We start from the raw sequence: 986,391 nt of genomic DNA on the forward strand, positions 1-986,391 counted from the left end.
CAATCGGATCTGCAGGTCCTAGATTGGTAGCATGTAGCAAGAGTCTACCAGGGTAATGGACAGTCCTCCTTCTTATACTCCTGAGCTCTCCATTCAGACCATTGGGGTCTTCATGATTGGTGGATAAGACTGGGCTCTTATTGGCTAGATTTCAAGCCATATACAAAATATCCTTAGTAGTAATGATCTCTGGCAGACAGGAGGGAGAGACAGCTAAGTTACATCGTAATATAATGGAAGGTTCGCATAATTGATTTGTCTGGGTATCTGACCTTCATTGGCCAAGGCAATTACATAAGTCAGCAAGAACTTTAACACGCGACGCCTAACAGTCTTGTAGAAACAATGAGGGGCTTATCCCCCTGTCTATAAACAAACTAACTTCATGTCTGGCTGAATTTTAAGAAATTTAACCCATGCTAAGCACTGACAAAGTCCATGTCGTCACAGTAGCTTTTATGCAGCTAACACCACAGCTGTAAATAACACAAAACAAAAAGCTTCTTCCAGAGCCAGGCATCTTGCAAAGTGGACCACAAGAAAGTGAAGTTTCAGATTCTATCACTGGTGTCATTTGATCAGACACATGACTTTATATAGTGAAGGGGAGTGATAAAAAAAGAGCTGCACCTGGGATTAAAGCTACAGTCAAGAGCCAGACAGGAAAAGGTGCATAACCCTTCACCGCACTACAGCAAGTGTATGTCATTCAAGTATCATTAGTAATTCTACAAGCAATAAGGCATTGTGAACTTCTCATTCCACAGTCGCCCAAGATCTCCACCTGATGGCATGCACTTAGGACACTTCCGCCTCTGGCATAGCTACCAGCACAGTAGGCAGTTAGGGAGAGATTGTTTTGGTCCGCAACATGTGTGTGCAGGTAGGGATGGAACGCCTGGAAAAGTATTGGCAGCTGGGAACAATGTACTACGGGATAGCCACCAACATCAATTTTTTAGAACTGTCAGTCTCCACAAGCTGGATTGGCAGCATTTCAAAGGCAAGTCATTTTGAAATGCAGTCATTCAGAGCCAGGTGTTGTGGGTAAGTAGGTATTTCCTCTTTCTATAAGGGTTTGGGGGATGGATCGCTGAAGACTTCCATGGAATGGTGTACAGATGGTAGGTGATGCTGATGGTGGTGTGCTGGCACATCATGTGTTTGTGTGTGTGCCGCCCCTGCAGCACTCGAACTGCTTGGATCCGTGGTTGCTGTGGCTCGAGAATCTCCGGACCCGGGGGCTTGCGGCCACTCAAATATAAAGGGGGTATTTACAGGGGATAAATGTTCATGACGCCATCTGCGGGTTGCAGTAAGGGGAGTACCGCCGCTACCGATAGGAGTACCAGGCTGATGGTGTAGGGCAGCAAGGTGTTGGTCCCTCCGCAGGTAGGGATGGCCCCGGATAGTGGGGGGAATGTGGTATGGTGATCGGGTGGCACGGCCTTGGGAAAGCAGGGTGCAAGGCTCAGGTTACTCACTGCGGTAGTCTTGGTGCTGGATTAGTTGGAATAAGCAGACACTCACACAGATGGTAAACCAAAGCCTCTAGACACCGCAGTTTCTACGGGGGGGGGAGCCCGTCCAAGTCGCACACCCACTGGTGCACTTGGCAAGTCCGGAGTCCTGCCTCCGTGCACAAATTGATTGCCCTTTGTGGCCCCTCAGCTTGAAGCTTTTGGGGCCCCGCTACCCGTGTGTATCGCAGCTGTGCTCTTGATGGCTGGCACTTGGGGTTTTAGTGGGTTGTGTGCGTTGGAGAACCCTATCCCCCGCGTTGTGCTGATGCCTTCAATCTCTGAGCTCTTGGGGAAAGTTCATAAAGATACTATCCTCCACAAGTTAATTATCAAGGCGCCTAAAGCTCTTACAAGTCCTGTACTCCGCCGTGCTCGGTACCGATAAGGTAATTGGGATTTCTGGTGCTGACAGTCCTTCTAGACTACGTCCGTTACACTCCTGTCCAGTGTTCCTGATACCGGTCCCCGACTCCTGTGGTCCCGGACCACCGTCTGCGACCCAATCGGTCGCCTCCCTGGAAGCTACAACTCCCCAGCTCCTCACTCTTTGAGGACCAACACTGAACTCCTTGTCTCCCCTTCCACCAGTCTGCTTGACCCCTAGGTGGGCGGTCGTACTCCAACTTGACCAACCCACTGGTGTGTCTGTACAGGTCATGGTGTGAGGTGTGGTTGGGAGTTGTAGTGCGGATGTTAGTGATACCGTTGTTGGGAATCTGGAACCATGGGGGGTAGGCCCTGCACCCTGGTTGAGGATTGCAGTATCCTGTGGCACCCTGATATATTCAGTGGCGCCACATCTGCATGCAAGTGGCCCTGTTGATCGTTTGCAGGAGGAAGAAACTGACACTGCAGCTTGTGCTTGGAAGTCAGATGATGTATCATGCTCAGGTTCAAAAGATTTTTGTCTCACTTCAAGCTCTGATGGCACAGCGTGCAAAGCAACTGTCTCGTCATCAGGAAGATTCCTGAGAGAAATGCCACAAGAGGAAGCTCTTTTGAGCTGGCTTTTATGTGAGCTTTTCGATGGGGTGGTGGGCTGTAGCAGCTGAGGTACTGGGTATGGGCTGGCCACTGGGCTTTACACCCTCTTTTGCTGTGGTGTGTTTTCATCTGAGTGAAAACCTCTTCTTCCTCTGAACTGCACACGTTAGTAACATGGCCTTTTCTCCAAGTGGGTTCTAACACCTCACCATCCATTGCATCATCTTCCACCCACTTCACACCCCAGTCCTCCTTGCCGGTCTACACACTGCAGAAAGCCGCAGCAGTTGGCACCTATGTTTTGCCATTCTCTGAGATATGCTGTGGTGGTCCACTGACTGTGTACACTAGTCCTCCCAAGGACTCCTCCTCCAACACAATAAGTGGTTGGGTGTCAGTGCACTCAGTCTCTCTTACACCTCAGGGGCAGAGACAGGTGGATGGGCCACGGCACCCCAGCCAACAGAGTCATTAAAATGCATAAGTGACTGCTAGATGACTTGTGGCTCACTCTACTTGCCTGAATTTGGATGGGGGGAATTGGAAGAAATATGACCATGAAACTCGGATGCTAACTCTACATTTTCAGCTGTGTACCAGGTGGAAGACAATGCTAAAGAACTAGAGGCATTGTTAGCCATAAAATATAAAACCGCCTCAGTATCTTCTGGTCTCGACATTCGTGCAGCGGTGTTTGGGCCTACAAAATGGTGAGGAAAAACCTGAGGCCTATGTGCACCAGAGAAGGTGTTTCATTGTGGCACCTAACAGTCACAGATCTACCAAATCCTTGCCCTGAAGCAGCTCCACCACCAGCACCACCACGGTAATGTCCCTTATTTGATGTTCTCCTCATTCTTTGCCTCCCCAAAAAAAGGGAAAATCATTAGATGGCCTGTAAATAGAGAGACTGCACAGCAGGTTATTACACGGCCTGTATACTGAGTGCCCCCACAGACCCTTTTCGTAAAGCATCTGTGACGCCCTGGCAAAACCAGGTAGTCACAGTTAGGCCCCGCATTACACCGTTCCCTCACTGGGAAACACACAGCCAACCAGAAAACCCTAGTCACCTCCTCTTAGGAAAAGATAGACACACCAGTGGGCGTGACCAGGCGGTTGGGACACGCCCACCCAGGGGTCTAGACAGCCTGGGGTGGGAAAAATAGTCAGTCTAGTCTGAAGTTCAGTTTGGAGAGAAGTGTGGGCTGGAGCTAAGTGTAGCTCCAGCAGGGGAGTTCAAGTTGAACGGTACCAGGGTAGGAGCCCTGGTGCCACTGGCTAGGAGGCAGACGGTGGTCTCCGTCACCAGGAGACGGGAAGACGGCTCGGCAGAACCGAGGTGGACCGGGACAAGGTTGTAGCCTGCCGGTACCGACACGGGGAACCGACCCAGAAACCGTAGCACAAAGGGGGGTACTCGGACCCTGATGCCAGCACCAGAACCAAGTGGAACTGGTTAATTAACCGATTGAGGCCAGGACTAGAGGTCCTGTCCCACCAAAAGTTCCTCATAGAAGACAACAGCCCACCGATTAAAGATAAGAGGTCACCACCAGGGCCCATAGATCCCACGGGCCAGCGTCTGCGGGCAGGGCTCCTAAGGCCACATCCAGCCGGGAGCGGACTCCTGAGTTTCACACTAGGAAAGTCCACCTTACACAAAGCAGTGCAGGAAAAAGATAGAGACCACCAGCCGGGTGGGGGACCCAAACGCAACCGGCCGCGGCACCGGCCACCATCACCTTGGTTTACCAGAGACTTGTGTGTTTTACTAACAGTGAGTACACCAGCAGCCCCTGCGGTCGCCATCCCCTGCACTGAGCCACCGGATCCCGGGACCACCATCCCTACCCACGGAGGGGTTAACAACTTGCTGCAAAACATCTCCGCTGGGTGCCCCGTAACAGCAGCGGTGGTGTCCCACCTCACAACACACCGTGGGTGGCGTCACGAACTTACTACGGCCTAGCCCATACAGCTACGTCCCCCCATTTATCCGGCGTGTCTGCGAGACCCCCGGGTCCGGAGACCCTCGAGCCACCACCCCTGAAGGCCCGTATCCGAGCAGCGCCGGCTGCTGGCACGGGGGCGGCACATATCTATACAGACCCTTTTTTCTGAGTACCCACACAGAGCCTGATGCAGTGTAGGGGCAGAGGTTTTTGGAGATAAAGCCCACAGAAACTAGTGCACAATGGCCAAACAGAGCTTGTTATAGATTTGCCACACAGGGCTTGTTGCAATGCACTACAAGCTTTTTCAGAGATTGTGCCCACAAAAAGTGGTGCTCAGTCGCCACACAGAGCCTTTTATAACAGTACACCACACTAGAACCTAACACTGTCCCTCACTCCAACAGCGTCCTATCCATGTGCTATTCACAGCAAAATGGATGGGCAGTCTGTGATTCAGCATTTATACAAGCCAGGTCACGTGGCTTGCCGGTCAATCACAGCCATGCCAATACTTGGCATGGCTGCAATGGCTCCAGAAGTACCCACACCAAACAAGCCTGCTGATTGGCTGCTCTGAAGCCTTTCAACAAGCTTTGTTTGGATGACAAACCAGAAGAGGAACTGGACGTACAGTTAAAGGTCCGTGATCAGGTCCAAAACCCAGACTCCCAGTGTTTGGTGTGAACCCCAAACTTTACAGTTCAGATTCGTTCATCCCTAGTAAGGGCATGTGCACAAAATTTCTTTTAGACATCTGCGAGTCCCTTGAGTTTAGGATAAACGGGCATCGTTTTTTTTGCCTAAAGCTGCTTTTTTTTTGCTTTTTTTCTAACATCTTTTGGCTGCTATTTTTTTTCTTTTAATTGAAAATGTATTAAATACTAGTCAGCAACCCGAAAAATGGTTAGGTTACCTATTTTAATCCCTTGGTGTCTTTGAAAACCTGAAGCTGTTAAAAGAAGCTCAATAGATTGAACATATGCACAGCAAGTGCAGATGTTCATTCTTTTAGCGTTTAATTAACGCTTTTTCAAGCGTGTTACAGAGTAGATTTGCCTGAAATAGATATCGTATACACATACTCGTAGTTTTACTTGTCAGTAAGGGGCGTGACCACTTAAAGTGCCTAGGGCAGCATGAATGCCAAATACAGCCCTGGGTGGTGGGCTTGTTTTACAATACCTATGTCCAACACAAACCCTATACATTTTTTAATTTGATGGATATTTATTGAAATCCAGACCCTTGCATGAGACATCTACGGTATGTCAAAAACTGCCTTGCATAGATGATTTTCTCTACTATAATTAATTATACTAGGTCGTGCATAAAGGATATTTCTAAAGAAATCAGTTCCTCTGGCATTGCTAAAATCAGAGCACATAAATTGCAAGTTTGCTCTGTGCAATTTTTGCATTCTAATTAATATTCCATCATTATAATTAAATTTTTATAAATATATATATATACAGTCATATGAAAAAGTTTGGGCACCCCTATTAATGTCAACCTTTTTTCTTTATAACAATTTGGGTTTTTGCAACAGCTATTTCAGTTTCATATATCTAATAACTGATGGACTGAGTAATATTTCTGGATTGAAATGAGGTTTATTGTACTAACAGAAAATGTGCAATCCGCATTTAAACAAAATTTGACTGGTGCAAAAGTATGGGCACCCTTATCAATTTCTTGATTTGAACACTCCTAACTACTTTTTTACTGACTTACTAAACCACTAAATTGGTTTTGTAACCTCATTGAGCTTTGAACTTCATAGGCAGGTGTATCCAATCATGAGAAAAGGTATTTAAGGTGGCCACTTGCAAGTTGTTCTCCAAAATTAATCTCCTATGAAGAGTGGCATCATGGGCTCCTCAAAACAATTCTCAAATTATCTGAAAACAAAGATTATTCAACATAGTTGTTCAGGGGAAGGATACAAAAATTTGTCTAAGAGATTTAAACTGTCAGTTTCCACTGTGAGGAACATAGTAAGGAAATGGAAGAACACAGGTACAGTTAAACCCAGAAGTGGCAGGCCAAGAAAAATATGGCCTGCCATGTCGCAGAATGCTGAGATTGTTTTCTTGCTCCGATTTGGGCTGAGAAAATAATCCCTCATGGGTGCTGACACATAGGTTAATATTGGTCCTAGTGGAATGCGATTTTTTTATCGCACTCCACTCGCACCGATTTTCATGACGTGGGGCTTAGACCTTACTCTAAGGGGTACTTTGCACGCTGCGACATCGCTAGCCGATGGTAGCGATGCCGAGCGTGATAGTCCCCGCCCCCGTCGCAGATGTAATCTCTTGTGATAGCTGCCGTAGCGAACATTATCGCTATGGCAGCTTCACATGCACTTAATTGCCCTGCGACGTCGCTCTCTGGCCGACAACCCGCCTCTTTCCTAAGGGGGCGGGTCGTGTGGCATCACAGCGACGTCACACGGCAGGCGTCCAATAGAAGTGGAGGGGCGGAGATGAACGGGACGTAACAGCCCACCCACCTGCTTCCTTCCTCATTGCACGCGGGACGCAGGTAAGGAGATGTTCCTCGCTCCTGCGGCTTCATACACAGCGATGTGTGCTGCCGCAGGAACGAGGAACAACATCGTACCTGTCACTGCAGCGAAATTATGGAAATGACCGACACTACACAGATCACCGATTTACGATGCTTTTGCGATCGTTTATTGGTACATCTAGGCTTTACACGTTGCGGCGTGGTTACTGGCACCGGATGTGCGTCACTTTCGATTTGACCCCGACGACATCGCAGTAGCGATGTCGCAACGTGCAAGGTACCCCTAAGTCTCCCACTATGGATGGGACTACAAGTCCCAGAGAAAACAAAACTGAAATTGTCGCCCAGCGTCAATTTCAATGACAACGCAGCGCCACTTGGTGAAAGAAGCAGAGGCAGGAATGGAAGACACTGATACAGATGTCACATGTGTAATTTATTCTCAGTATTATTACAGTTGTTCTGTGGAGGCCTCACAGGTTTTTTGAGAACATTAAGGCTGAGATCAAACAAACATCATGAAAACCAAAGAACACACCAGACAGGTCAGGGACTTGCTACTTACTGTTGGTATATTGTATAAAATCCCAATAAAGTACATTTTAATCTTTTCGCGCCAGAGCCTGTTTGCCTTTGTGACCGGCCAATATTTTCATTTCTGACCAGTGTCAACAGATCCCAGTGATTTTGAGACTATTTGTTTTTGTGACATATTGTACTTCAGGATAAGGGTAGAATTAAGATGATATCTCTTGCGTTTATTTGTGAAAATATCTTAAATTTGGCGAACATTTCGCAATTTTCAAGACTTTAATTTTTATACCATTAATCCAGAGAGTTATGTCACACAAAATAGTTAATAAATAACATTTCCCACATGTCTACTTTACTTTAGAATACTTTTTGAAACATAATTTTTTTGTTAGGAAGTTAGAAGGGTTCAAAGTTCATCAGCATTTTTTAATTTTTCCAACAAAATTCACAAAACCATTTTTTTAGGGACCACATTATATTTGAAGTGACTTTGAGAGGCCTAGGTGACAGAAAATAACTAAAAGTGAACCCATTCTAAAATCTGCACCACTCACACTGCTGAATACCAAATCCAAGAAGTTTATTAACCCTTTAGGCACTTCACAGAAACCAAAGCAATATGTAAGGAAAAATTTAACTTTTTTCTACAAAAATGTTTCTTTAGCCTCAAATTTTGCATTTTTCCAAGGGTATCAGGAAAAAATGCACCAAATTTGTTGTGCAATTTCTCCTGAGTAGACTGATAACTCATATGTGGTGGAAATCAATTGTGGTGCCTAAACAGTGGTGCTCCCACACAAGTGACCCCATTTTGGAAACAAGACCCCTCAAGGAGTATATCTAGATATGACCATGACCCTATGACTCCAATGGGACATACCCCCATGCCATATAAAGTTCCTCATGATTTTCCATAATTTGAGAAAGAAGGCCTCATCTAGTGCCCATGGGATGGTCTGGAAGAAATAAAGTATCTTAGGTAGGATGTCCATTTTAACAGCATTTATTCTCTCAAACCATGAGATAGGCAAGTTACTCCAGGTCCTAAGTTCTCAGTCGACCATATCTCGAAGAGTAGCGTAATTCAGATCATACATGGATTGGGGATCTATAGCGATGTGAATCCCAATGTATTTAATTTACTCCATTTGAAGGGAAAAGCTGTCCGGAGTGACCTGACCTCCGAAGGCGGCAGCAAAATGTTTAGTACCTCTGATTTCTGTAAATTCACCTTAAAATTGCTTCGTTTGTTAAAGGGACAGTATCGCGTTTTTTTATTTTTGTATTAAAAATAGTGATTCTGAAATCAAGTATTTCTAATACAAAATGAAAATCGTAGCTTATTTACTTTTTCTGTTATTTTAATTTTACTGTATGCACTGGGGGCCATGTTGGATTTGCTGTGTGTGTAACGACAGTTACACACTCCTTTATGGCAGCCCCTGTGCATAGAGAATAGTGGTCGCTATCCGACCCTATGTTTAATGTTACAGTGGGCGTATGCTGTGACCTGGACGCGCCCCCTGGGCTGTCCAAATCACAGCAGAGGGAGGAGTTCAGCGCCATCATCGTGGAGCTCACAGCATATGCTGTTTGCTCAACTTCACCCCTGTCAACCGCCGGGATGTGTGAGTACAGGCCGCCTCCCCTCCCCTGCCCCCGTTACCGATGACACCGCCTCCCTCCACTCTCCCCAGCCCCCGCTACTGCTACCGCTAGTGCCGCCCCTCGCCGTTCCCGTCTCCGCTGACACCCCATCCCTTCGCTCTCCTCAGCCCCCGCTAGTGCCGCCACTCCCCCTCGCTGTTACCGTCTCCGCTGACACCCCATCCCTCCGCTCTCCCCAGCCCCCGTTACTGCTACCGCCGCCCCTCCCTCCGCCGTTACCATCTCCGATGACACTTCCTCCCTCCTCTCTCCCCAGCCACCGCTCTGCTCGCCGCTGCTGTGTATGTGTGTGCCCGTGCCCCACTGCATGCGAGTACCGCCGCTGATGCTGTTTGCACGGCTGTGTATTATCCTCTCCTGTTTGATACTATCTGCTGAGCCGTGTATCTAATCCTCTCTTGGGTGATACACAGCTCAGCAGACAGCATCACCCAGGACAGGATTAGATACACAGCTCAGCAGACAGCATTACCCAGGACAGGATTAGATACACAGCTCATCAGACAGTATCTAATCCTGTCCTGGGTGATGCTGTCTGATGAGCTGTGTATCTAATCCTGTCCTGGGTGATGCTGTGTGCACGGCCGTGTATCTAATCCTCTCCTGTGTGATGCTGTGTGCATGGCCATGTATCTAATCCTGTCCTGGGTGATGCGGTCTGCACGTCCGTGTATCTAATCCTGTCCTGGGTGATGCTGTGTGCACGGCCGTGTATCTAATCCTGTCCTGGGTGATGCGGTCTGCATGGCCGTGTATCTAATCCTGTCCTGGGTAATGCTGTGTGCACGGCCGTGTATCTAATCCTCTCCTGTGTGATGCTGTGTGCACGGCCGTGTATCTAATCCTGTCCTGGGTGATGCGGTCTGCACGGCTGTGTATCTAATCCTGTCCTGGGTGATGCTGTGTGCACGGCCGTGTATCTAATCCTGTCCTGGTTGATGCTGTGTGCACGGCCGTGTATCTAATCCTGTCCTGGTTGATGCGGTCTGCACAGCCGTGTATCTAATCCTGTCCTGGGTGATGCGGTCTGCACGGCCGTGTATCTAATACTGTCCTGGGTGATGCGGTCTGCACGGCCGTGTATCTAATCCTGTCCTGGGTGATACTGTCTGCTGAGCTGTGTATCTAATCCTGTCCTAGGTGATGCTGTCTGCTGAGCTGTGTATCTAATCCTGTCCTGGGTGATGCTGTGTGCACGGCCATGTATCTAATCCTAGCCTGTGTGATACTGTCTGCTGAGCCGTGTATCTAATCCTAGCCTGGGTGATACTGTCTGCTGAGCTGTGTATCTAATCCTAGCCTGGGTGATACTGTCTGCTGAGTTGTGTGTCTAATCCTCTACTGTGTGATACTGTCTGCAGAGCCGTGTATCTAATCCTGTCCTGTGTGATACTCCTGCTGTCCTTGGTGACACTTTAGACATTTCTGGTCACCAACAAAATGGCTCTGCACTGTGTCCCTACATGTCATTCTCTGTTATCCTTTGTAAACACTCAGATTGGGAGGTGGAGGCGTGCCACCACACACAGGAGAGCAGACTCCGCCCACTTTACTGCAAGCTGTAACATGAGCTTTTTCCTACAGTGGGATTTCTGTAGGATTTCAGAAGCTGCTCCCCCTAGTGTTTAACAGTGGAAACAGTGGAAAATATTAAACTTTTTAATTTTTTTTTTACATTTTGCTCAATTAAAAAAAGAAAATAATATTTAAACAAAACATTAAAATAATATTACTTTACATTTTTTCAGGTATTTAATTTTTTTTTTTTCTGACGATACATTTCCTTTAAAATGATCAAATTCTTTTAAGATGGAAGGGATAATTGTTCTGGGAGAGGATACGTAGAGGAGTAAATTGTCAGCAAATAATGCGACATTTTATGTTCCGATGGGCCGACTTGAATTCCCTTAATTGAGAGGTTCTGCCTTATCACATTAGCTAGCGTCTCCATCACCAATATACAGTATAAAGGAAAGGGGACAACGGGCACTCCTGTCTAGTCCCGTTCTTAATTGCGAAGGGGGCCAACAATCTCCCGTTGACTCCTACCCATGCTGTTGGGGCATCATAAAGGGCCATGATCCATTCCACCATCCTCTGCCAAATGCAGAGGCTTCCAGGAATTTCCAATGGACCCTGTCAAATGCCTTTTCGGCATCTACTGATAGCAAGCAGGGTGGTGTTTTGCTCGTTTCTGCTCCATTAACCAGGGACAGAGTCTTGATGGTGTTGTCTCGGGCTTCCCTGCCTGGGACAAAACCCACCTGCTCCTTATTGATTAGCCCAGGAATATACAGTGCTGGCCAAAAGTATTGCTACCCCTGCAATTCTGTTAGATAATACTCAGTTTCTTCTTGAAAATGATTGCAATCACAAATTCTTTGGTATTATTATCTTCATTTAATTTGTCTTCAATGAAAAAAAAAAAATCAAAGCCAAATTGGATATAATTCCACACCAAACATAAAAAAGGGGGTGGACAAAAGTATTGGCACTGTTTGAAAAATCATGTGATGCTTCTCTAATTTGTAAAAAAAATTTTGTTTAAAAGAACAGAAAGTCCTCAGTGGTTGATACCTTTTAATGGCTAACTGAAAAGATGGTAATAATTGCAAGCTTTCGAGACTACTCAGGTCTCTTCATCAGGCATGGTATAACACTTTAGAACACGGTCCCTACAGTCAAACATGGCGGCGGTTCCCTGATGTTTTGGGGTTGCTTTGCTGCCTCTGGCACTGGATTGCTTGACCGTGTGCATGTCATTATGAAGTCTGAAGACTACCAACAAATTTTGCAACATAATGTAGGGCCCAGTGTGAGAAAGCTGGGTCTTCCTCAGAGGTCATGGGTCTTCCAGCAGGACAATGACCCAAAATACACTTCAAAAAGCACTAGAAAATGGTTTGATAGAAAGCACTGGAGACTACTAAAGTGGCCAGCAATGAGTCCAGATCTGAATCCCATAGAACAGAGGAGAGATCTCAAAATGGCAGTTTGGAGAAGGCACCCTTCAAATCTCAGGGACCTGGAGCAATTTGCCAAAGAAGATTGGTCTAAAATTCCAGCAGAGCATTGTAAGAAACTCATTGATGGTTACCGGAAGCGGTTGTTCGCAGTTATTTTGGCTAAAGGTTGTGCAACCAAGTATTAGGGGTACTTTGCACGTTGCGACATCGCTACTGCGATGTCGTCGGGGTCAAATCGAAAGTGACGCACATCCAGCGCCAGTAACGACGTCGCAACATGTAAAGCCTAGATGCACCGATAAACGATCGCAAAAGTGTCATAAATCGGTGATCTGTGTAGTGTCGGTCATTTTCATAATTTCGCTGCAGCAACAGGTACGATGTTCTTCCTCGTTCCTGCGGCTGCACACATCGCTGTGTATGAAGCCGCAGGAGCGAGGAACTTCTCCTTACCTGCCTCCACCGGCTATGCGGAAGGAAGGAGGTGGGCGGGATGTTTACGTCCCGCTCATCTCTGCCCCTCCGCTTCTATTTGCCGCCTGCCGTGTGACGTCGCTGTGACACCGCACGACCCACCCCCTTAGATATTGCATGTGCGACCGTGTCGGGTACTATCGCACTCGGCATCGCTATCATCGGCTAGCGATGTCGCAGCGTGCAAAGTACCCCTTAGGCTAAGGATGCCAATACTTTTGTCTGGCCCATTTCTGGAGTTTTGTGTGAAATGATTAATGATTTGATTTTTGTTTCATTCTCTTTTGTGTTTTTTTCAATGCAAGCAAAATAAATGAAGATAATAATACCAAAGAATTTGTGATTGCAATCATTTTCAAGAAGAAACTGAGTATTATCTGACAGAATTGCAGGGGTGCCAATACTTTTGGCCATCACTGTATGGTTGAAGGCGTCTTGGAATATAATTTGAGGTCCACATTGATTGATGATATTGCTCTATAATTTGAACAGACCGAGGGGTCCTTACCCGGTTTCGGGATCACTGATATAGGCGCCTGTACCACCTATAGAGGGAAATTACAAGATTTTGAGATGAAATTAAACGCCTTAATAAGGTGGCGGCCACACTCCTCACCAAAAATTTTATAGAATCTGGGAGTTAAGCCATCTGGGCCCGGGCTTTTCCCTGTTTTCAATCCCTGTGTAACTGCTTTCAGCTCTGGTTCTGTAAAGTCAGACTCTAAACTATCTGTCGCTTGTTCTACGATTTTCCTAGGTGAGAATTTATTTAGGTATTCCTCAACGTATCGCTGCACACCCAAGGAATCCCGATCCAACCTATCAGGAAGATTATATAAAGCAGAATAATATGATCTAAATTCCTCCAAAATCTGTGAGGTAGAGTGAACCATCTTGCCCAGGGTAGAGTTGATAGAGGTGAACGGGTTCTGTGCCATTCTAGTGTGTAACGTCCTAGAAAGCCATTTGCCACATTTATCTCCGAATTCAAAATAGTTCCTATGTAGTTTGACCTTGGCGCAGAGATAACGCTGGTCTAGTAGGGATATGATCTGCTACCTCAGGGCATAAATTTCCGCTCTCAAAGAGTCACATGCAGAGCCCTATTGGAAGTCTCCTTTGAGCCTAAGAGAAGTATGGCGTCTCTCAGATGTTGAGAACGTTCCTTTTTCACCCTGGACCCATGTGAAATACATACACCTCTAATGACGTATTTGAGAGCCTCCCACTTGATTGGGTCAGGCATGAGATCTGTGCCATGATCTACAAAGAAGGATGAGATAGTTTGCTTGAAATCAGCTAGACATAACTCATCCTTCACAAGATTATCATTTAGTTTCCAGGTGTACCCCCCTTCCCCGCCTTTCTCCCTGACCCCCAGTTCACCATAAACTCGCACATGATCTGACCACAGTGGGACATCCATAGAGCTTCTCAGGTTTTCATCCAGCAAGTCCTGAGAAACAAAAATGTGGTGGACAACCTGGAAGAACTATTGTGGGCCACTGAGTGATAGCTAAAGTCTCTGACCCCAGGGTGTAACACCCTCCACAAATCCACCACTCCCAGAGACAAAAGGTCTTTTTTTAAACTCTGGATTGCGTTATGGGAAACAGAGGTCTTACCTATGGAAGAGTCGATAGATGGATCCATGGTGAGATTAAAATCACCCCCCAGGATTTTCTTTGATCCACTGGCAAAGGACGCCAACTTCCCCAGAACCTCGGTGCCAAACCTCACCTGTCCCTGATTGGCAAAATATATATTAGCAAGGGTATAAGTATTTTGTAAGTAGGAGGTCTGAAGAAATATATAGCGGCCTTCAGGGTCCGCATCCACGTCCAGCACCTCTAGGGTAAATGATTAGTGGAACGCAATGGACACACCACACACCTTACACGAGGGATGTTGTGGTCCATGATGCCAAACTGGGGACAATTTAGATTTTTAATTGGGCCGGGAAATGCGTCTCTTGGAGCATCACTATCTGAACCCTTTTATTGTGTAAACGATATAGAATCTGACTTTTTTTCAGGTTTATTTAGGCCTCGTGCATTATAGGTACAGAGGCCTATCCAGCGCTGCTAAAAAAAACTTCTTGCTTTATTCCAAAACGTTAAAAACATAACAGTGAAAAAAGATTAAGGCATCTCCAAATAAAAACGTGGCTAAATAGGTCAGGGTATCTATGGAAGCTGTAAGAGGGATTCAGAGGGAGACTGGAAAAAGAGAGCAACAACAAAAGGCAATAAAAAAGAAAGAAAAACTCTTTGAAGAAGAGAATATATCCTCTCTAAATACTACAAAGACTTCCGTCTAGTGCAGTCCCTATTGGGGGGAATGCGAGAACACTAGACCAGGACAGAGCTGCATACATCCCAAGTGAACATGTTTAGAGCCAACTAGCTCTGACTACACAGAGACTCTATGTAACAAGTGTCGCGGGCAGAGTGGACACGCTTGCCACGCTCAGGTCCGGGGCTTCTGCTGCTGCTGCTCGGTGGCTCGAGCGGTGGACCGTACCCGGGGACTCGAGCAGCGCTCCTCACCCGTGAGTGAAAAGGGGGTGGTTTGGTTAGGGAGATTGTTCGTGACGCCACCCACGGGTCGTGGTGATAATAGCACCACCACTGCTGGTAACGGGGATCCCGGGAGAGATGGTAGGTGTGGGGACACAGGGCTCAGTGGGTGCTCTCGTCCACTAAAACACGCCGCCTTTAGAAAGACAGCGTGGCTCAGGGCTCATCCCAACTGAACGCCGGCCTCCTTAACCGTGGGCGTAACACTACTCAGACAACACAGGGTGAGGGAACCACAATAATTAGACTTTATTGGATCCCCAAACAATTAACGGCACATAACACATAACCAGCAAAACACACAAATGTAACAGGCAACAGAGTCTCACCCTTCTGCTGGCTCACCAGGGATTTAGAATGTCCATGCCTCAGAGCTTCCAGGGCCGCTTACTCCAGTCCAGCAGCACCCCGCTTTTGGCGGGCACCCACCGAGAAAGGAATAATGCCAGATTCAGGAAGCTGTGTGAGGTCTGCAAAGTCTGTAACAGGTGACTGAACTGTCCCAACCTGAGTGCCCTCCTTAGGTAGTCCTGGTTTGATGTTACAATCCTGGCAGCCGGAGTCGAAATCCCTAGGCTGTGGATATGGTCTCCAACCGGAACCGGGGTCCCTAGATTGAAGCCATAAGATATCCTGATCCTCTAGTCAGCTCCAAAGAGCTTAGACTGGATCCATCAGCATCCATCAACCTTCATCCACCCTGGTGGCTTAAAGAAGTCCCTTTTATAGCCATAACCTTCCCTTAGGATACACTGCGTCCTCATCGATTGGTTGGACAAGATTGCTTCTCCCATTGGATGAATTTCAAGCTGCATGGATAATGTTCATTTAAATGATGTGCATAGAAAGACTCAGTATAGCTACATGGAGTCGGCAAGTCACCGACTAGACAATGGCTACTAAGGTAATTACATTATCAATTCACAACTACAATACAATGATTACTGGAAAAGTCTGGAGAGCAATAGCTAAGCAAACAGGACTTAGCACACATAAGAACAATAGTCTGGCTGAATGTTAAGAAACTTTAACCCATGAGAGTCCATGTCGTCACAGTAGGGTGCAGCTCAGATGTTGTCCCCTCCGTGAGCAGGGGTTGGTGATCCCGTGGCCCGATGGTGGTAACGGGGAGGCCAGATGGCTGGGTTGCAGGGTGCAGGGGCAGCGCGGCGCCGGATGGCTTTGGTGTACTCACTCAGATAAACAATGACAGAGTCTCTGGTAAACCAAACCGCTGGATGGACGGGTCCCGCAGCCGGCTGCAGTGTTATTGTTGTGCTCTCCCCGGACGGCTGATGGTGGCTGTCTTTCCCTGCACCTTTAAGAATGTTCTTGACTCCTGTGGTTGTCCACCGGTAGTCCGCTCCCCGGCGTATAGGTGCCGTAGGAGCCCGTTTTGCCCGCAGGTGCTGGCCCTTGGATTTCTAGCCGGTGGCGGTGGCTGTGTATCCTCACGGTGTGAGCGGTTGCCTTCAATCGGGACTTGGTTGTTAGGGAACCCCGGGGGTTCCTGTCACATTCGGATTTGACTATTGACAGCGGCTCCAAGCCTGGTCGGGGTCCGATGGCCCTGCCGGTGTGCTTAGCTTCACTCCGTTCCCCGGTCCGGCTCAGCGGAGTTCCACTAACTCCTGCAGACGGCCACCACCGTCTGCCAACCTTGCTGTTAGTGTCTGGGCTCCAACCCAGACACCCAAGTGTTCACTCCTCTCTCTTTCACCTCCTAGACTGAACTGTCACTTTTCCCGCCTCCAGGCCTGTGAACTCCTCGGTTGGTGGGGCCAACCGCCTGGCTCCGCCCCACCTGGTGTGGACATCACACTCTGGAGGGAGGCAACAAGGGTTTTTGTTTTGGCTGGTGTATGTGCCTAGGGTGGGGGTGTGTATGTGTTCTGTCTGTGGCTACCTGGCTAGTCCAGGGCGCCACACAAGCAACATATACTGCATTAACTTAACATGCAACAATGCATAGAATAGAAGACATTATATGTCCTCAGGAGACTTCTCTCAGCGCCTCCGAGCACTTCAAAGGGACAGATATCGAGCAGTCTCACTGAGGGTTACAACCAACAATTTACTTCTGGGTCACATAAACATGCATACCGCCTCTCCTGCACGTGGCCCAACCATCCAGAGGCCACCAGCTAAATAAATTGGGTGTTCGCAGTCCTCTAGAGATGATCAGGTTGCAGAGGTGGCAGAAGAGCTTCCCCTCCTTCCCATCCTACTGTGGGCAGGTTGTCAGGTTTCTCTAGGCGGTATGCCAGACACACGGCAAGATGGTGGCCTGTCTGGTAGCTCCACCATGGGTATCTCAAAAGTCCCCAGAAATTTTGGAAGATCTCCCAAGGATCTTAAGATTGCAGATTTCCCATCTTTTCTGGCAAGGAGTTGGAATGGGTATAACCATCTATAAAGAGTGCCCGTGGATCTGAGTATCTCCAGGAGAGGTTTAAGGGCTCTCCAGATCTGCAGGGTCCTGCACGCTATGACCAGAAGTATGAGGAGAGGGGAACCTTGGTACGAACAGAAGCCTTCATCCCTGAACCTCCTCATGATGGCCTCTTTCTCCTTAAAAAAAAGTGGACCCTGCAGATGACATCTCTTGGGCATTTAGAGTCAGTGGAGCGGGGGCTCAGGGCTCTATAAATCCTGTCCAGCTCAATATAAGTCCCCAGAGAACTTCTGAGCCCATGTCTCGAGTTGTGCCGTTTCCACCACCTCACTTAAGCCCCCGATCTGCAGGTTATTCTGCCTGTGTCTGTTTTGAATGTTGTCCAAATGGTTCAGGATATCCCCCAGCTAGGTAGAGTGTGACTGAAGGGCCTGCTGATGGTCTTTTACATACTGGAATATTTGATCCTGTGCTGACTCAACAGCCTCTATGCATCTACCAATATGTTGTATTTCCCCTTTAAGGGCAGACATGTGTTGCTTGTGTGAATTTTCCATTCTGCCCAGGAGGAAATCCATCTCCATGGCCTTTATGTGTACCTTCGAGTCCCAATCCTCTTCAGGGCTTTGATGTGCCTTCATACCCCTGCCTACAGTCCCCCTCACCTCCCGGCGTGCACTCAGTGTGGTGGTCTGAGGTGGAGAGTGCCTGCTTCTTAGGGAGTTCTGGTGAGGGAGTGGGGAGGATGGAGGGGAAGGGGGAACCCGATGTTGTGGGGTACTTACAGCCCTCTGTCCATCCTCTGGGGACTCGCACAGGTCTTGGTTGAGGTCCGCAGTGTGGGCTGCAGTCTTCTGCATCCACATGGCTCAAGGAATATATCTAGATGTTTGGTGAGCATTTTGAACCTCCGAGAGCTACACAGAATTTTATAATGTTGAGCTGTAAAAATGAAAAAATACATTTTTATCACAAAATTGTTACTTCAACCAGGTAGCTTTTTTTCCACAAGGGTATCAGGAAAAAATGCTCCATAAAATTTATTCTGCAATTTTTTCTGAGAACACACATACCTCATATGTGGTGGAATTCTACTACTTGTGCGCACGGCAGGGCTCGGAAGGGAAGGAGCACCATTTGAATTTTAGAGTGTACAATTGTCTGGAATAGATAGTGGACGCCATGTTGCGTTTGGAGAGCCATCCATGTGAGGTCTTGCTTTTTGCAGGATGAGTTGACGTTTCTATTGGTACCATTTTTGGGCACATAACATTTTTGGTTTGTTTTTTATTCTCATTTTTGGTATGTAGAATTAACATGAAAGAGCAATTCAGGAATTGTTTTCCGCAATGGTTTTTTTTTATTCCGTTCACTGTTTGGTAAAAGTAATAACACAGCTTTATTCTTAGGGTAAGTACAGTTACACGATACTACATTTATATTTTTTTTTTTTAGTATTTTGCCGCTTTTACACAAAGAAATTTTTTTTTAAAAACAATAATTTTTGGGGACATTGCAGTATTTTCAGAGTTATAACTTTTTTATTTTTCCACTGATGGAGTTTTTTGGTGGATTGTTTTCTTTGGGACAAAATGTAGTTTTTAGTAATACCATTTTTACTTATATTCAACTTTTTTATTGCGTTTTATTGTATTTTTTTCTGCAGTATGATGAAAAAGCATTTTTTTTACGCATTTTGTTTAAACAGTTCATTTTGTTTAAATAGTGTGACAGTTTTGTAGATCAGGTCGGGCCGGAGGCGGTGATAACAAATATGTGCACTTTTTTTTATTTATTTTTGGTTTTATATAAATAAATGTATTTTTGCATATAATCTTTTTTGTGATTTTTTTAATTTTTTTATTTTACATTTTTCAAGTTTTTTTTTACTTTTATTACCTTTTTTACCTAGTCCCTATATGGGACTTTCACTTTTCCTAGTCTGATCACTAGTATAATGCACTGCCATGCCACCTATCAGACGCTGCTGCAGGCTGAGTCTGACAGGCCACCGTACGTGGCAGACTGGGATATTATCATGTGATCTCCACCTGCCATGACAACTCTCGGCTCTCCCGTGATCGTGTCGCAGGAGAGCCGGGAGAAGTAAGAGAAGCAGCTCACTGCTTTTCTGAAACATCTATGTGCCGCAATTGCTATTAATCATGGCACATAGACGATCGCAAAGGTTTAACATCCTCATCCAATCAGGCTCTGGTGATGTCTTTGGGCAGAACTATCGTTCTGCACCGGAAACCTGGTGTCCGCCTGCAGAAAACATATATGCCCAAAAATGGTGCAAGACAGAGCACACGCTCACTTTGTCTGCTCCATTATAGTCAATGGCCCTGTCGGCGTATGCATCCGAAACCCGTTTTGAAGGGGGGGGGGTTCAGACAGATGCCCTGAGAGGAACAGTGAACATAGGTGAAAGCGCAATGTGAAAGCTGCCTAATTCTCTCATCTCTTGTTAAAATGTTATCTAGAATGTTGCACTTTCAAATCCGCAAAGAAAAACATGCAGAATACTTTCTACGTGGGAACACAGATTCACGGAATGTATATCAGATGTAAAGCAGATTGCATAATTCTTAGCTACGTACAAATGTAAAATCCATGATTATTTCATTCTATATTGAAATATAATATCATATAATTCATATTTTACAGCTCAGATTGCAAACTGTTAACATGTCTCAAAAACATGTTGGAATTTTTTTCAAAACTAGAGGTACAAGCTGAATACACAGTAAACACATGCTTCACATGTCAAATACACTTTTTATTTGCCTTGTCAACGGCCAAATATGCTTCTGTTTCACAGTTCCTGTATAAGTTAATGTATTTCAGGACTCAGTCATTAATTTATACAGAAAGGTGCTTTTTATAGTTACTCTTTAGCACATTTTCATTTGAATAAGTAAACTTATATAACAGTTGATTTCCTAACACTCAAACCACTCATTATATTGTGAAGTCAGGGTACTTTCCTAGATCAGACAGTAACTTCATACTTAATTAATTTTACTAGTGAGATTAGCGCAGGTGCCTATTCGCTTACACAAAAAAATACCTAATTTTTTTCTTGGCGTTACATTTAACAGATATCCTAAATATTTAACTACATACTGTTCTATGACTGATGAGGGTGAACATTGGGCAGAAGCCTTACTGTGACTACTTTTCCTTCCTAGCCCCTCCCCCCACCCAATTTTTACCTTTAGTGCCTCCCTTATTTCCTCATAGATTGTAAGCTTGCGAGCAGGGCCCTCACTCCTTTTGGTCTCTGAATTTTCTTATTCTGCAATGTCTCATATTGTCTAAATATGTCCCCTTTGAATTGTAAAGTCCTGCGGAATATATGGGTGCTGTATAACAAAAAAAAAATAAATTATTTATTATTGGGGATGATCGAATACCTCATATGTTCGGCTTTGCGAATATCCGACGAACAGGTCGCCACTATGGAATATTCGATGTGCAATGTGTCTATGGGAAGCCCGAATAGTTCCGAATAGTTGTTTTTCGGGTTTCCCATAGACGTACATTGTGCATCGAATATTTGCGAATAGTCAAATAACGGCAACCTATTCAGCAAATATTCGCAAAGCCGAATATTTGAGGTATTCGATCATCCCTATTTATTTTTATTATTATTATTGTTATTATTATTATTATTATTATTATTATTATTATTATTATTATTATAAGGTGGGCAGCTCCTATTGAAAAAATGGAATGATTGCTGTGCATTACGCGAAAAATTAGAAAGGAAAAATTGGGACTCTGTTTTAGGGGTTCTTTCACACTTTCTACCCTTACAATCTGAAACAACATTCAATTTACAGTTTTACAGTGTTAACCATGTAATCAGAATGAAGAGCCAACCAATCAGAATGCATATTTCCACAGTAAAATCCCTGTAAAACACTGCTTCATGATTTGGGTAGTAGAATTAGTCACTGTTTCTCAGTTAAAGGGGTTGTCTTATAGAGATAACGAGCAGAAAAGACCCATTACTATGTAAGCAAAAATAAAATGGTATAATGGCGGGCGGCACGGTGGCTCAGTGGTTAGCACTGCAGTCTTGCAGCGCTGGGGTCCTGGGTTCAAATCCCACCAAGGACACCATCTGCAAGGAGTTTGTATGTTCTCCCCGTGTTTGCGTGGGTTTCCTCCGGGTGCTCCGGTTTCCTCCCACACTCCAAAGACATACAGATAGGGACTCTAGATTGTGAGCCCCAATGGGGACAGTGTTGCTAATGTATGTAAAGCGCTGTGGAATTAATAGCGCTATATAAATGAATAAAATTATTATTATTATTATTATATATCTTTGGACATATCTGGCTGCATGTGAGAGGGATAACATAGCACCCTCAATGCGTGTTTCACCACACCAACATGGCTTTGTCAGGAGGTGATGTGCCACATGAAAAAAGGGTGTTTCATGATGTGTATAAAAAAATAGATGAGAGGTATTAAGCTCCCAGTAAATTTCAGTGCAGCTTTGTCACATTGCCATGATGCTGAGGAGGGGAAGCATCGTTCTTGCACAATTACATCACTTTTTCATCTGTATTTGTTGTTACAATGCTAATAAAAGATACTTTTCATATGACAATTGATCCCTCCTTTTTGATTTTATGTATTATAGAATTTTAATGTGGGCTCCTTGATTTACCTATGGTGTATATGGGATGGTAGTGGTGTTGTTTAAAAAATTTCCATTGTTGGTGGTCTTCGCATCTTTAAAAATTAAATGTTTTGCCAGTAAGTATAGAAACATGTAATAAAACCTGTCTGAAACCTTGGTGGTATGGTAGGAAATAACAGTAATTACTATTCCTTAATATAAACTTATATGAAATTATTAGAAGAAGCATTAAATTTCATACACATTCATTTACAATGCCTTTTACCATTCTATATTGAAGCAGAAATATTCTGTTGTAATAGTAAACAATCTTTATTCCTTTTATCAATTGTATGTTAGATTTTATATTTGAATCCAGAAAGTATAACATTTCCTTCAGTGACAGATGACAAGAAAATATATACAATATCAGGAATGATTGATATTCGATGGCTCTTTAAATATTTTAAATCATTATCCGCTAAGTAGATAAAAACCTTGAACAAGAAAAGTAACACTGATATTTTTAGATTTATTTTCAGAATTTATCAACAAATCAAGTTCATTCATTTCATTTTATTTGGCTCCTATGAACTATCTGATGATTGAAGGTGCTAAGCAAGAATAAACCAATGAACTCAAAATTCTGAATTAATACTTGATATCCTGCCATAATGAATTTTGTTTAGTGTTTTCTTAATACCCATAGCGATTGATGTTAACATAGGGAAAGTTCAGGGCTTCTGTAACCAGACGAACCTGTAATGATAGGACATTTATACACCGTGTGCAGAATTATTAGGCAAGTTGTATTTTAGAGGATATTTTTATTGTTGATCAACAACTATGTTCTCAAGCAACCCAAAAGACTCATAAATATCAAAGTATTTTTGGAAGTTGAAGTGGGTTTTTTTTTAGATTTGGCTATCTTAGGAGGATATCTGTTTTTGCAGGTAACTATTACTGTGCAGAAGTATTAGGCAACTTAATAAAAACTAAATATATTCCCTTCTCACTTGTTTATTTTCACCAGGTAAACCAATACAACTGCACAAAATGTATAAATAAACAGTTCTGACATGCAAAAGCAAAACCCCCAAAAAATTAGTGACCAATATAGCCTCCTTTCTTTATGATGACACTCAATAGCCTACCATCCATAGATTCTGTCAGTTGCTTGATCTGTTTATGATCAACATTGCATGCAGCAGCCACCACAGCCTCCCAGTCACTGTTCCGAGAGGTGCACTGTTTTCCCTCCCTGTAGATCTTACATTTTATGAGGGACCACAGGTTCTCTATGGGGTTCAGATCAGGGGAACAAGGGGGCCATGTCATTATTTTTTCATCTTTTAGACCTTTACAGGCCAGCCACGCTGTGGAGTAGTTGGATGCATGTGATGGAGCATTGTCCTGCATGAAAATCATGTTTTTCTTGAACGATACCGACTTATTCCTGTACCACTGCTTGAAGAAGTTGTCTTCCAGAAACTGGCAGTAGGTCTGGGAGTTGAACTTCACTCCATGCTCATCCCAAAAAGGTCCCATCAGTTTATCTTTGATGATACCAGCCCCTACCAGTACCCCACCTCCACCTTGCTGGCGTCTGAGTCTGAGTGGAGGTCTCTGCCCTTTACTGATCTAGCCTCTGGCCCATCCATCTGGCCCATCAAGAGTCCCTCTCATTTCATTAGTCCATAAAACCTTTTAAAAATCAGTCTTAAGATATTTCTTGGCCCAGTCTTGATGCTTTATCTTATGTTTCTTGTTCAAAGGTGGTTGTTTTTCAGCCTTCCTTACCTTGGCCATGTCCCTGAGTATGGCACACCTTGCGCTTTTTCATACTCCAGTAACGTTGCAGCTCTGAAATATGGCCAAACTGGTGGCAAATGTCATCTTGGCAGCTTCACGCTTGATTTTCCTCAATTCATGGGCAGTTATTTTGTGCCTTTTTTGCCAAACACGCTTCTTGCGACCCTGTTGGCTATTTGCCATGAAACGCTTGATTGTTTGGTGATCAAGCTTCAAAAGTTTGGCAATTTTAAGACTGCTGCATCCCTCTGCAAGACATCTCACAATTTTGGACTTTTCAGAGCCCGTCAAATCTCTCTTCTGACCCATTTTGCCAAAGGAAAGGAAGTTACCTAAGAATTAAGCACACCTTATATAGGGTGTTGATGTCATTACACCACACCCCTCCTCATTACAGAGATGCACATCACCTGATTCACTTAATTGGTAGTTGGCTCTCAAGCCTATACAGCTTGGAGTAGGACAACATGTATAAAAAATTATCATGTGATCAAAATACTGATTTGCCTAATAATTCTTCACACAGTATAGTTCTTGGAATATATTATAGTGTTATTTTATGGGATTGAGAAAGTAGAGCACTCAGACAAAGTCAGAGGAAACAGATCAAAATATAACAATTGGGAACATTTTCTTTGGTAATCCCATATATACAGTGCAACGTCCATATAAAAGCTAGACAATACTTGGCCCAGGGTTGAGAATGTGAGTGTACCAGTGCCTATGCCATGTGTGCCTGTTGTTGGGTAGATAGTATTAAGTTGGCATTTAACGAGTGGCGCTGTTCACTAAACTGGAAATGCATCATACACCACACCCCTACTCATTACAGAGATGCACATCACCTGATTTACGTAATTGGTAGTTTGCGCTCAAGCCTATACAGCTTGGAGTAGGACAACATGTATAAAAATTATCATGTGATCAAAATACTCATATGCCTAATAATTCTGCACACAGTGTATATATACAGTATATAAATATAGCGGCACATTATAAACACACCTCCTTAAAGGCCACAGGTCATATGCAATGTGGTCCATGCTGCTGAGTTAAATGTCCTGAGTGGTCTGTCACACCTGCTTCTTTCCCCTGAATAGTCAGGTTTTTTATCTCTTTTTTGTTGTATTGTTTTGCATATATCAAATACTATAAATCACTTACACTTAACAGGATGTCAGAGCCCATTAATATCCCATTATTATAATTTTTGAGTGCTTGAGACATTTAAATTGCAGCTTGACTCAGACAAGTAATTTGTTTGTCTTCTTATATAACATCTCAAGGTCAGACAGGAGTGATGCTACATAGGCCATTTTGTGTCACATAGACATTTGTTTTTCTTCATTTGAAGCCTTTAAATATACATGGTGTTAAAGTCAATATACCTAGATTCACATTAGTTGTTTTAAAGTTTTGGAGGCTTTTTTAAGTCAGGTGACCTTCATCAAGCTAATTTTAATCTAAACATTCATGCATTTCATTAGGATGAACTAGATTGATGGAACATCAAAAGTGAGGAGGATTTTGAGCCAGGACATAGTCACTGCTGAGATATAGCTTGGAGTTTGGACCCTCGGGGTTGCAACTTATTTTGGGCTGGTTCATTAGAGTTGTGGGGTTTAAGGCACTCCCATTTTTCCCCTTTTATCCTCCAAACAATGATATGGCCTTTGCTGCAGGGTTTGCTAAAATAAGAGTGCTTAGAAAAGCTGAGATTTTCCCCATGGGGTTTTTGCCTTCTTCTAGATCAACATGTTGGGCTACTAGTTGAACTTAACTCTACCTTCAACCTTAAAATCTATTAAACTAATACACAATAAGAACTACCCATAGAACATGTGTGTGGAGAAAAAATCTAGCATCTCGTCCGGTTGAAGTATAAATAAAATCAACTTTATTCCATATTCTTTGAAAAATTGCAAAAAAGGGGGAAGTCATAAAACCATACAAAGTGCACTTATGTGTTTCGGACTACATGTCCTTACTCATAGCTTACTTGTTCACATATGAGAACCCCTTTTAATACTGGCTATGAGTGAAAATGAGGTAAGAGGAAATAGCAGTAACAAATTTACATATGTCTTATTTTATGCAAAACTCTTTTTTGCATGTAATTTTTGATATTTTATAATTCTTTTCATCATTAATACTTAATCAAATAGCATATACTACAGACTACTTTTTCAATAATTTCCATATATGCTAATCACATTCTACAATCATTTCATAATTGAAAGTCATTGTTACACGTTATTTTTTGTGTTATTTTATTTATACTTCAACCGGACGAGATGCTAGATTTTTTTTCTCCACAAACATGTCCTTTGGATTGCCTGGTATCCTTCCTTGCATCGCCCGATCTTAATTGGACTCAGAGAACCACATGAAAGGAGACGGGCTGAGCTGACCAAAAAAGCACTGTTTTCTACATATCCATAAAACATGTGGTATGCCCACTCCAAACATAGTCTTAACCAGCGGCACAATATACATGGCTTTCATAGAAAATTTCACTGTTCGTAATTTTGAAATGAATGCTGTGAATCAAGGCACATTGAAGTGGATACACCAAGGGTACATGGAGCACCTAATTAACATATTGGCTTTACCCCTTAATGACCAATGACACACTGGTGCGTCATTGGTTATGTCGTGGTAATCACCACCGGCTGCTGCGGTGAGCCAGCAGTGATTCCCACACATGTCTGCTGATTTGAACAGCAGACATGTGGGGCTAACAGGTGCATGTGGATCTGTGATTCACCCGCGCCTACTTTCCACTTATAATGCTCTGTCAAAATGTGACAGTGCTATTTAAATGGCCGCGGCGGGAATCGCGCTGTTCCCTGCCACCATCAGACGCCCCGTGACGTAATCAAAGGGAGCCGATGGTTGCCATGGTAGCTCGGGTCATGAGATGACGCCTGATGCGACCATGACGTACTTCCTGTAAGAGTGACAGAGAACCAGCACTCACAGGAATGCTGCATTTCTGCTGATCAGAGCTGTTCAATTGTTTTGTCTTGCTGGTCTACTAGGCATTGCTCCCACCTAGCCAGAATCCTACTCCACAGTGATGAGGGGCAATACTCCGAAACAGCTGCCTGTGGATAGATACCTGACCTTGGTATTTCCCTGTCATATCTTTAAACTCATCAAGAGCTGGATATTGACTAAAAAGGCCACTTAATATGGTGGTTATTGTGGTCTCCTAAAAAGAGCCACTCCTTATCTAGGTCCTTCCCAGAGGGATATCTGGCTATTTTCCGTGTTGAGACTCCTAACAGAGGCTCCACAGACCTTTTTGATTTGCATACTTCCCAGGGGGCAATGCACTTAGGATTTCACTGTGTTGAGCGCCTTCGCTGGCTGCCGGCAGTGTTTTCTCTCTCTGGTCTCCCTCAGATCAGTGATTGTTTTGTCTTGCTATGTACATTAAAGGGAGCCTGGTAACTGATTCTAGTTGCTTGAGGCACAGGCAGTATGTATCAGACACTGACACCATCCAAAACGCATTTCAGAGAAATAAGATTTAAAAGCTGCAGGGGACCAAGCCACATAGAAGACTAGACGGACAGTTAGGTCCTAAGTGTCTTCTTCCCCCCTGCTGCCCTGGAAGGAATATGTTTTCCCTGATAAAAGAATGGGGGAGAAATGGGGTTTTACTAAAAGATAGAAACAAGGATTGAAGGTGGATGAAGCCAGGAGACCAGAAATACCGTATTTTTTGCTTTATAAGACGCACCCCAAATTTAGACATGAAAAAAGGTAAAAAAAAGAAAAATGGGGTCCGTCTTATACTTCGGCGTTCTCTTACCGGAGGGGGGCAGCAGTGGTGGTGAAGCGGGGTCACAGGAGGCAGAAGTTGTGCTGGCAGGCGCGGCGGATCAGTGGCAGTGGGGTCCGTGGTGGCAGGTGCGGTGGCGTCCGTGGTTGCAGGTGCGGTGGTGGCAGGCGCGGTGGCAGGAGCCGCGGAACACCGTGGTGGCAGGAGCCGCGGGGTCTGTGGTGGTGGCGGCGGCAGCAGCGGCGGGTGAGTCGTGCAGCAGGCCAGTGCAGTGAGTGTCCCAGTGTCCGCAGTCCCGGTTCAAATGATGGCGCCTGGAGCGGCGCATCGCAGATGGAGCTCTCATCCAAGGGCTCCATCTGCGCATGCGCTGACTCCCGGAGCAGCGCGTGCGCAGATGGAGCTCTCATCCAAGAGCTCCATCTATGCACACGCTCGCTCCCGGCGCCATCATTTGAAACTGGGACCGCGGAAAAACTGAGTAACTTGCTGCACAGCCGCCCGCCCCGCACGCACAGAGTGGCAGCCAGCAGGCTGCCCGCCCACCCTGCGTGCAAGCGGCCGGGTACCTGTGCTTGCGTGCGGGTGCCTGTGTGAGTGGGGCAGCCGGCTGCCGCCCGCACACAGCACCCGGCTGCCGTCCACACACAGGACCCAGCTGATGCCTGCACGGGCACCCGACTGCCGCCCACACACAGCACCCGACTGCCACCCACACACAGGACCCGGCTGACACCCGCACGGGCACCCGACTGCCGCCCGCACACAGCACCCGGCTGCCGCCCACACACAGGACCCGGCTGACACCCGCATGGGCACCCGACTGCCGCCCGCACACCGCACCCGACTGCTGCCCGCACGCAGCCACGGGTACCCGGCTGCCACCACACGCAAGCACAGGTACCTGGCCACTTGCTCGCAGCCACAGGCACCCGGCCGCCCGATCGCCGCACAGACAGGATACCCAGGTATCGCTATATTCGGATTATAAGACGCACCCCCCCATTTTCCTCCCAAATTTTTAGGAGGAAAAGTGCGTCTTATAAAGCGAAAAATACGGTAATTAAAATGTTATTATTGTCAACGCTTTTCAAAGTTAAAGAGAACTTGTCACTGGATGTTTATAATACTCACCTAACAGTCGGTGCGGAACAGACTGGTCGAATGGGAGTCTCCGTTCTCCGGGTCCGCACCTCTTCTTTCGGCCATCTTTGTCCTCCTTCTGAAGCTAGTGTGGATGACACGTTCTACGTCATCTACACTAGCCGACATTGAGGTCCCGTGCAGGCGCACTACAATACTTTGATCTGCCCTACTCAGGGCAGATCAAAGTGCGCCTGCGCAGGACCTCAATGTCGGCTTGTGTGTATGACGTAGAATGCATTGTCCACACTAGCTTCAGAAGGAGGACAAAGATGGTCGAAAGAGGAGGCGCGGACCCGGAGAATGGAGACGCCCACCTAACAGTCTGCTCTGCACTCACCGTTAGGTGAGTATTATAAACATTCGGTGACAGGATCCCTTTAACAAATCCCTTTCACAAGATAGTCCTGAGGACTACAGGTGTCCTTGGCAGAGCAGAAAACCACATTTCTCCTCCATTATTTTATCATGGGATCTTCTGTGGTCTGCAGATGCCTTATTCAAATGTATTGCATTGTTGTGGTTTGACAACTTTGACAGGTGAGCAATTCCCTGTATTTCAATATATTATTCTACCGGATAAGACCCTATTGCTATTGTTTTTCTAGCTTATCTTCATTATAAGGTTACCCCCTATACACTTCCCAAGGGAGAGACTTATCATTCCAGGGAAGAATGTATCAGCTGGCAGGTTACCTTTAAGTTACAAAAGTGATCTTCGTAATTATTTCTTATACACATTTTAACATACAATGAGTTTATTGTCTTTACATATAAGAAATTGCTATGTAAATATTATTCTATTCATAATATGATAGTAATGTGTTGATTTCACTATGTATTTACCTAAGAAGTGTGTGAACAGTGATCTCGAAAGGCCTTAAGAAAAGCACCAACATGAGATAGCTGTGGATGTAGAGAACAGTATTTCTTTCTGGGGGGCCATGTTACGAATTCTGCACGGGGCCCCAGGAGATCCACATTTGATAGATACTGGTGGTGTTCACAGATCCCCAGAATCCAGATCTTATTTTACAGCAGAGTCTTTGTCTGTGATACCTTTGGTTTTAGTTTTCTTTCTACTTGCCTTCATGCCTGCCAGCTGAGTCTCAAATCCCAGCTCACTTAAAATTCAGCTCTTGTGTTATATTTTCGTTTGCTGGATCACAACTAGATGTAAAAGATTCTCCATTTGCAGTATTACTGGCAATAAATGTACTTGTATTCATGTATTTATTCCCTTGTTTCGCAGTTTTTCATCAAAGGTTTATGACATAGTTGTTTGTGATTACTTAAATTTCTCTATATTCATTAATACATATATCTTTAGATATGTTCACTTCTGTTTTCAGACTGATTCTAACCCTATGTTTATTTCTTCTTGAAAATGATTGCAATCACAAATTCTTTGGTATTATTATCCTCACTTATTTTGCTTGCAATGAAAAAACACAAAAGAGAATGAAACAAAAATCAAATCATTGATCATTTCACACAAAACTCCAAAAATGGGCCAGACAAAAGTATTGGCACCCTTAGGCGGGCTTTGCACGTTGCGACATCGCAAGCCGATGCTGCAATGTCGCACGCGATAGTCCCCGCCCCCGTCGCAGGTACAATATCTTATGAAAGCTGGCGTAGCGAAAATTATCACTACGCCGGCTTCACATGCACTCACCTGCCCTGCGACCGTCGCTGTGGCCGGCGACCCGCCTCCTTATTAAGGAGGCGGGTCGTGCGGCGTCACTGCGACGTCACACGGCAGGCGGCCAATAGGAGCGGAGGGGCGGAGATGAGCAGGATGTAAACATCCCGCCCACCTTCTTCCTTCCGCATAACCTACGGAAGCCGCGGTGACGCCAGTAGGAGATGTTCCTCGCTCCTGCGACTTCACACACAGCGATGTGTGCTGCCGCAGGAGCGAGGAACAACATCGGACCATCGCGTCAGCGTAATTATGGATTACGCCGACGCTGCACCGATGATACGATTACGACGCTTTTGCACTCGTTAATCGTATCATCTAGGCTTTACACACTGCGATGTCGCATGCGATGCTGGATGTGCGTCACTTTCAATTTGACCCCACCGACATCGCACCTGCGATGTCGTAGTGTGCAAAGCCCGCCTTAGCCTAATACTTGGTTGCGAACAACCGCTTCCGGTAACCATCAATGAGTTTTTTACAATGCTCTGCTGGAATTTTAGACCATTCTTGTTTGGCAAACTGCTCCAGGTCCCTGAGATTTGAAGGGTGCCTTCTCCAAACTGCCATTTTGAGATCTCTCCACAGGTGTTCTATGGGATTCAGGTCTGGACTCATTGCTGGCCAGTTTAGTAGTCTCCAGTGCTTTCTATCAAACCATTTTCTAGTGCTTTTTGAAGTGTGTTTTGGGTCATTGTCCTGCTGGAAGACCCATGACCTCTGAGGGAGACCCAGCTTTCTCACACTGGGCCCTACATTATGATGCAAAATTTGTTGGTAGTCTTCAGACTTTATAATGCCATGCACACGGTCAAGCAGTCCAGTGCAAGAGGCAGCTAAGCAACCAGAAAACATCAGGGAACCTCCGCCATATTTGACTGTAGGGACCGTGTTCTTTTCTTTGAATGCCTCTTTTTTTTTCCTGTAAGCTCTATGTTGATGGCTTTTCCCAAAAAGCTCTACTTTTGTCTCATCTGACCAGAAAACATTCTTCCAAAATGTTTTAGGCTTTCTCAGGTATGTTTTGGCAAACTCCAGCCTGGCCTTTTTATGTCTCGGGGTAAGAAGTGGGATCTTCCTGGGTATCCTACCATACAGTCCCTTTTCATTCAGACGCCGACGGATAGTACGGGTTGACACTGTTGTACCCTCGGACTGCAGGGCAGCTTGAACTTGTTTGGATGTTAGTCGAGGTTCTTTATCTACCATCCGCACAATCTTGCGTTGAAATCTCTCGTCAATTTTTCTTTTCCTTCCACATTTAGGGAGGTTAGCCACAGTGCCATGGGTTTTAAACTTCTTGATGACACTGCGCACCGTAGACACAGGAACTTTCAGGTCGTAGGAGATGGACTTGTAGCCTTGAGATTGCTCATGCTTCCTCACAATTTGGATTCTCAAGTCCTCAGACACTTCTTTGGTCTTCTTTCTTTTCTCCATGCTCAATGTGGTACACACAAGGACACAGGACAGAGGTTGAGTCAACTTTAATCCATGTCAACTGGCCGCAAGTGGGATTTAGTTATTGCCAACACCTGTTAGGTGCCACAGGTAAGTTACAGGTGCTGTTAATTACACACATTAGAGAAGCATCACATGATTTTTCAAACAGTGCCAATACTTTTGTTTACCCCCTTTTTTATGTTTGGTGTGGAATTATATCCAATTTGGCTTTATGACAATTTTTTTTTTTTTCATTGAAGACAAATTAAATGAAGATAATAATACCAAAGAATTTGTGATTGCAATCATTTTCAAGAAGAAACTGAGTATTATCTGACAGAATTGCAGGGGTTTCCAATACTTTTGGCCAGCACTTAACAAGAAAAAATTCCAGCAACAAGTCCATGGAAAAATCTTCATTAAAAATTCATCTTTTATTTGTCAAACTTGTAAAAACAGTCCATGTTAATAACTGCCCCAACAGAGGACGCGTTTCGAACGACCAAGTTCTTAATCCGTCTCTAATTCTTCTGAGAAAAAAATGGACTCATTAAAAAGGGCTGAAACCCTAACATGAACCTCATTAACCAGTGCCATAAGGGGCTGTGATGGAGATCAAAGAGTATAGTATAACACAAGTGGGAGTACACCCTATACTGTACTAGGGCTGTTGTGGACATTATACTGTATAGCTGTGTATAGTAGTAAAGAGTATAGTATATCAAAAAAGAGAGTACACCTATCACATTTTTCTAAATATTTATTATATTTACATAACTATTACATGACTTTATATAAGGGGTGCTTCACACACAGCAAGATCGCTGCTGAGATCGCTGCAGAGTCACGTTTTTTGTGACGCAGCAGTGACCTCATTAGCGATCTCGCTGTGTGTGACACTGAGCAGCGATCTGGCCCCTGCTGTGAGATCGCTGCTCGTTACACACAGCCCTGGTTCGTTTTTTTATTGTTGCTCTCCCGCTGATAAGCTCACATCGCTGTGTGTGACAGCGAGAGAGCAACAATCCTGAATGCGCAGGGAGCAGGAGCCGGCGTCTGACAGCCTGTGGTAAGCTGTAACCAAGGTAAACATCGGGTAACCAAGGTGGTTACCCGATATTTACCTTCGTTACCAGCCTCCACCGCTCTCACGCTGCCGGCGACGGCTCCCAGCTCTCTGCACATGTGGCTGCAGTACACATCGGGTAATTAACCTGATGTGTACTGTAGCTAGGAGTGCAGGGAGCCAGCGCTAAGCAAAGTGCGCAGCTCCCTGCTCTCTGCACATGTAGCTGCAGTACACATCAGGTAATTAACCCGATGTGTACTGTAGCTAGGAGAGCAGGGAGCCAGCGCTCAGTGTACGCGGCTCCCTGCTCTCTGCACATGTAGCAGCACAGCGACGCGTGTCGTTATGATCGCTGCTTCGGCTGCTGTGTTTGACAGCTAAGCAGCGATCATAACAGCGACTTACAAGGTCGCTGTTACGTCACAGAAAATGGTGACGTAACAGCGACGTCGTTGTCGCTGTCGCTTAGTGTGAACCCAGCTTAAGTCAGACTGTGAAATGCCCTACCACAAAAGGTAGTAATGGCAGGCATTATACCAACTTTTAAAAAAGGGCTGAATGATTTCCTCAGTACACACAACATTGTCAGTTATAAATGATTTAGTGACAAAGTGTATAATTGGTGGAGGAAGGTTTAACTAGATGGACCCTGGTCTTTTTTCAACCTCTGTAACTATCTAACTATATGTAACTATGTATATCTTTTCATAGGATAACATTGAAGACATGATAGTTGCAATGTATTTTTTTTACTCAGTCCATGTGAAATCCTGTCACCTGACAGCCCTATTGAATTGTGGTGCCCCTGGGATTCAGGCGCTACAGGGTATTACACCACTTTTAAGGGGTAATATCTATCCCAGGTTAGGATGGGGTTAACTGTAGGTGCCTTCACAAAACAACACACACAAAACTATAAGGTGCTTCCCACAGGGGGTGGACTAGGGCAGACAGGGTAGTTAGCCATCACGAAGCATGGGACTTCCCCAGTCGTTAGGACAACCACTGGGGGTGGGCACCACTTGGGGTAAGAAGTAGGTGCAACCATCTCACTAGAGCAGACTTTCCTGGCACAGCTTGGGATAACATCTGACAAAGACAATGGGAGTTAAGCGTTCCTGTCTCTACTTCTCCTGTGGCTTGCAGCTGGAGGCTCAGCCCGGGTTCCGGATAGCAACCGAGGGACACTTCACTAGAAAGACTTTCACGGGCACCGGTGGTGACCACCGACTATCCGGGATCAGCTTGAGCCCATCGTGGCAGAGATCGGTACTCAGGGGCAGCCAGCCCGTAACGAAGCAGAGGATTGGCACCTCTGGCCCGGCGATGTGTCGGGTGAAAACCTCTCGACCCCAGGGTGTTAAAGAATGACATTGGTCAGTGTGCTGTCTGTATAAAGCCTTGATCTTACGTTGATTATTTGGTGAGATTTTTACCTTTAAGCCAAAACCAGGAGTGGGTAAAAAATGCAGAAGTCGTGAGGTGTTTCTATTATACTTTTCCTCTGATTGTTCTACTCCTGCTTTTGGCTTACAAATAGTAATGTAAAGTACTGACCAAATACTGAACATGTAAACGTGGTCTAAAATCGAATAGCACACATCCGTATAACATTCTCATGTTCATGAACCCTAACACAGACTAATTGCTTGGCAAAAGGAGATAAATTATCACATGTGGGCAGTTTGAACAGACCCCTATAGGTTCTTAGAATTCAAGAGGCTTAGAATTCAAGAGGCCAGACACATCATAGAGAATCGTCTAGCCTCACCTTTCACACTTGTAGGAATTTGTTGACATATCATGTCTATCTTAACCCCTTAATAATTGTGGGGTTGTTTTGCTGCAAGGGGGACTGGTGCACTTCACAAAATAGATGGCATCATGAAGAAAAGTATGTGGCAATACTGAAGCAACATCTCAATACATCAGCCAGGAACTTAAAGCTTGCGCGGAAATGGGTCTTCCAATGGACAATGACTTGAAGCATACTGCCAAAATGGTTATAAAGTTGCTTAAGGATAATAAAGTCAATGTTTGGAGTGGCCATCACAAAGCCCTGATATCAATCCCTTATTGAAAAGTTATGGACAAAGCTGAAAAGCCAGCGACCTGAAAAGGGAAGGCGACCTACAAACATGGCTCAGTTACATCAGTTCTGTCAGGAAGAATGGGCCCAATTCCGATCAACCATTATGAAATACTTGTGGAAAGATATCCAAAATGTTTGACACAAATCATACAATTTAAGGACAATGGTACTAAACACTAATGAAATGTATGTAAACAGTTGACTTTGCAGAAACTAATAAAAATGCCTTTAAACATTCTCTCTCTCTCTCTCATTATTCTGGCATATGGCAAATATAAATATTCTGGTTCCTAATTGACCTAAAACGGGAATGGTTTATTCTGATTTCATGTCAGATTGTGTGAAAAACCTGCAGATGTGTCTTTTTAGATAGTGTGTGTAAACGTCTGGATTCAACTCTACAAGGCTATGTAGGGGCTCATCCAGTATATTGTGGGGCTGTGTGTGGGCTCATACTATTAGGACTATGAGTCCGAAATGTGTAAAATGCTTGGTGCCATGGATGTTTCTATGAATTTTTAATGGACTAAATAAATTCTGATTTTTTTCAATATTCTTCAGCCGATGATGCTGGATACCCATTTTTTTCTTTCCCTTGAGTTGCTGACATACAGTTAGGTCCAGAAATATTTGGACAGTGACACAAGTTTTGTTATTTTAGCTGTTTACAAAAACATGTTCAGAAATACAATTAAATATATAATATGGGCTGAAAGTGCACACTCCCAGCTGCAATATGAGAGTTTTCACATCCAAATCGGAGAAAGGGTTTAGGAATCATAGCTCTGTAATGCATAGCCTCCTCTTTTTCAAGGGACCAAAAGTAATTGGACAAGGGACTTTAAGGGCTGCAATTAACTCTGAAGGCGTCTCCCTCGTTAACCTGTAATCAATGAAGTAGTTAAAAGGTCTGGGGTTGATTACAGGTGTGTGGTTTTGCATTTGGAAGCTGTTGCTGTGACCAGACAACATGCGGTCTAAGGAACTCTCAATTGAGGTGAAGCAGAACATCCTGAGGCTGAAAAAAAAGAAAAAATCCATCAGAGAGATAGCAGATATGCTTGGAGTAGCAAAATCAACAGTCGGGTACATTCTGAGAAAACAGGAATTGACTGGTGAGCTTGGGAACTCAAAAAGGCCTGAGCGTCCACGGATGACAACAGTGGTGGATGATCGCCGCATACTTTCTTTGGTGAAGAAGAACCCGTTCACAACATCAACTGAAGTCCAGAACACTCTCAGTGAAGTAGGTGTATCTGTCTCTAAGTCAACTGTAAAGAGAAGACTCCATGAAAGTAAATACAAAGGGTTCACATCTAGATGCAAACCATTCATCAATTACAAAAATAGACAGGCCAGAGTTAAATTTGCTGAAAAACACCTCATAAAGCCAGCTCAGTTCTGGAAAAGTATTCTATGGACAGATGAGACAAAGATCAACCTGTACCAGAATGATGGGAAGAAAAAAGTTTGGAGAAGAAAGGGAACGGCACATGATCCAAGGCACATCACATCCTCTGTAAAACATGGTGGAGGCAACGTGATGGCATGGGCATGCATGGCTTTCAATGGCACTGGGTCACTTGTCTTTATTGATGACATAACAGCAGACAAGAGTAGCCGGATGAATTCTGAAGTGTACCGGGATATACTTTTCAGCCCAGATTCAGCCAAATGCCGCAAAGTTGATCGGACAGCGCTTCATAGTACAGATGGACAATGACCCCAAGCATACAGCCAAAGCTACCCAGGAGTTCATGAGTGCAAAAAAGTGGAACATTCTGCAATGGCCAAGTCAATCACCAGATCTTAACCCAATTGAGCATGCATTTCACTTGCTCAAATCCAGACTTAAGACAGAAAGACCCACAAACAAGCAAGACCTGAAGGCTGCGGCTGTAAAGGCCTGGCAAAGCATTAAGAAGGAGGAAACCCAGCGTTTGGTGATGTCCATGGGTTCCAGACTTAAGGCAGTGATTGCCTCCAAAGGATTCGCAACAAAATATTGAAAATAAAAATATTTTGTTTGGGTTTGGTTTATTTGTCCAATTACTTTTGACCTCCTAAAATGTGGAGTGTTTGTAAAGAAATGTGTACAATTCCTACAATTTCTATCAGATATTTTTGTTCAAACCTTCAAATTAAACGTTACAATCTGCACTTGAATTCTGTTGTAGAGGTTTCATTTCAAATCCAATGTGGTGGCATGCAGAGCCCAACTCGCGAAAATTGTGTCACTGTCCAAATATTTCTGGACCTAACTGTATATGTGTCCCTGCACCGCCCAGTGAATACTGCTTCTGACTGGTGAGCTGGATATTTGTTTCTTTTGTGTAAATTATAAATATGGGCTATATGGGAGCTCATACTGTATATAAGGGGCTTTGAGTGGGCTCATACTGTATATAGGGGAAGTGTCAGCATACTTAATTCTGCTCAATATTAAGTCATACAATTAAGATTAATATGAAATAATTAATATGTTGAATTTTACTCAATATTAATATTATATTGGTTCAGCCCTCCCCAACAGTCACATGGCCCCTTGGGAAAAAATATTTACCACCCCTTCTTTATTATGTACTAGCTGTACTACCCGGCTTCGCCCGGGTTAATAACTGCTGTTAACAAAATAGAATGTATTAACATTCCCGGGATAGAATGTATAAATAGAATGTATTAACGCCCGGGATAGTAACTGTCTCTCTGTTTCTCTCCCATTCTCTGTCTGTCTCCCCCCCCCCTGTATATATCTCTCTGTCTCTCTCTCTTTGTCTGTCTGTCTCTTTCTCTGTCTGTCTCTGACTGTCTCTGTTTCTCCGTCTGTCTCAATCTCTTTCCTGTCTGTCTATCTATCTCTGTCACTTTCCCTCTCTTTCCCTGTCTGTCTCTTTCCCTCTTTCCCTCTCTTTCCCTGTCTGTCTCTTTTCCTGTCTGTCTCTTTCCCTCTGTCTCTTTCCCTGTGTCTCTTTGTCTGTCTCTTACCCTGTCTGTCTCTTTCCCTCTTTTTCCCTGTCTGTCTCTTTCCCTGTGTCTGTCTCTGTCTCTTTGTCTGTGTCTGTCTCTTAACCTGTCTCTCTCGTTCCCTGTCTGTCTATTTCCCTGTCAGTTTGTCTCTTTGTCTGTGTCTGTCTCTTTGTGTCTGTCTGTTACCCTTTCTATGTCTGTTTCTTACCCTGTCTGTGTCTGCCTCTTTCCCTGTCTGTGTCTGTCTCTTTTCCTGGCTGCATTGTGACATGCCAACAGTCCATATAAGGGCATGGATGCGCATTCTTCTGAAGTTCTGGCTGCACTGTGGCTCCCAGCTCCATTCGCTGTAATGGAGGCAAGTTTTTTGGTGAATAACTGTAAAGCACGGGGTTAAAATTTCCCCTCAAAACATAGCCTATGACGCTCTCGGGGTCCAGAAGTGTGAGTGTGCAAAATTTTGTGGCTGTAGCTGCAACGGTGCAGATGCCAATCCCGGACATACACACATACATACATACATACATACATACATACATACATACATACATACACACACACACACACACATACACACATTCAGCTTTATATATTAGATAGCACCTTTTTATGTATATAAATGTGCTCCTCTTTCTTGCTTTGTCTGCAGATGTGCACCTATGCATTAATCACATGGCCTATCACGTGATCTATCAAAGGGATCCTGTGACATGTCAAATGATATATCGGGACTGGTGGACCTATGCCTTTTAAACTGTCGGGACCCTAGTTACTCTTAATTCGACCATGCACACAACCCTTGATAAATCCCCTTCCCTACTAAGTATAAAGGTGAAAATGAGCAGTGGGGATTCAATACTCGACACAGTCACTAATCAACTGTTATCACCTCCGTCAATGGCTGATATAAACATGCTACACTGTTTTGTCTATGCTGCTGACAACTGCACATGACCTTAAAGGTCCAGTCACACATAACGAGATCGTTAACAAGATCGTTACTACGTCACAATTTCCGGATCGTTGTTAAGTCGTTGGTGAGATTGTTGGGGAGATGTCATACAGTCGTTTTCCCAAGGACTTTAGTAACGATGCAGCGGGGGGTGCGGAAAAGGTGACGCAACTACACGCCTACGTGTCACACTTTAAGATCTCATCTAGGTCGTTAATGAGATCGTTGGTAGGTGTCAAACATACAGATCCATCCTGCCCAGCAGGACTCCAATGAGCCACAAATGTCCAAGGACATTCAGCAACGACCAACGATCTCACAGCAGGGGGCGGATCGTTGGTACATGTCAAACATAACGAGATCGCTGGTGAAGTCGTTTCATCACAGAAACTGTGACGTAACAACAATGTCATTAGCGATCTCGTTATGTGTGATGTGTCCTTTAGTTTCTTCATTCTGCAGGAGGTGATAAGATCTGTTGGATACTGATCAGATATTGATGACCGATCCTAAGGAAAGCTTATCGATATACAAGTGGCGGACCACCCCTTTATGCTCCTCAGCATGCAGGAAGGTGCTTCATTCTAGTTTAAACTTAAGCCTGCTTTACACACTTCAATAGATCTTTCAATCCGTCGTCGGGGTCAAGTTGTAAGTGACGCACATCCTGCATCGTTCGTGATGTATTTGCGTGTGAAACCTACATGCGATCGATATTGAACGAAAATACGGTGATCGCATACACGTCGTTTATTCCTCATACATTGGACGTTTGGTAGTACGAAACTAGTGAATTGTAACGTGTGACATCCCTCATACGATTTTGGTGTCTGTGGCTATGTGCGCAGGTGTGCTCTCTGCACCGCAGCTTAAAAAAGGTCTGCTTCAGAGCGCAGCTGAAAAGCTGCGTTCTGAAGCGCCTCACAATGTCTGTCATGCACTAATCTCTGTCAGTCGGTCACTATCTCTGTCCCTCACTCTCTGTCCATGTCAGTCTATCCCCCTCTCTCATATACTCACCGATCCCCGATCCCCGGCGCTGCACGGCATTCACACTGCTCCGGCGGCTTTTACTGTTTTGAAAAAGCCGGCCGCCCATTAAACAATCTCGTATTCCCTGCTTACCCCGCCCACCGGCGCCTATGATTGGTTACAGTGAGACACGCCCCCCACGCTGAGTGACAGGTGTCACACTGCACCCAATCACAGCAGCCGGTGGGCGTGTCTATACTGTGTAGTGAAATAAATAATTAAATAATTTAAAAAAACGGCGTGCGGTCCCCCCCAATTTTAAAACCAGCCAGATAAAGCCATACGGCTGAAGGCTGGTATTCTCAGGATGGGGAGCTCCACGTTATGGGGAGCCCCCCACCCTAACAATATCAGCCAACAGCCGCCCAGAATTGCCGCATACATTATATGCGACAGTTCTGGGACAGTACCCGGCTCTTCCCGATTTGCCCTGGTGCGTTGGCAAATCGGGGTAATAAGGAGTTATTGGCAGCCCATAGCTGCCAATAAGTCCTAGATTAATCATGTCAGGCGTCTATGAGACACCTTCCATGATTAATCTGTAAATTACAGTAAATAAACACACACACCCAAAAAATCCTTTATTAGAAATAAAAAACACACACACATTCCCTGGTTCACCACTTTAATCAGCCCCAAAAAGCCCTCCATGTCTGGCGTAATCCAGGATGGTCCAGCGTCGCTTCCAGCGCTGCTGCATGGAGGTGACCGCAGCTGCAGAAGACACAGCCGCTCCGGTCACCTCCACGCAGCTAATGAAGACAGCCGGCGATCAGCTGAGCTGTCACTGAGGTTACCCGCTGTCACTGGATCCAGCGGTGGATGCAGCGGTGGCCGCGGGTAACCACAGTGACAGCTCAGCTGATCGCGCTACTCACCTCAGTTGCTGACTGGAGCTGACCGGAGCGGCGGTGAGTAGCGCGATCAGCTGAGCTGTCACTGAGGTTACCCGCGGCCACCGCTGCATCCAGTGACAGCGGGTAACCTCAGTGACAGCTCAGCTGATCGCCGGCTGTCTTCATTAGCTGCGTGGAGGTGACCGGAGCGGCTGTGTCTTCTGCAGCTCCGGTCACCTCCATGCAGCAGCGCTGGAAGCGACGCTGGATCATCCTGGATTACGCCGGACAAGGAGGGCTTTTTGGGGCTGATTAAAGTGGTGAACCAGGGAATGTGTGTGTGTTTTTTATTTCCAATAAAGGATTTTTTCGGGCGTGTGTTTATTTACTGTAATTTACAGATTAATCATGGAAGGTGTCTCATAGACGCCTGACATGATTAATCTAGGACTTATTGGCAGCTATGGGCTGCCAATAACTCCTTATTACCCTGATTTGCCAACACACCAGGGCAAATCGGGAAGAGCCGGGTACTGTCCCAGAACTGTCGCATATAATGTATGCGGCAATTCTGGGCGGCTGTTGGCTGATATTGTTAGGCTGGGGGGCTCCCCATAACGTGGAGCTCCCCATCCTGAGAATACCAGCCTTCAGCCGTATGGCTTTATCTGGCTGGTTTTAAAATTGGGGGGGACCGCACGCCGTTTTTTTAAATTATTTAATTATTTATTTCACTACACAGTATAGACACGCCCACCGGCTGCTGTGATTGGGTGCAGTGTGACACCTGTCACTCAGCGTGGGGGGCGTGTCTCACTGTAACCAATCATAGGCGCCGGTGGGCGGGGTAAGCAAGGAATACGAGATTGTTTAATGGGCGGCCGGCTTTTTCAAAACAGTAAAAGCCGCCGGAGCAGTGTGAATGCCGTGCAGTGCCGGGGATCGGGGATCGGTGAGTATGAGAGAGGGCTGCTAACTTCAGTCACTCAGGGGATTAGCGGTCACCGTTGAGTCTTCACTGGTGACCGCTAATCAGGATGCGACACAGACAGAGCCGCAGCATGACAATGAAGTCGGGTGAAGTTCACCCGAGTTCATTCTGACAGTGCGGCTCTGTCTGTGTCTGCTGTCATCTGCCATTCACCGCTGCTACATGGCTGTCTGTGTCTGCTGTTAGCGGCCATGTAGCAGAGCTGAATGGCAGATGACATAGTAAAAACGCATCCCTACACATTACACACGCTTGTCAAGACAATAAATAAAAAAAAAAAAGGGTGCCCAATGCATACGTCACAGAACACGTGATCTAAAGGATCGCACACAAAATTGACCAATTTAACATAGGCTACTAACGCACGTGTGACAGCAAATGAACGACCTACGTGCAATCTCATTAGATCGCATATGCGACCTGGGCGTGTCACATCGCATACGAGATCGCATACCTAATTGTAAGGTGTAAAGCTGGCTTTACATGTAAACTATTTCCTATCACCTTTTTTATTCTAAAATACTGAACCCAATCAGACAGAGCCAAAGTAATATTTTCTTCTTCCAGCAGAGATAGAACGAAATACATTTCTTAATATCAGGCTTTAAATTGATCCATTTTGCTAACGCTGGGAGACATTCTATAAGATAATCTTTTATCTTTTACTTATAACAGACTCAGAATAAAGCCATTATCTTACCTAATTTTTATTAAAATTGCATTCATTAACTGTGATTGAATCCTTTAATGATCAGTATTGTTAGATATCCAGAGTAGATTATTAACACAGAAATCCCGGGATTGTGCAGTGTGAGAGGGCCAATACCAGATATAAGGTAGTTACTAGTGATGAGCGAGCATGCTTGTTACTACTCGGTACTCGCACGAGTATCACTGTACTCGGTCTACTCGGCGGGGACCGAGTAATCTCGCAATACTCGTGCTGTACTCGTGGTCTTCATCCCTGCATGTTGGCGCTCTTTTGAGAGCCAGCCCTCATGCAGGGATTGGCTGGCAGACCACTGCAATGCCACAGCCCTGTTAGTTGTGGAATTGCAGTGATTGGCCGGCCTGCACAGCGTGACCGAGCCTTTATACCGGCGGGCGCGCTGTGCTCTGCTCACAGCTATCCAGACAGTCAGTGCAGGGAGAGTGTCGCTGCTTCAGGGAAAGTTTTGCGGCCCTTTATAGCTATTTCCGTATCAGGGCTGCAAACAGTGTGACCAAAAGTCCTTCTCAGGACTATTCTAGTTGTATACAGGCAGGCAGGGTATAGCCAGGTCGGAGTACAGTAGCAGAGTCCTTCTCAGCACTATTGTTGCTGTATACAGGCAGGGTATAGCCAGGTTGGAATACAGGCTAGTGACCAAAAGAGTCCTTGTCAGGACTATTGTAGCAGTATACAGGCAGGCAGGCAGGCAGGCAGGCAGGGTATATAGCCATTCCTAGTGGTGACCGTATACCAGCCTTCATCATATCTGGGGCTGGTGTACACAGTCTAAAACAGTCCTGATAGTGTCAGACTTCTCAGCAATTGTCGCTCCTAAAACCTGTTAGGTTCTTAGTGCGTCCGTGCTTGCATTTAAAAACCGCACGTGTGTGCCTGTCGGTGGCAGCGTACAGGTGCACTTGTGTGCGTTTTTACAAAAATATTATATAACGCACAAGTGTAGTGTATAATACACGTCAGTCAGCAGTGGCTGATAGTGTCAGACTTCTCAGTAATTGTCGCTCCTAAAAACCTGTTAGGTTCTTATTGCGTCCGTGCTTGCATTTAAAAACCGCACGTGTGTGCCTGTCGGTGGCAGCGTACAGGTGCACGTTTTTCACAAACTATTATATAACGCACAAGTCTAGTGAATAATACACGTCAGTCAGCAGTGGCTGATAGTGTCAGACTTCTCAGTAATTGTCGCTCCTAAAAACCTGTTAGGTTCTTATTGCGTCCGTGCTTGCATTTAAAAACCGCACGTGTGTGCCTGTCGGTGGCAGCGTACAGGTGCACGTTTTTCACAAACTATTATATAACGCACAAGTCTAGTGAATAATACACGTCAGTCAGCAGTGGCTGATAGTGTCAGACTTCTCAGTAATTGTCGCTCCTAAAAACCTGTTAGGTTCTTATTGCGTCCGTGCTTGCATTTAAAAACCGCACGTGTGTGCCTGTCGGTGGCAGCGTCAGGCTCCATATTGTCCCTGGATTGAGATGTGCATGAGGGCCTCAAAACATTGTTCCCATTGCAAAGGAGCGGGTCTCCTGTCGTAATGCCCATTCTGAAAGAATGGGCGAAAAAATTTACCACTGGGGTATACCTGAAACAACGTCCTAACTATTGTAACGGTCATCATGATGGCGCATGAGGAGAAGGAGGAGCAGTCCAGCGATTAGCCAAAGTCCAGAAGTGTGTTACCATGGGTGAGTGGAGGTACATGGCAAAATCCCGTTACAAACTTTAAATTCCGCTGTCATTTGCTGTTGGTGTGGTGAAGTCTGGCCCAATCCAACCCTTGTTCATCTTGATCAGAGTCAGCCTGTCAGCATTTACAGTTGACAGGCGGGTGCGTTTATCTGTAATGATTCCACCTGCGGCACTAAAAACACGCTCTGACAAAACGCTAGCGGCAGGGCAGGCCAGGACTTCCAAAACGTAGAGAGCCAATTCATGCCACGTGTCCAGCTTGGATACCCATTAATTGTAAGGCACAGAGGAATGTCAGAGTACAGTTGTTTGATCTGCAAGGTACTCCTTGAGCATCTGGGCAAACTTAGGATTTCTTGTGGCACTACCCCGCACCTCAGGGGCTGTGGTATGTGAGTGGCTGAGAAAACTGTCCCACATCTTAAAGACTGTTCCCCTACCTCTGGCGGATTGGACTTGTGCCCCTCTCGGCTGTATGCCTTGGTTGTCCACTGATTCCTGACCTATGCCGCTAGCGTTTTGTGAGGGGAATGCTTTGCCTACTTCCGTGACTATGGCCTTCTGGAACTGCTGCATTTTTCCTGACCTCTCCGCCTCGGGAAAAACAGACATAAAGTTCTCCTTTTAGCGTGGGTCTAACAGTGTTACCAACCAGTAATGATTGTCGGCCAAGATGTTCTTAACGCGAGGGTCACGAGACAGGCAGCTTACCATAAAGTCAGCCATGTGTGCCAGACTCTTAACAGCCATCACTTCAGTATCCTGACCAACACGATGACTGAACATGCTGTCCTCCTCCTCCTCCTCCTCCTCCTCATCATCTACCCTGTCCTCTGGCCAGCCACGCTGAACCGAGGATATGACTGCATGTCATATCCTCAATTTGGCCAGAGAGTTGCTACATGTCTTCATCCTCCTCCTCGTCATAGTCCTCCACTGCACGTTGTGATGAGACGAGGCTGGGCTGTGTGTTATCACCCACACCCACTACTGTTTCTTGCTCAAACTCATCGCGCTCCGCCTGCAATGCATCATGGTTGTTTTTTGAGCAGAGATCATTTTAGAAGGTAGAGAAGCGGTATGGTGACGCTAATAATGTCGTCATCGCCGCTCACCATCTTGGTGGAGTCCTCAAAGTTTTGGCGGATGGTACATAGGTCGGACATCCATCTCCACTCCTCAGGTGTTATGTGTGGAGTTTGACCCATTTCCTGACGGCTTAGGTGATGCAGGTACTCAACAACTGCCCTCTTCTGCTCACATATCCTGACCAACATGTGCAGAGTTGAATTCCAACGCGTGGGGACATCACACACCAGTCTGTGAGCCGGAAGATGCAAACGGCGCTGAAAGCCGGCAAGGCCGGCTGAAGCAGTAGGTGACTTTCGAAAATGTGCAGACAGGCGGCGAACGTTTACCAGCAGATCAGACAGCTCTGGGTATGACTTTAGAAACCGCTGAACCACGAGGTTGAGCACATGGGCCACGCATGGAACATGTGTCAGCTGGCCTCGCCTCAAAGCCACCACCACGTTCCGGCCATTGTCACACACGACCTTTCCTGGCTTTAGGTTCAGAGGTGTGAGCCAGTGATCTGCCTGCTGTTTCAGAGCTGTCCACACCTCTTCTGCATTGTAGGGTTTGTCACCTATGCAGATTAGCTTCAGCACAGCCTGTTGCCGCTTCGCCGAGGCAGTGCTGCAGTGCTTCTGTGTCGCCCTGGACAAGCCAGGGGCCACAGAGCACAACACTTACACACCCCACACTCCCTGCAGGCATATCATAGTCAAAACACAAAATCCTTGTTGCCTTCCCCAGGGGCTGTTGTCCACACCAGGGTGTGGAGCCAGGCGGTTGGTCTCCACCCACCGAGGAGGAGGGAAAACACAGGCAGTGAGAGTTAAGCTAAGGAAGTGGAAGGAGGAAAGTAGTAGAGAGGAGAAAAGTGACAGCAAAGAGCCTGAAGTTGGTCCGGGTGTGTGGCCCGGACAGGACAGCAAGGTTGGCAGGATGTGGTGACCGTCTGCAGTGGAGGCCGATTGGAGTCTGCCGTAAGGACCATGGACGGGTGGTGACCCGGCCGTACCGGACCGGTATACAAAGAGAAGCCAGCACCATTGGCAGGGGCCTTTCGGATCCCGGCAAGGCTTGGTGTCGCCGTGAATTTGCCAAATCCGTTAGTGAAGGGGACCTCAGGGTTTCCAAACAGCCAAGTCACGATAGAAGGCAACCGTCCAACCGTGAAGGGGAGACACCACCACCGCCAAGGGCAACCGTCTCCCAGGGCCAGCGCCTGTGGGCAAAAGGGGCTCCTCCGGCCCATATCCAGGTCGGGGAGCGGGTTACCGGTGGGAAACCATCACTACCAACACTGAACTTAGGTGCAGGGAGAGACAGTCATCACTAACCTGCAGGGAGGAACAACCGCAGCCGTCCGAGGGACCCGTCCATCCAGCCACTTGTTTTACCGTGAACTGTGTCATCATCATTGGGCTGAGTGAGTACCTCCGTGCCGTGCGGCACAGCACTGCCCCTGCGACCCTGCACCTCATCAGGCCCCGCAACCCGCCTGTCATCCATCTCTACCCCATCACCGGGCCCTGGGACAACCAACCCCCCTACCCACGGAGGGGAGAAATAACAACAAAGCTGCTCCCTGTCACAGGCTCCCGGGATCCCCGTCCAGAGCAGCGGTGGTGTCCACACAATCACCACAACCGTGGGTGGCATCACGGACAATATCCCCAAAACCCAAACGACCCCTTTTCACTCACGGGCGATGAGCGCCGCTCGAGTCCCCGGGATCCGGCCATCGCTCGAGCCACCGAGCAGCAGCAGCCGTAGAGCAGCGGCAGCCGGACCCGAGCAGTGGGAGAGCGCAGCGTCCCCTCCTCCGCCCGCGACACTTCCAGCTTGGGACTGGTGTGTAGGGTAAAGTGGATGAGGATGCGCAGGAGGAGGAGGAGGCTGAGGAGCATGACATTCCGGAGGTGTAGAGTGTGGGTGAAACCCTGACTAAGGTAGGGCCTGCAAAACTTGGTGTGTGAAGGACGTGTTCCGTCCCTCGCTCAGACTGGGTCCCAGCTTCCACAATATTAACCCAGTGTGACGTCAACGAGATGTAGCGGCCTTGCCCACATGCACTTGTCCACGTGTCTGTGGTTAGGTGGACTTTGGCTGAAACAGCGTTGTTCAGGGCACGTGTGATGTTTTGTGACACGTGGTTATGCAATGCGGGGACGGCACACCGGGAGAAATAGTGGCGGCTGGGGACCGAGTAATGTGGGACAGCTGCCACCATCAGGTCGCGGAATGCTTCTGTCTCAACCAGCCTAAAAGGCAACATTTCCAGCGCAAGAAGTCGCGAAATGTTAGCATTTAGAAGTGTGGCATGTGGGGCGTTGGCAGTGTATTTGCGCCTGCGTTCAAAGGTTTGCTGAATGGATAACTGAACGCTGCGCTGGGACAAGGACGTGCTTGATGATGGTGTTATTTCTGCGTGGGCAACTGCAGGTGCAGGGCCGGAGGAGGCTTGTTCGCGGGCAGCATGGACAGGGGATTGGCTCGCATGCACAACAAGCGAAGACGTAGCAGTGACATCAGCAAGCACTGCTCCTCGACTCTGTTGTACATCCCACAAAGTCGGGTGCTTGGCTGACATGTGCCTGATCATGCTGGTGGTGGTCAGGCTGCTAGTTTTGGTACCCCTGCTGATGCTGGCACGGCAGGTGTTGCAAATGGCCTTTTTAGAATCATCTGGAGCCAACTTAAAAAACTGCCAGACTCGGGAAGACCTAACATTTGTACAGGCACCTTGTGTCGTGTTGTTCCGGGGAACAGTTGCCTGACGTCTGCCTGGGGCCACCACCCTGCTTCTTACTGCCTGTTGGGATGCTACGCCTCCCTCCCCCTGTGCACTGCTGTCCTCGCTCTGCATAGCCTCCTGCCAGGTTGGGTCAGTTACTGGATCATCCACCACGTCGTCTTCCTCTTCCGCACCCTGCTCCTCCTCCTGACTTCCTGACAATTGTGTCTCATCATCGTCCACCCCCTTGTTGAGACACGTTGCCAACTTCGTGAGAACGTGGCTGCTCAAATATTTGGGCATCTGTACATACGATCTCCTCATGACCCACTTCAACATGAGCTGGCGAGAGGCCAGAATGTGCGAATTGAAACGTGAACAGCTCTTCCGAGTGTCCAAGTGTGGGATCATTAATGTCCGAGGACGTGTACTCAGCCTTGTGGTAGGAAGGAGGATCAGGTTCTGAAATGTGCGGTGCAGTATCACGGCTACTGACACTTGACCGTGTGGAAGACAGAGTGTTTGTGGTGGTGCCAATCTGACTGGAAGCATTATCCGCTATCCAACTAACAACCTGTTGACACTGGTCTTGGTTCAAGAGCGGTGTACTGCTGCGGTCCCCAAGAATTTGGGACAGGACGTGCGAGCGACTAGATGTGGCCCTTTGTTGTGGCGAAATTAGAGCTTGCCCACGACCTCGGCCTCTGCCTGCACCACCATCACGTCCACTTCCTTGTTCCTTGCCAACACCCTTGCGCATTTTGCAATGCTGTGCTGACGTGTATTCACTAGACTTGTGCGTTATATAATTGTGCTTCTTACTGCCTGTTGGGATGCTACGCCTCCCTCCCCCTGTGCACTGCTGTCCTCGCTCTGCATATCCTCCTGCCAGGTTGGGTCAGTTACTGGATCATCCACCACGTCGTCTTCCTCTTCCGCACCCTGCTCCTCCTCCTGACTTCCTGACAATTGTGTCTCATCATCGTCCACCCCTTGTTGAGACACGTTGCCAACTTCGTGAGAACGTGGCTGCTCAAATATTTGGGCATCTGTACATACAATCTCGTCATGGCCCACTTCAACAGGAGCTGGCAAGAGGCCAGAATGTGTGAATGGAAACGTGAACGAACAGCTCTTCCGAGTGTCCAAGTGTGGGATCAGTAATGTCCGTGGACGTGTACTCGGCCTGGTGGTAGGAAGGAGGATCAGGTTCTGAAATGTGCGGTGCAGTATCACGGCTACTGACACTTGACCGTGTGGAAGACAGAGTGTTTGTGGTGGTGCCAATCTGACTGGAAGCATTATCAGCTATCCAACTAACAACCTGTTGACACTGGTCTGGGTTCAAGAGCGGTGTACTGCTGCGGTCCCCAAGAATTTGGGACAGGACGTGCGAGCGAGTAGATGTGGCCCTTTGTTGTGGCGAAATTAGAGCTTGCACACGACCTCGGTCTCTGCCTGCACCACCATCACGTCCACTTCCTTGTTCGTTGACAACGCCCTTGCGCATTTTGCAATGCTGTGCTGATGTGTATTCACTAGACTTGTACGTTATATCCAAGGTTTTGCAAAACGCACACAAGTGCAGCGGAAAGCTGCCACCAACAGGCACACACGTGCGGTTTTTAAATGCAAGCACGGAGGCACTAAGAACCTAACAGGTCTCTATCCAGGGACAACGTGGAGCCTCCCAATTTTTGGCTGCCCTGCCAAAGGGCTATACTACAATAGACCCACTTCCTTACAATGGGCACTTCAGGTTTACAGGCCCTCATGCACGTCTCTATCCAGGGACAACGTGGAGCCTCCCAATTTTTGGCTGCCCTGCCAAAGGGCTATACTACAATAGACCCACTTCCTTTCAATGGGCACTTCAGGTTTACAGGCCCTCATGCACGTCTCTATCCAGGGACAACGTGGAGCCTCCCAATTTTTGGCTGCCCTGCCTAAGGGCTATACTACAATAGACCCACTTCCTTCCAATGGGCACTTCAGGTTAACAGGCCCTCATGCACGTCTCTATCCAGGGACAACGTGGAGCCTCCCAATTTTTGGCTGCCCTGCCAAAGGGCTATACTACAAAAGACCCACTTCCTTCCAATGGGCACTTCAGGTTTACAGGCCCTCATGCACGTCTCTATCCAGGGACAACGTGGAGCCTCCCAATTTTTGGCTGCCCTGCCAAAGAGCTATACTACAAAAGACCCACTTCCTTCCAATGGGCACTTCAGGTTAACAGGCCCTCATGCACGTCTCTATCCAGGGACAACGTGGAGCCTCCCAATTTTTGGCTGCCCTGCCAAAGGGCTATACTACAAAAGACCCACTTCCTTCCAATGGGCACTTCAGGTTTACAGGCCCTCATGCACGTCTGTATGCAGGGTCATTGGTGAACCTCAAAATTTTGGACTGCCCTGGCAAAGGAAAATACTACAAAGACTCAGTTCCTCAAAATGGGCACATTAGACTCAGAGGCCTTTATGTACGTCTCTTCTCAGGGACATCGGAGTGCCACACAATGTTTTACGTAAAATCTTTCATGTATTGATCTCAAAAAGTAACATACATTAGCTCTATCTCACTATTGGGTATGTGCCCTTAACATTTCCGCCATGAAAATTCATTTTGGTGTCATTTTGGAAGGTTTTCTGGTGAGTCCGTAAAAATGGCGTAAAACGCGGACAAAATTGTTCACAGCTGTGACTTTTGAGTGATAAATGCTTCAAGGGGTCTTCCCCATGCTGTTGCCATGTCATTTGAGCACTCTTCGGAGACTTTTGTGCCATTTTTAGGGTTTCTACATGCTGCCGGTGGTCATTTCACAAAAATACTCGGGTCTCCCATAGGATAACATTGGGCTCGTTGCTCGGGCCGAGTACACGAGTATCTTGGGAGGCTCGGCCCGAGCTTCGAGCACCCGAGCTTTTTAGTACTCGCTCATCACTAGTAGTTACTCAATGTGGTATGTCTGCATTTCTATACTGTACATAAAGGGTATGAAGAATATGTCACATCAACAATGAAATTATCAACCAGTTATTTTTTTTTTTTGCTTAACCCCTTCACCCTCGAGCCTGTTTTCACCTTCCTGACCAGGCCATTTTTTCCAAATCTGACCAGTGTCACTTTATGTGGTAATAACTCTGGAAAGCTTCAACGGATCCTGCAGATTCTGAGACTGGTTTTCGTGACAAATGATACTTCATGACAGTGGTAAATTTAGTATAATATTTTTTGTGTATAATTGTGAAAATATCGGAAATTTGGAGAACAGTTTGAAAATTTAGCAATTTTCCCAATTTAATAATAATAATAATAATAATAATATAAGCTTTATTTCTATAGCGCCAACATATTCTGCAGCGCTTTACAATTCAGAGGGGGCATGTACAGACAATATGAGACCATACAAAATAACAAAATTAAGATACCAGGAGGAGTGAGGGTCCTGCTCGTAAGCTTACAGTCTGTGAGGGAATAGGGGAAAGGTGAATTGGGGAGAAGAGCTTGTCATATATGGTCCAGCCATTAATTTAATAGGGGATTTAAAACCATCTGCGTGGACCAGTCGCCAGCCAGAATTTATACAGGTACAGAGTGTAAAAAAATACATGAAGTTGAAGGAACCAGAAGATACAGGGGACTAGAATGGGAAGTAAATTTTTATGAAAGGCAGAAAGGGACTAGATTAGATCAGGGTGGTGAGGTGGTCGGCTAGTCTAAAGAAATGCATTTTTAGGGCCCGCTTAAAGGTGTGGATGTTGGGAATTAATCGGATTGTTTTTGGTAGAGACTGAGCTCCAGAGCATACGCGCAGCTCTTGAGAAATCTTGAAGACGGGAGTGGGACGTTCAAATTGTTGAGGATGTCAGTCTTAGGTCATTAGCAGAGCGGAGTGCATGGGTGGGGTGATAGACAGAGATGAGGGAGGTGATGTGGGGCGGTGCGGAACCGTGGAGAGCTTTGTGAGTGAGAGTGATAAGTTTAAGTTGCATTCTGTAGTGGATAGGCAACCAGTGTAATGATTGGCAAAGAGGAGAGGCATTAGTGAAACGGTTGGAGAGGAAGATGATCCTGGCTGCGGCATTCAGAATGGATTGGAAAGGGGAGAGTTTACTAACAGGGAGACCAGAATTTTTTTGCCCATAAACCAGAGAGTAAATTCACACACAATAGATAATTAATATTTACCACATGTTTTCCTTAGATTAGTGCAATTTTTGAAACATATTTTTTGTTAGGAAGTTAGAAGGGTTAACATTTTATCAGTAATTTCTCATTTTTCAAAGAAAATTTACAAAACCATTTTTAGTAGATACCACATCACATTTGAAGTGACTCTGAGAGACCTACGTGACAGAAGAAACCTAAAAGTGACACCATTCGAAAAATTGCACCTCTGAATCTGCTCAAAACTAGAGATGAGGTTCAAGGTTCAAGGTTCGGATTCAGAAACCTACTATGAAAAAAACCCAAAATGTTTGAGTGAGTTACTAGTGCAAACTACTCAAGCGAGCAAAGCTGTTCTTGAGTATGAGTGATGTTCAGCCTGGTGCGAGCTGCTTGCTCTATTTGAATGGGTCTCCCTTGGGGTAAATTCAGAATGGTCAGATGTAATGTGAATCCTCAAAAAAAAGTTTGAAAAACCCTTCCCGTCCTCCCCTGGAAGTGTTCTGTTTATGGCTAGCAGCATATGGGTGGAGCTACAAACGGCCCAATTACTGACTTCCATTGCAGTTCAGATCAAGTTGGGGTCACAAACTAAACTTTTTTAAGGTTTGACTGCAACTGCCAAACCAAACTTCGAAAGGTTTGCTCATCTCTACTCAAAACCACATCCAAGAAGCTTATTAACCCTTCAGATGCCTTATAGAAACTAAAGCAATATGGATAGAAAAATTTGAAGACTTTAAATATTCCAACAAAAATGTTACTTTAGCCCCAATTTTTGCATTTTCACAACGGTAGCTTTGGTTTTGTCTATAATTAAAAGCCCTGATGGGCTTGAAACGCGTAATTCACATTGTATGTAGAACATTTGCACATCTGACTAACTAATGGTTTTTTATTAATAGTATGGAATAAAGACTGGTTTTTATTTTTTTTATCATATATTTGAATGAGTTGCTGCATTACCCTTGTTTTGGAGATATGAGCTAAATTAAACAAACAAAAATATGTACTTGTATAAATTAACTTTTTTGTTGTATAGCCCATTATTTCTTTTTTATTCTTTCTTATTTTATGATGCAGAATGGGAAAAAGCTGATGACCCATTGTCAATCTTCAGTCATTTGTCCAGTCTAGTTCTACATAGTGAGTGGCACCTATATATGATGAAATACTCACTCATGGAAGGCTGCCGGTCCCTATATATGACTGCCCACTCGACTTATAGGTGCAGAGTAAATAGGTATTACATATTTACATAGTTACATAGAATGAAAAAAGTCATCAGTCCATCTAGTACATCCTTCCTCCACCAATTATATATTTTGTCATTTATAACCGACAATGTTATGTGTCGTGAGGAAATCATCCAACAATTTTTTAAGAGTTGTTATAGTGTCAGCCATTACTACCTCTTGTGGTAGGGCATTCCACAGTCTGACTGCTCTAACTGTAAAGAACCCTTTCCTATTTAGCTGCCGGAATCTCTTTTCTTCCACTCACAGTGTCTGCCCCCTGGTCCTTAGTATTGTCTTTGGGAGGAATAAGTCATGTGTCAATCCTTTGTATTGACCACACATGTATTTATACATATAAATAAGTCTCCTCTGAAATGTCTTTTTTCTAAGCTAAACAAATCCAACTTTCCCAACCCCTCATCATATGTGAGGCCTTCCATTCTTTGTAATAATCTAGTTACCCGCTTTTGAACTGACTCTAACTTCTGAATGTCCTTTTTAAAATGTGGAGCCCAAAACTGGATCCCGTATTCCAGATGTGGCCTTACAAGTGATTTATAGAGGGGTAACAATACGTTGGGATCACGGGATCTAATCTCTCTTTTTATACACCCTAAAATCTTGTTTGCTTTTGCAGCTGCTGCCTGACTTTGGAGCAGCAAGGCCCTGCGGCAGGATGATGCAGCACCCAGTGCACGGTTTAGTTTCCAAAGCTGTTCTATTGACAGATATTTTTTCAGTGGGGAAGATCTATGTAGTAGGACATCTTATATTTTGTATTAATTTGATAAACATAATTTACTAATACAATAAATGACTCTGCAAGTTTACCAGTTAGAAATAAACCTATATTATATTCAATGAGTTGTTTTCAGGCCTTGGGATTCCAAATTTTCCATGGTACACTTGTAAACCATGTCTTGCACATTTTGTGCTTGATCAAATACTTCATTTCTGTTCTCTAAAGGGATAAATAACTTTGGTAAAATAATAAAACTTCTAAACCTTTATTATATTTCTCAGATGCAATACAGCACATTAGCGAAGAACAAAGTAAAGAACATAATGCAGCAATAAATATGTAGGAAAACATAATGTTCAGCATTACTCTATATACATATAATTCATATGTACAGAATGTGCACAAAATGTAGCTCTAATGATAACATATTTACAAGTAAACGGCAAAGTCTTGAGAATTAAAACCTAACTGTTTAGAAAAATACTTCATCCTTATTTATAAAGTCATGGCCGAAAGTGTTTTGCACCCTTGAAATTGTTTCAGAAAATGAAGTATTTCTCCCACAAAATTATTACAATTACACGTTTTGTTATACACATTTATTTCCTTTGTGTGTATTGGAATAACAAACAAAAAAAAGGAGAAAAAAAGGAAAATTGGACATAATGTCACACAAAACTGCAAAAATGAGGACAAAATTATTGGCACCCTCAACTTAATATTTGTTTGCACACCCTTTGGAGTAAATAACTGCAATCAGTCGCTTCCCATAACCATCAACAAGCTTCTTACACCTCTCACCTGGAATTTTAGACCATTCTTCCTTTGCAAAGTGCTCCAGGTCTTTCATATTTGAAGGGTGTCTTCTCCCAACCGCAATTTTCAGATTTCCCCACAGATTTCAATGGGATTTAGATCTGGGCTCATTGCTGATTACTTCAGAACTTTCCAGTGCTTTGTTTCCATCCATTTCTGGCTGCTTCTTCAAGTTTGGTTATTGTCCTGCTGGAAGACCCATGGCCTAGGATGCAAACCCCGCTTTCTGACACTGGGCACTACATTGCCACCCAAACTCCCTTGGTAATCTTGAGATCTCATGATACCTTACAGTGAAGATATCACACGGAGATTTTCTTAAACTTTTCTGACTGTCATGGTGGCATCAGGCTTTGTTCAGATTACTAATTCTCACAATCTGCCTGAGAAATTCTTTGGTGTCTGAGATCAAAACAGGCAGACTCTGAGGTCAACCTGCTGTGTGCTGACTCCTAGTTAATCTATGCTAACCTGCTTGTTAGACTCCTTTGATCACATGTTGTGAGGAAGCTAATCATATCTGCGCCTCTTATATTTATGCTGACTGAGACTTTCCACCTATGCAAGCGATAGTGTATCCTAGTTGGTCTGGAAAAGTGTGGTATTCCAGGCTTTCTGGTGGCAATTGTTCTCATAGCTTTGTTCCAGTTGTATCTTTAATTGCTTCCTCCCTCCTCTTGTTTTCCTCCTGAATACCTTATTTCCATATCCTGTGTGTGTATGCAGTGTTCAGAGTTTTGGTTTTCCCTTGTATGTCTTTATCTGAGGTTAACACTCCTGTCCCGTCTCTCACTGAGGGAGGGGGAAGGGGAATCAGATCAGGACTGGTCAGGAGCAGGGCCAGGAAGGAGACTCCAGCATCTCCACCATTAGGGGTATTCCTGAGATTAGGGATAGCATATTGCCCCCTAGCTTGAGGGACTGCTTAGTGGTCCCAGTTCCCCGCTATCTCATAGTCATCGTGACAGAAGGCACCCAGTGCTTGAGGCAGCAAAACAACCCCAAAACATCTTTGAACTTCCACCATATTTGACTGTAGGTACTGTGTTTCTTTCTTTGTAGGCCTCATTCCGTTTTCAGTAAAAAGAACTTTTTCCAAAAGCATTTTGACTTACGCCCATACATTTTGGCAAATTGCAGTTTAGCTTTTTTTGTCTCTGTGTCAGTAGTGGGGTTCTCCTGAGTTTCCTAAGATAGCGTTTCATTCCATTCAAATGTCAGTGGCCAATTTGCATGGACATTGTTGCAACCTGAGCCTGCCGGACAGCTAAAATTTCTTTGAAACTTGATTGGGGCTGTTGATCCACCATATTTTGTTGCAATCTTTCATCACTTTTTTTCTGCTGTCCACATCCAGGAAGTTTTGCTACTGTGCCATTGTGTCACGGGTGACAGACATTCCTGTGGTGTCCGGCAATAGAAGGTCATAGCGTTTTGGCTGCGCAAAATGCTCCCTGACTTTCTATTATTCCTGCTGTCAGTATTCAGTGTACTAGGTATCTCCTCTGCTGGGTTTTCATCCTTTTCCCTTTTGGACCCAGCAGAGCTCCTCTTCTTTTCAGCTGCTAATCATTTGTATTTCCCCTTGGGTTTAAATACTCTCATTTTCCCTGGACTTGTGCTGGTGATATTCAGTTCCTTCACAAGCTCTGTATGCAAGCAGGCGTTTTGCACTTGACTCGCCCACCCCAGGGCTATGGGACACCCGGTGCCGGGCCGGACTAGTCCGGTGATAGTCAGTGGTGGCTGGGCCCGGCTCCGTGGCCCTGGTGGGTGTCAGTAGAATATGTGGCTTGTTGAATAAAGTTTGTGTTCGTGACGCCACCTGTGGTCTGCGCTGCGGCTATTAAGCCACCGCTGCTGTGTGAGGCCTCCGGGGTGATGATATAGCAGCAATGGTGGTACTGCTCCCCACAGGTGGAGCGGAGCCCCGGGGACACTGTTAGTGCTCGTGAAAGTCTATGGTGTTGTGTGGCTAACACGGTGCAGGGCCGACAGGCAATGAAAGAACCAGGCACAAACAACAGTCTCTTTACCTTTTCCTCTTTTACTTTGGGAACAGTCCAGTCCTGGGAGACCGTTACAGGTGGTGATGAGGACCCGGTCGGCCTGGAAGCACTTGGGGGAATCTTTCTGGCCAGCTGAGTATGAGGTCTACTCCTGTGCTTTTCTTTGTTATGATAGGACCCTGCTTCTCTGAATCCAGCAATGGCCCTCTTTGCTGCTGGGACCGGTGGTATGTCCCTTTCCCTTTGTAGCAGGCTGCGCAGGCCCTCTCTGGTGCTTCTCTGCTGGAGTCCACACTGGGCCCTGATGCTGCAGCTGTGTGTTCGGGATGTATATGGGCCAGGTGCTTGCAGCTCTCCTGCCCTTCGGATTCGGCTACCAGGGAGTATTTTAAGCCCTGGTGGCCACAAACTCCGATGTCCGAGTCTCTTCGCTGCCTCTCAGCTACTCCTGCTTCCCTGGGCCAAGCTACTCTAGCTCTAGGCCCCAGATCCACAGGACAGCTCACTCTGCATCAGCTCAGTATCACCTCTCTCTACAGACTGACTACTTCCTCCCTCAGGTCAGGCTTGGGAAAGGCTCCCTGGAATTCCAGGTTCAGAGCTCCCCCTGCTGGCCGGAGGGAGAACTGTGTTCGGTGTTAAACTTGCTGGCCAATGGACCTCCCAATTACCTCCAGGCTCAGCATTAACCCTTTGGAAGGGCAATGCTGTTGTAGCGACCAGGTCCTGGGGCGCCACACTCCCCCTTAGTTAAATTCAGTACTTCCGGACTGTAGAGACAAAAGAAAACAGGTTACAACATTTCATCCCATTATGGGAGGCACATATAAGTAAACGTTGCAAACTTAAACACTACTATAAGAGTCCAGTGTGGCTCCCTGCCGGGTGTCCAATACACTGCTCCATGGGGGACCCGCCGCGATCAAACCCCCAACATAGGCTCTGGGCGTGCGTCAGAGCATTGATGACCCCACTCTATGCACGCCGGACGGGTTTGTCTTCAGGGGTGTTGAGCACCCTGGTGCTAACTATGAACAATTTAGGTGTTGGCCACCCATAGTCCAGTGGCCCAATTGTCCATTTACTTAATCACCTAAGACAAAAAGCATTTTATACACAACATTACAGACATTCCACATAACTATTTACATTCTGTTAGGTATTTTATTTTCTATGTTCTATACCTTGGAGGGGGCTGTCCCCAGGTGCTACGTTGGGACCGGCGTAGCTCTGGGGTTTGTCCCTGACTACTTGGAGTGTCTGCCCCCCCCCCCCGTGTTATTGGTAGGCCTAACCCTGACAGGGATGCACGTTGGTTGCCTACGGGAGCACAGATTCACCAAGGGTACGGCAGGTTCGCCACTGGCAGGGGGTTGAACCTCCGGTTCCACTGCTGGCGTGTCATCTTGTGTTGGAGCGGACGGTTCTTTAGGTGGATCTGGAACCTCTTCTGTTTCTGGCTCGACCAACTGCGGGAACGTCAAAACTGGTACCACTATGGCATTGTTTATTCGGGTCCAAGTTTTGGGGAATTTTCCAAGGATTGTTTGGATCATCTCCTCCTCTTTTTCTTGACTTTGGGGACTTTCTTGTACTTCTTCCACTTCTTTTTGGATTCTGCACCGTTCGGGGCATGCTTTCAGGTGGTCTCGAGAAACTGCTTGATAGGTCTTGCCTTCATCTTTGCTTATGAGGCATACCTTACTATTGTCAAAGTTGGAGGGGATAATGGTGTAGGGTTCATTCTCCCACTGATCATCTAATTTATTCGACCTCCGCTTTTTCTTGAGGACCTGTTCTCCAGGTGCTAAGGGAGTTGCTGGGGCTGTTTGATTGTAATGCTGCTCTTGTCTCATTCTTGCTTGAGACAGGCTCCTTTCTACGCATTCCTGGATCTTACGGTACTGCTGCTGCCGCTCTGTATCCCAATCCTCTATTTCCTGAACCGCCTCAGGTGACACAGTCCCCATCTCAAAGTCTACAGGTAACTTGCCAGGTCTGGCTCGCATCAGGTAAGCAGGGCTGCAGTTGGTCGAATTTACCGGAATATGGTTGTACAAGTCTACCAGATCTGGTAACTTCTCTGGCCATTGGTTTCTTTCTTCCAAAGGTAGAGTCTTCAGCATATCAATAACCACATGGTTCATCTTCTCGCACAATCCATTGGTTTGGGGGTGGTACGGTGTGGTTCTGATTTTCTTACAACCGTACATGTTACAGAACTCTTGGAACACTTCTGCCTCGAATGCAGGACCCTGATCAGTCAGTACCCTTTCAGGGTAACCGTGAGGTCGGCAAAAGTATGCCTGAAATGCTCTCGCTGCTGTTCTGGCTGTCTGGTCCTTCACGGGCACTACTACCAGGAAACGAGAGTAATGGTCCACAATGGTGAGGGCGTACACATAGCCTGACCGGCTTGGTGTTAACTTCACGTGGTCCAGGGCCACCAACTCCAGGGGCTGCTTCGTGACAATTGGCTGTAGGGGAGACCTCTGGCTGGCATCATCTTTCCGCCTCAGGTTACACGGACCACAGTCTCGGCACCACTTCTCGACTGTCTTTCTCATGTGCACCCAGTAGAACCGATCACGGAGTAGGGTCTCCAACTTCTTCCACCCGAAGTGTCCTGCGTTATCATGATAAGCTGCTAGGACCATTGGAGCATCCCTCTGCGGGACCACTATCTGCCAGACGAGTTCATTCGTTCGCCAGTTGACATATCTCTTGCAGAGCTTGCCTTGGTAGGTGAACAGTCGTCCCCTCTCCTTCCACAGCTGCTGGGCTTCTTCTGGAGCATCTGGGCCAAGATGGGTCTCAGCTTGTGCTAGCTTTTCTTTGACCAATCGCACGGCCGGGTCACCGTTCTGTGTCTCTTCCCAATTATGGTGGAGTAATGGGTTGACCGAGACCTCGTGCTGGCTCGAGCGCTTCACTCCTACAGCATGCTCACACTGGGAAACACCCTGATGATGGAAAGCCGGTAACTCTATCTCTTCGAGTTCATCCAGGTCTTCTCCAGACTCGGGTAAGTGAGGCATTCTGGACAGCGCATCAGCATTGTTATTCTTCTTGCCAGCCCGGTACTTGATGGTAAAGTCGAAGTTAGACAGCCGGGCCATCCATCGCTGTTCCAACGCACCTAACTTGGCTGTTGCCAGATGTGTCAACGGATTGTTGTCCGTGAAGATGGTGAACTTGGCCGATGCCAGATAGTTCTTGAAGCGTTCAGTCACCGCCCAAACAATAGCGAGGAACTCCAGCTTGAAGGAACTGTAGTTTTCTGGATTCCTTTCCGTGGGCCGAAGCTTCCTACTGGCGTAAGCTATCACCTTCTCTCTGCCTCCCTGCACCTGGGACAGAACTGCTCCCAGGCCCACGTTGCTGGCGTCTGTGTACAGTACAAACGGCTGGCTGTAGTCAGGGTAGGCCAGAATTTCTTCTCCCGTGAGAGCCCCTTTCAGCCGGACAAAGGATGTTTCTATTTGGCTGCTCCATTCAAATGGAGGGCTCTGCTTCTTAGCCTGCTTTGGCTGGCCCACCAGGAGATCTTGAAGGGGCGCTGCTATCTTTGTGAAACCATCAATGAACCTTCGGTAGTAGCCCACCAGCCCAAGGAACTGCCGCACCTCCTTTACCGTGGTGGGTCTTGGCCAGTCCTTGATTACGGTGACTTTCTCCGGATCAGGTGCCACACCTTCTGCGCTGACCACATGACCCAGGTACTGTACCTTTGGCTTCAAGAGGTGACATTTGGACGGCTTTATCTTCAGGCCATATTTCGACAAGGACTCAAACACTTCTGCTAAGTGCCTCAGGTGGTCTTCATAAGTCTTGGAGTAGACTATGACGTCATCCAGGTACAACAGCACGGATTCAAAGTTGTGGTGGCCCAAGGAGCACTCCATCAACCTTTGGAATGTCCCTGGGGCGTTGCAGAGCCCGAATGGCATACAGTTGAACTCGCAGAGGCCCATTGGTGTCGTGAATGCAGTCTTCTTCTTGTCCGCCTCTGCCACGGGAACCTGCCAATACCCACTGGTGAGATCCAAGGTGGAGAAATAGTTAGCTGACTTTAAGGCTGTTAGTGACTCCTCTATTCTGGGTAGTGGATAAGCATCTTTATGTGTAATGCGGTTAATTTGCCTGTAATCTACGCACATTCTCATTGTACCATCTTTTTTCTTTACGAGCACTAGTGGAGCTGCCCAGGGGCTACAACTATCTCTGATAACCCCAGCCTCCTTCATTTCCCGTAACATCTCCTTGGCACGCTGATACTGTGCGGGGGGTACAGGGCGGTATCTCTCTTTAATGGGATGATGATCACCCGTGGGGATTTGATGTTTAACCCCTTTTACCTGCCCAAAATCTAGGGGGTGTTTGCTGAAGACCCGCTCGTACTCCTGTACCACCCGGTAAACCCCATGCTTTTGGTGTGAGGGGGTGGAGTCGGTGCCCACATGTAATTTTTGGCACCAGTCTTCCAGCTGCCCCTTGGAGCCAATGTCTTCTGCCTGGTCGGACGGGATCAAGGGTTCCACTGCTTTGATGGTATTGTTGCTGACAGTGTACAGTTTTGCTACAGTGGCGTACCGGGGCAATTTGGCTTCCTCCTCCCCACAATTCAGGACACGGACGGGCACTCTCCCCTTGTGGACGTCTGCTACCCCTCTGGCTATCAGGACTCCAGGCCTACTGTCTGAATACACCGGTTCTACCAAGGCATGGTAATCCTGACCCTTGAGGCCTATGGCTGCCCGACACCATATCAACATTTCACTTCTTGGGGGTATTGCAATGGGGAGGGGGTCACTTACCCTCACACTGCCAATTTCTCCTCCGGCCAGCTCTACCTGCTGCCTCCTCATCAGGGCTCTGATCTCCCTCTGTAGGGCACGCTGCTGCACGGAGCTGGCAGTTTCAGACGCCTGTTGCAACAAAATTATCACTTCGGCAATACAATTTTCTATCACATTTGTACCAATGGTTAGCAGTGGGTCAGATTCTTTGCGATCAATATCTACAATTATCATCCCCTGACATGGCAATTCTACCCGCCCCACTTTAATGGTTACTGCTTTATACCCAATTTGAGGTAAGGGCTGACCATTACTGGCCACAATTGTTAAATCATCATCTGGGCCATGGTCAATGTCTGAATCAGCCCAATATCTTTTGTACAGTTTATAGGGGATGGTTGTTACCTGGGACCCCGTATCCAGGAGGGCATTCAAAGGGATCCCATCCAGCACAATAGGAAGGACCGGTCGTCCTCCCACATACTTGCTGCTGCTGGGGGTTGAGCCGGGCTTCCTTACACCTGGGGGTTGGCTCCTGGCCCCAGGCTCGGCCCATTTAAAGGACAGTGTCGTGCAATGTGGCCCGCCTGGCTGCAGCGGCGGCAGATCAGTTGTCCCGTTGAGTCATACCGGTCTGTGTCTTTTCCTCGGGTCGGCGGAATCCTCCTCTGTCGCATCCATGGGACGTCATCTGGGCTGGAGGCCAACTCGATTCTTGCAGGCGATGGGGTCACTTGTAGAGACTGCACGGTCTTGGCAAGGGCAGCTACAGTCTTGGTCAGCTCCTGGACCTGCTGTCTGAGCTCTGCAGTGGGGTCTTTATCCAGGGACTGCGCCTCAGCCCCTGCAGCGGCTCGTGTTGCAGGCACCACCCCGGGGTACGTGATAGCAAGAGGCCGGAGGGGTACTGGGTCATTCGGTCTAGATTCTCTCAGTACCCGGATGGCCTGGTCCTTAAACTTTGCAAAGTCCAGAGCAGGGTTCTGCAGGACCATGATACGCAGCTGTGTCCTGTGGGCATCTGACAGGAGCCCCTCTATGAACTGCTCAGTTAGGAGTTTGTCTTCTTCACGTACACTCTCTGGGTCCACCTGTTTAACTGCTTTCAGGGCCTCCTGCAAGTTTAAGGCATAGTCCCTTATGCTGTCTGTGGCCCGTTGTTTGCACCCAAAGAATCTCATCTTTATTTCTGCTGCGGTGCGGGTGTCAAAAGTACTCTTTAGCTTGGCCAGTATCTGGGTTGCTGTCCCTTTATCTGTATCAGGCCAGTACTTCACTTCACGCTGGGCCGCTCCGGCTAGCTGCCCCATTAATATGCCCACCTTCTGGCTCTCAGTCAGCGGATACACCCGGAACAAGCTGTGCAGACTTTCTCTGAAGTCGCTCAAGGAATGGGACTCCCCGGAGTACTGCGGCAGCCATTCCGCTCCCGGGATGTACGGCATTGTGATTGGCATTACCGCGCTACAGCGGGGGCTGGGGCGGCGGCGACTGGGATTGCTTCGGCCGGTGCTGCGGCGCCTCGGGCTATGGCAGCCACCTGCTCTCCCTCTGAGTCGGACATCTTCCTCCCCCTTAGTGAACCTTACCAGGCTCCGTTCACTTTTCAAATTCCCTTCTGGGTCGCGCGGGGATAACAGCGCTCTGCTCTGATGGCGTGCTCCCTTCGCGCTCTTTGTCAGGCACGCCCCCCTTCTTCCTGCGCTCGGCGAGGCTAATGGCGGCGGCAGTTTGCAAACAGTAACACAGTCTTTTAAGCACAGTTTCTGCAGGCGCACAGTACCCGGTGAAACCGGGCACGAAATCCTGTTCGTGACGCCAACGTTGACTCGCCCACCCCAGGGCTATGGGACACCCGGTGCCGGGCCGGACTAGTCCGGTGGTAGTCAGTGGTGGCTGGGCCCGGCTCCATGGCCCTGGTGGGTGTCAGTAGAATATGTGGCTTGTTGAATAAAGTTTGTGTTCGTGACACCACCTGTGGTCTGCGGCTATTAAGCCGCCGCTGCTGTGTGAGGCCTCCGGGGTGATGATATAGCAGCAATGGTGGTACTGCTCCCCACAGGTGGAGCGGAGCCCCGGGGACACTGTTAGTGCTCGTGAAAGTCTATGGTGTTGTGTGGCTAACACGGTGCAGGGCCGACAGGCAATGAAAGAACCAGGCACAAACAACAGTCTCTTTACCTTTTCCTCTTTTACTTTGGGAACAGTCCAGTCCTGGGAGACCGTTACAGGTGGTGATGAGGACCCGGTTGGCCTGGAAGTACTTGGGGGAATCTTTCTGGCCAGCTGAGTATGAGGCCTACTCCTGTGCTTTTCTTTGTTATGATAGGACCCTGCTTCTCTGAATCCAGCAATGGCCCTCTTTGCTGCTGGGACCGGTGGTACGTCCCTTTCCCTTTGTAGCAGGCTGCGCAGGCCCTCTCTGGTGCTTCTCTGCTGGAGTCCACACCGGGCCCTGATGCTGCAGCTGTGTGTTCGGGATGTATATGGGCCAGGTGCTTGCAGCTCTCCTGCCCTTCGGATTCGGCTACCAGGGAGTATTTTAAGCCCTGGTGGCCACAGACTCCGATGTCCGAGTCTCTTCACTGCCTCTCAGCTACTCCTGCTTCCCTGGGCCAAGCTACTCTAGCTCTAGGCCCCAGATCCACAGGACAGCTCACTCTGCATCTGCTCAGTATCACCTCTCTCTACAGACTGACTACTTCCTCCCTCAGGTCAGGCTTGGGGAAGGCTCCCTGGAATTCCAGGTTCAGAGCTCCCCCTGCTGGCCGGAGGGAGAACTGCGTTCGGTGTTAAACTTGCTGGCCAATGGACCTCCCAATTACCTCCAGGCTCAGCATTAACCCTTTGGAAGGGCAATGCTGTTGTGGCGACCAGGTCCTGGGGCGCCACACACTCATCTATAGGATCATTGCTGTTCTTTGCTGAATTTCTTCCTGAAACATCTGGTGATAAGTTGTTCATGTGCTTTTCTCATGTGTGCTCCCTGTGTCTTCTTTAGTGTTTAGTGAGGTTGAAGAAGAACTCATCCCATCCATTCGAAATTTAGGGCCCAGCTCTAGGGTAATCCTAGGGTCAGGTATCCAGCTCGGCGCATAGGTGCGGAACCTATCTTGGGTGGTCGGGGACCCCAGGGGCTAGTGGTAGGTTTGTCAGGGGTTAACATCTCCCTTTCCCTTAATGCAGGGTCTCCTTTCCCTTTCGCCATTTTCTTGGCACTTTCCCATACCTAGCATGACACAGGGGCTGTAAACCTCTTCATTATGTTGTGTACTATGGACAAATGAACATCAAGATATCTGGAGATGGACTGGTTCTCAAGACCTTATACACATCTCTTCTCCTCCTTCTGTTCTCCGTGCTTAGCATTGCACACACAGACACACAATGCAAAGATTTAGTCAACTTCTCCCCTTTTCACCTAGTTGTTAAGGTGAGATTTTAATATTGCCCACACCTGTTACTTGCCACAGCTGAGTTTCTCCCATCATCACATGCTTGAAACAAAGTTGTTTTCCCATAATTTTAGAAAGGTGCCAACACTTTTGTGTGACCCATTTTGGGGGTTTGTGTGAAATTATCTACAGTTTGCCTTTTTTTCTGGGTTTTTTTTGTGTTGTTTAATTACACACAAAGGAAATAAACATGCATAACAAAATATTTGTAATTGCAATTATTGTCTGGGAAAAATACTTCATTTTCTGGAAAAAAATCAAGGGTGCAATAACTTTCAGCCATGAGTGTATTATTACGACTGAGAATTGTTCAGGAAATATAAAAAGATGAAACCTTTACAAAGGGACTTATATATTTTGATAGATTGTACATAGAACCTTCATGCCCTACAATTAAGCTTCCATCCACACCACGCCACTTAAACTACCCTAACCAAAATTACTAATGACCTACTAACCGTCAAAGCTAACAGACAATATTCTGTATTCCTCATGCTTGTGACACAGTTGAACACTTTCAACTAATAGAGAGACTCTTTTCCCTTGGCATCAAAGCCCTTCCCCGCTCTTGGATCTCCTCATACCTCACTAGCTGCACATTTAGCATCTTCCATTACCATACTACCATCTCATCCTGTCCTTTCCCTGTTTTTGTCCCTCAAGGCTCTGTCCTGGGATCCCTACTCCTCTCCAACTCTCTTTGGCCTGGGAGAACTGTCCCTGTCATGTTGGAGTTCAAACTCTTGAGCTTGTGCTTTGTGGGAAGTTTATCTGTTTACTGAGACCCAGCATATACACCTTTTCTCTGGGTGTTTATCATCCGTTATCCTCACTTTAGCCTTTTAGGTTAACAGGTATTTTCATTTACTTACTTGTTTGTCCAGTCACCTTTTGGGTGCGGCTATAAATACCTTCCCCCTGATGGTAATATTGTCATTTGGATGTCCAGCCATATTGCTTTGCTTTGCCAGACAGTGAAAGTCCAGCTACGGTTTTTATCTCTCTGCTATTTGTTAGTCACCCTGCACCTATCTTCTGTTTCTGGTAAGGTAGTAGGTGGCATACTCTCTCACAGCACGTACTTCATCATTTCATTTGGTATTTTGGGGTTTCCTTTTACTCACTCTAGGAACTCTTTCTATCTCAGCACTATTTCCTTTCTGTAGATATGTTGCACTATGCTCTGCCCTCCTTTTCTTTAGGAGGAACATGAAGAGCTCAAAGGCCTTTCAGGCAGTAAAATAGGTCCAAGCTACCATCATTTAATCTGGTGTTAGGGCTATTCCAACCCACACAGGAGCCACTAGGGACTGCAGGATCCGAATCTCTAGTCTGTATAGGAAGCGGCTGGATCAATTGCAGTATTTTCAGCGTTTTACCTAGTTATCCCGTGTGAGTTGATTACACAAACACAACAGTCCCATGTCTTCCTTTACACTGATGATACTGAAATGTACCTGTGACGCCCTGGCCTATCAGGTCGTCACAGGGTATTGTGCAATCTGCCCTTCTGCACAGTATCCACCCTCCTTGGTTACGGATCCTGGTCCTTTGGTGTTGCTAACAGCTTAGCCAATCGAAATCCTAGGAACACTTCACACTTTACCCACCAGACACTCCATTGGGGGTCCTGAAGGGAATAGGGCCGCCCACATGGGGGGTTGGTGAGAGGAAAGTGGAGAAAGTGACAGTTGAGCTGTAGGAGTTGAGCTTGGGAAGTTGAAAGGAGAGGTGGAGGAGAAGTGACTCTCTGAGAGGGAGAGGTCACGGAAGAGCGCTCCTGTGTACTAGGTGGCAGACGATGCTCTGGGTCTGGTAGGAGCTGGAACCCCGGTCACAGGGGATAGTGTCAGTGGGCACGGACAGCCGAGGAGGGCAGCCGGCGGCCTTGAGCTATCACCGGGCAGGGGCCAGGGCACGACGGGGTACGTGGACCCCAGGCCGGAAAGTAGCTTCACGCGTTCCGGTAATTTACCTGACGGGGGTGAAGACTTCAAGATTCATCCCCAACCCGCTCCAAAATCCGGGTACTAGCGCACCGATGGGATAGGACTTTCCCAATACAGTCCAAAGAAATCCTATGCGTGAACCCTGAGAGCAAGCTCACTCCATGCCAAGGACAAGGCCACAGGCTAACAGCAACACCAAGGGCACGGACCCAAGCGTGCTCCCTACAAGCTGCAGTGGTGCTCAGAATTCTGATTTACAAGCTGTTGTTGTTATTTCCTGGACTGAGTGAGTACACTGAAAACCCCTGTTCCTACTCCCTACGGCACCCAAGCACCACACCATCCAACGGGCCCCGGGACACAAACCCCCTACCCATGGAGGGGTTAAATATCAGGCTGCCACACCATCGTCACCGGGTTCCCCGATGGCAGCGGTGGTCTCTCACATTACCACACACCGTGGGTGGTGTCACGAACTTTCCAATTCCACCCCTGTAAATATCCCCCCCTTTCATTGAGTGGCCGCACGACCCCCGGGTCCGGAGACCCCTCGAGTCACCGCGGATCCGGATCTGAGCAGCCCGGCTGCTGGCACGGGGGCGGCACACCTCATACCTTTCTGGCCCATATGTCAATTCTCTGCTGTCCAGAATACCAGTGTGGCTATGTGGAAAAAAACAAACTCCATCCCACCATCTCACTTAACCCCCTTATCTCATTTATCTATTATGCCCATGTCCTGAATCCGGGCTTTGCTTCCCTCATCCCGGTCCACTAAACTTAAGCTGGGGTCACACTAAACGACAGCGACAACGACGTCACTGTTACGTCACCATTTTCTGTGACGTAGCAGCGACCTTGTAAGTCGCTGTTATGATCGCTGCTTAGCTATCAAACACAGCAGCCGAAGCAGCGATCATAACGACACGCGTCGCTGTGCTGCAACATGTGCAGAGAGCAGGGAGCCGCGCACACTGAGCGCTGGCTCCTTGCTCTCCTAGCTACAGTACACATCGGGTTAATTACACGATGTGTACTGCAGCTACATGTGCAGAGAGCAGAAGCCGGCGCTGGCAGCGTGAGAGTGGCGGAGGCTGGTAACGAAGGTAAATATCGGGTAACCACCTTGGTTACCCGATGTTTACCTTGGTTACAGCTTACAGCAGCTGCCAGATGCCGGCTCCTGCTCCCTGCTCGCTTCATTTCGTCACTCTCTCGCTGTCACACACAGTGATGTGTGCGTCACAGTGGGAGAGTGACGACCAAAAAATGAAGCTGGACATTCAGCAACGAGCGGCGACCTCACAGCAGGGGCCAGCTCGTTGCTGGATGTCACACACAGCGACAGCGACGGGACGTCGCTGCAACGTCACAGAAAATGGTGACGTAGCAGCGACGTCGTTGTCGTTGTCGCTGTGAGTGACACCACCTTTATTCCATAAAAGTGTAGGAAACTTGTGAGCGGACTGTTTGATCGGGCTGGGTCATACACTCCGTTAATGAATATGAATGTAATTAATTAATCTATGGCCAAGGTGCAATTCTAGAAGAGTCAAATGCAGCAATCATGAGAAGACACCAATCACACAAACAGCATGCGGGAGGTGGGCCTCAGGAGGTAGAAGCTACACCGCTGCAGAAGGCCCATTAATCTTAGTATTACCTAGGGAAACAAGATAATAGAAGTAGTCAAAATTGGACAGTTACTTTGGCGTTAGGGTATCTAGTTAATTTGTAATAAGTTAATTGAGCTCCTTCATCCGAGAACATGCATTTGCCAACTTTCACTTGTTATTACAGGTCTTCAAAATGAAATATATGGTATATAGCAATAAATATGTTAAATAAATGCCAAAAATATATAAACAGGTACTCCCTCCCTAACTTATCTTTGTAGCCAAAGTAAACATTGTAAGTCATTTTCTGAGAGGGCGATTTTTCCCACTGTCTTCCTTAGTGATCCTCAGGCTGCAATCATTCTTTTTTGTGACATCATTACTTTAAATCTGAGCTAGGGCTGATGTCACTTGTGTGATTAATAGAATTTCAGGTCACACATCATGATTAAATCTTGGGCTAACTACCCGTGTGTGCTGCATTGTAAGGAGACAGATAGAGATGCAGACATTTACAGCTTCTTGTTGGAATTATATCTCTGAATTCAGGTGTCACAATAAACAACTCCGGAGTTTACTCTTGTGGTTTGGCAAGATGTCTCCCAAGCTCCTAGATGTAGTTGTCATTGTGTAATTCATTGTCCTCATCATTTACTGTGTAGTGACAGCCCCAGTATAATGCACATTTAAATTGAAACATAGTTTCCACCACAACATGATTTTGATAAAGAATATGACTTTTACTTTTATGCATTGTCTTTCTTAGTTATGCAGTGCAGAAACATCTATTTTATTTCTAACTCTGCATATGTAGCATTGCACTACTGGCTATTAAAGGGGATGGTTCAGCTTCTTAAAGAGGAAAATTGCAAAGTGCTTGTAAAAACAATCATCATTGCAATCTACTTCTTAATTAAAATAGTCTCCAATCTCGAGAACAAAGGGATTTTTAATGTTACAGCTTACTACGGTGCTTGTCACATAGGTTTCTAGCCACCTCTGCATTCTATCATAGCCAGTTTACTACCGTAGTAGCGGGTATTTACAAGCTGTTTGGGTTCGGCCTCGTACGCTGACACCATGCAGCTGGTCTGAACTGTCAATCATCAGGAAGCGGTGTCTGCTGCAGCTCCTGTCACCTCCATGCAGCAGAGCTGGAAGCGACGCTGGAGGTCCGTGGATTACGCCGGACATGGAGGGCTTTTTGGGGCTTATTAAATTGGTTACGAGGGAATTGGTTTGTGTTTTTTATTTCTAATAAAGGATTTTTTCGGGTGTGTGTGTTTATTTACTGTCACTTACAGATTAATCTTGGAAGGTTTCTCGGGGAGACGCCTGACATGATTAATCTAGGACTTATTGGCAGCTATGGGCTGCCAATAACTCCTTATTAGCCCGATTTGCCAATGCACGAGGGCAAATCGGGAAGAGCCGGGTACAGTCCCAGAACTGTCGCAGCTAATGTATGCGGCAATTCTGGGCGGCTGCTGACTGATATTGTTAGGCTGGGGGGTCCCCATAACGTGGAGCTCCCCATCCTGAGAATACCAGCCTTCAGCCGTATGGCTTTATCTGGCTGGTATTAAAATTGGGGGGACCGCACGCCGTTTTTTTTTAATTATTTAATTATTTATTTCACTGCACAGTATACGCACGCCCACCGGCTGCTGTGATTGGGTGCAGTGTGACACCTGTCACTCAGCGTGGGGGCGTGTCTCACTGCAACCAATCATAGGCGCCAAAAAGCAGGAAAGCAGGGAATACGAGATTGTTTAAAAAAATTTCTCAAAAGAGGAAAAGCTGCCGGAGTTTAGTGAACAGCTGTGCAGCGCCGCGGCAGTGATCGGGGAACGGTAAGTATGAGAGAGGGGGGAGACTGACCGACAGACTGTGAGAGGGGGACAGACAAGACAGAGAGACCGACCGACGGACTGAGGGAGATAGAATGAAAAAAAAAAAATGACCGAAATCGCTAGTAAAAAGCACAAAACGTGCGTTTTGGACATCGGAGTGCCACACAATGTTTTCACGTAAAATCTTTCATGTCATCTCAAAAAGTAACATACACCAGCTCTATCTCACTATTGGGTATGTGCCCTTAACATTACATAGTTACATAGTTACTAAGGTTGAAAAAAGACCTAGGTCCATCTAGTTCAACCTTCCTCCACCAGTTCTACATTTGGTCACTAAGTCATTTATAACCAACAATGTTATGTGTACTGAGGAAATCATCCAGCCCTTTTTTGAAAGCTGTTATAGTATCTGCCATTACCTCCTCTTGTGATAGGGCATTCCACAGTCTGACTGCTCTAACTGTAAAGAACCCTTTCCTATTTAGCTGTTGGAATCGCTTTTCTTCCACTCGCAGTGAGTGCCCCCTTGTTCTTAGTATTGTCTTCGGAAGAAATAAGTCATGTGCCAGTCCTTTATATTGACCACACATATATTTATACATATAAATGAGATCTCCTCTGAGACGTCTTTCCGCCATGAAAATTCATTTTGGTGTCATTTTGGAAGGTTTTCTGGTGAGTCCGTAAAAATGGCGTAAAACTCGGACAAAATTGTTCACAGCTGTGACTTTTGAGTGATAAATGCTTCAAGAGGTCTTCCCCATGCTGTTGCCATGTCATTTGAGCACTCTTCTAAGATTTTTGGGACATTTTTAGGGTTTCTACATGCTGCCGGGGATCATTTCATAAAAATACTCGGGTCTCCCTTAGGATAACATTGGGCTCGGTGCTCGGGCCGAGTACACGAGTATCTTGGGATGCTCGGCCCGAGCCTCGAACACCCGAGCTTTTTGGTACTCGCTCATCACTAATAAGACTATGTGGACACGTTGCTTTTTTGCTGCTTTTCTTCATGCGTTTTTCCTTTCAGATTTTACTCAATGCTGCAAGGAAAAATGCATGCCAGCAAAGTCTATGAGATCGTGACTTGCTGTGCACACATTGCTTATTTTTTCTTTGCAGACTTTTTGTTGCAGAAAAAAGAAGCAGCATTCTTTCTGCTTTTTTTTGCATTTCTATAATCCACTGCAATGTTTTACTACTGCAGTGGATTAGATCTGTCAGTTCTGCACTCGAAGCACTGACAATTCGCCTCACACACCATGCATACAGCATAGGCGATCCCTGGCTCAGTAATCCAGGCTCGTCATGGCATAGCACCGATGGGGTCTCTGTGATCGCATTACAGGGACTCGATCGCCACAGAGAGGTAAGCGATTCCTCTCCCTGTCTCCTGAATGCTGAGATCGCATTGATCGCAGCGTTCAGAGGGTTAAACTGCCCGAAGATCCGGCGGCAATCGCGGGGGATACAGCACAGGAACCTCCACGATCGCCATGACTGAAAAAAACAAAATCATGAAAAAACACGCAAACATGATATAAAATGTGCGTTTTTTCAGCTGCTTTCTTCCTGGCAAACCATGCTTTTTATGTGCAGAAAATCTGCACATAAAAAAAGCAACATATGCACATAGCCTAAGTGCTGCCTTTAGAATTCCGCTAAATCATATTTCATAAAATAGGTAGGTTGGAGTAGAAACTTTTCTACATTCCATTGTGTTTCATGCTGGAAGCAGCCAATGAGCGACTACTCGGCAGGTATGTGCCGCCCACGTGCCAGCAGCCTGGCTGCTCGGATCCGGATCCACGGTGGCTCGAGGGGTCTCCGGACCCGGGGGTCGCGCGGCCACTCAGAATAAAGGGGAAGGACACTATTATTAACAGGGGGAATGGAAAGTTCGTGACGCCACCCACGGTGTGTGGTAATGTGAGGGACCACCGCTGCTGTTGGGGAGCCCGGTGATGATGGTGTGGCAGCCTGATGTTTAACCCTTCCGTGGGTAGGGGGTTTGTGTCCCGGGGCCGTTGGATGGTTGGGGTTGGTGCTCGAGTGTCGTGGGGGATAAGAACAGGGATTTTCAGTGTACTCACTCAGTCCAGGAAATAACAACACCGACAGCTTGTAAACCAGAATTCTGAGCATCACTGCAGCTTGTAGGGAGCACACTTGGGTCCGTGCCCTTGGTGTTGCTGTTAGCCTGTGGCCCTGTCCTTGGCACCTCTGTCTCTGTTGGACCCTTGGGTATAAAACTCTTCGGGTCCCGCTCACCCGTATGGCTAACGGAGTGAGCTTGCTCTCAGGGTTCACGCGTAGGATTTCTTTGGACTGTATTGAGAAAGTCCTATCCCATCGGTGCACTAGTTCCCCGATTTTGGAGTGGGTTGGGGATGAATCTTGAAGTCTTCAACCGTGTGGGGTAAATTACCAGAACGGGTGAAGCTACTTTCCGGCCTGGGGTCCACGTACCCCGTCGTGCTCTGGCCCCTGTCCGGTGATAGCTCCGTGCCGCTTGACCCTATCCCCTGCGACCGGGGTTCCAGCTCCTACCAGGCCCAGACCAACGTCTGCCACCTAGTACACAGGAGCCTTGGTCCGTGGCCTCTCCTCAGAGAGCCACTTCCTTCCCCCTCCTCAACTCCAGCTCAACTGTCACTTCCCTTACTTTCCCCTCACCAAACCCCCATGTGGGCGGCCCTATTCCCTTTAGGCCCCCCAATAGTGTGTCCGGTGGGTAAAGTGCAAAGTGTTCCTAGGATTTTGACTGGCTCAGCTGTTAGCAACACCAAAGGACCAGGACCCGTAACCAAGGAGGGTGGATACTGTGCAGAAGGGCAGACATCCGTTCTGACAGAATATTCATGACCTGCAGCCAAATAACTTCTGATTAGTTGCAGCCAGCCTATGACACAACAATGTAATGTAAATATTGGGCACAACGGCACTGCTTTCTCTGGAATGGAGTCGCTGCAGAAGGTGAGTATGTGTCGCCCAGGGAAGGGGGTACTCGGTCTCAGGTGGTTACAAATGGGAAATGTCACTCTGGTGGCCGTTGCCCGGTCCTGTGCCCTGGGGCTTCTCTTGTAAAAGGGGAATTATTTAAAGTAGGGCTGAAAGTTAGTATACGTGACGCCACTTGCGGGTTGCGGTTATGTGACGCCCTTGCCAGGCCAGGTAGTCACAGATAGGGCCCCCGCATTACACCAGTCCCCTAACAAGGTGACAGCAGCCAAACACTTAAACCCTAGTCACCCCCCTCAGTGCTTAATGGACACACCAGGGGGCGAAGCCAGGCGGTTGGACATGCCCACTGAGGAGTTCAGAGTGCCTGGGGCAGGAAAAGTAGTCAGATGAGTTTAGGAGGTGAAGAAAAGTGGAAGCAGGCCTGTATGTCAGGTCTGCAACTAACTAATAGGTGCCAGGGTAGGAGTCCGGGCACCTTTGGCTAGGAGGCTGATGGAGGCCTCTGCCTGCAGGAGCCGGGAAGACGGCTCGGTGGAACCGTGGTGGACTGGGACAGGGTAGTGGCCCGCCGGTACCGACCCGGGGAACCGACTCGGAAACCGGAGCACAAAGGGGGGTACACAGACCCTGAAGCTAGGTCCAGAAGCTACTGGGGGCTAGCTAATTAACTGATTGCGGCCAGGACTTTAGGTCTTGTCCCACCCAAAGTCCCGACTGAAGACAACAACCCAACGAGGGGGATAGAAAGCCACCACCACGGCAGAGAGATCCCATGGGCCAGCGTCTGTGGGCAAAGGGCTCCTTAGGCAACCACAAGCCGGGGAGCAGACTCCTGACGCTGCAGGCGCAGGTAGTCCACCATCATACAAATGGTGCAGGAGAAAGGCAGGGACCACCAGCCAGGTGGGGGACCAGACTTCAGCCGGCTGCGGGCGCCGACCACTGCCACCTAGGTTTACCAGAAACTTGTGTGTGTTACTAATCGTGAGTACATCAGTGCCCTCCGGCTGCACCGCCCAAGTCTCCCCAATGGGTCCCAGGGCCACCATCCCTACCGACAGAGGGGTTAACAACTTGCTGCGCAATGTCTCCCCCGGGTGCCCCGTAGCTGCAGCGGTGGTGTCCACCTTCACCACCACCCATGGGTGGCGTCACAAACTCAAACACGGCTCCGGCCATATACCTACGTCCCCCAATACCGCCAACCAGGGGCGTAACTAGAGTTTGATGGGCCCCGGTGCAAAGTTCAGACCTGGGCCCCCCCTCCACGTACAGCGACATTTAGGGTACAGGATAATGACACTGACACTCGGGGTACAGGATAATGATGCTGACACTTGGCTCTTACCCACAGCACCCAGATTTCCCATGATCTGAAATCCCTCTATCAGCACCCAGCTTTCCTATTTTCTGATATCCATCTTGTCCTCGGCACACTGCTTCCCCATGCTCTGCTATACATCTTTCCCTCAGCACCCAGCTTTCCCATATCAGAGCATGGGAAAGCTGGGTGCTGAGACATGATGTATAGCAGAGCATGGGAAAGCTGGGTGCTGAGAGAAGATGTATAGCAGAGCATGGGAAAGCTGGGTGCTGAGGGAAAAGAGCCTTTTTCCCTCAGCACAAAACGTTCCCATCCCCTGCTTGTATCTTTGTCCCTCCTTGTATATAGTTCTCCAAATACAATAATGGCACCCACATAGCCTTCCAAATAGTATAAAGGGTCCCACATAACCCTTCATATATTAGAATACACTTCCATAGTCCTCCATGTATTATAATGCATTTCCCATAGTTCTCCATGCATTATATTCACCCCATAGTACTCAATATATAATACTGCACCACATAGTCCTCCATATATTATAATGTACCCCCATAATCCTCCATGTATAAAGTAGGCCTTCAATTATTATCTTGAATTTCTCATAGTTCTCTATGTATTCTATTTCAACCCATAGTTCTCCATGTATTATACTGCACCACATAGGCCTCCATATATTATAATGCAGCCCTATAGTCCTCCTTGTATAAAGTAGCCCTCCAATTATTATAATGAATTTCTCATAGTTCTCCATATATTATAATTCACCCCATAGTTCTCCATATATTATACTGCACCACATAGTCCCCAATGTTTTATAATGCACCCCCATAGTCCATGTATAAGGTAGCCTCCATAGTCCTCCATATATTATAATGTAGCCCCCATAGTCCTATATGTATTATAACGCAACCCCATAAAACTTCATATTGCATTATGCAGCCCCATACTCCTCCATGCATAAGGCACCCCTATATTCCATGTATAAAGTGTCCTTCATTTTGTATTATGCAGCCCCCCCCAGACCTCCATATATAATAATGCAGCCAGCCTCCTCAGGCCTCCATGTATAATATAGCACCCAGTCTCTCCAGACCACCTCTATGTATAACAATGCACCCAGCCTCCTCAGGCCTCCATGTATAATGCAGTATCTCTAGGCCTCCATGTATAATGCAGTATCTCCAGGCCTCCATGTATAATAATGCAGCTTCCCCAGACCTCCATGTATAAAGCAGCCTCTCCAGGCCTCCATGTATAATAATGCAGCCTCCCCAGACCTCCATGTATAAAGCAGCCTCTACAGGCCTCCATGTATAAAGCAGCCTCTCCAGGCCTCCATATATAATGCAGCCTCCTCAGACTTCCATGTATAAAGCAGCCTCTCCAGGCCTCCATATATAATGCAGCCTCCTCAGACCTCCATGTATAAAGCAGCCTCTCCAGGCCTCCATGTATAATAATGCAGCTACCCCAGACCTCCACATATAATGCAGCCTCCTCAGACCTCCATGTATAAAGCAGCCTCTCCAGGCTTCCATATACAATAATGCAGCTTCCCCAGAACTGCCTTCCCAAGCCTCTGGCCACCGTTTACTCACTTATATTAAAAAAAAAAACAAGTACTCACCTTCTCTCTTCCTTCCACCGCTGCTGTCTTCCTCGCTGCTCGTTCTCCTGGTGCTGCGGTCGGCGTCCTCCTGTCCTGCACTCTGTGCACTCAGCACAGCAGTCGCTCAGGAGTGACGTCATCTCACAGGGGGAGAATGGTGATGCATAGCGCGGCACCGGCCGCGCTATGCTTCATCATTACTGTGCGCGGTGACGGGGGAGACGCTGCAGCCGCTGACACCAGGCAGGGGGCCCCGGTGCCGCCACTGACATCAGGCAGGGGGGCCCGGTGTCGGCGGCGGCAGCGGGTCAAATAACGGCCGCGAAGCGCAGCTCCTCTCACACTGACAGGAGCTGGCTGCTGATGTGCCTGGCGGCCGCCGGGCCCCTAACCTCCCGGGCCCGGTCGCGACCGCAGTAGTTACGCCACTGCCGCCAACCCCTTTTAAATCGGAGTGACCGTGGACCCTCGGGTCCGGAGACCCTCGAGCCACCCACTGAAGGTCCGGATCCGAGCGGCTCGGCTCCCGCCGAGCACAGGGCGGCACAGTTAAGGGTGTAGAACCGCTGCTGCTGAATATGGGTACTCCCAGGGCTGGTGGTGCAATAATGTTGTTCCCTTCGCAGAAAGAGCCGTGCCTGGGAGATGTAAAGGGCAATAACGGAGACCACACACGGTTGTAATGAACAGTCTCTACTTACTCCGACCCGTGGATGACTGGTCCATGGAGTATGAGTGCCAATGTAGTGTCCCCTGCACTCTCTGTTGGTTGGATCCTCGTAGCATAGAGAGTTTGGGGCCCGACTGTCCCTTTTAGTGTATCAGTCTCCTACGTACGGCGGGGAGTGCGGACACTGTGGGAAGGTAAGTGTCCGAACCCCAATCCTAGTTTCTGGCTGATGCCCCCGGATAATTTGGTTTGGTGAAATCCATGAAGGTGTCCTCACCGTGTAGGTGATTATCAAGCCGTATAGAACTGGCACCTGATCTAGGGCCCTGTGCCTCGTGCGTGCTCCGGTCCCAGCGGTACTTATCCGAACCCGCTCCGGAGACCTCTCTCCTGTGCCCCCGGGTCACCGTCGCACGGACCCAGCTCGAGCCCATCCGCACACTTCTCTGTGTGCCACTGTTATCTTTGTCCCCTTTCACTAGGCTGGCTAATCCCTGGACTCGTTCCTAACTCTAGGCAACCATCCCTTTACTTGATTAACCCTTTAGTCCCGGTGTGGAGTGGAGAACTAGGACTTTGGTTGTGCTTTGGTGGTATCGGCACTGGTACTCCAAGTCCCAGGGGGGAGGTTCTGCATCCCCAAGAGGATGCAGTTCCTTGTAGTGCCCTGAGTGGCTCAGGGGCTCTACATTCCCTCTTGGTTAAACACAGCACGTCCTTGAGCTGTAAGCAAGATAGAGTTATATTAAACCGGAAGAAAAAGGTAAATTGGTTAAATACATAACATTCTTCCCACACAGGGGAGGCTTAATTCTTGAATGTTGCAGCAATCCTCCATCAACCCACCACCTAAAGGTCCTGGTCCCCAGAACCCTCTGGTGACCAGGTCTGGGCCATCTCTATCCTAGACCTTTCCTCCAATCTTCCTCTTCTTGGTGGCGGTATCAGTGTCTTGATGGCAAGAGAATAACAAACACACAACAATGACAGAGTAATTGAGTGGAATTACTACCCTCCATGCCACCCTCCACCTAGGGTCTCTGGTGCAACCTCCTAGTGGCGCACCACCCAAGACCCTGATGACCTTTTTAGCTTTAACCAAACACTGTAAAAAGGTTCAACAAGGATGTCACACTGAACATCTTAGGCATTAACTTCCTTTCCATCCTCCACCTAGGGTCCCTGGGGCCATCTCGTATCACCCAAGTTCCTGGTGCCCTTTTTACCATAATGGAACGCATTAAAAAAAGGTTCAACAAGGGTGTCACGGTCTGGATCAAACTTTCACACTGGTAACTTTTTCAACTAAAGATTTTGGTAGCCACCTGGTTTGAGCTACTATGGCTGCACCTGGGAACCGGTCCCGGTTCCTTGCCGCTGGATATCCTCTGGACACACCCGGGCAAAGTGTCCTGACAGTCCACATCACTGACAGATTGGTACCAGGACATTAAGAGTGTCATAAGGAGGCTCCGCATCTGAGGGGGACCCTTCCCCACGCTCCGGCAACAGAATCTCAGGCACCGAACGCATTGATAGCAAAGCACGGTAGCCATTTCCTCCATAGTGCGGGACCCATGATGCCTCCGAGGTGCGGGAGCCCGAGTCTGCTTCCTCCGGGTCCATGGCAGTGGGGATCGGGACGACTTGTTCGGCGTCTGCTGCCACCGCGGCTAGATTATCACAGATGGCAATCTCCTCCTTTAGTAGCAGGGTGGTTGGCATGATCTGCTCCCCTACACCAGACGCTACTGTACCTGGGCCGTCGCCGTCTTCCCGCGCCTCTGTATTGCCAGTCCCCTCCTCGGTCATTTCTTACCACTCTCGCGGGGACTGGGGCACGCTGGGAGCTTACGGGTCCGATTACTGCCGACTTCCGCCTGCGCTGACAGGACTCATGGGTGGGACTTCTGTTCGAGCGCTCTCGGGCACAGTGATGGCGCAGCCAATTATTCAGAATTAAAGATGGCTACAGTCTTTGCATAAACAGACCATTAAATACAGTTTCTTAAGGCACACGTCACCCGAGTTAATGGGCCTTGTCAGTATCCTGTTCGTGACGCCAGAAAAAGAAGCTATGTCGCCCAGGGAAGGGGATACTCAGTATCGGGCGGTTGCAAATGGGAATGTCACTCTGGTAGCCGTTGCCCGGTCCCGTGTCCTGGGGCTTCTCTTGTAAAAGAGGAATTATTTAACGTAGGGATGAAAGTTAGTATACGTAACACCACCTGCGGGTTGCGGTTAAGGGTATAGAACCGCCGCTGCTAAATGTGGGTACTCCCAGGACTGGTGGTGGTTGCAGCAATGATGTTGGGGCCTCCGCAGGTAGAGCCATACCTGGGAGATGTGAAGTGCAGTAACGGAGACCACACACGGTTGTAATGGACAGTCTCTACTTACTCCGACCCGTAGATGACTGGTTCAGGTCCCATGGAGTATCAGTGCCAATGTAGTGACCCAGGTTGCTCTGTCCCCGTCACTCTCTGTTGGTTTGTTGGTTAGGTCCCCATAGCATAGAGCGTTTGGGGCCCAACTGTCCCTTTTGGGGTATCAGTCTTCTCCGTACGGCGGGGAGTGCGGACACTGTGGGGAGGTAAGTGTCCGAAACCCGATCCTAGTTTACTGCTGATGCCCCCGGATAATTTGGTTCGGTGAAATCCATGAAGGTGTCCTCATCGTGCAGGTGTTTATCAAGCTGTGTAGAACTAGCGTCTGATCTAGGGCCCTGTGCCCCGTGTGTACTCCGGTCCCAGCGGTAATTGTCCGTACCCGCCCTGGCAACCTCTCTCCTGTGCCCCCGGGTCACCGTAGCACGGACCCAGATCGAGCACGTCTGCACACCTCTATGTGTGCCACTGTTCTCTCTGTCCCCTCCCACCAGGCTGGCTAATCCCTGGACTCGTTCCTAACTCTAGGCGACCATCCCCTTACTTGATTAACCCTTTAGTCCTGGTGTGGAGTGGAGAAATAGGATTTTGGCTGTGCTTTGGTGGTATCGGCACTGGTACGCTAGGTCCCAGGGGGTAGGTCCTGCATACCCAAGAGGATGCAGTTCCTTGTAGTTCCCTGAGTGGCTCAGGGGTGCTACAAGTATATGTGCCGCCCCAGCAGTGGATCGAACCGCTCGGATCCGGGACAGTGTCAGTTCGTGGCTCAAGGGTCTCCAGACCCAGGGTCTTAGGGGCCACAGTCTAAAGTAAATTGGGATATTTACAGGGAGTTGTAGTTCGTGATGCCACCCATGGTGTGCGGTAACTCGGAGTACCGCCGCTGCCATTGGGAGTACCAGGGGTGATGGAGTGGGGCATCAAGGTGTCGTTGCCCTCCACGGGTGGGGGTATGCCCTGGGACTCTGGATGGTGCTATTGGGTGCCATATAGGGGAGATCACTCAGGTACTCACTCAACCAATAAGCAGACGCTGACAACCGGGTAAACCAAGTCTCTGGGTGCCGCTGCCTCTCAAAGGGGAGCTCGTCCGGGTCCTGTCCCCTGCAGTGCTGCCTGGTCACCCTGCCCCCAACGAAGAGCATGGGCGTTCCTTGTCCTCTGATGCTCATTTTGGAGTCTGCCTTTGAGTATTTAAAATGTGTCTGATTTATGTATAGTCACCTATGATTAAGGACTTGTTTTTATTCATTGTCCGAAACGCGGAAGGTGCGCTTATGCGTCCCTCTCTCAAGTTTTGGATCCGTTGGATTTTTATTACCCAATACATTTTTGATATTTTAATATACTGGATTGTGGTGCTGGGTCCACCCTTCACATCTTCTCAGGTACATACCAGCCTGGCCGGTCTGGAGGACCACGAGCACCTGCAAGTCCTGGAGCGCAGTTGCTTATGGTAAGCTGAAGTCTCATTACTTTTTTCCACTTTGCTACTACCTCTCTTCACTCCTCACCTCCCCTTCCTGACCCCTAGGTGGGCGACCCTATTCCGCTTAAGCCGCCCACTGGTGTGTCTGGTGGGTGTGGTGCAGGGTGTATCTAGGATTTGATTTGCTGCTGGAGGCAGCACTGTAAGATGGGGACCCAGGACCATGAGGGATTTGAATACTGCACTAAAGAGAGCGTGAGGTACCCTGTGACGATCTGAATAGTCCAGGGGCGTCACACTTACACTGTTTTTATTTTAATTTGGGTCCCTAATGGATGAAGGTGCAGTTCTTCCTTAAAGGCCGCTTTACACACTGCGATATCGGTACCGATATCGCCAGCGTGCGTACCCGCCCCCATCGGTTGTGCGACATTGCCCGGACCCGTCACTTGGACTTACCTTCCCTGCGACGTCGCTGTGACCGGCGGACCGCCTCCTTTCTAAGGGGGCGGTTCGTTCAGCGTCACAGCGACATCACAGCAGCGTCACTGAACCGCCGCCCAATAGAAGCGGAGGGGCGGAGATGAGCGGGACGTAACATCCCGCCCACCTCCTTCCTTCTGCATTGTGCCCGGGACTCAGGTAAGGTGAGGTTCCTCGTTCCTGTGGTGTCACACGGAGCGATGTGTGCTGCTGCAGGAACGAGGAACAACTTTGTTACTACTGCAGTAACGATATTTGAGAATGGACCCCCATGTCACCGATGAGCGATTTTTCACGTTTTTGCGACGATGAAAAATCGCTCATAGGTGTCACACGCAACGGCATCGCTAAAGCGACCGGATATGCGTCACAAATTCCGTGACCCCAACGAGATCACTTGAGCGATGTCGTAGCGTGTAAAGCCCGCTTTAGTGTTTGATAAATTGGAGTGTCTGTCCTGTGGGGTGCACTTATATAGTGCTGGGCAACCCGCCTGATCCAATAATATGGGTGTCATCAATAGGCTGTAAGCCAGACATTGTGCATCCCATGTACCTGGCACCCTATACAAGCCTCAGCTGTGTGCATGTCTAATACTAGACAGCCACCTCCTCTATGAGTTGGTAGGTCGTCAGATGTTGTTTCATCAGTATTTTGCACCTTTGCTGACCCCACCTTTGTCATGGAGTCTGCTGTATCCTGCTAGTGCATTGGTAATCTGACCTGCTGTTGGTAATGGCTGTTTCTTTTTCTGGGACATTTTTTTCTACTGTATAGAAAGTTCACCTTAAAGGGGTTGTTTGGTCTACAGTCTGAAGTCACTCTATTTACATGTGCACTGCACGCTGTGAAGATTCCCCAGCGTCAGCGCTGGCATGGTGGTTATGTGAACACAAATATGCGCTATGCATACACACGGCAGAATCCGACTAAACTGTTTCTGGCGTGCTCAGTGCGTATTGTGAGAATTTACAAGTCACATAGATTGACTGCAGACTTGTCCTTTTGGACCAGAAAACCACTTTATCATATTTTTTTATTTTTTTCGAAAGCACTTAAGACAATTCTTTAAATTCAGGCAGAAACGATGGCCATATCTCTGCCTTTTTAAAGTTTATGGATACTGTATAGCATTGTTGAGTGCAAACAGTATGGGAAAAATGTGGTGTAATTTCAGCCTAAGGCGGGCTTTGCACACTACGACATCGCAGGCCGATGCTGCAATGCCGAGTGCGATAGTGCCCGCCCCCGTCGCAGCAGCGATATGTGGTGATAGCTGGCGTAGCGAAAGTTATCGCTACGCCAGCTTCACACACACACTCACCTGCCGTGCGACGTCCTTGTGGCCGGCGACCCGCCTCCTTGTTAAGGGGGCGGGTCGTGCGGCGTCACTGCGACGTCACACGGCAGGCGGCCAATCAGAGCGGAGGGGCGGAGATGAGCAGGATGTAAACATCCTGCCCACCTCCTTCCTTCCGCATATCCTACGGAAGCCGCAGTGAGGCCGGTAGGAGACGTTCCTCGCTCCTGCGACTTCACACACAGCGATGTGTGCTGCCGCAGGAGCGAGGAACAACATCGGACCGTCGCGTCAGCGTAATCATGGATTACGCCGACGCTGCACCGATGATACGATTACGACGCTTTTGCGCTCGTTAATCGTATCATCCAGCCTTTACACACTGCGATGTCGCATGCGATGCCGGAAGTGCGTCATTTTCAATTTGACCCCACCGACATCGCACCTGCGATGTCGCAGTGTGCAAAGTGCCCCTGAGGGGTACTTTGCACGTTGCGATATCGCTACTGTGATCTCGTCGGGGTCAAATTGAAAGTGACGCACATCCAGCGCCGGTAACGACGTTGCAACGTGTAATGCCTAGAAGCACCGATAAACGATCGCAAAAGCGTTGAAAATCGATGATCTGTGTAGTTGTGACGCCCTGTGCAAGCCAGGGGTCACAGGTAATGACATCACCGCAACCGTCCAACCGTATGAGAGAGACACCGCCACCGCAAAGGCACCAGTTTCTCAGGGCCAGCGCCTGCGGGCAAAGAGGGGCTCCTCCGGCCCATATCCAAGTCGGGTAGCGGGTTACCAGTGGGAACCCATCGCTACCAACATTACACAAGGTGCAGGGAAAGAGACAGTCACCGTTAACTACCGGGGAAAAGCAACAGCAGCCGTCCGTGGGAACCATCTTTCCAGTCGTGTGTTTTACCGAAAACTGTGTCATCGTCTCAGGCTGAGTGAGAACTACCGTGCCGTGCGGCACAGCGCAGCCCCTGCGACCCTGCACCTCACCAGGCCCCGCACCTGGCCTGCCATCCCTCATCCTCCACCCCATCACTGGGCCCCGGGACAACCAACCCCTACCCACGGAGTGGAGAAATAACAACAAAGCTGCTCCCTGTCACCGCTCCCGGGATCCCCATACAGAGCAGCGGTGGTGTCCACACAATCACCACAACCGTGGGTGGCGTCACGGACAATAAATCCCCAAAACCAATCCCCCTTTTCACTCACGGGTGAGGAGCGCCGCTCGAGTCCCCGGGATCCGGCCCATCGCTCGAGCCACCGAGCAGCAGAGGACGCAGCAGCAGAGGCAGCCAGACCCGAGCAGTGGGAGAGCGCAGCGTCCCCTCCTCCACCCGCGACATAGTGTCGGTCATTTCCATAATTTTGCTGCAGCGACAGGTACGATCTTGTTCCTTGCTCCTGCGGCAGCACACATCGCTGTGTATGAAGCCGCAGGAGCGAGGAACATCTCCTTACCTGTGTCCCGCCTGCAATGAGGAAGGAAGGAGGTGGGCGGGATGTTTACGTCCCGCTCATCTCCGCCCCTCCGCTTCTATTGGCCGGCTGCCGTGTGACGTCGCTGTGACACCGCACGACCCGCCCCCTTAGGAAGGAGGCTGGTCGCTGGCCAGAGCGACATCGCAGGGCAGGTGTGTGTGAAGCTGCCGTAGTGATAGTGTTCGCTACGGCAGCTATCATAAGATATCGCATCTGCGACGGGGGTGGGGACTATCGCGCTCGGCATCGCTACAATCAGCTAGCGATGTCGCAGCATGCAAAGTACCCCTAAGACCACACAAAGATGGCTGCCATACCATGCAGTAACTATAACATGAAAGGGTCACAGCAGTGAAGACAGACTGTCCAGCTACATACTAGGGGGGCAGTATGGCCTCCAAACACTGCCAAAGTTCAGACACATGTGCATGGGGCCTAACTTACTATATCGGCTACCCAGGGTGTGTTCAGAACAAAAATAACATTAGAAAAAATGTTATGAAAATAAACAAGAGAAGTAAATTAACATTTGTGAGACTAATGTGCTGTGCTATATTTGATTTATATTTACATACTTCACTGTTTTTCCTGAGGTTCCCTCAGGGAGATGGCCCCAAACTTGTGATGTTTATTTTGCTATTTCATTGTAAGAGGTGCTGAGCTATCTGTATGCCCCGATGTGCACTGTTCAAGCTAGTGACATGTGCTGGGAATTTTTCTCCGCTGAGTTAATTCTCTGTCATCTGTGATGAGTTCTTTGCATAGAAAATATCGACATTGTTGCAAAAAAGTAAAGAGCTAAGGTTTATTCTGCAGGTAATACTCATTTGTCTTAGAAGAAAATTATCAGGATCTATGTATAGTGGTCAGTAAGAAAAAAAGCATCATGAAGTTTTGATTTTTGATATGGAAGTTAGCAGTTCTCTGTTATTATTTTATCACTGTAACCATCTTAAAAGAATTAGGGTCTACTTACATGAACCAACCATCCTCATTAAATGATTTTGGATCAGTAAATATTTATTGATCGTCGGTTACCACTCTAACTTTGTCGCTAAAGCAGTCCATACATCTTAGAGCAGGGGTCTTAAACATGCAGCCCGTCATATGATGTCAGCTGCTGGCCTGTGATTGGCCAGCGGCTGCCATTGGTCTAATTGTGCAAAGAGCTTTTCTGCGCAGTGCCAGCAATACATTCACTTGAAATAAAGCGCTGACTATTGCGGATTCCTACACTGGCTGTGACCATGAAGGGGGTCCATGCGGGCCACAACAAGCAAGAGGATGCCAAGGGAACGGAGGACAGGTGAGGAGAATATTTCATTTTTATATGTGTATGTGAAGAATGACATATTAGGTGAAATTACTACAGGACAGGGACATTACTACAAGAAGGGAAATAGGAAAGGGGACATTACTACAGGATGGGGACAAGAATAGGCACATTACTACAGGAACAGGAGAAGGATGGGCACAGTAATACAGGAACAGGACAAGGATGGGTACATTACAACACGATGAGGACAAGGATGGGCACATAAGTACAGGATGGGGACAAGAATATAGCACATTGCTACAAGGGGACAATAATGGGCACATTACTACAGGATGAGGACAAGGATGGGCACAATACTACAGGATGAGGACAAGGATGGGCACATTACTACAGGATGGGGACAATGATGGGCACATTAATACAGGATGAGTACAAGGATGAGCACATTATTACATGATGAGGACAAGGATGGGTAACATTACTACAGGATGAGAACAAGGATGAGGCACATTACTATAGGATGAGGACAAGGATGTGCACATTACTACAGGATGTGGACAAAGATGGGCACATTACTACAGGATGAGGCCCAATACTACAGAATGAGGATGAGGATGGGCACATTACTACAAGGGGACAAGGATGGGTACATTACTACAAGGGGACAACGATAGGGCACATTACTACAGTATGGGGATGAGGATGGGGCACATTGCTACAGGATGAAGACAAGCTTGGGAACATTACTACAAGATGAAGACAAGGATAGTAACATTACTACAAGGGCACAAGGATGTGCACATTTCTACAAGGGGACATTACTACAGGATGAGAACAAGGATGGGGACAACGATGGGCACATTACTACAGGATGGGAACAAGTATGATTGCTACAAGGAGAAAAAGATGAGCACAATACTACAGGAAAGGGACAAGGATGAACACATTAGTACAAGGAGAAAAGGATGGGCACATTACTACAGGAAGGGGACAATGATAGGGCACATTACTACAGGATAGAGACAAGGATGGACACATTACTACAAGGAGAAAAAGATGAGCACATTGCTACAGGAAGGGGACAAGGATGGGGCACACTACTACAGGATGGGGACAAGGATGGGCACATTACTACAAGGAGAAAAATAAGAAAAGGATGGGCACATTACTCCCTGATGGGGACAAGGATGGGCAGATTATGACAAGGGGACAGGATGGGGCACATTACTACAGGATGGAGATAAGGATGGAGCACATTACTACATGATGGGGACAAGTATGGGGCACATTACTACAAGATGAGGAACAGGATGGGCACATTACTACAAGATGAGGATCCTGACGGGAACATTATTACAAGATGTCGACCAAAATTACTATATGGTGCTAATTGTAAAACAATATCACTTATAACAAGGGGATAAAGTGTAGAAAAAAAATGAAAAAGCATTATATCTTTTTTACCATTAAGAATCTAATATGTAAAGTTGAATGTGTGTGTGTGTGTGTGTGTGTGTGTGTGTGTATGTCCGGGATTGGCATCTGCACCGTCGCGCTACAGCCACAAAATTTTGCACACTCCAAAACAGATTAGGTTTTGGACCGTAAGGAAGGCGGAAAACACCGCCGAAACGCGTAGTCCTGTCTGCGCTATTTATTTCTTTATCTGAATCTATTGGACCGCTGTATTTTAAGGCATTTCTAATAAAGATGAAGAATTTTTAAACACCACCCTGAAGTTCCGATGTCATTGCTGGATCTACCTCTGATGTTGTTTATACTATTATGGATAGACTCCCAATCCTGATCCGGGCAGGACAGGTAACCAGCAGAGCTGAGGATCCAGGTGACTCATGTGTATGAGCTGGACTGCATTCTGTTTGCATATATATATACTGTATATATATATATATATATATATATATATATACAGTACAGACCAAAAGTTTGGACACACCTTCTCATCTCTAGAACAACTATTAGGAGGAGACTTTGTGCAGCAGGCCTTCATGGTAAAATAGCTGCTAGGAAACCACTGCTAAGGACAGGCAACAAGCAGAAGAGACTTGTTTGGGTTAAAAAACACAAAGAATGGACATTAGACCAGTGGAAATCTGTGCTTTGGTCTGATGAGTCCAAATTTGAGATCTTTGGATCCAACCACCGTGTCTTTGTAGAAAAGTTGAACGGATGGACTCTACATGCCTGGTTCCCACCGTGAAGCATGGAGGGGTAGGTGTAATGGTGTGGGGGTGCTTTGCTGGTGACACTGTTGGGGATTTATTTAAAATTGAAGGTATACTAAACCAGCATGGCTACCACAGCATCTTGCAGCGGCATGCTATTCCATCCAGTTTGTGTTTAGTTGGACCATCATTTATTTTTCAACAGGACAATGACCCCAAACACACCTCCAGGCTGTGTAAGGGCTATTTGACTAAGAAGGAGAGTGATGGGATGCTACACCAGATCACCTGGCCTCCACAGTCACCAGACCTGAGCCCAATCGAGATGGTTTGGGGTGAGCTGGACCTCAAAGTGAAGGCAAAAGGGCCAGTGCTAAGCATCTCTGGGAACTTCTTCAAGACTGTTGGAAAACCATTTCCGGTGGCTACCTCTTGAAGCTCATCAAGAGAATGCCAAGAGTGTGCAAAGCAGTAATCAAAGCAAAAGGTGGCTACTTTGAAGAACCTAGAATATAAAACATATTTTCAGTTGTTTCACACTTTTTTAAGTATTTCATTCCACATGTTTTCATTCATAGTTTTGATGTCTTCAATGTGAATCTACAATTTTTAAAGTCATGAAAATAAAGAAAACTTTTTGAATGAGAAGCTGTGTCCAAACTTTTGGTCTGCACTGTGTGTGTGTAATATATATATATATATATATATATATATATATATATATATATATATATTGTGAGGTAGCAGCGTTGTTTGGGCATAAACGTGAGGCAGTGAGGCAGCAGCGTGTTCACACCAACTGTCTATTTATTGTTGCAGCATAAATAGATCCAATTTCCCACAGTCAAAGTCTCTTCCGGATCATAGCCGGTGCACATAGACAAATTCTTTGCATCAAAAAGTCTTGTTACCTTAGGACCCCGATAACCGCAGGGATCTGTATAAGGTTCTCCTAGGCTGACACTCTTGGCCTGTGTTCACTCCACACAGAGCCAGCCCAGCTCACACCGCATGTGTTAGCTTCACCAAGCCTGGCTCTCAACTGAGACACACCCTGCTGTGCTCTGCATGATTTTAAATGAAAATGCCGGACATGAGGATTGCTACAAAACCTGGACTGGGAGGAGGGATCTGTCTCCCTGTTACCCTTTGTGCTATACTCCCAGTAATAGCTATAGAAACCTCGGAGGGTTTCCAGACACATTCTGGGGGACACATAGCGGTCTTCAAATATTACCCCTGTCACTGCCTCACATATCCCCCCCTCAGTTCAAACGGGCGGGGTTGAACTTTTGCCAACATACAGGGACCTCTGGACAGGGCATCCGCATTGCCCTGCAACCTACCAGCCCGGTGTTCCACAGAAAAGTGAAAGTTCTGCAAGGAGAGAAACCACCTGGTGACTCTAGCATTTCTCTCCTTAGCATTCCTCATCCAGACCAAAGGGGAGTGGTCTGTCACCAGGCGAAAGTGTCGCCCCAGCAGGTAGTAGCGTAGGGATTCCAGAGCCCATTTTATGTCCAGGCACTCCTTCTCCACTATGCTATAGTTCTTCTCTGCCGGGGTGAGTTTTCTACTCAAATAGGTGACCGGGTGCTCTTCTCCATCTACCTCCTGGGACAGAACCGCACCCAGACCCACCTCAGAGGCATCTGCCTGTACTATAAACTCCTTTTGAAAGTCAGGGTTGACAAGGACAGGCTGACCACATAGGACTACCTTTAGCACCTGAAAGGCTTCCTCTGCTTGTGTATTCCAGTGGACCATGACCGACTTCTTCCCTTTTAAAAGATCGGACAAAGGCGCCGACCGTCCAGCAAAATTGGGTATGAATCGTCGATAATACCCCATTATACCCAGAAAGGCTCTTACCTGTTTTGTGGTAAGGGGACGAGGCCAGTTTTGAATGGCTTTGATTTTGTTTACTTGTGGCTTGATAACCCCTTGGCCTATCACATACCCCAAGTAACGGGCTTCTTTGAGACCCATAGCACATTTGCTTGGATTCGCCATCAGGCCAGCCGCTCTGAGCGAATCCACTACCGCTTGTACCTGAGATAAGTGGGTGCTCCAGTCACTGCTATAGATGATGATGTCATCCAAATATGCGGAGGCATATGGTTGATGGGGTTCTAACACTATGTCCATTAATCTCTGAAACGTGGCCGGAGCCCCATGTAAAAGAAATGGCAAGACGACATAGTGATAGAGCCCCCCTGGCGTGACAAAAGCGGTCTTTTCTTTTGCCGCCTCTGTCAGCGGCACCTGCCAGTAACCTTTAGTGAGATCGAGAGTCGTGAAGTACTGGGCCCGTCCCAGTCTCTTTATCAGCTCGTCGACCCTGGGCATGGGATACATATCAAACTTCGATACCTCATTTAACTTTCGGAAGTCATTACAGAATCTTAAAGAACCGTCTGGTTTCGGGATCAGCACAATGGGACTGGCCCATTCGCTCGTGGATTTTTCAATATTTTCAATCTTTTTTACCTCCTCCGCAATGGCTTGCCTACGAGCCTCTGGTACCCGGTATGGCCTCAGGCGTACCCTTACTTGAGGCTCGGTGACAATATCATGGTGGATTATGGTTGTTCGGCCGGGTAGGCTTGAGAACACATCCGTATTCCGCTGCACTAATCTCCGAGACTCCCGTCTCTGCTGTTTTGAGAGAGAATCCCTTATCCTTACTCCCAATTCATCATCAGGGGACTCCTCCTTTGTTGTTGTCAAGGCACCTGAAAAGGTTAGGTCCAACGTTACGTCAGCCACCATACATTCCCTGTCTTTCCACGCCTTCAGCAGGTTTACATGGTAGATTTGTTCTGGTTTTCTTCTACCTGGCTGATACACTTTATAGTTTACTTCCCCCACTTTCTCCCGGATCTCATAGGGACCTTGCCATTTGGCTAAGAACTTACTTTCTGCAGTAGGTATTAGGACTAAGACACGATCTCCCGGTTTAAAAGACCTGATGGAGGCCTTTCTATTATACTGAGTACTTTGGGCTGCCTGAGCATCCAGCAAATGCTCTTTAACAATGGGCATTATTGCCGTGATACGATCCTGCATACCCATAACGTATTCCACTGTGCTTTTGTGAGGGGTGGGCTCCTGTTCCCAAGTTTCCTTAACTATATCCAGCAGTCCCCGCGGATGTCTGCCATACAGTAACTCAAATGGCGAGAACCCGGTGGAAGATTGTGGGACCTCGCGGATAGCGAACATTAAATAGGGCAATAACATGTCCCAATCTTTCCCCTCTTTGGAGACCACCTTTTTCAACATAGCCTTTAGAGTTTTATTAAAACGTTCCACTAGACCATCAGTCTGGGGATGGTACACCGACATGCGTAGCTGCTTGATCTGGAGGAGTTTGCACAGTTCCTTTGTAATTTTAGACATAAAGGGAGTGCCCTGATCGGTCAGGATTTCTTTGGGTAACCCCACGCGACAGAACATAGCAAACAACTCCCGAGCAATAAGCCTCACCGAGGTGTGACGTAGTGGAATGGCCTCCGGATAACGTGTCGCGTAATCCATCACTACCAGGATGTGCTGGTGACCACGGGCTGATTTTACAATGGGTCCGATCAGATCCATAGCAATCCGCTCAAAAGGCACCTCTATAATGGGTAAAGGTATCAGAGGACTACGGAAACGGTGCGTTGGTGCGGTCAACTGACAAACTGGGCAGGACTCACAAAACCTCTTAATTTCTGCGCCGACCCCTGGCCAGTAAAACCGCTGAAACATGCGTTCCCGCGTTTTCTCTTCACCTAGGTGCCCACTCATTCGGTGGTTATGATCAAATTCCAAGGTCTGACGGCGGTACGGCTGAGGGACCACCAACTGTTCCACTATTTCCCCTCGGATTGTATCAACCCGATAGAGCAACTCTCGCTTTAGAGCCATGTAGGGAGTTTCCAGCCTGGCACCAGGCCGCTGGGGTACCCCATCAATTACCTGTACATTTCCACGTCCAGGAGCCAATGTGGGGTCCCGGAGCTGTGCTGTTCCGAAATTATCTGGAGACACGTTCAACTCCGGGATTGCCTCGGGTGGCTCAACCTCTCCTGCCATTACCTCTAGGGGGAACCTGGCAGAGTTACACTCTGTCCCTATACTGGTGACCCCTACGGCAGGTATCCCTGAGTCGGGATAGTCCGGCTCAGGGCCTGGTTCAATCATACACCTCGGAGGGCTAGGTCGCCTCCCACATAATGTCCAGAACAGGGGCAGGTCTCTTCCCAAAATAACAGCATATGGAAGTCTTTTCATCACCCCCACTTCATGTTGTACCTCCCCACACGAGGTAGCAATGGTGACCCTTTCCATAGGGTATTCACGTAGGTCTCCATGAATACAAAGTACCCCTACTTTATGTCCCGTAGGGTTTTCCCCGGAGACCAAGGAGGCATGTACAAGAGTCACTAAACTTCCTGAGTCCAACAAAGCCTCTGCTGTATAGCCATTAACACGTACTTTGCAGAGATGGGGCTCCTCCCCCATAGTAACAGTGCTTACGGTACAAACAGTATGGGCATACATTGATACCTGGCAAGCGTACCGGCAGTCCATGGGTTCTGATGTGAGTGGGCACTGTGCCATCACATGCCCGAGCTGATAGCACCGCCAGCACATAATAGCAGAGGTGTCCCTGTTTCGGGTGTCTGACTTTGGGGAACCGGGACTCCTGCTGACCTTAGTCTGGGGTTTACTCTCTGCCAGGGCTGAAGATGGGGCAGCACCCGAGGAGGGACGGAAGTCTTTTACCAACTGTGAAGGGGCGTATCCCTACGGACTGCCCGCCGTGAAGCAGAGTCCCGGACCAACTCCTGGGTAGCTGTGTAGCGTTCCACCAAATTCACTAGCTGGTCTAGGGTACTGGGGTCCCCCTGTCCCACCCACCGTTGAATGGGGGCTGGCAAAGTCCGCACAAACCGTCCAATCACCACCCGCTCAATCATCTGTCCGGGGTTCAAGGTCTCCGGCTGCAGCCATTTTTTTACAAGGTCCAGTAAGACATGGGCCTGTGAGCGTGCAGGTTTTCCCTCCTCAAAGGACCACTGATTCACTCGTTGGGCCCGGAGATAACTGTTAACCCCCATTCGTGCAAGGATCTCACCATTCAGTGTGCCATAGTCCTTGGCATCCTCCGTGCTGAGATCCAGGTAGGCTTTTTGGGGTTCACCTACCAAGAACGGGGCCACGACATCAGTCCAACGGTCGATAGACAATTTCTCTCGCTCAGCGGTCCTCTCAAACACGGAGAGAAAGGCTTCTGGGTCATCCTCTGCACTCATCCTCGTAAGTGCTGCCCTTACTCTGTCCTGGGCCGCAGGAAGGACTGGATGACCTGGAGTTACTGCTGGGAGCGCTTCTCGCAGAGCAGAAAGCTGCTTAGCCAACAAGCTGTTTGTCTCCTGTTGCTGAATGAACGCCCGCTGGAGCTGGACATTGGTTTGTTGCTGCTGAGCATTAGCCTGGGCCAGCTGCTTTACAAGATCCTCCATGGTGGCTGCTGCGTTAAACTGTAACTTTGCAGGCTTAATCATAAACATGTGAAAACTGGGTTGTTGCCCCTAGCAACCAGGCTGCAACGCCTGCAGGCTTCGTGGACCCGCCGATCCACCGCAAACAGTCAGTAGAAAAAAAAAATTTTTTTTTCCTTCCGGGTAAGTACCTCTTAGGCCATTGCGGGTCCACGAAGCCTGCAGGCGTTGCAGCCTGGTTGCTAGGGGCAGCAGCGTGTTCACACCAACAGTCTATTTATTGTTGCAGCATAAATAGATCCAATTTCCCACAGTCAAAGTCTCTTCCGGATCATAGCCGGTGCATATAGACAAATTCTTTGCATCAAAAAGTCTTGTTACCTTAGGACCCCGATAACCGCAGGGATCTGTATAAGGTTCTCCTAGGCTGACACTCTTGGCCTGTGTTCACTCCACACAGAGCCAGCCCAGCTCACACCGCATGTGTTAGCTTCACCAAGCCTGGCTCTCAACTGAGACACACCCTGCTGTGCTCTGCATGATTTTAAATGAAAATGCCGGACATGAGGATTGCTACAAAACCTGGACTGGGAGGAGGGATCTGTCTCCCTGTTACCCTTTGTGCTATACTCCCAGTAATAGCTATAGCAACCTCAGAGGGTTTCCAGACACATTCTGGGGGACACATAGCGGTCTTCAAATATTACCCCTGTCACTGCCTCACATATCCCCCCCTCAGTTCAAACGGGCGGGGTTGAACTTTTGCCAACATACAGGGACCTCTGGACAGGGCATCCGCATTGCCCTGCAACCTACCAGCCCGGTGTTCCACAGAAAAGTGAAAGTTCTGCAAGGAGAGAAACCACCTGGTGACTCTAGCACTGCCTCACAATATATATATATATATATATATATATATATATATAATGTGTGTGTGTGTGTGTATATGTGTGTGTGTATGTATGTATATACACACACACAGTATATCCATATTTGAAGACAAATTCCCTAAAATACATATAAACAGACAAAAATATACACACAGTCATGTACACTGACATACATAGATATACACATCATACATGCACTCAACAGAGAAATATTAGAGATATTATTACTATGGGGAAGCTGGCAGCAGCCTTACTCACCTTCCTCGCTTGTCTCCGTCCAGCTCCTCCCGGGCATGTGACTGTGCAGGCCGCGCTGCGTGATGGCCATCACTTTAGCAGACCTAGAAGTGCACAGTGAGACTGTTCTATAAACATCACAGGGGAGGCTGGGGGCTACAGTATATACATCACAGTGGAGGCTGGGAGCAACAGTAAATATAACACAGGAGGGGCTAGGGCTACATTTTAGACATCACAGGCAGGCTGGAGGCTACAGTGTACACATCTCAGGAGGGGCTGCGGCTACAGTATATGAATAACAGGGGAGGCTGGGGGTTACAGTATATATGTGCCGCCCCTACAGCGGTCGAACCGCTCTTATCCATGGGTTGCTGTGGCTCGAGGGTCTCCGGACCCGGGGGCTCACAGCCACTTCAAATGTAAAGGGGGTATTTACAGGGGATAAGAGTTTGTGACATCACCCGTGGTTCGTGGTAAGGGGAGTACCGCCACTGCCGATGGGAGTACCCGGGGGAGATGGAGTGGGGCAGCCAGATGATGTTCCCTCCATGGGTAGGGGAGGCCCCGGGACTCAGAATGATGGAGGTGTAGGGGAGTGTGGTGCAGAATGGAAGCAGGGGAGGACAGCGTACTCACTCAGGCAATGTTGGTAGTGATGCGACCACAATGCAGACTCTGACACAGAAGTAAACCAAGTCTCTGGGTGCCGCTGCCACTTCAGGGGAGCTCGTCCGGGAGTCCGTTCCCATTGGTATTGCAGATAGTCTGTACCTTGCCTCCATGCACTGTATTTTAGATGTTCTGAGTGACCCCTCTGCTGGAAGCTGTCAGGGTCCCGCTCCCCACTGTTAAATAGGGAAGCTGTGCTGTCAATGGCTGACACTTGGAATTTCATTGAGCCGCATAAGCTGGAAAGCCCTATTAACCTCGTTTTGTTGATGCCTTCGATCTCTGAGCTCTTGGGGAAAGTTCATAAAGAGACTATCCTCCACGGGTTAATTATCAGGGTGCTTGAAGCTACTCCCTGATCTAGAGTCCAGTACCCTGCCATGCTTGAACCGGTTGGGTTACTAGGTACTCCGGTGCCGACCGTTCCCCAAAACTAAGCCTGGCACCTTTCTCCAATACCCTGTGACCGGGTCTCCAACTCCTTCACCGTCCGCGACCTAGCCAAAAGTTCCCATGGAGCCAGCTCCTCACTCTCTGGGAGCTACCGCTTAACAACTCCTCACTTCCTCTCTCTGACTTACTCCCTCCCACCAGTACGCCTGACCCCTAGGCGAGTGGCCCTGTTCCAGCTAGACCACCCACTGGTGTGCCTGACAGGATGTGGTGTGAGGTGTGACTAGGATTTGAATGCTGCTGGGGCTACAGTTTATACATCACAGGAGGGGCTGGGGCAACATTATATACATCACGGGGGATTCTGGGGAAACAGTATATACATCACAGGAGGGGATGGGTGCTACAGTATATACATCACAGGAGAGGCTGGTGGCTACAGTATATACATCACAGGATGGGCTGGGGGCTACAGTATATACATCACAGGAGAGGCTGGGCTACACGTACATCACAGTGGAGGCTGGGGGTTACAGTATGTACATCACAATAGGGGCTGGAGTGACACTTTATACATCACAGGAGGGGCTGGGGCTACAGTATATACTTCACAGGAGAGGCTTGAGGCATAGACAATACTGGGGGCCATAAACAGTAGCAGACAGGCATACACATTACTAAGGGGGCATACATGTTACCAAAGGGCATACATGTTACTAAGGGGTATTATGAGAAAAATTCTCAAAAATGGAGCCGTTAAGGTGGACACGGTATCAGTTGGTTTACAGCTGAATCCGTGCCTGCACTACTCAGAGATCAATAAAAAAAACAAGAGAAATGTGAATATATGTGCAAATATTTTATAAAACATCCCACACAATACAACACAATATCACAGGATAAATCTACCAGGAAATGTAGGGGGGAGTACAAAATGTATAACGGGCCAGTAAATAATGAGAACCAAGGCAGTTCCATTTACCGCTCAATAATCCACGGAGTACTAGTGGATTGGATATACAGTGCCTACAAGTAGTATTCAACCCCCTGCAGATTTAGCAGGTTTACACATTCGGAATTAACTTGGCATTGTGACATTTAGACTGTAGATCAGCCTGGAAGTGTGAAATGCACTGCAGCAAAAAAGAATTTTATATCTTTTTTTTTTTTTTTTTTTTAAATTGTGAAAAGTTTATTCAGAGGGTCATTTATTATTCAACCCCTCAAACCACCAGAATTCTGTTTGGTTCCCCTTAAGTATTAAGAAGTATTTCAGGCACAAATAACAATGAGCTTCACATGTTTGGGTTAATTATCTCTTTTTCGAGCCTTTTCTGACTAATTAAGACCCTCCCCAAACTTGTGAACAGCACTCATACTTGGTCAACATGGGAAAGACAAAGGAGCATTCCAAGGCCATCAGAGACAAGATCGTGGAGGGTCACAAGGCTAGCAAGGGGTACAAAACCCTTTCCAAGGAGTTGGGCCTACCTGTCTCCACTGTTGGGAGCATCATCCGGAAGTGGAAGGCTTATGGAACTACTGTTAGCCTTCCACGGCCTGGACAGCCTTTGAAAGTTTCCACCCGTGCCAAGGCCAGGCTTGTCCAAAGAGTCAAGGCTAACCCAAGGACAACAAGGAAGGAGCTCCGGGAAGATCTCATGGCAGTGGGGACATTGGTTTCAGTCAATACCATAAGTAACGTACTCCACCGCAATGGTCTCCGTTCGAGACGAGCCCGTAAGGTACCTTTACTTTCAAAGCGTCATGTCAAGGCTCGTCTACAGTTTGCTCATGATCACTTGGAGGACTCTGAGACAGACTGGTTCAAGGTTCTCTGGACTGATGAGACCAAGATCGAGATCTTTGGTGCCAACCACACACGTGACGTTTGGAGACTGGATGGCACTGCATACGACCCCAAGAATACCATCCCTACAGTCAAGCATGGTGGTGGCAGCATCATGCTGTGGGCCTGTTTCTCAGCCAAGGGGCCTGGCCATCTGGTCCGCATCCATGGGAAGATGGATAGCACGGCCTACCTGGAGATTTTGGCCAAGAACCTCCGCTCCTCCATCAAGGATCTTAAGATGGGTCGCCATTTCATCTTCCAACAAGACAACGACCCAAAGCACACAGCCAAGAAAACCAAGGCCTGGTTCAAGAGGGAAAAAATCAAGGTGTTGCAGTGGCCTAGTCAGTCTCCTGAACTTAACCCAATTGAAAACTTGTGGAAGGAGCTCAAGATTAATGTCCACATGAGACACCCAAAGAACCTAGATAACTTGGAGAAGATCTGCATGGAGGAGTGGGCCAAGATAACTCCAGAGACCTGTGCCGGCCTGATCAGGTCTTATAAAAGACGATTATTAGCTGTAATTGCAAACAAGGGTTATTCCACAAAATATTAAACCTAGGGGTTGAATAATAATTGACCCACACTTTTATGTTGAAAATTTATTAAAATTTAACTGAGCAACATAACTTATTGGTTTGTAAGATTTATGCATCTGTTAATAAATCCTGCTCTTGTTTGAAGTTTGCAGGCTCTAACTTATTTGCATCTTATCAAACCTGCTAAATCTGCAGGGGGTTGAATACTACGTGTAGGCACTGTAATACAAGGCCCAGGATAAGGGTTATGTTAAGGGGTAGAGAGGGGAGGGGATAAAGCTAGAAAATTCTCATAATAGCCTACAAAAAATTATAAAGTGCATGTGCACATAGTTTGACAAGGTCCCCAATATAGCCATAATTCAAATACAGATGTCAGTATCAAAAGTGATAGCAATATGGAGAGATCATTATAAAGCCGGGGCCACACGGGGCACTAGAGCGATGCTTACACGACACTCGGCTCGCGCTGGCAGCACAGCAGGAGCCGAGTGTCATGCTTGTATCCCTGCGACTGAGGTCCGACTGTGCGAGCGGAACTCAGCTGCTGGGGGCGGGCCGGCGCTGCGGAGGGGCGAGCTGGCACGGAGGAGGGGAGGGAGGGATTTATCTCCCTCTTTCTTCCATAGCCGGTTATTGCGATTCTCGCTCTGGACGCGCGTTACACCGGTGTACCGCGAGTGCAGTGCGATTTTTCTCTTGCCCCATTCACTTGAATGGGTGCAAGAGAAAAAGAGTCTCGCATTACAATCGATTGTTTTCTCGGTCCGATTAGGGCGGAGAAAATAATCGCTCATGTGCGCTGACACACAGGCTAATATTGGTCCGAGTGGAATGCGATTTTTTTTTTACCGCACTCCACTTGCACCGATTTTCTTGCCGTGTGGCTTAGGCTTTATCTAAAGTGCAGGTGCAGTAAGGGAGAACCTAGATGCAGTCAAACAACAGTACAAATCACCCATGGAGGAATGCAGGATCACCACCTTGTTTTTTGATGTTACTAAGGGATATACAGATTACTGGGGGAAATATTCTTTACTGCTGGGCATACGTATTACTAGTGGGACATACACATTACTAGGGGCATACACATTACCAAGGAGCACAGATGTTACAGGGGGGCATACATATCACTGGGGACGTGGGCATACAGCTCTGGTGTTGGGGCTCATTTAGCTCTGGTGGGAGCTCCCATACAGCTCTTGCGAAGAGGCCCCCATACAGCTCTGGTGGGGGAGGCTGGGGGCATATTGCTCTGGTGAGAAGGGCTGGGGGCATGCAGGTCTGGTGAGAGGGGCTGGGGGCATACTGCTCTGCTCTGGTGGAGCTATACTGCTCTGGGTAGGTGAAGAGAGGCAATGGGTCACATACAGTGCTGGGCCCGGGTGACTTTGTCTGGCACTGCGGCTCATTTCTCTCCAGTTTCTTCATCTGTGCGATAGGAGCAGAGCATGTCGTGTGGTAGCTCCGCCCACAGCTGAACTTCCGTAAACAAGCACCCCAGTGGTCAGCAGTGAATGCTGGGCTGCAGGTGCCAGGTTTAACCGTTTGGCAGCCAGGAAAGTGTGGCTACCACCCTGAGAACTACGGTCCCTGGAACTCATCCCTGGTGTCCACAGAACTGATCACTGCCCCTGACTACGGTAAGTGAGCCCCCCCGGCTGTCCAGGGCTCCAGCACTTGCCCGGGTGTGCCGGGTGCTGATGCCAGCCCTGATTGTTGTGGAGGGGTTTTTCTTCACCATTGAAAGGGTTCTGCCATCATTTTGTGGATATTCAGGCCTATTTGAGTTCCGAAGCTCACTAGTGTGCCTTTTTTATCCAAAATGTACCAAAATATTGATTTGGCCACTAATACCATTACTGCTATCTCTCTGATGGATTTCTTTTTTTTTTCTTCAGCCTAATGATGGTCTGTTTCTCTTTCATTGAGAGCTCTAGACCTTTCACTTGCTTAATTTCTGAAAGATTATTTTGGAAATAGCTCCTTGCAGCCCATTAACCCCTTCACCACCCAGCCTGATTTCACCTTCCTGACCAGGCCAATTTTTTCAATTCTGACCAGTGTCACTTTATGAGGTTGTAACTCTCCAACATTTCAGCATATCCCAGCTATTCTAAGACTGTTTTTTCATGCCATATTGTACTTCATGCTAGTGTTAAATATAACATGGATTTTTGTGCATCTATTTGTGAAAACAAATGGCAACTTGTTGAAATTTTGGAAATTGTGCCAATTTCAACTTTTTATGCCCTTAAATCAGAGAATTATGTCACACAAAACAGTGAATAAATAACATTTCCCACATGTCTACTTTATAGCAACATTTTTGAAACAATTTTTTTGCTAGGAAATTAGAAGAGTTAAAAGTTTATCAGTAATTTTTCGTTTTTCTAACAAAATTTACAAAACCATTTTATATTAGGGACTACATAACATTTGATGTAACTTTGAGGGGCCTATATGATAGAAAATAACCAAAAGTGTCACCATTCTGAAAACTGCACCCCTCAAAGTGCTCAAAATTGCATTCAAGAAGTTTATTAACCCTTCAGATGCTTAACAGGAACTAAAGCAATGTGAAAGAAAAAAAAATATACTTTTTCTTACAAAAATGTTGCTTGAGCTCCACATTTTGCATTTTGACAAAGGTAGCAGGAGAAAATGCACCATACATTTTCTTGTGCAACTTCTCCTGAGTACAGGGATACCCCATATGTGGTGGAAAACTACTATTTTGGCACATGACAGGGCTCAGAAGTAGAGATTAATGGTTCCATGGAGGCTTGGTTCGCCAGCAGCAAACGAGCCGAGCCTCAACAGACTCGATCCAGACCCAAGTTACTGATTGGCAGTTTTAGTTTTCGCCCACATACAGCCAGCAATAAGTAGATCACTTCCGAGGAAGAGTGGATGGGCTTTTTCAAACAATTTTTTTGGGTTACACACTACATGTGATCATGCTGTTGTTACCCCCAGTTCGAGCCATTCAAATACTGCAAGCGGGTCGCACAGGGATGAGCACCGAGCGTATCTGAGCACAGCGTTGCTCACGCAAGTTATGTTCGCACGTAAAGCATCCTATCCCCGAACGCGAACTTTGATTTTTAAATTTTGTGCTTAATTGGAAAGCCAAACCTGAGGTTCGCTCATTTCTACTCAGAAGGGAAGGAGCGCCATTTTACAATTCTGAATGCAAAATTGGCTGGGATTGTTAGCGGATGCCATGTCGCATTTGGAGAACCACTGATTTGCATAAACAGTGGAAACACACAAGTAACTCCATTTTGGAAACTACATTCCTCAAGTAATTTATCTAGATATGTGGAGAGCACCTTAAACCCCAAGGTGCTTTACACAATTTTATAACATTGTGCCGTGAAAATGAAAAAATATAGTTTTATCACAAAATGTTGCTTGGACCACAATTTGTTTAATTTTTACAATGATAACAATAAAAACATGGACCATACAATTTGTTATGCAATTTCTCCTGAGTACAGGGATACTTCATATGTGGTGGAAAACTACTGTTTGGGCCCATGGCAGGGCTAGGAACAGGAGAATCGCTAATTGAATTTTGGATTGCAAAATTCTTTGGAATAGTGTACATCATGTCATGTGCACCCCTGATGTGCCTACTTACCCTACAAATCACCTTATTTTGGAAACTAGAATCCTCAAGGAATTTATCTAGATGTGGTTAGCACTTTGAACCCACAGGTGCTTCACAGAAATTTATAACGCTGAGCTGTGAAAGTAAAAAAAAAAATCACATTTTTCCAAGAAAAATGTTTGGCTCCAATTTATTTATTTTCACAAGGCTAACAGGTGAAATTGTACCTTATAAGTTGTTGTGCAATTTCTCCTGAGTATGCTGATCCTAAATGTGGTGGAAAACTACTATGTGGGCACAAATGAGAAGCATGTTTGCAGAACCCCTGGCTTAAATAGTAAAAACACCCAAATGATCCCATTTTGGAAAAATAGACCCTCGAGGACTTTATCTAAATGTGTGGTGAGCATTTTGAACCACAAGGTGCTTCACAGAATTCTATACATTCTGGTTTTGTGAGTAGTGCTGTTAATCTGTATACCTGTATTTTCTTATCCTTGTGGCCTGACTCTGGACTGTTGTTTGACTCCACCCGCCTGCTCCCTGATCTTGACGCGACCTCCTGGTATTTTGACCTCAGACCATTACCTGACCACATCTCAGTTTACTTCCTGTATCCATGACGTGCCTTCCTGGAAACCCAACCCCAGATCATGACCTGACTACGCCTCTATTTATTTTTGAAATCCATTACGTGTCCTCCTGGTACCTGACCTCGGCTTATCTGACTACTCTCCCATTTCTGCTACCCATAAGTAGTGACTAGCATCACACTGCGACTGGCCTGATCTTTTTTTTTTCTCCACCTATGGATCCAGCACATATTCTCTGTGATCAGGTGGCAAATCTGAGTCAGTTGGTCCAGGATCTAGCTATGCAGCTGTAACAGTGCTGTGGACGCTGTCATTCCTGTGTGTGATTCCTTGTGTGGGGAGAGAACTGTGGGAGCAGCAGGATCTGGAAAACTCCTCCCTACCAAAGGTGGGAGCCTGTTTGTGAGGGAGGACAGTGGCTGTACAGTGAGGAGAGAAGCGTGGGGAAACAGAGCAGAAGTAATGACTAGCATCACAATAACATTTTGCTGTGAATATAAAAAATTACCATTTTTTTCCACTAAAGTTTTAATTTTCAAAAACAGTAAGAGAAGAAAGTGACAGTATAACTCGTTACTCAATTTCTCCTGAGTTTGCCAATACCCATATATAGATGAAAACCACTTTTGAGGTAGAGCAAAGCTCTGAAGAGAAGGAGTGCCATATCGGAGTGCAGATTTAGTTTGAATGGTTTGTATGTGCCATGTTACATTTGCAGAGCCCCTGACATGCCGTGAAAGAAAAAGTCCTCATAGGTGAACCCATTTTAAAAACTCCTGTCAATTATTTTAGGGATCCAATGAGCAAACTGACAACATAGGTGTGTCTCAAAATGTTATACTATAGGACGATAAAGAAAAAATAATTACTTTTTTACCACTAATATTTTGTTTTAGCCTCAGATTTCAAATTTTCACAAATTAAATACGTAAAAAATTTAGCAAAACCCCCACATAGGACTGTACAGTACTGTTAGGCTACACGGCAGGGCTCGGGAAGGAAGGAGCGCTATTTGACTTTTGGAGCACAGGTTTTATAGAATAGCTTGCGGACTCCATTTATAGAGTAGAAAAGCAGAAACCCCCTCAAGGGACCACATTTTGGAATTTATACCCGTCTGAGAATTTATGGGTGTTCTGATGGGTGACTACCATTTTTTCCTCTGGAAAAGACATGTAGAGACCAATGCAGTAAATGTTGCAGAATTAAAAATTGCAAATAAGCCCTTGAAGAGCTCAGGCTATGCGTTTCGGCGTACAATCGCCTTCTTCCTGGTCTGACCAGGAACAAGGCGATTGTACACCGAAACGCATAGTCCGAGAAGACTGCCAATACAGTGTACTGACTGCCTGTTAAATATTTTTATGTGGATTAGAATAAAGTAACTGTTTCTATCTGTTATCATAGAGACAAAGCTGGATGTTTTTTGTTCTTTTGATAATATTTTTTTATCACTTTTTATTTTGCTTTTTGTGAGGCAGAATCAAGAAAAAGTAACAATTCAGGAATAAGGGGTTTTTTTTGTTGTTTTTTTCAACCCATTCACTATATCGAAAACATGATAAGACAGCGTTACTCTTTAGGCTAGTACAATTGCAGCAATACCACATTTTTCTTTTTTTTTTACGTTTTGCCGCTTTTACACCATAAAAACAACTTCATAGAAAAAAATTGTTTTTGTATTGATGTACTCTAAGGCGGGCTTTGCACGTTGCGACATCGCAAGCCGATGCTGCGATGTCGCACGCAATAGTCCCCGCCCCCGTCGCAGCAGCGATATCTTGTGATTCCTGGCGTAGTGAACATTATCGCTACGCCAGCTTCACATGCACTCACCTGTCCTGCGACGTCGCACTGGCCGGCGTCCAGCCTCCTTCCTAAGGGGCGGGTCGTACAACGTCAGAGCGACGTCACACAGCAGGCGGCCAATCAAAGCGGAGGGGCGGAGATGAGCAGGATGTAAACATCCCGCCCACCTTCTTCCTTCCGTATAGCCGCCGGCGGCAGGTAAGGTGATGTTCCTTGCTCCTGCGGCTTCACACACAGCGATGTGTGCTGCCGCAGGAACGAGGAACAACATCGTACCTGTCGCGGCAGCGTAATTTTGAAAAAGTCGGAGCCTACACCGATGATACGATTACGACGCTTTTGCGCTCATTAATCGTATCATCTAGGATTTACACACTACGATGTCGAAAGTGACGCCGGATGTGCGTCACTTTCGATTTGACCCCACTGACATCGCACGTGCGATGTTGCAACGTGCAAAGCTGCCCTAAGAGTTATAGAGTTTTAATTATTTACTGACAAAGCTGTATGATGGCTTGTTGTTTGTGAGACAAGATGATGTTTTAAGTGGTATCATTTTTATTTATTTCTGTTCCACTTTTTTGTCATTTGTATGTTGAAAAGATTTACCAAGCATTACAGTTTTATAGATACCACTACAACACATATGTACTGTAACTTTGTTTTTACATAAATATATCCATTTATTGGTAGAATATTTTTTCCATTTCTTTGTTCTTTATTTTAGGTTAAATATTTTTACAATTTTTTTTTTTAAATTTCTTTACTTTTTTACAAAGTCCCTATATGGGACATTATCTTTTATTGGTCTGATCGCTGGTGTAATGTATAGCAATGCACCATCACTGCAATACATTATACCTGTCAGTGCTGCACTGACACAAGCCTCTCAGATCATGCTTCTGGCATGATCTCTGAGGCTTGCCATAGCTCACTGACCCAGAGGTCGTCATGGTAGTATGATAATGATCAGGCTGCCATGATCACATCAAAGGGGTCCCGAACGCTTGGGAGAGGGAGCACAGCACTTAGGGGGTTAAAAAGCCTGAGACTGTGGAGGCACTGCACATGGCTGTGAGAGGCAGGGATCATGTAAGCATACCTCTTGACGTCAATCAATCGGGTACAACCACTTCCCAACCATGATGTATGAGTACGTTATAGCTCATGAAATGGTTAAAGAGCTTTTCTGATAACTGTCTAATTACTTTTGGTCACTTGAAAAAGATGCAGCTACATATTAAAAAGCTGTAATTCCTAAACCCTTACTCCAATTAGGATGTGAATACGTTCAAATTAAAGCTGAGAGTCTGCACTTTAAGCCCAGATTGATTATATAACTGCATTTTGAATGTGTTATAGTGCACTGCTAAATATTTCTGGATCTAACTGTATGTAGAGTGCAACTTCCATATAACTGTTAGACAATACCTTGGTCTAGGATTGAGGATGTGGGCGCTCCCGGCCATTGGGCAACATCACTCGATTCATGATGTCGAGTTGGAAGTGCACGTAAAGGGATTTGCCCAAGGGATACGACACCTAATGTAGGACGCTGGCTAAGTCACAATGTGTTGCCATGGCAGCCGGTTTAAATTTGCGCAAAAGCAGCGCTGTAGAAACGGGAGTAAGGGAAAAGAGGATATCATCCGGAAATTATGAATGTAATCATTGAGTGGTGTGCCTGAAAATAATGAAATGGGGGTGAGGGGGGAAAGGACACAACATAAAGAGAGCAAGACAAGGAGAGTAAAATTATTAGTTAGGCTGGGACACTTACCCATACAGGGTCACAAAGTCAGTGAATCTTATATCACATGCTCACCAGGATCAGCGGGTAAGTAATGGGGGAAAAAGGAAAAATAATGAGAATTGTAGTAATAAATCTATTTCTTTATTGAGTCCCTGGGTGTCAGAGTCTGAAATGTGTGATTCCAGAAGGATTCCCTCTGTTTTAGTAGTTTGACATGATTACCTCCCTGTCTTGGTTTAGGTACCTGTTCCATTACTTAATAACATAACTGGGTGTACCTCCGTAAAAAGACCTCCAGCCCTACATCATGAACAGAGCAGTGTTCCCCAATGGGCTGGCCCATCACACTTCCTCAAACACAAAGACAGGGCCATAACAAATATCACCACAGACTACAATATAAATAATTAGTAGTTAGACCCATTACCCTACATGTCACTATCCAATACCCTCTCCTCTCTGTCTTATTCTATTTTTAATATAGCCTTATGATGTCCGCTTTTCCATTGCTCCCATGTCTACAGGGCTGCTCAGGCGTGAGTTTACACCCGCAGCAATGGCAACATATTCGGACTATTCCACCGTCCTACATTAGGTGACGTTTTCCCTGGTAGCAGCCCTGCAAATGTACTTCTGACCCGAAATCACAAACAGCATGATGCTTCCCAATTGGAAGGTCTTGTATGACGCATTTCCGGTTTAGTGAACAGCGCCACTGGTTAAATGCCAACTTAATACAATCTACCCAACATCAGGCACACATGACATAAGCGCTGGTACGCTCACATCCTCCATCCTGGCCCAAGTATTGTCTAGCTTTTATATGGAAGTTGCACTGTACATATGGGATTACCTTCTAAGAAATGGTTCCAATTGTTAAAATTTGATCTGTTTCCTCCGAATAATAATATAGTCCAATAACTACACTGTGTGCAGAATTATTAGGCAAATGAGCATTTTGATCACATGATAATTTTTATATATGTTGCCCTACTCCAAGCTGTATAGGCTTGAGAGCCAACTACCAATTAAGTAAATCAGGTGATGTGCATCTCTGTAATGAGGAAGGGTGTGGTAATGACATCAATAACCTATATAAGGGTGTGCTTAATTATTACGCAACTTCCTTTCCTTTGGCAAAATGGGTCAGAAGAGAGATTTGATGGGCTCTGAAAAGTCCAAAATTGTGAGATGTCTTGCAGAGGGATGCAGCAGTCTTGAAATTGCCAAAGTTATTTTTTTTTTAATCATAAAGATTTTATTAAATTTCTAGCATATAACAAAGAAATTTGACCATGTCAAACCACATACAGGTAATAATACAAAAACAGAGTACATATAGGGTATGTCAACATATCATTGTGGGACATTAAATACCCCTACAGTACAAACTGGGGATAACTAAGGGAAAACATAGGGGGAAGGGGGGGAGAAGGGGGTAGCAGCCATATAGATAAATTACCTTAGTGAGTCTAGCATTTTCCCTGGGGTTATCTGTCTCAAGGGGCCAGCTCTAAGTTACTTCAAGGTTCAGAGGACCCTGGCGACTGTGGGGGGTGAGAAGAGCCGCGGCATATGGAGAAGTCACCCAGGGGGCCCCTTGTTCCAACACTGCCTCTTTCTTTTTCAGACTAGAGGCTAAACTTGTTTCATATACCCACTGTAGATTCAGCCTGTCTGTTAGCTCTGTCCTAGTTGGGGACAGCGGGGACTTCCACCTGTAAGCTATACAATGCCTACCTGCAATAAGGAAATGGGAGATAACGGTTTTAAAGGGGTCAGGAATTGTGTCTATTCCCATATGTAGAACGGCGAGGGCTGGGGACAGGGAAATCCGGAGACCAGTGACCTCCCGGGTCATTTCAAAAATTAAATTCCAAAATTCAAAGGTCCTTGGGCAGAACCACCACATATGACTTAAAGTACCTCTGTGGTTGCAGCCCCTCCAGCACAGTGGGGACGTATTTGGAGAAAAGGTTGCTAATTTGGTGGGGAAATTATACCATCTGAGGTGGATTTTTTTTAGTTGTTCAATATGGTTAAGGCATGAGGAAAATCTTTGGATCCACTTTGAGGCAGAGTGCCAGGCCTGAGTTGGGAGTGGGGCGGAAAGATCCTTCTCCCATTTAAGCATGTAGGGGAGTTGTTTATCATCTAGCGGGCCATTTAGTAATTTATAGACGTATGAGAGGCCCTTAATTTTACTATTTTGAAAGAAGTTTTTAATTGTGATGTGGGCAAGCTACTAGAGGGTTGGAGAAGATTGGAGCGTTTATGAGAAAGTGGCGCAACTGAAAAAATTGGAACAAGCTGTGCCGAGGAAGATTGAATTTCTCACACATTTCTGAGTAGGGAAGTAAAACTCCATCTTTATACAGGTCCGCTAACACCACAGGCTCTTTTTTTTACCCTTGAGGTAAGGTTTAAATTTGGGATGAAGGATTCAAGCGCTCTCAGGGGGATATTTGGTCTTAAAGCTTGTGACACTGTTCCACTCCACTCGCTCCAATTTTTCTTCAGTGTTGCTGTTGTGGGAAGAAGATCACCATGGGAAGAGGGGGCTAGAATTAATGATTCAATGAACTGTTTAGGGGTGTGACAATTGATTGAGGAATGTTCGATCTGCAACCATCTCTGGTCTAGTTCGTTTTTCCACCAGTCACGAGCCGCCTCCAAAATGGCAGCTCTATGATAGGTTAGAATATTGGGGATGCCCATGCCTCCGCCATTCAATGCTGCATGCATACAGCGCAGGGCTATTCTTGTTTTTTTCCCAGCCCAAATGAATTTTCCCATTAGTGAATGGATTTTAGATAGATAGCGGTGTGGGATTGCCAAGGGGAGGCATCTCAGGAGGTATATGATTTTTGGGAGACATATCATTTTGAAAGTCTGCATTCTTGCCATCCAGGACAGGGGAAGCAGAGTGAGGCGGGCAAGTTCATTTTCTAGTGAATTATGTAGAGCTGTCATATTTTTTTGAATTATGGTTTTAAGTGGGGCCAGTATAATACCCAGGTAAGGGATGCCATCCTCTTCCCACTTAACCCTAGAATGCATACCTGGGGCCTCGCAGGCCTGCTAGGTCATTTGTTTTCTATGGTAGATTGAGTTGCTTGCGCGTTCTAGGGTTAAAGGGGTATAACTGAGATAAGGACGTTTTGGTAGCGGGAGGCAGGAAAAGCTGAAAAATGAGGGATTTATTAACGTTTCGTTTGTAGTACGAGATTTGTGAAAAAGAGGTCAAAATCTCCATTATATGCTTCAGGGACACCACCACATTGGTACACGATAGGATGACATCATCTGCATATAAGCTGATCACATGATCCATCTTGCCCGCTTTCACTCCCGAAATCTGCGGACACTCACGAATGGCCTGGGCCAAGGGTTCTATGGTGAGAGCATAAATGATAGGGGAGAGGGGGCATCCTTGACGTGTCCCATTAGTGATTTCAAAGCTCCGAGACATAAACCCGGACGCCAATACCTTAGCATTGGGACTAGAATAAAGCGCCATTATAGCAGATAAAATAGGGCCTTCAAATCCAAACTTATCTAGTACCGATTTCAGGTAACCCCAGTGTACCCTGTCTAACGCTTTTTCTGCGCGTCTCAGGACAGGAGCACACTGGGGTTTTCCTTTTCTCAACTAGCGCGATCAGGTCCAGCATCCTTCTTGTTCCATCCTTCGCCTGCCTGCCCGCCACAAACCCCACCTGATCTGGAGCAATTAGTTTCGGGAGAATTTTATGAATCCTGGCCGAAATAATTTTTGCATACAATTTTACATCGCAATTCAAAAGGGATATGGGCCTAAAGTTTCTGGGGGTTACTGGGGGTTGTCCCGGTTTAGGTAAGGTAGTTATTATGGCCTCAAGATTACTTGGCGAGATAGCTGCTGATTCTTGCCAAGAGGAGAAGATTCTCAGGATACATGGGGACAGAATGTTAGTGAATTGTTTATAATATGTGTTAGTGAGCCCGTCTGGGCCAGGAGCTGAGTTTCTTTTTGCCGAATTAATTGCTTGGCAAACTTCTTGTATAGAGAAGGGCACATTGAGCAATTTTAGCTGATCTGTGGATAACCGGGGGAGGTTAATGCTATTTAAAAAGGAACTAATTGTGTCTTGGGAGGGCTTTGGGGCAGTGAGGTCATCTTTAAGGTTGTATAGTGATTGGTAAAAGTCAGCAAATGCATTGGCGATTTCTGTTGGTTTGCAAATTTTTGAATGAGGGCCTGATATAAGGAACTCTATTTTGTTTTGTACTTCTCTTTTTTTGACTCTCCTGGCTAATAAGGCTCCTGCCCTGTCACCAATGGCATAAAATATTAACTTAAAAGCTCTCAAATTTTTCTCATAGTCCACCAAGAGCAATTGGCGGAGCTGTAGTCTTAGTTTTCTGAGATCATTCGAAACAGAGGGACTTGGGGAGGATTTATTAAGAGAGTCAATGAAATTGATTTGGTTTAGGATAGCTTTGGAAGCTGCCTGAAGTCTTTTTTTCTCCCTAGTGGCGATTTTTATGAATGACCCCATAATATAAGCTTTGTGAGAGGACCACAATGACTCCTCTTTTACTTCGTTATTGTCATTAAATTTGAAAAATTCGTTGAGGTCAGATCTTAGTTCCTCAGCTACTTATTTGGAAGCTAGAAGGGAATCATTCATTCGCCACCGGTCAAATATAGGCGAGCGATCTTGCTCTCGAATAGTCAAATAAATGGGGGCATGATCCGACCATGATATTTTTCCAATTTTAGAATCTGAACAGTCTGTAATAAGTGTACTATCTACCAGAAAATAGTCCAATCGGCTGTAGGAGAGGAACCGAGGTGAGAAGTATGTGCAGTCTCTTTCATTTGCATGATGGTATCTCCATATATCATGCAGGTGCCATTCTGAGACCACTACTCTCATCTCTTTCCTCTGTACAGCAGCATTCGAACTGTCCAAGGAGCTTGACATTAACATATTGTAGTCTCCGCAAATTATTTGCTAACCTCCCGTGACTGCTGAGAATTTAATCAGGAATTTGCGCAAGAAACAGATCTGGCCTGTATTGGGGGCATATACAGATGCAATAGTATACCTGGAACCATTTATGGAGCAATTTAGAATAGCATATCTGCCGTCAGGATCTGAGTGCTGGGCTAGCATAGTGAAAGAGACAGTATTTTTTACACAAATAAATACACCCGCCTCTTTTTCTTGACCACATGCATGCATAAAAAATGGGAATTTAGGATTATTCATCCGATATGTGTCATTTTGGAGAAGTTTGGATTCCTGTCCGCAAATCACATCACATTTTGATCTTGAAACTTCCCGCCAGAACATAGACCTCTTAGCTGGCAAATTTAGACCTTTTACATTTATAGACATACAGTTTAACACCATTATGCTAGAATCAGAGTCTCTTGGCTAAAGCTGGTGTCACACATAACGACGACGACAACGACGTCGCTGCTACGTCACCATTTTTTGTGACGTTGCAGCGACGTCCCGTCGCTGTCGCTGTGTGTGACATCCAGCAACGACCTGGCCCCTGCTGTGAGGTCGCCGGTCGTTGCTGAATGTCCAGCTTCATTTTTTGGTCGTCACTCTCCCGCTGTGACACACACATCGCTGTGTGTGACAGCGAGAGAGCGACGAAATGAAGCGATCAGGAGCCGGCACTGGCAGCTGCGGTAAGCTGTAACCAGCGTAAACATCGGGTAACCAAGGGAAGACCTTTCCCTGGTTACCCGATGTTTACGCTGGTTACCAGCCTCCGCTCTTGCTGCCAGTGCCGGCTCCTGCACTGTGACATGTGGCTGCAGTATGCATCGGGTAATTAACCCGATGTATACTGTAGCAAGGAGAGCAAGGAGCCAGCGCTAAGCAGTGCGCGCAGCTCCTTGCTCTCTGCACTGTGACATGTAGCTGCAGCACACATCGGGTTAATTAACCCGATGTGTACTGTACCTAGGAGAGCAAGGAGCCAGCGCTAAGCGCGGCTCCCTGCTCTCTGCACATGTAGCACAGCGACGTTATGATCGCTGCTTCTGCTGTGTTTGACAGCTAAGCAGCGATCATAACAGCGACTTACAAGGTCGCTGTTACGTCACAGAAAATGGTGACGTAACAGCGACGTCGTTGTCGCTGTCGCTTAGTGTGAACCCAGCTTATGACTTCAAGGAGGGAAAGGAAGGTTAGGTAGAACATAACACACATAACCAACATAATTAACCCGATGTGTACTGTACCTAGGAGAGCAAGGAGCCAGCGCTAAGCGCGGCTCCCTGCTCTCTGCACATGTAGCACAGCGACGTTATGATCGCTGCTTCTGCTGTGTTTGACAGCTAAGCAGCGATCATAACAGCGACTTACAAGGTCGCTGTTACGTCACAGAAAATGGTGACGTAACAGCGACGTCGTTGTCGCTGTCGCTTAGTGTGAACCCAGCTTATGACTTCAAGGAGGGAAAGGAAGGTTAGGTAGAACATAACACACATAACCAACATTTGTCCAAAAGGAAAAAAAAAAGTCCAAAAAGGACCAGCGGCATGATAGGAAATTGCCGCCCTGGGGGCCAGAAGGACCTGGATGAACCATATCCAGAGGGCCTTCAAGAAAAATAACTATGTCACAACCACGACTCAAAATATTAGATAACTCACGCTACAGACCACTCTTCATTAATTTTCTCCCTGCGGGATGGCCCTGCGGCTCTCGGAGATCTGTCTGGGAGATTTACCAAGTTCCACGAAGAAAGGAGCCTAGCCAGCTGGTTCGGCGAGTGACACACGTGGGTGTTCCCTGCCCGGGTGATCAGGATTTTGACAGGGAAGCCCAATCTGTAGGCGATAGCTTCATCTCTTAAGATCTTGGTGTAAGGAGCAAATTCTCTCCGTTTTGCCAGAGTTCCAGCCGACAGATCAGGGAAAATGTATATAAGGCGGAATTTCTCAGGCAGGGATGGCTTCTTCCTCAGAACTTGTAGCAGGGCTTCCTTGATTTTGTAGAAATGCAGGCGAGCTAAGGTATCCCGAGGGGCCTCAGCATTAAGAAATGTTGGTTTTGGGACTCTGTGAATCCTGTCTTTTATTAAATCATTTGGGCCCAGATCTGGCAAGGCCTCCTGCAGCACGGATATCAAAAAGCTCTGCAATCCTCCATCTGGTATAACCTCCGGAATCCCTCTTATTCTTATATTGTTCCGGCGAGATCGGTCCTCCAGATCCAGGATTTTAGTTTGCAGCCCCTGTACTTGCTCTTCCAGGTCTGCATTGGCATCTATGAGGCTGTTATGGGATCTTGTGAGCTCCTCCATCTTTGTTTCAATGTGCCTTTCCAGTCCTCTTGAAGTGAGGCACGGAGGGCACTGAGAAGCTTCTGCATCGTGCGCTTTGTAAGTGGAATGTCAGCATTATCAGTGTCAAGGTCTGTAGCAGCCATGGAGCCCCTCCTGGATGAGCATGTTGAAGCAGTGGAGGAGGATGCGGCTATCTTATCTCTTCCAGCACTGATAAAGAAATCTGTCACTTTCGCTGGAGAAGGCCTCTTTTGGGACTTTCCCTTTGTCATATCTAGCTCCAGGGGGTTATCTCTGTGATTACCCACCATGCAGGGAGAATTTGGAGTCTCTGGTGAGCTGTTCTGAGCTGTTTCTGAGTCACTGTGGCTGAAGCTCAGTTCCTAGGTGATCAGTGCCATCAGCGTGCAGGCCACGCCCCCGAAATTGCCAAAGTTTTGAAGTGTGATCACCAAACAATCAAGCATTTCATGGCAAATAGCCAACAGGGTTGCAAGAAGCGTGTTGGGCAAAAAAGGCGCAAAATAACTGCCCATGAATTGAGGAAAATCAAGTGTGAAGCTGCCAAGATGCCATTTGCCACCAGTTTGGCCATATTTCAGAGCTGCAACGTTACCGGAGTATCAAAAGGACATGGCCAAGGTAAGGAAGGCTAAAAAACGGCCACCTTTGAAGAAGAAACATAAGATAAAATGTCAAGACTGGGCCAAGAAATATCTTAAGACTGATTTTGCAAAGGTTTTATGGACTGATGAAATGAGAGTGACTCTTGATGGGCGAGATGGATGGGCCAGTGGCTGGATCAGTAAAGGGCAGAGAGCTCCACTCAGACTCAGACGCCAGCAAGGTGGAGGTGGGGTACTGGTATGGGCTGGTATCATCAAAGATGAACTTGTGGGACCTTTCGGGTTGAGGATGGAGTGAGGCTCAACTCCCAGATCTACTGTCAGTTTCTGGAATACAACTTCTTCAAGCAGTGGTACAGAAAGAAGTCGATATCGTTCAAGAAAAACATGATTTTCATGCAGGACAATGCTCCATCACATGCATCCAACTACTCCACAGTGTGGCTGGCCAGTAAAGGTCTAAACGATGAAAAAATAATGACATGGCCCCATTGTTCACCTGATCTGAACCCCATAGAGAACCTGTGGTCCCTCATAAAATGTGAGATCTACAGGGAGGGGAAACCAGTACACCTTTCGGAACAGTGTCTGGGAGGCTGTGGTGGCTGTTGTACGCAATGTTGATCATAAACAGATCATGCAAATGACAGAATCTATGGATGGTAGGCTACTGAGTGTCATCATAAAGAAACGAGGCTATATTGGTCACTAATTTTTTGGGGTTTTGTTTTTGCATGTCAGAACTGTTTATTTCTAAATTTTCTGCAGTTATATTGGTTTACCTGGTGAAAATAAACAAGTGAGATGGGAATATATTTGGTTTTTATTAAGTTGCCTAATAATTCTGCACAGTAATAGTTACCTGCAAAAACAGATATCCTCCTAAGATAGCCAAATCTAAAAAAAAAACACTCCAACTTCCAAAAATATTAAGCTTTGCTATTAATGAGTCTTTTGGGTTGATTGAGAACATAGTTGTCAATCAATAAAAAAAATCCTCTAAAATACAACTTGCCTAATAATTCTGCACACAGTGTAGGCTACTAATGCTGAGTGCACTTTTTACTTTACTCTTTGTATTGGATTCTTTTAGATTTTCCCTGTATTTTCTGTATTTTTTCCGTATTTTATTTTGAATCTTTTCTGTATTTATCTATTATATTTGATTTGTTCATATTAAACTCTGGTTACTGGATTTCAATGTCAATTTCAAGCTTAGCCTTGATGGCTGTTTACTCTGTTTATTGTGTCATACATCTTTATCCTATTTTGGACATCTTTGTAAATATGTATTCACTGATTCACTGTACATTATACAATGGCACTCATGACATACCATCTCCTTTTCCCTTATACAGTGCTGGCCAAAAGTATTGGCACCCCTGCAATTCTGTCAGATAATACTCAGTTTCTTCTTGAAAATGATTACAATCACAAATTCTTTGGTATTATTATCTTCTTTTAATTTGTCTTCAATGAAAAAAAAAATAAAAAAAATTGTCATAAAGCCAAATTGGATATAATTCCACACCAAACATAAAAAAAGGGGGTGAACAAAAGTATTGGCACTGTTTGAAAAATCATGTGATGCTTCTCTAATTTGTATAATTAACAGCACCTGTAACTTACCTGTGGCACCTAACAGGTGTTGGCAATAAATAAATCACACTTGCAGCCAGTTGACATGGATTAAAGTTGACTCAACCTCTGTCCCGTGTCCTTGTGTGTACCACCTTGAGCATGGAGAAAAGAAAGACCAAAGAACTGTGTGAGGACTTGAGAATCCAAATTGTGAGGAAGCATGAGCAATCTCAAGGCTACAAGTCCATCTCCAAAGACGTGAAAGTTCCTGTGTCTATGGTGCGCAGTGTCATCAAGAAGTTTAAAGCCCATGGCACTGTGGCTAACCTCCCTAGATGTGGAAGGAAAAGAAAAATTGACGAGAGATTTCAACGCAAGATTGTGCGGATGGTGGATAAAGAACCTCGACTAACATCCAAACAAGTTCAAGCTGCCCTGCAGTCCAAGGGTACAACAGTGTCAACCCATACTATCCGTCGGCGTCTGAAGGAAAAGGGACTGTATGGTAGGATACTCAGGAAGACCCCACTTGTTACCCCGAGACATCAAAAAGCCAGGCTGGAGTTTGCCAAAACTTACCTGAGAAAGCCTAAAACGTTTTGGAAGAATGTTCTGTGGTCAGATGAGACAAAAGTAGAGCTTTTTGGGAAAAACCATCAACATAGAGTTTACAGGAAAAAAAAAGAGGCATTCAAAGAAAAGAACACGGTCCCTACAGTCAAACATGGCGGAGGTTCCCTTATGTTTTCGGGTTGCTTTGCTGCCTCTGGCACTGGACTGCTTGACCCTGTGCATGGCATTATGAAGTCTGAAGACTACCATCAAATTTTGCACCATAATGTAGGGCCTAGTGTGAGAAAGCTGGGTCTCCCTCAGAGGTCATGGGTCTTCCAGCAGGACAATGACCCAAAACACACTTCAAAAAGCACTAGAAAATGGTTTGAGAGAAAGCACTGGAGACTACTAAAGTGGCCAGCAATGAGTCCAGACCTGAATCCCATAGAACACTTATAGAGAGATCTCAAAATGGCAGTTTGGCGAAGGCACCCTTCAAATCTTAGGGACCTGGAGCAGTTTGTCAAAGAAGAGTGGTCTAAAATTCCAGGAGAGCATTGTAAGAAACTCATTGATGGTTACCGGAAGCAGTTGTTTGCAGTTATTTTGGCTAAAGGTTAAGCAACCAAGTATTAGGCTAAGGGTGCCAATACTTTTTTCTGGTTCATTTTTGGAGTTTTGTGTGAAATGATCAATGATTTGATTTTTGTTTCATTTTCTGTTGTGTTTTTTCATTGCAAACAAAATAAATTAAGTTAATAATACCACATAATTTGTGATTGCAATCATTTTCAAGAAGAAACTGAGTATTATCTGACAGAATTGCAGGGGTGCCAATACTTTTGGCCAGCACTGTAGTAATTTAGTGATAAAGACCCGAGAGGGGTCAAAACTTAAGGCCCCATTACACGCAACAACGATATATCGCCGGGGTCACGGATTCCGTGACGCACATCCGGCATCGTTAGCGGCGTCGTTGCATGTGACACCAACGAACAGCCATTAACGATCAAAAATACTCACCTTATCATTGATCGTTGACACGTCGTTCATTTTCATAAAATTGTTGATTGTTGAGGAAGCAGGTTGTTCGTCATTCCCGAGGCAGCACACATCGCTACGTGTGACACCTCGGGAACGACGAACTACAGCTTACCTGCGTCCTCCGGCAATGAGGAATGAAGGAGGTGGGCGGGATGTTACGGCCGCTCATCTCCGTCCCTCCACTTCTATTGGGCGGCCACTTAGTGACGCCGCTGTAACACCGCACGAACCGCCCCCTTAGAAAAGAGGCGGTTTGTCGGCACCAGCGACGTTGCTAGGCAGGTAAGTCCGTGTGACGGCTCTTAACGATATTGTGCGCCACGGGCAGCAATTTTGCCCATGACGCACAAATAATGGGGGCGGGTGCTTTCACCAGCGATATCGCTGCGTGTAAAGCCCTCTTTAGATCATATGTGCTTGAATCTCTAAAGCCTGCTTTACATGTTACGATTCTGCATACGATATCGTACGCGATCGTAACCGCTCCCATCATATGTGCGGCACGTTCAATTTTGTTGAATGTGCCGCACAAACGATTAACCCCCGTCACACGCACTTACCCTTCCATACGACCTCGATGTGGGCAGCGAACGTCCGCTTCCTGGAGTGGGAGGGACGTTCGGCGTCACATCGATGTCACGCGGCAGCCGGCCAATAGAAGCGGAGGGGCGGAGATGACCGGGACGTAAGCATCCCACCCACCTCCTTCCTTTCGCATTGCTGGCCGGGAGCCGCAGGACGCAGGTAAGATCTGTTCATCGTTCCCGGGGTGTCACACACTGCGATGTGTGCTACCCCGTGTACGATGAACAACCTGACGTTCAATTCATGAGGAATAAACGACATGCGTGTGATGAACGTTTTACCGTTCATTTGCAATCGCACTTAGCTGTTAAATGCTACAATGTAACTTACGATGCCGGATGTGCGTCACTTACGACGTGACCCCGCTGACACATCGTAAGATATATTGTAATGTGTAAAGCGGGCTTTATATTTTGCTACATATCTGCCACATCACTGCACTATAAATCTTTTGTTGGCATCCTCAATACAAGAGTGTGCGGTGACTTGCTCCAAACCTCAATCTGCCAGTACCTCCATATACTCATTCTTTGCACACCAATTTCTTTCACCCACAAAAACAAAGCTGCACATCCAATATTAGAGACAGCTTTCTAACTCAATAAATAATAATTTCAACACAGCAGCAAAAACATTTAAAAAACATCAAGTAGTGTATACAGCTAAACATACCAAGGTCCATTGTAGTTGACAACAAGGGCAACCACGTCCTTCAAAACAATAAGTCTGAATCGAGCTCAAGATACACTCCAATAAGGACAATAGTAAACAAGTAGGTGAATTAAACACATTCCACAAACAATATAAGAGTTCAATGTCAGTCTACAAAGAGAGAACAATTCACATACTATGTAAGCATTCAATATAACCCTAGAAGGAGTGAACAATTCAATAAGAAATATCAGAAAAAGAATAATTAAACAGATATGACATCAACCCCTATGCAGAGATAACAATAGTCATTAAAACACGTGTTAACCATCATAGAGGCTTCATCAGGAGCTTTGGGTGGATTGAAATAGCTATGTTTTTTATGTATCCTATATTTAAAAATATAGAACTAAAATATGAGAAGGAAAAGCAGGAGGAGTGACATTATAAAAGCGAGGCATAGGTAATAATTGAGAAAATAAAATAATCCACAAAGTTCATAAACCTGCTGTGAGACTGTGACCGGGGTTATCTATGACGGCCGGTATGTCTCGCCCCGGTTGTGCTCACTCCATGATAGAAAGTAAATCCACTCTAGGGTTAATGCTGTTTCCCTACAGGCTGAAGGAAGGGTTAAATAGAATCAGGAACGAGGGCAGGTGTGCCGGGTGTGAGGGAGTGAACAGAACTCCCTGAGTTTTCTGCTGGAGAGGCACATGTATTGTGTTATGGACTTTTGTTTGGACATTAAAACCATGTGCTGTGAACCTTAATGCCTGGATCCCGTGTCTTCTGCTGCGCAGCCGACCGTGCTACCTCACATATGGTGGAGAATCGGCGGGCATGACAGCCGGTGAGGTGTAGCATCCATCCCTGGTGACCCAGCTGCGCATGTCCTGGATTCGAGCGACTATACTACAGCCCAAACCCGGCGACGCCATGGAGGACATACTAAAGCATTTGGCTCAGGCTAATGCACAGCAGCAACAGGCTAATGCACAGCAACAACAGACCAATGCACACCTGCTCCAATCCTTGCAAGTGCAGGAAAAAAAACTCCAAGAACAGATGGATCAGGCCAATGCACGTCAGCAGCAATCCTTGCAAGTGCAGGACAAAAGGCACCAAGAACAGATGGAGCAGGCCAATGCACGTCAGCAGCAAGCCTTGCAATTGCAGGAAAAAAGGCACCAAGAACAGATGGTCCTCCTGGCCAAGTCGATCCGTGCCGGACCGGCAGCAACAACCCCGGGACCGGGTGACGACGGCAGCATCCGGAAAGCGGTGAGACAAGCGTTGCAAAAGATGACCCCGGGTGATGATGTGGAAGCGTTCCTGGCGGTGTTTGAGCGGGTGGCCGAGCGGGAAAAGCTGCCGACCCCGCAGTGGGCTGAGGTATTGTCGCCCTATCTGACGGGGGAACCCCAAAAAGCGTACCTGGACCTCTGTGCCGAGGACGCCATTGACTATGTGACCCTGAAAGCCGAAATACTGGCTCGGTTGGGGGTGAATACCTATGTACGGGCTCAGCGGGTAAATCAGTGGTTCTATGAGGAAGCCAAACCCGTACGCTCCCAGGCCTATGACTTGTTGCATCTTGTAAAAAAGTGGTTGCAGCCTGACACTCTGAGCCCGGCGCAAATGGTGAAAAGGGTAGTAGTGGATCGTTTTGTGCGCACTTTACCCGTCACCGTTCAACGGTGGGTCGGACAGGGTGACCCGAGTACCCTGGACCAATTAGTGTCCCTGGTAGAGCGGCATGTGGCTACGCAGGACTTGATACGGGACACTGAGACTTTGCGTACCGCTCGTCGGTCCGGCCCCTCCAAGCCTAGGGCCAAGGACCCACCGCTGACAACGGTACAGGAGTCCCCTACCGTCCCGTCTGAGGCCGCGGCCGCCATTCCTGAGGTCCGGAAGGTTCTGTACCCTAAACGACAACCCGTCAAGGGGGTTTCCGTCCCCATTAGATGTTGGCGGTGCCAGCGGGTGGGACATATGGAAGCCCAGTGTCCACTCACCACGGAGCCCATGGATTGTGGGGTTACCAGGCGGGGTTCAATGTATGCTCAGGTGGTGTGTACCGCTGACCTGGTCTCCACAGAGACGGAGCCCCACTTGTGCCAAATACAGGTGAATGGATGTCCGGTTACAGGATTGTTGGATTCCGGAAGCTTAGTGACCCTTGTGCGATCCACCTTGAGAGCTAAAGTAAAGGCCACAGGACGCACCGTGGGGGTGGTTTGCATACATGGGGACCGCCGCGACTATCCCACGGGGATTGTCACCATCACAGCACCTTGCGGTCAGGTGCAACATGAGGTGGGACTTCTTAACACTCTTCCTTATGACGTGATCCTAGGAAGGGATCTGCCCTATTTTTGGACTTTATGGAGGGGACCCCCTAAGTCCCCTCAGATATTGGTCGGTCCGGGACCTGAGCCCTACAATCCTGAATCCGGGACACCTGCCGTAGGGGTCACCATGATAGGGACAGAGTGTGAACCCGATAGGTCGCCCCTAGAGGTATTGGCAGGAGAGGCTGAGACGGTCGAGCCCATCCCGGAGTTGGAGGCGTCCCCGGATACGTTTGGGACAGCCCAACTCCAGGACCCTACGTTAATACATGCCCGGAGTCGGGTGACAGTAGTTGACGGGGTGGCACAGCTGCCCGGTGCCCAGGTAAGGTACCCCCATTTCGCTCTTAAGCAGGATTTACTCTACCGGGTAGATGAAATACGGGGCGTAGGGGTAGAACAGTTGGTGGTGCCCCAGCCGCATCGCCGGCGGGTCCTCGACTTGGCTCATAAACACCTGATGAGTGGCCACCTAGGGGTCAAGAAAACGCAGGAGCGAATATTGCAAAGGTTCTATTGGCCCGGGGTCTTTGGGGAGGTAAAACGGTTCTGCGAAACCTGCCCGGAGTGTCAGCTTACTGCACCCCTGACCCATTTTCGCAGTCCGTTGGTACCGTTACCCATTATAGAAGTCCCTTTTGAACGGATAGGGATGGATCTGGTGGGGCCCCTCGTAAAGTCCGCTCGAGGGCACCAACACATCCTAGTGATCGTTGACTATGCCACCCGGTATCCCGAGGCGATACCTCTCAGACATACTGCAGCAAAGCTTATAGCTCGGGAGTTGTTTGCTGTGTTCTGCCGGGTGGGGTTGCCCAAGGAGATCCTTACGGATCAGGGGACCCCATTCATGTCTAAAGTGACCAAAGAGCTATGCCGGCTACTCCAGATCAAGCAGTTGCGTACGTCTGTGTATCATCCTCAAACGGACGGTTTAGTCGAGCGTTTCAATAAAACCCTGAAAACCATGCTAAGAAGGGTGATTTCAAAAGACGGGAAAGACTGGGATATGATGCTTCCCTATTTGATGTTTGCCATACGAGAGGTGCCACAGGCATCCACGGGGTTTTCGCCTTTTGAATTGTTATACGGGCGACATCCCCGGGGATTGTTGGACCTGGCAAAGGAAACATGGGAACAAGAGCCCACCCCCCATAAAAGTGTGATTGAACACATTTTGGGTATGCAGAACCGCATAAGCGCGGTCATGCCAATTGTGAAGGAGCATTTACAGGAGGCTCAGGCCGCGCAAAGCGGCCGCAACAATAGACAAGCCACCGTGCGGACCTTTAAACCCGGGGATCGGGTGTTGGTATTGATCCCCACGGCGGAGAGCAAATTCCTGGCTCAGTGGCAAGGCCCCTACGAGATAAAGGAAAGAGTAGGGGTGGTTAACTATAAAGTATTGCAGCCCGGTAGGCGGAAACCTGAACAAATATACCATGTCAACCTATTAAAACCTTGGCAGGAACAGGAAAGCCTGATGGCTGTTTTTTCCCCATCTCCCTCCTCTTCGGGTCGTTCACATCCGGCTCCAGCGACCTCCGGAGAGGACGAACCGGAAGTAAGGATTGGAGAAGCCCTCACCAAGCAACAGAGGCGAGAGGCCAGACGGTTGGTTCAGCAGAACACCGATGTCTTCTCCGAGCTGCCCGGTAGGACCAGTCTGATACGACATGATATTGTCACCGAGCCCCACCTGAAGGTACGCCTGAAGTCATACCGGGTACCGGAGGCTCGACGACAAGCCATATCGGAGGAAGTAAAGACAATGTTACGCCTGGGGGTCATCGAAAAATCCCGGAGTGAATGGGCTAGTCTGATTGTCCTAATACCAAAACCCGATGGCTCCTTAAGGTTCTGCAATGACTTTAGGAGATTGAACGAAATATCCAAGTTCGATCTCTACCCCATGCCCCGGGTGGATGAGCTGATTGATAGGCTGGGACAGGCGCGATATTTTACCACGCTCGACCTGACCAAAGGGTACTGGCAGGTGCCACTAACGGAGTCCGCCAAGGAGAAAACCGCTTTTGTTACGCCGGAGGGTCTCTTCCACTATGTTGTCTTGCCTTTTGGGTTACATGGCGCTCCGGCCACGTTCCAGAGGTTGATGGACTTAGTGCTGGAACCCCACCAGGCGTATGCATCAGCGTACCTGGATGACATCATTATTTACAGCTCCGATTGGCAGACCCACTTGGAACAGGTACAAGCGGTGGTGGACGCGCTTCGAACAGCCGGATTGACAGCCAATCCCAAGAAATGTGCATTGGGACTCACGGAAGCCCGCTACTTGGGCTACGTGATAGGCCAAGGAGTGATTAAGCCCCAAATTAACAAGGTTGAGGCGATCCAGAAGTGGCCTAGACCCCTGACCACGAAGCAGGTTAGGGCCTTCCTGGGTATCGTGGGGTACTACAGGAGGTTTGTAAAGGATTTTGCGGGACTATCAGCCCCCTTGACGGACCTTCTCAAAGGCAAGAAGTCCGTCATGGTGCGCTGGACTCCGCAGGCCGAGGACTCCTTCCGGGCCCTGAAGGAGGTCCTGTGCGGACAGCCCGTTCTGATCAACCCTGATTTCCGGAAGGAGTTCATAGTACAGACTGACACCTCGGAGATCGGCCTGGGGGCAGTGCTGTCTCAGGTGGTTCAGGGGGAGGAACACCCCGTCACCTTCTTGAGTAGGAAGCTCACCTCTCCCGAGCGGAATTATAGCGTAGTGGAGAAGGAGTGCCTGGCGATTAAGTGGGCCTTGGAGTCCCTACGCTATTACCTGCTGGGACGGCAGTTTCGCTTGGTGACGGATCATTCTCCACTGGTCTGGATGAGGTCCGCCAAGGAACGGAATGCCCGGGTTACCCGGTGGTTTCTTTCTCTGCAAAACTTCCGGTTTACGGTTGAACACCGGGCCGGTAGGTTGCAGGGCAACGCCGATGCCTTGTCCCGCGGCCCGTGTTTGATGGCGGGAGTTCAACCCCGCACGATTGAACTGAGGGGGGGGGTATGTGAGACTGTGACCGGGGTTATCTATGACGGCCGGTATGTCTCGCCCCGGTTGTGCTCACTCCATGATAGAAAGTAAATCCACTCTAGGGTTAATGCTGTTTCCCTACAGGCTGAAGGAAGGGTTAAATAGAATCAGGAACGAGGGCAGGTGTGCCGGGTGTGAGGGAGTGAACAGAACTCCCTGAGTTTTCTGCTGGAGAGGCACATGTATTGTGTTATGGACTTTTGTTTGGACATTAAAACCGTGTGCTGTGAACCTTAATGCCTGGATCCCGTGTCTTCTGCTGCGCAGCCGACCGTGCTACCTCACACTGCATTACTTACTACTAGGTCCAAGTAATTGGTAAACATGTGGAATAAAAAAACAAAACAAATAATCAAAAAGAGGAATGAATTATATAAAGACCAAAGAAAAAATCCCCTAAAACAGTACTTTATTTCTATTAATTAAAACGGTATACCATAGATCCATCAATATAATTCTATCTAACCGTAGTGAAGTGAAGGGGGTGAGGTGCAAGATGTAAGATAGGGTACAATAAAGTGGTAAAAGGGGTGACAGTGTTCACCGATAATTACAAAGATTATATTAGTAATCAGGGGTTCTATGTCTGTCAATTAGCCCTCACTATCCCCTGCCTACCAGCGGAGTTGCACAATAATAATGTTTAGGTTGTCCCCCGCTCCTCGTCTGCTGTTCCCTACCTGACACTAGAATAATATTTACCAAAGGTTGACCCCCATCAACAAAATAATTATGAAGATAATTTGTGCCAAAAATCTGTCAGAGATCAGAAAATAAGGCAATAATTAAGTCCTCCTGAGTTATCGGGAACTCAAGCTCAAACTGCCTGAATCTACAAATTAGACCAATGCACAAACACCAGATATATATTGTATTATAGATGGATAATAGAATGTAAATGCCCAGCAGGGACTTATCTGGCAGTATCTGGGACCCTCTGTCCCCCCAACGAAGCACATCAACGCGAAACACGGGTTGGGACGCTGGTCCCCACGTGTTAACCCGGCATCTGACGGTAACCAGGCTTTGGTAAGTGGTACTGCTTTCTATTGTCCTAGACCTAGAAGTACATTATGACTCTTGATGGGTCCATTACTAGTATTGATGCAGCTCTGCTTTTGCCTTGGGCATTATGCCTATATTTAATTGAGGTTACCATCTTTTGGAGTTAAAAATTCCTTTTTTTCTCCATCTATTGCAGGACACGTGGAGTACTTTCCTCTTTAGCACCTCCCCTTTCCTTTCTACATCAACTTTTATGTATTGTTATACCCTTGAGCACATTATTCTAATAAATATTTAAAAATATTGCTCGTTTGGGTATTTTCTTGCTTATTTGGAAAATTTAAAGACTCCAAACGTTGTTTATGTATTGTCTCCAGGGAGTTGTTGCTGATATTGATTATGCGATCTGTGTGTGGTCCTTGTTTTTTTCAATATACAGTATCCGCAAAATGTCTCAGTCCCAACACTGTCACTACTTTTACCACTTTATTATATAAACATTATACTTTATATAAACATGTGGAATGTCAGACAACAACCCGATGACCATCCATATACATACAGTGAGCGCGCCCCATATGTACAAGTACATGGACAAACTGCATTGCAGCATAGGCACATAAACCAAAAGACAAGGCGTTGGTGAGCAGACATGAAAGCTGTATGGCTAGATTATGTATACTGGCACATCATATGAAAGTGTTATGAAAAGTGCACAGGCATAGTAAATTTTGGTATATAAAATATAGGCTGAACATGCGCCATAAACATGCAAAGAAAATAATTACTGTGCAAACAGTTTAAAAAATAATAATCAGTGACTGACAAGTAAGTTGGACTAGACATAGATCATGAATATATATAATGAGGCTAAAAGATATGGAACGTGCATATATACTGTGTGTGTGTGTGTGTGTGTGTGTGTGTGTGTGTATACATACATACTGTGTATATATATATACAGTACAGACAAAGTTTGGACACACCTTCTCATTCAGAGAGTTTTCTTTATTTTCATGACTCTAAAAATTGTAGATTCACATTGCAGACATCAAAACTTTGAATGAAAACATGTGGAATGAAGTACTTGAAAAAGTGTGAAACAACTGAAAATATATCTTATATTCTAGGTTCTTCAAAGTAGCCACCTTTTGCTTTCATTACTACTTTGCACACTATTGGCATTCTCTTGATGAGCTTCAAGAGGTAGTCACCGTAAATGGTTTTCCAACAGTCTTGAAGGAGTTCCCAGAAATGCTTAGCACTTGTTGGCCCTTTTGCCTTCACTCTGAGGTCCAGCTCACCCCAAACCATCTAAATTGAGTTCAGGTCTGGTGATTGTGGAGGCCAGGTCATCTGGCGTAGCACCTCATCACTCTCCTTCTTAGTCAAATAGTCCATACACAGCCTGGAGGTGTGTTTGGGGTCATAGTTCTGTTGAAAAATAAATGATGGTCCAACTATACGCAAACCGGATAGAATAGCATGCCGCTGCAAGATGCTGTGGTAGCCATGCTGGTTCAGTATGCCTTCAATTTTTAATAAATCCCCAACAGTGTCACCAGAAAAGCAGCCCCACACCGTCACACCTCCTCCTCCATGCTTCATGGTGGGAACCAGGCATGTAGAGTCCATCCATTCACCTTTTCTACAAACAAATCAGAGTGAAGAGGGGGTTAATGCCGCGCATCAGCCAAAATGAAGATGTAGCACGTTGATGTTCTAAACGTATTCTTTTATTCCATCGGTCCGACCGATGGAATAAAAGAATACGTTTAGAACATCAACATGCTACATCTTCATTTTGGCTGATGCGCGGCATTAACCCCCTCTTCACTCTGATTTGTATGCACATCCACGTGGGGCTGCAGCAGACGCCATCATCCTATGCTTTATCAGTGGTTGTGACTATCACAACCTTTTCAGGTGAGTGTATTTTTCCTGATCTACCTCACTGATCTGTTGGTATTACACTATCAGCGCTCCTTATTTTTCAGTTTATACCTTTTCTACAAAGACACGGTGGTTGGATCCAAAGATCTCAAATTTGGACTCATCAGACCAAAGCACAGATTTCCACTGGTCCAATGTCCATTCCTTGTGTTCTTTAGCCCAAACAAGTCTCTTTTGCTTGTTGCCTGCCCTTAGCAGTGGTTTCCTAGCAGCTATTTTACCATGAAGGCCTGCTGCACAAAGTCTCCTTTTAATAGTTGTTCTAGAGATGAAAAGGTGTGTCCAAATTTTTGGTCTGTACTGTATATATGTTATATTATATAAAATTTAAACAATCTGACATGAATAAAGGGCGATGCCTAGCATGTGAGCTTAACAGACCAACATGTGGCCAAAAAAAGGTAATGTGACCGCAAATAAATAGTTTGCATGCTCCAGCCATAGGAAAGGATAAAAGCTACAAACGAGACAACAAACAGCAATAAATAGTTGTGCATGAAAGAGAGCAGTTGTGTAGTTACCTGAGTTGAATGCTTATATCAACCAAACCAGAGAAAATAGGCATGTAGGTAAAATAAATAATAATGATATGGACCTAATAGAAAAAAAAGATGGGGTATATAAGTGGATCAATTATGACATGCCATGAAAATCTAAACAAAACACAGTGATAAATCTGGATGGAAATATGGGAAAAATGTATGTGAAAGTGAAAGAATTCCACAAAGAAAAAGTGGAGAAGGTTAGAAGAGAAATCTAAATGTCCAAATGGTGAATATTTGAGACCAAGTAAAGAATAAACACAAGCAATAATCATGGATATATACAATGGAGATCAAAATTAGAGAACAACACACAATTTCCTAAATGTTAAGGTCATTGTGTAGTCCTATGTGATTATATCCTAACATGAGTAAACTCGCAGTATTTTAAGCTTATTTCATAAATTTAATTTATTCTAAGGGACAAACTTAAAATGTAAATGAGATAAATGAAAAAGAACACTGAACATAATTAGAGAACACTTTCAGATACCTGCAAGTTATTGGTGTTAATCTGGCACCTGGTGCTAATTTATTTATTAATCTGACAAACCCTATGTTACTGGCAGCCTAAAGCTGGGGTCACACATAACGACGACGACAACGACGTCGCTGCAACGTCACCATATTCTGTGACGTAGCAGCGACCATAGATGATCGTTAGTAAGCTGTCAAACATGGTATAAAAAGCAGCGACGGAGCAGCGATCATAGCGACGTCGACGGTCATTGTGTGGTTTCAGACGTAGCGTAGCGTCCCTGCTGCGGTGTCAAACAAAAGGATTATCAGCTTATCAGCATGGCGCAGCGGGATAGCAGCGTTCAAAAAATGACCTGGAGCATTTAGGAGCGAGCAGCGATTTCGCAGCAGGGGTCTGATCGTTGTTATGTGTCACACATAGCGATGTCGCTGTTGAGGTCGCTGCAACGTCACAGAATATGGTGACGTTGCAGCGACGTCGTTGTCGTCGTCGTTATGTGTGACACCAGCATAACTTTCCAGTTTGCACTGACTTTGCAAAAATGGTGTGTGGTTCCAAAGTGACTGAAACCCTCCTGCAGCAGGTTGTCCAGATGAAGGCCAAAGGGGTGACCCTATCAGCTATAGCAAAAGAAAATGGTCATTCTAAGTCTGTGATTTTGAGAATATTTCATCTTTATGACATCACTAATTGTTTTAAGGCCCCCAAGAAGGCTGGTCGCTGTAGAAAAACAAATACCAGAAGGAACGGTATAATGCGGAGAATCTCCATGGGTAATTGTTTCAACACTGCAGCTCGTCGTTCAGCACTGAACAGGGTAAGGATCTGTCTCGTCATACAGTGTCACAACGTTTAAGAGCATTTGGACTGAAAGCCCACTTTGCAGTGACCAAACCTCTCATTAGCAGAAAGAATCAAAAGACTAGACTCATCTTTGGTGAGGAGCATATTGTGTGGACAGAGGAGAAGTGGTCCACAGTTCATTTTAGTAATGAAAGCAAGTTTAACTTATTTGGGTCTGATGGGAAACATTATGTTCATTGACAAACCGGGGAAAGACTGAAGTCAAAGTGTGTTAAGAAGTCAGTCAAAGATGGTGGAGGAAGTGTCATGCTTTAGGGAATGTTTTCTGCAGCAGGAGTTTGTCCTCTCATACTGCTACATGGCAGAGTGAATGCAAGTGTGTATCAGAACCTTCTTCAACAACACGTGGTTCCTTAATTGTGTTTATCACTCAACTACTCAGAAATTTTCGTGCAGGACAATGCCCCCTGTCACACAGCAAAAAGAGTAAAGCAGTTCCTTGAAACAGAAAACATTCAAACAATGAAATGGCCAATCCAGAGACCTGATCTAAACCCAATAGAAAACCTCTGGAAAATCCTTAGTGACAAAGTTATGGACAAGAAACCCACAGCAGTCAAAGAACTGTAGAAGAAACTGGAAGAAGAGTGGACCAAAATCACACCAGAGCATTGTGAGAGACTATTGTGGCTGCGGATGTGTTGAAGTCATTCAAAGCAAAGGCCTATACACTTACTACTGATTGGTGACTGTTGTTACCTTCCGAAGATTTAGTTATAATCTTTCTCTGTGCTTCAGTCATTGCTGTTTTCTAATTATTACCATCATTATGTTTTGGGTAAAAATAAAGGTTTTATGTTGATAAACGTTGGATGTTTTGTAAAACACTGTTTTAGTGGCATGGTGTACCCCTTACAAAAAACCTTCAAATGTTGATCAATGTAGATTATATTATTTCGAAAAAAGCAAGTGATCATGCATTTTGATCTCCACAGTGTATGTATTTATATATATTTAAATTCCTAGTGGCAGTCCTGCCTACTAACCAATTGTATCAGCAAATTAAAGTTTACCTCCAAATATACATGATAAATCATATGCTGTACTAACTACTTTCTGTAAATTCCAGCTTCTAATAGCACTTGACAATGTGTTCATACATTTTTATATGATTCTAGATAATAGTCAGCTTTAGAACTGTCAAAGACTTTAAAAACTTGCTTTGCAATTGTTTCCCCAAAACCAGTCATCAGATTGGTGAAATAAGAAACATGCATAAAGATATTTGTGATTGTTTATATTTTATATACAACTAGCTGTACTACCCGGGCGTTGCACTGAATAGTAACTATCTCTCTGTCTCTATCCCAGTCTCTGACTGTGTACCGCCTCGCGCTCGGCTTCGGCCGAGCCGCTCGGATCCGGGCTGGTCGGTGGGTGGCTCGAGCGCCTCCGGACCCGGGGTGACGTTGCTCTGAAAGGATGCTGGCGCTACGTAGGGGGGTTGGTAGGTAGGTTTACGGCCGGGGCCGTGGTTTGAGTTAAGTTCGTGACACCACCCACGGGTTGTGGTGAATGTAGACACCACCACCGCTGCTGTTTACTAGGCCCCCGGGGATGGTGTTGCGCAGCCAGGTGGTGACCCCTCCGTGGGTAGGGGGTGATGCTCCCGGGGCCTGGTTGTGAGGGTGCGGGCGGATTGGTGTGGTGCGGGGTGGTGCGCGACCCGAAGGCCCAGTTGTACTCACTCTGACAGATACACCAGAGTCTCTGGTATACCAAAAAGATGGTGGTCGGTGCCTGCAGCCAGCTGCGTCTGGTCCCCCACCCAGTTTGGTGGTCCCCGCCTTTCTCCTGCACCTTGTTTTGTAGCTGTGGACTGCCTGCGTTTCAGTGACGGGAGTCCGCTCCCCAGCTGTGTGTGTGTGTGTCGGGAGAGCCCGTTTGCCCGCAGATGCTGGTCCGTGGGATCTCTCTGCCTGAGCGGTGGCTTTCTATCCCCCTTGTTGGGCTGTTGTCTTCAGTCGGGACTTGGTTGGGAAAGGACCTAAGGTCCAGACCTCAATCAGTGAATTAACTTAGTCCGGTAGATTCGGGACCTCATTTCAGGGTCTGAGTACCCCCCCTGTGTGCTCCAGTTTCCAGTCGGTTCCCCGGTTCGGTACCAGCGGGCCACTACCCTTATCCTTTACGGTTCCACCAGGCCATCTTCCCGGCTCCTGCAGGTGGCAACCACCATCTGCCTCTTGGCCAAAGGGTGTCCAGGCTATGACCCAGACCCCTGTCAGTCGTTTACTCCTCTCTCTTTCACCTCCAAAACTCATCTGCTCCCTCTCCTACTCCTTTCCTCTGACTGACTGCAGTTTTCCCACCTCAGGCTATCTGAACTCCTCGGTGGGCGTGGCCAACCACCTGGTTCCACCCCCTGGTGTGTACTTTAAGACCCGAGAGGGGTGAACAACGTTTTAGGTTGGCTGCAATTACCTTTTTAGGGGGACGGGTGTTTGTGCAAGGGCCTGTCTGTGACTACCTGGCTAGTCCAGGGCGTCACAACTGTCTGTCTCTGTCTCTCTGTCTCTGTGTGTCTGTATCAGTCTCTCTGTCTGTCTCTCTCTATCTCTGTGTCTCTCTGTCTGTCAGTCTCTTTCCTCCTCTGTCTCATTCCAGTTCTGTCTCATTCCAGGTCTGTCTCATTCCAGGTCTGTCTCTTTCCAGGTCTGTCTCGTTCCCCGTCTGTCTCGTTCCCCGTCTGTCTCGTTCCCCGTCTGTCTCGTTCCCCGTCTGTCTCGTTCCCCGTCTGTCTCGTTCTCCGTCTGTCTCGTTCCCCGTCTGTCTCGTTCCCCGTCTGTCTCGTTCCCCGTCTGTCTTGTTCCACGTCTGTCTCGTTCCACGTCTGTCTCGTTCCAGGTCTCTCGTTCCAGGTCTGTCTCGTTCCCCGTCTGTCTCGTTCCCCGTCTGTCTCGTTCCCCGTCTGTCTCGTTCCCCGTCTGTCTCGTTCCACGTCTGTCTCGTTCCACGTCTGTCTCGTTCCCTGTTTTTTTACTTGTCTCTGTCTCTTTCCCTGTCTCTTTACTCGTCTCTGTCTCTTTCCCTGTCAGTGTGTCTCTTTCCCTATCTGCCTGTCTCTTTCCCTGTCTGTCTGTGTCTGTCTGCCTCTATCTGTCTCTTTGACTGTCTGTCTCTGTCTCTTTGACTGTCTGTCTCTTTCCCTGTCTGTCTCTGTCTCTCTCTATCTGTCTCCCCACCGACATCATATTACCTCACACATAAGCTTCTTATACTAACAATTTATTTTGTTCCTATAGCAACCAATCACAGCTCCTATTAATATATTAATAACCTAATAGCTCGCAGCTCCATTGACTTTAAAAGAGGCAGGTTTTTTAGAGAGTAACTGTAAAGTGCGGGGTTAAGTTTTCAATTCAAAACATAGTCTATGACATTCCCTGGGATGTCTGTGCAAAATTTCGTAATTGTAAATGCGATGGTGTGGATTCCTTTAGCGGACATACACATACACAGACATACATACATACACACACACATACACTCAGCTTTATATATTAGATTATATCATGTACCCTACACAATCTCTTCTGTAAATCTCTTGCACTATATGACTCAAATGCAACGTCTAGACAGGATTAAAATGAATTGCCCTTGTTATATGTGCAAAATGGGGATTTTTTTATTTTTTTTACAGGGAAGTCAAATTCAAACACAATGAAGCTACTTTATGCAGCAATCTAGAGAAAATACTCTGCAGCAGCTGGGATTGTGGACAACAGTGATGATTACATTTTATCATCATTGGTAAAATAGACTCTTATAACCAGCTGCCTTGATACACTGAGCCAGGTGGCCTTGAAATAGTGAAAGAATTAGCAAAGCTGGAAAAATTGTCAGATTTAGAGCCTAAGGGGTACTTTGCACACTACGACATCGCAGGTGCGATGTCAGTGGGGTCAAATCGAAAGTGACACACATCCGGCGTCGCTGTCGATATCGGAGTGTGTAAATCGCTTTTGATACGATTAACGAGCGCAAAAGCGTCAAAATCGTATCATTGGTGTAGCGTTGGTCATTTCCATAATTTCGGAAGGACCGATGTTACGATATTGTTCCTCGTTCCTGCGGCAGCACACATCTCTGTGTGTGAAGCCGAAGGAGCAAGGAACATCTCCTACCTGCGTCCTGAGGCTCACGCTGGCTATGCTGAAGGAAGGAGGTGGGCGGGATGTTTACGTCCCGCTCATCTCCGCCTCTCCGCTCGCTCCGCCTGCCGTGTGACGTCACTGTGACGCCGCACGACCCGCCCACTTAGGAAGGAGGCGGGTCGCCAGCCAGAGCGACGTCGCAGAGCAGGTAAGTCCATGTGAAGCTACCGTAGCGATAATGTTTGCTACGGCAGCTATCACAAGAGATCGCAGCTGCGACAGGGGCGGGGACTATCGCGCTCGGCATCGCAAGCATCGGTTTGCGATGTCGTAGTGTGCAAAGTACCCCTAACTGTTCTTGCCCCATCAGATTTTCAAAACCAACATCTAGAAGTTGTCTGATAGCATAGCTAAGAGCAGTGGCCTGAACTCTGCCATTTTGGCTCAGAAATGTTGTCCCGTTCCAGCACCTATAAATGTAATTAAAGAGACACAAAGATACTTGCAGTCATTGAACACAATGAACATATTTATATTCTCATAGTCTGTTAGCACACAATGACTGTTCAAACAAAGCACAGGCACTGGATGCCCCCATGGTGTGTCGGGGCAGTTCAGTGCACCTTTCCAGATCCCCATCAGTGTCTGGTCACACAGTTTGCACATGGATACCATTCATGTGCTGTTTGTGATTTTCACATTTTAGACTTCCATCTGTAGTTTTGATCAGTGGTGTAGCACCCAGGGGGCAGGAGGAATCAGGCACGGGGTCTCGTACCTTCATTACTCGTCACCAGGCCGCAGTGTTGGTCAGGGTTGTCGCGGTGGCCTGCCAGGCTTCATGCCCCTGGTTGTACACCAATAAGGAGGGAGGATGATGGGGGTAGTAGTAAAAAAAAGTTTGTCTAAAAGAACTAAGAGTCCTCAGTAGTTGATACCTTTTAATGGGTAACTGAAAAGATGCAGAACTATCACTATGGCAAGGGGGCAAACTGTTGTGGCCATAAATATTGTTGTGGTTCATAGATAAGCAGTGTGAAAGTTTTATTGTCCTCTGATTGGGGTCTGGTCCAGGCTGTGATGCCCCCCGGATGCTCTGAAGAGCACATTTCTTAATTGATGTAAAAAGACATAAATCCATGAGACACATTCATTCCTGCTCTGAATGTGTCAAAGGTCATCATAAGTTTGTACTCCCAGACTCTCCTGTCTCTTTGGGACTTGAAATTTCCTTTCAATACCAGCAATTTCATGTCCATGATGCTGTGGTCTGAGTTACAAAAATGTTTGGGGGTAGTAGTAGGAAGATTGTCGTGACACCACCTGTGGTACGCGGCCAGAGATTAGCCGCCGCTGCTATCGCTGTCTTCCAGGGCGGATGGTAATAGCTGAATATGGTATCGCTCCCCACAGGTGGAGCAGGCCCCGAGGAGAATGATGAGGGGAGTAGTGATGGCGAATGCCTTTGGTGCCGAGGCGCGGGGCGGTTGTGCCGGTAATAAGAGTCCGAGTCAGATACTGCTGTTCCAGGTGTCTTTACTAATTCTTTGCACCACTCGCCTGGGTAGTACTGGTCACTTGCTGTGATGGGCTCCGTCTAACCCGAATTCCTTTTGCGGTCAGTCCATTGTGATGCTCGGTGGTCCCCTTCCTCCTAGTGCCCTTTGTGTTGGATCCCTGTGGCTTAAAGCTACTTGGGGACCCCAGTCCATCTCGAGAAGCACACTTGTCCCCATTTGCAGGTACCGCGGCTCCGCAATGGGACCTGGTGCTGTCCAAGGTCCCGGATCCTATCTGGCACTGTGCTTTCGGTCTCTTTGTGGCAAAAGAAGCTTGAAACCTCCTCGTCCCGGCAGATTCTGGAACACCAACTTGAAGTGGGATCTTCCCTAGGGTCCTGCACCCTGCACGGCGCTGGTTCCGAGGGAGTGACTAAGCTCACACCTCGGCAACTGCAAGAACAACTCCTGTGTCCCACCAGAGCAACGGTAAAACATGTCTGCTCCTTTCCTCTCCTGCTGGAGAACTCCTCCTAACTGTTGTGTTGGCTCCTGATGCCCCCTGGTTGCTGCTCCTTCCTCGGGTCCCCGTCACTAGTGGGTGGTGTCCCCCATGTTTGGAAGCGAACTTAAGACCCTACCCTAGTCCAGTCCCCATTGGGGAGGGCAACCTGGTGGTGGCGAAACTGGCACAAACCTCCTCTGGATCCGGGTTAAGCACTACACCTTAAATCCGGTGCTGTACTCTGTGGCTACTGAAGCCTCAGGGGCGCCACACATATCACTGTGATTTTTTTTTTTGGACCACTTGGTCACAGTCCCTTAGACTATAATGGGTACAGATAACATACATATATGAATGACACCTAAGTGTAAATGTTTATTTGGAATGCTGTAGTCTCTTCCAAAGACAGTACTAAGGACCAGGGGGCACTCACTGCGAGTGGAAGAAAAGCGATTCCGACACCTAAATAGGAAAGGGTTCTTTACAGTTAGAGCGGTCAGACTGTGGAATACACTACCACAAGAGGTAGTAATGGCAGATACTATAACAGCTTTTAAAAAAGGGCTGGATGATTTCCTCAGTACACAAAACATTGTTGGTTATAAATGACTTAGTGACTAAATGTAGAACTGGTGGAGGAAGGTTGAACTAGATGGACCTAGGTCTTTTTTCAACCTAAGTAACTATGTAACTATATGTAACCACATCGTTACAGCATCATATACACTGACGTGCAAAAGGGTAACACTGTTTTGAACTTTTGACTTTGAAGCCATATATCTTATCATCCACTATAGCTTTGAGCACAAGACTACCTTCATTTTATAGACAATCATCTTGGCTATCTCATACATAAATTTGGCTTCCAACTTTTGCACATGAAGGTAGTCTCACATTCGAAGCTATAGTGGATGGTAAGATATGGAGCCTGAAAGTCAAAATTTCAAAAGATTTTAACCCTATTGCTTGTCGATGTACAGTAAGTCTATGAGGCTGTGACGCTTGGGTGGAGTCCAGACCGGTCCGTGCTTTATGGTCCATGCTTTGACCAATTTCCATAGATGTCTGAAGCAGCCCTTAGAATGACACAACACAAGAGCTAAGCTATATAAATGATGGCAGTATATACAAGTAGGTATCATCAAAAATACAATTTTATTAAGACTCATAACCAAAATATAAAAAACAAGACTAATGATTAAACATAGCTTAAAAATCATCATTGTGCCACATACAAATCTCGAATTGGCTTACCATGATAAGTGAAGTTGCCAGAACTGCACTAAACAAAAATCTAAACGTGAACATTTTGGTTTTTCTCCAATTTTTCATCAATTCAACTATAAGATCTAAAGGGGGCTTTACACGCAGCGATATCGCTAGCGAGCATACCCGCCCCCGTCGTTTGTGCGTCACGGGCAAATCGCTGCCCGTGGCACACAATATCATTAGGAGCCGTCACACGGACTTACCTGCCTAGAGACGTCGCTGTGGCCGGCGAACCGCCTCCTTTCTAAGGGGGCGGTTCGTGCGGCGTCACTAAGCGGCAGCTCAATAGATGCAGAGGGGCGGAGATGAGCGGCCGTAACATCCCGCCCACCTCCTTCCTTCCTCATTGCCGGTGGCCACCGTTAAGCTGTAGTTCGTCGTTCCCAAGGAGTCACACATAGCGATGTGTGCTGCCTCGGGAACGATGAACAACCTGCGTCCTCAACAATCAACGATTTTTTGAAAATGAACGACGTGTCAACGATGGATGATTTGGTGAGTATTTTCCATCGTTAACGGCCGCTCGTTGGTGTCACACACAACGACGACGCTAACGATGCCAGATGTGCGTCACGGAATCCGTTACCCCGGCGATATATATCGTTAGATACGTCGCTGCGTGTAACGGGGCCTTAAGAGTTTTTCCATTTACTCAAATATTGTTCACAAAATTGTGTAAATCTGTTAAGGCCCCGTCACACTAAGCAACATCGCTAGCAACATCGCTGCTAACGAACAACTTTTGTGACGTTGCTAGCGATGTTGCTGTGTGTGACATCCAGCAACAACCTGGCCCCTGCTGTGAGGTCGTTGGTTGTTGCTGAATGTCCTGGGCCATTTTTTAGTTGTTGCTGTCCTGCTGTGAAGCACAGATCGCTGTGTGTGACAGCGAGACAGCAACAACTAAATGTGCAGGCAGCAGGAGCCGGCTTCTGCGGAGGCTGGTAACCAATGTAAACATTGGGTAACCAAGAAGCCCTGTCCTTGGTTACCCGATATTTACCTTTGATACCAGCCTCCCCCGCTCTCACTGTCAGTGCCGGCTCCTGCTATGTGCACATGTAGCTGCAGGACACATCGGGTTAATTAACCCGATGTGTGCTGTAACTAGGAGAGCAAGGAGCCAGCGCTCAGTGTGCGCTGCTCCCTGCTCTGTGCACATGTAGCTGCAGCACACATCGGGTAATTAACCCCATGTGTGCTGTACTAGGAGAGCAGGGAGACAGCGCTAAGCATTGTGCACTGCTCACTGCTCTGTGCACATTTAGCTGCAGCACACATCGGGTAATTAACCCCATGTGTGCTGTACTAGGAGAGCAGGGAGCCAGCGCTCAGTGTGCGCTGCTCCCTGCTCTCTGCATGTGTAGCTGCGTGAGCTGGTAACCAAGGTAAATATCGGGTTGGTTTCCCGATATTTACCTTAGTTACCAAGCGCAGCATCTTCCACGCGGCGCTGGGGGCTGGTCACTGGTGAGCTCACCAGCAACTTGTGTAGCCACGCTCCAGCGATCCCTGCCAGGTCAGGTTGCTGGTGGGATCGCTGGAGCGTTGCAGTGTGACATCTCACCAGCAACCTCCTAGCAACTTACCAGCGATCCCTATCGTTGTTGGGATCGCTGGTAAGTTGCTTAGTGTGACTGGACCTTTAGTAAGCACTTCTCCTTTGTCAATATAATCCATCCACCTCACAGGTGTGGCATATCAAGATGCTGATTAGACAGCATGGTTTTTGCACAAGTGCTCCTTAGATTGGCCTCAAACAAAGGCCACTTTAAAATGTACAGTTTTATCACAGCACAATGCAACATATGTCGCCAGTTTTAAGGGTGTGTGCAATTGGCATGCTGACTGCAGAAATGTCCACCAGAGCTATTGCCTGTGAATTGAATGTTCCTCTCTCTACCATAAGATGATTCAGAGAATTTGGCAGTACATCCAACTGGCTTCATAATCGCAGACCACATGTAACCGCACCAGTCTTAGATCTTAAGGGCACTTTACACGCTGCGATATCACTATCGATATCACTAGCGAGCATACCCGCCCCCCGTCGGTTGGGCGTCACGGGCAAATCGCTGCCCATGGCGCACAACATCGCTTACACCCGTCACACGGACTTACCTTCCCTGTGACGTCACTGTTGCAGGCAATCCGCCTCCTTTCTAAGGGGGCGGTTCGTGCGGCATCACAGCGACGTCACGCGGCAGCCATCCAATAGAAGCGGAGGGGTGGAGGTGAGCGGGCGGAATATCCCGCCCACCTCCTTCCTTCCTCAATGCCGGTGGACACAGGTAAGGAGATGTTCGTCGTTCCTGCGGTGTCACACATAGCGATGTGTGATGCCGCAGGAATGACGAACAACCAGCGGCATGCACCAATGATATTATGAAAAGGAGCGATGTGTCAACGATCAACGATTTTTGACGTTTTTGCGATCATGATCGTCGCTCCTAGGTATCACACGCCGCGATGTCGCTAACGACGCCGGATGTGCGTCACTAACAACGTGACCCCGACGATATATCGTTAGCAATGTCGCAGCGTGTAAAGCACCCTTTAGGCTATGTGCCCACGGGCGCTCGTACCTGCAGATGTATCTGCAGGTACGAGTGCATGTTTCCATTTTACATGCGGACATTCATGCAGCTTACCTGCGGACGTCCCGGCCTCTTATCTCCATAGCGGAGGGCCGGGACATCCGCAGGTAATTCCGCATGAATAATTGACATGCAATTATACATTTAGGTCCAGAAATATTTGGACAGTGACACAATTTTCGCGAGTTGGGCTCTGCATGCCACCACATTGGATTTGAAATGAAATCTCTACAACAGAATTCAAGTGCAGATTGTAACGTTTAATTTGAAGGTTTAAACAAAAATATCTGATAGAAATTGTAGGAATTGTACACATTTCTTTACAAACACTCCACATTTTAGGAGGTCAAAAGTAATTGGACAAATAAACCAAACCCAAACAAAATATTTTTATTTTCAATATTTTGTTGCGAATCCTTTGGAGGCAATCACTGCCTTAAGTCTGGAACCCATGGACATCACCAAACGCTGGGTTTCCTCCTTCTTAATGCTTTGCCAGGCTTTTACAGCCACAGCCTTCAGGTCTTGCTTGTTTGTGGGTCTTTCCGTCTTAAGTCTGGATTTGAGCAAGTGAAATGCATGCTCAATTGGGTTAAGATCTGGTGATTGACTTGGCCATTGCAGAATGTTCCATTTTTTAGCACTCATGAACTCCTGGGTAGCTTTGGCTGTATGCTTGGGGTCATTGTCATCTGTACTATGAAGCGCCGTCTGATCAACTTTGCGGCATTTGGCTGAATCTGGGCTGAAAGTATATCCCGGTACACTTCAGAATTCATCCGGCTACTCTTGTCTGCTGTTATGTCATCAATAAACACAAGTGACCCAGTGCCATTGAAAGCCATGCATGCCCATGCCATCACGTTGCCTCCACCATGTTTTACAGAGGATGTGGTGTGCCTTGGATCATGTGCCGTTCCCTTTCTTCTCCAAACTTTTTTCTTCCCATCATTCTGATACAGGTTGATCTTTGTCTCATCTGTCCATAGAATACTTTTCCAGAACTGAGTTGGCTTCATGAGGTGTTTTTCAGCAAATTTAACTCTGGCCTGTCTATTTTTGGAATTGATGAATGGTTTGCATCTAGATGTGAACCCTTTGTATTTACTTTCATGAAGTCTTCTCTTTACTGTTGACTTAGAGACAGATACACCTACTTCACTGAGAGTGTTCTGGACTTCAGTTGATGTTGTGAACGGGTTCTTCTTCACCAAAGAAAGTATGCGGCGATCATCCACCACTGTTGTCATCCATGGACGCCCAGGCCTTTTTGAGTTCCCAAGCTCACCAGTCAATTCCTTTTTTCTCAGAATGTACCCGACTGTTGATTTTGCTACTCCAAGCATGTCTGCTATCTCTCTGATGGATTTTTTCTTTTTTTTCATCCTCAGGATGTTCTGCTTCACCTCAATTGAGAGTTCCTTAGACCGCATGTTGTCTGGTCACAGCAACAGCTTCCAAATGCAAAACCACACACCTGTAATCAACCCCAGACCTTTTAACTACTTCATTGATTACAGGTTAACGAGGGAGACGCCTTCAGAGTTAATTGCAGCCCTTAGAGTCCCTTGTCCAATTACTTTTGGTCCCTTGAAAAAAAGGAGGCTATGCATTACAGAGCTATGATTCCTAAACCCTTTCTCCGATTTGGATGTGAAAACTCTCATATTGCAGCTGGGAGTGTGCACTTTCAGCCCATATTATATATATAATTGTATTTCTGAACATGTTTTTGTAAACAGCTAAAATAACAAAACTTATGTCACTGTCCAAATATTTCTGGACCTAACTGTACATGCGGATGCCTACATCCGCAACATGTTCGGCAACAGCACTTTCCGCAGCGTGGACACAGCACTCCCCATAGGATAACATGGGGAGTGACTGTACATGCTAAAACCTGCGGATTTATCTGGAAAAGGCAGGTTTTCCGCGGCAAAATCCGCAGAAACAATTTCCCGTGGGCACATAGCCTTAGAGTTCAACTCATGAAAAATGGGCGCAAAAACAAGTGTTGCATTTATATTTTTGTTCGGTGTATTTCCTATCTCCTATAAACAAAGGTCCTTGGCCAAAATAAAAAAAATATGTATTAAACAGCATAAAATGTAACTTGTGGAACAATTATAAAGCATATTGCATTATACGTGACAACATACAAAAAACAGAAATAATAGAAAGTCCAAGATCAGTCAGTAAATTATGTTAGTGCAAGAAATAAATGCAATATGAGCTCCCAAAAAAAAAACCTAGGGAAATTGGTGGTCCATATCTTCCCACAGATTTAGAAACATCCCGCCTACAGTATAGGCCCCAGAGCAAAATATTTAATTTTTATATTTCATATAAGTGCCAGCTATACACAGTAACTCTGTAGATAGTATATAATATGTATAGTGTAAGTGCACAGGTAAAAAACAGTTATTACCAATTAAAACACATACACAGGCAATCTGTAGATAGTATATTTTGTAAGGGTACAGGTAATACAGCGATCACTGGTGACATTATACACAGGAACTCTGTATATAGTGTCTTTTGTAAGTGTACAATGATCAATGTTTACAGAATACACAGAAATTATATACATAGACTATAGTGTAAGTTTACAGGTATTTTAGTGATCATCAGTGACATTATACACAGGAGATCTGTAGATAGTATACAGTGTGACTTTAAAGGTAGTGCAACGATCACTGATGACATTATACACAGGAACTATGTATATAGTGTATATTGTAAGTATACAGGTAATACAATGATCAATGTTTATAGTATACACAGAAATTCTGCAAATATAATGTAAGTTTATAGGTATTTTACTGATTATCAGTAACATTATACACAGGAGCTCTGTAGATATCACATAGTGTATAGAGTAAGTGCACAGTTAATACAATGATCCCCAGTGATATATACAGGAACTCTGTAAATAGTACATAGTGTAAGTGTACAGATAATATATGTTTTTGTGCCAAAACACAGCAGTAATGCCCCCTTCCCAGTGGCACCAACACAGTAGTAACATACACCTACTTTGCTCTTATAAAGTAATAGCATCCACTTGTTATGCCCTAGTTGCAGTTGTAAAGCACATATTTGGCCCCTTAAGGTATTGGGCCATAATGGGGGACATTAATTAAGTGTGGGGTCACAATAGGGAACTTTATTAATTCTTTTAAAACCAAGCCACTTTTGGCCTTCATGTACAAGCCCAATTTTTCAATTTTTACATGGAAACCTACGTGGTAATAAATCTGGTATGCATCAAAATGAAATGAAGTTTGGATTTATTTATGAAATTATTATTGAAAATTTGGTGAAAATTCAGCATTTTTTATATTTAAAATGACTAAGCCTTTACAGCAGATAAGTACACCAAATAAAACAACTAATAAATCACTTTTTCCATATATTTATTTTACATCAGCATTATTTTTCCAGCAATCTTTCACCTTTAAAAGATGTTAAAAGCGTTGAAAGTGTGCATTTTTCAAGAAAACTTACATATTCTATTTTTTTACCTACCTGCTAAGGTCTGAACTGACTTTGAGGGTGTTACAGAGGGGATAATTGAATATAAAAAGTGTAAAATCAATCGTCACCCGAAGTCCGCCGGGCAGATATTAAAGCCTCTATGGGACAGGAGAACAACATACAGCAACTCAGGAGAAGCTAAAGGAAATGAAGGGGATGTTTAACGGCACACCCCAACGTGTAGCATGTCCCTGTTAACCTCACAGGTACACGGATAATGGTAACGTGTGTAGAGACACATCAAAACCAAAGGGACAACAGGTATCGGTCATGGGTGTAGGAACCCGTCAGACCGAGAGGTAACCCAGTAAACATCATTGGGAAACCTAGGACGTTACCGCTGAATCAGTCACGTGCGTAGAGGGTACGTCAGACCGAGTAGGCTACCCAGTTAGCGTCACTGGGTACCCAGGGATGGCACATATATACAAGTCTGCCCCTGGCACTGCTGACTACTGGTCACATGCGAAAGGAGCATGTCAGACCATGTGGGTCACCTGGTTAGTGTTTACCGGGTACCCAAGGAATGATAGGACAATGGTTGACCCTCACCATACCAAAGTACAGGTGTGCGCGGATACGAATACCCGGCACCGACGCCTAGCCCTGATGTAGTCACTGTCATTATCCAAACACACACCTGCCACAAGCACTGCAGGAAAATGGCGCTGGAACCCAATCAATCTAACAGCCAGGATCGCAGCCTTACAGTAGCTGTCAGCATGCAGTATGACAATCGCACCCCAATGGGCAGAGCTATAGACCTTTTATAGCCGCCTCCATGGCCCAGACCACATGGCATGTGGTAATGGCGTTGGTTGCAGCCATACAGAGGCTGCCACGTCATTGCTGATGTCATGATGACCAATCAGCAGCTGCCACTTCATCACTGATGTCACTGATGACCAATCAGTGGCCGCCTTGTCATTGATGACATCACGCACATGCTCAGTATGGCTGAATGAGCACTTAGGCTCAGGATGGTACAAAACTCTAGCCACCTGATGCCTCAAGCAATGCCCAGGTGGTGCTGCGAAGTTGACCGACCCCAATGTGGGAGGCAATGATAAGACTAGACTGGTTTGAGGCACAACAGAACCCTGAACCATAACAGAGGGGTTTATTTATTAGAAACTCCACCAAAATGTTCTTAGTTTAAAACATGTATCTCTCAACGTATTCAAAACTGCTAAGAAAGTTTGTTAACCCTTCTGGTGCTCCTCAGGAATTAACTCAAAAATTGCTTTGGCCCCAATTTTTTTATTTTCACAAGATGTGATAGGGGAAAATGAATGCCAAAATTTGTTATGCAGTTTTTTTTTTAAAAGCGGTAATAACCCATCTGTGGTCGAAAACTATTGTTTTAGCATACATCAGGGAGCATCATTTTAGTTTTAAAGAGCAATTGTTGAGGGAATAAATACCCTGTTTCCCCGAAAATAAGACACTGTCTTATATTTTATTTTGCCCTGAAAAAAGCACTAGGTCTTATTTTCAGGTGGTGTCTTATTCTCGAGGAGACATGGTTGAGGGTAAGTTTACCCCCCTTCCCAGGATCGTCATACTTACCAGCCCTGGGCGTCTGTATGGCTCCCAGATCTCCCTGTGATCTCACAGCAGGTATTCCGCACGCCTCCCCTGCGTCTGGCTGACACTCGCATAGATCACATCACACTCGCTCATACAGACTAGAGATGAGCGAACCGGTCCCGGTTCGGCTCGAGGTCGGTTCGCCGAACGGAGGTCCCGTTCGAGTTCGGCTCGTCGAACGTTCGACGAACCGAACTCGAACTGCATAGGAAACAATGGCAGGCAATCACAAACACAGAAAAACACCTAGAAAACACCCTCAAAGGTGTCCAAAAGGTGACAAACAACTCAAACACATGGGAAAGTGACAAGGACATATACTCATGTGAAAACAAAAGAGCTGGACAAGGAAAAAGAGGAGGACACACAGATATATGAGTATATGCAAGGAAACGTCGATTCCATTATTGTGCAACTTGAGCCCTGCTTTTAGGCTTCCAATCTTGATAAATTGCCTGAGCTCGCCACGTACGCCTTGGGGATCTTGTCGTGTCCTGCAGCCAGCGTTCTCTCGGAACCTGTCTTCAGTGATGCTGGGGGTCTGCTGGCAGATAAGCACACGTGTCTGTCCACTGACAATGTGGACATGGCTCTCAGAGGACTTTTCTTCCCCTGGGTCAGCCAGGGGACGGGAAAGGCACGCGTATTTTTGAGAGTGCTTCATGCAAAGCATCTTTTTCTTTTTCAAAAGGGGGCTCAACCGATGCCAGGCAAGTGGGGTGTGTGTGGCCCAGTTAGTGGAAACGAGGGAGACTGTGGTTGGAGTCCCCTCGCTGTGTTTCTAAAAGAACCAAGATGAACAAGTCATGGCTCTCAGAGGACTTTTCTTCCCCTGGGTCAGCCAGGGGACGGGAAAGGCACGCGTATTTTTGAGAGTGCTTCATGCAAAGCATCTTTTTCTTTTTCAAAAGGGGGCTCAACCGATGCCAGGCAAGTGGGGTGTGTGTGGCCCAGTTAGTGGAAACGAGGGAGACTGTGGTTGGAGTCCCCTCGCTGTGTTTCTAAAAGAACCAAGATGAACAAGTCATGGCTCTCAGAGGACTTTTCTTCCCCTGGGTCAGCCAGGGGACGGGAAAGGCACGCGTATTTTTGAGAGTGCTTCATGCAAAGCATCTTTTTCTTTTTCAAAAGGGGGCTCAACCGATGCCAGGCAAGTGGGGTGTGTGTGGCCCAGTTAGTGGAAACGAGGGAGACTGTGGTTGGAGTCCCCTCGCTGTGTTTCTAAAAGAACCAAGATGAACAAGTCATGGCTCTCAGAGGACTTTTCTTCCCCTGGGTCAGCCAGGGGACGGGAAAGGCACGCGTATTTTTGAGAGTGCTTCATGCAAAGCATCTTTTTCTTTTTCAAAAGGGGGCTCAACCGATGCCAGGCAAGTGGGGTGTGTGTGGCCCAGTTAGTGGAATTGAGGGAGACTGTGGTTGGAGTCCCCTCGCTGTGTTTCTAAAAGAACCAAGATGAACAAGTCATGGCTCTCAGAGGACTTTTCTTCCCCTGGGTCAGCCAGGGGACGGGAAAGGCACGCGTATTTTTGAGAGTGCTTCATGCAAAGCATCTTTTTCTTTTTCAAAAGGGGGCTCAACCGATGCCAGGCAAGTGGGGTGTGTGTGGCCCAGTTAGTGGAAACGAGGGAGACTGTGGTTGGAGTCCCCTCGCTGTGTTTCTAAAAGAACCAAGATGAACAAGTCATGCCTCTCAGAGGACTTTTCTTCCCCTGGGTCAGCCAGGGGACGGGAAACGCACGCGTATTTTTGAGAGTGCTTCATGCAAAGCATCTTTTTCTTTTTCAAAAGGGGGCTCAACCGATGCCAGGCAAGTGGGGTGTGTGTGGCCCAGTTAGTGGAAACAAGGGAGACTGTGGTTGGAGTCCCCTCGCTGTGTTTCTAAAAGAACCAAGATGAACAAGTCATGGCTCTCAGAGGACTTTTCTTCCCCTGGGTCAGCCAGGGGACGGGAAAGGCACGCGTATTTTTGAGAGTGCTTCATGCAAAGCATCTTTTTCTTTTTCAAAAGGGGGCTCAACCGATGCCAGGCAAGTGGGGTGTGTGTGGCCCAGTTAGTGGAAACGAGGGAGACTGTGGTTGGAGTCCCCTCGCTGTGTTTCTAAAAGAACCAAGATGAACAAGTCATGGCTCTCAGAGGACTTTTCTTCCCCTGGGTCAGCCAGGGGACGGGAAAGGCACGCGTATTTTTGAGAGTGCTTCATGCAAAGCATCTTTTTCTTTTTCAAAAGGGGGCTCAACCGATGCCAGGCAAGTGGGGTGTGTGTGGCCCAGTTAGTGGAAACGAGGGAGACTGTGGTTGGAGTCCCCTCGCTGTGTTTCTAAAAGAACCAAGATGAACAAGTCATGGCTCTCAGAGGACTTTTCTTCCCCTGGGTCAGCCAGGGGACGGGAAAGGCACGCGTATTTTTGAGAGTGCTTCATGCAAAGCATCTTTTTCTTTTTCAAAAGGGGGCTCAACCGATGCCAGGCAAGTGGGGTGTGTGTGGCCCAGTTAGTGGAAACGAGGGAGACTGTGGTTGGAGTCCCCTCGCTGTGTTTCTAAAAGAACCAAGATGAACAAGTCATGGCTCTCAGAGGAATTTTCTTCCCCTGGGTCAGCCAGGGGACGGGAAAGGCACGCGTATTTTTGAGAGTGCTTCATGCAAAGCATCTTTTTCTTTTTCAAAAGGGGGCTCAACCGATGCCAGGCAAGGGGGGTGTGTGTGGCCCAGTTAGTGGAAACGAGGGAGACTGTGGTTGGAGTCCCCTCGCTGTGTTTCTAAAAGAACCAAGATGAACAAGTCATGGCTCTCAGAGGACTTTTCTTCCCCTGGGTCAGCCAGGGGACGGGAAACGCACGCGTATTTTTGAGAGTGCTTCATGCAAAGCATCTTTTTCTTTTTCAAAAGGGGGCTCAACCGATGCCAGGCAAGTGGGGTGTGTGTGGCCCAGTTAGTGGAAACAAGGGAGACTGTGGTTGGAGTCCCCTCGCTGTGTTTTACATGCTTTTAGAAGGGCATGACATGGCTTAGAGGTTGACTTTCAGCATCTGGAAACTGTTGGCTACCAAAATGCTGCCTTTCCAACCTTTTTAACCGAGGATTTTCGAGACCTTATGCCCATCGCAGTGCCCCAAGAGCCGATGCCCAGGCGCCACTCCTTCTCCAACAAAGGCGTGCACGCGCTACACCAGCATGTCGCACTAAACATCACTGATTCCTTGAGAAACTCTGTGTGACAGGGTGCTTTTCACCACAGATAATTGGCCCAGTAAGCATGGACAGGGGCGTTACATGTCGCTGACTGGGCAATGGGTTACTGTGAGGAGAGATGGAGAAGGGTCTGCTGTACAAGTCTTGCTGTCCCCACGAGTTGTTTCAATCCTTCTTCTGTATGTAGAAGTTAATACACTGCTTCTGCCTCTTCAACCTCGTGTGGGTCCTCCACCTTGGCGCAAACCCTGTGTGGTCAGGCCACCCTTCCTTGTAACTGCGCACAAGGACTACCACACACCTCCTTACTATTCTGGCAGCAGAGCTCAATGCCATCAGGCGGTAAAAGTTTTACTTTGAAATGTATGGGAAATGTGAGTCACACCGCTGAGAAGTTGTGGACGGTTAGCTCTGGAGACCGAGTTTCATCAATGGTTGTCTCCACTCAACCAGCAGCCAGGGAAGGCCGGGTGCGACAATGATGCAAACATGGGTGCGGCCCTTCGCTGTGACAATGTGACACACGTGCCTTGTGTGGTTCACGTGTTGAACCTGGTTGTCCAGCAATTTTTAAAGCACTATCCTGGCCCACATGGCCTTCTGCAGAGAGCACGGTGTAACGCCTTCCTTGATCCACACACTCAGATGGGCTGTAAATGATAGGCTAGAGGGAAGCCACTCACCAAGCAGGACCCCTAGAACCCTGAAACCCTTTAACCCCTATACAGGGATTAGGAATTGCACAGGGCCCAAGGTGATTAATACCTGTGGAAGGCTGCAATTCCAGAGAATAGTAGTCAGGCAGGGTCAAAACATTAATTGAGGAACAGGAACAGAATGGGACGGCCAGAACTTAATCAGAAAACAAGCAGAGGTGAAATGCGGATCGGCCAACAAGGTACATAAACAGCAAGCAGGAAAAGTAGTCAGGTAAAAAGCACACAAAATCATAATACTGAACTGGGGGTAAAAGCAGAGCTATGTCTGGCAGTGGTCTGCAGACAGGATGGGCATAAAAAAGGGTGTGGTGTCTTCCCATTGGTTGTAGCTGAATGATGGTATTTCATCTGTGAGATACCCACCAGCTACATTCAGCCAGAGATTCTGCATCTGTCAAGGTAATGCAGCCCAGTGGGTGAGCATAACCTGCGTCCACCTGCGCCGCTGGCATCGACTCCTCTCCCATCATCAGCACTATTCATGAAAGGAACACGTTGTCACCTGGCGACCGGAGTACAAATTGACGGAGCGGACTCCGTTGGTGACTTAACAGCCGTGTGCGGCAATGATGCAAACCTGGCTGCGGGCCATCGTCAGGGCAATGTGACACACGTGCCTTGTATGGCTCACGTGTTGAACCTAATTCTCCAGCAATTTTTAAAACACCATCACGGCCTACATGGCCTTGTGCAGCGTGCACGCTCGCTATGTGCTCACTTCCATCGTGCGCACACAGCAGCTCAACAACTTTCGTCGCTACAGAAGTCTTTAGGTCTGGTGGTTAAACGCCTGAAATGCGATGTGCCCACACGCAGGAATTTGAATCTGCACATGTTGCAGCGTTTGTGGCAGCACCGCCGAACCCTGCTGCAATACGTTATGACATATAGCCTGGGATAACTTGATCCAGAGGTGGTGCAGATCACGCTGCTGGAGTGGTGTCAGATCAAGGACCTATGCACCCTGCTACACAGTTTACAAATGTCGACGAAGATGTTTAGCACTGGCAATGTCATTCTCAGCGTGACAATTCTGGTCATCTACATGATGGAGCACACTGTAATTATTATTCGGAGTCAGGTGTTGGGACAAGAGGAAGGGGAGGAAGTACAGGAGGAGTCATATGCGGAAGGGATAACAAGATCTACGAGGTCCAGATGGTCAGCGGCACCTATGCGGCAGTCATGGTGAGGGAGAGGGATTAACAAGGGCGCATAGTATCAGCAAAAAGTGTTGAGGAAGGTGCAGGAGCCCATGAAGAAATGGAGGACGAACTGGCGATGGGCATGGAAGACTCAGCAGATGAGTGAGAGCTTGCTCACATTTCGGTTGTGCGAGGTTGTGGGGAGAGGGCAGAGGAAGGAGGCACGATTCTCACCTCTCTGCCACCAACACACCAAGGACTTGGTCCTCCTGGATGCACAAGACACATGAGCGCCTTCTTGCTGCACTACCTACAACATGACCCTCGGATTGTACGAATTCAAAGTAATCCAGAATACTGGGTTTCCACACTGTTAGATCCCCGGTACAAGACAAAATTTGTCAAAATAATTCCTGCCATAGAAATGGACGCACGTATACAGGAGTATCTGCAGAATGTGGTACGCAATCTTAGATCTACTTTTCCACTAAACACCAGTGCTGCACAGAGTGAATCTCTACGCTTTGTCATGGATAGGAGGAAATGGTCTTTTACTTGTCCACATCTGAGGGACCGAGGGCTGGCTGCTGTGCTGAGATGGCGTTGAGTACGGTGTCCCTGCAGAGTTGCACTTTTGGTCATATACCAAAATGAGTTGAAAAAGGACAGATGCTGGTGGAAAGGGGAACAGGTGGGTTGGAAAGGGGAAAAAAGTTTTGGTCCGTGGATTTGGTGGTTAAGCAACAGTAACATTTGCTGAAGAAACACCATCTGTTACAGTGGGACTGGCAGATTTGGATAAAGTGGTATATACTATGTTACCGCTATATAACGAAAATTAATAAGAAAAGAAAGAGAAAGTTATATATCCCCATCAGCAGTCAGTGTCCACCGTGCTCCCAGTTGGAAAAGGAGAGGTTGGCAACTGGAAGGTTTGGTGGAGGATACAGAGCTGTGTGGCTATGAAACTAATAGTAGCCTGAACCGAGTTAGACGCCATTCGGATCTGGAGACTGGGAGCCCTGTTAGCGTCACAGGGTCCACATGCCCACCCAGCACAGGAACTCACTGTTAACAACACAGGGGCCATTGAGTACGCTGACCGTGTGCGTAGGGGCACACCTGTGGACAGCAGGCGCATCAGCAGCAGCAGGCCTGTTAATGCCACTGGGCTGCACAAGCAGGACTGGTAGGACAGGAGCTGGTCTTAACCGTTCTGCGTTACCAACTGTGGTGGTGGCCTGCATCGACACCCTATCCTTGCCTACCTCTGGCCTAAAGCCGCAATGGGTTCAACACATGGAGGTGTGCTCTTTCGGAGCATAATAGAAGACTGCGCACCTCCTTGTTGGCTCCAGCCCCTTTTATAACCTGGGTCCGCCCCAAACCAGGGTGAACCACAATGCACCTCCTGGAGACAAAAGTAGAGTGACACGTCATGAGTGGCATAACTAGCGTCCTATTTGGAACCGCAACTTCAATGATGACCTCATGGCTGCCATGACCCAAACACCTCACCAGTCATCGTCTGACCATCAATAATGCGGTGACAAGTTATAGGGGTGGGCCTCTGCAAGCCATTTGGGAGGACACCTGATGCCCTGTGGTCTATATGGGACCCCCACATCAGGGGCAGGGCCAAAGAGTTTATTACCGGACATAGTCTCTGATGCAGTAAGTGCCTGAGCATGCTCAGTAGCATGAAATACAGTCTCTGAAAAAAGACTATCAGCTTTAGCATGGTGTCTAGGCACAAAACAGGACTTAGACCCGGCACGGAATGCAAGCACCTGTGCAAAGAGGCTTTTCACACTTAGTGTGGGAGCATGCGCTGTATCCCGAAATGAAGACTTAGCGTCAGGAATGGCACAGTCAGGCTGAGCATACTCACTAGGCGAAACACTGTAATTAGGCTGCAGCTGGGGTAAATCGGCACACGCATGCGCACTAGCTGCCTCTCCACACTTAGACGTGGAGGGGAAATTGCTCTTGGAGATGCTGTCTATGAACAGAAGGAAAAGCTAAAGGAAGCCTGACTTTCTATCCCTCCGAATTATCAAATGCAGCAATGAATTCCCTGAGTTTGCTATAACATTAGCGTAGCAAAATGTGCATGAGGGTGTCATGTAGAGGTGCTATAAATAGCTTGGCACCAGTGGGGCACTAATGGAATACAACAGCCAGTTCTATGATGCCACTAAATGGCAGTATTTTTTGCTATCATTATAGCTTATTAAAAACAGAGCAGGAGGGTGTCATGCAGAGGTGCTAGAAATAGCTTGGCACCAGTGGGGCACTAATGGAATACAACAGCCAGTTCTATGATGCCACTAAATGGCAGTATTTTTTGCTATCATTATAGCTTATTAAAAACAGAGCAGGAGGGTGTCATGCAGAGGTGCTAGAAATAGCTTGGCACCAGTGGGGCACTAATGGAATACAACAGCCAGTTCTATGATGCCACTAAATGGCAGTATTTTTTGCTATCATTATAGCTTATTAAAAACAGAGCAGGAGGGTGTCATGCAGAGGTGCTAGAAATAGCTTGGCACCAGTGGGGCACTAATGGAATACAACAGCCAGTTCTATGATGCCACTAAATGGCAGTATTTTTTGCTATCATTATAGCTTATTAAAAACAGAGCAGGAGGGTGTCCTGCACAGGTGCTAGAAATAGCTTGGCACCAGTGGGGCACTAATGGAGTACAACAGCCACTTCTTGTATGCCACTAGGTACACTGACTGTTTGCTAGTATAATGGCTTAGTTAAAAAGAGTTTGAGTGTGCAATGCAGGCAGAGGTGCTGCAAATATCTTTACAATAGTGTGAATAGACAAAAGTACAATAGCCACGTTTAGGATGCCACTAGGTACACTGACTGTTTGCTAGTATAATGGCTTAGTTAAAAAAAGTTTGAGTGTGCAATGCAGGCAGAGGTGCTGCAAATATCTTTGCAATAGTGTGACTAGACAAAAGTACAATAGCCACGTTTAGGATGCCACTAGGTACACTGACTGTTTGCTAGTATAATGGCTTAGTTAAAAAGAGTTTGAGTGTGCAATGCAGGCAGAGGTGCTGCAAATATCTTTGCAATAGTGTGACTAGACAAAAGTACAATAGCCACGTTTAGGATGCCACTAGGTACACTGACTGCTAGTATAATGGCTTAGTTAAAAAGAGTTTGAGTGTGCAATGCAGGCAGACGTGCTGCAAATATCTTTACAATAGTGTGAATAGACAAAAGTACAATAGCCACGTTTAGGATGCCACTAGGTACACTGACTGTTTGCTAGTATAATGGCTTAGTTAAAAAGAGTTTGAGTGTGCAATGCAGGCAGACATGCTGCAAATATCTTTACAATAGTGTGAATAGACAAAAGTACAATAGCCACGTTTAGGATGCCACTAGGTACACTGACTGCTAGTATAATGGCTTAGTTAAAAAGAGTTTGAGTGTGCAATGCAGGCAGACGTGCTGTAAATATCTTTACAATAGTGTGAATAGACAAAAGTACAATAGCCACGTTTAGGATGCCACTAGGTACACTGACTGTTTGCTAGCATAATGGCTTAGTTAAAAAGAGTTGGAGTGTGCAGAGGACAGGAGGGTACAGTGCCAGGATTGTGGGGCTCTGGGTAGAGGAATGGAAGCCTGCCTTTCTATTCCCTCCTAATGGTGAAATGCAGCGACGAAATCCCTGACCTTGGCTACACAGACGCTGTCTCTGTTTTCAGGACCTGTCACCTATGGCTCTGACCCTACCGGTTTGAGCCCTTAAAAGGACTGATAGAAAGTGCTCTCCCTAAGCTGTCTAACGCTGTGTATGGAGCGCATACAGCTGTATCGGCGATAGGACTCAGGAGGACGGAGCTGCGACAGTGATGTCTGACACCAAAGACGCAGAAGAGATAATGGCGTCCTGGAGGAAAATGTCCGTTTTTATAATGCAGGGACATGTGACATGGACATCCTATCACACATGCCGTTGCTTCTCTGGCTAAAAGTCCACTTAGCTGTGTGTGTGTCTGGGATTGGCTGACATGCTGGCCCGCCCCACAAGACGCGCGCGCTTAGGGAAGGAAGACAAGGAAAAAAAAAAAAAAAATGGCGATCGCCATTATAGAAACAGCAGTGATCTGAAGGCGCTGTTCACGCACACTATACACTGAAATGTCATAATAGTGTGATTCACAGAGTGACTTACACTATTACAGCGGAAACCAAGCTAGGAATTAGCTGTTTTTTTGCTACTAGAACCGTTCTCGAACGTTTCTAGAACTATCGAGCTTTTGCAAAAAGCTCGAGTTCTAGTTCGATCTAGAACAGGCCCCTAAATCACTCGAGCCTAGAACTGGAGAACCTCGAACCGCGAACCGCGCTCAACTCTAATACAGACACACAAACACCAGATTCCACATCATTCCTCACTGTGATCTCCCAGCAGTTGTGCTCCCCTACATCTGACTGACACTCGCACACATCATATCTCTCTCACACACACACACACACATCACATTCCACATAATTTCTCCCTGTTATCTCCGAGCAGCTGTGCTCCCCTGCGTCTGGCCAACACTCACACATCAGAACACAGTCACACATCAGACAGCATACACGTGTCTCAGACGAGTCCCGTCCCAGCAGCGGTCGAACTGCTCGAATCCGGGTGTCACTACTTGTGGCTCAAGGGTCTCCAGACCTAAGGGCTCGAGGTCACGCCGAAACATGATGGGGGGTTATTTACAGGGAAGTTTAGATAGTTCGCAATGCCACCTGTGGTATCCGGTAATAGGGAGTACCGCCGCTGCCGTTGGGAGTACCTGGGGTGATGGAGTGGGGCAGCCAGATGACGTTACCCTCTAAGGGTAGGGAAGGACAACGGATGGTGGGATGGATTGCAGGGGAGCGCAGGCTCACTGGTAGCAGGGGTTAATCAGGTACTCACTGAGAAGGAAAGCAGACACTGACAACGTAGTAAACCAAGTCTCTGGGTGCACTGCCCTCTTGGGGAGCTCGTCCGGGTTCCATACCCTGCAGCACTGCCTGGTGGTGTGTAACGTGCCTCCGTGCACAGAATTTTGAAAGTGTTCAGGTGGGCCGTAAGCTTGGAGCTGTCCGGGCCCCGCTCTCTACTATTGGTAGCAGAGGAGCTTGCTCTCAGGAGCTCACGCTTGGGATTTCAGTGGGCTGCTTTGCTTGGAAAGCCCTATCCCTCTCATTGCGCTAGTGCCCCCGATCTCTGAGCTTCGTGGGAACAGTCCATAAAGGCCCTGTCCTCCGCAGCTTAATTGCCGGGATGCTTGAAGCGTCTCCCCAACCTAGGGTCCAGTACCCCGACGTGCTTTCTGCCCCAGACCAGCTATTGGACTGCAGCTGCCGACTGTCCTCCTCGACTAAGCCAGCACCCAGTCCCAATCTCCCGCGATCGGGTCTCGACTCTTCCTGGTCCAGACCACCATCTGCAACCCAATCTGCGTTTTCCTCTGATAGCTCCAACTCCCAGCTTCCCCAAGCTCCTCACTGCTCGAGGGCTACCACTGAACTTCATCTCACTTTGCTCCCCTGGAGCCGACTGACTTGTCACCTCCCACCTCCCTGCCTGATCCCGAGGTGGGCGGCCCTATTCCATCTTAGCAGCCCACTGGTGTGCCTGACAGGGTGTGGTGCGAGGTGTGATTAGGATTTGTAAACGCTGGTGGAGGCAGTACTGCAAGTTGGGAACCCAGAACCATGGGGGGTTGAGTCCTGCACAGGGAGATGAAGAGCGTGCAGTACCCAGTGATGATCTGACTAGTCCAGGGGCGTCACACACTCACACACACACATTCACACAGCTTTCCCATCATTCATCCCTGTGCTCTCTGGTAGGTGCTCCCAGCAGCTGTGCTGCATGCCGTCCTCCTCTGCCTCCTGCCAACACTCACAGATCCGATCGCATACACTCACACACACACACACACTCTCACACATCAGGCAGCATACACGCAGACATCCGATCGCATACACTCACGATATCGCACATACCGGTACAATTACGCGCACACACTCACAACATCCGGAGATACCACATGCTTCCTGCCATGTGATCCTCCGGCAAGTCCTGGAAGGTCACTGCACAACACAGTATCACCGCCGAGAAGCAAGCGATATTGCTGGATGGGGTGAGTGTGTGCATGTGTGTTCCGCCGCAGGACCTTGATGCGCTCACCTGCGCCCGGTCGGCGTCTGGTGAGTATGATCAGGGTGTCTTCTCTCTTCTTTATTTAGGGGGTGTCCACTGTGTAGAATGACGTGTCCTGCAGTGTCTTTAACTTTTTTACCGCTGCACGACACTTCATTATTGACCGCCACTAGGTCTTATTTTCAGGAGATGTCTTATATTTAAGTGTCCATGGCCGAATTGAACTGAACAGTGAGTAAAACATCTGAACTGCAAGCCCTGTGTCGTCTGCTTTATACCGCCCTGTCAGCCCTGCATTCGTCCACAAACACCATAGACTTTACCAAGCACCAAAGGTTGCCCCGGGGTATCCGCTCGACCTGTGGAGAGCAAGAAACACCTCAGCTGCCATAACACCAGCCCCAGAGGTCCCTCCCAGCAGCTGCGGTGCCATAGCCGCAAATTACCACAGGTGGCGTCACGAAGATTCATATAAACATTATCATCATCTCCCCAACACCGCCATATTAATTGACTCCACCAGGGTCACGGAATTGGGTCCCGCCACCGCTGACTACCCCGGACTAGTCCGGCCCGACACTGAGTCACCTAAGGTCCTGGGGTCGGCGAGTCACCTAAGCATTTAAAATGGTCTTAATCTAGTTCAGTAGGCTACACAATCATGGGGAATACTGACAGATGTCCAAAAGGCAGTCATTGACACACTCCACAAAAGGTCATTGCTAAAGAAGCTGGCTGTTCACAGAGTGATGTATCCAAGCATATTAATGGAAAGTTGAGTGGAAGGAAAAAGGGTGGTAGAAAAGGTGCACAAGCAACAGGGATAACCGCAGCCTTGATAGGATTGTTCAGAAAAGGCCATTCAAAAATTTGGGGGAGATTCACAAGTAGTGGACTGCTGCTGGAGTCAGTGCTTCAAGAGCCACGACACACAGACATATCCAGGACATGGGCTACAATTGTTGCATTCCTTGTGTCAAGTCACTCGTGACCAATAGACAACGCAAGACGCGTCTTACCTGGGCCAGGGAGAAAAAGAACTGGACTGTTGCTCAAAGTGTTGTTTTCAGATGAAAGTCCCAGAGTCTGGAGGAAGAGTGAAGAGGCCACAATCCAAGCTGCTTGAGGTCTAGTGGGAAGTTTCTACACTCAGTGATGCTTTGGGGAGCCATGTTATCTGCTGGTATAGGTCCACTGTCTTTTATCAAGACCAAAGTCAACGAAGCCATCTACCAGGAAATTTTAGAGCACTTCATGCTTCCCTCTGCCGACAAGCTTTTTGGAGATGGAAATTTCATTTTCCAGCAGGACTTGGCACCTGTCCACACTGTCAAAAGTACCAATACCTGGTTTACTAACCACAGTATCACTGTGCTTGATTGGCCAGCAAACTCGCCTGACCTAAATCCCATAAAGAATCTATGGGGTATTGTCAAGAGTAAGATAAGAAACTCTAGACCCAACAATGCAGACGAGCTGAAGGCTGCTATCAAAGCAACCTGTGCTTCCATAACACCTCAGCAGTGCCACAGGTTGATCGCCTCCACGCCACGCCACATTGATGCAGTAACTCATGCAAAAGGAGCCCCGACCAAGTATTGAGTGCATTTACTGTACATGGTTTTCAGTAGCCAACATTTCTGAGTTTCAAATCCTTTTCTCAGTTGGCCTTATATAGTATTCTAATTTTCTAAGATAATGACTTTTGGGTTTTCACTGGTTGTAAGCCATAATTAACATTAACAGAAATAAACACTTGAAATAGATCACTCTTTGTGTAATGACTCTATATAATATATGCATTTCCCTTTTTGTATTGAATTACTGAAATAAATTAACTTTTTCATGATATTCTAATTTATTGAGATGCACTTGTATGTCCGTCCCTGGCGCTTGTGCAAAATATTAGTGTATACAATGAGAATAGAGGCAATGCCTATAATACTTACTAGTAACAGACAACTCTCTCCATGCAGTGAGAGAATATAATGTTTCTGATTAATGTATTTGTGCTGTACCTGCTATTTATATTTGTATCCTGAAGACACTTGCTTCTTGCCAGCTTTTACTTGTTACAGCTCTGGTAGTCTCGTCTGTCAGATTTCATAGTGAAGTTATTGGAGAAGAGCCATACACGCGCTCTAAGCTTCCTGTCACTGTTTCCTGAATGTAAAAAGCCATAACCAGCTGCTTTCACTGAGGTGACAAAATCCATCAGGTAAACACATCCGTATTTGTACAGCACAGGACAGGTTTTCATTTGAGAAGTCTTTGTCTCCTATCATTTAGGCTTCACTAGGAAAAATGTATGTTAAGAAAAAAAATTAATATTGCACAAAATGATTTTCCTATTCCAGGCTGTATGTTATTAAGAATTAATCAGTATACCAAAAGAAAAAAGGGGAAGCTCTCCACGCTATATGTAGCAGTTTCAGTCCTTGAGATGGTAAATGGGAGCCAGATCCTCTGGTCAGGCGACGACCAGAAAAGTAAAACTGAAGGAGTGAAGGAATGGCATCTTCCAAGGAGCGATAAGTAAAATCAAAAAATCTTCATTCAAAGCATTTTAAAAACACTAAAATACATGTTAACATTCTGCAGTTTTTTTTAGTGTTTTTAAAATGCTTTGAATAAAGACCTTTTGGTTTTACTCATCACTCCTTGGAAAATGCCGTTCCTTCATTCCTTCATTTCTAAGAAGTAATCAGTTTAGTTTATTTACATCTTGTTAGATATAAGGGCGATTTTCCTTCAAATCTGTTTCGCAATTGAATGTGTAAAAGGGTATATCCACACTTCAAAATCCACAATAGACTATCTCAAAAGGAGCAAGCTTTAGGTATTACAATGGCCCTTAAGCCCGCTTTACACGCTGCAATGTATCTTACAATGTGTCGGTGGGGTCACGTCGTAAGTGACGCACATCCGGCATCGTAAGGTACATTGCAGTGTGTGACAGCTACGTGCGATTGCGATTGAACGGTAAAACGTTCATCGCACGCACGTTGTTCATTCCTCATGAACTGAACGTCAGCTTGTTCATCGTACCCTGGGTAGCACACATCGCAGTGTGTGACACCCCGGGAACGATGAACAGATCTTACCTGCGTTCTGCGGCTCCCGGCCAGCTATGCGGAAGGAAGGTGGTGGGCGGGATGTTTACGTCCCGCTCAGCTCCGCCCCTCCGGTTCTATTTGCCGGCTGCCGCATGACGTCGCTGTGACGCCGAACGTCCCTCCCACTCCAGGAAGTGGACGTTCGCCGCCCACAGCGAGGTTGTATGGACGGGTAAGTACGTGTGACGGGGGTTAATCGTTTGTGCTGCACATTTAACAAAATTGAACGTGCCGCAAATACGATGGGGGCGGTTACGATCGCATACGATATCGTATGCTGGATCCTAGGGTGTAAAGCAGGCGTTACAGTCCCCTCTAGAGTTGAGCGATGTTCAAGGTTCGCCAATTTCAGGTTCGAGTGATTTTGGGGGTGTTCGAGCTCAAGCTCGAACTCGAGCTTTTTGCTAAAAGCTCGACAGTTTGAGTTAGGTTCGAGAACGGTTCGATCAACAAAAACGTTGCTTTTCACAGTAAGGCTATGTGCACACGTTGCTATTTGCATGCGCCCTGCGTCCCCAGCACAATCCCTCTCTCTTTCCTACTCACCGATAACGGGCGTCTTGCTGCACGGCTGTCACAAATCTGCGGCGTCTTTTCCTCTTTAGAAAATGGCTGCCGCTTCATTATTCAATCAGGTATTCCGTGATTTCCCCGCACACCGGCGCCCATGATTGGTTGCAGTGAGACACGCCCCCACGATGAGTGACAGCTGTCTCACTGCAACCAATCACAGCTGCCGGCGGGCGTGTCTATATCGTGCAGTAAAATAAATAAATAATAAAAAAAATTAAAAATGCGGTTCCCCCATATTTGATACCAGCCAGGATAAAGCCACATGGCTGGAGGCTGTTATTGTCAGGATGGGGAGCGCCACGGTATGGGGACACCCTCCAGCCTAACAATATCACCCAGCAGCCGGCCCAGAATTGCTGCATCCATTAGATGCGACAGTCCCGGGACTCCACCCAGCTCATCCCGAATTGCCCTGGTGCGGTGGCAATCGGAGTAATAATGAGTTTAATCATGCCAGGCGTCTCCCCGAGACACCTTCCATGATTAAACTGTAAGTGAAAGTAAATAAACACACACAGCGAAAAATCCTTTATTTGGAATAAAAGACAAAAAAACCCCTCTTTTACCACTTTATTAATCCCCAAATACACATCCAGACGTAATCCACACGACACTGTCAGCTCTGCTACATGAAGATGCAGCAGCACCATAGAACATGATCGCGCTGTGTCCTCTCTACGTAGCAATGAAGTGAATCGCGCTGTCACCAGACTTCACTCTGCAATACAGACGTCAAGATTACCAAATCTGCCTATCTATATCATTAGAGGCAGTAGCTCAGTGGATAGAGTGCTCGCTTAAGAAGCATAACTTTACAAGTTCTAGTCCCGGTCCCGGTAAAAAATTTAATTTTATTTTTTTTATTTGTAATTTTAAATTATAATTATTATATATTTATAATTATAATCTAATTTAATTATGTACTGAGGGGAGGAGCCGGACATCAGCTGTGAACCGCAGGACACACCTCTAAAATCGGAGCACTTCACGGAATGAGGCTGCATTACTCTCTCCCCTCTCTCTTCTCTCCCTCCCTCTCTCTCTCTCCTCTCTCTCTCTCTTTCTCTTTTTCTCTCTCTTTTTCTCAGTCTCTCTTTTTCCCTCTCTCTCTCTTCTCTCTCTCTTCTCTCTCTTTTCTCTCTCTCTATTCTCTCTCTTCTGTCTCTCTTCTCTCCTCTTCTCTCTCTTCTCTCTCCTCTCTCTCTCTATTCTCTCTCTCTCTTCTCTCCTCTCTCTCTTTCTCTCTCTTTTTCTCTCTCTCTTCTCTCCCTTTCTCTCTCTTCTCTCCCTTTCTCTCTCTTTCTCTCTCTCTTTCTCTCTCTTTCTCTCTCTTTCTCTCTCTCTCCCTCCCTCTCTCTCCTCTCTCTCTTCTATCTCTCTCTCTCTTTTTCTCTCTCTCTTTTTCTCAGTCTCTCTTTTTCTCTTTTTCTCTCTTCTCTCTCTCTCTTTTCTCTCTCTTTTCTCTATCTTTTCTCTATCTTTTCTCTATCTTCTCTCTCTTCTTTCTCTCTCTTTCTCAGACCTGGCGATGATCAGCTGATGCGGTTATCTGACGGAATCAGATGACACTATAAGTCGAGCGGTGTGGACGGCTTTTTACCGCCCGGCCGGCTAAACTATCAGCTGATGCTGTCGGACAGCAGTCTGCACTAAAGTGTGTAGTTTGTTGGGTTTTTTTTGCACTGATGCATCAACTGATTGTATAAAAGCCATTTATACAATCAGCTGCTGTGTCATGTGATTCAGGCCCTTGAACCTGACACATCATCTGATCGCTTTGCCTTCCAGCAAACCGATCAGATGATATTGGATCCGGATTGGACGGCGCGGGACCCTTGACCCAGGATTACTACGGAGGGGGTTATTTCAATAAAGATGGAGTCACTAATTGTGTTGTGTTTTATTTCTAATAAAAATATTTTTCTGAGTGTTGTGGGGTTTTTTTATCTGTACTAGAAATTCATGGTGGCCATGTCTAATATTGGCGTTACACCATGAATTTCGGGCTTAGGGCCAGTTGATAATATACAGCTAGTCCTAACCCCATTATTACCCAGTGAGCCAGCCATCACCAGGGCAGTTGGAAGAGTTGGATACAGCACCAGAAGATGGCGCTTCTATGAAAGCGCCATTTTCTGGGGCGGCTGTGGACTTCAATTCACAGCATGAGTGCCCAGAAAGCTTGGGCACCCTAAGCTGCGGATTCCAATCCCCAACTGCCTAGTTGTACCTGGCTGGACACAAAAATTGGGCGAAGCCCACGTCATTTTTTTTTTAAATTATTTCATGAAATTCATGAAATAATTAAAAAAAAAAAGGGCTTCCCTATATTTTTGGTTGCCAGCCAGGTACAAATAGGCAGCTGGGGGTTGGGGGCAGCCCGTAGCTGCCTGCTGTACCTGGCTAGCATACAAAAACATGGCGAAGCACACATAATTTTTTGGAGGGCCAAAAAACTCCTGCATACAGTCCTGAATGAAGTATGCTGAGCCTTGTAGTTCTGCAGCTGCTGTCTGTCTGTATGGAGGAGAGCAGACAGCAGCTGCAGAACGACATGGCTCAGCATGCTCCATTCACTAGTGTATGCAGGAGAGCAGACAGCAGCTGCAGAACGACAAGGCTCAGCATACTCCATCCAGGACTAGGAAATTGAGAGGTTCACCAGCACAAAACTCCAGGCATCTTATTCTTTAAAACGAAGATTCTTTATTCACTCATCATTAAAAAGTCCATGCTATAGTGGTTAAGCCCATGATAGAGAGGACGCGTTTCGAACATCCAGTTCTTATTCAGTCTCTGAACCATCTAGTCACAGAACTACTTAAAAAGGGCTGAACCCACACATGTGGTCAAATGGAAAGAGAGAGCAGGATATTTGCAAAAACATTAACCCATTAGGTTGAATCACTTGATATGGCGCTATAACGCCTATATACATATATAATACTAAGCAAGATTAATATGCAAACATCAATTCATTTCTTTTGTTTAGACCTTTAGGGAATCTTGTGCCCATTAAAAACATCCATTTTATTTCTCTTTGAAAAAGGATATCTTTCAAGTTGCCACCTCTTCTGGGTAATTTAATTTTTTCAATGGCATTAACTCTCATGCCTTTCAAATCACCTGCATGTGCGTCACGAAAATGCTGGGACGCTCCTGATAATTTTCTAGTGGTGACATTATTCACATCATAGATGTGTTCCGATATCCTTTTTCTAAGTGGGCGACAAGTACTACCTATGTATTGCAACTGACAAATAGTACAAGATATTAGGTAAACCACATGGTCTGAACTGCAGTTTATAAGTGACGTTATTTTATAAGCTTTTTTGTCTGTGTATGAAGAAAAATCTTTTGTATTTAACATATAGCCGCAAAGTCCACACGTTCTGTGGCCACATTTAAAAGAACCTGTACTAGGTAACCAATTGCCGGTATTTTTTTCCCCATTACTGGAACCGCATCTATTTATATGATCGCTTGGTGATAACATAGATCCCAATGTAATGTTCCTTTTTGAAACAAATTTAACCCCATTTTTTAAAATTTGATATAATGTGTCATCTGTAGATAAAATGGGTAAATATTTTTTGATGATTTTAATAACATCATAATAATTTTTACTATATGTTGTTGAAAAAACAACTGGCAATTCCTTCTGGGGATTATTTTTGTTTTTATTCATATCCAAATACTGTGACCTACTCTTTTTACTTGCTTTATTTTTGGCTTTTTGAAGATTTTTCAATTTATAACCTCTTGCTAAAAACCTTTTTTCAATAATATCGCATTCCACCTCAAAGTTTTTTTGAGTGGTGCAACACCTTCTAGCACGGACATATTCACCTGTAGGGATGTTATCTATGACATGTCTTGGATGGCAACTTCCCGCATGTAATAGCGAGTTGCCTGATATGGGTTTTCTATATAGGCTGCAATTAATTTCTCCGCTATCACTCTTTCCATGAAATTGTATATCCAAGAAATTAATTTTTGATACATCATGAAAAAAAGTGAAAAAAAGATTATGGGCATTATTGTTAATATAAGACATAAAATCCTCGATTTTTTTATTTGGATTTTGCCATACAATAAGTACATCATCTATAAATCTCAGATATAATGCTATATCCGAGAAAAAGGGGTTGCATTGATTAAAAATAAATTGTTCCTCCCACCAAAACATGAATATGCCCGCTAATGAGGGGAAAATCGTGCGCCCATTGAACATCCCTGCACCTGAACATATCCCTTATTTAGAAAGGTGAAATAATTGTTCTTAAGTAAAAAAATAAAAATAAAGATTTTGGAGGAAGGCTTGCACTTGGGTTTGATAGATGAAAAATTGAAGGATTATCTTAATCCCTCTTCTTGTCTAGTACCATTATTGCATGCCTTACCCAAATCGCATAAAAATCAATTTCCCCCAAAAATGAGACCAATTGTTTCAGGTATCGATTCTTATACTGAACATCTAGCAGAGTGGTTGGACAACCACTTACAATTTCTTCCCAAGATGTCCCCTGGATATGTACTGGATAGCAAACATGTGTTGAGTATTATCTCTCAAATGAAATGGCAGGACAATTATAGCTGGTTAAAGGGAACCTGTCATCAGAAATTTCGCCCAAAAGCTAAAAGCTTCCCCCTCTGCAGCTCCTGGGCTGCATTCTAGGAAGGTCCCTGTTATTATTGTGCCCCATGTGAGACCAAAATAAAGCCTTTATAAAGTTCTACCTTTTTGTATGCAGCTTCTGTAAATGTGTCACGGGGGTGGGCTCTCTGCCGTCCGTTATTCTGCCCCCTGGTCCTGTATGCCGCCCCCATCGCTCCTTTCCATATCTGATGCACCGCCCACTGCTCCAGCCATCCCCGCGCATGCCCAGTGCCAGTCTCACAGGACTGAGCACTGTGACTGCTGGTGACATGTGCGCAGGCAAGTGATTATGGACGGGACTGTGACTGTTATCAGCAAGTACCCGGCCATAATCTCTTCAGCGCGCAAATCTCTCCAGCATTCACAATGAGCTCAGTGTAGATGCTAGACTGTATGGGCTGCTTCCAGGAATGACGTCCCTTTGTCACGTGATAGTATTTCGAACACGCCCCTATCACATGACAAAGGGACGTCATCCCTGGAAGCAGCCCATACAGTCTAGCATCTACACTGAGCTCAGTGTGAATGCTGGAGAGGTTTGCGCGCTCACGAGATTATGGCCGGGTACTTGCTGATAACAGTCACAGTCCCGTCCATAATCACTTGCCTGCGCACACGTCACCAGCGGTCACACTGCTCAGTCCTGTGAGACTGGCACTGGGCATGCGCGGGGATGGCTGGAGCAGTGGGCGGTGCATCAGATATGGAAAGGAGCGATGGGGGCGGCATACAGGACCAGGAGGCAGAATAACGGACGGCAGAGAGCCCGCCCCCGTGACGGATTTACAGAAGCTGCATACAAAAAGGTAGAACTTTATAAAGGCTTTATTTTGGTCTCACATGGGGCACAATAATAACAGGGACCTTCCTAGAATGCAGCCCAGGAGCTGCAGAGGGGGAAGCTTTTAGGTTTTGGGCGAAATTTCTGATGACAGGTTCCCTTTAACTTGCGATGTTCAATCGCTATATATATCCATTCCACATTCTCTTGCCATCTTAGCTTTGAGAGATCTACTCAAAAAATATTCTGACTACTCATGTGAACTTCAAAATTATTTGGTGGATGTTACCGAATTTTTACTTAAGAACAATTATTTCACCTTTCTAAATAAGAAATAAATAAGAAATAATAAAACTTTGAGGTGGAATGCGATATTATTGAAAAAAGGTTTTTAGCAAGAGGTTATAAATTGAAAAATCTTCAAAAAGCCAAAAATAAAGCAAGTAAAAAGAGTAGGTCACAGTATTTGGATATGAATAAAAACAAAAATAATCCCCAGAAGGAATTGCCAGTTGTTTTTTCCACAACATATAGTAAAAATTATTATGTTGTTATTAAAATCATCAAAAAATATTTACCCATTTTATCTACAGATGACACATTATATCAAATTTTAAAAAATGGGGTTAAATTTGTTTCAAAAAGGAACATTACATTGGGATCTATGTTATCACCAAGCGATCATATAAATAGATGCGGTTCCAGTAATGGGGAAAAAAATACCGGCAATTGGTTACCTAGTACAGGTTCTTTTAAATGTGGCCACAGAACGTGTGGACTTTGCGGCTATATGTTAAATACAAAAGATTTTTCTTCATACACAGACAAAAAAACTTATAAAATAACGTCACTTATAAACTGCAGTTCAGACCATGTGGTTTACCTAATATCTTGTACTATTTGTCAGTTGCAATACATAGGTAGTACTTGTCGCCCACTTAGAAAAAGGATATCGGAACACATCTATGATGTGAATAATGCCACCACTAGAAAATTATCAGGAGCGTCCCAGCATTTTCGTGACGCACATGCAGGTGATTTGAAAGGCATGAGAGTTAATGCCATTGAAAAAATTAAATTACCCAGAAGAGGTGGCAACTTGAAAGATATCCTTTTTCAAAGAGAAATAAAATGGATGTTTTTAATGGGCACAAGATTCCCTAAAGGTCTAAACAAAAGAAATGAATTGATGTTTGCATATTAATCTTGCTTAGTATTATATATGTATATAGGCGTTATAGCGCCATATCAAGTGATTCAACCTAATGGGTTAATGTTTTTGCAAATATCCTGCTCTCTCTTTCCATTTGACCACATGTGTGGGTTCAGCCCTTTTTAAGTAGTTCTGTGACTAGATGGTTCAGAGACTGAATAAGAACTGGATGTTCGAAACGCGTCCTCTCTAACATGGGCTTAACCACTATAGCATGGACTTTTTAATGATGAGTGAATAAAGAATCTTCGTTTTAAAGAATAAGATGCCTGGAGTTTTATGCTGGTGAACCTCTCAATTTCCTTCTACATATGGATTGGCTCTCCAATTTTTTCTCCGTGCACAGCCCAGGATCCTTGGATTCCATTTGCATAGGTGAGCTGGGCAAAAACCTTTTACTTCATCCATCCAGGACTGTATGCAGGAGTTTTTTGCCCACCAAAAAAATGACGTGAGCTTCGCCATATTTTTGTCTGCTAGCCAGGTACAGCAGGCAGGTACGGCTGCCCCCAACCCCCAGCTGCCTATTTGTACCTGTCTGGGAACAAAAAAAATAGGGAAGCCCTTTTTTTAATTATTTCATGAATTTCATAAAATAATTAAAAAAAAAATCGACATGAGCTTCGCTCCATTTTTGTGTCCAGCCAGGTACAACTAGGCAGCTGGGGATTGGAATCATCAGCACAGGTTAGCCCAAGCTTTCTGGGCCCCTCTGCTGCAAATTGCAGTTCGCAGCCGCCCCAGAAAATGGTGCTTTCATAGAAGCGCCATCATCTGGCGCTGTATCCAACTCTTCCAGCTGCCCTGGTGACTGGTGGCTTGCTGGGTAATATTGAGTTAATACTAGCTTTGTTTTACTAGCTAGTATTAAGTCAGAGATTCTTAATGTCAGGCAAGTTTGACCTGGCCATTAAAAATCTCCAATGAAGGGTTAAAAAAAAAGACACCACACAGAGAAAAAATACTTTAATAGAAATAAATACACAGACACACTTAGAGACTCCATGTTCATTACTCCCTCGCATCCCTCCATGATCCATGGTCTTCTGTCTTCTTTCTCCTTCAACCCATGCAGCTCCTGCTACATCAGACAGCGCTGCATGGGAGGAAGACGCTGCTGCTTCCCGTGCAGTCTATATCACTCAGTGAGTAGTAGAGGCTGCAGGCTGTAAGCGGTGACGTCACCACTGACAGGCGCGTTGCTATAGCAACAGTGATCTCCGTTATTGACCGACTGTGGCAGCCGATGAATAACGGAACGGGGAAGCAGAACGGGGAGGCAACCATGTGCCAGAGTATCTTGCCGGTACACGGGGATGCACAAACGAGCACCGCGTAATGGAGAGATGCACTGACAGGACCTAGCAATGACGTCTAGCCATGTGACCAGTCTGTAGCCAATGAGATAATAGATACAGTTAGGTCCAGAAATATTTGGACAGTGACACAAGTTTTGTTATTTTAGCTGTTTACAAAAACATGTTCAGAAATACAATTATATATATAATATGGGCTGAAAGTGCACACTCCCAGCTGCAATATGAGAGTTTTCACATCCAAATCGGAGAAAGGGTTTAGGAATCATAGCTCTGTAATGCATAGCCTCCTCTTTTTCAAGGGACCAAAAGTAATTGGACAAGGGACTCTAAGGGCTGCAATTAACTCTGAAGGTGTCTCCCTCGTTAACCTGTAATCAATGAAGTAGTTAAAAGGTCTGGGGTTGATTACAGGTGTGTGGTTTTGCATTTGGAAGCTGTTGCTGTGACCAGACAACATGCGGTCTAAGGAACTCTCAATTGAGGTGAAGAAGAACATCCTGAGGCTGACAAAAAAGAAAAAATCCATCAGAGAGATAGCAGACATGCTTGGAGTAGCAAAATCAACAGTCGGGTACATTCTGAGAAAAAAGGAATTGACTGGTGAGCTTGGGAATTCAAAAAGGCCTGGGCGTCCACGGATGACAACAGTGGTGGATGATCGCCGCATACTTTCTTTGGTGAAGAAGAACCCGTTCACAACATCAACTGAAGTCCAGAACACTCTCAGTGAAGTAGGTGTATCTGTCTCTAAGTCAACAGTGAAGAGAAGACTCCATGAAAGTAAATACAAAGGGTTCACATCTAGATGCAAACCATTCATCAATTCCAAAAATAGACAGGCCAGAGTTAAATTTGCTGAAAAACACCTCATGAAGCCAGCTCAGTTCTGGAAAAGTAGTCTATGGACAGATGAGACCAAGATCAACCTGTACCAGAATGATGGGAAGAAAAAAGTTTGGAGAAGAAAGGGAACGGCACATGATCCAAGTCACACCACATCCTCTGTAAAACATGGTGGAGGCAACGTGATGGCATGGGCATGCATGGCTTTCAATGGCACTGGGTCACTTGTGTTTATTGATGACATAACAGCAGACGAGAGTAGCCGGATGAATTCTGAAGTGTACCGGGATATACTTTCAGCCCAGATTCAGCCAAATGCCGCAAAGTTGATCGGACGGCGCTTCATAGTACAGATGGACAATGACCCCAAGCATACAGCCAAAGCTACCCAGGAGTTCATGAGTGCAAAATAGTGGAACATTCTGCAATGGCCAAGTCAATCACCAGATCTTAACCCAATTGAGCATGCATTTCACTTGCTCAAATCCAGACTTAAGACAGAAAGACCCACAAACAAGCAAGACCTGAAGGCTGCGGCTGTAAAGGCCTGGAAAAGCATTAAGAAGGAGGAAACCTAGCATTTGGTGATGTCCATGGGTTCCAGACTTAAGGCAGTGATTGCATCCAAAGGATTCGCAACAAAATATTGAAAATAAAAAAAGTTTTTTTGGGTTTGGTTTATTTGTCCAATTACTTTTGACCTCCTAAAATGTGGAGTGTTTGTAAAGAAATGTGTACAATTCCTACAATTTCTATCAGATATTTTTGTTCAAACCTTCAAATTAAACGTTACAATCTGCACTTGAATTCTGTTGTAGAGGTTTCATTTCAAATCCAATGTGGTGGCATGCAGAGCCCAACTCGCGAAAATTGTGTCACTGTCCAAATATTTCTGGACCTAACTGTACGTGACTGGTCACATGCTTTTTTTGACGTCACGGAAGGTCCTATCATCAGTGCTGGTTACCAGGAGGACGCAGCGATTATCGGAAGGAAAAGCAGTGGGAGACAGAGTGCAGGACGCGTCGCGGGGACCTGTAAGTGTAATGGCAATATTTATTAACTGTATGTGTACATTTATAATGTGTTTTTATGTGTTTGTGTTTGCCTCTCATTGTTTTCAATGGGGTTTGAGAGGTTTGTCAAACGGTTCACCGAACCGAACTCGAACGGGGCTTCCGTTTGACGAACCAAACCGAACTCGAGACTTTAGAGGCTGGCTCATCTCTAGTCCCCTGATCTGGATATCATTGAAAATCTGTAGCTAGACCTCAAAAGAGCAGTGCATGCAGGACAACTCAGGAATCTCACAGAACTGGAAGACTTTTCCAAGAAAGAATGGATGAAAATCCCTTAACCAAGAAATGAAAGACTCCTGGCTGGCTACAGAAAATGTTTACAAATTTTGGTACTTGTCAAAGGGGGTGCTACTAGGTACATACCGTGCAGGGTACCTTTTGCATTGGTAAATTTTGGGGTTTTATTCATTTAAACATGTAAAAGATGAAAATATCTTATTTTTTTGCCTAAAATGAAAAGGAATTGTATCATCTTTAACTTTATGCTATTTAGAGATCATTTCATCTTCAACTTGCTTAACTGTTCACAATAACAGTCATTTTAATCAGTAATTTTAATCAGGAGTGCCCAAAGTTTTGAATGCCACGATATAACATAAAAATTTGGATGGTATAGATAAGATATTGTGGGAATTATGTAAGGGGCTACAAAAAACATGTAAAATCTATATGTAAGTCTCGCTAAGAGACCTGGTGATTAGTGTTAAGGCCCCGTTACACGCAACGACGTATCTAACGATATATCGTTGGGGTCACGGATTTCGTGATGCACGTCTGGCATCGTTAGCGACGTCGTTGCATGGGACACCAATGAACGGCCGTTAACGATGGAAAATACTCACCTTATCGTTGATCATTGACACTTTGTTCGTTTTCAAAAAATCGTTGATTGTTGAGGTCGCAGGTTGTTTGTCGTTCCCGAGGCAGCACACATTGCTACATGTGACACCTTGGGAATGACGAACTACAGCTTACCTGTGTCCTCCGGCAATGAGGAAGGAAGGAGGTGGGCGCTTCTATTGGGCGGCCGCTTAGTGACGCCGCACGAACTTCCCCCTTAGAAAGGAGGCGGTTCGCCGGCAACAGCGACGTCGCTAGGCAGGTAAGTCCGTGTGATGGTTCAAATGATATTGTGCACCACGGGCAGCGATTTGCCCGTGACGTACAAATGATGGGGGCCGGTACGCGCGTGTGACTGGGCCTTAAGATACTCTGGTATAGCATTGATCCTAGTGAAGGAACCTGACAGCTGATGCATTCTGCCTGATCCATTTGCAGCCTGTATCGGGTACTGGCTGTATGATCTCAGCCTGGTCTGTTTGTCTCTGAAATGATGTGGTGTTTCAGATAAAAACATTGTTTAAGGCCATGTGCGCATGCTGCGGAATTACCGCTGATTTTAACGCGAATTTGCCACGGATTTGCTGCAGAAAATGTGTCTAACATTTCTACAGTCATTCCCCAGCAAATCCTATGGATTTACCCGTGGAATTTCCACTGCGGAATTAATGTGCATGACACTTCTTTTCTGCACGTACCTGCGTTTTTTGCCGTAGATAATGGTAAAAAACCACAGGGACCAACCCGCAGCAAAGCCGTGACAAAACAGCGGCAAAAAGTCAATTTTCTAGTGCGCACATAGCATAAAAGTTGCTTGGGCCTGAGCTGCATGGAAGACTATTAGGAAAGGCGGGTCCCTGGTGACTTTTCCCCTTCCATTGCAAGGGGTACTTTGCATGCTGTGACATCGCAAGCCACCCCGTCGCAGCTGCGATATCCTTGTGATAGCTGCCGTAGCGAACATTATCGCTACGGCAGCTTCACATGGACTCACCTGTCCTGGGACGTCGCTCTGGCCGGCGACCCGCCTCCTTATTAAGGGTGCGGGTCGTACGGCTTCACTGCGATGTCACACGGCAGGCGGCCAATAGGAGCGGAGGGGCGGAGATGAGCGGGATGTAAACATCCCGCCCACCTTCTCCCTTCCGCATATCCTACGGGAGTTGCGGTGACGCCGGTAGGAGATGTTCCTCGCTCCTGCGGCTTCACACACAGCGATGTGTGCTGCTGCTGGAGCGAGGAACAACATCGGAACATCGCGTCAGCGTAATTATGGATTATGCCGACGCTACACCGATGATATGATTACGACGCTTTTGCGCTCGTTGATCGTATCATCTAGGCTTTACACACTACGATGTCGCCTGCCATGCCGGATGTGCGTCACTTTCAATTTGACCCCACCGACATCGCACCTGCGATGTCGTAGTGTGCAAAGTACCCCTAAGAGTTGCCTATAACGTTACAATCCTGCATGTGCTCATGAGAAATACTTTATTATTTATCGGTCAAGAAGTTACATAGTACCTGTACTGAAGATGCTATTTAACTGAAAGAACAAGAGATAGGGGAGTAGAATCAACATCCAGTCACTTGAAATTCAAGGGATCTTCTATTTGTATTCCTATACATGTGGTCTTGATGCTTCTCAAGGCAGCTTTATCATCTACAAAAGGAATAAGTTAGTAGTGACAGTAAATTTCAACACTGTGGAACAGCTTGTAAATGCTGACAGAACTCAGAGCTGCCTTATGATACAGGCAAAGTGAAAGGAGGCCGACACAAAAAATATTGTATTTTATTCTGCTGTATGAGAAATGTGTCAAGTGAAAATCATGTATAGAAAACAAAGTAGCTAGGGCTCATCCAACTGCCTTCTATATCCTTCATGAACTCGCACGTTATGGCATAGGACACTCATCCCAGGCTGCAGTAAGTAAACTCGTGAAGCTTATGAATCCTGCAAAGTAAAACAATCAGTTATGGGTTACCTACAGATTGTAACCTGATTTATGACAGCAGCAACAATTAAACCTAGAGATTAGCTTTTCCACATTTTAATGGGTATGATTTTCATTTTTATGAGCATCAGCTTTACAGATCAGCCCTACAATGAAAAGTTTGAGGGAAACCTCTGCTGTAAATGGAACATTTATGCTCTGAGTTTTCATGGAGTACTTATATAATAACACTACCCAAAACAGAGAAAGTTGATGCAAATTATCGTTTCTTTGGGAATCATTCAGATGAGCGACTAAAGCCTGCTTTACGCGTTGAGATTTCGCATACGATATCGTATGTGTGACGCCCTCGACTAGCCAGGTGGTCTCATACATTCCAACATACACACGCCCCCACCCTAGACAGTTACAACAAACAAAAAACCCTTGATGCCTCCCTCCAGGGTCTGATGTCCACACCAGGTGGGGCGGAGCCAGGTGGTTGGCTCCACCCACCAAGGAGTTCACAGGCCTGGAGGCGGGAAAAGGAGACAGATCAGTTTTGGAGGTGAAAGTGAGAGGAGTAAAACGTCTGCGTGTGCCTGGGTAGGAGCCCAGGCACTGACAGCAAGGTTGGCAGACGGTGGTGGCCGTCTGCAGGAGTTGGTGGAACTCTGCAAAGCCGTAAGGACCGGGGTCGGGCGTTGGCCCGCCAGTACCGAACCGGGGAGCGGAGTGAAGCTAAGTACACAGGCAGGGCCATCGGACCCCGACCAGGCTTGGAGCCGCCGTCAATAGTCAAATCCGAGTGTGACAGGAACCCCAGGGGTTTCCCAACAACCAAGTCCCGACAGAAGGCAACAGTCCACACCGTGAGGATATACAGCCACTGCCACAGGCTAGAGATCCAAGGGCTAGCGCCTGCGGGCAAAACGGGCTCCTACAGCACCTATACGCCGGGGAGTGGACTACCGGTGGGCAACCACAGGAGTCAGAACATTTCTTACAGGTGCAGGGAAAAACAACCACCATCAGCCGTCCGGGGAGAGCACAACAACAACACTGCAGCCGGCTGCGGGACCCATCCATCCGGCCATTTTGGTTTACCAGAGACTCTGTCAGTGATTGTCTGAGTGAGTACACCAGTGCCGTCCGACACCGTGCTGTGCTGTCCCTGCAACCCTGCACCCCGGCCATCCAGCCTCCCTGTTACACCACCGGGCCCTGGGATCACCAACCCCCTACCCACGAAGGGGACAACATCCTAGCTGCTCCCTACCATCTCTCCCGGGATCCCCGTCACCAGCAACGGTGGTGCCATCATCACCACGTCCCGTGGGTGGCGTCACGAACAATCTCCCCCACCCAAACTATCCCTTTTCACTCACGGGTGAGGAGCGCTGCTCGAGTCCCCGGGTCCGGCCCACCGCTCGAGCCACCGAGCAGCAGCAGCAGAAGCCCCGGACCCAAGCGTGGTGAGCGCGTCTCCTCTGCCCGCGACATATGCGATTTGCAACGCCCCCATCGTATGTGCGGCACGTTCAATTTGTTGCCTCGACTCTGCTCTATCCTTCAAGCCACACATCCAAGCCCTCGTCACCTCATGCAGACTACAACTCAAAAATATCTCCCGGATCCGTGCTTTCCTTAACCAAGAACCAGCAAAAACATTAGTGCATGCCCTCATCATCTCCCGTCTCGACTACTGTAACCTCCTGCTCTCTGGCTTCCCTTCCAATACTCTTACACCCCTCCAATCTATCCTAAACTCTGCGGCCCGCTTAATCCACCTCTCTCCCCGCTATTCCTCAGCCTCGCCACTCTGCCAATCTCTTCACTGGCTTCCATTCGCCCAACGACTCCAGTTCAAAACATTAACCATGACATACAAAGCCATTTACAACCTGTCTCCTCCTTACATCTGTGACCTAATCTCTCGGTACCTACCTGCATGCAACCTCAGATCCTCACAAGATCTCCTTCTCTACGCCTCTCTTATCTCCTCTTCCCACAATCGCGTACAAGATTTCTCCCGTGCCTCCCCCATACTCTGGAACGCTCTACCTCACCATATCAGACTCTCCCCTACTGTGGAAAGCTTCAAGAGGAACCTCAAGACCCACCTCTTCCTACAAGCCTACAACCTACAATAGCCCTCAGTCCAGTACACCACTGCGCAACCAGCTCTGTCCTCACCTATTGTACAATCATCCATTCGCTGTAGACTGTGAGCCCTCGTGGGCAGGGTCCTCTCTCCTTCTATACCACTGCGACGTCACACGGCAGGCGGCCAATAGGAGCGGAGGGGCGGAGATGAGCGGGATGTAAACATCCCGCCCACCTTCTCCCTTCCGCATATCCTACGAGAGCCGCGGTGGCGCCGGTAGGAGATGTTCCTCGCTCCTGCGGCTTCACACACAGCGATGTGTGCTGCTGCTGGAGCGAGGAACAACATCGGACCATCGCGTCAGCGTAATTATGGATTATGCCGACGCTACACCGATGATACGATTACGACGCTTTTGCGCTCGTTAATCGTATCATCTAGGCTTTACACACTACGATGTCGCCTGCCATGCCGGATGTGCGTCACTTTCAATTTGACCCCACCGACATCGCACCTGCGATGTCGTAGTGTGCAAAGTACCCCTAAGCCTTAGAAGGAGTGTCAAACTCAAGGTCCGTGGGCCAAATCATGCCTGCCACATCATTTTATCTGGCCTGCAAACTGTAAAAGCCAGTAAAATCTGGGTGCTTTTCTCTGCTGTCCATAGCGTCGGGCAGAAAAAAACACTGTCCGTAATCTTTTTTGTGTACTTCACATGCACTAAAGAGGTTGCCATGCACAGTACAAACAGAAGATGCTAGAATGTATGGGCTCTTGGTAGAAATTATATAATTTCAGTCACATGTTGTCGGCATCACATCCTGTCTGAGGCCCTCTTCACGCGCACGTGAAAAAAACGGACCGTTTTTTCACATATGTATTAAAGGGGTGGTTTGCTACCCGTGTGCTGTGTTTGTGGCACATTCGTATTCTCCATGTGTTATACGTAATAACACACAGAGAACGGAAAGCCCCGCCTTACCTGATTTTTCTGGAGCTGTCTGTGGTGCTGAATGACAGCGTTTGGCACAGGCCACGCCCCGCTGATGCTGCTTCCGGCCCCCAGTGAAGAAGATGCGTTGTTCAAATTCACTGGGGGTCGGATGCAGGTGACAGCTGCGGCAGACACTGCAGGGCTCGTGGAGGTAAGTTTGTGTTTTTTTATTTTTAACATGACACGTGTGCTTCTCCGTCGCGTGTCACGTGGGCCCGCATCCACACTACATCCGTGTGGTACGTGTGCGGGCCGCGTGACACCCGTGCTACTGAAGAAACACGGACATGCATCCATGTGGAGCACACAGGCTCACGTGTGCTCACACGGAGGCACGGGCCAATGGCTGAACACGTGCGTGCACATAAACCCATTGATTTTAATGGGTTTACGTGTGCCCGTGTGTCCGGTACATGCGGGCACGGACCTAGCACGTACCGGAGACACGTGCGTATGAAGGGGGCCTGAAGTGCAGCACGCCATTCGATGGAGTGGTTGGCAGTGAGGAGAAATGTGTTGCGCGCTCCCCATCTTTAGCCGTCGTTCATGGCATCAATGAGAAGCTGCAGGTGAAAAGGAGTAAAAGGGGGTGGGATTTGAGCGATCTAAACTGCTGCAGGTATGCTTGTGGTGGGTTTTAGGGGGGTCTATAATGCCAGGGGGATGTCTGTGGTGGGCTTTATGAGGGACCTATAAGGCTGGGGGGAAGCCTGTAGTGGGATTTGGGGGAGGTCTATAATGCAGGGTGACGCTTGTGGTAGGTTTTAGGGTGTGTATAATGCTAGGGGAATGCCTGTGGTGGAATTTCAAGGATCATTAATGCTAGGGGGATATCAGGGGTGGGATTTGAGGGGGTATAATGCTGTAGGGATGGCTGTAATGGGGTTTTTGGAGCATTCAATGCCGGCAAGACACTGGTGGTGGGATTTTTTGGTTGGGGCAATGGTGTAGGTATTTTTTATTGTGGAATGTTTACAGGTGAGCAATGCTATGTGTCTATTATGCTGTGGGTATGCCTGCGATGGAAATTAGGGGGTCTATGATACCTTTGGTGGCATTTGGAGTATGTGCAATGTTGGGGGATGCATTTGATTGGATTCAAGGGGGTGCACAATTCTGTGGAGATGCCTGAGTTAGGATTTTGCGGGGTATGCTGTGCTGGAGGATGGGTGTGATGGTATTTTTTGGGGATGTTTAATAATGTAAGTACGTATAAAGCTGGGGGATGCCTGCAATGGGATTTTGGTGGTCTATAGTACTATGGGGATGCCTGTGGTGGGAATTTTGGGGGGTGTGATGCTGGGGGGATGACTGTGATGGGAACTGAGGGTCTAAAATGCTGAAAGATGCCTGTGGTAGGAGTTTGGGGGTGTGTAGTCAGGGTTTGACTGGCCCACCAGAGAACCGGAAGGTCCTCCGGTGGGGCCAGGCACTGGCACCTGCTGGCAGGGTCGCCATCAGGGCATTACGGCCCTTACTGATAGGGCCCGGTGAAGAGGGGGGGCCCAGCCAGGGTACTTAGTTAGCTTTATTAAGCCCCAGGATGGGCCCCCCTCTTCACCGGGCCCAAGTTACAGCCGCACTTCAGGTGCCTGAAATGGAAATTAGCCATGTGGTGGCATCAGGGTCAGTAAGGCAGAGCAGGCCATGAGTGCATCATCCCTTAGCCCAGCGTGCAACAGCGTGATGATGTCATCATGCTGCAGCCTCATCACACTGCTGCAGACAAGGCTGTGCCGCGGAGGTGGAGAGGAGGTGGCATCTGGGGGGAAAAGTAAGCAGTCCATGAACTGAAGACAGATGCGGGACAATCGCCGGGGGTGGTGAGGGGGTCCACCAACCCCAGTCCCTGATTTGCTTCAGCTGTGTGTTCAATGGCGCACATCCAGTGCAACAATGCATAGAGGACGTCGCGCGATGTGGGAGCCGGGGAGGATGAGTAAAATGTTTGGGGTTTTTTTGCAGTGGACATATACATCAGGAAGAGCCCAGGAGGGGGACATATACCCCGGAAGGGGCACAGGAGGTCAACATATATACCAGTAGGGGCCAGGAGGGGGACATATATACCAGCAGCGGGGCATATATATATCAGGGGGAGGACATATATACCAGGAGGAGGATATATACATTACAAACCAAAACTTTGGACACACCTCATCTCTAGACCAACTATTAAGAGGAGACTTTGTGCAGCAGGCCTTCATGGTAAAATAGCTGTTAGGAAACCACTTCTAAGGACAGACAACAAGCAGAAGAGACTTGTTTGGACTAAAGAACACAAGGTATGGACATTAGACCAGTGGAAATCTATGCTTTGGTCTGATGAGTCCAAATTTGATATCTTTGGATCCAACCACCGTGTCTTTGTAGAAAAAATGAACGGATGGACTCTACATGCCTGGTTCCCACCGTGAAGCATGGAGGAGGAGGTGTGATGGTGTGGGGGTGCCTTGCTACTGACACTATTGGGTATTTATTCAAAATTGACGGCATACAGAACCAGCATGCCTACCACAGCATCTTGCAGCGGTGTGCTATTCCATCCGGTTTGCATTTAGTTGGACCATAATTTATTTTTCAACAGGACATTGACCCCAAACACACCTCCAGGCTGTGTAAGGGCTATTTGACTAAGAAGGAGAGTGATGGGGTGCTACGCCAGATGACCTGATCTCCACAGTCACCAGACCTGAACTCAATCAAGATGGTTTGGGGTGAGCTGAACCGCAGAGTGAAGGAAAAAGAGTCAAAAAGTGCTAAGCATCTCTGGGAACTCCTTCAAGACTGTTGGAAAACCAGTTCTGGTGACTACCTCTTGAAGCTCATCAAGAGAATGCCAAGCGTGTGCAAAGTAGTAATGAAAGCAAAAGGTGGCTACATTGAAGAACCTAGAATATAAGACATATTTTAAGTTGTTTCACACTTTTTTAAGTATTTCATTCCACATGTTTTAATTCATAGTTTTGATGCCTTCAATGTGAATCTACAATTTTTAGAGTCATGAAAATAAAGAAAACTCTTTGAATGAGGAGGTGTGTCCAAACTTTTGGTCTGTACTATATATATCAGGAAAAGCAGGAAGGGGACAAATAAACAAGGTTGGGGACATGTTTACCAGGAGGGGCCCAGGAAGGGGACGTATATACCAGGAGGAGGATATATATCAGGATGGGGACATAAATACCAAGAGGGGGATACATATACCATGATGGGGACAAATAAACCAGGATGGGGACATATATACCAGGAAGGGGATACATATACCATGAAGGGGGCAAATAAACCAGGATGGGGACATATATACCAGGAAGAGGACATATATGCTAAGAAGGGGACAAATAAACTAGGATGAGGACATATATACCAGGAGGGGCCCAGGATGGGGACATATACCAGGAGGGGGATATATATATATACCAGGAGGGGCTCAGGATGGCCGACTGAACCCCTCACCCTGTATCATCCCTGACTGACTGAGCATCTCTACCTGAATTAACTCTGACTTTTGACTATGTCCCCTCCTCCGGTATCACCCCAAACTGACTGAGCCTCCTCCCCCTGTATAACTCTGGACTGACTGAGCCCCTCTCCCCTTGCATCAACCCTGACTGACTGTGTCCCCTTCCACTGTATCACCCCTGACTGACTCCACCCCCTTCCTCCTGTATCACTCCCTGACTACGCTCCCTTCCCCTGTATCATCCGACTGACTGAATTCCCTCACCCTGTATCACCCCTGACTGCATAGCCTCCCCCTCTATTACCCCTGCCTGACTGCGTCCCCTCCCCCTGTATCATCCCTGGCTGAATGCATCCTATCCCCTGTATCACCCCGACTGACTGCGTCCCCTCCCCTGTATCACCACTGACTGACTACGTCCCCTCCCTTCTGTATCACCCCTGACTGAGAGCATCCCCTCCCCTGGTATCACCCCTGACTTACTGTGTCCCCTCCCACTGTATCACCACTGACTGACTTTGGTTTTCTTCCCCACCACTAACAAAATGAGGCTTTTCATAAAAAGTTATGGTCTTGTAAGTGACAGAGAGATTTTCGTAAAGTGTATGGGGGATGTGAGGGAAAGCTCTCTATCAATATTATTCCAATGTCACACATAACTGATTTAGGGTCCCCACCACTTTTAGTACAGATACTATGTACATTCACATAATAAATTTGCTGGAGAATTTCTACAATGGAAATCCCACAGCAAATTAATAGCAGAATTATCCTTGCAAATATTGTGCAGATATTGTTGTGTTTACTAGTACGCAAATGGTTCATTCACTTTTACCATTCACCTTTTCATTTGTGATGCAAAGGATGAAATCAGTGGTGAATATCCACAGCATAAATTGACACATTGTACATGTCAAATCTGCAGTGTCAATCAATTTGTTTAGCTGTTAATACACATCTGGGGACATGTATCATGAGTTTTTTCACCAAAATGTGGGCGCCAGCTCTTTCTTTAACGTTACTGCACATTACTGTAGCATTACCACTCCAGCATTTTGTTGTTTTTTTTTTAAACAAAGATCTCTGCCACTGTCTTATACTCATCATTTGGCATTTTCACCATTTTTTTCTGTGGCGCCATCTTGTGAGCGCAACTTCTGACTGTCCGTAAGTCATAAGTTACTTCACAAGTGCTGAATAAAAGTCTATGAGAGCCAGAATGAGGCTATCATAAACTTGTATTGAGGTGTGACCTCTGGTTTCATGAAACACTGCAGCAGCCGGCAGGTCACAAACTGCCGTAGACCAGCAAGCTAGTCAGCACTAGAAGGTGAAGATGCCAGCAGGGGAGTATAAGAGTAAGGTCAGGGATCTTAGATGAGAACCCCCACTCCAGCGATAAAAAAAACCCTGGAGAGGTTCCCTAAGAAGTGTATTACCTTGTGTTATATTCTGATATTAGCATGTTTTACCATGCAATTGGTGGTCTTATATTTATTTCTATATTGCTACATAGTGGGCCCCAAGAATGATTTTCTCTGCTGGGCCCAGGGTACTCCAGTCCGACACTGTTTGTGATGCTTTTCTACCGCCCCCGTGTCAGCGGCTGAGCCGCTCGGAACTGGAACTGTGGTGGCTCGAGGGGTCTCCGGACCCGGGGGTTCGTGCGGACACTTGAGTTTCAAAAGGGGAGTATGAAGGGGAGTTAGAAGTTCGTGATGCCACCCACGGTGCGTAGTAATACGGGGTACCACCGCTGCTCTTGGGGAGCCCGGTGGCGGTGGTATGGCAGCAAGGTGTTTAACCCCTCCCTGGGTAGGGAGTTGTGCCCCGGGGCCCGGTGGTGGTGGTGCAGGGGATGCCGTTAGGGAAAGGAAGGGTTTCTGCGTACTCACTTAGTACAAGAATACTGACAGCGACAGCTTGTAAACCAGAATTCTGAGCACCGCTGCAGCAAGGAGGGAGCACGCGTGGATCCGTGCCCTTAGTGTTGCTTGTTAGCCTGTGGCCTTTTCCGTGGCACCTTCTCACTGTTAGACTCTATAGTATGGAACTAATCGGGTCCTGCTCACCCGTATGGCTAATGGAGTGAGATTGCTCTCAGGATTTACGCTTGGGATTTGGTGGACTGTGTTTGGGAAAGGTCCTATCCCCTCGTTGCACTAGTACCCCGATATTGGAGCAGGTGAGGGATGAATCTTGAAGACTTCACGCCCGTAGGGTAAATTACCAGGATGCTTGAAGCTACTTCCCGGCATAGGGTCCACTTACCCCGTCGTGCCCTGGCCCCTGCCCGCATTTGGCTCAAAGCCGCCGGCTGCCCTCCTCGGCAAACTGTGCCCCTTGCCATGATCCACTGCGACCGGGGTTCCAGATCCTACCAGGCCCAGACCAACGTCTGCCACCTAGTAGACTTAAGGAGCCCTGCTCCTGACCTTCTCTCTCTTTCACCTCCAACACCACAACTCTCAACTCCTTTCACTTTTTCACTTTCCCCTACCAACCCCCCAAGTGGGCGGCCCTATTCCCTTCAGGACCCCCAATGGTGTGTCTGGTGGGTATGGTGTAAAGTGTTCCTAGGGTTTTGACTGGCTCTGTTCTTAGCAACACCAAAGGACAAGGATCCATAACCAAGGAGGATTGGATACTGTGCAGAAGGGCAGATTGCACAATTCCTGTGATGACCTGATAGGCCAGGGTGTCACATTTTGAAGATGCCTGTGTGGGATTTAGGATTTGTGGGGGGTGTACAATGCTGAGCAGATGCCTTTGGGGGATTTTGGAGGTCTATATTTTGTGTGAATGCCTGTGGTCCTGTGGTGGGATATGGGGTGTTTGCATTGCTGGGGGGAAGCTTGTGGTGGTGTTTACAACCTATGGACAGCACCCTTAGTTTAAAATCCCAGGGACTTAGCCCTCTTACTGTGTAGCATGGAGATCTGCATCAGCCCTTGCAAATACAATCCCTTTGAAGACAACCATAATGCTGATGTGGCCCTTGGTGTTTGACACCCCTGTATCTAAGGGATTATTATCTGGGCATTAAAATAGCCCTGCAGCATACTGTTTGGAGAGAAGATAGCAAAATAAAATAATGAGGTATGTTACAAAAAAAATATAGTTTGCAATGCCTGGAGAAATTAAAAAGTCTCTTTCTATATTAAAAAAGTGTTATATCATGTCATATATGCTGCGAACATCATTGGTTGTCTCCCTGCCTTTGATGCAGGCTCCCTGCCTTTCATTGGCATGACCTAAGGCATTTTTATTAAAATACATTTCTAAATTTATTTTTTATGTCTATTTATTTATAATTTTTTTAATATTATTTTTTTAACCTTCGTCCGGCTGAATAGGTACAATTGTAACTATTCCCTTTTTAAATTGCAATACTTTTTTTTTTCGAAAAGCCGTAGGGGGCTGAAATTTCGTGACATCTCAGCAGTTTTGGTCCAGAATATATTGGACAAATTTCAATAAAATATCTCCACCCCCTTCCGAGATAAGAGGTCGAGAAATTTTGTTAAAGTTATGCAGCCTGACAAAGGTTAAGACTTCATTCTGATATTTTTTAATGATTGTGTATTCCACCAGTCATATCTAGTGTATCTTCTCAAATAGTTCATGCCTATTTAGTATATAGCCATCTTTCTCACTCTCTTTGATTTGAGTGTATGTAAATGTACATATTTTTTGGTGTGAATCGGTAGCAATACCTGACTTAAGCCCCCGTCACACACAGCGAGATCGCTAGGGAGATCACTGAAATGTCACAGGTTTTGTGACGTATCAGCAACCTCGCTAGCGATATCGCTGTGAGTGAAAATCAGCAGCAATCACGACCATTTTTTGCTCGTTGGTCTCCCACTGTGCAGCACACATCGGAGTGTTTGACGGCGGGAGACCAACGAGCGCCCAGCGTCGGACTGGCTACTGGACGAATCTCCAGTAATGCCAGGCCTGGATTCAGTTACCTGCTTTGCACTTTGGAGTTCTCACCTGAGCTCCAGAGTGCAGCCTAGACTGCACCGCGAGAGCCGAGTGATTGATTCCCCGGCGATTGCGATTCAGTTCATGACAGCTGAAGATATGCCGGGCTGATCTCCAGTGCTCTCACCTGAACTCCGGATTGTACCCTGGCCTGTTCGCAGCTGTTATGAACTGAACCGCAATCGCCGGGAATCAATCACTCGGCGCTCGCAGTGCAGTCCTGCAAACTCTGAGATCAGACCAGTCTGCAGCTGAGAGCTCCGGAGTGCAAAGTAGGTAACTGAATCCAGGCCTGGCATTACAGGAGATTTCTCCGGTAGCCAGCAGGGAGCCGTCGTTACACGGGTCGCTGGTGTCTGGTGGCTGATCTCTGATAAGCGCCCTTGGATAAAGCATTGGCGAAACGCGTCAGGGTGTCCCATGGTAAGATATAGTATGTGATTACTCTAGATGTTTTTGTACACTTGCATGTGACTATCTATTTTGTGTGTTGCGGCATGTCAGGACTCTTATTTCTTGTTATTATTACCCCATATTCCATTCATTTGGTTATGGCATTACCTATTTATAAATGGCATTGACTCCTGACATTCCCCATTACACTACTAAATGTTCATGCATTTCTACAGTCCGTGCAGTGTCACATCTGTCACTCTTGCTATAGACATACTGTCCTGATTTCTTCTTGCCATCCATTTGCTGTACAGGGTGTACAGACTTTGGGTTCAGCTTTTGATACTTTTTCATTGTATGTTTGGCCAAAGTATTCAATTTTATTCAGTCGGATGAATTTTTTTAAATAAATTCCTGAAAGTAATTTTCAGAGGGGATTTTGTTTACACTTCATCTGACTAGGAAATATATATTTATTATTGCTGGCCACCATGTGATTTCAATCAGAGAAAAAGCTGTCTCCTATCCTCATGTCATTGTATTGCTGTGCATTTTGTATCTTGTTTTATATATATTCTCTTAATAAAGATATTTTCTATGTAAAAGTGTTGTAGTTCTTTGTAGGTTGTAAACTCTGAGATCAGACCAGTCTGCAGCTGAGAGCTCCGGAGTGCAAAGTAGGTAACTGAATCCAGGCCTGGCATTACAGGAGATTTCTCCGGTAGCCAGCAGGGAGCCGTCGTTACACGGGTCGCTGGTGTCTGGTGGCTGATCTCTGATCGCTGTGAAGATCTGCTTGATTGACAGCTCACCAGCGACCATGTAGCGACGTTCCAGCGATCCCTGCCAGGTCGGATCGCTGGTCGGATCGCTGGTGCGTCGCTACGTGGAACAGGACCCTTACATCTTGTTCTTCAAGTGTTAAATTAACCCTGCCCTGTGGTAATTAGGAACCTCCTGAGTGTTACACTCCTTCCCCTCCCTTATAGGTATGTCATATCCATTTAAATATATAGTGATACCTTGGTTTTCGTTGATAATCTGTCTGAATACAATCAATGAAAACCGAAACCGACTAAAACCGAAGCAATTTTTTCCATGGGAACCAATGTAAATCCAATTAATCTGTTTTAGACACTCTAAAATACATTCAAAAACACATTTTATAGGGAAGATAGTGATTAATACTAAAAACAATAAGAAATTAATATAAAAGGAATATTGAATGAATAAAAAACACTAAAGTAAAGAGTAAATACATTTTATCTTACATGTATAACATATATTTTGAAACTGACAAGCAGGGTGACACTCACATAATGCCACACAGTGCAGGAGAATGCATGGATCACCCTTTGTTGTTGCAAAAATAACAGTGTAGTTACGTGGGCATGAAGACAAAAACAGACGAAAACCGAGGCAATCAACGAAAACCGAGGCAAATTTTTAGTGGAAAAAATCAACGAAAACCAAAGCCAACGATAACCGAGATCAACGAAAACCGAAGTATCACTGTATGTCTATATGTACGCCGTCTTTGCAATTTTATGTTACCTGTGATCAAAAACACTTGTTTGTTCGAAACATGTCTGGTTTTTCCATTTTGATGCTGAGATGGTGTAATCTCTTTTAAAATTATGAAATAAAGAAGGAAGAAAATAAGGATTTTAAACGGTGCTGGACCCAAGGGGTACAGTTAGGTCCAGAAATATTTGGACAGTGACACAAGTTTTGTTATTTTAGCTGTTTACAAAAACATGTTCAGAAATACAATTATATATATATAATATGGGCTGAAAGTGCACACTCCCAGCTGCAATATGAGAGTTTTCACATCCAAATCGGAGAAAGGGTTTAGGAATCATAGCTCTGTAATGCATAGCCTCCTCTTTTTCAAGGGACCAAAAGTAATTGGACAAGGGACTCTAAGGGCTGCAATTAACTCTGAAGGCGTCTCCCTCGTTAACCTGTAATCAATGAAGTAGTTAAAAGGTCTGGGGTTGATTACAGGTGTGTGGTTTTGCATTTGGAAGCTGTTGCTGTGACCAGACAACATGCAGTCTAAGGAACTCTCAATTGAGGTGAAGCAGAACATCCTGAGGCTGAAAAAAAAGAAACAATCCATCAGAGAGATAGCAGACATGCTTGGAGTAGCAAAATCAACAGTCGGGTACATTCTGAGAAAAAAGGAATTGACTGGTGAGCTTGGGAACTCAAAAAGGCCTGGGCGTCCACGGATGACAACAGTGGTGGATGATCGCCGCATACTTTCTTTGGTGAAGAAGAACCCGTTCACAACATCAACTGAAGTCCAGAACACTCTCAGTGAAGTAGGTGTATCTGTCTCTAAGTCAACAGTAAAGAGAAGACTCCATGAAAGTAAATACAAAGGGTTCACATCTAGATGCAAACCATTCATCAATTCCAAAAATAGACAGGCCAGAGTTAAATTTGCTGAAAAACACCTCATGAAGCCAGCTCAGTTCTGGAAAAGTATTCTATGGACAGATGAGACAAAGATCAACATGTACCAGAATGATGGGAAGAAAAAAGTTTGGAGAAGAAAGGGAACGGCACATGATCCAAAGCACACCACATCCTCTGTAAAACATGGTGGAGGCAACGTGATGGCATGGGCATGCATGGCTTTCAATGGCACTGGGTCACTTGTGTTTATTGATGACATAACAGCAGACAAGAGTAGCCGGATGAATTCTGAAGTGTACCGGGATATACTTTCAATCCAAAGTTGATCGGACGGCGCTTCATAGTACAGATGGACAATGACCCCAAGCATACAGCCAAAGCTACCCAGGAGTTCATGAGTGCAAAAAAGTGGAACATTCTGCAATGGCCAAGTCAATCACCAGATCTTAACCCAATTGAGCATGCATTTCACTTGCTCAAATCCAGACTTAAGACGGAAAGACCCACAAACAAGCAAGACCTGAAGGCTGCGGCTGTAAAGGCCTGGCAAAGCATTAAGAAGGAGGAAACCCAGCGGTTGGTGATGTCCATGGGTTCCAGACTTAAGACAGTGATTGCCTCCAAAGGATTCGCAACAAAATATTGAAAATAAAAATATTTTGTTTGGGTTTGGTTTATTTGTCCAATTACTTTTGACCTCCTAAAATGTGGAGTGTTTGTAAAGAAATGTGTACAATTCCTACAATTTCTATCAGATATTTTTGTTCAAACCTTCAATTAAACGTTACAATCTGCACTTCAATTCTGTTGTAGAGGTTTCATTTCAAATCCAATGTGGTGGCATGCAGAGCCCAAATCGCAAAAATTGTGTCACTATCCAAATATTTCTGGACCTAACTGTATATCTCCATTGGGGTAGCTTTACCTAACTTGGGTGCTGCCCTTGTAAGGGCGGAAGCACTTTGCATGGGCACGACAGGGATAGGAATTATTGAAATTATTGTTCCCTCCCCTTTTGTCTGATTTTATAATATTTTATAATTATTATATTTTATAATATAATATTTATAATATAATATTTTATAATAATAATTTAAATAAACAATAATAATAATAATAATAATTTTGCCCTCTTCCGCCTGTGGTCTGTTCCGGTGGTGTGTCATCTGCGCGGGAGAGAAAAAACGGGTGAGATCCATCCTTTTTATCACTCTTGTTTATGCACTGCACTTTATTTACTATTCTATTAAGGTCTATTGTTTTTAGACAGATAACATTAAAAGTTATATTTTAAACCTCAAAATGTCAATAATAAAACCCCTAACATACCCACTCAGATCGATCACTTTTGATTGGAAATATAAGGGTTCCCACATTACTGGTAGAACAAAGACTCTGGAAAAGTGACATGTCCAACACCAATCCTTTTTTTTTTTATTCTTTATGCTATATACAGTGCCTTGCGAAAGTATTCAGCTCCCTTGAATTTTTCAACCTTTTCCCACATTTCAGGCTTCAAACATAAAGATAAAAACGTTAATGTTATGGTGATGAATCAACAACAATTGGGGCACAATTGTGAAGTTGACAGAAATTTATTGCTTATTTTAAACTTTTTTAAAAAATAAATAACTGAAAATTGGGGCGTGCAATATTATTCGTCCCCTTAACTTTCAGTGCAGCAAACTCACTCCAGGAGTTCATTGAGGATCTCTGAATGATCCAATGTTGTTCTAAATGACTGATGATGATGATGATGATAAATATAAGTCACCTGTGTGTAACCAAGTCTCACCTGCTCTGTGATAGTCTCAGTGTTCTGTTTAAAGTGCAGAGAGCATCATGAAGACCAAGGAACACAACAGGCAGGTCCGTGATACTGTTGTGGAGAAGTTTGAAGCCGGATTTGGTTACAAAAAGATTTCCAAAACTGTAAACATCCCAAAGAGCACTGTGCAAGTGATCATATTAAAATGGAAGAAGTATTATACCACTGCAAATCTACCAAGACCCGGCCGTCGATCCAAATGTTCATCTCAAACAAGGAGAAGACTGATCAGAGATGCAGCCAAGAGGCCCATGACCATTCTGGATGAACTGCAGAGATCTACAGCTGAGGTGGGTGAGTATGTCCATAGGACAACAATCTGTCGTACACTGTACAAATCTAGCTTTTATGGAAGAGTGGCAAGGAGAAAGCCATTTCTCAAAGATATCCATAAAAAGTGTTGTTTAAAGTTTGCCATAAGCCACCTGGGAGACACACCAAACATGTGGAAGAAGTTGCTCTGGTCAGATGAAACCAAAATCAAACTATTTGGGCACAATGCCAAATGATATGTTTGGCGTAAAAGCAACACAGCTGATCACCCTGAACACACCATCCCCACTGTCAAACATGGTGGTGGCAGCATCAAGGTTTGGGCCTGCTTTTCTTCAGCAGGGACAGCGAAGATTGTTAAAATTGATGGAAAGATAGATGGAGCCAAATACAGGACCATTTTTGAAGAAAACCTTTTGGAGTCTGCAAAAGACCTGAGACTGGGACGGAGATTTGTCTTACAACAAAACAATGATCCCAAACATAAAGCAAAATCTACAATGGAATGGTTCACAAATAAACATATCCAGGTGTTAGAATGGCCAAGTCAAAGCTCAGACCTGAATCCAATCGAGAATCTGTGGAAAGAGCTGAAAACTGCTGTTCACAAACGCTCTCCATCCAACTTCACTCAGCTTGAGCTATTTGCAAAGAAAAATGGGCAAAGATTTCAGTCTCTCGATGTGCAAAACTGATAGAGACATACCCCAAGCGACTTGCAGCTGTAATTGCAGCAAAAGGTGGCGCTACAAAGAATTAACTTAAAGGGGACGAATAATATTGTACGCCCCACATTTCAGTTATTTATTTTTTTAAAAAGTTTAAAATAAGCAATAAATTTCATTCAACTTCACAATTCTGTCCCACTTGTAGTTGATTCTTCACTGTAAAATTAAAATTTTTATCTTCATGTTTGAAGCCTGAAATGTGGGAAAAGGTTGAAAAATTCAAGGGAGCCAAATACTTTCGCAAGGCAATGTGTATATATATATATATATATATATATATATACACAGTGTATACCATCTGTAATACCCGGCGTTGCCCAGGATAGTAACTAAGCGTCTCTTTGTCTCTCTCCCACTCTCTGTCTCTCTCTCCCTGTCTGTCTCTTTGTCTGCCTTTCCTTGTCTGCCTCTCTCTGTCTCTCTATCTAGCTCTGTCTCTCTTTATCCATCTCTCTCTGTTTGTCTCCGTCTCTCTCCATCTGTCTCTCTGGCTGTCTCTTTCTGACTGTCTCTCTGTCTGTCTCTGTCTGTCTTGCTGTCTCTCTCTATTTGTCTCTCTGTCTCTCTCTGTCAGTCCCTCTGTCTATTCGTCTCTCTCTGTCTCTGTCTGTCTCTCTCTATCCCTGTCTGCCTCTGCCTGTCTTTGTCTGTTTGTCTCTCTGTTTCTCTGTCAGCCTGTTTCTGTCTCTGTCTGTCTCTCTGTTTCTCTCTCTGTGTATCTGTGTCTCTGTGTGACTGTCTCTACCAATATCATTTTACCTCACACAAAAGCCTCTTATACTAAAAATGGCCATCATTGCCTATAGCAACCAATCAGAGCTCCTATTAATGACCTGTAACTCGGTGGAAATTCCTTTAACGGACATACATACATATATACATACCGTACATACATACACACATACATTCAGCTTTATATATATACATATATATATATATATATATTGTAGCATAGCATACAGAATTATATTCACAGGATAGATAGATAGATAGATAGATAGATAGATAGATGTGTGTGGCATAAAAGAGATAGATAAAAAGGCAGTTCAAGAAAGTAGTTAATCCGGCACTTGTAGAGAAAATTCCATAAAAACAAATTATTTTTCCAAAAGGTTAAATAACATGCATTATGGTGAGATGAAATGAAGTAGGTATGAAGAAGACATATTGGGAATTGGGAATATGCACGTTTCAAATTTGTTTCTACCCGGTTCTTAATTTTAACTGTTTATTTGCGTTCAGAGCTTCCAGTTAAGTAGCTAGTCAGTAGGGGGGTGTAAATTAACTCTCTATGTTCCATACAAGAAAAAGTGGTTACAAAGAAATTCTGCAAAAACAATGAGTATAAATAAATTCAATATAAAAAAAATGCAACTTAAATAAAATGATTGTGTTATGATGGTAATTTGAAAGACAGTACAATGATACAAGGAAAAATAGCAATATGTGTACAATGCTTAATATAAATTTATCAAATTTAAGCACCACTCCAGCAGGTATTTTTTATAGCACCGCTGGAGTGGAGCTTTAAATCTAAAGGGTACTTTACACACTGCGACATATCGTCGGCGTCACATCGTTAGTGACGCACATACGGCGCCGGTAGCGACATCGCAGCGTGTGACACCAAGGAGCAACGAACAACAATCGAAAAATTGTTCAAAAACGGTGATCGTTGACACGTCGCTCCTTTCCTTAATATCATTGCTGCCACGGGTACGATGTTGTTCGTCGTCCCTGCGGCACCACACATTGCTATGTGTGACACCGCAGGAACGACGAACATCTCCTTACCTGCGTCCACCAGAAAAGAAGGAAGGAAGGAGGTGGGCGGGATGTTACGTCCCGCTCATCTCTGCCCCTCCACTTCTATTGGTCGTCCGCTTAGTGGCGCTGCAGTGACGTCGCTATGACGCCGAACGCACCTCCCCCTTGAGGGAGGGATTGTTCGGCGGTCACAGCGACGTCACTGACAAGGTATGTGCATGTGACGCTGCTGTAGCGATAATGTTTGCTACGGCAGCGAGCACCAAATCTCGCACGTACGACGGGGACGGGTGCTTTCGCGCTCGACATCGCTAGCAATCGCTAGCGATGTCGCAGCATGTAAAGTACCCTTAAGTCTCTGCCCCCTGTCTTATACTCACCTGGCACAGTCTTCATCTTCTATCACAACAGCTCCGGTTGGCCTCTGACAATTAGGTTTCTGCTGGCCGCTCTAGTGTTTGGAGGAGCGCGCCAGAGGTCACAACTCAATACATCTTTATGAGAGCCTGGTTCTGGTTTCATTCTAGTTGGAAAGTTGTGACGTAACTTTTTCCAGCCAGTCACAAGATGGTACTGCAGACCTGAAGCAGCGCTGAAAAAGCATGAAAATGACAAAGGGTGAGTATAAGACAGGGGCAGGGGACTTAAGCGGGCTTTACACGCTGCGATCTCGAGATCGCAAGCGATCGTACCCGCCCCCGTCGGTTGTGCGACACCCGTGCCCGCTGCCCGTGTCGCATAACCTCGCTTACCCCCGTCACACACACTTACCTGGCCGGCGACCCGCCTCCTTCCTAAGGGGGCGGGTCGTGCGGTGTCACAGTGACGTCACACGGCAGGTGGCCAATAGAAGCGGAGGGGCGGAGATGAGCGGGACGTTAACATCCCGCCCACCTCCTCCTTCCGCATTGCCGGTGGAGGCAGGTAAGGAGATGTTCCTTGCTCCTGCGGTGTCACACACAGTGATGTGTTCTGCCGCAGGAATGAGGAACAACATCGCTAATGAGAGGAAAACGATTTTTTGTTTTAGGACGACCTCTCCACGGCAAACAATTTTGGCCGCTTTTGAGATTGTTTAAGGTCGCACATAAGTGTTACACGCCGCGATATCGTTAATGATGCCGGATGTGCGTCACAAACACCATGACCCCGATGATAATTCATTAACGATATCGTAGCGTGTAAAGCCCGCTTTAGATTTAAAGCACCACTCCAGTGCTAAAAAAAAAAAAAAAAAATTAAAATATATATATATATATATATATATATATATTTATAGTATCAGTCTTTAGGTTCATTCCACTTGGAGTTTGTGTGTATAATTAAATGATCCATAGTACCTCTTTGTTAAGGACAAGGTGTCAGCATTCACCTCCTATACCTCGTTTGTCTACTCTCTCTATAGCAATAACAGAGGAATGGCTAATATTTCCCTTGTGCATGTCAATAATATGTATGGTTGCAGAAAGTGGTTTGTGAGTCGAGGAATTAGAAATATCCCAGGCAAGTTTGTTAATGAAGTGACAAAGTAGAGTAGTACACCCTATATATTGTTTTCTGCACAATGTGCCGGAAATTAGATATTCTACGTGAGTATTTGAACAGTAAAGGCCCCGTTACATGCAACAACATCGATAACGAGATGTCATTGGGGTCACGGAATTCGTGACGCACATCCGGCCTTGTTAGCGACGTCGTTGCGTGTGACACGTACGAGTGACCGCTAACGATGCAAAATACATACCAAATTGTTGATTGTTGACATTCCAAAATTTCGTCCATTTCCAAAATATCGTTGCTGCTTTTGGATGCAGATTGTTCGTCGTTCCTGAGGCAGCACACATCGCTACGTGTGACACCCCAGGAACGATGAACAACACCGTACCTGCGTCCCCCGGCAACAAGGTGGGCGTGACTTTCATGCAGCTGCTCTTCACCCCTCTGCTTCTATTGGATGCCTGCCGTGTGACGTCGCTGTGATGCCGCACGAACCGCCCCCTTAGAAAAGAGGCTGTTCGCCGGCCACAGTGACGTCGCTAGGAAGGTAAGTACGTGTGATGGGTACTAGCGATATTGTGCGCCACTGGCAACGATTTTCCCATGACGCACAATCAACGGAGGTAGGTGCTTTCACGTGTGTAAAGCCCCCTTTAATTAAAGATCTAATAGGAAAATTCTGTTTTGCGAAGAAGTACCGTATTTTTCAGACTATAAGACGCACTTTTGTTCCCCCAAATGTTGGGGGAAAGTGGGGGTGTGTGTCTTAAAGTATTAATGTAGGGCTGTGGAGTATGAGGGTGCAGCAGTGGAGCGGGTCATCGGCGGCACGAGCAGGCTGTAGCAGCGCCTGCCGTGACCACGTGGGCCCACTCATTTCATATGCATGCCCATCATCTCTCAGCGCTGAAGCCGGCGCTGACAAGTGTGCGGGATGATGGGTGGGGAGTGCACGCATAGTAAAGAGCCGGCCCGCGTGATCACCCCTGGCAACTACAGCCTGGAGTGATCATGTGCGGCTGTATTCACTGTCCCCGCGCATCATCATCAGAGCGGGGGGCAGTGAATAAGTACGGTATACTCACCGTTCCCTGCAGCACTGCAATGTCCTCCTGTCTGTCGGCCAGCTGCTCTGTGTAGAGCGGTGAGCACAGGGATGACGTCATCGCTGTGTGCATCGCTCTCCACACACATCAGCGGGTCAGCAGACAGGAGGACATCACGATGCTGCAGGGAACGGTCACCGGCTCCTCACAGGTCAGCAGCGATGTTGCTGGCACAGAGAGGAAGATGATCAATGCAGCAGGGAGTGAGGAAAGGTGAATATAAACGTTTATTTTTTTCTGTGTCATAAGACACAGGCCGTATACCAGTATGGGGGTATATATCAGGATGGAGGCATATTATGAGCAGATTGGGGGTATATAGCAAGATGGGGGTATATGGGCAGGATGGGGGTATATAGCAAGATGGGGGTATATAGCAGGATGGGGGTATATGAGCAGGATGGGGGTATATAGCAGGATGAAGGTATATTATGAGCAAAATTGGGGTATATGAGCAGGATCGAGGTATATGAACAGCATGGGGGTATGTGAGCAGGATGGGGGTATATAGCAGGATCGGGGTATATGAGCAGGATGTGGGTATATAGCAGGATGGGGGTATATAGAAGGATGGGGCTATATACCAGGATGGGGGTATATTATGCGCAGGATGGGGGTATATAGCAGGATGGGGGTATATGAGCAGAATGGGGGTATATAACAGGATGGGGTATATAACAGGATGGAGGTATTTATCAGGATGGGGTATTTATCAGGATGGAGGTATTTATCAGGATGGAGGTATTTATCAGGATGAAGGTATTTATCAGTATGGGGGCTATACCAGGATGAGGGACATATATACAAGGATGGGGATCATATACAAGGCAGGAGGATCATTACCAGGATGGGGTACCTTAGTAGAGAATTTGGGGACATTACCCCCATAGCAGTGTCAGCAGTAGATCCTCGCCCCATAACAGTGTGTCATGACCACATTTTTTGCTTAAAATGTTATTTTCCTATTTTCCTCCTCTAAAACCAGGGTGCGTCCTATGGTCCGGTGTGTCTTATAGTCCGAAAAATAGGGTAGCTGATTTAGTGTTTTGGATCTTAGAGCACAAAGTGCACTTGGTACCTCCAAATTTATGGCATCCTTCAGTGAACAGCCTAGTTTTATTGGCTGGATTGTTGGTATATTAATGGCTAGCGAACACTTGATTGCCTATGTTTACTGCTCTCCGTGCCACACATTTGCAACCTGGTTCTAACAGTTGCTTTAAGGCAGGGGTCTCAAACTCGGCTGGGTGTATGGGCCGCACCGAGGAAAAAAATAATTTGGGGGGCCGCATTCTTTGCAGGACAAAGTGACATTTTTATTGGTACCATATATATTTTTTTACACACCTTTGGATCACTGATTTTCAACATTTTTCACTTGTTTATTATAACAAATGTGCACATTCTTTGGTTAAATCTAAAAAAAAAAATTTGATGTTAAAAAAGTCATGCCTTATTTTGTTTTTTTTTTTACATTTTATCCCTTTCTTGTAATGTGCCCACCTTGTCCCCATCCTATAGTAATGTGCCCACCTTGTCCCCATCCTATAGTCATGTGCCCACCTTGTCCCTATTCTATAGTAATGTGCCCACCTTGTCCCTATTCTATAGTAATGTCCCCATCCTGTAGTAATGGGTGGTGGGGGCAGTGGCGGCGGGTGAAAGGTGATAATTTACTGATCGTTCTCGGCTTCCACCCACAGATTCCTGAGTGAAGCTGAGGGGGCGGTCTCTGGCCCCAGATCCACAGTGATTGGACAGATCGGTCACAAGGCCGGTCTCTCCAATCAGAGCTGGGGGCGGGTGAAACTGAGGTCACCCAGCTCCAGCCAATGATCGGTGCTACAGCTGCACTGATCATGGCTGGATTTCAATGTTACAGCCATTTTCAATGGCTGGAACATTACAGTGGCTGTGATTGGCTGACGAACGCCGCACAGCCAATCACAGCCTCCGTAAGTCCGGGGAGGAGACACCACCCCTCCTGAGGTCCCCTCCTCCCCGAATCTAAGGTATTTGCTATTTGCAATGCAAACAGCGATCGCAGCCACCGGGGCTGCGATTTCGCCATGACGTACTGGGTATATCATGGATCCTTAAGTACCAGGGAGCCATGATGAACCCAGTACGTCATAGGTCACTAAGGGGTTAATGTGCCGTTCTTTACATACACAAAAAATAAAAAAACACCATTCTTCTCACCTGTCCCGCATTCCCTCGGCTCCTCATCTCTGCTTCTCGCTGTCTGCAGGCCGTGCCCCCGGTGACTATCGCGGCAGGTGCAGGGGCCGCAGCCACTGGCAGCGATTTATGTCAGATGAGTGTTTTGCCGGCGCTGCGCGTGCACAGTCCTTGCTTCTGAGAACGCAGCGCCGGCAAAACACTCATCTAACAAAGTGCAGACAGTGGCTGCGGCCCCTGCACCGGCCGCGATAGTGACCACGGGCACGGGCCTGGGGGCCGCACGAAGCAGCCTGACGGGCCGCATGCGGCCCGCGGGCCGCGTGTTTGAGACCCCTGCTTTAAGGTTTCATTAATACCAGAATCGGACAAATCTCTCATTTTGACTTTCTTAAGCCAGCTTTACACCTTACAATTAGGTATGCGATCTCGTATGCGATGTGACACGCCCAGGTCGCATATGCGATTGAATGAGATTGCACGTAGGTCGTTCATTTGCTGTCACACGAGCGTTAGTAGTCTATGTTAAATTGATCAATTTTGTGTGCGATCCTTTAGATCATGTGTTCTGTGACGTATGCATTAGGCACCCTTTTTTTTTTTTTTTTTTATTTATTGACTTGCCAAGCGTGTGTAATGTGTAGGGATGCGTTTTTACTATGTCACCTGCCATTCAGCTCTGCTACATGGCCGCTGACAGCAGCCACAGACAGCCATGTAGCAGAGCTGAATGGCAGATGACAGCAGACACAGACAGAGCCGCACTGTCAGAATGAACTCGGGTGAACCTCACCCGACTTCATTGTCATGCTGCGGCTCTGTCTGTGTCGCGTCCTGATTAGCGGTCACCTGTGAAGGTCTCACCGGTGACCGCTAAACTCCTGAGTAAGTGAATTGAGCAGCCCTCTCTCATACTCACCAATCCCCGATCCCCGGCTCTGCACGGCATTCACACTGCTCCGGCGGCTTTTACTGTTTTGAAAAAGCCGGCCGCCCATTAAACAATCTCGTATTCCCTGCTTTGCCCGCCCACTGGCGCCTATGATTGGTTACAGTGAGACACGCCCCCACGCTGAGGGACAGGTGTCACACTGCACCCAATCACAGCAGCCGGTGGGCGTGTCTATACTGTGCAGTGAAATAAATAATTAAATAATTAAAACAAACGGCGTGCGATCCCCCCTAATTTTAAAACCAGCCAGATAAAGCCATACGGCTGAAGGCTGGTATTCTCAGGATGGGGAGCTCCACGTTATGGGGAGCCCCCCAGCCTAACAATATCAGTCAGCAGCCGCCCAGAATTGCCGCATACATTATATGCGGCAGTTCTGGGACTGTACCCGGCTCTTCCCGATTTGCCCTGGTGCATTGGCAAATCGGGGTAATAAGGAGTTATTGGCAGCCCATAGCTGCCAATAAGTCCTAGATTAATCATGTCAGGCGTCTATGAGACACCTTCCATGATTAATCTATAAATTACAGTAAATAAACACACACACGCCCGAAAAAATCCTTTATTAGAAATAAAAAACACAAACATATACCCTGGTTCACCACTTTAATCAGCCCCAAAAAGCCCTCCTTGTCCGGCGTACTCCAGGATGATGCAGCGTCGCTTCCAGCGCTGCTGCATGGAGGTGACCAGAGCTGCAGCAGACACAGCCGCTCCTGTCACCTCCACACAGCTAATGAAGACAGCCGCGCGATCAGCTGAGCTGTCACTGAGGTTACCCGCTGTCACTGGATCCAGCGGTGGATGCAGCGGTGGCCGCGGGTAACCTCAGTGACAGCTCAGCTGATCGCGCTACTCACCGCTGCTCCTCTCACCTCCACGCAGCAACTGAAGTGAGTAGCGCGATCAGCTGAGCTGTCACTGAGGTTACCCGCGGCCACCGCTGCATCCACCGCTGGATCCAGTGACAGCGGGTAACCTCAGTGACAGCTCAGCCGATCGCGCGGCTGTCTTCATTTGCTGTGTGGAGGTGACCAGAGCGGCTGTGTCTGCTGCAGCTCCGGTCACCTCCCTGCAGCAGCGCTGGATGCGACGCTGGACCATCCTGGAGTACGCCGGACATGGAGGGCTTTTTGGGGCTGATTAAAGTGGTTAACCAGGGTATATGTTTGTGTCTTTTATTTCTAATAAAGGATTTTTTCGGGCGTGTGTGTGTTTATTTACTGTAATTTACAGATTAATCATGGAAGGTGTCTCATAGACGCCTGACATGATTAATCTAGGACTTATTGGCAGCTATGGGCTGCCAATAACTCCTTATTACCCCGATTTGCCAACGCACCAGGGCAAATCGGGAAGAGCCGGGTACAGTCCCAGAACTGTCGCATCTAATGTATGCGGCAATTCTGGGAGGCTGTTGGCTGATATTGTTAGGCTGGGGGGCTCCCCATAACGTGGAGCTCCCCATCCTGAGAATACCAGCCTTCAGCCGTATGGCTTTATCTGGCTGGTTTTAAAATTGGGGGGGACTGCACGCCGTTTTTTTAAATTATTTAATTATTTATTTCACTACACAGTATAGACACGCCCACCGGCTGCTATGATTGGGTGCAGTGTGACACCTGTCACTCAGCGTGGGGGCGTGTCTCACTGTAACCAATCATAGGCGCCGGTGGGCAGGGAAAGCAGGGAATATGAGATTGTTTAATGGGCGGCCGGCTTTTTCAAAACAGTAAAAGCCGCCGGAGCAGTGTGAATGCCGTGCTGCGCCGCGCCGGGGATCGGAGATCGGTGAGTATGAGAGAGAGGGGGTAAGAGGGATAGACTGACATGGACAGAGAGAGAGGGACAGAGATAGTGACCGACTGACAGAGATTAGTGAATGACAGACATTGTGAGGCGCTTCAGAATGCAGCTTTTCAGCTGCGCTCTGAAGCGGACCTTTTTTAAGCTGCGGTGCAAAGCGCACACCTGCGCACATAGCCTCAGACATCAAAATCGTATGAGGGATGTCACACGTTTCAATTGACTAGGTTCATACAACAAAACGTCCAATGTATGAGGAATAAATGACGTGTATGCGATCACCGTATTTTCGTTCAATCTTGATTGCACGTAGGTGTCACACGCAAATACGTCACGAACGATGCAGGATGTGCGTCACTTACAACTTGACCCCGACGACGGATTGAAAGATTTATTGAAGCGTGTAAAGCAGGCATTATAAATCCCAGTCAATCGGTGGTACAATCAAATGGACTATCTAGCTAAAGGCCCTGTCACACACAGAGATAAATCTGTGGCAGATCTGTGGTAGATCTGTGGTAGATCTGTGTTTGCAGTGAAATTGTGGACAATCAGTGCCAGGTTTGTGGCTGTGTACAAATGGAACAATATATCCATGATTTCACTGCAACCACAGATCTGCCAAAGATTTATCTCTGTGTGTGACAGGGCCTTAAGTCACATCACCCGACCCACTCATTTAGATTTATGTTGAGCTTGTAGAAAGAGAAATTAAACCCTCCCACCAAAGCTAGTTTTCACCCTCCTGACCAAGTCAAGTTTTTAAATGTTACGTGCCACCTTATGTGAAAATATCTTTGGAATACTGCTACCCTATTTTGCCAAAAAAAAGACCTATCCCAACAGTAAACTCTGGCATAATTTTACAGGAGTTTTGGAATATGCTTGAAATATAAGCCCTACTCCAAAAATAAGCCCTAGTTACAGTCAAAGCCAGAGTTAGGGTAAGTTAAGCTTCGCAATTTATCAGGTTCCTACTCTCTTAGGGACCTCAGCAGTTGTATTCCAAGGTTAAGATTGTTTAAAGGGAACCTGTAAGGTATAATATGCACCCAGAACCACGAGCAGTTCTGGGTGCATATTTGTAATCCTTGCCTTGCTGTCTCTGTATCTAGTAGAATACATTCAGTAGTATTTCCAAAGATCCTTCATTACATGCTAATGAGGCCAGGGACTAGTCGCAAGGGTGTTAGTTCCCTTCGCTATTCGGCCCCCTTAGCATGTAAGCATGCCACTGTGGGTGGGCTAACATGCTAATAAGTGTGCAGAGTCAGAGCCATGGTCTCGATCAGCTGCTGCCACCGTGCCTGAAACTGGATTTCGGCTCAGTGCACATGATCACGGGCTTCCGGTCATGCAGACTATGAAGCTAGGTGTATGTGTCCTGGCTTCAAACTAGTGTAATGCGCATGACCGGAAGTTCCGGTGACTTCTGAGCATGAGCACTGACCCTATGCCCAGTGTTCTGAGGCGGTGCAGCGGACACAGGTACGTGCGTCTCTGCCGATGATGACACTGGGCAATGGGTATTGAATAGAATGTTAGCACACCCCTGTGGGCGTGCTAACATGCTAAGAAGGTAGAATGAGCACAGGAACGAACGCCCTTGCAATTCCTCCCTGCGCTCATTAGCATATCATAAAGGATCTTTAGAAATACTTTTTCTAAAGATCTCTTTATCTATGCTACTATGCTAGTAAGGCAGGGATTAGCAATATGCACCCAGAACTGTTCGTGGTTCTGGGTGCTTATTGCCCCTGACAGGTTCCCTTTAAGGACATTTGTTTTATAATAATATTTATTCACTTATAGAGCGCCATTAATTCCACAGGACTTTACATACATCAAAAACACTGTTGGGGCTCACTATACATGGTAGGACACCAGAGTACCAGGGTAAACCCACGCAAACACAGGGAGAAAATACAAAATCCTGCAGATGTTATTTTTTGGTGAGATTTGAACACAGGACCCCAGCTCTACAAGACTACAGTGCTACCCACTAAGCCACCATGCTGACCTATTGTTTAAGGACTTTTGATGACTTCACAGTAATGTGACATGATGTACTCAAAGGTCTCTTAATTGCATGAGCCTAAAAGAGCAGAACAAGAGACAGGCTGGTGTGCAGGACTGGCATTGGGGGGAATGGAGAGAGCAAACTGGGCAATTTCACAGGTCCCCATTCTCCTAGGGGCCCCAGTGCTAATATCCTCATGATAAGACTGCTTCAGGACCTTTGTGACATCACATCATGTGGCTAGGTTGTCATCTAAAAGTCTCTTAATTGTAGGAGTCTAAGCTAAAGAGGAGACAGGCTCAAATGTATGTGCAGTGTGTGTGTTAGATATATAGATAGATAGATAGATAGATAGATAGATAGATAGATAGATAGATACAGTAGATAGATAGATAGACAGATAGATAGATTACACACTGGGAGAGTTATGTTGATGTTTCAAACTGTAATATGACTATAATTGACTAATTGTTGATTGTTTCGTTCCAGAATAAATGTGGATTGTTGTTCATGGAAAAAAAATCAGACATCCCCTGAAAATAAGCCATAGCATATCTCTCGGATCAAAAAATAATATAAGACCCTGTCTTATTTTTGTGTAAACACGGTATACATCCCAGTTACAAATTGTACTTAATGTTCTTGGTAAATTTAGGTCAATATGTTTTGTGCAAATTGTCTCTACAGCAAAGGAGACAAACTTCAGCGCAGTGCCACCTATTGGAAGTAGCGATCCTAAAAGTCAAATGTGGATTTTTAACAATCCTTTGCATATGACCTAGGATATATAAGATTATATATGTTTTGTGTTTATTTATAAAAATGTTGCAAATATGATTTAGAAAAAATTACCAATTTTCCAAAGATTTACTTTTTATGCCATTAAAATATATAATAATAAGTTTTATTTCTATAGCGCCAACATATTCCGCAGTGCTTTACAATTCAAAGGGGACATGTACAGACAATATGAGACAATACAAAATAACAAAATTAAGATACCAAGAGGAGTGAGGGCTCTGCTCGGAAGCTTACAGTCTATGAGGGAATAGAGGAGGCACAAAAGGTGAATGGGGGAGAAAAGCTTGTCATATATGGTCCAGCCATTGATTTAATAAGGGATTCAAAACCAGCTGCGTGGACCGGTCGCCAGCCAAAATTTATACAGGTACAGAGTGTAAAAACGTACATGAAGCTGAAGGAAACAGAAGATACAGGGGACAAGAATTGGAAGTCAATTTTATGAAGGGCAGAAAGGGACTAGATTAGATCAGCGCGGTGAGGTGATAGGCTAGTCTAAAGAAATGTGTGGATGTTGGGAATTAATCGGATTGTTCTTGGTAGTGTGTTCCAGAGCATAGGCACAGCTCGTGAGAAATCTTGAATACGGGAGTGGGAGGTTCAAATTGTTGAGAATGTCAGTCTTAGGTCATTAGCAGAGCGGAGTGCACGGGTGGGGTGATAGACAGAGATCAGGGAGGTGATGTAGGGCGGTGTGGAACCGTGGAGAGCTTTGTGAGTGAGAGTGATAAGTTTATGTTGGATTCTGTAGCGGATAGGCAACCAGTGTAATGACAGGCACAGATCAGAGGCATCAGTGAAGCGGTTGGAGAGGAAAATGATCCTGGCTGCGGCATTCAGAATGGATTGGAGAGGGGACAGTTTAGTTACAGGGAGACCAATTAGTAAAGAATTGCAATAATCCAGGTGAGAATGAATGAGAGCGACAGTAAAGGGGGCTTTACACACTGCGATATCGATAATGATTTATCGTTGGGGTCACGTCGTTAGTGAGGCACATCCGGTGTCCTTAGCGACATCGCAGTGTGTGACACGTACGAGCGATCTTAAACGATCACAAAACAGGCAAAAATCGTTGGTTTTGGAGAGGTCATCCTAAAACCAAATATCGTTGCTTGTTTATTAGCGATGTTGTTCGTCGTTCCTGCGGCAGCACACATCGCTATGTGTGACACCACAGGAGCGAGGAACATCTCCTTGTCTCCGTCCACCGGCAATGAGGAAGGAAGCAGGTGGGCGGGATGTTACGGCCGCTCATCTCTGCCCCTCCTCTGCTATTGGACGGCTGCCGTGTGACGTCGCTGTGACGCCGCGCGACCCACCCCCTTAGAAAGGAGGCGAATCAGCAGCCAGAGCGACGTCGCTGACCAGGTATGTGCGTGTGACGCTGCCATAGCGATAATGTTCGCTACGGCAGCGATCACACAATATCGCACGTACAACAGGGGCGGGTGTTATCGCGCTCGACATCGCTAGCCGATGCTAGCGATGTCGCAGCGTATAAAGCCCGCTTAAGAGTTTTTGCAGAGTTAACGGTAAGAAAATGACGAATTCTAGAGATCTAGAGATTTTTTTTGAGGTGGAATTGACATGAACGAGCGAGTGAACGAATATGGGGAGTGAAGGAGAGGTCGGAGTCACATATAACCCCAAGACAGCGGGCGTGCTGCTGGGGTGTAATGGTTGAGCTACAAACAGAAATGGTAATATTGGGTTTCGGAAGGTTAGGAGAGGGAGGAAACAGGAGAAGTTTAGTTTTTGAGAGGTTCAGTTTTAGATAGAGGGAGGACATGATGTAGGAGACAGCGGACATACAATCGGTAGTATTTTGTAATAATGCAGGGGTGATGTCAGGAGAAGATGTGCACAGTTGGGTGTCATCAGCATAGAGATGGTAATGGAAATGAAATTAGTATATATACCACCTAAAATAGGTAAAAAATAACATTTACTACAGGTCTACTTTATGTCAGTATCATTGTTGAAACATCTTTTTGTTAGAATATCAGAAAGGTTAAACATTTTGCTGCAAATTTAAATTTTTTCAAGGAAATTTACAAAATCAGTGTTTTTAGGGACTACTTTTGAAGTGACTTTTAGGGACTATATATTAGGAAAACCCCAAGGAAGACCCCATTTAAAAACTGCACCCCTCTAGGTATTTAAGCGATAAATCAGATCGTTTGCTAAATCTTCAGGTACTTCATAGGAATTATCACATAGTGGAATGCTAAAATCAAAAATTATATTTTATTTCTCAAAAATGTTAGTTTAGCCCTGTGTTTTTCCTTTTGACAAAGGTAATAGGAGAACCACAAACCACAAAATTTGTTGTGCAATTTCTCCTGAGTATGCCGATACCCCATACATGAGTCAGATATTACTGTTTTGGCACACTGAAAAATCAGAAAGGAAGGAGAACTATTTGACTTTTGGAGCTCAATTTGGTTGAAATGTAGATTTCATGTCACATTTTCAATGCCACCTAGGTGTCAAAACATCAAAAAAAAACAATAAGTGACCTTATTTTGGGAACTATACACCATATCTAAACACCATAAAGAATTAATCAAAGAACTAGTGACCATTTTGAACACAATGGTGCTTCATAAAAGATTATAATATTGGGACACAAAAAAATTTAAATTTTTTGGGGGGGGTTCTACCAAAATGTGGTGTTAGCTCCAATTTTTTTTATTCTCACAATGATAACAGGAAAAATTGGACCCATAATTTATTGTTCAATGTCTTATGAGAATGGCAGTAGCCCATAATATGATGTAAAACTACTTAACTTGGGAGAGAAGAGGCGCTATTTGACTTTTGGAATGCAGTTTTTGGTTGGAATAGATTGAGGGCGCCATGCAATATTTGAAGAGCTCCTGACATGTAAAAACAGCAGAAACCCTCAATAAGTGACTACATTTTGGAGACTAAACCCCCAAAGGAATTCATCTAGAGTGTGGTGAGCATTCTTAACCCATAGGTGCATCAAGTATCCTATAACGTTTTAATTTTCACAAGAGTAACAGGAGAAAAAGGACAACATTTTTTGTGCAATTTTTCTTGGCATGGCAATGCCCATGTATGGTTTTAAGAGAGACCTGGATGCCTTTCTTGAAAAATATAATATTACAGGTTATGAGCACTAGATTCTGTGATGGGGTGTTGGTCCAATGAACTAGTCTGATTTCCGTATGTGGAGGTGGTAAGGAATTTTTTCCCCTAATGTGGCACTTACTGTCTACACCATGAGCTTTTTTCCCTTCCTCTGGATCAACCTGTTAGTTTAGATCATGGGATAAACTCGATGGACTTACACATGTGTTAAAAATTGTTGGTACCCCTTGTTTAATGAAAGAAAAACGCACAATAGTCCCAGAAATAACTTGAATCTGACAGTATTAATAAATAAAAAGTCTATGAAAATGAACAAATGTCAGACATTGCTTTTCAAGCATGCTTCCACAGAATTTTAAAAAAAATAAAACTCATGAAACAGGCCTGGACAGAAATAATGGTACCCCTAAAAATAATGTGACAAAAGGAACATGATAATCAAGGTGTGTTCAATAATTAGCATCACAGGTGTCTACAATCTTGTAATCAGTCAGTGGGCCTGTATATAGGGCTACAGATACTCACTGTAATGTTTGGTGACATTGTGTGTACTACACTCAACATGGACCAGAGGAAGCGAAGGAAAGAGTTGTCTCAGGAGATTAGAAAGAAAATTATAGACAAGCATGTTAAAGATAAAATTTATAAGACCATCTCCAAGCAGCTTGATGTTCCTGTGACTACAGTTGCACATATTATTTAAAATTTTACGATCCATCTAACTGTAGCCAACCTCCCTGGACGGGGCTGCAGGAGGAAAATTGATGACAAATCAAAGAGATGAATAATACGAATGGTAACAAAAGAGCCCAGAAAAACTTTTAAAGAGATTAAAGGTGAACTTGAAGCTCAAGGAACATCAGTGTCACACCCGGCATTGTTTGAGCCCAAGTGGACTTCATGGGAGACGACCAAGAAGGACAACAATGTTGAAAAAAATCATAAAAAAGCCAGACTGGAATTTGACAAACTACATGTTGACAAGCCACAAAGCTTCTGGGAGAATGTCCTATGGACACATGAGACAAAAATGGAACTTTTTGTCAAGGCACATCAGCTCTATGTTCACAGATGGAAAAATGAAGCATATCAAGAAATGAACACTGTCCCTACTGTGAAACATGGAGGAGGCTCTGTTAATATTAAGTGAAGGGTACCATCATTTCTGTCCAGACCTGTTTCATGAGTATTATTTTTTTTAAAAAATTCTGTGGAGGCATGGTTGAAAAGCAAAGTCTGACTTCCATTTGTTCATTTTCATGGATTTGTCTTATTTATTATTACTTTTGCCAGATTAAAGTTATTTCTGTGACCATTGTGGGTTTTTCGTTCATTAAATGAGGGGTACCAACAATTTTTTTTTTTTAACTATAAATTTTTATTAAAGTTTAGTAATAACAGACATGTGCGCATTACAAATGCATCCAAATAGTACATTAATCATAATGAGCATACAAAACAAATATAAAAGTTATAATCAGTGAACTGTAACAACTGTAACAATTATAACAATAACAAAGGCGACACACAGTTGAGACGTATAATGACAAGACGGGAAGGGTGGGTTGATGGGGAGAGGGCGGGGAAAAAGGTGGGGCAAAAGTTGGAAGATAAATGTAAGTTCAGTTAACCTTAACCCTATAGGCCCTCATCAGCTGCAAAGTAATCCCAGGGCGCCCAAACCACCAAAAAATGGTCTGTTGAGGCATTTAGTAGCGCGGTAAGGTGTTCCATCCTCCTGACATCTAGTATTCTACTCTTGAGGTTCTGGAGGGACAAAGCCAACAACGTGCAATCAGGCACTTCTATCCACTAAGTAAACTAGTGGATCGAGGTCTACCACTACCTATAGGATCCTGTGTATCAGGACTTTAACTTGCTCCCAGGCGTGTACTATTTTTGGGCAGAACCAGAAAATGTGTGGCAGGGTCCCCGTACTCCCCCCACACCTCCAACAAGAAGCGAGGATAGAAGGGTCCAGCTCATGAAGAAAGTCCGGCATGTGGTACCAAAACATTAAAATTTTGTAAATATTTTCCTTGTACAAATTGCATATTGATGTCCTGGCGGCACCCCTCCAAATGGCGGACCGCTCCTGGGGAAAAATTTGTCTACCCACGGAGAACTCCAATTTCTGCATATACGGAAAAACCCCATCAGACCCACCCTGCGAATCAGAGATCAGTCTATAGATTTCAGAAATCAAGCCCTTGGTATCCATGCCCCTCCTACTGATCTTCTCAAATTCTGTAGGTATAGAGGCACCCATCCGACCATACATAGTGCTGGCCAGGTCTCTGACCTGCAAATATTGATAGAACTCGCGGTTAGTAAGGGAAAAATTGGTTTTAAGAAAATCATAAGAGTGGATCTGCATTGTATTCCCGTCAATAATTTCTGTAACTCTAAACAAGCCGGCCCTATTCCAGGGGGGCACCATAGCGGATTCTAGACTACTCGGAAACATTGGTTGGTATATGAAGGACACCAAGGGAGAGCAGGGAAATGTTAGGGAGAATCTACCTGTGCAGGAGAGCCATAAATCCCTAGTAAACAGCATGGGGCCCAAGAGAGGAAGGAAGGATTCACACTGAGCTGGTGGTCATAAAAGGGAGTTGGGGTATATTGGGGCGAGCCAGAGTTTCTCTATTTCAGTCCACATTTTATAGGCCCAAAGGGAAACCCAACAGGGGATCCTCCTTAGGTGAGTAGCCCAGTAGCACCAAATGAAATCCGGGACGGACAACTCCCCCTAAGCCTGTGGTCCGTCAGGACCACCCTGGCCACCCTATGTCGCTTATTGCTCCAAATGAACCGTATAATAGCTGCCTGAAGAGCTTTCAACTCCTTCAACGGTATCTTAACTGGGACGGTTTCTAAATAATTATAATAATTTAGGTAATAGACTTATTTTCACCGCTGCCATCCGACCGATCCAGGAGAGGGGAGAGGTGACCACTTGTTCAGGAGAGCCCTCAGTTCTCTAAAGAGAGGAGGAAAGTTGGATTTATAGAGGGTATCATAAGAAGAAGTCAAGTTAACCCCCAAATATTTAACTGCGTCCATCTTCCATCTAAATGTAAAGTTCAGGCGCAAGTAGTCCAACACCTCGGGGGCAAGGTCATGGACATGGCCTCTGTTTTACATGCGTTAACTTTGTAACCCGATAAACTCCCATACTTCTTCAAGGGGTACCAACAATTTTGACCATGTGTGTAAGTCTACCTTCAACCTTAAACACTATGAAACTATGACTTAAAGAGACAGTTGCACTCCACAATGCTAAGATTAACAATGAAAATATGAATATAAACATGCAATACTGCAAAGAAAATATATATAAAAATTTGGATACTTAACATATAAAAAAGGCCAATTTTATGTCAGCCAATGCCCAATGTTAAGGCGTATCTTTAATGTTGAGTCATTGTCTACTCTAATGCCTCTCTTTGGGTTAATGAACATCCAATTTATGGGTGGATAGGAACCTGATAATAAAGAATCAAAATCACCTAAAAATGAGGAGCAGGAGTGCTCAATCAGAAGGGGTGACATCATAATCTAAGTAAAAACACTGACGGCACTTCCTAAGATGCAAGTGTGAACAGGTGCACACTGAACATGAGATATAACAAATAAAAAGACACTCTGAAATGCTTAGATATGTTAACAATAAATAGAAGAATATGAATGTGCATTACTGCAACGTGTGTGTGTGTGTGTGTGTGTGTGTGTGTGTGTGTGTGTATAAATTGAGATACTTAGCATATAAAAAAGCCAGTTTTATGTGAGCCCAACAGCTACAGCTAATATCAAGTTGTATCTATAATGTTGAATCCTTATCTACTCTCAAGCTTCCCTTTGGGGTTAAAAAAAACCCCTCTGATATCTCTTAACTGTCCTTTCACTAGCTTAGATACATGCATTTTTTTATCAGCCAAAATATAGACCTATGAGAACCAGGTAGCATTACACTCAGTTCTATGCATTACCTGCAGGTCTGTTTGGGGAAGCGGCAGTCTGACAAGAAGCAATGCATGTAAAGTAGAAAAAATAAAGCTTCTAATGAAAGTTAATTTTCCCATGTGCTACATTATTTTATTCTGCTATCAAAATCTTACCAAACAATTAAATTATAGGATGTGTTTGATATACTACCCTACAAATAGAGATCGACATAAGGAAAATGAAAAATATACATGTATTAGGAAGTTGTAATTTAAAGGGGTGGTTCACTTTGGAAATAGCTTTTTGCTTTCAGGGCTCAATGAAATTGTAAGGGGTGGGCAGACCCCTTACAAAGAGGTTACAGTTATCCCGGAATGTTAATGTCATTTAATAAAAATGTTTTATTGATTATACACTGTGTTTAGTAGGTGGTTCCCCTAGTGGCCGGGTGGGACGGCTGTCACCACAGAAACAGAGCAGAAAGGGGAGGGAGGAGAAAAGTTGTTAGAAAAAGGTGGGGGCCAGGGAGAGCAGTTGTGTTCAGGACGGGAGAGAAAGCAGAAGGGGCAGAGTGTGGGAGCTGGGTGAATAGGAAAGCCGGAGAGAAAAGGAGAAGACGGAACCTTAAGTGTGAAGCAGTACCGGTGTGGGTCCGGTCTGTGTGTAACCGTTAGTGGGAGCCAGGTGAAGTGGATTAGCCGGGCACATCCCCACTGGAGGAGACGTCAGGACAGGTTTTCCCCCTAGCAAGAAGAAGTGTAAAGTCATCTACTAACGCCGGTGTTGTTTTATTGTGGAGAAGTTGGAATCAATAAAATGCCTTCTGTTTTCACTGGAACATGCCTGAAGAGTGTTTGTACAGCCGACGACATATGCACCACCACACTCTGCCCCACCACACCATCTCCCGGTCCAATAGTGACGGCGGAGCCAGGGGTAAGTCCGACCAAGCAAGGGGCCACGACTACATCCCCCGAGACCCCCCTGGCACCCCGTTACAAAATAATAAGGTGAAGATTCCAGAGCTCACATATGATTACAATCAGGGCTGTATTTTGCCTTCGTGCTGCCCTAGGCACTTTAAGTGGTCGCGCCCCTTAGTGACAACGTAAAACTGAGTTTTCGCACACGACATCTGTTTAAGGCAGATCTACTTTGTAAAACACTTGAAAAAGTATCAATGAGAAACGAAGGGCACTAACCCCCCCCCAATGGGGATCACCACAGGCACATCAAAACATAGCATGAGTATAAAATATTCCCACCATCTCCACTTATATACTGTGACTGTCACACTGCCCCTAATATACTACACACTGACATCCCTTATAAATTATTCCCACCACACCTTCCTCAATTATGAAATATGATCTGCACATTGTCCTCACATCATGCTGCCCCCTCCTCACAATGTCCCATGCATGCTGCCCCCTCCTCACAATGTCCCATGCATGCTGCCCCCTCCTCACAGTGTCCCATGCATGCTGCCCCCTCCTGACAATGTCCCATGCATGATGCCCCCTCCTCACAATGTCCCATGCATGCTGCCCCCTCCTCACAATGTCTCATGCATGCTTCCCCCTCCTCACAATGTCCCATGCATACTGCCCCCTCCTCACAATGTCCCATGCATGCTGCCCCCTCCTCACAATGTCCCATGCATGCTGCCCCCTCCTCACAATGTCCCATGCATGCTGCCCCCTCCTCACAATGTCCCATGCATGCTGCCCCCTCCTCACAATGTCCCATGCATACTGCCCCCTCCTCACAATGTCCCATGCATACTGCCCCCTCCTCACAATGTCCCATGCATGCTGCCCCCTCCTGACAGTGTCCCATGCATGCTGCCCCCTCCTCACAGTGTCCCATGCATGCTGCCCCCTCCTCACAATGTCCCATGCATGCTGCCCCCTCCTGACAGTGTCCCATGCATGCTGCCCCCTCCTCACAATGTCCCATGCATGCTGCCCCCTCCTCACAATGTCCCATGCATGCTGCCTCCTCCTCACAGTGTCCCGTGCATGCTGCCCCCTTCACACAATGTCCCATGCATGCTGCCCCCTCCTCACAGTGTCCCGTGCATGCTGCCCCTCTCCATGAGCTCCTAATGCTGCCTTCCTCTTTTCCATAATGACATCTCCATGCTGCCCCACTCATCATACTAAGACCACCACACTAGAGCTTATGCTGAGACACACACACACACACACACACACACTACCCCACTCTTGATATTGACTCCCCTACATTGTTCCACTCCATACTGAGCCCACACATGCTGCCCCTTCTCCATAATGAGCTCCCAATGCTGCCCCCCTCTTATTCTGAGTCCTTACACTCCACCCCATCGATATTGTCATTGCTCTATCCCTCAACCCTAGTCCTCTGTCTCTAGCATTGGCCCCTCTCTTCCATTCCCCCAGCAGCAGCCTCTCTCCCCCCGCCTCCAGCAGCAGCCTCTCCCCCAGCATCAGCCTCTCTCCTCCCAGCCTCCCACAGCATCAGCCTCCCTCCTCCCAGCTTCCCCCAGCATCAGCCTCCCTCCTCCCAGCCTCCCCCAGCATCAGCCTCCCTTCTCCCAGCCTCCCTCCTCATCAGCCTCCCTCCTCATCAGCCTCCCTCCTCCAAGCCTCCCCCTCCCCCTCCAAGCCTCCCCCAGCATCAGCCTCTCTCCTCCCAGCCTCAGCCTCCCTCCTCCCAGCCTCCCCCAGCATCAGCCTCCCTCCTCCCAGCCTCCCCCAGCATCAGCCTCCCTCAGCATCAGCCTCCCTCAGCATCAGCCTCCCTCCTCCAAGCCTCACCCTCCCAGCTTCCCTCAGCATCAGCTTCCCTCCTCCCAGCCTACCTCAGCATCAGCCTCCCTCCTCCAAGCCTCACCTTCCCCCTCCCAGCCTCCCCCAGCATCAGCCTCTCTCGTCCCAGCCTCCCCCAGCATCAGCCTCCCCCAGCCTCAGCCTCCCTCCTCCAAGCCTCCCCCAGCCTCAGCCTCAGCCTCCCTCCTCCCAGCCTCCCCCAGCATCAGCCTCCCTCCTCCCAGGCTCCCCCAGCATCAGCCTCCCTCCTCCCAGCCTCCCCCAGCATCAGCCTCCCTCAGCATCAGCCTCCCTCAGCATCAGCCTCCCTCAGCATCAGCCTCTCCCAGCATCAGCCTCCCTCCTCCCAGCATCTGCCTCCCTCCTCCTAGCCTCCCCCAGCATCAGCCTCCCTCCTCCCAGCATCAGCCTCCCTCCTCCCTCAGCCTCCCTCCTCCAAGTCTCCCTCGCATCAGCTTCCCTCCTCCAAGCCTCACCCTCCCCCTCCCAGCCTCCCCCAGCATCAGCCTCCCTCAGCATCAGCCTCCCTAAGCATCAGCCTCCCCCAGCATCAGCCTCCCTCAGCATCAGCCTCCCTCCTCCCAGCCTCCCCCAGCATCAGCCTCCCTCCTCCCAGCATCAGCCTCCCTCCTCCTAGCCTCCCCCAGCATCAGCCTCCCTCCTCCCAGCATCAGCCTCCCTCCTCCAAGTCTCCCTCAGCATCAGCTTCCCTCCTCCAAGCCTCCCCCTCCCAGCCTCCCCCAGCATCAGCCTCCCTCAGCATCAGCCTCCCTCAGCCTCCCCCAGCATTAGCCTCCCTCCTCCCAGGCTCCGCCAGCATCAGCCTCCTTCCTCCCAGGCTCCCACAGCATCAGCCTCCTTCCTCCCAGCCTCCCCCAGCATCAGCCTCCCTCAGCATCAGCCTCCCTCAGCATCAGCCTCCCTCCTCCAAGCCTCACTCTCCCAGCTTCCCCCAGCATCAGCCTCCCTCCTCCCAGCCTCCCTCAGCATCAGCCTCCCTCCTCCAAGCCTCACCTTCCCCCTCCCAGCCTCCCCCAGCATCAGCCTCTCTCCTCCCAGCCTCCCCCAGCATCAGCCTCCCCCAGCCTCAGCCTCCCTCCTCCCAGCCTCCCCCTGCCTCAGCCTCCCTCCTCCCAGCCTCCCCCAGCATCAGCCTTCCTCCTCCCAACCTCCCTCAGCATCAGCCTCCCTCCTCCCAACCTCCCCCAGCATCAGCCTCCCTCCTCCCAGCCTCCCCCAGCATCAGCCTCCCTCCTCCCAGCCTCCCCCAGCATCAGCCTCTCTCCTCCCTCAGCCTCCCTCCTCCAAGTCTCCCTCAGTATCAGCTTCCCTCCTCCAACCCTCCCCCTCCCAGCCTCCCCCAGCATCAGCCTCCCTCAGCATCAGCCTCCCTCAGCATCAGCCTCCCCCAGAATCAGCCTCTCTCCTCCCAGCCTCCCCCAGCATCTGCCTCTCTCCTCCCAGAATCAGCCTCTCCCTCTCCCCCCCAGCCTCCCCCCAGCCTCAGGCTCTCTCTCTCCCCAGCCTCCCCCCCAGCCTCAGCCTCTCTCTCCCCCCAGCCTCACTCTCCCCCCAGCCTCCCCCAGCATCAGCCTCTCTCCTCTCAGCCTCTCTCTCCCCCCAGCCTCCCCCAGCTTCAGCCTCTCTCTCCCCCAGCCTCAGCCTCTCTCCCCCCAGCCTCTCTCTCCCCCCAGCCTCCCCCCAGCCTTAGCCTCTCTCTCCCCCCAGCCTCCCCCCCAGCCTTAGCCTCTCTCTCCCCCCAGCCTCCCCCCCCAGCCTCAGCCTCTCTCCCCCCAGCCTCAGCCTCTCTCTCCCCCCAGCCTCAGCCTCTCTCTCCCCCCAGCCTCAGCCTCTCTCTCCCGCCAGCCTCAGCGTCTCTTTCCCCCCAGCCTCCCTCTCCCCCAGCCTCAGCCTCTCTCCCCCAGCCTCAGCCTCTCTTCCCAGCCTCCCCCCAGCCTCAGCCTCTCTCTCTTCCCAGCCTCCCCCCAGCCTAAGCCTCTCTCTCTTCCCAGCCTCAGCCTCTCTCTCTCTTCCCAGCCTCCCCCCAGCCTCAGCCTCTTTCTCTTCCCAGCCTCTCTCTCTCTTCCCAGCCTCCCCCAGCCTCAGCCTCTCTCCCCCCAGCCTCCCCTTGCATGATTATAGTGGACAAAAAGAGGCATCGCAACGATCATCAACTAACCTGTAAGGAGCCCATACATTCTAGGCTCTGCCTCTGCCTTACCTGCTCCGGTGCCCGCCGCCCTGCTCTGGCTGACTCCTCTTCTGGCTGGCTCCAGCTTCAGACGCGTCCTCCTCCGCGGCGTGTGTCATCTGCAGCATTGGACGCTGCAGCACGGGGCAGTCAGCTGATTGTCGCGCCCGCGCGCCTCTGACCCCGGAAGTGCAGGCGATGGAACTTCCGGGGTTAATCAGCTCACTATGCCTGGCGCCCGCCATGTATTTAAATAGACAGAAGTACGCCTCTCCGCCCTCTCAACACCCCCCCCCCCCCGAACACAGCCGAGTGTAACGGAGGGAGGGACGGGGGGCGGGGATGTAAAAAAAAAATTATATATATTTTTTTTTTTTTGCTGCCAGAAAGTGCCGCCCCCCGCAACGTGCCGCCCTAGGCACGGGACCACGGGTGCCTAGTGGCAAATACGGCCCTGATTACAATATAATCAGGCAGCAATTTTTGAACTCTCCTGTAGTGCCACCACCAGGAAAATTAAGTATTACATAATGCCTATTTAACTCAATGGTCTGTAACAATCAAACGTGCTTGGTCCTCCAGAGAGAGAAATTGTTCTTGCTATTTACTTTAGGTAGGTGACAGAGCTTCCAAATGTGGGCTTTCCTCTGTCAACATGGAATGGCAGATAGGGGCCTACTGAAGGTCTCCTTGGCTTTCATCTTAGTTTTCATCATTTTCTCATTATCTTGCAATAAACAGTATATTCCAGTATCCTGTAGGCTTAACCCCCTAGGGGGACTAAAAATATAGTAAAGAAAAAGATATGTTTTTAACCCCTTCACCACCCAGCAATTTTCCATTTTTCCTTTTTGTTTTTTCCTCTCCTTATTCCAAGAGCCATATTTCTTTTTTAATTTTCGGTTAATATAGTCCCACAAGCGCTTGTTTCTGTGGGATTAGTTATACTTTCAAACTACACCATTCATTCTGCCCCATATTGCCCTGAAAAATGGGGAAAAAAATTCCAAGTGCAGTGAAATTGCAAAAAAAGTGCAATTCCACTATTGTTTTTGTTGCAGAGCTTCTAGCTTCCCAGTTCCAGAAGAAAGTTCACAGAGCAGATTACATGGGATAACAAACTCTTTACTTCTGAGAGAACATGAGGTAATGATATGCACAGTCATACAGCACTGCATCAGGATGAGAAAGTGAAACCAGAAAGAAAAACAAAAGACTTTTTACAATTCAGTGAGTAAGGAAACTTTACACAGCATCACCATCTATTGTTAGATCAGTATAAAGTCCTCCTTCACACAGTTAAAGAAGTCCTCATCTGTTGCATATACCATCACCCTTTCTCAACAGTAAGGACTTATTCAGTTAAGCCTAATTTCTTCATTAGTCTCTGATGTCTTTCAGCATTAAATGCCTTTGTGAAACTATCTGCTGTCATATCTTCAGTTGGACAATATTCTAATTTCAGGATTCCTTGTTCCTGGTGATCCCTCAAGAAATGATACTTCCCATCAATGTGCTTGGTTCTTGGGTTAACTCTTTCCATCTGAGCAAGAACAAGACATCCTTGATTGTCCTCATTTATTTTTGTTTGTTCCAACTGTGGTTGTCCTAGGTCTGTTAGTAATTGTCTTAACCATAGAACTTCTTGACTCACATGTGCTGCCGCAACATATTCTGCTTCTGTTGACAACAGCGTTACTATAGATTGCTACTTACTAGTCCAACTAATTGGTCCGCCTGAGAGAAAGAAAAGATAGCCTGTTGTGAATACATTTGAATATGATTCTAGTTTGGGGCTCCCTCTTGTGGTCAGTGCTGGTAAGGCAGCTGAAATGCTGAGTGGGAACTGGACAGCTGAGTAGGATTTGCAATCAGGCTATTTGGTTTGGGCTATATAACTATGTAGCTTCCTTTTGTTCCTTGACGGTGCTCAATTGTATTTCCTGTGTTCTAAGGACTTCCTGAAACCAGCCCTGTTCTCTGTGTCTACCAGAACTCCTCTCAGATAAATTGGTCTTGTACCTTTGCTTATGGTTTTTCACTTTCTTGTGATTTTGCCTGTGTGGAGTTCCTGGTGGAATTGGATTATTCCCTGCTGGGAGTATCTGTGTACCTTGCTCCATGTTCTGTTATGTATTGTGTTTTGTCACACTTTGTACAATATTCAGTCCCCTCTCTATGTCAATGTTTTTCTTGGATCCCAGTAACACCAGAGTACTGTTCAGGCTCAGTATTTTTCCATGTCAGGTGTGCTGGTATTTATTAGGGTTTTACAGTTGCAGTCAGTGCTCTTTCCTATTCTTTCCTATGCAGATAGTTTTGGGCCTCATCTTTGCTGACTCTGTACTCTAGCTACGTTTTGTGTTTTCCTATATCACCGTAATCTTTACATGTGGGGGGCTATCTATATCTTTGGGGACTACTCCGAGGCAGATTAGCTTTTCTACATTTCTCTCTGTTAGAGTATTTAGTTCTTCGGCTGTGTCGAGACGACTAGGTCATCATAGGCTCATCCCACGGCTACTTCTAGTTGTGTGTCAGTATTAGGGTTGCAGTCCTTTAAGGTTCTAGCCACTCTGGTTATTTTCTGGGTTTCCATGTTATTGCTCTTTTTCTGATCCTCCTCAGTCACTGGATCACAACAATAACCACTGGTAGATTTCCTGTCGGTTGGATCTCCAGCCCAATCTGCATCAACATATCCAGTTAAAGTGCATTTATCACTTGTAAGTAGTTTCAGTTTAACGTTGCTAGTTCCTTTCAAATAACGTATTACTCTCTTCATAGCATTCCAATCCTTTTTATTTGGCTTTGACACTTTTCTACTCAAAATTTCTACTGCTCATGCGATGTCTGGCCTTGTAACAGTTGCTTGATACAGTAATTGTCCCATTGCTGTTCTGTACTCTTCATTATTTGATAACACTTTTTGCACGCTATTCATCTCTTTAACCCTAGAACGCACACCTGGGGCCTCGCAGGCCTGCTAGGTCATTTGTTTTCTATGGTAGATTGAATTGCTTGCGCGTTCTAGGGTTAAGATAACTGGTTTCCATTGGAGACTTTACTGTTTTTGCATCCTTCAATCCAAATATTTCGATGTCTTGAATCGTGTTTTTGATTAAGTAGGAAACTACTCTACTACTTTTCTTTCTGTCTGTATTCCAAGGTACTGTTTCACATTTCCTAACTCTTTGATCTTGAAATGTTGATTCAGGATTCTTAGTATGTAATCTTTATTCCTTTCTTTTTCAAAACAAACTAAAATATCACCAACATATATGAGTACATAGACCCATCTGTCCATCAGTCTTTTTGTGTATAGGCAAGGATCAGCTTTGCTTCTTTGAAATTTTTCATTTGTGAGCACTTCTGTGATGTTATCATTCCATGCTTTAACAGCATGTTTTACACCATATATACTTTTCTGTAGTTTACAAGCCATGTTCAGGTTACTTTTATCTTTGAATCCTGGAGGTTGTTCCATGTAAATATCTTCTGCTAAATCTCCATTCAAAAATGCTGTCTTTACGTGCGCCTGCTTCAACTCCATTTGTTTCATTGCTGCAACTGCAAACAAAGTTCTTATTGTAGTTTGTTTGACAACTGGAGGAAATGTTTCAACATAGTCTTCTCCATATTTTTGAGAATAACCTCTAGCTACGAGACTTGCTCAGTATCGTTCAGCTGTGCCAACTGTTTGCTATTTTACTTTAAAACCCATTTACATCCTATAGTTTTTCTTCCTTCTGGTAATTCTGTCAGTGTCCATGTCTTTGAGTCATGCATGGATTTTATTTCTGTTTCTGTTGCCTTTATCCATTTATTTGCCTCTTCTTCAGTAAATGAGATATGTCTTCCCAAATAGGTAGGCTCATAAATTTTACTTGTACTTGCCTTGTATGAAAGATGTATTGGTGGTTTTCCTTTGTTTTCTCTTATTGAACGTCTTGGTTCTGTGTCTGTTTGTAGTTGTATCTCTTCACTTTCAGCATTCTGTTTTTCATCAATTTCAACTTCTTTTTCATCAGATGTTCTTTCAGTTATATTATTGCTGTTTTTCTCATTTTTTGTTTTTACTGAAATCATAGTGTCTTCATTTAGATCCTCGATGAATGTCACACTGTTACTCACCGTAACTCTTTGTTTTGGGATATAGGATTCTATATCCTTTCAATTTTCACTATATCCAACAAATATTCCTTCTAGGGATTTGTTTTGAAGTTTGGAACGTTTCTCTGTCGGAATAAATACAAAAACTCTACATCCAAAAACTCTTAAATAATTCACACTTGGTTTCTTACCCTGCCACAGTTCATATGTTGGGGTTTTTTTTTCAATGTTCTAGGAAAAAGTCGGTTTTGTAGGTATGTAGCTGTCATTGCTGATTCACCCCAATATTTTTCTGGTAAATTGGAATCTGTTAGCAAACATCTTATCATTTCAGTCAGAGTTCTGTTTTTCCTTTCTGCTACTCCATTTTGTTCAGGTGTGTATGGAACAGTCTTTTGATGCTCTATACCATTTTGTCTTAAGTAGTTTTCTATTTCATGTCCTGTGAATTCACCTCCATTATCATGTCTAATGACAATTGGCTCCCTCTGAAACTTGTTACTCGACTTTGTCACGTAGTTTACTAATATTGAAAACTTGACTTTTGTTCTTGCTCAAGTATGTCACTGTGTATCTTGAGTAGTCATCTATAAAAGTCACTATTAGTGTTGAGCGGATCCGAACTGTAAAAATCCGGATCCGCCCGGTTTCAGAGTCCGATCCGGGTCCGACCCGGTCGCGGGAATCCGGCTGCACGATCCGGATCCGGGATTTATTTATTTATTCATTTATTTATTTTGTTTTCTCTCTCTCTCTCTCTCTCTCTGTCTCTCTCTCTCTCGCTCTCTCTTTCTCTCGTCCCGGATCAGCTCCCCATTGACTTACATTGGGCCGGATTCCGGATCGGATCCAGACTTCTGTGACAACCCGCGACGGATCCGCCGGACCCGGATTATTAGCAATCTGCTCAACTCTAGTCACTATACATGTATTGCCTCCTAATGTAGTCACTTTGATGGGTCCACATACATCAGTATGCACCAAATAAAGTGGTTTTGTGCTTTTCGTCTCATTTTCTTTAGGTATAGATATTTTTGTAGCTTTAGATTTTATACAACATTCACACCTTACGATAATTGAGCAATCAGATATCAATAGATCCTTTGTCAATTCTTTCTTTTGTAGTTACATTATACTTTCAGGATGTCTGTGTCCTAAGGTATCGTCACACATAACGAGATCGCTAGCGAGATCGCTGCTGAGTCACGGTTTCTGTGACGCAGTAGCGATCCCGTTAGCGATCTCGTTATGTGTGACATCTACCAGCGATCAGGCCCCTGCTTTGAGATCGCTAGTCGTTGCAGAATGTCCCAGGCCATTTTCTTCAAAGGTGATGTCCTGCTGGGCAGGACACATCGCTGTGTTTGACACTGCGTGACAGGGTCACAGTAACTGCGACCTGTATCGTTCCTGCATCGTTGGTAAGGTCTGACTGTGTGACATCTCACCAGCTACCTCCCAGCAACTTAACAGCAATCCCTATCAGGTCGCATCGTTTTCGGGATCACTGGTAAGTCGTTGTGTGTGACTGGGCCTCTAGACGTCTATGCCACATGTGAATACAATTCATGTGATCATGTGTACACAGCTTTACCTATTCCTTTAATGTGTCTAGATGATATAATTGTTCATCTGCCTTGACATTGGTTATTATCTTATTTCCCGCTAGGAATGTACATTCATCATCTTTGAATTTTAAAGTAAGTCCTTTAGCTGTTAGACGTTTTACAGATAACTACCTCCTTCTAATCCTGGAACATATAATACATCCTGTAAAAGTATTTTTGAATCATGCCCATACTTATTAGAACAGTTTAGCATTCCTTGTCCAATACCTTCCGCAGTTATTTTGCTCCCATCGGCAAGATAAAAGGCTTCCTTCTTATTTAAATCAAGTTGAGTAAAGAAACTTTTATTACTTATCATATGACTTGTTGCTCCTGAGTCAATAAACCAACCTGATGATGATTTCTTATCAGTTACTTTAAATGTGCCATTCCAATTATTTACACATTAATCAGAAATTGTGTTTTTCACCTTCTGTGTATTCTCTTTATGGTGTAATTTCTGTACTGCTTTCCAAATAATACAGTCTTTCTTTAAATGTCCCTTTTTCTTACATCTGAAACATTCTCTTGTCTCTTTATTATTCGGTCTCTTTCATTCTGTAGCTTTAAGAGCATCTACACCATATTTTTCAGTAGAATCATTTATTTGCTCTTTCCTTCTTTGATATTCATCTATGAGTCTGGTCTTCACAAACTCTAATGTAATGTCTGTTTCAGTTATTGTCTCTAGTGCATTTATTAAAGCAGTGTATGAATCTGGTAAACTGCACAATAATATTGCAGCTATATGGCTATCCTTAATATCTTCACCAATTGATCTCAGCTGTGATATCACTTCCATCATGGAGAATATATGGTCCTGCATGTCATTGTCTGCATTCAGTCTCATGCTGTAAAGCTTTCTTAGCAGAAATAACTTGTGATTTAAGCTGGGTATTTCATGTAGATTTCTTAATGCTTCCCACATTCCCTGTGCTGTATCCTCATTCCTTATATGAATTAATTGAAAATCTTCCACTAATAGGCTGATAGTAGTTCTTACTTGTCTATATTTCTTATTCAATGTCTGATTATTATCATTGGGTCTATTTGTAGTGATTACTTCCCATAAATCATCTTTAAACAATAACATCTCCACTTTGAACTTTCAGAACTGATAGTTCTCATTATTCAGCTTAGGTACTGTGAGTTTTAGCTCTGTGCTATTCATTATTATTAACTTGACTTACTTCTTTGGAGAGAATTGTTCTGAAGAATTCTTCTGCATTCACCAGGGACTTGCAGAGCTTTCTGGTGACCTGGATGTCTGGAATCTTCGAGTGTCTGGGATCTTTGATTGCCTGGGATTTTGGGGCCTGGGATTCTTTGGGATATTGGGGTGCCTGGGATCTTTGTGTGCCCGGGGCCATAATATGTTGCACAGCACAGCTTCTAGCTTCCCAGTTGCAGAAGAAAGTTCACAGAGCAGATTACATGGGATAACAAACTCTTTATGTTGTAAATACATTTTCCAGTTTGAGGCTCCCTCTTGTGGTCAGTGCTGGCAGTGCAGTTGATTTGTGGAATGAAAGCCACACACCTGTGGAGGACTGGCAATCAGACATTTCTGACTGGACTAAATAACTGAGCAGTTTCCTCCTGTTACTTGCCGGTGCTCAATGGATATCCTATGTGTTACGAACATTCTGAAATCAGCCCTGCTCACTACCAGACCTCCTCACAGATAAGTGGTCTTGTGCTTCTGCTTATTGTTTCTACTTTCTTGTTGTTTTTCTGCTTTGATACTGTGCTTGATTCCTATTTTGTCTGTGTGGAGTTCTTGGTGGAATTGGATCATTCCCTGCTGGGAGTGTCTGTACACTTAGCTCCATGATTCTGCAATGTCTTTTGGCATGTTTGGTATTAATTCAGTCCCTCATCTATAATAGTGTTTTTGGATCCCAGTAACATCTGAGTGCTGATCTAGTAGGGTAGAGGCCGTGTGGCCTCAGGGTTTTTCCATATCAGTCGTACTAGTATTTACAGTCAGGGCCAGAAATATTTGGACAGTGACACAAGTTTTGTTATTTTAGCTGTTTACAAAAACATGTTCAGAAATACAATTATATATATAATATGGGCTGAAAGTGCACACTCCCAGCTGCAATATGAGAGTTTTCACATCCAAATCGGAGAAAGGGTTTAGGAATCATAGCTCTGTAATGCATAGCCTCCTCTTTTTCAAGGGACCAAAAGTAATTGGACAAGGGACTCTAAGGGCTGTAATTAACTCTGAAGGCGTCTCCCTCGTTAACTTGTAATCAATGAAGTAGTTAAAAGGTCTGGGGTTGATTACAGGTGTGTGGTTTTGCATTTGGAAGCTGTTGCTGTGACCAGACAACATGCGGTCTAAGGAACTCTCAATTGAGGTGAAGCAGAACATCCTGAGGCTGAAAAAAAAGAAAAAATCCATCAGAGAGATAGCAGACATGCTTGGAGTAGCAAAATCAACAGTCTGTTACATTCTGAGAAAAAAGGAATTGACTGGTGAGCTTGGGAACTCAAAAAGGCCTGGGCGTCCACGGATGACAACAGTGGTGGATGATCGCCGCATACTTTCTTTGGTGAAGAAGAACCCGTTCACAACATCAACTGAAGTCCAGAACGCTCTCAGTGAAGTAGGTGTATCTGTCTCTAAGTCAACAGTAAAGAGAAGACTCCATGAAAGTAAATACAAAGGGTTCACATCTAGATGCAAACCATTCATCAATTCCAAAAATAGACAGGCCAGAGTTAAATTTGCTGAAAAACACCTCATGAAGCCAGCTCAGTTCTGGAAAAGTATTCTATGGACAGATGAGACAAAGATCAACCTGTACCAGAATGATGGGAAGAAAAAAGTTTGGAGAAGAAAGGGAACGGCACATGATCCAAGGCACACCACATCCTCTGTAAAACATGGTGGAGGCAACGTGATGGCATGGGCATGCATGGCTTTCAATGGCACTGGGTCACTTGTGTTTATTGATGACATAACAGCAGACAAGAGTAGCCGGATGAATTCTGAAGTGTACAGGGATATACTTTCAGCCCAGATTCAGCCAAATGCCGCAAAGTTGATCGGACGGCGCTTCATAGTACAGATGGACAATGACCCCAAGCATACAGCCAAAGCTACCCAGGAGTTCATGAGTGCAAAAAAGTGGAACATTCTGCAATGGCCAAGTCAATCACCAGATCTTAGCCCAATTGAGCATGCATTTCACTTGCTCAAATCCAGACTTAAGACGGAAAGACCCACAAATAAGCAAGACCTGAAGGCTGCGGCTGTAAAGGCCTGGCAAAGCATTAAGAAGGAGGAAACCCAGCGTTTGGTGATGTCCATGGGTTCCAGACTTAAGGCAGTGATTGCCTCCAAAGGATTCGCAACAAAATATTGAAAATAAAAATATTTTGTTTGGGTTTGGTTTATTTGTCCAATTACTTTTGACCTCCTAAAATGTGGAATGTTTGTAAAGAAATGTGTACAATTCCTACAATTTCTATCAGATATTTTTGTTCAAACCTTCAAATTAAACGTTACAATCTGCACTTGAATTCTGTTGTAGAGGTTTCATTTCAAATCCAATGTGGTGGCATGCAGAGCCCAACTCGCGAAAATTGTGTCACTGTCCAAATATTTGTGGACCTAACTGTATTAGGGTTTTTATGGCTGCAGATAGTGCTCCTTCCTATCCTTTCCTATAAAGATAGTTTGGGCCTTAACTTTGCTGAATCTGTTTTTTCTAGCTTTGTATTGTGTTTTCCTATATCACCGTAGTCTTTACATGTGGGGGGCTATCTATATCTTTGGGGATTGCTCTGAGGCAGATTAGCTTTCTTATATCTATCTGTAAGAATATTTAGTTCTCCGGCTGTGTTGAGACGACTAGGTCATCGTAGGCTCGTTCCACGGCTACTTCTAGTTGTGTGTCAGGATTAGGTCTGCAGTCCGTTAAGGTTCCAGCCACTCTGTTACTTTTGGGTTTCCGCATTTTTTGATCCTCCTCGGTCCCTGAATCATAACACTTTACTTCTGAGAGAACATGAAGTAATGATATGGCACAGTCATACAGCACTGGATCAGGAAAAGAAAGTGAAACCAGAAAGAAAAACAAAAGATTTTTTTACAATTCAGTGAGTAAGAAAACTTTACATAACATCGCAATCTACTGTTAGATCAGTATAAAGTCCTCCTTCACACAGTCAAAGAAGTCCTCATCTGTTGCACATACTAACAGTTTTTTGGATTTATTATTTACCATGTTTACTATATGGTAAAACTGACCTGGCATTACACTCCCTGACAGAAGTTCTGTCGCTTTTCCATGTTATAAAATAAAAGCTTATAACCTGACTTAAACCCCATAGCGACGGCCTAACGTCTCAAAACGTCAGAAAAACAGGGTACTTATTCTGTTCCGATGCTTTGAGACGTCAGACCGGGAAAAGCCTGTAGCGCCCCTCAGTGACGGAAAATCTCGGGGGTTTCAGCTACCGGAGGTAGCTGAGACCCCCAAGATTATGAATCGGGGTGGTTTTTTTGGACCCCGATAATGTGATCGCCGGTATACACCGTATACCGCCAATCACATAAAAAAAAAATGGCAAATAATACTGATTTCTTTCTCATCTGACATGATCAAACATGTCAGATGATAAAGAAATATAAGCCCATAGTGCCCCCAAAGCCCCCGGTACCGGAGAAATCAACCCCCACCACCCCCACCCCCTCCGGAACATCCAAAATGGCGCCGACACGCGCCGAAAACTGCAGCCGCCGCCGGCTCTACATTCATTTCCCTCTGATCTGAAATGATCAAACATTTCAGATTGGAGGGAAATGTCCTCTCCGAGCCCTCCTCAGGGACACCGGAGCTCTATGGTCCCCCGGAGCCCCCTCTGATTCTCCAGAGCCCCCCCTCCTCCTCCGGAGCATGCAAGATGGCGACGCGCACAGTAGCGCGTGGCCCGCATTCATCCTCCTTCCCTCATTTCTGTCGCATGTGACATGTCACATGCGACAGAAAAGTCGTCCCTAGGTCCTGCCAGGTCTCCCGTCGTCAGCCCCCGGTCTTCCCCGGTACCTGGCTGCTGCTCCGGTCCCTGCGATCACTCCGCCCCCCTCTGAAAAGCTGGAGGCACATGCGCAGACAGCGGCTGTCAGCTGGCTCCCTGCAAGCAGGGACGCTGAGCTCACGACCGCTAAAACTGCTGTACTGTGGACCGGGGGAGTGTGAGCGTAGTAATCTGTAGCCACACTCCTCACATGGAGGGCCTGCTGTTCCAGAAAATGGGGAGGTACGTTCTCTCAGCGTGCCCCTCATATTCTGGAATGAGGTTACTGCAGGTCACTCTGCCCTAGGTTGGACAGGGGCAGTGTGAGTGCAGTTTCTCAGATTACTGCACCCACACTGCTCACAGGAAGAGCTTGCTCTTCCAGAAAATGGGGGATACGTTCCCTGAGCATGCCCCCCATATTCTAGGAGGTCCAGAACCTCCAAAATGGATTACGGCGGAATTTTTTTTATTTTCAATAAATTGGTGAAAGAGGGAATGTTTTGGGGAGTGTTTTTTCCAAACAAATTTTTTTTGTCGTCTTTATTTTTTTTCTATTACTGACTGAGTTAGTGATGTCGGGTATCTGTTTATATGCTGTGACATCTCTAACCTCTGGGCTTGCTGCCAGGTGACATTACACATCTAGCATCAACCCTATTTATTACCCCGTTTGCCACCGCTCCAGGGCAATGGGATGAGCTGGGGCGAAGCGCCAGAATTGGCGCATCTAATGGATGCGCCACTTCTGGGGCGGCTGTGGCCTGCTATTATTAGGTTGGGAAGGCCAAATAACTATGGCCCTTCCAACCCTGATAATACCAGGCCACAGCTGTCTGCGTTACCTTGGCTGGTAATCCAATTTGAGGGGGATCCCACTTTTTTTTTTTAATCATTTATAAATAATTATAAAAAAACAGCTTGGGGTGACCTCCAAATCGAATCACCAGCCAAGGTGAAGCTGCCAGCTGTGGTCTATAGGCTGCAACCGTCTGCTTTACCCCAGCTGGCTATCAAAAATAGGGGGGACCCCACGACGTTTTTTTTTAATTATTCATTTATATTTGGGCTAAATACAAGGCACAACACAATGAAAGTCACTAACGGGCACCAGCTTAGAATATGCAGGGGGTAGGACATTATATATGTGTTAGACATCTATCCATCCATCCATCGATCCTAGCTCTTTAGGCTATGTGCCCACAATCAGGATTTGCAGCATTTTGGATGCAGAGTGTTTTCACTGCGTCCATAACGCTGTGTTGTGCAGTACAAGCACAGTGGAAGGATTTTTAGAAATCTCCTGCCCACATCACTTATTTTCTCTGCAGCATAAACTGACCTGCGGTGCAGCTTCCTGAGAAGCAGGATGTCAATTTATGCTGCAGAGAATAAAGTGTTCTTTGGAGGAAGAATAAAGTCTGCAGCAGTGTGAACCTGGAGTGTATACACAGGTAACTGCGTTCTCCCGTCAACAACACTCACATCTCTGCAGGAGGGCTGGCACTGCATCCTAGACAGTGTCGCCAGATTGTGGGCACATACCCTAAAAGTGAGAAATTTGGCGCAACAGCACCATTTTTGTGAAGTACCTGTAGATTCAAAATTCTCACTATACCCCTGAATAAAGTGCTTGAAGGGTCTAGTTTCCAAAATGGGGTCATTTGTGGGGGTTTCTGCTGTATAGGTGACCTAGGGGCACTGAAAATGCGACATGGTGCCCACAATTTGTTTCAACTTTTACAAAATTCAAATCATGCTCCTTCCGTTCCGAACCCTACTGTTTGTCCAAACAGAGCTTTTTTCACCACATATGGGGTATCACTGTGCTCATAAGAAATTGGATAACAAACTGTGTGCTCCATTTTTTGGTATTTCCTCTTGAAAAGTGAGGAATTTTGTGCTAAAGCAATATTTTTCTGAAAAAAAAAATCTAAATTTTGAATATGACTACCTAAGGTTATGAAATTCTATGAAGTATCTGTGGGTTAAAATGCACACTATACCCCTAGATAAAAACCTTGAGGGGTCTAGTTTCCAGAATGGGGTTACTTGTTGGGGAGCTTCACTGTTTAGGCACCTCAGGGGGTCACCAAACGCAACATGGCGTTCGCTAATAATTCCTGCTAATTTTGCAGTCAAATGGTGCTCCTTTCCTTCCGAGCCTTGCCGTGCACCCAAACAGTTGATTTCCACCACATATGGACTCAGGAGAAATTGCACAATACATTTTATGGTGCATTTTTTTCCTGTTACCTTTGTGAAAAAAAAAGCTACCTGCTTAACCCCTTCACGACCGCGGGCAGTAAAATTACGTCCTATTTTAACGTGACTTAACGACCAGGGACGTAATTTTACTGCCTAAACTTCATTTGATTGCCGTGGCCATAGCAACGGCTTTCAAATGATGTCCCCTGCTGTTTCTTACAGCAGGGGACCTTTGCTTGACCCTAGGGGGGGCGGCATCGCCACCCCCTATCGACGATCGATGTGATTGGCTGTTCAAATCTGAACCGCCAACCACATCGATCGCACTAATTTCGGCAAAAATAATGCCCGAATTAGTGCGATCCTGTGAGATCCAGCTATGAGATGCCGCAGCTGCTGCAGCATATCATAGGTGGACCTCAAACATGTCTCCCCCAGCCCCTGCAGCACTGATTGGAGCGATCGTGCTATGACGCGCAATCGCTCCAATCAGTGTGCAGTGGGGCGGTGTGATTTGCCGGTGGCCGCCCTCCCCAGGCCTGTGCTGGCCTGCGAGCCCTCCCCCAACATGTCTGCAGCGTGCAGTGGCTGGTACTTGTGGTACCACGCCACCGCCGCTGCTGCCGCCGCCGCCGCCCTAGCTGTCACCGCTGCTGCACGTGAGTACTGTGCTCACTTTGCAGCCAGCCCGTGCGCGCTCCCGTGGTGCCCCTGCGCGCTCCCGTGGTGCCCCTGCGCGCTGCCATGGTAGCCCCTGCCGTGCCCCCCCCGCGATCTGCTCCCCCCAACCCCCCCCCCCCCCCCCCCCGACATCCCGATCTGCTCCCCCCGCGATCTGACTGCCTCCCCCATTATCTCTGTTCTGCAGCTCCCTCTCCGGTCTCCCCCTCTGCTCTCCCCCCTCCCCCTCTGCTTCCCCCCCCCCCTCTCTGCTCTCACTCCCCCCCCCTCTCCCCCTCTGCTCTCCCCCGACGTCCTCTTACCTGTCTTCACCGGCCTGATCACATCTGCGTCCATCGCTGGGTCCTTCCTGGGCATTCTGCTGATCTGCCTGCTGCTCCTGTAAAGCTGTCCATCTCTCTGCCATCTATTCCTCTGCAGCTCTTCTGGTCAGTGTTCCTCCTGCTAGTCCTCTGGGTACTGTGAGTATAACTTTTTTTTTTTTTTTTCCGTATCCCCTGTCCATTTTTACACCTCATCCGTCCGTGCGTCCCGCCAAGCGCTGATCAGGGATGCAGATAACGGATCGGCATCCCTGCTCAATTTTTGGCGTGACTTTTTTTTTTTTTTCCGTATCCCCGACGCTTTTTGTATCGCATCCGTCCGTGCGTCCCGCCAAGCGCTGAACAGGGATGCAGATAACGGATCGGCATCCCTGCTCAATTTTTGGCGTGACTTTTTTTTCCGTATCCCCGACGCTTTTTGTATCGCATCCGTCTGTGCGTCCCGCCAAGCGCTGATCAGGGATGCAGATAACGGATCGGCATCCCTGCTCAATTTTTGGCGTGACTTTTTTTTTTCCGTATCCCCGACGCTTTTTGTATCACATCCATCCGTGCGTCCCGCCAAGCGCTGATCAGGGATGCACATAACGGATCGGCATCCATGGTCAATTTTTGGCGTGACTTTTTTTTTTTTTACGTATCCCCGACGCTTTTTTTTATCGCATCCGACCGTGCGTCCTGCAGCGGCCGATCAGTGCACTGCGTCTGTGCGTTTGAAAAGTCAAATGGCGCTCCTTCTCTTCTGAGCCCCGCCATGCGCTCAAACAATTTATTTCCACCACATATGAGGTATCTGCGTACTCAGGAGAAAATGCACAATACATTTTATGGTGCATTTTTTCCTGTTACCCTTGTGAAAAAAAAAGCTACCTAGTTGAAGCAACCGTTTTGTGGTAAAAAAAAAAATTTTTCTTTTCACGGCTCAACGCTATAAACTTCTGTGAAGCCCCCAGGTGTTCAAAGTGCACATCAAACATCTAGAAAAATTATTTGAGGGCTCTAGTTTCCAAAATGGTGTCACTTGTGGGGGAGCTCCACTGTTTAGGCACCATAGGGGGTCTCCAAACGTGACATGGCGTCCGCTAATGATTCAAACCAATTTTGCTGTCAAATGGCGCTCCTTCTCTTCTGAGCCCCGCCATGCGCCCAAACAATTACTTTCCACCACATATGAGGTATCTGCGTACTCAGGAGAAATTGCACAATACATTTTATGGTGCATTTTTTCCTGTTACCCTTGTGAAAAAAAAAGCTACCTAGTTGAAGCAACTGTTTTGTGGTAAAAAAAAAATTTTTTCTTTTCACGGCTCAACGCTATAAACTTCTGTGAAGCCCCCAGGTGTTCAAAGTGCACATCAAACATCTAGAAAAATTATTTGAGGGCTCTAGTTTCCAAAATGGGGTGACTTGTGGGGGAGCTCCACTGTTTAGGCACCATAGGGGGTCTCCAAACGTGACATGGCGTCCGCTAATGATTCCAACCAATTTTGCTGTCAAATGGCGCTCCTTCTCTTCTGAGCCCCGCCATGCGCCCAAACAATTACTTTCCACCACATATGAGGTATCTGCGTACTCAGGAGAAAATGCACAATACATTTTATGGTGCATTTTTTCCTGATAGCCTTGTGAAAAAAAAAGCTACCTAGTTGAAGCAACTGTTTTGTGGTAAAAAAAAAATTTTTTCTTTTCACGGCTCAACGCTATAAACTTCTGTGAAGCCCCCAGGTGTTCAAAGTGCACATCAAACATCTAGAAAAATTATTTGAGGGCTCTAGTTTCCAAAATGGGGTGACTTGTGGGGGAGCTCCACTGTTTAGGCACCATAGGGGGTCTCCAAACGTGACATGGCGTCCGCTAATGATTCCAACCAATTTTGCTGTCAAATGGCGCTCCTTCTCTTCTGAGCCCCGCCATGCGCCCAAACAATTACTTTCCACCACATATGAGGTATCTGCGTACTCAGGAGAAAATGCACAATACATTTTATGGTGCATTTTTTCCTGATAGCCTTGTGAAAAAAAAAGCTACCTAGTTGAAGCAACCGTTTTGTGGTAAAAAAAATTTTTTTTCTTTTCACGGCTCAACGCTATAAACTTCTGTGAAGCCCCCAAGTGTTCAAAGTGCTCACCAAACATCTAGAAAAATTATTTGAGGGCTCTAGTTTCCAAAATGGGGTGACTTGTGGGGGAGCTCCATTGTTTAGGCACCTCAGGGGGTCTTCAAACCCGACATGGCGTCCGCTAATGAGTGCAGCTAATTTTGCATTCAAAAATTCAAATGGCGCTCCTTGCCTTCCGAGCACTGCCGTGTGTCCAAAGATTTGATTTCCACCACATATGAGGTATCTGCGTATTCAGGAGAAAATGCACAATACATTTTATGGTGCATTTTTTCCTGTTACCCTTGTGAAAAAAAAAGCTACCTAGTTGAAGCAACCGTTTTGTTGTAAAAAAAATTTTTTTTCTTTTCACGGCTCAACGCTATAAACTTCTGTGAAGCCCCCAGGGGTTCAAAGTGCTCACCAAACATCTAGAACAATTATTTGAGGGCTCTAGTTTCCAAAATGGGGTCACTTGTGGGGGAGCTCCATTGTTTAGGCACCTCAGGGGGTCTTCAAACCCGACATGGCGTCCGCTAACAGGTGCAGCTAATTTTGCACTCAAAAATTCAAATGGCGCTCCTTGCCTTCCGAGCACTGCTGTGTGTCCAAACATTTGATTTCCACCACATATGAGGTATCTGCGTACTCAGGAGAAAATGCACAATACATTTTATGGTGCATTTTTTCCTGTTACCCTTGTGAAAAAAAAAGCTACCTAGTTGAAGCAACCGTTTTGTGGTAAAAAAAAATTTTTTTCTTTTCACGGCTCAACGCTATAAACTTATGTGAAGCCCCCAGGGGTTCAAAGTGCTCACCAAACATCTAGAAAAATTATTTGAGGGCTCTAGTTTCCAAAATGGGGTCACTTGTGGGGGAGCTCCATTGGTTAGGCACCTCAGGGGGTCTTCAAACCCGACATGGCGTCTGCTAATGAGTGCAGCTAATTTTGCGTTCAAAAATTCAAATGGCGCTCCTTCCCTTCCGAGCTCTGCCGTGCGCCCAAACAATTGATTTTTACCACATATGGGGTATCAGCGTACTCAGGAGAACATGCACAATAAATTGTATTGTGTACTTTCTCTTTTCTCCCTTGTAAAAATGAAAATTTTATGGCTAAAGTAACATTTTTGTGTTAAAAAGTAAAATTTTCATTTTTTCCTTCCACATTGCTTTGGTTCCTGTGAAGCACCTAAAGGGTTAATAAACTTATTGGATGTGGTTTTGAGCAGTGTGAGGGGTGTAGTTTTTAGAATGGGGTCACTTTTAGGTATTTTCTGTCACCTAGGCCTCTCAAAGTCACCTCAAATGTAATGTGGTCCCTAAAAAAATTATTTTGTAAATTTTGTTGGAAAAATGAGAATTTGCTGATGACCTTTGACCCCTTCTAACTTCCTAACGGAAAAAAAATTTGTTTCGAAAATTGCGCTGATGTAAAGTACACAAGTGGGAAATGTTATTTAGTAACTATTTTGTGTGACATATCTCACAGATTTATGGGCATAAATTTTCAAAGTTTGAAAATTGCGAAATTTTCAAAATTTTCGCCAAATTTCCTAAATTTTCACAAATAAACGCAAAAAATATCGGCCTAAATTTACCACTGACATGAAGCACAATATGTCACGAAAAAACAATCTCAGAATCGCCAGGATCCGTTGAAGCGTTCCAGAGTTATAACCTGTCAAAGTGACACTGGTCAGAATTGCAAAAAATGGCCCGGTCATTAGGGTGTTTTAGTGGCCGGGGGTGAAGGGGTTAAAATAACAACTTTGTGGTAAAACATTTTTTTTTATTTTCACGGCTTAACATTATAAAATTCTGTGATGCACCTGGGGGTTCAGGGTACTCACCAAATATCTAGATAAATTCCTTGAGGGGTCTATTTTCCAAAATGGGGCCACATGTTGGGGAGCTTCACTGTTTAGGCACCTCAGGGGCTCTCTAAATGCAACATGGCGTCTGCTATTGATTCCAGCCAATTTTTCAGTCAAATGGCATTCCTTCCCTTCCGAGCCCTGCCATGCACCCAAACAGTTGATTTCTACCACATATAAGGTATCGCCAAACTCAGGAGAGATTGCACAATAAATTTTATGCTGAATTTTTTCCTTTTACTCTTGTAAAAAAAAAGCTACCTGGTTGAAGTAACGATTTTGTGGTAAAATGTTATTTTTTTATTTTCATGGCTCAACGTTACAAAATTCTGTGAAGCACCTGGGGGTTCAGGGTAGTCACCAAACATCTAGATAAATTCCTTGAGGGGCCTAGTTTCCAAAATGGGGTCACTTGTGGGGGGTTTCTGCTGTTTAGGTACCTTAGGGGACCTCCAAATGCGACATGGTGCCCGCAATCTTTTTCAGCCAAATTTCCTTTCCAAAACTCAAATACTGCTCCTTCCGTTCCAAGCCATCCCATTTGTCCAAACAAAGGTTTCAGACCACATGTGAGGTATCACCGTGCTCATAAGAAAGTGGATAACAAACGTTGAGGTCAAATTTTGAGAATTACCTCTTGAAAAAGTGAGAAAATTGATGCTAAAGCAACATTTTTGAGAAAATTATTAACATTTTTAATAGGACAAAGTTAACAAAATCTGTGAAATATTTGTGGGTCCAAAATGCTCACTATACCCCTAGATAGAGGCCTTGAGGGGTCTAGTCTCCAAAATGCCATCACTTGTGAGGGGATTCTTCTGTTTAGGTACCTTAACGGACATGTAAATGCAACATGGTGCCCGCAATCTATTTCAGCCAAATTTGCTTTCCAAAAATTCAAATATTGCTCCTTCTGTTCCGAGCCCTCCGATTTATCCAAACAGAGGTTTTTGACCACATGTGGGGTATCGGCGCGTTCATAAGAAAGTGGGTAACAAGTTTTGGGGTCCATTTTGTTGTATTATTTCTTCTAAAAGTGAATAAATTTGAGTTAGAGCAGCATTTGTAGGTAAAATTTAATTTTTGCTTTTTTTAATTCCACATTGCTTTTGTTCATGTGAAGCACCTGAAGGGTTAATAAACTTCTTGAATGTGATTTTGAGTCCTTTGGGGGTTGCAGTTTTTAGAATGGTATTTTCTGTCATCTAGGCCTATCGAAGTCACTTCAAATATGATGTGTTCCCTAAAAAAATGGTTTTGTAAATTTTGATGTAAAAATGAGAAATCGCTGATAAACTTTGAACCCCTCTAACTTCCTAACAAAAAAAATTTTGGTTCCAAAATCACGCTGATGTAAAGTGGACAAGTGGGAAATGTTATTTATTAACTATTTTGTGTGACATAACTCTCTGGTTTAACGGTATAAAAATTCAAAAGCAATTTTCTAAATTTTTGCCAAAATTAAATTTTTTTCATAAATAAACACAAAAATTATTGTCCTAAATTTGGTACTAACATGAATTCCAATATGTGACAAAAAAAACAATCTCAGAATCACTGAGACCGGTTGAAGCGTTCCAGAGCTATAAACTCATGAAGTGACACTGGTCAGAATTGCAAAATTTGGTCTGGTCATTAAGGTGAAAATTAGCTCCGTCACTAAGGGGTTAAATTCATCCATTGTTTTTATAAATTACTCTTTTGAAAGCTGGTAAAATATATCTTTGTACCGTGTTAGCCAGTAGAGATAAAAAATTGTTTAAAAGAACTGAAGTCCTCAGTGGTTGATACCTTTTAATGGCTAACTGAAAAGATGGTAATAATAGCAAGCTTTCGAGACTACTCAGGTCTCTTCATCAGTCATGGTATAACACAAAATCTTCAGGTCTCTGGCCGGCGAGCCGCCTACTTCCTAAGGGGGCGAGTCATGCGGCGTCACAGCGACGTCCCACGGCAGGCGGCCAATAGAAATGGAGGGACGGAGATGAGCGGGACGTAAACTTCTCCTACATAGCCGGTGGAGGCAGGTAAGGAGATGTTCCTTGCTCTTGCGGCTGCATACACAGCAGTGTGTGCTGCCGCAGGAATGAGGAACAACATCGTACCTGTCGCTAAAGCGAAATTATGAAAATGACCGACACTACACAGATCACCGATTTACGACGCTTTTGCGATCATTTATCGGTGCATCTAGGCTTTACACGTTGCGACGTCGTTACTGGCACCGGATGTGCGTCACTTTCGATTTGACCCTGACGACATCGCAGTAGCGATGTTGCAACGTGCAAAGTACCCCTTACATGCCTCCCAGAGTTCATCTAGATTCTTTGTTTTTGTCTTCCAAGCTTCCTCTTTCATCCTACCGCAAACATGCTCAATGATGTTCATGTCTGGTGACTGGGCTGGCAGTGGCCAGTCCTTGAGCACCTTGATCTTCTTTGCTAGGAGGAACTTTGTTGTAGAGATGGATGTATGAGATGGAGCACCATCCTGCTGCAGAATTTGACCCCTTTTATGATTGGGAATGTAGCTAATACTTATTGATATTTTAGGCTATTGATATTGCCTTCCACCTTGCAAATGTTTCGCACACCCCCATACTAACCCCAGACAATGATCTTTTAACCACCAAACTTAACTGTTTTCTGGGTGTATTTTGGATCCATATGGGCTCCAGTAGGTCTTCTGCAGTATTTGCGGAGGTTGTGGTGTAATTCAACTGAAGATTCAGCAGAGAAATCCACCTTAAGCCACTTTTCTAGCGTCTATCTGTTTAGCAGGCTGTGGGTCTTGGCAAATGCCACACGGTCTTTTAATTGCTTTTTGTTTAGTGCTGGCTTCTGGGCACTGATTCGACCATGGAGGCCATTTCAAAACAGAATCCTACAAACTGTTCTAGTTGACACAGGGACTTGAGGTGACCCGGCCTGTTGGAGCTCTGCTGCAGTGGAAGAGGGGCTGGTTTTGGATTTTTTACGAACAAACGTTCCTCCTGAGCAGTTGTCTTGCGGGGTCTGCCAGACCTGGGCTTGTAAAAAACATCTCCAGTATCTTCAAATCTTTTTTTAATTCTTTGTACTTGATGCTGAGACACATTAAAGGTGCCAGCCACCTCTGCAGTGGATCTGGTCTTCAGCCTCTTGATAATCAAGGCTTTGGTCACAGGGTGGATTTTTGGCATGTTGTCAGAGGTCAAGTTGCAGTTCAAATGAAGGTCTGGGGTACTGGGTTTCATTTTATACACACCCACTAATTAACCGATCATTTAGTGAGCACAGGTGAGGATGTAAATTAGGATTGGGTGCATTATATGACAAGACGAAAAAACTTTTGTCTTGCCAAACTCTGATGTTTCTGTGTCCATTAACCCCATTACGACCGCCTTACATATTAAAACGGCAGCAAAAAAGGGTACTTATTCTGATCTGCCGTTTTAAAACGGCAGGCAGAAATAAGTGAATAGTGCCCCCCAGTGTCAGAAAATCTCCGGGGTTTCAGCTACCGGGGATATCTGAGACCCTGGAGATCATGATTCAGGCCGTTTTTTCCGGTCCCCAGTCACGTGATCATCGGTATACACCGTATACCGATTATCACGTTATAGTAAATGACAGCACCGGTAAGAAATGATTTATCTCCCATCTGGCATGATCAAACATGCCAGATAGGAGATAAATCTCCTCCCCAATCCCCTCCGGCCTCCCCGGTGTCTCCAAAATGCCCCCCCGACTCCCAACCCCCTCCCGAAAATCAAACATGGTCGCGCGCACAGCAGCGCGCCACCGCATTTACCCTTTTCCTCTAATTTCTGTCGCATATGCCATGACATATGTGACAGAAAACTGCTCCCCAGACCCTGTCAGGTCACCCCTTATTCCCCCCCAGTGTTCCCCGGTGTCCCCCGTACCTCTTACACCCTTCATCCACCGCGATCCCTCCACCTTTACAGTGCACACTGGTCACATGTGCAGAGCAGCTGACAGCTCAGCTTCCTGTGTTCAGTGTGAGCTGCGCTGGCTGCACGGACTCTGCTGCTGTGACCCAGGGAGGGTAGGTGCAGATTCTTTGCACCCACTCTCCTCAAATGGAGGGTCTGCACTCCTAGAAAATGGGTGATACGTTCCCTGAACATGCCCCGATATTCTAGAAGGTCCAGAATCGTCGTGGGACCTCCAAAATAGATTACAGGGGACCTGATTTTTTTTTTTCGTTTCAATAAGTTGGTGAAAGAGGGAATGTTTTGGGGAGTGTTTTTTCAAATACATTTTTTTTTTTGTTTTCAATTTTTTTTTATTACTGTCAATTAGTTATTTCTGGTATCAGATAGATGCCGTGACATCCCTAATTGCTGGGCTTGATGCCAGGTGACATCACACATCTGGTATCAACCCCATATATTACCCCGTTTGCCACCGCACCAGGGCAGCGGGATGAGTTGGGGCAAAGTGCCATGATTGGCACATCTAACGGATGCGCCACTTCTGGGGCGGCTGCGGCCTGCTATTTTTAGGCTGGGAAGAGTCCATTAACCATGGCTCATCCCACCCTGAGAATACCAGACCCCAGCTGTCAGCTTCACCTTGGCTGGTGTTGTAATTTGGGGGACCCCATGTTTGTTTGTTTTTTAATTATTTATTTATAAAAAAATTAAAAAAAAACAGCTTGAGGAGCCCCCCAAATTGATCACCAGCTAAGAGAAAGCTGTCAGATGTGGTTTGCAGGCTACAGCTGTCTGCTTTACCCTAGCTGGCTATCAAAAATAGGGGGGACCCCACGTCATTTCCTTTAATTATTTTTTTGGGGGGCTAAATACAAGGCTAGGCACCCTTTAGTGCCACATGAAAGGCACTAAAGGGCGCCAGCTTAGAATATGCAGGGGGGTGGGACATCATATATGTTTGACATCTATCCATTCATCCATTGTAGCATTTTGGCTATGTGCCCACAATCAAAGTTTGCGGGGCAGAGTGTATTTCCTGCATCCATAAAGCTGCGTTGTGCAGTAAAAGCACAGTGGAGGGATTTTTTAAAAATCCCATGCCCACTGTGCTTCCTTTCTCCGCAGCATAAACCGACCTGTGGTGCAGCTTCCCGAGCCTCAGCATGTCAATTTATGCTGCGGAGACAAGAGTGTTCTCTGCAGGTAGAATAGAGCTAAAGTCCACAGCAGCAATCGTGGGCATGGGCAGTTGCGTTCTCCCGTGGACAACACTCACATCTCTGCAGGAAGGTTGACACTGTGTACTAGACGCCGTGTCGCTGGATCATGGCCACATAGCCTAACAGTGAGAAAATTGTTGCTACAGCAACATTTTTGTGAAGTACCTGTGGAATCAAAATGCTTACTATACTACTGAATAAAATCCTTGAGGGGTCCAGTTTCCAAAATGGGGTCACTTGTGGGGGGTTTCTGATGTATAGGTACCCAAGGGGCCCTGCTAGTGTGACATGGTGCGCGCAATTTATTTCAACTTTTCCAAAATTCAAATGGTGCGCCTTTCCATTCCAAGCCCTCCCATTTATCCAAATAGATGTTTTTGGCCATATAGGGATATCCCTGCGCTCACAAGAAATTTGATAACAACCTGTGGGGTCCATGTTTTGTTGTTGCCTCTTGAAAAAGTGAGAAATTTGATGCTAAATCAACATTTTTGTGAATAAAAATGAAAATTTTCAATATGACAACGTAACGTTATCAAAATCTGTGAAGTACTTGTGGGTCCAAAATGTTCCCTATACCCCTTAATCATGGGTCCCCAATTCCAGTCCTCAAGAGCCGCCAACGGTGCATGTTTTCAGGATTTTCTTAGTATTGCACATGTGATAGTTTAATCACCTGCACAGTTGATGATTCCAACACCCATGCAATGCTAAGGAAATCCTGAAAACATGCACTGTTGGCGGCCCTCGAGGACTGGAGTTGGGGAACCCTGCCCTAGATAGAAGCTTTGAGAGGTCTAGTTTCCAAAATGGCATCACTTGTGAGAGGTTTCTGCTGTTTAGGTACCTTAGCGGACATGTACAGTTAGGTCCAGAAATATTTGGACAGTGAAAGGGTTTAGGAATCATAGCTCTGTAATGCATAGCCTCCTCTTTTTCAAGGGACCAAAAGTAATTGGACAAGGGACTCTAAGGGCTGCAATTAACTCTGAAGGCGTCTCCCTCATTAACCTGTAATCAATGAAGTAGTTAAAAGGTCTGGGGTTGATTACAGGTGTGTGGTTTTGCATTTGGAAGCTGTTGCTGTGACAAGACAACATGCGGTCTAAGGAACTCTCAATTGAGGTGAAGCAGAACATCCTGAGGCTGAAAAAAAAGAAAAAATCCATCAGAGAGATAGCAGACATGCTTGGAGTAGCAAAATCAACAGTCGGGTACATTCTGAGAAAAAAGGAATTGACTGGTGAGCTTGGGAACTCAAAAAGGCCTGGGCGTCCACGGATGACAACAGTGGTGGATGATCGCCGCATACTTTCTTTGGTGAAGAAGAACCCGTTCACAACATCAACTGAAGTCCAGAACACTCTCAGTGAAGTAGGTGTATCTGTCTCTAAGTCAACAGTAAAGAGAAGACTCCATGAAAGTAAATACAAAGGGTTCACATCTAGATGCAAACCATTCATCAATTCCAAAAATAGACAGGCCAGAGTTAAATTTGCTGAAAAACACCTCATGAAGCCAGCTCAGTTCTGGAAAAGTATTCTATGGACAGATGAGACAAAGATCAACCTGTACCAGATGGGAAGAAGAAAGTTTGGAGAAGAAAGGGAACGGCACATGATCTAAGGCACACCACATCCTCTGTAAAACATGGTGAGGCAACGTGATGGCATGGGCATGCATGGCTTTCAATGGCACTGGGTCACTTGTGTTTATTGATGACATAACAGCAGACAAGAGTAGCCGGATGAATTCTGAAGTGTACCGGGATAAACTTTCAGCCCAGATTCAGCCAAATGCCGCAAAGTTGATCGGACGGCGCTTCATAGTACAGATGGACAATGACCCCAAGCATACAGCCAAAGTTACCCAGGCGTTCATGAGTGCAAAAAAGTGGAACATTCTTCAATGGCCAAGTCAATCACCAAATCTTAACCCAATTGAGCATGCATTTCACTTGCTTAAATCCAGACTTAATACGGAAAGACCCACAAACAAGCAAGACCTGAAGGCTGCGGCTGTAAAGGCCTGCCAAAGCATTAAGAAGGAGGAAACCCAGCGTTTGGTGATGTCCATGGGTTCCAGACTTAAGGCAGTGATTGCCTCCAAAGGATTCGCAACAAAATATTGAAAATAAAAATATTTTGTTTGGGTTTGGTTTATTTGTCCAATTACTTTTGACCTCCTAAAATGTGGAGTGTTTGTAAAGAAATGTGTACAATTCCTACAATTTCTATCAGATATTTTTGTTCAAACCTTCAAATTAAACGTTACAATCTGCACTTGAATTCTGTTGTAGAGATTTCATTTCAAATCCAATGTGGTGGCATGCAGAGCCCAACTCGCGAAAATTGTGTCACTGTCCAAATATTTCTGGACCTAACTGTAAGTGCAACATGGTGCCCGCAATCTATTTCAGCCAAATTTGCTTTCCAAAATTCAAATATTGCTCCTTCTGTTCCGAGCCCTACCATTTGTCCAAACAAAGGTTTCTGACCACATGTGGGGTATTGGCGCGTTCATAGGAAAGTGGGTCAAAAGTTTTGGGGTCCATTTAGTTGTGTTATTTCTTCTAAAAGTGAATACATTTGGGATAGAGGAACCTTTTAGGTTAAAATTTTATTTTTTGCTTTTTTTCATTCCACTTTGCTTTAGTTCCTGTGAAGCCCCTGAAGGGTTAATAAGCTTCTTGGATGTGGTTTTGAGTACTTTGGGGGTTGCAGTTTTTAGAATGGTGTCATTTTTGGGTATTTTCTGTCACCCAGGCCTCTCAAAGTCACTTCAAATGTGATGTGGTCCCTAAAAAAAGGGTTTTGTGAATTTTGTTGAAAAAATGGGAAATTGCTGATGAACTTTGAACCCTTCTACCTTCCTAACCCCAAAAAAATGTGTTTGTCAGAAATTGCGCTAATGTAAAGTAGACATGTGGGAAATGTTATTTATTATTATTTATTAACTATTTTGTGTGACATAACTCTCTGGGTTAAGGGCATAAAAATTAAAAGTTTGAAAATTGCAAAATTTTCCAAATTTTCATCAAATTTCCGATTTTTTCACAAATAAAAGCAAAAAATATCATTCTAAATTTATAACTATCATGAAGTACAATGTGTCATGAAAAAACAGTGTCAGAATCACGGGGATCCGTTGAAGCGTTACAGAGTTATAACCTCATAAAGGGACACTGGTCAGAATTGCAAAAAATGGCCTGGGCATTAAGTACAAAACTGTCTTCGTCCTTAAGGGGTTAAATGATCGATATTTCAGCTTTGCAGCAACTTTATTTTCATAACCAAAATTTGGGAGTGTTTCAGCTTTCAAAAGAGTAATTTATAAAACCAATGGATGACTTTAAAGTCAGGTTATAAGCTTTTATTTACATAACATAGATAAGCGTCAGAACTTCTGTCAGGGAGTGTATGATTCCCCAGGTCAGTATGAGTTTGTAGATACCAAATATGTATAGTTTTATTTTTATCTAAGTGGTAAAAAAAAAATAAGAAATTTGTCAAAAAAAGAGTGTGCTTTTGTCACCATTTTCTGAGACCCGTAGCATTCTCATTTTTTGGGATCTGGGATCTTGAGCTGATATTTTTATTTATACCATTTTTGAGTAGATGCAATATTTTGATTTCCTAATATTGCATTTTATTGCAATGTTGTTGTGACCAAAAAAACGTATGTCTGGCAGTTTTTTTTCTTACTACGACCCTTACCAAGCAAATTAATTTATTTACATTTTGATAGGTCAGGTATTTCTGAACAATGCAACACCAAATATATGTTTTGATTTAATTGTTTCATTTTCAATGCAGCAAAGCGGGGGTGATATGAACTTTTGTGGGGGTTTTTATTTTTTCATATGTAAAATATAAAATAAAAAACTTTTTTTTATATTTTATTGATTTTACTTGTTTATTTAGGGGAATTGAAATCTGTCCTATCGCTTCTGCTGTTCAGAGCGATGCTTCAGCATCCCTATGAACAGCAAAAGTGCTGATCTCCTGTGAATGCCGCTGCTCAGCTGGCATTAACAGGAACTTTGTCATGACAGCAACAGGGATCATCAGCTGAACCCCGTCTATCATGACAATCCATCGGCACCCCCTAGAGCACATTATAACTAGTAAACATAGAAGGATTGCCCGCACTCCCTAATCTTATAATCTGAACTGGTGCAAACTGAACATAGCATACGTTATCAAAAATAACAGTTGCACTCAAGTAGAGGGAAGGAGAAAAAACAAAAATATGCATATGGTGAACATTAGAATGTGAGAATGCATTACTGCAAAAAAAAAAAAAAAAAAAAAACATTTTTTGGAGAAAAAAATAAATTATTTTACAAATGAAATTAACCAAATTTACTTGAGCCCAGTTACCACGCCAAGGTATAACTCTCAAGTGAGTCCTAATCTAAATTTCTGCCTCTGTTCGTGTCATTCCTGACCTCTTTATAAGGGCTAGAGAAGAACCTGCAACAGAAAACATAAAACACCTGAGGTCACTGGGAGGAGTGCGCAGACAAAGGACATGACTCCATAATACAAAATAAAAGAATTACCAGCACTTCTTAATCTTATAGTCTGAACTGGTGCAACTAAGGCAAAAATTTAGATTAGGACCTAGTTGAGAGTTATACCTTAGCTTAGCTTATACTTTGGCGTAGTGTTGGGGCTCTATTGCATTGATCAATTCAGTAGCTAAATTTCTCTTGATTCATATGTTCATGGCAGTAATGCAGATTCCATTTTTCACATTTTCACTCTTACATGTAGCTATTGGATTTTTCAAGTCAGTATTCACACAGCAGTTTCTGCTATTCCATGTATTCCCCTTACATAGTCACTGGTGTGCATACCTTATCTCCCCATAGTGATGTTTTTTTAGGTTTTTTGCACCCAGTTCAGACTTAGAATGGTGTTCCAAACGTTATTCGTTATTGTTAGTAGTTTTTCGTTTGTGAACCCTCCCCACCACACCTATTGCCAATCCATATAATACGCATAAATAGCCAGGGTCTCAGCTTCCCATACACGGTAAGTTTTTTAACTGCATGAGAGGACACACACAAGCTAGGGACCCCAACGTAGAGAAATACTTTGGCGTAGTGTTGGGGCTCTATTGCATTGATCAATTCAGTAGCTAAATTTCTCTTGATTCATATGTTCATGGCAGTAATGCAGATTCCATTTTTCACATTTTCACTCTTACATGTAGCTATTGGATTTTTCAAGTCAGTATTCACACAGCAGTTTCTGCTATTCCATGTATTCCCCTTACATAGTCACTGGTGTGCATACCTTATCTCCCCATAGTGATGTTTTTTTAGGTTTTTTGCACCCAGTTCAGACTTAGAATGGTGTTCCAAACGTTATTCGTTATTGTTAGTAGTTTTTCGTTTGTGAACCCTCCCCACCACACCTATTGCCAATCCATATAATACGCATAAATAGCCAGGGTCTCAGCTTCCCATACACGGTAAGTTTTTTAACTGCATGAGAGGACACACACAAGCTAGGGACCCCAACGTAGAGAAATACTTTGGCGTAGTGTTGGGGCTCTATTGCATTGATCAATTCAGTAGCTAAATTTCTCTTGATTCATATGTTCATGGCAGTAATGCAGATTCCATTTTTCACATTTTCACTCTTACATGTAGCTATTGGATTTTTCAAGTCAGTATTCACACAGCAGTTTCTGCTATTCCATGTATTCCCCTTACATAGTCACTGGTGTGCATACCTTATCTCCCCATAGTGATGTTTTTTTAGGTTTTTTGCACCCAGTTCAGACTTAGAATGGTGTTCCAAACGTTATTCGTTATTGTTAGTAGTTTTTCGTTTGTGAACCCTCCCCACCACACCTATTGCCAATCCATATAATACGCATAAATAGCCAGGGTCTCAGCTTCCCATACACGGTAAGTTTTTTAACTGCATGAGAGGACACACACAAGCTAGGGACCCCAACGTAGAGAAATACTTTGGCGTAGTGTTGGGGCTCTATTGCATTGATCAATTCAGTAGCTAAATTTCTCTTGATTCATATGTTCATGGCAGTAATGCAGATTCCATTTTTCACATTTTCACTCTTACATGTAGCTATTGGATTTTTCAAGTCAGTATTCACACAGCAGTTTCTGCTATTCCATGTATTCCCCTTACATAGTCACTGGTGTGCATACCTTATCTCCCCATAGTGATGTTTTTTTAGGTTTTTTTTAGGTTTTTTTAGGTTTTTTGCACCCAGTTCAGACTTAGAATGGTGTTCCAAACGTTATTCGTTATCTTTATGAGGAAGGCTCACCACATTCTGTGTGTGCACATATCATTTGTCTTGGCTCCTTTTGGTGAGTTTTTTTTATATAGTTCTATGTGGTTTTTCTAACTAATTTAGTGTAGGGACTCACAAGTGTGAGAATCCTTGACGAACGGATTGCGAGCTTACATATTTTGGGCCAAAATATAAACTAATATCTCACTATTTGAGGTATGGCACATTTTATCCATTTTTGCAGGATGTGTGTGGACATTTTGAATTCAGGTGGTTAAATGGTGAGCCTGTCATGTGTTATGTACTCATAGTGCTAACTGACCCGCCTGGACCTGGTGTTGTGCGTCATTTATAGGCCATTATTCAGACACTGTGCGTCTTGTGTATCCGTGCGAGATACACCTATGTATAGTGCTGTTTAGCCCACCTGACCTGGGTTTTCTGGTGTCATTTATAGGTTACAGTTCAGACACTGTGCATTTCACTCATTATATGATGGGCTCCCAGTGCAAGCCTTATTAGTGTGCATGTCTTATGCTAAGCAGCCGCCCCTCCCCTTTAGTGTGGAGGTTGAGTGGCTGTGACATCAGCATCTTGCACCTTGGCTGCAGCCATCTTTATGAGGAAGGCTCACCACATTCTGTGTGTGCACATATCATTTGTCTTGGCTCCTTTTGGTGAGTTTTTGTTCTCAAGTAAATTTGGCAAATTTTATTTGCAAAATAAATCATTTTTTTCCCCAAAAAATGCTTTAATTTTTTTTGCAGTAATGAATATTCACATTCCAATGTTCACCATATGCATCTTTTTGTTTTGTTCTTCCCACTACTTCAGTTCAACTGTTATTTTTGTTAACTAGTCAGCAGGTGCCAGTGGATCTCTGATACACCCACACTTGTTAGTTGCCCATATTGGCTGATCAGGGGGGAAAAAGGGTTAGACACAGCCTTGGACATACAGGTAGGTCCATAACAGTTCTTCGGTCACTAAAATGCAAGAAAAAGACATCAAAACGTTCTAACACATATTGGTATCAGCAAAAATGGCAGCTTGATATGGAAAGAACAAAAAATCCTCCATCGGCAGAAAAACAAAAATGTTGTGGGTTTAGGAAAATGTAAACAATTTTTTTTAAACACGTAAAAGGTTTTTTCAATGCTTAAATAAAAAAAAAAACCTTGCAAGCTTAGTATCACCGTAATCATACTGACCTGGAAAATCATGTTGCTAAGTCATATTGCATTGCACAATGAACACTATAAAAACAAAATCCATAAAGATATCAATAGGAAATGTAAAAAAGAGATCAAATTAGCTACTAAAACAAAAATCGCCAAATCGCCAAAAATCCCCAAATCTTTTATAAATACATTAATGCCAAAAGGAAAACAAAGGATAGTATCGGCCCCTTAAAATATAATAACAAGTTAGTTATAGAGGACAGACAAAAGACTGAGATATTAAACAGGCACTTCTCATCCGTGTTCACCAAGGAACTGACTGTTCCAGGGATCATTCAACAAGTGAAAAATCAAAGTTCACCACCCAATATAATTAATTTAACACAAGAAGAAGTACACCTGCATCTGAGTAAATTAAACATTGACAATTCCCCTGCACCATATGGCATTCATCCACGAATATTGAAGGATTTAAGCGCCATAATCGACAGACCACTGTATCTCATCTTTTTAGATTCGCTTGTAACAGGGTTTGTGCCTCAGGATTGGAGGATTGCTGATGTATTTCTGATATTTAAGAAAGGTTAGAAGGTGGATCCAGGCAACTACCATCCAGTAAGCCTGACATCAGTAGTATGCAATGTTTTTGAGGGCATTTTAAGCGATGACATGTGTCGTGGGCGGAGGAGGGGACGCCACGCTCTCCCTACTGCTCGGGTCCGACTGCCGCTGCGGCTGCTGCGGCCTGCTGCTGCCACTGCTCGGGGGCTCGAGCGATGGGCCGGATCCCGGGGACTCGAGCGACGCTCCTCGCCCGTGAGTGAAAGGGGGTTTGGGTGTGGGGATAGTTTATTGTCCGTGACGCCACCCACGGTTGTGGTGATTAGGTGTACACCACCGCTGCTCTGGCTGGGGATCCCGGGAGTGATGGTATGGAGCAGCCAGTTGTTGTGTTGCCCCTCCGTGGGTAGGGGTTGGTGATCCCGGGGCCCAGTGATGGGGTTGGATGGTGGACAGGCGGGTATGGGGCCTGTGGAGGTGCAGGGGCGCAGGGGCAGCGCTGTGCCGCACGGCACGGAGGTACTCACTCAGCCAGTAAACACGACACAGTTCTTGGTAAACAAACGGCTGGTTGGACGGGTCCCTCAGACGGTTGCGCTGCTGATATCCCCTGCAGTTGACGGTGACGGTCTCTTCCCTGCACCTATGTGTTGTTGTTTGGTAGCGATGGGTTCCCACCGGTAACCCGCTCCCCAGCTTAGATATGAGCCGGAGGAGCTCCACTCTTGCCCGCAGGCGCTGGCCCTGGGAAACTGGTGCCTTGGCGGTGGCGGTGTCTCCCCTTAACGGTCGGACTGTTGCCTTCAAACGGGACTTGGTTGTTGGGAGACAGTCGTCCCCTTCACTGACGGATTTGGCAAATTCGGCGACTCCTAGCCTTGCCGGGATCCAAAAGGCCCCTGCCCTGGTGCTGACTAATCTTCGTATACCGCTCCGGTACCGCCGGGTCACCACCCGTCCACGGTCCTTTCGGCAACCTCCAATCAGTCTCGCCTGCAGACGGTCACCGCCGTCTCCCCAACCTTGCTGTCTCAGTCCGGGGCACACACCCGGACTAACTTCAGGCTTCTTTCTGTCACTTTCTCTGTTGCTTTTCCTTTAGCTCCTCTACCACTTCCTCTCACTTTGAACTTCCACTTTTATCTTTACTCCTTCACTTCCCTAGCTTCACTATACTCTAGCCCTCAGCTAGACTTCAACTGCCTGGTTCTCCCGCCTCCAGGGCTGTGAACTCCTTGGTGGGTGGAGCCAACCGCCTGGCCCACCCCCTGGTGTGGACACCAGCCCCTGGAGGAAGGCAACAAGGATTTGTATTTTGACCTAGTGTGTACCTGCAGGGAATGTGGGGTGCGTGTGGTGTTGTGACCTGTGACCCCTGGCCTGCCCAGGGCGTCACATTCCCCCTTAGCAAAACGCAGACCGTCCTCGGGCTGCCCGTTCAACACCGGTTTTATTTTCCTTTTTGTTTTCTGTAAAGATAAGAAAAACGGTAATATATTTACAGTTTATGGCATCATTCCACATCGGGAGGTTCAGTGCTTAAACGTTGCAAACATTAAAACGGTTAACGGTTACGGTCTCCGCTCTCTCCCACCCAAGTAACCTGGCCCTGATGCTGCCCCTAAAACCCAGGCAGCACCCCTTGACCCCAGTCCAGCACAAGTTACCCGAGCGGGATCTGTCCTTCCCCTCCAGAGGGTAGCCACCGGTTCCTGTGGTGGCTGGGCCCCAGCCTGCTCTGCTGTGGGCCCTCCCTCCAACCTGCCTCTCCGGAGGCGGTAATTGCGGAAACGGTAACGGTAACACAACTTATTTACAAGCCACTAACGTCTGTGGTTGCCCTGCAAGTTCACGGGCTTGTCCGTAAAAAGTTCTCTATGCAAACAACTTTTCAAGCGGTCCCCACGGGGACAACAATGCCGGCAACGGCCGGTTTCCAAATCACAGAAGAATCAGATGATTTTTCGGTTCCATTTCACTTATCATCATTTTCAAATTTTAAACAAACACACTGGAAAGACACCTGTTTTCTTCGGTCCCAACGGGCACTGTGCAGCAGCACTCCGCTGCCTTTTGCGGCTCAACAGTCCATTCTCACTCGTGGGGCTCTAGTGCCACCTTCACATGGTGCACTGCTCTGGACCCCAATGGTAGCTCGCTGCAGGCGATCTTCTTCCATATACATGCGGGCATGTACATCCGCTCTACACCCCTCTCGGGCATCGATCTCCCTGTGCAGCTGCTGTTGCCGCCGCTCCCAGCCGGGAGCACTTTCTGTTTGCTCCGGTTCAGCGTGTGCGGGGGACGGACCCAGCCAGAGTCCCTCCGTGTCGGCTACGACCGGCACCTTCAGTAATGAGGGACCCCGCTGTGACATAGCCTGCTCTGCCGCTTGGCAGCTACATCCCCCCCGTGCCTCAGCCGAGGCCCGGTGCCTGGGAGCGGTCAACGTGACTCGCAGTGTTGGCGTTTGATCGAGGATCGCCTCCGCTGCGGCCGGGCGGACTGCCGGGGCCGTCATCATCTCCGTCGCGGCTGGGATGGAAGCCGGGACGGGTGCCAGGGCGGTGGTAAAGGTAAGGCCCGGGGGCCGCAGGTCTGGGCCCTCTCCCACAGATGCTGCGGGCTCCGCTACCGGTGGCAGGGGTAACGGGTCAGTCGGGGCGTTGGCCGCAGGCATGGGCAGTGAGGGAGGTAGCGTGGTGGACGGCAGCAGGCCGGGCCCCTCAGCCATATTGACCGATCCCTCGGGGACATAGGGGCGTGGGTCGCTTACCCGCTCCTCTGAGACCACCTCCACTTCGGATGCCCAAACGGTTGCGGCCAGGCCCTTCATCTCCGACGTCCACTTCGCCAGCATGAAGTGGACTTGGGCCTGGAGCTTCTGGCACGTCTTGCTTCTGGATCCAGGAACGTGTTTCAGCAGAGTCCTGGCGTCCCTGCACGCTACAGCGCTAGTTACATGTGGCTGCGACCACCGCTCCTCCAGCGGCTCCGTCGGGAGCAGACATCTTGTTTCCGTCCCCCTTAGCTTCTTTTCGGCCCCTCCTCTATTGGGGCGGGGTTTTGGCCTTCGCGCCTCTGCTACTCGAGAAGACGCTCGAGCGGGAACTTTTCACGCCAAAGATGGCGACCTCTGAAATTTTTCAGCCGGATACCTCCGGCGGTCACAAGGCGCACCTCTACCCAACGGCAGAGCGGTAAGATCCTGTTCGTGACGCCAAGTTGTCGCGGGCAGAGGAGGGGACGCCGCGCTCTCCCTACTGCTCGGGTCCGGCTGCCGCTGCGGCTGCTGCGGCCTGCTGCTGCCGCTGCTCGGTGGCTCGAGCGATGGGCCGGATCCCGGGGACTTGAGCGGCGCTCCTCGCCCGTGAGTGAAAGGGGGTTTGGGTCTGGGGATAGTTTATTGTCCGTGACGCCACCCACGGTTGTGGTGATTAGGTGTACACCACCGCTGCTCTGGCTGGGGATCCCGGGAGTGATGGTATGGAGCAGCCAGTTGTTGTGTTGCCCCTCCGTGGGTAGGGGTTGGTGATCCCGGGGCCCAGTGATGGGGTTGGATGGTGGACATGTGGGTATGGGGCCTGTGGAGGTGCAGGGGCGCAGGGGAAGCGCTGTGCCGCACGGCACGGAGGTACTCACTCAGCCAGTAAACACGACACAGTTCTCGGTAAACAAACGGCTGGTTGGACGGGTCCCTCAGACGGTTGCGCTACTGATATCCCCTGCAGTTGACGGTGACGGTCTCTTCCCTGCACCTATGTGTTGTTGTTTGGTAGCGATGGGTTCCCACCGGTAACCCGCTCCCCAGCTTAGATATGAGCCGGAGGAGCTCCACTCTTGCCCGCAGGCGCTGGCCCTGGGAAACTGGTGCCTTGGCGGTGGCGGTGTCTCTCCTTAACGGTCGGACTGTTGCCTTCAAACGGGACTTGGTTGTTGGGAGACAGTCGTCCCCTTCACTGACGGATTTGGCAAATTCGGCGACTCCTAGCCTTGCCGGGATCCGAAAGGCCCCTGCCCTGGTGCTGACTAATCTTCGTATACCCCTCCGGTACCGCCGGGTCACCACCCGTCCATGGTCCTTTCGGCAACCTCCAATCAGTCTCGCCTGCAGACGGTCACCGCCGTCTGCCAACCTTGCTGTCTCAGTCCGGGGCACACACCCGGACTAACTTCAGTCTTCTTTCTGTCACTTTCTCTGTTACTTTTCCTTTAGCTCCTCTACCACTTCCTCTCACTGTGAACTTCCACTTCTATCTTTACTCCTTCACTTCCCTAGCTTCACTCTACTCTAGCCCTCAGCTAGACTTCAACTGCCTGGTTCTCCCGCCTCCAGGGCTGTGAACTCCTTGGTGGGTGGAGCCAACCGCCTGGCCCACCCCCTGGTGTGGACACCAGCCCCTGGAGGAAGGCAACAAGGATTTGTGTTTTGACCTAGTGTGTACCTGCAGGGAATGTGGGGTGCGTGTGGTGTTGTGACCTGTGACCCCTGGCTTGCCCAGGGCGTCACAACATGCAAAAATATATTGCAGAATATAATATAATAACTGACAGACAGTATGGATTCATGAAAGATAAGTTGTGTCTAACCAACCTGTTGGGGTTTTATGAGGGGGTAAGTGCAAATCTGGATATTGGTAATGCAGCTGATGTGATTTATTTGGACTTTGCAAAGGCATTTGATACTGTAGCACATAATAGCCTTATACTAAAGCTCCAGAACCAAGGACTAGAGGAAAGTATATGCAACTGGGTAAGGAATTGGCTAAAAGATAGGAAACAAAAAGTAGTCCCAAATGGTACATACTCTAAATAGGCTATAGTCAGCAGTGGGGTACCAGAGGGATCTGTTCTAGGACCAATTCTTTTTAATCTCTTTATTAATGACCTTGTGGATGGGATAGATAGTAAAGTGTCAGTCTTTGCTGATGACACCAAACTATGTATGATATTAAAAACGGACCTCGATAGTACAATATTACAAAAAAATCTGGATAAGATGTCAGAATGGGCAGATACTTGGCAAATGAGATTTAATGTTGATAAATGTAAAGTAATGCACCTAGGACGGAGTAATCCTATAGCTGTATATACATTAAATGGAAGTAAACTTGGGACTACAGAACAGGAGAAGGACTTGAGTATTCTCATTACAAATAGGCTGAGCAGTAGTACTCAATGTCAAGCAGCAGCTGCAAAAGCAAACAAGATTTTAGGGTGTATAAAAAAAGAAATTAGATCTTGTGATCCCGACTTATTGTTACTCCTCTATAAATCACTTGTAAGGCCACATCTAGAATATGGGATTCAGTTTTGGGCTCCACATTTTAAAAAGAACATTCAGAAGTTAGAGTCAGTTCAAAGGCAGGTAACTAGACTACTACAAGGAATAGAAGGCCTCCCATATGATGACAGGTTGAAAAAGTTAGATATGTTTAGCTTAGAAAAAAGACATCTCAGAGGAGATCTCATTTATATGTATAAATACATGTGTGGTCCATATAAAGGACTGGCACATGACTTATTCCTTCCAAAGACAATACTAAGGACCAGGGGGCATACACTGTGAATGGAAGAAAAGCGATTCCGGCAACTAAATAGGAAAGGGTTCTTTACAGTTAGAGCAGTCAGACTGTGGAATGCCCTACCACAAGAGGTAGTAATGGCAGATACTATAACGGCTTTTAAAAAAGGGCTGGATGATTTCCTCAGTACACATAACATTGTTGGTTGTAAATGACTTAGTGACAAAATGTAGTACTGGTTGAAGAAGGTTGAACTAGATGGATCTAGGACATTTTTAAACCTAAGCAACTAATGTAACTACCCTGTTTTTCCAAAAATAAGACACTGTCTTATATTTTTTTTGCCCCCCAAAAAAGCACTAGGGCTTATTTTTGGAGGAGGTCTTATTCTTGGAGAAACACGATTGGGGGTAAGTTTACCCCCCAAAAAAGCAGACCCCCCCACTTCCCTGGAGACTCATACTCACCAGACCAGGACGTCTGCGTGGCTCCGAGGTCCGCCTGTGATCTCCGGTCGGTGCTGCACGCCGTCCTCCCCTGCTGCTAGCTGACACGCTGACACACACAGAAGATTCCAGACACACACACACAGCAGATCACACACAAACACACACACACACACACAGCAGATCACAGATATACACAGCAGATCACACACAGCAGATCGCAGGCACACACAGCTGATCACAGATACACACAGCCGATCACAGATACACACAGCCGATCAAAGATACACACAGTCGATCACAGGCACACACACACAGCAGATCGCAGATATACACAGCAGATCACACACAGCAGATCGCAGGCACACACAGCCATCACAGATACACACAGCCGATCACAGGCACACACAGCCGATCACAGATACACACATCCTATCACAGGCACACACAGCCGATCAGATACATACATCCTATCACAGGCACACACAGCCGATCACAGATACACACATCCGATCGCAGGCACACACAGCCGATCACAGATACACACATCCGAACGCAGACACACACATCCGAACGCAGACACACACAGCCGATCGCAGAAAAACACAGCCGATCACAGACACACACAGCCGATCCCAGACACACACACACACACATCACATCACATCACATCCAGCACTTACGGCAGCAGGGAATGAGAGCAAGTCACGTGTCCGGCCGCAGGTCCTGTTCGTCGCGCTGCACTGCACTGCCTCTCAGGATTCTCCTGGCGAGAAGAGATCGGTGCCACTGGATGAGGTGAGTGTGTATGCGATCCGATGTGTGTGCGATCCGATGTTTGTGTGTGTGTGTGTGTGATTTGATGTTTGCGTGTGATCCAATGTTTGTGTGTGCGATCTGATTATGTGTGCGATCTGATTATGTGTGGGATCTGACTGTGTGTGTGATCCGATTTTGTGTGTGAGATCTGGTGTGTGTGATCTGATTTTGTGTGTGTGTGTGTGTGTGTGTGTGTGTGTGTGTGAGAGCTGATGTGTGCGGGTGTGCGATCACTGCAGGTCCTGCTCCTCGGCGTCTGGTGAGTGTGATTGCCGGGTGCCGCTGTGTATAATGAAGTGTCCTGCAGTATCTGTAACTTTTTTAGCTGCACGGACACTTCATTATTGATCCGGGACTAGGGCTTATTTTCGGGGGAGGGCTTATATTTAGGCCTTTCTCTGAAAATGCTGAAAATCCCTGCTAGGGCTTATTTTTGGGGGAGGTCTTATTTTTGGAAAAACACGGTATGTAAAAAAACAATGGCGGAATTTAAATTTTCTTGTGACTTCCCCATACTTGACATTTTTACAGTTCAATATTTAGTTAAGTGAATTTTGTCAAACTACATCTCTTGACTAAAAAAACAAGCCCTCATATGGCTATAGCAACATAAAAATAAAACTGTTAAAACAAGTGGAGGGAAAAAAGGCGCTAAAACAAAAATTAGCTGCAACAGGAAGGGTTAACAAGACACCAACAAAATATGTAGTAATGTCATCTGCAATGATATAGGCCAAAGAAATGATCATGTACTGTAAAATAACTGAAAATGCTCATATGCTATAAGGTAAGATAGAGATCGAAATGGAGACGAGAGGGTCCAAATTAAGACTCAAATTTAACAACAGGGATATGAAATCCCACCTTGGTTTACCAAGATAGAATACTATTTAGAAACATTTGGATACATACTTTTGAATAGTAGAAATAGGAGAGAAAGCATAGTAGTCCATAATTAGAAAGAAAGAAGTCAGGAACTGTTGAAAAAACAGGAGTTTTCGTAAAAATTAAAGTGGTTTTCCATTTTCATTTCTTATTTGCCTAAATCCTTAGTATGGGTAAAATACCAATCTCAGCCTTACAGTTTCCCGCTCTAGGCATGCCTGTTTGTCGCAGGTCTGTGTTGACATGACAGCCGCAACCAATTCCTAGGCTCAGTGGTGATGTCGATGTAGATGGCACCAGACCATTGAGCTCAGTAACTGTCTCAATTGGTCACTTTCTTTAGTTGTGACATCACTACTACAAAAACCTGGGGCAGTGACAGAGAGTACCGATGAATTTGATATATTTACCCATACCAAGCATTTGGGTAAAGAAAATGAATAACCCGTTTAACCTGTATAGGCTAACACTATACCAGTTAAGAAATAGTAGGTTTATGTACTATCACTTTACTTAACATGATCATTGATGTGTTTTTTTTTCTTATGTCAGCTCCTTTGTCCTATAATATCAGCACATTTATTGGGACAGGCAACTACTACAATTTCTAGAATATCACACCCTAGAAATACGCTAGGAATATCCAGGAATATCAGCGTTTTTCCTCCTATCCAAACATCAGTCCTTGTTTTGATGCTTGTCCCTACAAGTAGGCACTAAATCCTTTCTCCAGCCTAAAGTTTCATACTACATCAAAGTGCACCTGTTGAACTCCTTTTCCACTTTTTTTCACACCTATTTGTAATCCTCTGTAACTAAGGTTTATTGTTTATTATCTACTTGGCAGAAAAGCAAGAAGCAGAAACCTTTACAGTGCCTCAAAAACGTTTCCACAATTTTTCCCATTACCCCCATAAACTTAAATGAATTTTATTGGGATTCTATGTGATATACCAACAAAAAGTAGCAAGTATTTGTGAAGTATGAAGGAAATGATACATGGTTTTCTAAATATTTGAAACACATTAATCTGAAAATTGTGAACTGCATTTGTGTTCAGCCCTCTGTTGTCTGATACCCCTAAATAAAATCCTAACTGACCAATTGTCTCCAGAAGTCACCTAATTAGAAAATTAAGACCATCTGTGTATAATTTATGCTCAGTGTAAATACAGATATTCTATGAAGGCCTCAGAGGTTTCTTTGAGAACATTAGGGATCAAACAGCATCATGGAAACCAAAGAATACACTAGACAGGACAGGGCTGTTGTGAAGAAAAGTAAAACAGGGTTAGATCATAAAATAAAACTCTGAACATTTCATGGAGCACTGCTCAAGCAATCATTCAAAAGTGAAAGGAGCATGGTAGAACTGCAAACCTACGAGAATATATTGGTCCACCAAACTGACATCCCAAACAAGGAGAGCACTAATTGGAGAAGCATCCAAGAAGCCCTGGTCACACTGGAGGAGCTGCAGAGATCAAGATCTCAGGTGAGAAAATCTGTTTACAGAACAACTATTAGTTGTATAATCTAGAAATCTGGCCTTTATGGAAGAGTGGTAAGAAAAAATACAATTTTGAGAGCAAGTGATAAGAAGTCCCATTTGAAGTTTACAAAAATCTATATAGGGGACGCATCATGCGAAAGAAGGTGCTCTGGTCACATAACACCAAAGTTTATCTTTTTGGCCAAAATGCAAAGCACTATGTTTGGCAGAAAACTAACACTGCACATCACCCTGAAATCAACATTCCCACCATCAAACATGGTGGTGGCAGCATTATGCTGTGGGGATGCTTTTCTTCCGTAGGGACATCAAAGGTGATCAGAGTTGATGGGAAGATGGTTGCACCTAAATAAAGGCAATTCAGGAGGAAACCCTGTCAGAGGCTGCAAACGATTTGATACTGGGGCATAGGTTCACCTTCCTGCAGCTCAATGACCCTAAACATACTGCCAGAGCTACAAAGGAATGGTTTGGATCAAAGCATATTCATGTGTTTGAATGGCCCAGTCAAAGCCCAAACTTAAATGCCTTTGAAAATCTGTGGAAAGACTTGAAAATTGCTGTTCACAGACACTCTAATTCCAATCTCACTGAGCTAGAGCTATTTTGAAAAAAAGAATGGGCAAGAATTTCAGCCTCAAGATTTGCAAAGCTGGTAGAAACATAACCCAAAGGAGCTGCAATAATAATTGCAGCAAAACGTGGCTTTGTAACAGAGTGGCTAGGCCTGTTTGCCTCTGCCCTGAAGACACCTATCGTCATTGTGTTATAATAACATGAATTGTGTTAATGTATGTGATGCGCTTATGTATAAAGTATAAGTGGGGCCTCCTAGTGGCCAGGTTAGGTACTACTACATGGAAAAAAGAATAGGTTTTTCCTAGAGATAGGAAAACTTTGGCAGGAAACAGTTTAGTTTTGTGAGTCACCCACAGAAGGAGGAGCCAACTGTAGGATAAAGCCTGACACCATCCGAATTTAGTCAGTCAAGTAGTGATTAGAAAGCTGTGCTAATGCGTAGTGTAGAGGCTTTGAGAAGTGTGCAAGACCATTAGATACCGTAGGCCAAAGAAAGATTTTTAAAGAAAAAGGTGCTGGATTTGTTTACCTCCCTGTTATTCCTTCTAATGATTATGTCAAAGAAAGTGGGTACCTGTGGCAGCCACGACCTGACCCTCAGAGTCAAACCGGGAATAGAGAACGTGGGAAGGGCTCCATTCAGGAAAGGGTAGAGAGTCACCTCCGTTCCCAAGTCGTCAGTACCAGGCCTGATCTCTACGCAGTGGACTGACTCCAGCAGTTCTAGTCTTCAAGTGCACGCGTGACATAGACCTGGGTGAACAGGTCAGCACAGCAAATGCAATAGATGGTGAATCCGGTGGTCAAACCTGGTATACAGAACGGGTCCCTGTGTGTGGGACGAGACCATGGCCATGTGGGACTATATGACTTTGTTGTGTGAAACTATGGTGCCAGGCAGTAAGGAAGGGGAAGGATAAACAGCAGCAATAGCACCAGGTTCGATGGAGCAGCCTAAAATGAAACTGTGCCTAGAATTTTAATGTACTGTAAAGAACTTGTTCAAGTATTGTGCCTGCAGTAATGATGTGTTGCAAGTATTGTGCATAATGTTGAGTAAAAGACTGTTAAGAAAGAAATCAATATCCTTGTCTGTGACTCTCCAGCAGAAGAATCATGGTCTGCACGAGGGCCTAATTACAGGTATGGCTTACACACACAAAGATGACACACCCAGCCAGGATCACCATGACCAATTCCTTCCCCCTTGCTCTGTGCAGGTGGCCGGGGCTGGGGCACAAAGTACAGAAAGAGGATGGCGTCTACTGCCCGAGGCTACCCTCACAGCTCTACATAGTATTGACTTAGCAGGTCTGAATACAAATGCACATCACAATTTTTAGACATATATTTTTTTTAAATATTTAGAAAATCATGTATAACTTCCTATATACTTAACAAGTACTTGCTATTTTGTGTTGGTATACATCACGGTCAGACCCTCAGATGTCTATGAGGGGTCCACTTCACTTTACAGAACAATCTCACACTCACCCCTCACTCAGGCTACACATTGAACACAGAACATACCCATAACCAGTCTACACATCCAAAACACTCAATACTGCCACCACTTACAGAGAGGGTGAAATAATGCCAATGTCTTGCACCCAATGTACTCAGCCTGCAGGTCATATACAGTTCACATGCACAAACTATCACTTAAAAAGGTACAGTGTTTAATATGTATATAAAAAATAAATGGCAAATAACAAACGTACATAAAAGAGTGCACAAACAATAAAAATAAAACTTGAAAAATTAGGAAAGTATACATAGCAGATGTCTGTAAGAAAGTCCATTTCTGCCCCTAAAGACATAGGTGGAATTTGCTCAAGTCCAATTGGATGGGGTCTGCTTTGTGTCAAGATAAGGGAGATAATCCATTCACTATATACAGTCCATCCTTAGGGATAATGTGGAACATTACTCTCCACCCAGGGAAGGCTTCTTCATTATGCATGTGTGACGCCCTGGCCTATCAGGTCGTCACAAGGGTGCCGTGCAATCTGACCTTCTGCATGGTACCCGCTCCTCTTTGGTTACGGGTCCTGTCACTTTGGTGTTGCTGCCAACAGGTGTACACAAATCCTGAGGAACACTCTGCACCACACCCACCAAACACCCATTGGGCAGCCTGAGAGGAATAGGGCCACCCAGATGGAGGGCTGGTAGAAGGAGGGCAGAAGTGTCAGTGCAGTTGTAGAGTTGTAGAGTTGGAGAGTGGAGGTGGAAGGAGAGACAGCGGTGACAGTGCAGGTCACACTGTGGAGCTGGACTTCTGTACCCGTCCCAGGTGCCAGACATTGGCCTGGCCAGAAGGAGCTGAAACCCCGGTCTCAAGGGGTAGTGGCAGGGAGCACTGTGCTGCTACAGAGAGCAGGCCGGCTGCCTTGTGCTACAACCGGGCAGGGACCAGGGCACGATGGGGTATGTGGACCCTAGGCTGGGAAGTAGCTTCACGCAGCCCAGTAATTCCCCCGACGGGAACGGAATCTTCAGGAACCGTTCCCCACCAGCTCCAGAATCGGGGTACTAGTGCAACGAGGGGGATAGGACTTCCCACAACCGTCCAGAAAATCCCAAGCGTGAACCCTGAGAGCAAGCTCACCCTGCTAGCTACCCAGGTGAGCGGGACCCGAAACGCTGCAAGTGTAAGGGATCCACACGGAGGACACACAGTGCCAAGGGACAAGGCTTCAGGTCAACAGGCAACACCAAGAGGACACGGACCCAGCGTGTCCGCCCAAGGACCACAGAGTGCTCAAGAGTTTTGTTTACATAGTGTCAGCGTCAGTGACTTTGGACTGTGTAAGTACACGTTACCCCCCTTGCACCCGATGGGTTCCCCACGCCATCCATCACCGGACGCCTGCCCACGGAGGGGTTAACAACTTCAGCTGCAACACACCAGCGACCCCAGGCTCCTCAAAACCGGCAGCGGTGGTCCCTCACGTTACCACACACCATGGGTGGCAGCATGAACTTTAACCCAAAACCACCAACAATCCCCCCTTTATTTCCAAGGGTGCCGCGCAACACCGCCTCAGATCTGGAGACCCCTCGAGCCACTGCGGATCCGGGTCCGAGCAGCCCGTTGGCTGTCGTGGGGGCGGCACACCTTATAGGAAAACTTGGCGTCACGAACAGGATGCGAGCAGGACCCACTAACCTGGGTGACGTGCGCCTTGAAAAGTGAAAGTCACGGTTCAAAATCCCTTTTTCCGCGACGCCCGCCATTTTTCCGCTATTTTTGCACCAAAAATGCCATCTTCCTGGAAAAGGGTGCGAAGCCAAAGCCCCGCTTTTTGTCTTCAGCCTGAAACAGAAACCGGAAGTTCCAAGAGGGCCACAGTGCGCGAAAGAGTGCTGGGAGAAAACCGAGGGGGCGTGCCCGAATGTAGAAAAAGGGGAAGAGAAGCAGGGACGCCAGGACTCTGCCATACTGTTCCTGGACAATGCAGAGGCAAGATGGCGGAGCGGAGCCGGTCACCAAAACGTGCTGTTCCCGGGACCGCGACCTGGATCGAAGAAGGGACCGAGCAGCTGTGCAGGAGAATGTGGACGCAGTTCCTGTTCATACTAAACCACTGGAGGGAAGAGATGAGGAGTCTGGCAGTGGCGGTGTGAGCCCGTGAGATCGAAATCCCATGTGAAGAAAGGGAAAGCAGTTACCCAGTCCCTCTTGATTACCCTAATCCGGCCATGGCGGCTGAGGCATCCGGTCCGCCCCCGCGTGTGGCAACCACTCCACAGTCACCTGCCCCATCCTTGGCGAACGCCGAGCTGCCACTATCCATCCCGGAAGCGGAACCTGCAGTTTGTCTTTGTGAAGCTCCAGCAGCAGTTCCAAGGTCCGTCCCCATCCCGGTCATGACAGCGGTCGTCCGGAGCCCGGCCAGACCAAACCCGGCTGCATCACCGTGCCCGTCCTTAGAGGCGGAGCACACAGGCCCTGCAACCCCTGCTGCGGAGCAGTCGGGCCCACTACTTCCATTGGCGGGACGTATCCCCACACCTTCCTTGGAAGCATCCTGGCCGCAACCTAGAGCCAGAAGAAATAGTTACTTACACCCGGCACTGCAGGGAGAGGGGCTGGTATGCCCTGGAAGTGACCAAACATGTCATGTTTTAGGAAGGGTACATGTCCGCAGAGGTAGCACGCAGGTGAAAGGAGGCGTGGCTACGGGACCCGACCATATATTATTAGCAGAAAAATATGGTACCGTAAAATGTTAGGTATCTGTGTTTTCCGTCTGTTATTTTCCATTGTTTGTTATTTTCCATATAGAAAATGTTAGAAAATGAGAGAACCAATGAAACACTAATTGCATGGGAAAGTAACCTGATTTTCTCTAAATTTGCAACAGTTGTACTACGGTACAGGATTTTTAGGTATGGTTTTCATAGAGAATTCTAGATTTCATAGTTGATTAAGAATGGACCATGGTCACAGGACTGGCATGACCAACACAAACTTGTGTCTTGTAAAAAAAACTGGACCTGTTGTGCCATCTGAGTCGACTGGCACACCCCGGGACCTTAACCCGGCCCAAGGACCCATCTAGGTTTCCAGGGGAACCAGGTTGTTTGGGCGGGGGGTTATTGGGATCCGGGACGTTGGGACTGGACTGTCGCAGGGAGGGACCGCAACGTGGAACGTTGGGTCCCCGCTGCCATCAAAACCAGTGGCGTCGGCAGAAGAATTCTAGCTTAAAAAAATGTTTGAAACGGTTTAAGAATGCACCTCCCCTGTGTGGGATGAACCAGTTAAAAAAAATAAAAATGTTGTTAACCCTTTTTCCTCCTTTAAAAAAATAAATAAATAAATGCTTAGTGTTCTGTGGCTCATGGACGAGCCATGTTTAACCAAGGGGGAATGTGATGCCCTGGCCTATCTGGTCATCACAAGGGTGCCGTGCAATCTGCCCTTCTGCATGGTACCCGCTCCTCCTTGGTTACAAGTCCTGTCTCTTTGGTGTTGCTGCCAACAGGTGTACACAAATCCTGAGGAACACTCTGCACCACACCCACCAAACACCCATTGGGCAGCCTGAGGGGAATAGGGCCACCCAGATGGAGGGCTGGTAGAAGGAGGGCAGAAGTGTTAGTGCAGTTGTAGAGTTGGAGAGTGGAGGTGGAAGGAGAGACAGCGGTGACAGTGCAGGTCACGCTGTGGAGCTGGGGTCCTGTACCCGTCCCAGGTACCAGACGTTGGCCTGGCCAGAAGGAGCTGGAACCCCGGTCGCAGGGGGTAGTGGCAGGGAGCACGGTACTGCTACAGAGAGCAGGCCGGTTGCCTTGTGCTACAACCGGGCAGGGACCAGGGCACGACGGGGTACGCGGACCCTAGGCTGGGAAGTACCTTCACGCAGCCCAGTAATTCACCCGATGGGAACGGAATCTTCAGGAACCGTTCCCCACCCGCTCCAGAATCGGGGTACTAGTGCAACGAGGGGGATAGGACTTCCCACAACCATCAAGAAAATCCCAAGCATGAACCCTGAGAGCAAGCTCACCCTGCTAGCCACCCAGGTGAGCGGGACCCGAAATGCTTCAAGTGTAAGGGATCCACACGTAGGACACACAGTGCCAAGGGACAAGGCTTCAGGTCAACAGGCAACACCAAGAGGACACCGACCCAGCGTGCCCACCCAAGGACCACAGAGTGCTCAAGAGTTTGGGTTACCTGGTGTCAGCATCAGTGACTTTGGACTGTGTGAGTACACGTTACCCCCCTTGCACCCGACGGGTTCCCCACGCCATCCAACACCGGACCCCGGGACACCACTCCTCTGCCCACGGAGGGGTTAACAACTTCAGCTGCCACACACCAGTGTCCCCGGGCTCCTCAAAACCGGCAGCGGTGGTCCCTCACGTTACCACACACCGTGGGTGGCGTCGCGAACATAATTCCAAAACCACCAACAATCCCCCCTTTATTTCCGAGGGTGCCGCGCGCCGCCGCCTGGGATCTGGAGTCCCCTTGAGCCACTGCATATCCGGGACCGAGCAGCCCGGCAGCTGTCGCGGGGGCGGCACATATGCACCCATTCCCCCTACCCCCTTCCACCTATGATATATGATATATTACACTTAAGATATAACTCAAGTCCTGAAAGATGTAGCTATTACAGGATGTCCATCATGTTACTCATTTTCGGTAGCAGCCATATGTTCTCCCTAGATTTCATTCTGAATTTACATAGTAAAGGTGGTGTGTGAGGTGAAAGTTATATGCTAATTGTTTTCACTCAAGCAGGAGGGACCATTAGATTCGCGGGAATCAAGGGAAGATATGGGGACTCAGACATGACATTTTATACAATATATATATATATAAATTTAGTGGCCTACCTTCACTACAGTATTTCACATAAAATCCCAATAAAATACATTTAAAGGGAACCACTCATGTGAAAAAAACTATTAAACTGATGATATCGAGTTAATCTGCAGATTAATAGTGTTTTGAACATGCCTGGCACCCGCACTTAGAGCCCCGCTGCTTGGAGGAAATTAACTTTATTCCTCCCAGCAGCATTCGGCTTGCAGTCACATGGATGGAGCCAGCATGGGTTTAGTCACTGCTCAGTGTATAGTGAACAGAGGCTGTAACCACGCCCCGACACTGAATTAGAGCTGGCTTTTAGTCAGTGATGTGGTTGCGGTGACTGAACCCGCGCCACCGCCATTTCTATGAATGGATGAGGAACAATGCCAAAAGGAATACATTTAATTGCCTTTTGACAGCATGGCTGTAAGTGCGGGCAGGTTCAGAACGCTATTAACCTACAGATTCATGAAGCGAGTCTGTAGTGGCCCGGTTCAGATTGTGTGTTTCTTTAGGTACATTCACTTATATGTAATATTATGTTATATGTTATAAGTAAAGCATTTCTTATTTGTTGTGTTCTAGCACCATCTACTGGTGAAAACTGTAAGAATCTGAAGTGTGCATTGGGTGTTATCCTATAGGCTACTTCTTGGTCACATGGCTCAATAGGTGGAGCTATTCTCCAGCCTCTGTCTGGAAAGAACTGGAATGTTCTGGTTCTGGCTGAGTCTCCTCTGAGGGCAGACATTATGTGGAGTTTCTCTTCACCACAATACTCCTACTAGGCTGAGGTCTAGAATTTCATCATTTACTGACTTTTACAGCCAATATGCTAAAGTCTTCCTATCCTGAATCCTCACCGGCCAGATATACACTGTGCATCTCTTCAGACAATAGAGCATACTGATTATATACAAGACCCTACTGCACGCAGATTGGGGAAGTTTGAGGGTCTCCCACCCCACTGCAATATTAGTGGCTTGCATGCCATTGTCCACGCACCAGTCGTCCGGTCCCCGTAGCGCGCTGGGCAACTGTCTTCATTTGCTTACAAGTACTGCACGTGTCTGAAGTACCTTGTTTTTCCAAAAATAAGACCTTCCCCAAAAATAAGCCCTAGCAGGGATTTTCAGCATTTTCGGAGGAAGGCTTAAATATAAGCCCTACCCCGAAAATAAGCCCTAGTCACGATTCAATAATGAAGTGTCCGTGCAGCTAAAAAAGTTAAAGAACACTGCAGTACACTTCATTATAGAGAGCGCACACCTCATAATCATATTCACCAGACACCGAGTGGGAGGACCTGCAGTGGATCGCACATCACACACATCAGAATCGCAGACCCAAACAAATCAGATTGCACACCCACACACATCAGATCGCACACCCACAAACATCAGATCGCACACCCACACACATCAGACTGCACCTACATCAGATTGCACACCCACACACATAAGATTGTACAGCCACACACATCAGATCATACACCTATACACATCACATTGCACCACATCAGATCACACACACACAACAGATGCACACACATTCACACATTAGATCACACACACAAACATCAGATACACACACACTCACCACCATCCAGCGATACCAATGTCTTCTGGCCAGCACAGAATCCTGAGACACAGTGCGGTGGAACACATAGGACCTGCGGTTGAACACATTGCGTCTTCCTTTCCCTGTTGTCTGGAAGCAATCAGTATTGGCGGATGTGGTGAGTGTGTGTGTGCAATCTGATGTGTGATGGTGTGAGCGATCTGATGTGTGATTGGGTATGTGATCTGATGTGTGTGTATGAGTGTGTGTGTGTGTGTGTGTGTGTGTGCGAGCTGATGTATGTGAGTGTCGGCCAGAAGCAGGGGATGCAGCATGGTGCTTACCTGCTGGGAGCATCCTCCGTAGATCACCGGAGGAGCTGGGAGCCACGCAGATGTCCGGGGTCTGGTAAGTATGATTCTCCTGGGGAGGGGGGGTCTGCTCTTTTGGGGGGTAAACTTACCCCAAACCATGTTTTTTCCTGATTAAGACCTACCCCGAAAATAAGCCCTAGTGCTTTATTCCGGGGCAAAAGAAAAGTATAAGACAGTGTCTAATTTTTGGAAAAACACGGTAGCAGTGAAATTAACCCTAGGACTCCAGGTCTGTATAATCTTATTATTATGTCTAGCCTCTAAGCTCAAAAGACTCTGAACCTGCTTCTAAAAGCATACCAGTATTAAATCTGAAACAAATCGTGCTCTTAAAGCTCCAGAACCCTAATTGCACTTCAGCATTCAACTCCAAGCTGTATTTGCCTACCCACAAAAGACTGTGAAACATACAGTATTTTCCGTGTTGTTTTCCTTTATTCCTGCTGTATTAAAGCAACTGTTATCCCCAAGACCGTGTCTGTGGATTGTCCATCAGCTGTGGATACTATGTGAGGGTGGATAGCAGGGAACATCAGGGCCTTGTAGACCACCCAGGGAACATGTCCCCTGCACCCTTGTGCCAGAACAGCAAATGTGACATATAGAACATTTGAGATCCTCTGTCCCTGGGCCCTTACAAAGGTCGAATTTGGTGTCACGAACAGGATCATTCCTCTGTGCCTATCTTCTCTTACTGCACTACAAGTCTCAGCAGTGCTATATTCAAGAGGGGGAGCCTTCTATCTCAGAGACTGTGTTGGTGCATAATAGTGCATCCCTTAAAGCTACAGTGTCGTCATTATTCTTAAAGAGACAGTACTTGCATCATCACCAAAATGTCATGGCTACCGGCATGCCATTCTTCATTGGAACCTCTAGTCTCCCAAGCTACAGAGGAGATCCTCATACACTTGCTGGGTTCAAAGAAAAGATGATGTATACTCTTGAGTTTTTTTCACTTTCTCCCCATCAGCAGGTACAACTTCTCCTGGGACAACTTGATGGACCAGCTGCTGAGGAAGTCTGTTCCTGGCCATCTACTGAGAAAACCAATGTTGAACAGATCCTCACCCGCCTTAGAAACTAATTTGAATGCCAATCACCCACCGAGGTTCGTCTAAAATTTTACAACAGACGTCAGGGACCAATGAGACTCTTAGGGACTACGCACTAGCCCTTCAGTCTACCTACAGGACTTTACAGAAAATAGACACTATAGATCCTGCTGCTGCAGAAAAAATAATCACCGACAGATTCATAGAAGGTTTGGACTCCAGGCTAGTACAAAGTCAACTCCGCATGCTAGCAGCACAAAATCAAAGCATGACTTTCTTAGACTTTAAAGCTCTAGCCCTGCAAGTAGTGGGTACTGACTCACCTTGTACCAGCTATGCTCTTGTGCCTCGTTCCTCAGACCTTGCTGCTGGAATTTCTACTGTATCTCCTCTTTCACCTGTTTCCCCTATGCAGGCCACACAGTCTGTGCAAGCCCCTACTCTCATTCATGCACCTCCTGCCACGGATGCACTTGTCCAAGTCCTTGAATCTGTATGCCAAGCCTTAAAGGAGCTAAAAGGCCAACCCCTTGCATCATGTGAATCATCTGTAAACCGGACATTGTCCCCAGAGCCACGTTCTAGTAGGCCAAGTCCTGATAGGCCCCCTCCTGGAAGGCTTCCATCTGGTGATTGTGTGTACTGCACTTATTGTCAGCGTCTTGGGCACTACAAGTATCAATGTTATAAGTTAAACGGGCCTCCGACGAGGCCAATGGCCGCTCCTCGGGAGGTGAATCCAAGGGCCCAAAGGGACAATCACAATGGATCTCCGGTTCATCTCCAAATGCCCGTATATAACCATATGGATCGATGCTGTACCTCTAGAGGCTTTAGTGGACACTGGTTCACAAGTCACCACAATTAAGCGACAGGCCTTTGAAAAAAATTGGGACTTTGATCTCCTGAATCCAGTGGGTAAAGCAAAGTTAGACTTATTTGCAAGTAATGGTCAACCTATTTCCCAGCTAGGCTACTGGGAACCCACAATCCAAATAGGTAATCACGAGTTACCAGGTCAAGGTGTAATTGTTAATAGACCGAAAAATTACTTCTCTAAAAACAATTTTTATTTACCAAAGTTAAAATAGTTAAATCAAGCCATATTTCATAATAACAAACATAGCTATATCGGTCAGTGAGTACACACCAAAGTCGTGCAGATGTAAATACACTCTGGTAGGGTTATTTGTCTAGTGTGAGGGAAAGCCTGGTGTAGGTTTATTCATTGATTTAGGGATATCAATAAGATATTAAGCAAGGGGCTAGGCTGCAAATCCCTAATCTAATTCCTAGCCGCGGAGGTTAATATGCCATAATGTTTTGGGCGCCCACGCTCAACGTCGGCTATCCCTAAAGACCCCTATACTTGACTGTGTGCCAATAAATGACCTATAGCCCAAAGGGGTGTAGGTAGTGCTGAAGTCAGAGTAGTTCAGTCACACATTGTGCATAGTCAGTACAAGAGTTGTTACTAAAGGTATTGAAAAAAAATGTGATGCCACACAATGGAATATATAATCCAAAATATTTTATTTATTAATAGTCACAAACATTTAAAACAGGAGTGCACAGTGTACACTCCTGATTCACATAATCACCAAATAAGAGGACATTAGAACCTCGCCAACGTGGGGACCAAGACCGGACACTAAGTATAAAGACTGTACCTGGGAAATCATCAGGCTAATCGCCACTCAAATAACCCATAAGGTTATGCCCAAGTACAACAAGTAAACTCCCTCCACCTAGCTACATCACCGGGTGTGTAAGGTATAATCACCCGGAATACTCAAAGAGCCGAACCGGGTATATCATGATCTAAAGTACATACCGGAGGTCAAGGTAACAAGGGAGCCGGTCCAAGGTCCACGCCCGACGCGCGTTTCGGGTACCTTTTTCAGGGGCACCACACGCTGTCATGGACCTCTTTCCCACTCCCTTAAATACCCCATGGCCTCCAGGTGATGTCCATCCGCCCGCCCATCGTGCGCACGCGTACATCGCACCACGGGAATATCCGTACACAAACCGGCGGTAAGCGGCGACCAACTGCGCATGCGTAGGAGCAAAATTCTCCGATGACGTCTTTGACGCATGCGCATGGCCACCTGGGATACCGCCGGGTGTATACACCCGAGGATCGCTTCTGGACGGCGCGCTGGCAGGGTCAGAATGGACATCACAGACGGGCAGTCAAGGATAACATTCACATCACGTGTTTTGTATCGTGTTGGTGAGTCAGTGTTCTAGCGTGCCCCATCCACATAGCAGAGTGCAGCCTCCGCCAAGTAACACAAGTCTCCTTGTTTTTATATGGAAGATTTATTATTGTGCTTAAATACAGACTATAAGAACCAATAATGTTATGATTGCACACTCCACTTGACTTCCTGCTTCCCCTCCCCTTTCCCGTGTGTCCTCCTAGTGATGGGATATGATCTCGGAGTCAAGCATAAGGACGCTATGAAAGACTTGATGGCTGTTCTATGAAGCATCACTGGATATAATTGTTGCACTCAGTGTGCTTTTGTGTTCCAATATGATGTTATTTACGTTCATACATTAATATTTGTGATATACAGTGTGGTAGCTAAATGGACGTATTTGATATATGGGGTGGGCATCCAAATTTATTGAGTGGGGGTATCATATCATATGATAAGTAGTGGACATGTTGGTCCAATTACGGATACCGATCAGAAACTCAATATGGATGTGCAACCATCCTACCACTGCGCCCTGGTACCCAGCTTGGTGTATGTGGATGTGACCATATCCAGACTAACTGATGTACCCATTGGTGTTTGGCTGTGGTCACATCCACCTATATGAACATGGCATGTCTAGCACATGAACTCACCAACATGATGGGTTCTCCTTACTGTCTGATTATATAGTATTATTGGATATAACTGTTGCGTTTACACGTATGGATGTGTGTTTACCTGAGTCCATATATGCCCATATAGTGGAGTGGTGATCTGCCTATGATACAGTCAAGTGGAGTGTGCAATCATACCATTATTGGTTCATATAGTCTGTATTTAAGCACAATAATAAATCTTCCATATAAAAACAAGGAGACTTGTGTTACTTGGCGGAGGCTACACTCTGCTATGTGGATGGGGCACGCTAGAACACTGACTCACCAACACGATACAAAACACGTGATGTGAATGTTATCCTTGACTACCCGTCTGTGATGTCCATTCTGACCCTCCCAGCGCGCCGTCCAGACGCGATCCTCGGGTGTATACACCCGGCGGTATCCCAGGCGGCCATGCGCATGCGTCAAAGACGTCATCGGAGAATTTTGCTCCTACGCATGCGCAGTTGGTCGCCGCTTTCCGCCGGTTTGTGTACGGATATTCCCGTGGCGCGATGTACGCGTGCGCACGATGGGCGGGCAGATGGACATCACCTGGAGGCCATGGGGTATTTAAGGGAGTGGGAAAGAGGTCCATGACAGCGTGTGGTGCCCCTGAAAAAGGTACCCGAAACGCGTGTCGGGCGTGGACCTTGGACCGGCTCCCTTGTTACCTTGACCTCCGGTATGTACTTTAGATCATGATATACCCGGTTCGGCTCTTTGAGTATTCCGGGTGATTATACCTTACACACCCGGTGATGTAGCTAGGTGGAGGGAGTTTACTTGTTGTACTTGGGCATAACCTTATGGGTTATTTGAGTGGCGATTAGCTTGATGATTTCCCAGGTACAGTCTTTATACTTAGTGTCCGGTCTTGGTCCCCACGTTGGCGAGGTTCTAATGTCCTCTTATTTGGTGATTATGTGAATCAGGAGTGTACGCTGTGCACTCCTGTTTTAAATGTTTGTGACTATTAATAAATAAAATATTTTGGATTATATATTCCATTGTGTGGCATCACATTTTTTTGAATTTATATCGGAATTTTCCTATTATATTAAAATCCTACTATGGGGATCATTATGGTCAGATGATATCTGCTTAACATGCATTATTACAGTATTTTATATCCCCTTTTTTCTATGAAAATCTGTTCAATTACTAAAGGTATTGGTATTGTTGGTCATATAAACGGTTCCCAATCGGGACAACCTATACACAGACTCCCATTTAGAGATAAATGAAAGAAAGGAGATCTAGAATAATTATTAAAGACTCCTGATTCATACAACCAACAGATTAATTGTGGGCCCATAATTGATTAGGTCCCTATTAGGGTAAACTTATCTTGCTGGAGAGTGAACTCCCAGAAGAATCCCGACGCGTTTCCCCCACTTTGTCTGGGGTTCATCAGGGGATGTTACCACACCGTGAAAATTCACTAATTCCAGGCCACCTTAAAGTTTCTAGTGTGCTATAAACAGATCTGTGCAGGTCTTAGAACAGGTGATAGAAAGGTCCTCTTGTACTGTGCCAAGGGGACTTCAGCAACCCACCCTATCAGTACGGTGCTGAAAAGGATCCGCCAGGTGTAATTGTTACTGAGGCTGAGGGAGATACAACAGCAGAAGTGTTAGGCATGAATGTCATTCGCCATGTGTTTACTGAATTGCTCTCTGCCTTGCATGCTTCTCTCCATTCTGCTTCTCCCCCTTACAGGCAAGCTGTTCAGTGGACTATTAAAGCGCTCTGCGCCCAACAGAAGTTTGCCAACAGTAAAGGTGACATCTGCCGTGTGCGTATCACCGACGCACGACCAGTTACCCTGTCAGCCAACAGCGAGACTCTAGTCTGGTGTCGAGTTCGACCAGGAATTGACAATGAGGACTATGTAGCTCTTCTTGACTCCATCCAGATTGAAGGACAGCCCCTGGTAAAAGCTGCCAGAAGTATTGTCACCGTCTCAAATGGTAGAGTACCAGTACGGCTAATCAACCTAAGTGATGCGCCCATTGGTCTTTACAAGTTTAATTCAGTTGCTCAACTATAGCCTTGATCCAGAAGACATCCTAGATGAAGAGACACTTGTCATCAAAAGTCATTAAAAGCCACTCCCAAAGGCTCTAATACACCCACTACCTTCTGGTGGAATGAACTTAATGTTGGAGATGCTAACACTCCTATCGAATACATCAATGGCGTAACTAAACTTGCAAAGCGACACAGCCAAGCTTTCAGCAACCACCACCCTCTTGACTTCGGCAAGACTACTCTGATCCAGCACAAGATCAACACAGGTGATCATCCTATCAAAGAAAGACACCATCCAGTACCTCCTGCTAACTATCAACAAGTAAAGAAGCTGTTAAAGGAGATGAAAGATTCTGAAGTCATCCGAGAAAGTCAAAGCCCATGGCCTGCACCCATCGTCCTGGTGAAGAAGAAGGATGGTAACATCAAATTTTGTGTCGACTACCGAAAGTTGAATAATGTTACACACAAAGATGCCTAATCTCTTCCATGGATTGAAGAATCCATCACCGCTCTTGGCTCAGCTGCATACTTCTCCACTCTCAACTTAACCAGCGGTTACTGGCAAGTACCCTTAGCTCCTGAGGATAGAGAGAGTACAGCTTTTACCACCCCAATGGGACTCTTTGAGTTTAACGGTATGCCGTTTGGGTTATGCAACGCCCCTGCGACATTTCAGCGACTCATGGAAAGATGTCTTGGTCACCTTAACTTCCAGAGCGTTCTGTTATATCTTGATGATATTGTCATATACTCTCGCACTTATGAAGACCACCTATGCCACCTTGCAGAAGTATTCCATGAACTTATTGAACATGGCCTGAAACTAAAACCATCAAAGTGCCATCTGCTCAAGCTGAAGGTCAACTACCTTGGTCATGTTGTAAGTGCCGAAGGTATCCAGCCTGATCCTGAAAAGATCTCAGCTGTGAACAACTGGGACACCCCAAGAACCGTCAAAGAAGTCAGAAATTTTCTACGTTTTGCGGGCTACTACCGCCGCTTCATACCTCATTTTGCGCAAATAGCAGAACCCCTTACAGAGCTGCTACGGGGTTGCCCTAGAGAAAACTACAATAGAAGACTTCCAATTAATTGGTCTGAGAGACAAGAAACTGCCTTTCAGATGTTGAAAAGTCTATTGACTTCACCTCCAATTATGGAGTACCCTGACTACCGCCATCCTTTCCGTCTCTACACGGATGCCAGCTACCAAGGCCTCGGAGTGGTACTATCACAAGTCCAGGATGACAAAGAGAAAGTCATTGCATATGCCAGCCGAAGCTTGAGAGGTGTAGAGAAAAACTATAGCAATTACAGTTCGTTCAAGTTAGAGCTACTAGCTCTTGTGCGGGCAGTCACCGAGAAGTTCAAAGATTACCTCGCTGCTACACGCTTCACAGTTTACACGGACAATAATCCTCTGGCTCATCTTAATACTGCACGGCTAGGCGCTATTGAACAGAGATGGGCTTCAAGATTGGCGAACGTCTGCTTTGATATTAAGTATCGCAGTGGTAAGATCAACATCAATGCTGATATGTTATCCCGTTTGCCCGAAGGAGAAGAGCCTCCTGAGGGAGATATGTGGGAAGATGTTGAGATGCCTCCCTTCTATCAAAGGTTTGCTACACAGAATGCTGTTGCTGCTACACAAACTGATAAAGTTCCTCAACAGAAACCTGACCTATTCCAAGATCCATCGAGATGGCAAACTCTTCAAAATGAATCTCGTGTCCTAGGTGAGATCTATGATTACCTGACTACTGGGAGAATACCTGTCAGACAACGCAGAAGATGTCCTGATGTTGAGCTTAATCGTCTCTGGAGACAGCGCAAAAGACTCTTCATTCAAAAGGGCTTGATCATGCGCAATACCCTAGACCCGATTTTAGGTGAAAGGCTACATCAGATTCTAATCCCACGGAGAGATGCCAGAATTGTTCTTGATGCCTACCACGACCAGTCTGGGCACTTTGGCGTGCACAAAACTGAAGCCACCATACGCCAACGCTTCTATTGGATTGGGATGAGGTCAGTCATAGAAAATTGGTGTAGTGAATGTCCAGCCTGCAACCTCACCAAAGTCGGTAAGAAAGATGCCAGAGCTCCTCTTCATCCAATCCATTCTCAAAAAACAAACAAGCTAGTCGCTCTTGATCATGTGAAGCTAGCACCAACTCGTTCAGGCTACACGTATGCCTTAACCAAGGTGGATCACTATACTAAGTGGGTTGCTGTTGTGCCAGTAAAAGACCTTACAGCTCGGACTACAGCTAGCACCTTCTACCGTGAATATGTGAGACATTACGGTTGCCCTGAAGCAGTCCTCACAGATCGTGGATCTGCCTTTGAGTCAAAATTATTTCAAGAACTCTGCCAATTCCATGAGTGCAAAAATCTGAGAAGAACCACCTATCATCCCCAAGGGAATGGCCTCTGTGAGAAACTCAACCAGACCTTCATCAATATGCTGCGAACAGCATCTGTTACCAAACAAGCTGAATGGCCTCAATTGCTTGACGAGTTAGTGGAAATCTACAACAATACTGTCCACTGTTCTACAAGGTACTCGCCATATTATCTGATGTTTGGAAGACAAGGTCATCTCCCAAAAGATCGTTCTCTTGGAATCCAAGTCCCTGACGTGATCAATCCCCTGCCAAAAACTGATTGGGTCTCAGAGCATCAGCGAAGAATACACGAAGCCCAACAGATTGTTGATTACCACATGGGTGAAGCTCACCGTCAACAAGAAGACAGCTACAATCAAAGAGCTAATGATTTTCCACTTCAAGTTGGAGACAAGATATGGCTAAAGAAGTACCACCGTACAGGAAAACTCGATTCACTCTGGGAAACAGAGCCATACACAATTACAGCTATCCCATATCCTGAGTCAGATGTCTTTGAAGTGAAGAAACCCGGACTGGCCCCACAGACGGTGCACAGGAACCGCATGAAGCTATGCACCAAAGAGGATCTACTGGTGATGTCATGACCTCCTCCACAAGTCATACCGGTCTACACACCAATTCCTGCATTGGAAACACCAGCCAGACAACCTACTGTGGAAGAGTCCCTCTACAACACTCAATTTATCCTTCCATGCTATCAATATGTCCCCGTTTCGGTTCCTGCTCCAGTTGCTGCTCCTCTGCCAACTTCACCTGAGCCAGCAAACAATATCATTCCTGCTCAAGAGGAAGATCAAGTGTTGAGATGTTCAGAGCGAAGCACAAAAAGAACACTTCCAGCCCACTACAGAGACTAAAAGGTCATATCCTTTTCCATGAGTATATAATCTTGTGTTTATTAATTTAGCTGGATAGTCAGTTTAGTAATGTTTAAGCCTCTGCACCTGGGTAATACCAAGCACCTTGTTTATTATTTGCACAATTTTCTGTATACAGCCATAGACTTATGGACTGTTTGTTGCCACTAAAGTGCCTTTCCAGAGCCTTTCATATGGACGATAGTTCATTGCGGAAAGAGACTCTATCTCATATTGGCACTACCACATTCATGTTTTGCATTTGTTCATTGCCTATTGTTCTTCCGTCTGGCTGCATATTCTTGCCTTGTTACTGTGCCTTAAATATATATTTCCTTCCTTTCTTAGCAGTCCTCCACTCGCACAATCACCGAGGATGGCTCACCTTCAGAGGAGGAGTATGTAGTGGCCCGGTTCAGATTGTGTCTGTTTCTTTAAGTACATTCACTTATCTGTAATATTATGCTATGTGTTATAAGTAAAGCATTCTTCATTTGTTGTGTTCTAGCACCATCTACTGGTGAAAACTGTAAGAATATGAAGTGCGCATTGGGTGTTATCCTATTGGCTAGTTCTTGGTCACATGGCTCAATAGGTGGAGCTATTCTCCAGCCTCTGTCTGGAAAGAACTGGAATGTTCTGGTTCTGGCTGAGTCTCCTCTGAGGGCAGACATTATGTGGAGTTTCTCTTCACCACAAGACTCCTACTAGGCTGAGGCCTAAAATTTCATTTTTTCCTGACTTTTACAGCCAATATGCTGAAGGCTTCCTATCCTGAATCTTCACTGGCTAGATATACATTGTGCATCTCTTCAGACAGTAGGGCATACTGATTATATACAAGACCCTACTGCACGCAGATTGGGGAAGTTTGAGGGTTTCCCGCCCCACTGCAATATTAGTGGCTTGCATGTCCTTGTCCACGCACCAGCCGTCTGGTGCTCGTAGTGTGCTGGGCAACGGTCTTCATTTGCCTACAAGTACTGCACGTGTCTGAACTAGCAGTGAAATTAACCCCAGGACTCCAGGTCTGTACAATCTTATTATCATGTCTACCCTCTAAGCTCAAGGGACTCTGATCCTGCTTCTAAAATCATACCAGTATTAAATATGAAACAAATCGTGCTCTTAAAGCTCCAGAACCCTAATTGCACTTCAGCATTCAACTCCAAGCTGTATTTGCCTACCCACAAAAGACTGTGAAATATACAGTATATTACGTGTTGTTTTCCTTTGTTCCTGCTGTATTAAAGCAACTGTTATCCCCAAAACCGTGTCTGTGGACTGTCCATCAGCTGTGGATACTGTGTGGGGGTGGATAGCAGGGAACATCAGGGCCTTGTAGACCACCCAGGGAACATGGCCCCTGCACCCTTGTGCCAGAACAGCAACTGTGACATATAGAACATTTGAGATCCTCTGTCCCTGGGCCCTTACAGGTCACAAAGCAGTAGTTGTGGGTGAGGGATTCCCTCTGGTAGGTGCCGCAGACCCAGTTCACAGGAAAAGTGTTGTGATTCTTGGGTGGGTGTGTTAACTTTAGGACTTTAGTTGGTATGCACCTGTAGACCTCATACTGCTCTTGGTGTGGGCTGGCCAAGACCAGTTGCTATATAGAGTTCAAGGAAAGAGTACCACTGGTTCTTCATGAACAAGATTTTACTAAACAGTCTTTGGTGGATGACCAAGTACAATATGAAGAGGCCACATAACTTAATGGACGTTTCCTTTACACAAAGTACCACAAGATACAGTTCCTCAATGTTTATTTTAGATGTTACTGTCTCAGTTATTCCCAGACCTCCTGCCACAACCCAGCTTAGCAAGTACCATTTATGAGAATCCCTCTAGTCCACACACTGTACCACACCATCCCAGCAACAAGGAATAGCGACGGTCCCGGATCTGCCGCCTCGGACTGCATTCTCAGCTCACATTCACTAACGTGTTGGCCTGTTTCCTTTCAGCTGTAAACTACCTGGGACCTGCTATTAAGCGTCTGTCCACAGACCCTACCAAAAAGAATCGCTTTCGTCTCCTTGACCAGTCCAGCTTTCACTGCTCGTCTATGAATGTAACCACCTTCCAAAATTCTTTGGTACTTTTGTACCGCCCCGGGATCGGCCGCGACCAAGCCCCTCGGATCCGGGCTCGCTGGTGGGTGGCTCGAGCGTCTCCGGACCCGGGGGCCCCGTGGTCACTTCGATCTGAAAGGGGCTGGCGGTTTAGGGGATGTAGGTGTACGGCCGGAGCTGTTGTTAAGTTTGTGAAGCCACCCACGGGTTGTGGTGAAGGTGGACACCACCGCTGCAGTTACGGGGCACCAGGGCGAGATGTTGCGCAGCAAGATGTTAACCCCTCCGTGGGTAGGGATGGTGGCCCCGGGACCCATTGGGAGAGTAGCTGGGCAGTGCAGGGAGATGGGTGGCCAGAGGGCACTGGTGTACTCAAGATTAGAAACACACACAAGTCTCTGGTAAACCAAGGTGATGGTGGTCGGTGCCCGCAGCCGGCTGCGGTCTGGTTCTTCACCCGGTTGGTGGTCTCTTCCTTTCTCCTGAACCTGTTTGAATGTTGATGGACTACCTGAACTTGCAATACAGGAGTCCGCTCCCCGGCTTGTGATTGTCTGAGGAGCCCTTTGCCCGCAGAAGCTGGCCCGTGGGATCTCTCTGCCTGAGCAGTGGCTTTCTATCCCCCTCGTTGGGCTGTTGTCTTCAGTCGGAACTTCGGGTGGGAAAGGTCCAGGCCGCAATCAGCTAATTAGCTAGCCCCCAGTAGCTTCTGAACTTAGCTTCAGGATCAGTGACCAGCCCCCAGCCAGCAGCGAAGTGTGGAAGCGTAACTAAGGTAAATATCGGGTAACCAAGGAAAGCACTTCTCTTGGTTACCCGATATTTACCTTAGTTACTAGCAACTGCCGCTCTCACGCTGCCAGTGCCGGCTCCCTGTTCCCTGCACTCCTATCCAGAGTACACATTGGGTTAATTAACCGATGTGTACTCCAGCTACGTGTGCAGGGAGCAGGGAGCCGGCACTGGCAGCGTGAGAGCACACCGCTTAGCGCTGGCTCCCTGCACTCCTAGCCAGAGTACACATCGGGTTAATTACCCGATGTGTACTCCAGCTACGTATGCAGAGAGCAGGGAGCCGGCACTGGCAGCGTGAGAGCGGCGGACGCTAGTAACTAAGGTAAATATCGGGTAACCAAGGAAAGGGCTTCTTGGTTACCCGATGTTTACCGTGGTTACAGCTTACCGCAGGCTGCCAGACGCCGGCTCCCTGCTCGCTTCAGTTCGTCGCTCTCTCGCTGTCACACACAGCGATGTGTGCTTCACAGCGGGAGAGCAACGTCCAAAAAATGAAGCAGGACATTCAGCAACGACCGGCGACCTCACAGCAGGGGACGTTGCTGCTACTTCACAGAAAATGGTGACTTAGCAGCGACGTCGTTGTCGTTGTCACTATGTGTGACACCACCTTAAGGCTCTTGTGATATAGGAAAAGGCTGAGGAGGACTAGGAGGTGCTTGACATGAGGGACTGAACTTTTGCACACTGAGGGTAAGATGATACAAATTTATTTACATCTTGTTTCCATTTGGGCTATTAGTAGCAATGAGAAAGGAGGTTGACAGTTCATTTAACTCCTGGGTAACAAAAGAGAAAAGAGAAGTGGGCCCAGGATAAGACTTTCCAGTGGAGTGCTTTTGAGACTAGAGAATGTTCTTTAGGTGGAGAACTGCAAGAAGAAGAGATGGTAGCAAGGGTCCGTTACAGGTTAAATTGCATGAGAGGGTGCATCTTCAGCGGCATCACGAGGATCAAGGGACTCAGACAGGTTGTCAGCCCTGCAGCTTTACTCAGACTGATGCATGTGAGAATGAAGTCAACCATGAGTAGATAGACAATTGAGCTTGGCAGAGATTCAGGCTATGGTTGACTGCAAATATTCCATAATTCTAGGGTATGTGCACACGTTGACTTTTGGATGCAGAAATTTCTGCACCATCTGTGCATCTATTGGCAAAAAAATGCAACCACAATAAAGCGTATTTTTGCCCTGATTTCTATGCTTTTTTCGAGCAGTTTTGGACTGTAATGAATGCTATAGAATAGATAATAGCTAGATAATAGATATAGTTAGAAAGATATAGACATAGACATATAAAAAACATATAGACATATAATTGCACAACCACCGACATATAATAAAATTTCACCATGTTAAGCTTATTGAACAACTTTTTACGTCTAAATAAAGAAATGAAAAAAAACTCATAGGGTCTACCCAATTTTTGTTATCAGCAAAGGTAAAGTAAACAGCTGTGAGCTGATAGTATCAGGCTGGGAAGGTCCATGATTATTGGGTCCTTCCCAGCCTAAAAATATCAGCTCACAGTCATCTCAGAAGTTGGGCATCACATTAGCTATGTCAATTCTGGTGCTTCACCTCGGCTCTTTGCAACTGCAACAGAGAAATCTTGAAATATAATTTTAAGATCATTTGCCTGTGTTTCAAATTTCAGACCAGTAAGGCAAATACTTTTCCTTCTGAGGAATGGTCCAACTGGGATAGCATTTCTGGTTGCATGACGATGACTAGGTGTAGAACATAATAAGTAATCTACAGAAGTGCGCTTACAATAAAAATATGATTGTAATCATCACAAATTCAGATCTGTCTCAATAGTGATATCTAGAAATTCTACTTTTTTCTTCTTATATACAGTAGTTAAGTCAATTTAATGGTGTATTGATTCATTTGAGTCAGTCCATGAATTGTTGCAAAAGGTCCTCCCCACGTTGCAAAATCAAAAAAATATCTATTTACAGCAACCAGTATTGTTCATGGTCTATAGTCTGAGCAGCTCCGTCCCCCAAAATTTGCCTCACCCAATATCCAAGGAAGAATTTGGCATATGAAGGTGCAGAGGCCGCATCCATTGCAGTACCTCATTTCTGCAAGTAAAAAAAATCTTTAAAACTAAAAAAAAAAAGTTGTGGGTGAGGACAAATTCCAGCAGCTCCAGGACCAACTCACAAATTTGGCTATCCTAATTGTTAGTCTCCAGAAAAAAAACATACTGCCTCAAATCCATCGACATACAAGTACAGCAGTATATAACAAAAGTGAGAACACCCCTAACATTTTTATAATTACTTTATATTTTCATGGGACAACACTGAAGAAATGATACTCTGATTAAAAAAAAGTAGTCAGTGTACAGCTTGTATAACAGTGCAAATTTGCTGTATACTGTAAATAACTCAACACACAGCCATTAATGTCTAAACCGCTGGCAAAAATGAATACACCCCTAAGTGAAAATGGCCAAATGTTGCCCAATTAGCCATTTTTCCTCCCTAGTTTCATATGACTGATTAGTGATATATGTCTTAGGTATGAATGGGGATCAGATGTTTTAAATTCTGTATTATTACTCACACACTCTCTCATACTGGTCACTGGAAATTTAACATTACACCTTATGGAAAAAAAATCTCTGAAAATCTGAAAAAAAAGAAGTGTTGCTCTACATAAAGATGCCCTAGGCTATAAGAAAACTGCTATCACCCTGAAACTATGCTGCAGCATGGTGGCCAAGACAATAATACAGTGGTTTAACAAGAAATGTGTCATGCTGGGCGGCATGGTGGCTCAGTGGTTAGCACTGCAGCCTTGCAGCGCTGGGGTCCTGGGTTCAAGTCCTACCAAGGACACCATCTGCAAGGAGTTTGTATGTTCTCCCCGTGTTTGCGTGGCTTTTCTCCGGGTACTCCAGTTTCCTCCCACACTCCAAAGACATACAGATAGGGACTCTAGATTGTGAGCCCCAATGGGGACAGTGTTGCCAATGTATGTAAAGCGCTGTGGAATTAATAGCGCTATATAAATAAATAAAATTAATATTATTATGCTAAGTACTGGGGAAGTACCAAGCCAACGGCGAAAGGGATCGTAAGGGAAACCCTATGTCTAGGGAAGGAGGGGATTGTGACCCCTGACCAAGCCTACCGCTGGGCTCTGAGCTCATGAACCGGCCTAGATAGTTTCCGCACCTATGGGGAGCTTCACACACAGCGAGCTCGCTGCCGAGATCGCTGCTGAGTCACGTTTTTTGTGACGCAGCAGTGACCTCATTAGCGATCTCGCTGTGTGTGACACTGAGCAGCGATCTGGCCCCTGCTGCGAGATCGCTGCTCGTTACACACAGCCCTGGTTCGTTTTCTTCAAAGGCGCTCTCCCGCTGTGACACACAGATCGCTGTGTGCGACAGTGAGAGAGCGACGAAATGAAGCGAGCAGGGAGCAGGAGCCGGCATCTGCCAGCCTGCGGTAAGCTGTAACCAAGATAAACATCGGGTAACCAAGGTGGTTACCCGATATTTACCTTAGTTACCAGCCTCCGCAGCTCTCACGCTGCCTGTGCTGCGGGCTCCGGCTCTCTGCACATGTAGCTGCATTACACATCGGGTTAATTAACCCGATGTGTACTGTAGCTAGGAGAGCAAAGCTAAGCGGTGTGCGCTGGTAACTAATGTAAACATCGGGTAACCATACACCTCCCCCCAACACACACACACACACACGCGCACTGCACAACACACCACACACACACACAGGGCCGGCGTCACCACCCGGCATACCCGGGCAAATGCCGGGGCCCTGGACAGCCGGGGGGGGCCCATTCGCGAGTTCTGGGAACCACACTCCTCTGCAGGAAACTGCAGGTGCTGTCCCTTTAAGGCACGCTGTCCACAGCGTTCCCTGTAAACTCCTTTTCTGAACTTCATCTGTGGGCGGAGCTATCACACAGCGTCCTGCTCCAGTCACTGTCCCACAGATGAAGACAAGGAACAGTGCCAGCCAGCGACCCCCAGCACAACGCTGCCCTCCAGCGCTGTGTGGGCCCCCTCTCCACAGTGATTTGAGTGGTATGTTCTACAACCCTCCCCGCCCCCCGATTTATGGGCCCCAGTGAGCTGCATGGGCTTTTTTCCCCCTGAGATGTATGTCCTGGCCCACAACTATGTGCTGTCCCCCAGAGCCGAGTGTGTGGGGCCCCCCAGAGCCGCGTGTGTGGGGCCCCCCAGAGCCGCGTTTGCACATGTCTCAGATCATGTCCCATCATAATCTAAAACCCCTTGCATTAAAAGGAGATAACTACAGTAAGTGTGTGTCTGGGTGAAGCAGAGCCGAGTGTGTGTCTGGGTGAAGCAGAGCCGAGTGTGTGTCTGGGTGGAGCAGAGCCGAGTGTGTGTCTGGGTGAAGCAGAGCCGAGTGTGTGTCTGGGTGAAGCAGAGCCGAGTGTGTGTCTGGGTGAAGCAGAGCCGAGTGTGTGTCTGGGTGAAGATGAGCCGAGTGTGTGTCTGGGTGAAGCAGAGCCGAGTGTGTGTCTGGGTGAAGCAGAGCCGAGTGTGTGTCTGGGTGGAGCAGAGCCGAGTGTGTGTCTGGGTGGAGCAGAGCCGAGTGTGTGTCTGGGTGAAGCAGAGCCGAGTGTGTGTCTGGGTGGAGCAGAGCCGAGTGTGTGTCTGGGTGGAGCAGAGCCGAGTGTGTGTCTGCAGCAGAGCTGTGTGTATATATACTCTTTGGGCAGCAGAGTGTGTATTTACTCTGGGCAGCAGAGCTTTATGACTATGTGCTGTTTGGGCAGCGTAGCAGAGATGTGTGCAGCAAAGCTGTGTGTATATAGTCTTCGGTCAGCAGTGATGTGTATATATGCAGCAGAGCTGTGTGTGTGTTTGTGTCTGTACATATGCAGCAGAGATGTGTGCAACAGTGCTATCAAGGGGTGTGTGTAGCAGAGCTGTGTGAGTTTGTATGTATGGATTAGAGCTGTGCGTGCGCCCCCCCCATAGCCATGTGTGCAGCCCCCCAGAGCCGTATGTGCAACCCACCCCAGTAATGTGTATACCCCCAGAGCTGTTTGCTACTCCAGTAACATCTATGCCCCCCAGTAATGTCTATACCCCCTGCCCCTCCTGTGATGTATATACAGCAGTGTCAGTGTGCTCTGTGCACGGCCATGTCTGTTACGACCATCATGCAGCACAGCCACATGTCTAGGAGGAGCTGGATGGAGACAAGCGAGTATGTGTCTGTATGCAATGATGTGTATCTATGTATGTCAGTGTGTATGACTATAGATTTGTCTGTTTATAAGTATTTTTGTGAGTTTGTCTTCAAATATGTATATGTGCGTATGCCTGTATGTGTGTGTGCGTGTCTGTATGTGCGTGTCTGCGTGTGGATGGGGCCCAGTGAGACTCTTCTGCCCGGGGCCCACAAAAACCTGGAGCCGGCCCTGCACACACACACACTGGGAACCACAGAACCACAAACACCGCCCTACACAGACACCCACACACACAGACAACACCGCACACACACAACACTCAACACACAAACACCGCGGCATACATAAATATACGCACATACCGCACAACACACACATTGCACAAAACATACCTCCCCCCAAAACACACCACACACACACAAACCGTGCAACACACACACAACACTACAGACACACAGCGCTCCACAAACAACGCAACACACGCAACACATATACAACACCGCTCTCACCCCCCGCCACACCCAGACAACACCCAGAACATGTACAGCCCCTACACAAACACTTAGCAACTACACGCAACAACATCTAATATATATAACAAAAATTATACATTAACTACACAATAAATTCTAGAATACCCGATGCTTTAGAATCGGGCAACCTTCTAGTAAATGAATAAATAATTAAAAAATCCGGCGTGAGGTCCCCCCCAATTTTAATACCAGCCAGATAAAGCCATACGGCTAAAGGCTGGTATTCTCAGGATGGGGAGCTCCACGTTATGGGGAGCCCCCCAGCCTAACAATATCAGCCAGCAGCCGCCCAGAATTACCGCATACATTAGATGCGACAGTTCTGGGACTGTACCCGGCTCTTCCCGATTTGCCCTGGTGCGTTGGCAAATCGGGGTAATAAGGAGTTATTGGCAGCCCATAGCTGCCAATAAGTCCTAGATTAATCATGTCAGGCGTCTCCCCGAGATTCCTTCCATGATTAATCTGTAAATTACAGTTAAAAAACACACACCCGAAAAATCCTTTATTAGAAATAAAAAACACTAACAAATTCCCTCATTACCAATTTATTACCCACAACAAAGCCCTCCTTGTCCGGCGTATTCCACGGTCCTCCAGCGTCGCATCCAGCTCTGCTGCATGCAGGTGACAGGAGCAGCAGAAGACACAGCCGCTCCTGTCACCTGCACGCAGCTAATGAAGAGAGCCGTGTGATCGGCTGAGCTGTCACTGAGGTTACCTGGAGCCAGCGGTGGATCCAGCGGTGGCCGCGGGTAACCTCAGTGACAGCTCAGCTGATCGCGCTACTCACCGCCGCTCCGGTCAGCTACACGCAGCAAATGAGGTGAGTAGCGCGATCAGCTGAGTTGTCACTGAGGTTACCCGCGGCCACCGCTGGATCCACCGCTGGATCCAGGTAACCTCAGTGACAGCTCAGCCGATCACACGGCTCTCTTCATTAGCTGCATGCAGGTGACAGGAGCGGCTGTGTCTTCTGCTGCTCCTGTCACCTGCATGCAGCAGAGCTGGATGCGACGCTGGAGGACCGTGGATTACGCCGGACAAGGAGGGCTTTGTTGTGGGTAATAAATTGGTAATGAGGGAATTTGTTAGTGTTTTTTATTTCTAATAAAGGATTTTTCAGGTGTGTGTTTTTTAACTGTAATTTACAGATTAATCATGGAAGGTATCTCGGGGTGACGCCTGACATGATTAATCTTGGACTTATTGGCAGCTATGGGCTGCCAATAACTCCTTATTACCCCGATTTGCCAACGCACCAGGGCAAATCGGGAAGAGCCGGGTACAGTCCCAGATCTGTCGCATCTAATGTATGCGGCAATTCTGGGCGTCTGCTGGCTGATATTGTTAGGCTGGGGGGCTCCCCATAACGTGGGGCTCCCCATCCTGAGAATACCAGCCTGCAGCCGTATGGCTTTATCTGGCTGGTATTAAAATAGGGGGGGACCGCACGCCGGATTTTTTAATTATTTATTTATTTACACGGCACACAGAGCCGCGCGGCATTAAATGAAGTCGGGTGAAGTTCACCTGCTTTTTTGACACGTCCCCAACGACCAGCTAGTCGCTCTGCAGGTCTGGATCGCTGTTAGGTCGTTGGCCAGGTCTGCCTGTTTGACAGCTCACCAGAGACTTTGTAGCGATCCCGGCTAGGTTGAGATCGCAGGTTGGATCGCTAGAAAGTCTCAGTGTGTAAACCCAGCTTAACTGCAACAACCACCAAGATTGTCCAGATGTATGCAAACCAACTGCTTGCACTGAAGACTTGATTAGGGTAAGTTCACACAGTGCGTTTTTGCGCGTTTTTCGGGTGAGTTTTTGGCCTCAAAACTGCATGACTTTGCTTCCCCAGCAAAGTCTATGAGTTTTCATTTTTGTTCTCCGCTCACAACTTTTTTTTTAAGCTGCGTTTCTGAGCTTAAAAAAAATGGACATGTCAATTCTTTCCTGCGTTTTTCTGCGTTTTCCTCCCATGCAATGCATTGGAAAACGCAAAAAAACGCAGAGACCAAAAACGCAGCCAAAAACGCACCAAATCGCAGCAAAAACGCATGCGTTATTTGCCACTTTTTTGCCACGGGTGCGTTTTTGTGCGTTTTTAGCGGCCAAAAACGCACAAAAACGCAGCGTCAAAAAAAGCAGCGTGTGCATATAGCCTTAAGGTATATGAACTATCACCAGCAATGAGTAATGGAAAGTGAAGGTATAGAAAGACACAAAGGAAGTGCTGATGAAAAGAAGCTGGCAGGCTGAGGAATGCGACAGGGTCTTAGAAAGAAAGGGATGAAAACCAAGCAAAAATAATAGAAAATCAGGGAGCAGTATACACAGCCAAACACTTCTATAAACCTTCTATAGCCGGACACGACAGGACTGTCTGCCGCCCGTGACAAGTTCCACTCAGAAAAGGCTTCATCATGGTTGACCAAATAAGTTCAGTGCACATGCTCAGCAACATATCCAGAGGTTGTCTTTCAAAATAGACATGTGAGTACTGAGTACTATCAGCATTGCTGCAGAGGTTAAAAGGGTGGCGGTTCAGCCTGTCAATGCTCAGACCATAAGCCGCACACTGCAGCAAATTGGTCTGCATGGCTGTTTTCCCAGGAGGAAGCCTCTTCTAAACATAATGCATAAGAAAGCTTGCAGTTTGCTGAAGACAAGCAGACTAAAGCGGGCTTTACACGCTACGACATCGCTAATGCGGAGTCGTTGGGGTCACGGAATTCGTGACGCACATCCGGCCGCATTAGCGATGCCGTTGCGTGTGACATCGATTAGCGATTTTGCATCGTTGCAAAACAGTGAAAAATCGCTAATCGGCGACACGGGGGTCCATTCCCAATTATCGTTACTTCAGCAGTAACGAGGTTGTTCCTCGTTCCTGCGGCATCACACATCGCTGCGTGTGACGCCGCAGGAGCGAGGAACGTCTCCCTACCTGCCTCCCGGCCGCTATGCGGAAGGAAGGAGGTGGGCGGGATGTTACGTCCCGCTCATCTCCGCCCCTCCGCTGCGATTGGGCGGCGGTTCAGTGACGTCGCTGTGACGCCGCACGGACCGCCCCCTTAGAAAGGAGGCGGTTCGCCGGTCACAGCGACGTCGCCGGACAGGTAAGTATGTGTGACGGCTCTGGGCGATGTTGTGCGCCACGGGCAGCGATATGCCCGTGTCGCGCAACAGATGGGGGCGGGTACGCACACTAGCGATATCGGGACCGATATCGCAGTGTGTAAAGTAGCCTTTAGTCTATGTGCGCACAGTGCGTATTTCGCGGAGTTTTTGTACGTTTTTAGGGTGCGTTTTTGGCCTCAAAACTGCATGACTTTGCTTCCCCAGCAAAGTCTATGAGTTTTCATTTTTGCTGTCCGCACACAACTTTTTTTTTAAGCTGCGTTTTTGAGCTTGAAAAAAAAATGGACATGTCAATTCTTTCCTGCGTTTTTCTGCGTTTTCCCCCCATGCAATGCATTGGAAAAACGCAGCAAAACGCAAAGATCAAAAACGCAGCAAAACACAGCCAAAAACGCACCAAATTGTGGTAAAAACGCATGCGTTGTTTGATGCGTTTTTTTTTTCCAGATGATCCCACTATTGCTAAAACCAAAGGATGTGAATAAGCTCAACTCCGCGTATACAGAATTTGTGTGGAGGGGAAGGAAACCCAGAATAAAGCTGCGTACGCTGATGAAGTCAGCAGAGGAGGGAGGTCTAAACTTTCCAGATGTCCAAGGGTATAATCTTGTATGTATCATGAGGCATGTAATTGATTGGGTGAGAGGAACAAGTAGGCACTCAGATCATGCGATGGAAACTAAATATGCGTCACCGTGGGATCTGACGTCCATTCTGCACTCCCCACTATCCAGGGTTGAAGGGCAAATAAGGAACTCAATTATATTTCGAGACACCATGCTAACATGGAAGTCGGTAAGGAAAAAACCGGGGCTCTCATGGAAAGTGTCCAAGTACTTGAACCCCTGGGCATTCCCAAATTTTCCCCTGGGACGAGAAAACAAGCTATTTACTAGATGGAAAGAGAGGGGAGTCAGGAGAATGATAGATGTTATGAATGTGGAGGACAGGAGGTGGATGACAGGTCAGGAAGTGTTGGATAAGTACAACCTTAATAGCTCACATATCATCCAATATGAACAATTGAAACATGGAATAATAGGAGACCTTGGTGTGGTTGGAAGAGAGCTGAATAGAAGTTTGATTGATGAGTTACTGGAATGTGAAGTAACAAGTGTAAATGTCTCTAAAATTTATCGATCGCTAAGGGGGGTGCTTATTTCACGGGAGGATAGTCGGACTTTAACAGTGTGGGGGAAACAATTGGGAAGGGAAGAAGTGGTAGATGATATACTGAAAGGATGGGTACAACTGCGGAAACATATTACCAATGAGAGATGGAGTGACACTCAATTCAGAATTCTACATAGGGCCATTATGGGTTTCAACATACCAGGTAGGGATAGGTGGTGTCCTAAGTGTCAAAAAGAGAAAACGGATATGCTGCATGGGCTATGGGAATGTGAGACAATCGTTAGGTTCTGGAACCAAGTCAGACTATTCGCCCAGTCAACATGGGGAATTTTCAGCAAACTAGACTTAATGTTGTGGATTTTCCACCCCTTTGAGGGAGGAGTAGGAGGAGGACCGAGCACACAGGAAAAGAGGAAATACGCAATAACGCATGACATAGCCATGATAGTTAAGCGGTGCATCTTAAAACACTGGATTCAAAGGGAGGGCCCATCCATAAAGGGGCGAACTACACAACCTTCTAAAGTTGGAAAAACTAGAAGCGGAGAGGGATAAAGATGGGTTGACAGCCAAGTTTTTTGTGAGATGGAGACATTTTATTGAAAGCCAATTCACACAGGGAGAAATAATTAACCTGATGGCACCTTTTGTTCACTCGGAGTGGTATATCCTGAGCGATATCCAGGACAGCCTGGGTAAACTGAGAATCACCTAGGAGGGGGCTCTGGAGGGAGGGGGAGACGAGACGGTTGGGAATACCAAGGCACGCTAGCAAAATTGAAATCATTCAGGGACGACACAGAGATTTAACGAATTGTATTGCATATGTTATATTATATTTCATTACCTCTGTTTTGGTTTAATGTTACTGTATACTATCTTAAATCGAACAGCAACATGGAACTCCAAATTGGGGTATCACCCACCTCTATGTCACATTTTGTCAGACGAATGTTCTTCTTTTGCAATCATATTTGTCATGTTTTTACAAATTTGAAAAATCAATAAAAAACGTTTTGGAAAAAAAAAAATAGTTCCAAATATCAGTCAATTTTGCAACAAATCTTTAAAGCCTGTGCTAAGAAGCTGAAGATGAAGAGGAATTTCACCTTACTGCAAAGACAGTAAACATATCTCAAATCAACAAAAGAATAGTTTTGCCAGAGGAAGATCAAAGTTTTGGAATGACCCATCAAGAGCCCAGATCTGAATCCATATGAGAATATGTGGGGACCTGAAGGAGGCTGTACACAAGAGATGTCCTCGCAATATGAAAGATTTGGAGCACTACTGCAGAGCAGAGGGAGCAACGATTGCCAATTCTAGATATACCATGCTAATAGACTAATTTATAAAAAGACTGTTGTTATAAATTAATAAATCTAATAAATGATCTAAATAAATCTGGAGTGACAAGTGGTAAGAGTGTGATAGAAGACTACGCACAGAATTGTTTGGTTGACTGCTCCTTAAGTCCACTCTTTCCGCCTCCAGATGGCCAATGAGCCCCATAGGGGTGAATGAGCCCCATGACTATCGGGAGGGTATAGGGTAGGAAGGGGTTAATGTGGAGGGAATAGGGCTGTGTAAGGGATTAAGGGATTGGTGGTTTGGTGAGCGGCGAGGATTGGGCCAGAGGTCATAAGGGGTGGGGAGAGAAAGGGGGGTTTATAAGGGGCAGTCGTTGGCAGTACCTCCTCTTTGCCGTGGGTGCCATTTCGTGTGTGGATTTTCGTGTGTGGTCAGCATCGCCGGTTCCAGAATGGCTGACCTCGCCGCGCTGTTGGAGTGGGTCCGTGGAGCCTCCGAAGTCCTGGGGGTGGATGTGGTGCGGGAGCAGCTGCGTGCGGCCTGTGGGGACGGAGCGATGGTGCCTTCAGCGGTGGCTGCAGCTGCAGCACCTGGACCTGTGCTGCGTGCTCGGCGGTCGCGGCCGCCGGAGCGTTACTCCCCCAGCGGGAGGGGAGCGAGATCTAGGAGCCCCTTGCGGGACCCTCCGGGACAGGGGAGCCCTCACCAGCATGCAGGAGCTTCGCCGGCCTCCGGGAGGAATCCTCATCGGAGATCCCGCGGGCCGGAGGTGGGCGGAGCTTATGTGCGGCCTACTTCCGGTCCGCGGGCGGCAAGGCCCCGGACCAGATTTACAGCAGCCCCCGGTGATGTGCCGGCCGGGGGCAGTGCTCAGCTGATGAATAGGCCGTTGGGGACTCCCTGCAGACGGCAGGGGAGGCGCACAGGCAGTGCAGCACAGGAGCTGCAGATCGCCAGCCAAAGGGCTGAGGAGGAGGGGTCCGGCAATCGGCGGGGCGACAGCGGGCGATCAGTGGTGACGGTCCCCCCCAGCGAGGATCGTGCTGGGGGGAGGACTCAGCGGCTATCAGAGGGCGGACGGCCGCCCTGCAGTCGGCAGGGTGGGAGACCAGCGGGGACGGCACGTGGAGCCGCAGTGCAGCAGTCGGCCTCGGGATCGTCGTGGGTGGACGGCGGCAGGACGCCGCGTCGGGCGACACGCAAAAGGTCCAGCAGGAGGCGAGTGGAGGAGCAGGGTGCGGTGACCGTGGGGGTTGACGGCCGCCAATTGCAGGCTGTCCCCTTGCTGGTCCCCCCTGAGGTCCTCAGCGGCGATTCGGACTCTGGTGACGAGGATGGAAGCGACAACGCAGCAAGACGGATGGAGCGTCCGGAGAATCATGATACGGCTGTTCCGGATCCGATTCAGAGGCAGCCTGGTGAGAGAACGACGAGTATGCTTAATGTTGCGGGTAGTGTGGGGGGGGGGTCTTCTGTGTCTGTGAGTGCGCAGGGCTCTGGGGTTCGGGAGCCGTCGGCGTTACCGGGGGCAGATTTTTGGGGGCAGTTATTGGGGGTGCTGCAGGGGCTGTCGGCTGAGCGAGCAGGTACTAGTGGGTCTGGTTCGCCGGCGGGGGCTTGGGTGGGTCCCTCGGGTGGCGTGCCGCCGGGGGTGGCGGCGCAGAGTATTGCTACGCAGGGAGCTGCAGTGTCGTCAGGAGCCGGGCAGGGGGCAGGGGTTGCGGCCGGGTCGGACGCGGTAAAGGATGGGGAAAAAGAGAAGGAAAAAGAGGATGAGGTGGTGCGGCTAGATGATAGGGCGCGGAGCGAGGTATACGTTTGCTTCGAGAGTCCGTTGGGGGTGCATTTGAAAAAGGAGGTGAGAGAGAAGATCTGGAAAGGGGAGTATGTGGAAATTTTTTCCCTGCTTCCCCTTGAGAAGTTTAACTTGGATAAGGTGAAGCCAAGCGATTCAAAAAAGGAGAAGGAGGATGAGGAAAAGAGGAGGTATAGGCTTATTCCCAGGACATTTACCAACTGGTTACAGGCCTTTGCGATCCTAGCCAGTGTCATTGGGGAAAAGGAGCCGGAACATTGTTCCGCACTTTTCGGGTATATGGATTCAATTGGGGAGGCGTATAGAGTGTATGGCGGGTTAGGGTGGTTGAGGTACGATGAACAGTTTCGGCAGCGCAAGGCTCTGCGGGCCGGACTTAAATGGGACCACAAGGACATCTCCTTGTGGATGAGGTTAATGACAGCCCCGGCACAGCCCTTTCGGGGGGCTGCCGGGGGTTCGGGTACAAGCAACGGGTCCTCGGCGGGTCAGAGAAAGGGAGCCTGCTGGCAATTCAATGAGGGTCAGTGTAAATTCGGGGCCTCGTGCCGTTTCAAGCACGAGTGTTCCGGATGTGGAGGTTCCCATCCGTTGTCCCGGTGCTTTAAGAAAGGAAAAAGTAAGCCTGGGGAGGGGGCTGGAAAAAGGGAGGACGCCGGTGAGGGTAGAGGCGATGCTTCCCTATTTAAGTAGGTATCCGGATGTGCGGGCGGCCGAGTTATTGAGGAAGGGTTTTACTGAGGGTTTTCGGATTCCGTTTGAATCTGGGGCCCCAGTGTTTCGCCCAGGTAACTTGAGGTCCACAAGGGAACACCCAGAGGTTGTGAAAGAGAAGCTGGACAAGGAGGTTGAATTAGGGAGGATGGCGGGACCGTTTCAGGACCCACCATTTTCCAATCTTCGGATTTCGCCATTGGGGGTGGTTCCCAAAAAAGAGCCGAGGAAATTTCGGCTCATACATCATTTATCCTACCCGGCCGGGTTGTCGGTGAATGATGGGATATCACCGGAGCTGTCAGCGGTTTGTTATGTTTCTTTTGACAGAGCTTTGGATTTGGTGCGGGCGGCCGGGCGTGGGGCCCTGATGGCGAAAGCGGATGTGGAGGCAGCTTTTCGTTTGCTCCCAGTGCATCCAGACAGTCAGCATCTGTTGGGATGTATGTGGGAGGGGGAGTATTATGTGGACCGTTGCCTGCCCATGGGATGTTCTATTTCTTGTTCTTATTTCGAGGCATTTAGTTCTTTCGTGGAATGGGTGGTCCGGGACATGGCGGGGGTTCACTCCGTCATTCATTACTTGGACGATTTCCTTTGTGTCGGGCCGGCAAGGTCTTCGGTTTGTTCATTGTTGTTGTTTACGTTACAGCGGATAGCGCAGAGTTTGGGTATTCCTTTGGCGAAGGAAAAAACGGAAGGGCCAGTGACGGCTTTATGCTTTTTGGGCATAGAAATTGACACGATGGCGATGGAATGCCGCTTGCCGGAAGGGAAGTTGGTGGATTTGAAAGCGTCAGTGCGGTCATTATACCAGGCTAAAAAGGTGAAGCTGAGGGAGTTGCAGTCAGTCTTGGGAAAATTGAATTTCGCCTGTCGCATCATGCCGATGGGGCGCATATTTAATAGGAGATTGGCGAGCGCGACTGCTGGAGTGACAGCGCCGAATCATTTTGTCAGAGTGACGAGGGTGATGAAAGGGGATCTGCTGGTTTGGGATTCCTTTTTAGACAGGTATAATGGTAGGACACTGTGGATGAGCAAGGCAATGTCCAATAGTCAGATTGAGCTGTTTACGGATGCGGCAGGGGCGACGGGTTTTGGAGCGATTTTTCAGACTCATTGGTGCGTGGCACAGTGGCCGCAAGCATGGAAGGAGAAGGGGTTGGTAAAGAATTTGGCTTTGCTTGAATTGTTCCCGATCATAGTGGCGCTCGAGCTGTGGGGCTCTGAATTTTCGGGAAAAAAGGTTTGCATGCATTGTGATAATATGGCGGTGGTTCATTCGATCAATTCGTTGTCAGCAAAATCTCCCCCGGTGGTGGGGTATCTGAGGCATCTGGTGCTCCGTTGCTTGGCACTGAACATTTGTGTTGTGGCGAGGCATGTGCCGGGGGTTCAGAACGAGGTGGCTGATGCGCTGTCTCGGTTTCAGTTTCGCAGGTTCAGAAGGCTGGTGCCGGGAGCAGACGACGATGGAGCACTATGTCCGGAATGGTTGTGGGATCTAGCATTGGTGTAGCTTTGGAGGGCATTAGGAGATCGGTGTCTGAGGCTACTTGGTGCCGATACCAGGCAGTGTGGAATGAGTGGGAAGAGTTAGGCAGGTCGGAGGGCATGGAGCCGGGTTATCATGGCCGAGTGGTGGGGGTTTTGGCGGTGATTAGTGGCGATTTTTCAGCGGGGCGGTCCGTATCGGTAATGAGTTACCGGTTGTCAGCTTTGGCCTTTTTATTCAAGTTGCAAGGGGTGCGGGATGCCACGAAGGATTTTCTAGTACGGCAGGCCATGAAGGGTTTTCGAAGAGGGGCGCGGTCGCGGGACTCTAGGCGGCCGATATCGCTTCCATTGTTAGTGCGTTTAGTGGGGTGCTTGGGGGACGTGTGTGCATCCCCTTACGAACAGAGGTTGTTTGCAGTGGCATTTGTGTTGGCCTTTTTCGGGGCCTTTCGGATTGGCGAGTTGGTTAGCCCGGCGAAGCAGGTAGTAGGAGGGTTGTTATTGGGAGACGTAACGCTTGGGGTAGATCGAGTGGAATGTCGATTACGTTTTTCCAACGGATCAGGTGGGGCGCGGGCGCCTGGTGGTTTTGTATGGGATTCCGGGACACCCATTGTGCCCGGTTGGGCAGGTAACAGAGTTTTTGAAGATAAGGGGAGGTTATCCTGGGGTTTTCTTGAGACACATGGATGGATCTGCATTGTCCAGATTCCAGTTTATTGCGGTTTTCAAAACTGTGTTGGCACGAGTGGGGGAGGTGCCGGGTGACTATGGGTCACACTCTTTTCGGATTGGGGCAGCGACAGAGGCGGCCAGGTGGGGTTTGAGCGATGATTGTATCCGGCGTATTGGGAGATGGGAGTCGTCCAGGTTCCGTTTGTACGTGAGGCCTCACCTGCTGAGGGGTGACGGGGAGTGATTCGGCTGGTTTGGAATTACGGGGGTCAATAGCTGTTTATTGTGAGACATGGTTTTTCGTTCAGTTGCTGTTTATTCTTGGTTTTATATTTTTTAGGTGTGTGCCTGGTGTGGATTCTCGGGCATTCCTTTGTTCACTGGGGAGCGTTGCGGGCGGATGTGCGTTCCGACGGTCGGCAACTTGGAGTGGCGAGAACGGAGGCACGGGTCAAATGGATCGGGATTCGGGGCATGACCTGGGGGAGAGTTCGGCCAGAGGTGGCGTACTATAGCAGGATCGACCAGGATCCTAATGTTCTCATTTTGCATGTGGGTGGAAATGATCTAGGGGTGAGGACAGCGAGGGAATTAAAAAGGGACATTAAGTTGGATCTTCTGCACCTGTGGAGAGCGTTCCCGGGTATTATTATAGTATGGTCGGATATTGTGGCTAGGGAGAACTGGCGTTTTGGGAGGTCGGCTGACCGGATTAATAGGGCACGTATTAAGTTGAATAGGGCGATTGGCCGGTTTGTGACGCGGAATGGGGGCTTGGTGGTGCGACATAAGGAATTGGAGGAGTCGTCAGGGCAATATTTGCGGAGAGATGGGGTGCATCTCACAGATATTGGCTTGGACTTGTGGATGCTTGGTTTGCGGGATGGTCTGGAGCAAGCCCTGGGGGTGGGGGGGGCCCGGGCCACGTAAGGGGTCACGTGGCCGGTCTGTGGCGGGGGGATAGGTCCGTTCCTAGAGGCTGGGAGCACCGATAGTCGGTGGGGAGTATGAAGTCACTCAGGGGTAGTGGCTTCAGACAGGATTGGGAACTTGTGGGCGTAGGTCCTGCAGGTTCTGGGGAGGGGTATTTTAACGATGGAACGTTATTACCCCACACCTTGGGTTGGTTGGTCACAGCCGAGGTGGTCCTCTGGGCCAGTGGTATGTTACGGCCAGGGGATAAGGATGATTATTGGCTTCTTGGACGGACCTATCGGTTGTTTGTCAGTTGGGAGGGTATACATGTATCGGTTTATGTTGAAAGAGGGTGGCATGTCGAGCCACAAGTTGTGATACATGTATACCGTTTAAATAAAAGCTGTGGCCATTCGCCCATAAAAAGTTGTTATGTCTTCATTGCAAGTAGCGTGGGTAAGAGGGGTTTTGTACATGGGAGACCCAATTATCCCTTTTAGATACGTCAAGATGGGCAATGAGCCCCATAGGGGTGAATGAGCCCCATGACTATTGGGAGGGTATAGGGTAGGAAGGGGTTAATGTGGAGGGAATAGGGCTGTGTAAGGGATTAAGGGATTGGTGGTTTGGTGAGCGGCGAGGATTGGGCCAGAGGTCATAAGGGGTGGGGAGAGAAAGGGGGGTTTATAAGGGGCAGTCGTTGGCAGTACCTCCTCTTTGCCGTGGGTGCCATTTCGTGTGTGGCCCGCCCACCCGCCCTTAATGTAAAAAAAAAAAAAAACTATAAAAAAAAAAAAAAAAAACAATAACATCAAAGGGTTTATATGGTGGTTTCTTGGTTTGTCGCAGCGGGGGGATAGGTCCGTTCCTAGAGGCTGGGAGCACCGATAGTCGGTGGGGAGTATGAAGTCACTCAGGGGTAGTGGCTTCAGACAGGATTGGGAACTTGTGGGCGTAGGTCCTGCAGGTTCTGGGGAGGGGTATTTTAACGATGGAACGTTATTACCCCACACCTTGGGTTGGTTGGTCACAGCCGAGGTGGTCCTCTGGGCCAATGGTATGTTACGGCCAGGGGATAAGGATGATTATTGGCTTCTTGGACGGACCTATCGGTTGTTTGTCAGTTGGGAGGGTATACATGTATCGGTTTATGTTGAAAGAGGGTGGCATGTCGAGCCACAAGTTGTGATACATGTATACCGTTTAAATAAAAGCTGTGGCCATTCGCCCATAAAAAGTTGTTATGTCTTCATTGCAAGTAGCGTGGGTAAGAGGGGTTTTGTACATGGGAGACCCAATTATCCCTTTTAGATACGTCAAGCTTTGGTAAAGAAAAGTGCTTTATTCTACAGATGGCAGAAAAAAACACCTTTTTTGTAGAATTTACAGATGTTAGCCACCAAGATGACAGAACTGGAGTTTACATAGCGGTACATCATAACTGCCTGGGACAGTATAGTGACGGGAGATCAAGGTGACAGCGTAGTGCAAAAGTAGTGCTTAGATCAAAGACCGCAACAAGAAGTTTGATCCTGTTCTATTACAATCCCATGTGTATATGTATGTGTTTCTATGTTATCAGACACAGAGCTGATACAGGCTAATACATTGAAACCTTTGGTTAGTTTCTGCTAACAGTAGCTAGTAGTAGTATGGGCAGCATGGTGGCTCTGTTGCTTTCCAGCGCTGGGGTCCTGGGTTCAAATCCCACCAAAGACCAAATCTGCAAGGAGTTTGTATGTTCTCTCCATGTTTGCGTGGGTTTCCTCCAGGTACCCTGATTTCCTCCCACACTCCAAACACATACTGATAGGTAATTTAGATTGTGAGTCTCAATGAGGACAGTGATGATCACGTCTGTCAAGTGCTGTGCAATTGATGGTGCTATATTAGTAAGCAAAATTACAAAAAAGAGTGTATAGGTTATTGAACAATTGATTATCAGCTGACTTTTAGAAGTTGCGCACAGGGATTATACCAATTACTATGTAAGAAAAGACATCACAGCAAAAAGGCAGCCTTACTTACCAACACCAGATCACAATAGCAATGTACTACAAGATTCAACCACCCACTCCATGAGTGGCTGTTTCATCAGTATTTTGCACCTGTGCCTTTATCATGAGGGTCTGCTGCATCCTGTAGTGCATTGACATTGTGACCTGGCATTGGTAAGTATAGTTGATTTTTTTCTGTGATGTCTTTTGCTTTTTAAATTAATTTCTGCGAGTTGCTTTTGATTTTTTTTTTTAAACTCGTTTTATTGAAGGTTAAGTATGGCATTATATCAGAAATCAAATCAACAAGTTGTAGAATTAGGATATGGGTAAATAATGGTTAATATCTAGAGTGATAATACATCAATAACCAAATCAATATCCTGGACTCTTAGGATGCCATTGAACAGTAAATACTTCAGATGTGCCTGCTCACAAGTTATATCTAACCTGGGGTAAAGAACCCATATTGACAAGGAAAATGCAAACTTGGTGTCGGGGACCACGTCACACTGTTGATGCATAACCTTATAATCTATAGATTTCCCCTTCTGTATTACTGGTATGGTAGCAAATTATTAGTTCGACAGCAGTGTCTGTAGGTTGTTAGCCAGGGAACCGGGTGAGCCCCCAGTCAAGGGCGAACCCAACCATCGGCCCCATATTTTGTCAAATTTATTTAAAGAACGTCTCGTTTTAAATACAAATAGTTGCTTTTGATTTTAGTGTTCTGACTCGCAAGATAATAAGCACCACTGAAGTGGTTTCTGAGCTTTCGTATTTTGGCTAAAATATCCATCAATACCTTATGTTATTTATACTTTTTTTCACATTTTTATTGCACGTTTTTCCAATTTTGTGCAAGATGTAGAGACGCCCTTTAGTGTTGACTGGATAAATTGGAGTGTCCGTCCTTGTAGGGAGCAATTATATAGTGCTGGCCAGCTTGCCTGATCTACGATGGTTATCTATGATAATAAGTCTTTGACTTTACCCAGAAAGAAACAAGATAGGATGATGAAACTTTATTTTTATTCCCCATACTCTCCACTGATGTCAACACACTTCTTATATCAGTATTCCAAGTTCTGTAAGCCTAGCAAAAAGAAGGATTTCAGTTGTGCCTCAAACCAGGCATCCGTAGCAGCCATGGCATCAGAAATGGTGTAAACTTTGGTACCCTAATAATAATAATAATAATAATAACCCTTGAGATGTTTCTTCAGGTTTGGAAACAGATGATAGTCAGAGGGAGCTAGATCTGGTGAATAAGGTGGGTGGTCACCCAGCTGGAAGCCCAGCTCTGCCAGTTTTGCCGTGGTCGCTTGTGCAGTGTGAGCGGAGGTGTTGTCTTGCAGGAACAAGATTCTTTTGGACAGCTTTCTGCGCCTTTTGGCCTTCAGAGCTGCCTTCAATTGATCCAAAAGTTCAATGTAATACCTTGCATTGATGGTGGAACCCTTTTGAAGGTAGTCCACAAGCAGCACCCACTCCTTATCCCAGAACACAGACGCCATCACTTTAATTGCTGATCTTTGCTCCCTGAACTTCTTTGGACGAATAGAACCACTGTGCCTCCACTCTTTTGGCTGCTCCTTGTGTGGTCTTGCACCCCTAATAGGGTGTAGTACTGATCGTAGGTCCAAGGAAGGTTGAGGCCGGTTTACACATACACAAACATACAGTCAAAGGTTTGTCCTCCCCAATGGGGAAGTGTCCCGGTGACCGTCTACTGAGGATCCCGTCATCTTCCATCAGCCTATTCCCGTCACCGATCCCCGACTCCACCTGGTACATCCGCCTGCACGGCTCACTGGACCCTGTCTGCTGTTCCTACCCGGCACCTGAACCCGGTTCCCACCATCCATCCTGCCCACGGTGCCTTTGGACTCAGAGACATTCCCTGCAAATCCCTGAAGTACTCATACCCCTAGTGTTCCGGCTGCCGTGCATCTAGGCCCTCTGGTGGGGTGATCGGTCAGTCCCTGTATAGGGGTTAGCTCCAGGTTGCCTCACTGTGGGAGTCCGGTGCACGGCCTAGTGAATCCACCGCCAGGACGTTACAGATTGAACAGGCCTGGGAAGATCTTCGTCACAGAGGCCGACAGACTCAAGGTTCTTCAGTGGGGGCATTCTTCGAAAGTGGCCGGACACGCCGGTCAGAAGAAAACCTGGAGCGCTATTGTCCGCCACTATTGGTGGCTGTCTCTCAGTAAGGATGTTGTCTCCTTCGTCTCTGCTTGCCCATCCTGTGCTCGGAACAAGACGCCCAAACACTTGGCCTATGGCCGTCTCCTGCCTCTACCGATCCCCTCCGTCCCTTTGCAACATATAGACATGAATTTTATCACGGACTTGCCATTATCCTCTGGAAATACCATCATTTGGGTCGTAGTGGACCGATTCTCAAAGATGGCCCATTTTGTCCCCATGGCCGCCCTACCCTCTGCACAGGAACTTGCCGATGCCTTCATACAACATATCTTCCGGCTGCACGGCTTTTCCTTGCATATTGTGTCCGACAGGGGGACTCAGTTCACCTCGCGCTTCTGGAGGGCACTCTGCAAACATTGGGAGTGTCTCTGGACTTTTCCTCGGCCTACCATCCTCAGTCTAATGGCCAAGTGGAACGTGTCAACCAGGTCCTGACTTCCTTCCTTCGACACTACGTCAACGTCCATCATGACGACTGGTCCACGCTACTCCCTTGGGCCGAGTTCTCCCATAACCATCATGTCAGTGAATACTTCTCCAGCTCTCCCTTCTATGTTGTCTACGGTCTTCAGCCTTCCGTTCCGTTACCGGTATCCTCGACTTCGGAGGTTCCCGCTGCAGAAGCCCTGTCCAGGGACTTCTCTACTATATGGAGTTTTGTCAAAACCTCCCTTGAACGTGCTTCCGCCCAGATGACGAAACATGCAGACAAGAGACGCCTTGACCCTCCTCACTTCTCTCCTGGGGATTTGGTGTGGCTTGCCTCCAAATACGTCAGGTTGCAGATTCCATCTTACAAGTTGGGTCCGCGGTACATCGGTCCATTCAAGGTCATCAATCAAATCAATGAGGCCTCATACAAACTGCAGCTCCCGGCCACGATGCGGATCCCTAACTCCTTCCACGTCTCCTTGCTCAAGCCAGTCGTCCTTGGTTCCTTCTCCTCTGATGCCGGTACTCCTCCTCCTCCTATTGCTGACAACGATGTGTATGCGTTAAGAGATATAGTGGCCATGAAGACTGTGCGGGGTAAGCAGTTCTTCTTTGTTGATTGGGAGGGCTACGGTCCTGAAGACCAGTCCTGGGAACCCCAGGAGAACGTTGGCACTCCTCTGATACGCGACTTCTTGTCCCGGTTGCGGGGAGGGGGGCGTGAGGGAGGGGGTACTGTCACGCTTCCCGGTCCCGGCGCCGCCTGCTACTCACCGCTCCGGTCCCCGGTCCCTCTGCCCGCGGCTGCTCCTCTCACTCCCCCTCCTCTGTGTCCTCCGTGACTCCCGCCCTCCTGCCATCCAGGACACACTATCTGGCTCCCCTGCATCTCCTTCACAGCATCCTGTACTGGCCTCTGGCACCCGAGCCTGACGCATGCGCATTAGGGCGCACGCGCGCTCACTCACCTTGTCTTAAAGGGCCAGCGTCCCGGAAACAGGATATGACAAGATACAGGTACAGGGTATATAAGACTTCCCTTTTCTGGTGGGCGGTGCCTGTTCAACGTGTTCCCTAAGCTAGGTGCTCAGGTCTCCTTGTGCTTTGTCTCTCTGTTAACACTGTCTCGTCCACAGACTCCGTCCACTGGTCCTGACTACCGGTTCTCCAGGAAGTGTCCCGGTGACCGTCTCCTGAGGATCCCGTCATCTTCCGTCAGCCTATTCTCGTAACCGATCCCCGACTCCACCTGGGACATCCGCCTGCATGGCTCACTGGACCCGGACCCCGTCTGCTGTTCCTACTTGGCACCTGAACCCGGTTCCCGCCATCCATCCTGCCCACGGTGCCTTTGGACTCCGAGACATTCCCTGCAAATCCCTGAAGGACTCGTACCCCTAGTGTTACGGCTGCCGTGCATCTAGGCCCTCTGGTGGGGTGATCGGACAGTCCCTGTATAAGGGCTAGCTCCAGGTTGCCTCACTTGTGGAGACCGGTGCACGGCCTAGTGGATCCACCACAAGGACGTTAGGACGTTACAGATACAGATTCCTAGGGAAGGCATACTCCAAGTTGTCTACCAACTCTGCAAGGGTCGCGAGGTACGTTTAGAGAAAGTCACCGGAGCCGTCCCATGAGTCTGCAGCAAATAGCACATAGGATCCGAGGTTGAGGACCGGCCCCATAACGGAACTGCGCTATCAGCATACAGAACGGGACACACTTAACTGACACCAGGACGCTCAAGTGCTTCACGTCACGGGCGTCCGATACTTAGCACACAAAAGGAGGAGAGAGCTCACAGGATGACACACACCGGACTTCACCTTTCACAGATCCAGGATCGGCTGGAGCCCATCGTTGCAGAGAACGGTACCTCAGGCAGCGCTTGAAAGACTTGTGAGTAAAAACACCTTGAACAGCAGCCCCTGTCTCTGCCTCTCCTTTAACCAACGCCGTCTCCCAGTGCTGCAGCGCCAACAGGGACCACTACTACCCCCGTCATCCTCCCGGGGTAATCCCGCTCTGCCTGTGGGGAGCGTCACCATCCCGGCTGCACCGGATATCTGTCCCGGTGAGAGACCCTGCAGCGGTGGCCCCCAACCCTGGCCGCATTCCACAGGTGGCGTCACGATCCTAATAGACTTTCCGAAACCCCCGCTGAACCAAGGTATATCTGTATTTATATTTTTATTTTCATTTCTACTCACAGAGTGGGAATATTTATGGTTAAAAAATTACAAGAAAATAGTACATAAAACACATAAATTTGCACAACAATAAAATAAACACTCAAAAAAACCTCTGAAATGACTCTAAAAACCTTTTATAAAAATGTGGAGCCCCCAGCCGGCGGCTACCAACTATTTTGAAAAAAAGAGATAAAAAGTTTCTTGTTTTTTGTATTTTTGGTTGGAGAAGGGGTTAAAGGTTGTCCACAAATAAATAAATAAATCCAGGGATGTCCAGGAATTCCACAAGGATATACTTCGCTCTAAAACAATATGGATTAATATTCTGCAGTTCCTTGAAAAACTTTCAGATATTGCTCTGACACATGCGCTCCACATAAAATCCTCTCTTCTTGGTGGGTTTGAATTTTCCCGCACTCCTAGCGTATTACCGCTGCAGTCATACAGGAGTATAGCAGGATTGCAACAAAACACCCGGCGCCCGTCTTGGGTGTCCGGTGCAAGTTATTCTCATGCTTCTCTGATCTGTAGTCAAACATTTGGGGACCCACTTTGCAGATAGCTTCCTCATGTCCAAATGTTCATGGATAATTACACAAACACATTCACGGGAAATCCCCATGATGTCTGCTATTGCTTTAGGTAAAATTCGTCGATTCTCCAGTGTCGCGGTCGGGGAGGACGCCGTCGCTGCTGCGCTCTCACTAACGCTCGGGTCCGGCACTGCTGCGGCTGCTCGGTGGCTCGAGCGGTGGGCCGGATCCAGGGACTCAAGCGGCGCTCCTCGCCCGTGAGTGAAAGGGATGGTTGGTTTGGGGGAATTAGCCTGTGACGCCACCCATGGGTCGTGGTGAAGATAGGCACCACCGCTGCTGATGACGGGAATCCCGGGAGCGATGGTAAGGAGCAGCTGGGATGTTGTTTTCCCCCTCCGTGGGTAGGGGTCGGTGGTCCCGGGGCCCGATGGTGTTGTGACGGGGAGGCAGGGCTGGTGAGGTGCAGGGTTGCAGGGACAGCGCGGCGCGGTGCCGGATGGCACGGGTGTACTCACTCAGCAAGATAGGTACAAAGTCCTCGGTAAACCAAATGGCTGGATGGACGGGTCCCGCAGCCGGCTGCAGTGTTTCTCCCCAGACAGGTGATGGCGGCTGTCTTTCCCTGCACCTTGATGTTCTTCTGCTGACTACTATGGATTCCCAACGGTAGTCCGCTCCCCGGTGTATGGGTACCGGAGGAGCCTGTTTGCCCGCAGGCGCTGGCCCTTGGGTCTCCAGCCTTAGGCGGTAGCTGTATACCCTCACGGTGTGGGCTGTTGCCTTCAATCGGGACTTTTGCTGTTGTGAAACCCCTGGGGTTCCAGTCACATTCGGATCTGACTATTGTCGGCGGCTCCAAGCCTGGTCGGGGTCCGATGGCCCTGCCTGTGTGGGCTGGCTTCACTTTGCTCCCCGGTCGGTACCAGCGGGCCGTCGCCCGACCCCGGTCCTACGGTTCCGTGTTGCTCCACCACTTCTGCAGACAGCCACCACCATCTGCCAACCTTGCTGTCAGTGCCTGGGCCACAAACCCAGAAACCCAAGTGCTTACTCCTCACTCTTCCACCTCCTGGACTAAACTGTCACTTTTCCCGCCTCCAGGCCTGTGAACTCCTCGGTGAGTGGGGCCAACCGCTTGGCTCCGCCCCACCTGGTGTGGACATCAGACTCTGGAGGGAGGCAACAAGGGTTTTTGTTTGGCTGGTGTCCCTATCTAATGGGGGTGGGGGGTGTTTGTATGTTATCTGTGATGACCTGGTTAGGCCAGGGCGTCACATTCCCCCTTGGTGAAAGGCAGACCGTCCATCACCGGTTTTATTTTTCTTTTCAAAAACTGTAAAAATATAAATAACAGGTAAACATTTTGAAACATAAGTATTTTTGTTAGGACACTTGAACGTTGCACATATAAACAAAACATTTTTAATAATGACGGATGTCTTCCGCTCTCCCACCCAAGCAACCTAGCCCTGATGCTGCCCCTAAGAAGTGGGCAGCAACCCTTGACCCCAGTCCAGGTTCAGGCTGCCCGAGCGGGAACGGGTACAGTTACTCGCACCCGGCTATCATTTCAGGGGACCCCACGTCCTTGGGGGACCCCTGAACCCCGGAAGATGGCCACCGGTCCTGGTGGTGGCCGGGCCCCAGCCTCCTCTGCTGCGGGCCCTTCCTCCAATCTGCCTCTCTGGAGGCGGCTCCGACGGAATATCACCCCTCAACTTTTTTACAAGCCCACTAGTTCGTGGGTGGCCTACCAGTTTTCGGCCATGTCCATGAGTAGTATCTCATGCAGGGGGGTTAAAAGCACACAGGGTCCCTCCGGGGACAACTTGCCAGCAACGGCCGGAATAATCAGGTAGTCAATCAGATGAAGCTTCGGTTTGATTTATTGTCATTCATTCACACTGCTGAGGGTCCCAATGGGGGACAACTGCTTGCAACGGCGAACCGCTGCCACTACTGGGGATCACCATCACCACTCGCTTCCTCCGGATCCGCCCTAGGACTGTATGGCGGAGGAGGTGACCGGGGCTGCTCGTAGTTGTCAGGGCTCACCCTTCTCTGGACATCCAGGGCGAACCAGCCCCTCTCTCCCAGGTGACAGGTACAGTGCCTACAAGTAGTATTCAACCCCCTGCAGATTTAGCAGGTTTGATAAGATACAAATAAGTTAGAGCCTGCAAACTTCAAACAAGAGCAGGATTTATTAACAGATGCATAAATCTTACAAACCAATAAGTTATGTTGCTCAGTTAAATTTTAATACATTTTCAACATAAAAGTGTGGGTCAATTATTATTCAACCCCTAGGTTTAATATTTTGTGGAATAACCCTTGTTTGCAATTACAGCTAATAATCGTCTTTTATAAGATCTGATCAGGCCGGCACAGGTCTCTGGAGTTATCTTGGCCCACTCCTCCATGCAGATGTTCTCCAAGTTATCTAGGTTCTTTGGGTGTCTCATGTGGACTTTAATCTTGAGCTCCTTCCACAAGTTTTCAATTGGGTTAAGGTCAGGAGACTGACTAGGCCACTGCAACACCTTGATTTTTTCCCTCTTGAACCAGGCCTTGGTTTTCTTGGCTGTGTGCTTTGGGTCGTTGTCTTGTTGGAAGATGAAATGACGACCCATCTTAAGATCCTTGATGGAGGAGCGGAGGTTCTTGGCCAAATTCTCCAGGTAGGCCGTGCTATCCATCTTCCCATGGATGCGGACCAGATGGCCAGGCCCCTTGGCTGAGAAACAGCCCCACAGCATGATGCTGCCACCACCATGCTTGACTGTAGGGATGGTATTCTTGGGGTCGTATGCAGTGCCATCCAGTCTCCAAACGTCACGTGTGTGATTGGCACCAAAGATCTCGATCTTGGTCTCATCAGACCAGAGAACCTTGAACCAGTCTGTCTCAGAGTCCTCCAAGTGACCATGAGCAAACTGTAGACGAGCCTTGACATGACGCTTTGAAAGTAAAGGTACCTTACGGGCTCGTCTGGAACGGAGACCATTGCGGTGGAGTACGTTACTTATGGTATTGACTGAAACCAATGTCCCCACTGCCATGAGATCTTCCCAGCGCTCCTTCCTTGTTGTCCTTGGGTTAGCCTTGACTCTTCGGACAAGCCTGGCCTCGGCACGGGTGAAAACTTTCAAAGGCTGTCCAGGCCGTGGAAGGCTAACAGTAGTTCCATAAGCCTTCCACTTCCGGATGATGCTCCCAACAGTGGAGACAGGTAGGCCCAACTCCTTGGAAAGGGTTTTGTACCCATTGCCAGCCTTGTGACCCTCCACGATCTTTTCTCTGATGGCCTTGGAATGCTCCTTTGTCTTTCCCATGTTGACCAAGTATGAGTGCTGTTCACAAGTTTGGGGAGGGTCTTAATTAGTCAGAAAAGGCTGGAAAAAGAGATAATTAATCCAAACATGTGAAGCTCATTGTTCTTTGTGCCTGAAATACTTCTTAATACTTTAGGGGAACCAAACAGAATTCTTGTGGTTTGAGGGGTTGAATAATAAATGACCCTTTGAATAAACTTTTCACAATTTAAAAAAAAAAAATAAAAAAAGAAATAACATTCTTTTTTGCTGCAGTGCATTTCACACTACCAGGCTGATCTACAGTCCAAATGTCACAATGCCAAGTTAATTCCGAATGTGTAAACCTGCTAAATCTGCAGGGGGTTGAATACTACTTGTAGGCACTGTTTATGTGACCAACTCTCCCGCACAAAAGGTCACGCTCCGGATCGACCAGGGGCAGTCGGCTGTGCACGTCCCGCTGGGAGAAGAATGCCTCGACTCCCAGGCGGGGCTCATAAATAAACCCCCATCCTCGCCGGGGGTGGAACTGCTGGAATTGACCTTCAAAGACCGGGCCCCGAGCTTCAGGGGAGGCCCTCTGGAGGGCGTCCTTTGCTTGCACAGTACGGGCAAGGACTGCAGCCTTCTCCCGGGCCTCTGCCTGTCGTCCCATCGGGTCTAGCCACCGCTCCCAACATGGCGGCTCCTCCAGCGTGGGGGTTGGGCCCAGCTGGTACCCCCCGATGCGGGCTACAACCGGCACCTTCTGATTAGGGGGGCACCGCTGTGTTGCAGCCTGTTTTGCTGCCTTGCAGCGGCAACCCTCCGCAGCCTCAGCCGAGCAGTCAGCGTTACCTTCCGGGCTTGAGGCGGGCTACCCTCCGTCTCTGTACTAGGCGGGCGGACTGCCGGGGCCTCTTCAGGCGCGGTCGCCTCCGGGCGGGATGACTCCCTTTTGGGAGCGGGTGTCTCCCAGGGGAGCGGGGTCGGGACTGGCCGGGCAAGTTGTCGTTCACGGGCAGCACCTGCAGGTGGATCTTCGCAGGCGGGGGTGAAGTCATCTGTTGTCGGGTTCAGGAGCAGCTGGCTGGCCGATGGGGTGGCACCGACCAATACGGGCAGCGGGGAACGCAGCTGGCTGAGCGACGGCAGACCGGGCCCCTTGGCCGCAGCGACCGGTCCCTCTGGGACACAGGGGCGTGGGTCAGTCACCCGCTCCTCCGATTCTGTTTTCACCTCACAGGCCTGCACGGTCATCCCCACCTCCACCATTCCAGCCTCACATTCTTGCACCAGGAGCTGGAGCCGGGTCTGCAGCCTGCGGCCTAAATGGGCCACCCGAGCCTCCACCCATGCCGCTGTTCCGGGCGTGGGCCTGTTGGACGGGACGGACATCTTACTTGCTCGGCCTCCAGGAACGGGATATCTTGCAGAGTCCTGGCGTCCCCGCTTTCTATAGCCTCAGCTACATCAGGCTGACACACTCTCGCGCCCCCTTGGTACTCTTCAGCACTTCCGTTTTTGGGGGCGGGGCTTTGCTTTCGCACCTTCCCTGCTCGGAGAAGATGCTCGAGCGAGAGCTTTTCGCGCCAAGATGGCGGCGCTTCAAAATTTTCGGCCGGATGTCGCCGGCGGAGATCACAAGGCGCACTTCTACTGGTAAGTAGAGGGGTTCAATCCTGTTCGTGATGCCATGTTGTCGCGGGCGGGGAGGACGCCGTCGCTGCTGCGCTCTCGCTAACGCTCGGGTCTGGCGCTGCTGCGGCTGCTCGTGGCTCGAGCTGTGGGCCGGATCCGGGGACTCAAGCGGCGCTCCTCGCCTGTGAGTGAAAGGGATGGTTGGTTTCAGTCCGTGACGCCACCCATGGGTCGTGGTGAAGATAGGCACCACCGCTGCTGATGACGGGGATCCCGGGAGCGATGGTAAGGAGCAGCTGAGATGTTGTTTTCCCCCTCCGTGGGTAGGGGTTGGTGGTCCCGGGGCCCGATGGTGTTGTGACGGGGAGGCAGGGCTGGTGAGGTGCAGGGTTGCAGGGACAGCGCGGCGCGGTGCCGGATGGCACGGGTGTACTCACTCAGCAAGATAGGTACAAAGTCCTCGGTAAACCAAACAGCTGGATGGACGGGTCCCGCAGCCGGCTGCAGTGTTTCTCCCCGGACAGGTGATGGCGGCTGTCTTTCCCTGCACCTTGATGTTCTTCTGCTGACTACTATGGATTCCCAACGGTAGTCCGCTCCCCGGTGTATGGGTACCGGAGGAGCCCATTTGCCCGCAGGCGCTGGCCCTTGGGTCTCTAGCCTTAGGCGGTAGCTGTATACCCTCACGGTGTGGGCTGTTGCCTTCAATCGGGACTTTTGCTGTTGTGAAACCCCTGGGGTTCCAGTCACATTCAAATCTGACTATTGTCGGCGGCTCCAAGCCTGGTCGGGGTCCGATGGCCCTGCCTGTGTGTGCTGGCTTCACTTCGCTCCCTGGTCGGTACCGGCGGGCCGTCGCCCGACCCCGGTCCTACGGTTCCGCGTTGCTCCACCACTCCTGCAGACGGCCACCACCGTCTGCCAACCTTGCTGTAAGTGCCTGGGCCACAAACCCAGACACCCAAGTGCTTACTCCTCACTCTTCCACCTCCTGGACTAAACTGTCACTTTTCCCGCCTCCAGGCCTGTGAACTCCTCGGTGGGTGGGGCCAACCGTTTGGCTCCTCCCCACCTGGTGTGGACATCAGACTCTGGATTGAGGCAACAAGGGTTTTTGTTTGGCTGGTGTCCCGTCTAATGGGGGTGGGGGGTGTTTGTATGTTATCTGTGACGACCTGGCTAGGCCAGGGCGCCACACCAGCATGAGGTTGTACACAGCATCGAAGATCTCCGAAACAACAACCACTCTCAGTCGTCCAGGACGTTCCTCATCATTGGTGCTGAAGTGGCCCGTTTTAAATTTGGCAACCCAGTTCTTAATTGTGAAATATGAAGGGCATTGATCTCCCAATGTCTGCGACATATCACCATGAATATCTTTTGTGGACTTTCCTTGCAGAAACAAGAATTTTATCACTCCTCTGCTCTCAGTTGCTGTGAATATCACATTAGACTACGCCATATTGTTTTCCCACATGCGTAAAACACTGTTGCCATAAGCAACAAACACAAACTTTTGAAAACATATATTAGACACATAAGGCTTTCATGTGATGTAACACTCGTTACCAGTGGCGTAACTAGAGTTTGATGGGCTCTGGTGCAAAGTTCGGACCTGGGCCCCCCCTCCATAAACACTGACACTTGGGCTACGGGATAATAACACTGACACTCCGGGTACAGGATAATGACGCTGACACTTGGCTCTTACCCACAGCACCCAGCTTTCCTATGTTCTGATATCCATCTTGTCGACGGCACCCAGCTTTCACATTCTCTGCTATACATGTTTCCCTCAGCACCCAGCTTTCCTATATCAGAGCATGGGAAAGCTGGGTGCTGAGGGAAAGAGCCTTTTTCCGTCCGCACAAAATGTTCCCATGCCATGCTTGTATCTTTGTCCCCCCTCATATATAGTTCTCCAAATACTATAATGGCCCCCACATAGCATTCCATATAGTATAGCGGGGCCCACATAACCCTTCATATATTAGAATGCATCTCCATAGTCCTCCATGTATTATAATGTATGTCCTATAGTTCTTCATGTATTATAATTCACCCCATAGTACTCCATATATTATACTGCATCACATAGTCCTCCATGTTTTATAATGCACCCCCGTAGTCCATGTTTAAAGTAGCCTCCATAGTCCTCCATATAATATAATGTAGCCCCCATAGTCCTATATGTATTATAATGCAGCCCCAAAAACGTTCATATTGTATTATGCAGCCCTATACTCCTCCATGTATAATGCACCCCTATATTCCATGTATAAGGTGTCCTTAATATTGTATTATTCAGCCTCATGCTCCTCCATGCATAATGCACCTTTATAGTCCTTGTATAAGGTGTCCTTCATGTTTATAATGCAGCCCCATAGACCTCCATGTATAATGCAGACCTATAGACCATGTATAATGCACCCCTATCGTCCGTGTATAAGGTGTCCTTCATGTTTATAATGCAGCCCCATAGACCTCCATGTATAATGCAGTACCCAGGCCTACATGTATAATGCAGCCCCCCTAGGCCTCCATGTATAATGCAGCCACCTAGACCTCCATGTATAATGCAGCCCCCCCTAGGCCTCCATGTATAATTCAGACCCCAGGCCTCCATGTATAATGCATCACCCCCAGGCCTCCATGTATAATGCAGCCAGCCCCCTGGGCCTCTATGTATAATGCAGCCCCCCAGGCCTCTATGTATAATGCAGCCTCCCCAGGTCTCCATGTATAATACAGCCCCCCAGGCCGCCATGTATAATACAGCCCCCCAGGCCTCCATGTATAATGCAGGCAGCCCCCCAGGCCTCCATGTATAATGCAGCCAGCCCCCTAGGCCTCTATGTATAATGCAGCCCCCCAGGCCTCCATGTATAATACAGCCCCCCAGGCATCCATGTATAATACAGCCCCCCAGGCGTCCATGTACAATGCAGCACCCCCAGATCTCTAGCCACCATGTACTCACTGATTTATACAAAAAAAAAGAAGTACTCACCTCTCTCCACGTTCCCCTGCTGCTCTGCCGCCGCTGATGCCGGTGTCAGCGGTGGTGGCACCGGGTCAAATAGCGGCCGCGTGGTATGCAACAGAATAGCACAGCTCCTCTATCACAGACAGGAGCTGGCTCCTGATCTGCAGGGTGACCGCAGGCCCCTAACCTGTCGGGCCCGGTCGCAATGGTGACCTGCGACCGCGGTAATTACGCCCTTGGATATACCATATTTCCTATTAGCACCCTTTTGTCTGTGGGGTACACACCTCCTAACACAGGTGGTATGGACTCCAGCCTTCAGTAGCGCGTTAGTACTTGGTTATTTGGTTGTCATTTTTTCCATTATCTGACAGATCTGGTCATTATTATTATTATTATTATTATTGTTTATTTATAGAGCACCATTGATTCCATGGTGCTGTACATGAGGGGGTTACATACAGAATACATGTACACGTTACAATAGACAGACTAGCACAGGGGGAAGAGGGCCCTGCCCTTGCGGGCTTACATCCTAAAGGATTTTGGGGAGGAGACAGTAGGTGGGGTGTAGGTGGGGCGGCAGCTCCGCACGGTGGTGGGGCGGCAGCTCCGCATGGTCATGGAATCTGTCCTCTACCAGTGGCTACTTCCATTTACTTTTTTGCAATATAAAGAAAAGTCTAATTACTTTTTACAGTGCTTGTGGCATTTATCTATTTATTTATTTAGTGCTTGAAAATAACTGGTAGCCACATATAATATTGACACTTCTGGCAAAATTTGGCCAATTTCACAAAGGGGTGTACTCACTTTGGTTGCCAGTGGTGTAGACATTATTGGCTGTGTTGAGTTATTTAGAGTGCACATTAAATGTGCACTGTTATACAAGCTGTACACTGACTACTTTACATTATATCAAAGTGTCCTATCTTCAGTGTTATCCCATGAAAAGATATCTAATATATAAAGCTGAGTGTATGTATGTGTGTGTGTGTGTGTGTGTGTGTGTGTGTGTCCACTAAAGGAATCCGCACCGTCGCAGTTACAATCACAAAATTTTACACAGACACTCCATGTGACTCAGGGAACATCATAGACTATGTTTGGGCGGGAAAATTTAACCCCGCGCTTTACAGTTGCTCTCCAAAAATCCTGCCTCCATTAAACTGAATGGAGCTGCAAGCTATAGGCTATTAATAGCAACTGTCAGTAGTTGCTATAGGAACAAAATAAACTGTTAGTATAAGAAGCTTATGTGTGAGGGCATATGATGTCATTGGGGAGACAGATAGAGAGACAGAAAGAGACAGAAGGGCGAAGAGACAGAGATAGAGACAGCCCTGGAAAGAGACAGCCCTGGAAAGAGACAGACGGGCGAAGAGACAGAGATAGAGAAAGCCCTGGAAAGAGACAGCCCTGGAAAGAGACAGACAGGGAAAGAGACAGACCTGGAAAGAGACAGATGGGCAAAGAGACAGACAGGCAAAGAGACAGACCTAAAGAGAGACAGACCTGGAAAGAGACAGACGGGCAAAGAGACAGACCTGGAAAGAGACAGACGGGGAAAGAGACAGACGGGCAAAGAGACAGTCCTGGAAAGAGACAGCCCTGGAAAGAGACAGACGGGCAAAGAGACAGACGGGCAAAGAGACAGATGGGCAAAGAGACAGACGGGCAAAGAGACAGACCTGGAAAGCGACAGACCTGGAAAGAGACAGATGAGCAAAGAGACAAACAGGCAAAGAGACAGACCGGGAAAGAGATAGACCGGGAAAGAGACAGACTGGGAAAGAGACAGACGAGGAAAGAGACAGATGAGAAAAGAGACAGACGGGGAAAGAGAAAGACGAGGAAAGAGACAGATGAGAAAAGAGACAGACAGGGAAAGAGACAGACGGGGAAAGAGACAGACGGGCAAAGAGACAGAAGGGCAAAGAAACAGCCCTGGAAAGAGACAGCCCTGGAAAGAGACAGACGAACAAAGAGACAGATGGGCAAAGAGACAGACAGGCAAAGAGACAGACGGGCAAAGAGACAGACCCGGAAAGAGACAGACCTAGAAAGAGACAGCCCTGGAAAGAGACAGATGGGCAAAGAGACAGACGGACAAAGAGACAGACCTGGAAAGCGACAGACCTGGAAAGAGACAGATGAGCAAAGAGACAAACAGGCAAAGAGACAGACCGGGAAAGAGATAGACCGGGAAAGAGACAGACTGGGAAAGAGACAGACGAGGAAAGAGACAGATGGGGAAAGAGACAGACGGGGAAAGAGACAGACCCGGAAAGAGACAGACCGGGAAAGAGACAGACCTGGAAAGAGACAGCCCTGGAAAGAGACAGACCGGGAAAGAGACAGACCGGGAAAGAGACAGACCGGGAAAGAGACAGACCGGGAAAGAGACAGACCGGGAAAGAGACAGACCGAGAAAGAGACAGATGAGAAAAGAGACAGACGGGCAAAAAGACAGACGGGCAAAGAGACAGATGGGCAAGGAGACATACGGGCAAAGAGACATACCTGGAAAGAGACAGCCCTGGAAAGAGAAAGCCCTGGAAAGAGACGGCCCTGGAAAGAGACAGAAAGGCAAAGAGACAGCCGGGCAAAGAGACAACCCTGGACAGAGACAGCCCGGGCAAGAGACAAACGGGCAAAGAGACAGACCTGGAAAGAGACAGATGGGCAAAGAGACAGTCCTGGAAAGAGACAGCCTGGAAAGAGACAGACGGGCAAAGAGACAGACTTGGAAAGAGACAGACGGGCAAAGAGACAGACCTGGAAAGAGACAGACCTGGAAAGAGACAGACCTGGAGAGAGACAGCCCTTGAAAGAGACAGACGGGCAAAGAGACAAACAGGCAAAGAGACAGACCGGGAAAGAGATAGACCGGGAAAGAGACAGACCGGGAAAGAGACAGACCGGGAAAGAGACAGACGAGAAAAGAGACAGATGGGGAAAGAGACAGAAGGGCAAAGAGACAGACAGGCAAAGAGACAGCCCTGAAAAGAGACAGATGGGCAAAGAGACAGATGGGCAAAGCAAAGAGACAGACGGGCAAAGAGACAGACCTGGAAAGAGACAGACGGGCAAAGAGACAGCCCTGGAAAGAGACAGATGGGCAAAGAGACAGATGGGCAAAGCAAAGAGACATACGGGCAAAGAGACAGACCTGGAAAGAGACAGACGGGGAAAGCGACAGATGGGGAACGAGACAGATGGGGGAAAAAAACAGACCTGGAAAGAGACAGCCTGGAAAGATACAGCCCTGGAAGAAGAAAGCTCTGGAAAGAGACAGACAGGCAAAAAGACAGCCGGCAAAGAGACAAACGGGCAAAGAGACAGCCGGGCAAAGAGACAGCCGGGCAAAGAGACAGCCCTGGAAAGAGACAGCCCTGGAAAGAGACAGACGGGCAAAGAGACAGATGGGCAAAGAGACAGACAGGTAAAGAGACAGATGGGGAAAGAGACAGATGGGGTAAGAGACAGATGGGGAAAGAGACAGACGGGGAAAGAGACAGACAAGGAAAGATACAGACAGAGAGACAGACAGACAGTGACACACAGACATAGAGACAGTTACTATCCCGGGCAACGCCCGGGTACTACAGCTAATAACACAATATTTGCAAAAATGTGAGGGGTGTACTCACTTTTGTCACATAAAGTATCATAGCCAGGGGGACTGACTGCAGGAGAAAAGCCAAAAGGGACCTCAGTGCTCTGCCCCCTGATTGGACCCCAATGATCTGATTGCTATGACATCTCCTAGCTATAGGTAACAATGTTCAGTGATGGGTATACAACAGAAAGTTGATAGGAACACAGAAAAAAATACTTAGATTTGTTCTGAACATAAAACCACAATTTTTGGCCCATTACAGACATTACCGGGCCTTCTTTATATACGTAAAATTGACAACACAAGTAATTTTAGCCCAGATATCTCTACAGCTCATCTAAGTAAATTTACATAATATATGAAGAGATACAGTAGTGTCTGCCCACACATGATCTGAGTAGCTCCATGTAATATACAGTGTTGTATGATATCTATGGTAAAATGTACTATAGCGCAAGGACTGCATCCTGTCCCTTTAAATCTGCAGATGCATCTGTCACCATGGTAACTGCATTTATAAACAGCCAATACAACTGCTCAGTTTGAATGAATAAAAAAAAAAAGTTGTTTATCCTCAGTTTGTTACACCTCATCAGAGTGTGAAGACAGACACCAGCGAGCAGCGCGAGATTTCAGGTATAAGATGCAATATAAGATACATCCATCACCCACATTCATACCAGATACCGGGCGGCGATATATCCATCACCCGCACTCACACCAGATACAGGGCAGCGATACATCCATCAACCGCACTCACATCAGATACAGGGCGGCGATACATCCATCACCCGCACTCACACAAGATACCGGGCGGCGATACATCCATCACCCACACTCACACCAGATACAGGGCGGCGATACATCCATCACCCGCACTCACACAAGATACAGGGCGGCGATACATCCATCACCCACACTCACACCAGATACCGGGTGGCGATACATCCATCACCCGCACTCACACCAGATACCGGGCGGTGATACATCCATCACCCGCACTCACACCAGATACAGGGCGGCGATACATCCATCACTCACACCAGATACCAGGTGGTGATACATCCATTACCCGCACTCACACCAGGGGGTATCGGCCATCACTTGTCCCATCAGGCATCACCTATAGTGGAACTGATCACATATGTAACTGGAAATATCATTCCATCTCCCAATCTCGCCAAGCGAAGATGTCAGAAGACTCCATGGACTGGACTGGATCTTGTGCCAACGTTGGACAAGGTAGTATCATCAGTCTGTGAGGGCTGACTGTTTCCTAGATTCAGGATTTCCATTTTAAAAGGGTTATCCAGGAATATTTCATTGTTAGACTTTGGGCCTTTGACTTTGTCATCAGAAATCACCTATTATTTAAATCAGGTTTTTGTGTTCAACGTATTTTTTAATAATATTTGACAATGTTTCTTTTTTTATCCATATCACAATCTTTACTGGAAACAGTACTTAAAAATCTTGCTGTTCTCACTGTGGCGACTGGGGCTTTTTTTTTTTTTTAGGGGGGGCTTTAGTCTCTAATCTGATCCTAATATCTGGTTGTTTCCTTTAGTTTACGTTACACCTGAGGAAAAACTAAGAAGACTGGCCTATTGTATGAAGCTGCTACCTTCACCGCTGTTCAAGAAGGAGGTCAGTAAGAAAACTAAGGGCAACATTGTTGTTTCTTTTAATATAAGGTGGTTGTATATTTGGATGTTCCTATTAATCCTTGTAACTTAATCTCTTGTTTTCCCAGCGCCTGATGCCGACCAGCCCCGAGGCCCAGAAAATATATACAGTACAGCGAGAAGAACAGCCTCAGCTCTTCAGGACAATCGATGTCAGAAGAAAAAGGAAGAGGGAAGAAGATGAAAAAAAAATTTGTAGAGAATTATGTGCCTACCTGGATGAAGAAGAAGAACACATGCCAAAAAAAGTCAGTTAAGAAGATAAAACTGGAGATCCACATCCCTGCAAGGAGGCGACAACAAGGAATGATCCAGCAGGACAACATCCGCCAATACATCAACTGGTTCATGAGAGGAAGAAGAAACATCATATGGACCATCCTGCTGGGGCCTCTAGACTGAAACATCAAAGATGGGGGTGGTAAGTATAATAATAAGAACAATAATATGAGTGATAATAAGAAAGTAGTAAAAATATGAAGAAAATAACAGTAGTAATAGGTAGAACAGCAGTTTGATCCAGGGTTCTAGGACTGATCGCCTTTTCTCAGGGTCAAGAAGGAATTTTTCCCCTGTGATACAAATTGGCTGAATGTGTCCTGGGGTGTTTGCTTTCTTCTGGATCAACATTGTAGGGCTAGTGTAGTACTAATAGTTATTGAAAAGTTAGAATTATAATGTAATAGTATAGCAGGATAATAATAGTAATAAAATAGTTATATCTGTAAAAATAAAACACTAAATTAGAAAAATATAAAGGTTAAAATAATACTGTAATAAGAGAGCAGGATAATAATAGCAATAAAATAGTTCTATCTATAAAAATAAAACACTAACTTAGAAAAAAATATAAAAGTTAGAATAATACTGTAATGAGAGCAGGATAAGAATAGTATAACACCAAAAATCTATAAACACTATAGTCCTAGTTTGATTAGCACTGTAATATTAATTACTTAGTTAAAAAAACATCATTAGCTTTGATCCAGGGTTCTAGGACTGATCGCCTTTTCTCGGGGTCGAGAAGGAATTTTTCCACTGTGACACAAATTGGCTGAATGTGTTCTGGGGTTTTTGCCTTCTTCTGGATCAACATTGTTGGGATAGAGTAGTATTAATAGTTATAGAAAAGTTAGAATTATACTGTAATAGGATAGCAGGAAAATAATAGTAATAAAATAATTTTATCTATTAAAATAAAACACTAAATTAGAAAAAATATTAAAGTTAGAATAATACTGTAATAAGAGAGCAGTATTAGAATAGTATGACACCTAAAATCTATAAACACTATAGTCCTAGTTTAATTAGCTCCCTAATATTAATTACTTAACTAGAAAGAACCTCATTAGTCTTGATCCAGGGTCCTAGGACCGCTCGTCTTTTCCCGGGGTTGAGAAGGAATTTTTCCCCTGTGACACAAATTGGCTGAACGTGTCCTGGGGTTTTCACCTTTTTCTAGATCAAAAACCATTAGGCATTATTTATTAGGATTTTTTAATACAACAAATTGAACAAGGCAAGAAAAATTATAAAAAATAAAGAAAATTATCATTAGTGCAGTAATAGTAAAAATGGTAGTAATAATATCAGATGTGACTTAGTCCCAGTTAGTCAGTAATTTAGTGACAAGTTAGTGTAGGGACCTGTTGTGAATACATTTTCCAGTTTGTGGCTCCCTCTTGTGGTCAGTGCTGGCGGTGCAGTTCATTTGTGGAATGAAAGTCACACACCTGCAGAGGACTGGCAGTCAGGGTCAGATTGGGACTATACAACTGAGTAGTTCTCTCTTGTTACTTGCCGGTGCTCAATGGTCTCCAGTGTGTTAAGGACATTCTGTAACCAGCCCTGCTCACTACCAGAACTCCTCTCAGATAAGTGGTCTTTGTATCTCTGCTGTTTATTTTCCACTTTTTTGTTGTTTTTTCTGGTTTGATACTAATGTTGTCTGTTTGGAGTTCTTGGTGGAATGAGATGATTCCCTGCTGGGAGCTTAGCTCCATGATTCTGCAAGGTTATTGTGTTTGTTATGCTTGGTATTAATTCAGTCCCTCATCTGTATTAGTGTTTTTGGATCCCAGTAACATTTGAGTGCTGATACAGTGGGGGAGAGGTTTTGTGACCTCAGGATTTTTCTATATCAGAAGTGCTGGTATTTATTAGGGGTTTTTTTTACGGTTGCAGACAGTGCTCCTTCCTATCCTTTCCTATAAAGATAGTTTGGGCTTCACCTTTGCTAAATCTGTCTTTTCCAGCTTTGTATTGTGTTTTTCTATATCACCGTAGCCTTTACATGTGGGGGGCTATCTATCTTTGGGGACTGCTCCGAGGCAGATTAGCTTTCTTATATCTCTATCAGTGAGAATATTTAGTTCTCCGGCTGTGTCAAAACGACTAAGTCATCATAGGCTCATACCACGGCTACTTCTAGTTGTGTGTCAGGATTAGGTCTGCAATCCGTTAAGGTTCCAGCCACTCTGTTACTATTTGGGATTCCGCATTTTTTGATCCTCCTCAGTCCCTGAATCATAATAGGGACCCATCTGAAGAGGTCACCTTGACGTTGGCAGATGGGCTCACATAATTTGATCACATTGTGTGCTAAGAACCTCACATGCATTTTTAGAGAAAATATAGTATCTATGTAGAGCTGCTGGCAGCTTAACCCCTCATATGCCTAAGTCTGTATCTAGGTGGTTAGTCAGGAGAGGGCTATCTCTACACTCAATGGCTTCCCAGCGATGAGATTGCAGGTGCTGATGGATTGCTAAGGCCCACCATGTCTACCAACTTACTCCTCCTATTTGACCCCGACAGAGACCAATCTCAGAAATGACAGATCATGGAATTAATTTATAGACCTTGAGCTGGTAAACTAACTTGATAAATAAAGATAAGTCGCCTCCTCTGTTTTAGTGATAATTGTGCTCTGTCATATCTACTCTAATAAAATACTAAGTGAAAACTGGATATTACTGTTTTTGGCAGTCTGGGGGTGCTGTCGTTTATTCATTTATTTTAGTGTCTAATACAAATTAACCTCTGTACCTCCGTCATTTCTTGGTTCAGTGGAGCTCCAATCAGCACGCTCCAAAGGTCATGGCAGCATGATGAGTTTACATAATCACGCAGCCAGCATCTCTGCAGAGTGCCACTGAGGAGGAGAGGTCGCTGGAGCCAGGAGCAAGTAAGCACTCCTTGAGCTGAAGATACTGGGAGCTTTGGTTTGGAAACTGTGTGGAAAATGGGGCAGCTTGGGTGGTGTCTGTATGGAAAAGGTGATTGCATGTGACGGGATCTGTATGTCAAAGGGGGCAGCCTGCGAGTAAGATCTGTATGGCAAAGGGGCAGCCTGTGGGGTTGGATCTGTATAGAAAAGTTGGCAGCCTGTGGGATGGGTTCTGTGTGAATAAGGGGACAGCCTGCGAGGTAGAATTTCTATGAAAAAAGAGGCAGCTTTCAGGTAAATCTGTGTGGAAAAGAGGACTGCATGAGGTGGGATCTGCATGGAAAAGGGGGCAGGCTGTGGGATGGGATGAATATGTAAAGGCGGCAGTATTGGGTGGGATGAGTATGGCAAAGGGGGAAGCCTGTGGGGTGGAATCTGAATGGCGAAGCGTGCAGTCTGTGAGGTGGAATCTGTATAGAAATGGGGGCAGACTGCGGGATGGGATCTGTATGAATAAGGAGGCAGTCTGCAAGGTTGGATTTGTATAGAAAAAGGGCAGCCTGGGAGTAAATCTGCATGGAAAAGGTGGCTGCATGGGGTGGGATCTACATGGAAAAGGGGGCAGCTGGGATGAGTATGAAATGGGGCAGCATTGGGTGGGATGATTATGGAAAAGGGAGCAGCCTGCTGGGTGTGATCTGTATGGCAAAGGAGGCAGCCTGCGAGGTGGTTCCTGTTTGGCACAGGGGACAGCCTGCTGGGTGGGATCTGTATGACAAATGGGGCAGCCTGCAGGATGGAATCTGTATGGCAAAGTGGGCAGCCTGTGGGGTGGGATCTGTTTTGCAAAGGGGGCAGCCTGCATGTGGAATCTGTATGGTCAAGGGGGCAGTCTGTGGGTTTTGATCTGTATAGAAAAGTGGGCAGCCTACGTGATTGGGTCTGTAAGAAAAGGGGGCAGTCTGTGCTGTGGGATCTGCATGAATAAGGCAGCAGCCTTTGGGGGCGGGATCTGTATGACTAAAGGGGCAGCATGCAAGGTGGGATCTGTATGGAAAACTGGGCAACCTTGGGGGAAATCTGTATGGAAAAAGGGTCTGCATGGGGTGGCATCTACATGAAAAAGGGGCAGCCTGCGAGGTGGGATCTCTATGGCAAAGGGGGCACCCTGCAGGATGGGATCTGTCTAGAAATGGGGGCAGACTGCGGGATGGGATCTGTATGAATAAGGAGGCAGCTTGCGAGGTTGGATTTATATGGAAAAAGGGGCAGCCTGGGAGTAAATCTGTATGGAAAAGGGGGCTGCATGGGGTGGGATCTACATGGAAAAGGGGGCAGCCTGTGGGCTGGGATGAGTATGGAAAGGGGCAGCATTGGGTGGGATGATTATGAAAAACAGGGCAGCCTGCAGGGTGGGATCTGTATGGCAAAGGAGGAAGCCTGCGAGGTGGAACCTGTATGACAAAGGGGCAGCATGCAGGATTGAATCTGTATGGCAAAGAGGACAGCCTGTGGGGTGGGATCTGTATTGCAAAGGGGGCAGCCTGCATGTAGAATCTGTATGGTTAAAGGGGCAGCCTGTGGGGTTTGATCTGTATAGAAAAATGGGCAGCCTACGTGATTGGATCTATAAAGAAAAGGGGGCAGTCTGTGCCGTGGGATCTGTATGAATAAGGGGGCAGCCTTTGGGGGTGGGATCTGTATGACTAAGGGGGCAGCATGCAAGGTAGGATCTGTATGGAAAAATGGGCAACTTTGGGGGAAATCTGTATGGAAAAAGGGTCTGCATGGGGTGGGATCTACATGAAAAAGGGGCAGCCTGTTGGGTGGGATGAGTATGCAAAAAGGCGCAGCCTACGATGAGAGATCTGTACGGCAAAGGGGGCAGTCTGCGGAATGGGTTCTGTATGGCAAGGGGGGCAGCCTGCGGGATGGGATCTGTATGGCAAAGCATGCAGCCTGTGGAGTAGGATCTGTATAGGAAAGAAGTCAGCCTGCGGTGTGGGATTTGTATGGCAAAGGGAGCAGCCTGTGGGTTGGGATCTGTATTGCAAAGGGGGCCGCCTGCAGGTGGGATCTGTATGGCCAAGGGGGCATACTTGTGCTGCAAAGCACCCTGCACATGGTGTAAGAGACATAGCTAATCAGAACTATACTACATTTCCATTTGGAGGTATTTGATAATATTTTGAATACACCTACTACATAGTGGTATAGGATCTTAGAGATTGGAATAGCTTTAATGATAAGTTGAAGAAATGAGGTAGGGCCGGGACAAGCATAGTGGTGAGGTTAGGGAGGAGATGGGATGGAATTAAGTGCAGAAGTGGTTAGGTGCGATTTAGAGAGAAGATGAGTAAGTATTCTTCTTTGATGGTGGGGAGGAAGGTTATAGGGGAAAGGCAATGGTCTGCTATACATAGAGGTTGAGAAAGCTATACCTCATGACCATCATTTATCACAATATAAGGCACAGATGCCCACAATGGGGCAGAACATGTGCCTAGCACATACTCCTATACAATATCAAAAAACAGAGAGAACATGGAGTAATAAATAGTGCAAAACAATGACAAATTTTATTCAATTGTGTGAAATAGACAAGACACAAAAAAGGGGAATGGCCATATAAAACACCATAAAATACACAGAATGGGGGGATGGGAGTAGATGGTAACCCCAGGGGAAAAGGCAGCAGCATGTGTGGAGACAATCAAAAAATGACAGTATATTAACCTGACTGGCAGCTATTACAAACAAAATACCAACATGACAGCATGTAATAAATAGATAGTCATAAAGTGCTGAGTGCATAAGTGGATACAGTGCAAAAAATAGCAGCATACAGAGATTGTAAAGTGCCAAGTGCAAACATGAAATCATAAAGCTGCTATGAGCACAATATATGTGTGGAATCCACTCTATCACATGCCATCAACATAATACAATATATAGCGATGTGCAAAGAGCTGCTTGCAAGGTGCTAATTGAAAAAAAAGGGGCCAAAATCCCCAGGTAGGGGGACCCCCCATGGGAAAGAGCCCCCTAAAACCTCCAACGTACGTTTCGCAGGATAAATACTACCCCTGTGGGTACCGCTTCATCAGGGAGGAAAGGCGAGGGTGATAGAGATAAGAGGCCTCACTCATTTATAATGCCCGCTGTGAATGTGGCTTCCTGAAGTGACGCCCACCGGAATGACGCGCACAGAAACCGGCGCCATGCCTCCTCACTAAAGGAGCGCCGTCAGACCTGGAGCGCGCACGTGGGAGCAGGGACTCGTCACCCATATCCCACATGTGCGCTCCCGTCCAATGAGACGGCGGTCGCGTCAGAGAGAGGGGAGGGGCCGGCGAACCGGCGCGTACTGGAGGGCGGCAGGCCAGGAAGCCAAGGAAAAGTCAGTAATGTGGCAGAAAGAGATCCGATCATGTGACCAGGTGGGGCGGGGTTAAGTCGAATACACAAACAATGCAGGCATGTAGTTCCAAAAGTATCGAAGGAGACGCAGCACCAGGTAACATAAATAGCGATCTTCTGCCACAATCAATGATCAGTCCATATAGGTAGCCAGAAACGGGAATCCCATCCAGATAGTTCTGAAGTAGTTGATGTGGGTATATTCTGACCTCACTTAGTAGGTCACAGATCCAAAAAATTCCTAGACATCAACAGGGGATGGATACCCAATAACTTCACATTGAACACCACCTATTTATGAATATAGAAAATGCAATAAATAAGGGCAATGAGGCATAGAAATCAAAAAAGAGGGGGGGGAAAGGGGGCAGGGCATGAAAAATTGATATAAAAAAATATTAAAAATATTTACAAGGAAGAAATATTATATATATATATATATAATAAAAATCAGTAGAAAAGTGGCGAAAAATGTTCATGAAAGAGGAACATAGAGAGAATCATTCAAAGAAAGCATGCGAAACTAATGACTTCATTAAGTCCTCTAGGGACAAGAGTTTCAAGAGTACTGATCCACCGGGCCTCACATTGAGCCAATTTTTTCTTTATATCTCCCCCCCTGGAGCCACAACTAACTGTGTCAATTCCACGCACCTCAAGAAGTGTGGGATCACAATTATGATGCTTCCTGAAGTGACGGGGAAGAGTTTTAAGAAGATTGAGATCCTGTACAGATGTTGCTGCCGAAATGTCACGCACGTGCTCTCTGACCCTGACGCGGAGCTCACGCGAAGTCAGCCCCACGTAGATCAGAGAGCACAGGCAAGTGGCAAAATAAATAACATGTGTAGTGCCACATGATATGTATTTCCGGATCTCAAAGGTATTTACGTGGCCAGAGGAGAAGAATGTCTTAGTGCGGACAATGTTATTGCACGCCAAACAGTGACCGCACTTAAAACATAAAAGGGTGGGGCCACGAGTACTGAAGGGATTTTTAATGTCTGGGACATAGTGACTCCTCACCAACAGGTCCTTGATGCTCTTGGCACGTCTCGCTGTCACGAGTGGAGCATCCGTGAGGATCCCCGATAATATTGGATCAGATAATAAAACCGGCCAATGCCTGTAAAGGATGTCCTTCATGGTGCCCCACTCGTGATTATATGTACTGATGAACCTTGGTTCACCACCAGAAGACGTTTGTTTGGGCCTGTAGGTGAGGAGTTGCGCCCTGGGGTTTTTTTTAGCCCTCAAATAGCCCTTCTTCACCATCCTCCCACTGTAGCCACGCTCTCTGAAGCGGCAATTTAGGTCGGCCGACTGAGCCTCGAACTTGTCATTGGTCGAGCAGATGCGTCTCATTCTCAGGAACTGGCCAGTCGGGATAGCACGAATGGTGGCAGGTGTATGGGCTGACGAGGCATGCAGCAGGGCATTAACCGAGGTGCTCTTACGGTAGACATCAGTCTGTATTAAATGATCAGCTCCAACCTCTATTTTGGTGTCTAAAAAAATCAATGCTACTGCTGCTTTGCCTATAAGTCAGCCTAATGCCAAAATCATTGACATTAAGTAGCCCCATGAAAACATCGAGTTGTTCCACCGTGCCCTGCCAAAAAAATAAAACGTCATCAATGTACCTTAGCCAGCACTGCACGTGGGCGCTAGCCCCAACGCTTCCATCGCCAAAGATGTTGCGTTCCCAGAACCCTAGGAACAAGTTGACGTACGAAGGCGCACAGGCCGCGCCCATTGCAGTGCCACGCCCCTGAAGGTAAAATTGGTCCTTGAAAACAAAAAAATTATGTGTGAGGGCAAAGTGGAGCAACTCGAGGATAAGTGAACCCATGGTGCCATCCTGACCGTCCACCCCCAAGAAGTGACGCACTGCAGCCAACCCATCTTCATGACGTATGCAAGTATAGAGGCTCCCTACGTCGGCCGTAACCATGAGCATGTCTTCTTCCACAAAGATCCCGTCCACCCTGTTCAGGACGTCCGTAGTGTCCTTAACGTACGAGGGGAGTGTTTCCACTAATGGTTTTAAATAGTGATCAATAAGCTGACAAATTGGTTCACACAACCCCTCGATACCGGACACTATAGGACGCCCCGGTGGGTTAACAGGGTCTTTGTGGATTTTTGGAAGCAAATAAAAGGTAGGGATCTTTGAGGACTTATTAAGTAGTCCCTCATACATTTTAGTTGTAATTATGCCCTTATCAAGTGCCGCTTCCAAAATATGAGAGAGATCCCTAGTAAAAGTGAGTACGGGGCTACAGGGGAGTTTAGTGTATGTCTCTTTATCCCTAAGCTGGCGCAAAGCCTCCTTCTCATACTTCTCAGTAGCCCAGACCACAACATTCCCCCCCTTGTCTGCAGACTTAATGACTATGTCCTTATAGTACTGTAGTTCTTCCAAGGCTCGTCTTTGCGAATGGGTAAGGTTGTCAGACTTCCTTTTAGTCGAGATTTTCTTGAAATCCCCAATCACAAGACGAATAAAAATATCAATGGCCGGAGATAGAGACAAGGGGGGGAATCGGGTGGATCTGGGTAGAAGATGTTTAGGGAACGAACCTGGACCACCGGTATCCTGCTCAGACAGCAAATCCTCCAATGCTTGTAAGGCCTCCTGCTCCACTTGACTATCAGTTTCAGAAGGTTGTTTGTGATGTAGTCGCTTCAACATTAATTTCCTCGCAAATAAATTAATATCTCTTAAAGCTGGAAAGAAACGAAAAGAATTAGTGGGCGAGAAGGTCAAGCCTAAAGAGAGGACCTCAATCTTAGCATCAGTAAGGACACGCTGAGAGAGGTTAACAACTTTAAGTTTATCATCAACATACTTGTTAGCTTTTTTCCATGATGATTGTTTGTTCCGATTGGTTTTAACTCTCCCTCCAATGCTCTTATCCCAGCCACATGTCCCTCCTGACGCCCCAGATGAGGACTCATTTCCAGAGGTGCGTGACTGTAAGGAGGAGGATCTGCTGTCCGTAGAAGGACCCACAGTAGACCGAGGACGACCCCTATCTGTTTTGTGATGCCACTTGTAGGCCCGGTGGTTAGAATAGTCGTTGACATCCCTATTAAACTTCCTCAACTCGTATTCTTTAATTTCCTTTTCAACCTTAGCCAACTCCTGTTCCATGTCATTATTAATTTTGGAAATATTTTCAATTGATAATTTTTCCTTCAATGTCCTCTCTAGGTCCTCTAATTCAGATTCCATATTGGTAAGGGTTTTGGTATTGTGGTCTCGAAGGAGAGTGAGAAATCCCAAGGAGCAAGTTTGGGCCACGTCTTCCCATTTGTCCCAGAAATCATCTTCGTCCACTCCAAAGGACAGGAAGACTTGGACCCTGAGACCCCGTGGTACCAAACCCTTATATTTAATTAGTAGCGCCTTATTCCAACATATTTTTAAACGCTTTTTTAAAAGCTCTTTATAGTTATGAATCAATGCGTCATTGGAGGCCACTTCACCACTTTCACTGACTGGACCACCTTGATCCTTTAATGCATCATTAAAATTAGTGAGCCACACCCAGTCGCGGGCTCTGAAATCCATTATGGGACTGAGGCCAACTGTGAAAAACACAGAAAAAATGATGAGAAAGCTATACCTCATGACCGTCATTTATTACAATATAAGGCACAGATGCCCACAATGGGGCAGAACATGTGCCTAGCACATACTCCTATACAATATCAAAAAACAGAGAGAACATGGAGTAATAAATAGTGCAAAACAATGACAAATTTTATTCAATTGTGTGAAATAGACAAGACACAAAAAAGTGGAATGGCCATATAAAACACCATAAAATACACAGAATGGGGGGGATGGGAGTAGATGGTAACCCCAGGGGAAAAGGCAGCAGCATGTGTGGAGACAATCAAAAAATGTCAGTATATTAACCTGACTGGCAGCTATTACAAACAAAATATCAACATGACAGCATGTAATAAATAGATAATCATAAAGTGCTGAGTGCATAAGTGGATACAGTGCAAAAAATAGCAGCATACAGAGATTGTAAAGTGCCAAGTGCAAACATGAAATCATAAAGCTGCTATGAGCACAATATATGTGTGGAATCCACTCTATCACATGCCATCAACATAATACAATATATAGCGATGTGCAAAGAGCTGCTTGCAAGGTGCTAATTGCAAAAAAGGGGCCAAAATCCCCAGGTAGGGGGACCCCCCATGGGAAAGAGCCCCCTAAAACCTCCAACGTATGTTTCGCAGGATAAATACTACCCCTGTGGGTACCGCTTCATCAGGGAGGAAAGGCGAGGGTGATAGAGATAAGAGGCCTTACTCATTTATAATGCCCGCTGTGTATGTGGCTTCCTGAAGTGACGCCCACCGGAATGACGCGCACAGAAACCGGCGCCATGCCTCCTCACTAAAGGAGCGCCGTCAGACCTGGAGCGCGCACGTGGGAGCAGGGACTCGTCACCCATATCCCACATGTGCGCTCCCGTTCAATGAGACGGGAGCGAAACGTACGTTGGAGGTTTTAGGGGGCTCTTTCCCATGGGGGGTCCCCCTACCTGGGGATTTTGGCCCCTTTTTTGCAATTAGCACCTTGCAAGCAGCTCTTTGCACATCGCTATATATTGTATTATGTTGATGGCATGTGATAGAGTGGATTCCACACATATATTGTGCTCATAGCAGCTTTATGATTTCATGTTTGCACTTGGCACTTTACAATCTCTGTATGCTGCTATTTTTTGCACTGTATCCACTTATGCACTCAGCACTTTATGACTATCTATTTATTACATGCTGTCATGTTGGTATTTTGTTTGTAATAGCTGCCAGTCAGGTTAATATACTGACATTTTTTGATTGTCTCCACACATGCTGCTGCCTTTTCCCCTGGGGTTACCATCTACTCCCATCCCCCCATTCTGTGTATTTTATGGTGTTTTATATGGCCATTCCCCTTTATTGTGTCTTGTCTATTTCACACAATTGAATAAAATTTGTCATTGTTTTGCACTATTTATTACTCCATGTTCTCTCTGTTTTTTGATATACATAGAGGTTGTAGTTGAGTAGTAAAGACTAGCCCAATTTGGTGGATCTTTGTTTTGAAATGTGCAGAAGTCTTCTACAGAGATGAAAGAGGTCGGAGGGAGCAGTGATGGTCGGAGGGTGGTGATAAAAGTAAGTGTTAAATAACTGGGGTTGTGGGATAAAGATGATTTGAGTGTTGAGGAGTAGTCCTCAAATCAGAGCAAACAAGTGGGAGAGTGTGTGACTAGTTTTGTTTTTTAGTAGGAGGCAGTGGCGTAGCTAGCAGTTCAGCTCAGGGGGGGGCGGGAACATCTGAATGGGCCCCTAACTAGGTAACAACTATAGTAGCATTCCTTAATAAGGGGGATACAGGAACCTCAGCAGATGACTGCGCTGTTACTGAAAAGAAATCTACACAAAGGCCAACACTGATATTACCGCAATATGGTGACCACATAGTGGTAGATATCAGTCCTGCAGTACATGTGAGAGATTAGAGTACAGTTATAGGTGATGACTTACAGCTAATGTTCTTTCTGATGGAGTCATTCACTTTTCTCGTCTTTTCTTTCTGGCCCAGTCCGACATGACAACTTCTCCAGCCAGGACTCATCTGCAGAGATTACAACAAAGACTCATCTGACTTCACACGTTTCGAGCCCCGACCGCATCTATTTCCGACCTGCACAAACCCCTCATCCTCCTGAAACCCCTATACTGAGCCACTGCTGCCATATGTGCCCCTATTACTGCACCTGATGTGTGGTACAATAACAGTGCTCCTCTTACCGCCCCACATATTATTGCCACCGCTGTACCCCTGTGAGGAAAGAGTTAACCTTTTTCACTGGCTTAGAAAAATAATAGAAATTCATTCTCCCTTGCAAGACCAAACCAGACTTATTTACGTAATAAACTGAGACCAAACTCAAGGACGCAGAATGTTTTGACTTAGAAACGACTGACAAACATCTTGTTATGGGAAGAAGAAATGTTATAGACTGTTATGGGAGTATAAGTCATTATGTTAATTTCTTTTGTTGGGAATATTTAATTCACGCCTTTAATGAATATGTATGTTGCATAGTTACGCCCTAATCAACTTTGTATAACTTTGTAATGTAAACAAAAACAATACAGTTCAATGTCGGAGACACATCTCCAGTCTTATGTGTATAACAGCGTCTGCCTGTTTTCATTGAGCTGGAATAGCCGAGGGGGGGTCACCGGTACACTCTCCGCATTCGGACATCGCTGGCAACAGCTGTGACTGTTAGGTCAACCTAACATTATCTGGCGCCCGAAAAGCAGGGACCCGTGTTAATCCCAGGACGCAGGAGGTGACCAGACGTGGGGACCAGAAACACCTGGCCAGGTAAGAGTTGAACCTTATTCTTCTCTTTATGCTCCCCATCTCTATTCAATTCCCTCCTCAACACGCAAGAGGTACACTGTGAGTAGATACTGGGTTATTGGCGGGTTTCTACTGAACTCTGAGAGAGCCTTGCCAGCAGATGTTTTCTGTGCCTTGTTTGTTTTGCTGCCCCTCTGTGCTTCGTCTCCGTGTGTCTGCTCTCTTGCGGTTTGCTTCTGTGCTGTTGTCCTTGTTGGTTGTCATAGATCCCATACATCAGTGAGTGTTGAAAGGGAATAGTGTACCTGCTCTGTCCAATGGATGTGATATTCACTGCCCTAGTGTTAGTGGGAATAGCTCTGTTTGCCATTGCTATCGGATATAGAGTGTACCTTTGGTACAAGAAGGGTAACCCAGCGCCATTCAACATACTCAGCCCCCTCTGAACAGTTAGGACACCACCTTTCAGTAGGAATACAGATAAGGAGTCAGTCTCCGGGTACTTCCAGGAAAGGTGGTTCTAGACCTCACCTTAGGTAGGAATACAAATAAGGAGTTAGTCTCTGAGTACTTCCAGGATAGTTAGGTCTAGTCCAAGGGACGTTCAAGGGTCTAAAAGCTGAAGAAGATAGACGAAGAATGGGGCAAGGAATATCAAAAGACAGAAGAGCTGGATGCACCCTGCAACATCTCATTACGTGTTATCATGGCAAAAGTACAGCCAGTCAGTCCAAGGAAGTTTTTAAGACATTTGGATTGAAGGGGAAGGATCAATTGGACCCCAACAAATGGGACACAATAAGGGATACTAGAGCAGGAGTGATAGCAGATAAATCATGGACTAAACTGGTCAGAACTCTTTCTGACATGGCAAAAACAGCCCACGATCAAGGTTGGATATACCATGAAGAATCAGACATATGGGAAGAAGCTGGGAAGAAGGTTAATAAGGATCAGCAGCCTCCTCCGTACCTGTCAGCTACTCCTGGAACAACTCCAAAAATAGCAGCATCCCTGGAATGGACTTGCACAAACTGTGGCCAACAAAATCCGGACTGGAGTGAAACATGCCTAGCCTGTGGAGCCCCACAGCACAAGCTACAAGCCACAGCACCAGTGCCTCTTTATCCCGTAGTGGAAAGAAGAGTCCTGATAAGACCACCTGTTAATCCACAAAACCCAGATGCTCCCAGAGATACAGTTACTCGTACGTATGATGACTACGTACCCTGGACTCCAGCCGAGCAGATGGCTCTCCTGCAAAATGCTCCAGACCCGACTAGAAACCCAGTCAGGTTTTCATGTTACCTGAACCAAATACAGGTCTCCTACAGAAGCACTTGGTTGGACATGGAAGGTTTGTGTAGAGTTAAAATATCTCCCGAACTGTATGCCAAACTCACTGCCCATCTGACAGGACATGTTCCGGACGATACCCGTAATGTGGAATCGGGCCAAGACTTCATGATAAGACTCAATCTTTTTTTGTGCCCAGGAACAAAGAACTAAGGGCACAATGGGACCAGTGCATCAAGGTCCTGTGGAGAATGTCAGCTCATTTTACTACAGATTGATGCAGTCATTCGCAGATGAAGGCCTGGACATACAAGCAGCCGCAATACGTCGCCTAATGGTAAGATCCTTCATGGATGGAATACATGCACTTCTGGCAGAAAGATTGAAAGCGTGCTGCCCAGAATGGAGAAACATGGAAGACATAGATCTTCTAGTCAACAAAGCAAGTGGCTTAGAAACCGACGCAAAGGATAAAAGGAGCAACAAGAAAGTTGTGATAGCGGCAGTGGACAGTCAGCCAGAAGGTACAAGAAAGAAGGCACCGACCTGCTACTATTGTGGAATCAGAGGACATGTGATCAGAGACTGTAAAAAGAAAAAGAGGGACACTCAAAACCAACCCGAGAGTCAGGAGGAGAAGACTGCCTGACTTGCGGCAGCACGGGATAGGGATGCCAGAGGTCCATTTATACACGTCCCCCTTCACATTGTCAACAAGGAAATAAGAGCTTTGGTGGACTCAGGAGCCTCACGCTCCGTACTCCCCAGGAACCTGGTGCCTGAAGGATCCATCTCATCCGAAGCTACTATAGTATCTGGTTTTGATGGACAAGCCCAGATAATCCCAATAACCCATCCACTGAAGGTGAAACTGGGACCACACATGTTCGTGTCCAAATTCTTAGTGTCCCCCCAGGGTGGAGGGACCCTAGTGGGAGCAGATGTACTATCAAGACTACAAGCTCAGATAGTCTATAATGAAGATGGATCTGCCATCCTGCAAATTCCAGAAGATATCCCAGAAGACGTCCTGTGCACCCTCCAGATGATAGAAGATCAACCAGAATCTGATGTTACACGTGAAGTAAACACGGATCCAATACTTCTACAAGTTCCTGCAAAACTCTGGTCCACATCAAAAAACTGACCTCGGCACACTTCCCGTGCCCCCCGTAAAAGTTTCAGTCAAGCCTGGAATTACACCACCGCAGCTAAGACAATACCCTCTCAATGCTCAACAGGAAGCTGCCCTGGATTACCAAATAAAAGAACTGCTGAAGTCGGGAGCCCTCAGAACTACTACGTCTCCTTACAACACTCCGCTGTTTCCTGTCAAGAAGAAAAAACAAAAAGCCAGCACTAAATGTGCACTTCCGCACTAAACATTCCAAACTGTACTTATTATAAAAATTTTGAGATTTTTGGCAAAAAATTGCAATTTCTTGAGCTGCCTCGCCACGTCACGGCCAATCTCATTTGAGGCAGTCCTACACTAAAATATTTTTATAAAATGTGCCATACGGCCTCACATATGAATAGTAGAACTGCTATTGAGTCATCAGGCTTTGTCCACATTTATTTTATGCAGCATTTGCTTGGACCTGTCCCGCCCACAGCCATGACTCAGTCATGGGTACGGGATTGAAATAGACCAGGTGAGTGCTGCTGAGAGCAGTTCTACTATTCATATGTGAGGCCGTATGGCACATTTTATAAAAATATTTTAGTGTAGGACTGCCTCAAATGAGATTTGCCGTGACGTGGCGAGGCAGCTCAAGAAATTGCAATTTTTTGCCAAAAATCTCAAAATTTTTATAATAAGTACAGTTTGGAATGTTTAGTGCTAAAGTGCACATTTGGTGCTGGCTTTTTGTTTTTTCTTCATTGAATTGGTCGGTGGTTGACCTCCACCTTGCTATGCACCCCAATTTGGGATGTATTCCATCTGTCTAGATATTGGCGGTTGGTGACTGTTCACATTGAGTCATCAGGCTTTGTCCACAGGCTATTTACTTTATGCAGCATTTGCTTGGACCTGTCCCGCCCACAGCCATGACTCAGTCATGGGTACGGGATTGAAATAGACCAGGTGAGTGCTGCTGAGAGCAGTTCTACTATTCATATGTGAGGCCGTATGGCACATTTTATAAAAATATTTTAGTGTATGACTGCCTCAAATGAGATTTGCCGTGACGTGGCGAGGCAGCTCAAGAAATTGCAATTTTTTGCCAAAAATCTCAAAATTTTTATAATAAGTACAGTTTGGAATGTTTAGTGCTGAAGTGCACATTTGGTGCTGGCTTTTTGTTTTTTCTTCCTGTCAAGAAGAAACAAATGAAGAAAGGTGACTCAGTCACGTACCGGATGGTACATGATTTGAGGGCAGTGAACTCAATACTGGAGCCCCTCACCCCTGTTGTACCAAATCCACATACACTGCTCACATAGGTGCCAGCTACATCCACCCATTACACAGTCATACACCTTGCTAATGCTTTTTTCTCAGTACCACTGGACCCAGCATGCCAAGATTTCTTTGCTCGAGTTACAAGTCCTAAACCTTGCTGATCTGCTGATCTTCACAAGTTTAGAAGGGGGAACAGAAGAGAGGACAGAAGAAGAGAGTGACAAACGTACCAGTGCACCATTTGATCCTGATTGTCAGAAACTCATCGAACAGGAGGCAAAGCCCCTGCACAATATTCAGGCAACACCGCTTACAAATCCAGACTTTGAACTTTTTGTGGATGGAAGCAGATATGCCGATGACACAGGCAAGTTCCACACCGGATTTGCGGTAGTAACACTATATGCAGTCTTAGCCAAACAACCGTTACCTCCATGCATATCTGCTCAAGAAGCAGAACTTCTTACTCTTATTTGGGCAATTGAGTTTCTGGAACAACAAACAGCGAACATCTACACGGACTCAGCCTATGCATACGGCATTGTGCACTATCTGGCAGACTAGAGGATTCCTCACAGCGACAGGAAATCCCATCAGGCATGGAGCCTCAGTGAAGAAACTAATGGAAGTAGCCTTGATACCAAAGCAGCTAGCAATCATAAAGGTTGCTGCCCACACCAAGGCTCAAACACCCGAGGCAAAGGGAAATCGCTTGGCCGACCAAACAGCAAAACAAGCAGCCTTTCTCCCTTTGAAGGAGACGGAAACAGTGTCAACGACGTAGGAAGAAATGTAGAACCTCTTTGAGACACAAGAAAACGCCTCTGAGGAAGAAAAGGCCGGATGGCGGGCCAAGGGGGAAGAAAAGGTGGAGGGGATTTGGCGCCTAAACGGACTTTCCGTCCTGCCACGCAGTTGGTTCCCTGCCATTTTCCAAGTACTCCACTACCCCACACACAGTAGCACACACTCAATCATGAACAAGATGCAACCTTATTGGGTAGTCCCCGGCTTCAGACAATACGCCTCCCAGAGAATAAAAGCTTGTCACAACTGTCAACAGCACAATCCAGGCCAGCTAACTAAAACCCCGAAAAGACACATGCCAAAGACGTTTGCCCTATTTCAAAGAGTACAAATAGACTATATACAGTTGCCAAAACATGGCATCTACGAGTTTGTACTTTTCTGTGTAGACCTCTTCTCAGGATGGCCAGAGGCCTACTCTGTAAGCTCAGCCATGGCCCGAATTACAGCAAAAAAATTGGCCTGTGAGCTGGTGCCTCGGTTTGGACTCCCTGAAGTCATAGAGTCAGACCGAGGTACTCATTTCACTGGACAAGTTTTCCAGAACACATGTGCCCTGTTAGGCATTCAGTCAGCCTTACACACCCCTTACCACCCCCAGTCATCAGGGAAAGTGGAAAGGTTAAATGGAACGCTAAAGCTCAAACTAGCCAAGGTAGTGGAGGAGACTGGTAGACCATGGACAGAATGTCTCCCCATAGCTCTTTACTCTATAAGGACTACCCTGCAGGAAAAGCACAGGCTCTCACCCTTTGAAATACTCTTTGGTAGTGCACCCAGATTAGGATGCTACTTCCTGCATGAGTTACACCTGCAATGTGATAGCCTAACGTCTTATGTTGTTTCTCTGCAGAAGAGACTAACTGAAACCCACCAAAGGGTCTACTCTTCTCTACCTGATCCTGATGCCGTTCCAGGAACCCACTCTCTAAAGCCTGGTGACCGGGTCTACCTAAAGAAGCACGTGAGAAAGACCCTTGAGCCACGATTCGAAGGGCCTTTGACTGTCCAGCTGACCACTCCAACCTCCGTCAAACTTGAGGGGAGATCGACATGGGTCCATGCCAGCCACAGCAAGAAGGCCTAATACTGCTGATAAGTATTTCTATGTGTACTCCCTTTTTGGGGCCTTCTACACTACGGCAGAATTCATTTGAGACCCATCATGAAGTGTTAGCTGAAAAACTTGAGATCACAGACTGCTGGATATGTACACACGCACCTGTGACAGCCTCTTCTATGCCATACTTAGCCATACCAGTCCCAATAAACAAAGTGTTCCAATGGGGAGGCTGTTACAATAGACTATCAGTCAATGACACCAAGTATCAAAAACTGTGGAACACTAGTGTGTCCATACCAATAGTAGGGTGGGTAGATTTCCCCTGGTGGCAAGGCAACCTTACTACTGGCCTTCCCGGAACCCAGCAATATTTAGCCTTTGAAGGAAGCAGCTGGGTACCCCGTAATTACACAAAAACACCTACTATGGGCAAGATTCCAACAGAAGGAATCAAAATACGTTTTGGGCGAACCTCTGACAGTACAGATACATTTAAACCCTTGCTGTTAGAGAGCCATCTGCATGACCATGGGTGGGTATACAATTCATTGTTTCCAGAAGGCACAAATGATACTTGTTACTCCCAACCCGGAAATTTATGGTGCAATGATTCTGACCCATATGTGCCTGGCCGAGAAACCTGTGGTGAACTGTCCGCAGGGTATTGTAGTCCCCTAGGCCAACTTCCCGGATGGTGTATGCTCAGAAACATATCGGCCTTTATAGACACAGTACATAGACTCATATTACAACATTCTGCCATCTGGGATCTCCCACTGCAAACCTACTGGGTTTGTGGTTACAATGCCTACAAATGGCTACCAGTAGGAGTAAATGGCACCTGCACCATGGCCCGTTTGACCCCTGCCACCTTCATTATCAATACCACTGATATACCGGCAGGGAAAATGCCTCTCCACCTACTGGTAAAGAGAGCGGCAGACAACAAAGACAGGCCTAGTGGCCGACCCCACGTGGTTCAAATGAGTCATGTCAAAACATTTTTCAGTTCTCTTTTTATCTATTCTATGATAATGCAGATGTATGATAAGTTGGTGGACAGCACCGACTATCTTGATGATCAAAGTTTTGAGGTTCTCCAAGCAGTAAATAGTACCATTGCCATACAGAGACAATTAATCATTGTAACCAACCAACATACTTTGGTACTGGATTACCTCACTGCAGCTCAAGGGGGGATGTGCCAAGTAATAGGCTCCAGCTGTTGTCACTACATAGATCCAAAAGGAACCTTAAAAGCCCAAGCCAGTTTAACTGAGATACAAAAGCTGAGGAAAAAAAACATGATGAGGAGGTACTCAGAAGCTCAGATGCTTGGTGGAGCAATACCTTTTCAATGTTCAACCCTGCAAACTGGTTTGAGGGAATAGGAGGATGGTTCATGGGGATACTGCAATCAGTGTTCCAAGTGTTACTCTGTTTACTAGTTGCTTATGTAGTGTTCAAGTTGCTAATGGCTTTGTTTTCCTGCTGCTTGAAGCAATGTAGATACAATGATTATGCAGTACCCGTATGAAATCACTAATATGCCTTTTTTCTCTTCTATACTCTTTCCTCTAGAAATCACCTTGGTGTATCATGATGAGACTCTTATCGAGAGGCATGCAGGCAGTCCTCTGGGTGATGGATGTGGACGACACTCCCTGGGCAACCCGCGGCTCAGAAAGTATCTGGAGGCTAGCCTGCTCGCTCTATAGTCCACAGCTTCTCGATGGCCCCCTGTTCATCATTCACGCCAATAGGGGGGATTGTGAGGAAAGAGTTAACCTTTTTCACTGGCTTAGAAAAATAATAGAAATTCATTCTCCCTTGCAAGACCAAACCAGACTTATTTACGTAATAAACTGAGACCAAACTCAAGGACGCAGAATGTTTTGACTTAGAAACGACTGACAAACATCTTGTTATTGGAAGAAGAAATGTTATAGACTGTTATGGGAGTATAAGTCATTATGTTAATTTCTTTTGCTGGGAATATGTAATTCACGCCTTTAATGAATATGTATGTTGCATAGTTACGTCCTAATCAACTTTATAGAACTTTGTAATGTAAACAAAAACAATACAGTTCAATTTCGGAGCCACACATCTCCAGTCTTATGTGTATAACAGTGTCTGCCTGTTTTCATTGAGCTGGAATAGCCGAGGGGGGGGGTCACCGGTACACTCTCCGCATTCGGACATCGCTGGCAACAGCTGTGACTGTTAGGTCAACCTAACACCCCCACATGGTAATAATGCCTCATTTGTGCCCTCTAGATGGTAAAATTGCCCCCTCAAAAATATTATTGCCCTGGCAAGTGCCCTAGAAAAGTGTCCACATTTTGCCCCTGCAATGTAATAATGCCCCCAGTGTGCCTATTACTGTCACAATACCCTGAGTGCCCCTGTAACAATAATGCTTCTTAAGTGTCCACTTAACATTTAACAATGTCTCCTGAGTCTCCCAGGTACAGCTCCCTATACACAGTATGATGGTCTCCATCACTCTCTATACAGAGTATGATGTCCCCACAGCTCCCTATACATAGTGTAATGAGCCCACAGCTCCCTATACACAGTGTAATGGGCCCACAGCTCCCTATACACAGTGTAATGGGCCCACAGCTCCCTATACACAGTGTAATGAGCCCACAGCTGCCTATACAGTGTAATGGGCCCACAACTCCTCTATACACTTTATAATGGGCCCACAGTTCCCTATACACAGAATGATGGGCCCACACCTCCTCTATACACAGTATGATAGGCCCACAGCTCCGCTATACACAGTATAATGGGCTCACAGCTCCACTATACACAGTATAATGGGCCCACAGTTCCCTATACACAGTATGATGGGCCCACACCTCCCCTATACACCATATGCTAGGCCGACAGCTTCACTATACACAGTACAATAGGCCCACAGCTCCCTATACACTGTTTAATGGGCCCACACCTCCCCTATACACAGTGTAATGAACCCACACCTCTCCTATACACAGTATGATGGGCCCACACCTCTCTTATACACAGCATGATTAGCCCACACTACATGTTATCAGGCCCTTAAAATATATAGCCCGCCTTCCGCACACACACATCCCCTCAGTACATACATGTGATCAGGCCTTTATAATGTACAGCTCCCCTCCCCCCACACACACATCCCCTCAGTACATACATGTGATCAAGTGTTTATAATATACAGCCCTCATTCCTCCCCACACACACATCCCCTCAGTACATACATGCGATCAGGTCTTTATAATATACAGCTTCGCCCCCCACACACATCCCCTCAGTACATACATGATGTTATCAGGCCTTTATAATATACAGCTGCCCCCCACACACATCCCCTCAGTACATACATGATGTTATCAGGCCTTTATAATATACAGCTCCCCTCCCCCCCACACACACATCCCCTCAGTACATACATGATGTTATCAGGCCTTTATAATATACAGCTCCACCCCACATACACACACACATCCCCTCAGTACATACATGATGTTATCAGGCCTTTATAATATACAGTCCCCATTCCCCCCCCCCACACACACACATCCCCTCAGTACATACATTTGATCAGGCCTTAATAATATATAGCTCCCCCACACACACACACATCCCCTCGGTACATACATGATGTTATCAGGCCTTTATAATATACAGCTCCCCTCCCCCCCCACACATCCCCTCAGTACATCCATGATGTTATCAGGCCTTTATAATATACAGCTACCCTCCCCCACACACACACACATCCCTTCAGTAGATACATTATCAGGCCCCCACACTGCACAGTAACGGACACTGCCCCCTGTGACCACAGTAAATCTCTCCCCTCCCCCACTGCACACAACCTTACATCCTCTCTGCCTCTTTTACCAGCAGCCCAAAACTCAGTGTGCAGCAGTAGGAAATCACTGAGACAACGGAGGGAGAGGGAGGTGGAGCTGGCACTGAGCACCGCACAGGTCCTTGGGAAACAGCATCAGGAAATCCTCTGCAAACAGTGTGCTGTGTGATAGGACCTAAACCTCGTGACTCGACCAAGTCACTGTATTTAAAGGTGCAATGTCACTGATACAGTTCCTAGTATTGTAGCTCCAAGTGGGCCCCCTCTGAGCACGGGTCCCGGGGCAACCTCACCCTCTGCCCCCCATTGCTATCTGCTACTGCTCATTACCATAGAAACAAAAAAAGGTGCCAAAGACTTATCAGCAGCCCCTTGTAATACCCTGTTTCTGTGAAAATAAGACCTACTATGAAAATTAACCCTAATAGGATTTTTGGGCTTTTTGAGTATGCTTAAAATATAACCCCTACTCCAAAAATAAGCCCTAGTTGTGGTTCCATAAGGAAGTGTCCAAGCAGCTAAAAAAAATATAACAGGACTCTTCACCAAAAGAAATCAGACACCTCCCAAAAAAAGCAGACACACATCCCCTCTCCCCCAAAAGAGAAAAAACATTTACACTGACCAGATCCCAAATAATTACAGTTGGCAAGTGCCGATGATGGTGGATGGGCTGCATTGCTATCAGGTTCCTTCCCGTTCCAGCTGTATGGCACTACACTCTCACAAAACAGGTCGAGTCCCAGTATCACTCCACAAAAGTGATACTGCTTCAAGTCACCCAAGGGAGAATGCTGTAGAACGCAGAGGAACCTAACAGTGATGCAGATTTGTATGTGAGAGCCCATTCACTTGCCAACTCTAATTGTATGGAGTCTAGTAAGCGTGATTCTTTTAGAGGGTGTCTGCTTTCTATTTGGGGTAAAGTTAGCAATACATAGAGAATAATACATTTAAGCAGGTAATTTAAACCTTTGTAAATATGGTATGTACCCACCACTAAAGGACGGGTTCCGCACCATGAGACCAGCAGATCAGATAAGAAAATGTGCATCTGAACCAGAAATTGAATTAATCCAATATGTTGATGTTCCAGAATGTGATGACATGATTATATTTGAATACAAGTTGACGGGTTTTTTTTGTTCAAGAATAAATTTGGATTGTTTTTAATAGGAAAAGACATCCCCTGAAAATAGGCCCTAGTACAGCTTTCAAAGCAAAAAATATTATAAGACCCTGTCTTATTTTCAGGGAAACACGGTAGTATGGGTATCAATAATAGGCTGTAAGGCAGAAACAGTGCATCATTCATCTGTATGACTGCTGCCCTATATAAGACTCATCTGTGTGCATTTATTATACGCATGTATTTCCTGATGAAGAAGTGGGGTACACGTCGAAACCCGTTGAATTAAACCACCTTGCATTACACATCTCCTGGACGTGTGACAGATCTCCAGCAGCGCAATAGTAGATCCACATTTTACAGGCATTTATAATACTAGACAACCACCCCTCCATGAATGGTAGGTTGATGAATGGCTGTTTCATCAGTATTTTGCACCTGTGCTGCCCCCCCACCTTTATCATGGTGGTCTGCTGCCTCCTGTAGTACATTGGTATTGTGACCTGGCTGCCTTTTTTCTGTGATAGTCTTGATTCTTATAGCCTTTTCGGTGAGTTGCTTTAAATTACTATCTAGGAAGTAAAATTTGTGGACAATGCAGAGATAAGTAGGTGACCTGTGGATAACTGTTTATGAAAGCGAGATTCCTGCCCTATCTGCTTTATTTACAACAGCTTACAGATAGCACCACCCCACTTCATATGATCTGTCTCTTAAGCTGGGTTTACACGCTGCAACATCGCAAAGGACATCGCTGTAACGTCACCGGTTTGGTGACGCAATAGCGATCTCCATAAGTCTCTGCTAAGTCTCTGGTGAGCGTTCAACCCGGCAAACCTGGCCAACAACTTACCAGCGATCCGGACCTGCAGAGCGACCTAGCTGGTTGTTGGGGACGTTGATAAGCAGCCTTTTGAAAGGGAAGTTGCTAACAAAGTCGCTGAAAAGGATTCACACACTGAAACTTCATGCTGCACAGCGGGAAACAAAGGACCTAGGAATGGTCCTGAACGACTTGTAGTGATCAGCAACTTCCAGCAACTTCACAGCAGGGGCCGGGTCGCTGATAGGATTCACACACTGCAACATCGCAAACAACATCGCTATTGCGTCACAAAACCGGTGACGTTACAGCGATGTCGTTTGAGATGTTGCAGTGTGTAAACCCAGCTTTAAGGTCCAGTCACACTAAGCAACTTACCAGCGATCCCAACAACGATAGGGATCGCTGGTAAGTTGCTAGGAGGTTGCTGGTGAGATGTCACACTGCGACGCTCCAGCGATCCCACCAGCAACCTGACCTGGCAGGGATCACTGGAGCGTCGCTACACAAGTTGCTGGTGAGCTCACACTCACCAGCAACCAGTAACAAGCCCCCAGCGCCGCGTGGAAGATGCTGCGCTTGGTAACTAAGGTAAATATCGGGTAACCAACCCGATATTTACCTTGGTTACCAGCGCACGCAGCTACACGTGCAGAGAGCAGGGAGCAGCGCACACTGAGCGCTGGCTCCCTGCTCTCCTAGTTACAGCACACATCGGGTTAATTACCTGATGTGTGCTGCAGCTAAATGTGCACAGAGCAGGGAGCAGTGCACAATGCTTAGCGCTGGCTCCTTGCTCTCCTAGTTACAGCACACATCGGGTTAATTAACCCGATGTGTGCTGCAGCTACATGTGCACAGAGCAGGGAGCAGCGCACAATGCTTAGCGCTGGCTCCTTGCTCTCCTAGTTACAGCACACATCGGGTTAATTAACCCGATGTGTGCTGCAGCTACATGTGCACAGAGCAGGAGCCGGCACTGACAGTGAGAGCGGCGGAGGCTGGTATCAAAGGTAAATATCGGGTAACCAAGGACAGGGCTTGGTTACCCGATGTTTACATTGGTTACCAGCCTCCGCAGAAGCCGGCTCCTGCTGCCTGCACATTTAGTTGTTGCTGTCTCGCTGTCACACACAGCAATCTGTGCTTCACAGCAGGACAGCAACAACTAAATAATGGCCCAGGACATTCAGCAACAACCAAGGACCTCACAGCAGGGGCCAGGTTGTTGCTGGATGTCACACACAGCAACATCGCTAGCAACGTCACAAAAGTTGTTCGTTAGCAGCGATGTTGCTAGCGATGTTGCTTAGTGTGACGGGGCCTTTAGGGTACCGTCACACTTTAGCGACGCAGCAGCGATCCCACCAGCGATCTGACCTGGTCAGGATCGCTGCTGCGTCGCTACATGGTCGCTGGTGAACTGTCAAACAGGCAGATCTCACTAGCGACCAGTTACCAGCCCCCAGCCAGCAGCGACGTGGAAGCGACACTGCGCTGTCAGGGAGCCGGCGTCTGGAAGCTGCGGACACTGGTAACTAAGGTAAACATCGGGTATGGTTACCCGATGTTTACCTTAGTTACCAGCGCACACCGCTTAGCGCTGGCTCCCTGCACTCATAGCCACAGCACACATCGGGTTAATAAAGTAAACCTTTGCTTATTTACCCGATGTGTCCTCCGGCTACGTGTGCAGGGAGCAGGGAGTCGGCACTGACAGCATGAGAGCTGCAGACGCTGGTAACGAAGGTAAATATCGGGTAACCACCTTGGTTACCCGATGTTTACCTTGGTTATAGCTTACTGCAGGCTGCCAGACACCGGCTCCTGCTCCCGGCACATTCAGGATTGTTGCTCTCTCGCTGTCACACACAGCGATGTGTGCTTAAACAGCGGGAGAGCAACAATAAAAAAACGAACCAGGGCTGTGTGTAACGAGCAGCGATCTCACAGCAGGGGCCAGATCGCTGCTCAGTGTCACACACAGCAAGATCGCTAATGAGGTCACTGCTGCGTCACAAAAACCGTGATTCAGCAGCGATCTCAGTAGCGATCTCGCTGTGTGTGAAGTACCCCTTAAGGCCCAGTCACACTAAACAACTTACCAGCGATCCCAACAACGATACAACCTGATAGGGATCGCTGGTAAGTTGCTGGGAGGTCGCTGGTGAGATGTCACACTAAGTGACGCTCCAGCGATCCCCCCAGCAACCTGACCTGGCAGGGATCGCTGGAGCGTCGCTACACGTGGAAGCATGCTGCGCTTGGTAACTAAGGTAAATATCGGGTAACCAACCCGATATTTACCTTGGTTACCAGCGCACACCACTTAGCGCTGGCTCCCTGCACACCTAGCCAAAGTACACATCGGGTTAATTACCCGATGTGTACTCTGCTACGTGTGCAGGCAGCAGGGAGCCGGCTTCTGCGGACGCTGGTAACCACGGTAAACATCGGGTAACCAAGAAGCCCTTCCCTTGGTTACCCGATATTTACCTTCGTTACCAGCGTCCGCCGCTCTCGCACTGCCAGTGCCGGCTCCCTGTTCCCTGCACTCCTAGCCACAGTACACATCGGGTTAATTACCCGATGTGTACTCCAGCTACGTGTGCAGAGAGCAGGGAGCCGGCACTGACAGCTGAGAGCAGCGGACACTGGTAACGAAGGTAAATATCGGGTAACCAAGGAAAGGGCTTCTTGGTTACCCGATATTTACATTGGTTACCAGCATCCGCAGAAGCCGGCTCCCTGCTCACTGCACATTTAGTTGTTGCTCTGTCGCTGTCACACACAGCGATGTGTGCTTCACAGCGGGAGAGCAACAACTAAAAAATGGTCCAGGACATTCAGCAACAACCAACGACCTCACAGCAGGGGCCAGGTTGTTGCTGGATGTCACACACAGCAACATCGCTAGTAGCAAGTTGTGCCTCAGCAGCGATGTTGCTAGCGATGTTGCTTAGTGTGATGGTACCTTTACTAAAGTTGAATCTACTTAGGACTGGAACAGCATTTGGTCACCAATTTAGGGCATTTTTAGGGTATGTGCGCACCTAACGTTTTTTGTAACATCAAAAACACTGCGTTTCTGGCCGCTAAAAAACACACATAAATGCAAAACGCATCAAAAAACGCATGCGTTTTTACCGCGATTTGGTGCATTTTTGGCTGCATTTTGCTGCGTTTTTGTTCACTGCGTTTTTATGCGTTTTTTTATCAGTGAACAATGCCATTAAAGATTGGTGAAGGAAAAAAAAAAAAGATCTGATGTCATTTCCTGCTTCAATCTGTTCTTCATTCTCCACTAGTGTATGCAGGAGAGCAGACAGCAGCTGCAGAACTACAAGGCTCAGCATGCTCCATCCAGTACTGTATGCTGGAGGGAGAGGCAGGGGGAGCAGAAATACAAGGCTCAGCATACTCCATCCACTAGTGTGTGCAGGAGAGCAGACAGCAGCTGCAGAACTATAAGGCTCAGCATCCTCCATCCAGGACTGTATGCAGGAGTTTTTTCCCAAAAACGTAAAAAAAAAAAAGGACATGGGCTTCGCCATATTTTTGTATGCTAGTCAGCTACATCAGGCAGGTACAGCTTCCCCCAACCCCCAGCTGCCTATTTGTACTTAGCTGGGAACTAAAAATAAGGGGTAGCCCTTTTTTTTTTTTCATTATTTCATAAATTTCATGAAATAATTAAAAAAAAAAAAAATGACGTGGGCTTCGCCCCATTTTTGCGTCCAGTCAGGTACAACTAGGCAGCTGGGGATTGGAATACACAGCGCTGGGTGCCCAAGCTTTCTGGGCACCCCTGCTGTGAATTGCAGTCCGCAGCTGCCCCAGAAAATGGAGCTTTCATAGAAGCGCCATCTTCTGGCGCTATATCCAACTCTTCCAGCTGCCCTGATGCCGGGTGTCTCGCTGGGTAATAATGGGGTTAGGGCTAGCTGTGTATTATCAACTGGCCCTAAACCCGAAATCCATGGTGTCATGCCAATATTAGACATGACCACCATGAATTTCTAGTAAAGATAAAAAAAAATACAACAGAGAGAAAAATATTTTTATTAGAAATAAAACACAACACAATTAGTGACTCCATCTTTATTGAAATAAAGAAACTCCCTCCTCCGCAGTAATCCTGGGTCAAGGGTCCCGAATCCAATATCATCTGATTGGTTTGCCTGAAAAAAGGCAAAGCGATCAGATGTGTCAGGTTCAAGCATGTGAATCACATGACACATTAGCTGATTGTATAAACAAACAATCAGCTGATGCATCAGTAGAAAAAAAAAAAAACTACACACCTCTGTGCAGACTCCCGTCCGATCGCTCTAGGACCCGGCGGTAATCACATGATGTGGTCACCTGACGGCATCAGCTGATAGTTTAAGCCGGATGGGCAGTAAAAAGCCGGCCTCACCACTGGACTTATACAATCAGCTGATGCCGTCAGGTGACCGAATCAGGTGACCGCATCAGCTGGTCACCGGCAGGTTCTGCAGCGATCGGACATGTACCGGGAGTCTGCAGACAGGTGAGTATGATATTTTTTTTTCTACTGTTCACTTTTGATTTCGCAGCTGCTTCCACCTCCCAGGAACCAGGGGTGGCGGTACCGGGAGGATTCACTCTTCTGTGTTTTAGCAACAGAAGGAATCCTCTTCCTGTACACGTCACTGTACTACCCACCCGTTGCGTTTATAGCTGCGTTTTTAGTCATATAAAATGTTTTTTAACATCTCATTGAACTCAATGGGTGAAAAACGGAGGAATAATTGACACGCTGCTTTTTTGTGTGCACCACAAAAACACAGCTAAAAAAAACGCTGTGTGCAGACAGCAAAAATGAAAACTCATAGTTATGGATATAAATTTATTGAAACAACATTGACCATTTAAATCTCAGTAAAGTATATAAAAATATAAAACGGGCTAAACTCATAATGGACTATCAAGTCTAGTCTGGCTGTGGACGGCATTATTCTTACTAGTCAAAAATAATTGAACTATAATAAATTAAAAAAAAAAGTATCTACCTTAGATTTTATAGCATTAAAGTATACAATTCTATGTAGGAGATGACAAATAGCACGCAGCACTCGCAATTATTTCATTCCCATCCCTCAAAGTGTGACCTCTCCCATAATATTAGAGCTCATGTTCCGAGTCAGGGTGGTTTCCTAGCTAGCTGCTCCCACACCTTTGCTTGAATCACATATCCGATTTTCTAAACCTTTGTGCAACAGCTGAGTCTTCCAGGTATATACAGTGTATCTATTGATGACCTCATGTAAGCAAATTAATCTATGCTGAATGATGCCCATGTAATACAGTAATATGCTGAAATATCAATCATACAATGAGAACCACATTTAAAGTGATATCTGATATATGGAAACTGCATAAAGGTATATACAATACAATATGACATCAAATGCATAGAGTACCATAGGCAAGATGTAGTGTAAAATAAAGTTTCTTTAACTACATGTTGTCATGTTTATATCATAGTGTGTTGGGTGTCTTATTTTTGGAGGGGGGGGACAGATGAAAAAAAAATTCACCAAGTTTTCTTGTTCCAAAAGAATGAATGAAAAACTTTTTTTCTTGCTTATTCGCAAATGGAATTCTAAAATGTTTTACATTTTCCTGTCTGTAACATTAAATTAAAAGCTTACTGAGGGAAAAAAAGAATAAAAAAGGATACTAACACAATTGGATGTGTTTAAAAAAATGTTCCTGTCCTGAGATAATTTTATAAATGTGTCCCTGCTGTGTAATGGCCGTGTCTGACTGTACAAAGACATGGTCGGATCGTACCACATCTCCTGGGCCAGAGAGGAAACAAAATGCAATGCACATCTGGACTCTGGACAGCATACTGTATCTTGCTGCACGTTGTGCAATATGGTAGGTGACACGTTTGTACAAGCATCTCTAATACATTGTTGTAGGTCCTGAAATGTTGGTGGAGGGGTCACATATACCTGCTGCTTGATGTGACCTCACAGAAAGAAGTCCAATGCAGCCACCATACCCAATAACTTGTAGGAAGGTCTCCATAAGTATCGCTTCACGTCCGCAGCCTTGTGAGTTTTACACGTTCTAATCATAGCATTTCTGTATGCAAGGTGTCGATTCGTATTGAATTGATGATGCCCTACAACTTTATAATTCACTGTTTTTCTCTATCTCGTTCCGTTTTCGAGATAAAAATGCTAACTCCATTGTTTTCCACCAGGTGGCGCTATAGGTGGTTTCATTGCTTAGCGCATGGATACTTTACTATACCTAGACACCACTTCTATGCCTATAGCTGCCGCCGTTCTCAAGTTAATGGCGGTGGATAGGATATGGGTGGACACACTGTATAATCTGACTTTGGGTGCGCTCATACAAGCCATACGACTTGCACGAGTATCGGAGAGTATCGGATCTCATCGCTTTTCTCCTGACTGGAGCGGGTCGGGTGCATGTATCTCTATGCAGCTGGCATGCTCCTGTCTGGAGAGTGTGCGGCTATGCCGGGTGATGGGATGCGAGACTCGTGCGAGTTGTATGACACCCTTAAAACCATTTCTTTCCATGGTTTTGATAGCAAAATCAGCTACCGCATGTTTCTAATATGCACTAGTTGCTTCTTTTCTAGTACTAATAATTGTCTATTCAAAATCCTGGCACATATTTTAATAATTAAAAATAAATCATGTTAACAGGGTAATATTGGAACTGCATGATATGTCAACTAAAAACCCTTAGGCAAAATGTGAGAAAAACCACAGGGATACATTCAGCTTTACTTTATTTTGTGCCATAGCCTCAGAATTTCTTTCCTGTCTCTTTCCTGTCACTAGTTTATTAGGACGTGATTCAGCTTCCCACATTACGTCCCCATCCCCCTCCCTATGCTTTAGTCCCACAAGCATTTACTGTTTGCAGACAATGGATTTGCTGTATACATCCAAAGGCAAGTTGTAACACCTTCTGTGTTTTCTGTAGTATACAGGTATCACATTTACACCCAGACACTGGTGAAAAATAGTAAAATATATGAGACAAATGCATGTGAAAAGGCTTATGTTTCTGCTAGTCCCTTATATAAATTGAAGGAGCATAGATTTTGTAGCATTTTAGAGAATAAAATGAATATATACACACCATATGTAAAATCCATGGCAATCATTAAGATCTATGTTTCACACTATAACAAATATGGTTTTCTGGAGACATTGATGGTCTGTTCTTCAAATATACTGCAGTACCCAAGACAATACCGCTATTATCCATGCAGCTTTGGTTAGTATTGCTTTACTGATGATGGATCAATGTGTTTGGATTCATGACCATGGCCAAACGTTTTGAAACTGACACAAATTTTTGATTTCACAAATGTTCATCTTTACTATTTAGATCTTTTAGTTGAATGTTTCTATGGTGACTGAAGTCTAATTATAAGCATTTCATGGATTTTTAAACTTTTATTGACAAACACATCAATTTTATACAAAGACTCAATATTTACAGTGCTGACTCTTATTTTTCAAGACTTTTGCAATTCTCCCTGGCAGATGGCTATCAGCTTCTCGGCCAAATCCTGACTGATGACAGCCCATTCTTGCCTATCATAATGTCAGTGTTTTTGTTTATCCACCTCCTTTTTAAGGATTAACAAAATGTTCTCAATGGGATTGAGATTTGGGAAGTATTCCTGGCAACGGATCCAAAATGTCAATGTTTTCTTCACCGAGTGCCACGGGGTGTGTACAGATGGAACAGGGGCTCCTAGGCTGACCTTAAGGCTGGGGCCCCTGAACTGTCCCTTATCTGGAAGGTAGACTTGACAGTAGCCAGGTTCGAGCCCCCAGCGTGACCCTGTCGCCTGTCCGAGCCTTGATACTACTCTCACTCATCCTGGGAGCGGGCCAGAAAACCAGTAACCAAACCCCACAAATAGGACAAACAAGGGTAAATTTAACCCCTTCACGACTGGCCGATTTTTCGCTTTCCGTTTTGTTTTTCGCCATTCTTTTTCTGAGACGTAACTTTTTTATTTTTCAGTCAATATGGTCATGTGAGGGCTCATTTTTTGCGGAACGAGCTGTACTTTTAAATGAAACCATCAATTTTACCATATAGTGTACTGGAAAACGGCAAACAAATTCCAAATGCAGAAAAATTGCAAAAAAAAGTGCGATAGCACTATGGTTTTTGAGATATTTTATTCACTGTGTTCACTATATGGTAAAACTGATGTGTGGGTGCGATGCCTCAGGTCAGTGTGAGTTCGTAGACACCAAACATGTATAGGTTTACTTTTATATAAGGGGTTAAAAAAAATCGGACGTTTGTCCGAAAAAAGTGGCGCACGTTTTACACCATATTCCGTGACCCGTAGCGTTCTCATTTTTCGGGAAATATGGCTCAGTGATGGCTTATTTTTTTGCGTCTCGAGCTGACGTTTTTAACGGTACCATTTTTGCGCAGATGCTACGTTTTGATCGTCTCTTATTGCATTTTGCGCAATAGTTGTGGCGTCAAAAAAACGTCATTTTGGCGTTTGGAATTTTTTTGCCGCTACGCCATATACTGACCAGATTACTTGATTTTATATTTTGATAGATCGGGCGTTTCTGAACGCGGCGATACCAAAAGTATGTATATTTTTTAATTTTTTAACCCTTTTATTTTCAATGGGGCGAATGGGGGGTGATTTGAACTTTTATGTTTTTTTGTTTTTTTTTTAATTTTTTAAAACTTTTTTTTAACTTTTTTTTTTTATTTTACTAGTCCCCCTAGGGGGCTATTGCGATCAGCAATCCGATCGCTCTGCAGTATCTGCTGATCACAGCTACAAGGCTGTAAACAGCAGATATGCTCTCTTTCTCTTTTGCTGTGCCGCTGGCACAGCGAAAGTGAAAGCAAGTCATGTGTAGTACAGGAGTCATCACATGACCCTGTGCTACCATGGCAACTATCGGAAGTCACGTGATCGCGTCACGTGACTTCCGGTATCGGGCGGTAAGTAAAACTTTACCGCGATCGCGCTTATAATGGCGCTGTCACGTATTGACAGCGCCATTTAAGGGGTTAATCGGCACGAGCAGATAACGATTCTGCTGGTGCCTAGCAGGCACACATCTCAGCAGTGAAAATCAGCTGAGATGTGCGCCGATCGCGGGAGGACCGCGGGCAGTAACATTATGACATTTAGGACGTAATTTTACTGCCCGCGGTCGTTAACAGGTTAAACTCGTACACACTGCACTTAACAGTGGGACAGTGTGTGAACATGGGAGTAATGCAAAAGGGGTATGGAATTAATGGACAACTGGAGGACTCCCACATCACGCAAACCTGCAACTTCTAGATCACCATATAACAGGATAACTATAGGAACCAGGAAGCAAAGCTATATCCGGCACTCAGCCCCAGTATCCAGATCCTTATAAAGGGTGAAGGCAGCTGGTGATAAACAACCTGAGCTCCCAGCAGATGATCACAAGCCAGCAAGAATTAACTCCTGCTGTACTACAGAGCAGTGAAGCCAGAACCAGCCGACGCCCATGACAGGCTGTGCAACACTTCTCACACAATGTCAGTCTGCCCTGGATGTTTGTTCCTCACTAGGCCACCCTCCAAAATCCTTATATTCACTTTGTGTGCAGATGCACTGACACCTGCCTGCTGCCATTTCAGAGCAAGCTTTCTACTCGTGTTGAACTATTCACGTATCTGAATCCTCTTTGACAGATGGCCCCCACACTTGTTGGAATTCCTTGGGTGCCCTGTTGCTTTCTATAATGCAAATTATGGTAAACTCTCTACTTTAAGTTCTTGATACCATAAATAGATGATTTACAATTTCTGATTGCAATTTATCTAACTAATCACACTTCATAACAATGTACAGTTAATGCAAATTGCAGCTATAAAAATCTGAAACAGAAAAAACTTTGTTTAAAACAAAATTTGTGTCAGTCTCAGTAACTGTTTGATTTGCCAAAAATTACCACCTGTCTAGAGGGGTTTCCTCTCATCTGGAGATAGTAACAAGCATACAGTATATTTTTACATTTCTTTCTTTGGCATGTTAACATAATTAATAATATAGTTTTGTTTAACAGATGGCCAGGGCTGACACTTATAAATTATTAATCTTTTTGAAAATAAAAAACAAAACACAATCCCCATTTTTTATTTTCTAGCATGGGCTGAGGCAATGTGCCTTATTTTTGGTGAACAATGGCTCTAAATCTATTCCTCAGATATCTGTCCCGTATAAAAAAATAATCAGGGGTCTTTGAGTAATCAAATTGCTTCTCATGAATATTTTCCTCACCTCCTGAGTTGTCATATACGAAGTCTATTCCCTTTTTTTACATGAGACTTTTCAATTTTGGAAATAATACAGTTGATCTTTAGTTTCTGTTTTTATCAGAGCAACAAAATGATGAGCCAAAAGCTGATTCCACCCCCCACCCCCCAAAAAATAGACTAAAGGCTCAAAAAAGGGGTTAAGTATACTCCATACACTTTAGGCCTCACACACGTTTGTGTGTAAACACGTATGTGAAAAAAATAGTTCCAGTGTCATTAGTATTTCGAATTAATGTGTCATCTGTAAGGATGAGTGAACCCATGGAAGTTCAGGGTCACCAGGTTCAACCGGACTTTAGTTAAAAGTTTGGTTCTTCTGTACTATAAAATGGCTGTACAATGGTCGTAGTAAGAGTTAGGAAGCTGCAAAGGAAGCAAAATAAGGGCAAATGCCCTGTAAATAAATATGTATAAAGAATAAAAGAACATGATGTAAACTCCCTCCTATTTTGATAACCTGCGCAGATAAAGTAGACAACTGCGGGCTCCGCTGCAACCTTCAGTTGTCAGCTTTACCTTGGCTGGTTATCAAAAATAGAGGGCATCAAAGTTTATTAGAATAGAAGATAATCAAACAATTGCACACCGCGCACGCTGAGGGTATATATCCCAAGCTAGCTGCTATAAACATCACATTTCCTTGACTACACCTGCACCACTGGCGACCAAAAATAGCAAGTACAATTCGTATGTGTGTGGAATAGGAAGAACAAGTTGAAAAATAAAGAGATAAAGAAGAGGAGGTGGAAGAAGAATTTAGAGACAGTAAAGACAACAGAAACGTGGGAAAGTAAGGTGAAAGGGGAAGGGTACAAAGGGTTCCCACTCGAATGGGCACGCCCTCCTACATCAAAACCACATTTTCAAGGCTAACCTTCCAGGTACAGAAATAAGAGAATGGAAAATTACCTACATACCTGCCTCCCGTGAATCCATAGACCCATATCCAGTGAGTCCCTGAACATGATCCACGGGGCCCACGTAGCATCAACTTTGTCCTTGTTGCCGAGTGTCTGACCTATCAAGGTCTCCATCCTGAGGATCTCGTTGTACTCTGCTATGAATTCATCCCGTGATGGGATTCTAGTTTGCTTCCAATATCCTGGAATTGGGTTTCTAGCAGCTGTTAAAAAATGTCTTAATAAACCTTTCCTAAACCCTAAAGCAGAAACATTCCCGAGGGACAGGAGAGCTAACTCTTTTGTGGGCTGGATCTGCCTCAAGGATAGTTTATTGATTAAGTGGAAAATGCTCTCCCAGAATGATCTCACTGGGGGACATGACCACCAGATATGAGTGAGGGTTCCCCTCTCCTTTTGGCATCTCCAGCACACATCAGAGGCTGATGGAAAGGCAGCATGGATACTCACAGGACCCCTATACCACCTAGACAGGATCATGTAGCACCTCTCCTGTGATATCACATTCAGCGAAGTTTTACCAATAAAAAGAAGGATTTTGGTCCGCTCCTCAGCCGAGAATGACCTCCCCTACTCTCTCTCCCATTTCCCAAAGTACCCAGGCCAGCCGTTCCTCGCAGCTCTGCATCTGAGAAACAAGTCATACAAGGTCGAAACGGTATGGCCTGGAGGATCCTTCGCTAGGCAAAGGGTCTCAAAGGGTGTGAGTGCCCTATAGATGTCTACCCTCCTAGCCATAGACACTATAAAACTTTTCAGCTGTTCGTAGAAGAACCACATATCTTGAGATTTTTTGATATCTGAAGAGTAATTATGTAGGGGTTTAATACCTGTGTCTGAGATAAAGTCACGAATAATAGGATGGTCACTCTTCCTTTTATGGAGGAATGTTGATCTATGGAAACCCGCCTGAAAATCTGAATTACTATGGACTGGTGTCAATGGGCCTGGGACAAGTCAAGATATTTATTACCTCGGGACATATAATTCTGCAATTGCTTAGTGGTAAAAGGTACTGTGATAGAGCTGGAGCTGGGAGGTGCTCTGGTCCAAATAACTACCTTCGGATCAACATCAGATTGCGCGCTTTCGGCTTCCACCCATCTTTTCGTTTCCCCTGAGTTAAATAGATCCAGAACGCACGTCCCAAGAGAGGCGTAGCTATACAAAAGGAGATTAGGGAGTCCAGTTCCTCCCATATCCCTTGATCTACTCAATATTTTGTGGGAAATACATGGGCGTTTATGTGACCAGACAAATTTGGTTATGCTAGATTTCAGACGTGAGAAAAAGAGGCCGGCAACACTAAGGGGATGGTTTGGAAGTAATAAAGCAGCTTCGGTAACAGGTCCATTTTGATGGCATTTATCCTCCCAAACCATGAAAGCTGGAGTTTGTTCCAGTTATTGAGGTCTAATTCTAACTTCCTGGAAATGTGGTAGTGATTTGATTTAAAGAGGTCAAGGGGATCTACCGTCAGTTTAATTCCTAGGTATGTCAAATTGTCTCTCCAGTAAAGGAGACAAACTCTAGCACAGCGCCACCTATTGGAAGTAGCGATCCTAAAAGTCACAAGTGGATTTTCAACAATCCTTTGCAATATGACTCAGGATATATAAGCCAGATCAGAATCCCAATTTGCAGACACGGTGTTTCGGGGTGCTTGCCCCTCGTCAGTGCAAAGTATGGGGGTGTCTGATCTGGCTCATGAGAAAGCTATGTGGGGACCACGGGGGAACACTATTCTCCTTAAGGAGACTTTGCAAGCCAGTCTGGCTGCCAGGTAAGGGGACTTATAGCTGCAATGCCCCTCTGGGAAATATTCAAATTGTCTCTCCAGTAAAGAAATGAAATAAAATGAATCCTCCTGCAATTTGAAGGGGAGAGAGGCTTTGAGCTGAGTCACCAGCATTGGAGAAAGAGATATATTCAGTATTTCGGATTTATGAGTATTTATTTTAAAATTACTCAGAGATCCGAACCTCCGCAATTCGTCCATTATGTTGTGTAGATTAATGAGTGGAGAGGTAACGTACAAGAGCAGATTATCTGCGAATAAAGCTAATTTATGGTCCTGTTTGTGAAATGTAACCCCTTTAATTGATATATTGTTCCTCAATGCCACCGCTAGATGTTCCATGGTCAGAATATATAATAATGGGGAAAGGGGGCACCCTTGTCTTGTTCCATTACATATTGTAAAGGAATCTGAGAGGGAGCCATTTATTTTGATTCGTGCTGTGGGCGATGAATAGAGTGCTGTAACTCTGTTTATCATGTGCTCTCCCAACCCTATGTTTTTAAGGACCTGAAATATGAAACCCCAGTGCACCCTGTCAAACGCCTTCTCTGCATCTACCGACAGGATGCACATGGGGATCCTGTGACGTCTTGCGCTGTCAATCAGGGAGATGGTCCTCAGGGTGTTGTCCCTGGCTTCTCTTCTGGGCACGAAACCCACCTGGTCTGGATTTACCAGTCTGGGAAGAAGTTCTTGTAACCTATTTGATATCATTTTAGAATAAAGCTTGATATCTAGATTTATGAGCGAGATCGGTCTATAGTTGCAACAAAGAGATGCGTCCTTCCCTGGTTTGGGTATAACTGTGATGTGGGCCATCAACGCCTGGGGAGGGAATGCACCCCTTGCAGATATATATCTACAGACCGATAGGAACAGTGGATTTAGAAGTTCTGAAAATTGTTTATAGAAACCCGCTGAGAACCCGTCTGGACCTGGGCTTTTCCCTGACTTCAAACCTGAGACTACTACGTTGACCTCCTCCAGGGAGAAGTCCTCCTCCAGCTCCAGTAAGGTATCATTTAAGATGGAAGGGAGATTATGGGATTTCAGGTAAGCTTTAACATCATCTTGAGTCCCATATGTCGCTATGTGTCCCGTTTGTCCTCTAATATCATAAAGTGCCTTGTAGTATGTGCGGAAGCCTGCTAAAATGTCCTGGTTGCTATGCAAATGACCACCACTTCCTGGGTCTTTTATGAAAGGGATGTAAGTATTCATGGAGCGGGGATGGAGGGCCCTTGCAAGAAGCTTCCCACTTCTATTGCCCAGTTGATAAATGCGGCTTTTGAGACGTTCTCTTAAGCCCCTGGATTTCTGGTCTAATACCTCTAGTAATTTATGTCTGGTTGTAGAGAGTTGTGCATAAGTTGTGGGAGATGAGTCACGTTTGTGTTTGGTTTCTAGTGAGGCAATCTGGTTAGATAACTGCATTATTTCAATGGCTATTTCTTTTTTCAGGCGGGTACCATGTGAGATCAAAATGCCCCTTAATACACATTTCAGTGATTCCCACTGGATTGCAGGAGAAGTGGTATCACATTCATGATCTCTAATAAAGTTAGGAATTGACTGGGTAAGGTCCGCTTTGCATAACTGATGCTGTAATAGGTTTTGATTCAGTCGCCAGGTGAAATTTGATTTGACACGAGGCCCTAACTGAATCGATAAGTAAATGGGAGCGTGGTCTGACCATAGTATATTACCTATGGTCGCTTCTACTGTCATGTCTAGGAGGGCATGAGAAATGTGGAAGGAGTCAATTCTGCTATAGACAGAATGGACCGAGGAATAGAATCTGTAATCTTTGGTGTCTGGATGAAGAATCCTTCATATGTCCACCAATCTCAGACCATGCATGTGCTTTTTGACCCTTTGTATGACTGAGGCCGGATAGGACGACTTACCCGAGGACACATCGAGGGCCGGATTCATTGGCAGATTAAGATCGTCTCCTAATATTACCGGAGAGGAGTCGGGAAAATCTTCCAGAATTTTCCTCCCGTCTGCACAGAATCTGTCCTGTCCCTGGTTAGGAAAGTACATGTTAGCAATAACAAAGATATTGGTTTTCCAAGAAAGCTTTAAGAAAATATATCTTCCCTTGGGGTCGATACAGGAGTCTAAGACCTCTGGTATGAAGGACCTATGAAACGCCACGGAAACCCTCTTAGACTTAGCATCAGGATTCGAGCTATGGTGCCAAATCGGATAGTAAGCCAAGGCACACTTAGGAATTGCATCTGACCTAAAGTGAGTTTCCTGAAGCATCAAGATGGCCACCCATTGCTTATGACAGGAATATGCTATCTGTTTTCTTTTTTCAGGGACATTCAAACCTTTAACGTTGAAGGAGCAAAACTTGACACTATCCATAATGCAGGTCAGCTGGAAGCATGATGTGGTATCTGGGGTCTGGTCCAGTCAGGTGAGAGGGAAGGATAAGGAAGAAAGAAAGACAGAAAAAAGAAAGAGCAAGGTTTAGGTCAAGTGACCTAAAAGGTGGGTAAGGAACCCTAGTATTAAGTGGTGCAAAATTTCCCTGGCAATGGATTGCCATTTGCACTAAGGGGGGTTAGAGGAAGCCAAGAACGGCAGCGAGTCCATCCCTTACCCCCCGCCTCTAATACAATATGATATATCATTATAAAGCGCACTACCTATATGCCCCCGCTAAAACTTTATCATCTAAAGAAAAGTAAACATCATAACAGGCTATTACTCTAGGCATTGACCCCAATCAGCATTCCCGGTAGGTAAGCAAAGTGCTCAGATCAGGGACAAGATTCTAGTAACTGTAAAAAACAAGAAAATCACATGGGTCTCCCGGGCTGATTTCTCAAAAGGCCCAGATCTTCGCCTCTAGACGGTCCAGCCCCACAGAGTCAGGTCAGTAAAGGCTAGGGGAAGACACTCCCAACCAGGTCCACCAGGTGGAGGGTCCAAGTGGATCTATAACACAATCAGTTTACTGCTTCCTCCTATGAGGTTTAAGTAGTACTTGACCCAAAGTCAGAACTTCTGATAACATCTGTGAAATAAAACCATGCTAGTCTGGAAAGAAGCAATATTAGGTGACAGGAGAAAGACTTTCAACAAATCACAGTAACTTGCAATGATGCCTTTGGTGCAGTTTCATGGAAAGGCCCTCCCCTGTGGCTCCAGGGATAATTTGGCTATCATGCCAGAAGGGCCCAGGAAGGTTATCTCCAGTAGGAAACAGGGGTGCTACACAGGACCGCTACCCTGTCGGATTGTTCTTGTCAGGACCTCTTTGTCTCCCATGGCGACAGACTGGCTGCCATACTGGGGGTTCCACAGGGAGTTGGGGGCCTGAGGGCCAATCCGGCAGAGCCACCATAGGAAGCTCGAAAGTCCCCAAGTACTTAGCCAGATCTCCGAGTTTGTGGAAGATTGCTGATTTCCCATCCTTATGCGCTGTCAGCTGGAAGGGAAAACCCCATCTTTATGGAATGTTTCTGTCCTGGAGGTGTTGGAACAGAGGTTTTAATGCTCTTCGCAGCTGCAGAGTGCGTCTAGCCAGATCCGGTAATATCTGGACCTGGGACCCCTGGAAGTTGATGGATCCTGCCTGCCGCACCGTGGACATGATGGAGTACTTCACCTTATAAAAGTGGACTCTACATATTATGTCCCTTGGACGTGAATCTGGAGGGGATTTGGGACCCAGGGCCATATGTATGCGGTCTAACTCAATCGGCCCAGAGCTTTGTTCTCCCAGAATTTGAGCAAAGAGCTTCTGTGCCATGGCCTCCAGTTCAGGCGTGCCAATACTTTCAGGGATGCCATGGATACAGACATTATTTCGCCGATTGCGGTTCTCTAAGTCCTCTTGCCCTGAAGTGAGCTCATCAATCTTTGCTGAGTGGCTAAGTAATATTTTCTTTTGTAGGGACAACTCAGCAGTGATGGCTTCCTGGGACTTCTCCACCTCCTCTACCCTGTATGTGAATTCAGATTTCAGTGCCTGCAGCTCTTTCTTATAAGTATTCTCAAGCCTGCTAGAAAATCTGTCCAAATCTTTTTTTGTAGGCAAAGCCTTAATAGATTTACTTATCTCATGTAGATTAGGCAGATCTCCCTCATTGTCCTCCTCACTGGAGAAGTCCTGCTGTGATTTCCCCGGGTCCTGCTGTGTCTATGTTTGAGTTTCCTGGGGCTGTGAGCTTTCCATGAGGGAGGCTGACGCCATCATTGATCTAGTGTTCTTGACGGCTGCTGAGGTACTCTGGCTGAGGAAACGATCCATGCTGCTCACTGTCTCCTTTGTCTCACCTCGGTGTCGGGTGACTTTTTAATGTGCTCTAATAGAGGCTAAGGGGGGAAGTTCAGGACAGAGCTCCCAGCATGTGCGACTAACTCGGCCATCAGCAAGCCACGCCCCCCGCATCCCACATTTTTAATGCATTTAGATAAATAATTAAAAAAATGGTGTAGGCTCCACCCTATTTTTGATAACCAGCCAAGGTAGAGCAGGAAGCTGGGGGATTGCATTATCAGGCTCGGAGGACCCATGGTTATCGGGCTCCTCCCAGCCTAAAAATAGCAGTCCGCATCCACTAAATGCGCCCATGCCAATGCAGATGCTTCTCCAGGCTGTTCTCAATTGCCCTGGGGCGGTGGAAAAATTAGGGTAATACTTTTGGAGTAGATGTCAGCTGTGAATTGACAGCTGGCATTAAGCCCTGAGGTTAGTAATGGATAGGCGTCCATCAGACCTCCCCATTACTAACTAATTTGAATAAACACTCCACCACACTCCCTCATTCACCAATTTATTAAATTAAAAAAAAAATCTGAAGTGCCAACGTAATCCAATTGGTGTATAAAGACTCCCCTAAACACCCTCTTTCACCAATTAATTTAAAACAAATCGTGGAAGTTCCGATGTAATCCAATTGTGTAGTGTCCAACAACGATTATCGATTTAAAAGGAGCTTCGTTCTAAGAACGTTCTGAGAACCAGGCTCCATAGGTTACTGCCGGACAGTGGCAGACACAGAATTTCTCACACTGCTTCATTGCAATACATTATACCAGCAGAGCAAAAAAAAAGTTAAATGTCCCAAATAGGGACTAACTAAAACAGTTAAAAAAAAGTAAAAAATAAATATTTAAAAATATGTTAGAAAGCTATAATCAGAAAATAAAGAAGAAAAAAATATTACACCTATAAATGCACATATTTATGTAAATACAAAAAAAATACAATCCCGATCTTTAAAACTGTCATACTAAAGGGAGTGAAATAAATAAAAATCATAACAAAAAACTTCAATCTTTTCACAATACAGCTTAAGGCCCTCTTCACATGCACGTGCCTCCGGTACGTATTTGGCAGTTTTCTCACGTACCGGAGACACGAACACATGTACACCTAGGTATTCCTATGATGTCGGACACACGTAAGTATTTGCGAACGAAACGTGTGTCCGTTCCGTACTTACGTGTGTCCATGTGTTCTCACGCAGACATGTCCGTTTTCTCTCCGGCAACACGGGTGTCACACGGAATGCAAACGTGTCACACATAACACACACGGACCACACGGATGTTTTCAATGTGACACGCACCGGAGAGAAGACATGTGTCTGTGAGAAAAATAAAAACAAACATTACTCACCTTCTCCAGCACTGCTGTCTCTGCCGCTGCTGTCACTTGCTGCCGACCGCCGCTCATTATGCTAATTGAATATTCACTTCACTGTGGCTGGAAGCAGCAGCAGCGGAGAGTCTGCAGGGCTGGAGACCGAAGATCGGCACCATGGACAGCAATGCCAGGGACAGGTGAGTAGAACGTTCCCGTTCTCCGTTTGTTATCACGGATAACACACGGAGAACACACGTAGCCCATAAACATGGGTCACAGAGGGCAAAACGCACCTCTGACACGTCCGTGAAAAACGTGCGTGGTTTTTCACGGACGTGTGAAGGGGGCCTAAGAAAAAGTGGAATAAAACATGAATAAAAAGTCATATGCATATAAATGATACCACTGAATACATCATTTATCCTTGAAACAACAAGCTGCCATATAGCTCTGTCAGCAAAAAAAGACAAAAGCTATAGCTGGCAAAATACAGCAATATACAAACATTTTTTTTTTCTATTAAATTAATTTATGGTGTAAAAGTGTCAAAACATAAATGTGTTATTGTTGTAATCGTACTGACTCAAAGAATAAGACTATGGATACATGGGCATTTAGCATCTGATGCGAGAGCATCGGATGCGTTATGCTAATGACACCCGGCTCCTGCTGTGCCGCGAGTGTGAGCCGAGTGTCATTATACTGTGATGCAGTCCTGCAATCGGACCACAGCTGAGGAGGAGAGGGAGGGACTAATCTCCCTATTGCCTACATTATCAGCTCATGCATATATCTATAATACAAGAAACTCCGGCACTCAAAGAGAATTTTATATTAATTCTTTTATTCAGAAAAAAGTTTTTATCTTCCAATAAATTGTTTAAACAAAACGTTTCGGCTATTCGCCTTCTTCAATTGTTATGGTTCTATATAATAAGAAAACAAAGTATCACTACAAAATATATGTGTACATACATCAAGTAGACAAGAAGGTCATATCCTAAACATGATAAAACAAAGTATCCATTATACATGAAAACATGCAGTAAAAATAACCAGAAAATTGACACCATTTTATTAACAAATGAAATTATCCATTACCTCTGGTAATGGAAGATAGAATCTGGACTCACAGCACTTATATCCATAAAGATAAGAAAAATATGTCGCTGTCCAGTTGTGCGCGTTTCTTCAGAAGTGTAGAAAAATATGTCGCTGTCCAGTTGTGCGCGTTTCTTCAGAAGTTTTTTTTTTTTTTTACTGCACTATTCTAAGTCCTGTTGTGTATAAATACGTGACTCTTCAGATTTTGTGTTATACCATGCCTGATGAAGAGACCTGAGTAGTCTCGAAAGCTTGCAATTATTACCATCTTTTCAGTTAGCCATTAAAAGGTATCAACCACTGAGGACTCTCTGTTCTTTTAAACAATTTTTTTAGCACTTATATCTGCATTTGTGCAATTCAAGTGAAGTTATCTGTATAGAAAAAAGTACATACATATAACTTTGTGATGCTGAAACAAACAACTATCCGCTGACATAGAGCAGACTTGTTAGATAGAGGAAAGACTATGAAAAGGTTCAAAATGAACAAAACAAAAATAGTGGTCAAATCCGACCCCACCAAGGATGTCAATTATATAAAGCAAAACACATACCTCATGTTACTCTGATCATTAACAGGTTATTGTGTAGTAAAATGCCATTAAGGCACAGGGAACACCAGGACATGAGATATTGGATCTAATGTGAACAATAAAAAGAAAAAACTGAAGTAAATAGTAATAATGGCTTAAACCAGCCAAACATTATTCCAATTGTCAAGAGAGAAAAATTTTTTTAAGCATATATGGAACTCCAGAAGAAACACCAAGTCCATAAGGAGCTTACTATTAGTCAAGCATCGGATAACAAAGTTCACAAGAGACCCATTCATTACCTGTTCCGTTGGTGGTCAAAGGAGAAGTGGTGAGTGAAGGGATAACCCTGCGCAGGTTTATATAGTGGTGCAGGGCGGGTACGTGTACCAATTTCCTCATTGTGGAACACAAACAATGTAGAGGTGAAACGCACGCCACGCGTGCGCAGTAGAATCAGAAAGTGCGCGCATGCGCGGTGCAGTGAAAGAAAGAAAAAGACGTAAACAGCTCCGGAGAAACCGCTCCTGACATTCAGCGAGTCTGAAAAAGACATTGACAACCATCAGTTATAATGGTAAAACACAACCGCATAATTATAGGCAATATGGGGAAAATAGGAAACCCTAAATGTATATAATATTATCAAAGATATATCATAGTGGCAAGGAAAAGCTGACATATTACATAAAGTATAGTAATCATGCATATCTAGGTGTGCACACATACATGTACCAGAACATGCATATATACACACCCATGCATATACACATGATAAACAACACCTACATATACCAATATATATATATATATACCTAGATATGAAAACAACCATATGGCTGTTACCCATACCGGACTATATACTCCTTATGAAAAATGTGAGGTTCGTGATAGTATATCACGAAATCTCACAAACATCAAAAACTCACAAAAGAATTTTTCCGAATGTAGACGAATCTAATCTGCCCATCAAATTTATATATATACACGCTTATGGTAGCATATCATATTCACGATTTAAGCCATGGGGGGACAGTGTCCTTAAAGTGTGTATCCAGAAAGACTCTCTTTCTTTGAGCCTCTTGACCCTGTCCCCTCCACGTCTCATGGGAGAGACATGTTCCAAAATTTGGAATCTCAACTGTGAGACAGTGTGTCCCAAGGTCAAAAAATGGTGGGGGACTGGTAACATCATCAATTTACATCTAATGGTCGACTTATGCTTGCCAATGCGGTCACGGATATGCTGGGTAGTCTCCCCAACATACCCGAGACCGCACGGGCATTTCAGCAAGTACACTACAAAGGACGTGTCACACGTGAAAAAATCCTTGATATAAAAGACCTTACCAGTGTGGGGGTGAGTGAACGTATTACCCCTCACCATATTTGAACATTGAGGACACCGCAAACAGGGATAATTACCCTGTTTCGGAGTGGCCAAAAATGTTTGTCTAGACTTGCGAATCGAGGACCCTATATCAGCCCGAACCAAAAGATCCCTAAAATTGGATGGTCGTTTGAAGCTAAATAAAGGAGGGGCAGCAAACTCGTCTACATTCGGATAGGACTGGTGTAACAATTGCCAATGTTTTAAAATAATGCCCCGAAGGACAGAATGAAATGGATGGAAGGTGTTGGCGAATGTTATAAAAGGACCACGTCGTTTTTCTCTTATAACATTATCCTGTGCCACATGATCGGCAACATCAGGGGGGTAACCTCTTTGTATAAACTTATCCTGCATTTCTTTATGTCTTAGTTCTCGTTGCCCAGTCTCTGACACAATCCTGGCGACCCTTTTATGTTGTGAATAAGGTAAAGAATCTTTAAGATGGCGAGGATGACAACTCTTATAATGAAGTAAGCTATTTCTATCGGTTGCTTTGACATATAAGTCCGATGAAATAGTGCCTCGCGGATCAATAGTGATCAGAGTATCCAAAAAATTAATAAACCGCTGATCCATATGCTTGGTGAATGTTAAACCAGGTATTTGTTGATTAAGAAATTGAAAAAATTCATCAAAAATAGTATCAGGGCCATTAAAAATGAGAAAAACATCATCTATAAATCTTTTCCAAGTTGTGATATGTGATTTAAAGATGGGATGAGAATAAACATATACAGTTTCAAAATGGGTCATAAATACATTAGCATATGGTGGCGCGACATTCGAGCCCATTGCGGTGCCTCTATTTTGAATATAAAATTGATCTTGGAACATAAAAAATTTTTTTTGCAGCACTATTGATAACAAATCGAGGCAAAATTCCATCTGGATAGGTGAAAATGTGGTATAAGTACGGAGAAACCATTCCATTGCCTCAAGTCCTAAATTGTGTTCAATACTCGTATATAACGAATTGACATCAAGGGTGACCAGGATAGAGCCAGGTGAAAGTTGTCCTAATGATTTAAGATGATCAAGAAAATGAGTGGTATCTCGTAAATACGAATCACTATTAGGTATCAAAGGAGACAAAATGCGATCCAAAGTGATAGCTAATGGCGACAACAGAGAATCCGTCGAGGCGACAATAGGTCGTCCCGGAGGACGCCACAAATTTTTGTGCACCTTAGGCAATGTGTAAAACACAGGAATCTGAGGATTATACTTGTTCAAAAAGGATGCTAATTTCACATCAATAACTCCTAACTGAGAATAATAAGATATTCTATTCAAAATAAGCTCTTTAACCCTAGGGGAGGGATCAGAAGCAACAGGCAAGTAAGTGGCACGGTCCGCAAGTTGGGTTAGGATCTCAGAAATATAATAACTTTTATCCATAATCACCAACGCACCCCCTTTGTCAGCAGGTTTAATTATTATGGAGGGATTAAGCTTCAAAGATCGGAGAGCATTCGACTCCTCTGTAGTCATATTATGTTTAACATGTAAATCACCATTGTTAACTCTATGAATAAAGGCTTCAACGTCAGTCTTCACAAGTGACATATATGTCTCCACAGGGTGATAGGAACGAGGAGGCATGAAACTACTGGGCATGTGCAGATTTAATCCGCGTAATGAAAATTGTGATGTTCCAAGATCACCTGAGGGGATTCCGGGATCAACCTGAGTAGGATGAGTCTGAAAATGAGCCTTTAGTCTAAGAGATCGATAAAACCTATTAAGTTCTTGGTCTAATTTAAATGTGTCAAAACTAGGTGTAGGACAGAAGCTTAATCCCTTTTGTAATACCTGTGACTCGGCGGGGGACAAGGTATAGGAGGAGATATTGAGGACGAGATCCGTCCTACCTGGGACCGTGTCATAATGCGCTCGCCGGGATGGGGTCTTCCTCTTTCCCCTCCTCGTCCTCTTGGGATATACGGACGACGTGAACCTAAAAAAGAAGAAGAAGATTCTGGCTCGCTTCCTGAGCTTGCAGAGGATGTAAAATCAGTCCTGGGATAGAAACGACGACGAGGAGCTGGTTCTCCACAGCGCCATCGGTACACACGGCCTTTTTTGTAGTCCTCTTCATCTCTTGAGAATTTTCCTCTTTTCCGTTCTTGTAAAGTTTTCCTATAATCATTTATGGTAGTATCCAATTTAGATTTAATATTGGAAAGTTCGGTAGCAGAAAATGTATTAGTAAGTTGACTTTCAATAGTGGAAATATTTTTAGAGATACTATCCAATTCCTTCTGAAGATAATCAATAGTTAGTGTCATTAAATCAAATGAACATTTGTTCAATATCTGTTCAAAAATAGAACAAAATTCAGAATTATCCGAAAAAAGGGTGGGATGCAACGAAACCCTAAGACCTCTGGGGATACGTTTCAACTTGTAATATTCTGCCATAGTCACCAGGTGCAGTTCCAGAGCAGTCTGACGTCTCAATTCCTTCTCATAGTCTTTTGTCCTAGTTTCTTCAGTAGGGGTAAACAAAAATTGTCCAGAAGTTGTTACTCGTGAGATAATGGAGGATGATTGTTCATCATTATATGAAAATGTATTCTGGGACATCTTATTATTATTCTTCCAATATCACAAAAAAATAGAAAATTTCTTGTTTATTATAAATCACAACGGGTGCTACAGCCAAAAATTTGTAGTATATAATAAAGTATGGCTAAGCACTCCGCGTTGTCGGTGCTCTGGAGAAAAAATGTCGAACTATAATACAAGAAACTCCGGCACTCAAAGAGAATTTTATATTAATTCTTTTATTCAGAAAAAAGTTTTTATCTTCCAATAAATTGTTTAAACAAAACGTTTCGGCTATTCGCCTTCTTCAATTGTTATGGTTCTATATAATAAGAAAACAAAGTATCACTACAAAATATATGTGTACATACATCAAGTAGACAAGAAGGTCATATCCTAAACATGATAAAACAAAGTATCCATTATACATGAAAACATGCAGTAAAAATAACCAGAAACTTGACACCATTTTATTAACAAATGAAATTATCCATTACCTCTGGTAATGGAAGATAGAATCTGGACTCACAGCACTTATATCTGCATTTGTGCAATTCAAGTGAAGTTATCTGTATAGAAAAAAGTACATACATATAACTTTGTGATGCTGAAACAAACAACTATCCGCTGACATAGAGCAGACTTGTTAGATAGAGGAAAGACTATGAAAAGGTTCAAAATGAACAAAACAAAAATAGTGGTCAAATCCGACCCCACCAAGGATGTCAATTATATAAAGCAAAACACATACCTCATGTTACTCTGATCATTAACAGGTTATTGTGTAGTAAAATGCCATTAAGGCACAGGGAACACCAGGACATGAGATATTGGATCTAATGTGAACAATAAAAAGAAAAAACTGAAGTAAATAGTAATAATGGCTTAAACCAGCCAAACATTATTCCAATTGTCAAGAGAGAAAAAATTTTTTAAGCATATATGGAACTCCAGAAGAAACACCAAGTCCATAAGGAGCTTACTATTAGTCAAGCATCGGATAACAAAGTTCACAAGAGACCCATTCATTACCTGCTCCGTTGGTGGTCAAAGGAGAAGTGGTGAGTGAAGGGATAACCCTGCGCAGGTTTATATAGTGGTGCAGGGCGGGTACGTGTACCAATTTCCTCATTGTGGAACACAAACAATGTAGAGGTGAAACGCACGCCACGCGTGCGCAGTAGAATCAGAAAGTGCGCGCATGCGCGGTGCAGTGAAAGAAAGAAAAAGACGTAAACAGCTCCGGAGAAACCGCTCCTGACATTCAGCGAGTCTGAAAAAGACATTGACAACCATCAGTTATAATGGTAAAACACAACCGCATAATTATAGGCAATATGGGGAAAATAGGAAACCCTAAATGTATATAATATTATCAAAGATATATCATAGTGGCAAGGAAAAGCTGACATATTACATAAAGTATAGTAATCATGCATATCTAGGTGTGCACACATACATGTACCAGAACATGCATATATACACACCCATGCATATACACATGATAAACAACACCTACATATACCAATATATATATATATACCTAGATATGAAAACAACCATATGGCTGTTACCCATACCGGACTATATACTCCTTATGAAAAATGTGAGGTTCGTGATAGTATATCACGAAATCTCACAAACATGCATATATCTCACTGCACTGCAGTGTCATGTGAGTGCAGTGTGATGTTTCTCTTGCACCCTTAGACCTGTATGGGTGCGAGTGAATAGTGTCGGATTCCACCCGCAGCATGCTGCAATTGTTTTCTTGGTCCGATTAGGGCTGGGAAAAAAAATCACATCGCACATGGGAGCTGCCCCATAGAGTAACTTGGGTCCGAGTGGAATGCGATTTTTTTATCGCATTCCACTCGCTCAATTTTACTCTCCGTGTGTCCTAGCCCTAAAGCTGTCTTTTACGACACAGTGAAAGGCGTAAAGAAAAAAAATCCTGAATTCTAGTTTCTTCTTGATTGTACCTAACAAAAAGTAAAATAGAAAGCGATTAAAAAATATTATGTGGCCTAAAATGGTAGCAATAAAAACTACAACTCATCTGCAAAAAACAAGCCTTCACATGCATCTCCAGGCAGAAAAATAAAAGAAAACTAGGCTTCAAAATTTAGAGACGTAAAAAACATTTATTTTACAAAAAAGTGTTTTTTTTGTGACAGTAGCCAAACCTAAAAAAAAAAAACTATATAAATATGGTATCACTGTGATCATACAGCTCTGAGGAATAAAGCCACCATATTACTTTCCATGGGTTCGGAAAGTATTCAGACCCCTTTAAATTTTTTCCTCTTTGCTTCATTGCAGCCATTTGTTAAATTCAAAAAAGTTCTAGTTTTTTCTCGTTAATGTGTACTCTGCGCCCCATCATTGACAGAAAAAAAAAGAGAAATGTAGAAATTTTTGCAAATTTATTAAAGAAAAAAACAGAAATATTACATGGTCATAAGTATTCAGACCCTTTGCTCAGTATTGAGCAGAAGCACCCTTTTGACCTAGTACTATCATGAGTCTACTTGGGAATGATGCAACAAGTTTTTCACACCTGGCTACTTTCCATACCCACTGTATCATAAGATATATGGTGTAAAAAAAAGTAATGAAAACAATTCTTCAACTGCTGTTGGTTTGTTTATTCTGACACCCAAATATTGCAGTAAGGGGTACTTTGCACATTGCAATATTGCTAGCATCAGCTAGTGATGCCGAGCGCGATAGTACCCGCCCCCGTCGCACATGCGATATCTTGTGATAGCTGCCGTAGCGATTATCGCTACGGCAGCTTCACACGCACTTACCTGCCCTGCGACGTCGCTCTATAGCCGGCGACCCGCCTCCTTCTTAAGGGGGCGGGACGTGCGGCGTCACAGCGACGTCACACGGCAGGCAGCCAATAGAAGCGGAGGGGCGGAGATAAGCAGGACGTAAACATCCCGCCCACCTCCTTCCTTCCGCATAGCCGGTGGAGGCAGGTAAGGAGATGTTCCTCGCTCCTACGGCTTCACACACAGCGATGTGTGCTGCCGCAGGAACGAGGAACAACATCGTATCTCCTATTGGTGCGACATTATGAAAATGACCGACGCTACACAGAGCACCGATTTGCGACGCGTTTGCGATCGTTTATCGGCGCATCTAGGCTTTACACGTTGCAACGTCGTTACCGGCGCCGGATGTGTGTCACTTTCGATTTGATCCCAACAATATCGCAGAAGAGATGTCGAAACGTGCAAAGTACCCCTAAGTCTCAGTCCACATTTATCCTGCAAAAACGAAAAAACAGCTGTGGAAAAACAAGCGCAATAGGGTCTTACCCCAATATGTAAGGGGTGGGGAAGGGGGAGTAAACCTACTCACCAATTGTAGTTGTGAGAAGCCACAACTACTATAATCGCATATATCAAACGATCCAGGGCTGCAGCCACCAATATGGTAGATAACAGAAAGCACAAGAGAGAGGTGTTCAATGCCGCGCCAATAGATCACTTCAGAAGATGTTCAGATCAGTGTCACTTTATTGTCATTCAGGTCGACGCGTTTCTGGAGCATCTGCCCCCTTCATCAGGACCACCAGAAATAGAAATAACATCCAATCTGTCCAGGTTAGACAGTGCATACAATATATAGACATAGTGACGTCATAGGAACATCCCTCAAGAAAAAAACGAGCGGGAAAGGATGCCACGTTGCAAGTTGTGACGTCCTATATACCCTTAACATAAAAATACAAAAAATCATCTGTGTGTAGCATATATTAGTTGATAATGGACACATATTTCCTTATAAAAAGGACAAAAACTATTTTTCATATTTATACAAAAAGAAAAAAAGAAAAAACTAGACAGTGTGTAAAAACATTTGCCTCTATATGTGATAATCAAATTTATGTAGGTATAGACCAGTGAGTATCATACTCGTTTCATGTGCCGGACAAGTCAGCGATCTCCCAGAGAAGGGAGAAGAACCCTAGACCTTATATGTTTATTTCACATCATATATAACAAAGACACGGCATTATAACCTGCCGCCACCAGTGATTATCTATCTTTTACCCGAAAAATGGAAATACAGGTGCTGTGCAAGAAAGAAGAATTGGAACATTTTGAAGAACCGCTTCTGATCAGTGAGTTCATTGCAATTAACTCCATGGGTGTTTTTCCAGAGACAAAATCATCACTACACCCATAGATGAATTACCAGAGGGGTGTAATTCCAAAATAGGGTAACGAGGGGGTTTCTGCTGTTCTGTTTTTAGAAACTCTGCAAATGGAGTCCGCAAATTATTCTAAGAAAATCTGTGTTCTAAAAGTCAAACGGTGCTGCTTCCCTCCCGAGCCATGCCGTGTGGCCAAACAGTACTATACAGGAAAATGTGGGGTATTGCCACATTCAGGAAAAATAGTGTAACACATTATTGGCCTTTTATTACCATTTGTCCTTGCAAAAATGGGAAATCTGGGGTTAAAACAGCATTTTAGCGGTAAAAATGAAATTAGGTTTCTTTTACCACCCAATAGTATTCAATTTTGTGACATATCTTTTGTGTTCACTGCCCCTCTGGATGAATTTACTGACGGGTGCAATTTGTAAAATGGGGTCACTTGTGAGGGATTTCTGCTAATCTGACACATCAGGGGTTTTTCCAATGTGACATGGCACCTGCAATCTATTCCAGCAAATTCTGAAGTCTAATAGCTTTGCATTGTAAAAGTAGCTACATGGAGGGAATTAGTGCACTCAGGATAAATTACATAACAAAACTGTGTGGTACTTTTTTTCACACAACACATACATTAACAGACCTGGAGCGTAGCTTGTTCATGCCTATACCATTTTACAAATGTCCCGGTCGACACCTGCACAACTGAAGGAATCTCGGGTGCAGGGTCTTGCTTCTAGTGTCGGTTTGACTCCTGCACCACTGTAGGAATTTCAGGTGCAGAGTCCACTTACAGCATCCAGGACTCTCAATACTCGCCTGTGTTAACTTCACACAGCCAGCTCACATAGCGCCTGCTGCTCCAGCAGCCTGGATCCCAACTCAGCACACCCAACTGTGCACTGCAAGATGAAATGTAATTCCCTGGACATTAACCTATTGCAAGACCTGGACTGGATGAAGAGATCCATATCACGAGGTTTCCAAGTAAATGCTGGGGGATACATATCAACTTTTATATATGACACCTGTCACTGCCTCACACCCTAGACAAATTAATTGAGGGATGTACTTTGTAAAATAGGGTCACTAATGGGGGGTCTGCATTTATGGAATGTCAGGGGCTCTGCCAATGTGACCAAACCATTCCCACTAAATCTGAACTCCAATATCGCACTCCTTCCCTTCAAAGCTTTGCTCTGAGCCTGTATTGGCGAACTCAGGAGAAATTGTGTAGCGAATTGTAAGGTCCATTTTCTCCTATTACTGTTTTTGAAAATTAAACTCCTGAGGCTAAAACATTATTTTAGTGGAAAAATTGTAACTTTTTATTTTCACAGCCCAATGATGAATTGCTTGAGAGGTGTAGTTTCTAGAACGGTTCACTTGAGGGGGTTTCTGATGTTTTGGCATATCAGGGGATCTTCAAATGTGACATTGCGTCTGTAATCTATTCCAGCCAAACTGGAGCTCCAAAATTCAAATAGTGCTTCTTCCCTGTCTAGCTCTGCCGTAGTTTTCCATTACACAAGTAGTTTCCCTATACTCAGGAGAAATTGCACAACAAATTGTATGGCCCATTTTCTGTTGTTACCCTTGTAAAAATGAAAACATTTGGGGTTAAAAACAGTTTTGTGGTAAAAATTTAACTCAACCTAATAAAATTCTGTGAAGCTATTAGCCCTTATCAAAAAATTAAAACTTGGTGATTTTTTTTTTGCAAACTTCTGATTTTTTTTCGCTATTAAAATAAATAAACTGGATATGTTTGGTTTCACCATAATAGTGCTTATGAAGAGAAACAGTCATTGTTAGAACAAAATGTTTGAAAGAATAATTCACAAAAAAATGGCAGAATTAATTTTTTTTCCCAATTTCTTCACATTTGGATTTTTTCCCTGTTTTACAGTGCACTATGTGATAAAACAAATGGTATCATTCAAAGGTACATCTCGTTTGCAAAATACAAGCCCACATACAGTATGTCTATGTGGGAAGAAAAATTAAAAAGTTATGACTCTGTGAGAAAGGAGAGGAAAAAAACAAAAATTGACCTGTCGCAAAGGGGTTAATCGTAGCAAGAGCTGCCTGGTAATCTCAGCATGAAGTTCTATGGATTCCAAAAACCTATTTCATCATTTTGTGTGCTGTTCCTGGGCTTACTTATATAGTAATCCGGATTGGAGATGTTGGCAGCCATTTGAAGTCTTCAACACTTTTAGACGATCTTCAGGAGAGCTGAATGATGATTTTTTCAATACGACCCCCGGAAATTTTAGAAGATCTCTGGGGGATGTAATTTATTTATTTTTACACAACATACTTCCTCATTACAAGTTCTCATGTTTTTCTATGCTCCGGGCCTATTTCTTTTAAAACTGACCCCTTTGCCAATTTTGTATACATATGCACAAAATATTTTGTTTCCTAAGTGCAGAGAGAAACTTTACTTATTTATTTTGAATATATTTTATATTTTTCTTGAGTTGAAGTCAGCTCACATGATCACCTGGGAACGGTGAGAAAACTCTGATCATCTCATCATACTTTAATGGAACATCAGGCTGTGGAAGGGTGATCACAGAAAATGTCTCAATATGAAATGCATTATATCCCAAACCTTTCACTTTTAATGTATTTATTACAAATTGAATTATCCTGCATACCCTACTGACTTACTGGGATAGCCAAACACTGCAGACAGAACATTAATTTCAGGGCAAGTGGGGTTTGCAGCAGACTGCTCTATAAAGTGTTGCAAATCCCAGTGGTGATAAGGAAGGTGAACTAAATAATTTGAAGATGCTGCATGTCTGGCAATACTAATCTTGACAGAAGAGGTTTAAAGATAGAATATGGATTGGCAGCAGTCAAAATAGGAAGGTGGCCATATACACAAAGACTAGAAAGGTGGCCATATACACAAAGGCTAGAAAGGTGGCCATATACACAAAGACTAGAGAGGTGGCCATGTACACAAAGACTAGAAAGGTGGCCATATACACAAAGACTAGAAAGGTGGCCATATACACAAAGACTAGAAAGGTGGCCATATACACAAAGACTAGAAAGGTGGCCATATACACAAAGACTAGAAAGGTAACCATATATACACAAGACTAGAAAGGTGGCCATATACACAAAGACTAGAAAGGTGGCCATATACACAAAGACTAGAAAGGTGACCATATATACAAGACTAGAAAGGTGGCCATAAACACAAAGACTACAAAGGTGACCATATATACAAGACTAGAAAGGTGGCCATATACACAAAGACTAGAAAGGTGGCCATATACACAAAGACTAGAAAGGTGACCATATATACACAAGACTAGAAAGGTGGCCATATACACAAAGACTAGAAAGGTGGCCATATACACAAAGACTAGAAAGGTGGCCATATACACAAAGACTAGAAAGGTGACCATATATACAAGACTAGAAAGGTGGCCATATACACAAAGACTAGAAAGGTGGCCATATACACAAAGACTAGAAAGGTGGCCATATACACAAAGACTAGAAAGGTGACCATATATACATGTCACGCTCCCCGGCTCCCCTGCTAGGCTCCCCGGCTTCCCTGCCTTGCTTACCGGCTCCCCTGCCACGCTTCCCCGCTCTAAGGTCGCGCTCTGCCGCTCCTGTGCCAGGCTTCCCGGTCCCCCGCTCCACAGCCTTCCTGCTCCATCGCCTGCGGTCCCCAGGCAGCCCGGTCCCCGCTCCCGGCGCCCGTCGGCAACTCGGCCCCAGCCCGGCTCTCCTGCCTCCTGTTCACCGCTCCCTGCTCTGGCTTCTGGCACCCGGGCCTCGCGCATGCGCATTAGGGCGCGCGCGCGGTCATTGACCCTCTCTTAAAGGGCCAGTGTCCTCCAACAGGATATTGAAGAATCAGGTACAGGGTATATAGGGGAATCCTTTCCAAGTGGGCGGGGCCTGTTCTTCGTGTTTTGCTAAGCTAGGAGTCAGGTCTCCTTGTGTCTTGCGGTATACTTACCTATCTCTCTCCTAGAGCCGCTCCTGCCTCGCCATCCGGTCCTGACGATTCCCGAACCCCGAACGGTGACTGTCCGCCATCCCGTCAGTCCATACCATCTCTGATCCCTGTGGTGACCCGTCTTCTCGCTCCGTCGGTTCCGGACTCTGCCTGACAACATCTCGGCCTCCGAACCTGAGCTCCGTCATCCGGACTACCTTCGGTGACTCCGTGGTCCCAGGGACTTCTACACTCCACTCCTTTGAACGGACTGTCCTGCTACCTGTAGTGCTCCGGCTACCGGACCCCTTGCCTTCAGTGAGGTGTTCGGCCCAGTGGATCCACCTCCTGGGTCTGCCCGTCCACCTGGCCCTAACAGTAAGAACAGGCCATGGATCCCGCCGAAGCACTAGCGGCCCAGCTGGGCAACTTGCAGCAGGAACTCGGAAGTCAGCGCGAGACTCAGTCCCGCATGCTGGCCTTCATGACCTCAGTGGATACCCGCCTGCACACGCTGCAAGCATCTGCCACGTCCCTGGCATCTCAGGTTACCACTTCACAGTCCACGGTCACTGTTCCCGTGGCGGCTCCCTCGGAAGCATCTAAACTTCGCTTGGCCTCTCCACCCCGATATGCCGGAGATCCCAAGACCTGCAGAGGATTCCTAAACCAGTGCTCCCTCCACTTTAAACTGCTTCCGCATCTGTTTGCCTCCGACCAAGCCAATGTGGCGTTTGTGATGTCCCATCTAGAGGGTGAGGCACTGGCCTGGATGAACCCCTTGTGGGAAAAGGAGGACCCTGTAACCACTAACATCCAGGACTTCCTGCAGGCGTTTAGAACCACCTTCGACGAACCCGGCCGTGCCGCCGCATCCGCCTCATCACTCCTCAGGCTACGTCAGGGGACCATGACGGTGGGGCAGTATGCCATCCGCTTCCGCACTTTGGCCTCAGAATTGGGCTGGAACAATGAAGCCCTCACCGCCGCCTTCTGGGAAGGACTCTCCAGTCGTATTAAGGACGAGCTGGCAGGCAGCGATGTTCCTTCTACTCTGGATGCCCTGATCGCACTAGCCACCCGCGTGGACCTCAGATTCCAGGAACGATCCAAAGAGGTGTCCCGTGAGAGACGTCCGATACGGCATTCCTCTCCTCCGCAGAAGCCCGCCGTACTTCAGTCAACGTCGTCTGGTGTCTCTGTCCACAAGCCCATGCAGATCGACCGTTTGCGGCAGTCCGAACAACGCCGAGCAGACCGGCTCGCCAAGGTCCTCTGCTTCTACTGCGGAGAGGGCACACACCTTCTACGCTCCTGTCCAGAGAGGCCGGGAAACTCCAAAGCCTAGGGCTGGTAGGAGAGGCCACCCTAGGTGCTGGGACTCTCTCAGACCCGGTTACGTGGACTGTTCAAGTGACAATGGGAGAGACGCGGTTCACGGCTGAGGCGTACCTCGATTCCGGGGCAGCAGGCAATTTCATCCAGCAGGCCACGGTGGACAAGTACCAGGTGCCTGTTACTCCACTCGACAAACCCCTCGTGATTGCCTCTGTAGATGGGAGACCCCTCTCTGACACCATCTCGTGGATCACCAAGCCGGTGGAACTGCGTATCGGTGCCCTGCACACCGAGAACATCGCTCTCTACGTCCTCCCACACATGTCTCATCAAATCCTGCTGGGACTCCCCTGGTTACGGACACACGAACCGTCAGTCAGCAGGGGTACTGGTGAAATCACCCGATGGGGCTCCTCTTGCCACGAGAACTGTCTGAAGACTATACAGCCCATCCGACGACCTCCGGTTCCGGAGTCCCTACCGGGACTGCCCTCGGCCTATTGGTCCTTCGCGGACGTCTTTGATAAAAAGGAGTCAGAGGTACTGCCGCCACATCGTCCTTACGACTGTGCCATCGACCTACTCCCGGGAACTACACCACCTCGAGGACGGATATATCCGCTGTCTCCTGCCGAAACAAGGGCCATGTCTACCTACATCACAGAGAACCTGGCAAGGGGATTCATTCGGAGATCCTCCTCTCCTGCTGGAGCAGGCTTCTTCTTCGTTAAGAAGAAAGAGGGCGACCTACGCCCATGCATTGACTACCGGGGATTGAACCAAATCACCGTGAAAAATAAATACCCCCTGCCGCTTATCCCCGAATTGTTTGATCGGCTTAGAGGAGCTCGTGTGTTTACCAAGTTGGATCTTCGGGGTGCCTACAACCTGGTCCGCATCCGCTCTGGGGACGAATGGAAGACCGCATTCAATACTCGCGATGGGCACTATGAATACTGTGTGATGCCCTTCGGCCTGTGTAACGCACCAGCAGTCTTTCAGGAATTGGTGAACGACGTGTTCCGGGACCTTCTCTACGTCTGTGTGGTGGTGTATCTCGATGATATCCTGGTCTTTTCTCCGGACCTCCAGACCCACAGAGAGAACGTGCAGCTGGTACTACAAAGACTGAGGGAGAATCGTCTGTACGCCAAGTACGAGAAGTGTGTCTTCGAGCAGTCTTCTCTTCCCTTCCTGGGTTACGTAATCTCCGATACCGGTCTGCAGATGGACCCGGAGAAGGTATCTTCCATTCTCAACTGTCCCCCTCCTTCCGGACTGAAGGCAATCCAACGCTTTCTGGGATTCGCAAACTATTACCGTCAGTTCATCCCTCACTTCTCTGCTCTGACTGCACCTCTCTCCGCCTTGACCAAGAAGGGGGCTAATCCAAAGGACTGGTCACCTGCGGCCAACGCCGCGTTTGGCTCCTTGAAACAGGCATTTGCTTCCTCCCCTGTGCTCCACCATCCTGAGTTAAACCGACAGTTCACCTTGGAGGTGGATGCCTCCTCCTCGGGAGCCGGAGCAGTGCTCATGCAGAAGTCCTCCTCCGGGAAGATGGTTACTTGCAGTTTCTACTCCAAGAGCTTCTCAGCGCCTGAACGCAACTACACCATCGGTGACCGAGAGCTATTAGCAGTCAAACTGGCTCTGGAGGAATGGCGCTACCTTCTGGAGGGAGCAGTGTACCCCGTGATCATTTACACGGACCACAAGAACCTGGAATACCTGCGGTCCGCTCAGCGACTGACCCCACGGCAAGCCAGGTGGTCCTTGTTCTTTGCCAGGTTCGATTTTCAGCTCCATTTTCGACCCGCGGACAAGAATGTACGAGCAGATGCCTTGTCCAGGTCATTCATGCCCATGGAGCAGGAGGAGGAGACATCCCAGCCCATCATCTGCCCTAGTAAAATCATTCCGGTGGCCCCTGTCACCCTGGCCCAGATACCGCCCGGGAAGACCTATGTCTCTGAGACTGACAGGCAAAAAGTGTTGCACTGGGGCCATGCCTCGAAAACAGCTGGCCATGCTGGTCAGAAGAAAACATGGAGTACAATTGTACGTCACTACTGGTGGCCATCCCTTCGCACGGACGTCGCTTCTTTTGTCTCAGCCTGCTCCTCTTGTGCCAGGAACAAGACGCCCAAACACCTGCCATATGGCCGTCTTCTGCCTCTGCCTATACCCTCCGTTACGTGGCAACACATTGCAATGGACTTTATTACGGACTTGCCCCTGTCCTCCAGACACACAGTCATATGGGTCGTGGTGGATCGGTTCTCCAAAATGGCTCATTTCGTCCCTATGGCTGGACTGCCCTCTGCCCAGGAACTCGTTGACGCCTATGTACAACACATCTTCCGGTTGCATGGCTTTCCATCACACATTGTGTCCGACAGAGGAACTCAGTTTACCTCCCGCTTCTGGAGGGCTCTCTGCAAACATCTGGGAGTGACTCTGGACTTTTCTTCAGCCTACCATCCTCAGTCGAATGGCCAAGTGGAACGAGTCAATCAGATCTTGACCTCCTTCTTACGTCACTACGTCAACGCCCATCATGACGACTGGTCCACGCTTCTTCCTTGGGCTGAATTCTCCCATAACCACCACGTCAGTGAGTCCTCCTCGAGCTCTCCCTTCCATGTCGTTTACGGACTTCAGCCTTCCGTCTTATTACCTGTATCCTCTTCCTCGGATGTCCCTGCTGCTGATGCTGTAGTCCGTGACTTTGCAACAATTTGGGACTCTGTCAAGGCGTCCCTTGGACGTGCTTCCCTGCGGATGAAGAGACACACAGACAAGAGGTGTCTGGATCCTCCGTGTTTCTCTCCAGGAGATCTGGTCTGGCTTGCTTCCAAGTACGTCCGATTGAAGCTACCATCATACAAGCTGGGTCCTCGCTACATCGGGCCGTTTAAAGTCCTCAGCAAAATAAATGAGGTCTCCTACAAGCTGCAGCTCCCGGCCACGATGAGAATACCCAACTCCTTCCACGTCTCCCTGCTCAAGCCGGTTGTCCTTGGTCCCTTCTCCGCTGCTGCCAGTTCTGCTCCTCCTCCTATTGCTGATGATGACATCTATGCGGTAAGGGATATCGTGTCCATGAAAACGGTGCGGGGCCGACAGTTCTTCCTGGTGGACTGGGCAGGGTATGGTCCTGAAGATAGGTCCTGGGAACCCCGGGAGAATGTGGGTACTCCTCTGATATGTGCCTTCCTGTCCCGGTTGCGGGGAGGGGGGCATGGGGGAGGGGGTACTGTCACGCTCCCCGGCTCCCCTGCTAGGCTCCCCGGCTTCCCTGCCTTGCTTACCGGCTCCCCTGCCACGCTTCCCCGCTCTCAGGTCGCGCTCCGCCGCTCCCGTGCCAGGCTTCCCGGTCCCCTGCTCCACAGCCTTGCTGCTCCATCGCCTGCGGTCCCCAGGCAGCCCGGTCCCCGCTCCCGGCGCCCGTCGGCAACTCGGCCCCAGCCCGGCTCTCCTGCCTCCTGTTCACCGCTCCCTGCTCTGGCTTCTGGCACCCGGGCCTCGCGCATGCGCATTAGGGCGCGCGCGCGGTCATTGACCCTCTCTTAAAGGGCCAGTGTCCTCCAACAGGATATTGAAGAATCAGGTACAGGGTATATAGGGGAATCCTTTCCAAGTGGGCGGGGCCTGTTCTTCGTGTTTTGCTAAGCTAGGAGTCAGGTCTCCTTGTGTCTTGCGGTATACTTACCTATCTCTCTCCTAGAGCCGCTCCTGCCTCGCCATCCGGTCCTGACGATTCCCGAACCCCGAACGGTGACTGTCCGCCATCCCGTCAGTCCATACCATCTCTGATCCCTGTTGTGACCCGTCTTCTCGCTCCGTCGGTTCCGGACTCTGCCTGACAACATCTCGGCCTCCGAACCTGAGCTCCGTCATCCGGACTACCTTCGGTGACTCCGTGGTCCCAGGGACTTCTACACTCCACTCCTTTGAACGGATTGTCCTGCTACCTGTAGTGCTCCGGCTACCGGACCCCTTGCCTTCAGTGAGGTGTTCGGCCCAGTGGATCCACCTCCTGGGTCTGCCCGTCCACCTGGCCCTAACAATACACAAGACTAGAAAGGTGGCCATATACACAAAGACTAGAAAGGTGGCCATATACACAAAGACTAGAAAGGTGACCATATATACAAGACTAGAAAGGTGGCCATATACACAAAGACTAGAAAGGTGGCCATATACACAAAGACTAGAAAGGTGACCATATATATAAGACTAGAAAGGTAGCCATATACACAAAGACTAGAAAGGTGACCATATATACAAGACTAGAAAGGTGGCCATATACACAAAGACTAGACCCTTACCAAAATCTGATATCGGGGCATTTGAATGGAAACTGTATACAATACATGCAATGAGATTTTGCCATGATCAGAAAAATATTCTTATTGTATCAACCTGTAACATTGTTTCGAAATAGGAAAAGTCTACAATTGCAGCTGCAATAACTATTGGTGGGATCATGTTAACTCTTTCATGACATGGGATCTATTAAGCTTGAAAAAACAAATTTCATATTTTCGACACCAGAATAGTGTCCAGCCAAAAGCTACCTCACCTGACTCCAACCATAGATAAAATCATAAGCTTAACAAAGCTGTTCTCCATGAGAAAGACACTTTCAGACTCTTCTGGTGGCAGCATATTTACAGGGAGCAGAAGACAACACGATCTATTGTGGGAAGAGTTGGCATACCCCCCCCCACACACACACACACACACATTAAGCCCTCTTTACACGCTTCAATATATCTCACAATCCGTCGTTGGGGTCAAGTTGTAAGTGACGCACATCCGGCATCGTTTGTGAGGTATCTGCGTGTGACACCTACGTGCGATCAGGATTGAACGCAAAACCGTTGATCGCAAACACATCGTATCTTTGTCTAGAATTGAACATTTTGTTGCACGAACTTAGTCAATTGAAGCGTGTGACATCCCTCATACGATTTTGATGTCTGTGACTATGTGCGCAGGTGTGCGCTCTGCACCGCAGCTTATAAAAGGTCCGCTTCAGAGCGCAGCTGAAAAGCTGCGTTCTGAAGCGCCTCACAATGTCTGTCATTCACTAATCTCTGTCAGTCGGTCACTATCTCTGTCCCTCTCTCTCTGTCCATGTCAGTCTACCCCTCTTACCCCCTCTCTCATACTCACTGATCCCCGATCCCCAGCGCGGCGCTGCACGGCATTCACACTGCTCCGGCGGCTTTTACTATTTTGAAAAAGCCGGCCGCCCATTAAACAATCTCGTATTCCCTGCTTTCCCTGCCCACTGGCGCCTATGATTGGTTGCAGTGAGACATGCCCCCACGCTGAGTGACAGGTGTCTCACTGCACACAATCACAGCAGCCGGTGGGCGTGTCTATACTGTGCAGTGAAATAAATAATTAAATAATTAAAAAAAACAGTGTGCGGTCCCCCCCAATTTTAAAACCAGCCAGATAAAGTCATACGGCTGAAGGCTTGTATTCTCAGGATGGGGAGCTCCACGTTATGGGGAGCCCCCCTGCCTAACAATATCAGCCAACAGCCACCCAGAATTAGATGCGACAGTTCTGGGACTGTACCCGGCTCTTCCCGATTTGCCCTGGTGCGTTGGCGAATCGGGGTAATAAGGAGTTATTGGCAGCCCATAGCTGCCACTAAATCCTAGATTAATCATGTCAGGCGTCTCCCCGAGATACCTTCCATGATTAATCTGTAAGTGACAGTAAATAAACACACACACCCGAAAAAATCCTTTATTAGAAATAAAAAACAAAAACATATACCCTGGTTCACCACTTTAATAAGCCCGAAAAAGCCCTCCATGTCCGGCGTAATCCACAGACCTCCAGCGTCGCCTCCAGCTCTGCTGCATGGAGGTGACCGGAGCTGCTGAAGACACCGCCGCTCCGGTCACCTCCACGCAGCAACTGAAGACAGCTGCGCGATCAGCTGAGCTGTCACTGAGGTTACCCGCTGTCACTGGATACAGCGGTGGCCGCGGGTAACCTCAGTGACAGCTCAGCTGATCGCGCTACTCACCACAGTTGCTGCGTGGAGCTGACAGGAGCGGCGGTGAGTAGCGCGATCAGCTAAGCTGTCACTGAGGTTACCCGCGGACACCGCTGCATCCATCGCTGGATCCAGGTAACCTCAGTGACAGCTCAGCTGATCGCGTGGCTGTCTTCAGTTTTTGCGTGGAGCTGAAATGAGCGGCTGTGTCTTCTGCAGCTCCGGTCACCTCCATGCAGCAGAGCTGGAAGCGACGCTGGAGGTCCGTGGATTACGCCGGACATGGAGGGCTTTTTCGGGCTTATTAAAGTGGTGAACCAGGGTATATCTTTGTGTTTTTTATTTCTAATAAAGGATTGTTCGGGTGTGTGTGTGTTTATTTACTGTCACTTACAGATTAATCATGGAAGGTATCTCGGGGAGACGCCTGACATGATTAATCTAGGATTTAGTGGCAGCTATGGGCTGCCAATAACTCCTTATTACCCCGATTTGCCAACGCACCAGGGCAAATCGGGAAGAGCCGGGTACAGTCCCAGAACTGCCGCATATAATGTATGCGGCAATTCTGGACGGCTGTTGGCTGATATTGTTAGGCTGGGGGGCTCCCCATAACGTGAAGCTCCCCATCCTGAGAATACCAGCCTTCAGCCGTATGGCTTTCTCTGGCTGGTTTTAAAATTGGGGGGGACCGCACACCGTTTTTTTTAATTATTTAATTATTTATTTCACTGCACAGTATAGACAATCCACCGGCTGCTGTGATTGGGTGCAGTGAGACACCTGTCACTCAGCGTGGGGGCATGTCTCACTGCAACCAATCATAGGCGCCGGTGGGCGGGGAAAGCAGGGAATACGAGATTGTTTAATGGGCGGCCGGCTTTTTCAAAATAGTAAAAGCCGCCGGAGCAGTGTGAATGCTGTGCAGCGCCACGCCGGGGATCGGGGATCAGTGAGTATATGTATGAGAGAGGGCTGCTCAATTCAGTTACTCAGGAGATTAGCGGTTACCGGTGAGCCCTTCACAGGTGACCGCTAATCAGGACGCGACACAGACAGAGCCGCAGCATGACAATGAAGTCGGGTGAAGTTAACCCGAGTTCATTCTGATCGTGCGGCTCTGTCTGTGTCTGCTGTCATCTGCCATTCAGCTCTGCTACATGGCTGTCTGTGTCTGCTGTCAGCGGTCATGTAGCAGAGCTGAATGGCAGGTGACATAGTAAAAAAGCATCCCTACACATTACACATGCTTGGCAAGTCAATAAATAAAAAAAAAAAAAAAAAAGGGTGCTCAATGCATACGTCACAGAACACATGATCTAGGATCGCACACAAAATTGATCAATTTAACATAGACTACTAACGCACGTGTGACAGCAAATGAACGACCTACGTGCAATCTCTTAAGATCCCGTATGCAACCTGGGCGCGTCACATCGCAAATGTGATTGTACAACTAATTGCAACGTGTAAAGCAGGCTTTAGAATGACAATTGATCTCACCTATATTGTTGAGTTCAGCCAATTTTATTCTAACTATTTTAGAGTTAGTCTGACGGCCATACTAGACTAATGTCAGCCAAACCTACCGATATTAAAAAAATTTGGCTGACAGACCAATTAATAGAGAGTTACAGTAGTCAAGGCGAGAGTGGATCAAGGCCACGGTGAGGGCTTTTGTCATTTCCATAGTGAGAAAAGGGCGGATTCTAGAGATGTTCTTGAGGTACAAGTGGCAGGAGCGGGCAAGAGATTGTATGTGGGAGGTGAAGGAGAGATCAGTGTCAAGTATAACACCCAGACAGCGGGCCTGCTGCCTAGGACTTATCGTTGTGCCACACATAGAGAGGGAGATGTCAGGTTTAGGAAGGTTGGAGGAAAAAGCAGAAGTTCAATTTTTGAAAGGTTAAGTTTCAGATAGAGAGCAGACATGACATTGCAAACTGCAGTCAGACAGTCACTTGTGTTCTGTAGTACAGCGGGGGTGAGCTCAGGGGATGAGGTGTAAAGCTGTGTGTCATCAGCATAAAGATGGAACTGAAAGCCAAAACTGCTGATGGTCTGTCCAATTGGGGCAGTGTAGAGGGAGAAAAGAAGAGGGCCAAGGACTGAACCTTGAGGGACCCCAACAGTGAGAGAGAGAGGAGAAGATGTGGAGCCAGCAAATGATACACTGAATGAACGGCCAGAAAGATAGGAAGAGAACCAGGAGAGCACAGTGTCCTTTAGGCCGATAGAATGGAGCATAGAGAGAAGGAGACTGTGGTCAACAGTGTCGAAGGCAGCAGAAAGGTCAAGAAGAATAAGCAGAGAGTGGTCATTGTTATGTTTTGCTGTTAATAGGTCATTGGTCACTTTGACAAGGGCAGTTTCTGTTGAGTGTAAAGGGCGGAAGCCAGACTGTAAAGGATCTAGAAGAGAGTGAGTGGAACGGTAGCGGGTGAGGCGAGAGTAGACCATGCGCTCCAAGAGTTTAGAGATGAAGGGGAGATTGGAGACTGGTCTGTAGTTGCTTGTGCAGGACGGATCAAGGGAAGGTTTTTTTAATAATGAAGTAATGATAGAGTGTTTGAGGGAGCAGGGGAAGATACCTGAAGAGAGAGAGATTGAAGATTTTAGTTAGGTGAGTGGTGACAACCGGAGAGAGTGTCTGGAGTAGAGGTGTGGGGAAGGGATCAGTAGGGCAAGTGGTAGGACGAGAGGAGGATAGGAGCCTGGAGACTTTCTCCTCTGTGACTGGGTCAAATGTGGAAAGTGAGCTGGATGGGATGTGGGGATGGATGGGATTCACAGTGCTTGGTGGCTGGGAGCTGATCTCTTGGCGGATGTTTTCTATTTTCTCTGTGAAATACGAGGCCAGGTCATCATGAAGGGCTGTGACAGGGGTCTGTACTTTGGGACTGAGGAGGGAGTGAAAGGTGTCAAAGAGCTTTTTTGGATTGTTGGCAAGTGAAGAAATAAGGGTGGTGAAGTAGGTCTGTTTGGCGAGGTGAAAGGAATAGTTGTAGGTCCTTAACATGAACTTGTAGTGGATGAAGTTTTCTGGTGTGCGGTTTTTCCTCCATAGGCGTTCGGCACTCCTGGAGCTTCGCTGAAGAAATAGAGTTTGGGATGTGAGCCAGGGCTGTTTTACTCTGTTTGGTCTTTCTGAAGGTGAGGGGCGCTACTTGTGAGTGTGTCATTGTAGTGCTTTACAGCCAGATCAGGACAGGAAAGTGAGGAGATAGGGGACAGTGATGCGTGTAAAGAGTCTGAACGTGTCTGAAAATCGATGGCCTGTAGGTTTCTGAATGTGTGATTGGTGGGAGTGTGCTGGGATGGGCAAGGGTTTGTGAGTTTAAAGGAGAGGATGTTGTGGTCAGAGAGGGGAAGAGGTGAGTTGTCAAAGTCAGAGATTGAGCAGAGGCGGATAAAGACCAGGTCAAGGGTGTTACCATCTTTATGTGTCTCAGAGGATGAGAGTTGTGAGAGGCCAAGGGAGGTGGTGAGAGATAGAAGCTGGGATGCAGATGGGGAGGAGGGGCTGTTTATGGGGATGTTAAAGTCTCCTAGGATAAGGGTTGGTAACTCTGAGAACATGAAGTGCGGCAGCCAGGCTGAAAAGTGGTCAAGGAACTGGGTGGATGAGCCTGGTGGACGGTATATGACAGCTTCTCTGAGGGAGAGGGGATGGAAGAGTCTGATGGTGTGGACCTCAAAGGATGGGAATGAGAGTAATGGAGCTGGGGGGATGACCTGGAAAGTGCATTGTGGGGACAGGAGTAAACCGACTCCACCACCATGTCTGTTTCCAGGTCTTGGTGAATGGGAAAAGTGTAAACCACCGTGAGAAATGGCGGCAGGGGAAGTAGTGTCTAAATCCTGAATCCAGGTTTCAGTGAGGGCTAGTAGATTAAGAGAGTTATTGAGAAAGAGATTGTGGATGTAAGGAAGCTTGTTGGACCGTGAATTCCAGAGAGCACAATTAAAAGAGGGAAGTGAGGGTGTACAACTAATGTTAATAAGGTTATCAGGGTTTCTATGGGAGGTGGAGGACGGGGTAAAGTTAGCATGGGGTGGCCCGGGATTGGGAGAGATATCACCTGAAAGAAGTAGGAGTAGAAGGAGAAAGATCAGATGATTTTTGGACTTGTGGCATGGCTTTTTGTGTAAGTCCCTGGAGCTTGATTGAATGAGATTATTCAGATAGGTGAAAAGAGCCTGGGAGCCATACATAGGAGAGGGGAGGAGAGAGGGGCTGATGTGGATGAGTGGTGAAGGAGGGGGGACAGGGCGGTGAAAGTGGACAGTAAAAGCATATAGAATGATAGAGATATAAATAATAGTCATGGTTAAAACAGAAGGTGTCAAAGATTAGTTTACCTGACTCCTGCCCTGACTAACTGCCATTGAAATAACTGCCAGGCACTTCGCAATGATGGCACTTTGCATAGGATGGCACGCATGCAACACCCCGCATGCATGCACCCCTTAAGACACCCCCAGATAAATAGGGCAGACTAGAGGAGTAGGTAAGGGGAATTGTGGGAGGCCAGTTTGTAAGGGGAACACATGAGTGTTCAGTAGAGTGAGCGCTCCTGTGTGGGTGTTATGACTGAGCCTCAAACAGGGATGGACAGGCTAGGAAAAGTGTGAACCCTGCAATCCACATGTCTCTATTCAGAATAGGAGGCGCTCTAAATCTGACCCTATTTTATCAGTGCTTGACTGCAGAGATTGGCACCCTAACATGATACAATGGAGTCACCACTCAACATTAGCTGATCCTGAGTGTCCCTAACTGCACCCTCAACTATAAACACAGTGTAACACAAAAAACTATAACTATAAAGGAAGTGCACACAAGCAGAGGACTTATGGGATATGTGAAAATCCCCCAAATGGAAAACATAACAAAATGGGAAGAATGCTGGGAAGGGAAAATTACAAATGAACAGCAGGGAAAATTGCATATCACTCTGTCCATTTTGTCCTGTTAGCATTCATGTGAATTGAAATTTTGAGACTAAAGTAAAATGTTGGAGGGAAAACCCTACGTCTTTCGTTTTCACAGCCCATTGTAATAGAATTCTGTGTCATTTGTGCGTTTAAATTACACACTACACCAATATATGAATCCATAATAGGGTTTTGTTTACCAAAAGGGGTCACATGTGGGGGTTTCTACATTTTTGGCACCTCAGGGGGCTCTGCAAATGCAACACATTGTCCACATTTGTGTTCCAAAACTCAAATAAAGTTGTTCACTTTCCGAGCCCTACCATGTGCTCAAACATACGTTTATGACCATGTATGGGAGGTATCACTGTGTTCAGGAGAAAATTCTTAATAAATTATGGGGTCTGTTTTCTCCTATTTTTTTCTACTATTCATTGTCAAAATTACAAATCTTAGGCTAAAATAACATTTTAGTGGCAAAAAACCTAACCATCATTTTCATATCCACATTTAAAAAGTTCTGTGAAGCATCTATGGTTTCAAAATGTTCAACACATCCCTGGATGTATTCCTTGATGGGTCTAGTTCCTGACATGGGATCATTTGTGTGAATTTCTGATGTTTTGGCACCTTAGGGGCCCTGCAAATGCGATATGGTACCCAATATTGCTCCTTCCATTCCGAGCCCTCCCGTTGTCCAATCAGAACTTTTTGACTACATGTGTGGTATTGCTGCGTTTATAAGAAAGTGGGTAACAAACTGTATGCTCCACGTTTCGGTATTACCTCTTGTAAAACTGTGAAATGCAGTGATAAAGCAAAATTTTTGTGAACATTTTTTTCAATATGTCGTAATATGTTTCAATATGTTATCAAATTCTGTGAAGTACCTGGGAGCTCAAAATGCTCACTATACACCTGGATAAAATCTTTGAGGGGTCTAGTTTCCAAAATGGGGTCACTTATGGTGGATTTTTGCTGTTTAGGTACATTACGAGCCCTGCAAATGTGACATGGTGCCCGCAATTTATTTCTGCCAAATTTGATTTCCAAAATTCATATATTGCTCCTTCCGTTCCAAACCCTCCCGTTTGTCCAAAAAGAATTTTTTGATTACATGTGGGGAATCGCCGCGCTGATAAGAAAGTGGGTAACAAACTATGGGGTCCACTTTTTGGTGTTATCACTTGTAAAAGTGCGAAATGCACTCATAAAGCAACAATTTTGTGAAAAAAAAAATGAAAATTTTTAATATTACATCCTAATGTTATCAAATTCTGTGAAGTACCTGTGAGTTTAAAATGTGGTCATTTGTCGGGTTTTTCTGCTGTATAGGTACCTTAAGGGCCCTGCATATGTGACGTAGTGCTCGAAATATATTTCAGCCAAATTTGCTGCTAAAATTCAAATATTGCTCCTTGTGTATTCCGGACTCTCCCGTTTGACAAAACATAGAACTTTTTGACTACATTTAGGGTACCACTGTGCTCATTAGAAATTGGGTAACAAATTGTGGGGTCCACTGTTTGGTAGTACAACTTGTAAAAGTGAGAAATTCAGTGCTAAAGCAACATTTTTGTGAAAACAAAAGAACATTTTCAATATGACGACCTATTGTTATCAAATTTTGTGAAGGACCTGTAGGTTCAAAATGACCACTATACTCCTGCATAAAATCACTGAGGTGTGAAGTTTCTAAAATGGGGTCATTTGTGGACGTTTTTTGCTGTTTAGGTACCATACGGGTGCTGTAAATGTGACATGGTTCCGCAATCCATTTCAGCCAAATTTATGTTCCAAAAATCCAATGGCGCGCATTCCCATTTGAGCCCTGCTGTTTATCCAAATAGAGGTTTCTAACTATATGTAGGATATCAGTGGGCTCTGAAGAAACTGGGTAACACATTTTAGAGTACATTTTGTAGTGCTATTTCTTGTAAAAGTGAATAAATTGGGCTAAAGCAAAATTTTTAAGTAAATTGTAATTTTTTTTTATTCCACTTTGCATTCATTCCTGAGAAGCACCTGAAGGGTTAATAAAACTTTTTGATGTGGTTTTGAGTACTTTGAGGGGTACAATTTTTTTGAATAGCGTCACTTTGGGGTATTTTCTGTCAAATAGGCTTCTCAAAGTCACTTCAAATGTGATGTGGTCCTTAAAAAATATTTTTGTAAATTTTGTTGGAAAAATGAAAAATTGATGATAAACTTTGAACCCTTCTAAGTTTCTAACAAAAAAAAATTCCTTTTCAAAAATTGTGCTGTTGTAAAGTACATAGAAGCTGGAAAGAAATAATGCGCAATAGGGGCTTATTCAAATATAAGAAATCTAAGAGGGGTCTAAGAAAAACTCACCTAGAGTGGTTGTGAGAGTCACAACCACTATCGTAGCATAAACAGCTGCTGCAGAGACGTACGTGGAGTATAATCAATAGTGAAGAGAAAAGGGTTAAAAACTCTGCGCTGCCATAGTGATGAGATCAAATTAAAGATGAGATCAATAAAATGAGGATGATTTAATTGTCAATGCGTTTCTAGGCTCCTTCCTCAGGACAAAATCATAAACTCTTTTTGTCCTGAGGAAGGAGCCTAGATGACTCTGAAACTCTTGACAATTAAATCATCCTCATTTTATTGATCTCATCTTTAATTTGATCTCATCACAACAGCAGCGCAGAGTTTTTAACCCTTTTCTCTTCGCTATTGCTGATATAAAGGAGACACGTAGAAATGTTATTTATTAACTATATTGTGTGAGATACCTCTATGGTTGAAGGGCACAAAATGCAAAATTTGAAAATTGCTAAATTTTTACCAAATTCACATCTTTTCACAAATAAACACAAATATATATCCTTCTAAATGTTCCACTATCATGAAGTACAATATGTCACAATAAGAACAGTCTCATAATCACTGAGATATGTTGAAGCCTTCCAGAGATGTCACACCATAAATTGACACTGGTCAGATTTCTAAAATTTGGCCTGTTCATAAAGGTCAAAATTGGCTTTGTCATTAAAGGGAATCTGTCACCAGGTTTTTGCCACCTAATCTGAGAGCAGCATAATGTAGAGACAGAGACCCTGATTCCGGTGATGTGTCACTTACTGGACTGCTTAGTGTAGTTTTGATAAAATCACTGTTTAGTCAGCAGTAGATTATCATTAAAGGACTACTTCGTGTGCTATCAGATAGTCCAGCATATTCATGAGCTCTGTAAAACTGCTTTATCTGCAGCAGAGAAAACATCGATTTTATCAAAATGACGGCAAACAGCTCAGTAAGTGACACACCGCTGGAATCAGGGTCTATGTCTCTATATTATGCTGCTCTCAGATGGGGTTGCAAAATCCTGGTGATAGATGCCCTTTAAAGGGAATCAGTCACCACATTTAACCTATCTAAACTGTTAATATGGTCACACAGGTTATACCTAAAGCCTTGTGGATAAATCATCTTTTATCACTTTATGTAAATGAGCTCTTCCAGGCTATGGGGCGGATGCTGCCTGGAAGATAACTCCGCCTCCAGAGGTTATTCACACAGAATTTGAAGCAGATCCAATTTTAAAAAAAACTAGTTTAAATTGTATACAAACGCGAGATTCACATAGAGACAGAAAATCAGGGTTTTTTAGATGAACCACTTCAGGAAATGTTACTTTTTTAGTTTTTAAGGGTTTGTGCATGCAATGTCCTTCTCAGGCCCCTTTCACACGTCAGTGATTCTGGTACGTTTGTGCTTTTTTTTAAACGTACCAGAATCACTGACATACGCAGACCCATTATAATGAATGGGTCTGCTCACACGTCAGTGATTTGTCACTGCACGTGTCTCCGTGCAGCGTACCCGCGTGTGCGTGATTGCTGCATGGAGACATGTCCATTTTTTTCTGGCATCACTGATGTTCCACGGACCACGCAGTGGTGTGGTCCGTGAAACACGTGCCAGAAAAAAACGTGCTTTTAAAATAATAAACATTTTAACTCACCCGGCGTCCAGCGATGTCCTCTGCAGCCCGTTCTCCCTGTTCCTTCTGTGCCGGCTGATTACTGTCGCGCATATTCATGATGCGCGACACAGTCGACCCGGAAGCAGCTGCTGCAGGGGTCACTGCCGGCCGGATGCTGCGTCGCGGGAGGATTCAGCACCATGGACAGCGGGAGCGGGCGCAGGTGAGTGAATCTCTAAGTGCAATCACGGGCCATGGAGAACGGAGCCCGGATTGCACTTAGACAACCCACGTGTGCCGTGATTTTCGGCACACGCAGGGACATGTGCGTGTTTTACACGCCAGTGAAAAACGTCTGTGTTTTTCACTGACGTGTGAAACGGGCCTCAGACAGATTCCGCCTGGAATCTGCTTGAAAAATCAAGGCAAAAAATTAACATACTGCACAGCAATGTAAAAATGACATTGCTGTCGACATGGTCAGTCTTATATTACTACTTTTAACCGCTTCAGGTTTTGGTAACTGGAGCGTTTATAAGAACTACCATATTCATCGTCAGCAGGTTTCTGTCAGATAGCCACTCCTTATTTATAGTAGAAACTACAGAGACAAGACACTGGAGGTGGAGCCGTCACAAAACGATAGCAAAGCTGCTCCATGAAAGAGACCGCCAGCTTTCTCCTGAAGCAGCTTTGCCTAGGAAATCTTGGCGGTCCGTCTTAATGACACCGTGTGTACATACCCTGAAGGTATTTTTCTCTTCCTAACGCGTTATTTGAAGCGGCTCTTTGATCTGATTGTCAAGAGTGGATTCCACAAGCAATCTGCCACAACATAGTGACGAGTCATTTCTTTATTTTCTATGGTTAGGCTTTCTAAACTTCCAAAACAAACGGCAGAGTGGATTTGATGTTAAAATGGTTAGGAACTGTATTCAAAGAGTGTCTGAAAAGTGTTAAGGAGGCTTTTTTTAAAGATTCACTTTAAATCCTCGTAAGCAATCTATATGAGAACAAACCATTAAAAAAAAAACATTCATACTGATTTTTTTTACGTGTTTTCAAGTATATTCTTTGACAAAATTACTTTGATGCACACTTATAAGGATATATGCCTGTGCTGTAGATTTGGTGCAAAACGTTTCTGCATGAAATCTGCACTGGCAGAAAAACGCTCCTAAAGTCGCATGCGTTTTGGTGCAGTTTTGTGCCGTGTATTTTTTTTATTAAATCAATAGATGGAATTGCTAAAAAATGCAGGAAAAAAATACCCCAACAATTGACATGCTACAGATTATGTCTGCAAAAAAATCTGCAAGGAAAACAATGTTGTGTGCCTACAAAACTTTAGAAATTTCATAGACTTTGCTGGCTTCAGGATAGGCATGCATATGTTGGTGCAGATTTGTCAAAAAATGCATGAAAATATGCACCGTGTGCACATAGCCTAATACACACACCGCTGTTTTTATTTTCATCTGAGAAAAGCAGCAAATGTCAATTCTTGAGCCATTTCTGGTTGAATGCCTCAAATTTGACCACTGAATTTATTAAAACAGAAATAATACAACATACACAAAAACAACCTAAGGCCGTGTGCGCACGTAGCGGTTTTTCTTGCGTTTCCGCAGCATTTTGAGCTGCAGCGTTTTAATGCAAAATTGCATGCGTTTTGCTTTCCAGGCAAAGTCTGTGGAAAATAGGGCTTTCTTGTGCACACGATGCTTTTACAAACGCAGCGTTTTAGTTGCCAAAAATTTGTCAAAATCTCTGCGTTTGAAGAAGCAACATGGCAATTGTTTTTGCCATTTTGCCAGCGTTTGGATAACATTGAAGTCAATGAGAAATCTCAAAACGCATCCTAAATCAAATTCCTAGCGTTTTACATGCATTTTTGATGCAAAACGCATGCTTTTTTGATAAAATGAGGCTACATGCGCACGCTGCATCTTTTTGTGTTCACAAACTGCAGCCAAAACTGCACCTTGTCAGAGAGAGCCTGGAAATGTCACAAAAAATGCTTGTAATTGTAGGTGCGTTTTTGCTGCGTTTTTGTGACAAAAACGCAGGAAGAATGAACATGCTGCATTTTTTTATCACAAACTTTTGACAAATAAAACGCTGACAAATAAATTGCAATGTGCACATAGCAAATCTGACTTCTCATAGACTTTGCTGGGAAGTCAGATGTCAGAAAGTTCTGACAACAAAACTGCAGCCTAAAATGCAGCAAAAAAACGCAGCATGCGCATGTAGCCTAAAAGCATGCGTTTTTACCATTATAGTAAAGTCATGATGTTTCCTTTTGCCCTCACATCCAGCCCGACTTCAAAAAAAGAGTCAAAAATAATTTATCGTCATTTTATACATAAATATTAAATCACAATAATCTAAATTAAAATTAGCTATTTTGTGTACGATTTAAAGCAGGCTGGGGAACCTCCGGCCCGTGGGCCGTATACGGCCATGCCCTTTTATAGGCCCCCGGGCAGATTCTCGGGGACGGCAGTGCTCGAGCCGCCACCGCCATCTTGTGGGCCGCCGGCTCTTTAGATCGGCACATGTGCTGCTATGCTTATTAATGCGTTCTCCCGCTGGCCAGTGCCAGCGAGAGAGGACTTGCTTTGTGGGCGGGTTTAGTGCTCTGCGTTGCCTGCCCCCCGGCCCTCTGAGCTGCGTGCCCGCCTCCCGGCCCTCTGAGCTGCGTGCCCGCCTCCCGGTCCTCTGAGCTGCGTGCCCGCCCCCTGGCTCTCTGAGCTGCGTGCCCGCCCCCAGCCCTATGAGCTGCGTGCCCGCCCCCCGGCCCTCTGAGCTGCATGCCCACCCCCCAGAGTTGCGTGCCCGCCCCCCGGCGCTGCGTGTCCGATGCCTGCTCTCTGGTGGTGTGAGTCCGGCACTGCTGTGTGTCCAGAGCCCGCCCTCTGCTGCTGTGTGCCCTGTCCAGTGCTTTGTGGCCCCCCTCCCCTCAGTGCTGTGTGCCACCCAATGCTGTGTATCACCCCAGGTTTGTGTATCCCTCCCCCCCCACTGATGTCAGGGCTCCGCAAGTGATATCTGTGCCCACCCAGTGGTGCCTGCGCCCCAGCCCTTCTTGTGTGGTGCCTGCGCGCCAACCCCTCTTGTGTGGTGCCTGCGCCCCAGGCCCTCTTGTGTGGTGCCTACGCCCCAGCCCCTCTTGTGGCGTCTGCGCCCCAGCCCCTCTTGTGGCGTCTGTGCCCCAGCCCCTCTTGTGGCGTCTGCGTCCCAGCCCCTCTTGTGGCGTCTGCGCCCCAGCCCCTCTTGTGATGTGCATGTCCTCAGTATCTCCTGTGACTTATACATCACAGGAGGGGCGGGGGGCATATACATCACAGGAGGGGCTGGGGCACATACATCACAAGAGGAGCTGGGGGCATAAACATCACAAGAGGGGATGGGGGCACATACATCACAAGTGGGGCTGGGGGCATATACATCACAAGTGGGGCTGGGGGCATATACATCACAAGAGGAGCTGGGGGTACATACATCACAGGAGGGACTGGGGGCATATACATCACAGGAGGAGCTGGGGGCATATACATGTCCCCCTTGTGTGATGTATGTGCCCCCAGTGTCTCCTGTGATATATATACAGCAGTCCCAGTGTCACCTATGTGTTATATTTGTCTCCAGTGTCTCCTGTGATGTTATGTGATGTATATGATTTACCAATCTTATCACAAAGAGTTGACTGTGCTCCAGACCCAGACAAAAATGAAAAAGCAGCTGTGAGAAGAAACATGATTAGTATCTCCAAACATCACAGCCGCACCAAAGAGAAGCAGCTCCGGCCGCCACAGTAGGGGTAAGTTAATTAATTGTTTGACCAAATATAGCAGGGTCATTTTCACATTGATAATTTTGTGTGGCCCCCGAAGGTTGGTAGAAATTTCCAAATGGCCCCCGACTGAAAAAAAGATTCCCCACCCCTGATTTAAAGCATGATTTTTTTTGTCCTTTTTTTTCCTTTTTCTTCATAGTGTTTGTATGTTTAAACTTTATTTAGTTGTGTATTTGTATTGAAAACGCATCTGACTTTAAGCACAGAAAATGCATGTTAAACGCGGTCAAAACGCAGCAAAAACGCTTTAAAAACGCATGCGTATTTCCAACGTTTTTTGTGGTCAAAACCAAATTTGACATTGACAAATTCTGCCAGAGGATGCTTTAATTTCTGCAAGTAACAGAACGCAACATGCGCACATGGCCTAAAAGTTACACCAAGATCAAAATATATTTAAGCTTCGTTTTTTAGAGAGGATTTTTCAGCCACAAAAATTTACTTTAAAAAATTCTATGTAAACAAAATCTTACAGATTAGTTAGAGACTAGTGATGGGAAGAATCGCAGATAATCGGGACCGGCGGACCTAACGGATGTAAAAAAAATAATCCGGTTCCTGCCCGGAATTGATCCCGGATAATTGGTCAGACACCGGTCCCCATGTAAGTTTATGGGGACCAGAATCCAAATATTAAAAATGGTGGTAGAAGGGATAGAGGTATACGAGCAAGCGCGTTATACTTACCAAATCTCCAGCGCAGTTGTACCTGCTCCCGCAGCCACTTATTCCCTTCCGGGACATCACATTACCTTCATTGCATATGCACTGCTTTCCATGCCCACCGGCGTCTGTGATTCGTTGCAGTCAGACGTGCCCCCCCCCCCCCACCCTGAGCGAGAGCGTGTCTAACTGCTTGCAATCACAGACGCTATGTGTATCTATTGTGGTATAAAAATAAATAAATAAAATATTTGGTGTAGGGTCCCCCCATATTATGATATTCAGCACACATGAGGGCCGTGGGAACCTCCAGCTGTGGCCGCAATTTACCTGAGTGAAGTCACCGCTGATTGCTGAGGTTTAGTCTCTACCTGAAGTCCGTAATGGGTGGTCATGTTCCATGATCGTGCTTTGTGGCTTCAGATATAGCAGAGCTGGAAGTATCGTGAGACCTTGTGTGGATTATGTCAGACCTGCAGGGGTGTTTTGTGGTTTAATAAAGTGGTGAAAGAGGGTGTTTTTTGTATTTTATTCCAAATAAAAGATTTCTTCGGTGTTTGTGTTTATTTACTTTCACTTACAGATTAGTAATAGAGGGGTGTCTTATTGACTCCTCCCATTACTAATCTAAGGCTTAGTGCCAGCTGTGAGCTTCGATTAAGCTCTTATTACCCCTATTGTCACTGTACCACGGCAATCGGGAAGAGCAGGGTAAAATACTGGGACTGTCGCATCTAATGGATGTGACAATTCTGGTCAGTTGCAGGCTGCTATTTTTAGGCTGGGGGAGCTCAATATCCATGGGTCTCCCGGGCCTGAGAATACCAGCTCCCAGTGTAACGTCTGCCTGAAACCACAGTTTCAGAATGGCTGTCACAGACAAGCTAGAGGCAAGCCGCCCACTAAGCAGGATCCTGAGAACCCCGAAATCCTTTAACCCCTATACAGGGATTTGGAATTACAACAGTGCTCTGGAGATCGCTACCTGTGGAATGCTGCAATGCCTAGAAGAGTAGTCGTCAGGCAGGGTCAAACCAGGAGAGACAGAAAAGGGACAAAATCGGCAGACAAGAGTGTAGTCAGGAAATCAGGCTAAGGTCAAAACCGGAAATGGCAGCGAGGTACAAATATGGCAGTCAGGAGAGTAGTCAGAGAGCAGGCAGAGGTCAAAACACAGGGATCAATATACAGAGCAGGGCGAGAACCAGAGACTAGCAGTACAAGACAATATCTGGCGGTGACCAGCAGACAGGAGGGAGAATAAGGGTGTGGTGCCTTCCCATTGGCTGTAGTTGAAAGGTGGTAACTTCAGCTGGAAGACACACACCACCACAGTCAGCCAGTGGTACTGCAGGTCCCACGGAAACCTAGCTTAGTGGATCGGTGGAGCCTGCTACCACAAGAGCCACTAGCAGTGACTCCTCCACTATCACCAGCATTGCCCACAGCAAAAATATGGCAGCTCCTGGTGATCGAAGCAGAAGTCACAGAAGCGGAGTCCAGTGGGGACGTGACACCCAACTTTATCATGACTGGATATCAAAATTGAGGGGGACGACACGCTGTTTTTAAATTTATTTAAATATCTTTTTAAAAAAAAGCCGCATGCGGTTCCTCTTATTTTGACACACAAATTTTTATTTATTTTTACTGCACGACAATGATACGCAAACAGGGTCTGTGATAAGAAGTGTTAAGATAGGCTGTCACTCAGCGTGGGGGCGCATCTCACTGCAACGAATTACAGACACCGGGACTGCTGGTGGGCGGGGGAAGCAGTGCATATATAATGAAGGTATTGAGCGGCCCGGAAGTGAATGAGCCGCCATGGGAGCAGTTAGAGCCGTACTGGAGCCTCGGTGACTACAGCCCGCTTGTTTTATTCTTTTTTTCTTTATTATTTTGTATTACCCAAGTGTTGGCTCCACATCATTACCCGGAATTCCCTGGGAATTCTGGGCCTGGAATTCGGGTATGTTACAAACTGCATGGATCCGGAGTTTTACAGTCTCGGTCTGTCCATCACTATTAGAGACATATTCCTGCAGACAGTGTGAGGAAGAGTTCAAAGAGACAGCACAGTACATAGGAAATAAACGTAGGGACAGGGTGCAGGTCAGACAGTATGTGGCAGGGTTCAGTCACAAACATATAAATATGACAGGCAGGTTCAGTCAGAGACAGCACAGTACATAGACAGTATGTGTTCACTCAGAGAACAGATTGCAGACGGTAAGTAGGGGGTCAGAGACAGAAGACTACAGACAGTAAGTGTAGGGCTACACAGCAGCCTGACTCTTCCTGCTGCTCCCTTCTCTGTGCATAGAACCAAGGGAAGGTCAAAAGTTGATGCCTGCCCTACCGCCCCCTGCCCTGCCAGCTCTTGCCCTGCTGCCCCCTGCCCTGCCAGCTTGTGTCCTGCAGCCCCCTGACCTGCCAGCTCTTGCCCTGCAGCCCCCTGCCAGCTTCTGCCTTGCAGCCCCCTGCACTATCAGCTCCTGCCCTGTTGCCCCCTGCCCTGCCAGCTTCTGCCCCACCACCCCTGCCTGCTTCCGCCCTGCAACCCTCTGCCCTGTCACCTCCTCCTGCCCTGCCACCCTCTGCCCTGTAGCCCCCTGCCCTGCCAGCTTCTGCCCTGCAGCCCCCTGCCCTGCCAGCTTCTGCACTGCAGCCCCCTCCCCTGCCAGCTTCTGCCCTACCGCCCCCTGCCCTGCCAGCTCTTGCCCTGCTGCCCCCTGCCCTGCCAGCTTGTGTCCTGCAGCCCCCTGACCTGCCAGCTCTTGCCCTGCAGCCCCCTGCCAGCTTCTGCCTTGCAGCCCCCTGCACTGTCAGCTCCTGCCCTGTTGCCCCCTGCCCTGCCAGCTTCTGCCCTACCACCCCTGCCTGCTTCCGCCCTGCCAGCTCCTGCCCTGTCACCTCCTCCTGCCCTGCCACCCTCTGCCCTGTAGCCCCCTGCCCTGCCAGCTTCTGCCCTGCAGCCCCCTGCCCTGCCAGCTTCTGCACTGCAGCCCCCTCCCCTGCCAGCTTCTGCACTGCAGCCCCCTCCCCTGCCAGCTTCTGCACTGCGGCTCCCTGCTCTGCCAGCTCTTGCCCTGCAGCCCCCTCCCCTGCCAGCTTCTGCCCTGCCATCTTCTGCCCTGCAGCCCCCTGCCCTGCCAGCTCCTGCCCTGCAGCCCCCTGCCATCTTCTGCCCTGCCAGCTCATGCCCTGCAGCCCCCTGCCATCTTCTGCCCTGCAGCCCCCTGCCCTTCCACCTCCTGACCTGCAGCCCCCTGCCATCTTCTGCCCTGCCAGCTCATGCCCTGCAGCCCCCTGCCATCTTCTGCCCTGCAGCCCCCTGCCCTTCCACCTCCTGACCTGCAGCCCTCTACCATTGCCAGCTTCTGCCCTGCAACCCTCTGCCCTGCCAGCTTCTGCCCTGAAGCCCCCTGCCCTGCCACCCTCTTCCCTGTTGCCCCTTGCCTTGCCACCCTCTGCCCTGCAGCCCCCTGTCCTGCCAGCTTCTGCCCTGTTGCCCCCTGCCTGCAGCCCCTTGCCCTGCCAGCTTCTGTCCTGTTGCCCCCTGCCCTGCAGCCCCCTGCCCTGCCAGCTGATGCCCTGCAGCCCCCTGCCATCTTCTGCCCTGCCAGCTCATGCCCTGCAGCCCCCTGCCCTTCAACCTCCTGACCTGCAGCCCTCTACCAGCTCCTGCCCTGCAGCCCCCTGCCATCTTCTGCCCTGCCAGCTCATGCCCTGCAGCCCCCTGCCATCTTCTGCCCTGCAGCCCCCTGCCCTTCCAGCTCCTGCAGCCCCCTGCCCTTCAACCTCCTGACCTGCAGCCCTCTACCATTGCCAGCTTCTGCCCTGCAACCCTCTGCCCTGACAGCTTCTGCCCTGAAGCCCCCTGCCCTGCCACCCTCTTCCCTGTTGCCCCTTGCCTTGCCCTGCCAGCTTCTGTCCTGTTGCCCCCTGTACTGCCAGCTTCTGCCCTGCAGCCCCCTGCCCTGCCAGCTCCAGCAGCCCCCTGCCCTGCCAGCTTCTGTCCTGTTGCCCCCTGTACTGCCAGCTCCTCCCCTGCAGCCCCCTGCCCTGCCAGCTCCTCCACTGCTCCTGCTTTTGCACCTGGTCCCCGGGGCCGCCTTACGGCCTCTCGCTTCTGTTTACTGAGCTCTTGTCCTGATATCACTCCGCTGGCATGGAGGAGGAGGAGGAGGAAGCGGTGAGGAGGAGGAGGAGAGCACTTGATCATTGTGATGGTGGCAGGAGGAGCAATAACAGCCCAGGCGGCAGCAGCATTAGCGCCGTGCTCTATCAGCTCCTGCCTCAGCCTGCACTGCTCTACTTTCTGGCTGTTTCTCCCCCTGCATCTCCCTCCTCCTTGTCTCTCCCTCAGGATTTATGACTTATGTAGAAAGAGATACATTCATTTTATTGGTTCAATCTCTGGTTTCTTTTTTTCCTTTTTGCACTGCGTTGAATATGCAGGAGATCCACAAAAAAGTACTTTGTCGGCTGCGCTGCACACACAAGTAAAGTTTAGTGCTGAGGGCGTCCTGCCCGGCGGTGTGCGGTGCCGGCCATGTGTGGGCAGCCTGTGGCCGGAGCTGTCTGGGGACACACCGGACTGCACACAGAAGAGGAGTGCTGACCGCTGCCCTCTGCTCCACACTGTGTGATCCTATGAGCGCTGCCCTCACCTCTCCTCCCTGGGGGCTGTGCACTGACCTGGTGTCATCCATGCTGGCTCTGCACCCCGCTCCTCCTGATCCCTTATAACAGCCCCACCTGGAGGAAGCCCCCCACACAGGGGACAGTCCGGGGGCTCTACAAACTTCTCTTCCAAAATAGTGTGCGCGGGGACTGGCATGGGGATTTCGCAGCCCCCGCTGCCTCTAACAGCGGCAGCAGCCTGTGCCATCAGCAATGCCCTGGGCAGCAGCATCGCTGGCATTGGGAGTCACAGTGGTGGCAGTACCCCTCCCAGCGCTGCTGCCCCCAATGCTCCGAACAATAGCAGCATTCCTAAGCACAGCACCGTGGTGGAGCGGCTCCGCCAGAGGATAGAGGGCTGCAGGAGGCACCATGTCAGCTGCGAGAGCAGGTACCAGCAAGCCCAGGCTGAGCAACTGGAAATGGAGAGAAGGGACACGGTGAATCTGTACCAGAGGAGCCTGGAGCAAAGAGCCAAGAAGTCCGGCAGCAGCCAGGGGGCAGCGCCAGCGTCTACTGGGGGCAGCAAGCAGCCGGCCCACCATCACCACCACCACCACCATCCTCAGCAGGGCAAGCAGGATGCAGAGGCGGCCGGCGGCGCCCAGGAGCACAGGAACCACACTCTCATCATGGTAAGGGGGAGCTCGTGGGCACCGCTGCTGGAGCCTGTGCCTGGCATCAGGGGGAGGGGGTTTACCCCGTGTGTTTTCTGTTTTCAGAGCGGGGTTAGGGGTGGAGCCAGCAGCAATGGGCACAGCCGGAAAGTTTTCAGCACTTGGGAAGTTGCTGCAGCCAGGCTGCTGGCATGTGTGGTACATGTGGGGCATGGAGGTGGCAGCCCTTGATGTTTGGCTGCCGTGCAGGTATTGGCAGCTTGTGTCGTGATCCCCAGTGTTATCTCATAAGTGGCTTAGCCCCCTGAGTGCACAGTGATCATGTAACAAAGGACAATCCCAGTCAGGCATGGTGGGGGCTGTGCCCTGCCTCACATTAACCCCTGCAGCCATCACTGGGGAATACACTGGCCTGGGAGGTATGCATTAACCCATGCGCTGCCAGATGGCATTTATTGCACACTTCATATCTATGTATTTCTGGATCCAGACAATGCATGGTGCTAAATCGCAATCCTACATCATATGCATGTAGCACACTGTCCCACCATTACTTTTCCATACATAGCATGGAGTTTTGTCAGTGAGATGCTATTACATGGGACCTGTGTGAGTTACTCTATAGTATAGGCAGGAATCAGGCGCTGAGTGTCCTGCTCCAGCCTGTGGTCATTGTGATCTAGATTTACTATATTATGTCATGTAACTATGTGACCTTGAAACCCAAGAATGGCCAATATACCCGATACATTGTAGGGTTAGCGGAGAACATGGAGAATGCAAAGTGCCAAGTAACATAGTCAGTCTAGGGGGATTGTGGCCATGTAATATGTGTATATGCTGCACATACACAGGCTGTCTGCTCCCAATCCATGGAAAAGCATTGTCTGAGGCGTGATAAATGTAGACAACTGGATTTTTGTGGTTAAATAGTCATGAGGCTGGGGGTGGGGTGTACAAGTGTAAAGTGTAATCAGGACACTGTCAGAGTGGAGCTGCTCACTTGTGAGTGTCTGTGTTGTGGGGGAGGGGTATGTGCACAGTAGTGGCTATTTTCCTCCCTCCCTCCTCCTTTTCCTCCTCCTCCCTCTTCTTTCCTCTGACTCTGATGCTGTTAGACTGGTTAGATATCTTACAGGAAGCAACCCCCCTCCCTTTATTTAGCTTCTCCTGCATTAAGGCAGAATCTGCCCTGTTCTTCCCTCCCATAATGTTGTAAAGAGAGAAGATCATGTCTCCTCAATACTCCCAGAGAGAGCGGAGGGCACCATTTAATTCCCATGACACCTATGTTGTGTGGAGCGCGCTTACAGATTGTATGATACATGTGATAGGAGAGGCTGTTTTGTGTAATCTGTAATATAAAGCTACATAATATTTATAATGAGACCCCAGGACTGTACGATAAACTGCGGTGGTTGTGGTTAGAAGTTCCATCTGCGCCCCATTCTCCATAAAGCCAAATTCTACTCTGAGGTCTGGTCCACAGAGCCATACCTGGGGACTGTGTTCTGATCTGTATTTCTTTATCCAAACCCACCATGGGTCCAAGGTGACGGAAGAAGAGCAATGTATTGTTTTGGACGAAACCACAGCCACATAAATAAAAATCTAAAAATGTAATAATACCCTTTCCCGTGTCACAGGGATCCAGGAAACTGAGATTTGGGTTTGTTGGCAAGGGACCTCACACTTGGCCATTGGTCATATTGTTATAGGTTATAGTCAGGCAAAAGAAAATCATAGGTGACCACCATATGCCCTTATGTCAGCATTTGGTGAGTAGGATACTGGGCTTCCACTCATCGACATTTATAGGATTTGTCCACTAACAACTGCGGTTTCTTTTTTGGACACATTTCTATGTAGTCATTGAACACAAACCCAATGATATCTCTGAACGTAAGAAAATGGCAATGGAGTATGAACTCCGTGCCGGACGGACAGTAGATCCTAACATGACATTGATAAGTGCTGTATAATTGTATACAGACACATTTGTTGTAGATGTAAACATTTTTGTTTATCTTGGGATAGTGTGACATTGTATAGTTGTTACAGCAGATCTGCTCATACATGTGTTGTTTCTTGCCTATAATAATGTTTTGTTTTCTATATTTATATATATCACCAAACATACAGAAAACATCCAAGCAGAAAAAAGCTCCAGAAATCTGGCATGTACAACTGTCCATGCGAGCTTTAATTATTATGGAGAAGAGTGAAGGGTTAACTGATCTTGTTGCACAGACCGCAGCCGCACAACCACAGCGGTGATATACGCACTCATAGTTACTGGAACGCTTCCACCACTGCTGTGGCTTCCAAGCCTTTGTGTCAGTTATCCTCTTGTCTGTTTTTCAGTTTTTGGATGAAGAACACAAGGGGAGGAGCGGTGTGTGCTCGATCAGACACATGCTTTTATTTTTCTTCTTCATTTAAACAGGAAACTGACAAGCTCCCTGAAACTGAGGAGATCACAAACCTTAACCAGCGGGGTTTAATAATAGCACTGCTTGTTGCTGTTCTAGGTTTTTATCCAGGTCAAAAACATTAGACAAAGCAATGGATAGAAAAGAGCCAAGAGAACCCTTCATATTGTCTATCATATCCTTGCTCGTGTGTCTTGGTTGAAGTCAGTTTATCCTCTTAGGCTCCGTTCACTTCGCGTTAGTCAATATGTTGTAGGTCTGAGTTGTCTTCTAATATATACTTTTGACATACATCGTCCATTAGAGACACTGCAAAAAAAAAGTATACTATATAGAAAAGAGTATGACAACTATAACAACCTAATGAAGACCACAAGGACCCTTTTTGTGTGGGGTTAAATAGTTGGTGCCTGGGACCAATCTAGTGGGTTATAAAGAGGCTGTATGTTAGTGTTCTTCAATAGGATTAGTGACAGGAAGTCCAGAAAACTGTCTACACCCATGACCACAACTTAATCTCATGTTTCCAGTTCTAAGAGCTTCTAAAATCATTTATTTGTGTAAACACAGAACTTACATACTTAAAGGGGTTATCCAGACTTTCATAGTTGTTGTCCTAGGCTTAGGATAGGCCCATAATATCAATTCAGCGGTGGTCCAATTCTAGAAAACCCCGCTGAGCAAAAAAAAAATTGATTGCGAGCTCAACATCTCTTAACTATTTACAGCATGCAGGCTTCTTTCATACTTTTCTACAAAACATATATAGCTGCACTCTAAAATGCTAACAATGAATAAGGGAACTCTGGTATTGCAAAACTGCTATAGGAATATTTGATAAAAAATGCATTGGCCAATACATAAGTTAAATATCTTTTCTTTTTCAAATATTCCTATAGCAGTAATGCAATACCAGAGTTCCCTTATTCATTGTTAGCATTTTAGAGTGCAGCTGTATGTGTTTTGTTGTTATATTGTGTTTTCAGCTAGCACCTGTTCACTCACCTTGGATCTGCGGGTCAGTCTTTTTGATATATTCATACTTTTCAAAGCAATGATGTAATTTGTTGGACCTCTACTGTTCTAATATTGATGGTCTATCCTAACAAGAACTGTTATTTCATGAGGAATACTTGTACCTACGGTACTAAAACATGAGAGCTGGAAGGTCTTTTTGAAGCATAAACAGCTGATTTTGACAAGAGAAAGACATGACCTAATAAGGCTAAATTCACAGTCTGTAAATGGACCACAATGCCCAGACTGACTGCAGGTCTGACTGAAAAAATGCCCCATATACATTAGGCTAGGTTCACACTTCCGTAAAATTGTATCAGTCACAATCCGCTGCTCTGGTAAACAACGGAATCCGTTTGGCAGATTCCGTTGTTCCCATAGACTTGTATGAGCAGCGGATTGTGACTGATGATGCTGCGTTGCATCCTCCGCCCGACTGATCAGGAAGGAAGGGGCGGAAGGAATTCAGCTTGTAACGTTTTTTGAGCAGCGCAATCCATAGGATTTCGCTGTGCATGCTCTCTCTGGTTCCCTGCACACGTAACCAGGATACACATCGGGTTACCAAGCAATGCGCTTTGCTAGTTACCCGATATTTACCCTGGCTACGTGTGCAGGGAGCCCGACACTTCCCCGCTCGGCTCCGCCCCCTCCCGCACTTCCGCATGTATACACATACACACACACTCACCTGTCCCCCAGCCATGCAGACCGCGGGCACTGACGTCCTCAGCGCCACGGCCCCACTCGGCTCCACCCAACTCGCGCTCCGCCCCCCGCACACAACGGAGTCCGACAATGAATTCTGTTCTTTGTCATCCGTTGTACAACGCATCAATCACATGCATCAAGCAACGCATGTGACTGATGCAAAACAACAGAAATGTGACCCTAGCCTTAGGTCAAGATGTTCAGTGGGTCCAGGCATTGTGGTCCAGTTACAGACCTATGCAATACAAAACAAGACAAGGCACATCCAATAATCAAATCTATAGAACTGTAATAAAGTTTGTTTTAATCTATATATAATTATACTATATAGACGAAAACACCAAAATTAAAATCCATGTCTGACCTGATTTGGCCAGGAACCTGCATCCAAATACCGCAGGGCAGTCAAAAAAGGACCATGTGAGAGGTGAGGTCTCCATGACTGCTCTGCGCTGTTTGGTAGATATTTACACTGCAGGATATTTTCGTTATTTCAGCTCATGGAGGCTTTTACTTAGTTACTTGTTACTTGTTTTTTATCTAGGTTCGCTCTGTGTGCTTGGCTACATTAGAGTATAGGGCTACTTCAGCAGCTCTTATTGTGGGGTGCCATGTTGGGGGAGCCTGATCATAACAGGCAAGGTCAGACATAATAAATGCCCAAAACTCCAAGGAGATGTACAGTACATTGATCACCCAGATAATGAGAGATTCATGCAATAATAAATTAATAAAAATTAAATTTTCATTGAAATATATAAAATGTATTAAAAAACAGGGAAAATCTTCTGAGAGGAGATGAATAATCGTCCTGAGAACCACAGGAGATGGCAAGTAATGTGCATAAGAACTATGGCAAGGAAGAAAGAAATTATTACAGCATGTATCAATAGTATAGGATAAATATCTGCTCCAAAGATGAATTCACTTATAGGGAACCTGTCCCGGTCCAATATGCACCTAGGACCACGAGCAGTTCTGGGTTTATATTGCTAAATCCCTGCCTAACCGTCCTTGTATACACTAGCATGGATAAAGGGATCTTTAGAAAAAGTATTTGTAAAGATTTTTTATTGTATGCTAATGAGGCCAGGGCACTAGTCCCTTGGGCGTTAGGTCCCTTGGGTGGTCGTCACCATTAGCATGTTAGTACGCCCCTGTGGGCCCCTGTGGGTGTGCTTACATGCTAATGAATGACCGGCGTCAGAGGATGATCTCACTCACCTTCGGCTCAGTGCGTGTGACCCCGGAGTTTGGGTTATGTGCACTACTTCAGTTTGAAGCTAGGACGCGTACACCCGGCTTCATAGTGCGCATTACCCAAACTTCGGCGTCATGCGCACTGAGCTGAAATCCAGCGTCGGGCAGCGATGGCAGCGGAGAGGTGAGTGAAATCATCCTGTGACGCTGCACATTTCATTAGCATGTTAGCATGCCCACAGGGGAGTACTAACATTCTAATGAGGCCGACTAGACAGGGAACTAACGCCCAAGGGACTAGTCCCCCGTGCTCACTAGCATATGATAAAATACTTTTTGTAAAGATCTCTTTATCTATGCTAGTGTATACAGGGACGGTCAGGCAGGGATTAGCAATATGCACCCAGAACTGCTCGTGGCTCTGGGTGCATATTGGACCTGACAGGTTCCCTTTAAGCAACCAGAGGGGTAAAAAAAAAACGCCATATGGTGCACACAGGAGAAATACACAGTGTATAATGAAATATGGGGTCACAGGCAGAGCATTGCCTCCTCTCCATGCATTTATCATTAAGTGAGTGTCATGCTCCTTTTTGAATTTTGTGGACAGAACAAGTGGAACCTTGGATTAAGAGTAACTTGGTTTGGGAGAGTTTTGCAAGACTAGAAAAGATTTTTAAACAACGAGCAAGATTTCACAATATGAGCATCACATGAGCCCTCCGCACCCCTCTCACCCCTTTACAGTATTGTACCTCCCTCTCTGCACAGTACTAGTAGTATTACCACATCTAGCACATGCGCATAAGCCATCACTCGCGGTCTTTTCCTCACTTCCAGGTTCCGGCCTTTGCGTGTTCACCGCGTTCCATACTTAATACGCTGCTACTAAAGGTTAACTTTCTGTACATCTGTGATACATGTGGGACAGGCACGGGCTGTATATACAGGTCTCTCAGGCTGTAGTGTATATTGTATTACTGTAATAATTTTATATGAATATAGTAAATATTTTTGGGTTGTGGAACGAATGATTTGCATTTCAATTATTTCCTATGGGAAAATTTGCTTTTGATATACTAGTGATTCGAATTACGAGCACATTCCCTGAACCAATTATGCTCCTAATCCAAGGTTCCACTGTATATTGATTTAGGGTCAGACATGAGTGGTAGTATACACTTTTGTGCATTTTAAAGGTCCAGTCACACTTAAGGCCCAGTCACACACAACGACTTACCAGCGATCCCGAAAATGATGCGACCTGATAGGGATCGCAGGTAAGTCGCTGGGAGGTCGCAGGTGAGAGGTCACACAGTCAGATCTTACCAGTGATGCAGGAACAATACAGGTCACAGTAGTGACCTGTATAACGATCTCAGCAGTCACTGTGACCCTGTCACACAGTGTCAAACACAGGGATGTGTCCTGCCCAGCAGGACGTCGCCTTTGAAGAAAATGACCTGGACCATTCAGCAACGACTAGTGATCTCACAGCAGGGGCATGATCGCTGGTAGGTGTCACACATAACAAGATCGCTAACGGGATCGCTACTGCATCACCAAAACGGTGACTCAGCTGCGATCTCACTAGCGATCTCGTTATGTGTGACAGTACCTTAAACAACTTACCAGCGATCCCAACAACGATAGGGATCGCTGGTAAGTTGCTAGGAGGTTCCTGGTGAGATGTCACACTGCGACGCTCCAGCGATCCCACCAGCAACCTGACCTGGCAGGGATCGCTGGAGCGTCGCTACACGAGTTGCTGGTGAGCTCACCAGCAACCAGTGACCAGCCCCCAGCGCCGCGTGGAAGATGCTGCGCTTGGTAACTAAGGTAAATATCGGGTAACCAACCCGATATTTACCTTGGTTACCAGCTCACGCAGCTACATGTGCAGAGAGCAGGGAGCAGCGCACAATGCTTAGCGCTGGCTCCCTGCTCTCCTAGTTACAGCACACATCGGGATAATTACCCGATGTGTGCTGCAGCTAAATGTGCAGGGAGCAGCGCACAATGCTTAGCGCAGGCTCCCTGCTCTCCTAGCTACAGCACACATCAGGTTAATTAACCCGATGTGTCCTGCAGCTACATGTGTACAGAGCAGGAGCCGGCGCTGACAGTGAGAGCGGCGGAGGCTGGTAACAAAGGTAAATATCGGGTAACCAAGGACAGGGCTTCTTGGTTACCCGATGTTTACTGTGGTTACCAGCCTCCGCAGATGCCGGCTGCCTGCACATTAGTTGTTGCTGTCTCGCTGTCACACACAGCGATGTGTGCTTCACAGCGGGACAGCAACAACTAAAAAATGGCCCAGGACATTCAGCAACAACCAACGACCTCACAGCAGAAACCAGGTTGTTGCTGGATGTCACACACAGCGACATCACTAGCAACATCGCTGCTACGTCACAAAAGTTATTCGTTAGCAGCGGCGTTGCTAGCGATGTTGCTTAGTGTGATGGGGCCTTAAGGCTATGTGCGCACGTTGCGTACTGTCAGTGCAGAAATTTCTGCAGCGATTTAAGCAGCACACGTGCACTTCAAATCACTGCAGAAAGAGTCCGTAATGAAAAAAAAAAAAAAAAAAAAGCCGATTCCATGCACTCTGCCTGCAGCACCTCCCATAGACAGAGCGGGGGCTGCAGGCAAAGCGCAGGAAAGAAGTGACATGTCACTTCTTAGAACGCGCACTTCGGGCAGCAGCCGAAGCGCTGCGCTCTAATACGCCACGTGCGCACGGCTCCTGCATAATCTCCATAGATTGTGCTGGGGACGCAGGACGCATGCAGTTACGCTGCGCTACAAAGTGCAGCGTAATTGCATGTAATTACGCAATGTGCGCACATAGCCTAATTGTTATTGTTTATTACTGTTCTATACATTTAATTTGATTAGTAGATGTGCCTTGTTTGTTCAGAGTATCAGTTTTGTATTACATTGCTCAATTTTCCTTAGGCCTCCGTCTCATGTCCGTGTTTCTGGTATGTGCGGCATCAGTATTTTCACGGATACCACACTTTGCCATTATAACCTATGGTGATCTGCACATGTCTGTGTTTCCGGTATGTGCGGCATCTGTCTTTTTTTATGGATACCATGCGTACCCATTATAAGCTATGGTGATCTTCACATGTCCGTGCTTCCGGTATGTGCGGCATCTGTCTTTTTCCAGATACCACACGTACCCATTATAACCTATGGTGATCTTTACATGTCTGTGTTTTTATACTGACCATGTATCTGTATGAACCATTTTTTCCATACAACACGGGTAACAAGGGCCAATACAAGTTTATGGGTCCTTGGAAAACACATACAGTACATGGATGGCATCTGTGTGCTGTACGTGTTTAACACTGAAAGTAGAGGAGAAGCTTTGTAATATCTTTCATTCTTCAGACATACCGGTAAACAGATGACACATTGATGGCACACTAATGGAGAACACTGACACCGCTTTTCACATACATGTTTTATACGCACGTGTGAGTGGAGCCTTACACTGTTTATAGGGGCACTCTAGCTTTATGGTTTGTGGTGCCTGCTTTGACATTCTTAGATAGTCCATATACAGACCATGAAACGTGGATGTCTAAATTCAGCCTTATATAAGTAAGGATTCAGCATTAGAACCAAGTTTATCTTGAGTTGTGATATGCTCTATATAGAAAATATTGTTGTATATGGATTATGTAGTCATATGTTGGCTAAATGTCTTCTATACAGTGCTACATATTGTAATGAAGAATGAGACAGAACTTATTGATATAAAACATGGTAATTAAGTTCCAACCTAGAAACCAACTATTTGGATCTGGTTGATTAGACCAAGATATTTAACTGTTAAGGTACCGTCACACTAAGAGATGGTCCAGCGATCCCACCAGCAACCTGACCTGGCAGGGATCGCTGGAGCGTCGCTACACGGGTTGCTGGTGAGCTGTCAAACAGGCAGATCTCACCAGTGACCAGCCAGCAGCGACGCGTGGAAGTGATGCTGCACTTGGTAACTAAGGTAAATATCTGGGTAACCAACCCGATATTTACCTTGGTTACCAGCGCACACCGCTTAGTGCTGGCTCCCTGCACTCCTAGCCAGAGTACACATTGGGTTAATTACCCGATGTGTAGTCTGGCTATGTGTGCAGGGAGCAGGGAGCCGGCACTGGCAGCGTGAGAGCGGCGGACACTGGTAACGAAGGTAAATATCGGGTAACCAAGGAAAGGGCTTCTTGGTTACCCGATATTTACATTGGTTACCAGCGTCCGCAGAAGCCGGCTCACTGCACATTCAGTTGTTGCTCTCTCGCTGTCACACACAGCGATGTGCGCTTCACAGCGGAAGAGCAACAACTAAAAATGGTCCAGGACATTCAGCAACAACCAACGACTTCACAGCAGGGGCCGGGTTGTTGCTGGATGTCACACACAGCAACATCGCTAGCAAGTTGTGCCTCAGCAGCGATGTTGCTAGCGATGTTGCTTAGTGAGACGTGGCCTTTAGGGCAGGTGAGAAGGTAAAAGAAATAACCACAAATTGTGGACATGACTGGCTTGTGAGCAGCTCCGTGCACTTGACCACGATGTGAACAGGTACAGGAGCTGCCTGCCATTAAATTCATTGCTCTGGTCTTTAAAACAGATAAAACATCACTCGAGCGTTTGTCTGGTTTTTTTACCACTGGAATGGCGCTTTAAATCAAAGCCCCCTGCCCCAAATCATATATACTCATCCTCCGACGTCTTCACCTTTTTTTGGCGTCACTCAAGCCGGTGTCATTACCTTGTGACCATAACTTCTGACTGCCTAGAAGTAACTTCAAAAGCTTTCAAAGCAAGTCTATTAGAGTGTCGTCAATTCCTTAAATGTAAAATTGAAAGAGGGAGTAAATTTCGGTTGTAAGAAACCCCAAATAGAAACAGACCACGCCTAGAAGGACTCATTGGCACCAAAAATGGCAGTCATAAGACGTTATTCCAATTTTGATTGTGCCAGCTTATCCCCTGATGAGTCTATGATGAAACGCGTCTGGAAGGAGTGTCTGTGAGCAGTTATCATAGAATAGGAGCATAGTGGTACTGTGTGGATTTGTAATTTCCTTCCCACTCTGGGCACCTTTCCATGACATTTCCAGGACACAGATGGACGACATGAAACAACATGGTGTGATTGCTCCATTAATTGTGTCCTTCTGTGCCCAAAAAGTTTGATTTTGGTTTCATCTGATCAGAGCACCGTCTTCCACATGTTTGGTGTGTCTCCCAGGTGGCTTGTGGCACACTTTAAACAACATTTTTTATGGATATCTTTGAGTAATGGCTTTCTTCTTGCCACTCTTCCATAAAGGCCAGATTTGTGCAGTGTATGACTGATTGTTGTCCTATGGACAGACTCTCCCACCTCAGCTGTAGATCTCTGCAGTTCATCCAGAGTGATCATGGACCTCTTGGCTGCATCTCTGATCAGTCTTCTCCTTGTTTGAGATGAAATTTTTGAGAGACGGCCGGGTCTTGGTAGATTTGCAGTGGTATGATACTCCTTCCATTTCAATATGATCACTTGCACTGTGCTCCTTGGGATGTTTAAAGTTGTGGAAATCTTTTTGTAACCAAATCCGGCTTTAAACCTCTCCACAACAGTATCACGGACCTGCCTGTTGTGTTCCTTGGTCTTCATGATGCTCTCTGTGCTTTAAACAGAACACTGAGACTATCACAGAGCAGGTGCATTTATACAGAGACTTGATTACACACAGGTGGCTTATATTTATCATCATCAGTCATTTAGGACAACATTGGATCATTCAGAGATCCTCAATGAACTTGTGGAGTGAGTATGCTGCACTGAAAGTAAAGGGGACGAATAATATTGCACGCCTCACTTTTCAGTATTTTATTTTTTACAAAAATTTAAAATAAGCAATAAATATCATTCACCTTCACAATTGTGTCCCACTTGCTGTTGATTCTTCACCATAAAATTTAAATTTTTTTATCTTTATGTTTGAAGCCTGAAATGTGGGAAAAGGTTGAAAAATTGAAGGGGGCCGAATACTTTTGCAAGGCACTGTATATACCCTTTTTGGCTGTCCTAAAAAAAGGGAACATTGACATTCACAAGTTTATTTAAGTGAATCATGGAGCCTTTCAACTAAATAACATTGGGGTATAACAGTGGGAAAGAGTTAAAACACTAATTAAAGGGAAACTGTCACCAGGTTTTTGCCACCTAATCTGAGTGCAGCGTAACGTAGAGACAAAGACCCTGATTCCGTCGATGTGTCACTTACTGAGCTGCTTGGTGTAGTTTTGATAAAATCACTGTTTAGTCAGCAGTAGATTATCAGTAGAGGACTACTTGGCATGCTGTGAGATAGTCCAGCATATTCATGAGCTCTGTATAACTGCTAGATCTGCAGCAGAGAAAACATTGATTTTATGAAAATGGCAGCAAACAGCTCAGTAAGTGACACATCGCTGGAATCAGAGTATCTGTCTCTACATTATGCTGCTCTCAGATGGGTTAGCAAAAATTTGTTGACAGATTCCCTTTTAGGCTACTTTCACACATCCGGTTTGAGCAGTGCGGCTCAATCCGGCTGTGAAACCTATGCAACGGATGCGGCGAAAACACCACATCCTTTGCATAAGTTTTTACATGCGGCCGGTCCGTTTTTTTCGGTTGCGGCACGCTACTGAGCATGCGCAGTGGAAGAAACCGCATGCAGCGGCCGGATGCGTTTTTTTCCGCATCGCGCCGCATCCGGCGTCCATAGGCATGCATTGAAAATGCGCCGCAGCGGCCGGATGCGGCGCGATGCGGTTTTTTTTTGCCGGACAAAAAAAAGACACGTTGCCTCCGGCCGCCGCTTTGATACATTTTGCCGCATCCGGAAAAAACCGGATGCAACGCAAAGCCATCAGGTATAATCCGGTAACAATGCAAATCTATGGGGATAAAACGGATGCGGTACCGGATCCGTTTTACCCGTTTTTTTCTGCATTGTACCTGATGGGAAAAAACTGATGTGTGAAAATAGCCTTAGGCACTTCCTACATCTTTGCTGGAAATGTTACATCCCACCCCAACCGTGCCCACTTTGGTGTAGTTGGTTGTGCCTGGCATAAAACCACCAAATGTTGCACATTTTGTGCTTAAGGCTGCTTTCACACTACTTTTTTTAACATGCGTCATGAACGTTTTTTTAACGCAAAAACTGATCCAGTGCAAATGCGTTTTCATTTCAATGCATTTGCAATGGACTCGCGTCAGCATGCGTTCACATGCGTTTGTGTGCGTTATAGTGAGGATCCAGCGACTTGCAGTTTTTTAACTTTTTTTTCAAAAACGCGTTTGTAGCGTTTTTGAGCTGCGTCCAAATACTGTTTTTCACTGGATCCTGACTATACTGCACGGAAACGCATGTGAACGCTGGCATGCTGATAGACAGGATCCTGCTTGCTCTACTGAGCATGCCCAGAAACCAGCCTGGCGTGATCAGTCCCTCTCTCTCTCTCTAACCCCTCTCTCTCCTCTCTCTCTCCCCCGCCTAAGAGCGGCAGATGCTCGTAACCAAGGTAAATATCGGGTAACCAAGCAAAGCGATTCGCTTAGTTACCCGACGTTTACCTTGGTTACGTGTGCAGGGAGCAGGCAGCCCGTCTCCTAGCAGCTGCGGACGCTCCTAACCAAGGTAAATATCGGGTAACCAAGCAAAGCACTTCACTTAGTTACCCGATGTTTACCTTGGTTACCAGCGTCCGCAGCTGTCAGATGCCGGCTCCCAGTCTATCAAGTTCAGTTCCCCTCACTCCCAATCACATGACTTCAATGCCCGCTCATAAACTGCAAGTGACAGGATCCTGCAAAATAACACATGCGTTTGCATGCGTTTTTCTTTGTAAAAACAGGATCCACTTTTACAGCAAAAAAACGTTCATGACGCATGCTAAAAAAACAAAAGTGTGAAAGCAGCCTTATAAACTCTGCAAAAGATTTTACAATGATTAAAGGTGTTTTATGTCAGACTTATGTATAGACACTGCTATAAATCAGGCTCTGAATTTACACAGGTAAAATGGTTAAAAACACCTATGAAAACGCACAAAGCACAAAAAGTAATACAAATAAATCTGGCCTAAACAAATGCTGATAGTGCTGCAGCAGAAAGAGCACATTGTCTGGATGCATGCTTATTGCTCGCACACTGTTGTGTTTGTTCTTCTTTTTACACTTTTCATATAAAATTTGACAAGTTTTAGCAAAGTAACAATGTAATGTTTGCAGAACCCACACGCAGCCTCTGAAGACGTGAGCTGATTTTATAGTATTTCCTTTAGCATTCCTTGCAGTAAATATTTTAATGGGCTGTATAATCACAACGCTTTCATGATATGTGCAGCCAGGACCACATATACAGCCAAGACGTCTACGCAGGGATCGCTCAATTCCTCCATCACTTAAGTAAATATGTAACTGTTCTTGTGGAATATTGCTTTGGACAGCAGCAGAGAACGTCTCCTCCAGCTGTTTTTTCCTTGTGTCAGCTGCCGTTTTATGCCAGAACAGTTGCTTAGCTCGAGTATTCTTGGAAGGAAGCACTTGTGGAAGGCTGTATCATTATTTGCAGATCACAAGAAAGTGGATGCACACAGCATTTGATAGTGTGTCTGGTTTTGCATTGCCACAGTGCATGTTCTTTTGATTTTGAGCGCTGTGGGTTTCTCCTTTACTTGTGTCCTATTCATTGTAGTGACATGATCTCGTCTGTGGCGCACACACACCGTCAGGCACGCTTCCCTGTTACTGTTATTGCTGGCGAGACAAATTCATATAGATTTCAGGAGGCTGTGATCGTCCTGGTCATGGAGGCTGCAGCGGGGGAAAAGTAATGAATGACGCCTATTCAAATTAATTGGAGCCCATGTAATATCTGGCTGTGCTAGCAAGTAAGTTACTCTTTCCTCATCTCCATTGTGGCATAAAGAATGAGAGAATCAAGTAAATATTGCACCTTAGGCTACTTTCACACTTGCGTTCAGCGCATTCCGTCACTATGGAGAATAGCGCAGTCCGTTAACGGACCGCGCTATTCTCCATAGAGTTGTATGGACGACGCACTGTAACGCAAGTGTCTGCGTTGCATCCGCTGGACGACGCAGCGGCGTTATTTTGACGCTGCGTCTAGCGGATTGAACGCAGCATGTAACGTTTTTTGGAGCGTTAAAATAGCGCACCATGACGGATTCCGTTGGAATCCGCCACGGTGTCTAATGATTGTCTATGGTGGCAGTTTCCACCGCTATGCGCTAAGCGGCGGAATCCACTGACGGATTTTGTCACGTTCTACTGCACATGCTCAGCATGTCCAGCAGAACGATCGAAATCGTTTAAAATCACTCCTGGTCTCTGTCCCCCCTCTCCCTCCTCTCTCCCCTCCTCTCTCATACTCACCGATCACGGGCGCGACGCTGCACAGCTGTCACACTGCTCCGGCGGCTTTTCCTCTTTTGAAAAAGCCGGCCGCCCATTATTCAGTCTCGTATTCCCTGCTTTCCCCACCCACCGGCGCCTATGATTGGTTGCAGCCAGACCCGCCCCCACGCTGACTGACAGCTGTCTCACTGCAACCAATCACAGCCGCCGGTGGGCGTGTCTATATCGTGCAGTACAATAAATAAATAATTAAAAAAAACGGCGTGCGGTCCCCCCCAATTTTAATACCAGCCAGATAAAGCCATACGGCTGAAGGCTGGTATTCTCAGGATAGGGAGCCCCACATTATGGGGAGCCCCCCAGCCTAACAATATCAGCCAGCAGCCGCCCAGAATAGTCGCATCCATTAGATGCGACAGTTCTGGGACTGTACCCGGCTCTTCCCAATTTGCCCTGGTGTGTTGGCAAATCGGGGTAATAAGGAGTTAATGGCAGCCCATAGCTGCCACTAAATCCTAGATTAATCATGTCAGGCGTCTGCCCGAGATACCCTCCATGATTAATCTGTAAGTTAAAGAAAATAAACACACACACACGAAAAAATCCTTTATTTGGAATAAAAGACAAAAAAAACACCCTCTTTTACCACTTTATTAAAATTCCCAAATACCCCTCCAGGTCCGACGTAATCCAGAGGTCCCGCAACACATCCAGCTCTGCTACATGAAGCTGACAGGAGTGGCAGTAGAACACCGCCGCTCCTGTGAGCTCCACGCAGCAACTGAAGTGAATGGCGCTGTCAGCGGGACGTCTCTGAGGTAATGCCGGTGTGTGTGTGCTGTGATGATGGGTGCGGTAGTGTCGGGATGTGTGCAGGAATGATGAGGGCTGTAGTGTCGGGCTGTGTGCGGTGATGTCGGGCTGTGTGCGGTGATGTCGGGCTGTGTGCGGGGATGTCGGGCTGTGTGCGGTGATGTCGGGCTGTGTGCGGTGATGTCGGGCTGTGTGCGGTGATGTCGGGCTGTGTGCGGTGATGTCGGGCTGTGTGCGGGGATGTCGGGCTGTGTGCGGTGATGTCGGGCTGTGTGCGGTGATGTCGGGCTGTGTGCGGGGATGTCGGGCTGTGTGCGGTGATGTCGGGCTGTGTGCGGTGATGTCGGGCTGTGTGCGGGGATGTCGGGCTGTGTGCGGGGATGTCGGGCTGTGTGCGGGGATGTCGGGCTGTGTGCGGGGATGTCGGGCTGTGTGCGGGGATGTCGGGCTGTGTGCGGGGATGTCGGGCTGTGTGCGGGGATGTCGGGCTGTGTGCGGGGATGTCGGGCTGTGTGCGGGGATGTCGGGCTGTGTGCGGGGATGTCGGGCTGTGTGCGGGGATGTCGGGCTGTGTGCGGGGATGTCGGGCTGTGTGCGGGGATGTCGGGCTGTGTGCGGGGATGATGGGTGCTCTCTCTCTCGGCCCAAAGAAAACTTAACGCAATGCGTTATTTCACTGGAATCCGTGGCCTGTATTATCACACTTTTTGCAAGGCATCCGTCACATGCGTTACACAACGCAATGTGACGGATGCCGTTCAACACAAGTGTGAAACTAGCCTTAAAGCACCACTCCAGGGAGGGAGGGAGTGGGGTTCAGCACTGGAGTGGCGCTTTAAACGTAAGTCCCCTGCTCATCGTCTTATATTCACCTGCCACTGTCTTCTATGCTTTTTCGGCGCTTTCCGGTCCATATTGTGGCTATAACTTCTGACTGGTAGGAAGTCACAAGTTACATCACAAGCTCTCAGCGCAAGTCTATGAGAGCCAGAACGAGCTTCCCATAGACTTGTATTAAGTTGTCACCTTCAGCATCCTCCATGAAATACTGGAGCTGCTGGCAGGTCACAAATCGCCGGAGACAGACTACATGGATGCTGGAAAAAGATGAAGATGGCTTCAGGTGAGTATAATTCAGGTGGTAGGGAATTTATATTTAAAGTGCCACTAAAGTGGGGCTTTGAGTCAGTCCATTTAAGTTTATACATTTCCCATCATTGAGTCACAGTACGCAACATTTAATTTAAGATAATAATATTCTCATTTTAAATACTGTATTAAGTATGGTTGTTTTGTGCAAAGACTGTGCACACACAATTAGGAATTCGACATCCTAAAGGCCGCTTTACACGCTATGATTTAGCTGACGATCTCAGTAGTGATGTGACACGCCCAGATCGTTGTTACAATTTGCCGAGATCGCACATAGGTCGTTTAGTAGAGGTCACACGTACACATCTCACAAGCGACGCCAAATCGTTCAGCGATATATTGTTTGACCGAGGCAGTCGTGTGGATGTTGTTCGTCGTTGGCAGGGTGTCAAACGTACCAATATGTCTGCTGCGTTCCAAACGACGAACAATATTTTGAAAATGAACGACGTGTCAACGATCAACAATTTTCAACCTATTTGCGATCGTTCAGAGTTGCACGTAGGTGTCACACGCAACGACGTCGCTAACGATGCTGGATGTGCGTCACGGAAACCGTGACCCCACCGACATATCGTCAGATAAATCGAAGCGTGTAACGGGGCCTTTAAAGGGAACCAGCCACCAGGTTTGGGCCCTATAAATTAGAGACCGTGCCATAATGCCGATGCTGATTAAAATGATACTTATAATTGAAAAATCTGAGGCTTGATTGCAGAATAATCCTTGTTCATACCTTCAGAAATGCGGAAAAATCTGCAGCAAATACTGACCATGTGCACATACCCATACACTAACATGATTGTCAGGCTATCTTTATACGGGCTAATGGTAATGTAGCATGACACCACTTGAGACCGTGTAGCAAGAATTGCGGCACCAGGTGTATAATACATGCAGTTTTGCCTTGTTACTTTTTCTCCTCAAAGTATTTGTGATAGGAAATGTTTCTAGGACCGCTTCTGTAGAAAGCCACATCATGCCCTAAAGAGGTTCTAGCAGCATTGTATGAAGGTGATTTTTATACAATCCTCCTCACCACAATGTAACATCTGTTTGTATCAATCCACATTGCATTGGCCAAAATGTATCAAACATGTGTGTACCCTTCAACTTATTACGGCGTATCTGCACTGAGCGGTTACTGTAATTTAGAATTGACAGTTTAAAGGGTGATTTCCAAAATGGTTATCCTCATAAGTAACTGATCGCTGACATAAACTATAACTTCAGGTATTACTTATTGATTTCTTGATCCTCAAACCTTTCCTGAACAATCTTTGCAATATGGAAGAAGCATCATCCTTGTGACAGAGGCCACCACCATTAGGCAATCCCATTGACATGATGAAAATGAGTGTGGTAACCATTTGATAAGACCACACTCTCACTACTCCATAGTCTTTGACTGATGCTCAAGAGCCAGCTGTAGTTACTTTCTGCAGTTTTCAGGGGTCAGAACGGGGCTATGCTTGGTGGCTCCACAGGCCCATGAACAGAAGCCTGGGATGCACTGATTATACAGACAAGTTTCTATGATAGCCGGCATGAACTTTTCCGCCAATTCTGTGATGAATTTGTTTTTAATGGAAATTGATCATTAAGATTAACCCTTAGCGCTCGCTCATACTGACGTACAATATGGAGGAGTGCAATGCCACAAAAACACTCGGACCAATGTTAGGCCTCTTTCACACGTACGTGCCTCCGGTACGTGTTTGGCAGTTTTCTCACATACCGGAGACACGTACACACGTAGACCTATGTATTCCTATGGTTTTGGAAACACGTAAGTATTTTCGCAGGGAACGTGTGTCCATGTGTTTCTCACGGCAACATGTCCGTTTTCTCTCCGGCATCACGGGTGTCACACGGAACGCAAATGTGTCACACGTAATGCAAACGGACTACACGGATTTCTATGCTCATTGAATATTCACTTCACTGCGGCCGGAAGCAGCAGCGGGGAGTCGGCAGAACCGGAGACCGAAGATCAGCACCACGGACAGCGACGCCAGGGACAGGTGAGTAGAAAGTTCCCGTTCTCCGTGTGTTATCACGGATAACACATGGAGAATACATGTAGCCCATAAACACGGCTCACGGAGGGCAAAACGCACCTCTTACACGTCCGTGAAAAACGTGCGTGGTTTTTCACGAACGTGTGAAAGAGGCCTTAGGCTGGTTTCAGACTTCCGTGTTTTAGGTACGTGTGACATCCGTTTTTAACACGGATGTCACACATACCCATGTTATTCTATGATGTGCCTCACACGTCCGTGTTTGCACACGGAACGTGTGACCTTTCATGAGCCTGCACGCACACACGCAGGCATCTCCGGCAGCACGGATGTCACACGGACCGCACACTGATGTGATCCGTGTGACATCAATATAAAACATACCGGAGAAAATATGGGTCTTTTTAATAAAAAGATTTTCTATATTTACCTCTCTCCAGCGATGCTGCCTCCCACTCCTTATCGCCGCTCATTATACTCACTGAATATTCAGTGCCCTGTGGAGCTGGAAGCGGGGACAGCGCTGGGGACTTCAGTGCCGGGGACCGCATCACTGCGTGATTATACAACAGTGTGTGTGTGTGTGTGTGTTCAGTGTATACATGCATGTGCGCTATGTGTGTATGCACGCGGTGTATCCATGTGTGTCTGCTATGTGTATATACATATATGTGTATATGTGCTCAGTGTATACGTGTGTGTGTGTGTGATGAGAACCTAGAAGCCGGAACATTGCGAGGACAGCATCGGGGACTCATCACAGTTCCTCTGATGAAATTCTGAAGCTGTAGCGCGGGGGTCATCAGGATATCATCAGAGTTCAATCCAATGATTTCCTGGATGTCACTGTGCTTTGTGAATACTCACCTGTCACCGCGGTGATGTTCTCGGCAGTGCTGTCCCTGATGCTGTACCCGCGATGCTCTGGCTTCCTGAGTGCGGTGATTAATCGATAAATGTAGTGGGCGCCGGTCAGGAGCGGGAGGCAGCAGAGACTGAGAAAGCAGGTAAATATGGAAAATCCTTTTATTTTACAGACCCGTGTTTTCTCCGGTACCTGTCACATGCATGCAAACACGGATGTCACACGTGTGACCATAACCATGCATGTGACTGGTACCTGATTAAACACGGACGTCTGAAACCGGCCTTATGCCGGCGTCACATGGTACGATATATCGGACGATATGTCGGTGGGGTCACATCGTAAGTGACGCACATCCGGTATCGTTTGCATGTGACAGCTCCGAGCGACTGTGAACGAGCAAAAATACTCACCTTATCGTTGCTCGTTGACACGTCGCTCATTTTCAAAAAGTCGTTCCTTCTCTGCTCTATATTCTCTGCTCCGGTTGTTCATCGTTCCCGTGGCAGCACACGTCGCTCCATGTGACACCCTGGGAACGATGAACACAGCTTGCCTGCGTCCCGCCGGCAATGCGGAAGGAAGGAGGTGGGTGGGATGTTTACGTCCCGCTCATCTCCGCCCCTCCGCTTCTATTGACCGGCCGCTGTGTGACGTCTCTGTGACGCTGAACGTCCATCCCCCTTCAGGAAGTGGATGTTCGCCGTCTACAGCAACGTCGCTCAGCAGGTGAGTGTATGTGATGGGGGTTAACGACTTTATGCGCAACAGGCAACTAATTGCCGACGGGGGCGGGTACGATCGCTCGTGCGATCGCACGATAGATCGTACCGTGTGACGCCGGCCTTAAGGCCGCTTTACACGCTGCGACATCGCTAGCCGATGCCAGCGATGTCGAGCGTGATAGCACCCGCCCCCATCGTATGGCCGATATGTGATGATCGCTGCCGTAGCGAACATTATCGCTACGGCAGCGTCACACGCACATACATACCTGCTTTGTGACGTCGCTGTGATCGGCAAACCGCCTCCTTTCTAAGGGGGGCGGTTCGTTTAGCGTCACAGAGACGTCACAGCAGCGTCACTTAAGCGGCCGCCCAATCAAAGCGGAGGGCGGAGATGAGCGGGACATTCCGCCCACCTCCTTCCTCATTGCTGGCGGGACGCAGGTAAGGAGAGGTTCCTCGTTCCTGCGGTGTCACACATAGCGATGTGTGCTGCCGCTGAAACGAGGAACAACATCGTTACTGCAGCAGCAACGATATTTGGGAAGAGGGGGGCATGTCACCGATTAGTGTTTTTGAACGTTTTTGCAACGATTCAAAATGTCTAATAGGTGTCACACACAATGACATCGCTAACGCGGCCGGATGTGCGTCACAAATTCCATGACTCCAACGAGATCGCTTTAGCGATCTCGTAGCTTGTAAAGCCACCTTTAGTCACTGTTGCAGGTCAGATCTGCTAGTTTTTAATCAGATCAAATTGGACTTAGGAAAAAAAATCTCAGCATGCTGCGTTTATCAGCGTATTTCAGCTCACACACCCATACAAGTCTATGGGTGTATGTGGAACATCGGACAACACTCGGATGACATTCTATATACACAGACAGGCAATGGGGAAGATGGAGAGATTAATCTCTCGTTCTCCACACTTGGGATCCAACTCTTTGCTCATGCTGGCAGCAGAGCTCAATTTGAAATGGAAATCCATCAATACCATTATATTTTTATTGGTTGCTCTAATTAGGATTTTAATTTGTTTGCAAACAATAAATTAAGAGCTTTGGGCATGAAAGAGCACTAAAGCCTTGCTCCCCCAGGCTGTTCCCCAGCTCCACACCAGCCTCCTTAGCTTGATTTATAGCTCACTGTCTGTGACATCTGGCACCAAGTAACAACATCAGATAGTGAGCTATGCTTCAAGCCAAAGAGGATAAAAACAACCGGGGGAGGCAGCAGCTCCTGAAGTGCTCTGTCACACTGAGAGCACTTGGCGCCAAATTTGAATATTAAATAAAATGCCAACTATTCAGGCATGTAGCAACAGATAGATGGCATAAATGTGTAAATGCATTTACATTTCAAAGACCTGAATGCCCATATATGTGGTTTTGCCTTTGTGTGTGTGTGTGTGTGTGGACGCAGGTAAGCTGCAGTTCATCGTTCCCGGGGTGTCACACGGAGCGATGTGTGCTGCCTTGGGAACAATGAACAACCGGACGTTCGTTTTTTTGAAAATGAGTGACATGTCAACAAGGAACAAGAAGGTGAGTATTTCTGCTCTATGAGACACCCTCCATGATTAATCTGTAAATTACAGTAAATAAACACACACACCCGAAAAATCCTTAATTAGAAATAAAAAACACAAACACATTCCCTCATTACCAATTTATTAACCCCGACAAAGCCCTCCATGTCCGGCGTAATCCAGCATGCTCCAGCGTCGCATCCAGCTCTGCTGCATGCAGGTGACCGGAGAAGCAGCAGACACCGCCGCTCCGGTCACCTCCATGCAGCTAATGAAGACAGCCGCGCGATCAGCTGAGCTGTCACCGAGGTTACCCGCGGCCACCGCTGAATCCAGCGGTGGCCGCGAGTAACCTCAGTGACAGCTCAGCTGATCGCGCTACTGCTTGGAGCTGACAGGAGCGTGGAGCTGACAGGAGCGTGGAGCTGACAGGAGCGTGGAGGACGGGACTTGCGGCGGTGGCAGTGAGAGGGGTCCATCATCTCCCCTGTACGTGCACGCTGGGGACAGCGGTACTTCGGGGAACACGTGGAGGACGGGACTATCAGCGGCGGCAGCAGAGAGAGATAAAAATCAATGTTTTCAGCTGCCAATGTCCATCCCCCTCTCGCTGCCGCTGCTGATAGTCCCGTCCTCCACATCATCTCCCCTGGGGACAGCGGTACTTCGGGGAACACGTGGAAGACGGGACGGGACCACTTGCCTGACCTCACTTCCTGACAAATCACCTGCGTTTTTGGTACCAAAAACGCAGGTAAAAGGCAGGTAAAATGCACCACTTTTGATTAGCATGCATTTTTCCTGCGTTTTTGATGCCCTCATTGATTTCAATGGGTGACAAATGTTGACAAAAACGCAGGAAGAATGAACATGCTGCATTTTTTTTGTCACAAACTTTTGACAAAAAAAACGCTGACAAATAAACTGCAATGTGCGCATGACAAATCTGACTTCTCATAGACTTTGCTGGGAAGTCAAATGTCAGAAAGTTCTGCTGACAAAACTGCAGCCAAAAAAGCAGCAAAAAAGCAGGAAAAAAAGCAGCGTGTGCATGTAGCCTTAGGCTACTTTCACACAAGTTTTTTTTCCATCAGGCACAATCCGGAAAAAAATGGATAAAACTGATCCGGTGCCGGATCCGTTTTATCCCCATTGATTTGTATTTGCGCCGGATTGTGCCTGATGGCCTTGCGTTGCATCCGGCTTTTGCTGGATCCGTCGTAATTGGCTAATGCGGCGGCCGGATGGAACGTCTCTTGTAACGTTTTTTGTTTCTGACAAAAAAACGCATTGCGCCGGATCTGGAGCAATACGGCGTGATTTACAGAAGAAGCCTATGGACGCTGAATCTGGCTTAATGCGGCAAAAAAACGGATGCAGCCGCCGGATCCATTTTTCCATTTTTGTAAACTGAGCATGCTCCAATTTTTTTAAAAATGGATCCAGCAAAAAAACAGACGAGACGGATGCAAAAACGGATGTGCCGGATCTGTTTTTGACGGATCAGGTATACCGGTTCCGTCAAAAAAAAGGATCAGGCGCATCCGCTTTTGCATATTCTGCACCTGATCCGTTGCATCAGGCACACGCCGGATTGTGCCTGATGACAAAACACTGATGTGTAAAAGTAGCCTAAGTCAGAAGTTATATCACAAGCTCCCACTACAACTTTGAGAGACAAAACAAGGCTCTCATAGACTTGTATTGAGTTGTGAGCTCTGATGCACCCCATGAAATGCTGGAGCTGCTTGCAGGTCCCAAATCACAAGAGACCGACTGAAGCAGCAACAATAAAAGATAAAGCCACCAAAAGGTGAGTATATGACGAGGAAGGTGACATTAGCTCCATTATCAGTTGATGCGATTATTGCACTGCACTCTGGTGTCATCTGAGTGCAGTGTGATGTTTCACTCGCACCCATAGATTTCTATGGGTGTGAGTGAATACAGATTGGATTACACCCACAGCATGCTGCTATTGTTTTCTTGGTCCGATTAGGGCTGAGAAAAAAAATAACAGATGGGAATGGTCCCATCATAGAGTAACATGGGTCTGAGTGTAATGTGATTTTTTTTTTTTATCACATTCCACTCTGCCTGTTTTAGTCACCGTGTGTCCTAGCCCTTAAAGCACCACTTCACTTCACACCAATAGTGCAATAAAAAAACCCCGCTAGAATGGTGCTTTAGACAAAGAGAAAAAACTACATTTATCAATAATAATATAATTAATCAATAATAATGGATCATTAACTGGAATAGCCAAAATCATTTTGACAGGTTATTTAGTCCTAAATGCAATAAGTAAAAAAAAAAACATTAAAAAAAGCAGTTAATCTTTATTTGTGCCATCAAGACATTAAATACATTAAACACTATCTCCAAACTGTATAAAAAATTAAAAGGTTTCAGTGGGAAAAAAAAAAAGTTGCAGCTATTGAAAAGCAAAAAATGTAAATAAATAGAGAATAATAAAGCCTCAAACAGGCCTGGTCATTTAGGGGTTCACAGTTGTTCTATGTTCTTCTATTAGAACATTAGTCCATGTTTGCATTCAATCACAGAGTTTTATGCCGGCGTCACACGGTAGGATCTATCGTGCGATCGCACCCGCCCCCGTCGTTTGTGCGTCACGGGCAATTTGTTGCCCGTGTCGCACAAAGTCGTTAACCCCCGTCACACGCACTCACCTCCCGGACGACATCGCTGTGGGCGGCGAACATCCTCTTCCTGAAGGGGGTGGAACGTTTGGCGTCACAACGATGTCACACAGCGGCCGGCCAATAGAAGCGGAGGGGCGGAGATGAGCGGGACGTAAACATCCCGCCCACCTCCTTCCTCGTTGCCGGCGGGATGCAGGTAAGCTGTGTTCATCGTTCCCGGAGTGTCACACGGAGCGATGTGTGCTGCCCCGGGAACGATGAACAACCGGAGCACAGAAGAAGAAACAACTTTTTGAAGATGAGCGACGTGTCAACGAACAACGATAAGGTGAGTATTTTTGCTCGTTCACCGTCGCTCCTTGGTGTCACACGCTACGATATATCAAACGATGTCGGATGTGCGTCACTTACGACGTGACCCCGCCGACATATCGCCCGATATATCGTACCGTGTGACGCCGGCATTAGGGACTCGAGACCCGAACTGTCCAGAAATGCTGCAGCTTCTCTGCTTGTTATTCTGGTAAGTGGCTTGTTAAACCTGCAAACCTCTCCGTGGATGTTATAAAAATGCATTATTACTTTGTTCAGTATTGTCGGTTCAAAGGTGGTTTCTAAACATCCTGCCCGTTGTGAGGAAATCTACCTGCGCCACCCAGGATTTCTCCAGCTCCACCTGCTGGGATGTAATGCGGCTATGAAGATAACACTGTGAATAATTTATAGCGGCAGCTCCGGGTTCTGGCGCTGCAGACACCATGTTGTGTTGTTTTTGGCTATCTTAGCTGGGTGGCATAAACATACAAATGACTTTATGATTTGTCATACTTTGGACTGCATATTTAATAATTGATGCTCGTCACAGACATTTGCGTTCTATTTTTTTCCCTCTCTTTAGATAATATTTTCCACGTCATTTGAGGGATCAGTGAACCTTATGTCTATAGTCGCTCGCTTCCCTTCTTCTCCCCTTGACTTGCAGATATTCCAGCTCCTAATTGTAGCACGGTTCCTGTCATTGCCTGGATGAGAGTCGTGATTTGGAGAAGATCATGTCCTGCACCCAAAGTTCAATCAGAACCCAGATTTCCTGTTCCGCTGCTTCTGCTGCAGAGAGTGATTCCTGTGGAGCCCGTTAGAAGCTTCATGCCCGTAGCTATCTTTAGCATTTCATACTGACAGACACACTCGTTCCTCTATAAACTCGACATCCTGTGTACTTTTTAATTTCATCTCTAAACATTGCTGGATACATAGATCAACCTGTTTGCAGAACTCTCAGGGGGTGTAATATCTATGCAAATATTATAATAGTGTGAGTATTTCTTGAATGAAACGATGCCACTTTAAAAGCAATAAACCCTGATCTAATGTTTCCTCATTTAGAGGGCTTACATCTGCTTTCCATTTCATTTTACAGCTTTTCATATTAACCCTGGTGCCCCCTATCTGGTAGAACTTAGAAAGTGAAATGAATGTATTTTGTTGCTTCCTTTATGGGGAACCAGTGAATGTCTAACGCTTGACTCTAAACCGATGAAGCATTCTCCTCTTTTTACGTCTGAAAATTGCCTATATATATAGTTTTAGTAAAGGCAGCGTTAGAAATAGCAGTATTAACGCTGTCTGCAAGCAGAATGCATTATAACACTAGAAGTCACAGAAATTTCGAGCTCCATAGGGTTCCAATGGTAGAAATGTTAACCCCTGTCTGGGACTTCTAGTGTTAATGGGTCAGACATCTCCTAGGATAGGTAGGTCTTCTGCAGTCTTTTTCCACAACTCAGAAAAAGACGGTTTTAGGCAAAACATATATGCGTATGAGCTACTAATGGCTGGAAATCCTTCCGTGGATATCCCAGTGCTCAGTATATTGGTGGTCAAATACATTCGGCAATGTCATCTGATTTTGCAGTAATAATTGCAATATCTGGCAATACTTATGGCTTATGATTACGTATAAACATACACTTGGTACATGTCTGGTTCAATAACTTCAGGGGCCTGTTTAGGTAAAAAATAAACCACTCAGACAACCCCTTCTCATTGCCAGAGCTTGGCCCCATTAAACTAAAAAGAGCTTATACCCACCTCCCGTCCTGGTGTTGTTCCAGCCGTATCGACGTTCGCGTTCCCAAGATTCACGTGAGGTTGTGGCTTTACGCAACCCCGGCAGCCAATCACCGCTTCTCTCTCCGCCTTCGGACGTATGAGCAATTAACAGGAAGTGAGTGGCTTCTACTCGCCACCGCCACGGAAAGTGAATATAGGCTTTTTTGTTTTAATTGGGTCAAACATTGGGAATGAGGAGTTGTCCTAGTAATGGACAACCCCTTTTATATGTTCCTAAATGTAATTAAATCATCCAGATCAGATCCCAGCAGATCCTCTTTTGGTTTATTTCCAACACAAGATAGTGTTTCATATGTCGGCGCATGACCAAGTCATGACCAGTCGGACAAGAGGCTGGTCGATATTTCAGTAAATAAGCCCTCCCCTGAGTTTGTTACAGGCAATGTATAAAAGGGAAGGGGCCCGGCTTAGCTACTGAAATAAGCAATCGAACTTGGGACAGGAGATTTTAACTTTTGACACATTTGAGACCTTAAAAGGTTTGAATGATCTTTTTTTTTTTTTTTAGCATGGGTAGATCGCTGCCTGGCCTCCTGACTTCTTGGTTTCTGGAGGAGGAGGCGGATTCTCTGGAATGATTAACCATTTGGACCAGCGAAGTTGTTGCATAGCTGGATCAAACTTTATGCTCCATAGGAGCTATATGAGGCAGTTTTATTTTGGCAGCATTGCAAGCAAATTAAGGTAGAATGTGGCTGTCATAAGGAGCTAATTACCAGCTACAGTGCTTACAAGCTCATTATAAAAGAGTTTGTAAGTACTGAGCATATTCAAACAGTTCTCTAGACATTGAGCTATTGATAAAAAATGCAATTGTGATTAAAGGGAGTGGGGGTTTAATAAGAAGCAAATTGTAAAGTTAGAAAAAGTTTGTATGCTCACCACAATACTGAATACATGAAATACCCATGGCATACTGTATATCCATCCAGAAAAGACTCCTTCAAACCGTAGGCCTGCAGTAAAACACCAAAGGAAAAAGGAGCATCTAGAAGTTGATAAATAAAATAATTAGCTAAACTATCTTTCCTCTCTCTAAAAAGGCTTCTTTTAGATTTTGCCAACTGTACATACTTCCAATAATAAGTAAAAGAGACATCTCACTGGGTGTCCTTAATTGAAAGAGAACCTGTCATGCCGAACATTCAGCCCTATGTGGACAGCATATTCAAAGATATAAGAAGATTGATGTATAATGTTATAAGGAAACAAATCCAGTAAAATTTCTCATATTTTATTAATTTACATCTCTGCTCTCTGTAAACTGAGTAGTCCAGTGGGTGGTTCTGCTTAGTGATTGACAGTCATATCTATCCACGTGTGTGGGGCGCCCCTGTGGCTTCAGGTGCCACAGGGTACTGCACCTGACCAGATGCATCCATCTTGGATACGGAGGAGGTCATCGCTGGAAACCACCCCAACACATCCAACACACAACTCGGGAGCTCTGTCACTGGGACTGGGCCGGGGTAGGTGCCAGAGGTGGCCATCATGAAGTATGGGACCTCTTGCCCACTAGTTCAGCAACCCGGGAGGCGGGACACCTGCAGGGGAAGTGAGGAGCCATTTCACACAGCATAGAGTTGGCTCCAGGTGCAGCAAGCGCCAAGTCAGACTGAGAAAGAGACGTAGCAAAACACTGCACAGAAAGGGGCCTGTGGTCAGGAGTTGGAGGCTCGACCCGGGTTCTAAGGAAGAAGGAAGATCCCAGGGTTCGCGGGGAGTGCAACAGGCACCCGTGACCCGTTCCACGGTCCAGGAGCTGGGGTGGAGGGATGACCACTGGAAAGGACACACAGAAGGAAACACTGGCCTTCACCTCTCAATTATCTGGGATTAGCTGGAGCCTATCACAGCGGGACACGGCACTCCAAAGGCGGTGTGAGTTCAGTGAGTAAAGAACTTGAACTGCACCCTCTGTATCGTCCCATCATTGCCGGCGCTCCCACCATTGTGCCCCTGTGCCATAGGCGACTACTACTCTCACCATCATCCCTGGGACCTCGCTCTACCTGTGGAGATCTTCAACACCCAAGCTGCATCACCATCTACCCCAGAAGAGAGACTTCCCGCATCAGCGGCTAATACTGGCCACATACCATAGGTGGCATCACAAATAACTACTCCCATCATCCCCATCTCCATCTTTATTGACACCGCCGGGGTCACGAAACTGGGCCAGGCCGCTGTGACATCCCCAAACTGACACCGGTGACGAGTAATCATTGAGACCCCGTGTGCGCATCATGTGCATACAGTACACATTTGTCAGTCATTGAATAGGAGCGTCCACTGGACATTCAAGCTGTGAACGATCAGGGATTGAATTGAGTAAATGACAAGTTTTATTTAATCCGTTCCGTAGCACTATAGATCACTCTGTACCAGTCCTGATCAGACCACAACAGATTTGCTTTAATGGATATGAAACTAGTTTGTGTAGACATCGGCAGCCGGAGTTTCTTTTCTTCAGCCATGTGCCTTCAAACGCCCTACGTTACATTTTTGCTTCTGTCTTGTAAGTCTTTAAGTGGAAACCAGCTTCCATCCAGAGCATCCTCTAAGAAGTGCCATGCACTTTCTTTTCTTCCACCATTTTTTGAAAACTTGAAATGTAAAAAAAATATATAGAACATATGAATAATCAAAGTAGTTTTACAGTAGAAATGAATAAGAAGTATTTCAAGAGGCTTTTAAGTGATTTTTCAAGACGTTTTTGTTGTCCTGCTTTGAAAAACACTCCATATGCATAAACCCTGAGGGTTGATCTGTAAGCATAAAGGGATAGTTAGAAGTGTACACACAGAGAGGAAATGAACATATATTACCACTGTCTTACTAAAGGAAACCGTACAGATTGGTCTGTTATTCTAATTAAGGAAAAGCAGCGCAATAACAAAAGCAGAAGTCTCCAGATCTGTCTGAAGAAAAAAACAGGAAGAGCGCTGCTGAGAATGGTGCATGGTCTGCTTCGATGTGTCCTAGCATGGCGCACATTGCTATATCACATATGTATTTTCATGGAACAAGCTTGGTTTAATTACCGATTATGTGGCCTCTGTACTCATTGGATAAACTACTAACTGGCACAGACTTCCTGGAGATGTAGGAAATGAAAATATAATTATTTCTGGGTGCATCGGAGCTTCTCCCGGGTAATTAAATAACAAGCACTTGCTAGAAATATAACATGTCTTTTCACTGCCAAAGTCAACGACGTAGTTATTTCTATATAGTACAGCAATAGACAACAAAACAACATAAAAATCAAATCGTCTCTAATATTTATCAAGAGGAAATTAAGACTAACATTATGAGGATCGAGAAGAAGTCTTAGTTCCTGTTTGGGTATGAAGAAATCCATCATCTGACCCAGGCAGCAGTGATACCTGCAGAGATCTAACTGATTAGGCCTGAGGTTAGATTCAGTTGTCCCTGTGAGTGTTTTCCAATGTTTTCAAAAATTTTTTTCCCTCATCTCTTTTTTCTTTTTTTTTTACTGAAGCAGGTAGAGCTATTTTATTCACCTTTAGGCTACATGCGCACGCTGCTTTTTTTCCTGCTTTTTTGCTGCTTTTTTGGCTGCAGTTTTGTCAGCTGAACTTTCTGACATCTGACTTCCCAGCAAAGTCTATGAGAAGTCAGATTTGTCATGCGCACACTGCAGTTTATTTGTCAGCGCTTTTTTTTGTCAAAAGTTTGTGACAAAAAAAATGCAGCATGTTCATTCTTCCTGCGTTTTTGTCAACATTTGTCACCCATTGAAATCAATGAAGGCATCAAAAACGCAGGAAAAATGCATGCTAATCACAAGTGGTGCATTTTACCTGCCTTTTACCTGCGTTTTTGCTAGCAAAAACGCAGGTGATTTGTCAGGAAGTGAGGTCAGGCAAGTGGTCCCGTCCTGTCCTCCACGTGTTCCCCGAAGTACCGCTGTCCCCAGGGGAGATGATGTGGAGGACGGGACTATCAGCTGCGGCGGCAGAGAGAGGGATGGACATTGGCAGCTGAAAACATTGATTTTTCCCTCTCGCTGCTGCCGCCGCTGATAGTCCCATCCTCCACGTGTTCCCCGAAGTACCGCTGTCCCCAGCGTGCACGCACAGGGGAGATGATGGACCCCTCTCACTGCCACCGCCGCCGCCGCTGAAAGTCCCGGGCTCCACGCTCCTGCCGGCTCCACGCTCCTGCCGGCTCCACGCTCCTGCCGGCTCCACGCTCCTGCCCGCTCCACGCTCCTGCCGGCTCCACGCTGTAGCGCGATCAGCTGAGCTGTCACTGAGGTTACTCGCGGCCACCGCTGGATTCAGCGGTGGCCGCGGGTAACCTCGGTGACAGCTCAGCTGATCGCACGGCTGTCTTCATTAGCTGCATGGAGGTGACCGGAGCGGCGGTGTCTTCTGCTTCTCCGGTCACCTGCATGCAGCAGAGCTGGATGCGACGCTGGAGCATGCTGGATTACGCCGGACATGGAGGGTTTGTCGGGGTTAATAAATTGGTAATGAGGGAATGTGTTTGTGTTTTTTATTTCTAATAAAGGATTGTTCGGGTGTGTGTGTTTATTTACTGTAATTTACAGATTAATCATGGAAGGTGTCTCAGGGAGACGCCTGACATGATTAATCTAGGACTTATTGGCAGCTATGGGCTGCCAATAACTCCTTATTACCCCGATTTGCCAACGCACCAGGGCAAATCGGGAAGAGCCGGGTACAGTCCCAGAACTGTCGCATCTAATGGATGCCGCCATTCTGGGCGGCTGCTGACTGATATTGTTAGGATGGGGGGCTCCCCATAACGTGGAGCTCCCCATCCTGAGAATACCAGCCTTCAGCCGTATGGCTTTATCTGGCTGGCATTAAAATTGGGGGGGACCGCACGCCAGTTTTTTTAATTATTTATTTATTTCTAATTTATTTTTTTTTCAATTCAACAAGCTTTATGGGCTTGTTTGAACTGAAAAATACATGAAACAATTGTTGCCAAAACTGCAGCCAAAAACGCACCAAAAAAGCAGCAAAAATGCACCAAAAAAGCACCTACATTTTTTGTGACATTTCCAGGCTCTCTCTGACAAGGTGCAGTTTTGGCTGCAGTTTGTGAACACGAAAAAGAAGCAGCGTGCGCATGTAGCCTTAATGTATCTGTTAAAAATGAAGGAAAGTAGACTGGAACTCTGAAATACAGTCTGTCTTCCTAGTGTCTTACGGATCCCAATAGATTTCATTGGCTGAGTCTAATCCACCAACTGGATGAAATTGGGACATGTTCTGAGTCTTCTAGACCAGTTTTTAAGACTGTGTGTGTACAGATCATTGAAACTATGGACTTGATTCGTCAATAACAGCATTGTTCATACTGGTTTTGATGAAGGGGCACGCTGTAGTAGGATGCGAGGTGCAAGTCAATTCTTGAATCTGGAGTGTCTGATGAGTGACATGCACCTCTCGAGCTCTACATCAGAAATCTCACTCCAATCAGAGACAGGAGTAACATTTCTGGCGTAAGGAACACCACAGATCACCATGAATTCCACAAGCTTTGGCGTCCCATCCTACCCCATATCCACCAGTATTGTCACAGCTGGAAAAACTGAAGACAACTGGAGAACACAAGCAAGATCATGAGCACGGGCAGCTGCGGTCTCCCCGTGGAGGAGAATTGCTGCTCCGCAGACCAGGCTTCCCTTCATCCAGGACGCAGCAGGTTCTGATCATGGACACTTACCCTAAGGCCTCATTCATGCATGTTGTTTTTCTCACTGTAATAACACAGACACATTATCTTCTACGGGGTTATTCACAAATCAGTTTTTATTTGCTCATTGATGATTTGCAAAACAAAAAAGAGAAAAGACCTACTGTGGTCAAATTCGTGGACCACACTGGCACATTCAAGTGAATAAGCCTGCGAGACTATTGTACAGTCGCAATGAAGAACCTGGTGTGGGCGGGGACAGCTCTCTCAGCTCTGCTACATGGCTAAATCTAAAAACTTTGATTGTGTCAGAATGGCTGCACCCAGTAATCTAAGTGATACATCATTGGATTCAGGCTCTCTGCCTCTACATTATGCTGCTCTTAGATGAGGTAGCAAAAACCTGCTGACAGATTCCCTTTAACCAGACAGTGGCTTGTAAACAGATGATCATCATCTTCAGTAGATGTTACAGCTCTTCTTCTGACACTTTATCCTTCATGTAAACTTATCTTTGAAAGGAGATCAAACCACTAATTTTAGGAAAAGAGCTACAGTACTGCAACATCTCTAGACACCCCAGTGACACGCTGTAGGGCGCATCTCCTGCCACTCATGTCAGATTACGTTCTGATTCACAGCTGCCATTTCTCTTGTCGGTCCAATGTAGTTGTATGGTGAAATAGCTTGATAGGGCTGTTAATACCACAGTAGTTTATAAACCATATGTTGTTCAAACCTTCTAATTATTTTATTAGTAAGTTATTATTGCCTGCTTATAATATGAGCATGTTACAATGCTGAGGCTATTATTAAGCTGCCACTTTGAAGAAAGGTGAGACTGCCTGTAGCTGAACAGGTCTAATGTGTGGTTTTCTCTTGAAGCCGTTTATCCTTCAGTTCTTTGTGGTGTTAACCAAGGCATTTAAAACAACAGGAGCGATTTCCAAGTAAAGAATAAAAAACTCGCAGCTGGCTGGCTTCCTATCAGTAATATTCAAGCTGCTTGTAACATTGGCAGTGTGCATGCAAGCATTCACTTGAGCAATACAATCACATTGTTGAGTCGTTTTGCATGTCACCTTTGTACTCTTACGCTTTTTCTAACTATGGGACCACAGGTTATTTAAATTAAGAACGTGCAGGGAAGCAGCAAACATGTATACTTCATAAACTCCCACTTCTTTCTTGTTGCTTGCTGTGATAATTATACATGGGTTTTTTAGTTGATTTTTGCAATATTGAAAACGATTTAACTCTTTTGATATTGTAGTGGTCACAGTGGAACGAATCTCAGAAGTCGTCTGACACCACTCTGCTTTACTGACTGTAAGGGCTTACTCACACTCGGATGAGTGCAATGCAAGAAAAAAAGGATTGGACTTGGACCCATGTTATTCAATGAGGCAAAACAGATCTGCATAATTTTTCTTAGGTGGATTCACGATGAGAAAAAATGGCAGCATGGTGCGAGTGGACGTGTAAATCAGATGAGACTCATTAATTCAAGTCTATAGGTGCAAGAAAAAAATCATATGCCACACGAACCATCCTAGTGGCATCTGTTTTCTATGAATACATACCATATTTTTTGGCTTATAAGACACACTTTTCCTGCTCAAAATTTGAGAGGAAAATGAGAGGTGCGTCTTATAATCCGAACGTAGCTTACCGGGAAGGTGGAGAGGGGTCACAGGAGATGCTGAGGGCGCTGTGCTGTGGGCTTACTGATGGGTGATGTGCTGTGCTGTGGGCTGTTCTGCGAGCTGTGAGGCAGGGACCGCTATTCTGAAAATGTCAGCAGTGGCGCCCAGAATCGTCTCTTGCGCAGATGGAGTTCTCGGCTGAAGATCTCATCAGCGCACGCGCCGCCTCCAGAAGCATTGATCTCCCTGCATCGGACTTAAGGAGAATGGTGCCTAAAGGTGGCGCGTGCGCAGGTGAGATCTCGGCTCGTCATTGAGCTGAGAGCTCCATCTGCACACTTGCTGACTCCAGGTGCCATTTCTTTAAAGCCAGCAACGCTGATAGTTTCTGGATGCTTCTTCTGCCTCACAGTGCCAGCAGTGAGCCTCCGGGACACTCACTGCACCGCCCACAGCATTGCTCTACACCAACACAGCAACTGCCTCCTGTGAACCCCACTACACCACCACTGCCAGCCCCTCCTGTAAGACAACACCGGATTATAAAACGAACCCCAAAATGTTCCCCTTTTTTGTTCTCTAAATTTGGGGTGCGTCTTATAATCCGGTGCGTCTTATAAACTTAAAAGGACGGTAACCTTCTGTAGCACAGTACACTGTAAATGGTCCTGTAAATGATTGTAGATTAATAGCTGCTGAGAAAAACAAAACAGACTGCATAATGACAGCACACGAATGACAAGTGAGAAAAAAATTATACCACCTTTCTGGATGATAATGGGACCAATATTTTATACGTCCGTGTGAGCGTACCCTAAAGTTCTCCCATATTGAAGAATTACTGATCACTCAATAAGTGAATCTACCAAAATTTTAACTTTTGAAGATTCACTCAAATTTTTGCTTGTGAAATTTGATTTTCATAGAAAATACTAAATAGAAATCGAATGGTTGTTATTGCCAGTAAAATCTCTCCAGACCCCACAACATAAAAAAAGGAGAGATTAAAAAAATCAAAATATATTTTTACTCACCTGGCTCTTTAACCATCTTACTGCCACAGCTTCCCACCCAGAACTCTCTACATTCCATTTTTTTTGTCATCGGTCTTCACTCTTTGGCGCTCACCAGTCCTCATCTGGCATCCCATTGTGCATCATCCCTGCATTCTATGGTGGATAGGACATCTGGCATCATGATGTCACGTGTGGTCTAGCAAGCGCCAGAGGAGTGAAAGAAAAGCCGTTAAGACAGGCGAGGAGCCAGGTAAGTATAATATACAGTATGTTGGAAGGTTGCATGAGATTTTAAATGCAAATAATTTTGTTAAGGCCAGAGTCACACTTGCGAGTGACTTGTGCGAGTGTGGCATCGCATCACCTGGCACGGCCGCACACACTCTTGAGAGGAGCGGGTCGGCTGCATGTGTGTCTGGAGAGTGTGCGAACGTTCCGGGTGATGCGATGCTAGTCTTGTGCGAGTCTGGCATCGCATCACCCGGCACGGCCGCAAACTCTCTTGAGAGGAGCGGGTCGGCTGCATGTGTGTCTGGAGAGTGTGCAGCCGTGCCAGGTGATGCAATGCCAGACTTGCGCGAGTCACTCGCAAGTGTGATTCTAGCCTAACAAAAAGTTTTGCTTCATTGAAATTATACCTGTGATTGTGGACCACATATTTTGGGACACTTGTACTTTGATTTTGGCTCCCATAAATTCTGTTGCCCACCAAACACATAGGAGTTTAAAGGGGTTGTCTGATGAAGATAACGCCAATCTGTATGGCCTACTAGGGCATATGAACTTGAAATCCCCTCTATGAGCCAGAACAGAAAGCTTTGGGCAATAGACGGCCATTCATCTGAATTGTCGCCTTACAATATTACATTTCCCCTGCAATGGCTCCTTTCTGATGCAAGAGATATATCTATCCAGAAAAAAAGGTGCCCTTCAGAAGGTGAAAGTTTATTGGAGGGAAGGAGGGACAGGATCGCTCGTGGGCTATAATATAAAAAAATAAGAGGTAACTTCTGTACAAGCAAAATGGCATTAATATTCACAGATATAATAGCAATGAACCCCACTCTTATAATATCCTTTGAGTTGCAGCCAGATATTTATGATATAGTCATTCTATAAAAATAACATAATACTATTTTTACTATGGGAGATTCATAAATTGTGTTCTAATAGATTCATAAATTGAGTCATGTGTTAGACTTTTACTGACTAAAACAAGAATGAAGGCCTGGTAGGAAGGCCCTGATGCTGAGTGTGAGGCTCCAACGTCATTGATGCCGCAGCTGAATGACTCTCCCACAGCCTCAGGAATTTTCTTGGAGTTATGTGGGTGGCAGAAGATCCAAATAATGAACAGATTAAACCAAATTCTGACCTTTATGTTACTACAGTGGTTCTCCTAAATAGTTTGTGAAAACTCCGTTTGAGATCTTTCCTATCTTTAAAAGCGTAAATGTGTGAATCCCCTCTTACACAAAGACTTTTAGTCACTAAAAGTGAATCTGGATCCCAGAGTGTTATTTTTGTAGTATATTCAACATATTTATAAAGGCATGTGGATATATAAAGGGAATTGGTCACTGAGTTAATGCTGCTTAATGAAAGGTGCCCCATATACAATATATGTCTGTCGGTCAAACGATGGTTCAGCTGGAAGCTATCTCTTCCATACACAGGATCTCCCACTCGACCGAATGTTCCTGTGTCCTGTACTAAAAAAAACGCTGATAGATGCTTCTGGTGTTGGCTTATTTCACCGAGAACTATCAGTAGTATGAAATTGTACATGCTGGTTCCTTATTTCCCTTAATATAATTTGTTGTTGGAGAGACTGTAGGCCCCCATTAGGCTGTCGGCTGTCTGCAATCTCACTATGTGACCGCAGACTTGAAAATCCTCACAACCCGCGCATTCCCCAGTGTCGGTGTCGTATGACCGCAGGTACGCAAAATGCAATATCCCACCCACATTCCAACTATATGTGCTCAGTCTAAAGGGTGCTTTACACGCTGCGACATCGCTAGCGATAGCACCCGCCCCCGTCGTTCGTGCGACATTTGGTGATCTCTGTCGTAGCGAACATTATCGCTACGGCAACGTCACATGCACATACCTTTTCAGCGACGTCGCTGTGACCGCCGAACAATCCCTCCTTCAAGGGGGGAGGTGCGTTCGGCGTCATAGCGACGTCACTGCGGCATCACTAAGCGGCCGCCCAATAGCAGAGGAGGGGCAGAGATGAGCAGCCGGAACATGCCGCCCACCTCCTTCTTTCCTCATTGCGGGCGGCCGCAGGTACGATGTTGTTCCTCGTTCCTGCGGTGTCACAAATATCGATTTGTGCTCCCGCAGGAACAACAAACAACCTCGCTACTGACCAGACAAAGATTTTGGTTTTTGAACGAAGTCTCCCAGACCAACAATTTTTGCCTCTTTTGCGATCATTTAAGGTCGCTCATAGGTGGTACATGCAATGACGTCGCTAACTACGCCGGATGTGCGTCACAAACACCGTGACCCCAACGATATATCATTAGCGATGTCGCAGCGTGTAAATGGCCCTTTACTCAATACAAGTTAATTGAGCGAGGCACATCTACTTGGAATGTGACCATGAGTATGCATATTACATACTTGTGATCGCATGACCGTCCACTCTTGGCACTGGAAAAATCCTGACAGCGTGTGCTCTGCACGATGTGAGGATTTACAAGTCTGTAGTCACAAAGTGACTGCAGACTTTTTTTGCCAAAATGGACAATCCCTTTAAGAACAGTAGAAAGTGATAAAGACCATCATTTCAGCATTGTATTACTTACTTTGTTTTTTCATCTACTTAAAAAACTAGTTATCTTGTGTCCTCCTATTCAGCTGACTCCCATTTTGTGTCTAGGGAGATAGTTGTCAATCAGAAATTGGTTAGCGGGGGACTGCAGCTATCATGGTCTTTACAGCACACACAAGATGGAAAGGCGCCTGGTACAACAAAAGATAGCTAGGGATTTGATGAAAATGGCTGCAAGGCAAAAAGCAAGTCATACAGTGCTTGTATCAAGGTGTCACTACCTTTCTGCCCTCAGTTAAGCCTGCATAAACCTGTGGACAAACTCCTTTAAAGCAAGACTAGAAGATAAAACGTTCTTCTAGTTTATGACTCTTGGCGTCAAGTACAACATTTACGTGCTATATCTGAATGCTACATTTATTTTGGGGAAAAAAAAAGTATTCCACACACATTTTGTGTATCATAGGTTTACCTTGGCCAAATATACGCTATAACCATGCTCTTTTAACATATTTTGGCAGTTATATATAATTTTCTTGCAGTATAGGAAATTTGTCAGCCTTTTCCTGTTGCCCGAACCATGGGTTAGTATAATCAGAGACCACATCAATTATTCCAGCCATGTACTGTATGTTTTGCTCTGGAGTGTCGAGAAGCTGGCGGGGACCTCTACAACACTGTCTTGATCAGCAAACTTGGATGAGATAATACAGCCTACGTCTGATACATGCTGCCCAAGGATTGGGAAGCATGTATCAGCCTCATTTTAAATCCCTTTTTGGCCAGTGCATGTGCACATCAGTTAGCAGTTCCCATTGGCTCCCTGCAACACGATTGCAAGGAGCTGAAAGCCAACCATGACAGCCAGAGGCCTGCTGAATAATTTTGATGGCTGCCATCATAGTCCTCCTAAGAAGACCAGTAAAATTTTAAAGAAAAAAAATGTAAAATCAGTAAATTTGAACCCCCCCTATTTTCTTTGTGCAAAATAAAGAAATCAAAAAAAGAGATAAAACATATTTGTTGTCTTTATATCTATAAAAGTTTGATCAACCCAAATATTAAATTATTCAAACAGTGCGGTAAGCAGAAAAAAAAAGAACTAAAGTTGAAATGCCAATTTGCTGTTTTTCAGTCTCCGCACTCCTTCTAAAACATTCATTGAAAAGCGATCAAAACGTCTTATCTATCCTAAAATTATATAAATAAAAACTATAGCTTAGCGTGCAAAAAACTGATGAAAGTTAAACTTCTCAGAAAATCATGACACTTTTTTTTTTTTTTTTACAAAGTTCAGATATTTTTTTTTAAGCACAAAAATCTAAAATAAAACTTTGCTAACGTTATCAGCGCACTTACCTAGAGAATTACCGTATACCGCCAGGTCATTTTTAACGCACATGATGTCGTAAAAAACAAACCATAAACAATGGAGGAATTGCACTCATCCGATTCATACGCTCGTGAGAGTGAGGCCTTAGCTGTGTGACTTAGGAGCTCATCCATATACTTCTCCTTCTCTTCAATGGCTGTATGTATGGCTGTAAGACAACTGGCTGCGGCAGAAGCCTAAATGCTGTCACAAAACATCACTAAGAGCTCATTCACACTTCCATTTAATAAAAAAAACGACTGATTAATCTGATGAGCCTTTGCCCACATTGGGATCCATTTTTCTCATACATGGAGAAAAAAAAATTCTACACCTTCACATTGGCAGTCCGTGAATATCAGACAAATTGGATGTCAGTTTGATCTTTTTCACAGACCTATTGACTTGCATTGCCGATTTTGATCTAACCTTTACATCAAAATCAATCATGTCTCTGCAGACATGTGAATGGCCCCATAGACTACCACAGCTACAAGTGCTATCCGTGAAAAACACTCGCACAGGAACTTCGGACATCAATGAGCCATAAATTCCACTCTTTAAAATGAAGGGGTGTTGGTTTTGGTCTGCTACCGTGTTTTTCCAAAAATAAGACACTGTCTTATACTTTGTTTTGCCCCCCAAAAAAGCGCTACGGCTTATTTTGGGGGTAGGTCTTATTCTTTGAGAAATATTGTTGGGGGTAAGTTTACCCCTCAAAAAACCAAACCCCCTGCCTCCCCAGGAGACTCTTAGTTACCAGATCCTGGACGTCTGCGTGGACCCCAGGTCCTCCCTGTGATCTCCGGCAGGCCCTCCCAGCAGCTGTTCTGCACGCCATCCTCCCCTGCTTCTGGACGACACACTCACATACATCAGATTACCCACTCATACACACACATAATCACCAGTCAGATCGCACACACACACACACACACACACACACATTCAATAATAACTCACCACATCCAGCGGTACATAATGCCTCCAACCGCAGGGATAGATGGGCCACAGTGCAGTGGAACGCATGGAGGATTCAGCGGTGGAACGCATCACAGGTCCTGTATGCATTCCATCCGCAGGTCCTTGCGTTCCACCGTAGTGTGTGCCAGCATTCTCGGCCGGCCAGAAGAAATCGGTATCGCAGGATGTGGTGAGTGTGTGTGTGATCTGATGGATGATTGTGTGTGTGTGTGTGTGATCTGATGTGTGCGAGTGTGAGATCTGATGGGTGTGCGATCACTGCAGTTCCTCTCGCTCGGCATCTGATGAGAATGATTGCGTGGTGTCCGCTGTCTATAATGAAGTGTCCTGCAGAATTCTTTAACTTTTTTAGCTGCACGGACACTTCATTATTGGACCGCGACTGGGGCTTATTTAGGGGGTAGGGCTTATATTTAAGCGTTGCTCTGAAAATGCTGAAAATCCCTGCTAGGGCTTATGGGGGAGGTCTTATTTTTTTTTAAAAAAACACGGTACTAGCCTGCAAATGATCACTAGGAGATTAGCCCCTGTGTTCTATGGATTATTTAATTCTGTTACAAAGTATCATTAAGAAATAATTCCTGTTTAATTTAAACATTCATTTCTAAGTTTAGTGTTGCTTTAAATAAAGGCCAGAGAGCTGATCTGCCGATCGGGATATATTTGTTGCAAATAAGGGGACAATGCCAGGAGCTATTTTACATTTCTGACACCGTTCTCTTTTGTTAGCTGAGCTGGTACAGGTACATGTAGAAGACAAAAAGTCTCTAATCTGAAGCAGGTAATGTTACCTATAAAAACATAGAAAGGTTTTATGGACACCAACTGAGGCATTTTTTTTATTATTTAAATGTATGTATTTTGAGTTAAAAATTATTTTTGTGATTGAGTTTCATTAAAGGGAACCTGTCACCAGATTTGGCAACTATAACCTGCAGCTAGCATCAGTGAACCCTTATATACAGCATTCCAGAATACTGTATATAAGAGCCCAGGTCGTGCTGTAGAAGGTAAAAATCACTTTTATAATACTCACCTGGGGTTCGGTCTGGTCCGATGAATGTCGTCGCTGCTCTCCGGTCCAGCACCTCCTGTCTCCAGTCCGGCTCCTCCTCTATGCTGCGATTGCCCTCCTCCTTCGACCCAGCTTAGTATGGATGACGTGTCCTTTGTCATCCACACAAGCTGGCATTGCAGTCCTGTATAGGCTTTGATCTGCACTGCTCAGGGCAGATCAAAGTATTGTAGCGCAAGTGCGGGCTGTCTTAGGGGTACTTTGCACGTTGCGACATCGCTACTGCAATCTCGTCGGGTTCAAATCGAAAGTGACGCACATCCGGCGCCGGTAACGATGTCGCAACGTGTAAAGCCTAGAAGCACCGATAAACGATCGCAAAAGCGTCGAAAATCGGTGATCTGTGTAGTGCCGGTCATTTCCATAATTTCGCTGCAGCGACAGGTACGATGTTGTTCCTCGTTCCTGCGGCAGCACACATCGCTGTGTATGAAGCCGCAGGAGCGAGGAACATCTCCTTACCTGCGTTCAGCCTGCAATGAATAAGGGAGAAGGTGGGCAGGATGTTTACATGCCGCTCATCTTCACCCCTCCGCTTCTATTGGCCGCCTGCTGTGTAACGTCACTGTAACGCCGCACGACCCGCCCCCTTAGGAAGGAGGCGGGTCGCCGGCCAGAGCGACGTTGCAGGGGAGGTAAGTGCGTGTGAAGCTGCCGTAGCGATAATGTTCGCTACAGCAGCTATCACAAGATATCACATCTGCGACGGGGGCGGGGACTATCGTTCTCGGCATCGCAAGCATCGACTAGCGATGTTGCAGCGTGCAAAGTACCCCTTACACCTTTCCTTGCGCCTGTGCATTACTGGAATGCTGTATATAAGGGCTCACTGGTGATGGCCGCAGGTTATAGTCGCCAAATCTGGTGACCGGTTCCCTTTAAACATTTTTGACTGTTTAGCTTTTTCAGGTTCTTTTTGTCCCTGCATATTGCCGGTTGCAGAATGAGAGAATCCCACAGTGAGTTTGTTCATGAAGGGGAGTTTGTAACTTTTTCATCATTCTTTGGCCTGGTTCACACAAGCATATAAGAAATCGTCAGTTTCATTCAGAAAGCTTGCATGATTTTTTTCTTCACTTGACATCTATACGTAATCCGCAGTTCTCAAAAGGGTTTTCCATTACTAGGACAACCCCTTCTCATTCCCCATATCTGATCCCATTAAATTAAAAAAGCTTATACTCCCCTCCTGTGCTGGCGCTATTCCACCAGTGTCGGCGCTCATGTTCCCGGGGCTTATGGGAGGTTGTGATGTCGCTCAAGAACCGTGCCCAATCACCGCTGGCTTCTCTCTCCCCGCCTTCAGACAAAATCAATAATCACTAGAATGTGAGAGCTGCTGCTGCCAGTCAATTCATATTGATCAATCATTTGTCCAAAGGTGGGGAGAGAGAAGCCAGCGGTGATTGGTGCTCGAGTGACGTCACAACCTTATGTGAGCCCGGGAATGCGAGCACCAGCACCACTGGAATGGTGCCGCCACGGGAGGGGAGTATAAGCTTTTTTATATTTTAATGGGGCCAAACAGGCAATAAGATGTTGGTCAAGTAGTGGACAACCCCTTTAATAATTGGCAAGACCATTTATAGTTTCCCATGTTAAAGAATTGTGTTATATGAGTGAAAGAAACATAATATACTGCTGTTCCTTATGGGATTGTATTTTTCTGTGCACCCATAGCCTTCAATGGGTGAGTCTGACATCAGGAAGAAACTAGTGACTGATGCGATTTATTTTCCACATGTATATTCGAGAGAAAAACAAGCGCACATCCGAACAGCCCAATTGAATAACATTGATCCTATAGCAGTCCATATGCTGTCAATTAGTTCACGGACAGCACTTGGACTGAGAATACGCTCATGTGAATCTAGCCTTTACAATCAGATCAAGCTCACTGAAGAATTCTCAGATAACTCATTCTGTAACCAACATTATACCGTGAAACACAGAGACTATAAAGATAAATAGTGCAAATATAACATTTATAACACTCAATTGCACAAATTATTTTAGGCCAAAATATATGCAAAATATTGCTCTCAAAGGTGTCCATATTTTTAAAGTATAAGTAAATCATTAGAAGAGATATTACAACAAACGACATCACATTCTATAAATAGCAATACATTACAGTGCAGCTCTACATACAAGTATATACTATTTATACGCATACAGAAATACATTTATGTAAACATGGCATCCCCGTGGTGGCCACAATTAAAGCTCCGCAAGTTTAGGCACCATGGCAACCTCGCCGGTGCTCAATCTTGGCCCACTGCATGCAATAGGTAATGAGGTTACTATACCATAGAAATGTTTCCTAGCAGAAATGACTGCTCAGTCAGGTGGAAAATAGGCAGAGGAATAGTGTGATGGATAACTAGGAGAGGACAATTCGAGTAATTGGATGAGGTAGATGACTTCTTTTTGGCTTGGAAAGACTTTAGAAGAAGAAAGTTAAGTTACAGGTATATTACAGACAGAGAGATAACAGCAGGGGCACGGCGAGAGGCAGAGCGGGGAAGTGTCTGAATAGGAGGAGAATTTGGGAGGTTAGAGATGGAATTTATCAGGAACTCAGCCAAGAGACTTAAGAGGGGGAAAGGCGGACAAGGATCTCCCAAAGGTTTATAATTTCCTAGTCAGGAGCGTGTATTCTACAACCTGCTCTATAGCCTGCGTAGTAGAAAACACTGTGTATAACCAGCCTGAGACACATGGCTTCTGTTCTTTAATAAGCTACCCAGATTTCAAGACTCCTAGCATATAACAGGTCGCACGTAGGGCAAGGTTCACACCAGAGTATTTTTGGTCCTAATGCTCGTCATGAAAAACCGGACAACACTAGGTCCAATGTTTTTCAATGGGGCGTCGCAGATGAGCATTGTTTTTTTTTTCACTGACTGAATCTGCATGTGATAATAATCACACCATGCACTAGTTTCTTCCATGGGTCAGAGGAGACGCCCATTCAAATCTTTGGGTGTGCAAATAAACCAAAACATCAGATCCCGTAAGGAGCCACAGTATAGCATTATATTGGTCACATCCCTGAAAAACTGATAGGGAAGGCTTTTTCTAAATACCTTATTCAGTCAATTCTGCCTCCAAGTCCGGAGGTCCACTTCCGTATGACACACGCGAGTTTCGCATCGCATCTCTGGACATAAGCATCTCAACTGCATATAAATACATGCAGCCGACCCGCTCCTGTCAGGAGAATGTGCAGCCGTACCAGGTGAAACGATGTGAGACTCGCGCGAGTCATACGCAAGTGAAACTTGCAGTCCTCTCATCCTCATGAAGTGACCCCTGGGCTCTGTAACCTCTGAGATCCTTTGATGCCATGTCAACTTCCAGTTGACCTGACCTCACCGAGCCCAGCCCCAGTCTTCCTGAGTTTCACCACTGCCGATACAATTGAAAGCAATGGTAATAGAGGGAGTGGCGCGCTCTCTCTCATCATTCTCCTGCAGCGTCTGTCTGCGCTCTGCCTCTGACAACTTAGTACAGCGGAGCGCGATGACGTCATTAGTGTGCGCGCCAGGGTGCTGAGCTGTCAGAGCAACAGGACAGTGGTCGCTGAGGAGACCGGAGCAGGAGGGGAACGAGGAGAAGTGAATATGTATTAATCATGGTGGCCAGATGACTATAGAGCTGCATAATGCTGCTATATGGGGCTGCATAATGCTGCTGCATGGGGGCTGCATAATATTATATGGAAGAATATGGGGGCTTCATAACTGTATATGGAGGAATATGAGGCTGCATTATATTATGGGGAACAATCTGGTGTGCATTATATTAGAAATATTTAGTGCATTATACTATATGGAGGAATATGGGGGCTGCATAACACTATATGGAGAAATATGCTGGTGCATTATATAGAGTAATATGAAGCTGCATTAAATTATGTGGAGCAATATGGGTGCATTATATTATATTGGGGAATGTGGGGCAGCATACTACTATACCCCCCAGAGCTGTATGTCCCCCTCCACCCCAGTGCTGTATACCCTTCAGAGCTGTATCCCCCCTGTCTGGAGCTGTATGCCCCCCTCCTCAGTAATGTGTATGCCCCCAGTAATGTGTATGTCCCCAGCCTTAACTGTGATGTATATACAGCAGTGTCAGTGTGCTCTGTGTGCGGCCATGTCTGTTGGTGACGGCCACCAATCAGCGTGGCACAGACACATGCCCTGGTGGAGCTTGACGGGAGACTAGCGGGGGAAGTGAGTGAGGTTGCTACCGGCTTCCCCATATTAATACCTCTAATGTGTCTGTGTGTACATGTATGATGTGTATGTCAATGTATACAGATGTGTACGGATTTGTCTATTTTTAGAATTTCTCTTTATATATGTATATGTACGTATTCCTGTATGTGTGTGTGTGCTAGTGCATGGGGTCCACTGAGACTTTCGCCCAGGGCCCCCAAAAGCCTGGAGCCGGCCCTGACTGCAGAATACACTTTTCCTTATTTCCATCAGTGCTTAGTTTGTTTTTACAGTCAGGGTCTCATAAGTGTTTTTCCTGTATGGCTTCTCCTATCCTTTAACCATGGGCAGTACATGGATTACACAATGACGTCCTCCGTGTGCTGACCAGGATTTCCACGGACCCATAGACTTGTATCAGTATTTTTCAATCAAAATGCCGGTAAAAACCGGACATGTCTCCATGATCTTTACAACTGACACACATTCCACAAAACATCATAGACATGAAATAGAACACGTACATGAAACACGGACGTCTGAATGAGGCCTTAATGCCGGTGTTTAGATAAGTAGCTCTAGATGGAAGCTTCTCATGAACCATTTTGTTTCCTTTATGACTGCTGCCTTCATTGTAGTGAAGGGATTTGACAATTTGTTACCACTATTTGGAATTTGCTGTGGTTTGTTTTTCCATCATCTACAGTTTTGGTCTCTTTTTCTTCATTGACTCTAATAGGGAAATCCACAACATAAAAAAACCACATGTTGAAAATGTTATTCTCTACAGACTCATTTTTGGAAGCATTACATATGAAAACAAGTCAAACATGGTAAATTGAGGGAGTCACCCATCGGACATTGCTTTTGAAAGAATGTTATTTTAGAACATGGCAGCAGATTTTAGCATTGCTTATTTTGCTCATAGGACTTGCTACAAAGTTATGCTGCCCACATTTTCAGCCATACTAATCCATATTACATTTAGCCCAGAGCCATCAGAAGCAGGAGCTCCGACAGATTTGTAACTTTTTAACAGGGAATTCACTATGCAGCAGGGAATGGAAGAATCTAAATCTGTGCATATGTGTATTTATTATAGTGTTAATATACTCACCTACTGCCATCTTCTCTGGGTTCCAACATTGTTCTGCTCCTCTTCTCAGTGATGTCATCGCTTCAGACTATTCGGCTTAGGGTACTTTCACACTTGCGTTGTTTTTTTTTTGGCGCAATCCGCTGTCTTGGGAAACAGCGGAATCCGTTAACGGATTCCGTTGTTTCCCATAGACTTGCATTGATGACGGATTGTACCAAAAGTACCTGCGTTGCTTCCGTTGGCCGATGCTCCGTTGCTTCCGCCGAGCGGAAGCAACGCAGAATGTAACGTTAAATGCTGGCGTCAAAATGACGCCAACCAACGGATTCCGTTGGTTCCGTTAAAATTTATAATGGTTCCCTATGATAGTGGATTCCGTTGCTAAGTGCTTAACAACGGAATCCGCTGCTGGATTCCGCTAATTTCTACTGAGCATGCCCAGAATGAAAAAAAATAGAAAAAAGAAATAAAACAGAGCCGACTGATTACGTTAGACGGACGCCTAACGGACACCAAACGGATGCAACGGTCCGTTATTTCACAGGAATCAGCTAACGGATTCCTGTGAAATAACGGACCCGTTGCATCTGTTGACACCACAAAAATAACAGATGCGTCAAAACGACGCAGCAACGGACCCAGCGGATTCAACCCAACACAAGTGTGAAACTAGCCTTACTCAATGCTCTAGGCCAGAAGTCTCTTTACAATGTAAGCCAAGGGAGCCTTGTTCTGACACACATAGACTTACATTGTAAAAGTCCCTGTCGGGTCACGCAGAGCACAGTGTGACCTATAGAGAGTCTGCAGAGCAGTGATGTCACTGAGGAGAGGAGCTGAATGGTGCATGATAAAGGAGAAACTGTACATAGCCTTAACATGTGTAAACTTATAACTACCTCAAGTTTTAAAAAATACTGCTAAAATGAGCAGGACTAATATTTAAAGGGAACCTGTCCGGTGCATATGCACAGAGAACCACGAGCAGTTCTGGCTGCATATTAGTAATCCCTGCCTAACTGTCCCAGCATCTAGTATCATAGATAAAGGGATCTTTACAAAACGGATTTCTGAAGATCCTTTTTGACATGCTAATGAGTCCAGGGACTAGTCACAAGGGTGTTATTTCCTGCGCTCATTCCACCCTCTTAGCATGTTAACACACCCACAGGGGTGTTGAAGAATTGCAGTGTATCCATAAAAATTGGATTCTGTACACTTTAACCCATATGCGATCCCTTTTTTTTTTTTGCACACCCACAGACTTGAATAGGCGAGTCACCTGCTAAATACGGAAGAGACTAATATTTGCTGCGATTGTTTTCATGTGGACATTCGGTCTGTGAAAAAAACCCACCGTCATCTGAGCAACCTATTGAATAACATTAGTCTGAATGTTTTTTTTTAATGGACAGCAGTTAGTCCGAAAATACAGTCATGTGAACTTAGCCTAAGGCCTCTTTCACACGTCAGTATTTTGCATCAGTGTTTCAGCAGTATTTGTTGCCAAAACCAGGAGTGTCTCCAAAACACAGAACAGGGGTCAGTTTTTCAGTTTTACTTCTTCTCTAAGTTCCACTCCTGGTTTTGGCATCTAAATACTGATGACACACTGATGCAAAATACTAACGTGTGAAAGAGGCCTCAGGGTTTATTTAGAGTCCTTTGTTTATTTACAAGTTCGATCCGTATTTTTCACGGATTCAACTAGTACTTAGTATAGTCTTTGGGGCTGTTCACATGTCCGATTTACTTTTTGTGGTCCTCGCAAAATCAGGGAGATGTCACATACTGACACATGTGTCGTATCAAGAAAGGCGAGGCAAATCTAAGGGTCTTGAAAAGAACGGAAATCACTCGGGTGACATTCAAGTGATGGTCGTTTTTCAGACTGCTAGAGAGGAGAAGGAAACTTTTTTTCTTTCCTCATGCAAGAAAAACCTGATGATAAAAGGACTAAACTCAAGTGAAAAACTAATGAAAGTGTGAACCAAGTCATAAAAGATCGTTTTCACATATGCAAAAAAAAAGGACATCGGAATGAGCCCTTACGTGTGTGTTTCTTTACTGATTTACAAAAGCTTGCACCTTGTTCACACCTATTGGAGGTGCTGGTCAGTTTTTTTTCTATATATTTCTTTACTGACTTAGGTAGAGAGTGGAGACGTGAATAAATCCCTTTTCTAGAAATGCTTTACATGTGAGTCCTTACTAAATAATATATATTAGTAACAGGATAAGTCTGGCCAGGCAGCGGTTAAACCACTCTCTTGTGTCACTTGGACAAGCTGGACTGGTACTTGGCAAGTTGCTAACATTGATTAATCCAGGCTGTACACGAGCTGCTGTGACATTGTTATCAGGCACTGGTGATGGCGGCACAGCCCGGAGAGGTAGAGTGATGTGTTATATTGGATGTGACTGTGATGAATTGAAGCAGAACAAGGGTGGTTTTTACTTCGCCCGGACTAAACTGCTGACTAGTAGAAGGTTCAAGTCCTGTGTATCAGGCAGCTAGCTGGGACATGGGATAAGTGGAAATAATGTAATTGCTGACATCACCTATAATGACTCCCAGTATTTCCATGCATCACTGAACACAGTGTGAGGTGAGCGTGGGAAGCAGAGTCGCGGCCTCCATGTGCTCCACCAGCACTTAGGCCCTCGTTCCAGAACACACCCTTAATATGGTAAATGCTACTTCTGGAGACGACGTGGTTCAGATCGAGACATTGGGTTTAACGAGCAGCAGAAGTTTAAAAAGTTTTTAAAGTAATCATTGGGGAAATAGTTACTGGATGTCTTTATTATAAACCGTATATTCTTAGTGGGCAATGAATTGGTGCCATACACAGTGGAACCTTGGATTAAGAGTAACTTGGTTTGAGAGCGTTTTGCAAGACAAGCAAAGCTTTTTACAAATTTGTAACTTGGTTTAAGAGCAATGCTTTGCAATAAGAGCAAATACTCACCGTGCACTCTTCTGGTTTCACCGCGCTCTGACCTGTTCTAGAGGTAACTGTCTGTACATATGTACTGTATACCATTGTACAGTATATACTACATAGCATATCTATCAATTTGCATTTGTGGATACAGTGCTGTACTTTCTTATTGATAACCAGTACCGCACATTGCTTGTATTGTATCTTCCGCACACCAACAATTCTATTGTAAGCTAACGGGCAGTATAATTTGTTTTATATGGTTTTTACTGTTCTGTACAGTATTTTGTATTAGTGTACTGTACTAATTGTATATAACTAGAGGACATAATTTTATATTACTGTAATAGTTTGTATAAATACAGTAAATATTTTTGGGTTGTGGAACAAATTGTCTGTGTTTCAATTATTTCCTATGGGAAAATTTGCTTTGATATAAGAGTAACTTGGTTTAAGAGCACTTCCGGAACCAATTATGCTCGTAATCTGAGGAGGTTCCACTGTATTTGTAAACTCTGTGTTATTTCTGTTAGTCTTCTGAAGAGTTTTTCTCTACCATCTTCAGTAAGAGAATAAAGTAGGATGGCTTTAATCATACACATTCCAAAACATGGTTGTGAGAACTGGACAGAATTTATGAGCCATGCACAGTAGGTAAAGGTGACGGCTGGAAATTTGGTTGATATCATGGCTTTTGGAGCCGTCTAACTGACATAGAAAGCAACTTTTCACCCTTGTAGATACTTGTAGATTCTGTGTATTCCCGCATCATGGCTCCTATCATGGAGCAAAAGAAGAGCACGAGGAAATGGTTACAAAGATAAGCTCTTCAAATAACATTGCCTTCCCACCAGTAGGTCACCAAATGGGGCAAAACTACAGAAATCTCAATATTGCTTCAGGTGACATAGAAAATCCATAAACCAAGTTTCTAAAAATTGCTGTGAAAATATAAAATGTTTCATGTACTTCATTTACCCATTGTAATCGTACAAAGTGAAGTTGTCAAATTGTGGAAAAACAATTGCATTACTAGTTATGACATAAAGTTACCTATCATTACTAGTGTTGAGTGGACCCGAACTGTAAAAATCTGGATCCGCGCGGTTTCAGCGTCCGATCCGGATCCGACCCGGACGCGGGAATCCGGCTGCACGATCCGGATCCGGGATTTTTTTTTTTTTCTTTCTCTCTCTTTTCTCTCCTCTCTCCTCTCTCTCTCTCTCCTTCTTTGCCAACCCGCTACGGATACACCGGACCCGGATTATTAGAAGTCCGCTCAACTCTAATCATTACCTTAGACCCCTAAGATTCCTTTTAGTGGTATTGTACATCTTCCCTTCCGGGTACTTAAAAATTTAGTTTTTTCAAAATATCTTAAATTGTTTTAAACATGTCCTAAAAGTTTGTTGTAAAAGTCGTCAAAACAACAGAACATTTGCGAAACTGCATTTTTGGGGAAAATTTCCTATTGACATCAATTTTATTACACAAGCAACCCTGTTCCAAACAGTGACACTTTTTTAACTCTTACTTTATCAACTAAAAATGGTGTATAAAGGGATCCTGAATATTGTGTTGTTGAAGCCAATTTGTTATTAAATAGATCTTAGACCTAATAAGATTGATGTACTTAACCAAAATATCCACATCAGAATGGCTGTATGATCCTTTGTAAAATTTTAAAAGGGACCTGTCAGTTAATTCGTATGGCTCGAACCACGGGCAGCATGATTTAGAGCCTGATAGTGGGATTATAGCCAGGTATGTTTTTATCTAAAATGTTTCAGTGTTTCAGAGAAAATAAGATTTGAAGAGCCGGACACTATAAGCAGAGACAAGACTAGTCCACCCCTGGCTGGCTACTCCGTGCATTACTCCATGTGATTGACAGCCTATGTACACACATGGGAGAGACCTGTCAATCAACCACCAGGGGCGGCGCCAGTCTAGTCTTGTCTCTCCCTATAGAGCACGGCTGGCTCTTCTAACTTTATTTTCTTTGACTCATATTCATGCTGCGTATGGTATGCGGGCACCAGTCGACTGACTGGCTTCCTTTAAACTTGAAAGGGTTGTCCGGTGAAAAGAAGTTATCATCTATCCGATTGATGGGACTGAGACCAATCAACAGAATGGGGAACTTTCATCCTTGTTAGAATGAAGCGGCAGTGCACATGCTTTGTGACAGATCCATGGAGTCCCTATAGGGATGCCGAGCAATGCTCTTGGATTTTTCCGACAGCCCCAAAGAGAATGAGTAGTGCAGCAGCCGACCTGCAACAGAGATCTAAGTTCTCTATCAGTGCTAAAAATTTCCCCCTCTGCCAATCCACGCAGGTCTCGGCGGTCGGACGCCCATCGATCCGCAAGGTATCGCTTTCATTTAGGTAGGTGATGACTTTATTTAACCCCTTCACGACCTTGGACGGATCTATCCGTCAAGGATCGTGTCCCGTTAAGCCCTGCCCCCTGTCGCGGGCAGGCGGCGGCGGTAGGCACACATATCAGCTGTTTTCAACAGCTGACATGTGTGCCTGCATGTTGCGAGTGGAATCGCTTCCACTCGCAACATTTAACCCCTTAAATCTCGCTGCCAAAGTCTGGCAGCGAGATCTATATGCGCGCGGCCATGTTTTTTACTTACCGCCGCCCCCACCGGAAGTCACGCGTGTGATCACGTGATGTTCAGTGTTTCCATCGTAGCACAGGGTCATGTGATGACGCCTGCAGCTACGAAGTTTCACTTTCGTTTTTCCTCAGCACGGAGCAGAGGGAAATCGGAAGTGACGGAATCTGCTGTTTACAGCTGTATAGCTGTGATCAGCAGATAGATAAGAGCGATCGGATTGCTGATCGCTATAGCCCCCTAGGGGGACTAGTAAAATAAAATAAAAAAAGTAAAAAACCAAAAAACCTAAAAGTTCAAATCACCCCCCTTTCACCCCATTGAAAATTAAAGGGTTAAAAAATAAATAAATATACACATATATTTGCTATCGCCGCGTTCAGAAATGCCCGATCTATCAAAATATAAAATCAATTAATCTGATTGGTAAACGGCGTAGTGGCAAAATAATTCCAAACGCCAAAATTACGTTTTTTGGTCGCCGCATGTTTTATGCAAAATGCAATAACAGGCAATCAAAACGTAGCATCTGCGCAAAAATGGTACCATTAAAAATGTTAGCTCGAGACGCAAAAAATAAGCAGTCACTGAGCCATAGATACTGAAAAATGAGAACGCTACGTGTTTCGGAAAATGGCGCAAAACTTACGCCACTTTTATTGGACAAACTTGTGAATTTTTTTTAACCCCTTAGATACAAGTAAACCTATACATGTTTGGTGTTTACAAACTCGCACCGACCAGAGGCATCACATAGATACATCAGTTTTACCATATAGTGAACACGGTGAATAAAACATCCCAAAACCTATTGTGCGATCACACTTTTTTTGCAGTTTTTCCACACTTGGAATTTTTTTGCTGTTTTCCAGTACAATATATGGTAAAAGCTATGGTTTCATTTAAAAGTACAACTCGTCCCGCAAAAAACAAGCCCTCATATGGCGAGATTGAGGGAAAAATAAAAAAGTTACGGCTCTCGGAAGAAAAGAAGCAAAAAACAAAAACGGAAAGTGCCCGGGGGCTGAAGGGGTTAACTGGACAACCCCTTTAATCCCTGACGAAACTATGGAGGCTGCAGCCCAGTCACATATTGCACACCACATAACGGTATGAAATGCTTATGGTCCTGTGAATGAGACCTGGAGCTCCGAATTTACACCTGCATTGTATAGTGGAGTGTTACTATTTGGCCTTTTCAAGTTTCCTATAGGCATGGGATAAACATGTTGAATTGAAAGATGTAGCATGTTGGATTTCGACAATCTCAGGAGGAGAGAGGACCCTGCCCGCGAGGGCTCACAGTCTACAAGAGATAGGTGAGGATACAGTAGGTTAGGGTAGAGCTGATTGTGCGGCGCTATATCAGACTGAGGGTTTCAGCAGGTTGTAGGCTTGTCGAAAAAGGTGGGTTTTCAGGTTCCTTTTGAAGCTTGTCAAGGTAGACGAGAGTCTGATATGTTGTGGCAGAGCATTCCAGATGAAGGTTTATGTAAAAATACACTGTTTAAATCCATGTGTTGGATCTATAGTATGGATGACGCATGGGCGTAGAATAATCATCCGGATTACAACCCCTTTTTTCTCATATATTATTGTGGGTTTATGCAGTACATGCTGCTTTCTGATAAAATTGATGTAGAAATCCCGCCACATATAAATGGACGTATGAATAGCTCTATAGAACGACTATTCTATTTGGGCCGGGTAAGGGTCACCGGTATGAATGTGGTGTCGCCCAGACATGTACAATCGTCCTTCTCACTGATTTGTTGGGAAACAAGAGAGACTTGCAGAAGAATGAAACCTTCTTTGTAGTGAACTGCTCTGAGTCTGGTTCCTTCTGCAATTGGCTGGTTATCATTTTTTTTGCATCCCACCCTGCCTGAATGTTTGCAATGTCATTCAGTGATCAGACACGAAAGCAATGTGCTGCTGTAAGCAAATCTGCAGTACGGGTTTCTCCGTCCGGAGCTGTTTATCCCTGCGCTCTTCGAGTTATACTTTTACTGACCCACTTTTTGTTTGCTCACCATAACAACATTGCAATACAGACTTGCCCTCTTGTAACCCCACCCATGAAATTCATTGCATGTTTGCCACTCCTGCCCCTGTGACGTGCGCCCTGCTGCTCTTAACTCCTTAGTTGCTGGAAGTCCTTGGCAGGGAACTAGTTAACCTGTTTTCTCTTACCGCATATTGCTCCATCTGGCATCAGACCAGCAGTCTGTTGTGTGAAATCTTGAGTAACCCTGTCACTTCTGTGAGCAGAATCATTACAGCAGGACCTGAGGCTGTCAACAGATCTGTTATAAGTAATATACAGTGTAAGTAATGCGATCTGTAAATGTTCAGTGCGTGATCCTCCACTGTCCTGGGTCTTCTTCCTGGTTGAGGATAGTACGCTGCCATATGTTACAAACAATTAGCCTGCAATTAAATCCGAGATATGGAAGCTGTTACACTAATATAAGGGAAAGTTACGTAACCTTATGGCCTCATTGGAAACTAATGACTGAAAGGAAACTTTAGACTCCCTGCTCTGATGCGTATGGTGATCCTTTACACAATCGTAGCTTCCTTGTAAATTTCCAGCAAAGATACAATATGTCATCTGACATGGAAAATAAAAAGTTGGAGTTAGTGCAATCCCCTATATACTTGCACGCTAGTGAGCATGCGATCTCAGTCGGGAAAGGCTAATAGGCCCCTACTAGACACCTCAGTCATGGCGGCTCATCCTCCCATGAGAACAAATGATGGAGCATTTTGGAGTTCCAGCATCCGTTCTTTCCCCGACATCTGCCATCAGAAGTGAGATGGTTCTTAGCACACCCCTATGCACATTAGATAGATAGTTGTCCTGCTGACATTCATCTAATGTGTATCACCACCCTTAGGGGTACTTTGCACGCTGCGACATCGCAGGCCGATGCTGCGATGCCGAGCGCGATAGTACCCGCCCCCGTTGCAACAGCGATTTCCTTGTGATAGCTGCCGTAGCGAACATTATCGCTACGGCAGCTTCACATGGACTCGCCTGTCCTGCGACCGTCGCTCTGGCCGGCGACCCGCCTCCTTGTTAAGGGGGCGGGTCGTGCGGCGTCATAGCGACGTCACACAACAGGTAGCCAATCGGAGCGGAGGGGTGGAGATGAGTGGGATGTAAACATCCCGCCCATCTCCTTCCTTCCGCATATCCTACGGAAGCCGCAGTGACGCCGGTAGGCAATGTTCCTCGCTCCTGCGGCTTCACACACAGCGATGTGTGCTGCCGCAGGAGCGAGGAACAACATCGGACTGTCGCGTCAGCGTAATCATGGATTACGCCGACGCTGCACCGATGATACGATTACGACGCTTTTGCGCTCGTTAATCGTATAATCTAGGCTTTACACACTACGATGTCGCATGCGATGCCGGAAGTGCATCATTTTCAATTTGACCCCACCGACATCGCACCTGCGATGTCGTACTGTGCAAAGCCCGCCTTAGGCTATGTGCCCACGGGACAATGTACCCGTGGATTTTACCGCGGAAAACCTGCAGATTTATCTGGATTTTCTAGTACAGACACTCCCCATGTTATCCTGTGGGACATGTGGAGTGCTGTGTCCATGCTGCAGTATGTGCGGGTGGGGAATATGCTGTGGATGTCTAGCATCCGTACGTAACTGCATGTCAATTATTCCTGCGAAATACCTGCGGATGTCCCGCCTCTCCACTATGGAGATAGAGGCCGGGACTTCCGCAGGTAAGTCGCATGAATGTCCTCAGGTTTACCTCAGATATTTCGCTGGAATCCCGCAGCAATGGATAGCTGCGGATTCCGGGGAGCTGTTGCGGGAAACCTGCGGATATATCCGCGGGTACATTGTCCCGTGGGCACATAGCCTTAAGCCTGCTTTACACCTTACGATCCAGCATACGATATCGTATGCGATTTACAACGTGAACGCCCCCTTCGTATGTGTGGCATGTTCAATTTGTAGAACGTGCCGCACAAACTATTAACCCTCGTCACACATACTTACCCTTCTATACGACCTCGCTGTGGGCGGCGAACATCCACTTCCTGGAGTGGGAGGGACGTTCGGCGTCACATCGACGTCACGCAGCAGCCGGCCAATAAGGGCGGAGATGAGCGGGACGTAAACATCCCGCCCACCTCTTTCCTTCCGCATTGCCGGCTGGAGACGCGGGAGGCAGGTAAGATCTGTTCAATGTTCCCGGGGTGTCACACACTGCAATGTGTGCTGCCTCGGGAACATTGAACAACCCGATGTGCAATCCGTCAGGATTCAACGACGTGTATGCGATGAATGTTTTACCGTTCAATCGCAATCGCACGTACCTGTCACACACTACAATGTACCTTACGATGCCGGATGTGCGTCACTTACGACGTGACCCCGCCGACACATTGTAAGATATATTGTAGCGTGTAAAGCGGGCTTAAGGCCTCACTCCCACTTGCATATAAACATGTTGAGTACAATGTAAGAAATGTTATTCAATGAGGCAGTGTTCATCTGCGAGCTTTTCCTCAGCTGAATTGGAGTTAAAGAAAAATTGGCAGCAAATCGCATATGGCTGTGTATATCGCACGAGACTCACCAATGCAAGTCAATAAGTGCAAAAATAAAATCAGGTGGCATACGGACCATCCGTGTGGCATCCAATTTTTAGGCACAAATCTCAAAGTGAAAAATAAACTAATTAAAATATATAGATTGATGACAGAAGGACATTAGATAGATATCCTGTAGCTATATAATTTAACCCTCTCTATATAGTAAATAAATATTAATAAAAATGCACCCTTTAGTGCCTTTCATGTAGCACTAAACAGTGTTTAGCCTAGTTTAACCCAATAAATATTTAATGTAAAAAATGACATGGGATCCACCCTATTTTTGATAACCAGCTGAGAGCGGATATCAGACTGAGAAGGTCCATGATTATTGGGCCCTACCCAGCCTAAAAATAACAGCCATCAACCGACTCCGGAAATGGTGCATCAAAATTAGATGTGCCAATTCTGGCACTGGACCTGGCGTTAGTAACGTAAAGGTGTCTATCAGACACCCCCAGACACTTTTTCATGTGGTGCCATTGCTGACAGCATGAAATGGGAAGGGGTATTCTTTGTTAAGTAACCCTCTTTATAGTAAACTTTTTCCTGGACTCCTATGAAAGAATAGACTTGCCTTTGGTTGAATTCTTGTCAATTAAAATTTTGTAGTCTAAACATTAGTTTTGTTTATAAGATCTTCCTTAGGGTGAACTCATTTTTACAACATAGTCTTGAATGAATTGGTGAGGAAAATTTCTTTGTCTTTGGAAAGTAACAAATCAATGGCCCATTTGTGTGAGTATTTTGTAGTATGGTATCACATAGAAACTGTTGATTCTGAAAGGAAACAAAAGGTTTTCTGACAAATGTGTTGGGGTGTACTCATTTATACTGAGCATTGTGTAGCCATGCTTTTCAGTGCTCTATCCCCCTGCATATTTCAGAAGCCAGTGTATTGGTGATCACAGCCCTGCTCTTGCTTTTTGCCGTCACGTCTCCTGACCTTATTATCTGACCCTCAACACAGTGTCATCAATCCGTGGCCTCACAGGGACAAGACATCACCCTGTGTCAGTCTATGAAGGGAGGATTACAAAGTAGCACATAAACTCTGCTGGCAGAAGGGCTGATGGGAAACAGGAGGGGATTACTGAACATAGACAACAAACTACACATGTTCAGTGGAAAATCGCATGAGCAAAGTAGGATTGTAGCAGAGATCCTGCTGTTGTAAAAGGCTGCCCCAAGCACCACTCAATGATATCACTAATCATCATATCTGCTACCTGCATGGATAGAATATATTTCCTTGTGATGCAGTGTACACACTTCTATATTGCCAGTAATTATACAAATAACAAGGCGGTCAAATTCCCTTTCATTATGTGTCCAAACTGCTTCTCGTCCTAATGTAGCTGCTGTCTGTAATCATTAAAAGCCACTTCTTTACTATAGTGGCTTCCTTCCTGAGTTGTTACTTGTTTTTGCTCTTCCCTACAATATTTCATTATTAGTAGGAAAAATTCAAAACTTATGCCGCAATGGATGCAAAAGTGTGCCTATGCCAAAAGGGTCTCTAAAGTGTATGAGCACATTGTTATATATATGTGCCAACCTTACACTACAAGCATTCTTATCTCTATATATTATATAAAGGGAATCTCACTCTGAAAACTATTTATATGCGCATGTAGCTCTTTCAAAAACAAGTCCAGCAATACCATTATATGGCCATTCTGTTCCTCCATTACTGTTAAATCAGTGTTTGAATTCATATGAGGCTTCAGATCTGCAACCTCTGTCACTCCAGGTCTATTCACCACCCAGTGCTTCCTCCTCCTGCCTGACGGCCTCTATGCTTTGTGACTTTAGGAGGACTTCAAGTAGGAGGACAGCAGTGCTGGGCAGGGAATAGCGCTGGAGTGACAGAGGTTTTAGATCTACCGTAGCCATGTGCATATACATTGAAACCCTGATTTCTCACTAACAGAGGAATGGACTGGCCATATAAAGGTACTGCTGTACTTGTCTGTGAAAAAGCTACACGCTCATAGTAATAGTTTGGGGTTTAAAATCATGGCAGTATAGCACTCACAAAGTGTCACACAGAGTGACAGAAATGTTGGTGGGGGGATAACTAGATGGGATACTCTACGCTGTCCCACAGACTAAGCGTACCCTAGGCTTTCCTTTAACCCAGAGGTATGCTTAATGGTAGCGATGTTGGGGGCCCAGACTTTTCTACCTCTAAGCGTACCTCTGGGTTAAGGGAAAGCCTAGGGCACGCTTAGTCTGAGGGTCAGCTTAGTGTCCCCCATCTAGTCACCCCCCATTCCTATCATTCCACATGACACTAAGGTTATATTTGCATTGGAACCTCTGTTCCAAATTCTGTCAAATGTGATGGTTTGAAAAGGGGTTTATGCAGCGCTGTATTCCCATGAAGATTATGGCCACACGGCAGAAGCTGACAGACTCCATTATATGCTGTACAGATCAGGCACTGCGTTGCGACTTTTGTTACTTTATAAATTGAAATACAAAATTAAGTAAAGATTTAGAACTCATGAATACCACAGAATTGAACTTGATTTAATAACGACAGGTTAACTGTTCAGGGTCAATTCAGTGTTTTGTAGACAATTTGTGACATTATCATATTTTATGAATTTCTTTATATGGAAATTTCACATGAAGTGTACACCAGTAAAAAGTAATATGAATCAAGTGAAATAAGGGTAGGAAATGATAGCGATTTCATAAAACTTTACTTTTATTGTCAATAATATTAAAATATTATACAAATGGGTATTACTTACTTGTTTTTAAAATAGTAAGGGCATATATTCCGAACACTTGGGAAACATTATTCCTTTATAAAAGTTTGTTTAGGGAAATGGCCAGCGTCCCGTTATTTTTGCATCACCATCATTTGACTCTCTAATTTCCATAAATATGGGGATTTAAAGGAGTTGTCCGACATAAACTCAAAATTTTTTAAGCTAATCTGTGCTGTATTGTCATATAAATCACACCTACATTGTTATTTTTTGTTTTCTAACTTTTGTCCCTCTTGAATTAAACCTTTAGGCTGGGGCCACACGGGGACTACTGCGATCCCCTTGCATGAGACTCGGCTCGTGCTGGCAGTACAGCAGAGCCGAGTCTCATGCCTGTGTCCTTGCAACTGAGGTCCGTTCGTGCGAGCAGACCTCAGCTGCAGGGGGCGGGCCGGCACTCAGGAGGGGAGGGAGGGATTTCTCCCCCTCTCTCCTGCGTAGTCGGCTATAGCCATTCTCGCACTGCATTGGCAGTACACCGGTGTACTGCGAGTGCAGTGCGATTTTTCTCTCGCCCCATTCACTTGAATGGGTGCGAGAGTAAGAGTCTCAGCTTACAATCGCAGCATGCTGCGATTGTTTTCTCGGTCCGATTAGGGCTGAGAAAATAATCGCTCATGTGTGCTGACACACAGGCTAGAATTGGTCTGAGGGGAATGCGATGTTTTATCGCACTCCACTCGCACCGATTTTCTCGCCGTGTGGCTTAGGCCTTATTCTCTGCAGCTTCTTGTTTACATTCAGATCCAGCAAACATGACCACTTCCTGTGCCAAACCTCAGTCAGAGCTGTCACCACCCAGCCTCAGTGACCAGCCCCGCCCCCTGCCCGGCCTCACCCCCTGCCCGCCCCCTGCACACACATTCCCTGTCAGTATATTCTGCCACAGCACCTGACCTGGTATCACTACAGCATTGCAAATAACAGCCCCACATCGGGCTCTGAACCGCACACGCACACATATGGCTCTGCACCGCACACGTATGCTCTGTACCGCACACATATGGCTCTGTACCGCACACGCACAAATATGGCTCTGCACCGCACACGCACACATATGGCTCTGCACCGCACACATATGGCTCTGCACCGCACACGCACACATATGGCTCTGTACCGCACACGCACACATATGGCTCTGCACACGCACACATATGGCTCTGCACCGCACACGCACACATATGGCTCTGCACCGCACACATATGGCTCTGCACTGCACATGCACACATGGCTCTGTACCGCACACATATGGCTCTGTACCGCACACGCACATATATGGCTCTGCACCACACACATATGGCTCTGCACCGCACACGCACTCATATGGCTCTGCACCGCACACGTATGGCTCTGCACCGCACACGCTCACATATGGCTCTGTACCGCACACGCACACATATGGCTCTGCACCGCACACGCACACATATGGCTCTGCACCGCACACATATGGCTCTGCACCGCACACGCACACATATGGCTCTGTACCGCACACATATGGCTCTGCACCGCACACATATGGCTCTGTACCGCACACGCACACATATGGCTCTGCACACGCACACATATGGCTCTGCACCGCACACGCACACATGGCTCTGCACCGCACACGCACACATATGGCTCTGCACCGCACACGCACACATATGGCTCTGCACACGCACACATATGGCTCTGCACACGCACACATATGCCTCTGCACACGCACACATATGGCTCTGCACCACACCCACCCACCCATAGGGAACACATGTAGGTACATACTCACCCGTCCTCGGTCCCCGCCGCTCCTGCACGTTCGCTCGCTGACTGTGCTCTGGCCATATCGGCACAGTAGTGACGTCACCGCTGTGCTGAAGAGAGCATAGACAGCGGGAGAGACAGTGATGAGAAGCAGCGCTGCTTCTCATCAGCACTTTCAAATGTACTGGCATCTGTGATCTGTGATGCCGGTACATGTGAATGTGTGATCCTGAGCAGGGGGCCCGGTGCTGGCGCTGACACCACGGCAGCTGCCGCCAGGCCCCGCCCCCAGGTCACGGACCCCACAGCAGTGCAGGGGAAGGTTACGGGGAGAGTAAAAGAGGTGCGGGGGAATGTGTGGGAGGGTGCAGGGAAGGGGGCGGGGACTCACACACTGTACAGCCCAGCAGGGCGGCGACATGCTGTTTCTAGATTTGCATGTCAACATGGCCCTGCCCATGTTGACATGAAATGACCGGAAGCAGCAAAATCGCGGCAGGAGCGGTCACATGACCGCTCTGAGCCGGGGGGAGAGGGGCTCACAGCAGGGCAGGTAAGTAGTCTCTATCTACTTACCTGCCCCAATGTAGCCCAATAGGGAAATAAAAAAAAAAAGTCAAAGAAGCCGGATAACCCCTTTAATATTGAGGTCAGTATGACAGTATATCATACAGCGGCTCAATAGTAGACCATTATATGGCTAAGGATATATGGCATTCCTTGATTTATTCCAATATCAGGGAACATGCCGAGTATAACAGGGAATAGTCTGAAGGTAAACTGTCTCTCAAGGTTTATTAAGAATTATATTTATGATTTATTAAACTCGGAGAACAGTAGGAGTCACTTATTATCATATATGACCCATCCCATCCTATGTTCTGTACATCAATACTAAATTTTAACTATTCCTCTCCTGTTTGTGAAAGTGCAAGTCCACCAAAGTCAGAGTTGTATACAGCTATCAAGCATCTCTTTCTTGCTCTGACCGGTCAGCTATCAGTGTCCCAAATAGCAGAGGATGCCAAGCACTTAACGTAAACTAACAGTTAGCGCTCCGAATAATGTTGTCCACACAGTCAACTCTCCATCTCTGTTTTATATATGCCATTAATATTAAGTACTATAAGAACTGCTGTTGGCCTTCCCTAAAGGCCGCTTTACACGCTGAGACATCGCTCAAGCGATCTCGTTGGGGTCACGGAATTTGTGACGCACATCTGGTCGCTTTAGCGATGCCGTTGCGTGTGACACCTTTGAGCGATTTTGCATCGTTGCAAAAACGTGCAAAATCGTTCATCGTGACATGGGGGTCCATTCTCGAATATCGTTGCTGCAGCAATAACAATGTTGTTCCTCGTTCCTGCGGCAGCACACATCGGTACATGTGACACCGCAGGAACGAGGAACCTCTCCTTACCTGCCATCCGCCTGCAATGCGGAAGGAAGGAGGTGGGCGGGATGTTCGTCCCGCTCATCTCCTCCCCTCCTCTTCTATTGGGCGGCGGTTCAGTGACGCAGCTGTGACGCTGAATGAACCGCCCCCTTAGAAAGGAGGCGGTTCGCCGGTCACAGCAACGTCGCAGGGCAGGTAAGTAGTGTGACGGGTCTGGGTGATGTTGTGCGTCACGGGCAGCGATTTGCCCATGTCGCTCAACCGATGGGGGCGGGTACCCACGCTAGCGATATCGGTCACGATCGCAGCGTGTAAAGCGGCCTTAACACTGTCACTGAATTGTATTGACCTGTAATGCTCGTGGGGCTGCAGAATCGGTTCACCTGAGCGGTGCAACTAGGCACACACGAGATTTTCACCAGAGCTTCTGATGGTGAGGATGGGCTGGGCTGCTGGCAGCCACCAGGTGCTACTCCGGGGTCAAGGTATGGACACAGACAGTTTCTGATGTGGACAGGTGCAGCGGGTATGGCAGATACGACTGCAACAGAGAGCAAGGCCGGTAGGATTTGTGCAGCAGCGGGACTAACAGGTACTAAACTACAGACTGGTGTTAGAAGTACAGCGGAAGCAGCAGCACACAGGTAAGGGACCTGACAACTGTGTGTCTAAAATTTGACCACGTTGTCCAGGCAACACCCATAGAGGAAGGGTGCCTTAAATACCCAATTCCTTCCGTGTTAGGGCATGCTGGCCTTTTAAGAATAGGTGACTGCATTTATACACTGGTGGGTACCCCCAAAGGTTATTACTAGAGGGTCCCAGTAATGGAACACCAAGTGCTCAGTTTGTCATCAAAGAACTCTCCTAAAAAAGCAAAAGGAATTGTACAGAGCAGGCAAATGGTGCTGAAGTGTAAGTACTGGCTTTGGTAAGTTACATTGCAGGAATCATTTTAGATCCACCTTTCTAACTGTGGAGTGCCCCTTTAAGTTTTCCTAATTTAGATACATTTAGGTTGAAATTCAATGGGCATTATATCCTATACAATGTAATCAGCAATTTAGAGTTCATATTTATCCTTAACAAGCACAAATATATGATTGACAGTTAATGAAGCTGCTTACTACCTCTTCAGAAAAAAAACAGACTGGATGATGAAAACAAAGTATTACGCAACAAAACCATTCACTTTCACAGGACCATTTAATCACTAAACCAGTTGACTTCATTACTTGCGACTAAACGGATGGCGATTGCTGCAAGTTGACGGTGGCAGAAAGCAGTGTACAAACCTGCCCTGCAGGCAGTGACCTGCGATCTCTCATTACTACTGGTACTGTGCAGTCTGAGGAAATCATAAGTAAAGCTCTGAAGCACACTCATTACTACAATATCTTATTCATTATGCACTGAAATCTGCTGCTTTGTGTCTGTGGTAGAATCTAAGAAAGATTCACATGCAATGGGAAAAGAAATTCGAAGAGCTAGCAATCATTTTCAGTATGTCGCTAAGAACATGAATATCAGGTCAAAGCTGTGTGCTGCGAACCAACAGAAAGCATTACTCACATCCTTTGCACTCGCCTTAAGACTTGACCTTGAAAATGGAGTAAAAGACACGATTTGGGTGCAGTCATCATGTAATGATAACATTATGTCAAAAGGCCATGTAACAAGTTATTTTAGCGATATGGAGAGGTCTGATAAGGAGAATGGTCATCACCACTTGTAAACCAAATACATCCAGCTTGTAAGCGTGCTAAAAGTTTTACAAGCCAGAATCAAATAAAAAATGAGAAACTATTTTGTGCAACATTAGCCTCAGCTCAGTGTGTATATATATCAGAAATGTTCTGGACATTTATCCTCTTGAAGCTTTATTTATTATACTACATAACATGGAAAATAGGCAGAGTAGGGGTATGTGCATACAACATCTTGTTCAGGGGGATTCCACCTGCAACCTCCTAAAAGAGCACTAGAAAAATAAGAAACTATTTTGTGCAACATTAGCCTCAGCTCAGTGTGTATACATCAGAAATGTTCTAGACATTTAGCCTCTTGAAGCAGTATTCATGATATAATATACACGGAAAATAGGCTGAGTAGGGATAAGTGCATACAACAACATCTTGTTCATGGGGATTCCACCTGGAACCCTCCTAAAAGAGTACAGTGGAACCTTGGTTTACGAGAACAATGCGTTCTGGGAGTGTGCTTGTAAACCAAGTTACTCATCTAGCAAAGCAAAATTTCCCATAGGAAATAATGCAAGCTCAGACAATTCGTTCCGCAACTTGTGCAATGTCCCATCCTGGTCCCCTATTGTGCCATACCACACACGCACACACATGCACACACACATATTATGCTCACCTTACCTTCTGTTCCCTTGCTGGCCTTCCAATTCTTGTAGTCCACCAGTACAGGATGTGTATCTGGTAACCATCGCGACCGATGCTGGAGCTTCCACTGCCAGCGCACTGACGTCAAAGACATGAGCTGCTTGCCTCTGATTGGTCAGCGCGCTGCCTTTGAGAAGCGGCTGACAGAGGACGTTTCTCCATCGTCGTGATGGTTACCCGATACACACCCTGTACCGGTGAACTACAAGAACTAGGAGGTCGGCGAGGGAACAGAAGGTAAGGTGAGCAATAATATATGTGTGTGCGTGTGTGTTTGTGCGGACTGCAAGAGCGGGTCAGAGCGCGGTGAAAGTACAGAATCGGAAGTGTGTGCGGTGAATATTTTGCTCGTACAACAAAGCATTGCTCGTAAACTGAGTTACAAATTTACAGCAAGCTTTGCTCGTATAGCGAAATACTCGCACACCAAATTACTCGTAAACCGAGGTTCCACTGTACTAGAAAAATTGAAGATTATCTCAGCAAAGGAACATTTTTTTTAAACTCTTCCAATTGTGGAAATTATTATTATTCCAACATCTATTGATTATAATCAACTTTAAAATGCACTTTGTTGGTTAGAAAACAAGTCAGAAAGAGATGGAGAAATTACTTTTGCATACTGTACAGTATAAACTACTGTATACTTTGTGTCCAAAGGATCAGCTCATACTGACATAGATCTAATACAGAACATGAACATTGTACAAATTATGGGTGACGTTAAAGGTGTAAAAAATTCTGAAATGATTCTTCTTGGTATTGTTTTTTACAGGACAAAAACCTGTCATGTTAAGAGAGGTTTGTAGACTTTTTATATCCACTGTACCCTAAGTTTACCATTAACTAATGGACTAACGGGTACACAATCAAATTAGATCTCCCAAATTGGGAAATTTTAGAACCAGTAGATGAAAGGGATGGGTCATGAGATCTAAGTAAACACAAATTAAATTGACATCCCTTTCGGCACAGCTAGCGCTGACCTCACACAATTAGAACGTCAATCAGGACAGAGTGGGCATGCTAACGCCAAGGAGATTAGTTACCATTACTGCACTGCAGATGACTATAAAAATACATAGATCTAATTCAGAACATGAAGTACTGTAGGGTCCTTTAAGGAGGCACCCCCGGGGAAGCCAGTAGCTGCGAAACACACATTGGGGTGCAGAATTGCAAGGCTCTGACCACCAGTCTTACTATGGGTAAGATTTGTGACTATATTATCATTTTAATAGAGCTTGCTAATCTAATTTAGTGCTAATAAGTGGTGTTTGCTATGGATCTTTCCAGGTAAATTAATATGCCTTTGTTACTAGAAGTGCCCAAACTTACCCATGTATCCAGTACTATTGTAAATGGATTTGGTTATTAAGTGATTCAGCAGTGGCTATGTGGAGTTTCTTTGTTTGAATACTTACCAGGAATTTGATATGTTGCTTTTAACATGTACTTTCAATACTTTTACCGGTATATCTTTTTTATATAAAATGTAGGGTGACTCAATTCTACGCTTGTTCAGAACACACACACTATATATTTTTTATATTATAATATATATATATATATATATATATATATATATATTATAATATGTATGTATATACAATTATATATATAGTATATAAAATTATATATATAGTATATACATCCATACATATGTCCTGGACTAGTACAACCCAAAAGAAATAGCATCTACCTGTGATAAACATATTATATATCTCTAGCTACAATAATCAGTATTCCCTGCTCTCACTAGCGATGTTTTCTACTGATGCATTTGGCGCTGCTCACTTATAAACAAGCATCTCCCACTATTTAAATGCGCGTCTTTGTGTATTTTACTTTTCTTACGCCTGCAAAGCCCCCATGCAATGGGAATTAAATAATTCTGGAGGCCTATTATCCGGTGTAGAAATTTTGACAGCAAGTGGAAGATTGTAATTACTCTCTTCCATTAGACTCTGTGGCTTTGGCCAGATAAGCCGTGGTGAAACGTGCGACCAGGGCAGGAGATCATGGATTGTCTTTCAGTGTTGTCATGGCGACTGTGATGCAGGTGGCCTATTACTGCCTGGCTTGTCAGATCTTATACATCAAACTGGTGCTAAGTGAAAATATGTTCTAGGACCCAGGAAGAGGGAGAGGAAAAATTACCAGCAGCTACTATGAAATCAGGTGGTTACTCTGCTGTTATTGTTTGTATTTCCATTGTTAGTAGTATCTCTATTCTTCTTTACATGTTAATTGTTTCCCTTCTGCCGCATGTTGATGTTTCACATTTGAGCTCGGACGTATTGAAAATGTTGATTTTTTTTCGCTGATAATCATCATTTTCTAGATTTTTTTTATATCTGTTTCAAATTTACAAACTGTTAATAATAAAATAAATTATTGTTAGGCTATATGAAGATTTTAGGAGGGTGATCTTCCTTATACTCCTTTGGTAAACCAGCCCTGGGAGCTGCCACCTCTGGGGGATGCAATCTGTGATTGTCTCCTCTTTTGATTGTACTGTATGGCCGACCGGTGCCTTCCTACATAGCAGCTGATCGCCACGGGTTCCAGGAGCCGGACCTGCGCCGGCTGGCTTTAGACATTACCTCTGTTTATTTGGAATTGTGCTTCAGTTTACCAATACACAAGTCCTTTTACATCATCCCAATTGGCCGGCACGGTGGCTCAGTGGTTGGCATTGCAGTCTTGCAGCACTGGGGTCCTGGGTTCAAATTCCACCAAGGACAACATCTGTAAGTTTGTATGTTATATGTGTATCACTACACTGATACACCTAACAGTGTAGGGAGTATGTGACTTCAGATAGAAGCCTGTCCACATTGTGTGTGCGTGGTTGGGTTAAGGCAGTGCCATTGCGCAGATATAGACAAAGAAACGCTGTCAAGCAGAATTTCATATAGTTCCCAAAATACTGATTGAGGGGACGCAATGATGCATAGCTATTGGCTATACCAGGAGCACACCATGCCAATTGCATTTACATTAAAAGTCAACTTCTCTAGCGCAGTATATTGTTCAGTGCTTGTATGATTTTTATAGTAGCTATGTCCCCTATATCACTATACAGCTCATATAAAATACATTGGGAGGGTTACAATCTCCCTTTAAATATGTTGTAGTTAAATTCCACGTACAAGGTTTTACAGCAAGGTAAATAAGTTCTTGTTTTGCACTGTTGTTGAGCAGCATACCTTTTCTTCAAAATAGAAAGTAAAACTTCTGCCTGTTCCTCCTTGGAATCTGAATACCCGCATTCTGTAGAGTACAGGCCAATCCTTTGTTATGGGTGCTATGCTATGGACTTTCACCACACGGTTGTGTAATCCTGCTGTGATGTATCTGTGTCAGAGGACAGCTTTGTTGTGTCAGAGGACAGCTTTGTGACAACCAATATGGCTGCCACCGCAGCACCTACAGGAGATGTCCCTCAGCTTTCCAAGACTCATACAAAGGCATATCTAAATTAGTCAAATAGCAGAGATGAGCCACTCAGTTCATGCTTACATGGCAGCCAATCTTTACTCCTGCATCTGACATCCTCATCACGGCATCCTGGCTGATTGTGGCTCTTGAAGAACATCAGGATGTTACATGAGGCCTAGTCATGTTGCAGAGCCTAGTTAGTGCCAGAGGAGCCAAAGATGCTGAGGCTATGATGACAGACGCAGAAGTGAAATCCAGCTGCCACAGAGGACCAGACTAGATGCCAGACAAGGGCATTGTGAATCTAACTGATCCTCTCTATTACCGTAATTAGTGTTCATACTCCATTCCAGGTTTATTTTTCTTCTCATTAAGCAAAAAGATTTATAAGAAACTGGTACAGCATCCACTTCAGTACTCCATGACAGCCGGGCCAGGGCAGTGTGACCTTCCTTGGCCGACATTGGAATCCTGGCATTTTTGGCGCCTGTCGCAATGCCATGATGTTGTGTGAGGCCTAGTCATGATGTTGCTAGATCTAATCACTAAGCCTCATACAACATCATGACTTTGTGGGGCCTAGTAATCGACGGTTGCACCTAGTATGTCGACTTTCGAGTGCCAGGTGAGCAAGCTCACACTGCTCTGCTTCGGCTGTGGACTACCAATGCGGATGCTAGACCAAGGTCTCAACTGTAATATTTCTTCATTTATATATTTTATAGCAAAATTAGTTACAAGGAAAAAGACTATATTTATAATCCTTACATTGTCACAATTCCACTGTTTCTCCTTACATAGTTTCTACGGCTAACTGCATTTCCAGTAGTTTCTTTGAGATGTAACATTGAGACTCACTAAATCTGGAAGAGGTCTCTTGAGATCTTGCGTTTTCTGACTTGCTGCATTACTTATATACCTGGGTAGAGAGAGATTACATCCAGGTTATTTTCTAAAGGGCTTTCTACAAATGGTAGATAATGGTCATTAGAGTGGTAAGTCACAGGTTTTATAGGTTAGATACCAGTAAGTGCAGCCACAAAGCATCTTTGAGCTTAAATCAAGATGTGAAGCATTGAAGGGGAACTTGGCCAGTAATATAGCACTCCTGAAGCATTGGAAAGGATTTCAACAGGTTACACGGATTAAAGAGGACCAGTCTGCTCTCTTCACATGCCAGTTTTAGTAAATAGTAGTATTCTCTATAAAATACTATTTTTGGAGCATATTTGTTTTAGATCTCTTCTTTGTGTTGTTCATCTGTTATTCCTACTATGAATTTATGAACAAATTGACATCTAGGTGTTACCAGTTAGGGGCATGTCCCTAAGGCCTGTTTCACACGTCAGGAAAAAACACAGACGCTCTTTAATGACGTGTAAAAAAAGCCTATGTCCCTCCGTGTGCCGTGATTCATGGCACACAGTGGTTGTCCATGTGCAATTCATGATACATACTCCGTGAATCCACATGGACATTAAGGGGGCTTTACAAGCAGCGATATTGGTAGCGATATCGCTGGTGAAAGCACCTGCCCCCATCGGTTGTGCGTCACGGTCAAATCGCTGCCCGTGGCGCACAATGTCGTTATGAGCCGTCACACGGACTTATCTGCCTAGCGATGTCGCTGTGGTCTCCTTTCTAAGGGGGCGGTTCGTGCGGCATCACAGCGACGTCACTAAGCGGCCACCCAATAGAAGCGGAGGGGCGGAGATGAGCGGGCCGTAACATGCCGCCCACCTTCTTCCTTCCTCATTGCCGGCGGCCGCAGGTAAGCTGAAGTTCGTCATTCCCGAGGTGTTACACATAGCGATGTGTGCTGCCTCGGGAACGACGAACAACCTGCGTCCTCAACAATCAACAATTTTTTAAAAATGAATGACGTGTCAACGATCAACGATAAGGTGAGTAATTTTGATTGTTAACGGACGTTCATTGGTGTCAAACGCAACGATGTCGCTAACGATGCCGGATGTGCGTCACGGAATCCGTGACCCCGGCAATATATATCGTTAGATACGTCGTTGTGTGTAACGGGGCTTTACTCACCTGTCACATCCCTGCTGTCCGTGGTGCTGAACTCCGCTCTCTGCAGCTACTTCCAGGTCAACTCTGGCTACATTCATGAATATGCATGAGCCGGCCAGGAAGCTGCAGAGAGCACAGGCTGCACGGAGCGTTGCTGGAAAGGTGAGTTGAAAATGTTTGTTTTTTTTAAGTCCATGTTTTTCTGGTACATGTTTTCTGGTACATGTATCATGAATCACACCATAGTGTGGTCCGTGAGACATCAGTGATGCCAGGAAAAAACAGACTTGTCTCCGTGCGGCAATGACGGACACGTGTGTACACCACACAGAGACACGGTCAGTGAAAAAAGCACTGCAGACCCATTGATTATAATGGGTCTGCGTATGTCAGTGATTCTGGTACGTATGAAAAAAGCACATACGTACCAAAATCACTGACGTCTGAAACAGGCCTAAATAATCTGACATGTTCAATCAATCAAAAGGGAATGGTAAAAACCCAGTTGTCAATTTATTCATAACTATTCAATAAGCAATAATCAAGGCTTAGGCGTTGTAGAATTATTTCATAGATTTTATCCCATAAGTTCATTTTAGATTGAATTACATTTGGGCAGATTTACTATTCAAAATGTGCTAGACTTCTGGCCGAGGGGGAGCCAGAATTAGGGCACACTTCCAAAGTATTACATATATTGAGTGTTTTAGACACTTTTTACATTACTCTGGGGTTGGGGTTTTGTGGGGAGAGGTGTGAACTAGACAAAAAAGGGAATGGCTTTGAATGAGTTAACATGTACTAAAATATTGATGCAAAAATTGGTTTAAAATATGCAGCCAAAAAATTGTTTACAGTTATAGGTATCTAAAGATGCTCCAGATTTATCATGCAAACACTGCTGATGAGTGTCTATCAATATGGCAACCAACAAAGTCTGATCTACAACATATCAAGGCTGCACGCTCCACCCGGAGGAGCCCTATTCAGGCTGTGTGCACTAGGCTCTACCATGTGCATGATCCTACAGTATACAAGCAATATACTACACTATACACTCCTAATGGTGTGGCTTTGGAAAAAGTTTTGGCTTGTTCCAAGAGCTACGAGAGGAACTGTAAATACATCTCAAGTGTAATACAAGCTGAAACTATGGGTTAATAAAAGAGTAAATTGTGAAAATGAGTTCAGTATAGAAGTAAAATACTGTACAAAGATAAATAGGTGTATATATGCATTATCGCTCAGGAGACCCCCATACACATTCAATACTAGGCCTGTCCTGCGAGAATGGTTCAGCTCCGAATACTATAAGTGGGGACTATCTGCACAGTTTTGTACATTTTGGAAATATTGATCCTAAATTGTGAGATGAGATTTATGCAAAAAATCTGATGAGATAGGTGTCTATTAGGTAATGATTGATACGGTAAGAGTGAAGCATGCTGTATACTTACACATTTCTAACTTTAAAACTTTATTGGCAGAATATAATTTCTAATAATGCCTGACAATAAATAACATTTAGAAAACCACAGGAGTTTTTGTGGTCCTTAAACTTTCACTGTGATTTAAATGAACTTTGCACAGATCTTTAGAACAAGCACATAGACGGTAACTAGCTTTGTAATATACGGTAACTTATCAGAAAAATATACTTTTCTTCACTTATGAGCCACTTTGCTCACCTGCCTCCTAAACACATAATTTAGGCCAGGGTCACGCAAGTGTATATACTCTCTATGAGGGGAATGGATCAATTATATTAATGACACTCCGGTCAAACTGTGATCACAAGAAATATCAAAAAACTGACCCGCACATCCAACAAATGTGAACAGGTGCTAACTGAAAAAACATAGTAACTATAAATGCATACAGTTGCACACTGAAAAAGCCAAAAATATACAAGGGAAAATATGGCTCTGCATTACTGCAAAAGAGAGATATTTAGTTTATGTATTGGCCAATGCATGTAAGCCCGGACACAAAACGGCAAGGTATATCTCTGTAATCCGGGAGCCTAACTTAAATGCCACTATCTAGGTTAAAAACATCCGTATCTGGGCAAAATGCCACTATTTGGACTGCAAACCTCCATGTATGGGCTGCTAGGCTCCTGCTACAATGGTAATGAACAGCCAGGTCTTAGGCTATGTTCACACTAAAAAAATGATTTTTCTTAAGAAATTTCTTAAGAAATTTCTTAAGAGTGCACCTGTGTTAAAAAACGCACCAAAAACGCACCTGCGTTTTTGCCGCGTTTTCGGTGCGTTTTTGGTGCGTTTTCGGTCCGTTTTTGGTGCATTTTTACCGCTGGTTGCTCCCTGCGTTATTGTGCCAATTATCTATGGCAAAAAACGCAGTTAGCTGCAGAAAAGAAGTGACATGCTCATTCTTTTTCTTAAGAAAATCTACTGAAAGAATTTTCTTAAGAAAAAAACGCAGTGTGTGCACAGCTAATTTTTTTTGCCATAGGTTTTGCTGGGGAATGTCTGCAGAAAGGTTACAAGAATTTCTCAAGAAATTTCTGCAGCAAAAACGGACCCAAAACGCAGGTAAAAAACGCAGTGTGTGAACATAGCCTTAGGGCGGAGTGCTCAGTCAGAAAAAGACTCACTAGAAATATCAAAAAACTGACCCGCACATCCAACAAATGTGAACAGGTGCTAACTGAAAAAAATCATAGTAACTATAAATGCATACAGTTGCACACTGAAAAAGCGTCTGATTAGAGTGTCAGCTTACTTCAATCCGATTTTCTTGCATGAAAAGATGGAGAATAAAATTTCGACATCTTCTCCATTCTGTAAGTTTGCGGAAATCGGATGTCATCCGAGTGCAGTCAGATGATTTTCATGCACCCATAGACTTGAACGAGTGCGTGCCTTCTGATTTGTGCTGCCACTGGCAGCATGCTGCGTTATTTTCTCATGCCGAACCAGCATGGACCATAGTATAACATTGGTCCAAGTTATATCCGACAATAAACATCAGATGGCACTCGTGCATGTTATACAGTGGTGTGAGCGTGCCCTTACTCTTAAAAACGAATTAATTCCAACTTTCTCAAAACAAGATGGCTGAGACCCTTAGCTCTATAAAGTATTAAATTACAGCTGCCCATTGTCTTATATGACAAACAGTATGAAATAAAGCAGCACAATAATTTATAACAGCGCATAGCTGAATTCCCAGTTACACTGCTCAGTACAACTGTGTGGTGTCCACCATCTGGTGCAGCTTTTCAACATGTGCTACTTAGTCACAAGAGAGCAGGAATCTCTTATCTCAGTGTATACTGTGTACAGGAGATAGACTACTAAATCGACACCACTCACTAGCTCAGAAACAACTGAAAACTGGTAAAAAAAAATGCTACATATAAGCTGTTTAATATCATATAATGCTACATAGCGACATGTCACACGACATTGAGAGCGCGATGTCCAATTGTGAGATCACATCTTATGATTTTCTATGGTATGGTATGGCCCAACATCCCGCCCACCTCCTTCCTTCCTCATTGCCGGTGGGATGCAGGTATGGTGAGTTTCCTCGTTCCTGCGGTGTCACATATAGCGATGTGTGCTGCTGCAGGAACGACAAACAACCTCGCTACTCACCTGTCAACGATTTTTGGTGTTGGAGCGACCTCTCCAATACCAACGATTTTTACCTCTTTTGCGATTGTTTAGGTCGCTCAGAGGTGTTACACGCTGCGATGTCGCTAACGACGCCGGATGTGCGTCACAAACACCGTGACCCCGACGATATATCGTTAGCGATGTCGCAGCGTGTAAAGCACCCTTAACACTGCAAGAAATGATAATAAGTTAGGAATATTTGCCTTTATGGTGAAATTTATGTAAAAACTTCACGCTACAGTGACATTTTATCATGAAAGTAGGGCATTTAAGTAGAGGCATGCAATGTGGATTTCCTCATATCAAATAATTTATTGAAACAAAAGTCAACAACAGCAGTCGGTATACCCCCTTCAAAAATAAAGTTAATGTCTCAATAATAACTTGACATGTGACGTAGAGCATCAATTCCAGCTTGACAACGACATCTCCTGCACTTCACAAGTCAAAATATTGTTTGCTAAGGCATAGCATCCCACTCTTCTTGAAGGGCGGCCCTCAGGTCATTGAAGTTGTGGGTTGCAGAGTTACGAGCCTCTAGACAGTGACTTAGCTGATCCCATAGGTTATCTATGGGATTTGGGTCCGGAGAAAGTGCCAGCCACTCCATTTGAGGTACCCCAGTCTCCAGGAGCCATTCCCCAATGATGTGACCTTCAAGAGGTGGAACATTGTCGTTGATGAAGATGAAATTAGGCCTGTGTTGTTCGTGCAGAGGTATATTAACTGGATTAATGGTGTTATTCTAGTAGTAGGGGCTTGTCACTGTACCATTCATCAGCTCTGTATTTACTAGACACTAGTGATGGGCAGACTCGGACTGTAAAAGTCCGGACCCGTGTGGTTTCAAAAGTATCCGGGTGCTGCTCCCGGGCCCATAGTTCTCAGGGAACTCCAGCTAATGATCAGGGTCTAGCAACTCGGCAAATAAAAAAAAGGGAAAAATAAAGCAAGTGCGCTACAGTTACCGAGTCTCCGACGCGACTGTAACTGCTTCCAGGCCGCTCACTCTTCTTTCGGGGCCGCTCATTATTGCTCATCCATATTCACTGCTTCCCCCATCCACCTGCAGTCCTGGAGTCTGTGATTGGTTGCAGTTGCGCTTGCTCCAATCCCCCTATCCCTTCTACCACCAATTTTAAGCACCGGATTCTGGTCCTTATAGGCTTATATGGGGGCCAATGTCTAGCCAGATATCCAGAATCAATGCCATTTTTAAAGTCCGGTTAGTCCTGCCAATCCCGGATACCTGTGTGTTCGCCCATCACTACTAGACACACATGCCCACACCAGCACCAGCAAAAGCCTTGTCTGATGACAGCAGTCTGACATGACACTTGGGTGCCTCTCATCTAGCTTAAATGCCCCTGGAATTGTGTGGCATTCTTCATCCAGTTTCGAAGAACATTGTTCACAATGAAAGGTTCATCAGTCTGGGATGTGGCCAAAGAATATCCATTTGTATGCCTTTCTGTGACTCTTCCAGGCTCTCTGTATCTCTGTTACAACCTCCTAATGACACTCTAACACTCTAAGCTCATTGTCCACTTCTGTCTGAGAACATCCTGCTTGAAGCCTCACAATTTTGAAGTACTGTTGATCAACTGTTGCTCTCATTCATTCTTGCCTGGATTATTGTAATTCTTTACTAATTGGTCTCCCTGTTACTAAACTCTCCCCTTTCCAATCCATTCTGAATGCCGCAGCCAGGATCATTTTCCTCTGCAACCGCTTCACTAATGCCTCTGCTCTTTGCCAGTCATTGCACTGGTTGCCTATCCCCTACAGAATCCAACATAAACTTATCACTCTCACTCACAAAGCTCTCCACGGTTCTGCACCACCCTACATCTCCTCCCTCATCTCTGTCTATCACCCAACCCGTACCCTCCGCTCTGCTAATGACCTAAGACTGACATCGTCAACAATTCGAACCTCCCACTCCCGTCTTCAAGATTTCTCACGAGTTGCGCCTATGCTCTGGAACACACTACCAAGAGCAATCCGATTAATTCCCAACATCCACACCTTTAAGCGGGCCCTAAAACGCATTTCTTTAGACTAGCCTATCACCTCACTGCCCTGATCTAATCTAGACCCTTTCTGCCCTCATAACAAAAAATGTACTTCCAATTCTTGTCCCCTGTACCGGTATAAATTCTGGCCAATGACTGGTTCATGCAGCTGGTTTTGAATATCCTTTTAAATCGATGGCTGGACCATATAGGACAAGCTTTTCTCCCCCATTCACCTTTTGTGTCTCCCCTATTTCCTCATAGACTGTAAGCTTACGAGCAGGGCCCTCACTCCTCCTGGTATCTTAATTTTTTTTTTGCATTGTCTCAAATTGTCTGTACATGTCCCCTCTGAATTGTAAAGCGCTGCGGAATATGTTGGCGCTATAGAAATAAAACTTTTTTATTATTATTATTATTATTATTATTATTATTATTATTATGTGTTGTCTTTGTCTCATGATGGCTAATTCTAATTGAACCCAGAAATTGATTGGGTGATTCACTGATTAAACGCCTACTGTTAATTTTGCCATTAAGCTGCTTATTAGAGAACAGCAAGTTGTGCAAAAAGCACTGAAACATTGAACAGTTGGTCATGAGCAATCAAAAGTTTACAGAAAGTCACATTAAGTTCACCTGAAATAAAGGGCATTTTAGGATTATCCTGAAATTTCACCCAAAAGCGAAATATCCGTAATTTTTTTGTGAGTAATGTTTAGTATATCTGCTGCACTATCACCATGTCACAATAATATCTGAATAGTTTTGTATTTTTTCAATTATTACTTTAAAAAGATTATGTATATGAACATTGAACATCCATAGAATAGCAAGGTGACCACCATCCATATGATTTGGTTTTTTGTTTTTTTTTCGTAAGGGAGATGACTATAGGCCGCTTTACACGCAACGACATCGCTAACGCGATGTCGTTGGGGTCACGGAGTTCGTGACGCACATCCGGCCTCATTAGCGACGCCGTATGTGAAACGTACGAGCAACCGCTAACGAGCAAAAATACCTTAACGTTGCTCGTTGACACGCTCCTCCATTCCCAAATATCGTTGCTTTTGCATGACGCAGTTTGTTCGTCGTTCCTGCGGCAGAACACATCGCTATGTGTGACACCGCAGGAACGAGGAACCTCACTTTACCTGCGGCCGCCCGCAATGAGGAAGGAAGGAGGTGGGTGGGATGTTCGTCCCGCTTATCTCCGCCCCTCCGCTTCGATTAGGCGCCTGCTTAGTGACGTCAATGTGACGCCGAACGAACCGCCCCCTTAGAAAGGAGGCGATTCGCCGGTCACAGCGACGTCGCTAGGCAGGTAAGTAGTGTGACGGGTCTGAGCGATGTTGTGCATCACGGGCAGCGATTTGCCTGTGACGCACAAACGACGGGTGCGGGTTCGCATGCTAGCGATCTCGCTAGCGAGATCGCAGCGTGTAAAGCGGCCTTATCAGACACTCCCATTACTTATCCAGTAAGTAAAAAGAAAAGAAAAAAAACACAAAAATAGTTTTTTAAACACTTCTTAACTCTTTCCCTGATTCAATTTATAAAAATAACAAGAACCCAGGCATGTCCATCGTAGTCCAGGGAATCTGACGTAGTTTACAAATGGAAACCTGAAAGATGTCTCTGCATTACTAACCCCTGGGCTTGATGCCAGCTGACACTCCACAGCTGACATTAACCCCAAAAACCATTACTCCAATTGCCAATGCATCAGGGCTGCTTTACCTTTTTTGGTTATCAAAAATGGGGGGGGAGTTCCATGTCTTTTAATTATTTATTATTTGATTAATAGTTGTAAAATCTACATAGCAATTAGGGATGATTGAATACTTCAAATATTTGGCTTCGTGAATACCCGACGAATAGGTGACCGCTATGCGAATATTCGATGCGTAATGTAAGTCTATGAGAAGCCCGAATAGTTCTGAATAGTTGTTATTCGGGTTTCCCATAGACTTACATTGCGCATTGAATATTCGCGAATAGTGGCTACCTATTCGGCAAATATTCGCAAAACCGAATAGGTGAGGTATTCGATCATCCCTAGTACAAGTTATCTATTAGCCATGTATCATCTACCTCTCTATGTATAAAGGGGACCTTATTAAAGACGAGAGAAGAACGTAAAATACCCACAATTCACTTCTCAAAGGTTTGATTTATTCAGCATTAGAAAACATTTTAGTTTTCTTACAAAAACAGAGCCACGCCTGTATATGTGTCATATCAGATAACGCAGCTCAGCTGTATGAAGCGACTAGGGCTGCTATGCAATATTACACACAACTGCAGCACAGGCTGAAAGGCCCCGTCACACACACAGATAAATCTTTGGCAGATCTGTGGTTGCAGTGAAATCATGGACATATTGTTCCATTTGTACACAGCCACAAACCTGGCACTGATTGTCCACAATTTCACTGCAGCCACAGATCTGCCACAGATCTGCCACAGATCTGCCACAGATTTATCTCTGTGTGTGACAGGGCCTTTAGTAAAGATAGTTATAGTTCTGTGTACATAGCTCATGCCTGCCGCATATAAGACCTTATTATATGGCAATTTTCTCTGTGTATACGGTTTCAGAATCACTTTTCATTCTTCATGGTTTAGGTGAGCTTATATATAAGTAAAACCTAAACACTTCCTCAGCTGAAGGCTGGAAAACAGCCAGATCTGGGAGGCCCAGATTTCAGATTCTTGTCTGAAACATATCTCTAATAACTGGGTCACATATTTTCCCATAGGAAAATCAGATCTGCCTGTTATCTGTCACAAGAATGGTAAATGTACACTGCATTCTGCATGAGAAAAACCTGGTAGACTCCATAGTTTGAGTGTCTGCTTTCCTCCGATACAGAGGCTATCATTACAATATCTGCTCCTTGTTCATACATTGCAGCAGAACTGTGTGGTTAGCACCGCAGCACACAGAATAGCTTAAAAAATAAAAGAAGGAATACTTAAAGGGGTTTTCCCCACAAAGTTCATTTTAATCACTAGATCTTGGAATTATAATAATTTCCACAATTGGATGTATTTTTTAAAAAATGTTCCTGCGCTGAGATAATAAGAAAATGTGTCCCTGCTATGTACTGTGTAATGGCTGTGTCTGACTATACAGAGACATGGTCTGATCATACCACAGCTCCTCTTAGGCCGGGGCCACACGGGGCATTAGTGCGATGCTCGCATGACACTCTGCTCGCGCTGGCAGCACAGCAGTAGCCAAGTGTCATGCTAGTATCCCTGCGTCTGAGGTCCGACTGTGCGAGCAGACCTCAGCTGCGGGGGGCGGGCCGGCGCTGAGGAGGGGAGGGATTTCTCTCCCTCTCCTCCATAGCCAGCTATTGCGATTCTTGCTCTGCACGCGTGGTACACCGGTGTACCGCAAGTGTAGTGCTATTTTTCTCTCGCCCCATTCACGTGAATGGGTGCGAGAGAAAAGAGTCTCGCATTACAATAATAGCATGCTGCGATTGTTTTCTCGGTCCGATAGGGGCTGAGAAAATAATCGCTCATGTGCGCTGAAACACAGGCTAGAATTGGTCCAAGTGGAATGCGATGTTTTATCGCACTCCACTCGCACCGATTTTCTCGCCGTGTGGCTTAGGCCTTACGGGGAGGAAGTAATAAAGTATACAGACATTACAGCATGAGATTGCAAATAATTCTTTCTTTGAGGTAAAACATTTTTAAAAAAGCAGGCAGGGAAATGTTTTATAATAATTATGACAATTGGATACGTTTTAAAAAAAAAAATGTTCCTGTGCTGAGATAATCTTATATATGTGCCCCTGCTATGTACTGTGTAACGGTTATTTCTGACTATAAATGGACATAGTCTGATCCTACCACAAATCCTGGGCAGGGAAAGACATAAAAAAAGTATACAGACATTACAGCACGTGGTCACAATTTATTCGTTCCTTGAGGTAAAACATTTTTGAAAAACAGACAGGGAAATATTTTACCTCACAAAAAGAATCAGCTATGATCCCATGCAGTAACGTCTTTATACGCTCTTTTGCATCCTTTCTTGCCCAGGAGATATGGTATGTTCAGACCATGTCTCTGTACGGTCAGACACGGCCATTACACAGCACACAGCAGTGACACATATAAGATTATCTCAGCACAGGAACTTTATTTTTAAACACATCCAATCGTGGAAATTATTATTATTCCAAGATCTATTGATTGAAATCAACATTAAAATTAACTTTATTCATGTGAAAACCCCTTTAACACACCAATTCCCCATTGCTTCTGTTCCAAGTCTGGCCGATTCCCAATCAGTCTTCATTGGCTACTGCAACATTGATGTCCCACTGCAGGAACTGTGACGCTGCAGCCAGAACAGTCGCTACAGCCAGAGCATTCGCTACAGCCGGAGCATTCGCTACAGCCGGAGCAGTCGCTACAGCCGGAGCAGTCGCTACAGCCGGAGCAGTTGCTACAGCCAGAGCAGTCGCTTCAACCAGAGCAGTCGCTTCAACCAGAGCAGTCGCTTCAGCCAGAGCAGTCGCTTCAGCCGGAGCAGTCGCTACAGCCGGAGCAGTCGCTACAGCCAGAGCAGTCGCTACAGCCGGTGCAGTCGCTTCAGCCAGAGCAGTCGCTTCAGCCAGAGCAGACACTACAGCCAGAGCAGACACTACAGCCAGAGCATTCGCTACAGCCAGAGCATTCGCTACAGCCAGAGCAGTCGCTACAGCCAGAGCAGTCGCTTCAGCCAGATCAGTCGCTTCAGCCAGATCAGTCGCTACAGCCAGAGCAGTCCCTACAGCCAGAGCAGTCCCTACAGCCAGAGCAGTCCCTACAGCCGGAGCAGTCACTACAGCCAGAGCAGTCCCTACAGCCGGAGCAGTCACTATAGCCAGAGCAGTCACTACAGCCTTTTATCTGGGTTACTGAGGTGAGTATTGCTTCTTTTCTTTTTTTGTAAATACAAATATTAGAAACTGAGAAATAAAAAGGAAAGACTAAGGCTATGTTCACACTTTGTTTTTTTGCTGTTTTTTTTCTGCAGAAAAACACATCTCTTGGCAGTACAAAAGCTGCAGCCAAAATGCAGTTTTTGCTTTTTTTTCCCTCCGATTTTCAGGATCCTAATCTTCAGCTCTGCTTCCACTTTACAAGTATGAACAATTCAAGACGTTAGGCCACCATTGCAAGACTTACGGTATCTAAAACATTTTTGGAAAAAAGGGCAATTCGATCACATTATTTACCAGAAAAAGTTTTCTATGTCTGAGAAAATATTCTGAACATAAAAGCAGGATTCATGTATTTAGTGCAACAATGAACTAAGGTTACATGAGATCACGAAAAAATACACAATTGTAAATGTGAAAACAACGGGGGGAGCTGGATTGGTCGGGCATTGTTTACTTTAACACATAATAATTTAATTAAACTGTACTAATGGTAACATCTAGGATCACATGAGAGCTTGGGACAGCACAAAAATTACTGGGTTTCACATCCTTCTGTGCCTGTATTTTTTTTTTTCACCGAAACACTAAAAAGTGGTTGCAGTGTCTTTGGACATACTCATTTCTTTCTATGGGTGGAACAATGCTGAAAAAAATAACATGCTGCAGTTTAAAAAAAAAAAAAAAAATCCAACAGTTTTCCAATTCAGTAAGGAAAAAAAACAAAAAAGCTGGTGCATGAGATTTCTGAAATCCTATAGCTTTAGATGGTACTGTAAAAAGCAGCGTTTAATTTGCATGAAAATGCAACAAAAAAGCGCCGTGTGAACATAGCCCAACTCTTCTCTTTCGGCCAGAATCACACTTGCTAGTGCATCGCGTGTAACTCGCGTGAGTCTCTCATGGTAGAACCCGGCATGGCCGCACACTATGCATACAGGAGCGTCTGAGCTGCATAGAGATACATGCAACTGACCCGCTCCTGTCAGGGGAGTGTGCGGCCATGCCGGGTTCTACCATGAGAGACTCACGCGAGTTACACGCGAGGCACTAGCAAGTGTGATTCTGGCCTTCCTGCCAGATTCACTTCTGGCTTTGGCTAAAAAAAATGCCCTTTAGGCTATGTGTCCACAGTAAAAGGTCCCTGCGGATTTTTTTGCCTGAAAATCCGCAACTTTCGCGGCAAATCCGCACCCGCGGATTTGCCGCGGATTTACCGCGGATTTGCCGCGGATTTTGATGCGGATTTTATTTTTTTTTTTTCCCCATTCAAAACAGAAAATCCGCACCAAATCCGCACCAAACAATTGACATGCTGCAGTTTGTTCCGCATCAAAATCCGCGGCAAAATCCGCAGCGGAAAAATCCGCAGCATGGGCACAGCATTTCCAAAATGCCATTGAAATGGCTGGGGAGTAGCTGTGCTGCAGATTTTCGGCAAATCCGCGCTAAATCCGCGTCAAAATCCGCGTCAAATCCGCGATAAATCCTGTAGCGTGGGCACATAGCCTTAGGCCTGTTTCACACGTCAGTGATCCTGGTACATATGTGCTAGCTTTTATACGTATCAGAATCACTGACATACGCAGACCCATTATAATCAATGGGTCAGTTCACACATCAGTGATTTTTCACTGACCGTGTCTCCGAGCAGCGTACACGCGTGTGCCTGATTGCCGCACGGAGACAAGTCCATTTTTTATCTGGCATCACTGATGTCTCACGGACATAGAAAAAAAAACATTTTGAAATCACCTTTCCAGCGATGCTCTGTGCAGCCTGTGCTCTCTGCAGCTTCCTGGCCGGCTCATGCATATTCATGAATGTAGCCATAGCTGACCCAGAAGTAGCTGCAGAGAGCGGTGGGCGGATGCTGCAGAGCCGATGAGTTCAGCACCATGGACAGCAGGGATGTGACAGGTGACTAATGTCCATGTGCAATCACGTATCACGGATTGCACATGGACAACCACTGTGTGTCGTGAATCACGGCACATGGAGGGACATAGGCGTTTTTTACATGTCAGTAAAGAACGTCTGTGTTATTTACTGAAGTGTGAAACAGGCCGTAGACTATGTTGAAAACTGCATGCGGTTCTCAGCTTAACATGTTTATGGGCTCACTATGATCCTTTTGGCCCTAGGAAGGGAACATGATTTATATTTATACACGGCAAGAGTGCCATTTTTCAGAGAGCTCTTATTTCAGACTGTGAAGGTGAGAGACCCATATATGTATTGTTGCTTAGTTGACATATTTGGATGTGCAGCCGACAACATGATTTTCATTAATTCGCTCCTGTGGCAGAGAGGAGGCAGATCCCAGCGCAGCAGGTGAGAACCGTGCAGGTGGCTGAGACCTGCGGAAAGGCCTCTCCTGCGGCATAGGCGGTTTGGAGGAAGCCACAGCCGCACCGCCGCCCAGTATTGCCCGCAGCTGACAGTCCCAGGGGAGAGTAGGCCAAAGGGATCCTCCACCCCTAGGCTGACCAATATAAACCCCAACGCTCCCCTAGACCCCACTCCCTCTTGGTGTCACCTCCCCCTAACCAAACTCATGCCAGCCTCCACTGACACCAGGGATTAGGTTCCGGCCTCATACTTTAATGATGGCATCAGTCATTTGTTCGTTTGTCCTTTGATTGGCAGACATGTTTATTTGGCAGTGATCTTCATCCCAAGTAAATGGGCTTTTACATTATGACCCCACTGAGGCAGGTCACTTTGTTTATAGTGCCGTGATATGTAATGATGCTATACATTTAATGATCAGGATAGCTGTGTGGATGGGGCTGCATTAACATACAGGAAAACTGGGGGTTGTATTTTAAGGTCCCACAAAAATAAGTCCCAATATTTTGTAGCATCTGTTTATTTACATTGTGTGCCATATGCCTATTTGTGATTCATCCATCATAGTGGTGCAATGTGGCACATAAACAACTTACATACTTTTGCAAAAAAAAAAAAATCCCTCTCACCTTCTGCCTCATTGTTTGTTGCTGGATTGCTAATAATAGTGTGTGCAAAGTTTTCTCCTTCTACAGCAGGGAAAGAGGATTTTTCAGGACCACAATAATGCACAAATATTCACATACAGGGTAAATATAGTAATACTGAAATAATATATTCCCGACATGTGAGATGCATGTTTAGCGCATGATGTAAACAAGACCCTCGGTAAACGAGCAATGCAACAAGGGAGAAACACTCAACCGAGATATGGTCACATGTAAATAGAAACATTCCTATTCATTAACAATATAAATGGACAGGTAAATGGTGGATCTACAACTAAGCAATATACATGTCACGCTAGGTACGGGGAATTGCCAAGCAAAGAACGAAAGGGAAAGTAAGGGAAACCTTGTGTCTAGGGAAGGGGAAGATGGTGACCCCTGACCAAACCTGTTGCTGGTCCCTGGGGTCCCTCACCACCCTAGATAGGTTCCGCACCTATACGTCGAGCTGGATACCTGACCCTAAGTATCTCTAGTTCTAGGCCCTAAATAGGGAATGGATGGGATGAGCTCTTTGTCAACCCCACTAAACATTATAGACAACACAAGGAGGACATACAGGTGGAAAATGCATGACCTACTTATCTACAGATGACACAGGTAGCAGAGCTTTCAGCAGCGATATTATAAAGGAGTACAAGCCACCTGCTTTCAACCAAGGCTTGAATGAACTAAAAATATCACCAGCGTCAGTTCAAAGAAGGAAGGGGTATTAAAGCACCAAAAGAATACTGATGATCAGCAGCTAGGTGAAGGGTGAGCTCCTGCTGGGTCCAAAAGGGGGAGAGATGAATCCAGCATGAAAGCTACCTATACCAATGAATATTGACAGCAGGAACATTGGAAAATCACGGAACATTCTTTGCAGCCAAATGCTGTGACCTTCTATGGCCAGAAACCACATGACTGTATCACCTGTAACAGTACGCCTTTCTCTGCTTACTTGTAGATCCACCAATTATCTGGCAACTTATAATTTTTTAATAAACACTAATTTTCTATGTACAAGTGACCACACCTCAGTTGTGTTTTTTCTTCCTTGTACAGCAGCTAGCAATAGTAGTTGTTAACCAGAATCACATGTTGCTGCCCCCTCCAGTTATGAGGGGTAAAGACAGTAGGGTCAGTGAGTAGGGACTGACAGTGACTTTAAACAGAACCTGTCACTCCACTTATCCCTCCCAAATCGTGGGTAGCATGAATCAGTAGCCGGCTGGACAATTGCAGCCAGGTAGGTTTTTCTCTGAAAACATAGTTAAAAAACACAGCTTCTCCCTTCACCGCTGCGGTTGATTGACCGATCTCTACACCAGGTAGACCCCCATCAATCACCTAGAGAGACGCAGGGAGGAGCTGGCCAGGGGCGGTGTCGGACTAGCCTCCTCTCTGACTGTTCTCTTCACACTATGTTTTCCTTGAAACGCCAGATTGTTTCACATAGACATAGTTGGCGGCCAGACTCCAATTCATGCTGTGTTTTGGTCGTGGTGAATCAAGTGATAGGTTCCCTTTGATGGATTTATTGTAAGGTTGAGATGTAATGAAGTCTGAATGCAAAAGTGGATAAAGACTACTGTATACATTATAGTGTGTGCGCTTAAAGTAGCTCTGTCTCCTGATTTCTCAATAACTCTACATACAGGATTCAACATATTTGTTTGACCTGATGGGGCTGGGGTACTTACTTTGAGAATCAATATAAAAAATGCATATCTTTGAAATTAAAATGGTATTTTTTTAATCCAGCTAAGCTGTGAACACGCTTATGAGTCCAAGTGTATTCTGTGTCTGCCCACCCAGCGTGACTGATTGCCGCAGCCTGGACTGAGATTACAGCAATATTAGGGTGGAGGGACACTCAGCAGCTGTCAATCAGGCTAGGTGGCCGAGGATTGGGTTCAAAATAAGTATACCAGCCTCATCAGGTCTGAGAGACATATTTAATAATGTATGTAGTTTATTAGTGTTGAGCGGACCCGGACCAGCAAAATCCTGATCCGCGTGGTTTGAGCTGCAGATCCCGAGTCCGACCCGGACGTGGGATTCCGGGTGCTCGATCTGTATTCAGCTTTTTTTTTTTTTTCTCTCTCTCTCTCTTTCTTTCTCTCTCGTCCCAGATTCCGCTCCCCATTGACATATATGGGGCCGGATTCCGGATCGGATCCGGACTTCTTTGTCAACCTGCTGCTGATCCGCCGCGGATTCCGGATCGGATCCGGACTTCTTTGTCAACCTGCTGCTGATCCGCCGGACCCGGATTATTAGCAGTCCGCTCAACTCTATAGTTTATATTATGAAATCTGGTGACAGATCAGCCTTTAATGATTGTTGGATCTTAATCAAAATAACTTAGATGGGTTGGCCGTCAAGAAACAAGATAACAGCAGCTTCCTGCTACAGATATTGTATTGTATGGTATTGTAGTGACTGTCACAACTCTGACACCAGCACCCTGCCCAGTATACTAATGGATATGGAGCGTGTCCAGAGTTTTTCCAATGACTGAGGTTTCCCATGTTGGTTTATATAGGTGGCTTGTCAGCTATCCATCAGAAATGAATGCATTTTAGGATTGCGCGTTCCGGGATCAAAATGACCAATAGCCCTTGTTGATATTTTTTCAGAGATTTTTTTTTATTTAATCTTTACCATTTTTTTCTAACATCTCTCCGTCGACTCCATTTGCTAAAAATGTTCCGAGTCCTAAGAGCTTTGGAAATTATGTCAAAGCCATAGCTGGAGTAAATACAATAAATGCTGAACTCGCTTATCTAATGCTCGTGTCACATTTTATCGCAAGCTCACTTCAAACAGACACTTGAAGTAAAACTACTGCGAAGTATGGTTGTTTCAAGTGAAGAAGCTCCAGTAATCTTCAAACAACACCCAGGTAAATATTGCAGGAACATGTTGGAGTTGAAGATGTCAGAAATGGCTTGTGCTTTACATGGGAAGCACGCTGTCCTTTATATAGCAGGCATCGGCTCCAGACTTCCACTGATGCTACTGAGATGGGAGATGTTACTGATGAGATTAGGTGTTGTAGGAGTTGAGAACCTGAATCCAGCGATATGCCACTTATTAGGCTGTGTGCTGTAGTTTCAATTCAACCAATGTTTTATCAGCAGGAGATTATCACTACAGGACTAGGTCTCATGTGCAAGATAGATCGTCTAATCTGTGTATCTCCGCCTCCACCACTGATTGGCAACTTGCTCACAACCCACAGTATATACAGGAAGCTGCCAGTCTGGGGTGTCGGCATTTACACTGTATTGGTTGCATGTAAATCGATCAACATCATTTAGCAGCCTGTTTAAGCATGCATACTGTTCTTGCATGTAAACAGAACGATCACTAATCAAATTATCTTGTGTGCATAAATGTCATTGCTTTTGATAGCATGTGTCCTGTTTACAAAGGATGATGTGCTGCCAAGAATAATGATTTTTAAGAAAACTTATAAATCACCTAATGAAGGGGCAGACAGTAGGGAAACCAGCGTTCATGATTATTGGCCAGTATAAATGCTCACTAAAGACTCATGCAGAAGTTTGTGTAAATCAGTCGAGTACGGACTACAATGCACGGACTAGCCGCAGGTCTCCTGCCTTGAGCGTCCTGTCCTCATTGACATTTATGAAGCTGACATGCTCGGATTGGGAGACCTGCAGCCAGTCTTTGCATTGCAGTATATGCTTAGACCGATTTGCATGGACAACCGCATGAGACCTTAGAAAAAGATTATTTAAAGGGAATCTGCCACCAGGTTTTTGTCACCTAAACTGAGAGCAGCATAATGTAGGGGCAGAGATCCTGATTCCAGTGATAAAAGAGATGAATCCAGCGAGCCAAAGTTGTAGTAGATAAAAAGTTTCTTTAGTCTTTATTTCAATAATATAAAAAAAAAATCTTTGTCCATAGCAGCATAAATGATGACAGACAGAGGTAGGAAAATTTACTGCTGGCGCCATGGCAATGATAAAGGTTTAGCTGAAACGCGTCTTTATTGAAATAAAGACTAAAGAAACTTTTTATCTACTACAACTTTGGCTCATTGGATTCATCTCTTCTATTTGTGCTGGTAAGAGCTTCTACCATATATCCGTGCTAAGAGCCTCTATAGTCATAGCAGCTTGATCCTACAATATATTGAATAAGCTGGAACAACTTTTTCTTTTTTATGATTCCAGTGATGTGTCACTTACTGGGCTGCTTAGTCTAATTTTAATAAAATCACTATTTAATCAGCAGTAGATTATCATTAGAGGACTACTTGGCCCGCTGCCAGGTAGTCCAGCATATTCATGAGCTCTGTATAACTGCTAGATCTGCAGCAGAGAAAACATTGATTTCATCAAAGTGACAGCAAAAAGCTCAGTAAGTGACACATCGCTGGAATCAGGGTCTTTGTCTCTACATTATGCTGCTCTCAGATGGGGAGCAAAAACCTGGAGACAGATTCCTTTTAATTTGATTGTTTCTTTTTAAAAAAAAAAACAAAAAAACCCCAAAAACCTTTTTTTATAAATTTAAAATTTCTCTTGTATACCATTTAGTATAACTGAGGATGACTACATATTTAAAGGCACCCTGTCAGCAATAGTGGTATGGCTGTATAGGTTTTTGACCACCATTTTAAAGTGATATCTTTTAATGAGAGATCCAGCATAAAAAGCTACAGTATATGCCAGTCAGGCTGAGGTGCTTTGGGGCGTGTTCATGCACTTCCAGCTTCTTCCAAATGCACAACAATACCCTCAGTGCACTTCCAGCCTGATTGCATATGGCTTCTGTGCCTGGTAGTACAACTCATATTCACTTGACTTTTTCTGAGCTATAGAGGGTTACACTACAACGCAGACACGCTGCAAAATGTCAGCACCAAGGCTTGTGGAAAAAAGGAATGTCCTGAGTTCTGTAGTCCCTTCCATCACCACAATGGGAGAGGTCCTGAGTCACACTCCCGCTAGTCAGATATTGATGACTTATTGTAATGAAAAATCCCTTTATTCTACTTTAGGTGACTATTTGTAGGTTACTAGAAGATGGCTCTAGCCAGAAAGAATTGACACTGGTCTGAAAAAAAAAATCTTTGTCATAGACCTAGAGCCCCACTCATGTCATCTCGATCTCAAGCCATGACGACTTGATGGATGAACACTCCATAGGAAGATCAATCTTGTGCACACCTAGATAGGTCCAAAAGGGTCTTCTCTGTGATCTTTATTGTATCAAGCTATCGGGTTTCTGGTCTTCCTCTTCGCCTTGTTTTTTAGACCAAGCGTTATCAGCACCATGATGTCCTTGCTGCTTTGATCCTAGCGTGTCATAAGACTTTATTATACTTGGGTCGACCATCGGCCTTCCCTGAGTAGCTTGAGAGCCTTCTGACTTAGGCCGGTTTCACACATCCGGCTTTTTGCCGTTTTGCCGGATGCGGCGCTCTCCCGTACAGTTAATACAGTACAATGACAGCGCTGTAACTTCCGGGTCACATGCGCCGGTCACATGACAGCATGTGACCGGCGCTTGTTGCGCTGTCATTGTACTGTATTAACTGTACGGGAGAGCGCCGCATCCGGCAAAACGGCAAAAAGCCGGATGTGTGAAACCGGCCTTAGGGGCGCATCTTCCAGCACTATATCAATTTCCTTTAGTTGAACTTTCCCACATTTTTCTCTTGGCATAATACGGAAGTAGATTGCCAGGCCCTTCTTCCGCACAGTAGTGCAGCTCCCATGAAGGAGCCACACTGAATCAGAGTTGTATGTTGTCAGTACAAATTGTCTCATCATGCAACGTCCTGCTGCCGACACCGGCACTGGGCAATAGGCATAGTTTGGTACCTCAGTTGAAACCTGTCCGCCTGGGGTATCCCTGATGGAAAAACATATTGCCGCCAGCATGTTTCAACATCAGTGATCCACACAAATACACACAACAAATACACAGTACACACAAAAAACCAACACTCCAGGACTTCTACCGATCCTAAAAATAAAGATAATGATAATACAGCTTTTTTTTTTTTCGATCTTGGTGATCCATCTATGCAGAGAATTGCAGCATGGCCCCACGCCTGTTACTCCTCAGGGAATTTGATCACTGGTATTAGGTGCAAATCTCCAAACTAGCTCATTTTCCATAGGTGAACCTTTTTTTTTTACTGTCATTTTAAAATAATATAAAGGATATGGTCCCATGAAAATCAGCCTAGACTTTTGTACACCTGTGACATAGAAATTTTTTGAACATATGTCACTGGTTACCTTAAGGCCCTGTGCGCACGCTGCGGATTTACCACGGATTTTGCCGTGGAATTGCTGCAGAACATAGGAAGTATGCAAGGTGTCGATTCGTATTGAATTGATGATGTCCTACAATTTTTTAATCCAATTTTTTTCTCTATCTCATTCTGTTTTCGAGATAAAAATGCTAACTCCATTGTTTTCCACCAGGTGGCGCTATAGGTGGCTTTACTAACCTATGGCGTGGAGGCCACTCCATGCAGCCACCATACCAAATAATGACTTGTAGGAAGGTCTCGTTCTAATCATAGCATTTCTTATGCAAGGTGTCGATTCGTATTGAATTGATGATGCCCTACAATTTTTTAATTCACTTTTTTTCTCTTTCTCGTTCCGTTTTTGAGATAAAAGTGCTAATTCCGTTGTTTTCCACCAGGTGGAGCTATAGGTGGTTTCATTGCGTAGCGCAGGTCTACTTTACTATACCTAGACACCACTTCTATTCCTATATATGTCGCCGTTCTCACGTTAATGGCGGTGGACAGGATATAGGTGGACACACTGTATTTAGAAATGATGGGTGCAGTCACACTGACCGATCATCATGAACAAATTTATAGGAACACTTATTTCCCGAAAATTAGTGTAAACATTCTGTCAATCACCCGATGAATGACCAAAATGCTTAGTTTCGGAGCTGCCCTGTCACTGATAGCCGCTGTGGCCAGGTACTGCCCATCTGCCTCCTACTGATTTGAATAAGAGTCGGATGAGCAGTACCTAGCCTTGGCCGCTATCTGTTGACGTGGCAGCTTCAGAACTCCGCATTCCCAGCCACCTACAGCGAGAACAGCTGATTGGTGGGGATGCCAGGTGTCAGACCACAGCTGATCAGACATTGATGACCTAAGGATAGGCCATCAGTGTAAGAGAAGTAGATAACCTCTTTAAAAATCATCGTTCTCGGCATCATGTCTTGTATAAACAAGACATTTGCTGCTGAGAAAGATGACTATGTATGCTCACGGAGCAATCTATTCCTGAATTTTCTGTACACCGCACCAGCTTGTCTAAACAGACTATTTAATGATCGCTGATTGTCAACATGTAGCCGATCAGTGGTCGTTTCAGGCCACAAGTCAGTTAGTGCAAACCCACCCTAAGTATACCCCATTTTGTGTGTTTGGAATGAAATCGACTAAAAAGACCAAAAGAGAAGCTACAAAATACGTCTGACATCTTCAATTGGAATCAAAGCTTGTCTTTACATAAACGTTGTTGGCTGGTTATATAATGATAACCCATAAGAAGTCTTCATACTTTTCTGACCTGTCAAAACTATGAAGAACATTCTTTTTTTTTCCGTTTGCAATTTCTTTAAATACCTATTGTTATCTAAGTCAGGATAGAGGTGGGTGGGAACTTTTGTGTTCATCATATTTCCCTTGGCTAAAAGACAAAAGAAAAAGAGCAGCTTGCCACTGACTTCAACAGCCTGAGCGATCAGCTTGTTAATAGAGAGGGAGTTTCAGATCAATTGTCAGCCAAGAAAAACATTTTAAATTATTCTGAAGGCAGACAAAGGGAAGGGAATGCATGCATGTGCTAGATTGTATTCAGGTATTGCCCACCTTCCATCCGTCCATCTTACTGTGATCGTTGCTACACTTAAGACAAGTGCATGTACAAGGGATTGTGCAAAGTATAATATTCGGGATAGAACCCCAAAAAGTCTCAATTTCAATATAAATAAAAGGCCATACATCCAAACATAGAAAATCACTACTTTATTCACATACAAATACATGGACATCTAAAACATTTAATAGATAACTGTTCTTTCAAGTAACTTTTCAGATTAAGCTGTCGTGTACGTGAGGAATAACACTATATCTGGCAATTATATGACTTCTATATGTATCCTACATTTTCATCAGTTTCTCTTTCTGTAAGGTCTATCTCTTAATTACAATTGAGCTGGAAATTACACAGCCGTACTGAGCTGTGCAGATATGAATCCAGCTCTAGGTTGAGGTAAAAGACTTGTTAGAAACCTCAGCATGATTTTTCTGTGGCTCTTGTTTCCTTAAGGGGGCTTTACACGCTACGATATCGCTAATGCGAAGTCGTTGGGGTCACGGAATTTGTGACGCACATCTGGCCGCATTAGCGATGCCGTTGCGTGTGACACCTATGAGCGATTTTGCATCGTCGCAAAAAACGTGCAAAATCGCTCATCGGTCCATTCTCAAATATCGTTACTGCAGCAGTAACGAAGTTGTTCCTCGTTCCTGCAGCAGCACACATCGCTCCGTGTGACGCCGCAGGAACAAGGAACCTCTCCTTACCTGCCTCCCGGCCGCAATGCGAAGGAAGGAGGTGGGCAGGATGTTACGTCCCGCTCATCTCCGCCCCTCCGCTTCTATTGGGTGGTGGTTCGGTGACGCTGCTGTGACGTCGCTGTGACGCTGAACGAACTGCCCCCTTAGAAAGGAGGCGGTTCGCCGGTCACAGCAACGTCGCCGGGCAAGTAAGTATGTGTGACAGGTCTGGGCGATGTTGTGCGGCGCGGGCAGCGATTTGCCCGTGTCGCACAACAGATGGGGTATCGATATCGCAGCGTGTAAAGCGGCCTTTACTCTGCACACCACTTCTCTTTCCCCTACCCATCTCCTTAGGGTATAATAGGAGGTGTAGGCTGACACCTCACTTTGTTGGCAGTCCATCTTGTCTTAATAGGATGCTACTTTCATCTGTAAAAACACCGTTAACATGCAGATATGGGGTTAATCTGTTGGTTAATAGCGTTTGCAATCTGCCAGGCACCTAGAGGTTGAATCTCACTCATGGGAGGAAATAAAATTTAATCCTGGCAGCGTTCGTGGTTCAGTCACCGCTCTGTGTATTGAGAGCAGTGGCTGTAACTGCCCCCTGCACTGACAAATAGCTGGTTCTAATGATGAGTGTCTGTCATTCAGTGCGGGGGTTGTGGTTACAGCCAACCGGTGCCACCCCTGTGACTGAAGGCTGCCAGGAGGATTAAAGTTAATTTCCTCCCAGCAGCGGGTTTAATGTGCAGGTGCTGGGCAGGTTTCAAACCCTATTAACCTGCATATTAACCCAATATCTGCAGGCTAATAGCGTTTTTACAGATTAGAGGTTCCCTTTAAGTAAGATGAAATGTACCTGTTTTTTTTAGAGTGGGTAATAAATTCAGGAAATGGTGGAAGAAGAGAAGTGTCTCATAAGTGGAGAAAGAAGCAGAATTCTCTGACGTAAAAGTTGCGAAGTTTCATATCTTTCATGTGCTGGTGATTTCTGAAAACTGTTGAAAATACAGTGCCCTTTTAACACTGCCCAAAGAACAAAGATCCAGGTCCCAATCTCAAATAAGGCCAAAGATCTAATAGAGCTATAATAATGCAATATCCAAAAGAAAAAAAAAAGTGCATTCAAGAGAAAAATAATTATTTATTTTACTCACTTATCTAGTGTCGTCATATTCCACAGTGCTTTATGGACAAAATTGCCGCTGTCTCCATTGGGGCTCACAATCTATATTCCCTATTAGTATAACTTTGGAGTGTAGGAGGAAACCCACCCAAATGAATTGCAGATGTTGTCCTTGGTGGGATCTGAACCCTGGATCCCTGCTGTCCACGGGTTGAAGTGCGGTGTCTATGGCATCCACTAATTTGAAGTCATCTATCTACGCATGTGCTAGTACTCAGGAATGTGGGTGAAAAAAGTACAAGAAGAATACGTTCATACACTGGCTGGCACTTTTACATATATTATTCTGCTCTACACACCTCAAGTGGTATCTCATAGTGGGGATAACCAACCAGATTTGTATGATTAACCAACGTGTAAAAACAAGGAAAGAAGAAACCATAGGAAATTAAAAGTCTTAAAGGGGTTGTCCACTACCTTTACATTGATGGCTTCTCCGGCTGCCCACTACCGCCACTGGAACCGATAACCACTGATTTGCTGGGGTGTGGGGTGTCGGACCCTGGCCGATCAGACATTGATGACCTATCCTAAGGATAGTCCATCAATGTAAAAATAGTGGACAACCCCTTTTAATAGAGGTAATAACAGATTATAATGAGACTGTCAACCCCAAAACACTAACAAAGCCACTACAGGTATTTAGGGACTTAGCCACCATAAAAATCATACCTACAATATTGCTTTTCACAGTTTAGTTGCTACAAAAAAAAAGATTGAAGGGGCTTTGGTGCACCCTTGACGTGGCAAATGGCTCAGTGTATCATTACAGTCCCTCAATTTGTATACTGAACACTGTCCTATCATGAGCCCGTAAAGACACTTTGTGAGTATGGCTGCAGTGTCTGTGCAGAGTCACTGATCGAGATCAGCGCTGTCAATCAATATATGACAATCAGCGGCAATTTCCACACAGACACTGCAGCCATGCTGACATAGTGTCATTGCCGGCTATCATCGATGGCTCCTGTCTGTGGCTGCCGCTCAGTACTGTACTGCAGACAGGAGCCAGTGTTCAGACCGGGCAATATGGAACCTAAATCTTAGGGGCACTTTGCACACTACGACATCGCAAGCCGATGCTTGCGATGCCGAGCGCGATAGTCCCCGCCCCCCGTCATGGTGATAGCTGGCGTAGCAAACATTATCGCTACACCAGCTTAACATACACTCACCTGCCCTGCGACGTTGCTCTAATTTTTTATAGGTTAACAATTTAATGGACACTGATTAAATTGCCTCCCCTCTCCCCCATCTTTTGATCGTCTGTCCCTACCAGTCGAGTCCCATTCCTTTTTATTTTCAGCAGCTTTCTTTTCTTGCCCCATTTAGAACACATGGCTGAGCTGTGTGCTCATGTGTATGGGGAATTACATTTGAAAATTACCTCTCCAGAAAGGAAGAGGACTTGAACTTTAGTGCCACCTATTGGAAGTAGTAATCCTAAAAGTCAATATCGGCCCTTTATCCAGACCTGTCATATGACTAAGGCGGGCTTTGCACACTACGACATCGCAGGCCGATGCTGCGATGTCGAGTGCGATAGTGCCCGCCCCCGTCGCAGCAGCGATATGTGGTGATAGCTGGCGTAGCGAAAGTTATCGCTACGCCAGCTTCACACACACACTCACCTGCCGTGCGACGTCCCTGTGGCCGGCGACCCGCCTCCTTGTTAAGGGGGCGGGTTGTGCGGCGTCACTGCGACGTCACACGGTAGGCGGCCAATCAGAGCGGAGGGGCAGAGATGAGCAGGATGTAAACATCCTGCCCACCTCCTTCCTTCCGCATATCCTACGGAAGCCGCAGTGAGGCCGGTAGGAGATGTTCCTCGCTCCTGCGACTTCACACAACATCGGACCATTGCGTCAGCGTAATTATGGATTACGCCGACGCTGTACCGATGATACGATTACGACGCTTTTGCGCTCGTTAATCGTATCATCCAGGTTTTACACACTGCGATGTCGCATGCGATGCCGGATGTGCGTCACTTTCAATTTGACCCCACCGACATCGCACCTGCGATGTCGCAGTGTGCAAAGTGCCCCTTAAGGTCCAGTCACACTAAGCAACTTACCAGCGATCCCAACAACGATAGGGATCGCTGGTAAGTTGCTAGGAGGTTGCTGGTGAGATGTCACACTGCGATGCTCCAGTGATCCCACCAGCAACCTGACCTGGCAGGGATCGCTGGAGCGTCGCTACACGAGTTGCTGGTGAGCTCACCAGCAACCAGTGACCAGCCACACGTGCAGAGAGCAGGGAGCAGCGCACACTGAGCGCTGGCTCCCTGCTCTCCTAGTTACAGCACACATCGGGTTAATTACCCGATGTGTGCTGCAGCTACATGTGCACAGAGCAGGGAGCAGCGCACACTGCTTAGCGCTGGCTCCTTGCTCTCCTAGCTACAGCACACATCGGGTTAATTAACCCGATGTGTCCTGCAGCTACATGTGCACAGAGAAGGAGTCGGCACTGACAGGGAGAGCGGCTGAGGCTGGTAACAAAGGTAAATATCGGGTAACCAAGGACAGGGCTTCTTGGTTACCCGATGTTTACATTGGTTACCAGCCTCCGCAGAAGCCGGCTCCTGCTGCCTGCACATTTAGTTGTTGCTGTCTCGCTGTCACACACAGCGATCTGTGCTTCACAGCGGGACAGCAACAACTAAAAAATGGCCCAGGACATTCAGCAACAACCAACGACCTCACAGCAGGGGCCAGGTTGTTGCTGGATGTCACACACAGCAACATCGCTAGCAACGTCACAAACGTTGTTCGTTAGCAGCGATATTGCTAGCGATGTTGCTTAGTGTGACGGGGCCTTTAGGTTGGGGGATTCGGGAAATGTTCAGCCAACAGTTATCTCCAGTGTGTGTTTGTGACCTAAAATGTACCTATCAACCCTCTGGGGCTTCCTTTTTATTTCATAAAAGAGTAACAACAAAGGGACTTGGGATTACTCTAAATGTAAGTTATTGACAAAAATGAGAAGAACTGAGATGAAATTAGATGAAAGCGAACAGTAACATCCTTAGAGCAGTCACCACTTAGTAACCGATGTGGTAGCGTTGGGTTAAAGGAGTTATCCGACATACACTCCAAAAAAAATTGTAAGGTAATCTGTGCTGTATTGTCATATAAATCACCCCTACATTGTTATTTTCTGTTTTCTAACTTTTGTTTCTCTTGAATTCACACTTTATTCCCTGCAGCTCTTGTTTACATTTAGCTCCAACAAACATGACAATTTCCTGTATTCTTGGTTGCCAAACCTCAGTCAGAGTTGTCACCGCCCAGCCTCAGTGTACAGGAACGCCCCCTGCCCGGCCTCAGTGTACAGGAACGCCCCCTGCCCTCCCTCTGCACATTCAATGGCTGTCAGTATTCTGCCCAGCACCTGACCTCTTAGCAGCATGTGACAGAGCAGAGATCCAGCTTCTCTCATCTGTGACACAGCAATCAGCTCACATCCCATCAACAATGGTAACAGAAAGAGTTGTTACATGTTCCTCACCCCTTATAGATAAATGAATACTGTGTAAGGCAGACTATATATAGCACCCAATGTGAGTCTATAGTAGATATATACGCCATGTATGTATGGTACATGTGTGTGTGTGTGCGTGGTTTGTGTCATATAGTCATGTGTATACATATACAATATATATATATATATATATATATTGTGAGGTAGCGTCGTCGGCTGCGCTGCAGAAGACACGGGATCCAGGCACCAAGGTTCACAGCACACGGTTTATTCCAAAGAAAAAGTCCACAATAGTACATATGTGCCTTTCCGGCAGAGAACTCAGGGAGATGTGATCACTCCCTCACACCCGGCACACCTGCCCTCCTTCCTGTTTCCATTTAACCCTTCCTTAAGCCTGTAGGGAAACAGCATTAACCCTATAGTGGATTTACTTCCTATCATGGAGTGAGCACAACCGGGGCGAGACATACCGGCCGTCATAGATAACCCCGGTCACAGTCTCACATACCCCCCCCCTCAGTTCAAGCGAGCGGGGTTGAACTCCTGCCATCAAACACGGGCCGCGGGACAAGGCATCGGCGTTGCCCTGCAACCTACCGGCCCGGTGTTCAACCGTAAACCGGAAGTTCTGCAGAGAAAGGAACCACCGGGTAACCCGGGCATTCCGTTCCTTGGCGGACCTCATCCAGACCAGTGGAGAGTGATCCGTCACCAAGCGAAACTGCCGTCCCAGCAGGTAATAGCGTAGGGACTCCAAGGCCCACTTAATCGCCAGGCACTCCTCCACTACGCTATAATTCCGCTCGGGAGGGGTGAGCTTCCTACTTAAGAAGGTGACGGGATGTTCCTCCCCCTGAACCACCTGAGACAGCACTGCCCCCAGGCCGACCTCCGAGGCGTCAGTCTGTACTATGAACTCCTTCCGGAAATCAGGGTTTACAAGAACGGGCTGTCCGCACAGGACCCCCTTCAGGGCCCGGAAGGAGTCCTCGGCCTGCGGAGTCCAGCGCACCATGACGGACTTCTTGCCTTTGAGAAGGTCCGTCAAGGGGGCTGATAGTCCCGCAAAATCTTTTACAAACCTCCTGTAGTACCCCACGATACCCAGGAAGGCCCTAACCTGCTTCGTGGTCAGGGGTCTAGGCCACTTCTGGATCGCCTCAACCTTGTTAACTTGGGGCTTAATCACTCCTTGGCCTATTACGTAGCCCAAGTAGCGGGCTTCCGTGAGTCCCAACGCACATTTCTTGGGATTGGCTGTCAATCCGGCTGTTCGAAGCGCGTCCACCACCGCTTGTACCTGTTCCAAGTGGGTCTGCCAATCGGAGCTGTAAATAATGATGTCATCAAGGTACGCTGAGGCATACGCCTGGTGGGGTTCCAGCACTAAGTCCATCAACCTCTGGAACGTGGCCGGGGCGCCATGTAACCCAAAAGGCAAGACAACATAGTGGAAGAGACCCTCCGGCGTAACAAAAGCGGTTTTCTCCTTGGCGGACTCCGTTAGTGGCACCTGCCAGTACCCCTTGGTCAGGTCGAGCGTGGTAAAATATCGCGCCTGTCCCAGCCTATCAATCAGCTCATCCACCCGGGGCATGGGGTAGAGATCAAACTTGGATATTTCGTTCAATCTCCTAAAGTCATTGCAGAACCTTAAGGAGCCATCGGGTTTTGGTATTAGGACAATCGGACTAGCCCATTCACTCCGGGATTTTTCGATGACCCCCAGGCGTAACATTGTCTTTACTTCCTCCGATATGGCTTGTCGTCGAGCCTCCGGTACTCGGTATGACTTCAGGCGTACCTTCAGGTGGGGCTCGGTGACAATATCATGTCGTATCAGACTGGTCCTACCGGGCAGCTCGGAGAAGACATCGGGGTTCTGCTGAACCAACCGTCTGGCCTCTCGCCTCTGTGTCTTGGTGAGGGCTTCTCCAATCCTTACTTCCGGTTCGTCCTCTCCGGAGGTCGCTGGAGCCGGATGTGAACGACCCGAAGAGGAGGGAGGTGGGGAAAAAACAGCCATCAGGCTTTCCCGTTCCTGCCAAGGTTTTAATAGGTTGACATGGTATATTTGTTCAGGTTTCCGCCTACCGGGCTGCAATACTTTATAGTTAACCACCCCGACTCTTTCCTTTATCTCGTAGGGGCCTTGCCACTGAGCCAGGAATTTACTCTCCGCCGTGGGAATCAATACCAACACCCGATCCCCGGGATTAAAGGTCCGCACGGTGGCCTGTCTATTGTAGCGGCTGCTTTGCGCGGCCTGAGCCTCCTGTAAATGCTCCTTCACAATTGGCATGACCGCGCTTATGCGGTTCTGCATACCCAAAATGTGTTCAATCACACTTTTATGGGGGGTGGGCTCCTGCTCCCAGGTTTCTTTTGCCAGGTCCAACAATCCCCGGGGATGTCGCCCGTATAACAATTCAAAAGGCGAAAACCCCGTGGATGCCTGTGGCACCTCTCGTATGGCAAACATCAAATAGGGAAGCATCATATCCCAGTCTTTCCCGTCTTTGGAAATCACCCTTTTGAGCATGGTTTTCAGGGTTTTATTGAATCGTTCCACTAAACCATCCGTCTGAGGATGATACACAGACGTACGCAACTGCTTGATCTGGAGTAGCCGGCATAGCTCTTTGTTCACTTTAGACATGAATGGGGTCCCCTGATCCGTAAGGATCTCCTTGGGCAACCCCACCCGGCAGAACACAGCAAACAACTCCCGAGCTATAAGCTTGGCTGCAGTATGTCTGAGAGGTATCGCCTCTGGATACCGGGTGGCATAGTCAACGATCACTAGGATATGTTGGTGCCCTCGAGCAGACTTTACGAGGGGCCCCACCAGATCCATCCCTATCCGTTCAAAAGGGACTTCTATAATGGGTAACGGTACCAACGGACTGCGAAAGTGGGTCAGGGGTGCGGTAAGCTGACACTCCGGGCAGGTTTCGCAGAACCGTTTTACCTCCCCAAAGACCCCGGGCCAATAGAACCTTTGCAATATTCGCTCCTGCGTTTTCTTGACCCCTAGGTGACCACTCATCAGGTGTTTATGAGCCAAGTCGAGGACCCGCCGGCGATACGGCTGGGGCACCACCAACTGCTCTACCCCTACGCCCCGTATTTCATCTACCCGGTAGAGTAAATCCTGCTTAAGAGCGAAATGGGGGTATCTTACCTGGGCACCAGGCAGCTGTGCCACCCCGTCAACTACTGTCACCCGACTCCGGGCATGTATTAATGTAGGGTCCTGGAGTTGGGCTGTCCCAAACGTATCTGGGGACGCCTCCAACTCCGGGATGGGCTCGACCGTCTCAGCCTCTCCTGCCAATACCTCTAGGGGCGACCTATCAGGTTCACATCCTGTCCCTATCATGGGGACCCCTACGGCAGGCGTCCCGGATTCAGGATTGTAGGGCTCAGGTCCCGGACTGACCAATATCTGAGGGGACTTAGGAGGTCCCTTCCATAAAGTCCAAAAATAGGGCAGATCCCTTCCTAGGATCACATCATAGGGAAGAGTATTAATAAGTCCCACCTCATGTTGCACCTGACCGCAAGGTGCTGTGATGGTGACTATCCCCGTGGGATAGTCTCGGCGGTCCCCATGTATGCAAACCACCCCCACGGTACGTCCTGTGGCCTTTACTTTAGCCCTTAGGGTTGATCGCACAAGGGTCACTAAGCTTCCGGAATCCAACAAGCCTGTAACCGGACATCCATTCACCTGAATTTGGCACAAGTGGGGCTCAGTCTCTGGGTAGACCAGGTCAGCGGTACACACCACCTGAGCATACATTGAACCCCGCCGGGTAACCCCACAATCCATGGGCTCCGTGGTGAGTGGACACTGGGCTTCCATATGTCCCACCCGCTGGCACCGCCAACATCTAATAGGGAAGGACACCCCCTTGACGAGTTGTCGTTTAGGGTACATAGTTTTCCGGACCTCAGGGACGGAGGGTGCGGCTTCAGACGGGACGGTAGCGGACTCCCGCACCGGTGTCAGCGGTGGGTCCTTGGCCCTAGGCTTGGAGGGGCAGGACCGACGGGCGGTACGCAAAGTCTCAGTGTCCCGTATCAAGTCCTGCGTAGCCACATGCCGCTCTACCAGGGACACTAATTGGTCCAGGGTACTCGGGTCACCCTGTCCGACCCACCGTTGAATGGTGACGGGTAAAGTGCGCACAAAACGATCCACTACTACCCTTTCCACCATTTGCGCCGGCTCAGAGTGTCAGGCTGCAACCACTTTTTTACAAGATGTAACAAGTCATAGGCCTGGGAGCGTACGGGTTTGGCTTCCTCAAAGAACCACTGATTTACCCGCTGAGCCCGTACATAGGTATTCACGCCCAACCGAGCCAGTATTTCGGCTTTCAGGGTCACATAGTCAATGGCGTCCTCGGTACAGAGGTCCAGGTATGCTTTTTGGGGTTCCCCCGTCAGATAGGGTGACAATACCTCAGCCCACTGCGGGGTCGGCAGCTTTTCCCGTTCGGCCACCCGTTCAAACACCGCCAGGAACGCTTCCACATCATCACCCGGGGTCATCTTTTGCAACGCTTGTCTCACCGCTTTCCGGACGCTGCCGTCGTCACCCGGTCCCGGGGTTGTTGCTGCCGGTCCGGCACGGATCGACTTGGCCAGGAGAACCATCTGTTCTTGGTGCCTTTTTTCCTGCAATTGCAAGGCTTGCTGCTGACGTGCATTGGCCTGCTCCATCTGTTCTTGGAATTTTTTTTCCTGCACTTGCAAGGATTGGAGCAGGTGTGCATTGGTCTGTTGCTGCTGTGCATTAGCCTGTTGCTGCTGTGCATTAGCCTGTTGCTGCTGTGCATTAGCCTGAGCCAAATGCTTTATTATGTCCTCCATGGCGTCGCAGGGTTTGGGCTGTAGTATAGCCGCTCGAATCCAGGACATGCGCAGCTGGGTCACCAGGGATGGATGCTACACCTCACCGGCTGTCATGCCCGCATTCTCCACCATATGTGAGGTAGCGTCGTCGGCTGCGCTGCAGAAGACACGGGATCCAGGCACCAAGGTTCACAGCACACGGTTTATTCCAAAGAAAAAGTCCACAATAGTACATATGTGCCTTTCCGGCAGAGAACTCAGGGAGATGTGATCACTCCCTCACACCCGGCACACCTGCCCTCCTTCCTGTTTCCATTTAACCCTTCCTTAAGCCTGTAGGGAAACAGCATTAACCCTATAGTGGATTTACTTCCTATCATGGAGTGAGCAGAACCGGGGCGAGACATACCGGCCGTCATAGATAACCCCGGTCACAGTCTCACAATATATACATATATATATATATATATATATATATATATATATATATATATATATATATATATATATATATATATATATATATATATATACACACATAGATTCTCCAGGCTTATCCCTCTATGTGTCACTATATGAATTGACACATTGGGCTCAGAATGTGGAGTGTGCAGATTGCATACGAGTGGTCACATGACCATTCATTCTGACTGTCGACAACTGTGTCTGCTGCATGTGATGTGAGGATTCACATATCTACACTGTGTAGCAGCAAGCAAGATATAGTGCGATAATAATAATAATCATCATCATCATCTACAATAAAATATAGTTACTGCAGATTTTTGTGAAAAATCTCGACCACTATTTTTTCCTTGGGCTACATGGTATTTTGGTCATGCTGTCATACATCACAGCATGCCTATGTCACTACTAGCATGATGCAGGTCTGTGAGGTGGCTTTCATTTCCGCACTGGTAATAGCCACCCGTCCCTCACAGCATCACTCTTTCAATGGCATCAACATTGTGGATGCACATACAGTTGAAAACCAGAAGGAATCATAAGCTCCCTGCTCCATCTTTCACCCTGTTTATGTGAGCTCTGAGAGTCAGCACTGTGTGCATGATGTCCCTATATCGCACCCTCTGTACTGAGCTTACCGCTTACCCGCGGCCACCGCTGCATCCAGGTAACCTCAGTGACAGCTCAGCCGATCGCGCGGCTGTCTTCATTAGCTGCGTGGAGGTGACCGTAGCGGCGGTGTATTATGCAGCTCCTGTCACCTGCATGCAGCAGAGCTGGATGCGACGCTGGAGGAACGTGGATTACGCCGGACAAGGAGGGCTTTGTTGTGGGTAATAAATTGGTAATGAGGGAATTTGTTAGTGTTTTTTATTTCTAATAAAGGATTTTTCGGGTGTGTGTGTTTTTTAACTGTAATTTACAGATTAATCATGGAAGGTATCTCGGTCAGACGCCTGACATGATTAATCTAGGATTTAGTGGCAGCTATGGGCTGCCAATAAGTCCTTATTACCCCGATTTGCCAATGCACCAGGGTAAATCGGGAAGAGCCGGGTACAGTCCCAGAACTGTCGCATCTAATGTATGCGGCAATTCTGGGCGGCTGCTGACTGATATTGTTAGGCTGGGGGGCTCCCCATAACGTGGGGCTACCCATCCTGAGAATACCAGCCTTCAGCCTTATGGCTTTATCTGGCTGGTATTAAAATAGGGGGGACCTCACGCCGGATTTTTTAATTATTTATTTATTTATTTTACTGCACAGTATAGACACGCCCACCGGCTGCTGTGATTGGGTGCAGTGAGACACCTGTCACTCAGCGTGGGGGCGTGTCTCACTGCAACCAATCATAGGCGCCTGTGGGCGGGGAAAAGCTGGGAATACGAGATTGTTTAATGAGCGGCCGGCTTTTTCAAAAAAGGAAAAGCCGCTGGAGCAGTGTGAATGCCGTGCAGAGCCGGGGATCGGGGATCGTTGAGTATGAGAGAGGGGGGGAAACTTCAGTCACTCGGGGGATTAGCGGTCACCGGTGAATCCTTCACAGGTGACCGCTAATCATGACGCTACACAGACAGAGCCGCGTGGTCGCTGTAAAGTCCCCTTTACACACTGAGACTTTGCTGCACAGCGGGAAACAAAAGGAACAAAGAATGGTCCTGAACGATTTCTAGCGATCACAACTTCACAGCAGAGGCCAGGTCGCTGATGTGTTTCACACACTGCAATGTCGCTGGGGAGGTCGCTGTAACGTCACAAAACCGGTGACGTTACAGCGATGTCGTTTGCGATGTTGCAGTGTGTAAAGCCACCTTTAGTGCCTTTCATGTGGCACTAAGGGGTGCTTAGCCTTGTATTTAGCCAATAAATAAAGAATTAATTAAAAAAAAAACGACGTGAGGTCCCCCTTATCTTTTGTAGCCAGCTAGGGTAAAGCAGACGGCTGCAGCCTGCAGACCACAGCTGGCAGCTTCACCTTGGCTGGTAATCCAAAACAGAGGGCACCCCACGCTGTTATTTAAAATTAAATAAATAATTAAAAACAAAAAACGTGGGGTCCCCCCAAAATTGGATCACCAGCCAAGGTAAAGCGGACAGCTGTGGTCTGTTATTCTCAGACTAGGGAGGTCCACCGTTATTAGACACTCCCCAGCCTAAAAATAGCAGGCTACAGCTGCCCCAGAAGTGGCGCATCCATTGGACGTGCCAATCCTGGCGCTTTGCCCCAGCTCATCCCGCTCCCAGGTGCGTTGGCAAACGGGGTAATATATGGGGTTGATGCCAGATGTGTAATGTCACCTGGCATCAAGCCCTGGGGTTGGTGAGGTCAGGCGTCTATCAGATACCCGACATCACCAACCCAGTCAGTAAGAAATAAAAAATAGACAACCAAAAAATTTTTATTTGAAAAAACACTCCCCACATTCCCTCTCTCAACAATTTATTGACAAGAACAATCAAATCCGGGTCCGGCGTAATCCAATAACGGTGTCGCACGGCGATCCATACCATAGTCAATGAGACTCCCAGTCAATGAAGAACAAAATGTTCCCCATTGGCTGGGAGAGCCGTGCAGTGACCTGAGCTAACATCAATAGGTCAGCCCAGGTCACTGCAGGGGATGCCGAGCGCTGCCGTCAGGAGGTTAGATGAGTTCATTACCTGCAGTAACGATCTCATGCTCTCCTGACGTCAGCGCTGTCACTGACTTCTATGCCCGCCGCGTTCTACGCAGTATCGCGAGAGCCCGTGACGTCACTGCTAGTGACAGTCTCGGGCCGCCCGCGAGACGGGCAGAGAAGGCAGTGACCGCGGTGACGTCAGGAGGCAGGAGATCGTTACTGCAGGTAATTATGTCATCTAATCTAACCTGCAGCTACATGTGCAGAGAGCAGGGAGCCGCGCACACTGGGCGCTGGCTCCCTGCTCTCCTAGCTACAGTACACATCGGGTTAATTAACCCGATGTGTACTGCAGCTACATGTGCACAGAGCAGGAGCCGGCGCTGGCAGCGAGAGCGGCGGAGGCTGGTAACTAAGGTAAATATCGGGTAACCACCTTGGTTACCCGATGTTTACCTTGGTTACAGCTTTCCGCAGCTGCCTGATGCCGGCTCCTGCTGGCTTCATTTCGTCGCTCTCTCGCTGTCACACACAGCGATCTGTGCGTCACAGCGGGAGAGCGTCAGTGTCCCGCTCCCTGCCAGCCCCGCGGCGTGAGAAGCTGCAGATACTGCGGGCAGACACTGACATTGCAGTGCGGGCAGCTGCGGGGCTGGCAGGGAGCGGGACACAGACTGCACGGGCAGTGAAGCAGCGCTCGTCATCCCCGCGGATGCACGCAATGCAGGCTCAGAATGAGAGGCAGCTTATACTGCAGAGGGGGGCAAACACTGACAGGTGGGGGGGCGGGGGGGGGGGTGAAATGGGGGGGGGGGGACAGTTCCCAGGGCGTCAGGCAGTAAACATAATAAAGCGCTGGGGACACAGCGCTGGCAGTGTATCGGACAACAAGTGTTCCTTGCCTTATTGAACTGGACACTGACTCGGCTGCAATTCAGGGCGCACGTAGCTGGGCACAGGAGGCGGAGGAGGGAGACTACGGAGTGTGTGGGAGGTTGTGGGCAGAGTACGGGGTGCGGGGGGAATGTGTGGGAGGGGGCAGGGAACGGGGGCGTTTACTCCAAACACTGTACAGCCCAGCAGGGAGGTGACATGCTGTTCCAGATTTGCATGTCAACATGGCTCTGCCCATGTAGACGTGCAAAGGCCGGAAGCAGCAAAATCGCGGCAGGAGGGGTCACATGACCGCTCTGAGCCGGGGGAGAGGGGCTGACAGCGGGGCAGGTAAGTGGTCTCTATCTACTTACCTGCCCCAATGTAGCCCAATAGTGTAATAATGAAAAAAAGTCAAAAGAAGCCGGATAACCCCTTTAAGCACGAGCGAGATCTTGCACTTTCACTGCAAGCGGGGCAGCAGAGGCTTTTGCATTCCGTTATGCCTGCCTGGAACCATCAACTTGGAAGTCCAGGCATGAGTTTGCTAGAAAGTTGTGTTCTTTCATTGCATTGAGTGTTCTCACTTTTATCTATAACTTACAAGTCTAGAACTATCCACTCTTTTGTTAAATAAAAAGGGCAATCTGAGACTGGTGAAATGTGCACGTTAAGATCTTGAAACACTGAAGGCCACCATCATGAAATGACATACATAGTCCCTATACCTTCATGATCTGAGCCCTCAGTGGAGAGTGTGTGCTGCTGCACGGCCTCCTGCACCCTCATGATCTGAGCCGTCAGTGGAGAGCGTGTGCTGCTGCACGGCCTCCTGCACCCTCATGATCTGAGCCTTCAGTGGAGAGCGTGTGCAGCTGCACAGCCTCCTGTACCTTCTTGGTTTGAGCCCTCAGTGGAGAGCGTGTGCTGCTGCACGGCCTCCTGCACCCTCATGATCTGAGCCCTCGGTGGAGAGCGTGTGCTGCTGCATGACCTCCTGCACTTTTATGATCTGAGCCCTCGGTGGAGAGCGTGTTCTGCTGCACGGCCTCCTGCATCCTCATGATCTGAGCCCTCGGTGGAGAGCGTATGCTGCTGCATGACCTCCTGCACCTTCATGATCTGAGCCCTCGGTGGAGAGCGTGTGCTGCTGCACGGCCTCCTGCACCCTCATGATCTGAGCCCTCAGTGGAGAGTGTGTGCTGCTGCACGGCCTCCTGCACCTTCATGATCTGAGCCCTCGGTGGAGAGCGTGTGCTGCTGCACAGCCTCCTGCACCCTCATATCTGAGCCCTCAGTGGAGAACGTGTGCTGCTGCACGGCCTCCTGCACCTTCATGATCTGAGCCATCAGTGGAGAGTGTGTGCTGCTGCACGGCCTCCCGCACCTTCTTGGTCTGAGACCTCAGTGGAGAACATGTGCTGCTGCACGGCCTCCTGCACCTTCATGATCTGAGCCCTCAGTGGAGAGTGTGTGCTGCTGCACAGCCTCCTGCACCTTCTTGGTCTGAGACCTCAGTGGAGAGCGTGTGCTGCTGCATGACCTCCTGCACCCTTATGATCTGAGCCCTCGGTGGAGAGCGTGTGCTGCTGCACGGCCTCATGCATCCTCATGATCTGAGCCCTTGGTGGAGAGCGTGTGCTGCTGCACGGCCTCCTGCATCCTCATGATCTGAGCCCTCAGTGGAGAACGTGTGCTGCTGCACGGCCTCCTCCACCTTCATGATCTGAGCCCTCAGTGGAGAACGTGTGCTGCTGCACGGCCTCCTGCACCTTCATGATCTGAGCCATCAGTGGAGAGTGTGTGCTGCTGCACAGCCTCCTGCACCTTCTTGGTTTGAGCCCTCAGTGGAGAGTGTGTGCTGCTGCACAGCCTCCTGCACCTTCATGATCTGAGCCCTCAGTGGAGAACGTGTGCTGCTGCACGGCCTCCTGCACCTTCATGATCTGAGCCATCAGTGGAGAGTGTGTGCTGCTGCACAGCCTCCTGCACCCTCATGATCTGAGCCCTCGGTGGAGAGCGTGTGCTGCTGCATGACCTCCTGCACCCTTATGATCTGAGCCCTCGGTGGAGAGCGTGTGCTGCTGCAAGGCCTCCTTCATCCTCATGATCTGAGCCCTCGGTGGAGAGCGTGTGCTACTGCACAGCCATCGGCACGTCCTGAACCTTATACTTCAGTCCTCTGCCAAAGAATGGAACTAAAATATTTTATTTTTCCTTTTCTTGCTGGAAAGGTCTGCTGAATGATTATTAGAGTCGTAGTCTTTTTTTAAAGAGACCACAATTTCAATACATTAACTTTATGCAGCTCCTCTGTGAGGTTGACAGAAAGGTCTAATTGAGCTGTAAGCAGCACATTATCCCTGCCTGAAACTATCTGGTGGAGGGGCAAAACTCCATTAACACAGTGGGACATATTTACAAAGGTAGTATGTGTTAAAGTGAAGCAAAAATCTGCGGGATTGTTTTCAATTGTAAACCGTAAAAATTGTCGTACTGAAGAAATAATGTCTTACTTCTAAAAGCTATTTATTAGCCAAAAGTCTACATATAACAGAGCGGTGTGCTCACATTAGCTTATCAGCCTGAGCCTATGACTTTCCACTTATAATCCTGTCTGGACATGGAGCCTTATAAGATCAGTAATCGTTTTTTGGCCTAAACTGGCTGCAAGGTTGCAGGGGTGCTAGCGCGCCAAAATATTCTCAAAGGGGCACGAATCCTTGAAGTAAATTCTAAAGGCCGCTTTACACGCTACGACATCGCTAAAGCGATCTCGTTGGGGTCACGGAATTTGTGACGCACATCCGGTCGCTTTAGCGATGTTGCTGCGTGTGACATCGTCGCAAAATCGCTCATCGGTGAAATGGGGGTCCATTCTCGAATATCGTTGCAGCTGCAGTAACGATGTAGTTCATCGTTCCTGCGGCAGCACACATCGCTCCGTGTGACACCGCAGGAACGAGGAACCTCTCCTTACCTGCCTCCCGGCCGCAATGCGGGAGGAAGGAGGTGGGCGGGATGTTCCGAGCACTCATCTCCGCCCCTCCACTTCTATTGGGCGGCCGCTTAGTGACGTCGCTGTGAGGCCGCACGGACCGCCCCCTTAGAAAGGAGGCGGTTCGCCTTTCACAGCGACTTCGCTAGACAGGTAAGTAGTGTGACGGGTCTGGGTGATGTTGTGCGCCACAGGCAGCGATTTGTGGGGCGGGTACCCACGCTAGCGATATCGGTACCGATATAGCAGCGTGTAACGTGGCCTTTAGGTTATGTGCGCACGTAGCGTTGTTTAATGCGTTTCCGCAGCGTTTTTGAGCTGCAGCGTTTTAATGCAAAATTGCATGCATTTTGATTTTCAGGCAAAGTCTATGGGAAATAGGGCTTTCTTGTGCGCACAATGCTTTTAAAAACGCAGTGTTTTAGTTGTCAAAATCACTGCATTTGAAAAAGCAGCATGGCAATTGTTTTGAGCATTTTGGCAGCGTTTTACTACCATTAAAGTCAATGAGAATTATCAATACGCATCCTAAAAGAAATTTCTAGCGTTTTACATACCTTTTTGATGCTAAACGCATGCGTTTTTGCCATTATAGTGAGGTCAAGAGGTTTCCATTCGCCCTCACATCCATTCCGACTTTAAAAAATGAGTCAAACAATACTTTTACTTTATTTTGAACATAAGTATTAAAGCTCATTAATCATTTTCGGTAAATTATCATTATAGTGTTTGATTTAAAGGTTTGGGTTTTTTTCCATTTTTTTCCTAATGTTTGAATGTTCAAACTTTATTTAGTTATGTATTTGTATTGAAAACGCATCTCAATTTAAGCACTGAAAATGCATGTAAAACGCAGTCAAAACGCGGCAGAAACGCTATAAAAACGCATGCGTATTTCCTGCGTTTATGTGGTCAAAACCAAATTTGACAATGACAAATTCTGGCAGAGGATGCGTTCATTTCTGCAAGGTACTGAACGCAACGTGCGCACCAGGGCTGTGGAGTCGGAGTCGGAGTCGTGGAGTCGGAGTCGGAGCTCATTTTGGTGGAGTCGGAGTCGGAGTCGGAGTCGGTATAAAATGCACCGACTCCGACTCCTAAAATATATAATAAATTGGGGACAGGAGTGCAATGCAGAATGTGCTGAATATTTTACTAAATAATAACATTTAGTATAATGCTTATATTTAAGTGAAAAATGTATTGTAGTACAATGTGAACATCAGACATTTAATTGTTTTTACGATACAATAATCAAGATATTTGGATAGAACATAAAATATATTTATTGGAATACAACTTTAGAACACAAAAAACTGTAATAAATTGTAAATATGTAATACACTATGTAATATACAGTAGATTACATATATATCTTGTGTGTGTATATACACTGTATATACATATATATATATATACAGTGTATATACACACACAAGATATATATGTAATCTACTGTATATTACATAGTGTATTACATATTTACAATTTATTACAGTTTTTTGTGTTCTAAAGTTGTATTCCAATAAATATATTTTATGTTCTATCCAAATATCTTGATTATTGTATCATAAAAATTATTAAATGTCTGATGTTCACATACACATATTCATGTACTACAATAAATTTTTCACCTAACTATAAGCAATATATGTAGGAGTCGGAGCCGGAGTCGGAGTCGGAGCCGGAGTCGGAGTCGGTGCAAGAGAATTTGAGGAGTCGGAGTCGGAGTCGAAGGTTTGGCTTACCGACTCCACAGCCCTGGTGCGCACATGGCCTTAAAGTGAACAGAAAGCAGATTATCATTGTCATTGTGAAGGACGTAAAAATCTAGAACACAATGATAACTTTTTCAAGAACCCTTCAATTACAGGCTAAAATCCTATGCTGTATTTTTCTTTTTCACTTGGACACTTGGTCTGTGAAAAAAATGTCATCTGAACACCCTTGTTAACTAACATTGACCGTGTGTTGTGCGTGTATTATCCGATTTTGCCATGAACAGCACACGTAATCCGGTCACATGAACAGGCCCTTAACCGGTATCTAAATGTTTCTTCGCTTCCTTTAGTCCTATTCCTTTGTTTTAGGCAGATGTGGACAGCAGCAGATCCCTTGTCTGTCTTTGGCTTGTCAATGTCCGCTGTGCTCCAGATAGTGTCGCACAGTTATCACCGACCACCATAGCCTCCCAATGTAATGATTGCCTGCTGGCCAGCTCCAGTTATTGGCCAGACAGCTAAGGAGGAACCCTTCTGCTAATATGCTAAAGAGAACATAAATCTTCTGAATAATTCATGTGGAGACACTTCTTGGAAAATGCTGGGCGGACTGTCAGCGTCTCACTCCGCTGATCTCTCTGGGGTTAATGGAACTGGAGTGTAAACACGAGCTGCTTGAGAAACCAAATTAGAAACAGGAAGGAAGTGTAGCTTGAAAGGAAGCGTCTTTCCATCTTTGTTCTCATGCTGTGTGTTGTTTCATGTGATATTGAAAACAAATGATATGCCATTTTGCAGTTGAAGTTCATTATTCGGTGTACGTAAAATCAGTTATGTGAGGTTTCCGATAGGATCGAGTAGTAGATCTAGAAACATTATTTTAGAAATGGGTCTAGATGCACTGAAATGTCAGGACCCTAGGAGCATACCTAGATGATATATCTGTGGGCCATTCTGTGAGGCCCCAGCCATCTGGTCACAGACAAGCATGTAGGACACTATTGGATTCCCTGCGACTAGGTGTTTGCTAGACTAAGGGTTCCCTGAATACTATGTAGTAATCCAGAAAGGAGTAGATGAGGTGGAATGATGGCCATGCTATCTTCCTTGTAGCTAATGGTAGTAGTGAAATACTAAATTAGATTGCATTCAGTCACTTACTTTGTGACCCCCAATCTTCTGATACTTCTGATAGATGCTGGCTGCACTTCCAGGACTCCCATCCATACGTTTGATATGTCAGAAATGTCTTGGATGGAAATACCCATAATGTTTCATTGCGGCATTTGTAATTTGTAAAAATTCCCAACGCGTTTCGCCCCACTTGTTACTGTATACACCAGGTCTTATGCGGGGGTGACAATGGGACTATGCCTAACGGGACATTGTTACCCAGGCACATTGCAGCAAACTGATGATCAGCACAGGGTGGCGTTAATTTCAACTGGGTAGTATTCTGGCCCCTGTAGCCACACTTAATTCCCCTGATGAACCCCAGTAACAAGTGGGGAGAAACGCGTTGAAATTTTTTTCGTTGAATGTCATTACGGTACCAGTATTCAATTTCTTAGTATCGACTGTGGGAACGTACTCCTATGTGTGGATCCTCCCTGTAGCCCAGGAGGACTACCATCAAACTGTGAAGTACCCCAGTTATACTTTCATCAGCTATATATTGTTATTGCTTTGGTATTTACAGTTATACTTTGATCAGCTGTATATGGTTATTGCTTTGGTATTGACCGTTGGGCTATCTTATTATTAATTTTCTCTGAACGTGCAAACTATTATTGAATTACTACACCTTTATCGGGGCTTTTCATACAAGCTTTTTGTGAATTCCCTTCTCAGGTGTGGATGCATGTTTAAGTGTTTTTATCTATTTGCACTTTATAGAGGTTGGTGGAGGGTATATTTAAGATAGGGTCTATAAGGGACAGCCACCGTTGACTGGGGGCCCCACTCAAAGTAGGGTGTTCAAAGCCCCATTGTTACGCAGAGTATAATGGAGGGACAGGTATTTTTCCCTCCCCTCCCTTAATCTAGAGGAGTATATCTCATCTCTGACTACACCACTGCACGTCCCTAGAACCCAGGACACCATAGGTCTATTTTGCACGTGTATGGCATCTATTTTTCCATGAACAATTTTACAAATAAAAGGTCAAATACAGTTTCCTAGCTTAATAATTGTATTGGATCCGTGAAAAAATATGTGACATTTGGATGGTAACCTGCATGTAGTTCCTTTTTTTTGCGCACTCATTGACTTATCCAGAATACATAGCAAAGTGGTGCATGCTGCAATTTTTTTGACATGCAATCTTATCCGTCCGTGTATAAAAACTTTAATGTGAATTACCACATAGACTTGCATTGGGTCAGTGTACTGGCCGTATGCTATCAGTTTTGCATACAGACAGCACATGGACGTTTAATATGTTTGAACAAACACTAATTCTGGATTCACATATCCATGTTTCCCAGTCCATACACTCACCACAATGCATGGGCTGACTACCTGTCTCCTAAGGCCGGATTCACACTTGCAAGAGACTCGCGCGAGTCTCGCATCGCAGCACCTGGCACGGCCTCACAATCTCCGGACAGGAGCGGGTCAGCTGCATTGAAATACATTCAGCTGAGACGCTCCTGTCAGGAGAGTGTGCAGCCGTGCCGGGCTATGCGATGCGAGACTCTTGCAAGTGTGAATCCGGCCTAACCTGTACTATGTTGAGTTTGGGTCAGGACACCCATGGTCTGTCTGTGCATCCTGGTCTGAGTACGGATCGCAAAGTGAAGCAGGTGTGACTCTGGTCTAACAGCCAGTGCAGTATATATTTTCTTGCACCGAGCTGTTGTAGTGGGGTAATACATATATCTCAGTCACCCAAAGAAGCCCACACAAAACGCGTGCTGGGGCTAAAATGTGCCCACTATTGACATGGGTATATGACAGATTACTATGTTTGATCTATAGTGCATGTGTTATATTGTTATATCATATTTGTGGAGTGTATTCTCCTGTGAACTCATGAACTATTATTTAATATGGACTTTTATTGGACATTAATGTACAGTGGAACACCCATTCATTGTAGACACCCATTTGCCTTGGTGTGTCTCCTTTTCTTTGAGCTCTATCTGGGAACCTCATATCTTACTATATTGTGAGTTATTACTATTACATTTTATGTACCTTTTGTGTTTTTAATTATTGGTTAATAATAAAAAAAATGTTTTTTTAATCTCATTTGGAGGTTGTAACTTCATAGTCTTATAGGTTTACAGTATATATGCATATCGCAACGTATTTTCTAGTGTGCAGTAATAAACTAAATTTGTACAGTAATAAAATTGATATTACAAGGAGAGTATATACTAACTAGAACTACAACTGTCTCCCAGCATTCCCCAGGTCCGGAGAGCATTAACCACATGAGATGGTCAGGTAAATACATTTTTGCCTTAGATCAGAGGATGATTTTTTGGATGTGTGGTTGATGTCTTTTTATCCAGATATGTTACACATGAGGAAATCGTCTGTTTCACTTTCTTTCCCAGTCTCTGCAAACAAGCTCCGCCCCTCAGGTCATGTAACGGTGACATCATCCCAAGTCCTTCTACACTCATCTCCACTCCGCTGACCAATATGACCATCTCCGTTCCAGGATGGAGTTTACAAGCTGCACAGGCGTTTAGTAATGCAGCTAGAAAGGCAGCTCTGATCTGAAAGTACTAGTTGCACACTAGGGGTGTACTTACTTCTTAGGCTGCTTTCACACTACGTTTTTTTAACATGCGTCATGAACGTTTTTTTAACGCAAAAACGGATCCAGTGCAAATGCGTTTTCATTTCAATGCATTTGCAATGGACTCGCGTCAACATGCGTTCACCTGCGTTTGTGTGCGTTATAGTGAGGATCCAGCGACTTGCAGTTTCTTAATTTTTTTCAAAAACGCTACTTGTAGCATTTTTGAGCTGCGTCCAAATACTGTTTTTCACTGGATCCTGACTATACTGCATGCAAACGCATGTGAACGCTGGCATGCTGATAAGACAGGATCCTGCTTGCTCTACTGAGCATGCCCAGAAACAAGCCTGGCGTGATCAGTCTCTCTCTCCCCCTCCCTCTCTCTCTCTCTTCCCCCTCTCTCTCCTCTCTCCCCCGCCTGAGAGCGGCGGACGCTTGTAACCAAGGTAAATATCGGGTAACCAAGCAAAGCGCTTCGCTTAGTTACCCGATGTTTACCTTGGTTACCTGTGCAGGGAGTAGGCAGCCGGCTCCTAGCAGCTGCGGACGCTCGTAACCAAGGTAAATATCGGGTATCCAAGCAGAGCACTTCTCTTAGTTACCCGATGTTTACCTTGGTTACCAGTGTCCGCAGCTGTCAGATGCCGGCTCCCAGTCTATCACGTTCAGTTCCCCTCACTCCCGATCACATGACTTCATTGCCCGCCCATAAACTTCAAGTGACAGGATCCTGCAAAATAACACGTGTTTGCATGCGTTTTTCTTTGTAAAAAAAAGGATCCACTTTTACAGCAAAATAACCTTCATGACGCATGTTAAAAACACGTAGTGTGAAAGCAGCCTTAGGGGTACTTTGGACGCTGCGACATCGCTAGCCGATTGTAGCGATGTCGAGCGCGATAGTACCCGCCCCCGTCGCACATGCGATATATTGTGATAGCTGCCGTAGTGAACATTATCGCTACAGCAGCTTCACACGCACTTACCTGCCCTGCGATGTCGCTCTGGCCGGCGACCCGCCTCCTTCCTAAGGGGGCGTGTTGTGCGGCGTCACAGCGACGTCACACGGCAGGCGGCCAATAGAAGCGGAGGGGCGGAGATGAGCGGGACGTAAACATCCCGCCCACCTTCTTCCTTCCTCATTGCAGGCGGGACACAGGTAAGGAGAGGTTCCTTGCTCCTGCGGCTTCATACACAGCGATGTGTGCTGCCGCAGGAACGAGGAACAACATCGCACCTGTCGCTGCAGCGAAATTATGGAAATGACCGACACTACACAGATCACCGATTTTCGACGCTTTTGCGATCGTTTATCGGTGCTTCTAGGCTTTACACGTTACGACGTCGTTACCGGCGCGGATGTGCGTCACTTTCGATTTGACCCCGACGAGATCGCAGTAGCGATGTCGCAATGTGCATTAATAAAAAATTGCTTAGGGCTCCCAGTATACCAGAGCTTTTTATCTTTTTTTTTTATAATTTTTTTAGGTTCAGAATAGCCTTTTCCTAATATATATCTCAATAATGTAAAAGAAATCTTTTGTGGCTGTCAGGATTAGGAAGAAATGATTAATATGACACGTTTCCAATGCGGTTCTTTCCTATGTGCCGGAGGTTTCGGTCCTAGTAGACGGTTCGATACGAGTCCCTTTGCTAGACATGGATGCATCTATCAGAGGATATACCTTTCCGTTGTTAACTAACAAGCAGCGCTCCAGCATTTCCAGGATTGCACATTAACTGAGCTGTGTGGTGTTTAAGTTGCCAATCCACCATACTCCCTGATCTAGTTCTGACTCTGCCCTGCCTCCTGACTACAGGCATTGAAATGCAAATGACAGCGGTAATTGGCTAAGAGATAAATCCACAATGAGCAGTGAGCAATGCAGCAGGGAGTTAAGTGGCTAAGTGACAATTACTGCTCTACATCCTACAGTATCATGAGCGGCACTATCGTCTGTCCTCTGTTTAAAGGTGTTGGAGCATATTAATTGGAGAGTCTGGCTGTTAACAAGCCTCACTCAGCTGCTCATCACATTCCTCCTTGAACAGGGCAGAGCTAATCCTTCTCATTTTCATGTAACCGATTTGCCAATGTAGTTGGGCTGACGACAGTGCCGGAGATGACGGAGTTAATGGCACGTAAGCAGTCGCCTCTCAGGTTAATCCCAGGGCCTGGTACCCAGAAGCTTTCCAGGCTCCTTCTGAGTGTCACCGCTCAAACATCATGTGTGAACAGGTTGTTCTCTTCAATTATGAGGCTTTGAAGTTTTCGCTTTGAGATTTCCAGCTCTACAACAATTTTATGTAATGGTGAGAAAATTAATGAGGTAGAAAATGTCTCCTAATAAGGACAACCTACTGGAAATAAGAAAAGAAACTGAACTTCACCTCCACTTGTCTCCACACATTGTAGAGCTGTTTTTTTTTTCAGTAATGTCCTTCATTCAGACTTTTCTTAAACCTGTTTGCTGACTTTTTCGTCTCACCGCCATTCAGACATCTTGGCACCGCCGGTTGCCATATTTTCTCTTTCAGTGGTCCATGACATGGATATGCTACTCTAACATTATGCAGATGGAAATCTCATCTGTTCCTTTAAGAATAATTTCAAACGACACCAAACTATTCATGACCCTTATGTTCACAGCAACCTGTCTGATCTGCTGGGAGGCATTAGGACTGGATATTGGCAATGAAAGCGTTCCCCGTGGTCACCCGCAGTGCACAGGGAGACCTCGGAGGCACGCTATCCTCTTGATGACAGCTATGGGAGTGTGAGATCACTGTCAGCTTGTTTTATAATGTTCTACTTGGGAGCTGTGATCACCGAGACTCCCATAACGCTCTACAGTAATGGGCGTCTGGTCTGCCTTTATTTAAAAGGCTTTTTAAATATTTGGTTATCTACTTGCATGACATTGTAAAATGTTCAAAACATATCCTCTTGTAGGATTCTTGAGGGAAGGGGCTTTCATGGTTATTGCCGGAAGCCAGGGCTACACAGTGACATAAGGACATGATTACATTACATTCTTTTCTTTAGCTCAGTGTAGTGTATATTGTAGTGACATTCATCACTATATCTGTGCCGCGCATGGGCAGAGACACCACCCGTATGTTAGGGCAACGCTCGAGAGTCTCACATTGCACTCACTAAAGAGAACCCGCACCATGATTTATGCTGTCCGAGCCATGAGCAGCATGAACCAGAGACCAGCTCCTGTATAGCAGACATCTGTGTTTTATTCTGGTTCAGGGAAAAAATATATGTAAGAACGGCTGGGGATGAGGTGACTAGTCCATGACGTTTGTACCTACCGACTATCCCCCTGCCTGCTCCTCTACACTGACAGGTGTCACATGTGGGTCTAGGTGAGCAGGAGGGTCCTGCCTCCTGGACTTGTCACCTCATCCTCCTCACACTTGAGTTATGTTCATCTCCGAAATACTGCTGTTGTCAGAGTAAAGGCTGCTTTACACACAGCGACATCGCTAGTGATGTCGCTCGTGAAAGCACCCGCCCCCATCTTTTGTGCGTCACAGGCAAATCGCTGCCGGTGGCGCACAATATCGCTAGGCCCTGTCACATGAACTTACCTTCCCAGCGACGTCGCTGTGGGCGACGAACAACCTCTTTTCTAAGGGGGCGGTTCATGCGGCGTCACAGCGACGTCACACGGCAGGCGTCCAATAGAAGTGGAGGGGTGGAGAGCGGCCGCATTATCGACACGCCCACCTTGTTGCCGGAGGACGCAGGTAAGCTGTTGTTCGTCGTTCCCAAGGGTGTCACACGTAGCGATGTGTGCTGCCTCAGGAACGACGGTCAACCTACGTCCACAACGACCAACGAGATTTTGAAAATGAACGACGTGTCAACGATCAACGATAAGGTATTTTTGATCCTTCAGAGCTGTTATACGCAACGACGTCGCTAACGACGCCGGATGTGCGTCACGAATTCGTGAGATATGTCGTTGCGTGTAAAGCCCCCTTAAGACATATGCACTTGTGATTCAGGATCCGGTCTCTGATTCATGCTGCCCTCATGGACCAGAACACAGGTTCCCTTTAAAATTTGAGAGAAGGAATAAAAGAAACAAATTACAAAGTACTTCAGTTTCTAAACTCTAAGTATATTCTTCCGTTAGAGGGTCTCATGCAGAAGGGTACAGATTAGAGAAATGATTTATTATTGTTGAGATTTTTTGGTGGTTATATAATTTGTCCAAAATTCCATTTATGCAAGGATTGAATAGAAAATAAGTGACATTCTGCGGTGTAACGCAATGTACAGAGCAGTAACAGTTTCCGTTCTCCCAGCCCTTTTGTTGATTGGGCCCGGAGTTGACCTTGATGACCCATAAGTAGAGATGAGCGAACCCAAACGGTAAAGTTTTAAGTTTGTACCAAACATGGACTTTACAAAAATCAGTCCAAGGAAAGTGTATGTATCCGCTCACCTGTGGTATGAAGGAGACCAATGCTTCCCAGACACGTGCAAGGATAAACCAGCTGGCAATCTTGTATGGAGACTTTTTCAAAAAAATCCAGCACCGAATCCAGGAAATGTATTAAAAATTAATGATGTTTATTGAAACATATTAAAAAGTCCAAATAGGGTCCAGAGCAAAGAAACGGAGAGGACGCGTTTCGAACTGTATAGTTCTTAGTCTGTCTCGAGACAGACTAAGAACTATACAGTTCGAAACGCGTCCTCTCCGTTTCTTTGCTCTGGACCCTATTTGGACTTTTTAATATGTTTCAATAAACGTCATTAATTTTTAATACATTTCCTGGATTCGGTGCTGGATTTTTTTGAAAAAGTTTACAAAAATCAGTGTCTGAGCTCAGGTGCTCTACATACACAAACCACTTGATTGAGCATCGCTGTGCTCAGGTACACTCTGTGCCCGGCCCAGTGCAAGCCGCTTACAGTCTTCGAATGGCTCGCACTGGGGGTAAAATCAAAGTTTTCGGATGTAGTGTGCACAAACAAAAAAAAAAAGAAAAAACTCCCCCGGCAGTGTTCTGTTTATGGCTGACTGTATGTTGGCGGAGACCCGAGCTGCCCAATCAGTGACTTCCAATGGGGTTCAAGGTCAGGTCAAGTCCGACCTATAAGTAGAGATGAGCGAACCTAACTGTAAAGTGTCAAAGTTTGGATGCTTTACATATGCAAACCACTCTATCAAGCAACGCTGTGCTCGGGAACGCTCGGTTCTTGGCCACGTGCGAGCTGCTTGCAGTGTTTGAATGGCTCGCACTCAGGGTAACAACAGCGTGATTGGATGTAGTGTTCACAAGAAAAAAAAAAACTAATAATAATTAAAAACCTTGGCCTCCCGCCCCCGGAAGTGATCGGTTTATAGCTGGCTGCGTGTGGGCGGAGACCCGAACTGCCCAATTAGTAACTTCCAATGAGGTTAAGGGCAAGTTTGGGTCCAGAATAGAACTCGGCGAACCTGAATTTCAATGGGTCCGCTCAGCTTTACCTATAAGTTACCAATATTAAGGGGAGCCTCTCATTTTTGCATCAGGAGGTGAAAAACAATGCTGGAGTGGCACCTGTTGGCTCTTGCCAGGTCTCATTGATGCCCACAAATGGCTGACAGAGGCTACATAAGCAGCACCCCTCACCTCCAGAAGCATGATAAGCACGGAATAACCACTATAGGTTATGTTCCCATGCAGTTGTGAAAATGGTGCAGCTAATCCGCTCATTTACACTACAAAGGGTAAAATATGTACAGTTATCCGTGGCGAAGATTGACATGCTGTGGATTTAGAGCATACAACACTGGCCAATTCACATTGAAGATATATACCGTATTGGTATCGCAGTAAAGCGCAGCAGAATTTCTCAGTATTTTTTTGGCTACTTGGAAACTTACCCTCCAGACCCACAAATCTCCTTTAAATATCTACGGTATGTTCAAGCAGCGTTGTGTCATTTAGTTATATCAGACCTGATGAATGTTCACTGCCCCCCACCGACAGCCGTAGCCATAATAATCAATCTATCTCTAATAGAATATACATATCTATCGAGCGTTTCGTCTTTTCCAAAACAAGGGGGAATTCACACTTGGCAATTATATACAGTACTTCTGTATACAGATTTATGTTGGCTTGCTTTAGTTTTATATGCAACATAATTGCTTGATTTGCTATAAATCCATGTGCTATACCTTGCTACCTGTGCCTTTAAACTACGGAGATGTTTTTTTCTGCATCAGTGTCTGCCAAGGAATCTATCCTCCTCCCACAGCTGGAAATGATACACAGAGCAGTGAGAGGTGCAGAAAATATATGTACATAGATTATTTGGTAAGTGACTGTACCTGGGTAGCGGTACTATTTATAGCAATAGGCACATTGACTTATGATGCTCAACTCCAGGAGCACTTATCCAAAATGCCTTATATTTCACATTTCAGAGCAAATTAATTATGTCCCGAGTGTCCATGGCAGGGACGAATCTTTATATATATATATATATATATATATATATATATATATACCGTATACACTTCATACAGTAAGTGACCACTTGAATTGCTAGGCATTCACCATTAATGATGACAAAATACAGGCCAATGCTCAAAAACTGGTACCTGTAAAATTCAGGTGATTGGGGGGTATCTGTGGTCATCATTGAGTCTTGAAATTACTTTATTGCCTCATGATGTCTCATAATATGAAAATATATTTCTCCAATAGAAATTTCAGACTCGCAGTGATTATACAGTATGGTTACCAGTGGACATAACCCCTTTATCACCTGTATTACCTGTGCTGTTCATATGGATGTAGATCCATTGTAAAAACCTAATAACATCCAAAAATGTACTGTAGTATATAGAGGAAATATCTTTTTCAGCATCCTACTCAAGATTTCCAATAGTTTCTGTCCAACCTAAGTGTTACAGCTGCTTTATAGACTTTGGTCAACACTTCTATACAGCCAGTTCCAGGAATAATCATTTCAGCTCAAGAGACTTTTGGCATTGTTCAACTCCTTATCTGAGAGAGGCCACTGCTTCATTACTTCCTTCACAATACAGCATAGTCTTGTGGAGAAATAGAAAACAAGAACTGAAATTTTCATTCTGTACCGTAGAATTGGAATTGTAAGGTATCTTTACTGCGCAGGATGAATGTTGTCTCTTCCCTTTTTGGTCTCTTCACTGTGAACTCTGGGTGCACTGGCATGGCTTCTTAGGATAGTTCGACTTCCTTATTCTATAACGTATAGCCTTGTGTTAAAAAATGTAATTAATACAAGAAGGGAAATAATTGTGAACTTTGACAAATGTAATTCTTCTTTCATACAGAGATTTTAATTTTTTCTGCAGTTAGAATGTAATGTTATAATTGGGAAAAGTACTGTAGCTAGAAGATGAGCCATGGGAACAGCGTGTACAATCAGTAGGAGGCAGGACAACAAGAGTTGTATTAACTCGGCCTCAAATATAAACGTTTTGTTCTGCTTGTGTTGTGACATTTAAGCACCTCCTCTCCAGTGTTTTTTTATTTCACCCATGGAGTGGTGCTTTAAATATACGTCCTGTGTCACAGTCCTGACTTACGGCTACTGTGTTGCGACTTTCTGTTGCGCCCTCCTGTGGAGCCGGTGTCTGCCTGTACGCCGCATGGAACCGCCTGCCAGTATTTCTGGTATCTTTCTTTGATACTGAGATTGGCTGTTTCCCTACATCGGGTCACTTGCTGGTTGGGTGAGGGTCTTGCTCACTTGCTCTGTATTCCAAGTGATTGCCATGCTTTATTAGGGAGCAGTCTTGGCTGGAGCAACGCCAGTCATATAACCTGGTTAGTTGCATTAAGTGCCTGGCTCCTAGTTTGTTTGGTGTGTTGATCTTAGTACTCGACCCTGGACTGTCGCCTGAGTTCCCTCTGTCTGCAACCCTGACCCTGCGTGATCATCTGGCTTCTGACCTCTTATCCCCTCCTGACTACGGCTTTGCCTGCCCCTTGTGTCCTTTACGTGCCCTCTTGGTTACCAGACCCCACGGCCTGTATCCTGACCTCATTCTTGTCTGCTCCTTGTGTTTACTTGCGTCCCCCCGGCACTGACCTCGGCTTGTCTGACTTCCCTGCTACTCTTGCAGTATGCACATGCTCACAGCGCAACCAAGTTGCTTCTCCATACAACACACTGAATGACTGGCATCTCACTCCTCTCTGTGAGTGACATACCACCCTGCCCCCTGTCATATACTTACCTTTTGGCGGCTTCATCTTCTATCACCGCCGCTCCTGTCGGTATTTGGTAATTTGTGATCTGTCGGCAGCTCCAGTGTGTTATGGAGTGCGTGGAGGTCACAATTCAATACATCTCTAGGAGAGCCTTGTTCTGGCCTCTTTCTGGCTCTAAGGCTTTGTGCGCACTAGAAATGTGAAGTTTCTCAAGAAAATTTCTTGAGAAACTTCTGGGAGTGGAAGATTTCCGGACCTCCGGAAAAAATCCGCACCAAATCCGCGGTAAATCCGCATGCGGATTTGCCGCGAATTTGCCGCGATTTTCCCGCAGGTTGTTCCCTGCGGATTTTGCAGGCTGTACTGCAGAAATCCGCAGGTACCTGCGGAAAAGAATTGACATGCTCATTTTCTCAAGAAATTTTCTCAAGAAAATCTTCTCAAGGAAATTTGTTGAGAAAAATCCGCAGTGTGCGCACAGCTATTTTTTTTTCTCATAGGATTTGCTGGGAAATGTCTGCACAAAGATTGCAGACATTTCTCAAGAAATTTCCGCAGCAAATCCGCGGGTAAATCGGCCTAGTGCGCACATAGCCTAATAGATTTGCATTGGGAGTTTGTGACGTAATTTTTGACTTCTGGCCAGTCAGATGTTACTATCACAAGTTGGCTCAATTGGACCATAGTGGTGTCAGTAAAAAGTGAGGTTAATACCGGGTAGGGCAGTGGGCTTACTTTCAAAGCATTACTCATGCTCTGAAAAAAACCAACAAATCACTGGAGTGGTGCATTAAAAGTGGTGAAAGTACTCAATATTTTTGCAAAGATGTATACAAATTTGCTTTTAGAACATACTTACTGAACGGTAAGTTGGCACATAAATGATAGTAAATTAAAATATCTCATGCTGTAGCATTCTTGAAGGTTTTCTGTCTCCGCTCAGGGAGTTGCTTAGCTATGCCCCTCCACACAGGGTTAGCCTGAGTCCCGTGGCACAAGGGTTCCACCACATCCAGCCAGCTATTACATAAGCCTTGTATTTATACATGGATGTAGCAATAAGAAGGAAGAAAATACTAAAAGGGGGTGTACTCTTTTCAGAAGAGTTTATCTTTTAAGTTGTCATACTAGTAAAAAAAAAAAAACAACAAAAAACAATCTTTGCTTAAAGTGAATCTGTCACATGAAAAAAATACTATTAATATGCAGATATGGTGTTAATTTGCAGGATGATGGCTTTTTGAATCTGCCCAGTGCTGGCACTTAGCGCCCTGCTGCCAGAAGGAAATTAACTTTATCCCTCCTGGCAGCGTTTGGTTTCCAGTCATAGGGGTGGCGCCCATGTGGGTTCAGTCACCGCTCAGTGTATAGTGAGCTGTGGCTGTAACCGCGCCCCCTGCACTGACTGACAGCCAATTCTAATGCTGTGCCGGCTGTCAGTCAGAGCCGGGGTTGCGGTTACAGCCGCAGCTCACTATACCAAGAGTGGTGACAGAACGGTCAAGGGAGCCTTTTCCAGAACTCCGTCATTTCCACACTCTGTTTAGGAAAAGGGTTCTAACAGACTGGATGGAGCGAGTTCATGGCAGTGGTAGGTCTGTGTCAGTGGCTTGTATTGCAGTGTGTATACATCTTTGCCTCAACAACAGAGACAAACCACAATGTGCAAGTGCCTCAGCCAATGGCATTAAAAGCTTCAGTGAGCGAAAGCAATCGGGATTAAAAAAAGAAAAAGAGAGCGCTTTTGTTTCCTCGGCAGATGCGTTTAAAGATGCTGAATTGCTGCTTTGATAAAGCATCGTTCTGCATTGCCAAAAGTTTGGCTGCGGTCATGTAAAAGACAGAGGAAGAAAGCTGGGCTGCAGCCAAAGCATGCCGCTAATGCCGGGTGTCAAGGAGACGAGCAGGCCCTTTCCACGTGCACATTATTCTGCTGTGACTGCGAGGGAGCATTAGCAATGGGAGCTTTTGTCTGAAGGCCTTGTTGAAAAGTTAATAAGATGTAAAAGTCTCTTGGCGTTGGGGCCGTCCCCTTGACATTAGCTCCCTTTACGCAGAGGGGAAGCTGTGTTTCACCCATCTCACTAGGGTTGAGACCTAGAAAATGGAGCTGTGTTTTCTTCTGGAGCTGTTTTTAAAGGAAATGTTCAGCTCGGTTCAAAGTCGTACGTCTTATATAGACACCTAATATATATTATTAAAGCGGTCAGGAGTCACGACATTAAGACACATGTTTACAATGATTTTCACAGCAAGGACTGACAGACCTCTTCAGCTTTACAAATGACGTAATCATTCCCTGTTAAAAATAAATATAACAATACACATATGTGGTATCGCTACATCTATAAAGGTCTGATCTATGGAAACATGACATTATTAACCCGATCTGTAAACTGTGTAATGGTAGAAAATAAAAACGGCAAAATTATGTTTTTTGGGGGGACGGTACCGTAACACCACAAGAAAATACAGTAGGAGGCGATCGAAATATTGAATCTTCCCTAAAATGAAATCCATAAAAAATTTACAAAACTTGTGTGGTATGAAATATAAAAAAATGTCATTAGACCGCACTAGGCCACGCCCTCCTGCTAAACCCAGCCCACTTTTCAAAATGTTGGCGGTGCTAGTATAAACATTTTGTGGAAAAAATTAGCTAATTCATGACTTTTATGTGTTTTCTGCAAAAAAAATTGATAAGGACCTTGCTACAAACCCTTTCTGAAAAGACAGGAAGTCCGTTTTAAAAAAAACCCCAGTGGCCAGTGTATAAATTGTAAGATTACTAATTTTGTGACTTTTTTTCTAACCTTTAATTAGTTGCTCATGTTCCATTGGACCCCAGGCGAGATTGTTCTTGTGATACTTCCCAGGTATAGAATGTAGGTAACCGTCTTTTTCGGTAGCTTCCTAGCTCAGGTGTCCCCCTTCCTCAGTGCATCGTGAAACGTGGCATCGACAACACTTGCCATTGTGAGGTGCTTGGGGTTCATTGACGGGTACTTTGACGCGACTAACTGAAGGTTAATACAGATAGTATTATGAAAAAAAATATTGACAATATTTTTTAAAAAATACATGTAATACAAAAACCTGATTTAAACAATGTCATTTTCTGATGATAGCTTCCCTTTAAAGGGAACCTGTCACCAGGTTTTTCCAATATGAGCTGCAGCCACCACCAGTAAGTCGCTATATATGTTATTCCAGAATACTGTATATAAAAGGCCAGGACGCTCTGTATAACGTAAACAACACCTTTATAATACTCCCCTAGGGTGTGGTCAGGTCCAATGGATGTCGCTGTTCTCGGTCCGGCACCTCCTCTATCTTGCGTGAACGCCATCCTCTTTCATCTCAGGCCCCTGTTCGTGACGCATCCTACATTATCCACATAGGCCAGCATTGTGGTCTTACACAGGTGTACTTTGATCTGCACGCTGAGGGCAGATCAAAGTACTCTAATGCGCAGGCACAAGGAAAGGTCAAAGCCTGCCTGTGCATGCGTACTACAATACTTTGATCTGCCCTCAGTGGGCAGATCAAAGTGCGCATGCGCAGGAGTGCAATGCTGGCCTGTCTGGATTACGCAGGACGTGTCATGCACAACGGCCTCATAAGAAGGAGGACGGCGTTCTTGCAAGATGGAGGAGGCGCCGGACCGGGAGCAGCGACACCCATTTGACCTGACTGCCCCCCTAGCTGAGTATAATAAAGGTGATTTTTTTTTACGTTCTACACAACTGCCTCTAATATACAGAATTCTGAAATGTTGTGCTGTATATAAAAACTTACTGGTGGTGGCTGCAGCACATAAGGGAAAGACCTGGTGACAAGATCCCTTTAAAAACGTCAGGCTCCTGAATATTAAATTAGTGCATGGAATGGGCGAATATAGAAATGTTGAAATGTCTTGTGTCCATTTTATGGCTTTTTGCCTTTATAGACAATAAATTTCTTGGAAATAAATAAAGGTATATTATAAACATTATGATGTAAAAGCCAAACCATTTTTAAAGTGACACGTTTATTGGTATGACATTAAGGTTACTTATGATGAAACGTTTCACTGTTTTATGTGAAGACCGTATCTTTTAAAGGTAATCCCATGATTAGTCATTTTGATATCCAGTGATGGCAATATTTTATTGGTTACATAGTTACATAGTTACTTAGGTTGAAAAAAGACCTAGGTCCATCCAGTTCAACCTTCCTCCACCAGTTCTACATTTGGTCACTAAGTCACTTATAACCAACAATGTTTTGTGTACTGAGGAAATCATCCAGCTCTTTTTTAAAAGCTGTTATAGTATCTGCCATTACTACCTCTTGTGGTAGTGTATTCCACAGTCTAACTGCTCTAACTGTAAAGAACCCTTTCCTATTTAGCTGCTGGAATCGCTTTTCTTCCACTCGCAGTGTATGTCCCCTGGTCCTTAGTATTGTCTTTGGAAGAAATAAGTCATGTGCCAGTCCTTTATATTGACCACACATGTATTTATACATATAAATGAGATCTCCTCTGAGACGTCTTTTTTCTAAGCCAAACATATCTAACTTTTTCAACCTGTCATCATATGGGAGGCCTTCCATTCCTTGTAGTAGTCTAGTTAGCCGCCTTTGAACTGACTCTAACTTCTGAATGTCCTATTTAAAATGTGGAGCCCAAAACTAGATCCCATATTCCATATGTGGCCTTACAAGTGATTTATAGAGGGGTAACAATACGTTGGGATCACGGGATCTAATCTCTCTTTTTATACACCCTAAAATATTGTTTGCTTTAGCAGCTGCTGCTTGACATTGAGTGCTGCTGCTCAGCTTATTTGTAATGAGAATACCCAAGTCCTTCTCTTGTTCTGTAGTCTCGAGATTACTTCCAGTTTAATGTATACGTAGCTATAGGATTGCTCCGTCCTAGGTGCATTACTTTACATTTATAATTAAATCTCATTTGCCAAGTATCTGCCCATTCTGACATCTTATCCAGATATTTTTGTAATATTGTACTATCAAGGTCAGTTTTTAATATCCTACATAGTTTGGTGTCATCAGCAAAGACTGACACTGTACTATCAATCCCATCCACAAGGTCATTAATAAAGAGATGAAAAAGAATCGGTCCTAGCACAAATCCCTGCGGCACCCCACTGCTGACTATAGCCCATTTAGAGAATCCACCATTTATGACTACTCTTTGTTTCCTATCTTTTAGCCAATTCCTTACCCAGTTGCATATAGTTTCCCCTAGTCCTTGCTTCTGGAGCTTTAGTATAAGGCTATTATGTGGTACAGTATCAAATGTCTTTGCAAAGTCCAAATAAATCACATCAGCTGCATTACCAATATCCAGGTTTGCACTTACCCCATCATAGAACCCCAACAGGTTGGTTAGACACGACTTATCTTTCATGAATCCATGCTGTTTGTCAGTTATTATATTCTTTTCTGCAATATATTTTTGCATGTCATCCCTTAAAATGCCCTCAAAAACTTTGCATACTACTGATGTCAGGCTTACTGGACGGTAGTTGCCTGCATCTATCCTCTTACCTTTCTTAAATATCAGTACCACATCAGCAATCCTCCAATCCTGATGGTATTACTGATGGTCTATGTTGTTATTTCTGTGTTATTGTTCCTTTATAGGCGAAAATGCTGGACCTAGGAAACCGGCTGCTCCAGGTAGCCCCCACTGATAATGATGTCATATTGTCCACCATTTTACTGGATATTCTAGCTCGCCATGCTGCTCTGTTTGGTCTGGTATGTTGCTGAAACGCGTTGTGATAACAAGAGCTTTATTTGTTTTAATCTAATTGTCACAAATAAAGCATAATTATTCACAAAGAAAACCTGAGATAATAGATCTATTAGCGCTCAAAGGACCGGTTTTATCTATCTACATGGTCTGGTATGTTGGCATAGATTTATAACCGCAGCTTCCAAATGTGAACTGAGCCCAGGCTGTGAAGGGGCACCTGATCTTACTCGCTTTGAGGTAGTAGTCATATGATGAATATAAATCTAAAAATGCCTATCAGACTAGAATGGTACAGAACATCTCTGTCCTGATGGCAAAGTTATCCCAATGCAGTTTCAAAATGTGAAGTGTTTTTCAATTACAGTTTGCCAGCTGTGCATGTCATGTTTTCTCAAATTGATTCTCATGGCTTAGCATCCTGTTTACGAGTTATGACCATGAAGTACTTGATTCTCGTGGGGAGAGCAAATGTGCTGCATGCAGACACCAGGTTATGTGCTTTGCATATAATTTTCTCAGATAAATGGCAGATTAGTATGGCGAACCTTGTTATTATGTCCATCATCATCACTCAGCCAAAGCAAACTTTCCCACTTCTTCTTACTGACAGTCTCAAAGATCCATCATGGAGCACATTAGACAGATGCGGGTATGTTTGTCCAAGGGCAAAGGTATAGTTAATGAAAATAATGCATTTGAGAAAAGTAGGTGGAACGGGCTATCATTAGTGATGGGCGAAGAGTAACTATTCATGTTCGGATTATTCGTATCGAATACCTAGTACTATTCCGGTATTCGTCACGAATACCCAACCTAATGCAAGTCAATGGGGAACCAGAGCATTTTTCTTGCCATTACGAATACTGGAATAGTCCTCGGTATTCGGTAAGCATTATCTGAACATAGATAGGTACTATTCGCCCATCTCTAACTATCATATATTACAGGCCTCCTGACTCGATATCAGGTAGAAGGAATGATGGGGTTATGTTGAATTTCAACCAATATCCTTTTGTCCTACTCTCACCATTGAAAACACATGCATACTTGTCTCCCTATTGGATGAGGGTTTTCTGAGAGTAATCTAAGGTGTATGGCCACCTTTAGACACAATGCCTCTACTTCTCTTTTTCCTCTGCCTCTTCCACTGTCTGTCGCTCTGGGTGTCTGCAACCGAGGAAATATGCATCATATTGAACACACAGGGCCTTTCTCATTCTGGTTACTCTCCGCTTTTCACTTCTGCCCAGATACCTTACCGAACACACGACACTGTTCTCCTCTTCATTCTTCTCACCTTTTCACATTTTATCCTTCATTTCCTCTTTGACATCATCTCCTTCTCTTTGAGTCTCTTAGTCGAAAGTCTTCTTTCTTAGCATCTCCACTTTCTACAAGGTTTCTTACTGCAACCCTTAAAATGGTTTTCCCACAAACAAAGGTAATTTTAAAGTTCATTTTATTCAATAGACTTTGGAATAATACTAAATTCCACAATTGGATGTGTTTAAAACTAATGTTCCTGTGCTGAGATAATCTTATATGTGAGCCCCCGTTATGTACTGTGGAATGGCCATGTCTGACCATACAGGGACATGGTCTGATCATACCATATCCCCTGGGCAGGGGGAAACACAAAAGAGTATAAAGGCATGACAGCATGGGATCATAGCTAATTCTTTTTGTGAGGTAAGATATTTCCCTGTCTGTTTTTCAAAAATGTTTTACCTCAAGGAAAGAATACATTTCTATCACGTGCTGTAATGTCTGTATACTTTTTTATGTCTTTCCCTGCCCAGGATTTGTGGTAGGATCAGACTATGTCCATGTATAGTCAGAAATAACCGTTACACAGTACATAGCAGGGGAACATTTATAAGATTATCTCAGCACAGAAACATTTATTTAAAGATATCCAATTGTGGAACTTATTATTATTCCAAGCTCTATTGACTAAAATTAATTTTAAAATTAACTTTGTTCATGAGAAAACCCCTTTAAGACCATTCCCTTCCCTATTTAGATCTACATAGTAAAGATGTCCTTTAATTCCATATACTGTACATGTGTGTCCTGGTGGTTTCGTTCTCTCATGGGGGTAGCTATGATTGATAATCACACTCAACTTATTCCAATATTTTTTCACTCTACATGACTGAGTGACTAAAGTGTAACCTTTTTGGGAACATCGACATGACGGTTATCTGAAAATCCCGCTTTGGTCTGTAAAGTACAACAAATGATCTAAAGACAGGACTGCATAAAGACAGTCATTTCCTTGGTAAATTTTATGGGTTCCACTGAACTTGTTTTGTCACACAAGCTCCACTTCTATTTTACTTTCGCTTTTTTTTGTTAAACTGATAAATCCGAAGGCCGTGGATTATTTCTCTGCTGCTCTGCGTAATGAGTCCAAAGTTTCAGTATTACATTTTAGAGAGCTGAACTCTGCCTGCCCTGGTAACTCAGGTTCTTACTGTGATAATTGGTTATACCACGTAACACCTATAGTCGTGAGAAAAACTAAATTTACCTCATTTTAAAACCTTCTAAAATACCAGAGTTTTTTTTTATTAGGTACTGATTTCAGGGGTTGTTTGATTTAAAACAAAAATATTTTCAATTATTACATTAGGGCAATGTGAGTAAGGCATTTTTTCTAGTACCCCAAAATGGTCTGAGTATTATCAGTGGGTTTTTTTAGATTTTTTATTAGAGTTTGGTCAATGTTTCAGTTTTTACCATCATAGGTTAATCAATTTTTCTCATGAAAAAAAATGATGGCAGTTTCTCAAGCTTCTCCTATCAATCACTGTTTAAAAATGGACAGAACATGAATGACATCTGAGTGCTGTCTGTCTTACAAGGACCCATTAGTGAGTTTGATCAACTCAGACATGCCTCCATGACTTTTTGTGACCCATGTGGTTCCCAAAATTATTTTGGCACATGAACAGCACCATAGATTATAATAGGTAGGAGTTCTTTCTGTAAAAAACACTGATAGAACTTGAAAATGAAAAATTGACATCTGAATGAGATCTTAAAGGGAACCTGTCACCAATTTTTTGGCCTATAAGCTGTGGCCACCACCACCGGGCTCTTATATACAGCATTCTAACAGGGGTATAACATAAAAAAACACTTTATGATACTTACCTAACGGTCGTGCGGTGGGCCTTATGGGTGTCTCCAGTGTCCGGTGCCGCCATTTTTGTCCATCTTTGTGCTCCTTCTTCTCTAGCCGCGGTGCATGACGGGTTATTTTTTAGTAAAGATCACTCCTGGACGAAGCACGTTTAGGTGCGAAACGCGCGTCAGTGTAGCTGTGGGGGGCCGTGGCACCACTACCTACTAGGACTATTGGTAATGTTATATGTTTTTTTGATGATATTCTTTGCTGCATCCCTGTTATTATTAGATGTATATTATTTAAATACTCACTTTAAAAAGGATTGCAGTTTTGAATGATTATTGACATAGGCTAACATTTTTACTACCGATTTATGGAAGTCCAATTAATATAATAAGTGCCTGGTGCGTCCCACTATCCCATCCGTCCCTCCTGGGCTGATCCATTATTGTTATGTATTTGTTTGTTAATAAAGATGTTGCTTATTGAATCATACATTTTGACTTGCAAATTTTCTCTTGGTGTTCATATAGTTTCTGTGCATTAGAGCCCCCATATATGCATTGTGATTTTTTGGTGTTATCCCTTTAATAGATGTAAAGGTGCAAAGCAAAAAAAAAAAAAAAGTGTCATGTTCATTCAGTCACACACACGACCCATTGATCTACATGGGGATTGTGTATTACCTTATTAATAGGGATGAGCGAACCCGAACTATAAAGTTCAGGGTTCGCACCCAACACTGGCTTTTAAAAATAACCAGTGTCCGAATTCAGAATTCGGGTGGTGTACATACGATACCCACTGGATCAAGCATTGGGGTGCTCAGGTACATTTGGTGCTCGGCCCAGTGTGAGCCGTATGCAGTCTCTGAATGGCTCACACTGGTTTGATAAAAACAACTTTTTCGAATGTAGCGTGTACAAAAAAAACCTTGGCCTTCCTTCCTCAGAAGTGTTTTGTTTATGTGTTTATGGCTGGCTTTATGTGGGCGGAGAGCCAAACTGCCCAATCAGTGACTTCTAATGAGGGTCAAGTCAAGTCCGGGTCCCGAACTTAACTTTATCTAAAGTCCGGCTGAGCCCGGCAAACCCAAACTTCTACGGGTCCACTCATCTTTACTGTTTAATCCTGTAATTGCACTGGAGGAAAATGGAAGACTAATGCGGGCTTTACACAATGCGATCTATCGTGCGATCACATGTGCGATGGTACCCGCCCCTGTCGTATGTGCGTCATGGGCAAATCGCTGCCCGTGTCGCACAAAGTCGTTAAAGTGCCGTCACACGTACTTACCTGCTATGTGACCTCGCTGTGGGCGGCGAACATCCTCTTCCTGAAGGGGGAGGGACGTTCGGCGTCACAGCGACGTCACACAGCCGCCGGCCAATAGAAGCGGCGGGGCGGAGATGAGCGGGAGACCCCTGTGTACTAAAATCTTTGTAAAGTAAAAACTATGTGTAAAAGCGAGAGGAAAGACACTACATAATATGTACTTATGTACAGTAATGTCTTTACCCTCCCTTCTACATATAGTGTGTTACTCTACATGATGTAGCACCCTTTCATTACTTTCTCTATTTAGTGGTGCAGCCTGACCTACAAACGGAATAGTACTGTGCAGTTCACAAGAAATTGTGTAATAATTGTGCTGTACTTTCTACCTACTTTCCCTTGTTAAAATGTAACTTCTTCATCGCCCAATGGTATAACATTTTGTGAAACATCTTTAGCGCCAATATGCTCACTGTACCACTAGATGATTTAATTAAGAAGTGTAGTTTTTAAATAGGCTCACTTATGGCGGATTCTGTGGTCCTGAAAGCTCTGCCAATGTGACATGGCACCCCACCCACAAGTCATTCCAGCTAAATCTACACTCTGATATAGCTCTTCTTCCCTTTTGACCTCTGTACTGTATCTGAAAAGTAGTTTCCGATTGCACATGGGATATTGCCATACTCAGTCTACAAAATGTGTTATACAATTGCTCCTATTTTCTCCTGTTACCCTTGTAAAAATTAAAAATTGTGCCTTTAGCATAATCTTTGTTGAAAAAAAGCGTAATATTTCATTTTCACTGCCCAATGTTATAAAATCCTATGAAGAATCAATGCGTTCAAGTTGCTCTCCACGCTTCTAGTTAAATTCTTGGGTTGTCGTTTCCAAAGTGCAGTTACTTGGGGGGGGGGGGGGGTCGACTGTTTAAGATAAATTTGGGGCTAAGGCAACATTCTTGTGGGAAAAATGTATTTTTCCATTTTCATGGCTCAGCTTCATAAAATTCTGTGAAACACTCGTGGATTGAAAGTGCTTATCACACCTTTAGATTAATTCCTTGAGGGGTCTAGTTTCCAAAATGGTGTCATTTGTGAGGGGTTTGCAATGTTTAGGCACATCAGGGGCTCCACAAACTTGGCATGGTGTCCGCTATTTATTAAAGCCCATTGTAACGCCTGCCTGGTTCCATAGACTCAGACGGGCTGTAATGGATAGGCTAGAGGGAAACCACTTCACCAAGCAGGACCCCCAGAACCCTGAAACCCCTATACAGGGATTTGGAATTACACAGCACCCTGGAGATTCCTACCTGTGGAAGGGAAGCAGTCCGAAAGAGTAGTCGTCAGGCAGGGTCAGACCAGGAATTGTAGAACAGGGACAGAATCTTTAGGCAAGGACGTAATCAGAAAACGTAGCAGAGGTCAAATCTGGATCGGGCAGCGAGGTACATAAACAGTAGGCAGGAGATGTAGTCAGGAAACAAGCAGACGTCAGAATACCAGAATCACAAAACAGCACAGGGCAGCTAGAATATCAGAACTATCTCTGGCAGTGGTCACCAGACAGGACAGGAATTAAGAAGGGTGTGGTGTCTTCCCATTGGCTGTAGCTGAATGATGATAACTTCAGCTGGAAGACACATGCCACCTATAGTCAGCCAGTGGTACTGCTGATCCCAAGGAAACCCAGCCCAGTGGATGAGCGAAGCCTCCACCCACCGGCGCCGCTGGCATCGACTCCTCCCCCATCACCAGCACCATCAACGGAAGGAACGCCGTGTCGATCAGAGTAGAAGTCGCCGGAGCAGACTCTGGTGGTGACGTAACACCCATTTTGCATTCCAAAAGCTAAATTGTGCTCCTTGCCTTCCAAGCCCTGCTGTGCACCCAAACAATAGTTTTCCTCCACATATGTTGTATCAATGTACTTACGAGAAATTGCACAATATATTTTTCCTTTTACACTTCTGAAAATGCATAATTTGGGGCTAAAACTACATTTTTGTGGGGAAAAAGTAAAATATTAATTTTTTCCTTCCACATTGCTTTAATTCCCGTGAAGCACATGAAGGGTTAATAAACGTCTTGAAGAGAACATGTCATTTGTAAAAATGCTATTAACCTGCAGATATGGGGTTAATTTGCAGGTTATTAATGTTTGAGTCCTGCCTGGTGCATGTACATTCCGACTGCTGGGAGGAAATTAACTACAATCCTCTCGGCAGCATTCCTGTTTCAGTCGCGGGGACGGCGCCAGTGCAGGTAACTAATCACGCGCCTTCACCGCCGCCGTGACTGAAACCAGAATGCTTCCGGGAGGATAACTTTCTCCCGGCTTCGGGGCTCTCAGTGCGGGTGCTGAGCAAGAATCAAATTCTATTAACCTGCAGATTAACACCTTATCTGAAGGATAGTAGCATTTTTACAGGTGACAGGTTCCCCTTATATGTGGTTTTGATCACTTCGAATGGGGCGTTTTTTTGAAAATGGGGTCACTTTTGTTTTTTTTATTACATAGGCTCCTCCAAGTCACTTGAAATGTGACATGGTTACTAAAAAATATGGTTTGTACAATTTGTTGGACAAATGAGAAATTGCTGATAAACTTTTAACCCTTCCTAACAAAAAAGTTTGTTTAAAAACTAGTGCTGATGTAAAGTAGACATGTGGGAAATGTTATATATCAACTATTTTGTGTAGTATAACTATTTTGTTTAAGTGCATAAAAATTAAGTTTGAAAATTGTGAAATTTTCAATTTATTTTTTTTTGTAAAGTTTTCATTTAAACAAAGGCAAATCAGATCAAGAAAATTTACCACTATCATAAAGTACAATATGTCACAAAATAAAGGTCCAGTCACACTAAGCAACTTGCCAGCGATCCCAACAACGATAGGTATCGCTGGTAAGTTGCTAGGAGGTTGCTGGTGAGATGTCACACTGCGACACTCCAGCGATCCCACCAGCAACCTGACCTGGCAGGGATCGCTGAAGTGTCGCTACACGAGTTGCTGGTGAGCTCACCAGCAACCAGTGACCAGCCCCCAGCGCCGCGTGGGAGATGCTGCGCTTGGTAACTAAGGTAAATATCGGAAAACCAACCCGATATTTACCTTGGTTACCAGTGCACGCAGCTACACGTGCAGAGAACAGGGAGCAGCGCACACTGAGCGCTGGCTCCCTGCTCTCCTAGTTACAGCACACATCGGGTTAATTACCCGATGTGTACTGCAGCTACATGTGCAGAGAGCAGTGAGCAGCGCACAATGCTTAGCGCTGGCTCCCTGCTCTCCTAGTTACAGCACACATCGGGTTAATTACCCGATGTGTTCTGCAGCTACATGTGCACAGAGCAGGGAGCAGCGCACAATGCTTAGCGCTGGCTCCTTGCTCTCCTACTTACAGCACACATCGTGTTAATTACCCGATGTGTGCTGCAGCTAAATGTGCACAGAGCAGGGAGCAGCGCACACTGCTTAGCGCTGGCTCCCTGCTCTCCTAGCTACAGCACACATCGGGTTAATTAACCCGATGTGTCCTGCAGCTACATGTGCACAGAGCAGGAGCCGGCACTGACAGTGAGAGCGGCGGAGGCTGGTAACAAAGGTAAATATCGGGTAACCAAGGACAGGGCTTCTTGGTTACCCGATGTTTACATTGGTTACCAGCCTCTGCAGAAGCCGGCTCCTGCTGCCTGCACATTTAGTTGTTGCTGTCTCGCTGTCACACACAGCGATCTGTGCTTCACAGCAGGACAGCAACAACTAAAAAATGGCCCAGGACATTCAGCAACAACCAACGACCTCACAGCAGGGGCCAGGTTGTTGCTGGATGTCACACACAGCAACATCGCTAGCAACGTCACAAAAGTTGTTCGTTAGCAGCGATGTTGCTAGCGATGTTGCTTAGTGTGACGGGGCCTTAAGTCTCAGAATCACTGGGATGTGTTGAAGTGTTGTAGAGTTATAACCTCATAAAGTGATGCTGGTCAGATTTGGAAAATGTGGTTCAGTCATTGACACATAAATTGGCTCGGACATTAAAGGGGTTTTCCCACAAACAAAGTTCATTTTAATCAATAGATCTTTGAATAATAATAATTTATGCAATTGGATGTATTAAAAAAAAAAAGTTCCTGTGCTGAGATAATCTTATAAATGTGCCCCTGCTATGTACTGTGTAATGGCTGTGTCTGACTGTACACCAGTGTTTCCCAACTCCAGTCCTCAAGACCCACCAACAGATCATGTTTTCAGATTTTCCTCAATCAGGTTTTCAGGATTTCCTTAATGTCGCACAGGTGATGGAATTACTCCCTGTCTAATTTTGAGGAAAACCTGAAAACATGATCTGTTGGTGGGTCTTGAGGACTGGAGTTGAGAAACACTGCTGTACACGGACATGGTATGGTGATACCACATCTCCTGGGTCGGGGAGGAAACATAACATTTTTTAAAAACAGGCAGGGAAATGCTTTACCTCACAGAAAGAATCAGCTGTGACCTCATGCTGTAATGTCTGTATATTCTCTTTTGTTTCTTCCTGGCCCAGGAGATGTGGTATGATCAGACCATGTCCCTGAATGGTCAGACACGGCCATTACACAGTACATAGCAGGGACACATATATAAGATTATCTCAGCACAAGAACATTTTATATAACACATCCAATTGTGGAGATTATTATTATTACAATATTTATTGATTAAAATCAACTTTGAAATGAACTTCATAGTAAAACCCCTTTATAAGCTTGACAAATTATTGTAAGTAAAATGTTACAAACCTATAGGAATATGTATATAATATGGTTGTGTTTAAATTCTTACTGATTGTCATTTTCTCCTGGTTCCTAGTAACATTCTGCCTCTTTGCTGCACTATTTGAGTTTTGCCGACTCACACCGTGTGTTATGTGTGGACCGGAAGATGTTTCCCTAATGTAAACCTATGAGACTAATTAGTGTCTCATAGACTTACATTGAGAAAGTGACTTCAGCTACAAACATAAGACGCTTTGTGAGCCATCTTCTCTGAATTGTAGTAATGTGGCACAGAAGAGGTCCAGAACGTCGCTGGGAACAGGAGAAGACAGCAATCTGTAAATATATGAATATTTTCACATTAAACATCATATATATTGCTAAAAGTTTAGGGAATAAGATACAGTGCCTGCAAGTAGTATTCAACCCCCTGCAGATTTAGCAGGTTTACACATTCGGAATTAACTTGGCATTGTGACATTTGGACTGTAGATCAGCCTGGAAGTGTGAAATGCACTGCAGCAAAAAAGAATGTTATTTCTTTTTTTTTTTTTTTTTTAAATTGAGAAAAGTTTATTCAGAGGGTCATTTATTATTCAACCCCTCAAACCACCAGAATTCTGTTTGGTTCCCCTAAAGTATTAAGAAGTATTTCAGGCACAAAGAACAATGAGCTTCACATGTTTGGATTAATTATCTCTTTTTCCAGCCTTTTCTGACTAATTAAGACCCTCCCCAAACTTGTGAACAGCACTCATACATGGTCAACATGGGAAAGACAAAGAAGCATTCCAAGGCCATCAGAGACAAGATCGTGGAGGGTCACAAGGCTGGCAAGGGGTACAAAACCCTTTCCAAGGAGTTGGGCCTACCTGTCTCCACTGTTGGGAGCATCATCCGGAAGTGGAAGGCTTATGGAACTACTGTTAGCCTTCCACGGCCTGGACAGCCTTTGAAAGTTTCCTCCCGTGCCGAGGCCAGTCTTGTCCGAAGAGTCAAGGCTAACCCAAGGACAACAAGGAAGGAGCTCCGGGAAGATCTCATGGCAGTGGGGACATTGGTTTCAGTCAATACCATAAGTAACGTACTCCACCGCAATGGTCTCCGTTCCAGATGAGCCCGTAAGGTACCTTTACTTTCAAAGCGTCATGTCAAGGCTCGTCTACAGTTTGCTCATGATCACTTGGAGGACTGAGACAGACTGGTTCAAGGTTCTCTGGTCTGATGAGACCAAGATTGAGATCTTTGGTGCCAACCACACACGTGACGTTTGGAGACTGGATGGCACTGCATACGACCCCAAGAATACCATCCCTACAGTCAAGCATGGTGGTGGCAGCATCATGCTGTGGGGCTGTTTCTCAGCCAAGGGGCCTGGCCATCTGGTCCGCATCCATGGGAAGATGGATAGCACGTCCCACCTGGAGATTTTGGCCAAGAACCTCCGCTCCTCCATCAAGGATCTTAAGATGGGTCGTCATGTCATCTTCCAACAAGACAACGACCCAAAGCACACAGCCAAGAAAACCAAGGCCTGGTTCAAGAGGGAAAAAATCAAGGTGTTGCAGTGGCCTAGTCAGTCTCCTGACCTTAACCCAATTGAAAACTTGTGGAAGGAGCTCAAGATTAAAGTCCACATGAGACACCCAAAGAACCTAGATAACTTGGAGAAGATCTGCATGGAGGAGTGGGCCAAGATAACTCCAGAGACCTGTGCCGGCCTGATCAGGTCTTATAAAAGACGATTATTAGCTGTAATTGCAAACAAGGGTTATTCCACAAAATATTAAACCTAGGGGTTGAATAATAATTGACCCACACTTTTATGTTGAAGATTTATTAAAATTTTGGGTTTTCCATAGACATTCTGTAGGTTGTAAAAAGATTTGCTATTACTGCCAAACATAGCTTAACCTTGCTAACATTGAACCAGATATAAGGTTTTTGTAGTGCAGAAGTGGTTCGGACGTCATAGCCTTTCTGGTGTATACAGTGTCTCCACCCATATCCTGTCCACCGCCATTAACTTGAGAACAGCGGAAGTTATAGGCATATAAGTGGTGTCTAAGTATAGTAAAGTAGCCATGCGCTACGCAATGTAACAACTATACCGCCACCTGGTGGAAAACAACGGAGTTAGTATTTTTATCTCGAAAACGGAACGAGATAGAGAAAAAAAGTGAATTACAAAGTTGTAGGGCATCATCAATTCAATACGAATCGATACCTTGCATACAGAAATGCTATGATATGAAACCCATGACCTCCTAAAACACTGAATGCTGGTCACGCATATGGCGCTCATTTAACTTTGGTGCTCAACGTGGCCACCGTCAGCTGCAATGCACATCTGGACTCTGGACAGCATACTGTATCTTGCTGCACGTTGTGCAATATGGTAGGTGACACGTTTGTACAAGCATCTGTGATACATCGTTTTAGGTCCTGCAATGTTGGTGGAGGGGTCGCATACACCTGCTGTTTGATGTGACCTCACAGAAAGAAGTCCAATGGGGTCAGGTCAGGTGAGCGTGGAGGCCACTCCACGCAGCCATCATACCCTATGACTTGTAGGAAGGTCTCCATGAGTTATCGCTTCACGTCCGCAGCCTTGTGAGTTTTACACGCTCTAATCATAGCATTTCTGTATGCGAGGTGTCGATTCGTATTGAATTGATAATGCCCTACAACTTTGTGATTCACTTTTTTTCTCTTATCTCGTTCCGTTTTTGAGATAAAAATGCTAACTCCGTTGTTTTCAACCAAGTGGCGCTATAGGTGGTTTCATTGTGTAGTGCATGGCTACTTTACTATACCTAGACACCACTTCTATGTCTATAGCTGCCGCCGTTCCCAAGTTAATGGCGGTAGGCAATATATGGGTGGACACACTGTATAACTCATAATGCTTTACTGGTGACGCTACCTAGGTGCACTCTACATCCCCAGTCTTACCTATCTCCCCTGCAGAGCTCCCACTTTTCCATTCCTTGCAGTAGAAACGCTATGTACAAATTGCCTGTTTCAGAATGTCCGACTATCCCAACACATTGTGTAGTAGCTTGTAGTCCTATGCACAAATTACACAATAGTTCTCTTTTACAACCTCTATATGCCTTAAATGGGGCTGTAAGGGGCACTTCTCAGAGAATGCAAGGAACTGGATGACTTTCTAGTCACTGGGAAGGCCTGGTGAGGGTAATCTGCCTGCCCTACCCTAGAGCATGTGAAAATATTTTTTCGATAATACAGCTTTAATGACCCTATTAATATATAGGTGTTCATGTTTTTGCCTGTGTGCTTTTCTTTCTGAGTCAATCTAAAATAGCTTTTTGTTCTTTTTTTTGTACTTAAGATAAGGCTGTGCCGGTATTCCATGAAGCTGACTCTGTACAAAATAATTATACCTGTACGCTGGTCTAGTAGACACACCAAAGCCGCTTGTGTGACCTATCCCTTCGTAATGAAAGTAAATTAGTGTAGAGCGAAATAATTTCCGCCTGTGTGGCCTGTGATGAGGATTAGCAGATAGGATAGAAGTGTGACGCCTGATGTTCCTTGCCTGTGTATGGAGGGAGTATCGCATTTCTGCTGTTACATGACGGTACACCAGGCCGAGCTTATTTTAGAAATGGTGTGTGCAGGGGAGGAGAAGAGCAGGCTTTTTACATCACCATGGGGCTGAAATTGTTGTTTCAGAAGAGAAAGCAGCTATTAGCTGTGTGGTAGACGTTCATTGGAGGCCGAGATGCTAATTAAATTGTGCCTTTGTGTCTCTGTCTTTTCCAGTGTGCGCAATCTTACTCCAAGTTTCCAGTATAAATCATTTTCATTTGCTATTTAGTATTCTTGCAAGTCACGAATATGAGTTTAGTGCCGTAGTCTGTTCTGATGGTCTCAGCCATGTTTTCATCGATTGTTTAGTCAGGTACCTTTTCAGTTTTCTGAGGAGCGTTGACCATGTAAGCTTTCTGCTGCGTTGATTTGTAGTACTCCTAATTATCCTATTCCTGAAATCTTTACAATTTACATAAATTTGCATAAGTTATCAATGCAAATTAGCTCTCCCCCAGAAGGAAACAAAACTATATATTTGGTGTCACATATTCCGCTTGCTCCCACGCCTGAAGCTTCATCATGGACATTTCATTCAGCTAGCCAAATACGAGGGGCAAAGACTCGGACTACAGATGGGCGTCTGACATGGCAAATATCGCTAGTCATGTTACAAGTCTTATTAGAGGATCAAACTATGACCTACAGGGTAGCGTCCACCAATAAGTGGCACTAACAAGACAGTTTTTCATCCACGTGGAAGAGGGCAAATTTGCCTGTTTTTTCCATAGAGCATTACTAATAAGACTCCTTATTTACCTGAGCGGATCACTGCTTTTGTTTTACTACATGTATGATTTTCTGGATACCAGTTTTATGGTAGTAGTGTGCCAAGTGCACTATGAGTCTGGTCGTTTCTATATGGATTTGGGCTTAGCTATAAAGGGTGCAGAAGTAAAAGTCACACCCATACCATGGGAGGGTCTGAAGTTCCTTTGCAACATAAGGAGACAGCAACGATGTAAGTTGTAGGTAGGAGCCACTGTAACAGAAGCTATATATTACTACTCTGCCTATAGGAAATAATGTAAAGGAAAAATATCCTCAGATTTTAAAAGTCAAGTACAGCTCTGCATTAGAGTTGTTGTGAATCGATTTGCAGGATCCAGTCTAGCTGCCAGGTCGGCGATCTTTGGCCACTAGACGGGAGCCTTAAGAACCACCTCCTACTTGACTTAATTCGCGGCTCTTCCTTTCATTAACCGGCTTGGTGACATTGCGCCAGGCTTGATAATCATAAGAAGAGCTGCAGATACCGGGAGACAGGAAGTGGTTCTCAGGGCTTCAGTCCAGTGGCCAAACATTATTGATCTTACCACTGGACTGGGTTAAGTAAATCAATTTGTACCAATTCTATTCTGCATGTTTCAGATTTTGCTCTTTTACAATACCTGAAGCCATCACTAGATTTTAATTTCAGTACTTTTCCAATGATCACAATTGGGTGGTGGAAGGCATAGTGGTGTACCTACATAGGAATATACAATAAATATAATACATAGCTCTTATTCTGGCAGGCAGTATGACTGATATACTAGACTATTCATTTATACTAAGTAGTGAGCCCCAGTTGCATTGTGTAGAAATTTGTCAGGGTAGTATTGTGTTGTAAGAGAATATGATGTATAAAGACAAGGATTTTACAGAGTTTTCTGCTGCCGGCTTCTGGGACTATTTAGCTAGATTATCAAATGGAGACAAACATAGGAGTGATATGGTTATCCAGCATGTCACTGCCAGTTTATTGTATTTCAAAATATATTACGTGAAATTGTCCTCCTGAGATATACTAGCATTGATCTGACTTCAGGGTCAGGTCTCTTTTGCACCGAGGGAGGGCAATTAAGGCAACAGTTTAGTTTTTGACAACACTTCTAGAATATTGCACAGTGTAAATGGCCATAGTATCATACATTTCATGCTTATATAGCCTTACCGACAAACAATAATAGATAAAGGGACTAACGTAAAAACCTTGCAGAATCAATCAATGTATGGTTCATAAATAATAGCACCTTTGCTTTGTGTTCTCTTCCCAGCAGTAGAGTAGTGGGGGTTACCAAAAAACATTTTTCGAATTACATTAAACTGAGTTGCCAACACTTTTTCTGAATCCAAATATAGGGAGCAGCTACCTTCATGAGACATCCCCCTTTATCTGTATCCTAAATCAGCATTGCCCAGCTGGTCAGCTCACTGAAGAGCACCTTGTGAATGGAACAGTGGTCGATCATGCGCTTTGCCGCCCCATTCATTCTAATGGGAGTGCCGCAGACCAGCTGAGCGCAGCACTCAACTATCTATTTAAGAATGACTGGAACTGCAGTGCATATGATCGACCACCCTTCAATTCACACAGGGCATATTAGAGCTCTGATTCATTGGATCAAAGGGGATTCCAGCAGTTAGACCCTAGTGATCGGGAAGTTATCCTCAATCCAATTGATAGGGGGTAACGTTAAGGGATAAAAAACATAGCCTTCAACAGTTTTATGGGGTTTTTTTTGGTATCCAAATTATTACATTTAAAATATTTTAATTATTAATAATGAATTCTCTTAAACTAGATGAAATAAAAATGGCATCTCATTAGCTGGAGACAAATAGAACAACAGTGTGAACAATAGTCTGATGTATGCCCATTTTCTATATATGCCATGTTTTTTTCCTTCCTTAGGTGAGTATTCAGTCTGCCTGGTGTAGGGTCGTATTCACATGTGTGCTGAACCTGCATGTGCCGTTCATGATCTCTTTTAGTAAATAACAGACGGTAACGTAAAATCACAATACCATCTGTAAGACGCTTAAGAATTGTTGAATGCCCTTGACATCTAAATTCTTCTATAGAAAAAAAAAAGTCTTGCGAGCGTTCTCAAGTTCCAGATCCGAAAATCAGAAAATCTCATTGCAGGTTTCAGGAAATACCAGCAGGAAAAGGTAACAAGTTAATCCCTTAATGACCGGTGTAGCCTTGCAAGATAACCCGTGTAGCGTTGCCTTATGGGTCCTGCATGTATTAGTGCCCTCGCAGCTGAAAATCCTGGTGGTGGGATCATCTGTAATCCCCTTACAATTCTAGGTTAGTTGTTTATGTACATATACATGGTTAACCTTTCATTAACACCGTATTTCCCTGCTTAAAACAAACATATTGACAGGATCTATATTTCCCAGCAGCAGAGAGACTTCCGCCCCTATTGATAGGCTTGATTTTGCAGTGTCACAGATTTGCTGTGCATTATCTGCCCGCGTTCCTCCTCCTCCTCTGCAGATGGCTGTCATGTTGGAGGGATTACATAGGTTAATGTACAGCCCTAAGTAGTGTCTATAAGCTCAGCCCCATGATATCAAACATTCTCAATCCATATCGGTGTGATCAGGCCGGAGCCAATAATAACCCTCTCCGGTCAATGTGATTTGACACAGCAGATCTCTTGTTTGATTTTCTGTAAATCCCCAGAAATGGTCCTAGTCTTACAATATAGGTAGTGTCAATAACGATGATGACGGAAAGACAAACTGCCAAGACCGTAGTACCACACTGATTAAGTGGGCTGTCCCTTAAAGATCCTTCGAGCTATTCATTATTTGCTGTAATGATGCAAAGTAATTAATATTGACTTTATATAAAGGGATTTATAATATTAATATAAAAACGATCAATTACTATAAGGATGACGGGAACAAAGGCAAACAGTGTCAAATGAAGAGCTCCATCTCTCTGGAGGACCTGTGCTGTTTGATGTTCTGATGGAGACTGTAGATATGTGAAGTATAGCCGCCCAGCTCACTTTCTACCTATCAATTTCTTAATCTTAGGGGACTCTCTGCTAAATTAAAGCTGCATTATTATAATTATTTAATCTTCATTAGCCAAGACAGTACAACTGATGCCTGTATTAAAGGAGGTATCTGTATAAGTATCCATGAAACGCAAGTCAACTACAATTTTAGAAGATTTTTTTAAAATAATAGGAGAAAGTCTCCAATTCCATAGAATAGTAGCAATCGTTTTCTAGTCCTATTGATTTATATAGAGCCTCTGTTATGCTTTAGTTCACCTGTGAAATTTAGAGTGGTTATCCAGGACTTTTATATTTTTCCTACTGGGCTAAGTTACTAACTACCTCCCTGTTCTGCCCTTTGACTATTTCTCTAGGCTCATAGTGGTCACAGGTCGTTTCTGATGCAAATTGTCCTGCTTCCCGTGACCTCACATCTACAGAGCAGTTCCTTCTCTTCTGCTCTACTCTGTCAACGACCGACACTGCAAACTTTATATTGATGACAGCTGGCTTAGCCTAATGCAGCAGGGAGCCAGCTGTCAATCAATATAATGTTTGCAGGGATGCCTCATTGACTTAGTGGAAGAGAAGGAATTGCTCTGTAGATGTGACATGAAGCCGGAAAATCACTGGGAGAGATTGTTGTAGGGCAACACAGACAGGTAGTTACCAACTACCTGCTAATAAGTGCTAAGCCCCATAGGGAATAAAAAAACCCTTTAAAGGTTGCAGGGTTTCCCTCCAGTTTACAGCTGATTGCTGGGAGTCTCAGCATATATCTCCAATACTATTGTAGGAACATGAAGAATTACAGAATGCTTATTGAAATCATTTGAAAGAGATCCACTGTTTTCCCGATATCAGAAATCTTAACTGAACCCACTTTCTACTATAGAAAAAAAACACACTAAGTTCTAAATCCTTACATGGAGATGAAATTATTCCCTTATAAAATTAGTAACCTTTTTAATATGCAATTTGCTGATAAATATGCATCTATGCACCTGCGAGTTGGTTGCAATTTTATGTGACATGATAATTATATAACTCATCTCCCGACACATAGTAACTAATGAGGAACGAGCACTATCATGTTTAGGTACTCCGTACTCGTAACGAGTAGTCGGATACTCAGATGGGCGTGACTTATGTACCGAGTATAATGTAAGTCCGTGGGGGACTTGAGTATTTTTCCAGGAAATATTCCGGAAAAATGCTCTAGTTCCCCAATGAGCTCCATTATACTCGTAACACAAGGTGAGCCCATCCAAGCATCCAACTGCTCTTTACTAGTACCGAGCATTTGAGCATGGTAGTGCTCATTCATCATTAGTAGTAACCATAACTTGCATTTCCTACACTCAAGATCCAGGCAACATCCCCAGAGATTTCCATGGTTTTACTTCTTTACAGTAAAGAACCCTTTTATCATTATGAGAACTTTATTTTCATTGGTCATATTAGATTCTCCCCTGTCAGGCTTCATTCATACGTTGACTTAAAAACAAACATCTACCCTTTTTTTCCAAAAATACCCCCCCCCTCCCCTCCCCCCCAAAAAATAAGCCCTAGCAAGAACTTTTGGCCTTTTCAGAGCAAGGCTTAAATATAAGCCCTACTCCAAAAATAAGTCCTAGTCACGGTTCAATAATGACGTGTCCATGCAGCTCAAAAAGTTAAAGATTGTTGCAGGACACTTCATTATAGACAGCCGACACTCCCAAAAGAAAGACAAGAGAGGACCACGCGGTCATACTCACCAGACGCCGAACAGGAGGCCCTGCAGCAGAACACACACATCAGATCGCACACCCACACAGATCAAATTGCGCACACAATTAGATCACACACACATCAGGTCACGCTGACACACAAACATCAGATCACACACACACACAATCACACATCAGATCTCTCACACGATCACACATCAGAACACACACACACACACTCATGACATCTAGCGATACTGATTGCTTTTGGTTGGCAGAGAATCCTGGGACGCAGTGCGGTGGAAAGCAGAGAACCTCCAATAGAACGCATCAATGCAATCCACCGCCAAGTCCTCCATGCCGTATGTGTTCCATCTTCCCCTGCTGGCCGAAAGCAATGCATATCGCCAGATGTGGTGAGTGTATGTGTGCGATCTGATGTGTGATTGTGTGAGTGATCTGATGTGTATGTGTGAGTATGAGTATGTGTGATCTGATGTGTGTGGGAGTGTCGGCCAGAAGCAGGGGAGGACGGTGTGCAGCACGTGCCCGGTTATCTGGGAGTCTGCCCATCAGTACACCTGAGCAATGCATGCGACTAGTTTCTTCATACAGGAGGCATCTTGAAGCTATCATCACCAACAAAGGCTTTTGTGCAAAATATTAAATACATTTCAGTAAGCGTGTTGAATACTTTTTCACTGTGTCTTCTCATTATTACACACCACTAAATTTATGTACATCTATGGTTTGATATTTTTTTTTGTCTGTGTGGATTGGATGGGTTATTACCAACATCTGGTGAGAAATTAATAGCAGCTTTAGAAATATATTTACTTAGAAAATTGGTGATGTGTTCAATATTTACTTCTATCCCTAAATTTGTTTAGAACGAAAGAAATACAGAGGGCCCAATTCATTATTTGCATTTTTAAGTCCCTATTTTTTTTTATCTTAAGTTATTTGTTGAAATTTTTTTAAGCCAGATTCTTTAAAATGGCTCACATGGTTTTTGAATTTTGCGCAAAGTCAAAAACGGTCTTTTTCTTTGCCTTTTAAGCTTTTTTTACAACTCTTTAGTGCACATGCATGTTATGTAAAATGACGCAAAAATTGTAGCACATTTGCATCAAATTTTGCATCATTTCATAAAGTGGCAAATGAATCTGCCAAAAAATATCTGGAAACCCTATCCACAATAGCGAAAAGAACATAGGCGAACGTATGTAATGGATGTAAAAAAGGCGCAAGTTAAAAGCAGAATTAGGTCCAAATTAAAAAGACCAAATACCAGACAAAAAAAAAGCATAAATGCATTAATGAATTGGGCACAGAGTGTAATATCTTCACGTATAAGCTATTGAGAGGTTTGCGTTAAGGATGTGCCACAAACCAGTTCCATCTCTCATGCCCATATTGCTGTAAGGTATGTTGGCACGGTGGAAGGAAGTCATAATTCTCTAATTAGCACATTCACCTCACTAAGACATTATAATAATGATTCCAGTCCCTCAAGCCTAAGAAATACATGTGCTTGTCAGTCGAGTTGTGTGAATCAGGGAGGCTTAGGAGCTCATCTAGTCGCATCGTAATCCTATGGATGTCTGAGGTTTCCATGTCATTCTCCTATGAATGCAGGCGGGTATTATACGTGCTTTAAATAAACCCAGCTTTGATGCCGTGATATTGTGGAATATGTTTTGCTCCACATGTGCTCGATCGGGAGCGAAGTAGCTGCTTGTGGTGTAATATATGGTTATGGAAGCTCCACAGTTTCCAAACCCTGCTGTTCGAGGGGTCAGGGTGCTTGACTAGGACAGATTGTTTTACCTGCTCTATCAGAAAGGTCATTTAAACAATATGTCATGGAGTCATTTCTTCTTGCCTGGAGAGATAGAAGCTCCACCTGTATCGAGTTTTGGCTGTTCCTATTATAAAATATAGATGGCACCGCACCCTTACACATCACGGACTCATATCTTCACAGCACGGAAGTGAATTCTGGGGTGGTCCCGCTACCTCTCCCTCGGGCGCTGTTTTATCCTCCTACACCTTCATTTTTCAGTTCCTTTCTGTCTCGCAGGCGACTCGCTGTTTTCTCGAGCCTTTGTCAGTCTTCACCAGTTGTACAGCGATTGGCTCAGCTTTGTCTGCGATACAGCACTGCTCACTTGGCAACAAGGATATAGAGAGGCAGAGCAATGCCACCTGCCTTAGCTGACACCAGAGAACAGCTTTGCAGCACTGTGGACAACACGCGGCGTCACATAACGTTTAACCCTGTCATGGCTGATTTGTACACCAGATAAACGTGCATGAGGGTACATAAGCAGTATCATACAAAGAGCGCATGCCGCTAGCGGTGTCTTATATGCCACAGGATGCATATAATGAGGCAGGTGTATAGGTTGGTTGTTGTGCCCTGTGTAAAGCCACATCAAATGTTATTTGTACGCTGGTTATAGAATAGCTTTAGTGGTGATTGTATTATTGGAGGATTATAGGTATAAATTAGTGGGACTGTCGTCATACAACCTAAACGTATATTCTTTATATATTCTGTGTTTGTTAGATCATCAAGTATCACATTCCCAAATAGCCCCGTTGACATCTTGGGGTGTTCAGCTGTTCGATACTATATACCATTATCATTTTTTGCTGGTCATCATCTGTTTACCTCTTATAGTATACGTGTGATTTCTCCTTTCATTGAGGCCTGAAAATAAAAGGGAACCAAGCACCAGGAGGTTGCTATATAAAGTAAAGGCAGTGCCATATTGGCACTTGGATGCTGTATCGAAGCATAGCCGTTCTAGAAGGATCGGATGCCTGGTTGCCGAAATATCTGTAATCAAAATTACAGAAATGCACTGCACTGTGATACATGTGCGCAACGGGGGTGGGTCTTTGTGGGTCGGGTCCTGCTCTGATCACCCGCCCCGTCTGCTGTCCTGGAAAGGTAGGGTAGGGGAGAAAGGCCAGGACAGCAGACAGGGGCGGGTGAACGGAGCAGGACCTCACCCGCACATGAATCAAAGTGCAGTGCATTTCTGCAACTTTGATTACAGATATTTCAGCAACCAAGCATCCGATCTTTCTATTACAGGTATACTTGGATAAAACATCCTAGTACAAATATGGCACTGCATTTACTTTATATCACAAAAATCTGATGGTTGGTCCTCTTTAACATAGTTATCACTATATCAACTTTTTCAGTGGCTTGGCATCAGTTTTTCTGGCCCTCTGGTCACCTGTTACTGGTCTCACATGTTGATTGCTTACACTTTGAGGCTACCAATAAATTCACAGAAGCTTTTCAGAGGGATTCCACCTAGGTGTATTCTTAGAAACGTACATTAACACCACAACATGAGATGGGAAATGGTATAGCTTGACTGGCATCCAGGCTGGTTTTCCCCCGTCTCTTCTGCCAGCAAAGGGCCAATGTTTCTTTCAGAAAAAATTGATATCAGACAACCTGATTGTTAGGAATACACTAGGATTGAGGTTGTGAGAAAGCAAAGATAGATGAGATATAAAGAGAGCTAGGATACGTGCATATGCTTTGGACGCAGCGTGTTTTCTCTTCCGGAGACGCTAGTGTCCTGTGCAGGAGAACGCAGCTTCCGTGCCCACGATCAGGATCCCTGCCACAACGTATTTTAATCTACGCAACAATAAATTGACATGCTGCGGATTAGAAAGCCGCAGGTCAGTTTACAGGGTGTCTAAAAGAAGCACAGTGGACATGGGATTTCTATTAATCACATCCAATGTTCTTGTTCTGAACTATGCAATGTTTTGTACGCTGCAAAACCACGCTGCATCTAAAATGCTGATAATACTGATCGTGTGGTCATACCCTTAGGCCCCAGGGAGCACTTCATAAAGAATTTTATTATTATTTTGTTATAGAGCACCAATGATTCCGTGGTGCTGTACAAGTAAAAAGGGGTGTACATACAAAATACAACTCTAAAATTACAATGACCAAAATAACAGTATCAAACTGGCACATAGGGGAGAGGACCAATCTACAGGGTAATGGAGAAGGAGATAATAGGTTGTGGTCAGCCGGTCAGGTGACAATGGGGTCATTGCAGGCGGTAAGCTTTCTTGAAGAGATGGGTTTTCAAGTTTTGTCTGAAGGTTCTGTATGGTGGAGACAAGACGTGTTGGGGCATGAAACTAGGTAGATGTCTTCACATATCTCAGCTTCTTTGACCGATCTAAATATGAAAAGCTGAGAACCCTTACCTGATGATTTTTTTTCCCAACATTTCTTTAAAGTGTACCTGATAGAAGATTCATGCTGCCCAAACCACAGACAGCATGAATCTGGGATTGACTGCAGTATTGCAACCATATATGTTTCACTATGAAACGCTGAGGTGTTTCAGAGGAATTATACTTTGAACCGCCGGCCGAGGACCAGATAACTAGTCCAAATACAAGCACCTGTGTTTTCTCCTCACTCCACTCCGCTAAGCAGGTTTCTCCTTACACACACACATTGGAAGAAACCTGTTAAATTTACAGGAGCTGGGCAGAGGGAAGCCACTGATGAGCGGCCTCTTGGAACAGTCACTTGAAACTCATCCCCAACTAGCTTTTCAAGGTATTATTTCTTTGAAGTGTTGCAGGAAAAACAAACTAGGGACAATATTGGCACCATTGTCTGATTTCTGTGGTTTAGGCATTATGAATCTCATGTCAGGTTCCCGTAATAATATATTATATACCCCAATGCAGTTGTAAAGCTCCATGAAGTCTTCTATAAGCAGCTGGCAATACTATAAAGTAAAGGCCCCGTCACACTAAGCAACATCGCTAGCAACATCGCTGCTAACGAACAACTTTTGTGACGTTGCTAGCGATGTTGCTGTGTGTGACATCCAGCAACAACCTGGCCCCTGCTGTGAGGTCGTTGGTTGTTGCTGAATGTCCTGGGCCATTTTTTAGTTGTTGCTGTCCCGCTGTGAAGCACAGATCGCTGTGTGTGACAGCGAGACAGCAACAACTAAATGTGCAGGCAGCAGGAGCCGGCTTCTGTGGAGGCTGGTAACCAATGTAAACATCGGGTAACCAAGAAGCCCTGTCCTTGGTTACCCGATATTTACCTTTGATACCAGCCTCCGCCGCTCTCACTGCCTGTGCTGCCGGCTCCTGCTGTGTGCACATGTAGCTGCAGGACACATCGGGTTAATTAACCCGATGTGTGCTGTAACTAGGAGAGCAAGGAGCCAGCGCTCAGTGTGCGCTGCTCCCTGCTCTCTGCACGTGTAGCTCCGTGCGGTGGTAACCAAGGTAAATATCGGGTTGGTTACCCGATATTTACCTTAGTTACCAAGCGCAGCAGCTTCCACGCGGCGCTGGGGGCTTGTCACTGGTTGCTGGTGAGCTCACCAGCAACTTGTGTAGCCACGCTCCAGCGATCCCTGCCAGGTAAGGTTGCTGGTGGGATCGCTGGAGCGTCGCAGTGTGACATCTCACCAGCAACCGCCTAGCAACTTACCAGCGATCCCTATCGTTGTTGGGATCGCTGGTAAGTTGCTTAGTGTGACTGGACCTTAACGAAAGAAGTCATAGTCAATACCCTGGTACTCCTATGTTAGACTTCTCCAGCTCCAGTGATGACCTGGCATGTCAACACTTGACCGATGAAACCAATCACTGGCCGTAGTGATGACGTGCCGACACAACTGAGGTGGAGATGACATAATATCGCGAGCGAGGTGACCGGAGGCTGCTCTATACGTAGCAGCGGGTGATTGGTACAGTGATTATTACTACTTTTTTTTTTTACAATTGTAAGCTGTTCGTAAAATATTTCATAGAGCTGGAAAACCCCATTATGGGAACCTATAATTAGTTTATGTTGTCTGAACCACCGAAGTGAGACCGCACAGAGAGAAGAGTCTGGACATTAGGCTGGGGTGACTCGCATGAGGATTGCATCGCATCGCACTGCTCGGACCAGCCGCTGACTCTTCTGATAGGAGCGGAGGTCAGCGTCATGTATTTCTATGCAGCTGCACGCTCCTGTTAGGAGAGCAGACAGCCAGTCCAGGTGATGTGATGCGATCCTCGTGCGAGTCACACACCAGGCTGGGGTCACAAAAGCGTGTAAAAAAAAAATTGGCCCTGTTCTCAACTAGAAAAGCGGGGTGTTTTTTTTTCTTACTCGTCATCCGTATCCGTATGACAATTTTTTACTCAGCAGCTACTATCTGTCATAAGAACATTTACAGTTTCCCATCTTACAGAATGGGAATGTATGTGTAACAATGGGATGCTATATTGATGGTCCATATGGCATTCGATTTTTTTTCTCGCACTGTACCTATTTTGCAGTCAAATCGCAATATGTTACAAATTTTTCCTCTCCTGGTGATAAAACAGTGATCTTATCAAAACTACAGCAAGTAGCCCAATAAGTCATACATCGCTGGAATCAGGGTCTCTGTCTCTGCATTATACTGGTCTCAAATTAGGTGGCACAAATCTGGTGACGGATTCCCTTTAATGAGGGATCTGATCAGGTACCATAAGTTAGGTGATAGGTTCATAAGAAAAACTTATTTTGCCCCTTTCCTTGTCCCCTAAGGCCCCTTTACACACTGAGACTCTCTAGCGATCCCACCAGCGATCTCGACCTGGCCGCCATCGCTGGAAAGTCTCTAACAGTCACTGGTGAGCTGTCAAACAGGCAGATCTGGCCAACGACGCAGCAGCGATACGGACCTGCAGAACGACCTTGCTGGAAAGGGAACACTAGCATGCCTATGGGCTAGGTCGTTAACGATGTCGTTGTAACGGTGTTAAGCACACCGATATATGCTGCGCAGCGGGAAACAAAGGACCAAAGAATGTTCCTGAACGACTTGTAGCGATCAGCGACCTCATAGCGGGGGCCAAGTCGCTGATGTGTGTCACACACTGCAATGTCGCTGGGGAGGTCTCTATTACATCACAAAACCGGTGACGTTACAGCGATATCGCTAGCGATGTTGCAGTGTGTAATTGGGCCTCTACTTTCAATAGCAGGATTTAGAAGGGGTGGCCTTCCTGATCATTAATATAGAAGCTCTTTTAGGAACAGATAGGCCTGGGTGAGTGGGGCGTGCTAAGCTATCTCTGTCCTACAAGCACTGAGGGCAGTGGTGCTGAATCATGACATGATTGACAGCAGAGATGGAACATGCCTCAATAGGCAGCTCAGTGGAATACCAGCTTTCTAATGAGGTCACAAACAAGAAGACTGAGAGATATTCCTAAAATTAGGAACTTAGTGCATTTCTTTTTGCGTAGTTTTGTTTTAGCTGCACATGGTAATAGTATCATATCTCTGTGTGTTATTGGGGCCATTTCTCCCGATAGAGAATTGTGAGCAGCAACCACGAAGCTTAGATTTTACTCCATTATTGATCCAGAGTTAACTGAATGAGGATAAAATGGGAACAGTGGAGCATGAAATGTGTTAATACTCAGTAATGGTGGAGCGAGAACTACAAATAGACAGCATTAACCTCGTGGAAAGTGTTGCCATACACGAGCATGAATGTGTAATTTGCTGGGTGCTGAGGGACGTCAGTGGCTTATTACACATCATGAAACAAAAGCATCGGATTTACATAGATATCATTGCTCTGCCTACACTCTGAGTCATAGAGTCACTGCTCATTTCCTACATATGGAGCCCCCCAGTCACCCCCTCCATCACAACCAGGAATAACATGCCGCAATGTTTCCCTCTGGAGGTACGGGAGACATGTATATACAGGGATGTGGGATCTATGTACTAAAAAGCAATTTACCTCAGATCTGGTTAACATGACCTGACGCAGATGTGCAGGTTGGTGGTAAGTACCTCATGTTTGATAAAGCACCTCCCTGAGATAAGGAGCTGATTGTGATGTATTACACGGCTGCTAATGATATGTCAGCGTATTACCAGACACTGTACGGGAAATATTACGCCAATAGCACCGCCAGACAGTGTAATGCTGTAATAGCTAGACATTGTACCATCTCCTGATGGGTGCTCCTGAAGTTTACACAAGCGCGAATATCGCATATAAATATATTTTTTTTATTTCCGGTACTTCTCTAATTTGGTTAGAATGCAGCAAATACATGACAAATTTACCCTATGAATTTACCTCTGTGCTTTACACACTTTTATGGCCGCTTTACATGCTGCGATCTCGCTTGCGAGATCACTAGTGTGCGTACCCACCCCCCTCGTTTGTGCATCATGGGCACATCGCTGCCCGTGGCTCAAAAAATCGCGCAAACCCGTCACACTCCTTACCTACCTAGTGACGTCACTGTGACCGGCAAACCGCCTCCTTTCTAAGGGGGCAGTTCGTGCGGCGTCACAGCAACATCACTAAGCGGCCACCCAATTGAAGCGGAGGGGCGGAGATGAGCGGGACAAACATCCCGCCCAGCTTCTTCCTTCCTCATTGCCGGCGGCCGCAGGTAAGGTGAGGTTCCTCGTTCCTGCGGTGTCACACGTAGCGATGTGTGCTGCCACAGGAACGACGAACAACATCGTACCTGCAGCAGCAACGATAATTGGGAATAGGGGAGCATGTCACCGATTAGCGATTTTGCACGTGTTTGCGACGATTTTCAATCGCACGTAGGTGTCACACGCAACAACATCGCTAAAGCGGCCGGATGTGCGTCACGAATTCCGTGACCTCAACGACATCGCTTTAGTGATGTCGCAGTGTGTAAAGCGGCCTTTAGGATGGGATTTAATAGAAGACAAGCCAATATTTCATCCGAGTGCTTTTCATATGCGAAACACACAGCAGACAGACAGCATACGCAGCAGTCCAAGTCAAGTTTGCATTAGCGTTAAAAAAATGGATGCCACGCGGACACCCCATTCTCATGGCATCTGTTTTTCACTGATTAATTTCAATTATTAACCTAGGAAACTATTTATTTGGCATTTATATGTCGTACGGATGAAAAAAAACGGAATTACAGATGACACAGAGCATCATACGGAAGAAAAATCATCAGGTTTTTTTCTTGATTTTACATATGTTCGTCTGAACCGGGCCTAAATAATCCACTGAATGGTAAAATATGAAGGCTCCTTTTATAGTAACGGACAAGTGACAATCTAATGTATATGTGGTGTCCTGACTCTACCAACGGTAGATGTGACGGGAAAAAAAGAATCGGGCATATTGATTTTTATGGCGGTCATCCACCGGTCAGAAGTGTTAGGCAGAGACTTATTCATTGCTTGGCCAAGACCAGCGTGTTTGTGGGTATCTCGGGGGAAATAGCTTAAAGGGGTATGACCATCTCCAAGATTCTATCTCAATTTCTAGTAGTTTCAGCAGTGGGACCCCCGCAGATCTTAAGCACATTACAAACTACCATGTTAACCTTTAAAGGGTTATTCCCACTTAGTACATATAGCAGTGGGGCACTAACGGGATCACTGCTCCACTCTATTGGCACATTTCAGAACCACATTCTTGGGATCAGTGGAAGTTTCAGCAGTGGGACCCCCACAGATTATCTTGTAGATAGCTGATAACTTGCTAATATTGGAATAACTCTATAATGTAGCCACATACCTTAGATAGTCAAAATTAAAGGGTTATTCCAGTCTCCAAGAGCCTATCCCAATATGTAATAGATGTAATAACAAAAATATTAGCAAATACCTCCAATTAGATATGTAGTATAGCTCTGATAAGCTATGTCCAGGCATGGTAGTAGCTTAGGTATCCATGGCAACTAACTCCCTATATGCGTGTCTGTAACCATGGATACCTAAGCTACTGCAATGCCCTGCACATGAGGTAAGTGACATAGCTAATTAGGAGAGCTAAACTTCATTTCTAATTGGAGGCTAATTCGAGTATACAAATAAAAGAAAGCCGCGGCACCTAAGGGGATAAGTATGATTGTGATAGATCCTAAAAAATAACTATGGGTAAAGGAGGGAAGAGATAAGATGGATTACACAGATTAAAATGTAACCTTAGATATGTAAAGAGATATAGTATTTAATATAAGATATTAATAATATAGCAATGTAAATAACAAATGAAAAAGTATAAAAACTATAAAACACCTAAAATCAAGGCATGTGTAAGAGGAGATAAAGTCCTCTAACCAAACATTGGATGAGAAGAGTCCGCAAAAATAATAAATGACTTGAGCTGCTTGCCTCTGATTGGTCAGCGCGCTGCCTTTGAGAAGCGGCCAACAGCGGAAGTTCCTCCATTGTCGCGATGGTTACCTGATACACATCCTGTACCGGCGAACTACAAGAATTGGGAGGCTGGCGAGGGAACGGAAGGTAAGGTGAGCATAATATGTGTGTGTGTGTGCGTGTTTGTTTGTGTGTGTTTGTGCGTGTTTGTCCATGTGTGTGCGTGTGTGGTATGGCACAATAGGGGACCAGGATGGGATATTGAACAAGTTGTGGAGCGAATTGTCTGAGCTTGCATTATTTCCTATGGGAAATTTTGCTTTACTAGACGAGTAACTTTGTTTACAAGCACACTCCCAGAACGGATTGTTCTCATAAACCAAGGTTCCACTGTATATGTATACTCTTTTGTTCAGCCAATAGGCCACCACACAGGGCCTATTTTGAAATCTCGCAACCCCCATAGAAGTACTGTAATTATCATTCTCTTACTTACGCCTGTCCCCTTTCCTCCTAATCTGACAAGCTCCAGTAATTTTTACCTGTATTTGCTAATATTCTTATTATTACACCTATAACATATATTGGGATAGGATCTTCGAGACTGGAATACCCTGTAATTTTCACTACTATCTAAGATATGTGACTACATTAAAGCATTATTCCCATATTAGAGAGTTATCAGCTATCTAATCTGTGGGGGTCCCACTGCTGAAACTTTCACTGATCCAAGAATGTGGTTCTGAAATGCCCCAAGAGAGTGGAGCAGTGATCCCGTTAGTGCCCCACTGCTATATGTACTAAGATGGGAATAACCCTTTAAGGTTCAACATGGTAGTTTGTAATGTGCTTAAGATTTATTGCAGAAACTATGAAACAACGCATGTCTGCTGTGATGGGTTTGTTGGGCAAAAGTACCGTAATTCTGTGCCCCCACATTATGAAAGAAATTCTGTCTCCCCAAAAGTCAGTGCTTCTACTCAGATGTTGGTGTTTTGTAGTATGAAATGGGTTCATTTTTACTATGCCATTCAGCAGTCTATTTTTACAGGTTGGAACATGCTCAAAAGCCCCATTTCTGGTCCTTCTTTTATTTTAATACTTTAATTGCCAGAAAGCTTCATGATAAATGGCTTTCAAAACATTTTAATTGATGCTATCCATTTAATCATAGGTCCACATCTGAAAAACAGTGTTTACGGGCAGCGTTGCTGTGTGAATACGTAATAACAATGCAAAGTGCATGCTTATAGATCACAGGCATATTTATCCCAAATTCTGAGGTGAACCCTGGCTACATTTTAAAGTACTACATGTAAGAGTACTGGGTTCAGGCAGCTGATACTTAATGTAAATCAAAAACATTGGAAAATCATATTGTACACCACTTCTCAGTGTTGGCCTCATTCACATACTGTATGTTGTGTATCTGCTAAAATCACATTCCACATACTACAATTTACACCAAGGAGCAAAAAGCAAAAGGGTAACAATATTTTGAACTTTTGACTTTAAGGTTCCATATCTCACCATCCCCTACAGCTTCGAATGTGAGACTACCTTCATTTTATAGACAATCATCTTGGCTATCTCATACATAAATTTAGCTTGCAACAATTTACCATATGATGAGTTATGCAGATTCTTGTCATGTCACTGCATTGTTACTGTTTTGCTTCTAAAATCTAAATTTTAATTTTTATTATTTTGCTAGTATTTTGTAAATCGACCATTGGCTTTCAACATTGCCTGAATCCTTCTGGGCATACTCTCTATCATAATTAAGCATGACTTGACTGAAATCTGGCACCAGGTCTCTTCTACATGTTACCGATGTTGGTTCATACTGGTTGACTCACTTGGGTATGCATACAGCTTTTTCTTCAACTCTACCCTCAAGTGTTCAATTGGGTTGAGGTCTGGGGACTGTGGAGACCAATCCAGCTCCTCTACTTCATTGTCACTGAACCATTTCTTTGCAAATTTCAACGTATGCTTTGAGCCATTGTCCTGCTGGAACACTGTCACGATTTTCACACCCATAGTACAATGTAACTCATCTTGTAGGATACTCAAATATAGCTCAGCATCCCTGGTCAAGTATCCAACACCTTTTGTTGTGAAACAACCCTATTTCATCAGTTTTCTTTCACCGAATTTGACAATTTCTTCAATTTCTCTATTCCTTAGCCCCTTTTTCCATTGTTTCTACCAGACCCATTTGCACCCATTAGAGTCTAGTCTATTGACTTTTGTCTCATCGCTCCAAATCACCCGTTTCCAATCTTCTATTTTCCGTTTTTCGTACACTTTTGCAATCTTGAGCCAACGCTTCTTACGATGACTTTGAAGTCGAGTCTTCTTCACCTTTTTTCCGGCCGCTATTCCAGACTTGTGTAACATGTGTCGCGCGGTGCTTGCATGAATGTCTGTAATCTCTCTATTACGAACCATACAAACCACCTTCACTGCCGTATTTGTCGCACCAGAACTGGTAGACCTTGTGATGAGCCGCCTTGTTGGACATCTGCTTTTTGGCTTTTGAATGGATGGACGGGCTTCATTTCATATTATTCCAACTCTCATAACACTCTCATGATGCATTTTGGCAATTTTCTTGGGTGAGAGACCACTATCGATGAGCTGGATGATGCTGTTTTTCTTTTCTTGGGAAATCTTTTTCAATACCAAGTAGTGACCTTTCACTTTGGAATCAACTTAATAGCACAATGAGCTATTAGAGAATGTGAGAACAGGTTGTAATTTGTAGAATAGAGGAAAAAAAAGATTCTCCACAACAAGAGCAAAACAGTAACAACCAAGTGACATGACAAGAATCTGCATAACTAATCATATGCTATATAGCTGCAAGTTAAATTTATGTATGAGATAGTAAGTGAAGGAAGTCTCACATTAGAAGCTGTAGTGGACGGTGACATATGGAGCCTGAAAGTCAAAAGTTCAAAACATTGTTACCGTTTTGCTCGTCAAATGTATTCACTAATATAGAAACAGGGAAGAAGTATCCAGGAATCTGAGAGACTCCAAAATGCAATCCAGTAGATGTATGAGTAAAAATGTCTTATTTATTAGTGAAAATAGGGCAAAAACAAATTTTGGACTACAGTGAAATATTCTGCAAATGTTAAAACATGCCACAAATAAGAGCTATACTTTTCGAAATCTGTGTTTCAGCTTTTACTGAGTATGTTACTCTAGTCTGAAATTAGTTTTAGTCCTCTTTTAACTAATAAATAAGATTTTTTTTCTCACACTTGCTGGATTGTGTTTTGGAATCTCCCAGTATACTGGATACTTTCTCCCTCTTTCTAGTCTCACCTCTGAGCTGGCAGGTTCCTTGCACTGTGAATGAGTGGGATGCTTAAAGAATTACAGTAGACTGAGTTAATGTTATGTCATATGTACAAGGTTGTATGAATGGTTTGTCCATATTTGTCACCCTTGTAGGTGTAGTGTCTGGCACTTTTACGCTGTTTCTAACACACAGGTAAAAGGTGTAGAAGAGCACATTTCCTAGCACGCATGCCCACCCTGTCCACGAGGATGGCGCATGCACCATCTCACTGTAGAGGACGGCGCATGCACCATCTCACTGTAGAGGACGGCGCATGCACCATCTCACTGTAGAGGACGGCGCATGCACCATCTCACTGTAGAGGACGGCGCATGCACCATCTCACTGTAGAGGACGACGCATGCACCATCTCACTGTAGAGGACGACGCATGCACCATCTCACTGTAGAGGACGGCGCATGCACCATCTCACTGTAGAGGATGGCGCATGCACCATCTCACTGTAGAGGACGGCGCATGCACCATCTCACTGTAGAGGACGGCGCATGCGCCATCTCACTGTAAGAAGAGGAAACATGCTGTAAAAAAATAGAAAGGCATCGAAAGCACATACAGGATCAGATAAAAGAGACCAACAGAACAGATCTGTGGGCAACAATATAGACAAAAATTGTGACATGCCCAATTTTAGAGGGTGATTTATTGAGCATTTTTCTCGTTCGGAAATGGAGAGAAATTGATAAATTTATTTGACCATTTAAGCCACTGTGCTAGGGCTAATATCGAAGGAATTACACTATACAGTAGAAATTGATCACCAACCTATTATGTATGAACTACCTTATGGAAAAATAATGTCAATACTGCATATTTACAGTTATAGACTTCGGTGCATTGTTACAATACTGCGATCCTGTTTGTACTTGGAATGCTATTGTCCATATAATTAATAAAATTAATCAACTTCATTTAGATTGCCCATTACCACGGTTTAATATATCATAGAAATCTGGCGTCACAGATACCGCAATTACATATTGTATGTTTCCTTCCACTCTTCTTAACATTAGCAACCCAGGTAACCCTCCAGTCTTCCTAGGAGCAACAAAAATGGCTAAAGTGCCCTCTGTGGAAGACATTGCAGTTAATGCTCTCATTACAGACTAATTGGCTGGAGAGACTTCTCTCATATTGCATTTAGTCCGATGGTTTTCTATCACTCAATGAAAGCAATGGACAGCCAAGCCAATTATCACTGCAATAGGAAGAGCGGGCTGAATCACGGACCTGTAGGTCATTTTTAGTGCCAGCTGAGACCCTCTTTCTGCTAAATGATGTTTTCAGACTGTGCCACTCCATGTTAGGTGCTTATGTATTTTCTCATGTACCTGATGCCCTGCTTATTTACTTTCATTCTATAAGGAAATGACTTTAAAACCTTTTCATAAAAATAACTAGTTGATACCATGCAGCAATAAAATAAAGAAATAAAGTAACTTTGTCAAAATCCTATTAAAGATATCCTACAATTGTGTGTATGCAGCTCCAGTGCACATCTATGTCTGATGTGGTTGTAAATAAACTACATGCTCTGATTCTGCAGTTACGTATTACTCTACGGCATCTCGTACATTGTGATCAGAGCTTTAGTATATCTATACTGAACCTTGCATTATACTTATGGCTCATACGACTATGATAGTGTAAAGGGGGCTTTACACGCAGCGATATCGCTAGCGAGCGTACCCGCCCCCGTCGTTTGTGCTCCACGGGCAAATCACTGCCCGTGGCGCACAATATCGTTAGGAGCTGTCACACATACTTACCTGACTAGCGACGTCGCCTTGGACGGTGAACCGCCTCCTTTCTAAGGGGGAGGTTCGTTCGGCGTCACAGCGACGTCACTAAGCGGCCGCCCAATAGAAGCGGAGGGGTGGAGATGAGCGGGACGTAACATCCCGCCCACCTCCTTCCTTCCTCGTTGCCGGAGGACACAAGTAAGGTGAGGTTCCTCGTTCCTGCGGTGTCACACATAGCGATGTGTGCTGCTGCAGGAACGACAAAAATCATCGTACCTGCAGCAGCAACGATGATTGGGTATAGGGGGGCATGTCACCGATTAGCGATTTTGCATGTTTTTGCGACGATTCAAAATCGTTCATAGGTGTCACACGCAATGACATCGCTAACGCGGCCGGATGTGCGTCACAAATTCCGTGACCCCAACGACATCGCTTTAGCGATGTCGTAGCGTGTAAAGCGTCCTTTGGAGTAGGAGGGGAAGAGACGCTGGCAACAGTACTCTGAAAGCAAAGAGTCAGCAGAGAGCATGCTTCATGGGGAATGCCCACTGAGCTCTGAGCTTGAAGCTGCACAAATAATTACATCTTTATAGGATCACCAAATTTGAAACCATTTTAGCCACTTATCTCTTCCTACAGTTTTACAAAAACATTATATATATATCCAAAAAAATTTCCCAAAAAATCAGAAGGCAGCACTCCACTTTTCTTTCAAATAAAATCTTCTTTAATGGCCCATACCACAGGATGTTTCGGTCAAAGGTCAGCCTGTGACCGAAACGTCCTGCGGTATGGGCCATTAAAGAAGATTATATTTGAAAGAAAAGTGGAGTGCTCCCTTCTGATTTTATTGGAAATATTGAAAGGACGGTAGAATACTGTTGTGTTGGATTTTTTAAACCAGCTAATTTTCAAGTGCTGCTCTGAATAATTGTTATATAATATATAATCTCTCAAGGGAAAAATTAAAACATGTTGCACACTAGTCACTCCAATTTTTTAATGCACGGTGCATGTTCTAAATATTTATCACCAACTTAAAAAGAACCTGTCAGGTTCCCCCTATGCCCTCCAACCCAGCAGCATTCATACCTGTATACCCATATTCCCTCCTAACCAGCCCTGTGTAATGCTATTCACTAATATGAATGTTTAAAAAAAAAATAAAATAAAATAACGACTTATAAACTGCGCTGTTCCTATGCTAATTAGGCTTTTTTAGGTGAATCGGAAGTTCAAAAGACGTGTACGTGACCCGGTTCTGAACTTCCGGTCATGCGCAGTGTGGCTAATGAAGCCGGGAAGCGTCCACCATGCTTTTGAAGGGCATGGCGCAGCCTAAATGAGCCACGTGCATGTGCGAGATTCAAGGAGCTGGCAGTGACGCCGGTTTGTGGAAATCATGTTACAATGCCCACAGGGGCGTAATAATACGGAAAGAAGGTCGACGTCTGGGGAAACAACGTCCCTTCGACTAGTTAAGGCCCTAATTAGCATAGGGCTAGCGAGGTTTATAAGTCCATTTTTTAAACATTCATATTAGTAAATAGCATTATACAGGGAGGGAATTTGGGCATACAGGTATGAATGCTGCTGGGTTGAAGGGAATGGGGGACCTGACAGGTTCCTTTTAAGGCTATGTTCACACACTGTATCATTTACTGCGTTTTTGGTGCGTTTTTGAGGTCACAAAGATGCACCGAAACGCATGCATTTCCACCCCCCAGCAAAGGCTATGAGATTTCTATTTTGCTGTGCACACTGGGCATCTTTTTTTGTCTGCATCTTGGCTGCGTTTTTGAAGACGCAGCATGTCAATTCTTTTTGTATTTTTCCAGTGTTTCTAAGCATTTCCAGTCAATAGATTTGACTTCAAAAACATATTGGGCAAAATGCGGTAAAAACGTGTCAAAAACGCATGCGTTTTTTGATGCATTTTTGCCGTAGGTGCGTTTTTTGGGGCCAAAAACGCTGCATTTTTGTGTTAAAGAAAAGATGCAGTGTGTAAACAAAGCGAACTTGTAACCAGATCAAGTGTGTCTGAAGTACCAGATAGATCTTCTGGTTGACCATGTTGGTAAAACTTTAAGTACCTTTATTAACGTGTTTCTGGGTTGCATGGAACTACACGTTATTAAATGCTACCTGAAGTATTACCACAACTACTTTTTCAAGCGGCGTGATCAACCATAACTTCTAATTCCTAGTTCTTCTCAATCTTCATGTAGAAGAAGGCCCTCTTCTATCTGCAGCATCTGAGTAATCTACAAGCATTTATTGGAGTTTTGACATATACAACCCAATCAGGTGACCAACTCCTCATTTCACTTCTAAAATATGGTACTACCCTATCTGCGCTTGTCTTCCTTTTTTGTTTCTGGTTTGTCTTAGTTTTTTTGTTTTTTTTTTTAAAGGGATCCTGTCAGCAGATTGGGGGCCTATTAGCTGCGGCCACCACTAGTGGGCTCTTATATACAGCATTCTAGAACACTGTATATAATAGGAGCCCAGGCCACTGTGTAGAACGTAAAAATCACTTTATAATACTTACAGTCACTGCGATGGAGTTGGGTCATATGGACGTCTCCATTCTCCGGTACTGGCACCTCCTCTTTCGGCCATCTTTCTCATCTTTCTTCTGAAGCCGGGGTGTATGATGCGTCCTACGTCATCCACAATCGCCTTCATTGAGGTCCTGTGCAGGAGCACTTTGATCTGCCCTGAGCAGGGCAGATCAAAGTATTGTAGTGTACCTGCGCGGGATCGGCGAGTGTCTATGACGTAGCCGCGTCATGCACACAGGCTTCGGAAGGAGGACAAAGATGGCCGAAAGAGGAGGCGATGGCACTGGAGAACAGAGACACCCATATGACCCAACTCCACCGCAGCGACCGTTTAGGTAAATATTATAAAGGGCCTGGGCTCTTATAATCAGCATGTTAGAATTCTGTATATAAGAGCCCACTGGTGGTGACCGCAGCTTCTAGGCCCCAAATCTGCTGACAGGTTCCCTTTAAGTCCGACATACAACTCCTGAGATATGGACCTTCTTAGTTTGTGCTCTCAATATGCTCAATTTATGATCTTTACGAAGGGTATGTTGATCACATGGTAATAATGCAAAGTAGTCTAAAGACGTGTCCCTAGAGAACCCCATGAACAATGCTCCCTTCATATTATATGAGGCCAGTTAGTACATAAGAAAACGTGATGTGCTGTCCAAGAAAGGTGCCTGATTAGTTTCTAAAAAGTTGGGGAAAATGACATTGCTCTATAAACTTGCACTTTTCATTATATGGCAGACATTGAGGCAGAATGTATTCAATAATCTCATGTAAGCTCATGTTGTGTTTGGAGTTGTCAGGAAGACAGCAAATGTAAGAAAAGCATCATACAAAGTGATGTTCTTCAGCGAATCAATACAGCAGGGATAGAGGCAGCGCCGACTCTCCAGACTTAAACAAATGCTATTTATTTACTACATCAGTGTGCCGAATCAATAGCGCTCAGTTTAGCGAGTGCAAAGCTTCAGTCACTTCACTTTCAGAAAAGAGATGAAATTTACATAGCTGCTACACTGGGAAGCAGGCATCACACGTCCATCAACACATATTTCACCTGCCTGACTTGTCAAGTGAAAGCTGAAGTAAAATGCACATCAGCAACCATTGCAGTGTGTAATGTACAAGGTGGTAATTGGGCTCTCTGTATTAGAAAGTCATATCGGAAACAAACAAGAAGCTCAATATTGCTTCTCTTTCTGTCTTTCAAAAAGATTTATTTTTTTTACTACAATAATATTTGAAGAATATTCTACAATTCCTGTTTCAACACAGCATTTTTTTGTGTGTCCAACCGTACATTATGTCTGTTTCGTTTTTGGAACAGATAAATAGAATAAGTAATCTGTTGTATCAGTTATTCAAGCAGAAGTAAAGGGGCCCATTGATAATTATGGGGTCAATTTGGTTTACATTTTTTAGAACAGAAACAAAAGCTCTGCGGATATGGATATCATGGATATCCATGAATTAGATCCTACCTACTGTATGTTGAAATGCGTCGGATATGCCCCCTGAGGAGTTTTGTTGGTGCCAGAGCTGCTGTCATATTATTTTACAGCTTGAAGATTTTGTCCCTTTCTATTCCGCTGGAATCCTTCCATTGTTTCAACATGAATCCATCACCAAAACCACCATCACTACATGGAAACAGTCTCTGAACCACTGTTAGTATATGAGTGTAGCACCAGAGCAACGTCAGTAAAGGAATACATCACCAGAACCATTATCAGTACATGAATACAGCACCAGAACCACTATCCATAAAGAAATACATCATCAAAGCCACCATCAGTACATGAATGGAGCACCAAAACCACCCTCAGTAAAGGAATACAGCACCAGAGTGTAACGCCTGCCTGGATCCACAGACTCAGATGGGCTGTAAAGGGGAGGCTAGAGGGAAGCCACTCACCAAGTAGGACCCCCAGAACCCTGAAACCCTTTAACCCCTATACAGGGATTTGGAATTACACAGGGAACTGGAGATCACTACCTTTGGAAGGCTGCAGTCCGATGATAGTAATAGTCAGGCAGGGTCAAACCAGGAATTGCGGAACAGGGACAGAATCGGCAGGCAGTGACGTAGTCAGCAAACGTAGCAGAGGTCAGATCCGGGTCGGGCAGCAAGGTACAAAAACAGTAGGCAGAAGGGTAGTCAAAAACACGCAGAAGTCAACACACAGGAATCACCAACGGAATAGGACGTAACAGGAGCCAGGAAAATCAGAACTATATCTGGCAGTAATCATGTGACAGGAGGGGAAATAAGAAGGGTGTGGTGTCTTCCCATTGGCTGTAGCTGAACGCTGGCAACTTCAGCTGGAAGACACATGCCACCCACAGTCAGCCAGCGGTACTGCAGATCCCAAGCTAACCCAGCCCAGTGGATGATCGGAGCCTGCGCCCACTGGTGCCGCTGGCATCGACTTCTCTCCCATCACCAGCACCATCCACGGCAGGAACACAGCGTCGCCTGGCGATCGGAGCAGAAGTCGCTGGAGCAGACTCCGGCGGTGACATAACACAGAGCCATTATCAGTACTGGAATGCATCACCATAACCACCATCGGTACATGAATACATCACTAGAACCACTATTAATAAATGAATACTTCAAAAAGCTTAGTACAGAGATCAATTGCAATGTCAGGTTAGCCTCATATACGATTATGTAGCATGAACCTACAACTCTGTATTTTCAGAGTGGCCAGTTATCTAGGTAAAGAGCTTGCGCCACTTTGTAGTTTCCGATTTGCTAGATACAGCCAACCTATGTCCCTGCAATTCTCCGATGCTGCAGAGGCAAAGCGGGCCCTGCTAGCAGCATGTGAGAACACTCAGCTTGAACCTTCGGCACAATAATGTTGCCAGCCTGAACTGTCAATCTTTAGGAGCACCCCCACCAGACAACATGGAAACCTTGCACCAGGTGCTGTGCTGTCCTGAAGACAAGATATTGTGATAACCTCTTTGCACTCAGCTTACACAGCATTCTCGGCATAAGTATAGTGTGTACATTTACTGTGTGTCAGGCTTGCAGTGTTCAACTGTGCGTCTCTACAATCATATGCATCGACCATTGATATCCACAGTAACAAAAATGTAGACGGCATGAAGTAGATTGAACAATGGAGGCTCAATTACAGATTTTGCATTGATCTCTGACCTGAAGACCATTTAAATTCCCAGCCACTTTTTTTTTTTTTTTTGCAAATGAAAGCGGAATATCTATTTTGGGATAGATCTATACCTATCTCCTAGAAATAGGGTCCTTGTGTGCACCACTGAATATGGAAAGGTGGTCGCACATGCGTGGCACTGTCTTTTCCACTGTAATTCTAACTATTGCCAAGCTTGCACTTGCTCTAATTCAGTATTAATCATCATTACTTACTGTGTTGGTTTAGGGGTTTTTGTCTGAAGGGTTATAAAATTGTAATAATTGAATTTCAAGCATTTCTAGTGTCCGTTTTATTTCATACAGCATGCGCTCTGTGGAGAAGCCTAAAGGCCGCTTTACATGCAACAACATCGCTAACGCGATGTCGTTGGGGGTCACGGAATTCGTGACGCACATCCAGCCTTGTTAGCGACGCCGTTGCGTGTGAAACGCACGAACGACCGTTACCGAGCAATTTTACTTACCTTATTGTTGATCGTTGACACGCTGTCCATTTTCCAAATATCGTTGCTGTAGCAGGACGCAGGTTGTTCGTCGTTGCTGCTGCAGTAGCGATGTTGTTCGACGTTCCTGCGGCAGCATACATCGCTATGTGTGACACCGCAGGAACGAGGAACAACATCGTACCTGGGGCCGGCCGCAATGAGGAAGGAAGTAGGTGGGCGGAATGTTTTTCCCGCTCATCTCCGCCCCTCTGCTTCTATTGGGCGGCCATTTAGTGACATCGCTGTCACGCCGCGCGAACCACTCCCTTAGAAAGGAGGCGGTTCGCCAGTCACAGCGATGTCGCTAGGCAGGTAAGTAGTGTGACGGGTCCGAGCGATGTTGTGCGCCACGGGCAGTGATTTGCCCGTGACGCACAAGCGACGGGGGCGGGTACGCACGCTAGCGATATCGCTGCGTGCAAAGTGGCCTTATAAAAATGAATAGACAAAAAAAACATTTAAAACATCCTGCACTTTGAAAACAAAAAAAACCCTCACTTACCCTAAAATAACTGCCACCAATGTGCCACAAAACAGCATATTTTTGTGGTACATTTTATAATTTATTCCAGACTTTAAAGAAATGCATTTTAATCTTTGTGAAAGGTTAGATAAAGGCTAAGTACAAAAAACATGTCTTGCATAAGTCTCCGATGTAGTATACAGAAGTAAACTAGCAAAACTGTCTTGATTGTTGATCATCTGTATAATGGCATAATTATAGTGAATCATGGAATTTGGAGGTTTTTTAAATCTTACTTTGAATGTGTATTTTCAGCTGTTAGATGCCTGACTGCTTATTTTCTGGCATGTGTATAATACCCGATACTACTCACACAATTGTAGGAAATGGCATTTCAGAAATGATTATGGGTATCTATTTTCAGTGTGGGTAAGAGACGTGTAATTGAAGTGATAGATAAATGCACTGTTTTTAAATACTATTAGGCATACTAATGTAATAATGGCCACTTCTGTCTTTCGTCACCTGTTACAGTAATGGCATTTGCTATATATATGGCGCATATATATATATATATATATATATATATATATATATATTGTGATAACACGCTCCGGGATCGCCTTTGCTGGGTTCAAAGGGCACGTATTCACCTCAGGCAGACAGCCGAATTCAAGGTGTAACTGACGCTTGGTCAGGTTTATTGCAGTGAAGCATAAACAAAAAGAAAAAAAACACCAACAAAATAAATCCTTGCCTGTCCGGCACTAACTATACACGGTGTTATCCTAACTACCAACTGGAGGGCTTCTCCCTTCCAGCTAAACCATACAAACATCAGGCACTGCTCCTCACAAGTGTCTCCTACACAGACAGGCTTAGGCTATGTGCGCACGTTGCGTACAAGCCCTGCAGAAATTTCTGCAGCGATCTGAAGAGCACATGTGCGCTTTAGATCGCTGCAGAAATGTCCGTAGTGAGCGCCGATTCCATGCGCTCTGCCTGCAGCTCCTGCCATAGACCGTGCAGGAGCTGCCGGCAAAGCGCAGGAAAGAAGTGACATGTCACTTCTTTTTGCGCAGCGCTTCGGCAGTAGCCGAAGCGCTGCGCTCTTAAACGCCACGTGCGCACGGCCCCTGCACAGTCTCCATAGACTGTGCAGGGGACGCAGGACGCATGCAGTTACGCTGCGCTACAAAGCGCAGCGTAACTGCATGTTTTTACGCGACGTGCGCACATAGCCTTACTGTGTTCCCAGATGGAGACCCTCCCCCAACTTCCCAGATTCCTTTTACCTCCGTCCTTCACCTCCCATTAATCCATTAGTAGCCAGGTGATCCTGACCAGGCTAAGTCACATAGGACCGATACCGGGGTGAGATATACCTGCCCTCATCCACTAATCCCACATGAGTCTCACAATATATATATATCTATATCTGACCCATGCACAAGTAAATGTGCGTTCTCCCTGCACAGTTATTGGGTGCGAGCGTTCCTTGGATTAGGGCAGTGTAAACAGGATCACTACACAAATGTGCAGAGTGCTCATTCATTCATTCTGAATAGCTCATTTTTCTTGGTAGGGCATTGTCCTGTTTACCTAGAACAATGGCAGTGTGTGTGCACCTAATGATTTATTACAAATAAATTAAGAACCTGAGCTGTTACTCATCCTTCCCAGGTCCAGCGATGCCTCTTTGCGGCTGCATTGCGCTTTGTTGCCAGATCGCAGTGGTGACGCCACAAATACAGTGCATGTGATGTGATTGCAGGGCACATCGGCATCACCGTTTGGCTGCAGTGGTCACAAGCTCTGTATTTGTGGCGTCACCGCAGCAGTCTGTCAACAAATATTGGAATAGTGGCAGAGAGAAATCGCTGGACCTAGGGAGGGTGAGTAACAGCTGAGTTTTTTTATTTTATATGTCTGCAAGTGTTTTGGAGACTAAAAGTTTATCCTTACCAAACCCTTCAGAGCCTTTTACACAATGGTATGCGTCATATGGCAGTGATAAACAGCGCTCCTTCAACAGCTGATCCCATTTTTAATCATCATTATGCTGTTGACCATGAATAACTGTATGTGACTGAACAATCATACTAACAGTCATTCATTCCCATGCAGTTTGCAGTGGCCCTAATAAAAGGAAACAAGAATCAATTTACTTGTTATATCACGGATATCACTTGTTCAGTCAGGAAATTTGCTCCTATAAATCGATCCTCATTGTAACATCCAAGCGTGCCAACTGCAAGACCCCCATACACGTTAGACTAAATCCATAGAAGTAGTGGGAATAAATCCATCTCCCCATTATCGTTATCCACTCCTTGTTCCGAGCCCGGACAGAGGCCCCGCCATGGCCCGATAACTGAGTGAGTAAAACAGCTCAAATGAACAATTTCTTCATTATTGCTTGAAAAATTCATATACACAGGACATCCAACATTTACAAGTAGCCGGACCATCCTGTTTTACTCATTCAACTTCCATAGAACCCGCTGATACTGATGGGTGCAGCCAACAGTCTAATATGAATGTGATAAGGATTTGGGGTATCTGATATTAGACTGCCGATCCTTTTATTCCCTAAGAGATAGCTGCCTCTGCAGACATCTGGCAGCGTCCCTCTCCACCAGGACATGGATGCTCTCACGTTCGTGGGGCGAGACACCTGGTCAGCCAAACAACTATTCATGCGCCACTTATCTAAGGGTGTGTAAGGGGGCCATTGAGTTCTAGTATAATATCTAGGTAGGCGGCTGGATAATGTTGAGCAATTTTATTATTCCAATCCAGTTCCTTACTATGTAAAAGTTACATTTATAGAACCTCTTTTTTTTTTTTTTTTTTCTGTTTCTGGTCCTGATAGATTTTGCCAAGTGATATCAGAATTTCCTAACTAGAAGCAATGTCCTCAGAATTTCCCATGTACAGATACAGCGGTTTCCTCACATTTTTTTTACATACTTTACATTGTTAATAGAGCGTCTTTATTATTCCAACTAGAAATATTGGGAATCTCATCAACCTGTAAACAGAACTGTAAAAGGACGGGGATGGCTTGGCATCTTTTGTACAGACATGAATGCTTAAAAAGTCGGCGCACCATTGAGATAATCTGATATTCCTGGCTGTTAGGAGTCGATGGCCATAGAGAACGTGGGGCGCACACAGCCTTGTTGCTAGGTGACAGTATCATATGTAAAATATTAAAATTATAAAGTGACACACACCACTGTGCCTTTCCACTAACACGATTTAACAGCTGCATTGAATAGGAAGCTAGGACAATTGGGCATGGCGGGAGCAGCAGCTAGTTATGCCATGGCGGGTGTTAATTACCCGCAGCCGATAGACAACTCAAGGCCCTTTGTTAAACAGACGTTTTCCTGTAGTTGCCTGCATAAATTTTCCATTGAGAAAATGTGTTACGCTGTGAATCACATTAAACCGGCTTGATCTGTGTATGGGTTTAGGGTTAGAAAAGATTGTAAGATGTGCAAGGAGAAATAAATATGGTTTTCCTGGGATCAAACAAAGTACATTAGATATTCATTGCAAAGAGGGATATTATTTGACTACAGAGCTAGACATTGCTCATACAGCGTAGAGCTAGGTTAAGGGATATTTTGTGCCCATTTATGCAGTTTTTTTATACAGTGCACGTGTTTCTGCAATGAGAAAATGGTGATCGATTGATCGACAGGTGGATAGATCCATAGCCTATTGATTGTTGTTCATCTAGCGCATGCAGGTTAAGACATTGCATTGTATACCGGCAGAAAGAAAATAATTCCGCTCTTGGAACCTGTCACGTGTCCATTAGTCTGTCTTGTTGGTAGGTTGCTAAAGGGCTTCAAGAGCAATTGCAGGAATTGTGCTTCTGCCGTTCGCTAGCTAAACATCGACTATGCTTATAGCAGGATCAATAACACTAATCAGTATTGGGGATAAATACCTCTGTGGTTCTTCAACTAGAATAAAGGCCTACAGGTGCCCATAAACCCTTCATAGATGTTGGCCAGGCCCTTCTTCAGCCAAAAGCTGTTCCTCTTGTCTCCCTCTTTTGTTCTCTCCTATCTGACCATGTATGTATTTTTAATGGGGAGAGAGGAGTGATCCATTGTCCACTAAGAAAAGAGCATAAGGTGTAATCATGTCGTATCCTTCTTCTCCCTGACATCATCTGATGGGGGAGAGTCGATATCTCCTCTTATGAAGATCAGTCCGCACCAGTCCCACCAAACTCAGAAGTAACATTTTTAGTAAAACATTATGAAATAATTCACTGTTTCCCAATCTGTAACCTCTAAAACCCAATTTTCTTGTGTAGACCTGTTGGCATTTTAAGCCGTCTTTTGTGCAAATTGCTCTTTTCTGCAGCCTCTGAATGGTAATGTGGATTGTCAAAGTTCTGGAGAGAGGCGCTGGGCTGAAAGGGGCTTTTTTTTCTTCTACACAGAGCTGTCATTCTTGTAAACAGTAATGAAATAAAATGAAACATTTTGTAGAGGAAGAACCTGTTAGATGTGATATTTATTCTATTTACAAATATTACTATAGCTTACACATCCTACGCTTGAAACTAATGCATTTCCCAGAGGGCATCCGCTAAGACTTTATCAAGTCCCAGGCTCACTTCTTTCTCTTTTTTTGAAGGTGAGCTCTTGGGTCCTGCATGTGAAGTAACCAAGTTTTGTTATGGGGGTTTCTTTTATTTGTCTGAATAGTCCAGAATTTATTTTTCCAGAATAGTAGAACACAAGCTTAGATTTGGGAAGGTAGGACGGGAGGGAGGAAGAAAGGATTGCTTTATCAATGGAATCCCGATGGTAATCACCAGAACTGGAAGTGATAACATCTCAACCTCCAATCACCTAATATTACAGCCAATCAGTGACCTGAGAAGTCAGATGACCGGTGGTCAGAATGTCCAGTTGTGTTCTAGTTGTCGTGACATCTCGTTCATCATTTGACCTATGTAGCCAATCGAAGGCTTCAGCTACAGGAGAAATAAAAAATGGACTACATTCTAACTGCCAACTCAACCGAACAGCAGCAATGATGGAGATGCACTGAAGCAAGGAAACATCAAAGGGATTGTTGGCTTCAATTCTGCAGTCACTCCATGTGACTGCAGACTTGTGAATCCTCACATTGTGCTCAATGCGCACTGTGAGGATTCTCTGGTGCAGGTGCTAGGAGCAGAGGGCACGTGATCACAAATATGTGATTTGCATACATGATGTCATGTACCAACTAAATGGGCACGGCTTCGCTCAATGCAAGTGTATTGAGCATGGCCAGATACCATCTAATCGTACTGTTGCCGGAGGTATGCAAATCACAAACTTCAACATGATCACCCAGCAACAGAGAATAGTCACAGCGCACACTGCGTGCAATGTGAGGATTCACAAGTCTGCAGTCGCATAGAGTGAATCGTATTCCAAGGCTGGACAACTCCTTTAACCCCTTCAGCCCCGGGGCACTTTCCGTTTTTGCGTTTTTGTTTTTTGCTCCCCTTCTTCTGAGAGCCGTAACGTTTTTATTTTTCCGTCAATCTTGCCATATGAGGGCTTGTTTTTTGCGGGACAAGTTGTACTTTTAAATGAAACCATAAGTTTTACCATATGGTGTACTGGAAAACAGCAAAAAAAATCCCAAATGCAGAAAAATTGCAAAAAAAGTGTGATGGCACAATAGTTTTTGGGATGTTTTATTCACGGTGTTCACTATATGGTAAAACTGATGTGTGGGTATGATGCCTGAGGTCGGTGCGAGTTTGTAGACACCAAACATGTATAGGTTTACTTGTATCTAAGGGGTTAAAAGAAAATAACAAGTTTGTGCAATAAAAGTGGCGCACGTTTTGTGCCATTTTCCGAAACACGTAGCGGTTTTATTTTTTGGGATCTATGGCTCAGTGACGGCTTATTTTTTGCGTCTCGAGCTGACGTTTCTAATGGTACCATTTTTGCGCAGATGCTACGTTTTGATCGCCTGTTATTGCATTTTGCATAAAACTTGCGGCGACCAAAAAACGTAATTTTGGCGTTTGGAATTTTTTTGCCACTACGCCGTTTACCCTGTGCTATAATGGCAACCACCCATAGTCACGTGATCACGCATGTGACTTCCGGTGGGGGCGGCGGTAAGTAAAAAACATGGCCGCGCGCATTTAGATCTTGCTGCCAGACTTTGGCAGCAAGATTTAAGGGGTTAATGGCCGCGGGTGGAAGCGATTCCACCCGCGGCTAGCAGGCACACATGTCAGCTGTTGAAAACAGCTGATATGTGTGCCGATCGCCGCCTGCCCGCGTGAGGGGGCGGGGCTTAACGGGACACGCTCCATGACGGATATATCCGTCCATGGTCGTGAAGGGGTTAAGAAAACTATTTTTCATAAAAAAAAATTATTATACTGCTTAGTCTGTTTCCATTTACAGTATATCACAAAAGGAAGTATACATTTTTTTCATGGGACACCACTGAAAATATGACACTGATACAATGTAAAGTAGTCAGTGTAAAAATTTGGTGTGGCCTCTAAATAACTCAACACACTGCCATTAATGTGTAAACTGCTGGCAAAAAAATGAATAAATGGCCAATTGTGCCCAAAGTGTCAATATTTTGTGTGGCCACCATTATTTGGATCATGTTGGAATACTGCCCTGCGGCCCAGTTTACAAAGGGAGGTGATCATGCTCTGCTTCATTATGGCACAGTACATGTTGGCATTCATGGTTCCCTTAGTAAACTGCAGCTCCCCACAACCGGCAGCACTCATGCAGCTCTAAACCAGGACACTCCCACCACCATGCTTGACAGTAGGCATGACACAGTTGTCTTACTCCTCAGCTCATTGCCACCACACATGATTGACACCATCTGAACCAAATAAGTTTATCTTGGTCTCATCAGACCACAGGACGTGGCTCCATTAATCTATGTCCATGTCTGCTTGTCTTCAGCAAATTGTTTGTGGGCTTTCGTGTGCATCATCTTTAGAAGAGGCATCCTCTTGTGACGACATCCATGCAGAGCAATTTGTTGCAGTGTGCAGCATATGGTCTAAGCACTGACAGGGGCCCCACCACTTTAACCCTTGCAGTACTCATACTTCTATTTTGAAAGACGACCTCTGGATAGGACGCTTGTGCACTCAACTTCTTTGGTTGACCATGGCGAGGCCTGTTCTGAGTGGACCCTGCTTCTTAAATCTCTGTATGGTCTTGAACACCATGCTGCAGTTCAGTTTCATGGTGTGGGCAATCTTCTTATAGCCTAGGCCATCTTTATTTAGAGCAACAATTCTTTTTTTCAGATCCTCAGAGAATGTGCCTTATGGTGCCATGTTGAACTTCCAGTGATCAGTATGAGAGAGTGTGTGAGCGATAACACCAAATGTAACACACCTGCTCCCCATTCACATCGGAGACCTTGTAACACTAAGCGGGAGGTAAAATGGCTAATTGGGCACAATTTGGTCATTTTCACTTAGGAGTGTGCTCACTTTTGTTGCCGGTGGTTTAGCCATTAATGGTTGTGCTGAGTTATTTAGAGGGCACACCAAATTTACACTGTTATACAATCTGCACACTGACTATATTACATGGTATCAAAGTGTCATATCTTCAGTATGGCTAAAATAAAATATGTACAAAAATGTGAGGGGTGTACTCACTTTTGTCCATCTTTGGAATTGCCTAATCGGCCATGCGGCTTGAGGGTCCCAACAGTCAGACTCACACAACTCTTATATTTATCACATATGGAATTCAGCAGCTCGTAAAACTACTTGTATTTACCAAATGCCAGCATGAATAAGAAGGATCTTTTTTTCAATATATCCTGAAGATTTCATTGACTTGGATCTGTCGAGTTGTTTATTTATTTATTTATTTATTAATTTAAATATTCGGTAATGGCAGAGGGGATCATTGGCTGATATTCCATGATACCCACCCATTGTTACTTTGGAGAAGATTGCTTTCGAAGCTCCAAACATCATCGGATCCGGACGCAAGACGCTGTAATGCCGGGTTTCTCTTCTCTTTATACTAGGAAAGACTTTGGTTATTGAGTATCAGTAAAATGTCCTCACAGCATGTAATAGCGGCTTAAGGGAAAATTACTGAAAAATTGCAGAGTGATGGATGTGGTAAAGAAGATGGGAGTATAAAGTCAATTTGTAAAAATAAAAAAAATATATGTTTTTCAGTGGCGTAAGTGGGGACTGCTGTTAATATGATACTTTAATAATCCGGATCCGTATCTCTTGACAGGTGAAAAGCGCTTTATCTGTGAATGAAGAAACACTAGCAGTCTCTGAAGCAATCCCTTTCTCTGAGTGCTGGAGATAACAGAGACATGAAATAGAGGCTGGGTATTAAGGGATGTCCTGTGATAGTGAAGAGCAGGGAGGGAGATATCAGGCAGAGTGGGCCAGGGGTTTGCTTGCAAATCATTAGTCATTTATTTGCACAGCAAGCTTTTCCCTCAACCCATTCAGCCATCTATTACTTGCTGGCGAAAAGTCACAAAGCCCTGTCATTAGTGGAATCAATCACCACGGGGCCCACTGAGAGCCCTCCCATGGCCTCTCATTTACTCAGCTAAAGCGCAATGAATGTCTGCCTGTGGCGGCCTCGTCGTACGAGCCACTCCACCCCACCATCATAATCTGTGTCTTCCGCGTCCTGCTCACACCCATTGCAAAGGCTTTGTAATTAATATGTATTTCTTACAGCGACATGGATGTTTAATATACGTCATGTTCACCCAGGTTAGCTAATGAACGAGCACGTGTAATAAACCCTGGAATGATTATAGATTTGGTTATCTGCACATACTATATGCAGCAATACTACGTTTATGAACAAATCAATAAAAAAATCTGAATTTATATTGTGGTCCCTGAAATATGACCTTAAGTTAATTCGGTGCTGTGCTATCTGAGCCAAAACCAAACCTACCTTATTAATACCCGTTTTGAGTAGGGTAAGGTCTGTTTTTACATTTGTAATATCATACAAAATAACTAGAGGTGAGCAAAACGATTTGCGGTACCCAGTTCTGACCTTTTGGTCTGGTCTACACTTGCATATGGACTTCACGTCTATGGCTGGCTTCTTATCCTCAGCATCTCCTGGCCACCATTGTTGCTTCCTAGATCCAGCAATATCATGACATCGCATGAGGTCTCACATGACATCATGATGAGCATTGTGCCATGACACCATATGGCCTAGAAAGCAACATAGACACCCAGGAGATGTAAGGCTGTGGATGCCAGTTGTAGAATTCAAGCTTGTCTGTAGCAGAGGGCTGACCAAAGGTCAAAACTAGGAATTGTGAAAAATTTTGCTCATTACTAGTGATGTGCGAATGTGCTTGCACTGTGCATTACTCAATCGAACATCGTGGTGCTTGGGTAGTCATGGAGCTTGACCAAGTATCACAGATGCTCGGATATTTCGTCCTTTAAACAGCGACCACAACGCAGGCTTGCTTCACTGCATGTGTGCAGGCTCCCAGGGAGAGCCAGTCACAGTCTCTAAATGGCTCTCCCGGGGGATAAAACCATGATCTCAGACATAGTGTGACAAGCAAAAAAAAACACCATCCATTGAAAATGCTCTCTATAGCTGGCTGTGTGTGGGCGGAGACCTGAACAGTCCAATCATTGACTTTCCATAATGCTCGTTACTAGCGTTGAGCTCGTCCGAGCATCTGACCTCGAATCAAGTAGCGAGCATTTGAGCATTTTAGTGCTCGCCCATCACTACTCATCACTAATAATTACTTGTTTTGTGCAGCTGTATGACCCATAAAAAAATCAAAGCATTTTATGTTGGGTAGCTCTTGGCAGACTTGTTCCTCCTTTGCGTTTTGCAGCATTGGCCATCATCCACGTATTGTGCCTTTTGCTAAGCATTGCGTTTGATGTATTTCCCACTGGAGTTGTTCTTTAAGCTGCAACATCGAATCAGAGGTCTCTATAAAGGGTGCAATACTTCTAAGGTTGTTTCTTCAACCAAGGTTGTTTTTTTATCCCACCTTTCATATACAGTGTCACCCAACGAGGCCAAGAATGTTTCCATGTCAGTTCATATATATTTTTTACCTTTTTGATTGTGGGATGACTTAGACTTTTTCACATATATTACAGTATGTTCTCTTGGGATTTCCAGTATTGTTTGTGTTTTTTTTTCTGCAAGAAACGCCATATGGCATCATGAGGGAAATTACAAGATATAAGAAATATACTGGCATTGCACATTTCCTCTGTCAATTTAGGAAGCGGCTTTTATGCAGCACTCCTCTGTATAAGCAGACCTTTCCCTAACCTAATCCACATAAATTCTTATTAGACATGATCCATAACCACTTAATTGGCCTCTTAAGTGCCAGACAAGGTTGCCATCTGTCCTAGATTAGGGGAACATCTGCAAACAGCACTGTTTTTATACATAGGAATATATTATTTAATAGCAACGTCCCATTGAGAGGATTAAAAATATCTCCTACCAGGGGTGTCATATATAATCCCGCTTCTCCCATATCTTGTGTTTCATTCAAATGATCAGTTTACTCCAAAGTTCTTCCTAAACTAACCAAAGTTTTAGATCATTAGTCAGACTTTTCGGCTTTACCCCTTGTCATATATCTAGGTGCCTAAGAGATGAATGATGCCATATTACGGTATGTATGTGCATTGGTACTCATCTCCATAAAGCATGTCCATAGCGGATGAGCACTGTACGTAACGTAGGGTCTTGTGCCTAGGGGAGTTTACAACATCATCTTCTTTAATCCCAAATTCAGTTTGTTTTCCTAGTATTTTACTTTAATTTGGTATAATTTAGATGATGTTTATATACTTTAGGCTCACTATATACTATAGGCTCCCCGTTTTCATTGTTTCATCATTTTCACCTTTGTTTTCACTTCAGATTTATCAGTAATGGTGCACACGGTTCATGAATTTTGCATAAAATCACACATTTTTATTTATTTTTGTAACCATTTTTGCAACTTTTCAGTGCAATCGTATTTTTTTGTAAAATTGCTCCAAAAAATGCCTCGAAATTTTTGGTGTGCATATGGTGGGGACACAGAAGCGGGAGGGAAATAGCTGAGTACATTTGAAATTTTTGTGACATTTCGGGAACTCACAAAATGATGACTCAAGCTAAAATACCTGGAAAGCCCAAACCATGTCAACCGTGGTTAAATAAAAAAAATAGCAATTAAGCATTAGAGATGAGTGGACCCCTTGAAGTTCGGTTCGATGGGTTCAGCCAGACTTTATATAAAGATCGGTTTGGGACCCGGACTTGACCTGAACCCCAATAGAAGTCACTGATTGGGCAGTTTGAGTCTCCACCCACATACAGCCAGCCATAAACAGAGCACTTCTGGGGGCAGGGTTGTTCCTTTTTTTTTGGGTGAACACTACACCTGATCACGCCGTTGTTACCCCCAGTGCGAGCTGATCAAATACTGCATGTGTCTTGCACTTGGCTGAGCACCAAGCGTACCTGGGCACAGCGATGCTCACTCGGGTGGTGTTCATATGTAAAGCCCCCAAACTCCAAATTCGAACACTGATTTTTTAGTAAAGTCCATGCTCCGTATGAACACCAAACTTTACTTTTCAGGTTCGCTCATCTCTAGTTATCACCTATCCACAGGAGAGGTGAAAATGTGCTGATCGCTGAGGGTCTACGAACTCGGTCCTCACTGATCCTGAAAACAGGGCTATAGAATGTCCTGTCAGCTTTTCTTACAATAAAGGATAATTATTTTTGGGGCTGAGAAAGTGAAGCACTATACTTGGATATCTCATACCATCCAATAGACAATGAACGGGCAGCCACCACTCTACTCCAGCATGGCATTTCTCTGTATTTCCCAGATCTGTGCTGCTGATTGATGACTTTTTTTTTACCAGACATAATGAGAATTCTAGCAATCTGAGGTGGCGAGGGGGAGCAGCTCATGAATATTAAAGAAAATGTATCAGTAGATCAACCCTCCTAAACTGTCTACATGGGCATGCAGGTCATGGAAAGTTGAATAAAATGATACCTTGATATCTGCTATTCAATGTCTTAATCAGGAGAAATCCATGTTTTTTTTAATATATAAATGAGCTGTTAAGATCTATGGGCTGATCACAGATCTCCCTGAGAATCTGCCTCCAGAGCTCATTTTATATGAAAGAAGGAGATACCAGTGTGAGACATGTAGATCAGGAGATCAGAACTGACAGTCATTACATGTCTCACACTGGTAACGCCCATTTTATTGAAAATAAGCTCTGGAGGCAGATTCTCGGGGAGATCTATGTCCAGCCCAAAAATCTCAACAGCTCATTTACATATAATAAAAACGTATTTCTTTGGAATAAGACATCAGATAACAAGGTATCATTTAATTCAGCTTCCTATGACCTCCATGCCCATGTAGACGGCTTAGCAGGGTGGATCCTACTGACAGATTCCCTTTAAGGACTCGAGAGTGCGCGCACATGATGGGGAGGGCTTGCAATGTGACTGATAGAGTGCTTTACATTGATGGCATCAAGGTCTCTGTCATCACGTCGTGCTGCCCTCAGATCAGGTAGCATAAACCTGGTGACAGATTCTCTTTTAGATCTTCTCAATCTTTTTAAATGGCCACAACATACGTGTTACTCCGTTATCTGTCATATAACTTCCTTACAATATAAAGCACGCCATAAGTGCCAATCCATTTCCTTGTGCCCAGTTGTCATGCAGTGAAGTTTTTCCTTTGTTAAATGTCACCATGAACTGAGTTATAAGGATTGAAGAGTTGCTGAGAAGTAGGCCAGCGCTGCAGGGGCTGACATATTGCGTGACACTCAGCCATTGACAATCAGTGTGCACACTGTGGATAGTCTTTCTGGCCTTTTATAGTGATCAGAGTTTTGAAAATGATAGGAAAAGAAAGAGTATACGAGTGTTATACCTTTGTACTATCAACCGGTATAAATTATGCCGTGCTTTCATATAGAAGATATGGCAGAGCCATAATGCAGCTCAGGTAAGAGTCTACGCTCCTTACTGTCCCAACCTATGCCTCACATTTCATCCGGCAGATTGAAAAAACCCAACTGAAAAATTGTGGCGTGTGCTAAAATACATCTTTAAAGGGACCTATTGTTTAAGCCAGACTTTTATGTGAAATGTATTTTTTTTTACTTTCCATTTCACACTTGTCCCTAGACCTAACATTAGACTCCTTTTCCTTCACTTGTACATTAGCAGCGTTAGACTGATTCAGAATATTTTTCATAGAAATGTTATTTTAGCGTGTCCTGATCAGGACAAAGCTCATTGTGAAGAAAGTCAGAGCAGGTGAACTGTGACATCATTGTGAATGGTGGATCCTGTGTTATCTACTGTATATAGAGGCGTTATCTTTCACTGTAATCCTGTCTGTGATGAGAATGAGACCGATGAAAAGTCATATGCACAGAAAAGGAAGTTTGAGTCTAATATAAGGCCTAATAATCAGTGTAAGGGGCACTTTGCACACTGCGACATCGCAGGTGCGATGTCGGTGGGGTCAAATTGAAAGTGTCGCACATCCGGCATCGCATGCGACATCGCAGTGTGTAATGCCTAGATGATACGATTAACGAGCGCAAAAGCGTCGTAATCGTATCATCCGTGCAGCGTCGGCGTAATTCATAATTACGCTGACGCGACGGTCCGATGTTCCTCGCTACTGCGGCAGCACACATCGCTGTGTGTGAAGCCGCAGGAGCGAGGAACATCTCCTACCGGCGTCACCGCGGCTTCCGTAGGTTATGCGGAAGGAAGGAGGTGGGCAGGATGTTTACATCCTGCTCATCTCCGCCCCTCCGCTCCGATTGGCCGCCTGCCGTGTGACGTCGCAGTGACGCCGCACAACCCGCCCCCTTAACAAGGAGGCGGGTCGCCGGCCACAGGGACGTCGCACGGCAGGTGTGTGTGTGAAGCTGGCGTAGCGATAATTTTCGCTACGCCAGCTATCACCACATATCGCTGCTGCGATGGGGGCGGGGACTATCGCACTCGGCATCGCAGCATCGGCCTGCGATGTCGCAGGTGCAAAGTGCCCCTTAGATGCCTCCCTGATGGTATTGATTGATGGATAAGTATCTGCCTGTATTTCTCAGCATTGAAGACACTATAAGGCTATGTGTGCACCTGAAAAGCTGCGTTCTGAAGCGCATGGTGCCGGCGAGAACGTGCGCTCTGCCTGCAGCTCCTGCCATAGACAGAGCAGGGGCTGCCGGCAAAGCGCACGGAAGAAGTGACATGTCACTTCTTAGAACGCAGCGATTCGGGCAGCAGCCGAAGCGCTGCGTTCTAATATGCCACGTGCGCACGGCCCCTGCACAATCTCCATAGACTGTGCAGGGGACGCAGGACGCATGCAGTTACACTGCGCTACAAAGCGCAGCGTAACTGCATGAATTACGCACACGTGCGCACATAGCCTTATTCTTAAACTAAATCCCCAACTCCATGTGCTGATATGCATCCCCAGCCTGACAAAGAACTTCCACCATGTTTCACTGTTGCCTTCTGTTACAGCCGAATATTTTACATTTTGACTCATCAGTCTGGGTATCTGCTGCTATTTTTCTGCACCGTAGTTCTCAGTTTTCGGGCATAGTAAATCACTCGGCCTTGACTCCATGTCGAAGGTTCCACCTTTTGACTGCAAGTCTTCAATAAAGACCACTTCTGGGCAGGTTTTTTATTTATAGCATTCATTTTACCATAAAATTGACCTGGCAGTATAGTTTTCCAAATCAGTATGATTACATAGATATATCGTTTGTTTGGGTGTTTTTTGTTTGTTTTCTTTCTTTAAGTGGAGAAAAAAATTCAGAAATGTAAAAAAAAAATAAAAAAATTGTGTTACGACTTTCTGAAAGCTGTAATGTTTTCAGTTTTTGTTATCTGGGGCTGTGTGATGGCTTGTTTTTTACCCCCCAGGCTGATGTTTTTATCAATATTATTTTAGGGTATATATGATGTTTTGATCGCCTTTTATTACATTTTTTTCTGTCGTTGCAGTGGCCAAAAAACTGTTTCTGGCATTTTTATTCTTTTTCTCATTATGCTGTTAACCAATCGGATTAATTTATGTTATATTTTGATGGATTAGACTTTTACAAACACAACAATATCCAATATGTGTATTTTTTTTTTTTCTTATTTGAACTTTTACATTTTTTTTATTTTTTGAAAAACTTTTTTTTTCTACTTTTCTACTTCATTTAATAGTCTCCTTAGGAGAATTGAAGCTGCAATAGTCTGGTCACTTGTTCTATTTACAGCAGTGCCGCAGCATATACACGTACTGATACACAAAAGAGATCAACTTGATTTAAGTAATAGGTCTTTTTTTGTTGACATATTCCCTATAATATAACATGAGGTGCAGCATACCATGATTTTTCTTCAGCTAATGAGACAGGTCAAGTCTTTTCAAAAGGATTTAATAATGCCCTCAAAGTTTCTTTGGGTGCCATATTACAGCTCCATAAAAGACATACGCTATTTGCTTGAGGCTAACTGTGAACGCATAGTCCTTGGTACATATAGATTGGCGTGAGAAGCGCCGGTCTTGGTGAGGTGGTGTGTTGGTGACGCACGCCTCCTAATGAATCTGGTGCGTCTCAAAAGTGGTCAGGGGCCTCACCAGTAATCTTACTCCAGGCTGGGAGTAGAGTAAGACTTCTGGCATGAGATACGTCATAACTCGTCATGAATTAGATGAGCTGTGGTGGGCGTTGCGCCTCCATCGCACTCCAGCTCAGCCCATTTAGCGGAGATTGGTGAAATAGGTATGAAAACTTGACTTTGCACAATTGTTTTTAGACTTTTCAAAGTGACACATAGTTGCTTTGTTGAATGAGGTCCAAAGTTTTGTAGCAAGGCTGCCTCAGTAGTAACCACACATGGCAATTATTTAAGCCCCATACTGTTCTTTTTATTCTGTTGCAAGACCGTACTGCACAGTAATTTTATGAGAAGCCAAGTGTAGACCCAATCTATGGTAAAACAAGTTCTCTTAGGTTCTTTAGGGGTGGAGAGGAAGCACAGTTGAATTTCCATCCACTCACGACACGTCTATGTTCACTTGAACGTGAAACAACATCCTAAAGCCATAGGACATCGCTATGGCCGGAGTGTCAGCTGCACGCGGCTAGCCGTCTTGTCTACCCGTCCTCAAGAGTCATATAATTGCAAAATTCTGTAAAACAATGGCCCTTTAATGAAATGACTCTCCACAATTTTACATGTATTTAGCATTTTCTCAGGATGCAACTGTTGGTAGCAGAGATTGTTCTTCGGTGAAGCATACAAGAAAAACATGCAACACCTAACATAAATTGTATTTGATTATGTTTAATTATGGTGCTGTCATATAGATGGAAAAGAAGGTTTGCTTTGTCAAATAGCAAAAGAATAACCTGCTGTCTGTCTGCTGACTTAATGGCTTTAATTGCCAGCACAAAATCAGAATCTGGTGAATTTGTTTGAACATATCAGCGTGAACCAAATATTTTCAATTAAGATCAAGTTGTGTGATTGAAACAATTCTAATTGTCATCAGAACCTTGGGTTTATGACAGGGCGCTTTTGACAAATTATTCATCATTGACTCAAAGGTGGAGGAATCCAGAGAGGTGGTCGGCTGGTGGACATCTCTAATCCAGTGAATGGTAAATCCTTAAAAGCTGGAATATAGAACTGAGCTTCTCCATCATTGTCCCTAGACATGAAGATTGCCTTATTATGACCTATTAAAGGGGAACTGTGCCTCTATCTACTTACTAAGCTTCTTCACCACAACATGACCAACATAAGAACAAATACTAGTTATGCCATATTTGTATGGTATACAATTTTTTAAGGCAGTGCTATTAAGACCGCAATGTTCCCTAACGTAAAGTAAAAAATACAAATAAATTAAAATAGAGAAATAAATCTAGAAGAATTAAGCTAAGTTCCCACGTAGCATCTCCACTATGGACCTTCTAACGCTGAGATGCTACAGCAAATTCTGCATTTACTGCTATGGATATCATAAGGAAGCCTTACATTTCCCCATAAGGGTAAAATTCGTACCTACATGTGCAGCATAAATTGAGAAGCAGCAGATGCCAAACATATCAGCTCCTGTCTATTTACTCTTCAGATATACTGTATTTAAGAGCATGTGCAGATTTCCTAAAATCTCATGCTCTACAGTCGCATGTAATATTTTGGGCACCCCCGGTCAAAATCACTGTTGTTGTGAACAGGTAAGCAACTTGAAGATAAAAATGATCTCTAAAAGGCATAACAGCTTGTATGCACTTTTTGTAGCCAGCCAAGAGTCTTTAATTCTTGTTTGAGGGATTTTTATAGATTCTTCCTTGGAAAAGTCTTCCAGTTCTGTGAGATTCTTGGGTCATCTTGCATGCACTGCTCTTTTGAGATCTAGCCACAGATTTTCACTGATGTTCAGATCAGGTGACTGTAAGGGCCATTGTAAGACCTTCAGCTTGCGTCTTTTGAGGTAGTCTATTGTGGATTTTGACCTGTGTTTAGGATCATTATCCATTTGTAGAAGCCATCCTCTTTTAAACTTCAGGTTTTTTACAGATGGTGTTATGTTTGCATCAAGAATCCTTCTACCAGTGAAATGTATACCTTCGTGCCATTGGCTGCAACACAACCCCAAAGCAGGATTGATTGAACCCCATACTTAATGGCTGGCGATATGTTCTTTTCTTGAAATTTTGTGCCCTTTTTTATCCACATATAAGTTTGATCATTGTGGCCAAAGTGTTCTAATTTAACCATCATGCCACAGGACTTGTTTCTAAAATGCATCAGTTTGTTTATATTTTCATTTGCATATTTGTAAAGCTGAATCTTATGGTGTGGACGCAGGAGAGATGACTCTTCCATGAAGGCCATATTCGTACAGGTGTTTCCCAATGGTAGAACCAACAGTAGAACCATATACCAGAATTCCAGAGTTTGCTAAATCCTCCAGAAGGCCTTTTGGAGTCAAGCAGGGGTTCTGATTTGCCTCTTTAGCAATCCTACTAGCAGCTCTCACAGACATTTAGCTTGGTCTTCCAGACCTTATCTTGACCTCCACTGTTCCTATTAACTGCCATTTCTTCATTCCATTTTGAACTGAGGAAAGGGCAACTTGAAAATGCTTTGCTATCTTCTTATAACTATCTCCTACTTTTTGGGCCTCCACCATTTTCATTTTCAGAGTGCTAGGCAGCTGCTTAGAAGAGCCCATGGCTGCTGTTTTTTTTGGCACCAGATTAGAAGAGGCTGGGTTTTTATAAAGCTGTGAAATTTCCTAACAATGATAGTAAACAAGCCATAACCCTAATAGGCTAATTAAGGTCTGAAACCTTTATCAAAATTATCTGAACTCACAAATCTCCAAGGATGCCCAAATTTTTGCGTTTAATATATTTTTCTTTTTGCAAATGTTAAAATGTAAAAGATTTTTTTTTTTTACTTTTTGCCTTCAACTTGCTTAATTGTTCACAATGATAGTATTTTTGTCAAGGGGCACCCAAACCTTTACATACCACTGTGCTCAAGTGCTGGAGAATGCAATTAGCAGCCTAAAATTAACTGTCTTTTTACACCGAGGGAACTTATCCTTAGGACACATGGACACATTGAGTATTTGGTAATTTTTTTTTCTCAGTATTTGTAGGCAAACCCAGGAGTGGAACAATCAGAGGAAAAGTATAATAGAAACACGTCACCACTCAATACTGAACGTGTGCACATGGCCTTACAAGGTTGAAACCTGTATAGTAGAATTTACATTTTTGGTTTTTCTTTGGAGGAAAATAATGCACCAAAATTAACTAAAAGTTCTCACATACTTTGCAGAAAAATATGATTCCCATTGAAAATAATTTTGGATATCTGAATGCATATCCAAAACATATGAGGATATAAAACCCGGATATAACGCAGATATTGGGTTTAGGCTATGTGTCCACGGGAGAATGTAGCTGCGGATTTTTCTGCATCAAAATCCGCAGCTTTTCCCCGGAATCCGCACCTTTTCAAAGGTGCGTATTTGCCGCGTATTTACCGCGGATTTGATGCGGATTTTGGTGCGGATTTTTTTTTCTTTTTTTCCCCAATTTTAAAGCCAAAATCCGGATGAAAATCCGCAACAATAGTTGACATGTTGCAGATTTTTCCGGATCAAAATCCGCACGAAATCCGCTGCGGAAAAATCCGCAGCGTGGGCACAGCCTTTCCAAAATGCCACAGAAATGGCTGGGAAGTGCCTGAGCTGCAGATTTTCGGCAAATCCGCGGCTTTTCCGCGAGAAATCCGCAGCAAAATCCGCGCATTTTCCGCAGCGTGGGCACATAGCCTAAATCTTCCTCAACAGTCACACATGGGGAATTCTTCAAAAATCAAGACTGAATCCAATCTAGTAGAGACTTGGGGGCCAATCCATTAAGACTTAAGTGCACACTAGTCTTAATGAAAGGGGTCACTAGAGTACAATGTGCCTAATTCATTTAGAGTCTCACACTGCTTAATGAACTAGGCGCATCTGTAAACTGGCAGGCAGCCAGACATCATGAATTTGATGGGTAGGCATAGCCATGCCCCATCCCTTTCATGTGCAGTAAATGCTATGCCCATAGTGGAGTAGTTGGCTCAGATTAGTACGTAAATGCCAAATGTCACAACTTTTGATTTGCCCAAAAATATTGCGACCCAATTAGGTGCTTTATTCCAGAATTGTGGCATAAATACCTTAAATTCCCACATAGACACCAAAAGTAGTCAAAATTGCATCCAAATTTTAGCTTACTGAAAAATATACCGGAGGGCACAGGAGAGCGGTTGCACCAAATTTTTTATTTTTGGGCAATTCCTCTTGGTATCTGAATTTTCTTATGTCGCATTGTCTCATATTGTCTGTACATGTCTCTCCTCTGAATTGTAAAGTGCGGTGGAATATGTTGGCGCTATATAAATAAAAATTATTATTATTATTAATATTAATTCCAGATTTTTTATCTTCATTTATCAATTATGACTTCTTAAAAAGTCGCAATTGATAAATCTGGTTGAAACACCTTGCATTGCTAGACTATGCCCACAAAGTGGAACGAACCCCTCCCCACGCACACCAAGAAAAGATAAAAAAGCAGTCCCGAACATAAAATAGACTTAAAAAAAAGGCGCAAATAGTATAATTTATTGGATGTAATCAAAACAAAGGCACAAAAGTAGGCGAACTATAGGCACAAAAGGCAATGGTGAATCAGAGGCACAGTGTAGGGAGATGTACTGGAGCCATTCTCACCTGAAGTTCCATAAATTGGGTCTTCCTGCTATAAACAGATGATTGAAAGGGGGCCCCTACCGGAAGCCCTAGCCGACAGCCTATCAGCCCATAGGTTTAGTAGTATGGCATCCAGTGATTGATCTCTGTGACAGTCATTCACATGTTACCTAGTAAAATACGTGCATTGATCGCTGACCCCCGGATCATGTGCAGTGCTCATCCATCCGCCACCATCAGGAGTGAGGTGTGTGCAGTGGAGCTGCACATTTATTAGCATGATAGTATGCCCACAGGGGAGTGCTAACATGCTATGTGGGCCAACTAGCCAAGGGAACTAAAGGCTACTTTACACACTGCGACATCGCTAGCGATTTCGTTAGCGATGTGAAATTCTGGATCGCAAGTGCGATCTTTCGAGATCGCACATAGGTCATTTTGCACATGTGCAATCTCGAAAGATCGCACTTGCGATCTAGAATTTCACATCGCTAACGAGATCGCTAGCGATATCGCAGTGTGTAAAGTACCCTTAACGCCCAGAGAACTAGTCGCTGTCCTCATTTTCTAAAGATCTCTTTATCTATGCTAGTATATATAGGGACAGTTAGGCAGGGATTAGCGATATAAACCCAGAACTGCTCGTGGTTCTGTGTGCATATTGCACCCGATAGGTTCCCTTTAACTATATTTGGGGGCAGTACAAATTCGGAGCCATCATGGAAACTGTGCACATCCGGGCTGTTAGTGATTCACCAATGGTATATACCTAATCAATACTGCTTGGTGTGATTTCTTAGCTTCCCCTATAATAACTCTGAATAACTGAAATAATTCTGCTCTCGAATTATCCAGTGAAATGTTTTATTGGATAATATTACTTCTCGTTGCATTTATCTCTGGCTACAGAGCCCAGTAATGTGTGATTACATTTTAGAATAATGTTAATTTTCCCTCACTTTTCTACACAGTATTTACAGAAAGGAGTTTTATGAAGCATGCTACATATTATCGCTTTGTCAATATTTTCCCTACGTTTTGTTCATCTCATCTTCGTGTATTTAAAAACAAATGAGAAAGAATCAATTATTGTAATCTGGGCTGCAAAGAGAAAGAAGGAAAAGCAGCATTTGCCTTTTCTATTTATTGTGTGCATTAAAGATGTATTCATTGGTAAGGAGAACCGCATCAGTGATGAGAAATGTCCTCCCCACACTTCTGCCTGAACCATGTCAAGTGGCTGCACATCATATGGAATCATTGGCAGGTCCTGAATTCTGGCATTGTGGGCATATGTGATGCCATTGCTGCATTTGGTGCCCATGACAAATGCATACCTTACATTCTGACCAATGATCCCAAAATCTGCTCAGTAGTGACTGCTCTGTACTCATGTTGTCTGTCATGCAAAATACCCTATAAGTGATATCAGATCAATGATTTAAGTAATAAATTAAACAGCTTTTCTGTTGCAAAAAGAGTCAACAGGAGAGGGTTAAGAACGGACCAGCACACAATAATTCTGTAGGAGCTCTCGGCTCCTGCAAAGTGAATATGACCAGGAGGTGTAATGGTACACTGAGCTCTTGGCCACCCCAAGGTTGCACTGAGACGTTGGCCACACCAAGAGTGCACTGAGCCCTTGGCTACCCCAAGAGTGCACTGAGCCCTTGGCCACATCAAGGGTGCACTGAGCCCTTGGCCACATCAAGGGTGTACTGAGCCCTTGGCCACATCAAGGGTGCACTGAGCCCTTGACCACATCAAGGGTGCACTGAGCCCTTGCCAAACCAAGGATGCACTGAGCTCATAGCCACACCAAGGGTGCACTGAAGCCGCATTCATTTACTTATCTAATAAAACTTTTTATACAAGGCAATAGTACTAAAATATAAAGTACAAGTATGACTTTACAGGTGCTTATCCCCTATGTGAATGTCTAAATGGCTCAATTAATTTGAGTTTGGGGCGTGAGAGACTACCTTTAAATGTGACCAGGTTAGAGATGAAGGAACCCGTGGAAGTTCAGTTCGGTGGCTTCAGCCAGACTTTAGATAAAGTTTGGTTTGGGACCCAGACTTGACTTGGACCCCAATGGCAGTCACTAATTGGGCAGTTCGGGTCTTCGCCCACATGCAGCCAACCATAATCAGATCACTTATGGGGGTAGGTGGGCAGGATTTTTCCAGTTTTTTTTTTTTGTGCACAGTCCATCTGATCGGGCTGTTGTTACTCCCAGTGGGAGCCATTCAAATACTGCAAGGGGGCTCACACTGGGCTGAGCACCGAGCGTACCCGAGCACAGCAATGCTCGCGCGAGTGGTGTTCATATGTAAAGCTCCGAACACCAAACACCGAACATCAGGTTCACTCATCTCTAGTCCAGGTGTAATTATATATACCTTAACGAGGTGCTTGTAATACAAAAATTCCACTGATGTCCTTGTTTCACCTACACTCCGTGCCCTTGTCTGCAAGAACAGAGAAGAGGACTGGCTTAGCTACTGAGATGAGCCAACAGCCAGCCTCCTTTACACACTGCACTGATGACGTAGGCCAGTAAACCTTTTGCTGTGTCGGGCACAGTGCTAGAAGTGAGTTTGCCAAGATCGTGAAAGGCGGTGAAATGAGGACATCCACACAGCTTTCCTCCTACAAGTTCATTCATTATATATATAAAGATAAGTTTTGTGAACAAACCCGTTAAGTTTACGGCTTGCATTTCTTTATTCATTTTCTTACCATTTGATTTGCTAACCTATTGTTTAGCGGAAAATATTTCTATATGATATATGCATTTATTCAGTGCCAAATCTATTACCGTTGGTGCCTACTAATTGGTGGCAGAGCTGTTCCGTACAGAATTAGCTGGAATTTCCCAGTCTGCATGCCTTTAGGCACATATATTCAGGCAAGTAATGTTTTGGTTTTTTATATTTGTATTTTTGTCTATGAGAAATAGCTTTTTTTTGCAACATCTCTATGATTATAACAGGTAACCATTAGTATATAACCCTCGTGTCAGGCTTGCTCTTTTTACCAGTGTCAGGTGTACAGAGAATGGCAATCTCCTCGCACCTGATCTTGTAAATATGCCCCCTCTAGGGCATCAGTTTTTACGTAGATGGTTTATTTCGCACCCTACCTTTCTACTTGTAAAAAAGCTAGTGCCGGTGAGCACACACTTTGGCTTCCTCCCTCCATTACGACAACTGAACATGCTGATTTTTGCTCCTCGGCTTCCTATCGGGATGACAGTGACAGAAATTAGCTCATCGTTGGTAAATCACAGTTATATTAATTGCTTTTCATCATTTAACTTGTTTAAAAGCTTTACTAATTCACACTTCAAAGCATTAGTGTGATGAATAAAAATAATGGCACCATTACAGTGTGGTTGGTGCCTGGTAATGTAAGCCAGCCTGGTCATGAAGGCAGTTTTCTATAACTATGGCATCATAGTGGCTGTAAAATGTGGATGTCCTGTCTGCTGCATACATCTGTTGCAGAAATGCTAACAAACCATTTTCTATGGCAAACTGCAGCTGTAAGGAAAAGTGACCTGTTTAGATTACAAGATCCACCAATACCCATAGGCCCCAATTCATCAAACCATTTTTTGCCACAATTCTGAGATAAAACTGAAATGAAACAACATATTTGTGGAACTCGTAATTGTGCAATCATTTTTGTGACATTTCCCCTTTTATGGAAGACTTGGCTACCGTTTTTAAAAGTAATCAGAGCTTTGCCAGAGAAGTGTGACCGAACATGGCAGACAACTTTGTCATAATTTACACCACGTAGGTGTTGAAACTGACTTGGGTACATCTCTTGCGGTGGGGTACAGGAGATGAAAGATGCGCCAAACACATTAAGAGATTCACGCCACTTGATAAATTTTATTCCTGTACACTGTTCATCAACACTGACGTGCAAAATAACATAAACTAACTTCGAAATAATGAATCGAGGCCATAGTTCAAGGGAAGCATAAAAGAAGCTCTTCTGTATGTCTGACATTACATATTCTATAAACCCAACAAAGATAGGTGGTAGAGGGATTTATCACGTTCAGAAGCTAAACCTTTCTGGACTTACCAAGAAAGACCGGCCATATTAGATTCATTCTCTATGTATAGAAGAGCTCCAGTGTAAGGCTACGAACACACATCCGGCTTTTCTCACGTTTGTCGGATCCGGCGCGCTCCCGTACAGTTTATACAGTACAGTGGCTGCGTGACAAACTTCGGTCACGTGCTGTCATGTGACCGGAGCATGTGACCAGGAAGTTGCCAAGCAACCACTATACTGTATAAACTGTACGGGAGTGCGCCGGATCCGACAAACGTGAGAAAAGCCATATGTGTGTTCTTAGCCTAACTTGTTTCTGGTGGACTTCAGAAACCACATTATAACTTCCCTTCTCGTGAGTACATGCAATATACAAACAATATTTGATGACAAAAATCTAGAAAACTAACTTTTTAGAAAAGAATAAGTTCCTGAGCTAAAATTAAACCCGCTTACTAATATTTATTTATTACTTCGAACAAAAGCCTTTGATGGTGATAACATCTTCAACATACATCCTGTATGGAGAAACTAGTCACATGCATTGCTCAGGTGTGATTTTTTTTTTCCCATTCTTCCACATAAACACTCTTGAAATCCTGACGTTTCTGTGGATTCTTTCTGTGATCTCTGAGCTTTAATTCCTTCCATACATTTTCTGTTGGATTCAGGTCAGGTGAATGGCTGGGCTATTCTAGCTGCTTTATTTTCTTTCTCTGAAATCAATTGAGAGTTTCCGTGTCTGTGTATGTGGGATCATTGTATTGCTGAAATGTACACCCATGTTACATCTTAATTATACTGGTAGGTGGCAGCAGAATTTTATTAAGAATGTCTTGGCACATTTGTCCATTCATCCCTCTTTCAGTTGCATGAAATTTGCCAGTACGGTATGCTGAAAAACAGTCTCACAACATGATGCTCCAAACTTCAATGTTGGTATGGTGTTTTGGGGGTGGTATGCAATGGCATTTGGCCTCCAAACATGGCGTGTATTATGACATCCAAAGAGTTCAATTTTGGTCTCATCTGACCAGACTATAGTTTCCCAGTATTTATCTGGCTTGTCTAAATGTTGTTGAGCAAACTTTAGATGCTCTTGTATAAGATTTTTGTACAGACATGGAGTCTCGCATGGTGAGTACGCATACAGGCCATGGAGGTTGATTTGCATTACTTATTTATTTCTTTTAAACAACTGGCCGCTCTTGGACAATTCTGATAATTCTTTACACTCCTCTGACTGAAATCTTGCGGAGAGCACCTGGTCATGGCCGGTGTATGTTAAAATAATTTTCTTTGCAGTTCCGGATTATGGTCCCAACGGTGCTCACTGGAACCTTCAGTAGTTTAGAAATTCTTCTGTAACCAATGCCATCAGTATGTTTTGCAACAATAAGGCGGGCTTTACACGTTGCGACATTGCTACTGATATATCGTCGAGGTCACGTAGTTAGTGACGCACATCCAGCGTCGGTGGCGACATTGCAACGTGTAAATCCTAGGTGCGATGATGAACGAGCGCAGAAGCGTACAATATCGCTGATCTGCGTAACGTTCATTTCCATAATGTCGGTTCGGCTGTAGGTACAATGTTGTTTGTCATTCCTGCAGCACCACACATCACTATGTGTAAACCCGCAGGAACGACAAACATCTCCTTACATACGTCCACCGGCAATGCGGAAGGAAGGTGGGCGGGATGTTATGTCCCGCTCATCTCCGCCCCTCCGCTTCTATTGGCCGGCCACTTAGTGATGTTGCAGTGACGCCAAACGCAGCTCCCCCTTGAAGGAGGGATTGTTCGGCGGTCGCCGTGACGTCACCGACAAGGTATGTGCATGTGAAGCTGTCGTAGCGATAATGTTCGCTACGGCAGCGATCACCAGATATCGTATGTGCGACGGGGGCGGGTGCTATCGCGCTTGACCTCGCTAGCCGATGCTAGCGATGTCGCAATGTGTAAAGTACCTCTAAGGTTGCGAAGGTCTTGAGACAACTCACTGGTCTTAAACTTCATGAGATGTTTCTTGTGTAGCACCTTGGCAATGATACATCTTTTTATAGGACATCAGTTGAACCAACTATTAATTTTCTCTAAGTGGCAGGATTACTTTCTATTAATGATACATTCCATGGCTTTTTGAAGCTTTCTTCTTCGTTATATATACGGGGCATTACTACAATAGGTGCAGGGATTGTAATCGCACCTAGGTCCTGGAGCTTTGGGATCCAAAATGTCCCATTGACCTATATGAACAGACCAATTCTTTTAAAGACTTACAATCATTTTTTTTTTATATATAAACTCCAATAGTTCTGTCTGAAGAGAAGATTAAATAGGTTGCTCTAAAACAATAATTAGCACAAGTATTTTTTTTCTGTGGTAAATCTTCAAGTCATCTTTACTGTCTGGGCTAAGTTTACAATATCAGTTGGCTGCCTTTGTGCTGTAAATTCTTTTGAGACGGTGTTGCATGTTAAGCCACATCCCTTCTTGCAAAATTTTGCCCCTTTTCATCAAAATCATGCATTTGGTCAATAAAGGTGTCAAACGTGTCAAAACAGAAAAAATATTGCAAGTTAACAGGAGCAAGTTGCACTACATTTTGGCACATTTGTCTTAAATGGACTCGTATCAGCGCAGGATGACTGTTCCCACCAAGTACAGGTGCTCGGTGCATCATGGCAGGGCTAATCATTTAAATGCACCTTCCACTTGATTGTTTTCTCTCTATCTCTACTCTATTCTGGCTCTATGAAGCCTGAGCTGTCAATCAAAGTACAGGAGGGCAAATATATAAAGAAGACAAGCAGGTGGCAAGCAGTATTTAATTGTTTGGCCCCGCCATGATGCACCGAGCCCCGGTACTTGGTCTGAACAGTCATTCTCTGCTGACAGTCCCTTTACAAACTCTCCCCGCTGTGTGTAAAGACATCCTTATGACAGCATGTATCTACTATACTCTAGATACTCACATTTTCATCATGTAAAGCAATATAGGCAATTTTTTTACTAGGGGATTTACAGCGCTGAGGTACGGACAGGTACACATTGTGGATTCTGCTAGTTTTATTTGTATATCAGATATTGGATTGACATAATATCTTCAAATATATGAGCAGGATTTCCCCGTATTTTATGACAGTCTCTGTTTTTTATTCATTCTTTTTTAGCCCGCGTTCTTCATAATGATGCATAAGGCATTGCTGAATGGAGAAGGGTTTCTTTAGAGCCAGCGCCATTCTCCAGAGCCCATTCATTGAAGTGTGCCAACTCAGCTCACTACGGATCATAGTAACTAGAGAGGCTTTTCTCTGGAATAAAAAAAGAAACACTTCAGTTTTCATCATGTACGCTCTCTCCAATCCTTATCATGCGTCCATTAGTAGAGATAATTATTGTTATTAAAACAAAGCCTTGACTAATAGCTATTTTAGGCAGTATTTCATAAAAATGGGCTTCAATAAGATTTTTTTCAATGGAGATGTTATGAGGCTGCTCATGTATGGATGTCTGGATGCTCAGATGAGCAGCACTATCCAGCACCACATCTTTGTATAGTTGTCAGGTTATGATAGATAGATAAATATGATGTGTATATAAATATTTCCTACAGACATGAAACGTTTCTTTCTGTATTATATATTTGTGTGGAGAATACTATAATACCTTATGAATGTAGAAAAGATGTATCCAGCAATCATCCCAAGATTCAATAGAAATGAGTTATGTATTTCACACTCTAGTCCAGGGGTTGTTATACACAACAGTTTACACACGTGTATTATTTTTTACATTTTTGTATTGTTAATTTTTTATTAATTTAATAAAATACTTTTTTTTATTGAACCTTGGTGTGAGGATCTAAGGATATGAGTTGTATTAAATCACCTAGGCAGATTAACAATGCCATTAGTTTTATTTGTTCCGTCCATGGTCTTTCATCAACCGTAGTTCTTATGCTCCTGCAGATGATGGATACCACGACAGTGCGGTCCGGCTCCAATCTATATAGTCCATTCATGGGCACCAGGACCTGGTCGCAGCAACAGATCCTCGCCCTCCATGTCACAGCACCAACTCCCTCACTAACCAGACATGTGGCTTATTGTTCTACCTCTCCTGGGATCAGCCCCCTGGATCGGCAGAAACACGCATCACGCACGTCTTAGACATTTTCTACATGAACGTTCTAGAAGCCCAGTCTCCGGCCCTGTCTGCAGGATTGTGTATTTGAGAAGCCTTCTGAAGAGAGGAACAAAAGACTCACAAATCCCTAGTAGACAATGAATCCTACTGCTGGCCTGATTACATTAGAGTCCACGGAGGCCAGCTAGGATGACACACAGTTACAACCGCTTCCTCCTTCACATTTTGTACCTTAAACTGATGAGCAAGCAATCTCTAATAAAACACAACAGTAAGATCAACATAATTGGCACTCCATGCCGTAAAAAGTCCATTCAACGTACATTGGTCCACTAGTCTTTAGTCCGCGAACAACTCCTCATACTTGGGATGAGTGTTGGGCACATCTTTTCTACATTCTTTGGGACTGACTGTCTGCTCTATTCCGTGCACCACTTGGCTTGTCAGATCGTGGAGGGCTGAAATTTTATTTTTTTTCTATGTTTACTATAAAACCTAATAACCAGCCATAGTTTTTTTTTTCATATAAAGGTCCCATTAGCCAATAAACTTTCATAGATTCAGCACATTACTGCTCCATACAAAGCAATACAGTGCTTTATTTCTAATGATAAGATTCTCGTAGGAGCAGATATACGACATGTTCAGCCTTTATGTCTGCACAGGACCCAATGGGGGAAAGGAGCCTTGTCACACTGCAGGTTTCTTAAAAGTTGCTCTGGTCATTCACTTTTTATTCTCCAACTTAGGATGTTGGTAGAAGGGCCCTGGCATCTCTCTATACTCAGTAGATGGTTTTCTATAGTTAACTAATTATTGAGGACTTTTCGCATGGCAGGCAGCTTTAGCAATGAGCCTCATGCCACACTGCTAAACATAAGAGGATTTTTTCTGCTTAAAGAGCTAAATCATATTCTTCTTCCGTATAGGTGTATTGTACAGGTGTATAGAGATGCATCTATGTAGTAGTTCAACCCTTTATACATGTATATTAGAGGTGAAATAAAAGTTACTAAAAAATGAGAAATCACATTTTTAATACACGGTGAGTTTTTGATGCTGCTATAAGTGTGTAATATTAAAATTACATTGACAGTGGCAGCAAATCATTGAGTACTGCAGTTCTGACCACGGAGACTGAACGCCCTTCTCAAAGTCAGTGAACTCATATTGGGTTTTTTGGGTTTTTTTGTTTTTTTTTTATAACAAACTGCACCCAGGACTGGCATTTCCTGAAACGCGACAACCTTTTTACGCAGGGTACGTCCATTGAACAATAATTTATGTCTCGGAAAACCCATTTAATGATCACGTATAACACATGTGACTGGACTGGTTACACTGTAGTAATCCGCAGTCATGAGCTATCTGTGGCTTTTCTCGGGCAAATACTTTTAAAGGAAACCTCATCCTCCGAGTACAGGAAGGAAAGACAGATGTCAGGCTGATCATGGTGACTTGTCTATTACATGGCTCTGATCTGTACAAGACTTCACACACAATATGATTGTATCGAGATAACGTTGCTTTACATTGCTGCGTGTGAATGTCATGTTCCCACGTAATGTAAACAATGTGGTATTTCCGCTGCGTTTTTTTGTGCAGAAAATGGGCTGCGTTTAACAACTGAAGCAAAGTAGATGTGATTTCATAAAAACTCATACCCTCTGTGCATTTATAGACACTGATGAACTTTTTTCTCCATAGATTTCACTGGGGAGCCTGAAGAAAACACATGTAAAATCACAATAGTGTTTTCTAAGTGCAGAATTGTAACTCTAAAATATCCATACGCAAATTCATAAAAAAAAGAGAAAATGCATAAAAATTCAAAATGCAATAACCAGAGCAGATTGCTATTCCATTTTTTGGTCTGGATGTCTGCAGAAAACATGTGGAAAAGGCGCCATGGAAAAATGTGGCATTTCCACACGTGAGAGCATGGCTTTACTGAATGTTCACACGCGACATTTTTGCTGTATCTTTACAATTGTCATAAAATTGTATTGGTAAATCCATATGAACAAATTCATTTTTGCTGCTTACCTTCATAGGTATGAATGAGAAAAAAACCCAGTAAAAACGCTTAAAAAATGCACCAAAAGTCGACAAACGCAAGAAATAAAATGCAATGTAAAATGAGATCTTAGTAATCTCAGTTAAGCGGGCTTCACACGCGGCAACATCGTTAACGAGATGTCGTTGGGGTCACAGAATTCGTGATGCACATCCGGCCTCGTTAGTGACGTCGTTGCGTGTGAAACGCACGAACGTCCGTTAACAATCAAAATTACTCACCTAATCGTTGACACGTCGTTTGAAATTCCAAATATCGTTGCTGTTGCAGGACACAGGCTGTTTGTCGTTCCTGCGGCAGCACACATCGCTAACGATGAAAAACACCATACCTGCGTCCTCCGGCAATGAGGTTGGGCGTGTCTTACCATCGGCTGCTCTCCGCCCCTTCGCTTCTACTGGACGGCTGCCTTGTGACGTTGCTGTGACGCTGGTCACAGCGATGTCGCTAGGCAGGCAAGTCCGTGTGACGGGAACTAGCGATGTTGTGCGCCACGGGCAGCGAGTTGCCCGTGACGCACAACCGACGGGGGCGGGTGCTTTCACCAGCGACATCTCTAGTGATGTCGCTGCGTGTAAAGCAGCCTTTATATGGTTGCTACTGGTAAACGGTCCTTTTTTCCATCCTAATCAAAGCTACAGAAAAAAAACCCAGCAAAAAAAAGACCTTTTTAGTATTAACAATATTGATGTATTTTTTGTTGTGTTTATTTTTAGTGCTTTTTGCCTCTTTTTTTTTTCCCCCCAATTAAAACTTTGTCACCTGTGGGCTATAGGAATATAGGAAATGCAATATACTGTGCACATTTTTGTTCACACAAACCACCAAAACGGATTCCTGAGTGCAGTTTACGCAACGGTAAATGAATGAAAACAATCAGTTGATGTTTAAAAAATCAGAAAATCTGAAAAATACTCTTTTCTTATTGATGCTGAACCAGACGAATAGGTTTCTTATTATTGGGTTCAATGTCTAAGACTTGTAGAAGATATTCTCCCATATCTCCTTTATACTTTACCAGTCACGGTACTAACTCATATAGGATTTAAGCACCTCAAATCTGCAGGCGTGCTCCAAGAAATAGATGCTATTTTCTCTTTGTTAAACATGATTATTCTGGAAGATTTGAGTTGAGCACAGAGGAAAAATGTTTCAATGCAAAAGCCAATAAAATATGCAGAAACCCCATTGGAGTTAATTATTTTTCATGCTCCAGGTGAACAATTCTTAAGATTATTGACACCTTGTTATTTCAATGTGGAAGCGCGTGGAGGAATAAGCCATACATATATACAAGGCAGATGACAGTGAAATAGTGTTATTTAACACTCCAATATTAATCATAAGTAGAAAGAAATAACAGGCCTGACAGTTATTAAAGAACATAAGAGAACGTTAAATCCTCTATTAAATTCAGATAGATGGTAAGTTATGGCCGACACTTGTGTACATGGGCTTCTTCTAGAGCTCCCCGGTAGTAAGTTTCCATTATTTTACCAAGTGAACATTATTGATCTCTTACCACTTATACCGAAATCGCTAGAACAGCCGATAGCATCTAAGGCTACATTCAGATATTCATGAAATAAAGCCCGAGTACAGACAGCAATGTCTGGGCTGACCTGACCTGAACTCAACAAACTCATATATGTCTATGACGTTGTTTAGATCAGGTCAGGAGACCCGCGGCCGGTATGGAAATCACTGGTAGACACGGACAGAAAAGGCCCATGTGCAAGAACAATATAGGAGCCCTTTTCACTCCAATAGCTCTTGGAAGTGAAAATGAGCTCCCATACCTCTAGGGATCCTGTGCGGCCTCACAGGTTTCACTAATGATATGGTGGAAATCATGGTTCATACTCATGTTTTCCATTAAAATGGCCATCTAAATACAAATTAATGAATTACTGTTAATGAACTTTCATAGACTTCAATAAAAAATATTCCAAAACGAACCAGGAGGAAATTTCAATTGGCTACTTTGCCCAGCTCTGCCCTGTCATGTATTTTTTATTCTGCAATTAGTTTTCTTCAGGGTATCTTTCTGCCTGTATGGCCTCACTCACATTAACGTTTAAGTTTGACGATTGCAGTGTTAGAAAATGTGGCATTGCACTTAGACCAACGTTAATCAATGATGCAATTTAGATCTGCAATTTTTTTCACATGCCGATTAAGCATGAGCAAAAAATAGCAGCATGCTGTGTTTGGCAGTGTGTCTCAGATCACGGGCACCTCTACCAGTCTATGGGTGCTTGTGAAACATCGGACTGCAATCAGATGTCATATGATATACGCTGAGACAGGCAATGGATAAGATGGAGAAATGAATCTCTCCACCTTCTCCACACCTGTGATCAGATTCTCGCATGCGAAAGATGACATTCGAGTGCAGTCCGATGTTTTACACGCACCCAAAGACTTGAACTGGTGCACGCCATCCAATATACACTCCCAATTGCAACATGCCACAATTTTTTTCTCATGCCAAAACTCTAGTTGACACTGCCGAATGGTATAACATTTGAGCGAGCGCAATCCTATTGCACTCATCCGATTTATACATGTGTGTGAGCGAGCCTTTATACATGCATCTGTGGTCAATTGATGACTTGAGATATCATCTATAGATTGAGTATTTTTGTTTATATTACCATGAAATTCTGAAATCACTCTAGCATAAAGCAAGGAGGGCGTTATATGACAGATATTCCCACACAACTGATTGATGGCCTCTATACATTCAGGCGGCAAGATGACCAATTTGTGTCCCAGTGGCACAGCTCATGTGATCTTCTCTAAAGTCTGTGGGGTTATGCCCTAAAGGAATGAGGTTTGTTGTTACATAACTAAAGTCAGATGCTTAATATCCATTATAATATGGCATCATGTAGTTCTATATCCAGACAAACTCAGGTCTTTACCTTCTCAATGGGGCTAAAGTAGTAATATAGCCAGGCCCAACATTGTTGTGTTGGCTACAGCTCCCCAGAGACATTAGTGAGAAAAGATCATTCTGTTATACTAGAAACTGCCTCTCCCAGCTGCACAGGGCATGCTACACAAACTGCCCAGTCAATCCTAACCATCGGGGCCATAACTACAATGGTGCCATCTTGGTCATGGAACCTAGGGGGGCCCACGAGATCCCTTTGGCCCTCAGGAGAAGACCAGTACTATTACAGATCTGTGACAGTTGGGCCCTTGTTGTAGGTTTTGCATTGGGACTCATACACACTGCAAGTTACACCACTGCTGACCACATAATTGTGCCTACTCTGGTTGTCTGAGAGAACTGATCAGTCATTAAAAAAAGTCTGTGTGAACAGTCATTCTGCGCTGAGAAAGTACAGGCTCTTCATGCACCATGGTATGACCAAACATTTAGGTGCACCTGCTTGTCTTACATCTATCTCCACAACACACACCCTTTCTTTGATTGACAGCACTGGCTGCATATCAGCGGATAAGGGCAGAGATAGATTGAATAAATGCAGGTAGGAAGGTGTTATTAAATGTTTGGCCACACCATTGTATTGTGGCTCGTGGCGGTCGCCTCTTGGGACTCGCCATGCACTCCCGAGCTATGTTTGTCAGTTTCCATTCCTCCACCACATGTCACTCTTCATGTGACCAATGGAAGTCTCTCCTGGACTCGGGTTTAGGCAGTGGACCCCATCTTGCTTTTCCTTCAGTTTAATTCTACAGGCCGTGGCACTTCAGAGGACTTTAGCATGGACAGCGAGATAGCTTTCTTCTCTTATTCTGTGGTCATGGCCTCCCTTTCCTCTTCCACATTACACTTTAATGTAATTGTTGTCTTCAGGGGGAATGTGACACCCCGTTCACATCTTTACACCATAATGCACCGCGCGCCTGTTCTTTGAACAGTCATTCTGTCCTCAGAGTCCCTTTAACCCCTTCAGGCACATACAGTTTATTCATCTTTTACTGCTGTGCGCTAAAATCAACAGAGGAACAAAAAGTGATAATGGCAAAAGAGGAAGACAAGTGAGGAAATTACATACAGAAAATATAAAAGAATCAATCATCAAACAGTTCACATCAGAAAACTGGCATAAAACACTTATAAATGTTACGACAAGATTATTTGGGATATTTTGTTCCTTTTGTCATTTTTACGGCAACTCCACTAACTTTTTGACCAGTAGAGCTTAGCAGGAGGGGTGGTGGCATGTGCAGCTCAAAAACTTATGTATTTAATGAATTAAAGTCTATGGTGCTGTTCACGTCTGTGTTTTTCTGCAGACCAATTGGTATATTTTTGAATCCAAGTCACAGTCAAAATTATCCAAATAAAATCACCCATACAAGTCTATATATCCTTGAAAATCATGGACAGCACATGGATGGCATGAGTGTATAATCCCTGTGTTCTCTGTGGTTGACATTGTAATAGATAGGAGAAACTTTGTAACTTATTTTATTTTTCATATGTGATAATCACTGATCCCAGACATTTTTTGAATACATGAAAAATCATGGACGTCTAAATGAAGCCTAAGGCGGGCTTTGCACGTTGCGACATCGCAAGCCGATGCTGCGATGTCGCACGCGATAGTCCCCGCCCCCGTCGCAAGTACAATATCTTGTGAAAGCTGGCGTAGCGAAAATTATCGCTACGCCGGCTTCACATGCACTCACCTGCCCTGCGACCCTCGCTCTGGCCGGCGACCCGCCTACTTATTAAGGGGGCGGGTCGTGCGGCGTCACTGCGACGTCACACGGCAGGCAGCCAATCGGAGCGGAGGGGCGGAGATGAGTTGGATGTAAACATCCCGCCCACCTCCTTCCTTCCTCATATTCTACGGAAGCCGCGGTGACGCCGGTAGGAGATGTTCCTCGCTCCTGCGGCTTCACACACAGCGATGTGTGCTGCCGCAGGAGCGAGGAACAACATCGGACCGTCGCGTCGGCGTAATTATGGATTACGCCGACGCTGCACCGATGATACGATTACGACGCTTTTGCACTCGTTGATCGTATCATCGAGCCTTTACACACTACGATGTCGCCTGCGATGCCGGAAGTACGTCATTTTCAATTTGACCCCACCGACATCGCACCTGCGATGTCGTAGTGTGCAAAGCCCGCCTAAGGCTGTCTAAGTATACCTAAAGATGAGACCATTTTAGTCAATCGCGGCTTTTTGTCACCTAATTATAGCTAAGCACTTTAGTTCTTTTCTTGTATTTTTTTCAGCAGCGTCATGCAGCTATATCAATGAGTGTACAGACTGGGGATGGCAAAGAGCAGCCTTAGCTGTCAGTACAGTGCAGTTGGTTACTGGTAAATGAGAAATAGAATTGAGCACATTAGTTTTTCTAAGCGACTCTAGCCATTTATCATATAACGCACCTGTGCCCGGAAGCCCTAATAGCCTCCGTATTTTATAACGGGTTAAAATGCTAAAAGATCACATAATTGCCTGGCACAGCCTTGTTTCCTGGCCCTAATGGATGCTTGTTTAAACACTGGAGGTGTTTGCATTGCTGTGGCTCACTGCACGTTAAACACAGGCCTCTGAAACAGTACGCCAATCCAATAAAGGTATCAGCAGTTCAGCGTTGGGAGGCAATTACTACAAGGTCCCAAGTGTGCCTTCTAAGCTCTAGGAAGGAAAATTTGATCGAACTGACTAAAAGGAAAATCTGATTCTGCTCAGCGTCACGTGGAGGACACAAGGCTTAAACTGCAGCCGGGTCTGAGGCGGGCAGCAGAAAATCAATACTCCAGCGAGTGAGAGCAAGTGCGCATTGTTAAGGGGAGGCTTGCAGACAGCCTGTTAGTAGTCGCAGAAATTGGATCACATGTTCACCCCCCTTCCTTCCTTCTGCGGCCTCCATACATGCTACATTATGCATGCATCACCGATACGGGCTGCCATAGGGACTCACCCATGAAATCTTTGCCAAGCAAAGACTATAAAATTAACTGACCTGCAAATGCCCTGGGAGGTCCCCAGAAATAAGTACCAGTGTTTAAAAAACTGAAGTATAGCAATAACAGCAATAAAATGTGTAACACCCAATCTATCTCCATTTCCAGGTTCTCAATGTGAGGTATATACGACACACTGACTTACTTGCTGTACGTTTGGCCATGATGGCACTGCTACTTAGAATTTTTGGTAAACTTTTCCAGCCAAGACTGTGTTTTTAATATTGACCTACATGGACTAGAAATATAATAGTAAATTAAAATATAGAAATCTGCACTTCCCAGAGTCCGACAGCAGCTACGAGACTTTTCTAGGAGTGCAAATACGTCTTATTACTACCATTATGTTCATTATGTTCATGTTCATTAGGCCGGGTTTCATCCATAAAACTCGTTCGTCCGAGTTCATACATAAAACTTGATTCCCAGCTTGTGTGTCTGTATTTTACATCCTTGTGACATACGTATTTATACATCAATGTTTTAAAATGTCATCATCAAATAGTTTCCTAGGTTAAAAATGGCAATTAATCCGTACAAGCAGATGCAATACAGGTTATCCAATTTTTGCACATGGGTTGACCTGAATAGCTGAGTGTAGTCCAATAAATGGAAGAGAATAGTGCTTGATTTTTTTTTATTTACATGAATACTCGGTGGGAAAGGAAAACGGCCATCTGGACAGCCATATTGAATTACATTGATCAGTGTGCAGTCCGATTTTTATACAGAAGTCCGTATTATCCACGAATCTGAGTGAGCACTTAAAGTGACTTTTAACCTACATTGCCACAATGAGCTTTTGGTGAGTATTTCATGTTGCAGAATTTATTCATCTTTTCTACACCTATTTTTTAAATTAGGTTACTTGTGTTTTTATCACATTTTCAAGGCTGCGGTTATTGTCTTTTTTTTTTTGTGTCGTGCTTTAAATAATGCTGCTTTGTTTTTTATATTTCCTGGTATTTGGCTTTGACGAAACTTTATTGGTATACTTACTTGTGGTTTTCCACCTCGGAAATGCCCTAAAAAGTCACATGAGTTTCTTTACCCTCGGATTTTCGGCATCTAATTTAAGTCTATGGGGAAAATCTGCACAGAAAACTCAGCATCCCCACAAGGGAGGATCACATGTTCTGGATTTGAAACAAGAACCACAGGTCAGATTATGCTGATTAAAAAAGACGCACAGCGGGCAGGAGATTTCTATAAATCCCATCCACGTTGCTGGAACTGTAAGACACTGCACCACAGCATCAAAAACTCACCAAAAGGTCATTGTGTGAACGTTGCCGTACATATATAATAATTTAATAATTTTATTCATTTATATAGCGCTATTAATTCCATAGCACTTTACATACATTGGCAACACTGTCCCCGTTGGGGCTCACAATCTAGAGTCCCTATCTGTATGTCTTTGGAATGTGGGAGGAAACCGGAGTACCCGGAGGAAACCCACGCAAACACGGGGAGAACATACAAACTCCTTGCAGATGGTGTCCTTGGTGGGATTTGAACCCAGGACCCAGTGCTGCAAGACTGCAGTGCTAACCACTGAGCCACCGTGCCGCCCATATCTGACCGATAACAGACAAATTAGGCTTGGCTGGCTTTTGACTGATCTGTGTCATCTGTCAAAAAAAAAAATTCTCTAAAGGTGCCCATACACATAAGATTAATATCAGACGAATCTACCGATACCGATGGGTTTAGCTGATAGTTGAACATGCATAGGGTCACCGGACGACTGATTGTCGGGGCAGATAATATGCAGTCAATATGGCATCTCAGATTGCAGAGTGCCAGTCGTATTGTTCTCCCGGAGGTAAGCCGCCAACTAACATACCATAGGTAACACAGGAGTGCTCAGCGGGGCTAGTACTCCTATGTATAGGAGTGTCAGCCGAATGATCAGCCAAAGGATTGTTTGGCCCGCAGCCTTCTAATATGTATGGGGTCTTAAGATGCCTAAAAATCTAATTTCAATCAGAGTAACATTATAGGGAATAGAATTTCAGGACAGTCATTCATTGCAGCCTAACAAAAATATCTGACTATGTATACGTCCAAATTGGACTGATTACATCATTCTTAAGATCAATCATACCTGGTCAGAAGTATAGGAAACGTATGGTTTACAGATACATAGACTCATGTGACGGGGATTTTAATTATCTGCAATGGTGGTGAAAGCTCATAAGTGCCATCTAGAGTTAGCTTCTGAGCCCCAGCAAGGGATTTCTTTTCCCCATAAGACCTATTGTATGCAGCAGACGTAGTTCTTTTACTGGGAGTATTTCAGGAAATCACCTATAATAAGATCTCCTAATATAGGAACCCATTTACCTCCAAGCCACAGCTTTGTAAAGTGAGTATTTGCTTCCTACGGAAATTGAAAAGACATACAGTATTTATGAGAAATCAAAGGATATAAATGCTGATAGAAGCTAGATAGCACTGCAATGTACAACAAAGTCCCTCCCAGTGCCAATTTAAGGCATGTAATGGGCATTCTGTGTAGTTGTATTGCACCTGTAAGTCTTTTGAAAAGAAATATGTGTAATAGCAGTAGAGATGTTCACTTTTACCAATGCAACATGTGAGTATGGCGTACACCACTGAAAACGGCTAAATTGGTGAAGTCCAATAATTGCCAGAACTGAGGTCCTGTGCCTCCAGTGTGAATGAAACAGTGGTTGTGCATCCGCACTACTTCTCCATTCAGTCTCTATGGGACCGATGGAGATAGCTAAGTGCTATAAACTGGACAAATTGTTATAACATGCTCATATTGGGGTGAATTTTCAGTGATCATATGTGGTTTGTCTAAATGGACTTCCATATACTTTCATATTTCGTAAGGCTATAAGAAAAAAGAGAAACAAAAACAGCGCGTCCTAGAACAACCCTGCAAGCGTTAGAGTATGGACTCACATGAGCTCCTCTATAGTGTCCTCCTAGGTTAGATATTCTCACCTTTCAGTAAAGGCCACTTTACACGCAGAGATAAATCTTTGGCAGATCTGTGGTTGCAGTGAAATCATGGACATATTGTTCCATTTGTACACAGCCACAAACCTGGCACTGATTGTCCACAATTTCACTGCAACCACAGATCTGCCACAGATCTGCCGCAGATTTATCTCTGTGTGTGTAAAGTGGCCTTTATGTTAAGAATACAACCCTTCTGTGCACTTTATCAGTTGTTGCAATTACTGCAGCCTCCTCTTTCTGGACTTGTACAAGTGTGGACATCTAGGGATAATTTTTCGAAAAACATCTTGATGGCTGGCACAGTAGTGGAATGAAAATCTAGATTTCTGAAGAAAAATGAGACTTATTGCTTATCATTGCGGTTTGAGATCTTATGAATCTCATCCTTAGGCTATCCTGTTGAGAAGATTGGTACAATCTCCAAACTCTTTAAGAAGTTAGTGTAATTCATTCTCTTGTATGACAAATTTCCAGCCACAGAGAAGATTCTAATATGCCAAACATAGCAGCTAACTCGTAAGCCATTGTTTTTAGTGGAAGGTACAGTATGGCCTATAGCTATGCAGTTCTGGAGGCCTCTATATATCGTGTTTTCTGACAGATTTGTATTCTTTAGACATCCTTAGCTGTGACTTCATCCCTCGATGGATTTGGCAGTGAACTTGACTGGCTTTTCAGAGGCAAAGCCTTTCATCAAAGTTAATTACTGTTATGATGATGAGATGATGAGATCCAGTCACTGTGTGGCACTACTAGCCTACTGGCATTGAATAAGTTAAGAAATTATAGTCTATGTTGAATGACTCATGTTCCTCATGTAAGTGAGATAATTTACCTGAAAGTGTAATCTTCAGAAATATACACTGGAGAGAAGCTAAGTACAAAATCATGCTCTGTGCTTAGCCAGTATTGGAGAACGGCCTCTATTCATTCCTATAGCCAGTAAGACACTTAACGATCCAGTGTGCTGGGTTGCCCTAATCAACAGATCTTCAGTACAATACAGTCATATGAAAAAGTTTGGGCACCCCTATTAATGTTAACCTTTTTTCTTTATAACAATTTGGGTTTTTGCAACAGCTATTTCAGTTTCATATATCTAATAACTGATGGACTGAGTAATATTTCTGGATTGAAATGAAGTTTATTGTACTAACAGAAAATGTGCAATCCGCATTTAAACAAAATTTGACCGGTGCAAAAGTATGGGCAGCCTTATCAATTTCTTGATTTGAACACACCTAACTACTTTTTACTGAGCTAATAAAGAACTAAAATGGTTTTGTAACCTCATTGAGCTTTGAACTTCATAGGCAGGTGTATCCAATCATGAGAAAAGGTATTTAAGGTGGCCACTTGCAAGTTGTTCTCCTATTTGAATCTCCTATGAAGAATGGCATCATGGGCTCCTCAAAACAACTCTCAAATGATCTGAAAACAAAGATTATTCAACATAGTTGTTCAGGGGAAGGATACAAAAAGTTGTCTCAGAGATTTAAACTGTCAGTTTCCACTGTGAGGAACATAGTAAGGAAATGGAAGAACACAGGTACAGTTCTTGTTAAGCCCAGAAGTGGCAGGCCAAGAAAAATATCAGAAAGTCAGAGAAGAAGAATGGTGAGAACAGTCAAGGACAATCCACAGACCACCTCCAAAGACCTGCAGCTTCATCTTGCTGCAGATGGTGTCAATGTGCATCGGTCAACAATACAGCGCACTTTGCACAAGGAGAAGCTGTATGGGAGAGTGATGCGAAAGAAGCCGTTTCTGCAAGCACGTCAAACAGAGTCGCCTGAGGTATGCAAAAGCACATTTGGACAAGCCAGTTACATTTTGAAAGAAGCTCCTGTGGACTGATGAAACAAAGATTGAGTTGTTTGGTCATACAAAAAGGCATTATGCATGGAGGCAAAAAAACATGGCAGTCCAAGAAAAGCACTTGCTACCCACAGTAAAATTTGGTAGAGGTTTCATCATGCTTTGGGGCTGTGTGGCCAATGCCGGCACCTGGAATCTTGTTAAAGTTGAGCGTCGCATGGATTCAACTCAGCATCAGCAGATTCTTGACAATAATGTGCAAGAATCAGTGACGAAGTTGAAGTTACGCAGGGGATGGATATTTCAGCAAGAAAATGATCCAAAACACCTACTCAGGCATTCATGCAGAGGAACAATTACAATGTTTTGGAATGGCCATCCCAGTCCCCAGACCTGAATATCATTGAAAATCTGTGGGATGATTTGAAGCGTGCTGTCCATGCTCGGCGACCATCAAACTTAACTGAACTGGAATTGTTTTGTAAATAGGAATGGTCAAATATACCTTCATCCAGGATCCAGGAACTCATTAAAAGCTACAGAAAGCGACTAGAGGCTGTGATTTTTGCAAAAGGAGGATCTACAACAGGGTTCCCCAACTCCAGTCCTCAAGGGCCGCCAACAGTGCATGTTTTCAGGATTTCCTTAGCATTGCATGGGTGTTGGAATCAACTGTGCAGATGATTAAATTATCACATGTGCAATACTAAGGAAATCCTGAAAACATGCACTGTTGGCGGCCCTTGAGGACTGGAATTGGGGACCCATGATCTACAAAATATTACTGTCACTTTTATGTTGAGGTGCCCATACTTTTGCACTGGTCAAATGTTGTTTAAATGCGGATTGCACATTTTCTGTTAGTACAATAAACCTCATTTCAATCCAGAAATATTACTCAGTCCATCAGTTATTAGATATATGAAACTGAAATAGCTGTTGCAAAAACCCAAATTGTTATAAAGAAAAAGGGTTAACATTAATAGGGGTACCCAAACTTTTTCATATGACTGTATATATAATAATGTATATATAATTATGTTATGCTAATGTTCTTCCTCTAGGTGGAAATGACCCCTGCAGCCAATCATTTGGCTCAACATCAGGCCATCAGTTTTAGAAAACTCCTTCAACATTAGAGAATGGCAGCCATAATAAGGAACATTTATTGGGAATATGTACCCAGATTCTTTTTGTGACCTTGTTGGTATTTGACTTTATGTCTTTAAAGAAGACCAACCACCAAGATTTTTCTATATAAACTAAAGCCAGTGCTAGACAGGTGCTATCATATTGATTCTAAATATACCTTTAGTTGTGAGATCGGATGTATATTTTCTGAAATATAGGTAAGTTTGTGAAATGCACTGTTATTTGATGAGAGGTGCAACACAATATCTAATTGGTGGGTCGGGTTTTGCTAGTTATTCCTGCCCCTATCTGCCTGCCTGTCCTTTCTCCCCTGTCCTTCCTCCCTTCTTCCTCCCCCTGTAATAACAAAGACTGGGGACATCTATTGGGAAGTTGGTTTTGCTATTATACGTGCCCCCCATGTAATAATATAATACACTATCAGCTAAAGAACAGGGAAGCCAAAGAGCATTTCTATTCTCCATGGCTTCCTCGTGGAATCTTTAGGAATATTCTATGTGGGCTGCATATGACATTAAGTGTCCTACAAAAACGCATAGCCATTGTAGCTGTGTACTCTGTATAAGGACTTTTGATTGCTGTGGGATTTCCGTGTGGCTTTGGTTGTATTCTTTTTTTTCTTAGCTACGAAACTAAACTATCCATTCACTTTGAAAATACCTAGCTACAGAATAGTGAGCTGACATAACATGGTTAATCTTCTCTATGTAGACATCAAAGCAATGTATCTCCTGTCGCCATTGACAATGATTCCGGGATTCTGCTGATAGCGTTGGGAACAAATACTGGATTCCCCATGTCTACCATGCACTTTTATGTATCTGTATAAAGCTAGTAATTTTGATAATGGATGTATGGTGTAATATGGCAGAGCCAATATTGGGTCGTCTTACACTGGTGATTCTCAATCCTTACAGGGGTAGTCCACTACACAGCATAGTGGCCACACATTGATGTACAGCTCTTAAAGCAGGCTTCTCTCAAATACATTGTGTAGTTAGTTGTGCCCCTGAGTAGCGCTATTGCAATCTGCTCATTCCCATCACTTAACCCCCAAGCTCAGTGACCAGTGAGATCTGGCGATGTCACGTCAACTTCCACTTGACCCGACATCACCGAGGCGGTCCCCAGTCTCCCTGAGTGACTGGCCTGTGTACAGAGTTTCACCACTCATCACAGCCCAGCATCGCTCCTGCTTATGGTGCTCTGCAGCGAAGCAGAGAGCGTGCGAGATGCTGGGCTGTGATGAGCGGTGAAACTCTGCCCAGAGCCCAGTCACTCAGGGAGACTGAGGACCCCTTGTTGATGTCAGGTCAACTGGAAGTTGATGTTACATCGCCAGATCTCGGAGGTCACGGAGCCCGGGGGTCACGGGATGGGGATGAGCGGACTGCAATAGCGCTGCACAGAGACACAATGGATACACAAGGTATTTGAGAAAATCCTTCTTTGCTGTGCAGTGGACCACCACTTTAACTAATCTCCAAGGTTTTAGAAAACTCCACTTATAAAATAAAAAAGTTGTAGAATGAGAACTAAATAGAAATGCTATTTCATTAAATTCCATATTATTACAAAAGAGAGCTGAGAACCACAATCTCGCCCTACACAGATCCTTCCGTACATACTATTAGCATATCAAATAGGAGGAAAGGCCTGAAAGAACCGCAGCCGTGCACAGGAACTAAGACTAAGAGAAGGACCCCATCTCTAAAAGGAACAAAGCCCAAACATATGATTAGAGAGGCTAATATTTCAGGGGAAGCGGCACACACAGGAAGTCACGCTGCTGCCGATGTTCCACTTTACACTTGGAATGAGAGGAACACGGTTCCGGATGTGTCAGAAACTGGGGACGTCTCACCAAAGCTGGCAGCAGCTTACAAATCCTCTGCCCTAGTTTTCCAGGGTTGTTTCAGCCTTATTAAGGACAGAGAGTTCTGTCTGTCAGAGCCCCTCACTGGCGACACACGTGGGGAAAACTGATTTATTTGCAGAATAACCTGACTGGATGATTGATATCACATCTGCATCTGAGAGGTCTTCTGTAAAAAGTTCCCTGTGGAAGACACGCTGAAACTGTAGCATTCACATATATCTTTTAGCGTTCTGCAGAATAAAACATTTCTGTGCCTTAAGCACATCTGAGGGTGTTTTTGCCAATTACAGAGGTGCAAAATCCTCCGTGTAGACAGACAAAAAGTTATCTTAAAAGTTTTTTTTTTTCTTTTACTTTCCTCCGGCTGCGACAGGAAAAGAATATTATTTTTTGTTATTGATTTTTGGTGATCAGTTTTGCACAGGACTGCTATGTAAATGGAGAAAATATTGTAGTTGAGAAAGGGATGGCAAACCGGGGAACTGCCCAGAGCCCTTAGTGCTATAAGACAAGGCTAAAAACAGGAGCAACGTGAAGCCACCCGATATTCTCCAGTAGTGTATCGGGATAATTTTTGGACTTGAGTTGTAGTATTACGTAGGAAATAAATGGAATTATTATGTCACCTCATTATAATAGAATTATTCAGATGCTTCATATTTCCTAAGCACTGTATGGAGGTTTTATGTGGGCTGTATTGGCTGAAATGAAGAAGAACCACTCCTGCTCCCATGAAGTCATTAGTAAGGAAACTATGCATAAATAGTAGGCAGATTCAAGTGATAGCCCTAAGAATTTTGTGATTTATAGCCGCATACTATGTGCGGGGGATGGGGGGGGATTGACACTTCCCATTCATCACTATGTCAAAGGCCAAGTTCACACAAAGCCATACCACAGAGGGAAAACAAAAATTGTAAAAATTGCAGGTACAATAGCAGTCTCTGATTACAAAACTACACAGAGATCGATGTTTTTTTACGCACATACTATAAAGTACTTTAATAGGAGCACACTGCTTCCCTGCCTCCCGGATTCCTGCTTGCAGGGTTGGTGTGCTCCTAAATGATCGACATTTCAGATGCTGGCCCAAACTGTGCGCTCTCCAATGCTGCAAGCAGAGGCAAATTTGGAGGAATCCAGGGGCGCTTTGTCTAGCTTCAGAACAGCGCTTACAAGTATAGCAAAGAGCTTGTAAGCGCTGTGTTCCTTGGATAGGAGAAAGGCCACCAGTGGTGAACTGAAAAGGAGGCTGGTAATCTAGACAATAAACAGTACACATTAGAATAAAAGAAATCCCTCCATTCTTGAGAATGGAAAAGATTTTTTACTAAGAGTTTTTTCTTTTTACAAGCACTTTGCAATTTTACCAACTAAAAATGATGAGACCACTGCTTTAACTTGAAATTGGAGCAGATTTAAGCCAAAAGTTTCCATTTGTAAAGCAAATCCCAACATCTATTTGTTCAGTGCATGGCTATACAAGTTCTTTCAGAGTGCCAGCAATATAATGTTCTGACAGATATTTGTATGCTTGGGGCAAAGCAGGCCCATTCAGATGAATAGAAATGTCTGCAACAAATGTGTTATTTGTGAATGTACGACTATAAAAGAAGGTAAAAGCATGGATATACACGTATTATTTGGATTAGTGTAAAACCCTCATATCAATATAGCATTTGGTACATGGCATGTAATATGCCTAATCATAACTTTTCACTGTTTTATCTCTCGGCTTTAACATAATTCCTTTCATTAATCAATGGATAATGCTTTTCTTTATTAACAAGTGTAAGTTTCCAATTACACAGTCCCTGAGAAGGGCGACATTCACTGTTGAATTCATACAGAGCTACACAGAGGTGTAATATAAAGCTCCTGAGCTACAATGCAAAACCTTAACATAGGCTCCCACCTATCACGTGCCATCAGTGTCTTCTTTTCTGGAAAATTGGCCTTTAGGACCCTAAAGGCCCCTTTACACACTGAGACTTTCTAGCGATCCCACCAGTGATCTCGACCTGGCCGACACCGCTGGAAAGTCTCTAACAGTCTCTGGTGAGCTGTCAAACAGGCAGATCTGGCCAACAACGCAGCAGCGATACGGACCTGTAGAACTACCTCGCTGGAAAGCGAACGCTAGCATGCCTATGGGCTGGGTCGCTAACGATGTCGTTGTAACGGTGTCAAATACACCGATACATGCTGCGCAGCGGGAAACAAAGGACCAAAGAATGGTCCTGAATGACTTGTAGCGATCAACGACCTCACAGCGGGGGCCAGGTCACTGATGCGTGTCACACACTGCAATGTCACTGGGGAGGTCGCTATTACGTCACAAATCCGGTGACGTTACAGCGATATCGCTAGCTATGTTGCAGTGTGTAAAGGGGCCTTTAAGCTCAGGTGTGACTGCTACCCTTTTATCCCGTTTCCCTGAAAATAAGACCTACCCTGAAAATATGCCCTAGCATGATTTTTTGTAGACGCTCGAAATATAAGCCCTACTCCAAAAATAAGCCCTAGTTATAGATCATTTAAAAAAAGTCAATTGAAATATTGTCCAGGCATCTGTACATATAAATAAGTAAAAATCAATTGACAATAGAATGCAGCAGGACAAATAGACCCTTAACCAAGGAAAGCAGACACCCCAAAAAGACCCCAGGAAACCCAAAAGGTTGGCAAGTTCCAAGTCTCACACATGGAATGGGTAGTCCTGCCAGTAACCCCATCCACTAGACTGTTGTTCATAGAAAGATAAGACATCCCCTGAAAATAAGCCCTAATGCATATTTTGGATCAAAAATTAATATAAGACCCTGTCTTATTTTCGGAGAAAAACGGGTACATTTCTGTAGGTATAGATGAGCTCCTATGGAAATATTTACATAGAGGATCTGTAATCTATTCATCTGGTTGAGATCTCGGTATCATGGCATGGTCAGTTGTGATATATACATAAAAGTCACATACCACAGCTACTTAGGGCTTCCATATACATCATTTAAAAGTTGTCCGAACAGGTTGATTTCTACAATAATAAACGATTGCTGGCTGCCTTGGAAAACAAATGATTGTTCATTTCAACCAATGACTTACGAAAAACCAACACTGATTGGGCTTGTTGGACTTTTTGTTGGACTTTTTCAGCACTCGCTATGTGAACATCCAAACAAATCTAACGTGGCAATTCAGATGGTTTTGTTAACCCACCGATGAATGGAGACACATCATGTGTATGGTGACTTTTACGGTACACTACAAACACATATGGTATCTGTCATTGAATTTTCAATATGGTTTTTTGTCAATAGGTATGGATTTTCTGATGCCAATACATATGTCATTATATAATGAAACACTGAGGAGGAGCAGACCTGACTCACCATCACTCTCGTCTGGACATCCCGTTCATTCCACTGCTGAACTCCAGACTGGGCTTTAATGGCTATGCAGAAAATAATTAACAAAAATAAAGTGAAATAGATAAATTTCCCTCCAGTGTGACTTGGGAGTTGAGCGTTTTTCTGCTAGGCCATATCTAATATGGATATTAGGAGGATTCTGTTTATTTCCTATTTTGTGGGTAACCAAATTTGCAGCCAGAGATACATTCAGAGCTCATTAATATCTCATTATGTTCATAGCAGTATCACAGCTGATGTAAATTAACACATTGCATGCCACCGAGACCAGGGCACAGACTGGAGCCAGTTGCTTCCTTATGTTTTGTTGGGGATAAATAGATTTTCAGCTTTGGTTCTGCTTGTGTAAGCCACAGAGCAAAGGATTGTCAGGAACTGATCCTCATTACCACAGACAGAAAATCATTGACAACAAGAATGCTGATGTATGTTACTGTATCTGTACTCCCAGCCCACCTTCTTCTGTGTGATGCACTATAGACAAGTCTTTTGTATGAGTAAGCATCAACGTCAATGGAAGAATGATGAAATGATATCTATAAAGGGTATAGAGGTAGCACCTGTGCCCAAATCCGTGCCATTCTGCCACTTACCAGGACATGGTATTTTAGAGGGAGCCTACTACAGATTTTTTTCTGATGTGTAGGAGTTTCCAGTTATGTCTTTGACATTGGGATGATGAGCAACATCTCTTCAACCATAGCATTACTTGCTTTAATTTTAATGATTCTACTGAAATTTAGTGGTTACAAGTCCAAAGCCATGCTGGCATATTTAGTACATATGTGATTTTAGTGGGTAAAATTTAGTTTTCTAGAATTTAAATGATTATAAATTATTATTATCTAGCTGTATTCTGCAAATACTTCTGTGATACAGAACACCATGTTTGTGTTTTGGTATGGCGGGTGCGAAATCTTTTGAAGATTGTATTTTATATTAGTGATTGGATCTAAAGGCTGCTTTACACCAGACAATCTATCGTGCGATAGATCGTCGGGGGTCACGGTTTTTGTGACGCACATGCCTGTGTGACACCTCCTAGCGACGCAGTATCGCTCACAAATCGTGAATCGTGTACTGGTCGCTAGGTTCCATAATATCGTTTAATTTAGTTATTCATCGTTTCCGTGGTAGCACACGCCGCTCCGTGTGACACCACGGGAACGATGAACAGCAGCTCACCTGCGTCACGCGGCCGCCGCCAGCTATGTGAAGGAAGGAGGTGGGCGGGATGTTTATGTCCCGCTCATCTCCGCCCCTCCGCTTCCATTGGCCGGCGGCCGTGTGACGTCGCTGTGACGCCGAACGTCCCTCCTACTCCAGGAAGTGGACGTTCGCCGCCCACAGCGTGGTCGCACGAGAGGTAAGTACGTGTGACGGGAGGTTACCGACTTTGTGCGACACGGGCAGCGATTTGCCCGTGACGCAAAAAGGACGGGGGCGGGTATGATCGATTGTGAAATTGCATAATCGGTCGTACCGGGTAAAGCAGCCTTAATTCTTACCACAATGTCTTAGGAATTCAGCCGTTTTTGTTATTGTGTGATTGGCTGATCTCCTATGCAATACACTGCTATTTTTCTGGACGTGATTTTGAACCTTCATTAGGTTCCTGGCGTCAATGACCATCAGACCATTGCAGTCAAAATGATGTTTCGATATGATACACATTAGAAAGTTACTTCAGCTAAATGTTTAATCACAGTTCACCATCAATTTCCATAACAAAAAGGCTTTAAAAAGCGGACAAACTGTTTGGGGTTCTTCCTGATGTGCTAAAGCGTAAAGGCCAAGGGCAACCCTGATATCTGAAAAACGGAATAGCTAGCCTTGTGCCAAGCCTCTTTGTGGTGGCCTTCTTTAGAGCTGCCAGGTGACCACGGGCAGTTCCCACGTGACACTGACCCAACAGTAGATTTTATTGTCTCTTTAGATATTGCTGAATTTCCTACTTTTACTAAATACAGATTTTGAAGAAATAATTACCTGGTGGGATTCCTTTTCTCCTTCTGCATGGTAGATATTTGGCATGTTTTTGAGGATAAACCCATGGCATTATTGGTAAGTATTTGGCAGTCACTAGAGAAAGTACAGCACTTTCGCAGTACCACAAGATAATTCCAAATTCATGACTTTTTATGGCTATGTAAAATATTCTGAAAATATAGCGTTTCTTAACCTCATACAATTAAAAATTGCTAAAAAAAAGTAGATTAAAAAAATTATTGAAAATATGAAACAGACGGTATCACATTTTTAAGGATTGTGTATTGAAGAATGTTGAATACTATGTTATCCTGTATGGCGAAGTGATACAATTCTAATACTTTTTTGTTGTAACCAATATTTTCATGGTGTATATCTTGGAGAAATCTGGCCTTTTTATGAAATTCAAAATGTAAAACTTACTTAAAGCCCACAGAAGAAGGTTTGGCACAAGACGTATCAGAAAGCAGCTGTTCATCTTTGCCTACTACAAGCCCACACATCACTCTTAGGATGCCATGTGCATCCCGCACTGTGCCATGTGTGCAATAGTCCAGTCTTGTACATCTTTGTCTAGACTATCTCTATCGCTGATAAGATCATCAAAATATGATTGCAAGCTCTGATACAAGATGACACTTTTCTCCTAGACTGATATTTTAACAAAACCCCCAAGGACAGAAGAGAGATTTGAGCTGCTGATGTGTTGAGCTCACAGGATTTCCTAGACTGGATACACAGACAAGCTGTGAGTCTTGGGTTTATAGGGGGCCTGTTCACATAGTAAGTGTTGTTGAGTGGGGAAATTGAATTTACAGCCAAAACTGTACACAATTTTACCATGAATTGATGCAAATTGTTAATGTGGTGCCTGGCTGTTCAACTTGTATAACTTAAGCCTGCTTTACACCTTACGATGCAGCATACGATATCGTATGCGATCGTAACCGCCCCCATCGTATTTGTGGCACGTTCAATTTGTTTCATGTGCCGCACAAACGATTAACCCCCGTCACACGTACTTACCCGTCCATACGACCTCGCTGTGGGCGGCGAACGTCCACTTCCTGGAGTGGGAGGGACGTTCGGCGTCACAGCGACGTCACGCGGCAGCCGGCCAAGCGGAGGGGCGGAGATGAGCAGGACGTAAACATCCCGCCCACCTCCTTCCTTCCGCATTGCTGGACGGGGGCCGCAGGACACAGGTAAGATCTAATCATCGTTCCCGGGGTGTCACACACTGCGATGTGTGCTACCCCGGGAACGTTGAACAATCTGACGTTCAATTCTAGAGAAATGAACGACGTGTATGCGATGAACGGATTTTCGTTCAATCGCACGTACCTGTCGCACACTGCAATGTACCTTACGATGCCGGATGTGCGTCACTTACGACGTGACTCCGCCAACACATTGTAAGATACATTGCAGCGTGTAAAGTTGGGCTTAAGGCCCAAGAATTCTATGAACAGTACAACCAAAAACTGTATTGCCTTACTGCAGTGATTCATAGCAAAAGCATGGTTCTTATCAGTGTGATGCACTACTACTACTTGTTTCCCTGAAAATAAGACCTACCCTGAAAATAAACCAAAGCAAGGTTTTACAGGATTTTTTGAGCATGGTTGAAATATTAGCTCTACTTAAAAAAAATAAGCCCTAGTTACAGTCCAGTCAGGAACAGCGTTTGGGGGGGGGGGGGGGACTGGTGGATTGCCTAGTACTCTATGGGGTCCCCAACATTTCCATTCCGAGGATAAAACTGGTTAAGGACCTTTGGTGACATCAAGGTCATGTGACCATGATGTCACCAAAGGTCATTTAACTGCAGGAGTCTAGAGAAATGGAAGAGTAGGTACCGTATGTGCAGTGTGTATATTTACATGTATATGTGCAGTGTGTGTGTGTGTGTGTGTGTGTGTGTGTGTGTGATGACATGATATATTGGAATATATGAACCTGTTTTTATATGCTATTATTTATTGGACACCGTGTCATTGACCTCACATAGTTTTTCCTTTATGTTCAATATATGACATAGTCCTACACTGACCTTTGTGTGTCAGGTTTTCCAATATTTTACTCTTTCATATAGACTAGCAATCTATGTGATATGTGTCCATATATATTTTGCATACTGATTGAACATGCATCTCCAGTTCCATGGGTGCTTTCTGGATTTTTCCTTGATATACCTCTTCTCTATGTAGTTGATCATATATTGTGATTTCATGTTGTAATTGTATCAATAATGGCTTTTGTATTTTTAATATAAGAATATAGTACTCCAATTTATGGTCACACACAGGTTTATTTATTGTAGGAATTAATTCTCTGACTAATCTTATAAAGGGGACCATACAGCCATTTTGACAACATGCTTCCAGCCAGATTACATTATTTGTCTATTTGAATATTGTTATAAGGCCCCTTTCACATTGCGCTTTTACTTACGTTCAGTTGTCCCATCGGGGCATCCGTCTGAACCGCCCCTCCCCCACCACCCAAAAAGTGTTTCGGACGCATGCGCCGACAGGGCCATTGACGTTAATGGAGCAGACTTCGTTAGCGTGTGCTCTGTCTTGCACCATTTTTGCACATATATGTTTTCTGCAGGCGGACACCCGAACGTAGTCGACTACGCTGCCGCCCCCCATTCGGTAAGACAGCACCGCATTATAAGACAGGTCACACATTTTTTCCCCCCTTTTTTTTCCCTCTAAATTTTGGGTGCGTCTTATAATCCGGTGCGTCTTATAAAATGAAAAGTACTATAGTCCGCCCCAGAATATACACAAAAATTTACGTCATTAATTTATGCTGTTAAATCAGGTTCATCTGTGCTGAGTCAGGCAGTGGGTAGCCAGCTGTCAACCAACATGATGTCGGCAGTGACGATCTGTCAACAGAGCAGGGCGGAAGAGAAGGAACTGTTCTGTGGACGTGACGTCTCAAGAAGCAGGAGAATTGCCACAGGGAAATACATTTTGCATGGTGGAACTGGCCATGGCCAACTGGTTCCAATAAGTGCTTAGACTCATAGGAATAAAGAAGAAAAAAAATGCAATTGAAATATTTTTTTAAAAAAAGTTCCATCTGCATAATTGTTATGTCAACAGATTGTTGTTGGATCCGTTGTAACAGCTGATTACTGGCTATGAGGACGTAGACTGTAACCTTTACACTGAATAGCTGCTGCAGAGAATGGAGTCTGGTCATGTTGGGAGCCAAAAGTTTGGCATCGGAGTCTTGTGCAGACGACCATTATCTCTGTCCTGTGTGTGTGTATGATGTTCTGCCATCGTTTTTTGTCTGAGTGGGACTTATCATTATTCAGCATGGAGCTGGCTATCTGCTAAAGCTGTCACCACAGCTCGGCCCAAGAGGCTGGATTATTATTAGCTTATATTTTATGAGGTGTTGACATATTACACAGCTGTGCAATGCAAATTTGACTCAGTTACATCAGTCACAGCTGTTCTTGAAGTTTTAGCCAAATTCCCCTACCACTTATATATACATGTGCTCACCCGTATACTAAGGCCAAATTCATAGGAAATCAGTTATGTATTGAAGCCATAGGACACTGAAAGGGTTACTCCCAACTCCAAGATCCTATCCTAATATGTAACTAGTCTAATAATAATAATCATATTAGCAAATACCTCCTTTTAGTGATGTAGTATAGTTCTTCTGATTACCTATGTCACTTACCTCACGTGCAGGGCATTGCAACTTAAGCGGGCTTTACACGCTACAATATCGTTAATGAATTATCGTCGGGGTCACGTTGTTTGTGATGCACATCCAGCGTCATTAACGATATCGCAGCGTGTGAAACTTATGAGCGACCTTAAACGATCGCAAAAGCAGTCAAAATCGTTTGCCGCGAAGAGGTCGTCCTGAAACAAAAAATTGTTTTGTGCTTATTAGCGATGTTGTTCCTCGTTCCTGCGGCACCACACATCGCTATATGTGACACCGCAGGAGCGACGAACATCTCCTTACCTGCCTCCACCAGCAATGCGGAAGGAAGGAGGAGGGCGGGATGTTACGTCCCGCTCATCTCCGCCCCTCCGCTTCTATTGGACGCCTGCCGTGTGACGTCGCTGTGACGCCGCACGAACCACCCCCTTAGAAAGGAGGCGGCTCGCCGGCCAGAGCGACGTCGCAGGGCAGTTAAGTCCATGTGACGGGTGTAAGCGAGGCTGTGCGGCACGGGCAGCGATTTGCCCGTGTCGCACAACCGACGGGGGCGGGTACGATCGCTTGCGATCTTGCTAGCGAGATCGCAGCGTGTAAAGCCCGCTTTAGATATCTATGGTTATGACCACTCATAGTGAGTTAGTTGCTAGTGGTCATAACCATGGATACCTAAGCTACTATAATGCTTTGCACATGAGGTAAGCGACAAAGATAATCAGAAGAACTATACTACATTTCTAATTGGAGGTATTTGCTAATATTATTATTACCCTGACTACATATTGGGATAGGAGATTAGCGATGTGAATACCCCTTTAAGGTTATGTTCACATGTCCTGTAGTCATTCATTAGAACGGATCTGTTGGGAAACTAATTTCTGATCCATTTTTTTAACATGAGAGTCTATGGACAAGGGATCCGTTAACGAATTGCTATTTAGCCAGCCATTGTACGTGCATTTGTAACGAATCCATTGTTTCCTTAACGGATCCATTACAAATAGACGATATATAGTAATCCGTTAACAGATCCATTGTCTACAGACTTCACATGTTAAAAACGGATCCGGCCAACATCCGTTATTTAACAACGGACAAAAAAAGTTGTGTTTGCACAACTTTTTTGCAAATGGATCCATGATAACAGATGACTATAGGACATAAACTCAGCCTTACATGAGCAAATTCTAGATCTTAATATACTGAAGAGCCTGGCTTGGCCTCTTGCCCCAGACTACACAATCTTGTCTCCATAGGCTCACACCATTGGAATAAAGTGCTCCAGATTTTTAAAAGGCACACTGTGGCTCAGTTTACTACCATGGCTCTTACAAAATTGGCCCCGTTGGACCATCCATGAGGGTTATAAAAAATGTGAAAGTCCCTCTAATGCAAATTTTTTGTAAAATATAAAGACAAACAGACTTAGCGATGGAGAATAAATGCTCTGTAAGAATTAGAAAGGGTATGTAGAAGACTGGGGCTGTCCGTGCTGCCACAAGCCATCAGACCATCATCTGACTATAGAGTGTGAAATCGGTGATGAGCGCAAAGAGAGAGCTTCTTTTTTTATTGCTGTGGTTAGAATTAGGAAACAACCAGAGTAAACATACTGTAAAGCAGATCACAAAGTGTAATAGTCACGTCTCGTCCATGTGCACAAAGCTCCATGTGTTCCCAATTTCAGCAGATTAGAAGCCATTAATAGCACATATGAGTGTACTGACAGGGTATGGTCCCATGTCGCAGTCTGCATGTCCCAAGATACTGTATACATTAGTGGCTGTAGTGGTCACAGACTGACGAGGAACACCAGTGTAGCGTGGCTGGAACACTGGCAGGTAATTAATGAGTATTTTATCAATCATTTCCCCTTTCTGGTCAATTTTTTTGAAACGTCAGAAAAACCAGTCTGAGCCATGTTCTCATATGGTGTTAATGTTGCTGGCTTTACATTTTGCATTAAAGGGAACCTGTCACCAGGATTTTCCCTTATAACCTGCGGCCACTACCAATAAACCCTTATATATAGTATTCTAGAATACTATATATAAGTGCCCTAGCCGCTCAGTATAACATATAAAACAACTTTTATTATACTCAGCTGCGAGGCGGTCGGGTCCGATGGGCGTTGCTAATCTTGGTCCAGTGCTTCCTATTCAAGAAAGACATCGATATATTGGAGCAAGTCCAGAGAAGAGCGACCAAGATGGTAGAAGATCTGAAAACTAAGTCATATGAAGAATGGCTAAAAGGCCTAGGATTATTTAGTTTGCAAAAGAGAAGGCTGAGAGGAGACTTAACAGTGGTCTACAAATATCTGAAAGGTAGTCACAGTGCAGAGGGAACTACCCTATTCTTATAACATAAAGAAGTATGAGAAGCAATGGGATGAAAGTAAAAGGAAGGAGATACAGATTAGACATTAGGAAAAACTTTCCGACAGTGAGGGCAGTCAGAGAGTGGAACAGGCTACCATAGGAAGTAGTGAGCTCTCCATCAATGGAAATCTTCAAGAGGAACCTGAATAAACATATAGATGAGATGATTTGAGAAAACCTGCACTCGCAGGGGATTGGACTCAATGGCCCTTGAGGTCGCTTCCAGCTCTACCATTCTATGATTCTTCTTGTGATCACCGTCCTCCTTCCCAGCTCCATGTGGATGACGCGTCATATGTCATTCACACAGAGGCCTCCATTGTGCTCCTGTGCATACGCAATTTGATCTGCCCCGCTGAGGGCAGAGCAAAGTACTGTAATGCGCAGATGCGGGGAAAGATCAAAAACTGCCCGCTCATGCGCACTACAATACTTTGATCTGCTCTCAGCCGGAGAGATCAAAGTGCGTTTGTGCAGGAGCGCAATGGAGGCCTTTGTGTTACTGACATAGGATGCGGATTTGGGAAGGAAGACGGCAAACACAAGAAGATAGGAGGCGCCGGACCTGAGACCAGCAACGCCCATTGGACCCGATTGCCCTCTAGGTGACTATAATAAAGGTCTTTTTTATGTTATACAGAGCGGCCTGGGCTCTTACAGTATATACAGTATTCTGTAATGCTGTATATAAGGGCTCACTGGTGCTGGCCGCAGCTCATAAGGGAAAATCCAGGTGACAAGTTCCCCTTAACACCTTTGAAAATGTTTCTGTGAAAACTCCTGCCCACTGTGCAGCTAAAAATGCTGTTGACGTGCACTTTTTTCTGTTCTCATTTTTATGGGCTTTTATGGGGAGCCTGGTAAGTATGCATATACACATTTGATAGCACTGAAAATGTGTGTATATATATATATATATATATATATATATATATATATATGTATATACAGTATATACTGTATATATAAGCTGCATCAAATCTGTGCCAAAAAATATTAAAGAGGCTAAAGCACAGTAAAAAAGCAACACCTGCAGAAGAAAATGCAATGGGAAAAAGCCTGCGTTTCCTCACTTGGGAACATGGTCTTAAGGTCTTTGTAAAAACAAAGTTCGATTCCTCCTGTTATGTGAGATTGTGGCTCTCAAGAAAAAAGAGAGTTTGCTGTGTGATCTCACTGACTGTCTAGGCATTTATTGCACCATGAATATTGCCTCTGTTGTGACAGCGAACATATTTTTCTCTGGTTAAACTGTATAATAGGCCTATCAGGGTCAACTATCAATAGCTAAAATATATTAGCCTTCCTCACACAATTGCTCACTTGTCCACATCAAGTACTTTCAAAATGAACATTTTCTGCAGAACTAATATCGTATGTTATGCCAAGCGCAGGTCCTCAGGGGTCAGGGCATGGCACACGGATATAAAACAGCACTAAATTCTGAGTGCAATAAACTTATCTCTCTGTAATAGATATCATTCAGGAAGGAATACTTGTAATTAAACTTAGAGATTTTCTGGGACTTTAATATTGATGGAGGAGGGCTACAGTACCAGTCATAGCCACTAAGGGGTGCTTCACACATAGCGAGATCGCTACCGAAATCGCTGCTACGTCACGGTTTTGGTGACGCAGCAGTGACCTCATTCGCGATCTCGCTGTGTGTGACACTGAGCAGCGATCTGGCCCCTGCTGTGAGATCGCTGCTTGTTACACACAGCCCTGGTTCGTTTTCTTCAAAGGCGCTCTCCCGCTGTGACGCACACATCGCTGTGTGTGACAGCGAGAGAGCGACAAATGAAGCGAGCAGGGAGCAGGAGCCGGCGTCTGGCAGCTGCGGTAAGCTGTAACCAAGATAAACATCGGGTAACCAAAGGAAGACCTTTCCCTGGTTACCCGATATTTACCTTCGTTACCAGCCTCCGCCGCTCTCACGCTGCCAGTGCCGGCTCCTGCTCTGTGCACATGTAGCTGCAGTACACATCGGGTTAATTAACCCGATGTGTACTGTAGCTAGGAGAGCAAGGAGCCAGCGCTAAGCAGTGTGCGCGGCTCCCTGCTCTCTGCACATGTGGCTGCAGTACACATCGGGTTAATTAACCCGATGTGTACTGTAGCTAGGAGAGCAAGGAGCCAGCGCTAAGCAGTGTGCGCGGCTCCCTGCTCTCTGCACATGTAGCGATGTTATGATCGCTGCTGCGTCGCTGTGTTTGACAGCTAAGCAGCGATCATAACCGCGACTTACAAGGTCGCTGTTACGTCACAGAAAATGGTGACGTAACAGCGACGTCGTTGTCGCTGTCGCTGTGTGAACCCAGCCTAAGGTATGCATCTGTGCCAGTTCAGGTGGAGATTAGCCCTGTCAATCAGCTGATTGGTTGTGGTGATTGGTTTCGGATTTCCCCCCAAACTGATACTGATCATCTATCCTAAGGTTTCATCACCAATTATATATATTTATTATTATTAATAATAATAATAATAATAATAATAATAGCAGCAAATACCTCCAATTAGAAATGTAGTATAGCTCTCCTGATTAGCTATGTCTCTTACCTCATGTGCAGGACATTGCAGTAGCTCAGGTATCCATGGTTATGACCACTCATGGAGTGACAGTTAGTTGCTAGTGGTCATAACCATGGATACTCAACCTACTGCAATGCCCTGCACATGAGGTAAGCAACGTAACAAAATCAGGAGAACTCTACTACATTACTAATTGGAGTTATTTTATAATATCATTATTATTATTACACTGATTACATATTGGGATAGGATCTTGGAGGTGGGAATACCCCTTTTACTGTTTTACAACTGCACCTTAGAGTTTTCAGGGGGAAACACCATAGAGAAGTCTTGTGTCCTGCGCCCTTGAGCCTGTGCTAGAACCTGGAGTGTTCCTTTAGAGGCAGAGGGAGGAGCTAGAGGCAGTGGTAGGAGCTAAAGACAGCGGGAGAAGCTAGAGGCTGAGGGAGAAGCTAGAAGCTAGAGGCTGAGAAAGGAGCTAGAGGCAGTGAGAGAAGCTAGAAGCAGAGAGAGAACCTAGAGGCAGAAGGAGAAGCTAGACGCAGAGGGAGAAGCTAGAGGCAGAGGAAGAACCTAGAGGCAGAGGGAGAAGCTAGAGGCAGAGGGAGATGCTAGAGGCAGAGGGAGAACCTAGAAGCAGAGGGAGAAGCTAGAGGCAGAGGGAGGCACTAGAACAGAGGAAGAAGCTAGAGGCAGAGGGAGAAGCTAGAAGCAGAGGGAGGAGCTAGAGGCAGAGGAAAAACCTAGAGGCAGAGGGAGAAGCTAGAGGCAGCGGGAGAAACTAGAGGCAGAGGGAGAAGCTAGAGGCAGAGGTAGGAGCTAGACTAGAGGCAGAGAGAGAAGCTAGAGGTAGAGGTAGGAGCTAGAGGCAAAGCTCCGACACTTCTACCTCTTCTATCTACATAGAATCAGAATTCAGAATTTTGATAATGACTGATCAATTCTGGCAGAGAAAGATGCAAATTTGTCTGATAAGATATATTATAAAGTTGCTTATTTTCATGTGCACTACTGATTTATTAAATAAAAATTAAAACAACGGTTACACTTCAAGCTTTGCTTTAAGAGTGACCATTGTTTTAATTATCTATTCACAAATCAATAGTAGACATGAAAATAAGAAACTTCATAATATAGTTTACTAGAAAAATCAGAAAAACTTTCCCCTCCTGGACTGATCATTCTCAAAATTATAAGTCTGCAGGTAAAATGTGTCTTCAGTGATTACACACTTTTCCATTACTGAGATAGGAGATGGCAATTGGTGCTCATAAAGTTGTATGGAGAACTGTAACTGGTTTCAGGAGACTTTGCAGCAGAATGAAAGAAAAAACGTATTCAGCTCACCCCAATGACTGCGCTCCAGGACTTAGCAGGGTGCACGTGGTCCACTGGACAGGCAAGGTCCAAAATGTGAAATCAGGAGAAAGAGGGAGGATGGATCCAGCACCAGTTTTGCAGCAGAATACCTGTGTCGGCCTCTAGCTCCTCCTTTCCATAGGATTCTAAAAGCTCCAACTTTCACTTTCTATTCTATAATGATAAAATCTGTCTTCCCTGAAAGCAGATTTTACAGCTTTACGTTCACATATCCTGTAATCATCCGTTAGGACACATCCTGCAGAGATCCGTCAGCTAAAAAGTGCAGCAAACACATCTTTTTTTGTCCGTTGTTAAATGTTTCTGCCGGATCCGTTTTTTTGTTTGTTTGTTTTTTTTAACATGGGAGTCTATGGAGAATAGATGAGATATTGCTATTTAGTCATCCGTTTTCCTTTTATTTGCAGCTAATCTGTTTTTTCTTTCTTGATTGCTTCAAATAGGAGATAAATAGCAATCCATTAATGGATCTGGTCTCCATAAAATTTCATGTTAAAAAAAAAAAAAAAAAACCCGGATCCTGCAGAAATCCATTATTTAACAACGGCCAAAAAAGTTGTGTTTGCAGAACTTTTTTTTCCAACAAATCACTGCTGGATCCGTTCTAGCGGATGATTACAGGACATGGATATAGCTTTACCCATAAAATGAGAATAAAAGGAGGTAAAATAATTAAATATATCTGATAATATATAATAAAGTTTCTTATTTTTATGTGTACTATTGATTTATGGAATATTCTTAGAAATTAAAAATAAACTGGTGCCAAGTCTAAAGCGGGCTTTACACACAGCGACATCGCTAGCGATGTCGCTGCTGAAACCACCCGCCCCCGTCGGTTGTGCGTCACGGGCAAATCGCTGCTCATGGCGCACAACATCGCTAACACCCATCACACGGACTTACCAGCCTAGTGACGTCGCTGTGGCCAGCGAACCGCCTCCTTTCTAAGGGGGCGGTTTGTTCGGCGCCACAGCGGCGTCACTAAGCGGCCGCCCAATCGAAGTGAAGGGGCGGAGATGAGCGGCCGTAACATCCCACCCACCTCCTTCCTTCTTCGTTGCCGGAGGACACAAGTAAGGTGATGTTCCTCGTTCCTGCGGTGTCACACATAGCGATGTGTGCTGCCGCAGGAACGACAAACAACCTGCGTCCTGCAACAGCACCGATATTCGGGAAAGGAACGACGTGTCAACGATCAACAATTAGGTAAGTAATTTTGATCGTTAACGGTTGTTCCTGCGTTTCGCACACAACAACGTCGCTAACGAGACCGGATGTGCGTCACGAATTCCATGACCCCAACGACATCTCGTTAGCGATGTCGTTGCGTGTAAAACCCGCTTAACACATCTATTTTAGTAAATACTGGTATCTTTCATACAATAATTCTGGAGGATTATTTCTCAGGATTGAAGTGAACCAACTACTGTGTATGGAAAGTGCATGAATGACAAGGCTGGAAGTAATTCGGGTGTCCTATCGCTACCAGGGACCATCTGGGTGTGCAGACTAAACCTGTTTCTAAATGTAAGCTGTAGCGATATTTGCTTTCATCAGCTAGCCTGGGAAGGAGTGTACAATCTGTTATTATGAAGAAATATTGTAACTATTTGTCACGGGTATTTGTGATACTTTTCTGAGATGTGTCTATTACATAGCACTTAATGATCTAATGTGTAAATGAAGTTTCTTGTATTTGTGAAGTTAGTGCTGAAAAGTTCTGTTTTTCTATCTACATTAGCGGTATGATAATTAGAGTGTTAACCACACACTTAAAGAAAACATATTGCATCGGCCACGGTAAAGTATTTCTCCATTTTTATGACTAATGAATCAAATCAGCTGAACTATAATTCATATTGGTACTTTCTCTGTTTCAAAGACCTCAAAGGGGGTTGACCAGGGCAAACATATGGATGACCTATACTTAAGATAGGCCGTCAATATTGGTGGCGGTTTGACACCTGTTAGCTTCCCCACTTTTCTAATGCTTGGTGCCATGACAGCCGAAAGTATAGAGTATATGTCACAATGTGATTTTATGATAGCGAGGGACAGGAGGCTCCTATACTGTCTCTCATACTAGGGGACCCTAGGCTATCACTGTCCTCAGGTGTACCCCTAATGGTGGAAATGCTTGGATCTTGTGCATGTCTATACTCCTGACCAGAGCTAATCTGTGTCCCCCCCCCCCCCCACCAGGGAAGGAAGGGGCAGGAGATTTAGGCTATGTGCGCACGCTGCGGATTTACCGCAGATTTGCTGCAGAAAATGTGTCTAACATTGCTGCAGTCATTCCCCAACAAAACCTATGGGTATAAAACAATGCTGTGCGCACACTGCATTTTTTTTATTAATGCGGATTTACCCGCGGAATTTCTGCTGTGGAATTAATGTGCATGTCACTTCTTTTCTGCAGGTACCTGCGGTTTTTGCCATAGATAATGGTAAAAAAAAACGCAGGGACCAACCCACGGAAACAACGTGGCAAATCGGGCAAAAATGCGGGTGCGGTATTCTGCCAGAGGGTGCAGATTTTTCTTAAGAAAAGTCCATTTTCTAGTGCGCACATATCCTTAGACAGAGAAAGGCAGAAACTCAGACACACTACAAACTCACAGGAGCAAACAGTAAGAAACTAAGGAGTAAAGCAAAATAAGTAAGGCAACAACAAAAGGACAACAAGGGTTAATACCACAACCACTCATAACAATAATGTACAATAACCACCAGTAAAAGTCTGGATCAAACTGCCTCTCCAGACCAGTATAGACAAGTTATAGCTAACATTAATGGAAGTGCATACATAGGAAAGGAATGAATATGACTGGCTCTCCATAGCATGTGACTAAAGGAGATTAACAAGCAGACCAGCAGACATTAACTCTTGCTAGCCTGCCTATGAACTACAAGTCTGTGGGTCGACACCCGAGTCTCCCTGCGTTGATCACAGATATCAGAGAAGTTAGAAGGCAGAGTGCAAGAATCTGGAGTTTCCACAGATCTTGACGCTGCCATGAAAGTCGGCGAAGCTTGCAAAATCCTCCTTGCAACAGCATACAAAGCCGTACAGCCATGGCTCTGTATACTCTGTAGAAGCCGTTCTCAGGAACTGCAGTTTACATCCCATTGAAATTAGTAGAAGCTGAGCTGTAGTACTTGAGAACATCCACTACACAGTATGTGGCCCTGTTGTGTACTCCCAGCATCCACATAACCAGGTATCACTATAATAGTGGAGGAGAAAGGAGAGATGAATGCAAAGTAGAATGCTGGTGAGTGCCACTGATTTGAAAACGAGGCTCCCACAATCTAATATACTTGAGGACAGCTCAGCTGGGCCCCCCTTGTCTGCACTAGCGGAAACAAGAATTCAGCTTGCTGTATTTTTTCCTGCCTAATTCCACGATCTCAAGATAAGCGGCGCCCCCGGTGTCTGGCAGCTGCACGTTCACCTGATCCAAAGCTACATACTGAAATTCGGTGTTCTCTGTCTGCTAACCGATGGACGGATCTTCCATTCCACCTCCGTAGTTTGGTAGTATGTTACGTCTAGATTTCTCAGCATGTATGATTGCGTAAATGCAGAAAATAATTAGTGAATAATGAAATTAAATTGAAGAAAGACCGTAAAGCCTCATTCAGACATGAATCACATATACGGATTTATCCCGGATTGTCAGAGACAGAACACGAATCTATTACAATCTACGAAACTGTTCACAAGAAAGTGTTTTCATGTAGACTGTGCGTCTGCAAAAAAAATAAAAAACAAGTGTCTGCTTTTGATTTGAGCCATTGATTAATCTTTTCCATACAAGTGTATGGGTCCATGAAAATCATAGACACATATGGCGTCAGTGTGTCATCTGTGTGCTGTCCGTGATTACTATTGGGATGGATAGAAGCTTTGTCATTTGGGAGGATTTTTTCCATAGATGAAAAATCACTGATGGAGCACTGAGCAAATACTGATGAAAATCGGATCCAAAACACCGATGAACAACGGCCCGGGTTTTTACATACTAGAAAAATCACCAATGTCTGAATGAGGCCTTACAGGCCAATAAAGTGTGCCTCTGTAGATCGGCCTCTATGTGAGGAAATCTTAGGTCCTTCACTTCTGCTCAATCATCTTGAAGAGGAGCAAATTGTCAGATGTGAGTACAGCGCCCATTTATTTACTGCCGACACCTTTTAATTGACTGTATTATCATGGAGCGTCTGCTTATGCAGAGGAAACCTTGTGTGAAGACAAAGCTGGTCCTGGAAGCAGCGGCCCCTCCATCCCCTACCTGCTCAGACCCGCTGTTAGGAGGTGGCGCTGGCAGTGAATAGGTTATCGAAGCCCAGCGAAGAGACATCGTGATAGGCAAAGACTGTTACCATAACAACAGCACCTTGGCTTAATCTCTTTGGAGAAATGAATTGCTGCTGGTGGTTTAGAGCAGAGCTACTCCTCCAGGCACATAAAACCTCGAGTACCACTTGTGTTTATGCTAAGGCTGCTGCATTTCCAAATGTAACGCTTCATTTCAAGCTCTTATTTAACAGTTTCACAGATCATTTCTCAAAGACTCTTTGTTTTTTTTATTCTCAATTCTTGTTTGAGTTGGCTTAATTATCAGCATAAGCTAAAATATGCCGAGGTCAGCTAGATAGACAGATTAGAGATTGATAAATAGATAATAGATAGATAATAGAGTAGATACTGCAGACAAGAGATAGATAACAGATGGATAGATAGATATAATAGATTTTGTAGATAGATGATAGATAGATACTGTGTAGAGCGATAGATAGATAGATAGATAGATAGATACAGTAGATGGATGGATGGATAGATATAGATTCTGTAGATAGATGATAAATACTGTGTAGAGCGATAGATAGATACAGTAGATGGATGGATGGATAGATAGATATAATAGATTCTGTAGATAGATAATAGATAGATACTGTGTAGAGCGATAGATATAGATAGATAGAAGGAAAGATAGATAGATACTGTGTTGAGCGATAGATTGATTGATAGATCGATAAATAGATAATAGATAGATAAGAGTAGATACTGTAGACAAGAGATAGATGGATAGATATAGAGTGTGTAGATAGATAATAGATAGATACTGTGTGTGAAGCGATAGATCGATCAATAAATAGTTACTGTAAATAGATAATAGAGTACGGTAGATACTGCGGATAGATAAGACATTGATAGGAGGTAGATGGATAGAGATAGATAATAGATGGATATATATATAGATGACAGATAGATGGACAGACATATAAATAAATAGAGTTACTATGTATATATAGATAGATAGATAATAGAGAAATAATAGATGGAGAAATAGATAATAGATACTGCGGATAGCTAATAGATAGAGATATAATAAATACTGTAGATAGATAATATATAGACACTGCAGATAGAAAGATAATAGATACTCTAGATACCATAGATACTGTAGACACATATTGTAAATAGATACAGTAGAAAGATAACTAGATAGTGTAGATAGCTACTGTAGAAAGATGGATGGATAGATAAATATACACTATAGATAGATATTTAGATACTGCAGATAGACACTGTATCTAGATGAAGAAGAAAAAACTCTGTTGATATTAAAACGTATTTTGGATTTACCTTTAAATGCTACTAGATATGTTGATAAATGTATCATAATGATAGAAAGACAGAGAAAGCAAGAAAACTTGGAGTCAGGATACAGGATCCTGCAAAGTGTTGCTACACACGATGATGCTTTCTTTTTTTCTTTTTGGGGGGCTTAGTGGTTGAAGGGGACATAATGCGGGGGGGGGGGGGGGTTGAAAGCGTTTGCTCCAATTTTATTGCATACATAAATTGTAAACATTTTGAGGATTTGGTGCAAAAAATTGTCAACGTTTTCCAGCTTTATGAGACCTAAATTGCAAAAAAACAAATTCTAGAAATTGGCGCAAATTGTAGTGTAAGTTCCATTGGAAATCTACACCAGCTATTTAGTTGGAGGCACTTGAACAATCTTTCATATTTTTTAGGCAGCGCCCTGATCTTACTAATTTTTGCGCATCCTGATCCAGGCTTTTTTATTTATGACTGGCTTATAAAACTGTAGTAAAGTCCCTCTATTGAAGTGCATTCTTTTCACACCAAGCTGGTCCTAGCCGTTACTTTTTTTGATATTTATGTGACCATTTCCATTTCCTCTCTTTTTTTTCAATGTCAAAACAAAGTGTGATACGTATCCAGCAAGTTGTGAAAATGATTTTATCTTCCTGAGCAGACCACAGCTGCTGTGGGACATGGATGTGATGTCGGCGCTGTGGATCTATGCAGGCTTTGATCTGCTCGAAGCCTCACCTTCTTTAGGTCCCTCAACGCTTGGGTGTAACAGGCCCTGACAAGAGACAGTGTCAGTTGTGCTGATTTTACATGCCTGCGTGGATGTGATGGCACTCTGGACTAAGTCACAATAAGTCTTTGATTTTAGGAGTGTCTTGAAAACACTCCAAACATTAAAGAAGTGTAACAAAGGCAAATGTCATGGATGGGTTTTATTTGTACTACTACACTGTTTGCGTTGGTAGAAGATACACCCCTCAGGGTCTTCTGTAAATGGGCAGGTTTTTAGGAGGATATTTTAGCAACAGTTTCTTTTTGTAGACCTTTTTAATGCAATGGAAATCTACTTAGTTTGTGGCACAGCCAGTCTTGGAATCTTTTAGATACATGTTTGGTGTTTTTTGCTTTGGAAAGTGAGAATTTGATACTATAACTTTACATTCTTACATTTCCATGATAATAATAAAAAAATAATTGTATTATATTGAGTTAAAACATCTTTATTCTGCAAGGAAACACTGAAACCTAAGGAAACAAGTTAGTTTTACGATATACTAGAATGTGCACTACTATTTTGAAAATGTAGATACCTAATTTCACATTTACTCATTTACGTTTTCTCTTTTCTTCTTAGCTTCAAGAAGCTGTGCAGAAGAAGTTAGAAGGTGCTCGTTCACCACTTAACGGAGAGCAGCAGAATGGCATCTGTGATGGGAGGTTTTCACCCTCTGCTAAACGACGAAGGAAAGAGATGCCAGGCATGGACACTCTTAATAATCTGTCAAATATACCACTGCCTTCTGTGTCACCTCTTCACCAGCTCGATATAAAGCCACATCTACCTGTTACAAATAATGTAACACATTCGGGAGGATTAGAAGACATAAATAAGAATGGTGGCCAGCTGGATGTAAAGCTATCAGTAAATGGTTCTAATGCTAGTGAACTGGAGGAGAGTTTTAACATCCTAAATAAGGAAATGAAGCAAGAACCACTAGACGACGCTTCAGTCATCGACACATCTGATATTTCTCTTTCCAACCAAAATAAACTCTTCTCTGACATAAATTTGAATGATCAAGAATGGCAGGAGTTGATCGATGAGCTTGCTAATACTGTACCCGAGGATGACATACAGGACTTATTCAATGAGGACTTTGAGGAAAAGAAGGAGTTAGATCTTTCAAGACCGACAGCCCAAACACCCCTTCCTCAAGAAAGTGCCAGTGTAAAGAGTGACCCATCCCATTCTCCATTCCCTCACGTCTCTATGGGCTCACCTCAAGTTCGTCCATCCTCATCTGGACCTTCTTTTTCTAATGTATCATCTGTTTCCAGTATACCATCAAACTCCAGTGCTCCATCTACACTAATGCTTGCTGGATCACCAGCAAGTTGTATTGTCCAATCTCCACAAACTCCTAATCCACCGCACACGCCTGGTCAAACCTCAACAAGACCTGGTAATGGATATGTCATGACTCCAACATCTAGTTCTGGAAGTGGGTCTGTTAACCTCCCAAGTGCTGACTTGTCTCCAGCTGAACAGCTCAAACAAATGGCAGCTCAACAACAGCAACGAGCGAAAATCATACAGCAAAAGCAGCAACACCAACAACAGCAGCCACATACAAACCAGCCTTCCAGTTGGTCACCGGTGGGACCTCCATCTAGCCCATATGGTGGAGCCTTTGGTACAGAAAAGCCAAATAGTCCAATGATGTATCCCCAAGCTTTCAACAACCAAAATTCTATTGTACCTCCAATGGCAAATAATCCCCCGAAAACCACAATGAATAACTACCTCCCTCAAAGCCACATGAACATAATAAACCAGCAGACAAGCAATTTAAATTCCAACTCTATCAGCAAAACTCCCAACATGCTCAATTATGGTAATACTAAACCACTGTCACACTTTAGTGCAGATATGAGTCAAAGAATGACTCCTCCGATTGCCAACCAAAACAAAAATGCCATGCTACCATACATGCAACAACAGCAGCAACCCCCAATGCCACCCCAGATGAGCCACTTGAGTGAGGAGCAAAAGCGACTACTTATAATGAAGCAGAAGGGACTTCTAAATCAACAAATGGCTTATGGATCTCTACCGGGTCACAGCCAGGTAGGAGCACAAATACTAACAAACATGCTGCTAGTGCAGAATTTCTATTGGATATCTGATCTTGTACCATCCTTGCCCTCACTGTGTTTATGGTGTTTCAAAGCTATGTAAATTGAATGTTTTATAGACCTCAACATGTTTAACTCATGTGTGTGGATGTAACCAAATGGTAGACCTTTTAGCCAAAAGGTAGATCCATTTTCCAATATAGACAAACTTACTTATTGGTAGTTTGAACCCATTTTCTAATAAAAGGATGCAGGCTTAGTGCAGAATAAAACATATCCAGGACTATACAGCCAAGGGGGTTGCCTGTAGAAATAAGTCTGTGGATGTGTCTCAGAAGATACCAGATCAAGTCTATGAGAGTGTATATGGAGTTTTGACTGCGGGAAACACATAAATATATGGAAAGGAATGCGGCGGTATGTTATTCACAGGAAGCCTGCGCCTCCCGAGGTGTGGTTCTATGAATAGTATATTCTGATTTTGTAGATCTGTAGAGACATTGGCATCTTGCACCTGAATATAAAATCCTGCTCAGGTCTGCACCTAGTCATCTAATACTACATACTGACAGCTCCTCCTGTACGCATGGGTCCTTGCTAGGAAATACTATTTCTTTCCCTGCTATGTAGCTGAGTCTTGAAGATAATGAGAGAGGATAGAGATAGGGAACATGATATTGTTTTTTATCAGATAGACAGTGATTGCAAGTAACCCCAGGTCACAATTGAGGTTGCCAGCAATTTATCTTCTTTAAAACTCTCGCTGTGTGCTCCGATTCTTAGACCTGAAGGGAAACAAAACCTTAGGAAAGATACATATTTGTCCTGCTGTTCTGTATTTACTGACCTCAAAAATAATTAGTGGCCTTTAATACTTATATACATGTCCAGCCCGACTTCTAGCTTATATTCTGTTTTCTACCCAAATCTGATGAAAACTTAATGGCCAATATAAACAACCTTGTCTTGCTCTGTTCACATTTGCCAGTCAAGTCCTATCATGGTATATTGATAGTAGGAACCAGTGACTGAGGCCCCAGGACCTCTACATCTATATATATATAGTAAACGTGTGAAGTATTTCTGTTGGACACACAGTCATGCATGCTTCAGACACCTACTACCTAAAGCTCCTTAGAATTAAAGACGCGTTAAGGCCACCTACACATTAGATACCTTTCGTTCAGTGGAAAGCTATTTCTCCCGAATCATCCATACTCCAACCGAGTGCCCCTGTGTTCTCTAAGGCTGCTTTCACACATCCGGTTTGAGCATTGCGGCTCAATCTGGCTGTGAAACCTATGCAACGGATGCGGCGAAAACACCGCATCCTTTGCATAAGCTTTTTACATGCGGCTCGTCTGGTTTTTGCCGCTTACGGCAGGCTACTGAGCATGCGCAGTGGCAAAAAACGCATGCGGCGGCCGGATGCGTTTTTTCCTCATCGCGCCGCATCCGGCGTTTATAGGCATGCATAGGAAAATGCGCCGCATCGGCCGGATGCGGCGTGATGCGTTTTTTTTTTTGCCGCACAAAAAACGTGCCAGGCAACGTTCCATCCGGCCGCCGCATCGTCTAAATCTGCCGCATGCGGCAAAAACCGGACGGAACGCAAGCCCATGCGGCACAATGCGGCACTAATGTTAGTCTACGCAAAAAAAAAAACGCAACCGGCAGCAAAAAAAATGGTTGCGTTTTTTCTGCAAAATGCCGGGTTGTGCCGCACAGGAAAAACCGGAGGTGTGAAAGCAGCCAAAGCGTGCCAAACTACTCTGCCAGTGACATAACACTATGGTGAACAATATGATCGGCCATTGGAAACCCAATAGTCTTGGTCCTTCTCTCCATCACCTTATCCGTCCAGGAAGGTCCCATACTTACAGATTGGACTGCTGGCCAACTATGGACTGTTGGCCGATCACCCTGATACTACTAGGTTCGGATTCCTCAAGTATGTTGAATATGGTGGTTTTTAGGCAGGACTCTTGCCTCTTGAGAGTGCAATATCTCTGTCAACCAGCCAAATACATAGCCTACAAGTCTATGGCTATATACAATTAATGCTGGCTTCTCCTCCCCTCCCCAATGATGTAAAGACAACAGTTACCCCTTTCATAACTTAGTATGGTAGAAGAGACAGAGGTGGGTTCCTACTATGTATAGATGCCTATAGGTGAATCCATGCAGGTAGCGGCAGATCTCAGGGTTGTGTATGGGAATAAAGTCACTAATTGTGAGGAAAGGTCTATAGTGATATATTCCAGTCTTGCAGTTCTAGGGTTGGCGGATTTACAAAGAGCAACCAGAAGGTCTAACAAGGCGTCATTAATGTAAATTTTTTCGTGTGGCAGCTTAACAATAAAATCATTTTAGCTGAAGGCTGACAGCAACAACCTGCAGATTTCTATTGACATTGTAATAAGTATTGAGACTAAAGACAAACATGTTATTTTTAGCTGACCTCTCTCCCTAGTCATTTGAGTTCCAATTGCTCTGGGTGTAGTAATGGTCTTGGTCACAGGTTTTCCACTAGATGGTGTAAAAAATAAAATAATGTTTACTTTCCTCCCTGATGAGTGTCACCCCTGCTTTCTAGCAGCTGTGTCCCCGGATGGACTGTCTGCATTAATATTTGGCATGGGGCGCCACATGGTGGCTGCAGCCTTTAAAGGGAATGGGACCTATTGTTTAAATCACCTTTTTCCGTTGGCTGTATTTTTTAAAAACATGTTGCCAATATTTTTTCATTTATCACGATCTTTATTGGAAAATTACGGTAAATTAGTAATTTCACATTTGCCACTGGGGATTTGGAAGACTTTAACTTCCTGTTCCTTAAAGGGAACATGTTAGGTGTAATATGCCCCCAGAACCACGAGCAGTTTTGGGTGCATATTGCTAATCCCTGCCTAAGTGTCCCTGTATCTAGTAGCATAGATAAAGGGATCTTTAAGAAACGTATTTCTAAAGATTCTTTATGATATGCTATTGAGCGCACTGACTAGTCACAAGGGCGTTAGTTCCTTGTCTCATTCCACCCTCTTAGCATGGCAGCACACCCGTAGCGGCGTACAAATATGCTATTCAATGCAGCATCACCAGCGGTAATGCATATACCTGTGTCCACTGTGACCACTTATCTGAATGCCTGGCACTTCCGGTCATGCTCAGGATGAAGCCTTGTGTACGAGTCCTGGCTTTAGAGAGGTCTACTGCGCATGACCGGAAGTTCCGGGACTTCTCATCAGCGGTGACAGTGGACACAGATACGCGCATCACTGGTGGTGATGCTGCATTGAATAGCATGTTAGCACGCCCTTGTGGGCATTCTGCCCTGCTAAGAGGTTGAAACGAGCGCAGGAACTAACGCCCTTACGACTAGTCCCTGCGCTCATTAGCATATCATAAAGGATCTTTAGAAATACTTTTTCTAAAGATCTCTTTATGTATGCTACTAGATACAGGGACGATTAGGCAGGGATTAGCAAAATGCACCCAGAACTGCTCGTGATTCTGGGTGCATATTGGACCTGACAGGTTCACTTTAAGGCATATTTTACAACAGTTTCTTTATCGTCAGAGCCAGGATTACACTAACTGGTAACGCCTCTATACACAGCTGATAAGACAGGATCCACCAATCACAATAGGTGACATCACAATTTTTCTGCTTTCCCTCCCTTCACAATGATCTTTTCGCACACTCAGACGCCTCATTACAATAGATAGGGCCGCAGTCTCTTTGTGGGTAATCCACATGTTGATTCCCTGAAACAACAGAAAGTTACAGTAATAGCCAGAGTGAATCTTGAAAGATTTTTTTTTATTTTTTTTTAAATTGTGATGTGGAAGGAAATGAAATAGCGCCCCACAAAAAAGGTTTAAGACAAAAACCTGATTTAAACAATAGATCATTTGCTGATGACATATTCTTCTTAAAACAGCATACTTTATTATTTTAAAGTTAAACTTCATTTCAGAAATTAAAACGTGACATCTTGAACTAAATGTAATCCACTGGAAATATTATTTATGAACTATTTTGAGTGGAATGACTATCTGGTGTAAGGGTTTAAACATTCAAAGTTTGAAAATAGCAAATTTTTCCAATATTTTCCAAATAAAATTTATAGACCTAAATTTTCCGCTAACATAAATTATAATGCGTCATGAAAAACCAGTCTCAGTATCACGGAGATATATATAGGAGCATTCAAGAGTTATTACCAATTAACCCCTTCACTACCTTGGACGTACCTGTACATCCAAGGCCATGTCTATTCCTTTAATGCGGGGGTCACATTATTCCCTGCATATGCCAACACATGTTGCTAACAGGGGCAGGTAGATCAGATATTCTAACTAGCTAAATCTTGCTGTCTATATCTAACAGCAGGATTTAACGCACTCTGGTGGGAATCGCTCTTTTCCCGCCACCATCAGTGCCAATGGGTTGTCATGACAAATGGGGGTCAGCTGATGACCCCTGTCATGACAAAGTTCCTGTGAATGGCGGCAGAGCGCTGGCATTCACAGGAGATCAGCATTTCTGCTGTACAAAGGGAGGCTGAAGCATCGCTCTGATCAGCAGAAGCGATCGGCTAGTGCAGGTGTAAAGTCCCCTAAGGGGCCTAATAAAATCAATAAAAGCAAAAAAAAAGGGATTAAAAATATGAAAAAATTAAAAAACCTCACAAAACTTCGAATCACCCCCTTTTGTACCATTGAAAATAAAACAATAAAAAATGCACAAATTTGGTTTTATAAATGCTTGATCTATCAAAATATAAAATAAATTAATCTGATCGTTAAAGGGCGTGGTGAGAAAAAAAATCTAAACCACAGAATTACGTTTTTTTCTTCTTCACAACATTGCAATACAATGTAATAACAAGAGATCAAGACGTCGCATCAACCCAAAAATGGTATCATTATTATAAAATAAGCTGTTAGTTAGTCCCAGATCCCAAAAAATGAGAACGCTACAGGTCTCGGAAAATGGCTATAAAAGCGCAATTATTTTTTGCAAATTTCAGAATTTTTTTCTACCACTTAGGTAAAAGTAAAACTATACATGTTTGGTGTCTACAATCTCATACTGACCTATGAAATGATACTGCCAGGTCAGTTTTACAATATAGTGAATATGGTAAATAACACTTTTTTTTGGATGAAATTGCACTTTTTTTGCAATTTCACTGCACTTGGATTTTTTTTCCCATTTTCCAGTACAATGTGGGGCAGAGTGAATGATGTCATTCAAAAGTACAACTTGTCCCGCAAAAACCAAGCCTTCATATGGCTATATTGATACGATACGATATGATACGATACACTTTATTGATCCCGTGGGAAATTATGGTATCACAGCAGCACAACCTAAATCATAACCTGAATTACGTAATTGACAAGACAGTAGAGTTGACAGAAGAACATTCTACATTAGATTAGGTCATATACAGTGGGTAAACTGAGAAGTAGAAGAAATAAAGAAGTAAACATTCACCTTGATGATTTAACACTAATGTTATTGTTGTACATTGCCTTAGCAGTTGGCACAAATGACTGATGGAAAAATAAAAAAGTTATGGCTCTTGGAAAAAGGGGAGGAAAAAAACAGAAAAATCACTGTTAGCTTAAAATTGAATTTATCACTAAGGCTAGGTTCACATTTCCGTTAAATTGTATCAGTCACAATCCGCGGATCTGGTAAACAACGGCATCCGTTTGGCGGATGCCGTTGTTTCCCATAGACTTGTATTAGTGGCGGATTGAGACTGATGACCTTGCGTTGCATCCGCTGCGCAGTGGTCAGACGTTTTTGGACTGACCGTCGGGCGGAAACAACGCAGAATGTTTCAATAGATTTTTATTGATTTTCAAATTATTAAAATACAGAAAGAAAAACACTGAAGAGATTTGATTAGTCACTTGCGCGATGAGAATCAGTATATCACTTTGGTAGGAATTTGATTCAGTACACTGATAACATTCTGACAAGGTGTATCACCTGAGTGAAACAACGCAGAATGTAACGTTTTTCGGGCTGTCAAAATTAACACACCGCGCAGGAATACGTCGCAATCCATCATGCTTGTAATGTATGTCTATGGTGCTGGATTCCATCGTAATCCGTCTTACGACGGAATCCAGCGCTGGATTCCGTCATGCTCTACTGAGCATGCCCAGAATGTTTGGCACCCCCACTGGGCTGTCCCAAACACAAACACAAACGGATCATGACTGATCCGTCAAAAAATGGATGCACAGTGGTTGTAATGGGCGCAACGGATCAGTTTTTTCACAGGATCAACGGAAATGTGAACCTAACCTAAGAGGTTTAGAATTAATAGAGGGTGGGTGCTGGATTTACCCTCGTTATTGTAGGCTGTCCCCACACAAAACACTTCCAATGTTTTGCATATTTCTGAATCAGTCACATTTGGGGGAGATAATGGCCAGTGGTGGCTTGATGCTCTTCGTAGCTCTTCCAGTTTATAAGTATACAGTCAGGTGACTTTTTCTTTAAGGCTGAGACCACACGGGGATTACTGCGAGTGTTCGCATGACACTTGGCACACGCTCGCAGCACACTGGGAGCCGGGTGTCATGTGAGGGTTCTGCGACTGTGGTCTGATCGTGCGATCAGACCACAGCTGCAGAGGGGGGCTGCACTACGGAGGGGAGGATCAGTACTGCGGAGAGGAGGGTGGGATGTATCTCCCTATCTCCTCCGTTGCTGGCTGATGCGAGAATCGCACTGCTCTCGCATTACACCGGTGTAACGCGAGAGCAGTGAGATGTTTCTCTCACCCCATAGACTTGTATGGGTGTGAGTGGAACAGGATCGCATTCCACCCGCAGCATGCTGCGACTGTTTTCTCGGTCTGATTAGGGCTGAGAAAATAATCACTCATGGGAATTGCCTGATTGAGTAATATTGGTTCGAGTGGAATGTGATTTTTTTTTTTTTTTTTTTTACTGCATTCCTCTCGGGCCATTTTTCTCGCCGTGTGTCCTAGGCCTAACAATGATGAACTAATTTCAAAATCAAATAGATACATGGCAGATATTTTAGCCTACTGTAACTTTTTGGGCAGGTTAGGATAGGTCATTAATATGAGATCAGTGGAGGTCGGAATCCCGGCACACCTACTAATAAGCTGTTATTTGCGCTGTCTACTGCTGGATTTGCGCTGTCTACTGCTGGATTTAAACAAAAGGATAGGAGCTATTCTCTGGCATCAGGTTGGATCCATTAAACGTTGAGGAAGGCGCTTTCAGCAGCTCTGCTCTTAGTGTTTACATTTCCAGGTAAGCAGTGTTTACTGGTTTCCCGGTGTCGGACCCCACCGATTTGCTATTCATGACATACTCTATGGATAGAGCACATTAATTTCTGTGCCTGAACAACCCCTTTAACGGGTAGCTTTAAAAAAAAAAAGCTACACCGTCTGCTAGTGTAGGGCCCTACGGGGCAGGTGTTTTAACCTAGTGGTTGCCAGGCCAGGGATGCAGATCCTCTGCGTTGTCACAGGGTGGCCTGGCCGGGTTCCGTTGCCCCGAGGCGTTCAGGAGGAGAGGAAAGGCGGTGAACGGGAGGCATGATGGAGGATGGGGGTTGTAGTGACGGATAGGAAAGTCTATTAAATGATCGTGACACCACCTGTGGTACACGGCCAGGGATGGGGGCCACTGCTGCAAGGTCTCCCTCCGGGGCAGATGTTGGGAGCAGCCGGGATGGTGTCGCTCCACACAGGTGGAGCGGGATTACCCCTAGAGGATGACAGGGGTTGAGATTGGTGGTAGTCCCTGTTTGCGCTGCAGAGCAGAGCAACGGCGCCAGTAAAGAAGAGGCAGGGGCTGCGGTTCCAGATCTTTTTACTCACGAGTCAGTCAGGTGCTGCCCCAGAATACCGGTCTCCGCCACGATGGGCTCCAGCCAATCCCGGATCCGTGAAAGGTCAAGTCTGTTGTGTGTGTCAGCCTGTGAGCCCTTTCCTCCTTTGATGCGCTAAGTATCGGACCCCCGTGGCGTGAAGCACTTGAGGGTCCCGGTGTCAGGAAAGTGTCCCGTTCTGTATGCTGATAGTGCAGTTCAGTTATGGGGCCGATCCTCAACCCCAGATCCATTATGCTATTTGCTGCAGACTCATTGGGACGGGTCCGGTGAGTATTCTAGCCGTTCCCCGTGACCCTTGCAGAGTTGGCAGATAACGTGAAGTATATCTGCCCTAGGATTCTGTATCCCGTCAGCGCCAGTCCTGTGGAAGCAGCCGCTTGCTTCTCCTCAGCGACCGCGTTGAATGCCTTGGCCCACAGAGCTGCTCACGGCACGTCCGCTCTGCTCTGCGTCTGAAGCTGTTCTCTCTTCTTGTGGTAGTTGTGTTGTGTGTTCTGAGCTGTTGCCCCCCAGCCACTGCCACCGGCTGGTTCACTACTCTCACTAGGTCAACCTGCTTTTCCCACTGAGTGCTCCTAACTCCCCCTGGTGGTTGCTTCTCCCTGACCCGGAGTCCCCGTCCTGTAAACCCACCGCTGTAGAAACCCCCTACTGTGATCTGACCCTGGCCTGGTCCCCATTGGGGAGGGCAACCCAATGACTGTATGTTTGTGTGAGAGGAAACCAGCATCGACCTTCTCTGGACCCTGAATAAGTACTACACCCTAATGGGGGTGCAGTTCCGTGTGATGCCTGAAGCCGCAGGGGCACCACACTAGCACTATATGTGCTGGTACTTTTTTTCCAGGTTTTGCCTTGCAGGCATCAGATGTCTGCTTCAAACCTTATTCCACCTACGAGTCAAGAGCACAGGCATTGGTAAGAAATTGTTGTTCTTCAGTAAAATGTGTACATATCTAATGTACCAGTCATGAGAATTATATTACAGAAGCCATATGCTAATCAGGCTTGAAGTGTCCTGGGGTTATGTCATTACTTGGATTACTTCTTCCAAGTGCTTTGACACGCCCCCAGTGCACTTGCCGCCTGATTTGCATACGGTTTCTGTGCTAGATTTCTTATAACTGGCACGTCTTGTCTCTACACAAAAAGTGTCATTTTTATTGGGGATCAAAAGTCTATAACAACATACCTCTACTTCCATTTGTAAAAACATATTCCCTTTAAAAGTCTGAATATCTCGGCTTATCATGTGGCCCAGTTTAAATGTTGAATTTGGTCTAGATTTTTATTGTGGATCCCACTGTGAAAATGTGTGATAAAGTAGTCTTCGATGCCAGCGAATGGGGTTTCAATGCGAGGTTCTTGTGATTTCTGGCAGATAAATTTCCAAAAAGTGTGAATATACCCTTATACCCTGACAGAGCGATTTTCTAAACAGTATAATGTCCTATAATCCTACTTAACCAACCCATTACAGATGCTTCTCAGAATAGGGGTTAATCCAGCTTGAAAAGGGCAACATTTTGTAAGGAAAATATTCTATGGATTGCAAACTGCTGCACGCTGCCTTTGGAGCTCCTATGTATAGCATTTTATTGGCTGATTTGGTTGTATATAAACATCCCGGGGAGAAGGTCAGGTGCTGGTGACCCTCCCATTAACATGTCAATGAGGATAGCTGGTGCTTTGAGTTTACTGCTACTAGATGTGCGATGAGCCTCATTAATTACATTTAGGAAGAAAAGCACACAGCTCCAAAAGAGAAGTGAAGGGGAGGGGGAAGTCGTTGTCGTTTCTCGCGAATATGAATAATTGGATGGATGTTAAATTGGGGGTATATCTGAATGGAAAAAATAGCCTCTTCTGTAAACATGAAACCCAGGGATAACAATGGCAGGAGAGCATCCTTTGAGTCTAAATAGCTCCTGACCACAGCACAGCTTTCACAGATCAGCCTCTTGCTCTCCATCATATTAAGAGCTTGTGCCTTCTATTTTTCTGCAAACAAAAGGCAAATGTACTTGGAAGAGGGAAGAGCGTCTGAGCAGCGCCACCTTCCATTCAGCTCGGCTGCCATTAGCATGATCTGGTGGCACAACGCATTTTTGTCTGCCGCGGATTACGTGACCGTAGACTATTGAAGATGAGAAGATGTCTGGACATTGGCTAAAATAATCTTCACTACTAGTGAAAAAAAATCTCCTCTTTGAATACATTTCTTATTATATGGTAATAGTATAAAATGTATTTGTACAAAAAGCTTTTACGGCAAGTAGGCCATCCCATCAAACCTAATCTGTGGTGGTAATGAGTCCAATTGGACAGGCACTGGTTGTCTGTCGTTTAGATAGTAAAGCTATCATGGCTATGGCCAACTTGAAGCTGCCTGTAGGGGCTTCTACTCCGTCCCCTATTGTGATAATTATTCATAACCAATCCAAACATGTATGTTTTTGTTAAAGAGTCCAATCTGGAAATTGTAGAGGCTCCGTAGACTAAAGGCTCCTTTACACACTGCAACATCGCTAGCGATATCGCTGTAACGTCACCGGTTTTGTGACGTAATAGCGACCTCCCCAGTGACATTGCAGTGTGTGACACGCATCAGCGACCCGGCCCCCGTTGTGAGGTCGCTGATAGCGACACCGTTACAATGAGATCGTTAGCGACCCAGCCCATAGGCGTGCTATAGCGTTCCCTGCTGCGTGACACGTCCCCAACGACCAGCGAGGTCATTCTGCAGGTCCGTATCGCTGCTGCGTCGTTGGCCAGGTCTGCCTGTTTGACAGCTCACCAGTGACTTTCCAGCGATCCCGGCCAGGTCGGGATCGCTGGTGGGATCACTAGAAAGTCTCAGTTTGTAAAGGGGCCTTAAGGCCCTGTGCACATGCTGCGGTTTTATGTGTTGTTGTTTTTTTTGTTTTTTTTTAAATCTGTATCTCTCTATCTCTCGCTGTGTGATGCCTTCATTTTTGTGGGACAACACATTTTTATTGATACCATTTTGAGATAGATATGATGGATGTTTTGATTGCTTGTTACAGTATTTTTTTTTTCGTGGTATTGCAGTGGCCAAAATGTAATTTTGGTGTCATTTAATTATTTTTGATTATCACTCGGGTTAATTTTTTTGTATTTTGATATTTTGATAGATTGGACTTTTTTGAATGAGGCGATACCACATATGTGTATATGTAATAAAAAAAATCTTTATTTTTAATGGGGGTGAATTGAACATTTATGTTTTATAAAACATTTTTTTAATGTTTTTATTTGTCCCCTCAGGAGAGTTGACGCTGCTATTATCTGATCGCTTGTGCTATACCAATGCCATAGACATGCTGCATATACCAAAAGTCAGTCTCTTATGAAGCCCAGCCACAGGCAGGGTTTCAAAGGAGCGTTGTTTCAACAAGCATAGATGTCTTCAGCAGACCCCTGCTGTCGTAGCAACCCTTCGGCGCTCTGCGATCACGTCACGGGTGCGCTGTTGGCCTCTTAAAATGCCATGCCCTCATGTCGGCGCTTGTTAAAGCCCGCTGTCAGTGTTTGACAGAATTTAACAGGTTAACAATCGCGGCCGGAGGCAGGTCCTGGCTGTAATACACAGCTATTACCTGCCAGGTATGGTGTTAGAGTGAATACTCTGTTCACCAATTGCCTGCTCCGGACCTAATTAGTGTGGATCAAGTGCATGCTTGAAAGAATGACATCAGACACACACACAGTCAGATGTGAATCTTTCCTCGATCAGAGTTTGGCCCCAAGAGTGCTTTATTTGTCAGAGCTGCAACTTATATAAACTAGGGTATGGGGGTAGTTAGCTCTGTAGCAGGCATGTTTGGATATGCCCATTGACCGGTGGGTTAGTCAGTGGGCTAGTCCATGGGCTGATCCATGGGCCGGTCAGTGGGTTGGTCCATGAGGTCATTAATGGGGTTGTTCCATGAGGTCATCAGTGGGGTGGTCTTCTAGGTTGGCCAGTGGGTCTCTTCCCTTATATGATGATTCTTCTTCCATCTGGACATTCTTTACATACCAAAGCAGAGTGTAGAGAACAGGAAATGGCAGCCATCTTTCATGTGTGTTACATGATAATATATCTGAACTATGTAAGGTGAAATAATATTTTTCATCAGTGATTTCCCACAACCCTCTATGTCACGAAATTAAGTATTTGATCCAATGGTTCTCCTCAACAATGGGGCAGGCTCACCCTATACATGTATGGCAGATGTTGTGAAGGGCTGAATGACTTTGGTGTCATATCACCAGGATATTGTTCTATGTGGCATGTCACTAGTAGAGTAACCTGAATGCATATAGCATGAACAAACCTGAAGTTAGATGTTTGGAATTTGGGTTCAGAAACCGACTTCTAAAAAAACAAAGATCAGGTTCGAAGTTCGAGTGAGTTACGACTGCAAACCAAGCAGCAGCGCTATGCTTGGGTATGAGTGATGCTCGCCCCAGTGTGAGCCGCTTGCACTGTTTGAATAGCTCACACTTGGGTAAAATCAGTAGGATCAGATGCAGTGTGCACACACAAACAAAAAAAGCTTTTTTTTTTAAAAAACCCCACCCACCCGCCTCTGGAAGTGTTCTGCTTATGGCTGACAGCATGTGGATGGAGCCACAAAATGCCCAATTACTGACTTCCATTAAGGTTCGGGTTAAAAAGGAAAAAGGGGGGACTTTCTTCTCTCTTTTAAAGGCTGACAATGTTATACATTTCAGGTGAATAATTTACAACGACCCAGCCAACCATCTAAGTACTTGGGGATGTCTCAGACTTCCCTGACAGCATGGGAAAGAGAAGTTGGGCATGTTGGATTTCAATATGCCCAGTCTTTGTGTATTGACTGTAAATGAGCTGGCGCCAGAGATGTTTCCTTCTCATGATGAGAACACAGGCTTACTCGACTGACAGCAATCTGAAGTGTATGGACCTCTTCAATATCCAAAAGATATACAATTCTGTTCTTATAGGTTGCTCTCTTACATTCACTGCTATAGTGCATACTGTGGAATTTGTTCCTCTAATATAAGAAACACCATAATGGAAACCAAATTCCCCCCACAACAGTGGATTGGTTCCTACTGGTGTTGTTTGCATCCGTTATGTAACGGATCTGACTCGCCCACCCCAGGGCTATGGGACACCCGGTGCCGGGCCGGACTAGTCCGGGGGTAGTCAGTGGTGGCGGGGCCCGACTCCGTGGCCCTGGTGGGTGTCAGTTTAAATATGGCTGGTGACTTGGGGTTTGAATAAAGTTTGTGTTCGTGACGCCACCTGTGGTATGCGGCTATTAAGCCGCCGCTGCTGTATGGGGCCTCCAGGGCTGTTGGAATGGCAGCTAGGATGGTCCTGCTCCCCACAGGTGGAGCGGTACCCCGGGGCAACAGTTGGTGTTCATGAGAGTCTATGGTGTGAATAACACGGTGCAGAGCCGACAGGCAGTGAAAGAAACAGGCACAAACAGTAGTCTCTTTACCTTCTCCTCTTTTACTCGGCAGCAGTTTAGTCCAGGGAGACCGTCACAGATGGTAAAGATGGTCCGGCCGGCCTGGAAGTGCCTGGGGGTGATCTTTGGCCAGTTGAGTATGAGGCCTACTCCCTAATCTTTCTTTTCTTTACTATTATAGGACCCTGCACTCTGAATTTAGCAAAGGCCCTCCTGCTGCTGGGACCAGTGGTTCGTCCCTTTTTCTGTGTGGTAGACTGCGCAGGCCCTCTCTGGTGCTTCTCTGCTGGAGTCCACACCGGGCCCTTGGGATGCAGCTGTACCTTCAGATTGCTTCTGGGCCAGGGGGCTTGCAGCTCTCCTGCCCTCCGGATTCGGCTATCAGGGAAGGATTTTATACCCTGGCAACCACAGACTCCGATGTCCGAGTCTCTTCTGTGCCTCTCTGCACTTCTTGCTTCACTGGGCCAAGCTATTCCAGCTCTAGGCCCCAGTTCCACAAGGCAGCACACTCTGCGTCTGTTCTCTTTGCTTCCTTTCTACAGACTGAACACTACTTCCTCCCTCAGGTCAGACTTAAGGAATGCTCCCTGGAATTCCAGGTTCAGAGCTCCCCCTGCTGGCCGGAGGGAGCACTGCGTTGGATGTTAAACTTACTGGCCAATAGATCTCCCAATTACCTCCAGGCTCAGCATTAACCCTTTGGGAGGGCAATGCTGTTGTGGCGACCAGGTCCTGGGGCGCCACACTCCCCCCTTAGTTAAATTCAGTACTCCCAGACTGTAGAAACAAACATAACATGTTAGAACATTTCATCCCATTATGGGAGGCGCATTACTTAAACGTTACAAACTTAAACACTACTATAAGAGTCCAGTGTGGCTCCCTGCCGGGTGTCCATTACACTGCTCCATGGGGGACCCGCCGCGATCAAACCCCCAACGTAGGCTCTGGGCGTGCGTCAGAGCATTGATGACCCCACTCTATGCACGCCGGACGAGTTTTTCTTCAGGGGCGTTGAGCACACTGGTGCTAACTATGTACAATTAGAGTGTTGGCCACCCATAGTCCAGTGGCCCAATTGTCCATTTACTTAATCACCTAAAACAAAACATTACATACAAGACATTTTCACATAACTATTTACACTCTGTTAGGTATTTTACTTTCTATGTTCTATACCTTGGAGGGGACTGTCCCCGAGTGCTACGTTGGGACCGGCGTAGCTCTAGGGTTTGTCCCTGACTACTTGGAGTCTCTGCCCCCCCCCCGTGTTATTGGTAGGCCTAACCCTGACAGGGATGTATGTTGGTTGCCTACGGGGTCTCAGATTCGCCAAGGGTACGGCAGGTTCACCACTGGCAGGGGGTTGAGCCTCCTGTTCCACTGCTGGCGTGTCATCTTGTGTTGGAGCGGACGGTTCTTTAGGTGGATCTGGAACCTCTTCTGTCGCATCCATGGGACGTCATCTGGGCTGGAGGCCAACTCGATTCTTGCAGGCGATGGGGTCACTTGTAGAGACTGCACGGTCTTGGCAAGGGCAGCTACAGTCTTGGTCAGCTCCTGGACCTGCTGTCTGAGCTCTGCAGCGGGATCCTTATCCAGGGACTGCGCCTCAGCCCCTGCAGCGGCTCGTGTTGCAGGCACCACCCCGGGGTACATGATAGCAAGAGGCCGGAGGGGTACTGGGTCATTCGGTGTAGATTCCCTCAGTACCCGGATGGCCTGGTCCTTAAACTTTGCAAAGTCCAGAGCAGGGTTCTGCAGGACCATGATACGCAGCTGGGTCCTGTGGGCATCTGACAGGAGCCCTTCTATGAACTGCTCAGTTAGGAGTTTGTCTTCTTCACGTACACTCTCTGGGTCCACCTGTTTAATTGCTTTCAGGGCCTCCTGCAAGTTTAAGGCATAGTCCCTTATGCTGTCTGTGGCCCGTTGTTTGCACCCAAAGAATCTCATCTTTATTTCTGCTGCGGTGCGGGTGTCGAAAGTACTCTTTAACTTGGCCAGTATCTGGGTTGCTGTCCCTTTATCTGTATCAGGCCAGGACTTCACTTCACGCTGGGCCGCGCCGGCTAGCTGCCCCATTAATATGCCCACCTTCTGGCTCTCAGTCAGCGGATACACCCGGAACAAGCTGTGCAGCCTTTCTCTGAAGTCGCTCAGGGTATGTGACTCCCCGGAGTACTGCGGCAGCCATTCTGCTCCCGGGATGTACGGCATTGTGATCGGCATTACCGGCACTACAGCGGGGGCTGGGGCGACGGCGACTGGGATTACATCGGCCGGCGCTGCTGCGTCTTGAACTACTACAGCCACCGGCTCTCCCTCGGTGTCGGACATCTTCCTCCCCCTTAGTGAACCTTACCAGGCTCCGCTTTCTTTTAACAATCTCTTCCGGGTAGCGCGGGGTTAACGACCCTCCGCTCTGATGGCGCGCTCCCTTCGCGCTCTTTTTCGGGCACGCCCCCCTTCTTCCTGCACTCAGCGAAGCTAATGGCGGCGGCAGTCTTCAAACAGTAAACACACAGTCTTTTCAAAGGCGCACAGTACCCGGTGGGCGCCGGGCACGAAATCCTGTGTGTGACGCCAAAGTTGACTCGCCCACCCCAGGGCTATGGGACACCCGGTGCCGGGCCGGACTAGTCCGGGGGTAGTCAGTGGTGGCGGGGCCCGACTCCGTGGCCCTGGTGGGTGTCAGTTTAAATATGGCTGGTGACTTGGGGTTTGAATAAAGTTTGTGTTCGTGACGCCACCTGTGGTATGCGGCTATTAAGCCGCCGCTGCTGTATGGGGCCTCCAGGGCTGTTGGAATGGCAGCTAGGATGGTCCTGCTCCCCACAGGTGGAGCGGTACCCCGGGGCAACAGTTGGTGTTCATGAGAGTCTATGGTGTGAATAACACGGTGCAGAGCCGACAGGCAGTGAAAGAAACAGGCACAAACAGTAGTCTCTTTACCTTCTCCTCTTTTACTTGGCAGCAGTTTAGTCCAGGGAGACCGTCACAGATGGTAAAGATGGTCCGGCTGGCCTGGAAGTGCCTGGGGGTGATCTTTGGCCAGTTGAGTATGAGGCCTACTCCCTAATCTTTCTTTTCTTTACTATTATAGGACCCTGCACTCTGAATTTAGCAAAGGCCCTCCTGCTGCTGGGACCAGTGGTTCGTCCCTTTTTCTGTGTGGTAGACTGCGCAGGCCCTCTCTGGTGCTTCTCTGCTGGAGTCCACACCGGGCCCTTGGGATGCAGCTGTACCTTCAGATTGCTTCTGGGCCAGGGGGCTTGCAGCTCTCCTGCCCTCCGGATTCAGCTACCAGGGAAGGATTTTATACCCTGGCAACCACAGACTCCGATGTCCGAGTCTCTTCTGTGCCTCTCTGCACTTCTTGCTTCACTGGGCCAAGCTATTCCAGCTCTAGGCCCCAGTTCCACAAGGCAGCACACTCTGCGTCTGTTCTCTTTGCTTCCTTTCTACAGACTGAACACTACGTCCTCCCTCAGGTCAGACTTAAGGAATGCTCCCTGGAATTCCAGGTTCAGAGCTCCCCCTGCTGGCCGGAGGGAGCACTGCGTTGGATGTTAAACTTACTGGCCAATAGATCTCCCAATTACCTCCAGGCTCAGCATTAACCCTTTGTGAGGGCAATGCTGTTGTGGCGACCAGGTCCTGGGGCGCCACAGATCCGTTCTCTGCATTTATTTGTTCCTATAATGGAACAGAAAACTAATTAAAAATGCAGTTATGAAAAATAGCCCTGATGATTAATAGAGAGGGGTCCGTGTGCCCTAACAGGACATAGAGGGAGAAGCTGTGGTAATGGGAAAGCCCTTTATACTGAAGTTGAAGCTGTGGAGACCTCATACAAAAGTAAAGTGAATAACACTAATTTTAAGGCCTTTTAGCTGTATGGAGTGGAGGAGCAATGCCTCTTGTTAGTTACTATTCTTAATTTAATAATATCTTGTAAAATGTGCTCTACATTGTGTTGTATTTTATGTGAAAACTTTCTACCATTTGGCCATCTTGGACGAGTGTGATGGACATGGATGGTTTATCTCCAGTCAACATGTTTAGGCAGGAGGGGTCAGTGGTTCCCTTGTGTTGTAAGAGATGGGTCATGAATAGTGATGATGGAGCACTAACATGTTCAGGTGCTCGTTCTGAAGGCTGCGGCCTACCAGTAGCCATTGCCAAATATTGAATAGGTGGGAGAACGGGGCTCCACATCTGTCATCATCTGATAACCAGTCTGCAGCTGGAAGTAAGGGGGGCTTTACACGTTGCGACATCGCTACCTATATATCGTCGGGGTCACGTCGTTAGTGACGCACATCCGGTGCCGGTAGCGACATCGCAACGTGTAAATCCTAGGTGCGACGATGAATGAGCACAGAAACATACAATATCGCTGATCTGTGTAACGCCGTTCATTTCCATAATGTCGGTTCGACCGCAGGTATGATGTTTGTCGTTCCTGCAGCACCACACATCGCTGTGTGTAAGCCTGCAGGAGCTACAAACATCTCCTTACCTGCATCCCGACGACAATACGGAAGAGAGAAGGTGGGCGGGATGTTATGTCCCGCTCATCTCCGCCCCTCCGCTTCTATTGGCTGGCCGATTAGTGACGTTGCTGTGACGCCGAACGCACCTCCCCCTTGAAGGAGGGATAGTTCGGCAGTCACAGCGACGTCGCTGAGCAGGTATGTGCGTGTGAAGCTGCCGTAGCAATAATGTTCGCTACGGCAGCAATCACCACATGTCGCATGTACGACAGGGGCGAGTGCTATCGCGCTGGACATCGCTAGCAATTGCTAACGATGTCGCAACGTGTAAAGCCCACCTAAAGCTGAGCCTGAGGCCAGGCTTGGGTTTAGCTACAAGAACTACTTCCAGGGTCTAGAAACTGTCTGTCTAGATCTACCTCAGACCTCATTCAGATGTTCATGAGTCACGTAGGTGCTCGATCAGTGTTTTTCATGTATAGATCATGTACTCATAATAATCTATGGAGTTGATCATATTGTCTGCAAAAAAATCTTAATATGTTCTTTTTTGATCCAAGTCGATGATCAAAAGGACCCATACAAGTCTATGGGTCTGTGAAAATCATGGTCAGCAGACAGACAACACCCATGTGCTGTTCGTTTTTAATATTGTATTGAATAGGAGAAGCTGAAAATCTGATCAAAAACAGTAAAAATCGGACCATTTTTTGGGTACAAGAAAAATCACTGACGTCTGAATGCATTCTAGGAGTGATCTCTAGACGAGGCCATACTATTTGCATGATTGTGCTTTGCTGTCACCACCATGCTAGTAAGAAACGCTGCTCTCTAATCTGAATTCTGTGCCTTTATTGTCAAGTGCTAAGAAAATGCTGCCGGCCTGTATGTTCTGCCTTACGTAATCATGGGATGTGAGCAAAGACAGCTTTGGAACTCGTCTGCAGCTCATTGGTCTAAAATGCTTTCTTGCAACCAAAGTGTTAATCTGGATTGTCGATGGTATCATTTGCATTCAGCAAGCCGCTCAAGACATGTTATTTTGATTGCTGGCTCAGGCCCATGCTCCTACAAATGGAGGAGGCTGGGAGGATTTAATGAAACAGGAGCAAACGCTTGATTTCTCTTTGTCTATTAATCTGTCTTGGGCTCAGTTAAATATTTTCTGCCCCCACCATTCTTTCATTCTGTTGCTAGGAAAATGGGAGGTAAAAGTTCATCCAATGCTCGGTATGGCATTGCAGCTCCGAGACCTTTTTAATGAAGAATAATGAAGAGTAATTGCATATCTGTAATAATATCAAACTTCCGAAGTCAAGGGCAATTGGACATGTCCCAAGAATGTGTCTAGCCTGAGATACACTGCAGTGACCATCGTTTCAAGGGATCTGTCTTGGAAAAATATGACCATACTAGAAAATGCATTTTATTTTTAAATTACCTTTAAAGAGGGCTGAGGTTATTCAAGGGCAGCTACTTCTCAATAATACATAAGTATTGATATTTGACCCGGAAAAAAGGCAATCCATAATAAAATATAAGGAATTAGATCTCATTTTTCTTCATGAAAATTAGAATTCACATTGTACTATATGTTTAGACTTAAATCGGCTGTCCACTGCTTTGACATTGATGGCCTATTTTAGGGGTACTTGTAAGTGACGCACATCCGGCGCCGGTAACGACGTCGCAACATGTAAAGCCTAGAAGCACCGATAAACGATCGCAAAAGCGTCACAAATAGGTGATCTGTGTAGTGTCAGTCATTTCCATAATTTCGCTGCAGCGACAGGTATGATGTTGTTCCTCGTTCCTGCGGCAGCGCACATCGCTGTGTATGAAGCCATAGGAGCGAGGAACATCTCCTTACCTGCGTCCCGCCTGCAATGAGGAAGGAAGGAGGTGGGCGGGATGTTTACGTCCCTCTCATCTCCGCCCCTCCGCTTCTATTGGCCGCCTGCCGTGTGAAGGAGGAAGGAAGGCGGGTCGCCAGCCAGAGCGACATCGCAGGGCAGGTAAGTGCGTGTGAAGCTGCCATAGCGATAATGTTCGCTACGGCAGCTATCACAAGAGATCGCATCTGCGACGGGGGAGGGGACTATTGTGCTCGGCATCGCTACAAACGGCTAGCAATGTCGCAGCGTGCCAAGTACCCCTTAGGATAGGTCATCAATGTCTGATCGGCCACGGTCCGACACGCCGCACCGCCGCCAATCAGCTGTTCTCGGTCCCAACGGAGGCACTAGGCAGCCAGAAATGCTCAGTTTCAGAGCTGCCCCATCTTCTGATAGTGGCAGCGGCTGGGTACTGCACATCCGCCTCCCATTCTAATCAATAGGAGACGGATGTTCAGTATCCAGCCGTGGCCGCTATCAGAAGATGGGCATTTCTGACCGCCTGCTGTCGCCGCCAGGAACCGAGAACAGCTGATCCGTGGTGATGTGGCGTGTCGGACCCTGGACGATCAGACATTGATGACCTATCCTATGTATAGGCCATCAATGTCAAAGTAGTGGACAACCCCTTTAATGTTCATGATGGCTTTTTGTACTTCAGTCCGACTGCATCTAGATTATATATAGTATTATGGGTACAATCCTCTGTTAAATACTGTAATAGCAAGGTTATAGCTTTGAGGGGTGCACCCAGGACCTGACACCTCAGGAGGAAATAAGACCCCTCTGCACCAAAGAAGACAGCACTATTATAAATGGCACATGGTAGATGGGGGCTGTTATATATTTTACTTTGGTACATAGGTCCATCCAGTTGTCTTAACTGGACAACTGAGTTCATATGCCCAAACAGAGACTCCTATTCTTTGGGACTTGCGCATCACAAAATACTATACATCCGGGCTCACAGCCATAACCTGTTTCACCAGGCAATACACCAGGGGCTTCAGCAACTACATCAACTAAACAGCTGGCTTTACAGGAGGGACCGACTTTAGTCTAATGTGTATGTGACAATTATTTTATTATTTTTTACTCTCTGATGGTTTATTATCCTTTCTTGTCTTTTCTATGTGCTCCTTACGTGCATTGCTAGGGTCCTAAAACATCAGAAGCAAAAGCCCCAGTGTGTTTTCCAAAACGACCTTCTCTGCCATGTAAAAGAGAATGTCTAGATATATAATTATTGTATACCACTGCTGCTAACCCTAAAACACATTACACAAAACCAAACTTACTACTATATAAGGCCCAAATAACTCCAATTCACAATATCTACTACCTCTACCACTGCATAGTTAATACATAATATGAAGATTAAAACCTGACAAAACACTTTTAATAGTTAAGTAATTTTGTATCTAGAAATTCACAGAGCATACTCCTTAAAAGCACTTTTATTGATATCCGGCCCAAAAATTTAAAAAGTAAACCAAAAAACACAAACTTAATTGAATGAATACCAACCCCCAGTGAGGTAAACAAAAAATACATTAAACAATTAGCCCTAGTAAGCCCTAATTCTCACACCTGCCTAACAGTGGAGGATGGCATCCTAGACCTGCCAAAACCCACTCAACGTATCTGGCCCTAGAGCAGTGTTTCTAAACTCCAGTCCTCAAGACCCACCAACAGATCATGTTTTCAGGTTTTCCTCAATCAGATTTTTAGGCTTTCATTAATGTTGCACAGGTGATGGAATTATTCTTTGTCTAATATTGAGGAAAACCTGAAAACATGATCTGTTGATGGGTCTTGAGGACTGGAGTTGAGAAACACTGCCCTAGAGGGTCCTACGAGGAAACAAACTCAAAGGTAATGTTATACGCTACAGCAAGCATTTCTACAGAAAAAAATATCAACAAATGAAAATTACCCGCACAATATTTGTAGCAAGGAAATAGGTTATCTGTTGATCTTTCCTTGCTGCAAATATCGTGCGGGTAATATTAATTACTAGGGCCAGTTGTCTAATATATTTTTTGTTTACCTCTCTGGGGGTTGGTATTCACTCAATTAAGTATTTTTGTGGTTAATGTTTTAATTTTTTGGTCCTGATGGGACTGTTCATATTTTAATATATATCAATAAGAGTGTTTTTATGGCGTATTCTCTGGGAATTTGTAACTTACAGATTACTTTCTTTCTAACTGGGGTCATTCTCTTTTCTTGCACTAGTGGAACATATAAGAAAGAAAGTTTGACTATCACATTTCCAGCACCTATGGTCAATGTACAAAAACTCCCCATCCTACGCGCACTTACTGCATGGAATAATGGCCTCAATACTTCATTTTTGTCAGTACTATTATTACAGAATCCTTCCAAAAAATGCTAAACAGACAGAGTGCCAGAAGCAGTGTGCAAATTGTGGGGACCCAAAACATTTTTCTTTTTCAAATCTTTTGATAATTTTATGTTATTTTATAATTTTCACTTTCATTTTTAGTAACCCATAGAAGAATTGAACCTGCGATTGCTTCTTCTATACACTGTAATACAAAAGTATTGTAGTATATACCAAATTCATGGTCTCCTTTGATACAAGCCTCTGGCTGGATGTCACAGGAGAAGAAATACGTGGAGCAGCAATAGGTGCCCAGAACGAACATTTGGGCCGGATCGCACAGTTTTAAACGCTGTCATTAGTGATTGACACCGGGATTTATTGAGTTAACAGCAGCGTAACACAGCCGGCATCTGTGTTGTGTTGAGTAGGATCAGCTTCTGATTCATGGTGTACCAGTACATTGGGCGAGAAGGGTTTTAACAACAATAGTAAGCTAGAGTCAGTAATCATAGTGCTATTAGAGCACTGCACTTTTCATTATACTTTTTCTGATATTTTTATGTAACGAGGCCAACAGGATATTTGAAACTACTGGGTCAAATATGGATTTAGATTTGGAACAGAGTCTAAGGGATAAAACATTCTTACTCCCCACAAGGACGTATGAACTTTCCCACCGAGAATCTCCAGTTCACTGCTCCATGAATATCCTATGGTGGTAGTGACTTGGGCGTAGATGAAAAGTAGTCACCAGGAAACCATACCAAGGTGGCACGCAAAACACATAATTAGACCACGGATAGGTAAGGTAGACAGAATTTAGTCATCAAGTGTAGTGAGATGGAGATAAAGACAGCCAGCAGATTTGTAAATGTAGTCAAATTTGCATGCAGGTTTGGTAACAGAAAATCAGGAATAAACAACTTTCCAAAGAGCTGGAAACGAGTGACCTTATTATTGCTCAGGCAAAAAGAGGGATGAAGTACAATTTACACACTGGGCACTGGGGTCTTTTCAAGGACAGGTAACACCTCTATATACAGCTGATAATATAAGAGCCACTAATCACAGGCGATGTCACAGCTGACCCTGCTGTCCCTCCCTTTACAATGACCTTTGCACAAACTTATTAGATACCGCAATACTATGGAGACTATGGAGCTCTCTGCCGTATGATGTTGTAATGAGGGATTCACTAGTAAAATTTAAGCAGAGCCTGAACGCATTTCTTGAAAAATATAATATTACCAGTTATGTATATTAGATTTTATGACAGGGTATTGATCCAGGGAACTAGTCTGATTGCCGTATGTGGAGTCAGGAAGGAATTTTTTTCCCCATTGGAGCTTATTTGACACATTGGGGTTTTTTTGCCTTCCTCTGGATCAACATGTTAGGCTACGGGTTGAACTAGATAGACTTAGAGTCTCCCTTCAACCTTAAAAACTATGAAACTATGAATACAAAAGTTTGAACATTGTGGCTGTGTACATCTGTAATAATAAGAAGTTAGAGTCTACAAAAACCTCAGTGATTAGTGTGATAATTTCAAGATTTCTTTTGTGGAAGGAATAAAGGCGGTGCGCGTCACTTGCGGCTGAATCTTGCTTTAAAACAAGGTGGGTGCAATAAAATCCCGAATTAAAAACTTGATTTTATTATATGAAGAACTAAATAACTGTACAACGCGTTTCGGGACATGTCGTCTTCAGGTATAGATGTATGTTTCATATTCAAGATTTCTTCTTTATTTTCAATATTGTGATAGGTGGGAAATAAGGACATAGAACATAAAAAACAAATTCATACATGAGGTCATTTACTGATGATAGCTTTTCTTTAAGATGCCCGAGGAACTTGGACTAACTGAGTAGGAGAGTAGATAGCCTATTTCTTGGGCAACTATAAGACACCAGAAGCCTTTACTCCTCCTAAACCCAAAACATCAAATTAAATTAAAATTTCCAGAAAAGCCGCCCACTTTTTTGGCCTGTTTTACATGACATGAAAACCGGAGGGTGTATTTCAATTTCAAGTGGGAGTGACGACTATTATGTCTGGAGCAACACTTCATTTATTCCAGATATTTTTCATGACAACTTTGTGATACTTTAAAAACTCCAAAATCTTAGCCATAATTTTTCCTCTTTTTGTTATCTGTGAAAAGAGTATCCTCTGTTAATTGAATGCGTGCATTGTACATATAAAGATATAATACGTGTCTCTGCTCTTCTGCACATCCCTGAAATTGCTCAGGCAAATGCCTTTTTGGGGCTTTCTACTCCCAGTGGAAGACTTGTGAAAAGGACTTGATTATCTCTACATTGGCAGTGGGCTGTGAAAATGACTGATCTGTAGCCCATTTAGACTCGAGTCATGCAACATATTACATAAAACATGTTCAGCTCTCGCTGCTTCTAATGCACTGCTCTCAACCATTTCAGATACTTTATTGTAAATTGGATGCTGCAGGATCATGGACCCATTAAAAGCTTCGGAAGAAAATCATTTTTTTAAGACATGCCCTGTATACTCATGATGAGGGTCCTATTGTGTAATTTATGGAGCGAAATGTTGCATGCAAGAAAATGGAATTTGACAGAAATGACTGCAGACTGTCTGCCTTGCGATACTTTTTCGAGAAAATGTATGTAATTGTTAAACTTGTGTGAACAGGCATTAGACCGAAAAAAAAAATCTTCGCTTTCGCAGCATCTTAATTTGATTCCCAAAATCCTCAGCGCCTCCTTCCTTAGATGATAATTTGAGACAGTAGTGTCTGAGCTATTTCTTACTTTTTCCTAACTTGCCAAAATTTTTAAAACCAGAAACGGTAGATGAAGGTGGCAACTAGGAGCCACGTACCAAGAATTTCCCTCTCCACCCCTCTAATGGCCTTTTAATTCTCAGCATCTATTTTTTTCTTGATAGTTTTTCCTTTTTTTTACTCATCTTCACTCTTCCTTGAGCTATATATTTCTAGATTAACACTAGAGTTGAGTGAGTACCTAACTAATTGTACTCACTATATTCATAACCAGTACTTTCTAATACTCGCGTATTTGTTCAGAATAACGCGTCCAATGCAAGTCAATGGGGAAAGATTAGCAAAGTAACGAGTAACCTGATTGCCTTTCTGTTCGTGCGAGTAACGAATAGTCATAGCGATGTCACTGCGGCATCACCAACGATTTTTAACTCTTTTGCGATCATTTAAGGTCGCTCATAGATGTTACACGCTGCGATGTCGCTAACGACGCCGGATGTGCGTCACAAACACCCTGACCCCGACGATATATCGTTAGCGATGTCGCAGTGTGTAAAGCACCCTTTACAGGTGCTGCTCAGAATGCTATGAGCGGTGACTGAAGCCGCATCGGCCAAACACCCCTAGGACTAATAGACAGTGGTTCATAAGTTCATTTTCTCCCAGTAGACGCACTTACAGTAAGGCGGCCAAGCATCATTATGCTATATACTGTAGCTGCAGATTAACCCTGTATCTGTTGGTGGTGTTTTCGGAGGTGACAGGTTACTTTAACCTTAAACATATGTCACAGACGCAACTTTCAGATGTTATAGATTGTAAAACCCACCGACCACCACTCTAGTTCAAGTGTAAATTACTTGTATTCTCAGAATATAATATTTATACCGTGTTTTCCCGAAAATAAGATCGCGTCTTATTTTATTTTTTGCTCCGAGATATATGCTAGGGGCTTATTTCCAGGCGATGCCTTATATAGTCTGCTTTCTCTTGTTGATGTCTGCTTTGTTTGATGAAGTGTCCTGCTGTATTATTTAACTTTTTTACAATTCCTTATGGAACCGCATAGGGCTTATTTTTAGAGTAGGGCTTATTTTTAGAGTAGGGCTTATTTTTAGAGTAGGGCTTATTTTTAGAGTAGGGCTTATTTTTAGAGTAGGGCTTATTTTTAGAGTAGGGCTTATTTTTGGGGAAGTTCTGCTGGAAGAAAAGTTATTTCAGACACTGCTTGGAAGTACACAAGCCAGTGTTGTGCATGAAAGGCAGTGGCATAATATCATTTGCTATTTACCATATGCTTTATCTTTATTAGCATGTTTTATTCTTCTGCCATGTATTGTGTATAATGATGATTCTGTTCTAATTATCTAATGCACTTTCAGCTGCTAATTTGTATCTCTTTCTTCAGAGAAAAGCATTTTCCATAAAACGTAATGTGAAGGAAACAAAAGCCTCATTTTATTTTTGATTTACTGATTTTAATCATTTTTAAATTGTATGCGAATATGTCGGGTTTGTACAGCGTAATCTTTAGAGTTTGCGTGTCCTCTGTATGATCAATAATTATCCTAAATTTCGTGAAGCTAGAAATTGTACTTTGCCTTTTATACTGCCCCCTAAAGTCAGCTCATCTACAAATCATTCCCAAACTTCAAATGATGCTGTTCCTGATGAATAAGATTGACTGTAGATAGACTAAAGGGTGCTTTACACGCTGCGAGATCGCTAACGATATATTGCCGGGGTCATGGTGTTTGTGACGCACATCCGGCGTCGTTAGCGACATCGCAGCGTGTAACACCTATGAGCGACCTTAAATGATTGCAAAAGAGTTAAAAACCGTTGGTCTGTGACACGTCGTTCATTTACCAAAACATCTCCTTACCTCCGTCCACCAGCAATGAGGAAGGAAGGAGGTGGGTGGCATGTTCCAGCCACTCATCTCCGCCCCTCCTCTCCGCCCCTCCTCTGCCATTGGGCGGCCGCTTAGTGATGTCGCTATGACGCCGAACGCACCTCCCCTTTGAAGGAGGGATTGTTCGGCGGTCACAGCGACGTCGCTGAAAAGGTATGCGTGTGACGCAGCGATCACTAAATGTTGCACGAACGACGGGAGCGGGTGCTATCGCGCACGACATCGCTAGCTCATGAATCATGAGTGTTGGATGAGTGGCATACACCTCACCACAAATCCTACTCCAGTCCCCGCTGGAATAATATTTGTGGCATAGAGAATGCCGCCACTCAACAAATTCATACCCCTCCCCTGTCCCGCCTCAGCTCTGCCCACTTTCTCAGAGCAGGGCAAAAATGGTATAAAAATGCCAAAAAAAACACAATTTAGCGTAGTCACTAGTTGTGATAAATTATGCGACTTTTCAAAGTTTTTTCATGCCATAATACTGACATAAAAGCTGGGATGAATTGGTCTGTAATTTCCTGTTGTTTCAGGAAATCCACCTGTACATTAGACACAATGAAAAGACTCTCAACTGTCTTTTGTGTTTTTACTTGTCCTCATTGGTCTAGTGGTAGGTTTATCCGTGGGTTTGAATCCAAGTCAGAGCCCAAGGACTCTGTATGGCTGCAGCCAATGGTTTGCTCCAATCCTCGATGACGGCTACCTGTTACTCTCCTCATTGGTCTAGTCGTAGTCTTGTCGCTTGGGATGTGAGAGGATGTGGGTTAGAATCCCGGTCAAAGCCCATGGACTCTGTATGGTTTTCTCCAATCCCCAATGATGGCTATCTTTTGTATGGAAGCATCTAATGAACATGTGCAAAGGTCATTGTGAAGGGGCGGAAGCAGGTTCAGCTATGTCATCTCCAGTATTATTAATGGCGGATCGTATGTTATCAGCTGTATATAGAAGTGTTACCTGTTGAAAACTCTGCCTCAAAGGACAGCAAGTTAAAGTCTAAAATAGTGGGAAATTTGCAACTTTACTACTGTTGTTTTTTTAATAAATAACGATATGAAAAAAATATTTGTTTAAAAAAAATACACGTAACAAAAAAAATCTAATTTAAGCAATATGTAATCTTTTGGTGATAGATTCCCTTTCTACTATATGGCATGTAAGAAAAGTATATGACTTTTTTGCTTCAATAAATGTGCCAGTGGTATTCACTACCCACAAATTTTTACACATTTTTTTACATATATTATACCCTCAAACTTAAATGTTTTTTTTTTTAATTGGGATTTTATATGATATACCAAAACGAAGAAGCATGTATTTGCATAATATATATTTTATATAAGTATAAAGGAAATGTTACATGGTTTTCTAAACATTTTATAAGTATAAATCTGAAAATTATAACATGCATTTGTATTCAGCCCTTTGTAGTCTGATAACCCCAAATAAAATCCTGAGTGACTAATTGCCTCCAGAAATCACCTACTTAGCAAATTGAGCACTCCTCTTTGTACTTTATTCTCAGTATAACTACAGCTGTTCTGTGAAGGCCTCAGAGGTTTGTTTGAGAACATTAAGGATCAAACAGTATCATGGAAACCAAGGAACATACCAGACAGGTCAGGGATAAAGTTGTGGAGAAGAATAAAGCAGGGTTAGGTTATAAAAAATAGCCCAAGGGCTGAACATCTCACGGAGCACTGTTCAATCCATCATCCAATGGTAGGCATATGGCACAACCGCAGAACTACACTGCAATGGTTTACATCAAAGCATCTTTAAGTGTGTGAATGGTGCAGTCACAGTCCAGACCTTAAGGTAAATTGAGAATCTGTGGCAAGACCTGAAAATTGATGTTCATAGATGCCTCCATCCAATCTCACTGAGCTAGAGATATTCTGCAAAGAATGGGCAAACAGTTCAGCCTCAAAATGTGCAAAGCTGGTAGAGGCATAACCCAAATGACTTGCAGCAGTAACTGCAGCACAAGGTGGTCCTACAAAGTATTGACTCAGGGGGACTGAATATAAATGCACATCACAAATTTCAGATTTATATCTTTAAAATATTTAGATATCCATGTATCATTTCCTTTACACGTCACAAGTATTTGCTACTTAGTGTTGGTGTATCACATAAAATCCATATCACATACATTTACGTTTGTGAGTGTAACATGGAAACGTTCACAGGGTATGAATACGGTACTTTTTCAAGGCACTGCTTACAGTATATATGAAGGTGTTACATCTATAAGCCAGCTATGATTTACTAATTTCCAATATATAAAGTGTAGTGTATTCTGTAGTCCTCACACGGTGCTGAACTAAAGTCCTCATAGGATGCACCATAGTGACTTCAGAAATGTATTATTAATTATCGTCATTTACACTTTGCTGTGCTTCCCTAGACCGTTTTATTGGACGTAGAGCTATGGCTTTACAAGGCTTGCATTATGTTATAGTGGAAGGACGGAGCTGTCACCTGCTTCTCTCTTTTATGACGGTCTCATGGCTGTAGTGCTTGTCATTGATGTATGTGAATGATGCTGCCTGCATTTCCTGGGGTGTCACCTGCAGATCAGACAAAGCACTATAGCCTGGAATACACAGACATGGCCGGCGCATTGTTAGGATATTATTACCATATTAATGACACACTGGGAGGTAGTGGAGACAAAACCGCACTGTACACCAAGCAGCCTTGCTTCTTTGTATGAATTCAGCAGCTGTTCTCTCCTGCATATGAGTACATGAACATATAGACACCTACAGTAAGTATAATACAATGATTTGTCCGGACACCAGCGTATAACACGGCCAAGTGCTATCTGAAGTGTTATCGGTTAGCATTCATACCAGTGTTATGCCATGGGGCAGTGGAGATTTGCAAAAAAAAATGTCATGATGATTTTCCATTAGAATACAATCAGAAATCGGATCACATGCAGCCAAACAAGTCTATGGCTGCGTATAAAACTTCAGACTGCACTCGGATGAAATCCAAGTGAATCCGATATACACCGACACAGGCAGTGGAGAAGATGGAGAAATTAATCTTTCCATCTTCTCCTCACTTGTTATCAGATTCTCGCATGCAACAGAATCGGATCACAGTGAATCAGAGCCTGAGCCGAGTGCCATTGTATATATCATCCGATTCTCTCTCATCACATGCTATACGCTAATGTGACCCCGACCTAGTATTGAGAATAGTGTGACCTTTGGAAATGGTCACATTGGCATAGATAGTAATTATGTTTTACACTTTTTATTTTATTCCCACGATCAGGCTTCCTCGCGTTCTGGACGCAGTGTAATTGAGAATGCACCGTCCATCCCCAAAATCAGGGTCACTGATGCAGCATATTTTCCCTTTGTTCTCCCCACTGGCGGACGCTGACAGAAGAGAAGGAACAATATGTTGGCCCTTTGGAATCCAAGAGCTCATCAAAATGCACAATTACACCTGATTTGGAGGTAGAAATGGGCTTCCTGACCTCTTGGGGCCCTGTGCGACCGCACAGGTTGCACCAATGATATGTCCTGGTTATCCAGCTCAGAACACTCTCGTCTGCGCAAGAATAAATTGACAGGCTGCTGCTCGCAAACCGGTGCCACAAGTCAGTTTACGTAGCGATAAAAAGAAGCACAATGGGCAGGGGATTTTTATAAATCCCATCCACTGTGCTTGTACTGTACAAGGCAGCGTTTTGGATGCAGCAAAAAACACCTGCGTCCAAACTGCTCAAACTGATCGTGGGCATGCACCCCTGATGAGATTTTAGGTTATCTCTTTTTCTTGAATCTTAATCTAGTTGTATATATTCATAGATCTAATCTAGCTATAATCATATTGTCTTTTACAGCTAATACGTATTTTGCATGTAATATGCCCCACAGCTGCATTCACAGTTCTGCTGCATTCACTAATCAGAATGAAGTTGCACGTGTGCAAACTTGAACAATGAAAAAGCAGGGAATTCTGTACATTTTGAGATCAGCAGCTAGCAGGGTTGTCGGTGTATGTCTGGATTACAATAAAAGCTTGAAAAGGTCTTCCTCATGAAAAGAAGATCTTGAGATGCATTTAAAGGGTCTGCCCACTACTTTTACATTGATGTCCTATCCTTAGGGGTACTTTGCACACTACGACATCGCAGCTGCAATATCGGTGGGGTCAAATCGAAAGTGACGCACATCCGGCGTCGCTGTCGGCATCGCAGTATGTAAATCCTTTTAGCTATGATTAACAAGCGCAAAAGCGTCGTAATCGTATGATTGGTGTAGTGTCCGACATTTCCATAATTTTGCTGCAGCACGGTACAATGTTGTTCCTCGTTCCTGCGGCAGCACACATCGCTGTGTGAGAAGCCGCAGGAGCGAGGAACATCTCCTTACCTGCGTCACCACGGCCCACGCCGGCTATGCGGAAGGAAGGAGATGGGCGGGATGTTTACGTCCCACTCATCTCCGCCCCTGCGCTTCTATTGGCCGCCTGCCGTGTGACGTCGCTGTGACGCCGCACGACCCGCTCCCTTAGGAAGGAGGCGGGTCGCCGGCCAGAGCGACGTCGCAGGGCAGATAAGTGCATGTGAAGCTGCCGTACCGATAATGTTCGCTACGGCAGCTATCACAAGATATCGCAGCTGCGACGGGGCCGGGGACTATCGCGCTCGGCATCGCAATCGGCCTGCGATGTCCTAGTGTGCAAAGTACCCCTTAGGATTGGTCATCAATGTCTGATAAGCCGGGATCTGAAACTTCGCACCACCGTCGCTCAGCTGCTCTCTGTCCTGGTGGCAACAGATGGCCGGAAATGCTCAGTTACAGAGATGCTCCATCTTCTGATAGTGACTGCGGCCAGGTATTGCACATCCACCTCCTATTGATCAGCCCCGGCCGAGCAGACATTGATGACCTTTCCTAAGGATAGGCCATCAATATAAAGGTAGGTGACAACCCCTTTAATATTGAAGAAAACTGAAGATCTTAGACTTTGAAACAATGTGAAGTAGTCAATGTACAGCTTGTATAGCAGTGTAAATTTAATGCCCTCTAAATAACACACATGCATTAAATTCTAAACTGCTTGCAAAAAAAAGTGAGTACATCCATAAGTGAAAATGGCCAAATTGTGCCCATTTAACCATTTTACATCTCCGGTGTCATGTGACTTATTAGTGTTACATGGTCTCAAGTATGAATGGGGAGCAAGTGTGTCACATTTGGTGTTCTCACTCACATACTCTCTAATTGTGGTCACTGGAAGTTCAACATGACACCTCATGGCAAAGAATTCTCTGAGGATCTGATAAAAAGAATTGTTGCTCTACATAAAGATGGCCTAGGCTATAAGAAGATTGCCCACACCATGAAACTGAGCTGTAGCACGGTGGCCAAGACCATATATTAGCAAGACCGGTCCCACTCAGAACAGGCCTCACCATGGTCGACCAAAGAAGTTGAGTGCACGTGCTCAGCATCATATCCAGACATTCTCTTTTCAATATAAAGTACGAGTTGTGCCAGCATTGCTGCACAGGTTAAATGGGGGGGGGGGTCAGCCTGTCAGCGCTCAGATGATACGCAGCACACTGCATTAAATTGGTCTGCATGGCTGTCGTCCCAGAAGGAAGCTTCTTATAGAGATAAGAAAGCCCCCAGTTTCCTCAAAACAAGCAGACTAAGATTATGGATTACTGGAAATATGTCCTCTAGTCTGGTGAGACTGAGGTAAACTTATTTGTTTTTTTTACATTAATGGCTGTGTTGAGTAGTTATTTAACAGGCATACCAAATTCACACTCATAGGGTGAGTGCACACGATCAGTGTCAGAGTTTTGGATGCAGCTTGTTATTGTTGCTTCCAAAATGCGCACTGCACAATACAAGCACAGTGGATGGGATTTCTCTAAGTCCCATGCACACTGTGTTTGTTTTTCTCGCAGCATAAACTGACCTGCGGTGCGGCTTCCACAGGGAGAACAGAGAGAAGGACCACAGCTGCTCGAACCCTGATTGTGGGCACGGGCAGCTGCGGTTTCCTGCGGACAGCATTTGCGGTCCACAGGAGAAGACATACTGCCTCCAGAATGCAGCATGTCCGGAGTGTGGACACGTACCTGTATACAAATTGCACACTGACTACTTTACATTGTATCAAAGTGTCATATCTTCAGTGTTCTCCCATGGAAATATATAATAAAATATTTACAAAAATGTGAGGGATGTATATATAATGTGATATACTATGTGATTGTGTATGTGTGTGTGTGTGTGTGTGTGTGTATGTATGTATGTATGTATGTATGTATGTATGTATGTATGTATGTATATATATATATATATATATATATATATATATATATATATATATACATACTAGAAGGTGGCCCGAATCTACGCATCGGGTATTCTAGAATTTACGTATTGTGTAGTTAATGTATGATTTTTGTTATATATATATATATATATATATATATATATATATATATATATATATATATATATATATGTATATATATAGATGTTGATGTGTGTAGTTACCAAGTGTTTGTGTAGGGGCTGTACATGTTCTGGGTGTTGTCTGGGTGTGGCGGGGGGTGAGAGCGGTGTTGTATGTGTGTTGCGTGTGTTGCCTTGTTTGTGGAGCGCTGTGTGTCTGTAGCATTGTGTGTGTGTTGCGCGGTTTGTGTGGGTGTGGTGTGTTTTGGGGGGAGGTATGTTTTGTGCAATGTGTGTGTGTTGCGTGGTATGTGCGTATATTTATGTATGGCGCGGTGTTTGTGTGTTGGGTGTTGTGTGTGTGCAGCGTTGTCTGTGTGTGTGGGTGTCTGTGTAGGGCGGTGTTTGTGGTTCCCAATGTGTGTGTGGTGTGTTGTGTGTGTGTGTGTGTTGGGGGGAGGTGTGCACCTCCCATTGTGCTCCATCCCCCATGCTGCAAACCCCCCATCGTGCTCCATCCGCCATGCTGCACACTCCCAAACGTGCTCCATCCGCCATGCTGCGCACTCGCAAACGTGCTCCATCCGCCATGCTGCGCACTCCCAAACGTGGTCCATCCGCCATGCTGCGCACTCCCAAACGTGCTCCATCCGCCATGCTGCGCACTCCCAAACGTGCTCCATCCGCCATGCTGCGCACTCCCAAACATGCTCCATCCGCCATGCTGCGCACTCCCAAATGTGGTCCATCCGCCATGCTGCGCAGTCCCAAACGTGCTCCATCCGCCATGCTGTGCACTCCCAAACCTTGTACTAACTAATAGGCCAGACCGCATATCAAATATACAAGTTGGGGGTTACTTGGGGAATAGTGATCACAAAATAATAAGTTTTCATGTATTTTTTAGTAAGATGTATAGTAGAGGGGCTACAAGGACACTAAACTTCAGGAAAGCAAATTTTTTAAACGGTTGAGAGATGATCTTAGTGCAATAAACTGGGATGATGTACTAAGTAAAAAAAGTACACAAAGCAAATGGGAGACTTTTATGAGCATCCTGAATAGGGCTTGTGCAGAAAATATACCCTATGGGAACAAACATGCTAGAAATAGGAGGAAACCCCTATGGCTAAATAGAGCTGTAAGGGAAGCAATAAAAGAAAAACAGAAAGCCTTAAAAGAATTAAAGAGGGTAGGTAGTGATGAGGCATTAAATAATTATAGAAAATTAAATAAAATATGTAAAAAACAAATTAAGTTAGCTAAGTTTGAGACAGAGAGACTCATTGCTAGAGAAAGTAAAAATAATCCTAAAATATTCTTTAACTACATAAACAGTAAAAAACTGAAAAGCGATAGTGTTGCCCCCCTTAAAAATAGTCTTGGTGAAATGGTGGAAGGGGATGAGGGTAAAGCCAACCTGCTGAATGACTTTTTTTTCTACGGTTTTTATACAAGAAAATGCCATGGCAGATGACATGACCAGTGATACCATAAATTCACCCTTGAATATTACCTGCTTAACCCAGCAGGAAGTACGCTGCCGCCTCGAAATCACTAAAGCCTGGTTTACATGCTTCATTAGATCTTTCAATCCGTCGTCGGGGTCAAGTTGTAAGTGACGCACATCCGGCATCGTTCGTGACGTATTTGCGTGTGACACCTACGTGCAATCAAGATTGAACGAACATACGGTGATCGCATACACGTCGTTTATTCCTCATACATTGGACGTTTTGTTGTATGAACCTAGTCAATTGTAACGTGTGACATCCCTCATACGATTGTGATGTCTGATGCTATGTGCGCAGGTGTGCGCTCTGCACCGCAGCTTAAAAAAGGTCTGCTTCAGAGCGCAGCTGAAAAGCTGCGTTCTGAAGCGCCTCACAATGTCTGTCATGCACTAATCTCTGTCAGTCCGTCACTATCTCTGTCCCTCTCTCTCTGTCCATGTCAGTCTATCCCCCTCTCTCATATACTCACCGTAAAGGATTTTTTCGGGCGTGTGTGTGTTTATTTACTGTAATTTACAGATTAATCATGGAGGGTGTCTCATAGACGCCTGACATGATTAATCTAGGACTTATTGGCAGCTATGGGCTGCCAATAACTCCTTATTACCCCGATTTGCCAACACATCAGGGCAAATCGGGAAGAGCCGGGTACAGCCCCAGAACTGTCGCATCTAATGTATGCGGCAATTCTGGGCGGCTGTTGGCTGATATTGTTAGGCTGGGGGGCTCACCATAACGTGGAGCTCCCCATCCTGAGAATACCAGCCTTCAGCCGTATGGCTTTATCTGGCTGGTTTTAAAATTGGGGGGGACCGCACGCCATTTTTTTTAATTATTTAATTATTTATTTCACTGCACAGTATAGACACGCCCACCGGCTGCTGTGATTGGGTGCAGTGTGACACCTGTCACTCAGCGTGGGGGCGTGTCTCACTGTAACCAATCATAGGCGCCGGTGGGTGGGGAAAGCAGGGAATACGAGATTGTTTAATGGGCGGCCGGCTTTTTCAAAACAGTAAAAGCCGCCGGACCAGTGTGAATGCCGTGCAGCGCCGGGGATCGGTGAGTATGAGAGAGGGCTGCTCAATTCAGTTACTCAGGAGATTAGCGGTCACCGGTGAGTCCTTCACAGGTGATCGCTAATCGGGACGCGACACAGACAGAGCCGCAGCATGACCATGAAGTCCAGTGAGGTTCACCCGAGTTCATTCTGACAGTGCGGCTCTGTCTGTGTCTGCTGTCATCTGCCATTCACCGCTGCTACATGGCTGTCTGTGTCTGCTGTCAGCGGCCATGTAGCAGAGCTGAATGGCAGATGACATAGTAAAAACGCATCCCTACACATTACACACGCTTGGCAAGTCAGTAAATAAAAAAAAAAAAAGGTGCCCAATGCATACGTCACAGAACACATGATCTAAAGGATCGCACACAAAATTGATCAATTTAACATGTGACAGCAAATGAACGACCTACGTGCAATCTCATTCAATCGCATATGCGACCTGGGCGTGTCACATCGCATACGAGATCGCATACCTAATTGTAAGGTGTAAAGCAGGCTTTAGGTTGACAAATCTCCGGGCCCGGATGGCATACACCCCAGAGTACTACAGGAATTGAGTTCTGTGATAGATAGACCATTATTTTTAATCTTCTCAGATTCCTTAATAACAGGGTCGGTACCGCAGGACTGGCGCATAGCAAATGTGGTGCCAATATTCAAAAAGGGGACAAAAACTGAGCCGGGAAATTATAGGCCGGTAAGTTTAACCTCTACGGTTGGTAAAATCCTTGAGGGGTTCTTGAGAGATGCTATACTGGAGTATCTCAAGAAAAATAACCTTATGACAGAGTATCAACATGGGTTTATGAGGGTTCGATGCTGTCAAACTAATTTGATCAGCTTCTATGAAGAGGTAAGTTCAAGCCTGGACCAGGGAAATGCAGTGGATGTTGTGTATATGGACTTTTCAGAAGCTTTTGATACGGTGCCACACAAAAGGTTGGTACATAAAATGAGAATAATGGGGATAGGGGAAAATATGTGTAACTGGGTTAAAAACTGGCTCAGTGATAGGAAACAAAGGGTGGTTATTAATGGTACGTACTCGGACTGGGTCTCAGTTCATAGTGGGGTACCACAGGGGTCAGTATTGGGCCCGCTTCTTTTCAACATATTTATTAATGACCTTGTTGGGGGCATGCGGAGTAGAATTTCAATATTTGCAGATGATACTAAACTCTGCAGGGTAATCAATACAGAGGAGGATAATTTTATATTACAGGGAGATTTATGTAAATTGGAGGATTGGGCTGAGAAGTGGCAATTGAAGTTTAATGTAGATAAATGTAAGGTCATGCACTTGGGTAGAGGAAATAACATTTATGATTATGTACTTAATTGTAGAACACTGGGTAAAACAGACACAGAAAAAGACTTGGGTGTATGGGTGGATGGTAAACTTCACTTTAGTGGACAGTGTCAGGCAACTGCTGCCAGGGCTAATAAAATAATGGGATGTATTAAAAGAGGTATAAGTGTTCATGAAAAAAATATAGTTCTACCTCTGTACAAGTCAGTAGTGCGACCGCACTTAGAATACTGTGTACAATTCTGGTCACCGATATATAAGAAGGACATAGCTGAACTGGAGAGGGTGCAGAGAAGAGCCACCAAGATTATTAGAGGAATGGGTGGGCTGCAATACCAAGACAGGTTATTAAACTTGGGGTTATTTAGTTTGGAAAAACGAAGGCTTAGGGGGGATCTAATCACAATGTATAAATATATGAGGGGACAGTACAGAGACCTTTCCAAAGATCTTTTTACACCTAGGCCTGCGACTGGAACACGGGGGCATCCGCTACGTCTTAAGGAAAGAAGGTTTAATCATAATCACAGACGAGGATTCTTTACTGTACGACCAGTGAGACTGTGGAACTCTCTGCCGCATGATGTTGTAATGAGTGATTCACTAATAACATTTAAGCAGAGCCTGGACGCCTTTCTTGAAAAATTTAATATTACCAGTTATGTATATTAGATTTTATGACAGGGTATTGATCCAGGGAACTAGTCTGATTGCCGGATGTGGAGTCAGGAAGGAAATTTTTTCCCCATTGGAACTTGTTTGCCACATTGGGATTTTTTTGCCTTCCTCTGGATCAACATGTTAGGCTACGGGTTGCACTAGATGGACTTAGAGTCTCCCTTCAACCTTAAAAACTATGATACTATGAAACGTGCTCCATCCCCCATGGTGCGCACTCCCCATCGTGCTCCATCCCCCATGCTGCGCACCCCCCATCGTGCTCCATCCCCCATGCTTCACCAGCATCAGCCTCTCTCCTCCCAGCATCAGCCTCTCTCCTCCCAGCATCAGCCTCTCTCCTCCCAGCATCAGCCTCTCTCCTCCCAGCATCAGCCTCTCTCCTCCCAGCATCAGCCTCTCCCAGCATCAGCCTCTCTTCTCTCAGCCTCCCCCCTCCCAGCCTCCCTCCTCCCAGCCTCCCCCAGCATCAGCCTCTCTCCTCCCAGCCTCCCCCCCAGCCTCCCCCAGCATCAGCCTCCCCCAGCATCAGCCTCTCTCCTTCCAGCCTCCCCCAGCATCAGCCTCCCCCAGCATCAGCCTCTCTCCTCCCAGCCTCCCTCCTCCCAGCCTTCCCCAGGATCAGCCTCTCTCCTCCCAGCCTCCCTCTTCCCAGCCTTCCCCAGCATCAGCCTCCACCTTCCAGCCTCCCTCAGCCTCCCCCAGCATCAGCCTCTCTCCTTCCAGCCTCCCCCAGCATCAGCCTCCCCCAGCATCAGCCTCTCTCCTTCCAGCCTCCCCCAGCATCAGCCTCCCCCAGCATCAGCTCCCCCAGCATCAGCCTCTCTCCTCCCAGCCTCCCTCCTCCCAGCCTCCCCCAGCATCAGCCTCTCTCCTTCCAGCCTCCCCCAGCATCAGCCTCCCCCAGCATCAGCCTCCGCCTCCCAGCCTCCCCCAGCATCAGCCTCCGCCTCCCAGCCTCCCCCAGCATCAGCCTCTCTCCTCCCAGCCTCCCCCAGCATCAGCCTCTCTCCTCCCAGCCTCCTCCAGCATCATCCTCTCTCCTCCCAGCCTCCCCTAGCATCAGCCTCCCCCTCCCAGCCTCCCCCAGCATCAGCCTCCCCCAGCATCAGCCTCTCTCCTTCCAGCCTCCCCCAGCATCAGCCTCCCCCAGCATCAGCCTCTCTCGTCCCAGCCTCCCCCAGCATCAGCCTCCCCCAGCATCAGCCTCCCCCAGCATCAGCCTCTCTCCTCCCAGCCTCCTCCAGCATGCCGTGCTCCTCTGCCGACACTCACAGATCCGATCGCATACACTCTCACACACACCCACCCGATCGCATACACTCACACCCACCCGATCGCATACACTCACACACACCCGATCGCATACACTCACACACACACACACTGACGATATTGCACATACGCGCTCACACTCACAACATCCGGAGATACCACATGCTTCTGGCCATGTGATCCTCCAGCAGGTCCTGGAAGCTCACTGCAGCACAGTATCGCGGCCGAGAAGCAAGCGATATCTCCGGATGCTGTGAGTGTGTGGATGCGATCTGATGTGTGTGTGAGGTGTGTGTGAGAGTGAGTGTGATCTGATGTGTGTGTGTGTGTCTGTTGTTATGTGTGTGCGTGTGGATGTTCCGCCGCTGCAGGACCTTGATGCGCTGGTAACTATGCTACCATGGTTACCAGCGCATCCCGTCCCCCACTCGCACAGGAGCCCACACCAGCATACGGCGGCAAACCCCAGCAATGCGAGGGTTTGTGTCGGCTGGGTTGGCGGCGTATGCTGGTGTGGGCTCCCGGGGGTACAGTACTCACCTGGGAGTCGTGTCTCCGTGTCAGTTCGGGGGATGCGTGCGGGGCCAGAGCGAGTGTGCATTGCGTGAGGGGGGCGGGGCGTGGCCGAGTTGCCAATACGTGCAGGGTGCCGGGGCGAGAGGCCAATCCGTGTGGAGGGCGGAGCCTGTGCCAGCGTCCGGCCAATCCGTGTGGGGGGGGAGCCAGGGCGAGCGACCAATCCGTGCGGGGGGGCGGGGCCATGGCGAGGCCAGCGGCCAATCCGCTTTGTGTCACCGTAAAGACACAATTTTGGAGCAAGACAGACAGACAGACAGAATAAGGCAATTATATATATATATATATATATATATATATATAATTAGTCATATGAAAAGGTTTGGGCACCCCTATTAATGTTAACCTTTTTTCTTTATAACAATTTGGGTTTTTGCAACAGCTATTTCAGTTTCATATATCTAATAACTGATAGACTCAGTAATATTTCTGTATTGAAATGAGGTTTATTGTACTAACAGAAAACGTGCAATCCGCATTTAAACAAAATTTGACCCGTGCAAAAGTATCTGCACCCTTATCAATTTCTTGATTTGAACACTCCTAACTACTTTTTACTGACTTACTAAAGCACTAAATTGGTTTTGCAACCTCATTGAGCTTTGCACTTCATAGGCAGGTGTATCCAATCATGAGAAAGGGTATTTAAGGTGGCCACTTGCAAGGTGTTCTCCTATTTGAATCTCCTATGAAGAGTGGCATCATGAACTCCTCAAAACAACTCTCAAATGATCTGAAAACAAAGATTATTCAACATAGTTGTTCAGAGGAAGGATACAAAAAATTGTCTCAGAGATTTAAACTGTCAGTTTCCACTGTGAGGAACATGGTAAGGAAATGGAAGAACACAGGTACAGTTCTTGTTAAGCCCAGAAGTGGCAGGCCAAGAAAAATATCAGAAAGGCAGAGAAGAAGAATGGTGAGAACAGTCAAGGACAATCCACAGACCTCCTCCAAAGACCTGCAGCATCATCTTGCTGCAGATGGCGTCAATGTGCATCGGTCTACAATACAGCGCACGTTGCACAAGGAGAAGCTGTATGGGAGAGTGATGCGAAAGAAGCAGTTTCTGAAAGCACGCCACAAACAGAGTCGCATGAGGTATGCAAAAGCACATTTGGACAAGCCAGTTACATTTTGGAAGAAGCTCCTGTGGACTGATGAAACAAAGATTGAGTTGTTTGGTCATTCAAAAAGGCGTTATGCATGGAGGCAAAAGAACACGGAATTCCAAGAAAAGCACTTGCTACCCATATATTAATATAATAATATTATATAATATAATAATATAATATTAATGTCACTTTGATGTTGAGGTGCCCATACTTTTGCACCGGTCAAATTTAGTTTAAATGCGGATTGCACCTTTTCTGTTAGTACAATAAACCTCATTTCAATCCAGAAATATTACTCAGTCCATCAGTTATTAGATATATGAAACTGAAATAGCTGTTGCAAAAACCCAAATTGTTATAAAGAAAAAAGGTTAACATTAATAGGGGTGCCCAAACTTTTTCATATGACTGTATATATATCATGAAGTAGTTGACAATTGCAATATCCGCAGAATATTTTCAGGGTTTTGTGGACTTTCATGATCAGCATGACTTGGCTATTGTGTGTCAGATTAGGACGGGGTGCTGTTCCGGGAATGAATATGGCGGGTCTTTTTAGCTGCTTACTCACCAGTTCTGACAATGATGAAATACATTTTTCCAGTATATTTTGCCTGTTCTGTAAAATACACTGCTAAGACCACATTACAAGAGAATTGTTAGCTCCAAATGATGCTGTAGTTCAGGATCTTGTCTGACCTAGAAGTTCTGCACTAACGTTAGTCTTGTCTTTGTGCCAGAAGAACATCTTGAGGCAAGGAAATGAGAGCCTGTGTATTGGCTTAGTGGATATTTGGCAGGCCAAGTGTATCAAACTCAAGCAGGAGAGTTTGGTGCATTTCCCAGTGCTGTCAGCCAGGGATCATTGGCATAGAGCTGGCAGACTACTGGGTCTTGACATTCTGGGCGATGGGATTGATTTGGACACAGGACTTTGCTCACAGGAGAGAATAAGCTTGAAAGGACAGAATTGTTCTTACAGACACGTTTCTAACATGAGCTGGCAAACAGCGTTGCCAATAGTATTTGGGCAGGAGTATATTTGTAAAGAATATCAACCAATAACGGTTTCCACCGACAGACACCAGGATTTGTATTGTGAAATTGGTGACGAAGCCAGAAACTGAATCCACCCTGAATAGTTGACATTATACAGCATGTGGATCTACACGTGGATATCTCAGATGGATAATGATGTGAAATATGTAGTAGCTGTCAGTATTATAGTAAAATATTTTATGCTTGGTCGACATTCTAAAACATATATAAAATGTATGTACAAATATATTCTACATTAAAGTTGAATCACTCTACAAACACATTACCTACCTTGCACTGATCCTTAGAAGGAGTGTTTGAAGCTCCATTTTTATTTTATAGAGGTTTAATTTCCCTGCATAAATATGGATTTTATTAATTAAATACTGGTTAGCACTGTTGCTTTGCAGAGCTGGGGTCCTAGGTAGAGATGAGCGAACTTGAGGTTTGGTATTTGTGCCAAACACAGACTTTACAAAAAAAACAGAATTCAGGTGCTTTACGTATGCAAACCACTCCCGCGAGCATCGCTGTTCTCGGGTACGCTCGGTGCTCAGCCCAGTAAGAGCTGTTTACAGTGTTTGATCAGCTCACACTGGAGGTAACAACAGCATGATCGGATGTAGTGTGCACCACAAAAAAAAAAAAGACTATCTGCCCCAGAAGTAATGTTTATGGCTGGCTGCATGTGGGTGGAGACTTGAACTACCCGATTAGTGACTTCCATTGGGGTTCAGGTCAAGTCCAAGTCCCAAACCAAACTTTATCTAAAGTCCGGCTGAACCCGCTGAACTGAACATCCATGGGTCCACTGATCTCTAGTCCTGGGTTCAAATCCCACTAAGGACAACATCTGCAAGGAGCTTGTGATTTTTCTCAATGTTTGTGTTGGTTTCCTTCAGTTACATCGGTTTCTTTTGACGCTCCAAAGGCATACTGATTGGGAATTTAGAGTGTGAGCCCCAATTTGGACAAAGACGATGATTCATCAAAGTGTTGTAGAAGTAATGTCACTATATCAGCAAAGCATAATAACAACAACATCACACAAATGATTGACAGTGATCTTTGTACACACACTGGTAGAAGGAAAGCTGAGAACTGGTAGGTGTGGGTGGTGTAAGCAGGACTCTTCCCGTCTCTTATAAGAGTCCTGTAAGCATCTATTCTGCTTTTCAGAAATCCTTCTACAAATTATATTAACCTATAAGTCATTGAGCTTTGCAGTTCTCCCTCTATGTGTCCTCTAGTGACAACCAGCATGTGAGATCTTAAATCTATTTCAGCTCCAACCACTATAAAGATATAATAATTAATGAATCCACTATATAGATAACAAAAGAAGAATTTGAAGGTGTAGATTTTCTCTAAAATCCAAACACATTAGGTATTTATGATGGGATTCTTCTGGAATCAAATGTTAGGCATAGAGATGAGTGAACCTAAGGTTTGGTGTTTGGTTTTTGACCGAAGACCAACTTTTTTTAAAAAAAACAAACAGAGTTCGGGTTCAGAGTTCAGAGCTTTACGTATAAACACCACTCGAGTGAGCATCGCTGTGCTCAGGAACGCTCGGTGCTCAGCCCAGTGTAAGCTGCTTGCAGTGTTTGAACGGTTTGCACTGGGGGTAACAAGATTATCTGATGTAGTGTGCACCCCCCTAAAAAATTGGAAAAACCCCACCCCAGAAGTGATCTGCTTAAGGCTGGTTGCATGTGGGGGAGAACTGGACTACCAATCAGTGACTTTCATTCGGGCCAAGTCCAAACCCGTGGAGGTACAGTTCTACTGCACGAACCGAACCGAACTTCCATGGGTCCGCTCATCTCTATCTAGGGACAGTATCGTGATTTTTAGTGGAGCCAACCATTGGAATGGTTAGTTTCTAAAATAGATCTGTCACTAGATTTAATAACACAGTCTACATACATTATTAAATAGATCTCTTAGATCTGATGAGACTGTTGTACTTTCTTTGAAAATCCATATCACATTGGATGTATAATCTTTGTTGAAAAATTTCTTGTGTGATATTAAAATGGCATTTTATAAGTCAAACTCTAAATGGACTCTTATAATAATCATACTAATATCAGAAAAATACAGACATTGTGAAGTGGATTTTCAGGGGTAAGAGATCTATTTAATCATTTATGCAGTTTGTATTATGCAGTCCGGTGAGAGAGCAACCTTTAAAGATTCGGACAACCCCTTCTCAATCAGCACGTTTGTCCCTGGTAAATAACAACACTGATACTCCCGTCTGGTGCCGGCGCCGTTCTAGAGGTGTCAGCACTCGTTTTCCTGGGACACATTTGACATTGTTACATCACGAAAGCCCTGCACCCAATGAGCACTGTCTGTGGACTTACTTATAAGGCCACAGTATTTGCCACTGTTGAAGCACCATATATGTTATTCCTATGATGGCACTGCAGATAGCACTGCTAAGAGGCACCATGAATATCACAAATAAGGGGGAACTGTTGCTGTCATTATTATTGTAACAATTTAGATTCACCTACCTGTCACTTTGAAGGGCCCCATATACATCAGACTAATGTCAGCTGAACCTGCCGATATCGATGGGATCGGATGACGGTGTCTATCGTGGTGCTGCTGACTGATGGTCAGGTGAGATCTCAATCACCCATGTCTGAGTATAGATTATGGATCACATTGTTCTCACTGAGATATGCCTCTAACTGACCGCGGCGCTCAGCAGTACAAACACTCCTGTGTATAGAAGTGTGGCTTGAGATGGCCGCTGCCTGAACCATCGGCTGAACCACCATTCTTCTGAAAGCCATCTAATGTGTATGGAAGCCTTATCGCGCTGGTGTTATTCTTGGGGCATTGCACTATGGATGTTATTATAAAGGGGGCAATGTTTGACATTGTTTATGGGTACTGTGGATGCTTTCATAGTGCACTGGACTGTAAAATATTATCAAAGTATTGGGATTCGACAGATTTTTTCATTAGACATTGACATCTCTGTAGGTGCTAAGAGATAATTGTGGATTTAATTAGGGTGTCGTAGATGCAAGAAGGTCACAGATTTACTAATGGGGAGAAAGGTAGAGGGTTCATGAATGTCTATAAAATTTCAGGTGTGGTGGGTTTGCAGTGTAATGTAAACCACTACCCCTTTGTGGACTGAGCAGGGACAACATTTATGCCAGACAGTTGGATGATTGGCAGCACCATTTACACTAAATTGTGGACTAGGGTAAGTAGAAGGAGAGACATAATATCTTAAAGGGAAAGGACTTGGTCCAAAGTTTGCCCTGGGGCCATAAGACTGTTATTCCGCCACTAACTTTAATGTATTTTGCAAGAATACATTATTTGTCCTCATGGAGACTGTTATTGATACTGCTTGATTCTAACTGTTGAGTAGAGATGAGCGGTTCCATGGAGGTTCGGTTCACCGGTAGCCAAGGTCCACAGGCTCGAACTTGACCCAAACTCCAGAGCAAGTGACTGATTGGCAGTTTGAGTCTCTGCCCACAAACAGCCAGCCATAATCAGATCACTTCCGAGGGGAGGGGGGAGGGGGGGCGGCCCTTTTCAAACAATTTTTTGGGTTGCACACTACATCTAATCACGGTGTTGTTACCCCCAGTGTGCTCCATTCAAACACTGCAAGGGGCTTGCAGAGGGATGAACACCGAGCATACGCGAGCACAGCACTGCTTGCGCAAGTGAAGTTCGCATGTAACATATCCGAAACCCGAACCATGATTTGTTAAGTTGATGTTCGGTTCGAAAATCAAACCTCAGGTTTGCTCATCTCTACTGTTGAGTGACCACATACAACTCAATGTTTTTGGACTATTCGATCTGTAAAATTAATCAGTTGCACTACAAGGAGACTATATTGTTTTCCTTGTTTTTCATTCTTTATGGCTTTTCTTCTTCCTTATCAGTGACTGTTTGCTTTCGGAAAAAGATATCTGACAAGTTTACAGTTTTGGAAAAGATATTTGACAAGATTACAATCATTAAAATGTGTAAGCTGTTTATCTGGTTTTCTTTTTATTCTAAACTTTCATTAGAGCTGACATCATGTGTCAGACAGCGGCATTAACATCTTTTTCTATTAAAATAAATGCACAGCGCAGCCTTTGACTGTAATGACGGCGGGCGATCCCTGGCACTATTTTTTGTCATGGTAAGCTGAGAACATGGCATTCTTTAGCTGTAAGGGTGCTGATCATTTATTCTGCCGCTTCGTTAGTAAATGTTATTTTTTTTTGTGTGTGTCAGACAAACCGATCTGTTCATATATGTGTGTGCCATTGCGCTAGGTAATTAGGTCTCCTTGTTCAGAGGCGTATTTAAGAGCCATTCATTGATGCCAATTCAGAACACGAAAAAAGAGACTCTAGAAAGATTAAAAACATATGCGTCTATTATTAGTATCTTCATCACGCTAATGGACAGCTTGTGAGAAATTTGGCGTGCTATCATTGGCACCAAGCACTAAATATCAAATGGAGCATTGTTCCTCCTTTCTTTTGATAAGTGCGACTTGGAGAGCACAGATAGAAAGCTCCATTTTATCTGCAAAGCCCACACTGCTTGTTAAAGAAAAAGGAATCAAGACGGAGCAAAGGAAAGAAATATTATATTGCTCTATTCACCACTTGTCATGACATCCTATTCAGTCGTGCCCTGTCTATGTCTATTCTCTTTATTATGCTATTGTAGACATAACCGCCATACAAATGCAATCACGGCACGAGAAAAATGTGTTAAAATTTCCCAGGGTTGCAAAGTATTGATTTACCTTAGACGCGGGGTTCCACATTCAATAGATTACAATGCATATGGTGGCAGATTAACTATGATTTTATTATATGTTTTAGTTTGTGATTGTTCTTTTTTTATGCACTTACTTTGTAGTTCAGGAGAGAATTCAAGTTCTCTATTTTAAGGCAAGTTGAACAGAGGAAAAATTTGTTTTCTTTTAGTTTTTTGTTTTGTTTTGTGTTTTTTTTTTAACTGTAGAACATAATTTATAGTTTGCCTCAGAGCTTGAAGTCATGTCTGAGTCGGTGTCCTTGAATGTCATTGTAGAGGAAAATGCTGCCTGCAATCACTTTCTTACAGTCTATGCCACGTGAACTAGTGAATAGAGGTTTAGAGTTTAGATTCTATGGATTGGTAAATATGGGAAGTGTCCCAAGGCAAATTGATTAGTTAATTTGTACTAGGGAGCTTGTGAGAATAAAAAATCATTAGCAGGGGCTTATGTAGAATAGCAGACATTCTAATAGGGCCCCTACCCCCATAAAAAAATAATAATATTCAGCTGGATCACATTAGAACACATCTCACAACTTTACTTTAGGCCCCCTTCACACGCACGTGTCTCCGGTACGTGCTAGGTCCGTTTCCACATGTACCGGAGACACGGGCACACGTAGACCCATTAAAATCAATGGGTCTGTGCACACGTGCGTGTTTTGCCATGGAATGTGTGTACGTGTGGAGCATACGCGTGTCCGTGTGTTCCACACATAGACATTTCCACGTTTTCTCCGGCATCATAGGTGTCACACTGCCCGCATACAGACCACACGGATGTAGTGTGGATGCGTTCCCGTGTGACACGCGCCGGAGAAAACTCACGTGTCAGAGAAAAAAAATAACAAATCTTTACTCACCTTCTCCAGCCCTCCTGTCTCTGCCGCTGCTGTCACTTGCTGCCGACCCCCGCTCATTTAATATTCACTTCACTGCGGCCGGAAGCAGCAGCAGCGGGGAGTCGGCAGGGCTGGAGACCGAAGGTCAGCACCACGGACAGAGACGCCAGGGACAGGTGAGTTGAAAGTTCTTGTTCTCCGTGTGTTATCACGGATAACACACGCAGAACACACGTAGTGCCATAAACACGGCACACGGAGGGGAAAACGCACCTTTGACACGTCCGTGAAACACGTACGTGATTTTCAAGGACGTGTGAATGGGGCCTTACAAAGTAATTTTCCTCCTATTGAATTCCTAGATTCCCCTTTCATTGCCCCCATAAAGTATGATGGTAACAAAAGGACCCCACACACACTTTATACCCCCACTGTGAATTCTTCCATAATATGATGACCCTACTGTACCTCAGCAAAGTATGGTGATCCCAATAAAGTACAAGCCCCACCTGTAACCTGGTCACAGCCCTCCATGTAGTAAAATGGGGCTACATACAAGATAACGGCCCACACACCTTTTCACACTGTATGATGCCCCCTACTAGCCATCCAAACAGCATAATGGTCCCCAACACAGCACTCCACACAGTATTATGACCGTCACAAAAACCTGAACACTGTATAATTGTCTGAATACAGTATAATGGGCCTTAAATAGCCCTAGACAAAGTATAAAGGCTCCCTCATAGCCCTCCAAATATTATTATTACCCCCACATAGCCTTCCATATTATATAATTGGCTTTACATAGTCCTCCAAATAGTATTATGCACCCCCATAGTCATTCCATATTGTCTAATGCACCCCCCATAGGTCCTCCATATAGTATAATGTGCCCCCATATTCCTCCATATAGTATAATGGGCTCCACATTGCCTTCCATATAGTATAATGCACCCCCCATAGTCCTCCATATAGTTTAATGGGCCCAACATAGTCCTCTATATAGTATAATACACCCCCAATAGTCCTTTATATATTATAATGCACCCACATAGTCCTCCATATGTTATAATGCATCTTCCATAGCCGTCCATATATTATAATGCACCCAGTCTTCAAAATATTATAATGCAGTCCCCAGCACTGACGTTCTCAGCGCCATAGCCTCGCTTGGCTCCATCCCCAACACTCCGCCCCCGCACATATTATCCCGCTTGGCTCCGCCCCCCGCACTCCGCCTTCCGCATTTATACACTGAACACACACACACACATACACACACCTGGATAGTCACCTGTCCCATGTCCCCAGCCATGCAGATGGTAATAGAAAATGAGTGGGACTCAGCACCAATATGGATGAATAAAAATCTTCATGCTTTATTTGAAAAGTTTAAAAATAAAGAAAAGGGTCACAAATCATCCAAAATCGCCATGCGACTTGCCGTGCGGCATGCACATCTTTTCATAGACCAATGAAATAATCTTCTTGTTTCCTTAGTGAAATAATTGCTATACGAAATATATGGGTGGGTGAAATGGTGCACATATACACATGTATGCTTGCATTGACCTTATTTTGAGGTCTTTTTGTAATCTAAGAATTGTTTTTCATTGAATTCCCCAGTAGATATACATACGCATATGGGGTTAAGAGAATCCAATGATATACCAACCCTCTTACTAATTTGCATGTTTTCGGGTGGACTCCCTTCCTGTTTTCCATCTTGCTCTTGTATTTCATTGCTTCTTAAGGTGCTATATATATCTCTTGCCTCCCATCCTACATGGCTTATGATTAAGGACTGTTTTTAAATTCCCCTTTTGTGTCCGAAACGCGTCAAGCCGCACGGCAAGTCGCATGGCGATTTTGGATGATTTGTGACCCTTTTTCTTTATTTTTAAACTTTTCAAATAAAGCATGAAGATTTTTATTCATCCATATTGGTGCTGAGTCCCACTCATTTTCTATTACCGTTTACTCTGAAGCTGGACCTGCCTGTCCGCAGGACTACGTGCATCAACCGCAGACTGGAGGACCTTACATGGGTGAGCTGAATACTTTTTTTCTCTACTTCCCCAGCCATGCAGACCCCAGCGCTGACGTGCTCAGCGCCATGGCCCCGCTCGGCTCCATCCCCCCGCCCTCCGCCCCCCGCACACATTACCCCGCTCGGCTCCGCCTCCCCGCCCTTTGCATGTATACACTGAACACACACACGAATAGTCACCTGTCCCCAGCCATGCAGACCCCAGCACTGACGTCCTCAGCGCCATGGCCCCACTCAGCTCCTCGACTCCGCCCCTGCACACATTACCCTGCTCGGCTCCGCCCCCCTGCACTCCGCCCTCTGCATGTGTACACTGAACACACACACACACACCTGGATAGTCACCTGCACCGCACACATAGGCCCCGCTCGGCTCCGCCCCACCCACAAACATGGCCATGCTCGGCTTCGCCCCCCGCACACATGGCCCCCGCCCGGCTCCACCATCGCTGCTCCCGCTGTCTGCCGCCCCCGACTCCTTTCTTCACATACAACTGGCAAAAATTATAATATTAAAATTTTCATCAATTGTGACACCAGCCATTATATTATTATTCAATCTATTAACTTACATACACATTCTAGACTACCCGATACGTTAGAATAGGGCCACCTTCTAGTGTGGTATAAGATTTGTGCTCTTTGAACAGTCACTAATGTAAAACAGATTAGTTCCCCTGGTTCTTATTGTTTGTGCCCATTTTGTTCTAAACTTTAGGTTAAGCCACCCACCTCACCATATTATCACATTTTAAGATAAGGTTCAGATATAAGAACATGCTGCAGCAGGAATCATAGACGAGTCTCATAAGAGCGGATGGTTCTTATGGACATAATGATTGGTTCTACGAGATGCTTAATGAAAGAAGTTTTGTGTTTTTGTTGATTTTTTGTTCTTTGTTCTCTTTCCTTCATTGTTTTTTCTCACTCCATTTCTGCATGCTTAGTAGTTATTGCTCCCAGCCTGCCGATAAATATAATTACATATGAGCAGTGAGCATCTGTCCTCGGAGTCTGTCTGTCAGACGGCGTTGAGGCTGCAAGGCCACAGGTGACATGTTTCTCCGTAAGTGAGGAAAATTGGCATCTGACTGCAGTCCTCAGAATTTCATCCTTGTCAAGGCAATTTTACTTGAGTACCAGCACCAGCTCATTCCCACATCTGAGGATTCAGATGGACTGATACAGAAGAAGCCATTGTCATTGTGCTTCAGAGACTAAGTAATATCAAAACGCCTAGGAAAGGGCAAGTGGTTGAACAATTCATATTGCCCACATACCCAATATAAGAATGGCGTCATCTTATGCTAAAATGTGAGATCCCCAAATGTGAGATCCCCACTTAAAAAAAAAATTACGGCGTCCTAAACTGTATGGTAATAGCACACCATAGGCTAATAGGATATGGGGAGCTGTGTTATAACAGGTGCCCCATATCTTATTTGATTTTGTCCAGAAATCGCAAGGGAGTAAGATGCGGGGCCTAAGCAGTGTTACTAAGTCGTCACATCCCATAGAGTACCCTGGGAGCAGATTTTATAATGTGCCCTTTTGTGTTTTTGGCTGGCATATATAGGAAAATAGGATCTCTGCTCCTAGGCAGTGAGTTCCTATTAATAAGTGGGTCCCCTATCGGGCTATATCACTTTGCAACATCTAAAGAGGTAAATATGAAATTAGTTTTGTTGTTTTGGCTCCATATATTATATAATCATATGCTTCTGTATGAAAATGATCCTAGTGATAAAAGGCATGCCTATTGTCACAGAAATGAACGCCACCAGTCACAAACACTATAAAGAGACAATGAATATTTCATTTCCACAGTTGTTTCATCGCAAACTATTGAATAAAATGTATTAACTTCATTATTCTAAACGGCAATTATACGTGAAGATAAAGAGAATAATAGCCATTCTAGAGCTGAAGGTGTAAGCGAAGAGCCGATTATTACATTGTGGTGGGTAGCGCGTCGCCCTTTTTTTGCGTGCGGTGCATTGTGGATCTATATTAGTCATGCAGTGCCCTGAAATCTGCTGGCTAACAAAGACATTTAATATATTATCTCAAGGCTCTTCGTGAGCCGAGGATGAAAAAGCATAATACCCAGTCCAATATGCCAAGGTGTCTGTTGTCATCAGCAGCGTTATGAACTCAGAGCAAATAGGTTAAATTGAAGGAGTAATTTTCTAAGCTGTGTACTGGGAACTGTTTCCTTGGTGGAGCATTATGGTGCTTGTCCTGTCTTCTCCTAATAACATTAACCGCCTGTCAGTGGATATGATGAATGGACAGTCATCACAGCTCCAATGAAGAAGGAGGAGGGGGTGAGGGGATATATATCCAAAAACAAATGTGACAGGGAGAAGCTAATCACAAAACCGGCTGCGGGTACAGGCGGCGCCATTGTATTTCTAATATAAGCGTGCGCGGATATAGATTTCATCATTAGATTCGTAGCCAATATATTTCTTCTAAAGCCATAGCCTCTAGATATGCACATTTATCTCCAGCGTTCATGTACACAAGCTGAGGGAATAGAGTTTGAGACCTTGAAAATAAAGAAAGGTCAAATATCTGTTTGTATGTTTATAAACAAGTAAACACAAGGAGAGCGGGTGCTGCGCAGGGTGGTCACAATAAGGACAGGTATTGCATAGTCAATACTAATCTAGAACCACTAACTACAGTTGTGCAAATCCTAGGCACACTTCTATGAAGCGTCTGCACAGATAGTCCCTAGGGGTAAAGGTCTGTGTGCTGCAGAAGATGGAGCGCCTCTTAGGCTGCGAATGGGAAGGAGAGGACAGCTAATGACATGATAGAGAAAACAGTGCTCCTCTCAGGGTCTTGGGCACTCCCTGCCTCGTCATAGGGTATGATAGAGAAAACAGTGCTCCTCTCAGGGTCTTGGGCACTCCCTGCCTCGTCATAGGGTATGATAGAGAAAAGAGTGCTTCTCTCAGGGTCTTGGGCACTCCCTGCCTCGTCATAGGGTATGATAGAGAAAACAGTGCTCCTCTCAGGGTCTTGGGCACTCAGTGCCTCGTCATAGGGTATGATAGAGAAAAGAGTGCTTCTCTCAGGGTCTTGGGCACTCATGGCCATGTCATATGGTATGATAGAGAAAACAGTGCTTCTCTCAGGGACTTGGGCACTCACTGCCTCGTCATATGGTATGATAGAGAAAACAGTGCTCCTCTCAGGGTCTTGGGCACTCACTGCCTCGTCATAGGGTTTGATAGAGAAAAGAGTGCTTCTCTCAGGGCCTTGGGCACTCACTTCCTTTTCATAGGGTATGATAGAGAAAACAGTGCTCTTCTCAGGGTCTTGGGTACTCACGGCCATGTCATATGGTATGATAGAGAAAACATTGCTCCTCTCAGGGTCTTGGTTACTCACAGCCTCATCATATGGTTATCAGAGTGGATCAAATAGATTCACAAGACTCTGGTCCAGCAGTCACGTCAGTAGTCTATGGCTGTTAGACCATAGCAAATGTCCTACTCCTGGTGCTTCTTCTGATTAGTCAGCCACCTCAACATCATTATGTTGTGGGCGATGTACACATAACATTGGAGTGCATGCTAATCAGAAGAGGCACCAGAGATGACGCAAGTTCGCAGTACCCTGGTCCAACAGCCTACAACTAGTGACGTGGCCCCTTGACCATAGTCCTGAGAATCATTTTGTTCAACTCTAGTATCATTAATGACATATTTGAAGTGAAACCCTGAGTAATAAAACCTTTTAGGCCAAGTTCACATGTCCATTAATCATCGGTTAGAATAGAACTAGAAGCAATCCGTTGGCAAAAACGTTGCGCAAACAGAACTTTTTTGTCTGATTTCTAAATAATTTTGTTTTTTTTAACATGAGAGTCTATGTAAAATGGATCCGTTAACTGATTGCTATTTATCATCCATTTGAAACTGAACCAGTAAGGAAAAAACAAATCCTTTAGAAGCGAAAGAAAAACGGATGGCTAAATAGCAATCCGTAATCGGTTCTGTTTAACATAGACTCCCATGTTAAAAAAAAAAAAAAAAGGATCCCGCAAAAATCAGATTTTCAAAAAGGAGAAGAAAGTTTCCATAACTTTTTTGCCAGGAGATTGTTGCTGGGTCTGTTCTAGCGGATGATTACTGAATATGTGAACTTTAGCTTTATTGCTCAGACAATGCCTTTTGAAATCATACCAAGACCTACAGGATTCCAAAAGTCATCAATTACTTTGTGAATGGTCTCATAGTTCCTGCCGATACTGGAAATTATGACATCCCATCCACCAGTCACCTGACTGCTGCCACCAATCACTTTAAAGATATATAGTTACATTATAGCAGTAGATTAAAATAGTATTTGTAGTCAGTCCTAGTCTGATGTATACAGTGTGTCCACCCATATCCTGTCCACCGCCATTAACTTGAGAACGGCGGCAGCTATAGGCATAGAAGTGGTGTCTAGGTATAGTAAAGTATCCATGCGCTATGCAATAAAACCACCTACAGCGCCACCTGGTGGAAAACAACGGAGTTAGCATTTTTATCTCGAAAACGGAACGAGATAGAGAAAAAAAGTGAATTACAAAGTTGTAGGGCATCATCAATTCAATACGAATTGACACCTTGCATACAGAAATGCTATGATTAGAACGTGTAAAACTCACAAGGCTGTGGATGTGAAGCGATACCTCATGGAGACCTTCCTACAAGTTATTGGGTATGGTGGCTGCGTGGAGTGGCCTCCACGCTCACCTGACCTGATCCCATTGGACTTCTTTCTGTGAGGTAACATCAAACAGCAGTGTATGCGACCCCTCCACCAACATTGCAGGACCTACGACGACGTATTACAGATAAGTAAGTGAGTCGCCCGCATCCCAACAGCGTGGACTATACCCCGATGGCAGTTGAGGGTGCGGTTGATCGTCTCTTTTTATTACTCACCACAATGTTTTAGCTATTCCATTATTAATAAGACAGTTGTTACATGAATATTGCTCCAGGTAATATAAAGTCGCCTTTGTGTAGCGGATCATGCACAGATGCCTGCCTACAACTGCCAGATTCAGTGCCGCAATGGGTAATGTCGGAGCTTGGTCAGACATATCGCTTCACACTGCTGCCCCACCTTTACATGTCCTGTATACAGTGTATGGAATAGCTAATTACTTGTGTATGATCTCGTATCTTATTTGTATGCTGGTATATACTGGTCATATTGGCCATTTCTGTATGACAGCCCCCCACAGATCTGTTTTCCATCTGAATCTCTGCTATAAAGCTGTAAATTATTCCATATTCTTTACTGGTAAGATTGTATTAGGTTTATGTATTCTCTGACTATCACAGCCAGGAGTGCAGGTTTGAGTTTGCAGATAACTCTTTCCTTCCCGGAGTGACTGGCAGCTGGCATTGTCTGGCTGGCCGCAGTGCATGGAGGAAGGGTTAACTGCCAAGCTCTCCCTGCCTGCTCAGCAAGATGAAATATGTCATTTCTTAGCACTGCATCTCCCCTCCTCTCTGCCTTGTTCTGCCTGTGTGTGGCAGGAGAAGATCTGTAAAAGGAGAGCAAATGCTTGATTGATCTCCTGTCTTGCAACCTGCAAGGCTGGAAACATTCTGCAGCACCCAGATTTGATTCTTCCAGGGCTGTTGTGAGAGGGGGAAGGGTGAATGCCCTAGGGCTTACAGCAATGGAGAGACTTCATCCTACCTGTACTCCACACAAATAAGACAATCCCTGCAGCAGTCGTTGGATTTCTTTGTTCGATATACGCTAAAAGGAGACCATCGCACCTACCTCCCGTATCTGTATACAAATGGATTGTTCCATCGATTCAGGTGTGACATCATTGTGTATGATGGTAATGAGACATGAAAGCGTGAACCCTGTGCGTTTACCTTCAGTTTAGGCTGATGGATTCTCTCTGGGTATTATGGATGCTCAGAGGGGTTGTCTGCTTTTTATACGCCCTAGTAGAGGGGTTACACATACCGAGAATGCACAAATAGATACTGCTAAGAGGAGCCAAGTGCATCAACCATACATGGACCACTGGTCCTCATTCTCCATCATCCTTGCAACCTTGTATGAATTTACACTGTTCTTCACCGCATCTAATAGTTATTATCTTTTTCTCTATACAAGATATAGAACATTAAAAAATGGCAGCAGCGACATGCTACAGAGTCAAAATATACCATATAACCATGAGATCCATAAACACACAGTACACTTACAATCCTCAACATTGAAATCATAACACTAAGAAGAAAATGTTGAATAACTATGAAAATGACAACATCGATAAACACGTTAAAAGAACTGTCACAACAATTGTCAGGACTTGGTTAAAAAACAACAAAAAATACTCCCTTCCTAGCACTTACCAGGAGTTTAGGGGGCTTCCACAGTGTGTCATCGACATTGTCACTTATGTACTAATGATGCGCTGTGGAGGTTACCTCACCGCTGCGGCCAATCACAGGTCCCAGCGGTCTTGCTAATGCTTAATGCATGCACTTACACGCCTTGGCATGCTATCAATGGAGTTAATATTGCTTTTCTGAGGAATGTTCTGCCACGCTAAATACACTTGCTCACACAAATAATCAAGATCCTCTGCTAGCAGATGCCTTTCTAATCTCAAACCAAATGTGATTGATGGGAGACAAGACTGGAGATGATTAAGACTATGGTAGCACATTTAGGCCACAAAGACGGCACACAGTAGCATGAGCCACATGTGGCCTAACATTGTCCAGTTAAAAATCACCTCCTGGAATATTTTGGAGAAATGGCTGTAGTTAAGAGCATTAAAATAAATCCTTTATTAATTATTCTAAAAGAGGAATCCACTCCCTCGAATAAATTCTCAATTCACAAAGCCTTCACCATGTGTAATCAGTGCGTGCCCATTTCATGCCGCTTTTAGAACGTCATGGTGGAGGCCACTAGTTCAAAAACAACTAAATAAACCAACATAATAAACAAACACAATATGTTTATGCCAGATATGGATTTTAGGTCCAATTTGATAGAAAAAACTAAGGCATAAAAACTAAATAAACCTAACAAAAATACATCATGTTCTTATAATGGTACTGACAGCGGTCAGATACCGCGATTATTTGTACATGTTAGGCATATAGCCGAATTGGTTCAAAGACAATAAACACACTAGTTCAAAAACAACTAAATAAACCAACATAATAAACAAACACAATATGTTTATGCCAGATATGGATTTTTGGTCCAATTTGATAGAAAAAACTAAGGCATAAAAACTGAATATACCTAACAAAAATTCATCATGTTCTTATACATGGTACTGACAGTGGTCAGATATCACAATTAGATAAACATGTTAGGCATATAGCCGAATTGGTTCAAAAACAAAAGAACATACCAACATAATAAACAAACACAAGATGATTATGCCAGAGCACGGACAATGGTCCGACTTGATAGAAAAACTAAGGCATAAAAACTAAATATACCTAACAAAAAATTGCATCACTTGTTATATGATACTGACAGCGGTCAGATACATTTATAGACAAATGTTAGGCATATAGCAGGAATGATCTCACCAAATCCTTCCACAGATAGGGGGCAGGCAGTCTCTCCTTTGGATTCCTGGGTTCAGTATGCTAGTCCGGCATTCACTCTCCCTGTCCAATCAGGAGGCCATAAAACAACAAATTACCTGCCACCCCAAACTCCCGTCCTAACAAGGACGGTCCACATCTAATGCAAGGTTGGACCCCTAGGCTGACCCTGTTGCCGTCCCGACGCGTTTCGTCCACATTGACTCCTCAGGGGACATATTAGAAATATACCAGGTCCTCACTGCCAGCCCTCACATGTCACAGATGTCAAAGGAAGACACATTGTCCAGTTAAAAATCACCTCCTGGAATATTTTGGAGAAATGGCTGTACCCCTGGTTAATTTACCAAATCAGTGTAATGTAGAGCTGTAATGAAAATTAGAGTAGTCCAACTACTATGTATTATGCTATTCCACACTAAAATCCATGGGAGTAGGACTGGTCCTACTTTCTCTCATGAAGGTTTTTTTATGGCGTTGACCACTGGGTTTCCAGACCAATCTCCAGCTATTATTGCATCCAAGACAGAAGCGATACTCATCACTGAAGAGGATATACCTCCATTCCAGCCTCACTGCCGTCTTGTTCTACACTATGATAGCCTTTGACAGCTGTGGCATGAGGTCAGTGGGGCTGTAGCTGGGTGTCTGGCTCATAGCCCAATGTCTTGCAGATGCCTTCTGATGGTTTGTGTAAACACTATTGATGCTTTAGTCTGGCATGTTATGTCCAATTTTACTTGTAGTACATAATAGATCATTCGTGGAACCGGTGGTACAGCCATTCATCTGAAGTGTCCTGAGAGCCATTTTTCAACACGACAACCTTAGGCCATCTGTTGCTCATGCTACTGTGAGCAGCCTGCGTGGCCTAAATGCACTACCATGGCCTGCAGCATCTCTGCACTCGTGTACCCGTTGATCACATCTGGGATATCATTGGTCAGCTATTGCAAAGGAAGCTGCCAGCAGTGGATGTTGATCATTTTCATTCATGAGTGCATTTAACATTTTTAGCGCATTCCTCAAGCAACCATTGTTATCTTCATTAATAATTAGTCAAAGTGTGTAAGTGCGTTTATTACTGCATTTGATGCTCATACTTGATTCTGAATAATGCATGATTAAGATAAATCACAATTTTGTTTTCACTTTATCACTAACATGCCTATCATTTATGGGATTTACATAATTCTATGACTTTTACTACTTACCGTGGCAATTTCAATGTCAAGCAGTGCAATTGAAGTACACTGCCTCCCCATTCTGGAGGGATAAAAGTGCCCTGTTCTGCTGAATAGTGCAGGACCTTGTGTTTGGACTGATCCAATAATTTGTCACCTATCTATGGTATAGGTGATAACGTCTTTTAACCGAACATCCCCTTTATTGCTCTTTTTGTAAATTTTCTGGCATTGTACCTTTCAATTAATCCTGAAGGCTGAAGGTATACGCAATCTTACATCCAATAACATCATTCAATAGCTGAGCTTTGCGGCATGGAAACATTGCCACTATAGAGTTGCGTATAGGGTACAATGGTGGAGCATTCTAATCAACTTACATAGGTATCTAAATGGCCAAGAGAACATTTAAATGAAAAACTATTTAATTAACAACTTTTTATTAATTTTATATATCACATAGAATTTATCAACCGAAACAAGAAATTACAAATCAAGTGGGAGAAAAACAAAAAAAACAACAAAGATATTTTTATATATATATATATATATATATATATATATACAGTACAGACCAAAAGTTTGGACACACCTTCTCATTCAAAGAGTTTTCTTTATTTTCAGAACTCTGAAAATTGTAGATTCACATTGAAGGCATCAAAACTATGAATTAAAACATGTGGAATGAAATACTTAAAAAAGTGTGAAATAACTGAAAATATGTCTTATATTCTAGGTTCTTCAAAGTAGCCACCTTTTGCTTTGATTACTGCTTTGCACACTCTTGGCATTCTCTTGATGAGCTTCAAGATGTAGTCACCAGAAATGGTCTTTGAACAGTCTTGAAGGAGTTCCCAGAGATGCTTAGCACTTGTTGGCCATTTTGTCTTCACTCTGCGGTCCAGCTCACCCCAAACCATCTCGATTGGGTTCAGGTCTGGTGACTGTGGAGGCCAGGTCATCTGGTGTAGCACCCCATCACTCTCCTTCTTAGTCAAATAGCCCTTACAGAGCCTGGAGGTGTGTTTGGGGTCATTGTCCTGTTGAAAAATAAATGATGGTCCAACTAAACGCAAACCGGATGGAATAGCACGCCGCTGCAAGATGCTGTGGTAGGCATGCTGGTTCAGTATGCCTTCAATTTTGAATAAATCCCCAACAGTGTAACCAGCAAAGCTCCCCCACACCATCACACCTCCTCCTCCATGCTTCACGGTGGGAACCAGGCATGTAGAGTCCATCCGTTCACCTTTTCTACAAAGACACGGTGGTTGGATCCAAAGAACTGAAATATGGACTCATCAGACCAAAGCACAGATTTCCACTGGTCTAATGTCCATTCCTTGTGTTCTTAGCCCAAACAAGTCTCTTCTGCTTGTTGCCTGTCCTTAGCAGTGGTTTCCTAGCAGCTATTTTACCATGAAGGCCTGCTGCACAAAGTCTCCTCTTAACAGTTGTTCTAGAGATGAGGTGTGTCCAAACATTTGGTCTGTACTGTATATATAAGACGTACATGCAACTGCATTTTTCTGTGCCTCTTTTACTCTAGAACACATGACCCTACACCATTTATTAGATTTACTCAGCATTCATTTGGGACCAACCCATACCATCAGCGCTTTCAATAAACCAAATCAGGAAATCATGCAATCAATACAGATGAGTACATTTTCAAAATAACGTATTTGAGGTTAAATTACCGTCCTTGTGAACAGCACATTTGCCTTGGGCTATGAATTCAGAGACATAGGTGAATCATCCCTTGTCACTTGTTGTTTCCCCAGACCCATACAGTGTATTACAACTTTAACTGAGTGCACAATGGAAAGTACATTGTCCCTGCCTATATCTTAGCCTAAACAGAAATACTAATAAAAAATAAACCATTTTCTTACACAGCGCAACCATGAAAATGTGGAACTCTCAACATAGTTAGGCTAGTTTCACACTTGCGTTCAGCGCATTCCGTCACTATGGAGAATAGCGCAGTCCGTTAATGCACTGCGCTGTTCTCCATAGACTTGTATGGATGACGCACTGTAACGCAAGTGTCTGCGTTGCATCCACTGGACGACGCAGTGTCGTTATTTTGACGCTGCGTCGGGCGGATGGAACGCTGCATGTAGCGTTTTTCTGCGCTTGGCGGAGTGTCAAAAAAAGCAACCTGCAGGAATCCGTTTGGCGTCCGTTGTTTTTATAATGGACGTCTATGGTGGCGGATTCCGTTAGAATGCGTCATTTGACGGATTCCTTTAACGCATCCGTCTTTACACAACTGCGCATGCTCAGATGTGTTAAGTCAAGGAAAAAAAACCTATAACGGATTGCGTTATTTTGTACGATCCGTAGCATCCGTTGTGCCACTATATGCAACGCATCCGTTGCATGCGTCACACAACGCAATGCTACGGATCCCGTCCAACGCAAGTGTGAAACTAGCCTAATGGATATATTACTAGTGATGAGAGGGCACTACCATGCTCGGGTGCTTGGTACTCATAATGAGCAGTTGGATGCTCGGATGGACTTGAGTACCCGAGTACAATTGAAGTCATTGGTGCCTCAAGTATTTTTTCCAGATAAATGCTCTAAGTTCCCCATTGACTTCCATAATACTTGAGTATGTGAGTTACATCCACCCGAGCACTCAACTCCTTGTTACGAGTCCCAAGTACCCGTGCATGGTAGTGCTTGCTCATCACTAATAATTATCTCTGCACAGCAGTACAAATATTAAACGCCATATGCAAGGGTAATAGAGAATATATAATCCCTACAGCAGGTATCGGCATAATGTCTGGACTGCAAGGTCCACAGCATTACTCTTATTCGTTTTTTATAGAAAAAAAAACATAAATGTGCCCTGTAGGGTGGAACCTGATTTATAGTCAATGTACAGTAGAGAAGTAGGATATAACCAGTCTAATGTGATCTTGTATTTTATGGAAGTGGCTGATGTATCCCAGTGGAAAATGGAAGCATTTTAGTATAACTGACTTTAATTTTTACATTTTTGCTGCCTTCATTATTCTACAAATTCTGGAATTCAGACTTAGGTTTAATATATTTGAAGTCTTGAATTAAAACTCATGTCTTATGGCTCTTCACAGCGCAAATACAAACATAGATTAAAAATATCAAAAGACAAAATAAGTGTGTTTTTCTAATTCTACCACTGGGAAGGGAAATGTTCCTAAAATTGTGGAAGTAACTGGTAGGTAGCAATGCTAATGAAAAAGCATTACCTGCTTCTCTTGTTGGTAAGTTGTGGCATGAAACAGATGCCAAGCACTTGTGTAGTAGTGGCATATTCCAATTGCTGTCATCGGTATATTTTGGAGTGTTGGAGAAAACGAGCACCGCAAGAAAACCCATGCCAACACAGGGAGAACATAGAAATCAATGCATTTCTTGGTAAGATTGAAATCCAGGACTGGAGATTAGAGATGAGTGGACTCATTAAAGTTCGTTTCGATGGCTTCATCCGGACTTTAGATAAAGTTCGGTTTGGGACCCGGACTTGACCTGAACAGCAATGCTAGTCACTAATTCTTCAATTCGGGTCTTTGCCCATATGCAACCAGCCATAAACAGAACACTTCCATAGGCAAGTGCGGAGGATTTTTCCAATTTTCTTTTGGGGGGTGTACACTACATTCAATTACGCTGCTGTTACCCCCAGTGTGAGCCGTTGAAGCAAGCGGCTCGAATTGGGCTGAGCACTGAGCATAACCAAACACAATGAGTGTTGTTCATATGTAAAGCACCTGAACTCTGGGTTTTTTGTAAAGTCTGTGTTTGGTATGAACACTGAACCTCGGGTTGGCTTATCTCTACTGGAGATGAGCGGACCCATGGAAGTTCTGGTTTGGTCAGACTTTTTTTTTTAAATCAGATACTTTTTTATTAAAACAGAATACATACAACAGAATAATAAATCGGCATCCAAATTAAATTTATCACATCTATTACCCCTTTAACTCCCCCTCCCGCCCCCTCCCCCACCCCGGCAGCACCACTTCTCCCCGATACTACATCCCATTTAGTACACACTTAGAATACCCTCCAACTGCAGTATAGCAACCATCCCGTTGTGCAGGAGGAACAACTAGCAACACAAATAAAACAAAACACACACACATCAGAGGTCTCAGACCGCTATCCCGGTCCCAAATCAGTTTACTGGTCCATCACTCGTCTTATTCGCATTGCAGCCAAGGAGACCATAGCTTCTCAAACATTTTAACATTCCCCCTTCTTTCATACACTCCCTGTTCCAGCTGAAGATTGGTCAGACTTTAGATAAAGTTCAGCTCGGGACCTGAACTTGATCACAGAGCCCAAACTTCATTGGAACTCACTGATTGTGCAGTTTTCTATCTACCCACATACAACCAGCCATAAACAGAACATTTCTAAGGGAGGAAAAGTGGGGTTGGAGGGGGTTTGTACACACTACATCCAAAAAAACATTTTTCCCCCCATTAAAGCCATTCAGAGACTGGAAGTGGCTCTCACTGCCGAGAACAAAGTGTACCCAAGCACAGCGATGCTCAATTGACCAGTTAGCATACGAAGAGCACCTGAACTCCCAACTCGTACACGGATTAGTCTGTGTTCAGTACGAACCCTGAACTTTACAGTTTGGGTTCTCTAATTTTTATCTAGGACCCAGCTACTGCAAGGTAACTAGTCTAACCACTGAGCCACCATACTATAGCTGGAGCGCCTACGTAGTTGATGGTCCTTTAAGGCTAAAAGGTCAAATATCTCCTTGGATTCCTCCGACTAATTCCCTCACGTATTTGTTTAATTCCTGGCGTGAATATATTTGCCAAGGAAATGCAGAAAGCGTAATTAGCTCCTTAAATGACAATAGGGCACCTTTCCTTTTAGCGACTTATTGTAACTAATGGTGCGTTTAAATGTGTGAGTAACCTGCGAGTAAAGCATTCACAGGATTATGTGCCAGTGTAATCACCGACAAACGCGCAAAACGCTGATTCATTGGGTGGTCAGATTGATTATATAGGCAAAAAATGTGCCATGTAAACAGGTGACATGCTGCCGATGACATGAGACTGTATGGGGACAGAACGACATCTCAACGGTCATTCTGCACTATCATTGTTCATCAGCCTATATAGTCGATGGACGCTCGTTAAGGTGCATTGACATGCTGAAATAGGCACATCTAATTGCACCAAAAGCCTTTGCCGTTTTATTAAAAAATAATGTGAATCTCTAGTATGTCACATCGTTACCATCAGGGCGAGATTCTGCTCCTCTACAATATACACTTCTGGGTATTTTTTTCCATCTCGCCATCCCAGAAGTGACATCTGTCAGGCTTGGAGAAGCCGGTGAGCTGGAGTGTCATGGGTGGCATGTATAATACCTAGCTATTCGTCAGATAAAACAGTGATTTCTTCCCTCTTGCACTCATCTCAGCAGTGCTGTCTTGATATAAGAGGTGCAGGGACTTGTCCCTTGTGCTTGGCCTTTCCTCTCCTCAGCAGCGGCTCCCTCCCCTTTTTGAGCATGCTCTGATGTTCCAGACCACAGGAGAATAAGTGGCTGTCATTTCTGAGAGCAGGCGTAGTGTAATTAGCTACAGAGCTGCCACAGATGGCTCTTAGTAAAACAAGTTTGCTTTAGCGGAGTGTGTGACCTGCTGACTGCTTGATCTCGCAGCATTTCTTTTTCTCGTTACACATTTCCCGTCCCCACGCCACATACTCGTGTATCGATGCCTGGGCTTCTTTTGCCTCCTTTCCCGCTCATTACATACATTCTGTCCCCCATTGTCTGATTTGGTGCTTCGAGATTAACAAAGCAATGTCAGATATTAGGAAGAGCTGGGGCACTTGTCATTCCATGGCTGCGGCCTGTATTGCGGAACTGAAAGAATGGGAATTCGGCATTTATGTATGGAGGAGGTGATAACCCTCTTATGAGATAATTGGCAGCTTCAAGTTGCACTTATTACTCCATTATAATGCAGCAGATACATTGTAAATTACCGCATCATTTGCTTCTTTCATTATAACACAGAAAGTAGGGCTATTACTTGAATAATGAATTAATAATATGAGGTAAACTTTCTGTATGCTGGAGATTAAACATAGGGAGATGAATAATGCAAAAACTGTTGGATACTATGTTATTTGGGCGTTATGAGTGCCTAATATTCCAGCGTCATCATGGCAACACTTCCTGTCTGTTCTGTCATTATTTTTTGTGAATCAATTACCCATTCATTTCAATGTCCATTTCCTAACTGCTTTCAATAGTGTCTTTGGAAGATATTACTACTTCCTAAAACGTTATTTTGTCGTGGGGTAAGAATAAAAAGGTCCTAAATTCTCCCCCCAGACCACACCACCTCTCTGCATTCGCTGCTGTCCCCAACCAGTCTTGGAGCATCAACTTCCAGAGGTGATGTCAAGTGACTGCTGCAGCCAATCAGTGACCAACCTTTACATCCCGTTTCAACTGACTTCTTGCTGGGACAGAATGTGAATCCGTAACAGATTAGAGGCTGCTGATCGTCTGCAGAGGTCATGTTGCACCTTGTCTGGATACTAATATCCCGAGGAGCATCACCTAGCCAGGAGGTGATTTTCTTTTTCTTATACCACGAAGGGCCCATCCACAAACCACGTTAATATGTCTATATTTTAAAGAGAACCTGTCACCAGGTTTCCCCTTATGAGCTGCAGCCACCACCGCAGCAGGGCAGATCAAAATGTGCAGGAGCGCAATGGAGGCCTCCCTGTGAATGACGCAGGACACGTCATGCACACGGGGCTGGGCAGGATGACGGCAATCACACAAGATGGGAAAGGCACCGGACCAAGAGCAGCGACGCCTATCGGACCGGACCGCCCCTTGGTGAGTATTATAATGGTCTTTTTTACATTATACAGAGTGGCCTGGGCTCTTATATACAGTATTCTGGTATGATGTACGGTATATAAGGGCTCACTGGTGGTGGCCTCAGCTCAAAAGGGAAAAACCTGGTGACAGAGTCCCTTTAACAGATAGTGGTAGTGAAAAACCCCTTTAACCATACTTAATATAAATATAGAGTATGTGTGGGTGTGTAAGGAAATGGTGTATGTACCTGTAGGCGGGTCATCGTATAGTGCCTTCTGATTTATCGTATGGTGCGGTATTCTGCTATAGAAGAGGTAGTGGTAGAATACAGCTTGCAGGTTGTCACACTTTTTTCAGAAAAAAAATGTTGTGTTCCTTATTATATAGTCAATCATATGAAGTTTTGATATTACACATATAATTCTGCAATTGCCTTGCTAGTACACATCCATACCACACGAATACATCACATAAGCTTGTGCATGTATCCTAAGAAATGTGTTTCCTGCCTGTCCCCAGGATTATCTTTTACACCCCTGAATCCAGCCTTTTATTCTCTACATACAAAAAGGTAAGGCACATAACTTGCCCCCCCTCTAAAAAAAAAAATAGGGCCTATAGTTCAGGTCTTAACAAATTTCCATATATACATTACCGAATAAGTGATAGCTATGTAGTGGAGATGGGCAATCCCAACGTTCGGTGTTTGTACCAAACACGGACTTTACACAAAAATCAGAGTTCGGATTCGGAGTTTGGTTGCTTTACATATGTACACCACAGGCGTGAGCATCTCTGTGCTCGGGTACGCTCGGTGCTCAGCCCAGTGTGAGCCACTTGCAGTATTTGAACGGCTCGTACTGGAGGTAACAACAGCATGATCAGGTGTAGTGTGTATTGAAAAAGAAAAAGGAAAATTCCTTCCCAAACACCCCCGGAAGTGATCTGTTTATGGCTGGCTGCATGTGGACGGAGAGCCAAACTGCCCAATTAGTAAATTCCATTGGGGTTCAAGTCAAGTTCGGGTCCCAAACTGAACTACAATAAGGTACTTTACACATAATTCAGAAATTTGCACTCTGCTTGAGCATGTAAGGGCTCATTCACATGATAGTGTGAATGGGGCCGTTCACATGTCAGATATTCTACTTGGACTGAGTGCTCTTGGCAAAACCACAGAGACATGTCTGATGTTGATCTGTGTCTGATCAAAAGCAATGAAAGCCTATAGGTCCGTAAAAGAAATTTGAACAACACTAAGATGCTATTCAAATACGGTCCAATTTTTTTTTGTAGAAAAGTTTTTTTCACGTAGGAGAAAACATGATGATGCTCATACAAAACTCGGACCAAAGTCTGATAAAACAATGATGAAACTGAAATCACTGATGAAACGCTGTCACTTTTTCTCATACACAAAAAAACTGACAAGAATGAGGCATAAGGCGGGCTTTGCACATTACGATATCACATGCCGATGCTGCGATGTCGAGTGCGATAGTCCCTGCCCCCGTCGTACGTGCGATATCTTGTGATAGCTGCCATAGCGAACATTATCGCTACGGCAGCTTCACATGCACTCACCTGTCCTGCGATGTCGCTCTGGCCGGCGAACTGCCTCCTTCCTAAGGGGGCGGGCCGTGCGGCGTCACAGCAACATCACACGGCAGGCGGCCAATAGCAACGGAGGGGCGGAGATGAGCAGGATGTAAACATCCCGCCCACCTCCTTCCTTCTCATAGCAGCCGGGACGCAGGTAAGGTGATGTTCCTCGCTCCTGCGGCTTTACACACAGCGATGTGTGCTGCCGCAGGAACGAGGAACAACATTGTACCTGTCGCTGCACCGGCATTATGGAAATGTCGGACAATACACCGATGATATGATAACGACGCTTTTGCGCTCGTTCATCGTATCAAAAAGGTTTTACACACTACGACATCGCAAATGACGCCGGATGTGCGTCACTTTCGATTTGACCCCACCGACATCGCACCTGCGATGTCATAGTGTGCAAAGCCGCCCTAAGTGTTGCCTAAATTAATGAGTGACAACATTTTTAGCTAAAGGAATTGTTTCATGATTAAATATTAAAGTGTAACAAAAGTTTGTTTTAATTACTTTTTGACATATTGTAGCTTCCTTCATAGCGCTTTTAATCAATGGAGTTATATCCTGAGAGAGCCACTGGGTGGAAGAGCACAGCATATGAATGATTGCGCGTACAGCTTATGCAATAGTGTGCGCACAGTAGAGTACGAATCTAAAGACTTTTTATTGAACCCATACACCACTGTGCGCGCACTCTAGCATGAGTTATTCACTTCTACCCCATAGTTTGAATAATCTAAAGCTTTTAAGGAGTTACAGTATATCAAAACATAATAAAAGTTTAACTACTCTTTACATTTCTTTATTAGAAATTTAGCCAGTTTTAAACAGAAATCATTACAAATATGTTCCTGTGCTTCAATATTTCTGTTAAATTACATAAGTAAAAAAAATATGAGCTCATGGAGGGTGGATATTATACTCCCCTTGATACATGGAACCTGCTCTGGCATTTTCTTAAAATATTCTACCTGCCAAGGGTTAAATATAATCCAAACATCACATAAAGATAAGTGAAAATTCAGCTCACCGAGTTGCTGTGGTCCGCTGTATGTCTGGATCCGCGCACGGAAGGTTAGGCTGCCAGTCTCATAAATGATGAAAGAAAATCCAGCGCAGTCCTCAAGTGCAATTACATTTTTTTTCATTTATTTGATAAATCCATTAAAAATGGAAGGTGTACAAAGCGGTCGGCTGGGAAAGTATAGGGGACATAGAAAAAGAACCCCTCAGAACTACGCGTTTCGACACAGTCTTAATCATGTTCTCAATGGAACATGATTAAGACTATGTGTCGAAACGCGTAGTTCTGAGGGGTTCTTTCTCTATGTCCCCTATACTTTCCCAGCTGACCGCTTTGTACACCTTCCATTTTTAACGGATTTATGAAATAAATGAAAAAATTTTTTAATTGCACTTGAGGACTGCGCTGGATTTTCTTTCATCAAACATCACATAAAGTACAAGACTAGTAGATTCACCTAAGCATTTCAAACACTTTGACTGCAACAATTGTTAATCAAGTATTAGGGGCACTTTGCACACTACAACATCGCAAGCTGATGCTTGCGATGCCGAGCACGATAATCCCCGCATCCGTCGCAGCAGCGATATCTTGTGATAGCAGCCGTAGCGAACATTATCGCTACGGCAGCGTCACATGCACTCACCTGCCTTGCGACGTCGATATGGCTGGCGATTAAGGGGGCGGGTCGTGCAGCGTCATAGCGACGTCACACGGCAGGCGGCCAATAGAAGCGGAGGGGCGGAGATGAGCGGGGCGTAAACATCCCGCCCACCTCTGTCCTTCCGCATAGCCGGCGTGAGCTGCAGGACGCAGGTAGGAGATGTTCCTCGCTCCTGCGGCTTCACACACAGCGATGTGTGCTGTCGCAGGAACGAGGAACAACATCGTACCTGTCGCAGTCGCGTAATTATGGAATTCCCAGTCACTACACCGATGATACGATTACAACGATTTTGCGCTCGTTAATCGTATCATCAAGGATTTACACACTACGATGTCAAGTGCGATGCCGGAAGTGCGTCACTTTCGACATGACCCCTCCGACATCGCACCTGCGATGTCGTAGTGCGCAAAGTGCCCCTTAGTGATCAGAGACAATTAAAGAGGTGGTTCACTACTCTGCAGTAGTGACCACATCTCTGTAAAGACTGGGGCCGGCCGCGGTGATGTCAGGTCAACTGGAAGCTGACCTGATATCACCGGATCCCAGAGGTCACGAAGCCAAGGGGGTCATTTATGGGGATGAGTGGACCGTGATAGCGCCGCTCAGAAGCTGAATTGGCAACACAAAGTATTTAGAAAAAGCTTCCCCTATCAGTTTTACAGAGATGTGGTCACTACTGCAGAGTAGTGAACCACCCCTTTAACAATTGTTCGAACGGGCAACCCTTCAGAGGGTAACTGCCATTTAAAAACCAACAACTTTGTAATATAACTTAGCGAAATCTGCTTCTTTCTCCTACTGTAGTGATCATTTATTCCCCAAATTTTCAGTTTTTCAGTGAATACAGATTTTCCAATTGCTAAGATAGGAGTTAACAGTTGGTGCTCATAAAGTTTTATGGTGAGCTAGTTTGGGGTTTTTTTCAGGAGAACTTACAACAGAATGTTTGTGTCTGCCTCTAGCTCCTCTCACCCTGCTCCCCCTACTGTCTCCATAAAATTGAAAAAGCACCAACTGTCATCTCCGTAATAGGAAAAAAAGGTATTCACTGAATCTTACAGAATTTACCCATGAATTAAAAAGAAACAAAATGAAAGATGAATCCATGAGGAGAAAAAAAAAAGCTAATTTCTCGGATAAAATATATTACAAAGTTGTTTATTTTCATGTGTACTATTGATTAATTAAAATGACAATAACTCTTTAATTTTCACCAAGGATAACAGGACACATCCGCATTCAGGATAAAATTACCCTTGCACTTCCATGACTTCGATGCTAATTTCCACACTATTGTAAGGCTGCATTCACTCTTACATTTTGAAATATAGAAAAATAGAATTAAAGGGCTTGTCCAGACTTAAATTTAAAGTCTGCACTCTATGTGACCACACACTTGTGAATCCTTATGGCGTGCACAGTGCACACTGTCAGGATTCGCTGATACAGGGAGCGGCTATGTGACCCCAAGTATGCTATTTACATACATGTGGTTCTGTGCCAACTAGATGTACGTGTAGTTGGAGTGTGGGTGGAAGTATGCAAATTGCAAACTTGTGGTCACTGTGAGGATACGCAAGTCTGCAGTCACATAGAGCGACTGCAAACTTGAGCCTCAAGCCCGGACAACACCTCTAATGTGTGTGTATGTATGTATGTATGTATGTATGTATGTATGTATATATATATATATATATATATATATATATATATATATATATATATATATATATATATATATATATATATATATATATATATATATATATATATATATATATATAAAGATTGTTACATAACTGATGCAAATAGAAGCAGGGGGTCTTCATTGAGTATTATGGGGTTAGTCTGGGTTCTGCTACCGTATGTGTCCATTTTAAGAATAGGAAAATAGCTCTGTGTGATGTAGACATTATTCCGTGTATCTGTTCTTCAAACCAAACCCAAATGTAACGTCCTAACAGAAGTGTGAACGTAGCCCAGTAATTTCTCTCTTTGCATTTATCTTCTGGTTGACCAGCTCCCCTAGGATCAGCCTAGTGTCCTCAGCCAATGCTATAGAGATAGATATGTATGTTATGTCTCAATAATATGTGTGTGGTTTCAACAGTTATTATTTAGTCTTAGGACGGTCTCCTGATCCTGATAATGCTGCAGTTCACCCTGCCGATTTCTTAGCAGTGTTTTTGTGGATTGCAAAGCTTAGAAAACATGACACCTTGAAATGTGCCATCTCTGCACGGTGGAGAACATCTCATTTTTACACCAGCAATGCCTCCTTATAAACTGTGAAGTGACCACAATAGTAAATTGTATTTATTGTCGATCTTGAAAACAGTGAGCGTCTGAGTGTTCAGAAAAGAGCCCGGCATGCGCCGACTCCTCTGCCATCTGCACTGATATCCTAATTGTTAAGGAGACGGAAAGACCTGCTGATTTCACTGGTCGCAGAAGAGGTAGGATAAGCCAGCTTTGTGCTGTGAGCCTCCATGGCCAGCCACACGCAGAGACTCCCAGATGAGCAAAATTAGGATGGATGTTGTGCTGAGACATGTAATAGCATTGGGACACAGGTTTCTAGAATCTGTCTCTTCTTATTGGTCTCTCCATCTATTGTTCCCCATAACCATTGTTCTGCTGATATGGCCGCCACAAAGACTGACTGGGATCTCTCCTGGTTCAGCTCTTTAGATCAGTGTGTTAAGATTATCTTTGTACAGAACGCTGTCCTTGATGGAAACTTGTGACTAACAAAGACCCTTTTTATTTTTAGTAATTGTCCCTATTAGAAAGCTCCCCAAAGTGTGAGCCAGGAGGCTTGGAAATACAGTAGCTGCCCAATATGCTTAGCCCTTACCAGTATAAATGCCGTGGTTAACACAGCCCCCAGTGGGCACAATGTCAGGCCATTTCAGCTGGACATTGAACATTAGATGTCTATCAATTCTGTCAATTTTCATGTTATTGTCTGTTGGTTTTATCTTGAAATCGAAGGAAAACAAGATCAAGTAGGCCTAGAGACAGGCACTCATCTTTGCCCGCTATTGGTATTTGATATACTTAAGAATCCCGAATAATCTAAGGTAATGGGGGCATGTCTGTCGTCATATGTAGTGCATGTAATTGCTCCTCATAGTTTTGCACAGATAGAACATCTTATTAGTGGATGCCAAAAATACAATAAAGCCATGTGCACGTTGAGTATTTGGTGGGTATAATATTCGGTGATGTGTGGCAACCAGGCCTGGACTACAGAAGGTACCCGGGCTTACTCTGACACGGGAGGGGCTTAACTAAGCACCTACGGGATATTCATACAGAGCCTCTATGGTGAGGATGGGCTTGGCTGTCGGTAGACCCCAGGTGTCTCTCCCAGGGCAGTGTACGGGACTATGGGACCTGACTCCCAGGTTTACGGATGCAGGGATGGGCTCAGAAGCAGGCAAGTACAGTCTCGCTGCAGACAGGTGCAGCCGGGAAAGCATGGCTAATGGAGACTGGACGGCTGATACTGATAGGTATGGGAAGGTAAGCAAAAGTACAGGTAATAGGCACAAGATACACAGGACCTGGCAAGTAGCTAGCAAGTAGACCATAAACTAACTGAACACATTGCTCAGGCACCTCTCCAAAAGGGAGGATGCCTTAAGTACCTAGTGCCTCTCAGCCATAGGCTGAGAGATACTTCTGTGAGATGATGCACTGGCCCTTTAAACGTGAAGGAGTGCACCCCCTAAGCACACTCCCGGGGGACCTGTGCAGGGAGCAGGAGGCAGCACATGGGAAGCATGTGCACGGCCGTGGAGAGGTAAGGGAGGGTGCAGTCCGGTCACAACGGTGAGCATGTCGGCATCCCGGCAGGGACGCCAGCATTACAGTAGATTTTTTACCTCAGTATTTTTAAGCCAAAACCAGGAGTGGAAAAGTCAGAGGAAAAATATAATAGAAACATATCACCACTTCTGTATTTTTACACACTCCTGTTAAATACTGAGGTAAAAAAAACTTCACAAAATACTCAACATGTGAACGTGGCCCAAAACGTCTTTTTGACTCTTAACTAGCAATTTATGGAAATCCGTCTTGTAATAGAATCAATATAAGCTCATATGCTCAAAGAGCTGCAGGGGCTAGAGATGAGAGAACCCGAACAGCAAGGTTGTACCAAACACGGACTTTACAAAAGAAATCAACTGTTTGAGTTTGTGTGTTTTTTGTATGCAAGTCACTTAAGTGAGCATTGTGGTGCTCGGGTACGCTCGGTGCTCAGCCCAATGCAAGATTCTTGCAGTGTTTGCATGGCTCTCAGAGGGGGCAAAATAAGCATTATCGAATATAGTATGCACCAAAAAAAAAGAAAAACTGCCCTCCATCCCCCGGTAGTGTTCAGTATATGGCTGACTGTATATGGGCGGAGACCCAAGCTGCCCAATTTTTTACTTCAAATGAGATGCAGTTCAATTTGGGTCCAGAACTTAACTTTATCTAAAGTTCGACTGAACCTGCCAAACCAAACTTCCACATGTCCGCTCATCTCTAGCCATGACCCATATGCCCACAAACCATGAAGTGATAGGTACATGTGTACTGTATGTACGTATATGTAGACGTTAAGCTCTGCCAGCATTGTTTCTAGGAAAGCCTACTTATAATCTCCATGTCTCCATATCAAGAGAGACTTACAGTAGACTTATGGTCATATCATACACAACGACAGCGACGACGACGTCGCTGCTAAGTCACCATTTTCTGTGACGTAGCAGAGACCTTGGTAGCGATGTCGCTGTGTGTGACATCCAGCAACGATCTGGCCTCTGCTGTGAGGTCGCCGGTCGTTGCTGAATGTCCTGGACCATTTTTTGGTCATTGCTCTCCCACTGTGAAGCACACATCGCTGTGTGTGACAGCGAGAGAGCAACGAACTGAATGTGCAGGGAGCAGGGATCCGGCTTCTGTGGACGCTGGTAACCAAGGTAAATATCGGGTAACCAAGCAAAGGTTACCCGATATTTACCTTGGTTACCAGCGTCCGCAGCTTCTTGAAGCCGACTCCCTGCTCCCTGCACACGTAGCCAAGGTACACATCGGGTAACTATAAGCAAAGCGGTTTGCTTATTAACCCGATGTGTACTCTGGCTACGAGTGCAGGGAGCCAGCGCTAAGGGGTGTGCGCTGGTAACCAAGGTAAATATCGGGTAACCAAGCGAAGCACTTTGCTTGGTTACCGATATTTACCTTAGTTACCAAGCGCAGCATCGCTTCCACGCATCGCTGCTGGCTGGGGGCTGGTCACTGGTCGCTGGTGAGATCTGCCTGTTTGACAGCTCACCAGCGACCATGTAACGACACAGCAGTTGATCCTGATAAGGGCAGATCGTCGTCGTGATCGCTGCTGCAGTAGGGTAAAGCATGGCCGAACTTTATGATTCCCATATTATACCTCAGTTTAAGGGAATTTTTAGATTTTTTGGCGTGACCTTATAATTTGCTGTCCCTGATCCACATGTATATTAACCCATTCAATAGCGCGAATCCACTTCGGGCTCCTTTTCGTGGAAACCGCCTAAAGAACTGACACTTTTTTTTTTCAGTGAAAAACATGAATCCAGCAATATCTAATATTGTTGCATCCATGCATGCATAGATACCAAAAACTGAAGAAACACATCAAAAAACATCTACATACCCATCCATGTACATAAGAAAACAATAAATCAACATAGTTACCCACTTGGCGTCACAGCCTTTATGCTATATTTTTTTTTTATTGTCAACGTTCTAGGAGGAATAACTTTTTTTTATTTTTTGGAAGACAGTCATACTAGAGCTTTTTCTTCTGGATTGAGTTGTTTTTGTCATTTGCATCATTTTGGGGTACATATAACTTATTAACAAACATTTATTAAAGGAAACCTGTCACCAGTTTTGGGGCCTATAAGCTGCGGCCACCACCAGTGAGCTCTTATATACAGCATTCTAACATGCTGTATATGAGAGCCCAGGCCGCTGTGTAGAACATAAAAAACACTTTATAATACTCACCTAGGAGGTCGCTCCGGTGCAGACTGGTCAAATGGGTGGCGCATTCTCTTTCGGCCATCTTGGTGTTCATTCTTCTTCATGCACACAGGCCGATATTGAGCAGGGAGATGAAAGTGCGCCTGCGAAGGACCTCAGTGCCGGCGAGTGTGTATGATGTAGGACGCGTCTTGGAATTTTTTTTATCACCCCTGTAGTGGTGTCACTAACATATGTTCCCTGTGTTTGGTAGAATAGTTGAAGGTCACCGTCTTCTGCTGTTCTTGCTGTTCTTGGTGTCACACCGGTTGTCTTCTGGTAATTGTGACTAGCTCCAATGTTAGCTGGGCGTACAGGAAGTCACCTCTATGTAAGTGTCACTGTGTGACAATCGGGGTTCCGTCAGGTACATGGGAACCCCCGGTAAGTGCCGCAACACACAGGGTACACTATACAACGGTGGGCCCGGTGCTAGGGAAAGGGGAGCAAGGTTACCTCCTAAACTCACCTGAAATCTCTACACTTCCTGACGTCACTATATGGGTTCTTTCACCCTGTTGCCGATCTTGTGCCTACCCCGGTCTTTCTCTGGATTCAGCTCTGTATAGTGCGTAGGGCAGCGGAAATGCTAGTCCCACTCTAGTTTAAAAATACAGAGAGGATTACACTGACAGGGGTAAAATAAACCGCAATCTTAAAAAGCACTACAAACGACAAGTGGTAATATTGAGGAACGGACCAGAGGGGCAAAACCAAAAAAGGACTAAGGAAGGGAAAAACTCAACACAGCTTACACACAGCAAATGTTCTCAAAATGGCTTTCTGGTCCACAGCTCACAGGTTCCCTCTATAGACAAGCTAAGCAGAAACTATCACTGGCAGTTACCTGGGCTAGGTGGTTAGTCTTAATAGCAGAGGTAATAGAAATAGAGAACAGCTGGCTGTAGCTTTCATTCAGATTTCAGACTAGAGGATCTACTTAACCCTAGCAGCGCTAGGATAAAGGAAAATCTGCACAGCCAGCAGTATTAACCTGAAGCGCTATGAAATAAGAGAGACCACTCTGCGTTGTGTAACCTTCTTGACAGTAAGTCTATGAGAACATAAAACAAGGCTTTCATAGACTTACACTGAGATCTTGTGACTATTAGCTATTATTAGTCAGGAGCTGCAGTCACAAGATGGTGGAACAGGATTGGAGCGACATCGGGAATAGCAGAAGACAGTACTTGGTAAGTATTTTACTAAGGGCGAACATGTATTAGTGTTACCACACGATGGTGAAATTAAAAGAAACGCTGGAGTGGCACTTCAAAAAATTATAATTATTTTTATTGGTTATTGATATTGGTTACCATATTCAGACTTTTTAGATACATAGGATTTTTTGTTCACTTTTCAAATACTTTTTGGGTAGGAGACCTGAAAAAAATCCCAAATTGCTTATTCATTTTATTTTTTATGGCGTTCACTGTGCGGTATAATTAACCTGTTAAGTTATTTTGCATGTCACAAAGATTTATCATGACACCTAATTTATATAGTTTTTTATGTTTTAATACTTTTGAACAAGAAAATGACTTTAATTTATTTGTCAGATTTCTTAATACAGCGCAGTATGGGGGCTTTTTTTTGTCAAAATGAGCTGTAGATTTTAATAGCATCATTTTGGCATACACACTATTTTCTATCACTTTTTTCATTTTTTTTCTGTGAGGTAATATGAACAGAAGCAACAATTCTGGCAACGTTTTTCATGTTTTTCAATTAAATATACCGTGCGCAGTAAATAATAAGATATTTTTATACTACGGATCGATCCAAACGTAGCAATACCAAAGAAGTGTTTTTGCTAGGGTTTGGTTTTTTTTCTTCTTACAATTAAACAATTTTTTATTTAATACTGGGATTTGTTCTTTTTATACTTACAAATATTTTTTCTTTACAATACTTATTGGTCCCATAGGGAATCTTGGACCTGCTATCCTTTCATTGCATTGATAATACAAATTAGCACTACATTTTGTTTTCACGCCTTGGATGTGATCCGGCAGCCTCCTGTGTTGTGGTCCATTTCTCACGCCGCTGAACCACAGACACTGTCCTGGTTCTGAACACTTTGCGTTCATTGCCTTTCTGCCAACAAGTGTTTCCCATGCTGTAATTCAGCCTTTCCTATTACTCGGCGGGTGTAAATATTTAAAGCCTCCCTAGGATTGCATTGACCTCTGTCGATATTTCTAAAGTGAACCCTGTGAAATACAGCCTGTTTGTATTGTGTTTCTCCTTGCAGATTATAACTTTTGGTTAACCATATTTTTTACTCTGCACCTTCCCCCTAATTCTTAAGGTGGTACGTGATTGTCTCGTGATGGCCTCTTAGGAAGCATAGGTTTGAGCTAGGCTCACCTCACGTCAGCGGTATTGTCCCGCAAAATCGAATCAGTTACAAATGCGTTTCAGTTCAATTCATTTCCAATGGAATTGCGGCAAGATGCGGTCACATGCGGTTGCGTACGTCATACACAACTGCATGTGACTGCATCTTGCACGATTCCATTAGAAATGAATGGAACTGAAACGCATTTGTAACGGATCCAGTTTTGCGGCAAAATACTGCTGATGTGAGGTGAGCCTTAAGGGGGCTTTACACGCTGCGACATTTGTGATGCACATCCGGCCGCATTAGCGATGTTGCTGCGTGTGACACCGATGAACGATTTTGCATTGTTGCAAAAACGTGCAAAATCGCTCATCGGTGACATGGGAGTCCATTCTCGATTATCGTTACTGCAGCAGTAACGATGTAGTTCGTCGCTCCTGCGGCAGCACACATCGCTATGTGTGACGCCGCAGGAACGAGGAAGCTCTCCTTACCTTCCTCCCGGCCGCTATGAGGAAGGAAGGAGGTGGGCAGGATGTTATGTCCCGCTCATCTCCGCCCCTCCGCTGCTATTGGGCGGCCGCTCAGTGACGTCGCTGTGACGCCACACGGACCGCCCCCTTAGAAAGGAGGCGGTTCACCGGTCACAGCGACGTCGCCGGGCAGGTAAGTATGTGTGACGGGTCTGGGCAATGTTGTGCGGCACGGGCAGCGATTTGCCCGTGTCGCGCAACAGATGGGGGCGGGTACCCACGCTAGCGATATCGGGACTGATATCGCAGTGTGTAAAGTAGCCTTTAGGCGGGCTTTGCAGGTTGCGACATCGCAAGCCGATGCTGCGATGTCGCACGCAATAGTCCCCGCCCCCATCGCAGTAGCGATATCTTGTGATTTCTGGCGTAGCGAACATTATCGCTACGCCAGCTTCACATGCACTCACCTGTCCTGCGACGTCACTCTGGCCGGCATCCCGCCTCCTTCCTAAGGTGGCGGGTCGTACAACGTCACAGCGACGTCACACGGCAGGCGGCCAATCAAAGCGGAGGGGCGGAGATGAGCAGGATGTAAACATCCCGCCCACCTTCTTCCTTCCGTATAGCCACCGGCGGCAGGTAAGGTGATGTTCCTCGCTCCTGCGGCTTCACACACAGCGATGTGTGCTTCCGCAGGAACGAGGAACAACATCGTACCTGTTGCGGCAGCGTACTTTTGAAAAAGTCGGAGCCTACACCGATGATACGATAACGACGCTTTTGCGCTCGTTAATCGTATCATCTAGGATTTACACACTATGATGTCGAAAGTGACGCCGGATGTGCGTCACTTTCGATTTGACCCCACCGACATCGCACGTGCTATGTTGCAACGTGCAAAGCCGCCCTTAGACATCCAGTTAGGGTTGTTTCAGTCTTCACAGGGTCCCTTAGGGACTGTGCAGTTGGGACCTCTCGTCTGTACAAGAACCGGGTGGGTCTTGTGTAGTAGTTTTAAGTTAGACCTTAGTTTAATTTATTTTCCATGTGTGGAAAATCTTCAGTGTAGTCCCATGAAAAGATATAATAATATATGTGCAAACAAGGGTGTACTCACTTTTGTGATATACATGGTTACTAATTGTATAGGGAGAATAGTAGGGGATTTTCAAATGATGCAAATTGCAAAAGTGGTTAGGGGTTAAAGATCGATCATTACAAATAGACAGCCCCTTTAATTAGAGATGATATATTACTTGATGTACATGGGTATGCACATACGGTAGCCGTTTTTGATGTCTCTTCTTCCCCCCACCCAGCCCCTTACTGCACAGATTTCATTTGGATGTGAATTTGATATGAAATTCCAGTCATGACATGATTAATTACAGAAGTATTACATAGAAGGCTTGTGAGAAATACTGACCATCAGTCTTTCAAGAAGATAAAAATATCACTTGACTGTATAGAAATAGCGGCCTACGTCATGCCATTATACTAATGACTTCTCTAGCCGGCAGCACAGGCTTCTTTACTTCACGTCTTGGTATAATTTTGTATTATGGTGTATTACCTTCTATCAGACACCATGAAGCACATTTAATTGAAGCAGCCTCAATACGGTCAACATTTCTATTCGTTTGACTCCTAATTTCGGCAGTTATTCATGCGTCGATTCACCTGTTCTGAAGCCGCACAAGCCCGTAGCCGCGCTGTAGAGAATGAAAACCAGCATGCCAGCCAGCAGATGCATCAGATATTTTAGCCTTTCAAGGCCTCTAAGTTGTCTGATCCCTAGGGTGGGTTTTACCTGCAGGTCGCTCAAGCTCAGCTGTTGTGGCTGAACTCCACCGCAGTCACACAAGTCCAGGGACTCTAAGCTTGTTGACCTTTACCCTGCAATTCGAGGCATGTATAGCTCACTTTTTAACTTATAACAACTGTTAGGCTTGTATGGACAGTGCCTGGGTACCTGGACCAAGGCAGTACGAATACATATCACATTGTTGTTCGCATTTGTGTTCTTTCCTGAACCTGCTCAGTAACTACCTACTTATTGTATGTTCTTAAAGGTCAGTTCCCTTCAGAAAAATTACTTGTCGTTAGATTCTCGAATGTTCAGGTAACGCTTACTTCTTGTCCTTAGGCTGCACTATGTTCTTTGATTTTACTTTCCTGTCCATTAGTATGGCGATATAGTACTTGATCTGGCAAGTTTTTACAGGCTTGGTTGCATTTATTTTTGTTGGGGGTTGAACACAACTAGCTAAAAGGCCTTTTTTAATGATGAGTGAGCAGTTTGACTCTCGGATGGGCTCGACTCATGCATAATGGAAGTCAATGGGAGACTCAAGCATTTTTTCAAATTTTCCAGAAAAATGCTTGAGTTCCCCTTTGACTTCCATTATACTCGGCACATGAGTCGATCCCATCCGAGTGTCAAACTGCTCGATTTTGAGTACCGAGCACCCGAGCATGGTAGTGCTCTCTCATCACTAGTATTTTTAAGAGCAATGATATAGTATTAGATTGGTGCCCTCAAGCACTCCATTCTTACAGTCTAAAGTCCTTCATCCTTCTCTATGTCACCTCATAAGTCCTGTGATATGTATCTTGTGTACAAATAATTTCAATCATAAAGTATTCTGATGAAAACCCCCATGCATGCAGCGTTTCTTTTCCCTTCAAAGTAATAGGCATCTTGGCAGAGCACGATTGACTCCATTGATGTTTGTCATGGATTCCATCATAAAAACACAACATAGATGTGCACAATGGCTTGCTGATACATTTGCTAGTACTTTAGTATTCCAATACTTGGGATTCTTACTGCCTGCCTGTATATACTGTATACCATGATGACTTTTGGAATGTGACATTATTTCTTGGAACACACAAATAGCAATCTTGGGGATCCACCTTAAAAAAATGTAATAATTTTTACAGTGCATTTTATGGAAAATAAAATAATAAATATTATTAATAGCATTCATCATAATAGGAAATTTAAGTGGTCAAATTCCAGTGCTTCCTTGTTGGAGGTAGATTTAATTTATAAGAATGGTATGGTGGGATTGTTAGAATTCTTAAGCCCGCCACCAGTCAGTCAAATGATGGTTTCGACCGGCATCTATTTCACCCAACTCTCTCGTACACAGTTGCGCTTGCTCAGCTGAGCGCTCCTGGTTGGTTATGAGAGAGCTGCTGACCGTCATCTGGCATGATGGTGGTTTTCTTGCTAGAGAACAAAAGGATCGGCAGTCTGAAATCGGACACCCCAGATCCTTATCTCAGGTGATTATCATGGGGCCACCACTAGACTGTTGACCAAACCCGTCGACATCAGCGGTTTTGGACAACATTTGTCAAATTTTTTATGTGGATTTTTAAGGTGGTGTTAACCTCGCCAATGGTGACTAATAAGTGACCGTTGAGCGGCTATATTTGGTTATTGACGGTCATTAGCCTGTTTAGAAAGTTCTCCTGCACTCCTCGTGCACACAGAAGGATCGATAATAAGATCGTGCTCTGCACATAGAATCTCATTCTTCTCGGCAGCACATGTCCTGTATACACAGGATGATTTGCTACTGAGAACGATGATTTTTAAGCAAATGTAGAAGTCAATTAAAGTTTTGCTTATTTGTCAGATGATTAACAGCCTGTCTAGATTATCGAGAAATGAGGATGCTAGCGCCTGATAATCGACCAGTCTTAATTGCGCCCTTACAGCCTGTTTGTAAGATGGAAGTATAAGTGTCAGAGATGTGTATAGATACCGATTTATGATTAAAGCAATGTATCTTCAGAAAATCCTCTTTTGTGGATATCAGATTTGTGTAGGAAATGTATTTTATTTTGGTAATTTTGTTTTTATATCACATATTGTATTAAAGCACCACTACAGCCTTTGTTTTTAGTTTTCATCGCTGTAGTTGTGCTTTAAATGTAAGTCCCTTCCCCAGGTCTTATACTCACCTTACAGCGTTTTCATACTCAATAGCTTCTGAGTTCACAGGCCATCAATGCATCTCTATGAGAGCCACAAGGCCAGAACGAGGCTCTCATAGAGTTGTATTGAAAAGTGACCTTCGGTCCAATTTTCAGAGCAGACCAACTGGAGAGCAGCTGGAATAACATGATGGTGGCGGAAAATGAGTAGAGGACAGAGCTCAGGGGACTTGGATTTTAAGCACCATTCCATTGTAGTGGTGCTTTATATAAAATGAGAAATTTAGCAATTCTCACACTGACCACTGAGGCTTTTTTAGACTCCAGTTTATTTACAGAACACTTTTGAGAAGTCTCATTAGCATCACAAGCAGAATTACAACGACAGATAAATTCCATGAAAAGCTAATATCAAAGCGTCCATCATTCACAATCGGCAGTCACAGCTGACCCTGCTCCCCCTCCTTTCACATTGACACACGCTCTACCCCACACGCTCATTAGATGCTTCAATGCAAAAGATTTACTGAAATAAAAAAAAAACAAAAACAAACCATAAACTGTATGAGTCCCAGTGGCCAATGTGAAAATTGCAAGATTTCTATTTTTTTTTAATAGAAATCGTGATATGAAAAAAAAGAGTAACAATGTTTTTGCTATTCTTTAAATAACTTTACAGTGGAACCTTGGTTAACGAGAACAATCCGTTCTGGGAGTGTGCTTGTTAACCAAGTTACTCATTCAGCAAAGCAAGATTTCCCATAGGAAATAATGCAAGCTCAGACTATTCGTTCCACAACTTGTTAAATGTCCCATCCAGGTCCCCTATTCTGCCATTCCACACATGCACAAACATGCACAAACACGTACAAACTCACACAAACACGTACAAGCACGTACAAACTCATACAAACATACACAAGCACACACGCACATATTATGCTCACCTTACCTTCCGTTCCATCGCCGGTCTCCTGGGACTTGCTGTTCGCTAGTACGGGCTGTGTATCGTGTTACCATAATGACGAGGGAGGAACTTCCGCTGCCAGAGCGCTGACGTGAAAGGCAGGAGACGCTTGCCTCTGATTGGCCAGCGGCGCTGCCTTTGAGTATCGGTGACAGAGGAAGTTCCTGCTTCGTCGCTATGGTTGCCGATGCACAGCCTATACCGGCAAACTACAGGGCCCAGGAGACCAGCGATGGAACTGAAGGAACACATATTATGCTCACCTTACCTTCCGTTCCATCGCCGGGCTCCTTGGTCCTTTAGTTCGCCGCAAGGACGTCGCAATGTACCGGCGGACTACAAGAACCATAAGGCCGGCGATAGAACGGAAGGTAAGGTGAGCATAATACTGTATGTGTGTGCATATGGGTGTGTTTGTGTGTTTGTGCGTGCTTGTGTGTGTTTGTGTGGACTGCAAGTGCGGGTTAGAGCGCGGTGGATGTACGGAACCGGAAGTGTGTGCGGTGAGGATTTTGCTCGTACAGCAAAGCTTTCTTGTAAACCGAGTTACAAATTTACAGAAAGCTTTGCTTGTTAAGCGAAATTCTCGTTAATTGGGTTACTCGTTAAGCGAAGTTCCACTGTATCTTAAAATGTAATTTACACAGCAGGTCATTTTCTGATGATGCTTTCCCTTTATAAATTCTAGGATTTTCCAACATTTTCATAAATGCCAATCTAACATCTATTTTTTTTTTGGGAGGGTGGGCTGAGAGCAATGCACGTAATTTCTAAATTAAGAGATCTTGATGGAATTGTTGAGCTGACCCGTGCTTTAGCAGTCACCAGCCCTATACATTATTGCATTATGATGGCATTCATACACTTTATTCTATCAGCATTTGCCTTCGCTGACTGTTTCCGCTCTTTCAGCATACTGAAAATGTTCAAGCCTTTTTAATACATAGCACCAATCTCTTCTCGGCGCTCTCCTATCAGTCAACGCATGCTTCACAGTTTAACACATGTTATATCATATTCATCAACAGATCCTCTGACCAGGGGAATTCTGTTAACACCTTTCATGATATATGTGTCGAAAGAGTGTCCAATTCCAAACAGGGCGGCAGGCTGTAAATCTGTCATGGAGCAGCAGACCTTTGCACTCCGAAGAAGTTAGAATATCCTCAGTATAATTCATTGTTGGGGCTGTCCGCCATTAATATTGGCATGACCTTTGGGCCAAATAGTCATTTTCGATTGCCTTGTTTGCATAGTGCTTTGTGCAAAATTATGGTTTATTTCTCTCCTCCTGGAGGTCACGGAGCGGTCTCCACAGGAGCACAGTTTTATCGAAATACGAATTCAAATTTATATCCCTGATAGCAGAAGACATAAATCACCATGGTCAAATACGAGAACGCTCCACTGATGATTCCTGCCCATGATAACAAAGTATGGTTCTGATACTTTATGACAGGATCCATCTTCATATTGTAAAAGAAAATAAATGAGCATGAAATTCAGTAGAAAGATAAATCTGAACTTGGAAATAAAAATGTTCCATGACAAATGGTGATTTTAGTCAGATTTAGATGTAGCTTATTTCTAATGCACATTAGAAGAACGTTTAGTTTACCATTGACTGAAAAGGAATCTTGCATCTTAGTGTATAGTGAGCAGCGGCTGTAACCACGCCCTGGCACTGACAGCTGGGTGTAATGCTCAGCGGCTGTCAGTCAGTGCGGGGGCGCGGTTACAGCCGCTGCTCACTATAGACTGAGCAAAGACTGAACTCGCAACGGTACTGCCCCTATGAGTGGAAGCTGGATGCTGCCAGGAGGAATAAAGTTAATTTTCTCCCAGCAGCGGGGCTCTAATGCGGGCGTCACACGAGACGATCTATCGTGCGATGTGTCATCAGGGGTCACGGTTTTCGTGACGCACATCCGGCATCGTTCACGACGTCGTCTCGTGTGACACCTACATGTGACTCTAAATCGGTTATAAATCGTGGATCGTATACTCGTCGCTCATTTTTAAAAAATTGTTTAATCTTATTTGCGCCGGTTGTTCATCGTTCCCGGTGCAGCACACGTTGCTCTGTGTGACACCCCGGGAACGATGAACACAGCTTACCTGCGTCCCGTGTCCCCTGCCAGCTATGAGGAAGGAAGGAGGTGGGCGGGATGTTTACATCCCGCTCATCTCCGCCCCTCCGCTTCTATTGGCCGGCGGCTGTGTGACGTCGCTGTGACGCCGAACGTCCCTCCCCCTTCAGGAAGTGGATGTTCGCCGCCCACAGCGACGTCGCTCAGCAAGTAAGTACGTGTGACGGCGGTTTAACGACTTTGTGCGACACGGGCAGCGATTTGCCCGTGACGCACAAACGACAGGGGCGGGTACGTTCGCTCGTGCAATCGCACGATAGATCGTACCGTGTGAAGCCCGCATTAGAGCGGGCATCGGGCAGGGTCGGAACACTGTTACCCTGCAGGTAAACCCCATATCTGCAGGTTAATAGCATTTTCTACATGACAGGTTCCCTTTAACTTTAAAAACTTGGGTTTTTTTATATTTAAATATGTGTGTTTCTTTTGAGTTTTTATGATTCACTTTCATCTGCCAAGCAGAAATTACCCAACATCATTAAAGGAAATTTGTCAGCAGGCTTTTGGTATGTAATCTGAAAGAACCATAATGTAGGAGTAGAGAGAGTGATTAAAGTCATGTGTCACTTACTGGCCTGTGTTTTACTGCTTCAAAACAATCAGTCTTTTATCAGCAGGAGTTTATCATTACAGGACAACTTGGACATGCAGGTAAGTCCGTGCACCGCCCCATGACTGAAGGCTGGTGGCTCCAGGGAGTTCTTTTTCGCCATTTTCAGTAAGATGGCCAGGCAACATTGTAATGATATTTACCTGCAGATTAACACTGTATTTGAAGGTAAATAGCGTTGCCCAAGGTGACAGGTTCACTTTAAGAAAATTAACTTTTTCCAAGTCTTATGAATTATTTTTGACTGATGAATTTAATAGAAACAAAGCTTACAAAAAGTAATGATATGTTTATGAGTCAGGCCCTCGTAGAGCTAACCTATAATGCTGACATATAATTAGTCGCATTTGCCTTATTGTAGTACTGAGTGCATAAATGACAGTTTAATATGGACTACTGGACTACTTGGGTGGAAACATTTTAAATCAGAAAGTGGTTTGGAGCCCTGCTGTCTGCTTACAGAGTATCTCCAGCTATAGCCAAAAAAACCTCTGGTTGCCGTTTCAGATATTGCTTTTAAAGGGGTTGTCCACTATCCTTAAAGGCTCCGTTACACACGTCGATTTATCGTGCGATCGCACCCGCGCCCATCGTTTGTGCGTCACGGGCAATTTGTTGCCCGTGTCGCACAAAGTTAGTCACCCCTGCCACACGTACTTAGCTCCTGAACGACCTCGCTGTGGGCAGCGAACATCCTCTTCCTGAAGGGGGAGGGACGTTCGGCGTCACAGTGACGTCACACAGCAGCCGCCCAATAGAAGCAGAGGGGCGGAGATGAGCGGGACGTAACATCCCGCCCACTTCCTTCCTTCCTCATTGCCGGCGGGATGCAGGTAAGCTGTGTTCGTCATTCTCGAAGTGTCACACGGAGCGATGTGTGCTGCCTCAGGAACAACCTGCATCCAGGAATGTGACCGATATTTTGAAAATGAACGACTTGTCAACGAGCAACGATAAGGTGAGTATTTTTGCTCGTTAACAGTCGCTCGTAGCTGTCACACGCTACGATATGTCAAACGATGCCGGATGTGCGTCACAGAATCCGTGATCCCGACGACATATCGCCCGATATATCGTAGCGTGTAACGGGGCCTTAAGATAGGTCATCAATTACTGATTAGCCACAGTCCGACACCCGGCACCCCCGCCGATCAGCTGTTCCCGATGTCGGCAGCAGGTAAACAGAAACGCTCAGTTCCAGAGCTGCCCCACCTTCTGATAGCGACCACAGCCAGGCACTACTCATCCGTCTCTTATTGATTTGAATAGGAGGTGGATATGCAGTACCCGGCCGCGATCAGAAGACAGGGCCCTTCCAGAACTGAGTATTTCCAGCCGCCACCGGCATCGAGAACAGCTGACCGGAGGGGTTCTGAGTGTTGGATGCCAGCCTATCAGACATTGATGACTTATCCTAAGGATTGGCCGGATTGGCCATCAGTGTAAAAGTAGTGGATAACCTCTTTTAAGTGTGGACTTATTTCGGCAAGCTCTTCTTTTGGGGCTCGAAACTTCAGTTACCTTTTGGCTCTGGGCAGGAATAAAACTAAAAACTCAGAAAACTTTCATAAAAATTATTGGAAAACTAATAGCTGTATCACTTGCTCTCATTGTGCTACTTTTTTAGCAGTGGTCAACCAGGCGCTTCACCTTCTTCTCTCTCTCTGCTCATCTTGGCAATCAATCAGATTATAAGATATACTGCGGTGTGAGGTGGGATGCACCATAACAAATATGTAACCGCATTATCACAAGATTATGTTCATTTTTATGACCTGCAAAATGTAATGGGTGGGCAACATTGTAAGTGATTTGGTTCACAATTCATATGGGACAGATTTATTCCCATTAAAAAAAAAAGTTTCAAAAAGTAATGGAGTCGTTTGTACCAAAACTTGTACGGTTTCATTTCATTTTGGAATGCCTGAAAGTTAATAAAAGAAATCCATGTCTGCTGGAAGTAATATAGTGTTTGGTGTATGTTACTGCCGGAGGAGGTTTGGACTCCGCAGTTATTGAGTCAGCAGAGCGTTGGCAACTTTTTTGTACCTCAGCACTTGCCAACCCCACTCTGTAACTATTAATGGTCTACAAATTCGTGGCTTCCTACTGAGGTTCCTGGACACTTCCACTTTTCAGTAATACCACTGTGAGCTGATGGTAAATACTTAGGAGTGAAGAAATTTCATTAACTGACGTGTTACAATGGTGATGACCTATTACAGGACCACACCAGAATTCAGTGAGCTTTTTAGGAGACATTGTTTCACAAATGTTAGTAAAGATGGTCTCCAGCTAGGAGATGGATTATACACACCGCTCTTATTGTCACTAAATGAAAAACCCAAGTGCAATGATTAAGTTGTGAGTCCCAGTACATAATTTATATTAATTACTATAAACCATTTTATCATAAAATTAAAAAAGTTTATCCACGAGGAATGTATTAGGCTGTTTGCCCACGATCAGGGTTCACCTCACTGTCAATGTACAATCTCTGTATACAGAGCCTGGTGTTGGCAAGGGCAGCTCCCTGGGCTCAGCTACATGACTAAAGCTAAAAATTCAGATTGTGTCAGAACAGCTGCTTCCAGTAATCTAAGTGATACATCATTGGATTCAGGATCTCTTTGCCTACAATATGCTGCTCTCAGATGAGATAGCAAAAACCTTATGACTTTTAGGCTTTGTGCGCACGTATGCGTATTGCATGAATTTACGCTGCGTCTAGCACTGCAGTGTAAAGCCTGCTTTACACCTTACGATCCAGCATACGATATCGTATGCGATCGTAACCGCCCCCATCGTATGTGCGGCAAGTTCAATTTGTTGAATGTGCTGCACAAATGATTAACCCCCATCACACGTACTTACCCGTCCATACGACCTCGCTGTGGGCGGCGAAGTCCACTTCCTGGAGTGTGAGGGACGTTCGGCGTCACAGCGAAGTCACGCGGCCGCCGGCCAATAGAAGCGGAGGGGCGGAGATGAGCGGGATGTAAACATCCTGCGCACCTCTTTCCTTCCGCATTGCTGGCCGGGAGCCGCAGGACGCAGGTAAGATCTGTTTATCGTTCCCGGGGTGTCACACACTGCGATATGTGCTACCCCGGGTACAATGAACAATCTGACGTTCAATTCTAGAGAAATGAACGACGTGTGTGTGATGAACGTTTTATCGTTCAATCGCAATCGCACGTACCTGTCACACACTGCAATGTACCTTATGATGCCGGATGTGCGTCACTTACGACGTGATCCCGCCGACACATCGTAAGATACATTGCAGCGTGTAAAGTGGGCTTGAATGCATGCGTCCTGCGTCCCCTGCACAATCTATGAATGTGCATAATACGTGCGCACGATGCTTTTTTGATCGCAGTGATTTGAGTGTCAAAAATTTGACAAAATCACTGATTTTAAAAATGCAGCATGTCACTTCTTTCGTGCGCTATGGATGCAGCTCCCACTGTGTCTATGGGAGAGGCAGCATCCTGAGCGCATGAAATTGGCATCTATTCTGCAGACACACTGCATCCATTATGCAGTGTTTCTGCAGCGATTTGATGCGCAAATGAGCTGTCAAATCATTGCAGAATTTTCTGCAGTGACACGACGCCACGTGTGCAAATAGCCTTAAAGTCTCATTTGCCGTAAACATTGTGGGAGATTTAGTGGGCTGAGTGTGTCTGAATTTGCGAGCAATTTGTGGCAAAAACTGGGTAACATGACTTGCATCACATTCTACACTTTGGCGTTTTAGACAATTTTGTCTGACAAGTGGGCTTGCTTTTGTCTAAAAGGAGTGTGACTTCAGAGAAATGCAGTGTGACCTCATATGTGATACCAAAATCAGTGCGTAAATTTCTGTCACAAAACAAATAATAAGTGGCATAAACATAAGCTAGATAGTCTAAAGTGCATTATCATCAACAGTGAGACAATAACTCGGGCACTTTTACACAGCCTAAAGCGGGCTTTACACGCTGCGACATCGCTAGCCGATGCTAGCGATGTCGAGCGTGTTAGCACCCGCCCCCATCGTACGGCCGATATGTGGTGATTGCTGCCGTAGCGAACATTATCGCTACGGCAGCGTCACACGCACATACCTGCTCTGCGACGTCACTGTGACTGCCGAACCGCCTCCTTTCTAAGGGGGCGGTTCGTTCAGCGTCACAGCGACGTCACTAAGCGGCTGTCCAATCAAAGCGGAGGGGCGGAGATGAGCGGGACGAATATGCCGCCCACCTGCTTCCTTCCTCATTGCTGGCGGGACGCAGGTAAGTGAGGTTCCTCGTTCCTGCAACGTCACATGTAGCGATGTGTGCTGCCGCAGGAATGACGAACAACATCGCTACTGCAGCAGCAACGATAATTGGGAAGAGGGGGGCATGTCATCGATTAGCGATTTTGAACGTTTTTACAACGATTCAAAATCGCTAATAGGTGTCACACGCAACGACATCGCTAACGTGGCCGGATGTGCGTCACAAATTCCGTGACCCCAACGAGATCGCTTTAGCGATCTCCTAGCGTGTAAAGTGGCCTTTAGGCCATGTTTACAACTTCAGTATTTGGTGCGTTTTTTACCTCAGCATTTGTAACCAAAAACATTTTTCATCAGTGTTTTGAGACACTTCTGGTTTTGGCAAGAAATACTGATGAAATACTGACGTGTTAATGAGGCCTTAATGTGTGTTTGTATTAGTAAATCTGCCGCATTATTCTTTCCTTCCTTGTCCCTATCAAGTTTAGAATTGATAGTGTATTTTTCTTGATGTTTTTTTTCTTTTTTGGGGGGAGGGGGGGTAAGAGCCATTAGCATAACAAATTTGTACAAAATAATCCAGGGGTATGTGCGCACACTGCAGGAATTTTCTTTAGCAAAAAAAACGCACCTTGTGGCCGAAAAGCGCATCATGCTTTTTTGGTGCGTTTTCAATGGCTGAAAGGGCTAAAAGACACAGGAAAAAAATGAACCAACAATTTACATTCTGCTTTTTTTTCTGCACCAAAAACTGCAAGAAAAAAGATGCAATGTGCGCACAGCATTTCTGATTTCTCATATACTTTGCTGGGATAAGGATGCACCAAAAAAGGCATGAAAAACCGTGCGCATGGAGTGCGTACTTGGAAGCTCTTTGCCTTAGAGCCGGCACTGCTTTGGTTCACTGGATTCGGCCAGTTTTAGCTCCATTGCGGCCTTCTGATGCCGCAGACCCAGAGCTTCCTCCACTGGCAACATCAGAGAAGGCAATATTTGGGCCATCGGCACACCCATGCTGACGACGTGAGCTGTCATTCTACAGGACTTCAGCGCCCATGGGAATCATGAAGCCAGGAGGAGTGGTGTGATCCTAAAGAGACGCCTTTAACAGAAAAAGAAGTCGATAATTTTTGCCTCGCTTGATGAGGCAGGTGCTAATAATTAGCTAAAATTTACACCTGATCAATAGAACATTATTATTTCACAAATTACAAAAGACACGTGTAGACATTGATTTACCCTTGATGTATGAGCTACATGGCATTATTTGACATTCTATACAAGTGTAGTAAGGAACAGAGGAGTAAGGACTTGGGTATATGAGCTTTGACCACATTGACTTCACTGGATATCTAAGGCTGTGTTCCCACCATGAGCTTTTGGTGAGTTTTTGATGTTGCAGATTTTCTGCACCTTTTATATAAATTGAGTACTTGCGATTTTTACATGTGTTTTTAACACTGCGGTTTTTGACTTTTTGGTGTCATGCTTTAAATTAAGCTGCTTTGTTTTTGATACTTCCCATATTAGACTATGATAAAACGTTGAAACAACAAAGAGCCAGCACCAATGTGCACTAAGGCATCAAATATTCCAAACTGCATTATAAAATTTTTTTTTTTGAGATTTTTGGCAAAAAATTGCAATTTCTTGAGCTGCTTCGCCACGTCACGGCAAATCTCATTTGAAGCAGTCCTACACTAAAATATTTTTATAAAATGTGCCATGCGGCCTCACATATAAATAGCAGAACTGCTCTCAGCAGCACTCACCTGGTCTATTGCAGTCCCGTACCCATGACTGAGTCATGGCTGTGGGCGGGACAGGTCCAAGCAAATGCTGCATGAAGTATATATATAGCCTGTGGACAAAGCCTGATGACCCAATGTGAACAGTCACCAAACGCCAAAATCTATACAGATGGAATACATCCCAAATTGGGGTGCATAGCAAGGTGGAGGTCAACCACCGACCAATTCAACAAAGAAACAACAAAGAGCCAGCACCAATGTGCACTAAGGCATCAAATATTCCAAACTGCATTATAAAATTTTTTTTTTTTTTTGAGATTTTTGGCAAAAAATTGCAATTTCTTGAGCTGCTTCGCCACGTCACGGCAAATCTCATTTGAAGCAGTCCTACACTAAAATATTTTTATAAAATGTGCCATGCGGCCTCACATATAAATAGCAGAACTGCTCTCAGCAGCACTCACCTGGTCTATTGCAGTCCCGTACCCATGACTGAGTCATGGCTGTGGGCGGGACAGGTCCAAGCAAATGCTGCATGAAGTATATATATAGCCTGTGGACAAAGCCTGATGACCCAATGTGAACAGTCACCAAACGCCAAAATCTATACAGATGGAATACATCCCAAATTGGGGTGCATAGCAAGGTGGAGGTCAACCACCGACCAATTCAACAAAGAAACAACAAAGAGCCAGCACCAATGTGCACTAAGGCATCAAATATTCCAAACTGCATTATAAAATTTTTTTTTTTTTTTGAGATTTTTGGCAAAAAATTGCAATTTCTTGAGCTGCTTCGCCACGTCACGGCAAATCTCATTTGAAGCAGTCCTACACTAAAATATTTTTATAAAATGTGCCATGCGGCCTCACATATAAATAGCAGAACTGCTCTCAGCAGCACTCACCTGGTCTATTGCAGTCCCGTACCCATGACTGAGTCATGGCTGTGGGCGGGACAGGTCCAAGCAAATGCTGCATGAAGTATATATATAGCCTGTGGACAAAGCCTGATGACCCAATGTGAACAGTCACCAAACGCCAAAATCTATACAGATGGAATACATCCCAAATTGGGGTGCATAGCAAGGTGGAGGTCAACCACCGACCAATTCAACAAAGAAACAACAAAGAGCCAGCACCAATGTGCACTAAGGCATCAAATATTCCAAACTGCATTATAAAATTTTTTTTTTTTTTTTGAGATTTTTGGCAAAAAATTGCAATTTCTTGAGCTGCTTCGCCACGTCACGGCAAATCTCATTTGAAGCAGTCCTACACTAAAATATTTTTATAAAATGTGCCATGCGGCCTCACATATAAATAGCAGAACTGCTCTCAGCAGCACTCACCTGGTCTATTGCAGTCCCGTACCCATGACTGAGTCATGGCTGTGGGCGGGACAGGTCCAAGCAAATGCTGCATGAAGTATATATATAGCCTGTGGACAAAGCCTGATGACCCAATGTGAACAGTCACCAAACGCCAAAATCTATACAGATGGAATACATCCCAAATTGGGGTGCATAGCAAGGTGGAGGTCAACCACCGACCAATTCAACAAAGAAACAACAAAGAGCCAGCACCAATGTGCACTAAGGCATCAAATATTCCAAACTGCATTATAAAATTTTTTTTTTTTGAGATTTTTGGCAAAAAATTGCAATTTCTTGAGCTGCTTCGCCACGTCACGGCAAATCTCATTTGAAGCAGTCCTACACTAAAATATTTTTATAAAATGTGCCATGCGGCCTCACATATAAATAGCAGAACTGCTCTCAGCAGCACTCACCTGGTCTATTGCAGTCCCGTACCCATGACTGAGTCATGGCTGTGGGCGGGACAGGTCCAAGCAAATGCTGCATGAAGTATATATATAGCCTGTGGACAAAGCCTGATGACCCAATGTGAACAGTCACCAAACGCCAAAATCTATACAGATGGAATACATCCCAAATTGGGGTGCATAGCAAGGTGGAGGTCAACCACCGACCAATTCAACAAAGAAACAACAAAGAGCCAGCACCAATGTGCACTAAGGCATGGGTACGGGACTGCAATAGACCAGGTGAGTGCTGCTGAGAGCAGTTCTGCTATTTATATGTGAGGCCGCATGGCACATTTTATAAAAATATTTTAGTGTAGGACTGCTTCAAATGAGATTTGCCGTGACGTGGCGAAGCAGCTCAAGAAATTGCAATTTTTTGCCAAAAATCTCAAAAAAAATTTTTTATAATGCAGTTTGGAATATTTGATGCCTTAGTGCACATTGGTGCTGGCTCTTTGTTGTTTCTTTGTTGAATTGGTCGGTGGTTGACCTCCACCTTGCTATGCACCCCAATTTGGGATGTATTCCATCTGTATAGATTTTGGCGTTTGGTGACTGTTCACATTGGGTCATCAGGCTTTGTCCACAGGCTATATATATACTTCATGCAGCATTTGCTTGGACCTGTCCCGCCCACAGCCATGACTCAGTCATGGGTACGGGACTGCAATAGACCAGGTGAGTGCTGCTGAGAGCAGTTCTGCTATTTATATGTGAGGCCGCATGGCACATTTTATAAAAATATTTTAGTGTAGGACTGCTTCAAATGAGATTTGCCGTGACGTGGCGAAGCAGCTCAAGAAATTGCAATTTTTTGCCAAAAATCTCAAAAAAAAATTTTTATAATGCAGTTTGGAATATTTGATGCCTTAGTGCACATTGGTGCTGGCTCTTTGTTGTTTCTTTGTTGAATTGGTCGGTGGTTGACCTCCACCTTGCTATGCACCCCAATTTGGGATGTATTCCATCTGTATAGATTTTGGCGTTTGGTGACTGTTCACATTGGGTCATCAGGCTTTGTCCACAGGCTATATATATACTTCATGCAGCATTTGCTTGGACCTGTCCCGCCCACAGCCATGACTCAGTCATGGGTACGGGACTGCAATAGACCAGGTGAGTGCTGCTGAGAGCAGTTCTGCTATTTATATGTGAGGCCGCATGGCACATTTTATAAAAATATTTTAGTGTAGGACTGCTTCAAATGAGATTTGCCGTGACGTGGCGAAGCAGCTCAAGAAATTGCAATTTTTTGCCAAAAATCTCAAAAAAAAATTTTTATAATGCAGTTTGGAATATTTGATGCCTTAGTGCACATTGGTGCTGGCTCTTTGTTGTTTCTTTGTTGAATTGGTCGGTGGTTGACCTCCACCTTGCTATGCACCCCAATTTGGGATGTATTCCATCTGTATAGATTTTGGCGTTTGGTGACTGTTCACATTGGGTCATCAGGCTTTGTCCACAGGCTATATATATACTTCATGCAGCATTTGCTTGGACCTGTCCCGCCCACAGCCATGACTCAGTCATGGGTACGGGACTGCAATAGACCAGGTGAGTGCTGCTGAGAGCAGTTCTGCTATTTATATGTGAGGCCGCATGGCACATTTTATAAAAATATTTTAGTGTAGGACTGCTTCAAATGAGATTTGCCGTGACGTGGCGAAGCAGCTCAAGAAATTGCAATTTTTTGCCAAAAATCTCAAAAAAAATTTTTTATAATGCAGTTTGGAATATTTGATGCCTTAGTGCACATTGGTGCTGGCTCTTTGTTGTTTCTATGATAAAACGTTATTGATAGTCATGTGCGGTTACATGCGTTTCCACCATGGAGATGCACTAAAACTTCATGTGTGTTTTTTACCTGTGGATTTTTTACATCTAGTGCAATTCTATGGACATGTGGCAGATTTAAAACACGCACCGCAGGTCAGTTTACACTGAGTAAAAAAGATACACAGTGGTCAGCAGATTTCTATAAATCCCATCCACTTTGCTGGAACTGTAGGACACTGCGTTTTTTATGCAGCGTCACAAACTCCCAAAAAGCTGATTGTGGGCACACAGCCTTAATGTCCCATACTACTAATATACAAGTTAAATAGGGCTCCAAAATGTAGATAAAAACCTAGTGGACAAATCTTGGGATCAGGCAGCTTCCTTAGTGCAGATACAATTACATTTGAAATGTATCATCTTTATAATATACCTTCATCAATGTTTTTGCTCTTTTCTTTATATCCAGTGTAATTATTGCACGTTTTTTATATATTCAGTAAGCATTAGGGATGAGAGAACCCAACCTGTAAAGTTTAGGGATTGCACCGTCACCTAGTGTCCGGGGCTCAAACTCAAACATGGACTTCACACGGAAATCCATGTCCGAGTTTGAATTTGAACGATGAATAAAGCTTGTTGAAAGACTGTAGCGCAACCAATCAACAAGCTTTCGACTTGAGGAAGATGCCTGGATGCTGCTGGGAACAAAATACATTAATGTAAAAAAAAAATTACTTGGGGTACCCTCCAGGTCAGGTAAAGCAGAGAAGCTGCATGCTGCAGCCCTCAGCTGTCTGCTTTATCTTGGCTGGTTTGAAAAATAGAGGAACCCATGTCATTTTTTTAAAAAAAATTATTCCCTATCCACATTTGCTTGCTGGGCAATTATCCTGCTCTTACCCCTGTTTTGCTTCCTTTTGCAGACCCCTAGCCCTTACCACAACAATTTTATACAGTCATTTTACAACACCAAAGATCTCCATTGACTTATTTGCCCATATTAGAAACCTCCAGTTCGTAGGGCTCTTATTGTACCTCTGTATACCACTGATTTCATATGGCAATACATGCTCGATCAGATGACATGTGGAAAGTATACATGTAGCTCTTTACAATACCTGATAGAGGAACATACAGCAACACATGAAGGCAGTAATAATTGTATATAGGCTTTAGACACTGTGAATAGTCTTTTGCAGTATCAATAACGCAGAGCCTTGAAATATTCCGTTATGAATTTCCTACATTGTAAAGACAATTTTCTAGAATAAAAGATTGAATTTTTCTGAACCGTATATTTGAGATAGCTTAAGATGGTTTTTAGGGCAGCTGGCTGACAACTGGCACAGTCGCTGCAGTTTTCTATGAATGCCTGGCAGTCACTCGCTCAAAAATGATGAGCATAGAGCGAGCTGTGGCTTTACAACACTTGACAGTGATTATGGCCTGACCTGCAGGGTAGACCATCACACTGAATCCCGACTGCTAGAGAAATGAGGATTGAATTTCAGAGTCAGCCATCTGTCTGATGGGGAAATGTTCACAGAAAGTAGAGCTTACATGTGAACAGCGCAGAACATGTGCTGAGCGGCCCTGTGCTGCAGCTGTATCCTGTGACATCGCTCCGCCACACACAGTATGCCGCCATCAGTTGTCGTTAGGTCGGTCATTGCTGTGGGCTAGGGTAAATCGATTCCAATAAAAATACAGCCAAATATTTGCTAGAAGTGTCATTTTAATGGGCCTGACCAAATCTGCTGCAAAAGGGAACCTCCCTTTCCTGGGATCACGTATTCCTGCCTGCATAGTCTACAATAAAACAAAAATAAAAACAGATGGGCTGAAGCAGGGAAACGTATGGTGGAATTTTTATTAGTAAAAATGCAATAGTAATTTTAATAAGACATAAGTTATCGAGTCAAGTAGGCCCCTGTGTACTGATTAGATAGGTCTGTGGGGATGCCACACATGGCATACGAAATATCACTATATGGGGTCATCCAGCTCCAGACTTTCCAGTCACTTTACCAATTCAATAATCCCTAACAGCACTACGCTTGTAGATCTGAAATTACAAGGCTTCTTAAAGGGGTTATCTGGGTGCATGGGAGCAGCGCCGGCTCCAGGTTTTTGTGGGCCCTGGACGAAAGAGTCTCAGTGGGCCCCATCCACACATACAACACAGATACGTACACATACAGGCATACATACATATATAAAAGGAAATATAGAAAAATACATAAATCTATAGTCATATACACTGACATACATAGATATACACATCATACATGCACACATACAGACACATTAGAGGTATTTTTAATATGGGGAAACCGGCAGCAGCCTCACTCACCTCCCCTACTTGTCTCCCGTCCATCTTCTCCCGGCCATGTGGCTGTTGCGTGCTAATTGGTGGCCGTTACTAACAGACATAGCCACACACAGAGCACACTGACACTGCTGTAGATACATCACGAGAGATGCTGGGGACATACACATTACTGGGGGCATACACATTACTGAGGAGGGGGGAATACAGCTCTAAAGGGGAGCATTAGGCTATGGGGTGGGGGGACCATACAGCTATGGGGAGCATACAGCTCTGGGGGTTTACAGACCTGGAGTGGGGGGGACAAACAGCTCTAGGGGGTATACAGCACTGGGGTGGGGGGGTGATAGGCATCTCTGGGGGGTATACAGCACTGGGATGGGGGGGACATACAGCTCGGGGGGGTATATAGCACTGGGGTGGAGGTATACAGCACTGGAGTGAGGGGACATACAGCTCGTGGGTGTATACATTACTGGGGTGGAGGGGACATACAGCTCTGAGGGGTATACAGCACTGGGGTGGAGGGGACATACAGCTCTGGGGGGCATACTGCACTGGGATGGAGGGGACATACAGGTATAGTAGTATGCAGCCCCCATATTCCTCCAAATAGTCCTCTATATAGTATAATACACCCAATATTCCTCCATATAATATTAAGCACCCCATATTGCTCCACATAATATAATGCAGTCTCATATTCCTCCATATAATAATAATAATAATAATCTTTATTTCTATAGCGCCAACATATTCCGCAGCGCTTTACAATTCAGGAGGATCATATGCAAACAAGTAACAGTTATAGAAATACAATATTTAGAGGGGAAAAAAAAGAAAAAAACACAACCCTGCTCGTGAGAGCTTACAATCTACAATGAGATGGGGGGGAGGGGCAAGGTACAAGTGCTTATTTACAATGACAATCCAGCCATCTCACAGAAATGGGGGCTAGATAGTGGTTTCCTCGACCAGTGGGCCCGAGCCTTGAGATGCCTTTGGGTGCTATGGAGTTTGATGTGGAGTTATGTTGTGAGAAGTTGTAGAGGGACTATGTGAATCGAATCTGATTAGGGAGTGTGATAGGCCGCCCTAAAAAGATGCGTCTTTATGGTGCGTCTGAAGCTGCGTAAGTTGTGATTTGTCCTAACTTCTTGGGGTAGAGCGTTCCAGAGGGTTGGTGCGGCTCGGAAGAAGTCTTGGATCCGGGAGTGGGAGGATCGAATTAGTGTGGATGTTAGTCGAAAATCGCTTGCAGAGCGTAGAGAACGGGTGGGGTGATAGACAGAGAGGAGGGTGGAGATGTAGGGGGGTGCCGCACTGTGGAGAGCTTTGTGGGTGAGAACAAGCAGTTTGAATTGGATCCATATAGTGTTATGAAGCCTTCATATTCCTCCATATAGTATAATGCACCCCATATTGCTCCAAATAAGATAATGCAGTCTCATATTCCTCCATATAGTGTTATGAAGCCCCCATATTCCTCCATATAATATAATGCACCCCATATTGTACTATGCAGCCCCCATATGGTATTATTTAGCACCCTCCTGGCCACTGTGAATAAATACTTACGTCTCCTCATTCCCCTGCTGCTCAGGTCTCCTCAGCGCCTCCACTATTCTGCCGCTCTGACAGCTCAGCACAGCAGGCGCACAGTAGTAACGTAATCGCGCTCCGCTGTGCTGAGCTGTCAGAGCACAGACATAGCAGGAAAATGAGTGCTCCCCTCTTTCTATCATCATTGCTTTCAATTGTATCAGCATCTGCCATGCCGATACAATGGAAACAGCGATCCTCGGCAGATGGCCCACGGGATGGGGAGGCGGTACCAGCGCTGGCACTGGGACCGCTGACTCACTGGCCCTGTAGCGGTTGCATGGCCTACCGCCATTGGCGGTACACTACTAGCTCCCTGTTGACTTTGAGTGGGCTTCCCCCCGGCGGTCTGGTGGACTCGGCTTTTGCCCGGGTGCTGACGCCGGCCCTGCATGTCAGCTTGTGAAGGAAGAAGCTCCGCTGCTGTGACCTGCAGATAACCTAAAAGGAACCTGTCATGTGAACAAAGGCTATTAACCTGCAGATATGGGGTTAATCTGGCGGTTAGAGCTCTTCTGACAGGAGGAAATGTTCGGTTGCAGTCACAGGGGTGTGGCCAGTGCAGGTTCAGTCACCACTCAGTATATAGTGAGCCGTGGCTGTAACCATGAACCCGCGCACTGACTGACAACTGGTTCAGCATGTTAGAACCAGCGGCGATGCCACCCCTATGACTGGAAGCCAGGAGTGGGGTTCTAAGTGCAGGCGCCGGGCAGGTTCAAAATGCTATTAACCTGCAGATTAATTTCATATCTGCAGGTTAATAGCATTTTTCCCATGACAGGTTCCCTTTTACTAGTACATAATGTAGGTTGTCTCCAAGTTACAGTCTCCGTCTCCACATGCTCACAGGCTCCCGACATGTCTTAGGACAGGTTTATGTTAGTGTAACAAGACGACGGCCTTTTTAATGTACTATAGTGATTACTTCCCAAGACGAAACAAATGTGATTTGCATATTCAAGGCATTTAGGCATTTATTCATAACTACATATTCTTTATATTTTTCTTTTCCTCTGTATTTCTGGAGAACCCCTTTAAGGATGTCCTAAGACTAAGCATAATGTCAGGTTAAGGCTAGATTTTAACTTGTATCGTAGGGATATGTAGAAGGATAGAAAAGATTATGGCAGAGCCTATAAGCTCTCAACTTTAATAACCAAATGCTGCCTGCTTGTCTTCACATGCCTGTGTTTTGAACCTACTCATCCTGATGATCCTCTTTTGCACTCCACTCCGGAGAAGTAACGTACAGGGCGCATCTATATAACACTTTGGAGATTTTCCTGTATAGAGAATTGAATTAGACATATTATCATGACCAGCAAGTCACCAGAAAGGCAACGCACTGTGTGTGGACCACAGTATCTCATGAAAAGGCAACGCACTGTGTGTGGACCACAGTATCTCATGAAAAGGCAACGCACTGTGTGTGGACCACAGTATCTCATGAAAAGGCAACGCACTGTGTGTGGACCACAGTATCTCATGAAAAGGCAACGCACTGTGTGTGGACCACAGTATCTCATGAAAAGGCAACGCACTGTGTGTGGACCACAGTATCTCATGAAAAGGCAACGCACTGTGTGTGGACCACAGTATCTCATGAAAAGGCAACGCACTGTGTGTGGACCACAGTATCTCATGAAAAGGCAACGCACTGTGTGTGGACCACAGTATCTCATGAAAAGGCAATGCACTGTGTGTGGACCACAGTATCTCATGAAAAGGCAATGCACTGTGTGTGGACCACAGTATCTCATGAAAAGGCAATGCACTGTGTGTGGACCGCAGTATCTCATGAAAAGGCAACGCACTGTGTGTGGACCACAGTATCTCATGAAAAGGCAATGCACTGTGTGTGGACCGCAGTATCTCATGAAAAGGCAATGCACTGTGTGTGGACCACAGTATCTCATGAAAAGACAACGCACTGTGTGTGGACCACAGTATCTCATGAAAAGGCAACGCACTGTGTGTGGATCACAGTATCTCATGAAAAGGCAACGCACTGTGTGTGGACTACAGTATCTCATGAAAAGGCAACGCACTGTGTGTGGACCGCAGTATCTCATGAAAAGGCAACGCACTGTGTGTGGATCACAGTATCTCATGAAAAGGCAACGCACTGTGTGTGGACCACAGTATCTCATGAAAAGGCAACGCACTGTGTGTGGACCACAGTATCTCATGAAAAGGCAACGCACTGTGTGTGGACCACAGTATCTCATGAAAAGGCAACGCACTGTGTGTGGACCACAGTATCTCATGAAAAGGCAACGCACTGTGTGTGGACCACAGTATCTCATGAAAAGGCAACGCACTGTGTGTGGACCACAGTATCTCATGAAAAGGCAACGCACTGTGTGTGGACCACAGTATCTCATGAAAAGGCAACGCACTGTGTGTGGACCACAGTATCTCATGAAAAGGTAATGCACTGTGTGTGGACCACAGTATCTCATGAAAAGGCAATGCACTGTGTGTGGACCGCAGTATCTCATGAAAAGGCAACGCACTGTGTGTGGACCACAGTATCTCATGAAAAGGCAATGCACTGTGTGTGGACCGCAGTATCTCATGAAAAGGCAATGCACTGTGTGTGGACCACAGTATCTCATGAAAAGACAACGCACTGTGTGTGGACCACAGTATCTCATGAAAAGGCAACGCACTGTGTGTGGATCACAGTATCTCATGAAAAGGCAACGCACTGTGTGTGGACTACAGTATCTCATGAAAAGGCAACGCACTGTGTGTGGACCGCAGTATCTCATGAAAAGGCAACGCACTGTGTGTGGATCACAGTATCTCATGAAAAGGCAACGCACTGTGTGTGGACCACAGTATCTCATGAAAAGGCAACGCACTGTGTGTGGACCACAGTATCTCATGAAAAGGCAACGCACTGTGTGTGGACCACAGTATCTCATGATTGCCGACAGTATCTGAACCAAGTTATTGTTTTGGTACTTTCACTGGAAACTGATCCTGCATTTACTGAATAGGAGGGCGGAGATTAGATTTTTTGTCAGGGGGACACACTGGTTTTGATGGGACTATCAGCAATCTCTAGTCTATGTGCATAACATAGCCGAATATTTGTCTCATTTTTTTGAGAACAGCATAATATAGGGGCAGAGACTCTGTTCAAGTGATATGTCATTCACTGGGCTGCTTTCTGCAGTTTAAATTACATCCATGCTGTAGATCTACTAGGTCTCTGAATGCTTTGATCTGTACACACACACACACGCACACACACACACGTGATTGGCAACTGTCTATATACTCTATGCATGGGCATAATTCTGCCACTCAAAGATGGGGGTGGAGTTATACAGAACTCATGAATATGGAGCACTTCCTGGCAGCAGGTTTACTAGTCTTCTAGTGATCATCTCCTGCTGATAAAACAGTGATTCAATCAAAACTACAGAAAACAGCTCAGTAAGTGACACAGCGCTGGAATCAGGGTCTCTGTTTTTACAATATGCTGCTCTCAGATCAGGTAAAAAAACCTGGTGACATATTCCCTTTAAATAGTGATCCCAGGTATAGCTGGTGATCCTGGAGCTGGAAGTAATATGTGATGACATCATAAGCAGAAGTAGCATGATGTCATTGGCAGTTAAACAGCGGGGCAAAGAGTAGCTTTTACACCAGTGTCCAGAGGCTTGAAGCAATGTCGGAGTCTACTCTTATTAATAAATGTATAAATGAATGACTCATGGTAGGCTGACAGCTGCCTACAACTTCTCTAACCTCTGGCGGAGCATTTTTTGAGAACTATATGGGTGTATTAGTAAATAATGCAATTAACGTGGTTATAAATTGTACTATCCTATTAGAGCAATAATGTTAGCTGAGGTCTAGGGAAATGCACTTGAAACCTGGCCACAGCCTTAGGTTATGTGCACCCGCTGAGTATTTCTGCATCAAATCTGCATCTCTTGGCAGAAAAAAACATGTTTTCGGTGCGTCTTCTATCCTTTTTTTCATGCGTTTTCTATGCATTATGGGGTGGAAAAACGCTGCAATAACGCTGAAAGAATTGACACGCTGCAAATTTACAGTATTTCTGAACCAAATCTGCAAGCGGCAAAAACACGCAACATGTGCACAAAACTTCAGGATTCTCATTGACTTTGATGGCATAAAGATGTGCGTGCAGTTTTGTGACAACACAGCACAGCAAAAACATAAAAAAGAGAGGAAAATGCACTGTGCACATAGCTGAAGGATATATGCATATAACACATTTTAAACTGGGGCAAACCCTCTAAGTTTTCCAAAAGGAAACCGCTTCAAGACATGTTGGTTTTTTGTAATGAGGCATCTTTTTTGCATCTTGGTCGTGTCTTGAGCTCGTGCTTAGTCATTCTTGACCAGTGGCAGCTGCTTTTAAACCTTCTTCCATCTTTTTTTGGGTTGTCTTTTTATACTTGCGTTTTCTGGCAGGTTTCTTTTCTCTATTCAAGTGCTGAAAAACACGCCTCCGAGCCGCTTTTGAAGCCTCCCGTTGATTTGCATTGCAAAGTATTGGTGTCTGAAGGATGGTCAGGACACTTCTCTTTAATTTCTTGGTGTGTTTTCAAATCTGAAGCAGTTAAAAGAGGCTGAAAGGCCTGAACCTATGCCAGGGAGTTGTTTTTACATAGAAATCCAAATGTTCATTCTTCTGAGGCCTTTTTCAGGTGTGTTTTAGGGTGGAGCCACCTAAAAAAAGCTATTGTGTTTTGTGTACACATACCCAAATACACACGTATCCTCTAACTGCAAGATATTGATCATCTTATTCTTGGACAAATTCTCCTCTGCTCCATCTTCCAAGTAATGATCTCAGGGACCATTCCATTTATTTAATTGTTACAGTAACTAAAATGTAGCTAATTTGTAATACATTTCCTTTCGTAATTTGCCGCCCTCCATACATCAGTATGGGCACAATTCTGTGTTCACAGAATCGTAATTTGCTGCCCTCCATACATCACTATGGGCACAGTTCTGTGTTCATGGTATTGTAATTTTCCGCTCTCCATACATCATTATGGGCACAGTTCTGTGTTCACAGGATCGTAATTTGTCACTCTCCGTACATCACTATGGGCACAGTTCTGTGTTCACAGGATCGTAATTTGCCGCCCTCCATACATCACTATGGGCACAGTTCTGTGTTCACAGGATTGTAATTTGCCACCCTACATACATCACTATGGGCACAGTTCTGTGTTCACGGTATTGTAATTTGCCGCCCTCCATACATCTCTATGGGTACAGTTCTGTGTTCACAGGATTGTAATTTGCCACCCTCCATACATCACTATGGGCACAGTTCTGTGTTCACAGGATTGTAATTTGCCACCCTACATACATCACTATGGGCACAGTTCTGTGTTCACGGTATTGTAATTTGCCGCCCTCCATACATCACTATGGGCACAGTTCTGTGTTCACAGGATCGTAATTTGCCACCCTCCGTACATCACTATGGGCACAGTTCTGTGTTCACGGTATTGTAATTTGCCGCCCTCCATACATCACTATGGGCACAGTTCTGTGTTCACGGTATCGTAATTTGCTGCCCTCCATACATCACTATGGGCACAGTTCTGTGTTCACGGTATTGTAATTTGCCGCCCTCCATACATCACTATGGGCACAGTTCTGTGTTCACAGGATTGTAATTTGCCGCCCTCCGTACATCATTATGGGCACAGTTCTGTGTTCACAGGATCATAATTTGCCACCCTCCGTACATCACTATGGGCACAGTTCTGTGTTCACGGAATTGTAATTTGCCACCCTCTGTACATCACTATGGGCACAGTTCTGTGTTCACGGAATTGTAATTTGCCGCCCTCCATACATCACTATGGGCACAGTTCTGTGTTCACAGGATCGTAATTTGCCGCCCTCCTTACATCATTATGGGCACAGTTCTGTGTTCACAGGATTGTAATTTGCCACCCTCCATACATCACTATGGGCACAGTTCTGTGTTCACAGGATCATAATTTGCCACCCTCCGTACATCACTATGGGCACAGTTCTGTGTTCACGGTATTGTAATTTTCCGCTCTCCGTACATCACTATGGGCACAGTTCTGTGTTCACGGTATTGTAATTTGCCACCCTCCGTACATCACTATGGGCACAGTTCTGTGTTCACAGGATCGTAATTTGCCGCCCTCCTTACATCATTATGGGCACAGTTCTGTGTTCACAGGATCGTAATTTGCCACCCTCCATACATCACTATGGGCACAGTTCTGTGTTCACAGGATCATAATTTGCCACCCTCCGTACATCACTATGGGCACAGTTCTGTGTTCACGGTATTGTAATTTGCCGCCCTCCATACATCACTATGGGCACAGTTCTGTGTTCACAGGATCGTAATTTGCCGCCCTCCGTACATCACTATGGGCACAGTTGAGTGTTCGCTGTGGATAGACTATACCATAAGAAATAAACAAGATCTCCAAATCTATTCCTGATTGGAAGTAGGATTCATCCACACAAACAGTAAACAGCCTCCGCTGACTCATTGCTGCGTCCTCCTTGTTTCCAGGTGGGGGTGCAGCTAATGACTCATCTGAATTTGCTGCCTCACATCCAGCGTCAGTGCTGGGCTTCTGACATTATTCTTACAGATTGGGTTTTTGTATCTTATGCCGGTGAAAGTAGATGTTTCCATGTATGCACATATGCCTCCGGTAATGGTCGCTCACGCCGCATGATACACACACGATGCTAACACTGATCCCTGTGCTTGATCCCTGTGTAGACTTGTGGTTCTCCAAAATAGGTTAAAATTATTTGGGATTGGACCAGCTTGATGAACAGGGGAAGAAAGGCTGTGCGGCGGGCTGTGCTATTTCACTAATTTATTTCCAATGTGAATAGATATTCCTGTAATTAAAATTGCTACTGTTCACACTGCACAAGTGGAGCACATTGGACTGGCTGAGAGCAGGGTCCGGCTCATGTCGGACAGCCATATTGCTGCCGCATTTTAGAGTTTAACAACTGAACTTACAGCAGCATAGGAACCTTTCAGAACCGCGGGAGACGTAAAACAGGAATTCTCTACTGAATTATTTCAGCAAGTTGCAATTCTTAGTTTCTTATCTTGTATGTGCTTTAAAGGGATTCTGTCAGCAGGTTTTTGCCACCTAATCTGAGAGCAGCATAACGTAGGGGCACAGATTCTGATTCCAGTGATGTGTCACTTACTGGGCTGCTTAGTGTAATTTTAATAAAATCACTGTTTAAGCAGCAGTAGATTATCATTACAGGACTTGTCCTGCTGCCAGGTAGTCCAGCATATTCATGAGTTCTGTATAACTGCTAAATCTGCAGCAGAGAAAACATTGATTTTATCAAAATAACAGCAAAACAGCTCAGTAAGTGACACATCCCTGGAATCAGGATGTCTGCCCCTATATTTATGCTTTCAGATTGGGTAGCAAAAACCTGGTGACAGATTCCCTTTAAGAACATTTGACAGCAAAAGCAGATATGTATAGCTGTGGAAGATTTATTGTTACAGGGCAAATACCCTCTTTGCAGACATTAAATCAGATGGGATCAGCGTCAGTCAATATAACCCTGTGGACACAGACCCATTGGACATTCTGACACATTTCTTTGGAGAGTCCCTGAGCAAAGATCTCTTTAGTTGTTCAGTAACATAAGATGTATTCTACCATGGAGAGGAATGGAAATTGAAATTAAGCCCTCTATTGAGAATGAATACGATACAAACCCTTACTCTAGAACAGTACATCCTGACCTTTGGACTTAAAGAAAACCTATCTGGTGCCTTCACTGTCCCAAAAAGCTACTTCGGCAATATACATACGGATTTGTGTATTATGATGCAGTAAGTTATCTTGCATCGCAAGGTTCCTGGTATTTAAAAATTACGGTAACTTTTATTCTGTAGTGTCGCATATCCAAATGAGGCAGGACTAGTCCAGTGAGGCGTCTCCTCCTACAGGCTTGTATTGCCTTTGGATCCTTTAATCATGCCTCCTTGCCATGATTCACTTAAATGAAAAAGTTATCCATGTAGATAAAATCACAAGACTTTAATTGTCACAAGATTAAAAATTCCAGATTACAAAAAGGACAATGAACGGTGATCCCATCATGGGATAAAAGTCATTAGCAATCAGAGGTGCGAGACACCGAAAACTATAGGTACCGTCACACTAAGCGACGCTCCAGCGATCCCACCAGCAACCTGACCTGGCAGGGATCGCTGGAGCGTCGCTACACGGGTTGCTGGTGACCTGTCACACAGACAGATCTCACCAGCAACCAGTGACCAGCCCCCAGCCAGCAGCGACGCATGGAAGCGATGCTGCGCTTGGTAACTAAGGTAAATATCGGGTAACCAACCCGATATTTACCTTGGTTGCCAGCGCACACCGCTTAGTGCTGGCTCCCTGCACTCCTAGCCAGAGTACACATCGGGTTAATTACCTGATGTGTAATCTGGCTATGTGTGCAGAGAGCCGGCACTGGCAGCGTGAGAGCGGCGGACGCTGGTAACGAAGGTAAATATCGGGTAACCAAGGAAAGGGCTTCTTGGTTACCCGATATTTACATTGGTTACCAGCGTCCGCAGAAGCCGGCTCCCTGCTCACTGCACATTAGTTGTGGCTCTGTCGCTGTCGCACACAGCGATGTGGGCTTCACAGCGGGAGAGCAACAACTAAAAAATGGCCCAGGACATTCAGCAACAACCAACGACCTCACAGCAGGGGCCAGGTTGTTGCTGGATGTCACACACAGCGACATCGCTAGCAAGTTGTGCCTCAGCAGCGATGTTGCTTAGTGAGACGTGGCCTTATGCGTTTCAGGCTTTTCATCTTTTGTCAAAGCTTGATCTTGGTTCACAGGAAGTTTCTTTCTTACTAACTGACTGGAATCTTTCAAAAGCCAAGTCATGGCTAATGTATGGACAGAGAAGGGGTCTGGCTGACTTGAACCTGTCAAAAGCCAAGTTATGGCTAATGTATTGACAGAGAAGGGAACTGGCTGACGTGAACCTTTCAAAAGCCAAGTCATTGCTAATGTATTGACAGAGAAGGGGACTGGCTGACTTGAACGTTTCAAAAGCCAAGTCATGGCTAACGTATAGACAGAGATGGGGTCTGGCTGACTTGAACCTTTAAAAAGCCAAGTCATGGCTACTGTATAGCCAGAGAAGGGGTCTGGCTCAGCTGTTGTGCCTGCGCTATACTCTGTGTAGAAGTCACAGCTGGAGCTGGCAGAAGCCATGATTGGCACTGATATTTGAAGATCGGATCTTTATTAATACAGGTATATTAGTTGTATTTATTCATATATCTAACATATTTAAAGATATTTTTTATGTGGCCAACCATATTAAACCTCCTTACTATAAGGCAAGTTTATAATATTTCTTAAAAAAATCAGTTTAAGTTTTGTGGTAAGGAGACATTACACATGAGGCCATTTCCTGAGGTTGGTATGAACAAGCCTTGAGAACAAAGGTCTTTTGGAGAAGTCTGGTATAAGTTACTGAATTGGCATGTCTCAATTCATATCTGAACAATAGGCGCTATGCTGCTGCAGCTCCATGTGTGTATGTTGAATGCCGCCTTTGTTTCGCAGTCCTATATAGGTCAGATCGAGAAAGTCCATTTCAGTGTCTTAGCTGTGCTCACGAATGGCCCCTTCCCTAGAGATCACTCCACTGGAGCAGCGCAGCAGCCGTAATAGCAAACCACACTATTCTTTTTTATCCCCCGGAGAACTGATCTCAAAGAAAAAGAATGACGCACATCAAACCTCTTCACATCCAAGCAGAGGCCATTCAGAACCACACATGTAGAATGAGCAAGACCAATAATTCTTTCATCTAGGAGCGCAGAAATATTCTCTCGCAGGACCCAGTGCGTATCATCATAATGTCAATTATGTTTTCTTTTCTAGATGGTCGGCTTCTTTGCTGTCCATAATTGATAGCACGAACTGGGGTCCAACGAGTTCCTTGCTCACGAGGTTCAGATCTGAATCACCTGCTTCTCAATAGACCAGTTATTCCGGTACAGAGGGTCAGCACACAACTGTTAACTCAGCGACCTGCCCATGTATTTAGGAATCTCGCATTCACCTTACATTTACAGGAAAAATGGGGGCATTAATCTTGATTGCTGTGTCTGTTGGCGCTGCCTATAATTGTATTGTATTTCCAGCTGAGAAGGTAAATGCGGTTCCGTCAAATCTTTAGAACAGTTATAATAGTAATGATATTTTGTGAAGGTTTGAATGGCTGTAAAATATTGGAGACCTATTTTCAACAAATCTCACCGGCAGACACATTACCAAGTGTTGAGCTTGTTAAGTTGGAGAGTCCTATAACCATTTTAGTGAATTTTGCATAGTTTTGTATAATGAAAAATATGGATGTAATCTATGGCCTCAATTCATCATTTGGGGATATATATATATATAATGTCACTTTTGTTTTTTTGTATTCTGGTATTAGTTGCCTTTTTTTAGTGTTGTATTAATCAAAATGGTGCACACGCTTCATGAATTTGGCACGGTTTAAAAAGGGCTTTCTTATTGTGTTGAACTGCACTGTACTTGAATTGCGTCTTTCTTTTGCATTCTCAAAAATACACCTGGAGGGTACTAGAGTGGCATTGCCCCACATTTTGCAACTTTTTAAAAAGGCGTAATTGAGGAATCGGACTAAAATATCTGGAATTATTAGACGCTGCTCACAAAATGGAAAAGAGGAACAAAAAATCAGGTGAGCACATACAGTGACATGTTATTGTGAACAGTTAAGCAAGGTAAAGATGAAATGATCTCTAAAAGGCATGAAGTTAAACATTTCCTTTGTATTTTAGGCAAAAAATACAATTCTTTTCATCTTTTACATTTTAAAAATTACAAAACGGAAAATAGGCTGATGCAAAAGTTTGTGCACTCTTGTACATTTGTGCTCTGAGATAACTTTGATCAAGGTTTCAGACCTTAATTAGCCTGTTAGGGTCATAGCTTTTTCAGTGTAATCGGTAGGACAGGGCAGGTGATCACAGATTTCTAAAAATCCAGCCTCCTCAAAACAGCAGCCGTGGGTTCTTCTAAGTAGCTGCCAAGCACTCTGAAAATGAAAATGGTAGATGGCAACACATCAGAAGAAGGCTATAAGAAGATAGCAAAACGTTTTCAAGTTGACCTTTCCTCAATTCAAAATGTAATTAAGAAATATCAGTTAACAGGTCAAGATAAGCTCTGGAATACCAAGTAAAATTTCTGTGAGAGCTGCTTGTAGGATTGCTAGAGAGGTAAATCCGAACTTCCGCTTGACTGCAAAACACCTTCAGGAAGATTTAGCAGACTCTGGAGTTGTAGTACTCTGCACAAATATGGCCTTCATGGAAGAGTCATCAAAAGAAAACCTCTCCTGCGTCCTCACCATAAAATTCAGCATCAAAAATTCAGCAAAAGTATACAAAAGAACATCTAATCAAGCCTGATGCATTTTGAAAACAAGTCTGGTGAACTGATGAGGTTAAGATAGAACTCTTTGACCATAATGATCAAAGATATTTCTGGAGAAAAAAGGGCATGAATTTCAGGAAAAGAATAACTTGTCAACCATTAAGCATGGGGGTTGATCAATCCTGCTTTGGGGTTGTGTTGCAGCCAATGGCACGGGGTATACATTTCACTGGTAGAGGGATGAATGGATTCAATAAAATTTTAACAAATTTTTGATGCAAACATAACACCATCTGTAAAAAAACCTGAAGATTAAAAGAGAATGGCTTCTACAAATAAAAAATGATCCTAAACACAGTTCAAAATCCACAATAGACTACCTCAAAAGGCGCAAGCTGAAGGTCTTACAATGGCCCTCAGAGTCCCCTGATCTGAATAACATTGAAAATCTGTGGCTAGACCTCAGAAGAGCAGTGCATGCAAGACGACCCAGGAATCTCACAGAACTGGAAGACTTTTCCATGAACAAATGGATGTAAATCCCTCAAAAAAGAATTGATAGACTGTTGACTGGCTACAAAAAGCGTTTACAAGCTGTGACACTTGTCAAAGGGGGTGCTACTAGGTAATAACCATGCAAAGTGCCCAAACTTTTTTAATCCGCCCACTTTCCTTTTTTCTTAATTTTAAAATGTAAAAGATGAAAATATATATTTGCCTAAAATACATAAGAAATGTGTTATCTTTAACTTTATGCCTTTTAGAAATAATTTGATTTGTAACTTGCTTAACTGTTGGCAATAACAGTAGTTTTTACCAGAGGTGCCCAAACTTTTACATGCCACTGTATAAAACAGACAAAAAATACACAGAATAATAAATTGGGAGTACACAAAAAAGGCACACAACTAGACAAAAAACAGGCATATTTCCAGTTATTTATGACTTGCCGGCAGCTCCATTGTTTCATGCAGCATGCCAGAAGTCACAACTCAATGAAACTCTATGAGAGCCTCATTCTGGCTCCCATAGAGATGCATTGAGAGCTTGTGATGTAACTTCTGAATTAATTTTTGAATATATATGGTTTGATTTATTTATTTATTTATTTCTTACTGTGGGGATTGGATCGGTTGTTAACGACATCTGGTGAGAAATTCATGTCAATAGCACCTTTACAAATGTAGTTACTTATCTCACACTCTGTACATACACACATAGTACTAGTCAAAAGTTTGGACACACCCATTGCTGCAGTGGTTTCATTTTTATCATTGACATCAACTTTTCCCAACAAATTGCATTGATTATAATGAGGTCCATGTGGTTCTGCCATCATTGCACATCTAGCCAAGAGATGTAACACTACATGTTGCGCTATTCCACCAATATAACGGAATCAGTCAAACTGTACAGCGCAAATATGAACCTAAGAATCAGGTGCGGAGTACAATTTTCCTTACAACCTTATGTGTTGTCCATTTTCAAACTAAAAGGGGTTGTCCACTACTGGGCAACCTCTACTCAATCTGAGAACCCCTTTAAATTGATCAGTAATGGCTATTGGATATATGTGATCTTCCTCTGTAAGAGCCGCATAGTACTTTACTTATTAACCAGTTATTCTCTGACCTTGTTCTTATTGGTTGGGATTCATGACAAAAGTAGAAAATCCCAAGGCAGCATCACAAGATGAAGACAAGGTCATGGCTTGTAGGGCAAAAGTTTTGGCCTTTGCATGTTTTAGTGAATCAGTTTACGTTCTAGATCCTCTGATAGACTTACACATTTATAATATGTAGATAAATCGAAGCTCAGTTGATAATTTTAAATCGCCAAAGTGGGCATTGAACAGAATTGGAAAGAATGAGGGTGAATGAACATTTATTCCCTGCATTGTTTGGAGATGGCCTCAATCTGATGTCACCAGAAGAGCCAGGTGCCTATGGTGACACAATGGTTGTTTCCTCGGCTGAGTCAGGTATGTAGACTTCCCACGGTATGCCATATGGTCAGGTAGAAGGCCGTGAACAGACCCTTCAAGGTGTGGAGCATGATGTCACTTCACACCATGTCCAGGAACCTACTGTTTTCTGCTGTTGTTTTCTTGTAGCTTGGCTGCAGCAAGGGGCCTCCTTTTGGCAGCAGGGTGATGTTTTGTCTATAAATGGAAGCTATTGGCTTTATTCCCAGTTTGAGTAGCAGCACGACTCGTGTGCAGTTTCTACATTAACCCCAGGTCAGCCGATGCATTCTTGAAACTTTGCAATTTGGTTGCAAAACATTATGGCCAGATTGTAATATCGAGCAGCTAATATTTGGAGAGGAGCATATCACAGCTATATACCAGCTTTATGTACTGGTGGACATTTTGGGGCCAGTTTTTTTGGTAATGATGTGGCATTATTGGAGATACAAGGGTCAGGCAAAATATTTTTCACAGTCCCCAAGAATCAACCAGCCACCATGTCACTGATTATAGAGGACACTTTTCTAGTTCATGGCAGCATATAGTATTGATCACAGTTGAAGAGGCCTGTTGACAGATGGACAAAGCAGCTTTACATTTTAGTTTATGGATATGGGGACCTCAGACGTGGACATCGTATGGTATATGAAATTACCCAAGATTTTGGTCTTTATGTTCTTTTTTCATCTTTGCTATCCGGGAGTTGAATGGGTTTTTGATCCTGACAACTTTATCTCTATTAGGACGGTTTCAGACGTCCGTGTTTCAGGTATGTGTGACATCCGTTTTTAACACAGATGCCACAAGTACCCATGTTATTTTATGGAGTTACACACACGTCCATGTTTTCACATGGACCGTGTGACCCCGTGTGGCCCAGCACGCACACACGGAGACATGTCCGTATTTCCTCCGGCAGCACGGGTGTCACACGGCCCGCACACTGATGTGCTCCGTGTGACATCAGTTTGACACGTACCAGAGAAAACACGTGTCTTTGAAATAAAAATATTTTCTATATTTACCTGTATCCAGCGCTGCTTTCTTCAGCTCTGCTGTCTCCTGCTTCTGACATTATGTTGAGAACATTCACTGCACCTCGGAGCTGGAAGCAGGAGCAGCGCCAGGGACAGCATCGCCGGTGACAGGTGGGTATGCACCAAGCAATGTGTGTGCACTGATGTCCAGGAGGTCACCGGAGTTCCCAATGAACCCATGAAGTCACCGTTGTGACACCCGCTGTAGCGCGTATGTCGTGGGGGTGTTATCAGGAGGTCATCAGAGTTGATAGGGAACTCCGATGACTTCCTTTATATCACTGCACACACATTGCTTGCTGGATACTCACCTGTCACTGGCGATGCTGTCCCTGATGTTCTCCCCAGCGATGCTGTCCCCTGCAGTGCTCCTGCTTTCAGCTAAGCGGTGCAGTGAATATTCAGTGAATATAATTAGCGGGGGTCAGTAGCAGGAGGCAGCAGAGCCAAAGATGGCATCACTGGATACAGGTGAATATAGAAAATATTTTTATTTCAAAGACACGTGTTTTCTCCGATACATGTCACACATATGCAAACACAGATGACACACGTATGACCATATCCCATGCGTGTGGCTTGTACCTGATTAAACACAGATATCTGAAACCGGCCTAACAGACACACTGGTACTCAATGCAAGTCCAACTCCTGCAACTAACTACCCCAATTTCTAGGGGAAATTCTAGTTAGCCATAAAAGGGATCTGCAGCCGGGGAACTAGAACGTTACATGCCAAACACACAAATGGAAGGTCAACCATGTAATGCTGTACCCAGAGTCATGCTAATTAATGCCTCTCCACCCTTGTTCATATAGGTAGGTCATGGAAAACCTTCCCTTTACATGGATTAAACATTACAGCACCCATTTGCTGCTGGCATGAGCAAGACCATTAAAATAAAGTTTGGGTTGGTGTAAGAACATAACTATTAAAGCAATTAAAGGGTTTTCTGGAATATCTCTCCAAACTACTTAAAGAGTTTTCCAAACTATAGAAGGAGGCTCTAAAAGTGCCCCATCGTAGCCTTAGCTTTCTGCAGCAGGGGTGGCTTGCATGTGCGCCTTGCTCTCCATGTAGACATGTTATTTCAGAGTCTCGTTCTCAGGATCGGTGGAGGTACCAATAGTTGGTTGTCCTATCTTGGCGAGTTATCACCTATCTTAACGGAGAAAGGACAACCTCCTACTGCATTTGTGCGAAAAATCCTTAGTGTAAATAAACAGAATTACAGTCTGCAAAAAAAGAGTGAAAAATAAATATAAAAAATTTCTGCCTGAGAGAACCTTTCTCATTGTCTTTTTGGACTGCAGCGAGTTGGATTCACATGATGATAAACAATCAGGCCACAACACTTAAGGGTACTTTACACGCTGCGACATCGCTAGCAATATCGAGCGCGATAGCATCCGCCCCCGTCGTATGTGTGACATTTGATGATCGCTGCTGTAGCGAACATTATCGCTACGGCAGCGTCACACGCACATACCTTGTCAGCGACGTCGCTGTGACCGCCGAACAATCCCTCCCTCAAGGGGGAGGTGCGTTCGGCGTCATATCGACGTCACTGTGACGTCACTAAGCGGCCGGCCAATAGAAGCGGAGGGGCGTAGATGAGTGGGATGTAACATCCCGCCCACCTCCTTCCTTCCGCATTGCCGGTGGACACAGGTAAGGAGATGTTCGTCGTTCCTGCGGTGTCACACATCGCTATGTGTGATGCCACAGGAACAACGAACAACATCGTATCTGTGGCAGCAACGATATTAAGGAAAGGAGTGATGTGTCAACGATCACAGTTTTTGAACAATTTTGCGATCGTTGATCGTCGCTCCTTGCTGTCACGCGTTGCGATGTCGCTACCGGCGCCGGATGTGCGTCACTAATGACGTGACCCTGACGAAATATCGGTAGCGATGTCGCAGCGTGTAAAGCACCCTTTACTCTTTTTTCACAATTTTGCTAATATATTCAACTAGCTGCAAAGAGATATTGAACAATAGCACCAACATATTCTGCATCACTTTACAATTCAAAGGGGACATGTACAGACAATAAAGACTATACAGAGTAACACGTAATTCAACAGATACTAAGAGGAGTGAGGCCCTGCTCACAAGCTTACAATCTATGAGTAGGACAGAGATGATCATGACTATAAAGTGTTGTAGAATATGGCGCTACTCAAGCATAATAAATTAATGATAGAAATAAAGTGAATTGTTTTACCTGCAGAGGATGCTCTAATTTTAGAGAACATTTTGCGGTCTCGTAGACTAGGGAATGCTAATAGAAGAGGGTCTTTACCAGGAAAACCTTTTCATAACCTCATAGCCTGCACTGGATGAGCTGTGTTTCTCAGTAGTACACAACCTCTCGACTTTCATCATCCTCGTGCATTACACAGAATTAGATTATTAGTTAGGGGGCTAACAAGTGATATTTTCTTGTATTTTGAGGATTAGATACTGTGTGTCTTTCAGTAATTCAATGGCAGCATACAGGGTGTGAGTGTTTCTTTGCGGACACCACCGAGAGATGAATTCTCGTGTATTTTGTCGACATCTTTCTGTGGTTTGAGGTTTAACAGTCCTCTTATGAAGTCAGTTTCTGGTAGGGATTATAGGATAAACATAATTTTGAGAGATATGCTCTATAGGGATTGTGAAGATTGCTAACACGAGCAGAGGGAAGTGTGTGATGACAGCAGATACATTGCTGGATAGTGAGAACAGCGTGAAGTAAGGGCGACCATTGCTGGATGATGGAATACGAGAGAGTGTGAGCTCTGAGAAAGATAAATCTAGTGTTAGATGCAAAATGCCGTCAATGAAGTAAGTGGTGAAGTATTGAGTATCAGTACGTCATATAGAAAACACTGGGCAAAACCCAGGAAGGAGTTTCTCATAAATTGTTTACTCAGTTGAGGGGTAGTTACTGTTGCCTGAAGGGCAAACAGAAAAAGGACCAGTAACGCTAGCAGCCCGGGTGGAAATTCAGAGTGCCGTATCTGGTTACCACTGCCTATCTGATCTCTAGCTCTCCGGCACCGACGCCATTGAAGAGAAACTCACAATTAAAGACTTTCAGGTTGGACAACACAAATCATATCAATTTTTAACAATATCTAGCCAAAGCAACTTTCTTTGAAAACTAAAATTTAGAAATTCATAAGACCAGAGCCAGAAATTTAAGTGTAGAAAGCAATTCAGAGACTTCTCTGACACAAGTGATAATAGAAAATGTTGTTTTCGTGCTTTATATTTACCTGTCTCCTGCAAGACTTTGCTCACTGTGACAGTGCCAAACTTGGCATATTTGGCATTCCGGTGTCTAGGAACACTGGGCATGCCATATTGATTGTCAATCACTTTCCTTGAAAAGAGCTATAACCACAAAGTAGCTTCATAAATTTTTCTTACTAAAAAATTATATACAGAACTGTGTAAAAGCTTTAAGCCGATATGGGAAAAATGCTACAGAGTAAAAGCCCATGTATACATAACGAGATATCGTCGGGGTCACGGTGTTGGTGACGCACATCCAACCTCGTTAGCGATGTCGTTGTGTGTGACACCTTTTTGCGATCAGTAACGATCGCAAAAGGGTGTCAAATCGTTCATTATTAAAAAATCGTTCCTCGTTTGGAACACAGGTTGTTTGTCGTTCCTGCTGCAGCACACATTGCTATGTGTGACACCGCAGGAACGAGGAACAACATCGTACCTGCGGCCGCCGGCAATGAGGAGTGAAGGAGGTGGGCGGGATGTTCCGGCCGTTCATCTCCGCCCCTCCGCTTCTATTGGGTGGCTGCTTAGTGACGCCTCTGTGACGCCGAAGGAACCTCCCCCTTAAAGGAGAGATTGTTCTGTGGCCACAGCGTCGTCGGTGAACAGGTAATTGTGTGTGATGCTGCCGTAGCGATATTGTTCGCTACGGCAGCAATCACCCCATGACGCACCACCGACGTGGGCGTGTGCTATCGCTCGCGACATCGGTAGCGATGTCGCAGCGTGTAAAGCCCACTTAAGAATGTAAAAAATGTACAAAAATAGAAATTATAGCTTATTCTTATCATTGGCAAAGTGAATGAACAGAAGAGAAATCTAAATTAAATTAATATTTGGTGTGATCGTCCTTTACCGTCAAAACGGCATCATTTCTTCTGGGTACAATTGCACAAAGTCAGGAATTTCACAGGATAATAGGTAGGTGTGTTAGTAACTAATTATACCAAAGAAGTGACATATATGGCTGAAACACAATCATTAACTGAAACAGAAGCTGCTGTATAGGACTAAAACTGGGGAAGGAATGGCTATGCTACAAAGGTGAGGTTGTAGAAGACAATTTTAGAGAATGACACATCAAGCTTATTTCTCTTCTAAATTGGAAGATGTCCAGCAGTGCCAAAAAGTCATAATTTTGACATGGAAACAACAACTCAACTATGCCCCAGAACATAACAACTAGGGTGCAAAAATACTGGCAAGCAAGTGAAGCATGATGGTGGTTCCTTGCAAGTTTAGGACTGTATTTTAGAAAATGGAGTTGAGGATGTGGTCAGGAGGATTTGGTCAGGATTACAACAAATGTATTCTGCAGTTAGACAGCAACCGCAAATATACAGTCATTGTTATTAACAACTATCTTTAGTGTAAAGAACAAGGTGTCCTGGAAGTGATGACATAGCCCCTACTGAGCCCTGATCTCAAGATCATCGAGAGTGTCTGCGAGTACATGAAGAAACTGAAGGTTTTACACAAATCTATATCAATAAAAGATCTGTGGTTAGATCTCCAAGATTTTTGGAAGAACTTCCCTGCCAAGTTCCTTCAAAAACTGAGAACAAGTAATGTTGTTTCAAAGACAAAAGGTGGTCACACCAAATATTGTTTGGATTTAGATTTTTGTTTATTCACTTTGGATTTTGCTATCTTGTGTGAAGAAAAGGTAATGGTGCATATAGTGATATGGTTCTTGTGGTATATTAATACATTTCATATATCATGGTGATCGGTGATACAATTGGTATCTACATGCTTGAAGATACCAGCAGCCAATGTTAAACCAAGATTACCAAACTGTTTCATATGACAATAGGTCAGTTTCATCAACAATCATTATCCAGTAGCTTTACCAAAATTTGCTAACGGTTCAGTACAATCCACTTTGTGGGGATGCTCTTAAACCCTCCATTGTTAACATGACTGAGCTACTGCTTCTTCAGTGTCAGCCCCTTATTTGCCTTGGCTGTGAAACATGTTGTTCTGCCTTTGTATTGTTAAGTCTGTGTGCTGTCGCGGAAGAGCTGCTGACCCCTCCTTATCCCCCTCTTTCCTCTTCTGATCTATCTATCCCCCACCCCCTCCCAGCACAATGACACTATCATGGAGCCCTCTCTGAGCACACTCTTCCTCCCCTCCTCTTCCTTCCTTTTCACAGATAGCAGCAAGCAGGGTGCTGCTGTGGCTACTTTACTGTGGATGGGATCGTTATTAGGCGGTGCTGTGCCGGATTTAGCATGGAGACGTCATGCAGTAAAAGCAGGCCCCTAGCCACATAACTAACCAAAGCATTGGCTTATATATGATGATACATCTAATATATTCCTTATCGTAGTCCTTTATGAAATATACAGAGACTCACCTTGGAGCAAATAATATTTTTATGCATTTGAAGATCTAAAAGCCTAAATGTACACAAAATCTGAATATTCAAATATGACTAATGATGGTACCGAAGTCATCAGTGTTTCACATTTCTGACAGTAAATAGAGGCCATTCTGCTAGTTCCAAGCCTCATGACAATTTAAGTTCTGTTGGATGTTATGATGTGGGTATTTTTCCTTAGACGTATTGCTTAAATTGAATTCTATATAGCATATTTTGAAAAATACCAAATTTTCTTTGTATGGGTTTTCATATAAAAATCTTAACGTGAACCTGTCAGGTTCCATATGCACCCAGATCCATGAGCAGTTCTGGGTACATATTTCTAATCCCTAATGCCTAACTGTCCCTGCATCTACCGGGTTTCCCTGAAAATAAGACCTCCCTTGAAAATAAGACCTACCAAGAGTTTTCAGGGAGGCTTAAATATAAGACATCCCTCAAAAATAAAACCTAGTCGCAGTTCAATAATGAAGTGTCCATGTAGCAGTAAAAAAGTGAAAGATATTGCAGGACAATTCATTATAGACAGCGGGCACCCCCTAAAGAAAGAAGAGAGAAGACGCTGCCATCAGACTCACCAGTCGCCTATCAGGAGCAGTGGAACGCATCAAGGACCTGCGGCGGAACACACACACACACACACACGTCAGATCACATATACACACGCACACACATACAACGCACACACACAATCACACTATAGCTCTCATACACACACTCACCCCATCCATCGATATCGCTTGTTTCTCAGTGGCATAAGGACCTGTGACGCTGTGCACTGTGCAGTGGAGCTTCCAGGACCTGCAGGAAGAATGCATCACATGGCCAGAAGCAAGTGGTATCACGGAATGTGGTGAGTGTGTGATTGTGAGACCTAGTGCTTTTTTTGGGACAAAAAAAAAAATATAAGACAGTGTCTTATTTTTGGGGGAACAGGGTAGTAGTATAGATAAAGAGATCTTTAGAAAAAGTATTTCTAAAGATTCTTTAGTATATGCTAATGAGGCCAGGGACTAGTAACAAGGGAGTTATTTCCCTTAGCTACTTGGCCCCTTTACATGCTCCTGTAGGTGTGCTAGCAGGCTAATAATGCATGCGCAGCATCAGAGGCATAGTTGCTTTCACCTCAGCTCTCACCGCAGGTTTTCAGCTCAGTGGGCACAATCAGAACGTCCCTGGACTTCCGGTCATGCGCACTATATCAGTTTGAAGCCGGGACGTGTACACCCGGCTTCATAGTGTTCATGGTTGGAAGTCCGGGGCTTCTGATCATGGGCACTGAGCTAATATCCAGAGTCCGACGCGGTGGCACCAGAGAGCGATCAGATCAACCATGCCTCTGATGCTGCATATCATTAGCATGTTAGAATGCCCACAAGGAAGGGGGTGCTAACATGCTAAGGGGGTTGACTCGCCTGGGGAAGTAACACCCTTGCGACTAATTGCTGGCCACATTAGCACATTATAAAAGATTTTTAGAACTACTTTTCCTAAAGATCCCTTTATCTATGCTACTAGATACAGGGATGCTTAGGCAGGGAATAGCAATATGCACCCAGAACTGCTCGTGGTTCTGTGTGCATATGGCACCTGACAGGTTCCCTTAAATTAGGTTTGCATGCCTCCCTAGGCAACATGTATTACTGGGAACCCATATATTGCTCCATACAAAAAAAGAGCTGCATTAGAGCCAGGTACATGGGGCTAAAAGGGGCATCTGCAACATAGGCCATAACTACTTCATTGGCAGGGGTCCAAGTGAAAAGACCACAATTGATCACTAGATCTGCTAAGTATGTGACGAATGGCAAAAAACCCTTCGGTGGCTCAGTGGTTAGCACTGCAGTCTTACACCCCTGGGGTCCTGGGTTCAAATTCAACCAAGGACAACATCTGCAAGGAGTTTGTATGTTCTCCCTGTGTTTGCATGCATTTCCTCCTGATTCTCTGGTTTCCTCCCACACTGCAAAGACATACTGATAGGGAATTTAGATTGTGAGCCCCAATGGGGACAGTGATGATCACATCGGTAAAGCGCTGTAGCATTAATAACGCTATGTAAGTGAGTAAAATAAATATCTCAGTTTCACACATGACTTTACTGCTTTCAAGTAGTGCTCACTAGCCAAAACATTCATAGCCCAAAATTCCTAAACTGAAGCATCAAATATTGTGATTTCTAGATAATCTTGAGACATGTTGCATATCCGTTATCCCATTAATGTTATATGGGTTGATATAGGAAGTAATTGGCAGCACACAGCTCTCTTCCTGCATTCAGTCTATAACCACAGAGATATTATTCTCTCCAGCCCAGAGCTGTTACATTCTACCAGACTCTGCCTTTTATCTGATTATTCCCCTCCACACACACAAATGTTGCTGAAAGATGCGATCAATCTCTATAAACGTTCACAGTGTATTTTCCGCACTGGAGAATAATGTCATTTGGTCCCTCAGGATGACATTAGTTTGTGGCAATCAACTCTTGGTGAATTCAATGATTATCATAGAAAAAAAAGACATGGCCTTTATACCTAGGTCTGTGCATGTGCTAATTTATGTCTGTACTCCGTTTTACTGTTTACTGTAGTGTGATATATGGGGCTACAGGTAATAAAAACAACACATCATTACATTGATATATTTTTATATACTTTATCAGTGGATACCATATTTTTGAAAATTAAGACGCACTTTCTAGCAAGAAAAAAAATCTTGCTGAAAATAGTGTGCGTCTTCTAGTTTAGAGGAGCCAGTCATGGAGAGATCTATACAGCGGGACTGTTTTCTCTCTTCCAGTCCGACACTGATAGGAGTGATCGGTGCATGACAGGAGAGAAAGGAAACAGGACCTGCACATCATTAAAGCTCCACAGATACTGCAGGTCCTGACTAGCTGAAAGATCTTCAGGTCATGCCATCATCACATGCCTGGAAGTAACTTCACAATGTAGTAGTGTATGAGGTGTGTATAGTAGAGGACAGATGATGTTGCAGGGCATTGTGTTGAAATAGCAAAGTTGTGTATGTGTGTTGTTGTAGCAGATCTGGGGGTGTGTTTATATAACAGACAGTGTGTATGTAGGAGAGCTGTGTATGTTCATGTAGCAGTGCTGTGTGTGTACAAGAGTTGTGTATGTGTGTTTATATGCAGCAGAGCTGTGTATGTAAGTAGCAAAGCTGTGTTTGTATACACACGAGAGCTGAATGTTCATGTACTGCGCAGGCACCAGTGTTGTGTATACGAGTGCACTGCAGACAGTGTAAATAATGTTTGTGCTGTAAACTATATATGGCTCAGTGGTTAGCGTGACAGTCTTGCAGCGCTGGGGTCCTGGGTTCATAATCCCACTAGGGGCATCCCGGAAAAACAGTTGCTTCCTTCAGCTCAGGCAATGTTCCCCAACTCTGAGGACTGGTTTTTCCAGCAGGAGAATGTGCCATGCCACACAGCTAGGTCAATCAATGTGTGGATGAAAGACCACCACATCAAAACCCTGTCATGGCCAGCCCAATCTCCAGACCTGAACCCCATTGAAAACCTCTGGAATGTAATCAAGAGTAAGATCAAGTCACAAGCCATCAAACAAAGAAGAACTGCTTACATTTTTGCGCCAAGAATGGCATAAGGTCACCTAAAAGCAGTGTGAAAGACTGGTGGAAAGCATGCCAAGACGCATGAAAGCTGTGATTAAAAATCATGGTTATTCCACAAAATATTGATTTCTGAACTCTTCCGGAGTTAAAACATTAGTATTGTCTTTTCTAAATTATTATGAACTTGTTTTCTTTGCATTATTTAAGGTCTGAAAGCAATGCGTCTTTTTTGTTATTTTGACCATTTCTCATTTTCAGAAAATAAATACAAATGTATTGCTTGGAAATTCGGAGACATGTTGTCAGTAGTTTATACTGTAGAATAAAAGAACAATTTACATTTCACTCAAAAATATACCTAGAAAGAGAAAAATCAGAAAAACTGACAATTTTGCAGTGGTCTCTCAGTTTTTGCCAGAGCTGTATATACCAGCCTATATCCATGATATGTGGTCTGGTAAAAGTGTCGCTGTATTTCTCCCATGTATGTGATAATATTCGATTACTACATTGTCTAATTATGGTGTGGTGGTATTAGGCTATGTTCGCACGTTGCGTTTTTTACCGCGTTTCTGCAGCGTTTTTGGCAGCAGCGTTTTTGGGCAAAAACGCATGCGTTTTTGATTTCCAGCAAAGTCTATGGGAAAAGCAGAAATCCTGTCTGCACTTTGCTTTTTTTTCAGCAGCGTTTATTTTGCATATTTGTGGTCAAAAAACATGCAGAAAAAGAAGCAGCATGTCAGTTGTTTTTGCCATTTCTGCAGCGTTTCCTTAACATTGGAGTCAATGAGAAATGGCAAAAAGCAACCAAAATCACAATTCCTGCGTTTTTCATGCTTTTTACCTGCTTTTCAACTGCGTTTTTGGCTCCAAAAACGCATGCTTTTCTGGCCAAAAATTAATGGGTTCTAATGTTCCTTTACACACACACAATAACCGAAAATTTAAATGTAAAAAAATAATAAACTTTAGCTATTTTTCTGTTAAAATGTGCATAACCACTATTATTACATTAAAATTGATAATTTCCCATATAATTTTATTAAAAGTTAATTTTATACTTTTTTTCTCTTTTTTCATTCTTTTTGACTAATTCAACTTTATTTCTCAGTGTCTTGATCTCAAAAATGCATCTGCAGAAACGCAGGTGAAAACGCAGGTAAAAAGCGCTAAAAACGCGGTAAAAACGCATGCGTTTTTAGCGCTAAAAAATGGTCAAAAGCCATTTGGTCAAAAACCAAGGGAAGGAAAACGTGCACAATAAACTGCAGGTACTCCGACGCAACGTGCGCACATAGCCTTACTGTCTTGTATGTGATTGGATTTGATCACCATGTGTAGGTAAAATGTTTCTGGTCATAGTGTCTCGGTATTTCTTCCTTGTATGTGCCTGTATTCGGTCACTATGGGGTGGTAATATGTTGACTGGTCATTGTGTGGCGGTATTTCTCCCTTGTATGGGGTATTATTGATCTTGGTATAGTTGATTATGTTATGTATGGAGGTCAGTTTTGCTCTCTGATATCAATATGGGAAAGATTATTTATTTCCAATTTCCTGTTTTATACTGCTAAATTGGCTTTGACTACGTCTTCGGCGGGCTTTGCACATTACGACATCGCAAGCCGATGCTGCGATGTCGAGTGCGATAGTCCCCGCGCCCGTCGCAGGTGCGATATCTTGTGATAGCTGCCGTAGCGAATATTATCGCTACACCAGCTTCACATGCACTCACCTGCCCTGCGACCGTCGCTCTGGCCGGCGACCAGCCTCCTTCCTAAGGGGGCGGGTCGTGCGGCGTCATAGCGACGTCACACGGCAGGCGGCCAATAGCGGCGGAGGGGCGGAGATGAGCAGGATGTAAACATCCCGCCCACCTCCTTCCTTCCGCATAGCCGGCGTGAGCCGCAGGATGCAGGTAAGGAGATGTTCCTCGCTCCTGCGGCTTTACACACAGCGATGTGTGCTGCCGCAGGAACGAGGAACTACATCGTACCTGTCGCGGCACCGGCATTATAGAAATGTCGGCGAATACACCGATGATACGATAACGATGCTTTTGCACTCGTTCATCGTATCATCTAGGATTTACACACTACGATGTCGAAAGTGACGCCGGATGTGCGGATTTGACCCCACCGACATCGCACGTGCGATGTTGCAACGTGCAAAGCCGCCCTTCATCTCTACAGTGTGGCTCTCAACCAACTTTCAAAGTCAAATGTGGCTCTCAAGGTAAAAAAGCTTGGGGACCCCTGACTTACAGGGCATTATTTACATAGGCTCTGCTTTGTAACTCAGATTCTGACAATAACACTAAGGGCTGATTTTTAAACCTAGTTGTTAAAGGAAAATTGGAAGAACAGAGAGTGGTAGTGCAGGGAGTTTGTTTCTTCCTGCTCTGCTGCAGATATTAACTATGTTGGTGCTCTGTGCACACCGATATAGTTAACAGTGGCAGTAACTCCAGGAGGGTCCCTCTGATCTCAGGTCTTGGGGCCCAGACTACTTGGCCCTCTTTTCATGTTGTCATGCCCCTGTGGGCGTGATAACATGATTTCCATGAAGCGGCTTCACCATCAGCTCCTAGAAATTTTGCGCATGTGTCCTGGCTTCAGAGAGACATACTGCGCATTATTGGAAGTGCAGAAGCTGTTTTTCCAATTGTGCAGTGTTCCTCTCTGAAGCCAGGACATGTATACCCAGCTTCAGAAGTGAAGTGACTCTGCCGAAACGACCGCAAGATTTCCAGAAGCTGGCGGTGACGTCGGCTCTTGCAAATCATAGTGTCACGAACACAGGGGAGTGATAACATGGAAACAGGGCCGACCAGTCTGGTCAAATAACACCCCATCGACTAGTCAAAGCCTTAATTATCAGAAGAACAGCGCAATTTAGAAGTCCTTTTTTTAAACATTGATTTTATTCAATAACATCATACAGGGAGGGAATTTTGACATACAGATATGAATGCTGCGGAATTGGAAGGCATAGGCGACCTGACAGGCTTAATTTTAGATTTTAAACAAGCATTTATCTCTTAACTCTTCAGCTTATTCCAGGTGTGTTTGTATATGTAGCCATGGCCAAAAGTGTTGGCACCCTTGAAATTGTTCCAGAAAATTAAGTATTTCTGTGAGAAAATTATTACAATTACACATGTTTTATGATACACCTTTATTTCCTTTGTGTGTATTGGAACAACACAAAAAATCAGAGGAAAAAAAATAAATCAAATTGAACATATTACACAATCCTGGTAAAATGGGCTGGACAACATTGTTGGCACCTTTCCAAAATTCTGGGTAAATAATTAATTTTGTTTCCAGCATATGATGCTCAAAGTGTGGGCAATATGAAAATCATACCTGAAACTAGATAAAAAGGGGAGAAGTTGACTCAATCTTTGCATTGTGTGTTTGTGTGTGCCATACTAAACATTGAGAACAGGAAGAGGAGAAGAGAATGGTTTGAGTACTTGAGAACCAAAATTGTTGAAAAATATCAACAATCTCAAGGCTACAAGCCCATCTCCAGAGATCTTGATGTTCCTTTGTCCACGGTGCTCAATATAATCATGAAGTTTACAACCCATGGCACTGTATTTAATCACCCTGGACATGGACGAGAGAGAAAAACTGATGAAAGGTTGTACCACAGGATAGTCTTGATGGTGGATAAGCAGGAGATCCAGGAGGACACCACTGCTGACACAGATACATAAAAAAAACTAGACTGTAGTTTGTCAAAATGTATGTGAGTAAGCCAAAATCCTTCTGGGAAAGTATCTTGTGGATAGATGAGTCATAGATAGTGCTTTTTGGAAAAGCACATCATTCTACTGTTTACCGAAAACGGAATGAGGCCAACAAAAAACTGAACACTACCTACAGGCCATTATGGAAGTTCAAAGATGTTTGGGGTTGTTTTGTTGCCTCTACAACTAGGTGCCTTTACTGGGTGCAAGGAATAAAGAAATCCAGTGTTAGAAAGCTGGGCTTGCTGCTAGGTCATGAGTCTTCCTGCATGACAATAACCCCAAACATAGTTCTAGAAGCACCCAGAAATGGAAACAAAGCACTGGAGAGATCTGAAATGGACAACAAGATAAAACATCGCATTCCCCTCGGACCAATTCTAGCCTGTGTGTCAGCGCACATGAGAGATTATTTTCTCAGCCCTAATCGGACCGAGAAAACAATCGCAGCATGTTGCGATTATAAGCGGAGACTCTTTCTCTCGCACCCATTCAAGTGAATGGGGCGAGAGAAAAATCGCACTGCACTCGCGGTACACCGGTGTACTGCCAGTGCAGTGCGAGAATGGCAATAGCCGACTACGCAGGAGAGAGGGAGAGAAATCCCTCCCACCCCTCCTGAGTGCCGGCCCGCCCCCCCGCAGCTGAGGTCTGCTCGCACGAACGGACCTCAGTTGCAAGGACACACGCATGACACTCGGCTCTGCTGTACTGCCAGCACGAGCCGAGTGTCATGCAAGTGGATCGCAGTAGTCCCCGTGTGGCCCCAGCCTAACAGTGTGTAGCATGAAGTGTGTGTAACATAGTGTGTAGCTTAGAGTGTGCTTGTAACATACAGTATGTATGTATATGTGTGTAACATACAATGTGTAGCATGGAGTGTGTGTATAACAGTGTATGTGGCGTGAAGAATATAGGAAACACTGTGTGTGCGCATGTAACATTGTGTAATGGTGTGCGCATGGTAACAACAGTGTGTAGCATGAAGTGTGTAACATGCAATGTGTATGCGTGTGCGTGTAACATACAGTGTGTAGCATCGAGTGTGCGTGTAACATAGTATGTGTAGCGTGAAATGTTTAGCATCCAGCTTGTGTGTGTAAGAGTGTGTAGCATGAAGTGTGTGTAACATAGTGTGTAGCTTAGAGTGTGCGTGTGTGTAACATACAGTGTATGCATGTGTGTAAAATACTGTGTGTATGCGTGTGTGTTTAACATACAGTGTGTAGCATCGAGTGTGCATGTAACATAGTGTGTGTGTGTGTGTGTGTGTGTAGCGTGAAATATTTAGCATCCAGTTTGTGTGTGTGTGTGTAACAGAGTGTAGCATGAAATGTGTGTAACAGTGTGTAGCTTAGAGTGTGCTTGTAACATACAGTGTGTATGCATATGTGTGTAACATACAATGTGTAGCATGGAGTGTGTGTATAGTGTGTGTGGCGTGAAGAATATAGCAGACTCTGTGTGTGTGTGTGTGTGTGTGTGTGTGTGTGTGTGTACGCGCGCATGTAACATACAGTGTGCAGCATGAAGTGTGTAACATGCAGTGTGTATGCGTGTGTGTGTGTGTGTGTGTGTGTGTGTGTGTGTGTGTGTGTGTGTGTGTGTGTGTGTGTGTGTGTGTGTGTGTGTGTGTGTGTGTGTGTGTGTGTGTGTGTGTGTGTGTGTGTGTGTGTCCATCACACCATCTGCTCAGTATTATGCTCTCAGTTGCCAGGCTACCTGCTCTATGCTGTCACACTTGACTGCTTAGTTGTACGTTAGCAGCATTATCCCAGACATACTGTGGGGGCTGGAGGGGTGGGGAGAACTGTAGTCACGATTAAGCCATCTGCAAGTATGGGGGAGGGAATGAAAAAGGTGGTGAGTTTGAGGCAGGGTGGGGGGCATAGAGAGCAGCCGTCACCCAGAGAGGGAAATGACACTCAGGATTAGACTGATAACACCATCTGCTGGTACAAAGTATGAAGCTCGGGCCCTGTAATGTAGAACTGTCAGATTCAGGCTAATAAAGGAACGGTAAAACACAGGTCATGTTGGGTCCAAATACTGTGCTGTAACGAGTATACTTTAGCTAAGATTATTGTCAATGCCTTATTCGGTTCTTCCCAAACAGTAAGTTATCCCCTATCCATTTTAACTTCTGATTGCTGGCTGTCCATCCACTGGGACTCCTAGCAATCCCCAGAATAGGGCTCTGTTACCCAGGGGACTGGGCTCAGCACAAGGTCTCAGTCTTGAATAGAGCGAAGGTTAGTATCCTCGACCTCCACTCCATTCATTGTCTGTGGAAGTTTCGGAATCAGTTGAGCTCTGTACTCGTCTTTCTCTGACAGTCCCATAGACAATGAATGTAGTGGAGATTTTGCCTTTAAGATGGGGCTATAAAGAGCTGGGTGCCTAGGTTGCAGAGCCCTATTTTCAGAATCACTAAAGGTTCCCAACAGGGGCGTAAATAAAATAATGGGAACCCTTACAAAAAGTCTGAATTGCGCCCCCCTCAGAAAAAAATATTCAGTGGTATAGACGAGGTCATGGCATAGAGGTGCAACCAGAGAAGGACATCACTTTTAAAGACAACACGCACACAAAAATAGCGGCTTGACTGAAGTTTCTTAGTGTTCCTACTAAATAAGATATCCCGCTTATGACCCTATACAGAATGATCCTCTATACAGTTTAATGCCCCCCAAAACTGCCCTCTACACATGGTATGATACCCCCACTGTGACTTCCTCCATACAATGTTCCCTCACAGTAACACCAGCGGCATAGTATGATGCTTCCATAGTGACTCCAACAAAGGATGATGCACCAACAGTGGCCCCACCACAATATGATACTGCTCACAGTGTGCCCAACATAACATGATACTGCTCACAGTGTGCCCAACATAACATGATACTGCTCACTGTGTACCCAACACAATATGATACTGCTCACAGTATCCCCAACATAATATGATACTGCTCACAGTGTACCCAACACAATATGATACTGCTCACAGTGTACCCAACACAATATGATACTGCTCACAGTATACCCAACACAATATGATACAGCTCACAGTGTACCCAACACAATATGATACTGCTCACAGTATGCCCAACACAATATGATACTGCTCACAGTATCCCCAACACAATATGATACTGCTCACAGTATCCCCAACACAATATGATACTGCTCACAGTATCCCCAACACAATATGATACTGCTCACAGTATCCCCAACACAATATGATACTGCTCACAGTATCCCCAACACAATATGATACAGCTCACAGTATGCCCAACACAATATGATACTGCTCACAGTATCCCCAACACAATATGATACTTCTCACAGTATACCCAACACAATATGATACTGCTCACAGTATCCCCAACACAATATGATACAGCTCACAGTATACCCAACACAATATGATACTTCTCACAGTATACCCAACACAATATGATACAGCTCACAGTATACCCAACATAATATGATACTGCTCACAGTATGCCCAACACAATATGATACAGCTCACAGTATACCCAACACAATATGATACTTCTCACAGTATACCCAACACAATATGATACTGCTCACAGTATCCCCAACACAATATGATACTGCTCACAGTATCCCCAACATAATATGATACTGCTCACAGTGTACCCAACACAATATGATACTGCTCACAGTATTTCCAACATAATATGATACTGCTCACAGTATACCCAACACAATATGATACAGCTCACAGTATGCCCAACATAATATGATACTGCTCACAGTATCCCCAACACAATATGATACTGCTCACAGTATACCCAACACAATATGATACAGCTCACAGTATGCCCAACACAATATGATACAGCTCACAGTATACCCAACACAATATGATACTTCTCACAGTATACCCAACACAATATGATACTGCTCACAGTATGCCCAACACAATATGATACAGCTCACAGTATACCCAACACAATATGATACTTCTCACAGTATCCCCAACACAATATGATACTGCTCACAGTATGCCCAACACAATATGATACAGCTCACAGTATACCCAACACAATATGATACTTCTCACAGTATCCCCAACACAATATGATACTGCTCACAGTATGCCCAACACAATATGATACTGCTCACAGTATACCCAACATAATATGATACTGCTCACAGTATGCCCAACACAATATGATACAGCTCACAGTATACCCAACACAATATGATACTTCTCACAGTATACCCAACACAATATGATACTGCTCACAGTATGCCCAACACAATATGATACAGCTCACAGTATACCCAACACAATATGATACTTCTCACAGTATCCCCAACACAATATGATACTGCTCACAGTATGCCCAACACAATATGATACAGCTCACAGTATGCCCAGCACAATATGATACTGCTCACAGTATCCCCAACACAATATGATACTGCTCACAGTATCCCCAGCATAATATGATACTGCTCACAGTGTACCCAACACAATATCATACTGCTCACAGTATCCCCAACATAATATGATACTGCTCACAGTATCCCCAACACAATATGGTACTGTTCACAGTATCCCCAACACAATATGATACTGCTCACAGTGTACCCAACAAAGTATGAAGCCCTACAATGTCCCCAACAGTTCCCCTCTGTGCTCCCTTGATACTCCCATACTATGATGTCAGCACAGTACATGTTCCCTCACCAGTATGATGACCGCACAATACATACATCCCACACGCAGTATTATGCTCCCTCATTGACTCCCTGTAGTATGATCCCCCACAGGGTGCCTCCAACACAAGTACTGACTGTTAAAGTAAAAAACAAAAAATTGCGGACCCTATCTGCTGGAGATGTGGTTCGGGGGAGGGTGAATGTTTTCTGGTGCTGCCCTTCTTTGTGGCGGTTTTGGTCAGATGTGGGGGAGGTAATCAGACTGATGACCGACACGAGTGAGACACTGTTCATTTTCCAGTCTTCGGAGTCCCCGGCTCCTATATACAAGCGTTCCTTGCTAAGATTCCTCCTGGTCATGGCTGCTAGGTCTTGCATCCCACTTGGCTGAAAGTCAGTGGGTCTCAAGGGTAAATAACCTATTGAATATAGAGGATTTGAGGTCCTCTCTTAATGATCAACATGATGATTTTTGCAGGACATGGTTTCCTTGGTTGGAGTTTATTTACTCGACTGATTATACAAGATTGTTCTCTGATCCACATGAGTCCCCCGATGGGTGGTGTGATGGTCTTGGAGGAACTCCCCTTCCCCCTCTTTTTTTCTCCCCTCCTCTCTCGCTCCCTTCTTCCCCCATTCATCCCTTCTGCCCTTCTCTTCCTATTTGTTTTCTATTCTCTCTAGGCTTCATTTCCTCTTTCTCTGCTCTATTTTCTATTTTCTCTGTATTGGGTTGATTCTAAAATGTTTAATATTGGGCCAGACTCGATTGGTTGAGAGGATGGGGCTTGCTTATGTGTGCTGATTGTCAGGATACATGTTAGTGTATAGTCCTCGATATAGTTTATGCAGCTCCGTGGGGAGCAAGAGGTATCCATTCATGTTATGAGTCTGTCTTTAAAATAAAGAATTTAAAAAAAATTGCGCTTCCCAATGCATTGCTCCAGCCTGTGCTGTGTGTGGACGGAGGATTTGGTCACAGTCGCATTCTAGTGATGTCATCGCACCTACTGCATTGAGTTGCATAGGTTGAATTGTGGAGCAAAGAGCTAATGGCTCACTGTTCCACCATTTTATTCAGCTGTTGAAATTAAGATCCTGGGTTGGGGCAGGCGGGACGGTGCCGTTCGGCTTCAATTCTCAAGACCTATATTGTTTGATGTACTGTTAATGGTGGTACACCACTGGATCCCAATTAACGACCCCCAAGATATTAGTATCTTAGGAATAACCCTTCAAGAGAGTTCTCCAATTTTGTTATTTACTTACATATTTCTGTAAATAACAACATCAATAGAAGCTAGGAGCTTGAACCCACATTCATCACATTCATGCCCTCAACAAAAGGACTCTCTAAGGCTAGTTTCACACTACGTCTTTTTAACATCCGCTGAAAACGTTTTTTTAGCGGAAGTACGGATCCTGCTTTTACAGCAAATAACGTATGCAAACGCATATGTTATTTTGCAGGATCCTGCACTGGATGTTAGGGGCGGGCAAAGGAGTCATGTGATCGGGAGTGAGGGGAACTAGACTGGGAGGAGGCTTCTGACAGCTGCATACGCTGGTAACCAAGGTAAACATCGGCCTTGGATACCCGATATTTAGCTTGGTTACGAGTGTCTACAGCTGCGAGAGACCGACCCTGTACCGGGCATGCTCAGTAGAGAATCAGGATCCTGTTATAACGCCACTGAACGACTTTTGGTAGGCAGGATCCAGCACTCATTGACATGCATTGCAGCTCGCGGCGCAATGTCAAGGATCCTGTGACATACGTTAATTTGACAAAGCCAAAAAACGCTACATGTTGCGTTTTTGAAACATGTTAAATTAACGCACAATGACGGATCCTGCGTCTAACGGACGCAAACGAATGCAAACGGAAGTGGACGCAAGTCCATTGAAAATGCATTAAACACAAAACGGATTTGCACAGGATCCGTACTTCCGTTAAAAAAACGTTTTCAACGGATGTTAAAAAGACGTAGTGTGAAACCAGCCTTAGGGTACTTTCACACTTGCGTTATTTTCCTTCCGTTACAATCCGCCCTTTTGGGAAACAGCGGAATCCGTTAACGGATTCCGCTGTTTACCATAGACTTGTATGGGTAACGGATTGTACCAAAAGGAGCTGCGTTGCTTCCGCTGGGCGACGCTCCGTTGCTTCCGCCCAGCGGGAGGAACGCAGCATGTAACGTTATTTTGAGCAGCGGAATCCTCTGGATTTCACTGCGCATGCTCTTTTTTTTTTTTTTTTTTTTTTTTTTTTTTTTTTAAATCAAACTTTATTTTGGCTCGCGGTGGCCGAACGTTCAGCTGAGCGCCCGGCCGTCGGCAAGCGACAGCGCTCAGCTGAATGACCGGCCACCAGCATGCCCGGCCGCCGGCAAGTCACAGCGCTCAGCTGAGCGCCCGCCCGCCGGCATGCCCGGGCGCCGGCAAGTGACAGCGATCAGCTGATCACCCGGCGGCCGGCTGCAGGGAGCGATCAGCTGATCACCCGGCGGCCGGGAGCGATCAGCTGATCACCCGGCAGCCGGCTGCAGGGAGCGATCAGCTGATCACCCGGCGGCCGGGAGCGATCAGCTGATCACCCGGCGGGCGGGAGCGATCAGCTGATCACCCGGCGGCCGGCTGCAGGGAGCGATCAGCTGATCACCCGGCGGCCGGGAGCGATCAGCTGATCACCCGGCGGCCGGGAGCGATCAGCTGATCACCCGGCAGCCGGCTGCAGGGAGCGATCAGCTGATCACCCGGCAGCCGGGAGCGATCAGCTGATCACCCGGCGGGCGGGAGCGATCAGCTGATCACCCGGCGGCCGGCTACTGGGAGCAATCAGCTGATCACCCAGCGGCCGGCTGCAGGGAACGATCAGCTGATCGTTCACTATAGTCTGCCGCTGGTAAAACCGGGAAAAAAAAAAAAAAAAAATCAAAACGAATTGCGTTGTTTTGCAGCATCCGTTGCATCCGTTGTGTCACTATATGCAACACATCCGTTGCATCCGTTACACAACGCAATGCAACGGATACCGTTCAACGCAAGTGTGAAAGTAGCCTTACTTGTCCCCACAACATAGTAATCCTTCTGATTAATTGGATCAAATACAGTTTTAGCTCTAGAAACAAGGAATTCTAAAGATGTATGACTTGTTTCCTATTTTTCTTAAATTATAGCGGTTCTCCACAGCAGATCTTTATATTGTATATACAGTAGATGCCAAAATGGCATTTAAAGCGTACTTCTGTACACTCTGTTACTGGGTTTTGCTCATGACATGCGTTTCGGACCACCAGAATCTGTACAGCGTCCTGCTACTAGCCTGCAGTCTTAGACCTCTTTCACACGTCCGTGTCTCCGGTACGTGTTTGGTCTGTTTCCTCAAGTACCGGAGACACGGGCACACGTAGATCCATTAAAATCAATGGGTCTGCGCTCACGTGCGTATTCTGCCATGGACCGTGTGTACGTGTGGAGCATACGTCTGTCCGTGTGCTCCACACGTAGACATGTTCGTTTTTTTCCGGCATCACGGGTGTTACATGACCCGCATACGGACCACATGGAGGTGTTCTGTGTGACACACACCGGAGAAAACACACGTGTCTGTAAAAAAAATAACAAAACTTTACTCACCTTCTCCAGCCCTCCTGTCTCTGCCGCTGCTGTCACTTGCTGCCGACCGCCACTCATTATGCTCATTGCATATTCACTTTACTGCGGGCTGGAAGCAGCAGCAGCGGGCAGTCGGCAGGACCGGAGACCGAAGATCAGCACCACGGAGAGCAACGCCAGGGACAGGTGAGTAGAAAGTTCCCGTTCTCCGTGTGTTATCACGGATAACACATGGAAAACACACGTGTGCCATACACATGGCACGCGGAGGACAATACGCACCTTTGACACGTCCGTGAAAAACGTGCGTGATTTTCACGGACATGTGAAAGAGGCCTTAAATGTGTGAAAAAGAACGTCATCTTACAGCGTTCACTCCCGCCCTGAAGATGGTAGCTAAGAGCAATGAGCAAGATGCTGTCTGGCGTCGTGCAGCCCGTAGCACAGACTTTGGGTGGTCTGTACTGCAGGTTATCAACAAAAATGCATAATAAAGTGAATTAAGAGAATGCTTATACAAGTCACTTCTTGTGAAACTGGAGGTATGAGCATGGCGAGCTTTGAAGGTCTACTGGATTTAAAAAGATATGTATTGATATTTTTTTTTGATAATTAAGTGGCTTTTATTTTCACCATGAATAATTTATTTTTTTCAGGAGATTAGATTTCTAGAGCTCTAGTGATGCTTGTCACTACTCAAAATCAGTGTTTTCCCCTATAGCAAACCACCACTTTGTCAAGTATTGTAAGTAGATCGATATGAGATAGATACATATTAATTATATATGAGATAGATATAATATATCACAAAAGTGAGTACACGCATTACATTTTTGTAAATATTCTATTACTAGATGGTGGCCCGATTCTAGCGCATCGGGTATTGTAGAATATGCATGTAGTTTGGCATGTGTCACGTTGCTAAGGCCGCAGTCTGGTATCTAAGGGGCCTGCCCGCACCACTCCCTCAGAAACACCCACATCCAATCCGAAGGCAGCTGAGCAGAGAGGTGGACGGTACATGCCAAGGAGGCGTGACCAATCAGCGACGCAGGATTTCCATTACAGACAAAATTGGACAATTATATATAGATATCTTTTCATGGGACAACACTGAAGATAGGACACTTTGATACAATGTACAGTAGTCAGTATAAAGCTTGTATAACAGGGTAAATTTGGTGCCCTCTAAACAACTCAACATACAGCCATTAAAGGGAACCTGTCACTAGTTTTTTGCCCTATAAGCTGCGGCCACCACCAGTGGGCTCTTACGCTATGTGCCCACGGGGAAAGTGTCCTGCGGTTATATCCACAGGACATTCCACAGGAGCTCCCAGAATACCGCAGCACAACTTTGTCTGTTTCCATGCTGCGGTTTTATTGCGGAATGTCCTGCGGATATGCTGCGGTCAATCTGCATTGAGGATATAGTACCATGGCTTCGGCACTGCATCCTCAATGCAGAACAAGTGCTGCAGTGATCGGAGAGTTCATACCTCCATCACGCAGCACTTCTCTCCGGCCGTGTCTGTCTGCACATTGCAGGAGAAGGTGGGCAGGCCTAAACTAGCTCTGGCTGTCACATGACCGGAGCTCGTGAAGGCCCTGCCCACCTCCTGCTCCTGGCTCCACCGCGCTCCTCTGCAGTGGAGGAAGTGACTCTGGTGTCTTCGATCAAGGCAGGTTAGTATGGGATCATGTGGAAAAATCAGGGCACAGCACTCCCAAAATGCCATAGAAATGGTTGGGGACTCGCTGTACTGCAGATTTTTCAAAAATCCGCGGGATTTCCGCGAATTTTCCGCAGTGTGGGCACATAGCCTTATATACAGCATTCTAACCTGCTGTATATAAGAGCCCAGACCCTGTGTAGAACATAACAAACACTTTATAATACTCACATAGAAGGTTGCTCCGGTGCACAACGGTTGGATGGGTGGCGCTGGTCTCCGGTCCTGGCGCCTCCCATTTTGGCCATCTTGGTCTCCCATATTCTGAAGCCGCAGTGCATGACGCGTCTACGTCATACACACGCGCCGGCATTGAGGTTCGGCGCAGGCGCACTTTGATCTGCCCTGAGGGACTATATACTATACGGTAGATATAAGATAAATACGGTAGATAGATATAAGATAGATACGGTAGATATATAGATACGGTAGATAAATATAAGATAGATAACGGTAGATAGATAGATTGGTAGATAAACAAATATGATAGATAGATATACGCGGTAGATAGATAGAAGATAGATGGGTTCCACGCCTGATTTGTTGGTTGATGAAGTATTTTGTACCTTTTGTAGTTTTACTTAAACTAATTCATACAGAATGACTGACCAAATGGGAGCGTTAGACATATCACTGAAGGATAGCATTCTGTAGAGACAGCACAGGGCAGATACCGTGGACTGTTTGTAGAAGCTGAAGTCATTCAGTTCATATTGACTTAATGTAGCATAAATCCCATCTAAAAGGCTGCACTGCCATAGTGTGAGTGCTAGATAGCAGAGGGAGTGACGCACGTCTGTATATTCCTAGCAGCCCTTCATATATCCATCACCTGCAGCAAGGATCGCTGGGCTAGCTCACCCCTCCAAGTCTGATCAAGCTCCGGGAATATAGATTGCCTTGGTTAGACACTATTAAGCCTCATTGGGAGGAACACTTCATTACCGGTTCAGAGGGGGCATTTAGCATGTGGCTATGAGCGCAGAATTGGTTGGGAGGGGTGACACATCTTCTTTTATTAGATGTCTTAAGACTGATCATATTTTAGACATGTAAACCGGGAGACCGGCTAGAAGAGCTAGTTGCTGCTAGATTAAAAATCATAATATAGTGTAGATGTTGTGCCCTTGGGAAATTAAAGATAAGCAGTCTTTAAATGACAGGCTGTCTCCTCGGCTGATAAAAATGTATTAATGCGGCCGAGACAAAGGTCTCTTTAATTCACCATTTCACATTACAATCCTTTGTTATACTGGAACTAATTTCAAGTTGGTTGTCGAGCAAATTAGCAGCAACTGAAGTTTTAATGCAGGAAAATCACAGCTATTATACTGCACATAATAGGCTTTCCTTGAATAATCCTGACTCAATCTGCCAAAGTTCAATGAAGATGTTTTAGAAGAAACCTCCTTGTAGTAAATAGTATTGTATAATGTTAGTTTTCACAGAACATTTGTCCAAACCACGAGAGAAAACAGCGCTGAATATTGTACAGCGTCCTGTCAGCTGATAGACAAGGCTATAAGAAACATGTCCCGTCTGCCATTATAAGGAAAACTTGGATGATGTCTGCTTCTGCTGAGTGTGCGCTTTCTGAGAAATGGTTTCTCCAAATGGCAGGCTTATTGGCCATCTTATGGGTATCTGCACAATGAAGTTCCGATTTATCAAACTGTTTTCTCTAAAAAAAAACAGGCGAAAACACTGAAAAGTTGCAAAGTTTATGTGTGGCTCCCCTGAGGCTTCAGTCTCCACAGAGTATCGCACCCAAATTTGGGTGTAATGCTAAACCCGGATCCTGAAGAGGTTAGTCCCGGTTTCACCACACTACACACTCAAATACACACCAGGTTGCCCTGTTCCCACTGGGGACTGTGCTAGGGTAGGGTAATAAAGGGGTCGCCGACAGAGTGGCATTTACAGGATGCCCTCAAACAGGGGCCCCAATCCCACTAGCTTAGGACCTGGGAGGGGGGGGAGGTGCAGCCAACAGGGGGAGTCAGGAGCCATCACAATAGTCTAGAAGAGTTCTCCAGCAGGAGAGCAAGGGAGCAGTCGCATCTACTGGTGCTCCGGTGGGAAGGAGGAGAAGTTTACACGATTACCGTGGGGATATTGAACCTGCTCCCCACGGAATCAACGCCACGCCGGGCGGCAGGCCCTAGGGAAGATCATCCTTCACGTTGGTTTTCCAGAATCTGCCTGGACGGGGAAAGTTTCAAGCCTCCCTGTCCACACAGCGCCCGACAGCACAGTGCCATATAGGATCCGGGGTCTCGCTTCACCCGATATCGGAACCGCAGCACCTGCAGATAGGGACAAGAGTACATCTCGTGAAACCCAGGGTCCCCTCGTAGCTTCAAGCCAGGGGATCCACAAACAGGCGTTACAAAGAGGAATCCCACTGAACACACAAACTGGACTGATCTCTAACGGGTTCGGGTTCGACGGAGCACATCATAGCAAGTGACTGGTATTACCCGGGTGAGCGGCACAGTAGTAAAAGTGAGTAAACAACCTGGAACTGCAGTCAAAGACTCTGACTCTTTATTACCGGTACTGCTGCTCCGTGCCGCCATTACTACTCCCCTCATCATCCTCCCCGGGGCCTGCTCCACCTGTGGGAAGTGATACCATCCATAGCTGCTACCACCCTCTGCCCCGGAGGACAGCGACAGTTGCGGTGGCCCATTCCCTGGCCACATACCACAGTTGGTATCACGACATTCACCTCACTACTACCCCCATCATATCTTTCCTGCCATCTTCTGTACGCCTCGTGGCATTGGAGCCGGGCTAGGCCGCCCGTGACGACGACAGTTGATGGCCCGGTGACGAGTAGGTTAACCACTTGCCCTGTGGGGCGCTACATATCTACAAAACAAAGTTGTGCAATAATTAAACAACTTTTGATGTTTTCACGTCGGCTTCGGGCAGCTCCACCAACATGGGCAAACCTAGGGAGGGGAAGACAGGGTGTAGCTACATTTAACCATCAAATACATGAAAAATGGCAGAGTTTCTTAAACCTGAACTATTAATCCAGTCCAACTCTGCAGTAACATTTCTGGCCAGGCCACGGATAAGCTGCACCAACTTCATTAAGTGGATTTCACACATTTTATTCCTGCATGTTACATTAAAACTGCATATGAGACCCTAGTCTTAATTAATCAGGACCTAAATATTTTGCACAATTTTTGGAACAGAAACTGAGCTGAAACTAATTTTTTAAGAATTTGGAGATATTCCGCACAGTTTTCCGCTCCCCAAAAAAATATTCAAAAATTCAATGTGCACACACCCTTAGGGTGTCTTTATTCCGATGGCATATCCACTGGGATTTTCCTAGGCAAAGGCGCTTAAGGAAACCGCTTGCGGTCTTTTACTGAAATGGCTTTGCTGGCGATTCTTTCTTCGTTTCTTGAGGCGTCTTTTTCCTATTGCTTTAATTGTAAAGAATTGGCGGCTTCCAAATAACGCTGCCTTCAGAATGAACATGCTACTTCTTTTAACTGCTTCAAGAAGAATTTATAAGAAGTAAAGGCCACTTTACACGCAATGACATCGCTAACGAGATGTCGTTGGGGGTCACGGAATTCGTGACGCACATCCGGCCTCGTTAGCAACGTCGTTGCGTGTGACACATACGAGCGACCGCTAACGATGCAAAATACTCACCAAATCGTTGATTGTTGACACGTCATCCATTTCACAAATATCGTTACTGATTTTGGACGCAGGTTGTTCGTCGTTCCTGAGGCAGCACACATCGCTACGTGTGACACCCAAGGAACGACGAACAACACCGTACCTGCGTCCTCCAGGAAACGAGGTGGGCGTGACTTTCATGCGGCTGCTCTCCGCCCCTCTGCTTCTATTGGACGCCTGCCGTCTGACATCGTTGTGACGCCGCACGAACCGCCCGCTTAGAAAAGAGGCTGTTCGCCGGCCACAGCGACGTCGTTAGGAAGCTAAGTATGTGTGATGGGTACATGTGATTTGCCTGTGACGCACCAACGACGGGGGCGGGTGCGAACGCTAGCGACATCGCTAGCGATGTCGCAGCTTGTTGAGCCCCCTTTACAAAAGATAAAACATGCACAGCAATATTGTTTGTAAATTGCCTTGTATATGTTCATTTTTGTGGTGATTTTACAACACTTTTTATAGGGACTTTATTAGCACAGGATGACCGTTCACACCAACACAGGCGTTTGTGCATCATGACAGAGCTACTCATTTAAATTCACCTGCCCACCTGCTTGTTTTCCCTCAATCTCCACCCTCCTCTCTTCAGAGAAGGGAGGAGATAAATAGAAAACAAGCAGGTGGGATGGAGTATTTAAATGATTAGACACGCCATGAGGTACGAAGGTCTGTACTTGGTGGGGACAGTCATCCTGTGCTGATACGAGTCCGTTAAGGTGAGATTCTAGCAGAATCTGCATAAAAAAGATGTTGTGTGTACATGCTTGTAGATAGGGTTGTTACCTACAGTGGATATAAAAGGTCTACACAACCGTGTTAAAATTAAGGTTTTTGACATGTAAAACTATCATACCAAGACGTATCATATCAGAACTTTATTCACTATTAATGTCATCCTTGCACTGTACAATTCAATTGAAAAACAAACTGAAGTCTTTTTTGGTGGTGGAAGAAAACTAAAGAACTAAAATAATGTAGCTACATAAATATGAATACCATTGAGCTTATACTTTCTTGAAGTACCTTTGAATTACTTACATGGCAGATCTAGAATTGGCATTCTTTACACACCTTTCCTTGCAGTAGCGCTTCAAATCTGTCAGTTTGCAAGGGCATCTCAATCTCTCAGCCCTCTTCAGGTCAACTCACAGAATTTCAGTTGGATACAAGTCTCTACAAAGCCATTTTTGGTTGATTTGGAGGTATAATCAGGGTCATTGTCATGCAAAAAGGTGAAATTTCTCTTCATCTTCAGCTTTTTAGCAAAGACTTGAGGGCTTTGATGCAAAATTGGGTGATATTTGGAACTGTTCATAATATCTTCACTATGACTAAATCCCCAGTTAGAGCTGTTGAAAAAAAAAAACCCAAAGAATAATGCTGCCTCCACTATGCTTCACTGTGGGGTGGGTACAGTGTTTTTTTTTCATAATGCATAAAGCACAGTGTTGGCTTTGTGAAAGAGAAAAACCTGTTACGTCAGCTCACCAGCTCCATATGGACATTCTTGTGGTAGTTGCAGTGCACAAAAGGAACACAGCTCCCACATAAAAAAAGTCTTTCTTTTTTTTTATAAAACATCATGTTTATTAATACATCTTAAAAAAGTTCATAGATAAAATTACAATAGAAACGCTTGGCCAAAGTGTTGGCTTTACACCATACATAGTTTTTGGATTTAAGACCAAAACAGTTAACCTTCGTCTCATCAAACTATAACACGTTTTCTCATAGTCTTTTGGCAGACTTAATTTAGGTTTTGGGAAAACATAAAAGTCATCTGTCTTGCCACATACCCCATAAGCCAGACATATGGAAAATATGGGAGATTCTTGTCACATGCAGTACACAACTAGTACTTGACAAAAATTCCTGCAGCTCCTTTAATGTTGCAGTAATTTTCTACTCGTCTTTCAATCAATTATTAAGGTCCAGTCCACTAGGCAACAACCATTTTAATTGTAAGTGTACATGTCTGTTATTTAGTCGTTACTGTATGAGTTTGTTACTTTGGTAGGGTATTTATGATCCCATGCACGGTTGACAGCCAAAGAGGAAGATATAAGTTGCCAAGGTTGATTATATTTTCACTTCTGTTTGAGAGGTCAAATTGTGGCAGCTTTATTATAAAGCATGCACCTTTAATAACTGTCTCCATTCTAATGCATGGGAAAATCTGAACAAAAACGCACTGATAACATGGCACAAATACAGGTTTTTACCACTGCGATTATCCTGGAAGAGATGCAGAAATTTCTGCACCAAATCCTAAACGTACACATACCCTTACTCTTCTTATACTTTGCATTTGTACAAGCCTGTGCTATGTTATCAACGACATTTACACCATGAAGAATATGATTTTTGCAAATACTGTTTTTTGTTTAGGCCAATAATCACAGATATTTCATTATTTCATACAGGAGCAGAATACAGTTGGGATGTCAAGACCTGCTGGACCCATGCAACAGTCTGTGCCAGGAGCAAGTGGAAACCCAGGGGCTCCGGGCTTCATGCCTAGCCAGCCTCAAGCCGCAATGATGAAACAGATGCTTATAGAGCAACGGGCTCAGCTACATGCGATGGAGCAGCAGAAGCAGCAGTTTCTCAGGGAGCAGAGACAGCAACAACAGCAGATACTAGCTGAGCAGGTGAAGTAATATAAGCTTCTTATCTCTGGGCACTACTGTCTTCATGATTCTTCATTGGATTAATAAAGCCATCTGTAATTTTACTGTTTGATTTGAATCCTTACGCTACTGCTTTAATAGCATGGTATGTGTGATACTCTTCACTGTACACCTGATTAAAGGGTTACACACACACTGTCAGCCCCCATTTCCTACATAAAATTTTATATATACATATATATATATATATATATATATATATATATATATATATATATATATATATATATGTGTATATATATATGTGTATATGCACACACATTTGTGAAAAGTTTGTACACACCTGTTCACACAATGGTTTTCTTTGTTCTTTTTGGAATGTTCACATTGTAAATTCAGTCTTGGGACAACAAGACCATGAGTGAACATGCATGGAGAGACATTGAAGCACACTTGGAAGGAGTAAAGAAATGTTTGAAACATCTTAGAATATGTCAGTGGTTCCCAAACCCCAGTCCTCACGACCCCTAACATGTCATGTTTTCAGGATTTCCTTAATATAGTACAGGTGATGCCTTGATAATGATTACATAACCTGTTCATTAGTAAGGAAATCCTGAAAACATGACTTGTTGGGGGCCCTGAGGACTGGAGTTTGGGAAACACTGGAATATGTGATAAACCTTAGATTCTTGAAAGTACCCCTCTTTTACTTTGATGACTGTTTTACACCCCCCTTCTCTGAAGCAACAACAAATAGTCATCTGGAACAGTCTTGAAGGTGTTCCCAGAGGTGCTGAGCAATTGTTGGCTGCTTTAATTTCACTCTCTCGTCCAACTCATCCCAAACAATCTCAATTGGGTTGAGCTTGTGTCATTGTGGAGGCCATGTTATCTGACGGAGACATCCATCCCTCACCTTCTTGGTCATATAGCCCTTGCATACCCTAGAGGTGCGTTTAAAGTAATTGTCCTGAAACAACACAAATGATGGCTCTCGTAAGTGAAAGCCAGAGAAGATAGTACTTCATTGCAGTGCTATGCTGTGGTGACCTTGATGGGTAAGTGTGTCTTGAATTTGGAAAAAGGTCACAGTGTCACCAGCAAAGCATCCCTACATCATCACACCTTTCCCACTATGCCTAATGGTGGGCACCAGATATGTAGAAGCAAAAGTAGTTCAGACCCCAAAATGTCAAATTTTGACTCATTAGACCACAGTACATTTCTCTAATGTCCAGCTTTTGTGTTGCTTGTCTCTTCTTGTTTGTGGTCCTTGGTAGTGACTTCCTTGCTGAAATGTGACCATAAAGACTTGCTTCTCACTTTTTACTCTGGACAGCTGTTGTTGAAATGTGTCTGCTGCTTGATGCCTGTACATCATTTATGAGGTCTGTCAATTTGCGGTTTCTAACACTGGCTACTCTACTCTGATAAACTTATCCTCCGCAGCAGAGGTAATTATTTATTTATTTTTCAATCAAACAAATTTCATTAGGCACAATATAGCCATAACAAATCATGGCATCATACGAATATAATATATATCAAGGTTCACAATATTCTTCATACTCGTATAACTAAAAACAGCCTATCCCTTTTACCCCCCTTCCCGCCTCATCCGACTATCCCTATAACTAAATCACCTGGTGAGAAAAATTTGCACTCCAAGTCATACTTTAAATCCACTCACCCCAGAACATATGAAGCAAATCTGCACCTTGGACATTTATCATCAGTTCTAAGTTTGATTTTAAATAACACTTTTGGGGTTCTGTAGACCCTGTGGACCTTCTCTGAAAAGTGCTTTAACCCCTTAACGACCGCCGATACGACTTTTAACGGCAACAAATTAGGGTACTTCTTCCAAACCGCCGCTTTTTAACGGTGGTCGGAAAAAACGGTCTAGCGCCCCCCAGAGTCAGAAAATTTCCGGGGTCTCAGCTGCCGGGGGTAGCTGAGACCCTGGAGATCATGATTCTGGCCGGTTTTTCCGGTCCCCGCTCACCTGATGACCGGTATACACCGTATACCGATGATCAGGTTACAGTAAATGACCGCGCCGGTAAAAAATGATTTATCTCCCATCTGGCATGATCAAACATGTCAGATGGGAGATAAATCTTTTTCCCGGTTCCCTCCGGTCCCCTCGGTATCCCCAAAGTGCCCCCCCCCAACCCCCAACCCCCTCCCGAAAATCCAAGATGGCCGCGCGCACCGGCGAGCACAGCAGCGAGCCGGCCGCATTTCCCCCTTTCCTATGGTTTCTGTCGCATGTGCCATAACACATGCGACAGAAACCTGCTCCCCAGGCCCTGCTGGGTCCCCCCCTATCCCCCCCGGTGTTCCCCGGTGTCATACATACCTGTCGGAGCGCTGATCCCCCGCGGCCCCCTCCTCCGGCTCCTTCTCAGCAGACGCCGGTCACATGTGCCGAGCAGCTGACAGCTTCCTGTGTTCAGGACGCTTTCTGCTGCTCGGCACTGTGCAGCTGTGACCCAGGGAGGGTGGGTGCAGATTCTTTGCACCCACTCTCCTCAAATGGAGGGTCTGCCCTCCTAGAAAATGGGGGATACGTTCCCTGAACGTGTCCCCCATATTCTAGAAGGTCCAGAGTCGACGTGGGACGTCCAAATGGATTACAGTGGATTTTTTTTTCTTTTCTTTTCAATAAATTGGTCAATCAGGGAATGTTTTGGGGAGTGTTTTTTCAAATAAATTTTTTTTTGTTGTCAATTTTTTTTTTATTACTGTCAATTAGTTATGTCGGGTATCTGATAGACGCCGTGACATAACTAATTGCTGGGCTTGATGCCAGGTGACATTACACATCTGGTATCAACCCCATTTATTACCCCGTTTGCCAACGCACCAGGCGCGGGATGAGCTGGGGCGAAGCGCCAGAATTGGCGCATCTAATGGATGCGCCACTTCTGGGGCGGCTGCGGCCTGCTATTTTTAGGCTGGGAAGAGTCCAATAACCATGGCTCTTCCCACCCTGAGAATACCAGACCCCAGCTGTCAGCTTCACCTTGGCTGGTGATCTAATTTGGGGGGACCCTATGTTTGTTTGTTTTTTTTAATTATTTATTTATAAATAATTAAAAAAAAAAAAACAGCTTGGGGAGCCCTCCAAATTGATCACCAGACAAGATGAAGCTGTCAGCTGTGGTTTGCAGGCTACAGCTGTCTGCTTTACCCTAGCTGGCTATCAAAAATAGGGGGGACCCCACGTCATTTATTTTAATTATTTTTTTTTTCTTTTTGGGCTAAATACAAGGCTAGGCACCCTTTAGTGCCACATGAAAGGCACTAAAGGGCGCCAGCTTAGAATATGCAGGGGGGTGGGACATTATATATGTTTGACATCTATCCATTCATCCATTGTAGCATTTTAGGCTATGTGCCCACAATCAGGGTTTGCAGCGTTTTGGGCGCAGAGTGTTTTCCCTGCGTCCATAACGCTGCGTTGTGCAGTAGAAGCACAGTGGAAGGATTTTTAGAAATCCCGTGCCCACTGTGCTTCTTTTCTCCGCAGCATAAACCGACCTGTGGCGCAGCTTCCCGAGCCTCACCATGTCAATTTATGCTGCGGAGATGAGTGTGCTCTGCAGGTAGCATAGAGCTCCACAGCAGCCTGAACCCAAATCGTGGGCATGGGCAGCTGCGTTCTCCCGTGGACAACACTCACATCTCTGCAGGAAGGCTGACACTGTATACTAGACGCCGTGTCGCTGGATCATGGCCACATAGCCTAAAAGAGAGAAATTTGTTGCTACAGCAACATTTTTGTGAAGTACCTGTGGATTCAAAATGCTTACTATACTCCTGAATAAAATCCTTGAGGGGTCCAGTCTCCAAAATGGAGTCACTTGTGGGGGGTTTCTAATGTATAGGTACCCAACAGGCCCTGCTAATGTGACAGGGTGCGCGCAATTTATTTCAACTTTTCCAAAATTCAAATGGTGCTCCTTCCATTCCAAGCCCTGCCATATATCCAAACAGAGGTTTTTGGCCACATATGGGGTATCCCTGCGATCACAAGAAATTGGATAACAACCTGTGGGGTCCACGTTTTGTTGTTGCCTCTTGAAAAAGTGAGAAATGTGATGCTAAAGAAACATTTTTGTGAAAAAAATGAAAATTTTCAATATGGCAACCTAAGCTTATCAAATTCTGTGAAGTATTCGTGGATTCAAAATGTTCAATATACACCTAGATAAAATCCTTGAGGTTTCTTGATTCCAGAATGGGGTCACTTGTGGGGGGCCTCCACTGTTTAGGCACTTTAGGGGCTTTCCAAATGCGACATAGCGTCCACTAATTATTCCAGCCAAATGTTCAGTCAAATTGCACTCCTTCCCTTCCAAGACCTGCCGTGTGCCCAAACAGTTGATTTCCACCACATATAAGATATCACCAAACTCAGGAGAAATTGCAGAATACATTTCATGGTGATTTTTTTCCTGTTACCCTTGTGAAAAAAAAGCTACCTGGTTGAAGTAACAATTTTGTGGTAAAATTTTATTTTTTTATTTTCATGGCTCAACGTTATAAACTTCTGTGAAGCACCTGGGGGTTCAGGATACTCACCAAACATCTAGATAAATTCCTTGAGAGGCCTAGTTTCCAATATGGGGTCACTTGTGGTGGTTTTTTGCTGTTTACGTACCTTAGGGGTCCTCCAAATGCAACATGGTGCCCGCAATCTTTTTCAGCCAAATTTCCTTTCCAAAATTCAAATATTGCTCCTTTCGTTCCAAGCCCTCCCATTTGTCCAAACAAAGGTTTCAGACCACATGTGAGGTATCACCGCGCTCATAAAAAAGTGGGTAACAAACATTTGGGTCACATTTTTGGAATTACCTCTTGAAAAAGTGAGAGAATTGATGCTAAAGCAACATTTTTGAGAAAAAAAATTACAATTTTCAATATGACAAAGTAACGTTATCAAAATCTGTGAAGTACCTGTGGGTCCAAAATGCTCCAAAATGCCCCTCGATAGAAGCCTTAAGGGGTCTAGTTTCCAAAATGGGGTCACTTGAGGGGGGTTCCTGCTGTTTAGGTACCTTAGGGGATCTGTAAAAGCAACATGGTGCCCGCAATCTGTTTCAGCCAACTTTGCTTTCCAAAATTCAAATATTGCTCCTTTCATTCTGAGCTCTCCCATTTACCCAAACAAAGGTTTCTGACCACATGTGGGGTATCGGCGCGCTCATAAGAAAGTGGGTAACAAAGTGTGAGGTCCAATTTTTGGTGTTACCTCTTCAAAAAGTAAGAAAATTAGTGCTAAAGTAACATTTTTAGGTAAAATGTTAATTTTTATTTTTTTCATTCCATATTACTTTAGTTCCTGTGAAGCATCTGAAGGGTTAATAAACTTCTTGAATGTGGTTTTGAGTACCTTGAGGGGTGCAGGTTTTAGAATGGTGTCACTTTTGGGTATTTTCTGTCACCCAGGCCTCTCAAAGTCACATCAAATGGGATGTGGTCCCTAAAAAATTGGTTTTGTAAATTTTGTTGAAAAAATGGGAAATTGCTGATGAACTTTGAACCCTTCTAACTTCCTAACCCCAAAAAAATTTGTTTCAAAAATTGCGCTGATCTAAAGTAGACAAGTGGGAAATGTTATTTATTAACTATTTTGTGTGACATAGCTCTCCGGTTTATGGGCATAAAAATTAAAAGTTTGAAACTTGCAAAATTTTTAATTTTTTTGTCAAATTTCAGATTTTTTCACAAATAAAATAAAAAAATATCATCCTAAATTTACCTCTAACATGAAGCCCAATATGTCACGAAAAAACAATCTCAGAATCACTGGGATCCATTGAAGCGTTCCAGAGTTATAACCTTATAAAGTGACACTGGTCAAAATTGCAAAAAATGGCCTGGGCATTAAGTACAAATCTGGCTTCGTCCTTAAGGGGTTAATGGACTCTAGAATACTTTCTCATTTATCTGCGGTAATAGGACCAACATCTCTCTCCTACCCTAAGTTTGTACTACACATAACACAGGTAATTTTTGATTGTCCTTTCCTAGAGCCGTCCTCATAAGAGCAAGTTTTATTATAGCGATTAATGGATTTCATGACTGAACTGTCTTTAATTAATGATAGACTTTAACTTCTCTTAACTTAATGGGAGGTTCTTGATATATTTTGGATTATAACTATTATGGATCGGTGTACCAACATTGCCCCTGCAAAACTCACCTGATAGTCACAAACACTGCATACCTGGTCATTGGAAGGCATTCCGGTTAAATACCCTATTAAGCTACTTGAGAGAATGCCAAGGAGTGTATTTTGAGGAATATAGAGTTGAACCCATATTCAGGCTTGTTTCACGTGTTTTGTTTTACTCCTCATTTCTTTGTGATCCTTAATGGCTTTGCTGCGACAAAGGAAACCATTGCATGAATAGGTGTGTCCAAACTTTTGACTAGTACTGTAAATCTAATCTCTTTTTTTCATACAAAAAAATATTTTTATCAGGATAGAAGACAAAATATTTGCATCTGTCATGCTGTGAAAAATGTGAAAACCAAACAACGTTTTGGTTTAATGAAGCTTTCTATGAAGCAGCAGTGCCCTCTAGCAGTCATATTTAGTTCCATTCATATTTTCTCATGCAATCTGTATAGTTACTGTTTTAAACGTATTACATGCTGTGTGCCGATCCGTGCAGGAGTGTCTAATGTATTTGTGGATCTTTAACTTGAGAAGGTGTTGTAAAGGAACAGTAGCAGAGATAAGCAAATATGCAACTTTTTACTGGGTCAATCTCCAACCTCAATACCTTGGCAACCACAATGCTGATTTTAGTAGTCAATACCTTTTTAACCTTCGTCAGGCTGCATAATTTTACAACGTTAACAGCGACCCCTTATCTCGGAAGGTGGTGGAGATATTTTATTAAAATTTGGCCAATATATTCTGGACCAAAACTGCAGAGATGTCACAAAATTTCAGCCCTCTACGGCTTTTGGAAAAAAAAATGTATTGCAATTTTAAAACGGAATAGTTATAATTGTACCTATTCAGCCGGACAAAGGTTAAGTTTCCTAACCACTTTGGGTGGATAACAGTTTAACCCCTTCAGCGCCGGGGCACTTTCCGTTTTTGCGTTTTTGTTTTTTGCTCCCCTTCTTCCGAGAGCCGTAACTTTTTTATTTTTCCGTTAATCTTGCCATATGAGGGCTTGTTTTTTGCGGGACAAGTTGTGCTTTTAACTGAAACCATAAGTTTTACCATATCGTGTACTTGAAAACAGCAAAAAAATTCCAAGTGTGGAAAAACTGCAAAAAAAAGTGTGATGGCACAATAGTTTTTGGGATGTTTTATTCAAGGTGTTCACTATATGGTAAAACTGATGTGTGGGTATGATGCCTGAGGTCGGTGCGAGTTTGTAGACACCAAACATGTATAGGTTTACTTGGATCTAAGGGGTTAAAAAAAATTCACAAGCTTGTCCAATAAAAGTGGCAAACGTTTTGCGCCATTTTCCGAAACCCGTAGAGTTCTCATTTTTTGGGATCTATGGCTCAGTGACAGCTTATTTTTTTGCGTTTCTGACATTTCTAATGGTACCATTTTTGCACAGATGCTACGTTTTGATCGCCTGTTATTGCATTTTGCGTAAAACTTGCGGCGACCAAAAAACGTAATTTTGGCGTTTGGAATTTTTTTGCCACTACGCCGTTTACCAATCACATTAATTGATTTTATATTTTGATCGGGCATTTCTGAACGCGGCGATACCAAATATCTGTATATTTATTTATTTTTGAACCCTTTAATTTTCAATGGGAGGAAAAGGGGGGTGATTTGAACTTTTTAGTTTTTTTTTTTTATTTTTTAAAACTTTTTTTGTACTTTTTTTTTTTTATTTTACTAGTCCCCCTAGGGGGCTATAGCGATCAGCAGACCGATCGCTCTTATCTATCTGCTGATCACAGCTATATAGCTGTAAACAGCAGATACAGTCACTTCCTGCTTCCCTGGCCTCCGAGCTGGGTGAAAACGAAAGTGAAACGTCATAGCTGCAGGCTTCATCACATGACCCTGTGCTACGATGGCAACCACCGAAAGTCACGTGATCACTCACATGACTTCCGGTGGGGGCGGCGGTAAGTGAAAATCTTCACCGCGCCTATATACATCTCGCTGCTAGACTTTGGCAGCGAGATGTAAGGGGTTAATGTTATGGGTGGAATGCGATTCCACTCGTAACATGTAGGCACACGTCAGCTGTTTAAAACAGCTGATATGTGTGCCGATCAACGCCGCCTGCCCGCGGCAGGGGGCGGGGCTTAACGGGACACGCTCCATGATGGATATATCCGTCCATGGTCGTGAAGGGGTTAATATTGAATAATGCTGGTTGTCAATAAAGATTTTTTTTTTTTTTGGTGAATACAATCATGGGCAAAAATGTTGGCAACCTTGAAATTCTTCAAGAAAATGAAGTATTTCTCCCACAAAATTTTTGTAATTACACATTTTGTCATGCACGTTGATTTTCTTTGTGTGTATTGGAATAACACAAACAAAATCCAGAGAAGAAAAGGCAAATTGGACATAATTTCACACAAAACCCCAACAGTGAGCCTGACAAAATTGTTGGCATGTTTCCAAAATTGAGGGTAAAGAACTCTGTTTCATGTATGCAATGCTCATTCAAACTCATCTGTGGCAAATGACAGGTGTGAGCAATATGAAAATCACAACTGAAACCAGATAAAAATGGGAGAAGTTAACTTAATCTATGCATTGTTTGTCTGTGTGTGCCAGACAAGCATGGAGAACAGAAAGAGAAGCAGACTTGAGAACCAAAATGTTTCAAAAATATCAACAATCTCAAGGTTACAAGTCCATCTCAAGTGAGCTTGAGGTTCCTTCATCCAAGATAGTCAAGAAATTTACAACCCATGGTACTGTAGCTAATCTGCCTGGACATGGACGGCAAAGAAAAATTGATGAAAGGCTGGGATGTAGGATATTCCGGATGGTGGATAAACAGCCAATGAAGTTCCAAAGAAATTCAAACTGTCCTGCAGGCTCAGGGTGTATCAGTGTCAGCGCAAACTATCCGTCAACATTTGAATAAAAGGAAACAATGGCAGGAGGCCTGGGAGTACCCCACTGCTGACACAGAGATGTAAAAAACCTAGACTGTAGTTTGCCGAAATGTACTTTAGTAAGCCAAAAGCATGACTCCGGAATGTCTGACTGAAGGCCTTTGACCTTCCCCAACAACCCCCTACCCCTTAGGGTTCTTATCTAAAATAAACACAAACACTGTGTGACGTTGGAATATAAAGGCCACAGCAGCCCCATTTATTCATAACATAAACATCAGCCATGTAACAATACAACTCTTCATTGAAGAACCCGAAAAAGGAAGGGGGGGGTACCTGAAGGTTAACCAAAATGTTCTTTGCAACATCAGCCCGTCTCCTGACCCTCAGCCGCAACACACCGACTCGAGAGCCCAAGCCAGATGTTGCCCCCACTATGTCCCGCTGAGACTCAACCCAGCAAGGACCCGTTTACCAAACAATTGCACCGCTAGAGGTAACCCGCTCCGGCACTGGGTTCCGTCCTCTCCTCTGTGCAAACCCCCACCTTCAGACACCCCCCTCCTTTCCGCCGCTGCGACAAATACGATCTTCCTTCTTGTCTTCATCGATGTCGAATCCACAATTAGGGCGGGCGGGCGGGAACGATTCCAGTCACCGTCCAGGTAGGAATGACCCACCCCCCCTCTGACCTGCCCTATATACTACCCCCTATAGCCACCACCCCCTGACCAATCAAACTGACCCCTGATCCTAACTGCCCCTTAGCACCACCCCCAAATTTCGCGCCCAAACTGACTTTCTCCATTAACCCCTTATTAACCCTATGGCCTGGCATCCCTCCTAGTCATGTAGCCCTCCCTTAAGCCCCTTCGGGTCAGCAGTCCGGGCTCTTCCTTGACTCCGGAATGTCTGACTGAAGGCCTTTGACCTTCCCCAACAACCCCCTACCCCTTAGGGTTCTTATCTAAAATAAACACAAACACTGTGTGACGTTGGAATATAAAGGCCACAGCAGCCCCATTTATTCATAACATAAACATCAGCCATGTAACAATACAACTCTTCATTGAAGAACCCGAAAAAGGAAGGGGGGGGTACCTGAAGGTTAACCAAAATGTTCTTTGCAACATCAGCCCGTCTCCTGACCCTCAGCCGCAACACACCGACTCGAGAGCCCAAGCCAGATGTTGCCCCCACTATGTCCCGCTGAGACTCAACCCAGCAAGGACCCGTTTACCAAACAATTGCACCGCTAGAGGTAACCCGCTCCGGCACTGGGTTCCGTCCTCTCCTCTGTGCAAACCCCCACCTTCAGACACCCCCCTCCTTTCCGCCACCGCGAGCTCGCATGACCCCTTGTGCGCGCGAGTCCTCCCACACCAACAAAGCCTTCTCAAGCCCCTCCATCAGCCCTAAGGCCCAAATATCATTTCCCACCGAATTTAAATGGACCCCGTCCCGGCGCAACAAGTCGGCGGACGCCGCTTCCAACTCCGGGTGCCGAACAGAGACACCCCCAACCCGGGAAATGAACCGCCCAATCTCCCGATTCACTTTACTTCGCGCCCTGTTTACTGCCTCCACCGACCTGGCGTGCCGCCATGTCAGCCGCGCAACCATATCCGACCAGACAATTACTAGACCCGGGTGGGAAGACAGGAGCCGCAGGCAGTCACATTTTATGTCTTGTATCAGGTCCCTGGAAGCCCGGAGACCCAGGTCATTCCCACCCGCGTGTAGTACTACCACGTCCGGTGCTCTGTCCAGCTGCGAATGGTGGCGCCAGGTAGGCAACACCTCACTCCACAGCATGCCCCTGACCCCGATCCATCGCACAGTAGCCTTTTCTCTGGGAACCCCCAACTGGCGGCCGTCCGGTCGTATTCCCGCACGAAACGCCCCCCAATACACGTATGAGTGGCCGAGCACCCACACCAACAACGGTAAACCTACAAAACAAAAGGTGACAACACAGAGGGGGTGGGGGGGGGGGGCACGAGGAAGAAAATGGGTAATGATTACCAAACAAATACCGCCCCCGACCCCCCCCCCCTTCCCCACCAATAGCTCACAACAAGTTCGGCCGGACGTAAGATCTAAACCTGGCCGAGTCCCATCGTCCAATCTTACGGAGAGCCTGCGCGCCCAGACCCCAACGAGCCGCCTGAGTCGCAGCCCCAATCCGAAAGGAATGCGACGCGAACTCAGCCTCGTTGAGACCGCAACACTGCAGGCACCTCCGAAAGATGCAGACAAATTGGTAACTCGACAAGGCTGACCCGTCCTGGTGGGACAAAAGGGACCCCGGGCGAGCTCCCCTCACTTCTAAAAACGCCGACAGCCATCTGACAGGGCACTCCGCTAAACCAGGTACACCCCATAGCTCCACCATCCGACCTCTACCCAGCTGGTCCGTCTTTGACCGTCTCAAGCAACACCGCACCACATCCATACCGCATTCCACGTCCTCCAGCAACAAACCTCCGTGACTCCTCGTGTTTCTGCTCACCAGTTCACTAATTCTAAACGCCCCAAAGAAGGCCAAAACAAAAGCGGTCCCGAACAACTGGCATTCATACTCCGAACAGCACACCCGAGGCAACACCGACAACAGCTTGCCCAGCAGCTCAAAAGATACCGGGCGCCGAAGGTCTCGGCGCGCCCCCGCCCTCCGGTAACCCTTCATCACCTGGCGCACCCAGAAATCCTTCGTAACATCCTTCCAGCCCAATAACTTGAAAAAGAAGGAAATGCCCGCTAACCTGCCCGCCACGGCCGACCACGAAAGGCCTTCTTCCTTAGCCCTGCCCAACATGAACAAAACTAAATAAACTCTGTCACCTTCAGATACATGACCTCCCACCTCATCAACCAACTCGAGCCAACGGTCCCACGCTGAATTATAGCTGCGCCACGTACTGGGTGCCACCGAGTGTCGGATCAATTCCCAGGCCGGCTGCAAACCAGGTCCCACAACCAGACGGGCCATACGGTCTCCTGCTGCTCCGCGTCCGGCGCCAGCATTCGAAAGCGGTCCCACTGGAAGCGAGATAAAGCATCAGCCACAGAATTCAGCACCCCCGGCACATGTACAGCGCAGACCCACAAGTTCAACTCCAGACATTTCAGCACCAAATGACGCAAGAGATCCACCACCGGGGGGGAATCAGCTGTCAACTTGTTAACACACTGAACAACCCCCAGGTTGTCACACATGAAACGCACCTTCCTGTCTTTCAAATCCTGTCCCCAAACCTCTAAGGCCACGACAATAGGGAAAAGTTCCAACAGGGCCAAATTCCTAGTCAGACCGCAAACCCGCCACGAATCAGGCCACCTGCCGACACACCATCTCCCCCCAAAATATGCGCCAAAACCACTGGATCCCGCCGCGTCCGTATACAGCACCAACTCCTCATTTGACACCACCCCACGAAGCCACAATGACCGTCCATTATACAGCTGCAAAAAACGGGACCACACTCTCAGGTCCGCCTTATGCTCCACCTTCAAACGCACAAAATGCAAAGGGTGCAACACACCGGTGGTGGCTTGAGCCAAGCGACGGGAAAAAACTCTCCCCATCGGCAATATTCTACACGCAAAATTCAACTTCCCCAACAGGGACTGCAAGTCCCGTAAACGAATCTTCTTGGCCTCAATGGCCCCTTGAACGCAACGCCTCAAATCCACCAGCTTGTCCTCCGGCAAGCGGCACTCCATGGCAACCGTATCCAGCTCGATACCCAGGAATTTCAAAACCGTAACCGGACCCTCCGTCTTCTCCGGCGCCAACGGAACGCCAAACCGGCGAGCAACCTGCTCCACTGTCCGAAGCAAAAGGGAACACTGCGAGGATCCCGCAGGCCCCATGCACAAAAAGTCGTCCAAGTAATGCAACACTGAATCTAGACCCGCCTCCTCCTTAATTACCCATTCCAAGAAACAACTAAACTTCTCAAAATAAGAACATGAAATTGAACAGCCCATAGGCAAACAACAATCTACATAAAACTTGTCCTCCCACCAACACCCCAACAGGTGAAAACTGTCCGGGTGCACCGGCAACAGGCGGAAGGCCGCTTCTATATCCGTTTTCGCCAAAAGCGAACCACAACCCAACTTCCTTAACCATTCCACAGCCTTATCAAAACGGACATACGAAACCGAAACCAGCTCAGGATCAATACCATCGTTCACCGACCGGCCAGTAGGATAGGACAAATGGTGGATGAGCCGAAACTTGTTAGGTTCCTTTTTCGGGACCAACCCCAACGGGGACACAACCAAGTCCGGCAATGGAGGGGCATCAAAAGGCCCCGCCATCCGTCCTAGCTCCACCTCCTTCCGTAACTTATCCGCAACAATCTCACCATGTAGGCGAGTCGACTGTAAATTTTTTAAACGAATCTCTCCCGTCTTAACCACTGACGGTATCTTGAAACCAAAACTAAAACCGTCACTCAACAATTCCGCCGACCCCCGATCCGGGTATCTACTTAGAAACGGCGCCATCCGATCTACCCTCACCGGGGTCCTCCCTTTTTGACGAAGACTCAGCGGCCTTTCCTTTTCCCTTCCGGAAGCACTTAAGGTGACTGTGGGCGCCACCACAGCCCGAACACTCGTGCTTGAATCGGCAGGAAGACCCAAACCGGCATTCCTTCTCATTAAACTGCCAGCAAACGCCCTTTTTGGGCCCCGACGAGGTGCCAAATGATCCCCCGCCGGTGCCCCCTGGAAAGGACTGTGATGCCGACTTCGGCGCAGCCATCAGCCGCATCCATAGACTAATTTCTTTGTGGTCCCACCGTAAACTGGGTCTGACCGCCTTCCTCTGGCGAAACTGCTCGTCATACCGTAGCCAAGCAGTCCCCCCATAGGTCCTATACGCCTCACAGATAGAATCCAGATAACAAAAAAGCGCCGTACAGTTATCCGGAGCCTTTTCCCCCACCACACCGGCCAGTATCACAAAGGCCTGCAACCAGTTCTGAAAAGTGCGGGGAATAAGGCGATAACGCCGCCGTTCTTCCTCGTCCTTTTTGCTCTCATCCGGTTTAACCCGATCCAGATTAAACTTTTCCAACGGAAGCAATGAGAATATTTCAACATATTCATCCTTCCATATTTTTTCCCTGGTCTCCTGCTTCAGATGCGCCCCCAACGGGCCATCAAAGCAAACATACACTTCCCCTCTCGCCTTGTCATCCAATCGAACAATGTCCACTGCAGCCGCAGCTGCGGCAGCGGGAGCCGCAGCTGCGGCAGCGGGAGCCGCAGCTGCGGCAGCGGGAGCCGCAGCTGGGGCCGCGGGAGCCGCCACCACCGGCTCGCCAACCGCATTGCCACTAGCAACCCCTCCAACCGCAGGAGTCGCAACCTCCTGCCCCGTCGCTCCCTGCCACACCAAGCTAGGGCCCCCCACAGGGGCAAACAAACCCCTAACCAACCTCAACAACTCGGATGCCACACTGCCGTCACCCGTCACCACATTCACGACCCGCCCACCACTCGGGCCACCAAGTAAACCACCCGTACCACCAACCACATGCACGCCCTGCACGCCATCCATATCACCAGACACACCATCCATAGCCAAACCAGATGCACGAGAAATAGAAGAAACCGTGGTCTTACCAGGCTGACTCCGAGAAGATCCCGAAACAGCCGTCACATGTCCTCCGCGTCGCACTCCAGCCGCCTCGCCGACCTCCACGATCTGGTCCCCGGTGCCGTCCTCCGCGCCGTCCTCCTCCAGGGTGGCCTCATCGTCCTCACTGGACCCAGGCCCAGGGAGCCCGCCGTCCGGCAGACTCGACCTTAGGCCCCGTCCGCCCGCAGCACCATCCATCATCCGCGACGATCCAGACGCTGGCTCCGCCACATATACACCGCCTGGGGCATGCCGTCCGGCATCCCCGCGTGCTCCGGCTGATCCCGACGCCGTCCCATCGTTGTCCCTCCGCTGCGATCCCAGGCCGGGCCCCGCTGATCCGGGCCGTCTCCGCACGGATTCCCCCGCCGACACTGGGACCCCATGCTCCTGCAGGGGCCCCGCTCTGCTCCTGGACCTTGCTGCCGCCGCCACTGTGGCCTCATCTGCGCCCCGCGATCCCGCTGGCCCGCGCAACCCAGCTGGCCCCCGTGACCCCGCTGGCTCATACGACCCCGCTGGCCCACGCGACCCCGCCGACCCACGCGACCGCGCCGGCCCACGTGACCGCACCGGGTCAGGCGAGCCTGCCGGATCGCGGGGATGCGCCGGGACGGGTGAGCACGCGGGGTCACATGACCGCGCCCGGTCAGGTGACAGCGCCCGGTCAGGTGACAGCGCCGCCCCACGTGACCGCGCTGCCCCACGCGACCGCGCCGCCCCACGTGACCGCGCCGCCCCACGTGACCGCGCCGCCCCACGTGACCGCGGCGGGTCAGGTGAGCGCGCTCGGTCAGGTGAGGCCGCCGGAGCACCAGGGGACGCCGGGTCACGTGAGCGCAGCGGAGCACGTGACCGCGCCGGGTCAGGTGACCGCGCCGGGTCAGGTGACCGCGCCGGGTCAGGTGACCGCGCCGGGTCACGCGGCCGCGACGCGCGCGTCACTGCCGTGCGCCGCGAACCGGAAGAGGAGGGGAGGCCGGCCGTGTCGCTCACCGCCCCGTTGCCTTGGCGCCCGCGGCCCGACTTCCGGCCGGGGCCTCGCGACGTTCCGGCTCCCGGATCCACCGCCGCACATCCACTTGGGCTCCGTCTCCGCTGCCGGCTCCTCGGCGTCATCTCCGGGCTGAGGCGCTCCGGGGGCCGAGTTCTTCGCTGCCGCTTCGGAGGCAGGGGGGTCCCATCTTCCTCGCCGATGCCGGACCATCGCTGGAGCTGCTCGTCCATCCAACGCTGCCCACGCTGCTCCGCCATCCTCTTCATCTGTGCCATGAAGTCCTCCATCTTCGGGATCCAGCCACAACGATTCCAGTCACCGTCCAGGTAGGAATGACCCACCCCCCCTCTGACCTGCCCTATATACTACCCCCTATAGCCACCACCCCCTGACCAATCAAACTGACCCCTGATCCTAACTGCCCCTTAGCACCACCCCCAAATTTCGCGCCCAAACTGACTTTCTCCATTAACCCCTTATTAACCCTATGGCCTGGCATCCCTCCTAGTCATGTAGCCCTCCCTTAAGCCCCTTCGGGTCAGCAGTCCGGGCTCTTCCTTTCTGGGAAAGTGTTTTTGGATAGAACAAAAAAGATCTTATTGGTAAAGCACATCAGTCTACTGTTTACCGACAACATCATGAGAAAATACAATGAAAGAACACAATACCTACAGTCAACTATAGTGTAGGTTTAAAGATGTTTTGGGGTTGTTTTGCTGTCTCTGGCACTGAGTGTCTTGACTGTGTGCAAAACATCATGAAATTTGAAGATTACCAAAGCATTTTGGGTGACAATGTAGTGCCCTCCGTCAGAAAGCTGGGTTTGTGTCTTAAGTCATGGGTCTTCCAGCAGGACAATCACCCCAAGCATACTTCAAGAGGCCCTCAGAAAGGGATAGAAACAAAGCGCTGGAGAGATCTGAAGTGGCAACTATGAGTCCGGATCTAAATCCCATTGAACACCTATGGAGAGATTTTAAAATACTGTTGGGAGAAGTCACCCTTCAAATATGAGAGACCTGGAGCAGTTTATAGGTTTAGTGGTGTAAGAAGCTTGTTGATGGTTATAGGAAGTAATTGATTGCAGTTATTTATTCCAAAGGGTGTACAACCAAATATTAAGTTGAGGGTGCCAACAATTTTGAGTGAAATTATGTCCAATTTGCATTTTTTTTCTGGTTTTTTTTTTTTGTATTGTTCCAATGCACAGAAAGGAAATATGTGTATAACAAAACATGTAATTGCAATAGTTTTCTGTGCAAAATACTCAAGTGTCTGGAACAACTAAGGTACCCGTGCAGATTATGATCATTTTCCTGGTGGTTTATATATATTTTTTTTACCTCTGTAGTGAGATTTCTGAAAAAACGCACCATGTGCACATAGCCTTACAGTTTTCTTTGGGTATGTGCACTTTCACCCCTCCATTCTTGACTTTTGCAATTACAGCTTGGTAGCTAATCTAGCAGTCTGCAACTTTGCCAAGCTATGACTGACAGCAGTGGTGTAACTAGAGTTCGATGGGCCCCGAAGCAAAATTTGGACCTGGGCCCCTCCCCCCAACCGTAGACTAACATGCAGTATACGGAATAATTACACCGACACTCAGGGTACAGGATAATGATGCTGACACTTGGCCCATTCCCTCAGCACCTAGCTTTCCCATCTGAAATCCCTCTTTCTATCAGCACCCAGCTTTCCTATGTTCTGATATTCATCTTTCCCTCAGCACACACCTTCCCTATGTTCTGCTGTACATCTTTCCCTCAGCACGCAGCTTTCCTATGTTCTGATATTCATTTTGTCCTCAGCATGCACCTTCCCCATGCTCTGCTGTACATCTTTCCCTCAGCACGCAGCTTTCCCATGCTCTGCTATACATCTTTCCCTCAGCACCCAGCTTTCCCTTGATGTGAGAGCATGGAAAAGCTGAATGCTAAGTGAAAAATGTTAAGCAGAACATGGGAAAGCTGGGTGCTGAAGGAAAGAGCCTCTTTCACCCAGCCTTCCCATCCCATGCTTTTATCTTTGTCCCCATCCTGGTACATATGATCTCCATCACGCCGCACAGTAAAAAAAAAATGTGATGATTATACTCACCTTCCCTCTGCTTCCCCGGTGAGTGGTGTTCTCTTATGATATAGTTTTTCCACAAGCACTTATATATCCCTGCAGAAAAACACACTGTATACTGTACATACAGAATATTACATGCATACTATACTGTTCACAATATTACATTTACTGTATACCATATACACACTTATATGCACTACAAACTATTATATACATTATATGCCCATTTCTATACACTACTCACACACTGATATACACTATCCACATACACTCTGATATACACTATACACTACCCACATACACACTGATATACACTATATACTACCCACATGCACACTGATATACAATACCCACATACACACTGACAAAGTATATAATGGCTACATACACACTGATATACACTATACACTACCCATATATACACTGATATACACTATATTTTGCATACACACTATTACATATACTTACCTATATTGAAGCATCCACAAGCACTTATATATCTCTGCAGAAAAACACACTGTAAACTGTACATACACGATATTACATGCATACTATACTGTTCACAATATTACATTTACTGTATACCATATACACACTTATATGCAATACGAACTATTATATACATTATATGCCCATTTCTATACACTACCCACATACACACTGATATACACTATCCACAGACACAGTGATATACACTATACACTACCCACATACACACTGATATACACTATATACTACCCACATGCACACTGATATACACTACCCACGTACACACTGATATACACTAGACTGTGAACCCTCGCGGGCTGGGTCCTCTCTCTTCCTATACCAGTCTGTTATGTACCGTTAATGATTGTTGTATGTATACCCTCTTTCACTTGTAAAGCGCCATGGAATAAATGGCACTATAATAATAAATAATAATAATAACACTACCCACTTACACACTGATATACACTACACATATACACACTGATATACACTATATACTACCCACATACAAACTGATATACACTATACACTACCCACATACACACTGATATACACTATATACTACCCACATATACACTGTTATACACTACATACATAGACACTGATATAAATTACCCACATACACACTGAGATAAAGAATATACTGGCCACATACACACTGATGTACACTATACACTACCTACATACACACTGATATACACTATACACTACTCACATACATAGTGATATACACTATATTTTTCATACACACTATTACATATACTTACCTATGTTGAAGTCAATCTCCATGAACAGCAGGCCCTTCTTATCCCTGCCCCATCCCAGGACAGCAGCAGTGAAGTCTCTGGTCTGCAGGAAATGGAGGACAGAGCCCAGAACAGGACACACAGCAGAGCTGCCCCTGTTACTGGCTCTACTGCTACAACAGCTGCCATGTCCCTCTCCTCCCTTCTCCCTTTGCCCTCAGTCCCGCCAGCTTCTGGTGACAAGTCTGAGGGAGAGGAAGGAGCTGCACTGACCAGTCACTTTCCCTGAAGCTCAGGATGGCAGCAGTAATAATAATAATAATAATAATAATTTTATTCATTTATATAGCGCTATTAATTCCACAGCACTTTACATACATTGGCAACACTGTCCCCATTGGGGCTCACAATCTAGAATCCCTATCTGTATGTCTTTGGAATGTGGGAGGAAACCGGAGTACCCGGAGGAAACCCACGCAAACACGGGGAGAACATACAAACTCCTTGCAGATAGTGTCCTTGGTGGGATTTAAACCCAGGACCCCAGCGCTGCAAGACTGCAGTGCTAACCACTGAGCCACCGTGCCGCCCCCCCTCCCCCTCCAGCAGCCATACAAGCTGGTACCCAAGGTGATAGAGCCCTCCCCAGCCTCACCTCAGGCCCTGCACACTGGTTGGCACTGTGGGAGTCACACATAGTGTGCAGGGCCTGAGGTGAGGCTGGGGAGGGCTCTGTCACCTTGGGTACCAGCTTGCATGGCTCATCTGAAAATTACGCTGGAACGGCCCCTGCTTCTCTGCAGTCACTGGGAGACTGAGTTTTCTACAGTTGTTTGGGCCACCTCCTTAGGGGCCCCAGTGCAATTGCACCTGCGGTATGTCCACCAGTGGTTCTCTTTAATAGTAGCACACCTAATCACCCAGCAGTTGCAGGAAGCTGGCAGCTGGGTTATCAGTGTGCTGATACTAAAGAGAATGCATATATGCACTGCTCTCTACTCCCATAAACCCAAACACCTCTCAGCACCGTCTTCAGTGGAAAGAGGTGGGCGGGATTATGGGCGTGGGGAGCAGTGAATATGCATTTTTTAAGTAGCCGGCACACTGTCAGCCTCACAGCCCGCTGATGCCTCCAGTAGCCCTGCGGTGCGGCAGTTTGCAGTGTAGGGTCCCGACCGGTCACTGTTCTGTAATTCAGTTAGATGTCCTGTAGCAGGGGCTGGGGCCGGCGGGCCCCCTGAACACCGGGCCCGGTCGCAGTGATGACCCCTGCGACCACGATCATTCCGCCCCTGACTGGCAGTGTCTGGGAGGGAGGGAGGGGTACAAGTGCACCCCCAGAGAAAACTCTACATAAACGCCCATTTGAGTTACAACCAGACATTTCCCCATGTAAAAGAGAGTCACAGTGCAAAATAGAAAAGAGTACAGCAGAATTGGGCACAAAGGGATTTCTACAAGATATTTAACTCATTTATTTTTTATTTTTTATTTTTTTTTTAAGCAAGTGAGAGGTCCTTTTTAAATGAAACAACATTTTTGCATATACTCAGTGCAATCTTATTCATTGTCAATGGACTGACAGAGACAGCCAAGCACTGTACCTAGTGTTCAGAGGTGGGACCCCCAATGGTCAGACGTTAGTCTTCTATCCTGTGGATAGATGGTAAATGTGATTCATGAAAAACCCTTTTTACTAATTTAAAGGAAAAGCTATGAACATAAACGAGTAATAATATTTTCACAACAGTTACTGTTTCTTTCCACCATGATTCTAAAGTATCACACATAGAATAGCACTGACTGATATCTCACTGGGATCTTTACATTTTTTTTTTATACACCTCTTTTCTGATTTTCTTTTACCACTATTCTCTTGTTTTCACAGCAGTTACAGCAACCGCACATGAACCGACAGCATCTCCAGCAACAGAGGAATCCTTATGGTGTCCAGCAAGTCAATCCTTTTCAAGGTGAGAGCATATCCCGGACAGATGTGTCTATTCAAGTTGTCCCATCCTATGTAAAAGAATTCACCTAAAAGCATTGACCAAATCGTTCAATTGTAAAGTGCACACCACCAACAGAAGACACTGATTTCTTTTGGGCTGAATTAGTTTAGACAGAAAAATGATTTGTTACAGAATGGCATAATGTCTACGGGCAGCCGAATAACTTGTCACACAGACAGTTATCAATATTTGCAAATGGAAAGTGAGCCATTTATATATGAGCAAACTGCAGGGAATTTATCAAGAATACTCTTGGCACAACGTAGTATACTTGCCATTTCCTTAAAGGTAACCTGTCAAGAAACTCATGTTGCCTAATCCAAGGAGTTCATGAATCAGCAACCATTTCCGTTATTGCAGCCAAATATGTTTCACTCTAAAAAGCTGGAACATTTTTCAGAGAAAACATATTTTGAAAAGCTGGTCTACCTCTTGGTTAAATAGTATAAAGGCCCCCATAAACACTATGCCGAACCCGCCAATATATTGAGGTTCAGCTATCAGTATATGGGGCACCGCCCAACTGACTGTCTGGGAAAATGTTGATCAAGCATACCCATATTCATATTGCCGATCATACTGTTCTCCTGTATATAAGCTGTTGACTGACATGTCAACCGACATCTTTCTCATAGATAATACAGGAGTGCTCAGCTGAACGAGTGCTGCTGTGTTTGGCAGAGACGACTGAGATGCCTGTCTACCTATCGACTAGCCAAAGCATCATTTGGCCAACAACCATCTACTGTGGATGGCCAGCTTGAATCAGGTCTCCAGTGGCTTCTCCATGCCGTGCTCCCCTAAGCTGCTTTATAGGGAAAGACCAGTCAATCTAGGAGAGTAGGGCAGGGAGAAGCCACCAGGAATCTGCTTCAGAGTATCTCTGTCAGAATACCCAAAAATAATATTTCATAATGATTTTCTTTACCCAGATAAAACCTTTCTTAAATTCCATATTCCTGGATGGTGCTTTTGTTTTGTGACTTTGTGTTCTGAAAACTTTCAGCCCTAAAGTTAAGATATGCTCCTAACACAATCTGTAATGAATCATTAGCTCCATCCAGAAAACTGTAACACGTATGTCATTAAATTAGCTATGACCGTACATAAGCAATTTAAACTGTTTTTTCCCAACCTTTGCTACCTTCTCATCATGAACATGAATGAGTATGACCATTGTAGACATAGGATGGCAGATATAGATAGAAATGTTGATCTGCCATGTTGGATTTTTTTCAGCTGTGGTTTGGTGTTGTATTTAAAAAGTCATTTGTGCCAAATAACAAAATTGCCTTGCTATCAATAAAAGTCTAGATGAGGTCCATTGATGATTTGTCATTTTATCACTTTGTCGTCCAAGATACCAATCATTTAGGAAACAGCCATCTGGAGTCTTGTGCTTAAGGGGTGCTTCACACATAGCGAGATCGCTACCGAAATCGCTGCTACGGCACGGTTTTGGTGACGCAACAGTGACCTCATTAGCGATCTCGCTGTGTGTGACACTGAGCAGCGATCTGGCCCCTGCTGCGAGATCGCTGCTCGTTACACACAGCCCTGGTTCATTTTCTTCAAAGGCGCTCTCCCGCTGTGACACACAGATCGCTGTGTGTGACAGCGAGAGAGCGACGAAATGAAGCGAGCAGGAGCCGGCATCTGACAGCTGCGGTAAGCTGTAACCAGGGTAAACATCAGGTAACCAAGGTGATTACCCGATATTTACCTTAGTTACCAGCCTCCGCAGCTCTCACGCTGCCTGTGCTGCCGGCTCCGGCTCTCTGCACATGTAGCTGCTGTACACATCGGGTTAATTAACCCAATGTGTACTGTAGCTAGGAGAGCAAGGAGCCAGCGCTAAGCAGTGTGCGCGGCTCCCTGCTCTCTGCACATGTAGCTGCAGTACACATCGGGTTAATTAACCCGATGTGTACTGTAGCTAGGAAAGCAAGGAGCCAGCGCTAAGCAGTGTGCGCGGCTCCCTGCTCTCTGCACATGTAGCGATGTTATGATCGCTGCTGCGTCGCTGTGTTTGACAGCTAAGCAGTGATCATAACAGCGACTTACCAGGTCGCTGTTACGTCACAGAAAATGGTGACGTAACAGCGACGTCGTTGTCGCTGTCGCTATGTGTGAAGCACCCCTTACTGATCAACTAAATATCTTGGCTAGCAAAGATAAAGTGCAGGGTAAACTATATTGTTCTTCCATGGAAAAGAAATGGTTGGCAAATAAAACAAAAGGCTGGAGTATTAATGGAGGTCTGTTATCTTCACAATGGCTTTAGAGATATGGCCGTACAGGAGCAATGACACCTGTGTCTGCTCCCTGTATAAGTTATCCTGACTGCATGTCACACAGATTCTGCAATCTGGAAATAGTAAAGCCAAGATTGATGCTCCTGACCTCTTAGCTGCCGGTGGGATTACTGCATAGATCAGGCCTTTCCAGCCCTTGGATAAGAATAATTCATCATGTCATGATAAAGCCTGCTGCTCTGCCTATATCTTTATGCCACACAGAGACACCAAGACAGAGGCTTCAATCACCCTGCTCTTCTGTCTGACGTCTCCTCCTTCCGCTCATCCTGCATTAATGCAGCGGTGTGTGGTTGTGGACTATTACTTTTGTATGGCACGAAGATTGCAAACAATGATGTGCGCAGTAATGATCTAGATAAAATGACCTTTAGCTATAGATCATTTTACTTGGTTAATGGACATAGGTTCTGTTCATAATTGTTAGATATTTTTAGTTAGGTTACTATTTGACAGTCCTGTGCCAGAGGCGTAGCTTTAGCCTCCTAGGTCCCTGTGCATAATCTGTGACCGGGACCATATGGCATTTATAATATTGGTGTTTTCTTATGTGGCAAAGGGACCAAGCTATGGGAGATCCTCCTATAGGTACATTTTATAGTGCTTTACTCTATCCAGTAAAAAAGCGGTGCTTTACGAAATGTTTTCCATTTTAAAATAATTAATAACCACAGTCATTAAATCACTCCATGACAGACACCTGTTCTTTAATCTTAGGACAGGTCAGGTGCCTATGAGCATGTGCAGCAGGAAGCTCCGCTGCTGTGACCTGCACATAAGTTGACAGTTCACAGTACAGTGGAACCTTGGATTACGAGCATAATTGGTTCCGGGAGTGAGCTCTTAAACCAAGTTACTCTTATAGCAAAGCGAATTTTCCTATAGGAAATAATTGAAACACAGACAATTCATTCTACAACCTGAAAATATTTACTGTATTTATACAAACTTATTACAGTAATACAAAATAATGCACTGTATTCATATAAAATTATTACCGTACACTAATACAAAATGCTGTACAGTGCAGTAAAAACCATGAAAACAAATTAAAGTGCACTTTAGCTTACAATAGAACTGTTGGTGTGCGAGAGGTACAGTACAAGCAATGGGCTCTACTGGTTAGTAGAAAGAAAGTACAACACTATTCACAAATGCAAATTGATAGACATGCTATATAGTATATCCTGTACTGTACAATGGAATACTGTATACTGTATACAGTACAGAAAGTTAGCTTTAGAGCAGGTCAGAGCGCGGTGAGTATAATAATAATAATAATTGTATTAATTTATATAGCACTATTAATTCCACAGCGCTTTACATACATTGGCAACACTGTCCCCATTGGGGCTCACAATCTAGAGTCCCTATCTGTATGTCTTTGGAATGTGGGAGGAAACCGGAGTACCCAGAGGAAACCCACGCAAACACGGGGAGAGCATACAAACTCCTTGCAGATAGTGTTTTTGGTGGGATTTGAACCCAGGACCCTAGCGCTGCAAGACTGCAGTGCTAACCTTTGAGCCACCGTGAGTATTTGCTCTTCTTGCAAATCATTGCTCTTAAACCAAGTTACACATTTTTTAAAAGCTTTGCTTGTCTTGCAAAACTCTCTCAAACCAAGTTACTCTTAATGCAAGGTTCCACTGTATATTGAAAAGGAAGTGGAGGTGCTGCCAATACCCCCTTGAAGTTATGATGGTATTATATAATGCATTGCACTGGTTTAAATGTGTTATTATTATCTGTTAGGTGATTTTCATGTAATTGGTTGGGTACAGACAGGGTTAATAGTGTCCCACGGCTAAATAGAAGACACTGCACTTCTGTGGGTGGTGCACAAGTAGGATCCAATCCCATAAGCAATACAAAGAAAACTTGGCTCTCTGAACTTTGTGTGAAAGGAAGTGAAAGTGAATTTATTCCCAGAAAATAACCAGCACAAACGTTTCGGTCCGTAACGGACTTTCCTCAGTGTGCAGTGATAGTTAAGTGGAGGAGTTTCCTGGGAGAACACAGTGCTACTGTGTGTCTTGCGGTATCTACCACTGAAGTGAGCAGTTAACCAGGAGACATAAGACACCTAGCTCTGTAGTGATAATCTCCTATTGATAAAATACTTTTAATTGAAACTGCAACACACAGCATACTAAGATTAGATTACTTAGAAAATCCTGCAGAAAAATTCCCTTTTAAGCTGGGTTTACACACTGCAACATTGCAAAGGACATCGCTGTTACGTCACCGGTTTTGTGACGTAACAGCGACCTCCCTAAGTCTCTGGTGAGTCGCTGGTGAGCTGTCAAACAGGCAAACCTGGCCAACAACTCAACAGCGATCCGGACCTGCAGAGCGACCTAGCTGGTTGTTGGGGACGTTGATAAGCAGCTTTTTGAAAGGGAAGTTGCTAACAAAGTCGCTGCAAAGTCTTCACACACTGAAACTTTCCAGCGATGTATGCTGCACAGCGGGAAACAAAGGACCTAGGAATGGTCCTGAACGATTTGTAGCGATCAGCAACTTCACAGCAGGGGCCAGGTCGCTGATGTGATTCACACACTGCAACATCGCAAACAACATCGCTATTGCGTCACAAAACCGGTTACGTTACAGCGATGTCGTTTGAGATGTTGCAGTGTGTAAACCCAGCTTAAGATCTCACTGAATGACATATACTTTTAGATATGATTACATGGGACATAAATATCCTACAGTGGTTGATCTTATATTACACAAAGTAGAGACTTCTATACAATCAGATCCTAATGTAGATATGACATGTCTTATAATGAATGGTCCATGCATTTGGATATTTAGTTGCCATAATTTCCTGATCTCTCTTCTTGCTTGCAGGCTCTCCACAGGATATTGCAGTTGCAAGGAACCAAGCAGCTCTTCAGAATATGAGAGCATCCCGAATGATGGCACAGAATACCGGTATGCTCTCTATGGGCCCATCACAAAATCCAGCCACAATGCCTACCGGACCACTGCAGCCAGAGATGGGTATGGCTCCATATAGCAACACGTCATCAGGTCAGCCAGGCATGTACAGCATGAACACAGGGATAAACCAAATGATGCAGCACCCAAACCAAAACAGCATTAACATGGCCCATAGTGCTGTGCAAGGCCCGCGGCAACCCAGTTCAGGACAAGCAATGGGAATGGTTGGAGGATTTGGACAAAATATGCTTGTAAACTCAGTGATGCCTCAACAACATCAGCAGATGAAAGGACCTGTAGGTCAAGCTATGACCAGACCTCAGGCACCAAGACTACAAAGCATGATGACATCCATACCCCAGGGTGCACAAAACTGGCCCCAACGTGGATTACAAGGAATGAGAACTAGTGGGGAAATTGGGGCTTATAACAATGGATCAGGTTATCCGATGCAATCTGGGCAGTCAAGAATGAGCAAGCAGCATTTTCAGCAAGGACTCGGTCAAAGTGTTGTTGATGGTACAGGAACAGTAAGAACCCTAAACCCAGCAATGAGCAGACAAATGATGCCGTCATTGCCTGGACAGCAAGGCGCCAATCAAAGCAGACAAATGATGCCCAGTATGAACCCTGGCGTTCCCAGTATGGCCAGTTTTAATCAGGCCCAAACACAGCAATTACCTGGAGGAAACTTTCCCCAGAGCAGCCAGAGTCAGGGTTATGACCGGAATCCCGGTCAGGACATGTCATACAGTTATACCGATGCAAGCGGTCCCTTTTCAGGTCTAACGGATGGTACAGACTTAGTAGACTCCATCATGGGCAGAGGACCTGGAGATGAGTGGATGCAAGAACTTGACGAATTGTTTGGAAATCAGTCTTAACATTAAAAGGAAAAAATTCTGCTGGGCAAAATGAAAATGACAGTTCACCTGTCCATGTCTGTTCTGTACAGATGAGCTCAACTGCAGGCAGTTACAGAAATGTCAGGTAGTAAAGTATCCCCCTTGAGGTGACGACAAAACAGCATGTGATAACACGAGGCGTCAGTGGAAAGGATGGTCCATGGTCTGTCGCCTCAGCATGAGATGGTGACTAGAGGTGAAAGAGTTTGGTCAGCGCCAGGGTGAAAGTTCATCATCGGTGACATGAGTTAGACAAAAGTGGCAAAAGGTTTGCACATTAATATGAGAAATTGATATAGGTTTTATCACGGGAGAACAGATGCTTCAATAAGGAGGAAAATAATTTATTTGATGTTGCTGATACTTTTGGCTAACTGGCTTAGCCATCAACCATAATGTTTAAAAAATGAATGGGGAGGAAGCTGTTACAGGTGTCACAGCGGTACTTCTGGAAATACGTCATACCCGTAAAGTGATGGGAGGAATCGTTTGAAATAAAGCCTAAATATAGAGATAATACACTGCACAGATTGCACAAGATGTTAAGCAAGTTGTCACTGCTATATATCAGATGAATGCTATATGTATGGTATATAAAAAGGATAACTAACCTCTAGATCATATTTTGGATACAAATAAGGAATGGCCGTACCTTTCTAGGTCACAGATAAGTATTAATGTACACATAGATGGATACTGTCCTATACACAGGGCTGATCAGCACAGCAGTTTCCTGTAATTCCAGCAACTAGAAATTCTCTTTTTTATATAAATGTATTCCTTTCATTATTGCTTCTCATGTCTTTTGAGCTTCTACTACAGTATAAATAAAATGGAGAAAAAAATAAATAAACGGGTCATTTCAGTAGAATGTAGATGTCCACTGTATACAAGCATATACATGAGTCCACTGCTGCTACAAGAGATAAGGCGGTTCTGTGCCAAAACGGCAATTATCAGCTGTTTACCACCTTGGTGTAATATTTTATCCTGAAAAGGTGACTGCATTATTTTCCTTTTACCCTGTACGGTTTCTGAAATAGACTTTATGGCCCCATTGGCTTTATTAGGATTTTCATGGTATTTTTAATGTGGCAGGAGCTTAGGCCATGTGCACACGTTGAGTATTTGGTGAGTTTTTTTACCTCAGAATTTGTTGATTTTTTTTTTACCTTAGTATTTGGTGAGTTTTTTACCTCAGTATTTGAAGCCAAAACCAAGAGTGGAACAATCAGAGGAAAAGTATAAGGGTATGTGCAATGATCAGGACCCCATGCATCCTGGAAGAGGTGGGTTCTGAACTGTGGGGCTGCGAGTCTCCTCCGCAGGAGACCGCAGCTGCTTGTGCCCATGATCCGGACTCGGGGCACAGTAGTTTCTCTGTTTTGTTCTCGTTGCGGAGTACGCTTGCAGCAAACAGTTGACATGCTGCGCTCTGGAAAGTCGCACCACAGGGCAGTCTTTGCTGCAGCAAAAACAAGCACAGTGGGCACGAGATTTCTAGAAATCCCATCCACTATGCTTGTACTGTATATCGCAGCGTTTTGCACGCAGCTGAAGCATGCTGCGTCCAAAACGCTGTGAAAACTGATCGAGGGCATTCAGCCTTATAGTAACACGTCACCACTTCTGCTTTTTTTTTTTTACCCACTCCTGGTTTTTATTTACAAATACTGAGGTAAAAAACTCACCAAACACTCATCGTGTGAACGTGGCCTTAGTCTGACAGATATAAAGCATTGGGGCTCTGCATATCTGGGCGGTTATGCCCATAGGGCCTCATTTCATTGTTTGCCTTCATCCACCATATTTACAGGGAAAGCCAGTGAGGTATACATTAAACAGAAGCCTAATACTGGCATCCATCACCCCTACACTTTAGAGAGTAACAATAATGTCTACTTTTTTATTAATCAATGGTAAAGTAAACTTTGTAATATACCTTCCTCAGCCTGAGTCACTTCTTCCCCTCCCATCTCTTGGACTGATCGTTCGCTCTGAATTCACTGTTCAAATCTATTTTCAGAGAAGACAGGTTATAGGGATCCCAGAACACAAAGAAGGAGCTGCATCTTATTCTGAATAGTTACCCAAAATGACAGGTACACTTGAATGACCTCCATTCAATGCACTTGGCATAAGAGGTTTTCATGATATATATGTTAAATGGTTGCCATAATAGCCTATGGGTGTCACGCATCCGCCACCCATACGTTCCCATCTAAAATGCTTATACGATGAGATATGATTTTGATTTTTCCTGGACTCCGGCGGATTGAATAAAATAGTTCAATGTGTTATTCTATCATCTTTAGTTTGTCATATACAGAGAACAGCAGGTAAGATGGAGACCAAACGGCCTCACAATGGACACGTTCAGTGTGTACGTCGTGAAATGCATGATGTGAGTGGGGCCTACAAAACACCCGGTGCCCTGATGGCACATCTGCACTGCTATATGTGGGAAATCTTGATCTTAAAGGGAACCTATCACCAGATTTGTCCCTTATAAACTGCGGCCACCACCAGTAAGCTCTTATATACAGAATTCTAGAACACTGTATATAAAAGCCCAGGCCGCTCTGTATAATGTAAAAATTACGTTTATTATAGTCACCTGCGGGGCAATCGGGTCCAATAGGCGTCGCTGCTCTCGAGTCCGGCACCTCCTCTCTCCTGTGCAGTTGCATATAGTTCCATATAGCCCAAGAACAAAGTTGGTTTTGATACTGATTCCATCATGCTTTTTAATAGTGAGAGCTGTGTGAGTATAAACAAGTTTGACTGTTTTATATAGTGCCAGTCTTGCAGCTGGTAGATGGCAGAATGGCACTCCCCAGCAGGATGCAGAGAATAATGCTGAAGTTATCATCCACTTTAACTAAAGGAACTGTGCCAGCTCCACTTGTGTATCCCCACAACTATGATATCCTGTTGGCTCATCTTTTGAAGGTTGCCAACTGTCTTCATTTCCAGGAATCTTGCCAAGTTCTAGAGAGGTTCACCAATCACAACAAACTGACTGGAGAACACGGTTGTAACAGTACCGAGTTTTTAGATGTCTTTGAATGCTTATAAGATTGCAGCCTCTAGTGAGCTGTTTTTCATCAAGCCCTGTGCTGTTCATTATACACCATGCAGGTGACCACGTAGTCTCCTCACACACCCCTGGATCCTGTGGCCACGTCAAATGGGGTGAGGGCATATGGTCTCCTTCTGTAGTCTGTATCGGCAATTGTGGAACCACCTGCATACTGTAAAGTGGACTCTACAAGTACAATTCAAATTTATTCCACTCTAAAGCGGGCTTTACACGCTACGAGATCGCTACAGCGATCTCGTTGGGGTCACGGATTTTGTGACGCACATCCGGCCGCTGTAGCGATCTCGTTGTGTGTGGTGTGACTCCTAGGATCGATTTTGGATCGTTGCAAAAACGTCCAAAATCGCTCCTCTTTGACATGGGGGTCTATTCTCAAATATCGCTGCTGTCGCGTGGCGAAGTTGTTCCTCGTTCCTGCGGCAGTACACATCGCTACGTGTGACGCCGCAGGAACGAGGAACCTCTCCTTACCTGCCACACGCCAGCAATGAGGAAGGAAGGAGGTGGGGTTCGTCCCGCTCATATCCGCCCCTCCACTTTGATTGGGCGGCCGCTTAGTGACGTCGCGGTGACGTCACTGTGATGCCCAATGTCTCTCCCCCTTGAAGGAGGGATTGTTCGGCAGTCACAGCGACGACGACGACCAGGTAAGTGCGCTACCGTAGCGATAATGTTCGCTGCGTCAGCGATCACAAAATATTGGCATAACGATAGGGGCGGGTGCTATCACGCTCGCCATCGCTAGCATCGGCTTCCGATGTCGCAGCGTGTAAAGCCCGCTTAACTGTCCCTAATGCCCAGTAATTATGACATGCACATGGAAAACTTCATTTTATCATGTTTCAAAGAGATATTTTGATGATCACGATGTCTTCGATAGGGAAGACGCTGCTTCCAGATGCTTCTGCTGGTGGCTTATCGCCCATGAAGACAAAGAATTGAGCATGTTGAAGTCTTACATGCCCCAAACTTTATTCTCCAGTTAATTGCTATGAGGGAAGAGTCGGAACATTCCCTTCTTACACATGGTGGCAATCTCAATGAATCCTCAGGTTTGGATGATGCTCTTGTAACCTATTTAGCCTCCTTTATTCCAAACTTTTTTTTCCAGAACCGGTCTATGAAATCATAGCATCTTTCGCAGATTCAGTACTATCAAGGTTATTTGTAGGCAGCAAAGCCGTGACACTTATTATGCAACACAGCCAAAATATTTAAAATGTTTATGGTCAAGGCAGTTTATGGATGGAAATTTAAAGACCACCTGCCATGGCAATGCAGCTTCATTTAACCCTATGTGACTGGTGGCTTTTGCTTCCAGTTCAGTTATTGGCCCGGAGCCAGAAATTCAGACCTTGCACCCATAAATTGTGTTGTATACAAATGATCAACCTCTTAGATCAGTCTTGTAAGTTGTCAACTATGACTATTCTTTGGGGTATGTAGCCTTCAGTGGAAGCTGCATACTAAAATGCCATCAATGTATAAGGGAACTCTGGTACTGCATTACTGCTATATGAAAAAATGAGATTTTTAGCTTATGAATTGGCCAATGCATGTAAGCCCGGAAACCAACGGCAAGGTAAATCTCAATAATCCAGGTACCTAACAAAAATGACACTATCTAGGTTAAAAACATCTGTGTCTGGGCAGCTAGACTAAAAAATCTAACTTGAAATGCCACTATTTGGACTAACCTCCATGTTTGGGCAGCTAGGACTTCTGGTATAAGGATTATGAACACAGCCTGGTTTATAGGGCGGAGTGCTCAGTCAGAAAGAGACTCACTACAAATACCGTATTTAAAAAAAAATGACCCGCACATCCTACAAATGTGAATAGGTGCCACCTGAAAAAATATAGCAAATACAAAATGCATACAGCTGCACACTAAAATGCCATCAATGTATAAGGGAACTCTGGTACTGCTTTACTGCTATATGAAAAAATGAGATTTTTATTTTATGAATTGGCCAATGCATGTAAGCCCGGACTGAGCACTCTGCCCTATAAACCAGGCTGTGTTCATAATCCTTATACCTGGAGTCCTAGCTGCCCAAACATGGTTAGTCCAAATAGTGGCATTTCGAGTTAGATTTTTTAGTCTAGCTGCCCAGACACAGATGTTTTTAACCTAGATAGTGGCATTTTAGTTAGGTACACGGAATATTGGGATTAACCTTGCCGTTGGTTTCCGGGCTTACATGCATTGGCCAATTCATAAACTAAAAATCTAATTTTTTCATACAGCAGTATTGCAGTACCAGAGTTCCCTTATACATTGATGGCATTTTAGTGTGCAGCTGTATGCATTTTGTATTTGCTATGTTTTTTCAACTGGCACCTATACACACTTGTAGGATGTGTGGGTCAGTTTTTTTTTAAATACTTCAGTGGAAGCTGTCATTTTGTGGGTTAAATAATTTGAGGATTTTAGGGTAAGACAATGTATCAGTCTCACTTACAGAACGTGTCTGGTTGTACCAAAACTTGCAAATGAGAAAAGAGTTATATGATCATGAATATTGTTTACAAAACGGTGGTTTCTGTCGGGCTAATGTAAATGGTATGCTTAAAGGGAGCCGGTCACTTGCTATTAGTAAGTAATTGTTTTATCTGGTCTAAAGGCCACTTTACACGTTGCGATATCGGTACCGATATCACTAGCGTGGGTACCCGCCCCCATCGGTTGTGCGACATGGGCAAATCGCTGCCCGTGGCGCACAACATCGCCCAGACCCTTCACACTACTTACCTTCCCTGCGACGTCGCTGTGATCGGCGAAACGCCTCCTTTCTAAGGGGGCGGTTCGTTCAGCGTCACAGCAACGTCACAGCTGCGTCACTGAACCGCCGCCCAATAGAAGCGGAGGGGCGGAGATGAACGGGACGTAACATCCCGCCGACCTCCTTCCTTCCGCATTGCGGGCGGGAGGCAGGTAAGGAGAGGTTCCTCGTCCCTGCGGTGTCACACGGAGCGATGTGTGCTGCCGCAGGAACAATGAACAACTTCGTTACTGCTGCAGCAACGATATTAGAGAATGGACCCCCATGTCACCGATGAGCGATTTTGCACGTTTTTGCAACGATGCAAAACTGCTCATTGGTGTCACACGCAACGGCATCGCTAAAGCGTCCGGATGTGCGTCACAAATTCCGTGACCCCAACGAGATTGCTTGAGCGATGTCGCAGCGTGTAGAGCGGCCTTAAAAGCCTGAATTCTCCTGAATCTGATGGCATGTTTTGTCTTGTTCCTGCGAATTTTCTTTCTTGAGATATGACCCCCCTCTTCCTTGTACATAAAGGTAGTCTTGTTAGCCAGAGGGGCGTGACACCCACAAAGAACAGTTAGGGACCACACGTCCTTAGATCACAAAACTAATAGGGAAGAAGGGGCCATAACTCGGGAATGGAGAAGAGCAGGAACAAAAAAAAAATAATAGACTGATTCAAGATATCTACTGCATTTTGAATAGGAATAAAGAAATCATATCTATGACAACTGAAAGATTCCATTTTAAAGGGGTTCTCCTAAAATAACAAATCCAGTGTTTTTGGAATGAGCGCATTGTGTTCACAGCTTTCAGTTCATTTTATTCCGTGATTTGTTTCATGAGAGTAGAGGCCTGCAGCTACACTGAACTTGCCCACAGGTACATGCAAACCTACCGTAAATATAATGTCTCGTCTGTGGACGCTCGTCCTGTAAACAAGCAGAGATGTGGCTTTACGGAAACCCGCTCCTTCTCCATGGAATTTTTCTTTGTAAGCAAAGACAAGAGCATAACGGTCCCTGAGATCTGCCCTTGGGGACTGAATCGCTCTTTGTAACACAGTGCAATCCTTTACTATGTTCTGATGTTCGACTAGAAAGTTCATTTTCGTATAAGTGTCAGATAGACATATGGGTGTGGATAAAAGTAGATTACGTCTGTTGTCATTGTAAAGCTTCCTCCAAATACTCTCCACATCGGGACCAAGTAATATATAGACAAATTGTTTCTTTTTTTACCTATGGTGCTGATGTAAATGTTTGAAGAAAAAAAAAATGCTTATTTGTAAATATCTTTTTACGATACTGCGGATATCACTGGGTCTAATGTCTGTACAAATATATAAATAAAATAAAATATATATAATTATATATATAAATACTGTTTGTTTAAAATAGAGTATTTTTATTTCTTTCTCTATCTCATCATCGATGCAGTGGTATTGCACATCAAATTTTAATTTTGTACTGTTTATCTTACATCGACCTCCACCATTCAGATCATATTTTTCTTTTGGATTTTTTTTTAGCTTTCTGATTTTTTTTTTATTGGGTTGTTTCTTGAAATTGTAGATTTTTGGGCTGTAGAAAAGGTGATATTGGCATACCACTTTTGATGAAAAATAAAATGTTATATGAACAGAACAGTTGTGTGGACTCCTTGTTATGGTCAAAAAGAACCAGTTCTCCCAATGTGGTTAAACTGGTAGCTGATCCTGTGGGTAAATATTGTAACATTGTAATGTACAATTTGCTTGATTTTTTTTTTCATGATGTCTAAGGGGTACTTTGCACGCTGCAACGTCGCTAGCCGATGCTTGCGATGCCGAGCGCGATAGCACCCGCCCCCGTCACACATGCGATATCTTGTGATAGCTGCCGTAGCGAACATTATCGCTACGTCAGCTTCACACGCACTTACTTGCCCTGCGACGTCGCTCTGGCCGGCGACCCGCCTCCTTCCTAAGGAGCGACGTCACACGGCAGGCGTCCAATAGAAGCGGAGGGGCGGAGATGAGCGGGACATAAACATCCCGCCCACCTCCTTTCTTCCGCATAGCTGTTGGAGGCAGGTAAGGAGATGTTCCTCGCTCCTGCGGCTTCACACACAGCGATGTGTGCTGCCGCAGGAACGAGGAACAACATCGTATCTCCTATTGGTGCGACATTATGAAAATGACCGACACTACACAGATCACCGATTTACGAAGCTTTTGCTATCGTTTATCGGCGCATCTAGGCTTTACACGTTGCGACGCCGTTACCGGCGCCGGATGTGCGTCACTTTCGATTTGACCCCGACGAGATCGCAGTAGCGATGTCGCAGCGTGCAAAGTGCCGCTTAGTTCAGGGCAATGAACATCTTGGAGACGTGATCTGATCTAGTGATCAGTCAGTGTCCCTACTTCAATACTCACATATTCACACTACATTTCTTGTAACCAACTCCATGTAAGGTGACTTGGCCAGTACTAAAGTTGTTATACATTTTACTCATGGCCATATTATTAGAAGGTATAATGGGATACGTATTTGCCCTGATTTTATCCTTGAAGTGGTTGGTAATTTTATATTTATTTTAAAGGGATTTCCAAGCTTGGAACGCAATTCTGCAGTCACACTGTGTGGCTGCAGACTTATGAATCCTCACAGCGTGCAGTGTGCATGCTGTCAGGATTCTCTGGTGCTGGCATCGGGCGTAGAGTGGTCATTTTTTTTTTTAAAACATCTTTTTTATTTACATTTTTTAAACATAACAGAAAGGGAAGCAATAACTTGTTCAAAGAATTAAAACAGTGTACATGAGATTGATATGCTCAACAGTCGAGCAGTGTACCTTGCAGATTACTATAGTGGTAGTTACAACCTTTTTAATTTAAGCTATTGAAAAAAAAAAAAAAAGGAAAAGAAGACATGTACACAAAGAAACAATGAACAATGAGTGAGAATGTGAACCACTCCACAATTATGCCTCTGTGATGGTATCAGCCACTGATTCCATATAATGCACATTAAGTAATTGCTGATGTCCATAAAGCCCCCAATGCCCCCCCCAGGTCTTCCAGACAGTACCATTCCGTATGGCGAAAAGGACTGACTATTTTCAGAATTTCCTGCGGACTATAGTGGAACCCTATAAACGGTGTCCACAGCGGAAAAACTTTCCCTGCTGATTTTTCTTTGCTCCTTTCAGCGTCTATCAATTCCAGCCCTAATAATTGTTAGAGTGGTCATTTGACCACAAATATGTGATTTGGCTACTTCCAGCCACATTCCAACCAGATGTGCTTGACCTCACTCAATTCACTTGCAATGAGTGAGGCCATGCTTTTCTAATCGACATGTGACCACATGTATGCAAATCACATGCTTGCAGTTACACAATTGCCTGCTCTTGGCGCATGCACACTGCGCACTGTGAAGATTCATAAGTCTGCAGTCACAAAGAGTAGGAAGCCTGGAAACCCCTATAAGAAATATACTGGGGCCATTTCTGGCACTTACCAATATGTAAGTATTACAGGCTCTCCTCGACTTGTTATTGGAGCCTTCTCACTGACTGCACAGCCCCCCTGCCTAATACAGCAGTGGACAAGCTGGTTGATTTAACCTGCCCATTCTACTGGTATGTCCAATATACCCGGGAGGTGGCCAGGACTGGCATGATAAATCCCCACACAAATAGACAGACAGGGGAGAACTAAAACTGTAACTCGCAGCAGTCACTCACGGAGGTAAAGACAATATGTGGACAAGGGGGGGAATAAAGAAAAGGAAGGAAATACACAACAAGAAGAATATCTCCACAACACACCACAATAGCATACAGCAGTGCTCAAGAAGCTGAATCACAATGCACCAAGACTTGGGTCGCTTTCGTTACATTCAGCATGGAGGAACAGGAGCCACCACCTTTTAAAGGGTGGAGATGGCTGTGATAGGTCTTCCGTAACCTGTGAGCCCAGCAGCAACTCACAGGCTAGCAGGAATTAACTTCGGCCAGACCGATCACCAGTGAGCACAAAACTCATCGACACCCAGCTCTGACTAAGGGTCCCGTCACACGTAGCGACATTCCGGTGTTCCCACCGGCGATCCGACCTGGCAGGGATCGCTGGAGTGTCGCTACATGGTCGCTGGTGAGCTGTTAATCAGGTAGATCTTCACAGCAATCAGAGACCAGCCACCAGCGACCCGTGTAACGACGCTGTGCTTGGTAGCCAGGGTACACATCGGGTAACTATGCAAAGCGCTTTGCATAGTTACCCGATGTGTACCATGGTTACCAGCGTGCCGCCACTTACAGGCTGCCTGACTCCGGCTCCCTGCACATTCAGATCTTTGGTCTCCCGCCGTCAAACACGCCGATGCGTGCTGCACAGCGGGAGACCAACGAGCAAAAATTGGTTCTGATCATTTTGTAACAATCAGCAACTTAGCAGCAGGGGCCTGCACGCTGCTACATGTCACACACAGAGATATCGCTGGCGAGATCGCTGATACGTCACAAAACCTGTGACGTTTCAGCGATCTCGCTGTGTGTGACGGGGGCATAAGCAACACAGATGCACAAGGCGGTGTGTCGACTTTGCAGTGTAAACAGATTTCAAGTCGTCATGACACCTGGTGCGTATATAGAGCAGCACGCCGCATGAAACCAAACTGCCCAATCACTGATTTCCATTATAGTCGTTATTCAAGTTGAGCCCTTTCAGTGCGTCTGACCTGCTTGATCCGAGTAACGAGCACCCAAGAATTTTATTGCTCGCCCATCTCTACTGTACATCAGTGTGAGCAGTAGTAAAATGCTATAAAGTACTCTCCACAAAAGTGAAGCAACTTAGACCTTACAATAATAATGGAATCATTTTAAAATAGACTGAAAGACAATTTAGTATTAAATTTGCAAATTTTTCATTAAACAAATCTCATTGCTGCACAGTCGGATTGGAAAGTTTAATTTCTTAAATAATAATGAATATTACAATTTAATAGTTCTATGAATGAAATATGTGACAGCTGAGCAATACTTGGGTATAACATTTTAATCAAAAGCCACACACTATTATATCAGGCAGACAAGAAATTATAAAATAGCCAAAGACTATAGTAAAAGTATATATTGCATTCCGAATTTTCCAAAGTATAAGTTTCATTACAGTAATGTAGTGACTTATGTAAAAGTGTCTCCAAAATGAAAAAAAATCCTGCGGCAAAACCTGTACAGCTCTCCATACAGATGACAGTATAGCTCAGCCCAATAGGCAGTATGCAAATAATTTTTCATTTGGGGCACACATGCAGGTGTTTTGGGTACAGTAACATACTCATATATAGCAGAAAATATATGTAAGATGGTACTGAAGCATATGTAGTTGTATTGTAAATTATGATGGCAAAAATACATTTCATATTCTGAAAGTCCCTGAGCTGAGAATATTGGCCTCTAGGTGTGCAGATGCACACATTTACCCACAAATACAGAATATCTATACAAATACTTTCCTTTACTTATCTGTTGCTTCTCATTAATTGTTTCTTATCTCTTCAGTTCAGGTAGTTCCAAAGATACAATGCAATCCAGTTAAACATTCCTTAGGATAGTAATGGCTGAAAGTGTTGGCAGAAAATGAAGTAATTTCTGCCTGAAAATGATTTCAATTAGGCCTAAAGGTACCGTCACGCTAAGCGACGCTCCAGTGATCCCACCAGCAACCTGACCTGGCAGGGATCGCTGGAGCGTCGCTACACGGGTTGCTGGTGAGCTGTCAAACAGGCAGATCTCACCAGCAACCAGTTACCAGCCCCCAGCCAGCAGCAACGCGTGGAAGCATGCTGCGCTTGGTAACTAAGGTAAATATCGGGTAACCAACCCGATATATACCTTGGTTACCAGCGCACACCGCTTAGCGCTGGCTCCCTGCACTCCTAGCCAGAGTACACATCGGGTTAATTACCCGATGTGTAGTCTGGCTATGTGTGCAGGGAGCCGGCACTCGCCGCGTGAGAGCGGCGGACGCTAGTAACGAAGGTAAATATCGGGTAACCAAGGAAAGGGCTCCTTGGTTACCCGATATTTACATTGGTTACCAGCGTCCGCAGAAGCCGGCTCCCTTCTCACTGCACATTCAGCTGTTGCTCTCTCGCTGTCACACACAGCGATGTGTGCTTCACAGCGGGAGAGCAACAACTAAAAAAGGGTCCAGGACATTCAGCAACAACCAGCGACCTCACAGCAGGGGCCAGGTTGTTGCTGGATGTCACACACAACAACATCGCTGTTGCGTCACAAAAGTCGTTCCTCAGCAGCGATGTTGCTTAGTGTGACGGTACTTTAAGCCACACGGCGAGAAAATCGGTGCGAGTGGAGTGTGATAAAACATCGCATTCCACTCGGACCAATTTTAGCCTGTGTGTCAGCGCACATGAGCGATTATATTCTGAGCCCTAATCGGACCGAGAAAACAATCGCAGCATGCTGCGATTGTAATGCGAGACTCTTTTCTCTCGCACCCATTCAAGTGAATAGGGCGATAGAAAAATCGCACTGCACTCACACTGCGCATGCAGAGCGAGAATCGCAATAGCCGGCTACGGAGGAGAGAGGGAGAGAAATCCCTCCCTCCCCTCCTCCGTGCCGGCCCGCCACTCCTCAGAGCTGGCCCACCCCCCACAGCTGAGGTCCACTCGCACGGTCGGACCTCAGTAGCAGGGACACTTGCATGACACTCGGCTCCTGCTGTGCTGCCAGCGCGAGCCGAGTGTCATGTGAGCATCGCACTAGTGCCCCGTGTGGCCCCGGCCTTACACATTTTGTCGTACACATGTTTATTTCTTTTGTGTGCATTGGAACAACAAAAAAAAGAAAGCAAATATTGGACATGATTTCACAAAATGGGCCATACAAAGTTCATAACATCTTTGAAAAATTGTGGGTAAGCAAATAGCATGCGATGCTTGTTCAATCTCACATGTGGCACCTAATAGGTCTGGGTAATATTAAAATTCCACCTGAAACCAGAAAAAAGGAGAGAAGTTAGCTCTATATTTGCATTGTGTGTGCCACACTAAGCACAGAGAACAGAAACATAGTTCCACAGGCTCCGGAAGCAATGTGTGCCCCATTCTCCTTCGTTTCTCTGATGACATCCTCTTCTACAGCCATTACAGGCTGCAGCAGAGCTGGAACGTCTGAATGGAGCAGACACCATTTCCAGAGTTGGCATAGAGCTCTGGAGCAGCCTGCGTTGAATCCATGAGGGCAGTGAAAGGTGAGTATGGCTCCATTTATTATTTTTAATGAATCCATACAGAACTAAAAAAAAAACTACTGTAAATTAATCTACTGTTGGACAAACTCTTTAAAGAATGCTCAAATCTGTAAATCAATTTCTATACAGAGAAAACTACAATGATGCTGCCCTACATGTAGGACTCCGGGGTGGCACTACTACTGTAGACAGCCAGTCAGAACATGCACTTCAGAAATACAAGTGTTTTACCAAAAAACCACCAGTGGAGATTGGTCGGATTTTACATCCAGTCACTTGTGCCATAGATGGGCAGTGTCTGTGGTATTGTAATATCATGATGTGCACACTATGCTCACAGGAAGGAGGAGATCTGGAGGGTCAAGGTTTATATTTATGCCAATGCGTTTCAGCAATGGACCAGCACAATTCTCAAGGATGATAAAAACAAATGAGATTTGGCATTGAAGTGAATAAAAAGCCTTGCTTTGACACTTCAGATCTTCACATTTCTATGAACGCAGCCCACACATCGTGATATTCTCCACTTTGACAAACTGTATGGGTCACAGCTACAGCACATCAGTCATCTACAGGCGTTGTGTCCTCACACAACCCCTAGAGGTGAGGGTTACCATCCCTGTTGTTAGATGGGCAGCGGGGTGCAGTGGTAGTCGTGACAGTAGTAGTCGTGACAGATACTCCCGGTTTGCTGCAGGGCAGCCCTGGAACAGTTCTCTGCACCGTGTCTGCCCCTCTACTGCAGGTGAAGGGTTGCTGGGACTTGTGGTGCGGGGCACTTGCAGGCCGGAGGCCAGGGCCTGTTCCATCTTCAGGACCGCTTCCCAGCTGCCGATTGCAGCAGGTCCCAGTGCCATCAAATACCACACACTGACAGTCTTTTCTGAACAAAAACATCTGTTTACTTGGAACATTTCGCCAGCAGTTGGCACATCGCTTTTTAGTTACAGGGGACATCATTCTTAATAAATACCGTCCTTTGGACATACGCTCCGACTTTTCTCTTCGGTCCTTGCCATTAGCGACCAGAGCTAGTGTTAATTTGTACATTTTGCCGGTCAGCTGCTTCCCTGGTACTCGTGTCCCGTTAGGGTATCTAAGCTTCTTATCCTCCCCTTCAACTTCACTATCCACAGCAGACTCAACAGTCTTTCCAGTCAGTCAGGTCCTACTCTTCTCTTAAGAGCCCACCGACCTTCCACTGATCGAGGAGATTTGTCAGGTATCCGCCAGGGAATGGCCACCAGGCGGGCCGTACTTGCAAGTCCACACCCGAATTCGCCCCCGAAAGTCACCCCAAATTAAAGTTATTGGGGTTTTCCTGAATCACGCCTCTCACATACCCAGCCTCTTTCTCTCCCTCAGAGAATCTCCTCACACCAAATGACTTCTTAACTGCTCTTTTTCAAACTAAGCCCCTCCCCTTCACTCACCCCCTCTTGCCCGGGAGCACCAGGGAAGCAGCTTACACATTGTGGCCACCTAAACACATTACACCATAACATAAACTTTAGGCATTACATTTTATACACAGCAGACACGCAGATGTGGGGCGGCCGAACCTTACACCCCCTTACACTGTGTACCCCAGTTTGTTCCTTACGGTACTGCCCTAACTGTCCGCCTTTGTCCCATCCAGATCTTCCCAAATGTGGTTTTAAGTTACACTGCATGAAGAAAAACAGATAATGTGGAAAATATTGCAACATTGAGGCCATGGTAATTCGAGGCACAAATGTAAACCGTTACTAAGCATTATGTAAGCTTGGACAAAAAAATAGAGATTTCTTTTTAGGGAATCTTATCACAAAGCATTTCTATTCTTTCTGAAATGGGTTATGAAGTGGCAGTTTCTGTTATATATTTATTTTTTATTTAAAACCACCATACGATTCCAGAGATATGGGCCTTTTTATTTTTTGCTAATTGTTATGGTCTTTACCAACTGGTCACAGACTAATAATAGAGAACAGCCTAAAGACATGACCCCAGAGAATCTACACCCCCATGGAAAACTCTATTAGAAATAAGTGCTAAAGAAAAAGGCCATTTACTCTGAAACTGTACGGCGGATAAAGGAAACTAATTAACATAAAAATGAGTCACTTTTGAGCTGATGACAGTTTCTCTTTAACACTAGAAGTCCCAGAGAGGGGTCATTTAACATTTCTACCTTTGGAACCCAGAGACTGGTCGAATGACCTGAAGGATTTGCGGTCTTTGTCGGCTCACTCGCCAACCAAGCTCTCTTTTTTGGTAGAGGAGGAGTCTCCTCATGTGCAAGATAAAACATTTCAAATTAACATTTTGTTTTGATTCTAAATAAAAACGATAGTCTAAGGGTCATTTGACCCTCTTTCGGGACTTCAGGGGGGAGCTCGAAATTTTTGGGACTTCTAGTATTAAAGCATATAGAGTCCTACATGACTTTATTCAAATTAGCAGTGCCGACAGAGATCATGTCTAGCGATGAGTGGACCTGTAGAAGTTCGGTTCAGCGGGTTCAGCCGGATCCAGACTTGACCTGAACCTCAATTTAAGTCACTGATTGGGCAGTTCAGCTCTCCACCCACATACAGCCAGTCATAAACAGAGCACTTCCGGGAAAAGGAGAGCAGGGTTTTTTCTAGGGGTGCACACTGCAATATTGCTGTTACCCCCAGTGAGAGCCATTCAGACACTGAGCGTACCCGAGCACAGCGATGGTTGATTGAATGGCCAGCATACGTAAAGCACCTGAACTCCAAACTCAATCACTGATTATTTTTGTAAAGTCTGTGTTCGGTATGAACCCCAAAATTTACAGTTTGGGTTCGCACATTTCTAATCATGTCACATCTGCTGTGAGTCCACAGTGTCCATCTGGGCCTTCTTTAGCCCTTTGGAGGTCAGTTCTCTGGATGAAATGGTACTTAATATAACTTTTTGAGGGTATTATACTAAACTCATTTAAATAGGTCTCTCATAAGGAAGAGTTTCCATCTACAAAAGATAACATCTGCTGATATACTTTTCCCCTATGTAACAAGAGTACTACTGTAGAATGGACACCAAGTTAGATTTTTGAGTAATTCCTGCTATACATCTAATATACAGTAATTCTCAGGATGGGAGAATACATACAATTAAGTGATAGTACCGGATTTATAGTTGCGGTAATCTTGAGATAACTTTTAATGGCTTCAATATTTTCATTAGTTCTTCTATGACATTTTCTGAAAAGCTGGAATGTATACCTTTATCACTTTATATCAGTTGAGGGCAGATTATATTCATTTAATGTCTATTGTAGAAACACCAGTGCATACAGGATATTTACTTTTGTCACACAAATTAAAAATACATGAACTCAAAATAGGATAGATAATACAAAGGTTTCCTGAGAAGAGAAATATTTCCAAATATAATACATTACTAAAAGGGCTGGCCGGCCTCACCACTTTGGCCTTTTATTAACAGGTCCTTATATTAAAATATAACTTGTATTTTAATTATGTATATTATATAAAATATTACATTTTTATTTATATATTGCCAAAGTAAATTCAAGTGGGTCAAGAAGAAAAAAAACAAACTCTGTGCCTGTTTAACTAATTCAATATGGAATTATATATATATTTCTATAGTGTCTCAGACCCCTGATGGCACAGTGAATGTGGCGAAACATGTTGGTAAAGGGGCTTTAAGGGCAGCAAATGATTGTTTTTAATATGTTCTGTGCCTGACACAGTAATCTGGATCCACTGTTGATAATGTAATATATACTAATGTTTAATTGAATAAATCAATAGTATTGCATAAGTAGTTATAAACAGTTAAGAAAGCTAGGTAGGCACACATTTTACACCTTGACCCACTTAGAGAATAGATTTTAAATATATACAGTATTTATATATATTTACAGCCGGATGAGGGGTAAACAGTTCGGTCCTCTAGCCCTTTCAGTAATGTATTCCATATACCCGTTATGAATAAAAACACTGAAGCACAATGAAATTGCCGTGAGGTAGAATAAAAATTCTCAAGACTCTCCTATTTCTTCCTCCTTGGTTATAAAGACTTATTTTTCATAGCTATTATCCAGTCTCTCTTGTTTTGCCTTTATGTGCATGAAGATGATGAAAACAATAGACACGATTGATTAAAGATCTTATGCTAGTATTCTGGCATAAAAAGCTTTGAAAAGTTGCATGATGGGCTGCCATACAATGTTTCAACTCTTGGGGTTTTGATGTTATTTTCGCAAAGCTTTGTTGAAGTGGGAATAGTTGGGGTGAGACGAGGCCATGGTGACCGCCGCTCATTAAATTCATAATGACTTATGGAGTTTTCTACACCACTAATCTTACTCCAGCAGGGACCGGAGTAGGAGGTGTACACCACTTGACCAACGCTGCTGATTCATGAAGGCATATGCCTCTTAATGAATCCAGGAGCATCTTACTCTAGCAAATCTCTTCATCAAGATTGGCATGATGAATTGGGCGCTATGACTCCAGAATGTGACTCTGGATCAAAAAGGCTTTATGTGCATTACACAGGCCGATTATTGTAAACAAGTCCTTTCAACAGCTCCTTTCCCAATGATTGGGCAATATAAACAGGCTGTCAATCATCTGACCAACAAGCTTACTTAAAATTCATCGTTCTTGACAGCGCATCGACCTGTGTAAACAAATGTGCTGTTGAGAATCACAGTCAGTGCACAAAGAAAGATCTACTGCTGATAATTCTGTTCACATAAGAAAGTCTAAGCAGGTTATGAAATGACTGCCTATTGGTGGTTGTTTAAAGGGAACCTGTCAGATGCCATATGCACCAAATAATCACGAGCAGTTCTGGGTGCATACTGCTAATCCCTGCATCTAGTAGCAAACATAAAAAGATCTTTAAAAAAGTATTTCTAAAGATCCTTTATGATATGCTAATGAGTGTGGGGACTAGTATCAAGGGTGTTAGTTCCTGCGCTCGTTCTGCCCTCTTAGCATGGTAGTACACGTGCTAACATGCGATTTAATGAAGCATCACCAGCAGTGACGCGTGTACCTGTATCCACTGTCATCGCTCTTCTGACTGCCCGGTACAGCTGGTAATGGGTGTACGCGTCCCGGCTTCAGAGAGGTTTAGTGCACATGACCGAAAATACCGGGACTTCGAATCAGCGGTGACAGTGGACACAGGTACACGCGTCACCGCTGGTGATGCTGCATTGAATAGAATGTTGGCATGCCCCTGTGGATGTACCAACATGCTAAAAGGTTGGAATGAGCACAGGAAGTAACGCCCTTGGGACTAGTACCTGTGCTCATTAGCATATCATAAAGAATCTTTATAAATACTTTTCTAAAAATCTCTTTATGTATGCTACTAGATACAGGGGAAGTTAGGCTGGGGTTAGTAATATGCACCCAGAACTGCTCATGATTTTGGGTGCATATTGCACCTGACAGGTTCCCTTTAATACCGTATGTCTGAGAGTATAAACGCACCTTTTGACTGGTACTTTGCAACTCACCAGCTCCCCCTGCTGAAGATTGCCACAGGAAACCTTAGAAATAATCCAGAAAAATATAGAGGACACTGGACACCAAAATGCCGTAAGTGTCAGCCTGTAAAAAGATATTACATGCATAACATAGTCTTAACATAAGTTTAAAATGATAACGACGATTATAAAAAATGACCATCTTCTCCTCCTCCTTATCCCAGGACTATGTGCCCAATTTTATTCAGCAGGTTCAGGTGAATGTATTTGTCCAGGAGACTGTTGGTGAGTCCCGTCACAGACATGACCAGTAGCAGGATCAGTGCCATCTTGCACAGAGAGAATCCCTTTAGCCTAGTGGAAAAGTCACAAAACTATCATTAGCCACAGTGGACGTATAACGATAAAATGTGACTATGTCACTGCACTGAAAGCGCTATCAGCTTTCATAGTAAGAAAATTGCATAAGAAACATATATTCTCTATTATGAAACATTGTGCAGGTATCGGTACAGATGTAGCAGGTCTGAATTAGGTTTGTCTTAGAAATCCTGATGTGTCACTGAATTAGGTCTCCATGTTACAGTACCATGCAAATACACTATTTGGACAAAAGTAATTGGATAAATCTCTTAAAGGGAATGTGTCATCAGAAAAATAGTTATTGTTCAAATAGAGTTTTCAAGTATAATATATTTTTCAAATATTTTCGTTACTTTAAAGGGAACCTGTCACCAGATTTTTCTGTATTAAACCAAAAATATCACCTTCTGCAGCTCCTGGGCTGCATTCTATGAAGGTGCACCTTGTTGCTGACCCCCTTTTCAGACCTCTAAAACAACTTTATAAAAGATTACCTTTTCGTATGCAAATTAGTTTGGTTGGCCAGATGGGCGGGATCTATTTCACCTTCTGTTCCCCCTCCTGCGGCTGTTCGCCGTCCCCCAGTCTTGATTTGCATGGATGACGACGGCCCCGTCATCCTCCACACTGATGCCAAAGTTTCGCGCAGACGCAGTTAGCAGAGGCCACTATCGCAGGCCTGAGCAGAAACTATCCCTCTTGCGCCCCGGTGATGTATTTGCGCAGGCTCTAGATTATGGGCGCTGCTGTGCATGACCTCACCAGCGTCATCCTAGTACCCGCCCATAATCTCGAGCCTGCACAAATACATCACCGGCGCGCGAGAGGGAAAGATTCTGCTCAGGCCTGCGATAGTGGCTTCTGCTAACTGCGCGAGACTTCGGCTTCAGCGTGGAGGATGATGGGGCTGTTGTCATCCAGCAAATCAAGACTGGGGGACGGCAAACAGCGTCAGGAGGGGGGGACAGAAGGCGAAATAGAGCCCACGCATCTGGCCAACCAAACAAATTTGCATACGTAAAGGTAATATTTTATAAACTTGTTTTGGAGGTCTCAAAAGGGGTCCAGCAACAAGGTGCACCTTCATAGAATGCAGCCCAGGAGCGGCAGAAGGTGATATTTTTGGTTTAATAGGGAAAAATCTGGTGACAGGTTCCCTTTAATAATAGGGAATGTGGTGCAGGATGCCATAATGTTTTCACTGTTGGGTTTGAAGGGGAAGAAGCATTTATAGAAAGTCATGTAGAGGTACAGTAAATCCCTCTGCACCTTTATGCCCGGCGGCCCCACCTTGTTATGCAAGATTGTCATGTGCGGACATTTATATTAGTTCATTAATATGACGTAAATAAATAGAGGAGAAACAATGGAGCCGATTGATTTTGTGCTGAGCCAGTCTTGATGGACTACACAAGGTGCTGAATTCATTAAGAGGCCACGTCATTTTATTCAGCGCTTCTTATGAGTGGCATGCACCTCTGTGTGCCACACACATTTCTAGCTTAAAAAAAAAGTATGGCACCTTTTATTAATCAGGTGGGCGGTCATAAGTATGCCTGGTCTCCAACACATTGAACAAATATTTAGTTACTTTTCAAAAGTACTGTGTGGTAAAAGCTTTGATGAATCAATGCCATTAAGTTTGTTTTTTAAAATCTTGTTCTTTCACGTATGATCTCTACTATAGATAGACCAGCAGGGTCTATGTGCTTTATGAAAGCTGCAACAAATGGGACTCAATTAGCAGAAATACCATAAACCATCACAGACTCCAGGCCCAGGGAGTTTTACCTGTATATTGTGAGTGAAATACACTCCTTCTATGCGTCTTGAACTTTAAATGAAAAAGATTTGTTTTCCGAGCGCTCAGGAAATCAACACAGCACACATGCTTAGTAGGGTGTACTCAAAGAATTCTCCTTTATTAGTACATGTCACTAGTCTATATAGGGTCAAACAAGTCCCCTCTGAACTATGAACCAATATGAGCACTACGGGCATGAACAGAAATGTTAAACTTCCCCTCCCATCAGTGTTAGCTGAACCTTATGACATCATTACTTAGAAGACAAGATGGATACAATAAGAACAAAATGAGTTCTGTTCTCTCACAATATACAACCTCTGGTAGTTCAATAGAACTATCACCAACTCATCCAACCTCCAATGATGAGATGTCAATGCTCATCCTGTCCCAATCTGCACAGCAGTATAGATAGTGGACAAGGAAGGAAGCATTTGTGTCAGGTGCATTCGCTCAGGAGGTATACGCACAGTCTGGATGGATGCCTAGGTATCTGTCACCCATAGACTGCCTTTACAAATATATGTCTGCTGCAAGATGTATGTTTTTTTTTTACAGGAAAGTGCAGTTTACAGCAATTTTCTACACTGTTAAAGAGGAGGAGGCGTTTACTTGCCAGATGGAAGCGAAAAGAACACACTTCTGGCCTTCGTCTGGTAAATAACTGCCTATGAGAAAATTACAGCATACTTCAGGAAATGTTCAAAAAGTATACACTTGTCAAAACTATGGAAAAACTACAGCAAACAGATTATTGTGACTGCTGAAAACATTGAGATTATTTATGTCGATAAACCCCATATAAAATTATTGGATGATACATTCCCTTTAAGCTAATGCATTAGGTTTACCTGTATAATACCGGGACAATTATATCACAAATTTAGCTTTTCTTCTGTACATGTACTCAGGTCTTACAGAACTCTGCACGTTGTAAGACAGCAACAGGAACAAATCATATTTTGATTCATCCCTTGGATCAAACATTGACAGCTTTGTATAATGTCGAAAACACGCTTAGTATATAAGTCCCTTAGCAGCAAAATTATAATTCCTCTAGAGGCTTGGAAAGTCAATATAGCAAATGCAATGCTGGATATTTTGTCTAATGTAAAAAAAAATGTGGAGGATACAATTACAATAACCCCCAAAATGTAATGTGACGTGATTTTATCTCTAATATATACCATGATGCCAGATTTGTCTGCCAACAAAAGGAGCCACCAAGAGGATCTCCAAGTGTAATGTCCTATAGTGAACTCTATGGTTATCCGCTAAGTTCTTCGGCTCCCTCTAGTGGTGGATGCAGGATAGTGTGTTATCTTTGCAATCTATGTCAACACTGAAGATTCTAAATCCGTGCAGAGCTTTTAACTACTTGAATTAGAAAATAAAGACTAATATAAATGATAGCGGAAAATGTTTCTCTGTATTATTAAAATATATTTTTGAAATGATTATTCTGTACATATGACAGAAATGACAAAACAGAATAACATAAAAATAATCCAGTGAGAATTCACCACTTTATATACATTGTGAGCCCAACTTACCTGCCCTTAGCAGATTGAACATATCCATAAAAGTAAAGGTGACGTCCATAGATGTATAGTAAACCAAATAGTGAGGCTAGCTCTGAAATACAAGTCATAAGTCCATCATATGTCAGCTATGTATAAACAACGTTTGATTGAAATCATAGAAGTACACAGCAGCCTGTAAATACAAAGCATAATGACCTACCCATCCCTGACCCTCATCTTCCAAAGCAGCAAGGTCTCCTGCCAGTCTCTGAGGTTTCTTCCCCGACTCATAGGCATGTGACTGCTGCAGCCAATCAAGTCTAGAGAGGAATCACACAGATTGGCTGCAGCAGTCACATGCCTCTCCCGCAGAGGTACCAAACAGATTTTTGAGGGACCCCGTAACAATAGAATAAAAGCATTGGGGTTTGGTAAGGTGGATTCTGTTTTTTGGGGGGTTTTTTTGTCTTTTTCATACTTAAAAAAAAATCAAGGGTGAAAACCCCCTTTTAACAAGGCACGTGTCAGATCAGTTTTCTGCCTGAATTCCATTTCTCTATTCTTACAATGGAACAGAAAAAATGAATTTTTAAAAGCAGATGTGAGCCTAACCTTAACGCCTGCTGTATTCTTCCTTATAGAGATGGTATAAATGTTCTAATTACGCCTTTGACTAAAGAATTTACAGTCAATTTAGCCATTGATAAATTAGATGTCTCCACTTCTGTTTTCTGTAATTTCCTTGAGATGTGAGATGTTGCACAGCCTAGTTACACCATCGGAATATTGAACTACACAATATTAGACATATTTGACATATTAAAACATTTCTAACATATGTCCCTTATTAAACTAAACTGTAGAATGACAATCTGTTAATCATACAGTCCCCTGATAGAACATTTACTACATTTATAATCTCAAGAAAAGTAAATTACCTTGATTAAAGAACCAGCCTGCGACCCAGAGATCGACCAAAAATGTTGCATAGAATTCAATACAGTTTTGTCTGCAAAAGAGTAATTAGTTGTGTATTAGTAGACTATATAGCTATATATTAGCACAGCATATAGCTGTATATTAGTAGTATATAGCTCAGAAGCTTATCTTGGGGTTCAGCTCAGGGGGGTAAAACATCTCAGTGGGTCCCTAACCGGTAACCAAGTTTACAACTACGGTGGTGCCCCCTAATTCAGAAGGGGTATTTGGGACCTCAGCAGATTGCAAGACCAACACCAATAATACCGTATAGTGGTAGATACCAGACCTGCAGAACATATAATAGCTTACAGTGCAGTTATAGATGGTGACTAAGGCCTAAGCCACACGACGAGAAAATCGGTGCCAGTAGAGTGCGATAAACCATCGCATTCCACTCGGACCAATTCTAGCCTGTGTGTCAGCACACATGAGCGATTATTTTCTCAGCCCTAATCGGACCGAGAAAACTATCGCAGCAAGCTACGATTGTAATGCAAGACTCTTCTCTCGCACCCATTCAAGTGAATGGGGCGAGAGAAAAATCGCACTGCACTCGCGGTACAATGGTGTACCGCGCGTGCAGAGCGAGAATTGCAATAGCCGGCTACGGAGGAGAAAGGGAGATAAATCCCTCCCGCCCCTCCGCAGCGCCGGCCCGCCCCCCGCAGCTGAGGTTTGCTTGAACAGTCGGACCACAGTCGCAGGGATACAAGCATGACACTCGGCTCCTGCTGTGCTGCCAGCGCGAGCTGAGTGTCATGCAAGCATCGCAGTAGTGCCCCGTGTGGCCCCAGCCTTACAGCTGATGTTTTTCCTGATGGAGTTGGTCTCCTTTCCTGTCTCTTCCATCTGGCCTAGACCAATATGACAACTTCTTCGAGCAATGACTTGTCTGTAGAATTTACAACAAAGACACATCTGACTTCTCACATTTCCAGCACCGTCTCCATCTAATCCCAACCTGCACAACCTCCTCATCCTGCTGATACCCCAATGCTGAGCCGCTGCTGCCGTATGTGTTACTATTACTGCAACTGCTGTGTGGCACAAGAACAGTGCTCTCCACACTGCCCCACATAATAATGCCACCACTGTATCCCTTAAGGTAAAGTACTTTGTGTCTTCTAGATGGTAAAATTGCCCCCTAGATGATATTAAAGCCCTGTCTAAGTGCCCTGGAAAACAGTGCCCACATTTTGCCCCCAGAAAGTAATGATTCCACATGTGTGTATTTGATGGTCACAATACCCTGAGTGCCCCTATAATAATAATTATATTATTATTATTATTATTAATAATAATAATAATACTTTAGTGCCCACTTAACATTTAAAGGGGTGGTTCACCCATATTTTTTATTGTCTAGATCGATATTATATTGAGAAACAATGTTTCTCTCAAATACCTTGTGTTGACAATAGTGCCCGTGAGAGGCGCTATTGCAGACAGCTGTTCCCCGTCCAGTGATGTCCCCGTCAAGTGCTGCACACGGCATTCTTCCAGACTCTGAGCTGTGTGCGGTGTTTCACTGCTGTCACAGCCCATCTGCTTCCCCCTCCCTCCTCCCTCCTCCCTCACAGCAGAACGCTGCAAGCAAGCGACTCGAAGCGCTGGGCTGTGAGGGAGGAGGGAGGAGGGAGGGGGAGCAGATGGGCTCAGAATGTAGCCGGCTGCACGGATGTGACGTGTGCAGCACTTGACGGGGACGTCACTGGACGGGGAACAGCGGTCTGCAATAGTGCCTCTCACAGGCACTATTGCCAACACAAGGTATTTGAGAGAAACATTGTTTCTCAATATAATATCGAACTAGACAATAAAAAATATGGGTGAACCACCCTTTTAATTATGTCCCATGAGTCCCCCCATATACAGCTCCCCTATAGACAGTATAAAGAGCCCACAGCTCCCCTATACACAGTATAATGGGCACACAAATCTCCTATACACAATATAATGGGTCCACCGCACCCCTATTCACAGTATGATGCCACTTACAGCTCCCGTACAGACAGTATGATGGGTCCACAGCTCCCCTATACACAGTATAATGCCACCCACAGCTCCATTATACACAGCATAAGGAGCCCACAGCTCCCTTAAACTTAGTATAATCTCCCCACTGCTTCCCTCTACACAGCAAGATGGGCCCACAGCTCTCCTCTATGCAGTATGATGGGTCTACAGTGCTCCTATATAGTATGATGTCCCCAGATCTCTCCCATAGACCCGCAACACACATCCGTGTAATTTGTACGTGTGCGATACGTATTTGCACGTACCGGAGACACGTACATACGGAGACCCATGTTAATCAATGGTAGATGGCATGTGTGGCACACACACGTAAAATCGCACGGAGCGTGTGTCCATGAGGTAAGTACGTGTGTGCGCTTTTCTACACGGACAACATGTCCGTTTTTGGCCGGCAGCACGCAGGCACGGACCCGCTTTAGTCTATGGGTTCGTGCCTGCACGTACCGCACACTGAGTATGTCCGTGTTCAGCACGTTTCGTGCGTGTGCATTTTTACACTAGCGATCTTATTTTTTTTTTTTAATTAAAGTCAGTATACTTACCTTTTTTTTTGCTGTTCTCAGTCATACTTACATTGGCGCTCGGTTTTTTTCTTTCCACGGCTCATACCGCTCCCCGATCACCAGCGCGGCGAGGAACAGCTGTGCACAGAATGCGCGACAACAATTACTTTGAATATGCCGGCCGCTCATTAATCAATCTCGTTTTCCCTGCTTTCCCCACCCACCGGTGCCTATGATTGGTTGCAGTCAGACACGCCCCCCACGCTGAGCGACAGGTGTCTCACTGCACTCAATCACAGCAGCCGGTGGGCGTGTCTATACTGTGCAGTGAAATAAATAATTAAATAATTAAAAAAAATGGCGTGCGGTCCCCCCCATTTTAATACCAGCCAGATAAAGCCATACGTCTGAAGGCTGGTATTCTCAGGATGGGGAGCCCCACGTTATGGGGAGCCCCCCAGCCTAACAATATCAGTCAGCAGCCGCCCAGAATTGCCGCATACATTAGATGCGACAGTTCTGGGACTGTAGCCGGCTGTTCACGATTTGCCCTGGTGTGTTGGCAAATTGGGGTAATAAGGAGTTAATGGCAGCTCATAGCTGCCAATAAGTCCTAGATTAATCATGTCAGGCATCTCCCCGAGATTCCTTCCATGGTTAATCTGTAAATTACAGTAAATAAACACACACACCCGAAAAAATCCTTTATTAGAAATAAAAAACACAAACATATACCCTGGTTCACCACTTTAATAAGCCCGAAAAAGCCCTCCATGTCCGGCGTACTCCAGGATGGTCCAGCGTAGCTTCCAGCTCTGCTGCATGGAGGTGACCGGAGCTGCAGCAGACACCGCCGCTCCTGACAGCTCCACGCAGCTAATGAAGGTAATAGCGCGATCAGCTGTATTCAGCGTTGGCCGCGAGTAACCTCAGTGACAGCTCAGCTGATCGCGCTATTGCCTTCAATAGCTGCGTGGAGGTGACAGGAGCGGCGATTTGCCCGTGACGCACAACAGACGGGGGCGGGTGCTATAACCAGCGATATCACTAGCGATGTCGCTGTGTGTAAAGTGCACTTTTGACAGCGGGATTTTATGCACGCCGGTGGGGAGTGCATCATTCCCCACTCCCATCAGCAGCACCAAGCCGTGATCGCGGGGCACTGATGGGTTGTCATGACAGTCGGGGGCCAGCTGATGACCCCTGTGTCTGTCATGATGTGGTTCCTGCAGCATTTGTACTATAAAGAGTGGTGCTGAAGCATCGCTCTGTACAGCACAAGCGACTGGAAGAAGATCAAGTCTCCTAAGGGTCCTAGTAAAAACAAATAAAACGTGGGGAAAAAAAGGTTTTGAAAAATATGAAAAAAATTAAACACAAAAGTTCACCTCCTTTTTCCCCATGGAAAATTAAAAAATAGTAATATAAAAAATACACATATTCATCATTACTGTGTTCAGAAATGTCCGATCTATCAAAATATAAAGTAAAATAATCTGATCAGTAAACAACTTTGGAAAAGTGCCAATAATTTTGTTCAGCACATTTTTGGGTTTATGTGTGAAATTATGTCCAATTTGCCTTTTTTTCCCCAATTCACACAGGAAATAAACATGTGTATGTAATTACAATAATTTTCTGGGAAAAATACTTCATTTTCTGGAACAATTTCAAGGATGCCAACACTATCGGCCATGACCGTAGTTTTATATTAGTAGAGTACACACCTGTATTTCAGCACGATAAAGTTGTATGTGAGCTATATATACTAATATGTATAATGGTATCTTTTCAGCTGAAAATATCACACAATATATTTCTTATACACCTCTACTAGTGTCCAATTAAAAGTGTGGCCTATACCCCTGAAACATTGCACCCAACCGTCCAGCATTCAGTGTGACTGTTCTGGCTTTGTCCTGTCTTCCCCTCAATTCTCTTCGCTAGCTCTGTAGCTCCTCTTCCTCGGGGGGAGAAGGGGCAGCATCTATATACACACATATAATTGAAATAAACAATGCACTTCTCTGGTTTCCCAGAGATGTGAACTTACAAACTCCTTGTCCAGAGGCAGCAGCTCTACCTCTGAGCCGCAGCCCACACAGAGATGGCAGGATTTGGTATACTTGAGCTGTATTTCAGGCAGGGAAATCAGAAACAGATTATATAGGTACGTAGAGATACATCTGATAAATAGCAATGTATTTCTATGTACCTGTATTCTAGAGGTGAAGAAATAATCAGATTGTTTTGTTCTAATGAAATTACTAAAAAAACACTATTACAAAAATGTAAATGTCTTTCTAACTGAAAAATCTAACATTCTCTCTTTTGTGGTGCCCCCATTATTTGAACTGACTACCACTACAGTTGCAGACAAGAGCTAACCCTTTGAGCCATAGGCTCTGCTGATGTCAACAGGAGAACTTTGTAATGTTGAAGCTGCATTGCAACCACTGACTCCAATGGCAGATTATGCTGAAACATACAAACATACATACATTGTACATAAGTGAATTTCTATGTTGCTGTATTCTAGAGGGAGATAAGAGATTACCTATAAAAAAATGTAATAAACATGTAACGGTAAGGCAGTGTTCACACAAAGTGTAAATGTTGCATTTTTCTAGTGCATGTTTTTGGCACGTGTCCACACCACAGAACGCAATAAGTCTTTTCTGACTACTGCAGGTAAAAAAAATTGCCATTTTTAAGCTCAGAATCAAAGCTTTTCTGTACTATTAAAAACGTGACCACATCTGCACCAAATAAACATCAAATAAGGAAAAAAGGCATAAAAATGCAGCAAAGATGCAATAATCAGAGTAGATTATTGTGTAGTTTGGTGCATACACCTGCAGAAAATAAAAAAAACAGTATATATGCAACGTGTGAACATGGCCTTACAGACACAAAAAAGCAACATCATATACTGATGCTATATAAAAATGAGAAAATTCTGGCTGCTAGGACTATGAATGAATGAATGCATGAATGAATGAACAAAAAAAAAATCAAAAGTCACAAATAGAGATGAGCAGGACACACAAATAACATGGCGCCAGTCCTGATTAATTAAAAGCTGCGCCGGAGATGCTGGAAAGTAAGAAATTTGCAGTCTACCATACAGCCGCCAGGTTTCAATCGCTTGGACCAGAGTCCCGTGGATCTAAACTGTCAAGGTACTGGGTTAATCTCAACTGGTGTAAGAACGTAGTCAACCAAACACAAAATTTTCTGATAGATATTCGGGTGAACAAAGCTTTACTCTCGTCATTAGGGAACCGTTAGGCCCGGTGCGCATGCTGTGGATTTACTGCGGATTTTGCAGCGGATTTGCCGCGGATTTGCTGCAGAAAATATGTCTAATATTGCTGCAGTCATTCCCCAGCAAATCCTATGGGTTTTAAAAAATGCTGTGCGCACACTGCGTTTTTTATACCCGCGGATTTTACGCTGCGGAATTAATCAGCATGTCACTTCTTTTCATAGATAATGGTAAAAATCCGCAGGGTCGAACCTGCGTAAAATCCGCTGCAAACTGTTCTAAAACCGCATGCGGTTTTCGTGCATTTTTTTTTACCGCGGGTGCGGGATTCTTTAAGAGCGTCCGGATTTTCCTTAAGAAAAAGGCACTTTCTAGTGCGCACATAGCCTTAAGAAGGATGTGGGACTGCAGGAAGGGAAGGTGACCATCATGGTGTACCCTGTAACGCTGTTCTGGGTTGCACTGGGATTCACCGTCCCAGGTAGATTGGATGCAATCCAGAGGGAAGCAACTTCGTCTCACAATGTTGTGCAAACCTGTAACGTGCTGGAAGATATGTGCCCGCTATCTGCAATGTAAAGATGTGAACGAAAATGAACCGTACAGTAAGAGTTGTGGTTTAAAGTGAACTCCTGGTCTCCTTGTGCATGAGTTGTCATCCAGTCCTGGCCAGCTGACAACAGCAACTGTATGTGACCTACATGTTCCCGACCCACATGGCTGAAGTCCACACACTGAGCCAGGACCAGGCATCTGGAGTCAATCCCTCATCCATGACTACTGCCTTGTGCCACTCTACATATGTACAGTATGTGACCCCCTTATCAGGAAGGTTGTGTTTAAATGGCCAGTCCTATTTCATCCCGGTGGAGAAAAGCTGCTGCCGGTGGCAGTGTTACTACACCTTTCACACTTCTCTACACTGAAAACATAAAAATGCTCTGCTGAGCCACATATTCATGTGTTTGGTGGAGGCGGAAAAAACAAAGTGGTCGGCCTAGTGAGTGTTACATGACCAGCTTTAGGCTAGTTTTACATCTGCAGTTTAAATTCTGTTTTTCTACTCCATAATAACACCAGAAAACTGACATTCAGTGCAGTGTCTTATGATAAAAAAAGTTCTCCAACCCTCATTGATTCTAATAGCATCTGTCAGGTTCTGTTATGGATTACTTCATGTTACTAGATTAATAGCACAGCATAATGGAGCCTTCAACACACACGTGAACCATACCTTACATAAAAATATAGCAGATAAAACTAATAAGTGATCTCAGATATAAGCTTCTTGATTTGTTCCAATTACATACTGGGCTCTGAAGGTTCTCTCAAACTCCGGATTTCCACTGACAGCTGGAGGTATCACCTTGTGCTTAATTCTGGACTTCCCTACCAGGTTCGCAAAATACGCTGCAATAAAATGTATAGGGTTAACAAAGTATCACTTTATCCTCTATGATACAATGGTGCTATTGTTGGCATAACTATATCACATTTTAATTAGAAAGGAGCATATCTATTGAAAATTACATACGTAACACTATATGCAAGGGCGCAGGGCACCATCCTCCACAGAGGCAATGTGACATCAGAAATTGACTTAAAATGTATCTAATACTTAAAATTATTTTCAATATGTTTTACCAAAATTAAGGGAATCTCTCAGCAGGTTTTTGTTATGCAAGCTAAGGGCAGCATGCTGTAAGGGTTAAAAAACGAAACGCAACTGTGCTTCTCTTATCAGTGTGTGTAATTGGTTACCTAAACTAATGGATTTATTACCCTGTGATTAACATTGCTAGGTCTAGCTGGCATGTGCACAGGAGTCCAATGCATCCTCTGCTGTGATTGACACCTCACAGTAAAGGCACAATCTCTGCTGAGAGCCTGGTGTGGGCAGGACAGCTCCCTGAGCTCAGCTACATGCTTAAAACTCAATTCTTTGATTATGTGAGAAAGGCTGCACCCAGTAATCTATGTGATACGAGATTCGTATCACACAACTCATACACCGTTAGATTCAGAATCTCTTTGCCTACATTACGTTGCCATCAGATGAGGTAGCAAAAACCTGCTGACAGATTCCCTTTAAACATGCTGCTGATCAGTGAAGCTCAAGAACCCGAGACTCATACCAATCATTCATAAGACATACAGAGTAGTATATGGGTTAATTAAAAATCTCTGGGTCCACAAAGGCAAATTTATATTGGCTAGACAATTGGGTGAGAATATCTCCAAAATGGAAATTCTTTGTAGGGTGTTCCTTGTGACAGGATTATGGGTGCCCAACGTTAATAGATATCAGTGGGGAGAAAATGATGGCCAGTCTTGTCTGATCCTATAGAAGAGCTACTACAGCACAAATATCTCACACAAAGTTAATGCTGGCCATAATACGCAGTGAGGTGATCACTGCATAGCCACAGGCCAGTCAGGGGGCAGGTGATACCCCCTTTTCAATGCTCAATGTGTCTATAGTGAGCATCAAAACTAGACCACGGAGCACTGGAAGAAAATGGCATTGTGTGATTAATCAGATTTTCTTTGACATCATCATCTGGACAACAATTTTCATATATGATGCTTACCTGGATAAGAGCTGTGCTGGTGGCTTGTACCAATCAGTGGCCATAGTTGTCATGTGCCAAACTTTCCTAACCAGTAGTATGGCACAAGACCGTTACAGTGGGCTTGATGTTTGTAAACAAAGACCAGGACACCAGAGAATTAGATTTAAAATGTTTTATCCCCTTAAGGACAAAGCCAATTTTGTCCCTAATGACTGGGCCAATTTTTGCAATTCTAACCAGTGTCATTTTATGAGGTTATAACTCTGGAACGCTTCAACAGATCTCGGTGATTCTGAGATTGTTTTTTCGCGACAAGTTGTACTTCATGATAGGGGTAAATTTAGGACAATAATCTTTGCTTTTATTTGTGAAAAAAAATTGGAAGTTTGATGAAAATTTTGAAACTTTTAATTTTTATACCCTTAAACCAGAGTTATATCACACAATATAGTTGATAAATAACATTTCCCATATTTCTACTTTACATCAGTGCAATTTTTAAACAACATTTTTTGGGGTTATGAAGTTAGAAGGGGGTCAAAGTTTATCAATAATTTCCCATTTTTTCAACAAAATTTATAAAACCATTTTGTTAGGGACCACAACACATTTGCAGTGACTTTGAGAGGCCTAGGTGACAGAAAATACCCAGAAGTGACACCATTCTAAAAACTGCACCCTTAAAGTACTCAAAACTATATCGAAGAAGTTTATTAACTCTTCAGGTGCTTCACAAGAACTAAAGCAATGCGGAATGAAAAATAAAAATTACATTTTACCTAAAAATGTTGCTCTAAACCCAATGTATTCACTTTTAGAAGAAATAAATCAAAATGGACCTCAAAATATGTTCCCCAGTTTCTCCTCAGCATGTTGATACCCCAATAGTGGTCAGAAACCTTTGTTTGGACAAATGGGAGGGCCCGGAACAGAAGGAGCAATATTTGAATTTTGGAACACAAATTTCGTTGAAATTGATTGCAGGCACCATGTCGCATTTGCAGGGGCCTTAAGAAACCTAAACAGCAGACACCTCACACAAATGACCCCATTCTGGAAACTAGACCCATGAAGGATTTTAGCTAGGGATATAGTGAGCATTTTGAACCCATAAGTACTTTAAAGAATTTGATAATCGTAGGTCATCATATTGAAAATTTTCATTTTTTTTCCCAAAAAATGTTTTTTAGCACCAATTTTTTCACTTTTTCAAGAGGCAACAAAAAAAAGCGGACCACACAGTTTGTTATCCAATTTCTTATGAGTACAGGGATACCCCACATGTGGCCAAAAACCTCTGTTTGAACAAACAGGAAACCTTGTAATGGAAGGAGCACCATTTAAATTTTGGAAAAGTTGAAATAAATTGCAGGCCCCATGTTGCATTTGCAGGGCCCCTAGAGTACCTATACAGCAGAAACCCCCAGAAGTAACCGCATTTTGGAAACTAGAACCCTCAAGGATTTTAATTTGGGGTATAGTAAGCATTTTGAATCCACAGGTACTTCGCAAAAATGTAGCTGTCGCAACAAATTTCTCACTTTTAAGCTATGTGCCTACGATCTGGCGGTACGGCGTCTAGTACACAGTGCCAGCCCTCCTGCGGAGATGTGAGTGTTGTCCACAGGAGAACGCAGCTGCCCGTGCCCATGGTTCGTGTTCAGGCAGCTGCAGACTTTAGATCTATTCTCCCCGTGGAGAACACTCTCATCTCCGCATCATAAATTGACATGCTGAGGCTCAGTAGCTGCGCCACAGGTCATTTCTAAGCTGCAGAGAAAAGAAGCACAGTAGGCATGGGATTTCTAAAAATCCTTCCACTGCGCTTGTACTGCACAACGCAGCGTTATGGACGCAGCGAAAACACTGTGCGTCCTAAACGCTGCAAAACCTAATTATGGGCACATAGCCTAAAAAGCTAGGATGGATGGATGGATAGATATAATGTCCCACCCCCTGCATATTCTATGCTGGCACCCTTTAGTAACTTTCATGTGGCACTAAAGGGTGTTTATCCTTGTATTTAGCCAAAAAATAAATAAGTAATTAAAAAAACCCACTGTGGGGTCCCCCCATTTTTGCAGACCACAGGTCTCGGCTTCCCCTTGGCTGGTAATCCAAACTGGAGGGCACCCCAGGCTGTTTTTTTTTTAATTTATAAATAACTTAAAAAAAAACATGGGGTTGGGAAATTGGATTACCAGCCAAGGTAAAGTGGACAGCTGGGATTTTCAAAGTGGGAAGGACCATGATTATTTGGCCCTTCCCAGCCTAAAAATGAAAGGCTGCAGCCATCCCAGAAGTGTCCATTAGATGCGCCAAGCCTGGTGTTTCGTCCCAGCTCATCCCGTTGCCTTGGGGCCATGGCAAACGGGGTAAAATATGGGGTTAACACCAACTGTGTAATGTCACCTGGCATCAAGCATAGAGGTTAGTGATGTCACGGTGTTTATCAGATACCTGTCATAACTAACTGTCAGTAATAAAAAAAAATAAAGAAGACAAAAAAATGTATTTGAAAAAACACTGCAACACATCCCCTCTTTCACCAATTTTTTGAAAAGAAAAAAAAAATCTGGTCCGCCGCAATCCATTTTTGAGGTCCCACGATGATTCTGGACCTTCCAGAATATCGGGGGTACGCTCAGGGAACACTTCCCCCATTTTCTGGAAGCACAGGAACTCCATGTGAGGAGTGTGCCTGCAGTGACCTGACAATACTGCACTTACACTGCCCGGGTCCAACGGACGGTAGAGTGACCTGCAGTAACCTCATTCCAGAATATGGGTGGCACTTTCAGAAAACGCTTCCAATATTTTCTGGAAGTGCAGGAACTCCATGTGAGGAGTGTGGTTGCAGTGACATGGCGCTTACTGCACTCACACTCCCCGAGTCCACTCCCGATCACTGAGTGCAGAGCCGCTGTCTGCGCATACAGCCAGCATTTCTTCTGACAACAAGGAGAAGGAGCAGTGGCGGGAAATCGATGCTGGAAGAGGTACCAGCGGAACCGGGGATTGACAGTCGTGACCTGATTGGACCTGGGGACGACTGTCCTGCCTCATCTGACGAGGAGGACGCGCGCAGCGGCAGCCATTTTAGGCGATCGTGAGGGGGAGGTGGATCAAGGGTGGGAGGCACTTTGCCACACTGATGGAAGAGATTTATCTCTCATCTGACATGTTTGATCATGCCAGAGGGGAGATAAATCATTTTTTACCGGCATTTCTATTTTCTGCATCATGATCACGATTCTCTGGTGTGCACCGGTAATCATGTGACTGGGCACCGGAAAACATGGCCTAAATTGTGATTTCTAGGGTCTCAGCTACCCCTGGTAGCTGAAACCCCGGTGATTTTCCGACACTGAAGGGGGGGGGCGCTATTTACTTTTTTCTGACTGCTGTTTATAAATGGCGGATGAGAATAAGTACCCTTTTCTGCCACCGTTTAATTCCGTAAGGCTGTCATAATGGGGTTAAAGACATTATTATACCCATTATACTTATACTATATCCAATAATGTAGGAAATCCACCATCTGGACATTACTCATGTTGCAAACATCAGACTAAGCTTTTGAGGACTACAATCTTTGTGGTGAGATCGGTATACTTGGCCTAAAGACAACTAGTTGAATTTACATAGCCACTTGAAGGACCATCTTGTCCGGTGACTCAGATGTTTAGAGTGTTATTTTTTATATATACAAATAAGTAACAGAATAAAGAAGGAGGATTACTGCACCAAAATACGGTATTGTTGATGCCCCTAAAGAAAAATCAACAAAAGATTTTCAATCTCCAAATCAAACAGATTAATTAATGAATTATCAGATGGAAGAAGTTACATTATGGGCGGCTCTAACACTAGCGCTTGGGATTCAGTAATTGGGATTCAAACTTAGCTTTTTGAAGCTCCATTTTTAGTACAATGTTAGGGATTTTCCACAAGACTAGCTAATGTAAAACACCTAAAATTGTTTCCTGAAGACAAATTGCCATCACATTTGTGGCTAAACGTTTACTTTTCGCTTTCGGTGCTTCTTTTGAGTCTCACCGGTACACAGTTTGTGAAATGTGGTTTGAAATGAATTGTTTTATTAAAATAATTAATAACAAATGTTTTCTTGTTTTTATATCATAAATATTTCAAGTCACAACTTTCCATATGACGATGTTAATCTTTTCTGTAAAAAAACATTTATTATTCATGAGTCTTTTGTTTCTATTTTCCACTGCAAACAGCTTTTAGCATATTGTTTATACATTATTATATTGTGACTTTTTTACGATTTGTTTAATTTGTCACATATTTTATATGTTAATATCAGATGAATAAAAACAAGTCAAAATCATATTGTGAACCATTGATGAACGTCGTGTCTGCCACGTGGTGGTTGGTTATGAACAATGATGCTGCAAAGTCCATTTTTTACACCTTTTGGCCTCTGTTTCTTAATCATCATAGTTTTAGTTGTGTCTTAGGCCTGAAACACACTTCCTCATAAAAAACGTACGTGTCTCACGTACCGTTTTTTGGGTCCGTGTTCCGTTTTTATGGGCGGTACGTGTGACATCCGTGTGTAGGCGTATGCTTGCCGTGTGTGTGTGTGGAATCCGTGTATGCGTACGTGTAATGTCCGTGTGGTGTCCGTATGTGTTGATCTGTGTGTGTTGTAAAATGTCGTTGCTACATACCCGCTGACAGCCGACACAGACAGAGACGAGCGATGAGAATGAACTCGGGTGAACGTCACCCGACTTTATTGTCATACCACGGCTCTGTCTGTGTGTGGCGTCCTGATTAGTGGACATCCGTGATGGAATCACCGGTGTCCGCTAATCCCGAGTAACTGAAGTTAGCGGCGACATTAGCGCTGCCGTCACTCAAGTTACCCACGGCTAGCTGGAGTCACCCACCCGACACCGCAACTCACCTGTGACTTCTTCGCTGATCGCGCAACTCACTTCAGTCACTTGGGCGACTCGCTGTCACAGGTGGAGGATCCAGTGGTGGCCGCGAGTAACCTGACTGACATCATCGGTGATCGTGCGGCTCACTTCAGTTGCTGCTTGGAGGTGATAGAGAGCGGTCATTGTGTGTGGCCGCTCCTGTCACCTTCATCAAGCAGAGCTGAGAGCGTCGTGGGACATCCATGGATTACGGCGGACCTGGATGTGTTTTTTGGTTTTATTAAATTGGTGAACGAGGGTGTTTGTTTGTTTTAATTATTATAAATAAAGGATTTTTTGAATGTGTGTGTTTTATTTAATTTTAATAACAGGTTGAACATGGAAGTTATCTTGGAGAGACGGCTGCCATGTTTAACCTAGGACTTGGTGGCAGCTATGGGCTGCTGCCATTAACTCCTTATTACCCTGATTGCCACCGCACCAGGGAATTCGGGAAGAGTCGGGTAGAGTCTCGGAAATGTCACATCTAATGGATGCGGCTTTCCCGGGCGGCTGCTGGCTGATATTGTTAGGGTGGTGGGCTCCCCATAACGTGGGGATCACCATCCTGAGAATACCAGCCTTCAGCCATGTGACTTTACCATTGCTGGTATCAAAATTCGGTGGGACCGCACACCGTTTTTTTTAATTATTTATTTATTTATTTTACGGCACAATATAGACACGCCCACCGGCTGCTGTTATTGGTTGCAGTGAGACAGCTGTCACTCAGCGTGGGGGCGTGTCTGACTGCAACCAATCATAGACGCTGGTGGGTGGGGGAAGCAGGGAATAGTAGATTGAATAATGAGCGGCCGGCATTTTCAAAATAGTTAAAGCCGCCGTATCTTTTGCACAGCTGTTCTTCGCCACGCTGGTGATCGGGGATCGGACAGGGGGAGATACAGACCGACCGACAAAGGGATATTGACTGACAACCACAGAAGAAAAGGGATATTGACTGAAAACCACATAAAAAATAGATTGATAGACATTGCTCACTAAAAAACGCACACGGACGGTACGTGTAGAACACGGACATGCTGCATGTTCCGTCCGTGCAGGCACGGACCCATTGACTTTAGCGGGTCCGTGCCTGCGTGATGCCGGTGAAAAACGGACATGTCGAGAGTGTTGGAAAATGCACACACGTACAAACGTCACGGACACACGTTCCGTGTGTTTTTACGTGTGTGTGCCTGCTATCATAGGGTGGCATTGGTCTACGTGTCTCCATGCCACCGGTACATGCAAAAACGTACCAAACACGTACCGGCGGCACGGATGTGTGTCGGAGGCCTTAGAAACAATGAGATTTCAGTTGTGACTTTACAATTCATCTCATACTGTGACTTTTTACATCTCCATTCTACCTCCAGTGTCTTGGTGAATTGTACTATTTCTTAGGCCCCATTCACACGTACGTGCCTCCGGTATGTGTTTGCCAGTTTTCTCACGTACCGGAGACACGTACACACGTAAACCTAGGTATTCCTATGGTTTTGGACACACGTAAGTATTTGCGCACGGAACGTGTGTTCGTTCCGTACTTACGTGTGTACTTGTGTTTCTCACGCCGACATGTCCGTTTTCTCTCCGGCATCACGGGTGTCACACAGAACGCAAACGTGTCACACGTAACACACACGGGCCAGGATGTGTTCCGTGTGACACGCACCGGAGAGAAGACATGTGTCTGTGAGAAAAAAACAAAACTTTACTCACCTTCTCCAGCCCTCCTGTCTCTGCCGCTGCTGTCGCTTGCTGCCGACCGCCGGTCATTATGCTCATTGAATATTCACTTCACTGCGGCCGGAAGCAGCAGCAGTGGGGAGGCGGCAGGACCGGAGACTGAAGATCAGCACCACGGACAGCGACGCCAGGGACAGGTGAGTAGAAACTTCCTGTTCTCTGTGTGTTATCATGGATAACACACGGAGAACACGCGTAGCCCATAAACACGGGTCACGGAGGGCAAAAGCACCTCTGACACGTCCGTGAAAAACGTGCGTGGTTTTTCACGGACGTGTGAAAGGGCCTAAGACACTGTGATCAAACTGCAAATAATATCATAGGTGCCATGGCACAATGGGTATTTGGTTTTCAGACAACTGTGGGTAGTGCTAAAATGTATTGTACCTTAGAAATCTGTCAAATTAACAACATTTATCATTTATTGACAAGATAATGAATGATCACTGCTGGGACCAATTTCGGGAACTAAAGATTTTCCTTTTGAATGAAGTAGTAAGAAGCTTGTATGACTAAGGCCTTGTTCACACACTGCGTTTTTACCCTCATTTTTTTTTTTTTTTTTCGTTTTTGCTGCAGAAATTTCTTGAGAAAATGGTTGTAATCTTTCTGCGGACATTTCCCAGCAAAACCTATGGAAAAAATAAATAGCTGTGCGCACACTGCGTTTTTTTTCTCAAGAACATTCTTTCTGCAGAATTTCTTGAGAAAAACAATGTACAGTTAGGTCCAGAAATATTTGGACAGTGACACAATTTTCGCGAGTTGGGCTCTGCATGCCACCACATTGGATTTGAAATGAAACCTCTACAACAGAATTCAAGTGCAGATTGTAACGTTTAATTTGAAGGTTTGAACAAAAATATCTGATAAAAATTGTAGGAATTGTACACATTTCTTTACAAACACTCCACATTTTAGGAGGTCAAAAGTAATTGGACAAATAAACCAAACCCAAACAAAATATTTTTATTTTCAATATTTTGTTGCGAATCCTTTGGAGGCAATCACTGCCTTAAGTCTGGAACCCATGGACATCACCAAACGCTGGGTTTCCTCCTTCTTAATGCTTTGACAGGCCTTTACAGCCGCAGCCTTCAGGTCTTGCTTGTTTGTGTGTCTTTCTGTCTTAAGTCTGGATTTGAGCAAGTGAAATGCATGCTCAATTGGGTTAAGATCTGGTGATTGACTTGGCCATTGCAGAATGTTCCACTTTTTTGCACTCATGAACTCCTGGGTAGGTTTGGCTGTATGCTTGGGGTCATTGTCCATCTGTACTATGAAGCGCCGTCCGATCAACTTTGCGGCATTTGGCTGAATCTGGGCTGAAAGTATATCCCTGTACACTTCAGAATTCATCCGGCTACTCTTGTCTGCTGTTATGTCATCAATAAACACAAGTGACCCAGTGCCATTGAAAGCCATGCATGCCCATGCCATCACGTTGCCTCCACCATGTTTTACAGAGGATGTGGTGTGCCTTGGATCATGTGTCGTTCCCTTTCTTCTCCAAACTTTTTTCTTCCCATCATTCTGGTACAGGTTGATCTTGGTCTCATCTGTCCGTAGAATACTTTTCCAGAACTGAGCTGGCTTCATGAGGTGTTTTTCAGCAAATTTAACTCTGGCCTGTCTATTTTTGGAATTGATGAATGGTTTGCATCTAGATGTGAACCCTTTGTATTTACTTTCATGGAGTCTTCTCTTTACTGTTGACTTAGAGACACATACACCTACTTCACTGAGAGTGTTCTGGACTTCAGTTGATGTTGTGAACGGGTTCTTCTTCACCAAAGAAAGTATGCGGCGATCATCCACCACTGTTGTCATCCGTGGACGCCCAGGCCTTTTTGAGTTCCCAAGCTCACCAGTCAATTCCTTTTTTCTCAGAATGTACCCGACTGTTGATTTTGCTACTCCAAGCATGTCTGCTATCTCTCTGATGGATTTTTTCTTTTTTTTCAGCCTCAGGATGTTCTGGTTCACCTCAATTGAGAGTTCCTTAGACCACATGTTGTCTGGTCACAGCAACAGCTTCCAAATGCAAAACCACACACCTGTAATCAACCCCAGACCTTTTAACTACTTCATTGATTACAGGTTAACGAGGGAGACGCCTTCAGAGTTAATTTCAGCCCTTAGAATCCCTTGTCCAATTACTTTTGGTCCCTTGAAAAAGAGGAGGCTATGCATTACAGAGCTATGATTCCTAAACCCTTTCTCCGATTTGGATGTGAAAACTCTCATATTGCAGCTGGGAGTGTGCACTTTCAGCCCATATTATATATATAATTGTATTTCTGAACATGTTTTTGTAAACAGCTAAAATAACAAAACTTGTGTCACTGTCCAAATATTTCTGGACCTAACTGTACATGTCACTTCTTTTCTTCAGGTACCTGCGTTTTTTGCCATAGATAATGATAAAAAAGAGCAGGGACCAACCTACGGAAAAAACGCACCATAAATGCATCAAAAATGCACAAAACCGCGGTAAAAACGCATACGGTGCGGTTTTTTTACCACAAGTGTGCTAAGCTTTCAGACTCTCAAGTAATTTCTTAAGAAAAATCCTTTTTCTAGTATACCTTTAAGGTTATTTTTGCTGTGGTTTTTTCTGCTGTCTAAATCTTAACTCTTGGCAGTAAAAGTATTGCATATAAAATGCAGCAGATAGGTGCGTTTACTGAATTTTTCATGTTGATTACGTGTGTGAATTGTCTACAGTAAATGTTAACAGAGTTCATTTTTTCACCAAAAATGCTGTAAAAACCTCACTCACGGGCTGCACAAAATCATCAACTTGATAATGATCCTGCAAGTTTTGGTCAAACAAAGGGGTTATCCAGCTTATTTTGCCCTTTTTTTATCATTTGACTATCGGGCTACATGGGGCAGGTAAGTAGATAGTAACTAGCTACCTGCCCTGCTGTCAGCCCATCTCCCCCGGCTAAGAGGGGTCATGTGACCGCTCCTGACAGGATTTTGCTGCTTCCTGTGTTGTCACGTCGACAGGGGCAGGACCTTGTTGACGGGCAACACAGCAAACTTCATGTTGCCGCCCTGCTGGCCAAGTACCGTGCGTGGAGTCCCCGCCCCCTTCCTCGCACTCTCCCACATATCCCTTAGTGCAGTGGTCTCAAAGACTTTGCCAGTAGACTGCATGCGGCCCCTGAGCGAATCACTGGAGAAGTTGTACAGATGTGTGTATTATTTTTATTATTATTTATTATTATAGCGCCATTTATTCCATGGCGCTTTACAAGTGAAAGAGAGTATACGTACAACAATCATTAACAGTACAAAACAGACTGGTATAGGAGGAGAGAGGACCCTGCCCACGAGGGCTCACAGTCTACAGGGAATGGGTGATGGTACAATAGGTGAGGACAGAGCTGGTTGCGCAGTGGTGTACTGGACTGAGGGTTATTGTAGGTTGTAGGCTTGTTTTAAAAGGTGGGTCTTGAGGTTCATCTTGAAGTTTTCCACGGTAGAGGAGAGTCTGATATGCTGAGGTAGAGCATTCCAGAGTATGGGGGAGACACGGGAGAAATCTTGTATGCGATTGTGAGAAGAGGAGATAAGAGAGGAGTAAAGAAGGAGATCTTGTGAGGATCTGAGGTTGCGTGCTGGTAGGTACCGGGAGACTAGGTCACAGATGTAAGGAGGAGACAGGTTGGCTTGGATGGCTTTGTATGTCATGATTAATGTTTTGAACTGGAGTCGTTGGGCGATGGGAAGCCAGTGAAGGGATTGGCAGAGTGGCAAGGCTGGGGAATAGCGAGGGGAGAGGTGGATTAAGCGGGCCACAGAGTTTAGGATAGATTGTAGGGGTGCAAAAGTGTTGGAAGGGAGGCCAGAGAGCAGGAGGTTGCAGTAGTCGAGGCGAGAGATGATGAGGGCATGCACTAATGTTTTTGCTGATTCTTGGTTAAGGAAAGCACGGATCCGGGAGATATTTTTGAGTTGTAGTCTGCATGAAGTGAAGAGGGCTTGGATGTGTGGCTTGAAGGATAGAGCAGAGTCGAGGGTTACTCCAAGGCAATGAGCTTGTGAGACTGGGGAGAGTGAGCAACCATCAAGTTTGATGGAAAGGCTTGTTGAGGGAGATGAGTGAGGAGGAGGACAGACAATGAACTCTGTTTTGTCCATGTTAAGCTTTAGGAATCGCGCAGAGAAGAAGGATGAAATAGCAGACAGACATTGTGGAATTTTGGTTAGTAGAGAGGTAATGTCAGGTCCAGAGAGGTAGATCTGTGTGTCATCGGCATAGAGATGATACTGAAAGCCATGGGACTCTATGAGTTGTCCCAGACCGAAGGTGTAGATGGAGAACAGCAGGGGTCCAAGAACTGAGCCTTGGGGGACACCGACACATAAGGGGCGAGATGAGGAAGTGGTGTGAGAATGGGAGACGCTGAAAGTTCGGTCGGTTAAGTATGAGGAGATCGATCCAAGATAGGGCCAAGTCTGTGATGCCCAGAGATGAAAGAATCTGTAGTAGGAGGGAGTGGTCTACTGTGTCGAAGGCAGAAGACAGGTCCAGGAGGAGGAGGTGTGTATTTAGGAGAGTAGAGTATGTAGCACAATGGGGAATGTGGAAACCTGCGGACTGCAAGAACCAGGGAAGAGGCCGCCAAGGGAATGGAGGATAGGTGAGTATAATGTGTGTGTGTGTGTGTGTGTGCGCGTGTGTGTGTGTGTGTGTAATGGCACAATAGGGGACCAGGATGGGACATTGCTACAAGTTGTTGAACGAATTGTCTGAGTTTCAGTTATTGCCTATGGGAAATTTTGCTTTGCTAGACGAGTAACTTGGTTTATGAGCACACTCACAGAACGGATTGTTCTTGTAAACCAAGGTTCCACTGTACTATTGTAGAACTGCATGCATGTACTGTATATATGTATGCTACAGAGAATGTATACAGAGAGTGTACATAAAATGTGGGCTGTAAAGCTATATGTATATAATACACATGCTGCAAAAATACAGTAATAGATTTATTTCCTCCCTATTCTACTCTAGGGCAATAAAATTAGTGATATTGACCCCTCAACTTCTTTTTACCATAAGGGAAATTACAATTAGCAGGAAAAATGTTTTTCTGATTTTTTCAGCTGTTTAAACATGGGGTGTATCTTAAAGCCTGAAAAATGCAGTATTTATCACTTATCCTGGGGGTAGATAATATGTGTTTTATGGGACAACCTCTTTGATTTTAGCAATGAAAGAAAGGGCACCCTGCCAGTAATTAATCTATTTATTTTTCTTACTTTCTGGCTATTTATATACATTTAGGCATATAACGACGATATATAATTAATGGCAGTTTGTGCACGTTTTCCTAATATATATATATGGAAATTCCAGAATTTGTAGATCAGTTGCGTATTTAGGTGTGGTTCAGTTTTGCTCTTGAAATCATTCCAGCTGTGGAATATGAGTAGTAATATAGCCTCGCCCTGTGGTGAGTCTGAGTCAGTATTTTGGGACACTATTCTAAAACTTGAGTTACAAGAGCGATACTGGCAGAGGCATAACATGATAATCTTTAGAAATTGTTGAAAAAAAATAATATGGAAGAGAGCCTAATATGTACAAGTGCATTCTATATAACTGATGGAGCTGGATGGATATTGATTGAGTGGGAGGTTTTTCACTCACATCTTACAAATGGACCAATAAGGATTCATTGACCTTATATTATAAGATTTTAATATGACTTAGTAATTAAATAGGAAAGGGATTCTCTAAAACCTCTGATTACAGGTTAATGGACCCATGGAAGTTTAGCTCGGTGGGTTCCGCCGGACTTTAGATAAAGTACGGTTTGGGACCCGGACTTGACCTGAACCCCAATGGAGAGCACTGATTGGCCAGTTCGGGTCTCCGCCCAAATACAGTCAGCCATAAACAGATCATTTCGGGGGGATCTTTTTTCTTTAGTGCACTCTACATCTGATCATTCTGTTGTTACCCCCAGTGGGAGCCTGTCAAACACTACAAGTGGCTCGCAGTGGACTGAATACCAAGCATAACTGAGCACAGCGATGCTCGCGCGAGTGGTTCTATAGCCAGGACATTCTACTGTTACTGGTTCTCCTAGCTGGTATATCACATTAAGCATACAGTAATCTGTGCAACTCAATGCATTTCTATAGGGGCTAATATTAGAACTAATTTTAGAGTGGACATGTCTTGACTAGCCCAGTTGAAAGCTTAAAGGGGTATCCAATTACTGCACAACCCTAGCTTAATCAAACTAGGCCCCTGATTAAATAAAAACAGTCCATACTCACATCTTCCAGGGGCACCATTCCAGCGATATTAGGGCCACTGTTCCCATAAAGTGTTGTGACATTGTTGTGCTGTTTGGCTGCCACCTTTACTATTGTGTCAGAGCAGACATCCACCCTAATCAAACATTGATTACCTACAGCAACCACATTGGATGCAGCCTTCATGTGACACAACTCCTGTCACTCTCCTGCACCAGCAGCGCCAACATTGCTGGAACAGCACCACTGTAGGAAGTGAGAATACACTGGTTTTATTCAAATTGGGGTCCTGAATTGATTACTTTGGGGGCTCCCCAATAGTGGATAACCCTTTTAAATCGTGATAACTAAGTCAGTATCTAAAAGGTGAAAATTACCAGCAATTCTTTTGCTTAGATCTTTTTTTCTTGGTTGCTCTTTAGCTGAGCTCCATTAGGGCAAAATTGTGATCTGTGACTACAGTTTAAAGGGAACCTACCAGGTTCTGGGTGCATATTGCTAATCCCTGCCTAACCGTCCCTGTATACTCTAGTATAGATAAAGAGATCATTAGAAAAAATATTTCTAAAGAACTTTTATCCTATGCTAATGAGCAAGGGGACTAGTCCCCTGGGCGTTAGTTCCCCTTGGCAGTCAGCGCCATTAGCATGTTAGTACCCCCCTGTGGGTGTGCTATCATGCTAATGAATGCACAGTGTCACAGGATCATCTCACTCACCTCTCCGCTGCCATCGCGTCTGACAGGGGTTTTCAGCTCAGTGCACATGACCCCGGAGTTTGGGTCATGCGCACTATGAAGCCGGGTGTACGCGTCCTGGCTACAAACTGAAATAGTGCACTTGACTCAAACACGGGGTCATGCACACTGAGCCAAAATCCAGCGTCGGATGTGATGGATTTCGCAGTGTGACTCTCACGACTAAGGGCAGAGTCACACTGATGTATGAGTTGCACAAGTGTAATGCGAGAGAATCACGTATTGCACTCGGCCTCATGTAAGACAATACTGCTGCTCAGATCTGTGACTTTTTCTCAGCCCTAATCGGACTGAGGAAAAAAATAACACCATGCTGCGATTGTCTGCAAGAGCGGTGTCACTCGCACCCATACAAATCTGTGGGTGCGAGAGAAACATCGGACTGCACTCGGATGACATCCAAGTGCAGTGCGATGTACGCACAGGCTGACAATGGAGGAGATGGGGAGATTGATCTCTCCCTCTCCTCTGTAGCTGTGATCCGATTGCGGCATGACAGCAGAGCCTGAGCCGAGGGTCATTAGCATATAGCATCCGTTGCCCTAAAACTGGATGCCATATGCTAATGTGACTCCAGCCTAAAGGTATGTTTAGAATCAGCATAATAGCGCCAGAACAGCATAGGCCTTAGTTTATACATGAAAATCCTGGTGGTTTAAAGTAAAAGGCACCATCAGCGAATCCACCTGAATCCTATTCAGACGCAAGTCAGACTGTCAAGAGTGTAAAATGCAGCATGAACACAACAGTAAGGTGCTAATACACCTTAGATCGATGTTGGTGAAATGTTCCTTTAACTCTCCAGACCTCATGTGCATGTGTTTCACCACTATACCATTAAATGTAGTTTTGTATTGTACTATAATTATCAAATATATTATATTTAACCTCTTCCCGACTGGGTGATTTTTTTTTTTTCGCCTCTTTTCAAGAGCCTTTATTTCTTTTTCCTTCGATATAGATGTATGGGGCTTGTTTCTTGCAGCACATGTTGAACTTTTGAATGACACCATTCATTTTATTACATGATGTGCTGGAAAGCAGGAAAAAAATGATTGTGTCAAGATTGAAAAAAACCCTACAATTCTGATATTTTTTTAGGCGGGAGGAGAAGGGTGGTTTGTTCTTACGGTTGTTCCTTCTATGGTAAAAATTACCTGATAATATACTTTTCCAGGTCAGTATGATTATGGTGATACTAGATATGCATAGTTTTTTTTATTTAACTAAACAATTGAAAATTCATAAAAAAAAAATAAATTGTCTTCTGTTGCCATTGAACCATAACATTTTCAATTTTCAATCAATGGAGCTATGTGAGGACTTATTTTTGCAGCCTGAGCTGACGTTTTTATTGATTTTATTGATTTCTTCTTCTGCATTTAATTTTTTTCTTGCTATGCTATTTAAGGACTAGGTTAATTAATTTTATGATTTTTTTCATAGATTGTACTTTTACGGCTGTGGACTAGCTTTCATAGACGTACTGTCATGACAGGCACTTGGGTCTTCAGTAAGGATGAGCGAACCTTTGGACCTCCATGTGTCCAAACCTTGCCCGAGGAGGTTCGGAAACATTGATTGGCAGTTTGAGTCCCCATCCGATCATGTTGTTGTTACCCCCAGTTTGAGCGGATCACACACTGCAAGTGGCTCGCGCAGGGCTGAGCAACGAGTGTACTCAAGCACAGCTTTGCTTGTGCGAGTTAAGTTCACACGTAAAGCATTCAAACTCCCAACCCCGAGCCCTGTTTTTAAGTTGGTTTTCGGTTCGAAAACCGAAGGTCAGGTTCGCTCATCCCTAGTCTTTAGTAGACTCTTAGCAGTCATTGCAACACATCGGCACCCCCGATCTCATGGCAGGGGCTCCGATGTGCAATTAGAACAAAAGTGCCTTCCAGGTCACGTATTGTACATACTGCTGTCTCAGATTGACAGGAAGATTCAACATGTTAACAGCACTGGGCACATTTTTTTTCCACTCACGGCTGTTAGAGGCACATGATGGCTGAATAATATAGTCATCATCTGCTGGTAAAGAAGCAAGCTCAGGAACTAAGTTCACATCAAAGACAGCCAACATACAAGTACCATTATGTCATATGTCGATAAGAGGCTAATCACTAAAGTCAGATAGTGATGAATATTCTTTTTTGCCATCTGTTGTGTTCATCTGAATTTGGCTTACATAGGTCCACACTCCTGCTCCAGAATGGAAGACTTTTACAGAAATTTCTGCAACTAATCTGGGATGTATGAACTTGCCCTAAAGATGGTCATAAATTTTGATTCATGTTTGCATGTGCCTTAAATTTTATTTGGGAGTTACTGATAATCTAATTCACATCGGAAATTAAAATTTAAAAGGAACCTGTCACCTCAAAAAATGCTATTTTCTTGCAGATGGAATGATTATCTTCAGGGGAAAAAGCATTTAAATGATATCTGGAAGGCTCACTAGAGCAGCAGCTACAGGGAGAAAATTAAGTCATATTCTCCCTGAAGCTGCTCACTTGCTTCCAGTCATCAGGGGGGTTCTGGGGGCTTTTACAGTGACCAGTTTCCACACAGGGAGGGAGCTGTAATCATTCTCAGTGCATTAATTAACAACCTGCTCTGTCTAAAAAGATAATACAAATGTAATGATTACATACGGTACATGTTTGTCAAAAAAACAGAAGCTTAAGTGAAAAAAAAGTTTTGTCTGTTACATCTATAAATTGATGAGCAAGAAAAAAAAAATAAAATCTAGACTTCCAAACATGTGCAACACAATAATGCGATTTTGTATGTGTTTGTATTGTGTGCTATGTACCGTAAACGGACACTCAGTGTGCAAACCTGCAATGAATGCATTAGAATGTGCATATTTTATACACGTGTGCCAGATATGAATATGCTTGTAAATGTATTTATATGCCAGTGAGGTCTGCTGCAGGACAGTGGCCCTTCATTGTCAGTGTCCACCACTGCAAATATATATGCCAAATTGCTCACAAAAGTGCAAAAGAATATTGCATAGGCATCATTAACAGATCAATAATGCAATAAACAGGAGCTCAATAAGCATATAATTACAGAGCTGTATCAGCAGTGATAAATAAAAACCTCAGGCCCTGTGCGCACTAGAAAAAGTATTTTTCTCAAGAAATTTTTTGAGAGTCTGAAAACTTAGCGCACTTGCGTTAAAAAAACACACCAATAACGCACCGAAAAACGCATGCGTTTTTGATGCGTTTTTTTCTGCAGATTGGTCCATGCGTTTTTTTTACCATTATCTATGGCAAATAACGCAGGTACCTGCAGAAAACAAGTGACATGCTCATTCTTTTTCTCAAGAAATTCTGCAGAAAGAATGTTCTTGATAAAAAAAAAACGCAGTGTGCACACAGCTATTTTTTTTCCATAGGTTTTGCTGGGGAATGTCTGAAGAAAGGTTACAACCATTTTGTCAAGAAATTTCTGCAGCAAAAACGCAAAAAAAAACGGGTAAAAACGCAGTGTCCGCACAGGGCCTTAGGCCTCATTCACACACCCAAGTTTTCCACATACTAGAAAAACGGACTGCTTATTCTGATCAGATTTTAATCAGAGTGGTTTCCGAGAGTTATCCGTTTTTCTCCTAGAGAAATAAAAAAAAATCTCCATTATCACTTTCTAAGAAAATTGAACAGCACTTGAATGTCATCCAAGTGTAGTCCATAGACTTGCATTGCCGATTTTGATCCAACACTTAGATCAAAATCGGACAGGTCTCCACAATTTTACATGAATTGCATGGTCTGTGAAAAATCACGGAATGGCCCCTTCAACAGGTACACCAGATAGCACTTGTGCGAGAAAATTCTTAGTCACTCATCTAATAAAGGACAGGTACTATCCATCTCTTGTATATGTCCAAACTGTGTGCACCAGTGAGGGGAATGCAGCTGATGCTGGAACACAGGTGGACATGGAGACATGCTCGGAACATTTTGTGGGAGACCTCTTTCTTAAATGTACACTCTAAGGCCTCTTTCACACGTCCGTCGAAAACACACACACACACACACACACACACACACACACACACACACGTTTTTCTTGGACATGTTGAAGGTATGTATGGTCCTCCGTGTGCCGTGATTTTGGCACACGTGTTCTCCGTGTGCTATTTGTGATAGCACACGGAGATCAGGAACTTTTTCCTCACCGGTCTCTGGCGCTGCTGTTTGTGGTGTCGATGTCTCTGCGATCACACTTGCTTCCAGGTCTGCAGTGCATTGAATATGTAATGAGTATAATGAGCGGGCCCTGAAGCAAGTGACATCAGTGCCGAAGACAGTAGCGCTGGAGACAGGCGATTATAAAATTATTTTCTATTTCAAAGACACACGTTTTTTCAGGTACATGTCACATCGATCACACCACTGTGTGGTCCGTGTGACATCAGGCCAGCCAAAGAAAAACGGACTTGTCTCCGTGCGGAACACATGGACACGCATGTGAAAACACTGATGTGTGCGCAGACCCATTGATTTTAATGGGTCTGCGTATGTTTGTGAATCCGGTACGTATGAAAATGGCGTCATACGTTCCGGAATCACTGACGTGGGAAGGGGCCTTATACAGTTTATACGGAAGTGAACACATGATTGCATTCCATAATTGAAAGTCACTGTAAAGTACTAAAAATTGTCTGAAGATCCAAGTCTGTCAAATAGCTGGCTGCTAAATTTATGGTGGAGGACAATCAGGAGCGTCTCCATTATTTCGATTTTGAGGAGTATAGGTTTACTTATTACAAAATTATATTCTGAATCAACTGAACAAAATAAGCTATTAAGGAGATATGGTTGTAATAAACCACAGTAAATTAGAGGCATTCTAAAAAGCCAGATGGTGAGGACTTGAAAGATTTGTAATAGAGGAAAAATATGAAAAAGATTTTACAGAAGTTTTGAAAGCTAGGTTAACGTTTAAAAAAGGAGCTAAAGGTAGGGCTAGAAGTAGGTAAACGTCCTACGTAATGGCGATAGCATTGAAATTAAAGCAGAAAAATGATAGAGCACTATTTGTCTCTACGTATGACAGGCATGCTGAGTTAACCAAAAAAATCGATCTTGAAGCATTGTCAATTGCTACAAAAGGAAATAGATTTTTTTCTGTATAAACTATTGTGTTGCCTTGCTTCTGCTTTTTAGTGAATTTAGAACAAAGTAAAAAAAAGTGTAATTATAAGTCAAATGTTGCAGGACAGATTCCAGGTACATCATATCACTAATCAATCATAAAGAGTCTGTCACTCTTGCTACTGGTAAAACTGCAATTTCAGTCTCCCCTATCAAGAGAATCTATATAATATCCACAGACTACTTTGGTTATTTTCTACAGTGCTGCATTTGTACAAAATAATACTGTTGGAAGTGTTTTTACAGTATTTTAGGGCTTGTACTTGCTATCTCTATTGATGAGCTGTGAGGTCTGCTGTCATCTCTATAGTCTGTAAAACAACAAAAATGTCTGCTGCGTTCCCTACCTTGACTTTTATACAGACTATGATAGTCCCTCCTTATTGGCTGTGCTATACCATGTGATGTAATAGATGCAAGGTAATATGGGTAAGCACTTCAGGTCATGACTTATCTTTGGAAGAACAATAAGACTGACCATTGGAAATCGGACATGCCGGATACCTCTCTCCCCTGTCATCATCTTTGGTGCATTGGGGAGAGTCAGGAGACCCTCATACACATTAGACTATTAGCTTATCCTGCCAATAAGTAGGCTTTTAGCCAACATAATTCTAATGTGTATGGGGTCTTATGTCAAATATTGGACTTCAGAATACTCTATCAGTAAATGGACTTTGCTTTAGAAGAAAACACATGATGTATATGCTACCTAGAGTTATAAAGATAGCAGAATAAAAGGCAGATAAAGATTGCCACAGACACATTGGACAATGTGATCAGAAAGTGTGTTCTAAATCTCTTACATCTACTCATAAGAGATGCAAATGTGCCTATTGGGACACAATGCTATTATGTAACAGCGGTTCCACCCTGAGAAATAAACATCATGTACCCTCAGCATTTGTGCCTTCCCAAGATCATTGCAGGAAAAAATCTGGGACAACATGGCACAGATTAGTTTATTTTAGGGTATTTTTACCACCTTTGATGCCATATTTATACTTGCATACATGAAATATTTCCTTACAGAAAACATGTATATGTCTATGATGCATAAGTCGTAGTGGTGAATCAGGGATGGAAATGCCATTGGGGCATCCGGGGGCTCAGGATGTAGAGGGGCCCATTTCCACCTCTAAAGTTTAGTAAGTGGATTGAATGTTGGACTGCACAACAGGGGTCAACTTCTGTGTCCACCACTGTGGTGACCATATAGAAAAGATACGCCCATAATACTGGGAATGATCAGTCACCTACAAGATGTCATTTATTAAATTATGGAAACTTAGAATTCTTAAATTCCCGTCCACTAGCATCAAACAGGAGTTACAGGAGGAAAATGTGTAAATGATTCTAAAAAGCTTATAATGTGGATCATCCCAGACTTTCCATCAGCACATCTGCTCCTCAACCTTTCTGTCCTGTAGCCTCAAGCCAGGAGTCAGAAGTTCTTCATTACGAAGGTTCTTGTGCGGAGAAGCGAAAGGTTTGTATGCGGAGATATAGAAAGAATATGCTCCATTGTACAATGCCCTACACATAAAGAGGTGACACTGGCAAACTCTAGGACTTCTCATACAGACCACAGCACTTACCTTGCTGGCAGGCAGATAACACAGAGACAACAGCAAGAAGGACTATGTCAGAAGCCATGTTATAGGAGAGAAAGAATGAGGGAGAATGATTGGGAGCAGACTCACAGCAATCTAAGGCCCACCTCCCACTTCCGTACTATATATTAACTCCTGGTCTGCTGGAAGCCACTAATTGTGTAGATGCTATAGGTTTTTGACAGGGTTAAAGGTAGTGGGTAAATCCACTTGAACTGTTCACATATGATAACCTACCATTTTACTCAGATGGAGAGTAAACTTAAAGGAATGTCATTTATTTTTATATAGATTGTGTTGCAAAAAAAATAAATTGAGGGGGGGATCCTAGAAGATCCATTGCATGGGTGATTTATAGCCATCAGAAGCAATCTATGGGCACATATTGTACGTCTGTGTGCCTCAGAGTACATGCATGGCCTTTTCCTGATTACATCACTTATGGAGGTATTCTCTTATAGAATTCCAAGAATATAGTGCTACACAAAGGCAGAATACAGTGATGAATGTCATGAGTTCTGACCCTATAAGGACTATGTGGCTTGTGAACACCTCATGCCCATAGCTTTGCAGCGTGCATATAGCCTAAATGAAGGGGGCTATCTATTTTCTTAAAAAATAAAAGGATCTGAAAAAGTTATGCAACAAAAAAAGAAACCTTACAGATCCAGGAATTGTCATCTTGTGATCGCTGCTGCCAATCAGTTTTCGTGTGTTGGCCACTTGTTTTTCTTTTAGACACAGGATAACCACTGAAATGAAAACGTTACTCTACACTGTGTGCAGAATTATTAGGCAAATGAGTATTTTGATCACATGATACTTTTTATACATGTTGTCCTACTCCAAGCTGTATAGGCTTGAGAGCCAACTACCAATTACGTAAATCAGGTGATGTGCATCTCTGTAATGAGGAGGGGTGTGGTGTAATGACATCAACACCCTATATAAGGTGTGCTTAATTATTAGACAACTTATTTTCCTTTGGCAAAATGGGTCAGAAGAGAGATTTGACGGGCTCTGAAAAGTCCAAAATTGTGAGATGTCTTGCAGAGGGATGCAGCAGTCTTGAAATTGACAAACTTTTGAAGTGTGATTACCAAACAATCAAGCGTTTCATGGCAAATAGCCAACAGGGTCGCAAGAAGCGTGTTGGGTAAAAAAAGGCGCAAAATAACTGCCCATGAATTGAAGAAAATCAAGCGTGAAGCTGCCAAGATGCCACTTGCCACCAGTTTGGCCATATTTCAGAGCTGCAACATTACTGGAGTATCAAAAAGCACAAGGTGTGCCATACTCAGGAACATGGCCAAGGTAAAGAAGGCTGAAAAACGACCACCTTTGAACAAGAAACATAAGATAAAACGTCAAGACTGGGCCAATAAATATCTTAAGACTGATTTTTCAAAGGTTTTATGGACTGATGAAATGAGAGTGACTCTTGATGGGCCTGATGGATGGGCCAGAGGCTGGATCAGTAAAGGGCAGAGAGCTCCACTGTGACTCAGACGCCAGCAAGGTGGAGGTGGGGTACTAGTATGGGCTGGTATCATCAAAGATGAACTTGTGGGACTTTTTCAGGTTGAGGATGGAGTGAAGCTCAACTCCCAGACCTACTGCCAGTTTCTGGAAGACAACTTCTTCAAGCAGTGGTACAGGAAGAAGTCGGTATCGTTCAAGAAAAACATGATTTTCATGCAGGACAATGCTCCATCACATGCATCCAACTACAACACAGCGTGGCTGGCCAGTAAAGATCTAAAAGATGAAAAAATAATGACATGGCTCCCTTGTTCATCTGATCTGAACCCCATAGAGAACCTGTGGTTCCTCATAAAATGTAAGATCTACAGGGAGGGAAAACAATACACCTCTTGGAACAGTGTCTGGGAGGCTCTGGTGGCTGCTGCACGCAGTGTTGATAGTAAACAGATCAAGCTGAGTGTCATGCGACTATCATTCCACTGTGATGCGATCCTGCGATCACAGCACAGCCGCGGAGGACAGGGCGGGCACTGCGGAGGAAAGGGATGGAGTAATCTCCCCATCTCCTCCATTGTCAGCTGATGTGATTCTCGCACTGCACTCGCATTACACCGATGTAATGCGAGTGCAGTGCAATGTTTCTCTCGCACCCATAGACTTGTATGGGTGCAAGGGAAAATGAATTGGGTTCCACCCGCAGCATGCAATTGTTTTCTCGGTCCGATTAGGGTTGAGAAAAAAAATTGCTCATGGGAGCGGGCCCATAGAGTAACATGGGTCCAGGTTGAATGCAATTCTTTTTATCGTATCCCACTCGCCGTGTGTGCTCAGCTTAACACAAACGTTATAAAAAGCAGTAAATTATATGGTCATGATCGTTGATACAGGAAAGAATACAAGTTGCAAGAAGCCCTATCATAACATGTTCTAACAGTGTGACAAGTCACCAGACTTAATTCTGCTCAATATTAAGTGATAAAAATGAATATAAAACAATAATAATAAGCAGAATTAGGTTTGCCCTCCACAAGTCATATGTCAAAGAGAATCAGGGTAACAGAAATTGGACCTCTAAGCTGACCCTCAAACTATGGACCCTATGTTCCCAGAGGTAAGCTTGATGGTAGCTAGGTTTGGGTGGCCAACATGACCCTAACTTCTTTTAGGGTCAGGATTGGAGAAGGAAACCCCTACAAATAACACAGACAGGAGAAAGAACCAAAACTTGTGCACACTGCAGACACGAGGAAGAGACAATACAAACCCAAGAAGGAAATAAACACAGAAAGGAATTAAACTAACAATTGTGATATTTCCACACCACACTGGAAAGTACACAACAGATCTCCAGGCTCTTTATCACAACAATAAGGATTGATAATGGAGGAGCAACGCTGAAGCTATATTCAGCGACCAGCAACCGGATGCAGAACATTATAAAGAGTGAAGATGGCTGTAAATGGTAATTAGCAGCCTGAGCTCCTAGCAACCGCTCACAAGCCAGCAGGAATTAACTCCTGCTGGATTGGAGAGCAGTAAAACAAAACACAGCGGACGCCTGAGTCAGGCTGTAAAACTTAAGAGATCTCAGGCTGCTTGTCAGACTCTGCGGTGTGAACAGTGTGTGATGCCGCCATGATACCCAACGAGTGCAAAGCCGAGTACTACATGATAGGTCCCATGGAAAAATTAAAGTGAACCTGTCAACAGGTTTTTTTCCCCCATAAGCTGCAGCCACCACCAGTGATCCCTTATATACAGCATTCATTCTAGAATGCTGTATATAAGTGCCCAGGCCAATCTGTATAACGTAAAAAACATCTTTTATTATATTCACCTGCAGGGCGGTCTCGGTCCGGCGCCTCCTCTCTTCCTTCCATATCCATCCTGCCTCCCAGGTCTGTCATTACGCTCCTACATTCGCGCATGCGCACTACAATGCTTGCATCTGCTCTCAGGAGGGCAGATCAAAGTGTGCGTGCGCATGAGCGCAGTGGCAGCCTCTGTCATTCACATGGAGCTGGCAAGGAGGACAGCGATGGAAGGAGGAGGCACTGGACCGAGACCAGCAACACCGATTGGATCCGATCGCCAATCAGGTTACCATAATAAAAGCTGTTTTTTACGTTATACAGAGCGGCCTGGGCACATATACAGCATTCTAGATTGCTCAACCACAATCAATCCCAAATGATGTGCCCCTACTAGAGATGAGCGAACCCGAGGTTCAGTATTCGTCGCAAACACATACTTTACAAAAAACCCCCAAAAAACCAGAGTTCGGGTTCGGAGTTTGGGTGGTTGACGTAAACCACTCGTGTGCGCATCGCTGTGCTCAGGTACGCTCGATGCTGAGCCCAGTGTGAGCCCCTTGCAGTGTTTGAGTGGTTTGCACTAGGGGGTAACAACAGCATAATCGGATGTAGTGTGCACCAAACAAAATGGAAAACCCCGCCCTCCCCCGGAAGTGTTCTGTTTATGACTGGCTATATGTGGACGAAGACCCGAACTGCATAATTAGTGATTTCCATTGGTGTTCAGGTCAAGTACGGGTCCCAAACTGAACTTTATCTAAAGTCCGTCTGAACCCACCGAAAATCTCAGCTCTAGTTCAGTCACTTTACATTTTGTTAATTGATAAAAAAATAACACTGTTAACAATTCTATTTTTGAAAGAATTCTTACTGTGCAGCATTTTCTTCAAACATGCCTAAAACGTTTGCACATCGCTGTAATCACATAGATATAGACATATGAGCAATAATGAAGAATGTGCCGAATGGCAGTTATACAGTTAAATTACGGAAGACAAAACTGGATGCGTCAAGGGCAGTGTCATGTGTCACATGTGAAGAGGAAAACGGAAACAAGTGGAAGGTCAAAGGCAGGTAGTGGATGTTTCCAAGCAGGGAGGTGAGGTTGAGGAGGAAATATTGTGGTGTCCGATTCATTTCCGTATAAAGCAATCACTTATTCAAAAGTTTTTTTGTCATTCTGCTTTCATTCCATATAATAAAATAAGCACAATACCTTTAGACAATCAAGTTCTTCATCCCTAGTTACCTGTTCCAAGTATGACCCAGATGTTCAAGAGTGCATAGCTTCAGGCACTGTAGACTGTTACAGTAGTTTAATTCTACTGGTAATAATAATATTGAGAAATTAAGGACATTTAACAGATTAGTGAGGAGGAATGTAATCCTATGTTAGGGGTATCATGCTCATTTGTAAACCATGGGAGACAAAAAGCCGTCTTTGTTATGGTTGGATTAAGGGGTTTTCCAAAAATATAACCAATTATTGATTTAGTTTTTCTTTTTAAATTCCATGACAAAGCCAAGTGAAAAGAACATGTGATCCCTGAAAATTACACAGGTCTAAGTGTAGGTGGAGCAGGTGAAGTCCAGGGCACAATTAAAGGCCGCTTTACACGCAACATCGCTAATGAGATGTCGCTGGGGTCACGGAATTCGTGACGCACATCCGGCCTCGTTAGCGACATTGTTGCGTGTGACACATGCGAGCGACCGCTAACAATCCAAAATACTCACCACATCATTGATCGTTGGCGTTCATTTTCAAAATGTCGTTGATCTTCTGGGACGCAGGTTGTTCATCATTCCTGAGGCAGCACACATCGCTACGTGTGACACGCTGGGAACGACGAACAACAGCGTTCCTGCGTCCTCCGGCAACGAGGTGGGAGTGACCTTCATGCGGCTGCTCTCCGCACCTCCGCTTCTATTGGTTGCCTGCTGTGTGACGTCGCTGTTATGCTGCACGAACCGACCCCTTAGAAAAGGGGTTGTTCGCTGGCCATAGCGACGTCGCTAGGCAGGGAAGTACGTGTGACGCGTACCTCTAATATTGTTCGCCACGGGCAGCGATTTGCCCGTGACGCACAAACGACAGGGGCGGGTGCGATCGCTAGCGACATCGCTAGCAATGTCGCAGCATGTAAAGCGGCCTTTACAGTCTACAAAACCCAAAACAACAATCTGTCATTATACATTTCTTTGCAGAGTACATCCAACTGAATACTGAAGCCCAACCAGCTGATAATTTTGTAGTTGGTCGAGAACAAGGATCAATGTCCCTTAGGCTGGTTAGGTTTCACCCATCCATGTTTCTCCGTCTGTACTCAGGCTGGAATGCACAGGCTGACTGCGGTTCTCATGACACAAATCTGGCAGTCATATAGTTATACATGAGGCTGCCGGGTTTGGATCAGGAGACGTGGCAAGTCTGTGCATCTCAATTTGAATATGGAATGCAAAACTCGGATGTGGAAAACTGGCCTTAGTGGGGCAGGAAACAAATGAGTAATTATTAATTTGCCAGCAACCAGATTGAACTGTTGGAATAATAATGTTGCACCCCTGAGGCTTCAGTCGCCACAGGGTACTGCACCTCACTTAAGGTGCGGTACTCATCCCGGTTAAGGAGAGGTTAATCGCTGGTGTTTCTCACATTCACAAACCACACAGGGGATGGCTTAGGGTAGATAGGGGTGTAGCCATCACGAATCATGGGACTTTCCCGGTCACTAGGACAACCACCTGGGGGACGGGCACCACTTGGGGAAAAGGGAAGGAGCATCTTTACACATAGTCAGTTAGCCTCGGGTACAGCTTGGGATGAGGAGCACTGTCGGGACTTCGGTCCAGACATATTCTCTCTCTATCTTCACGCTTTTGGGAGCGCCATAGGTCCCACGGCTTGGAGTTGGTAGCTTAGCCCGGGTTCCTCACAGCCACCGGGGATTTCAGGGTCTATGGAGAGTGCAGAAAACACCCGAAGCCCATTCCAACCAGTGGTGGCCTGTGAAACATCCAGGACCAACTGGGGTCCATCACGGCAGAAAGCGGCACTCTGAGGGAGACAACAGTACTGTGAGTAAAAAGAACTTTGACCGCAGCCCCCTGTGTCATCCCGTTATTGCTAGTGCCGGCGCCACCTTCTCCACCATCATCCTCCCTAGGGCCCGCGCTACCTGTGGGGAGCCGAACCATCCGGGCTGCGACACCATCTGCCCCAGAGGAGAGTGACTGCAGAGGCGGCTAATCCCTGGCCGCATACCGCAGGTGGCTTCACGAGACAACTATTTGTTTTGCTTGGATCCGGAGCTATGGTACGGCTCGACGGGTCCTCCAGACCCGGGGGTGGCACGGACACTCCGAATAAATGGGGGACGTATTTATACGGGATTGGTTGTAAAATGTCTGTGACGCCACCCACGGTGTGTGGTGATATGCAGCACCACCGCTGCCATTGTGGGGCTCCCGGGGACGTTAGGCTGGCAGCTGGATATTAACCCCTCCGTGGGTAGGGATGGATGTCCCGGGGCCCAGTGTCTCTATGCTGAGGATGGTGATTGCAGATGCCGGCGCGCCCGGCCAGGCCGGGGATGTTACTCATGGTCGAATAAAGCACACAAGTCCTGTGCAAAACCAAGGTGATGGTGGCCGGCTGCCGCAGACTGGTGTATCTGATCCCACACCCGGGTTGGTAGTCAAAGTCTCTCTCCTCTGCACTCAGTGTGTTGTAGGTAGGACTTCCCGGTGTGAAACACGGGAGTCCGCTCCCGGTTCTTTGGTTGGGAGCCGTGCCCATCTGACGCTGACCCTTGGGATCTATGGGCCCTGGCGGTTGCCCTATCCCTCTCGGTGAGTGGTTGTCTACTTTTCGGGACTTAGGTTGGGACAGGACCTAAAATCCTGCCTCAATTGGTTAATTAGCTAGGCCGTCGGTGCCGGTCCTGGCTTCAGGGTCCAAGTACCCCCTCTGTGCTCACTGTTTCTAGGTCAGTTCTCCGGTGTCGGTACCGGCGGGCTCCAACCCTGTCCCGGTCCACCTCGGATCTCCGGCTGCCGTCTTCCCATCTCCTGCAGCCTCTGGCTACCGTCTGCCACCTAGCCAAGGTGACAGGCTCCGACCCTGGCATCTGTCAGCTTCACCTCCACTCCAAACTGAACTTGAACGTTAACTGACTGTTTTCCCGCCCCGGGCTCTCCAGACCCCTAGGTGGGCGTTTCCTAACTGCCTGGTCCCACCCACTGGTGTGTCTGTTCTTCCCTGGGGGGGTGACTAGGGTTTCAGGTCGGCTGATTTAACCCTTTGTGGGATAGGTGTTATGCGGGGGCCTACATGTACATCTACCTAGTTTTCCAGGGCGCTACATATTACTCCCAACATTCTCATCCCATCATCCAACCCCCCTTTTCATGTACATCTTGGGGCCACAAAGCCGGGCAGGGCCACCCGTGACATCCCAGACCCGTCATCACCAGCTCGGCGACGAGTATTTAACCCCTGCCCCGTGGGTGCTACAATAAGCCACGGCTAGGATAGGACATTAGGATAGCTTTTTCCAGCCCCTATCCACATCTGCATTGATTATGTGCACACTATGGGGCACCTATTGGTAAGAATTTACAGCAGTTACATGATTAATGTTTCATACAAAACATTCTATTCTCAAAAGATAAAAACAAAGATCATTCCAACTAGATTTACAATTACAATCAAAATGATTCAATTCCCATTGATGAGGGATATTAGCAAAACATTCTGCTTTTTGCAATAAAGCAATGAAATGAGAACAATTGAAATAGCTCAACACAACTACTGCAACAAGTGGTTTCTCCAAAAATATTGTTTACTTATTAATACAGGCCCAGTACTACATTGGTGTTTCTGTCAGATTCCCTGAAAAATTGTATTCCACTGGGAACCCATACAGAACTATTCACTTGAAGCTGATGAACTCAACGTGACCACTGTCTGACTCCGTTCTGTCAGGATTCAATGTTTTTACGCATGTCTGAAAAAGACAAATACTGCCAGATAGAGGCCAGACAGTGTCTACATTGACTTCATGCATTTACCATTCTTGAGAACACAGATCCCCTTTCCTTCCTCAGTCCTGCCTGGTGCAGCAGTCACTGTCAATGGAGAGGTGGCCGTGCATATACATCTCCTTCTATACACATCTACAGTCATGGCCGAAAATGTTGGCACCCTTGTAATTGTTCCAGAAAATGAAGTATTTCTCAGAGAAAATTATTGCAGTTGCACGTTCTGTTATACACGTTTATTTCTATTGTGTGTATTGGAACAACATAAAAACCAACAGAAAAAAAAAATTTGAAATAATTTTACACAAAACTCCCAAAATGGTCAGGACAAAATTATTGTCACCTTTTCAAAATTGTGGATAAAAAAACTTTGTTTCAAGCATGTGATGCCTCAAACTCACCTGGGCAAGAAACAGGTGTGGACAATATAAAAATCATGCCTGAAACTAGATAAAAAGGGGAGATGTTGTCTCAAGTTTTGTAATGTATGTTTGTGTGTGCCACACTGAGCATGGAGAACAAAAAGAGGAAAAGAACACTGTCTGAGGAATTGAGAACCAAAATTATTGAAAATATCAAAGATCTCAAGGATACGAGTCCATCTCTAGAAATGTTGATATTCCTTTGTCCATGGTGCACAACATAATCAAGTAGCTTACAACCCATGGCACTGTAGCTAATCTCCCTGGATGTGGACGGAAGGGAAAAATTGATGAAAGGTTGCAATGCAGGATAGTTCGGATGGTGGATAAACAGCCCTAATCGAGTTAAAAAAAATTTCTATCTGTCCAGCAGGCTCAGGGTACATCAGTGTCAGTGCAAACTATTTGTCAAAATTTGAATGAAATGCTATGGCAGGAGATTCAGGAGGACCCCACTGCCAACACAGAGACATTAAAAGCTAGACAGAAGTTTGCCAAGATGTGAGTAAAGGTACCGTCACACTAAGCGACGCTCCAGCGATCCCACCAGCATCCTGACCTGGCAGGGATAGCTGGAGCGTCGCTACACGGGTTGCTGGTGAGCTGTCAAACAGGCAGATCTCACCAGCAACCAGTGACCAGCCCCCAGCCAGCAGCGACGCATGGAAGCGATGCTGCCCTTGGTAACTAAGGTAAATATCGGGTAACCAACCCGATATTTACCTTGGTTACCAGCGCACACCGGTTAGCGCTGGCTCCCTGCACTCCTAGCCAGAGTACACCTCGGGTTAATTACCCGATGTGTAGTCTGGCTATGTGTGCAGGGAGCAGGGAGCCGGCACTGACAGCGTGAGAGCGGCGGACGATGGTAACGAAGGTAAATATCGGGTAACCAAGGAAAGGGCTTCTAGGTTACCTGATATTTACATTGGCTACCAGCGTCCGCAGAAGCCGGCTCCCTGCTCCCTGCACATTCAGTTGTTGCTCTCTCGCTGTCACATACAGCGATGTGTGCTTCACAGCGGGAGAGCAACAACTAAAAAATGGCCCAGGACATTCAGCAACAACCAACGACCTCACAGCAGGGGCCAGGTTGTTGCTGGATGTCACACACAGCAACATCGCTAGCAAGTTGTGCCTCAGCAGCGATGTTGCTAGCGATGTTGCTTAGTGAGACGTGGCCTTAAGACAAAATACTTCTGAGAAATTGTCTAGTGGACAGAGGAGACAAAGATAGGAGTTTTTTGGTAAAGCACATCATTCTACTGTTTACTGAAATCATGTGTATAACAAAACGTGTAATTGCACCAATTTTCTGGGAGAAATACTTCATTTTCTGGAACAATTTCAAAGGTGCCAACACTTTGAGCCATTACTATATGTGAGCTGTGAATACAGCCAAGCAAGTTTGCTTGCATGATTTTGGTATGTGTCAGGATGGAGGGTCAGGAGGACCACTGATCTTCAGAGAGATCTTGTTTTCAGTAATGAAACATGCATTAATTAGACATTTATGGTATATCCTGTGCTGCCATCACGGAGAACATGTACAGTGGTACCTCGCATAACGAGTAACCCTCTTAACGAGAATTTCGCTTAACAAGTAAAGCTTTCTGTAAATTTGTAACCCGCTTTACGAGAAAGCTTTGCTGTACGAGCGAAATTCTCACCGCTCACACTTCCGGTTTCATCCATCCACCGCACTGTGACCCACACTTGCAGTCCACACAAACACACACATGTACGCACAAACACACACAAACATACACGCACGCACACACATACAGTATTATGCTCACCTTACCTTCCGTTCCATCGCCGGTCTCTTGGTTCTTGTAGTTCCCGGGTACATTGCGACGTCCTCGCGACGAACTACAAGACCCAGGAGGCTGGCGATGGAACGGAAGGTAAGGTGAGCATATAATATAACATAATTTGTGTTTTTTCATCGCCGGCCTCCTGGGTGCTATAGTACACCGCTCCGCTCCAGTCCACGCTGTGTATCTGCATCCATAGTGACGAGGGAGGAACTTCCTGTCATCACTAATGAAAGGCAGAGCGCTGGCCAACCAGAGGGAAGTGGCTTTGCCTTTGACGTCAGCGCTCTGGCCGGGAACTTCCTGCCTCGTCGTTATGGTAACGCGTTACACAGCCCGGCCCCGTACCAGAGAACAGCAAGTCCCAGCAGACCGGCGATGGAACGGAAGGTAAGGTGAGCATATAATATGTGCGTGTGCATGTGTGCTTGTGTGTGTTTGTGTGTGTTTGTGTGTGTGTGTGTGCGTGTGTGCGTGCGTGTGTGTTTGTACATGTGTGGAATGATAGAATAGGGGGCCAGGATGGGACATTTTAGAAGTTGTGGAACGGATCGTCAGCATTGCAATGATTTCCTATGGGAAATATTGCTCTGCTGAACGAGTACCTTGATTAACAAGCACACTCCCAGAACGGATTGTTCTCGTTAAGCAAGGTACCACTGTATTTGTATACAGGGAGATCTATAACTCTACATGATAGTTAAAAACAAAATAAAACAGCAGTCTGCACTCATCAATAATTTATTACTTTTTAAATACTGAGTATTCTATCTCAGAAAATCTATTGATGAAATATCACACATAGTTATTGAGGGCAGGGTTTAACTTAGTAGCTGCATTGAACTCTATCTGTGGTTTCTGAAAAGTGCAGAGCCAGCAGTAATCATTTTCACCTTGACTGCAGGAAGAGTGGAGCAGACAAATAAATCTTTATAAGGCAGAGTTTCCACTTCTCTTGAAGGGATCTTCCCATGAACAAAGTTCATTTTAATGTTGATTTTAATCAATAGATCTTGGAATAACAACTTCCACTGGTGATGAGTGAGCACTAAAATGCTGGAGTGCTCAGTGCTAGAATCGAGCAGGTCGGACGCTTGGACTGGCTCAACTAAACTAACTGAAGATGGCTACTTTGTTGTAAAGCCGAAACGCGTTATATTGATATAGAAAATGGAATAAAAAAAGTGAAATAAAGAAACCACAAGAAAGAACTTTATTGCGAGTGCCAGTATTGTTGGATGTTTGTAAAGAGAATCAGCTGTGATCCCATGCTGTGCTATCTGTATACTACTTTATGCATCCTCTCCGGCCCAGGAGATGTGGTATGATCAGACCATGTCCCTGTACGGTCAGACACGGCCAGTACACAGTACATAGCAGGGACACATAAAAGATTATCACAGCACAGGAACATTTGTTTAAAGACATGCAATTGTGGAAATTATTATTATTATTCCAAGATTTATGGATTAAAATCAACATTTAAATAAACTTGTTTGCTGGAAAAAAAACCTTTAAGGGTACATGCAAAAAAACTAAAAATGTAGCTAAATACTGTAGTTACATTGAGGATGGAAGTAGTTGTAACATATCCTATAGTGATGAATGAGCGCTACTGCCATGCTCAGGTGCTCGGTTCTCGTAACGCTCAGACAGGCTCAACTTGTGTACCGAGTATAATGGAAGTCAGTGGGAAATGCAAGCATTTTTCTGGAAGGTTTTCCAGAAAAATATTTGAGTTCCCAATTGACTTCCATTATACTCGGTATAGAAGTCGAGCATGTCTGAGCGTCAAATTGCTCGTTACGAGTACCTGAATATGGTAGTGCTCGTTCATCACTAATATCCTATAGAATTAAACCTCTCTGGTGTAACCAAACATTTTTCATATAATTAGAGACCTAATTGAATAAAATGAGTCATATGCAATATTGTAATAGTGGAGACGCTATTGTCATAGAGACCATCATGTCCTATAATAAGCCTCCTACAATGTAGGCTATCATTAATAACTGTACCAGTGTTATCAGATTGCCCCAGCATTAGGGATATCTAGGAGAGAGTTATAATATATTCCAGATGCGTCATCACTTGTAGGGTGGTTAGGTTATATGCATGGTAGCATAAAGCCCACTATAACCAATTAACTTACCATTAATAAAGAATAAATACTCAGACACATGACATTTGGATTAAAATGGCCGTGGTGTTTTATTATTGGTAACTTGATAAACTAAAATCACCATATTATTAAAAATAAATAACCATAAAATTTGATAAATACCACCATAAAGTACCATTAACCACTTATAAAACCACAATCCACCCAACATAGTTGGGCGATTTTTCCCCAACTAATAAAACATCACGACAAAAAATTAATGAACAGTTAAAAACCATGACTTTACACTGGGAGGGTGGGCGGGGGATTCTTCTTTCTTCACAGCTGGAAACTGACACAGCTGGCTCACAGCTGACTCCTTATAAAGGCAAGTCTCCCGCATATTTACCTCTGTCCACCAATGACAGACTTTAAATTTGGCGCGCAGCAGGCTGACCAATCCCACAGCCTGCTCGCGTTACTCACATGAGGCAGATTAACCCTATAAATTCCCATCATAACTACTTCCATTACCACCAAGCAGCAGGCTGACCAATCACAGCAGCCTGCTCGTGTTACCACATGAAGGGAATTAACCCTTCATACCCCATACTGAATTTGGCACCGCTGAATGCCACAACTTAAACTTGTAACACCTATAAACATAACGTCAGGGGGCCCATGCCACCATGTAATCACCAGGCTATACGCTGCTGGTGATTATACATGGTAGCATAAAGCCCACTATAACCAATTAACTTACCATTAATAAAGAAATAAATACTCAGACACATGACATTTGGATTAAAATGGCCGTGGTGTTTTATTATTGGTAACTTGATAAACTAAAATCACCATATTATTAAAAATAAATAACCATAAAATTTGATAAATACCACCATAAAGTACAATTAACCACTTATAAAACCACAATCCACCCAACATAGTTGGGCGATTTTTCCCCAAACGGCCGAGTATTAACAATACGAGGCCCCCCCAAACACCGCAGCCATTTTTCTATCATATTCTGAATACCCACATTAAAAATGTCCAGACCAACATCAGAGAGATGTACCCCATCTGACCTGTATAGGCCAGCCGTAAAACCTTCCAGATCACTATGGCGATACGAGAAGTCGCCCAAACTAACAAAAAATTTTGCCATGTCACGATTGACACGTTTCCTTATTTTTTCCAAAAAGGCAAGCTGACCATTCCAGACCAGTCTTGGTACAATTTCAGAAAAAATCAGTGCTGAACAAGGAAAAAGGTTCTTTATTAGTGCAAAATCTCTGTGGAAATTAGATAACAAGTCCAATGTCTTTATTTTACCTAGGTCATTCCCTCCGATGTGTAAAATTATGAGATCAGGATACGGGTGAGTCAACAGCATACCTTTTAGGGTGCCAACCAAATTAAAAAATTTCAGACCCCTTATACCGCACCAAAAAAACATTTATCAGTTCATACTGAAAAGATAAGTTCTCTGTGTAATTTCTACAAGCCGCTCTCCTCTGTGCCCAATGTATAAACGAGTGACCTACAAGCCAAATCACCATTGGGCCTAGAATTGGAGAGAAACAGAATAAATTAATTATAATAAATTAGGGTTTATATACAACTGATAGCGGTTTGACGCCCATCTACCAATTTTACCAATTCTTTTTCCTTTGAGGCCAGCTCTTGCTGCCTCGGTTGCAGCCCCGATCCGAAAAGAGTGTGATGAGAAGTTGGAGCTGTCTAACTGTAATTTAACCATACATTTTTTTAATAGTGCATTAAATTGAAACTAAGTGGCAGGAGAACCGTCTGCATGTAAAAACAACAAACCCGGGGTATCCCCCCGTACCGTAAGCCATTTACATAAATTGGTAACGGGGCATATACATGAACCCCGTAAAGGGCGCAATTTAACAGAACACCCTTTACCAAGTTGGTCCATTTTTGACCTACTAATAAATAACACAGCACAAGAGTCTGATACATTAACATCCTTCCTATATAAACCCGAGGCGTTGCACCGACTATGGGACAACAACTCACTAATCCTAAGTGCTGCAAAGAAACAAATCACAAAAGCTGCACGAAATAAACATAACTCAAAATTATTAAAACAAACTTCATTCAACATAAACCATAACTTTTCTAATAAATTCACGGATATAGGCCTGCGGCGATCAGGCACAACACAACCTTTGTTACAACCCTTTAGCGCCTGCCGAACTGCAAATAAGCTTAATAGAGACTCCTCACCATATAATTTTAAGAAAAAAGAGACTCCACAAAATGTTTTATACAAAAAAGTATAACGATAACCTAAACCAATATAAAAATTCAAAAAACCAAGCGCTGTAGACACATCACACTTGTGGGGAAACAGATTCCTAGAATCACAAAATTGATTCCAAGCCAACCAAGCAGCCGAGTATGCCTTCCATGTCCCTAGTGCAATAGAATTTTTAATGGAAGCTGCTACTAATCCAAAATTGCCTCCCATAGCTGGGACGGGCATGCCGTCGAAAGGGAATCCATCTTTCCTGAACTCTTCTTGAATTCCTCTAACCGCTAAGAAGAGAGGTAAAAAACAGAAGCATTATTGCATTCTGGAGCAAAATGAGCCTTCAACCAAATATTCCACCTCAAACATAAAAGGACCAATTTTCGCAATACACCACCTAGAAACCTACACTTTACCACCAAGGTGTTTAAAGCAAAAACCAAACCATGGCAATGTGATACGAATATAATCCTCCTATTCGCTAGTTCCTTACCCCAAATATGCACTGAAACAAAAATCGGAAAAAGCTCCAATAACGCCTGTTTCTCCAGCAAACCTTCCGACAACCAAGATGAAGACCATGAAGAAAAGCACCAATGTGTACGCAAAATCGTACCGAACCCCACTTCCTTAGACACCCCTGTAAACCAAAGTAGCTCCTGAGACAATATAAAATCCTGCTGAACACAGCTAATCCCGTTAAAACTTTCTAAAAATTCATACCAAATTCTTAAATCCTTCCTCATCTCTCCCGAAATTCTAATGTGTGAACCCGAACACCTAACACCCTTAGTTGCATCATACAAACGTCTCTCCCCATTGGCAAAATTCTTAATGCAAAGTTTAAACCACCCAGCAGAGATTGGAGCTCTCGCAGAGTACACTTTTCTTTCACTAAAAAACTCGCAATACAGCCCTTTAACTTCATAATCTTCTGGCCAGGGAGTCTCAATTCCATTTTTTGTGAATCCAAAACAATCCCTAAAAACTCAAGCTCTGTACAAGGAAAAACTGTTTTATCATCAGCTAACGGAACCCCAAACAACTCCATCAAACCCAAAAATGTATTTAGTAACTGCAAACAATGTCCTGATCTACCAACAAATAAGAAATCGTCCAAATAATGTAACATACCCCCCTCCGAAAACCCTTCTTGAACTGCCCAATGTAAAAACGTGGAAAATGACTCAAAATAAAAACATGATAAAGAAAACCCCATAGGGAGGCACCTGTCAAAATAAAAAGAACCCTCAAAACAAAAACCCAAAGAATTAAACCTCAAGGGGTTAATTGGCAGAAGCCGGAAGGCAGACTTAATGTCTGATTTGGCCAGGAAACAATCCTGGCCAAACTTCCGTAGTAAATCCACCGCCTCATCAAAAGATGCGTAACTCACCGAAGATGCATTAGGATCAATAGCATCATTCAGTGAGTTACCCGTTGGGTAAGACAGATGATGTATGATCCTAAAAGAATTAACCTCCTTCTTGGAACAACCCCCAAAGGTGATATCCTAAAATTCGTGAATGGAGGAAATTCAAAAGGACCAGACACCCTGCCTAACAACCGCTCCTTTTCAATATGTGACCTGACAACTTCCCTATGGCTATCGACCGAATGTAAATTCTTAGTTACATTACAACCTATACCTTCAAAAGAAGGTACAGGAAAACCTGACTGAAACCCACTATGAACCAGAGCTGCCTTCGGCCTGTCTGGAAAACGGTCCAGCCACGGGAGCATTCCTTCCAGGCTCACTGGAGTCTGAGCCTTTGAAAAACTGCTCCCTAACACCAGATGGCTGTACCGTGGACTGACCATGCTTTATAAAACACTTAAACAAGGGGTGAGCCCCGCCACAAAACGAGCACTCATGGCGAAAGCGACAGGTACCCTGCCACTTGCATGAGGACTCATTGAATGCAAAGCACACCCCTTTTTTTGAATTGACATTCACCTGCTGTCTGTGAGGGTTCTGTCGCTGGGGCAGCATTAAATTCAGCCATAATCCGACATCTTTAACACCCCACTTGACAGCAGGGTGAACCGCCAATTTCTGTCTGAAAGACTCATCATAATTCAGCCACGCTAAGCCGCCGAAATTACGATAAGCCTCCAGAATACAATCTTGATGTTGAAACAAACCACTACATAATTTAGGAAACTTCTCCCCAAGAACTGCAGCATAAATGGAGAAAGCCTGTAACCATGAATAAAATAATATAAAATTTTTCTTTCGTTCTGACTCAACCTCTTGCTTTCCATCAGGCTTCTCCACTTTATGCTGCAGTTCCCTAGCAACCGGTAACAGAGAAAAGATATCTACATACTCTTGTCTCCAAATCTTTTCTTTAATGGAAGCACTGAGATGAAAACCCAAAGGGGAAACATCACATGTCAGTGCTTCCTTTAAATGAGACTGCCACCCCAGGGAACCTGTCCTGAATAGCAACTTCAGCAACAGGTGCCTGAGGAAGCACTACATGGCCCCCAAGCAACTCAGACAAAGTCCTAATGACCATGTCCTTCACACAATTAATATTGGGTGCTCCAGCAAGGGGGCTCTCACCATGTCCTCCGCTCCTGGGTCCATCCATCGCGCTGTACAGGGGTTGACGACCTCCACTTGCTGCGACGTCCTCTTCGGATTCTTCGGTCGAGCTCCAGACCTGCGTCGCCGCCGCCAAAGCCCCAGCCGAGCTCTTTTGCAATGGGGCCGGCGGCGCGTACAGGCCCGTGAGTGACCCAGAATCTCCGCTATAACCGGCCACAACAGCCGGAGCGGAACTCCCGGCGGCGACTTCCGGGATAATCGCCCGCCGGGCATTCTGGGAGTCGTGCCCTGATGACGCGGCCAAATCTCGTCGGCTTCTTGGGCGGTCTCGCGATGCTCCAGTCCCTCCTCTCGCCGGAACTCCCGCCTCTCGCGATGTCTCCAATGCCTTCCTCTCAGTGCCGCGCCGACCGCGAGCAGATGCCGACCTCTTCCTCCCTCCGCCGGACCGCTGGGAACAGGATTCAGGCGGTGAGTAGACGTCGCTCTTCTTCCTCTTCTTCCGCAGGGATCTCCGGACGTCTTCTCCCTCTCCGGGCCGCAGCAGCTCTTCCCTCCGCGCAGGAACACCGGCAGGATCCGGAGCTGGATCAAGGACCACTTCGGCGGCTTCGTTCACCGGCGCCAGACACCTCCTCAGCCACTCCTCGCCATCCGCTGCGCCGACCCGAGCCATCATCTTCTCCAGGAGCGACTCCATCTGGATTCTTCTTTCTTCACAGCTGGAAACTGACACAGCTGGCTCACAGCTGGCTCCTTATAAAGGCAAGTCTCCCGCATATTTACCTCTGTCCACCAATGACAGACTTTAAATTTGGCGCGCAGCAGGCTGACCACTCACACAGCCTGCTCGCGTTACTCACATGAGGCAGATTAACCCTATAAATTCCCATCATAACTACTTCCATTACCACCACGCATCAGGCTGACCAATCACAGCAGCCTGCTCGTGTTACCACATGAAGGGAATTAACCCTTCATTCCCCATACTGAATTTGGCACCGCTGAATGCCACAACTTAAACTTGTAACACCTATAAACATAACGTCAGGGGGCCCATGCCACCATGTAATCACCAGGCTATACGCTGCTGGTGATTATACATTATACAACTATTGGCAGAACTATGATTCAGTTCAGAGCTATTCCTCCTAACCCGCAGTACATATGCAACTTTGGCTTGGTCACGCAGCTCTAGCAGTGGTTTACATGTGGGCATGCTGAAAATCATTAAACTTTATCCTTCATTTCCCCACATCTGCCATGTACTCATGTCCCAAACTGGAATAAGTTTTCCTGCTTTTTTCATGTGGCTCTGGACCCCTTAGATACAGTATTTTTCGGACTATAAGACCCACCGGACCATAAGAAGCACCCTGGTTTTCGAGGAGGAAAATAGGAAAATAAAATTTGAAGCAAAAAATGTGGTCATGACACACTGTTATGGGGCGAGGATCTGCTGCTGACACTGTTATGGGGGTAATGTCCCCAAATTCTCTACTAAGGTACCACATTCCGGTAATGATCCTCCAGCCTTGTACATAATACCCATCCTTGTATATATATGTCCCTCATCCTGGTATAGCCACCATCCTGCTATTTACCGCCATCCTGGTATAGCCCCCATCCTGATAAATACCCCTATCCTGCTAAATACCCCCATCTTGCTAAATACCCCCATCCTGCTATATACCCCCCTCCTGCTAAATACCCCCCTCCTGCTATATACCCCCATCCTGCTATATACCCCCATCCTGCAATATACCCCCATCCTGCAATAAACCCCCATCCTGCTATATACCTCCATCCTGCTATATACCTCCATCCTGCTATATACCCCCATCCTGATATATACCCCCATCCTGATATATACCCCATCCTACTATATGGCCTGTATCCTATGGCACAGAAAAAAATAAACGTTTTATACTCACCTTTCCTCAGTCCCTGCAGCATCGATCATCTTCCTCTCTGTGTCAGCAGCAGCGCCGCTGACCTGTGTGGAGCTGTTCCCCTGCAGCATTGCGATGTCCTCCTATCTGCCGACTCGCTGATGTGTGTGGAGACTAGCGGTGAGCACAGCGGTGACATCATCCCTGTGCTCACCGCTCTCTACACAGATCAGCTGGCCGGCTGACAGGAGGACATCGCAATGCTGCAGGTGACCGGTGAGTAGACCGTACTTATTCACTGCCCCCCACGCCGATGATGATGCATGGGGAGCAGTGAATATAGCCGCACATGATCCCTCCAGGCTGTAGTTACCAGGGGTGATCACGCGGGCCGGCTCTTTACTATGCGCGTACCCCCCGCCCATCATCCCATCCACCTTTTTGAGATAGTTCAGTTTGCGACCCGAACGACTTGATCTGATCCCCAATGAAAGTCACTAATTGGGCCGTTCAGGTCTCCACCCACATGCAGACAGCCATAAACAGATCACTTCTGGGGTGATGGGGTGATTTTCCTTTTTTTTTTGTTTGGTGCACACTACATCCAATCACTGCTGTTGTTACCCCCAGTACGAGCCATTCAAACACTGCAAGCGGCTCACTATAGGCTGAGCATCGAGTGTACAAAAGCGCAACAATGCTCATGCGAGTGGTTTGCATACGTAAAGCACCAGAACTCCAAACCCAAACACTGTTTTTGTAAAGTCTGTATTCGGTACAAACACTGAACACCGAACCTCGGGTTCGCTCATCTTTATTCATGACTTTTCAAAGGGGACGGCAGAGAAAGACGCTTTCAGGCAACTCTGGCAGCAGCTGATCTCCTGAATAACAAAAGGGTCAAATGTTAAAATTTAGACTATCTACCCCATGATCATTTATCGGGGAAGGGGGGTGGGGGCGAGGCATCAAGTGTGTTGGCAGATCCCACAAATATCAATGGGTTCAGACTTTAGTGGGGCCTTTAGTGAGTAGACATGGAAATGCCAATAATTGTCAATGTGATGCAATAGTATCTTTTGTTTTCTTAATTTTATTTTTATGTTAAAATAACATATATTATACAGATAACGGAATTTAAAGGACAAATAACGATGATTCTTTCTGTCTTTTTTAGTGAAATTGCTGAGATCAGAACATATGATGGACTTGTTTAAAGAGGTTCACATCCAGGTATTTTTTGAGAAAGGAGTTTGTAATCCCAAGTGCAGAGATTGCATGCAACAGGAACAATGAGAGGAGACTGAGATAAAATCCAGGGATCCTGTTGAAAAGATATAAACACAATTACTTGGATCTCGAAGAAACTTCAGTGTAAATATTACTTTTAAATCATGTAATTTTCTATATGTTAGGATGTGCATTGAATCCTCAGAGATAATCACAGCCTTCACAGTAGGAAATAATACCAATGGCATATAGTTATTTAGCCAAGACTATGCCTGTTAGTGATCTACATGTAGGGCATATCTATAGGATATCCATAAAGTGGTCTTCAAATATTTATTTTTATATAGCGCTAACATATTCCGCAGCGCTTTACTTAAATCAGGAACACTGTCCCCATTGGGGCTCACAATCTAAAGTCCCTATCTGTATGTTTTTGGAGTGTGGGAGGAAACCCACGCAAACACGGGGAGAACATACAAACTCCTTGCAGATGGTGTCCTTGGTGGGATTCGAACCAAGGACCCCAGCGCTGCAAGACTGCAGTGCTAACCACTGAGCCACCGTGCCGCCCACCGGTCTTCTGCAGTTGGGCTCCCGTACACTAGTTCCCCAAATTCTGGCTCAGGAGGCTATGTGATAAATGCACGTTATGGACATCTGGAATATGCCCATAAGGTACTCCTATTTTATGACTGATAACCTTCAACCAAGACAAGCCATTAGATTATAAAATAATATTGCGGAACAGTCCAGGTAACAGCACTTCCTTTGTTACCTGGAATGTATTTTTTTACCAATATTTATTTTTTGTGACCTACTACTGAAAAAAATGCTGGCATGAAAAAAGTACAAATAAAAGGACCCATGTAAAACATTTACGTCATAGACACAGGATATGTCATAAATCTCTGATATACACTGTGTGCAAAATTATTAGGCAAATGAGTATTTTGATCACATGATACTTTTTGTACATGTTGTCCTACTCCAAGCTGTATAGGCTTGAGAGCCAACTACCAATTAAGTAAATCAGGTGACGTGCATCTCTGTAATGAGGAGGGGTGTGGTGTAATGACATTAACACCCTATATAAGGTGTGCTTAATTATTAGGCAACTTCCTTTCCTTTGGTAAAATTGTGCAGATGAGAGATTTGACAGGCTCTAAAAAGTCCAAAATTGTGAGATGTCTTGCAGAGGGATGCAGCAGTCTTGAAATTGCCAAACTTTTGAAGCGTGATCACCGAACAATCAAGCGTTTCATGGCAAATAGCCAACAGGGTCGCAAGAAGCGTGTTGGGCAAAAAAGGCGCAAAATAACTGCCCATGAATTGAGGAAAATCAAGCGTGAAGCTGCCAAGATGCCAAAGTATCAAGTATTTGTGAAGTGTAAAGGAAATGATATATGATTTTTTAAATATTTTAAAATATAAATCTGAATATTGTAACATGCATTTGTATTCAGACACTGTAGTCTGATTTCCATAAATAAAATTCAGAGTGACCAATTGCCTCCAGAAGTCATTTAGTTACTAAACTGAGACGACCTTTGTGTAATTTATTCTCAGTATAATTACAGCTGTTATATGAAGGCATCAGAGGTTTGTTTGAGAACATTAGGGATCAAACCACAACATAAAAAGCAAGGAACACGGTAGACAGGTCAGGGATGAAGTTGTGGAGAAGAGAAAAGCAGAGTTAGGCTATAAAAAAATAGCCCAAACTCTCAACATCTCACAGAGCAAGATTCAATCCATTATCCAAAAATGGAAGGAGTATGGCACAACTGCAAACCTACCAAGACATGGCTGTCCACCTAAACTGACATTACAAGCAAGGAAAGTACGAATTAGAGAAGAAGCAAAGAGGCCCATGGTCACTTTGGAGGATCTGCAGAGATCCACAGCTCAGGTGGCAGAATCTGTCCACAAGACAACTATTAGTGATATACTCCAGAAATCTGACCTTTATGGAAAAGTGGAAAGAAGTAAACCTTTTTTTGAAAGAAAACTATAAGACCCCCGTTTGCAGTTTGCAAAAAAACATTTAACAGAAACGGCTAGCAGTGGAAGAAGGTGCTCTGCTTAGATAAGACCAAAGTTGAATTTTTTTTTATCTAAATGCTATGTGTGATGGAAAACGAACCCTGAACATCACCTTGAAAACACCATCCCCACAGTCACACATGTTGGTGGCAGCATCATGCTGTGGGGTTGTTTTTCTTAATCAGGGACAGGGAAGGTGGTCAGAGTTGATGGGAACCCATTATCGGCTGCAAGAGACTTGAGATTGGGATGTAGGTTCTCCTTCCAGTAGGACAACAACACTAAACATACTGCCAGAGCTATAATGGAATGGTTTTCATCAGAGCATATTCATGTGTTTAACATGACAGTCCAGACCGAAATCCTATTGAGAATCTGTGGCAAGACCTGAAAATTGCTGTTCACTGATGCCTCCATCTAATCTCACTGAAGTAGAGCTGGTTTACAAAGAAGAATGGGTAAAAATTTCAGCCTCTAAATGTAGAGATATACTACAAAAGACATGCAGGAGTAAATGCAGTGAAAGGTCATATGAATCATGCTTGGGTGCTCGGTACTCGTTAAGAGCAGTTGGATGCTTAGCTGGGTGCGACTTAAACACCCGAGAATAATGGAAGTCATAGGGAACTCAAGCATTTTTCTGGAAAAATGTTTGAGTCTGCCATTGACTTCCATTATACTCGGCACTCGAGCCGTGCCCATCCAAGTGTCTGCTTTTAATGAGTACCGAACAACCAAGCTTGGTTGTGCTAATAACTAGTTTTCACTGGAAAACTTATTAAATTCAGCTTTAATGTGGAGAGGAGAAAAAGGCACCGACAGACACCTCTGACCCTATTAGGGAAGAGTTAGAACTAGCCAGTTCCATCAAATTTGCAGGTTTAGATGATTTCTTACCAATGTATATGGGCCATTTAGGCCTTTTCTCAGATGTAATGTGACAAAGAAAAACCCGCCCTCCCTCCTGCCGGAAATGCTCTGCTTTTGGCTTTGTGTATGTGGGTGGAGCCCTGAACAGGCCAATCATTGACTTTCCATAATGCTCGTTACTTGCTTTGAGCTCGTCCGAGCTTCTCACCAGCTCGAATCGAATAATGAGCATTTTAGTGCTCGCCTATCACTAGTAGTATGTGTAAAGTTACAGCTGTATAGAAATATATGTTTTCACATCAATAAGTAATTACCTGTCATTCGCTGCTGCTACATAACCTCTGAAGTAGAGATGACGTGCAAATATATACAGTAAGCCCAAAGCTGCCGCCACTTCTGCAAAATAAGAAAAAAAAAAACACCAATCTTAAAGGGAACCTGTAGGCGTTCTGACCTACAAGCAGCAGCCTGTGTGAGCTGCTAACTCCTTCCTACCCATCACTGTGTTGTAATATTGTGTAATATAAAAGTAATAAAATAATGTTTTATATATATATATATATATATATATATACCCTATGTAAATGATAGTGTCTCTAGCCCCATGGTCTCATTGCCCTGCGGGAGTCTACATGCTATCCATGGTATCACGCCCCTGTGGGTGTGATACCATGGATATACATCAGTGACGTGAGCGTCCCTACTTTAGAATCTCACGTGCATGCTCTTATCATTCTCGCTGCCTCATCCTGACGCTTACTTCTTGGCTTCTGACGCGCACTGCGCATGTCCGAAACCGCAAGTGTGGCGCTCCTGACCTGGTCAGGCACCACTGAGTACTGCACCCATGCTGGGGACAGTACAAAACAGGTAATCCAGAAGGCTGACCGAGGTGTGACTACACAGGCGCATAGTGATCAGGTCTCACACATTTACCCTTGAGAGGACCCCTGGGGATCCCAGGAGGGGGCGAAGCCTCCATCTCCACTCGAGGGGTGGAGGGGGCGAAGCCTCCATCTCCACTCGAGGGGTGTGGTAGAGAGCCTGGTTGCTAGGTGACGTAGGCAAGAACAGGAGAGGAGGGAAGAGTGAGCCGAGGACAGTTGAGTGGTGAAGTTCAGGGAGGGCAGAAGCAGACCCTGTAGCTCTACACAAGGCTGACAACGTACGCGCAGTGACTACCAATGGGGGAGAACGGTCACCTGGGAGTGCTGCCCGAAATCCACACACAGCTAAAGAGAGAGCAACGGAGTGGAAAGTAAGGAGACTGTCAGGGAGAACCAGGCCCAAACGGGTAGCAGGTCCCAGTGCAGGGATAGATTCACTTTTCCTTTGCCAAACCTGCATGAGGGGGCACTTTACACCCCCAAGACAACACCACAGAGTCCGCAGCCACGTAGCCAAAGTTAGGGCCCATAGCTCACAGGAGGCAAGCAACCGGAGTGACCTGGTCCAGGCTACAAGCAAACGGGCCAAAAAGAAGGGGAGAGAGGCACCAGCAACTTCCCTGGGCGACCCCAGCAGGGCTTCAAGCAGGGGTTACCCCAAAACACAACGAGCTAAGGAAGGCGAGTTGGTAGCCACCCTCATCAGTCAGCCTGAAGGACACCTGGTTCCAGCCTGGTTCATCCCAGCTACGCCCGGGTTACTCACCCTGCCACCATCAGTGAGTAAAATCCCTGAAAGACATCCTGCTTGTGCGTGTGAGTCATTCTGCGACTTGTAGTTCCACCCACCTACACGGGACCCTGGGGCATGCCTCACTCTCAGGAGGCCATTACAACTGACTGCACCTACCATCAGCTCCAGGCACCCCTAACCTGCAGTGGCGGTCCCCATTGACCGCAATTCTGAGAGTGGCGTCACGACAATCAAAATAGAGGATTTCCTACCTGTGACGAGATCCAGCCGCGTGGAGTCCCTGAAGGTAATGCACCGCTGCACCGACACCGAGCCTCGGGGCCCCACACAAGCGTCTTCTGAGCATGCGCAGTGCACGTCAGAAGCCGACCAGCAAACACCAGGATGAGGCGGCGAGAATGGTAAGCGCGCGCACACGCGAGGTTCTAAAGTAGTGACGGTCACGTCGCTGTTGTAAATCTATAGTATCACACCCACAGGGCGATGAGACGCCCATGGGTCTAGAGCCAATATCATTTACATAGGACATATGAAAGTAATAAAACATATTTTATTACTTTCATATTACACAATATAATAACACAGTGATGGGTAGGAAGGGGTTAGCAGCTCACACAGTCTCCTGTTTGTAGGTTAGAACGCTTTGTTGACCTGACAGGTTCCCTTTAACTTCTAAAAAGCTGGTCAGATATCTATCATGTAGGCTTGAAACATGTTGAAACTTATCTGCACACAAAGTAGTAGTAGTATATGTAAAAAAAAACACAGGGTACTTAGTTACCACTATTTTGATCAAAAGAGTGTAAAAGCCATCCCACCACAAGGTGTACACAATCAGAATGGCCCCTAACTCTACCATCTCACCTCGGTAAGTGTCAGCAGGCCTCAAAATAGAGCTGGACCTGGACCTGACTGTGTTTTACACCTGCCTCTGTAGAGTTAAATAGACTGCCCCCCCCAAATGTACCAAGTAAAAGGAGCTGAAGCTAAACTGAATCCATAGGCCAGCATGTCTGTTAGTATAAGTGCAAAATGCTGGTGCACATTCACACTGCGGCCATTAACAGACAAAACCTTTAATAAACACAATGAATATATACCCTTCAGTAAATAAATAAGTAATAGTTATAAATTTAAAAACCATTGGGCACTAAGTTAACACTATTTTACTTTAACACTATTTTATGTTAACACTATTTTAATTTAAAAAAAAGACATCCTACAGGGACAAGGTGTACCCAATCAAGATGGTTTCTAACCCATAGAGACTATGTACCAGCAGGCCACTAAATAGATGGACCAGAGCATGACTTGGACCTGACTGTGTTTTGCACCTTACTTGTTTACTCACTGGAGGGTATCTATTCATCAGGGGCTGGCTAGGTCAGGGGTCAGATAGGTATATAGCGGGCTTGTCCCCACAGCTACTGTTTAGAGCCAGTCGGCCACCTGCTGCGTTAGTGGCCAACAGGGGGAGCACCATACCTATAATTACAGTATAGCAGCTTGCCTGCATCAGAACATAGAAGACACTGCGCCCATGCGCCACAGCATTGCTGTATTTAGCAGAAATCACAGTCTTCTATGAGACTCCTATGTTTTCCTATGAAAACCATGGGCTGGTTTTCATAGGAAAATTCTGAAGACAGTCACAGGGATCTTCAGCAGACCATTGGCTGTCATGACAACCCAGTGGTGTCGCGAGTGCGCCAATGAGGGGATAGAACGCCATGCCCCTGTGCCGGCTTTCGTTAAATGCCACTGTCAGAGATTGACAGAGGCATTTAACAGGTTAACATTCATTGTTTTAATAGCCAGTATGGAGATAAGCTCCACCAGCTGCTGTTAGAGGCCGGTGAAGGCTGAATAATTCAGCCTTCTGCTGCATGGACCGATGCGGGCTTGCCATGAGAGCACACATCAAAGGCAGGGAGATGACTTATAACGGACATAGTCTGTCATAAGTGTTTAAAGGGTTAACTTACAATGATGTTATGTTTAAGAATCACCGGTGCATGCTGGGATAGTCAAACAGGACATCATCAAGGAGATGGGTACTGCGGTCATTTCTTCAGTTGACTTCACCACCCTGAAATGAAGCGTTCCCACCTTGAAATGAAGCATCATCAGTGATGTTTCATGGTCTGGTCTGGTCCCTGCTCTACTGAGCATGTGTTGATTGTCAATTCAGATGCATGCTCAGTATGCACTCCCTGCGCACAGTGCTGGAATACTTTTAATGTGCAGGGATAGTGTGCTCCCTCGCCAGGTCTCATGAGGAGTTATGGGCCGACAAGAAATTGACAGAAAGCAGCAATCAGGAAGAGCAGAGAACAATCCTACTTCTATTTCAAACATCACTGATGACAGGGCAGTGCTGTCCATTTTGGTGGCTGGCTTATCTTCGTTCTCCCTACTCACTGCATTCTCTCCTTTATAATGCGCACTGTCACTGCGCATTCAAAGGAATATGGCACTATTTGCAGGGAATGCAACCAGCATGTGGAATTGATAACCAGCACATGCTCAGTAGGAGAAGCCCAGCTCTTAAAACGGTCATTGATGACACTTCTTTTCAGGGTGGGAAGAGCAGCTGTGGCAGTGACTTCAGCCCCGGCCCTCTGATAACATCCTGTCTGAGTATCCCGATGTGCACTGGAGAGTCTCAAACAAAACATCTTTGGAAAAAAAAAGAAATCAACAGTCAGTAGAGAGGGAGCGGTAACTCGTATTGTATAACGGTAATATTGTATATGGACTGTTGGGTGATTATGTGCTATGGTCAGTGCAGTCCAACATTAAGTTGTATTAATGTGTTTGCAGCTGTGCATCTGTGTGTAATAGTGTACTGTGGTGTGAGAATATGTGTGGTATCATGATAACATATTCTGATGTTTGGGGTACATTACCTAAATCTGTAAGGCCTCTGGCCTATCTGCATTAGGGAATTCCAGTTGTCTTTTTCTGTTTTAGGAACAGATAAGTAGAATTAATGGGCAAAGCCAGTCTGTTAATAAGGCCTCATTCACACATCCGTGTTTGAACACATACATGAAAAAATGTTACCGTTGTCATCCGTGTTTTGTTCAGTTTGTCGTAAGTGTAAGCTTCGTGTGTTCGTTTTCACCATCAGTCATCAGTGTGTTCACAGATGGATAAGTGAATGACAAAGCTTCTCCTGTACTGTGCAATGTTAAATACGGACAACACACATATTACACACTGATGTCATCCATGTACTGTACATGTTTTTCACAGACCCATAGACTTATATTGGTCCTGTTCTTCTGTGATAAAGGAAAAAAACAGACATGGCAATAGCACCATACATTATAATGGGTGCAACAAGGATGTCTGAATGAGGCCTTCCTGACACAAACAGCAGTGCAGGGGTTCTCCGCTTTGCACATCAGTGCCACCTGTCTGTTCCTAAAATAGAGAAGACATTACGATCTGGTTTTGGCTGAGCATATGCATTTGAAAAAATAGAAATGAGGTAACCAGAGGCACCGCTGAGCCATTGACTGTGGCAGTCAGATATAGTACAGCAATGCTCTAGAAGATTAAGCTCGGTGTGGTGTATTTTTTAAAATTAATTTTAAATGGGGGAAAAATTTAGTGATTTGAACTTTTATATTTTTGTTGTATTTTTCATATCATTCTTTTTTCACTGTATTTGTTAGTTCCCTTAGGGCAATGTTCCTCAACTCCAGTCCTCAAAGCCAACCAACAGGGCTTGTTTTCAGGATTTCCTTAGCATTGCAGCGGTGTTGGAATCATCCCCTGTGCTAAGAAAAGTCCTGAAAATGTGCACTATTGGCGGTCCTTAAGGACTGGAGCTGAGGAACACTGCCTTAAGGGACTTGAACCTGTTATCATCTGATCATTTTTATAGCATAAAGTCACAGTCTCCTATGAACGCTATACATGGGCTAGCTTTCACAGGAGTACCGTCATGACAGACACAGTGGTCTTCGGCAGACCTCTGACTGTCATGGCAACCCATTTGCATCCCACAATCGCATTACTGATGGGGACATAGAATGACGAAACCCTCTGCCAGCGCATGTTAAATACTGCTGTCAGATATTGATAGTGACATTTAACAGGTTAACAGCAGTGGGCATAGCTCTGCTCCACCCACAGTTGTTAGAGGCAGATGATGGCTGAATATCACAGCCGTCATCTGCCAGCAAAGATATAGGGTCAGCTTGCGAGCCCGCATCAAGGTCAGGGAGCCGACATATGATGTAACCGTATTACATATCAGGAAGAGGTTAAAGATAGGCAGCGGCAAGATGTGGGCCAATGTTGTATGGTTGCCCTCAGACTAAACTTTACCAGCCAGCTGCTGCTATTCATTGTTTTATTCTAGGTTTTGTCTGTTAATGGCGGAACTGTGACTATGCACCAATTCATCGCACTAATTATACTAAAAGGAATACTGTTCCATGGTTTCGGTTTAATCTACCTTCACAGCTTTATTAAAAAAAACAAATCAGGCATGTTAAAAATCACTTTACAACTCTGTTTTATTGGAATATAATTGATGGGCTCTTAATATTAGCTTCCCAGTCTACATCTCACATAGGTGGTGGACGCTCCATCTGTCTTAACCCCATTGCACGAAGTGAGGAACAATAAAGGTGGCTGCACATGAGACGGACTATTAATTCATTTCTATGGAAACTCCAAAACAAAACCAGGTTTGATCAGCAATTGTTGGAGCTCCTGTAAAAATAGGAGGAGAGAAATGTGCATGTTCAGCCTTCTCGACACACCTGGCACCTCAAAGATAGGTTGGACCTGATTCTATGGGAGATATATAGCACATTGCATGTGCAAATTACCACCCAGCAGAAGCAAAAGCGTCTTACCACGAATTGCTGCAGTCTTGCAATGTAGTTTTTAGACATAAAAAAAAGTTTTCTTAGCATATTTCAACTGTGAAAACTGCATCGCAAAATAAAACACAGTAATTGGCTGCACAACACATTTCTGCTATGTGTGAACCCAGCCATAAATACAGATTTTTTCAAATAGGAAATAACATCACATTACCTTCGTAGAAGAATATGCCAGCAATCCATAGAACAACCAGGAATATTGGGAAGAACTCTACACAGTTCTGTCTGCAAATCAGAGAAATCGGCCGTCAGCTGTAACATATAGGGCTTTACTGGAATGTTAGAGAGAAACTTCAGGAAATAAAACGTTCCCATTGGAATTATGTATTACTATATATCTAGAGAAGTGTGGTGGGTATCACTGATGACCTTCTCGCACCTCATTGTAAGCTTATCGTCAAGGCTTATGTAAAAGTAGCACAGCCATCTTGTGAAGTTGTCAGCCATAAGTATCTGTAGTATGGATTATCATATCTTCCTTTTACAATATAACAGAGGCAGACTGCATCTCATGACAAGTGGGGTATTCTTCTCTAGTGTCATTACATTTCTGAGCATACACAGTGCCTTGCGGAGGCCCCACATAGGCTTGATCTTAATATGTACAAATTGCACAAATATACTACTGATACACATAGAGCGGTATAATAGTAATACTATCTAAATTGGGTTACAGTGGGAATCAGATTTTCTGTATTATAAAGTGACATTTTAGAGAGCAATATTGGATCAATACATCATACATCCAAGATATACTCCTTGTTACTTACACATAGAATCTATGGACAGTTTCCAATGAATTTATTGGTCTTTACTAAGTTCTTAAAGTATTGAAAATATACTAGACTAATGCCAAAATACATAACTAAAGTTTCAGGGGTCTCGACTCTCTACTTCTCTGCATTAGATTTCATTCAGACGTTCGTGAACACGGATTGCCGCTCAGTGTTTGGTCTGTGTTAGTTTTAACCATCGGAGTTTCATTTTTTTTTTTCATCAGTGAAAATTACAAAAGAGACAAATCTCCTATCCATAGAAATGTTATCATGGACAGCACTATGTCAATCCCTGATTCCATCCATGTGACTTTTACAAATCCTTAAGGGTACTTTACACGATGTGACATCGCTAGCGATTGCTAGCGATGTCGAACGTGAAAGCACCTGCCCCCGTCGTTCCAGCGATATGTGGTGATCGCTGCTATAGCGAACATTATCGCTACGGCAGCATCACACGCACATACTTTGTCAGCGACCTCTCTGTGACCACCGAACAATCCCTCCCTCAAAGGTGAGGTGCGTTCGGCATCATAGCGACATAACTGCGGCGTCACTAAGCGGCCGGCCAATAGAAGTGGAGGGGGCGGAGATGAGCGGGACGTAACTTCCGCCCACCTCCTTCCTTCCGCATTGCTGCTGGAGGCAGGTAAGAAGATGTTCGTCGCTCCTGCGGTGTCACACATAGCGATGTGTGCTCCCACAGGAACAACGAACAACATCGCTACATACGAGACAACGATTTTTGGTGTTTGGACGACCTCTCCAAAACCAATGATTTTTGTCTCTTTTGCGATCGTTTAAGGACGCTTGTACGTGTTACACGCTGTGATGCCGCTAACGACGCCGGATGTGCGTCACAAACACCATGACCCCAACGATAATCGTTAGCGATACCGCAGTATGTAAAGCACCCTTTAGACTTGTTTGGATAATTTTGATCCAAGACTCAGATAAAAAAAGGAGTCACTGACTTCATTTTAACAAAGCCAAAGCACTCGGACTTGCAAAAAAAAAAAAAAGAATACGGACATGTGATTATAATAGGTGTCTGCTTCTTAAAAAACACTTATAGGACACACATTAAAAATGGATGTCTTAAATGAGGTCTTACGGAAAGTATATGGTTGATTCTCTCTCACTAAGTGTATCCAGCATGGACATATCCAGTGACATTCGGCTCCAGATGTCTTCACCATATAATTACTGTGCACGAAATGTCCTCTCAAATTCTGGATGACCAGTGACTGCCGGAGGCATTATCTTATGCTTCATCCTGGATTTCCCCACAAGTCTGGCATAGTATCCTGGCACAAAAAATAATGAGGCCTGAGTGAACGTCAACTACATTATTTGTGCATAGATAAAAATGACGATTGTACTGGAGCCACCACCATTAAGGATGACCTACCAACACAAATCTAGCATCCATGTAAACCGTCATATTTTTTAGTAGAAAACAAACATGACTCCAATGAAAGCCTTCATAATAAAGAGTTAAGGGGGCTTTACACGCTACGATATCGCTAATGCTGAGTCGTTGGGGTCACGGAATTTGTGACGCACATCCGGCCGCATTAGCGATGTTGTTGCGTGTGACACCGATGAGCGATTTTGCATCGTTGCAAAAACGTGCAAAATCGCTCATCGGTGACATGGGGTTCCATTCTCAAAAATCGTTACTGCAGCAGTGACGAGGTTGTTCCTCGTTCCTGCGGCAGCACACATCACTCCGCGTGACACCGCAGGAACGAGGAAGCTCTCCTTACCTGCCTCCCGGCCGCTATGCGGAAGGAAGGAGGTGGGCAGGATGTTACGTCCCGCTCATCTCCGCCCCTCCGCTTCTATTGGGCGGCTGCTCAGTGATGACGCTGTGAAGCCGCATGGACCGCCCCCTTAGAAAGGAGGCGGTTCGCCAGTCACAGCGACGTCACCGGGCAGGTAAGTATGTGTGACGGGTCTGGGCGATGTTGTGCGGCACGGGCAGCGATTTGCCCGTGTCGCACAACAGATGGGGGCGGGTACCCACACTAGCGATATCAGGACCGATATCGCAGTGTGTAAAGCGGCCTTTACACTACTATGTGTTGACATCTGAGTTCAGACTCCATCTCAGATTCTTTTATGGTAAAATGATGGTGACGTTGATGGAAGTACAAAAAGTCTCCTTAAAGTCAATAGGGTATGTTAGGCAATGCGTGAGTGTCTGTTATGTGCAAATCAAGCATTGCCGTTATTTTGCTGGTTTTATGACAGAACTGAAATACAATTGCAGATAAAACCAAAGCCTATGATGTTTGTTTGTTGAAACCCATGTGCGCACGTTGCCTTTTGTTGTGACCACAAAGATGCAGCGTTTTTGTGCGTTTTTGGCAGCTAAAAAATACACAAAAACGCACTCGCGGTAAAAATGCATCCAAAAAGCGCATGCGTTTTTGCGCATTTTTTTGCTGCGTTTTCGTTGCTGCCTTTTCTCCAATGCACTGCATGGGTGAAAAACGCTGGCAAAAACGCAGAAATAATTGACATGTTCCATCTTTGTGGTCACCACAAAAACGCACCAAAACTGCACTGTGCGGACAGCAAAAATGAAAATTCATAGACTTTGCTGGGGATGCAAAGTCATGCAGTTTTTAGACCAAAAACGCACCCGAAAAATGCACAAAAACGCTGCGAAAAACGCATCATGCGCACATAGCCTTAGACCTCTTGTGCTTTTCTATCTTTGAAAATATCTCTTCAGCTCACCATGATAATGTACAGTACAGACCAAAAGTTTGGACACACCTTCTCATCTCTAGAACAACTGTTAAGAGGAGACTTTGTGCAGCAGGCCTTCATGGTAAAATAGCTGCTAGGAAACCATTGCTAAGGACCGGCAACAAGCAGAAGAGACTTGTTTGGGCTAAAGAACACAAGGAATGGACATTAGACCAGTGGAAATCTGTGCTTTGGTCTGATGAGTCCAAATTTGAGATCTTTGGTTCCAACCACAGTGTCTTTGTAGAAAAGGTGAATGGATGTACTCTACATGGCTGGTTCCCACCGTGAAGCATGGAGGAGGAGGTGTGATGGTGTGGGGGTGCTTTGCTGGTGACACTGTTGGGGATTTATTCAAAATTGAAGGCATACAGAACCAGCATGGCTACCACAGCATCTTGCAGTGGCGTGCTATTCCATCTGGTTTGCGTTTAGTTGGACCATCATTTATTTTTCAACAGGACAATGACCCCAAACACACCTCCAGGCTGTGTAAGGGCTATTTGACTAAGAAGGAGAGTGATGGGGTGCTACGCCAGATGACCTGGTCTCCACAGTCACCAGACCTGAACCCAATCAAGATGGTTTGGGGTGAGCTGGACCACAGAGTGAAGGCAAAAGGGCCAACAAGTGCTCAGCATCTCTGGGAACTCCTTCAAGACTGTTGGAAAACCATTTCCGGTGACTACCTCTTGAAGCTCATCAGGAGAATGCTAAGAGTGTGCAAAGTAGTAATGAAATCAAAAGGTGGCTACTTTGAAGAACCTAGAAGATATATTTTCAGTTGTTTCACACTTTTTTAAGTATTTCATTCCACATATTTGAAGGCATCAAAACGATGAATTAAATGTGAATCTACAATTTTCAGAGTCCTGAAAATAAAGAAAACTCTTTGAATGAGAAGGTGTGTCCAAACTTTTGGTCTGTACTGTAGATAGTTCTCCACATTTTTGTAGATTATTTCCCTTTATGCTTTTCTTTTACAAAATATCAAGTGTAAAATATGTACATTGTACCCGGTCTTACTAAGAAACTGTCTCATTTATGCATTTAAATTTATATAAAATCACAAAACCCATGTACAAGCTGTATGATGGAAACTTGCTAAACAAAGAATCTGGGAAGGTGTGGTATTACTATACCAGATGTGTCCACTGTGTGGCATTGCTTAGTTTAGTTTTATTGAGATATATCAAACTGCATACAAAAGTATATACACATAGCCTTTATATAAATATAGAGCTCAGCACAAATGAGTACACCCCCTTTGAAAAGCAAGATTGTAATCATTATCTCACTGGACACAAGCACAATTTCCATAATTTCATAGAACATTTGTTTTAAGCCATATTTAGACAGTAAGGTTAATACTATAACTTTCATTACAAAATCTTTAGTTTTATTCAAATTAATTGATCTAAAAATGGATATACCCCACATCAAAAAGTACTACATTTAGTCTTTTATCTGACCTCCATGATTTGTAAGGACAACACCAAGTCTTCTATGAAATGAACATGTTGGTGACATTGCAACATCTATCGCTTTTCATTCTTCAAGTACGACCTCTTTTAGAGCCTGGATGCTGGATGGAGAGTGATGCTCAATTTGTCTCTGTAGAACTCCCCATAGATTTCCAATTTGGTTCAGATCCAGAGACTGATCGGTCTCCCTTTAACCAAACTTACTCCTCTCAAATCCGTTCTGAATGCCGCAGCCAGGGTTGTATTTCTATCTGGCTGCTTCACCAATGCCTCCATCTAGTGCCAGTCATTACACTGGTTGCCCATCTGATACAGAATAAAATGCAGACTTATCTCACTCACCCACAAAGCTCTTCACAATTCTGTACCACCTTATATCTCATCCCTCATCTCAATCTATCACCCTACCCATGCCTTTCATTCTGCAACTGATCTAAGACTAAAGGCGGCGTTACACGCTACGATTTATCTCATGATATGTCACGGATTCCGTGACACACTTCCGTCATCGTTAGCGACGTCGTTGCGTGTGACACCTACGTGCGACTCTGAACGATCGCAAATAAGTTAAAAATTGTTGATCATTGACACGTCGTTCACTTTCAAAATATTGTTGATCGTTTGGAACGCAGCAGACATATTGGTACGTTTGACACCCTGCAAACGACGAACAACATCCACACGACCGCCTTGGGCAAACAATATATCGCTGAACAATTTTGCATCGCTTGTGAGATCGTTACGTGTGACCGCTAATAAACGACCTATGTGAGATCTCGGCAAATCGTAACTACGATATGGGCATGTCACATCGCTAATGAGATCGTCAGATTAATCGTAGCGCGTAAAGCGGCTTTAAGGGTATGTGCCCTCGATTAGGACTCACTGCATCCTGGGTGCAGCGGGTAATGATGTGCGGTGCCGCGAGTCTCCTCCGTAGGACAACGCAGGAGACCGCAGCTGCTTGTACCCACAATCAGTGTTCAGTGGCCTTTTTATGTGCTAAGAGTCTCAATTCTTAGGTTTATATCTTTAACAGTAATGTATGTCCAAATGCCTATATTCATTGTTTGCATACCTTAGCGTCTCAGAGTGCAGTTGTATATTTGTTAGTGTATATTTCATGTTCATTTTGCACCTGTTCACATGTGTCTGTTAGGAAGTGGCGATTTTTCATTTTCTATTAGAAGTAATGCATGTCCAAATTCCTATATTCAGTGTTTGCATACAGTATTCAATGTTTGCATCTCAGAGTGCAGTCATATAAGTTAAAGCTGGGAGCTCGGCAGGGTGAAAGCAATGCTACATCAAACAGTATGGACTAGAGACAACATAGACGGTAAAAGTTCACCCATCAGTGGCCATTTGAATGCCTGTTTACACAGGCAGACTAAAGTAAACAATGTGCGCTAGATCGATGAGTGCCATGGTTCTCATCAGTGCTAGTTCACGGGGATCATACAGTGCCGGGAATGATGATCTTTTACACTTAACAATGAAAGAGAGTTTTACAATTATCTTGCACGATTTTCTCTCACTGTAAATGCCCCTTTAGATATTGGACTCTGCCTTAGCATATATCGACCCTTTGCCCCAGGCAAATACCAAAACCGTGTCCTTTTGACACAAAGTAGGAAAGTTTGTATCTATGTACCTTGTCTGTACTACTTTCCTAAATGGGCGGTTATAAGACAAAAAAACATATACTGCATGGTATTATTTTTTTAATGGTAGTCAGTGGGCAATGTTTCCCACTGTACGCCTGTACATTAGCATACATTTCAGCATTCTGACAACATGGAGCACAAAAACAGCTTTCCATTGGATAGTTTCTTTCTAAAATGATTATTGATTCCCTTGCTATAAAGCTTTTTTGGGAAATACACTCATCTGAAATCATTTTTCGTCTTGAATAGATGCTGAGATGAACTTTAACTTAATTACCCTACTTTTCTGTACTAAAATACATTTGGCAAAAAAAACTGTTTTTTCAGGTTTTACAGGTTCAGGTCAGTCTGCCCATAACAGATTAAAAGTCACATGGGTGTATGTAGGAGATAAGTTCTGCAGCCTTTCAAGGGGATCGGTCCTTTGTACATGCACCTGATTTGTGGTCAGTATGGTATAGAGGGGGAAGCTGAACACAATGATATATAGGGTTTTGGGAAAGGATACAGTATAATCTGTATTTTATCCATTGAAATCCCTGGTGATTGGACACATGAGTCCAGTGGGCGGTCTTAGCTGTATCCTGGTAGAGTATTAGTTTTTGGCCTGGGCGATGTACACACTGCAGCCCATCTTTAATTTTTGGAGGATATTTATTCCTCTTTTTGTTGCTATTTTTATATTTAGTGTAGGGACCTACAAGCATGAGGTTCCTGTGACGAGGCTTGTAGGCTTCTGTTTTTATGGCCATAAATACTAACTAAAACCTCATTTGTTTGTACAGGATACAGCCAGGCCCCTTTCTGTTGGGCCTTGCATTTTAGAGTTTCTGTCCCTGCATGATACACAGGTGGGTTACGGCTTGGCAGCCCGCCTGATCTAATAGTATGGGCATCACTTAATAGGCTGCGGGCTTGTGACTGTGTATCTGCAAGTGTGAACAGTACTCTATGCAAGCCACTAGTGTGCAGTTTTATCATCTAGCAATCGCCTCCCCTCCATTCCATGGAAGTGTGTGTGTGATTTGCTCCTCCTGCACCTGTGATCCCTCCACTTAGTGGGGATTTAACTGTATCCTGGTAGATTATTAGTTTTTGGCCTGGGCGATGTACACACTGCAGCCCATCGTGCTGTAAGTAATATGGTCTTAACAGTAACAGCTATCTCTATATGCACAGTCATACTGGGAATCCTGACAATCTCTGAGCAGCACAGCCCACTGGACTCATATACATATGTAACGCCCTGGGCAAGCCAGGGGTCACAGGTCACAACATCACATGCACCCCACATTCCCTGCAGGTACACCAAGGCTAACCTAAAATCCTTCTTGCCTTCCTCCAGGGGCTGATGCCACACCAGGGGGTGGGCCAGGCGGTTGGCTCCACCCACCGAGGAGTTCACAGCCCTGGAGGTGGGAAAACCAGGCAGATAGAGTTTGGAGTTTGAAGAGATGAGTTTAGAGGAGTGAAGTAGAAGGAAGTGACAGAAAAGGAACAGTTAAGCAAGCCTGAAGTTAGTCCGGGTGTGTGCCCCGGACTGAGACAGCAAGGTCAGCAGACGGCGGTGATTGTCTGTAGTGGGACTGCTCGGAGGTTGCTGGAAGGACCGCGGACGGGTGGTGACCCGGCGGTACCGGAGCAGTATACGAAGAACAGTCAGCACCAGGGCAGGGGCCTTTCGGATCCCGGCAAGGCTAGGAGTCGCCATAATTTGCCAAATCCGTCAGTGAAGGGGACGTCTGTCTCCCAACAACCAAGTCCCGATTGAAGGCAACAGCCCGACCGTTAAGGGGAGACATCACCACCGCCAAGGCACCCGTTTCCCAGGGCCAGGGCCTGCGGGCAAGAGTAGAGCTCCTTCGGCCCAGCTTGAAGCCGAGGAGTGGGTAACCGGTGGGAACCCATCGCTACCAAAAGGACTTTACATAGGTGCAGGGAAGAGACCGTCACCGCTAACTGCAGGGAACCGCAACACCGTAAACCATCCGAGGGACCCGTCCAACCAGCTGTTTGTTTACCGAGAACTGTGTCGTGTTTACTGGCTGAGTGAGTACCTCCGTGCCGTGCGGCACAACGCTGTCCCTGCGCCCCTGCACCTCCACAGGCCCCATACCCGCCTGTCCACCATACCAACCCCATCACTGGGCCCCGGGATCACCAACCCCTACCCACGGAGGGGCAAAACAACAACTGGCTGCTCCATACCATCATTCCCGGGTTCCCCAGCCAGAGCAGCGGTGGTGTACCCTCAATCACCACAACCGTGGGTGGCGTCACGGACAATAAACTATCCCCACAACCAATCCCCTTTCACTCACGGGCGAGGAGCGCCGCTAGAGTCCCCAGGATCCGGCCCACCGCTCGAGCCACCGAGCAGCAGCAGGCCGCAGCAGCAGCGGCAGCCGGACCCGAGCAGTGGGAGAGCGCGGCGTCCCCTCCTCCGCCCGCGACACATACAATCACCAGGAATTTCACTAAACAAAATACGAGTTTTACTGAAATTTTCCCTCACAAAAATGAATAAAAATCTCATCAGATAACATTTGCAATATGACAGGTTCACTTTAAGAGTTCTTAGCACACTTCTCTCTTTGGTTGTTGCTGACATTTCCTTTGTGACCAGGGAAATCTAGAAAATCAAATTACACTGGTAATGATAGAGTTAAAAATTTCAAAGCCTGCAGACATCAAAGTTACTTACCAGTGAAGTACATTGTATGTGGGTTCACATTTTTGAGGAATTTAATCAGCAAAAGCAGACTTGAAAATGCAAATAATGGAGTAGGCCATACATCAGGAAGCCGTAAGGTGCTATATACTAGTGAGCTCAGGTACAGGCTTAATAAGATACAGTATATACACTTCACTTACCATACTGATAGGCAGAGAGAAGGGAAACCACAGCAAGGAGTACGATTTCAGACTCCGCACTCATGGTTTAGTGATTGCAGATTCTTCCTTTGCAACTTTTACAGACCAATATCCGCCTATTCAGAGAGGCACTCCCACATAGTAAACACTAATATACATCGCCTCTAGAAGCTGCAGCTTTTCCGGTTATTATACAACTACATGAGAAGATGCAGTTTTCCATTTCACCACATGCGATCATTCTACAGCTAAAATCACATAAATGCATCATTTCAATATAGGAAATAATAGTAATGTTCTGTTCATATAACAGTAGCGACAACATAGTCCACAACGCCGGAAGCAGCTGAATACCGTAGTTACTACCGTTTCAATAAATTTATGCCCATATAATGGATTACATATTGCATATTACTTTAATGAAAGTTAAAGGGGTCGTCCCATATCCAAGATCCTATCCCAATATGTAGTAGGTGTAATAATAAAATTAGCAAATACCTCCAATTAGAAATGTAGTATAGTTACAGTGCTGGCCAAAAGTATTGGCACCCCTGCAATTCTGTCAGATAATACTCAGTTTCTTCTTGAAAATGATTGCAATCACAAATTCTTTGGTATTATTATCTTCAAAATTAGCAATAATACCTCAAGCACCCCCAAAAAGGAGTAATAATCAAATAGCAACAAGGGGTACTTGCAAAAAAGGGCAAAAAGACCTAAAACATAACTTTAATAAAGTGTTCATTAATAAGTGATTACTCACTGCATAAAAACGTGAAATAAAAACTAAAAAATGGACCAGTAGGCCTCCAAGCTCAAAATGGGCCTATCTGGTACATCTGGCACATCAGACCAAAACATCCCATAATAAACACACTGAGATAGAAACTAGACAAAGTGGTTTAACCCCATTACGACAGCCTTACGGAAATAAACGGCGGCAGAATCAAGTCCTTATTCTGATCTGCCATCTATAAACAGCGGTCAGAAAAAGGTAAATAGCGCACCCCAGAGTCAGAAAATCTCCGGGGTTTCAGCTACCGGGGGTAGCTGAGACCCTGGAGATCATGATTCGGGCCGGTTTTTCCGGTCCCCGCTCACGTGATCACAGGTATACACCGTATACCGATGATCATGTTATAGTAAATCACAGCACCGGTAAACAATGATTTATCTTCCATCTGGCATGATCAAACATGTCAGCTGGGAGATAAATCTCCTTCCCCGTTCCCCTCCGGTCCCCCGGGGTCGCCGAAGTGCCCCCCCCAACCCCCTCCCGAAAATCCAAGATGGCGGCGCACACAGCAGCGCACCATCCCATTTCCTTTGACTTCTGTCGCATGTGCCATCACACATGCGAAAGAAAACTCCTCCCCAGGCCCTGCCAGGTCACCCCCTATTCCCCCCCAGTGTCTCCCGGTGTCCCCCGTACCTGTCGGAGCGCTGATCCCCCGCGGCCCCCTCCTCCTTCACAGCAGACGCCGGTCACATGTGCAGAGCGCGGCTGTCAGCTCAGCTTCCTGTGTCTGACTCAGAGACGCTGGCTCACTGCACGGACTCTGCAGCTGTGACCCGGGGAGCGTGGGTGCAGATTCTTTGCACCCACTCTCCTCAAATGGAAGGTCTGCACTCTTAGAAAATGGGGGACACGTTCCCTGAACATGCCCCCCATATTCTAGAAGATCGTGGGACTTCGAAAATGGCTTACAGGAGATTTTTTTTTTTCTTTTCAATAAATTCGTGAAAGAGGGATGGTTGGGGAGTGTTTTCAAATAAATTTTTTTTTGTTGTCAATTTTTTTTTTATTACTGTCAATTAGTTATGTCTGGTATCAAATAGACGCCGTGACATCACTAATTGCTGGGCTTGATGCCAGGTGACATTACACATCTGGTGTCAACCCCATTTATTACCCCGTTTGCCACCGCACCAGGGCAACGGCATGAGTTGGGGCGAAGCGCCAGGATTGGTGCATCTAATGGGTGCGCCACTTCTGGGGCGGCTGCGGCCTGCTATTTTTAGGCTGGGAAGAGTCCAATAACCATGGCTCTTCCCACCCCAAGAATACCAGACCCCAGCTGTCAGCTTCACCTTGGCTGGTGATCTAATTTGGGGGGACCCCACGTTTGTTTGTTTTTTAATTATTTTAAAAATTTAAAAAAAAAAAACAGCTTCGGGAGCCCTCCAAATTGATCACCAGCCAAGGTGAAGCTGTCAGCTGTGGTTTGCAGGCTACAGCTGTCTGCTTTACCCTAGCTGGCTATCAAAAATAGGGGGGACCCCACGTCATTTTTTTAATTATTTTTTTTTCTTTTTGGGCTAAATACAAGGCTAGGCACTCTTTAGTGCCACATGAAAGTCACTGAAGGGCACCAGGTTAGAATATGCAGGGGGTGGGACGTTATATTGGTTTGACATCTATCCATTCATCCATTGTAGCATTTTAGGCTATGTGCCCACAATCAGGGTTTGCAGCGTTTTGGGCGCAGAGTGTTTTCCCTGTGTCCATAGAGTTGTGTTGTGCAGTAGAAGCACAGTGGAAGGATTTTTAGAAATCCCATGCCCACTGTGCTTCTTTTCTCCACAGCATACACTGACGTGTGGTGCAGGTTCCCGAGCCTCAGCATGTCAATTTATGCTGCGGAGACAAGAGTGTTGTCTGCAGGTAGCATAGAGCTCCACAGCAGCCTGAACCCAAATCGTGGGCATGGGCAGCTGCGTTCTCCCGTGGACAACACTCACATCTCTGCAGGAAGGCTGACGCTGTGTACTAGACGCCGTGTCGGTGGATCATGGCCACATAGCCTAACAGTGAGAATATTGTTGCTACAGCAACATTTTTGTGAAGTACCTGTAGAATCAAAATACTTACTATACTCCTGAATAAAATCCTTGAGGGGTCCAGTTTCCAAAATGGGGTCACTTGTGGGGGGTTTCTGATGTATGGTACCCAAGGGGCCCTGCTAATGTGACATGGTGTGAGCAATTTATTTAAACTTTTCCAAAATTCAAATGGTGCTCCTTCCATTCCAAGCCCTCCCATTTATCCAAACAGAGATTTTTTGCCACATGTGGGGAATCCCTGCTCTCACAAGAAATTGAATAACAACCTGTGGGAACCATGTTTTGTTGTTGCCTCTTGAAAAAGTGAGAAATTTGATGCTAAATCAACATTTTTGTGAAAAAAAATGAAAATTTTCAATATGGCAACCTAAGCTTATCAAATTCTGTGAAGTGCTCGTGGATTCAAAATGCTCACTATACACCTAGATAAAAGCCTTGAGGTGTCTTGTTTCCAGAATGGGGTCACTTGTGGGGGAGCTCCACTGTTTAGGCACCTTAGGGGCTTTCCAAATGCGACATAGCGTCCGCTAATGATTCCAGCCAATTGTGCAGTCATGTGGCGCTCCTTCCCTTCCGAGCCTTGCCGTGCACCCAAACAGTTGATTTCCACCACACATAAGGTATCAGCATACTCAGGAGAAATTGCACAATAAATTTTATGCTGATTTTTTTCCTTTTACTCTTAATAAAAAAAAACTGTCTGGTTGAAGTAACAATTTTGTGGTAAAAATGTATTTTTTTTATTTTCACAGCTCAACATTATAAACTTCTGTGAAGCACCTGGGGGTTCAGGGTACTCACCAAACATCTAGATAAATTCCTTGAGGGGGTCTATTTTCCAAAATGTGGCCACATGTGGGAGAGCTTCACTGTATAGCCACCTCAGGGGCTCTCCTAATGCAACATGGTGTCCGCTATTGATTCCAGCCAATTTTCCAGTCAAATGGCACTCCTTCTCTTCCGAGCCCTGCCGTGTGCCCAAACAGTTGATTTCCACCACATACAAGATATTACCACACTCACGAGAAATTGCACAATAAATTTCATGGTGACTTTTTTCCTGTTACCCTTGTGAAAAAAAAGCTACCTGGTTGAAGTAACAATTTTGTGGTAAAATTTTATTTTTTTATTTTCATGGCTCAACGTTATAAACTTCTGTGAAGCACCTGGGGTTTCAGGGTACTCACCAAAAATCTAGATAAATTCCTTGAGGGGCCTATTTTCCAAAATGGAGTCAGTTGTGGGGGGTTTCTGCTGTTTACGTACCTTAGGGGTCCTCCAAATGCGACATGGTGCCCACAATCTTTTTCAGCCAAATTTCCTTTCCAAAATTCAAATATTGCTCCTTCCGTTCCAAGCCCTCCCATTTCTCCAAACAAAGGTTTCAGACCACATGTGAGGTATCACCGCACTCATAAAAAAGTGGGTAACAAACATTGGGGTCAAATTTTTGGAATTACCTCTTGAAAAAGTGAGAAAATTGATGCTAAAGCAACATTTTTGAGAAAAAAAATGAAAATTTTCAATATGAAAATGTAACGTTATCAAAATCTGTGAAGTACCTGTGGGTCCAAAATGCTCACTATACCCCTAGATTGGAGCCTTAAGGGGTCTAGTTTCCAAAATGGTATCACTTGTGAGGGGTTTCTGCTGTTTAGGTACCTTAACGGACATCTAAATGCAACATGGTTCCCGCAATCTATTTCAACCAAATTTGCTTTCCAAAATTCAAATATTGCTCCTTTTGTTCCGAGCCCTCCCATTTGTCCAAACAGAGGTTTCTGACCACATGTGGGGTATTGGCGCGTTCATAAGAAAGTGGGTAACAAGTTTTGGGGTCCATTTTGTTGTGTTATTTCTTCTAAAAGTGAATAAATTTGGGGTAGAGCAACATTTTAGGTAACGTTTTATTTTTTGCTTTTTTTCATTCCACATTGCTTTAGTTCCTGTATAGCACCTGAAGGGTTAATAAACTTCTTGGATGTGGTTTTGAGTACCTTGAGGGGTGCAGTTTTTAGAATGGTGTCACTTTTGGTTATTTTCTGTAACCTAGGCCTCTCAAAGTCACTTAAAATGTGATGTGGTCCCTAAAAAAATGGTTTTGTGAATTTTGTAGAAAAAAATGGGAAATTGCTGATGAATTTTGAACCCTACTAACTTCCTAAACCCAAAAAATTTTGTTTCAGAAATTGCGCTGATGTAAAGTAGACATGTGGGAAATGTTATTTATTAACTATTTTGTGTGACATAACTCTCTGGGTTAAGGGCATAAAAATGAAAAGTTTGAAAATTGCAAAATTTTAAAAATTTTCATCAAATTTCCGATTTTTTTACAAATAAAAGCAAAAAATATCGTTCTAAATTTATAACTATCATGAAGTACAATATGTCACGAAAAAACAATTTCAGAATCACCGGGATCCGTTGAAGCGTTCCAGAGTTAAAACCTCATAAAGGGACACTGGTCAGAATTGCAAAAAATGGCCTGGGCATTAAGTACAAAACTGGCTTCGTCCTTAAGGGGTTAAATAACCCCACAACACCCAGGAGAAGGAACCGCCCTCAAACATGGTGTATGGGTTAAACGTAATGGGACTCCGTAGTAGTTTGGACCAGACCTTTTCAAACACCCAGGATACCACCCTTCGGTATTTGATAATGGATCCCGCTTAAAAAAGAAAAGGAGTGGTCTTACCGTGACTCGGTGGGCATATCTAAACCATACAGGTCAAGAGCTCAATAGTGGTGACCATCAAGTGGACATAGTAAATACCAAAGAATAGCTCAAGATCCAATGTAAATGACTGTAAGAATCGCATCCTCCCAACGCGTTTCATATATTACTTATCAGGGTAGTCTTCATATAAGATGCTCTGCATCCCGTCAGTCTCAAAAACCGACCATCCAAAAAATAGATTGCCCCAAACGGACTGTAACAAAACAATAATGTATTAAACCCAGAGTCAGATTACATATGATCACACACTAGAGACATAGGCGATAAAGAAAAGCCCACTTACCAAAGATGTCCAGCATAGACGGATGCCAAACAGAATGTCCCGCGCTGTCAGCTTGAAAACAGCGCCCATTTATACCATACGCGCATGCGCAGTTAGTTGCTATTTGATTATTACTCCTTGTGGGGGTGTTTGAGGTATTATTGCTAATTTTGATCTATTTATGCCGATAAATGGCGAGCTTCTTATCCTCTGACCTGGACACCAGGCAATGGGCCAATGAGGCCAGAGAGGTTTTCTCTGATAGAAATCTGGTACTCGAAAAATATACACCAACATTAAATTGGGCCTTTAAAGGACCTCACTAAGATCTATAAAGAGAGGATCATATCGTGGTGGGAAGTACAAACTTTGGAAAGTTAGCTTAGACACAAAATTGTACCAAGAAATCTAAGGCGGGCTTTGCACGTTGCGACATCGCAAGCCAATGCTGCGATGTCACACGCGATAGTCCCCGCCCCCGTCACAGCAGCGATATCTTGTGATTCCTGGCGTAGCGAACATTATCGCTACGCCAGCTTCACATGCACTCACCTGTCCTGCGACGTCGCTCTGGCCGGCATCCCGCCTCCTTCCTAAGGGGACGGGTCGTACAACGTCAGAGCGACGTCACACGGCAGGCAGCCAATCAAAGCGGAGGGGCGGAGATGAGCAGGATCTAAACATCCCGCCCACCTTCTTCCTTCCGTATAGCTGCCGGTGACAGGTAAGGTGATGTTCCTCGCTCCTGAAGCTTCACACACAGCGATGTGTGCTGCTGCAGGAACGAAGAACAACAACGTACCTGTCGCTGCATCGGCATTATGGAAATGTCGGAGAATACACCGATGATACGATAACGACGCTGTTGCGCTCGTTAATCGTATCATCTAGGATTTACACACTACGATGTCGAAAGTGACGCCGGATGTGCGTCACTTTCGATTTGACCTCACCGACATCGCACGTGCGATGTTGCAACGTGCAAAGCCGCCCTAAGGATCACCTTACAACCAGGGTATAGATATAAAAATGCTGACTTCCTAGCGAAATTGGAAAAGGAAGCGACTGGCAGCTCACTAAAACTTATGAAGCTGCTGCTGGAGGAAGAAAGGAAAAACCTGGCTAGTTTAGAAGCGTCTCTGAAAGAGAATATGGATATTACGAGGAAATTCTCTGGTGAAGCGGATTTTCAAAATAAAGAGCTGACATTACAGGGAGTCATTGAAAAGTTTCAATATAAACTTAAAGAGAAAAAACATAGATTCTATGTTAGAGATCTGCAAGATTTTAATAACAGAGTCTATGTTTTCTCCAATAATCGTGGTGTCAGACCTAGCGAAACTGATGTTTCCTCAAAGGATGCTGAACTATCTGACACTGAGACTGGAGGTAATAACTTTCAACCACAGCAGCGCTTCAAAACGTTTGGGGCCAGAGGAAGGTCAGGTGGTAGGGGAGCAGCACAAAACCCTGGTAGGAGTGGTTTTTTAGACAATGAGTACTTCCTGAGAAGCAAAAATCATTAGTGTCTACTAACAAAAGGGCCCCACAAATAATAAATTTGTCCTCTAAAAAATTAAATGAGACTCACGTGATCACAGGTATACACCGTATACCGATGATCATGTTATAGTAAATCACAGCACCGGTAAACAATGATTTATCTTCCATCTGGCATGATCAAACATGTCAGCTGGGAGATAAATCTCCTTCCCCGTTCCCCTCCGGTCCCCCGGGGTCGCCGAAGTGCCCCCCCCAACCCCCTCCCGAAAATCCAAGATGGCGGCGCACACAGCAGCGCACCATCCCATTTCCTTTGACTTCTGGCGCATGTGCCATCACACATGCGACAGAAAACTCCTCCCCAGGCCCTGCCAGGTCACCCCCTATTCCCCCCCAGTGTCTCCCGGTGTCCCCCGTACCTGTCGGAGCGCTGATCCCCCGCGGCCCCCTCCTCCTTCACAGCAGATGCCGGTCACATGTGCAGAGCGCGGCTGTCAGCTCAGCTTCCTGTGTCTGACTCAGAGACGCTGGCTCACTGCACGGACTCTGCAGCTGTGACCCGGGGAGCGTGGGTGCAGATTCTTTGCACCCACTCTCCTCAAATGGAAGGTCTGCACTCTTAGAAAATGGGGGACACGTTCCCTGAACATGCCCCCCATATTCTAGAAGATCGTGGGACTTCGAAAATGGCTTACAGGAGATTTTTTTTTTTCTTTTCAATAAATTCGTGAAAGAGGGATGGTTGGGGAGTGTTTTCAAATAAATTTTTTTTTGTTGTCAATTTTTTTTTTATTACTGTCAATTAGTTATGTCTGGTATCAAATAGACGCCGTGACATCACTAATTGCTGGGCTTGATGCCAGGTGACATTACACATCTGGTGTCAACCCCATTTATTACCCCGTTTGCCACCGCACCAGGGCAACGGCATGAGTTGGGGCGAAGCGCCAGGATTGGTGCATCTAATGGGTGCGCCACTTCTGGGGCGGCTGCGGCCTGCTATTTTTAGGCTGGGAAGAGTCCAATAACCATGGCTCTTCCCACCCCAAGAATACCAGACCCCAGCTGTCAGCTTCACCTTGGCTGGTGATCTAATTTGGGGGGACCCCACGTTTGTTTGTTTTTTAATTATTTTAAAATTTTAAAAAAAAAAAACAGCTTCGGGAGCCCTCCAAATTGATCACCAGCCAAGGTGAAGCTGTCAGCTGTGGTTTGCAGGCTACAGCTGTCTGCTTTACCCTAGCTGGCTATCAAAAATAGGGGGGACCCCACGTCATTTTTTTAATTATTTTTTTTTCTTTTTGGGCTAAATACAAGGCTAGGCACCCTTTAGTGCCACATGAAAGTCACTGAAGGGCACCAGGTTAGAATATGCAGGGGGTGGGACGTTATATTGGTTTGACATCTATCCATTCATCCATTGTAGCATTTTAGGCTATGTGCCCACAATCAGGGTTTGCAGCGTTTTGGGCGCAGAGTGTTTTCCCTGTGTCCATAGAGTTGTGTTGTGCAGTAGAAGCACAGTGGAAGGATTTTTAGAAATCCCATGCCCACTGTGCTTCTTTTCTCCACAGCATACACTGACGTGTGGTGCAGGTTCCCGAGCCTCAGCATGTCAATTTATGCTGCGGAGACAAGAGTGTTGTCTGCAGGTAGCATAGAGCTCCACAGCAGCCTGAACCCAAATCGTGGGCATGGGCAGCTGCGTTCTCCCGTGGACAACACTCACATCTCTGCAGGAAGGCTGACGCTGTGTACTAGACGCCGTGTCGGTGGATCATGGCCACATAGCCTAACAGTGAGAATATTGTTGCTACAGCAACATTTTTGTGAAGTACCTGTAGAATCAAAATACTTACTATACTCCTGAATAAAATCCTTGAGGGGTCCAGTTTCCAAAATGGGGTCACTTGTGGGGGGTTTCTGATGTATGGTACCCAAGGGGCCCTGCTAATGTGACATGGTGTGAGCAATTTATTTAAACTTTTCCAAAATTCAAATGGTGCTCCTTCCATTCCAAGCCCTCCCATTTATCCAAACAGAGATTTTTTGCCACATGTGGGGAATCCCTGCTCTCACAAGAAATTGAATAACAACCTGTGGGAACCATGTTTTGTTGTTGCCTCTTGAAAAAGTGAGAAATTTGATGCTAAATCAACATTTTTGTGAAAAAAAATGAAAATTTTCAATATGGCAACCTAAGCTTATCAAATTCTGTGAAGTGCTCGTGGATTCAAAATGCTCACTATACACCTAGATAAAAGCCTTGAGGTGTCTTGTTTCCAGAATGGGGTCACTTGTGGGGGAGCTCCACTGTTTAGGCACCTTAGGGGCTTTCCAAATGCGACATAGCGTCCGCTAATGATTCCAGCCAATTGTGCAGTCATGTGGCGCTCCTTCCCTTCCGAGCCTTGCCGTGCACCCAAACAGTTGATTTCCACCACACATAAGGTATCAGCATACTCAGGAGAAATTGCACAATAAATTTTATGCTGATTTTTTTCCTTTTACTCTTAATAAAAAAAAACTGTCTGGTTGAAGTAACAATTTTGTGGTAAAAATGTATTTTTTTTATTTTCACAGCTCAACATTATAAACTTCTGTGAAGCACCTGGGGGTTCAGGGTACTCACCAAACATCTAGATAAATTCCTTGAGGGGGTCTATTTTCCAAAATGTGGCCACATGTGGGAGAGCTTCACTGTATAGCCACCTCAGGGGCTCTCCTAATGCAACATGGTGTCCGCTATTGATTCCAGCCAATTTTCCAGTCAAATGGCACTCCTTCTCTTCCGAGCCCTGCCGTGTGCCCAAACAGTTGATTTCCACCACATACAAGATATTACCACACTCACGAGAAATTGCACAATAAATTTCATGGTGACTTTTTTCCTGTTACCCTTGTGAAAAAAAAGCTACCTGGTTGAAGTAACAATTTTGTGGTAAAATTTTATTTTTTTATTTTCATGGCTCAACGTTATAAACTTCTGTGAAGCACCTGGGGTTTCAGGGTACTCACCAAAAATCTAGATAAATTCCTTGAGGGGCCTATTTTCCAAAATGGAGTCAGTTGTGGGGGGTTTCTGCTGTTTACGTACCTTAGGGGTCCTCCAAATGCGACATGGTGCCCACAATCTTTTTCAGCCAAATTTCCTTTCCAAAATTCAAATATTGCTCCTTCCGTTCCAAGCCCTCCCATTTCTCCAAACAAAGGTTTCAGACCACATGTGAGGTATCACCGCACTCATAAAAAAGTGGGTAACAAACATTGGGGTCAAATTTTTGGAATTACCTCTTGAAAAAGTGAGAAAATTGATGCTAAAGCAACATTTTTGAGAAAAAAAATGAAAATTTTCAATATGAAAATGTAACGTTATCAAAATCTGTGAAGTACCTGTGGGTCCAAAATGCTCACTATACCCCTAGATTGGAGCCTTAAGGGGTCTAGTTTCCAAAATGGTATCACTTGTGAGGGGTTTCTGCTGTTTAGGTACCTTAACGGACATCTAAATGCAACATGGTTCCCGCAATCTATTTCAACCAAATTTGCTTTCCAAAATTCAAATATTGCTCCTTTTGTTCCGAGCCCTCCCATTTGTCCAAACAGAGGTTTCTGACCACATGTGGGGTATTGGCGCGTTCATAAGAAAGTGGGTAACAAGTTTTGGGGTCCATTTTGTTGTGTTATTTCTTCTAAAAGTGAATAAATTTGGGGTAGAGCAACATTTTAGGTAACGTTTTATTTTTTGCTTTTTTTCATTCCACATTGCTTTAGTTCCTGTATAGCACCTGAAGGGTTAATAAACTTCTTGGATGTGGTTTTGAGTACCTTGAGGGGTGCAGTTTTTAGAATGGTGTCACTTTTGGTTATTTTCTGTAACCTAGGCCTCTCAAAGTCACTTAAAATGTGATGTGGTCCCTAAAAAAATGGTTTTGTGAATTTTGTAGAAAAAAATGGGAAATTGCTGATGAATTTTGAACCCTACTAACTTCCTAAACCCAAAAAATTTTGTTTCAGAAATTGCGCTGATGTAAAGTAGACATGTGGGAAATGTTATTTATTAACTATTTTGTGTGACATAACTCTCTGGGTTAAGGGCATAAAAATGAAAAGTTTGAAAATTGCAAAATTTTAAAAATTTTCATCAAATTTCCGATTTTTTTACAAATAAAAGCAAAAAATATCGTTCTAAATTTATAACTATCATGAAGTACAATATGTCACGAAAAAACAATTTCAGAATCACCGGGATCCGTTGAAGCGTTCCAGAGTTAAAACCTCATAAAGGGACACTGGTCAGAATTGCAAAAAATGGCCTGGGCATTAAGTACAAAACTGGCTTCGTCCTTAAGGGGTTAAATAACCCCACAACACCCAGGAGAAGGAACCGCCCTCAAACATGGTGTATGGGTTAAACGTAATGGGACTCCGTAGTAGTTTGGACCAGACCTTTTCAAACACCCAGGATACCACCCTTCGGTATTTGATAATGGATCCCGCTTAAAAAAGAAAAGGAATGGTCTTACCGTGACTCGGTGGGCATATCTAAACCATACAGGTCAAGAGCTCAATAGTGGTGACCATCAAGTGGACATAGTAAATACCAAAGAATAGCTCAAGATCCAATGTAAATGACTGTAAGAATCGCATCCTCCCAACGCGTTTCATATATTACTTATCAGGGTAGTCTTCATATAAGATGCTCTGCATCCCGTCAGTCTCAAAAACCGACCATCCAAAAAATAGATTGCCCCAAACGGACTGTAACAAAACAATAATGTATTAAACCCAGAGTCAGATTACATATGATCACACACTAGAGACATAGGCGATAAAGAAAAGCCCACTTACCAAAGATGTCCAGCATAGACGGATGCCAAACAGAATGTCCCGCGCTGTCAGCTTGAAAACAGCGCCCATTTATACCATACGCGCATGCGCAGTTAGTTGCTATTTGATTATTACTCCTTGTGGGGGTGTTTGAGGTATTATTGCTAATTTTGATCTATTTATGCCGATAAATGGCGAGCTTCTTATCCTCTGACCTGGACACCAGGCAATGGGCCAATGAGGCCAGAGAGGTTTTCTCTGATAGAAATCTGGTACTCGAAAAATATACACCAACATTAAATTGGGCCTTTAAAGGACCTCACTAAGATCTATAAAGAGAGGATCATATCGTGGTGGGAAGTACAAACTTTGGAAAGTTAGCTTAGACACAAAATTGTACCAAGAAATCTAAGGCGGGCTTTGCACGTTGCGACATCGCAAGCCAATGCTGCGATGTCACACGCGATAGTCCCCGCCCCCGTCACAGCAGCGATATCTTGTGATTCCTGGCGTAGCGAACATTATCGCTACGCCAGCTTCACATGCACTCACCTGTCCTGCGACGTCGCTCTGGCCGGCATCCCGCCTCCTTCCTAAGGGGACGGGTCGTACAACGTCAGAGCGACGTCACACGGCAGGCAGCCAATCAAAGCGGAGGGGCGGAGATGAGCAGGATCTAAACATCCCGCCCACCTTCTTCCTTCCGTATAGCTGCCGGTGACAGGTAAGGTGATGTTCCTCGCTCCTGAAGCTTCACACACAGCGATGTGTGCTGCTGCAGGAACGAAGAACAACAACGTACCTGTCGCTGCATCGGCATTATGGAAATGTCGGAGAATACACCGATGATACGATAACGACGCTGTTGCGCTCGTTAATCGTATCATCTAGGATTTACACACTACGATGTCGAAAGTGACGCCGGATGTGCGTCACTTTCGATTTGACCTCACCGACATCGCACGTGCGATGTTGCAACGTGCAAAGCCGCCCTAAGGATCACCTTACAACCAGGGTATAGATATAAAAATGCTGACTTCCTAGCGAAATTGGAAAAGGAAGCGACTGGCAGCTCACTAAAACTTATGAAGCTGCTGCTGGAGGAAGAAAGGAAAAACCTGGCTAGTTTAGAAGCGTCTCTGAAAGAGAATATGGATATTACGAGGAAATTCTCTGGTGAAGCGGATTTTCAAAATAAAGAGCTGACATTACAGGGAGTCATTGAAAAGTTTCAATATAAACTTAAAGAGAAAAAACATAGATTCTATGTTAGAGATCTGCAAGATTTTAATAACAGAGTCTATGTTTTCTCCAATAATCGTGGTGTCAGACCTAGCGAAACTGATGTTTCCTCAAAGGATGCTGAACTATCTGACACTGAGACTGGAGGTAATAACTTTCAACCACAGCAGCGCTTCAAAACGTTTGGGGCCAGAGGAAGGTCAGGTGGTAGGGGAGCAGCACAAAACCCTGGTAGGAGTGGTTTTTTAGACAATGAGTACTTCCTGAGAAGCAAAAATCATTAGTGTCTACTAACAAAAGGGCCCCACAAATAATAAATTTGTCCTCTAAAAAATTAAATGAGACTCACGTGATCACAGGTATACACCGTATACCGATGATCATGTTATAGTAAATCACAGCACCGGTAAACAATGATTTATCTTCCATCTGGCATGATCAAACATGTCAGCTGGGAGATAAATCTCCTTCCCCGTTCCCCTCCGGTCCCCCGGGGTCGCCGAAGTGCCCCCCCCAACCCCCTCCCGAAAATCCAAGATGGCGGCGCACACAGCAGCGCACCATCCCATTTCCTTTGACTTCTGGCGCATGTGCCATCACACATGCGACAGAAAACTCCTCCCCAGGCCCTGCCAGGTCACCCCCTATTCCCCCCCAGTGTCTCCCGGTGTCCCCCGTACCTGTCGGAGCGCTGATCCCCCGCGGCCCCCTCCTCCTTCACAGCAGATGCCGGTCACATGTGCAGAGCGCGGCTGTCAGCTCAGCTTCCTGTGTCTGACTCAGAGACGCTGGCTCACTGCACGGACTCTGCAGCTGTGACCCGGGGAGCGTGGGTGCAGATTCTTTGCACCCACTCTCCTCAAATGGAAGGTCTGCACTCTTAGAAAATGGGGGACACGTTCCCTGAACATGCCCCCCATATTCTAGAAGATCGTGGGACTTCGAAAATGGCTTACAGGAGATTTTTTTTTTTCTTTTCAATAAATTCGTGAAAGAGGGATGGTTGGGGAGTGTTTTCAAATAAATTTTTTTTTGTTGTCAATTTTTTTTTTATTACTGTCAATTAGTTATGTCTGGTATCAAATAGACGCCGTGACATCACTAATTGCTGGGCTTGATGCCAGGTGACATTACACATCTGGTGTCAACCCCATTTATTACCCCGTTTGCCACCGCACCAGGGCAACGGCATGAGTTGGGGCGAAGCGCCAGGATTGGTGCATCTAATGGGTGCGCCACTTCTGGGGCGGCTGCGGCCTGCTATTTTTAGGCTGGGAAGAGTCCAATAACCATGGCTCTTCCCACCCCAAGAATACCAGACCCCAGCTGTCAGCTTCACCTTGGCTGGTGATCTAATTTGGGGGGACCCCACGTTTGTTTGTTTTTTAATTATTTTAAAATTTTAAAAAAAAAAAACAGCTTCGGGAGCCCTCCAAATTGATCACCAGCCAAGGTGAAGCTGTCAGCTGTGGTTTGCAGGCTACAGCTGTCTGCTTTACCCTAGCTGGCTATCAAAAATAGGGGGGACCCCACGTCATTTTTTTAATTATTTTTTTTTCTTTTTGGGCTAAATACAAGGCTAGGCACCCTTTAGTGCCACATGAAAGTCACTGAAGGGCACCAGGTTAGAATATGCAGGGGGTGGGACGTTATATTGGTTTGACATCTATCCATTCATCCATTGTAGCATTTTAGGCTATGTGCCCACAATCAGGGTTTGCAGCGTTTTGGGCGCAGAGTGTTTTCCCTGTGTCCATAGAGTTGTGTTGTGCAGTAGAAGCACAGTGGAAGGATTTTTAGAAATCCCATGCCCACTGTGCTTCTTTTCTCCACAGCATACACTGACGTGTGGTGCAGGTTCCCGAGCCTCAGCATGTCAATTTATGCTGCGGAGACAAGAGTGTTGTCTGCAGGTAGCATAGAGCTCCACAGCAGCCTGAACCCAAATCGTGGGCATGGGCAGCTGCGTTCTCCCGTGGACAACACTCACATCTCTGCAGGAAGGCTGACGCTGTGTACTAGACGCCGTGTCGGTGGATCATGGCCACATAGCCTAACAGTGAGAATATTGTTGCTACAGCAACATTTTTGTGAAGTACCTGTAGAATCAAAATACTTACTATACTCCTGAATAAAATCCTTGAGGGGTCCAGTTTCCAAAATGGGGTCACTTGTGGGGGGTTTCTGATGTATGGTACCCAAGGGGCCCTGCTAATGTGACATGGTGTGAGCAATTTATTTAAACTTTTCCAAAATTCAAATGGTGCTCCTTCCATTCCAAGCCCTCCCATTTATCCAAACAGAGATTTTTTGCCACATGTGGGGAATCCCTGCTCTCACAAGAAATTGAATAACAACCTGTGGGAACCATGTTTTGTTGTTGCCTCTTGAAAAAGTGAGAAATTTGATGCTAAATCAACATTTTTGTGAAAAAAAATGAAAATTTTCAATATGGCAACCTAAGCTTATCAAATTCTGTGAAGTGCTCGTGGATTCAAAATGCTCACTATACACCTAGATAAAAGCCTTGAGGTGTCTTGTTTCCAGAATGGGGTCACTTGTGGGGGAGCTCCACTGTTTAGGCACCTTAGGGGCTTTCCAAATGCGACATAGCGTCCGTTAATGATTCCAGCCAATTGTGCAGTCATGTGGCGCTCCTTCCCTTCCGAGCCTTGCCGTGCACCCAAACAGTTGATTTCCACCACACATAAGGTATCAGCATACTCAGGAGAAATTGCACAATAAATTTTATGCTGATTTTTTTCCTTTTACTCTTAATAAAAAAAAACTGTCTGGTTGAAGTAACAATTTTGTGGTAAAAATGTATTTTTTTCATTTTCACAGCTCAACATTATAAACTTCTGTGAAGCACCTGGGGGTTCAGGGTACTCACCAAACATCTAGATAAATTCCTTGAGGGGGTCTATTTTCCAAAATGTGGCCACATGTGGGAGAGCTTCACTGTATAGCCACCTCAGGGGCTCTCCTAATGCAACATGGTGTCCGCTATTGATTCCAGCCAATTTTCCAGTCAAATGGCACTCCTTCTCTTCCGAGCCCTGCCGTGTGCCCAAACAGTTGATTTCCACCACATACAAGATATTACCACACTCACGAGAAATTGCACAATAAATTTCATGGTGACTTTTTTCCTGTTACCCTTGTGAAAAAAAAGCTACCTGGTTGAAGTAACAATTTTGTGGTAAAATTTTATTTTTTTATTTTCATGGCTCAACGTTATAAACTTCTGTGAAGCACCTGGGGTTTCAGGGTACTCACCAAAAATCTAGATAAATTCCTGGAGGGGCCTATTTTCCAAAATGGAGTCAGTTGTGGGGGGTTTCTGCTGTTTACGTACCTTAGGGGTCCTCCAAATGCGACATGGTGCCCACAATCTTTTTCAGCCAAATTTCCTTTCCAAAATTCAAATATTGCTCCTTCCGTTCCAAGCCCTCCCATTTCTCCAAACAAAGGTTTCAGACCACATGTGAGGTATCACCGCACTCATAAAAAAGTGGGTAACAAACATTGGGGTCAAATTTTTGGAATTACCTCTTGAAAAAGTGAGAAAATTGATGCTAAAGCAACATTTTTGAGAAAAAAAATGAAAATTTTCAATATGAAAATGTAACGTTATCAAAATCTGTGAAGTACCTGTGGGTCCAAAATGTTCACTATACCCCTAGATTGGAGCCTTAAGGGGTCTAGTTTCCAAAATGGTATCACTTGTGAGGGGTTTCTGCTGTTTAGGTACCTTAACGGACATCTAAATGCAACATGGTTCCCGCAATCTATTTCAACCAAATTTGCTTTCCAAAATTCAAATATTGCTCCTTTTGTTCCGAGCCCTCCCATTTGTCCAAACAGAGGTTTCTGACCACATGTGGGGTATTGGCGCGTTCATAAGAAAGTGGGTAACAAGTTTTGGGGTCCATTTTGTTGTGTTATTTCTTCTAAAAGTGAATAAATTTGGGGTAGAGCAACATTTTAGGTAACATTTTATTTTTTGCTTTTTTTCATTCCACATTGCTTTAGTTCCTGTATAGCACCTGAAGGGTTAATAAACTTCTTGGATGTGGTTTTGAGTACCTTGAGGGGTGCAGTTTTTAGAATGGTGTCACTTTTGGTTATTTTCTGTAACCTAGGCCTCTCAAAGTCAGTTAGTGACATAACTCTCTGGGTTAAGGGCATAAAAATGAAAAGTTTGAAAATTGCAAAATTTTAAAAATTTTCATCAAATTTCCGATTTTTTTACAAATAAAAGCAAAAAATATCGTTCTAAATTTATAACTATCATGAAGTACAATATGTCATGAAAAAACAATTTCAGAATCACCGGGATCCGTTGAAGCGTTCCAGAGTTAAAACCTCATAAAGGGACACTGGTCAGAATTGCAAAAAATGGCCTGGGCATTAAGTACAAAACTGGCTTCGTCCTTAAGGGGTTAAATAACCCCACAACACCCAGGAGAAGGAACCGCCCTCAAACATGGTGTATGGGTTAAACGTAATGGGACTCCGTAGTAGTTTGGACCAGACCTTTTCAAACACCCAGGATACCACCCTTCGGTATTTGATAATGGATCCCGCTTAAAAAAGAAAAGGAGTGGTCTTACCGTGACTCGGTGGGCATATCTAAACCATACAGGTCAAGAGCTCAATAGTGGTGACCATCAAGTGGACATAGTAAATACCAAAGAATAGCTCAAGATCCAATGTAAATGACTGTAAGAATCGCATCCTCCCAACGCGTTTCATATATTACTTATCAGGGTAGTCTTCATATAAGATGCTCTGCATCCCGTCAGTCTCAAAAACCGACCATCCAAAAAATAGATTGCCCCAAACGGACTGTAACAAAACAATAATGTATTAAACCCAGAGTCAGATTACATATGATCACACACTAGAGACATAGGCGATAAAGAAAAGCCCACTTACCAAAGATGTCCAGCATAGACGGACGCCAAACAGAATGTCCCGCGCTGTCAGCTTGAAAACAGCGCCCATTTATACCATACGCGCATGCGCAGTTAGTTGCTATTTGATTATTACTCCTTGTGGGGGTGTTTGAGGTATTATTGCTAATTTTGATCTATTTATGCCGATAAATGGCGAGCTTCTTATCCTCTGACCTGGACACCAGGCAATGGGCTAATGAGGCCAGAGAGGTTTTCTCTGATAGAAATCTGGTACTCGAAAAATATACACCAACATTAAATTGGGCCTTTAAAGGACCTCACTAAGATCTATAAAGAGAGGATCATATCGTGGTGGGAAGTACAAACTTTGGAAAGTTAGCTTAGACACAAAATTGTACCAAGAAATCTAAGGCGGGCTTTGCACGTTGCGACATCGCAAGCCAATGCTGCGATGTCACACGCGATAGTCCCCGCCCCCGTCACAGCAGCGATATCTTGTGATTCCTGGCGTAGCGAACATTATCGCTACGCCAGCTTCACATGCACTCACCTGTCCTGCGACGTCGCTCTGGCCGGCATCCCGCCTCCTTCCTAAGGGGACGGGTCGTACAACGTCAGAGCGACATCACACGGCAGGCAGCCAATCAAAGCGGAGGGGCGGAGATGAGCAGGATCTAAACATCCCGCCCACCTTCTTCATTCCGTATAGCTGCCGGTGACAGGTAAGGTGATGTTCCTCGCTCCTGAAGCTTCACACACAGCGATGTGTGCTGCTGCAGGAACGAAGAACAACAACGTACCTGTCGCTGCATCGGCATTATGGAAATGTCGGAGAATACACCGATGATACGATAACGACGCTGTTGCGCTCGTTAATCGTATCATCTAGGATTTACACACTACGATGTCGAAAGTGACGCCGGATGTGCGTCACTTTCGATTTGACCTCACCGACATCGCACGTGCGATGTTGCAACGTGCAAAGCCGCCCTAAGGATCACCTTACAACCAGGGTATAGATATAAAAATGCTCACTTCCTAGCGAAATTGGAAAAGGAAGCGACTGGCATCTCACTAAAACTTATGAAGCTGCTGCTGGAGGAAGAAAGGAAAAACCTGGCTAGTTTAGAAGAGTCTCTGAAAGAGAATATGGATATTACGAGGAAATTCTCTGGTGAAGCGGATTTTCAAAATAAAGAGCTGACATTACAGGGAGTCATTGAAAAGTTTCAATATAAACTTAAAGAGAAAAAACATAGATTCTATGTTAGAGATCTGCAAGATTTTAATGATAACAGAGTCTATGTTTTCTCCAATAATCGTGGTGTCAGACCTAGCGAAACTGATGTTTCCTCAAAGGATGCTGAACTATCTGACACTGAGACTGGAGGTAATAACTTTCAACCACAGCAGCGCTTCAAAACGTTTGGGGCCAGAGGAAGGTCAGGTGGTAGGGGAGCAGCACAAAACCCTGGTAGGAGTGGTTTTTTAGACAATGAGTACTTCCTGAGAAGCAAAAATCATTAGTGTCTACTAACAAAAGGGTCCCACAAATAATAAATTTGTCCTCTAAAAAATTAAATGAGACTGAATTGAAAGTACTAAACAAAGGACTTTTCTTTGTACCGACCATGAACTTTGAGGAATTTAACCCCTTCAGCCCCAGCCTGTTTTCACCTTAAAGACCCGGCCATTTTTTGCAATTCTGACCAGTGTCACTTTGACAGGTTATAACTCTGGAACACTTCAACGGATCCTGGCGATTCTGAGATTGTTTTTTCGAGACATATTGTACTTCATGTCAATGTTAAATTTAGGCCTATATTTTTTGCGTTTATGTGTGAAAATTTTGGAAATTTGGCGAAAATTTTGAAAATTTTGCAATTTTCAAAATTTTTAATTTTATGCCCATAAATCTGTGAGATATGTCACACAAAATAGTTACTATATAACATTTCCCACTTGTCTACTTTATACCAGCGCAATTTTCGAAACAAATTTTTTTTCCATTAGGAAGTTAGAAGGGTTCAAAGTTCATCAGCAATTTTTCATTTTTCCAACAAAATTTACAAAAAATTTTTTTTAGGTACCACATCACATTTGGAGTGTCTTTGAGAGGCCTAGGTGACAGAAAATACCCAAAAGTGACCCCATTCTAAAATCTGCACCCCTCACACTGCTCAAAACTACATCCAAAAAGTTTATTAACCCTTTAGGAGCTTTACAGCAACCAAAGCAATGTGGAAGGAAAAAAATGAAAATTTCACTTTTTTACACAAAAATGTTACTTTAGCCATAAAATTTAGCATTTTCACAAGGGTATCAGGAAAAATGCACCATAAAATTAATTGTGCAATTTCTCCTGAGTACACCGATATCTCATATGTGGGGGAAATCAATTGTTTGGGCGCATGGCAAGACTCGGAAGAGAAGGAGCATCATTTGAATTTTTGAAAGCAAAATTGTCTGGAATAATTAGCAGATGCGATGTTGTGTTTGGAGACCCCCTGAGGTGCCTAAACAATGGAGCTCCCCCACAAGTGACCCTATTTTGGAAACTAGACCCCTCATTGAATTTATCTAGATGTTTACTGAACACTTTGAACCCCTGGAGGCTTCACAAAAGTTTAGAATGTTCAGCCGTGAAAATATATATATATTTTTTTTACCATGAAATTGTTATTTCAACCAGGTAGCTTTTTTTTCCACAAGGGTATCAGGAAAAATTGCACCATAAAATGTATTGTGCAATTTCTCCTGAGTACACAGATACCTCATATGTGGTGGAAAGTAATTGTCTGGGCACACGGCGGGGCTCAGAAGAGAAGGAGTGCCATTTCACAGCAAAATTGGTTGGAATTATTAGCGTACGCCATGTTGCGTATGGAGACCCCCTGAGGTGCCTAAACAATGGAGCTCCCCCACAAGTGACCTCATTTTGGAAACTAGACCCCCATGGCATAAATCTACATGGGAAATGAGCACTTTGAACCCTCACGTGCTAAAAACAAAAAAGTACTTTTTTTTCCACAAAAATGTTATTTTAGGCTCAATTTTTTAATTTTTACAGGGGTATCAGGATAAAATGGACCGCAAAATTTGTTAGGCAATTTGTTCTGAGTATGCTGATACCTCATATGTGGCAGAAAACCACTGTTTGGGCGCACGGCAGAGCTCCAGAGGGAAGGAGCGTCATTTGACTTTTTAAATGGAAAATTAGCTGGAATCGTTAGCCGCACCATGTTGTGTTTGGAGATCCCCCTGATGTGCCCAAACAGTGGAGCTCCCCCACATGTGACCCCATGTTGGAAACTAGACCCCCTCCCCTCCATACAAAGAAATATTAGTTTGGCAAAATAAAAAATACAGACGTCAGTAAAAAAAATAAATATATATATATATATATATATATATATATGAGTGCCTGCAACTGACACTAAGGCAAGTGCCACACGTGAGAGCAATGCACAAATCTCACATCGCATCACCCGACACAGCCGCACACTCCTGTCTGGAAGAGAGCGACCATGCCGGATGATGCGGTGTGAGGCTTGTGCATCGCTCTCATGTGTGGCACTGGGCTGACCCTTACACTATTCAGTAAAAAATACTGTAGTTGACGATTACTACAGTATAATTTTACTGGCCCTAAACTAAGTTTATTTGTATTTCTTTCTTAGTTTACATAAAAAAAATTAGGACGAATGCACGGATGTGCTGCAAAAAGGGGGGGACTAGGTGGGATGGAAAAAAGGATGGAGGATGGAAGAGGCAGGATCAGCGGAGGATGGGAGAGGGGGCGCGGCGGAGGATGGGAGAGGGCGCGGCGGATGGAGGAGCGGCGGAGGATGGGTGAGGGCACAACGGATGCAGGAGCGGCGGAGGAAGGGGGGGCGAGGGGAAGGGTGGAAGGGGAGTGGGAGGTGAGATTGGGGATAGCTACCTTACAGAATGGATCTAGGCAGCAGGATTGCAGCAGATCCGGGAGGGGGGAGAGGGGGCAGAGGATTAAGGGGATGGGAGAGAGCAGGCAGCAGATCAGGGAGGGGGCAGAGGCTGATGGGGGAGTGAGGTGGCAGATGCAGGGGCGCAGAGGCTGATGGGGGAGTAAGGTGGCAGATGCAGGGGCGCAGCGGCAGATGCAGGGGCACAGCGGCAGATGGGGAGTGAGCGGTGGCTGATGGGGAGAGTGCGGCGGCTGATGCAGTGGCGGTGGAGCGGCTGATGGGGAGAGTGCAGTGGCTGATTGGGAGAGTGCAGCGGCATATGCAGGGGCGGTGGAGCGGCTGATGAGGAGAGTGCAGTGGCTGATGGGGAAAGTGCAGCGGCAGATGCAGGGGCGGTGGAGCGGCTGATGGGGAGAGTGCAGGGGCTGATGGGGAGAGTGCAGCGGCAGATGCAGGGGCGGTGGAGCGGCTTATGGGGAGAGTGCGGCGGCTGATGGGGAGAGTGCAGCGGCAGATGCAGGGGCAGTGGAGCGGCTGATGGGGAGAGTGCAGTGGCTGATGGGGAGAGTGCGGCGGCTGATGCAGGGGCGGTGGAGCGGCTGATGGGGAGAGTGCAGTGGCTGATGGAGAGAATGCGGCGGCTGATGCAGGGGCGGTGGAGCGGCTGATGGGGAGAGTGCAGCGGCAGATGCAGGGGCGGTGGAGCGGCTGATGGGGAGAGTGCAGTGGCTGATGGGGAGAGTGCAGCGGCAGATGCAGGGGCGGTGGAGCGGCAGATGCAGGGGCGGTGGAGCGGCAGATGCAGGGGCGGTGGAGCGGCAGATGCAGGGGCGGTGGAGCGGCAGATGCAGGGGTGGTGGAGCGGAAGATGCAGGGGCGGTGGAGCGGCAGATACAAGCAGGCAGCAGAAAGAAAGCAGCGGCGCCCAATGCATCTGACGTCGCTGCTTTCCTCCCGCTGCGCCACCCCCTGCATCTGATGCCACTGCTCTCTTACTGCTGAGTAGCGGCGTAACATGCAGGGGCGCAGCGGGAAAGTAGCAGCATCACATGCAGGAGCGCAGCGGGAGAGCAGGGGCGAAGCACATGGAGCAGGGCAGCGGTGGATCGGGGGCTGTGACTCACAGATGGGCGCCCGCAGGGATCGCTCTCCTCAGATTCCACGGAGGGAGGAGCTAAGGACAGCGATCTCCTACAGCGAGCTCACCCGGCCCCAGATGCACGGTGCTGCTTGGAGAGATCGGTCACAAGGCCGATCTCTCCAATCAGAGCTGGGGGCGGGTGCAGTAAAGCTCACTGAGCTCCAGCCAATGGCCAGTGCTGCAGCTGCACTGACATAGCTGGATTTCAATGCTTCACCCATTTCCAATGGCTGAAACATAACACTGGCTGTGATTGGCTGAGCGGCGTTCGTCAGCCAATCACAGCCTCCGTAAGTCCGGGAAGGAGACACCACCCCTCCTGAGGTCAGGTACAAGTCCTCTCCTTCCCGAATCTACAGTTTTTTAAAACCGATCGCGGTGCCCGGTGCTCTGGTGCCACGATTCCGCCATGACGGATGTATCCGTCATGGGTCTTTAAGTACCAGGGCACCATGACGGCTAGATCCGTCAAAGGTCGTGAAGGGGTTAAAGCAATTAAAGATTTACATCTGTTTGCTAGACGTTTGAAATGGAAAATTTTTCATGGAAGAGAAGTTGGAAAAACCTGTAATGAATTGGGCATCCCCAAGGATTTGTTGCAGGACGTTCGCCTGCTTTATCATCTGGATGATACGAATCCCAATGATGCTGGGGAAGGCCCATTTACCAACTTAAAAATAAGAGCAGTAAAATGCCTCCTAACACCGCAGTCATTGACGTGGTTGATGTTTTTGTCAAAATGGTGGTGGATGATATAAGAAAAGGGTCAAAATCCTGGGATATGCAATACAATTTAACAAAAGTAGAGGTTGAGAGTCTTCAAACTTTGGAGCGCGATTCCAGCATCACCATAAAACCCTCTGACAAAGGGGGGAACGTGGTGATACTGGACTCCCAGGCATACAAAAAAATCTGTATGGATATACTCAATGATGATGATTACTAATGATTACTATGCCCGTTTAACGTACAACCCAATTCCAACTTTCTAAAATGAATTGAGAACTTTATTTGATTAAGCTCTTAATGATAACATCATTGATAAAAATGAATATGATTACTGTTATGATCCGGAACCATGGAAGACCACCACAAATCATTGGCAAAAAGGTGACAAGAGCATTGGCAACTAATCTGGCCGCCATCCCCTTACTAACCAACACAACTAGAAGTAGCCGAGGGGTGAACTAACATCCTGTGCACCGCGAACCCAGCCGGAGAACTAACTATCCTAAAGGTAGGAAAGATGAATAACTCTCTGCCTCAGAAAATAGACAAGAATAGCAAGCCCCCCACATTCAAAGACTGCGGTGATATTGGAAAAACACAATACACAGGTAGATGACAGGATTAGCAAAAGGTGAGGCCCCCGCTGACTAAAATAGGAAAGGACAGGAAAGGGACTGATGGTTGCCAGAAAAAAACCCTACAAAATACCAACTTCCTGATAGTACAAAAAGGCCCTCAGATCGCTTGATCTGAACTCCGTCCTATACCAGGTGCCCTTGTCATACCAATGAACAGAAAACAAGAATTATAACAAAGTTAACAAGCCACAAACACATGGACCCAAAGGAGCTATACTCCACACAGAACTGCAGGGAGTTCCTCAACAATCCACTGAGGGGGAAAATCCCTGCAAGCAAATAAACTGAAAATAACCACAGCAAAATGACAAACCCAGATAAACAAAAGAACAGACAATAAATAAAGAGCAAGCACTTATCTGGGGAAGATGTGGTGTAAGGCAGGATTAAGCAGGCTAGAGATACCAAGAACAACTGACATCCGGCAACAGCCTGCAATCAGACCAGGACTTAAATAAGCAGAGAGTAAAGGCCCCGTTACACACACAGATAAATCTTTGGCAGATCTGTGGTTGCAGTGAAATCATGGACATTTTGTTCCATTTGTACACAGCCACAAACCTGGCACTGATTGTCCACAATTTCACTGCAACCACAGATCTGCCGCAGATTTATCTCTGTGTGTGACAGGGCCTTTAGGAAAGGAAACACCCACTGCACAACACACCTGATCTCTGTCCAACCCTTTCCTGGCCACCAGAGGGAGTCTCCCAGCAGCCAAGACATAACTAACATTCACAACAGTAACCCCCCTTGAGGAGGGGTCACCGAACCCTCACCCACGGCACCGGGTCGCTCGGGATGAGCATGATGGAAGGCGCGAACCAACCTGTCCGCATGAATGTTAGAAGCCACAACCCAAGAGTTATCCTCCTGCCCATAACCCTTCCATTTCACAAGGTACTGAAGCTGACGCCTACTGCGACGGGAATCCAGGATTTTTTCAACCTCATACTCCAGATCCCCTTGTACCAAAACAGGGTCAGGAGGCGCTGCTGCAGGAACTGTTGGCTCCACATATTTCTTCAATAAGGGCTTATGGAAGACATTGTGAATCTTAAATGACGCAGGCAGAGTCAAACGGAAAGATACAGGATTAATAATCTCCAAAATCTTATAAGGTCCAATAAATCTGGGCTTAAATTTAGGAGACAGAACTCTCATAGGAATATTTTTAGAGGACAACCACACCATGTCCCCTACTTTAAACCGGGGACCAACAGTCCGACGCCGGTTGGCAAACTTTTGGGCAGTTTCTTGGGACTGAAACAATTTATCCACTACCTGCCCCCAAATCTGCTGCATTCTGTTGACCACCGAATCCACCCCCGAACAGTCAGACGCCTCAAGCTGCCCTGAGAGGAACCTAGGGTGATACCCAAAATTGCAGAAAAAGGGGGACACCAACGTGGTAGAGCTGGCTCTATTGTTAAGGGCAAATTCAGCCAAAGGCAAAAACGAAACCCAGTCATCCTGATCCGCAGAAACAAAACACCGTAAATAGGTCTCCAGGGTCTGGTTAGCCCTTTCAGTCTGACCGTTGGTCTGAGGATGAAACGCCGAGGAGAAAGACAGCTGAACACCCAATTTGGAGCAAAAAATCCTCCAAAACCTGGATGCAAACTGCACCCCTCTGTCAGAAACAATGTTTTCGGGAATACCATGCAAACGGACAACATGTTGCAAAAACAAAGGCACCAACTCTGATGAAGACGGCAACTTAGATAGGGGAACCAAGTGGACCATCTTGGAGAATCTGTCACAGATCACCCAAATCACAGTCATTTTCTGAGAGACGGGAAGCTCTGAAATAAAATCCATAGAGACGTGCGTCCAAGGTTTCTTAGGTACAGGCAAAGGCAATAATAGCCCACTAGAACGTGAACAACAGGGCTTGAACCTAGAACAAACTCCACATGACTGCACAAAACGACGGACATCTCGGGACAGGGAAGGCCACCAAAAAGAGCGTCTCACAAGATCCCGAGTACCAAAAATGCCAGGATGACCCGCCAAAACAGAGCAATGAACCTCAGAGACAACTCGGTCTCTCCATTGGTCTGGGACAAACAGTTTCCCTGTAGGACATCTCTCAGGTTTATCCCCCTGAAATTCCGCCAGTGCCAACCGCAGATCAGGTTAAATAGCCGAAAAAACTACACCATCATTCAGGATAGTAGACGGTTCGACAACCTCCAAAGAGTCAGCGCAGAAACTCCTGGAAAGGGCATCGGCCTTAACATTCTTGGTGGCCGGCAAAAAAGACACCACAAAATTAAACCGGGTAAAAAACAAAGCCCACCTGGCCTGCCGAGGATTCAACCTCTTGGCCGATTCCAGATAGATGAGATTCTTGTGGTCCGTAAGCACCACAACTTGATGCCTAGCTCCCTCCAACCAATGCCTCCACTCTTCAAATGCCCACTTCATAGCCAATAATTCCTGATTCCCCACATCATAATTCCATTCAGAAGGAGCAAACTTCCGAGAGAAAAAAGCACAGGGCTTAAGTTTACCCGAAGTAGCATCTCGTTGAGACAGAACAGCACCTGCTCCGATCTCTGAGGCATCGATCTCAACTTGAAATGGGCAAGACACATCAGGTTGCTGCAGAACTGGGGCAGAAGTGAATCGCCTTTTAAAGGGGTGGTTCACCCATTTTTTTTATTTTCTGTAGGAGTTATACTTACCATTCTAGGCGTCTTCTCCATTGGCTTGTATTTCCATTTCTGGCACTGAGCGGCGCTATGCTGCACGCTCAGTGCCTGTCACATGACCCCCTGGAGCTGTGGCCGCCGGCATCCTCTGACGTCCCGGCATTTCCGGGCTCTCAAACAAGACGGGTACGTCAGAGGATGCCGGCGCCACTCAGATTGAGTGACAGGGCTGTGGGCGGTGACTACCGCACGTCACAGCTTAGCATCGAGGGGAGGATCCGGAGGACGTCAGTGTGGAGCCGGAAGCGTCCTGCAGATGGTGAGGCACGGGGCGCCAGTGTGCAGTACAGGGGGGGGTTCTTCAGCTGAATCCCCCCCTGCACGTAAGTATGTGATCACACTGTCCACCCGCCCGCTCTGCTGCGATGTCAGGAGAGCGGCCGGTGTCGGGCAGTGTGATCTTCTGCTCCTCCCAGCAGCAAGACACTGACAGGCATGTCACCGCTGTGCTCTGCCATCTGTCCTGCTGCATGGGACCAACTGTCTGCACTCTGTCACCTGCACCACAAGTCACAGAGTGGAGACAGTTGGTGACAGAGCACCTCTGCCCCCCCCTCTTCTTTCCCCACTCTCTTCTCCCCCCCTCTCTTCTCCCCCCCCTCTCTCTATTCTCCCCCCTCTCTCTCTTCTCCCCCCCCCTCTCTCTCTTCTACCCCCCTCTCTCTCTTCTCCCCCCTCTCTCTCTTCTCCCCCCCTCTCTCTCTTCCCCCCCCTCTCTCTCTTCTCCCCCCCTCTCTCTCTTCTCCCCCCTTCTCTTCTCCCCCCCTCTCTCTCTTCTCCCCCCCTCTCTCTCTTCTCCCCCCCTCTCTCTCTTCTTCCCCCCTCTCTCTCTTCTCCCTCCCTCTTTCTCTCTTCTCCCCCCCTCTCTCTCTTCTCCCCCCCTCTCTCTCTTCTCCCCCCCTCTTCTCCCCCCGCTCGCTCTCTTTTCCTCGCTCTCTCTCTCTTCTCCCCCCTCTCTCTCTTCTCCCCCCCTCGCTCTCTTTTCCCCCCCTTGCTCTATTCTCCCCCCTCTCTCTATTCTCTCCCCCTCTCTCTATTCCCCCCCTCTCTCTATTCTCCACCCCCTCGCTCTATTCTCCCCCCCTCTCTCTATTCTCCCCCCTCTCTCTATTCTCCCCCCCTCGCTCTCTTCTCCCCCCCTCGCTCTCTTCTCCCCCCCTCGCTCTCTTCTCCCCCCCTCGCTCTCTTCTCCCCCCCTCGCTCTATTCTCCCCCCCTCGCTCTCTTCTCCCCCCCCTCGCTCTCTTCTCCCCCCTCTCTCTCTTCCCCCCCTCTCTCTCTCCCCCCCCTCTCTCTCTTCTCCCCCCTCTCTCTCTCCTCCCCCCCTCTCTCTCTTCTACCCCCCTCTCTCTCTTCTACCCCCTCTCTCTCTTCTCCCCCTCTCTCTTCTCCCCCCCGCTCGCTCTCTTCTCCCCCCCGCTCGCTCTCTTCCCCCCCCCCGCTCGCTCTCTTCTCCCCCCCCGCTCGCTCTCTTCTCCCCCCCGCTCGCTCTCTTTTCCTCGCTCTCTCCTGGCATGGTCAGTACAGAAATCTCTCCATCGTGGAGGGGTGAGAGGGAGTAATAAACATGGAGTCCCTACTGTGTCTGTGTATTTATTTCTAATAAAGTATTTTTCTCTGTGTGATGTCTTTTTTTTTTTTTTAAAACCCTTTGTTGGAGATTCTTAATGGCCAGGTTAAACTTGGCCTGACATTAAGAATCTCGGGCTTTATACCAGCTGGTAAAACATAGCTGGTATTAACCCCTTATTACCCAGCGTGCCACCTGCCACCAGGGCCACTGGAAGAGTTGGATACAGCGCCTGAAGATGGCGCTTCTATGAAAGCGCCATTTTCTGGGGCAGCTGTGGACTGCAATTCGCAGTGGGGGGCCCAGAAAGTTTGGGCACCCTGCACTGTGGATTCCAATCCCCAGCTGCCTAGTTGTACCTGGCTGGACTCAAAAATTTGGTGAAGCCCACATCATTTTTTTTTTTTTTTAATTATTTCATGAAATTCATGAAAAAAAAGGGCTTCTCTATATTTTTGGTTCCCAGCCGGGTACAACTAGGCAGCTGGGGGTTGGGGGCAGCCCGTAGCTGCCTGCTGTACCTGGCTAGCATACAAAAATATGGCGAAGCCCACGTCATTTTCTTAAAAACGTTTTCAGGGAAAAACCTTTATAAAAAAAAAATGCTTCCCTGCATTTCTATTGCCAGTGAAAGTAACACCAAGCAGCGGGGGCTAGCAGCCATTAGCTGCTTTGGTTACCCTTAGCAATAGAAAATGCAGCGGGAGCCAACAAACAATGTGATTTTTTTGTTTTTTTATTTTTTATGATTTTTTTTTTAAAAAAATCGGCATGGGCTTCGCCCATCGAGCACCAGAGCATTTTACTGCTCAATTCATCCCAAGTAATCAGATGACTCCAGTGTCGGCCGATTACTTGTTCTGTGTCCCCCTGCATCCATCGCAGCGTGTACGGGCTGTGAGGTCAGCGGAGTGGAGACAGTGACATGCTCTGCTCTGACACATAGTGTGCTGCATGTCACTATCTTTCTCCACTCTGGTACTTGTTGTGCAGGTGACCGGATGCTACATATCACTAACTGTCTCCACTATGGGACTTGTTGTGCAGGTGAGAGTGTATGCAGTTGGTACTATGCAGCAGAAATCACAGAGTGGGGCAGTTAGTGACATGTATCATCCGGTCACCTGCACAACAAGTCCCAGAGTGGATACAGTGACATGCAGCACACTATGTGTCAGAGCAGAGCATGTCACCAACTTGCTCTGCTCTGTCACCTGCGGTGCTGCATGTCACGTTTTTGCCGCGATTTGGTACCTTTTTTGCTGCGTTTTTGCTCACTGCGTTTTTAATCAGTGCACAATGCCATTAAAGATTGTTGATGAAAAAAAAAAAAGGTCTGATGTCATTTCCTTATTCAAAATGTTCATTGTATGCAGGAGAGCAGACAGCAGCTGCAGAACTACAAGGCTCAGCATCCTCCATTCACTAGTGTATGCAGGAGAGCAGACAGCAGCTGCAGAACTACAAGGCTCAGCATCCTCCATCCAGGACTGTATGCAGTTTTTTACCCAAAAAAAAAAAAAAAATGACATGGGCTTCGCCATATTTTTGTATGCTAGCCAGGTACAGCAGGCAGGTACGGGCTGCCCCCAACCCCCAGCTGCCTATTTGTACCCGGCTGGGAACCAAAAATATAGAGAAGCCCTTTTTTTTTTTAATTATTTCATGAATTTCATGAAATAATTAAAAAAAAAAAATGACGTGAGCTTCGCCTAATTTTAGTGTCCAGCCGGGTACAACTAGGCAGCTGGGGATTGGAATCCACAGTGAAGGGTGCCCAAGCTTTCTGGGCACCCCCACTGCGAATTGCAGTCCGCAGCCACCCCAGAAAATGGCGCTTTCATAGAAGCGCCATCTTCTGGAGCTGTATCCAACTCTTCCAGCTGCCCTGATGCCGGGTGGCTAGCTAGGTAATAATGGAGTTAGGGCTAGCTGTATATTATCAGCTAGCCCTAAGCCCGAAATTCATGGTGTCACGCCAATATTAGACATGGCCACCATGAATTTCTAGTAATGATAAAAAAAAAACACAACACACAGAAAAATATTTTTATTAGAAATAAAACACAACACAATTAGTGACTCCATCTTTATTGAAATAAACCCCCCTCCGCAGTAATCCTGGGTTAGGGTCCCGCGCCGTCCAATCAGGATCCAATATCATCTGATCGGTTTGCTGGAAGGCAAAGCGATCAGATGATGTGTCAGGTTAAACTACGTGAATCACATGACACATCAGCTGATTGTATAAAAGCCGATTATACAATCAGCTGAAGCATCAGTGCAAGAAAAAAAAAAAATAAAAAAATACTCACGTCTGTGCTGATTACCGGCAGCTCCTGCAGCGGAGTCTGATCCTGGCCCATCACTGCAGGAGCTGCCGGTAATCAGCGGATGAAGTCCGCTGACGGCAGGATCAGCTGATAGCTGTCCGGGCGCGAAAAAGCCGACGACACCACGAGAATCGATCAGCTGATGCGTCAGGTGACTGCATCAGGTGATCCACCGCCAGGTCCTGCAAGCTTCGTACGTGCCCCGGGGAGACTGCACACAGCCGAAGCGGCGGGACCGAGACAGGGGCTGGAAGCAGGCATGGCACCGGGACCCTGCAGACAGGTGAGTATGACATACACACACACAAACACACTGTATATATACACACACACACTGTATATACACACACACACTGTATATACACACATACACTGTATATACACATACACTGTATATACGCGCACACACACTTTCTTCCCCTGGCTGTGTAGAGCTGCTGCTGTCTCTGTATGATTGATCTCAGTGCATCCACAGGGAAGAGGCAGGGAGGAGGGTTTGGGTGGGAGCAGAGTGGGTGTATTAGACACAATGGGTGTGTTAGATAAGCTAGACACCGCCCTAGAGCCACAAAGAATTCTGGGACTTGTAGGAACTGAACACAGGAAGTCAGAGGAGAGATTAACCCCATCAGAGCTGGAGCCAGCAATGAGCATGTGCTGCTAGTGCACAATAAAAGGTAATTTTGCTGAAAAAACATAATAGATGTGTTGAGGGGCACATATTAGCAAGATTTATCAGGAAAAAAAAAATCAGTTTTGGTAACTGGACAACTTCTTTAGGCTCCTGGAAGGCCACAATAGCCTCAGGGGTCCAATGCTCAGCATCAGCTCCCTTCTTTGTCAAATCTGTCAGAGGTTTGACAATGGCAGAAAAATTGGCTATAAATTTACGGTAAAAATTAGCAAACCCCAAAAACCGCTGCAGGGATTTTAGAGAAGTCGGTTGCACCCAGTCGTAAATAGCCTGAACCTTAACCGGGTCCATTTCAATAGCGGAGGGAGACAGGATAAAGCCCAAAAAGGAAATCCTTTGCACCCATCAGAGGCAAAGGGTACTGATATTTGACTGTAATTTTATTAAGACAGTAATCAATACAAGGCCTCAACAAACCATCTTTCTTAGCAACAAAGAAGAAGCCAGCACCCAAAGGAGAAGATGAGGGCCGAATGTGCCCCTTCTCCAATGATTCTCTGATGTATGACCGCATGGCATCATGTTCGGGCACAGACAAGTTGAAAATCCGCCCCTTGGGAAATTTACAACCGGGCACCAACTCAATGGCACAGTCACAGTCCCGGTGTGGGGGCAGAGAATCAGATTCCTGGTCATTAAATACATCACGGAAATCAGACAAGAAAGCCGGAACATCAACTGCCTGAGCAGACGTGGACGACACGGAAAGGTCCTGATGCAAACCTTGACAACCCCAACTAGCTACCGACAAGGATCTCCAGTCAAGAACCGGATTATGGGTCTGCAACCACGGAAATCCCAGTACCAAGGTATCCTGTAGATTATGCAATGCTAAAAATGTACAAGTTTCCTGATGCGCTGGTGCAACTCTCATAGGCACCTGGGTCCAAAATTGTGGTTTATGTTCTGCCAAAGGGGTAGCATCAATACCCCTTAAAGGAATAGGAGTTTGCAAAGGAACCATGGGAAAACCACAATCCCTAGCAAACCCAAAATCCATCAAATTGAGCGCTGCCCCTGAGTCCACAAAGGCAAATGCAGAAAAGGAAGACAATGAGCAAATCAATGTGACAGACAAAAGAAACTTTGGTTACAAAGAACCCACAGTAACAGAAGTAGCCAATCTCCTTTCACGTTTAGGGCAGACAGAGATGTTATGAGAAGCGTCTCCACAATAGAAGCACAGTCTATTCTTCCGTCTGAACCCCTGCCGACTAGCATTAGAAAGGACCCTATCACACTCCATAGGCTCCAAAGGCTGTTCCCCAGGCACAAAACCAGCAGGTATCTTCCTGCGCTCACGTAAACGCCTATCAATCTGAATGGCCAAGGTCATAGAGGCATCAAGACCAGAAGGGACGGGAAATCCTACCATTACATCCTTCACAGCATCCGCAATACCCTTGCGAAAAAGAGCCGCAAGCGCATCATCATTCCATTTGGTAAGGACCGCCCACTTACGAAATTTCTGACAAAACGTTTCTGCAGAATCCAAACCCTGAGTTAAGGACAACATGACCTTTTCTGCTTGGTCCACAATATTGGGTTCGTCATATAATAATCCCAAGGCCTGAAAAAAGGAGTCCACATCATTGAGAATCGGATCATCAGACGCTAAAGAGAAGGCCCAGTCCTGAGGGTCACCACGCAGCAAGGAGATGACAATCTTAACCTGCTGTACGGGATTCCCTGAGGACTTAGGGCGCAGGTCAAAAAATAATTTACAATTATTTTTGAAGCTCAAAAATCTCGACCGATCTCCCAAAAAAAATTCAGGAACAGGAATCTTAGGCTCTGCAAGGGGAGTCTGTGCAAGAAAAGACTCTATACGACGAACCTTAGCATCAAGATGAGCAACACGCTCACCCAATTCATCCATGCTAGACAAAAGAAATCTTCCACAGAACCCAAAGAAGAAGAGGAAAAACACCAAAAAAAAAAAAAAAAATTATTTCTCAGCAGCTTTTTTTTTTTTTTTTTCCTTCTTAAGAGTACCCTTTAAATTTTGTTGGCCGGATGTACTGTTATGATCCGGAACCATGGAAGACCACCACAAATCATTGGCAAAAAGGTGACAAGAGCATTGGCAACTAATCTGGCCGCCATCCCCTTACTAACCAACACAACTAGAAGTAGCCGAGGGGTGAACTAACATCCTGTGCACTGCGAACCCAGCCGGAGAACTAACTATCCTAAAGGTAGGAAAGATGAATAACTCTCTGCCTCAGAAAATAGACAAGAATAGCAAGCCCCCCACATTCAAAGACTGCGGTGATATTGGAAAAACACAATACACAGGTAGATGACAGGATTAGCAAAAGGTGAGGCCCCCGCTGACTAAAATAGGAAAGGACAGGAAAGGGACTGATGGTTGCCAGAGAAAAACCTTACAAAATACCAACTTCCTGATAGTACAAAAAGGCCCTCAGATCGCTTGATCTGAACTCCGTCCTATACCAGGTGCCCTTGTCATACCAATGAACAGAAAACAAGAATCATAACAAAGTTAACAAGCCACAAACACATGGACCCAAAGGAGCTATACTCCACACAGAACTGCAGGGAGTTCCTCAACAATCCACTGAGGGGGAAAATCCCTGCAAGCAAATAAACTGAAAATAACCACAGCAAAATGACAAACCCAGATAAACAAAAGAACAGACAATAAATAAAGAGCAAGCACTTATCTGGGGAAGATGTGGTGTAAGGCAGGATTAAGCAGGCTAGAGATACCAAGAAAAACTGACATCCGGCAACAGCCTGCAATCAGACCAGGACTTAAATAAGCAGAGAGTTAGGAAAGGAAACACCCACTGCACAACACACCTGATCTGTGTCCAAACCTTTCCTGGCCACCAGAGGGAGTCTCCCAGCAGCCAAGACATAACAAACATTCACAACAGATTACCTTTTTCCAGTTTTTCCGGTACTAACTACATTTTAAATTTTACCCAAAGTTCATAAGGGGCTAAACCCCTAAAGGGTCGTCCAATTGTTTCAGGTGTGGGGAGTCTTACTGAAAGGTTAAGTATATACGTGGATAAGGTCCTGCGTCCTTTTGTAGTCTCTCTTAATTCCTATTTAGGGGACACTACAGATTTTTTGAAAAAGATTGATGATGTCTTTCTTGAAGAGGGTATGCTGCTTTGCAGCATTGACGTCGAGGCTCTCTATTCTTCGATTCCACATGATGTTGGTTTGGAGGCTACAAAGTATTATTTGAACTCTAGGGGTAGTCACCTCTCTGGACATAGTGATTTTGTAATGAAAGCATGGCGTTTCTGCCTGACAAAAAATGTTTGTTTTTGACGGTAAGTACTTCCACCAGCGCAGGGGCACTTCGATGGGGAGTTGTTGTGCCCCATCGTATGCAAACCTGCTCCTGGGCTGGTGGGAGGAAACCGTGGTCTTTGGTGGACATCTCGATACTGATGACATCGTTTTGTGGATTAGATATATCGATGATGTCTTTGTGATTTGGAAAGGACATGAGGCGGGTTTTTTAAATTTTGTTGACACTCTAAACCATAATGACATTGGCCTTCATTTTACTTCTGAGACAAACAGTGAAAGATTGGCTTTCCTTGATATATTGGTTGAGAAAGGACGAGATGGTCGTCTAATTATGAGTACATTTAGGAAGGAGACCTCCTCGAATTCTCTATTGAGGTGGGAAAGTGCACATCCTAAATCCCAAAGAAAGGGAATTCCCAAAAGCCAATTTGTCAGGATGAAACGCAATTGTTCAGAGGAATCAGGATTCAGAGAACAAGCCTTAGACCTTATGGCAAGGTTGAATGAGAGGGGCTACCCTGATAGAGTAATAAGTGGTGCTTATGAGGCCTTATGCAAAATGGACCAGATGAGTATTTTGAACCCCAGGCATGAGCGAAAGAATGACAATGATATTCTGAGATTTATTACCACCTTTAACAACGGTGCAACCAATCTGAGACGAACTTTGGCAAAGTTTTGGCCTATTAAAATGGACCTTGTTTTGGAAAAGTGTATTCCTGACCACCCTGCCATCACGTTCCGAAAAGCGAGATCCCTTAGAGACAGGTTGGTACATAGTCATTTCGGGGAAAATAGACCAACATGGCTGAGTAGTAATATTAATATCAAAAACGAAGAAACTTCAGCTCTCCCCTCTTCACTCCCAAATCTTACCTCCGGTGCACGGAAACACCCTGACCTGGGTGGGAACACATGAAGAAAGGAAGAAATTCCAGCAACTTCAGGAGAAAGTAGAATTTTCTTAAAAAACAGTTTCTTTATTGGTAATAAAAATATTAATATTCCATCCAAGCAAGACAAAAATAGAGAGGCAAGGCAGAGGAGCTGTTTCCTACGCGTTTCAACCTGAATAGGTCTTAATCATGGAATGCGCAGAGGAAATCTCTAAGACAATATTTAAAGTCTGTGCACAACAAGAACAGGTTGAATTAATTGGATTTGTTACCACCCAGCCCATTTAGTGTGGAGAGCACAGAGAAGAGAAAAAAAAAAGTGAAAGAATAGAAACTGAGACACTGCACCAAAAAGTCAGCACAACAACAGAAAATAAAGGAAAAAACACCAAAAAATATATATACATAAACTGATTAAAAACAGAAGCAACCAGAGAGATCACATGATAAGAAATATATATATGCCCGGTATAATCTGTAGTGAAGGGGCTCTTTAGAGACAAGAAAGATTTTTTTCTCCTGACAGGGACAAAAGAAGGACGGGAAAAAAAAAAAAAAACACATTTATTAATGTCCAAATTGCTATATAGTGAAAATTTCAATTCAAATGCTAAAGGAATAACCTTAAACCATCAAATATCCAATAATTACTACAGTATAATATGATATAGTTATTGGTACTGAAAAGGTATGTCCTATAAAGAACAAAAAATTCTGGAATTCAAGTATACTGCATAACAAGATCTCTCCTCATATTCAGACCATGCGGCATTCTCGTGCCCAATTTGAAGATCCAGAAAGATTCTCTATTAAGAATCTTTCTTCTAAGATCCCCACCCCTTTTAGGTCTGGAAACTTTTTCAATGCCTGTGAAAACAAGATTGTCCAGACATCTATTGTGAACAGAGGCAAAGTGTCTGGAAACAGCAGACACATTCACCGCAGATGTATTTAATGTGTCTGACATGTGTCTGCGTATTCTTTGTTTGAGGGGACAACTCGTGCAGCCAACATATTGAACGTGACAGGAAATACACTCAATCAAATAAACCACATTTGGGGTATTGCAGTTTATAAAGCTGTTAATGTTATAAGAAAGTCCTGTATAATTAGATGTAAATGATTTGCATTTTTTTGCATGTTTGCACGAGATGCAAAAATTGTGCCCACAGCCAAAAAAACCTGTGCAGGATAACCAATTTTTAGAGATGGCATTGTCCTTGCTGCTTACAACCAAACTGGGGGATAGAATATTGGCAAGATTAGGGGCTCTTCTGGCCACAAAATTAATTTTATTTTTAGTGAAAATCCGATTTAATAAATCATCACTAAGTAAAATAGGCAGATGTTTTTGTACTATTTTTACTATATCATGGAATTGGGGAGAAAAATTCGTTGTAAACGTCACACCATTATTCCTACTAAAATTGTTCTTATTTTTGTTGTTATCTCTAAATAAATCCGATCTATCTATTTCATTAACTATAATTTTTGCCCGATCTAGACACCATTTCGGGTAGCCCCTGTGTTTGAGCTTAGTAACAGCACAGTCCATTTCCACTTGTAGAGCCTCTGGACGGGAACAGTTGCGCTTTAACCTGATAAGTTCACCAAGCGGAATATTTTTAATGACATGCGGAGAATGACATGAACTGGCCATTAAAATGGAGTTGGAGTCCGTGTCCTTATGGTAAGGAAGGATCTCCACTACACTGCCCTTCCCTATCAGAGTGACATCTAGATAATTAATGCTGGTGGAATTTGTTTGAAATGTGAATTTAAGATTAAAAGAATTTTGGTTGAGATGGTTAATGAAAGAATGTGCAGTGACCTCATCCCCTCTCCATATAATTAATACATCATCTATGTAACGTGTGTAAAAAACTATATGATCTGAAAATTCATTATCTTCATTGAAAATGTAAAATTCCTCAAAAATGGCTACAACAATATTAGCAAGGGAGGGAGAGAATTTCCCTCCCATGCTAACGCCACATTTCTGCAGAAAAAACTTTTCATCAAAAGAAAAATAATTGTGCGTTAATAAAAAGTTGATTGCAGTAATGATGAAATTTTGTATGTGAATGGGATATGAACTGTGTTTTCTGAGAAACAACTGCAAACAATCAGAAGCTACATGATGTGGAATGGAAGGATAAAGACTGACAATATCACATGTCAGCCACATGTAGTTGCCCTGCCAGGATATAGAATTCAAATTATTGATAAGGGATTTAGTGTCTCTGAGAAAACCTGGCAATTCTCTAACTAAAGGCTGCAAAAAATGATCCAACCAAGCACCAAGTTTTTCACCAAGGGAACCAATGCCGGATATAATGGGCCTAAATGGAGGGGGAAAAACACCTTTATGTAGTTTAGGGAGGGCATGGTACACAGGAATCACAGGATGATCCACTGTAAGATAATCAAAAATTTTTTGTGTAAAAATGCCCCCCTCCAAACCAGCCTGAAGCATTTTATCCATCTTTACCTTGAAGAAATTAGTTGGGTCCCCTTGTAAATGTAAATACGTATGATCATCAGACAAAATGGCATGGTTCATTTTGAAATACAAAAGAGCATCCAAAACAACAACCCCTCCCCCCTTATCGGCTTCCCTGATAATTAAACCAGTGTTAGATTGTAGATCTTGTAAAGCCAAAACCTCTTGGGGGTTGAGATTGTTGTTTCTGACACCTGTGATTCTATCAAGAGCAACCAAATCCTCTTCAATGTGTTCCTGAAAAATATCTAACACAGATGGTCTGGACTGAACAGGATAAAAAGAAGGATTGCTTGTGATAAACCTGTCAGGAAGAAAATCATAATTTCTGGATTCTGATTCAAGCTGCCTCAAATCAGAAAGTTTTTTCAACTCACAAAACCTGGGAATCACATTAGAATCAAGCATATCAGAACCCAGATTAAGACTGGAATCATCCTGTGGATCTTCATTATCGGTGAAATGGCACTTCAAAGTCAGATTTCTTGCCAACTTGTTAATGTCCAGCAGCGTGTTGAAGAGATTGAATTTATTCGTGGGACAGAAACTAAGTCCTTTAGATAATACTGATAAATGGTGCTGTGAGAGAATCTGGGCTGAGAGGTTCCAAACTGGACAGGTTAATATCTCCGCTTCCTGCGGTCCGGATATCTGGTATTTCCGATGTTTGCGACCTCCTCTCCTGGTGCGTTTTTTGAAGAATGGTTTTTCTTGTTTTTGAACCTTTTATCAGATGTAGCGGATGTTATAACTCCCTCCGAAGAAGAATCAGAAGAAATGTCCACTGAATAACTCGTAGTAGCTGAGGAAATACTGGTGTCACCAAAACTGACTTTCCTGTTGTAGTTTTTTTGAAAAAACCTCTTATTTTTATATTGCGATCTTAAAATCGAACTTTCGTGCTGTTGATTCCTCCAGGTATAAATTTTGTCAGTCTGGTAGTCCATGGTGTCTCTGTCAAATTTACGTTTTTTCCTTTCTGCGATTTTATCATCCAAAATATTCAGATGTTTGTCCAAGTTGTCATTAAGTGTGGTAAAATCAGAAATGTCCTTGAATTTGTCCAACAAAGTCTCTGTTTCCAAAATAGATTTTTTAACCGCTTCTAATTCCTGTTCCTCATGCTTAATAATAAGCTCCATTAACTGGATGGAACATTTAGAAAGAATGGTATTCCAATCTGATAGAAAATTTTCAGAGATGAAAAGTTTTTTCTGCAGAAATGTGGCGTTAGCATGGGAGGGAAATTCTCTCCCTCCCTTGCTAATATTGTTGTAGCCATTTTTGAGGAATTTTACATTTTCAATGAAGATAATGAATTTTCAGATAATATAGTTTTTTACACACGTTACATAGATGATGTATTAATTATATGGAGAGGGGATGAGGTCACTGCACATTCTTTCATTAACCATCTCAACCAAAATTCTTTTAATCTTAAATTCACATTTCAAACAAATTCCACCAGCATTAATTATCTAGATGTCACTCTGATAGGGAAGGGCAGTGTAGTGGAGATCCTTCCTTACCATAAGGACACGGACTCCAACTCCATTTTAATGGCCAGTTCATGTCATTCTCCGCATGTCATTAAAAATATTCCGCTTGGTGAACTTATCAGGTTAAAGCGCAACTGTTCCCGTCCAGAGGCTCTACAAGTGGAAATGGACTGTGCTGTTACTAAGCTCAAACACAGGGGCTACCCGAAATGGTGTCTAGATCGGGCAAAAATTATAGTTAATGAAATAGATAGATCGGATTTATTTAGAGATAACAACAAAAATAAGAACAATTTTAGTAGGAATAATGGTGTGACGTTTACAACGAATTTTTCTCCCCAATTCCATGATATAGTAAAAATAGTACAAAAACATCTGCCTATTTTACTTAGTGATGATTTATTAAATCGGATTTTCACTAAAAATAAAATTAATTTTGTGGCCAGAAGAGCCCCTAATCTTGCCAATATTCTATCCCCCAGTTTGGTTGTAAGCAGCAAGGACAATGCCATCTCTAAAAATTGGTTATCCTGCACAGGTTTTTTTGGCTGTGGGCACAATTTTTGCATCTCGTGCAAACATGCAAAAAAATGCAAATCATTTACATCTAATTATACAGGACTTTCTTATAACATTAACAGCTTTATAAACTGCAATACCCCAAATGTGGTTTATTTGATTGAGTGTATTTCCTGTCACGTTCAATATGTTGGCTGCACGAGTTGTCCCCTCAAACAAAGAATACGCAGACACATGTCAGACACATTAAATACATCTGCGGTGAATGTGTCTGCTGTTTCCAGACACTTTGCCTCTGTTCACAATAGATGTCTGGACAATCTTGTTTTCACAGGCATTGAAAAAGTTTCCAGACCTAAAAGGGGTGGGGATCTTAGAAGAAAGATTCTTAATAGAGAATCTTTCTGGATCTTCAAATTGGGCACGAGAATGCCGCATGGTCTGAATATGAGGAGAGATCTTGTTATGCAGTATACTTGAATTCCAGAATTTTTTGTTCTTTATAGGACATACCTTTTCAGTACCAATAACTATATCATATTATACTGTAGTAATTATTGGATATTTGATGGTTTAAGGTTATTCCTTTAGCATTTGAATTGAAATTTTCACTATATAGCAATTTGGACATTAATAAATGTGTTTTTTTTTTTTTTTTCCCGTCCTTCTTTTGTCCCTGTCAGGAGAAAAAAATCTTTCTTGTCTCTAAAGAGCCCCTTCACTACAGATTATACCGGGCATATATATATTTCTTATCATGTGATCTCTCTGGTTGCTTCTGTTTTTAATCAGTTTATGTATATATATTTTTTGGTGTTTTTTCCTTTATTTTCTGTTGTTGTGCTGACTTTTTGGTGCAGTGTCTCAGTTTCTATTCTTTCACTTTTTTTTTTTTCTCTTCTCTGTGCTCTCCACACTAAATGGGCTGGGTGGTAACAAATCCAATTAATTCAACCTGTTCTTGTTGTGCACAGACTTTAAATATTGTCTTAGAGATTTCCTCTGCGCATTCCATGATTAAGACCTATTCAGGTTGAAACGCGTAGGAAACAGCTCCTCTGCCTTGCCTCTCTATTTTTGTCTTGCTTGGATGGAATATTAATATTTTTATTACCAATAAAGAAACTGTTTTTTAAGAAAATTCTACTTTCTCCTGAAGTTGCTGGAATTTCTTCCTTTCTTCAGTAGTAATATTAAGGGATGTTTTAGGTGCCAAGATTGTGTGAATTGCCAATTTATTGAGGAGGGTAAGGAATTTAGTAATTCCATGAATAACAGAAAGTTCGAGATCAGATCCTATATAACATGTAAAACGAAAGGAGTAATATATAGGGTAATGTGTTGTTGTGGCAAACAATACGTAGGAAAAACTATCAGAGAATTGAGGAGAGTAGGAGAACACAAAAATGACATTAGGAAAAATAATGATACACCTGTAGCCAGGCATGTGAACAGTTATCATGAGGGTAATGAAAATTGTATTAGGATAATGGGTATTGACTACATTAGACCCCCTTTAAGGGGAGGAAAATTGGGATAAATTAATTCTACAAAAGGAGTGTTTTTGGATTTATAATCTGAACACTCTAGTGCCGACTGGTCTGAATGAACATCTCTCTTTCACCCCCTTTTCTAGATGCACCTTAGTTGTAGGGTGTTTCTAGGAGAGACAGCCGACATTGAGTGGGGGTGTCACTTGCGTAGGTTTTTTAGGGTGCCAACCTCCGCGGTTTAGGAAGGGATAGAATACTAGGCCAGGTAGCAGGTTAGTGTGCACTTAGTGTTTTTCATTCCTTTTTTGACCAATGATCCTAGAGTGGGAAGTATATTCCCTCTTTTTTCATTGTGACTTCTCTTTGTGGCTGACCTTTCCTCTGAATATGGCTGACCTTTGGTAGCTAGTCCAGGGGGAATTATGCTAATGAGTTATTATGGCTTTGACCTGTTACCCTTTCTGTTCATGATTGAAATGTGTACTAACTTTTCTGTGTCAATCCTCCTCCTGCGGTTCCCTTAATCAGAATTAAAATCATTGTTTCGCTCATGCCTGCTATGTATATTTCTGGTTACCATTCGTTTGTTGAGGATGATTTTTTCTGTCGGGTTACTTGTTTGGCATGGCTGCCTTATGAGTGCACGTTTATGTAGGGATAGGCCCGCTATGGTGTAGACTTTGTTACATATACCGGTCCTCAGAGGTTTTATACCCTGATGCTACTATTAGCCCTGTAGCGCTGTAACGCTATTAAAACTTTGAAAACGGGGATGTCTTTGGTTTAATATCCCTGGTTCTTAGCTTGCGTTCAAGGCACTTGTGATGATGCAGGCGGCGCATCTTGGATGACGCAGCCGCCGTCACTATGGTGACGCGATTACGTCCAATACTGAGAAGGCTGGGTAAAAGCGTCATCAGCGTAAGTGAACTAACTGCGCATGTGTGTATGGTATAAATGGGCGCTGTTTTCAAGCTGTCAGCGCGGCACATTCTGTTTGGCGTCCGTCTATGCTGGACATCTTTGGTAAGTGGGCTTTTCTTTATCGCCTACGTCTCTAGTGTTTGATTATATGTAATCTGACTCTGGGTTTAACACATTATTGTTTTGTTACAGTCCGTTTGGGGCAATCTATTTTTTGGATGGTCGATTTTTGAGACTGACGGGATGCAGAGCATCTTATATGAAGACTCCCCTGATGACTAAGATATGAAACGTGTTGGGAGGATGCGATTCTTACAGTCATTTACATTGGATCTTGAGCTATTCTTTGGTATTTACTATGTCCACTTGATGGTCACCACTATTGAGCTCTTGACCTGTATGGTTTAGATATGCCCACCGAGTCACGGTAAGACCACTCCTTTTCTTTTTTAAGCGGGATCCATTATCAAATACTGAAGGATGGTATCCTCGGTGTTTGAAAAGGTCTTGTCCAAACTACTACGGAGTCCCATTACGTTTAACCCATACACCATATTTGAGGGCGGCTCCTTCTCCTGGCTGTTGTGGGGTTCTTTAAACCACTTTGTCTAATTTCTATCTCAGTGTGTTTATTATAGGATGTTTTGGTCTGATGTGCGAGATATACCAGATAGGCCCATTTTGAGCTTGGAGGCCTACTGGTCCATTTTTTAGCTTTTATTTCACGTTTTTATGCAGTGAGTCATCACTTATTAATGAACACTTTATTAAAAGTAATGTTTTATGTCTTTTTGCCCTTTTCTGTGTAAGTATCCCTTGTTGCTATTTGAGTATTATTATCTTCATTTAATTTGTCTTCAATGAAAAAAAAAAAAATTGTCATAAAGCCAAATTGGATATAATTCCACACCAAACATAAAAAAGGGGGTGAACAAAAGTATTGGCACTGTTTGAAAAATCATGTGATGCTTCTCTAATTTGTGTAATTAACAGCACCTGTAACTTACCTGTGGCACCCAACAGGTGTTGGCAATAACTAAATCACACTTGCGGCCAGTTGACATGGATCAAAGTTGACTCAACCTCTGTACTGTGTCCTTGTGTGTACCACATTGAGCATGGAGAAAAGAAAGAAGATCAAAGAACTGTCTGAGGACTTGAGAATCCAAATTGTGAGGAAGCATGAGCAATCTCAAGGCTACAAGTCCATCTCCAAAGACCCGAAAGTTCCTGTGTCTACGGTGCGCAGTGTCATCAAAAAGTTTAAAGCCCATGGCACTGTGGCTAACCTCCCTAGATGTGGAAGGAAAAGAAAAATTGACGAGAGATTTCAACGCAAGATTGTGCGGATGGTGGATAAAGAACCTCGACTAACATCAAAACAAGTTCAAGCTGCCCTGCAGTCCGAGGGTACAACAGTGTCAACCCGTACTATTCGTCGGCATCTGAATGAAACGGAACTGTATGGTAGGATACCCAGGAAGACCCCACTTCTTACCCCGAGACATAAAAAAACCAGGCTAGAGTTTGCCAAAACTTACCTGAGAAAGCCTAAAACGTTTTGGAAGAATGCTCTCTGGTTAGATGAGACAAAAGTAGAGCTTTTTGGGAAAAGCCATCAACATAGAGTTTACAGAAAAAAAAAAAAAAAGAGGCATTCAAAGAAAAGAACACTGTTACGAACCGGCGCCGTCATAGCCGCAAGCAGCCTGCTGCGGTTCCTGTTGCGCCCAGGCGCCGGCTGCCATTCTTGGTCGTGCCTCGGGTCGTCCAGTTGGCTGTTCCTTCCACCACGTCTAAGTGTGGAGAGGCGGCTAGTGCGCATGCGTGCGCCGATTTACCCCAGCCAGAGTTTAAGCCCGGTGTTTTGCATAGTGAGCATGCTCAGCCTGTTTGTGTTATGTCTGAGACTAAGTCCTCAGTTCAGGCTACTGAGCATGCTCAAACTGATAGTCTGCTTTCTAAGCCTGTGGCTCAGGCTACTGAGCATTCTCAGGCACTTAGTGCATCAGAGGCTAGGTCCGGTAAGGACCTCACTGAGCATGTCCGTGAGGTGGCAGGTCCTGATAGGGCAGAGGGTGTCAGGTGTCCTGATGACGTGGCAACTCCGGACTGGCTCGCAGAGGCCCGCCCCTATGATCTGGCACCTCAGTATTGGTCGTCAGACGATGACTGGTGAAGTGTTTGGGGCGTGGCTGCCATGAGGTCATCAATGACGTGGCGGTTCCGGATAGGTTGCATGTGACGTCACTGATGACATGGCACTCTGCTATTGGACCTTGGTGGTTCCACCCTGGGTTTAAGGCGGACCCAGGTTATAAAAGGGGCTGGAGATAACATGGAGGTGCGCAGTCTTCACTTTTGCTCAGTCAGAGCACACCTCCATGTTAGAGCCTCATTGCGGCATAAGCCTATGTTGGGAAGCGGTAGGTAGGGTTAGGTGAACGGTGCCTGTCACGCCAAGATTCGTGGCTCGGCACATCAGGGTCAGGCGCCGTGCTTCCCTCCTGCCGTTACAGTCTTGCTATAGCAGCCCAGTGGCGTTAACTGGGCTGCGGCTGCTGTGCTTCCTGTCCGATTGTGCCCCCTACGCACACGGACAACGCACCTGCTGCGCCACCTGTCCGATTGTGCCCCCTACGCACACGGACAACGCACCTGCTGTGCTTCCTGTCCGATTGTGCCCCCTACACACACGGACAACGCACCTGCTGCGCCACCTGTCCGATTGTGCCCCTACGCACACGGACAACGCACCTGCTGCGCCACTTGTCCGGTTGTGCCCCCTACGCGCACGGACAGCGTACCCCAGGACCCCTGTGGAGTTAACAGGGTGTTCCTTATCCTCCTCGGCTTCCCAGTCAACGCTACTGGTGTACCCATCTGGCCTGACGTGTCCTACACACATGTAGCCAGGCGAGAGGTGGCCAGAAACGCTAATCGGAGGACCGCTCGGCCTGACGTGTCCTACACACGTGGCCGACAGGGCGCTTTCGTGGCGGTCTTCCGGTCAACGCTACCTGGTTACCACCCGGCCTGACGTGTTTCCTGCACACGTGGTTGGTGTAGCGCTAGGTGCACCAAAACGCTAATCGGGTTGTCGTCCGGTCTGACGTGTCCCAACACACGTGACCGGTTCCCAGAGTTCCTGGGTTATCTCAGAGCCATCCAGCTCTATAGTCTCCACCTAACCCTCAGGTGCCAGCAGCTCCTTTGTCATCTGGAGCACGGTGGGCCCCGACTGGCAATTAGGATATATACCCCCTGGTCCTAATCTGCCGGTCCCCCCGTAACAGTAAGACTGCGCCAGGGTCTGGCTGGCATGGCGGAGATGGAGCAGCTACGTCAGTTCATGCTGCAGCTTGATGCCAGAGTGAGGTCTCTGGAGAAGTCTGCTCTTGCTGCTGATATGGATGATGTGGTGGCTCAAGCGGCTGCAATAGTGTCAGTCACCAAGCCTACTCCAACCCTCCCTCACCTCTCGCTGCCCAACAAGTTTACGGGGAACAGCAAGGCATGTAGGGGATTCGTGAACCAGTGCTCAGTCCATCTAGAGCTGTTGGCTGCACGGTTTCCTACAGAGAGGTCGAAGGTGGGGTTTATCATCTCCTTGCTCTCTGATAGAGCACTGGAGTGGGCTACACCATTGTGGGAGAGGAATGACCCCGTAGTACAGGACTCTAAGGAGTTTTTGGAGTCCTTGCGACAAGTGTTCCTGGGGCCTCAGGTCACTCACGACTCGGCCCTACAGCTACTGACTTTGGAGCAGGGGCGTACCTCCTCAAGTCAATATTCTGTGAGTTTCAGGACACTTGCTGCAGAACTGGGGTGGTCAGAGAGGACTCTCATTCCACTGTTCTGGAGGGGATTAGCCTCGCACGTGAAGGACGCATTAGCGTCGCGTGAGGTACCAACTACCCTTGAGGGCCTCATGACTCTGGCTACCCGCATTGACCTGCGGACCTCCGAACGTCAGCTGGAGCGCAGGTCAGAGGGTCGTTCAGCCACTGTAGTGGTCTCTCCTACTGCACCTCCCTTAGAGGACATCTCTGTCCCTATGGACATCGCTAGGGTTGGTGTTGCTAGGTCTTCGAGTCGCAAGGGCATTTCCTGTTTCGCTTGTGGGCAGTATGGTCATTATGCCAACCGTTGCCCAAAGTGTCAGGATAAGCGACCACGATTGGTGACCATAGCTGGAAGTAGACTGGACTCTGCGTCATTCATTAGGGTGACGTTTCCCGCATCCATTTCCTTTAAGGGGTCAACATGGTCCACAAGGGCAAGTGTGGACACAGGTGCTGGGGATAGTTTCATCTCCTCCTCTTTTGCCCGGTGGCATGCAATCCCGCTGGTGCAAATGCCAAGGCCAGTGAGAGTCCGTGTGGTGGATGGGTCCTTGTTGCCCAAGGTAATTCACCAGCGGACAGTGCCCATTACCCTTGCCATGTCATCTGGGCATAGGGAGACCATTTCATTTCTGGTTCTCCCTAAGGGTGCAGATGATATTCTGCTGGGTATTCCTTGGTTGAAGCGGCATTCCCCACATATCGACTGGTCGTCTGGGGTGATTACGCGGTGGAGCGAGTCTTGTAGCTCCCACTGCATGTCTCCATCTTCCGCCCGTCGCTCAGTGGTATCTGTGGCGACTATAGACCATTCGAGTGGGAGGGCCGCTAGAGGGGGGGTACTGTTACGAACCGGCGCCGCCATAGCCGCAAGCAGCCTGCTGCGGTTCCTGTTGCGCCCAGGCGCCGGCTGCCATTCTTGGCCGTGCCTCGGGTCGTCCAGTTGGCTGTTCCTTCCACCACGTCTAAGTGTGGAGAGGCGGCTAGTGCGCATGCGTGCGCCGATTTACCCCAGCCAGAGTTTAAGCCCGGTGTTTTGCATAGTGAGTATGCTCAGCCTGTTTGTGTTATGTCTGAGACTAAGTCCTCAGTTCAGGCTACTGAGCATGCTCAAACTGATAGTCTGCTTTCTAAGCCTGTGGCTCAGGCTACTGAGCATTCTCAGGCACTTAGTGCATCAGAGGCTAGGTCCGGTAAGGACCTCACTGAGCATGTACGTGAGGTGGCAGGTCCTGATAGGGCAGAGGGTGTCAGGTGTCCTGATGACGTGGCAACTCCGGACTGGCTCGCAGAGGCCCGCCCCTATGATCTGGCACCTCAGTATTGGTCGTCAGACGATGACTGGTGAAGTGTTTGGGGCGTGGCTGCCATGAGGTCATCAATGACGTGGCGGTTCCGGATAGGTCGCATGTGACGTCACTGATGACATGGCACTCTGCTATTGGACCTTGGTGGTTCCACCCTGGGTTTGAGGCGGACCCAGGTTATAAAAGGGGCTGGAGATAACATGGAGGTGCGCAGTCTTCACTTTTGCTCAGTCAGAGCACACCTCCATGTTAGAGCCTCATTGCGGCATAAGCCTATGTTGGGAAGCGGTAGGTAGGGTTAGGTGAACGGTGCCTGTCACGCCAAGATTCGTGGCTCGGCACATCAGGGTTAGGCGCCGTGCTTCCCTCCTGCCGTTACAGTCTTGCTATAGCAGCCCAGTGGCGTTAACTGGGCTGCGGCTGCTGTGCTTCCTGTCCGATTGTGCCCCCTACGCACACGGACAACGCACCTGCTGCGCCACCTGTCCGATTGTGCCCCCTATGCACTCGGACAACGCACCTGCTGTGCTTCCTGTCCGATTGTGCCCCCTCCGGACACGGACAACGCACCTGCTGCGCCACCTGTCCGATTGTGCCCCCTACGCACACGGACAACGCACCTGCTGCGCCACCTGTCCGGTTGTGCCCCCTACGCGCACGGACAGCGTACCCCAGGACCCCTGTGGAGTTAACAGGGTGTTCCTTATCCTCCTCGGCTTCCCAGTCAACGCTACTGGTGTACCCATCTGGCCTGACGTGTCCTACACACACGTGGCCAGGCGAGAGGTGGCCAGAAACGCTAATCGGAGGACCGCTCGGCCTGACGTGTCCTACACACGTGGCCGACAGGGCGCTTTCGTGGCGGTCTTCCGGTCAACGCTACCTGGTTACCACCCGGCCTGACGTGTTTCCTGCACACGTGGTTGGTGTAGCGCTAGGTGCACCAAAACGCTAATCGGGTTGTCGTCCGGTCTGACGTGTCCCAACACACGTGACCGGTTCCCAGAGTTCCTGGGTTATCTCAGAGCCATCCAGCTCTATAGTCTCCGCCTAACCCTCAGGTGCCAGCAGCTCCTTTGTCATCTGGAGCACGGTGGGCCCCCACTGGCGATTAGGATATATACCCCCTGGTCCTAATCTGCCGGTCCCCCCGTAACAAACACGGTCCCTGCAGTCAACCATGGCGGAGGTTCCCTGATGTTTTGGGGTTGCTTTGCTGCCTCTGGCACTACTGCTTGACCGTGTGCATGCCATTATGAAATCTGAAGACTACCAACAAATTTTGCAGCATAATGTCGGGCCCAGTGTCAGAAAGCTGGGTCTTCCTCAGAGGTCATGGGTCTTCCAGCAGCACAATGACCCAAAACACACTTCAAAAAGCACTAGAAAATGGTTTGAGAGAAAGCACTGGAGACTACTAAAGTGGCCAGCAATTATTCCAGACCTGAATTCCATAAAACACCTGTAGAGAGATCTCAAAATGGCAGTTTGGAGAAGGTACCCTTCAAATCTCAGGGACCTGGAGCAGTTTGCCAAGAAGAATGGTCTAAAATTCCAGCAGAGCATTGTAAGAAACTCATTGATGGTTACCGGAAGCAGTTGTTCGCAGTTATTTTGGCTAAAGGTTGTGCAACCAAGTATTAGGCTAAGGGTGCCAATACTTTTGTCTGGCTCATTTTTGGAGTTTTGTGTGAAATGATCAATGATTTGATTTTTGTTTCATTCTCTTTTGTGTTTTTTCATTGCAAGCAAAATAAATGAAGATAATAATACCAAAGAATTTGTGATTGCAATCATTTTCAAGAAGAAACTGAGTATTATCTGACAGAATTGCAGGGGTGCCAAAACTTTTGGCCAGCAATGTATAGTTATATAGTTTGAGTCCTGATTAGCTATGTCGCTTACCTCATGTTCAGGGCATTACAGTAGCAAAGGTATCCATAGTTCTGACGACTCATATGTTGACAGTTAGTAGTGATGAGCGAGCATGCTTGTTACTACTCGGTACTCGCACAAGTATCACTGTACTCGGGCTACTCGGCGGGGACCGAGTAATCTCGCGATACTCGTGCTGTACTCGTGGTCTTCATCCCTGCATGTTGGCGCTCTTTTGAGAGCCAGCCCTCATGCAGGGATTGGCTGGCAGACCACTGCAATGCCACAGCCCTGTTAGTTGTGGAATTGCAGTGATTGGCCGGCCCGCACAGCGTGACCGAGCCTTTATACCGGCGGGCGCGCTGTGCTCTGCTCACAGCCATCCAGACAGTCAGTGCAGGGAGAGTGTTGCTGGTTCAGGGAAAGGTTTGCGGCCCTTTATAGCTATTTCCGTAGCAGGGCTGCAAACAGTGTGACCAGAAGTCCTTCTCAGGACTATTCTAGTTGTATACAGGCAGGCAGGGTATAGCCAGGTCGGAGTACAGTAGCAGAGTCCTTCTCAGGACTATTGTTGCTATATACAGGCAGGGTATAGCCAGGTCGGAATACAGGCTAGTGACCAGAAGAGTCCTTGTCAGGACTATTGTAGCAGTATACAGGCAGGCAGGCAGGGTATATAGCCATTCCTAGTGGTGACCGTATACCAGCCTTCATCATATCTGGGGCTGGTGTACACAGTCTAAAACAGTCCAGATAGTGTCAGACTTCTCAGTAATTTTTGCTCCTAAAAACCTGTTAGGTTCTTAGTGCGTCCGTGCTTGTATTTAAAAACCGCACGTGTGTGCCTGTCGGTGGCAGCGTACAGGTGCACTTGTGTGCGTTTTTACCAAACTATTATATAACGCACAAGTGTAGTGTATAATACACGTCAGTCAGCAGTGGCTGATAGTGTCAGACTTCTCAGTAATTTTTGCTCCTAAAAACCTGTTAGGTTCTTAGTGCGTCCGTGCTTGTATTTAAAAACCGCACGTGTGTGCCTGTCGGTGGCAGCGTACAGGTGCACTTGTGTGCGTTTTTACCAAACTATTATATAACGCACAAGTGTAGTCTATAGTGCACGTCAGTCAGCAGTGGCTGATAGTGTCAGACTTCTCAGTAATTTTTGCTCCTAAAAACCTGTTAGGTTCTTAGTGCGTCCGTGCTTGCATTTAAAAACCGCACGTGTGTGCCTGTCGGTGGCAGCGTACAGGTGCACGATTTGCACAAACTTGGATATAACGCACAAGTCTAGTGAATACACGTCAGCACAGCATTGCAAAATGCGCAAGGGCGTTGGCAAGGAACAAGGAAGTGGACGTGATGGTGGTGCAGGCAGAGGCCGAGGTCGTGGGCAAGCTCTAATTTCGCCACAACAAAGGGCCACATCTAGTCGCTCGCACGTCCTGTCCCAAATTCTTGGGGACCGCAGCAGTACACCGCTCTTGAACCAAGACCAGTGTCAACAGGTTGTTAGTTGGATAGCGGATAATGCTTCCAGTCAGATTGGCACCACCACAAACACTCTGTCTTCCACACGGTCAAGTGTCAGTAGCCGTGATACTGCACCGCACATTTCAGAACCTAATCCACCACAAGGCTGAGTACACGTCCTCGGACATTAATGATCCCACACTTGGACACTCGGAAGAGCTGTTCACGTTTCAATTCGCACATTCTGGCCTCTCGCCAGCTCATGTTGAAGTGGGTCATGAGGAGATCGTATGTACAGATGCCCAAATATTTGAGCAGCCACGTTCTCATGAAGTTGGCAACGTGTCTCAACAAGGGGTGGACGATGATGAGACACAATTGTCAGGAAGTCAGGAGGAGGAGCAGGGTGCGGAAGAGGAAGACGACGTGGTGGATGATCCAGTAACTGACCCAACCTGGCAGGAGGATATGCAGAGCGAGGACAGCAGAGCACAGGGGGGGGAGGCGTAGCATCCCAACAGGCAGTAAGAAGCAGGGTGGTGGCTCCAGGCAGAAGTCAGGCAACCGTTCCCTGGAACAACAACACGACACAAGGTGCCTGTACAAATGTTAGGTCTTCCCGAGTCTGGCAGTTTTTTAAGTTGGCTCCAGATGATTCTAAAAAGGCCATTTGCAACACCTGCCGTGCCAGCATCAGCAGGGGTACCAAAACTAGCAGCCTGACCACCACCAGCATGATCAGGCACATGTCAGCCAAGCACCCGACTTTGTGGGAAGTACAACAGAGTCGAGGAGCAGTGCTTGCTGATGTCACTGCTACGTCTTCGCTGGTTGTGCATGCGAGCCAATCCCCTGTCCATGCTGCCTGCGAACAAGCCTCCTCCGGTCCTGCACCTGCAGTTGCCTACGCAGAAATAACACCATCATCAAGCACGTCCTTGTCCCAGCGCAGCGTTCAGTTATCCATTCAGCAAACATTTGAACGCAGGCGCAAATACACTGCCAACGCCCCACATGCCACAGTTCTAAATGCTAACATTTCGCGACTGCTTGCGCTGGAAATGTTGCCTTTTAGGCTGGTGGAGACAGAAGCATTCCGCGACCTGATGGCGGCAGCTGTCCCACGTTACTCGGTCCCCAGCCGCCACTATTTCTCCTGGTGTGCCGTCCCCGCATTGCATAACCACGTGTCACAAAACATCACACGTGCCCTGAACAACGCTGTTTCACCCAAAGTCCACCTAACCACAGACACATGGACAAGTGCTTGTGGGCAAGGCCGCTACATCTCGTTGACGGCACACTGGGTTAATATTGTGGAAGCTGGGACCCAGTCTGAGCGAGGGACGGAACACGTCCTTCCCACACCGAGGTTTGCAGGCCCTACCTCAGTCAGGGTTTCACCCACACTCTACAGCTCCGGAATGTCATGCTCTTCAGCCTCCTCCTCCTCCTGCGCATCCTCATCCACTTTACCCTCCACACCAGTCCCAAGCTGGAAGCACTGCAGCACTGCCTCGGCGAAGCGTCAACAGGCTGTGCTGAAGCTAATCTGCATAGGTGACAAACCCCAGAATGCAGAAGAGGTGTGGACAGCTCTGAAACAGCAGGCAGATCACTGGCTCACACCTCTGAACCTAAAGCCAGGAAAGGTCGTGTGTGACAATGGCCGGAACCTGGTGGCGGCTTTGAGGCGAGGCCAGCTGACACATGTTCCATGCGTGGCCCATGTGCTCAACCTCGTGGTTCAGCGGTTTCTAAAGTCATACCCAGAGCTGTCTGATCTGCTGGTAAAAGTTTGCTGCCTGTCTGCACATTTTCGAAAGTCACCTACTGCTTCAGCCAGCCTTGCCGGCTTTCAGCGCCGTTTGCATCTTCCGGCTCACAGACTGGTGTGTGATGTCCCCACGCGTTGGAATTCAACTCTGCACATGTTGGTCAGGATATGTGAGCAGAAGAGGGCAGTTGTTGAGTACCTGCATCACCTAAGCCGTCGGGAAATGGGTCAAACTCCACACATAACACCTGAGGAGTGGAGATGGATGTCCGACCTATGTACCATCCTCCAAAACTTTGAGGACTCCACCAAGATGGTGAGTGGTGATGACGCCATTATTAGCGTCACCATACCGCTACTCTGCCTTCTAAAACGGTCTCTGCTCAAAAACAAACATGATGCATTGCAGGCGGAGCGCGATGAGTTGCAGCAAGAAACAGTAGTGGGTGTGGGTGATAACACACAGCCCAGCCTCGTCTCATCACAACGTGCAGTGGAGGACTATGACGAGGAGGAGGATGAAGACATGGAGCAACTCTCCGGCCAAATTGAGGATATGACATGCACACCAGTCATATCCTCGGTTCAGCGTGGCTGGCCAGAGGACAGGGTAGATGAGGAGGAGGAGGAGGAGGACAGCATGTTCAGTCATCGTGTTGGTCAGGATACTGAAGTACTGGCTGTTAAGAGTCTGGCGCACATGGCTGACTTTATGGTAAGCTGCCTGTCTCGTGACCCTCGCGTTAAGAACATCTTGGCCGACAATCATTACTGGTTGGTAACACTGTTAGACCCACGCTACAAGGAGAACTTTATGTCTCTTATTCCCGAGGCGGAGAGGTCAACCAAAATGCAGCAGTTCCGGAAGGCCATAGTCACGGAAGTAGGCAAAGCATTCCCCTCACAAAACGCTAGCGGCATAGGTCAGGAATCAGTGGACAACCAAGGCGTACAGCCGAGAGAGGCACAAGTACAATCCGCCAGAGGTAGGGGAACAGTCTTTAAGATGTGGGACAGTTTTCTCAGCCCCTCACGTACCACACAGCCCCTGAGGTGCGGGGTAGTGCCACAAGAAATCCTAAGTTTGCCCAGATGCTCAAGGAGTACCTTGCAGATCGAACAACTGTACTCCGACATTCCTTTGTGCCTTACAATTATTGGGTATCCAAGGTGGACACGTGGCATGAATTGGCTCTCTACGCCTTGGAAGTCCTGGCCTGCCCTGCCGCTAGCGTTTTGTCAGAGCGTGTTTTTAGTGCCGCAGGTGGAATCATTACAGATAAACGCACCCGCCTGTCAACTGAAAATGCTGACAGGCTGACTCTGATCAAGATGAACAAGGGTTGGATTGGGCCAGACTTCACCACACCACCAGCAAATGAGAGCGGAATTTAAAGTTTGTAACGGGAATTTGCCATGTACCTCCACTCACCCATGGGTACACACTTCTGGACTTTGGATAATCGCTGGACTGCTCCTCCTTCTCCTCATGCACCACCATGATGACCGTTACAATAGTTAGGCCTTTGTTTCAGGTATACCCCCAGTGGTAAATTTTTTCGCCCATTCTTTGCAGAATGGACATTACAACGACAGGAGACCCGCTCCTTTGCAATGGGAACAATGTTTTGAGGCCCTCATGCACGTCTCTATCCAGGGACAACGTGGAGCCTCCCAATTTTTGGCTGCCCTGCCTAAGGGCTATACTATAATACACCCACTTCCTGACAATGGACACTTAATGTTTTGAGGCCCTCATGCACGTCTCTATCCAGGGACAACGTGGAGCCTCCCAATTTTTGGCTGCCCTGCCTAAGGGCTATACTACAATAGACCCACTTCCTTACAATGGGCACTTCAGGTTTACAGGCCATCATGCACGTCTCTATCCAGGGACAACGTGGAGCCTCCCAATTTTTGGCTGCCCTGCCAAAGGGCTATACTACAATAGACCCACTTCCTTACAATGGGCACTTCAGGTTTACAGGCCATCATGCACGTCTCTATCCAGGGACAACGTGGAGCCCCCCAATTTTTGGCTGCCCTGCCAAAGGGCTATACTATAATACACCCACTTCCTGACAATGGACACTTAATGTTTTGAGGCCCTCATGCACGTCTCTATCCAGGGACAACGTGGAGCCTCCCAATTTTTGGCTGCCCTGCCTAAGGGCTATACTACAATAGACCCACTTCCTTACAATGGGCACTTCAGGTTTACAGGCCATCATGCACGTCTCTATCCAGGGACAACGTGGAGCCTCCCAATTTTTGGCTGCCCTGCCAAAGGGCTATACTACAATAGACCCACTTCCTTACAATGGGCACTTCAGGTTTACAGGCCATCATGCACGTCTCTATCCAGGGACAACGTGGAGCCTCCCAATTTTTGGCTGCCCTGCCTAAGGGCTATACTATAATACACCCACTTCCTGACAATGGACACTTAATGTTTTGAGGCCCTCATGCACGTCTCTATCCAGGGACAACGTGGAGCCTCCCAATTTTTGGCTGCCCTGCCTAAGGGCTATACTACAATAGACCCACTTCCTTACAATGGGCACTTCAGGTTTACAGGCCATCATGCACGTCTCTATCCAGGGACAACGTGGAGCCTCCCAATTTTTGGCTGCCCTGCCAAAGGGCTATACTACAATAGACCCACTTCCTTACAATGGGCACTTCAGGTTTACAGGCCCTCATGCACGTCTGTATGCAGGGGCATTGGTGAACCTCACAATTTTGGAATGCCCTGGCAAAGGAAAATACTACAAAGACTCACTTCCTCAAAATGGGCACATTAGACTCAGAGGCCTTTATGTACGTCTCTTCTCAGGGACATCGGAGTGCCACACAATGTTTTACGTAAAATCTTTCATGTATTAATCTCAAAAAGTAACATACATTAGCTCTATCTCACTATTGGGTATGTGCCCTTAACATTTCCACCATGAAAATTCATTTTGGTGTCATTTTTGAAGGTTTTCTGGTGAGTCCGTAAAAATGGCGTAAAACGCGGACAAAATTGTTCACAGCTGTGACTTTTGAGTGATAAATGCTTCAAGGGGTCTTCCCCATGCTGTTGCCATGTCATTTGAGCACTCTTCTGAGACTTTTGTGACATTTTTAGGGTTTCTACATGCTGCCGGGGGTCTTTTCACAAAAATACTCGGGTCTCCCATAGGATAACATTGGGCTCGGTGCTCAGGCCGAGTACACGAGTATCTTGGGATGCTCAGCCCGAGCCTCGAGCACCCGAGCTTTTTAGTACTCGCTCATCACTATTAGTTAGTTGACAGTGGTCATAACTAGAGATGAGTGATGTTCAAATCGAACCGTTCGCCAATTTCAAATTCGAGTGATTTTGGGCGGTGTTCGAGTCATTCAACGAACTCGAACGATTTGCTTCAAGTTCGGCTGTTCGAGTTACCGTTCAATAACGGCTCGATCACCAAAAAGCGTAGCTAGTTACTAGCTGGCTTTTCACTGCAATACTGTCAGTCACTGTTAATAATGATATTATCAAAATTCAGTGTATAGTGTGCATGCAGGGGGGGCGGGGTTTAGATCAGTGCTGCTGAGTGCTGAAAGAATGGCAATTGCCATTTTTTTTTCCTAACCACGTGTACAGTGGGGCGGGCCAGGCTGTCAGCCAATCACAGACACACACACAGCAAAGTGGATTATTGCCAGATAAGATTATTGCCTTGTCCTATAAAACCCAGCCCTTTTCCCCATCGCCGCCATTATCTCTCTGCTGCGGGTGTGTGATAGTCACCGCTTTCGCTGCTGCTATGTATGCTATAGACTCATACAGTGCAATCTACACATCAGTTTAGGGATTAGGGACTACTTGTAATTTCAGGCCTTTTCAGGGCTACATTACAGCAGTTCATAGCCATTTTTGCTAGGCAGGTCTGTGCCAGTCCTGTGCAAGGATTTATCACAGCATCTGTCTAAATCAGCTCAGGCAATTCCTTGGGGCATAGTTTCATTGTCAGGGATAGTAAGTGAGGGTTCCTCTGCTGACAAGAAAGCTAGACCACCTATGCATTGTACACCACCTCTCCATTTTTGCTATGCCATTTTAAGTGCAAAAAGTTCAGACAGTTCCTTGGGGCAAAGTTTCATTGTCTAGGATAATAAGTGAGGGTTCCTCTGCTGACAAGAAAGCTACACCACCTCTGCATTGTACACCACTTCTCAATTTTTGCTACGCCATTTTAAGTGCAAAAAGTGCAGGCAGTTTCTTGGGGCATAGTTTCATTGTCTGGGATAGTAAGTGAGGGTTCCTCTGCTGACAAGAAAGCTACAGCACCTCTGCATTGTACACCACTTCTCCATTTTTGCTACACCATTTTAAGGGCAAAAAGTGCAGGCAGTTCCTTGGGACATAGTTTCATTGTCTGGGATAGTAAGTGAGGGTTCCTCAGCTGACAAGAAAGCTACACCACCTCTGCATTGTACACCACCTCTCCATTTTTGCTACGCCATTTTAAGTGCAAAAAGTGCAGGCAGTTCCTCGGGGCATAGTTTCATTGTCTGGGATAGTAAGTGAGGGTTCCTCTGCTGACAAGAAAGCTACACCACCTCTGCATTGTACACCACATCTCCATTTTTGCTGCACTATTTTAAGTGCAACAAACAGTGTCCAATTTGTTCACAAACAAAATGAGTGGCAAAAGGACAGATGCTGGTGGAAAGGGGAACAGGCGTGTTGGAAAAGGAAAAAAAAGTTTGTGTCCGTGGGGTAGGTGATAAAGCAACAGTAACATCTGCTGAAGAAAGGCCATCTTCCAGCAAAAGTAAGATGTCTACTACTTTCCGTGGACAATCTGATATGATCCCTTTGTTACGGAAACATCCATTGCTACCAAAGGTAGATGAGGCACAAAAACAGCAGATGCTTGAATGGATCTCAAGTGCTCCATCAAGTGGCCTCTCCTCCACCTCTACTTCAACATCCCAAAGACTCCAGTCCTCTGAGTTGACACCCCAATCGCACTTGCTTTCTGCCAGCTCTCAAGTCTCCATTCGCCCTGCAGACTATGGGGTACCAGAGATAGTTGAGTCTGCAGAGCTGTTCAGTCACACTATAGCCTGGGAATCAGAGGTCTGCTCCAAAGCTACAGTGAGTCCAGACAAGGAAATTATCTGCAGTGATTCCCACAAGCTTTGTGAGATTCAGACCCAGATGAAGAAGGTTCTGAGCATAATGTAGACCCTCCTTCCCAAACTATAACTCCTCTTGGTGGAGACAATGAGGGACATGCTGATGACGATGAGACTCAGATACCTGATTGGAATGACAACTTAACTATTCAGTCAGGGCAGGAAGAGGTTGGCTCTGAGGACGAGGGGAGTGCAAACATACAGGGTGAGGATGAGGTTGTAGGTCCCACTTACTGTCAACCCACAGTCAGGCACTCGATGAGGTCAGCAGAGGCGGTGGAGGAGGATGCAACTGACGACAAGGTTAGCTTGCGCCTTCCTGAACACAAACGGAGTACTGGAAGCACATCAACAACTGCATCCTCAGCCACAACTCTGCCTCTGAGCACAAGTCGGGGTGGCTCTGCAGGTCGCATGGGCTCTAAGCCTTGCCTAGCCTGGTCCTTTTTTGACATCGCAAAGGATCTCCCAACTCATGTCATCTGAAAGATTTGTCGCCAATCTCTAAGTAGAGGCCAAAACTTCACTAGTTTGACTACTTCATCCATGAACCGTCACATGGATATGAAGCATAAGTCGCAGTTGGAAGCTCACTGTGCTACAATGCAGCCTAGCGGAGTGGGCCAACCACCGTCTGCCCCTTCAAGTGCATCCGCACGCTCTTCATCCTCTATGACGGTGGGGACAGCAGTCACACATGCTTTTTGACGCAGACCTTCTACCTCTTTAACCGCAATAGGCAGTGTGATTGGCAGATCGTCAGTTGTTTTGGAAGTGGAACAGCTGCTGTTGTTGAGCTCTCTCAGACATCGAGAGCACCACCTTTGGATGAAGGCAACATTATGTCTCCGCCTGCATTTTCCTCACAGACCAGCAGTTTTCCAGGGACACCCTACTCAACGCCATCACAGCACGGCAGCCAGCCCTCGGTCCCTCAGATGTGGACAAGTAAAAGACCATTTCCTCCTAGCCATGACAAAGCTAAGAGGTTGACTTTCACCATCTGCAAGCTGTTGGCTACAGAAATGCTGCCTTTCCGCCTGGTGGACACAGAGGATTTTCGAGACCTTATGTCCGTCGCAGTGCCCCAGTAGCAGATACCTAGTTGCCACTACTTCTCCAAGAAAGGTGTGCTTGTGCTATACCAGCATGTCCCACACAACATCACCGCTTCCTTGAGAAACTCTGTGTGTGACAGGGTGCATTTCACCACAGATACTTGGACTAGTAAGCATGGACAAGGGCGTTACAAGTCGCTGACTGGGCACTGGGTAACTATGGTGAGAGATGGAGAAGGGCCTGCTGTACAAGTCTTGCCGTCCCCACGAGTTGTGCGTTAATTCTCTGTATGTAGAAGTTCCTCAACTACTTCTGCCTCTTCCACCTCGTCTGGGTCCTCCACCTCCGCCCAAAGCCTGTCTGATCAGGCCACCCGCGTTGTAACTGCGCACAAGGAATCCCGCACTCCTTACTATGCTGGCAGCAGAGCTCAACGGCATCAGGCGGTCTTTACGTTGAAATGTCTGGGAAATGTGAGTCACACAGCTGAGGAGTTGTGGTCAGCTCTGGAGACCGAGTTTCATCAATGGTTGTCTGCACTCAACCTGCAGCCAGGGAAGGCCGTGTGCGACAATGCTGCAAACCTTGGTGCAGCCCTTCACCTGGGAAAGGTGACACACGTGCCTTGTATGACTCACGTGTTAAACCTTGTTGTCCATCAATTTTTAACCCACTATCCTGGCCTAGATGGGTTTCTGCACAGGGCACGGTCACTATGTGCTCACTTCCGCTGTTCACACGGCGCAGCTGAATGACTTGCATCGCTCCAGAAGTCTTTCGGCCTGCCGGTTCCCCGCCTGAAATGCGATGTGTCGACAAGCTGGATTTCGACTCTCCACATGTTGCAGCGACTGTGGCAGCACCGCCGAGCCCTGGTGCAATACGTTATGACGTAAAGCCTGGGCCAACGAGATGCAGTGGTGGGGCAGATCACGCTGCTGGAGTGGTCTCAGATCAAGGACCTATGCACCCTTCTGGACAGTTTCGACATGGCGACGAAGATGTTTTGCGCTGACAATGCCATTATCAGCATGACAATTCCAGTCATTTACATGCTGGAGCACACTCTAAACAGTATTCGGAGTCAGGTGGTGGGACAAGAGGAAGGGGAGGAAGTACAGGAGGATTCATATGCGGAAGGGATACCAAGATCTACAAGGTCCAGACGTTCAGCATCACCAAGGTGGCAGGCATGGGACGGTGGGGGGAGAGGGATTAACAAGGGCACATGGTAGCAGCCAAACTGTTGAGGAAGGTGCAGGAGCCCAGGAAGAAATAGAGGACGAACTGGGGAGGGGCATGGAAGACTCAGATGAGGGAGACCTTGATCACATTTCTGTTGTTCGAGGTTGGGGGGAGAAGTCAGAGGAAGGAAGCATGATTCTCACCTCACCGACACAAACACAGCAAGGACTTGGTCCTCCTGGATGCGCAAGACACATGAGCGCCTTCTTGCTGCACTACCTACAACATGACCCTCAGATTGTAAGAATTAGAAGTAATGCTGACTACTGCGTTGCCACACTCTTAGATCCCCAGTACAAGTCAAAATTTGGCTAAATAATTCCAGCCATAGAAAGGGACGCACGTATGCAGGAGTATCAGCAGAAGCTGTTATGTAATCTTAGCTCGGCTTTTCAACTAAACACCAGTGGTGCAGAGAGTGAATCTCACAGTTGTAACTTGCCAACCATGGGAGTGTCGAGTCATCATGAGTCAAACCGTACCAGCAACACCGTATCTGGTGGTAACAGCAATTTTATGGAATCGTTTCATGAAATATTAGACCATCCTTTGCAAGGCCACAAGACAGAAGAAGTCTGACAAATAGTCAACGCCTGGAGAGGATAATACAGCAGTATTTCCAAGTGAATATCGATGCCATGACTCTGCAACTGGAGCCTTGCTCATTTTGGGCTTCCAATCTGGAAAAATAGCCTGAGCTCGCCATTTCCGCCTTGGAGATCTTGTCGTGTCCCGCAGCCAGCGTTCTCTCGGAACATGTCTTCAGTGCTGCTGGGTATGTGCTGACAGATAAGCGCACGCATCTGTCCAGTGACAATATGGACAGACTAACGTTCATCAAGATGAACAAGTCATGGATCCGCAAGGACTTTTCTACCCCTGTGTCATCCTGGGGAGAGTAAAGGCTTGTGGATTTTGATTGTGCTTCATGCAAATCAACATGTCAAGTTTGCAACTGGGGGACAACTGATGCCATTTAAGTGGTGTCTGTGGCCCAATTTTTGGAAAAAAGGGAGACTCTGGTTGGAGTCACATTTTTGTTTTTTTCTTAAATGTTCCAACATGAAGAAGTCATTGATCAGCAAAGACTTTTCTACCCCTGTGTCATCCTGGGGAGAGTAAAGGCTTGTGGATTTTGATTGTGCGTCATGCAAATCAAAATGTCAAGTTTGCAACTGGGGGACAATTGATGCCACTTAAGTGGTGTCTGTGGCCCAATTTTTGGAAAAAAGGGAGACTCTGGTTGGACTCCCCTTGCTATGTTTTTGATGATTTTAGAAGGGCATGACATGCCTCTATCGGTGTCTCCTCCTCCTTTTACTCATGCAGCTCTTTTGTTTTCGCATGAGTATATTTACTTGTCACTTTTCCATGTGTTTGTGGTGTCTTGTGAGTTGTTTGTCACCTTTTGGACACCTTAGAAAGTGTTTTCTATGTGTTTGTATGTGTTTGCCTGCCATTGTTTTCAATGGGGTTTCAAGGTGTTCGTTGAACGTTCATCGAACGTTCGCTGAACACACCCGTCGTTCGACGAACTGAACTCAAACACTAGGGGGGTGGCTCATCTCTAGTCATAACCATGGATACTAAGGCTGCTGTAATTCCCTGCACATAAAGTAAACAACATAGCTAATCAGGAGAACTATACTACATTTCTAATTAGAGGTATTTGCTAATATTATTATTATTGTTATTATTATTATTATTATTATTATTACACCTACTACATATTGTGATAGGATTTTGGAGATGGAAATACCCATTTAAGTTTTAGCACAGTAAAATTGTTCCACAGTTTCCATCACTAGGGGTCTCACTTATTTCTAATTTCGCCCCATGCTGACATCCTTTCTCTGCAAAAAACCCTTTTGTTGAATGAAAAATAATTGTGATTAAGTAAAAAAGGTACTGCCTCCAAAAGAAAATTTTTGAAAGTTATATCAAAATTGCTGTATATCTTGAGATGATAAGTTAGACTCTCTACAGCTGTGGAATAGTAGACCGCATAGCAGTTAGTGTGCCGTGCCTGCAGGCCGCCCTGTAAATTTGAGGGAGGCCCGGAGCCCGAGATGTTGCCCTACTCCCGCTGGGAAGAAGTCCCAACACCCCCTGCTGAGAGAGAAGTGCTGGCCATTGTAACACCCAGTATGTATGTGACTTGGGAGCCCGCAGGCAGCGAGGTGGCAGAAAAGAGGGGTCCAGCCAGCAGAGCACGGCGCTGCACCAGAGCGAAACCACCCCCTGTGCAGCATTCCCCAGACCGGCAGAAGGAAAAAGTGACAGCGCAGGACTTGGAGGAAAAGCAGTCGCTCAGGAAAGCCCACCACCAGGTTAGAGGTCCTCTCTACCGTGGAGTGGTTGAGGAGTTCAGCCTGAAGACCGACTATGGCTTCATTGTAGCGCCTGGCGTAAAAGAGGGCATTTCGTAAGTCGGAGAGATGTTAGATCCCATTTGCCCAGAGGACACCCTGGCCGTGATTTACACATGGGAGACCTGGTCGAGTTTACCAGACACCAAGGTGAATGCGGCTGGTATGCGCTGGATGTAGTGCCATGCCCAAGGAATCCCTATTACAGCCCGGCAGTTCCTACCAAATCCCTGCAACAAGGTACAGATAACACCGATAAATACACATACAAAGAACGAGACAAAGACACAGATCTAGATGAAGCATCAGATGACAGCGCAAGAGCAGCGTCAAGCGCCAGTGAGAGGAGAGAGTCCATGTGAGTGAATAAAGAAAAGTAAAGAAAGTTACAGTTGACCAGTTTCGAGGTTTTTTGCAACATTCAAGTTTCAAGATTATGTGCCCACATGAATTTATGTGAGAACTCTTTAAAAATTTTGCACCTGGTTTGTGCAGTTTACTACTACAGACCATAGGCTATGAACTGGCTATAGCCACAAACTCTTGCAGTGTTTAAAGTTTACCTTAAGAGGTACCACCACCAGAGCACGCCCGTTTAGGGGCCTGGCTCGTCTGTGACCAGAGAGCACGTCTGTTTATGGGGATTGGCTCTCCACCACAAAGTGGGTACCCTGCCTGGACTGACTGTGGATGCCGCCTCTACATTCCTGCCAGAAGTGGTCGAAGGCACGGTTCCACAAGGGAGGCATACCCCGTTAACCACCAGACCAAGAAAGCCGCCTCTACATCCTGCCAGAAGTGGCCGAAGACGCGGCTCGATGGGAGAGGGGCTTGCCTTCAACCACCATTCCCAGGAAAGGAAGATTGGAGGAAAGGTCTGGGGAAACAGATGGCCCAGACCTGGTTGCTAAAAGTATCGGTGACCTGCCTCCTGAGAGGGTTTTGGGTGGGTAACGGAATTGTGGGTGGAGGGTGGTGATGTATGGTACCTGGTATGTTTTATAATGTTTTTACGTTTTAAATATTTGCATTTTAAAATGTTTGTCTTTACAGCCCGAGGATGTGCTATTGGTAACTAAGGGGGAATGTCGCGCCCCTGACCTGGTCAGGCACCACTGAGTACTGCACCCATGCAGGGTCAGTACAACAGAGGTAATCCCAGAGGCTGACTAGGGTGTGGACACATGGAACACCAGTAACCAGAACACACGCACAGCTAGAGGGGACCCCTGAGCAGACTCGGGGAGGGGGCGTGGTCCTCGCCTCCCAGCTAGTGTGGGTGGTGTCACTGGGAACAGGGGTGTGCGCAGAGGCAGGCACAGAGGGGAGGTAGTGGTGAGCCAGTCGGTTAGTGGAGCTGAGAGAGCAAGGAAGTGGAGTGCAGAGAATCCAGGCCAACATTGCACCATTCGTGGCTGCTGGCAAGGGAGAAAGGGCTACTTAGTAGTGCCGCCCGAAAACCACCTGGTGCAGAGGTGGCTGAGTACGGGGACTGCTATTAGACCCCGCCCGCACGGGGTACAGGTCCCCAGAGCAGGGGCCCATTCAGTTGGCCTGCCAAACCTGCTGGTGAGGGCACTTTATGCGCCTCACCAAACTTACACAGAATCCACAGCTACAGCAGGAACAAGGGGCCCATAAGTGACTGACGGCAAGCAGCCAGAATTACTTGATCCACGCTGCCCGCAAACGGGCCAGAAAGGGAAGAACAGCGTATGCGACTTCTCTGGGTGATCCCAGCAAGACTTCAGGACGGGGTCACCTCAAAACAATAAGGGCTAGGAAGGTGAGTCAGCAGTCACCCCTACATCAGCCGAAGGGATATCTGGTTCCACCTGGTCCACCACAGCATTGCCCGGGTTAACCCACCCCTGCCACCTGAAAGTAAGTAAAAAAAACCCTGAAAGACATTGCTGTTTGGTGTGTGAGTTCTTCTGCGACCTGTGGTACTACACACTTACACCGGGCCCTGGGGCCAGCCTCACTCTCAGGAGGCCACAACAACTGACTGCATCTAATATCAGCCCTAGGCGTCCCTCTACTGCAGTGGCGGTCACCCCTGACCGCAAATACCGAGAGTGGCATCATGAATCCCCCCTGAAGTTAACCTACCTGTGACCAGAAGATTACCAAGCCCGTGGAGACCCTGTGGCGACCTGCACCTGAAGGTAATGTGGGGCTCCACAGGAGTACCGCCGCTGCCGATTGTAGTACCCTGGGGAGATGGAGTGGGGCAGCCAAATGCCGTTCCCTCCACGGGTAGGGGAGGCCCCGAAACTCTGGATGGGTAAGATGCTGGTTGTAGGGGAGCGCAGCGCTGGTTGGAAGCAGGGGAGGACCATGTACTCACTCAGGTAGTATTGGTGATGATGTGACCACAAAGCAGACTCTGACAACAAGGTAAACCAAGTCTCTGGGTGCCGCTGCCCTTTTGGAGGCGCTCGTCCGGTTATCCATCCCCTCTGGTACTGCAGGGTGGTCCGGAGCCTGCCTCCGTGCACAAATTAGAAGTGTTCTGGTGGCCCGTTGGCTTATGAGAACCGGGACAATTTCATCGGGATCTGCGGCCTGGTGGTCCTCAGCGGGAGTTGAGGAATCCGCTGCCGGTGTTGCGGGCAGCGTCTCAGTGGCAGCTGTTTTCGAGGGCGAAGGTGACATGGGGTGGCCGGGGGCAGACGGGGCTCCGCGGCCGGGTAGGCCGGGTCAACTGGAGCTGGGCTTCTGCTTACCCGCTCCATGTGCAGGGCTTCCCTTTCTCGGGCCTTCACCGCTGCGGCTGCCCTCCGCATCTCGATCCAGGCAGCCGTCCCGGCAGCAGTATCCTCGGCTGAACAGTTGCGCTTCTCCGACATCTTGTCTCTGCGGTGTCCAGGAACTTTATGGCAGAGTCCTGACGTCCCTGCTCCACTTCCGCTGTTACATCCCGTCACGCCCCCTTGGTTTTCATCAGCCAATCACTCTCACGTCGGGGAACCCTGGGAACTTCTGGTTCCGGCCACACACTGAGGATAAGGGGCGGAGCTTCAGCTTTGTGCGCTTTTGGTCGGGAAGATGACGTTTTGGCGCCAAAGATGGCAGAAAATGGCGGCAACAGAGTTTTGACACCGTCGCTTCGATTTTCAAGGCGCACATCACCCAGGTTAGTGGGCCCAGTCTGAATCCTGTTCGTGATGCCAGAAATTTGAGGTGTGCCGCCCCTGCAGCGGTCAAACCACTTGGATCCGGGGGTTTCTGTGGCTCGAGGGTCTCCGGACCAGGGGGCTCGCACCACTTCAAATGCAAAGGGGGTATTTACAGGGGATAAGAGTTCGTGACGCCACCCGTGGTTCGCGGGAGGGGGGGTAACACCGCTGCCGATGAGAGTACCCGGGGGAGATGGAGTGGGGCAGCCAGATGATGTTCCCTCCAGGTGTAGGGGAGGCTCCGGTACTCTGGATGGGGGGGATGCTGGTTGTAGGGGAGTGCATCGCTGGTTGGAAGCAGGGGAGGACCATGTACTCACTCAGGCAGTATTGGTGATGATGCGACCGCGAAGCAGACTCTGACAACAAGGTAAACTAAGTCTCTGGGTGCCGCTGCCCTCTTGGGGGAGCTCGTCTGGGTATCCGTCCCCTCTGGTACTGCCGGGTGGTCCGGAGCCTGCCTCCATGCCCAAATTAGAAGTTTTCCAGTGGCCCGTTGGCTTAAAACTTTTTGGGCCCCGCTCCCTACTTATCGGTAGTGGAGCTGTGTTCTCAAGGACTCACGCTTGGGATTTCTGTGGGCTGCTTGGGATGGAAAGCCCTATCCCCCTCGTTGCACTAGTGCCCCTGATCTCTGAGCTTCTTGGGGACAATCCATAAAGTCACTATCCTCCACAGGTTAATTGCTAGGTTGCCTGAAGCTACTTCTGACCTAGGGTCCTCTACCCCGCTGTGCTTTTGGTCACGGACTGGTTATTAGACTCGAGCTGCTGACCGTCCTCCAAGACCAGGTCTAGGCACCCAGCGTCAACACCCTGCGACCAGGTCTCTGACTCCTCTGGGCCCAGACCACCGTCTGTGACCCAACCTGTAACCCCCAGGGAGCCACACACTCCCTCAGCTCCTCACTAGTCAAGGGCTACCACTCAACTCTCCTCCAGCTCCCCAAGAGCTGCTACTTCAGCTCCTCTCTCTCTGAAAGCTGACACTCCACCCAACTGTTCTACTTCCCTCCCACCAGTCTGCCTGACCCCTAGGTGTGCGGCCCTATTCCAGCTAGGCAGCCCACTGGTGTGCCCGACAGGGTGTGGTGTGAGGTGTTGTTGGGATTTAGATGCGAATGGAGGCAGTTCCATAGGTTGGGAACCCAGAACCATGGGGGGTTGAGCCCTGCACTAAAGAGCAGCAAGTGCAGTACCCTGTGACGCCTTGACTAGTCTAGGGGCGTCACATTCCCCCTTGGTTAAACGTAGCTCGTTTAACCCCGAGCTACAGGACACCCAGAGGTTTATTTTTGTTTAACTGGAAACTGTAAAAATAAGATAACATTTTTAATTCACAATTTCTCATCCCGCATAGGGAAGGCACATAACTTAAACGTTACATAACCAAACTTTTAGAGTTCATTTTTATTATAAGAACCATGGGAATGCTACCGGTTGTAGTGGTAGCCGGTGGCTCAGCCTACTGTGCTGCAGCCCCTTCCTGCAACAGTCCATTCCCATTGTCCCTTTCCCTTCAACCCGCTATCCAAACAACCTGTAACCCGCCGCTTCCTACTTGGGGTCCGTGACGGGGTTGAAGTCCTGGAGGTTTAAAAGACAACTCTGGTGGGCGCACGAGGTGCAACTATGTACAAAAGCACAAGTTCGTGCTGGCTGCTGCCAGTCCCGCAGCCATGGTCCATTTTTCCAATAAAAACAAAACAGGATCCTTCCACTAGGAGCAAACTGCAAATTAGGTGAGGTACTCGTTTGATTTGAGGCAAGTAAATCAACATTTTCCATTAAACATTTTCACATTAGCAACATTGTATCAACACATTATCAGCATGGAAACTTAAATTTTTAACTTTAAAACTTTTGAGAGTTGAGCATTTCCTGGGCACGCTCTGGCAAAGTGCCCTAGCAGGCCGCAGTGTCGACAAATCAGTACCACAACCTCAACTGTATTAACTGGAGCTTCGTCATCTGAGGCGGACTCCTCCTCCACTTCCATTATCATTAACTTCGGAACCGACCATGACGACAGAGAAACTTTATAACCGTTTCCTCCAAAGAGTGGCACCCAGGCGGCCTCCGGAGTACTGGAACACGAATCTTCTTCCTCCATGCTTTCGGTCACGGACCGGTTATTAGACTCGAGCTGCTGACCGTCCTTCAAGACCAGGTCTAGGCACCCAGCCTCAATACCCTGCGACCGGGTCTCCGACTCCTCCGGGCCCAGACCACCGTCTGCGACCCAACCTGTAACCCCAGGAAGCCACACACTCCCTCAGCTCCTCACTACTCGAGGGCTACCACTCAACTCTCCTCCAGCTCCCCAGGAGCTGCTACTTCAGCTCCTCTCTCTCTGAAAGCTGATGTGCCGCCCCCGTGCCAGCAGCCGGGCTGCTCGGATCTGGATCCGCGGTGGCTCGAGGGGTGTCCAGACCCGGGGGTCGTGCGGCCACTCAAATGAAGTGGGTATTTACAGGGGATTGTGTTTAGAGTTTGTGACACCACCCGTGATGTGTGGTAATGTAGAGTACCACCGCTGCATTTGGGAGTACCCGGGGGCGATGGAGTGGGGCAGCCAGGTGTTAGAACCCTCCACGGGTAGGGGGGATGCCCTGGGACTCGATGATGGTGTTTGGGGAGTGCCGTTGGGTGCGAAGGGGATCACTTTCGTACTCACTCAGTCAATTAAGCTGACACCGCCAACTGGATAAACCAAAGTTCTGTATACCGCTGCCACTGAGGGGAGCTAGTTCGGGTCCCGTCCCCAATGGTGCTGCCTGGTGATCCGTGATCTGCCTCCTGGCACTAAGTTTACTTCTCTGTTGGTCCCGGTAGTATGGAACTAGTCGGGTCCCGCTCCCCACTATGGCTAAGTGTGGGAGCTTGGTCTCAGGGTTCACGCTTGGGATTTTCTGGACCGTTTTGGTGGAAAGTCCTATCCTCCTTGTTGCGCTAGTACCCAGATTTTGGAGCGGGTGGAGAGCGGGTCTGGAAGGCTCCGTTCTCGACGAGTAAATTGTCAGGTTGCCTGAAGCTACTAAGAAACAACAAAGAGCCAGCACCAATGTGCACTAAGGCATCAAATATTCCAAACTGCATTATAAATTTTTTTTTTTTTTTTTTTTTTTTTTTTTTTGAGATTTTTGGCAAAAAATTGCAATTTCTTGAGCTGCTTCGCCACGTCACGGCAAATCTCATTTGAAGCAGTCCTACACTAAAATATTTTTATAAAATGTGCCATGCGGCCTCACATATAAATAGCAGAACTGCTCTCAGCAGCACTCACCTGGTCTATTGCAGTCCCGTACCCATGACTGAGTCATGGCTGTGGGCGGGACAGGTCCAAGCAAATGCTGCATGAAGTATATATATAGCCTGTGGACAAAGCCTGATGACCCAATGTGAACAGTCACCAAACGCCAAAATCCATACAGATGGAATACATCCCAAATTGGGGTGCACAGCAAGGTGGAGGTCAACCACCGACCAATTCAACAAAGAAACAACAAAGAGCCAGCACCAATGTGCACTAAGGCATCAAATATTCCAAACTGCATTATAAAATTTTTTTTTTTTTTTTTTTTTTTTTTTTGAGATTTTTGGCAAAAAATTGCAATTTCTTGAGCTGCTTCGCCACGTCACGGCAAATCTCATTTGAAGCAGTCCTACACTAAAATATTTTTATAAAATGTGCCATGCGGCCTCACATATAAATAGCAGAACTGCTCTCAGCAGCACTCACCTGGTCTATTGCAGTCCCGTACCCATGACTGAGTCATGGCTGTGGGCGGGACAGGTCCAAGCAAATGCTGCATGAAGAACAGTCACCAAACGCCAAAATCCATACAGATGGAATACATCCCAAATTGGGGTGCACAGTGAACAGTCACCAAACGCCAAAATCCATACAGATGGAATACATCCCAAATTGGGGTGCACAGCAGTCACCAAACGCCAAAATCCATACAGATGGAATACATCCCAAATTGGGGTGCACAGCAGTCACCAAACGCCAAAATCCATACAGATGGAATACATCCCAAATTGGGGTGCACAGCAGTCACCAAACGCCAAAATCCATACAGATGGAATACATCCCAAATTGGGGTGCACAGAGTCACCAAACGCCAAAATCCATACAGATGGAATACATCCCAAATTGGGGTGCACAGGTCACCAAACGCCAAAATCCATACAGATGGAATACATCCCAAATTGGGGTGCACAGGTCACCAAACGCCAAAATCCATACAGATGGAATACATCCCAAATTGGGGTGCACAGGTCACCAAACGCCAAAATCCATACAGATGGAATACATCCCAAATTGGGGTGCACAGGTCACCAAACGCCAAAATCCATACAGATGGATCAAATGATGCTTCAAATGAGATTTGCCGTGACGTGGCGAAGCAGCTCAAGAAATTGCAATTTTTTGCCAAAAATCTCAAAAAAAATTTTTTTATAATGCAGTTTGGAATATTTGATGCCTTAGTGCACATTGGTGCTGGCTCTTTGTTGTTTCTTTGTTGAATTGGTCGGTGGTTGACCTCCACCTTGCTGTGCACCCCAATTTGGGATGTATTCCATCTGTGTAGATTTTGGCGTTTGGTGACTGTTCACATTGGGTCATCAGGCTTTGTCCACAGGCTATATATATACTTCATGCAGCATTTGCTTGGACCTGTCCCGCCCACAGCCATGACTCAGTCATGGGTACGGGACTGCAATAGACCAGGTGAGTGCTGCTGAGAGCAGTTCTGCTATTTATATGTGAGGCCGCATGGCACATTTTATAAAAATATTTTAGTGTAGGACTGCTTCAAATGAGATTTGCCGTGACGTGGCGAAGCAGCTCAAGAAATTGCAATTTTTTGCCAAAAATCTCAAAAAAAATTTTTTTATAATGCAGTTTGGAATATTTGATGCCTTAGTGCACATTGGTGCTGGCTCTTTGTTGTTTCTTTGCCTGAAGCTACTGCCTGACCTAGGGTCCACGTACCTTGTCGTGCCCTGGTCCCAACCCGGTGATGGTGCAAGGCCGCCGGCTGTCCTCCTCCACAGTTCCGTGCCCCTTGCCATGATCCTCTGTGACCAGGGGTCCAGCTCCTCTAGGCTCAGACCACCATCTGCTACCTAGATGGCTTCTTAGGAGCCCGGCTCCTGACCTCCTCTCTCCTTCACTTCCAAACTTCAACCCTTGACTGACTGACACTCCTGACCTCCCCTAACCCACCCCCCAAGTGGGCGACCCTATTCCACTCAGGCCGTCCACTGTTGTGTCTGGTGGGTGTAGTGCAGAGTGTACCTAGGATTTTAATTAGCTGATTTAGGCAACACCATGTAGTTGGGGACCCATAACCAAGAAGGATGTGGATATTGCACGGGAGAGCAGATTGCACAATACCCTTTGACAACCTGATAGTCCAGGGGCATCACACTGACACTCCACCCAACTGTTCTACTTCCCTCCCACCAGTCTGTCTGACCCCTAGGTGGGCGGCCCTATTCCAGCTAGGCAGCCCACTGGTGTGCCTGACAGGGTGTGTTGTGAGGTCTGGTTGGGATTTGGATGCGGATAGAGGCAGTACCATAGGTTGGGAACCCAGAACCATGGGGGGTTGAGCCCTGCACTAAAGAGCAGCAAGTTCAGTACCCTGTGACGCCCTGACTAGTTCAGGGGCGTCACATTAGCACAGGGGCCAAGGACTGTGAAGGGTTAAAGGGAACCTGTCAGGTCCAATATGCACACAGAACCATGAGCAGTTCTGGGTGCATATTGCTAATCCCTGCGTAACCGTCCCTGTAGACACTAGCATAGATAAGGAGTTCTTTAGAAAAAGTATTTCTAAAGATCTTTTATCATATGTTAATGAGCGAGGGGACTGAATGGTGGTGGCACTATGGAAGGTTTGAGGGGTGAAGGCGGAGCTGGGATGAAGCCTGGGTGAAGTCTCAAGTAGGCCTGGAAATTTTGCCAGTATGGGGCCCTGAAATTCCTGGTGGCAGACCAGTACTACCTATATGTTGATGACACTCAGATCTATCTCTCTGGCCCAGATGTCATATCTCTGCTGTCCAGATTCCCAGAGTGTCTATCGGCCATATCCTCCTACTTCTCCTCTCACTTCCTAAAGCTCAATGTGGACAAAACTGAGCTAATCATCTTTCCTCCATCTCACCTATGTTCCCTACTTGATCTATCTATTACAATAAATAACATCACGCTCTCCCCAGTACCCAAAGTTTGCTGCCTCGGAGTAACATGCAACTCTACCTTGTCCTTCAGACCATACATCCAATCCCTCACCACCTCTTGCCGTCTTAAACTGAAAAATATTTCCAGAATCCATCTTTTCCTCAATTCTCATTCTACAAAAATGCTAGTACATGTCTTCATAATCTTCCGCCTCGATTACTGCAACATCGTCCTCTGTGGCCTCCCTGCTAACACTCTCGCACCTTACCTCTCCAGTCCATCCTTAACTCTGCTGTCCGACTAATCCACCTCTCTCCTAAATACCACCCCACTTCTCCCCTGTATGTGGGAGGAGTATGTGGGGCCCATTATTCTGTATGGAAAACTAATTAAAGGGAACCTGTCACCAGTTTTTTCACTAGTAAACTAAAAGTATTGTAGTGCCCTTGATGCCATCAGGGAGCTACAAGGTTTTGCATCCCCACAACGATGCAGGGCCTACCCTTTAGGGCCCCGTCAGGCCAGTGCCGGCAACACACCACAACCCAGGTAATCCCAGGTTTTTCCCCATCAATCCCCCATACAATGGTGCAAGGCTAGGGTCGGACCAATGGATGGCCGCCTAGAGGGGGAGCCAGTCCAGTCCACTAGTTGACCAGGTGGGAGGGCAGACTGTGGACACTCAGAGTCAGAGTAAGAGAGGAGTGAAGGTGGACATGAGGAGACGTACTGACACGGAGTTGACAGTAACCTGGTGCACAGGAGGGTAGTTGCCGGTGGAGTACGGTAGAGTACTCCCGGAACTACGCACCAATGAGGTGCAGGCCCCCAGGACAGGCATAAAGCTCCAGTTAATATGCACAGTGTCCATCCACACCATCAAGGACCTCGCTGACCTTAAAAATCCAAGACTCGGGGGGGGGGTGGCTGACCATGATGGCGTGAGGCTGCACTTTTCTGGAGCTCCTGCTACACTGAACAGAATCCACCGGCATCCACCATACAATATTGGCAAATCAACTAAGAAAGCCCGAGCCTCCTCTCAACCCCTGACTACTAAAGGAGACATTGCAGCACTCCTAACATGTCCAGGCCTTCCTCTCCGAGAGCCCCCGGCCCTCCCGCCAGTGATGCCTGCGATGGACTCACCACAAGTCCTGCAGATGGTGAAATCCGCAGCCTCCGTGACCGAGAGTCAGATTCCACTGCAGCCCCCGACAGACATGGAGCCGCGGACCCCTCCTGACCAGAGGATCTCCCCACAGCGGCCTGCACGAGCGGAGGACGGAGAGGCCACGGCGTCCCAAGATGGTGGCTCCCCACATGGCGGCGGGGTATCAGACGCACCAACACCCACACCCCGGCTGACAGAAATCACCAGCGGAGACCTGCAGGGGGGTTCCCGGATGCTGGGCTGCACTCAACAGATGCTGGAGCACGCACGTGTGCTTGAAGACGCGGAGGAGCTGCAGGACGCGGTGACACTGATGGAGGTGAGGCACGGGGGGGAGGGGTGGCGGCGCTTCTCTCACCCATGATGCAGGGGGCTTCCTGGGGACGCGAGGCAGAGTGAAGGCGGCACATGGCACACTCACCTCTCCTGTGTCCTGGTCAGGGGAGGAACGGGTGTCTGTGGTGCTGCAGGGAGACGGAGGTGCTTCCACAGGTGGCCCCCCCTCACCTGGCGAGCGACAGAGCGGTTCGCAAGTGGGGGATGGGGTCGGGGGTGGCTTGCTGTCCCTCTCTTTCCCACGCCCATCTGTAGTAAACACAGTAAACACAGTAATTACAGTCCCACCTAAACATATAAATGATGAGACTACTGTGGATCCTGGGGAGCCATCACATGAGCCCATGATACAGTGACAATGGTCTGACCCCTCCTATTCACTTCCAGCTGACTCACCAGCTCGTCGATGGGGTCCTCATGGCCATCTGCCTCCCCCCGAGATAGGGGAGAGGGAGAGATAGGGAAACAGATAGAGGCAGCGTGGCGGGAGAAAAATCAGCAGCAGCGGCCTCAGACCAAAATTGCGCCCTTGCTGGCTTGGTAGGCGACATCTCAGTTTCTGGCAGACGTGACCACCGAAGCACTGATGATGGCGAATTGTCTAACCATACATCTCTGGATGAGAACAGACCGGCTACTCTAGCAGACCTTCGTATACTACTACAATTAATTCCCACCAAACAAGACATAACCAATTTAACATCTCAGATTGTCTCTGAATGCAAGCAAGAATTTGCACAGTTCCGATCTGAACTTACAGAACTGTCATCAAAGGTGGACTCCCTGACTCAGTCTCGTGATTCCTCGACCAAAACCATACAATTGCTGACAGAATCTGTCGCACGTCACTCCTCCCAAATACAAAATTTCCAATCTAACCTGGATGATCTTGAAACTAGAAATAGGTGGAACAACTTGCGTGTCAGGGGCCTACCAGAATCCATTTCCATTGCAGATATACCAGCCACTCTGACTTCCATTTTTAATGGTCTGTTCCGGCGCCCGCCCAGGACTTTCATTGAAATGGACAGGGCCCATAGAGCTCTCCGGCCTCAAGACCCGAATAATCCTCAAGCAAGAGATTTAATTTGCCGGATTCATTTTTTCCAGCTTAAAGAATTAATACTACAGGCAGCATGTAAGAAACAACCACTCTCCTATCAAGGTCAACCTATTCGGATCATGCCGGACTTATCTCGCTATACATTGGCCCAGAGAACAGCCCTTAAACCTTCACTTAACCTCCTACAGGAAAAGGAGATCCCCTTCAGGTGGGGGTTTCCCTTCTCCCTATCGGTCAGGAAAGGCTCCCAGACCTATTCCATACGAGCGCCTGGGGATTTGCCGGGCTTCTTGTCCAACCTGGGGTTACCCAGTATTCAGCTGCCTGATTGGGTGGCGGTAGTGGAAAATGGAGTGGGCTTGGTCGGGAGGCCTCCCGGATCCTTGGGTCATCCCTTGTTGGTGTGAGGAAAGAGTTAACCTTTTTCACTGACTTAGAAAATAATAGAAATTCATTCTCCCTGACAAGACCGAACCAGACTTATTTGCGTAATAAACTGTGAGACCAACTTCAAGGACGCAGAATGTTTTGACTTAGAGACGACTGAAAAACATCTTGTTATTGGAGTATAAGTCATTATATTAATTTCTCTTGCTGGGAATATGTAATTCACGCCTTTAATGAATATGTATGTTGCATAGTTACGCCCTAATCAACTTTGTATAACTTTGTAATGTAAACAATACCAATACACTTTCTATTCGGAGCCGCACATCTCCAGTCTTATGTGTATAACGGCGTTCGCTTGTTTTCATTGAGACGGAGTAGCAGAGGGGGGGTCACCGGTACCTTCTCTGCATTCGGACATCGCTGGCAACAGCTGTGACCGTTAGGTCAACCTAACATTATCTGGCGCCCGAAAAGCAGGGACCCGTGTTTCTAATCCCAGGACGCAGTGGACTATCTTGCCATTCAGAGGAGGAGTGGACCAGACGTGGGGACCAGAAACACCTGGCCAGGTAAGAGTTGAACCTTATTCTTCTCTTTATGCTCCCCACATCTGATCTCCCCTCTCCTCAACGCGCAAAATGGTACACTGTGAGTAGAAACTGGGTTATTGGCGGGTTTCCACTGAACTCTGAGAGAGCCTTGCCAGCTGATGTTTTCTGTGCCTTGTTTGATTGTTTCTCTGTGTTTCTCTGCCTCTCCGTGTGTCTGCTCTCCTGCGCTTTACTTCTGTGCTGTTGTCCTTGTTGGTTGTCATAGATCCCATACATCAGTGAGTGTTGAAAGGGAATAGTGTACCTGCTCTGTCCAATGGATGTGATATTCACTGCCCTAGTGTTAGTGGGAATAGCCCTGTTTGCCATTGCTATCGGATATAGAGTGTATCTCTGTTACAAGAAGGGTAACCCAGCGCCATTCAACATTCTCAGCCCCCTCTGAAGTTAGGACACCACCTTTCAGTAGGAATACACATCAAGAATCAGTCTTTGGGTACTTCCAGGAAAGGTGGTTCTAGACCTCACCTTAGGTAGGAATACAAAAGGAGTTAGTCTCTGAGTATCTCCAGGATAGGTAGGTTTAGTCCAAAGGACGTTCAAGGGTCTAAAAGCTGAAGAAGATAGAAGAAGAAGAATGGGACAAGGAATATCAAAAGACAGAAGAGCTGGATGCACCCTGCAACATCTCATTACGTGTTATCATGGCAAGAGGACAGCCAGTCAGTCCAAGGAAGTTTTCAAGACATTTGGATTGAAGGGAAAGGATCAATTGGACCCCAACAAATGGAATACAATAACAGCTACTAGAGCAGGAGTGATAGCAGATAAATCATGGACTAAACTGATCAGAACTCTTTCTGACATGGCAAAAACAGCCCACGATCAAGGTTGGATATACCATGAAGAATCAGACACATGGGAAGAAGCTGCGAAGAAGGCTAATAAGAATCAGCAGCCTCCTCCGTACCTGTCAGCTACTCCTGGAACAGCTCCAAAAATAGCAGGATCCCCGGAATGGACCTGCACAAACTGTAGCCAACAAAATCCGGACTGGAGTGAAACATGCCTAGCCTGTGCAGCCCCACAGCACAAGCTACAAGCCACAAGCCACAGCACCAGTGCCTCTTTATCCCGTAGTGGAAAGAAGAGCAAAATGCTCCAGACCCGACTAGAAACCCAGTCAGTTTTTCACGTTACCTGAACCAAATACAGGTCTCCTACAGAAGCACTTGGTTGGACATGGAAGGTTTGTGTAGAGTTAAAATGTCTCCCGAACTGTATGCCAAACTCACTGCCCACCTGACAGGACATGCTCCGGACGATACCCGTAATGTGGAATCGGGCCAAGACTTCATGATAAGACTCAGTCTCTTCTGCGCCCAGGAGCAAAGAACTAAGGGCACAATGGGACCAGTGCATCAAGGTCCTGTGCAGAATGTCAGCTTATTTTACTACAGATTGATGCAGTCATTCGCAAATGAAGGGCTGGACTTACAAGCGGGTGCAATACGTCGCCTGATGGTAAGATCCTTCATGGATGGAATACATGCACCTCTGGCAGAAAGATTGAAAGCGTGCTGCCCAGAATGGAGGAACATGGAAGACATAGATCTTCTAGTCAACAAAGCAAGTGGCTTAGAAACCGACGCAAAGGATAAAAGGAGCAACAAGAAAGTTGTCATAGCAGCAGTGGACGGCCAGCCAGAAGGTACAAGAAAGAAGGCTCCGACCTGCTACTATTGTGGAGTCAGAGGACGTGATCAGAGACTGTAGAAAGAAGAAGAGGGACACTCAAAACCGACCCGAGAGTCAGGAGGAGAAGACTGCCTGACTTGCGGCAGCACGGGATAGGGATGCCAGAGGTCCATTTATACATGTCCCCCTTCACATTGGCAACAAGGAAATAAGAGCTTTGGTGGACTCAGGAGCCTCACGCTCCTGAACCCCAGGAACCTAGTGCCTGAAGGATCCATCTCATCTGAAGCTACTGTAGTATCCGGATTTGATGGACAAGCCCAGATAATCCCAATAACACATCCACTGAAGGTGAAACTGGGACCACACATGTTCGTGTCTAAATTCTTAGTGTCCCCCCTGGGTGGAGATGCCCTAGTGGGAGCCGATCTACTATCAAGACTACAAGCTCAGATTGTCTACAATGAAGATGGATCTGCTATCCTGCAAATTCCAAAAGATATCCCAGAAGAAGTCCTGTGCACTCTCCAGATGATAGAAGATCAACCAGAATCTGATGTTACACGTGAAGTAAACACGGATCCAATACTTCTACAAGTTCCTGCAAAACTCTGGTCCACATAAAAAACTGACCTCGGCACACTACCCGTGCCCACAGTAAAAGTTTCAGTCAAGCCTGGAATTACGCCACCGCAGCTGAGACAATCCCCCCTCCCGCTACCTCTCGCAGTACATCTACCAGTACGTGGATGATTTACTACTGTGCTTCCCTAGTGAAGAGAAATGCTTACCTTTCTGGCAGAAGTAGGATGCAAAGCAAGCAGAGATAAATGCAGACGGTGGATTCCCAATGCGTCACTACTCATGCAACCGCTGTATGATTGCACAAAGAATGTTCCTTTTTCCCTTACAGAAGAAGCTTGACAAAACTTTCAAAAGCTCAAGGAACTAGTGATTGATGCACCTGCTCTGGCACTACCAAACTATGATCTCACCTTCAATCTGTTCGTAGCAGAGCTTCAAGGATTTGCCGTAGGAGTACTCACCCAGAAGACAGACAAACATCACATAATCGGGTACTACTCCTCTCAACTCGACAACGTTACCAGAGCAGCACCAACCTGTGTCCGTGCTGTTACAGCAGTTTCAAATATACTGCAGAAAGCATCTGAAATCTCACTCGATTTCCCGACTACCATCCTTACCAGCCATGACATCTATGCTGTTCTCAATCAAGTGCAGTTGAAACACCTCTCCATGGCAAGACAGGTCAGACTCCAGTGCACGCTGTTGCTACCCCCAAACATCTCATTTGCTCGAGTTACAAGTCTAAACCTTGCTGATCTGCTGATCTTTACAAGTTTAGAAGGGGGGACAGAAGAGAGGACAGAAGAGAGTGACAAACGTACCAGTGCACCATTTGATCATGATTGTCAGGAACTCATTGAACATGAGGCAAAGCCCCTGCACAATATACAGGCAACACCGCTTACAAATCCAGACTTTGAACTTTTTGTGGACGGTAGCAGATACGCTGATGAAGCAGGCAAGTTCCACACCGGATTTGCAGTAGTGACTCTATATGCAGTCTTAGCCAAACAACCGCTACCTCCACGCATATCTGCTCAAGAAGCAGAACTTCTTGCCCTCATCTGGGCAATTGAGTTTCTGGAAGAACGAACAGCGAACATCTACACGGACTCAGCCTATGCACACGGTATTGTGCACGATTTTGGCACTATCTGGCAGACAAGAGGATTCCTGACAGCAACAGGAAATCCCATCAGGCATGGAGCTTCAGTGAAGAAACTAATGGAAGTAGCCTTGATACCAAAACAGCTAGCAATCATAAAGGTTGCTGCCCACACCAAGGCTCAAACACCCGAGGCAAGGGGAAATCGCTTGGCCGACCAAACAGCAAAACAAGCAGCCTTACTCCCTTTGAAGGAGACGGAAACAGTGTCAACGACGGAGGAAGAAATGCAGAACCTCTTTGAGACACAAGAAAACGCCTCTGAGGAAGAAAAGGCCGGATGGCGGGCCAAGGGGGCAGAAAAGGTGGAGGGGATTTGGCGCTTAAACGGACTTCCCGTCCTGCCACGCAGTTGGTTCCCTGCCATTTTCCAAGTACTCCACTATCCCACACACGGTAGCACAAACTCAATCATGAACCAGATGCAACCATATTGGATAGCCCCCGGCTTCAGACAATACGCCTCCCAGAGAATAAAGGATTGTCACATCTGTCAACAACACAATCCAGGCCAGCTAACTAAATCCCTGCAAAGACACATGCCAAAGACGTTTGCCCCATTTCAAAGAGTATAAATAGACTATATACAGTTGCCAAAACATGGCATCTACGAGTTTGTACTTGTCTGTGTAGACCTCTTCTCAGGATGGCCAGAGGCCTACCCTGTCAGTTCAGCCACAGCCCGAATTACAGCAAAGAAATTGGCCTGTGAGCTGGTGCCTCAGTTTGGACTCCCTGAAGTCATAGAGTCAGACCGAGGTACTCATTTCACTGGACAAGTTTTTCAGAACACCTGTGCCCTGTTAGGCATGCAGTCAGCCTTACACACGCTTTACCACCCACAATCATCAGGGAAAGTGGAAAGGTTAAATGGCACTCTAAAGCTCAAACTAGCCAAGGCAGTGGAGGAGACTGGTAGACCATGGACAGAATGTCTCCCCATAGCTCTTTACTCTGTAAGGACCACCCCGCAGGGAAAGCACAGGCTCTCACCATTTGAAATACTCTTTGGTAGTGCACCCAGATTAGGATGCTACTTCCCGCAGGAGTTACACCTGCAATGTGATAGCCTAACATCTTATGTTGTTTCCCTGCAGAACAGACTAACTGAAACCCACCAAAGGGTCTACTCTTCTCTACCTGATCCTGATGCCATTCCAGGAACCCACTCTCTAAAGCCTGGTGACTGGGTCTACCTAAAGAAGCACGTGAGAAAGACCCTTGAGCCACGATTCGATGGGCCTTTGACTGTCCAGCTGACCACTCCAACCTCCGTCAAACTTGAGGGGAGATCGACATGGGTCCATGCCAGCCACTGCAAGAAGGCCTAATACTGCTGATAAGTATTACTATGTGTACTCCCTTTTTGGGGCCTTCTACACCACGGCAGAATTCATTTGAGACCCATCATGAAGTGTTAGCTGAAAAACTTGAGATCACAGACTGCTGGATATGTACACACGCACTTGTGACAGCCTCTTCCATGCCATACTTAGCCATACCAGTCCCAATAAACAAAGTGTTTCAATGGGGAGGCTGTTACAACAGACTATCAGTGTTCCAAGTGTTACTCTGTTTACTAGTTGCTTATGTAGTGTTCAAGTTGCTAATGGCTTTGTTTTCCCGCTGCTTGAAGCAATGTAGATACAATGATTATTCAGCACCCGTAAGAAATCACTAATATGCCTTTTTTCTCTTCTCTACTCTTTCCTCTAGAAATCACCTTGGCGTATCATGATGAGACTCCTATCGAGAGGCATGCAGGCAGTCCTGGGTGACGGATGTGAGACGACACTCCCTGAGCACACCCGCGGCTCAGAAAGTATCTGGAGGCTAGCCTGCTTTCTCTATAGTCCAAAGCTTCTCGATGGCCCCCTGTCCATCAATCACGCCAATAGGGGGGATTGTGAGGAAAGAGTTAACCTTTTTCACTGACTTAGAAAATAATAGACATTCATTCTCCCTGACAAGACCGAACCAGACTTATTTGCATAATAAACTGTGAGACCAACTTCAAGGACGCAGAATGTTTTGACTTAGAGACGACTGAAAAACATCTTGTTATTGGAGTATAAGTCATTATATTAATTTCTCTTGCTGGGAATATGTAATTCACGCCTTTAATGAATATGTATGTTGCATAGTTACGCCCTAATCAACTTTGTATAACTTTGTAATGTAAACAATACCAATACACTTTCTATTCGGAGCCGCACATCTCCAGTCTTATGTGTATAACGGCGTTCGCTTGTTTTCATTGAGACGGAGTAGCAGAGGGGGGGTCACCGGTACCTTCTCTGCATTCGGACATCGCTGGCAACAGCTGTGACCGTTAGGTCAACCTAACATTGGGCCTTCCTCCTAGAGAAAGACTGAAGGGAGGTGAAAAAAGAGGTCTAACCGCTGGTCGCCGCACCACATCATAGTGACTTAGCATAACGGAATGATGGTGCCGTTACTACATTAAGAGACGCTGATCTCAGGGGCAATGCACCTAGGATTTCACTGTATTGAGCGCCCTCGTTGGCTGCCGGCAGTGTTTTCTCTGGCTGGTCTCTCCGAGATCAGTGATTGTTTTGTCCTATTTTTAAATGGGAAGCCCTCAAATGTGTTCTGAGAGGGGTCTTTATTAAACACGGCTCTCGTATGAAAAAAATTAAAGCCCAGACCCTAAAGCTGGGTTCACACATAGCGACAGCGACAACGACGTCGCTGTTACGTCACCATTTTCTGTGACGCAACAGCGACCTTGTAAGTCGCTGTTATGATCGCTGCTTAGCTGTCAAACACAGCAGAAGCAGCGACTATCATAATGACACGCGTCGCTGTGCTACATGTGCAGGGAGCCGCGCACACTGCTTAGCGCTGGCTCCCTGCACTTCTAGCTACAGTACACATCGGGTTAATTACCCAATGTGTACTGCAGCTACATGTGCAGAGAGCAGGGAGCCGGCACTGGCAGCGAGAGCGGTGGACGCTGGTAACGAAGGTAAATATCGGGTAACCAGGGAAAGGTCTTCCCTTGGTTACCCAATGTTTACCCTGGTTACAGCTTACCGCAGCTGCCAGATGCCGGCTCCTGCTCCCTGCACGCTTCATTTCGTCGCTCCCTCGCTGTCACACAAAGTGATGTGTGCGTCACAGCGGGAGAGCGACGACCAAAACATGAAGCTGGACATTCAGTCACGACCGGCAACCTCACAGCAGGGGCCAGGTCGTTGCTGGATGTCACACACAGCGACAGCGACGGGACGTCGCTCCAACGTCACAGAAAATGGTGACGTAGCAGCGACGTCGTTGTCGTCGTCGCTGTGTGTGACACCACCCTAAGTACCACTCTCCAAACTGTCACCAAACTAGAACTAGCTCATAAAAACGCGCTCTCTACAGAAATGCTTAGAGATCTCCTCAAAGCAAGATTGGAAGTATCACTTTCACTATCACACCCATAGAGCAAATACCATCCAATTGTTCCAATAGAATGGACAACCTCAATAAGAAAGAAACTTTTTGTATACATAAACTGGACACTTTGAAACCTATGGGCTTAAATTTGATAACGGATTTGTCTTTTTAGTTTTTGTTCTTATTGTATGTTTATTAGTTTTACATCAGGATATCCATATATTTTTATCATATACTACATATTTTATGCAATTTAGTTTATGTGTACTTTTAGATTACATTTTATATATATTTTCTATATATATATGCATATATGTTCATATTTTGATGGGATTTTTCACGGTTGGCCTTTTGCCTAGAATACAGTTTCATTATGCTGATTTGATCAGAAGCATTTTTTTCCCAATTTTAATTCATATATACTAATATATATGCATATATATCTTTTTACATTTTTATTGTATGCCTTTCTAATATTCTTTATGCCATTTTGATATGTCTCAATTATTGTTTTTAATCAATTAAAATTACAACTATTCCTTCCCCTCTTTCCCCTTCCCTATTTTGGGTTTTTTATATATTTTTCCGGGTCTTCATTGGTCCCTTCCCCAGGTGACTTCCGTATTCCCTTAAGCAGTTAATTTTTCTCCTCTTCACACTTTTCGTCGGGAGACCGTCAAATTTCAATATATATATACACACTTCTTTTTTTATTATCATATAGAGTCCCGTCTCTATCCATATACCTTCTCTAGCCCTCTTTTTCCTCTCCCCTCCCCCCCTTTTATATGCATCATCACCTTGTTAATGTACCATCATCATTTTTATATATATATATAAAATAGAATATATATGAATATATATATATATATATATATATATATACAGTTAGGTCCAGAAATATTTGGACAGTGACACAAGTTTTGTTATTTTAGCTGTTTACAAAAACATGTTCAGAAATACAATTATATATATAATATGGGCTGAAAGTGCACACTCCCAGCTGCAATATGAGAGTTTTCACATCCAAATCGGAGAAAGGGTTTAGGAATCATAGCTCTGTAATGCATAGCCTCCTCTTTTTCAAGGGACCAAAAGTAATTGGACAAGGGACTCTAAGGGCTGCAATTAACTCTGAAGGCGTCTCCTTCGTTAACCTGTAATCAATGAAGTAGTTAAAAGGTCTGGGGTTGATTACAGGTGTGTGGTTTTGCATTTGGAAGCTGTTGCTGTGACCAGACAACATGCGGTCTAAGGAACTCTCAATTGAGGTGAAGCAGAACATCCTGAGGCTGAAAAAAAAGAAAAAATCCATCAGAGAGATAGCAGACATGCTTGGAGTAGCAAAATCAACAGTCGGGTACATTCTGAGAAAAAAGGAATTGACTGGTGAGCTTGGGAACTCAAAAAAGCCTGGGCGTCCACGGATGACAACAGTGGTGGATGATCGCCGCATACTTTCTTTGGTGAAGAAGAACCCGTTCACAACATCAACTGAAGTCCAGAACACTCTCAGTGAAGTAGGTGTATCTGTCTCTAAGTCAACAGTAAAGAGAAGACTCCATGAAAGTAAATACAAAGGGTTCACATCTAGATGCAAACCATTCATCAATTCCAAAAATAGACAGGCCAGAGTTAAATTTGCTGAAAAACACCTCATGAAGCCAGCTCAGTTCTGGAAAAGTATTCTATGGACAGATGAGACCAAGATCAACCTGTACCAGAATGATGGGAAGAAAAAAGTTTGGAGAAGAAAGGGAATGGCAGATGATCCAAGGCACACCACATCCTCTGTAAAACATGGTGGAGGCAACGTGATGGCATGGGCATGCATGGCTTTCAATGGCACTGGGTCACTTGTGTTTATTGAGGACATAACAGCAGACAAGAGTAGCCGGATGAATTCTGAAGTGTACCGGGATATACTTTCAGCCCAGATTCAGCCAAATCCGCAAAGTTGATCGGACGGCGCTTCATAGTACAGATGGACAATGACCCCAAGCATACAGCCAAAGCTACCCAGGAGTTCATGAGTGCAAAAAAGTGGAACATTCTGCAATGGCCAAGTCAATCACCAGATCTTAACCCAATTGAGCATGCATTTCACTTGCTCAAATCCAGACTTAAGACGGAAAGACCCACAAACAAGCAAGACCTGAAGGCTGCGGCTGTAAAGGCCTGGCAAACCATTAAGAAGGAGGAAACCCAGCGTTTGGTGATGTCCATGGGTTCCAGACTTAAGGCAGTGATTGCCTCCAAAGGATTCGCAACAAAATATTGAAAATAAATTTTTTTTTTTGGGTTTGGTTTATTTGTCCAATTACTTTTGACCTCCTAAAATGTGGAGTGTTTGTAAAGAAATGTGTACAATTCATACAATTTCTATCAGATATTTTTGTTCAAACCTTCAAATTAAACGTTACAATCTGCACTTGAATTCTGTTGTAGAGGTTTCATTTCAAATCCAATGTGGTGGCATGCAGAGCCCAACTCGCGAAAATTGTGTCACTGTCCAAATATTTCTGGACCTAACTGTATATATATTCATATATATTCTTTATATATATATTTTTTCTCCCTTATCATATCATTATCATTGATATATTATTTTCTTTCCCCAAATCTCTTTTTTTATCTTACATCCTACTCTTCATACCTAATCACAACACTACCACCCAGCCGCTTACACCGTTATTATCCGCACGGCTGTAATATTGTATTACTCTCGAACGCAAGCGCATTGAATATTTTCCCACGGTATCAACCTTTAGTTACCTCTTGCACAGGCACTTTTCACTTCTTCTCCTTCACTCAGTCTTAACCTCACATCACCTTTCGCGCAGGCTCATACATTTTTTTCCCACGCTGTCAACCTCCATTTAACCCTCCATGTGGGCTTCTTCCGCTCTTGCTCTGGACCTTTTTCGCTACAGAGTGTTTTTGCTACAGAGCCGCTGTTAGCCACACAGTGAGCCCACACCATCAGCCACATACATTTGGTGCAACTTTAAGCACTCCCCAGAAATAAATTCATATTTCACCGCACATTGCTACAGACACATTCACTTCCAGTTTTTTTACTTTTATTGTTTTTCCCCTTTCCATACGAATGTAGAAACAAAATAATTATAATATCATGTATCATTTTTTAATTTTTACTAACGGTATATATATATATATATATATATATATATAAAAATTTCTTTTGTAAGCTCACATTTTTTTCATATATCTTTTTACATTCTTTTCCATTAATCGTCACTGATTTTTCTTTCAATTACCGTTCTCTACGGGAACGAGCTTCTGTTGTTTTGTTCTCTACTTTTTTTATAGCGGCTTTTATTCCCTTTTTTTTCCCTTTTTTTCCTTTCCTTCCCCTCCTTTTTTTCCTTTTTTTTCCTTTGTTGTCAATACTCACAACTTTGTCCATTACCTCACGTGCCCATGAGTCACGAGGAGGAGGATGACGTAATTAGTGAATACGTGACTTCTTTCTGATATATATATAGGAGCCTGCGGACCCTCTTTTGCTATAGTATTCTCTGCACATTGTCCTGAGGAAGGGGACGGATATGTCCCTGAAACGCGTAGACCTATGAAAATAAAGAAAAGGGATTTACTAACATCATCTGGACTCCTGTGGTTTAGCGCAGTATTTAAACCTGCTTTTCTCCTGCCTTCTGAATTGTCTCCTCGCTGCGGGACCACTGCCTCCCACGCTATTTATATGCTTTCAAAGGGGTTGTGACTGGCAGGTGAGTGTTCTTGCTAACATTCACCCCCACGTGTTATACCGGGTAAGACCCTATTTGCGCCTTATTTTTCCACAGCTTCTCTTGCCAAGATTGGAAGTAAAAAGACTACTAGACGAATCCTATAAGCGATACCTCCAGGTGGGGCACAGCCGCTTTTATGAGTTTGGTAACAAACCCGGAAGGATGCTTGCTAGAGCTTTAGACTCATAGTGTACCCAGAATTTCATTCCTTGTATCAAGAGCCCCAATAATTCTATGGTCCACACTACCGCTGAGATATCAGAAACTTTCCGTTCATATTACTCAAAATTGTATAATCTCCCCAACCCGGCGAGCTCCCCTCACCCCATTGCATCCCCTTTTAGTTCCCTGAGACCAGAACTGATATCTGAACCAGAGGTCCCTTTTCATCACAAGTAACTGCTGGGTGTAATAAAAGACCTTCCAGGCAACAAGAGTCCGGGCCCATACGGATTCACAGGGAGATTTTATAAAACATTTGCTAACCTCTTGGCCCCGTTAATGCTGGTAGCATTTAACTCTATCTCTGATTCCTGCCCGTTCCCCTCTCAATCCACGGCCTCGCACGTTACAGTGATCCCTAAACCGGGAAAAGACCCTCATGTTTGTAAGAGTTACCGCCCAATCTCCCTACTTAATATTGATCTAAAATTTTTTGCAAAACTAATGTCAAACAGGCTGAGTCCATTGCTCCCCTCTCTAGTCCACCCCGACCAGGTGGGCTTTGTGCCAGGAAGGGAAGCACGGGACAACACCCTGAAAACTATAGACATCATACATCATGCAAAGACCCATAAAATACCACTGATGATTCTATCCCTTGATACCGAAAAGGCTTTTGATAGAATCTCATGGTAATCTCTTTCCCAAACACTCACACATATTGGTCTCGGTCCCTCTTTCTCAGCTAAAATCCTCTCACTATATAAATTCCCAGTAGCTAGTCTAAAGATCAATGGTTCATTATCAGACCCCTTCACCATCCACAACGGTACTCGCCAAGGTTGCCCACTCTCTCCCCTTTTTTACATACTAATTATGGAACATCTCCTATCCTCTATCCATAATAATCCAGAGATACGAGGAATTAAATTAACCGGAAAAGAGTACAAATGCGGACGACTTGTTAATTTATATAACCAACCCCCTGGTCTCTCTTCCTAACCTGTTGGCCCTGTTGGAGAGATTTGGTAGGTGGTCCAATTTCAAGATCAATATGGACAAATCTGAGGCCCTTAATGTATCCCTCCCTAGTGATATGGTAAACGGCTTGAAGACGCATTATCCATTCAAGTGGCCCCCGGCAATGTCATTACTTACCTAGGCATTCGTTTAACCTCTGACCTCTCCTTGAACTTCCAGCCATTTCTCTCGAGATTGAAACCAACTTAACCACATGGGAACGGACGACATTCTCCTGGTTCGGACGCATCAATATATTGAAAATGACTATTCTCCCCAGGTTACTGTATCTTTTGCACCCAATTCCTTCTTACATTCCAGCTTCTTTGTGGGTTGGTATACGGCAACAATTTAGGTGTTTCGTATGGGCATCGAAACATCCGAGACTACGTTGGGAAACATTAATTCGTCCAAAAGAGGCGGGTGGGACGGGCCTGCCAGATTGTCGCCTATACTACCTAGCTGCAGTACACGCTCGTGAATTGGACTTAGTCCATAACTACTCGTCGAAATTATGGGTACGCATGGCGACGGATATGTGTCCTATTCCTGTTGGAGTCCTGCTGTGGCTATGCTCCTCTCCACTCCCAAATAGCCCAGACATCTCCTATACAACAGCCAATACGTTGAAATCTCTGAGTGTCCCCTCTCTGAAAAAAGAGTTGTTGGATAGAAATGGCCCCTTGTTCCCCATCTCGGGAAATCCTAACTTTGGCCCGGGCTATACCTCTTCGACGTTTCTATGCTGCCCAAATCCCGTCCCCTATGTTTATACCATGTGGCCCCAAATGGGGTTCTATTGCTTCTCAACACGATCCTGGGAGACACTCCCTCCACTCCACGTCACGAATATGAATACACTCAGTTCCAGCACTTTTTTGCATGCATTCCTGATAAAGGGGCGCTAATACGTCCCCTTTCAACATTTGAGTCTCTATGTCTTACACAACCTGTTATACCACATGCGACCTCAGTTATCTACAAATTGCTCTCTGAAAAAGACCTCCTCTCCCTTCCTCCATATTGTAAAGCTTGGGAGTCAGAACTACACAAAACCTTCACGAAAACCCAATGGGACAAATGTTTCTCCCTCTCACATAGAGCATCTAAATCACAAGAGACAAGCTATAAGATAATATCGAGGTGGTATAGAGTTCTAGACACACTTAATAAATGGTTTCCAGGGGTTCCGGACACGTGCTGGCGTTGTGGAGGGGAACCAGGAACAATGTCACACATATAATGGTCCTACCCGACCTTGACTGCTTTTTGGAAGGGTGTCCTCAGGGTAGCTGTGGAGCTTACAGGGATCGCAGTCCCCCCATCCCCGGAAGCAATCTTCCTTTATATGTGTCATGTCCCCATCGGAGTCCGCTCCTGCGACTTCTACTCCAATCGCCAGACGATGCCATGTTCCCACCATGGATAGTGCTGGTGATGGGAGAGGAGTCGGTGCCCGTGGTTCTGCGGAGCACAGTGTCACGTCCCCACCGGAGTCCGCTCCTTCGACTTCTGCTCCGATCGCCAGACGACGCCATGTTCCCACCATGGATAGTGGGGGTGATGGGAGAGGAGTCGGTGCCCGTGGCTCTGCGGAGCACAGGCTCCGCTCATCCACTAGGCTGGGTTTCCCTGGAACCTGCAGTACCACTGGCTGACTGTAGGTGGCGTGTGTCTCCCGGCTGAAGTGGCCAACATTCACCTGCAGCCTATGGGAAGATACCACACCCTTCTTATTCCCTCTCCTGTCACATGATCACTGCCAGTGATAGCTCTGTTCTCCTGGCTCATGTGCTGTTTGTATTGTGATTCCTGTACGCTGACCTTGCTTGTGTTTGACTACCCTCCTGCCTGTCGTTTTTGTACCTTGCTGCCAGTTCCGGATTTGACCCCTGCTTTGTCTCCTTACTACGCCCTTGCCTGCCGATTCTGTTCCTGTTTTGCATCTCCCGGATTTTGACCCTGCCTGACGACCACGGACTACAGTCTACCACAGGTAGTGATCTCTGAGGCTCTGTGTAAATCCAAATCCCTGTACAGGAGTTAAAGGGTTGCAGAGTTCTTGGGGTCCTGCTTTGTGAGCGGCTTTTCACTAGATTCCCCTTACAGCCAGTCTGAGTCTGTGGCTCCTGTCAGGCGTTACAATATGTTTCCCATGTCCACATCTAAATATAAAAAAATCTCTTCTAAGACACCTATTCCAGGCCCCAAAAACAGTGATCCCCAGACACTGGAGATCCATGGATCCCCCGTCCCTGGAGGAATGGTTTACAGAGGTGTCCTTGACACACTGTATGGAGTCTCTGATCGCAAGTTCCAAGTAGGAAAGGGATATTGTCGCTAAGACATGGTTTCATTGGGAGGCATTCTTCTCTTCTCCCCTCTACCGTCATATCCTGAAATAATGTGCAGTGTGCTATTTCGTTTGTCTTTCCTCTCTTCTCTAACTTTATATTCCTCTCTTTTTCTCTCTCCATCTTTATTCTTCGTTTTTCCTTTCTTATAGCTAAGAGTCTCCCAAGTTTTGGGGTCAAGGTTGATGATTCGTTCAATTAGATATATGACTATACATTTTTCAATCAATTATAGGAATTATCACTACCAGGAAATCCTTGTAATAAATTTTGTTAGATTGCTAGTGTTATTGCTATTTGAATCAAATTTACCCTGAAATACTATGATAGACATTATTTTATATGTGAATTAATAATATAGTCTTTCTAATGCTGTCCATTTTGTACATTGACAATGTTAAAATTAATAAAAATGTATTGTTTAAAAAAAAAAATCCAAGACTCAGTATCAAAGAGAGAGTCAGGGACAGGACCAGAGACTCCATCCCCACAGGGTTCACGCTATCGTCATAGTAGTCCAGAAGTGGAAAGAAACACCACTGGATGGGGACCCCAAGTTGCTCTACGCCACGGGGACCCACTAACCAGAGACAGGTGTAGGGGAAGAAGGTACCAGATTACTACACTGGCACTGAGATGAAGGGGACCTGAAGGTGAAACTACCCGGCCTCGGGTGACCAGTTACCATCAGAAAGTGAGTATGGAACCAGTTGTACTGATCCTTTTGTGTGGACTACCTTCTTCCGACACCCGTCATTACACCTACCCTCTGGGGCCCGGCCCTGCTTGCGGAAGGCCTAACATCCAGTCTGCCATTAACACCAGCTCCAGTAGTGGACATTGTGCAGCGGCGGCTCCATCTACATAGCGCAAATAGGTCACCAATGCGCACGAGGACAACTATGTTTCCTGCTCGACCCACGACGTGGCACAGCTAACTGCGCCTGCGCGAGATTTGGCGCCATCCTTGTCAATCAGGAAAGGAGGATGGCGAACGTGGCCAGAGTGAGGAAAAGTAGCAGAAAATTATCACGCCCATCTGACTAGATAAGGTAATTAAAATACCTGTCAGTCAGATTTTATAAAGTTGTTTCAGGGGTCTACGAGTTTAGTCAGGAACAAGGTGCACCTTCATAGAATGCAGCCCAGGAGCTGCAGAAGGTGATACTTTTAGTTTAATAGTGAAAAAACTGGTGACAGGTTCCCTTTTATGCCTATTAATCTGTATGTAAGACTGTGTGGGGCCCATTATTCTGTGTGGAGCCCATTATTCTGTGTGGTGGACTATGTAGGACCCATTAGTCTGTATGGAGCACTATGTGGAGCACATTATTCTGTATGGAGGACTATGTGGGGCACATTATTCTGTATGGAGAACTATGTGAAGCCCATTATTCTGTATGGAGAACTATGTGGGGCTTGTGACTAGGTTGGCCCATGATTTTGTCCAAATTTTTCACTTTGAAGTTTTGTGTATTTCAGTTTGACATCCCTGATCTAGAAGATCCCACACAAAGGAAATAATCATGGAGTTGAAGTTTGAAAAATGGATGTTGTTATCCATGTAAAATATGTTGTAAAATATATAAGAACTAGCTGTAGTACCCGGCATTGCCCGGGATAGTAACTGTCTCTCTGTCTTTCTCCCAGTCTCTGTCTGTGTGTCGCTGTATGTCTGTCTCTGTCTGTCTCTTTCCTTGTCTGTCTGTCTCTATCTCTGTCTCTATGTTTGTGTCTGTCTGTTTCTCTCTTTGCCCGTCTGTCTCTTTGCCTGTCTGTCTCTTTGCCCAGCTGTCTCTTTGCCCGGCTGTCTCTTTGCCCGGCTGTCTCTTTTCCTGGCTGTCTCTTGCCAGGGCTATTTCTTTCCAGGACTGTCTTTGCCTGGCTGTCTTTTTCCAGGGCTGTCTCTTTCCAGGGCTGTCTCTTTCCCCGGCTGTCCCCCGGCTGTCTCTTTGCCCGGTCTGTCTCTTTGCCCGGTCTGTCTCTTTCCCAGTCTGTCTCTTTCCCAGTCTGTCTCTTTGCCCAGTCTGTCTCTTTGCCCAGTCTGTCTCTTTGCCCGGTCTGTCTCTTTCTAGGTCTGTTTCTTTGCCCGGCTGTCTCTTTCTAGGGCTGTCTCTTTGCCCGGCTGACCCTTTGTCTGGCTGTCTCTTTGCCCGGCTATCTCTTTCCCGGTCTGTCTCTTTGCCCGGTCTGTCTCTTTCCAGGGCTGTCTCTTTCCAGGGCTGTCTCTTTCCAGGTCTCTCTCTTTCCAGGTCTCACTTTGGCCATCTATCTCTCTGTCTCTTTCCCCGTCTGTGTCTGTCTGTCTGTCTTTTTCTGTCTCTCTCTATCTGTCTTCCCACCGACATCTTATTACCTCACACATAAGCTTCTTATACTAACAGTTTATATTGTTCCTATAATAACCGCTGACAGTTGCTATTTATAGCCTGTAGCTCCCACCTCCATTCAGTTTAATAGAGGCAGGATTTTTGGAGAGTAAGGGGTACTTTGCACGTTGCAACATTGCTACTGCGATATTGTCGGGGTCAAATCGAAAGTGGCGCCAGTAACGACGTCGTAACCTATAAAGCCTAGATGCACCGATAAACGATCGCAAAAGCGTAAATCGGTGATCTGTGCAGTGTCGGATATTTCCATAATTTCGCACCAATAGGAGATACGATGTTGTTCCTCGATCCTGCGGCAGCACACATCGCTGTGTGTGAAGCCGCAGGAGGAAGGAACATCTCCTACCTGCGTCCACCGGCTACGCGGAAGGAAGGAGATGGGCGGGATGTTTACGTCCCGCTCATCTCCGCCCCTCCGCTTCTATTGGCCGCCTGCCGTGTGACGTCGCTGTGATACCGCATGACCCGCCCCCTTAGGAAGGAGGCGGGTCACCGGCCAGAGCGACGTTGCAGAGCAGGTAAGTGCCTGTGAAGCTGCCGTAGCGATAATGTTCACTACGGCAACTATCACAAGATATCGCATGTGCGACGGGGGCGGGTACTATCGCGCTCGGCATCGCTATCATCGGCTAGCGATGTCGCAGCGTGTAAAGTACCCCTAAGTCTAAAGCGCGGCGTTAAATTTTCCTGCCCAAACATAGTCTATGACGTTCCCTGAGTCACATGGGGTGTCTGTGCAAAATTTCGGGATTGTAAATGTGACGGTGCGGATTCTTTTAGCGGACATACATGTATACACACACACACACACACACATACACTTAGCTTTATATATTAGATTTAGGTTAGACAACCATTTTAATCAGGTTAAATCTGCCCGCTACAGAGAGAGGGAGGGCATCTCATAATTTAAATTTATCCTTAAGTAAGGGAATCAAGGGGGAAACAATAAAAGTCATCATCTTCGAGTGTATATTAGATTTAACGATATTTTGGTATTTAAATTACCAGACTTTAACCTAATAATACAGAATTCAATACATTGGATCTTTTGGTAGCAAGCTATAGCAAGGATTACTTTATCCAACAAATTAAGAAACCAGAATATCCCCCATATTG

General features: G+C 45.1%; 3 protein-coding genes across 4 annotated transcripts; 1 reads left to right on the forward strand and 2 right to left on the reverse strand.

Annotated features, from left to right (window-relative positions):
- Window positions 1–392,790: 392,790 nt before the first annotated feature.
- MAML3 (mastermind like transcriptional coactivator 3) lies at window positions 392,791–805,927 on the forward strand. 2 transcript variants are annotated; one of them, XM_075348467.1, is made up of 5 exons: window positions 392,791–393,345; window positions 629,313–630,806; window positions 773,152–773,379; window positions 794,301–794,385; window positions 799,596–805,927. In XM_075348467.1, the coding sequence occupies exons 1-5, from the start codon at window positions 392,866–392,868 to the stop codon at window positions 800,570–800,572; spliced, it is 3,264 nt and encodes a 1,087-aa protein (XP_075204582.1). In that variant the 5' UTR covers window positions 392,791–392,865; the 3' UTR covers window positions 800,573–805,927. The 2 variants fall into 2 exon arrangements, with proteins under 2 accessions (XP_075204582.1, XP_075204592.1); XM_075348477.1 differs by having other exon boundaries at window positions 794,304–794,385.
- A 5,481-nt stretch (window positions 805,928–811,408) lies between these two features.
- LOC142310787 (microsomal glutathione S-transferase 2-like) lies at window positions 811,409–852,889 on the reverse strand. The gene is made up of 5 exons (XM_075348491.1): window positions 852,793–852,889; window positions 831,015–831,114; window positions 823,854–823,924; window positions 822,946–823,027; window positions 811,409–819,579 (listed from the first exon to the last, which is right to left on the reverse strand). The coding sequence occupies exons 1-5, from the start codon at window positions 852,848–852,850 to the stop codon at window positions 819,441–819,443; spliced, it is 450 nt and encodes a 149-aa protein (XP_075204606.1). The 5' UTR covers window positions 852,851–852,889; the 3' UTR covers window positions 811,409–819,440.
- A 20,399-nt stretch (window positions 852,890–873,288) lies between these two features.
- LOC142291375 (microsomal glutathione S-transferase 2-like) lies at window positions 873,289–892,585 on the reverse strand. Its single transcript, XM_075335850.1, has 5 exons — window positions 892,466–892,585; window positions 884,888–884,987; window positions 883,059–883,129; window positions 876,671–876,752; window positions 873,289–873,537 (listed from the first exon to the last, which is right to left on the reverse strand). Exons 1-5 carry the CDS (start codon window positions 892,527–892,529, stop codon window positions 873,405–873,407), a joined length of 450 nt encoding a protein of 149 aa, XP_075191965.1. The 5' UTR covers window positions 892,530–892,585; the 3' UTR covers window positions 873,289–873,404.
- Window positions 892,586–986,391: the final 93,806 nt, after the last annotated feature.

The sequence above is a fragment of the Anomaloglossus baeobatrachus genome, chromosome 1 (assembly GCF_048569485.1).
Source record: "Anomaloglossus baeobatrachus isolate aAnoBae1 chromosome 1, aAnoBae1.hap1, whole genome shotgun sequence".
Lineage (NCBI taxonomy): Eukaryota > Metazoa > Chordata > Amphibia > Anura > Aromobatidae > Anomaloglossus > Anomaloglossus baeobatrachus.

Bases quoted from the DNA above. Each gene is read 5' to 3' on its own strand.
- LOC142291375 (XM_075335850.1), bottom strand. From the start codon at position 892,529: ATGAGTGCGGAGTCTGAAATCGTACTCCTTGCTGTGGTTTCCCTTCTC. The intron at 883,130-884,887 runs GTAATTATATGG...TCTGATTTGCAG, and splicing joins GAGAGGACATTTCGTGCACA to ACAGAACTGTGTAGAGTTCT. The intron at 873,538-876,670 runs GTAATTACTTAT...TCTTTTCAACAG, and splicing joins GTAGCAGCAGCGAATGACAG to GATCCCTGGATTTTATCTCA.
- LOC142310787 (XM_075348491.1), bottom strand. From the start codon at position 852,850: ATGGCTTCTGACATAGTCCTTCTTGCTGTTGTCTCTGTGTTATCTGCC. The intron at 823,925-831,014 runs GTATGTAATTGG...ACTCTTTTGCAG, and splicing joins GAGAGAACCTTCAGAGCCCA to ACAAAACTGTATTGAATTCT. The intron at 819,580-822,945 runs GTAAGTTGGGCT...CTTTTCCACTAG, and splicing joins GTTCAATCTGCTAAGGGCAG to GCTAAAGGGATTCTCTCTGT.
- MAML3 (XM_075348467.1), top strand. From the start codon at position 392,866: ATGGGGATTTCGCAGCCCCCGCTGCCTCTAACAGCGGCAGCAGCCTGT. The intron at 393,346-629,312 runs GTAAGGGGGAGC...TTTTCTTCTTAG, and splicing joins GGAACCACACTCTCATCATG to CTTCAAGAAGCTGTGCAGAA. The intron at 794,386-799,595 runs GTGAGAGCATAT...TCTTGCTTGCAG, and splicing joins GCAAGTCAATCCTTTTCAAG to GCTCTCCACAGGATATTGCA.